The sequence below is a fragment of the Schistocerca americana genome, chromosome 4 (assembly GCF_021461395.2).
Source record: "Schistocerca americana isolate TAMUIC-IGC-003095 chromosome 4, iqSchAmer2.1, whole genome shotgun sequence".
In the NCBI taxonomy this organism is placed as follows: Eukaryota; Metazoa; Arthropoda; class Insecta; order Orthoptera; family Acrididae; genus Schistocerca; species Schistocerca americana.
In genome coordinates this window covers 604303585-605457017 of record NC_060122.1, presented here as the reverse complement: position 1 = coordinate 605457017, position 1153433 = coordinate 604303585, and the positions used below count along the sequence as shown (strand labels likewise).

At 42.5% G+C, this 1153433-nt stretch overlaps 3 protein-coding genes and 1 non-coding gene across 4 annotated transcripts; 3 read left to right on the top strand and 1 right to left on the bottom strand.

The window, feature by feature from the left end:
• Positions 1-125095: 125095 nt before the first annotated feature.
• On the top strand, positions 125096-128072 carry LOC124614076. The gene is made up of 3 exons (XM_047142914.1): positions 125096-125414; positions 125521-125715; positions 127835-128072. The coding sequence occupies exons 1-3, from the start codon at positions 125151-125153 to the stop codon at positions 127982-127984; spliced, it is 609 nt and encodes a 202-aa protein (XP_046998870.1). The 5' UTR covers positions 125096-125150; the 3' UTR covers positions 127985-128072.
• Positions 128073-138398: 10326 nt separating this feature from the next.
• On the bottom strand, positions 138399-138473 carry Trnas-cga. The gene has a single exon. It is a non-coding gene; the product is annotated as a tRNA-Ser (tRNA).
• Positions 138474-183686: 45213 nt separating this feature from the next.
• LOC124613139 lies at positions 183687-190475 on the top strand. The gene is made up of 4 exons (XM_047141757.1): positions 183687-183807; positions 186673-187028; positions 187135-187329; positions 189545-190475. Exons 1-4 carry the CDS (start codon positions 183753-183755, stop codon positions 189692-189694), a joined length of 756 nt encoding a protein of 251 aa, XP_046997713.1. The 5' UTR covers positions 183687-183752; the 3' UTR covers positions 189695-190475.
• Positions 190476-302256: 111781 nt separating this feature from the next.
• On the top strand, positions 302257-1106384 carry LOC124613064 (glycosyltransferase 25 family member). The gene is given in 11 exon segments (XM_047141647.1): positions 302257-302631; positions 310814-311045; positions 324314-324656; positions 365021-365140; positions 366770-366885; positions 366887-366960; positions 843788-843862; positions 967336-967393; positions 1036804-1036931; positions 1087126-1087329; positions 1106004-1106384. Coding segments are annotated over 11 exon segments (1764 nt in total). The 5' UTR covers positions 302257-302392; the 3' UTR covers positions 1106179-1106384.
• Positions 1106385-1153433: the final 47049 nt, after the last annotated feature.

Here is a 1153433-nt window from a genome sequence, read left to right as displayed (position 1 = left end):
GTGGCGACATATCGTACAAGGAGATGGCTAGTGCTGTGCACATAGCGTTTTATCACTCCAAATGTATATACGTGCAACGGGCAGGAACGTGATTATTCGTTTTTGGGAAGTGATATCTCGATGATTGAATACCTTTGTAGTATGCTTTACGACTTCAGATGAAATTTACACACTGATGATGCGGTCGAGTGTACTGATCTATTTCTTTTCTTTCGTCACAGGGTCGTATCTTATGTGTGAATACGGGGACACGTTCTACGAGAATATCGCTAGTACTGTGCACATAACATTTCTTCAAATTAATCATATCTACGTGCAATAGATAGCTGAGTGTATATTGCTTTCTTTTGTCAAGAAATATGTTGATATTCGATATTTTATTTCATTTTATGGTTTTTAAATTCATATGAAATTTTCAGAGTTATGAAGTTGTGGAGAACACTAATTATGTGTTTTCTTTTCGTCACAGGTTCTTCGGGGATGAGTGCATGCGGCGACATATGGTATAGGAAGATGGCTAGTGCTGTGCACGTAGCATTCCTTTACTCCAAATGTATATACGTGCAACGGTCAGCAACATGAATATTCGCTTTTGGCAAGTGATAACACGATGATTGAATACTTTTGTACTATGCTTCACGAATTCAGATGAAATTTACACACTGATGATGCGGTCGAGTGTACTAATCGATTACTTTTATTGCATCACAGGATCGTATGGAATATGTGAACACGGGGACATGTTCTACGAGAATATCGTTAGTGCTGTGCACATGGCATTTCTTCAAATTAAACATATCTACGTGCAATGGATAGCTGAGTGCATATTGCTTTCTTTTATTAAGAAGTATGTCGAAATTCAATACTTTATTTAATTTTATGCCTTACAAATTCATATGAAATTTTCAGAAATACGAAGATTTGGAGAGCACTAATTATGTGTTTTCTTTTCGTCACAGGTTCATCGGGGATGAAGGCATGTGGCGACATATGGTACAAGGAGACCGCTAGTGCTGTGCACATAGCATTTGAATACTCGAAATGTATATACGTGCAACGGGCAGCAACGAGAATATTCGTCTATGGGAAGTGTTATTTTGACGATTGAATACTTTTGTATCATGCTTTACGAATTCAGATGAAATTTACAGACTGATGATGCGCTCGAGTGTATTAATCTATTTCTTTACCTTCGTCACAGGATCGTATGGGATGTGTGATTACAGGGACATGTTCTAAGAGAATATCGCTAGTGCTGTGCACACAGCATTTCTTCAAATTAAACATATCTACGTGCAATGGATAGCTGAGTGCGAATTGCTTTCTTTTGGTAAGAAATATGTCGATATTCATATTTTATTTCATTTTGTGCTTTACAAATTCATATGAAATTTTCAAAATTATGAAGTTGTGGAGAGCACTAATTATGTGTTTTCTTTTCTGTCACAGGTTCTTCGGGGATGAGTGCATGCGGCGACATGTGGTCCAATAAGATGGCTAGTGCTGTGCACATAGCATTTTTTAACTCCAAATGTATATACGTGCAACGCGCAGCAATGTGGGTATTCGTTTTTGGCAAGTGATATCTCAATGATTGAATACTTTTGTATTATGCTTTTCGAATTCAGATGAAATTTACAGATGATGATGCAGTCGAGTGTACTAATCTATTTCTCTTCCTTCGTCACAGGATCGTATGGGATGTGTGAACACGAGGACATGTTCTACGAGAATATCGTTAGTGGTGTGCACATAGCATTTCTTCAAATTAAACATATCTACGTGCAATGGATAGCTGAGTGTATATTGCTTTCTTTTGGTAAGAAATATGTCGATATTCGATGTTTTATTTAAATTTATGCTTTACAAATTGATATGAATTTGACAGAATTATGAAGATTTGGAGAGCACTAATTATGTGTTTTCTTTTCGACACAGGTTCATCGGGGATGAGTGCATGCGGCGACATATGGTACATGAAGATGGCTAGTGCTGTGCACATAGCATTCCTTCACTCCAAATATATATACGTGCAATGGCCAGCAACGTGAATATTCGTTTTTGGGAAGTGATACCTCCATGATTGAATACTTTTGTATTATGCTTTACAAATTCAGATAAAATTTACAGACTGATGATAAGGTCGAGTGTACTAATCTATTTCTTTTCTTTCGTCACAGGATAGTATGGGATGTGTGAACACGGGGACATGTTCAACGAGAATATCGCTAGTGCTGTGCACATAGCATTTCTTCAAATTAAACATATCTACGTGCAATTTATACCTGAGTGTATTTTGCTTTCTTTTGGTAAGAAATATGTCGATATTTGATATTTTATTTCATTTTATGCTTTACAAATTCGTATGAAATTTTCAGAATTATGAAGTTGTGGAGAGCACTAATTATGTGTTTTCTTTTCGTCACAGGTTCATCGGGGATGAGTGCATGCGGCGACATATGGTACAAGAAGATGGCTAGTGCTGTGTATTTAGCATTTGTTCACTCGAAATGTATAAACGTGCAACGGGCAGGAACGTGAATCTTCGTTTTGGGAAGTGATATCTCGATGATTGAATACTTTTGTATTATGCTCTACGAGTTCTGATGAAATTTACAGACAGGTGATGCCGTCGAGTGTACTAATGTATTTCTTTTCTTTCGTCACTGGTTCGTATGAACCGTGTGAATACGGGGACATGTTCTACAAGAATATCGCTAGTGCTGTGCACATAGCATTTCTTCAAATTAAACATATCTACGTGCAATTAATAGCTGAGTGTATATTGCTATCTTTTTGTAAGAAATATGTCGATATTCGATATTATATTTCATTTTATGCTTTACAAATTCATATAAAATTTCCAGAATTGTGAAGTTGTGGAGAGCACTAATAAAGTGTTTTCTTTCCGTCACAGGTTCATCGGGGATGAGTGCATGCGGCGACATATGGTACAAGAAGATGGCTAGTGCTGTGCACATAGCATTCCTTCACTCCAAATGTATATACGTGCAACGGGCAGCAACGTGAATATTCGCCTTTGGGAAGTGATATCTTAACGAATGAATACTATTGTATTATACCTCACGAAATTCAGATGAAATTTACAGACTGATGATGCGGTCTAGTGTACTAATCTATTTCTTTTCTTTCGTCACAGGATCGTATGGGATGTGTGAATACGGGGACATGTTCTACGAGAATATCGCTAGTGCTGTGCACATAGCATTTCCTCATAGTAAACGGATCTACGTGCAATGGATAGCAGAGTGTATATTGCTTTCTTTTGGAAAGAAATATGTCGATACTCGAAGTTTCATTTCATTTTATGCTTTACAAACTCATATGAAATTTTCAGAATTATGTAGTTTTGGAGAGCACTAATGATGTGTTTTCTTTTCGACACTGGTTCATCGGGGGTGAGTGCATGCGGCGACATATGGTACAAGAAGATGGCTAGTGCTGTGCACATAGCATTTGTTCACTCCACATGTATATACGTGCAACGGCCAGCAGCGTGAATATCCGTTTTTGGGAAGTGATACCTCGATGATTGAATACTTTTGTATTATGCTTTACGAATTCAGATGGTATTTACAGACTGATGATGCGGTCGAGTGTACTAATCTATATCTTCTCTTCCGTCACAGGATAGTATGGGATGTGTGAATACGGGGACATGTTCCACGAGAATATCGCTAGTGCTGTGCACATAGCATTTCTTCAAATTAAACATATCTAAGTGCAATTTATAGCTGAGTGTATATTGCTTTGTTTTGGTAAGAAATATGTCGATATTCGATATTTTATTTCGTTTTATGCTTTATAAATTCATATAATATTTTCAGAATTATGAAGTTGTGGAGAGCACTAATTATGTGTTTTCTTTTCGTCACAGGTTCATCGGGGATGAGTACATGCGGCAACATATGGTACAAGATGATGGCTACTGCTGGGTACATAGCATTCCTTCACTCCAAATATATATACGTGCAATGGCCAGCAACGTGAATATTCGTTTTTGGGAAGTGATACCTCCATGATTGAATACTTTTGTATTATGCTTTACAAATTCAGATAAAATTTACAGACTGATGATGCAGTCGAGTGTACTAATCTATTTCTTTTCTTTCGTCACAGGGTCGTATCTGATGTGTGAATACGGGGACATCTTCTACGACAATAACGCTAGTGCTGTGCACATAGCATTTCTTCAAATTAAACATATCTACGTGCAATGGATAGCTGAGTGTATATTGCTCTCATTTGGTAAGAAATTTGTCGATATTCGATGTTTTACTTCATTTTATGCTTTACAAACTTATATGAAATTTTCAGAATTATGAAGTTGTGGAGAGCACTAAATATGTGTTTTCTTATCGTCACAGGTTCATCGGGGATGAGTGCTTGCGGCGACATATGGTACAAGAAGATGGCTAGTGCTGTGCACATAGCATTCCTTCACTCCAAATGTATATACGTGCAATTGCCAGCAACGTGAATATTCGTTTTTGCGAGGTGATACCTCGATTATTGAATACTTTTGTATTGTGCTTTACGAATTCAGATGATATTTACAGACTGATGATAAGGTCGAGTGTACTAATCTATTTCTTTTCTTTCGTCACAGGATAGTATGGGATGTGTGAACACGGGGACATGCTCAACGAGAATATCGCTAGTGCTGTGCGCATAGCATTTCTTCAAATTAAACATATCTACGTGCAATTTATACCTGAGTGTATATTACTTTCTTTTGGTAAGAAATATGTCGATATTCGTTATTTTGTTTCATTTTATGCTTTACAAATTCATATGAAATTTTCAGAATTATGAAGTTGTGGAGAGCACTAATTATGTGTTTTCTTTTCGTCACAGGTTCATCGGGGATGAGTGCATGCGGCGACATATGGTACAAGAAGGTGGCTAGTGCTGCGTATTTAGCATTTGTTCACTCGAAATGTATAAACGTGCAACGGGCAGGAACGTGAATCGTCGTTTTGGGAAGTGATATCTCGATGATTGAATACTTTTCTATTATGCTCTACGAGTTCAGATGAAATTTACAGACAGGTGATGCCGTCGAGTGTACTAATGTATTTCTTTTCTTTCGTCACTGGTACGTATGAACCGTGTGAATACGGGGACATGTTCTACAAGAATATCGCTAGTGCTGTGCACATAGCATTTCTTCAAATTAAACATATCTACGTGCAATTAATAGCTGAGTGTATATTGCTGTCTTTTTGTAAGAAATATGTCGATATTCGATATTATATTTCATTTTATGCTTTACAAATTCATATAAAATTTCCAGAATTGTGAAGTTGTGGAGTGCACTAATAAAGTGTTTTCTTTCCGTCACAGGTTCATCGGGGATGTGTGCATGCGGCGACATATGGTACAAGAAGATGGCTAGTGCTGGGTACATAGCATTCCTTCACTCCAAATATATATACGTGCAATGGTCAGCAACGTGAATATTCGTTTTTGGGAAGTGATGCCTCGATGATTGAATACTTTTGTATTATGCTTTACGAATTCAGATGATATTTACAGACTGATGATGTAGTCGAGTGAACAAATCTATACCTTTTCTTTCGTCACAGGTTCGTAAGGGATGTGTGAATACGGGGACATGTTCTACGAGAATATCGCCAGTGCTGTGCACATAGCAATTCTTCAAATTAAACATATCTACGTGCAATGGATAGCTGATTGTATATTGCTTTCTTTTGGTAAGAAATATGTCGATATTCGATGTTTTATTTCATTTTATGCTCTACAAATTCATATTAAATTTTCAGAAGTATGATGTTGTGCAGAGCACTAATTATGAGTTTTCTTTTCGTCACAGGTTCATCGGGGATGAGTGCATGCGGCGACATATGGTACAAGAAGATGGCTAGTGCTGTGCACATAGCATTCCTTCACTCCAAATGTATATACGTGCAACGGGCAGCAACGTGAATATTCGCCTTTGGGAAGTGATATCTTAACGAATGAATACTATTGTATTATACTTCACGAAATTCAGATGAAATTTACAGACTGATGATGCGGTCTAGTGTACTAATCTATTTCTTTTCTTTCGTCACAGGATCGTATGGGATGTGTGAATACGGGGACATGTTCTACGAGAATATCGCTAGTGCTGTGCACATAGCTTTTCCTCATAGTAAACGGATCTACGTGCAATGGATAGCAGAGTGTATATTGCTTTCTTTTGGAAAGAAATATGTCGATACTCGATGTTTCATTTCATTTTGTGCTTTACAAACTCATATGAAATTTTCAGAATTATGAAGTTTTGGAGAGCACTAATGATGTGTTTTCTTTTCGTCACTGGTTCATCGGGGATGAGTGCATGCGGCGACATATGGTACAAGAAGATCGCTAGTGCTGTGCACATAGCATTTGTTCACTCCACATGTATATACGTGCAACGGCCAGCAGCGTGAATATCCGTTTTTGGGAAGTGATACCTCGATGATTGAATACTTTTGTATTATGCTTTACGAATTCAGATGGTATTTACAGACTGATGATGCGGTCGAGTGTACTAATCTATTTCTTCTCTTCCGTCACAGGATAGTATGGGATGTGTGAATACGGGGACATGTTCCACGAGAATATCGCTAGTGCTGTGCACATAGCATTTCTTCAAATTAAACATATCTAAGTGCAATGGATAGCTGAGTGTATATTGCTTTGTTTTGGTAAGAAATATGTCGATATTCGATATTTTATTTCATTTTATGCTTTACAAATTCATATGAAATTTTCAGAATTATGAAGTTGTGGAGAGCACTAATTATGTGTTTTCTTTTCGTCACAGTTTCATCGGGGATGAGTACATGCGGCAACATATGGTACAAGAAGATGGCTAGTGCTGGGTACATAGCATTCCTTCACTCCAAATATATATACGTCCATGGCCAGCAACGTGAATATTCGTTTTTGGGAAGTGATACCTCCATGATTGAATACTTTTGTATTATGCTTTACAAATTCAGATAAAATTTACAGACTGATGATGCGGTCGAGTGTACTAATCTATTTCTTTTCTTTCGTCACAGGTTCGTAAGGGATGTGTGAATACGGGGACATGTTCTACGAGAATATCGCCAGTGCTGTGCACATAGCAATTCTTCAAATTAAACATATCTACGTGCAATGGATAGCTGATTGTATATTGCTTTCTTTTGGTAAGAAATATGTCGATATTCGATGTTTTATTTCATTTTATGCTCTACAAATTCATATTAAATTTTCAGAAGTATGATGTTGTGCAGAGCACTAATTATGAGTTTTCTTTTCGTCACAGGTTCATCGGGGATGAGTGCATGCGGCGACATATGGTACAAGAAGATGGCTAGTGCTGTGCACATAGCATTCCTTCACTCCAAATGGATATACGTGCAACGTGCAGCAACGTGAATATTCGCCTTTGGGAAGTGATATCTTAACGAATGAATACTATTGTATTATACTTCACGAAATTCAGATGAAATTTACAGACTGATGATGCGGTCTAGTGTACTAATCTATTTCTTTTCTTTCGTCACAGGATCGTATGGGATGTGTGAATACGGGGACGTGTTCTACGAGAATATCGCTAGTGCTGTGCACATAGCTTTTCCTCATAGTAAACGGATCTACGTGCAATGGATAGCAGAGTGTATATTGCTTTCTTTTGGAAAGAAATATGTCGATACTCGATGTTTCATTTCATTTTGTGCTTTACAAACTCATATGAAATTTTCAGAATTATGAAGTTTTGGAGAGCACTAATGATGTGTTTTCCTTTCGTCACTGGTTCATCGGGGATGAGTGCATGCGGCGACATATGGTACAAGAAGATCGCTAGTGCTGTGCACATAGCATTTGTTCACTCCACATGTATATACGTGCAATGGCCAGCAGCGTGAATATCCGTTTTTGGGAAGTGATACCTCGATGATTGAATACTTTTGTATTATGCTTTACGAATTCAGATGGTATTTACAGACTGATGATGCGGTCGAGTGTACTAATCTATTTCTTCTCTTCCGTCACAGGATAGTATGGGATGTGTGAATACGGGGACATGTTCCACGAGAATATCGCTAGTGCTGTGCACATAGCATTTCTTCAAATTAAACATATCTACGTGCAATGGATAGCTGAGTGTATATTGCTCTCATTTAGTAAGAAATATGTCGATATTCGATGTTTTACTTCATTTTATGCTTTACAAATTTATATGAAATTTTCAGATTTATGAAGTTGTGGAGAGCACTAAATATGTGTTTTCTTATCGTCACAGGTTCATCGGGGATGAGTGCTTGCGGCGACATATTTTACAAGAAGATGGCTAGTGCTGTGCACATAGCATTCCTTCACTCCAAATGTATATACGTGCAATTGCCAGCAACGTGAATATTCGTTTTTGCGAGGTGATACCTCGATTATTGAATACTTTTGTATTGTGCTTTATGAATTCAGATGATATTTACAGACTGATGATAAGGTCGAGTGTACTAATCTATTTCTTTTCTTTCGTCTCAGGATAGTATGGGATGTGTGAACACGGGGACATGTTCAACGAGAATATCGCTAGTGCTGTGCACATAGCATTTCTTCAAATTAAACATATCTACGTGCAATTTATACCTGAGTGTATATTGCTTTCTTTTGGTAAGAAATATGTCGATATTCGATATTTTATTTCATTTTATGCTTTACAAATTCATATGAAATTTTCAGAATTATGAAGTTATGGAGAGCACTAATTATGTGTTTTCTTTTCGTCACAGGTTCATCGGGGATGAGTGCATGCGGCGACATATGGTACAAGAAGATGGCTAGTGCTGTGTATTTAGCATTTGTTCACTCGAAATGTATAAACGTGCAACGGGCAGGAACGTGAATCTTCGTTTTGGGAAGTGATATCTCGATGATTGAATACTTTTGTATTATGCTCTACGAGTTCAGATGAAATTTGCAGACTGATGATGTTGTCGAGCGTACTAATCTATTTCTTTTCTTTCGTCACAGGATAGTATGGGATGTGTGAATACGGGGACATGTTCTACGAGAATATCGCTAGTGCTGTGCACATAGCATTTCTAAAAATTAAACATATCTACGTGCAATTGATACTAGAATGTATATTGTTTTCTTTTGGTAAGAAATGATGAAATTTACAGACTGATGATGCGGTCGAGTGTACTAATCTATTTCTTTTCTTTCGTCACAGGTTCGTATGGGATGTGCTAATACCGGGACATGCTCTACGGCAATATCTTTAGTGCTGTGCACATAGCATTTCTTCAAATTAAACATATCTACGTGCAATGGATAGCTGAGTGTATATTGCTTTCTTTTGGTAAAAAATATGTCGATATTCGATATTGTACTTCATTTTATGCTTTACTAATTCATATGAAATTTTCAGAATTATGAAGTTGTGGAGAGCATTAAATATGTGTTTTCTTATCGTCACAGGCTCATCGGGGATGAATGCATGCGGCGACATATGGCACAAGAAGATGGTTAGTGCTGTGCACATAGCATTCCTTCACTCCAAATGTATATACGTGCAACGGGCAGCAACGTGATTATTCGTTTTGGGAAGTGATATCTCGATGACTGAATACTTTTGTATTATGCTGTACGAATTCAGATGAAATTTACAGACTGATGATGTTATCGAGTGTACAAATCTATTTCTTTTCTTTCGTCACAGGTTCGTAAGGAATGTGTTAATACGGGGACATGTTCTACGAGAATATAGCTAGTGCCGTGCACATAGCATTTCTTCAAATTAAACATATCTTCGTGCAATGGATAGCTGAGTGTATATTGCTTTCTTTTGGTAAAAAATATGTCGATATTCGATATTGTACTCCATTTTATGCTTTAATAATTCATATGAAATTTTCAGAAATATGAAGTTGTGGAAAGCATTAAATATGTGTTTTCTTATCGTCACAGGCTCATCGGGGATGAATGCATGCGGCGACATATGGCACAAGAAGATGGCTAGTGCTGTGCACATAGCATTCCTTCACTCCAAATGTATATACTTGCAATGGCCAGCAACGTGAATATTCGTTTATGGGAAGAGATACCTCGATGACTGAATACTTTTGTGTTATGCTTTAGGATTTCAAATGACATTTACAGACTGATGATAAGGTCGAGTATACTAATCTATTTCTTTTCTTTCGTCACACTATAGTATGGGATGTGAGCATACGGGGACATGTTCTACGAGAATATCGCTAGTGCTGTGGACATAGCATCTCTTCTAATTAAACATATCTACGTGCAATGGATAGCTGAGTGTATATTGCTTTCTGTTGGTAAGAGATATGTCGAAATTCGATATTTTATTTCATTTTATGCTTTAGAAATTCATATAAAATTTTCAGAATTATGAAGTTGTGGAGAGCACTAATTATGTGTTTTCTTTTCGTCACAGGTTCCTCGGGGTTGAGTGCATGCGGCGACATATGGTACAAGAAGATGGCTAGTGCTGTGCACATAGCATTCCTTCACTCCAAATGTATATATGTGCAACGGCCAGTAACGTGAATATTCGTTTTTTGGAAGTGATACCACGATGATTCAATACTTTTGTATTATGCTTTACGAATTCAGATGAAATTTACAGACTGCTGATGCGGTCGAGTGTACTAATCTATATCTTTTCTTTCGTCACACGGTCGTATCTGATGTGTAAATACGGGGATATGTTCTACGAGAATGTCGCTAGTGCTGTGCACATAGCATTTCTAAAAATTAAACATATCTACGTGCAATGGATACTTGAATGTATATTGTTTTCTTTTGGTAAGAAATATGTCGAAATTCGATATTTTATTTCATTTTATGGTTTACAAATTCATATGAAATTTCAGAATTATGAAATTGTGGAGAGCATTAAGTATGTGTCTTTTTTTCGTCACAGGTTCTTCGGGGATGAGTGCATGCGGCGACATTTGGTACAAGAAGATGGTTAGTGCTGTGCACATAGCATTCCTTCACTCCAAATGTATATACGTGCAACGGGCAGCAACGTGATTATTCGTTTTGGGAAGTGATATCTCGATGACTGAATACTTTTGTATTATGCATTACGAATTCAGATGAAATTTACAGACTGATGATGTTGTCGAGTGTACAAATCGATTTCTTTTCTTTCGTCACAGGTTCGTAAGGAATATGTAAATACGGGGACATGTTCTAGGAGAATATCGCTAGTTCTGTGCACATAACATTTCTTCAAATTAAACATATCTACGTGCATTGGATAGCTGAGTGTATATTGCTTTCTTTTGGTAAAAAATATGTCGATATTCGATATTGTACTTCATTTTATGCTTTACTAATTCATATGAAATTTTCAGAATTATGAAGTTGTGGAGAGCACTAATAATCTGTTTTCTTTTCGTCACAGGTTCATCGGGGATAAGTGCATGCGGCGACATATGGTACAAGAAGATGGCTAGTGCTGTGCACATAGCATTTCTTCACTCCAAATGTATATACGTGCAATGGCCAGCAATGTGAATTTTCGTTTTTGGGAAGTGATACCTTGATGATTTAATACTTTTGTATTATGCTTTACGAATTCAGATGAAATTTACAGACTGATGATGCGGTCGAGTGTACTAATCTATTTCTTTTCTTTCGTCACAGGGTCGTATGGGATGTGTGAATACGGGGACATGTTCTACGAGAATATCGCTAGTGCTGTGCACATAGCATTTCTTCAAATTAAACATATCTACGTGCAATGGATAGCTGAGTGTATATTGCTCTCTTTTGGTAAGAATTATGTCGATATTCGATATTTTATTTCATTTTATGCTTTACAAATTCATATGAAATTTTCAGAATTATGAAGTTGTGGAGAGCACTAATTACACTGTTCTACAAAAAAAAAAACTTTTGTTATATTTCTGATAAAAAATATTGTGATCCTAGTTGTATTTTGAGTGCTGAATTGAAAAATGTTTTTGGTTTTTTTCTGTCAGGGATAGTTTATGAGTAATCACAATTTTATTTCTGTTTTCGGTTTCTGATATAGTGCAGCAAACGTGAGGTGAAATTCGACAAACAAATGCACATCTTTATGATATTATAAGCTCATCACATTAATGGAGGGTGGGATCTAACATATAACACAGTAACCTTTGTGTATACACTTTGAAGCATTTATTTGACATGAGAAATTACAGAAAATTGACAAACAATGAGCCACTGCCTTTTAATGCACATCACTTTTTTTCTCTTGTATTGTGAATCTTTCTTTCCTCGAATGATATTCCAGCAATAATCTGCTAACATAGAAGGAACTCACTTCCCTTCATAGCGCCTTTCTATGGTACAAAATGTCTTTATGGAATCTTTCCCCATGTTCATCCAATATGTCACTACAACTCTCTGTGAAGTAGTCCAGATGAGAGTCCACCATATGTACTTTCAAAGACGTATTGCACCCCAAATCCTGATATGCTTTGATCATATCCTTCACCATTGCTTTGTAGTTAGTAGCTCTTCTTCTTCCGAGGAAGTTTTCCGACACCATCTTGAAACAGTCCCATGCTTTTTTTTCTATATCAGTTAAACATGCTTCAAAATTTGCATCTTTCTGCAGCTCCCTGATTTGTGGGCCCAAAAGTATACCTTCCTTTATTTTTGCAGCTGAAAGTTGGGGGGAATTTGGTAGCTAGATATGCAAACCCACAGCCTGTTGCATCCATGGCCTTCACGAATTGTTTCATCAGGCCAAGTTTGATGCGAAGCGGTGGAAGTACTATATATTCAGGAGCTACCAGACTTTCACGTTGAACATTCCTTTTACCAACTTTCCATCTTCGCCTAGGCCATTTATTTTTCACGTAGTGTGAATTTCGGTCTCGACTATCCCACTCGCAAAGAAAACAGGCATACTTTGTGTAGCCTTGTTGCATTCCCAGTACCATAGCAATTACCTTGAAATCTGAACATATTTTCCATTTGTGTTCATTGTATTTTAATGAATTTAGCATCCTTTGAACAAATTCGTAATTCTCTTTTGTCAAACTAGTGTAAGCTACTGGAATAGAGGGTATTTTATTTCCGTTATGGAGCAAAACACCCTTCAGACTTGTTTTCGATGCATCTATGAAAAGTCTCCACTCCTACTCCTATGAAATATAAGTGAAGTTCAGCACTTTCATCAGGCCAGCAACGTCATTGCAAAATGTCAGTGCTTCGTCAGTTGAAAAATAAGAAATAAAGGCAAGTTCTCTGTGGCTGAACACACTGATTTTAGTACTTTGATGCAGTAGATTATACTCTTGTAATCTTGAACCAAGCAGCTGCGCCTTTTGTTTACTTAGTCCTAGATCACATACTAAATCATTTAAATCTGTCTGTTAACGAATGTGGCGATGACTCACTTGTGCAGTGATGTAAAGAATCATCATCTGTCATTTCTTCAGTACTACTTATTTCAGTGTCACTTGAAATTTGACCTCGAGCTCTTGAAGGTACTGGAAGGTTGTCGGAATGCTGCACTGGCATTCTCGCTGAAGGCAGATCTGGGTAAACAATGTGCCTCTTCGACTTTTTGTTTGTAAAACCCTGAATTTTTGTTAGACAGAAATAACAATCAGTAACATGGTCCTTAGGCTCCCTCCTCACCATGGGAACAGCAAACAATTCCACATTCCCTTTCCCTTTCCACCACTGAATTAGTTTGCAGTAACATGTAGCACAGCAGAAATGTGGTGCCAATTCTTTATCTTGGTCTCCTACCTCTACTCCAAAGTAATGTTTGTATGCTTTCTTTATGACTGAAGAAGTGTTCTTCCTATTCTGGCAAAAGTGAACTTCCCACAGGTGTAGCAGAAGTGGTCCGGCTTATATCGACATCCACGAAGATGTGGCATTTCTGCAAACTTAAAAATACCACTTTGGTAATAGGTCTGTATTAAATTAATAGTAGGGAACTAGAGGAACGCTGATGTGTAAAAACAAGCAGTCGTTTAACCTTCAGCACCAGGCTCAATCAGTTTACACACAGGAACTAAAATGCTCAACCATGCTCGGAAATATGACAGACAGTTACTTGTCAGCCAAAACACCCATCGTTAAGACTGACATAAATTTAGGCTAACACCACTGTTGTCAACTCGATGCACCTGCCTCTAGGAGGCGTGAAGCTTTACTGCTGAGGCAGCGACCGGCTGTCGCCGTTCGAGTTAATAAGATGTTTTAGGTGGTCTTAATGACACAGGTGTGGCAGGGGATAACCTAATAATGTCTGATTGTTCCCACCTGCTGTTGCACAAGAAATTATCATGTTCTATCACTACTGGAGGCGGCAACATACCCGTATTTCTCTATAACGTCTCTGTGTTTGCCATGAATTGTGTGAATATACGTATATATACATATTACACAAAAAGTATCCCTGACAACGATATTTTGTTTACATATTTGAATTTCCCACAATAAAATGGCCCAGAAGCACATTCTTTAATATCAGAAATAGAAACCATGTCGAACAGTGTTATGTGTTTTCTTCACGTCACAGGTTCTGCGGGGATGAGTGCATGTGGCGACATATGACACAAGAAGATGGCTAGTGCCGTGGACATAGCATTTGTACACTCCATATGTATATACGTGCAACGGGCAGGAACGTGAATATTCGTTTTTCGGAAGTGATATCTGGTTGATTGAATACTTTTGTATTATGCTTTACGAATTCAGATGAAATTTACAGATTGATGATGCGCTCGAGTGTACTAATCTATTTCCTTTCCTTCGTCACAGGATCGTATGGGATGTGTGAACATGGGGACATGTTCTACGAGAATATCGCTAGTGCTGTGCATATAGCATTTCATCAAATTAAACATATCTACGTGCAATGGATAGCTGAGTGTATATTTCTTTCTTTTGGTAAGAAATAAGTCGATATTCGATATTTTATTTCATTTTATGCTTTACAAATTCATATGAAATTTTCTGAATTATGAATTTGTGGAGAGAACTAATTATGTGTTTTCTTTTCGTCACAGGTTCATCGTGGATGAGTGCATGCGGCGACATATGATACAAGAAGATGGCTAGTGCTGTGCACATAGCATTTGTACACTCCATATGTATATACGTGCAATGGGCAGCAACGCGAATATTCGTTTTTGGGAAGTGATATCTCAATGATTGAATTCTTTTGTATTATGCTTTACGAATTCAGATGAAATTTACAGACTGATGATGTGGTCGGGTGTACTAATCTATTTTTTTTTTCACAGGATCGTATGGGATGTGTGAATACGGGGACATGTTCTACGAGAATATCGCTAGTGCTGTGCACATAGCATTTCTTCGAATTAAAAATATCTACGTGCAATGGATAGCTGTGTGTATATTGTTTTCTTTTGGTAAGAAATATGTCGATATTTTATCTTAATTTATGCTTTACAAATTCATATGAAATTTTCAGATTTATGAAGTTGTGGAGAGCACTAATAATGTGTTTTCTTTTCGTCACAGGTTCATCGGGGGTGAGTGCATGCGGCGACATATGGTACAAGAAGATGGCTAGTGCTGTGCACGTAGCATTTCTTCACTCCAAATGTAAATACGTGCAATGGCCAGCAATGTGAATTTTCGTTTTTGGGGAGTGATACCTTGATGATTGAATACTTCTGTATTATGCTTTACGAGTTCAGATGAAATTTACAGACTGATGGTGCGCTCGAGTGTACTAATCTATTTCTTTTCCTTCGTCACAGGATCGTATGGGATGTGTGAATACGGGGACATGTTCTACGAGAATATCGCTAGTGCTGTGCACATAGCGTTTCTTCAAATTAAACATACCTACGTGCAATGGATAGCTGAGTGTATATAGCTTTCTTTTGGTAAGAAATATGTCGATATTCAATATTTTATTTCATTTTATGCTTTACAATTTCATATGAAAATTTCAGAATTATGAAGTTGTGGAGAGCACTAATTACACTGTTCTACAAAAAAAAAAACTTTTGTTATATTTCTGATAAAAAATATTGTGATCCTAGTTGTATTTTGAGTGCTGAATTGAAAAATGTTTTTGGTTTTTTTCTGTCAGGGATAGTTTATGAGTAATCACAATTTTATTTCTGTTTTCGGTTTCTGATATAGTGCAGCAAACGTGAGGTGAAATTCGACAAACAAATGCACATCTTTATGATATTATAAGCTCATCACATTAATGGAGGGTGGGATCTAACATATAACACAGTAACCTTTGTGTATACACTTTGAAGCATTTATTTGACATGAGAAATTACAGAAAATTGACAAACAATGATCCACTGCCTTTTAATGCACATCACTTTTTTTCTCTTGTATTGTGAATCTATCTTCCCTCGAATGATATTCCAGCAATAATCTGCTAACATAGAAGGAACTCACTTCCCTTCATAGCGCCTTTCTATGGTAGAAATGTCTTTATGGAATCTTTCCCCATGTTCATCCGATACGTCACTACAACTCTCTGTGAAGTAGTCCAGATGAGAGTCCACCATATGTACTTTCAAAGACGTATTGCACTCCAAATCCTGATATGCTATGATCATATCCTTCACCATTGCTTTGTAGTTAGTAGCTCTTCTTCTTCCGAGGAAGTTTTCCGACACCATCTTGAAACAGTCCCATGCGGTTTTTTCTATATCAGTTAAACATGCTTCAAAATTTGCATCTTTCTGCAGCTCCCTGATTTGTGGGCCCAAAAGTATACCTTCCTTTATTTTTGCAGCTGAAAGTTGGGGGGAGTTTGGTAGCTAGATATGCAAACCCACAGCCTGTTGCATCCATGGCCTTCACGAATTGTTTCATCAGGCCAAGTTTGATGCGAAGCGGTGGAAGTACTATATATTCAGGAGCTACCAGACTTTCACGTTGAACATTCTTTTTACCAACTTTCCATCTTCGCCTAGGCCATTTATTTTTCACGTAGTGTGAATTTCGGTCTCGACTATCCCACTCGCAAAGAAAACAGGCATACTTTGTGTAGCCTTGTTGCATTCCCAGTACCATAGCAATTACCTTGAAATCTGAACATATTTTCCATTTGTGTTCATTGTATTTTAATGAATTTAGCATCCTTTGTACAAATTCGTAACTCTCTTTTGTCAAACTAGTGTAAGCTACTGGAACAGAGGGTATTTTATTTCCGTTATGGAGCAAAACACCCTTCAGACTTGTTTTCGATGCATCTATGAAAAGTCTCCACTCCTGTGAAATATAAGTGAAGTTCAGCACTTTCATCAGGCCAGCAACGTCATTGCAAAATGTCAGTGCTTCGTCAGTTGAAAAATAAGAAATAAAGGCAAGTTCTCTGTGGCTGAACACACTGATTTTAGTACTTTGATGCAGTAGGTTATACTCTTGTAATCTTGAACCAAGCAGCTGCGCCTTTTGTTTACTTAGTCCTAGATCACATACTAAATCATTTAAATCTGTCTGTTTACGAATGTGGCGATGACTCACTTGTGCAGTGATGTAAAGAATCATCATCTATCATTTCTTCAGTACTACTTATTTCAGTGTCACTTGAAATTTGACCTCGAGCTCTTGAAGGTACTGGAAGGTTGTCGGAATGCTGCACTGGCATTCTCGCTGAAGGCAGATCTGGGTAAACAATGTGCCTCTTCGACTTTTTGTTTGTAAAACCCCGAATTTTTGTTAGACAGAAATAACAATCAGTAACATGGTCCTTAGGCTCCCTCCTCACCATGGGAACAGCAAACAATTCCACATTCCCTTTCCCTTTCCACCACTGAATTAGTTTGCAGTAACATTTAGCACAGCAGAAACGTGGTGCCAATTCTTTATCTTCGTCTCCTATCTCTACTCCAAAGTAATGTTTGTATGCTTTCTTTATGACTGAAGAAGTGTTCTTCCTATTCTGGCAAAAGTGAACTTCCCACAGGTGTAGCAGAAGTGGTCCGGCTTATATCGACATCCACGAAGATGTGGCATTTCTGCAAACTTAAAAATACCACTTTGGTAATAGGTCTGTATTAAATTAATAGTAGGGAACTAGAGAAACGCTGATGTGTAAAAACAAGCAGTCGTTTAACCTTCAGCACCAGGCTCCATCAGTTTACACACAGGAACTAAAATGTTCAACCATGCTCGGAAATATGACAGACAGTTACTTGTCAGCCAAAACACCCATCGTTAAGACTGACATAAATTTTGGCTAACACCACTGTTGTCAACTCGATGCACCTGCCTCTAGGAGGGGTGAAGCTTTATTGCTGAGGCAGCGACCGGCTGTCGCCGTTCGAGTTAATAAGATGTTTTAGGTGGTCTTAATGACACAGGTGTGGCAGGGGATAACCTAATAATGTCTGATTGTTCCCACCTGCTGTTGTACAAGAAATTATCATGTTCTATCACTACTGGAGGCGGCAACATACCCGTATTTCTCTATAACGTCTCTGTGTTTGCCATGAATTGTGTGAATATATGTATATATACATATTACACAAAAAGGATCCCTGACAACGATATTTTGTTTACATATTTGAATTTCCCACAGTAAAATGGTCCAGAAGCACATTCTTTAATATCAGAAATAGAAACCATGTCGAACAGTGTTATGTGTTTTCTTCACGTCACAGGTTCTGCGGGGATGAGTGCATGCGGTGACATATGGTACAAGAAGATGGCTAGTGCTGTGGACATAGCATTTGTACACTCCATATGTATATACGTGCAACGGGCAGGAACGTGAATATTCGTTTTTCGGAAGTGATATCTCGATGATTCAATACTTTTGTACTATGCTTTACGAATTCAGATGAAATTTACAGACTGATGATGCGGTCGAGCGTACTAATCTATTTCTTTTCTCTCGTCACAGGATCGTATGGGATGTGTGAACATGGGGACATGTTCTACGAGAATATCGCTAGTGCTGTGCACATAGCATTTCTTCAAATTAAACATATCTACGTGCAATGGATAGCTGAGTGTACATTGCTTTCATTTGGTAAGAAATATGTCGATATTCGATATTATATTACATTTTATGCTTCACAAATTCATATGAAATTTTCAGAATTATGAAGTTGTGGAGGGCACTAATTATGTGTTTTCTTCTCGTCACAGGTTCATCGGGGATGAGTGCATGCGGCGACATACGGTACAAGAAGATGACTAGTGCTGTGCACATAGCATTTATTCACTCCAAATGTATATACGTGAAACTGGCAGCAACGTGAATATTCGTTTTTGGGAAGTGATATCTCGATGATAGAATACTTTTGTATTATGCTTTACGAATTCAGATGAAATTTGCAGACTAATGATACGGTCAAGTGTACTAATCTATTTCCTTTCTTTCGTCACAGGGTCGTATGGGATGTATGAATATGGGGACATGTTCTACGAGATTATCGCTAGTGCTGTGCACATAGCATTTCTTCAAATTAAACATATCTCCGTGCAATGGATAGCTGAGTGTATATTGCTCTCTTTTGGTAAGAAATATGTCGATATTCGATATTTTATTTCATTTCATGCATTACAAATTCATATGAAATTTTCAGAGTTATGAAGTAGTGGAGAGCTCTAATTATCTGTATTATTTTCGTCACAGGTTCATCGGGGATGAGTGCATGCGGCGACATAAGGTACAAGAAGATGACTAGTGCTGTGCTCATAGCATTTGATCACTCCAAATGTATATACGTGCCACGGGCAGAAACGTGAATATTCGTTTTTGGGAAGTGATATCTCGATAACTGAATACTTTTGTATTATGCTTTACGAATTCAGATGAAATTTACAGACTGATGATGCGGCCGAGTGTACTAATCTATTTTTTTTCTCTCGTCACAGGATCGAATGGGATGTGTGAACACGGGGACATGTACTACGAGAATACCGTTAGTGCTGTGCATATAGCATTTCTACAAATTAAACATATCTACGTGCAATGGATAGCTGAGTGTATATTGCTTTCTTTTGGTTAGAAATATGTCGATATTCGATATTTTATTTCATTTTATGCTTTACAAATTCATATGAAATTTTCAGAATTATGAAGTAGTGGAGAGCTCTTATTATGTTTTTTCTTTTCGACACAGGTTCATCGGGGATGAGTGCATGCGGCGACATATGGTACAAGAAGATGACTAGTGCTGTGCACATAGCATTTGATCACTCCAAATGTATATACGTGCCACGGGCAGAAACATGAATATTCGTTTTTGGGAAGTGATATCTCGATGATTAAGTACTTTTGTTTTATGCTTTACGAATTCAGATGAAATTTACAGACTGATGATGCGGTCGAGTGTACTAATCTACTTCTATTCTTTCGTCACAGGATCGTATGGGATGTGTGAATACGGGGACATGCTCTACGAGTATATCGCTAGTGCTGTGCACATAGCATTTATTCAAATTAAACATATCTACGTGCAATGGATAGCTGAGTGTATATAGCTTTCTTTGGTAAGAAATATGTCGATATTCGATTATTTATTTCATTTAATGCTTTACAAATTCATATGAAAATTTAAGAATTATGAAGTTGTTGAGAGCACGAATTACGTGTCTTCTTTTCGTCACATACTCATCGGGGATGAGTGCATGCGGCGACATATGGTACAAGGAGATGGCCAGTGCTGTGCACATAGCATTTCTTCAATCCAAAAGTATATACGTGCAACGGTTAGCAACGTGAATATTCGTTTTTGGGAAGTGATATCTCGATGATTGTATACTGTTGTATTATGTTTCACGAATTCTGACGAAATTTACAGACTGATGATGCAGTCGAGTGTACTAATCTATTTCATTTCTTTCGTCACAGGCTCGCATGGGATGTGTGAATACGGGGACATATTCTACGAGCATATCGCTAGTGCTGTGCGCATACCGATTCTTGAAATTAAACATATCTACGTGCAATGGATAGCTGAGTGTATATTGCATTCCTTAGGTAAGAAATATGTCGATATTCGATATTATATTTCATTTTATGCTTTACAAGTTCATAAGAAATTTTCAGAATTATGAAGTTGTGGAGAGCACTAATTATGCGTTCTCTTTTCGTCACAGGTTCATCGGGGATGAGTGCATGCGGTGACATGTGGTACAAGTAGATGGCTATTTCTGTGCACATAGCATTTCTTCACTCCAAATGTCTATACGTGCAACGGGCAGCAACGTTAATATTCGATTTTGTGAAGAGATATCTCGATGATTGATTACTTTTGTATTATGCTTTACGAATTCAGATGAAATTTACAGACTGATGATGCGGTCGAGTGTACTAATCTATTTCTTTTCTTTCGTCACAGGATCGTATGGGGTGTGTGAATACGGGGACATGTTCTACAAGAATATCGTTAGTGCAGAGCACATAGTATTTCTTCAAATTAAACATAACTACGTGTAATGGTAGCTGAGAGTATATTGCTTTCTTGGTAAGAAATATGTCGATATTCGATATTTTATTTCATTTTATGCTATACAAATTTATATGAAATTTTCAGAATTATGAAGTTGTGGAGAGCACTAATTATGCGTTCTCTTTTCGTCACAGGTTCATCGGGGATGAGTGCATGCGGCGACATATGGTACAAGAACGTGGCTAGTGCTGTGCACATAGCATTTCTTGACTCCAAATGTATATACGTGCAACGGGCAGCAACGTGACTATTCGTTTTTGGGAAGTGATATCTCAGTGATTGAACACTTTTGTATTATGCTTTACGAATTCAGATGAAATTTACAGACTGATGATGCAGTCTAGTGCACTAATCTATTACTTTTCTTTCGTCACAGGATCGTATGGGATGTGTGAATACGGGGACACTTTCTACGAAAATATCGCTAGTGCTGTCCACATGGCAATTCTTCAAATTAAACATATCTATGTGCGATGGATAGCATAGTGTATACTGCTTTCTTTTGGTAAGAAATATTACGATATACGATATTTTATTTTATTTTATGCTTTAGAAATTCATACGAAACTTCCAGAATTATGAAGTTGTGGAGAGCACTAATTATGTGCTTTCTTTTCGTCACAGACTCATCGGGGATGAGTGCATGCACATAGCATTTCTTCACTCTAAGTGTATATACGTGCAACGGGCAGCAACGTGAGTATTCGTTTGTGGGAAGTGATATCTCAATGATTGAACACTTTTGTATTATGCTTTAAGAATACAGATGAAATTCACAGACTGATGATGCAGTCGAGTGTACTAATCCATTTCTGTCTTTCGTCACAGGATCGTATGGAATGTGTAAATACGGGGACATGTTCTACCAGAGTACCGCTAGTGCTGTGCACATAGCATTTCTTCACATTAAACATATCTACGTGCAATGGATAGCTGAGTTTGTATTGCTATCTCTTAATAAGAAATGTGTCGGTATTCGATATTTTATTTCATTTTATGCTTTACAAAATCATATGAAATTTTCAGAATTATGAAGTAGTGGAGAGCACTAATTATGTGTTTTCTTTTCGTCACATGTTCATCGGGGATGAGTGCATGCGGCGACATATGGTACAAGAAGATGGCTAGTGCTGTGCACATAGCATTACTTCACTTCAAATGTATATACGTGCAACGGGCAGAAACGTGAATATTCGCTTTTGGGAAGTGATATCTCGATGATTGAATACTTTCGTATTATACTTACGTATTCAGATGAAATTTACAGACTGATGATGCGGTCGAGTGTACTAATCTATTTCTTTACCTTCGCCACAGCATCGTATGGGATGTGCGAATACGGGGACATGTTCTACGAGAATATCGCTAGTGCTGTGCACATAGTATTTCTTCAAATTAAACATATCTACGTGCAATGGATAGCTGAGTGTATGCTGCTTTCATTTGGTAAGAATTATGTCTATATTCGATGTTTTATTTCATTTTATGCCCTACAAATTCATAGGAAATATCCAAAATTATGAAGTTGTGGAGAGCACTAATTATGTGTTTTCTTTTCGTCACAGGTTCATCAGGGATGAGAGCATGCGGCGACATATGGTACAAGAAGATGGCTAGCGCTGTGCACATAGCATTTCTTCACTCCAAATGCATATACGTGCAGAAAGCAGCAACGTGAATATTCGTTTTTGGGAAGTGATACCTCGATGTTTGAATACGCTTGTATTATGCTTTACCAATTCAGATCAAATTTATAGACTGATGATGCGGTCCAGTGTACAAATCTATTTCTTATCCTTCGTCACAGGATCATACGTGATGAAACTTCCTGGCAGATTAAAATTGTGTGCCCGACTGAGACTCGAACTCGGGACCTTTGCCTTTCGCGGAGACGAGGTACTGGCAGAAGTAAAGCTGTGAGTACCGAGCGTGAGTCGTGCTTCGGTTGCTCAGTTGGTAGAGCACTTGCCCGCGAAAGGCAAAGGTCCCGAGTCCGAGTCTCGGTCGGGCACAGAGTTTTAATCTGCCAGGAAGTTTCATATCAGCGCACACACCGCTGCAGAGTGAAAATCTCATTCTGGAATCATATGTGATGTGTGAATACGGGGACATGTTCTACGTGAATATCGCTAGTGCTGTGCACATAGCAATTCTTCAAATTTAACATATGTAAGTCCAATGGATAGCAGAGTGTATACTGCTTTCTTTTGGTAAGAAATATGTCGATATTCGACATTTTATTTCATTTTATGATTTACAAATTCATATGAAATTTCCAGAATTATGAAGTTGTGGAGAGCACTAGTTATGTGTTTTCTTTTCGTCACAGGTTCATCGGCGATCAGTGCCATCGGCGACATATGGTACAAGAAGATGGCTAGTGCTGTTCACATAGCATTTCTACACTCCAAATGTGTATACGTGCAACGGGCAGCAACGTGAATATTCGCTTTTGGGAAGTGATATCTGGATGATTGAATACTTTTCTATTATGCTTTACTAATTCAGATGAAATTTACAGACTGATGATGCGGTCAAGTGTACTAATCAATTTCTCCTCTTTCGTCCGAGGATCGTATGGGATGTGTGAATATGGGGACATGTTCTACGAGAATATCGCTAGTGCTGTGCACATAGCATTTCTTCAAATTAAACATATTTACATGCAATGGATAGCTGAGTTTATTTTGCTTTCTTTTGGTAAGAAATATGTCGATATTATATTTGAATTTATCCTTTACAAATTCATATGAAATTTCCAGAATTATGAAGTTGTGGAGAGCACTAATTATGTGTTTTCTTTTCGTCGCAGGTTCATCGGGGATGAGTGCATGCGAGAACATATGGTACAAGAAGATGGCTAGTGTTGTGCACATAGCATTTCTTTACTCCAAATGTAGATACGTGCAACGGGCAGCAACGTGAATATTCGTTCTTCGGAAGTGATATCTGGATGATTGAATACTTTTGTATTATGCTTTACGAATTCAGTTGAAATTTACAGACTAATGATGCGGTTGAGTGTATTAATCTTTTTCTATTCTTTCGTCACAGTATCGTATGGGATGTGTGAATATGGGTACATGTTCTACGAGAATATCGCTAGTGTTGTGCACATAGCATTTCTTCAAATTAAACATATCTACGTGCAATGGATAGCTGAGTGTTAATTGCTTTCTTTTGGTAAAAAATATGTCGATATTCAATATTTTATTTCATTTTATGCTTTAGAAATTCATATGAAATTTCCAGAATTATGAAGTTGTGGAGAGCACTAATTATGTGTTTTCTTTTCGTCACTGGTTCATCCGGGATGAGTGCATGCGGCGACATATGGTACAAGAAGATGACTAGTGCTGTACACATTGCATTTCTTTACTCCAAATGTAAATACGTGCAACGGGCAGCAACGTGAATATCCGTTCTTGGGAAGTGATATCTCGATGATTGAATACTTTTGTATTATGCTTTACGAATTCAGTTGAAATTTACAGACTAATGATGCGGTTGAGTGCATTAATCTTTTTCTATTCTTTCGTCACAGTATCGTATGGGATGTGTGAATATGGGTACATGTTCTACGAGAATATCGCTAGTGTTGTGCACATAGCATTTCTTCAAATTAAACATATCTACGTGCAATGGATAGCTGAGTGTTAATTGCTTTCTTTTGGTAAAAAATACGTCGATATTCAATATTTTATTTCATTTTATGCTTTAGAAATTCATATGAAATTTCCAGAATTATGAAGTTGTGGAGAGCACCAATTATGTTCCCTTTTCGACACAGGTTCATCGGGGATGAGTGCATGCGGCGACATATGGTACAAAAAGATGGCTAGTGCTGTGCACATAGCATTTCTTCACTCCAAATGTATATACGTGCAACGGGCAGCAACGTGAATATTCGTTTTTGGGAAGTGATATCTCGATGATTGAATACTTTTGTATTAAGCTTTACGAATTCAGATGAAATTTACAGACTGATGATGCGGTCGAGTGTACTAATCTATTTCTTCTCTTTCGTCACAGGATCGTATGGGATGTGTATATACGGGTACATGTTCTACGAGAATATCGCTAGTGCTGTGCACATAACATTTCTTGAAATTAAACATATCTACGTGCAATGGATAGCTGTGTGCATAATGCTTTCTTTTGGTAAGAAATATGTCGATATTTTATTTCAATTTATGCTTTACAAATCCACATGAAATTTCCAGAATAATGAAGTAGTGGAAGGCACTAATTATGTGTTTTCTTTTCGTCACAGGTCCATCGGGGATGAGTGCATGCGGCGACATATGGTACAAGAAGATGGCTAGTGCTGTTCACATAGCATTTCTTTACTCCAAATGTAAATACGTGCAACGGGCAGCAACGTGAATATTCGTTCTTGGGAAGTGATATCTCGATGATTGAATACTTTTGTATTATGCTTCACGAATTCAGTTGAAATTTACAGACTGATGACGCGGTTGAGTGTACTAATCTTTTTCTTTTCTTTCTTCACAGTATCGTATGAGATGTGTGAATATGGGGATATGTTCTACGAGAATATAGCTAGTGCTGTGCACACAGCATTTCTTCAAAACAAACATATCTACGTGCAATGGATAGCTGAGTGTTAATTGCTTTCTTTTGGTAAAAAATATGTCTATATTCGATATTTTAATTCATTTTATGCTTTACAAATTAATATGAAATTTTCAGAATTATGAAGTTGCGAGAGCACTAATTATGTGTTCCATTTCGTCACAGAATCATCGGGGATGAGTGCCATCAGCGACATATGGTACATGAAGATGGCTAGTGCTGTGCACATAGTTTTTCTTCACTCCTAATCTAAATACGTGCAATGGGCAGCAATGTGAATATTCGTATTTTGGGAAGTGATATCACAATGATTGAATACTTTCGAATTATGCTTTACGAATTCAGATGAAATTTACAGGCTGATGATGCGGTCGAGTGTACTAATCTATTTCTTTTCGTTCGCTACAGGATCGTATGCGATGTGTGATTACGGATATATGTTCCACAAGAAATTCGCTAGTGCTGTGCACATAGCCATTCTTCAAATTAAACATATCTACGTGCAATGGATAGCTAAGTACATATTGCTTTCTTTAGGTAAGAAATATGTCGATATTCGATAATTTATTTCATTTTATGCTTCACAAATTCAAATGAAATTTCCAGAATTATGAAGTTGTGGAGAGCACTAATTATGTGTGTTATTTCGTCACAGAATCATCGGGGATGGGTGCCATCGGTGACATATGGTACATGAAGATGGCTAGTGCTGTGCACATAGTATTTCTTCACTCCTGATCTAAACACGTGCAATGGGCAGCAATGTGAATATTCGTATTTTGGGAAGTGATATCACAATGATTGAATACTTTCGAATTATGCTTTACGAATTCAGATGAAATTTACAGACTGATGATGAGGTCGAGTGTACTAATCTATCTCTTTTCTTTCATCACAGGATCGTATAGGATGTGTGAATACTGTTATATGTTCTACGAGAATATCGCTAGTGCTGTGCACATAGCATTTCTTCAAATTATACATATCTACGTGCAATGGATAGCTGAGTGTACATTGCATTCTTTTGGTAAGAAGTATATCGATATTCGATATTTTATTTCATTTTAAGCTTTACAAAATCATATGAAATTTTCAGAACTATGAAGTTGTGGAGAGCACTAATTATCTGTTTTCTTTTCGTCACAGGTTCAACGGGGATGAGTGCATGCGGCGACATATGGTAGAAGAAGATGGCTAGTGCTGTGCACATAGAATTTTTTTCTCCAAATGTAAATACGTGCAACGGGTAGCAACGTGAATATTCGTTCTTGGGAAGCGATATCTCGATGATTGAATACTTTAGTATTATGCTTTACGAATTCAGACGAAATTTACAGACTGATGATGCGGTCGAGAGTACTAATCTATTTCTTATCTTTCGTCACAGGATCGTATGGGATGTGTGAATACGGGGACATGTTCTACGAGAATATCGCTAGTGCTGTGCACGTAGCATTACTTCAAATTAAACATATCTACGTGCAATGGATAGCTGAGTGTATATTGCTCACTTTTGGTAAGAAATATGTCGATATTTTATTTCAATTTATGCTTTACAAATGCATATGAAATTTGAAGAATTATGAAGTAGTGGAGAGCACTAATTTTGTGTTTTCTTTTCGTCACAGGTTCATCGGGGATGAGTGCATGCGGCGACATACGGTACAAGAAGATGGCTAGTGCCATGCACATAGCATTTCTTCACTCCAAATGTATATACGTGCAACGGGCAGCAACGTAAATATTCGTTTTTGGGAAGTGATATCTGGATGATTGAATACTTTTGTATTATGCTTTACGAATTCACATGAAATTTACAGACTGATGATACGGTCGAGTGTAATAATCTATTTCCTTTCTTTCGTCACAGGGTCGTATAGAATGTGTGAATATGGGGACATGTTCTACGAGAATATCGCTTGTGCTGTGCACATAGCATTTCTTCAAATTAAACATATCTACGTGCAATAGATAGCTCAGTGTATATTGCTGTCTTTTGGTAAGAAATATGTCGATATTTGATATTTTATTTAATTTTATGCTTTACAAATTCATATGAAATTTTCATAATTATGAAGTAGTGGAGAGCACTAATTATTTGTTTTCTTTTCGTCACAGGTTCATCGGGGATGAGTGCATGCGGCGACATATGGTACATGAAGATGGCTAGTGCTGTGCACATAGCATTTCTTCACTCCAAATATAAATACGTGCAACGGGCAGCGACGTGAATATTCCTATTAGGGAAGTGATATCTCGATGATTGAATACTTTTGTATTATGCTTTACAAATTCAGATGATGTTTACAGACTGATGATGCGGTCAAGTGTACTAATCTGTTTCTTTTCTTTCGTCACAGGTTCGTATGGGATGTGTGAATACGGGAACATGCTGTACGAGAATATCGCTAGTGGTGTGCACATAGCATCAAATTAACCATATCTACGTGCAATGGATACCTAAGTGTACTTTGTTTTTGTTTTTTTGGTAAGAAATAAGTCGATATTCGATTTTTTATTTCATTTTATGCATTACAAATTCATATGAAATTTCCAGAATTATGAAGTTGTGGAGAGCACTAATTATCTTTTCTTTTCGTCACAGGTTCATCGGGGATGAGTGCATGCGGCGACATAGGGTGCAAGATGTTGGTTAGCGCTGTGCACATAGCAATTCTTCACTCCAAATGTATATACGTGCAACGGACAGCAACGTGTATGTTCTTTTGGGAAGTGATATCTCGATGATTAAATACTTTTGTGTTATGTATTTCGAATTCAGATGACATTTACAGACTGATGATGCGGTCGAGTGTACTAATCTATTTCTTATCTTTCGTCACAGGATCGTATGGGATGTGTGAATACGGGGACATGTTCTACGAGAATATCGCTAGTGCTGTGCACGTAGCATTTCTTCAAATTAAACATATCTACGTGCAATGGATAGCTGAGTGTATATTGCTCACTTTTGGTAAGAATTATGTCGATATTTTATTTCAATTTATGCTTTACAAATGCATATGAAATTTGAAGAATTATGAAGTAGTGGAGAGCACTAATTATGTGTTTTCTTTTCGTCACAGGTTCATCGGGGATGGGTGCATGCGGCGACACACGGTACAAGAAGATGGCTAGTGCTGTGCACATAGAATTTTTTTCTCCAAATGTAAATACGCCCAACGGGTAGCAACGTGAATATTCGTTCGTGGGAAGCGATATCTCGATGATTGAATACTTTTGTATTATGCTTTACGAATCCAGATGAAATTTACAGACTGATGATGCTGTCGAGTGTACTAATCCATTTCTTTTCTTTCGTCACAGGATCGTATGGGATGTGTGAATACGGGGACATTTTCTACGAGAATATCGCTGGTGCTGTGCACATAGCATTTCTTCAAATTAAACATATCTACGTGCATCTGATAGCTGAGTGTATATTGCTTTCTTTTGGTAAGAAAGATGTCGATATTCGATATTTAATTTCATTTTATGCTTTACAAATTCATATGAAATTTTCACAATTATGAAGTTGTGAAGAGCACTAATTATGTGCTTCCTTTTCGTCACAGGTTCATCGGGGCAGAGTGCATGCGGCGACATATGGTACAAGAAGATGGCTAGTGCTGTGCACATAGCAATTCTTTACCCCAAATGCATATACGTGCAACGGGCAGCAACGTGAATATTCGTTTTTGGGAAGTGATATCTCGATTTTTGAATACTTTTGTGTTATGCTTTACGAATTCAGATGAAATTTACAGGCTGATGATGCGTTCGAGTGTACTAATCTATTTATTTTCTTTCGTCACAGGATCGCATGGGATGTGTGTATACGGGGAATTGGTCTACGAGAATATCGCTAGTGCTGTGCACATAGCATTTCTTCAAATGAAACATATTTACGTGCAATGGATAGGTGAGTGCACATTGCTTTCTTTTGGTAAGAAATATGTCGATATTTTATTTCAATTTATGCTTTACAAGTCCACATGGAATTTCAAGAATAATGAAGTAGTGGAGAGCACTAATTATGTGTTTTCTTTTCGTCACAGGTTCAACGGGGATGAGTGCATGCGGCGACATATGGTACAAGAAGATGGCTAGTGCTGCGCGCATGGCATTTCTTCACTCCAAATGTATATACGTGCAACGGGCAGCAACGTGAATATTCGTCTTTGGGAAGTGATATCTTGATGATTGAATACTTTTGTATTATGCTGTACGAATTCAGATGAAATTTACAGCCTGATGATGCGATCGAGTGTACTAATCTAAATCTTTTCCTTCGTCACAGGTTCGTATGGGGTGTGTGAATTCGGGGACATGTCCTACGAGAATATCCCTAGTGCTGTGCACATGGCATTTCTTCAGATTAAACATGTCTGGGTGCAGTGGATAGCTGAGTGTATATTGCTTTCTTTTGGTAAGAAATATGTCGATATTCAATATTTTATTTCATTTTATGCTTTACAATTTCATATGAAAATTACAGAATTATGAAGTTGAGGATGGCTCTAATTATGTGTTTTCTTCTCGTCACAGGTTCTGCGTGGATGAGTGCATGCGGCGACCTATGGTACAAGAAGATGGCTAGTGCCATGCACATAGCATTTCTTCACTCCAAATGTATATACGTGCAACGGGCAGCAACGTAAATATTCGTTTTTGGGAAGTGATATCTGGATGATTGAATACTTTTGTATTATGCTTTACGAATTCACATGAAATTTACAGACTGATGATACGGTCGAGTGTAATAATCTATTTCCTTTCTTTCGTCACAGGGTCGTATAGAATGTGTGAATATGGGGACATGTTCTACGAGAATATCGCTTGTGCTGTGCACATAGCATTTCTTCAAATTAATCATATCTACGTGCAATAGATAGCTCAGTGTATATTGCTGTCTTTTGGTAAGAAATATGTCGATATTTGAAATTTTATTTAATTTTATGCTTTACAAATTCATATGAAATTTTCATTATTATGAAGTAGTGGAGAGCACTAATTATTTGTTTTCTTTTCGTCACATGTTCATCGGGGATGAGTGCATGCGGCGACATATGGTACATGAAGATGGCTAGTGCTGTGCACATAGCATTTCTTCACTCCAAATATAAATACATGCAACGGGCAGCGACGTGAATATTCCTATTAGGGAAGTGGTATCTCGATGATTAAATACTTTTGTATTATGCTTTACAAATTCAGATGATGTTTACAGACTGATGATGCGGTCAAGTGTACTAATCTATTTCTTATCTTTCGTCACAGGTTCGTATGGGATGTGTGAATACGGGAACATGCTCTACGAGAATATCGCTAGTGGTGTGCACATAGCATCAAATTAACCATATCTACGTGCAATGGATACCTAAGTGTATTTTTGTTTTTGTTTTTTTTTGGTAAGAAATAAGTCGATATACGATTTTTTATTTCATTTTATGCATTACAAATTCATATGAAATTTCCAGAATTATGAAGTTGTGTAGAGCACTAATTATCTTTTCTTTTCGTCACAGGTTCATCGGGAATGAGTGGTTGCGGCGACATATGGTGCAAGATGTTGGTTAGCGCTGTGCACATAGCAATTCTTCACTCCAAATGTATATACGTGCAACGGACAGCAACGTGTATGTTCATTTTGGGAAGTGATATCTCGATGATTAAATACTTTTGTGTTATTTATTTCGAATTCAGATGACATTTACAGACTGATGATGCAGTCGAGTGAACTAATCTACTTCTTTTCTTTTGTCACAGGATCGTATGGGATGTGTGAATACGGCGACATGTACTCTGAGAATATCGCTAGCGCTATGCACATAGCAATTCTTCAAATTTAACATATGTACGTCCAATGGATAGCAGAGTGTATACTGCTTTCTTTTGGTAAGAAGTATTTCGATATTCGATATTTTATTTCATTTTATGCTTTACAAATTCATATGAAATTTCCAGAATTATGAAGTTGTGGAGAGCACTAATTATGTGGTTTCTTTTCGTCACAGGTTCTTCGGGGATGAGTGCATGCGGCGACATATGGTACAAGAAGATGGCTAGTGCTGTGCACATAGCATTTCTTTACTCCAAATGTAAATACGTGCAACGGGCAGCAACGTGAATATTCGTTCTTGGGAAGTGATATCTCGATGATTGAATACTTTTGTATTAGGCTTTACGAATTCAGTTGACATTTACAGACTAATGATGCGGTTGAGTGTACTAATCTTTTTCTATTCTTTCGTCACAGTATCGTATGGGATGTGTGAATATGGGTACATGTTCTACGAGAATATCGCTAGTGCTGTGCACATAGCATTTCTTCACTCAGAATGTATATACGTGCAACAGGCAGCAACGTGAATTTTCGTTTTTGGGAAGTGATATCGCGATGATTGGATACTTTTGTATTATGCTTCACGAATTCAGATGAGATATACAGACTGATGATGCGGTCGAGTGTACTAATCTACTTCTTTTCATTCGTCACAGTACCGTATGGGATGTGTGAATACGGGGAGATGCTCTACGAGAATATTGCGAGTGCTGTGCACATATCATTTCTTCAAATTAAACATATCTACGTGCAGTGGATAGCTGAGTGTAATTTGCTTTCTTTTGGTAAGAAATATGACGATATTCGATATTTTTTTTCATTTCATGTTTTACAGATTCATTTGAAATTTTCAGAATTATGAAGTTGTGGAGAGCATTAATTATGTGTTTTCTTTTCGTCACAGGTTCGTCGGCGATGAGTGCATGCGGCGACATATGGTACAAGAACATGGCTAGTGCCTTCTTCACTCCAAATGTAAATTCGTGCAACAGGCAGCAACGTGAATATTCGTTTTTAGGAAGTGATGTCTCGATGATTGAATAGTTTTGTATTATGCTTTACGAATTCAGATGAAATTTACAGACTGATGATGTGGTCGAGAGTACTAATCTATTTCTTTTCCTTCATCACAGGATCGAATTGGATGTTTGAATACGGGGACATGTTCTACGAGAATATCGCTAGTGCTGTGCACATAGCATTTCTTCAAATTAAGCATATATACGTGCAATGGATAGCTGAGTTTATATTGCTGTCTTGTAAGAAATATATCGATATTCGATTTTTTTTTTATTATATGCAATACAAATTCATATGAAATTTTCAGAATTCTGAAGTTGTGGAGAGCACTTATTATCTTTTCTCTTCGTCACAGGTTCATCGGGGATGAGTGAATGCGGCGACATATGGTGCAAGATGTTGGTTAGCGCTGTGCACATAGCAATTCTTCACTCCAAATGTATATACGTGCAACGGACAGCAACGTGTATGTTCTTTTTGGGAAGTGATATCTCGATGATTAAATACTTTTGTGTTATGTATTTCGAATTCAGATGACATTTACAGACTGATGATGCGGTCGAGTGAACTAATCTACTTCTTTTCTTTTGTCACAGGATCGTATGGGATGTGTGAATACGGCGACATGTACTATGAGAATATCGCTAGCGCTATTCACATAGCAATTCTTCAAATTTAACATATGTACGTCCAATGGATAGCAGAGTGTATACTGCTTTCTTTTGGTAAGAAATATGTCGATATTCGATATTTTATTTCATTTTATGCTTTACAAATTCATATGAAATTTCCAGAATTATGAAGTTGTGGAGAGCACTAATTATGTGGTTTCTTTTCGTCACAGGTTCTTCGGGGATGAGTGCATGCGGCGACATATGGTACTAGAAGATTGCTAGTGCTGTGCACATAGCATTTCTTTACTCCAAATGTAAATACGTGCAACGGGCAGCAACGTGAATATTCGTTCTTGGGAAGTGATATCTCGATGATTGAATACTTTTGTATTAGGCTTTACGAATTCAGTTGACATTTACAGACTAATGATGCGGTTGAGTGTACTAATCTTTTTCTATTCTTTCGTCACAGTATCGTATGGGATGTGTGAATATGGGTACATGTTCTACGAGAATATCGCTAGTGTTGTGCACATAGCATTCCTTCAAATTAAACATATCTACGTGCAATGGATAGCTGAGTGTATATTGCTTTCTTTTGGTAAGAGATATGTCGATATTTTATTTCTATTTATGCTTTACAAATCCGTATGAAATTTCCAGAATAATGAAGTAGTGGAGAGCACTAATTATGTGTTTTCTTTTCGTCACAGTTTCATCGGGGATGAGTGCATGCGGCGACATATGGTACAAGAAGATGGCTAGTGCTGTTCACATAGCATTTCTACACTCCAAATGTGTATACGTGCAACGGGCAGCAACGTGAATATTAGTTCTTGGGAACTGATACCTCGATGTTTGAATACTTTTGTGTTATGCTTTACGAAATCAGATGATATTTACAGACTGGTGATGCGGTCGAGTGTACTAATCTATTTCATCTCTTTCGTCAGAGGATCGTATGGGATGTGTAAATACGGGGACATGGTCTACGAGGATATCGCTAGTGCTGTGCACATAGCATCTCTTCAAATTAAACATATTTACATGCAATGGATATCTGAGTTTATATTGCTTTCTTTTGGTAAGAAATATGTCGATATTTTATTTCAATTTATGCTTTACAAATTCATATGAAATTTCCAGAATTATGAAGTTGTGGAGAGCACTGAATAACTGTTTTCTTTTCGTCACAGGTTCATCGGGGATGAGTGCATGCGGCGACATATGGTACAAGAAGATGGGTAGTGCTGTGCACATAGCATTTCTTTACTCCAAATGTAAATACGTGCAACGGGTAGCAACGTGAATATTCGTTCTTGGGAAGTGATATCTCGATGATTGATTACTCTTGTATTATGCTTTACGGATTCAGTTGAAATTTACAGACTGATGACGCGGTTGAGTGTACTAATCTTTTTCTTTTCTTTCGTCACAGTATCGTATGAGATGTGTGAATATGGGGATATGTTCTACGAGAATATCTCTAGTGCTGTGCACACAGCATTTCTTCAAATCAAACATATCTACGTGCAATGGATAGCTGAGTGTTAATTGCTTTCTTTTGGTAAAAAATATGTCGATATTCGATATTTTATTTCATTTTATGCTTTACAAATTAATATGAACTTTTCAGAATTATGAAGTTGTGGAGAGCACTAATTATGTGTTTTATTTCGTCACAGAATCATCGGGGATGAGTGCCATCATCGACATATGGTACATGAAGATGGCTAGTGCTGTGCACATAGTATTTCTTCACTCCAAATCTAAATACGTGCAATGATCAGCAATGTGAATATTCGTATTTTGGGAAGTGATATCACACTGATTGAATACTTTCGAATTATGCTTTACGAATTCAGATGAAATTTACAGACTGATGATGCGATCGAGTGTACTAATCTACTTCTTTTCTTTCGTCACGGGATCGTATGGCATGTGTGAATACGGGGACATGTTCTACGAGAATATCACTAGTGCTGTGCACATAGCATTTCTTCAAATTAAACATATCGGCGTGCAATGGATAGCTGAGTCTTAATTGCTTTCTTTTGGTAAGGAATATGTCGATATTTTATTTCAGTTTATGCTTCACAATTTCAAATGGAATTTCCAGAATTATGAAGTTGTGGAGAGCACTAATTATGTGTTTTATTTCGTCACACAGTCACCGGGGATGGGTGCCATCGGTGACATATTTTACACGAAGATGGCTAGTGCTGTGCACATAGTATTTCTTCACTCCTGATCTAAATACGTGCAATGGGCAGCAATGTGAATTTTCGTATTTTGGGAAGTGATATCACAACGATTGAATACTTTCGAATTATGCTATACGAATTCAGATGAAATTTACAGACTGATGATGCGGTCGAGTGTACTAATCTATTTCTTTTCTTTCATCACAGGATCGTATGGGATGTATGAATACTGTTATATGTTCTACGAGAATATCGCTAGTGCTGTGCACATAGCATTTCTTCAAATTAAACATATCTACGTGCAATGGATAGCTGAGTGTATATTGCTTTCTTTTGGTAAGAAATATGTCGATATTTGATATTTTATTTCATTTTAAGCTTTACAAAATCATATGAAATTTTCAGAAGTATGAAGTTGTGGAGAGCACTAATTATCTGTTTTCTTTTCGTCACAGGTTCATCGTGGATGAGTGCATGCGGCGACATATGGTAGAAGAAGATGGCTAGTGCTGTGCACATAGCATTTCCTCACTCCAAATGTATATACGTGCAACGGGCAGCAACGTGAATATTCATTTTTGGGAAGTGATCTCTCGATGGTTGAATACTTTAGTATTATGTTTTACGAATTCTGATGAAATTTACAGACTGATGATGGGGTCGAGTTTACTAATGTATATCTTTTCTTTCGTCACAGGATCGTATGGGATGTGTGAATACGGGGACATTTTCTACGAGAATATCCCTGGTGCTGTGCACATAGCATTTCTTCAAATTAAACATATCTACGTGCAATTGATAGCTGAGTGTATATTGCTTTCTTTTGGTAAGAAAGATGTCGATATTCGATATTTAATTTCATTTTATGCTTTACAAATTCATATGAAATTTTCACAATTATGAAGTTGTGAAGAGCACTAACTATGTGTTTCCTCTTCGTCACACGTTCATCGAGGATGAGTGCATGCGGCGACATATGGTACAAGAAGATGGCTAGTGCTGTGCACATAGCATTTCTTTACTCCTAATGTATATACGTGCAACGGGCAGCTACGTGAATATTCGTTTTTCGGAAGTGATATCTCGATTCCTGAATACTTTTGTAATATGCTTTACGAATTAAGATGTAATTTACAGACTGATGATTCGTTCGAGTGTACTAATCTATTTCTTCTCTTTCGTCACAGGATCGTATGGGATGTGTGTATACGGGGACATGGTCTACGAGAATATCGCTAGTGCTGTGCACATTGCATTTCTTTAAATTAAATATATCTACGTGCAATTGATAGTTGAGTGTATATTGCTTTCTTTTGGTAAGAAAGATGTCGATATTCTATATATAATTTCATTTTATGCTTCACAAGTCCATATGAAATTTCAAGAATTATGAAGTAGTGGAGAGCACTAATTATGTGTTTTCTTTTCATCACAGGTTCATCGGGGATGAGTGCATGCGGCGACATACGGTACAAGAAGATGGCTAGTGCTGTGCACATAGCATTTATTTACTCCAAATGTAAATACGTGCAACGGGTAGCAACGTGAATATTCTTGGGAAGCGATATCTCGATGATTAAATACTTTTGTATTATGCTTTACTAATTCAGATGAAATTTACAGACTGATGATGGGGTCGAGTTTACTAATGTATATCTTTTCTTTCGTCACAGGATCGTATGGGATGTGTGAATACGGGGACATTTTCTACGAGAATATCGCTAGTACTGTGCACACAGCATTTCTTCAAACGAAACATATCTACGTGCAATGGATAGCTGAGTGTTAATTGCTTTCTTTTGGTAATAAACATGTCGATATTCGATATTTTATTTCATTTTATGCTTTACATATTCATATGAAATTTTCAGAATTATGAAGTTGTGGAGAGCACTAATTATCTGTTTTCTTTTCGTCACAGGTTCATCGGGGATGAGTGCATGCGGCGACATATGGTAGAAGAAGATGGCTAGTGCTGTGCACATAGCATTTCCTCACTCCAAATGTATATACGTGCAACGGTCAGCAACGTGAATATTCGTTTTTGGGAAGTGATATCTCGAAGATTGAATACTTTAGTATTATGCTTTACGAATTCAGATGAAATTTACAGACTGATGATGGGTTCGAGTGTACTAATCTATTTCTTCTCTTTCGTCACAGGATCGAATGGGATGTGTGTATACGGGGACATGGTCTACGAGAATATCGCTAGTGCTGTGCACATAGCATTTTTTCAAATTAAACATACCTACGTGCAATGGATAGCTGAGTGCATATTGCTTTCTTATGGTAAGAAATAAGTCGATATTTTATTTCAATTTATGCTTTACAAATCCATATGAAATTTCAAGAATTATGAAGTAGTGGAGAGCACTAATTATGTGTTTTCTTTTCGTCACAGGTTCATAGGGGATGAGTGCATGCGGCGACATATGGTACAAGAGGATGGCTAGTGCTGTGCACATGACATTTCTTCAATCCAAATGTATGTACGTGCAACGGGCAGCAACGTGAATATTCGTTTTTGGGAAGTGATATCCCGATGATAGTATACTTTTATATGATGCTTTACGAATTCATATGAAATTTAACGACAGATGATGCGGTTGAGGGTACTAATCTATTTCTTTTCTATCGTTACAGGATCGTGTGCGATGTGTGAATAGGGGAACATGTTATACGAGTATATCGCTGGTGCTGTACACATAGCATTTCTTCAAATTAAACATATCTACGTGCAATGGATAGCTGAGTGTGTATTGCATTCTTTTGGTAAGAAATATGACGATATTCGATATTTTATTTCATTTTGTGCTTTAGAAATTCATATGAAATTTCCAGAATTATGATGTTGTGGAGAGCACTAATTATGTGTTTTCTTTTCGTCACAGGTTCATAGGGGATGAGTGCATGCGGCGACATATGGTACAAGAGGATGGCTAGTGCTGTGCACATGACATTTCTTCAATCCAAATGTATGTACGTGCAACGGTCAGCAACGTGAATATTCGTTTTTGGGAAGTGATATTCCGATGATTGAATACTTTTATATTATGCTTTACGAATTGAGATGAAAGTTACAGACTGTTGATACGGTTGAGTGTACTAATCTATTTCTTTTCTTTCGTCACAGGATGGTATGGGATGTGTGAATACGGGGACATGTTCTACGAGAATATTGCTGGTGCTGTGCACATGGCAATTCTTCAAATTAAACATATCTACGTGCAATGGATAGCTGAGTGCATATTGCTTTCTTTTGGTAAGAAATATGTCGATATTTTATTTCAATTTATGCTTTACAAATTCATATGAAATTTTCAGAATTATGAAGTTATGGAGAACACTAATTATGTGTTTCCTTTTCGTCACAGGTTCATCGGGGATGAGCGCATGCGACGACATATGGTACAAGAATATGGCTAGTGCTGTGCACATAGCATTTCTTCACTCCAAATGTAAATACGTGCAACGGGCAGCAACGTGAATATTCGTTTTTGGGAAGTGATATCTCGATTATTAATTTCTTTAATATTATGCTTTACGAATTCAAATGAAATATACAGACGGATGATGCGGTCGAGTGTACTAATCTATTTCTTTTCTTTCGTCACAGGATCGTATGGGATGTGTGAATACGGGGACATGTTCTACGAGAATATCGCTAGTGCTATGCACATAGCAATTCTTCAAATTAAACATATCTACGTGCAATGGATAGCTGAGTTTATATTGCTTTCTTTTGGTAAGAAATATGTCGATATTTTATTTCAATTTGTGCTTTACAAATTCATATGATATTTTCAGAAATATGAAGTTGTGGAGAGCACTAATTATGTATTTCGTTTTCGTCACAGGTTCATCGGGGATGAGCGCATGCGGCGACATATTGTACAAGAAGATGGCTAGTGCTGTGCACATAGCAATTCTTCACTCCAAATGTATATACGTGCAATGTGCAGCACAGTGAATATACGTTTTTGGGAAGTGATATCTCGATGATTGAATACTTTTGTATTATGCTTTACGAATTCAGATGAAATTTACAGACTGATGATGCGGTCGAGTGTGCTAATCTGTTTCTTTTTTTTCGTCACATGTTCCTATGGGATGTGTGAAAACGGGGACATGTTCTACGAGAATGTCGCTAGTGCTGTGCACATAGCAATTCTTCAAATTAAACGTATCTACGTGCAATGGATAGCTAAGTGTATATTACTTTCCTTTGGTAAGAAATATGTCGATGTTTTATTTCAATTTATGCTTTACAAATTCATATGTAATTTTCAGAACCATGAAGCTGTGGAGAGCACAAATTATGTGTTTTCTTTTCGTCACAGGTTCGTCGGGAATGAGTGCATGCGGCGACATATGGTGCAAGAAGATGGCTAGTGCTGTGCACAAAGCAATTCTTCACTCCGAATGTATATACGTGCAATGGGCAGCACGGTGAATATTCGTTTTTGGGAAGTGATATCTCGATGATTGAAGACTTTTGTATTATGCTTTACGAATTCAGATGAAATTTACAGATTGATCATGCGGTCGAGTGTACTAATCTATTTCTTTTCTTTCGTCACAGGTTCGTATGGGTTGTGTGAATACAGGGACATGTTCTACGAGAATATCGCTAGTGCTGTGCACATAGCAATTTTTCAAATTAAACATATCTATGTGCAATGGATTGCTGAGTGTATACTGCTTTCTTTTGGTAAGAAATATGTCGATATTTTATTTCAATTTATGCTTTACAAATTCATATGAAATTTGCAGAACCATGAAGCAGTGAAGAGCACTAATTATGTGTTTTCTTATCGTCACAGGTTGATGGGGGATGAGTGCATGCGGCGACATATGGTACAAGAAGATGGCTAGTGCTGTGCGCATAGCATTTCTTCACTCCAAATGTATATACGTGCAACGGGCAACAACGTGAATATTCGTTTTTGGGAAGTGATATCTCGATGATTGAATACTTTTGTATTATGCTTTACGAATACAGATGAAATTTGCAGACTGATGATGCGGTCGAGTGTATTAATCTATTTCTTTTCTTTCGTCACAGGTTCATATGGGATGTGTGGATACGGGGACATGTTCTACGAGAATATCGCTAGTGCTATGCACATAGCAATTCTTCAAATTAAACATATCTACGTGCAATGGATAGCTGAGTTCATATTGCTTTCTTTTGGTAAGAAATATGTCGATATTTTATTTCAATTTATGCTTTACAAATTCATATGAAAATTTTAGAATTATGAAGTTGTGGAGAGCGCTAATTATGTGTTTTCTTTTCGTCACAGGTTCATCGGGGATGAGTGCATGCGGCGACATATGGTACAAGACGATGGCTAGTGCTGTGGACATAGCATTTCTTCACTCCAAATGTATATACGTGCAACTGGCAGCAACGTGAATATTCGTTTTTGGGAAGTGATATCTCGATGATTGAATACTTTTGTATTATGCTTTACGAATTCAGATGAAATTTGCAGACTGATGATGCGGTCGAGTGTACTAATCTATTTCTTTTCTTTCGTCACAGGAACGTATTGGATGTGTGAGTACGGGGACATGTTCTACTTAACTCCAACTTTCCTTAAAGCTACCTGAAACATGTCTAAACACGGTACGGTTTCAAAATGACTGTATTATCTTGCGGCTACCTTCATGAGCCTGCATTCTTGGAAAGAGCGTGGTGGTATCTCTAAAACAGAAGACTCGCATGCTCGGCGGACTCTTCTCACAAACCAGATATGCTACGGCATTAAGATACGAATTTTTACATGTCGATATCGGTGCCATTACGTGCGAAAAATTTAAACGTTTGGGTACTGTGACCACCAGAAAATAAAAACACGAAGTATAAGGTCATGTATGCAATACTGCCAATCGATTTTAGGATTCTGTACGTTCTCGTTTATAAAGTTCCGAACTCCTATTCATGAGGATGGAGGCATAATTAACGACGAACAAATCTTGATAGAAGTACTCCAGCAGTAACGTTTCTACATTTGTGACGATGTGCAGCTACTTACTGATCGTTTACTGTCAAACCACGTCGAGGCTTCTGACTTGATCTTGAAACCAGCCGATTGACGGCGTTCTGTACATGTGCGTCTTTATTTCTAAATTTGATTTGAGTCAAGAAGTTGGTACTTGATCTTATCCAGTTTAAAATGTATTCATACGGAAATGTCAGATAATCCATACATTATTTCTCCACTTGGCACTTCAGATGAAGAGTGGTGTTATCATCACATATACTGACACGAATTTAAGAACCTTTATCTAGTCTTAAGAGCCATTATGAATGAAAAAACACAACTCTGTAATATTCTGCAATCTTTATTATTTTAGAAACCGGTTTTTGTCTGCTACGCCATGGTCAGGTACAAAGATACGTATGTGAGGCTGCGAAATGTTTGAACGCTCAAACATTTCAAAACTGGTGCATCTGCGGTGTATGTCAGTTGGCTTTCAAAGATGGTGTTTGTTAACGTTTGATATGGGACTAAAACGAGAGGAATTATTTTAATTGAGTGGGATGTAGCACCATTTACTGTAGACAAAATTAAATAGTGAACTTCACGGCGAATTACAAAAATTCTACTGTGAAAAAAGAAAAAAAAAAAAACAAATTGAACAATATATATTAAACGACGGTAGCATGATCGAGGGGCTGGCTGATCAAGATAATCTCAACTGTTTCAATATTACACCGTGCGAGATGGTGTAGTGGTTAGCACTCTGGACTCGCATTCGGGAGGACGACGATTCAAATCCGCGTCCGGTAGGTTTTTTGTGATTTCCATAAATCAGTCCAGGCAAATGCCGCCAAGGCTCCTTTGAAAGGGCACGGCCGACTTCCTTCCCCATCCTTCTCTAATCCGATGGGACAGATTACCTCGTTGTTTGGTCCCCTCCCTCAAGTTAACCAGCCAACCCCTTGATCCAATATTATAAACAGATAAAATATTACAAGTGAGACTAAATAAGCAAGTGGAACATCTATGACTATGCAAAATAAAATTTTAGAAACGTAAGTGAAGCTACAGTCAAATAAAGGAGGAATGGAGCATATGTGTAGGGGGATAATTTACGAAGTGCTCTGGACTGGATTATTCGTAGTATCCGCAGTCAGAAGTGGCGAGTGTCCTGTGTTTTTCATTCATAGTGTATCAAACATTCAACCATCGACGAACAGAACAGTCACTTAATGCTTAAGAGCCACTTTAAACTCTGAGGTATGACTTTACAAATAAATAAATGTTTTTTGCTCCTTTTGTGAAATCATCTGTGACATCTAATTCTTTCACTTCTTCATTATTCTTCTCCTGCACCATATCAAGGTTTATTCTAATACCCTGTAAAGACATAGCGAACAACATGTCACTTATTATTAACTCCATCTATGCAGCCATAACCTGCGGTTCTTCTAGCCCATTGCCGTTGACTCCCCCTTAGTCAAATATATTAAATCGTTCAGCTTGTTTACATAATGATTCACCCCAACCTGCAATCCTCTCAGCCGTGTGGGAGGGTGCCTCATCTTGAAAAAATTGTACAATCAACTTTATTTCAGTCAGAGCTAACTGAACGATAACAACTTCCTTACTTCCTGTTGCTCCCATAACGTTAATAGCTGTAGCTCTCCAATGTCAACACGGTAACTAAAAGGGGTTGTCCACAAATGATGACTTCATACGGCAGCTCCTCCATATTTAGCCAACAATGGCCTGGGACATCCATAAGTATCTGTAACATGTCATCACTGTGTTCAAGGACATGCAACCGTAATTTTACGACATTGCCATTACCATCAAACAAACACAACTTACAAGCAGGCTCTGCTGTAGGGGGTCTTATGGGAGTGGGTGTAGTCTCTTAATCAAAAGCTATTTAATTTTGGTAAACCAAATGAACCTTGAAACAAATTCGAGAGTATATGAGTATGAGAAAGCACAAACCACGAACTAACTTTCAATTTGTAAAATAACCTTTATACCCGAGACATTAAGAATAAGGCACAATGACTTTCGTCCCACAGTAATACAAAAGCTTCAGAGCGGCACAGATGACTATACAAAATCAAAAAGCCTTCACCTAATACATTTCAAATATCGTGCCTCACTAAGATCACTTTACTATAAAGATGGCGTGAATAATAACCTACAACTGCGACACACTTACCAACAGGAAACACAAGGCTCCCAACCAAAAACCTGACACATTAAAAGAAGCTTCCCTCAGACAATGCAGAGACACAGACACATATTACAGTGACACATTAACCAATCGTACATGGAATAAGAAATACTGAGGGAGAGACATACTGACTAGAAGACTTTTCTCTAAAATACAATTCCACCAATAAGGCACTGCTTTACAGAATTCAGGCCTGACAGCGGCCTACATTTCAATCATATGAGCATTGCTTCACAGTTACATGCCTACAACGGCCTTGCCCGCTTCCATCAACATAACACCCTGAAGTTCCAGAATGATAAGAGGGACTGAGCTGTTAGCAAGCCCACACAATACAAGTCCTCACTATACAGGGTAAGTCACTAACTATTGTCACCACGAATAACTCCGAAAGCACGATGGTAGCTGAAACGTTTGTGGGACAAATGTTTCATGGGACAACAGGGGTCATAATATGACGTTGGTTTTTCGTTGCTAGTTGGGGTCGCTTCAGAGATATGAAGGTCAACTTCGTTTTTTTTTTTTTTTTTTTTTTTTTTTGTAATGGAATGCTATAGTTTGGTACTTATTACCCGATAGCGGCTATCGAGAAGAATCCAGTGATGTGTAACAGTAAGGTCTTTGAAGGTCAACGAAGTTCACAGAGATGGCATGGACGTCCATTCACAGAAGGTTTCGAAGAGATGATCATTGGTGTCAATGCAGTGCTGCAATCTTCTTATTACGGATTGAATGGTATTCCTTATCACATCGGCACTCATCGAAGCACATACTCTGAGAACCATCTCTCATATGTCTTCAGGTGTAGTTGGAACGTTTTTGTAAACAATGTCCTTTACGAATCCCCACAAGAAAAAATTCAGAGGCGTAAAGTCTGGCGAACGAGCCGGCCACGACACATCTCCTTCGCGTCCAATCCAACGATTTGGGGATTGTCTTTGTGACTCATTTTTAGCAATCAGCGAAAAAGGCGCCTTCTCGATCTTTACAACCGTCTTTGGGTCGAGGGGGCGTTTCCGTCGCAATGGCGGGAAGGCATTGTCATCCCCGTTTTGAAGCCTGGAAAGAACCCTCTGGAGGTGGACAGCTACCGTCCCATTAGCCTCACCAACGTTCTTTGCAAGTTGCTTGAACGGATGGTGAGCCGGCGCTTGAATTGGGTACTGGAGTCTCGGGGCCTTCTGGCTCCATCTCAGGGTGGGTTCCGTAAAGGCCGCTCCGCCGCCGACAATCTGGTGAGCCTGGAGTCGGCCATCCGTACTGCCTTTTCCCGCCGTCAGCACCTGGTCGCTGTCTTTTTCGACATGCGGAAGGCGTACGATACGACGTGGCGTCATCACATTCTTTCTACGCTTCATGGATGGGGTCTTCGGGGTCCTCTGCCGATTTTTATCCGCAATTTTCTGTCGTGTCGTACCTTCCGCGTGCAAGTCGCGGCCTCGTATAGTTCCTCCCACGTCCAGGAGAACGGTGTGCCACAGGGTTCCGTTTTAAGTGTCTGTCTGTTTTTAATAGCCATTAACGGTCTTGCTGCGGCTGTGGGTAACTCTGTCTCCGCTTCCCTGTATGCTGACGACTTCTGCCTTTATTACAGCTCTCCTGGCATTGCAGCTGTTGAACGTCAGCTACAGGGCGCTATCCGTAGGGCGCAGTCTTGGGCTGTAGCGCATGGGTTTCAGTTTTCGGCAGCCAAGACCTGCGTTATGCATTTCTGCCGGCGACGTACTGTCCACCCGGAGCCGCAGCTTTCTCTTAACGGCGAACTTCTTTCGGTGGTGGAATCGCACAGGTTTTTGGGGGTGGTTTTCGATGCCCGGTTGACTTGGCTGCCTCATATCCGGCAGCTCAAACAGACGTGTTGGCGGCATCTCAATGCACTGCGATGTTTGAGCCACACCCGCTGGGGAGCCGACCGCTCTACCCTGTTACGGCTCTACCAGGCGTTAATCCAGTCCCGTCTGGATTATGGGTGCCTGGCATATGGCTCAGCATCCCCGTCTGCCTTGCGGGTGCTGGACCCAATTCTCCACAGCGGGATACGCCTTGCCACTGGTGCTTTCCGCACCAGCCCTGTGGACAGCTTACTCGTGGAGGCAGGTGTCCCTCCACTGCGGTTCCGACGCCAACGTTTGCTAGCCGCTTATGCTGCCCATGTTCTAAGCTCGCCCGGGCATCCTAACTATCGTCTCCTGTTCCCGCCGTCAGTCGTCCATCTGCCGGAACGTCGGCCTCGGTCGGGTTGTCCGATCGCCATACGCGTCAAGGAGCTTCTCTGCAGGCTTGGGTTTTTCCCTGTTCCGCCTCCTTTCCAGGCGCCTCTGCGTACACCCCCGTGGTGTGTTCCTCGCCCTTGCCTTCGGCTCGACTTGGCACAGGGCTCGAAGGACTCGGTCCCTCCAGAGGCCTTCCGCCGCCGCTTTTATTCCATCCTGGCCACGTATCAGGGCTCTGGCATTGTTTACACCGACGGCTCGATGGTTGCTGGTCGAGTCGGTTATGCGCTCACTCACAGGGACCATTCCGAACAACGTTCCTTGCCGGCTGGCTGCAGCGTTTACACTGCTGAGCTGGTCGCCATCTTTCGAGCCCTAGAGTATATCCGCTCCTGCTCAGGTGAGTCCTTCGTCATCTGTAGCGATTCCCTGAGCAGTTTGCGAGCACTTGACCAGTGTTTTCCTCGTTCCCGTCTGGTGATGGCTATCCATGAGTCCCTGCATACTCTTGCGCGTTGCGGCCGCTCTGCGGTCTTCGTGTGGACCCCAGGCCATGTAGGGATCCTCGGCAACGAGAATGTTGACCGGCTGGCGAAAGAGGCGACTAGTGCACCATCTCTGGACATTGGCCTCCCGGAGACAGATTTGCGAGCGTTCCTACGCCGCAAAATTCTGGACCTTTGGGACACTGAATGGCGCGTCCTGCCTTCACGCAACAAACTTCGGGCCATCAAGGGGGCTACCGGTGTGTGGCGCTCCTCCTTGCGGGTCTCTCGCAAGGAGTCTGTTGTCCTCTGCCGGCTGCGCATTGGGCACACTCGGCTTACGCACGGCCACTTATTGCGCCGTGAGGACGCGCCTCTATGTCGCTGCGGCTCCGTTTTATCCGTGGTTCATGTCTTATTGGAGTGTCCGTTTTTAGCTGCGCTCAGGCAGTCGTTCGCACTGCCTGACTCGCTCCCTGCCCTTTTAACAGATGACTCGGCTATGGCTGACTTAGTTTTACGTTTTATTCGGGCAGGGGGTTTTTATTCTTTAATCTGAGTGTTTCTGTTTTTATCTTATTGTTTTGTGTTGATTCTGGCCTTTGGCCTCCGGTTTTAAACTGATTTTTTAATGTGTTTCAAGTGGTTGGCTTTTCCTTTTTTATTTCTCTGGTCGGCCAACCACCGTCACACTCTGTGTGCTTTTAGTTTGTTTTGTCTGGTCTTTGTCTCAGTTTCTCTTGTTCCGTGTCGTCTGTGCTCTATTCTGTTACTCGTATTTTATTCTCTGTGGGTGTTTTTTTTTTTTAGTACTTGGACAAAGGGACCGATGACCGTAGCAGTCTGGTCCCTTTAATCCCCCAAACCAACCAACCAACCTTGTTCATAAAGGTATTTCTTCCAATTAAAGACCTAATATTTCTTGCAGGAATGTGGTGTACTTCCTACCATTAAGATTTCCTTCGATGAAATAGGGGCCTTTAATTCTGTCCTTCAGGATCCCACACCACACCGACCAAGGTTTTTGATGAGCAACTTCCCACAGCCATCATGGATATTCAGTTGCCCAGTAACGCATGTTATGCAAATTAACATTTCCATGGAACGTGAATGTAGCCTCGTTAGTAAATAAAATCAAATTAATAAATGTGTCATTACTCTGAATCTCAAGTTGATCCCATCGGCAGAATTCAATGCGACGCATACAATCCGTATCAGTTAATTCTTGGTGGAGACTGATATGGTAATGATGATATTTAGAGCGCTGCAGGACACGAACAACACTACTCTGGCTCATGCCAGACTGCTTTGCGATTTGACGCGAACTAACACAAGGCTCTCGAACCAGAGCGGCAAGAGTACCAATTTCCGTTCCCTCTAGTAACTTTACTATGTCGGATATGTATCCGACGCGTTAAAGATCTAGTTGTTCTCAATTCATCATACACGTATTTAAATGTACGACGTGTAGGGTGAGTACGTTGAGGATATCTTTCGACGTGTAAGTCTCTAGCTCTCACTGAATTCCGTTGGCTTTCTCCGTAAATCAAAAGCATATCGAATTGTTCTTCGAAGAAACACATCATTCACATTCGCTTGATTCGACGATACTAGTGTTACCGTTCCTATTAGTGTTGTATTGTGAAACCGTCGACTACCATTTAAATCTCAAAGGCACGTTAGCCGCGCGGGATTAGCCGAGCGCTGCAGTCATGGAATGTGCGGCTGGTCCCGGCGGAGGTTCGAGTCCTCCCTCGGACATGGGTGTGTGTGTTTGTCCTTAGGATAATTTAGGTTAAGTAGTGTGTAAGCTTAGGGACTGATGACCTTAGCAGTTAAGTCCCATAAGATTTCACACACATTTAATGGCACGTTAGATGGATACGCCGTATTCGGCGAATATTTACTATTTGCACGATATGCGAGAGAGAATTGTCAGAGCATGTGCTTCGATAAGTGCAGAAATGATAAGGAATACCACTTAATCCATGGTAATAAGGTTGCAGCACTGCATTTATTCCAATGGTCATCACTTCGAAACCTTCTGTGAATGGACGATCATGTCCGCCCCCGGTAGCTGAGTGGTTAGCGTGACAGAATGTTAATCCTTAGGGCCCGGGTTCGATTCCCAGCTGGGTTGGAGATTTTCTCTGCTCAGGGACTGGGTGTTGTGTTGTCCTAATCATGATCATTTCATCCCCATAGACGAACAAGTCGCCGAAGTGGCGTCAAATCGAAAGACTTGCGCCTGGCGAACGGTCTACCCGACGAGAGGCCTAGTCACACGACATTTCCATTTAATGGACGTTCATGCCACCTTTCTGACCTTCGTTGACCTTCAAAGACCTTACTGTTACACATCATTGGATTTGTCTCGATAGCCGCTATCAGAAAATAAGTACCAAACTATAGCATCCCATAAAAAAAGTTGACCTTCTTATTTCTGACGCGACCCTATCTGCAACAAAAAAACCAACGTCATATTATGGGCCCCCTCGTCCCATGCAACAGTTGTCCCACAAACTTTTCAGCTAGTATAACACTTCCGGAGTTAGTCTAGGTGGCAATAGTTAGTGGCTCATCCTGTATACTGCCTTCCAACCGCTACAACGGACACCTCTCTTCGATTATTGGTTCAACATTTTCCACTGCAGTATGTCTTCAAGACGCATGGAGACAAATCCCGTCCACTGATACGGCCAGAATGGTGCCTCACGTTGACTGCCAGCTCTTGCCTTACTCAGCTCAACTGCCTCGCTCCTCTCCATGCTATCAGCTCCGTCTCCAAGTGGCTTCACTCGAACGTCACCAATTGCCCCTTATCTATTCTAATGTGGCATCCTCTCTGATGGCGACATCAGCGGGCCATCCTCGGTCAATATAGAATTGTGCTGACACCGTCGCTTCCAGGGCCAGCTTAGCTAATACTGAAAGAAGCTCGCCTGCTGGGCCGTACATTGCCGCAGCGGTGACTTAACCAGCCGCTGTCCACGACGACCTGGCGCCAGCTCCCAGCGGAAGGTTCCGCTCCGGTTCCATATGACAGGCTGCTCTCCGTCTGCCTGCACGCCTGTTCTCGTCTCGCTGCGGTGCAGCCAACAAGCAAAAACCCGTGCACTCTGCCACCACTAGGGCGTATGAGTCGCAATGGAGCGAGCTTCTGGGCGGGATAGGAATTCAAATGGCAGTGAAATGCTGATTCACGGCACACCATTAAAAAAAGAATTATTTTAATAAAATATCGCGGGATAACTCCTAATATCGTTTCGGACCTTCTTTTGCCCAGCATAGTGCAGCACCTCGACGTGGCATGGACTCAATAAGTCGTTGGAAGTCTCCTGCAGAAATATTGAGGCATGCAATCTCTGTAGATGCCATATATGAGAAAGCGTTGCTAGTGCAAGATTTAGCGCACTAGCTGTCTTCTCGATTATGTCAATCTGGGTGGCCAAATCATTCGTTACAATTGTTCAGAATGTTCTTCAGACCAGTCGCGAACAGTTGTGGCCCGTTGACATTGCATACTATTGTGCATAAAAATTCCATCGTTGTTTGAGAACATGAAGTCCATCAATGGCTGAAAATGGCCTCCAAGTAGGCAGGCGTACCCATTTCCAGTCAATGATTGGTTCAGTTGGGCCAGGGGCCCAACAAGGGAAACATTTACGTTTGAAATAACGTAACGGACATTGGTCCGAAACACAATTGTTAGAATGTGAATGGCATGTGAACGTGTATTTTATCACGTCGCTTATGCGCGTTGCCCTGTGCTGAACTTTTCTAACTGCGAGAAAGTAAACTGTCAATAACTTTAAAGAAAACCAAAACTGCATGAATTTACGAAACACTATTGATTTGAAATTGGCCCTACTAATAAAAAAATTTTATCAATTTGAAAATAATGGTCCCTGCTCTTAATGAATGCTATCCCTAAAATAATAAAATTTCTTACCTGTATCTGCGCAATGGTAATGCTCTTCGCGCTGCTCTCTATTAGTACTTTAAATTCTATACTTAGCATAAAGATATTGTGCAAGGCTGTTGATTGGCATACATTTTAATTAAATCGAATATGACTGAGACAATAACTTCTTGAGCAAAATAGTTAATAAAAAACGACATGGATCTGGGAACTGGTATTAATTTGTGTTAAGTAACAATGTGGCACTAACTTTAAAACTTGTATTTACACTCATTGAAAATTAATAATGGTCACAATAAATACACAATAAACTTGTTATGCTTTAACAATTAGCTTCACAAAATCATTGGATATGAGACCTATACAGCGTCTCAATCATGACTATGAATACGTGCATTGCGTTGGTAACAAAACAACTTACTTTACCTTGCAAATAAAAAAAAATCTTTACTGCCCGTAGCGAGTTGGTATATCTCCAGCACACATGAGATACAATGAGTGTTTACTCTTGAGAGTCCTCCATACATCTCTCGATCTAAAGTGACCCTGTACATCTACCTATCTAAAGTTACTCTCTACATCTCTCGATTTCATATTGCTCTAACACATTACCCATAACACCTTGATACAGGCCGCGCGGGGTAGCCTCATGGTCTTGGACGCCTTGTCACGGATCCCGCGGCTCACCCCGTTGGAGGTTCGAGTCCTCCCTGAGGCATGGGTGTGTGCGTTGTCCTTTGCGTAAGTTAGATTAAGTTGTGTGTACTCAGCAGTTTGGTCCCATAGCAACTTACCACAGATTTCCATTTTTTTTTTTTTTTACCTTAAACCAGCGATCGCTCTTGAGCAGCGACGCTACTACGCAATCGATATTACATTTGACTATCTCTGGTTCAATATACTCTGTGTATATACGTTTCACCACTCCATGAGAACACATCCCACACCATTATGAAGCTACAAAAAAAAAAAAAAAAATGTTCAGATGTGTGTGTAATCGTATGGGACTTCACTGCTAAGGTCATCAGTCCCTAAGCTTACACACTACTTAACCTAAATTATCCTGAGGACAAACACACACACCCATGCCCGAGGGAGGACTCGAACCTCTGCCGGGACCAGCCGCATATGAAGCTACCACCAGCTTTCTCAGTGCCTTGTTGACAACTTGGCATTCGTGGAGTCTGCGCCACACTCGAACCCTACTATCTTCTCTTACCAACTGAAATCGGTACTCATGTGACCAGGTCATGGTTTTCCTGTCGTCTATGCTACAACCGATATGGTCACGAGCCCAGAAGCCTGCTGTCGCTCCAAGCGATGTCCTGTGTAGGCATAGGTACTCGCGTCGGTCGTCTGCTGCCATAGCGCATTAACGACAAATTTCGATGCACTGTAGTAACGGATACATTCTTCCTATGTCCTGCATTGATTTCTGCGTCCATTGCACGGAGTGTTGTTTGTACTGGTAGCGCTTACAACTCCATGCAAAAGCTACTGCTCTCGGTTGTTAAGTCAACACCTTCCGCAGCTGCATTGCTCGTAGTGAGAGATAATGCATGAAACTTGGTACTCTCGGCACATTCTTGACACTATGGATCTCGGAATACTAAATTCAATAACGGTTTCAGAAATGGAATGCTCCATCCGTCTAGGTCCAACTACTAATCCGCATTCAGTCTGTTAATTCCCGTCGTGCGGCCATAGTCACGTAGGAAACCTTTTCACGTGAGTCGCCTGAATGCAAATGGCAGTTCCGCCGATGCATTGCCCCTTTATACGTTGTGTATGCGATATTACCGCCATCTTTATACGTGAATATCGCTATCCCACGAGTTTTGTCACCTCAGTGTAATTCTACTTGTAGACTACGAAAGACGTCGAAAGGAACGCAATAAAAAAATGATTGTAGCAGCAGAATAATCTGTGGAGATGTGACACTGGAATATGTTGTGCTCACTTCGCCCAAGGGGAGGATAAGAGCTGCAGTCTTGTCAAGTATCAGCTCTCTTATGAGATATTGAATGGGGCAGAAAGTAAGCAGAAATGAAGCAATAGGCGCAGGGCAGAAAGAAGTACAACGCACCAGTAACCCCCACAAAAGAAAGCTCTCTAAGGAGACAATAAATAAAATAAGAAGGTATATTTTCAGGAGGTTGTGCCCCAAAGCGCTTAAATATTTGAGAAAAATCATGAATACCACATCAAGCTGCTAAGAAAATTGACGACATACATCTAATAAAAGTCACATACTCACTTAAAAGCGTTTATAGCATAATATTAGGCAAATATAAAATAATCTATGTTATATAATAAAACCAAGGATTTGTCAGTGAAAACAAAATATGACAAACACCAAATATCAACAAATCGTATGATAAGAATATAAATGCTTCGTATTTATACATAGTTGCCTGTTGTAACATCATAATTTCAATTATGTCGTCAATATAGAGTGCATTAGGGGTACAAGTGCAGATACTGTTGTCATTGGTAGATTAATATGACCTACGGCAGTGTGTTACTTTTCTTTTCTCTGTGTCTGACAGTCTTTCTGCAAACACATCATATAATTTCCTGCCTGATGTTTTCTGCATGGATGTAACTGCACCATGTAGTGGATTACGTTTGTCAGTATAGACTTACCCTATTGCATCCACGTGTCCACACCTCAACATCTGACTTCCTGCCCAGGGGAAAATAAACATTAATGGCTTGCTCTTGCCACGTCTGCTTGGAGGTACTAACCAACCTAAAAACATGATACTCGTAATAGCTATAGCTATTTGTCTGCGAATGAGGTAAATACTGTTTTAATGTTGTTCAATATGCTTTTGTCAGTCAATAAGAAAATTATCTGCCCTTATACACCTCATATTCTGCATAAGCGGTGCTCACACAGTGTGCTCTCAAAGGTTCAAATGACTCTGAGCACTATGGGACTCAACATCTGAGGTCATCAGTCCCCTAGAACTGAGAACTACTTAAACCTAACTAACCTAAGGACACCACACACATCCATGCGCGAGGCAGGATTCCAACCTGCGACCTTAGCGGTCGCGAGGTTCCAGACTGAAGCGCCTAGAACCTCTCGGCCACACCGGCTGGCCAGTGCGATCTCCCATGTAGCATCATCAATCAGCGCTAACGCTATGAACGGATGCATACCACATCGGGCAGATTGCACAGCTGATCACATAGTGCCTAGTATTTTATGATTATACAAGCTGTGTATCATAACCTACGATAAGTAAATGTCACAATCGTAACAGATAGTCTCTGTGTTGCATCTAATAGCAACTTACGTGTGTTGCAGTCACAGTTGTGTGACAGAAACAAAATGTGTGAAAGTAACGACATACATACACGCATATACGGTGGTGAGAAACAAGCTACAGCATCATTACGCGTCTGCCGTGCTTCCATTGTTCAGTAACTTTTAAGCGACAGGCCGTACAGACACACAACATGTGTGTCGGAATAAACTGCAATGTAACAGGTCTTACAAGCTCTATTTCACAGACAAACAGTTCGATCAACTTCTCACGTAAAAACCTAAAACGATAGTTGTCTAATACACTCCTGGAAATTGAAATAAGAACACCGTGAATTCATTGTCCCAGGAAGGGGAAACTTTATTGACACATTCCTGGGGTCAGATACATCACATGATCACACTGACAGAACCACAGGCACATAGACACAGGCAATAGAGCATGCACAATGTCGGCACTAGTACAGTGTATATCCACCTTTCGCAGCAATGCAGGCTGCTATTCTCCCATGGAGACGATCGTAGAGATGCTGGATGTAGTCCTGTGGAACGGCTTGCCATGCCATTTCCACCTGGCGCCTCAGTTGGACCAGCGTTCGTGCTGGACGTGCATACCGCGTGAGACGACGCTTCATCCAGTCCCAAACATGCTCAATGGGGGACAGATCCGGAGATCTTGCTGGCCAGGGTAGTTGACTTACACCTTCTAGAGCACGTTGGGTGGCACGGGATACATGCGGACGTGCATTGTCCTGTTGGAACAGCAAGTTCCCTTGCCGGTCTAGGAATGGTAGAACGATGGGTTCGATGACGGTTTGGATGTACCGTGCACTATTCAGTGTCCCCTCGACGATCACCAGTGGTGTACGGCCAGTGTAGGAGATCGCTCCCCACACCATGATGCCGGGTGTTGGCCCTGTGTGCCTCGGTCATATGCAGTCCTGATTGTAGCGCTCACCTGCACGGCGCCAAACACGCATACGACCATCATTGGCACCAAGGCAGAAGCGACTCTCATCGCTGAAGACGACACGTCTTCATTCGTCCCTCCATTCACGCCTCTCGCAACACCACTGGAGGCGGGCTGCACGATGTTGGGGCGTGAGCGGAAGACGGCCTAACGGTGTGCGGGACCGTAGCCCAGCTTCATGGAGACGGTTGCGAATGGTCCTCGCCGATACCCCAGGAGCAACAGTGTCCCTAATTTGCTGGGAAGTGGCGGTGCGGTCCCCTACGGCACTGCGTAGGATCCTACGGTCTTGGCGTGCATCCGTGCGTCGCTGCGGTCCGGTTCCAGGTCGACGGGCACGTGCACCTTCCGCCGACCACTGGCGACAACATCGATGTACTGTGGAGACCTCACGCCCCACGTGTTGAGCAATTCGGCGGTACGTCCACCCGGCCTCCCGCATGCCCACTATACGCCCTCGCTCAGAGTCCGTCAACTGCACATACGGTTCACGTCCACGCTGTCGCGGCATGCTACCAGTGTTAAAGACTGCGATGGAGCTCCGTATGCCACGGCAAACTGGCTGACACTGACGGCGGCGGTGCACAAATGCTGCGCAGCTAGCGCCATTCGACGGCCAACACCGCGGTTCCTGGTGTGTCCGCTGTGCCGTGCGTGTGATCATTGCTTGTACAGCCCTCTCGCAGTGTCCGGAGCAAGTATGGTGGGTCTGACACACCGGCGTCAATGTGTTCTTTTTTCCATTTCCAGGAGTGTATATGACTAATTAAAATTTTACACAGTAACAGAGACATGAAGAATTAAAATCATATTGTGTGAAGTGTACAGCTTTTGTAAGTCTACAGATGTTCTATATTGTAATGTACGTAATCTGAATTCTTATGTATACAGTCTTGTCATTAGAATGAACAATATCAACAGATGGTCAGATGTAACGAGTATCTCAGCCCAGCCATGTTCAACACGTATATAGTGAGGCAACAGGGCGATCCAAGTACTGCAATTATCGTTACAGACGTTTAAAAATGAAAAAAACAAGACTACAGATATTTTACAGATTTTTAAAATAAATAAATAGAAAATCATATTATGAATAAAACAGATCACTGAATGCATAGTGTGGAAGAAATAGTGATACTAAAATAAAATTAAGACCAGATGTATTGATATCTGTGTTGGAAAACTTCATGGTCTGCAGCGTGTCTTTGGGTTGCATTCAAAATGTATTGATACAATCAGTCAACCTTAAACAGAATAAGAACTGGACTGTTTTCAATGTAATTCAGATCAGTTTTTCAGTGTTTTAAAAACACTGCAATGGTTCTTTTTTTGCAAATGTATGTAAATTTCAAGTTTTTCTAAAATATCCATATCGCTGCATTTGTGAGTTCTGTGCAACAATTGTAAATTGGTCTCTGTGTTTGAAACGGAATGCTTTTCATTTTCAGGTGTAAAGAGAATGTGGACTATTATTCTCACGTTTGCAATTATGTTTTTTTGTATCTGACATGTACTTTCCGTCCACTTTGTTCTATATAAACTTTATCACAATCATGTATATTACTGCAGAGCTAGAGAGAAAGAGAGAGAGAGAGAGAGAGGGAGAGGGAGAGGGAGAGAGAGAGAAGATAGCTGGGTAATATGGTATACTCATAGAACTATGTAGTCCGTGGAGATTCAAGTATGTGCTACTCTATGAGGTCAAATATGATTGTAAGTAAATGTAGAATTTTTTAAGACCCCTTGTTAATAAAAATTCTTTTATATGTGTAAACTTTTGTCTAACGTTTCAAGACCAAAGAGGTTATATACCTACATTTATACTATATGTACAAATAAACAATGATGCAGCTTTCAATTGTTTTTTTTATTTATTTATTTTTTTTTTTTTTTTGTGGGCAGCTAGGAGATGTCCCGCTGCTCATTTTTGTCTGTTGCCATCCTCATCTAGTCACGTAAGCATAGTTCTCTGTAGCTCTGAATAAGTTCTAACATACTCGTATTAAAATAATTCTCATTCAGAATATATTCGAATGCCTGATTTTGATACTACTCCACATGTTTATATTAATAATCATTATATTGCCAGTTCCATTTTTCAACCTTTTGTGGAAGCAACACAACATTTCGACAGGTCACAGATCGGCCGTTGGCGTGACTTCGTTACAAATTATCAATATCTCTTTTTCGCTTATTATACAACCTGAGTCTGCAGTCATTCGAAGAAAAAGTCCGAGAATTTTAACTAATTACGCCGCATACAGCGGTTATCAGATCGTGATATGCAATTTACATTTCCAAAAATTTCATCAGTCCACATATTTAATTGCGCAGCTACCAAAACCAGTCAGGGACAATTACAACATGCATTATTTCCCTCGTTTGGCTCTTATTTATCGAGTGGAGGTGGAAGCCAACTCACAGTTTTCAATGTAGGATTTCGGTGGAGTCGGCCTTGAGCTGGAATATTTGAAGGTGCGGTCCTACTTTGACAAAAAAGCTTGTAACAGTACTATAAATACTTAAATTTCTTCAGTATAACAAGAAAATAATTTGAAAATAACACCGGCTCAGTAACACCAATATTGGAGGCAACAACAAGGACACAGACCGTTCCCAATGTTTGATCTCTTTACCAAAAAGTGCAATAATCATAGAACGAATGTTACTTGTAAACAGAACTACATAATACAAAGAATAAATCAGAAAGCATCCAGCACATGTAACTGGGCTTTCGTATGTTTACAATTACTAAGTACTACTATCCACTCCATTCACCAGATACTCATTATTGGCAACAATGCCACTAACCAGCTAAAACACTATTTACGTAAAACTGCCAAATACAATTCTCTGTTTGTGCTTACAGGATAATAATAACAACATGCAAGATCAACATCGCTGTCTTTTCAAGAAAATAACCGCATGCCCCATTTGCAAGCAACCACAGTAACCCCAACAGACACGCGGAGTGGCCGCGGAGTTTGAGGTGCCATGTCGCGGACTGCGCGGCCCCTCCCGCCGGAGGTTCGAGTCCTACATCGGGCATGTGTGTGTGTGTGTGTGTGTGTGTGTGTGTGTGTGTGTGTGTGTGTGTGTGTGTTTGTCTTAGCATAAGTTAATTTAAGTTACTTTAAGTAGTGTGTAAGTCTAGGGACCGATGACCTCAGCAGTTTGGTCCCTTAAGAATTCACACACATTTGAACATTTTTTAGCCTCAACACACCACAATATGCACGCTTTTCTTGAACAATAATATCACGTAGAGGAAGGTAAAAATGTAAATGTCGTGTGGCTAGGGCCTCCCGTCGGGTAGACCGTTCGCCTGGTGCAAGTCTTTCGATTTGACGCCACTTCGGCGACTTGCGCGTCCATTGGGATGAAATGATGATGATTAGGACACTACGACACCCAGTCCCTGAGCGGAGAAAATCTCCGACCCAGCCGGGAATCGAAACCAGGCCCTTAGGATTGACAGTCTGTCGCGCTGACCACTTTTTTTTTTTTATTCATTTTGTTCGTTTTCGTTCGTTGTATCTGCTCGGGGCGGACGTCGTAAGACATCCGTTTAAGTTCGTTGTTGATCGATTAACTCAGTTTTTTTGTTACAGAGGGCAGCTAACCCTCTGACCGAACACACTGAGCTACCGTGCCGGCCACTACCGGGGGCGGAGGAAGGTGTAAGTAGATGAATTACGAACACTAAGTTCACTTCACTTACCGAAGGCCGGCCGCATTGGCCGTGCGGTTCTAGGCGCTTCAGTCCGGAACCGCGCGACTGCTACGGTCGCAGGTTTGAATCCAGCCTCGGACATGGATGTGTGTTATGTCCTTAGGTTAGTTAGGTTTAATTAGTTTAAGTTCTAGGGGACTGATGACCTCAGATGTTAAATCCCATTGTGCTCAGAGCCATTTGAACCATTTTTGAGCTTCACGAAGGTTTATTCGGCACTTGCACATACAAGAGCGCGTAGCGAACCGCCTCCGGCCAGAACACATGCTGTATATATACAGCTGCAGAACATTCCAGAACAATGATTCTTGCCATTTGTGGATACTTCTAGAATGTACTCTAACCTAAGATAGAAATTAAAATGTTTCCGTTCAGATGACTTTTGAACTCACGACCCTCCATCCAACAGCCTAGTAACATAACCACTACATTAGAGCGACTGCACTACTCCCCTTCTTCTGCGACATTGCTCCCTCCTTAAGAGAACAGCGTCTCGGTGTTACGTCCTCCTAGTCCGACGGTTTATCTCTGTCACAAGATTCGATTGTAAAACTTTCCCTCGATTCGTAATTAACGACCTTGGGACACCGTGTTTTAATACAATGTCTTCTACGATGAATTTGGCTACTTAGAATGCTTCGGCTGCTTTCACGCTTGGCGTAGTGGGCAAGATAATCCGTGCAAATAATAATCCATCTATTGCCATTGGCAGACGTTGGAAATCGTCCGAGGGGGTCAATCCCAACACGCTGGAAAGGCGTTTCGGCTGGTGGAATTGGTATGAGTCAGCCAGGTGGTTTCTGTGGAACTGCCTTTCTCCTCTGGCAATCTCGACAGTGCGACACATAGTGACGGACACTCCTAAATAAACCTGGGCAGAAAAATTTCTTGCGGATCCGATCGTACGTCTTAATAAATCCTAAATGTCCGGCCTCAGATGTCATGGAATTTCTGTAGAACATCTAAGCGCATGTGTTTAGGAATCACTGCTAGCCACCTCTTTCCAAACGGATAAAAGTTTTTCTTGTAAAGTAATCCATCAACTACTTTAAATTGTCCTTTCACATCCTCTGACCTATTTAAGGCAAGCATAATTTGAGATATCTTGGCGTCCTTCGTCTGCTCAGCAGAGAGATCCTGGAGTGCAGCGAGACAGTCACTATCTTCATCAAAGTCTCGATGGTCTTGCACAGGGTTTCTTGAGAGATAGTCGGCATCTTGGTGTATTCTTCCACTTTCGGTTCCGGACTGAGGGCGGTTCCAGACTGAGCGCCTAGAACTCTCGGCCACCGTGGCCGGCACGGGCATTTCACATGATCACCTGCATCACTGGTCTGTTTGCATCCATCTGGAAATTCCGCAATGCAGTTTTCTAAAGAATTTCTCCATAGCAAGCAGCACTGGCCTAATACCTGCTCTCCTCAATGTATCGCCCGGGACGTTTGTTGTCCCTTTCGCCACAGGTCATCAAACCCTTTTTAAAAGCATTCCATTGCACTCGGGCCATGACGGCACAACTCTCGTCTGTCCCCAAACTAAAATGTTTCCTCCAGTAACCTTTTGCTCATTGACATGCAGGATTTTGGTTTGGTGTGTTAATACCGTCAAATCGAGTGTCATCCCTTTGCATTGCATACTGTACATTTTAATAGGCAAATCTGCTCATTATCAATGAAGTTTGTCACGTGGCATACTCACCTACTTGTAACGACATATAAAACCTCTCATATAATGTGCGAAATTGACGTTCATTCAATCTGCCACCTTAGAAACTTACAAGAAATTTCTGTAAACATTTCACTAGTAACGTGGATATTTCACTACAAAAGATGGGTATATTATTATTAACAGGAGATATTTCAGTCGAAAATTTAGTGGCTATTTCACTGGATAATTTACTGTACATTTCACTCATTTGAGAATATAGTGATCTCACATTTAATTTAGCATGTCCGCTAAATTGAATGGTTGCGCAATATTTGTACAATATTCTTGGCCATAGTGGGATTAACAATAGTATTCATTACAGTCTTAAGAGTAAATTCTTGCTTTTTTTGCTTGCAAATCCAGTTCGAGCGCTGAGGCGACCACATTGTCAACACTTATGTCATAAAGCTCATCCTTGTCAGCAACTGATTCATCATTATGTTGTGTTTCCTGATCCGTGGCAGTTAATTTCTCTATTTTTCCCATATGTAATATGATTGTATTTTACATATTTTAAGTATCAGGTAATTAAGTGAATTCTCTTAAATATTAGTTTCACAGAGTAAGAATGTTCTCTGCATGCAAGATGGCTAAGCCGAAACACTTCTGCACCATTACGCCCTGCCACAACATGAATTCCAGCAATTTGCGCATTCCATTAAATACTATTGTTAAGTATTTCAAAATAAAATTTTCTAGCCGACTGTAATAAGCAAACTATTGAATGAGCACTGTCTGCACGAACACAGCTCTATACACAAGATATTGCACTAGACATTATTGTTCTTATCTGATATGGTACCCTAGGGCCAGTCAGCAATACTCTCTTTTTCTCGGGTTGTCATTGTTTTTATTGCTTCAACAAATTTTGTCCTTTTTGCTTTTACTCGCTATTTATAGTAGCCATCATCATATTTTCCTACAGTATGGATTTGTCATTTGTGCATGAAAAAAAAACTGATTGCAACAATACACTGAAATGAGAATAAAATTAACATAAAATATGTTTCTAGTTTTTCTCGTCCTGACTATGTGAGCCAGTTGGAATTAGTCTCGTAGTCTGTACAATTAAAATGTCAGTTTAATTGTTATGTATCTCATTACCAAAGAAACTGCAGGAGCTGCTTCGGGAGTGAAAATGGCTAATGAAAACGTTTTTAAAAAGAAACGTGATATTTGTTTGTATCAGACTCCCTCTACCGTTCGTTCTGCGCTTATTCCAGTTACCTTTTGTGTTTGAAGATATATATGCAGGCGCAGTGTACTGTTGGAAAGATATAAGTCGGGTGAGTGTGACCGCGCAAAACTGCAGTACAGTTTGATGAAATATATCGCAATATACAGTAATAAATCTTCGCACTTCGTTTTAAGACCAAATGAGACAGCAGGTTCTAAAATGAACGGAGAAATGATCCATGTAAAAGTACGCGGATGGCGGGTAATCTCCACATTACCGAGCTTGTACTTCACTGCGGAAAATTAAACCTGAAACAAAACTTACTGGCATACAAACAATCATAATTACTCAGGAAGACGTCTTTATCAGGAGAAACAAAACTGGCGTTCTCCTGATCGAAGCGTGGAATGTCAGATCCTTTAATCGGGCAGGTAGGTCAGAAAATTTGAAGAGGGAAATGAATAGGTTAAAATTAGATATAGCGGGAATTAGTGATGTTCGGTGGCAGTAGGAACAAGACTCCTGGTGAGGTGTATACAGAGTTGTAAATACGAAACCAAAAAGGGGTAATTCAGGAGTAGGTTTGATAATGAATAAAAGAACAGGAACACGGATACGCTACTACAAACAGCATAAAGAACGCATTATTGTAGCCAAGATAGACACGAAGTCCATGCCTACGACAGTAGTACAAGTTTATATGCCAACTAGCTCCGCAGGTGGTAAAGGCATTGAAGAAATATATGATGAGATAAAAGAAATTATTCAGGTAGTTAAAGGAAACGAAATTTAATAGTCATGGGGGAGATATATGAGACAGGCGAAATACCCTCAGACTTCAAGAAGAATATAATAATTCCAATCCCAAAGAAAGCATGTGTTGACAGATGGGAAAATTACCGAAGTATCAGTTTATTAAGTCACGGCTGCAAAATACTAACGCGAATTCTTTACAGACGAATGGAAAAACTAGTAGAAGCCGACTTCGGGGAAGATCAGTTTGGATTCCGTAGAAATATTGGAACACGTGAGGCAATACTGACCTTACGACTTATCTTAGAAGAAAGATTAAGGAATGGCAAGCCTACGTTTCTAGCATTTTTAAACTTAGAGAAAGCTTTTGACAATGTTGACTGGAATACTCTCTTTCAAATTCTGAAGGTGGCAGGGGTAAAATACAGGGAGCGAAACGCTATTTACAATTTGTACAGAAACCAGATGGCAGTTATAAGAGTCGAGGGACATGAAAGGGAAGCAGTGGTTGGGAAGGTGTAACACTTCCGCCCTGCTCGGACGTACGTTAGCTCTATAAAGCCTGTACTGCAATAAGTTCACGGGCTTCACCTTATAAACAAGGATTTTAGTACATTAGTTGACCGCGTGTACCTAATAGAAGCATGATCGGACTTATATTCAGTCAATAACTACAGTGAATCATCAAGCAGATATAAAGTATAATTGCTCGTTCGCATGGACAAGAAGTACACACAGTAGATGTCACCTATAATTAATAATTCGGTCGCCAGCCTACTTAGGCAATGAGTGAGTTTTTCCTTGTACAAGTGGGTGCATGTACACGCATAGTAACTCGTAGTAATGAAGCGTTATATGGCAAAGTTTGAAACCGGAAAAATCCACTGAACTAAAGTTTTCTCTTATTGTACTAATTTGGATGAGCTAAATTTACACAACACCACACAGCAATGATTACTACGAACTACATTTTGTATATTGATCAGACTGAAATCGGGCATAGATTGCCCTAGCATTAGCAATCTAGAAAGTACACACACTATGTTACTATTAAGGATGGAAAAACACTAATACACTTAGGTTTAATATAGAACTTAGCTTTTCAGGTCAAATCTGGTCAGTACACATCAAGGTTTGAAAGAATGGACAAGAGAAAAGGGGGGGGGGGCCCTAAAACTGTTATGGTCGTTATACTGAAACTATTAAGTACTGAAGGCAAATTAACACTCAAAATTATCAATCTATGGATAACTACTCTTTTGTCTTACTTCTGAATAATTTAACTGTCATTATTTCTGTCTCAAATTAATTAAATAACATCGCTAACTCAATCCAACAAAAACTCTCTTCCAATTTAGTCACACTTTTGTTCTTTCTCAACATTTGCAATGACACATAGAAATTTTAGGCTCCTTTATGGCATAGATTAATCTGCAGATAATTTTCATTAACACTAACATTAAACTTTCAGTTTAGGATACTCGGGTTGCACAATACGAGGTAAGGATCCTGTCTAGGTCAGTGATCAGGATAAGTCATGGCTAATGCAATTCTGGTAAAAGTCACGTTATTATTGAACAGTCAGAAACATTTTCGACACTGGTCCACGCAGATACACTTCTAAAGATGAAATAAATGTTTGACCTGTGCAAGTCGGTGCGGCGGTTGGCGGGCAGCGAGATAGCGGGCAGCACGGCACACATACAAGCACGGCTAAGGCTCACACAACATCGGCACTTTCCATCTTCTTAGCGTCGTAATCTTTCCAATTTCGTGCCTCAGAATATAGCCATGCCAAGTAGTCGTCGGAATCGGTTCATCCGAGGCTCGATGGAATCCACTTTTCCTGGGTAGCCTCCTCGGTACAGTACGTGTACTTCCGACTGTTGCTCGCCTCCGACTGTAATTACTGTGCCCGTTGTGCCGAACCGCGCCAGTGTGCGTTTTCCCGCCTCGCCTGCCTCCACCTTTTCCCGCTCCCCTACAGGTAGGGTATTCACCACAGGTTTTCTACTACACATATCCTAATGCATTACCTACGTATGGACCAAGTGTATAAATTACAATTTTCACATCTTACAATAGTTTTAACATTAAATACACTTTCCTTTGATTACCACATTATTTGAAATCTAACATAAATAATAATATTCATTTCAAAAGTTGCTCACAGTCTCTTTAACATAACGATACTAACCGAAAAAAAATTTTTAAAACCTTGCTTATATTAATTTATCTAAATTCATAAAGAAAAAAATTATTATAGGTACAGTTGTCGTTACACATGCCCCTGTTTCCAGAAAATTTTCTTAAGTCCAAATTTTATGGGAACACTAAATCTTACAATTATACAGTGGTTCCGAATCTTTACTTAATTGTCCAAAAAGATTTACACTACATATTTCCTTTTACTCACTGTATATAGGTTTACACTTTTTTAGCATATCAAGAATAATTAATTGTCATTTACTCAAGTGCCTTTTGCACAGTCCAACTTCCCATCATAACATCACTAAAATAGCAATTTAATCATTTTTTCTAAATTTCTCAAAGAAATAATTTAAAATTCTGGAATACAAACATTTAACTACAAAAACAATTGCATATTTTGTATACACTATAAGATAATTTGACGCTGCTTGCTTTGAATAGCAGTCCATTTCCTTACTCACTAACCAAAACACACACACATATATTCAGAAAATTAACTATACATATTTGCTGCCTATTGTGCGGATTTGGGCAGTCCTTTTTACTTCATATTGTCACGTCTCCTGGATCACATTTACAATTTTCCATCGCCTATATATCTGCCCTCATTGGTATTTGGCAGTCCTTCATATTATGGTTCATACACTGCCCATTTTCATTTTTTTACAGTCCCATCTTTTATCTGGCTGATAGCATTTATCCTTTCTTTTCAGTCCTTTTCTCCATATATTTTTACAGTTACAGTACAATTGGTAATCTGAAACTCATATAGCTACATTAGCACACTTTCAAGGGTATACAGACGTTTACAAAGATTAGATACATTTAGAATAACTTGGGTTCAGCATAAGATACAGCACATTTACTCGTTCCTGGGAACATACAGTTTCAGGTCCACAATATTTCTTACACCTAAAGGTTTTTTGGATTTTGGGTAGATCAGGTAGTAAGCATTGTCGTGTGGAATATTCTGTATTATATACGGTCCATTATAAATATATTTAAATTTTGAAATTTCATGGTTTAGTTCACTAGACTTTTCGTGGGTTTTTAAAAGAACATAATCTCCAATTTTAAATTTTGAAACTTTTAAATTTTTATTGTGTCTTTTAGATCTAGATTCAGCCTTTTGCTTTGCCCTTTTTATCACCAATTCTTTCTTTTGATCCAATCCCAAACTTGTACAAGGTGGAAACTCTATTTTTTCTTCAATTAAACTTTTACTACTTCTGCCTAACAAAATTTCTTCCGGTGGAAATTCTGTAGTTTCATGATGTAATGTGTTCATGACATTCTCAAAATCCGATATAAATCTGCCCCAGACTCTATGATTGTGACTGCAGTATGTTCTACACAATCTCCCGATTTCTCGCATGTACCTTTCAACCGGGTTGCTAGCAGGATGATAAGCTGAGATGTATTTAACCTCCACACCATTTCTCTCCATTCCTTCTTTCCAAATTTTGGATATGAACTGGGGTCCATTGTCAGATAGTACTGCTTTGGGTTTCCCGATGGTCCTGAAGTATTCGACCATCCTATTAAATACAGCTTTTGCTGTTGCTTTTTTCAAGGGGTATAATTTCACAAATTTTGAAAATACTTCCAATATCACCAAAATATATGCACAATTTCCCGAAGTCTTTGGGAGGGGACCATATAAATCTACCGATAATAAGTCTAGGGTGTCTTCAGGCAACGTACTTTGCATTGGTCCCCTACTAGTTTTGTTCGGCACTTTGGCCTTTTGACAGACATCACATGACTTAATCCGTTCCTTTACCTTCTTACTGACACTACCCACAATCACTACTACACTATTCAATTTATCCAAACATTTCTTTGGCCCACTATGCCCCAATGCTAAATGAAATTAATCTATGACATCAGTATCGAACTGGTTTGGCCAACATACCCTCCATTCCTCAGTAACTAAATTTTTCTTCCTATATAAAATGCCCTTATAAATTTTGTAATATTTCTTAATTTGAGGATACTGTACACTGTCAAATTTTACCTTCACTGATTTCCAGGTTGAATCCTCATTCTGATGGTATCTCATATTTTTACATATCTGCTCCATTTTCCTCTTTCCTGAAACCTCTTTCATATACCTTATCTGAAAAGTACCCTCTTCACCATTTTCATTTGGCACTTCACTCATGCCATTAGGCAATCGAGATAAAGCATCTGCCACATAATTCTCAGTACCTTTAACATAACAAATATCGTAATCAAATTGTTGTAGGTACAAAGCCCAACGAGTTAGCCTACCATTAAGTAAACGGCAATCTTTAAGAAAAGTTAAAGCTTTGTGGTCAGTATGTATAATGAGCTTATGGCCCCACAGATAATTTCTAAATTTCTTTAGCCCCCATATAATGGCTAAAGCTTCCTTTTCCGAAATAGTGTAGTTTCTCTCGTATTTTGTTAGAGTTCTACTTGCAAATGCGATAGTCCTGTGTTCGATTTCTTTCCTTTCACAGATTTCTTGGAAAACTTCTATACCAATTCCATAAGCACTGCTGTCAGTACTCATATGGAAAGGTTCTGATAGTATGGGGTGATGCAAAATATTGTCATTCAAAAGTTCGTTTTTCAATTTTTCAAAATCTCTGATGCACCCTTCTGTCCACACAAAAGCACTATTTTTCTTAAGTAAATTATTCAGATGAGGACTATGAAAAACTTGCCCCTTCACGAACTTTCTATAGAACCCACATAAACCTAAAAAGGCTTTCAACTGTTTTCTATTTCTAGGAGCCGGACATCCTGATATTGCACTTAACTTTTCCGGATCCTTGCCAATGCCGTTTGTAGTAATAATGTGCCCCAGAAACTTTATTTCCGATTTCACAAATTCACATTTCTTCCACTTAAGTGTCATGCCCCCTGCTTGTAGAGCAACAAAAACTTTCCGCAATAACTCGCAATGCTCTTGCCATGCTTCTGTAGCAATCAGCAAATCGTCTACATAAATGGTTAGCTGGGAACTCAGTTCTCTCCCTAACACAAAGTCCAGTGCCCTAATAAATACTGCCACAGAAGTACTAAGCCCAAACGGCACTACTTTATACTGATAGCATTTCCCGGCAAATAGAAAAGCGGTATATTTACGGGATTCTTTACTTAATGGGATTTGCCAGTATCCGGCTGTCATATCCAGACTGGTTAAATACTTCACGTTATAAAATTTTTGGAGCATTTCGTCCAGATTTTCAAGTCTGTCTATTTTCTTCTTTACAATTTTGTTCAAAGTCCTGGCGTCGATAACTACTCTCACTCCCCCATCCCTTTTGTTCACTATGATAAGGGGACTATTATACTCGCCGCTACTTCGTTCGATTACCCCCCACTCTATCATTTTATCTATTTCCACTTGAACAGCCTGCCTCTTTGATATGGGTATCGAAAACGGTCTTACGAAGAAAGGTTTATGCTCTATGGTCTCAATCTGGTATTCAAAATTCTTAACTAGGCCAGGTTTGTCCGAAAATACGGGGCGGTTACTATCTAAAATTTCAAGCAATTCTGCTTTCTGTTCGGGAGATATTCCCTCTAAATTTTCCACCATTCCCTTAAATTCATGCCCCTGCTTGTCACTCTCATTTAATAATCTCTGGACATGGTACACCTCGTACTTGTTTGTCAATCCATCATTCCCTTGGTCGATCTCCAAGAACAAAGAATCGATTTCTGAATCAAACACTTTCCCACTTTCCTCAAAATTTAATTCCAAATTCCTAAATGTACTATTTATTTTGACCACTCCCTGGCTACAGTCAATAATAACCTTTTCTTTATCCAACCAATCTATCCCCAAAATCATTTCAGTACTCAAGTCTGGCACAACCAAAAAATCGTGTTCAAAATTTTGTCCTTTTATACTAAATTCAACCAAAATCTGGTTCTTTACCGGCTTGCTAGCCTTACCAGTTGCACCAACAATTTTTACACCTGTCACTGACATAATTACTAGCCCAGGCTTATCACAAATGTGTTCGAAAAATGACTGAGAAATTGCACTTATCTGAGACCCAGTATCAAGAAGTACTTGCAATTCCACGTTATAAATTTCAATTGGTATTATAGTTTGTTTAACCGTCGAATGTTTTTCATTACCGTGGTCTTCCTTGAGCAAATCCGGGTCGACAATAACATCATCCCAAGATATGCTTTTAATATTCACTTCACATATATCTGGCGGTTTCTTGGGTTCCGGGAGTTCAAAGTCATTAACTACCTGAACTCTTCGCGAAATAAACCCTGAGTCGTCCGGTGGCTCTTTCTTTCTTTGTTCTGTTTCAACGTCTGGATTTTGTTTTGATACGTCGTCATCGTTAGGTACAATATCGCAATTAACTGTGTCCCCTTTATTTTCACTGATTTTCTCATACCCTCTTTCAGTAAAAGTATATTCATTTTCCTCTACACCTGAAAATTCATCTTCACTAGAGTCATCACTACTCTCTTCCTCTACATCAGATTCACTTAAGTACGCTACTTTTGCACAATAGGGAGAGTTAGAATATTCAATTTTGTTTGCATTTGCGTACCTTCCATCATCTGGACTATCGTCGGAATCCGACCATTCCGGATCGCTTTCAGGTTCTAACATAAAAGCTTTTCTGAGACAGGCACTAAGTTCTTCCTCTGTATTGTCGTCAGGCTTGGATTTCAATTCAATCTCCTCTTTTGGCAAAACGGCCTCATCCTCAGCTTTATTCACATCCACTGTGACTTCATATTCGGTGTAATTCTCGTGGACTTTAATTACTTTCAGGTAATCATCTGCCCCTTCTCCACGGTGCCTCTCGGTAGCAGCTCGTACTATTGGCGGACTGTTAGCAGGAGTTATTTCTTCGTCAATGCTGAGGATTTCATCCTCCAAATCCTTCCTATCATTAACCTTCCTCCTATCGGCAGCACGCGTACTTTGCGCGGCGCTATTTATTCTTCCCTCTTCAAATTTGGGCCACGTCACTTTATGGACGTCCCTACTATCTCTCTTTCCACCAACTAATCTCTCCGCCTCATACTCCCTTTTAAAATCCTCCCACTCACATTGCTTTAGGCCCTTGTACAGATCATCGATCTGCACACGCCAATCAGTTACTTCTGCTAATTCATCCTCGCCTTTTATCTCATTGCAAACACTGCTAACCGCACCTCTCTGTGTATTCACAGTTTCATTTATTGTTTCCCTTGCCACGGAATTACCACTCGCAAAATTTTCCTCAGCTCTTACGGCTACGTTCGTACCTACTGCTGCCGTATTGCTAACGGCTTCTTTCCGAACAGATGTTCTGCTAGGCTGGGCCGTTGCCCTCTGATGCTCCACTCGCCTGTTAACATGTGGCGCTCTGTGCGGTAGAGATGACTCATTCTGGCTCGCACCTGACGCTTGATTCGCCACAACACGTCGCGGCGTTCCATGACTGTCCCTATCCTGTCTCGTTACATTACGGTCGGTCCGATATCTTTTCTTAAATCTGGGCCGGTATGTATTGTCCGCTTCCGTTTGGCCCGCAACGTTCGCGGAAATTAGTTTCCCGCGTCGTTATTATTTTGCGCGGTATACCCTCTACCGCGACCTGGATTATTTCCTCTGCCTCTTCCTCTCTGTATTACATTGACGCGAAATCCATCGCCGTCGTTTCGTTCGTCATTGTGTCGGTTATCACGGTTACCAAAATTTTGATAATTGGCACGACTTTCGCGCCAATGGTCTTCATCTTCGACCCTTTCTAGAAATGCTTGGAAGCTACGATGATTGCTTCCTACGTACCTCTTGGAATCCTCCGGAAGCTTTTTATATAGCTCCCAGATAATTTCTGAATCTGATATTCTACCTCTTAAGTGTGTCAATTTGCGGTACCAATACTCACAGAAATCTTTCAAAGAATTTCTGCCCCGGTTATCATGCTGTTTGGCCATGATAAACTCGCGCCATAAATGGTCCTGCTTTTGTTCAGACCAATATTCTTCCGTAAATCTTTGCCTAAATTCTTCGAACGTCATTCGTTCGGTATTTAAATTTATTCCCCAGCGCTTAGCACCACCCGCTAAGGCGCTAATTACTACGTTTATCTTTTCCTGATCAGACAAGTGCTCAGGAAATACTCTCTCGCAATTTTTAATAAAATCTAACGGATGCCACCCGTTGTGTTTCTTGGCTGGATCGAAGCGTTCCTCGCCTTCTAATAGCTTCGTAATTGGTGTGCCATTACAGACAACACCAGGCCTATCTTTAATTTTGCTCTCCAGATCGAAAATTCTGCCTTGAATTTTCGTAGTATTTTGTTCACAATTTTGAACACATCCGGTTACTTTTTTACTTAAATCGCTTTCAGTGTCTAAAACTACCTTTTTCAATTGTGATATCCCGTGTTGACATTCGTTTACGATCTCAGTTTTGAGACCGAAAACTTTTTCGTCTACCTTAGTTTCAACCAGAGGTTCTACTTTCTCTTGGACGTTGAGAATTTCAACATCGAATCTACTATTAATGTTTCCAATTTCCTCCTGCATAGTATCCATATTTTTGTTAATGGTATCAATTTCAAGTTTCAGAGTATTTACCACAGAACTTAAATTACCCACTTTTTGTTCTACCTGTTCTATTTGTTTACTAATTTTAATTCCCTGTCCTTCGACCTGTGCTTTAATTTGATCCACCTGTGTTTTGAGTTGCTCGTCAACGTGTGTTTTAAGCTGTTCATTCTGTGTTTTGAGTTGCTCGTCAACGTGTGTTTTGAGCTGATTAACCTGATTGCCGACTTGTTTTTGAAGTTGCTCATTCTGTGTTTTGAGCTGCTCGTCAACGTGCGTTTTAAGCTGCTCATTCTGTCCTGCAATTTGTTTAGTTAATTGTTCAAATAAGTCGTTCATGCTTAAAATTTTTACACTGTTTTGTTCTACGGAATCCGTGTGTTCCGGTTCTACTTCATAAGTTTCTTTCGGTTCTTTCTTTATCTGTTGAGAATTAAACATGTCAGTGGATTCATTCACATAACCACTATCATCTACAAAGTCATCTTCTACTTCCTGTTTTCTTCCTTGCTGTGTCCGAGGCGATCTCAACCTTTCAATCTGTTCATTGACATGTTCGTGGTATTGTATGTACGCCAATTGTCTTCCGCTAACGCCATCTGTTACCTGGCCGCGTAAACTCCGGCTACTGCCAGCCGCATTCTCCATTTCGCTCGGCGCACCTACCCCGTCTACGTTTCTGTCCATACTAAATGCCAACTATACCACACTATTATACGTGACTCACACTGTAGTTTATTTTACTGACTTTTATTGCTATTCGTGCCACTGAACATCCACTGTTCGATCTTTACATTAATTTGTAACTGACAACAACTGGATGTCCTGTCACCGGTAAGCCACTTGTAACACTTCCGCCCTGCTCGGACGTACGTTAGCTCTATAAAGCCTGTACTGCAATAAGTTCACGGGACCCCACAGGTAGCGATCACCTCCCTGTCCTTCTCACCATAACGTCTGCAAACCGCCCCCCTCCAGCTCCGCAACCTGCACCCCCTCCCAAGGTCGTCCATGACTATCGCCGTGCCAACTGGGCTGCCTACCGGGACTCCATCTCCACCCAGGTCGAAAGCCACCCTCTTACCTATCGCCATCCTGACGACATCATCCGCGCCTCGTCCTTCCTTCAGACGGTAATTACTGACGCCGTGGAGGCCCATGTTCCTACTAAAACCATCCACCCACACCGTCCCACTCTCCCTCCGCGGGCTGTCCTCCTCCTCCGTGAATCCCGCCGCCTCTATCGCTCCTTCCTCCGCACTCGTGACAGGGATACACTCCAACGCCACCGGCAAATACAGCGACACGTACGGAACCTTATTACAGCAACGAAACGCCGGGACTGGCGCCAGACCTGCACACGACTCAATGCCACCCTCCCTATCAACTCCTCCAAGTACTGGTCTGCCTTCCATCGTCTTACTGGTTCCCTTTCCGCTCCCCACTACCCCCTTCTCCATAACGATCGCCCCCTTCCAGACAACCTCAGTAAGGCCAACCACTTCGCTTCCCACCTTTCCGAGGTCTTCTCCATCCCCGATGATCCCCACTTTGATTATTCTCTTTTCCCCACCGTCATGGAACGTGCTGATACCTCAGTCGCTCCACTTGCTCCTAGTCTCCAGTACTTGGGGCAGTTGCCCCCCTCGGACGTCAACACTCCCATCACAGCACAAGACATTAAACTTCTCCTCCAGTCCAAACGCAACACGGCCCCTGGTCACGACTGTGTCACCTACCGTCACCTTCGAGAAAGCCCCTATTCCTTCCTAACTGTCCTCGCCCATCTCTATAATGTCATCCTCTCTACTGGCTTCTACCCTGACCTGTGGAAGACCTCCCGCGTCCTCCTCTTCCTCAAACCCAACAAACCCCCTTCTGCCGCCTCTTCCTATCGTCCCATCTGCCTCACCTCCGTCTTCAGTAAGGTCCTTGAATCCATCCTCTCCCACCGTATCCATCGGCACCTTGCTCCACACCACCTCCTCCCCCTTACCCAGTGTGGCTTCCGACCCTCCTTCTCTGCTGATGACCAACTCCTCAACCTTGTTCACCTTCTGTCCCTCCAGCTCAACTCCCGTCGCTCCGCCATTTTTGTTTCCCTTGACCTCCAAAATGCCTATGACCGTGTATGGCATCCCGGTCTCCTCTTTAAACTCCAAACCTACGCCCTGCCTATCAATTTTGTCCGTCTGGTCGCTTCCTTCCTCTCGCACCGTCCTTCCTATGTCGCCCTCCACAACACCAACTCCCGTATCTTTTATCCCACGGCTGGCGTCCCCCAGGGTTCTGTCCTCTCCCCTCTCCTTTATCTCTTGTATACAGCTGATATGCCCAAGCCACCCCCACCAGTTCACCTTCTCCAATATGCTGATGACACCGCCTTCCTGGCTCTCTATCCTACCCTTCAAAGGTCTCAACGTACCCTCCAAACCCACCTTAACCAGTTCACCACTTGGTGTAACCAGTGGCTCCTCCGTCTCAACCCCTCCAAAACCCAGGCAATCATCATAGGCCGTACCACTCGCTCCTTTCGCCTCCAAGATTTCTACCTCACTCTTTATGGTCGTCCTATCCAACTCACCCCCACCCTGAAATACCTTGGCCTCACCCTTGACCGACACCTCACCTGGACCCCTCATCTCCTGACCATCCAGCAGAAAGCCCATTCCCGCCTCCGCCTGCTGAAACTCCTGTCCGGCCGGACATGGGGATTGCATCCTTCTACCATCCTCCACACCTACAAATCCCTCATCCGTCCTATCCTCTGTTATGCCGGCGTCGCCTGGATCTCCGCCCCCACCCGCTTTTACAAGGCTCTCCAAATCCTTGAACGCCATGCGCTCCGCCTTGCCTTCCGTATCCGCCTTCCTTCCCCCACACGGCTCCTGTATGAACTGATCCCCTTCCCCCACCTCCTCTTGTTCCTCCAACATCTCCGCCTCCTTTACATTGTTCGCAGGGTTGATCCCCCCCACCCTCTGGTTTCCTCCTTCCTCTCCACCCCCCGCCCGTTGCCGCGCCTCTATCGCTGTATCCCTCCCTCTCTCCACCTCCACACCCTCCATCTCCTTCATCAGGGCAATTTCCAACGCCTCCCCCTCCCGGATGACGAACTTCGCCGTGACATATACCCTTCCTTCCAACTATAACCCGGCCTTGTTCCCCCCCCCCCCCTCCCCAGGGCCCCCTTCTCCTCTTTCCTCCTTCTCCCAGAGCGGATTCTCCTCCATCCCCCCCTCCCCTGAGACCCTGCACCCCATACTTGCCTCTCTCCTTCCCACATCCCTCCCTACCTGGCCCTCTTCCGAGCGCCCCCCTTTTCCCCTCCCCCATCTCTTCCCCTCCCTCCCTTCTTCAGGTCTCCCTCATCTCCTTGAACCTGGCAGATCCTCTGTATTGATCAACATCAGTGTGCCACGTCAGTGTTGTGTTTCGTGCTTTTCTCGTGTGCGTCAAGAGGTGTGATTTTAATTGTGTGCTGCCTTGAGGTTCGCCGTCAGTGCTACGCTGTGTGCTATGCCAGCCGTCAACACCTTTATGCTCCAGTCATACTGTGCCTTGTGTTTCTTTTAATCGTCGCAGTGTGTGGCTTTTTGTGTGTGCTACTTTTAAACAGTTTTTTTTATCTCCATTTTACAGTCACCCCGTTTTTTGTATATTGCCTTCCATGATGTTCTCCCTTTTTATATCTATGTTCGCCTTCTTCTCTCCTTTGCTGTTTTTAAATGTCTTCTATTGTTTTGTTCTATGTCTTTCGGCTGAAGAGCAGCGCATATGCTGCTGCCAGCCCGCCCCGATAGGGGAATTGAAATACAATAAAGAAAAAAAAAAAAAAAAAAAAAAAAAAAAAAAAAAAAAAAAAAAGTTCACGGGCTTCACCTTATAAACAAGGATTTTAGTACATTAGTTGACCGCGTGTACCTAATAGAAGCATGATCGGACTTATATTCAGTCAATAACTACAGTGAATCATCAAGCAGATGTAAAGTATAATTGCTCGTTCGCATGGACAAGAAGTACACACAGTAGATGTCACCTATAATTAATAATTCGGTCGCCAGCCTACTTAGGCAATGAGTGAGTTTTTCCTTGTACAAGTGGGTGCATGTACACGCATAGTAACTCGTAGTAATGAAGCGTTATATGGCAAAGTTTGAAACCGGAAAAATCCACTGAACTAAAGTTTTCTCTTATTGTACTAATTTGGATGAGCTAAATTTACACAACACCACACAGCAATGATTACTACGAACTACATTTTGTATATTGATCAGACTGAAATCGGGCATAGATTGCCCTAGCATTAGCAATCTCGAAAGTACACACACTATGTTACTATTAAGGATGGAAAAACACTAATACACTTAGGTTTAATATAGAACTTAGCTTTTCAGGTCAAATCTGGTCAGTACACATCAAGGTTTGAAAGAATTGACAAGAGAAAAGGGGGGGGGGGCCCTAAAACTGTTATGGTCGTTATACTGAAACTATTAAGTACTGAAGGCAAATTAACACTCAAAATTATCAATCTATGGATAACTACTCTTTTGTCTTACTTCTGAATAATTTAACTGTCATTATTTCTGTCTCAAATTAATTAAATAACATCGCTAACTCAATCCAACAAAAACTCTCTTCCAATTTAGTCACACTTTTGTTCTTTCTCAACATTTGCAATGACACATAGAAATTTTAGGCTCCTTTATGGCATAGATTAATCTGCAGATAATTTTCATTAACACTAACGTTAAACTTTCAGTTTAGGATACTCGGGTTGCACAATACGAGGTAAGGATCCTGTCTAGGTCAGTGATCAGGATAAGTCATGGCTAATGCAATTCTGGTAAAAGTCACGTTATTATTGAACAGTCAGAAACATTTTCGACACTGGTCCACGCAGATACACTTCTAAAGATGAAATAAATGTTTGACCTGTGCAAGTCGGTGCGGCGGTTGGCGGGCAGCGAGATAGCGGGCAGCACGGCACACATACAAGCACGGCTAAGGCTCACACAACATCGGCACTTTCCATCTTCTTAGCGTCGTAATCTTTCCAATTTCGTGCCTCAGAATATAGCCATGCCAAGTAGTCGTCGGAATCGGTTCATCCGAGGCTCGATGGAATCCACTTTTCCTGGGTAGCCTCCTCGGTACAGTACGTGTACTTCCGACTGTTGCTCGCCTCCGACTGTAATTACTGTGCCCGTTGTGCCGAACCGCGCCAGTGTGCGTTTTCCCGCCTCGCCTGCCTCCACCTTTTCCCGCTCCCCTACAGGTAGGGTATTCACCACAGATTTTCTGCTACACATATCCTAATGCATTACCTACGTATGGACCAAGTGTATAAATTACAATTTTCACATCTTACAATAGTTTTAACATTAAATACACTTTCCTTTGATTACCACATTATTTGAAATCTAACATAAATAATAATATTCATTTCAAAAGTTGCTCACAGTCTCTTTAACATAACGATACTAACCGAAAAAAAATTTTTAAAACCTTGCTTATATTAATTTATCTAAATTCATAAAGAAAAAAATTATTATAGGTACAGTTGTCGTTACAAAGGGAGTGAGACAGGGTTGTAGCCTCTCCCCGATGTTACTGAATCTGTATATTGAGCAAGCAGTGAAGGAAACAAAACAAAAATTCGGAGTAGGTATTAAAATCGATGGAGAAGAAATAAAAACTTTGAGGTTCGCCGATGACATTGCAATTCTGTCGGAGACAGCAAAGGACTTGGAAGAGCAGTTGAACGGAATGGGCAGTGTCTTGAAAGGAGAATATAAGATGAAAATCAACAAAAGCAAAACGAGGATAATGCAATGTAGTCGAATTAAGTCGGGCGATGCTGAGGGAATTAGATTAGGAAATGAGACACTTAAAGTAGTAAAGGAGGTTTGCTATTTGGGGAGCAAAATAACTGATGATGGTCGAAATACAGAGGATATAAAATGTAGACTGGCAATGGCAAGGAAAGCGTTTATGAAGAAGAGAAATTTGTTAACATCGAGTATTGATTTAAGTGTCAGGAAGTCGTTTCTGAAAGTATTTGTGTGGAGTGTAGCCATGTATGGAAGTGAAACATGGACGGTAACTAGTTTGGACAAGAAGAGAATAGAAGCTTTCGAAATGTGGTGCTACAGAAAAATGTTGATGATTAGATGGGTAGATCACATAAGTAATGAGGAGGTATTGAGTAGGATTGGGGAGAAGAGAAATTTGTGGCACAACTTGACTAGAAGAAGGGATCGATTGGTAGGACATGTTCTGAGGCATCAAGGGATCACCAATTTAGTATTGGAGGGCAGCGTGGAGGGTAAAAATCGTAGAGGGAGGTCAAGAGATGAATACACTAAGCAGATTCAGAAGGATGTAGGTTGCAGTAGTTAATGGGAGATGAAGAAGCTTGCACAGGATAGAGTAGCATGGAGAGCTGCATCAAACCAGTCTCAGGACTGAAGACCACAACAAAACAACAACAGTGTATACGGTGACGACTCCCTTGAAGGTTTATAATAACATAGCGGAGAGTCCCTTCTGAGCTATATAGCGCGGAGAAAAATAGTGTCACGAAATTTTAACCCTGGATAGCTGATACCAGTAGGAACCAAAATTACTATTGTTGTGTAGGTCGACAATGCACCATTCTTAAACTACGGAAACTTAGTGCCACGTGCTCCGATTGGCCGCGGGATTGCCCTGTTGCCAGATGCTCTGGACAACGCATGACCGCGAATGCCTTGCCTGCCGGAGATCGCGATGTATTCAAGGCAGCCCGCGCGCTCGGTGGTAGCGCGACAGCCTTTCACTCTGGGGGCCTGTGGGCGAGTCCGCCGGGGCCCCGACACATCGATTGTAGTTTCACGACAAGGCATACCGGGTACAAACCCGTGAACAGCTGTTAGTTCGCATACAGAAAGTCTCTGACAAGTTGTGTTGGCCCTGAAAAGGGCCTTTTTTTTTGTAGCTAGGACATTGTTTACTTAAAGCAGGTGCTCGAAATGGCAACCCTCTGACGCGACACAAGCTTGGTAACGTCGAACGGTGTTTCACCGAACTCTTTCAAAAATTCCTGGCATTTACTTGGTGTGACTGACGGCATACCGACAACCATAGTGCTGCCTGTCAACCGACGAACGGCAACAGGGCAAACCCACAGCCGATCGGAGGGCGTGGCACCAGGTTTCCGTAGTTTAAAAATGGAGCGTTGTCGACCTACACAACATTGGTAATTTTTGTTCCTACTTGCATCAGCTATCCAGGAGGACAAATTTTCTCCACCCTGTACATGGCAAGAAAATCTTTTCACAGCTGGCTCACTGAAATTACAGAAATTACCAGCGCTCCGCGTCAGACAATGCACTATGAAATGGACGTTTATTACGATTATACTACACTACTACACAAACCACAATGTGTACATCAAGGGATAAATATTACTGCCATGTGGCCTCTTTCATACACACATGAGGAATCATTAACAAAACTCTTTAGCATAATCAGCAGGTTTAGCACCCCATAAGAATATTAGGACACAACTTTCGGGAATTTTCGAGGAATGACTAACTCTGTTCTGCACCTCGAGTGACCCTCACACAGTAGGAAACAATGGAAATCACTACACATTGTACCGATACCAGAAAGCCCTTTGATCACAGTAGATTACGAACTATGGAAACTAAAGTCAATGGCACCCAACAAAAAGTATCAGTTCTGGTAAATCTCGATGTATGGAAATACTGCTATACATATAAGCGCTCTTTTTTTTCAGAAATGTTACTACTATGCAGTCAGAGAGGATACTGAAGTTTCAGAGCCAACCTAAGAAAATGTAATAACTTCGGTAAAAACAAGAGGCATGTAAATTTGCCATAGGCACAGAACTTTGTTTTGTTCAGTAAATGTTGCCCAGTCTAATCAGAATGTTCCCCATGCCACCGATGTGGTTACATGTGATGGCCGGAATCACATAAAGAACGCGTGCAACCTAGAAGACGTGTGGTGGTGGAAACACGGTAAACCTCTGTGAGTCATGTACAAATGTTCCGAGTAAATCGCTGAAGGCGATTAATTAGTTGAATGATTAGTGAACTTCACCTACTGGATATCAGCGCAGAAGCCCTGTCACTTGTGATACAAAATCCAGTTAAATCCGACAAATTTACTTACTATTACGCACTCTGGTAGAAGCTGTATTTTGCGAAATAGCACGCATTAATTATTAGATACGGGGAAAGCAAGTGAACTTAACCAAATCGAACATGTCGAGAAGATGTTTGCAGATCCAGACTTCTAACAAAGTAAAATCACAAGCTCATGCAATATCCGCAAATTTTACTGAAATCAAAACCCAGTCTTCACCAAAACATAAAAAACCAGTCAATGGGCACCGTTGGAGCCGGCCTCTTTTTTCGCATGTTGGGGAAGGACCCTATTGTGTGGACCCAGCCAATGGAACGAATCTAGGGAAATGGGAAAACTCTGAGTCTGTAGCACGCTATGTTACTGGATATCTATGGAGAGGACTCATTGAGTTGGTACTTCTATACTGCGAGGAAATGAAATGTCTCTTGGCTGTACTGTACAGTTAAAATCACCCACCCAAGTATCCACATCTCACAGACTTTTTTCAAGATGTGGCGTGGAAAGGGAAGAGCTTGTTGATTATAAAGGAAATAAAATAAAATCCCCCCATCGTATTCTTTTCCTAAGTATGCGTCAAATGTTTAATTAGGCAGTAGGAACAACTCTAGAGATCCAGGGAACCGTTGTATGTACAGGCGCAGAATGCTGAGCTCGGAGTGCGAGAGTGTGGCCTCGCGAAACGCTCGAGGGCGTCAGTGATGCACTATGTGATCAAAAGTATCCGGACACCGGGCTGAAAATGACTTATAAGTTCGTGGCACCCTCCATCGGTAATGCTGGAATTCAATATGGTGTTGGCCCACCCTTAGTCTTGATGACAGCTTCCACTCTCGCAGGCATACGTTCAATCAGGTGATGGAAGGTTTCTTGGGGAACGGCACCCCAGTCTTCACGGTGTGCTACACTGAGGAGAGATATCCATATCAGTCGGTGAGGCCTGAAACGAAGTCGGTGCTCCAAAACATCCCAAAGGTGTTCTATAGGATTCAGGTCAGGACTCTGTGCAGGCCAATCCATTACAGGGATGTTATTGTCGTGTAACCACTCCGCCACAGGCCGTGCATTATGAACAGGTTCTCGATCGTGTTGAAAGATGCAATCTCCATCCCCGAATTGCTCTTCAACAGTGGGAAGCAAGAAGGAGCTCAAAACATCAATGTAGGCCTGTGCCGGGACAGTGCCAAACAAAACAACGAAGGGGTGCAAGCCCTCTCCATGAAACACACGACCACACCATAACACCAACCACCTATGAATTTTACTGCTGGCACTACACACGCTGGTAGATGACGTTCACCGGGCATTCGCCATACCCTCGCGCTGCAATTGGATTGTCACATTGTGTACCGCGATTTGGCACTCCACACAACGTTTTTCCACTGTTCAATAGTCCAACGTTTACGGTCCTTACACCAAGCGAGGCGTCATTTGGCAGTTACGGTGTGATGTGTGGCTTATGAGCAGCCGCTCGAACATGAAATCTGAGTTTTCTCACCTCCCGCCAAACTGTCATAGTACTTGCAGTGGATCCTGATGCAGTTTGGAATACCTGTCTGATGGTCTGGAAAGATGTCTACCTATTACACATTACGACTCTCTCCAACTGTCGGCGGTCTCTGTCAGTCAACAGACGAGGTCGACCTGTGAGCTTTGTGCTGTACTGTCCCTTCACGTTTGCACTTCACTATCACATCGGAAACAGTGGACATATGGATGTTTAGGGGTGTGGAAATCTCATGTACAGACGTATGACACAAGCGACACCCAATCTCCTGACCGCATTCGAAGTCCGTGAGTTGCGCGGAGCACCCCATTCTGCTCTCTCACGATTGCTAACGACTACTGAGGTCACTGATATGGAGTACCTGGTAGTAGGTGGCAGAACATTGCACCTAATATGAAAAACGTATGTTTTTGGGGGTGTCCGGATACTTTTGGTCGCTACAGTGTTTGCTGTAAATGCATTTATTTCAGTATTCATAGAATTAAAGTAGCTTCTTCTCGGCGTTTATTGAAGGCGGTAGAGGGCGGTACGTGGTCGGGAGTTTCTTACTTGTCCAGCTAGCAGCGTCTACGTTGCAGCCTGGAGGTCAGGGACCACACCATCAGCAGGGGCATCGTCGCATGGGATGCCGACCTGGCGGTTTACAGGAGTTGGCTGCTGTGCTGGCACCATGGCACACTGCTTTACGGAGGCGCCCTCAAAGACAATGAAGTTACGCTACCAGGTCAGTGGCCAACACCTCTTCAGTAGCCAAGCAGGAGTATGCCCTGGATTTTCAACAAGAGATGGCCAGACCTCTTATAGCTTCCTACAGGCACATCCATTTGGGCAGCAACAATGCAACTCTCCCAGGTGTGACCCCCAATGGGTTAAAGAGACTCAGATCCTCATATAGATGGCAGCAGCGGCATCCCTCGACAATGGAATGCGTCAGGCTGTGTGGTGTCTCGTAGTTGAAGTCACCAAACGAACGTTAGGTATCATGTCATAGAACAGTCTCAACGTGGATTCGCTGTAATTCACAAGACTGTCAGATCAGTTGACAGCTAACTACTTGCAACTAAACGGCATAGACTAGGATCAAATACCTTATGTGTATTTATGCTCGTCAGTTCATGACGATGAAGTAACCAAGCTGTGGCGATGAGCGAATATTATCCCATTTTGCACACGGTGTATCTTATGCATTCAGATCACGGCATAAGCAGTTTGTGGCCAAGGATTTTTACGTTGTTTCTAGAGTTATTACGTACAATCGTTGTGTTTATTTCGTTGAGCGTACTATAAATCTATTGGTGTGATTTGTATCATGAAATTTGGAGGTTAGTTTTTTTCCATTATTTGCTATTAAGTAGGGAAGAAGTTATTTTTCTGTTTTCTTTCTCCTCATGTAGATTGCATTTTTGGAGGACAGAGGGAACTGATAAGGGTTCCTTCCTCTTAGGTGGTAGCCAAATTGCCTGTCTAGGATTGTCATAGTCCTGATATTACTACACTTTCGCAGGGGAGGGAGAATACAAAACTCAGTTCAGAACCAGCCGCTACATCATGGAATTTTGTTTTCTAGAATCTGGATGTGCTACTAACTAGCCACCTGTTGACACTGAAATCAACTTTCGGTGGGACTCTGAATGAGAAGGACTCCACCGTGTCATTGTGATACTGTTCCAAACAACTACGTTTTTTCCTGAAGACTCTCGTGTTATTCAGTTTTTGCTAGCGCTGACGCCGAACGTTTGTGCCTTACTAAGCCTTTCGTTATACGTAACCTTGTGTTAGCCATAAATTAGTCATACATAACATGTCTCGCCTCACTAAACATTCAGTTTGGCGGTAGATACAACAACGTTGACAAATACATATACAGTCTCCGTTGTTTTACCAGATAAAGGCGCAGTCAGGTTGGCTGCTAATGGTACAACAGAAGGAGGGGTACATTTAACGCTCATCTTGCTATATTTCCGATTGTACGCGCTGTTGAATGGCTTGCAATACTTTCACTTCCATAGTAGCTGCACTGGTGTTTGGCATTTTGTGTGTTCTGCAAATGCACTTCAAATATTGGATATAATGGGAAAAACGAGTACTTACAATACACAACAAAAATTAAACTAAATTAGTGTTTACTGCGTATCATGTTCCTATGTGACTCAAAACAGTCTTGTACCAACAGAACAAATCGTCTACAAATGACAAATCTGGTTGACACTGAGTACATTGGTACTCGTGCTCTGACAAATTACAGAATTTAGATCTCACTGGCGTTAAAAATGTTTCCCTAAAATTCCTTTTAAGCTACGACAAGTCTGCAGGCTCATGCGGCCTCACAGATGTAACCCTAGGATGACGGTGCACATCAGCATGTTCTACCACCGCTAAAACAAAATGACCACGAGAAACAAGGTCAGCAGAAAAATGTTCACTCACTGCATTGCCTCGAGATGGACTGCAAGTCTGAGCAGTCGACGATGGTTAATACTACAGATGTGGTTCCACTATCAACGAAGTTGACAGCCAGTTCTGACACCAGGTGTGAAGACCTGCGGAAAGGTAGTCTATATTTGTTCAGAATGGAAAACTTGGAGTGTGGAAGTGTGGTCCGAAGATACACTCGAAGTCGTTAATAAGAAAGTGTTGGCTATGAATACATTTATTTTCAAGTTCCATACAGTGTTGAACAGAAATTCTGTGGCATTAACAGTTGGTGGTAGAATGGCGCGTGTGTCGGAGATATGCTAATTCGTCTGGTCTGTAGGTGTAAACGTTGCTGAGCGCGGCCGGGTGCCAAGAATTAAGCAGAGGTCCCGTCTTACAGAATGCTGGCCCGAAGGTCTGCAGGCGTTGCCCGTCCGGTCGGGTACTAACAGCTTGGCGACTGCTTCCACCAAGGCGCTCTCTCCGACTGTCGTAGTTTGCGCTCTGGTAGCTGCCCGATAGCTTTGCACAGGATGACAGTAGCCGTGTAGAATTATGCCCTGGCCTCCCAGCAAGAGAAAAGAAGACACCAGTACCTGCTCACAGCGACAGATAGGGGGAGCACGATTTCGGCTCTCCCGGAAGGCGTGAGGTTGGCAGCTCGCGTACCACCCTCGATTACTGGGCCGTTGGTCGAAGGCACTCAGGTTTACACATCGCCGGCTGGTGTGGCCGAGCGGTTCTAGGCCCTACAGTCTGGAACCGCGCGACTGCTACGGTCGCAGGTTCGAAATCTGCCTCGGGCATGGATGTGTGTGATGTTCCTTAGGTTAGTGAGATTTAAGTAGTTCTAAATTCTAGGGGACTGATAACCTCAGAAATTAAGTCCCACAGTGCTCAGAACCATTTGAACCATTTGTTTACACATCGGTGACGTCTAAGTGTGACAGCAACGGCAGTTCTCAACAGTGGAATGTATCAGCGTTGATGTCTGGCGTCTTGTAGCCGAAGTCATCAAATGAACGATAAGCGTCACGTCACAGAACAGCATCGTTGTGGATTTCCTGTAACTTACAAGGATTTCATACCGACACAGTTCCTGTGCTTCAGAAGGTCAAGTATTTATGGCGACTAGGTCGCGCCTATGACATTACCGAGGCGTAGCAAGCAGCAAATGTGTCCCCGTTTTCTAGACTTATCAGTGCTCTATGCCACACCGTGGTATCCCAGTGGTTGTTTTCAGATCTTAAGCTCGGTACCTTCTGCAACATCTGCATGTAGTGTAGGCGCTTTTTCGTGTGTGTCAGGCGCTCTTATTTCACCTTCCAGTGCTGGTAGAATGGCGTTATAGTGTAGCCATTCTGCTGTGGTCGCATTCTGCTCTCTCTGATCGAGTATCGTGTAGCAGTGCGCCAGTCGTGTGCCTCGATATTTGCAACAGGAGCTTTGGTCCCGGTTTACATCCCGATCGAGGCAGTGCCTTTGAGCCTGTCTGTGCTCAGCTGTCACTACTGAGGACAAACTTTAGAATATTTTACATTGCCCATAATTGTTTCTGTGGTGCAACATGCGTCAACATAAAAGAGCATTTCCTAGCAGTGGAAGAATACTACAATACTTTGAATAAGAATAATAACGAGATTAACAGAAAACATATTCCGAATGACTGTTGATTTTCAAAAACGAATGAACATTGTAGCACCAGCTTTTTGCATTATGCAAATATGTGTGTACAGTCTGAAAAGTGATGGTACTTTTAAAATGAATAAACATTTTAGTAGCAAATAACGTTTTGCAATATGGAACAACTTCTCTGCAAGAATGTGTAAACAAAATGCTGTTGTATACTATGGGTAACCCAAATGAGGTTGCGCTGTTTTATAAATTCCGGTCTTGCAGTTGGGAGAATGCAGGCTTTAATCTCCATCCAGCCATCCTGGTTTGTATTTTCCGTTGCTTCCGTGAACTTCTCCAGGTAAATGCTGGTATGGTTACGGGTATAAGCCACGGCAGACTAACTGCATGATCTTTATAGAGTAGTCCGGTAGTTGTTAAATACATGTATTTATGAATGATATGTCCAATATCCTTGTCAAACCGAGCCATGGATAAATGAAACTACTACTACCGCATAATTACAATGTTTGAAACGGGGACTCTGATCAAGTACTCTGACAGAAAATGTTAGAGCATAAAGCATCTGATATTTATTAAAGTATAATTATCGTGATTACCCAAAAAATTAACATACAAAGTGTAAGCTGGAGTATGCAAATATCGTTCATCCATTTGAGGTGATTCTGGTTGTTCCCGTTGATAGAGAAGCAGTGTCGTATTTGTGAAGATGCAGAAATAACTAATGATGAAAAAACCTTGATCGATGTACTCCATCAGGAACATTTCAACATTTGTGTTTACGTGCAGCTGGTAAATCGACTGACCCTTCTAGGATCTAACTGAGACTTCTGATATGATGAAACCAGGCGACTGACGATATTCTATATGTATGGGTCATTATTTCTAAATCTGTTTTGCGTTAAGAAGTTGCTATTCGATCTGACCCAGTTTAAAGTTCATTCGTACGGAAATGTAAGTGAGATAATAGATTCATTACTTTCCAATTGGCACTTAAAATGAAGTTTATTGACGTCCACCAATTTACCGACACAACTGTTATCAGTACCTGACGACCATCGAAGAAGCCACGGTAAACGTCTGATAAGAAATTGACGGATAAATACGTTTATGTAACCGTAAGAGGCATTTCGTACTCCGAGGTAGACGGCTGAGGTAACTTCTGTAGTAACTAAATGTTTCCGCTGCTTTGGTTAAAACGTTTGTGACGTCACAGATGTTACGGCATCTATGAATCCTCAGTGAACAATACCAGACTGCATTAAAGTCGCAACAGAAGGAGGGGTACTTCTATACTCTGACAACTGCTGCGACGTGCATGGCAGAGGGTACATCCCACTGCACCAGTCATTAGGATTTTTCCCGTTCCATACACGTATGGAAAAGTGATTGTTTAAATGCTTCAGTGTGTGCTGTAATTAATCTAATGTTGTCCTCACGATCCCTATGGGAGCGATATGTTGTTGTAAGAGGAGCTTTCAATAAGAAATCAAACTTTTTTTCTTCTGAAAGCAGGTTGGTTTCATTCAGAATTTCAATACAGCATATTATTCCCTACTCCTTTAGCTACAAAACCCCATTTTGCAACGTAATTTCCGTTCAGTCTTATGAGATTACGTCACCTTACCGGGAGAACTTATATGCCCGCACGATACCACTCTACAGTTTGACGTCGGAGCCAACGTCTTACTGCATCAATAACCTCCCCAACATCCACACACTGCTTCACTGGGCCAAACAGCTTGAAGTCGAGAGATGCGAATCCCGGGCTGAAGCGGGGATCAGGGAGAACAATTCTATTCAGTTTTATGAGTTCCGCAAGGGTGCACAGACTTTCGAATTTTTTGTGAAGACAAATGCGCTGAAGTCGATTCTTCAGTTTCCTGAGAGTAACACAGTACACTTCAGAGGTAACTGTTGCACCGTGAGGGAGGACATCAAACAGGAAAACCCTTTAAGAGTCTTAGAAGATCGTTTCCATGATTTAACCGTTGGGAGTGTGGCACTGAACTTTTTCTTCGGAGGAGTGGTGTGGCGCCTCTTCATGGATTGCTGTTTCGTTCCAGGTTCGAAGTTATGAACCTATGTTTCATCACCTGTGACAATGTCTGACAAAATCAGTCTCGTGACGCATAAGGGATTCCGCTCAGATTGCCCTTCGTTGCTCTTAACGGTCTTCCGTTACGCGACGAGGAATGCAGCGTACACACATCTTTGACCACCACAGCTGGTGGGCCTGTGTTTCAGCACTACCAGCAGAGGCGTCCAGTTGCACAGCGAGGTCACCCGTTAATTACCTCGAATGACAGTGTGCGCGTGTTCCAACAAAAATGATTCAAATGTCTCCAAGCATTATGGGAGTTAACATCTGAGGTCATCAGTCCCCTAGACTTAGAACTACTTAAATCTAACCAACCTAAGGTCATCACACACATCCATGCCCGAGGCAGGATTCGAACCTGCGACCGTAGCAGCAGCGCGGTTCCGGGCTGAAGCACCTAGAGCCGCTCGGCTACAGCGGCTGGCGTGTGTTCCAACATTGGCGGTCTCACAGCTGCGTGCGGCCGGCCGGCACGCGGGGAAACAGACTGGTCCGCGCGACATTGCTGCTATAATGACAGACGCCTCGCCGAGCGACTCACTGTCTTTTTCATTCACTGCCAGGCCTCAGCAGGCATTCTGCAGAGCGTCTGAATACCTGCAGTGCTCTGATTTTCTGTCAAAAGAAACTCATTTGCAGCTCTCAACTTGGATAGCACCTTCATTACAGACGCGATTTTGAAGGCTACGTTAGCGCCGCCACCTATCTGAACTTCATGAAACATAGGGGCTGAAGTGGGAATATTCCACTACGTCCCATAACAAATTCTGCATTTTTTCAACTGAAATTGGCCGAGAAAAATGTGTTGCATTACTTATTGAACGCACCTCATATACTGCTAAAGTCATCATATAAAACCGGTTCTTGAAACTTAGTAAGTAGGCTTTCTCGGGATAATTTACCTCTATCTTCAAGAATCTGCCAGTTCAGTTTCTTCAGCATCTCTGTGGTACTCTCCCGCGGATCAATCAAACCTAGATTCATTGCATTCTCCAAATATTCTACACTGCTGGCCATTAAAATTGATACACCACGAAAATGACGTGCTAAAGACGCGAAATTTAACGGACAGGAAGAAGATGCTGTGATATGCAAATGATTAGCTTTTCAGAGCATTCACACAAGGTTGGCGCCGGTGGCGACGCCTACAACGTGCTGACACGAGGAAAGTTTCCAACCGATTTCTCATACACAAACAGCAGTTGACCGGCGTTGCCTGGTGAAACGTTGTTGTGATGCCTCGTGTAAGGAGGAGAAATGCGTACCATCACGTTTCCGACTTTGATAAAGATCGGATTGTAGCCTATTGCGATTGCGGTTTATCGTATCGCGACATTGCTCCTCGCGTTGGTCGAGATCCAATGACTGTTAGCAGAATATGGAATCGGTGGGTTCAGGAGGGTAATACGGAACGCCGTGCTGGATCCCAACGGCCTCGTATCACTAGCAGTCGAGATGACAGGCATCTTATCCGCATGACTGTAACGGATCGTGCAGCCACGTTTCGATCCCTGAGTCAACAGATGGGGACGTCTGCAAGACAACAACCATCTGCACGAACAGTTAGACGACATTTGCAGCAGCATGGAATATCAGCTCTGAGACCATGGCTGCGGTTACCCTTGACGCTGCATCACAGACAGGAGCGCCTGCGATAGTGTACTCAACGACGAACCTGGGTGCACGAATGGCAAAACGTCATTTTTTCGGATAAATCCAGGTTCTGTTTACAGTATCGTGATGGTCGCATCCGTGTTTGGCGACATCGCGGTGAACGCACATTGGAAGCGTGTATACGTCATCGCCATACTGGCGGATTACCCGGCGTGATGGTATGGGATGCCATTGGTTACAAGTCTCGGTCGCCTCTTGTTCGCACTGACGGCACTTTGAACAGAGAACGCTACATTTCAGATGTGTTACGACCCGTGGCTCTACCCTTCATTCGATCCCTGCGAAACCCTACATTTCAGCAGGATAATGCACGACCTCATGTTGCAGGTCCTCTACGGGCCTTTCTGGATATAGAAAATGTTCGACTGCTGCCCTGGCCAGCACATTCTCCAGATCTCTCACCAACTGAAAACGTCTGGTCAATGGTGGCCAAGCAACTGGCTCGTCACAATACGCCAGTCACTGATCTTGATGAACTGTGGTATCCTGTTGAAGCTGCATGGGCAGCTGTACCTGTACACGCAATCCAAGCTCTATTTGACTCAATGCCCAGGCGTGTCAAGGCCGTTATTACGGCCAGAGGTGGTTGTTCTGGGTACTGATTTCTCGGGATTTATGCACCCAAATTGCGTGAAAATGTAATCTCATGTCAGTTCTAGTATAATATATTTGCCCAATGAATACCCGTTTATCATCTGCATTCCTTCTTGGTGTAGCAATTTTAATGGCCAGAAGTGTATCAATACCACGCAGTCTACCACCTGCTTTACCAACGACTCAGCCTATCAGATCATTCCATTTAATATCACTACAAAATGTGGCACCCAGGTACATGTATGAGTAGGCCGATTCCAAAAGTAATTTATTCATATAATAGTCATAGGATAGTATCTTTTTTTTCATTTTGTGAAGTGCACTATCTTAAATTTCTGAATGTTTAAAGCAAACTGCCAAGCTTTGCAGCACTTTGAAATCTTATCAAGGTCTGACTGAGTATTTATGCAGCTTCCTTCAGGCAGTACTTCATTATAGATAACTGTATCATCTGCCAAAAGTCTGAGGTTACTTTTAATATTCTCCGCAAGGTCATTAGTATGAAACATGAACAGCAAGGGGCCGAACGCAGTACCTCGCCGCATACCCTAAAGTACTTCTACATCTGTCAATGACTCTCCATCCAGGATAACTTGCTCCGTCCTCCCTCCCAAAAACACCCTCAGTCCAGTCATTTTGCTCGATACTCCCTACGATCGTAATGATAATGAGGGTTGATATGATACTACATCGAAGGCTTTTCGGAACTCAGTAAATACTGTATCTACCTGACTGCCTTCACACTACTTTAAGTATGTTACGTGAGAAAAGCGCGAATTGGGTTTTGCATGATCGATGTTTTCAGAATCCATGCTCATTGGCTTGAGTACTTCACCCTTAACTAAATAATTTTTTATTGCAGTTAGTTTGCAACAGCTAACAATCATTGAAATATAATTGAGAGGATACGGAAGTTTACGCTGTCTACAGAGAGTATGGTTGTGTCCACGGCGGACGCAACCTCACTGGAGGGAGCTTTCGAGAATTCGACACGGTTTATCCTCGCACGCGATGTGACGTGCCTCCCTGTCAATGGGACAGCCACCAAGGAGACCACGATGGCTGCTGTCTCGTCTTACCTCGTCAACATGGCTGAAGTGCTGGGCATCCAGTCTGCTGACTCTGCTCGGTCGGGCTACAATGCGCCACATGGCAGAAGGCGTGGAGCCTGCTGTCTATGAGATCCATGCAGGGGATCTGATACGCTCTGCATACAGATCTTCAATGGGCGTGCCCCTTTCAGCTTGGCGCCCCGATCGGTTGTTAGTAATTGTGACAATTCGGTTCAGACTGTAAGACTGTAAGCGATTGTTTCTCTCTTCGTATGCGATCTCACAAAACAGATACTTGGAGCCTCAACTTTGCAGTCCATTCCCGCCTTGCCCCGAACCTTTCACAAATACCTGCTGAAGTGTTGTTCAGCCTTAGTGAGAGAGGATGCTACAGAGCAAGACGCTTGTCCAGTTCTGGACGAGATTGTCATCGCTTTCATATGAACAACTTTGCGTCCGACCCGAACCACGAAACATCCGTCACGAGTAAGGTAACACTAGCAGCAACAATGCAACAAACTGTGGTAGAATTACAACGAGTTTCAGCTACTTTTGTGTCCCGCATCAACGAAGACATTACATTGCGAATGCTTCATCAAATATGCGCAACCAACGAGTGTGTGAGTTATTGTGGTATCCGCATTGGCTTCTTAGAATCACCCCCGGTATCAATTTTGTTCCTAGTGCTGGTCTCACTCTTTAATCTTACGTATGTGGTCGAAAAAACATCCTGAAGAACGATGTTTTAGCAATCAGATGTAAGAATTATTTTTTATTCTTTACAAGTTTCGATCAGAGTGACCATCGTCACAGGAAGAAAAAGCAGCACATCAGAGAGATAAGTATTTCATCTTCCCTTCAGATGAGGTGAAATTCCTGAATGCTACAATATACTTACATGACCATACGTAATACGCCATGACTCTAAATAGCATAAAATTTGCCTTACAGAAACTCAGAACAGAGTATGAAAAGAAAGTAGCTTGAGTACTGATCATAGTTTAGATGTTTGTCGTCCCAAATGACAACGAGTGGTTCACCTGGCATCGGAATCAACTAGGAACGTGGCAGACCAATGGTACAATAACTCCGCTTGTTCCTCGGCAATCATCAGATACATACAGCGACCATACCTAGCCCACTCTGAAGTGATCATCCTCCGGTATCACATTTGCACTGTCACGATACACTGCCGCTACAAGAACAGAGGGAACTGAGAGGTGAAGTCTAGCCGCCTACGGAAGTCGATCCATCGCCACAGACCAAGGCGCCAACATCGTTGGTTCAGGGACAGGGAATCATCGCAACCATTACAACCACGGATCCGAAGATGAATGCCCCCTTCGCAGCTTCTCCCCTGCCGCACCAGTGCGGGCAACATACTTCACTTATGATCCTATGGTACAGTTAAAGGAAGGGGGAGGGCTGGTATTGTCTCTGTGACAGACCATTTACATCGTAAAATGTGAAATTTCACGGCCAGTTGGTTGCCTCACTCTATAGTTTTGCATGAGTGGTCCAAATAACATTCTGAAGAGCGGCATTTTAGCAATCAACTGTACGAATTTTTCTTTAGTCTTTACAAGTTTCGGTCGTACCGACCATTGTCACATGAAAATAAAAGCAGTACGTCAATTAGATAAGCATTGCATCTTTCTTTTACATGATTTGAAAGTCCTCATAGCTATAACATGGTTACATAACCATATGGATTACACCATGACTCTAATAGCATAACAGTAACCTCACTATAACTCAGAGTATGATAGAAAGTAGCCTGAGTATTGATCATAGTTTAGATGTTTGTCGTCCCAAATAATTACAAGTGGATCACCTGGCATCACAAATACCCATCACTACCACTGATCAGTAAGTTGAGTATATCTTAGCAGCTTCTCCCCTGCCATCCCAGTGATCCTACGGTGTAGTTAAAGGAAGGAGGTGTCTGGTGCTACCCCTGCACTCTATAACAGACCAGTTAGGTATGTCCATTACTTCAGCGGTGGGAAACATTATTTCAGTCTGCCTGGATGCCGTAGCTACTCTTCTACCTGGGCACTGTGGGTTCTATCGGTAAGTGAGGGAGACTGGAGCTTTTCAAAGATTTAGGTAGCTGCAGAACGATAGATGGATTTCAGGAAACCCCAATTGTAATATAAAATTAGAGTAGACACATGTTTGCACTATCATTCGGTGGCCACATTTAGATATCGATCCACGGCGTATTCGTACCTGCGCACTGGAGGCAATCGTCGCTGAAGGCAACGCGCACTGCAGAGCAAGTGCTGAGTGACACCGGCGGCGGTAACAGCGCCCAGCCGAAGCTAGCGTAGCATCGTTACAGTCCCGAATGACAAGTAGTTACTGCAGCCGGCGGCAGTCAGCTGTGGGCTCACTGGATTCCATGAGCAACCCAACGGCGTCGAACTTAGTACCCTGAGAAGCGTGGCCAGCAATTGGCTAGAGGAAGCTATCTCACGTGACATATACGTCTGCTGCATTCTATCACCTAAATCTCTGCTGCGGCTACGCCATTGTGGCCGCCTATTTATAGCATTTCCGCATTGAGTTACTTGAAAGTGTGGCGGTAGAGGCCTCTATGGTCGTCTGCCGAAATGCTGCGTCAACGCGTGGTTAGTCATGTCACTCGTTGACGTCACACCAGAAGCGGTTGCTGATCGGTTGTGTCGCCATCCGTTTGAATTCGGAACGGTAATCTGATCATTGTTCCAGTAATTGCGCTGCGTTCACCTACCTGTGAACGTTGTCTCAACAGATCATCAGTAGGGAAGCCGAGAGAAACCTACTGTACTTCGACGTGAACCAGGCTGCAATTAAAGTCACTAAATTACGTTTCGGGGGAAAGTTTTCACACGAAATGAAAGGTTGGAAATTTTTTCCTTAATTAATACATTCTGAAACTTAGGTGAACAAGTATCACTGCCAAGCCCGAGCTAGTCTTAACGCATTCACTCACTATCCCTTTCACTCACGTTAGCAAGTTTATGGTGTTGCATTTCCCGAAAACGTAATAGCTACAAAAATACGTATTGTTTTTCGTTGAGAACGCTCGGCAAATATTAAGTCTGTCGGTACCTAATGCAGTCACTGTTTTTAGCCACCGATCTCCTCAATACGCCACGCGGAATATATTTCTTTTCTCGTCACAAAATTCACTTAAAAATTCCGAAATTTCTACACACCCATCGGAATAATTATGGGTCACTTTACCACACTTTTGATGTATGAAACACTGCTAGATCCGGCAACTTATTTCCATGGGAACTACTACTACACAGTCCGAAGTGTTTCATGGCTAGGCTCCGACTCTTCCCTAGAATACTCTACCAACAGAGAAAGGCGCGCGAAGAATATTGCTCTACCGTTGGTCAGTTTACTCAACAGCCAATAGCAAAACAACATTCTCCCGCGTCAGTCCGCGCTTTTCATCAATCACCAATCGCAAAATAGTAAACCTAACGACCGCACTTTTTACCGACGTAATTATCTAATATGCTGAAGTTTTGTTTATGCATCAAGTTATTTACTATTGTTATTTATACCTGAATTAACTTTCCCTTTACCATAAACTTACTTTACAAATCTATTCTACAAAAATCCCCTTTGTCCACATCCATACTTCTTCGGAATGTTCCCGCACTAAATCCCCCTACATAACTCGTTAAACAATTATCTTCATATTAACCTTAAACCACACTCACGCATCAGTCATACTGCTAAAACACATTTTACATATACAAAAAGACATAATAACACTTTATGAAAATACTAGAACAGTTTATGAAAAACATTCTAATAGTTTAGTGCACTCTACTGGTCAGAATCGAAACTAAATCAGTCCCCCATCCAATATTGTCCTCTATCGGCTGATACGTAAGCTCCGTGCGCGTCCAGTCTCGCGTCACCATCTGTCACTATCCAACTCTGATACTCATCTCCCACTTAACCGCCCCCAAGGCAGGATCGGTATACGGCGCTACGCCTCACACCGAACCAGTTAATACACCACACGGGAATCAGCTGGTGGCTGATTCCAGTCAACCAGTTCTGCCAGTGGACAGCTTCACAATTCTCTCGGTCTGACCTTAGTTGATAACCTGACGGACTGTTTACTGTCTTATAACAGCTTGGACTGAACTGCAATTCTAGGACGTCTGTTGGTAAAATAAAGTATGTGTCAGCAGCGTCACAATCTGTTTTATTTGAACATAAAATTTTGGAATCAATACTTGATTCAGAGTTCGGTTGATATGAGAATTCCGAGAATTAGTAACGCAACTGCGGTCTGTGCAGAGTTGATTTTTGAGACACAAGCGGTCAATAGGCACTGGGCAGCGAGCTAAGAGGTGGGGGGGGGGGGGGGGGAGGGAGGGTGTCACAGATGTGGAAGTTCTGAATTTGTGCTCGTATACTGGCTGTCTCATACCGAGCGCCGTGCCAAGCGGCCCTTGATATGGCTGAGTGACGCCCATGGGGAGAGCCTTTGATCGGAGAGGGTGGTGTCAGAGCGGATGCTTGGCGCATGAAGCGTCTCAAGTTGCACACATTCTAGCTATTCACAAAAGGGTGACACGTCCTGACCGAACCTAGGGTACACAGAAGATCTGGGCAAAGAGCCGAAGGTGCAGCCGTCCGCGGTGGCCGAACGGTTCTAGGCGCTACAGTCTGGAACCGCGCAACCGCTACGGTCGCAGGTTTGAATCCTGCGTTGGGCATGGATGTGTGTGACGTCCTTAGGTTACTTAGGTTTAAGTAGTTCTAAGTTATAGGCGACTGATGACCTCAGAAGTTGAGTCCCATAGTGCTCAGAGCCATTTTTTGAACCGAAGGTGCATAACATGAAACACGTGGCTTTAGTGGACGTCGAAAGGCTGCTTTCGGATGGTGACTGTATGTCCTGCCTCTCAGACGGTCCCTCTCCATTGATTCATTGACACTGAACCGAAATGCTGATGAAGGAGTCACGTCGAAATACAGCAGAAGTCGTTTCTGATACTGAACAGCAATGTGACTGGACACAGCCAGTCGAAAAGATACGGGAAACAAGCATATAATGTGGTAACAGTGACAATTAATAATTTATGATCGCTTGCGAAAAGTGCTCTTCCAGACATGCATGGTTGTAGCACTTAGCTGGCGCCGATTCCAGACGTATGTGGCACAGCGATCTTGGTCTGGAATGGGTTTCCAGCCTGTGACCTCGCCTATCTTCCTTTGGCCTGGGGTTTGGCGATGAACGGCATTCGTATTGAAATATCTACGCAACCCCCGGATCTGACGATCTATGAGCGCATGGGTAGTTCTTCTCAGAGGACATCGCTTCCCTATTCGTGGCAGATATGTCTTTTCCCATCCGATCATCCTGTAGAAATTCTACCTTGGCTTCTTCGATAAATATTCACTTTTATTACGAAGAAAAAATAGCTCTTTAGGTAGTACAAGTAACACTTCATGTTCCAAGGTCAAGGACCCAAAATCGTCTGGGAGAGCGTTGTGTTAGCCACGTGCCACTCAACAGTGCATCCAATGATATCATTGGCAGAGAAGACATGGTGGTCGACTGGGCCAGAAAACGTAGGGGTTTACCTTACCTTGCATGTGTTTTGAGTGAAATTTAGATGGGGACTTGATCAAAAAGTTTGCGTTTCAAATTTGTTCATACTAACTTGGACATTTCATGATAAACTCTGTCGCAGCCAGAGGTGTACAAATTCTTCTTCCAGTATGCCTGCCCGTACCGCCGCCGCTACCATTAATGCCGCTCAGCTTGTCGAAACGGAGACACAAGAGCGCATGTGTACTGAACCACGGTGGTTCAATCAAGCTACTTAGGTTACGGCAGTCTGGCAAACTTCACGGGACCCTGTGACCCATTCAACTTGCTGTTCCTGCCAACAGATTGCGCTGTACATCCAACGTGATTACAGAATAGTCAGGTACATACGTTGGTAGATACATTGTAGCTGAGCTACCTAAACAGTGTGAGCAGTAAAATGAACAAACAAAACTTAATAGGAACTGGGGAGAAATTAAGAATTAGGGCATATACACCAGTCACGGGACAGTCAAACTCCAGCAAGGGAAAAGTTTTCGTGCGCTTATGAGGCAGCTTCAAATAAAAATGTAGGTGTCTTGCAGTGGATATTGTGTTAAAAGTTACTAAATACTCATTCACTCGTAAATTTAACCAGCACTCGATATTGTTAGTAGTAGTAGTATTTTAGTAGGGCGAAGATTTAGTGGCTGGCAAGTGAGTGGAAATGTGTGCTAAGGACTTGAGGCTGTTTAGCAGCTAAAATGCATTTGCAGAATGCAGACGGAGCTATTTTAGCTTCTTAAAATTAAATCAGTGAATGTGCAATACACATCATGGAAGAGTAATTTAAATTGTTATAAGTTGGTTCATATTTGGCTGAAACGCAACAACATTACGGAAACTAGACTTTTGAAACCTTATTTTAGTTGTCTTTGCAGTGTAGTAGACATCTTCAGGTTCCTAAATGCGAAGGATATCAACTTTCACCCCCCCATGAACCATGGACCTTGCCGTTGGTGGGGAGGCTTGCGTGCCTCAGCGATGCAGATGGCCGTACCGTAGGTGCAACCACAACGGAGGGGTATCTGTTGAGAGGCCAGACAAACATGTGGTTCCTGAAGAGGGGCAGCAGCCTTTTCAGTAGTTGCAGGAGCAACAGTCTTGATGATTGACTGATCTGGCCTTGTAACATTAACCAAAACGGCCTTGCTGTGCTGGTACTGCGAACGGCTGAAAGCAAGGGGAAACTACAGCCGTAATTTTTCCCGAGGACATGCAGCTTTACTGTATGATAAAATCATGATGGCGTCCTCTTGGGTAAAATATTCCGGAGGTAAAATAGTCCCCCATTCGGATCTCCGGGCGGGGACTACTCAAGAGAACGTCATTATCAGGAGAAAGAAAACTGGCATTCTACGGATCGGAGCGTGGAATGTCAGATCCCATAATCGGGCAGGTAGGTTAGAAAATTTAAAAAGGGAAATGGATAGGTTAAAGTTAGATATAATGGGAATTAGTGAAGTTCGGTGGCAGGAGGAACAAGACTTTTGGTCAGGTGATTACAGGGTTATAAATACAAAATCAAATAGGGGTAATGCAGGAGTAGGTTTAATAATGAATAAAAAAATAGGAGTGCGGGTTAGCTACTACAAACAGCGTAGTGAACGCATTATTGTGGCCAAGATAGACACAAAGCCCATGCCTACTACAGTAGTACAAGTTTATATGCCAACTAGCTCTGCAGATGATGAAGAAATAGATGAAATGTATGACGAGATAAAAGAAATTATTCAGGTAGTGAAGGGAGACGAAAATTTAATAGTCATGTGTGACTGGAATTCGTCACTAGGAAAAGGGAGAGAAGGAAACATAGTAGGTGAATATGGATTGGGGGGAAGGAATGAGAGAGGAAGCCGCCTTGTAGAATTTTGCACAGAGCATAACTTAATCATAGCTAACACTTGGTTCAAGAATCATAAAAGAAGGTTGTATACCTGGAAGAATCCTGGAGATACTAAAAGGTATCAGATAGATTATATAATGGTAAGACAGAGATTTAGGAACCAGGTTTTAAATTGTAAGACATTTCCTGGGGCAGATGTGGATTCTGACCACAATCTATTGGTTATGAACTGCAGATTGAAACTGAAGAAACTGCAAAAAGGTGGGAATTTAAAGAGATGGGACCTGGATAAACTGAAAGAACCAGAGGTTGTAGAGAGTTTCAGGGAGATCATAAGGGAACAATTGACAGGAATGGGGGAAAGAAATGCAGTAGAAGAAGAATGGGTAGCTCTGAGGGATGAAGTAGTGAAGGCAGCAGACGATCAGGTAGGTGAAAAGACGAGGGCTAATAGAAATCCTTGGGTAACAGAAGAAATATTGAATTTAATTGATGAAAGGAGAAAATATGAAAATGCAGTAAATGAAGCAGGCAAAAAGGAATACAAACGTCTCAAAAATGATATCGACAGGAAGTACAAAATGGCTAAGCAGGGATGGCTAGAGGACAAATGTAAGGATGTAGAGGCTTGTATCACTAGGGGTAAGATAGATACTGCCTACAGGAAAATTAAAGAGACCTTTGGAGAGAAGAGAACCACTTGTATGAATATCAAGAGCTCAGATGGAAACCCAGTTCTAAGCAAAGAAGGGAAGCAGAAAGGTGGAAGGAGTATATAGAGGGTTTATACAAGGGCGATGTACGTGAGGACAATATTATGGAAATGGAAGAGGATGTAGACGAAGACGAAATGGGAGATAAGATACTGCGTGAAGAGTTTGACAGAGCACTGAAGGACCTGAGTCGAAACAAGGCCCCGGGAGTAGACCACATTCCATTAGAACTACTGATGGCCTCGGGAGAGCCAGTCATGACAAAACTCTACCATCTGGTGAGCACGATGTATGAGTCAGTCGAAATACCCTCAGACTTCAAGAAGAATATAATAATTCCAATCCCAAAGAAAGCAGGTGTTGACAGATGTGAAAATTACCGGCTTTCAGTTTAATAAGTCACAGCTGCAAAATACTAACGCGAATTCTTTACAGACGAATGGAAAAACTGGTAGAAGCCGACCTCGGGGAAGATCAGTTTGGATTCCGTAGAAATGTAGGAACACGTGAGGCAATACTGACCTTACGACTTAAGAAAAGGCAAACCTACGTTTCTAGCATTTGTAGACTTAGAGAAAGCTTTTGACAATGTTAACTGGAATACTCTCTTTCAAATTCTGCAGGTGGCAGGGGTAAAATACAGGGAGCGAAACGCTATTTACAATTTGTACAGAAACCAGATGGCAGTTATAAGAGTCGCGGGGCATGAAAGGGAAGCAGTGGTTGTAGCCTTTCCCCGATGTTATTCAATCTGTATATTGAGCAAGCAGTAAAGGAAACAAAAGAAAAATTCGGAGTAGGTATTAAAATTCATGGAGAAGAAGTAAAAACTTTGAGGTTCGCCGCTGACATTGTAATTCTGTCAGAGACAGCAAAGGACTTGGAAGAGCAGTTGAACGGAATGGACAGTGTCTTGAAAGGAGGATATAAGATGAACATCGACAAAAGCAAAACGAGGATAATGGAATGTAGTCAATTTAAGTCGGGTGATGCTGAGGGAATTAGATTAGGAAATGAGACACTTAAAGTAGTAAAGGAGTTTTGCTATTTAGGGAGTAAAATAACCGATGATGGTCGAAGCAGAGAGGATATAAAATGTAGACTGGCAATGGCAAGGAAAGCGTTTCTCAAGAAGAGAAATTTGTTAACATCGAGTATAGATTTAAGTGTCAGGAAGTCGTTTCTGAAAGTATTTGTATGGATTGTAGCCATGTATGGAAGTGAAACATGGACGATAACTAGTTTGGACAAGAAGAGAATAGAAGCTTTCGAAATGTGGTGCTACAGAAGAATGCTGAAGATAAGGTGGGTAGATCACGTAACTAATGAGGAGGTATTGAGTAGGATTGGGGAGAAGAGGAGTTTGTGGCACAACTTGACTAGAAGAAGGGATCGGTTGGTAGGACATGTTTTGAGGCATCGAGGGATCACAAATTTAGCATTGGAGGGCACCGTGGAGGGTAAAAATCGTAGAGGGAGACCAAGAGATGAATACACTGAGCAGATTCAGAAGGATGTGGGTTGCAGTAGGAACTGGGAGATGACGAAGCTTGCACAGGATAGAGTAGCATGGAGAGCTGCATCAAACCAGTCTCAGGACTGAAGACCACAACAACAACAACATCAACTTTCAGAGACGGTTCTGTTTGCTATAGAAAACACAGATTACACATGACCTGATAGTTGTTCGAATTGAGAATAGCCTATACATGTCGAAAGAGGGCGAAGTTGCAAAGAAAACCATTCATATGGAAACAAATAAATGAGCCTGAAATACATAGAAAGCGAAAAAAGGACGAACAAATCCACAGTTTTCTGGGTTACAACGAGTCACTGAATATGTGTAGTATATTTGGCTTCAATCTGCGATACTCGGATAAAAAATTTCTGTTCCCTACTCATAACGCTATAGTGAAAATGTACAAAATATGCTATGTCGCATGTAGCATGTGCTATGTAGCATAGCACCGGGGAAAGACGGGTAGCCAACCAAGACACCTTCAGCTTGCATGGGGTGAACTTTGCTCGGCTTGGATGGGAGTAACACAGCCTGGACGTTCGGCTGATTACGGGTGGCAGCTTGTCTGCTTGGGTAGTTTAGCTAAAAAGTGGAATGTGCGCTTCTCTGAGCGCATCTCGTAACCACGCAGTCGCAAACAGGTCATTTACAGACCCATGTTTACCAAAATTTTTCTGCTTCTATTATTGTATTCCTTCACGGAACAGACGGATGGCGTCGCTATGTTTTCCTGCTATTCATTAAGGACGTGACTGACGCACAGGAAAAACCTTGAGAAACTGGAACATCTCGGTAATTTACACACCCACTCGGAAGATAAAAAGATCATCTAAATTCGGCCAAGGATGCTCGCCAACCGTCCGTGGGGAACTCTTTCTGTAACTTCATTTATGTCGCACCTTTAAATATCATCATCACTTTCACCTTTGATTTTTGTTGGCGGAATTTTTTCGGACTCAAGAGGATCGAAAGTTTTCCTTTGTGTCGACTGAAATCTCGTATCTACGTTTCATCGAGTACAACCACCCTTTTCAGAAACTGTTCTCCTTCTGTTCGATAACGTTGGAGCAATTCTTCAGAGATTCTTTTGCGATCTACTTTCTGCTCTCCACTCAGACTATGTGGATGCCACCTGGCAGCAGCTTTTGTCATTTTTTTCAGTTACGTTTCTGTAAACTGACGTGACATTCTTTCCTCATATAAATCACCTCACATGCTTGTTTATCTGCTCTCAAAATGTTGTTAACGAATACCTGAGAGGTGTTGTCTATTGTAGTAGATGGCCTACCACTTCTTGGATTGTCCTCAGAGCTTACCCGTTCTTCATGGAGACGAGCAGACCACCGTGACACTGTGTTACTTCCACTATTCTATTCCCACACACCTCTCTCTAAGCGTTGTAAATTTCCGTTGTGTTCTCTCCTCGCTGGGGGTTCATTCGGATGTATGAGTGCTGGTCACTATGTGTAATCTGAGTGACTCGGTTTCAGCTTCCATTATAAATCTGAATTACACACGACAAAGCCACGCGGACCGGCAAACACATACATGACCGTCATGCCTAAAGTCTCGCTCATAACTGATATGAATTTCAACTTGACTTTTGTAATGGCCCTCTTACTTTAGAAAAAGAGACGTTGAAAGCAGCTGAGGAACTGTGTTATTTGGGCAACAAAACTTATGAGGGCAGATGCAAAGAGCATATGAAGTGCACACTGGCAATAGCAAGAAAAGTGGTTCTGAAAAAAAGCGGAATTTGTTAACATGGAATATAAGTTTAACCGTTGGTAAACATTTGCTCACAATATTTGTCTGAGTACAGTGTTATGTGTATACGTAGCGTGAACGACGACCATTACAGGCAAGAAGAGAATAGGAGCTTTAGAAATATTGTGTTTAAGAACACTGCAAAGAAGTAGACGGGCAGAATGAAAAACTATTGAAGATGTGCTGAATCGAGTTGGAAAAAGAAGAGCTTTATGGTAAAACTTTAGTTAATTAAAGATTTATATTGATACGGCATTTCTAGAAGCGACGGGGAACATTAAATGTGATAAAGAAGGAAGTCTGGACAAGAGTGGAGCAATAGCAAAGAGAGACACTAAGTACAGTAAGCATGTTCAGACAGTAGTAGGACACAATTGATTCGCAGATTTGAAGATTCTTGTTCAGGACAGACTCGCGTGGAGAGCTGCATCAAATCAAACCAATCCTCGGACAGAGGTCTGTACCAATAACATTCGCCCCCTTTGTGTAGCGCACCTGTGCGATCGTCGTTATAGTTTTTCAATGAGATATGACGACACGTTCAATCACTTTCTCATGGGCTGGAATTATCTGGCAGCTATTTGCGTCACGCTATCTGATTAGGAAAACGCGATGGCCTTGACACTTCCACGAGGACGTTTACCTTTCTATTACAGTTTCGAAATATGTACTCTTCGAGTGGATAGCAAATAACAGGCTCTGCGTCACATAACGCCAGAAGTAGGGAGGCGATTCAATATCCTGTGAGATGGACAGACTTTTTACGTAACCATGCCTGTTGCTGCGTCTTGATACGATCAACGTTCTCAGTACATCCATTGCTATTCGCTCCAAAGTCGCAAGCCACATAACTTGGATATTCAGAACTGGAGACTGTTTCTAATCTACCTGAACAACATGTTTACGATCATCGATGAATTTTGGAAGAACTGTCCCGATACTGTGGCTTATCCTGGTTGTCTGCGACCTGAAGCTGTTGTCTTCTGGACTGTAACATTACCATGCTATTACAGTGTACACATCTGTCAAGTAGTGTGTTGCGCCACCGTTCCCCCTCTCCCCATACGACAACATCCTCAGCCGTCACATGCGTGTAACGTGTCCGATGTGCAATCAGAATGCATCACCTCATGAAGCTTTTGACCTACTCCTCACTGTCATTGGCGTGTAACAAGGTTTACCGCAACCTGTCGGTGTTAGCGACCTTTTGCCAGATTGGGACGTACAATGGCGGTGTTCCTACACCCAAGCTAATCTCTGTACACGCGTGAAGTACATGTGTTTTTGGCATATCTCCTGTGGGACGAACTTTGCAATATTCGCCGACCATCAGCGAAAAGACTGAGATACGGCTAAACCATGTGCTAAGTCATTGGCGTGTAACATGGACAGCAACGGTCTTAAGCGGGGACTTCAAACGGTAAGTTACACATTATTATGGCTGGCCAAGTAACTTTAATTTAATGCCGCACTACTCTTCACGGTGATACTGATACCAAGTCTCTGTAAACAACAGTCGGGAGGTTCTACCAGTCGATCAGTTCCTCGGCGACAGAAATCCGCTCCATGGTCACGAAGCTGTGTGAACGTCCATATCGTTGTGTAACTCTTTCCTCTCACACGTTCTTTCAGCTTGCCGGCAAGACGGCCTGGACATTTTCGTCTGTGGTGGATACCGACAGCCTACCTTCCCGAACAGTGTCGCTCACATTTGTGTGGCCTTCATAAAATTATTGGCACTAATTCACTGTAACTGTACACGACACTGAATTTGGTTGGTACGCCACCAGAATTTCGCGGTGAATCTACACACATCAAAAAAGTTTTGCATCATCTCGGTTCCCAGAGTTCCGGAACCTGTACAGAAAATTGGGATACAGCTCAACACAAACATCAGTTCCACCCTTTTTATTGCTCAGGAAAAATACATATCTCAGATTGTACCACCATACAGATAGATCTTCAGAGGCGGTGGTCCAGATTGCTGTACACACCGGTACCTCTAATAACCAGTAGCATGTCATCTTGCATCGATGTATGCTTTTTGTTCGTCGTGGCATACTATCCACAAGTTCATCAAGGCACTCCTCAACGGCGATTCGGCGTAGATCCTTCGGAGTGGTTAGTGGGTCGTTCATAAAATGCCCTCTTCAATCTATCCCAGGCATGTTTGATAGGGTTCGTGTCTGGAGAACATGCTGGCCGCTCTAGTCGAGTGATGTCGTTATCCTGAAAGAAGTCATTCACAAGGTATGCACGATGGGGGCGCGCATTGTTGCCCATGAAGTCGAATGCCTCGCCAATATGCTACCGATATGGCTGCACTATCGGTCGGAGGATGGTATTTACGTATCGTACAGCCGTTACGGTGCCTTCCATGACCACCAGCGGCGTACTTCGGTCCCACATAATGCCACCCCAAAACAGCAGGAAACATCCATCTTACTGCACCTGTTGGACAGTGTGTCTAAGGCGCTCACCCTGACCGGGTTGCCTCCAAACACGTCTCTTACGATTGTCTAGTTCAAGGTATATGCGACACTGATCGGTGAGGAGAACGTGATGCCAGTCCTGAGCGGTCCATTCTGTATATTGTTGGGCCCATCTGTACCGAGCTGCATGGTGTCGTGGTTGCAAAGATGGACCTCGCTTTGGACGTCGGGAGTAAAGTTGAGCATCATGCAGCCTATTGCACACAGTTTGAATCGTAACACGACGTTCTGTGGCTGCACGAAAAGCATTATTAAACAAGGTGGCGTTGCTATCAGGGTTCCTCCGGGCCATAATCCGTAGGTAGCGGTCGTCCACTGCAGTTGTAGCCCTTGGGCGGCCTGAGCAAGGCATGTCATCGACATTTCCTGTCTCTCTCTGTATCTGCTGCATGTCCGAACAACATCGTTTCGGTTCACTCCGAGACGTGCGGACACTTCCCTTGTTGAGAACCCTTCTTCGTACAAAGTAATAATGCGGCATGCATGGTTGTTTACTTCTGTGTGCGGGTTTAGTTACATCTCTGAAGAACCAAATGGACTGTGTCTCTGATACAATATCCTTGGTCAGCGTCTATCTTCAGGAGTTCGGGGAACTGGGGTGATGCAAAACTTTTTATGATGTGCGTATATGAAATTTAGACGTTAAGACTCATACTGTACATACGCGTACTTCAACATCGGAGTACGTCTGCAGTTGCAGTTTCATTCTGTGATGTCCATATTATCCTTACCGCAATAGAACTGTGTCTGCACGAAATCCGGAACCTGTACTCTCTTCAGATATTACACCACTCTTGCTGCAAAGTGTCCCCCAACCAGCTAGAGATTTTGGCAATGTAACGCTCCAATTGGACAGAATTTGGTACGTTATCCCTCAGCAGGACATCCAACAACTCTCCAATCAGTGCCACGACGAATAACTACCTGCATAATGGCCACAGGCGGATCAACACGTTATTGACTTGCTGAACTTCAGAAGTTCTTTCTTATGAAATTTTGATCATTTTTTTTCTGCACATGTGCAGCATATCTACCAACTTCCGCCCCATTCGGAAAATTCCTTTTTGGTGCGTTATTTTTTGTGTTTTATAATATGCCGCTGTTGGCGAATGGGCGCTGGACAAAAGTGTTGCATCTTTTTCGTCAGGATATTTTTTATCTAGTCACAAACCTGGGAAAGGTCTTATGAGTCAGTTTGATTTCGTGTATCAACGGGAAGGAGCATGATTTGAGCCTCACACAATCGTCTTATTATCGGGTCCCTATTCTGGTTACCAAGGTCATATAAGATCTAAGGTAAAGTATGTTTAAGTGTGGAAATAATTGACCCAAAAAATCAGCATAAAACTTCAGAGAGACGCCATTGGTTCATTGGCATTTATTTACCTTTAGCAATTTATAAATAGAAAAAAGGCAATGTAGGCTTGCCGCGTATCTGCTTTGTAGGGACCTGCAGTCGACGTTTTAGACGCGATGAGTGCAGTGAGTTCCCCATGGAGTAAGACGTCACCACACCTGCGATCCGGTTTCCCGATGCAGAAAGCCATGGTCAGTCACCACCAGGAACTCCTCTTGTTCTCAGACACGATCGTAACATAAAGTTAAGGGAATTGTATGTGGCGTTCAGTCATCAGACAGCACCCATACTGGACATTATCCAACAAAGGAAATCACTAATTCTGACAGCACCCGCAGGCTGCAATTATAATGTGGCACGTTATTATAGTAATAAGAATAATAGTGGTGCTAGTAGTGGAACTACAGGGTGTCCAGAAAAGGACTCCCTGACTTCAAAATTAAATATCTCGAAAACAAAGATCGATAGAGGAATGCAGTAAACGGTATGTTTATTGTGAAAGCTGTCAGACGTTTATACAGCAGTTTGAAATAATAGTTACAAAACCTGCTAACAGATGGCGCTGTACGCTGTACAGCTCATATCAGCATACATAAGTGAAATAATCGTATGAAAACAATCTTTGCAAACAATCACATCACAATGTTTTCAAAATATTAACCATTGGCACTACAGAGGTGGCGCAAACGAAGAATGAAATTCGCCATCACATTTCGTAGTGTCTAAACCGAAATGGATTCACATGCCACAGAGATCGCCGATTCAAGCTCGTTCAGCGTAGCGGGATGCTTCGGGTAGACCATGTCTTTCACTGTGCCCCAAAAAAAAGTCACAGGGAGTCAAATCCGGCGAATATGGAGGCCAATCCATGCCTGCACCAGTAAATTTGGGATATTCCAAAGCAATGACTCGATTCCCGAAGTATTCCTCAAGAAAGCGAAACACTAGTTCGGTCCGATGTGGTCGGGCTCCATCTTGCATAAACCATTCAGTACCTGGTCGACCTTCTAACGCTTGCTGTGTGGCGACAAATTGTTCCAAAATTGCAAAGTAACGTGCACCAGTGACAATTTCTCGAATGAAAAAAAGAGCCAATAATGCCTCTGCTGCATACTGCAGCCCACACAGTAACTGCAGGAGAATACAGGGGTTTCGCTTCACACCAATATGGCTTTTCGGAACCCCAAAATCGCCAGCTCTGCTTATTCACGTATCCATTCAGGTGGAAGTGTGCTTCATCTGTAAACCAGATGCAGCCAACATCAAATACTTCACCATCAATTATTGTGAGCATCTGATTAGCAAAGGCAACCCTTTGTTGCACAGCTCGTACGGGCATGGCCTGGTGCGTTTGAATTTTGTATGGAAACATGTGCAGGTTCTTTCTCAGTATTTTCTGCGTGCTGGAACGCTTCAAACCAGTCTCAGATGCAATTCTACTGACGGATGACATTGGATTTCGCTGAATAATTCCAGAAACTGTGGTGATATTTTCAGGCGTAACTGCGGTTTGGTTGCGGCCAACATGCCCCACTAGATCATCAGTTACGCTGCCTGTTCGTTGAAATTTTGCGAAGAGCGTAGGAATGGTTCTCGCATCGGGTCCTTTTGGAACATTAAATCGTGCTTGAAAACTACGCCTTGTCGCCGTAGGACTCTCTTCTAACCAGTGGTACTGTAGCACCAGAAAAACGCGTTGTTCAATGGAGTACATGGTTTTCATCTCTTCCTTCGGTACGCTAACCTCCTTTCACGTTTCAGTAGTGGAACTGATCGCTTTGGGCTTCGGCTCACTATTTATACTAGGCATTACGTATGGCGATTACAGCGCCATCTGTTAGCAGCTTTTGTAACTATTATTTCAGACTGCTGTATAAACTTCTTACAGCTTTCACAATAAACATAGCGTTTTACTGCATTCCTCTATCGATCTTTGTTTTCGAGATATTAAATTTTGAAATCAGGGAGTCTTTTTCTGGACACCCTGTATGAGGAAGAAAATCAGGTTTGCTTTAAATACTCGGTCGTGAGCCATAGGGTTTGAAACTAGACATGGTGGGTTGATGTTTGTCACGAATACCTAATTTAAGGCGACAAAGACTGAAAGCGTTATTCATAGAATGTACGGTCGGAAGAGGGGCGGGCTCTGGATGGCCATGTGACGCTACTGAGAGGGAAGATCATCGTGTTCGGTGTGTGGCTCTGGAAAATCGTACTGCATCTGGAGCAGCAACCTGAGCATCAATTGGCACCACAGTGACACAACGAGCTGTTACAAATCTGTTACTTAAGGGCAGCTCTGAGCCAGACACCTTGTGGCACGAGTTCGACTGACCACAAATCACTGCCATTTGCGACTTCAGTGGTGTCAAGCGAGAGCTCGTTGGAAGGGAGGTTGGAGGTCCGTTGTGTTTTCTGATGAAAAATGTTGCTGCCTCGTTACCAGTGACAGCCGTGTGTTGGTCAGCTGGAGGCCAGTTGAAGGCCAGCAACAAACCTGTCTGTTTGCTAGACACACTGGACATAGACCTGCAGTTATGGTCTGCGGTGTAATTTTGTGTGGCAGCAGGAGCACTCTCGTCACTATCCCATGCTTCCTTCCTGCGAATTTGTGAGTCAGTCTGATGATTCGAGCAGTTATGCTGCCTTTCGTGATTAGCATTCCAGGGGTGCTTTCCAAGAGGATAACGTTCACCTACATACCGATGTTATGACTCAACATGTCTGTAGAATCCCGACCGGTTGCCTTCGTATGCTCGATTACTTGACATGTCTCCAAGCGAAAATATATGTGACATCATCGGATGATAACTCCAGCGTCAACCTCAAACGTCATTAACCGTCCCTGAACTGTCATTCATCCACCTAGCTACATGTCCCACCCATCTCCGTTTCATAGTTGTCACGCTGGATGTAACAGTTTTGCCGGCCGGAGTGGCCGTGCGGTTCTGGGCGCTTCAGTCTGGAACCGCGTGACCGCTACAGTCGCAGGTTCGAATCCTGCCTCGGGCATGGATGTGAGATATGTCCTTAGGTTGGTTAGGTTTAAGTAGTTCTAAGTTCTAGGGGACTGATGACCACAGATATTAAGTCCCATAGTGCTCAGAGCCATTTGAACCATTTTTTGTAACATTTTTCAGTCCGTTTTGTTCCGTGATCCACTTGTTTATTTTACTTTAATTCCCAACAGACATCTCTCAAATACTCACTTAGCAGCTCTCAGTTGTTTAATTGAATATGATTTTAAAATTGCTTTCAAAAACGCTATTTAGTTTACCAAAAGTACAGCAGCCCATTTTTACTCTTCAGTTGATTTCTTTCTTGTCCATCCAGTGAGTGCCTTTAATTGCCCCAAATACAAAACCGGAATATTTATTTGTCATCATTATTAAGTTGTACAATTTTCTTTCCAGGCTTTCGACGTGCATTAATTCATACTACTTACAAATTATTTTCAGGTCTTCTCTCAGACTTCCTCTATTAGAGTCTGTCATTCTTTGTTAAAGTTTATCTGCACTAGGAGCAAATAACGCAATGGTTTTGCATTATCGCATATTCGCCCTTCGTTTACCCAATTCCTGACCCTGAAAACATAATCTACGACTTCTGAGAATAGTTTTGTTGACATGGAACAACCTTTTCTGCTTCCTCTGGAAGTTCTGAATTTACTGCAATCCTGATAGAGTGGGAGCTTCAGCACAGATGTATACTCAATTGTCCACGGATGGTTGGTCACAACCGAACGTAGTAGAACTAAGCTGATAGCAGCAGCATCCGGCAGTTTCATCACGCTTGGCGGGGTGAAAGTCGTGCAGGGAGTTGATACCTGGTAGAAAACTGAGAAGTCCTCACGAAAACATTATTAATTCAGCATACATGTTATTAGAGAAGCAGCTACAACAATCGTGGCGCCGCCGGGAGGCAGTGAGTGCGAAGCCGCTGATCCAAGCAAGCGCCTTGCGTCGTTCGGCAGCTTGTGGCGACGCCAGGGACTCGGCAAAACTGCGCCAAAACATAAGGGTGGCCTTGCATTACATTCATCAATTATCTGGCTCAAACTGATTTAGTGCTTTGCTTCTGAAGAACAGATTTGGTTGAAATTTTGTCTAAAACTTCCCGAAAATATATTAAGCCAGACGATGAGGTAGCTCATGCACACTACAACATCATATAATTTTGTTCATTAGATGCAAATGATTCATTCAGCTGCACACATCTCTAAGGCATCTTGTTCCTTGGCTTGATTAAGATCTAATGTGTTTTCTATACTACTCCTAATGTTCTACATTATGAGATGAAGTTCAAAGGTTTACATTCTTTTTATGTTTGTCTCCTTTCTTGGAAATTAGAATAATTACTTCAGCGTTCCGATTATGAGAACTTTTCTTCTTTTGCAATCATATTGTAGCATATTTACTAAACCTTTGTGTATAACTTTTTCTCCTGGATCAAACATTTGTATCGTAACGTTATGATCTCCAGCTGACTTTCGTGCTTCCAGTGGTTTTGTACACCTCAACTGACATTATTAACAGAATGTAATAATTTCATCTCTCGATTTCCCATCTTTTGCAATGCAACTACAAAAATTTCAAAAATTTTGAAATGTTATGAGATTTCTTTCCTCAAGTAAGTGACTTTGCCATCTGGCTTCTTTACTAATTAAAAGTTTTTATTAATTTCCCTTCATAGTCTCATTTCTGTCAACTGTTTCAGTAATAAGATACTTCGGTACACTAGCACAGAAGTTTTGTGGGTGTATACCTGTGTCGTATCTTAAAATAACTGTCACTGGATGAACAAATCCGAAGTTTTGACCACAGTTGCAGTGTCATTCCTCTGTGTCTGCATGTTGCTATCAGGTTATACATTTAGAAAACTTTCATCTCAAATTGTTCTGGTCATTGAACGCTTTCACTGATCTCTCATATCAATGACCTTCTATTTAGTAGTTCCTCTGTTACACCTTAGGTTTCTTTCTGTTGACAAAAAGGTGGTAGAAATGAAATCATGAAATTAAGTTTTAATTAATTTAGTTGCTGATGGATGAACAGTATACTTGTCGCTTTCATATTTTTTCGCCATCTTGATATTCTAAGCTGACAAACCAGAAATACAAAAACGCTTGCACCATAGTTACGTTTTAAACCTTCCGACTATTTACTTTCCAACTTTGGGGCCACAACTTAATGACGAATTTGTGATCCAAGCATGATTACAAGCAAGAAACTTTAGTTTTAACTAATTTATTCACTGGTGAAACGACAGTACGTCATATACACTTAACAGACAACAAAAACATTGCCAGTCGTTGTAAAGAAAAAGTAAATGACTCTACATTGTCAAAGATGAACTACAAGAAGAGCAATACAGAATCGCAGTTCATCCTGCTCTGTATCAATGCTGAATAACTATGGTCTACAGCTTTACATATTTCCAGTCCTTGTGACAAGTTTTCAAAATTTTATTTGCACTAAGATTTTGTAAAAAAGTGAACTAACTGATTTTCTGTAGCAATGTACTTGACGTGTATTTCCCTGTCTAAACTTAAGTTATAATAAATGAAAAGCCCCAGTTTGCTTTTGTTCTACAATATTACTTTTATTGTTAACCGGTTTTCGGCTTACAAGGCCATCTTCAGACATTTTAACCGGTTAACAATAAAAGTAATATTGTAGAACAAAAGCAGACTGGTGCTTTTCATTTATTATAGTGTTGTACTACCAAGAACCGATGGAAGATTCTGATAAAATAAGTTTTTAGTAAACTTACCATCTATGATGTAGGGAAGCAGCCTATTCACGCCTTATAAAATTCACATCAGTCTTTCCATTGGGTGCCAGCCTAGTCCGCTGTAACTAGCTCTGACGTCATAAATGTTGCGCAATACTTTAAAAATCAAGTAAATAACCTGAAACGTTTCTAGCATGTCAGTAGTAATACTAAATCAATATGTGTTGAATATCAGTTCAATAACTTTAACCATTTTCGAAATTTGGACGTTTTTCTGTAAAAATCATTGGCGCAACAGAAAAGAGCTAGAAACTTAAAAATTTATATTTAGATTCCTTTTTCAGAATAATTTAGTAGAAACAATATTGTGGATCTCACAAATTAAAATTTTATTTGAAATTCATGATTTTCTGGTTTTTGTCTTAAAAATTAAGGAAGCAAGATAGATTAAGTAGGCGAATAAATAAAGCTAGGATATTTAAATTTAAGTAGGCTGGAGATCTTCTATCATCATAAAGATGTGAGACGTTTCAACTGAATAACTATAAAACTATAGCGATAGCGTATATCCAAAGGGCAAGTTCAGAGCTCGTCTACTGAGTGTAGTGCAATTAAATTAATTCTCTCGCCCAAAATATTTTACTTAGCCACGTCAGACTTTTATTATGATTACTTACCTGTGTGCTGATTGCACGTTTAAATTGAGAGCTTCATCGGACATCAGCAAAGGAGACAATGATTTATTCGATAACTTAAAGTGGTGCATTACTAGCCCAACGGCTAGTCGGGAGAGCGCATTTGATCAGGCGTTCCCTTAGCCATCCGCACCGCGGCTTTATATATGAGAACGCTGCGTGAGGAAGGAAGGCCCTAGTTCTCCCCAGACGCTGATTAGCGCACCACCTGTGCCGGGAGTCGCGTCGCGTTGGTATCATTGCTATAAACAGTCTCGGATGCCGTAATAAGTTACTCGGGATACGCGTAACCATGAAATCGTTTTCGAGTAAAGTATTAATTCTGGAATGACTTTAATGATCTATCTTCAGTTTGCGTATGTCGTATTTTCACGTGCCGCCGTGGGACAGACATTCTACCATTATTTAGTGTGGCGTTTGATGAACATTATCATCAAATTATGGCGAGCATTCACTTAAACATTTAATTTGAACAGTTATAGTTCCATCAGCGCATTAGACTCTGAACTGCTCTGGTAGTTGGATTGTGTGGATTCTTTTTGGTCTGTGACTTTCAGAATATAGTGAACATTTTAGAGAGAATGGTTTTTAATTGTGAATCCCAGACAATCTCCTAATTCCTCAGAGCTATAAGAAAAATGAAGTGTTGAGAGAATTTTGGAGTGGAAAACGCTTCAATGCAGGCAAGGAATCTATTAAAGAGTTTGCTAGGTCATGGATCTCACGTTTGTCACATTTGGCCGAAAAGTTAAAACCTGAAATGATAATACTAGGTCTTGAAGCCAAACTTCCATGGTATTGGCAAACTAGAATTATATCTGGCCCTAGAGACAATCTGGATCGTTTCATTGAATATTTGGAACGTGTAGAGCATGTGGCTGTCAATGAGGAGCAAGCACGTAATATCATAAATGCTAATAACACTAGTAGTAATTTTAAGAACGAGTAGAATGGCAATGTAAACATCAGAACAGTAGGTGTTCGCCATCCTAAGAGAGGTAGGAATTGGAGAAATAATTATCAACAATGGCATCCAAATGATAGTAATTTTGTTCCAAAGAAAATTATGCAGGTAAACAACAGTGCGGAAAGCAATGCTGTGCCAGTTAACCATAATGAAAATAAAGGAAACAGTAGTAGGCCGAGGCAGGTAAACTAGTTCCCGTCTATGAGGACACTGGCGCTCACCAGGCGGTTATTTTTCCTAAGCCAGTAATTACAGTAACTGGTAAGACAGAACAGAATACTCAGACTGAACATGTGGATGAGGGGTCGGTAGCATCTAAGGATACAGCAGAAATGTTAGATCACTCACAGTATTTGATAGATACCGTGTTGGAGACGCTTTATAAGTGGGAAGAGAAAGAGAAGGCGCAGCAGTGTAACGGTAGGGAAGAGCTACAAAATACTGAATTGTCAGGTGAAGAAGCAGAAGAAATTCATGCTTATATTTACAATGAGGATGATGTGCTCTTATCTAAAGTGCCTGTGCAGGATGTTGATACTGTACTAATAGAATTAGGACAGGAGGTAAGTGAGAATGTAGAGGATAGCCTGTTGGGGGTCGATGAACCCAGTAGCTGTGACCAGTTGTTACTTGAGAAGGAACCCGACGATAAAAGTGAAAGTGGTTTAGCTGTAACTAGTGTTATGCCCGGTCTGGAGGCGCAGAATCGCTCAGACTACAGTAATTTGGGTCATGTTCAGCACACTAAATGTAATGAAGTCGTACAGTGTTTCGATTTGAAATTAATAGACCGACTGGAAAAGGCAGCTGAAAATGTAATTCAGGAAACCCCTACACACTTTGACCTAAATGTAATGCAGACTGATGTCGATCACTTTAGTTGGAGACAAATCCAAAAGGAACTATTGGATGAGTTTGAGGAACCACCTTTACAACCTAGAATTAGGTATCAATGTACGTTGTCTCTTAGACAGTGGAAGTGAGGTGAGTGCGATATCTCAGTCCTTCTTTGATGCATTACCTGGTAAAGACAAGCTTACAGTAATGAGGGTATCAGGACTAAGAATAATTGGTGCTACTGGCAAGGTGTCAAAAACGGTAAAGCAAGAAGCGTTGCTGCCCTTTGATATTAATGGTAATTTAATTGATCATCCATGCTTAATTGTAAACAATCTCAGTATTGAGGTTTTAATTGGCATAGATTTCTTGTCGAAATATCAGAGTGTTGTTGACTTTGAAAGAAGCCAGTTAAAAATGGTCTTGCCGATAACTGGAGTAATTACAGTACCTTTTAGTGATAAACATGTAGTAACTAATGATGAAACTTGGGAGCTGCCAATACGAGTTCTGAAAAATAGGAGATATTGGGACGAAGGTGTTAATCTTATTAAATACCAAGGACCTTTCAAGATCATAGGAAAACTACATGCCAGTGCATATACGCTAGAGTACCCTAAGAGTAAAAAGATATTAGGTCTCAGGAACGTGATCGACCTAAAGAAGTTCATAGGTAGTGATTGAATTCTGTAGGGAGGGGGTTGTTCTCTAACCTCTACACAGTGTGGCAGCTGTGCAGTCCCAGCTGTGTGAGATCTTCTTTCCTTTTCAGGTCTCACTCATTCTTCATCTTTCCTATCCACGTGTTTATACTGAGTTTTGAAAATATTTTTAATTTTGCGAAATTGTAGTCTAGAAGAAACCATGGAACGTCAGGTAGTATATGTGGATGAACGATGTGACAATTCCGGATTTTTTGTGTGTGAGATAACTTAAATAAGCATGGGGTGTTGCACAAGTCATGACCGGGACCCCATTGTTCAAAGTTCCCGAAATGTAGGATACCAACAGAGCGTTCTATTTCACCGAAAATCAGTACGTAAATTTTTCGGTAACAGGTTGGCCGAATACGAGGACCTGGCTAATGAGAATGTAATTGTTGAAATGGCAATTTCAGATAAGATCAGATTTGGGGGTTAATTTGTTCCTAAGAAGTGACAATGTTTTGAAATTTTCATACATCTTTCTGTCGTTGAATAACTAGTGTAACCCGGTAGTAGGAAATATTCGATGCACCCTGCAGATACGGTTAGTGCGACTGGTTCAGCTACAGATTTTCAAGTTGAGAAACTCTACTCATTTTGTAACAGGGCAGACGTGTGCTGAGGAAGATAACTGAAAGATGAGTAGACACTGTCTGTAGGAGAAACACAATGGGCCGCTGCACCTAGTTCTTTGACGACAATGGTCTTGGTTCTCTGGGATTTCCAATCGAAGCGTATCTATCACTGAATTTCTCCAAATCCATGTTTCCGCGGCTCTGCCTGCAAGTTCAGACGTAACATCATCAGATGGCCTAAGCAGTTCAGAAGACTGCACTGAAGACGAAAAACTGATTCTGGTAGTTGTTAATATTTCATGAGTACATGCTTCACTACTTAGTGTCTTCTGTCTACAATTGTGGTCCCTTCAATCCTACCACTCTACTTTCCTTTTTGTTCAGTACATAAACTTTCACAACGTTCTAAAAGACTTGAAAAAAGGGAGGTAGGAAAAGGGATAAAATAAGTCATATCCAGACAGCCGCAAATATTGCTCCAACATCACTGCAGCGTATATGCGAACTGCATCTGTTGTCACCACAAAACAAAAATAAATAAAAATCAAAGAAACATTAATATAAATGAATGAAGCGTTCTCATGGTTTCAAGCCAGTTATTTCGAGGAGCAACACATTAATGTGGAATCCAAACTACGGTACTGTAAGGAATTTTTCAAACACTCTGAGCACTGTCAGAGGTGAAGTGAAGGCAAGACTCAGAAAAAACCGGCCATAGCATAATTTTTGATATTGGTGACTACTATTAATGTGTGACAGGCATGTTCTTCGATTCGTCAAGGTAACTGATACTGTTGATCACAGGATTCTATGAAATAAACCACAATAACTAGGAAAAGAATTGTAGCTAACAACTAGTTAGGTAGTAGATAGGCACAAGTGTAGAGATATAAAAAGCCTTGAATATGGCTAAAAGTTAAACGAAACACTTGTCACAATGATAACTCACTAATAGAGGAAGTCCTCAGGATAAAATTTTAAGACTAGTACTCTTTTTGATAAATGACTTTACCAATACAGAGTATAACACTCAAGAAATAAGGAAACTTATAACATAAAATACAAATGAAACACTCAAGGAAGTTTGGTCATCGTGCAGTAAAGGTACATTAAACATAAAGAAAACAAATGGCATGAATTTCACTTTGAAGAAGAAGAATCGAACTGACACTCAATTTTACAAATAGATGGCTCCTCTATATACTATATACCAAACATGAAATTTCTACTAATAAGTTAAGAGCGACCTAATGTACTGTCCCCTGTAAGTCCGAGCACTGTCAGAGGTGAAGTGAAGGCAAGACTCAGAAAAAACCGGCCATAGCATAATTTTTGATATTGGTGACTACTATTAATGTGTGACAGGCATGTTCTTAGATCTGTCAAGGTAACTGATACTGTTGATCACAGGATTATGTGAAATAAACCACAATAACTAGGAAAAGAATTGTAGCTAACAACTAGTTAGGTGGTAGATAGGCACAAGTGTAGAGATATAAAAAGCCTTGAATATGGCTAAAAGTTAAACGAAACACTTGTCACAATGATAACTCACTAATAGAGGAAGTCCTCAGGATAAAATTTTGGGACTAGTACTCTTTTTGATAAATGACTTTACCAATACACAGTATAACACTCAAGAAATAAGGAAACTTATAACATAAAATACAAATGAAACACTCAAGGAAGTTTGGTCAACGTGCAGTAAAGGTACATTAAACATAAAGAAAACAAATGGCATGAATTTCACTTTGAAGAAGAAGAATCGAACTGACACTCAATTTTTCAAGTACATGGCTCCTCTATATACTATATACCAAACATGAAATTTCTACTAATAAGTTAAGAGCGACCTAATGTACTGTCCCCTGTAAGGTCTTCTAAAATCCCTAGTCAATAACGAATAAAAGAAACCGTGTATAAGAATGTGTGCTATGAATTACGAAATAAGATTTTGAAACGAGAAAAAACTACATTACTACTGGTTTTAACTTAAAAATACTAATAATAAATATTAATATAACATAATAAAATAATAGTACAATAAAATAGTAAATACTAAGACTAACAAAGACTTTGAGTGCAAAATTTAAGGAATTTCTATATAATTGTGGGATAAAGACTTGGATGAATAAAATGATCACTGGGTGACAGCTCTCAAGCCTATCGAACACTTTTGTACGAGTTTTTTTCTAAACATACGATTCTGTGAATTGTACGTACGTTTTTTTTCACAATGTGTGTCCTTTTAATCTCATTTCTTACCTCTCTCCCAAGGTCAATATAATTCAGTGGAAATAATTATTTAACGGTAGAATTTAAGTTTTATCGTTGGCCGTCTGCCTTTCTCTTATCGCAAAGGAGCGGCAGCGATTACGCCAAATATAATTAATCGCATGATTTTCGGGCATTTCGCACAAGATAACAAAAAAACCTCAATATACTTTGCTATCAGGAAAAGAAAATATTTTTTGCAAAGAAATTTTCATTAAATATACACGACGAAGCCAAAGATAATTAATAATAATGTGAGACTAAAGCTTGTTTATTTTATTCAAATCATAATTAACAGTGAAAGGCCAATGTTTCAGTGAGAATTTAGGTAACATTGAGAATAATAGTGCAGCTACGCAGGTGATAACATTGAGTCTCTCTGCAACAGTATTTATTTATCGGAAACTTAATTTCTACAGTTTTAAACAATCCACACGTATTTTTGAGCTAGCTGTGTGCGTTGAGAACACAAGTAAACTGTTATAATCCAGACTAGTACCTTTACTCAGAAATATTCGCCTACGTAGGAACAATGACGATATTTAGCCGCTGCTATGAGTGTGCGAAATATACGTGACGTCACGAATCATAAATATTTTCATACACGATTCCAAACCTAACAAACTGATTCCCTCCATTAAAACAAGGAGAGAGAACAGAAACAGAGAGAGGGGGACGATATGGCAACGTGCCACAAATACTTTATAAATGTTTTAGTTTAGTGCCATAACTGGTTTTTGGACAACCAGGCCCATCTTTAGATGCCTAATACGTTTTGACCAACAACATCTTGTCTGCTTCACACTGCACAAGAATATTTAAGTATTTAGTGTCACTTTATAAGTTGCTTCATTCATAAAAGTACGCTAAAGCACTTGCATTTTTATATATGATTCAAAATAGTTCTGTTCTCTTACATTAGTTCCGGTAGATGGCGATTTATTTTGTTGTGGTCCATGTGCTTATCTAGCACGTTGTATATCTTTCTGAAATCCGCCACAGTACACTTCAGAATATTCTTAAAACGAGTGTTGAGCATCAGAAATGTGTTATATCCTTGACATTTTACTTATAATGGGAAAATTATTATTACGCAAAGATACAAAAATATCATTCACTAAATATTGATCAAGGATGCAAACACAGTACAGATGATATCTGGGATGTGCAAAATGTAACACAGAAAATTTTTTGCACTCTAAGAGTAAACCTAATGTTAAAAGAGTAGGACAAATTGTTTTGGTTTTAGTAAATTTTTCTTGTTACTGTCAGTGGAAATTATTGACAAAATACTTTACAGCCAACTGAGATATTATAAATAAACATGTATGTACACACATTTATATATACAGACATTTGATTATCATTCCAGTATTAATATTACGAAACTCAAAATTAAAAACTTGGAAGGCAGTATGAGAGTAACACATTTGATCATGGTAGTTTATATTTATACAATTATGTACTGGCATCTCAAACTGCAGTGGTGAGACTGTTTAGTGGTGTCTGATTTCTGTGAACAGCTCAAGGAAATTATTTACAAAATGTTTGTTGGCTACCTCCAGAAGCTCATTTAGAATGTACTAGGGTGAGCTGAGGGTGTAAATATATAGTTGTAGTTCCTCTAAGAGGTCCATTTTCTTGCATTTGTTAGTGGCGTGCAATATCTGTAAGTTGTCATTAACGTTAGAAACAGTCGTCAATCTGATTAATGTGAATGGTAATTGCAGACTTATTTAAATTTTTAGTACAAAGCATCCACGTGTTCACAGTATCTTGTACTCAAGCTTCTGTCAATCTGTCCAAGTTAAAAGGTGTGGCTATTTCCACAATTAATCTTGTAAATTCCTGATGTTTCTGAGCCTAGGCTGGTGGTTGCGGTGAACTCCTGATGGAAATTGTAATGAAATTGTGCCTAGTAATTGGATGAAACCAAACAGGTCCTTTTCTGCTGCTGGTTGTGAATTTACTGCAGATGATATACTATCTAATTTCATCGTACAAGTGTTCAATTATTTATGGTTAATAGCCATTGCTATTAGATACAGTTTTGATGATATTGATTTTTTTCTCCTTGGCAGATGAACTGAGCCGAACTGTAACTATACAGTGTAACATAGTGTATAGGATGGCATAAAGAATTGTTTTAATTACATCTGTGGTGGTTGGCACGCTTTTGAATTGGTCTTTTTATTCTAGGACCAATAAAATTGATACCCTCTTCTTCCCGATACTCAAGAGTGAATTTGATATTGCGATGCATGTTATTTGTGGCATTTGCAAATATTTCCACTTCATCTACAGCACCACTCCAAAAGAAGATTGTGTCATCTACATACATTTTGTAATAAATCAGTTTATCTTTTAAATGAGCATTGGACCTGAAAAATTTATTTCACAAATCGTTACTGTAAACATCAGCTAAAAGTCCTGTGAGACTGGTTCCCACCGCAGGGCTGTTTGGCTTCATACGGATTTTCTTGTTGAATGGGAAGTAGTTACGTGCTAGAATTAATTTTAACATTTCTATGAGTTTGTATATTTCGAACGTATAAGGGTGTTTCTTTATTAATTTGCATTTAATTATTTCAAAAGTTTCATGAACAGATAAATTTGTGCACAGGTTTACAGTGTTCATAGGTGCAAATCTGGCACTGTCTGGTATGTGTATATCACTTACAACATTAATAAACTGTTGGGGATTTCTGATAGAGAAATTGTCTTCAAATACGTAAAAACTACTAAGGAAATCCTTAAGCTTCTTAGGAATGTAAGGTGCAGGATGTTCCTTGAGTTAACAGTCGGATGTAATGGACACTGAGGTTTATGATTCTTTGGTTGAGATCTTAGTTTAGGAGGAGCAAGGTTCATGACTGAACTATGTTAAACATCAGCATTTAATAAAAGGTAGGTGGAATTTTTAATTAATTTCCGAAGCTGAGCTTGATAATTAGGTGTGGGATCAGTCTTCAGTACTTTAATGTTGTTTTGAAGAAAGAATTTTAAGGTTTTGTCGATATCATGTTGATTAATGATAGCAAGTATTTCTGAATCAGTTTTCCCAGACCTAAGTGTTGATTGTAGATTTCTAGCATTGATTTTAGTGGCTTTTGAACTTAAAATATTTTGTTCACTTGGGCTTAGTTTGCCCATGTCACATGCAAATTTTGTGCTGCAAACTAATTCGTCGATATTTTTGTCATTAACTTTTGCTACAGCGTTATGTCTCAGATCTGTATTTAGTAAACCAAGTTCAGCTTCCATCAAGTAGAATGCTGGCAGAGTCTGCTGCTGTATCATAAAGCGCAAATTATGTGGTGAAGGGGGGTGTCAATAGGATAAAGTGTTAATTTTGAAGTAACTAACTGAATTTTTTTTTAATGTTTCATGGCGATAATTAACTGTTTTTGGTTATTTTTCAATTAATGTTATGTAATATGTACATGGCGGCTGCAGGTTGCATCTGGTTACTAGGTTCAAGATTTGGTTTGTATATTGACCTGTTTAGTATGTCTTTTTCCTTGTAGAGGTACCTGATATCAGTTTTTGTCCACATTATTTCATACTTAGATTTGGGAATCTGTGCAGATTTACTCTGTCTCTTAATGATAACCTTAATGTAGTTGGGGATTACATTGAAAGTGAGATAGGTCTCGTTAAACTTTACAACTTGTACTAGTTTCATAATCCTCACTCTTAAGTTCTTAAATCTATAAACAGTTTTCAGTGCTTGACTTGACAATCTCAATGTTATTTCACACAAGTTTAAGCTTCAGAACTCCGATGCTGTTAATGGCAGTTGATGAAGGACTCAAACAACCACAAATACTTTTTAAATGTTTTATTTTAGTGCCATAACCGGTGTTCGGCTACCACGCCCACCTTCAGCTGGCTAATATTTTTTTTTAAATAGATGTTTTGACTAACGCCTTGTCATCTGCTCCACACAGCACAAGAACATTTGAATATTTAGTGCCGCTTCATAATTTGTTTCATAATAAAAATACGCTAAAGTGCTTGCATTTTTATATATGATCAGAGTAGCTGTATTTTCTTAAATAAGGTTCAGTAGATGGGGATTTGTTTTGGTGTGGTCCATGTGATTTTCTAGCTCGTCTATGTTGCTGAACTCCACACAACACACGTACTCTAAATAAATCACTGTGACATACTTCATAATGATTATTGATTCTAAAATGAACATCGTAAATACTCAAATATACATGTAAACAGTTGCCTTCGTCCTGTTTTGTTCCTAAAGACGCGTCATCAGTGTCTAAAGTCATGACCTCTTCATTCCATACTTATGTTAAGTGTACTCGAGCAGTATATTACTGGGGCAAATGCACAATATTTGAATTCAGTTGTCAAACTACGAAGAAATTTCGTAACAAAAAACCGTAAAATCTGGTGTTGGGATCACTATAAAGATCTGTTCAAAACATTATATCTTTTAACCACAGATTGAGAGTACATTTGCCCATCAGTTGCGCATATAGACATGTTTGGTGAGTATGGTCTCTTGAAATGCAAGAACAGTGTAGCACTAACTTCTTACATTATGAAATAACTTCTCTGCAAGAATGTGTAAACAAAATGCTACTGTATACCAGGGATAACCTGAATGAGATTGCTCTGATTTAAAGAGACTGGTCTCACGTTCGGGAGCGTGGAGGCTCTAATCTCCATCAGGTACCCGCGATTTATAATTTTCGTGATTTCCGTGAAGTACTTCACATAAATGCTGGGATGGTTACTGCTATAAAGGCACGTCGGTTACCTTGCCCGTCCAGACTTTTAAAGTGTTCAATCCCCGTATACATGAATCGTATGACCAATATATCTACGGATGAACAAAGCTACAACTATCTACACAGCTTTTGAGATTGGGTCTTTGATCAGATGCTACGGAAACTGTTACAAAATGAAGCAACAGAATGGAGGGTATGGGCAGGAGTGCCCCAGGGAAGTGACATTAGACCGCCCTTGTTCTTTATATGCATAACTGGTCTGAAGGCTGTTTGCTAGTGAATCTGTAGAGCACGGAAAGGTGCCGTCGTCGAGTGACTGTAAGAAGATACGATGACTTGGACAAAATTTGTCGTTGGTGTGATGTATGGCAACTTGCTCCAATCTGTAAAAACATAAGTTAATGAGGATGCGAAGGAAAAACAATCCTGTAACTTTTGAACACAACGTTAGTAGTGGGCTACTTGACACATCCACCTCGACTAAATACCGAATCGTTATGCTCAGAAGCGATGTGAAATGAAACGAGCACGTCAGAATGGTAATAGGATAGGTGAATGGTTAATGTTTTATTGGGAAAATTTTGAGTAAGTGCAGCTCGTCTAAAAAAGTGACGGCTTATACAACACTAGTGAGAATCATTCCTAAGTACTGCCCTAGTATTTGGACTCCACTTCATGTGGGATTAACGGAAGACATTCAGAAGCGATTCACAGATTACTGCTGGACATGTTATCGGTAGGTTCGGTCGGCACGCTCTTACCACGGAGATGATTCGTAAACTCAAATGTAAATTCCTGGAGAAGAAGACAATGTTCTTTTCCACGGTTCAATTGTGGAAGTTCAAAAATTCGGTATTTGACACCGACTGAAGAACGATTCTATTGCCACCAACGTACATTTCACTAAGTACTACGCAACAAACATGCAGGCAATTACGGTTCGTACACAGGCTTATAGAAAATCGTTTTTCCAACACTCGAATAGAACAGGAAAGAAATTCTCTAGTAGTTGTACCTGGTAACCTCCGCATGAAATGTACATTACCGTGCGGAGTATGTATGTATAGATAGATATTTACATGTACAATTATTGTGATTGCTCTAAAAGTTATGACATGATGTGTAAGATCAGGAGTACAAAACTGTCGTACATTTGAGGGGATTGTGATCTTCCCATTGACAGAGATGCAGCATCGTATTTGTCAAGTTCGAGACATAAACAATGAATAAATACTGATCGTTGTGGTCGATCAGGAGCAATTCAGTATTTGTGCTGACGTGCAGATGGTAACTGGACCGATTCTTTTCAGAGCAAGTCTAGATTTCTAAAATAATCAAACCAGCCGACTGACGACATTCAGTGCAAATGCGTCATTGATTCTATATGTCACAAACAAGTTGCTAATCGGTGTTATTCAGTTTAAAATTCATTCATACGGGTATGTCTGTCAGATAACATAAGCATTATTTTTCCATTTGGCAATTCTGATGGAGTTTAATGATAGCCGTACGTATGTCGGAACGACTGTTACCAGGAAACTATCAGCCGCAGAAAATGTCAGATAAAAAATTGTAGGACAAGTACTTTTATCTAACCTTAAATCATTTCATACTCCGAGGGGGAGATAATTAAACGTTCCCGCTAATTTAATAAAAACATTTGTGACGTTCACAGTATCACGCTATAGAAAGCCGGCTGCTATATATAGGAAATGAAGACTAGCGAGTGGCACTTTTGGAGACCTCTACAGCCTCAACATGAAGACCACGTTTGCTGTTGTCGTCGCAGCCGTCTGTCTTACCGTCTCCCCAGGTAAGCTATATCCAGAAGCAAACTGCACTTTGCCATTTATATTTAGTTATGATGTCAAGTCGTTCAAAGAACGACTTACCATTCAGTAAATCTATGCTGTAGGGGAACGTTGTGACATATGCTATTCAACGCATTCACCTCATCAGCAGCGTAAAATGGGGCACAAATTCATTGAAAAGTTTGAGCCTAGTATGATTCTAATAATTATCCCTCCACCACAACATTACTTACAAAGTTTTAGAAGCATCTTATCATAGAGGGGTCCTAGAACTGAGCCTCAACAATGATAGCTGTGAACAATAATTTTAATTGAACATAATGATATGGCATATACCGAGGAAGTGGTTAGGTTACAAACACAAGGATGACAAGATGGAACATTATGTTTCGACGACGAATAAACGAGGCTTGAAGGTGTAGCACAAGAAACGATTAGTGGAGATGGGAAAGGGGAAAAATGTATGGCGTTGGCCTTAAGGAATTTCGCGGTACCAAGCTGGATGTCTGGTAGAGAATATGAAAGAAGGCACTACTGTTAATGAATGCGCATTTCTCTCTCATTGATCAGTTATCCATATGTGCCTTTGTTTTTGCACGCAATGGTTCTTTTGAGAAATTTCCCGAGTGCTTTCTAGCATTGGTTCACTTTAAAGGAGAGCAGATATCGATTCTCCTTGGTTGTGTTCACGTCATGACGTCTTGTGCTAATCCACAGTACCCTGGCTCAATCACCGCCAACTGTAAGCTTATGATTTCTATCAGAGTTGCAGGTTCTTTGGGAGAGGTGCATTCATCAAACATTGCAGTCCTACCAATCCAAGTTTTAGGGTTGGAACACCATTGCTTTTTTCAAAATAAAGAAGAAAGAAAGAAAAAAGTGTGAATCGAAGTCAGAGAGAGTGTGCCGTTGGGAGTCGAGGTAGGCAGCACGTTGGGTGGAATAGAATTGTGTTGAATATTACTGAAACTTAAGACGAAACAAATTTCAGTGATAGATAAGTAGAGGAAAGACAATGAGAGAAGAGTCAAGTAGAGAACCCAGGACCTGAAAGAGAAGCTGGTAACCTACCATCTATGATCCCTCAATTGACAATAATCAGATTGCATTAAAATCGAAAGGGGACCATAGCATTGTAGCTGCGTGCACTGTCAGATCTCTCAACCATCCTTTGTTTATCTGTATGTGAATACTTCACCTTTAACTAAACAATATCCGATAGCATTTATCTTGCCACCGCTAATACTCATCGAAATATAAGCGACAAGGCATGGGAACCTACATTGCATACAGAGAGTATGGTCTTGTCCACAGGGGACGCAGCCTCACTGGAGGGAGCTTTCGCGAATTCGACAAGGATTATCCCTGCTCCCAGCATAGCATACTACTCCGTGAATGGGACAGCCATGCAGGAGATGATGATAGCCGCTGTCTCTTCTTACCTTGCCAACATGACGGACGGAATCGGCTTCCAGACAGCCAACGCAGCCCGGTGGACTTACAGGTCGATTCGCAACATGCAGGAGGGCATAGAATACACTGCTAGCAGCATCCAGAGTGGACTCAATGCTTCATTCGACAACATCCTGCCAGTGCTGGCCACAGCCTACCGCAACTTCTCTTCTGCTGTCAAGGGTGGCTTGAGATCCACGAAACACTTCAATTCACAAGTAAGAGACTGTTGTCTGATTCTGTTGTGCTCTATCATTTTTCTGCCGTAATCATACACCGCAATTAAATAGCCTTAACTCATCAGTGTGTCGATATGTTTCACAGGGGAACTTGAGAACAGGTGCTGGACAGCAGAGGGACAGCGGCATTTGGACTCTGGACGAGGCGTTCGTCCACCTGCCGGAGACAGTGGCACCGGATCTGCAGCGGCTGCACGACTGGATCCTCGAATTTGCTTACATCGGCATCTCAAACGCCACTGCCGAGCTGCCGGCTATCATGGAGGAACGCCGGGTGACGGTGAGGACTTCAGGATTTACAGTGGGGAGAGTCAAGATTAGACACATCTTCCATGTGTGATGTTTGGAAGATGAACGATTATATTGCGTTGTATGGACTGTTTTGTGTGACGGCTTTATTTGTATTACAGGTCTTAGACTTAATGAATACTTGAAGAGTTTACCTCTTGTACGATTTTCTAGTCGCTGTATCAGGTTCCATCCACTTCCCTGTCAGGCCCCAGTGGCGTACTGAGCATTATGATTGGGAGTTAATAGAAGTCGGTCTTCGTGACTAATGTTGTTAGATGGATCCAAGTTCATTGTAATGATCGAATCTGGACACCAGTTAATGTTAAGGAAATGAGGAAAGCATCTGTTTACTTATTCAGTGTTTATCGGTCTTGATAACTGTGTCGACTGTAGAATCGATCTCCATTAATTGGACTCTTGGTCTCTTTGGATTTATTTCGATACGGACCCCAGCTGTAGTAGATCTTTCGCGACATCATCCAGTTCGCACTTTCTGAGTCTGCCAAGCTAACGAGTTTCTTAGGGTTTTACACCATTACAGGTTATAAAATTTTTATACGAATGGAGCGGCAACCGAGGGATCAAATTTTATTGAGGAAAAAATAAAGAGCAATCAGGTGCAAAATGGAAGGTTTATTTAGACCCATGCCAGAGGGGTTTAAGTAAACCTCCATTTTGCAACAGAATTAGCTGTTTATTATTTCTACAAGAATATTGCAGGTTTGGCTACACGCTGTTCATGCAGGCAAGCCCCATGTCCTGTGAATCGAAGTCTTCACGCCTTTACTTTCTGGTCAGTGTTCGGTTGCTGCATCAGTTCCTCCACCAAAATGTTCTTCCTTCTTTTTACGTAATATTGCGAGAATTCAATCGTAAACGAATTTTCAACTTTGCCAAAGTTTCTGCTGTAAATCATTCAGCATCTTCTGAGCGAGCGATAAAGAGTGACAGTAATGCGCACCCATCAGCTTTATACAGTTGTATGGCGAGCGATCTGCATGTGAATGCTCGGAAAGAAATATTACACCGCTGCAAGAGGTATGTTTTTCGTAAAGGATATAGTGCCACAAATTGCGTTAGCAGGGGTAGCAGTACAGTTGTGTATGAGAGCTAACTACGGTCAGTGCTGGATTCCAAATTTTTACCAACACTATAATCATCATCACGATTATTAAATCACCCGTCAAAAATATTTGAGTCGCTTCCCCCATAAGTAAATCCGAGAAGGGCTATACAGTTGTGAAAATCTAGATATTCTTGCGTCCCTAACGTGGCCTGACTGAATGAAGTGCTCGTGCACAGTCAGTGTATCACAGGGGTATGTCATCGTTAACTCTTGCGACGTTCTACAACTGTATGTAAAGTACATCTGATATACGAACATCCACACTAACGAGAAATCTCATACACACATGCCTTCCTTATAGAAATAACTTTGACTTTATACTCGTATTTCGACAGGCTACAATCTACTTTGGAAGACATATTCCCTATGAACAATAGGAAAACCATGCACTTGAACCTTTCTTCCTCAGCTTCTTGAATTACGGATTTTGTGAAACTCTTATGGTCGGTATAATGTGATTATAGCCTATTTTCAACGTCCACATTCTACTGAAAAATATAAAGGACAACCTTTTGTTGCATATCCTTTTGTGGTGTTAGTGTACAATAAATTGTCATGGTTCCCCAGTGTGTGCAAGTTTTGGTTCAACCTGCATACGACATATTGTTGGGGATGTTCCATCTAGGTGGTACTTTGAGATGAAGAAATTGCCATTTGAGAGAAACATGGAACTGGTGAATCAAACCATTCAGAAGACCGATCGACTAAACGTTTTATTGTAGTAGAGCTTCTTATCGTTAGTGTTACTTATCAATTTCTGTAAATGTCAATTTTTTGTGTCAGAGACTATTTATTCTCCTGGCACGAGAAGTCTTGAAACGTGAAAGTTTTGCCATTCTGTTCATTCTTTCCGTAATCCTTCTAACATGTGCTCGAAGTTTTAACTCTTGCGTCGTTGAGCTTTGTTTTTGTCTAGAGTGAAATTAGACCTAAGTAACAGAGACAGACGAAGTCACAGTGACGTATTATTCTTTCTGTGCAGTCGCTGTACCCTAGAGCGGCAGCTGCCATGTTGCTGGCGTACAACTACCACCAGAGCTACGACCAGCTGTTCCAGGAGTACTCCAGCCCAGACATCTACAGCGACTACGCTGCAGCTCGCGACGAACTGCTCTCCCTGGAAATTCAGTGAAGAGCTGTATCTATGGACAACGAGCACGTGTTGGTTGTTTGACGCTATGTACTAGGATGTACTGATCAATAAATATCATTCAAGCACATTAAAGTAATGTCTGACTATTTAAGTATGTGTAGGAACGATATGATAAAGGAACTGACTTAAATGCTGGGAAAACAAAAACCGTGATAAAGAAAGAAATGAAAATAGATATATAGTACCTTAGTTGACGGAAATCCCGTAGAATAGGATTCTAAATTGTCTCTGGAGACATGAAAATGGAAGAAGGAATTAGGGAAAGATTCGAGGAGGCATGCCATTTATTTAATTCAGTCAGACAGAAGTACTTCAATAGGAGACACGCGTATAGAAAGAAAAGAGATTGGGGGTACTTGCAGATAGTTCCACCAACATTATGATATTGTCGTTATGGCTTCGGACCTTGTATAGTGAGTAAGTGGACAGGCAGAAACAATCAACAGAAAAGGTTGCCGCAGACCATACAAACAAGACTAGAAGCAAGAGAAGCGAAAACACAATCATTACAAACAATAATAAAAAATGAAATGTAGTGTATCAAGGTGGGAGTATCCAAATGAAATGGCTGAAGCAGTTTGAACATATTTAGTGAATTTACAGAGGTAACATGCCATGGTTAATGAAAGAGATAAGGATTTGTTTTCAGAATGAGTTTCTACAATGCGACATATTCTGTGTAATTGCATGTTTATTTTCGTCCTTAGTTTTACCACTGGATCATTTCTTCCGTTAACCCACAGTGAAATTGAAGTAAAAGGGGCGAGCAAGACAAACACCTCTTATTTCCTTATTGATTCAAGATATGAAAAAGAAATTTCCGGTGAATGACAGAATGCAGAGAGTCAATAAACTCTGTTGCCCCATTAATACTCGAAATTCTCGTATCAACAGAGACTATGCGGCAAGTACTATGTTTCATTTTCAATTTAACTTTTGTGATGTTGCTGACTCGCACTTTACTTTTCCAAAAACATGCTCTCCTGGGCTCTACTACACGGCAGTAGAACTACTGTTCGAGCCAAGTCAGGCTAAAATAGTATTTTGTTTGACAAGTTATGAGGTGAGCAAAGATCCAGAGGGTGCGAGTGAAGAAAGATTGCGAGTGGAAAGCACTCATGTTAGCAGCGCAGAATGGTAACTGTAGGCCTAATGTGTGATTAATACGCGATTGCACTGACACACCAGTTGCATGAAACAGGTGAGTACTTGAACCAGTATCTGGTGGCGCCACTCGTAGCTTATTTTTTACTTGGTTGACATGGCGAATCTTGATGTGAGATGGGTGTACCAAATGTCTTAATCCTTAAATAGGCTCATAGTTTTCGAAGTAATATGGACAATCCACGGTTTGATGCTGCATGAGGGAAACCGTTAAGTATAATCCCACCCATTGATCTATGGTAGTGATGGATATGATTTGCTGTGGTGTAATATTCCTTTCGCTCTTACTCGCTGGCTTCGATATATTGGCGTATGGAAAGGGGTGAAGTCTATAGCAGCCCAGTTACCACGACATGAAATATCGGCATAGCCAGAGGAGATAGTTATGGATGTGCAATGCGGTGTCAGCTGACTATGGCCTCTGGTAGTATCTGCTGCTCCCGGAAGTGAAGGCAGTGTCGTCGTGGCGCTGGTTTGCCGCAACCCTAGCTGATTCCAGTGGCAGAAGATCATGGACTGATCACCTGCGACGACAAACATTTGCTGTTTCACAGCTGCTGGTGTCCATTCCTGGGTTTTGCCAAAGATACAAGCCAAGACATGGGGTCATGTATGTAAATTCTGACGCTGATGAAATTCATATTTGATGTACATGTTCAATGTCCAGAGCAAAGGGTAACTATATTTTGTTTCGGTAACCTCTCGTGATGTATCTGGGAACTCTTGCAGTGCAAGTAACATGTGTTCGAAACACAATGTCTTATTGGCATCAAATGCTATATTGACACCATTGGGCATATTGGTAAGGAGACAGCACTCGGTTGTTTTGTCAAGGCCTCTTTTTTGGATACTAAGGTTACAATTCAGTCTTGCCGCTATTCTAGCGCCTGAGGGAGAGGCAACCCCTTCGATATTCCTTAGGTGCGGTTTGCGTAACATCAGGTACTAGAGCAGGTGCGAAACTAAATTTATGTTGAAGTTACCGATAGGTACATTTTTAAAATTCTTAACAGATGAGCATGGGTGGCTCCGAGAGTATAGCCGAACTGTCATTTTATTCACGCTCGTGTTTTCGTAGTACCCCCACGTGATGACGCCACAGGAAGGCACGAAACAGAAGAGCCGAAAATAAAACCCATTAACGTTCGGATCTCGCTGAATGGCTTTGAAGGGTCCCTAGTGGTTTCACCCCGCATACTAGAACGAAAATTGTGTCGCAGCACACTGCAAAATGGTGAGCTGACGTTCAGTCGGGTTAAAGCACTGCGATGTACATACACAAGGGCTGTAACGCCAATGGTGCGACAACAGCGTCTAACGTTGTCGAAAAAAGTCGTCCTGTCGCTCATCGCACTGCCAACTGTCGTTTCCGACGGCGAAACGCGTGGGTTTCAACGCCCCAAGGGAAGGGCCGGTTTCATTGACGCCTTTTATAACACCCCTTGATGCCTTTTTTGAGTGGCGGTGTCTCTGTAGTGTTTCCTTCCGCCACCAATAAGAAAACCGAGTGATTTCCACGGCAGGTGTCGCGGTTCTGACCTCCATCGTGGAAGAGGCATACGAAAGGCTGAAAAATGGGAAAGAAGGGTCCGGATCACCTTAGCATTATGTGGCACTTCCACAATGTCGTTGGGAAGAGTTGTTGTGAAATTTGGAGCCAATGTGACCCAAATTTCAAAATTTTCTCTCGCAATGGGAGACAATTAGGGGGTTTCGTAAAAGTGCTCCAATAATTTTTTACGTAATCTGTAATCAGATGAAGTAATTTTGGCACTGCCACTTCAAAAAGAATGGCGCAAGACGCTGTAATGGTGAGACATATTTGTACTTGTTAAAAGAGACGTGAAGAAACTGTCCCTACCACCTGTCCTAAACATCTGAGTGTTACAGGCTATATCTGGTAAATTTAAATCTCCACCTAAGACTATAACATGCTGAGAAAATTTATGTGAAATGTATTCCAGATTTTCTCTAAGTTGTTCTGCCACTAATGCTGCTGAGTCGGGAGGTCGGTAAAAGGAGCCAATTATTAACCTAGCTCGGTAGTTGAGTGTAACCTCCACCCATAATAATTCACAGGAACTATCCACTTGTACTTCACTACAGGATAAATTACTACTAACAGCGACAAACACGCCACCACCAGTTGCATGCAATCTATCCTTTCTAACCACCGTCTGTGCCTTTGTAAAAATATCGGCAGAATTTATCTCTGGCTTCAGCCAGCTTTCCGTACCTATAACGATTTCAGCTTCGGTGCTTTCTATCAGCACTTGAAGTTCCGGTGCTTTACCAACGCAGCTTCGACAGTTTACAATTACAATACCGAATGCTGCTTGGTCCCAGCATGTCCTGAATTTGCCCCGCACCCTTTGAGGCTGTTGCCCTTTCTGTAGTTGCCCGAGGCCATCTAACCTGAAAAACCGCCCAGTCCACGCCACACAACCCCTGTTACACGTGTAGCCGCCTGCTGAGTGTAGTGGACTCCTGACCTATCCAGCGGAACCCGAAACCCCACCACCCTATGGCGCAAGTCGAGGAATCTGCAGCCCACACGGTCGCTGAATCGTCTCAGCCTTAGATTCAGACCCTCCACTCGGCTCTGTACCAAAGGTCTGCAGTCAGTCCTGTTGACGATGCTGCAGATGGTGAGCTCTGCTTTCATCCCGCTATCGATACTGGCAGTCTTCACCAAATCAGATAGCCGCCGGAAGCCAGAGAGGATTTCCTCCGATCCATAGCGACACACATCATTGGTGCCGACATGAGCGACCACCTGCAGATGGATGCACCTTGTACCGTTCATGGCATCCGGAAGGAACCTTTCCACATCTGGAATGACTCCCCCCGGTATGCACACGAAGTGTACATTGGTTTTCTTCTACTCTCTTGCTGCCATATCCCTAAGGGGCCCCATTACGCGCCTGACGTTGGAGCTCCCAACTACCAGTAAGCCCACCTTCTGCGACCACCAAATCGAGAAGGTACCAAAGTTGGCACACCCACTTGATTACGACTCACTTGCAGGACGCACACCACAGTACGAAAACAATGGAAGGACTAGTGGACTCTAGCATTTGGAATTTACAATGACATGAAACGAGCATGACGACGACAACCTACCAAGCATATAAGGTGGAAACAGTGAACATTAATACCAAACGATCGCTTGTAAAGTTGCAACTTTTCAGGGACATGATGTACGCCATGGACGTGGATATCCTGCTGGTGCAGAAAGCCTATAGTGCAGCCCTTCTAAACGTGCGTGGTTACAGCACTTATCAAACGCTGACGCAGACCTAGGACGGAGCACCGGGATCTTGGTCATGAAGGGATTCCGGCGTGAGACCTCGATTGTACCGCTTCGGCCCGAGGTTTAGTGATGACCATGAATGGCATACGTACTGTCAACGTATGATGATACTCGTCTGATCAGAGAACGAAGCACTTCACGTGGTTGCGCTTCTTACAACAAATGGCGTGGCTATGGGGGAAGGGTCAACATGAATAAAACCAAGATTATGCACCTTGGACTGGGGCTGAACACTCTGCACAGTCAGATTATGACGTTGGACATCATGCGCTGCTGAGGGGTTTTGTTTACCCGATCGCTACGGCAATCAGCCGCGGCGAGCTAACGGCAACTGCTGCAGCACAGCCAACTGCACATTTGCAACAATTCGCTCCGAACCCAGGACCGGCTGTAAAGGATGGTGTATACCAGTGTTCATCTTGCCTCACGACTGTCACCCACACCTGGCACAGGCACTGCAGACGGCACATGGTATTGGTTACAGGTTAATGGCGGAATTGTATGCTATGCAGCCAAGGGATACTGTTTAAGGTCCATTACAAGACTTTATCACCATTCTGGGGGACTTAATCTCACGCATGTGTGGAACAAGGCTCTCGCTCTATACCTGCGAGCGACGTTACAGACTTGGAACCAACAGTAACACTCCTTCTTTCATCGTTTGGAACGCTGGTTGTGGAGGGCACAATATCGCCTTCTTTTTCCCTCGTCGTGCGGTTCTTTGTTGATTTTGGTTATGTTCATTTACAAATACCTTCCACGAGGATCCCCACCACCCGAGAGATACATCGATCTTTGTCATCATCGCAGCAATGTCGTCGAAGTTGAATAGTCTACGAGGGATTGGAGACAGACCTGGCAAGCTGTCCATACGCATCTCTTCACCACGGCAGCGAGATCGTCTTGGTGTACATTTATCACCACAAGACAGCCACACGCCAAAGGTTGTGCGACACTGACATGGTCAATATCCCACTGTGCCTTATATGTGGCATGCAGGATACCGGGGACAGTGTCTGCAGTGCAGTGAGGCGAAGAATGTTTGGTGGTTGACGCAACGCCTACTAGAACGACATTACGTTATGCAGCGTAACTCTGCGAACTTATTAGGCAGCATGTTTCATTACCACCCAGAGCGGTGAGAAGCTCCAGGGAGCAGTTTCACAGGCTAGGATATTCCTCCCATTGGAATGACAGGGATGTCACTTCGGCCATACATTTCGTTTTTTCCTTTTCCAGATGTGGTTCGGATTTTTTATGGAATACAAAAATAAAAAAGGAATTTAAATAAAACCACAATATTTCCTTACCGCTGCCTCTCCCTTATGCTGTCAGTAGACGAGGACACAGTGGCCAAGCCTCCAAGTCCGGTCTCTGTCCACTATGCCCCCCAATCTATCGCAAAAAAGGTGGTCAGCGTGACTGAGTGCCATACTGAGGACTCGGGTTCGATTCCTGTTACTGCTAGATACTCACCCTTGGTGGGAGGACAGGTGCGATGTGCACCTAACATCGTCAGGCCACGTGAGGAGCCGTTCGACCGATCAGTAATGATTTAAATGTGCCTTTCTTGGGTACTGAGATATTTCAATTAAAGTTTCTCAATGACAGACTATATTGCTGAGCCGTGGCGGCTAATATCACTATCGATAACTTTTAGCTGGCGTCTCACCAGTGGGCTCGGAATACTCCATCGTGCCGTTAGCTCTGTCTCGATTAGTCTTCAAAAGCGGCCGCTAGAGTCGCATCTACAGAGAGGCCTCTGAAGAGCGCGATGCAGGCTTTTAACGGGTAGTTTCCGCAAAGTGTGGAGCCGCGGACCGCAGCAGTGCTTGGAGCAACAGACACGCGGTGCAGAGCGGCACAACGTCTGTTGAGATCGTCGTTCATTCCTCTACGCCAGGGCTGGGCAGAAGACGAAGGTCGCGTTCGCTCACTTTGTGGGCAACTAGTTGTTCAGCTGTGTGTTCCAATTTCCCGCTTCGCGAGCTGTTTAAACGGATGTGCGTGTTTATGTTCCTTGAGTCGTCGTGTACGCCTTATAATTTGGCTCTGCGAGTCTAGGACTCTCATACTACTGAGTCTGTTCTGTATGATATGAAGTGTAACTGGGTAACCTCTTTTGATGCTAGTCAATTGTGAGGATGAGCATAATGCAAAGGGCATTTGATTCTAAAGCATTATGTCAGAGTGAAAAACACTAAAGAAATTACTTTTTCTTCAAATGGCTCTGAGCACTATGGGACTCAACTGCGGAGGTCATTAGTCCCCTAGAACTTAGAACTAGTTAAACCTAACTAACCTAAGGACAGCACAAACATCCATGCCCGAGGCAGGATTCGAACCTGCGACCGTAGCAGTCTTGCGGTTCCAGACTGCCGCGCCTTTAACAACATGTGGGCAGGGTGGGTTCTTCCTTGGCTCACGTATGAGGTAGAATGAAACAGCATTTTTACATAAGATATCCTTTATTGAAAGATTTGTACAATGGTTTCCTTACTGGATTGTTCTGGCTGGGAGAGCGGCAGCTGTGTCGTTTGCGAAGCCTTCTGCTGCGTTAGCGGCGGCGCCTAATTATGCCTGGCGGTGTGTATCTTGCGTTGCTGTTTTGCCCAGTTGACTGGAGACACGCAACGTGAGGTGGCCCGTTTAATTATTGAGAATGAAGTCGTGAATCGGATGGTGATACCTTGGATGTGGCGTCCCAGTGTTTCTCTTCTCTATGCGGCCGCGTGTGAGAGTGTTAAGCGTCGGCCAGCAGAGCGGTGTGGCGGGGGAAGGCCAGTGTCCTGGACTCGAACAATGGACTCCAGCTTGCCAGTCTTCGGCTGTCAGATCATCATCACCAGCTCACAGGTGACTGCTGATGTGAGGCCGTCTCCTTCCCGTCCTCACGAGTCACCCGGGTACGTAAAAATCAGTCTTCAAATACCTTCTATCTTCTGTCTTCTGGCGGCGAGGCTACTGCTTTCTATTCCATTACAGCGGCGGACTTGGTGCTTCTGTGTACGATGTAGTCTCTTCCTGCATGACGGTCTTCAGCACCGACTGAATTATTCTGGAACTGAACTCGAACCGAAACTGAACTGAAAAACTACTGCATCTCACGTATTTATTTACTTCAGTTCACTGGAGGTGAACGACTTCACGGTCATTGCCTATTCTGTCACGTTGAAAAGCTTCTCGAAGAATCTTCTTAACGCCGGTCATTGGCTCTTGGAATGTAGGCAAGGGCCTTTGATCACATGTGACAATTGAGAAACACGTGAGCCGGGCGGGCGATGCCCTGACGGCTGAATCGACACCTTCCCCTTATGTAGAGAGGGCGATGGCTTCTCCTGAACGTGCTGACTTGCAAGCGCCGGCTGTTGCCACTGCTGCTCTGCCCACTGTTTGCCACTGTGTAACTCTTCTAAACTAAACTAAGTTTTTCATTTATTTTCTAATTTCTACTTCACTTCACATTGAATTCACTAATTTATTCACCTATCTTAAGTACCACTCAACAGAAGAAACTTGTCCTAACAAATTTGTCATGCTTAATGTTTTTATCGTCCCATCTAGTATTTTTTTAAAAATGTGTTTGTTTAAAATTCTTATGCGAGAGAACCAGGTGTTTCTAAGTTTTAATATTTGTTTTCACGATGTTTTAGAAGCTGGTGGGCTCTCTGACATCATTATTATCCAGTCCTTTTAAGCATATTGTGAGCTCCAGCTAATGATAAGACCACCGCGAATTGTTTATTACATTCCTTCCTGGAAGAAATTACAGCCTCCTTTCTGCAGTTCTCTGCTAGCGAAGCTTATTTCATAGGGCGTATCAAGTTATTGGAAGCTCTCTATACGTGCTATCATGTTTAACTATAACTTTACCAATAGTTAAATCCAGTTAAACAGTTATTTTCCTCAACAGTTCTTGCTAAGTTTCTGGGAGAGTGTTTCGTGTCGGCAGCTTGTTGCCGCATGGACCTAGTTTAACAGAGGACGTGTGCATGGCTGTCGAGCTTTTCCTAGCACGGCTTCTGTTCTTTCTATAGCCCTCCACCGCAGACGATCTGGTAGGTGTCTCTTCTGTGCCATACTGCTCCGTCTGTGACTACGCACACAGCAATTGTAGATGTAGGGCTACCCGGCAAACACTAACCCGTTTGATAGGTGCCCTGACGTTAATGTTGGCGTGGTTGTTCATTGACCGGAATGCCATCTTGCATGGAGAACACAATCGTACGGACATCTGTTGTCAGTTTGTATGATTATATTGTGTATTGGACATAGGAGCCAAAATAGCGGTTTGTTTAATTTTGGATCTGACTACGACTAGGAGAGCAGTGCGCTGGTCACATGCCCCTCCACTGTGCATCCAATGACATCAATGGCAGAAGGTGACACGGCATCACTTTGTTGTTGTTGTGGTCTTCAGTCCTGAGACTAGTTTGATGCAGCTCTCCATGCTACTCTATCCTGTGCAAGCTTCTTCATCTCCCAGTACTTACTGCAACCTATGTCCTTCTGAATCTGCTTAGTGTATTCATCTCCTGGTCTCCCTCTATGATTTTTACCCTCCACACTGCCCTCCAATGCTAAATTTGTGATCCCTTGGTGCCTCAGAACATATCCTACCAACCGGTCCCTTCTTCTTGTCAAGTTGTGGCACAAACTCCTCTTCTCCCCAATTCTATTCAATACCTCCTCGTTAGTTATGTGATCTACCCATCTAATCTTCAGCATTCTTCTGTAGCACCACATTTCGAAAGCTTCTATTCTCTTCTTGTCCAAACTATTTATCGTCCATGTTTCACTTCCATACATGGCTACACTCCATACGAATACTTTCAGAAACGACTTCCTGACACTTAAATCTATACTCGATGTTAACAAATTTCTCTTCTTCGGAAACGCTTTCCTTGCCATTGCCAGTCTACATTTTATATCCTCTCTACTTCGACCATCATCAGTTATTTTGCTCCCCAAATAGCAAAACTCCTTTACTACTTTAAGTGTCTCAATTCCTAATCTAATTCCCTCAGCATCACCCGACTTAATTCGACTACATTCCATTATCCTCGTTTTGCTTTTGTTGGTGTTCATTTTATATCCTCCTTTCAAGACACTGTCCTTTCCATTCAACTGCTCTTCCAAGTTCTTTGCTGTCTAAATCTTTGCCGATGCTACGCTATCGAAAAAATGTTCAAATTCGTGTGAAATCTTATGGGACTTAACTGCTAAGGTCATCAGTCCCTAAGCTTACACACTGCTTAACCTAAATTATCCTAAGGACAAACACACACACCCATGGCAGAGGGAGGACTCGAACCTCCACCGGGAGCAGCCGCACAATCCATGACTGCAGCGCCTTAGACCGTATGCTATCGTGACCGCCTTTTTGCAGCATCCTCCCGCTGAGTTATTTTAATGTCTGGCGGTGAAGGCTGCTACGGCTCTCTGCCGAAATGTTGTGTAAATGCGTCGTTACGGAAATGCACTTGGGCTGTGTTTGGTGACTGGGATATATTGGCCAGTACTTAATTTCTACTCAGACTCCTGTGAATTTTGTTTGTTCATTTTGTTGCTCCCTGCGTTGAGATAGCTGGTCTGGAGTGAAACTACATATGTAAACATATACCTGGCAATTCTGTAGTCACGTTGGATTGAAAGTGCAGTCTGTTGTTAGGTGGAGCAGGCTGAATGGCCCCGTGAAGCTTGCTAGGCTATGGAAACACAAATTGGCCATCTTTACTCACAGTGGTTCAGTACACATGCACTATTGTGTCTCCGCTGCGACAAACTGAGCTGCATTAATGGTTGCGACGGAAGTAAGTTCGGGCAGGCTGGATGCAGAATTTGAACACCTCTGACTGCAACAGTCTTCATTATGGAATGCCCTGAACTTGAAACTTCCTGGCAGATTAAAACTGTATGCCGGACCGAGACTCGAACTCGGGGCCTCTGCCTTTCGCGGGCAAGTGCTCTACCAACTGAGCTACCCAAGCAAGACTCATCCCCGTCCTCACAGCTTTACTTCTGCCAGTACCTCGTCTCCTACCGTCCAAACTTTACACTCCTGAATAGAATGACCTGGTTAATACGAACCTATTTGTAAATTCATCTTTTTGATCAAGTTTGGCTCAAATCTCACTCAAGACGTAGATAAGGTAAGGTAAACTTATACAGATGGCCATACCGTAGGTGCAACCACAACGGAGGGGCATCTGTTGAGAGGCTTGACAAACGTGTGGTTCCTGAAGAGGGTCAGCAGCCTTTTCAGTAGTTGCAGGGGCAACAGTCTGGATGATTGACTGATCTGGCCTTGTAACACCAACCAAAACGGCCTTGCTGTTGTGGTACTGCGAACGGGTGAAAGCAAGGGGAAACTACAGCCGTAATTTTTCCCGAGGGCATGATGCGTTACTGTATGGTTAAATGATGATGGCGTCCTCTTGGGTAAAATATTCCGGAGGTAAAATAGTCCCCCATTCGGATCTCCGGACGGGGACTACTCAAGAGGACGTCGTTATCAGGAGAAAGAAAACTGGCGTTCTGCGGATCGGAGCGTGGAATGTCAGATCCCTTAATCGGGCAGGTAGGTTAGAAAACTTAAAAAGGGAAATTGATAGGTTAAAGTTAGATATAGTGGGAATTAGTGAAGTTCGGTGGCGGGAGGAACAAGAGTTATGGTCAGGTGAATACAGGGTTATAAATACAAAATCAAATAGGGGTAATGCAGGAGTAGGTTTAACAATGAATAAAAAATAGGAGTGCGGGTAAGCTACTACGAACAGCATAGTGAACGCATTATTGTGGCCAAGATAGATACGAAGCGCACGCCTACTACAGTAGTATAAGTTTATATGCCAACTAGCTCTGCAAATGATGAAGAAATTGATGAAATATATGATGAGATAAAAGAAATTGTTCAGGTATTGAAGGGAGACGAAAATTTAATAGTCATGGGTGACTGGAATTCGAGAGTAGGAAAAGGGAGAGAAGGAAACATAGCAGGAGAATATGGATTGGGGGAAAGAAATGGAAGAGGAAGCCGTCTGGTAGAATTTTGCACAGAGCATAACTTAATCATAGCTAACACTTGGTTCAAGAATCATAAAAGAAGGTTGTACACATGGAAGAATCCTGGAAATACTAGAAGGTATCAGATCGATTATATAATGGTAAGACAGAGATTTAGGAACCAGGTTTTAAATTGTAAGACATTTCCAGGGGCAGATGTGGACTCTGACCACAATCTATTGGTTATGTACTGTAGACTGAAACTGAATAAACTGCAAAAAGGTGGGAATTTAAGGAGATGGGACCTGGATAAATTGACTAAACCACAGGTTGTACAGAGTTTCGGGGAGAACGTAAGGGAACAATTGACAGGAATGGGGTTAAGAAATACAGTAGAAGAAGGATGGGTAACTTTGAGGGATGAAGTAGTGAAGGCAGCAGACGATCAAGTAGGTAAAAAGACGAGGGCTAATAGAAATCCTTGGGTAACAGAAGAAATATTGAATTTAATTGATGAAAGGAGAAAATATAAAAATGCAGTAAATGAAGCAGGCAAAAAGGAATACAAACGTCTCAAAAATGATATCGACAGGAAGTGCAAAATGGCTAAGCAGGGATGACTAGAGGACAAATGTAAGGATGTAGAGGCTTATCTCACTAGGGGTAAGATAGATACTGCCTACAGGAAAATTAAAAAGATCTTTGGAGAAAAGAGAACTACTCATATGAATATCAAGAGCTCAGATGGAAACCCAGTTCTAAGCAAAGAAGGGAAAGCAGAAAGGTGGAAGGAGTATATAGAGGGCCTATACAAGGGCGACGTACTTGAGGACAATATTCTGGAAATGGAAGAGAATGTAGACGAAGACGAAATGGGAGATACAATACTGCGTGAAGAGTTTGACAGAGCAATGAAAGACCTGAGTCGAAACAAGGCCCCGGGAGTAGACAGCATTCCATTAGAACTACTGACGGCCTTGGGAGAGCCAGTCCTGACAAAACTCTACCATTTGGTTAGCAGGATGTACGAGACAGGCGAAATACCCTCAGACTTCAAGAAGAATATAATAATTCCAATCCCAAAGAAAGCAGGTGTTGACAGGTGTGAAAATTACCGAACGATTGGTTTAATAAGCCACAGCTGCAAAATACCAAAGCGAATTCTTTGCAGACGAATGGAAAAACTAATAGAAGCCAACCTTGGGGAAGATCAGTTTGGATTCCGTAGAAATATTGGAACACGTGAGGCAATACTGAACCTACCACCTATCTTAGAAGAAGGATTAAGGAAAGGCAAACCTACGTTACTAGTACTTGTAGACTTAGAGAAAGCTTTTGACAATGTAGACTGGAATACTCTCTTTCAAATTCTAAAGGTGGCAGGGGTAAAATACAGGAAGCGAAAGGCTATTTACAATTTGTACAGAAGCCAGATGGCAGTTGTAAGAGTCGACGTACATGAAAGGGAAGCAGCAGTTGGGATGGGAGTGAGACAGGGTTGTAGCCTCTCCTCGATGTTATTCAATCTGTATATTGAGCAAGCAGTAAAGGAAACAAAAGAAAAATTCGGAGTAGGTATTAAAATCGATGGAGAAGAAATAAAAACTTTGAGGTTCGCCGATGACATTGTAATTCTGTCAGAGACAACAAAGAACTTGGAAGAGCTGTTGAACGGAATGGACAGAGTGTTGAAAGGAGGATATCAGATGAACATAAAAAAAAAGCGAAACAAAGATAATGAAATGTAGCCGAATTAAATCTGGTGAGTCTGAAGGAATTAGATTAGGTAATGAGACACTTAAAGTAGTATGTGTAGTTTGTTACTTGTCAGCGGAACAACTAATGATAGCCGAAGTTGAGAGGCTACGAAATGTAGACTGGCAGTGCCTAGAAGAGGATTTCTGAAAAAGAGAAATTTGTAAACATAGGAGATAGATTTAAGGGTCAGAAATACTTACGTGAAGGTACTTGTTTGGAGTGTAGCATGTATGTAACTGATGCATGGGCTACAAACAGTTCAGGCAGGAACAGAATATAAGCTTCTGAAATGTGGGCTACAGGCGAATGGTGATGATTAGAAAGGGTACATGATGCACCAAATGAGGAGGTGCTGAATAGATCTGGGGAGAAAAGAAATTTATGGCAGATCCTGTCTAGAAGAAGGGGTCGGTTGATAAGACACATTCTGAGACGTCTAGGGATCATCAGTGTAGTGCTGGAGGGAAATGTGGGGAGTTAAAAACTATATATGATGACCAAGAGCAGATTCAGATGGATGACAGTTGTACCGAGATGAAGAGGCTTGTACAGGACAGCGTAGCATGGAGAGCGGCCTCAACCCTGTTTTCGGACTGAACACCACAATGGCAACAACTCTATATGTATGGGCCAACTTGACGTGGAATTTTTTGTTTATTAAACTCTCATATTCGATTTCAACAGCATCAGGTTTCGCTACTAATAGTGATGCACACCGTGCACATATCTTGCAGATGGGCGCCCCTTTCAGCCTGCGCCCCAAGCAGTCGCTACTAATTGTGACAGGTTCCGTACAGAAACCTCACAGTTATGGCGCCTCTGGCGGCTCCCCTAACAGTTTGGTGCACCAAGGAGAGGCTTGTGTCACTTGGGCCACAAATATGCCTGACTGTAAGTCTGGAAGCGATTGCTTCTCTCTTTCATATGCAAACTCACAAAATGGTAGCACTTCAGTGGAGCCTCGACATTGCAATCCACTCCCGCCTTGCCCCGAATCTTTTCACAAATATCTGATGAGGTATTGTACAAGCCCTATTGAGAGATGGTGCTACATACCAAGACGCTTGTTCAGTTCTACACGAGAGCGGCATTGCTCTCATACCAACAACATCTCGCCTGACCCGAACCGAGAAACGTCCGCCACAAGCAAGTTCACATTATACGCAATAATGCAGCGAAGTCTGATAGAGTTACAGCTAGAGTAAGCTACTTTTTTGTCCTTCATCAATGTACACATTTTATTGCGAATGCTTCATCAAAGACGCAACCAACGTGTGGGCGAGTCTGAATTATAGTGCTATCTGTACTGACTTCATACAAGTAGCCTTGTGATCAATTTCACTCCTAGTGGTGGTGTCACATGTGTGGTCCAAATAACATCCTGAAGAACGACAAACGGCTGTACGAATTCTTCTCTATTCTTTACCAGTTTCGGTCGTAGCGACCATCGTCACAATACATCACATGGCTAAGCGTTTCCTTTCCATAATCTGAAGATCCTCAAAGCTATAACATGCTTACATGGCATACAATGACTCTAAATAGCATATAACTAGCCTCACTATAGCTCACAATAGAATATGAAAGAAAACAGCATGGGGACTGATCATAGTTCAGGTTATGTCCTCCCAAATAATAGCGGGTGGACCACCTAGCATCAGAATCAGCTAGAACTGTGGCAATCCAACGATATCATAACTCCCCCCGCACCTGCAGCGACCATACCCAGCTAACTCTGAACTAGTCGTCCTTAGGTATCACTTCCGGCCTTGACACGATATACTACCGCTACACGAGCAGAGGAAACTGAGAGGTGAAGTCTTGGCAGCGATGGAAGTTGAGCTCCTCACCAGTGACCAAGACAGCGAGTTTGGTGTTTCAGGAACAAGCTAACATCACACCCACCCCTTACTACTACACGTGAGTATGCATTCGGCAGCTACTCCTCTGCAACACCACACTCTGTAACGGACCGCGGTGGGGGGTGGGGGTGGGGGGGGGGAGGCATTGTTTCAATCTTTTCGCGTGGGGTACCTGATCTCCTATCCTATCTGGGCTTTGTGGGTTGTGTCGGCAAGTTAACGAGACAGGACTTTGTCGAAGGTGTGGATACCTGCAGAACGATGGACGGATTTCAGGATACCTCCTTATTGTTACATCAAGTTGGAGCGGATACAGGCGAGCACTGTGGTCCAGTAGACACAGACTGGAATCGATGCGTGGCGTCTTCGTGCCTCTGCATTGGAGGCAGTCGTCACTCAAGGCCACGAGCGCTGCTGAGCAAGTGCTGAGTAGCGTCGGCGGCGGCAGCAGCGTCCATCAGAAGCTAGCGCAGGGTTACATGAATGTGTGGCGAAAGGACAGACGCAACATATTGATATAATCTGATAAGCCTTGCTGGGCAACGAATCCACCTTCTTCTCTGCAGATGCACAAATACGTCCTACCTCCTGTGGGCATCTCAGAGAGCGAGTATGGAGGAGATGGACAGGTGGGGCTCAATGGCTGTGCGGATCGGTCGTGAGGCGAGCCGAGATAGTCCGTGAAGTTGCGATAACACTGTGTCCCGTATGGTGACGTGGTTACTGCACCTGCCTAATAAAAAGGACATCCCAGGTTCGAATCCCGGTCCGGTACACATTTACACATTTTCACTCGTCGCCGCCGATTCCGCGTAATGGCTCTGAGCACTATGGGACTCAACTGCTGTGGTCATCAGTCCCCTAGAACTTAGAACTACTTAAACCTAACTAACCTAAGGACATCACACACATCAATGCCCGAGGCAGGATTCGAACCTGCGACCGTAGCAGTGATTCCGCGTAATGTCCCAATGCAGCTGACAGCAGTGATCTCCTCCCATTCCTTTCCTTTCTTCCCCTCTCCACCCTTAATTTACATGTAACACAGCATTCTTGCAGTCCTACTGCATCACGCGGAAATCTGGTGTAGGCTTGCTTCATTTCAAGTGTAGCCCAACGACGTCGAACGTAATACCCTGGGAAGCGCGGCCTGCAGCTGGGTAGAGGGAGCTATCTGAAGCGAGATACAGATCTGTTAAATACAGAGCTGTTAAATACCATCGGAGACAGACTAAAATCCTGTCTCACACCCTTCTCAACCATTGTTTCCCTTTAATGCCCCTCGACAAGTATAACAGCTGCCTGCTTCCTCTACAAGTTGTAAAGAGCTTTTCGCTCCCTGTGTTTTGTTCCCGCTACCTTCAGAATTTTAAAGAGAGCATTCCTGTCAACATTGTCGATACCTTTCTCTACATCTATAAATGCTGTAAACGTAGGTTAGCTTCTTCTTACCCTAGCTTCTAAGACAGGTCGTAGGGTTGGTACTGTCTCGTAAGTTCCTACATTCCTTAGGAATCCAAACTGATTTTCCGTTAGCTCGGCTTCTACCAATTCTTCCATTCTTCCGCAAAGAATTCGTGTTACTATTTCGCAACCTTGATTCTTTAAACTGTTAGTTCTTGGAATTGAAATTGTTACAAAGTCTGAGGGTATTTCGCCTTTCTCGTGTATCTTACACACCAGATGGAAGAATTCCGTTATGGCTGACTTCGCCAACTACATGAGTCATTCTGACAGATTGTCCCCTATTCCCAGGGCTTTTTTGCGACTCAGTGCTTCAGTCCCATGTCAAATTCTTTTCGTTGTATCATATCTCCTTTCTCAACCTCAACTACATCCACTTCCTACATGTTCATCTCCATTATGTAGACAGTCTATAGACAGTTCCACCTTTCAGCTTTCCCTTCTTTGCTTAGGACTGGTGTCATCTGATCTACTCGTATTTATACAACTGATTCTCTTTCCACTAAAGCCCGCTTTAATTTTTCTGTAGGCAGTAGCTGTGTATTCCCCAGTGAAATATGCTTCTAAATCCTTACATTTGACCTCTAGCGATTCCTGCTCAGCTATTTTGCACATCCTGTCAGTCTCAATTGTTAGACATTTGTATTCCCTATCCCCTGATTCACTTACTAGATTTTTATATTTTCTCCTTTCATCGATTAAATTTCATATCCCCTGTATTATCCAAGCTTTTTATAGGTTTTTTTAAAGCTTTTACAAGTCTTTTCATGTGTTTGATCCTCTCCTGCTTTCACTGTTTCGTCACTCAAAGCTACCCATGTATCTTCTACTGTATTCCATTCCCCTGCTCTAGTCGACCATTGCCTAATGCTAGCCCTGAAACTCTCAAAAACCTCTGGGTTTTTCAACTTGTCCAGGTCCCAGCTCCTTAACTTTCCACGTTTTTTGCAATTTTTTCAGTTTTAATGTACAGCTCATGACCAATAAAGTGTAGTCAGTGTCCAAGTCTACCCCCAGAAATGTCTTACAGTTTAAAATCTGGTTCCGAAATCTCTCTCTTATCATTATATAATAACCTTCCAGTATCTACAGGTCACTTCGACATAGACAGCCTTCTGTCATGATTCCTAAAGTAAGAGTTAGTGATGATTAATTTATGCTCTGCGCAAAATTCTACCAGGTGGCTTCATCTTTCAGTCCTCTCCGTCAGTCTATATTCATCTACTACTTTCCATTCTCTTCCTTTTCCTATTACCGAATTCCCCAGTTTGTGGGGATCTGGGGTGAGTTGCATTTTAAAAAGAGCTCGATGATGTTGGCATGTCAAAATGTATGGGAAAAATTTTAAAGGTGCTGACGAAGTTAAAATGAGGCAGCTGGTAAACCACTTTTCAGTTAGGGTCTTTTAAACAGGAGCATATTTACCTTTGTTGTGGGACGACTGGTGCAATTTTCCGCTGGTAGTTTTTGCTGATTCTGTCCTCTGGGAGCAGCTATAGTGAGGATTAACGACTTCTGTTGCTGTGGTGCAATTCAAGGGTGTCCACACCCAGGGGCAAGGGGTCAGTGTCATCCCGCACCCTAGCTCTCGGAGAAAAGAAAGACATGCAGTTTAGTCAGGTGTTTTTCTTTCAAGAAAGTAATTTAAAAATCGGTATTGCCTACGTTTCTAAAAGGGTCAGAATTCGAAATATTTTGTGGTTGTTAACAACTCGTCATTCGTCTTCCTAGACATTGAAAATACTCCATCCTCCCAAGTATGACTCCACACCCTAAATACTACAGTGTGGGCGCCCTTGGTGCAGTTATTACATCAGCTGTTGTGCCACGGTAATTTGCTGCTGATGATTTTCCTGCTTCTTTAGAAATGCCACAAAACATTTCGATGTCGACACTTTTTTATATTGTTCATGATCACGTGTGAGTAGCCTCGCCGCTACCGTTGCGTCGTTTCTGGCAACAATTCTAAAAGTCGAGGATGCACTCCAAGACAACAGCTGAGAATGAAATGAAGCACGGTTGTAGCCAACCTGTCAATACAGTCAATTTGAACAAAGAACATGCAGTACAGGAAACTACAGAGAAAATTAGAAAGCGAATAAAATTTCAGGGAAAATATACAACAACTTTTTATTTGCAGATTCGTTGTAATTCCGATGGGCGAGTTTAAGATCGAAGCGACAGAAGCTGTCACTTCTGACGCCAAGCCGAGAGGATCGCCAGAGGCGCAGCAGTTACAAGATTTCAATACAGTGTGTAACACAATTAATGATCAAAACAGACGTGGACGAAAGTGTATGTCGCAAAAGGGGAGGGGGAGAGGGGTGCGCTTAATGATAAGTCGCTTATGTGGAAAAATGTTCTGAAACCGTCCCGGTAGAGACAGCAGTGGATGTTGAGATTCAATGAATGTGATTGATAATGTCTTGAAAAGGCGTTAAAGGTTGAACGATTTTTATCGTTATTGTCATCTTCAGAGTGACGAATGGTTTGATGTAGCTCTTCATTCTATATTACCCAGTGCAAGCCTCTTCAACTGTGCTTTACTACTGCAACCTACATCGATTTGAATATGCTTACTCTATCCATGTCTAGGTCTCTATCTACAGTTTTTATCCTCCACACTTCCTTCCATTACCAACTGGCTGTTTCTTGATACCTCAGGATGTTTCCTATCAACAGAACCTGTCTTATAATTAAGTTGTACCAGCAGTTTCTTTCCCCAGTTTTATTCAGTATCTCCTCATTAGTTACGCGATCTACAGTTCTCATCTTCAGTATTTTTCTGTAGCATCGCAATTCAAAAGCTTTTAGTCTCTCCTTGTGTGGACTCCGTCGAAGGCGACACTTAAAACATATTCAGAAAAGACTTCTAAACACTTACAGCGAGACGTTAACAAATTTGTCTTTTCCAGAAATGAGTTTCTTGTTATAGCCACTCTGCACTATATACGGTGAACGTAAATAAATGTACAAGAAGTTCTGGTCACTACAGCACAAAACTGAAGAAAATAATTTATGTTTCAAAATACCCGCAGGTTCCTTCAATATAAACTCCATTCTTGCTTATGAGACCTTCCCAAAGTTTCGGTAAATTCTGTATTCGAGATAGGGCCATTTCATTTTTGAGTTGCTTGTTTACTGGGATTACCCCGCTAGAAGTTTCATCAGTTGAATAAAAAAGTTTTTCACGCTCTTGTTCCTTCAAATTGGAAAACAAATCAAAGTCTGGTGGGCTCATATCAGGGCTGTGTGGTTTGTGGGGAATTATTTACCGTCCATATTTGTTGAGCGTTTCTCTCACTAACGGGGCCAATAAGCGGTGTTGCATTATCGTGCAAACTGATGGCACCATCTGCAAGCATTTCAAGCCTGAGGACTTGTTTGACGAATTTTTGGGTGCAAAAGATTTTGAAGAACCAGCTTGTAGTGAGCACCTCTTAGACGTCCGTGGGAAACTCTTTCTGTAACAGCATTTATGTCATACTTAAAGATCATCGACAGTTTTACCTTGGAGGGATTTTTTCGGGATTAGAGGATCGAAACTTTCCTTTGTGACGACTGAAATCTCGTACCTACCCTTCATTGAGTACAACCACCCTTTTCAGAAACTGTTCTCCTTCTGTTCGATAACATTGGAACAGTTCTTCAGCTATTCTTTTGCGACGTGCTTTCTGCTCTTCACTCAGACTATGTGGAAGCCACCTGGCAGCAACTTTTCTCATTTTTTTAGTTACGTTTCTGTAAACGGAAGTGACATTCTTGCCTCATATACAATCACCTCACAAGCTTGTTTTATCTTCTCTCAAAATGTGGTTAACGAATACCTAAGAGGTGTTGTCTGTTGTAGTTGATGGGCTTCCACTTCTTCGATTGTCCTCATAGCTTACCCGATCTTCATGGAGACGATCAGACCACCGTGATACTGTGCTACTTCCACTATTCTATTCCCACACACCTCTCTCTATGCGTTGTAAATTTCCGTTGCGTTCTCTCCCCGCTGGGGTTCGATTCTCATGTAGGAATGCTGGTCATTACGTGTAATCAGAAGTGCCTCGGTTTCAGCTTCCATTATAAATCTGAATTACTCACGACAAAGTCACGCGAACCGCCAAACACATATATGACCGTCATGCCTAAGGTCTCGCTCATAACAGACATGAATTTCAACTTGATTTTTGAAATGACCCTCTTACTTTAGAAAAAGAGACTTTGAAAGCAGCTGAGGAACTGTGTTATTTGGGCAACAAAACTTATGACGGCAGATGCAAAGAGCATATGAAGTGCACACTGGCCATAGCAAGAAAAGTGGTTCTGAAAAAGCGGAATTTCTTAACATGGGATATAAATTTAACTGTTGCGAAACATTTTCTGACAGTATTTGTTCTGAGTACAGTGTTATGTGGATATGTAGCGTGAACGACGACCATTACAGGCAAGAAGACAATAGGAGCTTTAGAAATATTGTGTATAAGAACACTGCAAATGAGTAGATGGGCAAATAGGGAAACTATTGAAGATGTACTGAATCTAGTTGGAAAAAGAAGAGATTTATGGTAAAACTTTACTAAAGGAAAGATTTATATTGATACGGCGCTTCTAGAAGCGTCGGCGAACATTAAATGTGATAAAGAAGGAAGTCTGGACAAGAGTGGAGGAATGGCAGGGAGAGACACTAAGTACAGTAAGCATGTTCAGACAGTAGTAGGACACAATTGATTCGCAGATTTGAAGATTCTTGTTCAGGACAGACTCGCGTGGAGAGCTGCATCAAATCAAACCAATCCTCGGACAGAGGTCTGTACCAATAACATTCGCCCCTTTTGTGTAGCGCACCTGTGCGATCGTCGTTATAGCTTCTTCCATGATATATGGCGGCAGGTACAATCACTTTCTCATGGGATGGCGTTATCTGGCGGCTATTTGCGTCACGCTATCTGATTAGGAAAACGCGATGGTCTTGAAACTTCCGTGAGAACTTTTACCTTTCTGTTACACTTTCGAACTATGTACTCTTTGAGTGGATAGGCTCTGCGTCAAATAACGCCAGAAGTACAGATGGACAGACTTTTTACGTAACCATGCCTGCTGCTGCGCCTTGATACGTGTAGGCAACTGGTAAATGATCGGTGTTCTCAATACACCAATTGCTATTCGCTGCAAAGACGCAAGCCACATAACTTTGATATTCAGAACTGGAGACTGTTTCTAATCTACCTGAAAAACTTGTTTACGATCATCGATGAATTTTGGAAGAACTATCCCGATACTGTGGCGCCGGCCGGAGTGGCCGTGCGGTTAAAGGCGCTGCAGTCTGGAACCGCAAGACCGCTACGGTCGCAGGTTCGAATCCTGCCTCGGGCATGGATGTTTGTGGTGTCCTTCGGTTAGTTAGGTTTAACTAGTACTAAGTTCTAGGGGACTGATGACCTCAGCAGTTGAGTCCCATAGTGCTCAGAGCCATTTGAACCATTTTATTGATACTGTGGCTTGCCCTGGTTGTCTGCGACCTGAAGCTATTGTGTTCTGCACTGTAATATTACCATGCCATTAAATTGTAGTTTAGCTTCTTATAGATTTCTTTTTCCATTAACCCTATATGGTATTAAAGCTGAATTTTTTAGCACTTGAACAGTTTAATTATACACATCTGTTAAGTAGTGTTGCCCCACCTTTCCCCCACTTCCCACACGAGAACATACTCAGGCATCACATGTCTGAAACGTGTCCGATGGGCAAGCAGAATGCATCACCTCATGAAGCTTTTGACCTACTCCTCACTGTCACTGGCGTGTAACAACGTTTACCGCAACCCGTCGGTGTAAGCGACCTTTTGCCAGATTGGGACGTACAATGGCGGTGTTCCTACACCCAAGCTAATCTGTGTATACGCGTGAAGTACATCTGTTTGTGGCATATCTCCTGTGGGACAAACTTTGCAATATTCTGCGACCATCAGCGATGCGGCTAAAGTATGTGCTAAGTCATTGGCGTGTAACATGGACAGCAACGGTCCTAAGAGGGGTCTTCAAACGGTAAGTTACGCATTACTATGGCTGGCCAAGAAACTTTCATTTAATGCCGCACTACACTTCACGGTGATACTAAGTCACTGTAAACAAAAGTCGGGAGGTTCTACCAGTTCGATCAGTTCCTCAGTGACAGAAATTCGCTCCTTGGTCACGAAGCTGTGTGAACGTCCCCACCATTGTGATAGTCTTTCCTCTCAGATGTTCTTTCAGCTTGCCAACAAGACATTTTCGTCTGTGGTGGATATCGATAGCCTACCTTCCCGAACCGTGTCGCACACATTTGTGTGGCCTTCGTCAAATTATTGACACTAATTCACTATGACTGTACACGACAGTGCATTTGGTTCGTACGATACCAGAATTTCGCGGTGAATCTACATGAAATTTAGACGTTAAGACACATACTTTCCCCGCGTACTTCAACTTCGGAGTACGTCTGGTGTTGCAGTTTCACTCTGTGATGTCCATGTTATCCATAGCGCAACAAAACTGTGTCCAGAACAAGTACTCTCGTCAGATATTATACCATCCTTGTTGCTCAGTTGTCTTAGTGCGGAATGACAAGTGTAACTTACTTTGTTAAGTCCTTACGTATTGTACACTCTAGGACAAGAAATAACAAAAAGTCCAAGGAATTATCCGAATCGGGCGGGAAATTAGTAGGCGTGGTGCATATGAACATGCAAACACTTTATTTGTAAAAACACAGTTTTAATCCGCCAGGAAGTTTCATATCAGCGCACACTCCGCTGCAGAGTGAAATTTCATTCTGGAAGTTATTACAACTTTAGAATAACTGCAAGCAGTTACTCGGCTTAGCACTGATTGACAGAATTGTTGGGAGTCCTCCTGGAGGATGTAGTGCGAACTTCTGTCCAACTGGCGTGTTGGACTGTCAAAATCCCGAGCTGGTTGGAGGGCCCTGTCCATAATTCTCCAAACGATCCCGATTACGAGAGATCCGGCGACCTTGCTGCCAAGGTATGATTTGGAAAAAACAAAGACAAGTAATAGAAGCTCTTACCGTGTGCAGGTGGGTATTATCTTGCTGAAATGTAGGACCAGAACGGTTTGCCATGAAGGGCAACAAAACGAGATGTAGAATATCTCCGACGTACTGCTGTGCTGTAAGAGATCCTGCTATGAGAAGGATGACATTCCAGACTATCACTGTTGGTTGTTGGGCCGAATGGCGGGTGACAGTCAGGTTAGTAGCCCACCGCTGTCTGGGGCGGATCCGGGCCTTCATTGCACTCCAGTCAATGAGTTTCCCGACCGAAGTCGAGTCTGGAAACGCCCCATACAGAGATGGAATACTCTCTGACTCTCGCCCTTCATACAGCCTGACATCCAGGAATAATGGCCCGGGGTGCTATTTCTTTTCATAGCAGAATCCCTTTGGTTGCCATCCGCGGCAACTTATGGCATGGCGGTACTTCCACGATATTCCACGTCCCGTTTTCTTCTCCTTCATGGCGAGCCATCCTGAGCAACATTTCAGCAAGATAATCTCCACCCACACACGGCGAGAGTTTCTGTTTCTTGTCTTCTTGCGCGTCAAACGCTGTCTTGGCCAGAAATGTCACCGTTTCTCTGCCCAACTGAAAACGTTCGGAGCATTATGGGCAGGGTCCTCCAACCAGCTCGAGATTTTGACAATGTAAAGCTCCAATTTGGCACAATTTGGTACGTCATCCCTCATCAGGACATCCAAGAACTCTTCAATCACTGCCTCGACGAAAACCTGCTTGCATAATGGGCACAGGTGTACCAAATCGTTATTGACATGCTGACTTTGAGAAGTTGTTTCTTCCGAAATTTTGAACATTTGTTTTTCTGCACATGTGCAGCATATCTACCTATTTCCGACCCATTTAGAAAATTCCTTTGTGGTGCGTTATTTTTTGTGTTTTATAATATACCACTTCTGGCGAGTGGGCGCTGGACAAAAATTGTTGCATCTTCTTCGTCAGGATATTTTTTATCTAGTCACAAACCTCGCAGAAGCTCTTATGAGTCAGTTTCATTTCGTGTATCCGTGGGACGGACGATATCAACGGCAAAGAGCTTCATTTGAGTCTCGCATAATCGTCTTATTTTCGCGACCCTATGTGATTACAAAGGGGGTGGTCATTTAAGATCTGCGGTAAAGTTTGTTCAAGCGAGGAGCTAATTGACTCAAAAATCAGCATACGCCATTAGTTCATTGGAATTTATTTACCTTTAGCAATTTAAGCCGTGCTATTATTTATAAATATAACAAAGGCAATGTAGACTTGCCACGTATCTGCTTTGTAGGGACCTGCAGTCGACATTTTAGACACGATGAAAGCAGAGAGCTCTCAATCGAATAAGATGTCGCCACATCTGCGATCTGGTTTCCCGATGCAGAAAGCCACGAGCAGTCACGAAACACTAGGAACTCTTCTGGTTCTCAGACACGATCGTAATATCAAGTTGAGGGAATTGTTTGTTGCGTTCGGTCATTAGACAGCACCCAAACTGGACATTACCCAACAAAGGAAAACACTAACTCTGCTAGCAAGCCCAGACTGCAGTTATGGTGTGGCACGTTATTATACACTCCTGGAAATGGAAAAAAGAACACATTGACACCGGTGTGTCAGACCCACCATACTTGCTCCGGACACTGCGAGAGGGCTGTACAAGCAATGATCACACGCACAGCACAGCGGACACACCAGGAACCGCGGTGTTGGCCGTCGAATGGCGCTAGCTGCGCAGCATTTGTGCACCGCCGCCGTCAGTGTCAGCCAGTTTGCCGTGGCATACGGAGCTCCATCGCAGTCTTTAACACTGGTAGCATGCCGCGACAGCGTGGACGTGAACCGTATGTGCAGTTGACGGACTTTGAGCGAGGGCGTATAGTGGGCATGCGGGAGGCCGGGTGGACGTACCGCCGAATTGCTCAACACGTGGGGCGTGAGGTCTCCACAGTACATCTATGTTGTCGCCAGTGGTCGGCGGAAGGTGCACGTGCCCGTCGACCTGGGACCGGACCGCAGCGACGCACGGATGCACGCCAAGACCGTAGGATCCTACGCAGTGCCGTAGGGGACCGCACCGCCACTTCCCAGCAAATTAGGGACACTGTTGCTCCTGGGGTATCGGCGAGGACCATTCGCAACCGTCCCCATGAAGCTGGGCTACGGTCCCGCACACCGTTAGGCCGTCTTCCGCTCACGCCCCAACATCGTGCAGCCCGCCTCCAGTGGTGTCGCGACAGGCGTGAATGGAGGGACGAATGGAGACGTGTCGTCTTCAGCGATGAGAGTCGCTTCTGCCTTGGTGCCATTGATGGTCGTATGCGTGTTTGGCGCCGTGCAGGTGAGCGCCACAATCAGGACTGCATACGACCGAGGCACACAGGGCCAACACCCGGCATCATGGGGTGGGGAGCGATCTCCTACACTGGCCGTACACCACTGGTGATCGTCGAGGGGACACTGAATAGTGCACGGTACATCCAAACCGTCATCGAACCCATCGTTCTACCATTCCTAGACCGGCAAGGGAACTTGCTGTTCCAACAGGACAATGCACGTCCGCATGTATCCCGTGCCACCCAACGTGCTCTAGAAGGTGTAAGTCAACTACCCTGGCCAGCAAGATCTCCGGATCTGTCCCCCATTGAGCATGTTTGGGACTGGATGAAGCGTCGTCTCACGCGGTCTGCACGTCCAGCACGAACGCTGGTCCAACTGAGGCGCCAGGTGGAAATGGCATGGCAAGCCGCTCCACAGGACTACATCCAGCATCTCTACGATCGTCTCCATGGGAGAATAGCAGCCTGCATTGCTGCGAAAGGTGGATATACACTGTACTAGTGCCGACATTGTGCATGCTCTGTTGCCTGTGTCTATGTGCCTGTGGTTCTGTCAGTGTGATCATGTGATGTATCTGACCCCAGGAATGTGTCAATAAAGTTTCCCCTTCCTGGGACAATGAATTCACGGTGTTCTTATTTCAATTTCCAGGAGTGTAGTAATAACAATATGATAAATTCCTTATCGTACACTGACAAAGAAACTCAACACCAAGAAGGAGTTGTGCGATGTATACGAGAGTTGGTGGGCGGGGTTCTATATCTGAATGCTGATGTCCATTCTAGTTTCCCACCAGTCGCATAATAGTGGCGCTAGCAGCGCAACTATGAGGAAGCAAATCAGGTTTGTTTTAAATACACGCTGCAGAGGTCGTGAGCCATAGGTATCTTTGAAATTGGAGGTGGTGAGTTGATGCTAGTCACGAATACCTAATTTAAGGCGACAAAGACTGAAAGCGTTATTCGTGAGAATGTACGGTCGGAAGAAGGGCGTCCTCTGGATGGCCACGTTACGCTCTTGAGAGAGTAGATCGTCGTGTTCGGTGCGTGGCTCTGGAAAATCGTACTGCTTCTGCAGCAGCAACCTGAGCATCAGTTGGCACCACAGTGACACAACGAACTGTTACAAATCTGTTACTTAAGGGCAGCTCTCAGCCAGACGCCTTGTGGCACGAGTTCGACTGACCACAAATCACTGCCATTTGCGACTTCAGTGGTGTCAAGCGAGAGCTCGTTAGAACGCAGGATGGAGGCCCGTTGCGTTTTCTGATGAAAGATATTGCTGCCTCGTTGCCAGTGACAGCCGTGTGTTGGTCAGCTGGAGGCCAGTTGAAGGCCAGCAACAAACCTCTCTGTTTGCTAGACACACTGGACATAGACCTGCAGTTATGGTCTGCGGTGTAATTTTGTGTGGCAGCAGGATTAGTCACGTGTCTATCCCATGCACCTAGCCTGTGAATTTATGAGTCAGTCTGATGATTCGACCAGTTATGCTGCCATTCATGATTAGCATTCCAGGGGTGCTTTACAACAGGATAACGCTCACCTACATACCTCTGTTATAACTCAACATGTTGTATATGATGCCGACCCGTTGCCTTCGCATATTCGATCATTTGACGTGTCTCCAAGCGAAAATATATGGGACATCATCGGATGATAGCTCCAGCGTCAACCTCAAACAGCATTAACCGTCCCTGAACTGACTACCAGTACCACAGATTCACTTCCCGCCCTTGGAGAAGACAATGCATGCACTTCTTCATGCTTGCATTCAATGTTCAAGGGTTTACACCAGTTATGAATGTACCAGAATTTCACATTCGCAATGGCCTTTATCATGTTTACATTAACCTGTGGTCCTGCAATGTTAATCACTTAAATATGGTAGTCCGACGATAGTTTTCCCGTAATTTCATTACTCTACGTTCAATATTTTTTGGTGTCGCGATTTTTTCCGTCAGTGTGTAATAATATGTAAGTAAACAATATATAAATATAGTTTACCGTCTTCGCATCCATGTTACTCCTGCATGTTTCCTATTGTCGCATACCAAACTTTCGTAAATGCATCTTTTCGTTCATTCATTCATTCATTCATGCACCTAGCTACATGTCCCTCCCATTTCCATTTCATAGTTGTTATCCAGGAAGTAACGTATTTCAGTCCATTTTGTTCCGTGACCCATTTGTCTATTTTACTTTAATTTTCAACAGACATCTCTCGAATACTCACTTAGCAGCTCTCATTTGTTGAATTGAATATGATTTTAAAATTACTATCAAAACACTATTTAGTTTACCAAAAGTATAGCAGCCCATTTTTACTCTTCAGTTGATTTCTTTCTTGTCCATCCAGCAAGTGCCTTTGATTGCCCCAAATACAAAAGCTGACTATCTGTTTTTCGTTATTATTAAGTTGTACAATTTTCTTTCCAGTGCTTTCGACGTGCATTAATTCAGACTACTTACAAATTATTTTCAGGTCTCCTCTTAGACTTGCTCTATTAGAGTCTGTCATTCTTTGTTGAAGTTTATCTGCACTAATCTGCGACTACTGAGAATGGTTTTGTTGACTTGGAACAACCTTTCCTGCTTCGTCTGGAAGATCTGAATTTACTGCAATCCTGATAGAGTGGGGAGCTTTAGCACTGATGTGTCCTGAATTACCTACAGATGGTTGGTCACAACGGAACGTAGTAGAACTAAGTTGATAGCGGAAGCAGCCGGCAGTTTCATCACGATTGGCGGGGTGAAAGTGGTGCAGAGAGTTGATACCTGGTAGAAAGCTGAGTAGTCGTCAAAAAAACATTATTAATTCAGCATACATTTTATTAGAGAAGCAGCTACAACAATCGTGGCGTCGCCGGAAGGCAGTGGGTGAGAAGGCGCTGATCCAAGCAAGCGGTCTGCGTCGTTCGGCAGTTTGCGGCGACTCCAGCGACTCGGCAAAACTGCGCCAAAACATAATGGTGGCCTTGCATTACATTCATCAATAATCTGACACAAACTGAATTAGTGCCTTGCTTCTGAAGAACAGATTTGGTTGAAATTTTGTCTAAAACTTCCTGAAAATATATTAATCCAGCCGAAGAGGTAGCTCATTCGCACTACTACATTATATAATTTTGTTCATTAGCTCCAAATGATTCATTCTGCTGCACACATCTCTCAGACATCTTGTTCCATGGCTTGATTAAGATCCAATGTGTTTTATGTACTACTTATTATATTCTACATTATGAGATGAAGTTAATAGGTCTACAATCTTTTTATGCTTGTTTCCTTTCTTGGCAATTAGAATAATTACAGCAGCGTTCCGATTATGAGAACTTTTCTTCTTTTGCAATCATATTGTAGCACATTTACTAAACCTTTGTGTATAACTTTTTCTCCTGGATCAAACATTTGTATCGTAACGTTATGATCTCCAGCTGACTTTCGTACTTCCAGTGGTTTTGCACACCTCAACTGACATTATTCACAGAATGTAATAATTTCATCTTTCGATTTCCCATCTTTTGCAATTCAAGTAAGTGACTTTGCCATCTGGCTTCTTTACTAATTAAAAGTTTTTATTAATTTCCCTTCATAGTCTCATTTCTTTCAACTGTTTCAGTAATAAGATACTTCGGTACACTAGCACAGAAGTTTTGTGGGTGTATACCTGTGTCGCATCTTAAAAAAATAACTGTCACTGGATGAACAAATCCTAAGTTTTGGTCACAGTTGCAGTGGCATTCCTCTGTGTCTGCATGTGGCTATCAGGTTATACATTCAGAAAACTTTCATCTAAAATGGTTCTGGCCATTGAACGCTTTTATTGATCTCTCATATCAATGACCTTCTCTTTAGTAGTTCCTCTTTTACACCTGAGGTTTTTTTTGTTGAAAAAAAGGTGGTAGAAATGAAAGCGTGAAATTTAGTTTTAATTAATTTAGTTGCTGATGAAAGAACAGCATGCTAGTCGCTTTCATATATTTTCGCCATCTTGATTTTCTAAGCTGACAAACCAGAAATAAATAATTGCTTGCACCATAGTTACGTTTTAAACCTTCCGACTATTTACTTTCCAACTTTGGGCCCATAACTTCATGACGAAATTGTGATCCAAGCACGATTACCAGCAAGAAACTTTAGTTTTAACTAATTTATTCACTGGTGAAACGACAGTACGTCAAAGACACTTTGCGGACAACAAAAACATTGCCTGTCGTTGTAAAGAACAAGTAAATGACTCTACAGTGTCAAAGATGAACTACAGGAAGAGCAATACAGAAACGCAGTTCTTCCTTCTCGGTATCAATTCTGAGTAACTATGGTCTACAGCTTTACGTATTTCCAGTCCTGGTGACAAGTTTTCAGAATTTTGTTTGCACAAAGATTTTGTAAACATATGAACAAACTGATTTTCTGTAGCAATGTACTTTACATCTATTTCCCTGTCTAAACTTACGTTTAATAAATGAAAAGCACCAGTTTGGTTTGTTCTACAATATTACATCTATTGTTAACCGGTTTCTGGTTTATAAGGCCATCTTCAGACATTTTAAATGTCTGAAGGTGGCCTTGTAACCGAAAACTGCTTAACAATAAAAGTAATATTGTAGAACAAAAGCAAACTGGTGCTTTTCATTTACTATAATTTTGTTCTACCAAGAACCGACGGAAGAATCGGTGAACATAAACTTAAGTTTATAATAAACGTACCACCAATGTGTGTCAGTCTTTTATATTTCCATTTTTAAAGAGGGGCAATACAGGAATGACACTTTTCGTCAATTATAAGATTACCTTTTTCAAAATTGTTAGGTTATAGAACACCTTCTCTTACCCCAAAACGATTTACATATCTAGAGCACAAGTTGTGGGTGATATACTGTGAGTACTTTGTATCATTTTGAAAAAAAAAGGTGAAATAATTAACAGCATAGCTTACATCAGGTCGTTTTGTCTGAGTTAAATAAAGCAAACATCTTATCAATTCTCTGCAAGGCACTTTCTCATTCGGTCTCTTGTCACCCTTAACGTCTCTGTAATAAATTACAAGGTTGTGTTAATTGGTTTCCATTTCATTCATATCAGACCTCTTCATTTGATTTTCCAAATAAATTCTCTGACTCAAAACTACCGACACATGCCTCTTACCTATATTAATTTCCAAGAACAGTCTGGCGTATCCCAAATCTTTCACTTGAAATTCATTTCTTGAATCTAATTTGAATTATTCGATTTCGTCTTACCTCCTAAAGTGGTAATATCATTGAGATGTAACGAAACGTAAGTCTCAGTGTTTAAGTTCCTGTACATGTATAGACACCCTTCAGCACCGATTCTAGAACGGCATAGATCTTTAAAAAGCCTTAAATTCGTAGACCTTTATACCTGCTTTAAGCCATAAATTGCTTTGTTTAGCTTATGTACAGCACCTTGTTCTACATTACAGCCAACAAATTTTAAATCGCGAACATGGAAAAACGTCAAGAGGAGTTACGAACCTTAGGAAGACGAAACTGTTTTGTCTAGTATCAATTGTTTAAAAGACTTGCCATTATGAAGGAAGGTGACGTTCTGTAATCGTGAAGGAAGGGGGTGATTTTCATTTTAGCATGAACGCCAGTCAAATAATATCAGCAACGGAATTAGAAAATAATGATGCTACAGATGAAGATATACTTCAGTTGTCAGCAGTTGTGCAGGCAGAACTGGAACAGAATGTTTCAAGAAATGTAAGTATGAGAGGTAGTATAAACTTTTACAGCAATCTGGTGAAAGGTTTTAGTGATACTAATGTGACTGAAGTTAGTCAGTTTGAGGTAATGAGGAAGAAACAATGGAAGTATAAGCCAAAAGTGGTATGCTGCCTGTTAAGAAGAGGAGTAATTGAAGAAAGTGGAACAGAAAATGAACAAGAAATATTTCCTGTACTGAAAGGAATAATGGGAAACAATGTTATGGGGGTAATCAAAACATTTTGTGAAGAAAATAAAACTAAGGAACAGCAGTTTGGTAGTCTTGATAAGAAAATCTGCCAACAGTCTAGTAGGATCAGTGGCTTAGTTGTTGACGTTAAAAAGTTGAAATTTAAAATTAATAGAAAAACAAGACACCAGACTGCTGAACTAAAGCAAATGAGAGTGACAGATTTGCGTTTGTTTGACACTAGGGTTGAGGAAAATGTTTATCAAGTTGAGAATAAGTGTAGGCAGACCACGAAATATGTAACATGTCAATTAACACAGGTTATTAATAAGATAACTGAAACTGTCCGGCAGATTAAAACAGCACGCCTGGCCGAGACCCGAAGCAAGCTGATAGAGCACGTGTCCACGAAAGGCATGGGTCCCGAGTTCGAGTCAAGGTCCGGCACACAGTTTTTATTTGCCAGGAAGTTTCATATCAGCGCATTCCGCTGCAGAGCGAAAATTTCATTCTGGAAACAACCTCCAGGCTGTGGCTAAGCCATGTTTCCGCTACATCCTTTCTTCCAGGAGTGCTAGTTCTGCAAGTTTCGTAGGAGAACTTCAGTGAAGTTTGAAACGTAGGAGACGAGATACTGGGAGAAATGAAACTGTGAGGACGGAGGGTGAGTTGTGCCTGGGTAGCTCAACTGGCGAAAGGCGAAGGTCCCGAGTTCGAGTCTTGGTCCGGTACACAGTTTTAACCTGGCAGGCTGTTTCATATCTACATCTACATCCATACTCCGCAAGCCACCTGACGGTGTGTGGCGGAGGGTACCCTGAATACCTCTATCGGTCCTCCCTTCTATTCCAGTCTCGTATTGTTCGTGGAAAGAAGAATTGTCGGTATGCTTCTGTGTGGGCTCTAATCTCTCTGATTTTATCCTCATGGTCTCTTCGCGAGATATACGTAGGAGGGATCAATATACTGCTTGATTCTTCGGTGAAGGTATGTTCTCGAAACTTTAACAAAAGCCCGTACCGAGCTACTGAGCGTCTCTCCTGCAGAGTCTTCCACTGGAGTTTATCTATCATCTCCGTAACGCTTTCGCGATTACTAAATGATCCTGTAACAAAGCGCGCTGCTCTCCGTTGGATCCTCTCTATCTCTTCTATCAACCCTATTTGGTACGGATCCCACACTGCTGAGCAGTATTCAAGCAGTGGGCGAACAAGCGTACTATACCCTAGTTCCTTTGTTTTCGGATTGCATTTCCTTAGGATTCTTCCAATGAATCTCAGTCTGGCATCTGCTTTACCGACGATCAACTTTATATGATCATTCCATTTTAAATCACTCCTAATGCGTACTCCCAGATAATGTATGGAATTAACTGCTTCCAGTTGCTGACCTGCTATTTTGTAGCTAAACGATAAGGGATCTATCTTTCTATGTATTCGCAGCACATTACACTTGTCTACATTGAGGTTGAACTGCCATTCCCTGCACCATGCGTCAATTCGCTGCAGATCCTCCTGCATTTCAGTACAATTTTCCATTGTTACAACCTCTCGATACACCACAGCATGATCTGCAAAAAGCCTCAGTGAACTTCCGATGTCATGATCAAGGTCATTTATGTATATTGTGAACAGCAACGGTCCCATGACACTCCCCTACGGCACACCTGAAATCACTCTTACTTCGGAAGACTTCTCTCCATTGAGAATGACATGCTGCATTCTGTTATCTAGGAACTCTTCAATCCAATCACACAACTGGTCCGACAGTCCATATGCTCTTACTTTGTTCATTAAACGACTGTAGGGATCTGAATCGAACGCCTTGCGGAAGTCAAGAAACATGGCATATACCTGTGAACCCGTGTCTATGGCCCTCTGAGTCTCGTGGACGAATAGCTCGAGTTGGGTTTCACACGACCGTCTTTTTCGAAACCCATGCTGATTCCTACAGAGTAGATTTCTAGTCTCCAGAAAAGTCATTATACTCGAACATAATACGTGTTCCAAAATTGTACAACTGATCGACGTTAGAGATATAGGTCTAGAGTTCTGCACATCTGTTCGACGTCCCTTCTTGAAAACGGGGATGACCTGTGCCCTTTTCCAATCCTTTGGAACGCTACGCTCTTCTAGAGACCTACGGTACACCGCTGCAAGAAGGGGGGGGGGGGGGGGGCAAGTTCCTTCGCGTACTATGTGTAAAATCGAACTGGTATCCCAACAGGTCCAGCGGCCTTTCCTCTTTTGAGTGATTTTAATTGTTTCTCTATCCCTCTGTCATCTATTTCGTTATCTACCATTTTGTCATCTGTGCGACAATCTAGAGAAGGAACTACAGTGCAGTCTTCCTCTGTGAAACAGCTTTGGAAAAAGACATTTAGTATTTCGACCTTTAGTCTGTCATCCTCTGTTTCAGTACCATTTTCGTCACAGAGTGTTTGGACATTTTGTTTTGATCCACCTACCGCTTTGACATAAGACTAAAATTTCTTAGGATTTTCTGCCAAGTCAGTACATAGGACTTTACTTTCGAATTCATTGAACGCCTCTCGCATAGCCCTCCTCACACTACATTTCGCTTCGCGTAATTTTGGTTTGTCTGCAAGGCTTTGGCTATGTTTATGTTTGCTGTGAAGTTCCCTTTGCTTCCGCAGCAGTTTTCTAACTCGGTTGTTGTACCACGGTGGCTCTTTTCCATCTCTTACGATCTTGCTTGGCACATACTCATTTAACGCATATTGTACGATGGTTTTGAACTTTGTCCACTGATCCTCGACACTATCTGTACTTGAGACAAAACTTTTGTGTTGAGCCGTCAGGTACTCTGTAATCTGCTTTTTGTCACTTTTGCTAAACAGAAAAATCTTCCTACCTTTTTTAATATTTCTATTTACGGTTGAAATCATCGATGCAGTAACCGCTTTATGATCGCTGATTCCCTGTTCCAGTGCACAATCCACTGGAGAGCGAAAATTTCATTGTAGAAAAAGATGACTATCGGAAGCAAGAAAGGGACAGATCGAATAAAAGAGGATGTACATGAAGTCGAGCAGAAAGTTGCTGCTGTGACATTAGTTTGTGAAAATGACTATAATGCTTTGGGTAGTAAGCTTAATTCTGAGCATAGAAACTGTTGAAAATCTGCATAGGTTGTGACACCACATTGTCAACGGCTGTGTTTAGGTGAATACACGGGTCCCTTCCGTATTGCCAAAGCTAAGCAGTCTCAGTGTTTGGATGGGTGACTGTCTGGGTATACTGTGCGCTGTTGAGAATTTTTCCTTAGCCTTTGCAGCAGAGGGGACAGGTCGCGTGGTGTCAAGTCAATGAATATCAGTCTGCTCCAATGTCGATGACTAAATTCCAAACCTCTCTGCAGTGCATGCGACGCTATTTGATGGTGATCCAGCCATCATATGAGGACTTTAATCTCGATGGCCCATTTGATTCTTTTTGAGAGTAGTGGGCTATGTGCGAGCAGCGTATTTCATCCTCACCATTTCCAATGCAAACGTGACACTACATAGACTCACATACTGTTACAGTTATCTACACACTTAACGAATACGCTTACACACACGGCGTTCGTACTTCACAAAGGAATGGTACATGTTGGCACTGAGGATAGTGAAAGTCTTTCCAATTAGGTGTCTGAACAAGCCCTTCATGGTGTGCTAGTCATTCATGCCGTACGACTTTACTTTATTACTAACAACATGATAAATCAGAATGAACATAAACAAATGGAGTTGGAAAATAGTTCCTCACCTGGAGAAAAAAATTCTGTATGAAGATATCAGGGAAATCGCTAGATCTTATGCCTTGTAAAGTTGAAAACGGCCATTATGATTGATGAAATCTTCCGCCAAACGTATTTGCAATAAGTCTTTATGGCGTAGCGCCCTACATCGCGCCTCTAGAAGTCTGTCAATAGCGAGCAGCCATAGGCGTATGATGAGAAACAGCTCCTTTGTAACAGATATACAAGTATGTTCCTACCACCTAGCTGAGTGTTAGCAGTAGTTACGGTGCCGGCCGAGATGTGCCACTAGCGTACAGGCACTGAAACCTTAGACAGGCAAAAATATATATGTATATTTTAAATTTTCATCGTATGATATCATGTTTTCTAATAATTATTGCTAATTTAATGTGTTTTGTTGTTAGAACCCATAAGGGATGAATGTGATGCAATGTGGGATATGAGTATATACATTTACATTTGATACCGAGGGAATTTGTATCTGGATAGTGGGAGTGTCATATACACTAGGATAAATTAGTAATGCGTAATTCACCATTTACTGTATTGCGGAAACATGAAACATACTGCGGAAATTCGGTACAGAGGGGATTATTTAGTTATTTGCGGGTTTTCTGAGGTTGTTTATTGAATGAATTACATTAAAAGATACTTTTGTTGTGATTGGTTCAAAGTAAAAGATGAGGGCGAGCGAGGTTTACAACTGATAGCTGATAGGCTATGATAGATCACTACCAATCAGAAGAGAGCATTCGCTAGTATTTGCTGCTCTAGATAACTACTTTTTAGTCCAGAAGGCATTTGGGGCTCAGACATTAAGACGGTCGCACGTGTTTACACTGAGTTTTGAAAATATTTTTAATTTTGCAAAATTGTAGTCTAGAAGAAGCCATGGAATGTCAGGTAGTATATGTGGATGGACGATGTGACTATTCCGGATTTTTTGTGTGTGAGAATAACTTAAATAAGCATGGGGTGATGCACAAGTCATGCCCGGGGACTCATTGTTCGAAGTTCCAGAAATTTAGAATACGAAGACAACGATCTATTTCACCGAAAATCAGTACGGAAATTTTTCGGTAACAAGTTGGGTGAATACGAGGACCTTGTAACGCCGGAAATGCATATCCTCCTATTTCTATCTATTGTACTATTATTTTTTTTCCTTGTTTTGTTACCTCAAGATATGACATTTCTGTCTCTTTATATATTGTAATTGTTTTACTGTTTGTATATATATATTTATGCACTTATGTCGATGTATAATTGGTTTGTTTCGTAAATATTATTTGTATTTTTACGCTGGGTCTTGCCTAGGGAAAACCGCTATCGAACGATTACATCGATAGGTCGTGTGAAGAATCAAAGTGTGTAGGATCTTTGGTAGGATTAACTCTGCTGCGTGGAGCGCGGGCAGAGAGAGTCTGGCTGGAGTAGCGAGTGGAGCAGGTGTGTTGTGTGACGCTCCCGCGAGTTGCCGCGCTTTCGGGGTTTGGCAGCATGTAATTGCGCTCGACTCGCGATGATAGTTTCTGACATGGTGTCGCGGACAGGAAGCATTAGCTGGCGCACATCAAGAGCCCGTTTCGCCTGGTGACCGTGTCGAGAAGAAGGCGCGCCAACATCCAGCTTCTGCAACAGCGACGGCCGACAATGAGTGACTGTCGCCACCTCCTCGATCGACGGCTTTAAACCTTCAATCAACCAACAAGGAAGACTAAAAGCACGTAAAGTTTCAGAACTGTATGGCAGACCTCAGCTTTTCAAATTGTTCCATTTGCCTCGCAAAATTACAGCAACTTAGCATGAACCTTTGTTGCTCATTGTCCCAATTGCATTGCCAAGCAGGGTCCCCTCCTTTTCCGAAATGAACCCGAGTGTCGTTGAAATTCAAACACCAGCATAATTCCATTTCACTGCTTTAATTTCAAAGTTCAATTTAAGTATTCATAGCTGGCTACAATAGTTAGATTACACAAGCACAAATTAAGAGTGCGAGTTTTATTACCGTATTTTAGCTTACCTGTGACTGCAGCTCAGCTTGGTACGTACTAAATTTTACTATTGTTAATTGTTCAGAATCGTTTAATTCAGGTTCAAAGTTAAATCTCTTCTTTTTAAATTGCGTAGATTCAAGTAGCTTTAGAAATGATTGTTGAGGTAGTCCAAGACTAACTGTATTTAGATGTGCTTCAGAAAGAAAGCTCACTATTAACTTCAGTCACTAAATTAACTTTCGATTTTCCGGTTTCATTAATTTTTTTGCTAAATTAAGTGTAGCGAAATTTATTACTTCTGACAAACTTTCAGTTTTCACACTACACGTGTCAACCTTCAGTTGCCGCGCTTCTAGTGCTAATTATATGTGTAATAACCTTTCTTTTTCAGTTATTATAGTAATTGTCCATAGGACTGGCGACTGTAATTTCCCCCAAATCTCAAATATCTAATTACCGGTAGTTGATTGTTAACGTAACGGCCGCACATTTACTTTCTTTATTAACTTTATCCCTATTTCACTTGCATTTTTCCTTTCATTTAGATGTAACCCTTTCCTCCCTCTTTACCGACAGGTTAACTTCGGTGACGATTGCTTTTCCAAAATTCCCATTAGGTACACGCGGTTTCTTTTTTCACTGTCATTAAGGTCGATAAGTGAGGGGAAGGTTACACGTGGCGACCTGGTGACAGGACAATCTTCAAATTTGAGGTTGTTCTGGACACGAATTTTTCATTGTACAAATCTCGTAACAAAGTACTGGTTACGAAATGGTCGATACGTCAGCGAGAATATTAGTGTGAGGAATCCTAAGTAGATTTGAGATTTGGCATTTATATTGAAAATTATTAAAATGAGTGAAGGCAACAATTACCAAAATTCGGTAGGCTTGGATAAGGAACAATCGGTCGAACAGTGGGGAACGCGCACCGCGGTACCCATTGTTCAGGGACAGGCGGCTAGCATGAAAGACGCGACCGCCGAAACGCAACAAAGAGCAGAAATGGAATTCTACACTTTAGAAAATGTTTCGGAGTCGGAAGTGAAAACCAAATGCGAATCCCTTGATGACGAATACGGGGGGACAATTAAAGAGGAAGCCGCTACGGAAGTAAAACCGGTAGTTTCCGGGAATTTAACTGATTTATTGAATGTTTTGATTAACGAAATCAAGAGTCAATCGGCCAAGCAAGAAGCTCAGTCTGGAAAAATTGAACGAAAGCTAGACAGTCACAACAAAGCTATTAATGTTGTTAACAACAATGTTGGAGTTGTTAACACAAAAGTTGATAAAATCAAAGAAGATATTGTTGTGATTAATAGCGAAATCGGTAATCTTAAATAGGAAATGACAGGCGTTCAGGCGGAAATTGCGAGCATAAATACTCGTTTTTATTCCGAAATTAGCAGAATCGAGAAAAGTGTAGGAGAATCAGTTGCTCCGATCATCGAGAATAAGGTGACGGAACAAATTCAATTAGTGAAAAAAGAGGATCAAAAGAAGGTGGAAACTTTAAAGGCTTTAGTATCCGAAGTAGATACCAAAGTGACGAAGCAGGCTAATACCTGCGAAGAGAAAAAAAGGGAAGTAGAAACGCTTGCGACAACCACTTGCCAAGTAATTACGAGAGTGTCGGAATTAGAACAGAAACTTGACGAAAAACAGAGCTATGTACCAATCTATGCACATAGTTCGGAATTGTTGACGAAAGAGGAGCGGTTCGACCCCTTGAAAAAAGGCGGTATACACGCGACGGATTTCATTAAGAATTGTGAAAGAGTTTTACCCAGATCATGGACTAATGAGAGAAAAATTAATGCGATTATTGATGTGTTGGCTGGTGATGCCAAGCGTTGGGGCTTAAACCTCAACATTACGGACCTGACTTTTGACGAATTTAAAAATTTGTTTCTGGCTGAATACTGGTCAGAGCAAAAACAGCAAAGTGTCTGGCGCGAATTTGTCGTATCGAGGCCTTTCGATGAGAATTCGCGCGGTTCGATGAAGGAGTTTTGTGAGGGCTGGATCCGCAAGTTGGAATACTTGCGTGATCGCCGCACGGAATCCGAAATAGTCTGGGAACTCTACAAAAAGCTTCCAGATGATACAAAACGCTACGTAGGAAGCAATTACAGAACAATAAATGATTTCCTGGAAAGAGTGGAGGACGAGGACAATTGGCGCAATAATCGCGACAGTGGTAGAGGCCGTGGTAACAACAACGGGTACCACAGCAACCACAACAACGATAACCATGCGAATAATGCATACCGCAACCATGGCAGCAATAACAATAATGGTTCGGATCGTAATAACAATCGGTACAATGCAAATAATAACAGGAATGACGGAAACCAGTATCATACTAACGTGATACGGGCTTCACAGAATAGTAATAACGCCAGAGGGTGTGATCAGCCGCCTCAGCAGCATCCGGGGACCGTATCTGCTGGGACGAGACAGGGAAACCATTAGCCGCGCCGGTGAGGGGCCGACCGGGCGTGGAGAAATTTTGGCGGCCCAATAGCAGGAGAAAACCCAAGTGTCGTCGATATGAAAATTCCGTGTGGAATAATCAACGGCGGGAGAGTGTGCCAGTGTTAGGAGAAAGGAGTGCGCCCACAAGTAGGAGATCAGCTGTAGACACGGCAGTAGAAAATACATTCTCTGTCAGTGAGAACAATTTAAGTAGTGTTCCGGAAAACGATTATAAAGTGGCAGCTGTAATACCCACAGCGAAACTGGAGATTGAGTTTAAGAATGATTCGCAAGTGTTGAGAGAAGATCAGATGTCGGATAAACCGTCCGTCATCGAGCGAGGGGATGCAGAGAGGGATGAGGTCTGGTTAAGGCAGTTCGGTCGCTTATACGACGAACTAAGAGATTATAGGGGCCTGTATGGGAGAAGTGTTTATGGGGAGCGCGTGCAGGATTTTCCGCGTCTCGTCCCGCAGGAAGATAGTGTTTGTGAAATGATAGAAAGTTCTGGCCCTAACCGGCAGACTATACTAGAAATAGTTGATGTTAATGGGGAGCACGAGCAAGATTGGTCGTGTTTCGTCCCGCAAGAGTTGGATGTTGAAGTAGTAACGGAAAGTTCTGGCCCTAACCGGCAGACCTTACCGAAAGTTTCAGTGGTAGAAGTAGCCGACCCATCCGACGCAAACCTCCAGTTTAAACATTGCGAAAGTATTAAGGAGAAAGATTGCGAAAATTTTAGTGATAGCCGGACACGATTGGTAGAAAACCACGTAGATTACAGTGTGTATGAGGTTAGACCTGACGTTATACGGTCAGACGATAACAGTGTGGGTTGCGCAGATCTAGGGGAAGTAATTGCAGATACTACTGGGCACATTTCTCCAGGTAGATTGGCAGATGAGATCAATCTGGCTAAAGAGGAATCAACGAAGGTGACAATTAGTGAATTGATAGCAAAGCAACACTCACTAGTTGACGAGTTACAGGAAAAGGTTTCGGTATTGGAGGCGAAGCTACAGACAAAGCCTCAGGACAAACGTGTTGAAATTAAAACTGTATGTGAACAGAGGCTGAAAAAGCCGCCAGATAAGCCGGATTTGGGATCAAAGCCGGATGGTTTTTTCTGGAATGACCTGGATATAGACGAGGATTTACTGTGGGAAAATAAAGAAACAGTCGAGGACAAGTGTAGACGGGTAGTAGTGTCTGTTAATATGCACGACCTACAACTAAACGTGTTGATTGACACCGGTGCAGAATTGAGTGTTGTATCTGGGAAAATATTTGAGTTACTGAAAGACAGACCCGGCATCGTAGTTATGCCAGTAACAGGTGTGAAAATTATCGGTGCTACTGGGAAGGCCAGTAAACCGGTCACCAAACAGATTTTTGTCAACTTCGAGATATGTGGGGCACGATTTGAACAAGAGTTAGTCGTCGTGTCAGACTTAACTGCGGAAGTAATTATCGGGTTAGATTGGCTATTAAAGTACCGTGCAGTGATTAATTGCGAAAGCAAAACTTTGACATGTACGTCCCAAGATAAAACAATAGTAGTTAGTTTTGACGAGGCAGGAGACGGTGTGCGTAGGCAATACCAGCCTATACACATTGTTAACTGGCCGGATGCTATTGACGTAGGTATGAATTTGAACTACTGTAATGTGAGGAATCTCGGCATTGACAATAGTGTAGAAAGTGAATTGGAAAGTATTGTAGACGGTGTGTCAAACGTAACACACGAACAAAGACGAGGCCTGTATGAAGTAATAATGAAGAATAAGAGTGTGTTTTCAGACAAACCGGGACTTGTGGAAGGATATAAATGCAAGTTGCATGTGATTCCGCACGAACCATTCTTCGTGAGACCGTATGCTATACCACTGTCCAAAAAGGAAGCAGTGCAACGGGAGATAGATAAGATGATCGAATGGGGAGTGATTGAAAGAAGTACGAGTCCATATAATAACGGTTTGGTCATTGTAGCAAAACGGGATGGTAGTGTGCGTATTGTGATTGACGCACGCACGTTGAATAGGGTCGTTCAACGTGAAACAGACAGACCAGAGAGTATGGAGGACATTTTGCAACGTTTTCATGACGTTAAATTCATGACTAGCCTCGATCTGACGGCTAGTTACTGGCAAATAGAACTCGAAGACGAATCTAGGCCATACACCGCCTTCTTGTTTGCGGGCAGGTGTTATCAGTATAGAGTACTGCCGTTTGGACTTAATATATCTGTGTCCGTATTCATCAGGGCCCTAGATAAAGTGCTAGGACCGGCTTTGAGTTCAAGATTAACTGTATATGTTGACGACCTATTGTTGGCCAATGCCACTTGGCATGACCATTGTGACCTGTTAGATGAAGTTTTTAGAGCATTGCGCCGTGACGGAATGACTCTAAAGCTAAAGAAATGCGAATTTGTGAAGCAGGAACTGAAATTTTTAGGGCATGTAATTACCACTGCTGGTATTACAAAGGACCCAGAGAAACTACAGGCAATAAGGAATTGTCCTCCACCCAAGTCTAGGACACAGTTAAAAAGTTTTCTAGGGCTAACAGGATTTTACCGTAAATTTGTAAAAGGACAAGTGTTTAATGATGAAAATTTGAAGAACCTCTTACGCAAAAACGTTCCGTTTGTGTGGACTGACGGGTGTCAGGCCGCTTTCGAGAGATTAAAAGACGAATTGTTAAGATCTAACATACTATTTCATCCTGATTTATCGCTACCCTTCCATCTGGGAACGGATTCGTCGAATTATGGGGTGGGGGTAGAACTGTTCCAAGAAGTTGGTAAAGGAGAGGATAAGGAACACCGAACGATAGCGTCCGCGAGTCGAACTTTATCAAAAAGTGAGCGAAACTACACGATTTCTGAGAAAGAGTGCCTCGCTATCGTGTGGGGATTCAAAAAGTTCAAGGGTTACCTATGGGACCGTAAGGTGATTATTCATACGGACCATAAGGCGCTCACTTATCTGAAGGATTGTAAACTACTTCACGAAAGACTGACTAGGTGGTCGCTGTATTTACAGCAATTTAACTATGACATCTGTTACGTAAAAGGGACCGACAATTGCGTAGCGGATGCGCTGTCGCGTTTGCCCGAGTCTAATCAAGAGATATTGAAAGATGAGTCAGATGGAGTGGTCAAATTATACTATTTTAAAGAAGTTGAGGGACGTAAATTAATAATGAACATCTGTAAGAATCTACGTCGTCATCAGAACGAGGACGGTTGTTTAAATATGGTGAAAACCCGATATGACGAAAGGAGTCCAGAAGGAGAAAAATTAAGGAAGTATTACAAGATATACGATCATATCTTGTACATATGTAAGAGTGAAGATAGTAATATTTGGCGGGTATGCTGGCCCACCAAATGCGTCACCGAAATAATTGACTACTACCATTTGGCGTATGGTCACTGTGGACCAAAGAAATGTACGGAAAAGCTGAGTGAAGTAGCGCATTTTAACAACATGTTAAAACGCGTTACTGACAGAGTGAAAACTTGCGATTTATGTCAGAAGGTGAAGGTTACCAACTGAACGAGTCGTGGTCCTATGCAAAGTATAAGGCCTAACGACACCTTTGAATTACTGTGTGTAGACTTGTACGGACCTTTGCCCAAGTCATCAGGAAACTTCGCCTACATTTTAGTAGTGCTAGAAGCTTTTTCCAAGTTCATCAAACTATACCCGATTAGGAAAGCTACAGCCAAAGCGGCCTATAGCAAGCTTGTGAACGATTATTTTGTTCATATTGGTAAGCCCAAGGCGATTCTATCAGACAATGGGGCACAATTTACTTCTTAGTTGTGGAATGAAGGCATGGAAAGTAATGGGGTCGAGGTGATCCATATTTCAGCTTATTGTCCGGCTGGGAATCCCGCTGAGAGGTATATGCGCGAGCTAGGCCGACTTTGCCGTACCTATTGCCATCACAACCATAGGGCATGGGGCAAATATGTAGCAGTATTTGAGAGAATTATGAACACCTTGAGACATGAATCTACGGGATTTTCTCCAGAGGAAATCCTGTTGGGTGACAGAAGTAAAAGTTTAGTGGAAGAGATAATCAAATTCCCTCCACGGATTGACATTAGTATTTGTGTGAAAAAAGATCGTTTGCGAGAAGTAATGAAGCTAAAAGCCGATGCTCGCATACGTCGTTATGACGCTAAAGTGCGTTTTGCTAAGTTTGCAATCGGAGACTTAGTACTTGTAAAAGCTCATGAGAAATCGAGCGAGATAGACAATGAAATCTCTAAATTTAAGTTTGTTTATAATGGACCATATAAAGTCATTGGTATACCTCACACAAATGCTTATTGCTTAGAGTATCCAAGCTCTGGAAAACTATTAGGTATACGGAACATTGTAGACCTGAAATTGTACCAACCTAGGATTGATTAATACCACAGAATGGGTAATTTGTACAGTATGTAAAATAGAGTGTAAGATTTAACGATTTGCTAGATTGCCATGCTTTTGACTGACCAAGGTCATTAAAGAAGTTGTAATTAATAAGTAATTAATTTTGATTAATCAAATTATTTTTAATCAATTTAATCATGATCTAATCAACTGCTAGTTTAAGTTTTCAGCTGAGTCACAGTAGATTAAGGAATGTAAATATGATTTTGTAAATAGCTGTAAGATTCCATAAATATGTGATTTACTAGTCATTGCCGATGTACTTAGACGCTGTTTTAAGTTTCAGGCTAGTACATGCGTGTGATGATGGACAGTGTTGAGTTATCCACTGTGATAGTGTTTATGGACTCCTTGAGATTACTCGGGAGTGAGTTTTACCAAAAGAATTCAGTGAAACGGACGTTCTGGAAATGCCGTTACAAGGGCGAGAGAGATCAAGCGTGCCGCACAGGCGGGCGCAACAATACTGGCGGGGCGGAACCGCTGTCGGCTCTTGTGCCGCTGTCGGCTCTTGTGCCGCTGTCGGCATTCTTTGTACTTGCGAGTACGGAAGGCGGAGTTGTTTTTCTTCCTGGACAGCTGATATGAAAGAATTCTGTTGTCAATATTTATGTTTTTGTCGATCTGCTGTATATTATTTTCTTGTTTAGCGTTAAGTGCACACTCATGACGAGAATATTAATTATGAAAAGTTTATATAAAATACGTATTCTATGTAATTAATTATTAATTTGCGTATTTTGATCTACCTGTTTTTATGACCATGTAGTCTGATTAATTTTGTAAATAGTATTCCATTTCTTGATAGTGTTACGGATTTTGACGATTTTGGAATAGCTAAACCATTTTCTATATTTTCTATGAATTTTAATATGTTGTCAACCTGTTTTATTTTGATCAAGATGACAGAGTGGAATAAGATTAGGAGTGTCTCCACTCAATTATTATGGTCTAAAAATTGATTTATGGTTAATTAGACGAATGATAAATTTTGTTGATGTTTTGAGCATATGCATTTCCGCTGTTTCTTTTTTGGGACATTTTCTGAGTCTGTTTACGTTACACGAACATCCTCAGACAATGTGGGGCACGTGTAACGCCGGAAATGCATATCCTCCTATTTCCATCTATTGTACTATTATTTTTTTTCCTTGTTTTGTTACCTCAAGATATGACATTTCTGTCTCTTTATATATTGTAATTGTTTTACTGTTTGTATATATATATTTATGCACTTATGTCGATGTATAATTGGTTTGTTTCGTAAATATTATTTGTATTTTTACGCTGGGTCTTGCCTAGGGAAAACCGCTATCGAACGATTACATCGATAGGTCGTGTGAAGAATCAAAGTGTGTAGGATCTTTGGTAGGATTAACTCTGCTGCGTGGAGCGCGGGCAGAGAGAGTCTGGCTGGAGTAGCGAGTGGAGCAGGTGTGTTGTGTGACGCTCCCGCGAGTTGCCGCGCTTTCGGGGTTTGGCAGCATGTAATTGCGCTCGACTCGCGATGATAGTTTCTGACATGGTGTCGCGGACAGGAAGCATTAGCTGGCGCACATCAAGAGCCCGTTTCGCCTGGTGACCGTGTCGAGAAGAAGGCGCGCCAACATCCAGCTTCTGCAACAGCGACGGCCGACAATGAGTGACTGTCGCCACCTCCTCGATCGACGGCTTTAAACCTTCAATCAACCAACAAGGAAGACTAAAAGCACGTAAAGTTTCAGAACTGTATGGCAGACCTCAGCTTTTCAAATTGTTCCATTTGCCTCGCAAAATTACAGCAACTTAGCATGAACCTTTGTTGCTCATTGTCCCAATTGCATTGCCAAGCAGGGTCCCTTCCTTTTCCGAAATGAACCCGAGTGTCGTTGAAATTCAAACGCCAGCATAATTCTATTTCACTGCTTTAATTTCAAAGTTCAATTTTAAGTATTCATAGCTGGCTACAATAGTTAGATTACACAAGCACAAATGAAGAGTGCGAGTTTTGTTACTGTATTTTAGCATACCTGTGACTGCAGCTCAGCTTGGTACGTACTAAATTTTACTATTGTTAATTGTTCAGAATCGTTTAATTCAAGTTCAAAGTTAAATCTCTTCTTTTTAAATTGCGTAGATTCAAGTAGCTTTAGAAATGATTGTTGAGGTAGTCCAAGACTAACTGTATTTCGATGTGCTTCAGAAAGAAAGCTCACTATTAACTTCAGTCACTAAATTAACTTTCGATTTTCCGGTTTCATTAATTCTTTTGCTAAATTGAGTGTAGCGAAATTTATTACTTCTGACAAACTTTCAGTTTTCACACTACACGTGTCAACCTTCAGTTGCCACGCTTCTAATGCTAATTATATGTGTAATAACCTTTCTTTTTCAGTTATTATAGTAATTGTCCATAGGACTGGCGACCGTAATTTCCCCCAAATCTCAAATATCTAATTACCGGTAGTTGATTGTTAACGTAACGGCCGCACATTTACTTTCTTTATTAACTTTATCCCTATTTCAAAATTAATTTCCACCAGTTTCACTTGCATTTTTCCTTTCATTTAGATGCAACCCTTTCCTCCCTCTTTACTGACAGGTTAACTTCGGTGACGATTGCTTTTCCAAAATTCCCATTAGGTACACACAGTTTCATTTTTCACTGTCATTAAGGTCGATAAGTGAGGGGGAGGTTACAACCTGGCTAATGAGAGTGTAAATGTTGAAATGGTAGTTTCAAATTAGATCAGATTTTGTTGTTAATTTGTTTCTAAGAAGTGACAATGTTTTGAAATTTTCATACAACATCTTTCTCTAGTTGAATAACTAGTGAATCCCAGTAGTAGGAAATATTCGATACACACTGCAGATATGGTTAGTGCGACTGGTTCAGCTACAGATTTTCAAGTCGAGAAACCCTACTCATTTTCTAACAGGGTAGACGTGTGCTGCAGAAGATAACTGGAAGATGAGTGGACACTGTCTGTAGGCGAAACACAATGGGCCGCGGCACGTAGTTATTTGACGACAATGCTCTTGGTTCTCTATCACTGGATTTCTCCAAGTCCATTTTCCCGCTTCTTCTGCCTGCAAGTTCAGACGTAACATCATCTGATGGCCTAAGCAGTTCAGAAGCTAGCGTTGAAGACGAAAAATTGGTTCCACTAGTTGTCAAATATTTCATGAGGTACATGCTTCACTCCTTAGTGTCTTCTGTCTACAATTGTGGTCCCTTCAAGCCTATCACTCTACTTTCCTTTTTGTTCAGTACACAAACTTCCACAACGTTCTTCAAGACTTGAAAAAAGGTAGGTAAGAGAAGAGATAAGTCATATCCAGAGAGCCGCAAATATTGCTCCAACATCACTGCAGCGTATATGCAAACTACTTCTCTTCTCACCGCAGAATAAAAAAAAAGTCAAATATAAATGACTGAAGCGTTCTCATGGTTTCGAGCCAGGTATTTCGAGGAGCACACTTTAATCTGGAATCCAAACTACGGTACTGTAAGGAAATTTTCAAACACTCTGAGCATTGGCAGATGTGAATTGAAGGCAAGACTCAGGAAAAACCTGCCAAAGCATAATTTTTGATATTCGTGACAACGATTAATGTGTGACAGGCATGTTCTTAGATCTGTCAAGGTAACTGATACTGTTGATCACAGGATTATGTGAAATAAACTACAATCTCTAGCAAAAGAATTGCAGCTAACCACTAGGAGGTTGTAGATAAGGAGAATAGAGATATAAAAGACCTTAAATATGGCTAAAAGTTAAACGAAACACTTGTCACAATGATAACTCAGTAATACAGGAGGTCCTCAGGATAAAATTTTAAGACTAGTGCTGTTTCTGATAAATGACTCTACCAATAACATAAGACCAATAGACTGTTTTTATCATTAACATGGTGACTGTGGCTACCAGGAGAAAGTATAACACTGAATAAACAAGAAAACTCATTAAATAAAATGCAAATGAAACCCTCAAGGAAGTTGTGTCAACGTGCAATAAAGGTACATTGTACATAAAGAAAACAAATGGCACGAATTTAACTTCGAATAATCAAACTGAGACTGTTATTTTTACAATTAAATGGCTCCTCCATACACTACATACCAAACACGAAATTTCTACTAATAAGTGATGAATGACGCAATGTACGGTATCCTTGATGGCTTTATAAAATCCCTAGTCAATAACGAATAACAGAAAGTGTGTTTGTGTATGTAAATGTGCTATCAAGGAAGAAATACGATTTTGGCACGAGAAAAAACTACATTGCTACGTATTTTGAATATAAAAGTATTAATAATAAATAGTAATATAACAATAATATAACAGTACAATAATATAGTAAATACTAAGACTACAAAAGACTTTGAGTATATCATTCAAGGAATTTCTATATAATTGTGGGGTAAAGACTTGGATGAATAAAATGATCACTCTGGTGTCAGCTCTCGAACCAGTCGAACACTTTTGTACGAGGTTTCTCCTGAACGCACGATTTTGTTAATTGTACTTACGTTTTTTCACAATATATGCATAAAAACTATTCGTCCTTTTAATCTCATTTTTTACCTCTCTCCCCATGTCAAATATAATTCAAAAGAAATAGTTATTTATCGCAAGAATGTAAGTTTTATCGTTGGCCATCTGCCTTTCTCTTATCGTAATGGAGCACTGGCAGCGATTACGCCAAATATAATTAAACCTATGATTTTCGGGCATCACGCACAAGATAACAAAAGAAATACTTAATATATTTTGCTATCAGGAAAAGAATTTTTTTTCAGAGAGGTTTTCATTAAATATAAACGACGAACGCAGAAATAATGAATAATAATGTGAGACTCAGCCTTGCTTATTTTATTCAAATGATAATTAACAATGAAACGTCAATGTTGAACAGAGAACTTAAGTAGCATTGAGAACAGTAGTACAGCTATGCAGGTAATAACATTTCGTCACTCTCTGCAACGGACATTATCTTCTACAGTTTTAAATAAACCACGCGTATTTTTGAGCTAGCCATGTGCGTTGAGAACACAAGTAGACTGTTATAATCCAGTCTAGTACCTTTAGTCAGAAGTATTCGCCTACGTAGAAAAATTGACGATATTTAGCAACTGCTACAAGTGTGCAAAATATGCGCAATGTCACGGCTCATAAATATTTTCATCCACGATTCCAAACATAACAGACCGATACCCTCCATTGAAAAAAGGAGAAAGAACAGAGACAGATAGAGAGGAAGGATATGGCAACCTGCCAAAAAATACTTTATAAATGTTTTAGTTTAGTCATATAACTGGTTTTTGACAACCATACCCATCTTTAGATGCCTAATATTTTTCGCTACACATATGGTTTGACCAACAGCATGTCGTCTGCTTCACACTGCACAAGAATATTTGAGTATTTAGTGCCACTTTATAAGTTGTTTCGTTAGTAAAAACATGCTACAGTACTTGTATTTTTATGTATGATTCAAAATAGTTGTGTTCTCTTACACAAGTTCCAGTAGATGGCGATTTGTTTTGTTGTGGTCCATGTGTTCTTCTACCTCGTTGTACATATTTTTGAATTCTGCACAGTACACTTCAGAATATTCTTAAAACAACTGTTGAGCGTCATATATATGCTGTACACTTGAAGTTTTATTTATATTGCAAACATTATTATTAAGCAAAGATAGAAAGACATCATTCACTAAATATTGACCAAGGATGTAAACACAGAGCACATGATGTTTTGGATGTGCAAAATGTAACATGTTCATAACAGAATAATGTTTGCACTCTGAGAGTAAATTTAATATTAAAATGGTAGGACAAATTGTTTTTGTTTTTTGTAAACCTTTTTTTTTACTGTCTGTGGAATTTATTGACAAAATACTTTAAAGTCAGCTGATTGCATATTATTAATAGACGTATATGTACATAGATTTATGTGTACATGTATTTGATTATCATTCCAGTTTATAAGTTAATTTTAGGAAACACAAAATTAAAAAGTTGGAGGGTTGCATGAGAGTAACATTTGTACATCATGCTAGTTTATATTTATACAATTATACATTTGTATCTCAAACTGCAGTGGTGAGACTGTTTAGTGGAGCAATTTGTGTTTGATTTCTGTGAACAGCTCAAGGAATTATTTACAAAATGTTTGTTGGCTACCTCCAGCTGCTCATTAAGAATGTACTAGGGTGAGCTGAGGGTATGAACACATACTTGTAGTTCCTCTAAGAAGTCCATTTTCTTGCCTTTGTTAGTGGTAGGCAATATCTATAAGTTGTCATTAATGTTAGAAACAGTCTCCAACCTGATTAATGTGAGTGGTAATTGCAGGTTTATTTTAAATTTTTGAGCATAAAGGCATCCATGTGTTCACAATATCTTGTACTCAAGCTTCTGCCAATCTGTCCAAGTTAAAAGGTGGGTCAATTCTCACAAATAATCTTGTAAATTCCTGATGTTTCTGAGCCTGGGCTAGTGGTTTTGGTGAATTCCTGTCATTTGCAAAACGGTCGGAAATTGTAATGACATTGTGCCTAGAAATGGAACGAAAGCAGATGTTTCCTTTTCTGCTACTGATTGTGAATTTAATGAACACGATTTACTATCTAATTTTATTGTACAGGTGGTCAATTATTTGTGGTTTATAGTCATTACTTTCAGCTACAGTTTTGATGATACTGACTTTTCTCGTTGGAAGATGAACTGAGGTGATATTTAACTATACGGTTTAACATCTGAGTAAAATGAGCAGGATTTTTGCTGTGTAGGACAGCACAAAGAGTTGTTTGTCATTCCATCTGTGGTGTTTGGTTTTCTATGAATTTGAAAGACACGCTTTTGAATCAGTCTTTTGTTCTAAGACCAATAAAATTAATACCCTCTTCTGCCTGATGATCAACAGTGAATTTGATTTTGTCATGCATGTTACTTGTGGCATTTGCAAATAATTCCACTTCATCTACTTCACAACTGAAAAAGATGTTTGTGTCATCAATGTACATTTTGTAATAAATCAGATTATTTTCAAAATGAGCATTGAACCTGAAAATTTATTTTCCAAATCATTACTGTAAATTAACAGCTGAAAGTCCCGCAAGACTAATTCCCAATGCAAGGACATTTGGCTGCATACAGGTTTTCTTGTTGAATGAGAAGTAGTGATGTGCTAGAATTAATTTTAACATTCCTATGAGTTTGTATATTTCTACCTTCCAAGGCTGCTTTTTTTTTATTAATTTGCATTTTATGATTTCAATAGTTTCATGAACAGGTAAATTTGTGCACAGCTTTCTAATGTTCATAGATGCAAATCTGGAACTGTCTGGTATGTGCACATAACTTACATCATTAATAAACTGTTGGGGATTTCTGATAGAGAAATTGTCTTCAAATACGTAAAAACTGCTAAGGAAATCCTTAAGCTTTCTTGGGATGTATGGTGCAGGATGTTCTTTGAATTAACAATCGGGTGTGGACACTGAGGTTTATGATTCTTTGATTGAGATTTTACTTTAGGAGGAGCAAGGTTCATAACTGAACTATCTTATACGTCATCATCTGATAAAAGGTTGTTGAAATTTTTAATCAATTTCCGAAGCTGAGCTTGATAATTAGGTGTGGAATCAGTCTTCAGTACTTTAATGTTGTTTTGAAGAAAGAATTTTAAGGTTTTGTCGATATCATGTTGAGTAATGATAGCAAGTATTTCTGAATCAGTTTTTCCAGACCTAAGTGTCAATTGTAGATTTCTAGCATTGATTTTAGTGGCTTTTGAACTTAAAATATTTTATTCACTTGGGCTTAGTTTGTCAATGTCACATTCAAGTTTTGTGCTGACAACTAATTCGTCGATGTTTTTGTCGTTAAGTTTTGCTACAGCGTTATGTCTCAGACCTGTATTTAGTAAACCAAGTTCAGCTCCATCAAGTAGAATGCTGGCAGAGCCTGCTCCTCAACCATAAAACGCAAATTCTGTAGTGATGGAGGGGTGTCAGTAGGATAAGATGTTAATTTTGAAGTAACTGACTGAACTTTCTTTTGATGTTTCATGGATATAATTAACTGTTTTTGGTTATTTGTCAATTAATGTTCTGTAAGATGTGCATGACGGCTAATGACGGCTGTAGGATGCATCTGATTCCTAAGTACCACATTCGGTTTGTATATTTACCTGTTTATTATGTCTTTTTCCATGTACAGGGACCAGATTTCAGTTTTTAACCACATTATTTCATACTTAGATTTGAGAATCTGTGCAGATTTACTCTAGCTCTTAATTTTAGCCTTAATGTAGTTGGGCATTACATTAAAAGTGATTTAGGTCTTCTTAAACTTTGCAACTTGTACTAGTTTCATAATTCTCACTTTTCTGTTCTTAAATGTATAAACCGTTTTCAATGCTGACTTGACAATTTCAATATTATTTTACGCATGTTGTAACTTCTGAACTCCGTAGCCGTTAATGATAGTTGATGAAGGACGCAACCAACCACAAATACTTTTTAAATGTTTTATTTTAGTGCCATAACAGGTGTTGTGCTGCCATGCCCATCTTCAGATGGCAATTTTTTTTTTTTTACATAGGTGTTTGGACCAACATAATGTCGTTTGCTCCACTCAGCACAAGAACATTTGAATATTTACTGCCACTTCATAAGTTGTTTCATTAATAAAAATACGCTAAAGTGCCTGCATTTTTATATATGATCAGAGTAGCTGTATTATCTTAAACATGGTTCAGTAGATGGGGATTTGTTTTGGTGTTTTCCATGTGGTTTTCTAGGTCGTCTATGTTGCTGAATTCCACACAACACACGTACTGTAAATAAATCACTGTGACACGCTTCATAATGATTATTGATTCTCAAATGAACATCGTAAACACACAAATATACATGTAAACAGTTGCCTTCGGCCTGTTTTGCTCTTAAAGCCGCGTGATCAGTGTCTAACAGTCATGACCTCTTCATTCCATACTTACGTTAAGTGTACTTAGAATTTAGTCGTCAAACTACGAAGAAATTTCATAACAAAGAACCCTAAAATCTGGTGTTCGGATCACTATAAAGATCTGCTGAAAACATTATATCTTTTAACCACAGACTGTAAGTACATTTACCCATCAGTTACCCCTATAAACACGTTTGGTGGGTATGGACGTTTGAAATGGAAGAACAGTGTAGCACTAACTTCTTACATTATGAAATAACTTCTCTGCAAGAATGTTGAAACAAAATGCTTCTGTATACCAGGGATAACGCGAATGAGATTGCTCTGATTTAAAGAGACTGGTCTCACGTTCGGGAGCGTGGAGGCTCTAATCTCCATCAGGTACCCACGATTTATAATTTCCGTGATTTCCGTGAAGTACTTCACATAAATGCTGGGATGGTTACTGATGTAAAGGCACGTCGGTTACCTGACCCGTCCAGAATTTTAAGTGTTGAATCCCTGTATACATGAATCGTATGACCAATATATCCACGGATGAACAAAGCTACAGCTACCTACACAGCTTTTGAGATTGGAAGTTTGATCAAATACTACGGAGAGTGTTACAAAATGAAACAGCAGAATCGAGGGTATGGCCAGGAGTGCCCCAGGGAAGTGAGATAAGACCGCTCTTGTTGTTCGTATACACAACTGGTCTGAAGGACAGTGTGAACAGCAATTTACAACTGTTTGCTAATGACACTGTAGAGCAAGGAAAGGTTCCGTCGTCGAGTGACTGTAAGAAGATACGATGACTTAGACAAAATTTATAGTTGGTGTGATGTGTGGAAACTTGCTCCAATCTGTAAAAACATAAGTTAATGAGGATGCGAAGGAAAAACAAACCTGTAACTTTTGAACACAGCGTTAGTAGTGGGCTACTTGACACAACCACCTCGACTAAATATCGAATCGTTACGCTGAAAAGCGATATGAAATGAAACGAGCACGTCAGAATGGTAATGGAATAGGCGAATTATCAACGTTTTATTGGGAAAATTTTGGTAAGTACAGCTCGTCTATAAAAGAGACGGCTAACAGAACACTAATGAGAACTATTCGTAGGTACTGCTCTATTATTTGGACTCCTCCTCAGGTGGGATTACAGCAAGACATTCAGAAGCGATTCAGTGATTGCTGCTAGACGTGCTATCGGTAGGTTCGGTCGGCACGCTCTTATTACGGAAATGATTCGTAAACTCAAATGGAAATTCCTGGAGGGGAAGTCAATTTTATTTTCGCAAGGTACTATTGTGGAACTTTAAAAAATCGATTTTTGACACCGACTGAAGAACGATTCTATTGCCACCAACGTACATTTCACTAAGAACTTCCCAGAAAATGTGCAGGTAATTACGGTTTGTACAGAGGCTTATAGAAAGTCGTTTTTCCAAAGCTCTGTTTTCGAATAGAACGGAAAGAAATTCTCTAGTAGTGGTACCTGGTAATCTCCACCATGAACTGTACATTACAGTGCGGCGTATGTATGTAGAGGTATATACTTACATGTACAGTTGTTGTGATTGCTCTAAAAGTTAAGACATGATGTGTAAGATAGGGAGCGCAAAACTGTCATACATTTGAGGGGATTGTGATCTTCCCGTTGAGAGAGATGTAGCATTGTATTTGTCAAGTTCGAGACATAAAAAACGATGAACGAATATTGATCGATATGCTCGATCAGGAACAATTCAGCATTTGTGCTGAAGTGCAGCTGGTAACTCGACCGATCCCTTTCAGAGCAAGTCTAGACTTCTTACATAATCAAACCAACCGACTGACGACATTCACTGTATATGCGTCATTGTCTCTATATTTTACAAACAAGTTGCTAATCGGTCTTATTCAGTTTAAAATTCATTCATACGGATATGTCTGTCAGATAACATAAGCATTATTTTTCCATTTGGCAATTCAGATGGAGTTTAATGATAACCATATGTATGTCGGCACGACTGTTATCAGGAAGCTATTAGCCGCAGAAAATGTCAGATAAAAAATTGAAGGACAAGTACTTTTATCTAATCTTAAGTGATTTCATACTCCGAGGGAGAGATAATTAAACGTTTTCACTAATTTAATGAAAACATTTGTGACGTTCACAGTATCACGCTATAGAGTGCCGGCTGCTATATATAGGAAATGAAGACTAGCGAGAGGCACTTTTGGAGTCCTACAGCCTCAACATGAAGACCACGTTTGCTGTTGTCGTCGCAGCCGTCTGCCTTACCGTCTCTCCAGGTAAGTTATATCCAGAAGCAAACTGCACTTTGCCATTTATATTTAGTTATGATGTCACGTCGTTCAAATATCGACTCATCATTCAGTAAATCTATGCTGTAGGGTAACATTGTGACATATGCTATTCAACGCATTCTCCTCATCAGCAGCGTAGAATGGGGCACAAATTCATTGAAACGTTTGAGCCTATTAAGATTCTAATAATTATCCCTCCTCCACAACATTACTTACATAGTTTTAAAAGCATCTTATCATAGACGGGTCCTAGAAGAGAGCCTCAACAATGATAGCTGTGAACAATAATTTTAATTGAAGATGATGATATGGCATGTAACGAGGAAGTGGTTAGGTTACAACCACAAGAATGAAAAGATGGAACATTATGTTTCGACGACGAATAAACGAGGCTTGAAGGTGTAGCACAAGAAAGGATTAGTAGAGAATGCGAGAATGTAAAAATGTTTGGCATTGATCTTAAGGGATTTCGGGGAACCAAGCAAAACCTAAAGCTGGATTTATGGGAGATTTTTGAAAGAAAGCACTACTGTTCATGAATGCGGATATTACTCTGACTCACTGGTTATCCAGATGCGCCTTTGTGCTTGCACCCAATTGTTCTTTTGAGAAGTTTCCAGAGTGCATTCTCGCCATGGTTCACTTTAATGGAGAGAACACTTGGATTCTCCTTGGTTGTGTCCACGTCATGTACTGATGATCCACAGGCACTCTGTCTCAACCACCACAGACCTTTTTTGTCAGAGTTGCGGGTTGTTTGGAAGGCGTGCATTCATCGAACATTGTAGTCCTGACAATTCAAGTTTTTGGACTGGAACGCCATTGCTTGAAAAAAAAAAGAAGAAGAAAAAAAGAAAAAAGTGTGAATCAAAGTCAGAGAGAGTGTGCGTCGGGAGTTGAGGTAGACAGCACATTGGATGGAACAGAATTGTGTAGTATGTCAGTGAAACTTAAGATGAAATAAATGTCAGTGATAGATAAGTAGAGGAAAGGCAACGAGAGCATTGTCATGTAGAGAATTGATAGGATGTTATTAATAATGGTAGGTAAAGTTGAAATTTTGTCTAATATACAGTGACTGTAGCCATATGCAACCTACTACCGTGTACATACCTTGCTGAGAGATCTTGGCCAGTCAGCACTGAATGGCCCACCGGGACCTGAAAGAGAAGCTGGTAACCTACCATCTACACTCCTGGAAATGGAAAAAAGAACACATTGACACCGGTGTGTCAGACCCACCATACTTGCTCCGGACACTGCGAGAGGGCTGTACAAGCAATGATCACACGCACGGCACAGCGGGCACACCAGGAACCGCGGTGTTGGCCGTCGAATGGCGCTAGCTGCGCAGCATTTGTGCACCGCCGCCGTCAGTGTCAGCCAGTTTGCCGTGGCATACGGAGCTCCATCGCAGTCTTTAACACTGGTAGCATGCCGCGACAGCGTGGACGTGAACCGTATGTGCAGTTGACGGACTTTGAGCGAGGGCGTATAGTGGGCATGCGGGAGGCCGGGTGGACGTACCGCCGAATTGCTCAACACGTGGGGCGTGAGGTCTCCACAGTACATCGATGTTGTCGCCAGTGGTCGGCGGAAGGTGCACGTGCCCGTCGACCTGGGACCGGACTGCAGCGACGCATGGATGCACGCCAAGACCGTAGGATCCTACGCAGTGCCGTAGGGGACCGCACCGCCACTTCCCAGCAAATTAGGGACACTGTTGCTCCTGGGGTATCGGCGAGGACCATTCGCAACCGTCTCCATGAAGCTGGGCTACGGTCCCGCACACCGTTAGGCCGTCTTCCGCTCACGCCCCAACATCGTGCAGCCCGCCTCCAGTGGTGTCGCGACAGGCGTGAATGGAGGGACGAATGGAGACGTGTCGTCTTCAGCGATGAGAGTCGCTTCTGCCTTGGTGCCAATGATGGTCGTATGCGTGTTTGGCGCCGTGCAGGTGAGCGCCACAATCAGGACTGCATACGACCGAGGCACACAGGGCCAACACCCGGCATCATGGGGTGGGGAGCGATCTCCTACACTGGCCGTACACCACTGGTGATCGTCGAGGGGACACTGAATAGTGCACGGTACATCCAAACCGTCATCGAACCCATCGTTCTACCATTCCTAGACCGGCAAGGGAACTTGCTGTTCCAACAGGACAATGCACGTCCGCATGTATCCCGTGCCACCCAACGTGCTCTAGAAGGTGTAAGTCAACTACCCTGGCCAGCAAGATCTCCGGATCTGTCCCCCATTGAGCATGTTTGGGACTGGATGAAGCGTCGTCTCACGCGGTCTGCACGTCCAGCACGAACGCTGGTCCAACTGAGGCGCCAGGTGGAAATGGCATGGCAAGCCGCTCCACAGGACTACATCCAGCATCTCTACGATCGTCTCCATGGGAGAATAGCAGCCTGCATTGCTGCGAAAGGTGGATATACACTGTACTAGTGCCGACATTGTGCATGCTCTGTTGCCTGTGTCTATGTGCCTGTGGTTCTGTCAGTGTGATCATGTGATGTATCTGACCCCAGGAATGTGTCAATAAAGTTTCCCCTTCCTGGGACAATGAATTCACGGTGTTCTTATTTCAATTTCCAGGAGTGTATGAACCTTCAATTGACAAATATCCGGTTGTATCAAAATCGAAATCGGGCCATGGCATTGTTACTGGCGCACTGTGGGATCTCTCAACCATCCTTTGTTTATCTGTATGTTAATACTTCACCTTTAAGTAAATAATTTCCGATAGCATTTATCTTGCGACCGCTAATACTCATCGAAATGTGAGCGACAAGGCGTGGGAAGCTATATTGCATAGAGAGAGTATGGTCTTATCCACAGGGGACGCAGCCTCACTGGAGGGAGCTTTCGTGAATTCGACAAGGATTATCCCTGCTCCCAGCATAGCATACTACTCCGTGAATGGGACAGCCATGCAGGAGATGATGATAGCCGCTGTCTCTTCTTACCTTGCCAACATGACGGACGGAATCGGCTTCCAGACAGCCAACGCAGCCCGGTGGACTTACAGGTCGATTCGCAACATGCAGGAGGGCATAGAATACACTGCTAGCAGCATCCAGAGTGGACTCAATGCTTCATTCGACAACATCCTGCCAGTGCTGGCCACAGCCTACCGCAACTTCTCTTCTGCTGTCAAGGGTGGCTTGAGATCCACGAAACACTTCAATTCACAAGTAAGAGACTGTTGTCTGATTCTGTTGTGCACTATCATTTTTCTGCCGTGATCATACACCGCAATTAAATAGCCTTAACTCATCAGTGTGTCGATATGTTTCACAGGGGAACTTGAGAACAGGTGCTGGACAGCAGAGGGACAGTGGCATTTGGACTCTGGACGAGGCGTTCGTCCACCTGCCGGAGACAGTGGCACCGGAGCTGCAGCGGCTGCACGACTGGATCCTCGACTTTGCTTACATCGGCATCTCAAACGCCACTGCCGAGCTGCCGGCTATCATGGAGGAACGCCGGGTGACGGTGAGGACTTCAGGATTTACAGTGGGGAAAGTCAAAATCAAATACATCTCTCCTGTGTTGTGTCTGGAAGATGAACGATTATGTTGTGTTGTATGGACTGTTTTGTGTGACGGCTTTATATTACAGCTCTTAGACTTTGAGAATACTTGAACAATTTTACCTCTTGTACGCTTTTCTAGTCGCTGTATCAGGTTCCATCTACTGCCCTGTCAGGCCGCAGTGGCGTACTGACCATTATGATTGGGAGTTAATAGAAGTCGGTCATCGTGACTAATGTTGTTATATGGATCCAAGTTCATTGTAATGATCGAATCTGGACACCAGTTAACGAGAAGGAAATGAGGAAAGCATCTGTTTACTTATTCAGTGTTTATCGGTCTTGAAGACTGTGTTGACAGTAGAATCGATCTCCACTAATTTCATTCTTGGTCTCTTTGGACTTATTTCGATACGGACCCCAGCTGTTGTAGACCTTTCGCGATTTCATCCAGTTCGCACTTTCCGAGCCTGCCAAGCGAACGAATTTCTTAAGGTTTTACACCATTACCGCTTATAAAATTTTTATAAGAATGGAGCGGCAACCGAGGGATCTAATTTTATTGAGAATAAGATAGAAAGCAGTCAGTTGCAAAATGGAAGGTTTATTTAAACACATTCCAGAGGGGCTTAAATAAACCTCCATTTTGCAACAGAATTAGCTGTTTATTATTTCTTCAAGAATATTGCAGGTTTGGCTACACGCTGTTCATGCAGGCAAGCCCCATGTCCTGTGAATCGAAGTCTTCACGCCTTTACTTTCTGGTCAGTGTTTGGTTGCTGCATCAGTTCCTCCACCAAAAATGTTCTTCTTTCTTTTTACGTAACATTGGGAAAACTAAATCTTAAACGAATTTTCTCCTTTGCTAAAGTTTCTGCTGTTAATCATTCAGCATCTGACTGCCACGAAAACACTGTAAATCCTGATTAGTGAGGAATGAGTGTGAGGTGCGTTTGAAGGTCAGTTTTGAATTGTTTTCCTTGAATAACGCGAAAACGCCCTCCTTTACGAACTTAAACTACATGAAATTCCCTACAGTAAATTACTGCTCATTTTTCAATAGGACTAATAATTTGGGGGTAAAGAGCGAGAGAATTTGAAAATTTTGTGCCTGGATTTCGAAGGCTAGATATATCAATGCTGATTACATAAAACGACAGCGGTAGAGGTGACTGAATCACCCTGTATGGAAATGTTTCCTTTACTCACGTTGATCTCTGAGATTTAATACTAATTCCACACAGTGGCCCATAAACACAGTTACCGCATCGCCAGAGAATGTGACCCAACATAGGTACATAATGTTACCTGTGGAAGCCAAGCGAGTCGTCAGTTATCACGTAACTGGTGTAGTGGGTACAGTTTTGCGTTAAAGTACAGAGATTCCAAGTTAGATTTTCTGATGTGCTGTTAAATAATTATACCTCTTTTGTGTAAGACCTGCTGTATTGGTTCTCAACTGTTAGGAAGTAAGCTACCTTCTCAAGGAACCTAAAATTTAAAAAAAACTACACTTTCACCCTGAATAGAGCTCTTCAACCATGAAACTCTACGGAATGCACTAAATGGCCATCACAGCTACGTGATATTACGTGAAGACGTTTATTATAATGTGATTATAGCGTATTTTCAACGTCCACTTTCTACCGAGAAGTATCTGGGACAATATTTTGTTGCAGATCCTTTTGTGGTTTTAGTGTACAATAAATTACTATGGGTCCCCTGTGTGCGCAAATTTTGGTTCACCCTGTATAGACCATATTGTTGGGGATATTCTATCTAGGTGGTACTTTGAGGAGAAGAAATTGCCATTTGAGAGAAAGATGTGGCTGGTGCACCAAACCATTCAGAAGCCCGATCGACTGAAATAATGTTTTATTGTAGAAGAGCTTCTTATCGTTAGTGTTACTTATTAATTTCTGTAAATGGGAAATTTTTGGATCAGAGTCCATTTATTCTCCTCATACGGGAAGTCTTGAAACGTGAAAGTCTTGCCATTCTGTTCATTCTTTCTGTAAGTCTTCTAACATCCTGTTCACAATTTTTGCTCTCATTTATTAGATGTGTTCGAAGTTTTAACTCTGGCGTCGTTGAGCTTTGTTTTTGTTTAGAGAGAAATCAGGCCTAAGTAAAGGAGACAGACAAAGTCACAGTGACGTGCTATCTCTCTCTGTGCAGTCGCTGTACCCTAGAGCGGCGGCTGCCATGTTGCTGGCGTACAACTACCACCAGAGCTACGACCAGCTGTTCCAGGAGTACTCCAGCCCAGACATCTACAGCGACTACGCTGCAGCTCGCGACGAACTGCTCTCCCTGGAAATTGAGTGAAGAGCTGCATCCATGGACAACGAACACGTGTTGGTTGTTTGATCACAACACTGCATTTTGACGCTGTATACTAGGATGTACACATCAATAAATGTCATTCAAGCACATTAAAGTAATGTCTGATGATTTAAGTATGTGTAGGAATGATATGAGAAAGGAACTGACTTGAATGCTGGAAAAACAAAAACCGTGATAAAGAAAGAAATGAAAATAGATATATAGTACCTTAGTTGATGTAAAGCTAGTAGAATAGGTTTCTAAAATAAGTGTCCGTGGAGACATGATAATGGATGAAGGAATTAGGAAAAGATTAGAGGAGGCATGCCATTTATTTAATTCAGTCAGACAGAATTACTTCAATAGGAAAGACACGTATAGAAAGGATGGAGATTAGAGGTACCTGTAGATAGATATACCTACATTATGATATTACCTTATGACTTTGGACCTTGTATAGTGAGTAAGCGAAGAGGCAGAAACAATCAGCAGAAAAGGTTACCACAGGGTTACAAAAAAGACTAGAAGCAGGAGAAACGAAAACACAGTCATTATAAACAACAACAGTGCAACTAGGTAGGAAGTAGCTGAAGCAGTTTGAACATGTCTAGCGAATTTCGAGAGACAATATGCCATGGTTAGTGAAAGAGATAAACTTTTTTCCTTTCATAATGCGATTTACTCTGTGTAATGGCATGCTTTTTTATTCCTTAGTTTTACCATTGTATCATTTATTTTTCTGTACCATAGCGAAATTGCAATAAAATGTGGCGAGCAAGACAAACACCTCGTATTTCCTTATTGATTCAAGATATGAAAAAGAAATTTCCGGTAAGTAGCAGAATGCAGAGAGTCAATAAACTCTGTTGCTCCATTAATACTCGTAATCCTCGTATCAACAGAGATTATGCGTCAAGTATTATGTTTCCTTTTCAATTTAACTTTTGTGATGTTGCTGACACACACTTTACTTTTCCAATAACATGCCCTCCTGGGCTCTACCACACAGGCAGTAGAATTACTGTTCGAGCCAAGTCATGCTAAAATAGTATTCAGTTTGACAAGTTATGACGTGAGCAAAGATCGAGAGGGTGCGAGTGAAGAAAGATGGTGAGTGGAACAGCACTCTCGTTATCATCGCAGAACGGTGACTGTAGGCCTGATGTGTGAGTAATGAACGACTGCACTGACACACCAGTTGCAGTGAAACAGGTGAGTACTTGTATCAGTATCTGGTGGCGCCTGAGGAGATAGTAGTGGATGTGCAATGTGGCGCCACCTGACTATGGCCGCTGGAAGCATCTGCTGCTCCCGGAAGTGAAGGCAGCTTGGTCGTGACATCGGTTTGCTGCAGACCTAGCTGATTATCATGGACTGATCACCTGCGACGACAAACATTTGCTGTTTCACAACTGCTGGTGTCCATTCCTGGGTTTTGCCAAAGATACAAGCCAAGACATGGGATCATGCATGTAAATTCTGACGGTGATTCAGTTCATGTTTGATGTACATGTTCAATGCCCAGAGCAAAGGGTAACTATATTTTGTTTCGGTAGCCTCTCGTGATGTATCTGGGAACTCTTGCAGCGTAAGTAATACGTGTTCGAAACATAATGTCTCGTTGACATCATATACACCATTGGGCATATTGGTGAGGACACAGCACTCGGTTCTTTTGTCAAGGCCTCTTTGTGGATACTAAGGTTACAATTTAGTCTTGCTGCTTTTCTAGCGCCTGAGGGAGAGGCAACCCCTTCGATAATCCTTAGGTGCGGTTTGCCTAAGATCAGGTGCTAGCGCAGGTGCGAAACTAAATTTATGTTGAAGTTACTCATAGGTACATTTTTAAAATTCTTAACATAGGAGCGTGGATGGCTCCGATAGTATAGCCGAACTGTCATTTTATTCATCCACTTGTTTTCGTAGCATCCCCACGTGATGACGCCACAGGAAGGCACGAAACAGATGAGCCGAAAATAAAAGCCATTCACATTCAGATCTCGGCGAACGGCTTTGAATGATCCCTGGTGGTTTTACTATGCGTACGAAAACGAAAATATATCGCACCACACTCCAAAACGGTGAGATGACGTTCAGTCGGTTTGAAGGACCACGGTGTCCATACACATGGGTTGTAACGCCAATGGTGCGACAACAGCGTCTAACGTTGTCAAAACTAGTCGTACTGTTGGTCATCGCACTGCCAACTGTCGTTTTCGACGGCGAAACTCGTGGGTTTCAACGCCCCAAGGGAAGGGCCGGTTTCATTGACGCCTTTTGTGCCACACCTTGATGCGTTTTTTGAGTGGCGGTGTCTCTGTAGTGTTTCCTTCCGCCACCAATAAGAAAACCGCGTGATTTCCACGGCAGGTGTCGCGGTTCTGACCTCCATCGGGGAGGAGGCAGACGAAGGACTGAGAAGTGAGTAAGAAGGGTTCGGGTCACCTTAGCATTATGTGGCACGTCCACAATGTCATTGGGCAGAATTTTGGCGAAATTTGGAGCCAATGTGACCCAAATTTGAAATATTCTATCGCAATGGGAGAAAACTACGGGGTTTCGTAAAAGTGCTTCAATAATTTTTTACGTAATCTGTAATTAGATGAAGTATTTCTGCCACTTCAAGAAGAATGGCTCAGGACGGTGTAATGGCGAGACATATTTGTACATGTTAAAAGAGATGTGAAGAAACTGTTAACCTTCTTCGTGGCAGAAATGGACGACTGCGCTTTTATTCCAAGGCAAGACCATTAAATATTACTCACGTATTTAGTATACATTGTTTATGGTGTAATAGTCTGATCGGCGTACAATCATGTTCTAGTTCCAGCATTGTAGTTTATTAATTCTTGGTTCTGATTTTTGGTAATATTACTTACAGAGATTTCTACCTCCATTTCCCTCTTTCAATTTCAAAGGGACGTCCGTTTACAGCCAAAGAGTTTCCAGTCTGCATTAACATTTATAACGACAATGTCAATATGCCGTTTCCCCAAAGATTCTGTTTTTAATGGTCTTGCATTGCGTTAGCATGGTTAGTTTTCATTTGCGTACATGTTCAAGTACACGTAAAATTCAGACTGTTGTAACATTAACAATTATTACAGAATACTTAGTTCTTGATAGTTAAAATTCCAAGTTTTTACGATCTTGCTTGTATCTATCTCCCGTTCAAAAAACTTTACAGCACTAAATGAAAACATTTCTTTAATATCCTTTAGTTTCTTCCGAATGTAAACTGCAGAATTCACACCTTCAGCATTGGTGACTAATATCAATTAGCCTTAAAATTCATTTTTTAACGGAAATACTGACCAAAAGTTCATTTCTCGTCTTATCTTAGTTCTAAAGACGTACAGTCTTTTTCTCTGGGTATCACTAAGTTACCAGAACTGACTTGTAATCAGTGCAGTGAAGTGTATTGTGAGTATACTTTGTTGGAAATAACAGAACTCCTTATCCACGGAATTCTTCGGATTTTACACGGTAACATTTTGTAGCGGTTCGCCGGCCGGTGTGGCCGTGCGGTTCTAAGCGCGTCAGTTTGGAACCGCGTGACCGCTACGGTCGCAGGTTCGAATCCTGCCTCGGGCATGGATGTGTGTGATGTCCTTAGGTTAGTTAGGTTTAAGTAGTTCTAAGTTCTAGGGGACTGATGACCTCAGTAGTTAAGTCCCATAGTCCTCAGAGCCCTTTGAACCATGTGTAGCGGTTCATATCGAGGGCTAAACATGATTTTAACTCGTCGAAATCGTTGTTAGTATTATCGATTTCCAGTTTATCAACAAGTTCTAATCCCAAATGAGTATTAATTCATGGCTTATTTCGATTGCAATTAATACGATCCGCGAGAAAGTCAATGCCACAGGCCCGCCAAGGTCACACGAAGAGACGTGCTAAACCACTTGGAAACTAACAGTTAAAAGACAGGTTTAATAAATCTGAATTACGTTACTAAACCTCTGAAAATACTCTAAATTAATGGTTTAGGCTACAAGCTCTAACGAGAATTTTAGTGGGATTCAGTACACCTTTACTAAAATTGCGCCCTACGTTTTTGATGCTCCACTGGTAGAAACTACATTTACTTATCTAGCATTTTAAGTCATCTTGTTCCAGTTATATGTTTCATTGTAATTTTTTGTACATCAAATTACTGGGAAACATACACGTCAGAGCTACATGATTGTGGATAAAAAATGCTAGTCAGAAAATTCATGTGCAAAATAATCGAAGAAACACGAAAAATCGGGAGATAGCATACGAATGAATAACACATATCTGAATAACTTTCTAAAATATTGGGAGTAATAGTGTGACTGAATTTGGAGGCTTGGTTTATAATTCTTTATTTTCAAGTCTGCTGGACTACTGAAATTAAGTCAATTTTATCAACAACAAACCCACGTAGGAATATATGTACAAGGGTGCCAGATACAGAATTCCGACACACAGTCTGTCCATCCTTTTCTGACGTAATAGAAATCTGGGTGAGTGCACGGAGTTGCTCCAAATTGTAACACAATACAAGATAATAATGTGGAAGTAAGAAAAGCAAAGAAGCCTTTGCATTTCAGTATGAGAGGAGAACAATTTTAGAGTTAAGACATGAGCATTTAGTTTCTACACTAGGTCTTCAAGTCATACTTCAAAGGAAGTCTTCCATATATTCTTAGGCTTAAGAATTTAAAATTGACGACTTCAGTCGCGTTTTGACCACCTTAGAACAAAAACATATCACTTTTACAATAATTCCGCATTAGGGACTAGATTGTTTCGCACAGTTAAGTGTTCAGCGACCGTAACAGTATCTGTAGGTTATTAATGTGTTGCTCTCTTGTAGTCTCTGTGATGATGGTGGTGTCCAAGTAGTAAGCGCAGAGGATATTTCTCTACATCACCTATACTAGCTACCATTGGGAAATTGTGTCAAGTTAGAAATAACGGAAGCAGGTTATAGCAGTGCAAGTGTCATGACGAATATGTTATCCTATGTGACTGCTCATCTACCTCTAATCGCAGGTATGGATCGGCCTGGTCTGTCACACAAGACTATTGGCATACAGACAATTTATCCACTAATTCATTAGGTGATAATCGTCTACCTCCAACTGAGCACTGACCGTGGGTTTGAAATACCCACATATGGGGAAGGAGGAACCCATTTTTCTGATTACAGGCAATGGCATGGACCACTGACTGGATGTTACAAATGGAACTATGTTTTATTGTTGACTCTGACTCTGCGTTCAGTTCTTCCTGCAACGAAAACTGTGTTCTTCTTGTGGTCTTCAGTCCGAAGACTTGTTTCATGTAGCTATCCACGTGACTCTATCGTGTGCTATCTCCGAATAACTACTACAACCTACACTCATCGGAATCTGCTTACCGTATTCATCTCATTCTTACCTCCACACGTCCCTACAATACTAAACTGGTGATCCCTCGATGGCTCAGATTGTGTCCTATCATCACAGCCCTTGTTTCAGTCACGTGTCCCACAAATTTCTTTTCTCCCCAAAGCTATTCAGTATCTCCTCATTAGTTTCATGATTACTCATGCAATTTTCACCAATCTACGGTAGTACCACATTTCTAAAGCTTCTATTTTCTTCTCGTGTAAAATGCTTCTCGTCCATATTTGCCTTCCGAACGTGGCTACACTCCAGACAAAGACATTCAGAAAAGACTTCCTATCACTTAAGTGTATAATTGATGTTGCCAAATTTCTCGTCTTCAAAAACGTTTTCCTTGTCATTGCAGTCTACATTTTATATCCACTCTACTTCAGCCGCCTTCAGTCATTTTGCTCCCGAAATAGCAAAAGTCATCTACTACTTTAAGTGTCTCGATTTCTAATCTAATTTCCTCGGCATTACCTGATTTAAATCGACTACATTCGCTTATCCATGTTTTGCTTTTTTTTTATATTCATCTTGTATTTTCCTTTCAGGACTCTCTCCTTTCCGTTCAACTGCTCTTCCAGATCCTTTGCTGTCTCTGATAGAATTAGAATTTCTTCTACAAAGGGTAAAGATTTTATTTTTTATCCCTGATCTTTAACTTCTACCACAAATTTTTCTTCGGTTTCTTTCACTGAATAACATTGGGGTTAGGCTAAAGCACTACCTTACTCCCTTCTCATCCACTACATTCCTTTCATGCCCCTCTACTCTTATAACTGCTGTCTGGTTTCTGTGCAAGCTGTAAATAGTCTTTCGCTCCCTGTGCTTTAGCACTGCTTTCTTCAGAATTTCAGTGAGTATTGCATACAACATTGTCAAAAGCTTTCTCTAAGCCTACAGATGCTATAAATGTACGTTTGCCTTTTCTTAACCTAAGATAAGTCTTATGAGGAATATTGCATCAGGTGTTCATACATTTCTCGTAAATCCAAGTTGATTTTTCCCCCAGGTCGACTTCTACCAGAGTACGGTTTTTCTGTAAACCATCCGTGTTAGTATACTACAACCACAACTTATTGAACTATTACGAAACGGTGGAATAATTTCTTTTGAAAGCTAACAGGAATCAAAGGTGTATCCCTCAAATAAAATAAAATGGATAAAGTGAAATGTTTGAGCATTAATTGCTAAAGAGCATGAGTCTCATAGTGGCATGTTGTCATAGTTTACTAGTCTTAATGTTGAAACCGAAATCCGCTTTGTCGACTAAAAAACTGTCACCTTGAGAGACGGCAAGTTGATTCAGTCATGCGTACATATGGGTTTAATGCATTATTATCTAAACAGGAAGGCATTAGGACAGCACGACATTTAATAAAGTCTGAGGTTACTATTAACAACGTCTGCAAGGTCATTAACATACAATATGAACAGTAAGGGTCCCTACTCGCATCCCTGGGGCTTACCCAAAATTGCTTCTACATCCAACGATGACTCACCATCCAAGATAACGTGCTGTGTTCTCCCTACCAAAATATCCTCAATCCACTCACAAATTTCACTTGATACTCAATATGATCGAACTTTTGACAATAGACATCGTTGCGATACTGAGTCAAATCAAGAAACATTGCATCTACTTGACGGTTTTGATCCAGATCTTGCAGTGTATCAAGTGAGAAAAGTACGAGTTGGGTTCTACATGACCGATGTTTCCGCGATCAGTGCTGCTTGGCATGGGGAGGTCGGTCTCTCCAAGATACCTAATTATATTAGAGATCAGATTATGTTCTAAGATTCTAAAACAAGTATGGACGGTAGTTTTGTGGATCACCCTTACTGTCGTTCTTGCGTACAGGCTTGACCTGTGCTTTGTTCCAACTATCGGCACCGTTTTTTTGTTCTAGGTGTCTAACATAGATTATCGTTAGAAGAAGGGCCAATTCAGCCGCAAATTCAGCGTAGAATCTGAAAATGATCCCATCGGGTCCTGGAGCTTTGTTCAGTTTTAACGATTTCAGCTGTTTCTCAACACCATTGATACTAATACTGATTTCATTCGTCTTTTCAGTTGTACGAGGATTAAATTAGGGCAATTATCGTGGGTTTCTCTTTGTAATAGAACATTTGAAAACAATTAACCATTTCAGCATTTGCATTCCTACCCTTACTTTCGGTTCCTGTCTCATTAGCTAAGGGCTTGATACCAACTTTGATGTCGCTGACAGCCTTTACATACGACCAGAATTACTTTGTGTTTTGTGAAAGATCGTTTGACTATGTAGAGGGCTTCGCGCATTACTCTCTTTACAGCCAAACACGTTTCATTTAGCATCTCTCTATCTTCAGACCATGATTTGTTTTACACCTGTTATGCAGCAGTCTCTGTTCCTTTAGAAGTTTCTTTAGTGTGGCTGTATACCGTGGAAGGTCCCTCCCATTATGAACTGCTATAGTTGGTACATATCTATCTAGCGTGTCATCTTCCCGCCCTATGCTGAATGTTTCAAGTTCTTATTAAGATATGACACAACTGATTCTTTATCCAGTTTACTGTAGATACACATCTTTCTGGTTTGTTTAGCTATTCATTAGACTTTGGTAATCATTGTTGCCAAAACCGTTTCAAGATCACTGACACCAGTTCCGGTGTGGACTTTCTCAAGAAGGTCACGTCTGCTTGTTGCTGTTAGATTCAATACATTTCCATCAAGTGCGGGATTCCGAACTACTTGTTCTAGGATAGATACTAGGCTGTGTCCAATGGATGACAGTGCACGCCTGTATACGCTTCAACTTTATGTAACAATAAAGAAGTTTCCTGAAATCCGTCCATCGTTCTGCAGCTATCCACATCTTCGACAAACTCCTGCCTCGTTCACTTGCCGACACAACCCACAAAGCCCAGACAGGAGAGCAGCTACGCCATCCAAAAAGACTGAAACAATGTTCCCCCACCGCGGTCTGTTACAGAGTGTGGTGCTGCAGAGGGGAAGTTGCCAAATTTATACTCACCTATGGATCCTTGGTAGTAAGGGGTGGGTGTGCCATCTTGGTCACTAGTGGGGAGCTCGACTTCCATAGCTGCCAAGACTTCACCTTTCAGTTTCCTCTGCTCGTGTGGCGGTAGTGTATCGTGTCACACCTATACCTAAGGACGACTAGTTCAGAGTTAGCTGGGTATGGTCGGTGCAGGTGCAGGGGGGAGTTACAATATCGTTGGTTTGCCACTGTTCTAGCTGATTCTGATGCCAGGTGGTCCACCCGTTATTATTTGGGGGGACTACACTATGACCAGTCCCCATGCTATTTTCTTTCATTTTCTATTGTGAGCTGTAGTGAGGCTAGTTATATGCCATTTAGAGTCATTGTTTTCGAAGTATAGTTATGTAAGCAGGTTGTAGCTTTGAGGTTCTTCAGATGTATTGTGACGATGGTCGTTACGACCGAAACCAGTAAAGAATAAAGGACAATTCGTAGAGCCGTTTGTCGTTCTTCAGGATATTATTTGGACCACACATGTGACACCACCACTAGGATTCAAAATCGATCACAAGGATACTTGTATGAAGTCAGTACAGATAGCACTGTAATTCAGACTCGCCCACTCATTGGTTGCCTCTTTAATGAATCATTCGCAATAAAATGTGTACATTGATTAAGGACACGAAAGTAGCTTACTCTCGCTGTAACTCTACAAGACTTCGCTGCATTATTGCAGATAGTGTGAATTTACTTGGGGCGGGCGTTTCTCGGTTCGGGGCGGCGGGATGTTGTTGGTATGAGAGCAACGCCGCTCTCGTGCAGAGCTGGATAAGCGTCGCGCTATGTAGCACCATCTCTCACTAGGGCTTGTACAATACCTCATCAGATATTTGTCAAAAGATTGGAGGCGAGGATGGAATGGATTGCAATGTCGAGGCTCCACTGAAATGCTACTATTTTGTGAGTTTGCATACGAAAGAGAGAAACAATCGCTTCCAGACTTACAGTAAGGCATGTTTGTGGCCCAAGTGACACAAGCCACTCCTTGGTGCACCAAACTGCGAGGGGAGCCGCCAGAGGCGCCATAACTGTGAGGTTTCTGTACGGAACCTGTCACAATTACTAGCGACCGCTTGGGGTGCCAGGCTGAAAGCGGCGCCCATCTGCACGATATGCGCACAGTGTGCATCACTATTAGTAGCGAAACCTGATGCTGTTGAAATCGAATGTAAGAGTTTAATAAACAAAAATTCCAAGTCAAGTTGGCTAATACATATAGAGTTGTTGCCACTGTGGTGTTCAGTTCGAAAACTGGGTTGCGGCCGCCCTCCATGCAACTCTATCCTGTAGAAGCCTCTTCATTTCGGAACAACTGTCATCCATCTGAATCTGCTCTTGGTCTTCATCTATGATTTTTAACCCACACATTTCCCTCCAGCACTACACTGATGATCCCTAGACGTCTCAGAATGTGTCTTATCAACCGACCCCTTCTTCTAGATAGATTCTGCCACAAATTTCTTTCTCCTCAGATCTATTCAGCACCTCCTCATCAGGTACGTCATGTATCCCTCTAATGTTCACCATTCGTCTGTAGCTCCATTTCAGAATCTTATATTCTCTTGCTGTCTAAACTGTTTATCGTCCATGCATGAGTTACATACATGCTACACTCCAGACAAGTATCGTCATGTAAGTATTTCTAACCCTTAAATCTATATCCAATGTTAACAAACTTCTCTTTTTCAGAAACCCTCTTCTATGCATTGCCAGCCTACGTTTTATAGCCTCTCTACTTTGGCCATCATTAATTGTTCTGCTGACAAGTAACAAAATTCACCTACTACTTTAAGTGTCTCATTACCTAATCTAATTCCTTCAGACTCATCCGATTTAATTCGGCTATATTTCATTATCCTTGTTTTGCTCTTTTATGTTCATCTTATATGCTCCTTTCAACACTCTGTCCGTTCCATTCAACTGCTGTTCCAAGTTCAATGATAGAATACAATGTCATCGGCGTACATGAAACTTTTCATTTTTTCTCCCTGAACTTTAATTCCTACTTGAAATTTTTCTGTGGTTTCCGTTACTGTTTGCTTGATATACAGGTTAAATAACGTCGGAGACAGACTACAATCCTGTCTGAATAAAACGTTCTCGGTTTTCAAGCCACGTCAATTAGGATAAAGTCCTCGAGCTTTCGATGACCATATCCGTCATTGTCGTCACTAGGTCACTGACTGCTGGGACTGCTTTTTTTTCCTTTGTTGTATTTCAATTTTCCATCGAGGCGGGCTGGCAGCAGCATATGCGCTGCTCTTCAGCCGAAAGACATAGAACAAACAATAGAAGACATTTAAAAATAACATAAAGGAGAAAACACGGTGTACATAGATATAAAAAATGGTGAACACTATGGAAGACAAGAGACAAAAAGGGGCGACTGTAAAATGGAGATAAAAAACGTAAAAAAGTATCGCTCACAAAAGCCACACAGTGGGACAATTGAAAGAACACAAGGCACAGTATGGCCAGAGCATAAACGTTACGACAGATGGCATAGCACATAAGAATCACTGGCAGTAACACTAAGTACAAGGCCGGCACACAATTAAAATCACACCTCTCGACACACAGGAGAACAGCACCAAACACAACACTGACGTGGCACACTGATGATGATCAAAACGGAGGATCTGCTAGGCACACGGAGAAGAGGGAGAAGGGAAGAAGGGAGGAAGGGGAAGAGAGGGGGAGATGGTTGGGGGGCGCGCCAAAGAGGACCAGGGAGGACGTGGGAGGGAGAGAGGCGAGGATGGGTTGCAGGGTCTCACAGAGGAAGGAGGAAAATCCGCTCTGGAAGAAGGAGGAGAGAGGAAAAAGGGGGCCCTGGGGAGCGGGGAACAAGGCCAGGTTATAGCTGGAAGGAAGGGTATATGTCATGGCGAAGTTCATCATCTGGGAGGGGGAGGCTCTGGAAATTGTCCTGATGAAGGAGATGGAGGGTGTGGAGATGGAGAGAGGGAGGGATACAGAGATAGAGGCGTGGCAATGGGTGGGAGGGTGGAGAGGGAGGAGGAAACCAGCAGGTGGAGGGGATCAAGCCTGTGGACAGTGTAAAGGATGTGGAGATCTTGGAGGGAAAGGAAGAGGTAGGAGAAGGGGATGAGTTCATACAGGAGCCATGTGGGCGAAGGAAGGCAGATATGGAAGGCAAGGCAGAGTGCATGGCATTCGAGGAGGGCCTTGTACAAGTGAGTGGGCGCGGAGATCCAGGCAATGCTGGCATAACAGAGGATAGGACAGATGACGGATTTTTAGGTGTTGAGGATGGTGGAAGGATGCAATCCCCATGTCTGGCCAGACAGGAGTTTCAGGAGGCGGTGGCGGGAATGGGCTTTCTGCTGGATGGTCTGGAGGTGGGGGCCAGGTGAGGTGACAGTCAAGGGTGAGTCCAAGGTATCTCAGGGTGGGGAGAGCTGGATGGGAAGACCATAAAGGGTGAGGTACAAATCATGGAGACAGAAGGAACGGGTGGTGCGGCTCATGATGATTGCCTGGGATTTGGAGGGGTTGAGATGGAGGAACCACTGGTTACACCAAGTGGTGAACTGGTCAAGCTGTGTTTGGAGGGTGCATTGGGGTCATTGAAGGGTAAGATAGAGAGCCAGGCAAATGGTGTCATCAGCATAATGGAGAAGGTGGACAGGTGAGGTATGCTTGGGCATATCAGCTGTATACAAAAGATAAGGGAGAGGGGAGAGGACAGAGCCCTGGGCGACACCAGCAGTGGGATAAAAGGTACGGGAGTTGTGGAGAGTGACATAGGAAGAGCGGCAAGAGAGGGAGGAAGCGACCAGACGGACAAAATTGATAGGTGGGGCGTAGGTTTGGAGTTCAAAGAGAAGACAGGGATGCCATACACGGCCATAGGCATTTTGGAGGTCGAGGGAAACAAAAATGATTGAGCGACGGGTGTTAACCTGAAGGGAGAGAAGGTGAATGAGGTTAAGGAGTTGGTTGTCAGTTGAGAAGGAGGATTGGAAGCCACACTGGGTAAAGGGTAGGAGGTGGTGTTGATTAAGGTGCTGATGGATATGGCAGGAAAGGATGGATTCGAAGACCTTACTGAAGACAGAGGTGAGTCAGATGGGACGATAGGAAGAGTCAGCAGAAGGGGGTTTGTTGGGTTTGAGGAATAAGAGGATGCGAGTATTCCACAGGTCAGGGTTGAAGCCAGTAGAGAGGATGACGTTATAGAGATGGGTGAGGACAGTCAGGAAGGAAAAGGGGCTTTCTCTAAGGTGGCAGTAAGAGACACAGTCGTGACCAGGGGCCGTGTTGCGTCTGGACCAGAGGATAAGTTTAATGTCTTGTGCTGTGATTAGAGTGTTGATTTCAGAGACAGACAACTGCCCCAAGTACGGGAGACTAGGATCAAGTGGAGCGAGCGAGGTATTGGCACGTTCCATGATGATGGGGAAAAGAGAATAATCAAAGTTGGGATCATCTGGGATGGAGAAGACCTTGGAAAGGTTGGAAGCAAAGTGGTTGGCCTTACTGAGGGTGTCAGGAAGGGGGCAGTCGTTATGGAGAAGGGGGTCGTGGGGAGTGGAATGGGAACCAGTAAGGCAATGGAAGGCGGACCAGTACTTGGAGGAGTTGATAGAGAGGGTGCCATTGAGTCATGTGCAGTTCTGGCGCCAGTCCCGGCGTTTCGTTGCTGTAATAAGGTTCTGTACATGTCGCTGTATTTGCCAGTGACGTTGGAGAGTATCCCTGCCACGAGTGCACAGGAAGGAGCGACAGAGGCGGCGGGATTCAGGGAGGAGGACAGCCCATGGAGGGAGAGGGGTACAGTGGGGGTGGATGATTTTAGTAGGAACATGGGCCTCCACGGCGTCAGTAATTACCTTCTGAAGCAAGGACGAGGCGTGGATGATGTTGTCAGGATGGCAATAGGTAAAAGGGTGGCTTTTGACTTGGATGGTGATGGATTCCCGGTAGGTATTCCAGTTGGCATGGTGGTAGTCATGGACAACCTTGGGAGGGGGTGCAGAGTGGGGAGCCGGAGGGGAGTGGTGAGCAGACGTTATGGTGAGAAGAACTGGGAGGCGATACGCCCAAGGAGGTTGGCTGAGACAATGACAACATTGGGGATTGGGGGTGGTGTCACTTTTGGGTTGAGTGTGCTGAGGGAGGGGAATCATGGAGAGGAACTGATGCCACGGCTGAAGGGTTGCAGGGGAGCGGCTATGTACGTTGAGGTTGGTGGCAATCACATAGGTGAAGAAGGTGCGATCAGTGTGGGAGATGAAGTCATAAGAAAGAGGAGCAGTCGAGTGGACATAGATTGTGGCACAGGTAATGGTGAGGGAGGAGAAGCAGATGCTGAGGATAAGGTGTTCTGTGGGGTCATTGAGGAGAGGTTGTAGCCAGACAGGGGTATGCTTAAGGTGGCCAATCACGCCTCCACCCTGCGCATGAGGAGCAGGAGTGTCAGTGCAGTGGAGGATATAGGGAGAGGTGTGGATAGAATGGTGGGGCTGGAGAAAGGTTTCATTCAAGAGGAAGATATCGACCTGGTGGTGGGAGAGGGTGTGCATGAGTAAGTATTTGTTGGTGTGGAAGGAGCGAATGTTCTGGAAGAGGATGTGATACTCATGCTGCGCCATGACAGGAAGAGAGGGGGGGAAGAGGCTTAAACTAGAGTGTCAAGGCAGGTGAAGGTGAAGTGGGCTTGGTTGTGGGAGTAAGTGGCAAAGGTGTTCAAGTGGAAAACAGAACGGGCGGCAAGGGAGATTTGTTGGAAGGTGTGGGGGCACTGAAAAGGGTGAATGTTTTGGAGGATAACGGTAAGGAACCAGATGATGTCCTCAGCCTTGGGGGGGTGGACGGAGGGAATTTTGGGATTGACAGGGGGATCAAGGGGATGGACAGAGACTGTAAGCTTTGGGTGGCTGCGGGGAATTGGCTTTACACTTGTGGAAGTAGGTTGGATGGGGCCTTTGCAGGTGTTACAGGAAGGAGGAGGTTGGGGCAGTTTTTAAGAAAAGGGAGGCCTTGCAATGGGGACAGGTGGGGGGGTTTTTGCAGTTGGGGGTCAGTTGATCGTTGTACATGAGGCATCGCTGGCAGCAGTAGGATTGGGGAGGGGATTTGGAGGATTCATCGGGGTGGCAACGGTGGTAAATCAGGGCACGCTGGGTGAGGAGATGGTCAATGAAGGGGGAGGACTCCAAGAAGACCCGCAGCAGGTGGCGGTGGGTACGGACGATGGCGGTCGGACGGCGACGGTGGCGGACGGACGGGAACGGATGGACAGTAGGCGGCGGCGGTGGTGGCGATGGACAGCGACGAACAGACAGCAGGGAGCAGTGACGACGATGGAAGGCTAGCAGGCAGGCAGGCAGTCGGGCAGACAGACAGACAGCAACAACAACTAGCGCTTCGAAGACGTAGATCACACCCTGAGGGTAGCCCAGACTCTGGAATCTTGTGCCTTCGAAGGAGGGAATCCAACCCTCTAGATGTGGGGCTGCTGCGGTTTCTCGCTCATATAGGCATGATGACATCAGAAGCAGCCAATCAGATAGACCCAATGTGGCGCGCGCGTAAGTCGACCCGAGCAGCTAGCGGAGCTATTGCCCGTGACAGCACCGGTGACGTCAGGTGGCTCCAGGGGCAGGCGCCACGTCTGAAACTACCTCCCCGCGTCATGCATCTGTCTTTGCTTTCTTTCGATGTCCAACTCTCGCCCCCATGCCCTGCTGAGTGTGTATCCCTGGTCTTTGTTGAAACTGTTGTTGTTTAAACGAATCTCGGCCGCTTCCTTTGTAACGGAGTCCCAAAATGTAGATTCATGAGCCAACAATTTTGTATTTTCGAACTGTATTATATGTCCGTTTTCTAGGCGGTGCTCCGCTATGGCCGATTTGTCAAGCTCCCTTTGTTTTATATGGCGCTTGTGCTCAGTACAACACAGAGTAAACCATACACACCGGACACTCGAAGAGCAATGTCATCTTTAACAGGGCGCAACATATCTCGTATCTTGGGAGCAGGCCGGAACACTGGTCTTAGCCCATGTTTCTGCAGCAGACGTCCTAAATTACTGCTAGTTGCTCCGCAGTATGGCAGGAATTCAGTCCGTTTGGCCTCTCCTACTGATTCACCAGGTGTCCTTCGTCGGCGGCCCTTGAAAGCGTTTGCGATGTCTCTTTTTCTGTATCCATTTTCCCCGAAAACACGTTTTAAATTCTGCAATTCAGGTGTACAGACTGGTGGAAACTATTGGTGTTCAAGTACCGATCAGTACGTGTTGGTTTCCGGTACACTGAGTGACCAAGCTGGCCTCCTGCCTTCCGCTCAACCAAAACATCCAAGAACGGCAGCTTGCCGTGCTTCTCCATCTCGACAGTAAATTTAATATTGGGATGGACGCCATTCATGTGATCGACGAACTGCTGTAGTGTATCTTCACTATGAGGCCATATCAGGAACGTATCGTAGAAAACAAGAGGGCAGTAATGTCGCAGTTTGCAAAGCCTGTCCCTCAAAGTGCTCCATGAAGAAATTTGCGACTGCTGGAGACAGTAGTGATCCCACGTCTGTGCCGTCCGTCATCTCATAATATTCATCGCAGTACAAAAAGTACATTGTCGTTAGGGCGTGACGGAACAACTTAATGATCCCAGATGGAAAATGTTGGGCCAAAAGGTTTAGCGTAAATTGTATTGGCACCCTCGTAAAAAGTGACACAACGTCCAGGCTAACCATTATGTCGTTTGGGCCTATCTTCATTCTCTTGAGTGTCTCAACAAATTTCTGCGAGTTGATAACATGGTGTTCACAATGTCCCAGTTTTGATGCTAATAATCCTGCCAGATGTTTAGCAAGTCTGTAGGTGGACGAACAGATTGCACTAACAATGGGACTCAGAGGAACACAGCCTGGGAGGCATTGCGGCAGGAGGCGTTAATTGCTTCACCACTTCATCTGGTAAACCAGAATCCTTTAATAACTTTTCTGTCTTTCTGACAATGGCCTGTGTGGGATCACGACGAATCTAGCGGTACGTGGCGTCTTCTAATAAATGTAGCATCTTCAGGTGGTATTCTCCAGAGTTCAGAACTACGGTGGCATTCCCTTTGTCTGCTGGCAAGACAAGCAAGTCTTCATACTCACGTAATAACCGTTAGCAACGTCGTTCCTCCTGGCTAATATTAGATTTTGGCGGCTTAGCTTTCGCCAGGATATGGCTGGTAGTTAGCCTGACGTGCTCAGCTACATCGTGCGAAAGATTCCTAATGCACTAGTGGAATAGAGCAGTGCATTAGCGATCAGAACTAACATAAAGTACAGAACTTTTGAAATTACCCTCTTAGATTAGAAAAACAGACGCTGAAAGTAGCTGACGAACTGTGCTATTTTCACACCAAAGGTGCAGTAATGGTAGAGAGAGACACGAAGTACAGTATCATCAAACAATTGTGGGAAGCAATTGTTTCTCAGACCTGAAGAGGCTCGTACAGAATAGCCTATCGTGGAGACCTGCATCAGATCAAACCAGTTCTCGGACAGAGGTCTATACTAATCACATTCGCCCCTGTGTGTAGCGCACCTGTACTTTCACCGTTATAGCTTCTTCAATGTGATATGGCGGCACGTTTGGCCCCTTTCTCATGGCCTGGTCTTGTCTGGCAGCTGTTCTCGACACGCTATCTAATTAGGAAACCGCAATACTCTTGAATCGTGCAAGAGAGTGTTCACCTTCCTTCGAACTACGTACCCTTGGACTGGACAGGAAACACTAACAGGCTGAGAGTCAGATAACACCAGATATAGCGAGGCGATTCCTTATGCACTGAAATGGGCAGATTTTTTAGGTAATTAAGACTGCTGCTGCTGTTTCACACATGTCAGCCAGTAGGTAAACGAACGACACACATCCCTCGCCATTCTCTCCTAAGACGCACTAATATTCAGAACCGAACAGCTGCATCCGATAATGGATGAATTTTGGAAGAACTGACCCTCTATGCAGTTGGCACTCTGCCTTATCCTGGTTTTCTTCTACCTGAGGCTGTTGATTTCTGGACTACTACATTACCATTCTCTTACTTTAGCATCTGTATATATTTCTGTAGCCATTGAATCTAGATTGTGTTAAAGCTGAATTTTTACACACTTGAGCAATTTAATAATACACATCTGTCAAGTAGCCTGTAGCGCACCCTTTTCCGACCTGAACACGGCGGTGATCCGAAGTGACATGGCACCGAGCGACACTGAATGCTTTGCGGAGCCATCTCGATTTATGTCCACTCAGCTGCAGCCCACGACTCACAAAGACTGCCCAGATCTACGCCGCAAGAACGCACATCTCTGTCTACGATGCCTCAGATGTACACAGCAGTATTGAGGTCAGGTGAGCACGGATTGGTTTTTGCGTGGGTTTCAGTTAAGAGGGTTTCTGTGGGGAGGGTGGGGGGGAGAGGGATGGATGGATGGCCATCACCTTCATCCTGTTGATGAATTGATATTCAAACGGTTTTGACACAACTCGAGGGCATGGGATGCTGCCTTTTCTTTCTCAACGTACAAATCAGCTGTAGGATGCCGAAAGTAAAGATGAGAATTTACTTGATCGCCTATTTGGTTCCTGAAACGCTCTCCGATAGGAGACCCTCAGAAACGTAGGTCGGAGCTCATTTCATTCATTGTAATCACAACCCATGCGAAAATAACCTCACCCATCAGAGGTCTGGAATGTGTCCGATGGGCAAGCAGAGCGCATCACATCGTGAGGTTCTGGACCTACACCTCACTGTCACTGGCGTGTAACAATGTTACCTCGGCCCATCGCTGTAGGCGACCTCTTGCCAGGTTTGCACGTGCAATAACGGTGTTCCGACATCCAAGCCAATATTTGTGTACTCGCGAAGTACACGTGTTTTTGGCATGACGATGATGGGAAGATTCTACCATTTTTGGTAAAGATCATCTACACTAGGAGAAAAAAGTACAATGCTTATGCATTATCACATATTCGCTCATATTTAACCCAATTTCCTCTATGACTGCTGAGAACAGTTTTGTTGACGTGGAATATCATTCTCTGATTCCTCTTGAAATTCTAAATTTACTGCAATTCTGATTGCATGGGAGCCTTAAAACTGATGTATACTGAATTGTGCAGGGATGGTGGTCCCCTATGAGGACGGGGTACAAGTGGTGCAGAGAGCTGTTACCTGGTTGAAGGCTCATAACAGAACGTCCTTAATTCAGAATATATTTTATTAGAGAACCAGTGTCCCCGGAAGACAGTGGGTGGGAAAGCACTGATGCAAGCAAGCGGTCTGCGTCGTTCGGCACTTCGTGGTGACTCCAGCTACTCGGCAAAACTGCACCAGAAAGTTATGGTGACATTGCAGAAAATTCACCAATAATTTGACATACACTGTAATAGCGTCTTATTTCTCAAGAACAGGTTTGGTTGGAACTGTTTCTAAAACATCCTCAAAATTTATTAATCCCAGACGAGGTGATAGTTCATGCACACTACTCCGTTATGTAATTTTGTTCATTAGATGCAAATGATTCGTTCTTCTGTATTCTCCTCTAAGGCAGCTTGTTCCTTCGCTTGATTAAAATACAATGTCTTTACTATGCTACTGCTAATGATAAGATGAAGTTGATAGATGCATAATTTTTATGTTTGTATCCTTTCTTGCCAATTATAATAATTACAGCAGCGCTTTTGTTTTGAGAAATTTTCTTCTTTTGCAAACATGTTGTAGCATATTTCCCAATGCCTTGTGTATACCTTTTTCTCCTGGATTAAACATTTCTATTGCAGCGCTAGTACCTCCAGGTGAATTTCGCACTTTCAGTGTCTTTGTACATCTCTACTGACATTTTATATAGGATGAAACAACTTCATCTCTTGATTTCCGATTTTTTCCATTGAAACTATAAAAACTTCCAAAATCTTGAAATCTCGTGAAGTTTTTTCTGAAACAAGTGACTGTGCCACCTGATATCTTCACTGATAAAGAAGCTTTTGTTTATTTCTCTTCACACTGTTATTGTTTGCAGTTGTTTCAGTAATATAATTTTTCGGTACACTAACACAGAAGCTTTCTCGGTGCATTCCTGTATCATGTAACTGTCACTGGATGAATAAACACGACGTTTTCGCCACAGCTGCAGTGGCATTCCCCTGTGTCTGCAAGCGACAATCAGGTTCCACATTCAGGAAACTTTCGTCTCAAATGGTTCTGGCCATCGAAGCCTATTGCTGATCTCTCAAATCTATGACCTACTCATTAGTAGTTGCTCTATTCCATCTGAGGCTTTTTTCTGATCAAAAAGAGTGGCAGCAGAGCAAGCAAAAAATATAGTTTTAATTAATTTATTTCCTGAAGAAAGAACAATATTCCAGTCTCTTTCATATTGTTCTGACATCTCGATATTCCAAGCTGACAAACCAGAAATACAAAAACGCTTACACGATAGTTACTTTTTAAACCTACCAACTATTTACTCTGTGTTATAATTAGAAAAAGGAAATTTCAGTTTTAATTAATTGATTCACTTGTGAAAGACCAGTACGTCAGAGACACTTTACAAAGAACAAAAATATAGCCAGTCATTGTAGATAACAAGTAAATGATTCTACATTGTCAAAGATGAACCACAAGGAGCGCAATACAGAATTGACGTTCTTCCTACTCTGCCTCAATTCTGTATAACACTCGTCTGCAACCTTACACATTTCTAGTCCTAGTGACAATTTTTCAAAATTTTGTTTGCACAAAGATTTTGTAAAAATGTGAACTAATTGATTTTCTGTGGCAATGTGCTTGACATCTATTTCACTGTCTAAGCACAAGTTCGTAATAAACTTACCATCTAAGCCTTTTAGTATTTAATATTTCCGACTTAAGGAGGAGACATACCGAACTGATTGTCTTCGTAAATTATGAGTCTCTCATACCCCAACAAATCTTCAAACCTACAACACAAGTTGCGAGTGATATGTTGTGATTTCTTTGGATCATATTGATAACAAATGGAATAATTAATATCATAGCTAATATCAGGTTGTGTTTTCTGAGTTACATAAAGAATGCATCATATCAATTCTCTGTAAGGCACTTCCTCATTAAGTCTCTTAACATCCTTAACTTCTCTGAAATTCTATTACAGGTTCGTGTGTGAATTGACTCTCATTAATGTATACCAAACCTTTTCAACTGATTTTCCAGACAAACTTTCAAAATTACAAATTTCTCCCTCTTATCTATCTTAATTGCCAATAACAGTCTCGTGTCTTTCACTTGAAATTTACTTTTTAAAGCTAATTTGAATTATTCAATTTTCATTTTCATCTCCTAAAATGCTCATATCATCTATATACAACACAACATAAATCTTAGTGTTTAAGTTCCTGTATGTATATAGATCCCCATCAGCACTGCTTTGAGTAAAGCCTAGATGTTTAAAAGGTGTGTCAAACATTAAATTAAAAGATCTTGATGCCCGCTTTGAGCCATAAATTAGCTTACCTATAGCACCTTGTTTTACTTTACATCCAACAAATTTTAAATCGCGAACATGAAGAAAACATCAAGATGAGTTTGTAATCTCAGGAAGAAGAATCCGTTTTGTATAGTACTCGCTTGTATTAGAAGACTTGGGAAGTGGGTGACAGTTCTGTAATTGTAAAAGAAGGGGATGAGGTTTAATTTAGTGTGAATGCCAGTCAGACAAGAACAGTAATTACAAAATAGTAATGTTTCAGATGAAGTTGTACCTCAGTAATCTCCGGTTATGAATTCAGAATTAGCACAGAAATGAAAGTATGGCACGTAGTATAAACTTTGACAGCAATCAGTTGAAATATTTTACTGATACTTATGTGTTTGAAGGTATTTAATTTGAGGTAATGAGCAAGAACCTATGTAAGCATAAGCCAAAGCTGATTTGCTGCCTGTTAAGAGGAGGTAACATGTGAAGAAAATGGAACAGAAAGTGTGCATTAAGTGACTGTTGTACTGATAGCAACAGCAAAAAAGAATTTTATGAGGTCAACAAAATTAAATAAATCTAAAGAACAACTGTTCAGTATTATTGACGAGGAAATCTACCGACAGTCTATTAGCATCAGTGGCTAAACTGGTGATTATAAAAACTTTAAATTCAAATTAATTGAAAAACAGAACGCCAGACTGCCGAATTAAAGCAAATGTGGGTGACAGATTTGCGTTTGTTTGACACAAGCGTTGAGGAAAAAGTTTCTCAAGTTAAGAATAAGTGGAAGCAGCCCAAAAAACGTGTAAAATGTCAATTAACGAAGATTATTAGAGAGAAGGCTTCTGGATGCATGGAAGGGATATATCAAATAAAAGAGGACCTACATAAAAACGAACAGAAAGTTGCTGCTGTAAAATTAGTTTGTGAAAGTAACCATAAGGTTCTTGGTAGTAAGATTAACGCTGGACGTAAAACCATTGAAAATATACTTAGGTTGTGACACTACTATGCCAACGGCTGTGACGAGGTAGATACAATGGTACCTTCCAGACCACCAAAGGTAAGCTGTCTCAGACAAGGTCAGTGTTTGGATGGGTGAATGTCCGGGTACACTGTGAACTGTTGACAATTTTCCCTTTGCCTTTATGGCAAAAGGGACAGGTGGGGTGGTGGTGTAAAGTCCCTGGTCGTCTTTGTGACAATGTCCTGGATGAAATTCCAAACCTCTCTCCAGATGTACGACACTATTTGATGGTGATCCATACGTCAGATGGGGACTTTAAGTTCGGCGACCCCCATTGATGCTTTTTGTGAGGAGTAGGCTGTGCGGCAATACCGTGTTTAGACCCTCCCCATCTCCAACACAAACATGACACTACACTAAACTCACACACGTCTGAAGTTATCAACACACTTAACAGATACATGTGTACACAAGGCGCTCATACTTCACAAAAGCAGGGTGTCTGTGGGCACGGAGGATAGTGACAGTCTTTCCAATTAGGTGTCTGAACAAGCCCTTCGTGCTGTCCTAGTCATTCATGTCATACAATTCTACTTTACTTTTAACAACACGATAACTCCGAAAAGTTTAAGGAAGTATTTTTGCAAGGATATTGGAATTGACTACAACAAATAGTTCCTCATCCGGAGAAAAAAATTCTTTATGAAGATGTTACAGAAATCGCTAGATCTCACGCCTTGTCAAGTTGAAAACGGCAGTCATGACTGATGAGATCTTCTGGTAAACGTATTTATAATAAGTCTTTATGGCATAGTGCCGTACATCGTTCCTCTAGAGGTCAATAGCAAGTAGCCATACACATATGGTAAGTCACAGCTGTTTCGTGACAGATATATGTTCTTATCATCTAGCTAAGTCCTAGCAGTTAAGGTGGCCACAGAGAGGTGGCGGTAACATATAGGCAATGAAAACTTAAGCAGACAAAAAATACGTTTTTGTAAAAATTTTCATCATATGATGCACTGTTTTCTGTTAATTACAGTTAATTTCATGTGCTTGTTTCTTAAAATTCACGATGGGATAAATGTGATGCAATGTGATATGTGATTATACGCATTAGTATTATGTGGGCGTATGATATCGAGGGAATTTGTATCTGGATAGTGGGAGTGAGTCATGTACATTTGGGGAAATCAGTAATGGGTATTTCACCTGTTTATTACTGGGTAAATGAGAAACATACTCCAGAAATCCGCTACAGGCGGATTTTATTTTGTAATTTGTGAGTTTTCTAAAATTGTTTATTTAATGACCTACTTTAAAAGATACTTCTTGTGACTGATTCAAAGTAAAAGAGTGGGGAGAGCGAGGTTTAGAACGTGTAGCTGATGTAGCTGATAGGGCATAATAGATCTCTACTAGTCAGAAGTGAGAGCATGCGCTCCCTTTTTGTGTGCTAAGTAGCTACTTTGTGAAATCTAGAAGGAATTCAGGGCTCAGGGATTATGACGGCCGGAAGTGTTTACAATTACCTCTGAAAAGATGTTTTAATTTTGCGCAGTAGTAGTCTAGGAAAGATCGTGGAATGTCAGATAGTATGTACGAAAGAACGATGTTCGAATTCCGGATTTTTTTGTGTGAATAACTTAAATACGCTTCGCGTGTTGCACATGTCACGACCAGGAACTGATATTCAAAGTGCCCAATTTGTGGAATATTGAGAGGGCGTTCTATTTCACAGAAAATCCGTATGTAAATTTTCTGATAACTGGTTGGGTAGATTCGAGGAACTGTTTAGTGAGAGTGACTGTCACTATGTGTTAACAACAAAATAGCAATTTCAAATTAGATAGGATTTGGTGGTAATTTGTTACCAAGAATCGAAAATCGTTGAAATTTTCATACAAAGTTGTTCTGTCATTGAATAGCTAGTTAAACCTGGAACTAGGAAATAATTGACGCACCCTGCAGATACGGTGTGTGCGGCTGGTTCAGCTACAGCTTTTCTAGTCGAGGAAGTCTACTCATTTTTTAACAGAATAGGCATGTGCTGCAGATGATCACCGAAAGGTGATTGGACACTGTCTGTAGGCAAACATACTGCACCGTCCCACTTCCTTCTTTACTTACAAAGATCATGGTTTCTCTGAAATTTCGGAATCGAAGCGTCTCTACCACTGGATTTTTACAACTCCATTTTACCGCAAGCTTTGCCTCCACGTGCAGACGTAACATCATCTGATGGCCTAGACAGTTAAGAAGATTTCACTGAAAACGAACAACTGGTTCCAGTGGTAGCCAAAGATTTCCTGAGGTTCATGCTTTACTCCTTTGTGTCTTCTGTCTCCAACAGTGGCCCCTTCCATCCTGCCACTCCACTTTCATTTTTGTTCAGTACAGACAATTTCACGAATTTCTACAAGGTGTGAAAGAAAAGGGAGATAAAAAAGAGAGACAAATGAGTCATATCCAGACAACCGTGAATATTGCTCTAAAATCCACCAATATCATTTCCACCGTGCATGCGAACTGCTTGTCCTGTGACCAAAAGATAAAAAATAAATAAAAAAGGAAAAAAACATAAATAAAAATGAAAGAAGTGTTGTGTTGGTTTTACGCCAGGTATTTCGGCGAGCAACACTTTAATGAGGAATGCAAACCACGGTGCTGCAGTAAGTTTTTCAAACACTCTGGGCATTCAGAGAACTGAAGTGAAGAAAAGAGCCAAAAAAACCGGCAGTACTAGAATTTTTCATGTTCTTAACAATGATGGATGTGTCACAGGTGTGTTCTTAGATCTCTCTAAGGCATTTGATACTGCTGATGACAAAATCTATTAAATAAACTACAGTCACTAGGAAAAGAATTGTAGCTAACGACTAGTTACAGTCACTGGTAGCAGAGAGGGTACAAAGAGTAGACACATAAAAACCTTAAATATGGCTAACATTTTAACGAAACACTCCTCACAATGATAATCACTAATACAGGAGGTCCTCGTGGTAGCATTTTTAATGTTAACTTTTCAATGAATGGTCACTGTGGTTATCACGAAAAATAAAAAAACAAGAAAACTCATTATATAAAATGCAGATGAAACCTTCATGGAAGTTTGGTCAACATGCAGTAAAGGTATGTTAAACATAAAGAAAACAAATGGCATAAATTTCACTTTGTGGAGTCAAACTGACACTGTTATTATTAGACTTAATTGGATCCTCTACACACTACATAACAAACACAAAATTTCTACAAATGGTTAATGAACAACGCTATGAACTTCCTCCTCGAAAGCCTTTTAAAAACCGTAGTCAATAACGACTAAAAAAATATGCTTGTTTGTGTATGTAAATGTACTATCAATGATAAAACATTATTTTCGAATCAGAAAACCCTATACGGTACTGCAGTGCCTGTGTCATTTTGATTATGAAGCAAAGTTCCATTGGACATGTTTGCACGACCTATACCCGTACATCCAAGGTAGTCCTTATCCCCAACTGCGAATTCATTTAACATGTTACGTAAAGGCTGTGGTCGCTGCAGTGCCTGTTCCTTTGGACATGCATGCATGAACAAAGGAACTTTGCATTGTACTCGACATTCAAGTGCAGCGTCTGACCTGTACAGGAATATACGTAATGAATGTAATAGCCCAGGTATTAGACGCAGGATTGACGATAGATGAGGGTTTGGGTCTGACCATGAGTCGTGCACGGATAGCCAAATGGTAAGGCGACCGCTCGCGATAAGTAAGAAATCCACGTTCGTTCACAGCCCAGCACAAATTCTCACTGTTGTCATTCCATTCTACAGCTGATGGTTGTCATTATTCGCTATTGCGAATACTTTTAATGAGAAACTCTAAACAATGTGTTTTGAACATAAAAATATTAATGATAGATATGTAATACAATATATTAATGTAACAATTAATATAATAAGCATTAAGTGTAACAAAAACTTTGAGTGTATCTTGTCAAGAAATTTCCATATAATTGTAGGATAAAGACTCGGATGAATAAAATCATAACTTTGGTGTCAGCTCTCAAACCTATTAGACGCTTTTCTGGGAGGTTTCTTCTGAACGCACGATTTTGTTAATAGTACCTAGTTTTTTCACATTGTATGTGTAAAAAGTATTTGTCTTCTTAATCTCAATTCATACCTCTCCCTCCATGTGAATATAATTAAGCGGAAATAATCAATTATCGCAAGAATCCACGTTTTATCGATGGTCATCTGTCATTGTTTTGACGCAATGGCGCATTGGCAGCCATTATGTGAAATCATATGATTTTCGGGGTTCATCCTCAAGATAACAAAAAAAACTGCGTGAAATATTTTGCCATCAGGAAATGAAAATATTTTTTGCAGAAAATTTTTCATTAAATGTACACAACGAACCCAAAGATAATGATTAATAATATGAGGCTCTGGCTTGCTTATAACTAAATCGATGACCGATAAAAATCTTGTTATCATTGCTGTATGTATTATTCAGATCATAATTAACACTATTAAAGGTCAGTGTTTACTAAGTATTTACAGAACATTGAGAATAATAGTGCAGCTAAGTAGGTGATTATATTTATGCCATTTGTTTTCTTTATGTTTAATATACCTTTACTGCATGCTGACCAAACTTCCATAAAGGTTTCATCTGCATTTTATGTAATGAATTTTCTTATTTTTTAATTTTCGTGGTAGCCACAGTGACCATTCTTTGAAAAGTTAATGATAAAAATGCTACCACGAGGACCTCCTGTATTAGTGAGTTATCATTGTGAGGAGTGTTTCGTTAAAATGTTAGCCATATTTAAGGATTTTATGTGTCTACTCTTTGTACCCTCTCTGCTACCAGTGACTGTAACTAGTCGTTAGCTACAATTCTTTTCCTAGTGACTGTAGTTTATTTAATAGAGTCTTGTGATCAACAGTATCAAATGCCTTAGAGAGATCTAAGAACATACCTGTGACACATCCATCATTGTTCAGAACATAAAAAATTCTCCTACTGCCGGTTTTTTTGGATCCTTTCTTCACTTCAATGCTGTCAATGCTCAGAGTGTTTGAAAAATTCCCTACAGCACCGCAGTTTGCATTCCCCTTGAAAGTGTTGGTCTCCGAAATAGCCTACCTGGCATGGAAGCAAAGCTTGAGGTAAAATGGAGTTGGAGAAATACAGTAGAATTTCGATTGGAAATTTCAGAGAAACCGTGATCATTGTCGCCAAAGGAGGAAGTGCGACGGTGCCGTGTGTTTCGCCTACAGACTGTGTCCAATCACCTTTCGGTGATCTACTGCAGCACACGCCTATTCGGTTAAAAAATGAGAAGAGTTCCTCTACTAGAAAATCTGTAGCTGAACCAGCAGCACACACCATATCTGCAGGGTACGTCAATTATTTCCTAGTACCAGAGTTAACTAGCTTTTCAATGACCGAAAAACTTTGTATGAATATTTCAACGTATTTTCACTTCTTGGAAACAAACTAATTGCAAATCCTATCTAATTTGAAATTGCTATTTCTTTATTAACACATAGTGACAGTCACTCTCACTAAACAGTTCCTTGAATCTACCAAACCAGTTATCAGAAAATTTGCATACGGATTTTCTGTGAAATAGAACGCCCTCTCAATATTCCACAAATTGGGCACTTTGAATATCAGTTCCTGGTCGTGACATGTGCAACACGCGAAGCGTATTTAAGTTATTCACACAAAAAAATCCGGAATTCGAACATCGTTCTTTCGTACATACTATCTGACATTCCACGATCTTTCCTAGACTACTACTGCGCAAAATTAAAACATCTTTTCAGAGGTAATTGTAAACACTTCCGGCCGTCATAATCCCTGAGCCCTGAATTCCTTCTAGATTTCACAAAGTAGCTACTTAGCCCACAAAAAGGGAGCGCATGCTCTCACTTCTGACTAGTAGAGATCTATTATGCCCTATCAGCTACATCAGCTACACGTTCTAAACCTCGCTCTCCCCACTCTTTTACTTTGAATCAGTCACAAGAAGTATCTTTTAAAGTAGGTCATTAAATAAACAATTTTAGAAAACTCACAAATTACAAAATAAAATCCGCCTGTAGCGGATTTCTGGAGTATGTTTCTCATTTACCCAGTAATAAACAGGTGAAATACCCATTACTGATTTCCCCAAATGTACATGACTCACTCCCACTATCCAGATACAAATTCCCTCGATATCATACGCCCACATAATACTAATGCGTATAATCACATATCACATTGCATCACATTTATCCCATCGTGAATTTTAAGAAACAAGCACATGAAATTAACTGTAATTAACAGAAAACAGTGCATCATATGATGAAAATTTTTTCAAAAACGTATTTTTTGTCTGCTTAAGTTTTCATTGCCTATATGTTACTGCCACCTCTCGGTGGCCACCTTAACTGCTAGGACTTAGCTAGATGATAAGAACATATATCTGTCACGAAACAGCTGTGACTTATCATATGTGTATGGCTACTTGCTATTGACCTCTAGAGGAACGATGTACGGCACTATGCCATAAAGACTTATTATAAATACGTTTACCAGAAGATCTCATCAGTCATGACTGCCGTTTTCAACTTGACAAGGCGTGAGATCTAGCGATTTCTGTAACATCTTCATAAAGAATTTTTTTCTCCGGATGAGGAACTATTTGTTGTAGTCAATTCCAATATCCTTGCAAAAATACTTCCTTAAACTTTTCGGAGTTATCGTGTTGTTAAAAGTAAAGTAAAATTGTATGACATGAATGACTAGGACAGCACGAAGGGCTTGTTCAGACACCTAATTGGAAAGACTGTCACTATCCTCCGTGCCCACAGACACCCTGCTTTTGTGAAGTATGAGCGCCTTGTGTACACATGTATCTGTTAAGTGTGTTGATAACTTCAGAAGTGTGTGTGTTTAGTGTAGTGTCATGTTTGTGTTGGAGATGGGGAGGGTCTAAACACGGTATTGCCGCACAGCCTACTCCTCACAAAAAGCATCAATGGGGGTCGCCGAACTTAAAGTCCCCATCTGACGTATGGATCACCATCAAATAGTGTCGTACATCTGGAGAGAGGTTTGGAATTTCATCCAGGACATTGTCACAAAGACGACCAGGGACTTTACACCACCACCCCACCTGTCCCTTTTGCCATAAAGGCAAAGGGAAAATTGTCAACAGTTCAAAGTGTACCCGGACAGTCACCCATCCAAACACTGACCTTCTCTGAGACAGCTTACCTTTGGTGATCTGGAAGGTACCATTGTATCTACCTCGTCACAGCCGTTGGCATAGTAGTGTCACAACCTATGTATATTTTCAATGGTTTTACGTCCAGCGTTAATCTTACTACCAAGAACCTTATGGTTACTTTCACAAACTAATTTTACAGCAGCAACTTTCTGTTCGTTTTTATGTAGATCCTCTTTTATTTGATATATCCCTTCCATGCATCCAGAAGCCTTCTCTCTAATAATCTTCGTTAATTGACATTTTACATCTTTTGTGAGCTGCCTACACTTATTCTCAACTTGAGAAACTTTTTCCTCAACGCTTGCGTCAAACAAACGCACATCTGTCACCCACATTTGCTTTAATTCAGCACTCTGGCGTTCTGCTTTTCAATTAATTTGAATTTAAACTTTTTATAATCACCAGTTTAGCCACTGATGCTAATTGACTGTTGGTAGATTTTCTCGCCAAGAATACCGAACAGTTGTTCCTTACTTTTATTTACTTAACAAAAAATTTTGTTAACACCATAAAAATCTTTTTCGTTGTTGGTAGCAGTACAGCAAACATTTCTTGTTCACTTTCTGTCCACTTTCTTCAATTGCTACTTCCTCTTGACAGGAAGAAAATCACCTTTGGCTGATGTTTCCATTATTTCTTGAACGTTGCCCCTAACATAATAGCTTCAAAACCATAAGTATCACTAAAACATTTCAACCGATTACTGTCAAAGATTATACTGCGTACCTTACTTTCATTTCTGTTCCAATTCTGCCTCCGCAACTGGAGATAACTTAGGTACAACTTCATCTGAAACATTATTATTATCTAGTTCCTTCACTGTTCTTATCTGACGGACATTCACACTAAACGGAATCTCATCCTCTTCTTTCACAACTGTCACTCACTTTCATTATGACAAGTCTTCTCATACAATTTATGGCTATAAGCAGGCATCAAGATCTTTGATTTTAATGTTTGCGATGCTTTTTAAGCATCTAGGCTTCTTTATTCAAACCAGTGCTGATGGGTATCTATATATGTACAGGAACTTAAACACTCAGATTTAAGTTTTGTTACATAAAGATGACATGAGCATTTTAGCAGACGAAAATGAAAATTGAATAATTCAAATTAGCTATAAACAGTAAATTTCAAGTGAAAGATTTGTAGTACAAGAGAGTGTTCTTGGCGATTAAGATAGATAAGAGGAAGAAATCTGTAATTCTCAGTTAGAAAATGTATTTGGAAAATCAGTTTAAAGGGATTCGTATAAATGAATGCAAGTCAATTCACACCATCTTGTAACAGAATTACAGAGAAGTTAAGGATGTTAAGAGACTTAATGAGGAAGTGCCTTACAGAGAATTGATTTGATGCTTACTTTATGTAACTCAGAAAACAAAATGTGATATTAGCTACGATATTAATTACTCCAATTGTTACCAAAATGATCCAAAGAAAATCAATTTGTTCACATTTTTACAAAATCTTTGTGCAAACAAAATTTTGAAAAATTGTCACTAGGACTGGAAATGTGTAAGGTTGCAGACGAGTGTTATACAGAATTGAGGCAGAGTAGGAAGAACGTCAATTCTGTATTGCGCTCCTTGTGGTTCATCTTTGACAATGTAGAATCATTTACTTGTTATCTACAATGACTGGCTATATTTTTGTTCTTTGTAAAGTGTCTCTGACGTACTGGTCTTTCACAAGTGAATCAATTAATTAAAACTGAAATTTCCTTTTTCTAATTATCTTTCGATAACAATTTTTCCATTAACTAATGAACACAGAGTAAATAGTTGGTAGGTTTAAAAAGTAACTATCGTGTAAGCGTTTTTGTATTTCTGGTTTGTCAGCTTGGAATATCGAGATGTCAGAACAATATGAAAGAGACTGGAATATTGTTCTTTCTTCAGGAAATAAATTAATTAAAACTATATTTTTTGCTTGCTCTGCTGCCACTCTTTTTGATCAGAAAAAAGCCTCAGATGGAATAGAGCAACTACTAATGAGTAGGTCATAGATTTGAGAGATCAGCAATAGGCTTCGATGGCCAGAACCATTTGAGACGAAAGTTTCCTGAATGTGGAACCTGATTGTCGCTTGCAGACACAGGGGAATGCCACTGCAGCTGTGGCGAAAACGTCGTGTTTATTCATCCAGTGACAGTTACATGATACAGGAATGCACCGAGAAAGCTTCTGTGTTAGTGTACCGAAAAATTATATTACTGAAACAACTGCAAACAATAACAGTGTGAAGAGAAATAAACAAAAGCTTCTTTATCAGTGAAGATATCAGGTGGCACAGTCACTTGTTTCAGAAAAAACTTCACGAGATTTCAAGATTTTGGAAGTTTTTATAGTTTCAATGGAAAAAATCGGAAATCAAGAGATGAAGTTGTTTCATCGTATATAAAATGTCAGTAGAGTTGTACAAAGACACTGAAAGTGCGAAATTCACCTGGAGGTACTAGCGCTGCAATAGAAATGTTTAATCCAGGAGAAAAAGGTATACACAAGGGATTGGTAAATATGCTACAATATGACTGCAAAAGAAGAAAATTTCTCAAAACAAAAGCGCTGCTATAATTATTCTAATTGGGAAGAAAGGATACAAACATAAAAAATATACACCTATTAACTTCATCTCATCATTAGCAGTAGTATAGTAAACACATTGGATATTAATCAAGTGAAGGAACAAGCTGCCTTAGAAGAGAGTACAGCATAATGAATCATTTGCATCTAATGAACAAAATTATATAACGGAGTAGTGTGCATGAACTATCGCCTCGTCTGGAATTAATAAATTTTGAGGAAGTTTCAGATACAATTCCAACCAAATCGGTTCTTGAGGAATAAGACGCTAATTCAGTGTATGTCAGATTATTGGTGAATTTACTGCAATGTCACCATAACTTTCTGGTGCAGTTTTGCCGAGTAGCAGGAGTCACCACGAAGTGCCGAACGACGCAGACCGCTTACTTGCATCATTGCATCAGCGCCTTCCCACCCACTGTCTTCCGGGGACGCCACGATTGTTGTAGCTGGTTCTCTAATAAAATATGTGCTGAATTAAGGACGTTCTGTTGAAGCCTGCAATGAGGTAACAGCTCTCTGCGCCACTTGTACCCCGCCCACATAGGGGATCACCATCCCTGCAAAATTAAATATACATCAGTTTTAAGGCTCCCATGCTATCAGGATGGTAGTAAATTTAGAATTTCAAGAGGAATCAGAGAATGATATTCAACGTCAACAAAACTATTCTCAGTAGTCGTAGAGGAAATTGGTTTAAAGATGAGCAAATATGTGATAACGCAAAAGCATTGTGCTTTTTCTCCTAGTGTAGATAAACTTCACCAAAAATGGTAGAAACCAACAGAACAAGTCAATCTTGGACTTTTTGCACATGATGCCATAATATTGCAAAGTTCGTCACATCATCGACACGCCAACTACACATGCCGAGTACACGGAGATAAGGTGGGTCTAGAAACAGCGTCATTGCACGTCCATACCTGGCAAGAGGTCACCTACACCGATGGGTCGAGGTAAGCGTTGTTACACGCCAATGACAGGGAGGAGTAGGTCCAGAACCTCACGAGGTGATGCGCTCTGCTTGCCCATCGGACACATTTCAGACCTCTGATGGGTAAGGTTATTTTCACATGGGTAGTGATTATTTATCAGAGAGCGGTGCCGGAATCTAATAGGCGATCAAGTACATTCTTATTTTTACCTTCGGCACCCTACATCTGATCCGTATGTTGAGAAAGAAAAGACAGCATCCCACGCCCTCAAGTTTGTCGAAACCGTTTGAATATCAATTCATCAACATGATCAATGTGACTGCCATCCCCCCCCCCCCCCCCCCAAAAAAAAGTCCTTCTTAATTGAAACCCTCGCAAAAATCTATCCGTGCTCACCTGACGTCAATCTTGGTAGGTACGTCTGAGGCATAGTAGCCAGAGATGTGCCCACCTGAGGCGTAGATCTGCGCCTCTTTGTGAGTCGTGGGCGGCAGTTGAGTGGACATAAATAAAGATGGCTCCACAAAGCATTCAATCTCGCTCGGTGCCATATCACTTCGGATCACCACCGCCTGTAGGTCGGAAAAGGGTGCGCTACACGCTACTTGACAGATGTGTATTATTAAAATGTTCAAGGGTGTAAAAATTCAGCTTTAACACAATTTAGATTCAATGACTACAGAAATCTATACAGATGCGAAACCAGACTGTAAGAGAATGGTAACGCTCCAGTCCAGAAAACAACACCCTCAGGTCGAAAAAAAAAAAAAAAAAAAAAAAACAGGATAAGGCAGAGTGCCAGCTGCATAGAGGGTCAGTTCTTCCAAAATTCATCCAATATCGTATGCAGCTGTTCGGTTCTGAATATTAGTGCGTCTTAGGAGAGAATGGCAGGGGATGTGTGTCGTTCGGTTACCTACTGGCTGATATGTGTGAAACTGCAGTAGCAGGCTCAGTTACGTAAAAAGTCCGCCCATCTCAGTGCATAAGGAATCGCCTCGCTATCTCTGGTGTTATCTGTCGCACAGTCTGTTATTGTTTCTTATCCAGTCCAAGAGTACGTAGTTCTAAAGAAGGTAAACACTCTCTTGTAAGATTCAAGAGCATCGCGGTTTCCTAATTAGATAGCGTGGCGAGAATAGCTGTCAGATAAGGTCAGGCCATGAGAAAGGGGCCAAACGTGCCGCCATATCACATTGAAGAAGCTATAACAGTGAAAGTACAGGTGCGCTACACACAGGGGCGAATGTGATTAGTGTAGACCTCTGTCCGAGAACTGGTTTGATCTGATGCAGGTCTCCACGCTAGGCTATTCTGTACGAGCCTCTTCAGGTCTGCGAAACAATTTCTTCCTACAGTTGATGCTGACTGTATTTCGTATCTCTCTCTACGATAGCTGCACCTTTGCCCAAACTTTTTCTGTATCACATTTAGTGTGAAAATAGCACAGTTCGTCAGCTACTTTCAGCATCTGTTTTTCTAATCTAAGAGGTTCATTTCAAAAGTTCTGTACTTTATGCTAGTTCTGAGGGCTACTTTAGGTGTGATGGTCATACATGTGTTTGCTGGTTCGCGATACTGTATCGCAAGTATTTCAGATTTAAAATGGAAGCCGAAACCGAATCATGTTGCGTTCCGAAATCAAAATCGAACACCGTCGTGGAAGGAACCCATTAGAAATTAACAACTCTCACAGAGAGGTGTGTGGGATTAGTGAAGCTTCATAGTATTACGGTGGTCTGCTCGTTTCCGTGAAGGTCTGTTAAGCACTGGAGACAACCCAAGAGTGGAAGGCCATCCCATCAACTACAACAGACTACACCTCTCAGCTTATTTGTTTCTTCTTCTTCTTTTTTTTAACGACATTTTGAGAGAGGATCAACATAAAGCATCTGAGGAAATTACATTTGAGGCCAGAATCTCTGTCACTTTAGTTTTCACACACGTAACTGAAAAGTCAGAAATAAGAGAAGTTGCTTCCAGATGGTTTCCGCATGGTCTGAATGAAGAGCAGAAAGTATGTCGCAAAAGAATCGCAGAAGAACTGCTTCAACGTTATCGAACAGGTGGAGAACAGTTTCTGAAAAGGGTCATTGCACCTGGTGAAATTTGGATAATAGATTTCAGTATTCACAACGGAAAAGTTCTGACCCTCCACGACCGAAAAAATTCCAGCACGAGCAATGGAAGAAGAAACTTATTATGATCTATACATGTAACATAAATGGCACTACAAAGTGAGATCCCTAGGGGTCGTCTGTAAGAAGCCCGTACTACAAGCTGGCTCTGAAAACTGTTTTGCGCACGAGAATCCGTCAAACAAGGCCTGACATACTTGCAGATAGTGGACTTATTTTGCACGATAATGCAACACCACATACTGCCCTACTAGTGAGAGAAAAGAGTTTGGATTGGTAACCCTTCCGCACCCACCATACAGTCCTGATATGAGACCTCCAGTCCGGCCGCTGTGACCGAGCGGTTCTAGACGCATTAGTCCGGAATCACGCGGTTGCTACGGACGCAGGTTCGAATCCTGCCTCGGGCATGGATGTGTGTGATGTCCTTAGGCTAGTTAGGTTTACGTAGTTCTAAGTCTCGGGGACTGGTGACCCAAAATGTTAAGTCCCATAGTGCTTAGAGCCATTAGAACAATTTTTTTGAGCCCAATAAACTGATTTGTTTCCCAACTGCGTTAAAAACCTTTTAATACAATTGATGAAGCTTCCAGTAGGATGATACGAGGAATCAGGCAACTCAAAAATGGAAGTGTCCTATCCGGAACAGAAATTGGCAAAATGTAGGAGATTCTGTCATAAGCAAGAATGGAGATTATATTGAAGAGTTGTGGGGTTATTTTGTAAAATAAATTATTTTCTGTAGCCCTGCCTTACAGTGAGAAGACTTTTGAAATTATATTGGTTTACATTTATTTACGTTTCTCCTGTATAGTGCAGAGTGGCAATAACAAGAAACGCATTTGTGAAAAAGACGAATTTGTTAACATCTCGCTTTAAATATTTGAAAGCCTTTATGTGTAGCCTTGTATGCAGTTCAGACAAGAAGAGACTAAAAACCTTTTAAATGCGATGCTATAGAAAAGTGCTGAAGATAAGACGTGTCGATCGCGTAAATAATGAGCAGGTGGTGAAAAGAACTTGGTGGAAAAATAAATTTCTGGCACAACATGATTATAAAAGAAGGGATCTGTTGACAGGACACATTCTGAGTCACCAAGGCACAGCCAGTTTGGTTCTGGAAGGAAGTGTGGAGGATAAAAATCGTAGATGGAGCCCAACACTTGAACAGAGTAAGTATATTCAAATCAATTTAGGTGGCAATAGTACAGCAAAGAGGCTTGCACCGAATAGAGTCAGACCAGTCTTTGAATGAAAATGACAATAACGACAACCATAACTGTTCATTCTATAACACCTTTTCAAGATAAAAAAAAGTGTTGGCATCAAGAAGTTTTCTTTAATTTCAAAAGAAGCAGAAAGAACAGCAGCAAATTACACTGGCACATCATTTGATGAAACTGCACCAAAGGAGCAAAGAGTTGGGGGGGAGGGGGGGGGGGAAAGACCTGTGGGTATGAAGTGTTTTCAATATTTCGGGGGACAGGTGACGACTTGTTAGTAGCCATAAAACATTTCCAATCGTGACCCTTTTAGAAACCTACGCAATACCGATTTTTAAATCACATTCTTGAAAGAAAAACACCTGACTACACTGGATTTCTTTCTTTTTTCCGAGAGCTAGGTTGGGGGATGACTCTGACCCCTTGCCCCTGGGTATGGACACCCTTGAACTGGACCACAGCAATAGAAACCGTTAATCCTCGCTACAACTGCTCCCAGGGTACAACAGCAGCAAAAAACTATCAGCAGAAAAATGCACCTATCAGACAATAAGAAAGGCAAATATGCCCCTGTTTAAAAGAATCTAACTCAAAACTGGGTTATCAGCTGCCTCATTTTACCTTCCTCAGCAACTTTAGAATTTTTCCCATACATTCTGACATGCCAACATCTTCGAGCTCTTTTTAATATGCGACTCACCTCTCATTATCGCAAGCTGCCCTGACTGTAACTCGCTCTCACCCACTAGCCCATCGCTGCAGTTCACTCATGCAGAATCACTCACTCTTGCTCTTTCTGACTCACTCACTGAGCCCAACTTGTTGTCATTATCTCTTTGTCTCTTCCTAAGTATCACTGTCTCCTGTCTCACAGCCACAATCTCCTTCTGTCTGTCCTGTTACTACGGTCTCCTTTCACTGTCAATATTGCCCTCTTACTCTCTCTTACTGCTACTATCATATTCGTTCCTTCCCATTGCTGCTGTCTCTTCTCACCGTTACAATCCCTCTCTTCCTCATTGTCATTGTTGTAGACTCTGTCTATCACTGTCACTAGCTCCCTCCCACTTTCCCCTTCTCCATATCTTCGTTCCTCTACAACTGGTACTTTCTATTTCATTCTTTTCCTAGAACTGTTCTGTCACTGGGAACTGCCATAGGTTCCTTCTCACTCACGCAAACACACACACTGCTGTTACCTCCAATGCTTTTTCTATGCCATGACTACCGTTTATATCTTCTAATATTTATTACTTTTCTGTGTCTTTCTCACTGACACTGTCTCCTTCTCTACCCCCTAAAAAAGCGAATATCTTCGCATTCCAAAATTTTCGGAAATTTTGAAAGATGCCGAGAACGGTAGAAGGAGACAGTTAGGACCCCACAGTTTAGTCAGAGCTTTTTAAATAAATAGGAGGATATTCGTCTGTTTAGTGCTCCAATAGGAGCATTTTCCCCCTAGTTCCCTTCCTTTCCATGCCAAAGCAGGGTATGTCACACATATGAAAAGAACTTTATGGGTAATTAAAATGTTGATAGTTTATTTATGTGAAACTGAAATAAAGCAAAAATTAATTTTACACCTCATACTTGATTTTACGTGCACAAAAATTTTGTGTTTGCTTCAGTACTACAACATGGAATTTCCAGAACCTTTCTGATGACAACTGAAGCACATTATAGCATATTTCTCTGTCATTTAATAAACTGAGTTTTCACCTCTGACCGGATGTTATGTGAATATTTTACGTGAACAAATAGCCTAACTTTGAACCTCTGTACCTCGAAAATGGATAAAAATGCCAAGAAAAGATACGTTTAACATTGTGTCATAGTAAAGATCATGAACTTCTGTTAATGTGTTTCAAGGTATGATCTGATGCTTCAGTAATCCATATAGTGTTGAAATGAGGCCATATATATATTCCCTTTATGAATCACGAAACTTGTTGTTGGTGGAATGGCTCATGTGCCTCAATGATACACGTAACCGTACTATTAGTGCAACCACAATAGAGGGCTATCTGTTCAGAGACCAGACAAACGTTTGGTTCCTGAGGAGGGTAGCAACCATTTCAGTAGTAGCAGGATCAACAGTCTGGATGATTAACTGATGTGGTTTCTAATATCAACCCAAACAGCCTTGCTGTGATGGTACTGTGAAGGCTGATGGCAAAGGGAAACTGCAGCCACAGTTTTTCCCAAGGTCAAGCAGCTCTACGGTATGTTTAAATGATGATGACATCGTGTTGAGTAAAATATCTTGGAGGTTAAATAGTCTCCCACTCGGATCTCTAGTCGAGGACTACTTAGAAGCCTCGTGATGACTGGGTGTTGTGTAATGTCCTTAGGTTAGCTAGGTTTAAGTAGTTCTAAGTTCTAGGGGACTGATGACCATAGATGTTAAGTCCCATAGTTCTCAGAGCCATTTGAACCATTTGAACTACTTAGGAGGATGTTACCTCAGGAGAAACAAAACAGTTGTCCTACAGATTGGAGTGAGGAATGTTAGATACCGTAATCGGGCAGGTAGGTCAGAAAATCTAATAAAGGAAATGTATAGGTTGAAGCTGTATATTGCGGGAATAAGTGTAGTTCAGTGGAATGAGGAACAGAGCTTCTGGTCAGGTGAATACAGGATTTTAAATACGTAGTCAAATATGGGAAATCCAGGAGTGGGTTTAGCAATGAGTAAGAAAATAGAAATGCAGGCAAGCTGCTATGAGCAACTTAGTGAACACATTATCATAGCCAAGATAGGCACGAGGACCAAACGTATCACCGTAGTAAAAGTTCATAAGCCAGATAGCTCCACAGATGACGTTTACATTGAAGAATAGTATCATGAGATAAGAGAAATTATTCAGGTAATAAAAGGAGATGAGAATTTAAATCTGATGGGTACTGGAATTCGATAGTAGGAAAAGGAAAGAATGAAAAGTAGTAGTTAAATATAGACTAGCGGAAATGAATCGAAGATGAAGCCATCAGTTAGAATTTTGTGCAGAGCATAAATTAATCAACATTAACTCTTGCTTTAAGAATCATGAAAGAAAGCTGTATATGTGGGAGAGACCTGAAGATACTGGAAGGTTATTATGTAATGCTGAGAGAGAGATTTCGGAATCAGATTTGAAACTGTAAGATATTCCTGGGGGTAGACTTGGACACTGACTACACTTTATTGGTCATGAGCTGTAGGTTAAAACTGAAGAAATTGCAAAGAAGGTGGAAAGTTAAGGAGCTGAGACCTGGATAAGTTGAAAGAACCAGAGGTTGTTGATAGTTTCAGAGGCAGCATTAGGCAATGGTTGGCTAGAGGAGGGGAAAGGAATACAGTAGAACACACATGGGTAGCTTTGAGAGACGAAACAGTAAAAGCAAGAGAGGATCAAGTAGGTGAAAAGACAAGGCTAGTAAAAAGCTTGGATAATACAGGAGATATGGAATTTAATTGATGAAAGGAGAAAATATAAAAATCTAGTAAATGAAGCAGTCGAAAGGGAATACAAATACCTAAGAATTGAGATTGACAGGAAGTGCAAAATGGGTAAGCAGGAATGACTAGAGGTCAAATGTAAGGACATTGAAGCATATTTCACTGGGGAATAGACAGCTACTGCCTACAGAAAAACTAGAGCGGGCTTTAGAGGAAAGAGAATCAGTTGTATGAATTTCAATACCTCAGATGACACCATGCCTAAGTAAAGAAGGGAAAGCTGAAAGGTGGAAGTATACAGGGTGTTACAAAAAGGTACGGCCAAACTTTCAGGAAACATTCCTCACACACAAATAAAGAAAAGATGTTATGCGTCCGGAAACGCTTAATTTCCATGTTAGAGCTCATTTTAGTTTCGTCAGTATGTACTGTACTTCCTCGATTCACCGCCAGTTGGCCCAATTGAAGGAAGGTAATGTTGACTTCGGTGCTTGTGTTGACATGCGACTCATTGCTCTACAGTACTAGCATCAAGCACATCAGTACGTAGCATCAACACGTTAGTGTTCATCACGAACGTGGTTTTGCAGTCAGTGCAATGTTCACAAATGCGGAGTTGACAGACGCCCATTTGATGTATGGATTAGCACGGGGCAATAGCCGTGGCGCGGTACGTTTGTATCGAGACAGATTTCCAGAACGAAGGTGTCCCGACAGGAAGACGTTCGAAGCAATTGATCGGTGTCTTAGGGAGCACGGAACATTCCAGTCTATGACTCGCGACTGGGGAAGACCTAGAACGACGAGGACACCTGCAATGGACGAGGCAATTCTTCGTGCAGTTGACGATAACCATAATCTCAGCGTCAGAGAAGTCGCTGTTGTATAAGGTAACGTTGACCACGTCACTGTATGGAGAGTGCTACGGGAGAACCACTTGTTTCCGTACCATGTACAGCGTGTGCAGGCACTATCAGCAGCTGATTGGCCTCCACGGGTACACTTCTGCGAATGGTTCATCCAACAATGTGTCAATCCTCATTTCAGTGCAAATGTTCTCTTTACGGATGAGGCTTCATTCCAACGTGATCAAATTGTAAATGTTCACAATCAACATGTGTGGGCTGGCGAGAATCCGCACGCAATTGTGCAATCACGTCATCAACACAGATTTTCTGTGAACGTTTGGGCAGGCATTGTTGGTGATGTCTAGATTGGGCCCCATGTTCTTCCACCTACGCTCAATGGAGCACATTATCATGATTTCATACGGGATACTCTACCTGTGCTGCTAGAACATGTGCCTTTACAAGTACGACACAACATGTGGTTCATGCACGATGGAGCTCCTGCACATTTCAGTCGAAGTGTTCGTACGCTTCTCGACAACAGATTCGGTGACCGATGGATTGATAGAGGCGGACCAATTCCATGGCCTTCACGCTCTCCTGACCTCAACCCTCTTGACTTTCATTTATGGCGGCATTTGAAAGCTCTTGTCTACGCATCCCCGGTACCAAATGTAGAGACTCTTCGTGCTCGTATTGTGGACGGCTGTGATACAATACACCATTCTGCAGGGCTGCATCAGCGCATCAGGGATTCCATGCGACGGAGGGTGGATGCACGTATCCTCGCTAACGGAGGACATTTTGAACATTTCCTGTAAAAAAGTGTTTGAAGGTACGCTGGTACGTTCTGTTGCTGTGTGTTTCCATTCCATGATTAATGTGATTTGAAGAGAAGTAATAAAATGAGCTCTAACATGGAAAGTAAGCGTTTCCGGACACATGTCCACATCAAATATTTTCTTTCTTTGTGTGTGAGGAATGTTTCCTGAAAGTTTGGCCGCACCTTTTTGTAACACCCTGTATATATACAACAGAGATGAACATGAAGGAAGTGGGCGTAGATGAGGTTGAGACGGGAGATATAATACAACGAAAAGAATTTGACATAGGACTGAAGCACCTAAGTCGCAACAAGGACCTGGGAATAGGCGACATTCTCTCAGAACGACTGATGTACTTGGCGCTGTCAGCCATAACGGAACTCTTCCATCTGGTGTGTAAGATACATGAGAAAGGCGATGTACCCTCAGACTTTGTAATAATTTCAATTCCAAGAACTAACAGTTTAACAAATCATGGTTGTGAAACAGTATAACGAATTCTTTGCATAAGAATGGAAGAACTGGTAGAAGCCGAGCTAACGAAAAACCAATTTGGATTTCTAATGAATGTAGGAACGTGCGAGGCAATACCAGCCCTACGACTTATCTTCGAAGGTAGGGAAAGAAGAGGGTAACTTAAATTTATAGCATTTATAGATGTAGAGAAAGAAGGTTTCGACAATGTTGATTGGAATGCTCTCTTTAAAATTCTGAAGGTAGCAGGGACAAAATACTGGCAGCGAAAAGCTGATTCAACTTGTAGAGAAAACAAAAAGCAATTATAAGAGTCGAGGGGCATTAAAGGGAAGCAGTGGTTGAGAAGGGTGTGAGACAGGATTGTAGTCTGTCTCCGATGTTATTTAATCTGTATATTGAGCAAACAGTAACGGAAACCACAGAAAAGTTTCAAGTAGGAATTAAAGTTCAGGGAGAAGAAATAAAAGTTTCTTGTACGCCGATGACGTTGTAATTCTGTCAGAGACAACAAAGAACTTGGAAGAGCTGTTGAAGGTAATGGACAGAGTCTTCTAAGGAGGATATAAGATGAACATCAAAAAAGCAAAACAAAGATAAAGAAATGTAGCCCAATTAAATCGGGTGATGCTGAAGGAATTAGATTAGGAAATGATACACTTACAGTAGTAGGTGAATTTTATTACTTCTCAGCAGAATAACTAATTATGGCCGAAGTAGAGAGGCTGCAAAATGTAGACTGGCAACTGCAAGAAAAGCGAATCTGAAGAAGAGAAATTCGTTAACATCAGGCATAGATTTAAGAGTTAGAATGTCTTCTGTGAAGGTATTGTCTGGAGTGTAGTATATATGTAAGTGATAGATAGACAATAAATAGTTTATACATGAAGAGAATAGAAGCTTTTGGAATTTGGTGCTATAGAAGAATGACGAAGATAAATGGGGTTGATGATGTAACTAATGAGGAGGTACTGAATGGAACTGAGGAGAAAAGAAGTTTGTAGCACAGTCTGACTAGAAGAAGGGATCGGATGATAGGACTAATTTGAGACATCAAGGGATCGGCAGTGTAGTATTGGAGGAGAGCGTGGAGCTTCAAAGTCATAGAGGAAGAGATGAATACAGTAATCATATTCAAAAAGATCTTAGTTATTCGAGATGAAGATGCTTGCACAGGATAGAGTAGCATGGATAGCTGCTTCAACTCAATCTTTGGAATGAAGATCTTGACAACAACAACGCCGTATGTCTTAGCAACATTGGCTTGGAATATATGTTTACTGAATTCTAATATCCGATGATAACAGTGTAGATCTATCAGAACGAGTAATCAATAAATATATTTACAAGTTATCTTGCCGTACCTGGAAAAACAGTATTTGTATTGTAAGCAGGATCGATTCGAGAACGTTTTTCCGCACAAGCTAATAATCATCTGTAGCCCCTCCTCCTCTACTTGTCCATTGTACGCTTTCAACTATGTCACTAATTGTGATATGCATGATATGCTGATGTTGCATGTGGGCGCCCCTTTCATCTTGGCTACTAATTATGACAGGTTCCGTACAAAAATCTTACAGTTGTGGCGCTTCTGGCGGCTCCCCTCACAGATGGTGCGCCAAGGAGTGGTTTGTGTCACTTGGACCACAAATATGCCTGACTGTAAGGGTGGAAGCGATTGTTTCTCTCTTTCGTATGCAAACTCACAAAATAGTAGCACATCAGTGGAGCCTCGACATTGCAATCCATTCCTGCCTTCCCCCGAAACTTTTCTTAAATATCGGCTGAGGTATTGTACACGCCCTAGTGAGAGATGGTGCTACAAAGCAAGACACTTGTCTAGTTCCGCGCGAAAGTGGCGAACCGCGAAACGTCCGCCCAAAGTAAGTTCAGACTATCAGCAATAATGCAACAAAGTCTGGTAGAGTTACAGCGAGAGTAAGCTACTTTTGGGTCCCTCGTCAATCCACACATTTTATTGCGATCCTTCATCAAAGACGCAACCAACGAGTGGACGACTCTGAATTATTGTGCTATCTGTACTGACTTCATACAACTATCCTTGTGATCAATTTCACTCCTAGTGGTGGTGTCATATGTGTGGTCCAAATAACATCCTGATGAACGACAAACGGCTGTACGAATTGTCATTATTCTTACACCGGTTTCGGTCGTAGCGACCATCGTCACAATACATCACATGGCAAAGCGTTTCATCTTTCCTTTACATAATCTGAAGATCCTCAAAGCTACAACATGCTTACATAACTATATTTGGCACACAATGACTCTAAATAGCATATAACTAGCCTCACTATAGCTCACAATAGAATATGAAAGAAAAAAGCTTGGGGACTGATCATAGTTTAGGTGTTGTCCTCCCAAATAATAGCGGGTGGACCACCTAGCATCAGAATCAGCTAGAACTGTGGCAATCCAACGATATCAGAACTCCCCCTGCACCTGCAGCGACCATACCCAGCTCTGAACTAGTCGTCCTTAGGTATCAATTCCGGCATTGACACGATACACTACCGTCACACGAGCAGAGGAAACTGAGAGGTGAAGTCTTGGCAGCGATGGAAGTTGAGCTCCTCACCAGTGACCAAGACAGCGAGTTTGGTGTTCCAGGAACAAGCTAACATCACACCCACCCCTTACCACTACACGTGAGTATACATTTGGCAGCTACTCCTCTGCAACACCACACTCTGTAACAGACCGTGGTGCAGGGGGGGGGGGGGGGGGAGGGGGGCATAGTTTCAGTCTTTTCGCGTGGCGTAGCTGCTCTCCTATCTGGGCTTCGTGGGTTGTGTCGGCAAGTGAACGAGACAGGGGTTTGTCGAAGGTGTGGATACCTGCAGAACGATGGACGGATTTCAGGATACCTTCTTATTGTTACATCAAGTTGGAGCGGATACAGGCGAGCACTGTGGTCCAGTAGACAGAGCCTGGAATCGATCCGTGGCGTGTTCGTGCCTGTGCATTGGAGGCAGTCGTCACTGAAGGCCACGAGCGCTGCTGAGCAAGTGCTGAGTAGCGTCGGCGGCGGCAGCAGCGGCCATCAGAAGCTAGCGCAACATATTCGTATAATTGGATAAGCCTTGCTGGGCAACGAATCCACCTTCTTCACTGCGGATGTACAAATACGTCCTACCTCCTGTAGGCATCTCAGAGAGCGAGTATGGAGGAAATGGACAGGTGGGGCTCGATGGCAGTGCGGATCGGTCGTGAGGCGAGCCGAGATAGTCCGTGCAGTTGCGGTAACACTGTGTCCCGTATGGCGCCGTAGTTACTGCAGCTGCCTAATAACCAGGACATCCCAGGTTCGGATCCCGGTCCGGTACACATTTTCACTCGTCGCCGCCGATTCCGCGTAATGTCCCAAAGAAGCTGACAGCAGTGATCCCCTTCCATTCCTTCCCTTTCTTCACCTCTCCACCTTCAATTTACATGTAACAGAGCATTCTTGCAGTCCTACTGCAACAGGCGGAAATCTGGTGTAGGCTTGCTGCATTCCAAGTGCAGCCCAACGACGTCGAACGTAATACCCTGAGAAGCGTGGCCTGCAGCTGGCTAGAGGGAGCTATGTGGCCCGACAAACAGATCTGCTACATTCCATCGCCTAACTCTTTGCTGCTGCTACGCTATCGAGACCGTTTTTTTGCAGCATCCTCATGCTAAGTTATTTTAATGTCTGGCGGTGAAGGCCGCTACGGCTGTCTGTCAAAATGTTGTGTCTACGTGTCGTTACGGAGCTGCACTTGGACTCTGTTTGGTGACTGGCATATATTGCCCAACTCTTCATATCTCCTCAGACTCCTGTGAGTTTTTTTTTTTTTGTTCATTTTGCTGCTCCCAGCATGAGGTAGCTGAGCTGCAGTGAAACTACGTATGTAAACTATACCTGGCTATTCTGTAGTCACATTGGACTGAAAGCGCAGTCTGTTGTCAGGTGGAGCAGGCTGAATGGCCCCGAGAAGCTTGCCAGTCTATGGAAACCCAAGTCTGCCTTCTTTATTCAGGTGGTTCAGTACATATGCACTCGTGTGTCTACGTTGCGAGAGGCTGAGCTGCTTTAATGGTTGCGGCGGAAGTAAGGGCGGGCAGGCTGGAAGGAGAATTTGTACACCTCTGACTACAACAGTCTTCACTATGGAATCGCCTAGTTAATACCAACCTATTTGTAACTTCATCTTTGTGATCAAGTTGGGCTCAAATTTCACTCAAGACATAGATAAGGTAAGGTAAAAGTTCCTCCGAGTCACCTTCTCCCAGTGATGTCATTGGATGCACTGTGGAGGGGCATGTGGCCAGCGCACTGCTCTCCCAGTCGTTGTCAGGCCCAAAATTAAAGAAACAAACTGCTATTTGGGCTCCTATATCCAATACACAATATAATCATACAAACTGACAACAGATGTCCGTACGATCGTGTTCTGCACGCAAGATGGCATTCCGGTCAATGGACAACCACGCCAACATTAACGTCAGGGCACCTATTACACGGGTTAATGTTTGCCGGGTAGCCCTGCATCTACAATTGCTGTGTGCGTAGTCATAGACGGTGCAGTATGGCACAGAGGAGATGCCTTCCAGGTTCTCTGCGGTGGAGGGCTATAGAAAGAATGGAAGCCGCGCTATGAAATGCTCGACAGCCGTGCACACGGCCTCTGTTAAGCTAAGCCCATGCGGCAACAAGTCGCCGACACGAATCACACTCCCAGAAACTTAGTAAGAGCTGTTGAGGAAAGTGAGTGTTTAACCGCACTAAACTACAGGTAAAGTTATAGTTTAACCATGATAGCACTATAAAGCGCTTCCAATAACCTAATACGCCGTAAGAAATAAGCTTCGCTAACAGAGAACTACAGAAAGGAGGCTGTAATTTCTTCCAGGAAGGAATGTAATAAACAACTCGCGAGGGTATTATCATTAGCTGGAGCTCACAACATGCATAAAAGGGCTGGATAATAGAAATATCAGAGAGCCCACCAGCTTCTAAAACATCGCGAAAACAAATATTAAAACTTAGAAACAGCTGGTTGTCTTGTATAAGAATTTTAAACAAACACATTTTTTTTTAAAAAGCTAGGTGTGACGATAACATTAACCATGGCATATTTTTAGAGACAAGTAACTTCATATCACACAGAGCAGACTGAGCAGTACGCTAGTCCCTGACTCACAGAGCCAAATAATAAGGCGTGCATGACGACTCAGTGAACACAAACACGAACATCCGTTTAAACAGCTTGCGAAGCGGAGAATCGGTACACACAGCTGAACAACTTGTCGCGCACAACGTAAGCGGACGAGACCTTCGTCTTCTGCCCAGCCCTGGCGTAGAGGAATGAACGACGATCTCAACAGACGTTGTGCCGCTCTGCACCGCGTGTCTGTTGCTCCAAGCACTGCTGCGGTCCGCGGCTCCACACTTTGCGGAAACTGCTCGTTAAAAGCCTGCATCGCGCACTTCGGAGGCCTCTCTGTAGAAGCGACTCTAGCGGCCGCTTTTGAAGACTAATCGAGACAGAGCTAACGGCACGATGGAGTACTCCGAGCCCACTGGTGAGACGCCAGCTAAAAGTTATCGATAGTGATATTAGCCGCCACGGCTCAGCAATATAGTCTGACATTGAGAAACTTTAATTGAAATATGTCAGTACCCAAGAAAGGCACATTTAAATCATTACTGATCGGTCGAACGGCTCCTCAGGTGGTCTGACGATGTTGGGTGCACATCGCACCTGTCCTCCCACCAGGGGAAAGTGCCTGGCACTAACAGGAACCGAACCCGAGTCCCCAGCATGGCACTCAGCCTCGCTGACCACTTTTTTTTGCGATAGATTGGGGGGCATAGTTGACAGAGATCGGACTTGGAGGCTTGGCCACTGTGTCCTCGTTTACTGACAGCATAAGGGAGAGACAGGCGTAAGGAAATATTGTACTTTTGTTTAAAATCTTTGCTTTTATTTTTATATCCCATAAAAATTTCGAACTACATGTGAAAAAGAAAGAGAAATATAGGACAGAAGCGACTTCATCGTCACTCCAATGGGAGGAATACCCTAGCCTGTGAAACTGCTCCCTGGAACTTCTCACCGCTCTGGGTGGTCATGAAACATGTTGCCTAATAAGTTCGCAAAGTTACGCCGGATAACGTAATGTTGTTCCAGTAGGTAGAACCAGTAAACCACTCCTCATATGAAGGTTCGAGAGGGCACGTAGTGCGAAGCATGTCCCAAAATCCAGCAGACTCCCGACATTTTCTGTGAGGGGAAAAAGAGCGCGTTCGGGTAGAACTACGCATCCTTTGTGATCGCGGAATCACCGGTGCGTTGGAGGAGCGCCGTGATGCGTTGCGTCAACCCCCAAACATTCTTCGCCTCACTGCACTGCAGACACCGTTCGTCGGTATCCTGCATGCCACATATAAGGCACAGTGAGCAATCGACCATTTCAGTGTCGTGCAACCGTTGGCGTGTGGCTGTCTTGCGGTTGATAAATGTTTACCAAGACGGTTCTCGCTACCGTGGTGAGGAGACGCGTATAGACAGCTCGCCAGGTCTGTCTCCAGTCCCTCACTGGCTATTCAGCTTCGACAACAACCCTACGATAATGACAAAGATCGATGTATCTCATGGGTGGTGGGGATGCTCGTGGTAGGTATTGGTAACTGAACATAACCAAAAACAACAAAGAACCGTATGACGAGGGTAAAAGAAGGCGATATTGTGCCTACCACAACCGGCGGTTCAAACGACGGCAGGAGGAGAACGTCCAGAATGGTCGACGTGTTGGAATGTTGCTGTTGGTTCCAGGTACGTACGTCGGTCGCAGGTATAGAGCGAGAGCCTTGTTCCGCACATGCGTGAGATTGAGTCCTCCAGAATGGTGATAAAGTCTTGTAATTGACCTTAAACAGTATTCCTTGGCTGAATAGCATACAATTCCGCCATTAACCTGTCAAAAATACCATGTGTCATTTGCAGTGCCTGTGCCAAGTGTGGCAGTCGTGAGGCTAGATGAACGCTGGTATACACCATCCTTTAAAGCGGGTCCTAGGTTCGGAGCGAACTGTTGGGAGCAGTTGCCGTTAGCTCGCCGCCACTGATGGCCGTAGCGATCGGGTAAGCAAAAGCCCTAAGCGTCGCACGATGTCCAACGTCGTAATCTGACTGTGCAGAGTCTTAAGCCCCAGTCCAGTGTGCGTAATCTTGGTTTCATTCGTGTTGACCCCTCTCCCTCCACCACGCCATATGTTGTAAGAAGTTCAACCACGTGAGATGCTTCATTCTCTGATCATACGACTATCATCAACGTTGAAAATACGTATGCCATTCATGGTCATCACTACATCTCGGGCTGAAGCGATATATTCGAGGTCTCATACCTGAATCCCTTACGACCAAGACCGCCGTGCCACGTCCTACTTCTGCATCGGCGTTAGATAAATGTGGTATCGATAGTTCCGATGCCGCAGCGTAGGTTGGCACTACGAGAGCGGAAGATCTACACCGATGACAGCGCCCTCTAGCCGACGCTGTGCAGCTCTACGAGCGCCGCTCCATTTTCGGCCAGTTCATGAAGAGCAGACGGCCGAGAACCATCGGTTTAGCTTAACTTGCTATTGATACTTTCTCATCTGGACTTTGGCTGCGCACCTACGTGCTCATCACCTAAAGTTATGTAGTATGTTTGCATATGTTTATACTATAGTAAAACCACTTTTGTCCGCAGCTCGTGGTCGTGCGGTAGCGTTCTCGCTTCCCACGCCCGGGGTCCCGGGTTCGATTCCCGGCGGGGTCAGGGATTTTCTCTGCCTCGTGATGACTGGGTGTTGTGTGATGTCCTTAGGTTAGTTAGGTTTAAGTAGTTCTAAGTTCTAGAGGACTGATGACCATAGATGTTAAGTCCCATAGTGCTCAGAGCCATTTGAACCATTTTGAAAACCACTTTTACTTTACTAGGAGTATCGACGTGTTGTCGTGTCGTGAGAGGGAGAAGAAGGACATGCGCAAAGCGTGACATGGGAGCTTACCTCGTTCGATGTTGTCGACGAGTATCTACGTGTGGGCCGCCTACCGTTGCCTCCGACCGTGGCTGATAGTAGACTAATGAGTGGTGTAGAGCACGGAACTCGGTAGGATAAGGTCGGAACTGGGGTGTAACTTAAAAGCTGGTATATGGTATTACATTCCCTGAAAGTACCCCCTGGCACTATTCCTATGTACAAGATTCTATTAACAAGTCTCCATAAGGATAAGCATCCATCTGGTGGACGTCTAATAAGTTTCAGTAAAAGTCCCACTGAAACGGAGGCGAGTGAACTTTCCTAAGTACTGCCTGCTGCAACATTTTACAAGTCCAGACCCTGACCTCGAGCCACACAGTGGTAGCGTCCCAGACGGCTGCCACTACACTTCTCTTCCACTCGGTGGCCAGGCCGTTTTATTAAGCCCGTTGCACACTGCACCACCCTTCTAGAACATTCATTGTTAACTGTGTCACTCAAGGATCTTGGTATCCCAGCGCGTGACGATAATGGTAGCTTTCCGTAGCGTTCGAGGCGAAGCTTCATGAGTTGGGACGCCGTCACCGCTCAAGGGTCAAGCTGCCTCGCTCACTTAACAACGGCGTGATGTATCATAGTCCGCTCTGTATTAGCGGAGCAAATATCAGATAGCCGCTTTCGGCGTTTACACTACTGTTCACAGCTTCTTGCCCAAGAAGATTTCCCAACTGGATTAACTACTTATACCAATGAATATATTGCCCCTTGCAGATTTTTAACGTTCGCGACACCTCCGTTCCCCAAGGGAAAATTTTGCAAGCTCAGTCCTCCGAGGTTGCAAAATTTTCGTTGTCTATCACCGAGTGCCAATGGACCTTGCCAGATTTTATTTCTACTGAAATATTCTTCTGATTTTACATACATTTGCATAAATTGTCATCACTTCAGTAGAACATACATTAATTGTAACTTCGGTTACATTTGTAACAAAACAGCACTCTTCGAAGTTAGGTATCCCGCTCAAGTCATTGTTTGGTGTGAGTATTCTTCTCTCACAGTGCACGTTCTCATTATTTGAAACTCATTTTCACTCCATTCACTTAGCTTGAATACATTAGATATTTACAAATGTTTGTCACATCAGAACCTTGATATCTTTCTTACCGTACTTATAGCTACGTTCATTTATCTCTTGTCAGACCGTAGAGCTGACGACTGCAACATAGGGGTGTCCTCCTCTATCTTTTTAGTGAGTCGTAGTGTCTGACTACGTTCCTTCCATACCACTCGATCCGGAAACGGGGTACTTTGTACGGATCTTACTTCGTACTCCACCACGACTTCCTCGTCTTCACGCTGTACGGACTGGCGTGAAGGAGTGTACCTCATTCTGCCCTTAGGGCTACCTTGAGGAACTACCGTATTTCTCACACACACTTTTGTACAACACCTCCCTCCAACTTCACAAAGCTGTTTGCCACATCTCCGGCAACATTTACAATATATACGCAAACAACAAGTTATAATTATTACACAAATCACTACGGAACCAGTGTATCCCCACACACAATATATACTCCTCGACCATCCTCTGAAAGTCGTCCGTTGTTGGTAATCTACTTCATCTTGCAAATCGTCTATTTTACAACCCACTACCTTGAGCTCGTCTAAATGTCTAACTATATGCTCTAAGGGTAGGAGTATGGGAATTTGGGTTACGTTCCTCTTTTCATCCTCTATGATACAACAGACTATATCTAGGGTTAATTACTGTATGCCAATCTTACTGATATTCATACGAATTACATGGTCTGCGCCGGCCGGAATGGCCGTGAGGTTCTAGGCGCTACAGTCTGGAGCCGAGCGACCGCTACGGTCGCAGGTTCGAATCCTGCCTCGGGCATGGATGTGTGTGATGTCCTTAGGTTAGTTAGGTTTAATTAGTTCTAAGTTCTAGGCGACTGATGACCTCAGAAGTTAAGTCGCATAGTGCTCAGAGCCATTTGAACCATTTGAACATGATCTGCTTGCAACATAACCCGTGCACCATATGCCTTACATTTACTTAGAAAATTTAACTTGCCAGTGCCTCGCACAATGAGGTCACCGAGGGGTGAATTATTACATAATATGGTCAAACGCTCGTCCTTTGGGGCTTCGTACAACCATTCGTTGTCTTGTGTCCGCGTGATATGTATTTAAGATTGCAATCTTTGGGAATTTCTCGTATGGGTTGTAACATACAAGCTTCACATCTCTCGTGGTCATAGGAAGATAACAGGAAGAAATTTTGTTTACATATTTGATTTCTCAGAGTGGCCGTTTTACAGCGTAGCTGGTCATTGCACAGTTACACATACTGTGCTTCACTTCGTCAATAAGGAGGAATTCCTTTTCAGGGGTTATGTAAGTGAACAATTTCTCTGATTGTCAAACTCAGTTGGTAGTGGCCATACTTTATATAAAATATATACCTTACTGTCAACTAAAGGAACATTTAACAGATAACTTAACCTATTGCCGGCAAAAAATGCATCCAAATATATGATACGAAGTAACAGATACTCTTGGTCCGGCGTGAGTTCAACTGGGAACCTTTTGTATTCCACGTCCCCTTTTATAAGTTCCAGATACTTAACCACCTGTACCGGATTTATTTAGTGTGGTTCTGAAAGACCCTTCTGCTCGTTCACTATGGAAAAAATCAACAAGTCATACTATAGTTCTAATTCATTAAACATGGCCGTGATTTACACTAACTGTTCTGTGATAGTCATTAGAATCATGGCCTGCTGTACCTTCTTGCTGGTACCGTTTTCGTAATCTTCTACAACTTAACTTTCTGATACCATAAGCAATGATTTGCGTATTCTTTGTTACCGCGTTTAGCATCTGATTGACTCCAGTTAGTGACGCTCTTACTATCGTCACTTGCTCTTTAGACAACCGCAACGGCTTCCTCTGTTGCACCTCTACACATCTATCTTGGTCTTAAAGAATGCCGCATCATCTTCATCTAACGTAACGAATAGTACTTTTCTCGTCTCACCAATAAAATTTAATATTCCTCTTCTAACCCGTGTTGGCTCATGCCTAGCCTTACCGGCCGTAACCTTAGCCACCGCCATTATACCATTGTCTACAAGCTTTCGCATTCTTTAGTGCTCACCCTTATCTGAAGCAACTGACTTATGCAATGCGTCACGGCTCTGTTAGCCGATATATGCGTTTGCTCAAACTTTGTGTGCAGCTTTCCTAAGTTGAAATAACTCACTATTCTCCAAGTTGTACTATACAGACTCACGCTTCCATGGTGGTCTTAACATATTGCCGGTGCTGACTTAAACTGTTGCACCTCTATGTCCAGCGACGGCGGGTCTCGTTCAGCGATGCTGGTCAACAGCATACTCCCGATAATTGTTGTCACCCACAGTGCCTTCACCCCTGGCATCAGTAATATAGAGAAGGTCCCCTTAACCTCTTCATTTCAATCGAGCAAACCCCGGTTGCTAACATTACGTTCCCATTCCATGTACTACACTGACAGCGTAATTGACAAAATACAGAACTTTTATGGAATGGCTATTAGGCAAAAAACACATCGTGTCGATGAAGCGAAGAAGACTTTTTTTTCATACTTCTTTCAACCTATGAAAGTCCCAGAATGAGATTTTCACTCTGCAGCGGAGTGTGCGCTGATATGAAACTTCCTGACAGTTCCGTAATTGCACAGCCCTTTTATAGCCTGCGTACGCGATACTACCGCAATATGTATGTGTCCATATGACTATCACATAACTTTTGTTACCTCAGTGTGCAGATTAACATGATCCGAACGACAACTTGTTTCTGCCGTATTTCGCAATCACTGAGGAGTGAACGCTAGCGTAAAGGCATACTGAAAAGTTCCTGTGTCTGACCTGGATTCGATACCGTGACCTTCCGGTCCGCAGGAGCGTAATTCGCCTCTACACCAGCAAGCCCCACAGTGACCTGGTGCCCGGCTGCCTCAGTTGCATGGAGGACTACCGGAAGGTGACGAGCGTGGCGGGGAGCATACACGCTCCCGAGCCGGAGCCGGGCAAGATAATAGGCGCATCCGTTGTGAGGGCACAGGCGTTTGGCCCGCCACTGCTCGCTCCCTGACGCCTCTAGGAAGCTCGCTGGCGACCGTCGAAGCCAACATGCTTCTTGCCGGAGAAGTACCCGCAAAGGAGCAAAAACTTCGATGTCGGACCCGTGGCGAGCTGCCAAGGCTACGAGAAATATAAAACTCGATGGCAAGCAGCCTGCTCCGCACGGAACTCAACATTATTCCGCACGGTACGTCACTGCTGCCTTTGCATCTACAGCTACACCGGCAACTATACTCCGCAAGCCGCTTTTCGGCGTGTGGCAGGCAGTACTTCTGATACCACTATTGCCCCTTGTTCCATCCGCGGATGGTGCGTGGTAAGAATGATTGTCGGTAAACTTCTACATTAGCTCTTACTTACCGCATCTTTTGGCTGTGGTCATTTCGCGAGTCGTATGTGGGAGGAAGTAGTACGTGTCCCGACTCTTCCCAGAACGTACTCTCTCGGAATTTCAACAGTAAACTTCTCCGTTATGTTTAGTATTTTATACATCCTCAGCAAATGTAGTTGTATATATCGAAGTAATGAGCAACCAGTTGTACAGGGTGAAAAGTATTTAAACCGACAAACTCTGGGAGGTTGTTGGGGACATCAAAACAAATATTTTTCCCTAACGTCATTTTTTCCTATGAGGAGTATTTAAACCGGTAGAGGAAGATTTCTCTGGCGACAAATTAATTAAACCAACAAAAAAGTCCAGATGGGACATATCTGGGGATCGAGCAGGCCACGGTGCAGGACCACCTCCGCCAATCCACGTTTCTGGGAACCGTCGGTCCAGGAATCGACGCACACGACGACTGAAACGTGCCGGCGCCCCGTCATGTTGGAACCACCTGTGTTGTCTTGTAGGGAGCGGGACGTTTTCCAGCAATTCTGGCAATGCTCTGGAGAGAAAATTGTAATAGTGCCTGCCATTTAATGGTCTAGGTAGCAGATACGGCCCAGTTAAACAGTCCCAAACAACACCGACCCACACATTAACGAAGAACCGCACTTGATGAGCTCTAGTAACTGTGGCATGTGGGTTATCCTCACTCCAAACATGCGAATTGTGCACGTTGAAGACTCCGTCACCACCGAACGTTGCTTCATCGGTAAACAATACAGAGGATGGAAATGTAGGATGCATTTCACAGTGTCCCAGGTACCACTGCGAAAACTGTGCTCTGTGTGGATAATCAACTGGTTCCAGGTTGTGGACACGCTGTAAGTGAAATGGGCGTAACAATTGCTCTCGAAGGACTGTTCTTACATTCGTCTGATTCGTCCCCATGTTACGTGAAATTGCACGAGTGCTGATTGAAGGATCCCGCTCTACATGCTGCAAGACAGCTTCCTCAAATTGCAGCGTTCTTACCGTACGACGGCGTCCCTGTCCAGGTAGTCTGCTAAATGACCCGGTCTCACGCAGACGTTGGCACACAGCAGCAAAGGTCGTATGATGCGGGATACGGCGATTAGGATATTGTTGTTGATAAACCCGCTGTGGTGCGCTACGTAGTACGCAACAAGCATGTCAGTGTACTCACTCCAGGTGTATCGCTCCATTAGTAAGCAGGGACAATGCACTACTACACTGGTGGACAGCAGTTGCCTACTACTGAAGAGCGTAATACGCCCTCTAACAACTGAAGATCGTAATACGGCCTCCACCGGTTTAAATACTCCTCCTAGGAAAAAATGACATTAGGGAAATATATTTGTTTTTATATCCCCTACAACCTCCCAGAGTTTGTCGGTTTAAATACTTTTCATCCTGTATAAAAGAAATGTAACTTATTAACCTTCTTCAGAGGGCGGTACACGATAACACACTACAATTAAGTAGAAGATAGGTAAGGATATTTAGGACGACAGGTTCAAAAAATTTTAAAAATTTGAAGATAAAAAATTGTACCCATCGCATTATTTGTGAGTGTCAACAATAAGATGTACACAGCAAAACGCCGTGGTCCTAAAAACCAAAAGCAATAAATAATACTGTTCTGGATGCGTTAATACAATAAGAGCTGAAATGCTTACATGTGCTTCGTATTGCATATCCAAAAATGGTGCATTATGACAGAACTAGAACTAATCATCTGATTACGCATATTTTGAAGATGGTCTCAGGGTTAGTGGTGAAAATACGATAAAATAATAAAACAAAACCGTACATAATTACAGTTGTCAATAGGCACAAACAAAAATGTAAATGGACATAGGGAGCGTAATTAATAACGCTTGACCTAATGATTTATAAAATAAGCAAATACCAATGATATTTGGAAACGAATCTCCAGACAGCTGTAGTGCGTCAGTAGTATGCTAGTCGGGAACCTGTCAACAGAAACGAAGTATGAAGCGCATCATGGGGCTGGTGCTTGTGACTGGAGTACGTGGACAGACAGTTCTCGATCATTAGCTGATATTAACTATCGGAAAGCAACGGTAGAGGAAAAGAAGCATGCACACAATTGTAATAAAACAGCTAGTACTCGAATATGTGCATGCTGCAAGTATACTTCGTGAAAGAGTTGTATCTAGCAGCTTTTACACCAACTGTCTGGTACTGTAAGCTTTAGAACACGTCGCTGGATTGGTGTAGCGTGGCAACAGGAAATACGGCCTCCCTTCTTGAAGCGTCTGCTACTTCAGTTTCTTGAGTATCTTCGTAACATTCTCGCACCGACTAAACGATCCGGCGACGAATGTGTAACTGAATAGCAGTGTGACTCTCCGTCTATTTATACACATAAGTTATATTTATTTACCTTCAGGACTCCTGCAACATTCGTCATTCTCCGTAGGTGCTCTTGAATTTCGCTACACTCCTCTCGCTTTGCAACCTTCCTGCAGAGAGCAGCATCGTCGGCGAACAGCCCCTTAAAACTTCCGTTATACGGCAGATCCACAAGATCATTAATATACACTGTAAGCAGTAACCGTCATTTAACTCTCCATTGAGGTATTTCAGAAATAACTTCCACTTCTGTCTATTTCGTTCCGTTAAGAACAACGTGTTGATATACATCTGCCAGGAAGGCTGGAATATAATCACAAATCTGATCCGATAAGCGGTAACCTCGTATTTTGTTCACTAAACTACAGTCCTGACCTGTATCAGATGCCTTGCAGATCCCATGTTTACTTTCGTAGAGGAGAAATGCTTTGTCCAAAGACGTTCTATTGCTTAGGCATGAAACGTTTTCTAAAATTCTACAACACATCGGCGTCGGCGCCAAACGGTTATACACGGTCCAGTCACATTAACATAACCAACGCGTATGTTCGACGTCAAAGAGCAATAATGACTCACGGACGGCAGGCGGCAGCACTAGCAGTCGAGGGTATATAAAGCGTGTTGGGAGACGCAGGACGTCACCAGCGGCTACTGAACACCTGGCTCGGATCTTCAGTGACATCCTCCGCACGGGGCACTATCCTCAGGATTGGAAACACGCCGAGGTCGTCCCCATACAGAAGCCTGGGAAGGACCCTCCTCTGCCTAGTAGCTACAGGCCCATCTGTTTGCTGCAGGCGGTCAGTAAAGTATTTGAACGACTATATCCTGCGCCATATCAAGGACGAACATCTCCTGCGGAACGAACAATGTGGTTTTCGTCCCGGCCACGCGACGACGCATCAACTGCTTCGTCTCGTCGAAGAAGCCCTTGATACCATCGAACGTCGGGAATATTTCGGGGCTATCTTCCTGGATGACTCACGGGTGTTCGACTCTGTATGGCATGAGGGACTTCTCTATAAGCTCCTGGACCTCGGCGTGCCCCTGCCACATGTCCGCCTCTTGCAATCCTACGTCGCCGACAGAAGCTTCCATGTACAGTCGTGCTCAAAAGTATCCGAACGACCTGAATTGCATTTCGCCTGATTCGCATGCAACCCACATAACACAGCTGTCTAGCAGATCCTCTAATCGCTCCTTGGTTCAGTCGTTTGACTATTGAAAATGGTTCCAACAAGTCACCACTAGAAAACACTGCTCTGTATCGCAATAACTCAAGATGTAAAGTTATACCACGATACTACAAATATCAGGGAACACCTTATCACAGATAAGACTGTCATTAAGGCTTGTAAGCTCACATTTATTACAATAAATGACATACCTGAAATGTTACCACTCCCATAATTACGTCAGATAGGTATTGCACGTAGTAAGTTCGTCGTATTCATGATTTCCTCTTCAAAGTAACATACCGTATGTATTATTTAACACAAAATGAGGTTAAAAATTTAAGTTATTCATGAGCATGTAGTTGAGAATATGTATGAACTTCAAATGACACGACGAACCGTCTCGTTCTGCATATGGATTCAAACCCAGGTCATGCAGACTAAGCAAAGATTTCATGACTGACGGAACCTAACAACCTAACAATCATTCCTGATTAGGCATACAGAGAGTGATATACCTCGATTTTAGACCGTATAAGTTAGCAAATATCAACTTTAAATCGCATAACGCAAACATTTTTAACGGACTCGAATTCCTACCCAGCATCTATTGTCCCTGTTAACGAACTACGAGAGGTCTTAAATATTGCTTCTTCATAAGTAACTTACTTGACTTGCCGTGAGGTAAAGCTTTGTGTTGGAAAGGGATTCGAACCCAGAACCTAATCGGATAGATATCGACGCACAATCAACTGTGACATATCGGATTTTCTCGGCAGTAGCTAGATGTTTTAACTGAAATGACGAGACGAAACATTAATTTTTTCCTCCCCAGGACTCGAACCCGGCACCTATCGCTGTTATATTCTAGAGAAAACGATCGTTAAATGTGGGTTTGTTGCACCAGCAGCGACATGTGAGCATGTTTGAAGTAGAAATAATACGACGAAGAATTCAGTGCTGACTGGGAACAGAGCTCCACACATATCGTTGTTGACTACACACGAAGAGATGTCAGCTACCGAATTTTTCTCCAGCTCGGAATAACATCTTGAACTTACAGTGATCTCGCAAATAGTTCTGTGTCTCACTGGGAGTCAAAACTGTCACATATCGTTAGTGTTGACAACGAATGAAAATACATTAAAAATCAAAATTATTATCCACCAGCAGATAGGTGTTCTCATGCTAGAGCTTGATAATACATAATGAAATCTTTAGTGCCGGGCCAGGATTTGAACCCATTCACGCGCAATATGTGGAAATGTTGAGGAACCTGCAGTTTTGAACAAACAACGAATTGTAGCCGAGCAGTATTGTCACGAAGGGATCAGATTCCGCGTTAGGAACGGTCTGAGTTGCATTCCAAGTTCAGAACCAATTTTATCGACATACAGATGCTCAGATAAAAGATGGAATAAGTGTCCTGTGAGCCAAAATAGCGTTTGTTTCGTCACTAGAAATATATAACTAGTATAAGAAAGGTTACTGGTGACAGAGTTTCTACATGTCGTCACTCCAGACTTTATTGTGGTCCAACCTAACGTCTACTTGGTAGAGAAGGAATATCATTTTTAATGTTAATTTCAGACCACAATGCCATTGTATCTTCTTCACTTGGTGTAGCCAGAAGAGGATGGAATCTGTCTCTCCCTATCTAAACTCATTGACAGAAGTTGCAATCGAACCCAGACCATAGATGTACAAACATATCATCAGTCCAACAGACCACCAAACCCTCTTCTCTGTGGCTCATTTTTCTACCGTAGCGCCGTTGCGCCACACTGGTTGAGAATTCTGACACACAGGCTCCCTGTAGTAATTTGCAGCACGTTCAGTAAATTCATTTACTTGGTTGACCAAATCACCATGAACTAGCTGCCCTGCCTCGGCTACCCAGTGCATACATTTTACTTCATTTTGTAATCACCGAAATAAGATCACGTGACTGCCACCTACACAGAACTGCCAACAGTGTAGGATGCAGAAATTTAAATAGGAAGTGTTTCTTTCCACTTGAGCTACTCTATTGCGCTATCTCTTTGTTGAAAACGCCGTGCAGTGCATATGTGGCATTTCATAAATAAAGTTTTGTATTCCTAGAAACCCAAAATTTGCTTGTCAGTGGCGGGAATAGGAGATACCTGTTGTGCAGCATTTTAAGTTTTTCACCATTGCACTATGAGCCGAAAGTATTTTCTTGCGATTTCCTTATCGATGTTTGATCTGACTGCTTGTAGCTCTTTCACAGAAGGGATAAAAACGGTACAGTCTGTGAGACTGGAACTGTGAACCATAACAGACGCTTTCTCATAGGTCAGCGGGTTACCACAAAGCTGGCGAAGAAGTACGTGTCTTAGCTTCCTCTTACGAGATCAATAGTGGCTAGAACTCGTAAAAACGCTATTTAAAGGACGAGATTAGTTGCGATTTCCACGTGCAACTACTTTCCTGGGCTGAAAATCGTAAATTTACAATTTTTTGTTACACCTCAAGCGATAATAACTCAGATTATTCAATGGAAATGACAGGTAAAATCAAGTGAACTTAGAGGCTTAATTCCGTGCACACAAGAAAGTAACTCGTAGATCACAGAGTTGCCAAACATACGTTGCCTTGTTGCCAAATCTCAGTTACAGTACCAGCAGGAAGAAGACGAACTGATGTGATCTTATAGCGGGCTGGGAAGTGACCACAGCTGGTGTCTCCAAGTCGCGGCTGCTACGGCCTGGAATACGTAATGCGTCTGATTCGCATTTCTGTAACTAGGTTTAGGGACTGGAGCTTAGTTACTAATAATACTCTGAACTGACTGCAAACTAAGCATCATAAATCAGTAACTCTCATAGTTGTTTTTATATTTCTTTCGTAAGTGTACTCAAAACTAAGAAACGCATTCACAGACGTTTTCGTGCCTCGCCGATAGTCGAGCACAACAAACAAATAAAAAAAAAAAAAAAGAATGTGTGTGTGACAGAGAGAGAAAGAGAGAGAGAGAGAGAGAGAGAGTGAGAGAGATAAAAATCAAAAAGAATGAGAGAGAGTAAAAAATTGTTGTAAAGAAATTGAATCATGGTATGTAAAGAAATCTTTCATTAAAATGACACGTTCCACATCATTACGAAATATCGTATTCATGATCTATGAAACAAGAATTGATCTAATGTAATCTAATCTAATCTAATCATGTCATATTGATGACTAGCCATGAAGAGTCATGAATTACCGAAAATTTTGCCAATACCAGTAACCAAATCTAAACTTGGAAATAAAAGACGACAATATTTGTAATAAACCAGGACTTCTATCAAGACCGTTTCGTCCCTGTCAACTAACCACGAAAGATGTCTGATATACCTCCATTCTGAAGTAACAAAGTGTGCATGCATTTAAAGATGAAGTGCGTGATGTGAAGTTCTGTAACGGGGATACGGACCCAACACGTAATCGGATTGTTAACTAAGTAAAATCAAATGTTACGTATCGGTTTTTCTTACCAGCTTCTAGGTGTTTGAATCTAAAATAAGGATACAAACTTTTGTGCCTAAGCGACAATGGAACTGCACACCTACCGTGCATCCACGAATATAGCTTAAATATCAGTCGCTTTGTCACCAATGGTAAGATGTGTGCGTGTTTGATCAGAAATAACGACACCTATTGCGATTGTTGGCAACACATGAACAGACATTAAAAATGCACGTTAATTTTCACTAGCAGGCCGGTGTGCACGTGATAGGGCTTGAAATAAAATTATGAATATTTTTGTGTTGGATCAGGGTTCGGACCCACATACTTACCTTTGGAGGAGACCTAGAGAAGATTGCAGTCTTGGGAAAAGGAACGAAATGATTGAACTTGTAAGCTCCTCCTCACTTATCGACTTTAATGACAGTGAAAAATTAAACGGCGTGTACCTAATGGAAATTTGGGAAAAGCAATCGTCACCGAAGTTAATCTGTCGGTAAAGAGGGAGGAAATGGTTACATCTAAATGAAAGGAAAAATGCAAATGAAACTGGTGGAAATTAATTTTGAAAAGGGGTAAAGTTAATAAAGAAAGTAAATGTGCGATCGTTACGTTAACAATTAACTAGCGGTAATTAGATATTTGAGATCTGGGGGGAAATTACGGTCGCCAGTCCTATGGACAATTACTATAGTAACTGAAAATGAAACGTTATTACACATATAAGTAGCACTAGAAGCGTGGCAACTGTAGGTTGACACGTGTAGTGTGAAAACTGAAAGTTTGTCAGAAGTAATAAATTTCGCTACACTCTTGACTTAATTTAGCAAAAGAATTAATAAAATCGGAAAATTGAAAGTTAATTTAGTGACTGAAATTAATAGTGAGCTTTGTTTCCGAAGCACATCGAAATTCAGTAAAATACGGTTAGCCTTGGGCTACCTCAACAATCATTTCAAAAGCTACTTGAATCTACACAATTTAGAAATAAGAGATTTAACTTTGAACTTGAATTAAATGATTCTGGACAATTAACAATAGTAAAATTTAGTATGTACCAAGCTGAGCTGCAGTCACAGGTAAGCTAAAATACGGTAACAAAACTCGCACTCTTAATTTGTGCTTGTGTAATCTAAATATTGTAGCCAGCTATGAATACCTTAACTGAACTTTGAAATTAAAGCAGTGAAATCGAATGATATTACTTTAATGCTGGCGTTTGAATTTCAACGACACTCGGGTTCATTCTGGAAAAGGAAGGGACCCTGGTTGGTAATGCAATTGGGACAATGAGCAGCAAAGGTTCATGCTACGTTGCTGTAATTTAGTGAGAAAAATTTGACAGTTTGAAAAGCTGAGGTCTGCCATACAGTTCTAAAACTTAACGTGCTACCAGTCTTCCTTGTTGGTTGATTGAAGGTTTGAAGTCGTCGATCGGGGAGGCGGCGACAGTCACTCATTGTCGTCCGTCGCTGTTGCAGAAGCTGGATGTTGGCGCGCCTTCTTCTCGACATGGTCACCAGGCGAGACGGGCTCTTGATGTGCGTCAGCTAATGCTTCCCGTCCGCGACACCGTGTCAGACACTATCATCGCAAGTCGAGCGCAATTACATGCTGCCAAACCCCGAAAGCGCGGCAACTCGCGGGAGCGTCACTCAACTCACCTGCTCAACCGCACTCCTCCAGCCATACTCTGCTCTGCCCGCGCTCCACGCGGCCGAGTTCACACTACCAAAGATTCTAAACACTTTGGTTCTCCACACGACCTATCGATGTAATCGTTCGATAGCATAGTTTTCCCTAGGCTAGATCCAGCGTAAAATTACAAATAATAATTACAAAACAAATCAATTATACATCGAAATAAATGCATAAATATTTATATACAAATAGTAAAACAATTACAATATACAAAGACACAGAAATGTCATATCTTCAGGTAACAAAATAAGGAAAAAATTCACAGTACATTAGATGGAAATAGGAGGATATGCATTTCCGGCGTTACACGTGCCCCACATTGTCTGAGGATGTTCGTGTAAGCTAAACAGACTCAGAAAATGTCCCAAAAAGGAAAAAAAACAGCGGAAATGCATATGCTCAAAACATCTAGAAAATGTAGCATTCGGTTAATTAACTATAAACCAATTTCTAGACCAAAATAATTGAGTGGAGACACTCCTAACTTTATTCCACTTTGTCATCTTACACAAAAGAAAACAGGTTGACAATATATTAAAATTCATAGAAAACATAGAAAATGGTTTAGCTATTCTAAAATTAGCAAAATTCTTAACAGTATCAAGAAATGGAGTACTATTTACAAAATTAATCAGAGTACATGGTCATAAAAACAGTTAGTTCAAAATACGCAAATTAACAATTAGTTACATAAAATACACATTTTTATATTACCTTTTCATAATTAATATTCTCGTCATGAGAGTCCACTTAACGCTAAACTAGAAAATAATATATAGCAGATCGAAAACGAACATAAATATTGACAGCAGAATTCTTTCACATCAACTGTCCGGGAAGAAAAACAACTCCGCCTTCCGTACCCGCAAATACAAAGAATGCCGAGAGCGGCACAATAGCTGACAGCTTCTCAAGAGGCGACAGCCCCTCCGCCTCGCCAGTATTGTTGCGCCCGCCTGTGCGGCACGCTTGATCTCACTCGCCTTTGTTACGGCATTTCCAGAACGTGCGTTTCACTGAATTCTTCCGGAAAAACTCACTCCCGAGTAATCTCAAGGAGTCCATTAACACTATCACAGTGGACACCTCAAACGGCAGTTTGTGTTTGGAGTTGGTTGTTTACTGTGCAGGAATCGGCTTTCCCCTGCAGTGTCGACAAGAACCCTGTTGAATCCCTTTTAAGTGTTAACAGAAGAGAAAATTATCAGGAAGGAGTCCCAAAGGCACTAGGGCCTCTCAGACCACATGCATTGTCCGAGAAAGTGACGAAATCAAATAAGTGTGACTACAGGCAAACATTTAATAAATAGGTGTATAATAAGCGTAAGTTATAGTGAGGGGGCAAGGTAAGAATGTGTGATTTTCAGCTCGGAGGTTCATTCGTTAACTAATACTTGTACTAGGGATCTTGTCCATTTCTCTAAAAAAATAAAGAAGCATGAAAACTCCCACTCACACAAAAACGCGAAACGGAGAGTACTGAAAGCTTAAACACCATTTCGTTCTTGCCACAAATTGTACATTTTTTCAGACAAGTTATGCATAGTATTATTATCATTACTATTATTATTATTATTGTTATTATTAAGAGTGACCGAAGTTGTATAAACAAGCTGGTAAGCATAACTGGTGTACAGCAGATGTTGTTAATTTCACACTGTCATAACCACCTGAGTTTAAAAATTTATGGACACCAAGAATATATATTTATGAGCCGCCATTGACCTAAAACATTAATTTTAAGAGTTTTTTTTTTGAAAACACTATTCCAAGGATTAAAAGGAGTTGCTCAAAATAAAGTTTTTTAAATCAGTCTTGAACTCCACTACATTGCCAATGCGACTTTTCATATTCTCTATCAAGTTGTAGTATAATGTTAAGTTGTTGAACATGTATATATCCATTTATCTGACTACATTCTGCACTCTCGTAAAGCCACTATAGTTTTTATAGAGGTTGTTTTTGTCCCTAACATTATTCTTTCTTCATTTCAGCCAACTATGTACCATGTCAGTTCTCTTTCCTCTTGGCTCTATGCCTTACCTGTCTTCAGCTTTGGCTTTTACTGGAAACCTTTGTGTGTTTGTATCTTTTCATTAAGTAGATCACACTCCAGGATATCTTTAGGAAAGATTTCCAGTTCTCATAGCTCTTTGCTACCTTCTCTGAGCAATGCAACTTTGGTCTTATTATCTTGAGGTTAATATTCTTTTAGACATCCTCTCTGGGCTCATTTGTGTCATGTGGTCATAAAACGCAATGCTTCTTTTCTGAATTGTATCACATATCTTCTCCATCTGTTCATATAGTTAATGGTAGTAGGGAAGCTGAGCTGGTATTGCAACAAAGCCCACATTGCTCTCCTTAAGTAAACAAAGCAACTACTTGCCATGTCCTAATGTAACGGCCCTTAAAACAAACCACTCACTAGGGCTCTTGTTTTGTTTATTTATGACATAATTTATGGTCTGTAACCGTCATTATAATAACAATTAATGGTCCATAACTGTCATTATAATTGCCAAAATTTATAGCCAGTATGGCGACCGAGTAGTGCTCTTGCACTCGTGTTTATCCATGTGTCCGAATGCTTCTAGCCTGAAATGATAACTGTCATCATAAAGATGGTATTTTATTGCGTAAAAATTGCCTCTATCCTTTATTCACAGCATCCTGATAGGTGACTTGGCATTCATATCCTGTATCTCAATTGAGCCACGGCAACAAATTCAGGTGATATTCGCAAATTGCCAGCAGTGTACGGTACCCAAGGGTATTGGCTTAGTTTTCGCAAATTTCGACCAGAATATCTCCCCTAGTGCTGTTTTCTGCCAGATATGACGCTATTAATGTTTTTGTGGTTATTGTAGCGACTTTTTAAAGAAAACACACGTGAATATTAGACTGTGAATGTTCAAAAATTTCCACAATACATTATTTAGCAGCAAATAAAGTCTGCTATACACCTTCTGTAAGCACAACACCGCTGTTTATGGTTTTAACGATTTTTTCTTAGAATTCTCCAAGTAGCCTCTTTTACTTTTATTTCGAGAAGACACACATCAAAATATGTCAACTAACCACTATAATGTGACAGTTTAACAAATTACATGGATCTACAACATTCAACAATTTTTATTTGGCAATACATTCGCGCGACGCTTATGTTTCACTGAAACTAATTTATCTCCAACGCTATAAGTGTGTAATGCCACGTATCACCTCGCCTAACACTATAACATCGTACTGGACTTGGATCAGTAACACCGAAAAATCTTTTACGGAGAAAGGATATGCTTTGCTAATCTCCCACACTCGCAAAGCCCACACTAGGCCGGGGGAGCACACTTATTTGTGTCCACATGACCCTGCATGCACCTAGCGTATAGATGTCACTTCCAGCTCGCAACCACGCCGCTACCACTGTTGCTATGCATTTTAGAGATGCAAACTGTGGGTACAGTATGTGAATAACTGTAACATCTATATTTAGAAAAAACTGTACTTATCTGTTGATCCAATAATTGTACATTGAGAGCGAATTAAACAACAAGAACATGCTGGATCAAATCAATATCGATGTTTACTCCAGCAGCAGTAACATCAACACCATCAAAAACAGTTGTCTTTATGCCTCTTACACTTCAGTCTGAATTATAATGCCTGGGTGAGATGCTGACAGAATATGCAGACACACGCCTCCTACTCACAAGTCGATCTGTCAGTTCTCAGTGGGTGGATTACATCCCCTAAAGATTCTCGCAAATGAATCTGAGACCGACATATTCACTGCTTTAGCTTGCTCCTAAGCAGAAGAATATGTTGGGCTCAGATTTATTTGCAAGAATTTTAAGAAAACGTAATCCACCCACTAAGAACTGCCTAGTCGACTATGTTCAGCAGGTGAGTGGACGTAATTCTGTCGGCATCTCACCTAGCCACTAAAAATCAGACCAGAGAGTAAGAGGCACTATGACCACTACTGTTGCTAGTGTTGACATTGCTGCTGTTGGAGAAAACATCGACACTAATTTGATTCGGCACATACTTATTGCTTAGTTCGCTATCGATGCACGACAGTTAGATGAGTGCGAAAATGCAGGGTTTATTCCTAAATAAATAACTAACACTACACATGTGCGCTCTGTCAATTTGGAAAAGGATGAAAGTATAGGCTACTCTAGCTGGAATGAGATATCATGATCAGTCCATCCTCGAATAGCACATGGGGAGTTTAGAGATGTTCAGGTTTCTGTTTTCTGGTCGGATGTTTGAAGGCGGTTGACTTTATAACCAGCTTGAATACTCTGAATAATTCCACTAGTCCCTTTCCATTGTGGTTAATTCTCCTGTCACTTGGCAAGTTCCAATAATCTTCGATATTTCCCTTTTTTACCGAGCTAGGCACAGATATCCCCTTGGTAGAATGGTGGCGTGTTCGTCGGGTACCTTCCAGAGGATATCTTCTAGCTCCGCCCGGAATGCATCTGTTCCTTCTGGGTCCTTCTTATTAGCTTGACTGATTGGTACATTGTGTAAACTACACTCCTGGAAATGGAAAAAAGAACACATTGACACCGGTGTGTCAGACCCACCATACTTGCTCCGGACACTGCGAGAGGGCTGTACAAGCAATGATCACACGCACGGCACAGCGTACACACCAGGAACCGCGGTGTTGGCCGTCGAATGGCGCTAGCTGCGCAGCATTTGTGCACCGCCGCCGTCAGTGTCAGCCAGTTTGCCGTGGTATACGGAGCTCCATCGCAGTCTTTAACACTGGTAGCATGCCGCGACAGCGTGGACGTGAACCGTATGTGCAGTTGACGGACTTTGAGCGAGGGCGTATAGTGGGCATGCGGGAGGCCGGGTGGACGTACCGCCGAATTGCTCAACACGTGGGGCGTGAGGTCTCCACAGTACATCGATGTTGTCGCCAGTGGTCGGCGGAAGGTGCACGTGCCCGTCGACCTGGGACCGGACCGCAGCGACGCACGGATGCACGCCAAGACCGTAGGATCCTACGCAGTGCCGTAGGGGACCGCACCGCCACTTCCCAGCAAATTAGGGACACTGTTGCTCCTGGGGTATCGGCGAGGACCATTCGCAACCGTCTCCATGAAGCTGGGCTACGGTCCCGCACACCGTTAGGCCGTCTTCCGCTCACGCCCCAACATCGTGCAGCCCGCCTCCAGTGGTGTCGCGACAGGCGTGAATGGAGGGACGAATGGAGACGTGTCGTCTTCAGCGATGAGAGTCGCGTCTGCCTTGGTGCCAATGATGGTCGTATGCGTGTTTGGCGCCGTGCAGGTGAGCGCCACAATCAGGACTGCATACGACCGAGGCACACAGGGTCAACACCCGGCATCATGGTGTGGGGAGCGATCTCCTACACTGGCCGTACACCACTGGTGATCGTCGAGGGGACACTGAATAGTGCACGGTACATCCAAACCGTCATCGAACCCATCGTTCTACCATTCCTAGACCGGCAAGGGAACTTGCTGTTCCAACAGGACAATGCATGTCCGCATGTATCCCGTGCCACCCAACGTGCTCTAGAAGGTGTAAGTCAACTACCCTGGCCAGCAAGATCTCCGGATCTGTCCCCCATTGAGCATGTTTGGGACTGGATGAAGCGTCGTCTCACGCGGTCTGCACGTCCAGCACGAACGCTGGTCCAACTGAGGCGCCAGGTGGAAATGGCATGGCAAGCCGTTCCACAGGACTACAGCCAGCATCTCTACGATCGTCTCCATGGGAGAATAGCAGCCTGCATTGCTGCGATAGGTGGATATACACTGTACTAGTGCCGACATTGTGCATGCTCTGTTGCCTGTGTCTATGTGCCTGTGGTTCTGTCAGTGTGATCATGTGATGTATCTGACCCCAGGAATGTGTCAATAAAGTTTCCCCTTCCTGGGACAATGAATTCACGGTGTTCTTATTTCAATTTCCAGGAGTGTATTTGCGCATCGAAAAGAAAGTGTGTAAATTCAACTGCAAGGGGAATTAATTCTATAATGGAGCCCAAAATCTTTCTGCTGACAATAAATCCTGCTCATAGATGTGGGATGGTTTTTATACACGTTTATTAGTCTTGCCTTTGAACATTATGTAAACCTTTTGTCTCGAAGCAATGTTCAGGGATGAATCTTCTTTCCTCAATTGCTGCGATCACTATCTGATATGAGGATAAAGAATCAGTGACTTGTTTCAGTTTGCTGGTCTTAAGAAAGGAAATTGCGTTGAAGGTAGCAAAAAAATGTCCAGCGTCTGTGTCAAATCTTTCCTGGAGTCTCTGGCACCAAAGAGCATGTCGTTGCAGGTTTTCCAGAATCCAAAAGCCCGTTTGCATCGTTCGAGACGACGATGGATTAGTTACCCCCAGGAGTAGTAGCTACTGATGAACTTTCCTCCTTGTTTGTGACATTTAAAAAACATTAGGTTGGGGCCAGTGATGTTTCACATTGAACAAGATACTGCTAATGTTGCAAGCCTTGGACAAAGCCTGATATTTGCTTGCATTGGTGCCTTTGGCCCGTGACAGTTATTTTATTTTGCTCAAGTCCACCGGAAAGCCGGTGAGGACCTCCCTATGCGCCACGTAATATATGCTGCAGGGAATATCATATCAGTCCTGCTAAGACAGCGTAGTAGGTCTTGGTTAGACCATATTATTTTTTCCATGTCTTGGACTATTTTTTGAGAGAACGGAAATGTTGGGAACTTTGACGGACATTAATAAATTTAAGGTATTGTTCATTCATTCATTCTTTCAAACATCATGCTCCATAGATCCCATCAAGAAGGAGAACCTTCAGGGCAGAGGAACGAGTCAACGTATGTTACATAAGGCAAAGTTGTAAAACGGCTGCCCAAGTTGACGAAATCAGATACTACTCTAAGAACACACTCCTGCATTTTGAGACAATTATCCCTCTCAATTGTGTTGAGGTAAAACAAGCATTGTGTCATCGTAAGAGGTACAGAGGCGAGCGAGTGTTACCCCAGATCACTACTACAAGTGCCACATCATCATAACGCGCCTGTGTTTAACATACAAATGATCTAAGAGTGAAATTTAAAATTAAAATAACTTTTTCAAACTTCTTCAGTGTATGCTTTAGTACATTAGGGCTAAAATTGTAAGGTCTCAGAATTTAAAATGAATATGTTACACAAAACACGCGGTCTCAAGAAAAAATAAGTTGCGCTAAATAATAAAACTAGAAAGCTAACACTTGGTCAGAATATTCAATAATATGTCGAAATTAAACGTTATAAGTCTGAATTTGATCAGAGCAATATTTTGGTCAATCTTGACATTTCTACTAAAATCTGAAAGTGCTAAATATTAGACTCAGAAAGACGAAAATTCGTATGTAGCCTCTGTTTGATGTAGAAACATCAAATAGATGACACCAATCAGCTAACTCCATTTGTTTTCAAGTTATTTACTAAAAACAAAATTTGGGACAAAAATGTATTTATTCATAATACACTACTGGCCATTAAATTTCTACACCACGAAGATGACGTGCTACAGACGCGAAATTTAACCGACAGGAAGAAGATGCTATGATAAGCACATGATCGGCTTTTCAAAGCATTCACACATGATTGGCGCCGGTGGCGACACCTACAATGTGCTGACATGAGGAAAGTTTCCAACCGATTTCTCATACACAAACAGCAGTTAACCGGCGTTGCCTGGTGAAACGTTGTTGTGATGCCTCGTGTAAGGAGGAGAAATGCGTACCATCACTTTTCCAATTTTGATAAATGTCGGATTGTAGCCTATAGCGATTGCGGTTTATCGTATCGCGACGTTGCTGCTCGCGTTGGTCGAGATCCAATGACTGTTAGCAGAATATGGAATCGATGGGTTCAGGAGGGTAATACGGAACGCCGTACTGCATCCCAACGGCCTCGTATCACTAGCAGTCGAGATGAAAGGCATCTTATCCGAATGGCTGTAACGGATCGTGCTGCCACGTCTCGATCCCTGAGTCAACAGAGGGGGACGTTAGCAAGACAACAACCATCTGCACGAACAGTTGGACAACGTTTGCAGCAGCATAGACTATCAGTTCGGAAACCATGGCTGCGGTTACCCTTGACGCTGCATCACCGAGAGGAGCGCCTGCGATGATGTACTCAACGACGAACCTGGGTGCACGAATGGCAAAACGTAATTTTTTCGGATGAATCCAGGTTCTGTTTGCAGCATCATGATGGTCCCATCCGTGTTTGGCGACATCGCGGTGAACGCACATTAGAAGCGCGTATTCGTCATCGCCATACTGGCGTATCACCCGGCGTGATGGTACGGGGTGCCATTGGTTACACGTCTCGGTCACCTCTTGTTTGCATTGACGGCACTTTGAACAGTGGGCGTTACATTTCAGATGTGTTACGACCCGTGGCTCTACCCTTCATTCGATCCCTGCAAAACCCTACATTTAAGCAGGATAATGCACGACCGCATGTTGCAGGTCCTGTACGGGCCATTCTGGATACAGAAAATGTTCGACTGCTGCCCTGGCCAGCACATTCTCCAGATCTCTCACCAATTGAAAACGTCTGGTCAATGGTGGCCGAGCAACTGGCTTGTCACAATACGCCAGTCACTATTCTTGATGAACTGTGATATCGTGTTGAAGCTGCATGTGCAGCTGTACCTGTACACGCCATCCAAGCTCTATTTGACTCAATGCCCAGGCGTATCAAGGCCGTTATTGCGGCCAGAGGTGGTTGTTCTGGGTACTGATTTCTCAGGATCTGTGCACCCAAATAGCGTGAAAATGTAATCACATGTCAGTTCTAGTACAATATATCTGTCCAATGAATACCCGTTTATCATCTGCATTTCTTCTTGGTGTAGCAAGTTTAATGGCCAGTAGTGTACTTTGTCAGGCTGTTCCCCTCTATCTGATTCTGCCTTCATTCGCTCAGATAATGGGCAGTGGTGCCCGACATCGGTTAATAGTATAAAACATTTTCTGTGATTGCGTCAAAAAGAAAACATTTAGTGTAAATTTTATGAATGCTTTTTTTGTGTTGTAATGTAACAGAGCTGATAGTATCATTATGAATCGCAATGCTGGTTTTAGCACGTTCGGAGCATAGTGCTGGAAAATGACATTGCTACCTAGTCTTAGTTCTGTAGGAGCCTGGCGTCAGATGAAGCAGTCTGCCAGCGAGCGAAGTGCACTGCAGTCGGATAGCGTTTCGAACAGCAGCCTCTGGAAACAGTTACGTCAGCAATTTTAATGGCCAGTAGTGTAGATGAAGTATCGTCTGTATTTGTAATAGAAAGTTCTACTTACAGCACTTCATTACATTCATGTAAAAGTACAGCTGTACCAAGCTTCAAGACTGTAATGTAAATAATAATAATTATAAAGAATCTTAAAGAGGTAGTTCAGAGGTCACATTTTATTGTCAGTTCTGTTGTAAATATTCTAGGCGACGAAGTTTAAATGCAGTGGAGCTAAAACCTTTTCAGTAATTAAAGCAGACTTAACTCTGTTTATATAAAAATTTAGAAGATTCAAATTATTAAACTACAGAGAAATTAATTAGTAAGTGTCCAAGAAAGGGGCCATTTAGATACTGCTACCTGTGCGTATGGCGGTTGATAGCAGATGTTCCATTTGGTGGTCCGCTGAACCCATATACAAATACAGCCAGAGAAGCAGTGGAAAGAGTCACTTTGCACCGAGAAATTAATATGTCCGCCTCACTCAAACGCCTGCATGCACTGTGCCTCAGATGATATCAGACCGTCCGCAGCTCGTGGTCGTGCGGTAGCGTTCTCGCTTCCCGGCGGGGTCAGGGGTTTTCTCTGCCTCGTGATGACTGGGTGTTGTTTGCTGTCCTTAGGTTAGTTAGGTTTAAGTAGTTCTAAGTTCTAGGGGACTGATGACCATAGATGTTAAGTCCCATAGTGCTCAGAGCCATTTGAACCATTTTTTATATCAGACTCGGGCAGCTACCAAAAGCGTTTTCGGTAAAAGTAAGAAGTGAACTCAAGAAGACTGTATACCATCCCGAATTACTTAGACTTCACGTAAGTACTCATTTGTTTGAAGCCCGCATTGTTGACATAACCGCGTCGCAAGTGGCGAGATTATTTTTTCACTTTTAAGGTGAACAATAAACTTTGGGTGATTAGAAGTCAGGGCGGTAGACCATTTTACTAGGAAGTTCCCATAGAAGTCGCCTCTAAACTGTTAATAGTACTGTTACCGTAACTGATATTATTATTGCTGATGTTATTAGTACTAAGGCAAACTATACTCTGCCCTACACTGCAGGTTGCTTACATCAGGGGCAAGTATACATTCAGAGGTAAAAATATTGTTCTCTCTTGATTGATGGGTCCTTTACCTATTAGCACACTGGACTCCCATTCAGGAGGACGACGGTTCAGTCCCACGTCTGGCCATCCTGGTTTAGGTTTTCTGTGATTTCCCGAAATCGCTACAGGCAAAGGCTGGGATGGTTTCTTTGAAAAGGAATGGCCTCCTTCCTTCCCCATCCTTTCCTAATCCGATGAGTCCAATGACCTCGCAGTTTGGTCTCTTCCCCCAAACAACCCAACCCAACCCTTAACCTATTGTTCTGCTAACAGGATTAAGACTCCTGGAGATAATCTAGCCTATTGATTGACAGGTTATGACCCTATGGGGATAAGCCTTCCTCTTGACTGACAGGTCCTTAATCTATCGTTCCTCCACTCCTACACCTCCTCCTCCTCCCCTCCACCTCGTCCTCTCCGATCCCTCTGGGAACTCCCCTCAATGATACAAGCGCACTTTCGATATCAATTTGAGTGACTAATTAAATAAATCCTTCAATTAATTAAATCTGCCTTCTGGGAAAACCCACAGACCCCCCCCCCCTCCCCCCTCCCGAAAATTGATGGGAAAAAAACTCATATTTCATTTGGAGGGAAATCGATTGCAGTGTATAGAATATTGTTTAAACAATTTAGACATTGTGTGGAATATTGTTTATTTAAACAATTTATGCAATTCAAGGCAGCGTATGGAAAATAGTCGATTTATTTAGTTAAAATTTGGAAATTTGTAGTAAGTTCCAATGAGACCAAACTGCTGAGGTCATCGGTCCCTAGGCTTACACACTACTTAATTTAACTTAACTACCATACACTAAGGACAACACACACACCTATGTCCAAAGGAGGACTCGAACCTCCAATGGGGGGAGCCGTGTGAACCATGCCAAGTCGCTTCAGGCCATGTGGCTAAGCTGCGTGGTTATTTAGTTAAAGTATTTCTCAGGAAATCGATTGCAGTGTATGGAATATTGTTTACACAATTTGGAATATGTGTGGGATATGTTTATTTAAACAATTTGGGCGATACAAGGCAGTGTTTGCAACATAGTTTGTTTATTTAGTTAAAGAATTTGTCAGGAAATTGACTGTAGTGCGTGGAATACTGTTTATTTAAACAATTTACAGGATACAAAATGGTGTATGGAATATAGTTTATTTAAAGAATTTGTCAGGAAATTGATTGCAGTGTAGAATATTTAATCGACTGCAGCGCTTTTGTTTTCAATCTGATCGCACTTGGAAATGCTGAGCAGGATTAGTTTATATCTGCTGCTGGAGTCAAGGATGTTAAGGGTCTTATTATTTATTTTCTCATTTTTCGAAGCACACTAGTATCTAAGCACAGACGGGAAAATCAGAACAATTGCATATCTAAAATTCATGACATATTTAGAAACCCACCGTCACTTTTCTTGCAGATGTACAAATTACTAGAATCTCAGCAGCAAACTATTTGGTACAGATCGAGAAACATACAGCAGTCATATTGTACTGACAGTTAAACCCTGCAAGGTCTACAGATCGGGAATGGAATGAAGTGTGGTACAGTAGCCGCCATTTGTGGTCTCCCGTGCTTGTCTCTATCTTCAGGGCACCTCAACGAAGGTCAAAACCACCCAATGTCCTAATTACAGATCACATTTCTAAATATCACCGACCAAGGACCACATATCGGCCCCTTTTGATCTCGCGGCCCTCAAACAAAGCGTCAGGTGGCAGCATCCTGTCTCTGTATTTCTCAATAGGCCACTCCCTGATTGTCTGTGTGAACCACCGTGCTGAAACATGTAGACAGAGGACTACATGTCTCCTCAGAGCACAGTGTTCCTATTGGCTAACGCTGGAGACAGAGGGAGAGCCGACACAATTTCTATATCAAAAATAGAGTGAAATAAGCTGTTATCACTATCCTTTCAAATTAATTGCTTAATAATTTACAGCAGTACGACGATCCTTCTTCGTGATAAAACATATTTTCAAAGTCTGGGTATCACACACAAACATTATACAAATCAAGTAATGTAATTTCCACCACAAATAGATCGTACCATTAAATATATCCGAAGTATTGTGCATACCAACGTTTGAGAGCACAAACACTCTCCTCAACTACAATGTTCACTTGATTTGTGTGATGAAAAAAAACATCCTACCGATCACACAAACTAGCGATCGCGGGGAACACGCCGTTCGCCGTCTACAATATAGCGTCCCTTCACACCAGCTGAGAGAGATACCCACACCCGAACGCATGCATGCACACAATTTGACATCGCGATTCGATTGTTAAAAGTACTTTAGAATTCCTAAATTATTTCTCTCCGCTACATTCGGAAGGAGGGAGGTAGGAGCATGATACTACAGAGACAACAGCAAATACCACAGCAAGACATAGCCCACTGCAAGGTATTGGGTAGCACTAAACACGACACACGTAAACCACAATCCAGTCTGTGACAACAAATTGTCATGGCTGGATGCAAGAGATCCGTAGGGAATCTCCCCCACCTTCCCTGCAGCTTTGCGCATGTGGTCGTTCCAATTTAAGTCGAACTGAGCAGAATTCAGAGAGCGCTGTATCTAGCACCTTCTGCAACCCGTGTGGAAACAGGATAAGCTGAGTTAATGCGACAGGACCGTGTTTTGACATGTTGATGGAAATGGGAACATGCTGTCATAGTTCCGCCAACAGTGTAAGATGTGTAAGGTCAGCGCCAAAACGAAGCTTTCTCCAGCCACACGAAGTTGTTAAAAGACAGTTTGAACAGTTAGGGTGGTGTTCCTTACAGGGAAAATTTGAAAGACTCTATATCATACAGGATCTGGAAGAAGGACGAGTATTTTGCTGCTGCATTGTGATGCGTTTTCGAACTACATACAGGTACTACAGTCTGAAGTAGATCTGCGTCCCACAGGGTGGCTTCACGTCTGTTACCCAAACATTCTATCATCATTATTTTCTAACATCCAACAGAGAAAAACTATGGACTATAAATGCTCCGCTAACTTCACTCGACGGAGAAATCAATAAGATTTTTTCTGCATTTTTCTCTTCCGAAATATCGAAAACAAATACCGTCTGTGTGCCGGCGTCGAGCATTTGTGTGATATTATTAAATATACAAGTGCTGATCCATTGGAGCTGGTGGCCAGTGATCGAATTCGCTTGCACAGACCAGTGTATAGTTTCATCGCCTGTGCTGTAGCATAACTGTATCCCATGGACTATCTGTCGCAACAGAGGGTCCCTGTTTTGTTGCTTGATACTTTTTTTCTGCTGTAACACACTTTGTACACCGCCATACGTTTTTTTTTCCGACATGACTTCGAGGTCTGTGTCAGGTTCGAAACAGACATTCACACGTTTCAGTCCATTGGTTCTCACAGAAAACTGGACATCGCCTGGTGTAAATCATGTTGCTGCTGCTTCCAAAACACACACACTGGACGAGTGAAATAAAAGACAGTTGAAACGTCCCCTTTGAACAATTATACTAGACTGTGCTTAAACTGACATACAATATTTTTAGCGCAACGCAATCTGACTTTCAAAAATCCCTGCAAAAGAATGGCTCTGAGTAACATTAAACTATACCTTTCAGAAATCACTTACCTCACAAAAATCTTCATTACTCGAACTACTGCAGTACAGCGAGCACCACTACTGCCAGCTAAATAAAAGATTCAAACTACGGTAGGCACTAACTACTGATAGGGATAGTTAGAAAATGAAAGATATTAATAGAGAACAAACAATGTATTTACCTTAGTATCATCAAAAGTCATAATATATATAGCAGTTCATGACAAATTACAAAACTCCGCCATCTCTCTCCCCACATCCACCACTGCTGGCTGCTCACCTCCAACTGCGCAACGCTATGCGCTGTTCACAGCCAGCTGCCTAACACTACAATGGCGAGTATTACAACAATGCAAACTAGACACAGACTGCACACAGCACAGCCAGTGATTTTTATACAGAGGTGGCGTTACCAATAAAAAAACCTAAACAGCCTACTTACATAAATGCAAACTAGACACAGACTACACACAGCACAGCCAGTGATTTTCATACAGAGGTGGCGTTACCAATAAAAAACCTAAACAGCCTACTTACATAGCCCCCATGCTCCCCACAAAAAAATTTTACAAATTGTTTTGGGCAGTGCCCAATAATGATTTGATAAAATTTTTCATAATTACAATAACAAAGATATCAAATGCACACACTTATTGATACAATGTTGGTCAAAAGCTAAAATTTTCTCACAGTCCATAAAGACAGTCCTGATCATTCATCACAGTGAAACTGCCGTTTCTTTTCTCAAAGTCTGAGCAGTAAAAGACAATGCACACGGAAGTAGTGGATTTCCATGCAGTCTTGAAGAAGGAGTGTTGCCTTCCAACGATAGGACAGTGCTGACTCTCGACATGCAGACAGGTAATGGGCCACAACAGAGCAAACCCACAACAGAGTCATTCGACGTTTTGAAGACTATTGGTAGGTAGGTCATCACAGAGCAGACCCACTGTAGTCCTGGTAGAGATTATGGTATTGGTGGGCCATCAGAGGTGCAGACCCACTGTAGTCCTTGTAGAGACGGCCAGCAGCCATCTGTTGTGACTGTGCAGGTGCACAATCACCATTGAAGAGTCTTGCGGATAATATAGCAAGTCCATGAACCACCACTTGTGCACTCACAAAATTTTTTTTTGAAATGTCCTTACAACCAGCAATGCTGTTATCCAGTCCCTTGCAGAATTATTAACACACGTGCAAACACTAACAGTCCCTACTTCTCACATATTGTCCATATACTATGACCAACAGAAACGTGTGCAGTGAAATGTAACTTAATTTGAAGAACTGGTGTCTATACGATTATAAATTTACAACATAAGAATACAATTACAAAGGTACAAAATACATCATTAAAGAACATAACAATACAGATAACATTTGTAGTAACACAGGCTTTACAAAAGAATAGAAATAGACATATACATCAATGTTACAGGAATTATGAGATAAGTAGATACATAAAATATCAGAATAACTTTTGAAACATCAACTTCACACATGAGCAACAAAACAGAACAGATAAATAATGTCTAAACATCTTTACAAAGTAAATAACATATTATTAATGCAAATTATATTTGAGGATAACAGTATTCCTCATCATAGTGAATGTAGCTTAGTATTAGAAAAATTCTACAACATAAGTCTTATCAGATAAACACATAAAGACAGGAAGTACTCAAATACACAAGGGTACACAAACACATAGCATAATAATACAAAAGGAAAGGACAGGGTTTGTTTTACTGCAGTATTTTGCAAACAAAACTTTCTTTACTTCTTGAAGATCTCCCTTCATACATCATTATTCCCAAAAAGTCCTATCTGTACCTGCTTTCTGTATTCTATTTATATTTCTTGCAAAATAATTATTTCTTAGTGTACAATACTCATTTTGGCCCAAATATTTTTCATATAACTTCTCAATGCATTTTTTCCCTATTGTCCATAGTCAGTTTCTTATGTAGTCTACCCCCTCTTAAGCTAACTTAAATCTACTGAGCTCAGATACTAAATTAAGGAACGAGGCAATGCAGCAGCACAAAACAATTAACACAAACAGCAATGATAAAAAATCCAAAAGGCAAAGCAAGCAGCATAAATTACAACTAATATAAGGCAATGAGCAGCAAACAAGAAAAATAAATGCGTAGTAAAACTGGCTTAACAGCGTAATACAAAGTCAAATTCAGTAACATTATGCCTGTCAAACAGCAGAAACAAATGATATAACTAGTACCTAAACATGACAAAGCTCAAACAGAAAAAATTTTACACTAAAGACAACAATGCAGATAAGGGAAATGTCTATTCACATCTTAATGTCTATGTAATTAAAGTTGTGCACCACCAGAAGTTATTCTACCAAAAAAGTTGCCAAGTACTTGAAAAGAAAATTATGAATGCAGTTCCTGTGAAGGTAAATGTCGTTTTGTGCTCACTCATTTTTTTTTGAAAAAATTATTATTTACTCGATCTGTAGACAGAAAATATTTATATTAGTACATCTATAAAATTTTATTTTAACCAATGCTGCAGTGCAGCTAGAAACTAGATATTAAACAAAATGAGTAAATAAATACATAAAGGCAAGCCATATAGCATTTCTCTCAATTAGCAAGACAATAGCCGTGAAATGTTTCTCATCGTTTCATTAGGCATTTTAGTAAATATCATAAATTAAGAGCTCCACAGTGTAATCATGTTTTCAAGTTTGAGGGTGTCGTATTTACGATGCTTTCTACAAAGGAATGTCGATAGCGAGGATAATGGCCTCCCCTTTTTTTTCTACCACCTAATGGCTTTTTTCAAGGCGGCTGGCACACCTGGCCGCTCACAACGAATTACGTCACGGTCACTTACCTTTCTTACTGAAATATTTACGACAGCAGTTTCCGCTACAGTGACAGTCTCATATAAAAATATTTCACAGGTCAAGAATTTGGGTTACAAATCTGTAGAAACAAAATCTTATCAATATAACAGTGTCCAAAAATTTTCGCCGGCATTGTGATACATTCACGCATTTACACACATTTCATAATTCTTAAAGTACGATTCTTGGTTTCCAACATCCTTTTCCACAAATCAGAGTCCCTAAACACTACTCATTATTCCTTACCTTATTACACATATACATATGCATCGACAATTCTTCAATATTTCATTATAATAAATACGCAGCATAATCAAATTCCTCATAGCATCAGCTTATTGATCATAAACATACCGCAACAGCGTAATACACATCGTTATCATAACATCATAAAACCTCAGCCAAATCTCAAAATCGTCGTAGCTTCCTTCAATAATTTCAAAACCTAAAAAGATTCTCTGCTCATGTCAAAAGTGTCATCTACCTCAAACGTACTTTAAAAAATCATGATCCCATACCAAATACATCATTCAAAGCTCTCATAGTATCACAATGGTTCCGGAAAAGTATGAGCATTTCACAAAGTACAGACAAAATACAATTTCATAAGTGTGAAGTTATCCAACTGTGTAATTGCGTAAACATCTGTCACTGATGTAGTAAAAAAGTTTATTTCTCTGTTAAATGATCAGATAGGTGTGTAATTTGTGTGTTAGAGAAATATGGTACCGGTGTGTAGAGTTGTATAAGCAAATACCATATTAGCTAGGGCTCCTTATGCTTGCCAAACACATGATACACAAAGTAAGCGTGTACCCCCTTGAGGATTAATGTAATTATACCCTCAAGTGTTACAGATTACAGCAATGAAATGAAATGTATCACTGAAAACTTTCTTTGTACTTCAAAAACCTTTAAAAATAAATGTTTTAAGTATAAAATTAATCACTCAAATACATGTACTGTAGCGCTAAACTGTGCGTCTTGTTGTAAGATAATCTCTGTGGAAGTGTCGTAGTTGTCGTCCTCCAAAAGCTAAGTTCTGCAGAAGCCAATGTACTTACCTCATGATAAACAAAAGTGAAATGCTTTGCGTATAGATATCTAAGTTATTACACTTATTGCCATGATGAAGAAAGTACTGTGCTGTAACGTATTGTTGTGCTACGGAAAAGGCAGTCTCATTGTAGCTATACCACAAACGTTACTACTAAAACATGTTTTACTTTCCAGAAGAATTCAGAAAAACTGTGCAGATATAAAGCAGATACAGCACAAAAGCAACAATGAAAATTGTGTCACACATTAGTAGCGTCGTGATATAATTGTGTAGCTGTCAAAGAAACCAAGTGCTAAGTCATCTTTAATCCCACAGAAAGTACTTCAAATAAAGAATGTCTTTTCAAGTAAACCAAAATGTTGCATGAAAATCTTATTAGCAGTGCCAGTATATGTTCTAAGTATGTGAGCCTTATAGTCGTTACGTAATCGTGCAACTAACAAGCAAGAATGTACAAATACAACACTGTGTCGTCTGTTCACTATAACAATGCAATCGTAATTTCTGTTTAAAAATGTTCCCTAGGTTCTAGACTGGATATTTAACTTCAAACATTGTTGCATGTTAACAGTTTCTTAAGTCTGACAAAGCATATTAGTAATGTGAAGCAAAAAATTTTATGGCAAAGACTAAGTTAAAAAGCAGATTATCTTTCAATAAACGGTTTTACATGTGAAATGTGGTGTAAACCTTTACTCTTCCTAGTACTCAAAGTTTGAACTTGAATGCAATTGTCATGCGGTATACGTCGGTAAAGAATACTGGAATTTTTCTCAAGGTTAGCGTCTATGTTATTTTTCTCTGAGCCAGCCGGCGCACGTGGGTGCCTGCGGCGCGAGTTATTGTCTGTCTCTTTGTTGGCGCGCGTTGTTATTGGGATTAGGAGACCTAACTTCTACAAATTCACGTTGTCGAAAGTGCCCTGCTCTGTTTGAATCCCGCCAGTTCTGATGCAATTCAGGTCTGTCGTTACGAATATATCGTCTGTTTTGGTCACGATTTGCGTTGTAAGAATAGCCTTTTCGTGTCCAGTTATTGTTTCTGTCATCACGGAATTGTGACGTATGTGACCTGTAGTGATTGTTTTCCTGTTTTCGCATCCGGCGACTGTCTGTGTCAATTTCTAATTCTTGTAGGAGTCCCTGAAAAGCTTCAATGTCGTCTTTGCAACGTCCTGCCAAAATAATATGTCGTAAATATTCAGGCAATTTGATTAAGCAAATGCGGATGAGTTCTGAGGGGCTGTATGGGTTTGTCAGGTACTGATTCTTGTGCAACATGTCTTCAAAATATTTGACAAGACTGGAAAATTCAGATTGTTCAAAGTGTTTCATCATCATGATGCTATGTTTTACTCGGTCTTGTGTAGCTTGAGACCAATATGCTGAGAGGAAGGCATGGTAAAATTCTCCTTCACTGTGGCAATCGTGAATGACCGATCACATTCTTACAGCTGGTTCATTCTCTAAGTAGCCACACATAAATTCTAATCTGTGTTCTAACGACCAGTTGGGAGGAAAACAATGAGAGAATTGATGGAGCCATGCTTGTGGATGAATGTCGTTGCCAGAATTTTTAAATGTTTTGAATTTACGTGTAGTAATGAACAGCTTATAGTCAAAATCATCGTGTCGGCGAGTAGCATATCGGTCATTGTTACGTCGTGTTGGCGATTCCATCTCAAAATTCGGTGCACCTTGCCAATTTCTTTCATAACTTCCGAAATGCGCTGTGTTATTATTTTGTGGCTGTTCCGTATTTCTATGTCCCTCTTCCTGTACTGGAGCGCGAGTGTCCTCTGAAATATGTAATTCTTGTATTACCTGTGTCAGCTGATCTTGTACTTCCCGGATTTCTCTTTGGTGTTGCGTATTAATTTGATTCAGATTTTGTTTCAGTTTCCTAATTTGTTCGGGTGTCATTAAAGACTACCGGTTTTGTGTCATTCAGATTATCATCTACCTTCGTAGATAAATTAGTGAACTGATCCGAAAGTTCGGCTACCTTCTCCGATGGTGTACTTATTTCCTCAGTGTGTTTTTCTGAACCAAGTTTCAGAGTATCTACTGTGTCCTTTAAGTTTTCCTGAGCTTTTGCAAGTTGCGTAACCGAATCTGTAGATGCAACTGAGTCAAATTTAGCTTGCAGGGTCTCATGATTTTCATGAACAATAATTTGCAGTTCTTTTATGGCTGCTTCGTGATTCTGTAATGCATTTTGGTTCAAATGGCTCTGAGCACTATGGGACTCAACTGCTGTGGTCATAAGTCCCCTAGAACTTAGAACTACTTAAACCTAACTAACCTAAGGACATCACACAACACCCAGCCATCACGAGGCAGAGAAAATCCCTGACCCCGCCGGGAATCGAACCCGGGAACCCGGGCACGGGAAGCGAGAACGCTACCGCACGACCACGAGATGCGGGCTGTAATGCATTTTCATGCCGCGAAAAAATAGGTTGGAAATGCTCACAAGTTTGTGTTTTTACGTCATTACAAACTTTTTGACATTTCGATTCGATGTTATGTAGCTCAGTAGTTAAATCTTCACGCGTTTGTTCAAGAGTTTGTTCCAATGAGTCTAACTTTTGAAGCTGTTGCTGTGTTTGTCTCTGGTGTTGTTCCATTGTGTCTAACTTTTGAAGCTTTTGTCCCATTTGTCTCTGATTTTGTTCCATTTGTTGCATTAATTGCAATAATAATGTATTAGTGTCTGGAATCTGTTTCTCTATGCTTTTTGGCAGTGCATTTTCACCGGCAACATTCACAATTCGACAAGCAGAAAATGTGTCTTGACTCATTTGAGAAAACGGTGAGGACCCAAACCCTAAGTCTACAGTATTTGCAATATTGTGTCCTGTCATTTCGTATTCCTGAGGCGAGCTGTTGCCGACCGATCGATCGATAATGCTTCCCTGTTCACTAATTGTTTCACTGTCTACACCATTATTTGCCGCCCGCTCCATTTCCCTATGCACAATTACCAAATTACTACTTTGAACATTAGTTAATTCATTACTCTGCGGCGCTAACACACTGCTTTCGTCTTCACTGTCATTTCTCAGTTTACTTTGGAGCGTAGTATTACGTTTTTCACACGCCATTATTGTCACAATATTTCACACGATAACACAGAAAAGCACAATTTGAAGAGCAAAAATAAGAGAACACATTAACATAGCACTGAAAATAATATCTAGTTAATTGCAAGCGCAGCTGCGAAATACTTGGTGCAAATCTAAATGCATGACACAACTGTGTACAACAATGAAAAACTACAACTACAAAGGAAATTCTCTCAACAATTACGCGCTAGCAATAAACAATAGCTACACTAATTACACAAACTACAAGAAAAAAAATCAGAAGATTCCAGTGAGGTATCCTAGGCTAAGGGTCGACATATGAAACGTCCCCTTTGAACAATTATACTAGACTGTGCTTAAACTGACATACAATATTTTTAGCGCAACGCAATCTGACTTTCAAAAATCCCTGCAAAAGAATGGCTCTGAGTAACATTAAACTATACCTTTCAGAAATCACTTACCTCACAAAAATCTTCATTACTCGAACTACTGCAGTACAGCGAGCGCCACTACTGCCAGCTAAATAAAAGATTCAAACTACGGAAGGCACTAACTACTGATAGGGATAGTTAGCAAATGAAAGGTATTAATAGAGAACAAACAATGTATTTACCTTAGTATCATCAAAAGTCATAATATATATAGCAGTTCATGACAAATTACAAAACTCCGCCACCTCTCTCCCCACATCCACCGCTGCTGGCGGCTCACCTCCAACTGCGCAACGCTACGCGCTGTTCACAGCCAGCTGCCTAACACTACAATGGCGAGTATTACAACAATGCAAACTAGACACAGACTGCACACAGCACAGCCAGTGATTTTTATGCAGAGGTGGCGTTACCAATAAAAAAAACCTAAACAGCCTACTTACATAAATGCAAACTAGACACAGACTGCACACAGCACAGCCAGTGATTTTCATACAGAGGTGGCGTTACCAATAAAAAAACCTAAACAGCCTACTTACACAGTCACAACATAAGGAAACTGGAAGAATTTTGCGACGTTGTGGGGCGTTTCCAAATTGCTGCCCGAAGGTGATTGACGACTTCTACATTTAAAATCCTGTTTCATAATGACAGGATAGCTGATGGCTCAGTGTTCCACTTCGATTGATTCCTCATACTGCAGTCATGTACGCAATCATTGTTTCGGCGCTAGCCATCCCCGGAAGGTGTTGCCCCTCCATCAAGACTCTTTTTGCATCTCAAACAAGCGATGTCAGTCCGTCATTATGTGGCAGTCAACAGCATACCAGTGGATGGATGGGATGGAAAGGACACCACCGATGTAATGTAATAAGCATCACAGTTGATAGCTCGATCAATTGTAGCAATTTTTACAACAGCGACCAATGACACAGCAGCATGCGTCCCAATTTCTGAATCATCGCTAAACCGCCCCTCCTCTGTCCATTCATTGATAATTCTCGAACATATATACGAAAGTACAGCAGACTGCACTCTACATATTTCTAGCACTTCGATCATAGCACGTAATTTACAATTATGATTTGCCTACCTTTCCCTATGCGGATGTGAGTCACAGAGCATTCTTGCAGTCTTAGAATAACGTTAGAGCCTGAAAGATCTCCTCACATTGTCTTTGACCAACGCTCCTTGCAACACTGTCATCGATTTCGTGAAGGAACAGAGCGAACAGAGTCTGCAACTGCTGTCCCGCACTCATTTACAAGCACAAGATTTCTCCAGATGCGTGAATGTCGAGGAGGTTAGCACCCCTTATCGGTGTATAGTAGATATGAAAATGTTCTAATGATATAATAGATAGCTAAGAACAAGAAATGATGGTTTTTATGCGACATTGAGCTCCAGATGGAAGTAGTTTGAAGCATTTTACGTAAATCAACGGCACTGTCAATTCTAAAGTATTGTTCTAGGACCTGGAGTCAGTACCAAGGAAGTATTGGTAAAAGAGAACATAAACACATGCATTCCTGAGGCTATATGGTTCTGAACTTCACTCTATAATATTAGATCGTTGCGGTTTCTGACCTATTAGTCGTGTGGAATGTAGCATTGTTACTATCCCAATGTAAGAAATATTTTTCCAGCGCATGACATACATTCTCCTTGTAGGTTTCTCTACGGTAAATTATGGTGGCGAACTGGAAAATGAAAAAACTACTTCCTTAAAACATCGATTCTTTATGATACTAGCACAATAAAGCTTTCCAGAGGTGTATAGCGCCCACTGTTCACATGCAAACATGGTTCAGAAATTATACCATGCTCGCATCAGTCCTATATAGAATGATCGTTAGTAATGGAGAATGCCTCTTACAAAGAAAGAGACAAACACATAACACGATATTTGATACGTGTAACTATAGTCACGCTGCCACTAACTGCATAAACAGCCACCTGTCAAACAGATGTATACATGGGGATTGCAGTAACTCACAAACACATGTCGCTAGCTTAGAATCACCGTAGTTATGAAACTGATGACTCGATTTTACGCCCTAGATGCTTCAGGGGAATGGAGTACGTCGCATAAATCTTCGGTCGTCTGGAGGAATATGTCGAAACAGGATGGACATGTTTCATTACACATGAGGTATAGGTACTCTGATGACTGAGAGGTTTGCTGTTAATGATCGCAATCAGACAGTGCTCTAAGTCGCACACAGAACATAAGTGAAATGCAGGTTACGTCACGCAGCTGGTGCATCTTGACAGAATAACGGAAAAAAATGGTCAAATTACCTGCAGCAACATCTCCCTCTCGGTCTAGAATGCATCATCAGTCTACCAATAAATCATACCTCATTGCAACTCCATCTCAGCCGATCACTCCATCCACTCTCTGTCGTCAAAAACAGCTGTCAACTCGCGTGTATCACTATTACCTCAATAGACATACAGTAGAATGTTGCCTCGACGAAAAAAATTGACTGTTCCTCTGGTTCCCAGTGCTTCCATGTCAACTTACATTTCATTTGCTTTCACATACCTGCTCCCATGTACAAGAATTGTTCTGCACCCAGCAGAAGACATGCAAGTACTCCCTCAATTATTCCCATTTCGGCGTGTTTCCCCTCAATTTATGCGTATTTACCGTCATTTTTCGTAGTTTAATAGATTTTATGTCGCTTCTACCCATGCGATCATGACGTCACTTTTAGCTCTATGTTCTAAAATTGCTTGTAAATGTAGTACATTTGCCAACGCCTAGCGCAAATGCACTATTTTACTGGTCGGGCAGCATAGCGTATTAATGTACTCGAATGCATCCAGTCACTTCCAACCACATATTCGACATTTGCAGTGCGTTTGCTCTGTTTTCTGTATGTCTGTGTCTGTGCGCGTGTGACAGTTGGCTCCCATGACCCGGTCCTCCATTAGATGGCTCCCATGATGCAGAGTAGACCCAAGTTAGCATTCAAGTGTGGATCTGCCACGCGTTATATTGGGAGTGATTTTGAGATGCAGATTCACAATTTACCACATCTGGGATAGAGTTTTAAGTTGGATCTGCTACACATTGTATCCAGCCCGATATCAGAGGCAGATCCACAACACTTCACATCTGGGATAGCACTCGAAGGTGGACCAGCCACACTTCATGTCCAGAGATGTATTCTATGTTCGAAGATGTATGCACCGTGGGAGAAACCGGTTGGATAGTACAATATAAGGATGATAGAATGTTTGGGTGACAGATGTAAAGGTACCTTGAGGGACACAGATCTCCTTCAGACTGTAGTTTGGAAACACATCATAATACAGCAGCAAAGTTCTCGTCCTTCGTCCAGTTCCTGTATGATATGGAGGCTTCCTAATTTTCCCTATACGAAACACCAGCCTGACTGTTCGAACCGTCTTTCATACTACCTCGTGTTGCAGGTGAAAGCTTCGTTTTGACGCTGACCTTACACATCGATAAAAGTTGGCAGAGCTATGGCAGCATGTTCCCATTTCCATCAACTGGTCAAAACGCGGTCCTGTCGTATTAACTCAGCTTATTCTGTTTCTGCACGGGTTGCAGAAGGCGGTAAATATAGCGCTCTCCGACTTCTGATCAGTTCGACTTCAATTAGAATGATCATATGAGCAAAGTTGCAGGGATAGCAGGGAGAGACTGAGGGGCAGTTGCAAGTTTACCTGTAGTAGATACAGTATGTGATCAAAAGTATCCGGACACCCCCAAAAACATACGTTTTTCACATTAGGTACATTGTGCTGCCACCTACTGCCAGGTACTTCACATCAGCGACCTCTGTAGTCATTAGACATCGTGAGAGAGCAGAATGGGGCACTCAGCAGATCTCATGGACTTCGAACGTTCTACATCTACATCTACATCTACATCCATACTCCGCAAGCCACCTGACGGTGTGTGGCGGAGGGTACCCTGAGTACCTCTATCGGCTCTCCCTTCTATTCCAGTCTCGTATTGTTCGTGGAAAGAAGGATTGTCGGCGTGCTTCTGTGTGGGCTCTAATCTCCCTGATTTTATCCTCATGGTCTCTTCGCGAGATATACGTAGGAGGGATCAATATACTGCTTGATTCTTCGGTGAAGGTATGTTCTCGAAACTTTAACAAAAGCCCGTACCGAGCTACTGAGCGTCTCTCCTGCAGAGTCTTCCACTGGAGTTTATCTATCATCTCCGTAATGCTTTCGCGATTACTAAATGATCCTGTAACAAAGCGCGCTGCTCTCCGGTGGATCTTCTCTCTCTCTTCTATCAACCCTATCTGGTATGGATCCCACACTGCTGAGCAGTATTCAAGCAGTGGGCGAACAAGCGTACAGTAACCTACTTCCTTTGTTTCCGGATTGCATTTCCTTAGGATTCTTCCAATGAATCTCAGTCTGGCATCTGCTTTACCGACGATCAACTTTATATGATAATTCCATTTTAAATCACTCCTAATGCGTACTCCCAGATAATTAATGGATTTAACTGCTTCCAGTTGCTGACCTGCTATATTGTAGCTAAATGATAAGGGAACTATCTTTCTATGTATTCGCAGCACATTACACTTGTCTACATTGAGATTCAGTTGCCATTCCCTGCACCATGCGTCAATTCGCTGCAGATCCTCCTGCATTTCAGTACAATTTTCCATTGTTACAACCTCTCGATACATCTCAGCATCATCTGCAAAAAGCCTCAGTGAACTTCCGATGTCATGATCAAGGTCATTTATGTATATTGTGAACAGCAACGGTCCCATGACACTCCCCTACGGCACACCTGAAATCACTCTTACGTCGGAAGACTTCTCTCCATTGAGAATGACATGCTGCGTTCTGTTATCTAGGAACTCTTCAATCCAATCACACAATTGGTCTGATAGTCCATATTCTCTTACTTTGTTCATTAAACGGCTGTGGGGAACTGTATCGAACGCCTTGCGGAAGTCAAGATACACGGCATCTACCTGTGAACCCGTGTCTATGGCCCTCTGAGTCTTGTGGACGAATAGCGCGAGCTGGGTTTCACACGACCGTCTTTTTCGAAACCCATGCTGATTCCTACAGAGTAGATTTCTAATCTCCAGAAAAGTCATTAGACTCGAACATAATACGTGTTCCAAAATTCTACAACTGATCGACGTTAGAGATATAGGTCTATAGTTCTGCACATCTGTTCGACGTCCCTTCTTGAAAACGGGGATGACCTGTGCCCTTTTTCAATCCTTTGGAACTCTACGCTCTTCTAGAGACCTACGGTACACCGCTGCAAGAAGGGGGGCAAGTCCCTTAGCATACTCTGTGTAAAATCGAACTGGTATCCCATCAGGTCCAGCGGCCTTTCCTCTTTTGAGCGATTTTAATTGTTTCTCTATCCCTCTGTCGTCTACTTCGATATCTACCATTTTGTCATCTGTGCGACAATCTAGAGAAGGAACTAGAGTGCAGTCTTCCTCTGTGAAACAGCTTTGGAAAAAGACATTTAGTATTTCGACCTTTAGTCTGTCATCCTCTGTTTCACTACCATTTTCGTCACAGAGCGTCTGGACATTTTGTTTTGATCCACCTACCGCTTTGACATAAGACCAAAATTTCTTAGGATTTTCTGCCAAGTCAGTACATAGGACTTTCCTTTCGAATTCATTGAACGCCTCTCGCATAGCCCTCATCACACTACATTTCGCTTCGCGTAATTTTGGTTTGTCTGCAAGGCTTTGGCTATGTTTATGTTTGCTGTGAAGTTCCCTTTGCTTCCGCAGCAACTTCCTAACTAGGTTGTTGTACCACGGTGGCTCTTTTCCATCTCTTACGATCTTGCTTGGCACATACTCATCCAACGCATATTGTACGACGGTTTTGAACTTTGTCCACTGATCCTCAACACTATCTGTACTTGAGACAAAACTTTTGTGTTGAGTCGTCAGGTACTCTGTAATCTGCTTTTTGTCACTTTTGCTAAACAGAAAAATCTTCCTACCTTTTTTAATATTTCTATTTACGGCTGAAATCATCGATGCAGTAACCGCTTTATGATCGCTGATTCCCTGTTCTGCGTTAACTGTTTCAAATAGTTCGGGTCTGTTTGTCACCAGAAGGTCTAATATGTTATCGCAACGAGTCGGTTCTCTGTTTAACTGCTCAAGGTAGTTTTCAGATAAAGCACTTAAAAAAGTTTCACTGGATTCTTTGTCCCTGCCACCCGTTATGAACGTTTGAGTCTCCAAGTCTATATCCGGCAAATTAAAATCTCCACCCTGAACTAAAACATGGTGGGGAAATCTACTCGAAATATTTTCCAAATTATCCTTCAGGTGCTCAGCCACAACAGCTGCTGAGCGAGGGGGCTTATAGAGTCATCCAATTACCATGTCTGAGCCTGCTTTAACCGTGACCTTCACCCAAATTATTTCATGTTGTCAGGTGATTGGGTGTCATTTGTGTCATACGTCTGCACGCGATATTTCCACACTCCTAAACATCCCTTATTTCTGATGCGATAGTGAAGTAGAAACGTGAAGGGACACGTACAGCACAAAAGCGTACAAGCCGACCTCGTCTGTTGACTGACAGAGACCGCCGACTGTTGAACAGGGTCATAATGTGTAATAGGCAGACATCTATCCAGACTATCATATAGCAATTCCAAGATGCATCAGGATCCACTGCAAGTACTACAACAGTTAGGTGGAAGGTGAGAAAACTTGGATTTCATGATCGAGCGGCTGCTCATAAGCCACACATCACGCCGGTAAATGCCAAACGACGCCTCGTTCGGTGCAAGAAACGTAAACATTGGACGACTGAACAGTGGAAAAATGTTGTGTGGAGTGACGAATCACAGTACACAATGTGGCGATCCGATGGCGGTGTGTGGGTATGGCGAATGCGCGGTGAACGTCACCTGCAAGCGTGTGTAGTGCCAACAATGAAATTCGGAGGCAGTGGTGTTATGGTGTGGTCGTGTTTTTCGTGCGAGGGGTTTGCACCTCTTGTTGTTTTGCATGGCACTATCACAGCACAGGCCTACATTGATGTTTTAAGCACCTTCTTGCTTCCCACTGTTAAAGAGCAATTCGGTGATGGCGATTGCAGCCGCGCGGGATCAGCCGAGCGGTCTTAGGCGTGCAGTCATGGACTGTGCGGCTGGTCCCGGCGGAGGTTCGAGTCCTCCCTCGGGCATGGGTGTGTGTGTTTGTCCTTAGGATAATTTAGTTTAAGTAGTGTGTAAGCTTGGGGACTGATGACCTTAGCAGTTAAGTCCCATAAGATTTCACAGACATTTGCGATTGCATTTTTCAACACAATCAAGCACCTGTTCATAATGTACAGCCTGTGGCGGAGTTGTTACACGACAATAAGATCCCTGTAATGGACTGGCCTGCACAGAGTCCTGACCTGAATCCTATAGAACAGCTTTGGGATGTTTTGGAACGCCGACTTTATGCCAGGCCTCACCGACCAATATCGATACCTCTTCTCAGTGCAGCACTCCGTGAAGAATGGGCTACCATTCCCCAAGAAACCTTCCAGCACCTGATTGAACGTATACCTGCGAGTGTAGAAACTGTCATAAAGACTAAAGGTGGTCCAACACCATATTGAATTCCAGCATTACCGATGGAGGGTGCCATAATCTTGTAAGTCATTTTCAGCCAGGTTTCCAGATACTTTCGATCACATGGTGTAGGCTCGAAAAAGGTGACTCGTTTTGAGATAAGAGAGTGGCACGAATGTTATTTGCCAGTGGCTGTAATCACTGAATGACGTGTCCATAGGACCCAACGTAAGTATGTGGTAGAATGGAGAGACTTGATTCCAAATCGCATACAGCATTTCTACCAGAAACCGTAACATTATCAGCGACTCTTGTGTGTGCCTGTAAAACAAAGACCGTTCTTTATATGCAGCGTGACGGTAACATAGCCGTTGTGATCTTCTTTCAATTGCGCGGTCCTTGCACATAATGTATGTTACTGGCGGTAGAATTCTTCTGTGGTCAGCTTCAAATGTCGGTTCACAATAGAGTTCCTCGGAAAGAACATCTTCTTCCCTGCAGGGATTCCCATTTGAACTACGTGGTGAGTGTAATCCAACTACTGAAAAAGAAAAATTACTCGCTCTGCAAAGTGACCCGCATGATAAATTTACTTAATTCAAATGGGTCAAATGGCTCTGAGCACTATGGGACTCAACTGCTGAGGTCATTAGTCCCCTAGAACTTAGAACTAGTTAAACCTAACTAACCTAAGGACATCACAAACATCCATGCCCGAGGCAGGATTCGAAACCGCGACCGTAGCGGTCTTGCGGTTCCAGACTGCAGCGCCTCTAACCGCACGGCCACTTCGGCCGGCTTTACTTAATTAGCCTATCAATTTGATATCAATGACGTGCCACCTGGCGGGTGTAAGCGATGGGTAGGGCACTGCGGATATGATTCTTCACTTAGTGTTTTTTTCGTTACGGCGATATCTTTTAATGATATCTCAATCGTCAGAGAGAGACAACCATCGTAATAAAACCGGATGTGTTACCGAATTTATAAAGTGATTCGTAGTATAAAACTTATATTTACAACTTCTCTGGGCTGTTACCTTAAAGAGACTTAGTATATGGCGAGACATTTGGTTACGTTAAGAGAGAGTTCAAAAGTGTGGAGGCGTTCTGTGACAGTGGTAGACCTGAGCACTCCATCATGAGCAAAAAACGATTTTCATATTCTAGTACTGTGATGCAAGACGTAATAGATAAGGAAAGATGATGAAAGACTGGCTCTGAGCACTATGGGACTTAACATCTGAGGTCATCAGTCCCCTAGAGCTTAGAACTACTTAAACCTAACTAACCTAAGGACATCACACGTATCCATGCCCGAGGCAGGATTCGAAGCTGCGGCTGTAGCGTTCACGCGGCTCCAGACTGAAGGGCCTAGAACCGCTCGGCCACACCGGCCGGCGATGAAAGATTGCTTCGAGGGAATATAGCATATGACATAGTCCCGTACAGGATTTTCACAACAAGTGACAATACTTTAACGACGTGAAAACATATTGTCCGACTTCTTCTATCTTCGAAAATAACTCGTATAAACGGGAGAAATCTACATCTCACATGGGAAATTCGAAGTCTAAGATCAACAACATCGTTGCCTCGGATTGGGTAAAGTGATTTTTTAAACTGGGGAGTCTATGTCAGGGTGTGATACCTAAGGGCCCGGGTTCGATTCCCGGCTGGGTCGGAGATTTTCTCCGCTCAGGGACTGGGTGTTGTGTTGTCCTAATCATCATCATTTCATCCCCATCGACGCGCAGGTCGCTGAAGTGGCGTCAAATCGAAAGACCTGTACCAGGCGGACGGCCTACCCGACGGGAGGCCCTAGCCACACGACATTTCCATTTTTTATTTTTACAGTGCACTTCGACTTGCCTGCAAGGGTGGTCACGAGGAGTTGGCAACTGGAAATAACGGATTAGCTCAGCCTTTAACGTGTACAAAGAATGAGTCTACCTATCTGATCTTGCCTGCGGCTGTGAGGGCTGGCGAAGTGACCAGTGTGCTGGGTGAGCGTGACAGAAGCGGACGCTTAGGTGTTTCGTGAGAGAAGATTCAAATGATGGATGTTTGTGCTGGAGGTATTGATAACATCCGAATTCCTACCACTCCAATTCTCCCCAGATGCCCTCCATTGCCGGGGGTGGTGCACTCTGGCATACACGCGCGGTCACGACTGCGGCTGCGGCCGCGGCGGTTATTTTCACCAACTTCTTTACGTGGCGCTGGCGCTGTACATGGGGGCCGGCGCGCTGCATATGGACCTCGAGGCAGGAACTCGTCAGTGTGCGCGTTTTTTTTTTTTGTTTTTTTTTTTATATCCCCGAAGCTAGTCATAATATCTACTGCTACGGATTGGATCGTGGTATAAATATGTCATGTTTAACGCTTCCTAATACGTTGCTGTGGACTCTGTCTTGGAGTGGTATTTGCTGTTGTCTCTATCCTCTCATGCAGTAGACCTTTTCCTCCCTAACACAGAGGAGACAATTAACACCACTACAGACTGGATGGTGGTTTATGTGTCTCTTGTTTCAGGCTTCTCAATACATCGCAGTGGGCTCTGCTGTACAGTGGTATTTACTGTAGTCTCTGTTGTATGACGCACCTACCTCCCGCTTCCGTAATTTACCAGAAAGAACCAGTAGCGAAATGCAGGATGATCTGCAGCGGATAGGCACTTGGTGCAGGGAGTGGCAACTGACCCTTAACATAGACAAATGTAATGTATTGCGAATACATAGAAAGAAGGATCATTTATTGTATGATTATATGATAGCCGAACAAACACTGGTAGCAGTTACTTCCGTAAAATATCTGGGACTATGCGTGCGGAACGATTTGAAGTGGAATGATCATATAAAGTTAATTGTTGGTAAGGCGGGTGCCAGGTTGAGATTCATTGGGAGAGTCCTTAGAAAATGTAGTCCATCAACAAAGGAGGTGGCTTACAAAACACTCGTTCGACCTATATTTGAGTATTGCTCATCAGTGTGGGATCCGTACCAGATCGAGTTGACGGAGGAGATAGAGAAGATCCAAAGAAGAGCGGCGCGTTTCGTCACAGGGTTATTTGGTAACCGTGATAGCGTTACGGAGATGTTTAGCAAACTCAAGTGGCAGACTCTGCAAGAGAGGCGCTCTGCATCGCGGTGTAGCTTGCTCGCCAGGTTTCGAGAGGGTGCGTTTCTGGATGAGGTATCGAATATATTGCTTCCCCCTACTTATAACTCCCGAGGAGATCACGAATGTAGAATTCGAGAGATTCGAGCGTGTACGGAGGCTTTCAGACAGTCGTTCTTCCCGCGAACCATACGCGACTGGAACAGAAAAGGGAGGTAATGACCGTGGCACGTAAAGTGCCCTCGGCCACACACCGTTGGGTGGCTTGCGGAGTATAAATGTACATGTAGATGTAGATGTTTAGGAATTTCTACAATACTTTTATAAACCCAATCGCGACGTAAATTCCCGACTGATCAGTTTATTGTTTCCAGTAGTAGTACTGCGCGGGTGTGAGTCTCTCTCTCAGCCAATGCGGAGGGATGCTATGCTGTAGACGGCGAACGGCGAACGCGATTGTTAGTTTGTGTAATCGGCAGGATTTTTTTTTCGTCAGATTACCTAAGTGGAACATTGTGGTAGAGGAGGGTGTTAGTGCTCTCAAACGTTGGTGTGTACAAGACCTCGCATATATTTGGTGCTACGATCTATTTGTGGTGGAAGTTTTATTACTTGATCTGCATAATGTTTGTGTGTGATACCCAAACTTTGAAAATATGTTTTATTACGAAGAATGATCACCGTAAGGTGGAGGTGAGCATTTTACGCGATCTATTTGACTGCCGTAAATTGTTTTTTGAAAGTGTAGTGATAATGGCTTATTTCACTCTATTTTTTGTATCGGAATTGTATCGGCTTTCCCTTTGTCTCCAGCATTAGGCAAAATAAACACTGTGTTCCGAGGAAACATGCAGTCCTCTGTCTGCATGTTAAAAAAATGTTCAAATGTGTGAAATCTTATGGGACTCAACTGCTTAGGTCATCAGTCCCTAAGCTTACACACTGCTTAACCTAAATTATCCTAAGGACAAACACACACACCCATGCCTGAGGGAGGACTCGGAGCTCCGCCGGGACCAGCCGCACAGTCTGTCTGCATGTTTCAGGACAGTAATTCACACAGACAATCAGGGAGTGGCGTCTTGAGGAAGACAGTGACAGGAAGCTGCCACTTGACACTTTGTTTGAGGGCCATGAGATGAAAGGAGACCGATATGTGGTCTGTAGTCAGAGGTACAAGGGTCACTCCAAAAGAAATGCACACTATTTTTGTAAAAATACAGTTTTCATTCTGCATGTGTGAAAGTTTTACAGTGTGTAGATACATCCTTCCCGCTTGTTTTCAAACTTAGTTCAACCTGTTCCCGTGAGTGGCGCCATCACAGCATGTCTTCAAGATGGCTGCTACACTTAACGTTCGTCAGAAGCAGCGTGCTGTCATAGAATTCCTGTGTTGTGAAAACAAGACAGTGGGAAACATCCACAAGAGGTTGAAAAAGGTGTATGGAGATGCTGCTGTCGATCGCAGTACAGTTAGTTGGTGGGCAAGCAGGTTATGTGATGAAAGCGAGCACGGCAATATTGAGGATTGTCCTCGCAGCGGCAGGCGTCGTACTGCATACACTCCAGACAATGTGCGGAGAGTTAATGAATTGGTGACTGCTGACAGACAATTCACAGTGAACGAATTGTCACGCTATGTTGGGATAGGGAAAGGAAATGTTTGCAGAATACTGAAAGTGTTAGCGTTAAAAAAGGTTTGTGCCAGGTGGGTTCCCAGGATGTTGACAGTGGCCCACAAATAAACAAGAAAAACAATGGTATGCAGCGAACTTTTGGAACATTACGAGAATGGTGGAGATGAATTTCTTGGAAGAATTGTCACAGGCGATGAAACATGGCACCATCATTTTTCACCAGATACGAAGGGGCAATCAGTGGAGTGGCATCATGCAAATTCACCCAAAAAAAAAAATTCAAAACCACACCTTCTGCTGGAAAAGTTATGGCTACAGTGTTTTTCGATTCCGAGGGACTTTTGCCTGTGGACATCATACCAAGTGGAACCACCATAAATTCTGATGCATAAGTGATGACACTGAAGAAACTTCAAGCTCGACTGAGTCGTGTTCGACCAAATCGGCAAAAGCAGGATGTTTTGCTGTTGCACGACAATGCACGGCCACATGCCAGTCAAAAAACCAGTCCTGACCTGGCTCCATGTGATTAACATCTCTTTGAGAAACTGAAAGACTCTCTTCGTGGAACACTGTTTGAAGATGATGACTCCCTTGTGCACGCTGCCATACAGTGGCTCCAACAGGTTGGTCCAGAATTTTACCATGCGGGTATACAGGCGCTGGTTCCAAGATGGCGTAAGGCAGTTGAGAGGGATGCAAATTATGTGGAGAAATGAAAATATTGTTCCTAAAGGATGTATCTACACACTGTAGAACTTTCAAACATGTAGAATAAAAAATGGATTTAAAAAAAATAGTGTGCATTTCTTTTGGAGTGACCCTCATATTTAGTAACGAGATCTGTAGTTAGGAGATTGGGCGGTTTTGACCTTCGTTGCGGTGTCCTGACGATAAAAACACGCACAGGAGACCACAAATGGTGGCTACTATACCAGACTTCATTCCATTCATGACCTGTAGACCACTTTTGCAGGGTTTAACTGTCAGTACAATATGACTGCTGTATGTTTCTCGATCTGGATAAGGTAGTTTGCCGCTGAGATTCTAGTAATTTGTACATCTGCAAAAAGAGACAGTCGGTTTCGAAATACGTCATGAAGTTTTAGATATGTAATTGTTCTGATTTTCCCGTCTATGCTTAGACACCAGTGTGCTTCGAAAAGTGAAAAAATAAATAATAAGACCCTTAACATCCCCAACTCCGACAGCAAATATAAACTAAGCCTACTCACCATTTCCAAGAGCGTTCAGAATAAAAAAGCGCCGCAATTGTTAAATATTCATACCGCGACCTATTTCCTGACAAATGCTTTAAATAAACTTTATTCCATACACTATCTTGTATCTTGTAAATTGTTCAAATAAACAGTATTCCATACATTGCAGTCAATATCCGACAAATTTTGTAACTAAATAAACTGTATTTCAAACACCGCCTTGCATCGCGTAAATTGTGTTAATAATATATATTCCACACATGGTCTAAATTGTTTAAACAATATTCCAGACACTGCAATCGATTTCCCTCCAAATGACAGATCAACTGAGTTTTTCCTACCAATTTCTGGGAGAGGGGTGGAGCGATTTGGAGGGTTGGGGGGGGGGGTTCCCAGGGGGTTTAATTAATTAGTCACTCAAATTGGTATCAAAAGTGTGCTTGTATTGGCGAGGGGAGTTCTCAGAGGGACTGGGGAGGATGAGGATGAGGTGGAGGAGGTGAGATGGAGGGGTAGGGGTGGGGTAACAATAGGTTAAGAACCTGTCAATCAAAAGAAAAGAATAGGTTTGCCCCTGAATGTATACTTGCCCGCGATGTAGGCAACCCGCAATATGGGGGAGAATGTAGTTCGCCCTTCTACTGTTGTTATATTTTGTGCATATGAACTTTTACTGAATATGTCAATAATTTAAAACTCAAAACTTTTATTTATAGTCATAGTTCCTGATTCCACTGAGTAAACAGCATGAAAGAACATTTTTTTCAGTGAGTGCAGAGAGTAATGTGGACTTGCAGGCTGGAAATTATCTCAGTATGTTCTCTATCGCTTTGTGGCTGACTGCAAAAATAATTTTCAGGCTCTTGTAAACGGCGAAGGTAGGTGTAAAGCACGCACACACAAGTTAAGTGTATTCTCATAACAATACTAACGAAGTAATAACAGTCAGAATATTTATCTGACGCCGACAATGTTATGCCAAGAAATAACACATTAGTGAATGAAAATGTTTAGAACAAACTACTTTCATTATTGTTAAAACACATATATATATTTGTTCTAGAGAGTAGTTTTTCCAATCCATTTATTCATTCGCTTACACATTGTGTTCCGTTATTACCATAATGAAAGTGAGCCTCCAGGGATGTGGGACAAGTTAAGTCCTGTTCAAATAACTGAAGTGAATGCAGCTGGGAGACGTCTTCGAAACCACCATTATTTCGAACCTGGATGTTCGTCAGCTCAGTCAGCCCACCTCGAAGTCACCTTTTGCCAAAGTGGTTATAGTGAAAGACAGACCAGATACGAAGGATTGCGTGGTGGAAATAACGAGGTAGGTCCTAAGTCTGTGACCTCTTTTCCTTATGCAGGAAGCATTTTGAACAGGATTTGGTCGTATTCTGCCGAAACACTGTGTGAAGCTGTGGGTTGTAATACACTGGTCAGACAGTAAGAACCATGGAACACCGGTGGCTTGAGCATAAGCATCACACACGCTTACTACAGCTGAGCAAATCCGCTATTGCACAACACTGCCTTGACAGAGGTCATGTGTGCACCTGTCGAATTGTCAGCGGTTGTCGAACATGTCGCCCAGCTACGTTTCCATAAGTTGTTTGAACATTTTATATACCTGGAAAAACTAAAGTTTCACATTCAAGTTACGCATTAATGGACAGTAACAGCCACCGCTGGCCAATACTGCAAACTCCACTAATAAATTTTTTTATTCAGAATGATAATTGTGTTGATTAAGCTACTTCTAGACCACTGTATGTGTGAAAAGGTGCATCTACACACTTCTGTGAAATCAAAATCTGCTGGTGAGTAGCATACAATACCGTTTCTTTCCATCCCTTGGACTGTAAAATACTTTGTTAATCTTTGGCAATCTGTCCACAAGGTAGTCGAGATGTTGTTGTTCAAGCCAGCCTCACTCTTCGACGGCGGCTCTTCAGAGATCAGCTAGTGTGTGACTTGAGTTCCTACAGCAATGTACAGCAAGTTTCATTGGTTCCAGTCATGCTCAATAATGAGATGTCGCCATTCTATTCATTTGCTTCTTGCCTTCTGGGGAAAGTGTTCATGAAGTGGATGCAGTGATATATTGAAAAACGAGCTCACCGCCGAAATGTTGACTCTAGGCGAGGACAATAGGTTGAAGCATTCTATCCTGACGCTGCACTCCATCTGAACAGGCCTCGGAAGTCCCAACAGTGCTGACTGACAGCCATGTCATCCTCAGCCAACTGGCCGGCCGAAGTGGCCGTATGGTTCTAGGCGCTATAGTCTGGAGCCGAGCGACCGCTACGGTCGCAGGTTCGAATCCTCCCTCGGGCATGGATGTGTGTGATGTCCTTAGGTTAGTTAGGTTTAATTAGTTCTAAGTTCTAGGCGACTGATGACCCCAGAAGTTAAGTCGCATAGTGCTCAGAGCCATTTGAACCATTTGAACCTCAGCCAACTAGTGTCATCAGATGTGGATGTGGAGTGACGTGGAGTCAGCAGACCATTTTCCCAGCCTTGTTAGTTGCGATCTGGAGTCACTACTGCTAGATCAAGTAGCTCCTCAGTCACCATCAAGAGGCTAAGTGCATCCCAGTAGGTCAATAGGGCATGGTGGCCCAGATGGTCACCCATAGAAGTGCCAACAGTGCCCAATAGTGCTTAACTTCAGTGATTTGACGAGAGCTGGTGTATCCACCATGGCATGGCAGTTGATTAATTCTAACAGCCCTCAAATTAACATGGATAGTTATGAGAGGTACGGTGTAATACAAGCTCGAAACGTAGCTTAGCTAACTTGTTGTTGGGCAACATACCTGAGATGTTTGTTTGTTCCTGATCACCTCCACAACTTTCTACGATAATCACCAGACATCAGACATTTACTGCACTCAATAGTAATGACAACAAGATGCATTCCTACACTCATTAGTAATGGCAACGAGATGCCATTTAGTCAGGTTCCAATACTGGTGTTGCATCACCGACCGCCTTTGTGCAGCGTTGTGCTAAGGGATTTGTACTGTTGTTGTGATCAATGTGCAGAGACCAAATAGAATGCGTGGAGACTTGCTTACTGTGTGGTTCAACACATCCTTCAAATTCAACCCCAAAAGGTGGTGTGCATTTCTCTTGGCATGCTTAAGAGTGGTTCAACATATCCCTTCAAAGTCCACCCCAAAAGGTGATTGCAGTTCTGTTGCATTTCTTTTGGCGTACTTAAGAGTCTTAATTTGAAAGTAGTGACCATCATCTAATTTTGTCTACCATGAACAAGCACTAAGAATCAGATATTAGTATTTCATGGCTATTGATAGCAGCTGAATGTTCGACTAACATCACCGTGACGAATGTCAGTGCTGTGGACAACTTCCCAAGCTGACAACCCTTCTTGCAATTTAAATTACATTACATTATATGTACTTTTCATTCCAACTGATCAACAGTGAGGAGATCCTCCATGTCAGATGAATAAGAATACACAATGAATATTTACGATGAAAAACAAATAGGAATATGACAATGTACCTTCCACAGGTCCTAAGTGAAATTATCGTTGTGTATGTCGAATGAGTCAAAATATTTTTCAACATATTGTCATTTGTGAAATAACAAACGCTGAATAGAAGAATCATTCTATAACACTTATTTACAATGGTTTCATTACTGAACTGAATTTATGTAGAAATCAGATTGTACTAATATTCACATTATTTTATACTGTTACCCACTGCTTCGTTCACTTATCAGTAGCTTTGTTGAGCAATGATAAGTAAGTAAGCTAGTAATTTTACAAGATGTCTCTGTCTACAATGGTGTAGAGATGCATGTATAAAAATGTATGCAATGCCAGTATGTAAGTACATAATGAATGTGTTTCTATTACTTTGTGTCAAATCTGAAAGTAGTTTGCATTACATTTTCTAATTATACATATAAATGCCTTGATGCATTACATTCATGCAGAAGTAGAGTTTTCAGGGTTTTCTCTGGCTCACCTAGTAGTGGATGCGAGATATTGCCACCAGAACAACACATACCAACAGTTTCTCTCTTCCATTTTAATGCGTTATGGTGACTACATTTTTCATCCATCCCCCTATGATGACTAATTTATGATTAACATAGTCAGTTAAGGGATCATAATTAAATGCAGTCTCACTAAAACCCTCCCACGTTCTACATGTAAAGGTACAGCTCTCTGTTTGTCGTACACCCTTTAAAGGACACTGTCGTTGTGATTCTTCAAGCATCTGGAAGCTGTAAGAGACGTTTGACCTTCAGCGTCTAAAATACGATGGGCTTATGACTGTTATAATGTCTTTGTAGGTCTTAAGACAGCCAGACGTTGTGCATCCAAGTTCCAGCGCGCAAGAGCTTACTCTGAGTTTTTTTGAGTTTGCGTAACTTCCAGAGCTTGAGCTCTCTTAGAACTATGTACTAGCGAGGATTGCAGTAATATATTTCCATCCAAAAACTCTCCAGCTACGCCAGCCTATGGTGTTCGTCAGGGCTCAAGATATCTTTACACCAAATACCAATGGTATCGGTTCAGCAGTAGAGTCGTGAAAATGTAACAGAGAAAGTTACTTTCGCAATTATTAATAGGTTGAGAATTGAATAAGCGTTGTACTGATTATATTGAATCATATTACAGGGAACACACAAACCAATAAAAGCATTTTCACTAACATAATAAAGTTCAATAGTGGGAGAGTAAATAGCTTTTTCGAAGAGCAGATAATTTTCCTTAATTTTCGCAATATTCTTCAACTCAGTAAATATCTTGTACTACACACTTGTAAAGTAGCCTATCTTCTTCATCAGAGTCCAAGCTATATCACGCCAAATTTCATGCATATCAGTTCAGCAGTTTAGCCATGAAAACATAACAGGTAGAGTTACTTTCGTGTTTATAGTACTAGTATGGGAATATGGATTGGCACAGATGTAACACATTGAGGATCGTATAAGCTTTGTGTTCCAGCTATTACCCATGGCTGGGCTCGCATATCAATAAAATGAAACGAAATGTGCATATGGTTTTATTGTCTGGGAGGCACTAGTTGGGATGTTCAGGGGCTTGGTCCAAGTCTTTTTATTTGACACCACTTGTGACTTGTACATCGATAGTGATAAAATGATGATGAGGACAATGCACACATCCAGATGCGAAAAGAAAAACAAACCGACAGAGGCGGAAACTGAACCCACCATCATGAAGGAGGAACGCTGACTGCATGACCAAGAAATATTCACAGAATTCTACGAAGAAGTTATAAGAAAGCATGACGCTCAGTGGCTAAAATGTGATGAGCTTGAGACTGTTATTAATATTGAAGTATGGTTTGTACACACAGAGGATTGTATAAAAATTGTATTCATGATGTTGAATCCGTATTATGTATAACATGTCAATCAATAAAAGCATTTTCACGAATATAACCAATTGCTTAATCAAAGAGTAAATAGCTTTTTCAAAGAGTAACTGGTGTAGTCTTCAAATCAGTAAATGTGTTGTAATACATACTTTCTACAGTAGCCTATGTTCCTCCTCAGTGTTAAAGGCACCTCCATACCAAATTTTACTAAAATCAGTTCAGCGATTTAGTCATAAGAATGCATAAAAGACAGAGTTTTTTTGCATTTCAAATATTGGTATGGATTATTAGTGAAACACACACACACACACACACACACACACACACACATACACACACATCAGTTGTGTCTACTAAGAAATTCATCACTGAAGTAGAAAGAGTTGGCTATTCATAAATCCTTTAGGCTTATCTTAAACTGAACTTTATTGGTAGTTAAACTTTTCATGGGAGTTGGAAAATTATTTTTGGACCAAAGTAAGTGACATTAAGTCTTTGTGAAGATTATTCTTATTTCTAGTATTGATTCCATGAAATGTGCTGTTGGTTGAAGAAAGAGATGTATTTTTAATTACAATTTTCATTAAGGAATAAACGTAATGGGAAGCGTTCTCTAAACAGGCTTCTGCAGGTTGTTCTTGAGTTCACACCACAAACAACTTATATTACACTTTTTTGTAGCTGGAAAACTTTAGCTTGGCTTGATGAGCAGTTCTGTGGTGTGCTCCTCCGAGTTGAATTTACACTGATGAGCCAAAACATTATGACCAGTGCCCACCGCGAAGTTGTATGCTGCCCGGCGGCGCTGAGGGCGCGTGACGCGATAAGAGAAGTATATGAGCGTAGCAGAGACAAATGGGTAATCATCCCAGCGGTGATAAGTGACGAAAATGAGGAAATACGCCAACTGAAGCGATTTTGACAAAAGCCAGATTGTTGCGACCCACTGCCTGGGGGGGAACATCTCGAAAACGGCGAAGCGCGTCGACTGTTCGCGCTCTACCGTCGCGAGCATAAATGGAAACTTATTGAAGAATGCTGAGACCATGAGAAGGCGACAAGAAATTGGAAGTCCATACCTCATCACAAAAAATAGGGAAAGGAGGCTTGCGCTCTCTTTAAAGCAGGATAGCAGGTGATCTGCGGCAGATCTGATGACACAGTACAGTGCTGGCGCAGGCACAATTTTTTTGGTGCACACCGTTCAGCACACAGTGTTGAACATGGTGATCCACAACAGATGTTAAGCCACGTCGATGGTTGTGTCCAGATACGCCGTCACTCAGGCGAACAACTGCTCGAAACATGCGGTGTGCCATGGATGCAGGCTGGTGGGAGCAGTATATGTTATGGGGAACATTCACCTGTGCTTCCATGGGATGTGAGGTAGTAATCAAAGACGCCTTGACAGCTATGGTCTACATGAACATTACAGGGAACACCTGCAATCAATTATGCTTGATGTCTTCCTCAACAGTGATGGCATCTTCCAGCAGGATGAGTGTCAGTGTCACAAGGCCAATGGTTTGAGGAGCATGATAAAAGAACTCACGTTGATGTCTTGGGCATCAAATTTGGCTTATCAGAATCCACTGAAACCCAACTGAGACGCTATCGGGCACCAGCTCCGCGCCCACAGTCCAACCACCCATAAACTATGGGAAGTGTGTGACCTGTTCGTAGGCAGCTGATCCCATAAACCGCTGGAAACCTGTCAAGTGCCTGTCGAATTCATGCCATGCAAAATCACTGCTGAATTGCATTCCAGAGATGGACAAACATTTTTAAGTAGGTGGGCATAATTTTTTGTCCCATAAGTGTCTTATCAAGCTATTATCCCAAGAATTTCACATTGTCCACTACTTCTGTCTGTTTGTCATCATATTTTTGGCCTATACTGGTGGGAAACCTCTCACAAGTTCTGAATTGCATATGGCGTGTTTTTTCAAAGTTTAGTGATAGATAATTGGTTAGCAACCATTTATTAATGTCTATGAAATTTTAATTAACTGATCTTTCTAAGATTACACTTGATTTGCTATTTATTACAATGTATCTATCATCTAAATTCAGAACAAGCTTGGGATCTGGTAATGTTACTGATGGAAGGTCATTGATATACACAAGGAAAAGCAAGGGCTGTAAGAGAGAACCTTGTGAGATGCCACATATAATTAGTTCCCAGTTGGATGATGCCTGACAGCTTAATATGTGTCTCTTCCTTAATAACACCCAATGTTTCTCATCAGAGATACAGGCATTGAACCATTCTGCAGCATTTCCTGTTACACTGTAATACTCTAATTTAGTTAAAAGGATGTTGTGATTTACACAGTCAAATGCTTTTGACAGATAACAAAATATACCAGTAGCCATAATTTATTGTCTAATGAATTAAGTAAATTGTCCCTGTTTGTATAGATAGCTTTCTCAATATCAGAGCCATTTAGAAATAATAATGAGACTTGAACAATGTATTATTTGTTGTCAAGTGGTTAAGAAGCTGACCATATATTACCTTTTCTAAAATTTTTGAAAAGGCTGGCAAAACTGGACGAAAATTTGACAGTAATTTTTTATCTCCTTTCTCAGACAAAGGCTTAACTTCAGCATACTTCATCCATTCAGTAAATGTCCCACTGATAAACGACTGGTTACATGGATACCTTAATACGTTATGAAACTTAGAAGCACATTCTTTAATTAACTTTGTTGATATTTTATCATAACCACTAGATTTTTTATTTTAGACTTTTATGATGGACACTACTTCCAGTAGCATAGTGAGGATCATATTCATATTAGTGAATTTCTGTGTATTGTCTGGTCTGAGGTACTCTATGGCAGTATCTACTGAACCTGACAACGCCATCTTTTCAGTGACAGCTATGATATGTTTGTTAAAAGGTTTTGCAACACTGCACACATCTATTACCAATGTATCATTTACTCTTAATGCTATTTGCCCCTCTTTAAGTCTGTTTCTACCAGTCCTTTCCTTTACTATATCCCATATTGTCTTTATTTTGTTATCTGATCTGATTATCTTTTTCTTGTAGTGTCTTTACTTCGGCATACCTCTTACTTCCTTCAATATTTTGTAGTCTTGTAATGTGCTATAGCATCAACATCAGAGCTCTTTCTGACTGACTGATACAGTTTCTTTTTTTTACGAGAGACCTTTATTCCTTGTGTTATCCATAGTTTCTTGTAGACTTTGGTCTAATCTGTGTTAGTTTTGGGGAAAAACTGTGTTCAATTAAGATAAGAACTTATTATTAAAGGTGTTACATTTTTCATTCATGACATTAGCACTGTGTACATCACTCCAGTTCATGTCCTTGAGGAGTGTTCTAGAATAATCAATTTTTTGCCTACTGACCAGCCTCTTGGATTCAGATTTAATAGACTTTATACACAGTTCAGTATTAACATTTAACAAAAGGAACTGCATGTCATGGTGTGAGTGACCATTGACTGTTTGATTTTATGATATAATTTTGTTCATTAGACCTGTATATAAAGATATTATCAATTGTAGGAATTAAGTTGAGTGGTAGTGTCACTGACTCTAATAGATCCTTGCTGTGAGAGTTCTTAAGGAAACCTACTTTAAAGTCACCAGCAAGCACTATTTCCTTTTTTATGTTAAACAGGTTAATAAGCTTAAAGGTGATTTATGAACAGATTAAAATTACCTGCTGGTTCTCAGTATACACTTACTATTATGATTCACTTATTATGAAATTCTACTTCTGTTGCATACACTTCCTTGTGTTTCTCTAGGCAAAATTTATGAATGTCTATGTTCTTAAATAAATGACAGTTCTTGATGAATGTAGCAACTCCTCCTTTTACCATGTCTGCTCTACAGAAGTTAGATGCTAACCTAAATTCTGTACCAATTAACACATAGACAAGGCTATTCAAAAAGAAGTATCAGATTTCAAACACTTAATGCTTCTAAACTACAAAAGATAGAAACACAATTCTAACGTTCCTGGAAGGAGAAAAATTCATATTTCTGTCCATTTAATGTGGGCAGCATGTGTTACAAGACAAATATAAAAACGGTGGCTCATTTCCTGCCACACACGAAGCAGCTTGTCTCTCGTTATCGAATTCACAGCTTCAACAATGTGATGTCGCAGACTTTCAAGAGTGTCTAGCATACAGGGGATAAAAACACAGTCTTTTACCTAACTCCACAGATGAAAGTCAAAAGGTGTTAAGTATGGAGAACTTTGAGGCCACCAGCAATGAAGTTCATCTTTCGTTCCTCCCAGGTCTCAAAACTCACACCTTGTGACTTTTATATGTAGGGTTACGTAGAACACCGCTTTTGTATCCTCCCTATACTTGACACACCGCTTTTGTATCCTCCCTATACTTGACACTCTTGAAAATCTGTGATATTGCAGTGTTGAAGCTGTGAATTCGATAATGAGTGACCAGCTGCTTCGTATGTGGCTGGAGCCACTGTTTTGAAATTTGTCTTGTAACACATGGTGCTCACACTCGAGGGATAAAAATTTGAACTTTTCTCTTTTCAAGAACGTTTTGTAGTGTAGGAACAATAAATGATTGAAATCTGTTCCTTTTTTTGAATAGCCCTGTATACCAGTGGCCACAAGATGTTCAGAGAGGCCGTTTATGCCAGCTGAGTTTGATGACTGTAGTTCATCAGTGCTGATAATTATTTCAGTAATTTTATTAAGAACGTTTTGTAGTTTGGGAACAACAAATGATTGAAATCTGTTCCTTTTTTTGAATAGCCCTGTGTACCAGCAGTCACAAGATGTTCGGAGAGGCCGTTTATGCCAACTGAGTTTGATGACTGTAGTTCATCAGTGCTGATAATTATGTCATTTATTTTATTTTTTAGTTTTCAGATATTTTGATGCAGTAAAGATAGCTGACATTCTCCACTGAATGAGTTAAAATTGGGTGGAAATACGATTTCTGCCAATTGCTGAAAATTTTTAACCAACAGTTGTTTTTGCTGGTGGAATATGCCAAGATTATGTTGTTTGATTTCTTTCCTAAAGTGGAGATTTGTTTCACTCTTAACCTCTCGTAAGACTTGGTGTCTTTCTGTCATCTCTAACCCTAAAAAGGTAATAACAATGTGCACATGATCTAACCCTGAAATGACCATTTGAGGTATGCTGACAGACTGAACAGTATAGTATACAAAAGCCGCATTGTCCCATTCACAACTGAAGACCTGCTACATCTACTGACTTACAATGAGATTACAGATTCACTTCTATCTCCATTACACAGGCGACTTCACATAACGATATCTTGTGGTCCAAAGAGTATTTAGAAAGAGGCTTATGGCAGAAAAGCCATGCCAGTGAAGCGAAACTTATCTGAACAGTTTTTCAGCGAATTTCACTAATTAAATCTTCTCTAGCGATCAGTCAGGTAGCATTGTCATCTTGAGATAAGTCGATGCTACTACACCGATGATAACCCAAGATAATTTCATCATACTCATTATTATTCAACAATTTATGAATATTTCAATACTTATTGACCTAGGTTGATTAGATTAGATTAGATTAGATTAGATTAATACTAGTTCCATGGATCATGAATACGATATTTCGTAATGATGTGGAACGAGTCGAATTTTCTAATACATGACATAATTAGGTTAATTTAACAACATACTTAAGTTAATATAACAACTTTATTTTTTTGTGTTTTTTGTTTTTCTTTATTTTTTTATTTTTATTTTTTTTTATTTTTTAAATATTTTTTTTCTTAATTTATATCTAAAAATTCCTCTATGGAGTAGAAGGAGTTGTCATTCAGAAATTCTTTTAATTTCTTCTTAAATACTTGTTGGTTATCTGTCAGACTTTTGATACTATTTGGTAAGTGACCAAAGACTTTAGTGCCAGTATAATTCACCCCTTTCTGTGCCAAAGTTAGATTTAATCTTGAATAGTGAAGATCATCCTTTCTCCTAGTATTGTAGTTATGCACACTGCTATTACTTTTGAATTGGGTTTGGTTGTTAATAACAAATTTCATAAGAGAGTGTATATACTGAGAAGCTACTGTGAATATCCCTAGATCCTTAAATAAATGTCTGCAAGACGATCTTGGGTGGACTCCAGCTATTATTCTGATTACACGCTTTTGTGCAATAAATACTTTATTCCTCAGTGATGAATTCCCCCAAAATATGATGCCATATGAAAGCAATGAGTGAAAATAGGCGTAGTAAGCTAATTTACTAAGATGTTTATCACCAAAATTTGCAATGACCCTTATTGCATAAGTAGCTGAACTCAAACGTTTCAGCAGATTATCAATGTGTTTCTTCCAATTTAATCTCTCATCAATGGACACACCTAAAAATTTTGAATATTCTACCTTAGCTATATGCTTCTGATTAAGGTCTATATTTATTAATGGTGTCATACCATTCCCTGTACGGAACTGTATGTACTGTGTCTTATCAAAATTCAGTGAGAGTCCGCTTACAAGGAACCACTTAGTAATTTTCTGAAAGACAGTATTGACAATTTCATCACTTAATTCTTGTTTGTCACGTGTGATTACTATACTTGTATCATCAGCAAAGAGAACTAACTTTGCCTCTTCATGAATATAGAATGGCAAGTCATTAATATATAATAAGAACAACAAAGGACCCAAGACTGACCCTTGTGGAACCCCATTCTTGATAGTTCCCCAGTTTGAGGAATGTGCTGATCTTTGCATGTTATGAGAACTACTTATTTCAACTTTCTGCACTCTTCCAGTTAGGTACGAATTAAACCATTTGTGCACTGTCCCACTCATGCCACAATACTTGAGCTTGTCTAGCAGAATTTCATGATTTACACAATCAAAAGCCTTTGAGAGATCACCAAAAATCCCAATGGGTGGTGTTTGGTTATTCAGATCATTCAAAATATGACTGGTGAAAGCATATATGGCATTTTCTGTTGAAAAACCTTTCTGGAAACCAAACTGACATTTTGTTAGTACTTCATTTTTACAGATATGTGAAGCTACTCTTGAATACATTACTTTCTCAAAAATTTTGGATAAAGCTGTCAGAAGGGAGATTGGACGGTAATTGTTGACATCAGATCTATCCCCCTTTTTATGCAAAGGTATAACAATAGCATATTTCAGTCTATCAGGGAAAATTCCCTGTTCCAGAGAGCTATTACACAGATGGCTGAGAATCTTACTTATCTGTTGAGAACAAGCTTTTAGTATTTTGCTGGAAATGCCATCAATTCCATGTGAGTTTTTGCTTTTAAGCAAGTTTATTATTTTCCTAATTTCAGAGGGAGAAGTGGGTGAGATTTCAATTGTATCAAATTGCATAGGTATGGCCTCTTCCATTAACAGCCTAGCATCTTCTAATGAACACCTGGATCCTACTATATCCACAACATTTAGAAAATGATTATTAAAAATATTTTCAACTTCTGACTTTTTGTTCGTAAAGTTTTCATTCAATTTGATGGTAATACTGTCTTCCTCTGCTCTTGGTTGACCTGTTTCTCTTTTAACAATATTCCAAATTGTTTTAATTTTATTATCAGAGTTGCTGATTTCAGACATGATACACATACTCCTGGATTTTTTAATAACTTTTCTTAATATAACACAGTAGTTTTTATAATTTTTGATAGTTTCTGGGTCACTACTCTTTCTTGCTGTCAGATACATTTCCCTTTTCCGGTTACAAGATATTTTTATACCCTTAGTAAGCCATGGTTTGTTACAAGGTTTCTTACGAGTATATTTAACTATTTTCTTGGGGAAGCAGTTTTCAAAGGCATTTACAAAAATGTCATGAAATAAATTATATTTTAAATTGGCATCAGGTTCACGGTACACCTCATACCAGTCTAACTGCTGTAGGCTTTCCCTGAAATTTGCAATTGTTAAATCGTTGACTGAACGTACTACTTTGGAGGACTGTTTAGTATTGCTGAATGGAGCTATGTCATATATTGTAACTAGCTGTGCACCATGATCAGAAAGACCATTCTCAACAGGCTGAGCATTTATCTGGTTAAACTTATCTTGGTCTATAAAGAAGTTATCTATCAGTGGGCTGCTATCCTTTACCACCCGAGTAGGAAAATCAATAACGGGTGTCAAATTGAAAGAACGGAGTAATACTTCAAGGTCATTTTTCCTATTACCCTCTTTCAGAGAATCTACATTGAAGTCCCCACAAATAATAATTTGCTTCCCCCTGTCTGACAGATAGCACAACAAGGAGTCCAAATTTTTCAGAAATAGATGAAATTTCCTGATGGAGGCCTATATACAGTTACAATTATAAATGTGCCTTTATTTAATTTAAGCTCACAGGCACATGCTTCTATATGATCAATCTCTATAACATTCTGGAAAGTATCATGAGAAACAGTTGGAGATCAATGGAAGTCTTTGAACGAAAATAATTTGACTGCGTACCTCACATATGCTTATGATAACCAAGTACGCAAAATTAATGACTAGATTGAGGATATCTTGGTTCGGAGGACACAACATGTTATATTGGATGGAGAGTCATCGAAATATATAGAAGTAATATCGGATATGCTACTGGAAAGTTTTTTGGGACCGTTGCTATTCATGTTGTACATTAATAACTTTCTAGTCACGTTAGTTTTTGCTTATGTTGCATCTATCTGTAATGACGTTACGTCTAAAAAATTCTGCACAAATGTTCATTCAAATCTCGATAAGATGTGAAAATCATTCAAAGGTTTGCAGCGTGCCTTAAATAATCGGAAATGTCAAATTTACTCCAGGCCAAAAAAAGAAAAAGACATAGGAGCCTATAACTACGATATTAAAGGCACACAGTAGGAATCGGTCAACTTCTATGTGGAACAATTTGTAAATATATGAAATGAAACGAATCCATTCGTGGGTGAACCAAGTGGCAGACATGGATTTCGACTGCGAGGACAAGATTACAGCAACTACAGCGCGCACCTAGGCGTTTAAGCAGTCATTCTTCCCACGCTGAATACGTGAATGGAACGGGAAATAGCACTAATAAATGGCGGAATGGGAATTACCACTCTGCCATGCAGTTTGCATAGTATGGATATAAAAGTATACAAGAGCCGCTTGAAATAATTGATGGTTTATTTATTAGTGCAGTTACAACCAAGTACAAGTTGCTCCTTGGGTGCGCTAAAGTAAAAGTGATTTCTATGTATCACCACAGTTTTTAATTATATTAGCCTGTGTTATCACTGATGGAAATTTACTTTTCGATACTAGTTTACTTTGATGTGTAGTCGATATTATGCTGTATCTCGAAAAATCGACAACAGTACCATCGATTAAATGTCGACATACTACCGCTTGGTGTGGTTTGCAAATTGATTTCTGTACCTGCCAACAGGTGGCATTATCGTAGACGTCAGGGGGACTTTTGAATTCGAAACATAAACAAATCGGTGTATACAGTAACTACACAGAATATGAGAAGCAGAAGGCATAGCGTGGCAATGCATTGCCCCGTCAGTTGCAGTTTTGGGTTGTACAGTGCAATACTTATTATTTTTGCATTCATTAGAGCAGAAGAACTTACCGATCCTCAAAGTTTGAGAGATCCTACGGTTGTCATCGCAATTCTAGTTCGAAATAAAGCTCATACATTGCCTTACTTTCTGACGCTCCTAGAGAGGTTAGAATACCCAAAAGATAGGATATCATTGTGGTACGTTCGTTTCCAAAATATCTTTTCATATTTTATTTATAAAACCCAAGTTTTCTTTAATGTAAGGTTAATTTCGAATCCCTCCCTAAAAGAACCTGGGGGAGAAAAACACCATTTATAAGATTATAATGTTTTATTTGTTTAGCTTTAAATGATTACAATGTGTAAAACTCCGCGATGTGTTTCGTATATTGATGGTTCGTGCATGCTATCCATGAAAAGTGGAAGAAATTATTTTTACATGTGCGCTGCGAGTGTTTTATTGTTCTTGTTAGAAGTAACATTGTAGTTCTGTTGTCGTAAACTTAAAAATATAGTGCGTGAAATTCTTGTATGTTCCTGTCATGGAAGCTGTTTGAGATGTACTGGTTGTAGATACTCTTTCAGAGTAGAGTTCAGAAAACGCGATGATATGCATGACATTCAGTGTGTAACTTACTCAGTGACAATGTTGTTCAGTTTTGCAGTATTAGTTTATTTATATTTTGTAAGTAGGTTAACTACGCTATAAATTGTGGTCAATGTACTATAAGTTTTGTATTTGTATCAGACAGGGAAAAATTGTTAACAGCTTGTTTTAAAATTGGTGTAACGTGTTACTTTTCTTCTCGTTTGCTATCCATATAACTGTTAATATAAAGACTGTGAGCTCACAGACGGGAGAGTTACTGATTTTCAGCTTGCTTGTATTTGCAGTCTCCGCTCATGATTGCCTCCTTGAAATTGATGTCCCAAAGTTATCCATGATGTACCTCTATGTGCCAGAATATATCCTTTACATCTGTATTTGATTGTTTATTTTTTACCCGTGGGTATTCTGTCGGAATCTGCAAACATGCACCAAATTTGGTTGGCAACCACTTTGCCCAGTCTGTATCTCTTACAACTGGTGTAGCAAGGTTATTATTTCTTGTTTAATATTCCAACTTCTTTTGGTATTGCTCCTTTAGTTTAGATTAAGTATATGGTAAGTCAATTTTTAGAGAAATAAGTTTATTACATTAGTGCAGTGTCTGAAATTTGTTTTCAGCTACAGCTGATTCTCTGCTTTCTCTCACTGAAATGCAAAATACTGATCTTCAGCCTCTTACAGTAGGCCAATCTCACTTTTAATAGAAAAAGTTAATTTAATATACTGCAGAAACATAACAAATCAGGAATTGCTTGTACTTGATCTTTCATTACTAAACCACACCTATCCTTTCTTTTCTTTCTTTCTTTAAATTTATCTAACGATTACTGAGACAATACCTATGGCTATATTATAAAATATTTTCTTTAGTAAGGACCCAAGCTGATCACAATATTTTGCAGTTCTTATTTGATTACCATTGTCAGACTGGTTTTTTGCCACCTATTAATCTCAACTAGGCCCTACTTAAGACAGTGGTATCTAGAGAGAGATTCATTGTCACACCATACCCTTGTGTCATAGTTAGAGTGTATGAATTTCAGTGAATTATCAACAGCTATTGTTGTCACCTTCAACCTAACAGCTGGTTTGATGCAGCTCCAGGAAAAAGTTACAGTGTGTCCTCAAATTTTTTTGTAGTTAGTCTAACATGTGTGTACATAATATTCACCAAAATGTCCACTTGATATATATCTGTTATGTAATTCAGCTTCCAAAAACATATCGTGTGATTTTTTTTTTTTTTTTTATATATAAAGAAGGCTAATTGCGTCAGTCAACTGTACATCCTACAGGCTATTCTCAAGATAGTATCCTTTCCATTCAGATGATTTTCCGAGTCTTTTGTGGTCCCCGACAGAATTATATCATCAGCAAATGTTGTGTGTTTATTACTTCTCCTTAATGTTTAATTTCTTCTCTAAATTCTCTTGAATTTCTGCTACTACTTGTTTTGTATATGTGTAGACAACATACCACCATACAAGGACTATGCCAAGCAAAGTACTGTGGGATCCAAACAAACTGTCGGTCAGATGACAGCATTACTTTCTTGGTACTGCCAGGTCAATTTCATCATGTTTGGCTCTCCTAAGGCTCTTAAGACTTCTGAGGGAATGTCATCTAGTCCAGCTTCCTTGTTTCGACTTGCATCTTTCCGTGATGTATCAAATTATTCTCACAGTATTACTTCCCCCATGTTATCTTCATCCATTTTGTCATGCATTTATGTAATATTGTTTCAACCTCCATTCCTCTGCATAGTCCTCATATTTATTCCTTCCACCTATTGCCCTTTTCTCCTTTCTCCTTTGTTTTGTGCTAGTTTGCCATCAGAAATTTGGATGTTCATGCATCTGCTTATCTTTCCTCCAAAGTTACACAACAGATCACACACACATTTACATAAACGGATCCTCTCTCTCTCTCTCTCTCTCTCTCTCTCTCTCTCTCTCTCTCTCTCTCTCTCTCTCTCTCTCTCTCTCTCACACACACACACACACACACACACACACACGACCATTGTCTCTGGCTGTCAAGGCCAGAGACAGTGGACGTGGGTGTGAGTTGTGTTTGTGTGAATGTGTGTGTGTTCTGTTGTTAATTCAGAAAAAAGTCCTTTTGGCTGAAAGCTTGCCTGTGTAGCAGCTTTTTTGTTGTGCCTGCCTGTGACTCAACATCTTCACTTTATGGCGAATAGCAGTTTATCCTTTTCGTTATATTGTCATTATTCCATTCTGGGTTTTCCACTGTTGGACTTTCTCAACAATTTCTGGCAGATTCAAATTACTGAGGTCTCTCTTCCTTTATTTCAAATTTTTTTGCAGTCTCTTCAAGTTTCAGTCTGCATGTCTTAACTGTCAAATTAGGGTCAGAGCATTGTCTGCATATGGACACATTTTACAGTGTAAAACCTACTTTCTAAAACCTTGTCTTACTGTTACCTACTGTACCAAAAATATTTTGTTGTCGTCAGGTCTCATTCATGTGTACAACCATGCTCCAGTATTTTTAAGTCAGGTGTATGCAGTGAGACTTTATTCCTTTCTCACAGTCCACATTTTCGTAACTTTTTTTCCTCCTGTTCCTTTTCCCACTATCAAATTTGACCATCTTAGCTAATTTTGAATCTCCAGTAACATAGTGGATGATTTCTTTTAACTAAGCATACCTTTTCCATCCCTTCATCATGTGCAGAGCTATCAACCATGTATACTTTATTATTCTAGTTGTCATGTTTTGCTGTCTACGGTGATCCATTCACTATGCTGTTCATGGTAGTTAACCCACATAACTATTTTTTTCTTTTGTTCATTATTAGATCTATGCCCCAGATAGAAATTCTATTTTGCATGTATACCAGTGCACTGAGACTCCTGTTCTTTGTGCCATTCCACTTCACTAATACCATCTATATTTAGCCTGGACCTATTAATAACTGTACATTCCACTGACCAAATTTTTGTATGGACAGCCACTCCTTTATTTTTATTAACTGTATAATCCAGGGTGTTCATAATGTCCAGGAACGCTTTCAATTATTTATTGCACAAGAACTAAACATTGTAAAGATGTCATACATATTGCATTTTGAAGAGAAACTCGGAAAGTTTTTTGTACAAACATTCGATACGTGAACCATGAGCAGACATCAATGTGGTAATCCAATTCTTGCCATGCCCATCCCAGCATGGCATCATCAACTGTGGCAGTCACTTCCCGTATTCTCTCCCGGAGCTCTGCTACATCACGTGGTAGAGGCGGTACCGACACCACATCTTTAATGTGTCCCCACAGAAAAAAGTCATGCAGAGTGGGATCTGGTGTTCGGGGAGGCCATTTCATGAAACAGCTGTCCTCTTCTGTAGCACGGCCGATCCTTCGTGCCACAGCTCTGTGTTCAAGGTACCCACGAACTTCTCGATGAAAATGGGGTGGCGCCCCATCCTGCTGAAATGGCCTTCCATGTTGGTGGCTTCTTACCGTACTTGGTTCTAAACATCAGTTGAACAGCTGTAGCACACTTGTTTTTGTCAAACTCCAACACACAGAAAGCTCGCTCCACACTGGAACTTGCCACATTTGCGACTAGCGCTGACTTTTGGCATATTACCAAACTACGATGTGGCGGTATATGTGAAAACAAAAAACTTTCAGGGTTTCTCTTCAAAATGACATATATATGATATCTGTGCAATGTTTGGTTCTTGTGCAATAGATAATTGAAAGTGTTCCTGGACTTTATATACAACCTGTGTTATAATACACATGTGTATCTCTCAAGGGGAAACCTCCAGTTTTACTGATTTTCAAGTGATGCCCAAACAGAGATTACATATATGCGTGTTTTACACATTCTCTTCTTCTTCCATGATTGACAGAGTCTGAATGATAAAATCTTACCACACTGGCTATCATTGGATAAAATAAAATACCCATTTATTTTAATTCATTCAGTTACCAAAAGTGAAGGCTGTCATTCAGAATTTCAATATTGGTGTGAAAATCAAACACTTTGTATTTAAGAAGCTTTTTATATCTAGGTGCATGTTTTGAAAAGTGTGTTGTTCATTTGTATTCTGTTTTCTCTATTCTAATCTTGCTACCCACTATCATTGTTTCTATTTCATCTGTGGATGTGGTGCAACTCTATGTTGTAGAATTATTCATGCTAAAAAAAGTCCTTCGAAAAGGTTCTGCTCTTGGCTTACTAAGTGTGTTTGGTAATCAGCCGTGGAGGATAGCTCAGCCAATGTTTCGTGATGAAAACAGTTCTTTGCATTATATGAAGGAGTGAGATATAATGTATTACAAAATTGTTAAGGCTCTCGTGATCACTTGTTGACAAATTGCCTGTTGGCCTGTGTCTGGTTCCTGGGCTGACGTACGTTTGACAACAAGTGTCAGCCACAGAACACGAGATGTGAGCTTTGCCCTTCTTTGAGTAACCTCGTGAGCTTTGAATCCCTTGATCAGTCTGAATTTATCAAACTGTTATGCAGTTCCAGTATAAGCTGTTTTCAAATTTATGTTCCATGAATAATGTATATTGTACTGTGCTGGTGTGTGACATCACTTCCTGTAACATGACACAGTAATAGTGTGAGTAGTTGTTGGCCGACATAACTTGCTATTATATAGTCACTAGCATGTAACACAACAGTGGAAGCCTGCTTCTGCAAGACTTGTTTTTGTAGGAAGCAGTACTTCCCATCAACATGCGATGAAATGATCAATAACATTACAGTGGTAAACAAGTTCTATAGACTTTTGGCAGTGAATTCAAGTTGATAAAAGTCAGCAGTTTTGGCTTCAGCATATTAGCTAAAATAACAAGAAGACTATCAATGTCGCAGTTGTGCCTGTCATCAGAAGAAAAAAGAAACATGAAATCTGTAAACAGTTATACATTTAAAAAAGATTTATAAAATAAATTCAATTAAATACTGTAAATGTTTTATGATAAATGCAGTGCAAATGAATATAAATGACATTCTCACAACAAACTTGATCTGTGGAGGTTCCATTATGTTTCAGTAAACTCCTCTGAAGAACTGTACCAAAAGTGCTCAATGTTCCCTTATGGCTACATTTATGTAATTACTCTGCAATTCACAATTAAGTGTCTAGCAGATGGTTTATTGAACCACCTTCGAGCTAATGAGCGTGGTAGCTTAGCAATGGACGACGGTTCAAACCCATGTTTGGCCATCCTGATTTAGGTTTTATGCGATTTCCCTAAATAGCTTGAGGTAAATGCCAGACTGGTTCCTTCAAAAGGGCATGGCCACTTTTCTTCTCCATCATTTCTTAATCTGAGCTTGTACTCCGTCTCTAAAGAACTCCTTGTCGACAGCTCATTAAACACTAAAGTCCTCCTCCTCCTTCAAGCTGTTTCTCTACCATTCCACTCTCAAGCAGTGTGCAGGAAAATTAACACTTAAATCTTTCTGTGTTAGTGCTGATTTCTTATATTTTATTATGATGATCATTTCTGCATTTGTATATGGGCACCCACAAAATGTTTTTGCACTCTAAAGAGATGGTTGGGGATTGAAATGTCATTAGAAGATCCTGCTGCAGTGAAAAATGCCTTTATTTTAATGATTACCACCCTAACTCGTGTATCATATCCATCGCACACTCTGCCCTATTTTGTGACAATACGAAATGAGCTGCCCCTCTTTGAACTTTTTTTGTGTCCTCTGTCAGTCCTATCTGAAGCAGATCCCATACCATGCAGCAATACTGCAAAAGAGGACGGACAAGCCTAGTGTAGGCAGTTTCTTTAGCAGACCTGTTAACATTTTGCAAGTGTTCTACCTGTAAACCACAGTCTTCAGCTACCTTTCCCAACAACATTATCTACATGATCATTCCAATTTAAGTTATTCGTAATTCTAATTCCTAAGTATTTAGTTAAGTTTACAGCCTTTAGATTTGTATGATTTATCATGTAACCAGTATTTAGTGGATTCGTTTTAGTACCTCTACTGATGGCTTCACACTTTACATTACTTAGTCAATTGCAACTTTTCACGCCATACAGATATTTTGTTCAAATCATTTTGCAGGTAGTTTTGACCATCTGATGACTTAAAAGGACAATAAATGACAGCATTATCTGCAAACAATCTAAGAAGGCTGCTCAGATTGTCTCATAAGTTGTGTATGTATATCAGGAACAGCAGAAGGCCTATAACACTTTCTTGAGGAGCAGGGGATGTTACTTTCATTTTAGTCAATGACTTTGTCAGTTACTGTGAACTGTGATCTTTGGCAGGAGATCATGATTACAGTTGCACAACAGAGATGTACTCCACAGACACACAATTTGATCAGAAGTTGCTTGTGTGGAATGGTGTCAAAAGCCTTCTAGAAATGTAAAAATATGGAATCACTTTGAAATCACCTGTTCATAGCACTCTTTACTTTGTGAGAATAAACAACCAATTGCATTTCACAAGAACAATGTTTTCTGAATCCATGTTGACTGTTTGTTAATAAATCATTTTCTTTGAGGCAATTCATAATGTTAGAACACACAATATGTTCCAAAATCCTACTGTAAATCAATGTTAGTGATAGTTGTCTGTTCATATTGAAAGTGGCATAAATGTCTGACTGTTGTTTTTCCAACTTGATACACAAGCAACAGAAGAATACCAATTGTAAATACATTTTTACTCCATAATTTGTTGTACCTCTGAAATATAGCGGACACACACACACACACACACACACACACACACACACACACACACACACACACACACACGGGTCGTGTGTGTGTGTTGTTGATGAAGGTCAATGGCCAAAAGCTTTAAGTGTAAGAGTATTTTTGTTGTGCCTATTTGCGACTCAGCATCTCCGCTATATGGTAACAACTTTCCTTCTCATAATATTGTTACATCCCATCCTGGATTTTCCATTATTTCGTACCTCTGAAATAGTTAAATAACTGAATTTTCCACATCAAGCATCACTAATATGAAATTTCATACAAAATAATGAAGTTTAAGTCCATGTCTCCTTCGTCTGGTCACCTATACACCACATTAGGTTCCCCTTGCACTTCCAGTAACTTTTTACAAATGAATTTTTGAGTCACTAAAGTTGTCATAGTAGTAGTATAACCAGTATTGATTCCCATGGCTTCTCAAGGTAGTTTTCTTCCCATTCTGATGATAATTATTTTGTAAGCTCACTATCCAAAATCCTCAGTCTGACAATTCATTGCATATTCTGTTAGTTTTTTTATGTGTGCAGTTACCTTGTCTTTTTATGGTAGTGAACTCAGAGATTGAAATCTACCAAAATCTTTTGTTGAGATCTGCAAATCTAAGTAAGAGACTACTTTTTATTTCTGTAAGATGAAAATTCAGTTTGCAACTTGAGACTGTAATGTGCACAAAAGCAACACTTGAAGGCTGATTCGGTATCTGAGTAAGTGAGATATATTGTTAGATATGAAAATGCTGCTACATTCATAGGGGCAAAAATTCTGAATAAATAGCAGCACTGAAATTATCTGTTTTCAAAAATGACATATTTGGTTACCCTTAAAATGGTTTAAGTATTTTCTTATGTTTTGTCTGTATCTTCAGTCAGATTAACACACAAATGCTGTAACCAATTGCACATGACTGCAATTTCATTAAGAAATTACATTGTTTTGCTTGGCAAATGTTTATCTATTGTTTTGCTTGGCAAATGTTTATCTATTGTTAATAAAGTTGCTGTTGCACTGTAATTATACTTTTCTCCAAGGGTAAGAAGCGACCACAATGAAGATTCATCCCTGGAAATACTAAAGAAGTGGCTGACAACTGTTGAAAATGACTACCATTCTATAAGTGCTGAGCTGTTGTCATCACCACCCGACCGCTTGCCAGGGGAGAACAGTTCTGTTGCATGGTCTAAACAAAGATTTACTCATGTTATTCAACTGAGAGAAGAAGCACTAATGGTAGCGAGATATGTGTGGGCAGATTATATATGGGTGAGTGAAAATATGTGTATCATCAGTTTACTATCAGGACAATATTGTGACTAATGATACAGTCAAAGCCATTTCCAAATAACAAAATATACCTACATTTTTTATAAATTTTTATTTGCAGCTATGAGATGCAATACACATTTAGGCAATTACACAAAGAATACGGATCTAATGAACTGCTTGTACTTTTATAAAATTGCTAGATAGTGAACATCTGTGGATAATTTTTTACTTGAGCAGTAACATTTTTGCCATTGACTGGATATGTTTACTGTAAACTCCTCAATTTTTAATCTTGGATTTCAGTCTAGCAGCAAGTGGCTTAAATGCTGAAACATACAAAATGGATGTTACCTTGTATGGTGGTTATCAACATTCGTAATACACACCACTGGTGTGTAAAAGATGGAAATGATCTTTGAGGAATTGTTTTTATGCTCCCTACACCCATCACTGAATTCAGTTCCTTGGGAACTGTTTACATCTGTTACAAACCAGTGCTACACATAATGGATACTGATGAGCTGTACAAGCTCACATCCATTTTTATTTCTTTTACCTATTTTGACAGTTGCTGTGTTTCAGTAAGTACACAAACCACTGCTAATGGGGAGTAATGACTTAGAAGAAAATGTGATGTTTGATGATTTTGTACACTTTTAATGATCTTGGGGAACCTGGTGGAGATTGAAATTTCAGCTGTTCTGGCAAAAATGATGAAAATGATGATGGACCAAAAGACAATTCTGTCTGTGATTTAAAAGGGAAAAAATTGTCATCAGAAATGTTGCACATGTGCAACCTCAGAACAGAAGTAGACAATGACGTATTTTTTACTTTGGTTGCAATAGAAAATGTGCTTCAGCAAGTGTGCTGGGCATAACTGACGCAGAAAATAATCACTAATTTCTTTGCAAAATAAAAACGAATTTTTTTGCATATTTTTAGAAATATTTATGTTCATTCAAAGTGTTAAAATAAATAAAAATTGGTACAAAAGATCAGATTTCTCTTAATTTTAATTGTAGCTCTCCCTTTCACTTTTCATTGTAAAGAAATATGAATGTTTTTGAAACTGTTGCATTATTTTTTAACTATGTTCACATTTACTTTTTCTTGGTTCCCCTCGATCAGCCAAACATCTTCCACTTCAGTCCGTGAAAATTTTATTAAATTTGCTCTCAATTATTTGAACTTTTGCTAAGCTCCCTTGAACTTCAAATTTTCAAGGATCATGTTTGTATAAAAACTGAATCAAGAAAATCTCTTCATTTACTGTTTTCAGCATTGTTCCTGTGTTATTAGGCAGCTCCCTTACAGTGTGAATCTGTATAGCACCTCTTATGTGCACACTGAGCAAGACCCACAAATGTGCTCCAGCTGTCTGGAATCATGTGGCACAAAGCTATTTAAATCGCATTTGCATGTATAAATTCCCTTGACCCCCTTTAATCGGCATCTACAACCAATAACACCTTGTGTGGTGGCTTGTATGACAAGGAAGAAAAGGAGATTGATGCTGGACGTCATACTAGTGTGTCCTGTGGCATACTGACATTGGGCTTGGCCAGAGATGGAGCTAGTGCAGGTGGGTTTCTGCCACCTCTGGAGGGAGTTGTTGACTTTGCTGTGGTATGGTGAGTGCCATGAATGGCATGGGAGGATTAAAGGCTCAACTTCTATGGGCACCAACAGTTGTGTGAATGAGTATTTAGGCTCTTGTGACTTGTGGTGGGGCCTGAGGTTACAATGGTGGACATGGCATGGACATGGGTGGTGCATGCCTGTGGGCAGGATCACAGCAAGTTACGCATGTCCTTGTGAGGTGTGAGCAGGGGTATGGGCTATTCATGCTGCTGTGGCCAAAGCTGTTTCCTATGGCATACCATCTGCACTTTGTCTGCCTGTGATGTCAAAAAGCTGGGGGACCCCTGTGATGAACGATGAGGCCTTGCAACCAACCTGGGTCCAATTGAAACTATGAGCCCAGTGGTGGGAGCATGTAGAGTAGTAGGTGCTCAAATACCCTTTGTGAGCCCTCACAAAAATGGTTCAAAAAATTTGAACACTAAGCAATATTTGTGTAAGTGCAAAATTTTGGTCAGGCTGCAACCAGTGTCAAGGGTTGTTATATACATTGTAAGGAAGCTGGCGAGGGTTTCGTTGAATGATAACGTAGCTTTCCTCAGCTGCCCACTGAGGTTTGTGACAAACTACTCCTCTGCCTCTGAATTAGGTGCTGTGTGAAAAGGACAATGTCTGCAGAAATCCACATAACTTATGGAAAATTTGACACTGTATCCACTACTAGAAACCGCATTGCTCCATGGACTGGTCTGGTGAAGTCCACATTCACTCACTCCCACAGGCGATCTGGAACAGGCTGTGAGTAAAATTCTTTGGTGGGGTCAGCCAGATTATAGAGGCAAGTGACATGCTTGGCCCACATGTTAAATATCTTTGTCCAACTGGGGCCACACCTGGGATATAATATCCCCAGTGCATTGTGTGAATCCTCTGGACGATACAGGGGGGCAGAATCTGAGTAAGACAGTGACTTGGCATTCCTCCTCCTCAGTAGTGAGCAATGTAGCAGTAGAACATCCTTGTTGGCATTTAGTTGGAGATGGAGGAGAAGCATGTCTTAAATGCAGGTTCAGGCTCTGTAGGTAAGTGCTCTGGTCACCCTGCTCTACTGACAGTAGTAGCAGGTCCATCTTGTGGCTGTGGCTACTTCAAGAGCTAGATACTCAATCAAGGGTATTTTGCATAGTACATCCAGGGCGAAACAGCATCTTGTGAATATTGAAGTCTGGATGCATTCCCATAGACATGTGATGTAGTGCATTGGCATTTGTTATTGGACAGGGAGGTGACGGTGTATTTCATAATTATAGTTACTTAAAAACGTCGCCCACTGTTGCAGTGTAGCATCATTTTATCTGGAAGCTTTTGATAGTGGACCAAAAAGAGAGCATTGGCACATGGAATGTTGTGCCCGTACAACAATACATTAAACTTTTTTGTAGCACAGATTATTGCCAAAGCATCCTTTTGAATGTGAAAGCAGTTCATCTGTACTGCTGTCAATGTTTTATAAGCAACCACATTGGGTGATCCATGCTGCCATAGTTCTTGAGACAGTATAGTACCAATACTATTTTGAGACGTACCAGTTGCTGAAGTTGGGTGCATGCTTGGTGTGAAAGTTGCCAGGCAAAGAGAAGATTTGAGACTTTTCTTTTTAGTTTAAGAATAGGCTGCAACTCACTCCATATCTGATGATTATCATCGCTGCACTCAGTGTAGAAGTAGTGGGGCTCAATTCCCAGTACCTCCTCAGAATTTTTCTGTGATAAGAATGGTGTTAACTCAGTCTTGTGACACCAGCTGGGGAGCTGCATCAGTAATGAAGCAGCTGCATCGTCAGGATTCATCTATTGGCATTAACTGTGGGAGTGATTGGCAACATGCCGGTCACAAGTCCCATGATCATACATCACTCATCTTATTGCCTTGTAGGCAGCAGTTGGAACAGGCCTAAGCCCTGGGTGGTGGTTAAGTTTTTATTATAACTTGTTGGTAGCTGTTGGTGGACCAACAAATTTTATGCCTGTTTTACAAGTTATATTTGTAGGTCATGCAATTTAAACTGATTTAGTTATACACTTACTATAATATTTACCTCTCCCCCAAAAGATTGAAACTCTTTTAAACCTGTAGGTACAGATAATTCAGTTATGCCTCATGTGTGGCATAAAATGAAAACTGAAAGTGTGATCCTATGCATTTAATGGTTAGCTCTTACTGAGTTGGCGCTTCTCAGTGGGTAAACAGTGTTTGAAGGCTTTAGATATACTGCTCTTGTGTGGTCCTCATTACAGAAATATTGACCAGGTAATCTGCACAGGCTATAGAAGCATATATAACTAGGGAAAAGATACACTGTGTATAGGAAAATTAAAGACACAGTTGGAGAAAAGAAGAATAGATGTACAAATATCAAGAGCTCAGGTGACAATCCAGTACTAACTAAAGAATGGGAAATTGAAAGGTGGAAGGAGTATCTACAGGGATTACAAGAGAAATGAACTTCAAGACAATATTATAGGAAGGGAAAATTATGTAGGTGGAGATGAGTTGGGAGATATGATATTGCAAGAAGAATTTGGCTGAGCAATGAAAGATCCAAGTTGAAACAAGGCCCATGGAGTAGATGACAATCCCTCAGAAATACTGGTACTCTTGGGAGAACCAGCCATAACGAAACTATTCCACCTGGTGTGCAAGAGTACAAGATAGGTGAAAAACTTGCAGACTTAAAGGAGAATGTAATGATTCCAATTCCTAAGGGAGCAAGTGTTTCACAGATATGAATATTACCAGATCGTCAGTTTAGTACACCATGATTGCAAAGTACTTACCCAAATTATTAATAGAAGGATGGAAAAACTGTTAGACGCCGATCTTGGGGAACAAATGTAAGAACATGTGAGGCAGAACTGATCTTATAACTTCAATTAAAAGATAGATTAAGGAAAGGCAAACACACATTTAATGCTTCCGACAATGTCAACTGGAGTACACTCTTAGAAATTCTGAAGCCAGCATGCATAAAACACAGGTAGTGCAAGGAAACCAGACAGTAGTTACAAGAATCAGGGAACATAAATGGGTAACAGCAGTTGAGAATGGAGGGAGACAGGGCTGTAGCCTATCCCTGATATTATTCAATCTGTACATTGAGCAAGCAGTAAGGGAAACCAAAGAAATATTTGGAGACGGAATCAAAATTTTCGGAGAATAAATAAAAACTTTGCTGTTTGCCAGTGACATAGCAGTTCTGTCAGAGACCATAAAGAGCTTGGAATAACAGTTGTTTCAATGGATAATGTCTTGAAAGGAGGACATAAAATGAACTTTAACAAAAGCAAAATGGAATGTAGTCAAATTAAATCAGTTGATACCGAGGGAATTGGATAGGAAATGAGAATCTGAAAGAAGTAAAACTTCTGCTGCTTGGGCAATAAAATAACTGATGATGGTTGAAGTAGAGAGGATATAAAATGCAGTTGCAAGAAAAGCTTTTCCTAAGAAAAGAAATTTGTCAATACTGAATATAGATTTAAGTAGTGGAAAGTAGAAAGTCTTTTCTGAGGGTATTTGTCTCGAATGTAGCCTTGTAAGTAAGTGAAACATAGATGATAAACAGACAAGAAGGGAACAGGAACTTCTGAAATATAGTGTTTCAGAAGAATTTATTTATAACATCGTGCAGCTGTGTCAGCAACTGTGATAAATGAACATGTAACAAGTCAGCCTCAGTTGCAAATAGAAACCAATCTTATCTCAGGTTTCAGCCAAAATAATTTGACCTTCTTCAGAAGCCAGTGACACTAAACTATTGCATGCCAAAATTTTTCTATGTCAAGTATAAATCTGTAGCACCATAATAACCAGTCATAAATCTACATTACTTGGGCTGAAGACAAACAGCAGGCCCAGCTTCGCGGACAAGATTGGTAGGCCACGAGAGCTGCGCTGGAACTCCAGCAGCTCTCGTGGCATACCAACCTCGTCCGCGCAGCGGGGCCTGCTGTTTCTCTTCAGCCCAAGAAATTTAGATTTATGACTGGTTACTACGGTGCTACAGTTTTATACTTGACATAACCAAATTTTGGGCTGAAACCTGGGTAAAGATTGGTTTCTATTTGCAACTGAGGCTGATGTGTTACATGTTTCAGAAGAATGCTAAAGATTAGACAGGTAGATCTTGTAACCAATTAGGTGGTACTGAACAGAACTGGGGAGAGAAAAAAAAGTGGCATAACTTGACTAAAAGAGGGGATCTGTTGACAGGACATGTTATGAGACATGAAGGGATCACCAGCTTACTACTGGAGGGAATTGTGGGGGTAAAAATTGTAGAGGGAGGCCAAGAGATGAATACAGGAAGCAGGTTCAAAAGGATGTAGGTTGCAGTAGTTATTTGGAGATAAAGAAGCTTGCACAGGATAGTGAATTATGGAGAGCTGTATCAAACCATTCTTTGATTGAAGACTACAGCAACAATTTGCACAGTTCGTAATATCTTGTATTAATTGTTCTAAGTAACATTGTGATAAGGGTGACATATCAGTCAGGCTAAAAGGCTAGTGATTGTAACAGTAGATCCCAAAAAGTATATTGAATGGAGTGATCTATGTGGTCTGCATGTCCAGTGGCAACTATAAATGTGTGTCTGCAGAATCAATTTTAGATAAATATTGGCTGCCAGCCAGTTTTGCCAGTAATTCATTCAGGTGCAGGATTGCATACAGGTCAAATTTAGATTGTGTGTTAATGGTTATTGTAAAAATTATCGCAGATCTATGTTTTTAAGTACAGTCATAGGCTTTGCCCACTGATATGGGCACAATGGATTGTAATTAATGAAGTTTTATCTAGTGCTGATTTAACTGCATCAACAAAATGAAGGCAACTCTCTGAGCTTAATAGATGCTAGATTGAGTGAATTTATGATCACCAAAAGCTGTCACTTCTTCTTGTGCCAGCTAAATTGTTGTGAAAAAAACTGTGATGTGTGTCCAGATATATCAGGGACACAATGGTTCCAGCATCAACTTGGAACTGCACTTGCTGATAGTTGATAGTTTTCTAAGTATGTAAGTATGTTTGCATACCTACTGAGACAACTATTTGAAATGGCAGAAACAGATGAGGGTACATACCTTCCATTAGTTGCTTCCCTAGGCACCCTAATGATTAAGTGAATCTAGGATGTTTTTTTGTATTTCCAAGAAAGAGTCAGTCACTACCATTTAACAGCTATGTTGACAATTAGTTTCCAGTATCTTACGAGAAGATTGCATGGTGTGGAAGTAAATCAGTGTATATGATGTCTGAAATCACCATTACTTATGAATGGCATGGCTTATGCACTATTAAAAGGCGTCCTTCTACTGTTTTTACTGTTACTTGATGCATCTTTATCAGTGAATACTTTTTCCATTTCTGGTGTGCCATCCCATCTGCAGCAAAACATACAGTTGCAACAGTGTTCTTAATGAAGCAAAATTATTGTATCACAGCAGGTTACAACAAGATAGTTGGGAACCCTATTCCACATGGAAATATATTGGTTCTAATGACATCAAACAGACCTGACCTCTTTGAGGATGTTCACATCAAAACTGGCATCAGTGATCATGATGCGGTTGTGGTGACTGTGGTCACCAAAGTACAAGGACAGCTAAAACAAGCAGAAAGATATATATGTTCAGCAAATTAGATAAAAAATTAGTAATGCCATATCTCAGTGAGGAACTTAAAACTTCCAGCACTGGTCAGGAGCATGTAGAACAACTCTGCCTCAAGTTCAAAGAATAGTTGACCACAAACTGGATAGATATGTATCCATTAGAACAGTTCGTAATGGAAGGGAGTCTCCTTGGTACACAGTCACTGTAAAGAAATATCTATAGAAACAGAGATTACAGCATGATAGGTGTAAAACAAAGCACAAAGCTATAGATTGAGATGCTGAATGAAACCCATTTGATTGTCACGAGGGCAATGTGTGATGCCTTCAATGACTACCGTAGCAGAATATTGTCAAATGGCATTTCCCAAAATCCAAAGAAATTATGGTTGTATGTAATGGCTGTTAGTGGCACCAAAGTTAGTGTCCAGTCCCTAGTGAATGAGACAGCAACTGAAACTAAGGGTAGCAAAGCAAAAGCTGAAATGATTAACTCCATTTTCAAATGTTCCTTTACAAGGGAAAACCCAGGAGAATTGCCCCAATTTAATCCTTGTACCACTGAAACGATGAATCAAGTAAGTATTATTGTCAGTGGTGTTGAGAAATAGCTGAAATCATTAAAATTGAACAAAGCTCCAGGCCCCAGTGGAATCACTATCAGATCCTATACTGAATTTGTGGCTGTATTAGCTCCTCTCCTCACTATAATCTATTGTAGATCCCTTGAACAAAAAACTTTGCCAGTTCTTGGAAAAAGACACAGGTCACAAGCATCTAAAAGGACAGCAGAAGTGACACGCAAAGTTACCGTTCAATACTCTTGACATTGATTTGTTGTAGAATCTTGGAACATGTTCTGAGCTCATTATGTTTGAGGTACCTTGAACAGAGTGAAATCCTCAATGCCAACCAGCATGGTTTTCGAAAATGTCGAACATGTGAAACCAATCTCGGACTTTACTCAAATGATGTACTGAAAGCATTTGATCAAGGCAACCAGGTAGATGGAGCGTTTCTTGATTTCCGAAAAGCATTTGACTCAGTACCACACCTATGCTTATTGTTAAAATTATGATTGTATGGGGTATCAAGTAAATTTTGTGACTGGATTGAGGACTTTTTGGTAAGGAGGACACAGCATGTTATCTCAGATTGAGAGTCATCATTATATGTCGAAGTAACTTTGGGTGTGCCCCAGGGAATTGTGTTGGACCTGTGCTGTTCATGTTGTGTATTAATGACCTTGCAGACAATATTAATTGTAAAATCAGGCTATTCATAGACAATGCAGTTATCTGTAATGAAGTACCATCTGAGAGAAGCTGCATAAATATTCAGTCAAATCTTGATAAGATTTCAATGTGGTGTAGAGATTGGCTACTTCCTCTAATGTTCAGAAATGTAAAACTTTGCACTCCACAAAAATGAAAAAAATGTAATATTCTATGACTATAATATCAATGAGTAACTGTTGGAATTGGCCAACTCATACAAATACCTTAGGGATGTAAAATGGAATGACCACACAGGTTCAGTTGTTGGTAAAGCAGGTGGTAAACTTCAGTTTATTGGTAGAATACTAGGGAAATGCAATCGGTCTACAAAAGAGATTGCTTACAAATCACTTGTGTGACTGATCCTAGAATATTGCTCAAGTGTGTGGACCTGTACCAGATAGGACTAACAGGGGATGTTGAAAATACACAGAGAACGGCAGCATGAATGGTCACAGGTTTGTTTAATTCTAGGGAGAAGGCCACAGAGACTCTTGAAGACAGTTTTAAACTATCCTGAGAGAGTCTATTAACAAAGTTCTGAGGACCAGCTTTAAGTGATTACCATAGGGTATACTACAATGCCTTATGTATTGCTTACACAGGGACGTGCTGATAAGATTAGAATAATTACTGTATGCACAGAGGCATTCAAACAATACTCTTCCCGCATTCCATACATGAATGGAACAGGAAGAAACCCTAATAACTGGTACAATGGGATGTACCCTCTGGCATGCACCTCACGGTGATTTGCAGAGTCTAGATGTAGATGTGGGTGAGAAATATGTAGAACTCTTTAAAAAATACATAGCTGCACCTTGTTTTAGTAGACAAGAGGTATGGGTTCTATTGTAAACTATGGCCTGGAACACTGATTAATGTATCTTATTTTTATATACTGGGACATATTTGTCAAAAACATTCATAGACGGACTGTGTCTACAACTGCCTCAAAACTTCTTCATAGAATGGCCTTGGAACTGGCCTTTGTATAAATGAATAACAGTAAAAAACTTAAATTCCATACAAGCAAAGAAATCATCTGAAACAATTTGTTTTGTTTAATATTAATTTTCCCTAAATAAAAATTTGTGAAGATTTATGTCAAAACAATCACTTTAAAATATGCAAATTATAAACAAAATGTTCAAGTATTCCAGTTGCCTTCATTTACAAATGTTACCATGTTGAAGTATTTTTAATGCCACAACAAAAAAAAAGTTTACTTACCCAGTGACATAAAATGTCTGACATACAGTAAAGAAAAGTTTAAAAACAAAGAGAGAAAATTTCTCCTTGACAACTTCTTCTATTACTGTAATGTGTGAAAGATAGTGGGAAGGAACTACTAATTCACATCTGCATATCCTTTTTTAAAAGCAATTAGCAATATTCAGCATGTAACCATACATACAAATTAATTTGCTATGTGAGTGTAAAATGACTCATTCCACATCATTACAATTTATAGTGCAAAATGATCCCTGGAGGATGAAACTAACCAACCAGTGAAGTTTGAAATATTTACAGCTTGAACGACTGATTATGTTGTTCTACATTGTTTTCTACAGAGTTCTATAGTACAGATCTGTGTGTTTTACTCAAATATTTTAATGCATAAATGAATTTCTTTTTTCCTGAATATGGAAAAAAGTGGCTGAACTGAAATATATGTACACAAAGTTCTGATCTATATAATTTTGCAGTTTACACTATGAAATGTGATGATGAACTTTGCCATGTTTCAAGTCATTAAATTACTTTAAATGATGACAGGAGAGGAATTCGTGATAGATCACGTCAAGTCAGTCAGAAGACTGATGGTTCTAAACAAGACATTAAACAGTGATTAATATGTGTGCCAAGAATAATTGGAAATGTGGGTCAACGTAATAAAAATAGAATATGCCAAATGAGGCATAACCACTGATGTTGTATAATTCATTTAAAAAGTGTATCACATACATCTGTATGAATAAGGTCTCATGAATTGCATTATATAGCTCTCCTAATAACATAGCAGTTAACATCCAGATCAGCTGTTATAAGTTTTAATTATTTGATCATCTCATTTCAATAATGAAACCTCATGTTTGGTTGACTCTCTCTCTCTCTCTCTCTCTCTCTCTCTCTCTCTCTCTCTGCATTTTTCTGTTTGTGTGGAGGATAATCTTAGAAACTACTGTAAGGATTTTGGTACAGTTTTCATTAATAGATAGTATGACTCACAAGGAAGGTTTGTTGGTACGGTTTATTACTGCTATGCCAGGCAAGTCATCAGGTCATAAATTCTTACTGCTAACTGTGTTAAGCTGGTGTAAGGGGGAGGTAGGTAGGTAGGTAGGTAGGTAGGTAGGTAGGTAGGTAGTGTCAGATGCAGAAACACACACATATCTTGATACATGTGCACTCATGGCCTCTGCAGTGGGGGGGGGGGGGGGATGGTGGGACGTAGCAGAGGCATGGGACTGGGAGGGGTGGGATAGCAGGGCAGAGGGGTAGGGGAAGGTGCTATATCGTGGCAGGGAGTGTGTAGGGATGGAATTGTGGGTTGCTATAGTCTGTCTGTAAACTCAAGAGCGAGCAGCGCTTTTGGTGGGGAAAATGGCCTTTCTCGGAAGAACGCTGCCAACGGCTTATAGGGGTGCCCAAAATCAGCTGCTTGTTGCCTGCCTAGCGATATAGATTGGCGTGCAGTGATATACGTCATTTATGTTTGTGGGATCTTAGTTGCCAGCATCAGTCAGTTAACTTTGTATACTCACTGATATACTTCAGTATCCGGAAGTGATGGCTAATCACCCTGCATTGCAAGAAAATGTGCAGAATATGAAGAAGAGGAGGTATTTGTGACGTAACAAACATTCAATCGTCTCTAATGATATTACAATGTGTGTTGAAGAGTGACACAAAAAGAACAGTTGGCTAATATTACCAGTCACAATCAAAGGGCTGCAATTTGTGCAAACGTCAGCCTCACCACAAAAGGGTGCATAAGGAAGGAATGTGAAAATAAGCAGCATGGTTTACTGGAATTGCCATGAAGGAACACTAATAATTATGGGAGGAAACATATCGTTATAGGCAGTTTCACAATCACAGAAAACCTTTGATGCTTATGGAACAGCAGCATTTGATTGTATTCAGTCACTAGATTTCTATCTCAGTTATTGTTCACCTGGTTCTAAGACATATTGCTTAAAACATGTGCAGAATAACTATTCTAAACACTGCTGAAATTTCCTTCAAAACATATATATTGATTCTGGTCTTTTAAGTAAAAAGCTTGACGTACGAGGTTGTTCACATATTAATTTTTATTTTTTGGTAGGAATTTTATTTGCTAATCTACAGCAATTTTATCCTCTTGAAAACATTCACCATTACATACTAAACACTTACACCAGTGCTTTTTCCAATTCCCGAAACACTTTAGGAACTATTTTCTTCTAATAGTTTATAGGTCTGTTAACTGTGCATTTTAAGTCTCATCCATGCTTGTAACACTGCTGTCCTTTAGGGCCAGCTTTGAAATGTTTATATCACTTGTATGGCCTTGGTCTACTCATAACAGATTCACCAAAGGCAATATTTAACAATTCTAAAAATTTGATACACTTTATTCCATTCTTATAACAAAATTTAATACAGATTCTCTAATCTATTTTTATAGAAAACAAATAATTGTTCGTGGTACCAAAACACATTTAACCTTTTTGCCAGCTGACAACAGAGTAAATATCCAATATGCACGGCACTGTACACACATTTTTCAGACATGTTTACGAAGACAGTGACAAAAAAAGTAGTGCACATTGGACTAATACAACACACAAAATTATAAATTTCTGCTTACTTTTTGAACACTCTTCATGTTGCAAGAATTGTGAAGTTTCAATGCAGCCCTCCAAAGAAAACTTCTACCTTTTAGTAGAAACAAAAAGTAAGAACAAGCCTTAAATTCTACAGATTAATTGCATTATATGGGGTTCATTTTACGAACAGCAATAGACAAACATACATTCACTTGAACAGGCATTCGGTTCTATATTTGTAGTAGAATCCTGACTTCTGTTCTTATGTTAGTATTATTTATTCAATAATGTTGTGTTTCAGAAAAAGCTACTGTCTTTTGTATTCCTTATGGTCTTAACACATTTGTCTAAAAATAAATGCAACTGGGACGTATCTGTATACTGCAATGCCACAGATTTAAAGCGTGTGTTGTGCCAGGGCCAGTACTACGTTGTGAAACAGCCTGTAGTAGTGCCATGTGTTGTAGCTGGGTAGGCAGAGTGGGGACTCGCTCGCTCGCTCTTCAGTTTACAGAAATAGAGGCATGTAAAGGATGGAGACCAGCAAAGGCTGTGTTGCATAGAGAGTTCCCACTTGCAGAATTCAATGTTTAAAATATGCGAGTAAACACAGTTTTTACATAAGTGACTTGAAAAGTGCATCACTTACTCCTGCATCCTTCTTGTATTGGGTATTTCAGTGTGTAGTTCTCCTGAAATGTCAGTTAGGCCTTCCCACTGCAAACTGTTTAAAATCATAAGGATTTAAATTCTTTTACTTTTTGTCCTCTGTACCTGCTATTTATCATGACATCAACTTTAACTTCTATTAAATATCGTGGGATTTGGCTGATATGTGAGTGCTCCATGTGAAACTTCATTTCTTTCCAGGAAATAATTTTTTGTTTGTAATATTTTTCATTTATGTTTCAGTTTCTGGACTGCGATGTATTTCTGACAAATCCAAATACACTCCAGCTGCTTGTGCAGGAAAATCTCACTGTAGCAGCCCCAATGCTCAGATCTGATGGAATGTATTCAAACTTCTGGGCTGGTATGACAGAGGAGTATTATTATCAGCGAACAGAGGATTACCAGCCTATACTGTACCGGGAACGTACTGGCTGCTTTTCGGTCCCAATGGTAAATTCTGCAACACTGATAAATCTAAAGAGAACAGCTTCCACAAAATTGACATTCGTGCAGAATAAAATTCCTGCTTATGATGGACCATATGATGACATTATTACCTTTGCCATTGGAGCAAACAAATCAGGTACATACGAGTAATAGTTTAAAGATTAATTTGTATATGTTGTTGACATTAAATTTTCAAGTTGTGGCAACATGGAGGCAGGTAAAATGATACAGTAATTTGCCAAAAACAAATTTACTTGAAGGGGCTGTTAGATCCTGCACACAAGCAGAGTAAAGTAGTAAAGCAGAGTAGTGATAAACATCAGCATTTTTCCAGTTGTGTTTAGTGACCATTTTTAGCTGTCATGTTTCTGCAGCTTAGTTCTTCATGTGTATAACTCCGAAGGAATCATTGATAGTCTTTGAGGGAGTGAAGTTCACCATCTCTCTAACATATCTGAAGTAAAACCAAACAATGGAAAGTCCAGGACAGAGCAACAACAATACTATGGAAATGATAAGTGTGTTACTCATCATATATAGGAGATGATGAATCACAGGCAGGCACATCAAAAAGACTGTACTTCTTCAGAAAAAGCCCCATTTGGTGTAAAGCTAAAATATATAACAGTCTTTTCGTTGCAACTCAGCATCTCCTCTATATGGCGAGTTGCAGTTTATCCTTTTCATAATATTGTTGACATATCTGAAGTACCTAGATGGGGCCAAATTTTGAATGCAGTAGAGAGCTCAGTCAACACTTCCTGTGTTTGGGCTTCTAAGCCCAGGATAGTGAAAGCTGATAAGCACCATCATACCTCTACAACCTCAGTAAGCTCAGATTCAGTTTCATTGGCCACTGTTGGTTGCAACACTGTACTAGTATACTCACAACGCTGGTGATTCCATATCTGAAAGAGGACTGTGAGCTTCTTGGCAAAACAGTCTGTTGGATTGGATTGATAGTGGGTAGTGTTCTTTAAAGTGTGAAGTGAGTGGGCATCAGGAAGGAGTGGAAAAGGAAGACATGAGAACAAGGAGAAATTACAGCAAGAGGAGCGGTAGATAGTTTTGCAAAGAGTCAGTGTAGGAATAGTGCTCTTTTCTGATGCAGTGGTACAAAAAATATGACATACTGAAGTATAGGCACCGCTTTTAAGGCCTCTGGACAATGACGATGATGTTACTGGCTGGAAACAAGAATTTAACAATGCTACTGGTGCTCTATGCAGAAACAGATTTTGTGACTAGTGGCATTTCACAGTCAGCCTCTACTGATACGTTGTGTTGCTATCATTGCCCTCGGGTGACGTACTATCTCTCTCTCTCTCTCTCTCTCTCTCTCTCTCTCTCTCTCTCTCTCTCTCTCTCTTCCTCCCTCATATAAACAGGAACAAATAGTTTGGTTTCTGGCTGAGTAGTGATGGTCCCACAATAACCCAAGGAAGGTGCTGCCAGTGGCTCTAGAAATGTAATAGCATGGAACCGTGTCAGAATGTGCTTCGGGTCTACAGGGAAAGTGTGCAAGGGAGCATGGTCTGCCTGGTGCATAGATTTTTGTGGTAGATTGTTGATTATGGCATTGTCATATTGATGGGCATGAATGTGATTCCAGCGTATGATCACCAAAACTCATGGCCTATGCACTTCCACCATGGTTACCCTTTTGGTGGTGATCAAACTAGATGATCAAATCCTTCATTGACTGATACATATAGCCAAAATTCAATCCTGGTGTGGAAATAGTGGACTGTGACCTCTGTAAAGTGGGCACAGCCATTTTGCTTGACAAGGTGGAGCAGCATGGTGTCTTAACACCGATGGAGAAGTTCCACCCTCATCTTTTTCTTAAATGATTTGTTCTGTTTTAAGAAATAGTGAAAGTTGGTCTTCATCCTCAAAATACAATGATTTTTCCATGTAATTTAAAAGAAATACTAAGTGTCTGATCTTGCATTAGACTGAGCAATGAAATTATTCATTCCATTGCCCACTCACATAACTTTAAAGGACTGCACCTACAACTGGCACCCAAAGTTGATATCTAACAGTTAAAGCAAAAATTATGTGAGCACCAGGAGGTGGCCTTGCATGTTATAGAATTCCTCTTTATTGCATAAGGGATACATAAAATTTATCTACTACTGTTAGTTTAAAAAATAATGATAATAATAAATTAAGTTCTTTTGTTCCTTTGACTGTGTTGGTGTTGACCAAGATGTGAAAATATGCATGGCAAATGCTTCGTTTTCTGAATAGGTGACTAATGGTCACAATAGATGTTCAGTACAATTACTGTTACAATATTGGACACAATATCTTTCATGCCAACAACTTCGTGTAATAAGTGCATGATTTCTGGCTTTTGTGTTGGAGAAACTAATATCCAACAGCATCTTTTTATGGTACTGTGAACAAGGATGAGGCCCTGTTGTAAAAGTTGATGCTGTGGGATAAACAAATGCTGTACTTCTGGGTGCCTAACATTGAATCATTCCACCCAAAATGTATTTACTTATGGACATGCCTCAGTACTAAATAATTGTCAGTTTCTTAAGGACAGATTTTGCCTTTACTGGAAAAGCTTTTATATTTTCAGTCCTTCCTGTATCAATGGAAAAAAAAAAAAAATTTTCTGTGGTATCTAAAGTATTCTTAGGATCTGCTAATAGGCATAACAATATGCATGCATTAGTACATTTCACTGTCGAATGAAAATGATAGTAATTGTAGTTGACCTAAAAGTATGTCCAGCAGTTCAGTTGGTGAGTTGCACTTGGTGTTTCTCTAGTGGGATTAGAAATTCAGTGATTCATTTGTGATCAGTAACCAGATGGAACTTGACCCCAGAAAGGTACTGGAGAAATTTCTGCTCCACATAGGTGATATAAGTACCTCTTTCTTGATTTGAAAGAGTTCCATTATATACAGGTTGTAGTTTTTAAAAGCAGCTGTTAAGTCGATTCATTCCATCTTCAGCATAATGTGAGATGATTGTTCCAGTTCCATGCTTTCATTCATCAGTTGCTGCTGTGAGTGATTTTCGTAATGTATAGTGTACATGGAGGCTATAAACAGGACCCGTAGGGCAAGAATTTTGTACACCTCTGCAGGGGAAGAGTCTGCAGAGGTGTACAAAATTCTTGCTAGTCATTTGACAATATTAAGGGTGATTTCAAGCTGCTTACAAATGTCAGCCAACTCATTTTGTGTTAGAGAACAGCATTCACAGTGGGACTGCATTTTGGCTGGTGCTGTGTGTTACAGGATAGTGAATGAATAACCTTAAACTAAGCCCACTGATTGTCTTTTAATCTGAGCTAAAAGGTACCAGTTCCCTATAAAAATTGAAACAAATACACAAAATTAGATTTCTATTAAGGCAACAGGAAAACCAGTGATAAAAATTGCCAATTTCCTATAAGTTTTTGAGGTTAATTATAGTTGTTAGCAAACTCAAAAACAGAATTAATTTATGATAAATGTAGAAAATGTATAGGGCTACTCCTCTTTAAGGGAGAACTAGATGCAACACATATGTATATCTGGTATAATAACTAAATCACAAATGCTGATTTACTGTGAATTAGATTGTGGACAGGACAATGGTATCTTATGAAAATTTATATGCACCAGTATACAATGAAAATCAGGAGTGATCTATTCTTTGGCAGTAACTGTGAACCGCAAATGCTGATTTGCTATGAAATAAGTTACGTATCCGAAACACTGATGTTGACAACTCATGAAAATACAGTTTTGTAAGTGTTCAAAAATTCCCAGAAATAACCTATTTCTCACAGAGTTATATAATGAAATTAGATAATGATTGTTTTGATCGAGGATAGGGCTACTTTCTCAAAAAAATTTACTATAGCACAAATAAATTTAAGCCTATTGACGTAAAAGTAAGAGTTTATTGTGGCCCTTCCGATTATTTGAAATTTTACAATATATCACAGTACAAATGGCTAAAATTATGCAGAAATGATGTGAACAGTAAAATATGTGAATCTAGAATTTCAAATAGGCACAGGAATCTGCACACATAGACTCACCAATGGTTCTGACCAGCTGCTGTGTCTCATCAGTCCACAGGCATCACCGGATGTGGATATGGAGGGCCATGTTGTCAGCACACTGCTCTCCTGGCTGTATATCAGTTTATGAGACCAGGGCTGCTCAATCAAGTTGATTGTCAGTTTGCCTCACAAGGGCTGAGTGAACCACAGTTGGCAGACTGGATGGTCAACCATCCAAGTGCTAGTCCAGCCCGACAGCACGTAACTTCAGTGATCTGATGGGAACTGGTGTTACCACTGCAGCAAGGCCATTGGCTTTTTTTATATACAAACAAACATCCAAATTGCATGGATTTTTCACATAGCTGTTTCTATGGCAATGCGAACATTGGTGTGCTGAAGAACAACACTGTGGCTTGCATTTATTTCAGTCAAAATCTAGAAATTGTGTAGCATTAACAAAGCACACAGATATTTGCCAAATAACAACACATTTGGAGGCAATAAAAGTTTGGCATCTCTGAGAAATTTAAATTATGTGCAGTCTTTTTGTGGTGAGGTAATCACTGTCTCACAGTTATTCTGCAAGATGCCACTAACACGGCACTATACTGTAAAACCAGTAATGAGTCTTTCAGTATGAAGATATAAAATCTACTCAGCAAACTGCAGCAGGAGGAAACCTATAAAAGATAAGGAAACGTGTGCCCTTTCAGAGCCAGTGGCCCTGTTTTCTGGCAGAAGGGTTGGATGAAAAAGAAGAGGATGAAGGAAAAGGGCTGGCAAGGTTTAAGAAATGGGCAGAGTTACTGGAAAGCCATCCAAAACCCCTGGTAAGGTCTCGACCACTTTTTGTTTCAGTGTGCAAATGGCAACTTTTGCAAATCATTGTTTGGTAGCATGCCTGAGAGTCGTGTCTGCAGTACTGGTACCAAAGGTACCTCAAGTACTATCTTCTCCTGTGGATCCTGTCTTCTCGGCAAAAAGTATGGGATATGTCATTACTCATACACTTAATAGTGAGTGGTGTTTCAATGATAGAGCTAGGTGTCTTGTACATGGCACACAGGGACCAGGGTAGACTCAGGGTCTTATACTGATTCACATAACCAACAAGTTAGAGGTGCTGTCATTCACTGAAAGTGACCCAGATGGACACACTTCACATGTTTTGGGAAAACTAGTTTTGTCTGGTATAAAGAGGAGCAAATGCAAAAGGATAGGCATCTTTTAATCATCGGCAGTTCAAACATACGGTGAATGATGGTAACCCTTACAGCAATACCAGCTACAGGCAGGAAAGGACACCAGGTGCACTCAGTGTGTATGCCCAGGGGCCTCATTCAGCATGTTCAAGAGTCTCTTCTGGCAGCTGTTGAGGGAACAGGGTGCGATCCATCCAGTCCAGACAATAACTGTAGGAAACCAGAAGTATCAGTGTAAGATCAAAAGAAATGCCTCCCGCAAGTGAGAGTATTAAAATTGTAATGGTTAACTGCTGAAAAACTCAGGGAAAAGTGCCAGAGTTTCAGGTGCTCTGAAAAGCACTGACGCTCACATAATACTAGGCACAGAAAGCTGATTGAAACCTTAAATTGATAATAGTGAGATTTGTGAGGAAAATTTAGGTGTATATCAAAATTATAGGCTAATTGGAAAAGAAGATGGATTATTTGTCACCTTCGACAAGAAACTCAAATCCACTGAGATAGAAATTGAAGCTGCATGTGAGATTCTTTGGGTAAGACTCAACATCAGGGATGGGCATAAAATGGTAATTGGATCCTCTTATTGCCCCTGGACTCAGTTCCAGGGTAACGAATACTTTAGAGAAAACCTCAGTTCACTTGTACTTACGTTCCCCAGTCATACTGTAATCATCAGTGGAGACTTTAATCATCCAACAGTCAACAGGGAATACAGGGTGTACATAAAGTCTGGGAACACTTTCAATTATTTATTGCAGAATAATTAAACATCTAAACATTGTACAGATGTCATACATATTGAATATTGAAGAGAAATTCTGAAAGTCTTACAAAGATTCAATATGCGAACCATGAGTGACCCGGCAGATGTCAATACGCACTCCACATTCACTTCATTCTCACTGGGACGTCTGCTTCTCTTTGCCAGGCAAGCAACCTATCATAATTAATTTGTTGTGCCAGTGATAAATGGCTTTCCTTGTTGGTGTCTTCTTACCGTACTTGGTTCTAAACATCCATTGAATAGCTGTAGTACACTTGTTTTTGTCGAACTCCAACACACAGAAAGCTCGCTCTGCACTGGAACTTGCCATTGCCATGTTTGCGACTAGCGCTGACTATCAGCAAATTACCAAACTACATTGTCGCGTAGCAGAAAGATTCCTAAGTTTCAGTACAAAAAAAAAAAAAAAAAAAAATTAGTAGTATGGTATCTCAATGAGGAACTTGAAACTTTCAACACAGTGTAGTAGCTTGTAGGCATATAGAGAAACTGTAGCTGAAGTATAAAAGAATAGTTGACCATGCATTGGACAGACTTGTGCGCAGATGTACCCAGTTACCCAGTAGAACAGCTCATAATAGGAGGGACCATACAATCACTTTAAAGAAACAGAGGCTACGGCACAATAGACTTAAAACAGGGGATAGGACTGTAGATAATGAGACACTGAATGAAAAACATTAGTCTGTCAAGAGAGCAATGCATGAAATCTTCAATGACTACCAAAGCAGAATGTTGTCAAATGATCTTTCACAAAACCCAAAGAAATTTGGTCATATGTAAAGACTGTTAGTGGCAGCAATCGAGTGAGATAGTAACTGAAATTTAGGGTAGCAAAGCAAAAAACTGAAATGCTTAACTCGCTTTTCAGATGTTTCCTTACAAAAGAAAACCCGGGAGAATTGCCCCAGCTTAATCCCATACCACTGAAAAGATGATTGAAATACTTATTAGTATCAGTGGTGTTGAGAAACAGCTGAAATCATTAAAAGTGAACAAAGCTCTAGGGCCTGATGGAATCTCTATCAGATTAACTACTAGGTTTGTTCAAAAAATTCTAGAAAATTTTTCTGTACTTACCTTTTACATTTTGTGTATGGTTTGCTTTGAAATACTCTTCTCCACAATTGATACACTGCTCCCAATGCTGTTTCCACTTCTGGAAGCAGTCTTGGTACACCTCTTGCTGGATCACATGCAGGGCCATCTGCGAATTTTCTTTTATCTCATCTATTGTTACAAATCTTCTTTCTCTCAAAGGAGTTTTCAACTTCAGACATAAATACAATGTCCACAGGGACCAGGTCTGGAGAGTACGGAGGTTAGAGCAGCACAATGATTTCATTTTTTGTGTAATAGCCACGCACCAGCAGTCATGAATGTGCAAGTTTGTTATCGTGATGCAAGCATCATGAATCATCTCTCCACATTTCAGGCCATTTCCTTCTCAGATTTTCTTACAAGCATCACAATATGTCCCGATAGTACCATTGATTAACAGATTGTCCCTATGGCTCGAAATCATGATGAACTAATCCTTCAAAGTCAAAGAAAACTATCAGCATGACTTTGACATATGACCTGACCTGACGAGGTTTTTTTGGTCTTGGAGTACCTTTTCCAATCCAGACTGAAGATTTAACCTTGGTCTCAACATTATAACTGTAAACCCATGTCTCACCACAGATTATGATTGTCCTAAGGAACATCTCGTTTTCATTTGTGCAAACCAAAAGCTCTTCACAGAATGTGAAGTGAAGGTATTTCTGGTCTTGACATACGAGCCGTGGTGTGAACTTGGTGGCAAGACGATGCATTCTAAGATGGTGTGTCATGATTTCATGACATGATCCAACTGAAATGTTACATTCTTCTGCAATCTCTCGGACAGTCAGTCTTCGATTGGCCCACACAATTTCGTTGACATTTCTGGCATGAGTATCATCGGTAGACATCGAATGGTATCCTGAACAAGGGCCATCGTTAACTTCCATATGACCATTTTTAAATCATGTGAACCTTTTGTAACATCAAGTACAACTTAAGCACTCATCACCATAGGCTTCCTGCATCATTTGGTGTAAGGTTTCTTGAGTTTCATGCAAAATTTAATGCAGGTGCAGTGCTCCTCTAACTCTGCCATCCTGAAATTCGCAAACTGTGCGGCACAATGTTTTACTCAATAAGCACTGAACAGTAACTAACAGAAATACAACAATGAAACTTCCAGCAGCTACACTTTAAACATAGGCCTGTGCAGGGATGCAAACCACGTTTTGTTCCAATGAACCACTGACATGAAATTATGACTGTTCTGGAATGTTTTGAACAGACCTCATGTAATCAGTTGTTGATACCTCAAATGAAAAACCATGCCCAGTTTTCGGAAGAAAGCACAGGTCACACCTGTCTACAAGAAAGGTAGTAGAACTGATCCACAAAACTACCATCCAGTATCCTTGACATCGATTTGTTGGAGAATCTTAGCACATACTCTGAGCTCAAGCATAATGAGGTACATGGAACAGAATTACTTCCCCCGTGCCAAACATCTATCATGTGAAACCAAATTCACACTTCTCTCACATGACATAATTAAAGCTTTATATCAAGACTGTCAAGTGGATGCAGTATTTCTTGATTTCTGAAAAGCCTTTGACTCAGTACCACACCTACACTTATAGTCAAAGGTACAGTCATATTGGGTATCAGATGAAATTTTCACTGGATTGAGGACTTTTGGGTATGGGAGAATGCAGCTTGTGAACTTGGAGGGAGAGTCATAATCAGATGTACAAGTAACTTCGGGTGTGCTCCAGTGAAATGTGTTTGGACCCTTGTTATTCATGTTGTATATTAATTACCTTACAGACATTAATAATAGTAACCTCAGACTTCCTGCAGGTGATGCAGTTATCTGTAATGAAGTACTGTCCGAAAGAAGCTGAATAAATATTCATTCAGATTTTGTCAAGATTTCAAAGTTGTGCAAAGACTGACAAATATATTATGTTATGACTATAACATCAGTAAGTCATTTTTGGAATCGACCAACTCATACAGATACCATGGTGTAACACTTTGTAGGAATATGAAATGGAATGATAACATAGACTCAGTCAGGGATAAAGCAGGTGGTAATTCTTTGGTTTGTTGGTAGAATATTGGGGAAGTGTAATCAATCTACAAAGGAAATTGCTTACAGATCACTTGTGATATTCATTCTAGAGTATTGCTCAAGTGTGTGGTATCCAAACCAAATAGGACTCGGAGAGGATATTGAATGTATACAGAGTAGGACAGCATGAATGGTCACTGTTTGTTTGATTCATGGGAGAGTGACATAGAGATGCTGAAGAAACTGAACTGGCAGAGTTCTGAGTATTGAGAAAGTCTAGTAACAAAGTTTGAAGGAACGGCTTTTAAAGATGACTCTAGGAACATACTACAAGCCTTTACATATTGATCACTTATGGATTGTAAGGACAAGATCAGAATAATTAAAGCATGCACAGAGGCATTCAAACAATCATTCTTCCTGTGCTCCATAAGTAAATGGAATGGTGAGAAACCCTAATAACTGGTACAGTGGGAAGTGCCATGCACTTAACATTGATTTGCAGATCATAGATACAGATGCAGATGTAGTAGGTCCCATATATATCAGTGATAGTCAGTCTATGGTTGACAATATTTAACTTTTTTCTGTTTCAGTTCAGTCCTTGATTTTTAATGTATGGAGCAATTTGTTGACATGCTTTGTTTTGTTGCCATGATAGTGACTCTGTACTCAAGATAACTGGGGCTGTCTAATGATATGCACTGGGTCAGTTGCTCCAGAAATGCGGGAATATCATCAGCACCTTAGAAATGCCAGATTGAAGTCACTGGTGTTGGTGAAACCCAAAGGGGGTATTCAGTACTGGGTATTGTTTTTATTCTTTTTCCAGTTGGTCAGTTTAGGAAAAGCGCTGTCCACTAATTATCTAGTAGCTCTGTGGGCTGAGAGCTGGAGTATTTCTTGATATTGTCGTAAGGTTGATTGTGACTCGAAATTGCTGCAAATGTGAATTGTTATGGATGGTTTCTTTATAATTAATGTGAAAATGATGAATGGGAAACAGTGATTTCAATTTAAAGATCCTTCAGGGTGCAGGCATCTAATGAAGCTTCATTAATGTAAATTGGATGTTGTGCACTCAGTAGAATTTTGGTTATGTTATCATTTAAAAGAATGTGGGCATTGACCACATTGTCACAATCTATGTGTTCTAAAGGTGTGTGAAAAAGTAATGAGACTTATTTTTTATGTAAGAGAGTTTTTATTTCTTTCAGACAACATTTGCCTCTTCAGAGTAGTGCCCTTCAGCAGCTGTACACTGATAGAGCCATTGTTCACGACCTTGGTAGCAGTGCTGAAAGGCTTCAGCTGGTAGGGCCATTAACATGTCAGTCACGTTCTTTTGAATGTTCTCCAAAGTCCCAAAATGACATCCTGTTAAGGCAATTTTCTATTTTGGAAAAAGAAAAAAGTCACAAGGACTTAGATGAGGGGAATACAGGGGCTGTGGAACAACAGGAATGCCTTTTGAGGTCAGAAATTCCATGATGGAAGTGGCCATGTGACGTCAGGCATTGCCATGATGCAGCATCCACTTTCCTGTAGTGTCCAACCACACTCAATTCACCCTTGCGTGAGCCTTTCAAGGACATTTTGTAAACCATAGGTTGACAGTTTGTCCTGGAGGAACAAATTCTTAAGCACGATATCCATACTGTCAAAAAAGCAAATCAGCATTGTTTTGATCTTTGATTTGCTCATTGTTCTTTTTTTTATTATTTTTATTTGTCAAGGAGGTCTCAGTGTGCCACTCCTCACTTTGCTGCTTTTTCTCAGGATCATGCTAAAAATCCAGGGTTGACCACCTGTGATTACACAATTGAACCATTTGTGGTCACTGTCAGTCCTCTTAAGAAGACCAACACAATCATTTCTTTGAATGTCTGTCTGCTCAGTTGTGAGGTTGTACCGCATCATTTTGGCACAAGCCTTTTGCATGTGCAAAATATGGTCAAAATTTCATGTATGGTGAACGTGTTTAATAGGTCATCCATCATCCTTATTGTGAAACGTTGGTTTGATCTCTCGAGAGCATGCACATATTGGATGTTTCCATTGGTTTTTGAAATTGAAGGTCTTCCTAAGCAAGATTCATCTTCAGCATATTCTCAGCCTTCCAAAAATGATATGTGCCAGTGAAAATGTTGTGCTCTTGGTAAGGAATGTTCCTTATAGGCCTGCTTCAACTTTTCAAAGGTGATGGTTGTGGATTCTCCAAGTTTAACACAAAACCTGATGGCAAACATTACTCTAAACCGCACTGTTCCATTTTCGTAACACACAACAAAAACACTACTTCACTGATGCACTTTCAAAAATAAAGTGATGGCTGTCAGAGCTGAAACTTGGACTGAACATCTGGAAGGAATGAACACACCGATCTACAGTGGTGGAACAACATAGTGTTGCAGATCACTTGTAGTGTTGCCAGTCCCATTAAGTTTCTCACACACTTTGTATATCTAGTCAGCTTTAATAGACAAAATTGATGATACCACATGAACATAAAACATTAATGTAATCACACACAATAAAACCAAATATTTAAGTAAAAAAGCATTCTAGATCACAAAAATTATTTATTTTCAGTTCCTGTAACCAGTTGTCATCTATATGACCATCTTCAGACCAGAGGCTTTGCAAATATTACACAAAATAACTTAAAATCTAATGACTTAAAAATGACTAAAAATGAAATATAGTGCAGGCATCCATTCCGGTTATGTTGGATGTACCAATGGGTCAGTTAGCATTGATGTTATTTAACTTTGAAGATAACTACAACTCATATGGGTATTGTGTTATTCCTGTATGCAATACATATTGTTTCAAACACAGGCTGCCAATCTGCTATGTCTGCATTTTTAGCAGTGACATTGTTGCTACAATAACTACTTGAAACATTGCTTTTGTTCAGTTTATACAGAGGGAGAAGTCACTGTGTTTTTATCTTGAAGTTGGAGAATTATAGCTATCTCTGTGACGGCACTGATGTACAATTGTACCACATGTTTTCAGACATTGTTTCTATAAGCCATTTGATGGAGATGCCTTTGGGTGAAGCAAAAGGTGCAAAAGACACTTTTATGGATGCACTCCTGTGGAATTTTGCGTATATGACAATTTTGACATGATTTTGCAGCACTACATGAGGCTGTTAGGTGGCATAAATAGGGTACTGTAATCCTCATTCCATGTTCCTCCTATTCACCATTGTTATATTGCTTCATTTGAATGCACCAATAAAGCAAAGTCAGTAGTTAGGTACTTTCATTAATTGTTCAGTATTCTACACAAGAATAATTTGTAATTCTAGAACTTTTTGTAACCTGTTTTGACAGAAAATAACTAAACTGTCAGTTACAAACTCCACTCTTACCACACGGTCTTAACTTGTAAGTTGTAGTGATAATGCAATATTGTGATGCCTAAATAATTAAGAATAATTTAATGTGAAATGGTTTGGTTGCTACAAATGCTTAATTATTTTAATAATATAAAACCTTATTATCAGTGTTATGTTCCTGCAGAAAGAAAACACTGTAAATTTCAATTTTTAAAATTGATCTGTATAATGTTAACAAAGAATATATAGTAAAAACTCAAATTTATATTCAAAACTTTTTTTAATGTTTAATGTCAAGGTAACTGCACAAAAACTTGTGAGATATTAGCTATACTCTTACACAAAAGAGGAACAAAAATTAAATTGTAACCAAAAGCAGACTAATTTATTATGTGAGAGTTCAATTTGATGGAAAGCACTAGTCTTATTTTTTGTGTCTGAAATGCTTGTCACACCACCATTTTTACCACAAGAGACAGTAAAAATTTCATAAGCAACACTGATTGCACTTCAATCACTACAAGTCATTGAATTATTTTTGTTTTAACAAGAACAGAATAAAAGTTAGCAAAACCATAACCATTTTTCTACTCACAAATGATATACTGAAAACTAATCTTTCATTGTTTTGCTTCTGAAGATTACTCAATTGCTCCATCAAACTGACATCTATATCTATAGTACATACATACATCCACCTTATGGTGCATGGTGGAAGGTATCCTTTACTTCTAGTCACGTGAAATGTACGTTGGTGGCAGTAAAAATGTTCTGCAGTCAGCTTCAAATGCTGGTTCTCTCAATTTTCTCAATAGCATCTCTCAAAACGAATGTCACCTTCCCTCCAGTGATCCTGATTTAAGTTCCTGAAACATCTCCATAATACTTGTGTGTTGTTTGAACCTACCAGTAATAAATCTAGTAGCCCACCTCTGAATTGCTTCAGTGTCTTCCTTTAATCTGACCTGGCGAGGATCCCAGACACTTGAGCAGTATTCAAGAATGGGCCTCACCAGTGTTCTATATGCAGTCTCCTTTACAAATGAACCACACTTTCCTAGGGTGACCAGATGCAATTGTTTAAAAAGGAGGACAAACAGCTTCAAAAAGGAGGACAAAGGAAGAAGAGAAAGAGGACACATCAAACGGATCAACTGCAGATGAGGATACCACCAGTCAGCTTTGGACAAGTCACATGACTGCCAGGAATTACCGGTGAAACTAGTAGTTAATTGTTACTGATGATCAGGTGGTGGTTAATTGAGCAATATAAAAAAAATTAAAAACATTGTTTATGGTGACAGTGTGGCATCAATTGTTTTGTTATGTCAGCAACATGGAATTGTTTACAAAGCGCAAAATGTAAGACCATTCACCTCCCTTCATTCGATGCACCGCTACCAACATCTACAATTCAAGCAGCAGCAGACAACATGTAAACTGCACTTTAACCTTCCGAGTAAAAATAAATTGAATAACCTTCCAAGTAAAAATAAATTGAATGACTATGAAACAATGAACTAAAACCATGATGGTTAATCTGTCGAGTTATTTCTTACCTTTATTGGCCACTGAGACGTATGTTCCAGCTCCACATATCTTACATTCCGCTTGAAATTCATTTCTCCCTTTCTTAAAGCCGGATATTTGCAGGAAAGGACTTCAGAAAATGTACACTTTCATTTAGGCATAGCCAAATATTTTACGTAACTCACTCGGTTAAAAATTGCACTCACACATCACACGTGCACTACAGGAAGTCAAGCCAATACAAAGCAAAGATACGAAATGAAAATTTTAAATAATCGATATTTGCATTCGCTTATAGGTAGATCAACGGTAACATCGACGATCCTGGTGCCACTTACTAACACCGCCTTCGTGTGTGTTTATCATGAAGGCTGTGCCAATAATTTAAGTATTTAAGAAAAGAGCAATAGAACGGGACGAATTGTAAAATAACTGTATTACGCTCAACTTTGTGAAAAAGCCGTACACTGTAAAAATCCACCCGGAACTCGGACAAAGAGCTAAAAAGGACATGTCCGGATTAATCCGGATGTCTGGTCACCCTATGCTTTCCTAAAACTCTCAGTAAACCATAAACCAAAGTAGACCATTCACTTTCTTACCACAGTCCTTACATGCTCATTCCATTTCATTTTGCTTTGCAATGTTACTCCTAGATATTTATTTGACATGATTGTGCCAACAGCACACTACTAATGCTTGATTTGAATGTTATGGGTTCATTTTTCATACTCATCTGCATTACCTTATTTTTTTCTATATTGAGAGCTAGCTGCTATTCATCACACCAAATAGAAATTTTGACACCTTCCCCTACACCTCAGCATCATCAGCAAGCAGCTGTACACTGCTGCTTAGCCTGTCTGTCTGGTCATTTATGTATGTAGAAAATAATAGTGGTCCTGTTACACTTCCCTGAGAAACTCCTGATGATACTTTTGCCTCTGAACACCCGCTATCAAGGACAGCAAAAATTTCATTTGTCATCGAACAAGGTGATGCAGTGGTTAGCACACTGGACTCACATTCAGGAGGATGATGGTTCAAACCTGCATCCAGACATTCTGATTTGGGGTTTCTGTGATTTCCATAGGTCACTTGAGGCAAATGCCAAGATGGTTTCTTTGAAAAGGCACAGCCTACTTCCTTCCCCAATCTTCCCTAATCCGATGGGACCAATGACTTCACTGTTTGGTCCCCTCCCACAAATCAACCAACCAACCAATCATTTACCAGTCTCCACCACCATGCCATGTAAGGCCACTGGGCATATTTTGAGATATGAAAAAATAAGCTTAAGTTTGCTACAGTACCTCATGCAATGATGGAGACAGTGACTGCCAGCATGACTTGGGCAGCTACTCTTAAATTCTGAAAGACACTTTCATTAGTGTGTAACAGTGACCTGCAACAGTACTTCTAGCTTTGATAGTTTGATGGAATTGCAGCTTGATGTCAACATCCTGTAGGTGAAAAGTTTTCCATACAGTTGTGCACCATCCAGACTGCAGCTGTAAATTTTGCTGTATCTGTGACATTTGCTATTCACTTCCTCCTTATCAGACTAAACCATATTCTTCCTGTACTGAGAAGAAACTGAAAATTTTCATCCATTTTGTTTACTGTAGAGAACCGTGTGTTCATTACCACATAAAAATGATACATCATTCCTTTCATTACTCTTTCCATTTCTTGATCAGCCACCAATCCTGTGTCGGAGGTCCACACACCAGCCATTGGCATCTAATGTTCCTTGCAATGTCAAGTTCCAATTCTTTGCATGATCTGATCCTTCGTCATGTGACTTGGACCTTAACTTCTCTCTTTCTTCATGGAACTTGTCACAGGCTGTCTTACTATCAAGCACAAAGTCATGCATGTTCATATAAGTTTCTTGGAGGCTTTTCAGAACTTTGCCTTTGTGAAAATTTCATCCCAGAATCCCAGCATAATCAGGAAGTCAACTCTCAACATGCAGTTGTGTAGTTGACTTACATCATCTCTTGTTTCTCTGGTCTTAGAGTCATCTGCTTCCAACCTGAACTATCTTTGCAAGATACTGCCTGATGGGCTTCTCTTCTTATGTTCTTCCTAGTCTTAAATTCACATAAGAAGACTACGGGCAAGCTTTTTTTAGGTACCTCTCAATATAGTGTCAAATGAGGAAAGGAAACATGCTACAGCTGAATAGTTCCAAAATGATACCGTCATCGCATCTTCGCTGCTAGCTTGAACTGTAGGTTCAGATCTAGCATTATCTGTTTATGTTGTCAGATCAGGAGATATCACTGAAGACAAGCTGCTTTTTCTACTGATTTCCAGAATTGCCTTGAGGTACCTTCTGTAGTTTCCACTTCTTCTGTCTTCAAATTTCCCTTCTTCCCTCCTTCCACTTCATTTCCCTTTTTCTTTGATACATATGGTGGGATGAGAAAAAAGGGAAGTAAGAAACGTGCTATTCAAGCATTCAGTGAAATGCATGTGCAATGACTTTTTGGAGGACTGGGATTCAATTCTCCGTCTGGCCGTATCAATGCTTTCCGTAAGTCGCTTAAAGCAAATTCTGGGGTGATCCATTTGAACACTTTCTTTCCTCATCCATTCCCAATCCAAGCTTGAACTCCTTTTGTAATGACAAACACAGGTAATACAGGAGACACAGTTTGAGAGTACACATCAATGCAGCTGAATAAAATTCAGGAAGAGGGCTCCAGCATTGGAGCCAAAGTGTTGGTAACAAGAAGAATATAGTCTTACAAACACACACAAAATGTATTGCAATATGATGAGAAAAACTTTCTTTTTAAGTAGATTTTTATATCTCTTTGATTATTCTAAATACATAAAGTTCCTGATGAGTCAGGTTGAGGTGAACCTGCAACTGCGCAAATAACCAGAAAATGTGGATAATCCAAAATACAAATCTTTTACATTGCTATTTATTGTGTTTACTGTATTTAACATTCATGCTACACACCACATTTGAAAGCCCACTGTATTATTTATGTGTTACCTTTTGGAAACTGACAACTTCTTTACAAATTACATTTTTAATACACTGTATTTGGTGTCACTTGCTTTCAGTTCATTTTGGGAAATGAACTGACAATGGTTCTCATTTTATTGAGAGATAAAACATGGGAAATGTCAAACTTATTTTTTCCTTACACTCTAATAACAGATCATCACATTTGATTGCCTCAACGCGCTTGTTAATGGAATCGTTGGTCATCTCTTCCTCTGCCAAACACACTTCATTCACTATATGTGCATCACTTAACTGTGCAAACCCCTGCTCATAGGCATCACTGTTTACCCAGTCATGGATGATTTATGTCGCCTGTGTCTTCACAATGAGAAATTTGTATTTTAAATGAAAATAATGATTATAATTACAACAGATTGTTTTGAGCTTCATTTTATTTTGTCAAAAATTCAATGGATAATCGTTAACCAGGATAGCCCACAAGCTGGATAATTGGTACATGGATAACCAGGAGCTTTCTGTAATTGAAATATGTCAGCTCTTCATACACATTCCACCTTCAAAACTTCAAAATGAGAATGGGAATGTGAAGAGTGATATTGAGTATATAACATGACCAGAGTTGACAACAAACATATGAAAAGTGACAGCTGCAACATAACTTTCAGTACACTTCTCTCACCAGGCTACATAAAGTCTAGATGTGTGTTGCTTATATTTAACCTGATATTTTCCAAGGAATGATTTGCTTTAATTGCCAAGCCTGGATCTTCTCATGCTCAGGAAGAGGCAAATTATGGGAAATGCAGTCAGCAGTAATCACATACTTGCTCCTAGAAATGCAAGGCAACTTTTTAGGAAAACATCCAGTTAGGAGCGAGGAGTGTCCAATGTTCCAAACAGAAGATAAATACAAGACTGGAAGTAACAGAAGATACACTGAACCATGAAGCCAAGAAGACGTATGAATGTTCGTACTGCCAATATTCTTTCTTTCACCATAAAATAAAGATGAAAAAAGTGTGTCCGAAAGCAGTTATCATTTAATAGATCAGAGATACTGAAGCAGAATTGGAGCTAATGGTTAAAAATACACGATCTATAGCGATTCCTTCAGCCGGTTTATTGTCTCTGAATTGTACTCAGTAAATACAACAATCTAGATGCTTGTAGCTGCAGGTGTCTCGTAGGAAACAATAACAGCAACAGTATTTACATCATCATCATGCAAAGGGGGAAGCACATCAAAAGGGGAGGCACTAGAGGTGAAAGAGTTGCACTTTCACATACCTGCACTCTAAGACAGTGATAGAACTGTAATGAAGGTTGATATGTGTTGTAGGGTAACACTGCAAAAGTGAAAGGAAACATACCCATTTCACTTCGAACTTTATTCTCTCAGTATTTTTGACACATCTGCAAGATTTCTCTGAAAGAACAGCATTCCTTAAGATGCACTTAAATCAGTTAGGTTGCCATAGCAATCAATAACACATTGTTCTCCATAAAGGGGGTAGACTCGTACTCGTGTAGGTTTCCTTTTGCTGTGCATCTAACATATTCACGACCTGCGCATGGGTTTCACAATTTATAGGCAAGTGCTTGCACATCACACTCCTTAATGTCAACTTGCATGTGGGTAAGAACATGGCCCTAAACTTCACTACATGCATCTCCACACCACAGTTCTGTACACGTTCACACACACGCGCAGATGCACCCTGCTCAGTTGCATGGTTAAAACGCATGTGTGAGGGCCTGTATTAACCTATGGCGTGTGGGATCTTTTTTGCTTAGAGAAACAATTCAAAGCCACTTCAGTTTGACTGTATTAGGGCTGTTTAACAGTAACTTACATTTTAGAATAAAGAAGTGATAGGTAACAACTTTCATTGCATACATTTGAAAGGAGCAGTTTTGAAATATATTTTCAGCATAATCTCTCTAAACATTAAGACTCATCTTGTAATGATACCCCATCTTTCCAATGCCATAATCATAAAATGTCATCACCTGAGACCTCAACCATGCAGGACCACCTGCACACAGTTCTTTATCATCATCAAAGTTTTGTGTTGTGAGACAGGTCCTCATGTGTGGAAACAAGTGAAAATCACTTGGAGCAGGGCCTGGACTGTAAGGTGGATGGACAGAACACTCCCATCTGATACCATATGAGATCTGTCAAGGTTTAATGGCTGTGTGGGGTTGTGTATTGTCGTGAAAGAAAAAAAATCCTCAGAAAACAACATCCCTCAATGTTTGTTTTGTATCTATCTTCTTGATTATGTTAGTGTTTCACAGTATCTCTCACTATATATTGTTTTCACATTCAAAGAAATCTCCCGAAAGCTTACCCTCTCCATCCCACAAAACAGTTGCCCCATGGTCTTTCTTGATGGCAATGTTTGCAAACATTTCCTCAGTTTCATGGGAAAACTTATATAATCTCATGCCATAAACTGTTGTTTTGTCTTGGAAGTTCATGAACTGTACCCAAGTCTCATCCCCTGTTATGACATGATCACGAAATGATTCACCATGTTTGTTGTACTTGTCGAGAAACATCAAAGATGCCGTGTTGTGATTTTTGTGGTCTTTTAGCAAGAGTTTCAGTACCCATCATGAGCACAAAGCTCATGGTAGCCTAGGTTTTGTGTCCCAACACACAAAATGATGAAGTTCGTGAAATTTGAGGAAACTGCAGTGACAGCTCTGAAATTGTGAAGCTTCACTTTTTGTAAATCCTTTACTGATTTTCTCCACCTGTTCAGCATAAACAGTGCTTGGGCATTTCGCATTCCATAATGAACCTTAGTGAAGCCATTGTTAGACATGACGCACCATCGCCTCACTCCAGGTGCACTCATTAAATCATTTCCATACACTATACAAAATTTCTTTCAAGTTTCAATTTATCTCAGTTTTTTGGTGAACAAACACCAATTCAGTGGTCTTACTTATCAACTCATGGAATTTTCTACTGCAGCTCACACTATAAACATACACAGTGAACAAAGCCACTCCACCTCGCTCCCCCTCCTACCAGGGGCTGACCAAGCGAGGTGGCACAGTGGCTAGCACAATGGACTCACATTCGGGAGGATGACGGTTCAAACCTGCATCCGGCTATCCTGATTTAGGTTTTCAGTGATTTCCCTAAATCACTTCAGGCAAATGCTGGAATGGTTCCTTTGAAAGGGCACAACTGATTTCCTTCCCCATCCTTCCCTAATCCGATGGGACCAATGACCTCTCTGTGTGGTCCCTTTCCTCCAAGCCAATCAACCACCAGGGGCGTACCACATTTTGATGAGTTCATGTTTGGCTACCACGGTGCTCCAGCCTTTGCAGCACCTTTTCCGTTCTGTGCTCCTTGTCTATTCTCCTGCTATTCTTTTTCCCCCTCCATTGGGGAACACACCTGGAATATTTTTGGGATTGTATTCTGAAGGCATAGTAGCCTAACATCAGAACAGTCCTCCTCTGTTTTTTCTTTCTTTCTTTGTTCATCATCTCCTGTCCTTCCTCTACTTTAGCATTTGAGTTTCCTCTTTGTTTCTTTTTCCTCCCTGTGCACTCCTGAAGGCCAGCCTGTGTGTCTGATGTGTAACGGGTGGATGAGTAAAGCATAATTCTCAGCCCTGGGTCGACAGGTAGGTTTCGCACATACCCTCTGGTACAGGCCAGGCTCAGGAGGAGCGATTGCCTGAGCTGTTACCTTCCCCAATTGCCAATTGGTACCTCTGCCAGGAGTTTGGGATGCATGGCCTGAGGTGTGTTGATGCAACCTTAGTGCCTACATGCATTCTTTTTCTCATGTTTGATAAAGTAGTGTCAGAGACGTTGGCAATCATGGGGATTTTCTCGCAATGATCCAGTCACCACTTCATTCTGTCTATTAAATGTAAATGTAATGAGGCTTAAGATTCCAAGACTCTCTCCGCTGCACTTGGGTTCCTCATGGTGTTATGTACTGAAGAAGGTCAGTCTTTTGCTAGGGTTAATCCGTTTATTTTTCAGAAAGATGTTGATACAATTGACAATCTTGTGAAATTATGCTCTCGTTTATGTAGTAGCACTTTGCTTTTGGAGACCAGTTGTGATTCTCAAGTCCAACAACTGCTTGCAGCTTCATTCCTCCATGGCGTTCCTATTCATGTCAAGGCCCATAGAAAGCTGAAATCTCCATGTACTGTTGTTTCAATTAGGCTGCTCGATGGTCTGCCCAAGGGAGAAATCCAGACTTCCTTCTCTGATCAGGGCATCACTGCAGCCCATCGGGTAATGAAAAAGGTTTATGCAACCTTAGTGCCTAAACGCATTATTTTTCTCAGGTTTGATAGAGTAGTGCTTCCAACAAAGTTCAAAGTGGGCTATGAAGTCATCACAGTCCCACCATACATTCCAAACCCAATGCGCTTCTACCAGTGTCAACATTACAACCACACTTGAATGTCCTGTCAAAACATGGCCCAGTGTGTTACTTGTGGTAGGGATGCTCATGATGTTAATTACCTACCTCCTCCTCCCTGCTGTATCAATTGCAATGGGGACCATGCAGCCTCATACCAAGAATGTCCCATGTATCTTGATGAGTGGGTCGTCTTGGAGATCTGGGTGAAAGGAAGATTGTATTGCACTGCATTTTACCATCTGGCACTTAAAGTACCATTCTTGTTACACCTTGTTCCACAAAGCACATGGTCATGCTGACTTGCGACTTCAAATTCAGCATTTCGGTTGTAAAATTGCCCAGTGTCACAACAGCATCTCCATCTCCTTCTCCTCTATCTATGCAACACTTTCGTTGGCAAAATCACGTGCTACACAACCAGAATGCCAGAAAGGACAGAAGGAATACTTCTGCGAAGATATTTTATGTCCCTGCAGCCAACGAACATTGGAGTCTATATACGCCAACCCGCAGACTCCAAGAAATCAAACAAAGGCAAACGGTCTTTTCCTTTCACGGTCTTGGAGATCCTCTTCAATGGTGTCACCATGCGATACCCTCACCTGGCTGATCTCTGTGTTGCCGGTGCACACTGTCAACCATTTTCTGCCCTGGACTCTGCAGACCGACCAAAGGAGAATGCCGACAACTCTGTAGGTCTCATGGAGCAGGATGCTCCATCCTCTGCACCCTGTAGCAGTGAGTCTTTAAAGGTTGTTGCTCAGCAGCCATCAAAGTGTTGAAAACACTTCACATTTTTCTCCTCCCCTTTGCTCGTCATAACTTTCCTCCAAAGGAATGTTTGCAGCATTAGATCCAACAATGAGGAGTTATGCCCTTGGAATCACAGTGTTCACTTGTTTTCTGTCTCCAAAAAACAAAATATCTCCTCGTAACTACTTTGACCTAACCCATTTCTTTGTGGTCCTTTTTGACCTTCCTTCTGAGGACAACATTCTGTCTCATGAGGGAGTCACACTGCTCATCCAGGATGTTCATAGTCAAATTGTCTCACTGAACACCTAGCTCCAAGCTGTTTCAGTCCACATTTTCCTTCCTTGCTTCACCTTTTCTCTTTGTACTGTCTACATCCCCCCCCCCCTCTCCCCATCATTCAGTGTCACTAGGACAGACTTCCTCCAGCTTACTGGGCAACTGTCACTCTTTTTTGCTGCTCAATAACTATAATGCGCACCATCCCTCTTGGGTCTCTTCCAGAACCTGTCTAAGAGGTGCCCTCTTGGTTGATGTGAATCAACTCAACATCATCTGCCTTATCACTGGAGGACCCACGTTCCTTTCAGACTCCATGCACACTTATTGTCATTTGTACCACTCGTTCTGCAATGCCCAGCTTGCCCATATCTTAAGTGGTCCATTCTCTCTGACACATACTTGAGCAACCATTTCCAATGTGCTACCCTTTTGCTGACTCCCACCCCACCTGTGTGTAAACCCAACTAGCAGCTTTACTCCTCCCTGGTGACATTTGATGAAGAACACTTCCTCAGTTGTGATGATTAGGTTGAATACCATACAAATGTTATCCTTACCACTGCAGACCATTCCATTCCTTGTACTGCACCTTAACCATGCCGTGTCATGCTCCCGTGGTGTACTGAGTCATGTGGTGATGCAATTCGCACATGGAGACATATGCTCTCAATGTTGTTAACCATCATCCTACAGAGGCAAACTGCATTCGTTATAAACGGTTGCATGCACACTGTCATGACATCTTTGGGATAGCAAGAAAGCTATCTAGATTTAATTTCTAGTTATTTTAACAGTTTACTCCCTCTTCCCTCATGTGGGCCAATCTTTGACAGCTCTCTGGGACCAAGATCCATTCCCCAATTTCTGGCCTGACTGTAGCAGATGATGTCACTGTGGACCACACTGTGTCTCCAACACCTTTGGCCACTATTTCTATGAAATTTAGAGGTCCACCCACTATCACCGTGCCTTCCTCCATTGGGAATGAATGGAGGAGGCTCAGCTGATACCCATCTCCTCTCATAATCATGAATGCTACAATGCTGGCTTTACTGTGAGGGTGCTAGATCATGCTCTCACTTCATCCAGTCTCCCTCCCCAGGGCTGGACGATGTTCACATTCAGATGTTGCAGCACCTTTCCTTTATGGGCAAGCCCTTTCTCCTTCATATGAACAAACGCATCCGGGCAGATGGCACATTTTTCAGGTGCTGACGTGAAGCCAGCCATACCTAAGGCCAGTAAGGACAAACACCTTCCTTCTAGCTATCACCAAATTTCTCTCACCAGCTGTGTTTGAAAGGTGGTGGAACGTATGAGTCATGCCTGGCTGGTACGGTGGCTAGAGCCTCGCAATTTACTAACCACTGCACAGTATGGATTTCGAGCATGCCATTCTGCAGTTGACCATCTTGTCACTTGGTTAATCTATGTGATGATTGGTTTTCTGCAAAAAATATCAGACTGTGGCCATGATTTTTGATTTGTGGAATGCCTACAACACCTGCTGGGGAACTTGTATCCTCCATACTCTCTACGGGGTTTCTGAGGCTGCCTGCCCCCTTCCCATCAGGAATTTTTAAAAAGACTGAGTTTTCAAGGTACATGGGTGCTGTGCCTTGTTCAACACCATTGCCCTCCGCCACACACCGTTGGGTGGCTTGCGGAGTATAAATGTAGATGTAAATGTAGATCCAGGAAAACGGGGCACCTCAGGGCTCCATCTTGAATGTCATCCTCTGCTGTAGCCATTAACCCTGTTATAGCCTGTCCTCCACCAGGCATCTCCGATCCCTTTTCATTGACGATTTTCTGATCTATTACAGTTATCCACAGACTTGTCTTCTTGCGTGGCATCTGCAGCAATGTCTTGATTGTCTTTACTCATGGAGCATTGTCAATGGCTTTTGCATTTCCACTGACAAAACTGTTTGTATGAATTTCTAGCTGCACAATAAGTTTCTTCCACTGTCTTTACATCTTGGGGCTGTTACTCTTGCATTCACTAAAACTACAAAATTCCTGGGGCTCATGCTTGATAGCATCTTCAGCAGTGTCTTGATCATCTTTACTTGTGGAGCATCAGCAATGGCATTGTGCTTTTCCTCTGTCAAAACCATTTGTTTGAATTTCTGGTGCACAGTCGATTTCTTCCACTGTTTTTATATTTTGGGCCTGTTGCTCTTCCATTCACTGAAATTGCAAAATACCTGGGCTCATGCTTGATAGAAGACTTTCTTGGTGACTTATCTGGCAATCCGCTGTGCCTGGTCCCTAATGTCCAATGTGTCCTAAGCGGTACTTTCTGTGGATCGGATCAGACCACCCTTATTTGTTTGTACCGATCCCTAGACCATTCAAAATTAGACAATGGGTATTTCATTAATGCATCTACACATCCATCCATCTTATGCCACCTAAATACAATCCACCATTGTGGAATCCATTTGGCACTAGTGTCTTTTATGCTAGCCTGTTTGAGAGTCTCTATGCAGAAGCTGGCAAACTACCACTGTAATACTGACATGATGTTGTCCTCAGCAGAAATGCAAACCATTTGTCTGCCATGCCTGGCCACCCATCCTATGCCTCCTCCTTTGATGACTACTAAGACCACTAGTATGGGGCAAATCATTCTTCTCTGTTACCACCTGGAGTTTGCTTTTGACTATTGCTGCAGCAGCTTAACTTCACATTACCTGCCACTTTCCCGATGGCTGTGAACCCTTCACCACCTTGGCTTCATGCAGTGGCCCATGTTCACCTTGGACTTCATTTACTTCCTATGGAAACTACTTCAGATTTGATCTATCACTGTATGTTTCTCAACCTTCACACGGAACTTAGTGATAGTACCTTCGTGTACACTGATGGCTCTTGGTCTGACCATAGTGCTGGGTTTGCCTTCATCATTGGCACCGACAATTTTTGATATCGACTTCCAGAATACAGCTTGGTATTTACAGCAGAGTTCTTTGCCCTGTATCAGGCCATGCAGTACATTTGGCAACAAAGGCTTTTCAATTGTGTCATCTGCTTTGATTCTCTCAGTGCCCCTAAGAGCCTCTGAGTGCGTAGACTGTCTACCCCATAGTGCAATGGGTCCAAGGAAACTTCCACTTACTCAGTCTTGAGGGAGCCACTGTGATGTTTGTGTAGGCTCCTGGTTTTATCTCTCTGATGGGAAATGAGTCTGCAGTCCTCCTACCTTGGCCCGCTGGTTCTTCCATTCCTTCCAATGATTTCCATGTTGCCATCTGTCAGCAGGTGGTGTCACTTTGGCATTGCCACTGCTTTTCCCTTCGTGGGAACAAGCTCGGGGGAATTCAACCCCTCCTAGCAGCTTGTCTGACCACCTCTCTGCCTTCACACTGCAAGGAGGTCATTTTAGCTAGGTTGCGTATTGGGCACTGTCATTTCAGCCATCACCATTTAAGTGGTAATCCCCCAACACTTTGTGCTCATTGTAATTAACCTTTGACAGTTCACCATTTCCTGAATGAATGCCCTTATTTTAACCACTTGTGTTCTAATGTATGTTTGCTGTTTGAGTTATCAGCTGTTATAGCGAATGATGCATGGGCTGTCGACTGGTTTTACTTTTTACCCATTGCAGCAATATGATGAAGGACATTTAATCTTTTGTTTGGGACCTCTGTTGTCTCTACAGCATATTTGGTGGACCTTTCTCTAAGAGAAAGTCCTTGCTGTTAGTGCTATTTCATTCCACTGATTGAGCTTATCATGTAATTGCTTTTAACTCCATTTTCATCTTAGTTTCCTAAGGTTCTGACATGGATGTGTATGGACTCTGTTTTTGCACCCTTAAACAAACTGGACAGTGAACAAAGCAGAGGCAACAAGCACCATAAATGATTGAAACCTTATGCATAAAGATTCAGTGATACCAAGACAGCAAAATGGGAACATAAGTTTCACAAGCTACGACATAGCTGTGAATATAAACAGTGATCCAGGTACTGTCAGATGTTTTTTATTCCAGTCTTTGATCACAACATTAAGTCTTTCGATGATGATCGGTTTGAGTCAGTAATTGCCATCTTCAGATTTGTTCTACACCATGTCCTAATGTGATAAAGCCATAACGGCATCGTCAAAACATAGAAATACACTCAGCAAAGCATCGTCATGTAGAATTAAAATATAATGTAAAATAGACCACATCGTCCACACAGTCATTTTGCAACTTGTGTTATTGTACAGTGCCATTGTACATTGACATCATTGACATAAGTGCCATTTCTTGCTGCTCTGATGAGAAATATTCTTCTTATGCTATTACCATTACTAAGATGCTAGTAATAGTAGTACTAGTACCAGTACTAGTAGTAGTGTAACATGAAAATGGAGATGGAGATAAGAAAGTGATTTATAATTATATATCCATCTTCCTCTTTCCATTGTGCTCAAACTGTTTTGAGAAACTAGCTTAAAACACATTACTGAACCACTTTGATGACAGTAACCTCTTAACAACAACTCAATTTGTCTCTTGTAACATGGACAGTTAAAATAAACAAATGACCACTCACAAAATACTGGAACTAACGGCACCCCGCAAGGGCAGACTCAAATACAATTTTTCAGGATGAAGAACTACAACAATTGGATGGGCAAGTACTCAATAATAAAATAACTCGGCTTCATTTGGAAATATCCCAGTACTCATGTGTCAATGCAACCAGCCTGCGATGACAGCATAGTTATGGCTGCACAGACTTCCAACCATTGCTTTAACTGCCGATCTCCTTTGGGCAGCACCAGTATTGTGCAAACGAAGCACTCTTGCCTCCTTTCCAAATTACAGCATGCTAACCAATGGATCTCATCTACATCTAGGTCATACTATCACTCCAAATGTGGCCAAGTCTTTTTTTGGCACATACATGGACTGTTGTCAGCACAGGGCCTTGCTCACCACCTTCCTCGTGCACCACAAGCCTCTCTGGCAAAGAGCTTCTAACAACCAGCGGTTGCATCAAAGAGGCATAAAGGCGAAACATACCAAACTTTGCAGAAGGTTTCAACACATGACACATTATCGGTTTACCACTGGATTTTTCACATACCAGGAACGTAACTTGGGTAAGAACCTGGGTCACTTCATATGAACCCAAAGCCTGAGGGATCATCTTAGATGTGGTTTCATCAGTGTCTTTTTTACATAAATCTGACTGCCAACACGAAGAGTGATGAGACACCTATCCTTGCTGTATCACACAGTCTCCCTCTTGTGCGCATGCAGATTGTTGTTCCTAGCGGCCCGCCAATTTTTACTTATAATCTCCAGACTACCATCCATGGGCAATGTGTGATTGATCAACTATAGACATTTGACAGTGGTGAATTAACAAATAAGGCAAAAATGAGACTAGCAGATGTAGCTTGATGAGCCTCATGGTGTACAGTATTCAATGAAAAGGTCGGTATTCAATGAAAAGGTCAGAAACCATATTGACTAGTCCCACCGGGTCTGATCCTTCAAATGAAATATAATAAGGGCGGATTTCGAGCTGCGATATCTCACGGTCTGCAAATGACAGTTGTGAGTCATAAGGTGTAGTAGTTACATGGTGGATAGCATTGCCAAAATAAAACTTTTTAAGTTCCTTTGTCAGAGAGGCTTGAGCATTATCACTGACCAGGGCCCACCCTGTTAGCCATGTGGTCTAACGCACGGCTTTCTGGATTGGGAGGAAGCACGTGGTCCCCGGCACGAATCCACCCAGGGGACTTGTGTCAAGGTCCAGTGAGCTGGCCAGTCTGTGGATGGTTTTTAGGCTGTTTTCCATCAGCCTCGGTGAATGCGGGATGGTTCCCCTTATTCCGCCTCAGGTACACTATGTCAGCGATTGCTGTGCAAACAAGTTCTCCATGTACCTGTACACTACCAATACTCTAGCACGTGAACATAGGGGTTACACTCGTCTGGTGTGAGACGTTCCGTGGGGGGATCCACCGGGGGCCAAACCGCACAATAACCCTGGAAGAGTGGTTCAGTGTGGGGTGGCGGAGGGGTGAAGTGGACTGTGGTAGTCGTCATGGGATTGTGAACCAATGCGGCTGCGGTGGGGATGGAGCCTCTCCGTCGTTTCTAGACCCCCGGTTAACATAAAATACAGTACAATACAATCACTGACCCTATGTGCCCCAGAGATGGAGAAAACCTAAGACAAATGTTGAATATTTTCCTCAGCTATATTCACCCTGCTCGGAAACAACCAGGAGAGGATCAAGATAATCAATAAATAGCCTTTTCCCATGGGGTATTCTGCCCTATCAGAACTTAATTCACCTTCCTTGGAATGCGGACTAGGTTTAGCTCTACGACACTCTTGGCATTGGCTAACCAACTGCCTCACCTTCTTATTTAGGTTTGGCCACATTAAGTTCACCTCAATTTTCATGAGTCTTTAAGGTACCTAAGTGACTGCCCGAAGTGAATTCATGAAAATACTTAAATATGGCAGGCACTAATTCCTGGGCAGGCAAATCTTAGGCTTTCCATCAAGACAGGTAGTATAACACAAAATCCCCTTATTCAACCAGTACCCTGGAACTCCCCCCCCCCCCCCCCCCCTCTTTTAACCAGCCCTTAATTGCACCATCTGTGCATCCTTGTCTTGCATAGTACCCAGATCACCAAATAGTCCAGGTTCTTCCTCTAGTATATAGTACAAACACTTATTTCATTAATTTCTTCAGTCCCCGCCTCTGCTGTTTCCCCCTCAGGTTGGATCATCTGGCTTAGGGTATCAGCGACTTGGTTATCGGTTCCCCTAATGTGTCAGACCTCAAAGCAAAATGCCGATATCCACACCGCCTACCCAGCAAGTCTTCCCATCTTGCGTGGATGAGCCAGCACCCAGGAGAATGCTTGGTTGTTGGTTTCCAGTAGAAACTGCCTATGTTCAAGATAGAATTTTAACCTTTCAGGTACAAACAACGCAGCCAAACCTTCCAGTTCATAAACAGAATATTTCATTCCTGCTTCAGTTAATGCCCAGTAGGCTTAAGCTATTGGCTTCCTTTCTCCACTAATTTTCTGAAGCAAGATGGGGACAATACCAGTGTTCGAAGCATCAGTCTGCATGATAAATTAGCAACTAAAATAAGGCACCCCCAAAACAGGCACATTGGCTAAAGCAGTTTTTATAGCATCAAAAGATGCATACTGGGATGGTCGCCAGACAGAAAGTTCTCCCTTGTGCTGTAACTGGTTGAGGGGTGCGACTAATTGTGCAAAATGTGCCACAAACCTGCAAAAAAACGTTTGCCATCCTGACAAACCTAGTGATGTCCTTCTTGCTTCTTGGTATTGTAAATTTCTGGACTGCTAGAGTCCGTTGCTGATTGATATGCACACCATCAGCAGAAACTACATTCTGCAAAAATGAGATTTCCTTATGCACTAAATTGCCTTTGGAATGTTTAACTGTGAGACCAGCTTCACGCAACCTTTCCAGGACCTGGGCAATATGCAACAAATGATCATCAAAGGTACCACTATAGATCACGACATCATCAAGATGGTTGTAATACATTTTTATTTAAGATCTCCCCAAAATGAATCTAATAAACAAGATAACATTGCCACCCCTATGGCAACACCAAAAGGCACTGATTATAATCAAACAGATTCTAGTTAGTGGTAAATGCAGTCATTGCTTTAGATTTTTCAGCCAAAGGAATTTGATGATAGGCCTGGTTTAAGTCCATGATGGAAAAATACTTAGCCTCAGAAAACCAAGTAAAACAATTAAGCAAATCAGGCAACAGGATAGATTCCAAAATCATCTTTTTATTGTGCACTCTATAATCCACTACCAGTTGGTAACCTTGCCCTTGAGTTCTAGCCACTAAGAACATGGCTGAGGCATAAGAAGACACAGATGGTCTGATTACTCCCTCCACCAGCATTTTATCCACCAACTGCCTCAACTCTTTTATCTTGGGAGGGGATAAACGTCATGGGGCTGGCAAACCAGTACCTTATCATTCAACTGACTGGTGTACTCAGTTTTATTTGTGATGCCCAAGCACTTCAGAAAATCACCCTAACACCTCTAACAAGGCCTCGTTCTGTTCAGCACTGAAATGTGTTGTATCAGATCTGGAAACACTAGATTGGATGGTACGTACATTAGCTCAACAACAATGCTGACACAAATGGTATTTTACACCCAGCCTAAATTTAAATTGAATGGCAGAATCCACATAATCTAAAACACAACCAGTTTTCTTTTTTAAAAAATCACATCCCAATATGACATGCATAGCCAGTTGTCAATAATAAATTGAATAGGCCAACTCAGCTCCTGAATTTTATCATATAAGAGAACAGTGTCTACTACAGGAAGAACCTCTCTGTTGACTCTACAGCAACATAAATCCGAGTTCTGTGGCTGCGGGACCTTGGAAAGGTGTTCAAAATGCTGATTCTATCATTTGTCACTGAGAGAAAAATTACTGTCCAAGTCTAGTAGGACAAACAGGTCCTCCATGAAACATTGCATATGTAAAGCAGCAGTTGCAGCACATAAATACTTTCACTTATGTGTCTTTTCAATCAATACATTCATATCATTACAGTGCCCCTTTTCCTTCTGGTGTCAATTAGTTTTCCCTCTTCCCCGATTTTTCTTATAGTCACTTGCAAAATGGCCTTGTTCATTATAACAGAAACACCTATAACTGTGTGTTTTTTTTTTTTTTTTGTTTTTTTAAGGGTTTGTTCCTTCAATTGATCCTCAAAACAATTACATGCAAAATGTCCTTTTTTATTACATTGGAAACACACTATATCATTTATAAATTCAGCCATAGGCTGAGTTTGTTCACTTGTGAGAGCTTGTATTTGGTTGTTACAAGCATTTATTTCCTCGTTCTTATGTTTTGTATCACAAAACTGAAACTGCTCAATATCCAAGACTAATTGATGCAATTCAACAAATGTCTGTGACTTAGTGCAAAATACTGCCCTTGCCGGCCGGAGTGGCCGAGCTGTTCTAGGCGCTACAGTCTGGAGCCGCGTGACCGCTACGGTCGCAGGTTCGAATCCTGCCTCGGGCATGGATGTGTGTGATGTCCTTAGGTTAGTTAGGTTTAAGTAGTTCTAAGTTCTAGGGGACTGATGACCATAGCAGTTAAGTCCCATAGTGCTCAGAGCCATTTGAAATACTGCCCTTGCTCTGTCTTCTACCCAAAGACCCTAAATTATATTTCCTACCGCATCACTCTTTGAGATTTATTCACACAACATCATTAGTGCTACTCAGATTTCCTCAATATATTGAGCCAAATTCTCCGAACTCCTTTTCACACAATATTCATGAGAATTTATAAATTCACGTTGTGCTTACTCTGAAAGCTGACGTTGCAGAACTTTTCTCCTAAAATTATTTAATGATAGATGTTCATTAATGGCATCAGTAATCACTCTTTTCAAGTTTCCCTACAGTGCGAGGAAATGTTTGTAACCCTACTATATCAGGCGCTTGCAAAGCTTTGCTCAAATTTTATAATCAAACTTTGAGCCATAGTTATTTCCGTTCATTAGTATCTACTGCAAACTCTGATGCAGTTGCAAACAGGTCAGAAAAGGATTGGGTAGTTTATTATACATTTCCTAAACCCCTGTACCAATGTCCACTCTATTACAATCACTGACTGTTTCACTTGCGTGACCAGAACCATGCATGCTTTCCTTCCCCTCATTTTATTGCCAGATTGGCAAACTACTTTGTAACTGCACTTTCATTATTTTCTTGCGTAAATCCTGAACAAGCACTTTCTCTTTGGAGTCAGCAACTACTTTTTAAGATATTGAACACGATTGAGCAAAAGATGCATTTGCACTTGTATTCGGAATGCTTGCGCATGGCTAGGAACATTATCCTGCAATAACTCCACACTAGCCCGCACAGGTTCTAGGAGGCTATTACAACACACACAGGCATCTCTCACACGGCTCACAATTTCCGTGTTGACAACAAGGCAGCATCCCAGCTATCCGCGCAGCCATTGCATTAATCACAGTTACGCTTCCATCAACTTTTTCTTGATCAATGGCAAGCACATATTCAAGTTCACTTTTTGTTAAATATGATATCCCCAGCATGTTCCTGGCTTCCATAGTATGATCGGTGTAAACTGTAATGTAAGAATGGCTATAATAAGACAATGACAATTGGTGCCAACCACTTAAAAATGGAAACATGTCCATCCGTACAACAGACTCAGAATCCCACCACCTTCTTATTGTGCTCTGCTACCATTGGTATGGTAGAAGCTATTAAGGAGTGGTAAGGTGCCAGGCTAACATGAATTGAGACATTCTTTAAAACAAATTTATAACAACAGTTCTTATTCAAAAATTATTAGAAAACATTGTCTTTGAGCCCAAAGTAATTATAACATCAATTAAAAGTTTCAACTGAAGCTTGATAATTATTTGTCATGAAAAGTTTAAAATGCCTGAGGCTATTTCAAAATATGTGTAGTAACCTTTAAACAAATTTGTAATAACAAACTGACAGCAATTCAACTTAGACAGGTAGTCAGATAAATCGAATTTAACGAAAGCACTTGAAATACACAGCAAATTACAGTGGAACCCCGTTATCACAAGTTTTGTACACACCAGTTTCTCATGCTACAAGTTAAAATTTGCTCAGTTACTGTACAGAAATACTGAACAAATTACAAAATGTAATTACTTAACTCAAGAAAAAATTTGTATCCACTGCTACCTCAATGGGTTTGCAGAGCTGTTATCTTGTGTCTTATTTTATTTCGTATGCCAGTCTTGTGCGCACTTCCTGAAAATACATTACACACATCATTAAATTGGCATGATAAGACCTGAAACATAAATCGATTACCACTGGTCCTGCAAATGCATACAAAAAACGGCCGCCCACCAGGGCAAGCTTAATGACAGCCTTGCAACATGAACAGTTAAAACAAACAAATGACCAGTCACGAAACATTGGAAACAATGGCACCCCACAAGGGCAGACTCAATCACAATTCTGCAAGATGAAGAACTACAACAACCATATGGGCAAGTACTCAATAATAAAATTACTCAGTTCATGTGGCATTATCCAGTACTCATGTGTCCATGCAACCGGGGCACAGCGATAGTATAATTACAGCTTCACAGACTTCCAACCATTGCTTTAACTGCTGATCTCCTTCAGGCAACACCAGTATTGTGCAATTGAAGCGTTCTTCCATGCAAAAGGGGAGCTCCTTTCCAAATTACAGCTTCCCAAACCACCGCTCTCAACTACAACCAGGTCACGCTATCACTCCAGATGTAGCCAATTCTTTTTCTGGCACATACATGGACTGCTCCCAGCACAGGGCCTGACTCACTACCTACCTCATGCTGCTGCTAATTTGAGAGCCCCTTGTTGTCTAAGCTACACCGCCTCACGGACCATATTCACACCACAAGCCTCTCTGGCAAAGAGCTTCTACATAACCAGCAATTCTACTATATAGGCACAAAGTTGAAAAATAGTGAACTTTGTGAAAGGTTTCAACATGGGGCACACTGTTAATGCAAATGATGTTAATCTTTGAATTAGACTCGTTACAGGAGTGCAGGCTCTAATGTCACTAAATGAAATTATGATTATTATTCAAGGAATGTAGGCTACCACCAGATAGAATACCAATGCATGACACGCTATAAAACCTGAATATTCCACTAAGTGAATACTTTGTATGTGATCTTCACAGAAAATTTATTATCTACATCATAAATCAGGACTGAGGTACTTGTTAAGATGAACCCAGATATTTCATTTAAGATATTTATTTAACCTAGAATATTACACATACTACCTTCTCCTCAGAAGTGATCACAAATGAGATCAATCAGAAGTGTGTGAAAGAGAGAGCCTTGAACATTAATGATTTTATGTATTATAACTTTGTAATTTCCAGTGATTGGAATTGAGAATAGCATGGAATCCTTGTATTGCCTTTAGGTATAGACATCTTGAATACATATAATCTGAGCAAAGATAAATTTCAGGTGCAAAATGCACACTTGTAAATGTGACATTGCAGTATCTCAGTCACACGTGATAGAAATGAACAAGAGCATTTTCTGTGATTATACTAGTGCCTAGATTTGTGTAAATCATAAATATACTACTAGGGAAATCAAATGGCAAGGCATTAAAGACATTAGTGTTGAAACTTGTTGGGTGTGATGTATGCTACAGTCAATTATGTTAGCCAAGTTGCAGTAAAGAACACTTCTATTCACAGCATGAGCTCACAATATAATTCAATAAGCCTTACAGCTGAAAAATTTTTCATGCTCACATAAGAGTAACAGAAACAGAGTCCACTGCTGATACCAGTCCCATTGTGGAGTGTCATTCCAAGTCAGTTCAAATCGACGCCCAGTCATCCAGATTCAAGTTTTCTATGATTTCTCTAAATTGCTCCAAGGCAGATACCAGGATGGTTCGTTTGAAAGAGCATGCCGATTTTCTTCCATATCCTTGGCACAATCCAAGCTTGTGCTCTGTGTGTAATGACTTTGCTGTCAATGAGATGTTAAACCCCAAAGAGAAGTTAAACCCAATCTTCCTTCCTTCCCATACCAGGGTGTGTTGGAGCGATGTCTATAGTGCAGTGCAGTGCAGTGCAACTTATTGGCCTTGCAGTACAGCCTGGAGAGGGTGGCGATGTAGATACAAGTGTCCGGGCTGGTCTTGACAAAGTTCTGACAGATTTGCTGCAAGGTGCACCTGGCCCTTTGCCTGGAACTGAGTGTGTGATGGAATGCTACTTGCTGGAGGTTGTGCTCAGGTTTAAATATTCAGCAGGAGGAAGGATTTCTGCAAGAGTCGGATGACCACATAATCCGTGGATGGAAATGGTCTGTTGATAGCAGCACCACTATTTTGCTGATGTGCATGTTGCTCAGGAGCATGGCTGATGCCATTTGGTGCACCTGTAACAGCCAGTGTCTCAACTGACTGTTAATAATGATATCGTGTACACAACATGTAATGACTGTGTGATATTTGTAAATAGTCATAGAACAGAAACACATGTGGGCCAAGGCTAGGCAAACCTGTTGGTTGAAGACATTGTGCTGGGAGCATAATTCAGTTGCATACAGCTGATGTTCAGCAATTACCCTTACATAGATGGAGCTTTCAAATGGCTTCAAATGGCTCTGAGCACTATGGGACTTAACATCTATGGTCATCAGTCCCCTAGAACTTAGAACTACTTAAACCTAACTAACCTAAGGACAGCACACAACACCCAGCCATCACGAGGCAGAGAAAATCCCTGACCCCGCCGGGAATCGAACCCGGGAACCCGGGCGTGGGAAGCGAGAACGCTACCGCACGACCACGAGATGCGGGCATAGATGGAGCCATATCTCAACAAGAGAAAGCAGACGGACACAGTAACAAGTGATATCAGAGGACTAAGATAAAATTTAGAGTGAGGAAACATTACTTACACAAATGATGTGCTCAGGAAATTTGAGGACTCTTCGAAAACTGTGATGTTTTCTGGTGCTACAAGTATAGTGATAAAGGACCCAAACACATCAACACTCTGCACAAACAGGAGAATAGCTGAACAGGCTTGCAGCTGTTTCCTTAATCTTAAAAGAAAAAGAAACTCATATTATGCAATTCCAAACAAGCAAAATGACTTCCAGGTACCAGAAGCAGAGACCAATGTTCATGCATTGAGTGAGGTCCTGTATGTGAGTTTTTGCCACTATGATGGATAACAAACTGAGGTGGTACCAGCTCATGGATAAGTTAATTAAAAGGCTGAGTCCTGCATGCTTTGCACTCGTGAAACACACTCATTGTGTTGACCTGCTGACAGGATTGTTAGCAAACTTTCTCCCAATACTTCCCTGTAGCACATTCTTCTGGGGTAATTCAGATAGGGTCAAAAACAGTATGTTCTACAGAAGTATGCAGTCAGAATATTAAGATAGGAAAGTTGCTAACTGAACCACTTCTAAAAGTCTTTTCAGGGTCCAAAGGTTTCTTACACTTACATCCACAATGACATTTGTATTTAATGTCAGTAATGAATTTACAGTGAGCTGTGCAGTTCACAACCACAATATTAAAAGTAAAATTAATTAACAATAGACTATGTATCCTTTTCCAAAGCTCAGAATGGAGTTTTATATTCTGATTACTATTAAAAGACCAGTCCTAGGTTGCACAGTGCTTTTTATTGGCTGAAAAACAATGCAGTTCATCTGGTTAGGGCATCATTAGGTTATCTGAAAGCACAATGAAAAATGTACATAATAAATAACTAGGCATGGTGCTCAAAAGTAAAACAAAAAAAGTAAGTATTTAGATGTAAAGGGTAGGAAATCACATAAATAATTTTATAATTACTGATAAAAAAAAAACATTTGTCAAACTGTCCTAAAATACCCAGTATAAAAACCACCAAGAATAAACCTAAAGAAGAATACTTAAAAAATTTAACTATTGGTGCTCATACTACTAATTGGTCTTCAGCAGACCTAAGCATATTGTTAATTTTAACATCGGATGGAAAATGGTTTTTCTCCATTATCCTGGCAGCCCTGATTGTGGGCTGTCCTGTATATGGAAGTAACACTAGGCACTTGTTTTCTTATTTGAGTTATTGACATGTGTGAACAGGGCCCTATGAGAGGTTTTATTACCTGCTTCAAGTGTTTGACTAAGCCATGCTTTGGGGGTTTATAGTGTTCACTGTCAGATGTAGTGAGACCCCCTATTCCTTTTTTTCAGATGCTTTAAATCCATAGTGTTATTGGTGCTGAAGGGTACAACATTCTGACCATATCCTTGTCCAGTCCTGAGTTGTTGAGAAGTAAGATGGTCTTCTTTGTCACACTATGTATAGGGGTCCTTCTTCACTTGCTTGTATGCTGGATCCTGGATCCTGTGCAACATCTCAATCTTCTGTCAATAGTCATCTGACTGTTAGAGCACTGTCACATTGCCTTTGTTGTCAGCTGCTAGGATGACTGACTCAGTGTCCTAGTGGAGGGCATGTATAGCCCTGCACTGTGGCAGTGAGACATTATTATTCATAATTTTGGCTTTTTCACAGATACGGCTCATTTCCCTTCTCATGTTTTTATCAGTATCAGAGGAGAGTCGACAGCTGGCTTGTTTGACACTGCTGATAATCTCTCACATAAGCAATATTCTTGGAACCACTGTGGGGCGCATGTCTCCCGCCTTGAAGGCTGCCCACATTGCCACCTGTGCCAGCCCCGCCAGTCAATCCACATGCTATTTGTTCGTTTCTTTCATCAGTTGACTGAATCGAGTAGTTGTACTTTCCTATGTAGCACGCACATGCATGTCATCATCATTTTGTACGTTTCTGTCTGACACGTAGATAGCCAACACGTACGTATGAGAAAAGTCGCAGCCATTCTAGATTCTAGTGATCACGATACGATATTCTGTCTGGCTTTTGTTTGAGAAAAGTCGTGAATATTCTACTGTTTTCTTGTACAGAGAACCTTCGATACGTAGTGTTATAAATATGGACTATTGCTGAACTGTAAGCTAGTTTACATTCAGAAGCAGAAATATTAAGACTGAGGTTGACAATGGAGGAGGATCAACTTAATGACTTAGCTCTGTTGAACTCTCACCCTGACATTGATTGTCCTATTGATGATGTAATTAACCAATTTGCCAGGAAGAATGGGCAAATAGAATTCATAATTTAAGGAAGAGAACCACAGCTGTAACTTTTTTATATCATAAGGTGGAGTTGTCTTGTATATATGTATAATCAGTTTAAATAAAACTTTCTTCAACTTTGCATGTGACTTGATTATTTTTTATTACTATAAAAGTAAAGGTAGCTCAAGGTATCTTTAGCACCCCCTCCTTTAGGTTTTTCTGTATCCACCACTGCTTGGAATTGGTGCAAAATTCAAACCTTTTGACAGCAGTGATGTTATCACCTTGTTCGGTTCCTTTCTTGTCAAACTGACTTACGCTTGAATCACTAATGCCAATGTTCTGCAGATGAGCCCCAAAGTAGTTTAAACATGTTCTCTTGTTTCACAGCAGCTTTCTGCTCGCAGATTTCACTGGTTTTCAAAGATGTTTCCATCCATCCCCTCCCATATGCAAAGTGAGAGACTGAATGCTAGTTGCAGGTAGCTAGTGAACAAAGTTTTTTTTCAATTTTGCCCAGTTATAGCCTGTTGAATGTCACATTTGCTTTTGAACAGACTAAAGTGCTGTACTACACAATAGGTCCTGAGATTTGATCATCGGTGGGCAGAATAGAAAATCAGCACCAGGACTCAGCAGCCAGACCCCCCCCCCCCCCCCCCCCCCCCCCCACTATCCAGCTGGAGGGGGGGGGGGATGGACCAGCACTGCTGGGTTCAACATCTTTTCTGGATGCGTGCGACTGGCCGACCCAATGGCCTGTCTGCAGGGTCTGCCGTCCAGCAGCTATAAAGGAATGAACATGACATGAACCCACCATCACTTCATCTGAAGATGAAGGGTAGGAAAACTTTGCACCAACGCGGTGCCATAGCTTGTCTGATACCTCCAGAAGATTTATCAGAGTTAAATAACATCTCATTAGCCATTCCTTCTATAATTCATTGGAATATTGGGACTCTGGGATGTAATTTCTGCTTAATTCTGATGTTCATATTAAGTAGATTTTGACTTTGCCAATATACAGACAACTGGTAGTGTTCTGTTCTAGGCAAATACTTTTTTCAGATATAAGATTAAGAAAAAGCGTCTTGGAGTGTGAGAAGAGGAGCAATGGCTTTTTCAAATCAGCATTTACATTTATAAAGTAATCTAGAATTCCATAGTTATCAGTGTGAGTAGATTAGCACTAGTCATAATTTGTTATGAGCATACTTTGCAGATGTAAACTGCATAAGTAGCTTATGCCTGGAAATACATGAGCTGTTCCACATGTCTGAAACTTTTCCTTCATGATGAAATTCACAAAACATAATGTGTGAATTAATTAATTAATTAATTAATTGGTGGCTGTTTCTGCATCCTTCATTTTCTGAGAACATCTACCATACCTTTTGCATTGTCAGTTAAAAGTGCTAAAAGAAAGGACCTATTTAATCTTTGTTTAGTGCTTGCAAAAGAAGTTAAAAAGTTTCAAACTTCTTTGCCTCAAATAAGCTGCTGTTTGATCTCTCAATACAGGGGACAATTTTTTTCCAAATCGTAAAGTTACAAACAGCTAACCAGGATTATTTTTCGCCACTCGTTGCCAGAGTCTCAAGTGAGCTATTATTGCCTTTAAATTTACAGTTGGAATGGCTGGCCAGAACATGCATCCAGGAGGTAAAATTTTAGTATTTCTGATAGGTGCAAAAACTGAAAAAATATTCCTAGCTTTTGGAATTATTAGTTCCTTCTTCAGGGAGGAATGACATTTTTTTTTTCTGTGCAGGATTAGAAAGAAGGCGAACGTCACAATTCAGCACAATTGCTGAAAGAGGCCCACCTCATAATAGATATGGTTTTATATAAAAATATAAGACTGGAGTGAATTGTACTGGAAGAAAGTTAGTTAGGGAGGGACTAGATGAGGAAAAGGGATATTGTAAAGTATTATTGGAAGGATGGGTGTAATTGTGTGCTATTGCTAAAGAATCTAACATGATGAATGCGAAAACTGAGAAACCTGTAAGAGAAGCAAAAACGAAGTATGCGACATAGACTGTTGGGGTTGCTGGTTTAGAGATGTACTGGATTCTGGATTCTTTGCCCAGTTTAACATCCTGTAGGATATATTTAACGGATTATCTGCAGCAGTGAATTCTGTCAATAGAAACAAAGCTACTGCTTATTCTCACGAGCTAGTAGAAATAGTAATAGAAGAGATGGGTAGAATTTGTTGGATTATTTTGTACATGTAGTGTAATGTTGAGCTCAGATTTGATAAATTGTTAAATTTTGTAACATCCTCTTCTAAAGAATGTTTATGTTGCAGGAATTCCACTTCATATTTGCAACACAGAACCATTTGGGTACATCAGTATACCTCTTGGAGATGAAGCAAAGCTTGAGGATGATTTTCTCCAGATAACTAATGTAAAGGTGTCAGCAATTGGTAAGCAACTTGTGTTACACATTGAATCAGAAAGAGCAGCATTCAAATGAAGATTTTAAAGGGAGTTGACTATGTCTACTTCATTAAATGGATGAAATCAGAGGGCTCAAGTCTGAACCTTTCATTTTCTCAAACACTTTAGACAGTACGGATGTACGGATGGGTGGGTGGGGGGGAGGGAAAAGAGGGGAGTTTAAGAGAAAATGTGGATTTCTGAAGCATTATGTATGTGACTTTATTAAGGAAAAAGAAGTAACTACATGATCAGCACCAGAATACAAGTCAGTGCTGACTTGTCATCCTGTCATCATTTGCCAGATTACATCATTTGGATGTTTTGTGGTGGGACATGGCATCAGCAAGCTGCTGTTCAAACTGTTGAAGCGTTCCAGACATTTGAATCACTGCTTCTGATTCAAGTAGCTCCTCAGTTGGCCTCATAGGCTGAGTACATCACATTCTAGTCCTCCAACCAAGGAAGCATCTGTGGGAGTACCAGGAATTGTACTTGGGTATTCATCATTCCAGTCACGCACATTGGCCACTGAGCCAATGATGGGTTCAAAATGGTTCAAATGGCTCTGAGCACTGTGGGACTCAACTGCTGAGGTCATTAGTCCCCTAGAACTTAGAACTAGTTAAACCTAACTAACCTAAGGACATCACAAACATCCATGCCCGAGGCAGGGTTCGAACCTGTGACGGTAGAGCCAATGATGTGGAGCCTAATTGCATAATAATGAGGATTACGGGAGCCAGTCAAGATAGTCTCAATGTACAATCCAAATGTTCACATTGTTCAGCCTGCAAATTCTCAGAAGATAATCTTGATGGATTGTCTCATCTTTATTTGCCCACAATGCAGAAGTCATAGTGGATCAGTTCTCTGCTCTCCGCACTGATCTATTGTAGGTTACGCAAAGAAAGAATGATTGACTGGGAAATGATAATGGTGACATGAGGTCCCTGCTCACTTATGATCAGGTTGAAAACTATTTATGTTGAATCCAGGCACTGAGATTTAACAGCAGTCAGATGTGGACTGAGTCTGTTGAGATCGTAAGACTGCTGCCAGTTAGCATTGTTCACACCTTATGAAGCTAGTGTACTGTGGGGAGGGTTCCTGGCATTATGATATTTTTGCACAGATGAAAGAGTATTACAAATAAAGGACGAGGGGAAAATCAGGCAATTGCTTCAGGCCAAGTCACACATGAGCTACTTCTGCACCCACCTTTGCTGCACAAAGTTTGGCAAAATTTACAATAACAAATTTTGAAGCCCATTGTTTCTGATGCTATAGTGTTCTGTCATTCCATCTTTCCTTTTCCTCCTAATGCAAAAGCTCTCTCTCTCTCTCTCTCTCTCTCTCTCTCTCTCTCTCTCTCTCTCTCTCTCACCCTCTCACCCTCTCTCCCTCCAACTCTCTCTCTCTCTCTCTCTCTCTCTCTCTCTCTCTCTCTCTCTCTCTCTCTCTCGCTCCAAACATTGTATATTTCGTTGTCATTATTTACTTTAAAAAAGTATTTATCATATGTTAAATTGATACACTTTTTGTGTGTGTGTGTTTGGGGGGGGGGGGGGGTGAGAGGCACATGTGTGGACTCAAGTATGTTTGTTTACTTACAGCTGACGGTGCTGACTTTCCAATAAATGACATTTTTCTGGACTACCTTATTTACCCACAGCCAGATGCAATGGGCTTTGATGAAGTTTATATGATCAATTTACAAAGACGCCCAGAAAAGGAGGAAAAAAATGCTGAAATGTTTCCAGGAATTAGGTATTGCAGCAAGTATCATTGACGCTGTCGACGGAAAGTGAGTAGCAAAGAAATAAAAACCTTTAGTTCTTTTTTGCCTTTCTGTTTTCATATCTGTTTTTATGAACAAACACTGCCTTTTACATGAAATAATTGCTGACAATATTCGTGTAATATAAACAAAAACAATGAAAAGTGGTTGATATTGGACAGAAACACCAACATACAGTATTCACCATATAGCGGAGATGGTGAGTCGTGATAGACACAATAAAAAGATTCACACAATTAAAGCTTTCAGCCATTAAGGCCTGTGTCAGCAGTAGACACACATACGCCTGCAGTCTCAGAGAGCTGAGACCACACTGTGAACAGCAGCGCCAGTGCATGATGGGAGTGGCGACTGGGTGGGGGTAAGGAGGAGGCTGGGGTGGGCAGGGGGAAGGGATAGTATGGTGGGAATGGTGGACAGTCAAGTGTTGCAGTTTAGATGGAGAGCAGGAGAGAAGGTGCGGAGGGGGGAGGGGGTAAGTAGTGGAAAGGAGAGAAATAAAAGAAATTAAAAGACTGGGTGTGGCACGAAATGATGGCTGTGTAGTGCTGGAATCAGAACAGGGTGGGGGCTGGATGGGTGAGGACAGTGACTAATGAAGGTTGAGGCCAGGAGAGTTATGGGAACGTAGGATGTATTGCTGCGAAGCAGTCATTAAGATGAGGGATATCATGTTCGGCAGCGTGTTCAGCAACAGGGTGGTCCACTTATTTCTTGGCCACAGTTTGTTGGTGGCCCTTCATGCGGACAGACAGCTTGTTGGTTGTCATGCCTACATAGAATGCTGCACAGAGGTTGCAGCTTAGCTTGTAAATCACATGACTGGTTTCACAGGTGGCCCTGCCTTTGATGGGATAGGTGATGTTAGTGACTGGACTGTAGTAGGTGGTGGTAGATGGATGTATGGGACAGGTCTGGCATCTAGGTCTATTACAGGGGTATGAACCATGAGGTAAGGAATTGGGAGCAGAGGTTGTGTAAGGATGTACGACTATATTGTGTAGGTTCGGTGGACAGTGGAATACCTTGGTAGGAAGGGTGGGAGGGATAGTGGGCAGGACATTTCTTATTTCAAGGTATGATGAGAGGTAATCGAAACCCTGGTGGAGAATGTAATTCAGTTGCTCCAGTCCCGGATGGTACTGAGTTATGAGGGGAATGCTCCTCTGTGGCTGGACTGTGGGACTTTGGGAGGTGGTGGGAGACTGGAAAGATAAGGCACAGGAGATTTGTTTTTGTACAAGGATAGGAGGATAATTACAGTCAGTGAAGGCTTCAGTGAGACCCGCGGTATATTTTGAGAGGGACTGCTCGTCACTGCAGATGCACAACCATGGGTGGCTAGGCTATACGGAGGGGACTTGTTGGTATGGAATGGGTGGCAGCTGTCAAAGTGGAAGTATTGCTGGTGGTTAGTAGGTTTGATATGGACAGAGGTACTGATGTAGTCATCTCTGAGGTGAAGGTCAACATCTAGGAAGGTGGCTTGTTGGGTTGAGCCATTACCTACAAACAAATTCGCAGTACAGCTATGGGCACCTGCATGGCACCATCCTATGCTAACCTATTCATGGGCCATGTAGAGGAATCCTTCCTAAAAACCCAGAATCCTAAGCCCCTCACCTGGTTCAAATTCATTGATGACATCTTTGCTATCTGGATTGAAGGTGAGGACACCTTATTCACATTCCTCCAGAACCTCAACAGCTTCTCCCCCATTTGCTTCACCTGGTCCTGGTGGGGTAGATAATCAGCAATTTGTGTCATGGCCTCCACATTCTTGTGACACAACCCCGTGCGATTTCTTTGGGTGGCGTTAGGTGAAAGATTCGCCGTTTACGCCTCCTCTACCAACAAAACTACCAGAACTACGAGCTCACATCAGCAGTGCTTTTGAACAGATTGATAGGAACATGGGAAGAACTTTATTATCGGCTTAATATCTCCAGAATCAGTAGGAGGGCAAATATGGAACACTTGGAAAAAAAAAAGAACTTATTGAGGTTTTCTGTGTGTACAAAACCCTGTGACATTAAGTATATATATATATATATATATATATATATATATATATATATATATATACAACGAATCTGAGAAATCGCTTTAATCGTTTATAATAACGTTGTATAATCGAACAAAATCAGGCTGATTTGACCACGAGGTTTTTGAAGATTTGTTTACATCACTTATTCTCCCAATTTTAAAGAAGGAATTAAGCCTAAAAGCTAAAACTGGTGACAATCTTAAGTTTCCATATAAGTCTCGATGTATTACGTCCCTATGAGGAAAATAACATAAAGTTCATCTCGCTCCCGTCAAATGCAAACTGTCCATTGTAGCTTCTAAAATCCCGTTGGAGAGAAGTATTGACAAAATGGAAAATGAGTTGCACCTCTGGAAGATGATGCTCCACAGTGCGAAGGGACGAATTCCCGCGCCTTCCCAAAGAGCTGATCACTAACTTTGATCTAGTTATAAAGAAACAGAAGGATGATTCCGAAAAGACCAGAATTTTTCCTCTGGATAGGAAAAAAAATAATTAAAACGTCGCAAAATGTTAATGTCCCACCAGGAAAAATCATCAGTCCTGTCGATTTTCAGGAAGCCATCGACAGCAAAAATATGATGGAAAAACTAGTTGAGAAGAAAGGGAAACAGAATAAAATGTAATTTCCTGCAAAGGTTCAAAACCGTCCCATACAATTTCTGTGCTCACAGAAACGCCAAACAACGAGACTGACGACACCAGTGACACATTTTCTCTTCACGATTCTGACGAGAGCATGGAATTGAATGAAGATGATTCGAACATGTCAGACGTAGAGCGTTCTCCATCAGCGTTGCTTTCTGGAAACAAACGGTGCAGATGTCTTTCGAGTGGTCAGTTTCTTTTGGTTTTGTTTGAGGGCACCTCCTACCGTGGCAAAATTATGGGGGTAAAAAGTGGAGGATGCATGGTGAGCGGCACGGAACGATAAATAATTAATTGAAGATGGCCGATCCATTCCGATGAAATTTTATACAAAAAGACAAAAGTTTTGTACGCTATTAATTTCGCAAAGTTAGAGGGAAACCGAGGGCATCGAAGTAAATGATAAAAACTAAGATAAACAAATGCTAAGTTGTATCGCTGCTGAGGTGAAAAAGGAATGTTCTCACTGTATAAAAATCATGTACTACATAATTTAAATCACACACACACACACACACACACACACACACACACACACACACACGTATATATATCATATTTCACGATTTCCGTAGCTGTGTGAAAACAATTTTTTCTCTTGCTTTCAAGGATAAAAAAAGAACTGTTAACAGTGTAGCCCACCTGGCGGAGTATCATTGTGACAACTTTCAACCAAAATTTCTCTGTTGTTGTTAAAGATTTCAAAATAAGCGACAAACAACTATACCGAGGAAGAATATACATTTGTTATGCAGATAATGTGTTTTGATTGTCTTTCGAATATAATATTTGACGTAACACAAACCATAAAATCTGCCACTACGTAACCCCTCTCTACAATATCGACAATGTCGAGAAATTTATGAATAAAAAGACAGTGATTGAAGTTCAAATGGTTTAGTGCCTGACGTTTCTTCGACATCAAATCATAACAGGAGGTGGTATAGCCTGATGAACAAGTAAGAAATGCGTGGAAGGTAATCCACTCAGAAATTTTATGAGCAATAGCAGTTTTTTGCTAGATTGACCAGATGCATTACGAATAACTAAGGACGCAGAATCGAATATGGGATGTTTAGGGAAGTTACAGTAATTGCAAGGATTACCAAATTCACATTGTAAGGTTCAATGCGGTAAATGACACTATTTCTTACGTCTGCTTAGATAACATTGGATTACTCGTTTACGTGACTTTATTTTATGTTATAACTGAGCAGCAGGGAATATTTCACACAGCAGGACATCACTGCCTGGAGCTCAGTCTACATGTTCTGTTTAAGCACGGGCTATTAAACGCCACAAAATTACCATGTAAATTGAAAACGGGCAATAAAAGCCTTGCCCTTGAACTGTGGAGGGTGGTTGATTCGTAAACATCAGCGAATCACGCACTTCAGTCTTCACTGTGTGACTCTTAATTCGATTACCAAGCGAAAAATGCACTGTAGAAACAGCCGTGAATGAAATTTATATTTATGGCGAAATCTGTTGTATTAGTTTTATAAGCCATATCTAGGTTAAATACGAGAAACCCAACAGACCAATAGATAGCTGTTATTATTATTATTATTATTATTATTATAAATTATCCACTCAATCATGTTTTTAATAACCATAACAGTTTCAAAGACAAGTTACCAGTATGTTAAATATATTCTGCGAAACCTGCCTTCTGCATTTGCCAAGGGCCGGCCGGAATGGCCGTGCGGTTCTAGGCGCTGTAGTCTGGAACCGAGCGCCCGCTACGGTCGCAGGTTCGAATCCTGCCTCGGGCATGGATGTGTGTGATGTCCTTAGGTTAGTTAGATTCAATTAGTTCTCTAAGTTCTAGGCGACTGATGACCTCAGAAGTTAAGTCGCATAGTGCTCAGAGCCATTTGCACCGTTTAAGGCCCTACAGGCTCTTGAAAGTTGCCAAGAGAGTGCAGGGTGGAGTTTTAGGTCCTATAGGCTCTTGAAAGTTTTCTGTGAGATAATGCGGGTACCCGATATTATAAATTGAAATATGTGCACAGATTCCTTGTTTCTGCATAGCTATCTCTTCACCTGCCGGAGCCTGCCTCCCTCTCATTCCAGAAAGTATGCAAATTGTGTGTTGAGTATAGAAGTGTTTATGAGCAAGGCAATTTGGTCAGCCTTGTTGATAACTGGTATATCAAATCGATTGCATTGGTCTGTTTTATCATTTGTTACACTGTGTTTCCAGTAAATTTGGAATTTGCTGTTTTCTGAACACTGAGAGGAAAGTCTGTCAGTAACTAACTTCTGGTCGGTTATTTTCATCTCATGAAACCTTTTAAAACAGTCTGTAGATGCTAGAGCTTTACAGATTTTAATATAGGATACTCTTTCCTTCTGTTTCACCGACTTTCAGTGACCTAATCTTGTATCGCTTTCAGTATTGTTTTAGTTTCTGCAGGCAAATTAGTTGGTCACCACCAGCAAATCAACACCGTCCTGCCCCAGGCCGTTCACATTTTAACCACTACTTCTTTTTCGATCAGAATTGTCATCGTACTGTTATTTATGCCTTATGCCTTATACCTATAATTATCAACATATAACGTCTAATATAACTTAGATTGAAAATTGGGAATAAGAGAAAGCACGGTTGATGGCATGTTACAATGCCTCACTCAGAAGTTCACATTTTTTCTGTAGCTGGGGAAATGCATTGCGAGCTTGCTGATCAGTTGACTTGCCTCTGCAACTTGATTCTCTCAGGATTCAGTGATAAATAGTTTCAATAGATCAGTACGGATATTTTTGTTATTGTTTTGTCCATACGAGATTATTTCTCACGTGCCTCGGATGCTTCCTTCTTTGGCTAAGACCAACAGAAAAGCTGCATTTGTAACTGCAAATAAACTAAATAATTTGGTTGTTTCGCTGTGTATTTCAAACCTGATTCGTAAACTTAAAGACAAGCCAGTAGGTAATCACAGTGAAGTGACGCTCTGAAGACGTGAGCAAACAATAACAAGCGATCAAAAAGTTTCCGTTCGAAGGCAGTAAAATCCAGAATCGGTGTGCCATTCGGGGAAAAACACCGTGAGCATTGCGGCGGTCATCCCACCGATGCACCATGTTGACCATGTTGACCATGTTGATGGTACCCGGTCTGTAAAACGCCACGTCCTGCTGCGTAAAAACGCCATGCCCTGCTGCATAAAGAATTACGTAATTGCTGGAAAATTGGCTCCTGCCACAACTGGAGACAGACAGTGTGGACTTCACCTACAAACAGCATGGTGCTCCAACCCTGTTGCACCATGATGTTAATGATTCCTTAAACAAGAAACTGAAGAACCAGTGGATCAGTCTTAGTGGGGCTGATAATCACCAATTCGCGTCATGGCCTCCACATTCTTCCGACGCAACCCCATGCGATATTTTTGTGTGGCGCTATGTGAAAGATTCATCGTTTACGCCTCCTCTACCAACAAACCTACCAGAACTACGAGCTCGCATCAGCAGTGCTTTTGAGTAAATTGATTGGAACATGGGAAGAACTTTATTATCGACTTGATATCTCCAGAATCAGTAGGAGGGAGAATATGGAACACTTGTAATATATATATATATATATATATATATATATATATATATATATATATATATATATACAGGGTGAGTCACCTAACATTACCGCTAGATATATTTCGTAAATCACATCAAATACTGACAAATCGATTCCACAGACCGAACGTGAGGAGAGGGGCTAGTGTAATTGGTTAAGACAAACCATAAAAAAATGCACGGAAGTATGTTTTTTAACACAAACCTACGTTTTTTTAAATGGAACCCCGTTAGTTTTGTTAGCACATCTGTACATATAAACAAATACGTAATCAGTGCCGTTTGTTGCATTGTAAAATGTTAATTACATCCAGAGATATTGTAACCTAAAGTTGACGCTTGAGTACCACTCCTCCGCTGTTCGATCGTGTGTATCGGAGAGCACCGAATTACGTAGGGATCCAAAGGGAACGGTGATGGACCTTAGGTACAGAAGAGACTGGAACAGCACATTACGTCCACATGCTAACACCTTTTTATTGGTCTTTTTCACTGACGCACATGTACATTACCATGAGGGGTGAGGTACACGTACACACGCGGTTTCCGTTTTCAATTACGGAGTGGAATAGAGTGTGTCCCGACATGTCAGGCCAATAGATGTTCAATGTGGTGGCCATCATTTGCTGCACACAATTGCAATATCTGGCGTAATGAATGTCGTACACGCCGCAGTACAGGCTGCCACAATACGTTGTTTCATATCCTCTGGGGTTGTAGGCACATCACGGTACACATTCTCCTTTAACGTACCCCACAGAAAGAAGTCCAGAGGTGTAAGATCAGGAGAACGGGCTGGCCAATTTATGCGTCCTCCACGTCCTATGAAACGCCCGTCGAACATCCTGTCAAGGGTCAGCCTAGTGCTAATTGCGGAATGTGCAGGTGCACCATCATGCTGATATCACATACGTCGACGCGTTTCCAGTGGAACATTTTCGAGCAACGTTGGCAGATCATTCCGTAGAAACGCGATGTATGTTGCAGCTGTTTGGGCCCCTGCAATGAAGTGAGGACCAATGAGGTGGTCGCCAAAGATTCCGCACCATACATTTACAGTCCACAGACCAAACCACAACAGTGCACTACAGCCACACTCATAAATACGGTCGTCATCATACACATGTCCCTGCAGATGCTGCTCGCCGATCGTGGCCCGTGTTTGTTACAACACGCAACTGAACGTCGGAGGTTTCAAGCGTAAACTTTAGGTTACAATATCTCCGTATGTAATTAACATTTTACAATGCAACAAACGGCACTGATTACGTATTTGTTTATATGTTCAGATGTGCTAACAAAGCTAACGTGATTCCATTTAGAAAAACGTAGGTTTGTGTTAAAAAACATACTTCCGTGCATTTTTGTATGGTTTGTATGAAACAATTACACTAGCCCCTCTCCTCACATTCGGTCTGTGGAATCAGTTCGTTAGTATTTGATGTGGTTTACGAAATATAACCAGCGGTAACGTTAGGTGACTCACCCTATATATATATAGAGTTTTTCTGTGTGTAAAAAGCCCTGTGACATTAAGTATATATGCATACTGATATATATATATATATATATATACAACGAATCTGAGAAATCGCTTTAATCATTAATAATGTGTAATCGAACCAGATCAGACTGATTTGACCACAAGGTTTTTGAAGATTTGTTTACATCACTTATTCTCCCAATTTTAAAGAAGCAAGTAAGCCTAAAAGCTAAAACTGGTGACAATCTTAAGTTTCCATATAAGTCCCGATGTACTACGTCCCTGTGAGGAAAATAACGTTAAGTTCATCTCGCTGCCGCCAGATGCAACCTGTCCATGGCAGCCTCTAAAATACCGTTGGAGACAAGTATTGACAAAATGGGAAATGACTCGCACCTCTGGAAGATGATGCTCCACAGCGCGAAGTTAGGGATTCCCGCGCCTTCCCAAAGAGCTGATGACTAACTTTGATCTAGTTATAAAGAAACAGAAGGATGATTCCGAAAAGACCGGAATTTTTCCCTTGGATAGAAAAAAAATTTAAACGTCTTCCACAAGCAGTCCTTGAAAAAAGCATGGGACTAACGACTGGTCATGCGTGTGAAGCATTCTTGCAAGAATTAAATAATAGGAGGGAGGAATTGAATTTCATTGGCTGGTAGGATAAGGCGACTCTTGGAACGACACTTGGAGTAAATAAGGCAAGTTTTGGAACGATGGCCGATTTTTGTTAATGATTTCTATGGTAAAGAACAACTTTTGCGTGAATATAGACTAATCAGTCAATGCGCCGGGTACGGAAGAAAATCGGAGTAGGCTTCACTCATTTCGTAAAAAAAAAATTGGACAAGACCAGTTTTGGAACGGACCGCCTCAAGTGAGCAAACAATAACAAGCGATCAAAAAGTTTCCGTTCGAGGGCAGTGAAGTCCAGAATCGGTGTGCCATTCGGGCAAAATCACCGTGAGCATTGCGGCGATCATGCACCATGTTGATGGTACCCGGTCGGAAAACGCCACGTCCTGCTGAGTAAAAACGCCATGCCCTACTGCATAAAGAATGACGCAATTGCCTGCTGCTCATACTCATCCGACAGGAATCTCCGGCCCGTCAAGATCTCTTTTAAGGAACCGAAGGCGTGATAACAGCATGGGGAGAGATCAGGGTTTCACGGTGGGTGCTCAAATGTCTCTCACTTGGGTTGGCGTTACGACATTTGCGATATGGGGACGTGCGTTATCGTGAAGCAACAACACCCCCTGTCGCAATATTTCCGGACGTTTCACCTTAATGGCAAACACATTCGTCATTCTCAGACTGATGTTACCGGTGTTTGACATCCGGCAGCCAAAAAAAGAATAACGCCACGCTGGTCCTGTGTTGATGCATTTGGTAATAACGTCGCCTCACTTTACGTTTCCGCATTTACTGTACGCGCGTGGAAAAGACACGAATACTACACTAATTCCGTGCCTACATGTCGCTGCTTTCATACGCACATCGGAGTCACGCTACGTTGCTTATACGCAGTGGCAACGTCCTCAAAAGTAAATTTTTTGATCGCCCTTATGTTTCATATTTTCTAAATGTTAAGATCTGTACCTGTTGTTTGTTTATATTTCGTTAAGTCAAGTATCGTTAAATTCGTTATTATATGTATTGGACATTCTTTCTTCGAAATTGTGCAGGCAACCATGTCTGTTCTGCTGAAAGATGACATCAGCCCCCATGATAGCGTGTTGTTGTACTTCTTGCACCCAAAACATCTGCAGTTAGATAGAAAATACATTCTACAAGCCCAAGGTATGTGCTCAGAAGCAGATTTAAACTAAATGTTCATGCGAAGATGCAGTTCATGAACCAAAGTTTGTTAGACAGTACTAATATCCGGTGAATTTGAGTTGTACATATGATCTGGAGTTAATTATCATGTTCCACAAACTGTTATAGCAAATTTCTGGACGTATTGCACAGACAAGTTTCTGACTGGGAAATGCCATGTTCACCAGCGAAGTAGTCAGCCATAAAAGGATGGAAATGAGCGGCAATAGCACTATTTTAGTGTAACAACAGCTGGTAGCAAGAATAGCCAAGTGATTTGAGTCCCTCAGTCATGTACAAACTCCACAGACTGGCATACATTCCAGATCCACGTGCTGAAGAGACATTCTTGGGAGGACAGCGTTTCCTGGCAGTACCGCCTATGCAGCGTGATAGGAGTCGTTTAGATGATATGTCAACTCGCTTTTGTTTTTCCATGATCCAATCAAGTTTCGGTGCCTCCAGCAGTCATAAGTGAAAATGTCACTCCATCAATAAATTCTCTCTTACATGTCGTTTGCTGTTAACAATATGCTCATAAGCACTTCTGACTTTACCAACGTCGCTTTAAGTTTCTCAGTTATAGTGCATATTGCACCCTGTTCTGCTGTGAGGAGCATGGAAGCCTGAAATATGTACGTTTTTGGCGAGGATATGGACATTAAACATTTATTCGTTCACTTGGTTTCCTATCAGTTTCGGTAGATACTTGCACGTGAACGTGCGACGAGCCAGCCCGTTTTCATGTTCTGTTTCAGCTGCTTGACCATTTCAGCACAACCAGCTTTGTGTCGAAGTCACATAAATCAGTAAAATTTTCCATTCTCATCTCTCAGATTCGACCGAATGACTACTCTTCAGCCTTTGTAACATAAGATCCGTATCGCCCCATATGCCCTCACGAGACAGACTGCAGTACAGTACCTCGCGCGATGGAAACTTGGCTTTATTATTTTACTGGGTAATTGTAAGAATAAGGCAGTGAAACACTGCAGTTTCATGGCACTCAACAGTGACGATAATCAGGAACAGTCTACAAATTGAGGTGGAGAAGGGGTAAAAATTTGATGCAGTAGGTCTACGAGATGTGCGAGGAGAGATCCTCCAGTAGATTTACTTACGAAAATAACATAACTATCAGCAGCTCTCATGAGGCTATCCATTTTCCAGAACCAGAGCAGGATGTGGATCAGGCACTCTTCAGGCAAGAATATGGATATATTTCCATCTTGCATCATAAAACCAGAGTACAAAGGCTGCAGCTAGCACGATCAGGGGACTATAAAACGTCCCACAATGCTAAAAAATGTGAAACTGATATGAAACACTAGAAGCTCAAGCTATTCGACCGACATTGTGTTAGGCTACGTTATTTCAGAAGTACTGATGGTAGGATTCCCCTCGCCATTGTCGTGGTAACTGCCGTCTGCTTCACATCTGCTGTGCAGAAAGCTACGTAAATTTAACTATTAACTGTGTTTTTCTTACTTGTCACTTCTCTTTCTGTGTGTTTTTGCTTTTAGGAAGCTTTGATTTTCGAGTACTAGCAATAGTGTTCCATAGATTTCGTGTTTTTTTTTTTTTTAATACAGTCCAGAGACAGGTAGTGCTTATTTTCATTGATTCCAGCAAGAAGTGTCTAGTAACCACAGTTTAGTCAGCTATCAGTCGCCGTTAGTGAATTAAGTCTAGTTAAAAGTTGATTAACTCTCTACAGTAAATTGTTGATTTCTTAGCATGGATAGGATGTGTGACTGCTGTGTACGGACGCAGAAGGAGCTGGCCACTGTTCGCTAACAGCTGAACGTGCTGATGGCCGCGTTCAGCCGTCGTAAGGCTGCTGCCTCGGAGTACAGCGGCAGTGGGGAGTCTGGTGCGTCGCATGGTACACCCCAGGTGTTACATGCTTCACTGTCCCTGCTGTCGAGACACCTTCGCGGGTACCGGGCACGGTTAGGCCACCCTCTCCCCAAGGGAAGTGGCAGGTTCAGCGGCGTTCGCGGCGCACGAGGCGGAGGGTCAATGTGGAGGCTGGCCGTGTGGCATCGCCCGCTCTGCCTGTCAGTGGACATGGGGCCGCTCTTTCGGCAAGGTCCGAGCAGACACACGGGGGTGGGGGGTGGGGGGAGGGGCTTATTAGTGATTGGGAGCTCCAATGTTAGGCGGGTGATGAAGCCCATTAGGGAAATAGCGGAAAGGTCGGGGAAGAAGGCAAGTGTTTACTCTGTCTCCTTGCCGGGGGGTCTCATCCTAGATGTGGAGGAGGCTCTGCCGGCGGCAACAGAAAGCACTGTGTGCACCCGACTGCAAATTGTTGCTCATGTCGGCACCGGTGACTCCTGCCGTCTGGGTTGAGAGGTCATCCTCAGTTCATACAGGCGGTTGGCCGAGTTGGTGTAGGCGGAAAGCCTCGCTCGCGGGATGGAATCTGAGCTAATTATTTGTAGTATCTTTCCCAGAACCGATCGCGGTCCTCTGGTTTGGAGCTGAGTGGAAGGCTTAAACCAGAGGCGCAGACGATTCTGCGGAGATCTGGAGTGCAAATTTCTCGACCTCCGCTATCAGGTGGAGAAATGTAGGGTCCCCCGGAATAGGTCAGTCGTGTACTACACGCAGGAAGCGGTAGCTTAATACGCGTGGAGTGCACATGTGGGTTTTTTAGGTTAGAGAATTCCCTCCCTAGGCCCGACAAGACGCCTCCTGAGACGCGACAAGGTAGTAGTAGGCAAAACGCAACAGGGAATAACAATATTAATGTGGTAATAGTAAACTGCAGGAGCGTCTATAGAAAGGTCCCAGAACTGCTCTCATTAATAAACGGTCACAATGCCCACATAGTACTAGGGACGGAAAGTTGGCTGAAACCAGATGTAAACAGTAATGAAATCCTAAACTCAGATTGGAATGTATACCGCAGAGACAGGCTGGACAGTGAAGGGGGAGGCGTGTTTACAGCGATAAATAGTGCAGTAGTATCGAAGGAAATTGACGGAGATCCGATATGTGAAATAATTTGGGTGAAGGTCACGGTTAAAGCAGGTTCAAACATGGTAATTGGATGTCTCTATAGGCCCCCTGGCTCAGCAGCTGTTGTGGCAGAGCACCTGAAGGAAAATTTGGAAAATATTTCGAGTAGATTTCCCGACCATGTTATACTTCTTCGTGGAGATTTTATTTTACCAGATATACACTGGGAGACTCAAACGTTTATAACTGGTGGCAGGGACAAAGAATCCAGTGAAATTTTTTTAAGTGCATTATCTGAAATCTACCTTGAGCAGTAAAACAGAGAACCGACTCGTGGCGATAACATATTAGACCTTCTGCTGACAAACAGACCCGAACTGTTTGAAACAGTTAACGCAGAACATGGAATCAGCGATCATAAAGCGGTTACTGCATCGATGATTGCAGCCGTAGATAGAAATATTAAAAAAGGTAGGGAGATTTTTCTGTTTAGCAAAAGTGACAAAAAGCAGATTTCAGAGTACTTGACGGCTCAACACAAAAGTTTTGTCTCAAGTACAGATAGTGTTGAGGATCAGTGGACAAAGTTCAAAACCATCGTACAATATGCATTAGATGAGTATGTGCCAAGCAAGATCGTAAGACATGGAAAAGAGCCACCGTGGTACAACAACCAAGTTAGAAAACTGCTACGGAAGCAAAGAGAACTTCACAGCGAACATAAACAAACCCAAAGCCTTGCAGACAAACAAAAATTACGCAAGCGAAATGTCGTGTGAGGAGGGCTATGCGAGAAGCGTTCAATGAATTCGTAAGTAAAGTTCTATGTACTGACTTGGTAGAAAATCCTAAGAAATGTCAAAGCGGTGGGTGGATCAAAACAAAATGTCCAGGCACTCTGTGACCAAAATGGTGCTGTAACAGAAGATGACAGACTAACGGCCGAAATACTAAATGTCTTTTTTCCAAAGCTGTTTCACAGAGGAAGACTGCACTGTAGTTCATTCTCTAGATTTTCGCACAGATGACGAAATGGTAGATATCGAAATAGATGACAGAGGGATAGAAAAACAATTAAAATCGCTCAAAAGAGGAAAGGCCGCTGGACGTGATGGGATACCAGTTCGATTTTAAACAGAGTACGCGAAGAAACTTACCCCCCTTCTTGCAGCGGTGTACCATAGGTCCCTAGAAGAGCGCAGCGTTCCAAAGGATTGGAAAAGGGCACAGGTCATCCCCGCTTCCAAGAAGGGACGTTGAACAGGTGTGCAGAACTATAGACCTATATCTCTAACTCGATCAGTTGTAGAATTTTGGAACACGTATTATGTTCGATTATAATAACTTTTCTGGAGACTAGAAATCTACTCTGTAGGAATCAGCCGGCCGCGGTGGTCTAGCGGTTCTAGGCGCTCAGTCCGGAACCGCGCGACTGCTACGGCCGCAGGTTCGAATCCTGCCTCGGGCATGGATGTGTGTGATGTCCGTAGGTTAGTTAGGTTAAAGCAGTTCTAAGTTCTAGGCGACTGATGACTTCAGATGTTAAGTCCCATAGTGCTCAGAGCCATTTGAACCATTTGTAGGAATCAGCATGGGTTGTGAAAAACACGATCGTGTGAAACCCAGCTCGCGCTATTCGTCCACGAGACTCAGAGGGCCATAGACACGGGTTCCCAGGTAGATGCCGTGTTTGACTTCCGCAAGGCGTTCGATACAGTTCCCCACAGTCGTTTAATGAACAAAGTAAGAGCATATGGACTATCAGACCAATTGTGTGATTGGATTGAAGAGTTCCTAGATAACAGAACGCAGCATGTCATTCTCAATGGAGAGAAGTCTTCCGAAGTAAGAGTGATTTCAGGTGTGCCGCAGGGGAATGTCGTAGGACCGTTGCTATTCACAATATATATAAATGACCTTGTAGATAACATCGAAAGTTCACTGGGGCTTTTTGCGGATGATGCTGTAGTATATCGAGAGGTTGTAACAATGGAAAATTGTACTGAAATGCAGGAGGATCTGCAACGAATTGACGCATGGTGCAGGGAATGGCAATTGAATCTCAATGTAGACAAGTGTAATGTGCTGCGAATACATAGAAAGAAAGATCTTTCCTCATTTAGCTAAAATATAGCAGGTCAGCAACTGGAAGCAGTTAATCCCACAAATTATCTGGGAGTAGGCATTAGGAGTGATTTAAAATGGAATGACCATATAAAATTAATCGTTCGTAAAGCAGATGCCAGACTGAGATTCATTGGAAGAATCCTAAGGAAATGCAATCCCAAAACAAAGGACGTATGTTACAGTACACTTGTTCGCCCACTCCTTGAATACTGCTCGTTGGTGTGGGATCCGTACCAGATAGGGTTGATAGAAGAGATAGAGAAGATCCAACGGAAAGCAGCGCGCTTCGTTACAGGGTCATTTAGCAATCGCGAAAGTGTTACGGAGATGATAAACTCCAGTGGAAGAGTCTGGAAGAGAGACGCTCAGTAGGTCGGTACGGGCTTTTGTTGAAGTTTCGAGAACATACCTTCACCGAGGAGTCAAGCAGTATATTGCTCCCTCCTACGTATATCTCGCGAAGAGACCGTGAGGATGAAATCAGAGAGATTAGAGCCCACACAGAGGCGTACGGACAATCTTTCTTTTCACGAACAATACGAGCCTGGAATAGAAGGGAGAACCGATAGGGGTACTCAAAGTATCCTCCACCACACGCCGTCAGGTGGCTTGCGAAGTATGGATGTAGATGTACATCTGTGCGCATACATGTCGTAGACTCGGTGCGTATTTAACGTATAGAAAAAAGCTACCATCTTTTGGAGTCACATGAAACACTTTTGGTCTTTGAACCCTTACTACATCACAAGAATGAATGGAAACGCAATAAAATGTATTCCAAACTTTGAGACATACTCTCAATTAAGATTTACAATATGTAACGATATTGTTTACTATTACAAAAATAAGGAAGTACGGATGTCTGAAGTTACGCCTTGATAGGGGGTTTCTTGAAACACTTCTGTTTCTGATGTTAGGTCACCTGGTGAAAAATTCAGTTCTAAGTAATAACACTGTAGAAATATTTTTAAAAAACCTGCAAAATAATTTAATTTAATTACTGTACTGGAAAGTTTGACGACTTTAAGAATGTAGTGATTGGACACTAGACTGGTTATGTCACATCCACAGGCAGTTATGACACTTTAAATTGCTTCGTAACGTTGAATGCTGAAGATAGCCAATAACCACCAAAGACTTCCTTCTTTATATATATATATATATATATATATAGCAACAAACCTCTTCGAAGCTTCCTTCTATGAGCGTCCATCGCACTTTAGGGACACTATAATAAAATTATTCACATTTAGATTGCAAAACTCTGAAAAATTACATTTTCAGACATTTCTTCCTTGGTGATACTTAAACTCAGTTCTAGGTCAATACTGTACTGTAGTCAGGAGGTTATCACTGGTTGACGTTTCACATGTGGCTGAACACTTCCTGTTTCCTTAAATAACGTAACTATCCGGCGAACTGTCCGGACACTTGGATGATGTCGTCCAGGATACCGAGCAGCATACCTAGCACACGTCCGTTGGGTATTTTGATCACAACAGCCATACATCAACGCGATATCGACGTTTTCCGCAGTTGGTAAACGGCCCATTTTAACACGGGTAATGCATCACGAAGCACTGGCGGAATGTTACGTGATGCCACGTACTTACACTTTTGTGACTATTACAGCGGCCGGCCGAAGTGGCCGAGCGGTTCTAGACGCTACAGTCTGGAACCACGCGACCGCTACGGTCGCAGGTTCGAATCCTGCCTCGGGCATGGATGTGTGACTTATCCATGGGTTAGTTAGGTTTAAGTAGTTTTAAGTTCTAGGGGACTGATGACCTCAGCAGTTAAGTCCCATAGTGCTCAGAGCCATTTGAACTACTACCGCGCCATCTATAACAAAGCGAAAAAAGTGATCCAAATAAAACATTCATATTTCTTTACGTACTACACGAATATGTAATAAAAATGGGGGTTCCTATTTAAAAAAAAAAAAAAAACGCAGTTGATATCCGTTTGACCTATGGCAGCGCCATCTAGCGGGCCAACCATAGCGCCATCTGGTTTCCCCCTTCAAGTTAGACAAGTTTCGTTCTTTGTAGTTCTTTCATTTGACGCTTATTTCGTGAGATATTTGGCCCAGTCACGATCAATGGACCACACTGTATAGACATTGACAGTGAAAGGAAGATGCTGAGTATGAAGTTGTAACTACAAACGGGGACTGGGTAAAAGGTTTTGGAATGTTCTGTGTTAAAAGAGCACAAATATGTCAGCATACCAAAGTTCTTGCTGAGGAAGGCAGAATGAGGCTGCTGGTTCTTCCACACCTTTCTGAAGTAGCCTTTCGCGGAGGAGCATTTTCCCTCTGGTTTTATGTACTTTTCACACATTTTCTAATTTTTACGTATTTTCCACTGTTTGTTTTTCCACATTTCTTTGTATTTTTTCCCAAGTTTTATCGACTTATGTGAGTTCAGTTCCACCGCTCCTGATGCCACTTCAACGTCGCATTGGGTCGACGTCATGGCACTCTCACCGAATCACACTGCACTTTTGATTTGTGTAATTATATAAGAGAACTGTACATGAAATATTCGGGAGATAAATTGGGATGTAAACTGAAAAGCGAGCAGCGCTCGCCGGCCGAGGTGGCCGAGCGGTTCTAGGCGCTTCAGTCTGGAACCGCGCGACCGCTACGGTCGCAGGTTCGAATCCTGCCTCGGGTATGGATGTGTGTGATGTCCTTAGGTTAGTTAGGTTTAAGTAGTTCTAAGTTCTAGGGGACTGATGACCTCAGATGTTGTGTCCCATAGTGCTCAGAACCATTTGAGCAGCACTCTGAGAGGAGGAATCCGCCTTTCCCAGAAGAACACTGCACCTGCCGTACAGGATGACAGAATAAATTTCCGCCGTAGCAGTACAGAACACAATGCTACAATTCACGCAGAATGTGTCCATATGCTTTCCTTTCGTTTGTGTTATTAGAAACTCAAATCTGTATAAACTGTAATGTTAACATACTTTGTGGAAAATAAACATTCCGCCAGCGGGACTGTCCGCAGACTCCGTCGCCAGTGATTCATGAAGAAAGGTCGGTATAACTTCGTGAAATACCCTGTAGTTGATTTTTGTGACGTATTGCGGTAGAGAGAATGGGGAACTGCCTGCTCGTTCTTCATTTTGAAGTCCTCTGAAGGAGGGAATTGGACGACCACAATCCAGCGACTACCTTCCCACACGCTCCACCACCTACTTTCCACCCTGTTCCACCTCCAGAACACAATTTATCCCTTAATACGATTCTACTACACTTAGATGTGGTACTTAAGTTTCATATGTGCTCTTACCTCACGTCTTTTAAGAATAAACATCATCTTTACGCAATAGAAACACTATTTATAATGATAAGCGATTTTCCCATCCTATACAATGAGGAAAAGATGTACATGAATTATTTGTAGGAAATTTAATTTAGTTTAATTTTATATTGGGATACTTTTGGCTAGAAACCGCTGTTTTCGAGATGTTCGAGGCAAACCTTAAAAAGTGACCTTTACACGCCCTCTCACCCGCACGCTCACACCCCACTGGTCAAGATTTTTAGTATATTGTGCATAACACTCCCCCCCCCCCTTCCCCCAGTCACTCTACAAAAATTTGAAACTGCACGAAGTTTTCCCCAGTCGACGTTTTTTGGTGTTCATTGGCTGGGATAATTGCACTGCTGGAGAAAGTAGTATGGAGAAGAGAGATACATCTGTCCATAAAATATTAACTGAATCATGCATCGATCTACATTACTGTCATGTGACGAATGCGAGCCCAGTGGTTTTAAGATTTGCGTTTCTTCTGTCGTCATTGTAGAATAGTTCGTTTCGATGACAATACACGGCGCAACACTCGCTCTACTTGTGTTCCAATCATTCATTTGCACCATTTGCAGCTTTACAGGTAGGAGGAAGGCAACGACATATTTATCTGACATGATTGACATCTGAGAGAATCTCTTTAGTACGGTTCTGTGGAACATAAAAAAAAACTCTCCGTCCGAACAGGCCTTGGAAGGCCCAACGGTACCGACCGGCCGCCGTGACGTCTTCAGTCCACAGGTGTCACTGGATGTGGATACGGAGGGGCATGTGGTCAGCACACCGCTCTCCCGGCCGTATGTCAGATAACGAGACCGGAGCCACTACTTCTCAATTAAGAAGTTCCTCAGTTTGCCTCACAAGGGCTGAGTGCACCCCGCTTGCCAACAGCGCTCGGCAGAACGGATGGTCACTCATTCAAGTGCTAGCCCAGCCCGACAGCGCTTAACTTCGGTGATCTGACGGGAACCGGTGTTACCATTGCGGCAAGGCCGTTGGCTGTGGAACAAGGAGTTCACCTAAACTGACCTAATCTTTACTTGGGAGATGGTCAGGAGCGCAGTGATCATTGTCATCGCACTGCAGCGTTGAGTATACATACTTACCCCAAATCAGCAGTCTCTGTTGCACAATGAATAAATGTATTTTGTCCCTGTAGCATATCTTTTCTGTTAGGAGTTGTTTGTTTTACACGAAAACATGACGAGACGCCAGTCATTCTGTTGGAGTGCGTCGTTTCCTTGTTTTCTAGTTTGTGCTGAGCTCCGTACATGTGGTTTAGCATGCAAGAGAATACGTTGAAAAATATTTTACACGACAAATATGAATATCTCGAACACAGAAGTACGTTTCTGTCGAGCTGCTTCAAAGGATTTGAGGCTTCAACTGTAATACAGAAAGTTTCATTCGTTTTTATTTGTAATAAACATTCAAAATTTAAATCACAAAAGTATTACAAACATTAATTATTACAGTAAATTTGTACACAAAACACACGTAATACTGAAAAAATTTTTTGTATCTCAAATCAAGTGCAGACAAGCTACGTAGCGTTTTTATGCACGCACCATTTGAATCGTAATGGCTCTGGGGTCTGTTACTAATTATTCACAAAACACTATCACGACCACCAACCAGTTTATTGTGTTGCGTACAGGGACTGTTATTCTCATACGCAGTTAACCGAAAGATTACGCTCTTATCTTAAACGTACTTTTTTAAGCAATTTAAAGTCTTGACGATGGAATTACTCTTGTGTTCAAAGACGTTCGTGAGAATTATTTATAGTAAACTGCCCTTGGTGCTATGGAGTTAACCACAGCCCTCATACTCATAATTGGTTTTTATTTTATTTTACCGATGCAATTACTTATCACTTAATATGGTTCATCAACGAGTTTCGTCAGTATCGTTGACTATTATGATCAGTTAACTGCTAGATAATTTAAAGGCGTGGGGTTGTCTTGTATTCTCTTCATAGCATTTAATCCTCCAGTTGTTATACAGATCGTAGCGAGTTTCGTGGTGATTTCCTCGGAGTGTTACCATATAGCACGTGAGCAAATCGTCACCAAATGTTTTGAGCATCGAAAAATTGTAGGTAGAGAGGACCTGCTGTGAGTCTTCGGGGCAGACGAGATTGTGTTGGGGTTACTAAAGAACGTAGTTGTGCCCAACTCTATAAAGTTCTCGTACTCTACCCGTCGTGTCTGATGCCCTATATTGGCTGCTGCGTTCTGCGACTGGTCACACTCTTACTCCAACTTCTTAGACGACTTTCGGGAGATATTGTAACGAGTAGCGCTAAGACTGTGTTCACACTGGCGCCGACAAAAATCGCCATAGGTCGCCCGGTAACATCGGCCGACATCGTCGTCATAGTATGTCCGACCTCCGTCGTCAGTTTGCCGCGGGGGGGGGGGGGGGGGGTAACCGTGCGGTCTAGGGGCCTTGCCACGGATGGCGCGGCTCTCCCCGTCGGAGGTTCGAGTCCTCCCTTGGGCATGGGTGTGTCTGTTGTCCTTAGCGTCAGTTAGTTTAAGCTATATTAACATAGTGTGTAAGCCTAGGGACCGATGACCTCAGCAGTCTGGTCACATAGAACTTACCGGAACTTACCACAAATTTCCAAATTCCCTCGTCAGTTTTTGGCGGGATCAAGGAGATCATATTACATTAGAATCAGTTATGTCCAGGAGGTTAGATTCATGGTGACGTTGAGAAGCAAGATTACGAACATTGGCCAACTTAAAATAAATTCAGCAAAACATACATGCGTCAACTAACCTTCAGTGAGTGTCATTCATCGTACATGTGAAAGACAATCATAAATTTTAGAAGAACATACCTTGAACACCTAAAGAACTGAAAAATGAGAACACACAGACGTACGCTCCATTTGCTAACCACATCGTCTAACAGAACCACAATCCTACTGGCATGGTTGCTTGGTTTGAGGGAGAGGACCATACAGCGGGGTCATCGGTTCCATCACATTAGGGAACGAAATTGGCCGTGCCCTTTCAAAAGAACCATCCCGGCATTTGCCTGACGCGATTTAGGGAAATCACCCTACTATCATGAAACGGTAATAATAAACTTCTAGACAGTAATGCCTCCCTACCATAACCCAATAAAAGATCCACTACTGTAACTTTAAGCATAAGATTCGCCATCCAACTCACCTGACAAATTATTTTTTGAGGTCATAATTTACGCTCAGAATTTCCAATAAAGGTTTCGCCTATTTTTGGTTCCCAGTAGAACTGCGATTTCAGTCCATAGATTCAGAGTTATATCCCGATTATGAGATTTTTATCCTCATGATGCCACAAACTGCCTGTGTCTTGCAGTAGACTTACCAGTTCCTCACAGCCCCATTTCGTGTGTTGAGGACATCGGCCGACTGGATCAAAGAAAACAAACTGATTGGAATTTTACCGATTGTCATCAGAAGAGTGCACGTTCGAGCGCTGAGATGAGCTGTTTTGTTACCGCGCAAGTAGTCGTTACTTTTTTGAAGATGTCGGCCGATGTAGGTCGTCAGCGGAAACCACTGATGTCGGTGACAGTGTGAGCACCTAACTGTGTTCACAGTCGGCGTATAGCTACTTTTGTTTGCAAGCCACTGCGTAAGTTATGATTAAAAAAACAGCCAACAGCATTAGGTAACGGACATAACTTCTATGTAAGTTAAACTATTTAAGCAGTACACGCAAGGAATGTTGGCAGGAGGCACGAATGTTATCTGATCCATGTTTAATTGACGTTTGGGGTGACATCTCGTGGCAGTGGTGAGAGATGTGAGTAACCGCGCCATCTGTCAGCCTAATCGCAGCGCCCGTTTGGTGCGAATTACGGCCACTTTCCGGGCTCCCGACTTCGGCGCCAGTCCGACGCGAACTGTATTTACATTTCCTATGCGATTTTATCCTCATTTCTCTTCACGTCGCTTAAATATGTACTACTCAGCTTAATATATGGTACGTCCCGCATTGCTTGTCGTGTAAGAAGTTGGCCTATGCCTATCGCTTGTGTCCACGAACTTTTCACGCGAATTAGTCGATCTGTTAGTGAAGACAGCGTCGAAATGCGTGCAGTATTTCCTTAGGGGAGCCTTCATATAAAGGCAGAAACTGCGGCGGGGACTTCAATTTATACAGGGTGGTCCATTGATAGTGACCGGGCCAAATATCTCACGAAATAAGCATCAAACGTTAAAACTACAAAGAACGAAACTCGTCTATATTGAAGGGGGAAACCAGATGGAACTATGGTTGGCGCGCTAGATGGCGCTGCAATAGGTCAAACTGTTATAAACTGCGTTTCATTAAATAGGAACCTTCAGTTTTTATTACATATTCGTGTATTACGTAAAGAAATATGAATGTTTGAGTTGGACCACTTTTTTCGCTTTGTGATAGATGGCGCTGTAATAGTCACAAACGTATAAGTACGTGGTATCACGTAACATTCCGTCAGTGCATACTTTATTTGCTTCGTGGTACATTACCCGTGTTAAAATGGACCGTTTACCAGTTGCGGAAAAGATCAATATCGTGTTAATGTATGGCTATTGTGATCAAAATGTCCAACGGGCGTGTGCTATGTATGCTGCTCGGTATCCTGAATGACATCATATAAGTGGTCCAACTAAAACATTAATATTTCTTTACGTACTACACGAATATGTAATAAAAATGGGGGTTCCTATTTTTAAAAAAACGCAGTTGATATCCGTTTGACCTATTGCAGCGCCATCTAGGGGGCCAACCATAGCGCCATCTGATTTCCGCCTTGAAGCTAGACAAGTTTCGTTCTTTGTGGTTTTTTCGTTTGACGCTTATTTCGTGAGATATTTAGCCCGGTCACGATCAATGGACCACCCTTTATATGGATAGATAGATAGATAGATAGACAGGATAAGATGAGTACAGCGTTAACCACACCCGACTGTCACTAGCTGCCCGTTCAGCGGTCGAGCCACAGAAATTGAAGAGCGAATCGTTGACTACTGAGCAGTTCCTGGGACATTAATTGGTCTATTGCTTTGCCCAATAACGGTAATCAGCTTCCAGCCGCTCCGACGGGCAGTAGCAGCGAAGTAGTAGAGTTAACTGACAGGGATCTTCTCTGGCCGAACGGCCTGCAGACGTTTTAGCTCGGACACATGATAAACCACACATTGTTCAGTTGCGAAGCAGTTGCGGTCACCGCCGAAGTTTACAAGCAGACGCGTCCAGTGGCGGTGTCGACGACGAATCGGCGGGCGACGGCGGCTCTACAGCGCGACGCCAAGCTGCTCGTGGCGCAGGCCGCTGGTCCTGCGCGCGCTGGCGCGTAGGCTGCCGTTGCGGCTGGACGAGCGCAGGGAGCGCATGCGGAAGGAGGAGGGCCCCGCGCTGCCCGACAGCTGGCGCAGCTGCGTCGCCTCGCTGGAGCTGCCGGCGCCGCCGCCCGTCTCCGCCTCCGCCTCCCGCCCGCCGGCCGCACGCTGGCAGCACACACCTCGCACCGTCGCGTTCATCCGCTTCGTCGCTGCCTGCAACACGCCACGCACGCGCAGCGATTAGTCTAAGAACAGAAAGGATGCTGGTTGTCTGCGTGCAGACTCGCCGCGCTGTCCAGCGCAGCTATCCTCGTCTTTGGGTGCACCTTGCTAGTCACGGTGCAGCAGTGCCATTATGACTAGAGCGTCAAGCACGCTCCGTTAGCTCAGTAGTCTTTCTTACACGATTTTACGCAAACCAATCATAAAAAAATCGATTTTGAGCTTACGTATAGCTTTATATGCCAGCTTCATGATGAAATGCCCATCATCTCGGTGATGGTTATACTTACTGTGATATTCTCATTTAAGAAGGCGCTGTGCAAAGTTTCCCATAAAATACACTACTGGCCATTAAAATTGCTACACCAAGAAGAAATGCAGATGATAAACGGGTATTCATTGGACAAATATATTATACTAGACCTGACATGTGATTACATTTTCAAGCGATTTGGGTGCATAGATCCTCAGAAATCAGTACCCAGAACAACCACCTCTGGCCGTAATAACGGCCTTGATACGCCTGGGCATAGAGTCAAACAGAGCTTGGATGGCGTGTACAGGTACAGCTGCCCATGCAGCTTAAACACGGTACCACAGTTCATCAAGAGTAGTGACGCGTATTGTGGTGAACCAGTTGCTCGGCCACCATTCACTAGACGTTTTCAATGGTGAGAGATCTGGAGAATGTGCTGGGCAGGGCAGCAGTCGAATATTTTCTGTATCCAGAAAGGCCCGTACTGGACCTGCAACATGCGGTCGTGCATTATCCTGCTGAAATGTAGGGTTTCGCAGGGATCGAATGAAGGGTAGAGCCACCGGTCGTAACACATATGAAATGTAACGTCCACTGTTCAAAGTGCCATCAGTGCGAACAAGAGATGACCGAGACGTGTAACCAATGGCACCCCATACCATCACGCCGGGTGATAGCCAGTATGGCGATGACGAATACACGCTTCCAATGTGCGTTCACCGCGATGTCTCCGAACACGGATGCGACCATCATGATGCTCTAAACAGAACCTGGATTCATCCGAAAAAATTACGTTTTCCCATTCGTGCACCCAGGTTCGTCGTTGAGTACACCATCGCAGGCGCTCCTGTCTGTGATGCAGCGTCAAGGGTAACCGCAGCCACGGTCTCCGAGCTGATAGTCTATGCTGCTGCAAACGTTGTCCAACTGTTCGTGCAGATGGTTGTTGTCTTGCTAACGTCCCCATCTGTTGACTCAGGGATCGAGACGTGGCTGCACGATCTGTTACAGCCATACGGATAAGGTGCCTTTCATCTCGACTGCTAGTGATACGAGGCCGTTGGGATCCAGCACGGCGTTCCGTATTACCCTCCTGAACCCACCGATTCCATATTCTGCTGACAGTCATTGGATCTCGACCAATGTCGCGATATGATAAACCGCAATCGCAATAGGCTACAATCCGACCTTTATCAAAGTCGGAAACGTGATGGTACGCATTTCTCCTCCTTACACGAGGCATCACAACAACGTTTCACCAGGCAAAGCCGGTCAACTGCTGTTTGTGTATGAGAAACCGGTTGGAAACTTTTCTCATGTCAGCACGTTGTAGGTGTCGCCACCGGCGCCAACCTTGTGTGAATGCTCTGAAAAGCTAATCTTTTGCATATCACAGCATCTTCTTTCTGTTGGTTAAATTTCGCGTCTGTAGCACGTCAACTTCGTGGTGTAGCAATTTTAATGGCCAGTAGTGTATATGGCTCACTATGGTTTTGCGTATGATGCATATTACATCACATGTTGCTGCGAATGAAATTTCGGTAATATATTTAATTTTTCTTTATACTTGGAGGGAGGTCTCTGTCTGTCTCCAAATTGGAGAAAATGGAATTTATGTAGCGTGTACACTTCCTACAGCGTGTGCGAGAGAATAAAATATTCATGACATACCTCAAATCTCCTAAACTGTTCGAGGTATCAAAACAAGTGATACCACCCAAAGAGGACCGTATTTTCTGTATGTTTGACAAAGGGGACTTTCTTTTCTATGACGATAGAGAAGAAGCTATGGTTTTTATTTAATTTTTTTCAATCCAGTACTGTAATTTTTTAAGTCTTCGACAGCTATTGAGAAGAGAATTTTTTAGTATAAAAATTAACACGAATTTTCTTGTGTAAAATGTTCTCGAGTTTCCAACCGCGTCAGTTGCTTAAAACTACACGAGCTTTCGGCTAAGCACTCCTTGACCATTGTCAATTGGTATGACTGCCAGTGGGCTGTTGGTGCGGCCTTATATACGCTGGCTGCCTGGAATAACGCCGGAAAGAACATGAGAGGTATTACCGCCTACGCTATCCAGAGAAATCTGCGCTAGCTGAGCATGCGTCAGAAAACGGTCACCACAAAATTTGACGATACCTCTGTCGTAGCTCGCACTAACAGCTTCTGGGGCAGTTTAATAAAGGAAGCCATTGAAATAAAAATTACCACAAACACCCTGAATAGAGACGGTGGCTTGCAGCTCAGCGCTGCGTGGGATCCAGCGATCGCGAGGTTGAAGAGGGCACATCGAACGCCGACTCAAAACATGCCCATGTATACCAATGTCACGGGCACCAGTGACGTCACAGCCGGCAGCTAGCGTATATAAGGGCGCACCAACAGCCCACTGGCAGTCATACCACTTGACAATGGCCAAGGAGTGCTTGGCCGAAAGCTCGTCTAGTTTTAAGCAATTGACGCGGTTGGAAACCCGAGAACATTTTATTCAATTTTATCGCCGCGAGACTCTGCAGTCATACGAATTTTCTTATTTTATAATACAGCAAACCGACACAATGAGGTTTTCCTGTAAGGTATTGACCATCCTGATCGCCTATTACTTGTTTAATAACGCACTCTGTTTCAAGATTCTGTCGCAGTAGCTATTGCAGGCTGAATATGTGCAATTTATACTCTGCTTTGGCAGAAGAAGCAAAATTAAACCTGTCAACAAGAGAAATGTAGCCGTTCCTCATAACTGATGAAGCTTCTTCAAATGAGAAATTGTTAACAATTCAGTCAAATATAAATCGCCAATTCTGTTGCAATTTTGGCAGAATCATGTAACCCACCGTATTTTTATTAGTGAACGACTGGAATAGAAACTTAGCAAAGGATTTTCTTCCTGTTTTATATCTGAGAAATATGAAAATAATTCGCAGCAAACAGTGTACCAGTTATCGGTTACTATCCCCATTCAGAATGAAGTGGTGAACTCCTCCACCATCATTATCTTTTAACTTGTTAAAGATAGGTTGCATATATTTATAATCTGTTTTAATAGTAACGACTAGTTCAAGTGGTTCATAAAGTAATGAAGCAATATAATTTTTAAGGACCATCGACATGTGGTGAAACGAAATTTGCTGCGGGTTTTTGCAACAACATAAGTGAAGCAGTTACAAGTTTATTTTCGTGTAGAGGATATACTTCTTGATAAGTTATTGACACCATTTGTCCTCAGTTCCTCACTTAATAAACCACTGTTTCAGGAGATATAAGGTCCACAAAGAAAATCATTTGCTAAGTTGTTGCAGCATATGATCCTTATTAAGAAGACCCTGAATTACAAGACTACTCTGAAATTGCAACAGAAGAAACGATTCATTTTGGTAGACTCGTTAACCTCCTCTCTTTCCGAAAAGCGTCATCAGTGGCGACATTTGGCTAAAAAAGTTTAATAACACAGATGAAAATAATTCGGCAATTCTGTTGTAATTGCAGCGGACTTCTGTAACGCAGCGTATCTTTAGTAATGAACGCCTAAGTCTGAAAATTAGCAAAGGGTTTTCTTCCTACACCTCAGTTATAGTAGACATGAGAAAGTACAACAAATACCGTCGATCTACCCTTTCCTATCCCTGTATAGAGTGAAGGAGTGGATCATCTTATTAGAATTACTGTTTAATTCACCAGTGATATTGTCTTTGACGAATAGTAGGCAAGGTTCTGCAAGTCGTCAGTGCGTTGATAGCTTCAGAGGTACAAAAGACTTTTATTGGGGCAGTTCTACTCTGCAGCAAAAAATGCGGTGGTGTTCTATTAGAAACAACTGATTTAGTGCCTGTGTATATGTGGATAAGACAATTACAAAAACTCGATAGTCATTACTTTATGAACCGCTTGAGACTACTCATTAGGGTTAAAATAGACTATATACTGTAATACATCAAAAGATAATTGTGAGGCAGAAATTCAGCACTTCATTCTAAATGAGGATAGTAACTGAAATTTGGCACACTGTTTGCTGCGAATTATCTTAATTTTTCTCAGATGTAAAACAGAAAGAAAATTCTTTGGTAAGTTTCCATTCCAGTCGTTCACTATTAAAAATACGGTGGGTTACATGATTCTGCCAAAATAGCAACAGAATTAGCGATTTATTTTTGTGTGAACTGTTAACATATCCCATTTGAAGAAGCTTCATCAGTTATGAGGAACGGCTACATTTCTCCTGTTGAAAGGTTTAATTTTGATTTTTTTGGCAAAATAGTGTATAAGCTGCACAAATTCGCCTTGCAATAGTTACTGCGACAGAACCTTGAAAAAGAGTGTCTTATTAAACAAGCAATAGGCGACCAGCATGGTCTGTACCTTAAGCAAAAACTTCCTTGTGCTGGTATGCTGTAATATAAGAAGAAATTCGGCGTTTATTTTCATACCAGAAAATTCTCTTCTCAATAGCTTTCGAAGACTTAAAAAATTATAGTACTGGACTGAAAAAATAAAAGCCATAGCTTCTGCTATATCACCATAGATAAGAAAGTTCCGTATGTTAATCATCAAGCAAAATACTCTCCTCTTTGGAAGGTCTCACTTGCCAGAGTCTAAAAGCGTTATTTCGACCGGCTTGCGAGATATGAGGTATGTTATGACTATTTCTTTCTCACGCTCGCGCAGTGAGAAGTGCAGGTGCTACATAAATTCCACTTCCTTGAAATTGGAGACAGATAGAGACCTCCTTCCAAGTGTAAGAAAAAGTTTAATATTGTAGCTAGATGTCATTCGCAGCAACATACGGTGTTAATATGCACCAAGCGCAAAGTCGTAGCGATCCATATTTTTCATTTCAGATGTTTTCGTATTTCTCGCAGCAAGCAGTTATTCGGTATGGCAGTGGTTGATAGAGTTATTGGATGTCCTCCTGAGGAATATCGTGCCAAATTCCGTCCAATTGGCGCATGATTTTGTCAAAATGCAGAGATGGATGGAGGCCCAGTCGAAAGTATTCCAAGTGTTCTAAATTTGGGGAGAGATTCGGCGATCTTGCTAGCCAAGGTAGGGTTTCAGTGGTCATTTGGGCACAATTCTGAAGACAATTCTGCTCCAGTCAATGAGATTCCAGGCCGATGACATGTCTGGCGACGCTCCGGACTGCCGTGGGATACCACTCTGACTGCGCCCGCCATTCGGCCCGACAACCAGCAGTGATGGTCTGGGTGGCATCTCTTTTCATAGCAGAATCCTTTTGGTTGTCAACCGCGGCGTTCTTACAGCACACCGGTACATCGACGATATTCTTCGCACCGTTTTGTTACCCTTCCGTTTTGTTACCCTTCCGTTTTGTTACCCTCCATGCTAGTCATCATTGGCTTACATTTCAGCAAGTTAGTACCTGTCCACACACGGCGAGAGTTTCTACTGCGTGTCTTCGTGTTTGCTAAAGCCTGCCTTGGCCATCAAAGTTGCCGGATCTCTCCCCAGTTGACAACTTTTGGAGCATTATGGACAGAGCCCTCCAACAAGCTCTGGATTTTCACAATATAACGCGGCAATTGGACAGAATGTGGCACAATACCCCTCAGGAGGACGTCCAACAACTCTGTCAATCAATGGCAAGCGAAAGAAGTGCTTGCGTGAGGGCCAGAGGTGAACCAATGCGTTATTGACTTTCTCGATTTGTGAAGCTCTTTCTCTTGAATAAATCATCCAATTTTTCTGAAGTTGTAATTATTTGTTTGGTACATGTACGTCACATCTATCGATTTCCGTCCCATTCGGGTAACTCCTTCGTGATTTGTCTATTTGTATGTTTTATTTTTTTTTTAGTATTTTATTTTCTTGAAGTCTATCTAGACTTGACTTTGAAAATCGACATGAAATGGAACGAGCGCATGAGGTCGGCTGTAGGAAAGATCAATGGTTAACTTCACTTTATTCTGAGAATTCTAGAAAAGCGTACTTCAACTATAAAGTATACCGTAAACAGAACACTTGTACGACCCATTCTTGAGTACTGTTCGCCTGTTTGGGTTCCTCATCAGGTCGCATTTAACGAATACACCGAATCTATTGAGAGGCATGCTGTTAATTTGTTGCCGGTAGGTTCGGTCAACACGCAAATATTATGAAAATGTTATGTGAACTCAAATGGGAATCTCTGCATGGAATAAAACTGTCTTTTCCCGAAACAGTGTCGAGAAAGTTTAGAGAAACGGGTTTTGCGGCAGATTGCAGAACGACCCTACTGCCACCAACATACATCTCGCGTAAGGACTGCGAACACAAGATAAGAGGAACTGGGCCTATTGTGGAAGCATGTAGATAGTCGTTTTTCCATCGCCCCACTAGCGTGTGGAACAGGACAGGTAATGACTAGCAGCAGTACAAAGCTCTCTCTGCATGCAGCATATGGAGGCTTGCGGATTGTGTATGTGAATGCAGACGTAGTGGGCATACTAATGAACTCATTATGCGCTGACGAACTGGTATAATAGAACAGTTGTCCCACCATTGTCCGTGCTCTCTCTCTCTCTCTCTCTCTCTCTCTCTCTCTCTCTCTCTCGAAGAAATTCAGGATTTGCAGATAAATTATAAACGTCTCTTGTTCGAACTCCAGAGCCCAGAGCAAATTTTTCATAAATTTTCATTATTTAGAAAATATTTTTTTCTTTGATTATATTGTGGTTATGATAGCTCAAGTGTCCTCAAACTTTTGCTACTGTTGTAAATGTTTTGGGTTCGAACCATGGAAAGAGTAATTTTCTTTCTTAAAAAACCACTCCCCACAAACCATTATATAAGTAAGCTGTATTGTATGTGTGGGAATAATAGCTTGCGTGGTGGGGGATGTGATGTTGCTGTTGTTAGCTGTCAGAGAATGCTCCACGCGTATAAACAGACACACGCGCGCAAACAAATAATAGCAATAATGGCAAAAGAATAGATATGTTGAGATATCGTAATGACACGGCTGTTGTAGCTGAAAGTGAAGATGGTGATGATGAAGCAGTCTTGAAGATGCTGGTGAACGTTTTGGACTAGCTCCCTGTGTTTACACTACAAGTGATGCCACTGCGTTATCGTTGCGACCCATTGTTTTCCCTATTAAGTTAAAGGTTGATTCCGGGAATGCTTCCTTCGAAAAGAACACAGCTGATTTTCTCACCCACTTTATTCCACTCAGTGACTACTCTCTGACTCAAATGAACTTATCGCCGAGGGGACAATAGCAAGCGATCCCATCTTTTAGTCAGATCGTGCCATAAATTAATTTTCTCTCCATTTCGATTCAGTGTCTATATATTAGTTATGTGATACGTTCATCTAATCTTCAGCATTTTTTGTAGCACTACATTTGAAAATGTTCTCGTTTAGCATCCATGTTGACTTCTGAACAAGGCTACACTTCAATACTTTCATAAAAAGCTTCCCAATACTTAAATTTATACTTGATGTTATCTAATTTCTCTTTTCAGAAATACTTTTCTTGGTAATTCCACTCTGTATTGTTTATCACCTCTACTTCGGCCTGTTATCAGCAGACCTAATTCTTTTTCTCTCTTTCCAGAATTATTTATGGTTTCTTTAATAGTTACTCGCTGTACATTCTGATTAACGTCATGATAGTCTACATTTCTGTCTCACATAGTTCTCATTTACTGTTTCCCTTTCATGTTCTTCGACCCATTTAATAGTAGCCAGGTTTCTGTACAAGTTTTAGATAACTATTATTTCTCCTTTTATTTTCCTGCTACATTAAGAATTTTAAAAAATTGTATTCTAGTCAACATTGACTATTGCTACTCGACAGGATGTGTTACGTGCCGACTTCTGACTTCGATTCTCTCCCTTCTCTTGCTCATTGTCAGTGAAGAGAAGACGCAACATGCTACACAAAGAAAAGGTCTCTAATGACTAATTGTGAAGAAATTTGAGGCTTCTGAATCACTGGAAGTAATGGCGTAACCAGGAATGTGGCTAATTGTGAAGAGATTTGAGGCTTATGAACCACTGAAGGTAATGGCTTGACCAGGTGTGTGAGCCGGTGCGCGAGTTCTGTACGCCATTTCCGTAGGGGTGCAAAGGGCAATATAAGAGACTAAGATGGACAGCGAAGGAGGAGAGGAAAACGAAAACGAAGAAGGCGAAGAATCGGAGGTCACTAAAATAAGAAGAGGCGGAGATGTACAAAAAGAAATCACTGGAAAATCGAGCTCTCACAATGTTGAGTAACATTTCCACTAGATCTATCGCCCTCTGGTATTGAGACATTTCGGTTGCTACATGGAGCCACTCTCGTTATGTCAAGTGAAGCAACAGAAGTGTAAAGGGTGTGTTTTTCCATCTTTCAGATTTCCTCGGAGTGAGTTACGAATGGCGTGCTTCAGGATGTACAGGCAAGTTGTTGATACTGTTTTATCCACAGTGTTTCGACGACCGACCCAGCTGCGTTCTTCACATGGTTCGACTCCAAGTAAGCAGCGAGTATGCATAACACAGCTCGTAACACCTGAATGAGACCAAGGGGTCGATGATCGAAATATTCTGCATAAAATGGAATCAACCATACTGTTGTGGACCTGGAACCACACCATCAATATATTTTGGGTTTTTTATTCCTTTGCTTGGATTGCGATGAAAAAAATGAAAGAACGAATCTCGTCCATGTTGCAAGCAATGCAACTATGGACTTCTTGTTATACCATGTTTTGAACTGCGTAATACAAAGAGGAATTACTGAAATCCTCCTCTTTTATTTCGTTGTGAAGTCGTGTTGATCACAATGAACGGAAAAAGGGGTGAAGCAGCGTTTATTACGTAGCATGTCTAGCACGCCACATGGGTGCAACAGAAACAGCCTATGCAGCGGGGATACTAAACAGATAAATGCTAAAGGTATTTTATATTGGGTACTTGATTAAATTCTCACTGCTTGTTGTATGGTAAACACATGATTATTTAAATAGAATGATATAACTTACTGAAAGTAACATCCTTCGACAGCTACAAACTTTTCCCATCTTTCGGGTAACGGATTCTGCGATTAGAAAAAAAGTTAGATTCTTGATAGGTGATCCAGTCATGGATCCAGTTTTCGAGATCGTTAAACGATGTGTTATTCAGAAGGACCATGCTGCATGGACCGAAACAAATGCCTATCCGGAGGGTCGGCGTCTGTTGAATATGACTGGTGGGGAAGACATCCCGCCGCAGTTCTTTCAAGGTTTTCTTCACTAAATGAAGCAGAATGACTTTGTCTTGTCTCTGAGCATATTGCGTGTGTGTGCTTTTCAGTGTACGATTCAAGTCGGCTAATTATGCTTCGTAGCATTCACCATTCAGTGTTTGTCCTAGTTGCAGCAGCTCACGGTACACCTCACCGTCCAGGACGCGTTTTGTCACCCATTCAAATTGATTGACTTTACATAGTCGAAAGCAATTTCTGCACGTTGTTTCCGACAGAGCATGTTCTCCATAAGTTGCCAGTAACAAACGATGACTTCCTGAAGTAGATTTCTAGAGATGAAAGCAAAAGAGTAACACCTCCCGCAAATGCGGTTTTGGACTTGCAAAAATTGGCATGTTCAAGACACTAAACAGGCATGGTGTTTTCACTCCACTCGAAAGTCACACAGATCACAGAACTTAAAATGTTTCTTCTTGTAAATAGCCATGTGTCACTTCTAATATGCTGCATTAGTACCGTTTCTGCCCTCTTTTCATCAGCTGCGAGAATTAATTCAACTACCCAATACGGCGATAAAACTACTACTTTGGTAGCATTTGCATCTCGAGTTTGCTTCCTCAACACGCTGAAATATAGCAATTTAACAAGAGCGGTTTGGAGGGGAAGGAGGCTGTGGAATTAACAAGTACTGGGGGTGTTGTCGTCACGAGAGAAAAAGGATGGCGGCGAAAGGTAGAGAAAAAGGATGGCGGCGAAAGGTCATAGTTTGCACAGAGCGCCTGTTAAGCACGGATCTCACTGAGGCGACAAGATACACGTTGCAATAAAGGTCGCGCGTAGCGACTTTAACCCGTGCCACACTCACGTTCTCACAAGAGCGATATCAGAAGGAACAAGACATCACAATCAGCAATAGCCTCGCGTGTGATGGGCCGTTTCCACCCTTTTTGCAGACAGCCTCCAAGTATGTCAGGTATTTACTCGAGATTGGAAATAAGTGTGGTTTGTGTATGACGTAAAATGCACCCAACGTAAACTGGCCAGCGACTGCATTTTTTACTTCAAGTTTTTCAGGATTGTGTTTTCCTTAATTTCGATGTATCACAGTGACTACGGATAATAGCGAAAAGAAAACCAGTTCGTTTTCAAGTTGTCATATCAAACTATAAGATGCAAAAAAAAAAAAAAAGTTTTTACCGAATATTTTCATCAAAATTGAATGAGAAAGATTGCCTTGCGGAGAACTTGCAAACAGTGATTTTAATTTTATATGCAAAAAGTAAAAGTCTTACTGAGAAACTAAATACAGAGATTACTTCATCTACATGAAACAGTTTCTTAGGCATATAAATTGACCTTAAATTCTCCGTGTGTATCTTATGGTATAGTTGCGTAAAGCAAAAACCACTGTGTGTTGTGCTCGCCGATACAATAGAAAGTTTTACTGGTGTTCTGTAGCTGTAAGTTAAGTCGCTTCACCCACGTTTCTACACGCTCTACCTACACTGCGTGATCAAAAGTATCCGGACACCTGGCTGAAAATGACTTACAAGTTCGTCGCTCCCGCCATCGGTAATGCTGGAATTCAATATGGTGTTGACCGACCTTTAGCTTTGATGACAGCTTCCACTCTCGCAGGTCTACGTTCAGTCAGATGCTGGAAGGTTTCTTGGGGAATGGCAGACCATTATTCACAGAGTGCTGCACTGAGGAGAGGTATCGAGGTCGGTCGGTGAGGCCTGGCACGAAATCGGCGCTCCAAAACATCCCAAAGCTGTTCTGTAGGATTCAGGTCAGGACTCTGTGCAGGCCAGTCCATTATAGGGATGTTATTGTCGTGTAACCACTCCACTACAGGCTGTGCATTAAGAACAGGTGCTCGATCGCGTTGAAAGATGCAATCGCCATTCCCGAATTGCTCTTCAACAATGGAAAGCAAGAAGGTGTCTAAAATATCAAAGCAGGCCTGTGGTATGATAGGGCTGCAAGCCCCCTCCATGAAAAACACGACCATGCCATTACACCACCGCCTCCGTGTTTTACTTTTGGCACTACACACGCCGGCAGATGACGTTCACTGGGCATTCGCCATACCCGCAACCTGCCATCAGATCACCACATTGTGTATTGTGATTCGTCACTCCACTCACCGTTTTTCCACTGTTCAGTCGTCCAATGTTTATGGTCCTTACACAAGCGAGGCGTCTTTTGGCATTTACCGGCGTGATGTGTGGCTTATGAGCAGCCGCTCGACCATGAAATCCAAGTTTTCTCACCTCACGCCTAACTGTCATAATACTTGGAGTGGATCCTGATGCAACTTGGAATTCCGGTGTGATGGTGTGGGTAGATGTCTGCCTATTACACATTACGATCCACTTCAACCGTCGGCGGTCTCTGTCAGTCAGCTGACGAGGTAAGCCTGTGCGCTTTTGTGCTGTACGTGTCCCTTCACGTTTCCACTTCACTATCAAGTCAGAAACACTGGACCTAGGGATATTTAGGAGTGTGGAAATTTCACGTACAGACGTATGACGCTAGTGAGACCCAATCACCTGAGCTCGTTCGAAGTCCGTGAGTTCCGCGGAGCGTCCTATTCTGCTCTCTCAGGATGTCTAATGACTACCGAGGTCGCTGATATGGAGTACCTGACATTAGGTGGCAGCACAGTGCACCTAATATGAAAAACGTATGTTTTTGGGGGTGTCCGGATACTTTTGATCACATAGTGTATATGGGTCGCTTCTGCGACATATCACGAATCACGTCACGTGTCGTGTCACATATCTTGTAGCCATAAGTGATAACTGCGTCTTGCCCTAGTTATGCCACAGCACAGATTAATTCCCAGTCAAAAACATCAGAAAATGACTTACAGCTTTAATGCAAATCTACACGAGAATAGCTCGCACAGCAAAGTATACAATACCTTTATTTCGTGCATACGCGCAGCGTATATGATGGGATTGATGAGTGTCTTGAGGATTACGAGGAAGTTGACGGTGGTGAAGATGAAGAACATGTTGATCCTCTCGTTCGTGCGCGTGGGCAGAGGGTAGAGGCAGTCGTCGCAGTAGAGCACGAAGATGAGGACGGCTGGCATGAGCGCGACCAGGTAGGAGCCCAGGATGAGCAGCGTGGTGTAGACGGCCTTGACGTTGCGCGCCATCTGCCGGCTGCGCTTCTTCTGCGGGCAGTTCCACTCCTGGACGTACTTCATGCGGCTGAAGCGCAGCCGGCTCGCCTGGTGGCGCTGCACGATCACGAAGATGTGTGAGTAGATGAGCAGCATGAGTAGCAGCGGCCCGAAGAACAGCGAGGAGAAGACCGCGCGGAACTTGTACTGCCGCAGGAACCTGCCACACGGCGGACACACCTGGTCAGATACACCACTATTTGGCGTAATTTAGTGCGTGAATGAATATTCTTGATCAAAATGCAGAAGTTGCCGAACATCTCCGGGCTTTGATCAAAAATTTGTTTGGAGGCTATTGCAGTGGTTAGTGTGTAAGACACAAGGTCTCAACACTTTCGTCCCAAAGAAGTCACACAAGGTTAATTCCACTACAGGCTTTTTCAGCATACACTATCTGATCAAAAGTATCTGGACACATGTTAGTAGACGTTAATGTAGTGTATCCACTCTTTGTGTATGTGACGGCTTGATTTTTGCTGGGGACTTTCAGTGAGGTTTTTCAGTCTAATGGAGAAATGGTAGAACACACATTTCTTCAAGAACGAAACCAAAGAAGGTAGTGATTTTGGGCGCAGGAGCTGTATTGAAGTCGACGTTCTTTAACTTATCCCAAAAGGGTTCCATTGGATTCATGCCAGGATTTTGGGCAGGCCAGTCCATTTTAGATATGTTATTGTCCACAAACTATTGTCTCGGAGATGCTGAATTATGGCAGGGTGAATTGTCATGCTGACACAGACATCTTCTGTCAGCAGCATACAGCGCTGTAAAATGTGTTCGTATCCTTCCGCATTTAGTGTATTCTGAAGTGCAGTATGGGGACCCCACCCTAATCTCGAAAAACACCCCATACCGTAACACCACCTTCTCCGTTCTCATTGTTGGCATTGCACGTGACGACAAGTAACGATCTCCAGGAATTCGCTAAACTCGAACCTTTATATCTGCTTGCCGCAGGATATAGCGTGATTGTTGTTCTTATTTGCCATTTCACGGTATCTTGGGGGTCGGCTCTGTTATATGGTTTTTTTTTTTTGGAAATGTTAGTAACAGCTGTCAGCCGACTGAGCTTCCTGACGCCAGAACATAACTTCATTAATCACCTGCCTCAAGTCATCTACTGTCCAGTGGCGTTGCCCCTTGCACAACCTTGAGTGTCGCGTAGCATTCGCTACAGAACTGTGTGGCGTATAAGGAGGCGCTTCACCATTCTATCTTAGTCTTTTTAACTGCCTGCGCACAATCTTTGTGCTAACTGGACTTCTGTGGCACATTCGAGCTAACCAGTGATTCATTCCGTTGATTTCACATGACTTTTCACAACCACCCTCCACAATTCTCGACGTTCCCTATGCGCCAGTACCTGCTCTTGGTTTACAGCACCAGCAGTCCAATTGGGTATCTTTAGAAGGGTTGAATTATCCTTGGTGGTTTTGTTACTCAGGGAACAGCCGCTGTCCTGTCTACTTTCGAAGCCACTGAGCTCTACTGACAAACAATACTCCCTGCCTCCTTTTTTACTGGCGGGCCGGCATCTCACGACATCTACTGGTCAGTTCTGCATTACATACATCTTTTCGCCTACTTTTGATCAGATAGTGTATTTAAAGAGTATGTTATCAGTAGAATTATTGATGGCTGCCACGGGGGAATTTGAGTTTGTGGATTCCGAATTAGAAATTTCAGATTTTCTAATTTTTATAATTTCCGCAGTTTCTTAAACAAAGTTGAAGGAACCGTTTGGGCGAATGGAGTAGGAAAGCAGGAAATTTCGTTCAGTGCTGAACAAAAGCAAGACCAAAGTTATAAACCCTAATCGCCGTGCCGGGTAGCCGCGTGGTCAGAGGCGCCTTGTCATGGTACGCGCGGCTCCCCACATCGGAGGTTCGAGTCCTCCCTGGTGTGTGTGTGTGTGTGTGTGTGTGTGTGTGTGTTTTGTCCTAAGCGTAAGTTAAAGTTCGGTTAAGTAATGTGTAAGCTTAAGGACCGATGACCTGAGCAGTTTGGTCCCATAAGACCTTACCACAAATTTCCAATAAACCCTAATCGTGATGAATTCTGCCGTAAATATATGGGTTACCAGTAAATAATGATTGATTACTTCATTTACATTTTATAAGCGTGACAGCTGCGCCAAAGAAAAAAATTCGTGAGAGAAACACCATTAACGTTAAGAGTTGTATGAACAGGCCCTGGTGTCCGCAGCTCGTGGTCGTGCGGTAGCGTTCTCGCTTCCCACGCCCGGGTTCCCGGGTTCGATTCCCGGCGGGGTCAGGGATTTTCTCTGCCTCGTGATGACTGGGTGTTGTGTGATGTCCTTAGGTTAGTTAGGTTTACGTAGTTCTAAGTTCTAGGGGACTGATGACTATAGATGTTAAGTCCCATAGTGCTCAGAGCCATTTGAACCATTTGAACAGGCCCTGGTATTAGTACACAGTAAAAATACCCCATTATGGCTCGTAAGAACACTATCAGAGGAGCTGAACATAAAAAAATAGGTATTTGTAGTGTGAGTATATAGGAGACTATTCCGAATATTGTGCGTTGAATGGAGGACCATTGTCGCATTTATCATATGCTGTAAAAATCTATAATCGTAATGGAATTTCTCGTTTTTTGTCCCTTTATCAAAATGTTCAAATGTGTGTGAAATCTTATGGGACTTAACTGCTATGGTCATCAGTCCCTAAGCTTACACACTCCTTAACCTAAACTATCCTAAGGTCAAACACACACATCCATGCCCGAGGGAGGACTCGAACCTCCGCCGGGACCAGCCCCACGGTCCATGACTGCAGCGCCCTAGACCGCTCGGCTAATCCCACACGGCGTCCCCTTATCATTCTATTACATTGTCTCATTACTGATGTCGAGCAGATTGTGTAATCTTCGAAGTATAACATTCCTCAGAGTTGTTGCTTACGTTGGGAAAGAAAAGAATGTCATGCGTCCAAAAATTACGTGAAACACAAATAACGTATCTCTCATCTCGAAATAAGTAAATCGGACAAGAGAACCGAAATGGGAATGATGATTGAATGTTTCAATTTGGTTCTCACTGTATCTTAATACAGTAGTATAGTGCTCTAACATTGGTGACAAGCTCATCATATACACCATGAAGTAATGCTATACATTGGCTAGTACCTGAACTTAAAGTCAGGTGGAAACTTGATGATACGTGTCAGTGCCTTTTTACGTCTCCCTCCATGGCAAGGGGACAATGTTGAAATCTTTTCAGGGATTCGTTTCGGCTAGGGATAGTGTAATGTTATTGTTTGATAGCAGCTCTTTCGATTCAGTTTTACATCTAGTCGTCTGTTATTGTGAGAATTCAGTGAAGTCGCTAGTGGAGCCATAAGACAGCAATTACGGCGGTACACCCTAATTAAAAAAAAGAACTGCCGACTGCGTCCAATATTTGCGTAAAAAGGAGCATAAATTTTCGCGGTTTGTCTGTCGTATTCTGTTTGCTACTAATTAATAACAGGAGAGTGATGCATCTGCTCAGCAACAGAAACTTTTTTGCACTCCGTGAACAAACTCTGTATCTCTAGAACAGCTTAGTGTTTTGGTTATCTTGTGTGTACTGTGTAGCAAGAAGGCTTTGCTGTTAATGGAAGACTGGAAACCTATCCTCTCGAAAGCTAGGCGAAATTAATGCTCTGCAGTACGCGCGAGTGATGGGAAACTAAAGACCAGTACTGGGCGCTGTTAGATGGAAGCCAAAATAATGGGAGTTCCAGAATGCTGATGTAACTCTCGTTTAAACAAGTTGCAGCGTTTACTCTGCGGAAAATGACCCTATCAAGTAAAGCATGATACAATTTATGTCGTTTGTTGCGGCAAATTCGTCCCACAGTTTCATAAACAAAATATTGTACGGTATAAAATAGCATAAGAAACCTTGTAAAATATGAAGCAGAGTGAAATTATTAACGGATTAAAACTGGTTTCCATACTCTGTCTCAAAACCGATTCTACTATACCTTTTGGAACAAGCGAGGTGGCATATTCGTCATTCTGGCACATAGTTTCTTTTTTTCAAGGAGGAATTCTTTAGTATTTTTGTTGGTCTGGGATCCATACTAAATTTGGCACTTCGGAAAAATAATCTAGTTCAGTGACTGAAATATACAGCATGCAGAAAAAAGCCTGTGCTATTAAGGTCACGGCAGGGATTGCCGGACCGAGCAGAACTATCCAGATAACACAGGAAATACATCGTTATGGCATGAACAGCAGCCAATCAGCGTCGACCGTGCGCAGGTATCAGGATTTTCCTGTCTTGCCCCAGATAGTGACCTTTAGGTTAAGCACTGCAGATACTGGTTAAATTATGTTAATAGCTTAAGCTGAAAAGTCTAGATTAGGCAAACTTTAGATTCGTATCCCTGGTTTGATTGTTAGACGAAATTTTTCTGTGATGTTAACCGAGTGAAGTGGCTGCTAAATCGTACACGCTTGATGTAGTACAATACTATCGTTTTGTAAAAGTAATAAGCTGCGCTAAAGAAACGGCAGTGTAGTGAAATACTTGACATGACCACTGTGACACTCAGTGCTGGCAGCGATGAAATATTAAGGACATCTTTTACAATTTTTGTTAAGGTACAGATAACAATATTTGAGCTTTATTCTAACAAATATATAAATAACTATACACTAAGATAATGATAAAAAAGTGTACTGTAACTCCTCTAATTTTGTTTCTAAATGAGGCTTTACCATTTCTTGCTGTTTAGCAATGACATTTTGTTGCACGCAGAAGCGTCATCTGCGGAATGTACAGACAATTTGCTGACGAAAATTCCTCTTCCGTTGTCGTTTTTACCGTCGGTTTTTACAATAACTGATGTCAAAAGTTTTTATTGATGGGAAGGCCACACACTGGAATCTTTCTATGGCCAGAATACACAGCCAAGCGTTAATGTAGGAAGAGGCAGACCCGAAGGTCATGTACAAGGAGGAAATCGGTGTTTCGCATGGATCATGAGTCCAACTTTTCGTGGATTTTGCGGACAACGTGCTCTATTGATAGAAAACGGCTCAATCTCATTATTTTACATATGAATTAGTTTTGTATTTGTCTTAATTGTATCGAAACTACAGAAAAGTATTGATGGCTATGCAAAGTGTACCATAATTAATGGCGTAAGCGCATACATTTGACTGTACACGATACTAGAAGCCAAAAGTCTCAGTAAACATAAATCCGCAAACATTGTAGTCCCCATCCACCACAGACTTGATTTTGCGTAAACGTTATCCCGGTTAGTGACAGGTGGCAATACTGTATGACATTAAGAAAAGTTATTATAGATACTTTGGCAGAAGTGGAGAAGTTTGCAATAAAAACAACAGTTACATGACTGTAATCGTAGTTAAAGGAGGTGTTCCAAGTGTCGTTCCTGTACCCGGATGCAGGCCTGTATCCATCGCCGAAATGGGTTTCGATTCCTTTCCGACACATCTACAACTTTGGTACACTAAGGTTATCACGGTTCAAGAATTGGATAAGAGACTAGTCAATGATTGTACACTACACCTTTAATATGATCCCAAGCACAGAAGTCCCTGGGGTTCAGATCAAGTGCTCTTGGAGGCCACGGGACAGGTCCTCCTCGTTCAGTCCGTATTGGGCCATATCGGCGCGTTAGATGTCTTACCATTGCAGCAAAATGTGTCAGTGCTTCATCAGGCATGTACCACATTCTCTGGCGTTGCTCTAAGGGAACTTCTTCAAACAGTCCTGCGAGATGATGCTGCAGAAATGTAGGTAATTTCGTCCACTGAGTTTGTTTGACAACATGTATGGCCCAATGAGACGATCACCTACTGCGCCTAACCACATATACAGTGAGAAACGTCTGTTATATTGAGACATGCACAGCACGTAGGTTGGAGCCTAGATGACTCCAAATATGAGAATTGTGATAATTACGCACACCATCACGAGTGAATCCTGCTTGATCTGTAAATAAAATGTAATTATAAAAGGTAGAATTGCCTACATCGTCTTTTTGCATCCACTGAAAGAACTTTAGTCTGGGACACTAAACTCGTCGAAGGTCGTACCGCTAGATTGCATCGCATGCGCTGTGCTTCAGACACTACCGTGGTGGCTCATTCCAGGAATTTCTGTGGCAAGTCTCCTTGTCGAGATTCCTAGAGAGAGTTTGACAGTGTCCTGCGCCACACTTTCAAGCACAGGTGTAATTCGTGCAGGCCTACCCGCTTCCGCAGTATGTGAAAAGCTCCCAGTTTCTCGGAGCTGTTGATTACGTGCATACTCCTCGCTACTGTGACGTTACATGCCACCACCAACACTCATACAACACAGCTGTCGCTCCATAAACAAGTGACGCGAGTGGCACTCTGTGTACTGTACTGTCGTATCCATTCTGCTTACAGCTCTACGTCTCGAAACTGTAAATAAAAACCACACCACGAACCGGCATACAGTGTTTACACGCAATCACGTCAGTAGTGACTAGTAACCACAAAGCCGCAATTATCTCGCAAACGGTTCGTTTGCAGGCCTATGTTTACTGAGACTTCCTTGTTTCTAGTGACGTGTACTTTAAACTGTAAACTTTACGCCATTAATTATGATACATTTTTATAAGATGGCAAAAGACACTGCCCTGGCTGTAGAATTTTTTTAAGTACCAGCGATTTCATGCTGATTTAGGAGCATCCACAGGTGATCTAAGCAGCGATTGAAAATGAGGTATTTTACAATCTTTGTTCTTATACTGGCTTGTAAAATATTTTTGTACGGAGTACAATGGCCATACTTTCTCCAGCGCCATCTCGGAGGGTTTTTGGATACCATGGCCAATGCAGTTTTCCTCGTGGTTGTTTGTGTAGGGCGCTAGTTAGTTAATTTTCCTTATGGCTATGCCCACATCACCTCTAGCTGATAATAGGGTATGTTTTTGTTGAAGCTTATATACACTTCCGCACGCTTTGTAGGACTTGTTTAAATCTGTCCTTACCAACTACTCGTTTTATTTTGTTTTAGGTAACAGCCGGCCGAAGTGGCCGTGCGGTTAAAGGCGCTGCAGTCTGGAACCGCGAGACCGCTACGGTCGCAGGTTCGAATCCTGCCTCGGGCATGGATGTTTGTGATGTCCTTAGGTTAGTTAGGTTTAACTAGTTCTAAGTTCTAGGGGACTAATGACCTCAGCAGTTGAGTCCCATAGTGCTCAGAGCCATTTGAACCATTTTTAGGTAACACACCTCCTTTTATCAATCTGACAAGTGCTTCTAGCGGGTTTTAATTTATCAGTAACGTGAAGGATGGGGGAGGCTTCAGGACAGCGTAAAATAATGTAGACAGGACTAATCTACTTCATATAATAATTTTTAATAAACGAATGTATGATGGGACGTTGTAAAATACTTCTTTTCTAATTAGATTTAGATTAACTGAGGATGATGCGCCTAAATTGGTGTGAAAGTGGTCGCGGTTTTAGTGAAAAACTTCCTACAACCAGGACAGCGCTTTTTACCTTCTTAAAAAAAGAAAGTGTACATTGGCTGCTGTTGCCCGGAATTCAGAATACACTGAGACGACAAAAGTCACGGGATGCCGATATGCACGTATACAGACATCGCGTACACAGGGTATAAAAAGGAAGTGTCAATTGTGTGGTGTCACCGCCAGACACCACACTTGCCAGGTGGTAGCCTTTAAATCGGCCGCGGTCCGTTAGTATACGTCGGACCCGCGTGTCGCCACTGTCAGTGATTGCAGACCGAGCGCCGCCACACGGCAGGTCTAGAGAGACGTCTAGCACTCGCCCCAGTTGTACAGCCGACTTTGCTACGATGATATACTGACAAATACGCTCTCATTTGCCGAGACGATAGTTAGCATAGCCTTCAGCTACGTCATTTGCTACGACCTAGCAAGGCGCCATTACCAGTTTATATTGAGATTGTAATTCATGTATAAACATGAGCGATGTTCTCCAATTATGGATTAAAGTTAAGTATTCCAGCAACTAAGTTCTTTTCTTACTAGACTCAACTACTTTACCTTGTTCCAGACCTCACGCCAGTCTGCGTGAGCTTAAACGCGTGCATTTCGGCCTCCTCTAGCAACACGGTGTTGGATCTTCTGCCAACACATCAAATTGTACATGTGAAAATATTTCCGACGTGATTATGGTCACACGACTGGAATTAGCAGGCTTTGAACTCGGACTGTAGTTGGAAGCCGGCACGGTAGCTCAGCGTGTTCGGTCAGAGAGCCGGTTGGCCTCTGTAATAAAAAAAACTGAGTGGTAGGATCAACCACCGAACTTGAACCAGGATGTCTTGCGACGTCCGCAACGACCAAACACAACGATCAATAACGAACAAAATGGAGAAAAAGAGCCCGGGTTCGATTCCCGGCTGGGTCGGAGATTTTCTCCGCTGAGGGACTGGGTGTTGTGTTATCCTAATCATCATCATTTCATCCCCATCGACGCGCAAGTCGCCAACGCGGCGTCAAATCGAAAGACTTGCGCCAGAGGTACGGTCTACCCGACATTTTTTTTTCTTTTTTATCGGCGTTGGCGTAGTATTGTCAACGTTTACAGACAAGCAACACTTCGTGAGATAACCGCAGAAATCAATACAGGAAGCATGACGAAAGTGTCCGTTAGGACAGTGCGGGGAAATTTGGCGGTAGTGGGTTATGGCAGCAGACAACCGACGCGAGGGCCTTTGCTAACAACACGACAACGCCTGTAGCGCCGCTCCTTGGCTCGTGGCCGTATCGGTTGGACCCTAGACGACTACCGAGCGAGGTGGCGCAGTGGTTAGCACACTGGACTCGCATTCGGGAGGACGACGGTTCAATCCCGTCTCCAGCCATCCTGATTTAGGTTTTCCGTGATTTCCCTAAATCGTTTCAGGCAAATGCCGGGATGGTTCCTTTGAAAGGGCACGGCCGATTTCCTTCCCAATCCTTCCCTAACCCGAGCTTGCGCTCCGTCTCTAATGACCTCGTTGTCGACGGGACGTTAAACACTAACCACCACCACCACCACCACCACCACCCTAGACGACTGGGAAATTGTGCCCTATCCAGGTGAGCACGAGGTAAGAGCTGATGGTAGGATTCGTATCTGACGCTGACCCCACGAGGCCATGGATCCAGGTTGTCAAAAAGATACTGTGCAAGTGGTTGGTGGCTCCATAATGGTGTGATGTGTGTTTACATGGAATGGAATCGGACCTGTGGTCCAACTGAACCTGTCATCGAGTGGAAGTGGTCGTGTTCGGCTACTTGGAGACCGTTTGTTCCCAAACTATTATGGAATGATGAGCATGCACAATGCACCATGCACCACGTCACCGGACCACAACTGTCCGCAATTTTATGAAGAACATCCTGGACAGGTGAAGCGAATGATCTGGTCACGCAGCTCACCTCCCATTAAGCCCATCAAACATTCATGAGACATATTTGAGAGGTCAGTTTGCGTACAAAATCTTGCACCGGGAACATTTTCGCAATTATGGACGGCTATAGAGGTACAATATATCTGGAGGTGACTACAAACGACTCGATGAGTCAATTTCCATGTAGTTGCTACACTACACCGGGAAAAAGGTCTAACACGACATTACGTGGTATCCCATGACTTATGTTATCTCAGTGTTTGATACACTCTGTATAATTATTGGTTTGCGTGAAAGGTGGTACTTAATAAATATTGAAGAATGAAAAGGAAATTCGGAATTACTGTTATTTTGGCAATGTTTGCTCAGTTAGACGTCCCCTACTCAGATCTCAGCTTAAACCATGGCGACCAAACTAAAACTGGTGTGAACTTTGCTGATAGCGTAATTTACACATTGTAGAAATCATGCGTCCGTGACAGTGGTGGTATTTTCAACGTCTGCTGTGAAGACATGCCAATATGGGCGTGCAGCTGCATAAATTCCACTTCTTCTTCTGATTTTTCGGCTGTGTATCGTTTAACCATCTTCAGAGTGAGCGGAATGACTGACGCTGCATTAATCGCTCCGTCGTTTCAAACTCGCGGCTCGCGCCAATGCACATGCGGCCACACATGCACAAGGGGCCAGAGACTTTGATCGCCAGCAAAGATGTACAACATATGCATAGATTAGATCTGTCTCTGCACGGTCGATCCACACTGTGATATCGATGCATAACTGCGAGCTGTACTGTGGTGACGCCTTTGTAAGTTTATTACAGAAAGTGCCGGATTCCATAATCTATCCCAGCTGAAGCCGCTATCTCTGTTAATTAAATTCGTCGCCAACCAATTTTCGATTGATTCTTTCGAATTCCGTTGGCGACGAATTTAATTAATAGAGATAACGGCTTCTGCTTGGATAAATCATGGAATATGACACTTCATGTGATAAACTTACAAAGACATCGCTACAGCACAGCGGACAGTGATGCATCGATATTCCAATGTGGATCGACCGTGGAGTCACAGACGTAATTCATGCTTATGTTGCACCCACATACATATATTACTAGACCGGCAATACCGTATATAGTGTTATTAGTGTCACTGAAGCCAGAAGTTTAGAATATGGCGGCGAGCGCAACGAACCTATAAACAGCTGTTTATTTACTGATAAAACACTCGTAAGAAATGGGAATAGATTGATAAAACTACTTTACATTTAGAGTTTTAACATAATGGTCATTACATGCGTCGTGTTTATCTGTAATTTTTCGTACAGCAAACGAAAGATGCAAGGAAAGGAACAAGTCTCATTGCAAGCATAACTAGAAACATCTTACGAATTTTTACTTTTTTACTGTTGTAAGCCTAAATAATTACATTTCAGTTTGTTGTATCCGGCAGTATTTAAATAGGTTATGCATATTTTAGGCGGTTTAATAATCTAATATTAATAGACGTAGCTTAATGATGCGCGTTTAACCAATTTTGATCAACTCCGGCTTTTCTTCGAGTAGTATGCTCGTTATGAAAGTGCTCCTATACGCAGAACGCGCTATTTGTCGTTGATGACAAGTGATTTTTTTCATTTTTTCATTTTTTTTTCATTTGAGTGCTCATATGAAAACTATAGTCTGCTTTAAACGTGTTTTATGTAACTTGATGATTTCTCAAAACACGATTCTACGATGAATGTGTTAAACTCAACTAATTGGTAAATATTTGCTCAATTGAAGAAATTCTTTAAAACACCTCGTGGAGCTTAAACCGCCACATTTTTTCAAAAAACCGTGTTAGTACCACACACAAACTTCTGACGCCGCCATCTTATGTCACCAATCGTCAGGCTTCAGTAAAAGCTACGTCTTTGCGAGTATAGTAATGTATATTTGTAGTTATATCTCTTTGACGCCGGTCAACATCTCTGATGGCTTATGTATCTGTGACGGCATACGCAGTGACTGTGTCACCTGGTTTAAAAAGGACGGAGTGAGTGCTATGGCGTCATTCATTAGGCTCACTTTAAAGATGGTAAACGATACACAGCCGACACATCAGGAGGAGGAGTGGAATTTATGCGGCTTAAATTACAATGAAACGAACACCCTTAGCTGCCTACAGGCGTTGACATACGTCAACGGGGACAGATGAAAAGATGAAAATGTGTGCCCCGACCGGGACTCGATCCCGGGATCTCCTGCTTACATGGCAGACGCTCTATCCATTTTTTTTTTTTTTCGTTATTGATCGTCGCGGACGTCGCAAGACATCCTGTTCAAGTTCGGTAGTTCATCCTTCCACTCAGTTCTTTTATTACAGAGGCCAAGCGGCTCTCTGACCGAACACGCTGAGCTACCGTGCCGGCGACCCATTTGAGCCACCGAGGACAAAGAGGATAGCGCGACTGCAGGGATTTATCTCTGGCACGCCTCCCGCGAAACCCACATTCTCAAAGTATTGTCCCGCACTACATTCGTAGTGCCCCCGCCCATTATACTCACTACTCGCGGCGCATTGCCGATTCCCGTAAGAGTTCGGGCACTGTTTGTGCATTCGCACAGAAGAAGAAGATGGTCAAGTGGCCGGTGAGCCTTAACTATGTATATACGAAGATGGTATCTGTTCTTTCGTACATCTCCGAAGGAACAGATACCATCTTAGTATATATTTATGTGGCTGCATGCCTGTAGTTTAATGGAGCAGTCATTGTGCTGCGAGAACGTGAAGATACACATGTTACTGGCCAGTTTTATTTCGCTCACTCTGTACCAAGTTTTGTTTTTTGCGCGCGTTTGTAGTCACTGATTGACAAAAATGGCGCCCGCAGTACGTACGTGTAGTGGCACTCGGGGCTCTGGAAGCCCTGGTCAGGCACGAACGAAAAGTAGGCGAAGAAGAAGAAGGTGGGCAGCAGCCAAAGGGCGGCGATGCAGGCGGCCGTGTTGCGGTGCGTCATGATGGTGAGGTAGTGCAGCGGGCGCAGGATGCCCAGGTAGTGGTTGGCGGCGAGCGCCAGCAGGTGCGCCACGGTGATGATGACGCCGGCGAGGCGCAGCGCCTCGAGCAGCAGCAGCACGCACTGGTCGTGCTGCCAGCGCGCCAGCAGGCTGTTGACGGTGAGCCCGGCGGCCAGCACGGCCGACGCGAAGCCGTCCGCGGCCGCCAGGCTCAGCGAGATGTGCAGCGTGGGCGACAGCGGCCGCCGGATCCAGTAGGCGGACAGCAGCACGCGCGCGTTCACCGCCAGCGACGCGGCGCACAGCAGCAGCAGCGACGGCACGCTGAAGGCGTACAGCTGGCGCAGCGTCTCCTCGCCCCCGCCGCCCGCGCCGCCGTCTGCGGCCTCCACCGGTCCCGTCGCGTTCGGCGCCAGCGTCGCGGCGCCGGGCGCCCCGTCGCCGTCGGCCGCGTCGTCGCCGTGCATGCCCTGGCGACGTCGCGGATGTGCCTTACCGGGAACACTCACCGCTCGTCGTCATGGAGTCCTTAAGTGTGGCCTCACTATCTTGCATCGCTGACAGGCACTGTGCCTGCGGCCGACGTAAACCTACCGCAGTCAACATTTCGTACCAGTTCGAGGGCGAATGTCACCACTTCAGAGTAGTCCCACGCTGTACCTCACAAACTAGGACACTTCATTTTCCCAGTTCGCTGCTAGAGTACGGTAGCAATTGTTGCTGCATTTACATCTTTGCTGTCCAGTAGTAGATTAGTGCCTCTGCGCTGTTAAAACCACATCTCAGAAAAAACCTGCAACAGAGAAAACATATTTTAGGTACGTATAAGAATGAAAGCAAAGAGAACATTCCTCACTAAATAATAATAATAATAATAATAATAATAATAATAATAATAGTTACATGTGGCTCACAAGGGTACGATCAAGCTGTTAAGCACGGATTTTGATGAGTGTTAATTATGTTGAAGAGGCACTCCGCTGCAGAGTGAAAATCTCATTCTGGAAACATCCCCCAGGCTATGGCTAAGCCATGTCTCCGCAATATCCTTTCTTTCAGGAGTGCTAGTTCTACAAGGTTCGCAGGAGAGCTTCTGTAAAGTTTGGAAGGTAGCAGACGAGGTACTGGCAGAAGTAAAGCTGTGAGGACGGGGCGTGAGTCGTGCTTGGGTAGCTCAGGTGGTAGAGCACTTGCCCGCGAAAGGCAAAGGTCCCGAGTTCGAGTCTCGGTCCAGCACACAGTTTTAATGTCCCAGGAAGTTTCATATCGGCGCACACTCCGCTGCGGAGTGAAAATCTCATTCTGGAAACATCCCCGAGGCTGTGGCTAAACCATGTCTCCGCAATATCCTTTCTTTCAGGAGTGCTAGTTCTGCAAGGTTCGCAGGAGAGCTTCTATAATGTTTGGAAGGTAGGAGACGAGGTACTGGCAGAAGTAAAGCTGTGAGGACGGGGCGTGAGTCGTGCTTGGGTAGACCAGATGGTAGAGCATTTTCTCCCGAAAGGCAAAGGTACCGAGTTCGATTCTCGGTCCGGCACTCAGTTTTAATCTGCCAGGAAGTTTCAGAATACCATTAAATAGGAAAAAGGGTGATTCAGCTACCCCTTCCGATGTCGTTTTGTGCAACCCGCCTTCCTAAACCAAGCGTAGGACTTTCATATTCTGACTGAATTTCCTGGTATTGAGAAGACAGAAAAAACCATCTGTTTTTCCTAAGAACATTCGAAAGCCAAGATCGTATAAATATTTATTTAAAACAACTGGTTTCGAAAGTTTTGATGTCATCTTCAGATCTCAAAAAAAATCTCATCGGAATGAAACGTGTGTCTAGTGATCGTGACAGGACGTCGTTGAAGAGGCCTGCACTCTCGCGAACCCTGTCAGCACCAAAACAACCTGAATGAACGCTCTGTAAGTTGGGAATTACAGGGCGAGCTGGAATTCGAAAATCACTCATCAGGTTTGCAAATTCCCGTAACGGGAATATGTGATGGCGAAGCCATAGAAGCTCGGCTATGGTGAAATGGAAGAAAGTCTCTTTGTAGGGCGAGTCTTATTTCACACTGTTTACAACTTCTGGCCGAAGTTACACCCCAAGAGTGAAACATGGCGGGTGTTCGGTAATGGTTTTGACAGCCATATCGTGGTATTCTATGGGCCTCATGGTTACTCTGCAAGGTCGCATTGGTGCCAAGGATTATGTGACCATTTTGGCTATTAGGTCCATCCCATGGTACAGTCTGTGTTCCCCAATGCTGATGCTGTGTTCAGAGGCTATAGGGACGCTATTCACTCAATTCACACCGCCGAGAACCGCTTTTGTCAGCACGAGGATGAATCGTCGCGTGTTCGCTGGCCACCACAGTAACGAGACCTCGGTGTTATTGAGCCTTTGCGGTCTGCTGTGTAGAGAATTGTATGTGATCGCTATCAACCTCCGTCATCGTTATCTGAAGTTGCCACTATTTTGCAGGAAGAATAGTGCAAAATTCCATTGAAAACTATACAGGGCTTGCGTTTGTCTATTCAGAGTCAGTCGACTGGAAGCTGCATTGGATGCCAACGGGTTTCCTACACCGTATTACACATGGTAATGTGTTGTGTTTTTGGTGTCCCGTATTTTTATCCACTCACTTAATATGCTGAAAATGCAGTTTAATTTGAGTAAAACGCACGTACGAATTTTGGAATTTCAGTGGTTAGGCAGAACGAGGAACTGACAACTCATGTACCTGCGCAGAGTGAAATATTCCCGTTAGTTACTTGGTAATAATGGAATTAGACCAGTTGACACCATTATTTTAGAACAATTTGTTGCGTCGAATAATTTTCCTAATTTGCGCTTGCAGACTATTGTGGAAATACCTCTAACCTGTTTGTGAGCCTTTTTTTGTCCGACTGCACTATAATTAAATGTTGTCTTGGCATTCCTCGGACGAATTATCGCCGAGAAGTGATTAAAACACTGGACTAGCATTCAGGATGAGTGGCTTCCATGATTCCGGCCAGAGAAAGAATGTACCTAGAGAGTTACTCTATCGAGGGAATGCCCGAAAACTCGTATACTTCCGTCGTCTCCAAATGAGCCAAAATTTTATCGGTAATTTCCTCCCTGTTATTGAGTTCCTACTAATGCACTTCATTCTTTCCTCTTGCCACACTGCAAACGTTTAAGAGAATTCTCAATAGAACTATGTAAGTCTTACGAGATCCTGGGGAATACTTCATTGTGAATACAGGGGGAATTGGTTTTCCCTCATATAAAAGGGTGTGATCGACAGCGGCGTCGATATACCTTTTACAGCGCTGATATAGGCATTTATCGCACAGTAACGTCGAAAAGATGCGTGAGATGATACCACCTGTGTAAATGAAAATCCCCGGCTCGTTGTGGCCGCGTTTATGCTGCCATGGCAGCTGCAGCTCCTCCGCAACATGTCTCGCAGGATTCGTTAGGTCTAATGCGCTCTCTTCACTGCAGGTATGTTTAGCGCTGTACTAAAACAATATATCTGCATATTGATTCATGCCCCTCAAACAAAAATACTTCATTCTGTTAGCAAAAGAAAAGAAGTGCTATTATTAGTGTTGTCGTCTTCAGTTTAAAGACTTGTTTGGCGCAACTCTCCTCAACAATGTAGTAAAAAAGACTCGTCTTTGCATAACTATTGCAACCTACATCTCCTTGAACCTCGGGTCCCCTCTATAGTTTTCCCGGTCCCCGTCACCGTTCCAGCCTGCTTATTCCCTGTTACCTCAGAATGTGCCCTATCAACCGACCCCTTCTTTCATTCAGTTGCACCACAAATTTCGATTCATTGCCTCCTCATTTTTAATGCGATCTAACTGTCTATTGTTCAGCATTCTTCTGTAGTCCCACATCTCAAAAGTTTTTATTCTGTTCTTGCTTACGCTGTGTATCATGCACGTTTCACCTCTACACACCGCTACGCTCCAGACGTATACCTTAAGAAAAGATTTCCTAAAATCTGAATTTATATCTGATGTTAACAAATTTCTCATTTTCAGAAACGCGTTTCTTGTTACTACCCATTTGCTGTATGTATGCTCTCTACTTTGGCCATCGTCTGTTATTTTTCTGCACAAATAGCAGAACTCATCGAATCCTTATAGTGTCTGATTCCCCTAATCTAATTCTGTCAGCATCACGTGATTTAATTCCCCTATATTCTATTACTCTTACTTTAAGTTTATCATTATGTGTATTATACCTATTTTTCAAGACACTGTCCATTCTGTTCATATACCTATCGAAGTCCTTTGCCGTCTTTTAAAGAATTACAATGTCTTCAGCAAATCTTGAAGTTTTCCTACCCAAATTTCTTTAAGATTTCCGTTGTTGCTTCCTCAATATACAGACTGAACAAAATCGGGAAGAGGCAACAACCCTCTCCCATTCCCATCTGCACTACTGCAGTCTGGTATCTGTACAACCTGCATACAACCTTCCACTCCTTGCATTTACACCTGCTACCTTTAGAATTTTAATGGCTGTATACTAGTCGACATTGTCAAAAACTTTATATAAGTCAAAATATACGATAAACATATAAAAATTTCAGTACTTTAGAAGAAAAACGCTATTTGCTAATTAATTTTTATATTATTTCTATACACAGACACGTTTTGCCTCCTCAGACACTCTAAACCCAGAAAATGGCAGTTAAAGTGCTACGCTACGAAAACACAGTGACTAAAGAAAAAAAGGGGGGGGGGGGGCAGTACGTGCGCGGTTGAGTACGTGACTCTATGGATGTGCCATCTGTCGAGGCTTAACGACTCAGCTATGCTTGCTTACTAGGGTGACTCATTATTGGATCAGTGAGTCAAAGTACCTGCTTGGTGAATATTTGGGCATATGTACTGTCTATGAAGCCCATCAGAAAAAAATACTGAGAACAAACCCAGCTGCATCCCAGCGCTGGGGTGCTTACGAAACTCAAGTACAGAAAAATTTACACTTGCCCAAAGTGCCGTTGCGTGTGTCTAGCAGTTACTGTTCAAAAATTCAGTCTTTTTAGGTAGTGTTGCAGAAGTTAACTTATGCACTCGGAAACTGTAGGTGGTTTGAAAATGTTGGAGATGGGGAGGATTAAAAATGAATTTAATCTGGCAAACAATTTGTCTATATTATAAATTGGATTCTGTTATTTCTAGCATAGGCGGTCTCTAAATGTGATGACGGAGTAATCATTGATTATAATGACTTACTGATGTTGTGAGTGTTTGGCCACTAATTTACTGCCAACCATTGCCAGAGTTCTCAAGCGACCACCGTGCATGCCAGTGTAGGGTCTAGGGACAGTCTGCCAACGCGTCTTCGATGTGTAGTTCACTGAAGTCTGAGATGGTATTGTGGAGACGGAATCCCATACTGGACGTTAACAATTCTTTTCTAATAAAAAGTATTGTTAAACTTTACACCCCCCCCCCCCCCCCCCCCCCACTTACCTTGGTATTGTATACGAAGAGTTTTAGTGGAAGTGTTTCTAACTTGTAAGAAACTTTCCAGTATTTACTGCTGTTGTGGCTACAGAAAGTTGAGTTTCTTGTTTACTTTAACTAATCGTCATTAAAAACATTCATGTAATAGAGTATTCGATAAGTTAGGGGATCTATGACAGAGTGTATCAGCAGGTGCTTGAACTAGTTTTACTTAACGGAAACATTCACAAAAGAGACTCACTTCATCAGTTGTTTGCTGTTTAATATTTGTCTTGTTAGACGTATAGTAACCTTAATTATGACAGTAATTGGACCGTCTACTAACGAGCGGAAACGTATGGGTCAACAGGCGTCGTAGAAACTGGTGCAGACTTTTTTTAAATAGTTCGTCACAGCGTTACAGAGTGCTTTTGAGGATTGTTTCTATTGTCTCGCAACTGTGTTCCTCGTACAATTAGTGCAATCCCCACAGAATATGGCATGAAAGACAATACTTTAAGTATCTTATCTTCGTAATCAGATTATCGCCCGAAGTCTCATCGTTCATTGTTCTTTGTTCTTCATGTAGAATTGTTGTTACAGTGCAGCGTCTATAATCTTTAGAAAAGCGTTTTGGAGATCAGCCTGTAATTTGTCTATGCTTATTGCTACCACGAATTGTATAATTTACAAAAGATGTGCTTGAAAGATTTTGTCACTGGAGCGTTTGCTCAATCGTGAAACGTATTTACAGTTCATCAGATAAATGAAACTTAAGCGTATTTGTTTTCCAGAAATTTTCTTCCAGTATGGTTTGTAATGCAGACGTGATACCTGATTGACATTGGTACAACCAGTCTACATATACATCACATGTACATGGATACTCTGCAAATAACACTTACGTGCTTGGCAGAGGTTTCATCGAACCACCTTCTCAATAATTCTCTACTATTCCACACTCTTACAGCACGCGGAGAAAACGAACACCTGTACCTTTCCGCGCGACCTACGATTTCCCTTATTTTATTTTGAATCGTTTCTGCTTCTGTAGGTGGGCGTCAACAAAACATTTTCGAACTAGGAGGAGAAAGTTGGTGATTTAGATTTCGTGAGAAGACCCCGCCGCAATAAGAAACGCCTTTGTTTTAGTGTGATCCACCTCAAATTCTGTACGGAGAATTTCTGATTCCACTGTTCCCTGTCTTCAGTTTCTTTCTTCAGTCTGTTGTATCTCCTTCCATCTTTCATGTCGTCCCTCTGAAAAATTGTATGCAGAATACTTCTCTCCTACTCTTCGCAGTACATAGTCATTTTTTTTTTTGCGATCTGTCCACTTGATCTTTTCCATTCTCCTCCAGCACCACATTTCAAAGCTCTCTAAGTATTTTTTCTCCTTCTTTCTCCTGGTCCATGTCATTACTGTGACTTTTTGAAGTACAAGGAGTGTTAACATCACTGTTTCATTTTATCCATCGTCCTTGACTAGGTTAAAAACTCCGTCAATATAACAGTGTTAACATCACTGTTTCATTTTATCCATCGTCCTTGACAAGGGTTTTAACCTTCACAGATTAAAAACTCCGTCAATATAACAGTAGCCGCCGTACATACTGTGCGGTAACTACCGCGAACTCATGAAAAATACTGGAACTCATTTACAGCCCTATTAAAGCGAAACGATCGTGCAGCCACACAGCAAGTGGTTTCTGCTTTCTAAAAGAAAACAAAGTTTCCATCTTTCCAGCAAAGTTGTGGCAGCGAGGTCGCTTCTGGAGTTATCGCTGGCCAGCATTATAACCGACTCGCAGATAAGGAGCTGCGGGAGGTCCTTGATCTTCCGCTTAGCCGCTAACCTCTCCGCGGTGCTAGCTGCGTCGAGACCTGGCCAGAAATGATTTCTCCGGTGAATAAAGCGCATCTGCGAAAAGAACTAAAGCTGCGCTGTATAGAAGCATCGTTTCTGAAACCTTATGTGCATGAGAGTAAGCGAAATGGCTTTCCACTGTCCGTATGCGCCGTCTCTAGCAACAACTCCTTAAATGAACCGTCCAGCAGAAAAGGATTTTCAACACTTACTGGTCTAAAGATGACCTGGACAACATGCAGAGAAGGCACAGATCACTAAAAGCACAGTCAACAAAACAAAATTATTAAGGCTTTCTTTGGCCACCTGTTGACAGACTACCTGTTGGTGTATGTCTGGAGTTCTTCGGCTGACAGATGTTTGATGATTTTGCTGGCGTTTCACCAGCACAAGTCATAGCTTCACTCTCCATTGCTGGAGTTTGCCACCAACAGTGGACGGTGAAGCTTACGCAGTGTCAGCCGCTCGTGCTGCGGAAACATCAGCAACATCATCAAACGAACGTCGGCCGAAGAACACGAGACAGAAGCCAACAGGCAATTTGTGACGGCGAGCAATACCCGTCTCTCAGCAAAGTCCATAATGCCTCTACTATAGAACCTAAAATAGAACCTGAAATTACTCCGGGGAAATAACCTGCAGTTGTCTTTACCTGATCACGCGCAACCCGGAATGATTGTTGGCCGATTGTGAACTAAGCTTGAGTACTTAGTAGACGGGTGGGCAACTGACGGCCAGCGTTTCGGATCCGGCCCCCGATTGGTTTCAATCCCGCCTGCGGAACTAATTCATAGAACAGAGAGCAAGGCGCTCGCATTGTATTCATGTGGGGTTACACAAAGGACCGGTATGCTTAATGTGGCCTTGACATGTAAAGAGGTCCAGCGATAATATACCGTAGTTGTTGAAACCTTTAGTAATTGCCCATCTGGTAGTCAAGAGCGTCTGAATTAAGGTCTACCTATAAGCAGATTCAGAAGGATGTAAGCTGCATAGGTACTGGGAGATGAAGAAGCTTGTACAGGATAGAGTAGCATGGAGAGCTGCATCAAACCAGTCTCAGGACTGAAGACCACAATAACAACAACTATATGCCGATTTATGCTTTTGTTTGCACTTATTTCATCTGAAATCGTCTTGTTTTTAAGAAGCTTGCTTATACTGTGCATATACGTATGAGCTTTTTATGAATAAGAAAAATGAAATTTTGTTGAGAGATAGGGATTGAATTTTTAATTGCGCACATAATATTTTCTTTGGCACCATCATAGAAAGTGTTTTTGTTTTATACTGTAAAACGGCCTCGGCCACCATTAGCTATCATCAAAACCACAGAAAGCACCATCAGATGGTCACCAAGTAATACACTACTGGCCATTAAAATTGCTACACCACGAAGATGATGTGCTACAGACACGAAATTTAACCGACAGGAAGAAGATGCTGTGATATGCAAATGATTAGCTTTTCAGAGCATTCACATAAGGTTGGCGCCGGTGGCGACACCGACATCGTGCTAACATGAGGAGAGTTTCCAACTGATTTCTCATACACAAACAGCAGTTGACCGGCGTTGCCTGTTGAAACGTGATGTCTCGTGTAAGGAGGAGATACGCGTACCATCACGTTTCCGACTTTGATAAAGGTCGGATTGTAGCCTATCGCGATTGCGGTTTATCGTATCACGACATTGCTGCTTGCGTTGGTCGAGATCCAGTAACTGTTAGCAGAATATGGAATCGATGGGTTCAGGAGGGTAATTACTGAACGCCGTGCTGAATCCCAACGGCCTCGTATCACTAGCAGTGATGGCTGTAACGGATCGTGCAGCCACGCCTCGATCCCTGAGTCAACAGATGGGGACGTTTGCAAGACAACAACCATCTGCACGAACCTGGGTGTACGAATGGCAAAACGTCATTTTTTCGGATGAATCCAGGTTCTGTTTACAGCATCATGACGGTCGCATCTGTGTTTGGCGGCATCGTGGTGAACGCACATTGGAAGCGTGTATTCGTCATCGCCATAGTGGTGTATCACCTGGCGTGATGGTATGGGATGCCATTTGTTACACGTCTCGGTCACCTCTTGTTCGCATTGACGGCATTTTGAACAGTGGACGTAACATTTCAGACGTTTTACGACCCGTGGCTCTACCCTTCATTCGATCCCTACGAAACCCTACATTTCAGTAGGATAATGCACGACCGCATGTTGCAGGTCCTGTACGGGCCTTTCTGGATACAGAAAATGTTCTACTGCTGCCCTGGCCAGCACAATCTCCAGATCTCTCCCCAACTGAAAACGTCTGGTCAATGGTGGCCAAGCAACTGGCTCGTCACAATACGCCAGTCACTACTCTTGATGAACTGTGGTATCGTGTTGAAGCTGCATGGGCAGTTGTACCTGTAAACGCCATCCAAGCTCTGTTCGACTGAATGCCCAGGCGTATCAAGGCCGTTATTACGGCCAGAGGTGGTTGTTCTGGGTACTGATTTCTCAGGGTCTATGCACCCAGATTGAGTGAAAATGTAATCACACGTCAGTTCTAGTATAATATATTTGTCCAATGAATACCCGTTTATCATTTGCATGTCTTCTTGGTGTAGCAATTTTAATGGCCAGTAGTGTACTTTCTCAGGCTGTTCCCATTATCTGATTCTGCCTTCATTCGCTCAGATAATGGCCAATGGTGGCTGACATCGGTTAACAGTATAAAACATTTTCTGTGATTGCGTCAAAAAGAAAACGTTTAGCGTAATTCTTATGAATACTTTTTTGTGTGGTAATGTACCAGAGCTGATAGTATCATTATGAATTGCAGTCCTGGTTTTAGCACGTTCGGAGATAAAGCTTGAAATGACATTGCTACCTAGTCTTAGTTCTGTAGGAGCCTGCCGTCAGATGAAGCAGTCTGGCAGCGAGCGAAGTGCAGTGCGGTCGGATAGCGTTTCGAGCAGCAGCCTCTGGAAACAGTTACGTCAGCGCGGCGGAGCTGCGGAGGAAGCCGTGTGTTGTGTTCTGTGCTCGGCGGGCACAGCTGTCGCTACACCCATCCTCCGAGTGCAGAACTTTGTCAGCAGCTCAGTCGAAGCGGCAGCGGTCTGCTACAAACCGCGGATCACATCGCACTGCGAGTGCCACAGCCGAGGAAAATGCACTGCGCGCCTTTACGAGATACTAGCGAAAGCATGTCGCCAGTTAAATAGTGCAATTACTAAACGAGAGAGGATGTTCGTCTTAGACTAAAACATTAAGCGATGACGCAATGTTCACCACTCTGATAACTACTGTGAAGTTGTGGCGGGTTTTGTTAAAGACCGTCATGGCCTCAGAGTCGCAGCCGTTTATTGATATTCCATGAGAATGTGGCATTAGCTACGTGGGACAGACTATTCGAACCCTTTCGCAGGCATCTACGAATATCAGTTGCGCGTCAAGTACGAGAATCTAGAAAAATCTCCTGTCGTCAAACACAGACCTACGAGTAAGCACAAAACCTTGTTAGAGCGGACGCGGAACTTCTAGGTTCTGAGAATAATGAAACGGTCTGTGAGTATTATAGTTTGTCGACAGTTGTAATATACTCATGGAAAAAAATCGCAACATTAAGGAGTTGTGCGACGTAATAGAAGCTGGGGGGCGTGTTACTACATTTGAAAGATGTCTATTCAAACTCCGCGAAGGTCGCATAAGAGTGGCGCCACTATGAGGATGCAAATCAGGATTGCTTTAAATACACGCTGTAACGGTCATGAGCGTTAGTTTCCTTGCAGCCTGGACCTGGAGTTGGCGTTAGTTGAGAATGCCTTTAAGACGAAGCAGACGCCATCATCAACACCTCACCGAGTTTGAACGAGGGCGTGTAATAGGGCTACGAGAAGCTGAATGTTCCTTGTGTGATACTGCAGAAAGACTGGGCAGGAATGTAGCCGCTGTGCATTATTGCTTTCAGCAAAGGCGACGGGAATGTAAGGTTGCAAGAAGAGCGATTTCCGGACAGGCACGTGCCACTACCGAGAGGGAAGACCTTCGTGTTCGGCGCGTGTCTCTGTCGCGCTCGTATTGCATCCGCAACAGCAATTCCAGCAGCAGTTGGCACCACAGTGACACAACGAACTGTTACATATGAGTTACTTCAAGGACAGTTCCGAGCCAGATGCCCTGTAGCGTGCCTTCTACTGACGCCAAAGAAGCACCGTCAATTTCGACTTCAGTGGTGTCAAACTAAGATTCGACAATAGATGGATTTCAGAGCTGTTGGGCGGTAGTTTTGTCGATCATTTTGGCTACCCTTCTTGCAGACGGATGTAACCTGTGCTTTCTTCCTACTGCTGGACACAGGGTTTTTGTTCAAGGTATCAGCCGAATATTAAGGTTTAAAGACGGGCTAACTCAACAACAGATTTTGAATAGAATTTGATAGGGATTCCATCTAGGTAGTTTTGTTCAATTTTCATAGTGTAATAACAGTGACACGAAGATGCTAAGGAAGCAGACAGTGCTGCACTAAAGTTTCAGAATAGATGAGATGAATGTGGAGAAACTGCAGTTCAAGGAAAGGAAAATAAAGCTAGTCAAAACCCATTCGAGATATGTGTAAGATAGAAGCCCTGGGTTGTTGTGGGTTGTAGGCCGCGCCATGTTGTAAATATTCCAGATACCTAGGTATGGTACATTTTACATGGCCCGGTCTGCAGCTCAGAAGTAGTTTATGGAAATGTTCTATGTGCCTTCAACGAAAACAAGACACAGAAGTATATTATTAGGACAGTAAGAATGCGGCGTCAAGTTTCAATTGTAAATGAAATCAGTCAGCGGAGTAAAGTCATTAGCCCAGTTCTGATCTTTTAAGCGTTGTCGGCAAAATTGATATTCTCCAGCTATTCAAGTTTGGAGTCGAGTTAATGTTATTTTTCGTAGTGTTTCTGTTTCCCTAGCTGTCTTCTTGAGGTTTCTAGAGCAGAGATCTCTGTTGCCGTTGTGCGCACTTTTCACATACCTAAAACTCCAAAATGCACACTGCGGGCAACAGAGATACTATACATATATATCTCAGGAAAATGCGATTTTTCTGGGAGTTATATCGGGTTCTGTTGATCACATTTATAAGGAGACAAGTGTTATGGAAAGCCGTTGTCCTAGTGAGCATTTGTATACCTATCGGAAGAACGGGTATACTGTAGCTACCCTGCAGTATAGACTCAAAGTTTAAACATTACACACTTCCTCCAGCCCATGGAAATTGAGCAAATCGGTTGGTTATTTTGCATTAGGTGTGGTCTAAAGTGAGCCCTAGACTGCTTATAAAAGCACTGTTTGCTCGTGGGCGGTTCCTGAGAAAACCCCGATAAACTTGGTTTTTGTGGACCAAAAGTACCGATTGTGAGGGATGGCTACTACTATAATTTCTATTCATGGCAAATCGTCGAAATTTTTACTGCATGATATGTGCTACATGAGATATGATGTTCCCAGGGAACCTTGAAGCTTTTTTTTGATATCATTATCCGTTACCGAGATCCAGAAGTTCAAAGTTACCTACGTACGCATGTAAAATATGCACATAATATGCAGTGTGAGGTGTAAACGTAGTTTTGATTGATGTAGTGAACTCATGGAAAGGATTCTGGGATCATCGCAAGGTTTCTGAGGGCATCAGGCTAGGTTTTGTATCGCCAGTTTTTCACCAGTTAAACTTAGATTCTCTGTCTCTGTACAACGGGCAGTTCACGCCTTTACAGGCTGTCTTAACCTCTAAATTATTCGATGATGCCGTCTGGCGCCGTGAAAACCGCGCAAAAAATAATTTTGTCATACGAAATTCTTGGAACTTGCAAATAAAACGCCACATTTTTTGCTGTAGGTGTAACCTAAAAATGTTGTGCATTTTCATGTGCGGTATTGTAAAGTTGACTTGCGTTAGGTGGAAGACGGTTTTGTGTTGGCATTATATGACGCGTGCTTATTTGTTGTTTATATGCTTCGAAGAATAGAAATGTGTCAAAACTTTACTGGCCTGTAGATTTCATTTTATGTAACAGGGAAAAAAAGGGTAGCAGCTAAAAAATTCTCCTGTTGGAACACACACACACACACACACACACACACACACACACACACACACACTCAAAGAATATTCTCCTCCGTAAAAGACGCTGACAGAAATGTGGGGAGCCAGATACCTCAATCCTCATTCCGTCATTCTCACCAAAAATTTTGGCATGAGAATATACGTGGCAGAGAGCCGTAGAGAGAGTAGTTAGTGATGATCAGTGAGAGGCACTGGAGGTAAAAAAGAGAGAGAACATGAGAGAGGAGGCGGTGTAAATGAGAAGAAAAAAAAGGCGACCATACATAGGCTTGGGGGATCTGAACTACTCTCAGACCGTCGAACTTTGACATCGAAAAACTTTGTTCACTTTCCCCCATCTACTATACCCACGTGTCAAAATTTCCCCTTCTAGGGCTCAAAACACCGAGCAATTTACCTCCAAGGAGACATGCGTCGAGAGGAGACAATGACGGTTGAAGACAAAGACATCAGAATGTAGGCGTGGAAAAAGGAAACAGCAGCAATCAAAGAGAAAAATAATGGGAGAAAGATATTGGCAGTGGGACAGAGTGAAAGTGTCAGAGAAGGAGAAAGCGGTGAGGAAGATCGAGAGAAAGGAATGAAGACGGTGACAGTGGGAGAGACATATATAGACAGTGGCAATCAGAGATATGCTCGGTACGAAAGCTTTACTACCAAGAGAGACTGGGTAAATGGATTAGACTATTCCATGTTAAAAGAGGGAGCGAATATTCTCGCATGCCAAACTTTTTTGGCGAGGAAGGCGAAATGAGGACTGAGGCAACTGGCTCCCCACTTTTCTATCAGAGTCTCCTAAGGAGGAACATATTCTCCTTTTTTGTGCTCCGGCAGGAGTATTTTTCAGCTGGCTTTTCTATCCCTCTCCGGAAGGGCGGAAGCTTGTTCATGGGAGGCCTGTTGCCCTTTGTGACCTTACAGTACTTAGATAATTCTATAGGGACGCCTTTTGTGCTTTGTTTGAACTGGATAAGCCGCACTCTGCTTTTTATAACAGTTATTGTTTCCCAGCCCCTATAAAAACGTTCCGTCCAAAGAACACTGGTCCAAAGAGCACTACACTGTGAAAAAGAAGAGGAAGCCTCTCGGAAGACGTGCAGAAACGAAGAGAGGTTTTCTAAACGAACAAGTACTCATATCAACATATCGATCGTCATCTGCGACAGTAGACAGCGCTAAGAAGGAAAAAATCCATAGGCGCATATTTCCCATATACTGAGTCATCGTCCGGGAAGATGACGAGAGGTCGAGAAAAGTGTGACTTTCAGTGTGTATTGCCCTCTCAAACTAAACTTAAAGGGCACCTATACTGTGTTAAAGATGATGTATGGCGGAAACCTAATGCATATTACATGCGACGCAGTGTGGATTGTGTATTTGAAAACTGAGAGACCAATATAACTCACAATCAGATGTTATAAAAACGCCCTCGTTACAAACGATCACACGGTCAACTAAATCAGTTGTTGTTGAGCACTGGCTCATCTGTGAACACGACATGAAATGCGAAGATGCTGACACAGTGATGAAACATAATAAAGACGGGGTAGAGAGTAGAGGTCGGATAATTAAATCAACGGAGACAGAGGTTTTACTGTAATTAAAACGGGGGCGTTTTCTAGATAGCGAACAACCTGAAGAAGAACTGTGAACACTGTTGAAATAGAAATACTCTAAAACATAAAGATTGTCGTAAGTCAGTTTTACGAGCTATTTTTCACATGTGACCCCACTGTCCTCATTTTCTACCGAAGGTGGAGAATGCAGAAATATCTGCCGACGGAACGGAAAAACCGCTAAAATTTCAGAGCAACGCAACGGTCAGACTGGTTCCCCATTCTGTGGAGTAGAAGAACGATTTTTTTAAAATGAAATTGAGGGTCGCAGTACGTACCGTGGCGGGTGTGGATCTGGCAAATGGCTGGCGAGCTGTAGCGTTGTGTACGTGTTGTGGCAACAGTGAAACTTTCGAAGGCCATTTGATGACCTTGTAACGTTTTTCTTGATTTACGCTTGAGACCTTAGATTTGGTTAACGCAGGAATGAACGTAGATGTCGTAACTATTTATCAATAACGAGCTATCCACATAGTGGCAGCGCTTCGAAATCGAACCGTCTCTGGTGTCAGCACGGTAAGGCAAATATTAATCCTCTTCATGTAAGAACTTAAGAAATTCCGCCTTCAGTATGCAATAAGTTCTTGGGTAGTGATCCAAAGAGATTCAACGCTTCAGATACCAAAAGTATTTCATAAACGCTGCGTCGTGCAGGTTTTGCACAGCACGGCTAGCCCGTCTCGCAATCCCTATGCGTAAAAGTTGCCATAACCTATATGTCGCGCCACTGCGCTTACCGACCAGTGGTAGCTAACGCAACACTCCAGGGCAGCTTCTTACAAATTTCACAGGAGACTAAACAGTGGCGCTTCAATTTCTTTCTTGATGTAATACTGTTTTATCAATATCATTCCGCCATTAGAGCTTATCTCGTTCATTATTTTATTGTTAGTGCTCTTGTTTTCGTGCATCGTACGGTACATTGAAGTTGTTCTCCTGGCACTATATTTTGAAGTCGGGCCCTAATTTTGCAGCGACTGGAAGAGGAAAGGTTGGATGTGACATAATACTCTCCGCTATCTGTCGTAAAGTGCCTTGAGGAGGAAATATGTACTAAATGTAGATATAGAATTGAAAGGCTTGAGCCTATACAGGCATCAGCAAAATGCCTCGGTTGATGGCTCAATTCTGTTACCCTTTTTATGCAATAGGGCACATTTTCATCCCCAGGGAAATCATCTTTCTTCCTCTATATCGTAGATCAGACGATAAAACTTACCTAATGTCTTAGTTATTGTTATTAAGCACTCCTGCGGCCGAATACCAACATCACATTGAAGCTTGGCACTTAGCGCAGGATACCGCGAATAGAGGTAAATGACAGTGCGCGTACAGCACGCAGCATTGACAGGCCTTCGAGCAGCGCGCTAATCTGTGAGCTGGTGACCCACAGGAGACGAGGAATTTACACTGCCAGGACCAAGTGTTACCGGCGCGTGTTCACACGTGGCCGCCATCACAAGAGGGCTGCGCCTCAAAGACGTGTTTGCTTGGTTCCGGCATCGTTTTCCGCGGCCACCCGTCAACCTGGACTGCAATTAACTGGGCGGTTGTTTGAACATTGGGCGGGCCTTGTGTACTCTCTACGTCCGGTCCACTCCATGCCCCGTTTCTCTCTCTCTCTCTCTCTCTCTCTCTCTCTCTCTCTCTTTCTCTCTGTAACCTGCTCTAGCTCAGTTTTATTCTGGAGAAATCACGGTTGCTGAAAATCACTTCTCTTACCTTCAAATAACGCGTTGTAATCATCAAAATATGTTATAGATACAGTGAATGTTCTTTAGACACTTCCCAAATTACATACAATTTTCGATCGGCGAAGTGTATACAATTTGTCCAAGAAATTGCGAGTAATTGAAACGTTTGAGGAGAGTGGTTCAGTTGCCGATGTTACGCTGCTAAATCGATACCGTACGGCCGGTCTGCTGAAAATATTGCCGCCGTGAGAGAGAGTATAGCCCAAAGTCCCCGAACCTCGATTCAGAGTCGAAGACTTTAATATTTCGAGGAGCATTATGCAGCGAATCCTGACAAAGCGTCTACATCTGCATCCTTACAAGATTTAGCTGACGCAACAACTACTGCCAACCGACCATTTGCAGTGGCTTGAATTCTCCGATTGTGTGTTGAAATATCAAAATCTGGATGGCGCTTTTGCGAGTACTTCTCGCAAACAAATGTAACTGTCGGATCTGGGGCGACCGGGACCCTCGCATAACACAGTAACAGCCGATACAACCACGAGGGACCACTGTTTAATTCGGATTTTAGGCAGATGGACTGATAGAGCCTTACGCTTTCGAAAATGCTGGAGATAATACAGTGAAGGTGAATGGCACATGTCATCGCAAAATGTCATGAGTTTCTTTGGCCCCAGCTGGAGATATGGGCCTAAAATCAAGTGGTTCTAGCAAGGTGGCGCGATACGCCTGCGTTGTACCAGGACAAATTTTGAAGTCGTTCCACCTCACGCATATGAGACCAGAACTGTCCACTAAGGTCTTTTTTTGAGTCGCCCGTCTACATCTACATTTATACTCCGCAAGTCACCCAACGGTGTGTGGCGGAGGGCACCTTACGAGCCACTGTCTTTACCTCCCGTTCCTGTTCCAGTTGCGTATGGTTCGCGGGAAGAACGACTGCCGGAAAGCCTCCGTGCGCGCTCGAATCTCTCTAATTTTACATTCGTGATCTCCTCGGGAGGTATAAGTAGGGGGAAGCAATATATTCGATACCCCATCCAGAAATGCACCCTCTCGAAACCTGGACAGCAAGCTACACTGCAATGCAGAGTGCCTCTCTTTCAGAGTCCGCCACTTGAGTTTGCTAAACATCTCTGTAACGCTATCACGCTTACCAAAACCCTGTGACGAAACGCGCCGCTCTTCTTTGGATCTTCCTTATCTCCTCTGTCAACCCGACCTGGTACGGATCCCACACTGATGAGCAATACTCAAGTATAGGTCGAACGAGTGTTTTTTAAGCCACCTACTTTGTTGATGGACTACATTTTCTAAGGACTCTCCCAATGAATCTCAACCTTGCACCCGCCTTACCAACAATTAATTTTATATGATCATTCCACTTCAAATCGTTCCGTACGCATACTCCCAGATATTTTTCAGAAGTAACTGCTACCAGTGTTTGTTCCGCTGTCATTTAATCATACAATAAAGGATCCTTCTTTCTACGTATTCGCAGTACATTACATTTGTCTGTGTTAAGGGTCAGTTGCCACTCCCTGCACCAAGTGCCTATCCGCTGCAGATCTTCCTGCATTTCACTGCAATTTTCTAATGCTGCAACTTCTCTGTCATCATCCGCGAAAAGCCGCATGGAACTTCCGACACTATCTACTAGGTCATTTATATATATTGTGAAAAGCAATGGTTCCATAACACTGCCCTGTGGCACGACAGAGGTTACTTTAACGTCTGTAGACGTTTCTCCATTGAGAACATCATGCTGTGTTCTGTTTGCTAAAATCTCTTCAATCCAGCTACACGGCTGGTCTGATATTCCGTAGGCTCTTACTTTGTTTATCAGGCTACAGTGCGGAACTGTATCGAACGCCTTTCGGAAGTCAAGGAAAATGGCATCTACCTGGGAGCCTGTATCTAATATTTTCTGGGTCTGATGAACAAGTAAAGCGAGTTGGGCCTCACACGATCGCTGTTTCCGGAATCCATGTTGATTCCTACAGAGTAGATTCTGGGTTGCCAGAAATGACATGATACGCGAGCAAAAAACGTGTTCTAAAATTCTACAACAGATCGACGTCAGAGATATAGGTCTATAATTTTGCACATCTGCTCGACGACCCTTCTTGAAGACTGGGACTACCTGTGCTCTTTTCCAATAATTTGGAACCTTCCGTTCCTCTAGAGACTTGCGGTACACGGCTGTTAGAAGGGTGGCAAGTTCTTTCGCGTACTCTGTGTAGAATCGAGTTGGTATCCCGTCAGGTCCAGTGGACTTTCCTCTGTTGAGTGATTCCAGTTGCTTTTCTATTCCTTGGACACTTATTTCGATGTCAGCGATTTTTTCGTTTGTGCGAGGATTTAGAGAAGGAACTGCAGTGCGGTCTTCCTCTGTGAAACAGCTTTGGAAAAAGATGTTTAGTATTTCAGCTTTACGCGTGTCATCCTCTGTTTCAATGCCATCATCATCCCAGAGTGTCTGGATATGCTGTTTCGAGCCACTTACTGATTTAAAGTAAGACCAGAACTTGCTAGGATTTTCTGTCAAGTCGGTACATAGAATTTTACTTTCGAATTCACTGAACGCTTCACGCATAGCCCTCCTTACCCTAACTTTGACATCGTTTAGCTTCTGTTTGTCTGGGAGGTTTTGGGTGTGTTTAAACTTACAGTGAAGCTCCCTTTGCTTTCGCAGTAGTTTCCTAACTTTGTTGTTGAACCACGGTGGGTTTTTCCCGTCCATCACAGTTTTACTCGGCACATACCTGTCTAAAGCGCATTTTACAATTGCTTTGAACTTTTTCCATAAACACTCAACATTGTCAGTGTCGGAACAGAAATTTTCGTTTTGATCTGTTAGTTCGTCTGAAATCTGCCTTCTATTACTCTTGCTAAACAGATAAACCTTCCTCCCTTTTTTATATTCCTATTTACTTCCATATTCAGGGATGCTGCAACGGCCTTATGATCATTGATTCCCTGTTCTGCGTTTACAGAGTCGAAAAGTTCGGGTCTGTTTGTTATCAATAGGTCCAAGATATTATCTCCACGAGTCGGTTCTCTGTTTAATTGCTCGAGGTAGTTTTCGAATAGTGCACTGAGTATGTCACTCGATGCTCTGTCCCTACCTCCCGTCCTAAACATCTGAGTGTTCCTGTCTATATCTGATAAATTGAAATCTCCACCTAAGACTATAATATGCTGAGGAAATTTATGTGAAATGTATTCCAGATTTTCTCTCAGTTGTTCTGCCACTAATGCTACTGAGTCGGGTGGTCGGTAAAAGGAGCCAATTATTAACCTAGCTCGGTTGTTGAGTGTAACCTCCACCCATAATAATTCACAGGAACCATCCACTTCTACTTCACTACAGGATAAACTACTACTAACAGCGACAAACACGCCACCACCGGTTGCATGCAATCTATCCTTTCTAAACACCGTCTGTGCCTTTGTAAAAATTTCGGCAGAATTTATCTCTGGCTTCAGCCAGCTTTCCGTACCTATAACGACTTCACCTTCGGTGCTTTCTATCAGCGCTTTGAAGTTCTGGTACTTTACCAACGCAGCTTCGACAGTTTATATTTACAATACCGATTGCTGCTTGGTCCCCGCATGTCCTGACTTTACCCCGCACCCTTTGAGGCTGTTGCCCTTTCTGTACTTTCCCGAGGCCATCTAACCTAAAAAACCGCCCAGTCCACGCCACACAACCCCTGCCACCCGTGTAGCCGCCTGCTGTGTGTAGTGTACTCCTGGCCTATCCAGCGGAACCCGAAACCCCACCACCCTATGGCGCAAGTCGAGGAATCTGCAGCCCACACGGTCGCAGAACCGTCTCAGCCTCTGATTCAGACCCTCCACTCGGCTCTGTACAAAAGGTACGCAGTCAGTCCTGTCGACGATGCTGCAGATGGTGAGCTCTGCTTTCATCCCGCTAGCGAGCCTAGCAGTCGTCACCAAATCAGATAGAATCCGGAAGCCAGAGAGGATTTCCTCCGATCCATAGTGACACACATCATTGGTGCCCACATGAGCGGCCCCCTGCAGATGGGTGCATCCTGTACCCTTCATGGCATCCGGAAGGACCCTTTCCACATCTGGAATGACTCCCCCCGGTATGCACACGGAGTGCACATTGGTTTTCTTCCCCTCTCTTGCTGCCATATCCCTAAGGGGCCCCATTACGCGCCTGGCGTTGGAGCTCCCAACTGCCAGTAAGCCCACCCTCTGCGACCGCCCGGATCTTGCAGACTGAAGGGAAACCTCTGGAACAGGAGAAGCAGCCATGTCTGGCCGATGATCAGTATCAGCCGTAGACAGAGCCTGATACCGGTTCGTCAGACAAACTGGAGAGGCCTTCTGTTCAGCCCTCTGGAATGTCTTTCGCCTCCCGCCACACCTCGAGACCAACTCCCACTCTACCGCGGGTGAGGGGTCAGCCTCAGTGTGGGCATTATCCCGGGCAGCCACAGCCGTAGTCCGATCGGGAGATGCATCCCGCCACAAATTCATCTCTTGTACCAACCTCTTCATCTCAGAGTAACACATGCAGCCTACGTCCTCAGTTACTTGCTGGATGTATTCTAATATCTGTTTTCCTCTACCTGGTATCCTCTACAGCTCCCTCTAGTACCATAGGAGTTTTTTTGTGATATGACCTACCATCCTGCCCACTGTTCTTGTGTTTCCATGCATTCCTTTACTCGCCGATTCTCTGGAAAACCTCTTCATTTCGTACCTAATCAATCCACCTAACGAAACTAATCTCTGAGTCAGAGGGCCAAACAGAGCGCGTCATTGCAGAAATCGATCGAAAAATTTGCGACAATCTCATTGTAATTTTGTAAAATAGTGTTTATAACTAAGTTTTGGCGAACTTCTGTCCGGTAATGATTTCCACACGATTGCATTGCATATTGACGAGTTTAAAATAAATCTGTTTCAACCTTTCAAGTAACTAATGTGTTATTCAAAAATGAAATTGGCTTTCTTTTTGAGACTTAGTACTAGAGGCAACTCCAGAGGGTAAAAACTGTAGAGGAAGGCAGAGATTGGAACTCATACGTAAATAATTGAGGACGTAGGTTGCGAGTGGTACTCTGAGATGAAAAAATAAAAGTCCCGCGTGAAGGGAAAGAAACGTTTTAGAATTCAGGGGAGAAAATTGATTATGGATTTTTGGGAAGGTTTCGCTGCACTGAAGGAGCTTACCTTTTTTTAAATGATTGCATTCCCGAGTTGCTTTATATACCCGTGACGCAATCTCTCATTTCGAGTCTTTTGTCAGTCCCATATGGTAAGCATCCGATACTGCACATCTACACTTTAGAGTATTAGGACAAGGGAAGTGTAAGAAGTTTCTTCAGCGGATCTGTTGCGTCTTCTAAGTAATCTACCAACTAATGGCAGTATCTGGTTCACATTCTCTACAACGTTCTCAACGCGATGAAGACGAACGCCACCGATAGAATTTCGGCGTTTGTTCAGGGATGGCTGCTTAGGAACACCATTTGTGAATCCCTCACATGACGCTAGATGAGTATTACTTATGGCACTAACCACTTCAGACATTTAAAAATACGTTTGTCTAATCATTTTATCGCATAATAGCAGGAAATAGCTGACACACAGTGGATCGTGAATTCGTTAAATACTTTTTTAATATAAATAAACCCCACTGTGGTACTGTTTGTTTTCTTAAAGTATCTATTGAGTCATGTAATTTATAAATGTGTTTATACATTTCTTTTATCCATATTGTCTTTTCTTTTTCATGTGTAAGCTTTGTTATCATGAGAAAAGACTTCGTTACACTGATTTTGTTGCTCTTGTTTTCGAGAGTAAAAAAGGTAAAGAAGAGATTCTGGAAGTATATACGAGGGTATTTCGGAAAGTAAAGATACACCGTACGCCAGAAGAACAGAAGAGTTTTAGCGAGCAATTTGGCAATACTGGTGTTAACCTTGAATTGTTAGCTTTCTCCTCGCGATCGTTCGGCAGTTGAACGCTGCCTCTGGTTGGAGTAGGTCGTGTTAAAATTGGCTGCGCCGATTCAGAATCTCGCCAAATGCGAAGTGCGCTCCGCCATACGTTTTCTTGATGCAAAAGGTCAGCGACCAGCGGATATTCACAAAGAAATTGTTTCTGTTTATGGGAACATTATGAATCGACAAAATGTAACGAAATGGTGTCGTCATTTCTCTGAAGGTAGGACCGATGTTCATGACGAACAAAGAACATGTCGGCCATCTGCGATCTCTGATGCCCTTCTTCGGAGAACGGAGGAAGCAATTCGTGCAAATAGACGTCTCACATTGAAAGAATTGCTTCAGATCATACCGGACGTGTCAATGACAACTCTTTATGACGTTGTGACTGTCAAGTTAGGGTACAGGAAATTGTGTGCGCGCTGGGTTCCAAAACAGTTAACGGAAGAACACAAAAAGAAAAGGATGGGCTTTGCACTCGACTTCCTCACACGCTATGCTGAAACAGATAATGAGTCCCTTGATCACATTGTGACAGGTGACGAGACGTGGGTTTATCACCATACACCTGAATCCAAGCAACAATCATTGCAATGACGCCATTCAAATTCACCAAAAGCCATTTCAGCGAAGAAAATCATGGCTTATGTTTTTTGGGACAGACAAGGCTTCTTCTGTTGGAATTTATGCCTCCTGGAACGACAATTAATGCTGCTGCATATTGCCAGACTTTGAAACGTCTTCGAAGGGCAATTCAAAACAAACGCAGGGGAATGCTGACAAGTGGAGTTCGCTTGCTTCATGAGAACGCTTGGCCTCACACAGCGCTCGTAACCAAAGCACTACTCGAACAATTCAAATGGAACGTATTGGACCATCCGCCATACAGCCCGGACTTAGCGCCCGCCGACTTCCATGTCTTCCGTTACCTGAAGTCACATTTTGGTGGAAAATCATTCCACGACGATGAAGAGATCAAAGATGAAGTTGAAATGTGGTTACGACAACAGGCGGCAACCTTCTATGACTGTGGGATACAAAAGCTTGTGCACCGACTTAGCAATTGTTTGGATAACGGGTTTGATTATGCCGAAAAATAACAAATAATCCAGTTGATAAGATGTAACTGAGGTTTTCTAAATATATATATGTATCTCAGAGAAGTTCAAAATTTCTAGTCAAGACCTGCGTGAAGCTATGCAGGACGTACAGTGATAACATGTTCCACTAGTCTTCAGGAGAATTAGCACTGAAATGATTGGGATAACAGGATCTGTTTTTGAGCACAGCGAACGGTAGCTGCGTCCTTCCTTGTGTCTTTCCGAAATGGCTATGAATGTGCAGCCACAACCTCCGCATCTCCAGCAGAAAAGTGGCAGTGAGGTATTACTTTCCAGCATAGTGTTATTCCGGATCTGATCACTCACTGTGCAGCGGAACGTGCGTTTAAAAGTCCCTTTTGTGATAAGTTACAAACTCATAGTTATTGTCCAGAAAGACGATTGTTAATGTTTCTTAGATCTGAAAATCTGAACGTGTTTAAATACTGTAGGCAAAAGTCACAAAATTAGAGAAGGGTCAGCGCATACCCATTTGTCTAACAAGTAGCAATAAAAAAATGCGTTCCAGATACTTGCAGGAAAGTATCTATCACAACTCTTCTACAGTGTCCGTAGAAACAGTGTGGATTGTTTGGGTCCGGATTTGTATGTTTTCGATATGGTAACTACACTGATGGGAAAAAAATCGCGACACCAAAAAATAATTAATGTAAAGTAATGAAATTTTGAGAATACATTTGTCTAGGTTACATATTAAAGTAACATTGCAAGATCACAGGTAAGCGCGAGTTAAGGCAATGCTGGTACATTAATAACCGTTTTAGCTGCCAATATGTCGAGTGGAATCATGCAGTCGTGCATGCATTGTTTGCACAGATACCAGATGTGAGTTTGTGCCTGCTGCGCTTGGTCTGTCATTAGTGGGACAATAACGCTGGAGTTGTCGTCCGCTGATGTCCAATATGTGTTCGATTAGAGACAGATCTGGCGATCGAGCTGGCCACTCTCTTGAGCACGTCGGATTACAACAGCGGTATTTAGGCGAACGTTATCCTGTTGGAAAACATCCCCTGGAATACTGTTCACGAATAGCAGCACGACAGGTCGAATCACCAGACTGACGTACAAATTTGCAGTCAGGGTGCTTGGGATAACGGCGAGAGTGCTCCTGCTGTCATACGAAGTCGCATCCCTGACCCCCCCCCCCCCCCCCCCCCCCAGGTGCAGGTCCAGTGTGTCTAGCACACAGACAGTTTGGTTGTAGGCCTTCAACACACGCCCATCGCTGGCATCGAGGCAAATCCAGTTTTCATCAGAAAACACACCAGACCTTCACTCTGCAATCCGATGAGCTCTCGCTTGACAGCACTGATGTCGCAAATAGCAGTGCTTTGGGGTCAGTGGAATGAGGGCTACAGGGCGTCTGGCTCGGAGATGTCTTTTAAGTAACAGATTTTTAACAGTTCGTTGCCACTGTGGTGCCAACTGGTGCTCAGATTACTGCTGCAGATGCAGCACGATGCCAAACGCCAAACAGAATGGTCTTCCCCATCTGTAGTGTCACGTGGCTGCCCAGAGTCCGGTCTTCTTGCGATCGTACAGAGGCAACATTTCTGACAAGGCTTTCCGCAATATGGCAGAAGGAACATCAAGCTTTCCGTAGCCGTTACACGGCCTTCTTCAAACTCCGTGAGGTTTTGATAATGGCGTCTTTGTCACCTTAAAGTAAGCCCACCCGGTTGGCAGTGCGGTCTAACGCACTGCTTTTCGGGCGGAAGGAGCGCCTGGTCCCCGGCAGGAATCCGCCCGGCGGATTTGTCTCGACGTCCGGTGTACCGGCCAGTCTGTGGATGGTTTGTATGGGGTTGTCCATCTGCCTCGGCGAATGCGGGCTGGTTCCCCTTATTCCGCCTCAGTTACACTATGTCGGCGATTGCTGCGCAAACAAGTTCTCCACGTACGCGTACACCACCATTACTCTACCACGCAGACATAGGGGCTACACTCGCCTGGTGTGAGACGTTCCCTGGGGGGGTCCACCGGGGGCCGAACCGCACAATAACCCTGGGTTCGGTGTGGGGCGGCGGAGAAGTGAAGTGAACTGCGGTAGTCGTCGTGGGGTTGTGGACCACTGTGGCTGCGGCGGGGACGGAGCCTCTCCGTCGTTTCTAGGTCCCCGGTTAACATACAATACAATACACCTTAAAGTAGTTGTTGACTAACATCAAATCACCACGCCCAAAGGTAACTAACGCTCACGACCGTTACAGCGTGTATTTAAAGCAAAAATTGATTTGTATCCTCATTGTGGCGCTACTAGTGCCACTCCTACGCGACTGGCGCGAAATTTGAATAGATATAATCTTTCACATTTAGAAACACGCCTAGCAACTCTCGTTTATGTCGCACAACTCGTCTTGGTGTTGCGTTTTTTTTTTCCCCCGTCAGTATATGTCGTCTGTTGTGGATCGGTAGGTCAGGGCTTATGCGTTAGACTTGAAATAGAAGGTTCCGGGATTCGATGTCCTGTCCGTTCTAGAATTTTATTCTGTCACTATCATTTCTTTTACACTGATGACGATTTATTACTGTTCTTAAACTGTGTGGAAAATGCCATTTTCATCGTCAGTCGTTGTCCACATTTAACTGTGCGTTCCTGAGAACAGACAGGGTAAGACATTTCGTAAGCTGTACCACCTCCATTAGGACGAACCAGTGTTCAAACCAACTACAGACTACAGCGGACAGTGTTTTGGTATTTCGACATTTCCATTGCAACATAAAATCTGCAGGCAAAAAGTGTAAGTCACCAATCATCGCATCCACCTATCAGTCGTGTACAAACAATGATTTCACCGATTTCTGCGTTCCCGACTTGAAAACGAATAGGTGTTGCTCCCCTACCTCGCACACTGATGACGCAAATTCCTGCCCTAACTATACATGTGCCGATTCGAGTGTGGTAATGATTATCGGCTGAAATCCAATGACAGATCACAACTAAATTCGAACATGCTAAATTTCTAGTGAAAACTACAACCTTTGCGTGGTGCATGCACGAAAGTAGGAGCCGTGCCGCAGTGTTCCTAGGAATCATCAACGGAGCTTGTTTTCCGAATGTAGTGTCGTGTAACGGGCAGTGTACATTTCTGTAATGAGCTATGTTTAACATGAATAAGTCTTAAATTAATAGTTTTCCTAACAATTGAGGGCTTTTTACTTCTTAGTTCAGACAGCAGCGTTAAATTAAATTTTACGTTACCTTATTCCATTAGCGTGCTGCATCACGACAAGCACTAATCCATTCAAACTGATTTAGTCACGCTGTGACAAAGGGGCGAAAGAGTTGGACTCCTGTTCTCTCTATATCTGTGTGGTCAGCACTAGTGTAGATGGAAGATAGGATTTAACGTCCCGTCAACTTCATGCTCAGTAGAGACGGCAATATCCTTTTCAGTGCAACCATTCCAGCACTTTAGTTAAGCGACACAGGGACACCACGGAAAACCTAGATCTGAAGGCCGCCATACGTGGATTTAATCTACAAGAATAGGAGAGAGAAACTGTATTATACTGCGCGATTCTAAGGTGGCATTACCGTCTCCTGTACGAATGAGAGACAGTCACAGAGAGAAGAAAAACTACTACTCTGCAAGTTCTGTACGCCGTAGACGTTGGCAGGGAAACGACACCGTGTAAACCTAGAACAGATTTATTATGTTTGTGCTGTGGCCGTCTAGATGAAAAAGATGAGTCCTTTTTCCACCAACTTCCAGAACTGCCGCTGCTCCTCAAGTTCAAATTAACGTTCGTGTAAGAGCAGACTATAAATGAAGTTAATTAGCGCTTCCTGTTTTCAAGGCAACAGTGAAAGACGAGACTTACGCCGCATTGACAGCGGGAAGTTTTTAAAGTTTTTATGACCTTTTACACCTTTGCAGCATTCTCCTTGTGACTCTCTAATTCCTGCTTACGTCTGCTGCCACAGGCGCAAACGCCTCAGGTTTGCGCGATGTATAATGATATGTACCTCGACTGTTGTGAATGAATACATTGAGACAGTAAATTGTAATCTTAATCACTGTCCGAGAATAAAATGTAAAAAATAGAAAATAAGTAGAGAGTACAGTAAGAAGAAAGTTCTAGTACTCGTAATACAAGATATTTCAAAAACATTCGTCCGGTTTCACAAGAGTGTATCTAGTAATAGGTGGTATAATTAAAGTGCAGGTACTCATGGAGATCCAGTGTGGGCTGCAATTATCGTATGGCAACGAAACTGTGTAGATGTGCTAATTCGTTAATACGGAACCTATGTTCGATGGACAAAAATTAATCCCAGTTTTGGCCACCAGATGCAAATCTGGCGCTGTACGCTGTTTGTATGACGGCTTGGCATCAACGTAACCATAACGTAAATGAACAACAGTACGGCTATTGAGAAGAGAGACGGTGCGCTGTTGGTGGGACTGTATTATTTGAACGGCAGCAATTACAGTGCTGAATTGCGTGATTGTCGCCAATGAAAGGTCAGAGGAGAGACTCGATGTCGTTAAACGTTTTGAAGAACATGATAGTGAAATTCGAAGACACGGTTGTTGTTCACTTGTCTTCTTCCAGCACTTAAATTCAATATCTGCTCTGATATCCAAGGATTTTGCTACACCTGTCTTCTTACCTATTTGATCCCTTGCTGTCTTCACTATTTCATCTCTCAAAGCTACCCATTCGTCTCCTTCTGTATTGCATTCCTCTGTTGTGAACAACCTCTCGTTCTTTCAACTTATTCAGGTCCCATCTCTTTAATTTCCTACTTTCTTACAATTTCTTCAGTTTTAATCTACAGTTCAAAACCGATAAATTGTAGCCAGAGTCCACATCTACCCCTGGAAATGCCTTATAATTTAAAATCTAGTTCCGAAATCTCTGTCTTACCATTATATAATCAATCGGAAATCTTCCGGTGCCTCCAGGTCTCTACCACGTATACGACCCAATTGCATGATTCTTAAACCAAGTGTTCGCTGTGAATAAATTATGCTCTGTGCAAAATTCTACTAGGTGGATTCCTCTTTCATTATTTTCCCCCAGTCCATATTCGTCTTCTATTTTTCCTTCTCTTCCTTTTCCTACTATCGAATTCCAGTCCACCATCAGAATTAATTTTCGTCTCCATTGACTATCTGAATGATTTTTTTTATCCCATCACACATTTTTCCATTTTCTTCATCATCTTCAGATTTAGTTGCCATATAAACTTGTACTGCTGCGGTGGGTGTGGGCTTCGTATCTATTTTGGCTACGATAATGCTTTCACTGTGTTGTTCATAGTAGCCTACACATGCTCCTATTTCCTTACTCCTTATGAGAGTTACTACTGCATGACCCCTATTAGGTTTTTTATTTATATCCGTGTTTTCATCTGACCAGAAGAACTGTTTCTCCAGTCATCGAATTTCACTAGTTCCCACTGTATGTAACTTCAAAACTACCCATTTCTCTTTTTAAGTTTTCTAACCTACCTAAGGAGGAGAAAGAAATCTGACATTCAACGGATCGGAGCGTGGAATGTCAGATCCTTTGATCGGGCAGATAGGTTAGAAAATTTAAAAAGGGAAATGGATAGGTTAAAGTTAGATATAGTGGGAATTAGTGAAGTTCGGTGGCGGGAGAAACAAGACTTCTGGTCAGGTAACGCAGGAGTACTTTTAATAATGAATAAAAAAGTAGGAGCGTGGATAAGCTAGTACGAACAGCATAGTGAACGCATTATTGTAACCAAGATAGAAACGAAGCCCACGCCTACCACAGTAGTACAAGTTTATACGCCAGCTAGCTCCGCAGTTGACGAAGAGATTGAAGAAATGTATGATGCGATAAAAGAAATTATTCAGATAGTGAAGGGAGACGAAATTTAATAGTCATAGTGGACTGGAATTCGGTAGTAGGAAAAGGAAGAGAAGGAAAAGTAGTAGGCGAATATGGGATGGGAGTAAGGAATGAAAGAGGAAGCCGCCTGTTAGAATTTTGCTCAGAGAATAACTTAATCATAGCTAACACTTGGTTTAAGAATAATGAAAGAAGGTTGTGTTTGTGGAAGATGCCTGGAGACATTGGAAGGCTTCAGACAGATTATATAATGGTTAGACTGAGATTTAGGAACCAGGTTTTAAATTGTAAGACTTTTCCAGAGGCAGTTGTGGACTCTGACCACAATCTATTTGTTATGAACTGTAGATTAAAACTGAAGAAACTGCAGAAAGGTGGGAATTTAAGGAGATTTGATCTGGATAAACTGAAAGAACAAGAGGTTGTAGAGAGTTTCAGAGAGAGCATTAAGTAACGATTGACAAGAACGGGGGAAAGAAATACTGTAGAAAAAGAATGGGTAGCTTTGAGAGATAAAATAGCGAAGGCAGCAGAGGATCAAGTATGTAAAAATACGAGGGCTAGTAGAAATCCTTTGGTATCAGAGAAATCCTTTGGTATCAGAAGAGATATTGAATTTAATTTATGAAAGGAGAAAATATAAAAGCGCAGTAAATGAAGCAGGCAAAGAGGAATACAAATGTCTCAAAAATGAGATCGACAGGAAGTGCAAAATGGCTAAGCAGGGATGGCTAGAGGAGAAATGTAAGAAGGTAGAGGCATATATCACTTCGGGTAAGATAGATACTGCCTACAGGAAAATTAAAGAAACCTTTGGTGAAAAGAGAACCACTTGTATGAATATCAAGAGCTCAGATGGAAACCCAGTTCCAAGCAAAGAAGAGAAAGCAGAAAGGTGGAAGGAATATGTGGAGGGTCTGTACACGGGCGATGTGCTTGAGGACAATATTATGGAAATAGAAGAGGAGGTATATGAAGATGAAATGGGAGATATGATACTGCGTAAAGAATTTGACAGGGTACTGAAAGACCTAAATCGAAACAAAGCCTCGGGAGTAGACAACATTCCATTTGAAGTACTGATAGCCTTGGGGAGACAAAACCCTGCCATCTGGTGAGAAAGATGTATGAGGCAAGCGAAATACCCTCAGACTTCAAGAAGAATATAATAATTCCAATCCTAAAGAAAGCAGGTGTTGAAGGTGTGAAAATTACCGAACTATCTTAGCTTTTGACAATGTTGACTGGAATCCTCTCACATTCTGGAGGTGGCAGGCGCAAAATACAAGGAGCGAAAGGCTATTTACAATTTATACAGAAACCAGATGGCAGTTGTAAGAGTCGAGGGGCATGAAAAGGAAGCAGTGCTTGGGAAGGGAGTGAGACAGGGTTGTAGCCTATCCCCGATGTTATTCAATCTGTATATTGAGGAAGCAGTGAAGGAAACAAAAGAAAAATTCGGAGTAGGAATTAAAATACTTGTAGAAGAAAAAAAACTTTGAGGTTTGCCAATGACGTAATTCTGTCAGAGACAGCAGAGGACCTGGAAGAGCAGTTGAATGGAATGGACAGTGTCTTGAAAGGAGGATCTAAGATGAACATCAACAAAAGCAAATCGAGGTTAATGGAATGTAGTGGAATTAAATCAGGTGATGCTGAGGGAATTAGATTAAGAAATGAGACACTTAAAGTAGTAGATGAGTTTGCTATTTGGGAAGCAAAATAACTGATGAGGATCGATGTAGAGAGGATATAAAATGTAGATTGGCTATGGCAAGGAAAGCGTTTCTGAAGAATAGAAATTTGTTAACATCGATATAAATTTAAGTGGCAGGAAGTCTTTTTCTGAAAGTATTTGTATGGAGTGTAGCCATGTATGGAAGTGAAACATGGACGATAAATAGTTTAGACAAGAAGAGAATAGAAGCTTTCGAAATGTGGTGCTACAGAAGAGTGCTGAAGATTAGATGGGTAGATCACGTAACTAATGAGGAGGTACTGAATAGAATTGGAGAGAAGAGCAATTTGTGGCACAACTTGACTAGAAGAAGCGATCGGTTGGTAGGACATCTTATGAGGCATCAAGGGATCACCAGTTTAGTATTGGAGGGCAGCGTGGAGGGTAGAAATCGTAGAGGGAGACCAAGAGATGAATTCACTAAGCAGATTCAGAATAATATAGGCTGCAGTAGTTACTTGGAGATGAAGAAGCTTGCATAGGATAGAGTAGCATGGAGAGCTGTATTAAACTAGTCTCTGGACTGAAGACCACAACATGAACAACAACAACCACCTACCTGCCCGATTCAGGGATCCAACATTCCACCCTCCGATCCGTAGAACGCCAATTTTGTTTCTTCTGATAACGACGTCCGCCTGAGTAGTCCCTGCCTGGAGATCCGAATGAGCGCTGCATGCCCTCGAGGAAACAAATGTTCAACAAATGCGGCATCTATTTTGTACAAACCTTGTTCATAATTAAATCTTGGTGTAAAAATCTAGCGTCTCCTTTCTGCTGATACGCCTCGTGCGTGCGCCATTCCGCATGTCTTTAACTGTCGAGCACCCAGCACCATATTTCTCTATTTTTTCCTCTGTGGTTGCAGTTTCGGATGTCTGCAGCACTAATAATTTTAAAGAGGAATGTAGCATAATTTGAAGGTAGCCGCTCGTATTCTAACTATTGGAAAATAAAGAAACAGCCTAAATCATACCTTTGGCAATTTGTATGATCGGTAACAAAGGATTTTATAAGAGGGCGTTATTTCAGGTCATTCATTTGAACGAAACACATCACTACAGTTTTTAGAAAGGCATACGGACAAAACTGTTCCGCAGGTCACGTTAAGGCTTTCCTAAGCTACCATACAATACGTCTTACCACAGTAGTAAGATGATTTGTTTACAGTCAACATCATTTCGTGTGTTGTATGACATTCGGCATGTAGAGAACCTATCCGTTTTCGCTCCTATTCAGGAAGGTTCCAAGAGCTCTGCAGGATCTGTGCGATACTCCACGAATTTGCAATTGTTTTTACTCTGGTGCTCTTGTGGAACTGCATCGCTGTAATGAACACCAGCCAGATTTGCACTGACTCCAAAGATCCCTAAACGAGCGTTCTGCTGGACCGCAAGTGCAATTTACTCGGGTTTCTGGATCATGACTATTCACGTAATGTCCATGCTCGCATAATTTTGCGGTCACTGTTGCCGTTGAGAGTGCAGCACGACTACGGACTCGACATGTTTCTCCATGACCATAAGTATTTACTTTCGAAGATCCAGTCAGATCAGGAACTGAGCTAGGATGCTATATTAAGCAATATGTAACAGATAATTTTCCATAAAGCAACAAAATGTTTCCGTTGTATGGAAATGCTCCTCATTTCGCTACTTGGAAAGAATTCTTAATTTTACAAAGAAAAAGTAAATTGAAACTTCCTGGCAGATTAAAACTGTGTGCCGGACCGAGACTCGAACTCGGGACCTTTGCCTTTCGCGAGCAAGTGCTCTACCAGCTGAGCTACCCAAGCACAACTCACGCCCCGTCCTCACAGCTTTACTTCTGCCAACACCTCGTCTCCTACCTTCTTTCAGGACTGCAGGTTCGCAGGAGAGCTTCTGGGAAGTTTGGAAGGTAGGAGACGAGGTACTGGCAGAAGTAAAGCTGTGAGGACGGGGCGTGAGTTGTGCTTGGGTAGCTCAGTTGGTAGAGCACTTGCCTGCGAAAGGCAAAGGTCCCGAGTTCGAGTCTCGGGTCGGCACACAGTTTTAATCTGCCAGGAAGTTTCATATCAGCGCACACTCCGCTGCAGAGTGAAAATCTCATTCTGGAAAAAGTAAATTGTTGGCATACTTTAATCCAAAGTTTATACAGTTCGGTGTATGACAAATAACTCTCTGTAGCTTCAATACCTGTGGCCACTTCCAGTATTTATTCCAAGTCCGTTCCTGTATTTGCAGTTTTTAAGCCGCTATCTTTATGTATCCTGTGGATTTTAGTGGATGCCTGTGGCATACAATTGTAACGTTTTTCACACATACGTTGAGAATTATCAACTTAGCTTTTTAATGACATATTAAAACAGAAAAGTACTCGTGGAGCCTCTTCACATATGACATGTTGTCCTGTTATATGGCAGAGAATGGTATGGGTCCTTTGACCAAATAGAACTTTTCAAAATGAATACACTAGGCTCAACATCGACCTAGCTATGTTTCACAACGTAATCAGTAGATGAGTGAAGTATGTCATTTTCAACTGACGCAATGAAGTATATTGAGCTGCCGAGAATTCTTCCGGGTTGTATGGGCGTGGTCCATGGAACTCTTCAATCCCTGACTCCGATTCCGAAGATGTCCAACGTAGCTCTGGACGAAACGTCAGGGATTGAAGAGTTCCATGGACCGCGGCCATGCAACCCGGAAGAATTCTCGGCAGCTGAAACATCCGGTCGTGAAAGCCTTCATTGTATGAAGTATATTGACTTAAAACTAAACCACTACCGATATTATTCGAAATCGTTGGCTACAAAATTTCCTCTGAGCTAAATGCCAATTTTCTTTTTTATTTTTTTTTTTATTTTAAAAAACCACCTCTGCGTGGCTACACTTTAATGAATGGTTCTCCTACTACTTTTATGATATAGTTAACGAATTCAAATGTATCTTCGTGCGCATACTTGTCCATTTTTAGTGGACAGTCATGTGTCTACAGTACGGCACTTTCACACGGTAGAAAATTATTGTCGAACAGTGCACAGTATTTTGCAATAATGAAGGGTGCCTACATAACTCCACATAGTTTTAATGTGCGGATATGTTATAACCGAAGATGCGTCTTTGTCTATTGGTCGGCTGTCTGAAGAGGCGCAGGAAGCTCGGAATAAGGATATTCTGCGTTAACAAGGAGATTCTGTGCTTAAATATTTACGTGAAGAAACGATGCAGTACTTATTCTAGCGTATTTGGTACCTTCGAATCCACTCATCGCTGGCCAGTGTGGTCGAGCGGTTCTAGGCGCTTCAGTCTGGAACCGCGCGACCTCTACGGTCGCAGGTTCGAATCCTGCCTCGGGCATGGATGTGTGCCAAGTCCTTAGGTTAGTTAGGTTGAAGTTATAGGGGACTGATGACGTCAGATGTTGAGTCCCATAGTGCTCAGAGCCTTTTGAACTATTTGATGCACTCATCTACAGATTCTAAAAAATGACAGTTGAAGAAGAAAAACAGATGCCACTTGAGGTATAAGATCTGGTTTTCGGACCATCTCCCGATGGACAACCCGATAATGACACAAGCGACGAATTTGACTAAGATTTCAAATTAAAAAATGTAAAGTATCGAATAAAACTTTTCAATTCAGCAATTTGAGCTTCTGTTTCGTTAGAAGCGACCTCAAAATACTTTATACCCGAAGTTTTACTCGAATCCGCTAAATTTATAATTTTTGATGCATCAGATTGGATCCGCCATTTTGAATTTTGTAATTCCGACATCGGACTCGAAATGAGCGACGTATGTTTGTATTACGTCCGTGTTTTGAAGCGAATTGACCCACTGTGTGGCGGCGGGAACGCTAGCCACGCTGGCACCGCCACTAGACGGGGAGGGAAATCAGCTTTGCCATGAATTGCTAATTCACGGTGCAACCAGAAGCAATCAAAAATAGTCACTGAACTGTTTAACTTCTTCATTTCGAGCGTATTGTTAGCAGTCAGCATGTCAGTCCTCAAGAGCACTGTGATATGGAAGCGTAATATTTTCTCAGATAGCGGAAAACGTTAATATATCAGTTAACTTAGTGATAGTTTTCCGTATTCTTAAAAAACCTACGCATGTGCAAAATTAAAAAAAAGACATTTTATGTTATGAACCGTGCCTAGTGAAAGTCTATCACAAACAGTGGTTGGGAATTCTTTCTTGTCATAGTGTTCATCATTGTTTAACTACTAACTGTACCTGTGATTAAATTGAAGAATTGACCGCAAATACGGGAAACGGTTTTATGATGTGTCATCGTGCAGAACTAGTCTTGTACTACAATGAAGAACTTTTTAAAAGAATTATACTGACTGGCTGTGTTTTCTTCAAGTATCGTATAAGTTTAAGAAGTTCTTGGCCAGGGAAACAACATACTGGCTACGACGTATTGGGCGCTTGATGTTGCATTCGTGTCGACTTAATATGGTAAATAACTTTCAGTTGGAAGTATTGTAGCTACAGGGTAAGTGGGTACTTGTTTCTATAACGTTGATACTGTCAATGATTTGATCAGTCGACTGGGCCAGCTGACATTTCATTTTTAGCACTTACTGTTAATCCGACAATTTTAAGCTGCCAAGTCGATTAAACAGATAATTTCGTATACAGCTGATAGTCTAAAGACACAAATATTTTCAGAGAAACTAACGTTCGTTGAAGTGAGTACACACCGTTTTGTTTTCGATTGACATAAGCTAAAGTAATTTTGAGGGTAAGGAAGGATTTCAGAACAGATGGGAACCTATAGATAAATGGTATGCGCTTTCTTTAAAATACATTACTGGTTGTTTTAAGAAGTTTGTTTCAAACTTTCACCTGAAATTTGTACACTGAGCACGCGCTACGGAGATAGAATCTTTTGAATGAAAATCCTTGATAGTTTTTGTTTAGTTGATTCTTCGTCATGTCTGTGGAGAACCAAAAAAGGAAATCGCACTTACACTTTTACATGTATGAAACCCACTAAAACCAGTAAATCCATGTTGTAACTAAATACAACAACGTGTGCTTCTGGTGGTCCTTGCACAGGAATTGTAATCTATACCAGAACTGCAGATGCTAACCTTCGTACGCTGACCACTACATTTCATTTTTAGTTATGACGCGAGATAATGAAACGAAGTAATTTTATCGGGAATCTTAGAAAGCGCAGAAAGGTACATGATTGTGTAAACGAAAAGGAGAGCACGAAACTCGACCTTCTGCGTGTACAGCAAAGCAAAAGCACAGAAATTAGTGTAATTTGCGAACTGCTGACCGCTCGTGGCACAGTGACGTGTTACTAAAGTGACAGAAGTCATGGGGTACCTCCCAGTATCGTGTTGGACCTCCTCCTGCCCAGCGTGATGCAGCACCTCGACTTGGCGTGGACTCAACAAGTCGTTTGAAGTTCCATGCAGAAATATTGAGTCATGTTGCCTCTTTAGCTGTCTATAGTTGCGAAAGTGTTGCCGGTACATATTTCTGTGCTCCAACTGATCTCCCGATTATGTCCCATAAATGTTCGATATGATTCATTTCGGGCGATTTGTTTGGCCAGATCATTCGCTTGTCCAAAATGTTCTTCAAAACAAACGCAAAAAGTATGGCCCGGTGACATGGGGCATTGTCATCCATAAAAATTCCGTGTTTGTTTGGGAACATGAAGTCCATGAATGGCTGCAAATGGTCAACGATTGGTTCAGTTGGAAAGCCACCACCAGCTTGCAGAGTGCCCAGTCGTCAGCTTGGGTCCATGGCTTCGCCGGGTCTGTGCCTCAGCTGAACCCTACCAACAGCTCTTACCAACTGAAATTGGGACTCTGCTGACCAGACCGCGGTTTACCAGTGCCTAGGGTCGAACCGGTAAGTTCAAGAGCCCAGGAGAGGCTCTGCAGGCGGTGAGCAAAGAGCGTTCGTGTAGGTCTTCTGCTATCATAACCCATTAACACCAGATTTCACTGCACTATCCTAACGAAACATTCGTCGTACGCCCTTTATTAATTTCTGCGATTATTTCACGTAATGTTGATTACATTTCAGCACTGGCAACTCTACGCAAACGCCGCTGCTCTCGGTCGTGAGGTGAAGACTGTCGACCACTGCGTTATTCGAGGAGAGAGTTAATGCCTGAAACTTGGTATTCTCGGCACACTCTTAACACTGAGGATCTCCAACTACCATTCCGCCTTCGGAGCTTGAAAATTCCCGTCGAGCTGCCATAATCGCGTCGGAAACCTTCTCACATATATCACCTGAGTGCAAATGAGAGCTCCACCAATGCAGTGCCCTTTTATACCTCGTGCTCAGGGTACTACCGCCATCTGTGTACGTGCATTTCACTATCTCATGGGTTTTGTCACCTCAATATACAGCCCGATACGTAGCGTGCGTTGCATAATAAATGAGAGCATACGAAATGACGGTTGTTGTCCATTAATTGAGGCCATTGTCTCATCTGTGGAGCCTCGAATCTCGGCATCTGCTTTAAACATCCATACGAAATGAAATGGCCGCGTTGTCCACGATTAGTTCGCTTTATACTCTGGATTCAAACGTCCCTCGTAATTCCCATTCTCAAAAGCATCTGTGAGGTGGTTGGCAGGTCGCGTGTTTTGACGAGAGGATACGAGATGCAGGAAGTGGGGAGGTAAATATTGAGCCGGCGAGCACAGGGGCGGCTCTGCCGTCGCAGTGGTCTGTTCTAGAGATGGGGGATCAGCTCCTGAACTAATTCATAGAGTTGAATCTTTCAAAGGAGTGAACAATCAGTGATTCAGAAAAAAAGAACGGTAGCTCCAAACGTTTCCCACAGCAGAGAGAGAGAGAGAGAGAGAGAGAGAGAGAGAGAGAGTCGGAGCAGACCAGTGGGGCCTCTGCTGGTCAGAGCACACTGCACGCCACACAACACAGCCGGCGCGGGCCTCTGCCCTGCTTCTGCCTTGGCTGCGTGCATTGTGCAGTGCCACATTGGATTTTGTGTTTCACACATGCCGTGCCCTCTCTGTGCTTCCTCTGCCGCGTGCAATGTCTGGCGCACCTGAACTCCGTCGGCGATCGTTTCAGTCGCACGTCCTGCCCTCTGGGCAGTTGATGCGAGCAACAGGACAGAGAGCCTCCTAGCGGAGAACATAAGAACTACTTGCAACAACCTGCTCGCAAGAGAACGGACGATTTGTCTCCGAGCGGGTGAGTGGTGGCCGTTCACCGCTCCCCCCACCCTCGGAACTCGCCCGCTCAACGCTCATCCCACCGTTCTCGACTCTAGCCAGAGCGTTGAGCAAAGCAACTCAGGTGTCACTCTGGTCTCTGGGGTCCTAGCTCGCGCAGTAATACAGCTCGCGGCTCGACCTGCTCGACTCAGCACCTCTGCATCGGAGTTCGTCTCTGCTGTATATTGTTCTTCGTAGTAATACCGCTGTGTATATTACATTAGTATGTTATGTATACATCACTTGTTTTTATTTTATTTTTATTTGTTTAAACTGATCAGATTACGTTCTTGACGGCTCCTCTTACTATAGGATTTTTTATTATGGTCACTCGAATTTACACTTTAATTACGAGCGAACCGATAAATGTATAGAAAAAGTGATACACCAATATTTTCCTTGTTTTATTCTGCGTAAGGCTATATGCAGCACTTTGGTCTTACAGTCAAATTTATATATTTTTTTCTTATTTTCGTACGGATTTTGCGATTTTAGGCGTCTTCGGAAGGAAATGTTCACTTTAAAAATATATGGCTAGCGATGTATTTGTACGAGGTTAATGAAATTTTAATACATTATAGCCAAAGATATTGTTAATGTAAATCTCAAGTTACAACATTTTCCGATCACCCAAAAAACCACGATAGTGCAAAATAAATCAATAATCAAAAACTTTGTCATATCGTGGAAATTTCAATAAACAATAAAAATTCTTACTCATTATCTGTGTTACTTCAAAATAGGATCAAATAAGATCAAAATACAGGTATAGTACTGGAATAAACCAAGTTTAAAGGGCAATGTGGCTTCCATTTATTTTCTGTTGCGAATGAGTGGTGAGTCATGAAAAAGAGCTAGTTCATTTCAGGGAGTGAACAGTTCTGATCCGATCTCTGAAAAGAACAGTTTTGCCCATCTCTAGTCTGTTCCCGATGGGCGCCTACAGTCACCTGGCCGGCAAAAAGTCGCAGTCCGCCAGCTGTGGCTGTCCGCGTCTCTGCTTTTTAATCCGCCGCCACCGCCTTCTCCGCGTGTTCATTTACAGCGCTATTTTGACCTGACAGCAGCAGCTCAGCGTCATAATACGAGATGATACTAGACGGATAGAGCGCTATTGAAAGATGAAGGTACGGAAACTTTGGTTCTACAATGAATTTTCATTCAGTAATGAAGAGTGTATGCTCTGATATGAAACAACCAGGAGGCTGTCGCGGAGCCGAAAGGGCGCATCTGTGTAGCTGTAGCAATTGCTCCGATGCACAGCAATTTAGATTAGATTCTGTGTTCGTACGTACTTCTGCGAGGAAGTAAATTGTGCACGTGTATTTTTGTGTAGTGACTACTGTTTACTGACTTTTTTTAAGGTTTTCTGCGTTAATTTCTTGAGATCTTAGGCTATACTAAGACCTTTACGGAGCAGACTTTAGTGCTTGTTTCTTCTTCTCGTTTATATCTGGCGGACATCAGCTTCAGCACCGCCACAATCGAGTAATTTTCTCTTTTGCAGGATTCTGCTTGAGACTACTCTGACTATGTTTTCAGACCTAATACAGCTTGTTGCACAGTACGGTATGGATAGAGACTGTGGTGGCCGAGCGGTTCTAGGCGCTTCAGGCCGGAACCGCGCGACTGCTACGGTCGCAGGTTCGAATCCTGCCTCAGGCGTGGATGTGTGTGATGTCCGTAGGTTAGTTAGGTTTAAGTAGTTCTAAGTTCTAGGGGACTGATGACCTCAGATGTTATGTCCCATAGTTCTCAGAGCCATTTGAACCATTTGATACCGAGCGAGGTGGCGCAGTGGTTAGCACACTGGACTCGCATTCGGGAGGACGACGGTTCAATCCCGTGATTTAGGTTTTGCGTGATTTCCCTAAATCGTTTCAGGCAAATGCCGGGATGGTTCCTTTGAAAGGGCACGGCCGATTTCCTTTCCAATCCTTCCCTAACCCGAGTCTGCGCTCCGTCTCTAATGACCTCGTTGTCGACGGGACTTTAAACACTAACCACCACCATTTGATAGAGACTGTGCTTTTTGCGTGCGGACACGAGGATGAATTTATCGCTGTCCGTATGAACAATTGGAAACTGCGTTGATCACTGTCGGAGGCTTCTGGCTACTACTGAAAGTTACGCCGACATTGTGGCATCGAAGGCGAGATCTGCGAAACCTTTGGTTCCATTGGAATCCCCTGGTGACTCGTCAGTCGTTGCGACTCCCAGTAGGCACCATCTGACCAGTCTGTCTTTACTGGAGAATCAGCGGCAGACAATGGTGGGTTCGCGTGTCTCTGGGCGGAAGACGAAAGTGTGAATTGGCTACACGGTTGACTCCTTACGCTTTAGCAGCAGGGACGACGGGCTGCCGAGTGTTCATAGCACTTCGAGCACGGACGCCTCTCCTGTTGGGCCAGTGGTCAATTCTCCTATCCAGTCCGGACAATTGCAAAGAGCTAGTCACAGAGAGCTCCACTGTTAGGCAGGTAAGGGAGACCTTTCGGAAAATAGCAGATATAATGCCAGCCTGTACATTTGCAGGGGGTCTTGTCGAAGACATGGAGGAGTCTCTGCTGGTGGCTGTCAAGTACGATGGGTGCAACCGGTTGCAAATCGTGTCTCAGGTCGGCATGAATGACGTCTGCAGATGGCGTATTTGGTGAACACACTTAGCATCGCATGTAGGGTGCAGACTAAGCTCGCTATTTATAGCATCGTTTTGAGAAGCGTGGAAGGTCTAAACCAGAGGCTCAGAAAATTCTGCGACGGCATCGACTGCGAATTTCTCGATCCGCGCTATTGGGTGGAGAGTTGTAGGGTTCCCCTTAATAGACCAGGCGTGCAGTACATGCAGGGAGCGGCTGCTAAGGTAACGGAGTACCTGTGGTGTGCACATGGGTGTTTTTTTTAATGTTTGAGGTACCCTACTTGGGGTCAGAGATGAATTGTCTGTCGACATCAAAGATCCATCTGCCACATCATTCTCAGAGAATGGTCGTTCCATAAGGTAGGTAACAGAAAAGTCTTATATGATATTAGTAAATTACAGGAGCATCCACGGTAAGGTTCCAGAATTAGTATCGCCTACTGAAGGTTGTTATAATACCCAGATAGTATTAGGAACAGAAAGCTAGTTCAAGCAGAATGTGAACAACAACGAAATTCTAAATTCAGATTGCAATATTTGACGTAAGGATAGGTTAGTCGCCAATGGTAGCAGCGTATTTATTCCAGTAAGGAATCTGATAAAATCTGGTGAGGTTATCTCGGATTCCAAGTGTGAATTAAAGCTAAGCATCAAAGATGGGTCAAAAATTAAAATCGTATGCTTTCATAGACTATCAGCAACATGAGGTGTAGTGGTATAGCGTTTCCGAGAGAACTTGCAGAATTTCGTAAATAAGTTTACTGGTCATGCTGTTGTAACTTCAACTTGCCAGATATAGATTGGGAGAGTCATGCTATCAAAACTGTTACCAGAGACAGGGATTCATGTGGTATTATTTTGAATGTCTTGTCCGAAAATTACTTCGAGCAGATAGAGGACCAACTCGTGCAAACGGACATGATCGTCTCGAATCAGTTAACATAAAAGAGGGTATCAATGATCATAAGGCTGCGATAGCATCTTTGATTATGGCTATTACAAGGAATGTTAAGAAAGACAGGAAAATATTTTCGCTTAGCAAGAGTGAAAGGATACAAACTGAAGAGCATCTTAGCAGTCAACAACAAATAGTGAGTGCTCAGGACGAAAACGTCGGGAACAAATGGGAAAATTCAAAAGCATCGTTCAATATGCCTTATGTTCCCAGCAAGATCTTAAGGGAGGGCAAGACCCACCGTGTTTAATAGCTGTGTTTGAACACTGCTACGTAAACAAAGACACCTTCATCGCAGTTTCAAGGGAAGTGAAAACGTAGCTCACAAGCAAAAGCTGAAGGAATCGAAAATGAGCGTAAGGAGAACTATGAGAGGAGCGTTCAGTGACTCGGAAATTTTGTTAACCGATCGAACTAAACACCCTAAGAGGTTTTGGGCTTACGTAAAATCTGTAAGCGGTTTGAAATCATCTATTCACTCACTCAGTCAAGAAAGTGGTTCAAATGGCTCTGAACACTATGGGACTTAACTGCTGTGGTCATCAGTCCCCTAAAACTTAGAACTACTTAAACCTAACTAACCGAAGGACATCACACACATCCATGCCCGAGACAGGATTCGAACCTCCGACCGTAGCAGTTGCGCGGTTCCAGACTGTAGCGCCTAGAACCGCTCGGCCACTCCGGCCGGCCTCACTCAGTCATCATATAGGTAACGAAACGGAAGATACAGAAATAATGCCGGGATACTCAATTCGGTCTTCCGAAATTCTTTCACCGCGGAAAATCGTAATACGGTCCCTCCTCTTAGTCATCGTACAAACGTCGAAATGGCTGATATTGAGATAACCAATTGTGGAATAGAAAAGCAACTATAATCACTTAGTGGTAGAAAGCCATCAGGACCAGATGTGATACCTGTAAAGTTCTGCAGACATAATGCGAAATAAGAAATAACTTACTCCCCTTCTAGCAGCAGTTTACCGTAGGTCGCCGGGGTAACGAAGGGTACCTAGCTATTGGGGGGTGGGGGGGAGGAGGGGAGGAACACACACCAGAAGGTCAGATCATTCCCCTTTTCAAGAAGAGTCAAGAACGTGCACATAATTATAGGCTTATATCGTCGACATCAATATGCTGAATTATGGAACAGGTTGTATGCTCAAGAATTATGACGTTTTTGGAGAACGAAAATCTCCTCTATAAAATGCAACATGGATTACGGAAACAGAGATCCTGCGAAACTTCGCTCACTCTGTTCCTGCATGATATCCATAGAGTTTTAGACAACAGTGCTCAGGTTGATGCCGCGTTCCTGATTTCACAAAGGCTTTTAACACCGTCCCACACTGCCATTAAGTGAGAAAAATATGAGCTTACCCGGTATCGGATCAGATTTGCGACTGTTTTGCAGATAGAACTCAACACGTCGCTCTTAATGGAAGAAAATCGGTGGATGTGAAGGTACTTTTAAGGCGTACTCCAGGGAAGTGTCATAGAGCCGTTACGACTGTTACTATTGATAATTGGTGTAAATGATGTAGTAGAATGCGTCGGAACCTTTTTAAGGCTTTTTATCAGTGTAGTGTAATACCTCTTTCATACTGCACCGAACTAAACCATAATGGTGTATTAGCGTTAGCTTCCATGATAATATAGATCCGCGATTCTCAACGTGTTTGGCTTGGTTCACAACAGAGTAGTTCGTAACTATCGCGACACCCCTACATGTATTTTTTTTCCTAGATGCAAACAAGCAAACACGCAAAGCACATTATTTTAACTGAGAAACGACGATGAGATGCAAGTTTATTACGTAAGACTGTTGAATAGCAGTATGTGGACATAAAAGAAATTTCTGACTCTTAAGCACGAACATAGAAAATAAATACTAATATCAGAAATTAAAAAGATATGAAACCTTAAAACTTGTGAGATACTTGTCCTGGCGATCTTTACAGAGGAGATCTATATGCGGACGAACTCTTGATAGGCACACTCTCATCTCGCCGTTCACATCAAGGAGGCGAGACCTGTAGTCACATTTTATTTTCTTCAAGATAGGACGTTGAGAAAGGTAGTAAAAAAGATAGTGCTTTATTTGCGATATCTGGATATTCGCTTTTGATTAAGATCGGAAAACATCAGGAGCATTTTCTTTAAAATTCGATTATATCTCGATAAGCTGCTCTTTTTCGTAGCTATTTAATTCTGCTTTGGATGCGGTTTCCTCGTCAGGTGCGATCAGCCATTCCCAGCCAAGTCTAAAGCGAGGAAAAGTCTTTGGATTTCCCTTCTTGCAACTCAGTTAGATGCCTTTCACGTGTTACATTATCTGATTTCTTTCTTCTGCATACAGCTGTGATCCCTGTAATGCGCTGGTCGTAGCTGGGAAAGCAGTTAGATCGTTCTTTCCTGTAGTCGACGTCCAATGGACGAGTTTTTTTCGAAAATGCTCTGATTTTATCATTTGATGATATGATCGTTTCTGCTAATCTCTGCGTACATTAACTGTATTGAAAACATCGGGAAAGCCAGCTCAGCACGCTAAACGGGGTTTTTAGGTTATTCTTAGTAATCAAACTTATAATTATCATTTTCACCTTTAAGTTCTGGATCTCTGGTATCTTTTCTTTGGAAAGCCAACGGATTTTGTCATGGAGTAACAACACTTTACGGTATGCACCCGTTTCCTTACACGTCTCTCGAACACTCAGAATTTTACAGAACGACTATTTACATAGTTGATCATCGTTTGGATGACGTCACCAAACGATTTCCGTCTTTATTTAAAAAACAATAACTCTCAACGGTAGCAAATATATCAGGTTCAGTTGCTGTTTTCTATTCTCGAAAAACAGACGTAGTTCAGTAATTTCTGATCCGCAAACAAATCTCACAAAAGATAAGAATTGGGTGTTTCGAAAAATGTGTTTTCAGCCTTCTGTCGAGCAACTCACGTGTTTGTTACGTTTCTATAACATTACCTACAATATCAGCTGACATGTCTATAATTCACCGATGAACTGTATTGTTTGACAGAGGTACTTTCTAAATCTGTTCAACTGTTTTCGGTCCCAGAATAATAGGAACAATTTCCTGACAAACCGGTAAAATAAGTTCTTCGCCGATGTTATGGGGTTTCTGGTTCTTGGCTGTCATTTCAGAAAGGGCTTTATCTGAGAGCTTTATTCGTTTTTCCATCATGACAAAAGAGGCTTCGGTGGAAGTATACAGACGTTGAAAATATTTGTGCGGTTTTTGAGGGACGCTTTGGTGTGGTTTCGATCCAAATGCCTTTTCACCTTTTTGGGTACCAAACAACCCGGAGCCGCGTACCAGACTTTTCGGTGTAGGCTTGCCGTCCTCGCCTGACCATGTGAATCCGAAATTTATATATTCTTCTTTATAGTGGCGTAGCGGTTCTGTTGGACCTTGCTTGATCCTGGTTTTACATTTTTCTCGTTAGTTGGTGAGGCAAACGGCGCAATTATTGTTATCTTTCGAATTTTAGAATTTCTATCGCTTCATAAGTAAAAGGGCTGCCGACGGTCTAAGGCTTTCTTTTTCCTTATCATCAAAATGTTAACGTTGAAAAGATCGGACCAGCAACTAGCAGATGCACGAAACTACAGAAACCAATATAAAATTGTACCGAGCAACGAAGCAGAAGACACACGACAGCTGATTCGTAGAGAGAGAGAGAGAGAGAGAGAGAGAGAGAGAGAGAGAGAGAGAGAGAGAAGTGGAAGTCGACTCTCTTGGTATATACTGAGAAAGGAATAATCCAGAATTTCCAGGAGTGCAATATGAGTACCCACCGACATTTTGTACTGACGGAACCGAAGAAAAGGTATATGCTGTGATGCATGTTTGAGCGCATGCAATCACGTATAATGAGCGACGATTTCTTACAAACTGGACTACTCCAAGAAACGATTTCGTAATAAATTATTTATGTCCTAGATTTTTTATCTGCAGAAAATTAGAAGACTTTAAAAGTCTCGTGACACACCTGAACTGTATTCGCAAAGCACCAATGTGTCGCGACACGGCGTTCGAGAGACGCTGGTATAGATAACTGGCTTCATGCGGGCAAGGAGACTGATGCCTTTAAATTGCTCTGCGTGCCCATCTGTGGGTGTCACTGAAATGGAAATACATTGAGACAAAAATCAAAGCTCCAGTGACTGTCAGGACTTCATCGTAAGTCAGGTGGTCTTCAAAATCTAGTGCTATTGTTATAGTTGAGATTTTCTTATTAAATGTGACAATAGCTGCATCAGTTTTTGACCTGAGCTGCGCCGGCATTCTAGAGATTTTTCCACCTTTTGTGTATGATTCCTGTAAGCTTAAATGTCGAACTTCATTTCCTCCTCTATTTCCTAGATGTGATGTATACAGCATGTTAACTACTGGGTTATATTACTTCCTCTACGGCTCACGATCTCAATGATTTGTTATGTACACAAAGCCCCGACGCAGTAGAGAAAATATCAGTTTCCACAGTCATAGACAGTTATGATAATAAAGCAATACAAACAATATTTTTTATACCACCAAGGGTATTAAACAAGCCACTTTCGAAACGCATTATTCAAAGCTAGAACTTGGGTGGGCAAACCCTATTGGTGCTTCTGCGACCCAAATGTGCGCATTCCAGACGTCGCTACGCAGTTAGCTCTGTGCTGTGACGGGTGTATCATGTACTTCCTTTCTTTCCAAGTTACAACGAGGAAAGACCAACGTCTTGCGGGTCATAGGTAACAGTACTTATGAAACAGCGAGTTTTATGAACTACACACAAATACATGTGAATACTTAGAGAGCACTACTATATGGAAATTATGGAGCTTACTATCTCATTGATGTTAGAGATGAAAGAAAATTACACTACTGCATGAACATTCGTAGTAAAGAACGTATCGACATAAAAAATACTTGAATGTTCTCCACTATATCCGAAACTGAACTGCTGCTGAACTGGGACGTGTAGTCCACGTCGGTAACTTGTCTTGACCTAACATTGGTTATGAGTAAGAAGAGTGGCAGGTACTATTTATTCCGTGTTTGAGGTATTCAATAAAGTTGCACGAGTGAGGCAATGTTGGCCCCCGTTAGGGACTGTTAAGCCACTTATTTGCAAGGTCTTTCCTATCTGACGGACGGTGAATCTTTCATTCGTTATCTGCAAGTGTTGTGTGTTGTGAGTGGCAAATCTCTGTCAATAGTGTCACATTCCCTTACTCTACGAAATTTTGCGGAGAGGTTTTAAATTTAACACAGGACACCTCTCTCCTCTTACTGACGGTCAACTACTAACGACGAAGTTCATTTCAGTAACATTCTGTTGGATATGGGACCGCGTTATCATATGGTAAAACTACAATTATTGACAACCACCAGAGTTCGAACCGGCTACATCAGAGTCCCGCACAAGCGAACGTTACCGACCATCTCCTATGGAGGGGGGTGTAGCCTTCAATGTTTCTCGGGAAGGACACACTCTTTCTCCAAATACGTGATTTCCATGTATGAGTAAGTTACCCTGTGAGCCTACGTTACACTGTCTGACTGAACCGGCTTGTTAGGGTTTTGTTTTAGTTTTTCTTTGTTTCGTATGACCTGTCGTGCTTCATTAGGATACAAACGATGCAATGTTCTAACGTGGAGTGATGAGGTGGCCATTCTCGCAGCATGGGGTCGTTTTCACTCGGCAGATTAAGCTGTCCCGGTCTTCTTTCGTTTTCTGCCAAGCCAAACGTCCAGTTGTGAATTTTCTGCCTGCATTTGTTTGTGTTTGTAATATAAAATTCTATTATTTCTTACTTCCTTCATGTCTTCTTCAACTGAAGCGATCAATTTTATTATTTCTGTGTTAGATCTCTTGCGGGTTTCATAGAATTCCGTTACATGGCTGGGTAATCTGGTTGAAATTATAGCTTGTGTTTTTTTTTTCATTTCTGGATAAATATTGATTATGTTCCAGATATCTTTTCAAGATTACCCGGAATTATCTGGCGCAAGAGACTGAACCTAGAATAGGGCCACTGATGCCACAGTGGAATTCTGTTAGATTTCTTTTTACGTTGTTTATTCATATTTTGCTGTATTTATTCATATATAATGTAAGATTGCCGTTCAGTACCCGAAGTGCGGGTCTATTCCTATGTGTGTCTGAGTTCACTTATAGTAATTCAACGATGATGCTTTTGCTGTAGACATCAGGATCGTCAGTGTTGCTCCCTTCGTCTGTTATATTGCTTATGTTGAGGAGATGAAAGGTCCTGATGTGCTTCATTGTGACACGAGCGGAGCTGTGTTCTGACGTGGAGTGATGAGGTGGCCATTCTATGCATAAAAAATCTAATGTCCCCATGCGGCAATCAGCGGTACATTCTGTTACTGTGTCACGATTTTACTGGTGGCGTGCTCGTGGGGGTGAAGCAGTGCGCACGTTCAGCTGCCCCGGTACGCCAGCGCTTCCAAGTGACGAGCTCATCAATATGGAAATACGCTGCTTTTATCGTTAAACTCACTGGCACTGGCCTCACTGTAGCCACCATGAGTCAGTTGCAGCATTTTCTTTTCGGATACTCTTTTTCTACCATAATGAAACTACAAACGGTAAACGTTTTCGAGTTGTATTTGGAAACAATTTTTTATATGATTGCAGTAATTTGTAATAGTGTTCGACATACATGGTCATTCCCTGCTGTGTTTCGGAGCATCTTTAGACAACGTAACACTGTAGTTTTGTGCATGGAAAAGACTTGTTTGGTCTTAGATTCAAAGGGAACTTGGAAGAATAAATCTTATAGAACATGATCAACTTACAAAGGGACCGCATGAACTCCCCCCTCACCGATCTGATTCATTAGAACACGATGTGTAGGGCACGACTACGGCTTCATCATATGTAAACAGGAAATCCCAATTGTCACTTGTTTCGAAAAAATGAAGTTCAATAATTTTAGCGTATTTATTTATTTGTATGGTCGGTAATACTCTAGAAATCGGCAGCCGAGGCAGTGAAGAAAGTCTTCTCGAATGAAGGACATATGCTACTGTTGTAGACTGAATAACATTCCTCATTCTATGAATGCTGTAATTGACTACTGTAATTAGACGTCACTTATTTATGTCATAGCTTGTAAGCCAATCATTTTTTTTTTTTTTACTGCTTTGTGGAATCGGAAATACACCTATTGTTTTTCTTAAAAAATTTTAAAAATATAAAAGGAGGCGTGTTAAGCGTTTAGTTTTAAGAGCGGGAGGTCCAAGAATCAAATATCCCGGCCTACACTTAATTTTTAGTTCTTCCCACGTAATTATTATTATGACTGTGCAAATCGTCATTATTGAACTATTCAATTATTATTTTCATAATATTTATCCTAAAAAAAAGAGGAGAATTTTCGTAGTGAAATTGAAAAAAAAAAAAAAAAACGGATACACAAGAACGTTCAGTCGAATCGGTATAGTCATTCTGTTTATATTATTTTATGTACATGTGTGGCAATTATAATGTGTAACCTATGGGGCACAGTACGAATCAGGATGATACTGATCATAGAAACATGGGGAACAACAATTATTGCGACATAGAGCACTGGAACACGTGAGGCAATACTGACCTTACGACTTATCTTAGAAGAAAGATTAAGGAAAGGCAAACATACGTTTCTAGCATTTGTAGACTTAGTTAGAGAAAGCTTTTGACAATGTTGATTGAAATACTCTCTTTCAAATTCTAAAGATGGCAGGGGTAAAATACACGGAGCGAAAGGCTATTTACAATTTGTACAGAAACCAGATGGCAGTTATAAGAGTCGAGGGACATGAAAGGGAAGCAGTGGTTGGGAAGGGAGTAAGACAGGGTTGTAGCCTCTCCCCGGTGTTATTCAATCTGTATATTGAGCAAGCAGTAAAGGAAACAAAAGAAAAATTCGGAGTAGGTATTAAAATCCATGGAGAAGAAATAAAAACTGTGAGGTTCGCCGATGACATTGTAATTCTGTCAGAGACAGCAAAGGTCTTGGAAGAGCGGTTGAACGGAATGGACAGTGTCTTGAAGGGAGGATATAAGATGAACATTAACAAAAGCAAAATGAGTATAATGGAATGTAGTCGAACTAAGTCGGGTGATGTTGAGAATATTAGATTAGGAAATACGACACTTAAAATAGTAAAGGAGTTTTGCTATTTGGGGGGCAAAATAACTGATGATGGTCGAAGTAGAGAGGATATAAAATGTAGACTGGCAATGGCAAGGAAAGCGTTTCTGAAGAAGAGAAATTTGTTAACTTCGAGTATAGATTCAAGTGTCAGGAAGTCATTTCTGAAAGTATTTGTATGGAGTGTAGCCATGTATGGAAGTGAAACATGGACGGTAAATAGTTTGGACAAGAAGAGAATAGAAGCTTTCGAAATGTGGTGCTACAGAAGAATGCTGAAGATTAGATGGGTGGATCACTTAACTAATGAGGAAGTATTGAATAGGATTGGGGAGAAGAGAAGCTTGTGGCACAACTTGACCAGTAGAAGGGATCGGTTGGTAGGACACGTTCTGAGGCATCAAGGGATCACCAATTTAGTATTGGAGGGCAGTGTGGAGGGTAAAAATCGTAGGGGGAGACCAAGAGATGAATACACTAAGCAGATTCAGAAGGATGTAGGTTGCAGTAGGTACTGGGAGATGAAGAAGCTTGCACAGGATAGAGTAGCATGTAGACCTGCATCAAACCAGTCTCAGGACTGAAGACCACAACAACAACAACAGAGCACTTGTAATGAACGCTGAGTCTTTGTTTGTGCATGTTTTATTTTTTTCAATTCTAATTGCTATTGCTAAACAAACTTGGATTATATTCCTAAGGGGGTCTCGGTCATCACACAACGTCGCGGCGTACTACGCGTATCTGTTGTTCGAATTATGTGGAGATGAAATAAAAACAGAGTAGCAGAAGCGAGATTTAATCCACAGACTTCGAGGTTGTGGAACTATGCTCCTACCCGCTTGGCAGCAGAATATTTGTTTACTAATGACCATAAAAAGAATATAAGCAGCCGTAAAATGTTCAATCTCGATTTTCTCGAAAACGGTTGAGAGTTTCGTCTTGCTCTTGGCATACACTGAACTCGTGGTCTTGCCTAAGCCAGCCTGATAATGTGAATTACATCGGTGCGGGGAAGTTCGTACGGTCCTCGTGTTAGCTGTGAAATGAAAATAAAACATTAACCCAAATCAAAGCAGTCCTTTCAAAACTACGCAGTTGTGTAACACCTGTGAAACAAAATATGATGCTGGGCTACATTCGATAGCGCATTGTTTCATTCTGTAACGTTCTGCGATCCTCCTCCATATCCTGTTCAAAAGGTAGCAGAAGCATTGCAGCCCGTAACTGCCTGGCGGCCCCCCTCCCCCCCCCCCTCCCCCCCCCATCCCCCCTCGAGATCATCCATTTTGTGAAAAGGGTTCTCGCGACGACGCGTTGCACGTTTCAACTTACACCAAGTATGCGGCCCGCCCAGCTAGCCGCGCGGTTTAACGCGCAGCTTCCCGAGTGGGAAGGCGTGCCGGTCCCCGGCACGAATCCGCCCGGCATATTGATGTCGAGGTCAGATGTGCCGGCCAGCCTGTGGATGGTTTTTAAGGCGGTTTTCCAGCTACCACGGCAAATGCCGGCTGGTTCCCCGTATTCCGCCTCCGTTACACTACGTCGGCGATTGCTGTGCAAACACTGTCTCCACGTATGCGTCCGCAATAATTACTCTACCACGCAAACATTTGGCTATTTGGCGTTACCACTCGTCTGGTATGAGACGTTCCCGGGAGGGGGGGGTCAACTGGTGGCCGAACCGAACAAAAACCGTATGTTTGGTGTGGGGCGGCGGTGGGATGGGTGGACTTCTGTGGCTTGTTGTGGGGTTGTGAACTACGGCGGAACGAAGCCTCTCCATCGGTCCAGGTCCCCGGTTTATTACACATAATACACAGAATGCTCAGTCGGTTTCATTTCAACATATACTGCAGGCCATTACATTTGATTGATAACTACTACTTGGAGGAATATGTGCACGAAGTGAACGACTGCAGACCTGGTTCCATGGTACCGCTAAACTCTTCTCCTACGGTCATGAGGATTACAAGGGAACCCCCCCATCGCACCCCCCTCAGATTTAGTTATAAGTTGGCACAGTGGATAGGCCTTGAAAAACTGAACACAGATCAATCGAGAAAACAGGAAGAAGTTGTGTGGAACTATGAAAAAAATTAGTAAAATATACAAACTGAGTAGTCCATGCGCAAGATAAGCAACATCAAGGAAAATATGAGCTCAGGAGCGCCGTGGTCCCGTGGTTAGCGTGAATAGCTGCGGAACGAGAGGTCGTTGGTTCAAGTCTTCCCTCGACTGAAAATTTTACTTTCTTTATTTTCGCAAAGTTATGATCTGTCCGTTCGTTCATTGACGTCTCTGTTCACTGCAATAAGTTTAGTGTCTGTGTTTTGCGACCGCACCGCAAAACCGTGCGATTAGTAGACGAAAGGACGTGCCTCTCCAATGGGAACCGAAAACATTTGATCGCAAGGTCATAGGTCAACCGATTCCTCCACAGGAAAACACGTCTGATATATTCTATACGACACTGGTGACGGCATGTGCGTCATATGACAGGAATACGTTGTCGACCCACCTAACTTGTACGTGGGTAAAAAGATTCTTCTACCTTGCCCCATTTAGGTTTTCTTGTGGATGTGATAATCACTCGCAAAAAAGTGATGAAAACATAAGAGTTTGTCACATAAACTGAAAATAAAAAATTAAACTTTTCACTCAAGGGAAGACTTGAACCTAGGATCTCTCGTTCCGTAGCTGCTCTCGCTAACCACAGAACCACGGCGCTCCTAGACTCCCATTGTCCTTGATGTTGCCTATCTTCGCATGGACTACTCAGTTTGTATATTTTACTAATTTTTTTCATAGTTCCACACAACTTCTTCCTGTTTTCTCGATTGATCTGTGTTCAGTTTTTCAAGGCCTATCCACTGTGCCAACTTATAACTAAATCTGATGGGGGTGCGATGGGGAGGTTCCCTTGTTAGAACAAATTCTGCATTTGTCGATAAAAGGAATCCGATTCCTTCGATTAAGTTACATTTTAGGTGTTTAGTTGGCGGTTTTCTTCGTGCATACTGTCGCGGGGGTTTCGTAATATTATTCGTAATGGAATCCTAGCCATTTGATCGTGTGGTGACGGTAGATTACTGTCTGGATCGACACAGCCGTCCTAGTTGCCTCTAAAAAGATGGCATGCAGTTCGGTTGCTTTCCCCTAAGGGTACCTTCGAGCCACAATTTTGTAGGTAGCGTCCGTCAAATGGTGTGGAGTTGACGGCACTACTAAACATAATTTCAGTGTTGTGTTCAAGTTTATAATGATGTCGCCGTAGTGTACGCCAGTTCGGCTGTCAGCACCCAGCGCTGACAGCCTTAGTTGCCGTAATGCGCCCTCAGTCTAATCGTGAAATGACATTTCAAGGAATGCTGACAAAGTGAACAGTATACACAAGCCCCATTGCCCTGTTCACTATTGCAGCGTACACAGCATGCTTTACTGAACCACACTGAGAAGTGGGAATGAGAAATTACTTTTACGTCCGTTACTCAAGTTGGTGTCCCTATAAATTTACTTTGGTTAAAGGAGTATCAGAATAAGGTTTCCGATAAAATACAAACAGTACAAAAACGTATTTTGTCCAGTTTGTATCAGTTGCAGGCCGCTCGGATTTCTGTAGCCAAAACGTTTTCTTTGTCTTGCACATATTCCACCCTCATCTATAATGTAGTTTAGGCTCTTGTTTGCGAACACGGTAATCGTATATGCGATGGGAACCTGTTGCAAAAGTTTCCTGTCCGTCTATGGTGATGTTTTTCGTGGATGACCTAAATTGGTTAATGTAAATGCCAAGAAGGTTCATTTGAAAAAAGAGACACGGCCGGATTCTTTCCCCAATCCGAGTCTGTGCTCCATATCTAATTAACTTGAAGCCAACGAGACATTTTCCCTTTCCCGATGAATATCACTGTATCTGTCGTCCAAATATTGTCCACGAAAGCGTATTACACAGCTCGGCCGAACACGCGATATAATTTCGTGTGTCAATAACGCCGGGACGCCATTACAAATCACAAACGGAATATTAAATAGCCCGTAAACTATGTTTATTTCACGGTTACAAAATTTAGTCCTTTACACCGAAAAGAAGTCACTTTGCTCTGCGTTTTACTTCCCTGCGAGCTAGTACGCAGAGGAGTGAGGTTTTCAGGGGACCGTGGAAGGAGCAAGTTATTGCGCAAAAGAGACGGACGATCGACCATCTATCTTACTTTCCGTAGGGCGGGCAGCTTTGAGGTGGTCTCCAGGTTTTGGACGGAGGCGGATTAGCGGGATGACGTATCACCGAGGCGGGTGGACCGGTAGAATCCAGAAGCCAGGAAAGCGCACGCCAGATGATCAGGTTCAGCGGGCAAGCTGTAGCAGGGCCCAAGTCGTGCGAGCGCTAGCGGCAGAGTGGCAATCCAATAAACTGCCGTAGCCCTCGCTGCCGCCTCCGCGCCGAGGCGTGGGTGCCGTGGAAGGTGCTGCACGGATTCCTTTGCCGGTATTACTCTTCCCTGTGCATGCACCCCTGCGCCGCTGCAAACGGGACTCCGTTAACGTGCTTCACCGTATCTAATACCGGAGGTTCCCTGCACTTACAGTCCGCAGTGATTAACCCACTCCCGCACAGACTAGTTGTCTGTCCTCCAAAAAAAACGGTAACAGATATTATGGTTTTAACATTCTTCAGTTTACATTGTACAAGAGGAAATTTCAATTCACTTCATCTCAACGAAGACAAACTAAGCTGTTTACTCGAAATATATCTCTCGCGAAGAATCACTCAGTTACAGACATATGAATTCATCCATGTTGCCGTGAAAATAGCGTCGATCACGGACCATTCTAACAAAATTCCATACCACCAGCTTAAAACCAAAATAGTCCTATTACTATTTTGTCAAAAGAAAATTTAGTATCTGCATTGATGACGACCACTTTGGCTAGAGATAGTACTGACGGTGCGATGGATAACAGAAGCAAGACTTAGGAAAAATCAAGATTTCTTCATAGGATTTGTCGACTTAAAAAGAAAAACAACGTAAAATAGTTCAAGATGTGTGAAATTCTCAGAAAAATAAATGCACGCTGCAGGGAAAGAAGGGCGCTATACAGTGTGATCGAAGGTAAAAGATTGTTACGCCCCATCATGTTCCTCTTAAATTTCATCTCACACAATCGACGATTTGTCCCCTCTGCTGGGATCTTATTCAAGTTCTTCTGGTGTCCTTAGATAGCTGAACACTATCAAGATCGCATTCGCGTTCACTTATTAAAGGGAGTTTTCGCGGACTTGTTCTGAAGAAGTGGCGTTATTGGTTGATAATTTTCTGACTAATATTGGTGGGCCATCGTTATTGGGTACCTAATGAGAAAAGCAGAGAAATAGGGGCGGAATATTTACAAAAATACACTGCGCAACACAGTTACATGATCATTTTTTTCGAAACCGCGTAAATGCCTCCCATTGCGCTATAGAAGTCTGAAATTTGACTACAGCCTTCCTCCGTAATGTTGCAAAAGCATAGCGCTCTGCGACGTAATCCTCGGCCTGTGTCGATGCAGACGAAGACAGCTGAGAAGTTCATGGGAGGAATCACTTTGGTAATAACTTGACACTTGAACAAAATTTCCCCACAAGTCTGTCAAACGTCTTGTTTGACGTGTCTATCAATGCGAAGGTCTTCACATCCCTTCTTACATTTACCTCTTCCTTGACGCCGCTGCGATTGAGATCAGAACCGCGAGACTTCGTGTTGAAATCACGGGTACAGGGTGGAACTACTACGGGCCGTCCAAAACCATTCCACGAAATTTCAGCGCGATCCGAAGCAGCAAAGAGTGATAATGTTTTTTCAGCACTCTTTCGCCCACTCCTGCGACGTGATCACGGGGGGTGGAACATTGATGCGTGCGTGCATAAACCGCCAATGGGTCTTTCTAAGACCCCCAGTCTGGCAACACCCTTGGTGTCATCTGCGCCCTTTTGTTGAGCATGCAGCTGAATGGCGCCCCGCTGCTGCAATAGGGCCTCCACGACAGTTTTGCGGAGTTGGCGGGTCTTAAAGAGACCCTTTGCCGTTTTACTCACTCATTTGGTAGCGTTGCACCCCTCCGTGATCACACCACAGGAGCACGCGAAACAGGACTGAAAAAGCTTAACCACCCTTCGCGGCTTCATATCTTGTTCAAATTTCGTCGAATGGTTTTGAAGGGTCCGGACTGCTTCTACCCTGTATACCAGAGGGGAGACTGCAGTTACGCTACACCCCAATGGGGTCAGATCTCGTTCAGTGTCGTTGCAGCTCCACTATGTTCCTAGAAGGGTTGAATCGACTAAGGATGTCAGCAATGTCGAATGTTGTCAATATTGTCGTCCTTTTCCTTATCACACTGCGAACTGCTGTTTTCGAGCGCTAAATTGTGAGAATCAACGCTCTAAGGCAAGGAGTGGCTTCATTGACCCCCTTTATGCCATCTCTTGAGGCGTTTTCATGTCGATTTTTCGCGGCGGTGAGTCTGAAATGTATTCCCCGGTACATGTGAGAAAAAAGCGTGATTTAACCGTTGATATCGCGGTTCTGACCCCCATGGCAGACGCTCAAAAGAAGAGGTGAAATCCAGAATGAAATTTTCACTCTGCAGTGGAGCGTGCGCTGATATGAAATTTCCTGGAAGGTTAAAACTGTGTCCTTCCTTCCAGGAGATCTTCTGTAAGGTTTGCAGAAGAGCTTCTGTGAAGTCTTGAAGGTAGGAGACGGGGTACTGGCAGAATTCAAGGTGAAAGGACGGGTCGTGAGTTGTGCTTCGGTAGAGCACTTGCCCGCGAAAGGCAAAGGTCCCGAGTTCGTGTCTCGGTCCGGCACCCACTTTCAATCTGCCAGTAATTTTCAGGAGATGAAATGTGGGTAAGAAACTGTGTGACGACGTTTCCGTCGTGTGACGCTTCCATCGTGGCGTTGGGAAGAGTTGTAATGAAATTTGGTGCCAAAGGTACATCATTGTCAAAGTGATACCTCACTTGAACTTCAGAGCTGTAGCCTTCTTTTCGCATATGTACGACACCGTGTTGTTCAAAACGTCGCCGAGCTCGAGGGTGGCGTCGTAGGGAGCTTCGCTTTTGTACCACTACAGAGGAAGATTGTAGGCATCTTTGACCCAAATTTAAAACTCCATCGTCTCAATAGGATTCAGTTGCGAGTTTTAAAAAACTGGCCCTTTAATTATGTTGTATAGTATATATTTTTTCATTCACATCCATCAGAGGAAAACAAATTCAATTCCGGACAAACCAACGTACCGTGAGTTTCGAGAAAAGCATGCAAGTCGTCGGATGATACATGTATAAGTGGAAAACCAAATTGTTGGTGGTTGCTGCTGTATGTTATCGACATTCTACAAAAACATCCTTCTTGATACTGTAGTTTCCGTTTTGTGGATTTCTATCGAAAGAAGCGGTGATACTGTGGCATACTGCAAGTTGATTAGATTTGGCTGTTTCCTTAATAGCAGACGACTTGTGAATTGATTCTCGTATTTAATGCACGTACACCCATCCATAGAGTACTCCCTGTGACTCGAGATATCTACTACAGATGATGAGCTTTTGGAAAGCGAAGACTTTCGCCATATGATGTCAGCCCAATGCTGCCAACGGCCTTGTCAAAGAGGGCGAAGGTGCGGATAGAAGTTCAGGGCACTTTCTTGCCCCTGTGATGAGAAACTGCCTTCAAAAATGCGGAAGAATCAGCAATGATCAATTTCGGACTACTCCCCCATTCGAATCTCCGGAAGGCGACTGCCAAGGAGGAGGTGACCATGAAAAAAGCTGGAATAACCAACGAAAAGACAGGTTCTACGAGTCGAGGCTTGGAATGTCAGAAGTTTCAACGAGCTAGGGAAGCTAGAAAATCTGAAAAGGGAAATGGTAACGCTCAATATAGAGATAGTGGGCGTCAGTGATGTGAAATGGAAAGAACACAAGGGTTTTTGGTCAGATGAGTATAGGGTGATATCAACATCAGCAGAAAAGGGAATAACGGGGATAGGATTCGTTATGAATAGGAAGATAGGGCAAAGAGTGACTTATTGTGAATAGTTCAGTGACAGGGTTGTCCTCATTAGGATATAGAAACTACGATAATAAATAGCTCTGAAGCCAATTCAGCTGAAGAGGAAAAGAAATCTTTAAATGGCAATCCCAGAAATTGAAGGTACAAGGAAGGTAACAGCGATGAATAAGAAATATAATTGATCAACGAAAAAGGGAATTACAGAAATGTTCAGGGAACTCAGGAATGCAGAAATATAAGTCCTTAGGAAAGAAGTAAATAGGAAATGCAGGGTAGCTAAGGCGAAACGGCTACGTAAAAATGTGAAGAAATCGGAAGGACGGAATCGGCATATAAAAAAGTCAAAACAACCTTCGGTGAAATGAAAAGCAATGACTGTAACACTAAAAATACAATGGAAATTTCACTGATAAATGCAGAGAAGAGGGTGGATAGGTGGAAAGAGTACATTGAGGGCGTCGACCTCTCTGATGACACCATAGAAGAATAAATAGGAGTCGACAGGGAAGAGATCGGGGATCCAGTATTAAAGAGACAGGGGATCCAATATTATCAGAATTTAGTAAAGCTTTGGAAGACTTAAAATCAAATAAGGCATTAGGTATAGATAATATCCTCGGTGGAAGTAAACAAGAATTAACGGATGTTTTAAATGTAATGAACAATTTAATGAGTACAGAATATGGATTGAGAGTAAATCAAAGAAATACGAACATAGTTAGACGTATCGGAAATGAGAACTGCAAGAGACTTAACATATGAACTGGTGATCACGAAGCAGATGAAATTAGGAATTCTGCTATCTAATTACTCAAATAACCCATGACAGACGGAGCAAGGACGACAGGAAAAAACAGACTAGCACGGACAAGAAGGGCATTTTTGGGCAAGAAATATCTACTAATATCAAACATAGGTCTTAATTTGATGAAGTAATTTCTAAGAACGTTCGTTTGGAACACAGCTTGTATGGGATTGAAACATGGACTGCGGCAAATCCGGAACAGAAGAGAACAGAAGCGTTTGATATGTGGTGCTACAGAAGAATGTTGAAAATTAGGTGGACTGATAAGGTAAGAAATGAATTGATTCTCCGCAGAATGGACGAGGAACGAAATATATGGAAAGCGTTGACAATAAGTTGGAACAGAATGGCAGGACATCTGTTAAGATATCAGGGACTAACTTCCAGCGTACTAAAGGGAGCTGTACAGGGTAAAAAGTGTAGAGGAAGACAGAGATTGGGTACATCCAGCAAATAATTGAGGGCGTAGGTTACAATTGCTGCTCTGAGATGAAAAGACGGGCAAAGAAGAGGAATTCGTGGCGGGCCGCATCAAACCATACAGTAGACTGACGACTACATTCAGCGAAAAGATATGAGAAGTTGATGGAGGTTTATAAAGCGTATGCTTTGTGATTTTTCAGCACTTACAAAATCGATGGCTGAACGGAAACACAGATGTACCTCTCTTAGAAGTGAACCTCGTGGAGGGCGCTGTGCAACAAAAAATGAACTGGTTGTGAAAGTTCAAATTATGGTGTTCAACAATCGGCTCTTAAATGTGGATATAGGAGCCAAATCCATGGCGTTACCAGCGTACATTGTATGTGAATAATTCTGCTCGATTTGGCATCCCATACCCTGCTCTGGCCTTATTAACGCGCTGTTTGTTTCCACCCTGTAGATCGTACAGTCACACTTCGAAGAGAAGGCAAAAGAAATAAGAATAACTTTGTAATGCGGCTCATAGTCGAGTGCAAGTCTTTCCATCCGGCGTCATTTCGACGGCTTGTGCCAGTGTGCCTTCTTGCTTATTAAACTATTTTCTAAGATGGGTCTGTAATACAAGTTCGCCACAGAAAAAGCGAACCGGACTTCATTGACGTTATTCAGCAACGTTAACAAAGAGAACACAGAGATAGCCAGTGAAAGAGTGTAAAACAGTACGCTTGCGCCTGTAAAAGAAAAAAAGCAAAAAAGGGAAGACAGGCATGGATGTACTGTATACCCCTTTTGGGTAACATGTGGCAATTTCTAGCATAAGAAGAGAAAGAAAAAGCGGTTTTAGTACAAAGCTCAGAATGTATGTAGAGGTTTTGACTGGCATCTTTCAATAGTCACAGGCTGCTTTTCAATTCGTATTTACATCACACACACACTCCTACACACTGAAGTAAGCAAAGATGGTGTATTAGAAGCTAGTAAGTACATATAACAATAACAATGATGATAATAATAATTCAGTCAACATGAGCAAATTGTATTCAACATTTTAAATGCTGTTGTTTTGTGTGTGTGTGTGTGTGTGTGTGTGTGTGTGTGTGTGTGTGTGTGTGTGTGTGTGTGATATTTTTCCAATTGATACAATGGTCATGGTCAAGTCAACTTCAGCATTATTCAACAAAATGTTTTACCCAGCATAGTAATAAAATAGATGTCTGTGTGTACTCTTAGGCAACAGTAATCAATAAAATTAATATCTATTTCTAAGTTCACAGTGAGTTATATGATGGTAATTATTTATACTAATAAATCAGGAGCACAAGATCTGTGCTGAAAAACTTCGACAGATTTGCAAGAAGTTAGCGGTGTAAAGTTCTGTTGGGAATCATATGCCCTTTGGAGAAAGACGTTTCCCAAAGTGATGGTATTGACAACCAAATTTAGTCCACGTAATTGCAGCCACTTCAGTACCAGTCATACTTTCATGAAATCCTTCTTCAAGCACAGGAAAAATATCTGTCCTAACTGCTGCATCTGTACTGTACACTTACCCCGCTGGTATACTTCATACCGTGTTATCAGAAGACCGTCAGTTACTTTAGTAGTGTTTGAAACACTATAAATAATAATTACATCATCTGCATCAAAGCCTCCTCCAAATTCTCAAACATCTGCATGAGCCATGGAACTACGCCACCTCAATAGATGTAGTAAAAAGAAAAAAAAATCACGACTATCAGTATGATCTCTTTAACTATAAATACCACCAAAAATAGTAACTAATTGCCTATTAAATTCAAGCCTGTGCGTAAACTGTTTTAGTCATATTGCGTATTTCCAGTAATCATCTGTAATGTGTGCATTGCCAGCGTAAATAATAAATAGTATGTAAGCGTCTACCATTTTAGAAGTAACTTGTTAAACAAAGTATCTATAATTTCCAGTTTCCTTTGAAGAAACATTTCGCAGCATTTAATCAGTAAAGGTGGATGTAGCTAGGGACTGTTTTTACGACAATCTTTTTGTTTCCATAAACTGACAGTAAATATGCTTAAAAACGGCTCCCGTGTTGATCTTATGCTTACTGATGTGTGAATTGAACTCACCATCGTTTATACCAGCTGTGACAAATGCTAGCTGAATACAAACCAGTTCTGAAGACGAGTGTCTCAAAGGCCATCGGTAAATATTCATGACTTTACTCACATTTTCGCCGATATCTCAAGCGCACTGACTTAGAATCACGAAAATGGTATTCATACTTACCAGAGAAACTAATGTGAATATACTAATAACGGTTCTTGTAGTAAATAAAGTATTAAGCAGCATTTAAGACGAGTAGTATACACAAGCGTTGCAGAATCAAGTTTTAAAAATTTGGAATTTTGTAGTGGATAAAATTAGAAACGTTTTGACATAAGGAATCTTTACCCAGAAATACGGAATACCGCCACTACTGGCCTGCTGAAAATCCACGCACTACCTGTACGAGAAGTTACCAGCTGAGATTTTCAGCAAACATTTGGGCTGGAATTCCTGGAGATCACCTTACTGGACCACAGAACTTACCAGATCGTTTGAATGGTACATGATATTTGAACGGTGTGGATGATGCTTTGGCTGTACTTCTGGAGGATGTTCCCTCGCCCACTGTGCTTATTTCTGGTTTTAGCACGACTCTGTTCCAGCACCCTTTGACTGTCGGGCCAGAGAATATCTCACAGACTCCAGGCAGAGAGTAATTAGAAGGGGGTGTCCATCCCTCGGCCTGCGTGCTCCCCTGACATCACCCCTCTTGACTTTTGTTTTTCTTTCCTTTGGTAGTATGTAGAGTCCCTTGTGTACTCAACTCCAGTAGGAATAGTTACTGAATTTATTAAGCATATTTTTACAATTAAAGCTTTTGATATAATCAGAGAGGAACGGGATACTTACAGAGAATCAGACAAACGAAGTTTGTCGTCGGACATTATGTAACGATATTGATGGTCGTCACATTGAACAGTTACTGTACGGTATTGAAACCACGGACTTGGTTTACAGTATTTGATTGTACTCTACTGTCAATAAACGTCTCCCAAACAACAGTATTCTGGTGTTTCATTTAGCCTTCCGAAAGCGCAGAAAGTGCATAGTGGTGTAGAAACTTTATTTCACATTTCTGGCTATTGGTCCCACATTTAAAACGCCATTCTTTAAGGCCTTGTGTACATACCAATCTCAGTTGAACGGTTAAAGTTCGCCGCTCTACTGGTGACCGTAAACCGCGTGTGAAGTCTACTGCCTTAAAGCAGCGTGCAGGGCCCAGGTTTGAACGACGTTAGTGCCAATGCCTTTATCTTGTTGACAGGAGTAAAAGGGAGTTTTCTTCAACTTTGTGAGGATAATTAAGGGGTACTTCAAAATAAATAATGATTCTAGTTTGGAAAGACTTTAACGGTTGTAACACTTGCTGCAAATAGTGCCGCCCGTTGACGCAGTACGAATGAAAAAAAGGGGGCACTGTATTTGTAGTGAGAAAAAAAAGTGGCAGCAGTGTATTGGCGAGATGCGCTAATTAGCTTACTGTGATGCGAGCAGTGCACTGCCAGACGTGCTTCGGATAATAGTGGAGTTTCTCCATGACAGGCGTCGATAATTGAGCGAGTTCGTGTTTCCGGGCCCTCAGAGACTGTAGGTGTCTCTCCGGCGTATTGTCGCATAACAGAACAATGCCACAATGTGCCAATTAAAACAGTTTTCCGTTAGATGTGTAACAGGAAACAAATGGAACGATCGAAAAAGTGAAATTTTGCTGAACTGTGTCGCGAATATCGCAGTACATACAGTCAATAGCAAATTAATTAGTGACATCTATCTACCTGTAACAGTAGCGCACAGCACAACATATTATTGCCGTGATGAATCTGCTGCATGGACTCCACGTGTCACGGAAAGTGCCGACGTGCCATCGTGACCCAAGGCCGTTAATCCACCGTCCATAAAGAGACCGGCATGGATGAACTCAAAAAATCAAAACTCGAATCACTTTTGCAAGGCCCTTGGTAGATACTTATTGGTATGTGTTGATTAAATCTTAAATGTTTATTTTAGACTGCACGTTGTAATGGTACTTGAATTATGCAACCATTACGGCACCTCACCTGAACCTCTCGATACCAGTAATATTCTACTGTTTTTCTGCAAAGTACTTAACATATTTCTAAGACAACATTCAGATTTGATTTCATTTGTGATACATCGATATGTTTATATTGCAATGATATTATTCTTATGTGTATTCTTTCTTTTGTCACCATGATCTTTGACGTACTTGTAACTCTGATTTTTGGGCGCGTAAGCGATAGTTAGTTAGTTGCTAACTGGTTAGAGAGTCGGACCTTGAGAAGGTCAAGTCTTGGACGTAATGTTTTGAAAGACGAATATTGTCGTCAGCATATAAAATGTGAACTTTAACAGTGACTGTGAGGAAGATGTTTTCAAGTATGTTTTGTATTGTGAAGTGATGATTTGTGTTTACGTGATATTGCAATAAAAGCAATTAAAAGGAAGTGTAACTTAAATTCGGAGTGCTGATTATTATTTTATATCACCATTGTGCTAACTTTGAAAGGTTTAATCTTCAAGAATGGTTTGTGAAGCGCATCTACAAAACTTTTGAATATAGCAGAATAAAACCTAGGCCTCTTTGCATCCGAGCTTGGAATCATAACCACCTAGATTTTCAACGATTGAGCCATGATTTTACGACGAGACCAGCGTGGGAAACACAAAAAGATGAGTGCCTAGTTTTTTCATTATTACATGAAATGACTATTAATTGTGCTCTAATGACACCTGCCACATAATATGACTGATGTTGCCCGAAAATGCAGTATTTAGCAGCGTGAACAACGCCACAATCGTTATTAAAATTTTGACCTTTATTGTGGTAGGATTGTTAGAACGTGTCCGTAGCCTTTACTTCTGCTTTTGTATTCCCTGTCTTCTAACTCGGCATTGCATAAGTTTCAATTCGCTTTAAAACAATGTTGAAAGTTTGGAAGGTAGGAGACGAGATACTGGCAGAAGTAAAGCTGTGAGTACCGGGCGTGAGTCGTGCTTCGGTAGCTCAGTTGGTAGAGCACTTGCCCGCGAAGGGCAAAGGTCCCGAGTTCGAGTCTCGGTCGGGCACACAGTTTTAATCTGCCAGGAAGTTTCAATAGTGAAAGGTTATTATTTTCGTCTGTACTAATTGAATATCTGCTGTTACACATATCAGTTACATCGAGACAACCTACATGACCCATATCCATAGTGAGCGTAATACATGCGCCACATTATTGGGCCGGTACACCATCGTACATTGGTACGAGTTTTTGTCGATTATCCACACCTGTGTAGCTAAACTCTGTTGTAGCTTTTCATTGCGACATAATAAACTGTATCTACAAACAGTTAAAATAAGACAACACACGGAACAGAGTTTACGCGTATTCTAGGAATCATCTTTATAATCATCATCGTTATCACCATCAGGAAGGGCATCTGGCCAAAGAAAGTAGTGCCACATTCACTATAAGCCAAGATTCATAACCTGCAGCATTTGCACTGGTTCAAATGGCTCAAATGGCTCTCAGCACTATGGGACTTAACATCTGAGGTCATCAGTCCCGTAGAACTTAGAACGATTTAAACCTAACTAACCTAAGGACATCACACACATCCATGCCCGAGGCAGGATTCGAACATGAGACCGTAGCGGTCGCGCGGTCCCAGACTGAAGCGCCTAGAACCGCTCAGTCACAACGGCCGGCAGCATTTGCACTGAAGACGGTAACGCCATAGAGCAGAGAAAGTGTCTAACTGTTAAACTCTTGAGGATCGAGAGGTTGTGTGTAAGATGTCAGAAAAATAAAGCTTATGCTGCCAATTGGAATCCTCCTAATATATATTTTTTAAATTAAACTGCACACGTCAATGTTTGTCACACATGCAGCCATTATAAGCAGTAATATATAATATTAAATTCGAAAATCAAAATTTGATGCAGCCTCCAAGTGCTGGAATAGGAGCATAGGCCTCCTACTATGTGGTATCGATTTCTGCTTGAAGAGAGGCAATGTAGATAACTCCTCTCCGAGTCCTAAAATCCAGTTAAATTACTGCCTGGTTCAGCTTAACAAAAGAGACTCTCAGTTTCGAAGATCACTACATGTATAATGTCCAACAAGTGAGGTGGAGGAGGAGTTGCTATCTGTCATACAGAGGAGGGGTCTTAATCATTCTTGACAATAATTTGAAAAGCCATTATCCTGTTGGAATGCAGCTCCTCGAATTCCTTTGAGAGGGGGTTCGAGTTTGTTATCGACATCTTTTACACACGTCAAAAAATGTTTTGTATTACTTTGGTTCCCAGATCTCCTGAAGATAGACACAGTCCCTTTGAGCATTCAGAGATGTCACTAATCCAGCCCAAAGATTTAAACAACCATGCATGACCAGCGCCTATTGGACGGAGGGGGTCCGACAGCCGATCAGTTCCAGTCATTCCACCAGGAAGGAGGTACACGGCTCGTGTTGTCTATAATTCAACCATGCCTAGACAGTCAATACCGCGGTTCGATCGTGTCCGCATTGTTACTTTGTGCCAGGAAGGGCTCTCAACAAGGGGAGTGTCCAGGCGTCTCGGAGTGAACCAAAGCGATGTTGTCCGGACATGGAGGAGATACAGAGAGACAGGAACAGTCGATGACATGCCTCGCTCAGGCCACCCGAGGGATGCTACTGCAGTGGATGGACCGCTACCAACGGATTATGGCTCGGAGGAACCCTGACAGCAACGCCACCATGTTGAAGAATGCTTTCCGTGCAGCCACAGGACGTCGTGTTACGACTCCTGTGAGTCATAGGCTGCATGATGCGCAACTTCACTCCTGACGTTCATGGCGAGATCCATCTTTGCAACCAAGCAGCGCACTACAGATGGGCCCAACAACATGCCGAATGGACTGTTCAGGATTGGCATCCCGTTCTCTTCACCGATGAGTGTCGCATATGCCTTCAACCAGACACTCGTCGGATACGTGTTTGGAGGCATCCCGTTCTCTTCACCGATGAGTGTCGCATATGCCTTCAACCAGACACTCGTCGGATGCGTGTTTGGAGGCAACCCGGCCAGGCTGAACGCCTTAGACACACTGTCCAGCGAATGCAGCAAGGTAAAGGTTCCCTGCTGTTTTGGGGTGGCATTACGGGGGCCGACGTACGCTGCTGGTGGTTATGGAAGGCGCCGTAACGGCTGTACGATACGTGAATGCCATCCTCCGACCGATAGTGCAACCATATCGGCAGCATATCGGCAGCATATTGGCGAGGCATTCGTCTTCATGGACGACAATTCGCGCTCCCATCGTGCACATCTTGTGAATGACGTCCTTCAGGATAACGACATCGCTCGACTGGAGTGGCCAGCATGTTCTCCAGACATTAACCCTATCGAACATGTCTGGGATAGATTGTAAACGGCTGTGTATGAACGACGTGACCGACCAACCACTCTGAGGGATCTGCGGCGAATCGCCGTTGAGGAGTGGGACTATCTGGGCCAACAGTGCCTTGATGAACTTGTGGATAGTATGCCACGACGAACACAGGCATGCATCAATGCAAGGGGACGTGCTACTGGGTAGTAGAGGTACCGGTGTGTACAGCAATCTCGACCACCTCCTCAGGTCTCGCTGTATGGTGGTACAACATGCAGTGTTGGTGGGTTCCATGAGCAATAAAAAGGGAACTCTCGGAACCGAGGTGATGCAAAACTTTTTTTGATTTGTGTAGAATGTAACGATAGCTATCGAGAGTACAATAGGTTCGATGTCGAGAAGCCGAGTTTCCCCATGATACGCAGTGTTGCAAACTACCAACACCCGGTGATTGTACCCGGTTTCTCATCGAATAAAGCACCCTGAAAGATGACCATTTTTGTGTATATAGCTTCGTGCGTGCTTATCAAAAGTGGAGCGAGAATGATCGAAAAAAGCTGTTTGTTGCCAGTTGGGACTTCATTGTGTTGGTCACACCGTTTCAGCTGAAATCTCCGATTTGATAACCAAATTTCAGAGAGAGAGAGAGAGAGAGAGAGAGAGAGAGAGAGAGAGAGAGAACCGGGGGCTGGGGTAGGAAGAATACGTGCAGGCACTGCATGTTTCTGCAGGTCTTGAGAAATTGTTGTTGCAACACATGATGTAACTGACAGTGATACACAAAACACCCTTCGCCCATACCGTAAGGTGGCTTGAGGAGTATAGATGTAGATGTAAATCAGTGCTCCAGTTTTTCGCATGTCGAGGTTAAAGACGTAATATTACGTGTGATTCGCAGCAGAGTTGTTCCTTTTTCAGTGTTTTCCACTCTTTTAAGCAATAGTAATGTATGCCGCATGGGTTAAAGTTTAAGCTGCTCGTGTAGATTAACATACAATGCGAAACAGGAAGCTGGGTTAGGTAGGGATTAAGTCTGGGCACCGGCAGGACAACTAAATGTGTTTTTTACGCTATTTTTCTAACGTATCTTCCCAAATGCTGATTGGTTCCTCATCTACACTTCAGAAACACAACCCTTAAACATAATGCAATTACCAAACAGTGGATCAGCTATTATCCGTTTTTAGAAGATCCTTCAACAGCCGAGACAAAAGCTAAAGGAGTAGAATTAGTACGCCCGATAGTCTCACAACTCGACCAATCACACTGGGAACAGATCAGTTAAGAATTAATCATATTACGTCAAATAAACCTTCATCGACTTCTGATGAATTTCCATTTGCATGTCTTCAATTTTTTTTTTAATCAGTCTTCTGCCTGGTTCGATGCGGGCCGCCACGAATTCTTCTTCTTGGCTAACCTCTTCATCTTAGAGTAGCACTTGCAACCTACGTTGTCTATTGTTTGCTGGATATTTTCCAGTCTATGTTTACCTCCACAGTTTGTAACTTCTACTGCTCCCCGTAGTACCACAGAAATTACTCCATGATATCTTAACAGATGTCCTACCAACCTTTAATAGTTACAATATCATGCATTTTTCACTGGCAGCTTAGAAGTAAGTGGCTTCCGGAAAATGTTCTGTGTCGTCGTCAGCCGTGCCTGGCGTCGTTGAAAAGGCATACTCCAGCGTCGTTCATGCGTTTACTATGTATTATTTGTTATCAGAAATATATCTAGATATGCATCCTAGTTTTAAGCTTCCGGCGTACTCTTCAACAACTCTTATTCTCCAGAAGGCCTAGAAGTGCCGTTTTTCCACACAGTGCAGTGTCAGTCATGCATCCTTGAGTATAAATGGATTTTACGTTATTTTCCGAGCCTGCATGCAGTGTCCTGAAACAACATGGCTTTATATACGTTCCGGAATTTTATTGCTTCCTTTCCTCACGCCATGCCGCGTCGTATTTATGTCGTTAAACCTCAAATATCTTGCTAGTTTTCGTTTCCGGACCGACAATAAATCACTACTAGTAAGTCGCGTACGCGGTTCATGAACTTGGCCAACAGCGACTTTCTAATTTTATTTTTTATTCCTTAAAACTTCTGTATTGTAACGCATGCAGCAGAAATTAAATGAAAAAAAAAACGAGAACACTAAGTGGGCAGTAATAATTATTATTACAATAAGAGTGGTGGTGATGACGATAGTGTGTGTGCATAAGATGATCAATGTACTGAAACCAGAAAAGAAACGGCGAAGGGAAATATCAGTCCATAGACTGCTCTGAGAACGAAAGGGTCCTTCAGCAAATTACTGTACCTTAGCATGTTGCACTAGTTTGCTGCTTGATGAAACGACATTAGTTTCTCTGGCCTCATGAGCCCGAGCGTTTTGTTCTGTGTGGCTCCTTTGTACACACGTTTCGCTAACTGTGGGAACGAGAGCAGGTAACAGAGCAGGGCTCTGCCTATCCGTAGAAACATCCAGTGTTGCCAAGATTAAACTGGCTATAGAAGTGTTTGCGGTATTTCGAAACTACATAGTTTAAACAAAACAGATATCTGCGGAGAACTAAGACTGTAGAAGCAAAGGATCAAAACGTCCTTGATAATTCGTGTCGTGTTATGCTAATGAAATTGTAGCCTGCAGAAAAGTTGACAAAATAGAAACGTCCTTCACATGTGCAAGTGAGAGTTCCAAGCTCATGGTGTCAGAACGTAATGAAAAAGGACTTCCATTTTGATACCGATAAAGTTGCTCTTGTGCGTGAGCTACAGAATCCGTACCAACTTGCACCTATTCACTTCTGCCAGAGATTTATGAATGAATGAAGTGCTACTGAGGCATTTGGATACGCAGTTTTTCAGCTCCTCACATGAGGCCACGTTCAGTTTGTCGCAGTATTTGAACTCACGGAAAACGCACAATTATGCATCTGAAGATAGCCTTCAATATGTTGAACAACCGTCGCATATTTTAAAATTGATGTTTGATGCACAATTTCTGTACCAGATTTATTTCGATCATCCTATGCAAGCAAATGGGTGAGTCATTTGATGCTCTCCTCACTGTTGTGTATGTCACAAACAACTAACAATAAAGCCAATCTACAGTTTAGTTATATATATTTGACAACGGTTATTGGCAACATCTGTAGCCGACAGATTGCGATTCCCATACAATCTGGAGATATACACTGAATCACCGAAACCTCGTGGGTAGGTTGTGGATTGTACTGGATGTGACGGCCGTTCGTTGCTGAAGTCTGTGCGGTGCATTTCTTTCCGCACTACCCTGATAGAAATGGGGTCCCTAACGTCCGACATTCCAATTGGGAGAGAGTTTGCTTTTAAGTTTTTCTATTACATTTTCTTCGATGTAACAACATTCGCTTCAGTTCACCTTCGTATCAACGCTGATTACCTTCATGTTGAGCGCCCCTAGTCTCTTCCATCCCCCCCCCCCCACCCCCTTCCCCACATACATACACACACGCACTAGACAGCGAAAACGCAGTTTCTTGTGTAGTGTCCAATATGCTATGACCCATGCGTCATGCACCGATTGTAGTCCTACGTTCACAGCAGGCTAATTAGCGACGTCCTGCCAAGTTGACAGTTCAGATAAAGTATCCACACTCGCGACAATTCAGAGAAATGGTATTGACAGCAATTGAAAGATTTATAACAAACGATGGAGCGCAGTCCCCATGGAACACAAAACGGGTCAGAAAACTGTTGCAGTAACAACGAAAAGAGCATGCCAATTTTAAACGAACGCAAAACCTGCAAGAAGCAGTATTTTACAGAATCTCGAAATTTAGCGCAGACTCCAGTGCGAGATACTTAATCAGTTTTGCACAACGAAACTTTGTCTCGAAACCAGGCAAAAAATCCAGAGAGATTTTGGTCATACGTAAAGTATGCTAGCGGCAAGACACAATCATTGCCTTCCCTGCTCGACAACAATGGAAATACTATCAACGGCAGTGCTTAACGCAACCTTCCGAAATTCATTCACCAAAGAAGACAAAGTCAACATTCCAGAATTCGAATCAAGAACAGCTGCCAACAGGATGGTTCAAATGGCTCTGAGCACTATGGGACTTAACATCTGAGGTCATCAGCCCCTAGACTGAGAACTACTTAAACCTAACTAACCTAAGGACATCACACACATCCATGCCCGACGCAGGATTTGAACCTGCGACCGTAGCAGCAGCGCAGTTCTGGACAGAAGCGCCTAGAACCGCTCGGTCACAGCGGCCAGATGCCAAAAGGTGTAACTTAGAAGTGGATATCTTCCGAGTAGTGAAGCGACTTAAATCAATTAATAAAAGTAAGTCTTACGGTCAAGACTGTTTACCAATTAGTATGCTGGTGCAATAGCTCCATACTTAACGATCATATATAGCCGCTCGATCGACGGAAGACTGGAAAGCTGCAAAAGTCACACCAATATTCAATAAAGGTAGTAGGAGCAATCCACTAAATTACAGACCCGTGTAATTAATGTCGATATGCAGCAACATTTTGGAGCATATATTGTGTTCGAACATTACGAATTACCTAGAGGAGAATGGTCTATTGACATATGGTCATCACGGATTTAGAAAACATCGTTCTTGTGAAACACAACTAGCTCTTTACACACACACCAAGTGTTGAATGTTATTGACAATGGATTTTCGGTTTGATTCCATATTTCTAAATTTTCAAAGGCTTTTCTCACTGTACCACACAAGAGACTTTTAGTGAAACTAAGTGCTTATGGAACATCGTCTCAGTTATGTCACTGGATTCGTGATTTCCTGTTAGAGAGGTCACAGTCCGTAGTTATTGACGGAAAGTCATTGAGCAAAAAGGAGCGATTTCTGGTGTCCCCCAAGGTATTGCTATAGGCCCTCTGCTGTTCCTTAACCATATAAATGATTTAGGAGAAATTATGAGCAGCCGTTGTAAGTCGTTTGCAGATGGTGCTGTCGTTTATGATCTAGTCAAGTCATCAGAAGATCAAAACGATTTAGAAAAGATGTCTGTATAAATAACCTGCCTACACGACGCTTGTCCGTCCTCTTTTTGGAGAACTGCTGCGCGGTCTGAAATTTTTCCAGATAGGATCAACGAATTACATCGAAAAAGCTCAAAGAAGAGCAGCTCATTTTGTATTATGGCGAAATAGGGGAGGGATTGTCACCGAAATAATAGAGGATTTGAGGCGGAGAGCATTAAAACAAAGGCGTTTTCCGTTGCAGCAGTATCTTCTCCGAATGCGGAAATATTTTGCTGACGCAGACCTACAAAGGGAGAAACGATCATCATAATAAAATAAGGGAAATCGGAGCTCGCACGGAAAGACATAGGTTTTTGTTTCTTCCGCTCGCTGTTCGAGATGGGAATAATAGATAATTATTGTGAAAGTGGTCGACGAACCCTCTGCCAGGCACTAAAGTGTGATCTGCAGTGTCCGCGTAGATGTAGATACGCCGAATGTAGCCGCAACATCAGGACGTCATACACGGTATATCTTCAAATAGAAGAGCACTTCCCATGACTCTTGGCAAGCAGGTTATAAAACTTCCAGCTAACTGAAAGTACTGGGCAAAATATTATACGGTGCGGTGAAGGGTCTCAGTGAAGCAATGCCCAGTGGCTGAAGCTTTCGGTCTCGGCGCAGAAATTGTGTGCCAGTGAGAAGCAGCTGTTCAGTGCGCAGCATGGAGCTGTCGACAGGTTTTCCTAAGGAAAAATCCACGGAATTTCGGTACAATGAGCACAACGAGAAGTGACAAGGCATTATCATGCTCGAAAGAACTGTAAAGGGGAGCAGTAACTACGGTAACCGTATAATGGAGTAAAGAAAAGCCTCTCAAAAATGCACGTTCCGTGTAGTCGTTTTGTAGTTGCACCATCTCTTTGCAATTGGAAATCTGTGTTGCTGTTGCTTTTCCCAGATAAATCATGGGCGTTAAGAAGGTTTTATTAGTTAACCGTTCCACTATTACATGGAAATCTATCCGATCTCGTTTTATGGAGTCATCAATGATTAGTAAGAAAGTAACGGTACTACAATAACTCTGCTTGGATTTGTCATTACAGTCTACACACCTGTGTTACAGATGAAATATGAAACATTTTGCTTTCTCGTGTTTTGTTCTCATTTCGACACTTTTTTCTCTCATTCCTTTTGGGGATGGCAGTTATCTCTGGGACAACCGGTTTTTGGTTATATCAATTATTTTCAACGCCAATTTAACATGAATGTAAAAACCCCACAAAATAGGCAGTTTCTAAAATGACAGATTTTCGGTTTTTTATTGCTATTATTTCCTGTAATAAACATAGAAATCGAAGAAGGATTGAAAAATATTGCCTCCCTCTGTTTCAAGACATTCGGAATCAAAATATTAAATTAACAAGTCACGTAAAAGAAAAGTGTGTCAACCGTTCTGACTCTTCTCGAAAAGTGATAAGACTTCGAATACTACAAAAAACCACTAGTACTCTCCTGCTATTTGTAATTTTTTTTAAACTCTGCCCAAAAATCATGTTGTTATCGCGGCTCGGTCACTATTTGGGCGTTACGAATAGTCAGTGCTAAAGGATGAAAACTGAGGTTGAAGAACTTTAATGTTGATTTGTCTGTTTTCAAAAGCAACAATCAGATAAAGGCTTATTATGGAGACACAGGCAACATATCATCTACTTCCTACTTTTTCTGTGTACTGTAAATGAATTGTTAAGTTTTCTCCGTACATGTAGACACAAGTTTGATGTGACTCCTCTCATTCTTAATTTTTTAGAGGAAATGGGACGTTGTACTTCATAGATATCGCACTTCGTGAAGTATGAGTATTTCCAGACTAGGAATGGTGCCATTCTCTAATACAAAGGACGCCCAAAGACAATAATGAAAAACTTCAATGTCGACCAGATGCGTTAAGTCTCGCAGACTGCATGTACACGCATACGATCCAGTAGGCCACGCCATGATACATTGTATCAGCAATGCCACACCAATTCTTACGCCATTTGTTTGTTGGTCGTTTCCGTCGGTATTGTCATTAAAACAGCACTGATCGCTTCTCTCATTTTCAATAATAACGCAATATTCCAAAGCAATGGAAATTTTACGAACAAAAATTACTCGCTTTTTAAGTAAGATTTATTTACAAACCACAATTTCAGCACAGCTTCTATGGCTAATTGACATTTCTTTTTTTTTACCTAGTTATCAGAAAAAATGAAAAAGAAAACCTGTTACAACAGAGACCAAACAAATATACAACTGATAAATGACAGTCGGTCGGAGTGGCCGAGCGGTTCTAGGCGCTTCAGTCTGGAACTGCTCGGCCGCTACGGTCGCAGGTTCGAATCCTGCCTCGGGCATGGATGTGTGAGATGTCCTTAGGTTAGTTAGGTTTAAGTAGTTCTATGTTCTAGGGGACTGATGAACTCAGATGTTAAGTCCCATAGTGCTCAAAGCCATTTGATTTGACAAATGACACAACTACATTGCTATGTGAGACAAGAAAGGATAATGTAAGGAGATTTTATGTATTGTGCACACACATTGTAGTAGGAAGGACACATGATTAAATCTGTCGATGGTTTAAGGGTGTAAAGAAAGTGATGACACATAATGATACCACCCCATTGGCTTTGCAAATTGGGTAACGGAATTTCATGTTTCTGTCCGATACTGATAGCAGTCGCGCTAGATCTGGTGGACCAAATGGTTCACGCCTGCTGAGCCATGCCTCCAGCAGCTCTGTACCACGAGTGCCCATCACTGCTGCAATATAGGATGGATGGCAGGATCCACTGCAGTCGGAGCCTATTCACTGTGACACATTCGTTTGTGATTACTTCACGGAGCCTCATCCTTGTTGACATTGTGATATCTGCACTCCGTTTCTTGTTGCACTATTTGTTCAAATGGTTCAAATAGCTCTGAGCACTATGGGACATAACATCTGAGGTCATCAGTCCCATAGAACTTAGAACTACTTAAACCTAACTAACCTAAGGACAGCACACACATCCATGCCTGAGGCAGGATTCGAACCTGCGACCCTGGCGATCGCGCGGTTACAGACTGAAGCGCCTAGAACCGATGGCCACAACGGCTGGCACACTATTTGTAATGAGTCTTAGTTCACTTGGAGAAATACAAGTAAGTAAATCTTATGTTTACTGTGATTAACGTGTTTCCTAGTCGTGTATGCCCATGTCCAGCTTTCCTATGCCGACAGTTGCTCCACCACCCTTTTCACCTTTGTGTACAAAGACGAACACAACAAAGAATGAGAAACTGAACTCATTTATGATGACCTTTATGAGCTCGTCATTCCACGCTGCTTCAGCTCTGTGCCAAATCTCATAAATCGTAGTGGTTGGCCTGCTATGGCATGCCAGTCTCTTGGCAACCCGTACAGTGATGTTTTCAATGGATGAGATATTTGAGAAACGTGCTAGACAGGACAACAGCCGAATACTGTCTTTATCTTGTTGAACGATAACGTCATGGTGACCTCGAAGATACTACGGTATAGCACCGGCGTTAACATGTCTGAAATGTAATGGCTGTTGTCCATATTACTGGCTGTGGGAATAAGAGGCGTTTGTGTACCCAATGGCAATCCATACCATAACGCTAGGTGCTAGATCCGTATGGATGATGAGAGCAATCTGGCGGCGTTCGTCCTCCTCCGATCCTCCAAACAAGGATGCATCCATTGTTGTGATGTACACAGAACTGGGACTCGTCTGAAAGGACAAAGTGGCTATAATTCCCGTGTCTATTTTTTATTACTGGGCCAGCCAATGTCGGCGCGCGTCTGTGCTGCCTTGTCGACAATTGTTGCCATGCTGACAGTGCCTGGTGCTCTAAACATCGTTAAACTGTTCGCGTGGGTACCCCTCTTGCTGAGAAACGCCTGTTTCCATGAGGGTGAGTTACGTGACGTGGCTCTGCGACCCTGCAAGGCCGAGCGAACCATGTGTTTGCCTCTCGGGCGCTGGTCGTCTGGGGCCGATGTGATCGTGGCGTTGAATGTGGTCCTCCTAAACCCACCGAGTTCATATTCGTATGGAAACAGTGGGATCTCGACCATCCAGAGCAGTAGTATAAGCAGTATTATAATCTTCCCTTATGTGAACAATGCTGGTGCTATTACGGCTACCATGTTTGTGTGGTTGTACTGAAATGTTAATCATTTGCGTGTCCAAGCATGTAGTATACTTCATGCAAGTTTGACATTTGTGGCATGCTGTTTGCATGGTGTTACAATTCTATAGTTTAGCAGTGTCTGTCCTTATGTACGCTGATAATTTATTTTCTATCAGTGTGAAATGATGGCTAGTCTGGGCTATACAGATAACGACTCCCGAACGCAGCGTTTCGTCGGGGACTATCTCTAAGATCAAACACTGAACGCGTGAAAGATCTGAGTCCTATAGACTGGATTATTTCGTGTGGCGATTTGCTCCACAGGGTCCTGCTTTGCAGACTCTTGCCTTCCTGAAAGTAGCTTTGCAAGAAAATGAGGCAATTGCTGTAAGAGAAACACTTTTCCTCAGAATTAATGGGCATAGGAAGCAGAAGTGGGTATTGGAAAGTAGTATTGAGACGGAATAAAATAGAAAAAGAGCCTTGTGAACTCTGAAGAAACTCAGGGTGATCTCACAAACGTCCCATATAATTACAGTCGTGTACACCCCAAGTAAGTGGCTTCTTAGCTTGTAGTAAATAGCAAATCAACGCAGAGGTGCTGGAAAGTGAGAATTGTGCAAGAAGACCCAGTAGAAATAAATTGATTAATGAATGCTTTCATACTAGTGGAGCTATAAGAATCCGTACTCAACTAGAAATCCAGCCGAACAGCCGTTCTAGATGACGTTAGGATCAGGAAAATTAAGTAGTTTTGTCCCATAACACTTAAGTGTTTACTACTTTTGTTCATTACTAAATAATATAGATTCGTCAATTACGGCGATGATTGCACGCTGTAACGCTATTGAAGCCACGAAAACTAGCGGATCATCCAAATAACTTCAATTATTCCGCTCAACGATATCTTTAAGCTCATGTAATGCAATATTCGAAGTAGAATCTCAGTGGCTACTAATTCAGAAATCATCCCAGAGTAATCTTTTGTTAAACTACGGCTGTGTGCAGATCTCAGAGTTATAGTTTGATAAAAACCATTTGTAAGCCGACACTACGCGACACTACAGTGCTCCCAAAGCAGCGGTCAGCCATGTATCGGTAAAGTCGTTGAGAGTTGGCTGCATGTGCTGGCGAAACGCGCTATTTTTCCCTTCTTCCTGTGGGAGATGTCATCCTTTACAAAATACCATGCGTCGCTGCATCCGCTGTGTTGATGTCCGGTGAATTTATGCACGTGCAGTACTCTTCGACCAGTTTTCACACTTCTGAACCTCTGTAATTTCTGGGAATGTTCCTTATTTTTGGAGAGCGGTGAGGTACAAGTCTGTGTTGCTCTACTCAGGTATACGTGTCTGAGGCTTGGTTTGAAACGGAAATCATCTACACTCCTCACCGTTCCTTCTCATTCACGAGGAGTCTACGGGAAGAACACTTGTTGGTAGACCTCCATCTGGGTTCAGATTTCAGTAATTTTACCTTAATGGTCTCTTCGCAAGATATACTCATAAGGAAGTAACAATTTTGTTGATTCTTCTAGAAACCCACGCTCTCGCAATTTTAGCAGTAAACCATAGTGTGATGCACAAAAACCTCTCTTGTAGCATCTACCACTGGAGTTGGATGAGCTTACTAAACGAGCAAGTGACGAAGCGTACTGCACTGCTCTGGATCCTCTCTACTTCCCTTATTAATTCTACGTGGTAAGGGTTCTAGACTGATGTGCAACATTCTGTTATACACTACTTGCCATTAAAATTGCTACACCACGAAGACGACGTGCTACGGAAGCGAAATTTAACGGACAGGAAGAAGATGCTGTGATACGCAAATGATTAGCTTTTCAGAGCATTCTCACAAGGTTGGCGCCGGTGGCGACACCTACAACGTGCTGACATGAGGAAAGTTTCCAACCGATTTCTCATACACAAACAGCAGTTGACCGGCGTTGCCTCGTGAAACGTTATTGTGATGCCTCGTGTAAGGAGGAGAAATGCGTACCATCACGTTTCCGACTTTGATAAAGGTCGGATTGTAGCCTATCGCGATTGCGGTTTATCGTATCGCGACATTGCTGCTCGCGTTGGTCAAGATCCAATGACTATTAGCAGAATATGCAATAGGCGGGTTCAGAAGGGTGATAGGGAACGCCGTGGTGGATCCCAACGGCCTTGTATCACTAGCAGTTGAGATGACAGGCATTTTATTCGCATGACTGTAACGGATCGTGCAGCCACGTCTCGATCCCTGAGTCAATAGATAGGGACGTTTGCAAGACGACAACCATCTGCACGAACAGTTCGATGACGTTTGCAGCAGCATGGACTATCAGTTCGGAGACCATGGCTGCGGTTACCTTGACGCTGCATCACAGACAGGAGCGCCTGCGATGGTGTACTCAACAACTAACCTGGGTGCACGAATGGCAAAGCGTCATTTTTTCGGATGAATCCAGGTTCTGTTTACAGGATCATGACGGTCGCATCCGTATTTGGCGACATATCGGTGAACGCACATTGGAAGCGTGTATTCTTCATCGCCATATTGGCGTATCACCCGGCGTGATGGTATGGAGTGTCATTGGTTACACGTCTCGGTCACCTCTTGTTCGTATTGACGGCACTTTGAACAGTGGACGTAACATTTCAGATGTGTTACGACACGTGGCTCTACCCTTCATTCGATCCGTGCGGAACGCTACATTTCAGCAGGATAATGCACGACCGCATGTTGCAGGTCCTGTACGGGCCTTTCTGGATACAGAAAATGTTCGACTTCTGCCCAGGCCAGCACATTCTCCAGATCTCTCACCAATTGAAAACGTCTGGTCAATGGTGGTCAAGCAACTGGCTCGTCACAATACGCCAGTCACTACTCTTGATTAACTGTGGTATCGTGTTGAAGCTGCATGGGCAGCTGTACCTGTACACTCCATCCAAGTTCTGTTTGACTCAATGCCCAGGCGCATCAAGGCCGTTATTACGGCCAGAGGTGGTTGTTCTGGGTACTCACTTCTCAGGATCTATGCACCCAAATTGCGTGAAAATGTAATCACTCCGTTCTAGTATAATATATTTGTCCAATGAATACCCGTTTATAATCTGCATTTCTTCTTGGTGTGGCAATTTTAATGGGCAGTAGTGTAGTAGCGGTCGAAGTAGGAGTTTGTTAGCTGCCTCTTTCATGGGTCAACTACACATCGTGTGGATTATTCCAGCGGTATCTGCCTATCTGTACAATTGGTTTTATGTCTTCGTTCCTCTTTAGACCTTTTTGACTGCTCTCGGATATTCAACCGGTGTAACTGTTTCCAGTAATTAATCGGCAATCGTTTAATCATACAGCAATGGTCATTACTGTGTATTTATTCGCAGTACGTTACTTTTGCATATGTCGAGGGTCAACTGCCAATCCCTGCGCCAAGCTCCTAGTCTCCACAGGTCTTCCTGCAATTCACAACAACTTTCTAGAATTGTGACATCTCTACATACAACAGCGTCATTTGTGAACTGCTTCGTGTAGCCTCCGACGTTATCTGCTACGTCACTTACATACACACATCAAAAAACGTTTTGCATAACCCCGGTTCCCAGAACTCCTGAAGATAGACGTTGACTGTGGATATTGTATCACAGACGCAGTCCCTTTGACTGTTCAGAGACTGTTCAGGAACTGTCGATGACATGCTTCGCTCATGCCGCCCAAGGGCTAATACAGCAGTGGATGACCGCTACCTACGGATTATGGCTCGGAGGAACCCTGACAGCAACGCCACCATGTTGAATGATGCTTTTCGTGTTACGACTTAAATTGTGCATAATAGGCGTCATGGTGCGCAACTTCACTCCCGTAGTCCATGCCGAGGTCCGTCTTTGCAACGACGACACCATGCAGCGCCTTTCAGATGGGCCCAACAACATGCCGAATGGATTAGCATCAGGTTCTCTTCACCGATGATGCCTTCAGCCAGACAGTCGTCGGAGACGTGATTAGAGGCAACCTAGTCAGGCTGAACTTCTTAGTCACACTGTCCAGCGCGTGCAAGGTAGAGGTTCCCTGCTGTTTTGAGGTGGCATTATATGGGGCCGACGTACGGTGCTGATGGTCATGGAAGGCGCCGTAAGGCTGTACAATATGTGAATGCCATCCTCCGACAGATAGTGCAACCAAATGGGCGGCATATTGACGAGGTATTCTTCATGGACAACAATTCGTGCCCCCATAGTGCAAATCTTATGAATGAGTCCCTTCAAGTTTGCCAGTATATTATAATTTCTGAGGTCATGTGCATATCTCTCATTCGGGTTTACTTTGACCATTGGTCACGGTCACCCCAGCATTACTGGCACACGATTTGTTAAACAGTGTTGATGCCAATGACATTGTGGAAGTAAGGATTACAAACATTAACGATCGGTATATCGATGAAGGGTAATTTGTACCTGTTAATGTGCCTACAACTAAGAAAAACAAATAAGTTATATATTGCTCAAACTGCAAGCTGTTGTGGTTCGACCATTGGTTAAGCTATAACGTATAAAGTCAAATGTCTCCAGGAATAAGGTATGAAGTTTGTTTGGGCACAAGTTGCCAGATGTTGATTCGATAAAGGAAGAACAGATAACTTTAGTTCTAGCTATATCAGATGTTTTGAAACGAGATTTTAGCTTTAAGAGGGATGAAACTGAAAGTATTTTGCACAGCGAAATTTGGAGCTGTACTTGTGGTACTCGATCATAGTATCTTCCATTATAGTTATAATTCTGAAGGTGGATCAAAAATGATTCAAATGACTCTGAGCACTATGGGCCTTAACTTCTGAGGTCATCAATCCCCTAGAACTTAGAACTACTTAAACCTAACCAACCTAAGGACATCACACACATCCATGCCCGAAGCAGGATTCGAACCAGTGACCGTAGCGTCGCGTGGTTCCAGACTGTAGCACCTCGAACCGCTCGGCCACCTCGGCCGGCGAAGATGGATCATACTGCTTGATTTACGTACCTTACTATGCTTTTTCTCTTTTGAGACTTAACAAAGCAGTAAAGAAAACGTAAGATCAATGTATTTATTTGCAGATGGTCAACGCTTCATTGCGTTTTTGAAGTTTTGGCCATTAACGGAATGGTAGTTGACAGTTGTGGTGGAAGTATAGGCCAGTCAGTGTACCCCCAAAACCCATGCCAACTTTGACAATCTACATTGCATTGTGTAGAAAATGTATTGTGCTAGTTAGTGTGTAATCCTTTCATACAAGCCCCTATGTTCATTAAGACGTTAAAAACCTGTCATGGTAATCAAATTTTAATCTGAAAATCTGTCAAAGTGTACCTGGTTCACGCTATGTGGAGCAGTATAGGTATCCCACAAGGTCCAGTAACTTTTGTTGAGCGAATTAGTTGTTTTTTTGCTAGCTAATTAACCTGTTGTTGCTGCAGAATAACAAGCTCTCATGAAATGCTACACCGGTTAAAGATGTCCTACAGTGACATGACGTAAGAATTTCTAAGTGAAGACTGCATTCCGTAATGCGCCTGTTTAATCGTTTGCAGTGACTGTTTTTAAACGAAAAAGATTTGCAGCGGATAAATGTGCTACGGTGGTAGGCTGGTTGAGTGCCAGGTGTAAGAACCTCACAAATATGGCGTTTCCACGGAAACTGGGCTCTCGCACGTGCGGCTATCGCTGACGTAGTGTAGAGCCACTGCGTTGGGACCGTGGCGTGGCGGCGCTACTGGCTGCCGTCTGCTGCAATCTCTGGATCAGAGTAGATAACGCGCGCCACTCATCTCCACTACTCGACACGTGGGCGCGTGAGCTATCGCTCCAGTGGTTACAACGCTACAGCTGCCCCTCTGTTGCGCGCGGCATCGTGTTGTGAATGCTACACTCCCCGTAAATAGAGATCGCGAAGTCAACAACGCAGTATAAAATTGTCATTGAATGTGACCTAGCTGGCCGGTGGGGCCGAGCGGTTCTAGGCGCTTGAGTCTGGAACCGCGCGACCGCTACGGTAGCAGGTTCGAATCCTGAATCCTGCCTGGGGAATGGATGTTGTGATGTCCTTAGGTCAGTTAGGTTTAAGTAATTCTAAGTTCTAGGGGGCTGATGACCTCAGATGTTAAGTACCATAGTGCTCAGAGCGATTTGAACCATTTTTTGAATGTGACCTAAAGTGTAGAAGTTGTGACAAAAATAAAACATAATGACAAAACTATACAGCATAGGCTTTCACGGCCAATGTGTACAATGAGCGTGTACACTGAGGTGATAAAAGTCATGGGATACCTCCTAATGTCGTGTCGGACCTCCTTTTGCCTGGCGTTGTTCGGCAACTCGACATGGCATGGACTCAACAAGTCGTTCGAAGTCCCTGCTCAGCTGCCTCTATAGACATCCACAGCTGAGGAACTGTTGCCGCTTGATTATGCCCCATATGTCTACGATGGGATTCACGTCGAGCGATTCAGATGGCCAAATCATTCGGTCGAATTGTCCAGAATGTTCTTCACACCAATCACGAACAGTTGTGGGCCGGAGAAATAGCGCACTGTCATGAAGTGCATGAATGGCTGCAAATGGTCTCCAAATAGCCGAACATAACCATTTCCAGTCAATGATCGGTTCAGTTGGACCAGCAGATACATCAATTCCATTTAAACACAGCCCATGTCATTATGGAGCCACCATCTGCTTGCACAGTGCGTTTTTGACGGCTTGCGTCCGTGGCTTCGAGGGGTCTGCGCCACACACGAACCCTACCGTGAGCTCTGACCAATTGAAATCGGGACTTACCTGATCAGGCCACGGGTTTCCAGTCGTTTAGCGTGCAACCGATATGGTCAGGAGCCCAAGAAGAGGGGCTACGAAGTATGTCGTGCTGTTAGCGAAGTCGCTCGCGTCGGTCGTCTGCTGCCATAGCCCATAAGGCCAAATGTCGCCACACTATCCTAATGGATACATTCGTCGTTTGTCCCACATTGATTTCTGTGGTTATTTCACGCAGTTATCCTTGTCTCTTAGCACTGATAACTCTACGCAAACGCCGCTGTTCTCGGTCGTTAAGTAAAGGCCGTCGGCCACTGCGTTGTCCGTGGTGAGAAGTAATGCCTGAAATTTGGTATTTTGGCCACACACTTGAGGCTGTGTATCTCGGAATATTGAGTTCCCTAGCGATTTCCGAAATGGAATGTCAAATGCGTATAGCTCTATCATTCCGCGTTCAAAGTCTTTTAATTCCCGTCGTGCGGCCATAATCACTTCGGAAACCCCTTCACATGAATGATCTGGGTACAAATGACAGCTTCACCAATGCATTGCCGTTTTATATCTTGGGTACGGTATACTACCGCCGTATGTATATGTTCATATCGCTATCCCATGGCTTTTGTCAGCTCAGTGTACTACAGTTAAGACTTGCGGACTGGGAGGCCATGGTCGATATATAAAACTAATCACTAACGTTTCGCCACCATCTGCGGAAGACAGCTTCGGATACAAACCGGCTATTTCATCGAAAGTTCATTGGGCCCCAAAATTTATAGAATTGCATAGAGGGTACCTGATGCCGAATGCGTGATTATTGAACGTAACCAATCGGAAACGATGTCACAACGCATTCGGCATGCGTGGTGAATGGTAGTGTCCTATGTGCATCTCTATAGATCAAGAGGCCCCTGAGCTTTTGGTGTACTTGCCGATTTATCTACAAAAGTACTACAGTCCTGTGGTTTGTATTGTATTGTATGGAATTGGGGACCTAGAAACGAAGGAGAGGCTTCGTCCCCGCCGTAGCCCTCAGTGGTACACAACCCCACAACAGGCTACAGCAGTCCACTCGCCCCATAGCCGCCCCACACCGAACCCAGGGTTATTGTGCGGTTCGGCCCCCAGTGGACGTTCCAGTTTAAGTTATTCGTAATTGTAGTCACTAAGTATTTAGTTTACAGCCTTCAGATTTGTGTGATATATTGTGTAACTAAAATTTAGCGGATTTCTGTTAGTGCTGATGTGGATGATTTCACACTTTTCATGATGTAGAGCCAATAGCCACTTTTTGCACCATACAGATATCTTGTCTAAATCATTTTGCAATTTGTTTTGATCATCTGACGAGTTCACATGACACTAAATGGCAGCTTCATCTGCAAACAATTTAAGTCGGCTACTCAGATTGTCTCCTCGGGAGGTATAAGTAGGGGGAAGCAATATATTCGATGCCTCGTCCAGAAACGCACCCTCTCGAAACCTGGCGAGCAAGCTACACCGCGATGCAGAGCGCCTCACGCTATCACGCTTACCAAATAACCCTGTGACGAAACGCGCCGCTCTTCTTTGGATCTTCTCTATCTCCTCTGTCAACCCGATCTGGTAAGGATCCCACACTGATGAGCAATACTCAAGTATAGGTCGAACAAGTGTTTTGTAAGCCACCTCCTTTGTTGATGGACTACATTTTCTAAGGACTCTCCCAGTGAATCTCAACCTGGTACCCGCCTTACCAACAATTAATTTTATATGATCATTCCACTTCAAATCGTTCCGCACGCATACTGCCAGATATTTTACAGAAGTAACTGCTAGCAGTGTTTGTTCTGCTATCATATAATCATACAATAAAGGATCCTTCTTTCTATGTATTCGCAATACATTACCTTTGTTCTTTCGTTACCTAGTCGTTGTATTCATTTTTAAAGTGATATTACTTGCGGATTTCTTTGAAGAAATGCATAGGCTTAACTCGTCTTGTAAGGAAATACGGCGAATATTTTGGCATACAAGATAAGTTGCCCGTTTTCTTCACAGATTGGACCTTTACCGAAGCGGGGCTAACGCTTGAGATATTTCGATGTTCCCAGAACTGATATTGTCAACGTCAAACGTAAAAAATGCTGATTCACACATGAAATTAGTCAGTATTTATCACCAGAAACATTTTCTGTCGGTATCATTGACTGGAGAATCGACGAGTAAATGCCTAGGTTTTACGACCGTTTTCAGCGAATGAAAGTATATTCTGAGATAGTGGAGTTCAAGTAAAAGGAGAATTTCTTGGACTACGCGAAGATGACACACTGGAAATAGATTTTTCTGAAACACAAGTAACAACACTTCGAATAGATTAATTGTTATCAGAAAAAGACATAAGAGAACTGATCCCATCCACCACAGCGTACAGGTGGGAAAGACGATTTGGAACTACAGTGGCAATGAAAATAAGAGCAAGGAACCAGTTGAACTTGGAACACGATTTACGATATGCATTGGCCGAGACCAAACCGAATATAAAAATTATTGTTAGAAATAAGCAATAAAAAACCCTCTAACTGGCTTTCATTATCACAAAAACAAGTTTTATTTGTTTGGCGATAGCGAAATATATATTTTTTCTTGTAATATTAAAAATATTAGAACACTATTTTACCAATCTAAACTTTATTTAGATACTAAACAATGTTGGATGTATTGGTTTCTGTGTGATCTCGTTCAGTGGCAATATGTAATGGATGATTAATAGAGCGTGGCTTTGAACGAACTGAGACAGAAGCCCGAACAACAGGGGATTGACGTACTAAGACATGCATTGATACCATGAAATAGTGCATTAATAACGGATAGGCACTAGCCGAACTCTAGATTTTCTTAATAAAACCTGAAAGCAAACGACGATTGATTTCTGTGCTGTATCATTTGAAAGATGTATTGAGCAACTGACACTTAGCATTTATCGACTACATAGAGCTTTCGTCTCAAAACGAGTGGGATTATTGCCAGTTCCGCTTTCGTAACTGATATAGGTGTCGTTTTAATACGGCCTGCACAAATACACAAAGGTACTGATTGTATACAGTCTAAAGGATAAACTTAGGTGGTGAGTTGCTGCAGAACAGTCTCCGAACCGAAGACAACAGCAGTAACAAAGACAAAAACTACAACAACCATAAACTTCCGTCTTTATACTGCCTTTATTCAACACTATTTTTCAAACTTCTCCAAACGAAATTAAGACCCAGATGATGATGCTACCGGCGCGTTCTTTGTTGCTAACTATTCTCTTCTCACGCGCAATTCTTCCTTTGTTTGTTACCACACATTCCCCATGCCAAGCGAGTAAAACACGTTTTATATAGTGTAATCGGTAAATATCAGAATCCTTCATCATTCATGTAGTTTTTAGAAAATTACAGCCTTCTTTTTCGATTTATTTCACCAAAGATTGCTTTGCACGTAACAGCACTATCCTTCTAACCTTATTTGCTAATAACTCCTGAAATTGTTACATTGTTTCAAGTCGTACTCTTTCATGTCGTTGCTGCAACGGTTGGAAATAAAAAAATGCGAGTTTCTTTTCTTCGCTTCACATTTCATTAACTATTTCGTGTGGTCGATCTCAGGTGATGAGTCCGATTTATCTTTCATCTCAAGTCGTCAAATACATCAACTAACTAATTAAGACTGTCACAAACATATGTTTCTTCGTCACTTCATTCTGTTTTTTTTTTAATTAAATTATGTTTTGTATTGCCTTTGTGCCCACTAACAGTTTCACGGCAAAAGAATGATATTTAAAGTAACTATATTTAAAAACCAAAAGGTGCAAAAATTGCTTTGCCACAAATGTTCTTGTTCGATAGAGAGTTTTTCGCATTTACGTAAATCTAAATACTGGCGTGACATTTGGTACGTCGTAATGTAGCGAAACATCTCCGGTAGTTTAGAACATTTCGCAAGTGCAAATTGCTGTTAAAATTTTTTCCATAAACTGTCATTTCATCCGCATTTTCTGCTCGTGTAAGGATATGCACACCCTGTAGCCTCAGTGCGCCAGATGTGATGCGTTCGCTGCCTTAATTATTGTCCAAAAGAAAGGGGGTCACATTCAGAAACAAGGTCGTTACCAACGGACGCGCGCGCCATTGTTTATGTTCCTGTTCCTGCGTGCGTCTTGGCTTGTGGCTTCGATTATTTGGGATCCAGCTTGCCTTTTGGTTCGTTACTCTTGACGTGCGGTGGTGTGGGTGTGGCGCATTGTGTATCACTGGTGGAAACGGCTCCAAACTCTTCGGTAGTGGTGTTACAAGCAGTGCGGTATAGCAGAGCGGCATAGGATTTGGTCTGTATTCAGAAAGTACAGATTCATATCACTGGTCCAGCTACCATACAGTTGTATTTCTTTACTTTCTTAATTCATCTCAGCACGCCCTAGAGTATTACGTTTCACAAATATGACGTTGATTTCTTCTGTCTACATTAGAAATCACTATTTGCTTTGAAGACGTTTGTTTTCGGCAATTGTACGAAGGCCATTTAATAAATAAATCAGCCGGCCGAAGTGGCCGTGCGGTTAAAGACGCTGCAGTCTGGAACCGCAAGACCGCTACGGTCGCAGGTTCGAATCCTGCCTCGGGCGTGGATGTTTGTGATGTCCTTAGGTTAGTTAGGTTTAACTAGTTCTAAGTTCTAGGGGACTAATGACCTCAGCAGTTGAGTCCCATAGTGCTCAGAGCCATTTGAACCATTTGAACCAATAAATAAATCCCAAAACTTTTTTAACATCCGTTAATATATTAAACTTCCTATTACGTGCTTCAGACCTTATGTTTATTCTGCATTTGTGGGAAATTTCAAACAATTCTGACTGATGGCAGAGCCGTAGTGAACCGTCAAAATGGCGTCTGTCCATGACACTCGTTTCAGGGAAGGTACTGTAATCAAATTCTGGCTGCGGAAAAAGAAACCGTAGTCAACATCTATAAACGTCTGTGGGCAGTGTATGTAGTTGACAGGAATACTATTCGGAAATGGGTAAAGGTAGTTAAAGCACCAGGAAGCGCAGGAACTGAAACCAGTGATCGGCCACGTTTAGGACGTCCTGTAATGGTGAAATGTGCCCTATCGTTAAAGTTCTTCAAAGGAAAATTCTGCAGCTAAATGGCACTGGAGAAGGCGAATGATTAAAGTTTCTCCTGCGTATTTTTTCGCTTCAAGAAGGCGATGGGATTGTCTTTGATGCTTCCAAAATGCATGAAACCTTTTGTGATCTGAAAAAAGTAAAAAAATGCGATTAATAATTATTCCCACGGCCCATCCCAAAAAAAATGCTAATACCTCAGGCCAACACGCTTTGGCTGTCTGCCGTCATTCTTAAGGGAGTGTAGACTGTGTCTTGTGACTCAGTCTGAGGATGCCCGGACGATACGCGGCCGAAATATCAGTGGAGGAAATTTTATTTGCACGGCTACATGCCCGAAATTTAATGGATTATTCATTACGCCGCGAGAAAGTTGAAAATGCACGTAGACTGTGAAAGTTTAAAACATTCTTATACTGAAAAAATGTAGAAATTAATGTAATCGCACTTCGATATTGACGAAGACAGGTTCTTTGTCAATCAAAAGGATGATTAACGAAAGAGCATAAATGAAGTCTAATGTTGACGTATTATTCTGTAAGCAGGTAGTACACGACACATGGATGGTGCACGAGAAGACAGACAGAGGAGGGGAGGGAGAGAGAGAGGGGGAGGAGGGAAGTAAGTAAGTACGAAAGAGACATGTGAAGCTAAAACATAAGCCTGGTAAAACAAAAAAGTGTGGCATATGGCTAGCGTCTCAGGCTCGTCTTCTCGTTAGTATGCAGGGTGTTACAAAAAGGTACGGCCAAACTTTCAGGAAACATTCCTCACACACAAATAAAGAAAAGATGTTATGTGGACATGTGTCCGGAAACGCTTAATTTACATGTTAGAGCTTATTTTAGTTTCGTCAGTATGTACTGTACTTCCTCGATTCACCGCCAGTTGGCCCAATTGAAGGAAGGTAATGTTGACTCCGGTGCTTGTGTTGACATGCGACTCATTGCTCTACAGTACTAGCATCAAGCACATCAGTACGTAGCATCAACAGGTTAGTGTTCATCACGAACGTGGTTTTGCAGTCAGTGCAATGTTTACAAATGCGGAGCTGGCAGATGCCCATTTGACACAACATGTGGTTCATGCACGATGGAGCTCCTGCACATTTCAGTCGAAGTGTTCGTACGCTTCTCAACAACAGATTCGGTGACCGATGGATTGGTAGAGGCGGACCAACTCCGTGGCCTCCACGCTCTCCTGACCTCAACCCTCTTGACTTTCATTTATGGGGGCATTTGAAAGCTCTTGTTTACGCAACCCCGGTACCAAATGTAGAGACTCTTCGTGCTCGTATTGTGGACGGCTGTGATACAATACGCCATTCTCCAGGGCTGCATCAGTGCATCAGGGATTCCATGCGACGGAGGGTGGATGCACGTATCCTCGCTAACGGAGGACATTTTGAACATTTCCTGTTACAAAGTGTTTGAAGTCACGCTGGTACGTTCTGTTGCTGTGTGTTTCCATTCCATGATTAATGTGATTTGAAGAGAAGTAATAAAATGAGCTCTAACATGGAAAGTAAGCGTTTTCGGACGCATGTCCACATAGCATATTTTCTTTCTTTGTGTGTGAGGAATGTTTCCTGAAAGTCTGACCGTACCTTTTCGTAACACCCTGTATAAGGGGCGTTCAAAAAGAAACGGGCCGAAGGCATAATTACAGAAATCAGTACCTGTATGTTAGAAGTACAGACCCAGGCTGTTGAAACACTTGTCCCACTGTGACACAAGACAGTAAATGGCTGTCTCATAAACGTCTCGGGGCCGTGATGTTAACCAGTTCCGCACGTACAGCTGGACGTCGTCGTCCGAGGTGAATCGTTTGCCCCTCAGAGCCTTTTTAAGGGGACCAGAAATGGCGTAATCACGCGGAGAGAGGTCCGGACTGCATGGAGGGTAGCCGAGAACCTCCCATTTGAATTTCTGCAGGTGTGCCGCGACTGTGTTGGCCGTATGAGGCTTTGCATTGTCGTTCAGCAGAAGGACGCCACGGGTGAGATTGCCTGGTGGTTTTGATTTGCGAGTAACGCTGGGCATTCACTGTTGTCCCGTGCTGCAGGAAGTGAATGAGAAGGGGCCCATCTTGGTCAAAGAAGAACGTCAGAATAGCCTTTCCTGCACGCGTGTGGATAACCTTGGCTTTTTGTGTTGGTGGTCACCGTGGATGCTTTCACTGGAGACTTTGTCGTTTTGATTCTGGTTCGAAGTGATGACACTATGACTCATCTCCAGCCACCACTCGTGCTAGGAACGCATTTCCTTCCCTAGCATAGCGCTGCAGATGAGCAAGACAGTGGGCCATTCGACATGCTTTCTGGTGTGATTGAAGACTGTGGTGCACCCATTGGCACACACTTTGCGAATGTACAGTCGTTCCTGCATGATGATGTGAACACTTCCGACGCCCAATCCGACCACGGCGGCTATGGCTTTCACTGTCACTCGGCGGTCCTGGATAATGAGTGCATCCACCAGCTGGACGATGTCATCGGTAGTGCAGTGTGGTGCTCCAGACCGTGCATCATCGGGTAACGACAACCGTTCTTCCCTGAAGTGCTAGCGCCACACCTTGATCCTTGCAAGGGGAATGCACCGTTCGCCGTACACTTCCGACATTCGTCGATGAATGTCCGTTCCTCCTACTCCTTCCGCTGTCAGAAAGCGAACAACACCTCTTTGCTCTTCTTTCGGCGCCTCCATCTCACTGCTAGTAATGCGTTACAGCATCCCAATTTCCCTGTCTAATGGCAGCATCACAGTGTTTCAACGTCTGACGACCTTCCTTCTTACAGCTGGTGTGGAGACGCATCAGTGGCGGACGGGTCACTCCAAAGAGTAGTATTCTACGATGCCAACTGTCGCTAAATAGGTTTAGACATGAGCCTGTGTGTGTGTGTGTGTGTGTGTGTGTGTGTGTGTGTATGGGTGGGTGGGTGTCCCGGGGGGGGGGGGGGGGGCGGGGGTTCGGGGGGGATGGTGGAGCAGGAGTTGTATGAAGATGGCGAAATGCGTGCCCAGTCAGTACCAAAATACGAAAATAAAAGAGCTACCCACTAGCAAACAGCGTATATTGTTGTATAAAGAAATATAAATTGCGTGTAACATCGTCAACAGTAACATGTACTTGGTTAGACGAACTGTACGTTACCCTTACGAATAACATGAAATCTTTTTTTTTTCGCATAGTGATTCAGACATAAATATTATTTACCACACGGAAGTAGTGTTTAATTCTACAGTCTCTTAAGTCTTGAGTAAACGACGAAAGGCAGAGTGAAACTGCAATCGTATCTGGTTACAGCGCACCTTCAATGTGAAAAATAAGAATGCAGGCACGATACATTCAAGTTGGGTTAAGTATCAAACCAAAAGGTCTGGTCGCTCGTTGACTCAGTCACCCATTGTGAATTTTGAATTTAATGAGTAACACACAACTTACATTTCATAATATTCTCTACATTGTGATGTAAAATGGTGAAGAACTTCAATATTAAAGGTACCAGAATACAATGTACAGAAAAATCTGCATGAAGGAAACTCTTTGTAAGCTATGAACAAAATATCGTGTTTCAGACGACGAAGATGGTTTCCAGTTCTCAGCGAGGAACGGAGCTAGAATTGTTGTCATTGAAGGTTTGTTTTACTCATTCCCTCTTAAGACAAATGACGCACCGTGAGGGTATTATCTGAGTGTAACGGAAATTGGCAGATTGGATGTACATGTACAGATAAACAAATGATTACAGTTTCAGATAATTTGAATTATTTATTAAAGAGAAAGAGCTTCACAAATTGAGCAAGTCAAGAACACGTTGGTCCATCTGTGGCCCTTATGAAAACAGTTATTCAACTTGGCACTGATTGAGGAACGTTGTTGGTTGTCACCCTGAGGGATGTCGTGCCAAATTCTATCCAATTGGTGCCTTAGATCGACAAAATCCTGAGCTGATTGGAGGGCTGTGCCCATAATGCTGCAAACGTTCTCAGTTGAGGTGAGACTCGGCGACCTTGCTGGCCATGGTAGGGTTTGGCAAGCACGAAGACAAGCCGTAGAACCTCTCAACGATAGCGGGCGGGCATTATTTTGCAAAAATTTAACCCCAGGATGGCCAGCCATGAAGGGCAACAAAGGGGGGCTTAGAATATCGTCGACATACCGCTGTGCTGTAATGGTGCCTCGGATGACAACCAAAGTGGCCCTGCTATGAAAAGAAATGGAACCCCAGACCATTACTTCTGGTTGTCGGGGCCGTATGGCGGGCGTCAGTCAGGTTGGTAACCCAGCACTGTCTGAGGCGTCTCAAGAAACGTCTTCGCTTGTCGTTGGCGCTCAGTTCGATGCGAGATTCACCACTGAAGACAGTTCTGCTCCGGTCAATGGTATTCCAGGCTGAATGTGACAGACACCACTCCAAGCAGACCTGTTGGTGTACAGAAGTTAGTGGAATGGCCACACAAAACAAATAGCGGGAAAAGCAGATGTTAGACTCAAATCCACAGGAAGAATCTTATGGAAATGTAACTCATCCACGAAGGTAGTAGCTTATAACGCACTTGTTCGACCGATTCTTGAGTATTGTTAATCTATCTGTGATCCCTACCAGATAGGACTGATAGAAGATATAGAGAAGATCCAACGAAGAGTGTTGCGTTTGGTCACGGGACCGTTTAGCATGCGGTGTAGGTGCTCGACAAACTCGACTGGCAGACAGGCGTTGTGCAGCACGAAGAGATTTACTATGGAAATTTGGAGAGAATACCTTCCGGGAAGAGTCGGACAACATATTACTTCCCTCCACATTTGTTTCGCGTAGTGTCCACGAGGAGAAACTAAGAGAAATTACAGCCAATACAAAGCATTACCGACAATCATTCTTCCCACGCGCTATTCGCGAGTTGAACAGAGTTGGTGGGCTCAGTTAGTGGTACAAAAATACCCTCCCCATTAGGTGACTTGTGTAGTATGATGGAGATGAATGTGTGCGTAGTGGGTGCAACGGGGTGCTGTGAGCTCAGCCCAAGTTTTGAGAAGGGCCTATTAACGGTCATTGTGGTCACAGAAGCGCCAGTTACACGTCGAATCACGATGATGGTGAATCGGGGCACTGAGTGCCTGTCTGACGATTGCTTGGACCTCACGTTCTGTCCTCTCCCTAGGTCGACCGGTTCCTTCTTGACGCTGTGTTGGGCCACGATTCACTCATTCCTGCCAACATCGTCGAATAGTGGCATTAGTCCTACTCAAACGTCATGGCTTCTTTGCGCCCAAATGGCTTCTTTGCGCCCAACTACACGTCCTCTCTCAGATGCTGACTCTTAATATAAAAGACTCTTCATGCAGCATTTTAGTGAATTGCTTTTGTCTAGTGCGAAACTGAATGGTTTGAAACACGAATTTTTGGGCCATCCATAAAATTCAGTGCGCATCTAGCTTCTGCTTATTCCCATATGAAATAATCACTGCGGTGTTCGGCTGAGCTTCCAGAACCGCACTTGAACTATGGAATCTATGTCAACCTATCCGTTTCATTTCAGTACATGTAATTCCTTTCATATATATCCCTTGAGTGGGGTCAGCCACGGCCCTTCACCGAATGTTTCATCAGTGGCGTTATTCACGCAAATCCTGTGCGGAAAATCTCTGTTAGTAGTTTTCGGAAATCATTGGAGTCCAATCTGGAGATGTGCTCAGGTAGCCTAAAATAAAAGCTAGTACGCACAATAAATGGAGAGTCCAAGTTCGACTCCAGGTCTGGTGTAAATTTTCGACTGCCACAGCATATTCGCCGCGCGGGATTAGCCGAGCGGTCTGAGGCGCTGCAGTCATGGACTGTGCGGCTGGTCCCGACGGAGGTTCGAGTCCTCCCTCAGGCATGAGTGTATGTGTGTTTGTCCTTAGGATAGTTTAGGTTAAGTAGTGTGTAAGCTTAGGGACTGATGACCTTAGCAGTTAAGTCCCATAAGATTTCACACACATTTGATCAGCATATTCGTTACAGTGGTAAAACATAGGACAAAGCGAGTTTGTTAATATGGAAGTACATCAAAGCATGACCCCATTTTTGAATTAATCAAACTAGAGATTGTTTTCGCCTTTTACTTGCAAATGCATCTAAAACAATTTTAGCGAATACAGTATACTTCTCGCCGATACAGACTGACACAGGATAAAGTGTATACAACATTATTTGATCAGAGAAGATCCAGAAACAACCTGAATTCTGAATTCAAATAGGTCTTCGAAATTGAGTGCCGAATACGGTGGTTATTTGCCGCCGTCTTTTCCGGTCTATTTACAAGTACAAATTCGCAGATTGATTATGGAAATAGCCGCGATAAGAGATGGGGCCAGGCTGGCAGGCTGTCGGTGTGTATTATGAAAAGCCGCGCTGCTTTGGCGGCCCTGCGAGGACAGAGGACGGGCCGATAGCACCACACTCTATCAGGCTCCGCCCTTAATTAAAGCCGCAGAATGCGTCGGCAGCGCACAAGTGGGCGGCTATCGCCCAGACGGTCGCGCCGCACAGCAGCCGGCTGGTGCTCCGTTAATCACTGCTTTCTTTCCCATATCTCCGTCTTTCCCATATCTCCGCTCCGCCGTTTTGTTTCTCGCTGAGGAGCAGCAGTTGATCGCTTATTTCTTGTGTGCACTCGCGTTCATTGCTGGCAGTTTAACACTAGGCCGTTGTCATTTTAGTAGCCCCTCTACGAATAATCGTCATCTTCGTCATAATCTTTATCAGTATATAGTACAGAGGAGAACGAGACATAGTACACTGCCGGAAAAATTGGTACACCCTTTTAGAGATTTTCAGTTTATTCAAAATTTATTGATGCAACAGTGCCTATGGAGTACATGAAATGATTACATTTATAGACAATAACACGAGTGGTTGTGAGGTACGAGGTGGTAGCCTCCACGGGCGGCAGTGCAGACGCTGACTCCAGAATCCAGTCGATCGTGCAAATGGCGAATTCTGACGTGGGATACGTTATGCCACGCCTACTCGCCCTGTTCACGTGGTTCTGTAAGAGTTGTTGGTTGACGAGTCGCACGAGTCACTTCTCGTCCCATCGTGTCCCACACGTTCTCAATTGGATACAAGTGTAGAGATAGTGCGGGCCGGGAAGGTTGTTGCACGTCGTGCAGAGCACATCGGGTTTCATGGGCAGTGTTTGAGTAGCATTATCCTGTTCGAACAGCACGTCACTTTCTTGTAGCAAGAACGGCAAAAGAACTTGTCTAACAACAGTCTACATGTACCGAGCTCCAGAAACACCAAACTTTATCGAGAGTGGTAGGTTATCGCACCCCAGACTACAATAGCTTGGCTCTTGGACGAATGCATTCTGCAACATAGCGCTCATCAGCTCTACATCGTGCAGGCAAACGACCATTGCTTCTGTTGAAGTCTGTGGCGCTCCGTTCCATCTTCCAAGTGATCCTCTAACGGCATCAGTCGAGCCATGCACGTCTGTGCTGTGGCGTGAATGGAAGACGGCCTAGAGGTGTGCATGCCCGTAGTCCCATCGCTAGTAGCCAGTTCACAACAGTTCGCGTTGACACATCTGGGCCCGCAAGCCCTCCTATCTGTGCTGTGGTATCTGTACGATCTGCCACTGCTGCCCTAACAATACGACGATCCTGATGCGTGTCTGTGCTGCGTGGACGTCCAGAACCTCGTCTACAGGTGTGAGAATGTCCACGTGAAAACTGATACTAGCATCGTTCCACCACTGACGCAGCAGGTCCATCATGTGTGGAAATTCTCCGAAAGGACCATCCCGCAACTCGGAATGGCAAAATTCGACCCCTTTTCAAACTTTCTCACTTGGTTGTAGGAAGCACGAGCGCGTCTCCGTGGCATTTTTGTCTGCTTGCTTCACGCGTCTGCACCACGCTGACCCTTCTGGCTGTGACTGTAGGGATGACGGTGTCGCTAAAACAACCGGTTTTCCGTTATATCGTTTTTTAACGCCAGTTTAACCGGATTGTTAAAACCGCTCAATATAATCAGTTCTAAAATAACTGATTTTTCGCTTTTTTATTCGTATTATTTCTTGTAATGAACGTCGAAGTCGAACATAGATTTAAAATTTTAACTCCGTCACTTTCAATATACATTGAATGAAAATATTAAATTGAATATGCAAGTAAAAGAAAACTTAACAAATCCAGTGTTCGATGCTTGTTGACTGCTACAAAAAAATCAGAAGTATTCTCGTACAGTTTTTTTATTTATTTTTTTATTTATTATACGTTGCTCAAAAGATGTGTTGTGATCGGTGTGGTGTCACCGCCAGACACCACACTTGCTAGGTGGTAGCCTTTAAATCGGCCGCGGTCCGTTAGTATACGTCGGACCCGCGTGTCGCCACTATCAGTGATTGCAGAATGAGCGCCGCCACACGGCAGGTCTAGTCTAGAGAGACTCCCTAGCACTCGCCCCAGTTGTACAGTCGACTTTGCTAGCGATGGTTCACTGACTACATACGCTCTCATTTGCCGAGACGACAGTTTAGGATAGCCTTCAGCTACGTCATTTGCTACGACCTAGCAAGGCGCCATATTCAGTTTCTATAAGTGCTAACTTCAAGAATGTCTTCTGAACAGATATTGTGAATCATGTACCGTCAAGAGCGACGTTCATTATTAATGGATGAAAGTTAAGAATCAAACCAGTTACGCCTGCTTTCTAAATTCTAATTCCTTGTCATGTTCCAGACCTCACGTTAGTATAGTTCTTCCCTCCTCACGCCGGCCTGCGTGAGCTAAAACGCGTGCATTTCGGCCTCCTCTAGTAACACGGGGTTGGCTCTTCTGCCAACACTACAATCGGGAACAATACCACTGTTTGAATGTTACGAATAGTCGTTCTAAAGGCTGAAAACTGACGCTGATGATTTGACCGTTTTCAAGGGCTGCAGGCAGAGGCGTGTTACGTAGACACAAGCAGCCGATCAGCTGCTTTCTGTAACTATGAATGAACTGTTCACCTGAAGTTTTCTCCTTATATTATGCCAGAAGCTTGTTGTGCCTTCTTCCGCTTTTAATCTTTTAAAGTGAATGGAGCATTATACTTCACTGATACCGCATTTCGGAAAATACTTCCAGACGAGGAATGGTGGCATTCTGTAATACAACTGAGGTCCGGCGACGACTCTGAGAAACTACCATATAGAGCAAGTGGGGGCAAGTCTTCCACATTACATGTACACACCATCTAGTAGGCCATATCCTTTCTTTCAGGAGTGCTAGTTCTGCAAGGTCTGCAGGAGAGCTTCTGTGAAGTTTGGAAGATAGGAGACGAGGTACTGGCGGAATTAAAGCTGTGAGGACGGGGCGGGAGTCGTGCTTAGGTAGCTCAGTCGGTAGAGCACTTGCCCGCGAAAGGCAAAGGTCCAGAGTTCGAGTCTCGGTCCGGCACACAGTTTTAATCTGCCAGGAAGTGTCATATCAGCGCACACTCCGCTGCAGAGTGAAAATCTCAACTAGGTCATGGTCCCCTAAACATCGTGAGGAAGGCGTAAGATACTACCTGAGTAAATGGCGGGTACATTTTCGAAAGCCTATATTAACTGCCGGGACAAGGGCTGTGCTGACTAGATGGTCTTTCAGAACAGCCGTCCAATAATGCCTTCGTCATAGGACATGTTCTATGTGACGAAAACTCCATGAAGTTTTATAGTATAATTAGACTGCGGAAGGTAAATGTGATTTAAAATAGCAATTTCCGTTGTTCTATAGGTACATCTATTACAGCAGTCATCGTATAGTTTGAATTGCAGTTTCTTCAAGTTATCACTAGGCCATGTTGAAGTAACTCTGTGGCTTGTTTCATTCTCTCAGCTACTAATCTCACAAGCACATTTGTAATTGCATCGTTTCACTAGTCTTAGAAAAAGGAAAAAAGAAGAATACTTGGACTCAGTACATTCGAACACTGTTTGGGGTTACCAGGTGTAATTGATGGGAGTTCCGAGAGAAAAATTTTCAATGATCTTAGACATACTTGCAGTGGCTTACAGAGCTGAACTTACTTAAGGCGATTGCGGAAATATGGAAGTAGTCAGTAGTCTGTAATGAGTTGTCAACATACCTGGAGACCTGAGAATAGTACTTCTATTCATACAGTATCGTTTTGTGATAAGTGTTAGAGAACTTTAGTCCAATGCAATACACAAAAAAACAGAATGCGGTCACAATATTGTTATTTACAAATACTTAACGCCTTATCAGCGCAATGCATTACTTCAGGAACAACAAATTTCCTCAGCTCTGAGACATTTCATATGAAACATACCTCAGAATTCTATAATGATTTTTGATGTACGAGGAAGAAATGTCTTTTGAAACATTTCTTTAAGCATTTTTAAATTGTGTTTCACAGTTCCTATTAAAGGTTTGTATCGATTGGGGTTTCGTAGATAAAGTTTTGATGAAGGATCAGTGTCCGCAAATGTATATTTTGGATATGAAATGAGTTTGAGGATGATATCTCTTCCAAATCTCGAGCTACATGGTTCGCACACAAACTGAGAAGAGGCGCGCGGTTGTTCCTGTTGTAATTATGACTGGTACATTCGTAAAAAGGAGGGATGACTGTGGTGCTGCAAGGAAGAGAATGTCCTACGTCACGTAGAAGAGAAACCGAAACAGTGTCCATGCCAGAGGCTCCGTATAGCACAACTCACGGCTCAGCCTCTTTGCTGTGTGCGTACCGTGAAGTGGGAGATTTGAAAGTGGTCTGATCTTCATACTTATTTTACATTCAAACGGTAAATATCAGGGCATAGGTCCTAATAAAAACTTTATCTATTAAGACCCCTCTACAAACACTAAAAGCTTATAATAAGAATCGTGAAACACTTTGTATAAAGTACGTGATCTAGAATTCATTTCGTTTTAGGAACAAATGAAGTCTCTGCAGATGGAAAAACGACACCCTTTCTAGCAATAACATTCGGGAGTGAAATTACTTTTATCATGGATTGTGCGATTCGGAGACCGTTAAAAACTGTCAACAGTTCGGACAGCAGCACTTGAATTGGTATTAATACTTGTGACATTCTGTATATAAGGCTCTATAAAATCTGCTTTTCTTGTGAAAACCGTACTCATTTGGCAGATCCAGATTTAAAATTAAATTACATTCTGTCGCAAGGGAGCAGTAAGTGTAGGACTCCTGGAGATGTCTGCAGAGGTTTACCCACAGGTATCTACTGCGTGTAAACTATCACAAAAAGTCGATAACGACGTAGGTGATATCCAATCTCTGTCAGTCTCATCGATAAAATAACTTCACATAAGGAAGTTAAGCGATAACAACAGCAGTAGTGACATACTATTGTATACCTTGTAGTGTCTGTAGATTAGCTACAGGCCTTTGTACCGAAAAAAATTTGGTAAGTAGGTCTTGAGCAATCGTGGAGTGTGTCGTACTGTTATAAATTCCACTTGTCTGGGGAAGATAACAGATTTCGTAGGTTTTCTGATTGTGGTGGTAGCAGTACAATAATCAATCGGAAACAGGTTGGATGCAACTCGCCAAGCTATTCCATCCTGTGTAAATCTGTTCATGCAAAACTACTGCAGCCTACATCTTCTCGTAGTAGTTTAATGTAGTGAAGCCTTCGTTTCCTATTTTTTGTCTCATACACTTTCCTCCATTACCAATTCCTTGATGCCAGGAGTGTGTTCTGTTAACCTTTCATTTCTTTTAGTCAATAAATTTAATTTTTTCCCTATGCGCTTCAGTACTTCTTCATTTGATCTTCTGTCGCTGTAGCGACGTTGTATGCAATTCGAGTTGTTGAATGTTTTTGCTGCGAGATGGTGTCGTGGCATTCCCAGTTGCATAAGCGGAAATAATGGTTTCACAGCAAATTCCCCATTTTGAGACAGTCGTTTCGGCACTACGTTGCATTATGGATTCCTCCCTATCAACAGAAAGAGCGGTTATCCAATTTATTCGCGCAGAAGAGAAGCGTGCTTCACGAATTTAACGCGGGATGAAAGAGATGTGCGGAGATCACTGTCTCGCACGGTGCAAAATTTTCCGATGGTGTCAGAGTTATGAGGCGGGGTGTATAGCCAAGAAGACCCACAAGCTCATTCAAAAATTTCGATAAGAGGTCCTGGAACATCCACCCTATAGCCCCGATATCTTCCCATGTGACTCGCGTATCTTTGGCCACTTAAAACAATCTGTGAAAGGTCGGAAACTTGTGACAAGAAGTTCAGGAACCGTGGAAAACTGGATCCGTCTACAGCAGAAGAGTCTTTTATTCCTTCCTATGCTCCGGAAACGGTCTGCCAGTAGACTATCAGTGTCAGTTATACAGGGTGTTACAAAAAGGTACGGCCCAACTTTCAGGAAACATTCCTCACACACAAAAAAAAAAAAAAAAAAAATCATGTGGACATGTGTCCGGAAACGCTTAATTTCCATGTTAGAACTCATTTTAGTTTCGTCAGTATGTACTCTACTTCCTCGATTCACCGCCATGATTTCATACGGGATACTCTACCTGTGCTGCTAGAACATGTGCCTTTACAAGTACGACACAACATGTGGTTCATGCACGATGGAGCTCCTGCACATTTCAGTCGAAGTGTTCGTACGCTTCTCAACAACAGATTCGGTGACCGATGGATTGGTAGAGGCGGACCAATTCCATGGCCTCCACGCTCTCCTGACCTGAACCTTCTTGACTTTCATTTATGGCGGCATTTGAAAGCTCTTGTCTACGCAACCCTGGTACCAAATGTAGAGACTCTTCGTGCTCGTATTGTGGACGGCTGTGATACAATACGCCATTCTCCAGGGCTGCATCAGCGCATCAGGGATTCCATGCGACGGAGGGTGGATGCATGTATCTTCGCTAACGGAGGACATTTTGAACTTTTTCTGTAACAAAGTGTTTGAAGTCACGCTGGTACTTTCTATTGCTGTGTGTTTCCATTCCATGATTAATGTGATTTGAAGAGAAGTAATAAAATAAGCTCTAACATGGAAAGTAAGCGTTACCGGACACATGTCCACGTAACATATTTTCTTTCTTTGTGTGTGAGGAATGTTTCCTGAAAGTTTGGCCGTACCTTTTTGTAACACCCTGTATATAGGTGTATCGTTCCACACGAATTCTAATTACAGTATTGTTATCTTCTTCATTTGGGCACACCTTATACTTTTAGTGTCACAGTTCCTAATCTATTCCCTCACTTGAACTCATCAGACTCAATCATTATCATCATTTCAGATTTGATTATGTTCATATTTACAATCTTTTCAAGAGGCTACGCTGTACATTCTACTGATATTCCAAGTTCTTGGGGTCTTCGACAGAATTACAATGGCGTCATCAAACCTGTTTACGTCTTGTGCCAAAACTTTAACTCTTTTTCCAAATTTCATTTTAATTATCTTTGCTACTTGCTTATTCTACATTTTGAATAACTCGGGGGATGGGCTCCAATTTTGTATCACTCCCTTTACTGCTTCTGTCATCCTTTCATGTCCTTGGTCGTAGAACTGAAGTCTTATTTTCTGTACAAATCGTAGATAACCTTTCGCTCTCTGATTAGTCGTAGGAACATGGCGCCAGTTGTGATTTGGATCTTTGTCAAGAGGATTATTCAATTTAACAGTCGGCTATTCTATCATATTACAAAAAATGTTTTGCTTCGTCCTGTACAAGACCTAATCACCTTTCTGGCCCTTTTTGCTACCACGAAAACGTGCAAAGAAGTAGGATACCTGCAGTATCATTCGGCTAGGGACTCAAGGAAAAGAGTTCTTCCTGTGAACAATACAGGACCAACAATAACATAAATGCTTCTAGCTTCATGGTGCTTGCGTGACTGGAAAACGAAACTGTGAAGATGACATTGCGGCAGTCGGCTCTCTATTTTGTTCGCCAATGTGTAAGCAGCAAGCGATTCAAGTGACCGATGTTACTGCGTTTCCCACCATTTGCGCTGTACGCTGTCCTTTGCTTCTTGCAAGCAGGTGTCAGTACCGCTGAGTTTCATCGTCTGGTATGTCGTGTGTAAGAGGATTGGATTACGAGTAACAATATTGTGAGTGAATGGTGTAGAAACTTCAAGATGGGTCGCACTGATGTGCACGATGAAAGTGGTCGAGGAATTCAGTCAGATGTGATTGATGAACTTGCACAACATTATGACGAAATTGTGCTTGAGAGACGTCGGTTCACATTTTCCGAATTTTCTCAATATGTATCTTAGATTTTAAGGACAACCCTCTTTATCATCGCCACAGAGAGGTTAAGATACCATAAATTTTGTTCACGCCCGGTACCAAACTGTCAAACCGGTGTTCACTAAAGTAAGAAAATGGGTTCGGTTTCGGCATTCCTTCATCGCTACCGTGAAGACCGGGAGGAATTTGTTAACAGAGTGGTGACTGAGGGTGAACCTTGGGTGCAGTACGTAAAGTCTGAAATTAAGGAACAATCCAAAGAGATTATGCACACTCATTCTCCCAATAAACCGAAAACTGCTTGTATGTTCAATTTTTTGTTCCATTTAAAGTAAGGAATGCTTTTCCGTACTGAATGTCCATTTGCTGTGAGGATGACAGCAGAAGGCTAACTCGAATTTCCATAAAAAGTGCCAGTCGTCATGCACCTGAGGACCGAGCGGACTGCGCAACGTATGTGAGCGGCTGGCTACGGCCGGCTGCCCCCGCGATGCAGCAAGCGCAGTGGACCGAGCAGGCGAGGCGCCCGGCCCGCTTGCAGTCCGTATCGCTCGGGTGGCACTTCACTGCTACACTCTCCATGTTACTCGCTCTCCTATTGCAGCACTCCGAGAATAGTTGCAAAACATTTTTCTCTGCCCCTGCGATTTTTTCTGATAAAAAAGGACGCTCCTGCTAGTTCGCAGTATGGAAAATTGCGCCACAGTACGGATGTAGTCACCCTGTATTCGCTCATATCCTCTGTCCATCACGCAGAAGTAAGTCAGATGGTGGTAACAGAACATATCTACTTGTACTGCACAGTCCGCACCACAAAACGTGGATTCCATTTTTTCAAGACGCTTTCGAAAAGTAAGCCGTTTGCTTGTATTTAAACGTTGGAAGCTCAGTACAAAGCTACGCTTATGCATTGTCGCTTATTGATTGCTTACAAATCCATTGATTCAGTAGTCATTTGACTGTGTATGAAAGCAAACAACAGTGGCTTCGAACATAGTTGCTAGCGCAAGGTTCTAAGTGCGCGCTGTAATTAGATTTTCTGTGCCAAAGGGTCAACAGCTGCTGAAATTCATCAAGAGTTGTGCTTGGTTTGAGGGGTCACAGAGCTGAGGTAATGGTATGTAGACTATTGAAGTGATTGTAGAAATGTGCATGACGAAGAGATAAGTGGCATATTCAGTACCCAGCCTGATGAAATCCATGTCGCAAGTGGACCAATAACTATGATACATCAACTACTGACGATTACTTCGCTAGTTGATGAATTTCCTTTCCATTATTTAGACGATTCTCTTAAGACTGAATAAATGTGATTTTCTTGAAATGCACGATGCCCTGTTTTCACGGTATTAAGTAACTCATGAAAAGAAAAGTCATTTATGTTGCACATGTCAATACGTCGAATCCTTCACGAAAGCAGCTGGAAATATGATAAGTGGGAGACCGAACACACAATGTATTTTCTGCCCATTTGTTTCATGTTGACATTTCAGTTAACTGACTGCCCAATATGCGAACTATGTGTTCTGAACTGCCTTCAGCAAGTAGAGGACAACTTCAATAAAAAAAAAGGTTCAAATAGCTCTGAGCACTATGGGACTTAACTTCTGAGGTCATCAGTCCCCTAGAACTTAGAACTACTTAAACCTAACTAACCTAAGAACATCACACACATCCATGCCCGAGGCAGGATTCGAACCTGCGACCGTAGCGGTCGCACGGTTCCAGACTGTAGCGCCTAGAACCGCTCGGCCACTCCGGCCGGCCAACTTCAACCGCCCTCACTTTTCCATCTTTATATCACTCGACTGCTGTTAATCTTCATTGTGGGTGAGGGAGACAGCGAGATATAGAAATGGAGGGAGTCAAAGGATTTGGTGGGGCTCTCAGCCACAGGTGTGTGCCCATTGTCGCTTTAAAATCGCCACAACTGTTTCATGGTCCTTGCTGTTCAAGTAGGCTGTAGCTTCATTGGTTATGTTCTTGTTGTCAACGGGCTTAAATCTTAGTAAGTAATAATGCGCGGTGCATAAGTTCCTAGCACTTCTCCATAAGTTTAATAAGCACAACAGATACACATAACAGATTATAGTCATCAATAATATATTCTCCTTCACTGTTTACTAGTCTGATAACGCTGCGGCAACTTCCCGATTCCGCGACTGTAGAAATAAAGTGGTTTTGAGGCGATGAACTCGTCGAGCCATGTTCGGAGCGCATTTTCGTCGGAAAGAAAGTCCCTTCAAGGATGTTCTACAGAGAGCAGAAAAGGTGAAAATTTGAGGGGCAAGATGAGGCGAATAAAGTGCGTGCGAAACGACTTCCCAACCCAGCTCCTGTATAGTGTTTCTTCTCAGTCTAGCAGAATGCGGGCGGGTGTTATCATCACTTCATGCAAAGTCTTTCTAGTCGTTTTGCTTGGATCGCGTCAGCAAGACTCTCAGCTGTTGACAGTAATTATCAACAGTGATTGTTACACCTCGGAGTAGCAGTCCGTAGTACACCATACTGTCGCTGTTCCTTCATATGCATATCTTTTGTGGATGCGCGTAGATCTTTGTACGGGAGTTGCTGCGTTGTTTGGGTTCAACGATTCTTTCTTTTCCTTATGTTAGCATGAAGACACCACTTCTCATCGCCAGTAACGATACAGTATAGGAATGGTGGATGTTGTTCTTGAGCCAATCGATGACCAGCGGCAGAGATGCACCCGCTGATTTTTGTGGTTGTGCCTTAGAGCATGCAAGTACCCGTACACCCTATATTTGAACCTTCCTCATTGCACGCAAATGCCGCACGAGTGTAGAATGATCACAGTTCATCACGTTTTCCAGTTCTCGAGTACACTCACGTGGACCATTGTGGATTAATGCGTTTAAACGATCTTCATGAAACTCCGAAGGTGTTCTTTAACGTGGAGAGTCACTAATGTCAAAACGATACTTTTTAAACGAGGAAATCATTTTCTTGCCGTACTCTGTCCAATGTATGAACCCGTTCACGGCGCAAATATTTCTGGCTGCCTCCGCGGCTGTTACCCCTGTACTGAACTCAAACGGAAGAATATGTCGGAAATGTTTCGATTTCTCCACTTGGCACTCCATTTTCTAGCGTCCACAGCTCCACTTACTATCTCCATATGAGAACAGGATAATATTTAAACTCAAATAGTAACAGTGAAATACAAATAAACGATGTCATTCGATAAATGAACCCATCGCAACCGAAATTCCAACGTGAAAAACAAAAACATCTGGAACTTATGCACAAACTCATTAGGAGAGGCGAAGAAAAGCTTGGAAACGTTCCTCCATTTGTTGAATTTACGCGTTGAGGTTTTCACATGATACAAAAATTGCTCTTAGTCTGTCGAACATGGAGGGTAGTACGATTAGCGCAATTTTGCTTTAAGCTGGACTGCTGAATATGCGATAAAGGGTCTAACACGATGCTTCTGGACTCAGTCAGCAGTTGAAATGATTGTGTGATGACTTGTTCATTTCTAGGTGAAATACTGTCAAAACTTTGAGGTTCAGAGGTACAGTTTCAATTCTCTCACTTACGTCTCTGTGGAGCTTTCAACACTTGAAGACCCATGTTGGATTCAGACAATTGCTTGTCTGTGTGCCCCATCGCCACGACGTGCAGGCTAAAGTAATCAGCCTCCCTGGTTAGCAAAGCTCCTCTAAAGTTTTCTCATTTTCTCCACGAATGCAGTCCTTGAGCGAAGTAATCGGCTTTCCGGAATGCGCAACACCCATTCGCAACAGTCTGTAGCGTGGAGCAAAAAACGGGTCCACATTTCTCGCAACTGAAGTGTGTGTGTATATAACACACAGAAATCAGCGTTATATAGGGAATCATCCAGCCATTAAGTCAGGGGTTTGTAACTGACAACTTGCTGGACGACCTGCTGTTCACGTTATGTTTATTTTTATACATCTCTTGCTACGGTCACGCATGACTGTACGTCACGGAAGATACGTTCTTCGCAGTATTGAATTCATACAACGGGAACTTTTACGTGATGTATGAACGCCAACCGTCATAAATTAAACAAGCGTCGAAAACACTGTTCCATAAAATGTCGTGGCACAAGTAGTTTACTTACAGTATAAAAAACGATACATTCGCGAAGTGTCCATGTAAACTATGAGATTAACTGAAAATTTTCAGGCAAATAGTTGTTAGGGAATCTGAACCTTGAAGACCTTTCCCATTTCTTTCGCGAGTTTGTTATTTCTGCACCTGGCTAAAGAAAACGAGTGACGTCAGTGCTCCGAGCACTTCAGCAGCGCTCTGGGGCTACCCTAACTTTCCAGTACATAGAGTCCACTCTAGATCCTTTCGCAGACAGCTCGTTAAACAGTGAGGGCCGGCCGCAGTGACATAGCGGTTCTAGGCGCTTCAGTCCGGAATCGCGCGACCGCTACGGTCGCAGGTTCGAATCTTGCCTCGGGCATGGCTGTGTGTGGTGTCCTTAGGTTAGTTAGGTTTAAATAGTTCTAAGTTATAGGGGACTGATGTCCTCAGATGTTAAGTCCCATAGTGCTCAGAGCCATTTGAACCATTTTTTTAAACAGTTAGGCTCGCTGACCATCTACCTAGAGATGTGAAGAATTTAATAAATAAATGTGAATTCAAACATAACCTGAAATCGTAACTGCTTGAGAATTCCTTCTACTGCGTACAAGAACTTACGTGTAAAAATATGGTGTGTGTGTGTGTGTGTGTGTGTGTGTGTGTGTGGAGAACGGGAGACGGTAAGCTTAAGAGTGAGAGGATGAACGTGGTTCAGTACAAATCGTTGTATGCATAAATAATGCTTAGCTTAAGATATAAACGATCAGCATTTTTCATATTTTCACGGAGAAAGTGTGCTGCGATGTTGTAAACTGACTCATTACACACCACAGAATTCACAAAGCATGAAAATAACTAAGCTAATCTAAACTTCTTGCAACTGTGACTCTATGAATTGCGGATTTATTTAGCAGTTAGGTGGTACACAGGGCAGAAAAGGTGTGCTCTTCGTCTTCAACTACCGGACTGGTCCTGTGTGCTAAGCTAACTGTGAGAACGAGACGCCGATTCATCCTCCTTTTTCCCGAGCTTAAACGAGTATTCGCGTGCAGTCGGCTGCCGGACGACGTCACACTCACATCGGAGCGCTGAGATAAATGCTATTGGTGGTAAATGGAACAAATGGTCCGTTGTGCCTTCTCACAAGGGAAGGATGCACCCAACAAGTCAGCATCTTCTTATTACATAATTATATGCAACAAGCGCTGCTGTGCTACGATGCACTCCTCAAGCGATTTCGAAATTCCTTGTTCAAAGTTTTATGCCCGCCCTCCCCCGGTCGAACACAACACCGGTGTTGGCGCAACCAGCGTGGCCAATAAACTGCAAGTCTGCTTGTACCGCATTCTCTACATGAATATTGTTTTTTTCGTAAAGAAATAATAATAATATTAGTGTGGTACATTCTTGGCAAAGTATAGTAAGCACCGTGCTGAAATGAACATTTACTCATGGGTAGAATGTTGCGCGTGTTGCAGTGAAGTCATACCAGTTGCTACCTGCTATGAATAATGTACACTGTATTTGCGATATACGCATGAATATATCGATAAATAAGTGTTATCACGATTCCTAATTATATCTCTATTACACACTATTATGCAAAATTTAAGGACGAAAGTAACTTCCGCATGTTCTGTCACTGCCAAGTAACATAGATCAATGAAACTTGGAACATACATAGAAAGAACTGCTACGGTATAGCACAGAATGAAACTGAAAGATATACAGAATGACACGAACAGAAATGATACTTTCGTTTAAGAACAATAGTTACACTGAAGTCACCAGATTTATGATGGTACGCTGGACATTACAAAAGGCAAGGTATGGTTCTTCATAGAGTTCGTGATCACCAGGGATGTCAGTGCAGACTCTGCAAAGTGTTCGCATGCCGGCCACAAGGTTGGTAAGAAGTTCTTGTTATAGGACGTTCCATCCTTCCACTAGTGCGGTTGACAACTGGTGGACGTACCCTTAAACGGCGAGAGGTGGAACACTGAATGTACCCAGGGACACTGTCAAACATGATCGTCATGGTGATGCATGTGTTATGGTGTTGGAGGGCACTATTGCATGGGCGTATTGACCTCCACAGCTTTGAACATGGTACACTCACGGGTTACGTTATTGTGAAAATTTGCTTCTCCTTGTGAGTATTCTCAGAGCTGCATTCCGCCCTGACTTCATTTTTATGGATGACAGAGCGCGACTGCATCGGATATCGCAGGTGGAGGAGTACTTGGAACGACGAGTGGACTGACCTGCCCGTTTTCAACACCAAAATCCCATCGAGCACTTTAGGTGTGCGTTGGGGAAACGTATTGTAGCACATCCGTCCGCAACAACGAGGACCTAGCCCTTGTCAGCTGCGCTGGTGGTGGAATGAAATTCCCTACCACGACCTTGTGGCCAGCATGGGAGCAATTTGCAGAGCATGTATTGCTGTCCATGGTGATCACATACCTTTTTAAGAATCATGTCCGGCCGTTTGTAGTATACGGAGGATCACCCTAAATCGTCGTGGCTTCAGTATTATTAACTTTGAATAAAAGTGTCATTTCTGTTCGTCTCATTGCGTATTTGTTTCAGTTATCTTGTGTACTGTATTATACTTTAGCAGTTCTTTTTATGTTGGCAGTGACACATCATGCGAAAGTTACTTTCTTCCTTACGTTTTGCACACCAGTGTACATTGCCAAGAATATACCACAGTTTTTATCATTACTAGGTGCACCGGTATGAAATTAGCGTTTATTTGTAAAAATGAATCACTAATTTTGAATTGAAAAGTAAAAACATTTTATTCAAAGTACTGACCATTGCTTTCTATACATTTTGACCACCTTTCTGGCAGTTTGTGGACACCACGCCAATAGAAATGTTCGTCTTTTGAAGCAAACCAATCAGACACCCAATTTTCGACTTCTTCGTAGGAATCGAAGTGTTCTTCAGCCAATGCGTGTCCCATTGATGAAAGCAAATGGTAGTCTGAAGGGGCCAAGTCTGGTGAATACGGCGGGTGGGGTAGCAGCTCCCAGCCAAGTGTTTTGATTGTATCCTGAACCAGTTTTACTTTGTGTGCAGGTGCATTGTCGTTTAAAAAATTTACTTTGACATGTATTCTGCCCCATTATGGTCTTTTTTTCGATCAATGCGTAGTTCAAATTGATCATTTGTTGTCTGTAGCGATTAGTATTCACAGTTTCAACGGGTTTTAGAAACTCATGATACACCACACCTATCTGATCCCACCAAACACAGAGCATTGTCTTCTAGCCGAATCGATCTGGTTTTGCAGTCGATGTTGATGGTTGTCCCGGATTAACCCATGATTTTTCCCGTTTAGGATTCTTAAAATAAATCCATTTTTTATCGCCAGTAACAATTCGATGCCTAATTGATTTTATTTCATGTCTTCGAAGTAAAATTTGACAAATGGTTTTTCGGTTTTCCATCGGTCTTTCATTCAGTTCATGTGGCACCCATTTTCCAAACTTTTGGGTCTTTCCCATAGCTTTCAAATGGTCAGAAATAGTTTGTTGTGCAACATTTAGCATTGCTGCCATTTGCTTCTGACTCAAAGTATCATCTTCATCCAATATTGCTTGCAATTCGGCGTCATCGAACTTTTGTGGTGGTCTTCCACGTTCTTCATTTGTTACATCAAAATCATTATTCCTGAACCGTTGAAACCATCTTTTGCATGTTGCTTCTGATACAGCATGATCACCATATGCCTCGACAAGCATTCGACGCGACTCTGCAGCACTTTTTTTCAAATGAAAACAAAAAATTAATGCTTTCCGCAAATCATCACTTTCTGGTATAAAATTCGACGTTGTTAACACGATGAAAACATACGACGTTGTTTGTTGCATGATTTGATGTATACTAAATATCTTTGACAGATGTCATGCCATCCAATCAAAAAAAAAAAAAAAATTAAGGCTCGTTCACAACAAATGTTCCCTATCGACACATTTGTATCTTAACGCTCATTTCATACCGGTTCACCTGGTATTGTTATCGTTGTTCCTTTACAGGAAACATTACTTGAGCAGTAAAAGTGTTTGGTGATTGATTAGGTGAAAAATTTGAAACTAAACTGAGACTTGAACGCAGTATATACAGACTTCTAGTCTTGATGGGTGGCGCTCTCCTACGTTACTCAGCACCCTCATGAAAGTTGAAAAGCTCGCCGTACTAAAGGAGTGTTCGTTACATCTAACTGTGCACTACGACCGTGTGAAATATGAGGAAAAGCGGTGACCCGTTGTACGTATGAGTCTCTTGCACATCTTTAGGAGCCAGATGCGGAGAGGAATTTCACGACAGGAGGAGAAGCCGCCGCGCTCTTCATTATCTCCGTGACATTCTCCTACCCAGAGAATCCTTGTGCCAAAACTGAGAGAAGTAGTGATACACTTTGCAGATTTATTATCAACGTCGTTGACGGCTTTGGGAGTAGCAGACATGCTGATATGAAGTTGGTGAGGCATAGGAGGGAAATATGTGGAACGCCATGTCAAACCCATGAGAGGAAACCAATGACAAGACTGTATATCCCAGTGACTGGTCTCAATAGGATGTTCCGATCGATCAATATTTGACACAAAACGTGGCTGCCGGCAACTGTGGGCCGAAACTCGTGGCTCTGCATCTACACTGCGCGACGTACATCACTAGGCCACGAGCAGATACAGCGCTATAACAGCTCGAGTGGGAGACAACACTTGCCCTGGAAACTTCCACATCATACGAGGTAACCAGATCATGTAGCTGGTTGGACTTGGAATTCTTTTTCGTTGCCGCCTTAGGTGGACAACTCAGTCTCTGTAGCAGCCGACCGATGGCCAGGTTTTGGCAGACTATACGTAGTCAGTGAACGGATCGAAACATTCCTGTCAAACTCTCATGGATCCGTCTGGCACTGAAATTGTGGAGGGCAAAAAGAAAGCAGAAATATTAAATTCTGAAATTAAAAATGCATTTAGCTTGAGGATAATACTATATTGATATTTCACTACTGCACAGACTAATAAATGAGAGTAGTTAGTATTAGTATTCTTAGCATTGAAAACAGGTAAGACTACTTAAAGCCAACAAGGCATCAGCCCCTGCCGGAATTCCGGTTTTATTTCACACGAAAATGCTGTGTAATTAGCTCCTTTGGTGGAGGGGGAACTAGCTTCAGTCGAAGAGTTAGAAAAGATCAGGAAAATCCACTCAACTGAAACACAGCTTGCTTTATTCATACATTGCCTATTGCACATAATAGGTACAAATGAACAGGAATACTCCAACATCCTATACTGTCCAACTTCTAGATAAGCAGAAAGCCTTAGACACCGCGCCACATCGTCGATATCTATTTGAGGAACGTTAGTGCGAATTAGCTCTTCAAACATGTGGATGGCTCGATGAGTATATGACTAATGTAACCCACTACGTTTCGCTAGATGATGAATATACTATAGAAACTAACCGCTCGTGATAATAAGGAAATCTGGGTTAGAGTCCTTGTCCGCAACAAACTTTCATTGTCGTCATTCCATTATATAGCTGATGGTTGTCCATATTCGCAAATGCGAGTGCATTTCATGTATTTCATAACAGCATGCATGTCAGAAGGAACTTTGCATCGTAATTCTCAAAGACACAGGCACTGCACTATCGTATTTATCGACTTCGAATTAAAATTTCTCCCCTGTACAGGAATATACGTAACAAAAGTACGAATGCAGTTTCTGGACACCTGGTTGACGATATATGCAAGTTTGGGTCTGGTCGTAAGTCATAATCGGATACCCTAATGGTAAGATGACCGCTCGCTGTAATTGGGACAGTCGGGTTAGAATTTTGGTCTGGTCCAAATTTTCAGTGTGGTCATTCCGTTATAGAGATGATGATTGTCCATATTCGCAAATGCTGTTGTCTACAAGAAAATATTGTTTTTGGAAAATTTTGAGTAAGCGCATAGAGACTTGGACAAAATTTCCTCTTGGTGTAATCCATGGAAAATGTGTAAAGCCTACAACAAAGAGAAAGAACCCGATATTGGTACGGAGCCATGCTCTGTTAAGTAGCTTTCGGATTGAATGTATACATGTAGATGTGTGTTTATAAAGGAAAAATGCTTTCATTATAACTTTGCGTATTACCAGTCGTATTCGATAAGCTATTTGAATTTTTATATACCTTTGAGATTTATTCTCAGTTATCTTTTGATCTCGGTAATATCCTCTCATATGGAAACGACAATAGTAGATAGTATATTAATAAATGTATTGAGGTCACTTGGCCCTTTCCGCATAGCAAAAGCAAGCCAACAAGATGCATAAAGCGGAAAGATTACTGCGTTTTTATTTGCGGATCAAACAATGACCTAAAAGCGATTGAGTTATTCGCTATTTCAGTACTACCTGTAATTTGTATTGGACTGTCAATGTAATAGTTGTTTCAATATTGTGACCGTTCGTGAATATCACAGTAAAGGTTTAGCCTCAAAACGACTAATTTAATTACAGAATGTTCAAAAGCGTGAATTGGTTGCAGTCTATTGGTATACTACAATCAAAACGGCTAAAATTAGATACAAGTGCTCGAAACCAGGTCGTCAATAATGGTTGTGCAAACTCAGAGTTTGTGAAGAAGGGCGAAAAAACGGTATACTAGTCCACTAGCAGACGGATGTTTTGATTGTTACAGAGCCTTTATATCTACGCTCTTAGCTTAACGGCTGTTGTAAGGGGATTTTCTAAACGATACAGTGTCAAAATTTAAGTCTGAATTTTAATGATTACGAGGGCATGGTGGAAAGTAATGCCTCAGAATTTGTGAAAACACTTAAAGCTTTTCAAGTAAATCAAATGTATTAACATTCTCTATCTTTATTCTTCATATATTTATTTTTCAGCATAGCCATCCTGATGACGAACGCATTTCTCCCAATGAGAGATCACTTTGTTGATCCGTGACTGTAAAATTGCGCTGCCATACTTAAACTGACTGCCACAATTCTCGTATCCTGGTAACCGAGAAGAAAACAACTTGTCCCAGCTAGCAGGCGAGATAAATATTGATTGATCGTCGGAATAACATATTAATACTCTACCCAGTTTCAAATCGTGGAGAAGGCATGGACTACTACCTTACTTGTAGGGAGCCATGATGTGAATGATCACTGGGGAAAGGTGGTAGTAATGGCAGCACTAATAAATAATATATTTATAAATAAACAAAGATATATTCTGAAATCAGTGCAGAACGAGGTACTCTTAACAGAAGTCAGCCCCCTGTGTCATAGAACATTCACAGAACGACTTATACGAGGGTTGCCACTTTAATAGCGACAACTATTTATTTACAGCTCGTACAAAATAGATACGTGTTTCAAAGTTTTACTGACCTTCAGAGTAGTCACCAGCATTGTGTATAACCCGTTGTCAGCGATATGGAAGTCGTATGATACTCTTAGCAGTGCCAGCTGTGTTGACAGTTCGAGCGGCGTGGTCTATTGCCTGATGAATTTGTAGCAGTTCTGAAGAGAATGCAGTGAAGTGTCTCCTTCAGTTTAGAAATAGAGTTGCACTCATGAGGGCTTAAGTCAGGGGTGTGCACTAGGTGGTATAGCACTTAGCAGCCCCATCAGTCAAACAAAGCAGTAACAGCTTGCACTGTACGTGCTTGAACACTGTCCTTCAAAATGATTGTCAGTTCCGGCAGAAAGTGTCATCCCTTCTGTCTCTAAGCTGGTCGTAGGTTGTGTTCCAAAAATGAACAGCATAGAGACAGAAGTGACGACTCTTTCTGCAGGATCTGACCATCACTTTGAAGGACAATGCTCAAGCACTTACAGTGCAAGCTGTTACTGATTTGTTTGACTGATGGGGCTGCTAAGTGCTATACCACCTACTGCACTCCCCTGACTTCAGCCCTCGTGAGTTCAACTCTATTTCTAAACCGAAGGAAACACTTCACGACATTCGCTTCAGAAATGCTACAAAATCGTCGGGCAATACACCGCGCCGCTCGAACTATCAGCACAACTGCCACTGCTAAGAGTATCCTATAACTTCCACATCGCTGACAACGGGTTATACACAATGCTGGTGACTACTCTAAAGGTCAGTAAAACTTTGAAACACGTATCTATTTTGTACGAGCTGTAAATAAGTAGTTGCCAGTATTAAAGTTCCAACCCTCGTAGAAAGAGCATTGACCCATAACTACGTAACTTTAATGAAACACTTCGAAGAGAGAATACTGAACCACGAGATCTGGATTTAGCTAACAAAAAGGTGGTGAACCTTATGGTATGACTGGCGCTCCTGCTCTCCCGTAGTGTCGCGAAATACTCACGATCGCCAAACTGTCGAAACGACGATCGAATCCGAGCGTCATTACTATATTGTGTTCGAAGTAACTAACAGCTGAATTGATTCTTGAGTTTCTCCCGGCGTATTTGATAATCAAAATATCCACGGGTATGCTGCCGGTCTATAGTGTCCAACGGGCACAATATTTCGGCGATCAAACATGTCGCCATCATCAGGTGAACTGACGGACTGAGCTCCTGTGAACGTGCCGGCACGGAGATCCGTACGCTATGGCTGCTCAGAGGGAACTGGGTTCGGTCGCGGCGGCGGCCGATTTAAATACCCTCCGCCCGCGGCGCGCTCCCTCCGCCGTCCGCGCCCAGCGCCACGGTCGCGCGGTGGAACAGATTGCGACGGCGTCTGAGATGACGTCGGTGTGATGGCTCTGTCCGCCGTGGTCGTCCCAACTATACGTCTGCTCGATTTACTCTTGATTAACCCGATCGCTGGTTCCCAAGGCTTGCTAAGATTATAGCCACAGTCACGGTTTATGAGTTCGTCATTGGTGCGAATTTCGATGGCCTCTCTAACAACGCTGTCCCAGTATCTCGACGTCTGTACCAGAATCCTCGTGCGGTCATACTCCATGGCGTGATTTTCCGACAAACAATGTTCAGCGACCGCCGACTTGCTCGGATACATCAGTCGAGTGTGCCTCTGGCCTTAGGAAGGCCGGCGTGTACCAGATTCCGTGTCAATGTGGCAAGTTGTATATTGGTCAGACGATGCGTACCGTCGAGGATCGATGCCGTGAACACCAGAGGCACACTCGACTGATGTATCCGAGCAAGTCGGCGGTCGCTGAACATTGTTTGTCGGAAAATCACGCCATGGAGTATGACCGCACGAGGATTCTGGTACAGACGTCGAGATACTGGGACAGCGTTGTTAGAGAGGCCATCGAAATTCGCACCAATGACGAACTCATAAACCGTGACTGTGGCTATAATCTTAGCAAGCCTTGGGAACCAGCGATCGGGTTAATCAAGAGTAAATCGAGCAGACGTATAGTTGGGACGACCACGGCGGACAGAGCCATCACACCGACGTCATCTCAGACGCCGTCGCAATCTGTTCCACCGCGCGACCGTGGCGCTGGGCGCGGACGGCGGAGGGAGCGCGCCGCGGGCGGAGGGTATTTAAATCGGCCGCCGCCGCGACCGAACCCAGTTCCCTCTGAGCAGCCATAGCGTACGGATCTCCGTGCCGGCACGTTCACAGGAGCTCAGTCCGTCAGTTCACCTGATGATGGCGACATGTTTGATCGCCGAAATATTGTGCCCGTTGGACACTATAGACCGGCAGCATACCCGTGGATATTTTGATTAACAGCTGAATTGTACTGCAGCATGGCGGAGCGTGCCTATAGCTAAGACGCAGTTGCGGCCGAGACGGTAGCTGGTGGTCCACCCAGGACAAGTTCCAGAATGGCCCGGAGCGGCGATGCTCAGGGAATTTGTTAGCTGGCCGGCACCTCACACTAGTGTGCCTACGGCTGAAAAAATTCTTGTGCCAACTTGATAGGCGGTCAGGAAGCTACATGATGCTTGCTAGACCATAGAGCTGGCCGCTTTCTTTTTGCACCAGAGGTTTCCTTGCCTGGCGCAACCTCGGCCGTTGTAACAGCGGTGTTGTATGTATTCGTGTGCGCCTACAGGCAAAAAAAAAAAAAAATGCTCCGTTTAAACTTGAATCTTTATAACGGCCGTGGCTACATTAAACAAATGAAGGCAGCCGAAATATGTTTACAGATTTCAGTTCCTCTTAATGGAGGGAGTTATTACCATAAAGTTTTTTTTCGCCTCTAGATACTTTAATTCCCGGTTGAATCTTTAGACATTACGAAATAGAACTGATACGTAACTTATGGATACCGCAGCGGTTGGGTCCTCATCAGAAAGTCCCGAAACCTGTCACCTGACTTCATATGCATTAATTATTTCTCGGCTCATCCTTTGTTTCCGGCCTTGAGTGGCGTCCTAGGGAAGATTCGTAATCTGATGCGTCATAAAATTTTTGACTTTGTTGACGGAGCCACAACCTCTCCTGTGTTTACACGGTTTCATTACTGTCAAAGTGAAATCGTCGAAGGAGTTCTTTAAGTTTTGGAAACAGATAAAAATCGGAGGCCAAGTCGGGACTATATGGAGGATGACTGACGACAGTAATCCCAAGGCATTGGATTATTGCACATGTCGCAGCGCTCGTGTGTGGTTTGCCTTTGTCAAGCTGAACGAGAAGGTGCTCCATGTGTGGCTTATTTTCTGCGGTTAGAAACTCGATTACCTCACACTGTTTCTCATGCACCGAGATAGTAACGCTACACACCGTCGTATTAAATGCTACACTTCGGAGCGCTCTTGCAGCAGAAGGTTGCACCTGCCGCCTGCGAAGCTGAAAGTCGACTGACTGTGTAATACGCATGACATACGTAATAAATACATCAACCGATACCGAGAAAAAATTCGGAGGCATTGCCTTCCAGCACGCCTCCGTACTCTTAGTTGCTAAGGGAGCTGACCTCTACCTTTCTCGCATCCACTCTGAAAGCGAGTGAGATGACGCAGAGCCAACGGGAGACACAGGAATCGTATGAGCGAGGCCGGTGGTTCGGATCCTCATTCAGCCACACGGATATGGTTTCTTAGCAAGAGCACAGCCGATTTTGTTCTCCAATCCAAGCATTTCTTTCTTCTCCAATGACATCTCTATCGATTGGATGTTAAACCATAATCTTCCCTACAATTGTGGTAACTTTAAAGCTATTGCTTTGTGCAAACGATGCTTATAATAATCTTATCGCTAAAGCAGCACGAGTTTATTTCCGTGTCTTATGGTCAGCCAGAGATAAATGGCACTTTCAAATCCTTCACTTCTTCCAATATTTTTCTATATTTTCACCCTTTTTTCTCTGAGACGACTCGACACCTGTTCTCTTACATCTTCAGCCTACTAATTTTCGAATTTATTTGCACTTTAGTGGTGAAGGCATTTATTTTTGCTGTTTCTCCTTTTTTGATGTGAATCTTTTTTAACTAATCAGTTCCGTATGGTTAAATTACAGGAGAATATGAGCTTGGGGCAAGGAACAAGAGAGGAGAAAGACTAATTGAGTTGTCATAAATTTCACCTACGATTAGCGAATACTCTGTTCGGGAATCACAAGAGGAGGAGGTATATTTGGAAAAGGCTGGGTGATACGGGAAGATTTCAGGTAGATTACATCATGGTCTGACAGAGATTCTGAAATTAGATACTGGATTGTGAGGCTTACCCAGGAACAGATATAGATTCAGATCACATTGTAGTAGGGATGAAGAGTAGGCTGAAGTTTAAGAGATTAGTCAGGAAGAATTTAAACGCAAAGAAGTGGGATACGGAAGTACTAAGGAATGGCGAGATATGCTAGACGTTCTCTGAGGCTATAGATATAGCGATAAGGTATAGCTCAGTAGGCAGTACATTTGAAAAGGGCTGCCATCTCTAATAAAGGCAATCACAGAAGTTGGAAAGAAAAACGTAAGTTCCAAGGAAGGTAGCTGCGAAGAGACCATGGGTAACAGAAGAAATAATTCAGTTGATCGATGAAAGGAGGAAATACAAAAATGTTCCGGGGAACTCGGGAATAGAGAAATACAAGTCGCTGAGCAATGAAATAAATAGGAAGTGCAGGGAATCTAAGAAGAAATAACTTCATAAAAAATGTGAAGAGTCGGAACGACAGTCTAAACAACCTTGGGTGACGTTAAAAGCAAGGGTGGTAAGATTAGGAGTGCAACGCGAATTCCACTGCTAAATTCAGAGGAGAGAGCAGATAGGCGGAAAAAGTACATTGAAGGCCTCTATGTGGGGAAAGATTTGTCTGATGCGATAGAAGAAGAAGAAGAAGAAGGAGAAGAGGGTTAAGCTATAGGATTAGACGAGTAATATACAACACGTACAAGAGCCAAGAGGGAATAATAAGAGTGGACGACCAAGAACGAAGAGCTCGGATTAAAAAGGGTGCAAGACATTGATGTAGTCTTTCGCCTCTACTGTTCAACCTGTACATCGAAGAAGCAATAATGGAAATAAAACAAAGATTCAGGAGAGGAATTTAAATTCAAAGTGAAAGGATATAAATGATAAAATTCGCTCGTGACGTTGCTATCCTAAGTGAAAGTGAAGAAGAGTTACATGATTTGATGAATGGAATGAACAGTCTAATGAGTACAGAATATGGACTGAGAGTAAACCGAAGAAAGACGAAAGTAATGAGAAGTAGCAGAAATGAGAACAGCGAGAAACTTAACATTAGGATTGATGATCACGAAGGCAGCAAAATAACGAACTACGGACGGAGCAAGGAGGACATCAAAAGCAGTCTAGCAATGGCAAAAAGGACATTCCTGGCCAAGAGAAGTCTGCTAGTAGCAAACATAGGCCTTAATTTGAGGAAGAATTTTCTGAGAGTGTACGTTTGGAGCACTGCATTGTTTGGCAGTGAAACATGGACTCTTGGAAAATCGAAACAGAAGAGAATCGAATAATTTGAGATGTGATGCTACAGACGAATGTTGAGATTTGGTGGGCTGATAAGGTAAGGAATGAGGAGGCTCTGCGCAGAATCGGAGAGGAAAGGAATATTTGGAAAACACTGATAAGGAGAAGGGACAGGATGATAGGACATCTGTTAAGACATCAGTGAATGGCTTCCATGGTACTAGGGGGAGCTGTAGAGGGCAAAAACTGTAGAAGAAGACAGAGATTGGAATAAAAAAATGTTCAAATGTGTGTGAAATCTTATGGGATTTAACTGCTAAGGTCATCAGTCCCTAAGCTTACACACTACTTAACCTAAATTATCCTAATGACAAACACACACATCGATGCCCGAGGGAGGACTCGAACCTCCGCCGGAACCAGCCGCACAGTCCATGACTGCAGCGCCTTAGACCCCGCGGCGAGATTGGTATACATCCAGCAAATTATTGAGAACGAGGGTAGCAAGTGCTACTCTCAGTTGAAGAGGTTGGCACAGGGGAGGAATTCGTGCCAGGCCGCATCAAACCAGTCAGAAGGCTGATGACAAAAAAAGGTCAATTTCATTTCCTGATATACTTGAAGATCTGTTTTATTAGTCTACTGTCTTTCATTGTGTTTTTTATTATATGACTTGACAGTCGGGCACGACGGTGTACCGTTAAACCGAAAGGTACGGGATTGGGTCCCGGCTGGGCAATGTAATTTTGCAGTTGGCCTTCAACCTAGCTATACCGGGAACGACACGTAGTTCGGAAACGTTAAAATTTTAGTCGCTTTCCCTAGGTAGGATTATCGGGGTTGGTTACGAATACACAAGTCGCCAAAGTGGCGTCCAGTCCAAAGACTTACAGGAGGTCGTTTGAGCCACTCACACTGTCGTCGTCGTCGTCGTTGTCGTCGTCGTTGTCAACAACAACAACGTTCTGACATATTTCATCACTACTTTTAAAATTACGTGCTTGTGTGCTTCTTATTCGATCTAAAATTTTGCTAATAACTCTTTTGTTGAAATACTCTCCTGCGTCCTGTTTTTTGTTCATTGCTAGGCATTCGCTTGCTTCGAGACGTGGTTTCACTACCTTGTTATAATTCATTGTTGTGTTTCTGGATATGCACTTTTTATAAGGGACGATCAAACAGTTGCCGCTTGAGGGTGTTGCTGCAGCGTATATGCAACGTAGCGCCACTCCGATGCGGGTACATAAGCACTGACAAGTAGGCAAGGGATTAGTTTGGCATTTATGTCTTTCCGGCGTGTATGCGGTAAATACGGGCGCGTGAGCTATGGCTATGGCGACTGTATTAACAAATGCATCGAAACAGGACCAATGTACTGTTATTCTTTCCTTGGCTACCGAAGGAAAAACATCGATATGTATCCATCGAAGAATGAAAGATGTGCGTGGAGCAGTGTGTCGTCGGAAACCGCAGTTGCAATATCGTGCTGGATGCTGCTGCTTCATGATAACGCGAGTACCCATACCGCAAATATAACGCAGAAGTTACACCAACTCAGGAGGAAGACACTTGAGTACCCGCCCTATAGTCCTGATCTCCTGCTATCAGATTATCACGCTTTCGGATGGGGATGTGCAACAGGAATTTACGGACTTCTTCACGCAGCAGGACACGATGTTTTAGGAAACGGGTATCTTCAATCCATTGGTCATTCATACAAGAAGAAATGTAGACAGCTGCTAATTACATAGAAAGTTGAGCACCCCAGCCCAGGCCCTCAATATTGCATCGCATAGCATCGATAGGCGTTCGTTTTCCATAGGCCGTTACATGGTACCGTGTAACTTGAGTATGAAGGGTGTTGTGTTTAATAAATGTGCTGAGAACTATCGTAGTTTTGCAGTTTAAATGGACAGCAGCGTGATGTGAAATATATGTGTGTTAGGGCCGAATAACACGGAGATATACATGCAGAAGTTCCATGCTTGGGAAAAAGTATTCGTTGAGTCTGTTTGGGATTCTAATAGGATCAACACATCAAAGAGTATGTTGCTTAGGAACACAAAATGAACACTGTCGGAAGCGAGCATAAATTTAGGTTGTGACTGAAGAACTTAATAACCTGTTACAAGACACTGCTAAATATAGGTTGACTGCAGTTTTTTTTTTATTTTTTATTTTTATAGGAGCTTATGGGGCTTGTAACAGTCTGCTTCCGAAAGCTAATCCTGTGTGTTGCCGTTGCATTATCTCTAATGATTATTATTTTGAGCAGACGCTTCGGCGCGGTGTATATTGTAAGGCGCTGGATACCTAAAGCTCAAGGAGCAGATTTCGTAACCCAATCCGACAAGCAAAATTATACCTTTTTTCTTATTCTGTCTGCATCATTTAAGGCGCAAGCCGAGATGACTGTTGGAAAAGTGATGGCTGATTTACTTCCCATTCCGTGTCAAATCCAAGCCAATGCTGTCTCTCTCCTCTCCTTTTTATTTTTATTCGATGCCCTCATTTGTATTCTACGTGACATTAAACATTAGAATTGCTTGTAGAGAGCCGTCCAGATAACAGACACCAGTAATTGTAGCAATAATATAAAGAACAGGTACGGTGTTGGATTTCGTACCATTTTCCTTGCGGGAGAGCGGGCACTCTTACTTCCTAACCAGATAGTTAATCTACGTTGACGTTTCGCTGATTCGTGGCTTGATACAAGGGCGCTACTTTTGCTGAGCAGTGGTCTCGCAGCCAGACCGAGTGACTGACTGTTCCCCTTGGTGAGCGCAGTCCAGCGTGCACAAAGCCCGTGCACTCAGCCTGAGTGGGCGTGGTGGCTCCTCGGTCTCTGGGGAAGTCCCCTACTCCCGTCTTCCGTCAAGCACTTCTCGACGCGTGTTCCAGGCAGGCAGGCAAACTTTACCGTTAGGCACCGAGTGAGGTGGCGTCGTGGTAGCAGGCTGCACTCCGATTTAAGAGCAGTCGGATCATTACTCCTAACGACAGTACTAATAAGCCTCTCGTTTTTCTGTACCTGACTTCATACGAATACCACTATGCCCAGTTCAGCATTAACTATGCCCATAGTTAATTTCCCCTCCCGTCCTTGGGTGTCACTACCTATCTCCTTTAAGCCAAGATTTGACTCAGATACGCCTGCTAATCCTACATATCTGACAACTACGACACGAAGAAGAGAATATTAGGGTTTAACGTTCCATCGAACAATAGAGGTAGTCTGCCTACCACCTGCTTTACCTGTGAGTGAGTCTATGTGATCATCCCATTCGGGAGAGAACGGAAAGGAAATCGGCTGTGCCCTTTAAGGCGGTTTAGGAAAGGTTGAAAGGTTGTTTGAAGCGTCGTCTTCCAGAATATGAGTCCCGGCGGAGGCTCGAGTCCTCCCTCGGGCATGGGTGTGTCCTTAGGATAATTTAGGTTATGTAGTGTGTAAGCTTAGGGACTGATGACCTTAGCAGTTAATTCCCATAAGATTTCACACACATTTGAACAATATGAGTCCAGTGTTTGGCCAACGGACAGTGATAAATCAGTATTGTGTTCCTAGATGCCTCAACTGACAGGGAAATGTCGGCAAAATAGTGGTTATGACTCGAGCCCAGTCTGTAATGGCATTCAGTGCTATGAATTTTTCGCCATAAGTAGAAGGTTAAAATCCATACATAATGTTTGTGCGTACACGACGTAATATAGTGTGATTTCTGCGATGTGCTACTGCATCTTTGTTTCGCAGGTAAACGAAGGATCTGGAATCGCAGCCTGTGTAATAATAGTTGTGAGGCTGCAGATGCTATCTTGTCGACAGACGACTGTTCTACTTCAAGATCCTGTCAGACAAAAACTTCGACCTGAACATCAGTTAAATGTGTCGATAGAGTATCGCTGTCATATATAACATGGGCGTAATGTGAACTTCTGACCGGATTGGTCTAAAAGTTTTTGTGTATGCCAAGAGTTTTATAGACCACATAAAGAATATAGCGTTTACAAAACTATTCGATATTCATTACACATTTCTTACAGCTCTGCAAATAGCGTCAAGCACCGACACTATACAGCCAACATGTACCGTGCAATGCAACCTTCCACAATGCGTTAAACCGAGAAAATGGGCCGAGCCTTTTGGATGCAAATAATTAACTCCGTAAAGGTGCTCACTAGTTTCACTGTATTATAATAAGAACAAGACTATGATTGAATTTGAGGTGTTAAAGTACTTTATGGCAGTTAAAATCCAAAATTTGCGTCCTAGTCTCACCAGTGTGAACTTGCCTGGTTTTTAACGTTTTGTCTTGTGTCTTTGGATTGTTAAAATTTACTTCTTTGTAACACATTTATATCACTTTTTTCATTGTATCATTGCGACGGGGTTTTGTGACGTATAACGCCCTGAGGTTAATTTTCGTAGCTTTTCTGGCATCTGTACCTGTCAAATATGGTACGTACCACTGCGTGTAAAATCGGCAAGAGCCCATAATTAACTCAACGTGAAGCTAGTTTCAGTGAACACACACGTGAATTTGTTTAAAAGAACATAACTCAAATTTTGTAAGGTAAAAGTTAGTAATTAAAAAATAATTGTGACTTAATGCTCGCAGGTATCAGATATTTATATTTTTCTCTAAATTACTAATGAATGGCCGTATATTTACATTAATCGGAAACAACGTTAGGCAGCTATTATCATTCATTCAGCGCTATTAACGTATTTTTTCCTTTTTATTGCGCCTTAGAAACTGAGACAGAGAGATAGGCTCATAATGAAATCATAGAATTTTTTTCCTGTTGACTATGAATGAAATTCTTTTACAGCACGCAAATGTTCTTAAAGCTGATGTCGTATTTACTTTTTGGTCGAAAATAGGTAAATATTGCTGCCCCTGTGCACAAAAAGCTGAGCGCTTCAACCAAACTGAGACATTATCAACTTGTCCAGATGGTCTGTCATCATTGCACCCAGTTAGTGCACTTGGACAAGTGCTACATTTGACGTCTGCTCAAGCTATGTACGGAAAATACACTAAACCTAATTCTGGACGCCTAGACTGGGATTTGAATTCCGTTACTCCGGAATTCAGGCCCACTATCTTAACCACTGTGCTGTCACGCTAGGTAAATGTCTTTGACGAAAACCATAAACTGTCTTTTCGAAAACGATGTGCAGTCCTTCGGAAAATCGGGAAGGGTATTAGTTCTGTTCAATAGTTGGACTCGGAAGTATTTCCCTTGGCGGTTGAAGACGTTGACTTTTGCCTGGTATTTAATTCTTAAGAATGCTTGAGTTCTTTCAGTAGTTACTTACAAATTAGCGGTCTCATAATCTGTCGGTAAGTGGCTAATAGTTCTTGCTAGTTACTAAATTACTTGTTTCGGAATCAAATGTCGACACACTTTCTTCTGCTACCAAACTCGGCACGTTCTTTATTTCTTAGGAATATGTTTTCCGTGTAGTATTATGTGGGCTGGGTACACAGCCTTCGTGTAATTATAAAACATGTTCGTTTCTGTATTTTACTTATTACTTACTGAGACTGATATTTCGAACATTAATTACCTTCAGGCACCTCGAAGCATGCTAAATTACCGTTATATACAGCGATTCGCTATAAAGAGTGTATGTTCTATATAAAATACAAGAAACTAAGGAATAGTGATACTTACAAATCACAAATGCAAAAGTGCACACACGTATAAACACGCTTTCTATCCCAACTTACAAGCGAATACAATCGGTGTCAGCAACATACAGTTCAGAACGAAATATAAAACCCAACAAAACTACGTATGGTGCAGTTTGACAGTTGGATTGCAAATGTGGCATAGCCACACTTCGGAGACAACTTCAAAGAAAGTATCACGGCAACACTAAAAACATAACAAAGGTAGAGATAATTTCTCCTGTATGCAAGAAGGCGGAGCAGCGATTTGAACATTACGCCACTTCAATGTTAAAAAATATACGTTTGCATTTAAAAGCAAATGGAATGACAATGTAAAAAGAGAGCCCTGATAAGCGTATGTTACTAGCGATAAACTGGTGGTACAAATTTAAAAAAAAAATTCTCTGATGGTAACCTTAAAATCACATGTGCATTTAGCCTTGTGTTCTGTCGTGACATAACTACCAGTTTTTTATATTTTTATATTGTAGTAAATATTATGGCACGGTATCGTTGTCATCGTAGTGCCCAGCTGCAATATTTATTATCCAACTGTCAAGTGGGACCATACGAACATGAGCAAATATTTCAGCATGACTGTTTTTGTTCGATTTTACGTCTACTTGTGTATTGTATGACATGGACACCATTCGTACTAGCTTGAATTTTATAGTAGTGCCTATATGTACGCCTGCGTGATTTGTAAGCAGCACTCACTCACTGTTTCTGGTATTTTATATAGAACACATACTCTTTGTGAACCATAAACAGATATGTGGAATGTTTCCAGTTGCCTGAAATTATGTTTTGACAGCCGTAAGCAGAAACGACTATGTTTAATAAACTATTCAATGTGTCCTGCGTTAGATCCGCGTTATCTGTAGTCAGAGCGAAGGCATCACAGAAATAACAAGTTCCAAAGGGAGATGGAAAAAGGCGTAATTCGTCACAGAAACCGCTGCTCTCAAAATTCGGATTGACGCTGTTCTAATACGAGCCAAGAAACATGTTATATTCTCCATATCATATGCCAAGTCTTGGCCACGTAGGTAAAAATAGAGAAATTTGGCCGTGCGCTGAGGCACCGACAGCGAACAAAAAATGCGACATGTTACGAGGACAGCCCAACTGTATAGGCTGCAAGCACTACTTTTAAAGCCATGATCGAATCCTAGGTAATGTTTGACTCCAAAGACGTGAAACGTTCGCTGCTACAGCCAACCCAAACCTCTCATTCGTGGTGTGTCTGTGGTTATGTAGCAAGTGTAGTAAAATGTGAGATTGAAATCAATGTGTGCACATTAAAGAAACGGGAGAGTTCAAAAAGGGCTGTCTGGAATAAGATTGTGTTGGTTGAAGATGAAACCACCAAGTCTGCTAGGTACGTGTCGTACATAAACTGCTGTACATTATTGCGTTTCCAATCGGGAACTATTTATTTAAAGAATCACGGCTGTAAGAAATCCCACACAGAAACAGCTCCTTCAGGGATACCGGTAGTAATAAAAAATAATAGATCAACAATGTGTGTTGTAGTGTGTGCTAAATATATGAGACCTTTTGATGCTATTTCAGGTGAAGGTTTCAAGGAACTAAACCTAGAATAAGCCGATCTAAGTGCACATTATGGTGAAGTCAGCGTCTTAGATGTAATTCCGCATCCATCCACTGTAAGTAGACATATCAGAGAACGGATTCATGCGATCCGAAGCAGCTCAAATCCTTCTTTTATTACGGGAATACTGAATAAAAGAAGTACTGCGATAATTGAGATGTCAATTATTAGCAGGATCAGGTGCATTATTTGACGCTTACAGAACATTACGTAAATACAGACTGTCCTCATGTTTATAATGTTTTATTTACAACTAATTCCCCGAATATTAAGAAGGTGGGAGTAAATACTGTAAAATAAGCAGAAGGCGGATAGCTGATTGGAAAATTTCGCTATACATATTGCATAATTGTTTTTTTCCTCAGTCTGAATTCCAGTACAATAAAAGATTTGAAAATTCACGGAATTCTACTCTTGCCTGCCCATTGTAAAGCACTTAGCCACACTTTCCATGAAGAAAGTTTCTTGTTAAATCCTGCCATGAACATCGCAGCAACAATAAATACTGCAAAATGCATTTTATAGTACATGAAGATGGATGCTCTGCGCTCATCTTTAAAACGAGGTCAGCACGTAATGGAACAGCTTGTACACTGTGCCAAAGTCCTTACAAACTCAGTATTACGAATTTGCTCTTTTTCTGGCGGGAAAGAACTCCACTTACAGATTGCAGGGATATGATAATGAGCTTGCAGGAAGAGCTGGGGATTTTCTGAAACGATTTAAAGATGCTGCAGATGAATGAGAAGGTGAAAAAGAACATGGAATCCTGTTAGTTCTTCTTTGGTTTCCCAATGTTCACAGTGTCAATTACTGCAGCGTCAAGTAAGGCTTCATTATGATACGATGAAAGGACAGATTTGTATTTATGTAGAGTAATTTATGGGTTCTAACACATATGTATTTTTTAACAGGAACTTCAAGGGGTTGAAAATCGAACCCCAACTTTCCTGTGTGAGAAGGTTGTAATTACTTCTAAACATAAAATTGATACGTTCCTCTGGTCGTGTTTCCATGATGTCAATATTCTTGCAATAAATGAAAAGCAGGGAATTCTTTGCAGTGTGAAACAAATGTATCCAAGTTTATGTAGACAAAACAAGCAATCATTAAAGTAATAGTTTTTGTATATTTGGTTTTATCCATTATTGATATGAGGTCGTGGTTGTAAAAATCAGTGTTAAAATGTCAGGTCAACCACCTATTTATTGTGTAAAAAAATAAAAAATAAATAAAAAAAATCAAGGGTTCATTTTCAGAATTACTGTATAAGAAACCCCTAAGAGCAAACAACATAAAACGTAAACAAGAGTAATGAAAATATTAAATGAAAGTAGCTACTTCCCTCGCGGCCGTGTATCCTTAAGATGTATATCCATATCATCGGCAACTGTTACTATCGATTAAAATGGAATGGCGTGTGTTGCACATAAGCACCGGCCGTGTCAACAGAACAGCCCTATGCCTGCGAAGTCTGTGTACCTTCCTGAAACCTATATACCTCAGACGAATGAGGCGCTAGAAGTCATGAAAACAAACATGTTAAAGGCGTAAAAGCTATCTCAGCAAGAAATTGTCTAATTCATTTATCATCGAGAGTTTGTTCTTATAAATAATGATTATTCTTTTAACATTTAATTTTGCATGCAAAAAGACGGTCTGGCTACGGTCTCCGGTATATCTGGAACCGTAGCAGACTGTTCATCAATCATCTCCTGGAACACACCGTGGATAAGATTTTATATACAAGTGCTACGTAGACGATACGCTTCTTGTGATCGATGGCGGGGAAAAGGAAGTTACCGAAATTATAAGTAAACGTAATGAGCCACACGATAAAACTGAATTCGCTGTAGAACGTGAAAAAAATAGTAAACTACAATTTCTCAGTTTAAATATTATGAAGCAACATGGCAGACATGCATTCCAAGTATTCAGGAAACCGACAACAGATATTTTAATGCACAGTAACTCTTGTCAACCGAAGTGCCAATAACTTTGTCTTCCGATGTGTAATAGCTAGAGAATTTAGCGCCCCAATGAATAAGCATGACTGAGCTGAACATCATAAAGCAGCTAACCAGAGCCAACGGTTATCACGAAAACATTTAATAAATTGCTACGCAAGAAACAGCCCACGTGAATAAGGAGAGTGCCGCGCGGAATAGTAAGAGATTCGCAGTCACCTACCTCGGTAATCTTTTTCAGTCGGTGCCGTGTTTGAGATCAATAATAAGCTGCTTGATTTAAGCTAAGGAGCAGTTTACAATATGAAGTCGACAAATACGAGAGAGGCGGTATCTACAAAATTCAGTGTGACGCCTGTAAAGCTGACTATATTGTCCAAAATGGTAAGTCCATTAAGTTAAGGTACAAAAAATACAGGGACGCTTTTCGCCTTAATAATTTCGAGACGTCAGCAGCAGCCATGTATATTCGCGAAACTGTCCACGCAATGTTGGGTATTAATATAGAAAATATTGGCAAGAAACTGGATCTATAAGGACGATTAGAAATTACGATACATAGCATGAGAAATCATAATAAATTAAATGAACAGCGTACAGGACACAGAAATAACTTTTTCAGAAGCTTTGTATATCCTTTGTAATACCTATAATTATTTAGTGACCTCACGGTATACCGTGTTAGATTTCTGATTCATGATGGAATTTGAATTTCTGGATTATCCGCCATGGATATGCATCAGCTTTGTTTCTTCGGTATCACTTTGATTTCATGTTTACATTCACGGAGAACTCACACGTATTACATCTGTGCTTTTCTGTGGCGTATGGCTTTCAGAAAGATACATGGGCAGTGATGCTACCAATATATATGTAAAGCATAAGCCATTCCATTTTAATCTGTTTTATCAGTTGACGCTCTTACGGATGTACAACTTAAAAAGACACGGCTGCAAGGGAAGTGTTTCTGTTATTTTATTATTTCTATTGCTCTTGTTTATGTTTTTTATTGGTCTCTCGTAGAGGGTTTTCGTACAATAATTCTGAAGATGAAGGCTTGACATTCGACTCGCATGTATTGTAGTGTTTGTTACACTGCGGTAGATGGTTGAGCCGACATTTTAAAATTGATTCGTTTGTGTTTAGTTGGTGCATAGTGTCTTATAGCTAAACGGAAGTATACATAATTCGTATAATAATTCATTAACGTACTCTTTCATGTTTTCACATCAGTTCCGTGTTATTTCTCTCTCTCTCTCTCTCTCTCTCTCTCTCTCTCTCTCTCTCTCTATCTATCTATCTTTTAAACACAGAGCTTGCAACTGCAATATCATCGCCATCTGAATAAAGAGATCGTTTCAAGGACTGAAAGAGTTAGAAATCCACCGCAGCAGATGAAATAGATATCTGTATTTTAACGTACTCCGGCGATGATGATATCTTAAAGTGGTGGAGCGAAAATAAAAAGTACCTACCAAGGCAAGCTGCAGTCGCACGTCAGCAACAACCGCACGAAGTAAACGATTGTACAGTGAAGCTAGCATGTTTTACTAGTAAATCATTGCAGCCAGTTCCAGAACGCATCAGTGATCTACTGTTGATCAACAGTAGGTAACTATAAATCTTCTTCTGTTTCGAACAAGTAAAAAGTGTGGAAATATAGAGCTGCAGATATATAGTGTTCTTCGTATGTTTTCTTTATGAATATAGTAGTGCCATACATTTCAGGGACAGTATCTGTTTAATGTGTACCTTATTTCTTTTTAATGATAATCAGAATAAATCTTCTGCTTGGAAATGAATGTTACCTTTTTGGCGGTTGCACTGCAATATTATTTTCTACGTGCTGTATGCAGTTAACTGTGTCGCGAAAGCGCTACTGGAAACGTTGCATTTTTGAGAGAGAGAGAGAGAGAGAGAGAGAGAGAGAGAGAGAGAGAGAGAGAGAGGAAGGAAGGGAGATGGATATATGCTGTGCGGCTAGGGCAGCGACGCGTCAGCAAAGACTGGCCATGCTCGGTTCTTCACGTGTCTGATTCCGGACTTCAGTCTCATCCGGGACCGGCCACTAGCGTCTCGGTCTTCAGCAGGGGAGTTCTAACAGGTCAAACAAACCGTTGCAGCGCTATAACCGACACTTCTTCTTCCCGCGTACAGCTGCGGATGGAGTAAGAAGGGGGAAAATAATTCTGCTAAAGCATACACCGCACAGTAGTTTGTGCAGCACAAATATTGACGTATCTCTACGCCGTAGGACCTACACGTACATCTAGTTCCTTTTGCACTTGGTAAGGGGTAGCATGAACCAGTGTAACGAGGCCACGTTTACTTTTAGTTCACTTCAGTTACCATTTACGACTGACATGATATATCAATGTTCACACATTCCTCGTCGAATCCACGCTAACGAACCTTAAGTCTACCATAAAAAGCACTTCCGTCATCCAAATCCACTGAGTGACATGAGCAAAGCTTCGTCCATACGACCTACTATCACTTCGTCTCATAGCCATAGACATCATCTGTTTATTGTCGTCACGTTAGAAGCAGTTTTTTTTATTCTATCCGGAGTTATGATCTCTCAACTGAGTGACTGATAGATGCTACGCCGAACCCGTCCAACAGTTTGCGAACCGTCATACGTTTTGCATTATTTCCACTCCGTAGGTTAGAACCAAACGTCCTGATCGTAATGATTGTGTCAAGCAGCCCATTTTCTGTGGAAAATTATTGGTTATCGGAGCATCATCCTTCACACCAATAAGTATCTACGTCCTCGGCAACTTAGTGCGCTGGCAATGTAGGTTTCTACACATTTCTCAAAGAGATGCGGTCTGTCGCCATGTGCCTTCGACAAGAATGTTGCGTGTAAGGTATGCAACAGTTTACAACAGATTATTGTAACGTGTTCTTAAGAAGCACGATTCTCTATTTTTGTTTCTGGATGTACGGATGTGAGAACGACTGTGTTAAAGCCAATACAAAGGTGTAATCCTGGAAAACGATCAACGAGGCGACCAGTTTAATATCTTTATATTTGTACTTGGGGTCCAAAAACAAATTGACAATTTCTTTATGTCTCCCAACGTGTCCTATTAACCTATCCCTCCCTTTAGTCAAGTAGTGCCGTACATGTATTTTCTACATAATTCCCTCCAGTATCTCCTCATTAGTTACGTAATATGCCGACCTAATCTTCAGTATTCTTCTATAGCACCACTGTTTGATAGTTTCTCTTCTCTTCTTGTCTGAACTGCTTGTCGTCCACGTCTCAGTTTCGTATAAGATTACACTTCAAAGAAATTCCTTCAGGAAAGACTTGTTAGCACTTAAACTGATAGCCGGTCGTTGTGGCCGACCGGTTCTAGACGCTTCAGTCTGGCACCGCGCTGCTGCTACGGTCGCAGGTTCGAATCCTACCTCGGGCATGGTTGTGTGTGATGTCCTTAGGTTTAAGTAGTTCTAGGTCTAGGGGACGGATGACCTCAGATGTTAAGTCCCATAGTGCTTATAGCCATTTTGAACCTAAACTAATATTTGGTGTTAACAAATCGCTCTTTTTCAGAAATGCTTTGCTTCCTGGTGCCATTCTACATTTCACATTCTCCCTACTTAGGCTATCATCAGTTGGTAAACTGCTACCAGTCACGTTATTGTTAACGTTTTGCTTTTTTGAGGACGCGACGACGCTTTTAGAAGTGTGAATCCTCACCTTCATGTATTATATAAGTGACACTATGAGATATTCCATCCTGCAACGACCACATCAATTGAATGTTCATTCTAGTTTATACTTATGAGTTAAAGGTCAGTTTTAGTGTAAGTAACTACGACACTTTTATAACGTGTGGTCTAGGGTAGCTTCTTAGACTACTAATCAAAACGTCATAGGTCCTGGGTTAAAACTCAGCCACTGCTTAAATCTTGAATAAAAATCAGCAGCGTTGGCGGCCGAAGATTTCCGGTCAAAGAACTCCTCTTCGTTCCGCCAACGGCCTTGTCAAAGAGGGCAGAAAACCTGACAGAGGTTCGAGGCACAGTCATGCACTAGAGGTGGAGGAGGAGGAAATTAGTGTTTAATGGTGACTATGCAGCTCTCTTAGAATGAAATTATAATTAAATCTAGACCCTAAGTTGTCGACAGGCGTTGATATACATCAACGGGGACAGTTGAAAATGTGTGCCCCGACCGAGACTCGAAACCGGGATCTCCTGCTTACATGGCAGACGCTCTATCCGTCTGAGCCACGGAGGGCACAGAGAATAGTGCGACTGTAGGAATTTATCCCTTGCACGCTCCCCGTGAAACCCACATTCCCGACGTAATGTCCACACACTACATTCGTAGTACCCCTGCCCATTACTTTCGTTACTAGGTAAGATTGTCTGCCGCGAGTAAACTACTCAGAAAAGGTTCATGTTAAGATGCATCTTGTGAATGTTAAATTTCCAGGCGTAAGCTGCTGACGAAATCATCTGGCGTTTTCCATACGGATGTCTGCGACTAAATTTCATGATGTTTCGATGAGTGTCACCCTCATCATCTTACGACGAAGTGGCGAGAGGGGCACTCATTGAAACGTCGTGAAATTTCAGTACATCACCTGGATGGAAGATCCCGAAGATTTCGTCACATGCATCTTATTTGTGCACTTACTGACACGCCTCACAATACAGTTACTTATTGCGAATGTGATCAATGGAACATGCAAAAAAGTAAACTAACTAAACCAGACATTGTTGCAATTATGGAATTTCGCTGGAGATTGCTCCAATATGTCGTGTTTTTGAGTCAATGACGTCAGAGAAAACTTTTATTTGTCGCTAGTTGCCTGGTCAGCTCAACCATATTTTCTATTACGTCAATGGTCATGTCACTATATGCGGTATCTCAAGAAAAGGGTGCATGGTGTTCACTGGCAGCGGCTGGAGGGTATGTGGATGTTGTTTTCTTCACCGAATCAGATGGGCGCAGCGTCGGTGTTACTGTGGATCACTTGCACTCTACCTTGGGTACTATAGATGGACGCGGGACATGAGATTTTTATAAGCTCTGCTTTCATACCACAATGTTAAGTAATACTATAGATAGGCTTCTTTAAATTGTTAATGGATTACCACTAACGCCATGTCACTAAAATTTGCCTTACATTATTTGGAACTTAAAGAAAATACACGTGTGTTCGATGAAGATTTTAGACGGTAGATCAGATCTGGCAAAGTGTGGCTTGCGACCTGCTCTCCTCTAGCGAGTGCTTCCCCGTTCCTACTCTACCGCCACAGCCACACCGGCCAATACAGGCATGTCAGTTGTTTTGGATCGTAAGGCTTACCTATTTCTGAACGTAAACATCAATAAGACATAAACTATTAAAAGTTGTCTCGAAAAAACTGTACTTATATTTACGAGTCTTTTGAATATTTGGGTTAGAGTTATTTAACTTGCTCTTGGCAATTGCTGCGATGTCGATTATGGGTGGCGTTGTAGCGAAACTAAATTTGTTCCAACAACTCATTTGCCACTGCATTACGCTGTGCAGATTTAATGCACTTCGTTGAAGAAAATGCACGTATCAAATGTATGTTGATATGAAAAAAAGATTTTAAAGAAAAAGTATGCGAGTGGTGGTGACGGGAATATAGACTATACGTGCGCTCTCGAAATTTCATTAGTAAACATCTCAGTGACGAACAACGAATCTGTTATAGCGTCTGCCATTGTAGAATGAGATTTTTACTCTGCAGCGGAGTGTGCGCTGATATGAAACCTCCTGGCAGATTAAAACTGTGTGCCGGACCGAGACTCGAACTCGGGACCTTTGCCTTTCGCGGGCAAGTGCTCTACCAACTGAGCTACCCAAGCACGACTCACGCCCCGTTCTCACAGCTTTACTTCTGCAAGGTTCGCAGGAGAGCTTCTGTAAAGTCTGGAAGGTAGGAGTCGAGATACTGACCAGGAAGTTTCATCTGCCACTGTAGTTTGTTGAGTATTTCCGTTACGTCCTCACGTCAACCAAACGATACAGCGTGATTAAAAGACATTGCAAAGTAATGGTTTCTTTGCATGTCAATCAGTATAAGTGATGCTGACTACGCTGTTCTATCTTTATGTGAAAAGTATTATGTAAATTGAAGGTGGAGGGTGGGGGTGTAGAGAAAGAAAAGGAAAGGGAAGAAACTATTGATGTCAGCTTCATCGGAACCTAATGCGGAATCAGTAGCAACGAATGAAAAAGTGTGCCAGACTGGGATTCGAACCCGGGAACTCCTGCTTGCTATTCAGTTGCGTGAACCATTGCACCACCCGGACACGTTGTTGGTCGCAGTTGTGCCGACTTTGTCGGCACGCTTCCCAGCCGACTCATACTCTCAACTAGCGCCAACTATCCACAGTCCCCCTCCGTGTTCTCCATGCTCTCTACTTTGAGATTCCCACAGGAGGCCGAACGCAACTGTGTATCCACACAGTAAGTGGCAGATTCATTACCCATCGAGGCGAATCAATTATATGAATGCGTGGTGTCTTCTCTTTCGGACATGCCCGAAAGAACAGATACCATGCATTCGTGTAACGTATGTGAAACACTGTAGTACGTACTACGCTCTCCTGGCGCGGCTACGGGCGGCTAGCAGTAGCGACGGCGGAGCCACCTGGCGACAGCCGAGAGCTCTCGGCGCTGTCGCCTCATTAGCCTAGTGAAGGCGGACTCATCACGCCTGCTGGCGCGCCGTTAGACCACCCCGCGTTACATACATTACAACACGCTCCATCTGAGCACCTCTCTCCGGTGTTGATTCGAATTGTAGCGCACAGCGGCGAGGTCGTTAGCATACAAATGTTAACAACACAGTGTTGTGCAAAGGAAACCAGATCGAAAACTATTTACCCCAAAGAACAATTGTAACAACTAACAAGTTTAGCACAACGGGAAAACTGGTAGAAGCCAAGCTCTGGGAAGATCAGTTTGGGTTTCGGACAAAGAACAAAATGTACGGCAATACTGACCCTACGACTTATCTTAGAAATAGGTTGAAGAGAGGCAAAGCTACGTTAATGGCATCTGTAACTTGTAGAGAAAGCTTTTGAAAATTTTGGCTGGAAAGCACTCTGTGAAATTCTCAATGTGAAGAGATAAAATATGGAGAGCGAAAAGTTGTTAACTTGTTCAGGAACCGTACCGTAGTCATACGAGTTGGAGGCCTGAGAAGGAAGTAATAATTGAGTAGGTAGTAGGACAGGGCTGTAACCAGCCCCATAGTATTGAGTTTATGCGTTGAGCAATTTATGGTGGAAAGGAAGAAGAAATTTGGAAAGGGAAGCTATTGATGTCAGCTTCATCGGAACCTAATGCGGAATCAGTAGCAACGAATGAAACAGTGTGCCAGACTGGGATTCGAACCCGGGAACTCCTGCTTACTATTCAGTTGCGTGAACCATTGCACCACCCGGACACTCGTATTGAGTTTATGCGTTGAGCAATTTATGGTGGAAAGGAAGGAGAAATTTGGAAAGGGAATTAAAGTTCAGGGGGTAAAAAAAATTAAAACCCTCAGGTTCGTCTAAGACATCGTATTTAGTCTCACAGATACAGCAAAAGTCTTGGAAGAGCAGCTGAACGGACTATAGTGTCCTGAAAAAATGTTATAAAGTGAATATCAAGAGAAGTAAAACAAATATAATGAAATGTAATCAAATAAAACCAGGGGTCACCGAGAGAGTTACTAGCTTAGGGAATGAGACTTCAGAGGTGAGAGATGAGAGTTTCTATTTCGGCAGGAAAGCAACTGACGACGGCCGAACAAGCGGAGGAATAAAATGCAGACTGACAGTAGCGGGAAACGCATCACCTAAAAAAAGAAAAAAAAGAGAACTTGGTTAACATTGAATAGAAATTCAAATGCTAGGAAGTCTTTTCTGAAAGTATTAATTGGGAGTGTAACCTTTTAGAGAAGTGAAGCGTGAACCATAAACAGTTCAGACGAGAACGGAAGTTTTTAAATGTGATACTACAGAAGAATACTAAAGATTAAATTAATATATTGGATAAGGAATGAGGGCTCTAAATGGAATTTTGGAGAAAAAACAATTTAACTAAAAGAAAATATAGTTTTATAGCGCACATTGAATGCTGAAGATTAAATTAGTATATTGGATAAAGAATGAAGGTTCTGAATCCAATTTTGGAGAAAAAAATTTGTAATGCAATTTGCCTAAAGGAAAATTTCGGTTTATAGGGCACATTGTTAGGCATCAGGGAATCGTCGGTTTGGTAATGGTTGTAAGTATGAAGGTAAAAACTGTAGGAGGAGAGCCCGCATCTCGTGGTCGTGCGGTAGCATTCTCGCTTCCCACGCCCGGGTTCCCGGGTTCGATTCCCGGCGGGGTCAGGGATTTTCTCTGCCTCGTGATAGCTGGGTGTTGTGTGCTGTCCTTAGGTTAGTTAGGTTTAAGTAGTTCTAAGTTCTGGGGGACTGACGACCGTAGCAGTTAAGTCCCATAGTGCTTAGAGCCATTTGAGCCTGTAGGAGAAGACCAAGGGTTGAATATTGTAATCAGGCTGACTACAGTACCCTGGGTCAAATTGGTTTAGATTGCATTATTTATACGGGAAGGAAGAAACTTGTACAAGCTAGATTAGCATGAAGAGTTGCGTTAGACTGCTATTTGTACTGAATACCATCACAACGACAAATAAAGGCTGAAAAATATATAACAAAGTATATGTATACAGATTTTAAAAAATATTACAAGAATTAGCTATATCAAGCAGTTTCAGGAGAAGTTACGCGATAGTTCCTAACAATTTGACTAGGTGCTTCATGTCTCAGAAAATCTAAAAAAGGCTCTTGAAACGTCCTGTGATATTGCCGAAATCGAGGGCGAGTCCTCACCAGAGCTGCGAGTTCTCGTGTGAAAGCTGCGTGCACGCTTCCAAAATGTGGAAAGATACTTTCGCACGCGCCAAACACCTCTCACGCCTGGGTGCTCTCGTCGGTGTGGGAATCCATGCGTCCACGCTGACCAGTAAGACTGCCGCAGTGACTGGAAGGAGTCACATAATGGCCAGGAGTTTGGTTTAATCAACTGCAGCTCGCACCCCAACGCCACTCACTCATTCTCCCTTTGATTCTCAAACCTTTGCATCAACTACGAGGTCACTGCACGTCGAGAGACGAAACAGTTGCCACAGTAGATCCGTGCCGGTCTAATTTGGTTGCTGCATCCCATAATTTCTTTCCCTGAATTACCTCACGGTGTTTTACCCAGCAGTTATCATCAAAAAATCCAAACGATAACTAGCTTATTTCCTTTGACAAATGACGCACTTTTTCTCGTAGTTCCCTGTTTCCAAATAAATATACTACCAGACTTCTAGCTACTTTTTTGAAGGATTTTATTAAATTCCTGTCGATTTTTTCAGTCATATTCAAAGTGTCTACATCGTCATGTACCTTTTGGGATATTCATGTTGACGCAGTCGCGTAGAATAACCTGAAATGAGCGCGAGCCGAGGCATTTTCCAATTGTAGTTACAGTCAACCCAGTATGGATTTTCTGTTCTTCGCCAGCGTCAACATCTTCCACTATTAGAGCTAATACAAATGAAGTGTTCACATTCAATACATGCTTTGGTTTAGCGGGTGGCAACTATTTTACCGTCTTCCCTGATCAGCCATAACAGCCAGCAGAAATGAAAATTTTAGTGTAGCCATTTCCTCTGCAAAGCGAGAGGTTCGGGAATTTATTTTGCCGCTTGGACGTCTTTAGAGACGATTTGGGAACCGGTCCAGATCTTCAGATGTGCTTTAAAATAGACCACGAAACCGTTTATTTTCCGGTGGGTAGTATCGGAAAGAAACCAGCACCATTGACAACAGCTTAAAGCTCACTGGCGTCTAAAGATGCGCATTCTTAGGACACGCCGCACCACCCAGAAATAGTTGCTGAAATTCTCCACGATTATTATATCTTTTGTTGTAGGTTATGTGCGCTTAAAATGATCTCCTGCCCAGACCACGAATCGCAGTAATCATAGAATTACTTAGTGACTGTTAATGTTATTGGTACATGTTCTTCCTCTGTTTGTGAAACGCAACGAGTTGTTCGTTTATGTAGTGTCACTCAAAGCTGAGAGAAAGAAGGAGAAAATATTTACTGTTTTAATATCAAGAAGATTCCTACACCTTCGGTTCTTTTAGCCAAGGTAACCAGTTGATTCAGACAAATTCGAAAGAAATAGTGGGTTGCTTCGTTAATAAGAGAAATGGAACCACTATTGAGATAGCCAAAAACGGCAAACTACAAACTTCTTACACTACAGTCCGTTTCAGGAGGCGTAGGGTATGTTTGTAGCGTACTAACTGCCAGCTGCGGCAGAAGTCCATTGACTCACATGAGCCCGTTGGCGAACGAACGAGTTACATAAAGGTTCAGCAGGGGCCTAGTCTTTGACATCAAAGATGCGATGTACAGAAGAAGCTATCAAGGATTCATGCAACATGCAGTTGGATGTTGCCCTGTTGCAATATAGCACCAACATATGCTTAAGGTTGAGCGCATCGATCGCGGTAGCGTTTTCAAGGGGTAGCTGCTACTTCGCAGGAAGGTCACCGTATTTATTACTAGCCATAATTAGCTAGGCTACAATGTGCACGTAATCCCATCAGCCCTGGAATATTGATGCTCAAGAATTGCTTTTAATGTATGTTAAGCCGTAATTATGTATCAAACTTGGAATAATGCATCGAAAATGAGGGAGAAACGAAGATTTGTTGGGATTTGACATTTCCTCTGTACTAGGATCGTCACAGATGGAAAATTCCCTCGGTTGGTGCAGGGAGTGCCAAGGAATTCGATCACGGCCTTACCAGATGAACCACTCTGTATTTCCTGAAAGTGAGGGAGGGGAAACACAAGAATGCCAAATTGGGAGGGACAGACGAGGATTTGAACACTACTTCTGCTAAATGAAAGCTTTGCCTCTTAACCAATACGCCCCTCTGTTCACTATCTGTCCGGGTCCTGTCTTGTCGCACATTTTATGTCATCGTTCGGTTTGAAGTTTTCACTGTTATCTGAAGAGTTTGTGGATCAGCTTCATGTTCCCGTATCCAATCTGGAGCCTAACATTAAACGAACAGCAAGTGATGACATACCACATGTTTCGATATTACAACATTTCTAAACATTTTTCAATAGTGAACACAATGCATTGTAACTGAGCGGTTAAGGGTCTGAATTTGTATTGCGAAAGAGTGGAGAGCAAAGCCCTGTTGGGTCATAAAGATGTATGCTTTGTGGTTTACCATAGTCGTAGAGATTCCTGGAGAGTTCCGTTGAGAAAATTTCCTTTCTCGTCCTTGTCCAATCCGAGATTCTGCTCAGTCTATAATAAACGCGTCGACAGCGGCACATCAGACCCTATATCTTCATACCTTTCTTCAATACAAGGAAATTGGGTCGCCAGTAGTAAGTCTCGCATTTGCATGATCCTACAGCTGTGTAGGGTCCAAGGTGAATGTTATGCCACCTTTTTTATCCTTCTCGAGGTTTGTAACGTAGCAACCATGAATTTCGCGCACTTCCTCAAACCTTCTTCTTCAGCACACTCCATTACAGCTTCTAGCATCAACAGATGACAAAACTGTATAATTTTAGAAAAAATCCAACATTTACGTACATATTAGTCAGCGTTCTGTGATTGAATTCGTTACTGCAGAAGATGAAACGCTTTCGTGAAAAGCTGAAGAAACTTCCTGAGATGTTAAAACTGTATGCCAGATCGGAACGTGAACCTGGAGTCTCTGCCTTACCGAACTAATCTATCCAAGCATGACTCACGATCCACCTTAACAACTTCACATCCGCCAGTAACTCACCTCCTACCTTCGAAAGTTCACAGAAGTTATCTTGCATATTTCGCGCGACTAGCACTCTCGAAGTAACGGGTATTGCGGAGATGTGACTTAGCCACGGCCTGGGGGAGTGGTTCCAGAAAGAATTTTCACGTTGCAGCATAGTGTGCGCTGATTTGAAACTTCTTGGCAAATTAAAAGCGTATACTGGACCGGGTGCTCTCCAGAATTTAGTTACGATGAACAGAGATCCGTAGCTGAGGAGGAGGAGGAGGAGGAGATTAGTGTTTAACGTCCCGGCGACAACGAGGTCATTAGAGACGGAGCGCAAGCTCGGGTGAGGGAAGGATGGGGAAGGAAATCGGCCGTTCCCTTTCAAAGGAACCACCCCGGCATTTGCCTGAAGCGATTTAGGGAAATCACGGAAAACCTAAATCAGGATGGCCGGAGACGGGATTGAACCGTCGTCCTCCCGAATGCGAGTCCAGTGTGCTAATCACTGCGCCACCTCGCTCGGTCCCTAGCTGAAGCAGCCTGGAGCCCCGTGCTACGACCCTACAGGGCGACTTGCTATAACGTATGCATTGTGTTGAATTTAGACATTTTGGCCCTTTTCGATTACTTCTTTCCGCTGCTGCAGTTTTTAAGAATTTGGCGGCGTGTAATAACCGTTTGGTGCCGTTCGACATCGGATTCGATGGAGAAACAGTTACAGCTTCTCAGTCCCAAGTACGACACTGGAATAACATGATGTTCGTCATCAGCAAGGCAAGAGTGTTTTTTGTTTCATTGTGATTCTTCTATGGAGAGGTAAATAGTACGAAACGTAAGGGATGTATTGAGAATTAAAATTACATTTGCCCTGTGTACACAAACAACTGCATCTGTTTCTCTCCAGAGCACAATACAGCACAGTGCTGCTCCATTGCGAGACATACTTTGCTTGGTTGGGCTATAAATTGTTGGTTAGTACTACTTGTTTTTGTCTCGAATTCTCGTAGTTAAAATTACTTGATGACTTACTAGTTCTGTTTTTGAGAAGAACTGTTAGGAGAAATATTAGGTTTTGTGCTGCCATCAACGTTGAGACAGTGACGTTACAATCTTTGTTGGACAAGGATAGAGTTGAAAATCCACTGTAACCTTGTCGGTAATTTGCGCTCAGCACTTTTCTTCTCTTCTAAATGTTCCTGACTGGAGCGAAATCCGAAATCATTCTTTGTTTGTCCTTTGTGTCAGATGGTCTGTCTCTATACCTATCTGACAAATAGAGATTTTCGAAATACAGCACATGGTTTGTAACAAATTCTTCTTTATGAATTCTATACAAGCTGCGTAGCATCCAACATAAAAAAGATAACTCTGTTGTCGTATGTCTTTGTTATTCGACGACATTACCCGATTGCATTTTTTTAATTTGGAGTAAGGTCGTTAGTGATTATATGTGCAACTTTAGTACTCACGTCTATGGCGTATTGTATTAGCAGCGTCACATAATAGGTTGAGCCCCAAAGTATTGCTTAGGGGTTGCGGAGGGCTTAACAGGAACGATGTGGATACACTTTCTGGCTTAGCGATGGTGGCAAAACAACCGTCTTTATCGCATCAACAATTTATCGTTCAAATGGAAGCCTCATTGTAGGAATTGCTTCACAGAGAGCGTTGGAGTGTGATACGCGTATGCGTGTTTGAGCGTCACCAAATGTGAAACTGTTTTTGCCATAATGAACATGACAAAAGGAAAAAGCCGTCTGACAGCAGCAGCATCAGATTTATTGCTCGGTACTCACGGAATCTAGCGACAAATACGTGGCAGCGATGGCTAATGTCGCTCATTTTCTATCCTTTTTTTCCAGAGGTTGAAGCACTGTGCATCTGCTTATGAAAGAATGCTGTGTCGCGCTGAAATTCCCAGTCGTAATAATCTTGTGTTCTTAATCTCTGAATTAAAAGAAGAACAAAACACGTTCCTGTGGATTGTCTATAGAGCATGGCAAAGCAGTAGCAAAATACTAATACTGGAGTCTATGGATACAATGCGTCTCTGTTTTTTGTTAACCACATTAATAGGAGTTTCGCCTTCCTTTTTGTGGACGACTATACACTCTGCTTTGATGAAAAATACGAAAGGTTTGTACACTGATCAGCCAAAACATTGTGACGACCGACTTACTATCGAAATAAACCCGTCCTGGCGATAATAGCGCCGCCTGGCGAGAAATGACTGCTAATCAGATACACGCACGGTGCATGTAGTATTGGTGAGGGTGCTGTCCGTGTGTAGAACGGGAAAGGCGCGCGATCTGTCTGAGTTTGACCGAGGGCAGATTGTAATGGCCCGGAGGCTCGGGTATTGGAGAAGTGCTGTGGTGAGTGTCTTCAATACGTGCCTAATTCAAGGTGAAACCACGTCCAGATGTTGTGGTGTTGGGCGGCCACCCCTCATTACAGATGTAGGACGTTGTAGGTTGGGTAGGCTGGTAAAACAGTACAAGCGGCGAACTGTGGCGGAACTGACATCAAACTATAATGCCGAGCAGAGTGTATGTGTGTCTGAAGACATAGTGCACCGAATACTCCTAACGATAGGCCTGAGCAGCCGATGACTCATGCATGCGTCGACGTCGCCTTCCAGCTCCTTGACATTTGTACAGTGGGACGGAGACAAGCTGGTGGCGGCTGCATTACGCTCTGGGGAACATTCACGTGGGCGTCCATGGGTCCAGTGGAGCTGGTGCAATTCCCCATGATGGCCAAGGAGTATCGTACTTTGGTTACAGACCACGTACATCCCTTCATGACGATCATGTTTCCTTACAGCAGTGGCACTTTTCAACAAGATAATGCGCCATGTCACAAGGTCAAGAGTGTGATGGAGTGGTTCGAGGAACACAGTTGCGAGTTCTAATTGATGTGCTGGCACCCCAACTGGCCAGATTTGAATCCAATCGAACACATCTGGGATGTGGTTGAACGTGGCGTTAGAACTCATCGCCCCCTCCCCGTAATTTACGGGAATTAGGTAACTTTTGTGTGCAGATGTGGTGCCAACTTCCAACAGCGACCTACCAAGGCCTCATTCTTTCCAAGTACGTTGCGTCACCACTGTTGTCGACACATAACGACTATTAGGTAGGTGGTCATAATGTTTTGGCTGATCAGTGAATATTTGAATAATGATAGTTATTGTCACCGTGTTGTGCTGAGATGGCTGGCAACTCCTTAATCGGTATGCAAGTATTAATTTTGGGCTTTTATACGAAGTTACTACGGGATAAGGCCCTAACAAATCGATAAGACTGAGAAACGTCGTGAGTTCTCATCGATACTGTAGATTTAGTTTTGTTACCGTGGTCAAACTATACTTACCCTAGTTTACACACAAAATGTTTATAGATTGTTTCCGTGACTATATTTGTATCGTAAATAAATAATTAAACAAGTTACTAAACTTCAATTATGACCCTTTTTGTTTTGTAGGCTATCGCTATAAATAGGTTTAAATGGTGACTTAATTCCTTGTATGCCATGTTAGTACCCGAAAAGTTTGCAACTCAACTCCCTGTCAGTCGGACGATATTTCCGTGGCAATTCATTTCGTAACAAACGGATTGCCGTACCGGCAAAATATTTGCTTTCCATTGAGAGGGAAATATGACTGTAAATACATCTTTCTTACGCGGGGGAACAACGGATTTTAGATTGTGGCTGTGCTGTAACTGCTTACAAAATCGAAAACTATTTTTAAAGTAATCTTTGGAAGTCAATTAATGTCGTGTAAAAAACATAATTTCCTGAGTCAGCGTCTAGAATGGAAATTTTCAGTTGCCTTCAATCTCCTCATTCGTAACATTGTTATTTAACGTGTCCCACGTTTCCGTTAGTAATCAGTTCCTATCATTTATTCGGCCGAGCCCGGCACACTGTTGGAAAATCTTCAGTCTGGTGGATTCCTTGCCATACATGTTTATTTCGGAGCTAAGCACTGATCCCTTTCGAACGGTTGTCCATTCTGGTTCGTACTCCGAACTGCAGGTCGTGCCGACTGGTACGGCCCTGCTTGCCCCACGGCTGACTAGTACGCTCACCCATTCACGTATCACTGCTATCCTGTTTACACTGTGAGACATAGCTCAGATGGCTCAAATGGCTCTGAGCACTATGGGACTCAACTTCTGAGGTCATCAGTCCCTTAGAACTGAGAACTACTTAAACCTAACTAACGTAAGGACTGTAGCGCCTAGAACCGCTCGGCCATTTCGGCCGGCTTGAGACATAGCCTCTGCCAAAATATGTAAGCTGGAATTAAAAACAGCGGTTGTCAGAGTAACATCACAAATTACTTATACATGTTAGAAAGTGTCTGTTTTGTCGAACAGTTCGTAATGATTTGACAGCATTGCAAATGACAAATTTTTCGTGTAATTGTTTCGGTACAAGCACTTCACATGATCCTCATAATGAACAGTCTGGTTGAGCGAGACTTGCCATTGACCAGCTCTTCGATTTTTCCGTCCTATCCATTTAAGAGGTCTCGGCAAGTGTCTGTTTATAAATCTAACATATGTAGATTGCCATATCTTTAACGTTGACAGAAAAACACAAAATCATTGATAACGTAGTGCGTAGATCTTTTCCGAATAGTCCTATAAGCAAGATAAGCACATTTTTAAAGTGGTCTCACAGCAGATACATCATCACAGTGAGTCACAGCATCAAGCGGAGTGACGGAACGAACTCCATGTGAAATGAATGATGCACACTGTCTTCAATTGAATACATTCTCTCTATTGCATACTATTTCTAAAAAAAAAGGGAGAACCTTGCTACACGAAAGAGATTCCCTTCGATATCAGTACGGCAATATCAGCATGGCAATAAGAATTCCAGCGAAGTACCCGCGCATTTGTTTCTGCTTGCTTGCTTGACGCACGCGTGTGTGTGTGTGTGTGTGTGTGTGTGTGTGTGTGTGTGTGTGTGTGTGTGTGTGTGTGTGTGTGTGTTATTGTTTTATTTATGTGCGTGCTTGTAGCGGGATGTAGATGGGTGCATGGGGAGTCGACTTGTGGGAGAACGCTGCAATAAAGGGATGGGTAACCACGGAATCATCCCATCACTAAACGGTACTTACTTCGGACAGATAATGGCTTCCATTATTTTTAGTGGCTAAAAACCTCAGTAGCTCGTAGTTTTGCTTACAGGCGCGACTGACTGAGATACGTAAATACTCATTGCAGCAAGTTCTCTATCCAGTTTAAGCCAAATGAAAATGCCACGAAAGCCATGTCCGGTTTGTGAAGCCGAAATAGACGCAGTTTGTGGTTGTAGATTAACTAAACTGTTACTGCATTGAAGATAAAATTGTGCTTGCCGTAATAACTATTCACTATTCCTAGTTTGTCCGGGGGAACTACGAAAGGATGCTTTGAACTTGGGCATTTTCATTTCTTTGACTGGTAATCTGTTGAAGACAAGGTGATGCGACATTATAGCGTTAGACTCGCAGTCCGGAGGACTGTGTCTCAGATATCGTTCTTGTTTGAGCAATTTTGATTTTAGTCAACTGTGTATCCTTCAGGGTAGTAAGACCAAGTCTGTAAATGGTTTCCCTAAACTATTCTCCGAACTTTAATTTTAAAAGGTTTATCATCAACTGATTTTACGATATATTTTGTTGTACAAAATACTGTTCCAAAATTGATTTATTTTGAACTATTTACTCCACTCCTTATGAAGATAACATACATTAGACCGATTTTACTCGTAAACATCAATTTTATTTCGTTGGGAATTATCTGAAAAGTTCTTCATCTCAATATGATTATATTTTTGCTACTCTTTACACTTGTTTCAAACCCTACGATATGTTTTTTAAACTCCAGTAGGAGCGACAATTAAAACAAATGAACATTTTTTAACAATTTCACTATGGCAGTAGCGATTTTTACTTCAACAACATACTAGCTTTCTTATCCTTCTTGTATGGAGGAAGACCCAGTGCTGGTAGAATGTGTCGTCACGATGATGCCTAACAATTCCCCATTTCAGTCAGAAAATCTCAGCACCGAATCCGAACTGCAATGAAAGTGAGTCACCGTCTCACCTTTAAAACATTGTTAGAATGTGTTGAGTGCAGCAGAACGCCGTTGGATTTTTCAGTGTTGCAGAAGGACACCTGCTGACAACGTGACGCCTTGTTTTTAATGGACCCGTGTAGCTTTCGATGCGTCTGACAACATGCTGCCACAATGATTGTTTTTCCGCGCTGTATGGTGTTCTGCGGCTTCCACAGATGAAGGACTGCAGAACACGATTGTGATCTGGTTCAACCAACAGCCGGCAGACGTCTTTTCCAGAGGAGACAGAAAAGCTGGTAGACCATTGTGTCAAATATCTGAATCGACATGGGCATTATGTTGAAAAAGAGGTCAATACATAGATGTAGTATTTATAAGTAAGCGCCATCTGATATTTACTGTTGTCTTAATTTCTGGCCATATTGGAAGCCGTAAGAAGTTCACATATTTGTTTAATTTGTGCTTAAAAATTAAAAACATGTATTACCTCACAAAAATCAGTTGCCTTCAGCAAAAGTTGTATAAAAATAAAATATAACAAATTTAGTCTCTGCTTAGTACTTACTATAGTGCTTGGACAGACCGAACCCGGCGGCATATGAAGAAATGATAAAAAAAAAAAAAAAACCTGAGGCCCTAGTAATCAATTTATTAAGTAACCAAGGGCAGTATGAATTCGTGCATTTTTGTGTGGAAGCTTTAACCTATGCACAGCAGAAAATTGTTAAAAGTACAGGGTACCGATCCTGATATGTTCTGACATTAGATCTTTTGATTCCCAATTGCTCATCCAACTGGGGCTACGAGTTTTTCTCCGACGTTTTCACTAGCTATTTTTCACCAGGGCAATGTTTCTAAGTGTTCAGATAGTTTTGTAATTGTCTTCTTCATTTGACGGTGAACAGATCAGTTCTCCGACTGTTCCTTGAGTACTGCATGAGTGTTCTTGATCCCTACTAGATCATATTAAAGGAAGACGTTGAAATAATTCAGAGGCGCGCTGCTAGATTTGTCACTGGTAGTCCTGATTAACACAGAAGTATTATGGAAGTGCTCTCTGAACTCGAGTGGGAACCCCTGCAGTGAAATATACTTTCTTTTCATGAAACATTGTTGAGAAAATTTAGAGAATTGGTACTTACAGCAGACTGAGAACGATTCTACTGACACCAACATACACTGTGCATAAGGACGATGAAGACAAAAGAAGAGAAATCAGGGCTTGTATTGAAGCATGTACGTAGTTCGTTTTTTCCTCACTCGATTTGTGAGTGGAGCAGGGAAGTGTACGAGTAGTTGTGGTTCATGGTCCCGTTCGTCATATACCGTATGGTGCTTTGCAGAGTATGTATATATACCTCTCTTTCCAGCTACTAAAAATTTTAACAGATTGGTTGTATGTTCAGGGTCTCCTCCTAAACCTGCGGATCGTTTTCAACCAAATTTTGCACACAAACATCAGGCTTCACGAGTATAAACACTGTGGCGTTTATAACGATCTAGCTCCAATAGTAGCCGAGATGTAGGCGACAACGTTTTTTCCACCATTGGCATACAGACTGCCCTGCTTCATAGTCATGTGGGAATAGTATCGGCCTCCCAAATCAACTGCTCTGCAGGGGGAAAAGCGGTTTTCCAGACCATGACACATTGACTACCATGCACGACAGACATGTTGTGTTGGTGTAGTATTGGTATGTTTTATCGATCTGCTTTGTATTGCGGCCTGTACGTCAGGGGCAAATAATTGAGTTTCAAGACCCTGGTGTGTAAATTGCCCTGCATAACAGGTGTGCTGTGGAAGTAATATCGGTCTGATTTATTGAAATGCGTTGCAGGGACCGCACTTGCTGATCAGAATGGCTTGGGGTGACTTGAGATGGATAGAGGAGGGGATGAACAGAATGAGAGGTAGGAGGAAATGGACGGAGAGAGGGGAAAAGGGGGAGATGCATGAAGCAGGTGCAAGGTGTAAGGGGAAGAGCGGAAGGTGGAGATGAAAAGAGGGAGGGGATGGAGGATTAGGTCAGAGGGTGGGGAAAGGAATGTATGGTGAGAGAGAGGAGGTAGAGTAAGTGAACAAAGAGAGGGGAGGAGGAGATCGAGAGAGAGAGAGAGAGAGAGAGAGAGAGAGAGAGTGCGTACGAAGGAGCCGATAGACAAAGGTCAGAGGATTACTTGGACAGACAGACGGAAGAAGAGGTGAGCAAAGGAGGAGAGGTAGCAGAAGATGTGTTCAATGTATGTATGTGCTGAACGCATACGCCGGCCGGTGTGGCCGAGCGGTTCTAGGCTCTTCAGTCTGGAACCGCGCGACCGCTACGGCCGCAGGTTCGAATCCTACCTCGGGCATGGATGTGTGTGATATCCTTAGGTTAGTTAGGTTTAAGTTCTAGGGGACTGATGACCTCAGATGTTAAGTCCCATAGTACTCAGAGCCATTTGAGCCATTTTTTGAACTCATACGCGGGGAAAGCCGTGTAGAAAAATCTAGTCCATTTAATACATCGTCTAAAGAATGCAACATTAGTGGAGACAATGGAAATAGACACTACGATGCAATATTTTGCCGTGTTTTTTGTCAAATGTGCAATGCTGCACCCTAAGTGAATTTTGACCAAAAACATCAGTGTCACTCGCAGGCATACTTGGAAAACGTGCATGTAGTCGACAGTTACAGATGTTAGACAATAATGATGCCGCTGGCGATCTTTTAAATGAATAAAACGAAGCGCGTGTGTTAAAATAAATAAGCACTTTTAGTAGCTGCGAAGGTGGTTGTCAAATGAGTTTCACAGTTCACAGTACCCCTTCGCTGCCTCTATTACGTTGTCATGAAACGCTGAAAGCTCTTTCTGGGTCTGTTTACTTTTGGCCGCACAGTATAATCCGATCCATTGCTGCGCCCTCTCATGGCCTCCTCGCCCACGGAACGTTACAGCCTAACCTTCCCTCTTCTTAACAGCAAGCAGATGCCTGCGTTGTTGGAGGACACGATAATGGAAGGAAGGAAGGAAGAAAGTAAATGGCCCTTATCTCGTCCGGTCGCGGTTCTGCGCCAGCAGCAGCTGTGGCGGCGCCATACATCAGCGCTGTGGCCGGGAGTGACTGCCTTATCTGCCTGCAGTCTTTGCCCAGATGCTTACGACCGAGTGTTCTCAAAAGAGTCAGCGCACCTGAGTCCGCCTGCGCGCCGTATGCGCTGCACCGCTAACACGGTGAGGACGAGCGAGATTGGCTGTTTGGATAACCGGTACAGCTAGAGATCTAGTTTCATCTGAGCAGAGCTTAGACTGCGAGCAAACCTCTCACGAGAGTACATGTTCACTCAGAAACAGCAAAAAAAGATGTGGAGCATATGAAGATATGAACACTGTACAGTACGTTTTAGACACGTATGTACCGCGGGATGGTAGAAACCCGCCGTGGTTCACTAGCCGTGTTAGAAGCTTGCTCTGAAACCAAAGATATTTTCGTCACAGATTTTAGCCATGTTAGTCTTGTTCACAACTAACAGCGGAGCGGTTCCAAAATGATGATCAAGAGAGCATTGTGAGAAACCGTTCACTGAATTATAAAGTAATATTTTGCCAGCTAATTTGGTCAGAAATTCTTTGGATTCAGTCACTGAGTGCGGAAACGGAAGATGACAGAAGGAAGGTGCAAATACTGAATTCGAAGTTATTTCACTACGGAAGGTCATAATACGGTTGCACCTTCCAATCATCGTACGAACGCTGAAATGACAGATATTGAGCTAAATGATTACGGTATAGAAACTCAAAAATGGAAGAGCACCTAAAACGGATGAGATAAATAGTTCAAATGGCTCTGAGCACTATGGGACTCAACTGCTGAGGTCATTAGTCCCCTAGAACTTAGAACTAGTTAAACCTAACTAACCTAAGGACATCACAAACATCCATGCCCGAGGCAGGATTCGAACCTGCGACCGTAGCGGTCTTGCGGTTCCAGACTGCAGCGCCTTTAACCGCACGGCCACTTCGGCCGGCACGGATGAGGTATCAGGGGTATTCTATACAGGTGATGTGAAGGACCTTGCTCCCTTTTAGTAGCATTTAAAGTTGGTTGCTGGAGCAAGTGATTCCAAAATTAGTATCACTTCCGTTTTCATGAAGGATACTCAGACGGGTGCCCATAATTATAGGCCTATATCGCTGACTTCAGTCGGCTGCAGAATTATGAGTACGTTCTGTGTTCATGACGCCGAAGTGACAGATACTGAGACCTTTTTTACAGAATGAAGATCACCTCTGTGGGAATCGGCTTTAATTCCTCAGAGACCTTGTGAAACGCAGCTCACTCTGTTCGCTCATAAGAAGAGCACCGTAAACAATAGTGCCCAAGTTACTGCCGCTTTCCTTGACTTTCGGAAGACGTTCAGTACAGTTTCGCACCGTCTTTTAGTGAACAAAATAAGCTCCCGGACAAATAATTAGTCACCTCTGTGCACACGAGCGGATGAATTGTTGAGCCTTTCTAGATGTGCCGCGATCGAATGACTACCTCAACCACGTGTGCATGGCCACTAGGTGACCATAAAGCAGTATCGATCAATGAGACGTTTATATTTGAGTGGATATACTACATAAACATGGGTAAATGTAAAGACGTGACTATGGTGTTTAGCTGTGCTCATGGCCATACGGTGTGCGAAATTGCTGCATTTGTGTGTGTTTTTTGGCCGACTTTTCAATGTGTCCACAAGCAATAGCGTAACACACGTGGCCACGAAACGCGACGCCAGAACTGTGGTCCGAAAAAGATCCAGACTAAGATGGATTGGAGACGCGTTTCACGGCTAATGAATCAAAATCACTTCCAAGCCCAGCAGGAATGGCTGCAGGCAGTAAGAGAAGGTCCATTCCAATCTACACCACAGGCCATTAAAATTGCTACACCACGAAGATGACGTGCTACAGACGCGAAATTTAACCGACATTAAAAAGATGCTGTGATATGCAAATGATTAGCTTTTCAGAGCATTCACAGAAGGAAGGCGCCGGTGGCGACACCTACAACGTGCTGACATGAGGAAAGTTTCCAACCGATTGTGCCTCGTATACGGAGGAGAAATGTGTACCATCACGTTTCCGACTTTGATAAAAGTCGGATTCTAGCCTATCGCGATTGCTGTTTATAGTATCGCGACATTGCTGCTCGCGTTGGTCGAGATCCAATGACTGTTAGCAGAATATGGAATCGGTGGGTTCCGGAGGGTAATACGGAACGCCGTGCTGGATCCCAGCGGCCTCGTATCACTAGCAGTCGAGATGACAGGCATCTTATCCGCATGGCTGTAACGGATCATGCAGCCACGTCTCGACCCCTGAGTCGAGATGACAGGCACATTGGAAGCGTGTATTCGTCTTCGCCATACTGGCGTATCACCCGGCATGATGGTATGGGGTGCCATTGGTTACACGTCTCGGTCACCTCTTGTTCGCATTGACGGCACTTTGAACAGTGGACGTAACATTTCAGATGTTTTACGACCCGTGGCTCTACCCTTCATTAGATCCCTGCTAAACCCTAAATTTCAGCAGGATAATGCACGACCGCATGTTGCAGGACCTGTACGGGCCTTTCTGGGTACAGAAAATGTTCGACTGCTGCCCTGACCAGCACATTCTCCAGATCTCTCATCAACTGAAAACGTCTGGTCAATGGTGGCTGAGCAACTGGCTCGTCACAATACGCCAGTCACTACTCTTGATGAACTGTGGTATCGTGTTGAAGCTGCATGGGCAGCTGTACCTGTACACGCCATCCAAGCTCTGTTTGACTCAATGCCCAGGCGTATCAAGGCCGTTATTACGGACAGAGGTGGTTGTTCTAGCTAATGATTTCTCAGGATCTATGCACCCAAATTGCGTGAAAATGTGATCACATGTCAGTTCTAGTATAATGATTTGTCCAATAAATACCCGTTTGTCATCTGCATTTCTTGTTGGTGTAGCAATTTTAATGACCAGTAGTGTATTATCGAGAGATCATTGCGACACGTACTGCATACAATGAATATTTGGAGTCTGTCACCTTGCAAGATATCGTTGCTCATACAGGCACCTAAAGGCCACAACAGCAAAGTTTGTCGTATGGGAAGAACATATGACTGGTTTTCTGGACACTCCCGCACCCTGTGAAATTGTGATTGGCCTGCAAAATCACGTGACTTGAAGCCTATAGAAAATCTGCGGGACATGTTGGAACTGTGGGTAAATCGTCAGCATCAGCATTCACACAATTTTGTGGATCTGTGCTATATGATCCTCAGAAAGTGGCTTACCCCGGATGCAACGTATCTGCACAACCTTGTGCACTCAGTTTGTGAATATACGAACACGCGGAAGTTTTCATTATCCATTTGTCGACCATGGATGCAGAGGTTACTACAAACAAGGCTTATGTCGGAGGGAAGTGATACTGGACACTTACTTCCGAAGCCAAGACAGAAGCATATTGAGATTTTCACTCTGCAGTGGAGTGTGCGCTGATATGAAACTTCCTGACAGATTAAAACTGTGTGCCGGACCGAGACTCGAACTCGGGACCTTTGCCTTTCGCCGGCAAGTGCTCTACCAACTGAGCTACCCAAGCACGACTCACGCCCCGTCCTCACAGCTTCCCCTGCGAGCTTCTGTAAAGTTTGGAAGGTAGGAGGCGAGGTACTGGCAGAACTAAGGCTGTGAGGAGGGGGTGTTAGTCGTGCTTGGGTAGCTCAGTTGATAGAGCACTTACCCGCGAAAGGCAAAGGTCCCGAGTTCGAGTCTCGGTCCGGCACACAGTTTTAATCTGCCAGGAAGTTTCAGAAGCATATTCTTCGAAAGAACAATAATGTGTGATTTTGTAGTCCCAAACGTGTTACTTTCCAGTCAACACACTGCACATTATGCGATTTCAGGTCGTGCAGCCATTGTGTCTTAGTGGCAACTTCACATAATCGCCTCCTTGCGTTGATATTATTTAAACTGTACTCTTCCTTATTACTGAAATGCAAAAGTTATGAATTCCCGCTCGTTTTTGTTCCTTATGTTTTCAACAGTTTCACGTAACTTCAGTAAAATTACTTTTCTTTAAATTGTGATTATTATTATTATTATTATTATTATTATTATTATTATATGTATGGCAACAAAAATTTGTATTCCATATTATTAGCGTACTGCATGAGCTACAACAACCGCTACGTTAATTATATAAGAATGCACTGTGCAGCATTCCTGAGTCGACTAGGGAACAATGTCGTATGAAGATGCTAAATTAAAACGTTAGAGCGCGTCCCGTATTTACAGAGAGAAAATAAGGAGGCAAAATGAGTACAAACGCGAAATGACGTGAGTTTACAGACGGTAATGGAGTTCAGTTTTGCTCTTAAAGTAGATGCAATGTGGGCAGCGAGCTCACACCCCTGCAGATTAAAAAACTGTGTAGTGGAGTTACCGGCGAAGCCAATGCAATAACTCTGCATCGACACTGCTATGGCCTCGCAGCCTCTATCGGTGCATGTTTGCAATTAACTTTTTCTTTACCAGCAATAAAGTCCTTGTTGAAACTGGTACTTCTTAAACATTGAAACTGGATGGTCATAATAAAACTGCAGCTGCTGAGGGAGGACCAGCAACGAAACTTGATAGATATTCTATCGCGTTGATGTGGAACCGATTTACGCTCGAAAAAAATTAGATCCAATTTTGACCACCAGGCGCAAACCTGACACTGTGAATGCAAGAAAGACATACAGAAATGTTTCCAGATATAATGGACAAGGAACGGGATGTGAGCAGAAAATGTCAGATAAGTGAAAAAGGGATACTGTTCATTTTATTATTAACTGCCACTTGCACTGTTTGTTCAGTATGTGCACTGGAGTCATCAACAATACGCTGCATCCATAAAACGACGTGACCAATAGTTGCTCGCAGCAATTCCGGTGTATTCTGAACAACGTTTTTTCTGTATACCGACCTTGAGATCACGCAGAGACTGAACGTGTTCTGGTGAACGCGTTCTTTTAGATGTCCCCAGAGCCAAAAATCATATGGATTCAGATCAGCTGATCTTCATCTGGAAAACATCTGGAGGTAACACTTTCGTGGACAGCTGCATTAGGCAGATCTCTCATTAGTAGCCGACATAAAGTGTTGGCGCCATCTCACAGATAACAGTGGTTCCCACACAGTTGCACTCTTCCAGAGCGGGAATCACATACTTTACAAGGTCCTGTCGATAATGCGCATGTTATCACAGCACGTCCCTGACCAGCCGAAAGCAGCAAACAAAGTTGGCCACTGCTTCTGAAAAAACGAATGAACTCATCCAGTGCTTTGGACGAAGTTGGTCACAGCATATTGGCCACTGTATTGTGTTCAGACTCTACCCAGTGCAGGTATTGCGTGGTCAGTTACGCAACAGGTACCTCAATAGCTTCCACGGGATATTACTCCTACCTCTCCTAGGTACCACCCCAAGCTCACCCATGTTTTCGAATTTCATTAGTATCTTCTTTCCAGTCGGCAATATTGTCTCAATGCAGCACTGTAATTGCTGCCATTCACATGAAACAGTTTCACTAACTGTACACAGTCCCTCTTCTCGATAGCCATACTGTTCACTTACGATATGTCTTGTCAAATGACGGCGGTGATGTCATACCATCGTAGAAACGAGTGTATAGTGCCAGATTTGTGTGTGGGTCCAAAATAGTAAATAAGTTTTTTTCCCCACTGTAAACTGATTTAAGATTAATGCATCAGCAAGTATCGCTGCCATAATTACAGCCCACTCTGGACCATGAGTAACAGCACTTTAATTATAATCATCCAGTACAATCAAGTACGTGTGAGACTGATATTATTAGTAACATTTTCAAAAAAAGGGCTTTACAGTTTGTTTATTGGATGTTGTTCCACATCGAAACCTCTGGTAAGCACCATGTTGTTCACTTTCTGTGGTACCCTCCCAGAACGGTGCTTACTGTTACGCAAGGAGAGTCCAACGTCACAAGTCTTACTCAAGCATTTGTTATGATATGGGTGTCCGACTGTGTTGAACGCCATACACCGTCTTGATGATCCCTCTGCAGACAGGTGTGCTACCTGATTTACCTGTTTAACTTGTGGAGCACATTGTATGTACTTGCTGCTGGTTAATTCCTCTTGTTGTTGCTCTTGAACTCTTTGATGTGCTCACATGCCTTGCAGTGGCAGCTACACAAAACCGCTTCAGACTCTTTGTATCTTCTGTAATAAAATCGCTGAGCATTATGCTAGCTTTGAGCACAACTATATAAAGGAAATGGCACATTATACGGTGCAACATTTAACTTTCATTCTTACTGTCGGAGATTACTGACTACTTATTACTTGCTCATATACGACTCCGTTGCTGAAAGAGGAGATGATGCGTCCCTTACTTGCCAGTGGGTACAGAACAAAAGGCATCTGACCCTGCTAACAGTGCATAAGGCGGCAAGGATCAGCTTCCGTGGGTATATCATTTTGTCTGGAAAGACGAGGTGGAGAGATTAAATTACGAGATCAAATATTCCCAAAGTCGTGTAGGACACAAGGAAGCAGAAAACTATAGTGAACTGCGATGGTTAGGAAGTGATGACCGGGTCACTGATACTGTTTATCAGACTGTAATGTAAAACACACACACACACACACACACACACACACACTCTCAGACACACACACACACACACACGGAAAAATAATTCGCGCGGGTACTATGTTGGGAAGATGCTTGTATTTTAACTGATCGAAGTCCGATTTGAAGTAAGAGTGCCCGTGAGAAGCAAAAATCAAGCAGCGGATCCACTGAGAACAGAGAAGAAGCATAGGCACGATGTTTGCAATTGTGGCGACTAAGGCGGTCGGGCGGCTGGCAGCCGCGATGAGCTGACGAAACGCAACTGTCAACGAGGTTCGCGTGCCGGCCGCGAGGAGCGCTGACATCTACTTACTCCTTGCTGCGGCGCGCGAGCGTTCCATGACTATTAAACGATGTGTACGTTATAATTGTTCCGTAGTTGATTTCACAGATCGTTTCTGGGGAGTTCTACCCAAGTTTTCTGTAACGTTCCATTGGGTATTGTTGTGTAATCACTGCCTATGTTACGTGTTATTTCCTGAGTGATCTTCAATAAAACATGATAAACGTAGAAGACGTACTTCTTCCACAAAAAGAACGCGATAGTTAGTCGCGAGCCTAACGCACAGTGGGAACGCGACACAATGTTTCAGTGTTGCGGAATATGCAGGTGTATTCAACGTTTACAGGTCTTATGACGTATGAAATGTCTTGGGAGCTGCATAAGAGAATGACGACAACGAAACTTTGTGCCGGACCGGAACTCGAGCCCGGATTCTCCGCTATGTGCGAGCGGTCGCCTCAACCGCATTGGTGATCCGAGTACGTCCCACGGCCAGATGCAAACCTCTATATGTTGTCGTTCCTGCGTCACGACCTGAACTCGTACACACATATTACAATGTTCTTTCTTCATCGTTCTTCTTAGCAACGCAGGCACTGCCGTATCGTAGTTAATCTACCCATAGCGACCCTTATTCCACCACTATGGCCAGAGTCTCGTGTTATCGAGACGTTGTATATACGTTTTTCTACGTTTCTGAAAACTGAGTGAAGTTGGTGCTACTGCCGTGCGAGACAGCCACCACGCGGAAATGCGTTGTGCTGCTGTGTGGTGATGCTGCATAAAGCTGCAACCTATGAGCTCCGCACCTCAGCGGCACTGTTATGGGGATTGTACCCTAATTCATGTGTCGACATGAAACGCGTGACCGTTCATATGTGTCGCGGAGTTAAATAAGCATTCACAGCTAATTAGCTGTGTTCGAAATTTTCGCTTTACAAGCACCGCATTCATATTTATTCATTTTTATTTCGCAAATAGCGGAACTGCCACAAATATGTTTTCATTGCAAAGTGAGGACTAAAGCTCTTTATTTTCTAAGGCTCGAATTTCTCGATGAAAAACATTCAGCCTCCAAGCTACCTAATTACATACACGTACATACTCCGGAAGTTGGCGGAGGGTACCTCGTAACACAACTAGCATCTTCTCTCCCTGTTCCACTCCCAAACAGAACGAGGGAAAAATGACTGCCTATATGCCTCTGTACGAGCCCTAATCTCTCTTATCTTTGTGGTCTTCACGCGAAATATAAGTTGGCGGCAGTTAAATTGTACGTAGCGATTCACGAAAAGAACGCCTCCTTTCCTCTAGACTCCCACCCGAGTTCCTGAAGCATTTTCGTAACACTCGCGTGATGATCAAACCTACCAGTAACAAATCTAGCAACCCGCCTCTGAATTGCTTCTATGCCCTCCCTCAATCCGACCTGATAGGGATCCCCAACGCTCGAGCAGTACTCAAGAATACGTCGTATTAGTGTTTTATAAGCGGTCTTCTTTACAGACGAACCACATCTTCCCAAAATTATGCCAATGAACCGAAGACGACTATCCGCCTTCCCCACAACTGCCATTACATGCTTGTCCCACTTCATATCGCTCTGCAATGTTACGCCCAAATATTTAATCGACGTGGCTGTGTCAAGCGCTACACTACTAATGGAGTATTCAAACATTACAGGATTCCTTTTTCCTATTCATCTGCATTAATTTACATTTATCTATATTTAGAGTTAGCTGCCATTCTCTACACCAATCACAAATCCTGTCCAAGTCATCTTGTATCCTCCTACAGTCACCCAACGATGACACCTTCCCGTACACCACAGCATCATCTGCAAACAGTCGCACATTGCTATCCACCCTATCCAAAAGATCAGTTATGTAGATAGAAAACAACAGCGGACCTACCACACTTCCCTGGGGCACTCCAGATGATACCCTCACCTCCGATGAATTACTCGTTTTCCTCTCTGCCTCTTCAGTAAAACTAGTGCGCAACAGTCCTGCTATTTCATGACTGGCTGATATTTACGTATTGTAGTTGATGTATAGCTGTCGAGACATTCTCCGTTTTGTTTTTGTGTAAATCTTTGAAAGAAAGAGAGTTTCGTGTACATATATACGACGGAGACGCTAAGTTTCGTCACCCCCGGGATGGAGGTGAAGTGTTTTAAGAAATAATCGTGAAAAGTTGTTAATCCCATCTCATGGCCGTTAGTGAACCTATAATACATGCAAACTTTAAGAATCATTTTGATCTGTTCATGTACAGATTCCTTCGTCACTCTCAGAGAAAAAAAACAAGGAACGTGAAAAGCTATATAAAGTGAACGTTAAATTTTCTGCATAAACATATGTTAAAGGTGCTTAAAATTTTTAAATTCTTTACTTTTTGTAAGGTAAGATGAACAGCGAGGTCATCGGTCTCATCGGATTAGGGAAAGACGGGGAAGGAAATCGGCCGTGCCCTTTCAAAGGAACCATCCCGGCATTTGCCTGGAGCGATTTTGGAAACTCACGGACAACCTAAATCAGTATGGCCGGACGCGGGATTGAACCGTCGTCCTCCTGAATGCGAGTCCAGTGTGGATGAACCTTGCTTCTGGTCACACAATATAATAAATTTATACTTTGTGTACTTACATTACCGACGAATTCTTCAGGTATAATATGCTCAACGCATTGTAAGGCCCAAGTTTTACAAGCATTTATGTTACACCATCATATCACGAACCATTAGCAGACGTTTGCCTTTGAAGGCTCTAACTCACCCCGAACCAGAGCTCCAGTTTGAAAGTAACTTTGATGCTCACACGTTTGTCAAACGTGTGCTCAAGAATTTCACTTCACATGCGTTCTCGAACTAACACATTATCTTTTATTGATTCGACCCATTTTTTTCTGTTACCCCAAGGAACAAAATGTATTCCAAAAGTTCTAACTGGTGATGTTTTTGTCTTCACTAAAATTTTCATTACTTTCGTAGTTTCAAACATCTTCTTCCAATATGCTGCAACGTTTCAAGCGCTCGCATAGATACTGTATTTGAACAGCGAACACTGTCGTCATATGTTGTTACACGTTTCCTGTGTGTAAATCGATATGAAACATTGACGGAGAATTACAAGACTGGAGAAGAGTCTTGGAAGGCAGGAGGTCTGAAAACCACCATTAAAAAAACTAGTGTGTCTTACTTAATAACAACAACAAATGGGTCAAGTTACAGACACAGCAACAAAAACAGACCACTTTTGATAATTTCAGTATGCGATAAATAAAAGAGCGAGCGCAGGGAGATAAATCTCTAACTAAATGTAGGTGAGTAAAGTTTCGGCAATAGTTTTGGAGAAACCAACGTATCTCGGTTAAGGGGTTAGTTTATATTGTCGCAAGGACGTGAGCGTTATTGAAACTAGGAAACTGAGACCTATGTGTGGAAATATAGGCTGAAGGAGTGTTAGTTTTGAGATTGTGTAAGATGAAAAGAAAAGTATCAGTAAAAAAATACACTGAAATGTGGGACCATGCACTGACACGAGACAAGAAAATAAACCAACATCGAAACTGGCGGTTAGTCGCCGAAGGATGTTTCTAATCCAGGTATGAATAATGTGATAAATGGAAGACACATCAGTTACTTATGGCATCTGTTTCGTAGCTATATCTCTTGCAATAGTAATAATTAAGTCAACAAACGTCTACATAATATACTTTATTTTCGTCTATAGAGAAGTGTTGCTCGTTTGGAAGTAAGTAATGCAACTGTAAGGTTTTTGGGGACGTGCCAGAAAGGAATGCTTCTGAATTTTTTATATGCGAAAATAATGGTTTTTAAATAAAACAAACGTAGCTGCATATCTACATGTTTATCTTCCAACATAGGAAGCGAGGAGCACATTTCTCCCAACGGAAGACCAGTGTTTGATACTGTCACTGTAACATGTTTGACATCGTTGATGGAGCCACAACCTTACCTCTACTGGCATCGCTTCTTCGCTATTAAATTGAAATCTTCGAAGGTCTCCTGTAAGTTTTGCAACAATATGAAAATCAGATGGGGCCAAGTTTGGAATTCGTGGACCATGACCGATGTCAGTAAAATCAAGGTGTGGGATTGTTGCAGATGCCACAGCGCTCGTGTGTTGTCTGATACTGTCATGTCGAAGGAGAAGATGCTCCACGTCTGGACGAACTCTTCGAATTCAAGCGTTGATTACAGTACGCCGTTTCTCATGCTCCGACAGAGTTAGATTACCCATTGCCATGTTTTTGTTGTTGTGGTCTTCAGTCCTGAGACTGGTTTGATGCAGCTCTCCATGCTACTCTATCCTGTGCAAGCTTCTTCATCTCCCAGTAACTACTGCAACCTACATCCTTCTGAATCTGCTTAGTGTATTCATCTCTTGGTCTCCCTCTACGATTCTTACCCTCCACGCTGCCCTCCAACACTAAATTGGTGATCCCTTGATGATGCCTCAGAACATGTCCTACCAACCGATTCCTTCTTCTAGTCAAGTTGTGCCACAAACTTCTCGTCTTCCCAATCCTATTCAATACCTCCTCATTCGTTATGTGATCTGCCCATCTAATTTTCAGCATTCTTCTGTAGCACCACATTTTGAAAGCTTCTATTCTCTTCTTGTCCAAACTATTTATCGTCCATGTTTCACTTCCATACATGGCTACATTCCATACAAATACTTTCAGAAAAGACTTCCTGACACTTAAATCTACACGCGATGTTAACAATTTTCTCTTCTTCAGAAACGCTTTCCTTAACATTGCCAGTCTACATTTTATATCCTCTCTACTTCGACCATCATCAGTTATTTTGCTCCCCAAATAGCAAAACTCGTTTACTACTTTAAGTGTCTCATTTCCTAATCTAATTCCCTCAGCATCACCCGACGTAATTCGACTACATTCCATTATCCTCGCTTTGCTTTTGTTGATGTTCATCTTATATCCTCCTTTCAAGACACTGTCCATTCCGTTCAACTGCTCTTCCAAGTCCTTTGCTGTCTCTGACAGAATTACAATGTCATCGGCGAACCATTTGCCATGTTACACGCTACAATTCGGAGCCCCTCTAGCGACAGAGGGCTGAAAATACGTAGACGCGAAGAATAAACGTGTAGAATTTATGCAGTGTTTGTTTTATTTAAAAATCTTTTAGTGTTTTCTCATAATAAACTCAGAGGCGTTATTTTTCAGCTTGCCCTCGTATATCCAACTGTGACACCTTTGGTAAATTAAAATATGTTCGAGACTTTTTACGTACTCCACATCTAAAGGCACCATTTCACTTAGGATCGGTGAAAAGAACATTAACATATTTGTTTTTTGGAAAATTTATAAATTTATTATTCTTGTTTCGTGGCATATTCTATATCCTTGGGGATGTTATCAGTATAGAACGAAAAGTATATCTCGCCTAATATGTAATCTTATATAAAAGACTCGAAGATTAGTAGTCTGTTTAATCATTTTTTTATAACTACGTAGGGCGAACAATGATTCCACCGACAATCGTTGCGAGATTGTTCATGAATGTTCCCCGGTCGGTTTGATGTCAGAAAATTTGGCCTGTAGTATCTCGTTACCGAGCAACTACATTCCTGATATACCGAATGAATGTCTGTACAGAACGACCCTTGAGCAAGTATTCGCATGCTTCCCAGAAGATTTTCCGCTGATAATTATCAGACTTATGTACTTAAATAGCTTAAACATGACGCTTGACACAGGTCCTTATGGATCACCTGAATGAAGAATTTATGGAATTGCTTTTACATTGCCACTTCGGACCCCAGATATACTTGTATCTCTGACGGTCATTTCGCGTCGCGAGCCTTCAGTGAAAAGTCAAGTTGTCGAAGTTACCCTAACAGCTGAAATTCTACATCAGTCTCCAGAGGCCCCGGAGTGTACATGTCAGGTTCCATGATGCCTCGTTATGCAGTGTGTGATGATTGGTAGTGATAATTTGCATCTTAATAAAAATGTCTATGCAGTAGCGAAACATTTAATGAACTTTGTTTGCCCTGAGGCGGTTTCATTACATATATTGTAAATATTACGTGTCCAACATCTCATCGTGCTCGTAAAGTTCACCGATTACGAGCTATTGCAGACTATAGATTCATTGTGTCGAACCCCCCCCCTGCGGGTCCGGGGTAAGAATAGGCCCGAGGTATTCCTGCCAGTCGTAAGAGGCGACTAAAAGGAGTTTCAACCGTTTCGGCCTTCCATGTGATGGTCCCCCTTGGGGTTTGACCTCCATTTTTCAAAATTCTACAGAAGTACGAGCCTTTTGGGGAAGGACACCTTATGTGGTGTACCACTGGTCCTAAGTGCACTAAGACCTTGGCACTCAGCATTGTACCGGCGTTGTAACCATGCCCGCTATTCCTCAAATTGGGCCTAAACGCCTGATGGGTTGTGCAAGTTACGCCCATAGTGCGTCCCCATCTGCACCAGCGATCATGATGGACTTTCCATGGCACCAGAAATCCAGCACGGTAGCCAGCTCGTTGTGGTGGGGTCGTCATGTACCCTCTAGGTTGTAGCCCCCTGACAACACAGGGATCGTACCGCCGATACCTGAGCTGCACCCTCCCCACGTCGGCCAAGGAGTAGATGCCCGTCCCCTTGGGGCATCAGGACTCCCGGCAACGGTCATCCTGCCAGGTGGCCCTTGCTGAGGCTGGGTGGCGCCCGTGGGGAGAGCCCCAGGTCGGAGTGGGTGGTATCGGGGCGGACGTCAACACGTATCAGGTCGCTCTGCAGCCGAGTCTTTCAAAAGAAAAGGTTCCGTTTCTAGTTCTGGTTCTCCTGCCCTTTCCCCCTTGGCCACTCCCTGGGAGGAGGGACAGGCCCGCCGGCTTGGGACGAAGTACTTCCCCCGCTATTTGGTCTGTTCTCGAACCGATGGGGGGACGTTCGCCACCTCCAAGCCCATGTTCTTTGTTCAGCATATTGAGGATATCTTCGGGGAAATTGAGGCTCTCAGCAAGATGCGTTCAGGGTCCGTTCTTATCAAGACCACCTCCGGCACACAGTCGGCATCGCTCCAGGGGTGCGACCGCCTAGGGGACATCCCAGTGTCCATTGTCCCGCATCTGGCACTAAATCGGACACAGGGGGTTATTTTTCATCGTGACCTCCTGCTACAATCTGATGAGGAGCTCAGGGCCAACCTGGAGCGCCGAGGCGTGCATTTCGTCCAGCGAGTCCAGCGCGGCCCCAAAGTCCGTTGCATCGACACCGGTGCCTTTATCCTCGCCTTCGAGGGGGACGTTCTCCCAGAGAACGTAAAGGTGATGTGCTACCGGTGCGACGTGCGACCTTACGTCCCGCCTCCTATGCGCTGTTTTCGGTGTCTGCGCTTTGGGCACATGTCGTCACGGTGTGAGGCTGAGCCCCTTTGTGGCGATTGCGGACGTCCTCTTCGTGAGGAACATACATGCACCCCACCACCTCGGTGCATTAATTGCCCTGGCCTCCACTCGCCTAGATCCTCAGACTGCCCCACATATCAGAAGGAGAAGAAGATACAGGAACTCAAAACTTTGGATCGGCTCTCTTATTCTGAGGCCAGGAAGCAGTATGACCGCCTCCATCCCGTGCCGTTGACCACTTCGTTTGCCTCAGTTGTGTCCACTCCTTCCGCGGTATCCTCACCCCTGTCCCCCCTCCGCCTCCTCCGCCCATCAGGGGGCTCTGCCTCCGCCTCCCAAATCCCTCCCTTCCAAATCCTCCTCCCCCGTGGCCCCCACTCCCTCTGCCCCAGGGGCCACCCTTCCTCCTCCTCCTCTCCCCCCGCCACCTGAGAAGCGATCCACTTCTCAGGCATCCATCGGGGAAACGTTCCGGGCCCCAGCTTCCGAGGTCCGGCGTTCCAAAACGGACCCCGCGCGTGAGGACCTTCTTCGGGTCCAGCCCACCATCCCTGTGCCTCCTCGGCCTTCCAAGAAGGCCTCAAAGAACAAGTCTCTATCCCCCTCTCCACCCCGGCGCGTTTCGTGTGACGCTCCATCCGTGAGTCGCTGCTCCCGGCCGTCCTCAGTTTCGCCGGGACGCTCTGCTGCCAGGCACTCAGCTGGCCTCTCGTCGGCAAATGATGCTGCCCCTCCTACACAACCAGGGACAGCGGCCGCAGCTGGCGACGAGTCGAAGGAACCGGATCCGCCTCCCGTCAGTTGTAGCGTTGTTCCCTCGCAACCTGGCCCTCCGCAGCCGTCGAGGTGACCAGCTCTTCCCCGCCTCGTTCCCCCAACTTTTTGACTAGCGATGGCGTTGTTTCATTGGAACATAAGAGGTATTCGATCTAATCGGGAGGAATTACAACTGCTCCTCCGCCTGCACTGTCCGCTCGTCCTTGGTCTCCAGGAAACCAAGTTGCGCCCGACTGACTGTATTGCCTTTACCCACTATACCTCGGAGCGGTATGACCTCACCCCTGTGGACGGTATCCCAGCTCATGGTGGGGTCATGTTGCTCGTTCGGGACGATGTCTATTACCATCCCCTTCCATTGACCACCCCACTCCAAGCAATAGCTGTCCGCATTACTCTTTCTGCTTTTACTTTTTCAGTTTGTACCATCTACACTCCTCCGTCATCTGCTGTTAGTCGGGCTGACATGATGCACCTGATCGTTCAGCTTCCCCCGCCGTTTTTATTGTTTGGCGACTTCAATGCCCATCATCCCCTTTGGGGCTCTCCTGCATCCTGTCAAAGAGGCTCCCTCTTGGCGGATGTCTTCAACCATCTCCATCTTGTCTGCCTCAATACCGGCGCCCCGACTTTCCTCTCGGGCTCTACTCATACCTACTCCCACTTGGACCTCTCGATTGTTCTACCACTCTTGCCCGTCGGTTCGAGTGGTATGTCCTTTCTGACACCTATTCGAGCGACCACTTCCCCTGTGTCGTTCGTCTCCTGCACCACACCCCATCCCCACGTCCTTCTAGCTGGAACATACCGAAAGCTGATTGGGGACTTTACTCCTCCCTGGCGCCCTTTCCGGACCACGATTTTCCCAGTTGTGACAGTCAGGTCGAATACCTCACGGCTGTTATCATCAATCCTGCCGAACGTTCCATTCCTCGTACTACCTCTTCTTCACGTCGCGTTTCCGTCCCCTGGTGGAACGAGGCTTGTAGGGACGCTATCCGTGCTCGACGACGTACTTTACGCACCTTTCGCCGCAATCCTACGTTGGCGAATTGTATTGAATACAAAAGACTTCGGGCGCAATGCCGTAGAGTCATCAAAGAACGCAAAAAAGCTTGTTGGGCCTCTTTCACCAGCTCCTTTAACAGTTTTACTCCATCTTCCGTCGTTTGGGGTGGCCTGCGCCAGCTGTCGGGCATTAAGGCCCACTCCTCGGTACCTGGCCTGACCTCAGGTAATGAGGTCCTTGTTGATCCTGTGGCTGTCTCCAACGCCTTTGGCCGCTTTTTCGCGGAGGTTTCAAGCTCCGCCCATTACCACCCTGCCTTCCTTCCCAGGAAAGAGGCAGAAGAGGCTCGGCGACCTTCCTTCCACTCACTGAATCTGGAAACTTATAATGCCCCCTTTACTATGCGGGAACTCGAATGTGCGCTTGCACTGTTCTGGTCCTCTGCTCCGGGGCTAGATGCCATTCACGTTCAGATGCTGGCACACCTTTCTCCGGCGGGCAAAAGCTTCCTTCTTCGTACCTACAATCGCGTCTGGACCGAAGGTCAGGTCCCCATGTGTTGGCGTGATGCCGTCGTTGTTCCTATACTCAAACCCGGGAAGGATAGACACCTTCTTTCTAGTTTTCCGCCCCATTTCTCTTACAAGCTGTGTCTGTAAGGTGATGGAGCGCGTGGTTAATGCTCGGTTAGTTTGAATTCTTGCATCTCGACGGCTACTTACTAATGTCCAATGCGGCTTTCGTCGCCGCCACTCCGCTGTTGACCACCTTGTGACCTTGTCGACATTCATCATGTACAACTTTTTGCGAAGGCGCCAAACGGTAGCCGTGTTCTTCGACTTGGAGAAGGCTTATGATACCTGTTGGAGAGGAGGTATCCTCCGCACTATGCACAGGTGGGGCCTACGTGGTCGCCTGCCCCTTTTTATTGATTCCTTTTTAACGGATCGAAAGTTTAGGGTACGTGTGGGTTCCGTATTGTCCGACGTCTTCCTCCAGGAGAACGGAGTGCCTCAGGGCTCTGTCTTGAGTGTAGCCCTTTTTGCCATCGCGATCAATCCAATTATGGATTGCGTTCCACCTAATGTCTCCGGCTCTCTCTTTGTCGATGACTTCGCGATCTACTGCAGTGCCCAGAGAACATGCCTCCTGGAGCGCTGCCTTCAGCGTTGTCTAGACAGCCTCTACTCATGGAGCGTGGCAAATGGCTTCTGGTTCTCTGAAGAGAAGACGGTTTGTATCAACTTTTGGCAATATAAAGCGTTCCTTCCGCCATCCTTACATCTCGGTCCTGTTGTTCTCCCATTCGTTGACACAACTAAGTTTCTAGGGCTCACGTTGGACAGGAAACTGTGTTGGTCTCCACATGTCTCTTATCTGGCGGCCCGTTGTACACGTTCCCTTAATGTCCTCAGAGTTCTTAGCGGTTCATCTTGGGGAGCGGATCGCACGTCCTGCTTCGCTTGTATCGGTCCATAGTCCAATCGAAGCTGGATTATGGGAGCTTCGTCTACTCGTCCGCTCGGCCATCCCTCTTACGCCGGCTCAACTCCATCCACCATCGGGGGATACGTCTTGCGACTGGAGCCTTCTACACTAGTCCTGTCGAGAGTCTTTATGCTGAAGCTGCCGAATTACCATTGACCTACCGGCGCGACGTACTGCTGTGTCGGTATGCCTGCCGGTTGTTGTCTATGCCCGACCACCCCGCTTACCAGTCATTCTTCGCCGATTCTCTCGACCGTCAGTACGGGTTGTATGTCTCTGCCCTGCTGCCCCCCGGAGTCCGCTTCCGTCGCCTGCTTCAACAATTGGATTTTGCCCTCCCTACCATCTTCAGAGAGGGTGAGAGCCCGACACCACCTTGGCTCCAGGCTCCGGTTCATATTTATCTTGACCTCAGCTCACTCCCGAAGGAGGGTACTCCGGCTGCAGTGTATTGCTCACGGTTTGTCGAACTTCGTGCTCGACTTGCCGGTCACACCTTTATTTACACCGATGGCTCCAAAACTGACGATGGTGTCGGCTGTGCCTTTGTCGTCGGGGCTGCCACCTTTAAATACCGGCTCCTCGACCAATGTTCGAGCCTTACAGCCGAGCTTTTTGCTCTCCATCAGGCCGTTCAGTATGCCCGCCGCCACCGCCATTCATCGTACGTACTCTGCTCTGACTCACTCAGTGCTCTTCAGAGCCTTGGCGGTCCCTATCCGGTCCATCCCTTGATTCAACGGATACAGCAGTCCCTCCATTCTTTCGCTGCTAATGGTTCTCCTGTCAGCTTTCTGTGGGTTCCCGGACATGTAGGAGTGCCTGGGAATGAGGCTGCGGATGCTGCAGCCAAGGCTGCAGTCCTCCTGCTTCGGCCAGCCTCCCACTGTGTCCCGTCATCTGACGTTCGTGGGGATGTGTGTAAGAGGCTTGTGTCGTTGTGGTGGGATGCTTGGTCATCCCTCCAAGGAAACTAGCTCCGGGCAGTCAAACCGCTCCCAACTGCTTGGACAACCTCCTCCCGACCATCTCGGCGAGAGGAGGTCCTTCTGACCATGTTGCGGATTGGGCATTGCCGGTTTAGCCACCGCTACCTGCTCTCCAGTGACCCAGCCCCGCAGTGCCCTTGTGGTCAGGCATTAACAGTGTGCCATGTTTTATTGTCGTGTCCCCGTTTTAGTCAATTTCGTGTTGTCCTGTCCCTGCCATCTACTTTACCAGATGTTTTAGCTGATGACGCTCGAGCAGCTGCTCGTATTCTGCGTTTTATAACTTTAACTGGCTTGTCCAAAGACATTTAACCTTTTTACTTATTTTATCTGCATCCTTGTCAGGTCCTTCTGGTGTCCCCCCCTTCCCCTTGAGTTTTACTAGATTCCATGTGCTCTAACGACAGTGACTGGGCGCTAATGACCTCAGCAGTTGAGCGCCCTTAAACCCCACAAAAAAAAAAAAAAAAAAAAAAAAAAAGAGAATTGTGTCGAACCACTGAGCAAACATCTCGGAAAAAACCACTGAATGTTGATATTCATGTTGTGAAAATTTCTAAATGAAATTCGGCTATAGAGCACGAAAAGTTATCTAGAAAAAAAATAGTTCGTTTTTAAAATTAAGTCTGGCATTCATCAAGCATCGTAAGTGTGAAATATCCATGTTTCACAAAATTGGCTATTACCTTTAAATGACTAATAACTAACTTTCACTAGTACTACAGGCAAAATGAATGTAATACGTAAAGATGCACTTACAATTTATTGTAACACCGTCATAAGGTAATATTCATGTTTATATCAAGGCATCCCAGAGTATGCCACCTCCTCTTACAGCCGAAAGCTAAGCAGGACCACACTCAACTTACATCACTTCCGCTCATCCAAACTGTTATTAGGAGATTGTGCGTTGTAGTGTCACAAAAACTCTTGTCATAATTAATCCCTTCTTGAACCAGATACCCCAAGAGTAGTGTAGATCATCTTCACCTGTGGCACGGCAGTAGATTCTTTCTAATAAAAGTGCTAGAGAATTAGAGATAGGTACTACAAATTATGCAAAGAAGACTTTTTACCTTAAAAAATCATCGTTGGGGAAGAGTATAAAAGCGTCTCACGGTTGCGACGAGTTCACAGTATACACCAGCCAGTGTTTTAAGGTCGAATGCTGACGTAAAGACGCGCAGACGAGGTGACAGCTTCCTTTTGGAGGGCATTGTAAGCCACGTGGTTGGTGCATCTTTTAAGGGTCAGAGTACACAGCTCGGCACCGCCCCTCATTTCGCACAATGCATAATGCAGAGCCCATAATTCATAGCTCTGTGCTGGGGGGCGACTGAGAGAGAACGGCGGCGACATTACCGCGTGGTGCCGCGTGCCGGGAAAATACCATTACTGTCGGTTTCGGTACGAACGTACGTAGCAACCTTTGTGCTCATTTGGCACAGAGTAGACGTGAATGTGTTGTTTACCGTTGCGTACATGCTAGTACACTGTCCACATCATATAACTACCTGTTAACGCACAGAGCAAAGGCCGTTTCTAACGCACTAACGGGAACTAGATGAGGAAGAAGCGAAGCATAGGGGTAACGATAGGTCTCCACGGGCTTTCAGTATTCCTCACAGCTAATGATTTATTCGTGACGGTGTAGCCTCACATCGAACACAACGACTAAGATGTCTCAAAATGTGCAGTTGAGGCATAATTCAAGGAAATTAAGGAGAGGGTGGGGGATAGAGGACGTACGTTGGAATCTTGACATATTTCTCCCACGTTTTTGTGCACACATCACACATGAGACAAGGTACAATAGCCTTCTGCTGGAAGATGTCATCCTTCGTAGGAAAGACAGTAATTTTGTGTGGCTTAAGGTAGTCTTCAACAGCCACATATAATACTGATAGTAGAATACGTAGCCAGGTGACTAATGTTGTCTCAGTCGATTTACACTGAGGTGACGAAAGTCATGGGATAGTACTCGTAACATGTACATATGCAGATGACGGTAGTAGCGCACACAAGATATAAAAGGGCAGTAAATTGCCAAAACTGTCATTTGTACTCAAGTGGTCCTTGTGAAAAGATTTCCGACGTCTTTATGGCCGCACGACGGGAATCAACAGACTTTGAACACAAAGTGGTAGGTGGAGCCCGACGTATGGGACATTGCATTTCGGATATCGTTAGGGAATTCAATATTCCGAGATTCAAATTGTCATGAGTGTGCCGAGAATACCAAATTTCAGGCATTATCTCTCACCATGGGAAACGCAGTGGTCGATGGCCTTCACTTAATGACCGAGAGCTGCGGCGTTTGCGTAGAGTTGTCAGTGCTAACAGACAAGCAATAATGCGTGAAATCAACAGAGATATCCATGCAGGACGTACGACGAACGTATCCGTTAGGACAGTGCGGCGGAATTTGGCGTTAATGGGCTACGGCAGCAGACGACTGACGCGAGTGCCTTTGCTAAGAGCACGACATCACCTGCAGTGGCTTTACTGTGCTCGTGACCATATCGGTTGGACTCTAGACGACTAGAAAACTGTGAACAGATAAGATTAGTCCGAATTTGAGTTGGTAATAGCTGATGGTAGTGCTTGAGTGGGCGCAGACCCAACGATGTCATGGGCCCAGGTTGTCAACAAAACACTGTGCAAGCTGGTGGTGGCTCCATAACAGTGAGGACTTTGTTTACTTGTAATGGACTGGGATCTCTGGTCTAACTGAACCATCTTTATGTTCGGCTACTTGGAGACTATTTGCAGCCATTCATGGACTTCATGTTCCAAAACAACGATGGAATTTTTATGGATGACAGTGCGTCATGTCATCGGTCCACAATTGTTAGCGATTGGTCTGCAGAACCTTTGGACAATTCGGACGACTGGTCGGGTCACTCAGATAACCCGCCATGAATCTCATTGTACATTCATGGGACATAATCCAGAGGTCAATTCGTGCACAAAATGCTACACCGGCAACTTTCGCATGTGTGTACGGCTGTGGAGGAAGCATGGCCGAGTATTTCTTCAGGAGACTTCCAGCGACTTGCTGAGTGAATCCCACGTTGAGTTGCTGCATAACGCCGGACAAAAGGAGGACCGACACATTAGCAGTTACCCATAACTATTGACACCTCAGTGTGTGTAAAATACAGAGTGTCTAAAAAAGTGTGATCTGATTTTGACAATTTGTTAATGGAAGCACACTACAGAATAGTAATAATTTGCAACTGGGCACAAAACCTTAACATATTTTTTTTATTACAAGTGATCTATGCTCTGTGTCAACTTACAGCCTCAGGGACAAAATTAATTGATAGCTCAATTCCTCATACTCTCTAGTGGGATTTTTTTTAAGTCATTAATGCCACGTATCCCCAAAAAAGAATGACATGATGTGGTGTGAGGGGATCTTGAATAGCAAGAATATAGGGCAGTCTCTCGGGCTCTTCAAGGCCAAGCATGTAGAGCAGTATCTCATCATGGTCCTGACCGCCCTCAGGCATTGTCACTGGGAAATTGTTGTCCGTTGTTGTGCCCGTGGCAGTGCTCCATCCTGTTACAATACGTAACCAAAGTAGTAGTCCGGAACGTGCAAAATTTCAAAATAGTTCATTTGAATGATTGTGTTGCCCTCAAAAAAGAATGGGCCATCGAGGAATGGTCACAAAATCTGTTCATTTTAGGTGGATTTATTTCGTGGCATTTCACGTCAAAACTTTTCTGAGGATTCTGAACACTTGATACCGTTTAAATTTACTGCTTCATCACTGAATCTTAATCGCCGTAAAAGTCTGTCGTTTTCAATGCGATTAAGAGAGCGTAGCGAATGTCAAAACTTTCTCTTTTATCAGCAGCATGAAGAGATTGCACTTATTGTGGTCGATACGGTGTTTAGACTAATCTTCGCCTTAATACTCGCCGGACATTCCTGTGATAAACTCGAAAGTTCCCTGCATTCACGACGAGTAGATTTTCGTGCTACGCTCTAAAGCTTCGAGTGCTCACCACTCTTTCAAGGGAAGAGCGAAGTCGATCTGCACTCATATCTTTGCACACACATTCTGACGATTCCAACTATGAATATTTTCCGCACAGACGGAACAATCACATAACGACGACGAAAAACACACTACCTCAGACTGATGTTACCAACACATGCAATGACTGAAGTTACATATACTGACGTTTGTCGAAATTTCTAGGACATGTCGTTTTCATGAACATACATTTCCTCCCGGAATGCACGTTATGTCCTAATTTAGAAAGAGCCAGACAGCAATTGTAATAACACAGAAAAAGTAAAAAAGAAACAGCACAGCAAAACACTTGACGGTTTTATGGGTAATTAGAATCTGTTCCATGCGACTGATCAGCTGTTCACCATAGCGCCATTGACCCTTTCGCTACAGAGGCAAACAAAAATTTTAGAAATTTCCCATCTCAGAAATACTAAGATCACCGATCACAAAACCTGTCCTAATTTGTTTTTTAAGTTCCGAATAAATCGCTTCCTTTATCCAAGACGACAGTGATGAAAATGAGCAACAAATCTGTCTTTGAGATTATATGCACGTTGACTTATCAGTTGCATATGTAACACTGACGAGCTGATACCATTATTGATATGCACACTGAAGCGACCGTTCCATATACAGGGTCTCTCAGAAATGTTTCGGCGAACTTTGAGGTGTTGCAGAGAATGTCTTGAGGAAGAAATCGAGGATAGTAACGTAAGTGGATGAAGGTTTCGGACAAGGGTTTCCATCTGCAGTTTGTTTTTCTGCTGTATACCGAAAAACATTGGAGATTTTAGAGGGTTCCAGGGGAATAATAAACTGTAGGTGGGAAACCCGTGTCCGAAACCTTCATCCACCGAGGCAACGGAGCATCGCATTAATAGGAGACAAGGACTGTCTGTGCAGCAAGCAGCTCCATCTTCTTCGCTGGTAATCGTGGCAATCAGTTGCCATCATTGAATAACACCATTGCGAGACAGCAATATTGCGAGACGTTCCGGCTACGGTCCCTCGGCCTGGAGAATCACCTTGCTGCCAAAGATGTGGTCTAGTGGCAAACACCGGTGCCTATAACTTCGATGCTCTGTAGTATCGTTGGATGACGTGTCCAGACACAGGTTCGTATCCTTGATTTGTTGCTGAACACATCCTCTACAGCTGCTCGAAGCTTGTCACAACATAAGGGCCCCCTGTATAGAGATTTATTCATAAGTACCTTCCCTTCGATGTTTCACAAGACGACTGTGCGAAAATTACAAGAAATACAGAAAATGACACTTATCAGTGGATATGGAATTTCTCCAAGTTTCGATTCGTAAAACGCGCCGCGGTGTAGTTGCACTAGGGGGCAGGCTTGTCAGAACATGTAGACAAATGATCTGTTCCATTTTGTCGCATTGAACTAGTTTGCACCTGAAAATAGACAAGCCAGTTTGCAGATATCCAGAGTGGGCTGCTGTAGCACCTTCCGCAGCAGATGGTGTTAGTGACTTCAATGAATTGCATACACATATTGACGTTTGCCACTTCACAAACTGTACGCTTATTGAAGATCAGTAAAGCGAGTTCAAAATTTGCAGAGGTGCTCTGTCCACTGATATGTGTGACTTTTCTGTATGTTTCGTAGTTTTCACCCCACAGGTGCCTCTGAAGGATCGTATATAATTTCCTCTTCTTTTAGGTGATTTGAAATGCGTTCATGAACAATCGTGTTAAAGATGCCTATTTAGGGACTGCGGTGACGCATTCTGCCGTGGCCTCAGTGAGACAGGGAGAGCGTTGGAATGCTGGGCCACAACTCGCGGAGACTGGTCTCGCTGGATCACGTCCCATCAAGCAGTCATGCCTCTTGATTGACGCCTAGTGAAGTCGGTTAATACACTGGACTCCTCTCCGAGAGGCGTAACCCCTCACATTTACTCTTTACCGCAAATAATTCGCGATGCCGGAATTGTTATTTCAACTTGTGATTCTTTTCACTATCTTTGTCCACATGAGCTCTTTCTTCATGATCTCTATGTCAACGAAATGTTAAAGTTTTGAACGCTGTTAACCATTTTCTGATTAAAGCGTCCATTGCTACTGAAATCGGAACAAAGACACTAAAATTCTATTTCGTGAACATAGATACAAACAGTCTGTTCATTAAAGAGGTTATGTCATCAGCGATGTGATGTGAAGCACGGAACTCAGTGAAAAAGATATATACTCCATTTCTACACACTAAAATTTAGAGTCGCGCTGTTTTTTCTCAGTTGGCCGGTCTTGCGTTTCCTATATCATAATATAACAGTATATCTAAGTTGCAAAAGTGGCGTGTTCGAAATTACAAAAAAATTCATTTGCACGTAAGGCCCAAGTACAAAATTATGTGCTGTCGCCGATCAGTAAGAGAATTTTCTAGGCCGTCTTGCGTTGAATAAACTATAGAATCCCAATAGATTACCGTACTCCCTAGAGTAAGAGACAGTCAGTGAGATGGCGTAGCATATACTCACCGTAAAAATTTGGTAACTTGAGCCTCACATCGAAGAGAAAGGAACAGTATTTTCTTTGCAACAAAGACACACTTTAGTCTAATAGTTACTGTTAATACTTTTGTCAAGTGTGTGACGAAAACCAACCTTGAGATATTCTGTAACAAGGAATGGTGTATTGCACATTGTGCCTGGCGTAAATGAAGTATTTCAGTCCCTTGGTTTGGAAGAACTATACCCATCGTCTAGACCAGTTGCCATCAGAATGCGGAGCGCATGAGGCACGAATGAAGTGTTCGTGAGGTCTGAGGTTCTCAGCCGTATTTTAGTATGCTTCTAGCAACTAAGTGTAGAATCCAAAACCGACAACTAATGTTGAGAGCTCCTGATGAGTATTTTTCTTGCTCAGCAAGAAACAAGTGTATTTGCAGAGATAGCAACATTTAAGATGTGCTGACGTTGGTGAATTGGGCTGTGGGCTAAGCAAAGTTTGCCTCTTACCTCAGGGGCAAAGTGGTTCAAAAATGGCTCTGAGTACTATGCGACTTAACTTCTGAGGTGACCAGTCGCCTAGAACTTAGAACTAATTAAACCTAACTAACCTAACGACATCACACACATCCATGCCCGCGGCAGGATTCGAACCTGCGACCGTAGCGGTCGCTCGGTTCCGGACTGTAGCGCCTAGAACCGCACTGCCACTCCGGCCGGCTGGCAAAGTGGTCTGTAGCGCGGTCACTGAGGAGTTAATAGAAGTGGGAGTGGGAAATATTTCATTGTTTGTACGCCAGCGCTGACAACTCACGAACGTTCGCACCTCGCACCGATCAGCAGCTATGGTATGTATGTCAAACGGTCATAACATGGATTCATAAGCGCTTGTAAGAGAGATGCTCATCTTCAATTGTGGTAAATGTTCGTAGCGCGTAATATGAACTCAAATTAAAGCTGTCATAACACAAGAGAATGCGTAAAAGGAAACCCAAATTCAAAACATTTAGTAATCATTTGTTATAGTTTCTCAATCGCATTTGTTATTGTTTAATGTGACGTGCCATTTTATTAACATTACTAATTAACAGTAAGATCGGAAGGGGACGGTGGGGTAAAATGAGCAGGACGGGAAAAGTGGGCATTGCATAGCTTTTGCACTGTACAGTGCTGCTGCCAGCAGAGAAGCGATCGGACTAGTTCTAATATACATCGCCATTGTTGTGAGTGGGATTGACAGGGGAAGCTTTTGATGGTGAGTCGTCTAATGTAAGGTATTTATGTTAGTCTTGTTGCCGTACTTGTAAGGAGAGCAATGATTTTTTACACTATCAATGTTTAAACAAAGTCTTTTAGCCTAAACTACAAATGTGGTTCCTTATTATTTCTTTCAGTCTCATAGTTTCTTCTGTGGATCAGTAAGGCCGACATAGCGTCCGATCGGGAAAAATAGCCACGCTACTCGTCGGGAAACGTGGCTAAGATGGTTACCCCAATAAGAGTTAGTTACTTCCGTATATCACGCGTAATACTACAGTTCATATTGAGTTTTAAACCCTTTTATATAAAAACTATCATTCGCCTTCTCTCCCCCCTATGGCAATTTTGAATTAATAAATTTATATTTTTTAAAACCGCCTCTGTTTTATTATATTTGGCATAATACAAAAGTAGAATTTAAAACAGACTGGTGCACCCACTTGATATTGTTTCAGATACAAGGGCATCAGTATGTTTGGAACCCCCCTGCGGGTTCGGGGGTAAGAATAGGCCCGACGTATTCCTGCCTGTCGTAAGAGGCGACTAAAAGGAGTTTCAACCGTTTCGGCCTTCCATGTGATGGTCCCCCTTGGGGTTTGACCTCCATTTTTCAAAATTCTACAGAAGTACGAGCCTTTTGCGGAAGGACACCTTACATGGTGTACCACTGGTCCTAAGTGCACTAAGACCTTGGCACTCAGCATTGTACCGGCGTTGTAACCATGCCCGCTATTCCTCAAATTGGGCCTAAACGCCTGATGGGTTGTCCAAGTTAGGCCCATAATGCATCTCCATCTGCACCAGCGATCATGATGGTCTTTCCATGGCACCAGAAATCCAGCATGGTAGCCAGCCCGTTGTGGTGGGGTCGTCATGTACCCTCTAGGTTGTAGCCCCCTGACAACACAGGGATCGTACTGCCGATACCTGAGCTGCACCCTCCCCACGTCGGCCAAGGAGTAGATGCCCGTCTCCTTGGGGCATCAGGACTCCCGGCAATGGTCATCCTGCCAGGTGGCCCTTGCTGCGGCTGGGTGGCGCCCGTGGGGAGAGCCCCTGGTCGGAGTGGGTGGTATCGGGGCGGATGTTTCGCAGATGAAACGTCAACACGTATCAGGTCGCTCTGCGGCCGAGTCTTTCAAAAGAAAAGGTACCGTTTCTAGTTCTGGTTCTCCTGCCCTTTCCCCCTTGGCCACTCCCTGGGAGGACGGACAGGCCCGCCGGCTTGGGGCGAAGTACTTCCCCCACTATTTGGTCTGTTCTCGAACCGATGGGGGGACGTTCGCCACCTCCAAGCCCATGTTCTTTGTTCAGCACATTGAGGACATCTTCGGGGAAATCGAGGCTCTCAGCAAGATGCGATCCGGGTCCGTTCTTATCAAGACCACCTCCGCCACACAGTCGGGGGCGCTCCAGGCGTGCGACCGCCTAGGGGACATCCCAGTATCCATTGTCCCACATCTGGCACTAAATAGGACGCAGGGGGTTATTTTTCATCGTGACCTCCTGCTACAATCTGATGAGGAGCTCAGGGCCAACCTGGAGCGCCGCGGCATGCATTTCGTTCGGCGAGTCCAGCGCGGCCCCAAAGACCGTCGCATTGACACCGGGGCCTTTATCCTCGCCTTCGAGGGGGACGTTCTCCCGGAGAAGGTCAAGGTGATGTGCTACCGGTGCGACGTGCGACCTTCCGTCCTGCCTCCTATGCGCTGTTTTAGGTGTTTGCGCTTTGGGCACATGTCGTCATGGTGTGAGGCTGAGCCCCTTTGTGGCGATTGTGGACGTCCTCTTCGTGAGGAACATACATGCACCCCACCACCTCGGTGCATTAATTGTCCTGGCGTCCACTCGCCTAGATCCTCAGACTGCCCCGCCTATCAGAAGGAGAAGAAGATACAAGAAATTAAAACTTTGGATCGGCTCTCTTATTCTGAGGCCAGGAAGAGATATGACCGCCTTCATCCCGTGCCATTGACCACTTCGTTTGCCTCAGTTGTGTCCACTCCTTCCGCGGTATACTCACCCCTATCCTGTCCCCCCTCCGTCTCCTCCGCCCATCAGGGGGCTCTGCCTCCGCCTCCCAAATCCGTCCCTTCCAAATCCTCCTCCCCCGTGGCCCCCACCCCCTCTGCCCCAGGGGCCACCCTTCCTCCTCCTCCTCCTCCCCCCACGCCACCTGAGAAGCGATCCTCTTCTCAGGCATCCATCGGGGAAACGTTCCGGACCCCAGCTTCCGAGGTCCGGCGTTCCAAAACGGACCCCGTGCGTGAGGACCTTCTTCGGGTCCAGCCCACCATCCCTGTGCCTCCTTGGCCTTCCAAGAAGGCCTCCAAGAAGAAGTCTCTATCCCCCTCTCCACCCCGGCGCGTTACGTCTGACGCTCCATCCGTGAGTCGCTGCTCCCGGCCGTCCTCAGTTTCGCCGGGACGCTCTGCTGACAGGCGCTCCGCCGGCCTTTCGTCGGCAAATGATGCTGCCCCTCCTACACAATCAGGGACAGCGGCCGCAGCTGGCGACGAGTCGATGGAACCGGATCCGCCTCCCGTCAGTTGTAGCGTTGTTCCCTCGCAACCTGGCCCTCCGCGGCCGTCGAGGTGACCAGCTCTTCCCCGTCTCGTTCCCCCAACTTTTTGACTAGCGATGGCGTTGTTTCATTGGAACATAAGAGGTATTCGATCTAATCGGGAGGAATTACAACTGCTCCTCCGCCTGCACTGTCAGCTCGTCCTTGGTCTCCAGGAAACCAAGTTGCGCCCGACTGACTGTATTGCCTTTACCCACTATACCTCGGAGCGGCATGACCTCACCCCTGTGGACGGTATCCCAGCTCATGGTGGGGTCATGTTGCTCGTTCGGGACGATGTCTATTACCATCCCATCCCATTGACCACCCCACTCCAAGCAATAGCTGTCCGCATTACTCTTTCTGCTTTTACTTTTTCAGTTTATACCATCTACACTCCACCGTCATCTGCTGTTAGTCGGGCTGACATGATGCACCTGATCGTTCAGCTTCCCCCGCCGTTCTTATTGTTTGGCGACTTCAATGCTCATCATCCCCTTTGGGGCTCTCCTGCATCATGTCAAAGAGGCTCACTCTTGGCGGATGTCTTCAACCATCTCCATCTTGTCTGCCTCAATACCGGTGCCCCGACTTTCCTCTCGGACTCTACTCATACCTATTCCCACTTGGACCTCTCCATCTGTTCTACCACTCTTGTCCGTCGGTTCGAGTGGTATGTCCTTTCTGACACCTATTCGAGCGACCACTTCCCCTGTGTCGTTCGTCTCCTGCACCACACCCCATCCCCATGTCCTTCGAGCTGGAACATACTGAAAGCTGACTGGGGACTTTACTCCTCCCTGGCGACCTTTCCGGACCACGATTTTCCCAGTTGTGACAGTCAGGTCGAATACCTCACGGCTGTTATCATCAATGCTGCCGAACGTTCCATTCCTCGTACTACCTCTTCTTCACGTCGCGTTTCCGTCCCCTGGCGGAACGAGGCTTGTAGGGACGCCATCCGTGCTCGACGACGTGCTTTACGCACCTTTCGCCGCCATCCTACATTGGCGAATTGTATTGAATACAAACGACTCCGAGCGCAATGCCGTAGAATCATCAAAGACAGCAAAAAAGCTTGTTGGGCCTCTTTCACCAGCTCCTTTAACAGTTTTACTCCCTCTTCCGTCGTTTGGGGTAGCCTGCGCCGGCTGTCGGGCATTAAGGCCCACTCCTCGGTACCTGGCCTGACCTTAAGTAATGAGGTCCTTGTTGATCCTGTGGCTGTCTCCAACGCCTTTGGCCGCTTTTTCGCGTAGGTTTCAAGCTCCGCCCATTACCACCCTGCCTTCCTTCCCAGGAAAGAGGCAGAAGAGGCTCGGCGACCTTCCTTCCACTCGCTGAATCTAGAAACTTATAATGCCCCCTTTACTATGCGGGAACTCGAACGTGCGCTTGCACTTTCCCGATCCTCTGCTCCGGGGCCAGATGCCATTCACGTTCAGATGTTGGCACACCTTTCTCCGGTGGGCAAAAGCTTCCTTCTTCGTACCTACAATCGCGCCTGGACCGACGGTCAAGTCCCCAGGCGTTGGCGTGACGCTGTTGTTGTTCCTATACCCAAACACGGGAAGGATAGACACCTTCCTTCTAGTTACCGCCCCATTTCTCTTACAAGCTGTGTCTGTAAGGTGATGGAGTGCATGGTTAATGCTCGGTTAGTCTGGATTCTTGAATCTCGACGACTACTTACTAATGTCCAATGCGGCTTTCGTCGCCGCCGCTCCGCTGTTGACCACCTTGTGACCTTGTCGACATTCATCATGTACAACTTTTTGCGAAGGCGCCAAACGGTAGCCGTGTTCTTCGACTTGGAGAAGGCTTATGATACCTGTTGGAGAGGAGGTATCCTCCGCACTACGCACAGGTGGGGCCTACGCGGTCGCCTGCCCCTTTTTATTGTTCCTTTTTAACGGATCGAAAGTTTAGTGTACGTGTGGGTTCCGTATTGTCCGACGTCTTCCTCCAGGAGAATGGAGTGCCTCAGGGCTCCGTCTTGAGTGTAGCCCTTTCTGCCATCGCGATCAATCCAATTATGGATTGCGTTCCACCTAATGTCTCCGGCTCTCTCTTTGTCGATGACTTCGCGATCTACTGCAGTGCCCAGAGAACATGCCTCCTGGAGCGCTGCCTTCAGCGTTGTCTAGACAGCCTCTACTCATGGAGCGTGGCAAATGGCTTCCGGTTCTCTGAAGAGAAGACGGTTTGTATCAACTTTTGGCGATATAAAGCGTTCCTTCCGCCATCCTTACATCTCGGTCCTGTTGTTCTCCCATTCGTTGACACAACTAAGTTTCTAGGGCTCACGTTGGACAGGAAACTGTGTTGGTCTCCACATGTCTCTTATTTGGCGGCCCATTGTACACGTTCCCTTAATGTCCTCAGAGTTCTTAGCGGTTCATCTTGGGGAGCGGATCGCACTGTCCTGCTTCGCTTGTATCGATCCATAGTCCGGTCGAAGCTGGATTATGGGAGCTTCGTCTACTCGTCCGCTCGGCCATCCCTCTTACGCCGGCTCAACTCCATCCACCATCGGGGGATACGTCTTGCGACCGGAGCCTTCTACACTAGTCCTGTCGAGAGTCTTTATGCTGAAGCTGCCGAATTACCATTGACCTACCGGCGCGACGTACTGCTGTGTCGGTATGCCTGCCGGCTGTTGTCTATGCCCGACCACCACTCTTACAAGTCCTTCTTCGCCGATTCTCTCGACCGTCAGTACGGGTTGTATGTGTCTGCCCTGCTGCCCCCCGGAGTCCGCTTCCGTCGCCTGCTTCGACAATTGGATTTTGCCCTCCCTACCACCTTCAGAGAGGGTGAGAGCCCGACACCACCTTGGCTCCAGGCTCCGGGTCATATTTATCTCGACCTCAGCTCACTCCCGAAGGAGGGTACTCCGGCTGCAGTGTATTGCTCACGGTTTGTCGAACTTCGTGGTCGCCTTGCTGGTCACACCTTTATTTACACCGATGGCTCCAAAACTGACGATGGTGTCGGCTGTGCCTTTGTCGTCGGGGCCGCCACCTTTAAATACCGGCTCCTCGACCAATGTTCGAGCTTTACGGCCGGGCTTTTTGCTCTCCATCAGGCCGTTCAGTATGCCCGCCGCCACCCCCATTCATCGTACATACCCTGCTCTGACTCACTCAGTGCTCTTCAGAGCCTTGGAGCTCCCTATCCGGTCCATCCCTTGATTCAACGGATACAGCAGTCCCTCCATTCTTTCGCTGATAATGGTGGTTCTGTCAGCTTTCTGTGGGTTCCCGGACATGTAGGAGTGCCTGGGAATGAGGCTGCGGATGCTGCAGCCAAGGCTGCAGTCCTCCTGCCTCGGCCAGCCTCCCACTGTGTCCCGTCATCTGACGTTCGTTGGGATGTATGTAAGAGGCTTATGTCGTTGTGGTGGGATGCTTGGTCATCCCTCCAAGGAAACAAGCTCCGGGCAGTAAAACCGCTCCCAACTGCTTGGACAACATCCTCCCGACCATCTCGGCGAGAGGAGGTCCTTCTGACCAGGTTGCGGATTGGGCATTGCCGGTTTAGCCACCACTACCTGCTCTCCGGTGACCCGGCCCGGCAGTGCCCTTGTGGTCAGGAATTAACAGTGCGCCATGTTTTATTGTCCTGTCCCCGTTTTAGTCAATTTCGTGTTGTCCTGTCCCTGCCATCTACTTTCCCGGATGTTTTAGCTGATGACGCTCGAGCAGCTGCTCGTATTCTGCGTTTTATAACTTTAACTGGCTTGTCCAAAGACATTTAACCTTTTTACTTATTTTATCTGTATCTTTGTCAGGTCCTTCTGTTGTCCCCCCATCCCCTTGAGCTTTAACAGATTCCATGTGCTCTTACAACAGTGACTGGGCTCTAATGGCCTCAGCAGTTGAGCGCCCTTAAACCCAACCAAAAAAAAAAAAAAAAGTATGTTTGGAAGATAGGTTTCAGGCACTGTCTCTGGCTGAGCCAGATGCAGCTGCCTGCCCTGTTTCAGAGGATGATTCTAAGCCTTCAAGGTCCGGGCAATCACAGAGGGTGGGCTTATTGGTTGTTGGGAGCTTCAATGTTAGGCGCGTAATGGGGCCCCTTAGGGATATGGCGGCTAAGGAGGGGAAGAAATCCAGTGTGCACTCCGTGTGCATTCCGGATGGAGTCATTCCTGATGTGGAAAGGGTCCTCCCGGATGCCATGAAGAGCACAGGGTGCAGCCAGCTGTAGGTGGTGGCACATGTCGGCACTAATGACGTGTGTCGCTTTCGATCTGAGGAAATTCTCTCTGGATTCCAGCGGCTATCTGATTTGGTGAAGGCTGCCGGTCTTGCTTACGAGATGAAGGCAGAGCTCACCATCTGCAGCATCTTTGACAGAACCGACTGCGGACCTTTGGTGCAGAGCCGGGTGGAGGGTCAGAATCAGAGGCTCAGACGGTTTTGCGACCGTGTTGGCTGCAGATTCCTTGACTTGCGCCATAGGGTTGTGGAGTTTAGGGTTCCGCTGAATAGGTCAGGAGTTCACTACTCTCAGCTGGCGGAGGCTGTGTGGCGTGAACTGGGCGGTCTTTTAGGTTGGAAGGCCTCGGGAAAGTATGGGGTGGGCTGCAATCTCAAAGGGTGCATGGCAAATACAGGACGTGCTTGGATCAAGGAAGAGTCGGAATTGTAGTTGTAAATTGTTGTAGTTGTGCCGGGAAAGTCCCTGAGCTTCAAGCGTTAATAGAAAGCACAGAAGCTGAAATCGTTATAGGTACAGAAAGCTGGCTAAAGCCTGAAATAATTTCTGCACAAATTTTTACGAAGTCTCAGACGGTGTTCAGGAAAGATAGATTAGGCAGAATTGGTGGTGGAGTGTTTATGTCTGTCAGTAGTGGTTTATCTTGTAGTGAAGTCGAAGTAGATACTCCGTGCGAATTGGTATGGGTGGAAGTTATACTTAACAGCCGAACTAAGTTCATAATTGGCTCCTTCTACCGACCCCCAGACTCCGATGATATAGTTGCTGAACAGTTCAGAGAAAATTTGAGTCTCGTAACAAATAAATACCCCACTCATACGGTTATAGTTGGTGGGGACTTCAACCTTCCCTCGATATGTTGGCAAAAATACTTGTTCAAAACCGGTGGTAGGCAGAAAACATCTTCCGAGATTGTCCTAAATGCTTTCTCCGAAAATTATTTCGAGCAGTTAGTCCACGAACCCACGCGAATTGCAAATGGTTGCGAAAACGCACTTGACCTCTTAGCCAAAAACAATCCAGAGCTGATAGAGAGCATCATGACTGATACAGGGATTAGTGATCACAAGGTCGTTGTAGCTAGGCTCAATACCGTTTCATCCAAATCCGCCAAAAACAAACGCAAAATAATTTTATTTAAAAAAGCGGATAAAGTGTCACTAGAAGCCTTCCTAAGAGACAATCTCCATTCCTTCCGAACTGACTATGCAAATGTAGACGAGATGTGGCTCAAATTCAAAGATTTAGTAGCAACAGCAATTGAGAGATTCATACCTCATAAATTGATAAGAGATGGAGCTGATCCCCCGTGGTACACAAAACAGGTCCGAACGCTGTTGCAGAGGCAACGGAAAAAGGATGCGAAGTTCAGAAGAACGCGAAATCCCGAAGATTGGCTAAAATTTACAGACGCGCGAAATTTGGCACGGACTTTAATGCGAGATGCCTTTAATAGGTTCCACAATGAAACATTGTCTCGAAATTTGGTAGAAAATCCGACGAAATTCTGGTCGTATGTAAAGTACACAAGCGGCAAGACGCAGTCAATACCTTAGATGCGCAGTGCCGATGGTACTGTTACCGACGAATGTGGCGCCAAAGCGGAGTTATTGAACGCAGTTTTCCGAAGTTCCTTCACCAGGGAAGACGAATGGAATATTCCAGAATTTGAAACACGAACAGCTGCTAGCATGAGTTTCTTAGAAGTAGATACCTTAGGGGTTGCGAAGCAACTCAAATCGCTTGATACGGGCAAGTCTTCAGGTCCAGATTGTATACCGATTAGGTTCCTTTCAGATTATGCTGATACAATAGCTCCCTACTTAGCAATCGTATACAACCGCTCGCTCACCGATAGATCTGGACCTACAGATTGGAAAATTGCGCAGGTCGCACCAGTGTTTGAGAAGGGTAGTAGGAGTAATCCATCTAACTACAGACCTATATCATTGACGTCGGTTTGCAGTAGCGTTTTGGAGCATATACTGTATTCAAACATTATGAATCACCTCGAAGGGAACGATCTATTGATACGTAATCAGCATGGTTTCAGAAAACATCGTTCTTGTGCAACGCAGATAGCTCTTCATTCGCACGAAGTAATTGCCGCTATCGACAGGGGATCTCAAGTTGATTCCGTATTTCTAGATTTCCGGAAAGCTTTTGACACCGTTCCTCACAAGCGACTTGTAATCAAGCTGCGGGCCTATGGGGTATCGTCTCAGTTGTGCGACTGGATTCGTGATTTCCTGTCAGGAAGGTCGCAGTTCGTAGTAATAGACGGCAAATCATCGAGTAAAACTGAAGTGATATCAGGTGTTCCCCAGGGAAGCGTCCTGGTACCTCTGCTGTTCCTGATGTATACAGGGTGTTACAAAATGGTACGGCCAAACTTTCACGAAACATTCCTCACACACAAATAAAGAAAAGATGTTATGTGGACATGTGTCCGGAAACGCTTAATTTCCATGTTAGAGCTCATTTTAGTTTCGTACACCTACGCTCAATGGAGCACGTTATCATGATTTCATACGGGATACTCTACCTGTGCTACTAGAACATGTACCTTTACAAGTACGACACAACATGTAGTTCATGCTCGATGGAGCTCCTACACATTTCAGTCGAAGTGTTCGTTCGCTTCTCAACAACAGATTCGGTGACCGATGGGTTGGTAGAGGCGGACCAATTCCATGGCGTCCACGCTCTCCTGACCTCAACTCTCTTGACTTTCATTTATGGGGGCATTTGAAAGCTCTTGTCTACGCAACCCCGGTACCAAATCTAGAGACTCTTCGTGCTCGTATTGTGGACGGCTGTGATACAATACGCCATTCTCCAGGGCTGCATCAGCGCATTAGGGATTCCATGCGACGGAGGGTGGGTGCATCTATCCTCGCTAACGGAGGACATTTTGAACATTTCTTGTAACAAAGTGTTTCAAGTCACGCTGGTACGTTCTGTTGCTGTGTGTCTCCACTCCATGATTAATGTGATTTGAAGAGAAGTAATAAAATGAGCTCTAACCTGGAAAGTAAGCGTTTCCGGACACATGTCCACATAACATATTTTCTTTCTTTGTGTGTGGGGAATGTTTCCTGAAAGTTTGGCCGTACCTTTTTGTAACACCCTGTATAAATGACCTGGGTGACAATCTGAGCAGTTCTCTTAGGTTGTTCGCAGATGATCCTGTAATTTACCGTCTAGTAAGGTCATCCGAAGACCAGTATCAGTTGCAAAGCGATTTAGAAAAGATTGCTGTATGGTGTGGCAGGTGGCAGTTGACACTAAATAACGAAAAGTGTGAGGTGATCCACATGAGTTCCAAAAGAAATCCGTTGGAATTCGATTACTCGATAAATAGTACAATTCTCAAGGCTGTCAATTCAACTAAGTACCTAGGTGTTAAAATTACGAACAACTTCAGTTGGAAAGACCACATAGATAATATTGTGGGGATGGCGAGCCAAAGGTTGCGTTTCATTGGCAGGACACTTGGAAGATGCAACAAGTCCACTAAAGAGACAGCTTACACTACACTCGTTCGTCCTCTGTTAGAATATTGCTACGCAGTGTGGGATACTTACCAGGTGGGATTGACGGAGGACATCGAAAGGGTGCAAAAAAGGGCAGCTAGTTTTGTGTTATCACGTAATAGGGGAGAGAGTGTGGCAGATATGATACGCGAGTTGGGATGGAAGTCATTAAAGCAAAGACGTTTTTCGTCGCGGCGAGATCTATTTACGAAATTTCAGTCACCAACCTTCTCTTCCGAATGCCAAAATATTTGGTTGAGCCCAACCTACATAGGTAGGAATGATCTTCAAAATAAAATAAGAGAAATCAGAGCTCGAACAGAAAGGTTTAGCTGTTCGTTTTTCCCGCGCGCTGTTCGGGAGTGGCATGGTAGAGAGATAGTATGATTGTGGTTCGATAAACCCTCTGCCAAGCACTTAAATGTGAATTGCAGAGTAGTCATGTAGATGTAGATGTAGATATGTCCGACGTCAGAAAGACATGCGTGGGATCGCACTGGCCACATTCACGCTTGGGCACAGAAAACTGGTCACTACACAAGCCTTCAGAAAAATGCGTGTAGCTCCTATACCATACTTTCTTTTTCACGTTAAAAATATTTGATGTGATTCCTTGTAACATGTAAAGCAGAATGAAAATGCTTAAGCGGTGAGCTTCTATCAGTAAACATGGTTTGTTGGCCACTTTACCCCCCTCCCGCCCCCATTCCCTCCACAGCCCGAGGTGTCGCCCAAGAATATTAGTGTTGGCTGTTGAACAAAAAGATTTGACAACCACTGGCCTAGACACACCAGAGTACTTCAACATGTGTTGATGGAGCAAACTCGACACTTTCTAGACAATGGAAAATTCTCGTAACTGGACTCCATGTTCATACTGTCATTATCGCCATAGCCGACAGTACAGGCAAAGTTATCTTTGTTGCACTTCCTGTGACACGCGCGATGAAGGAAAGGGAAACAACAAACTGTAAGATGTATGGGGAACTTGAAATTTAGAGAAGAAAAAATAAGGGTTCCATAAGTTTACAACTACATAGTAGTTATTTCCGTGGAGGACGAAATTTTCTAAGTTGGTGTGGAATATAAGGCATTGTCATTCCAAAGCTGTTACACTATAGGAAAAGAAAAATTTAGTGGCAATAGGCGGCATTAATTGTCCACTCGTACATTATTTGACATCAATAAGTGCCTGTAAAAGTATTTCAGCGGAAGAACAATGTCGAAAAAGTAAGTAAAGTGGAGCTTCCATTGACCTGAAAATTAGTTTTATTACAAAAACCTTTCAGTAGGCATGGCACTGGCCGTTATTCGCCCTGAGGATCTACTCAGCCAGATATTTATACAGGAGGTGGAGTCTACGTTGTTGTTACAGCCACGATATTGTGTGTCTCAGAACATGTATGTTGCAAAAGTAAAAACTGTTTGCGGATCAATGAGAACTGGGAGACAGATAACCTCTGAATGAAGAAATGAAGCTCTCCTTGATTAAATTTGATCTTACGCTCGTCTCCTGCGTCCATTTTCCACCTGCTCGTGAGGAAATAACGTATAGCAAGCATGGGAGCACACATTTTGGAAGCAGGTCAGAGCTACAGCAGACCTATGGTCAGTTGCACCTGCCCAATCTCCGGTGCTCCACTGAACTGTTTGCAGTCAGCCCGGCTGGCTAACAGTTACTCACTGCTCCGCTGGCAGAACTGCCCGCGGCGCAACTTTAAACGGTCGCACGGCTTTGTACCGTATATCGTCCTACATCAGCTGCTCCAGTTCACAACAAACAAGCATGCATATGTGCACTAATCGTCGCCGGGTGGTCAACTGTTATATGGTGGCAAATATTCCACAGGGCAAACGACCGTGTGTGTCTGCTCTCTCAAGCGGCAAAGCGTTGATTCTCAAAACGAAGTTTTGTTCGCTAACCTCATTCGGTCCGTTTATTACACATAGGTCGATCTGTGGAAGAGGACACACCTCCAGGGTTAGTATCAGAGAGAGACGTGGCGCAGCTTCCCTCCAGCTGCAACAGTGCGCAGCACGATCAGGTTACTCAGCCTAAGATTGATTATGATCCGCTCAAATTCCGATCAAAGTTTCAAAATTCTCCCGCCTCCTAAAACAAATAATTAATATACGAGGCTAGAATTGAGGTGTAAAAACTACTATTAAGGCCTACTGGGAAAGACGATAGCTTCCATTAGATTGTATGTCTCCTTCAGGTTAAGCTGAATGTCGCAGGACTTTGTCTAACTGTAGTACTCCTCGCTAAAGACTGACATTAATAAGGTTCTCTCGTTTAGAGGAAGATCATTAGTCACACAAATCTGATATACATTTTTGGAGTTTTCTTGAGTTATATGTTTTTCACAAACTCTGTGGTTTCCTAATAGTGTATTTAGTTGTTGAATGCCCATAAATCTTCGTAACAAAGGTGCTGGAATATCACGATGTGAAATCTAATGAGCTTAATAGCATCCGACTATAGCTCCACAGTATACGAGGAGTTAACAGTGCCGTTCGACGGATAGTCTACGAGATTCAATGTCACCACGTCACTAATCACTATGATGATCGCTGGTGAGGATGCTTACGCAGTGAAAGGATTGTGTTCTTTTCTAAAAGTCGCCGCGCGGGATTAGCCGAGCGGTCTAGGGCGTTGCAGTCATGGACTGTGCGGCTGGTCTCGGCGGAGGTTCGAGTCCTCCCTCGGGCATGGTAATGTGTGTTTGTCCTTAGGATAATTTAGGTTAAGTAGTGTGTAAGTTTAGGGACTGATGACCTTAGCAGTTAAGTCCCATAAGATTTCACACACATATGAACATATTTTCTAAAAGTTAGACGGAGCAGTTTGTGCCAAAAAAACGTACATGATTTTTCAACAACTTACTCAATGTGTAATAAATCATATACACATAAGTGACCATGACGGTTATACAATACGTCTTATTGAGCACCTTAGTGCTGTTAGTAAGGAGCAGACTAACTGTAGGCAACGGTATTTACGCTATACAATCACTCCATGAATCGAGGACGCGCGTTGGTGAGATACTGGCAGGGAGGCGGTTCATCGGGATGCTTCCTTCGAAAAGGACACGACAGCCTTCCTTCCGTGCTCTTTCACCCATCCGTACTTGTGCTCCGTTTCTAACGATCTCACCGTTGACGAGACATGAAATCCTAATGTTTCCGTTTCTCGGACACACATCCGTTGTAGGTATAATACTCACTGCTTTAAGGAAAATACAGGGATCCTACCTCACATATTTCTATATGCACACCGAATATATATGGCAAGGAGGCACGTTGTTTGCGCACGTACTACTAGCTATGTCTAGAGACTATACAAGGGAAATTTCTTGTTCTTTTGTTATTATTATTACTATTACTATTGTAATTAATTAGACTGAGCAACATTTCCTTATTCGAGCTGTCACACCTAACCATGAAATGTTTCGATCTGTCCATAAAACGTATCTCTCACTGCACCATTACGTTTGTCTCTAGGGTTCCTTTGTCAGTGCAACATTGATTGTAGGGAGGGCGGAGGCAAGAGCCAAGAAATATGAATCTCTGTGGTTCCTTATCTCGTTCCTGTCGATTTTGTCTCCGTTAGGCGATCACGTACTTCTCATGTCTGTGGTCGAATTGAGAGTTTTTTCCTTGTAGGTGTCATTTTGAGGCTATTAATCATGAGACGAAGAGAGACTATCATATGGTACATCTGCTTGCTGTTTCAGTATGCTGGATATAAAGAAATACCTCTGCTGTAAACGAACATGGTATTAAAAAAAGTGTTCCATATTTTGATGGGTGATAGTATAGTCCAAAACAAAAAAAAATCTCCAGTAAACATGAGTAAGAGGTATGTGCACTTCTTCATGTTAGCTACCTTGAAACACATCCCCTCACTGAACACTCTTTCGTATTGCGAACGACCTACTGAAAGCAGTAAACAAATGAGAGTACGCACTTCCGTTACTGTGAAATATCAGAGCTTCTATAATGTAATCTACTTGCTATTACGTATAACCTGCCCTTGTGGGCCATCGGTAAAGGGGGATTTAATATGGTGCGCACTCGTAATAAGGCGTGCTTTTGCTCGACGACTTAGGAAATCTCGTACTCAGAAAAACTCGAGACTACTCTTGGATTCGCTGGCAGGCATTGATGATGCCTAATCCAAGGGATTAAGACCGGAGGAACGAGCTGGCTAACGTGCTGCACCTCGCCAACTAATCCATTGCTCATTAAATGAATGTGTGAGGTGCCCTTGCACATTTCGGAAACAATGGGCTGGTGCTTCATCATGCTTGAACCACATCTGCGGTTGTTGCCTTGGTACCTCCTCTAGCAGGACAGGCAAGTAGTTCGATAGGAATTGACGATGCCTTACACCAGCAAACCTGTTTCCTAGTAAGGAAGATTTTATCGCTAATAATTCCTGCCCATATACTAACTGAGAATCGGTGCTGGTGCCTTGTTTGTTCAACTTTGTCTGGATTTGCATCAGCATGACAAATTGACAATCCCATCGTGCTTTAAACCAGCTACATCTGTGACTGTTTCTTATGAAAAGTAGATTGTGACGACATCTTTGCAAAAACCAGTGGCAGATCTGCAATCTGGCAGGCTAACCTTGTGGCCCAAGGACACGCTGTGCATAATACGGGTATAGCAACTGTTCTTTCGGAATTGGCTATACTAGAGGATGACTAATTCCGATAGCTGCTGAAGTTGTACGTACACTCCTTGAAGTACTCGCTTCCGCACAAGAGAAGCACAAGTGGTACGAGGTCTGCCACGATCAGCAGTTGTTGGAGGTATGGAACCCAGATCTGTTATTCACTGGAAAAGGCGGCTCAATAATTGTGCAGATGGTAACCTGCGTTGTGCATATATTTCAGTGTACAGAACACGGGCTCGATAGTTACTTCCACTTGCCTAGTACAGAAGATCATGTCTGTCATTTCCCGTGTGGAACAGCAGGCTTCCCCTATGCTCGTAAGTGCAAAGATAAAACATCATTGTAAAACCGTTTCAGAAACTTATTAATCCACAAACTGATTTCAATAAAGGTAATGTGGGCCCTGCAGAACTGGGTTACGGTTTACAGTAGAAACACTAACAGCCGTTTACTGAATGCTGTATACATTTACAACAGATGGGTGTGGCTTCGTTTGTTTACTGCTTTCTATAGCTCGTATGTAATAGGACAGATCTCTTGCAGTAGAGGTGTTTCACAGTATCGAACATAAACAAGTGCTCGTAAAGTATGCATTTAAAGCGCATGGTAACTGAACACGTTTTTTTTTGTCCATACTACACTACTGGCCATTAAAATTGCTACACCAAGAAGAAATGCAGATGACAAACGGGTATTCATTGGACAAATATACTATGCTAGAACTGACGTGTGATTACACTTTCACGCAATTTGGGTGCATAGATCCTGAGAAATCAGTATCCAGAACAACCACCTGTGGCCGTAATAAAGGCCTTGATATGCCTGGAAATTGAGTCAAACAGAGCTCGGATGGCGTGTACAGGTACAGCTGCCCATGCAGCTTCAACACGATACCACAGCGTATTGTGACGAGCCAGTTGCTCGGCCACCATTGACCAGACGTTTTCAGTTGGTGAGACATGTGGAGAATGTGCTGGCCAGGGCAGCAGTCGAATATTTTCTGTATCCAGAAAGACCCGTACAGGACCTGCAGCATGCAGTCGTGCATTATCATGCTGAAATGTAGGGTTTCGCAGGGATCGAATGAAGGGTAGAGCTACGGGTTGTAACACATCTGAAATGTAACGACCACTGTTCAAAGTGCCGTCAATGCGAACAAGAGGTGAACGAGACGTGTAACCAATGGCACCCCATACCGTCACGCCGGGTGATACGCCAGTATGGCGATGACAAAGACACGCTTCCAATGTGCATTCACCGCGATGTCACCAAACATGGATGCGACCGTCATGATCCTGTAAACAAAACCTGCATTCATCCGAAAAAATGACGTTTTGCCATTCGTGCACCCAGGTACGCCGTTGAGTACACCATCGCTGGCGCTCCTGTCTGTGATGCAGCGTCAAGGGTAACCGCAGCCATGATCTCCGAGCTGATAGTCCAAGCTGCTACAAACCTCGTCGAACTGTTCGTGCAGATGGTTGTTGTCTTGCAAACGTCCCCGTCTGTTGACTCAGGGATCGAGACGTGGCTACACGATTCGTTACAGCCGAGCGGTTCTAGGCGCTTCAGTCTGGAACCGCGCGACCGCTTCGGTCGCAGGTTCGAATCCTGTCTCGGACATGGATGTGTTTGATGTGTTTAGGTTAGTTAGGTTTATGTAGTTCTAAGTTCTAGGGGACTGATGACCTCAGCAGCTAAGTCCCATAGTGCTCAGAGCCATTTGAGCCATTCTGTTATAGAACAACCACTGGAATGCTGTTCATGAATGGCAGCACAACAGGTAGAATGACCAGACTGATGTACTATCCTGCAGTCGGGATGCCGGGATAACCTCGAGAATGCTCCTGCTGTCATACTAAATCTCATCCCTGTCCATAACTCCAGGTGCAGCTCCAGTGGGTGTAACACGCAGACTAGGTATGTTGCAGGCCCTCACTTGGCCTTCTCCTAACCAACACACGGCCATCACAGGCACCGAGGTAGAACCAGCTCTTACGAGAAAGTGAACCATACCTCCAGACTGCCCTCCAATGGCCTTTTGCTTGACACTACTGAAATCGTAAATGACGGTGGTTTCGGGTCAGTGGAATCCACGGTAGAGAACGTATGGGTCGGGGCTATCCTTGAATTAACGGATTTGTAATAGTTCGTTCTGTCACTGCGGAGCCAACTGCTGCTGAAGTTGCTGCTCGCCAGATCTTTACGCTGAACACTAAAGTCTTCTCTCTCGGTTGTGCCACGTGGCTGTACGGAGCTATGGTTTTCTTGCGACTGTACATTCTCTTGACCTCCCCTGCCAGCTATCACGTACAGTGACTACATTCCTGCCAAGTCTTTCTGCAGTATCGCTTCTCGTAGCCCTACTATCCGCCTCCATTCAAACTGAGTGCAATAATGGCGTTCCTGACCCCTTAAAGGCATTCCTCACTAACATCAACTCACCATGTCCAACATCAACTCGGCACGTCCTGTCTCAAAGGTAAATAACGCTCATGACCGTTACAGCATGTGTTTAAAGCAAAACTGATTTGCATCCTTATAGTGGTATTAATACTAACACTTCTACGCGAATAGCGTGAAATTTGAATAGACGTCATGTAGAAACATGCTTACCAACTTTCGTTTATGTCGCACAACTTCTTCTTGGTGCTGAGATATTTTTTTACCCTCGTCGTATACCCAATATTAGAGTGTTACGAAACTGTGACAGTAGTAATGATCTTCCAGAAATAATTTCGTTTCATGATTGAAACACAAACATTTTTAGTTTTTACCCCTCAGAAAATTACCTTCAACCCTTCAGGGATTAATTACCCTTCACGTGGTGAACCTTTTATAAATAACTAATACAAATGTATTTTTTCCATTTTTTAATATAGTTACATTTGTACCGCCACTACAGTGAAAAAGCCTGAAATACGCAATCACCAAAACCTACAGCACGAAACAAGAGTGCTCCAAACCTTGGACGAAGCAAAAGTACCGTGACGTGGTTGACGTCGCTGCGGGACAGCCCTGCATAGCGTCGTTATGTCGCTTTCTCTTTGCATTCACTGAACCCAAACGCTAGGCGCATATTGGCAGACTCCTGTCAGTAAACCTATCCCTATTGCTGCGTATCATTATTAACGTACGACTAACACGCTAGGAAAAACAAATCCGGCATATTGTAAACGGTATCGAATGCAAGCTTGAGGCTAAAGCGAAAAATGTGCATTACACTGCTGTCAATATAAAGTTCCATGAGTTTGTTTCCAAGCAGCGCACGCCTTCGACATTTGTACTGTTCTACAAATATTTTTGGTGCAATACAGATAAATTGATAAATTCGGATAAGAAATCAAACGAAAGATAGAAGGTGCGCAATAACATGAAAACACAGCGAGTAATGCACGCTTGAACACAAATGCAGATGCTGGCCAGTCCTGCAGGTTGCACTGTTGTATTTGACCATGAACGGCACCTCTGTAATGTCGCCAATGCGTTGCAAGTGTCACTCGTGGCTGGAACAGTGTCCTTTATAGTCTTGAGTGCGTTGTGTAAGAGCTCAGTGCGTTCGAACGTGGACAAATTGTTGGTTGCTTCCGTAACGAACGGAGCCGAAGTGTTTGGTGTTTCAAGAAGCACCGCATGGGAGATTTATACCGCACATGGCGAAAGAAAATCATCCGCTAATTTAGAACGCGGAGGAATGTGTATGTGTCGCGTGGTCGTGACAGAAGAGGTTTGTTACAAACCAGAGGTCGACAGCTCCAAAAGTCAATGCAAAACTGAATGTCGCACTCGCGAACCCTGTCAGCATCAAAAAACACGAAGGGAGCTCCAGAAGCAGGATATTTCAGGGCGAACTGGAATTACAAAACCACCCGACAGTGACGCAGGAAAACATGGTGCCGAAGCAACAATACCTGAACTATGGAGCAACAGAAGAAAGTCATTTGCTCGGATGAGACTCGTTTCACGCCGTTTCCAACTTGTGGCGGAGGATACTCCCAAGATTGAAATATGGCGGGGGGTCGGTGGTGATTTGGACAGCCATATCGTGACGTTCCATGGGCCTCTTGGTAACACCGGAAGGTCGCTTTCCTGCCAAGGGTTATGTGAACCATGGCACAATAGGTCATACTTCTCATTGCACAATGTGTTCCGCAATGGTGATGATGTGTGCCAAGACGACAGGGCTCCTGGCCACAAAGATCTGTTCGACCAGAACTGGTTTTGTGAGCACGAGGATGAATTGTCGCATCTCTCCTGGCCACTACAGTCGCCAGACCTCAATGTTAGTGAGCCTTTGTGGTCTGCTTTGGAGAGCAGGTTCCGTGATCGCTATCCGCTTCAGTTGCCAGTAGCTGAACGTTCCACCATTTTGCAGGAAGAATGGTATGCAGTTCCGTTGAAAACCATGTCCCTGAACAACCTCCGAAATTATTTGGACGTAGTTTGGACTTACTCCCCCTGTGAAAGCTCGTTCTACACTACTGGCCATTAAAATTGCTACACCACGAAGACGACGTGCTACAGACGCGAAATTTAACCGACAGGAAGACGATGCTGTGATATGCATATGATTAACTTTTCAGAGCATTCAAACAAGGTTGGCGTCGGTGGCGACACCTGCAACGTGCTGACATGAGGAAAGTTTCCAACCGATTTCTCATACACAAACAGCAGTTGACCGGCGTTGGCTGGTGAAACGTTGTTGTGATGCCTCGTGTAAGGAGGAGAAATGCGTACCACCACGTAGCCTATCGTCGGATTGTAGCCTATCGTGATTGCGGTTAATCGTATGGCGATGTTGCTGCTCGCGTTGGTAGAGATCCAATGACTGTTACCAGAATATGGAATCGGTGGTTTCAGGAGGGTAATTCGGAACGCCGTGCTGGATCCCAACGGCCTCGTATCACTAGCAGTCGAGATGACAGGCATCTTATCCGCGTGGCCGTAACGGATCATGCAGCCACATCTCGATCCCTGAGTCAACAGATGGGGACTTTTGCAAGACAACTACTATCTGCACGAACAGTTAGACGACGTTTGCAGCAGCATCGACTGTCAGCTCGGAGGCCATGGCTGCGGTTACTCTTGACGCTGCATCACAGACAGGAGCGCCTGCGAACCTGGGTGCACGAATGGCAAAACATCAGTTTTTCGGTTGAATTCAGGTTCTGTTTACTGCATCATGATGGTCGCATCTGTGTTTGGCGACATCGCGGTGAACGCACATTGGAAGCGCGTATTCGTCATCGCCATACTGGCGTATCACCCGGCGTGATGGTATGGGGTGCCATTGGTTACACGTCTCGGTCACCTCTTGTTCGCATTGACGGCACTCTCAACATTTCAGATGTGTTACGACTCGTGGCTCTACCTTTCATACGATCCCTACGAAAGCCTAAATTTCAGGAGGCTAATGCACGACCGCATGTTGTAGGTCCTTTACGGGCCTTTCTGGATACAGAAAATGTTCGACTGATGCCCTGGCCAGCACATTATCCAGATCTCTCACCAATTGAAAACGTCTGGTCAATGGTGGCCGAGCAATTGGCTCGTCGCAATACGCCAGTCACTACTGTTGATGAACTGTGGTATCGTGTTGAAACTGCATGGGCAGCTGTTCCTGTACACGCCATCCAAGCTCTGTTTGACTCAATGCCCAGGCGTATCAAGGCCGTTATTACGGCCAGAGGTGGTTGTTCTGGGTACTGGTTTCTCAGGATCTATGCACTCAAATTGTGTGAAAATGTAATCACATGTCAATTCTAGTATATTTGACAATGAATACCAGTTTATCATCTGCATTTCTTCTTGGTGTAGCAATTTTAATGGCCAGTAGTGTACATATGGACTCACATTCGGTATGACGACGGTGCAAACACGTGTCCGGCCATCCTGATTTAGGTTTGCTGTGATTTCGCTAAATCGCTTCAGGCAAATGCCGGGATGGTTCCTTTGAAAGGGCACAGTCGAGTTCCTTTCCCATTCTTCCCTAATCCAGGCTTTCGCTCCGTCTCTAATGACGTCGTTGTCGATGGGACGTAAAACGCTAAACTCGTCCTCCACTAACCTGGCAAAGTGCATTACAGAGGCGCCGTATGTGTTACAGTAATGATGAAAGGAAAATTAGCGTTTAACTTCTCGTCGATGACGAGTTCATTTGAGATGGTGCCCAAGCTCATATTTGGGGAAAAATAGGGAAGGAAATCTGCCATGTCTTTGTCAAAGGAACCATCCCGACAGTTGCCTTAACCGATTTAGGGAAGCTGCTGAAAGCATTAATCTTGTTGGTCGGACGGATACTTGAACATTGATCTTCCTGAACTCGAGTCCACTGCGCCTATCACTGGGCCATGAATTAATTAAGAATAGTCAGATCAACTAACAAAACTTCAGTTATTTACAGTTAAGGTGGCATTTTCAATCCTTTTTCTTGACTGAGTTTAGGTGAAGATGAATGAAAAGTGCTTAAATAAAGAACTTAACGCGAAGCGCAGTTCAACGATATTTACTGAGAGAACCTACAGAATGTTATGTAGCTTTAGAGATACATACTAAATGTTTGACATCTCTGAACAACAGCTACAGTGACGGTGCATATCGAAATACCTACTTTGGCACCTTCATAAAGTACACTCTGTTGGTTTTGCTTTCATGAAATTAATTCAGCAACTCTATTAAGTGGATATTTCTCGGTCGTGTCAAGAGGATCTTTCCAGTGACATGTGAGTACCGCTTGTGACGATTTTTCAGTTCTGTGGATTGGTGCTCGTGGATCTGAAATTTGCCGAATTCGTTTCCTGATTATCAGCTTTTACCATTTTTTAAATTACAGCCTCCCTAGGATTATACGTTGTTCAGATACTTTACTGATCTTGTAAATTTGTAAGTCGGCAGGAACAGCTTATTGTGGCAGGAAATTAAACTGACTTTGGTGTTACTGACATAGTGCTCAACATGGTGGCAATTATTGCATCCATCATTGTACTTTTGGCAGTGAGGTAGGGGAGCATGTTTCCCTTTTACTTCTCCATTATATGCATGATGTGTCGGATATTTGTATCCTGCAGATGACTGGAAAGTGTGTGTGCAGTGTAGTACTTGTTCTGTTATGGCTGATCATGGATATGAAACGAGGAAGATGTTGTAATGCGGGTATTTGTCTTACCCTTCTCGAACAGCACAAGGGCGTTTGTCTTACCTTTCTCGAACAACATAAAAAGAGGCCACCGAGCTCCTCAATTACAAGACACCTAAGACTCGATGTGGAGGTGGAGTGTTTAGGTCGCTAAGAAATCTCTCTCTCATATCGCATTAGCAGTATTGTAAGCCTTCAACACCACGGAGCGAAATAGTGACTCTGTTGTACAAGGAAAGTGAAGGATCTCGCCCATGACTTTTCTGCAGGAACGATTGCGAAATTCATTCGCCTGGAGTAATTTTTGGGAATTAATAAGAAGCTAAATCGGAATGACAAGGTGGACTTACTTTGCGCCCTCGCTTCTACCAAATAATAGTCCAGTATCTTACCCATCGCACCTCGTCGCCACCGATGGCCACTGGCATTTGAACTGCTTCCTCCAGCGTCGACTACTATCGCATTAGATTGGTTAGCGACGTGGCTACGGACGTGAGAAGATGATTGTTCCTCTTTACATCGGCCAAAAATTCATTCCTTGTTTTCATCCCCTGATGTATAGCGACACTAATTCAGAATCTTCGGAGTTAGAGCAAGTATTAATTGTTACTTCCAGCTAACGAAGCTACGGGTCCCTAATTAATGGTGTCAGAAACTACTAAAGAGCACCAGCTCTGGTATCAGGGTCTTCCCAGAGTTCCTCGAATAAAAGGTCGAACAGCAACAAAATAAAGTAGAACTAGCGTTACAAAGAATATTCATAATTATTTTTTAGTATGACACAACATAAATTTGGAAGCAATTTACTGGGCTATATTCGCCTTGCCTGAGATTCTCACGGTGGAAAGGATTAGCTTTGTGAACTACATATTTTGCTATTTGATCGGTCGTGTTGCTCCTTAATTCCACAGGTTGGCTGAGACTCGATGTGAAGGTGGAGTTTTTAGCCTGTCGCTGAGAAATCTCCAAGAACGAGACACTTGTTTAGCTGATGTGTAACTCCTGCTCGTTACGACGCTCTTAAAGACGGAATTTCTTTTGGCCTGGCTGTTTGCCCCGTGAACGAACAAACAAATCGAACGACATCAGCCTATTTTTAAGTGGCGTGTCTACGTAGCTCTGTAGTTCTGAACCATAAACCGTAAATATTTTGAATGCTGTACTGTAGCTTAAATTCACGAGGTCGCAGAATCCTTAGTTTTGGTCTACCTGTTCTGTGCTACGTTCACTCGCATTTCTCTTAAAATCGTGATTCCATATCGACATTAATTTTTGCCACGTAGCATGACTTTTTTCCCTCTGTAGTTTTTTCTCTTTTGGTGCCTCAGTGAGGCACGATCTTACTACTGTTCTAGTGCGTTTCTCAGCAGATGAGGGTTTTCCATAGAGTCACATATGTATGTAACAAAATATTTTGTTCCCCTTGTTTGTTCGTTTACTGAAACACTGAACGCCGGCCGGAGTGGCCGAGCGGTTCTAGGCGCTTCAGTCTGGAACCGCGCGACGCTACGGCCACAGGTTCGAATCCTGCCTCGGGCATGGATGTGTACGATGTCCTTAGGTTAGCTAGGTTTAAGTAGTTCTAAGTTCTAGGGGACTGATGACCTCCGATGTTAAGTCCCGTAGTGCTCAGAGTTTTTTTTTAAAGCACTGAACACGGGATTCGAACTAAAGAGTTGAGCACTGAAAAGCTCTCGCGATTGCGTCTAAATAACTAATGAAAAATGACAGTGATTAAAAAAGGTCATGAACTTTGCAATCTATTTATCGATGGACTTTTCGAGCTTTCTTCTTTCTCACACGTAAAAATGCAAGAGACACTTCAATGGAGCATTAAGAGCAGTATTGTCTCGTCAATAAAATCTGAAGACCTCCACATCTCAAATCGTGTTCTTGAAGAAAGGAAATGCTGGAAGATATTCCCACCAGCGACTACTCTCGCTATGATTCCACCTCTGCGAGAGCCGCACATCTGTCGTGAAAAATGGATTACATCACATATCGACTGTTTTCTCGCGTTCGGTAGACATAAAATAGAAGATGAACTCTAACGTATCTGAAAAGTTCCTTGTTTTGCTGATCTGATTATTTCTTTCGATTCTTCTTCTTCATTTGCTTGTACCTTTATCCGGAACTGCAGTAGGGTCGGCATTATTATGTAAGGATTTGGATGGGTTAATTTGAACGGTGGTCGTTGCCCTTCCTGTCTCCATCCCGTTACATCCCGTGGTGGAATGTGTGTACTCCAACTGCCTGCGTGTAGTTTTAGTAATGTGAAAGTGAGCGTAAGCTTTCGAAATGTTTGTGAATCGTGTAACTGAGGCTAGACTTGGGTATCGGCCCTGTATTCGCCTATTGAGATGTGAGAAACCGCCGAAAAACCATATAGGCTGACCAGCATACCGGCCCTCGTCATTAATTCACCGATGGGTTCGATACGGGGCCGGCACACCCCGCTTCCCGGAAGCGGCGCCATAACATGCACGGCTATTTAGACACGTTGATTACTTCTTTCGGTTGACTGATCTAAAGTAAGTTATGTACGTTACAACAATGGAAAATTCATAGTAGAGAGGAGATTCAGCATTTCTTGCAGTTCATTTCATATGAGTGCAGTTACGGTGATTTCATCTTCTTTAACTCCCTACTCATTTCGAAGAGTTCAATTCATTTCATGTAAAGTCACATGGTCGCTGGTGAAGTATGCTTGCAATTTCTTTGCTCGTACTGAACTACTTCATTATTATTTCAAGGTATGGGGGAGATGTGTCGCAGAATAAATCAAACAAGAAGCAATAGCACTCATAGGTTAAATAAAATCTATTTTCGCACCACTTCCTTCTTGTTTCTATTTAGCATTTTTGTTGCATTATGTGATCAGTACTGCCTGGAAAAGGACGAGTAGTGACGTATGTTACCATGGTCAATTGATACCGCTGGTTTCCTACTGGCCGTGTCCATGTAAAATGAGGTATTTTAACTTAATTAATACTGCTCTGTATGTGTGGTACATATGGTGTGATCAAAAATATATACATGCTTGCCCAGTTGAAAGTTAGACTGATGTTATTTGCCGGAACACACAGCACGAGAGACTACCAAGACGGTTTCGTCTCTGTCTTTGAGCCTGTTGATGTAGCCAACTGGTGCAGGAGGCACCTTAACTCTCAAAAACAGATTTACTTGTTATGATATAGGGAAGTGAAAATCCCGTAGGACGTTCGTAGCCCCAAACCTATGTGACAGAGATAAAATATTTAGATGGAAATAAAGTCGTACAAAAGTGAAGGTCGTTTTGAGTAACCTCTCCGTGGAATTCACACACATGTCCACACTGATGTGAAGGATGCGATGCGCAGAGGCCGTATATACATGGTCGGTACAACAATTGTCAGCCTGTACCATACATCATGTTGGTCAATTATTGGCAGTGTCTCACGTACTACATGAAGGAATACTAAGAGATGCGGAACACGGTAAAGCAATTTCCGGACTGGTGCATTGCGTTATGCAGTGGGTTAGTGCAAACATTGCTAATGGCATCGAAGGAAAAGGACGTGCTTTTTCTTGTCCGGTCTGAAACGGAACTGTTGATGACAGGTCACATTTTCTGCTTCATAGGAGGGAAGTACGTCTGAGTATTCGACGGGATTAGCGGGAGAACATGTACTAACCACACATTGCTGAAAGTACACTAGCCAGCAGAGACGGTGTCACGATCTAAGGAACGTGGTCGCCGTATTCTCTAGGGCGCTAATCCATGTGAAGGCCACTGGGACGATGTGTTTACTGCTGAATTTTCACGGTGGACGTTAATCCACACGTGATAATCATCTCGCCCGAAGAGGATGAAATCTTTCAGTAAGACAATGTTCCTTACCACATGGCGTGCGGTAGCGTTCTCGCTTCCCGTGCCCGGGTTCCCGGGTTCGATTCCCGGCGGGGTCAGGGATTTTCTCTGCCTCGTGATGACTGGGTGTTGTGTGCTGTCCTTAGGTTAGTTAGGTTTAAGTAGTTCTAAGTTCTAGGGGACTGATGACCATAGATGTTAAGTCCCATAGTGCTCAGAGCCATTTGAACCACATGGCGAGAGATGTTTGCAACTCACTGGCTACCACCAAAAACAGCAAGGGATAATAAACCAGTTATCCCAAAGGAGATATAATAACCATTGTCATCAAAAGAAAATCTTGAATAAAAATTGTCTATTATCAGCTTGTGCCGTCCATGTTTGACTAAGGTTTGGAAACTCCAATTGTTTATGATCTAAAAGACAGTGTTTTAATGTATCTTTTATAGCACAATCGTTACTTCAGACTAATTTCTTGGCCCTCTAATTGTGCTCGCCTTAACGCAGTTAAACATCTGTTCAACTCCTTTCGTAGTGTACCCTCTGCAACCGTGTCTTTGACAGCTGTGGAAGAGATCTGATATAAGAGTCCCTCGGACAGGGAAAGAAAAGGTTGTTCAACTTATTTATTGCATACGAAATTAAGATTTAGAGACGGTGAGAACATTTAAATAGATAGAAATGTGATTAAGTGGTGTTTTCAACAAAGTAACGGAAGATCGCTTGTTTCCTGTCCTGTTTGACGTACCTCGATACAGAGGATGTCCGACTGTTGCCGGAGTGGCCGAGCGGTTCTAGGTGCTTCAGTCTGGACCCGCGTCGCTGCTACGGTCATAGGTTCGAATCCTGCCTCGGGCATGGATGTGTGTGATGTCCTTAGGTTAGTTAGGTTTAAGTAGTTCTAAGTTCTAGGGGACTGATGACCTCAGATGTTAAGTCACATATTGCTCACAAGGGAACTTCCCCATCGCACCCCCCTCAGATTTAGTTATAAGTTGGCACAGTGGATAGGCCTTGAAAAACTGAACACAGATCACTCGAGAAAACAGGAAGAAGTTGTGTGGAACTATGAAATATACAAACTGAGTAGTCACTCGAGTGAAAAGTTTACTTTCTTTATTTTCGCGAAGTTATGATCTGTCCGTTCGTCCATTGACGTCTCTGTTCACTGTAATAAGTTTAGTGTCTGTGTTTTGCGACCGCGCCGCAAAACCGTGCGATTAGTAGACGAAAGAACGTGCCGCTCCAATAGGAACCGAAAACATTTGATCGCAAGGTCATAGGTCAACCGATTCCTCCACAGAAAAACACGTCTGATATAGAATATATGACACTGGTGACGGCATGTGCGTCACATCACAGGAATATGTTGTCGACCCACTTAACTTGTACACTTGGCGAGTGGGTAAAAAAATTCTTCTACCTTGCCCGATTTAGGTTTTCTTGTGGTTGTGATAATCACTCCCAAAGTGATGAAAACATACGAGTTTGTCACATAAACTGCAACAAATGAATGCAACAGTTTCACAGTTTTCCCTGTGCTCTGTCAAAACATATGTTTTCAAATTTTTCCGTGTGTAGACCGTCAAATCCTTCATATGTCCAAGCAAATCTCAACATGTCCTGGAATTTTGGAGAGCGAAGTTGATTATGTGTGAGTGCCTGAACTTTGATAATTGTCTGAAAATAAAGAATTAAACTTTTCACTCGGGGGGAAATAAAGAATTAAACTTTTCACTCGGGGGAAGACATGAACGTAGGACCTCTCGTTCCACAGGTGCTGACGCTAATCACGGGACCACGGCGCTCCTGAGCTCACATTATCCTTGATGTTGCCTATCTTGCGCATGGACTACTCAGCTTGTATATTTTGCTTATTTTTTTCATAGTTCCACACAACTTCTTCCCGTTTTTTCGATTGATCTGTGTTCAGTTTTCAAGGCCTATCCACTGTGCCAAATTATAACTAAATCTGAGGGGGGTGCGATGGGGAGGTTCCCTTGTCAGAGCCATTTGAACCATTTGAACTGTTGCTCTGGCCAGCACATTGTTAAGTTTTTTCATCCACTGGAAACATCTGGTGCCGGCCGGTATGGTCGTGCGGTTCTAGGCGCTTCAGGTTGGAACCGCGTGACCGCTACGGTCGCAGGTTCGAATCCTGCCTCGGGCATGGATGTGTGTGATGTCCTTAGGTTAGTAAGGTTTAAGTAGTTCTAAGTTCTATGGGACTGATGACCACAGCAGTTAAGTCCCATAGTGCTCAGAGCCATTTTGAAACATCTAGTGATGGACAGCCAAGAGACAGGCAGACGACCTCTCGCCAGCTACATTATTTGATAAACTGTTTGATAGAGATGAAACTGCTTAGATTCACATATTCGTGTCCATCATTCAAGCACAGTTCGACTGGAGACGCAGATGTTGCTGCCAAACGGGGAAGTTGTATGCACTAAATTTCGTACCCTGTACACCCGCTAGTCACCCTACAGATTCAGTCGTGCGTTCTTCCTATTATACTATATAATCACAATAACTAAAACAGCGTAATTTTATACCCTTCCTGCTGTTCCAATTTTAATATCACCATCTGCACTTGTTCTGTGGAATCCAGCATCGCGTCGGAAAGCGTGCCCGACGTTCCGCAGTCGGAGTAATTCTCTTTTTCCCGTGGCGTATGCTTCTTAAAAGTAGCTCGGCGGCGATAAGGACCTGTCCGGCGCTGTGTAAGCTACGGCGGCGCGCCTGCTTGTGCGGGCCTCGGCAGGTAAATATTTGCGCGTTTTGTGTTTAGCGAGGCAGCGGCGGCGGCAGCGGCCAACGCAACAGAAAACAGCCCGCCCCACGCCGCTCCTATGCTGTTCTGTATTCACGGCCCGCAGTGCCCGCAGCACGCGTTTACGGGCCGTTTCGCTCCTGTCTGCAAGAAATACGCCCCGCTGCGAACCCCTCCCCTCGGACGCACTTCGGTTACGTAACATCTCACCTCCACGTCTGCCGACCCCTCTCTTCTTCCACGCCCCCGCATCTCATTGACGTCGAGATAGTCTGCGTCACAAACAGTCCACACAGGCGCCATGGTGCTGATCCAAACCCCCGCATACCGCACGCAACAGATTCGTGCCCTCGCCGTTCAGGTAGCGCCTTGCAGGGTGCTTACAGAGTGTGCTGCAATTCCCGCTGTACAACACATGCACTAAATTATAAACACATATCTGTGCTTTGTTAATTTTTTCAAATTGTTGCATCCTTGAGCCCCCGATTACCAGATGTACATCTAGCGGTTCTCGGCTGACGCCCCCGGTAACAGGAGTCAAGGATAACACTTTATTAATAATTATAATACAAAGTAATATCACCAGTTACAGTTACATTCTCAGCAAGTACACCAAGCGCGTACGTAATCAAGGTCATGCGCTCTCTATATAAGCGGGCAGTGCACGCTAGCGGAACCATTCCGCTGTGAGCTCTATCTGCAACAGCATTGAAGCACTATGCCTCGTCGACGTGTGTATCGTCATCGTCGCCACCGCATGCCAGTTTATAAACACATAATCAGCCTTGAAAATAAACTTCGAGGAAATGGGGCTGCACAATCTGTTATTCTTAATGGACCAATTTTTTTCCGTGGATGTCGAGTTAATTTTTAACTCGATGTCTCAACTGGAGCAGCTGGTAGTGGGTGGTTTACACTCCGCTGCAGAGTGAAAATCTCATTCTGGACATATCTATCAGTTTCACGGTTAGCTTCGGAGCTCATGCATCCATGTTGTTGTCAAGAATAACGCACGGAAGAATGAGAAAGAAGATTGAGGATCTGGTCGAGGAGGACCTGTTTGGCTATCAGGAAATTAAAGGCACTGCTGCTACGGATGTCACGTGTCCAGGTTTAGTCGGACACCTCCGGCTTTTTACGGTCGTGTCCCGTCATCTATATACAAGTTCGGTCTGCGATGAAGTAAAGTAGAGGTAACACATTTTTCACAGTGAACCAGAGAACTGACAAAATTATGAGCGCGAAACGCATCATCATTTTACGCATGCAAGTCAGAACGAAAGCTCTGGGGAAAAAGAGACAATAATTGAGTTCAAAAGGCTCTAAGCACTATGGGACTTAACATGTGAGGTCATCAGTCCCCAAGACTTAGAACTACCTAAACCTAACTAACCTAAGGACATCGCCGGCCGAAGTGGCCGTGCGGTTAAAGGCGCTGCAGTCTGGAACCGCAAGACCGCTACGGTCGCAGGTTCGAATCCTGCCTCGGGCATGGATGTTTGTGATGTCCTTAGGTTAGTTAGGTTTAACTAGTTCTAAGTTCTAGGGGACTAATGACCTCAGCAGTTGAGTCCCATAGTGCTCAGAGCCATTTGAACCATTTGAACCTAAGGACATCACACACATCCATGCCGGAAGCAGGATTCGAACCTGCGACCGTAGTAGCAGCGCGGTTCCGGACTGAAGCGCCTAGATTCGCTCGGCCACAGCGGCCGGCAATTAAGTTCAGAATTTCATGCTATTCATGGGTGAGTGGCATGTAACCAACATAGTTATTTACTATAAAAGTTATCAAAGAAAGCGACGTCAGCAGAAAGACAGTTATATTGGACCTACTTTGCACATATCTGAATCTCAGGAACTAAGCAGCAAAAGAACGTGAGATTTTTGAAACTGATATTTGGCTTTCAAGTTGTTATCAGTGTTTGGTTTGATCTTGCTGCGTACATACTTCATTTGAGAAAACACTTGTTCATAGACATGAGTTGTACCAATCACATATGCCATACCAGCGGCAAATTTCTTCAGTTTTGAAAACTCAACATCAGGTAAGCGACGGTAAAATTAACAAATTTTTCATTTATTGCTTCTCCTTCAACAAGTAATTTGCTTGAAAATCAGTGAGGTCCAGCTGTAGTTAATTTGGCACATCATCAAGGTGCCACTCAAATGGATTCTGGAACAAAACCACGCTACTGTCTAAAAATTGCTTCTTCATCTCACGAATAATTTTTTTGGGAAAATCGAGGCTGGTTTCTTCGGAGACTGTAGCACAAAACACTTAAATCAGTGAGAATTAGAAAAGTTTTCTCCTTCTGTTTGTGCTTCAATAACAAGTTTCCCTGATATCCTTTGATGCTTCTGTGGAGATCACAGATTTTAGAATCAGTTTGTTCAAGAAAAGTCTTGGACTGACCATGACTGAGCGGATGACCCCGAAAGAAGTTCACAGCAGAAGAGATTGGTTTCAGCACACAAGAAATATTTCAATCTCTCCCACAGAGTGCTTGCCGCTGTATGATGCAGTGTTTGAACTGAGAGCCCGGAATTTGCAAAGAGTAAATTTAAGGCAGAAAAGAACTAGGAAGTCTCCGCACATATGAAGATCTCCTGGTATTCTAAACATATTATATAAATTTAAATTGTATCACAACGCTTTCTGTTCCGTACCTTTATCAAGCAGTTCCAAGTACCGTTTGGCGGGCGGAATGCACCGACTTCGCGGGCAGCATCCGATACCCGGCCGTAATTTGGCGACGCCTGAAGTGGGGGATGCACAACAAAGACCTGTTCGAAGCTAATGACGTTCATTCATACTGAAACGATGTCAGTGCTAATATTCGGATAGAATATGAATGTAACAGCAAAATTGAAAATCCACTGAGTAGACGAAGTGAAGTGAAGAAAATATCCCACTTTCGAAGCAGATTAACACTGTGTTGACGATAGAAGGATATTAAAAAGGAAAAGGGTGGGAAGCAAAGAGGACATTCATGGCCAAAAGAAGTCTACTAGTATCAAAAATCGGTCTTAATTTGAGGAAAAAATTTATGGAGTATATCACTGTACGAAAGTAAATAAAGGGCTGCGGAAAAATCGGTAAAGAAGAGAATCGAAGCATTGTAGATGAGGAGAGCCTCTACAGAATCAGACAGGAAAGGAACATGTGGAACACACCAACAAGAAAAAGGGACTGGCTGATAAGACACTTGTTACGACATCAGGGAATAAACTGCAATATATTAGAGGTAGCTGTGGAGGGTAATAGCAGTAGAGGAAGAGAGAGATCAGAGTATACCCAACAATTAATATTGGACGTTGGTTGTAAGTGCTACTCCGAGATGAAAGGACTGGAACAGGAGAATAATTCGTGGCGGGCCGCGTCAGACCAGTCAGAAGACTGATGACCCTAACCAGAACTTGGTCAAGAAACATTCGAAAGTGGTAATGCGTGCCAAAACAAGAAAAAAGTCTAGTAAACCTGTATTCTAAAATTCATACCTTTAGGTATGAGCACTTGTTCACTTTTGCTATTGTGAAACACGTATCTACAGCATGCTAGCGACTGCCCGACATAACGCGTCGTGAGTGTTTACCATTTTATCATGATTTCTCTCTGTGACGACGTCATTTATGCCTATATATTTTGTTTTCTAACACTGTCAACGTCATGAAGACGTGACGAAAGACAAAATTCCGACATCTAATGCAATTATGTATAGAAAGAAATCCAATGGCGACAAGTGAAAATTTATGCCGGGCCAGGACTCGAACCCAGATTTTCCGCTCATCCTGAGCCGTCGCCATAATAATTTCAGCTATTCGAGCATGCTACCCATACAAACCAAACTGTCATATTTCGCGCACAACATACGTAGTGTCCCCTGTCCCTTATCCTCATTGCATGGAGCCTCACCTAATTCTCACAAGAGATCGAGCGAAGAGGGCATCCGCACTGAAGATATAATTATTTACCGTTGAGGCGCATATGCATATTTATATTATCCTTTCTTTCGGGAATACACTGACGGAAAAAATCGCAAAACCAAGAAAATAATCAATGTAGAGGAATGAAATCCGGGAATACGTTCGTTTACTAACATATTTAAGTGAGTAACAAACACTACAAGGCTACAGGTTACTGTAAGCGCGAGACAAGCCATTGCATGGCTTGTACATTACTAACAGGTGTAACAGACAGGCTGCTGAATGCAAGCTTGCGAACGTGTATGCATTGTGTTGCGCAGGTGTAGAATGTCAGTTTGTGGGACGGAGTTCCACGCCTGTTGCACTTGGTCGGTCAATAATGAGGGATGGATAATGCTGTTCGTGGATGACGCTGATGTTGTTGTCCGATCATGTCCCATTCGTGCTTGCTTGGAGGCAGATGTGGTAATCGAGCAGGCCAAGGCAACATGTCGACACGTAGTAGAGCATGTTGGGTTGCAACAGCGGTATGTGGCCGTGCCTTATCCTGTTGGAAAACACAGGTCTGGTGATCGGTATGTGGGAAACACCCCTTGCAATGCTGTTTATGAATGGCAGCACAACAGGCCGAATCAGTCAAAAATGGTTCAAATGGCTCTAAGCACTATGGGACTTAACATCTGAGGTCATCAGTCCCCTAGACTTAGAACTACTTCAACCTAAGAACATCACACACATCCATGCTCAAGGCAGGATTCGAACCTGCTACCGTAGCAGCAGCGAATCAGCCAGATTGACGTAGAAATATGCAGTTAGGGAGCGTGGGGTAAACACGACAGTGCTCCTGCTTTCATACGAAATCGCACTCCGGACTACACCCTACCCTCCAATGAGCTCTCGCTCGACACCACTGAAACTGTAAATGACGGTAGTTTGGGGACAGTGGAGTGCACGTTACAAGGCGAGTGCACGGAGCTATCCATGAAGAAACCGATTTGTAACAGTTCGTTGTAACACTGCGGTGCCAACTGCTGTTCAAATTGCTGCTGCAGATGCAGAAAGAAGCGACAGAGCCATGCGCCGTACACGAAGGTCTTTACTCTCGGCAGTGACACGTGACCGACCTGGAGCCTGGTTTCCTTGCGATCGTACATTCTCGTGACTATCACTGCCAGTAATCATGACTACATTCATATCAAGTCTTTCTGCAGTATTGCAGAAGGAACATGCAGCTGTTCGTAGCCGTATTACTGGTCAAACTCAATTGGTTGCTGACAATGGCGTCCCTGTCGCCCTAACGTCAACGCAACGCGTCCAGTCTCAGAGATGTGTAATGCCAACGACCGTTACAGCGTTTATTTGAAAAAAAAAAAAAAAAAAAACCTGATTTCGATCCTCATAGTGGGGCTACTAACGCCACTGTTAGGCAATACTCGGACATCAGCTCAGTTATATTATTAACCTCGTATAAATTCACGGTCTATAATCTCGCAGCCCGCATCTCGTGGTCGTGCGGTAGCGTTCTCGCTTCACACGCCCGGGTTCCCGGGTTCGATTCCCGGCGGGGTCAGGGATTTTCTCTGCCTCGTGATGGCTGGGTGTTGTGTGATGTCCTTAGGTTAGTTAGGTTTAAGTAGTTCTAAGTTCTAGGGGACTGATGACCTAAGATGTTAAGTCCCATGGTGCTCAGAGCCATTTTTTAAAATCTCGCAAAGTACACCCCTGAGAACCGTTCTGTCCAGAAGTGCAAAACCTGGATTCATCACTGAACACAGTTCAACGCCATTCATCAGCAGTCCATGCTTCCTGGTCGCGGCACCACACCAAACATAGCCGTTTGTGTTTTGGTGTTTACGGCTGCTGCTAGTCTCCGACCACTGGGGCAGGCTGACACACAGTGTCGTAGGAAGTCCATTACTTGTTCTCTGAGGGCAGGCGCAGAAGTGAAGGAGCTAAGATGTGCTTGATGCACAGTACTACGATTCTCTATTGTGGGAGTCACAGGTGATCGACTGGAGCATTGACAACGTGTAAGCCTACCCTGACGTTCCCGTACAATGCAACATCGGCGACTGCCTCATATGGATGCCCCGAAAATACGGATATTGTACGATTCGACTAGCTGGCCAAATGGCGACCCACAGTGACGCCACTTTCAAAAGTCTTCCAGGATTGGTAACCCTGTCTCTCACAAGCACTCAGCATCTCCATACCGTTCACAGTATTCACTCAACACTTGACGCTGTTCACGCCCCTTTTACTGTATATTGTTGTGGGACTGATGACAACACTCAATACGATCAACGTTTATGGACCCTGGTGTCCGTGTTTTAATTTCATTCCACTCTTCTTGCTTTTTTTTCTTTTCTCCTTTATGTGTTAATATAGCTGTAGATATTAATATTACATATTTAATGTCAACCTGAAATGTATAGAATATAACCACCCCCCTTGGAATCACAAGACGGCTTTGTCAAATTTACAGCAATAAATAAGTGTCCTAGAGAACTGCTTCTCTGATTATTTACGTACTCGTCGATGGTATAGTATGTACGCTATGAAGTTACACTGTCTTTGTTAGGCAGTGTTTTCCATGAGCATATTTTCATTCCTCTAGTGTAAAAGATCTTTGGCAATAGGCTATCGCAAATAAAAGGAGAATGAATACAGCAGAAAATCTTCGTGTTCGCCTAGCGAAATCTTTCGGAAGAGAGCCGTTACCTGGATCCACACCAATTGGTAGACCTAAGGAAGACTGACAGAAGTGAGTTATCCGTACACCTTGTAATTTCTTACTTTTCGTTAGTCGATTCTTCTAATTCTGTTTTTGTCCTCCAAATATCATTCTTACAGTGCGGTTAACTTAAGCGTCTCCCGTTGACGAACCAGCTACGTAAATAGGTTGCTGTATAACTCTTTGTTTATGGGTTTGCGCTCACCAGCTGGGAAGATTTTTCTTCGCTGAAATTATGTGGTGAATGTACTAGGGGTAAAGGGATGTCTACAGCAAAGCATCAGCAGCTGTTTGACAGAGGGAGAGGATGAGCCACTTTAGGTGGCGATTTCTGCACCAAAACGCTTTGTTTTAGGCCTGATGTTTTTCAACAGCACTAGGCTTCTTGTCTGCTCCATGTTTCCTTACATTTTATTTTCACAATTACCCCTAAAAAAAACAAAATAGAACTATACACATTACGACCATCTACAATAAAAATCCTCCGCAGATAAGGCAAGGAACAACTTTCCAGGCCATGTGAAGAGGAACGCACCGTTTAGCTGTTGATTAATCGTACTGTGCAACACACACAATCTGTGACACAACGTTCGAAAATTCAAGGCTATACAAATACCACTGCACAAACGGCAGATATTGACAGAGCTTTTAAAAATAACTGTTTCAGTTCGCAGCATTCCATTTGAAAGCTATCTCATTTTCTGAATGCAGACTTTTCCCAGCGTGTAATGCCGGTGGAAAGCTCTCGGCTTTCCACCCAGGTGGCAGTGCTGAAATACCCCGACCTCGAACGTCACGGTTTTTCAACACTGCCACCCAGCTGGAAACTCGAGAGCTTTTCATCAGCAGTCTCATTTCACTACAGAATGTTGTTGTTAACCATGTAAGGTTTCTTCTCGGCAATGGTGCAATGTAAGTTCTCTAGCGCAAGTATTCTACATTTGTTGTTAGTGTATGCATTATTTTTCGACCGCCACGCCCTCTACCTGGATTGAATTCTCTATGCTATGAAGAGCTTTTTCCTTCCTAGGAGAACTAGAAATGGGTGTGCTCTGCCTCGTAAGAACACATGCGTAGCTATCTGAACGAAAAACAGTAACTCCAGCGTGGAAAAACCGACATTGACGTCCACATGACTACAAAGACGAATGGATGACGCAATGGTGCATTAACATCGCATGATCCCCTGGGATACTTGCAGAGTTTTTAAATGTAAATGTTCCATTCCGCGACAGTACGTTGCTGAAGCTCGCCTCTACGTGCTTATATTTCTGTACTGATTTATGTTCCATTGAGTTGGCGGTCGTCCTCCAGTGACTACCTAGTAACGTTGTTTCCTTCGAAAGGCTTCGCTGTTACTGCATGTGTCACCACAGGATTATGGCTGATTTTAGATCGCTAAATATACGAGTACACTCACGCTGTAATGTTATGTGGCTATCAATATCTTTCACGTTTTATACCTCCATCCAGGTGCACAGGCATACAAGTAAAAATGTACACTCCTGCTGTAATGTTATGTAGCTATCAATACCTTTCACGTTTTATACCGCCATAAAGGCGCACAGATATACAAGTAAAAGCAACATTAGTACTGGCGTGAGCTGAAATGCATACTGCGTCTTTGACCTGAAAATGCTGTGTTTTCGAAATTCATTCCTACGTAGAAATTATGAGTGTTGCGTTGTTCACGAGCGATACGCTATTCATCTTGCTACCGAAATTTTTAAGGAAGTCTTAGGAACTAAAAACATTTTTTTTTCAAACTCATGTATCATGGATATCCTATAACCATTAAACGTTATCAAAATGTAAAATTTTTCTTTCCATTCAAATTTCGTATTTTTTACGTCTTATCAGATAAAATTATAAAGCTGTATATTTAAATACAAAGGGGTCCAGAAGAATGTAGACACTCTAGATAGTTAATATCTTTGGAACAAAATGACATATCGTTGCAGTTTGCGTAGTAGCGTAGTCCATTGTTTTCTCAACAGACGGCGCGGATTTTCCAGCAGCTGACAGCGCAGCAATGAATGAAGTCAGATTATCGTTTCAGCAACGCAAAGCTCTATTGAAGTGGTACTGGAAGTACAGCAATGGCGTAATGTTTACGAAACTCATCCACCAACACGTACAACAATTTATCGCATTCGGAATAAATTTGAAGCCGACAGTACTGTTCAAGACGTGCATAGGGAAAGGCCTGGCCGACCAAAAACAACTACAAACCCACCTTCCAGCGCTGCTGTGTTGTAACATTTTTACTAGGTCACCTCAAAAACCTGCGAAGCAGGGTGGACGTGAAAGCGGGGTTAGCTGATCAATCGTACGACGCATTCTGAAGGCTGCAAACTGGAAATTGTACATTCCAAGATCGCTGCACGCTATGAACGAGGACGACCGGGATCGAAGGATGGAGTACTGCGAGTGGTCTGAAGGCATGCTTTACTGAGCTCCTGAAAATCCTCACGTTCATGTGGACAAACGTGTTAATCTATCGGGTGTTAATGTGTGGTGTGATCAGTCATCGCGCAATTTGATTGGCTCATTCTTCTTTGAAGGTACCGTAATTGGTGAGGTGTATCTTCATATGCTGCAGACATCGATTTTACCTGCCATCCGAGAGGTGTTTGGAAATGAAAGGTTTAACGCATAGTACTACTGCCATAGAGATGTCAGAGCCTACGTGAATGGAAATCTGCCTAGACGATGGACAGGTCGAAGAGAAGCTGTTGAGTACCCACCACGGTCTCTAGATCTTACACTTCTTGACTTCCACCAGTGGGGGACCTTGAAAAATAAGTGTATCGACAGAAGCCAGCTACGCCGGACGAGCTACGAGAAACCATCGTGGCGTCCTGTGCGGCTATCACACGGGCAACACTGACAGCCGTAGTTCGATCAACAATTCCGCGGCATCGACATTGTTTGACTGCAAATGTGGATCACTTTCTACACATAAAGTAACATTACCCACCGTCAACGTGCAAAAATTATAACGGTATGTAATTTTGTTCCATTAATATTGACTATCAAAGAGTGTCTGCATTTTTATGGACCACTCTGTCGTCTTAACCTTCACGGTTATTAAAGCAGAACGGAGTTTACATTAGTCTGCCGTATTAATATCGCTTGAAGTCACTATTTTTTAACTACATCCTCGCTGCATTGTGTAAGCATGTTAACTGTGCCAGATTCTCCATTACCTGTTAGTTAATGGGTATTTGAACTTTGTCAAATAGCAAAACAGTGAGACATGTAACATTTTCTGATAACTGGCTAAGTCTCAGTAGCCTCCGTTGAGATCCTGACGAAACCTAGGTCAAAAGACTTCCTTTTTTAGACTGAGAACTGTTATTGCTTTAATTTTACTTTGTAAACGGTCGCTGACCACGCAGACATGTTCAAAACTTTATGACTTTAGTTACATTTCAATCTTTTATGAGCTGCGTTGCAGAAGTTTCCAGAAACGTTTATTAGAGAAATTATTTTCCAGTTCATGGTGGGGTGATAAAGCAACCAGCGATAAATGTTTTAAAGATATAAACAGTATTGGCTGCAAAACGGGCTTTATTATTTTATGCTTTACCAATAATGCGTTTCACGTTTTTTCAGGCATCTCCAGATAGGTTGGCGTGACAGGTGCCTTACACATAGGCTGCCGCCTATGCAAATGAATTAGCAGGCGATGGCGGTTGTCGAAAATTCATGAACATTGTGCGGCGCCCTTATTTAAAATATCGATAAGTATACGGGAAGTCCCGTTTGAAACACACAAAAGACCTCAGTAGGTAGTTGCCCTTGGCGAGTTTTAAGAGACTTCGCGCAGTGCCCTTGTAGAGAATATAGCGCAGTCCAAAAAATCCAAGAACGGGACCAGCCCTACTGAAATGCATCACTAAACGCAAACATGTACAGCTGCCTTTCGTACATGTTTACATTTTGTGATGCATTACTGTGGGCCTGATCCCGTTCTCGGCGTCTTTTGGACTGCGCTACATTCTCTACAAGGGCAATGCGCGAACTCATAAAACTCGGAAACGGCAACTACCTGCTGAAGCCTGTTATAAGTCTTTCAAACGTGACTTCCCATGTACTCAACACTATTTTACACAAGGGCGCCGCGCTATGTTCTAAAAATATTGACCACGATCTTTGCCTGCTAAAATATTGCATGGGCGGCAGCCTGTGTGCCTAACACCTGTTGTGCCAACCAATATGAAGATGCTGTAAACAAGGCGAAACGCATTATTGGAAAAATATAAAATAATAAATCCTTTTTTGTAGCCAAGACTGTTTATCTCTTCAAAACATTTATTAAAAAAAGATGGTCTATCAAACTCCGTCGGCAATCATAAAGTGCCTGGGAGGAGGTGGAAGATGTTGAAGGGCTAGTAATAGTCGATATCGCGGTCATCAGAAATCGGGAACGTAGCATAGTTGGAATAAGGAAGACGTAGTGTGTGACCTTTCGAAGGAATCATTTCAGTATTTATTTGAAAAGATTTGGGAATGGGTGGCCGAAAGGAATTATTAACTTCGCGCCTCTTGAACATCAGTCTACTGCCTTAACGATTGCGCTGGACACTAATGAATTACAAAGGTTAGCAACTGCTCACCTTTCCGAAGACTACGTTATGGTGAAACTGTTACAGATATACGTACTAAAACGATACTGTTGAGACACCATGATTTGACTATGAGGCCGTGCGGTCTAGGGCGCCTAGCCACGGTTCCTGCGGCTCCCCTCGTCGGAGGTTCGATTTCTCCCTCGGTCATGGGTGTGTGTGTTATCCTTAGCGTAAGTTAGTTTAAGCTAGATTAAATAGTTCTGTAAGCCTAGGGACCGATGACCTCACCAGTTTGGTCCCATAGGAACTTACTACAAATTTCCAAAAATTTGATTATGACATTAGTAAAGATTCCGCATATAAAGTATATAAATATAATATATACAGTATATAAATCGTAAAATAAAGCAGCCTTTTATTTACTTCTTACTGATTAAGCAAAGTTTTTGTTTCTCGACAAAAGTGATGTAAATTAAGTTCAAATAGCAAATTTTAAGCACTGATGAGTTCTGTTTCCCAAGTGTTTTGAGGTGACGGAACTGGGTGCGTGGACCTATAGACATCTTGCATTGCACAGACTAGAATATTTCAGCTATGTAATTTTACTTCTAGAAACAACGGATATTTAGCGTGCTGCAGAAAACACTTGCCCTTTTACGAGCTCGGATTGAAGAAGTTGAATAGTGTCGTTCAGTTCAGACCAGCCGTGAGTCCTTTCTACCTAGAGTAAGCGTGTTAAGCGACTCGGACAGTCCGTGGTAAATTAGCACACGGCCCGCAGTGTAGTGTCCGCGTTAATGAAAGGCCGCTTCCAGCCCCGGAATCCAAACGAGTTTTACAGTCGGGACGCAGACTTGCAGTTTGACTGTTCGATAGTCAATGATTGCTCTGCTCTCCAGCGAGAGTAATTTGTGAAACTGCCCTGAACGCTACTGTAGTACGAAAGCAAAGCGAAAAATACTCTGTGTGGTGCAGTGATGTATTTCGTGTCAATGAAGTTTTGTATTTGCTAACTCAGCATATGTCGCGCAGTAAAGTAACTTATGGGAAATTTTGATATGCGGATTAGTTTAGTTTACGCAGGTCTTTACAGTAACTGCGTTGTATGCGCTAAAGGTTCGGGAATAGTTTGCTTCTTGATTTTCAAAATTCAAGATGAAGGTTAGTTTAAATGTGACTGAAGGTTGAAAATTATCCACTGGGAGGACGTAGAAAGCTGTAACCACAGGTGAACACATGAAGAACGTTCAGGAAGTTTCGTTCATGATCGGCGATTATAGAGGTGTGAAATAGCAAACACCATAGGCGTATCAGAGGAGAGAGATTTTACATTAAGGATCTGTAACCAATGACTTTTAAATTAATATTACAGGACAACTGTCAGTCACAGAAAAGTTAAAGTGCGTTAGAAGAAGGAGGAAGTGAAAAAAGGAAAATTGTTTGCCACTCAGAGACAGACGCGTCAAAGCACAAAAAGCCAGAACATCTAATGGATATTGATTAGTAACATTGTACCAAAAGCCATTTGCATTGAATTCTTGAAACTTTTCCGCCGTTGTTCTCTTTACAGCTGACAATGCCAAATGGACCTGGGTTCTAAAAACCTCCACTAGCGTTTTTAGCTCCAATTCTTGATGCCAGAATGTACTGAATACTAGAATTAAAGGAAAATCGTCATCTATACATAACTCAGTTTATAGGAAATGTATGTGATGTAAATTCGATTGGCAGAGCATCAACAGTTGCCCACATACAAATAGTCCACGCCTCATTAAATGACACAAACCACTTCTAAATCAGTGGCATGAAGAAAAATAAATATGCCTGGTTACAGAAACTTTTATTTTCAGTTAATATTCAGAAGACTTTTTAGTGTTCTCCAATTTAGTTTTCGAAAAGCACGATAACTTTTTGTAGTGATATCAATCATTTTCTGGCTCGGAGTTCGCCATGGTCATTAGTGATAGTGCTTTAAAGTAAGAACAGAGAAGGGAAGGAAAGGACACACAAAACGGAATGGGCATTTGCAGTAACAAATATGTATTTACAAAATAGTGCATATTTAAAAAATGCAAAAAATAATACTTTAAAACATCGCAGTGAAACCAGAATGCAGTAGAATTGATCTATAAGTTAGACAAACTAGAAATATTAGAGAGAAGAGTCATGACGAACCTGTTAAGGCTATTAAGAGGCAAAGACCTGGAAATCAATGAGCAATGACACATTATGTCGAAACAATAAGCAAAAGAAGACTGATTTTCTGGGGCATTTATACTGGACAAGCAGATATTAAAGTACCTCTGGAATAAGATGTTAATAACAAGGTGGATCCCAAAATTTACAAAAAAAGGTTTAAAAATACTCTACGTAAAGGTAGAAAAACATGAGAAACGGGTATTTTGAAGAAGGAAAATATTAAATTTAGGAAGATTCCAAGGCAGAAACATTAAGAGTACGGGTATGGAGTGGTCTGAAGAAAGACAAAAAAAAAGAGGCACGGGTGAGAAGGAATTGAAATTGTCTCGTGCTGAAAAAAATGCTGTTTAGCCTTTCAGCTGACATTGGGCATTGCTCATCCTAAGTAAAGAAGACAGAACTATTGTATGCAATGGACTGACTCCATAATACAGTACACGACTAAATAATTAAGGAAAGGAGGAAAAAAACGTGGACACATTTCTGTTGTTTGTACCATTTCTGGCCTGAAATCACAGAGTAGTAGTGAACTAATTTGGTTTCTTGAAGGGAGTGATTTACAAGATTAAGAAAAACTGATTATAATAAGCGAAGAAGAGTTTCGTCAAGATAGATTTGTTGGCACCAGCACTCGCTAAAAACAGGATTGTTCGGAAGGGAGTTGTAAACAGCTGGGAAGTGTTAGTAATGGCAATGGAAATATTTATAAAGCGGCATTGGTAAATGAATATCAGACAGAGCAGGAAACGAGAAAGTCTTAATTCGAGCACCAACTTCAGAGGTATCAGAATCGTTACAGGAGACACGTAGTTATTTCCACTAAGGCTACCGTATAAAATAACTGTATCTTCGTTGTAAAATATCGCTTTCTCTGTATTTGCTAAATGTACAATAACAGCAGCTAGAAACGTAATGCAAGACACAACGTCAGAGACTGTGCATCAAACTAAGAAAACAGTTTAAAATCTTAATAAAATTTCAGGTAACACCTAAAAATCTGAAACGCATATCACACTCGTCTTCTCTTGATCTAACACGTACGGTACGTCGCTATTTAAATTAGCAGTTGCCCCCTTTCGTTTTATAAAAGGTAGTGTTTCAAATTTGGCATTTTGGGTCTTGCACAAGCTAAGATTCGTCCTGCACGAGTTTGGAGACATGCATCATGCAAAGATGGGTCAGGTTGACTTCGTTACATCACAGTAACCAGAAGGAGGTGTACCACTGTAGACAATCACTTCTGGTGACTGCACTTTACTGTCGCACACATTCACACACCCACCCTCCCACCCAAACAGCGATTGATGATGGCCCACAGCGCAGTGATCCATAGCGATCCTTGCAAGCTTCCTTAGCCGTTGTAAACTGAGGTGACTAAAGTCATGGAACACCTCCTAATACCGTATCGGTGGTACTTTTGTCTTTCGTAATGCAGCAATTGGACGTGATATGGACTCAAGAAGTCGTTGGAAGTCCCGTGCAGAAATATTGAGTCATGCTGCCTACACAGACGTTCACAATCGCGAAAGTGTTGCAGGTGCTGGTTTTGGTGCACGAACTGACCTCTCGATTATATCACGTAACTGTTCGATGTCGTTCTGTACGTGTGGCCAAATGATTCGCTCGAATTGTCCAAAATGTTCTTCAAACCAGTCGCAAATAATTGCGGCCCGGTGATATGGAGTCTATGAATTGTTGCAAACGGTTACCAGATAGCCGAACATACAGATTTCCAGTCAATAATAGAATCAGGTGGACCAGAGGACCTAGTCCATTCAATGCAAACAGTGCCTTGATAACCTGGGTCCACGGCTTCGTGGGGACTGCGCCACAGTCCAATCCTACCATCAGCTCTTAATAACTGAAATCTGAACGCATTGACCAGGCCACGGCTTTCGAGTCGTCTATGACCCAGCCGATATGATCAGGAGCCCAAGAGAGGCGCTGCAGGCGATGTGGTGTTAGCAAAGGCACTCTCGTCGGCCATCTGCTGCCTTAGCCCGTTAACGCCAAATTTCGCCTCAGTGTCCTAAAGGGTACGTTCGCCCTACATCCTGCTTTGATTTCTGTGCTTACTTCACCCAATGTTGCTAGTCTGCCCTCGGTTGTTACGTGAAGGCCGTCAGCCGCTGCATTGTCCGTGGTATTCCGGCACACTGTTGACACTAACGATTTCCGAAATAGAATGTCCTATGCGTCTAGCTCCCTCTAGCAGCCGGCCGCCGTGGCCGAACGGTTCTAGGCGCTTCAGTCTGGAACCGCGCTGCTGCTACGGTTACAGGTTCGAATCCTGCCTCGGGCATGGATGTGTGTGATGTCCTTAGGTTAGTTAGTTAGGTTTAAGTAGTTCTGAGTTCTAGGGGACTGATGACCTCAGATGTTAAGTCCCATAGTGCTAAGAGCCATTAGAACCATCCATCTACCATTCCCCGTTCGAAGTCTGTTAATTCCCACCGTGCGGCTATAAGAACGTGGGAAAGCTTTTCACATCAATCACCTGAGTACAAATGACACCTCCGCTAATGCACTGCCTTTTTATATCTTGCAAATGCGACACTACCACCGTCTGTATACAGGGTGTTGCAAAAAGGTACGGCCAAACTTTCAGAAAACATTCCTCACACAAAGAAAGAATATATGTTATGTGGACATGTGTCCCGAAACGCTTACTTTCCATGTTAGAGCTCATTTTATTACTTATCTTCAAATCACATTAGTCATGGAATGGAAACACAGCAACAGAACGTACCAGCGTGACTTCGATCACTTTGTTACAGGAAATGTTAAAAATGTCCTCCGTAAACGAGGATACGTGCATCCACCCTCCGTCGCATGGAATCCCTGATGCGCTGTTGCAGCCCTGGAGAATGGCGTATTGTATCACAGCCGTCCACAATACGAGCACGAAGAGTCTCTACATTTGGTACCAGGGTTGCGTAGACAAGAGCTTTCAAATGCCCCCATAAATGAAAGTCAAGAAGGTTCAGGTCAGGAGAGCGTGGAGGCCATGGAATTGGCCCGCCTCTATCAATCCATCGGTCACCGAATCTGTTGTTGAGAAGCGTACGAACACGTCGACTGAAATGTGCAGGAGCTCCATCGTGCATGAACCACATGTTGTGTCGTACTTGTAAAGGCACATGTTCTAGCAGCACAGGTAGAGTATCCCGTATGAAATCATGATAACGCGCTCCATTGAGCGTAGGTGGAAGAACATGGGGCCCAATCAAGACATCACCAACAATGCCTGCCCAAACGTTCACAGAAAATCAGTGTTGATGACGTGATTGCGCAATTGCGTGCGGATTCTCGTCAGCCCACACATGTTGATTGTGAAAATTTACAATTTTATTACGTTGGAATGAAGCCCCATTCGTAGAGAGAACACTTGCACTGAAATGGGGATTGACACATTGTTGGATGAACCATTCGCAGAAGTGTACCCGTGGAGGCCAATCAGCTGCTGATAGTGCCTGCACACGCTGTACATGGTACGGAAACAACTGGTTCTCCCGTAGCACTCTCCATACAGTGAAGTGGTCAGCGTTACCTTGTACAGCAGCAACTTCTCTGACGCTGACATAAGGGTTATCGTCAACTGCACGAAGAATTGCCTCGTCTGTTGCAGGTGTCCTCGTCGTTCTAGGTCTTCCCCAGTCGCGAGTCATAGGCTGGAATGTTCCGTGCTCTCTAAGACGCCGATCCACCTACGTTCTGGAAATCTGTCTCGATACAAACGTACCGAGCCACGGCTATTGCCCTGTGCTAATCCATACGTCAAATGGGCATCTGCCAACTCCGCATTTGTAAACATTGCACTGACTGCAAAACCACGTTCGTGATGAACACTAACCTGTTGATGCTACGTACTGATGTGCTTGATGCTAATACTGTAGAGCAATGAGTCGCATGTCAACACAAGCACTGAAGTCAACATTACCTTCCTTCAATTGGGCCAACTGGTGGTGAGTCGAGGAAGTACAGTACATACTGACGAAACTAAAATGAGCTCTAACATGGAAATTAAGCGTTTCCGGACACATGACCACATAACATCTTTTCTTTATTTGTGTGTGAGGACTGTTACCTGAAAGTTTGGCCGCACCTTTTTGTAACACCCTGTATATGCGTGTCGTACCCAGTAACTTTCGTCATCTGACTGTATGTGCTTGCTCGTTTTCGTTATAGGATGAGAAAGCTCGTATAAGGAAAAATGTGAGCGACAGGGGGACCATGTGGTTAATAAATGAGCCAGGACTAGTGACGTGGGAGTCGAGAGACAGACTAAAGACAAACACTGTTGATGCGGGGAAGGGGAGACTGAGAAATTGTTAGCGAAGATAATTATGGGTAATCGATGAAGAAATGAGATCGGAACAAGAGGAACCGGAAAATAAGACTTGTAAGATCAGTAGTCGACGGCTGTCACTAAATAAGGTGCTGCTAAATTCCAGTAATGATGAGCATTTCGGGCACAGAAGAACATTGGGTTAGAGTCGCCAAAAAGCGTGCTGACGGAGTGAACCGTCGTCGAGGTGACGGTAGTAACCTGATCGTGTGATTCCGGTAGAGCTCGTTACCGGCGCTCTGTCAGATTATGCGGGCAGCGCGCTCATGTTTTATGAATCAGCAGAGAAGAGTGCGCAGTGAGAGGGAGCACGCGTTGTTTGCCTCGACGCGCGCAATTTTAGCGACCCACCACCGCGTCGGCGAGCGCGGCCGAAAGGCCGGCGCTGAGGGAGACAGACTCGCTGCTCGTAAAGGCCGGATATAGAATTCGGGGATGCTCGACACTTGAGGAGCTGGCGACCTGTCAGGTCCGGTGTGGGAAGGCGCACTAACCGAGCGAGGTGGTACGTTTGCTTCGATAGGTTACAGTGTAAAGTCCTAACATCACCTACGTCTTTGCTCATTACAGCGCAGTTATGTCAGCGTTTAAGTTTCCGTCGGTCTTGATGGCGTTAAAGAGCGAGCACCAACTAGAGCTGGACAAAAATTGCAAAGTAAACGAGCCGTAACCTACCAATAGAAATGGTGCCTCGATGCATTTCATAGGGAAACCAAAATTATGGTGGACAGATGTGATTTGACTGCTAACATTTCTTGTAAGACCCCACCGTCTTAACCACTTCGCCGCGTTTTTCATTCCTTGGTGTTGTGACCTGTGTGTATTTTTTACTCTCCCAATGCTCTCATTTACTCAGTATACTCAATGAGGAACTGCTTGATTCAAAGTTAGATATAAAAGGAGATTCGGCGATGAAAATAAAGGTCTTAACCGCTTCTAATGATTTAGTAATAAGGAACTCGACAACTAGTTTTCATGGTAGTTATAGTGGGTATTCTTGACGAAACCGAGAGAATAAAATGAATCGAAAATTTACTGATGAAATCCGGCTAATGACCTATTTAATATCGAATTTACTTTGCCAGTGCAAATTTCGAAGCACAGTTTCATCGTTAGTTGTTTTCGAAAGTCGTTTATTCCGACGTCAGCACTCCAAAATCGTGAATCTGTTATTGTGCATTCCTTATACACTTTGAGAAACTCTGTTGGAACAGATGCATTTACAGTAAAATATATGTATGTTTTTGTTAAAACATACTAGTTGCTGGTTTCTGTTGGATGTGACATCAGAATGAAGTTACTTCACTGAAGTGGGAGTTACTTCATTCTGATGTAGTCTACAACAAAAATCAGCAATATTCCTGGTATGTTCTAATCAGCAATATTCCTGGTATGTTCGAAGTTTTTACATAGAACTCGATGTAGGTTATTCTGTTATTCTGCATAAATGTTCCACCACCTCCGCAGACTGCAATTAAGAACGCATTGTCACTCCATCACGTAAGCGTTTCTGGCGTTTTGTCATCTTAATGAAGGCCTTACATAATAACTGAAGCCCTGACGAGGCTGTTTTGATAATGTAAACTGGCGAAGAAAGAACGTTCAATTGCGTAGTCGGATTGCATTATGACGTTTTCAGTTCAACAATTGTTCCGTTTTCGGTGGCGTTCTCAGTTTGCAATATAGTAGATGAGATAACATTTGGGTACAGTTCAAATACAACATTTCTTTATTATGCGTGGAATAATAAACATTTTTCCAAAAATCCTATAAAACTATTATTTTTCACCTAGGAAAGCGGTGTAAAACATGGATTTAGAAAGTATGCAGCATTTGTTCGCCGCTGAATGGCTCTTGTAATTATGGATAGTGTTTGGCGATTCATTACCAGATCGCAGTTTCGATTTTACACATACGCTGAGGTGACAAAAGTCATGGGATACCTCCTAATATTGTGTTGGACCTCTTTTTGCCCGGCGTAGTGCAGCAACTCGACAAGTCAATGGATTCCCCTCATAAATACTGAGCCATGCTGCCTCTGTAGCCGCCGGTAATTGTGGAAGCGTTGCCGGTGCACGACTGTGTGCAGGTACTGACCTCTTGATTGTCCCATAACTGTTCCATGGGATTCATGTCGGGCGATCTGGGTGGCCAAATCACTCACTCGAACTGTCCGGAATGTTCTCCAAACCAGTCAGTAACATTTATGGCCCAATGATATGATATCGTTATCTGGCAACATGAATTCTATGAATGAATGGCTACAAATGGTCTCCAAATAGCCAGACAAAACCATTTCCAGTCAACGATCGGTTCAGTTGGACCAAAGCATCCAGTCCATTCCGTATAAATACAGCCTACACCATTACATCTACATCTACATTTATACTCCGCAAGCCACCCAACGGTGTGTGGCGGAGGGCACTTTACGTGCCACTGTCATTACGTCCCTTTTCTGTTCCAGTCGCATATGGTTCGCGGGAAGAACGACTGTCTGAAAGCCTCCGTTCGCGCTCGAATCTCTCTAATTTTATATTCGTGATCTCCTCGGGAGGTATAAGAAGGGGGAAGCAATATATTCGATATCTCATCCAGAAACGCACCCTCTCGAAACCTGGCGAGCAAGCTACACCGCGATGCAGAGCGCCTCTCTTGCAGAGTCTGCCACTTGAGTTTGCTAGACATCTCCGTAACGCTATCACGGTTACCAAATAACCCTGTGACGAAACGCGCCGCTCTTCTTTGGATCTTCTCTATCTCCTCCGTCAACCTGATCTGATACGGATCCCACACTGATGAGCAATACTCAAGTATAGGTCGAACGAGTGTTTTGTAAGCCACCTCTTTTGTTGATGGACTACATTTTCTAAGGACTTTCCCAAAGAATCTCAACCTGGTACCCGCCTTACCAACAATTAATTTTATATGATCATTCCACTTCAATTCGTACCGCACGCATACTCCCAGATAATTTACAGACATAACTGCTACCAGTGTTTCTTCCGCTATCATATAATCATACAATAAAGGATCCTTCTTTCTATGTATTCGCAATACATTACATTTGTCTATGTTAAGGGTCAGTTGCCACTCCCTGCACCAAGTGCCTATCCGTTGCAGATCTTCCTGCATTTCGCTACAATTTTCTAATGCTGCAACTTCTCTGTATACTACAGCATCATCCGCGAAAAACCGCATGGAACTTCCGACACTATCTACTAGGTCATTTATATATATTGTGAAAAGCAATGTTCTCATAACACACCCCTGTGGCACGCCAGAGGTTACTTTAACGTCTGTAGACGTCTCTCCATTGATAACAACATATTGTGTTCTGTTTGCTAAAAACTCTTCAATCCAGCCACACAGCTGGTCTGATATTCCGCAGGCTCTTACTTTGTTTATCAGGCGACAGTGCGGAACTGTATCGAACGCTTTCCGGAAGTCAAGAAAAATAGCATCTACCTGGGAGCCTGTATCTGATATTTTCTGGGTCTCATGAACAAATAAAGCGAGTTGGGTCTCACACGATCGCTGTTTCAGGAATCCATATTGATTCCTACAGAGTAGATTCCGGGTTTCCAAAAACGATACGATACGCGAGCAAAAAACATGTTCTAAAATTCTACAACAGATCGACGTCAGAGATATAGGTCTATAGTTTTGCGCATCTGCTCGACGACCATTCTTGAAGACTGGAACTACCTGTGCTCTTTTCCAATCATTTGGAACCTTCCGTTCCTCTAGAGACACGCGGTACACGGCTGTTAGAAGGGGGGCAAGTTCTTTCGCGTACTCTGTGTAGAATCGAATTGGTATCCCGTCAGGTCCAGTGGACTTTCCTCTGTTGAGTGATTCCAGTTGCTTTTCTATTCCTCGTTTGTGCGAGGATTTAGAGAAGGAACTGCAGTGCGAACTTCCTCTGTGAAACGGCTTTGGAAAAATGTGTTTAGTATTTCAGCTTTACGCGTTTCATCCCCTGTTTCAATGCCATCATCATCCCAGAGTGTCTGGATATGCTGTTTCGAGCCACTTACTGATTTAACGTAAGACCAGAGCTTCCTAGAATTTTCTGTCAAGTCAGTACATAGAATTTTACTTTCGAATTCACTGAACGCTTCACGCATAGCCCTCCTTACGCCAACTTGGACATCGTTTAGCTTCTGTTTGTCTGAGCGGTTTTGGCTGCGTTTAAACTTGCAGTGAAGCTCCCTTTGCTTTCGCAGTAGTTTCCTAACTTTGTTGTTGAACCACGGTGGGTTTTTCCCGTCCCTCACAGTTTTACTCGGCACGTACCTGTCTAAAACGCATTTTACGATTGCCTTGAACTTTTTCCATGAACACTCAACATTGTCAGTGTCGGAACAGAAATTTTCGTTTTGATCTGTTAGGTAGTCTGAAACCTGCCTTCCATTACTCTTGCTAAACAGATAAACCTTCCTCCCTTTTTTTATATTCCTATTAACTTCCATATTCAGGGATGCTGCAACGGCCTTATGATCACTGATTCCCCGTTCTGCACTTACAGAGTCGAAAAGTTCTGTTTGTTATCAGTAGGTCCAAGATGTTATCTCCACGAGTCGGTGGAGCCACCACCTGCTTGCGCAATGCGTTGTTGACAACTTGTGTGGTCTGCCCATCCTCGAACACCACCACCACCAGCTCTTACCAGCTGAAATCGCGACTCATTTCAAGAGGTCACGGTTTCCTTGTCGTCTAGGGTCCAACTGATATGGTCACGAGCGCGCTGCAGGCGATGTCTCGCTGTTAGCAAAGTCATTCGCGACGGTCGCTTGCTGCCGTAGCCCGTTAACGCCAAATTTCGCTCCACTGTTCTAACGGATATGTTCGTCATATGGCCCACGTTGATTTCTACGGTTATTTCACTCAGTGTTGCTTGTCTGTTAGCACTGACAACTCTACGCATATGCCGCTGCTCTCGGTCGTATAGTGAAACCGTCGGCCATTGCGTTGCCCGTCGTGAGAGGTAATGTCTGAAATTTGGTATTATCGGCACACTCTTGACACTGTGGTTCTGAGAATATTGAATTCCCTAACGATTTCCGAAATGGAATGTCCCATGCGTCTGCCTGTCCGAAAGAACAGACTCCAGGCATTCATATAAATGATTCGCCTAGATGGGCAATGGTGCGGATGCACAAGTGCGTCCGACCACCTGCGGGAATCACAGAGTAGCGAGCAGGGAGGAAATGGACAGGGACTGCGGATAGTTGGCACCCGGTGGGAATGTGGGTCGGCCTCGAGGCGTGCCTAGATAGTCCGCGCAGTTGAGATAACAGTGTCCCAGATGGCGCAGTGGTTGATGCACCTGCTTAGTAATTAGGAAATCCTGGGTTCGATTTACTCTCCGGTACACATTTTCACTTGTAGGCGCTGATTCCGCGTAATGTCCCGACATTACTGACATCTGTTATTCCTTCCCTTTCCTTTGCTTTCTGCCCCCCCCCCTCCCCCCACTGCCCCCTACCTCTCACCTTCAGTTTACCAGTAGTGTCAACTATTGTGATCTGCAACTTGAAATGCTGCGCCTCGCTGCTTTTAGAATAGAATTGCACTACATAAACTTTGTGAGGAAAAGTGAAGATGTTGAAGAGTTCTTGGGCGGTCTCATTCGTGCATCAGAATGTTCCATTCCGACGTTGTGGCCTTGTTGCCGAGACCTTCTTCTGTGCGGTTTGTTCCCGGAAGAAGGCTGGACCGTCGAACTGAAAGATTTTGGTAAGAATGACGCCGTGAAAAAACTCAAGAACTTTAAACATCTTTGGCAAAGGCAAGAAAAGCTTACGTTCTTAAGGACATAGAAGATTACTATGGTGCAAGAATTGTATAACTCACTATGTTGGCCTTCCAAGGGTTCCTTGGGCGCGTATTTCTTGCTGGGGTACTACACTGCATTTCCGTGCAGCACTACTCTGCAACACGATGCAGCTTATCGGTAAATCTGAAGAATTTCACCTCGCGATCCTCACATAACACTCAAAAGCTTATCGCAATAAGGAAGGCATGTAATTTATGGCAGAATGTCTACTACCGATATTTGTAATTTAAAAATTTAAACAGTCCTTTGTTTCTCGCTAGAACAGCGTATATCAAAGTATATATATATATATATATATATATATATATATATATATATATATATATATATATATATACTTTAAGGCTATTAAATAAATTTAAGTTTTAAAATCTTCGTGTTCATTCAGAACAGCATGTGAATGCACTATGGTATATATAAATATTTCAACTTTTTTATGATTTCCTCCCTTTTACATTTATCGATTTTGTACAGAATTTTCATGTTGGCTTCGCTTTCCAAAAAATGACCTACATCTCTGACGTCCTGTTACTAGAGAAAATACGTATTTCTCCAGCTTCGGTAAGCATATAGAACTAGATTTAAAGGGTTTCCCGTAAATATCATTTTCTGTTACACTTCTGAACATACCAAATCAAGTCAGCTTAGTTTAATTTTTATTTATATTTGTATCGGTTGCCAGATTTTTTCCTCTCCCGACCTTTTGTTCTGGGGTTGTACTGTAGAACGAGTGCTTGATGCCGATGTGTTCACAAATTGGATTCAAATACGACATCTGCCAGATCACAAAAATCTTCGTAATATGCTATAAAAGGAAGCTGGAATTTAATAGTGAGTGGTTGAAGATACGAACGAATATCGCAATCGGGCTGGTAGTGTACATTAACCTGACGCTAATGCCATCTGACTGCGGTTTACTTGAAACGAAAATATAATTTTATGAACAGTCTATGGTATAACAAGAAATTAAATAAGATGAACACCGTATCACGTGGAACTATAGCCTAAAGTTTTTAGTGGTCTCCAGAAACCTGCCTTGACGGATTGAACTAGAAGGTGTATGTAAATACAAAAAGACACGAAATTTATATGTGAATGCAGCAAATGATGGCAGCGATTTATACCGATCGAGGTGGCGCAGTGGTTAGCACACTGGACTCGCGTTCGGTAGGATGACGGTTCAAACCCCGTCCTGCCATCCAGGTTTAGATTTCCCGTGATTTCCGTAAATTGCTCCAGGCAAATGCCGGGATGGTTCCTTTGAAAATGGCACGGCCGATTTGTTTCCTCATCCTTGACATAATCCGAGCTTGTGGTCTCTAATAACCTCGATGTCGACGGGACGTTACACCCAGTCTACCTTCCGTTTCATTCTAGCAGCGATGTATTTAGGAAATGTATGTAGGTGAGGCAGGTAGCTATAGATTTACATAAATGGTAAGGAGCAACTGATAACGTTTTCTCTCTTAGCGAATTTGTAGGTCTGGCCTCACGTAAAACAAACGTAGATTGCAGTGAAAGCCTTCAAAAATCCAGAATAAGTGATGTCTATCTAGATTTGCAACCAAGTAATAGCGACTGCTTTACACAATGTTTCGATGACGTGGCTACTGATAGAGATCACGAGATGGTATCGACTGTGAGACGCAGTATAGAAATAGTGTATCAAATATAAGGGACAGTAACATGAAAACGAAATAAACGAAAAAAAAAAAAATAACTATTTATTATTGATTTTGTGGTCCCGTCCACGTGTTTCCACAGTTCTTTCGAATGCGCTGCAGAAGTTTCTCTGGGAAGCCCTTAACATCCTTCATATAGTTACGATCTCTCCCCATGCAAGATCCAAGTTTTTGGAGCCGTGAAGAGAGACATAAGTAGCCGTCCATTTGCTTCGGACGAAGAGGTGCACGCTTGGGTACAATCAACCGCAAACATGTTTCCATGAAGCCACTGACCGACGCAACTCACAATGGGGTACATGTATTAACAATTACAGCGATTACTTTCAAAGTAATAAATAGTATACGTACTTTTTTCCGTTTGTCTTTTTATCGTTTGACGAGAAGACAAAGTAGCACCGTCTGCGGCAGAACAGACTTCTTTACTTACAGAATAATCATTTTTCAATAAAATCTAGTAAACAGTATGTTTTCATGTTACGCCTGTCATTGCTAGAGCTAAAGAAACAAACCATAAACCATACCATTGTTGTCCTGTTGTCACAGTATTTCCATCTTCTGTGGGAACAATGCTAGGCTTCCAGAAATTATGAAAGTGGACAGGTCGGCTGCAATATTGTACCAATATTGACTTAAAGATAGTTTTCGATACTCCGTGAAGAATATGACTCGTTTCGCGACGGTCACATAATAAACGAAAGTATCTTTAGGTAATAAACAGAAGCAAAACTATGTTCAGTGGTGCCACAATGTTCATTTCGATGCAAGTGACGTTTCATTTCTCGGTCGGTATTCCTGATCCAGGTTTTCTGCTGTTTACCGAGATCAGTTCAGTGAGTGTCGGATCTGTGAATAGGTAGAAGTCCGTCAACAACAGTGCAAGGAAGACATTGGTCTGTGAGTTGCATGAGAGAGAATATTTATATACGAATCTGATCTCGTATCTGTTACTTCAGGCACTGCTGCTGCAGTCGAATTTTGTACTGAACAGGAATGACTGAGGAAATAACTCCGTACGAAAACCACGCAGGGAACTGAAGTTATTACTTATAATTAGATCGGGCATAAACTTTCATTAATTAAATCATTGTAACTATAGGCAGACGCGCCACGCTGTAACACTGTTGGGGAACGCATTGGAAAGGAGTTCACCGTTGTTTGTGTAGTCAGCTGCGTCGGCACCGATCGATGGGATTTTATGGAAGCCACAGAAAACCTCCATTACACGCCACTTTATGATGTACATGAATTTATCCCAAAATGGTATTCATGAAAATCATAACGAGCACCAGATATGTGACTGTGGAAGTTTGACGTCAACACAGCGTATAAAAATGCTCAATATTATTAAAGACACACCGGAAATGGATGCTTTTTGAACTGTGGAAGTCACTGAGTATGAACCAATGGTGGAGGCGGCAGATTTCGTTAACTGTGCCAATATCGATTTAAAGATGTGTTTCAGTGTTTGAGTCCCTTTAATTTGCAGGTTGCTGTAATGTAGAAGGATCGCACCTTCAACTAGACTATACGTAATACATAGAAACGTTAGAGACACAGCGCGGGAAGATGACACACGTCATTACTGTTCGATTCAGAAGCGTGAGTGAATTAGAGACATACTCAAAGACAAATGAGGTTTATGTGCCCTTTGACAGCAAGATGCCACTGAAATTTGGCGTCACATTATCGCTGTGTGCCACTTATCTAGCACATGCATTATTAACTACTGCCATCTAGGTTGGTTGTCACTACAAAAATTAATTGAGCTTCATTGCTAAAGGGATATTAAGAAAAGTAGTGAAACCCTACCAAGCCAAAACCATTCATATCTGTACATTAAACTGTGAAACCTAGAGCTCTGTCATTCTAAGTATGTGTTGTCGCTTGTTAATGTTCGGGGTTAAAAGTTTCGCTGAGATAAGCAAGGCTCAAATCTTCTGGAAGTACACTTACTGAAATATGCCTGTGGGTACAAAAGTTACAACTTGTAACCATACTGAAAAATACATGTATCTATTGCGTACTGTCAGTTATCGAGAACAGTTTTCCGATCTCTAACAAGCTTTTCCAAATATTAGCATTGTATCCTTAGCGTTTGACCTTGTAATCGTTGTGGCTCGCCTGCTAGCTTAGTTTTTACAGTGTAGTCTAAGAATATTCTATAGCCTCTAACGTATCACTTTCACACGGATCGTAAAGATAAGATTACATTAATTACAGCTCTCTCTCTCTCTCTATCTCTCTCTCTCTCTCTCTCTCTCTCTCTCTCTCTCTCTCTCTCTCTCTCACGCGTACGCACACATGCATACGCGTGTGCATACGTTAGCAGCCGTTCTTACCACACTCTATTCGTGAATGAAACATAAATAACTGGCATGTACAAAATGACAAGCCTCGTGTAGTCGTTGGGTACGAATATGGATTTAGACAAAATTCAAGTTCAGTACGAAAGAACATCTTTGGTTAAGACTGTTTTTTAACTGTTTTACCTCATTAGTGCCCATTTTAACATACTTTAAAATCACATGTGTCCCCCACAAGCCACGGTACGACGGTATATACGTCGTAGAATATGTTTTTGTTTTTTTTTCTATATTACTCACACGTGGAAACAGTCTCGATACGCCTCCGTATAAATCGGATATTGCCTAATTTAGTTGTTTTAACATTACATAAACCGCTCGACTACGGTGTGATTGAACACTTCAACTCTGCGCATATTTATGTGTTTCACATGTGTTATTTATGATTGATGTCTATGATCAATTGCCAATCTTCGTCGTATGCGGTGATCATCTGCAGGTTTTTCTTTATTCCGCCACAAATTTATGACGATGCTATACTTTTACGTTGTCCGTGTTAAGCTTCAGGTGGATGCCGACACCAACCAGGTTATACTGTGTGAATCAAATAACACAACCAATATTTGATGAGCGGTTGAACATATGGAAGAAAGATTTTCGCCAAGTATTTTGCTACATCATTAGTGCTCGACACATTTTCATCTACCAACGTAAAGAAGCAACCATTCATTTCTGTAGAAATACGTACTCCTCGCTGCATTCAGTAACTCGTGGAAGTGAGACTGCAGTGACACAGCGCACGTTAATGATAATGATACTTACCACGGGAAACAAAGGTGGAAAAATTGTTAAAAGCCAAGATGGAGCGACAGGTACAAGGCAGGAACTGGGTTACCCCTTCGGACTTTGGCTCCACTTTTAGCAATTTTTACAGCTCTGTTTTGCGTGGATTTATTCCATCACCATTGACTTGTGCCTGTATCACGGTGTTCCTGTTTTCTCGAGTTGTCGAATACCGCCATTCCATTAAAAATGGGTAACATGATTAACTTCTTCTGGATGCACACCATAGCCTTCAAAAAACTTAAAGAACAATATCATTTCCACCTGGTTGTACGTTTCGGAACAGAAATATAAAACAGAAATCACACGCCGTGCACAGTTACGCATGACATGTGAATTCTCATGTATACTACTGCACTTGAGAATCTGTAACTCCAGAAAGTAGCTAGTAGTGCTTAAATGTACTCCGATTTTAAATGAAGTGACAGGTCAAAATGATATCGTTCTTTAAGAACAGATTTCTATACGTGCGTAACTAATAATACCCATACAGCAAAATGAAAATGAAAGTTCCAGTAAGATGGTATATTTATGATGTTTTACACGACAGGCAGTTTCAAGTTACTGCCATTATAAAGTGACCTCCGAAAATTACTTTGGTAAGATTATCTATACGTAAATCGTGGGTGCTTTATGTTTACATTTGCATTGCTACTTACTTCCAGTTGGAAGTGAAAACCGTGTTGCCTCTATAACAATGTTTTTCTGTCACGTCGTGGTAAGTATAATTTTTTGTTGTTGTTGCAAGACGGAAAAAATATGTTTTTGACAGTTCTTTACTACGAAGCTGTATTTTTACAAAGTATATACAAATTATCAGAGATGATATTACATTTCGTTGTTCTTATTTTCCTTTAAATTTTTGTCTATGGTCTGCGCATGTTTTTGTTTTCCGTATTACTATCCCTATTCATATTCTGTTATGTCAATTAAGTTTTCGCGATAGCATTTATGTTTAAAATTTAAATGAACAAAACATACAATGGTGACAGATAAAATTTAAAGCAAAATGAGAACAACGAAATATAATATCATTTCTGGTAAGCGGTATTATTGTGACATCGTAATAAAGTGTCACAATAGGGATCTGTCAAAATATCTCTCAAATATAAGTTTTTTACGTTCCGCAGCTACGAAAAGTATTATACTTACCACTGCGTGACAGAAAAATTTACTTTAGATACAATATGCTCCTCACCTCGAACTCGACATAAGTACCAATTTATATGTAAACATAAAACATCCACGACTTGCGTAAGATAATCTTTCTAATGTTACTTTCGCAGGGGAATTAATAATAGCAATCAGCCAAAACAGGCGTGTCGTGTAAAAAAATGAAAAATACATCGTATACCAGCTAGTTTTAGGGCATTCATTTTCATTATTATTATAATGACGTATACTACGCTGCGAGCTAAAAGGAACGTAAAATACAGAAAAATATGAGCATTTTGCGTGCCATCAGTTACCGATAATCTCGCTTTGCTATTTTGGACGGACTCTCAAATACTGATTATATATTTCGATATTTTGTACTGGCTCTGAATTATTGGTGTTCTTGTGAAGTATATGATTAGTGAATATCAACACATTTTCCCTGAGGCATGTCGTCACCACTGTCCCCACCCCCAACGCCTTTTACTCCGAAATCAAGTGCTGTCTCCAGAAACCCACACTGCTAATATAATGCTGATAAAATCCACACGAACGATTTTCCATTCAACTAGAGATTGAATCGGACGCGGTGATTGACCTGTAAGAAGCAGTGATCTTCGGACTCGCTGTATGGCAGTAGCGGCAGCGTCGGAGCCCCGTGAGTATGTGGCCGGTTACCTGTGGCTGCCGGAGCCGCGTCGCGGTGCCGGAGCAGCAGCAGGTTGGGCGCCGACTGCCGCCACCGTCGCGACGCCCAGCGCCGCCGCCGCCGCCGCCGCGGCCCGTGGCGCGCACGCGCCGACCTCCGGCGTCAGCGGGCGTCAGCGGGCGTCAGCTGCAGGCGGCGCCTCCCGGCCACAGACCGCGGTTGTCGCCTGCATCACGCGACGCCACACCACGCCACCCGACGCTGCATCTTCCGTCGCACAGTGCTCCAGATCGAACTTCAGCTGTGCCGAGCAAAGCATTGATGGTACCTCAACGCCAAAGGATGTCCGAGCACATGCGAAAACCTCTTCTTACGTCGTAGCGAAAGCTTGTATGACGTTCATAATTCGTATTAATTGGGCAATTTTGAAGCTGCTACCCGAAGCGCGAATTTCCACGATCCTTTTATTATTCTCCTCAGCCCATTCTTGTTTTCAGTCCGAAGAGTGATTCGATGCGCCTCTCGACGCAAATGCACTGAGGTGGAAAAATTCGTGAGCTATCCCCTAATAGCGTGTCAGACCTCCTTTTGCCTAGGGCAGTGCAACAACTCGACGTGGCATAGAATCAACAAGTCGTTCGGATTGCCTCTGTAGCCGTCCATTATTTCGAAGGTATTGCAGGCGCACGAACTGACCTCCCGATTATGTCCCACAAATCTTCAATGGAATTCATGTCGGGCGATCTGCATGGCCATACCACTTGCTCGATTGTTCAGAATGTTCTTCAAACCAATCGCGAACCACAGTGGGCCCGTGTCATGGCATATTGTTACCCATAAAAATTCCATGGAAACATGAAGTCCATCAAGAGCTGCAAATGGTCTCCGGGCAGCCGACCTAAACGATTTCCAATCAGTTAGACAAGAGGACTCCAGTCCTTTCCGTATAAACTCAGACCACACCATTACGGAGACACCACCAGCTTGCACGGTGCTTTGTTGACTACTTGGGTCCATTTCTTCGTGGACCCTGCAGCACACTCGAACCCTACCATCAGCTCTTACCAGCTGAAATTGGGACTTACCTGACCAGGCCACGGTTTTTCAGTCGTCTAGGATCCAACCGAAATGGTCATGAGCACAGTACTGGCGCAGCAAGCGATGTGATGTTGGCAAAGGCACTCGCGTCAGTCATCTGCTGCCATAGTCCATTAACGCCAAATTTGACCGCACGGTCCTAACGATTAAGTCCGTCGTGCGTCCCACATTAATTTCTGCGGTTATTTCACTCGGTATTGCTTGTCTGTTAGCATTGACAACTCTATATAAACGCTCTCGGTCGTTAAGTGAAGGCCATCGGTCACTGCATTGTCCGTGGTGGGGGATAATGCCTGAATTTTTTTTTTTTCCCCCACAATCTTTGACACTCTGTTTCTTGTAATGTTTAGCTCCCTATCACTTTCCGGTATGAATTTCCCCATGCATGGAGCTCCAACCACCATTCCACGTTCAAAGTTTGTTAATTCCCGTCGTGCCGCCGTAATCAAACCGGAAACATTTTCATATGAAACACCTGAATACAAATGACAGCTCCGCCAATGCACTACTCTTCCATACCTCGTGTATGCTATACTACCGCCATCTATACATGTGCATACCGCTCCCCATGACTTCTGCCACCTCAGTGTAATTCCACAAAGGCGGATTTTAGCCATTCTGTTAGAATGCATCCTATTTCGTATAGCATCATGTTAACAATCTGATCAAAAGTATCCGGACACCCCCAAAAATATAAGTTTTTCATATTAGGTGTATTGAGCTGCGCCCTACTGCTAGATACTCCATATCAGCGACCTCTTCTGTTGACTGATAGAGACTGCCGACAGTTGGAGAGGGTCGTAATGTGTAATAGGCAGACATATATCCAGACTAACACACAGGAATTTCAAACTGCATCAGGATCCACTGCAAGTACTATGACAGTTAGGCGGGAGGTGAGAAAACGTGGATTTCATGGTCGAGCGCCTGTTCGTAAGCCACACATCCCGCCGGTAAATGCCAAACGACGCCTCGCATGGTGTAAGGAGCGTAAACATTGGACGATTGAACAGTGGAAAAACATAGTGTGGAGTGACGAATCACGGTACTCAATGTGGCGATCCGATGGCAAGGTGCGGGTATAGCGAATGCCCGATGAACGTCATCTGACAGCGTATGTATTGCCAACAGTAAAATTCGGAAGCGGTGATGTTATGGTGTGCTCGTGTTTTTCATGGAGGGGCCTTGCACCCCCCGTTGTTCTGCGTTGCTCTATCACAGCACAGTCCTACAGTGATGTCGTAAGCACCTTCTTGCTTTCCACTGTTGAAGAGAAATTTGGGGATGGTGATTGCATCTTTCAACATGATCGAGATCGTGTTCATAATGCACGGCCTGTGGCGCAGTGGTTACACGACAAGAACATCCCTGTAATGGACTGGCCTGCACAGAGTCTTGACTTGAATCCTACATAACACCTTTGGGATGTTTTGGAACGCCGACTTCGTGCTAGGCCTCACCGACCGACATAGACACCTCTCCTCAGTGCAGCAGTGAAGAATGGGCCGCCATTCCCCTATAAACCTTCCAGCATCTGACTGAACGTATGCCTACGAGAGTTGGTTATTTTCTATCAGCTTTAGGAGATCCGCTGATGTATCACCTGGACTGGGTGATTTCCTCGTTTTTACACATTCTGGTTTATATTTCACTTTTTGCCACGGATGGACCATGTGCTGCCAACTCCTCTTTCAGCTTTCCTCTGCCGTCTTCAGAATGTTGTTTCTTGTATTCTTCCATCTTCTAAGTCTCTGGCAAATGTCCAGGATTAAGTTCCCTTGTTTATCTTTGAGTAAATTGTGATTTTTCCTTCATGCCGTTGCTGTAAATTCTGTAATCTTTTTGTGGACTCTAAAAGTATAATATTTTTTGTATAAGTCTTGTGTTTTATCACATTTTTCTCTCATAAAATTTTCGTGGACTGAAGTATCTACAACCTGGTCTGTTGGTCTATTTCTTTGTACTTTCTTATTTAATTACCTTATACAATATTTCTTTCTTCCGGCCATCATAGACAGGCTGTCGTGTTGTTTTCAAATACATTTTGTGTTGTTAATGTTTCCTAGGATAGCTTCAAGTAGAATCTCTTTTATTATTTTCGTCAATATTGTTTCCTTTTCCTTTGTGGGTTAGTATTGCTTTTATATTAGGTTTCATTTTTGTTCTACTGCCTTTTCTTCGAATAATGCTGTATTACTTTTATTCAGTGGATTTTCCTTATCAGTTTTTTTTCAGTCTTACGGTGAACATTGCTACGAGAGAATTACGGTCCGAGCTGATGCTGGTTGCTGGATAGGTATTACAACCGCATTGATGGTATTTCGATACCTTTCCGTAAGGGGGTTGAAGTTGATTTCTAATTGTAGGTTCTGTAGTATGGCTCGGTGATGTACGTGTATACAGGGCGGTCCACTGATAGTGACCGGGCCAAATATCTCACGAAATAAGCATCAAACGAAAAAACTACAAAGAGCGAAACTCGTCTAGCTTGAAGGGGGAAACCAGATGGCGTTATGGTTGGCGCTATAGATGTCGCTGCCATCGGTCAAACGGATATCAACTGCGTTTTTTTTAAATAGGAACCCCCATTTATGATTACATATTCGTGTAGTACGTAAAGAAATATGAATGTTTTAGTTGGACCACTTTTTTCGCTTTGTGATAGACGGCGCTGTGATAGTCAAGTACGTGGTATCACGTAACATTACGCCAGTGCGGGCGGTATTTGTTGCGTGATACATTACCCGTCTTAAAATAGACCGTTTACCAATTGCAGAAAAGGTCGATATCGTGTTGATGTATGGCTATTGTAATCAAAATGCCCAACGGGCGTGTGCTATGTATGCCGCTCGGTATCCTGGACGACATCAGCGAAGTATCCGGACCGTTCGCCGGATAGTTACGTTATTTAAGGAAACAGGACGTGTTCAGCCACATGTGAAACGTCAACCGCGACCTGAAACAAATGATGATGCCCAAGTGGATGCTTTAGCTGCTGTCGCGGCTAATCCGCTCATCAGTAGCAGACAAATTGCGCGAGAATCGGGAATCTCAAAAACGTCGGTGTTGAGAATGCTACATCAACATCGATTGCATCCGTACCGTATTTCTATTCACCAGGAATTGCATGGCGACGACTTTGAACGTCGTGTACAGTTCTGCAGCTGGGCTCAAGAGAGATTGCGGGACGATGACAGATTTTTTGCACGCCTTCTATTTAGCGACAAAGCGTAATTCACCAAAAGCGGTAACGTAAACTGGCATAATATGCACTATTGACCAACGGAAAATCCACGATGGCTGCGACAAGTGGAACATCAGCGACCTTGGCGGGTTAATGTATGGTGCGGCATTATGGGAGGAAGGATAATTGGCCCCCATTTTATCGATGGCAATCTAAATGGTGCAATGTATGCTGATTTCCTACGTAATGTTCTACCGATGTTACTACAAGATGTTTCACTGCATGACTGAATGCCGATGTACTTCCAACATGATGGATGTCCGGCACATAGCTCGCGTGCGGTCGAAGCGGTATTGAATAGCATATTTCATGACAGGTGGATTGCTCGTCGAAGCACCATACCATGGCCCGCACGTTCACCGGATCTGACGTTCCCGGATTTATTTCTGTGGGGAAAGTTAAAAATAATGGGGGTCATGATCCACCAACAACGCCTGACAACATGCGTCAGCGCATTGTCTGTGCATGTGCGAACATTACGGAAAGCGAACTACTCGCTGGTGAGAGGAATGTCGTTACACGTATTGCCAAATTGACGGACATCATTTTGAGCATTTATTGCATTAATGTGGTATTTACAGGTAATCACGCTGTAACAGCATGTGTTCTCGGAAATGATAAGTTCACAAAGGTCCATGTATCACATTGGAACAACCGAAATAAAATGTTCAAACGTACCTACGTTGTGTATTTTAATTTAAAAAACCTACCTGTTACCAACTGTTCGTCTAAAATTGTGAGCCATATATTTGTGACTATTACAGCGCCATCTACCACAAAGCGAAAAAAGTGTTCCAACTAAAACATTCATATTTCTTTACGTACTACACGAATATGTAATAAAAATGGGGGTTCCTACTTAAAAAAATGCAGTTGATATCCGTTTGGCCTATGGCAGCGCCATCTAGCGGGCCAACCATAGCGCCATCTGGTTTCCCCTTTCAAGGTAGACAAGTTTCATTCTTTGTAGTTTTTTCGTTTGAAGCTTATTTCGTGAGATATTTGGGCCGGTCACGATCAGTGGACCACTCTGTATAACCGACATTTGGGCTATTTGTATCTCGTATTCATTATCACAAATCTGTATTGTTAAGAGAACTCAATTTTTCGCCACGTTCTTGCCTGACGCCCAGTCCATTGTCCACTACAAATTCATCACCTTTTCCTCGTCCAACTTCGGCATTAGAGTTAACCTATAATCATTGTAATGTCTGCTTGTTTTATGAACCATATCTAGTTCACCATGGAAGTGCTCGCCTTCATGAATGTTGTCCGATTTATTAGCCATGGATTGATGTATCTTTATTATCTTACCATTCGGTTAATTTAACTGTAACAAAATAATCCGTTCAGAGAACCCAAGTTCTGTTACAACAGTCTTTTTCTCTAATTCAGTTCATTGCCTCTTCATTAGTTATTCAATCTACCCATAAAATCTTCAGCATTCCTCCGTAGCACTGCATTTCAAAAGATACTATTATTATGTAATCTGAACCGTTTATCGTTCACGTATCAATTCTGTTCGAGGTTACATTCCAGACAAATACCTTCAGAAAACGCTTCTTGTTACTGGAATATTATTCGCTCTTACATAAACGTTGTTCTTGTTATTGCCAGTCCTTCTCTACAGCCTCCCTCCTTCGATAATTGTCGTTAGTTTTGAAGTCCAAATAGCAAAAATCGTTTATTATATTATTAGTGTCTCATTTGCTAATCAGTTTGCCTCATCGTCGCTTAATTTAATTCGACCACGGACCATTAATCTTGTTCCATTTGTTAATCACCTTATAACTTTTTTCAAGACAGTGTCTGTTCTGTTTAATGTATCTACTAAGTCCAGAATGACAATGTCAGTGCCAAATCTCGAAGTTTTAATTTCTTATCCCTGGACGTTAATTCCAAATTTCTCCTTCGTTACTGCTTGCTTAGCGTACACACTGAACAACATCGGGGGTAGGCGACAGTCCTGACGCATTTGCATGTCAATTACTGCTTCCATTTCATGACCTTCGTCTCTTGTAACTGTAGTTTGGTTTCTGTACAGGCTGCTGATCATCCAGCTAGCATTGTAAAAACTATTGTGTCCTGAGTAAAAGCATATTTTCCAAAATGCAATATCACCTCCTGATACAGCGAGTTCCTGTGAAATTCAGTCTGACTGCCGAGTTCGTATCCAACTGATGATTTATTGGTAGGAAGGACGCTTCTTGAATCGAGAGTCATAGCCTTCAAACGTCCTCCATGCAAGTATGTTGGGGAACATGCTTCAATTTGTGTATTATGACCTTACATACAATATTAATAGTAATCTCAGACTTTTACACATGATGTAGTTGTCTATAATGAAAAAAATCTACTCATATATTCAGTCATATCATAATAAGATTTAAGTTGGTGCCAAGATTTGACAAACTTGATTTAAACGTTCAAAAGTGTAAAATTTTGCACTCACAACAGACAGAAATGTATCTGTATGACTGAAATGCTAGTTTGACGTCCGTTAACTCGTAGAGATACCTGGGAGTAATAGTCAGCGAGGGTATGAAATCACTTAGACTCAGTCTTAGACAATGAATGTGGCAGACTCCGGCTCATCAATAACATACTCGAAAAAATGCTACCTACAAAAGAAATCCCGTGCAGAATAATCTTGCGACGTGTTCTTGAACATAGCTCAGTTATGTGGGACTGATACCACATACAACGTGGGATGCTGAACATATACAAAGAAGGGTGGCACGAATGGTAGCATGTTTGTTCGAATGAGTGGACAACGTCACGGTGATGCTAACAAGGGAAAATATCAATCGCAAACACCTCAGATTTAGTAGTAAGACGGCTCAGTGGATAGCCCGTCAAAAATTTAACGCAGATAAAGCACGGAAACAGGAAGAAGGCGTACTGAATTGTGAAACAAGAAGGAAAATAGAAACAGTGAACTGGCCAAGGTCAAGATGTGCAGCATCGAGCGTAGTTGTGTAGCCACGGCGTCGTGACAATGGGGTAGCGGTTTTGGACTGCGAAGGTGGAGATCCATGTTCAAATCTCGCACGTGCCACAATTTTTTTCCCACAAAATTATGAACTTTCCGTCCGGTCTTTTACGTGTCTTTTCTCCGTCTGTAGTCTTGGAAATTTTCGCACTGTACACTGGTTACAGAATATGTCATGTGGTAAGAATATATTACCGTCGCAAGTAAATATGATGAATAGTGAAAGCTGATGAAATGTGGCACAGCAAATAAGCGGGTGTGAACTATGGTACAACAAAGGAATTCAAAAGTCAAAACTTCCGAAACGGAACGCAAGAGTCATAACATGTGGCACTGGTGCAGAACAAATAGAAGGTACACACGTCTGGAGAACGGATGTTGCACCACGGCACAGGCGCAAATCTGAGTACAGCGAGCATATGGAGCGCGAGTGAGATTTGAACACAGATCTCCCTCTTCGCAGTCCATCATGGAAACCACAAAACCACAACGCCGTAACGCAAGTATGCTCGACGCTGCTCATCTTGAGCCTGGACTTTCACTGTTTCTATTTTGCTTCTTGTTTCACAATTCGGTACACCTTCTTCCTGTTTGCATGCATGACCTGTGTTCAGTGTTTGACAGGTTATCCACTGGGCCATCTTACAACTAAATCTGAGGTGGGTGTGATGGGGAGATTTCCTTGTAAGGAACTTGAACAGGCAGACAACTGAACAAGGACTCTCCACAAAAACCTACTTACAAAGTTCGAGAGCAAATGTCTAGTATGGAATGTAGAACAATGCTATTATCCCCTACGTATCCCACCAATAGGACCACGAGGACAAAATTACATCTAGTACATCTTGCTCAACGAAACTGAAGCAATCATTCTCTCCACGCTCCTTATGCGTATGCTGTTTTTAGAATGCTATGAATAAGTGATCAATCTGTAAGTAACGCAATACGTTCTTCCAGTGCTGGTCTTTCCTGATGTTTTCGTGAACGGAAGGGGATGGTAGTGGCTCAAATGGCTCTAAGCAGTATGGGACTTATCATCTGAGGTCATCAGTCCCCTACACTTAGAACTACTTCAACCTAACTAACCTAAGGACATCACACACATCCATGCCCGAGGCAGGATTCGAACCTGTGGATGGTTGTAAGTATACTGTGTTTCACTGTCGTAACCATTTCGTGGTCCCTGCCAGTAGGCAAGTCTTCGAAACATTGTGTCAAATACACCGTATTAATAAAGCTACATATCTGTGAAAACATCAGGCAGATAGTGATTATTTATTTGGCATATTGTAAGTTGTTTAGTGCAACATTGATTTATTACATGTGAGATCAATCCTAGAAACTCCGCTATTTCACAAGCAAAAAACTTTTACCAGTTGCTCCTTAAAGGAAATCTGTAAATTTGTCTCTATCTCCCCATATTTCTTAGGTAAATAGCTACTACCACTTGCTACCAATGACCTCACAATTTTGGAAATCCTGAGGCGGCGGCGGTTCATTGTGCAGATTAGAGACCATCGCGATATCACAGGAAGTTGAATAACTGAAAGATAGCTGCGAGTGTTATTCGGAAAGTAAGAAACGATCGGTTGCGAAATGGAAAATAAAGTGAAAGTCTGATGAAACTTTGCACAGATGCATTGAGTACTGTGTATAGTGTGCCTGTCGATCGCATCATGTCGCTCTTTTCAGTTCTGAACTCACAATGAGAACCTAAAAATGGGTAGCAAATAGCGTCTCCTGCCAAGTATGGGGAGCCTGGCGATAGATTTCGCCTGGAGCTATGCAACCCACATAACATAACTGTCATGCTGTTCGTTCTACACGACAATTCTCGCCTGCTCTCTGCAGGGCCAATGAAGATGCTCCTGCTGATGTGTTGGCAGAAGAGCCAACACTGTGTTGCTAGAGGAGGCCGAAATGCACGCGTTTAATTACACGCTGACTGGCGCGAGGTCTGAAACAGTTAAGGGAATGTATAGTAGCAAATAAAGTACGTAGTGGATGTAATACTTAACTTTAATCCACAAATGTAGAACATCTCTCGTTACTGTACATGCTTCACAATATTAATTATCAAATGCTATGGCGCCTTGCTAGGTCGTAGTAACTGACGTAGCTGAAGGCTATGCTAACTATCGTCTCGGAAAATGAGAGCGTAATTGTCAGTGTAGCTTCGCTAGCAAAGTCGGATATACAACTGGGGCGAGTGCTAGTTACTCTCTCTAGACCTGCCGTGTGGCGGCGCTCGGTCTGCAGTCACTGACAGTGGCGACACGCGGGTCCGGCGTATACTAATGGACCGCGGCCGATTTAAAGGCTACCACCTAGCAAATGTGGTGTCTGGCGGTGACACCACACCTGCAGCGTTTTCGATGGGAAGTGTTTGATCACCCACAATACAGCCCTTATTTGCCTCCCCCTGAGTTTCATCTCTGCTCAAATGAACCACTGGGTATGAAGACAATATTTTGACACAGACAACGAGCTGCAGTCCAGAGTAGAAAATTATCAAAAGCACTGGCGGCTGTTTTCTAAAACGATGGAATTGAAAAGTTGGTACAACGCTATGACAGATGTCTTGGTCTTAGCGGCGACTGTGTGGAGAAGTATCTGGAAGGTGTAGCTAACCGTTGCAAATAAAACAGTTTTGATTTTCACTGTAGTTTCGATTTCGCGACCTATCGTTCCTTACTTTCCGAATAGCCCTCGTATAAGAGAGGTGCCGCTACGTGTATGGTGAACAATCAAAATGTCAAGTATTCCACAACTTCGGTGGGGGAATTATGCTTACCGAAGGCGGCCTTACCGCCTACAAAAACAAAACCAGAAAACCTTCTTCTGCGTGCCTGCAGATCAGAACCGTACGGTCGAAACTGGTATGCGACCATACCTGATTCGGACTTTAGATTTCCTGCGAGCTCCAGTTGCGTCTCTCTGATTCTTGTGAATTTATAAATAATAAATTTTATAATTTTATGTGGATTCGTGGAACAAAATATGAAGATATGTATGGGAGCGACTCCTGACATTATATGAAAAAGTATCAAGAATACCACGAGTTCAATAAATTGGACAAATAGTTAATAAAAGTGAAGAAGATTGAGACAAATGCAACGAAGATTGATAACATCAGAACGTCTATCGAAAATAAAAAGGATAATAAACAAATGAAAATAAGGGGTCACACGAATTAGGAACGTCTATTGACAGTGTGCATCAGCTGATGCCGTAGTACATTCAAAAGTTGAGCTACCTTTTTTATATTGTATGTATTTTGTTTCATTTTGATCCCAGTTACCGGAGAGGTTGCTGGCTTTTCCATAATTTAAAGTGTGACCAATAACGCCACAGGCAAATAAGTGTATTTGTCCATCCTCGACTAATTCTGATCGACTTACAGAAAACCACAAAATCCCAGAAAACTTTTAGTACGAGAGAATTTTCTTCTCTTCTGTAGCCACATCTTGCAGGATATACTGATTCCTGGTCATCTTCAACGCACGCGTCTTTATCTGACACGGAGCTATCATACGACAACTCATACCGAAGAAACTCATGAGGATATGAACAGGGTTTTTTCTTGTATACACACGACGGATTTCCGCTTCAGGCAGTTAATATCATTTGGTGCCAGGGAAGAGGAAGTCCAATTTACATAATACGGACCCTAACAATATTTCATATAACTTTCAAGATATAGAACTAAGCTTATCTACAAGCGGTACCATATCTCCGTCCTTCCTCTCTCTCAACAATCATTCACACACACACACACACACACACACACACACACACACACACACATACACAGTCGAATTTATTTTTTATGACTGAAATATCGCCATTGGGTACCCATGATGTAATTTAAATTTATTATGTTTGACAATGTAGGGGACACATGCCCTTCTTCAGCGGCGCGGTAACGTTCCAGCATAATAAATTTAAAATAACTCCTAGGCGGCCAACGTCAATTTGGTCATAAAAGATAAAGTTCCTGACTTTCGTGAAAGTTGCAGAGCAACGAGTACATAAAAGATTTAGATTCTTCCTCTCTTCACCAATAAAAAAACGTACTTACCATCTGGAACGGAAATTTACCTGAAATAATAAATAAATAGAAATGGAATGTTGACTTATTAATAGAATGTACACCTAATATACAGCCTGGACACCAGTGATCCGCTCAGGATATATTGCCATAAAAATTCCGTAATACGAGGACTTATTCTGAAAGTAAGGTTGATTGGTTGCGAAATGGAAACGGCAGTGAAAATCCGGTGAGGCGGTGCACAAATAGGTTGAGCAGTGTCTCTAGTATGCCTGTCGATCGCGTCGCGTCACTCTTTTCAGTTCTAAGCACACAGCGAGGACATAAAGATGATTATAACAGTAGTCTCTCGCTTAGTAGTTGTGCCGCCTGCGAGGATTCGCCAGATTTCATGAAATCTCGCATAATGTACATGTGAAACAACATCTTCTCCATGACATTCTCGGCTGCACACTGCAGAGGCAATGAGGACGCCTCTACAGCGTTTTCAATGGAAAGCCTGTAATCACTCACCATACAGCTCAGATTTCGCCCCGTCATCTCTGCTCACATGAACTGCTGGCCATGAAGACAACATTTTGGCACAGACAACGAACTGAAGATGAGCGTAGGGAAGTGCCGGAAAGCGCAGGTTCAAATGGCTCTGAGCACTATGGGACTTAACATCTGTGGTCATCAGTCCCCCAGAACTTAGAACTACTTAAACCTAACTAACCTAAGGACATCACACACATCCAAGCCCGAGGCAGGATTCGAACCTGCGACCGTAGCAAAGCGCAGGTGGCTGGCTTTTTATGATGAGGCTACTGGAAAGTTGGTACAGATGTCTAAGTCGGAGCGACGGCTATGTAGAGAAGTAAGTGGATGATGTACCAAACTGTTGTAAATAAAACATTTTTGATTTTCATAGTGGTTTACATTTCGCGATTGATTGCACCTATCTTCCCAAATAGTCCTCATAGCTAATGAGCCAAGAACAGAGTCAAAATGCAAGATTATATGCCTATGTGCCAAAGATGGGCCTAAAACAGCAATGTCATGTGTCAGCCGTCGGCCCACAACAAGTAATAAAGTTTGCATGCTTCAGACAAAGCTTCATAGAAAGCTGGAGTGTAAATTCTACCCTGATTTCATACTGACAGGGAATGTCCAAATATACCACATATAGACCAGAAAAGGTATACAATTAAAAAAAAAGAGCCAGGGTGACGGGATCTTGTGATATTATACTAAACATTTTCCGAAAATTGCCTTGAGCAATTTGTGAGACAGATATTCTGCGAAGGGTTATTGGAATGTTCGGGATTGTTTGTCACCATCAGATCCGACTCAGTTGTCATAAAGAAACAAAGCCGTGACTAAAAATACTGAGACAGAGGCCATAAGCCATCGCTAGCTGTTACCGGCAGCTGCCGGTGAGTAAGCAAGCTTCCAGAATGAGATTTTCACTCTGCAGCGGAGTGTGCGCTGATATGAAACCTCCTAGCAGATTAAAACTGTGTGCCGGACCGAGACTCGAACACGGGACCTTTGCCTATTGCGGGCAAGTGCTCTACCAACTGCTCTACCCAAGCACGGCTCACGCCCCGTCCTCACAGCTTTAATTCTGCCAGTACTTCGTCTCCTACCTTCCAAACTTTACAGAAGCTCTCCTGCGAAACGCAAAGGTTCCGTGTTCGAGTCTCGGTCTGGCACACAGTTTTAATCCGCCAGGAACTTTCAGTAAGTAAGCTGTTTTACATGCATAGCTCGTGATGTGCGTTCCCCCCCCCCCCTAACACACACACACACACACACACACACACACACACACACACACACATCCCCATCCTGAACGCACGACGACATGGTATGCACTGTGTCGCTGCTGAGCAGTGCGTGCGGAGGGATATGGGCAGGAGCGTGCATCTGTGTATGCACCCTGCTGCTGAGGTAATTACACATCATACAGTGTGTACATTATTCAGAAAATTTAATAATTTTTGTATGGTTTATGTTCACTGATGTAAAAGAAAAGATGTTGCATTCCTTACTTCACTGTTTAAGGGGTTGACTTCTTTTTTCTTCCTCATTCTTCCTTGTGACTCAGGGTACCTCCTTACCAGATTTCCAAGAAATCTGTTCAGTTGTTTAGCGGTGAAAACGTGATGGAGTTACATTTGCATTTATAATATTAGTATGGAAGAATGGGGCCGGCCGAAGTGGCCGTACGGTTAAAGGCGCTGCAGTCTGGAACCGCAAGACCGCTACGGTCGCAGGTTCGAATCCTGCCTCGGGCATGGATGTTTGTGATGTCCTTAGGTTAGTTAGGTTTAACTAGTTCTAAGTTCTAGGGGACTAATGACCTCAGCAGTTGAGTCCCATAGTGCTCAGAGCCATTTGAGCCATATGGAAGAATGGATTAAACACGTTGAGGTTTGTTGTATAAGCATTGTATTCATTACATTGAATCATATTATGTAGAACATATAAACCAGTGAAAGCTTTTCTGTACATGTTCAAAAGTCAAAGGAGTAAACAACTTTTTCAAAGAATAAATCATATGCTCTGCACCTTGGTCCCACTTCAACACGGGGTCAGCCTTGTTACTACGGATTTGGTGATGTTAGTGTCAGTGGATGGTCAGATGCACTTCCTGTCGCCACTCCGCACACCCTGGGACGGAATTAGTGTACTCCAGCTGTCTGCGTCTAGTGTAAGCCATGAAAAAGTGCGAACTTTTTCCGAATGTCTGCGAGTCCTTTGACTGAGGCAGGACGTAGGGACCAGCCCAGTATTCTCCTAGTGGGATGCGGAAAACCGCCTAAAAACCACATCCAGGCTGGCCGGCACACCGGCCCTCGTCTTTAATCCGGTATGCGGATTCGATCCGGGGCCGGCGCCCCTACCTAAGTCCCGGAAGCAACGCATTAGCGCCCTCGGCTAACATGGCGGATCACTTTTTTTTTTTTCAAATAATAAATATATCCCTAATTTGTATTATATTCTTGAAATCAGAAAATATGATATACTGTAAACTCTTTAAGTAGCCCATGTTCTTCCTCATCATTCCAGCTGTTTCACATCAAATTTCATCAAAATCGGTTCAGTGGTTTAGTCATGAGAAGGTAACAAAAATGGTTCAAATGGGTCTGAGCGCTATGGGACTTAACCTCTGAGGTCATCAGTCCCCTAGAACTTAGAACTACACACAACTCGTACACCAATATGTGCTAGTCGAATGTGTACATGATGCGCAAAATACGTATAACCACTTTAGCTGGTCGAATGGACAATTTCAGTTCACGCGTAAACTAGCGAATCACTCGGTGAATGATATTCAATAACAAGTGTGCAACGAGGAATTTGAGTAGTTCTTGGGATGGCTGACAGAGACGTTTGACAATGGATGTACAGACATCAAAAAAAGGTTTGCATCACCCGGATCCCAGAACTGCTGAAGAAAGACGTTGACTGTGGATATTGTATCACAGACACAGTCCCTTTGACTACTCAGAGATGCTACTAAACCCGCTCAAAGATATAAACAACCTTGCATGAGATTCGCCTGTTAGGCTGAGCGGTAAGGGGGGGGGGGGGGGGGGGGCAGCCGACGATCAGTTCCAGTCATTCCACCGGGATGGAGGTACACAGCTCGTGTTGTCTGTAGTTCAACCATGCCTAGACGGTCAAAACTGCGGTTCGATCGCGTCCGCATTGTTACTTTGTGTCAGGAAGGGCTCTCAACAAGGAGAGTGTCCAGGCGTCTCGGAGTGAACCAAAGCGATGTTGTTCGGACATGGAGGAGATACAGAGAGACAGAAACTGTCGATGACATGCCTCGCTTAGGCCGCCCAAGGGCTACTACTGCAGCGGATGACCGCTACCTACGGATTATGGCTCGGAGGAACTCTGACAGCAACGCCACCATGTTGAAAATGCTTTTCGAGCAGCCACAGGACGTCGTGTTACGACTCAAACTATGCGCAGTAGGCTGCATGATGCGCAACTTCACTCTTGATGTCCATGGCGAGGTCCATCTTTGCAACCACGACACCATGGAGCGCGGTACAGATGGGCCGAACAACTTGCCGAATGGACTGCTCAGGATTCGCATCACATTCTCTTTACCGATGAGTGTCGCATATGCCTTCAACCAGACAATCGTCGGAGACGTGTTTGGAGGCAATCCGGTCAGGCTGAACGCCTTAGACACCCTGTCCAGCGAGTGCAGCAAGGTGGAGTGTCCCTGCTGTTTTGGGGTGGCATTATCTGGGGCCGACGTACGCCGCTAGTGGTCATGGAAGGCGCCGTAACGACTGTACGATACGTTAATGCCGTCCTCCGACCGATAGTGCAACCATATCGGCAGCATATTGGCGAGGCATTCGTTTTCATGGACGGCAAATCGCGCCCCCATCGTACACACCTTGTAAATGACTTCCTTCTGGATAACGACATCGCTCGACTAGAGTGGCCAGCATGTTCTCCAGACATGAACACTGTCCAACATAACTGGGATAGATGGGAAAGGGCTGTTTATGGACGACGTGACCCACCAACCACTCTGAGTGATCTGCGCCAAATAGCCGTTGAGGAATGGGACAATCTGGACCAACAGTGCCTGGATGAACTTCTGGATAATATCCCACGACGAATACAGGCCTGCATCAATGCAAAAGGACGTGCTACTGGTTATTAGAGGTACCGCTGTGTACAGCAATCTGGACCACCACATCTGAAGGTCTCGCTGTATGGTGGTACAACATGCAATGTGTGGTTTTCATGAGCAATAAAAAGGACGGAGATGTTTATATTGACCTCTATTCCAATGTTCTCTCCGAACCGAGGTGATGCAAGACTTTTGTCGATGTGTGTAATTCAGATGTATTCTAATGACAGAGAAGTTAACTTTCGATCATTAACATGATTGAATTTTGACGTTTATTAACTGTATTTTATTTCATGAAACTAACTTGAAAATAGTTATCTGATATCCTTGAGCAGAACCTACTGCCGCACAACTTTCTGGAACACAGAGAGAGATCAGCAGACACTGTTATTGTGGAGCTGGAGCTAGTACACTAGGCGACTGACAGCGCTCTGTTTGTTTGCTCCTCACTTAGCAGCGGAATCATAAACAGGAACTCACGGGACTGTGACATTTGTGCCAACGCAAACTGTGACCAGTGTTTCTTTTTGCATTAGAATCGCACGCGAGAACGGTCATAAACAGCAGCGGAAAGTGAGGAGCAGGAAAGCCGAATTCGACGAGAATCTAAGAACGCGCTTAACGGAAGACGCACAGCACACAGGCTATCAAGTCCAGAGTCCATTGTAGGGCAGAGAACGAGGAAGGCGAGAATGGTGAATGACCAAGTCCAGTCAAAATCCATATTTCGATGAGGACACAAATTAGAAGTGTCGGCAACTAACGTCATAGTGTCACAGTTCAGTCACAAATAACTTTTGTAATACTCTCCCAAGTATTAGTTTGGTGGTTAAGGGCGTAGCGTTTTTGTTGTGCATGTTGGTATTCCGGTGGCTACGGGTTTATTTATCGATTTTAATTTTTTAATTTGTGAGTCACTGTTTGCTATTTGATTTTACATATTGTGATTTTGTAATTTGAAGATAGTGAGTGAATCTGTGGTCGCTAGTAAATGGAGTGCCAAGTGGAGAAATCGCAACATTTTCGACAAATTCTTGTGTTTGGGTTGAACGGAGGGATGACAGCAGCAGAGGCAGCCAGAAACACTTGCGCCGTATATGGGAATAAGCCGTTGGACAGAGAACGGCAAGAAAATGGTTTTCTCGTTTTGAGGAAGATTGTTTTGACATTAGTGGAAGACGTTCAGGGTGTGAAGAAGATCGCTTACACGCATTAATCTACAATAATATACGTCAGTGTACTCGAGAACTGACAAATATGATGAACTATGATCATTGTACTATCGCACGACGTTCGCACATAATGGGGAAACTTCAAAAATCGAGTGTACGCGTACGGCATGATCTAACACAAAATCAAAATAACCTATGGGTGGCCATACGTACATCTCTGCATGGTCGTCATCAGTTAGCTCGTGAACAACACCAATCATTCAAATATACTGTATCATTACTGATGACGAGAAATGTCTTTATGGTAACGCAAAGGAAAGAAACGGCTGGTGGAGCCCAATTAAAGCAGCGTCGACGAAAGATAATGTTATGCATCTGGTGGTGTAGCGACAATGAAATGTACTATGAATTGCTTCCCCAAGGTGTAACCATCACAGCTGACAGTTGGGGCCGGCCGGTGTGACCGAGCGGTTCTAAGCGCGTTTAAAGATGCAGCTCTGCGTTTGCCCGATGTACTGGCGACCCGACCGCTAGGGTCGCAGGTGCGAATCCTGCCTCGGGCATGGATGTGTGTGATGTCCTTAGGTTAGTTAGGTTTAAGTAGTTCTTAGTTTTAGGGGACTGATGACCTCAGACGTTAAGTCCGATAGTGCTCAGAGCCATTTTGAACCACCTGTCAGTTGGTGTCAACAACTGAGACGTCTTGCAGACTCAGTCGAAGAACAACGACCAGCAAGACTGCGTGAAGTGATGCTACTCCACGATAACGTCTGCCCGCATTCTGCTGAAGGACATAAAATGCTGTACAGGGTTTGGGTTGAGAAACCATTCCGCACCCACCTTGTTCACCTGATCTTGCGCCCTCGGAATTTCATCTTTTCCTTTCTGTACCGAACACCTCCCTACAGATTTCCTTTCCGGATGAAAATGCGTTCCTGACATGGCTCTAAGAGTTATTCGCCTCATAACCACGTGATTTCTAAAGTCACGGAATCGAGAAGCTACCCGAAGCCTTGGTAGACAGTTATAAATAGCGAAGGAAAAAATATTATTGATGACTAAAGTCTCTGTTACGTGTACACCTGCCTGTTGTGTATATTAAACTTATGGAAAAACGTTGTGAACTTGTGCACCAACTCCGTATTTTTAAGACACTTGATATTCCGTTGAATAGCATAATAATACTTCAATTCTCGATGTCTGGTGTGTCTCACGTTGTACACCATTGCCGGCCGGCGTGGCCGTGCGGTTCTGGCGCTTCAGTCTGGATCCGCGTGACCGCTACGGTCGCAGGTTCGAATCCTGCTCCGGGCATGGATGTGTGTGATGTCTTTAGGCAAAAAGTTCTAGGGGACTGATGACCACAGATGTTAAGTCCCATAGTACTCAGAGCCATTTGAACCATTTTTTTGTACACCATTATCAGTGTTTTCTTGATGCCTATCACGATCCACTTGGGCATCATGCGTATGGGGTGATGTTTAAGAACGATTCTCATCAACACCCAGTTTTTATAAGAGATTTCCGACGAAAGACGACCACCGGGTGTGGTATAGTTGCAACAATAAGATTTGGCTCATCGTAGTCTAGCCCTTCAAGACAGCATTTGATTTTACAAATCTGTCATAGTCGCCCCCGTATAAAACTGTATCATTGTAGAAATTTTCTAAACTATAGTTTTCGTAAAGGGGGAGAGTCTTTCCTTACGGACGCCATAAGCAGCACTGTGCGAAACGTTCACTACTGAATACAGGATAATTTGTACTTACAGTTCAAAAGATAATTTGTAATTTCCTTGAATTCCGTAATTTGGAGACTAACAATGCGGATGGTAGATCACGCGGATAAGCAGCGGTTCGAGGACTGCATTTTCTGGGAGTTTGGAAAAATAGGTACTTCGATTAAAATCCTCAAAATTGATGACTGGGTTGTTTATTGTGCTACTGATTTCCTGGATTTATCGGTCAAGTTTTGTTATCAAGTGTAGGCTGATACCCCATGAATCAACACAGAACACGTACAAAGAACTGCCCTTATTCGAAAGGCAGTTTAAGACAATGGTTTACGATCCGCCTAAAAACTCCCCCGATTAAACTGATGAGTACAACGACTATGGCATGTTCGGTCTTTCCCAGATATCTAAAACGGATCTTAAGGATAGACTTATTCCAGATTTTTGGAAGTAAACTTGTTTCCCGCACTCAGGTAAATAGATCACGTTCCCAGTGAGTCGCAACGAAATAGTGTAAAGCACTGTGTCCTAAGCGCCTTGTCAAGAGCTGCAGAATATGTCGAACCTAACCGCACATGAAGAACTGGACATTTATTGACCTATTTTGTTCCCTGCTGACATTGTTCACATCCCAAGAACCCACACTGGCGACGGCTCGGAGTGTCTATATTCGAGAACTCAGGCAAGACGATGTTTTACCATCAGCTCTAAATCCTTTTCCACGCAGCTGGGCCAGATTGTGCCAAACTGCTTAGGAGAGTGAGAAGAGACCTTTACGTGACTTCCTGAACAGCATAATTCGTTCTGCTCAGTCCCTATTAGTGCGGGAGGCCATCAGAAAGATTTCTTGGCAGTTTCTGGCTAACGAGACAGACATCGCGCAAGTTATGGTGAAACGTTATCAAAAGCTCCTGGGTTTTCAACTGAGCAGATTCTGCGATTTTTGGACGAGAGTGGTACTTAATATACTATGCTGAAGTGTCGACATACTACAGACGCCCTTAGTTATTTGTGGGGCGCTGCCCGGTCCGCCTGGCTGTGGGTGCCAGGGTCTAGAGTATCAAGCGGATGGGAAGAAGTAACGTACAGTTCATAAGACTTCTTACAAACGTTACGTCATTTTGACGTATACGCTATATCGAAGACGAAAGAAACCATCTGGCGACTGCCGTGACCGTTGAGTTCACAGCACGCGAGGGCGCTCGGAGGATATGACGTTCAAAGCAATAACATTCACTTCAGCTAGAGAAAACTGGAAGTTTGCTGTTTCTTTGGTGTGACGTCATAAGCGAGTGACTGCATGTGACATCGCTCTCTAAGTTTTTATATATTTTTAGATTTCAGATACATATTTAAACGGTTTTTGTGATACTATTTACTATATAAGTGATTTATTAGTGGTTTCCGCATTCACCTCTGCCTTTCTTGTGTTGTGACCTGACATTTGTGAGTGTTTCGTATCGAGCAACTTAACCTCTTACCTGTGTTTACATTCCGCGCTGAGCAGTTGCAGCTGTAGCGGCGCATCGAAAGCTAAGTACTAATTAATTGTGTGTGTATAGTGGTTTTATTTAGGAAATGTAGTAGTCTTCAACCGGTGTTCTTGGTGTTTTCTGGTGAAATAATTTCAGAAGAACCTTTTGGGAACTGTTTTCAGTTTCGTTACTGTGTCATTAGACGTTTGATTCTCTTTCTGTATTAGTCTCTTGTTATATTCTCATTTCTTGTTGATTAATGCTGTTAATAATAGTAGTTACTTCCCTTGTAGAGTAAGTCTGTGATTATTGTAGTCAGGTTTTTAACATCTTCTTATTGTAGTAGCGGAACTTAGATAAGTAGTTTTCTTGTTTCAATAAGTGTAAAATTTTACCATGAGTGAGAAGTGTGGGCTTTGCCGTAGGTTCCTGAGTAGTGGATTGCGGTGTGAGACTTTTTCGAAGTATTTTCACTGGGGGGGAATGCAGTGGGGAAGCCAGTGGGCATTCTGCTGAGATCCTCTCCTGGAGCTGCAGGTTATGTAGCAAGAGTAAGTTGATAGAGGAGCAGGAGCGTAAGATCTGTGCCCTTCAGGTGCAGTTGAAAAACGCACTGGAGGAGCTAGATAGGATGAGGAGGGAGAAGGGGGTTGGGGAATGGGATCTGGCTGTTGGCAAGAGATCTGCTAGGAGAAGAAGATTTTCAGATAGTTTTACTATTGGTATTTGCAATAGATATGACCAACTGTCAGAGTCTAGTGGAGAGGAATCTCTAGTAGCTGTCGATGTAGGAAGTATGCAGCAGACGTCAGCAGTTACGGTGGCTAGGACAGTTGCAAAGTTGAAGAGGAAGAAGAAGGCTCTGCTGTTAGGTAGTTTTCATGGCAGAGGTGTAGGCCAGCAGTTGCAGGAAGTGTTGGGCAGTGAGTACCAGGTCACCAGCATTGTGAAGCCTAATGCAGGATTGGCTCAGGTGACTTTTAACATAGGGGGGTTATGTAGGGATTTTACTAAAGAGGATCAGGTAGTGATTGTGGGTGGGGCTGGTAATAGTATTGATAGGGATGGGGAGTATGTCATAGATGGTGACCTGGAAAAGATAGCCACTCAGACTGGCAACACGAATGTGCATTTCGTGCAACTGTTTCAGTGTCACGATCGGCCTCATCTTAATACAGCCGTCAGGCGTAATAACATGAGACTTGGGGGTGCGCTGATGACAGAAAGCATGAGTCCCATTTCAGTGGTGTCTGTGGAGTCTATCAGCACGACGGGTTTCACTAGACGTGGCCTGCACCTCAACAGGTATGGGAAGGGGAGGTTGGCAAAGCTTATAGGTGACAGCATAGGTGGGGGTGGTGGGATCACTCATGGGAAAATTCCTGCAGTAGTAGGTGTTCGAGCTGCACCTATTTTAGATTGAAGTCAGCTGATAGGTATTCCTGCTTAAGGTAAGTCTCTCTAACAGAGGAATCACTTTTGAGAAAGCTTAGGTATCCGAGTAATGAGGGAATTAGTATATTTCATCAAAATATACAACGTATTAAAGATAAAGCTAGTGAACTGCTTATAGATGTTGACTCTGAAATTATTGGTATATCTGAACACTTCTTAAATAAGGAGATAATTCAGAGGCTTCCTTTACCAGGATACAGGTTGGCTGGCAGCTTTTCTAGGAGCTCTTTGCGGTGTGGGGGAGTAGCCATGTATGTGGAAAACGGCATCCCATTTGAGTCAATTGATGTTTCAAAGTACTGCACTGAAAAGGTGTTTGAATGTTGTGCAGGTGTGGTTAAATTTAATGGAGCTAAACTTCTAACCGTTGTTATTTATAGATCCCGAGACTCCGACTTCACAACATTTTTGCTAAAGCTAGAGGAGGTTCTTGGTTCACTTTATAGGAAATACAAGAAGTTAGATATATGTGGTGACTTCAACATTAATTGTATAAGTGATTGTGCAAGGAAAAGGATGCTGGTAGACCTCCTTAATTCATATAATCTTATGCAAACCGTATTCTTTCCAACGAGAGTGCAAGGGAACGGTAGAACAACCATAGACAACATTTTTGTTCATTCCTCATTACTAGAAGGGCATTCTGTTAGCAAAAAGGTGAATGGCCTTTCAGATCATGATGCACAAATTTTAACTCTAAAAGATTTTTGTACTGCAACACTTGTTAAATATACTTATCAACTGTTTAGGAAAGCTGATCCAGTTGCTGTAGAGACCTTTGTAAACCTTATCAAGGAACAAGAGTGGCAAAATGTTTATAGCGCTGATGCAGTAGATGATAAATATAATGCTTTTCTCAAGACTTTTCTCGTGCTCTTTGAAAGTTGCTTTCCATTAGAACGTTCAAAACAGGGTACCAGCACAAACAGGCAGCCTGGGTGGCTGACTGGAGGGATAAGAATATCTTGTAGAACAAAGTGGCAATTATATCAAAACGTTAGAAACAGGCAAAATCTAAATGCAGCAGCCCATTACAAACAGTATTGTAAGGTGCTTAAAATGTTATTAGGAAGAAAAAAGTGTGTGGTATGCAGATAAAATAGCTAAGTCTCAGGATAAAATTAAAACCATATGGTCAGTCGTAAAGGAAGTGGCTGGTCTGCAGAGACAGGTCGAGGATGTAGAATCAGTGCGTAGTGGGAATGTCCGTGTTACTGATACGTCGCGTATACGTACAGTATTTAATAATCACTTTCTGAATATAGCAGGTGAACTAAATAGAAACCTAGTCCAAACAGGGAATCACATAGCGCTCTTAGAAAAAAGTGTTCCGAGACTGTTACCTGAAATGCTCCTCCATGATACTGACAAGAGGGAGATTGAGTTAATAATTAAATCACTAAAGACCAAGAACTCTCATGGGTATGACGGGGTATCTAGCAGAATACTGAAGTATTCTTCTATGTATGTTAGCCCAGTACTTAGCGTATCTGTAGCTTTTCCTTTAGGAGTGGTCGGTTTCCCGACCGATTAAAGTACTCGGTAGTGAAGCCACTGTATAAAAAGGGAGACAGGGATAATGTTGACAATTATAGACCTATTTCTATGCCATCGGTGTTTGCTAAAGTTATCGAGAAGGTTGTATATACAAGGTTACTGGAGCATTTAAATTCACATAATTTGCTGTCAAATGTACAGTTTGGTTTTAGGAATGGTTTAACAACTGAAAATGCTATATTCTCTTTTCTCTGTGAGGTTTTGGACGGATTAAATAAAAGGTTGCGAACGCTAGGTGTTTTCTTTGATTTAACGAAGGCTTTTAACTGTGTTGACCACAAAATATTACTGCAGAAGTTGGACCATTATGGAGTAAGGGGAGTAGCTTACAATTGGTTCGCCTCTTACTTTAAGAACAGAAAGCAGAAGTTAATTCTCCGCAATATTGAGAGTGGTAGTGATGTTCAGTCCCGATGGGGAACTGTTAAGTGGGGCGTTCCCCAAGGATCGGTACTGGGGCCACTGCTGTTTCTTATTTATATAAATGATATGCCTTCTAGTATTACAGGTGATTCAAAAATATTTCTGTTTGCTGATGACACCAGCTTGGTAGTGAAGGATCTTGTGTGTAATATTGAAACAGTATCAAATAATGTAGTTCATGAAATAAGTTCATGGCTTGTGGAAAATAATTTGATGCTAAATCACAGTAAGACTCAGTTTTTACAGTTTCTAATTCACAATTCAACAAGAACCGATATTTTGATCAGACAGGATGGGCATATTATAAGCGACACGGAACAGTTCAAGTTCCTAGGCGTTCGGATAGATAGTAAGCGTTGTGGAAAGCCCATGTCCAGGATCTTGTTCAGAAACTAAATGCTGTTTTATTTACCATTAGAACAGTATCTGAAATAAGTGACCGTTCAACACGAAAAGTAGTCTACTTCACATATTTTCATTCGCTTATGTCGTATGGTATTATTTTTTGGGGTAGTTCTTCTGATTCAAAAAGGGTATTTTTGGCTCAAAAACGGGCTGTTCGAGCTATATGTGGTGTAAGTTCGAGAACCTCTTGTCGACTCCTATTCAATAGTCTCGGAATTCTGTCATTGCCCTCACAGTATACATTTTCTTTAATGTCGTTTGTTGTTAGCAATATTAGCCTATTCCCAAGAGTTAGCAGCTTTCACTCAGTTAATACTAGGCAGAAATCCAATCTGCATGTGGAATGCACTTCCTTGACTCTTGTGCAGAAAGGAGTGCAGTATTCTGCTGCATCCATTTTCAATAAGCTACCACAAGAACTCAAAAATCTTAGCAGTAGCCCAAACTCTTTTAAGTCTAAACTGAAGAGTTTCCTCATGGCTCACTCCTTCTATTCTGTCGAGGAGTTCCTGGAAGAGCTAAAAAATTAAGCAAATTCCAGTGTTACATTGTAGATTTTATTTATTTAAACTTAAGACTTATCGCCTGAATATGTTTTTTATATCTCATTTTATCTGTTGCCACTGTCGTGTTATTCCATGTATTGACTCGTTCCGTGACCATGGAGACTTCAACTTAATTTGGTCCCACGGAACAATAAAAATAGCCGGCCGCGGTGGCCGTGCGGTTCTGGCGCTGCAGTCCGGAACCGCGGGACTGTTACAGTAGCAGGTTCGAATCCTGCCTCGGGCATGGGTGTGTGTGATGTCCTTAGGTTAGTTAGGTTTAAGTAGTTCTAAGTTCTAGGGGACTTATGACCTAAGATGTTGAGTCCCATAGTGCTCAGAGCCATTTGAACCATTTTTTGAACAATAAAAATAAATAAATAAAGTTAGTTAAACTCGAGGTTACTTTGTTTAAGATTATGCAAAGTTCTGCATTCGTGTGGACTGGGCAGTGGATGATGGAGAGATTTCAATGTATGCAAGAATTACGTCCGAAATTTACCGAAAACTTTTACTGTTTTTCTTAATATGCATTCATCAGCCCCAAAAGTGAAATGACTTTCTGGATTGCAAGCAAGAAACAAGTTGAGCGAACGAGCACTGACTCCTATAACGTATATGTACAAAAATATTCGTTAAGGTGTTTCAACGAAATAAGATTATTTTTGGAAAGGCTGGAAACTAATTTCGGCAGTTGGTCTGTAATTATAAAGTGTGGTTAGCCACTATACCAGACGAATTAAAGCAGCACCTCATTTAACGTGTGTCCTGTAAATAAATGCTGTTCCAAAACGCCAACACGTTGATCTCTCCTAGGCGCGTTGATATTGATAAAATATGTTGTAATAAAATAACGAAAATGAAATATTGATGGTTAGGGATGTAGTTTAATTCAAGACTTTCTTGTTTGGATTTCTAAAAAAACTAGCACTTAAATTTTCTTTTATGCCTTATAGATGGCTGAGCTTAAGTTGCCTTTTCTGTATTTGTTTTACAGATGTGTCATTCATTCCTATGTTTTTTATTCAGAGAGGTAGATTGTTTTACCCGATTATCTACTTGTTTTAAATATTGATACGCATTTGCGTGTTTCATGCTGAATTTGTATAAATGGTTCAAATGGCTCTGATCATTATGGGACTTAACATCTGAGGTCATCAGTCCACTAGAACTTAGAATTACTTAAAACTAACTAACCTAAGGACATCACACACATCCATGCCCGAGGCAGGATTCGAACCTGCGGCCGTGGCAGTCGCACGGTTCCGGATTGAAGCGCGTAGATCCGCTCGTCCACCGTGGCCGGCGCGGAATTTGTAAAATGAGAGAGAAAGAGAGAGAGAGAGAGAGAGAGAGAGAGAAAGAGAAAGAGAGAGAGAGAGCATTTTTACACTTATATGTCACTGAATGTTACAGAATACATTTCTGTTAAATTAATAAGGAACTCTCAGAACCTTTTAAAAACGCAAAGGTGAAAAATAAAAAAAAAACAATTAGATGTGGCATGAGGCGAACCAATCACTGTGCTACATTGCTTCGTTGCTTCGTAACTATATGCTCGTTACCACTACACCGCGGTGAACTTGCGAAACTTCGGCGTTTGTGCTGTAACGTACTGGTAATAAAGGCTTTAACCGCTATAAGTCATTATATTATATTTCATTATATCAGATAGTACCGGAAAAGACGTGTTTTTTATAAAGTTTCAATGTGCCGTTTCCTTGAAACAACGCAGTTTTGTAATACGCAAGTTTCGATATGAAAAATGTCAACCTCAGAGTCCGATATGGTGTCTCTGTCACCCAAGACCTCTACATCGAACGCAAACGAAAGTCGATAGCAGTTCCTGTGGTCTTGGGTAACTTTGTGTGACATCAGTTGTCACGTTTCCACAAAGTCTTGTGAACTGTGGGTGGTGGCGGAGCTGTGTTGTGGGGCTAGTCGGATGCTACGCTCGAATCTCTGCGTGGACATTCTTGATCCACCTCAAGTGCTGGGCGCGCTCTCGTAAGAGATAACGCAGGATTTCATGCTGAATTTTGTGATAACCTACGTCTCTAATGACAAGATTCTTTTGCAACCTTATTTTTGCAGATTCGTCCTTACACTTCCACATTAGCCACGCACAGAAAGTTAGTCTTCTGGAAATAAAATCGTATGTGTTTGATTTGGGAAGAGCTCTGCCACTGGTGATTGTGTCTCCTAGACACACACACACACACACACACACACACACACACACACACACACACACACACACACACATCTAATGTGTTCCTCGATGCGTTTAAAGATACAGCTCTGTTTTGTCCGATATACTGGCGACCCGACCGCTTTGGTCGCAGGTTCGAATCCTGCCTCGGGCATGGATGTGTCTGATGTCCTTAGGTTAGTTAGTTTCAAGTAGTTCTAAGTTCTAGGGGACTGATGACCACAGATGTTAGGTCCCATAGTGCTCAGAGCCATTTTGAACTGGCGACCACATTCGCTTGGGATGCTATTTATCGCTGACACGTGAACTTTCAGTGTAGAATCAGTAATATCTTAACGACTTTGGTGGCTGTCGGAAGACGGTTCTGAAGTTGTAGTTTCCCAACAACCTCGCGATCTTGGCTGAGAGTGGCCCCATGAAGGTATGTAAAGCGAGTCTCTTGCCTCCTTCCTGTTTTCCCCGGTTTGCTACAGCTTTTCCTTCCTTGAACGCTCCTCTAACCAGGATTTCACTGTGCCAATTTTGACGCAAATCTTTCTTCAGACGTTGTAGCTCAGCTTAATTTTTCACGCAACTGACCACCATCCTTTGCCGGGATTCAGCCACGCGCCATAATAGATCTGTCGCTAGGATACGCAGTTGGAACTGTCATTTCACCCCTTCCCGGCTCAAGCTCCCACCCAGTGCTCGTCGCTTGCGACGCAACATGTGGAAATTTTGTTAGAATGAACATTATTTGTATGTTCGTTTACAATATGTGCATCTTCTCACTCAGTTTTTTTTAAATTTTTTTTGCTATAATTTTCCTGGTTCTCGTAATATAGGAGATTTTCTTTATTTTGTTCTGTACTTACAAACATCATCTTGAATGGAGGTAATAAATTTTAAATGAGTTTTTTTTAACCGTTAAAAAGAGATACTAGTAATTATTTAAAGTCATATGTATTCAGAATACACAGTTATCATGAATAATTTTATCAGATTTGGGGGATACTTTTGCCAGAAATTATTCATACTGTCATTTACCTGAAGTTGAATTCCAGTGCACAACTCAGCTAGCAATCTACCGGCCGGCAAGCCTCCTCTCGTTGCCGTCTCTATGCAGAACGAAGCTGAGATCGCCCACCAATTAAGCAAAATATTTATTTCTGGTTTTATCACTTACCTGAACTCTTACTTGTGGCCCTGTATGTTTCTTACAATTCTCGTTACATCTCACATACACTAACAACAATAACAGTTATTGTCGTTGCCCTTGTCCTTTTCTCAGTTGCTTTTGATAACTTCAATTATATTTTATCATAAAAATAAGAAAACTTACGCCCTTGCAGCTGAAACTTATTTTTGAGTACCACACATGTTTGCCTGTTCATGTTAGGCATCTTCAGTGATCTGTAATACATATAAAATTATTTAATTATACACCTTTTAATAAGAAATTGTAGCAATTCTTGGCAGTTTGTTTCTAATAACAATTATATATTTGTGTTATTTATATTGTGTAAGTAAAATTACATTCTGTAAGTAAAAAACACATACATACACTGACGAGCCAAAACATTATGGCTACTGCCCACTGCCAGCGTTGCGGGCAAGTGACGCGTTTACAGAAGTCGATAAACGGAACAGACAAGGACGGGGGATCACCCTTAGCGAAGATATGGGATGCAAATGGGGAAATCTATTGAGATGAGTGACTTTGACAAAAGGCAGATTATTATTACTCAGAGCCTGTGAACGAGTATCTGGAAAATGGCGAAGTTTTCGAATGTTCACGTGCTATTGGCGTGAGCATCTAAGAAAAGTGGTAGAAGGAAATTGAAACTACCACTAGGCCCTAAATGGTTGGACGTCCGCACACTATTTACACAACGTGAGATTTGGAGGCTTGTCTGCTCTGTACACTAGGATAGATGCTGCTGTGTGCCATCATGCCGAAAGAGTTCAGTGCTGGTACACTCGCAAGTGTTTCGGAGTATATCGTTCATCGTCCATTGTTAACATGGAGCTCCGCCGCAGACCATCCCTACGTGTTCACCTGTTGGCCCAACGACATCGTCAGTTACCATTACATTCGGTACGGGACCATAGATATTCGACGTCCATCAGCGGAAACTTATCGGCTCTTCGGGCGAATCACAATTTTGCTACACTAGGTCGATGTTCGTCTCCTTAAACGCCGTCATCGAGATGGACGGCGGCTCGAAACGCGCAGCGCGCCACGCACGCTGGCTGGTGGAACCAGTATCATGCTATGAGAGTCATTCTCCTGCACTTGCATGGCACCTGTGATAGTGAGGGCCACAACCCACCTGCCTGCCTTAATGCTTGATGTTTTCCCCGACGGCGACGTCATCCTTCGCCAGTATAATTGTCCATGTCTCTGAACCAGGACCGCGCTACAGTGGTTTGAGGAGCATTATAGTGAACTCACGTTGATGTCTTGGCGACCAAATTCGCCTGTTGTAAATCCTATGGAACCCATCTGGGTTGCTATCGGTCGCCACCACCGCATACGCAAATCAGCGGACCGTTATTTACGCGAATGACATGACTATACCAGCAAATTGTCGGATCCTTGATACGCATAATCAGTGATGTACGGACAAACAGGCTGCAAGAAGATGGTCATAATGTTTTAGCTTATCAGTGTATCATTGTAATTAGAAACAGTTAGGTTTAAACAATCTGGCAAAGAATCTCTGATCAGTATATGTATCATTAAATAATTTTGTGTGTATTATAGACCATTCAAGAAGTCTACATTAAAAGACAACATATCTGGTATTCAAGAATAAATTAAAGTTACTAAAGATGGAAATTTCCTTAAATTTATAATAAAACGTAATTAAAGTTAAAAGAATTAACACTGAAGTCTGTTGATCGTTCCTTGGTTCGGGTTCTAAGTCATAAAAGATATTTCGAAAGACAACATCGTCGAAATTTTTAATATATCTGACACGTGCGTACGTCGTCATCAGGTTAAATACTCATCTTGTGGTTGCGATGGTGATATATATATTCGAGGAATGTGAGAAAAATAATGAGTGTGACAATAATGCAAGAGATTGGCGACGCTGTGTTGTTCTACTTGAGTAGCCCGACGTGTTCATCCCTTCCAGATGCTCAGTCCGCTTTTCAGCTGCGTACAGCTTTCACATGATTTTCGAGAGCGCCAACGGTGAAGTTGTTTTTTTGTTGTTCGTTACGAAAACAGAACAGCGTAATATAGAGCAACGTTGTGCCAAAAAGTTTTGTGTTAAAACTTGAGGCATCTGCGAGTGTGACCTTTGAAAAGTTGAAACGAAGCCATGGGGAACATTAGTTATCAGGAGTAAAATTTTTTCGCAGGCACAAATCATTTTCGAAAGGCCGAGAAAACATTGAAGATGGACCTCGCTCAGGGATACCTTCAACTTCAAAAACCAATGGACACATCGAACGCGTGCGTGCTCTTTTGAGATCACACCGACGTTTGACAATAAGATGAATAGGCAGTCTGATAACAAATAACAAAAAATACTTTTTTCATGTGATACAATTACAAATTAACAGTTTTCGGATTTTTTCTTTACATGTACAGTGAAACCTTGCACCTTACCAATTTTCATAATTTTAGGTCAGCGGGAGGTACGATATAGATTTTGATGTGTGAGTTTACAAGTGTCAAAATACTCGTATACGACACAAATGACCTTTTTTTTAATTGCATTAGCTTACAAGCGTAAATGTTTTACATTGCTAAAGAAGTGTAGACATTAGTATTTGACATAAATTACAACTTGATATGTCGACCCGTTTCTGTGAAAAAGGTTTCTTAACAGTCGGACAGGTATACAACAGACAGACAGACACACGGACAACAAAGTGATCTCATAAGAGTTTCGTTTTTACCGACTGAGTCACTAAACCGTAAATACAGCAGAATAAAAGCAAAGTAAAACTAGCACTAAAATGAGACGAAATAAAAATTGAGAATAAAAGAGAGTTCGCGGAGTTCGAATATTGCTGGCCAATATCTTTCTAGGGAATGGGATTGAAGAATGAAGGTAAAGGAATGCTCAAAAGCTACCACTGGCCAGAGGGTACTTTCGGATAACACATGTGGATACATCTTGTCCGCTATAATTAATAATTCTATTCCAGCTCCAGCATATCAGCATAATTTACGAAACATATTCAACACTGCTTGTCGTTTCGCTGTTTATTTTTAGCCGTCAATTTCTTATGGCTAGTTCGATGCGCGTCGGCACCACTACGTCTCCTGTGTCACTCTCTTCTATTTGATACTGGTAGACTTCTTGTTGGCGTGGAATACACTCTTGACGTGTGCTAGTGTGCTTTTTATATCCTCCTTGCTTCGTCCGCAATGTTACTTTGCTTCCAAAGTAACAAAATTCCTCCACCTCATCTACTTATTTTTGTCACCAGTTTTGATGTTAAGTGACTCGCTAATCGCATATTTATATTGTGCCATAATAGCGATACTTTATTTTCCGTGTGAAAGATCGGACCCGTACAAGTTTTTGCCTCGCTTTTTGCGAACGATTTGGCGCAGTGATTAAAATAATTTAATCGCACTGCGGAGAAGCGGCGATCATATCCCCACACGACTGTCTAGATTTGGTTTCCTATCATTCTATTACGCTGCAGGATAGTATCCCCGGCGGCCACTAAAAATTCTTCCAAGTTTTACCTTGGAGTTTCCTGGAAGCTGAAACGCCTATATCAATGAGCGGTAGTGTCCTGTCAATTAGTGGCAAATGCCGAGCAATCTGCAGCACATGGGAACGACCGAACGCCCAAGTCTGCAAATGAAGCAGAATGACATCATGTAACCTGAGAGGTAGCGTGATACTAGCGACAAAGCAGAGCGTCAGAAGGAAGGCTAGGTACAACGCAACAGTAAGTATTTAGGTGCCGAACCAGCCGGAAAGAGCCTCTGAAAGATGAAGTTGCGAAAGTCTGAAGTAAATAGGACAGCTGACAGTGAGGGAAAAGCAGTACACATAGCCATCCCCACTGCCACAGAGCGCATTGGAAGTATCCCACGCTTCTTAACGTATCTCTCATTGCTGAGTGCTGTCTGGCTACTGCCCAGTAGGTAGTCTCAGCCCTTCTCAGTATTGGCTATCCAGTGAGAGGGGAGGCTGTGGAGGTCAACCCTCGGCTCGCCTTACTGTCTCTGATCGTCTATGGACCCACGAGTGTGACTGAAAGGACGCTGCCGCTGCCAGCTGTACAGCCAACTTCCGAGGCAACACTGATGGTGCGCGGAGGCCACCCAGCCTGGAGGCCTGCTGGAGGCTTGACCTGCGTGACCTGGATGCTGTCCGTTACCTGTCTTTGAGAGGGGGTCACTGCTACTGCTCATCCTGGTCCTGTGGCAGACACTGTTGCTGCCGGCTGCTGTCTCCTAAACAGATGCCGAGTGCCGACCACAGCTAGCCAATGAGTACTTCAGTTGGACCAGGAGCGAGTCTCCTGAGTGCAAATCTTCGATGTCAACGAGGGCACTTTGTAGATGGATACGTAGAGCTGGAGTCAATGGGTCTACGACCATTCCGTGACGCGACAGCCGCCAGCTGACGCTTCACTGTGGTGGCGGTTCTGCAAGTCGAGCCCACGCTGCCCTTCTTCCGCTGGCGAGGCGCTACTCTGTGAACCCAGCTGTGGCGCAGCGCCTTGGAAGACAATCCTGTATTACTGCTTAACATATGTGTTATTGTCAATTATGTTTTCTCGGCGCTCTCAGGTGTAACTAGGTCATCACCACCGCTTCCCGCCCGGCTCTCTCAAGACGACTGTAGGAGGCTGGGAGCAGACTCTATAGTTCTTTAAATGTCAGAATGGTTTCTTTAAAAAGGACGCGATAGATTTTCTTCCCCACACTTACCCAGTCCGAGCTTGCCCTCTCTCTCTCTATCTCTCTCTCTCTCTCTCTTTTCATTTTGTCCTCATGACAGTGAATCCGTATCTTCCGTTCCTCCCTCTCTTTTTTTACTATTTAGTAGTGCGTTTCTTTTTTTGAAAGTTATGATTAACAAAAATGTACCTATTCTACAGCATATATGCAGTATAACAATTTTAGAAGTAATCAGACATGGAATGTTTCGCCTTATGTCAGCTGAATCAAATGGCTCTGAGCACTATGGGACTTAACATCTGAGGTCATCAGTCCCCTAGAACTTAGAACTGAAGCGCCTAGAACCGCTCGGCCACAACGGCCGGCTCAGCTGAATCATTATACACTGTAATGTGTACTTATTACGACAGTACTTCAGTGCTTTAATGTTTCTATATGGTAATATCCTCACGTTTCGGGCGCTGAGAATGACTGTGCGCCGGCCGGAGTGGCCGTGCGATTCTAGTCGCTACAGTCTGGAGCCGAGCGTCCGCTACGATCGCAGGTTCGAATCCTTCTTCGGGCATTGATGTGTGTGATGTCCTTCGGTTAGTTAGTTTTAATTAGTTATAAGTTCTAGGCGACTGATGACCACAGAAGTTAAGTCGTGTAGTGATCAGAGCCATTTGAATCATTTGAACCAGTGACTGTGCACTTCCTGTTTCTCGGAATTGTACAATGAGTGTTGTTCTTTTTTTTATGCCGTACAGCAGATTTATTTACAGGTCATCAAGTACAATGTCACTCAAAGTGCCATACGACAGTGTTACGCCCATATAAAAATTCTTAACAAACGAGTGTGTGACTGAAAGACACATTTTTCTTTACCTTGTGTGTTTATCTATAACTCTTCAAAGTCTGACCATATTGAGATTCAAGGCGAGCCATATTTGCGTACAGCGGCATCGAGTATTGCAGCGATAACTAACCTACATAGAACAGGACAGGTACAACTCAATTGCAAAAAAGGTCATGTGTTCACTTGGAAGGTCATGTGTTCACTTGGAAGGTCTTGTGTTCACTTGGAAGGTCTTGTGTTCACTTGGAAGGTCATGTGTTCACTTGGAAGGTCATGTGTTCACTTGGAAAGTCATGTGTTCACTTGGAAGGTCATGTGTTCACTTGGAAGGTCATGTGTTCACTTGGAAGGTCATGTGTTCACTTGGAAGGTCATGTGTTCACTTGGGAGGTCTTGTGTTCACTTGGGAGGTCTTGTGTTCACTTGGAAGGTCTTGTGTTCACTTGGAAGGTCTTGTGTTCACTTGGAAGGTCATGTGTTCGCTTGGAAGGTCATGTGTTCACTTGGAAAGTCATGTGTTCACTTGGAAGGTCATGTGTTCACTTGGAAGGTCATGTGTTAACTTGGAAGGTCATGTGTTCACTTGGAAGGTCATGTGTTCACTTGGAAGGTCATGTGTTCACTTGGAAGGTCATGTGTTCACTTGGAAGGTCATGTGTTCACTTGGAAGGTCATGTGTTCACTTGGAAGGTCATGTGTTCACTTGGAAGGTCATGTGTTCACTTGGAAGGTCATGTGTTCACTTGGAAGGTCATGTGTTCACTTGGAAGGTCATGTGTTCACTTGGAAGGTCATGTGTTCACTTGGAAGGTCATGTGTTCACTTGGAAGGTCATGTGTTCACTTGGAAGGTCATGTGTTCACTTGGAAGGTCATGTGTTCACTTGGAAGGTCATGTGTTCTCTTGGAAGGTCATGTGTTCTCTTGGAAGGTCATGTGTTCTCTTGGAAGGTCATGTGTTCTCTTGGAAACAAAATCTAAAGGTCCAGAAATATACATGAATTTTAATTGTGCTTCAAAGAAGTTTCAAATCACAGCATAATAGGGTTGTAAATACGAGTACTGGTAAGATAGTACTAAAGTAACAGTTTTAATCTAGATCAAGGGAAACGTAAGTCTTAATTACTTGCATTTGAACAAAATCGTTTGATATTATTTTTCGAAAGCTAAAAAATAACCGCCTGTTGTGTTCAGTTCTGCACCAAGCAAACGAGCAGTGGTTAAGCGTTTTCGAAGCGGTGGAATGTCTCTGACTGGCCAGACAGGACTTACTTTTGTTTACGTTCACTTATCAGTGCAGGATACCTACTGCACATACTCCTTAGAGCCTTATTATACGTCTAAATTTGCATCAACATCTAATTTTACATTAGTATCTTCTATGAACACGAAGAAAGCGCCTTGCTTCACTACCGCAAACTTAGATGAGGATTGTTTGGAAATGGGAGAGTAAACACAATTAATGATAAATTCTTTTGGGGTTATCAGCCGAGTGGTGACAAGACGACGCCACCACTCGGCTGATAACCCGAGAAGAATTCATCATTGGAATACGCCGAGAAAGATTGCAATCGCATATAGCACAATTAATGCAACAGTTGTTTTTTATCTCTGTCACAGTTGCAACACAGACTCATATGCGATTAAGGGTACTTGTTTATCTTTACGTAAACGCCTGCGCTATCACTTCACTTATAAAAAACTTAGCACAAGTTACTCTGAGTGCTCTGTCTTGTGACACAAATGACGAATCTTGTTGAAATCTCTTAAATCGAATCGCTTTAAAGTTTTAACTTGCATAAAGTCGAATGTAACATGGAGACTGTAATAGCCACTTCGTGTTTTTATTACATATATCAATACCGCTGTAGAAGTTTCGAATATAGCAACGACAACATTAAACTGGTAGTGTGTAGGAATTACCTCTTATCCGAAATTACGAAAATTCACTAGAATTTTTGTGGAATATTCATCACCGCCACCACCACCACCATCCATTTGATACCCATTGTTGAATTAAAGCCCGCTGTAGAGGTTTTTTTTTCCTTTCATTAATATCTTCACATACATGATATCGTTCAGCCGTCGTCTCGGTCTTTTCTTACTTTTTGCAAATCAGCAAAGAACGTGAACCTGGCTGCATGTCCCACCCACCTCCCTTTCATTTTCATAACGTTACACTGCGGCTTCTACTGCAGTGTGTTACATGATTGATTTGTTCGTTTTTCCTTCTCTCTAGTTATTCTCGACATACGAAGTCTGTTTAAAAAATTCTGGAACTTTGTCCACATAATTCTTCTACGCTTACCTTTTATTTATTGTGCATGGTCTCCTTCGAAACACTCTCCTCCACAATTGATACACCGCTCCCGACGCCGTTTCACTTCCGGAAGCTAAGTCCCATAGTGCTCAGAGCCACTTCCGGAAGCAGTCTGGGTAGACCTCTTTCTGCATGGCGCGAAGTGCCGTCCGCGAATTTTATTTCGTCTATCGCCACAAATCTTCATCCTTTTCAACGGGGTTTTCAACTTTGGAAATAAAAACATCCGCAGGGACCAGGTCTGAAGAGTACGGAGGATGAGGCAGCACAGTGATTTCGTTGTTTGTGCAACAGTCATGCACCAACAGGGACGAATGTGCGGGTGCGCTATCGTAATGCAAGAGCCTCAAGTGTCGGCTCACATTACAGGTTATTTCTTCTTACATTTTCTCACAGGCGTCTCAACGTGTCCAGATAGTACCATCGATTAACGGTTTGTCCCTGTGACACGAATCCACGATTAAGTAATCCTTCAAAGTCAAATAAAGCTATTAGCATGGCTGAGATTTGCCCTGACCTGACGAGCTTTTTTTATTGGGGGACCTTTCCCGACCCGTTGTGAAGATTGACCCTTGATGTTAACATCCTAACCGTAGACCCACGTTTCCTCGCCATTTGTGATTATCTTAAGGAACATCTCGTTCTTGTTTGCGCGGTACAAAAGCTGTTCACAGATTGCGAAGCGGTCTTTCTGGTCTTGGCTCATGAGCTCTGGGACGAAGTGGGTGGCAACACGGTGCATTCCAAAATACTGCGTCAGGATTTGAAGACATGATCCAACTGAAATGTTACATAATTCTGTAATCTCTCGGACTGTCAGTCTTAGATTGGCACGCACAATTTTGTTGACGTTACTGAGATGAGCGTCGTCGATGGACGTCGAAGGGCGTCCTGAACGAGACCATCTTTAACTTCCGACCGGTCATTTTTAAACCGTGTGAACCATTCGTAACACCGATTACGGCTTGAGTTTCACGTAAAATTTAATGCACTCGCATTAGTCCTCTAACTCTGCCGTCTCGAAATTCGAAAACTGTGCAACAAAACGTTCTACTCAATACATCACTGAACAACAACTAGCAGACATACATCGATGGGACTTTCGACAGTTACCATTAAAGACAGGTGTGTGCAGGGACGCCAACCGCATTCCGCTCCAACACACCACTGGCGCGAAATTACGAATGTTGCGGAACTTTTTGAACAGACCTCGTTCAACTCTTCTGAGTGTGGGCTGTACACACTGATTGGTAACTTTTGGATTCATACATATAGGGAAGTTAGTATTGAAAGCACTATTTAGTAGCAAAAAGCACTTTATGTCGTTTATAGTCTTCTGTTTATTTCTTTTCTTGCCCATCCAGTCTTTGTTCTAAGCTACCCTAAGCACAAAAGCTTACCGTCTCGTATTAAGACCTAATTATTATGGTTTCTTTCCGATATGTTGGTTATTCGTTGTTTTAGTGATATTATAGATCATTTTAGGGACTACTTTCAGACTGAAACTTCCTGCCAGATTAAAACTGTGTGCCGGACCGAGACTCGAACTCGGCACCTTCGCCTTTCGCGGGCAAGTGCTCCACCAACTGAGCTACCCAAGCACGACTCACGCCTCGTCCTCACAGCTTTACTTCTGCCAATATTCGTCTCCTACCTTCCAAGCTATACAGAAGCTCTCCTGCGAACCTTGCAGAACTAGCACTCCTGAAAGAAAGTATGTTGTGGAGACATGGCTTAGCCACAGCCTGGGGGATGTTTCCAGAATGAGATTTTCACTCTGCAGCGGAGTGTGCGCTGATATGAAACTTCCTGGCAGATTAAAGCTGTGTGCCGGAGCGAGACTCGAACTCGGGACCTTTGAGTTTCGCGGGCTGTGGCTAAGCCATGTCTCCACAATATCCTTTCTTTCAGGAGTGCTAGTTCTGCAAGGTTCGCAGGAGAGCTTCTGTAAAGTTTGGAAGGTAGGAGAGGAGACACTGGCAGAAGTAAAGCTGTGAGGACGGGGCGTGAGTCGTGCTTGGGTAGCTCAGTTGGTAGAGCACTTTCAAGTCGGCGTACACTAGAGTGAAAATTCGTTTTGGAAGCATTATATTTTATTTCGAAGAGAAGCAAGAGCTCTATGCGTAATATAAATGATGAATAGTGCACCTGTGCATATCGCATGCTCCATTTAGCAACTTATGCAGGTGACAGTTGGCAATGACCGTGTGCTCAGCTCACACCAATGAATGCCATGTTCCACAGGCCTTTCGATCGTGTGCCTTTCAGTTAACAGAGCAACTGTACTTGCAGATGTCCATACGGCAGTAGACGTCATTGTCGTGCTGATCGCCAACGTACGTCAGGTGTAAGAACTGAAAACGTTTGAGCTCAGTACAGAGCTCTGTGTTTTAGCGATCAGTAATTCTTGTTGCTTGTAATCGTTGCACTGAATATTTGTAATTATTTGTGCGTAGTTAAGTGTGTTTCAGTGCCGAATAAAATACTGACTCAGCAGGACCTACAGCTAATTGTAGTAAGTAAACCTCGTAGCTGACATTCTACCTTTGTATTAGCTGCACAACCATGACTAGAAACGCAGATCTCCAGTTCTACAAATCACCACCGTATGGTGTTAGTTCGGTATTTTAAATTTATGTATATCGCAGTTATTATCGGATGTGACGGAATGTGAGCACAGCGTTTTAATACAATTTCAGACATGTAGCTTTCGAATTACGTAAAAGCGGTTTTAGTCAGTTTATTTCGCTTTTGACGCATGAAGCATAATCATGTTTTGTATAACAGGCATTATTGGATTATGTCAGAATGTTTTTTTTAAATAATATATATTGTCATATTTCCTCCACGGGCGCCAGGCACCTTAATACGTGGCCTGATAACGTAATATTCCTTTTACTTACGCATGGATACCCATTTCGCGCCCAGACCATAATGGTATTATCATCGCCTCCCCCCCCCCCCTCCTCCAGTCCACGCACCCCGAGCCTACACACTCACGTGAGGAGTGTGAAAGGTCGGGAATGGAAACTTAAGATTCATCCCGACAAAAATTGAGATGAAGTTATTGATTTAATTATTATGCAACATCTCGGCAGCAGTATCCGCAAAGATTTTTCCCGGGACACCGCAAGTTGTATGGAGTGGAGACCGAAGTGTACTGGGAACAGTTTACTCCTGCATTGGAGGAGGAGGAGGATATTGGTGTTTAACGTCCCGTCGACAACGAGGTCATTAGAGAAGGAGCGCAAGCTCGGGTGAGGGAAGGATGGGGAAGGAAATCGGCCGTACCCTTTCAAAGGAACCATCCCGGCATTTGCCTGAAGCGATTTAGGGAAATCACGGAAAACCTAAATCAGGATGGCCGGAGACGGGATTGAACCGTCGTCCTCCCGAATGCGAGTCCAGTGTGCTAACCACTGCGCCACCTCGCTCGGTCTCCTGCATTGCTCAATTTGCAGATTATACAGGTACACGTCCACATAGTAACGAATGTCTCTCATTTTACCGTCATGATTATTATGAGAGAAACGAGAAAACTGATGAAAAATTCCCAAGAACTTGTCAGAGATGAATTTTGGAGGAGGAGTCTTTCTTGTGTCAACTACAATTCCTTACTGCTTTTCAAACGTCTGCGAGTTATCTGGTTACCGCACAACTAATTTCTGCATTCTTCTCGGTTTTAAGCGCTCCAAATGTACCGGGTGATCAAAAAGTCCATATAAATTTGAAAACTCAATAAACCACGGAATAATGTAAGTAGAAAGGTAAAAATTGACACACATGCTTGGAATGGCATGGGGTTTTATGAGAACAAAAAAAAAATTTCACAAAATATCCGACAGATGCGCGTTGTTTGGTGATGATCGTGTGCTCAGCCGCCACTTTCTTCATGCTTGGCCTCCCAGGTCCACAGACTTCAGTCCGTGCGATTATTGGCTTTGGGGTTACCAGAAGTCACAAGTGTACCGTGATCGACCGACATTTCTAGGGATGCTGAAAGACAACATCCGACGCCAATGCCTCACCATAACTCCGGACATGCTTTACAGTGCTATTCACAACATTATTCCTCGACTACAGCTATTGTTGAGGAATGATGGTGGACATATTGAGCATTTCCTGTAAAGAACATCATCTTTGCTTTGTCTTACTTTGTTCTGCTAATTATTACTATTCTGATCAGATGAAGCGCCATCTGTCGCACATTTTTTGAACTTTTGTATTTTTTCGGTTCTAATAAAGCCCCATGTCATTCCATGCATTCTGTCAATTTGTACCTCTCTATCTACATTATTCCGTGATTTATTCAGTTTTCAAATTTATACTGACTTTTTGATCACTTTGTATATCCCTATATGTTTTACGGCTGTTAATAAATAACGGAAATCGCACGCATTTGTGAAATCACATAATATCGAGTGTTTCTCCTATTTACGTCATATTACTTTTGTTTGTGTTCCAACATATATTTTGTTGTGCGCAGTATCCTTTTTTTTAAAGATTAGTGGCTTTTGGGACCTTTCGGGACGTGCCGGTTCAGTCATCTCAACTGTCGAATGTCAGTTACGACGACACGAACGTAAGGACAACTCAACACCCAGTCTCCGAGCAGAGACAAGGATAGGAATCCGAAGCGCGAACTGAGGCGTACTAGAGTCATTTGAGTAGCCTAGAAATTCTTTCTATGACAACCCTGAAGGAGTGTACACGACACTAAACTCCGATAGAACCTTTACGCGCCGGCCGTGGTGGCCGAGCGGTTCTAGGGGCTTCAGTCCGGAACCACGCTGCTGCTACGGTCGCAGGCTCGAATCCTGCCTCATGCATGCATGTATGTGTGTGATGTCCTTAGGTTAGTTAGGTTTAAGTAGTTTTAAGTCTAGGGGACTGATGACCCCAGTTGTTAAGTCCCATAGTGCTCAGAGCCATTTTTTTGAACTTTTATGTGTCGCCTGCGTGCATAAATAACCACTAGACAAACATACTGAACGGACATCTGTTTAAAATTCCACAAATCCTAACTTCAGGACTCGAATCCTCTAGCATTAACGAGACCGATCTCACGTACTATTACTTGCTAATATCGAGACTGTTGGCAAGGACCTGCTTTATGCCGACAAGGATAGAGACTATCTGCAGCTTTTCACACAAGATCAAAAGTTGAAGGTTCTTAAAGATCCACGAAAGCACAAGGAGAACGGCGGAAATGTGTGCACTAAAAGTTTCCCTGGCGACGTGACACAGTGATACAGATACGTTAAACCGTCGATTACTGTGAGTGGTGTCCTCTGGTGGCGTACAGTGCGTCGGATATGGAATTTTCCGTCCTGCAGAACTTTAGGTTACCATCTCCCATTACCTGATAAGCACCATCTGGATGCCCAACAATGGTTGTTATGGTGGTGGGCTTCGTGGTTTAAACCGTACCATGAATTTTTATCGGATTTAAGACTGGTGTCATGTGACAAGTACCTGTCCACCTTACCAACTCCATGTCTTGGGTATTTACTTGATCAGATGGAACCTGCCGGCCCTTTGTGACCGAGCGGTTCTAGGCGCTTCAGTCCGGAACCGCGCTGCTGTACGGTCGCAGGCTCGAATCCTGCCTCGGGCATGGATGTGTGTGATGTCCTTAGGTTAGTTAGGTTTAAGTACTTCTAAGTCTAGGGGATATGATGACCTCAGATGTTAACTCCCATAGTGCTTAGAGCCATTTGAACCATTTGAGCCTAGGTCCATCTAACGTGAAAAATAAGCACATATCATTGCAGAATATTATCCCCATACTGTAACTATGTCGACTCGAAACAAGACGCTACCTCGTTGTTCCTTGGCCGGTTCGCGGTTGGCAACGCAACTAAAATTGCCCAACTATGCGGTGTCTTAATGAGAGGTGAATGCTTCTTTAGGTCTCTGAGGACAAAGAGTGCGCATGTGAAATAAACAGCAAAAGTTATAATTGGAGATGTATAAAAAGAGATGAGGCCGCAAAATTCGTTGCTAGAAAGAGTGCTGTGTTGGTTGGATGTCTTATGGCAGTTATGACAAAACAGTATTGCCATAATTTAGTGCTGACTGTGGCACCATAATGTAATGTATTTCTTCGATCTCGAAGCTTCCTTACGTGATGAATTATATTACCTTCATGATTGTGGGTAGAGGAATTAATTGTTCTGAAACACCACTTTTTGCCAGTTCTTCATCGGAATGTGCAATGTAATTCAGACATATCCGTTGCCGTACCAGAACTTGTTATTACCATGATAAGATCTTCATTAGGATATTCGTGTTATTTATCCATAAAATTCTTTAGGCCCGGGTAAATGTAAGAGGGGTGAGAAATGTGGTGAATACTGATAATATTTCAACAACTCTCTTATCCAGTCACGAAGGTTTTTCAGAAAAATGATTGTTTCTCTTACAATATAGGCTTCTTTTCATGTTTTTTATAACCACTCGGTCCAGTAGACTTCCGTAGTATTCTCTAGATGTTTTTACACTCAGTGAAAGGTAATCAAGAAAGGGATCCCCGCTTGTATACCAGAAAACATTAGCTACACCTTTAGTGACGTACGAAATCTACTTTGCCTTCCTTAATGCTAGGGCTACTTATCTCGAACCACGATTTGTCCGCTGTTTTGTTTCTGGTGTGAACTGAAGGATCTCCTTTTCAGCCACAGTTGCAAATTGACGCACAGAACCAATATGATTTTAAAACGGTGTAGAATTTCTGTGAAGTTCGTTTCCGCTGCAAATGTATTTCCTGTCTTCCACAAAACTTTCTCAAGTTTAATACTTCATACGAAAACTTTTTTTATTTGTTCTTCTGATTTCATTCACTTCTAATCACCGATCGTCCAGCATCACATTGTGCACTTTCCCAATGTGTTCGTCTGTGCTTATGGGTCATTCTCAAAATGAGTATGACTGAATTAACACTTCCATTTGTTAACTGTTGAAATTACAGGAGCGGACTATTTGTGAACCGAGCCAGACATGGTGATAAAATGTCCAAAGCAAAGAGTTGTAATTGTGTATGAATATATCAATCTGAAGAGAACATGCACAAAAGTAATTTAAAAGCCTTAAAAAAGCGAAACTATTCCGAATAATTATTCCGCAACATGTACCACTGGAGTAAATAGAAAATTTCGTTAATATCACCTTTTATCTCCGCAGAGAAATATTAGGTTATCTTAGTATTTCGCCCACCTCAGGAAATGGAATTTAATCTTTCAGGTGTATGATGACCTTCATAAAGTTGTTAGAGTATATTCGACAGAACTGGGTCCTTTGGGCGAACCTTTGTCCCCATGTACGCAGGTAATCCGTGTCCGGTCTCGCTTCGACTGTACGCACGGCTTCAACGCTTCCCTCGCTCGGAGGCCTTGCTCTCGTTACACACAGAATTTTGCTGCGAGGCGGGCAACCGTGTATAGCGTCGTTGCCGATTTTGTTAAACTAACATCAGTATACGTCTCTTGGCATTGACTTCTGCGCGCGTCACTGATCTCTCCTCCCCCTTTGAACAAAAAAAGAGCCTGTCGCGTTGTAACTAACTCGTGGGCCGCCGCTAGTTTACCTTTCTTCATGGCTGCCCTGGGAACATGGCTGTGTGAGGGCTTGTCTGGGTGCCCGGGAATCTCGTCGCTCTGATCAGTTGTACCCGCTAGAATCACAGAGTAAGGCGCTAGTCCTGCACTGACAGTTCATTAAAGTACTTCCCATTACAGGTTTTCTGACTGCTTCTTCAGTATTCATAAATGCCTTTATTGAATACTAGCGAATACGGCAGTGCTTCGGAATTGCTAAATATATGTGGGAATTGGCTATATATCCTAAACTCACTCATCTCCGTCTGTCGTCTCCCCCCCCCCCCTCTCTCTCTCTCTCTCTCTCTCTCTCTCCCCCTCTCCCCCACTCTCTCTCTCTCTCTCTCTCTCTCTCTCTCTCTCTCTCTGTGTGTGTGTGTGTGTGTGTGTGTGTGTGTGTGTGTGTCCTCCATTCTCTCTGTCCATCCCCCTCCTTCCTTCTCTCTCTGTCCATTTCCTCTCCCCCTCCCCCCCCCCTCTCTGGCCATCTCTTCTTCCTTCTCTCTTACCTTCAGCCTTGTTTACTGTTATTGCAAACAGATCCTCGATTGGGAAGTGAAGTCGCTTAACATGGATCGGTAAATCGGTTGAGATCATTGGTACATATGGTATGAGAGAGACCTCTCCAGCTGCTGGTTCTCTGAGGATAGTAGCTTCAATGACAGTTACCGGTTTTCACATAGTTTTAACCTGCGATTGGGTAAGGATATAATTTCGGACGATTCAGATGTCACAGTAGTATTCTAATCATAAGCCAGTAAGACACAGATACAACTTCCCTGTTTTCTGCATAACCGCCGGCCAGGACGAAAACAAAACAGCACAGAGTTGTACACAATGTTTAAAATTATGTATAAGGAGAAAGAAAGGATGTTCTTTCCCATAGTCAATTTCTACAGAGAACCTGTATATTGCCGTTTAAAATAATATACAACCTATGCCCATCTGAATGTTTATTAGAGCATAGTGCAAAAATTTGAAGCGACCGACGGGAATGTTGCAAAGATTCATAGTGCAATATTTAGTTATTGACATTGCAAATATCGCGACCGGTTGTGGTCACCAAGTCTTTTTCTTTTTTTTTTCCTCTTTAGTCCTTTGATAGGTTGGATACGACTGGCCACGAATTTCAGTCCTTTGCCAACCTTTTCGTCTCAGACTAGCACTTGCAACCTACGTCCTCTGTTATTCGCTGTATGTATTCCAGTCTCTGTTTTCCTTTGAATCTCTGATCTTTTACAGCTCCCTCTAGCACTATGGAAGCTGCCTGATGACTTAACAGATCTATGAGCTATCTCTTTTTCTTGTCACTGTTTTCCATTTACTCCTTCCCTTCCCGATCTGCGGAGAACGTCCTTATTTCTTACTTTATCGGTGTACTTATATTTCAACATTCTTCTGGAGCACCACATCTCAAATGCTTCTATTCTCTTCTGCTCCTGTTTTCACACTGTCCCTGTCCCATTGTCATACAGCGCTGTGCTCCAAACGTTCATTCTCAGAAATTTCATCGTCAACTTAAGACGTTCGTTTGGTACTAGTACACTTCTCTTGGCCATGAATGTCCTCCTTGCTCATGTGTTATTTTGCTGCCTCCGCAACAAAATTCTTTAACTTCACCTACCCCGTGCTCACCAATAATAATGTTAAATTTCTCGCTGTTACCATTTCTGCTACTTCTTATTACTTTCGTCTATCTTCGTTATACTCTCAATCCAGATTCTATACTCATTAGACTTCATTCCATTCAACAGGTTCTGTACTTCTTTTTCAGTCTCACTGAGGATAGCAACGGCATCGGCGAATCTTAACATTGATATCCTTCTTCAGTTGAAACTTCCGGGCTGAGAGGCCGTGGTCGATGTATAAAATTTCCAACTAACGTTTCGTCTCCATCTGCGGGAGACATCTTCTAAGGTCGTCCGGCTACTGCCACTGAGGCTCCAGGTGCTCTCGCATTTATAGGGCGCATAGAGGGCACCACCATTCGTCACATGATGCCGACAGTATGCCTATCTTTGGAAGGCGTCATCATTCTCGATTAAGAGTAATCTATTGTCATTCTGCTGTCGCAACGTCGACATCCATATTTTGTCTAACTTTAAAACTTCCTCTTTTCTATTAAAATTGTTATGATGTTTGTGAATCTCTATTGCTTCTCTATACATGCGCGCATGATAATGGGATGTTCGTGCTAGAACGCTTGTCTCATTAAATTTAAATTCGTGGTTCCCATCTCGATATCTTTTCACTCTGAATTTTAATCCCACTCTTGCACCTTTCTTTTATTTCCGTTACTGCTTCTCCGACGTATAGATTGAACAGCAGGGGTGAAAGACTACGTATCAATCAGTTTACTTCGTTCTTGGTCTTCCACTATTATTATTCCCTCTTGGTACTTGTACATCTATAGCTTATCCCTGTTTTTCTGGGGATTTAGAATATCATGCACCATTTTACATTTTCAAACACTTTTTTCAGGTCGATAAATCCCATAAACGTGTCTTGACTTTTCTTCAGTCTTGATTCCATTACGATTCCATTACCATTCGCATCGCCAGAACAGCCTCTGTGGTACCTTCACCTTTCCTAAAACGAAAGTGATCGTCATCTAACAGAGCTTCAATTTTCTCTTCCATTCTTCTGTCATTATCCTTGTCAGTAAACTGGATGCATGAGCTATTAAGCTGACTGTGTGAAAATTCTCACACTTAGCAGCTGTTGCAATCTTGAGAATAAGTCGATGATGTTTTCCCGAAAGTCTGATGGCATGTCGCCAGTCTCACACATTCTACACACCAACATGAATGATCGTTTTGTTGTCACTTACCCCAATGATTTTAGAAATTCCGATGGAATGTTATCCATCCCTTCTGCCTTATTTGATTTTAAGTCTTCCAAGGTTCTTCTAAATTCTGATTCTAATGCTGGATCCCCTATCTCTTCTCTATCGATTCTTGTTTCTCCTTCTATCATGTCATCAGATAAGTACTCCCCCTCACATGGGTCCTAATCTTTCCACACATCCGCTCTCTCTTCTGTATTTGACACTGGAATTCCCTTTGCACTCTTAATGTTACCGTCCTGGCTTTTAATTTCACCGAAGGGTGTTTTGTCTTCCGACAATCATTTCTTTTTCGGTTTCTTCACATTTGTCATGTAGCCGCTTCGCCTAGGCTTTCCTGCACTTCCTATTATTTCATTCCAAAGTGATTTGTATTTCTGTATTCCTGAATTTTCCTGAATATTTTTGTACTTCCTTCTTTCGTCAATGAACTGAAGCATTACACCTGTTACCGATGGTTTCTTTTCAGTTATCTTCCTCATACCTACATTTTCTAACTTCAGTTACTGCCTTTTTTTAGAGTGTGTCCATTCCTCTTTAGCTGAACTGCCTATTGAGCTATTCATTATCGCAGTATCTACAGCCTCAGAGAATGTGAAGCCTATGTCTTCTTTCCTTAGTACTTCCATATCTCACTTCTTTACAATTTGATTCTTCCTAGTTAGTTTTCTAAACGTCAGCCTACTCTTTATCATTACCAGATTGTGATCTTAGTCCACACCTGGCCCTGGGTACGTCTTACAATCAAATATCTGATTTCGGAATCTCTGCCTGACCATGATGTAATCCAACTGAAGTCTTCCCGGTACCTCCCGGCCTTTTATCATGTATACCTCCTCCTCTTGTGAATCTTGAACAGAGTATTCGCTAGTACCATCCGAAACTTATTGGATAACTCAGTTAGGCTCTCTCCTGTGTCATTCCTAGTACCGACCCCTTATTCTCCCGTAACCCTTTATTCTACTCTTTGTCCTACAACCGCATTCCAATCCCTCATGACTTAGATTTTCATGTCCTTTTAAGTGCTGAATTACCTGTTCAGTATCCTCATATACTTATCTATTTCTTCATCTTTTGCTTGCTACGTCGGCATGTATACCTGAACTATTGCAGGTTTTGATTTGCTGTCGATTCTGATTAGAACGACCCTATCGCTGTACTCTTCACAGTAATCCAGAATGAGATTTTCACTCTGCAGCGGAGTGTGCGCTGATATGAAACTTCCTGGCAGATTATAACTGTGTGCCCGACCGAGACTCGAACTCGGGACCTTTGCCTTTCGCGGGCGAGTGCTCTACCATCTGAGCTACCGAAGCACGACTCACGCCCGGTCCTCACAGCTTTACTTCTGCCAGTATCTCGTCTCCTACCTTCCAAACTTTACAGAAGCTCTCCTGCGAACCTTGCAGAACTAGCACTCCTGAAAGGTTCGCAGGAGAGCTTCTGTAAAGTGAACCATTAAGAGAACTGAAAAAAAACTGAAATGAGTGATGTTTCTTGTGGCTTAGTACGACAAAGCTCTGCTATAGTCTGCCTGGCAAATGCAACAATATTTTTGTCAGTTGTCGTTTCTGATCATCTCTCCTTTAGCTGCTGGGCTCCAAGTGATTTTCACCTCTTCGTGATGTATGAAAAAGTGATATGGTTTCCAATTCTTAGCAAAAACTGCTGTCAGTCGGCAGGGTTCTATGCAGAGAGAAAATCTCACTTCATTAAGCGATATTGTAATTCCCTAAATCTGTACACTGAGGTCACAAAAGTCATAGCATACCTCGTAATATCGTTTCGGATCTCCTTTTGTCCAACGTAGAGCAGCAGTCCGACGTGGCATGGACTCAGCAATTCATTGGAACTCTCCTGCACAAATGTTGAGCCACGCTGCCTCTGTAGCCGTCCATGATTGTGAAACTGTTGCCATTGCAGGATGTTGCGCACAATCTGGCCTCTCGATTAAGTCCCTTATGTACTCGATGGGGTTCATGTCGAGCCAGCATGGTGGCCAAATCAGTCGCTCGAATCGTTCAGAATGTTCTTCAAACCATTCACGAACAATTGTGGCCTGGTGTCATGGCGCATTGTCATGCGAACATGAATGGCTGCAAATGACCTCCATGAGCGAAAAGTAACCATTTCCAGTCCATGATCGGTTCAGTTGGACCAGAGAACACTGTCCATTCCATGTAAACACAGTTCACACCGTTATGGAGCCACTACCAGCTTCCGCAGTGAGTTTTTGAGTACGTGAGTCCATGGCTTCGTAGGGCATGCGCCACACTCGAACTGTAACATCAGGTCTTACCAACTGAAATCGGGACTCATCTGACCAGGTCACGGTTTTCCTTTTGTCTAGGGTCCAACCGACATGGTCACGAATACCAGAGAGGCACTGCAGGCAATGTCGCGCAGTTAGCAGTCGGTCGTCTGCTGGCATAGCCCATTAACGCCACATTTCGCCGCACTGCCCTAACTGATACGTACCTCGCACGTCCCAAGTTGATTTCTGCGGTTATTTCACGCAAAGCTGCTTGTCTGTTATCACCGATCACTCTGCACAAACGCCGCTGCTCTGTCATGAATTGAAGGCTGTCGGCCACTGTGTTGTCTGATAGCTAGCGTCTGAAGTTTGATATTCTCGACGCACTCTTGTCACTGTGGATCTCGGAATACTGAATTCCCTAACGATTTTCAAAATGGAATGTCCTATGCGTTTAAGCTCAAACCACCATTCCCGTCGTTTGTCCGTAATTACGTCGGAAACCTTTTCACCTGAATCACCTGACATCCGCCAATTCACTGCCCTTTTATATCTTGTGTACACGATACTAACACCATCTGTATATGTACGTAAGCTATTGCATGACTTTTGTCACCTCAGTGAACGTCACCACACTAAGAAATACCAAATGTAAATAAGTTATACAAAACTACAACCAATCACTTTTTTGAATAATTATGTTTTATTCCATGAACCGGTTTTCGAACCTTTTCAGGTTCATCTTCAGATGGTTTCAGGAATTTACATCGTTATTGCTAGCATAATGCTTGGTGCTCGCTCTATGACAAAAAGCTGGAACACACTTTAACGTATCGCCATTACTATATCTTATCTGTCGATATGGATGTAAATTTAGTTTTTTACTTACTGCGACAGTATAGGCGGCTTTTTTCGGTTAGAGTCCATCTGTCTGCCTCCAATTTGATGTCCAGTTGTTATATTACTACACACACACACACACATCCACACAAACTATATTAATTTACACTCTGACAGCGAGACTTTTCCAGCATCTAGAATGCGCTTTACAACTGTTGCTTGTAACAAAGATCTTGATAGAAAGATATGGCATAGACCTCCTTTGCACAGAGATGTAATTTGTTCTTCTTTACATGTATTAACGTCGATATAAGGGCAAATATTTTATTCAGACTGGCGATAACATGAAAGTACAAGATAAAATAGATAGATAAATTACTACAAGAACAAACTTCAGGTGATCTGATATCTTACCTCTATTTGTTTGTTACGTATAAGACAGGCAGTTTAAGAGATATTATAAATTATTAGATTGAATTTGGTTATTTTGAGAGTACTGAAGGGCGATGTTTTAATTTTTAGAAACCTTTCAAAAGCCAAGATGGGATAAAATATTTCTTTAACTAAGACAACCGATTTGAATTGTCCTTTCTGTCATCTTATGGTCTTAACCATGTTTTTGTTGGAAAACATTTTCATTTTACGTTGAACCTCACGCACAAAATGTCAAGTGAATGAAATTTGGTGCATTGCAAACGTTAGTAATCGCTAAAATATTTAAAAACATGAACCACCATGTCCGAAAGACCATGTTTATATACATATTGCTCAGAGATACTTGTCCATCATACAAACACGGTACACAATAGCACATCTGTCTGGTTGTAAAGATGTTTGTAACAAATTTGGTAGTATGGTGTTTTACTTATAGCCTAACGGAGGTTATTTCCCAGATAGTTCTCGTTGTATTAGCCATGCACGGGAAACTAAGAATAGTAGTTCATCTCGCGTTTTAGAAGTCCCGCTGCTTCAGAGAGTTCAGGGTTTCCATAATAAAGTGGGTGGAGTGCAGCCAGCGGTGTGCCGGGGGAAGCTAGCAGCTGGGGATCCCGAGTCACAGCGGGCGTTAAGTAAGTTGCCGCTTGTGAAGTTGCAAAACTCTCCGCGAGGGGAGCTGTCGTCCGGAGAGCCGTGGGCGCCTGCCACACGGCCTCTACTGGGGCGCTCACACACACACACACACACACACACACACACACACACACACACACACACTCCGAAGCTCACTTGCGCTGTGTCAGGTGCCCGTGCTATACTCTGTGCGACGAAAGAAGCGCCCTGACCGTTAAAGTGGGTGCGTCTTAAGTTTACCACAACCAGTCATGTAAGGCGATATTCTGTTCGTCTCGGTTGCAACGCCTTGATGTTTCGCGGCTCTTTTGACGACGTGTTTTAAGTCACATTGCTTCGAATTTGCATGAAAGCCGACAACAGCGCTGCCATTTGTCAGGCCTGTCGCAGTACAAAGTCTACACAAAAGTCATCTGAAGATAGCTACCACCAGACTGAAACTAGTGAAGTAGCCGGTAAAACAATACTTGACTTATAGGAGCAATCCCTCTCAAACATTCAAAATTTCTCACCAATAATTCTCTATAACTTCTTTGTCAATTAGTACTGCACGGAAAAATGCGCTCGCCAACCAAAAACGGTGCAAAATATATGAAATCCTCAGAAAAGGAAGGTGGTCGCTACTGGGAATGACGAGAAATATGCAGTGCGTACAACTACCAAGAGGGCATAATAAGAAACGAAGACCAAAGCGAAAGTACTAGGATTAAAAAGGGCATAAACGCAGAAAGGGTATTAAAGTTCATGGAGAAGATATCAGTTTTGTTAATGGCGTTATTGTTCTGCCAGAGAGGGCAAAGAGCTTGTATGACCATTTGAACGTAATGGATATTGTCTTATAAAGAGGCTATAAAGTGAATATCAACAAAAATTGAACAAGAGTAATGGAGAACTGGGTTAGGAAATGAGACACCAATTGTGGTAGACGAGTTCTGCTGTTCGTGCAGTGAGGTGATGGTGGTGACTGAACTAGAAAAGACATAAAATGCAGACTTGCAACAGCAGGAAGAACGTTTCTGAAAAGAGACGTTTATTTAACATCTATTATAAATTTAAAACCTTGGCAATCTGTTTTGAAGGTATTTGTCTGGAGTGTACCTGATTTGGAAGTGAAAGTAGGATGACAAGCAGTGTAGGTAAAAAGAGAATAGAAGATTTTAAAATGATACGGTACAGAGAAATGCTGTTAATTAGATCGGTATATCGAATAGCTAGTGAACAGGTATTGAATACAATTTGAGAGAAAAGAGCGTTTGGTACATCTGAACTAAAAGTAGTGATCTTGTTACCTCATTGAAGTGGGAAATGTTAGGGATAAGAACAGTTGTAAGGGGAGGGAGGGAGGGAGGGAGAGAGAGAGAGAGAGAGAGAGAGAGAGAGAGAGAGAGAGAGAGACAGCGCAAGACTTGTCTAGAGTAAGAAGGTTCAAGTGGTTGTAGGGTGTAGTAGTTATTCAGAGATGGATAGGCTTGCACAGGATAGACCAGTACGCAGAGCTGCATCAAGCCAATCTTCGGACTTCAGACATCAATCTATAGCAGGAAGAAATGTTGCCAGTCTGCACCAAATCCACTTGTACAAAATATTGTATCAATCAATGAACAATAAGTAATTAATTTCAGGAACTCCATCACCCATCGCACACTGTGTGCTACATGGTTTAATAAATGTAGCTTGTTTAAAAGACAGTCTTTCACAGTTCAGAAATAACTATGAATTACATTGATTCCAAATACAACCCTTGAAAAACTTTTGCTGTAGTTACCATGCTAATCAGTGTCCTACTCGCTTCTGATTTGTTAGTTTGTTTGTCTGGTAAACTAGTACTCGTCAGTTATTCCAGGCAAATACCCATTTTTACGCTTAGGAATAATAAATTAACTGCTTTGCATGTTGTAACTAAGAGAAATTAAAATTTTAATGTTTTTGTCTTTGACAAGCATCTTCCACACCAGTTGTCATTAGTTACTCTTATTTTGGGTTCTCTGCTACTACGCTGCTTCGGTTCTGTAGCCGTTTTCAAGTATATGTAGTATAACCCATCGAAAGCTGTCTGTAATCCAAATATACCGGTTTGACGTGTTATACTAAACATTTGAAAATGGCTAAACTGCCAGAACTGTTCAAAAGGGGAGAACCCAAATAAGGGAAGTTTTAATTCAGTTAGCAACAGCTAATGTGAAATACTGTTGTCATTAAGGAAATTTGTTTTGAGTGTGAACACCATTACAACTAAAATACTGGAATTCACAGCTACTTTCATTGTTTCTTAGCGTCATATTCATAAAAACAATTAGGTAGTCAATGAAACATTTCTTTCGTATTTACAATGTAGAACTCACTTCTGCTTCCTCTAGCTTGCAATTCGTTGATCAAGTTAGGAGTCGACTTCAAGTCAAATCTGAAGAGATTTAGAATGAAAATTGTATCGTTACTCAAGAGTAGAACATGTCATGAATGAATTTGCCTGCGTCATCAAATCGCTCACAGGCTATTCACGTACACGTTATTAATTCGAGTAACTAGCAAGATAGTGGAATGTTTAATACGTCAAATTTATCAGGGGTAGATGGACTCAAACCTCAGACTGTCCTGAATTAGAGTAAGGCAAACGCGCGGGATAGTTTCCTTGACGAAGGGAGACTTTCTTCCCCATCATTATTCATTCGAGCGATGTAGCCGTTTCATGTAGCCTCAATGTCGACAGGATTTAAATGGAGAGAGGAAGGAGGGGGATCATTACGTGGGAGTTGCACAGGATTTCTCCCTTTAATGCCGTAGCTGTAGTGATTACGTAGCTGTAGTGATTACGTAGCTGTGTCGGAGTAGTTACGAATGTTAGCCTGCATATCGTTAATTAAGTGCAGCTTCTTAGAGCGGAGGCGTGGTGTCTGCTGTTAGTCGTGGCTAAATATAAAAGTCCCGAGGGGAAGGAGACGTCAGTGAAAAACTATCTTCCGAACGCTAGCCAACGCCTTCCACGCTTCACTCCCTTATCCCTCCTCTGTAGAAGGCACTAGATTTTAATTAAGGACAAACAGCTGCTCGCTGCCTCCGGACATCCCCGTCTCTGAGATACATTCCCATTTAGTTTATTTTACATGACTGACGCTGCCATGACGAAGGTCTGACACAAGTAGCCTCTATTGGGCATTATCCGACATTACGTTTTTCTTGCACCTCTATGATCCACTAGTTAACGTTATAGACTGCCAACGTGGAAGCGAAAATCCACTTACTAACTAATACTATTACGAAATAACACAATCTCTTTTAGTAATACTATACACGTAGTCACCCCCCCCCCCCCCCTGCCCCCACCCCCAAAAAAGAATACACCAACAAACTTCAGCAACAGTTTCCTTATGCAAAAATAAGTAAAAAATGATTAGTGAACATTGGGTCTGAAATGCATACCTTGAACTGTGAACAATAGTTCCTCTTCAGTAGTCTGAAACACATCTGTTCTATCGAACTAGTGCTCATAGCTCTTAAGGTACGCATTTTGGAACCCATGTTCACCAGACATTGTTTTCTTGTTTTCATTCATACTGCCACCTCCCAAAGAATGAAAAGCAAAAAAGATTGCAATAGAAGAGAGGTGTTTTATAGCATCGAAGATAAACAAGTGTTCTTATCTCGTAAGGTATGCGCTTTAGAGCCCTGGTTTAACTAATACTTATTTTGGTGTAAAGAACCTGAATCTGAAGTTGGTCGGTGTTTTTTCTTGGGACATCCTGTATAAAAAGCAGATTACATGCCATTGGTACATATAGGGTTGGGTGGAATAAACTGAACATCTTGCTACAAACACCTGAATTCTGATGATCTAAGGAACTGATTGGATGTCGGACTTCCCAGTCATCCAACAAGGGAGCAAGAGGGGTGGCTAGGGCAGCGATAAGACACTGGGCTCATATTCAGGAGGACAGTGGTTCAAACTTTCATCCAGCCATACGGAGTTATGTTTTCCGAGATTACCGTAAATCACTTAAGGCAAATGTCGGGATGGTTCTATTAAAAGGGTACGGCTGATTTCTTTCCTCTGTCCGAGTTTTTTTCCATCTTTAATGTAGTCACCGACGATACGATAAACCCTACTATTCGTTTCCAACAAGGGCACGTTATCGGCTGCCGCTTTTTTCATGTATCTGTGGCATAGTCGCAAATGTATTCTCACTAGCAATAGTTAGAACAGTAGTATCTGACGTCTGACAGCGTCCTTCGTCTGCTAAATACGACAGTGGTAGAGGACCTACACTTCTTGGCGGGAAGGGCGGGCTGTAAAGAGGATAATTAGCTCGGAAGTAATAACACCGCCACAAAAGTGACTACTGAGCATAGTATACGGTTAGAGAAACACTGTCATCTAGAACTGTGGGAACTGCGTGGACAAAATACACCTGGGAAAACTGCTACTCACAAATCTTTTGTAAAACAGGAAGACATAAAGATACGAGTTTCAGTGGGTGAAAAAGAATAGCTAACGTAGTTTCGGTTACAATGTTCTTTCACTGATGCAGACCAGATTGTCATCAGGGGAATGCATGCCATCATAATGTCTCCACTGCTTCGGGTAAATAAGATCAAAATTAGTTAAATGAGCTTGAGGATGAAATGTGTAATTTTCATTAAGTTTCGAGATTTGAATAATAGCTACTTATTGTTACCAGTAACGCTCTCTTTTCCTCTTCCATCATCTCTCGAGAAACATTTTCTGTGCGAGGAACACAATAAAACCCAATCGAATGCAAGTCATTTAATCGTCTAATCCCAAGGAATTTTCCGGATGTTACGGGTCCTAAACGTTACTCTATGGAGAAATAATAAATGTTCATATTAATTTGTCCAACCTTCATATATTTCCCCTCGTTGTTGTCTCGAGAGATGATATCTAACGAGATAGTGAAGCGATGTCAGTGGGCTCATATTCGGAAGAAAAGGAGTTGAAATTCCCGTCCTTATTATCTGATTTAGATTTCTTGCGGTGTGTCTTGAAGAATCACTTCAGGATGTCTCGAAACGTTTATGGATGAATTTCTTTTCTCAGATATTTTCAGCCAGACTTGTTCTTTGTCCTTGGTTTCCACACTCTCGGCGAATCGGTGTATCTCAGACGCCCTAATTTCTTCTGCAGTCATTTAGTTTTCACGATACTGTTTGTAACCCATGTTTCTTGCTACATGTCAATGCTGAAGGTAAACGAGAACTCGCACGTTGAAAAGTAGTTAGTCAGCAAGTGTTACACCTCTGTTATCGTGATGTAATGTGGTAAGTATCATATTGAAAAACTTGTTATTAAGTTGGGAAGTGTTATTTGGTGTTTTGAGCAGTATTATACGTCGTAATGAATAGGAAGAAATAAATTGTGGACTTATGTACATTTAACTTAAAAGTTTTGTAGCTGTAGAATTACATCATGCTTTAACTATCACTAAATGGATAATACTAATGTTTCTGTTATGAGTACTGAATACAGATTACTAATAAGCAAGTCTCTGTAAGTCCATCTTTATATAGATGGTTGTGGGACCTCTAGTCTTCAATACAGAATGTCGAATCAAAACATTTTCAGCCGTCGAAATTTCCAGTTATTTTATTTGGGCAATCAGTTTCTGCGTTACATTACATCATCTTCCGGCCCCTGACCGACCTCTGGTCCAGTCAAAATAGGGGCGAGCATTCACTGACTGATTTACGTAGATTTCTTTTTGACACAGCAGTCCCTTCGACCATCGTTTGCCGAAAAAAACTGACGATCGAATGAATCGCTGTGTGAAGAAGAAATCTACAGATACCAGCCACTGAATGCTAGCCTCTATTTTGACTGGACTAGAGGTGGGATTCTTCCTACACGTCTGTCAGGGGAGGCTGAAGATGGCGTAATGTAGCGCTGAGACTGGTTCCCCAAATAACACAACTTGAAATTTAGACGGTTGGCCGGCCGTGGTGGCCGAGCGGTTCTAGGCGCTACAGTCTGGAACCACGCGACCGCTACGGTCGCAGGTTCGAACCCTGTCTCGGGCATGGATGTGTGTGATGTCCTTAGGTTAGTTAGGTTTAAGTAGTTCTAAGTTCTAGGGGACTGATGACCACAGAAGTTAAGTCCCATAGTGCTCAGAGCCATTCGAACCATTGTAGACGGTTGAAGGCGTTACATACGACATTTTATACTAATAAACAGTTTTTATACTCTTATGTAGCCAACATAGAGGCACTATTTTGTGTTTTTTTCCCCAGGGATTTCAACTTCGATACGATTTGGTGTCCCTGTAATACAGTATCATTTAGTCGTCTACAGTTAATTCGGCTCGCAACTTCCAAAGTGAAATATCTCGCCGCCCCCCCCCCTCCCACCCCTCTCCCCCCAAACCCCCCGCACACTCCTTCCCCAATATCATGGATTGTACAGACTTCGAACGTAATCCTACAGCGTTATTATATTTGATGTATACCTGCGTAGCACTCTGTGGTTTTAATTTCATGGGTTGGGTCTCCCACTACTTGGTGGACCCACTGTTCATACGTGTAATGAACAATTTGTGGTAACATCTTGCAAGATATTACAGTGAGTGAAGTCGTAAGTTCCGCATATCTCCTTAACTCCAAAAATAGTCCTCTGATTTCCTTCGATAATGTTCTTCAGCCCATCGCTTTCAGACTCCTGAACGGACTACCAATAAGCAAGGACAAGCCTTATTAAAGTACTCTACATATTTTCCTCTGTATATGCGTTACAAGGCTACAAATAATTCACATCACGAATAGAGCGATAGAAAGGGCCCGCTTGCGGATGTTTTGCATCTTTACGATGCACAGATTGCTGCAGGACGTCAATATCTGTCTTCCCGTGAGCGTTTTCCACCAAACACTTCGGAGTGAATTGTATCACATTTGGGCCAGAATAACAAGTAAGAGAGCCCTGCTCCCTCCTGCCCACAAATTTTCGCGTTTACAGTAGGTGAAAGGATACAAACAGTGAACCAACGAGGACTGGGCGTCTGGCATCCGATCAGGTTAATGACGATTATTCGTTTATGTGGCCGAAGCGCTAAGCTGAGCTCTTCATGAACATCGGCAGGCCATCTGGAATATTTCATGCTGGAAGTGATGCAAGCCAGTGGATACTTTGTTCTATTGCGAGACTATTTGAAAACATGATTTTTTTCGTTGCAAAGAAAAAGTCTTTCTAGCCAACGGCTACAATAAGCTTCTGAACAACTGGTATTAGCAGTTCACTCATCCTTACCGGAACCATATTATTATTAATATTAATATATCCATTATGGATGACGAACTGAAGCTATGATTTAAATTGGTAATTTATCAGGGTATAAATATGCAGCCCTTCAATTTTTTGGGTTTTAGATACGATTTATTGTATCATTAACTAGTTTTCGAACCACTGCAGGCTCATTATCAGATGGTGGTATTACAGGAACATCATATCGTGGACCAATTGGAGCTAGTCGCTGTGTTGACTATGTTGGCGAAAGTAACAGAAATTTAGTGATCGGTAACGAAACGTTTATGAAATGTAAATGTTGTTACATTTTGGGTATTTTAAGTACACTGCATTGTGATTTCCATACCAGTTGCTTTCCAATAACGTGCATTATCAGTTGTACAAACAAATATAAACAATGTTCAGCAGCACTTGGTTTCACAGTTATTCACAGAATGTGAACACTGGATGTAAATACAAAGGTATGTATGCAATAGATACAACATTTTGCTACATCATGATCCTCGACCTCAAATGAATTGTATTACAAAATATATGTTTACAAGTACAAATAATGAATTTAAGTGAATCTTTCTAGTTGCAGGTGTGTTCTTATGTTGAAGCGCCAAATAAACTAGTATTGGCATGCGTATTCAGTATGCAAACAGACAGAATACGGCGCTGCGGTCGGCAGCACCTGTGTAAGACAAGTGTCTGACACAGTTGTTAGATCTGTTACTGCTGCTACAATGGCAGGTTATCAAGGTTTAAGTAAGTTTGAACGTGGTGATATAGTCGGCGCACGAGCGATTGGACACAGCATCTCCGAGGTAGCGATAAAGTGCGGATTTTCCCGTACGGCCATTTCACGAGTGTACCGTGAATATCAGGAATCCGGTAAAACATCAAATCTCCGACATCGTTGCGCCCGGAAAAGGTCCTGCAAGAAGGGGACCAACGACGACTGAAGAGAACCGTTCATCGTGACAGAAACGCAACCGTTCCGCATATTACACCAGATTTCAATGCTGGGCCATCAAAAACAATCAGCGTGGGAACCATTCAGCCTACCATAATCTATATGGGCTTTCGGTGCCGAAGGCCCATTCGTGTGCCCTACACGACTGCACGGCACAAAGCTTTATGCCTCGCTTGGGCCCGTCAACACCGACATTCGACTGTTGATGACTGGAAACATGTTGCCTGGTCGGACGCGTCTTGTTTCAAATTGTGTCGAGCGGATGGACGTGTACGGGTATGGAGGCAATCTCGTGAAGCCATGGACCCTGCATGTCAGCAGGGGACTCTTCAAGCTGGCGGAGGCCCTGTAATGGTTTGAGGCGTGTGCAGTTGGAGTGATACGAAACCCCTGAAACGTCTAGATACGACTCTGACGCGTGACATGTACGTAACCCTGTCTGATAACTTGCGTCCATTCATGTCCATTGTGCACTCCGACGGACTTGGGTAATTCCAGCAGGACAACGCGACACCCCGCACGTCCAGAATTGCTACACAGTGGCTCCAGGAACACTCTTCTGAGTTTAAACATTTCCGCTGGCCTCCAAACTCCCAAGATATGAACATTATTGAACATGTAAGGGATGCCTTGCAACGTGGTGTTCAGAAGAGATGTCCATCCTCTTATACTCTTATGGATTTATGAACAGCCCAGCGGGATTCATGGTGTCAATTCCCTCCAGCATTACTTCAGACATTAGTCGAGTCCACGCCACGTCGTGTTGCTTCACTTCTGCGTGCTCGCGGGGACTACACGATATTAGGCAGGTGTGCCAGTTTCTTTGGCTCTTCGGTGCATTTATAATATACGAGGAATATGGCTTAAAAAGGTACACTAAAGACAAACAAATAGTGACTATTTATTATGTATTCTTTGTACATTTTTAATAAGAACACATCTGCAGCTAGCCAGATTCACTTAAACCTATTATCTGTACTTGTAAATGTTAATGTAAAATCCAAAAAAAGTGTCTGGTTGCGTATTTATACCGGATAAATCGCCAGTTACAAATCTTATCTTCTAAGAAGAAAATATTCGCGTCTACGAAGCTAAAACTGCGACTGACTGGCGTGACAAACGCGTAGAAACAATTGCGCGTCTGAAATGAACAGCACTGAAAATCTTGGAGACAGTATGGAAGAATGTGCAACCTGCCCAGTTCCTTCCCTTCTTTCTTTCCTCCTGTTAACGTCTGCCTGCCTGCCGAAACAGTAACGAGTGCATCTATTTTGTAAAGTCGTACTATATTACAGTGTTGATGACTTTCCACATTTGTACCGCTCTCCGTAGCCCATTTCGCTAATGTACGCTAGAGCAGTGGCACTCGACCTGGAGGTAACCGGTTCGAATCTAATGATGAAATTTTCTCCCCCGAAATTTCACCAAAAGAAGGAAACGGGGAGTAGTGGTGTGACTCATGTCATGACCAATTGTTCGTTCACCAATGTTGAGGGATAGACTGAAATCCCCTGCTCAATGCCTCGTTGAGTAACACCAATACGACGTTGTTGGTGATACTTCACCGACGGAAAATCGCAACACCAAGAAACAAGTAGTGTAGGGCAATGAAATTTGGGAATACGTTTGTCTAGTGAACATACTTAGTTGATTAACGTTGCAAGATCACAGGTCAATGCAAGCGCGAGATAAGTAGTTGCAAATGTGGAATGCTGATACGTTAATAACCGGTGTAGCTGTCAAAAAGCTGAACGCAAGCTTGCGAACGCGCATGCATTGTGTTGTACAGTTGCCGGATGTTAGTTTGTGGGATGGAGGTCAATGCTTGTTGCAGTTGGTCGATCAGTACATGGACGGTTAATGCTGGCTGTGGGTGAGATGGGAGCTGTCGTCCGATAATGTCCCATATGTACCCGATTGGAGACGGATCTGGTGATCAAGCAGGTCAAGGCAAAATGACGACACTCTGTAGAGCACGTTGGGTTACAAGAGGGATATATGGAGGAGCGTTATCCTCCTGGCATGCTATTCATGAATGCAGAAAAACAAGTCGAATCCCTAGATCGACGTACAAATTTGTAGTCAGGGTGCGTGGGATAACCACGAGAGTGCTCCTGCTCTCGTACAAAACCGCATTCCAGACCAGAGCTCCAGTCGTACGTCCAGTGCCGCAGACAGGTTGGTTGCAGGTGCTCACCTGGTCTCCTCGTAACGAATATGCGGGCATCAATGGCAACGAGACATAACCAACTTTCATTAGAAAACTCAACAGATCTCCATCTATCTAATGAGCTCCTGCTTGACAGCACTGAATTTGCAGCTGCGGCAGTTTAAGGTCAGTGGAATGCACGCTACAGACCGTCTGGCTTGAAGCTGCCCTTGCAACAACCGACTTGTAACAGTTGATTGTGTCGCAGTGGTGCTAGCTGTTGCCCTAATCGTTGTTGCAGACGCAGGTATGATTCACCAAAGCGACGCGCTGAACACGACGGTCTTCCCTCCGCGTAGGTACCACCATTGTGTGACTGTAGGAAGATAAGAGATGTCTCAGACAAAATTTCTAGTTATACTTACATGGATGTCCGAAAGAACAGACACCATATCCATATAAGTATACAGTTCTGGCAACACCAGCCATGACATTGTTCTTCTGTGTGGATGCACACACATTCCCCAAACTCTTACGAGATTTGGTAAGAATGTCTTCCACGAGTAATGAATGTGTTGGGTGGGACACTACGAATGTAGTGTGTGGACATACGAGGTGAGAATGAGAATGTGGGTCTCGCGGAAGGCGTGCGCGTGATAGCCCCTGCAATCGCGCTATCCTCTGTGCCCTCGGTGGCTCAGATGGCTAGAGCGTCTTCCGTGTAAGCAGGAGATCCCAGGTTCGAGTCCCGCTCGGGGCACACATTCTCACACGTCCCCATTGATATATATCAACGCCCGTTGGCAGCTGAAGGTATTAATACAATTCAAATTTCTAGTTGTTGTGATGACTACGACGGATAGAGGAATCACTCCCCGCCTTGTCCCATTTGGTGGCTTGGACAGTATGTATGAACAGTAGATGCAGATGGTTCTTAGACAACTAAAACGAAACCCATGGAGTCACATTTCCATCGAGAAATGTATGCGTTTTGTGTGTTGTAGAGTACAGTGCTGAATACTTCTGTAGCGTAGTGTTACGTAGCTCATAAAGATGGAATCCGCATATGACATATTGCTCTCGAATACCACTCGGAGCCGACATTAACATAAAATCAGATCTGCATCTATATTGCGCTAGTTACTTTACTGTGTGTGGTGGAGGGACCTTCTGGTACCACTGTCATTTCCCCCTTTCCTTTTTACATTCGCGAATGGTACGTTGGAAAACGGCTGTCGATATACCTTCATCTGAGCTCAAGCTTACAGATTTTCTCGTCATCGTCGTTTCCGCGAAACGCACGAGAGAAAGTAACAAATTCCCCGGGTCTTCTTGGGACATACGCTCTCACGATTTCTATTGTACACCTCTCCGCGGAGCGGAAGCTTCTCTTGTAGCGTTATCCATTGGATTTTGTTGAGCATATTCACAACGCTATCGCACCGACTAAGCGCTCGCGTGACGGTATGTGCTGCTTTTTCTTGGATCTTGTACATTAATCCTATCTCAAATGAGTACCGGCCTGATGAGCAACACAGCAATCAATGTTGCAAGTGTTTTGTAAGCCACTTGTTTCATGAATAAATTGCCTCCATTAAGATTCTTCCAATGAATCTCAGCCTGGAATCAGATCTCCCTACAATTAGTTTTATGTGGTCATTCCACTTTAGATTGTTACTGTTTCCAGCAGAGTAATTAAACGGAAGTACCTCGCTTCGCTTATTTATGCTCAATTCGTTACGTTTATTTACATTCAGGGTCAACTGCTAGTCCCTGCAGTAAACATCAATCCCCCACTGGTCTTCCTGCATCTCGCTAAGGGTCTTTGGCGTTGCTACCTTTTTATAAACTGTTGCGTCCTCTGCGAACAGACTCGTGCATATTCCGACATATCTCACCGTATCATTTATCCTGCATTGTAAAAAGGTGCACTGATGGAAAAAAATCGCACTACTAATAATGAGTTGTGCGAGATTATAAAAAATTGGTGGGCATGTTCCAACATCCGAAAGATGACGTCTATAGAAATTTGATGTTAGTCGGATAAGAGTGGCCACATTGAGAATGCAAATCAGGTTGGCTTTAAATACGTGCTGTAACGGACGTGAGCGTCAGTTGCCTTAGTGATTTGACGCTAGTGAAGAACGTCCTTAAGACAACAACGATGCAGTTATCAACAGCTCACTGTGTTCGAAAGAAGTCGTGTAATAGAGGTAAGACAAGTTGGATGTTCCTTCCGCAATACTGCAGAAAGACTCGGCAGGAATGTAGCCACTGTACATGACTGCTGGTAGTGGTGGTCACGGGAAAGTACCGTAGCAAGAACACAGAGCTCTAAATTTTCTCTATAGTTTTTCGCGAAAAGAACGTCGTCCCGCCTCCAGGGATTCCCATTTGACTTCAAGAAGCATCTCCGCAATACTTCCGTGTTGGTCGAACCTACCGCTAACAAATCTAGCAGACCGCCTCTGAATTGTTACGATGTCTTTTAATTCGATCTCGTGGGGGTCTCAAACACCCGAGCATTACTCAAGAATGGGTAGTCCTAGGCTTCTATAGACGTACTCCTGAACGGCTTTTTCCCAAAATTCTCCCATTAAAATGAAATCGACAGTTCGCTTTCCTTACTAAAGTCCTTACGTACTCGTTCATTTCACATCGCTTTGCAGTGTTGCTCGTACATAATTAATCGTCACGACTATGTAAAACAGCATACTAATTATGTTGTATTCGAGTATCATGGATTTTTTCGTACTAGTCTGCAATGCCTTGAATTTTTCCACATTTAGAGCAACCTGCTAGTCATAAGACCAACTAGAAATTTATCTACTTATTGAGAGGCGTGCTTAAATGCATGACCCCCCTTTCCTCGCCCCCCCCCCCCCTCTCTCTCTCTCTCTCTCTCTCTCTCTCTCTCTCTCTCTCTCTCTCTCTCTTTTCCCTTGTGGTAACGGATATCCTCCTTCGTTAACTTCGGCACAAGCCGCATCCTCTCACTTACTGAGGTGGCAAATGCAAGAGGATTCCGCGCCGAAACATCTCGCGCTGCCGGCCTCAGTATTGGATTCATCGCTCGCTCGTTTGCGCCACACACGACAAGCCCAGGTCTCGTTAGTACCTTCTTGCTGATCCCGCACTGGCGGTGGACGGAGCTGCTGAGTCGCGTACTCTGAATGTGCGACTATTTTTGGTCTCAACTCTTAAGCTTCGTGTGCTGAAATTCAGTCTGAAAATAGCTATGGTGTTTTTGCGTGCAAAACTGAACTATAGCACAGAGGGTTTACCTGTTCCACATACAATAAAACTTCAAAATAGGAACTACTTTGGAAAACATCACGCGTTTCTCAATGAGGCAGCTACTGTTGCATAAAATGGTAGAAGAATTATTGATGAGTTCTACGCCTATGCTGTATTTAGTGCTATATTTTATTATAATTGATAATAACTTAGCAATGTACTTATTACCATAGTCATGTAATAGAGAGTATACATGTACTTTACATTGGATTGCAAAGTACATAGCGTGAACCTGAACTTTACCGACAAAATTTCGAAGGCTGTAGCTGTATTTTTCCAAGTATTTTTGTATAAGGAATCTGTGGCCTCTGGTGACTCGTTGCAGAGTAATAATGTAGTTATCATTTATTCGGTTTCTTATCCCTGTTACCTATGTTTCTGTGAATATGCCTTCACAATAGTGAAAAAACCAGTGATATGCGAACGCCGAAACGAACAGGGTGAGACAAATAAAAGTGACCCGGAGAAAACAGATCCAGGATACAAAGACACACAGAACAGGAAAGAAAACACAGTATAACGTGACTATAGCAGATGTTGAAAGTGACCATCATTCATCTCTTCGCACTTTTGGTCCCTGGTCACCAAGTTACTGAAGGTGGATCGAAGCGAGACTCATGGAATTGGTGCAGTCTCATATGAAATATTCTTCTGCAATTTCTGAAGACTATAGGGTTGTTCAGATACACCTTAGACTTGAGGGCTCCCATCACAAACTAATCGCACACTGACAGATGAGGTGGCCAGCTGGGGCCGCGGCCTCTGCTAACAACCCTGTCAGGCATGAAGAGTGTGTACAAGCGCTCCAAGGTTCGGCCGGCTGTATGGGCAGTTGCTCCATCCTGTTGGAAGTAACTGTAGATCTTTTCCTCCTCGATTAATGCTGCCACAAATGCTTTCAAAATGTTGGCATTGTAACGCACCGAAGTCAGCGTCTGATTAAAGAATGCGGCGTGCAGACACTGCACACCAGATACCAACTATACGATTGTGCAGTGGTGCTTTGTGGAAGTTATGCAGATTCTCCGCTGTCCAGAACCTGTGATTCTGTGAGTTGACATAAGCACTCAGTTGAAATGAGGCTTCATCAAACATAAATAACAGATCAGCGTCCAAGCCATTGATTGTCGTCTCATTGAGCAGCCACTCACAAAACTGGAGCTGCTGATGAGCATCTGTTGGTTTTAATGCATGAACAACATACACTCGGTAGGGATGCATATGTAAATGCAGGTTGAGTAATCGTCCGTGAGATCAACGTAATATACCGGTTTCTTGCGACAGGCTCGGATTGATTTGCTGGGAGTGAAACATTTTCTGGTGAACTGTAGCCACTTTTTCTGATGTGAGGGTACATTTCGGAACGTTTTTTTGACTTATTGAAAACATATCCTATCTGACGCCTTTTCAGACGAAGTGTAGCATGGCACTCTTTGCTGGTACTTTGGCACCGTTAACCTTCTCAGCAAGTAACTGTCCATACCGGTTCCATGGCTTCGTTGTCATATAACATTCCACATCGATCACCCAATGCTCAACTGTGAGTGCACTTCAAATGGTGCAAATGGCTCTGAGCACTATGGAACTTAACTGCTATGGTCATCAGTCCCCTAGAACTTAGAACTACTTAAACCTAACTAACCTAAGGACATCACAAACATTCATGCCCGAGGCAGGATTCGAACCTGCGACCGTAGCGGTTTCGCGGTTCCAGACTGTTGCGCCTAGAACCCCTCGGCCACTCCGGCCGCTGTGAGTGCACTGCTCTACTCACACCGACACAGCACACACTACGCTCTGATCAGGAGTGAATCACGTGGCTGGGGTACACGTAGTGTGCGTGTCACGAGGTATGGTTATATGTGTACATTCACGTCCAATCGTATCCACTCGTCCGAGCCACTTTTATTTGTCCCTCCCTGCACACGAGGTAGTGCAAGAATCTTCAGACGCAAACGACCTGTGACGTGATTTACGTCGCTGCGGGAGCAGCACAGCATATGGTGCCTTTGTTGTTCTTCCGTGGCATTCAGTAAACCCACACACGAGGTGCATATCGGCCAGCTCTTCATTGTTAACCTATGCAAATCCCTGTGCATCACTGTAAGGTACAACAAACTAGGAAATGAAAACGAGCAGTACTGAACACGAGCTCCAGGATAAAAGATAAAGTGGGCGTTTTTGTTGTCAGTAGCAGCTGTCTTTAGCGAATTGTTTACAAACAAACCACTAAGCGCATATCGTCGACATTTGCTGTGTTGTGCAAATATTTTCTGTGCAATTCAGATACAAAGGTAAAGATGGGGAAAGGAATCACACGAAAAGCAAATTAGTCCTGAACGAGCCACCGGAATCGACGAGGCCCAAAATCAAAATACTCAATGCTTCCTGAACAATTCCAAAATTTTATACATGGATTTCGAGTTCACCCTATGTATGTACAGGAGACGTAGCAAATGGAATCAAATTACATGTGTAATATTAAGAATAATCCATTAATGATCATAGGGGGACAGTAGCCGGCGATAGTAAGAGTCTCAGTTACGTAATTTACACTGAAGCACAAAAGGAACTGGTATAGGCATGCGTATTCAAATACAGAGATATGGAAACACACAGAATACGGCGCTGCGGTCGGCGACGCCTATGTAAGACAAGTGTCTGACACAGTTGTTAGATCGGTTACTGCTGCTACAATGGCGGATTATCAAGGTTTAAGTAAGTTTGAACGCTGTGTTATAGTTGGCGCACGATCGATGGGACATAGTATCTCAGAGGTCGTGAAGAAGTGGGGATTGTCCCGTACGACCATTTCACGAGTGTACCGTGAATATCAGGAATCCGGTAAAACATCAGATCTCTGATATCGCTGGGGCCGGAAAAGATCCTGCAAGAGCGTGACAAATGACGACTGAAAAGAATCGTTCAGCGTGACAGAAGTGCAACCCTTCCGCAAATTGCTGCACATTTAAACGCTGGGCCATCAAGATGTGCCAGCGTGCAAACCATTCAACGAAATATGATCGATATGGGCTTTCGGAGCCGAAGGCCCATTCGTGTGCCCTACGTGGCTGCACAATACAAAGGTTTACACCTCGCCTGGGCCCATCAACACCGACATTGGACTGTTGATGACTGGAAACATGTTGCCTGGTCGGACGAGTCTTGTTTCAAATTGTATCGAGCTGATGGACGTGTACGGGTATGGAGACAACCTCATGAATCCATGGATCCTGCATGTCAGCAGCGGACTACTTAAGCTGGTGGAGGCTTTGTAATGGTGTGGAGCGAATGCAGTTGGAGTGATGTGGGACCTCTGATATGACTTTGACAAGTGACACGTAAGTAAGCATCCTGTCTGATCGTCTGCATCCATTCATGTCCATTGTGCTTTCCGACGGATTTGGGCAATTCCAGCAGGACAATGCGACATCCCACACGTCCGGAATTGCTACAGAGTGGCTCCTGGAACCTTCTTCTGAGTTTAAACACTTCCGCTGCCATCAAACTCCGCAGACATGAACATTGTTGAACATATCTGAGATGCCTTGCAACATGCTGTTCAGATGAGATTTCCACTTTGGCGTGCTCGCGTGGACCCTACATGATATTAAACAGCTGAACCAGTTTCTTTGGCTCTTCAGTGGAAGCCAAAAAACAAAGCAAAAAATCTGTAAAAATGTAGCAGTTTGGTTGTTAATCGAGTAGCTAAGACAGCATGCACAGTGACGTGGATTAGGCACGTGAGCTGTTCAGACTGGTTTATATGCCCGCACATCCAACGGGGAAATAGATACATCTAGTGTACCATGAGGGTACGACGCGCACTACAGAAAGTGCGCGACGACTGAAGAGAATATAGCATTTAGTGGTTGACAAGCGGCGAATTGAGAACGTTGTAATTTTTGACATCTAGTCAATAACTGGAAATTCGAATTGTCGTTCAGAGTGAACAAATGACGGAACCTCTAATAAACAGCAATGCATTCGACGACCATGCTTCTTTCAAGTTCGTGCTCTTTGAAGGTTCGACCGCTCTGTACAGCAGAAGATCACAACGTTTCGGGCCTCGTAGTTCCTTGGACGCCATAATAGTGGGAGCATACGATACTACACCCGTGCCTAATCAAGCCAGCTATTCATTGGTTGGCGGGCCAGTGTTGCCGAGCGGTTCTAGGCGCTACAGTCTGGAACCGCGCGACCGCCACGGTAGCAGGTTCGAATCCTGCCTCGGGCATGGATGTGTGTGATGTCCTTAGTTAGTTAGGTTTAAGTAGTTCTAAGTTCTAGGGGACTGATGACCTCAAATGTAAAGTCCCATAGTGCTCAGAGCCATTTGAACCATATTAATTGGTTCACATGTGCCTGAATTCCATCTTTGCGTCATTTAAACGGAAAAGTAATTATTTCAGAAACCCGTTTCAGATCTTGGGATAATGCAGAAAACTTTTTATTGGGACAAAGCTTGACGAGCACGTAAATTAGCGTTAAAACTCTGTGTCATATGACGGAAATTACATTCGCCTCACCATATTTTACAAAAACACACACAGCATATTTCTTCGGAGATAACAAAAGGAAAGTTGTTGAGGTGTAACGTTACGGTTGTCTACGCTGTTGTGAGTGCTGTAGGTGTGCGAATAGACTGAGGTTCAGCAGTCGTTAGTGCAAGCTGCCTAACGTCTAGACAACCGAGTGTGCTCAGATATAATCCAACAAAATCGTACACCTGTAAATTATTCACACCGCTATGTACTAATGCGGCTGAAATTTAATTATCAGCGAAGTAAAACTATAATTAAAATAACATAGCTAACATTCAAGATTAAAATAAAACAATATATTTCTCGTCACGGCACGCATATAACATTGGAAAAACCGTCACAGTGAGACTGCGGTTCACTGAGCAAGAATCCACTGACGATATTTTTCTTATAAGGGACGACTCATCAGAAAGCTGTGTGGAGGAAATTATGGTGTTTCTGTGCAGAAGGCACCTGGATGCTCTCTGGAAGACTGTAAATTGATATACAAATCACTTTCCATCATCTAGGCAACTCACAAAAGGCTCATATGCTGGACAGCATGTAGTCTAGATCCCAGTATTATGAAGAAATAATGATACAATGCAATGCAATGCAAAGACAAACGCAAACATTAAACGCGACACTTATTCGAAAGGCGCGCAAAGCTGCATCCATGCACTGAACAGCAAGTCTCCAACGAATGAGACACGAGCAGTCGCCATGTGCTTGCCCAGAAATCGGCACCCCGGCACTCTAACCGAACCCTGACTAGACTGTGTCTCGGATGCTGATCAAAATTACTGTAGGAGATGAGGTACTTGTAAGGTTTGCCACAGTAACAACTGAACACCTCCCTCTCTCTTCCTGCGTACAGGGAGAGCCTGCAGAATTTTCTCATCCAGCATTTGTTGTATTCTCTGTTAACAAGCTGAAGTTGGTTGAGTACAATTTTACGACTGGCGAAAAGATATCTGGGCGCATAAATGCCGGTCGCTTCCCATCCTGCGAACATTAACGTAGCTGTGGCGTTGTTTTCCTTCTTCTGCTTCTGGACCTCCTATGCGCGTTGTTCAGACCTCTTAGGACCTCTCGTGCTTAGCACGGCTTTGGAAGGTGCTTTTGTAGCACTCTGGCTTAAAAGACATTCAAAGCGGCTCATTGGCGTGGCCGCTGCCCGTGGGACTTTCTGTTGGGAAACTTGTCGGAATTCCGCTATTGTCTACAAACTGCTGAAGCCTTGCAGGTGCCATGCTTCGCCATATCCCACGAACTGCGAAAAACACGAGCTAAAATGGCGGAATTCACAGGTCCTGCATTTCCATTCAGAGAGTTTACGAGAATAGAACTCTAAATGATTGTAAATATATTGTAACTTAGCGACATGTGACTATATGTACACTGTGTGATGAAAAGTATCCATACACCTGGCTGAAAATGATTTACAAGTTCCAAGTTCGTGGCGCCATCCATCGCTAATGCTGGAATTCAGTATGGTGTTGGCCCACCCTTGGGCTTGATGACAGCTTCCACACTCGCAGGCATACCTTCAATCAGGTGCTGGAAAGTTTCTTGGGGAATGGCAGCCCATTCTTCACGGAGTGCTGCACTGAGGAGAGTTATCGATGTCGGTCGGTGAGGCCTGGCACGAGGTCGGCGTTCCAAAACATCCCAAAGGTGTTCTGTAGGATTCAGGTCAGGACTCTGCAGGCCAGTCCATTACAGGGATGTTATTATCATACAACCACTCCGCCAAAGGCAGTGCATTACCAACACGTGCTCGATCGTGTTGAAAGATGCAACTGCCATCTCTGAATTGCCCTTAACAGTTGGAAGGAAGAAGGTGCTTAAAACATCAATGTAGGCCTGCCCTGTGATAGTGCAACGCAGAACAACAAGGGTTGCAAGCCCCCTCCATGAAAAACACGACCACAACATCACCGCCTCCGAATTTTACTGTTGGCACTACACACGCTGGCAGATGACGTTCACCGGGCATTCGCCATATGCACACCTGGCATCGGATCGCCACATTGTGTACCGTGATTTGTCACTCCACATAACTTTTCTCCACTGTTCAATCGTCCAATGTTTACGCTCCTTGCACCAAGCGAGTCGTCTTTTGGCATTTATCGGCATGGTGTGTGGCTTATGAGCAGCCGCTAGACCATGAAATCCAAGTTTTTCCACCCCCCCCCCCCCCCCTCCCTGCCTAACTGTCGTAGTACTTGCAGTGGATCCTGATGCAGTTTGGAATTCCTGTGTGATGGTCTGGATAGATGTCTGCCTATTACACATCACGACCTTCTTCAACTGTCGGCAGTCTCTGTCAGTCTATCAGTCAACAGACGTGGTCGGCCTGTACGCTTTTGTGCTGTGCGTGTTCTTTCACGTTTCCACTTCACTACCACATCGGAAACAGTGGACCTAGGGATGTTTAGGAGTGTGGAAATCTCGCATACAGACGTATGACACAAGTGACATCTAATCACCTGACCACGTTCGAAGTCCGTGAGTCCCGCCGAGCACTCCATTCTGCTCTTTCACGATGTCAAATGACTACTGAGGTCACTGATATGTAGTACCTGGCAGTAGGTGACAGCACAATGCACCTAATATTAAAAACGTATGTTTTTGGGGGTGTCCAGATACTTTTGATCACATAGTGTATACTGTAACTTAGCGACATGTGACAAACCAATGTTTGCTTGTACCCAATATTCTGATGTCATACAACGAGGTGCTAACTGTGAAAAATCCCGGGAGCTCACCCTTACCCTCCATTCTTCTGTAAGATAAATTAAACCTTACCGCTTATCACATTATTCCTTCCTGCAGTGTATTATATTGGTTCAACAGTCCGAAGGCGTCGTAACCATGCAGTTCGCTTGCTTTGTCCTCTTTCTGAGCGGGAACATCCGAAACAATCGCCTGAAGCCAAGAATCAAGAAATTTTTGAGTACGTACTACGACTACTTGCCTTGCTTTTAAAAGCTGGACTAAGCCAAGTCAACTGCCGGATCAAACTTATGTACACTCCTGGAAATGGAAAAAAGAACACATTGACACCGGTGTATCAGACCCACCATACTTGCTCCGGACACTGCGAGAGGGCTGTACAAGCAATGATCACGCGCACGACACAGCGGACACACCAGGAACCGCGGTGTTGGCCGTCGAATGGCGCTAGCTGCGCAGCATTTGTGCACCGCCGCCGTCAGTGTCAGCCAGTTTGCCGTGGCATACGGAGCTCCATCGCAGTCTTTAACACTGGTAGCATGCCGCGACAGCGTGGACGTGAACCGTATGTGCAGTTGACGGACTTTGAGCGAGGGCGTATAGTGGGCATGCGGGAGGCCGGGTGGACGTACCGCCGAATTGCTCAACACGTGGGGCGTGAGGTCTCCACAGTACATCGATGTTGTCGCCAGTGGTCGGCGGAAGGTGCACGTGCCCGTCGACCTGGGACCGGACCGCAGCGATGCACGGATGCACGCCAAGACCGTAGGATCCTACGCAGTGCCGTAGGGGACCGCACCACCACTTCCCAGCAAATTAGGGACACTGTTGCTCCTGGGGTATCGGCGAGGACCATTCGCAACCGTCTCCATGAAGCTGGGCTACGGTCCCGCACACCGTTAGGCCGTCTTCCGCTCACGCCCCAACATCGTGCAGCCCGCCTCCAGTGGTGTCGCGACAGGCGTGAATGGAGGGACGAATGGAGACGTGTCGTCTTCAGCGATGAGAGTCGCTTCTGCCTTGGTGCCAATGATGGTCGTATGCGTGTTTGGCGCCATGCAGGTGAGCGCCACAATCAGGACTGCATACGACCGAGGCACACAGGGCCAACACCCGGCATCATGGTGTGGGGAGCGATCTCCTACACTGGCCGTACACCACTGGTGATCGTCGAGGGGCACTGAATAGTGCACGGTACATCCAAACCGTTATCGAACCCATCGTTCTACCATTCCTAGACCGTCAAGGGAACTTGCTGTTCCAACAGGACAATGCACGTCCGCATGTATCCCGTGCCACCCAATGTGCTCTAGAAGGTGTAAGTCAACTACCCTGGCCAGCAAGATCTCCGGATCTGTCCCTCATTGAGCATGTTTGGGACTGGATGAAGCTTCGTCTCACGCGGTCTACACGTCCAGCACGAACACTGGTCCAACTGAGGCGTCAGGTGGAAATGGCATGGCAAGCCGTTCCACAGGACTACATCCAGCATCTCTACGATCGTCTCCATGGGAGAATAGCAGCCTGCATTGCTGCGAAAGGTGGATATACACTGTACTAGTGCCGACATTGTGCATGCTCTGTTGCCTGTGTCTATGTGCCTGTGGTTCTGTCAGTGTGATCATGTGATGTATCTGACCCCAGGAATGTGTCAATAAAGTTTCCCCTTCCTGGGACAATGAATTCACGGTGTTCTTATTTCAATTTCCAGGAGTGTAGATGAAGAAAAGCGAAACCCCAAGCTCCCATGCTCAAGAGAAAGTCTTAATGGCAACAAAATATGGACAGAATCTAGGAATCAACCACCAACTACATTTTTATTTTCGATCACAAAGACCGATTTCGGCCATCCGCGATGTTTTCCAGTGGTTATGAGCGTATTGTGGTTCAACTGTTGCTGTTATTTGATTCCTAGCAATTGCTACAGCTGCAGAACCTGCACCATCAGATTACGTACGTTGCACGAGAAATTTTAACACAGGACATTGCCAACAACACTCCATAACAGAGCGAAGTTCCTGGAATTTTCACCATAATATGAGGCGGTAGCCAAAATAAACCTAACAAATTTTTTGGTGGGCATATCTTTTTTCAGTACCGCGTTTTTCCGCTAGGTGCGCATGGAGGAAACATTCCGGAGTCAGTAAGTGGAATGCCGTCGCTGAAGGTCAGGACTACTTTCGGCAGCCTTTATGATGACACTGTATTGTGTGATTTCGTTTTTGCAATGGCTAATTTTGTGAACAGCGTGCGGCGGTGAAATTATGCTTTTTGCTCCGAAAGAAACGCTTGAAATGTTAAGATCGCCGTACAAGGACGATGATGTGGGGAAAATTCTAGTGTTTGAGTGGATTTCCCGTTTAAAAAATCGTGAAATGTCAGTTGATGACAAACCTCGTTCTGGTCGTACTGCCATGGCCCGAACACATAAAAATGTTGAAAACATTCTTGCAATCATCGGTGAAGATCGATGAAGGAGTATTGAAGAAATTGTGGAGGTGTTGCGAGTAAATTGTAGTTCAGTGCACCGAATTTTAACAGAATGTTTGGGGAGTGAAACGGGTGGCTGCCAGATTCGTGCCAGGGCTGCTGAACAAAAACAAGGTTTCGTGGAAGCATGCTGTACTTTGAAAGGAGAGTCGCAATGTGATCCACACTTCGTTTCAAAAATTATCACAGATGGCGGAACTTGGTGCTACGATCGTGACTCAGAACAACAATCAAGCCAGTGAAGACTTTTCACCTCGCCCCAAGGAAGCTCTTCGGGTGAAATCAAAACTAAGAAAATTCTTATTTGTTTTTTCGATGTGAGAAGAGTCGTCCATTCAGAGGTCGTTCCCTAGGGCCAGACAGTTAAGCAGGTTTTCTGCTTGGAAGTTTTGAAAAGACTGCACAACAGTGTGCGGCGGAAGCGGCCTGATTTGTGGCACTCGGGGGTGACTGGTTTTCCATCAAGACAACGCCCCTGCTCACACAGCCCTGTCTGTATCTCAGTTCTTGACCAAAAATGGTATGAACCTTGTTCCTCACTTTCCATACTTTCTCGACCTTGACCCGTGCAACTTTTGTTTTCGAGAATGAAAAGAGACATGAAAGGAGAGCGTTTGTTGATGTTCCTGAGGTGAAGAAATAAACAACGGAGGCGCTGTCAAGCATCACAAGAGGTAAATTTAAACAATGTTTTGAATAATAGAATAAAAAGTTAGACAAGTGTATTAGTGCAAATGGATAGTACTTCTAAGGGTATTGGAGGTTTAGCTAACAAATAAGTTCGGGTTCTTTTGGGTACCTCCTCCCATAATCAGTTACTGCGTGCCAGGAAATAACGTTTCCGATGGTTCTTTCTGAGTATTTATTTGTCTTGTTACTGTTATTATAGGAAAAAAACGTTATTCAATTTAAAAATCCGGAAACGCGCACCTAAACCACTATTATAGCTATATTTGGATGTAATGCTTTTCTACCACTCCTATACCGCATCCGCCAAATATCGGGATCGCAGCTGCACTGTGAAAACAACGTTTCAACTTCACATGGCCCAGAACACTAAATTATGCTTTTATTAGCAAACGTTTCAGTGAATAATTGCTATCTGCTGTAACTAGACGAGCTGTGTGTAACTGTACGCAAATGTTATAGATCAAATTAACCAACGCAAAAATAAGAAATAATTTTCAATAACATTTTAAATTTTCGAAATAATTAGAATAGCGGATTAACGACGCAATAGCAATGGCAATGGATGATTGTAACGGAAACAGTTCTTTTGCGCGATCCTTTTTGCAGCATATTGGAAAATAATTTTTCTAAAGTATAACTGAGATTCATTGAACATAGTTTTGGAATACGTTGTAAGTGTCGTATGGTAAAAAATGGTGGAGAGGATAATAGAATCCAGGCTTTTACGGCTTGTATTTGCGCTATTCCTGACTTTTGTTTTACGGGCATAATTTCTTGGTCAAAGACATAATACTCTTCAAATGGTTCAAATGGCTCTGAGCACTATGGGACTTAACATCTTTGGTCATCAGTCCCCTAGAACTTATAACTACTTAAACCTAACTAATCTAAGGACATCACACAACACCCAGTCATCACGCATAATACTCTGCCTAACGTTTCGTCTTCCAGTGTTGAAGACATCATCAGAAGCTCTTGCGACTCAGAAAGCAGTTACATTCTCAAACAAGCTGAGTTCGAAAAAGACGAAACGTTAGGCAGAGAATTAATCCTTGGATCATGACTATTTCCAGAAAACATATATCAGCTGTGGAGTGGATCACTTTACGTATTTATTCCTTGCAAGACTTCTTGCAGTCGGCCTAATATTCTTTTTTCTCGGCTCGCGTGGATGCATCAAACGTATATTGCATGTGAACGTAGGCTAATGTGATCCGTTTATGTTTTAACTTAAAAATAATTGGCTCAAATGGCTGTGAGCATTATGGAACTTAACATCCGAGGTCATCAGTCCCCTACAACTTAGAACTACTGAAACCTAACTAACCTAAGGACATCACACACATCCATGCCCAATGCAGGATTCGAACCTGCGACTCTAGCAGTCGCGCGTTTCCGGACTGAATTGAAAATAATTCCTGATGTGTCTAAGATGGCGTGAAATTTTAATGATTGTTATATATATATTATTTGTTATAGACTAAATAAGCAAACATGCTATTACTGCGAAGTGGCTCTATCGGAGACAAATATGCGTAGGTGCACAGATATATGTTTGCCAAAAGCAAACTAGTCTGTTTGCAGAAGCGAGTAGTCTGATGTGTTTGTAATTTCCGAGCCTGAGATCTCTTCAATATCTTCTCCATAGATTGAAATCCTTATCCATTTCCTTGCTTCCTTCCGGATTCCGACAACACATTTTCGTATTGCATATTGTCATAATACGTGAGAGAAAGGATTGATACGTTTAGCTGAGAACAAACTTTATTAAATCACAAACACGTTTTATGACTGTCGTAGAGCTACGAAAATTTGGAATTTGAATAGAGTGAGCAAAGGGTACTGCACACGTCGTGAATATCAAACTGGGGTTGTTACATGATTTTTGTGTTACGCTGTTTGTTTACATTTTGCGCTAAAATCAAAACCTGCGCTGTTTTTACATATCTGCTTAGTAAAAACAGCAATGGTGAAGAATTGTTGCTGCCACAGATGCAAATCGAAATACGTCAGAGGAAAGAAAGTTAGCTTTCGTAAGTAAATGCCAGAAATATCTGATAACGGTTATGGCACTCCTAAGAGGAGCGTAAGGTGTTGAAAAATATCGACTCAGTGAGACGGAGAGTTAATGTCGTAGGTCCAATTTACGTTACTGGACGGCCACAGACACTGAATTGCCAAAGAAACTGGTATAGGCATGCGTATTCAAATACAAAGATATGTAAGCAGGCAGAATACGGCGCTGCGGTCGGCAACGCATATGAGACGGCAAGTGTCTGGCACAGTTGTTAGATCACTTACTGCTGCTACAATGGCAGGTTATCTAGATTTACGTGAATTTGATTGTGATGTTGCAGTTGGCGCACGAGCGATGGGACACATCTCCGAGATAGCGATGAAGTGGGGATTTTCCCGTACGGCCGTTTCAGGAGTGTAGCGTGAATATCAGGAATCCGGTAAAACATCAAATCTCCGATTTCGCTGCGGCCGGATAAAGATCCTTCAAGAAAGTCACCAACGACGACTGAAAAGAATCGTTCAACGTGGCAGAAGTGCAACGCTTCCGCAGATTGCTGCAGATTTCAGTGCTGTGCGCTCAACAAGTGCCGGCGCGCGAACCATTCAACGCAACATGATCGATATGGGCTTTCGGAGCCGAAGGCCCACTCGTGTACCCTTGGTGACTGCACGACACGATGCTTTTCGCCTTGCCTTGGCATGTCAACACTTACATTGGACTGTTGATGACTGGAAACATGTTATTGGTCGGACGAGTCTCGTTTCAAATTGTGTCGAGCGGGTGGACGTGTAGGGGTATGGAGGCAACCTCATGAATCCAAGGACCCTGCCTGTCAGCAGGGGACTATTTAAGCCGGTGGAGGCTCTGTAATGGTGTGGGGCGTGTGTATTTTGAGTGATATGGGGACCCTCATACGTCTAGATACGACTCTGACAGGTGTGGTGTACGTAAGCCTCCTGTCTGATGACCTACATCCATGCACGTCCATTGTGCTTTCAGACGGACTTGGATACTTCCAGCAGGACAACGTGACACCCCACACGTACAGAATTTTTACAGAGTGGCTCTAGACACTCTTCTGGGTTTAAACACTTCCTTTGGCCACCAAACTCCCAAGACATGAACGTTATTGAGCATATAAGGGATGCCTTGCAACATGGTGTTCAGAAAAGATGTCCATCCCCTTGTACTCTTACGGATTTATGGAGAGTCCTGCAGGATTGATGGTGTCAATTCCCTCCAGCACACTTCAAACATCAGTAGAGTCCATGCTACGTCGTGTTGCGGTACTTCTTCGTGCCCGTGGGCGCCCTACACGATATCAGACAGGTGTAACAGTTTCTTTGACCCTTCAGTGTATGTACTAGGCGAGTGCTGGATAAATTCGGTAGTATGAAACTGTGCTTCCAAATAGTCCGATGAAAGGTGCACATTCGTGCAGCTTTGACCTGCAGATCAGATTTATATATGACCGTCTGAGTCATTACTGCCAGACTATACGGATGTCAGTAACATTTTAGTATCATTAGGGAACTGAACAGTGTGGAGAATGATTATGTGTGATCAATATTTCGGTTTTTCGAAAGTTGAACAAAGGTTAAAAAGGTCGCACCAGAACGTAACAACGAAAGAATTTCGTCACTAAAAATATATCGAAGTGTGATAAATCGCTATTTGCTTCATGCCATACTTCATATCAGAAATTTTACTATTCTTTTCGTTTTGGTGTACTAGCAGTGCCGCTGCAGCATAATTTATTAAAACAGAGACGCGAAATGCGTCAAAGTACAGTACAAAAGTAAAAAATAGTGATGGCTACCCATTCTTTTCCCCAAAACAAGTAGCGATATCTGAGCTCCGACGCATGTCACAGAAGGCAGAATGGCCTTGCGGTTCTCTCTTCAGAGCGTTAACCAAAGTTCATTCCAGATACGGAATGCGAATTTTGAAAATGCCTATGAATCACGTGTACAAAAGTCGTGAACAATCTGAACGGAGCTGTCTACATGAGCACTGTAATGACATCAAAAATTTTCAGGGCAGTTACGGACAAACCGCACGCCGTACCCTAGACGCATGACTGGATGAGAATGTGCTTTCACAACAAAAATTGTGTTCTTTGCATCCAAATGCTCACTTCACAGATATCCCTGTTCTCTGATGACTGCAAGGCTGTTTTGCCTCTCTACATTAACAAGAACGATGAATTTAACTGAAGATTAATGGTTTGATAACTGTTTGCTGCCTTCTACGTTGCATATTCTCTGCTCGCCGGTACTGAGCAGAGTGCCTTAGGGATGGAGAGCTCGGGTGCTGACTTCCGGAATCTGCTCTCCGCAGACGCATGTTGTCACAGTTGCGTATTCTGTCTGCTTGACAGTACATTACCGGTTCATGCATGTGAATAAGGACGTTCCCGTCAGCTTGATTTTCCAATGTCTTGTCCTATCAGACATATTGCACATGCACATCATCATACAAACGTGCTCCCATTTGCCACTATGGGGCTGTCCGCGGAAGTTTAACGTCATTCAAGAAGTGAAAACCATAAAACAATTTCGGCTACTACACCTTCGCACATTCACGAAACTTTTTTAAATCAATGTTGTAAACGAGTTTCGAAGCAAGTTTTCTCTCTAATTTTCTTTCGTTTAACAGCTTCCTTAGGACTTTCTTTTTGTAACAGCAAACATAACTGCAGCAAAGACGAATCATGAGTTTAATTTGTGTTAGTCTGCGAACTGAGCAGTAAAATTTCGCTGTCTGCGCGGACGAACGATGGAGGCTGAATGTTTCCTGCGGTCCTACAGTTCGCCGTCTTTCTTGTTAGCTTATCAAACATGTTAGAGACCATACTGTTGTGTTCAGTTGGACAGTAACAATCTTGTTTTTCTCCAAAAGTAAAGTTGCACGATCACCTTCTGTCCAAACAGTTGTCTCTCTTTTCTTACCGGACCCGCTTCACGGTGTATGTTCACCAGGACAGATCCTCACCAACCACTGACTCAATTTCTGGACAACTAAATCCTTGTTTTGACGCCAGTAGCATCAGAAATGCTTGTAGAAGAGTGGTCGTCAAAGTGCATCCTGAATCAATTGTTCGTGCGACCCGCGGTTCTCAGCCGTATTTTATTATAATATGCATGTAGTAACTAACAGCCAAATCCAAAAACGTCAGATACCGTTAAGAGCTTCTTTAGAGTGTAGTTTTCCTGCTCAGTAACAAATAAAAATACTAGCAGAGACAGTATTTTTTTATATTCGCTTAATTTTGACATTGATGCGTTTGGTCGTCAGCTAACAGTAAGTACAGTTGGTCGCTTACCTCAGGGGCAGAAGAGTAACCAGCGAGGCCACTTCGGGGTTAGAGGTTGTGAGAGATGGGGAAAGTATAGTTGTTCGTCTTCAGTACTGACAGTTCACTGGCGTGCGCGACTCGCACGGATCAGCTGCTTGGTATGGATTTCAAAGGGAAGTAACATGGATTTGTGAACGCACATTATAAAGACGGTCGCCTTCAATGCGGTACATATTTGTAGCGAGGAATATGAAATTAAAGCCGGCCGTTGTGGCCGAGCGGTTCTAGTCGCTCCAGTGTGGAACCGCGTGACGGCTACGGTCGCAGGGTCGAATCCTGTCTCGGGAATGGATGTGTGTGATGTCCTTAGGTTACTTAGGTTTAAGTAGTTCTAAGTTCTAGGGGACTGATGACCTCAGATGTTAAGTCCCATAGTGCTCAGAGCCATTTGAACCATTTTGAAATTAAATTAAGGCTTCTTTAATGCAACTCAATGAGTAGAAGAAAAAGACATTCAAAACATAGGTAAACATTTATGCTCGGGTCTCACAATGCATGATGCATTTAAATATAAGTACAGTTACTGTCATTATCGAGGTAATCGTCCACTCAAACACTATAACAACACTATAACAATAACAATAACAACACCACCACCACCACCACCACAACAGGCAATAACAGTGTGTGACAACTTTTGGGTCTCTGAGGGTCGCAGCAATCTCAATCGACTCGAAGCGTTCCGAATGCTGACGATTTTGTACGATCTGCCCTTGTGAGCGCCTGGCCAAATTGTCGCCTCCGTACTGTGGCTAATCTATTAGGTGTTCATATTTCACTTAATGTAGGTTAACAGTTAATAATAATACCGGTACATAAGCAGCCAGAGGTGCCGGTCCCACAACGTCGCTTCTGGCTCTTGAGTAAAAACCTTTGATGATAGTGGTATACAGTAACCTTCTAGGAATATATCCGGCGTGTCTTCGCTCTTTTCAGTATAGATGTGGTCACTTTTTATATGTGCCAAAAACGAGACACCAATTATGATGAAAGCTTCCTGACTCGAACACAGTCGTGCAAGTAACAGTCTGTACCTAAACTCTGTTGCCTTTAGATATAAAGGTATTTCATTGAACCACTTTGTTTTCTTTTGTCACTTGTCTTCTGATCTTCCATTCAAGTTCTGTCTCTTCAAAATTCCAAACACCAGCGATAGATGGCAGCAAAGAAATCCGTTGTAGACGTTCAAGGTTTAAAACTAGCCTAAACCACCCATACATCTATCAGTTTATTTATAAAAATCATTTTATGTATGCATGTATGAACGTACAGTCCACATCTGCTAAATCACTAGAAGGATTTCAGCCAAACTTGGTACACATATCACTATGCTCTAGAAACTGTTAGGAGTTAGAACCACCTATCCCCAATAAGTGTTGGGGGAGAGGGCGTGTGAAAAGGGGGTGGCATACAAGACTAACGAGGAACGTCTGGAGCAATTTCAACCAAATTTTGTCTATACGTGACTCATTATTTGTATAATTTTGTTTGCATTAAGTAACATGGGGGATATACATCACTGCCACCCCTACAGTTGGAGGTGAGAGTGAGAATCCGTAACATGTAAAATTATTCGATTATGGCCGTTATTAGTATCGAATCCGTAGATTCACATGAAACTGCAGGGCGAAGTTTGCTACAGACACAGATAAGCTATGTATACAATATACGTAACATGTACGTTACATATGAGTAGGCAGGTGAATACGCAGGGAAAACGCTAGTGTTTCTATAAAGTGCAGCATAGCACAGCCCATTTAATAAATTGCGTACTGGCCATCGTGTATGTAAACGGGCATCTTTAAATAGGTTACGAGAAGAAAAAAATTTGTGTTGACGCTTTTGAAAAAAAAAAAGTAACAATAAGATGTCATTTCTGAGCATCATCCAACCAACAAATGCTTCTTTGTCTGTGACTTCCCAAATCACTTATAGAAGAAGCTGAGGGATTTCCTCTGAGAGGCTTCGACCGTTTAGTTCGCTCATTCCCTACTAACATAGTGTCCAGTTTCTTCTGACTATGAGGTTGAGGTGGTTTTAAATTCTGAGCGTTCTTTCGTCTACAAAAATCGCTCGTACTCACTCCTCCACAACCTGAAAGAAGGAAATTTTTGAAAAGTACGAGTATGGTTAAGCTTTTGCGACGTACCTAAGAGAAAGAAAGCAAACGCCAATACAGAGGTAAACCGTTCTGGAGCAAAACTAATTGAATGTGTTTTCATAAATTTAACTTCCACCACGCCAAAATCCAAGTTAAAAAAGGTGCTTTCATATGACAATTCTCCATTTGACTTTGTCATCACATTCATTCTAATTTTGTAATATTTTTTTGGAAATTTGTGGTAAGGTCTTATGGGACCAAACTGCTGAGGTCATCGGTCCCTAGGCTGTTTTCTGTAAAACTGAAGTCATGTGTAAAGAGAGACAATACATAAGGGAGAACGAATCTATCTAATAGTTTACCTGCTGTGCTGCCGTGATTAAAACTTAACTTACGTTCAGCTGAATGTTTACTAGAGCATCGCGTAATACTCATAAGTAATCTGATCAAGTACTTTTCCAGATTTTAGGGGTAGCACTCTTGAAGTTTGTAAGTTATGGTCAAAGATTGTTAGGAAAATGAAGTACAGATGGGGGTCGGCTAGCGCAATTGATTGCATTGTGTCCGCGAAACGCGGCGATCTGCGTTGGAGTTTTGTCCTGACACATTCTTTCATCTTGTTGCTAATGTTCACCCAATCGTACATACCCGTAAAGAGTAAAAACACGTCATCTCAAGTATTACTTTAGTTTCTACGGAGATGGTGCAGCGGAAAGAAACGAGACTCGCATTCAGAAGGACTTTGGTCAAATTACGTCCGGCTATCAAGATTTTGGTTTTTCATGATGTACGTCAATCACTTCAGACGAATTCCGTCGTCGTGGCAAGGACGCAGCCGATTTCCTTCCCTGTTGTTGCGTAGTCCGAGCTTCTGATCCGTCTATAGTCGTCTATAAGGCTTTATACCCTACTTCTGTAAATACGTGGGTTGCATAAAAAGTACTGGCAACGCAGCCGTAACATGAAGGATGTGCGTCAAATGGCATGCCCACTGTCTGTAGATGATACCAGAAGGTCAATTGAAGTGGTGCAGTGAGCGGCAACGGCTATGCTTGAATCAGTTGCAGCGTGTACTGTCTGAAAGTACGGAATGGCAGTTCAAGCGCCCTAGCAGTATGTCACTGGAGCCTTCTGCTGCAATTTATTGCGACATCACCTTCATCTCGCACTAAGAAGAAAGCGCCGGCACCTTCTGACTCTGCATGCCATATCCTTCTTGTCACTGCACGATCGGAGATACTGAAACTTCCACGGTTTTTTTTTTTTGGTCATCAGTCTACTGACTGGTTTGATGCGGCCCGCCACGAATTCCTTTCCTGTGCTAACCTCTTCATCTCAGAGTAGCACTTGCAACCTACATCCTCAATTATTTGCTTGACGTATTCCAGTCTCTGTCTTCCTCTACAGTTGTTGCCCTCTACAGCTCCCTGTAGTACCATGGAAGTCATTCCCTCATGTCTTAGCAGATGTCCTATCATCTGTCCCTTCTCCGTATCAGTGTTTTCCACATATTCCTTTCCTCTCCGATTCTGCGTAGAACCTCCTCATTCCTTACCTTATCAGTCCACCTAATTTTCAACATTCGTCTATAGCACCACATCTCAAATGCTTCGATTCTCTTCTGTTCCGGTTTTCCCACAGTCCATGTTGCACTACCATACAATGCTGTACTCCAGACGTACATCCTCAGAAATTTCTTCCTCAAATTAAGGCCGGTATTTGATATTAGTAGACTTCTCTTGGCCAGAAATGCCTTTTTTGCCATAGCGAGTCTGCTTTTGATGTCCTCCTTGCTCCGTCCGTCATTGGTTATTTTACTGCCTAGGTAGCAGAATTCCTTAACTTCATTGACTTCGTGACCATCAATCCTGATGTTAAGTTTCTCGCTGTTCTCATTTCCACTACTTCTCATTACCTTCGTCTTTCTCCGATTTACTCTCAAACCATACTGTGTACTCATTAGACTGTTCATTCCGTTCAGCAGATCATTTAATTCTTCTTCACTTTCACTCAGGATAGCAATGTCATCAGCGAATCGTATCATTGATATCCTTTCAGCTTGTATTTTAATTCCACTCCTGAACCTTTCTTTTATTTCCATCATTGCTTCCTCGATGTACAGATTGAAGAGTAGGGGCGAAAGGCTACAGCCTTGTCTTACACCCTTCTTAATACGAGCACTTCGTTCTTGATCGTCCACTCTTATTATTCCCTCTTGGTTGTTGTACATATTGTATATGACCCGTCTCTCCCTATAGCTTACCCCTACTTTTTTCAGAATCTCGAACAGCTTGCACCATTTTATATTGCTGAACGCTTTTTCCAGGTCGACAAATCCTATGAAAGTGTCTTGTTTTTTCTTTAGCCTTGCTTCCATTATTAGCCGTAACGTCAGAATTGCCTCTCTCGTCCCTTTATTTTTCCTAAAGCCAAACTGATCGTCACCCAGCGCATTCTCAATTTTCTTTTCCATTCTTCTGTATATTATTCTTGTAAGCAGCTTCGATGCATGAGCTGTTAAGCTGATTGTGCGATAATTCTCGCACTTGTCAGCTCTTGCCGTCTTCGGATTTGTGTGGATGATGCTTTTCCGAAAGTCAGATGGTATATTCTACACACCAACGTGAATAGTCGTTTTGTTGCCACTTCCCCCAATGATTTTAGAAATTCTGATGGAATGTTATCTATCCCTTCTGCCTTATTTGACCGTAAGTCCTCCAAAGCTCTTTTAAATTCCGATTCTAATACTGGATCCCCTATCTCTTCTAAATCGACTCCTGTTTCTTCTTCTATCACACCATACAAATCTTCTCCCTCATAGAGGCTTTCAATGTATTCTTTCCACCTATCTGCTCTCTCCTCTGCATTTAACAGTGGAATTCCTGTTGCACTCTTAATGTTACCACCGTTGCTTTTAATGTCACCAAAGGTTGTTTTGACTTTCCTGTATGCTGAGTCTGTCCTTCCGACAATCATATCTTTTTCGATGTCTTCACATTTTTCCTGCAGCCATTTCGTCTTAGCTTCCCTGCACTTCCTATTTATTTCATTCCTCAGCGACTTGTATTTCTGTGTTCCTGATTTTCCCGGAACTTGTTTGTACTTCCTCCTTTCATCAATCAGCTGAAGTATTTCTTCTGTTACCCAAGGTGTCTTCGCAGTTACCTTCTTTGTACCTATGTTTTCCTTCCCAACTTCTGTGATGGCCCTTTTTAGAGATGTCCATTCCTCTTCAACTGTACTGGCTACTGCGTATTCACCCGATATGAGTCCGTGCGATTACGACCTGTTCGCCAAAATCAAGGAACCTCCTCGTGGCCCGCGATAAAACAGAAGACATAATCCGTGCCACAGGGCGGTCCTTACGAGATGTTGACAGAGACGCACTGACATTATATGGCACCTGTCATCTGCTTGGTGGAAGGTGATCAAAATGTGTGGAGATTATATTGAGGGTATGTAACGGTGAACGTTTGTCAATTACGTCTGGTACGAATTAGTACAGTGTTGCCACTACATTTCACACAACCCGTGTTTTAATGGGTGTTAGATGGAACTAAACCTTTTCCCTCGTTCTTTCAAGCGCCATTTTTTACGTGAAGTCTGATTCCAGTACGTTATTCAGCGTATAACTGAACGATACCCCCCACGTAACAAAAGAGAACAAAATGGCCTTGTTCTGTTAAAATAGTTTTGATTCCCTGCAAGTTGGTCCCTATTCGTGTAGTATGTCTTCGTTTTTACCTCTCTCTTCGTGAACTTGGTTTTATACGGGTTAGAACGTAGTACGCAGACATACTGCGCTCCGCAACTCACTGTGTTGCACACTGGAATTTTTCGAGCGTGGACCCAGATTGTTGAAGCCTTTAATTCGGGGACTGCAGCAGTGAAACAAAAGCGTCTGACGCATCGCAGCTTCCTGTGTGTAAACCCGGGTGGCCGGTCGGCAGGTACACGTGCGCGCGTTTCCGCCCAGTACCGTCCAATTACTGCTGTCCCTCCACCTCTCTCTACCAACTACCTCTGCGGCCGAGTATTTTGGTTCGCGCGCAGTCGCACATAAAGTGCTTCCTGCGGCGACTTTAAGCGTTTTAATGAGTACACACTGCTCCCTCCAAAAATACATACCCGCCACAGCGGTGTGAACGCTGGTCTCGGAATGTGCGCCTGCTTCTTGTGCTGGGCTCCTAGCTGCAGCGTCATGTGCCAGAGGCAGCGTCTCGCCGATTCCCTTGGGTATCATGGGCGTCACCTCCAGAACTCAGCTGTGCTTCGCCCAAGACGTAAAAGAAAGTTCTGCACAAATATACCAGTGGTTCAAAAATGATCAAATGTTTGTGAAATCTAATGGGACTTAACTGCTAAGGTCATCAGTCCCTAAGCTTACACACTACTTAACCTTAATTATTCTAAGGACAAACACACACACCCATGCCCGAGGGAGGACTCGAACCTCCGCCGGGATCAGCCGCACAGTCCATGACTGCAGCGCCTTAGACCGCTCGGCTTATACCAGTGGTAAACGGAAAATTAAAAGCTCAATTTCCATTTCTTGACCGGAAGCCTTGTGCTCAGAGAGGATGCTTCAGTGTTCTGGTGAGTCTATGCAGTACTGAAACGTGAGAACTGTGTGCCAGACTGGGACTGAAATTCGGATCGTTGCTTTTGGTGGGCGTTGCACAAATAGAGCTGTCGAAGAAATCCCTCCACCATATTGAATCACTTACGTTACGTCACAGCTCACAGTGGGGTAAGAAAAGTCATGGGTCACCGGTATGTACATATACAGATGGCGGTAGTATCGCATACACTGGGTGTAAGAGGACAGTGTATCGGTGGAGCCGTCTTTTGTAATCGAGTGATTCGTGTAAAAAGGTTTGCAGCGTGATTATGGCTGCACGACGGGAATTAAGACTTTGAATGCGGAATGGTACTTGGAGCTAGAAGCAAGAGACATTCTATTTCGGAAATCGTTAGGAAGCGTTGTCAGTGGTGTGTCAAGAATACCAAATTTAGGATTATCCCTCACCACAAACGACACAGTAGCCGACGGCCTTCACTCAGTGCCCAAGGGCAATGGCGTTTTGTGTAGAGTTGTCAGTGCTAACAGATAAGCAACACTGCGTGAAATAAAGATCTATCCGCTACGACTGTACTTAACGGTTACTGCTAAGTAGTTGCCCTTCTTGACAGAAGTATCTTTCGTTTCTCGTTTCAGTTGTGACCTCCACTAACACATGCGATTGACCACTTTTAAACTGTCACAATTTTTTAATGGCACTTGCCATCAGCATTCGAATTAAGTTACTGCAAAATTGTAACTGTATAGTAATTAAATACAGAAGTATGACAAAATATGACACTGTATTCAGCTGGTGTGTAACTGTGGAGAATACGATCTTCTGCCGGCCGGAGTGGCCGAGCGGTTCTAGGCGCTACAGTGTGGAACCGCGCGACCGCTATGGTCGCAGGTTCGAATCCTGCCTCGAGTATGGATGTGTGTGATGTCCTTAGGTTAGTTAGGATTAAGTAGTTCTAAGTTCTAGGGGACTGATGACCTCAGAAGTCAAGTCCCATAGTGCTCAGAGCCATTTGAACCAATGCGATCTTCTAATAAACATTTGCGTAATAAAAAACATATAAAAGACGTCATATGTCAAGGCCGCTTTCAGGGATGATAGTTATCGTACAGTACTGTTATCTGAGATATCGTTTTTTGAAATAGCATGAAGCGTTTAAAATTTTTAATTCATTCATTGTGGAAATGTTTAATCACTGTGAAATATTAACTTCTGTAGTTTTCGAGATACTGAAAATATTGTTATGTCATTGGATGTGTCTCATTTATCTGAGATCGCAGATGTATTCATATTTGCTTTAATATGACTGTATTTTATTACAAACTCTGAAAGATCTGTAAAAATCCGTCTTCCAGTTTGCCGTAAAGCCCGCCATTGCTGATAATTGCGCATTCTGTAAGTGAAATGAATGTCGTCGAAATTCCCAGCTTCGGGATTTACCCACATCCGGCCCTTTGCCACTCCCCTCTGCACCTGGCTGGCCGGTAACGCCCTGCGGCCGCAATGATGGTCCTCAGCCTCACAAGCAACTTCACCTCCCCTCATACCAATTCTAAGCGTCCGATTAGCTCCTCTACATATGCGTAACGCTACAACGCACGGGAAATTCGATTTCGGAACCCGTTAGGGCATTCAGTATTCTGAGATCAGTGTCAAGAGTGCGCGAAGAATACCAAATTCCAGGCATAACCTCTCATCATGGACAACTCAGTAGTCGACGTCCTTCACTTAACGACCGATGTAAACAGTACAAAAAAGAACATACCACACACACACACACACACACACACACACACACACACACACACAAATCCTTTCCCAACATAGAACAACACACAAAACACAACAGAGCAACAACACACATACATAACGAAATGGCACATACTCACCTACAATAACAAGATTGTTCATAGAATAGGCAACATATTGAAGAAACAGGGACTCCAAATAGGATATAGGACAGAGAAAACAACATAGAGAAAGATCAGAATACAAGAAACTCCCACGGATAAATTTAACAGATCAGGAGTATATGAACTCACATGCAACACTTGCCAGTCATTGTACATAAGACAAACACGCAGAAACCTCAAAACCAGTTACTCAGAACATCTCAGAGCTTTGAAAAGCAACAGCTCCCATTGAACTTTTGCTGACCACCTTATAGCCCACAATCACCACCAAACTACAAAAGAAAGAGACTTAAGAATACTAAAACCCAGCGACCGACTATTGAGGAAAACTTCCACATACAGAAGGCAATAGCTGAAGGAAAACAGGTCATAAATGAATACACTACACTCTGCAAGGGCACACTATTTAACACATTAAAGGAACTTTACAAAAAAGACAACACAAACAGATAAATTCTACACACACACACACACACACACGAAAAATTGATACACGACACTCTGCAAAGACTCACCATTTTACGCACGAAGGAACACCATGTAAGCCGGCCACTGGGACCGAGCGGTTCTTGGCGCTTCAGTCCGGAACCGCGCTGCTGCTACGGTCGCAGGTTCGAATCCTGCCTCGGGCATGGATGTGTGTGATGTCCTTATGTTAGTTAGGTCTAAGTAGTTCTAAGTCTAGGAGACTTATGACCTCAGATGTTACGTCCCATAGTGCTTGGAGCCATTTGAATTTGAACACCATGTAAAACACAACACAAACAGCTAAGAAGCGCACAGAAAACACACACACACACACATAGATAAAATGTAAACAAAATTTATATTTGGCGCCGAATTCTCTGGTGAACAAATAAACACTGACTGGCGTGGGACACACAACAACCACAATTACACTGTGTTTTGGCGAAGTGCAAAGTGATTTTACGACCTTATTTGTGAAAATACGTGTTACATTTACGTCTGCATCACGACACTTCACCATGATGCTAAGAATAAAGGGGCTTCCCACACGAAAACGTAAGTGAAAACGAATAAAGGTGCGAAATATCGCGACAAACTAAATTACATTTAGGTTAACTCTCCACAAAATTTCTCTTCAACATCGTTTGGTTGCAGATGATACACTACCTGTAATAAGTAATACAAAATGGTCCTAAAAATCATGCACACCAAGTATAAAGGTATTAACAAAAAGAAACGAACTGTTGTTTGAACTAAATATCCACTTAATTTTACAATCATTTAGTAAAAATGTCCACATTGCAGATTAAATAAAACGGAAACCCACTGATGTCACAATGGCGCTGAATCATGTTTGGGTAGTTGGAAGAAACGGTGTTTTGCATAACTGGCGGACCTCACATCTTACAATTTTAATGCAATACTGTTTTCTGAAAGCAGGTTGGTTTTACACAGGATTCCAATACATAATAATATTCCACACTCTTTTGGCTTCTGAACCACATTATTCAAAATAATCTCCGTTCAAAACGACGGCCCTGCGCCACCTTACTGGAAGGGGCTGTGTGCCCGTACGGTACCACTCTAATGGTCAGACCCAACGTCTTGCAGAATCACCGGGGCCTTGTTCCGACTTACGCTCTGTCAAATTCTTCCCGCATTATCATATTCCGCATCTCATCTTCATCTAGGTCCTCTTTCCTTTTTATAGTATTGCCTTCGACCTCATCTCCATTGTATAGACTCTCTACGTACTCTTTCCATCTTCCAGTTTTCCGTGGTTTGCTTCGTACTGGTTTACCATCCGAGTTCTTGATATTCATACGGCTGCTTCTCTTTTCTCCAAATTTTGCTCTAGGCCATGGGTTCCCAAACGGGGGGGGGGGGGGGGGGGGGCGGCGTCATGATGTTGCAAGGGGGGCGCAGGTGGAGTTAGCGGTAAAAACCTAATATTTCTTTTTAATATCGATATTTTAATAAAAATGAATGTGCAGATATTAATGATAGAGTATGGTGCTAAATGCAATCGTTTGGGACGCGTCCCATTTCCCGCAATCCTATCTCAATAACCTATCCTAGAACATACAGCTTTTGAAGATCACGTTTAGAATGTCACACACAGAAACTCTCAAAATTACGAAGGCGATATCCGTTAATTCTAATATATTATATTTGTAAACAACTTACTTCTGACAGTTGGAAAACAGAAAAGTCAGGTATTAACTATTCCGTACATTTGTACACATGAACTGAACGTAATCATGTTATAACTTTTAGCCGTAGTAGGCTATTTTCATCAGAGTAATAATCACTTATACTGCGTAACTGCAAAAATGCCGTTTTATTACCCCGTCAACCCGCGGATCCCCATGTGATGCGATTACAGTGACTTTAATAGACTGTATACGCTTCAAATGAACTGGCGGGTTCGTATTTGGACGCCAGGGTTATGCCCTTTGTCACCAGAAAAATGTGCACGACGTGAATGCGAAACTAGTACAAGTGTTCGTTCTGAACAGAGTACTTCGCGCCGTTCTGGAAACATTGTCGTGACTGCTAACAATGAAACATAACCCAGCTAGGTAGACAATGAAGTCCGTTAGTGAGGCTATTTTGTTTTTCGAACAATCAGTACTACAGCTCTTTCATTCGGATTACTTATCTGACAAAACAGTTATTTTTCTTCTGCCTTTTTGAAATACTGCATAATTTTGTTTGAAATTAGTGTACGTTCTTTGCTGCGACAATGGCTTCTTTTGGTACGAGTACAGAGATAACTACTTGGCACTGTGCACAGTTTCCAGCGATGTATGAGGTGTATCCATGACCTTACTTAATTACTGTGAAATTTGACAACCAATTCATTAAATTTGGCAACCAATTCATTGATGTTATCTCAAAACTTATATAACGTTTCGTTTATAAATAACGAAAGATAGGGGCACAAAAAAGATTTTCGCATAAAACCCCAGGCTGCACTGCTCAGAAGAGCACCGCAGAACAGGTAGCAAATTCTTAGGGTGCCTGTGGGCTGTTCCCGCCCTAATCCGGCAAAAGCCCGTTTCTCCCAGCAAGAGCCCTGCTCGGCCACCAGGTCGCAGACAGACAGTGCACTGACTACCTGCGCAGCGGCTGGGCTTCCCCGTTCTTCGCCCCACTCCTCACAGGCAGTCATCTGAGGTGCCGACAGATGACAGTAGCTTTCCTTTATTTCAGTTGGTTGCTTGCAGTTGTTGACACATCTGATGTATTGGATTTTGCTGACATTGCGTTGAATCTTTCACAGTTGTGCCTCAGTAAAATCAATGTTAGTGCGAAATTATACTGTTAACTTCTTGTTTTCCTTTTACTTCACCATGAGTGTCGTGAAAAAACGTAAATATAATGATGAGTATATCAAATACGGGTTTGCTTCTATACAAAAAAAACGGTGTTGACAAGCCGCAATGTGTTATTTGCTATGAGGTATTGAGCAATGAACCCATGAGACCACCTCGTCTGAACGCCATTTGTGGGCAAAGCATGGTGCATTAAAAGAGAAGCCAAAGGAGTTTTTTGCTGCAAAATGTGATAATTTGAAACGAATGAAGTTGGACACTGCTGGATCCTTCGCTCAGACATCAGAAAAGGTACTGGAAGCCTCGTATGAGTTATCGCTACTTATTTCAAGGACCAAGAAAAGTATATTATCGGAGAGACACTAGTCAAACCCTGTTTGTTGAAAGCTGCTGATATTGTCCTTGGGTCAGAAAGTAAACAAAAACTTTCACAAATACCGCTTTCTGACAATACTGTGAAACGTCGGATTGATGATATGGGCGAAGACTTACAAAATCAATTAGTTATGGCCGTCAAACAATCGCAGTTTTTCGCAATACAATTAGACGTGAGTACCGATGTTGCGAATTGTTGCTAATTGTTGCCAACTACTAGCTTTCGTTCGCTATATAGAAAATGAAGCAATTAAAGAAGAGTTCTTGTTTTCTACAGCGTTAAGGTGAACTTTAAAAGCAATTCATATAATGGCAGCCGTCTCTGAATTCTTTTGTAAAAATGAGTTATCATGGCAGAAACTGATAGGCGTGTGCACAGACGGCGCCCCATCAATGCTTGGATGTCGCTCAGGATTCGTGCAGATGGTCAGAGAAAAAAACCCTAGTGTTACTGCTATCCACTGAGTAATACACCGTCAAGCATTGGCAGCTAAGACACTTCCAAAGGAACTCAATGATGTCTCGAAATTGTGCATCAAAATCGTGAATCATATTAAGAAGAGTGCGTTAAATTCCGGGTTATTTACGGCTCTTCGTGAAGACTTGAGAGCAGGGTATAAAACACTTTTATTTCATACAGAAGTACGCTGGCTCTCAAAAGAAAATATGCTAGGAAGATTATTTGAACTTCCAGACGAAGTGATGCAGTTTTTGGAAAATAACAAACAAACTGAATTGTATGTGGAATTTAGAAACCCCGCCGGCCGGAGTGGCCGTGCGGTTCTAGGCGCTACAGTCTGGAGCCGAGCGACCGCTACGGTCGCAGGTTCGAATCCTGCCTCGGGCATGGATGTGTGTGATGTCATTAGGTTAGTTAGGTTTAATTAGTTCTAAGTTCTAGGAGACTGATGACCTCAGACGTTAAGTCGCATAGTGCTCAGAGCCATTTTTAGAAAGTCCAGTGTTCATGTTGCATTGGCTTATCTGTCAGATATTTTCGAATCTTTAAACACATTGAATTTGAAATTACAAGGTGGAGAGTCAAACATAATTTTTCATCGGGATGCCATCAAAGCATTTACTGATAAGTTGCAACTATGGAAACGTAAAATTTTAGCCGTCAATTATTCCTGCTTCCCCAGATTGTTTGGAATCCAGCCCGATTTCAAAACGATTTTAAGGATACTGATACTAAGAGTAAAATATCGAACCATTTGCAGCACCTCATTGATGAATCGAACGATACTTCACTAACAGTTGTGATGATAAAATTTATTATAGGTTAGCGACGGATCCATTTCACGTTGACGTGGGTGTGTTGCCAGACAGGCTGCAAGAGGAAGCCTTAGAAATTAAAAATGATTCTGCAGCGAAGTATGACTTTGAGAAGATGAATAAACCTTTATTTTGGGTGAAATGTCTCACGGTGTATCCCAGCGCAGCAGAACAAGCACTGAAACTGTATTTACCATTTTCAAGCACTTATTTGTGCGAAAGAGCATTTTCAGCGGTAGTGGCGATAAAAAATAAGCTTAGAAGCAAACTCAGTATTGCCAATGATTTACGTTGCGCAGTTTCTACTATTCAGCCAAGAATTCAAAATCTTGTAAAAAATATGCAAGCTCATCCTTCACATCGATTTGTTTGTTTCTTGCCATATGTGTGTGGAAATAATATTTTTATAATAAATACGTCACATTATAAGAGAACTTATTTTCCTCCTAACTATCCTTACATGTAGGTAATACTGTAAAATTACAAAAAAACTATTTCGAAGAAACAATATAAAATAAACATAGTGAATCTGATTTAAATATAAATACTGCGTGTGATCCTTATGGATACTGATGTTACGTGTGGTATGTTATTTCAACTAATAATAGTATTTCTTCTGGATGAAGACACAACGAAAGTTTATCGTAGATATGCCAAGCGAAGAGTAGTCCTAAAATCGTATACTGGTGAAGAAATGGTGTGCAGCAAGGAAATGTAATTAAGGTAACTAAGTTGTTTTAGTCATATTTTTTAAAGTTCTGGGTATTCTGCAAAATTATTTCGTAAAACTTATTTTTTATTTTTTGTCTGGTTGTGCGAACTGGGCCTTGGTCGGCGTTCGGTAACTGTCGTCGTTGACATAAATGCCAACCTATGCGCAATGACAATGGGGAGCGCTATAGGCGTAAAAATCAGTGATGTTCGTTAACACCTTGACTGAGTGACTTTTTTTGGTAATGAGTGAAAGTAATAAGCTACACTCAACTTAAACTAATGGCCCGCATCCACTAATGTGCAAAGGTCGCAACTTTCTTTGCTTTAGGAGTGGCTTATAATCACTAGACTAGACTGATGACGTAATAACTGCGACTCGATACATTAATAGCCCACCATGTTACATGACGCCACCATCACAAATTTTTCAATAGTTTCTTGATAATTAATAAAAATCTCTATATTTTTTTAGGGGGGGGGGGAGGGTACGGAAGTTTTCTTTTCGGCAGAAGGGGGGCGTGACAAACAAAAGTTTGGGAACCTCTGCTCTAGGCTGTATCTATCTTTCCCTGGTGAAATATACATCGAAATCCTCACATTTGTCCTCTAGCCATTCCTGCCTAGCGATTTTACACTTCCTGACAATCTCATTTTTAGGCTTTTATTCCCTTCCGTCTCTTTCATTTCCTGCATTTTTATATTTTCTCCGTTCTTCAAATGAATTGATTATCTCCTGTGATACCCAAGGATTTGTACTATGCTAACCTCTCAAAATTATTCAATCGTCTTCTAATGTACTCCTTTCCCATGTTCTATTCAGTCGTTGCCTAATGCTGTCTCTGAAATTCTCAACATCCTCTCTCTCTTTCTAAGTATTCAAGTTCAATCTCCTTAATTTCCTACTTTTTTGTAATTTATTCAGTTTTAACATACAGTTTGTAGCCAATAAATTGTGGATAGAGCCTACATCTGTCCCCGGAAATGAATTACAATTTAAAAATTGGTTCCGGAGCCTCTGTCTTACTATTATATACTCACCTTGAAACCTTCCGCTGGATTCAGGAGTCTTTCACGTATGCATCCTTCTTCCATGATTCTTAAACGAAGTGTGAGATGATTAAATTAGGCTCTGTACAAAATTCTGCCTGGCGGCTTCTTCATTCGTTCGTTTCCCCCAGTCCATATTGATCTATTATTTTTCCTTCTATTCCTTTCCCCACTTTCGAGTTCCAGTCCCCCATGACAGTTAAATTCTCGTCTCCCTACACTATTTGAAAAATTTCTTTTATGCCATCATTCATTTATTCAGTCTCTTCATCATCTACAGAGCTAGGTGGCGTGTAAACTTGCACTTACTGTGGTGGGTGCGGGCTTCGTGCTTGTGTCTATCTTGGCTACGATAATGCTTTCGCAATGTCTGTATATCTCGTTTCTAAAATGTAGAGAACCCATATAGGAATCACAACACGTTTTCCTACGTCCCTACCGATGACACACCAATCTATTGCTTTAGCCCATACTTTAAGATAAGCGCAACATGCTATCGAATGCGCCTCTCGCATAACACGCATCAACAACAGTGGACAGGCGCCCCACAGAGCAAAAGTAGAAGCGCCTCACTGGGACACTTCAGCTCGTCTAACTGCACACTGCTTGTGGTGATTACTCTGGCTACGTGGAGGTGCTTATGGTAATGTATAATTAGTTTTTTGTGGCTTATCGCGATGACGTTAGTTGGGGAGACGTGTGAAGTAGGAAATCAGCCTTGTCTCTGTAGGTGAACAGACAATATAAGATTGGTTGTGGTGTACAGAACAGGAAACGATGTCTCTTGCAGTTTATTTAAAAAAAAAAAAAAAAAAAAAAAGGAATATCAGAGAGATTTTTTGCGTGAAAAACAAAGCCTCTCTCTGCACATATCGAACACGAAATGTTATACGCGAAGATTTTTGGCACGCTATGCATGATCTTTTACTGCGTGCGCAAAACAACATCTCGCGAAATGAAAACACTGCCTCTGTTTTTACAGACTGCGGGTAGGCCGTTATCACTGTCCAGGGATTCCCGCCCACTGCACCGCTGCGCTTTAAGCAGGCTTAAAGCCGAATTTCCGGCGGGTTAAAGTTGAAATCTGATATCCTAATATCTCAAAAGGTCTGCGATCCCAGCTTCCATAGAATATTTCACGAGAAATGGAATCGTCCCGGCAGATACTTAGCTACTTCAGTAAACCAGTCGTGTTCTGTGGAAGTACTGTGTTTCGTGATGACAGACTGGTGCTTTGCAGGGCCTCTGAGTGTAATTTATAACATTATTTGCAGCTGGATCGATAGGTTCAGCTTTGCTGTGGCGAGTGAATAGTAACACGTCCCGTGCCGAGCTCAAAGTTGTTGTCTACAAAGCGCTACAAATGACGTCCTTCGGTCGAAGAGCGGAAGATACATTTCAAAGAAGTACACAGAATTCCTGGAACGAACGTCAGATAAAAAGAAAAACGACGAAAATTTATAACGGATCAGTTGCGACGATATTTGCGATGTTTAAGATACGGGAACGGTTTGTAACGATGGAATGAAATTCCCCATAACTCACAGTTTCATCGAATCAGTGATAAATTTAGACGTAACTAGTTTTAGGTCTCAACCCATTTTCAGGCTGTGTCAATCATTTGTCGTGAAAATTACATGTTTTTCTGTTATGGAATAGAACATGTTGCCAAGTTTGTTTCGTCTCCGCCGCAGAAATTTCGCTGGGAAGCACTTACACATCCTCTGTACAGTACTGAACTCTACCCATGCGATTTCCATGTTTTTGGAGCCCTGAAGAAAGACATTCGTGACCGTCGATTTGCTTCGGACGAATAGGTGCGCGCCTGGGCACAATGATTCCGTAGGCAACCACAGACATTCTTCCTTGACTGTATTGATCGTCTTCTCTCACAGTGGGATAAATGTATTAACAGTAACGGCGGATACGTTTCAAATAATAAACAGTTTATTTACTTTTTTCTATGTGTCTCATTCTCGTTTCACTGCCCCTTATACGTTTAAATACATTTGATAGGATCGGTGTTCGCCTTTGTTTAAGTTTGAGCTCGACACAAATAAAAATATAATGCACTTGATTAAAACAGCAACGGAACACCAACTACTTTCGTTTTTACTAGCCATATGACGGCGGAGCACCTGCTATTTTTGATTAATATAAAACATTATTATTTCAGCCACTATCGCAAACAACACTATAGTCTGAACACTTGCAATTAATTTAAATTAGACACACGGCAGAGGAACATCGGCGATTGTTAGACATTATAAGAGTTAATTTTCAGTCATAATCGCAAACAAACTTCTGTCGTTCGTGATTGGCTTAGACTAAAATTATGTCGGACTAATTAAACCGTTGTTTCGGAGCTGCTGTTAATCACTTATTTCGTATGTTTTCGAAAGACGAGAATACATTAGCACCGCAGCTGTGCGCACTTAGAGATGTCTGTACGACTATTCGCCCTTGTGCATAGCGAAGGAAGCCTTGACGAGACACAGTCCTCTTTGTTGATCTTCTGTCTCTCTTTCAACTAGGTAAGATACCCCGGCTTCCAAGCACATTGCTAAAGGATCGGTGGTCGGAAGAACGAATGCCTTATAAAAATCCTAAAGAAATGTTATTCTTCCAACGAATCTCAAACTAATCTCCATAGATCAATCCTATTTAGATCAAGTCGAACGACTACTCCAAGGAATTCTACGATTGTTTACTGTTTCAAGTGAGGGTTTACATTAACTGTCGATTTTTAAAATATAATGTTTATCACCCCATGGTCTAGAAATTGCATTTTCGACATACTGGGTCCCGGGTTCGAACCCAGCCACAGCTTAAATTTTTTATGAAAGTCATGAGCAGTGACGGAATAAGCAGTCACGCTCATTCTGCCAAAGGCCTCGTCAAAGGACTTGCGGCCTGTGGCTTAAAAAGTGTCATGATCATTTCTCCATAGACAAATGATGCCGGATCACTTCCCCATTCGGATCTCCAGGAGGGACTGCCGAGGGGGAGGTGACCGTGAGGAAAAGATGGAAGGTTAAGAGACAGAGAACGTATATGAGGGTAGCGAATGGATAATAAGTATATAAAGGCAGTTCTAATTTTAATCTTCATGGAGGATTTGAACATGGTTGTGGGGGAAGCGATAAAGAGGTACGGAAGAAAATGGACTTGATAATGGGTTCCAGAGAGGAGAAAGATTACGTGAGCCCTGCAGTAAATTTTCGAAATACTTGGAGAAGGTCCAGAGACGCGGGAACATTCCAGATAATTAAATCATGGTGAGACAGAGATTCCGAAATCAGATATTGGATCGCAAGGCGTACCAAGCGGCAGATAGGGACTCAGATCAAAATTTAGTAATGATCAAGAGTAGACTGGAATTTACAAAATCTTCCAGAAGAATCAATGTGGAAGGAAATAAGATACTGAAGTACTGAAAAATGATGAGCCACGTATGAAGTTCTCTGAAGTGGATAATACAGCAATAAGCAATATCACAGTTGGCAGTTCAGTTGAAGAGGAGTGGCAGTCCCTAAAAAGGTCAATCACAGGTGTTGGAAAGACAGATATAGATACAAGGAAGGTAGCTGGGTAACAAAAGAAATATTTCAATTGATCGACAAACAAGCAAGTGCAAATCATGTTCAGGGAAAGATGGGAATACAGCAATGTAAGTCACTTAGGTATGCGCTAATGGGAAGTGCGGGGAAGCCAAGGCGAAATGGACGCAGGAAAAATGTGAAGAAATCGAAAAGGAAATGATCGTGGGAAAGATTGACCCAGCATATAGAAAAGTCAAAACAACTTTCAGTAAGAGCATCAGTAGGAGCATTGTAGAAATTGCACTTTTAAACGCTCTCTGAGTGGGAGTCCTTTGCTGTCGACGTGATAGAAGAAAAAATTGGAGTCTGTGTCGGAGACATGGGGGATCCAGTATTAGAGTCAGAATTTGAAAAAGCTGTGGACGACTTGAAATCAAGTAAGGCAGAAGGGATAGATAACATTCCTTTGAAATTTCTAAAATGATTCGGGTAAGTGGCAACCAAACAACTGTTAGAGTTGGTGTGCAGAGTCTGCGAAACTAAACCAAACTTTCGAGAAAATGTCATGCACAGAATTCCAAAGACAGCAAGAATAGATAAATGCTTAACAGCTGATGCATCCCAGCTGCTGACAAAAATAATAAACAGAATGGAAAAGAAAATTGAGGATCAATTAGATGGCGATCAGTCTAGCGTTAAGAAAAGTAAAGGCAGCAGAGAGGCAGTTTCTGACGTTGCTCTTGATAAAGAAAGCAAGCTGGAAGAAAAGTCAAGCCTTTTGATAGGATTCGTCGACCTAGAAAAAAGTTCGATATTGTAAAATGGCACAAGACATTCGAAATTCTGAAAAAAATAGGAGTAATATTCTGAAAATTACAATACTTACAAGAACCAAGAGGGAACAATAATATTGGAAGACCACGAACGAAGTACTCCGATTAAATAGAGTGTGAGACAGGGATTCAGTCTTTCGCCATTGCTGCTCATTCTCTACATCGACGAAGCAATGGCGGAAAAAAAAAGAAAGACCAAGAATGGGATTAAAATTTGGGATGGAAGGATATCCACGATAAAATTCGTTGATGACATTGCCATCTTCATTCAAAGTTAAGAACAATATCAGGACCTGTCGAATGGGGTGGATAGTCTAACGAGCACAGAACATGGATGGAAGGTAAAGAGAGGAAAGAAGAAAGTAATGGGAAGTAGTAGAAGTAAAAAGATTGAGTATCTTATCATCGCATGTAGTGATTACAAAGGAATTCTGTTACCTTGGAAGCAGCGTCGTATGGTGGTGAATCGTGAATTGTGGGAAAACCAGAACAGAACAGAATCGGAAGCATCTTGGAAGTGGGGCTTCAGAAAATTTGGTACATCCAGTAGTAGCAGTGCATAATTGACGTATTGGTCACTAAGTAAGAAGCGACCAGCTGGTAAATTAATGACTTTACTTGACACGTTTCGTGTAGAATCCATCGTCTCATTGTCAGAAACATCTTGGTGATCAGATATGTATAGAGTGTATGTAACAAATAAAGCTGTCATGACAGCCTCGTTCAAAAATGGTTCAAATGGCTCTGAGCACTATGGGACTTAACATCTGAGGTCATCAGTCCCCTAGAACTTAGAACTACTTAAACCTAACTAAGCTAAGGACATCCACACACATCCATGCCCGAGGCAGGATTCGAACCTGCGACCGTAGCAGTCGCGCGATTCCGGATGAAGCGCCTAGAATCGCTCGGCCACTGCGGCCGGCCCAGCCTTGTTTGTTACATACTCTATGTATGTAATCACTAAGATGTTCATGAGGGTTTGAGGATGGATTGTACCTGAAACTCGTCAGATAAAGTCATTGGCTTATCAGCCGGTGGCTTCCTATTAAGCGACCAATACAGCAATAGTGCAGTACTATTATTGATCTGCAGTATATTCGCATTCTTCCTGCGTGATTTTGTGGCACAACTGGAAGTTAGGTGCACTGATATGGTCAGAATTGAGGAGGTTGTCCACAGATTTGGCTAAGAAAGGAACATATGGAAAACACTGCCAAGATGAAGGAAGAGGTTCATAGGACATGTTTTAAGCACCAGCGGATAACTTCCATGGTACTAGAGGGAATTGTAGAAGATAAAAACTGTAGAGGGAGGCAGAGATTGGGATGCAGCCAACACATAACTGAGAACATAGGATACAACTTCTATTCTGAGACGAAGAATTTGCGGCTCGCCGCATCGAACCAGTCAGAAGACTGACGACTCAAAAACTTTGTAAGTACATATATTTGGTGAAATTGCAAAGGCGAAAGAAATTTAAAAAAATGAGCCAACTATCAATATCCTTACTCAACAATTATTTAAGACAAGTGTGGAATACTCCTGAATTCGCGAGCAAATGTGAAACATTCGCGGTACCTAACCTGAAGACTATTTGATCGTTCCTTGGTCTCAGTGCTCCAGAAAGACTGCATTTTCCAAGTTAGAGTTCAAGCGTACGCGACGGAGGAAATTGACTATTAATTTTCCGTTTAAAAATATTCTTTCTTCGAGTGAGTTCAGAAAAACTACGAGGGCTTAGAGGTAGTCCATTCGCGGCTCCCAATTACAGGGCCAGTTGCTCTAGCCTGCCCGTGTTTCAGCCTGGCCGCAGAGCGTCTGCTTCCCTTATGCAGAAACTTGACGATCACGGGAGCTCATCGCAGACTCGTGAACTACTACGTTTTCTGCTCTGCACCAAGGCACTGCTGTGAGTGTTCTGCTTATATGCAAACCAGTCGCCATACCCAAGATCGCTACGCTCTAATATGGTGGCAGTCGTCATGGAAGCAGCAAGTTATATCCCTGATGATGGATGTGAAGTGTATCACTGAGATTTGGCCGTTTAAGATACGGACATATTTTGACATACGGTCCCTGTTCAGCAATATCCAGAATTAAATCTCAAAATGGCTCTGAGCACTACAGGACTTTACATCTGTGGTCATCAGTCCCCTAGAACTCAGAACTACTTAAACCTAACTAACCTAAAGACATCACACACATCCATGCCCGAGGCTGGATTCGAACCTGCGACCGTAGCAGTCGCGCGGTTCCGGACTGCGCGCCTAAAACCGGTAGACCACCGCGGCCGGCAATTAAATCTCAAAAACTCTCTGGAGTTTCTCATGGAACGGTGATATGGACATGCATACTATGTTTGGCGCTATTGAAAAGGAGCGACTACGTGACATCTCTCTCTCTCTCTCTCTCTCTCTCTCTCTCTCTCTCTCTCTCTCTCCCTCTCTCTCTCTTTTCTTTTTACAACATGAACAGCAACACAACACTACAATCCAGAGTCGCATATCACTAACTACATCTACGCTAGGGCTCCAATTACGATAATAGCTGTATTCTAATCTGAGCCTAACTTCAAAGACACTTCTTTAAACTGAAAAATTATATTGTGTTCATCATCGTACAACTAAAATAAATAACTGGCACATCGAGTGAAAGTGTATGACAACTCAGCAACATTTTAATGGGTGATCAGGAGAGTAACTCAAGTCTGCTCATTCGATAGTGATGCAGGACGGTTCTTGTATCGCCTCCTGTTCTCCGTTATTTCGAGGAGTGGTAGTTTCTGCCAATTGTGCCAAGCTTGCGGTATTAATACAACTACTACATAACTATTCCTGGCTTCCAAACAACACCGTACAGCGTTTCAATCTCTTATTTGCAACTTACTTCTTCATTTTTTTTAGTCAGGTATGTCCTCATGTAGGTGTTTCTCTGCATCGTATGACTCACATCCTTATCAACTGATCTTACAACCGCACTACTCTTCAATGTGAATAAACCAATTTTTGCCTGCTGCTATTGTGGTGCTCGCGAAACAAGAGATGGACAAAAACTACACTACTGGCCATTAAAATTGCTACACCAAGAAGAAATGCAGATGATAAACGGGTATTCATTCGACAAATATATTATACTATAACTGACATATGATTACATTTTCACGCAGTTTGGGTGCATAGATCTTGAGAAATCAGTACCCAGAACAACCACCTCTGGCCGTAATAACGACCTTGATACGCCTCGGCATTGAGTCAAACAGAACGTCCACTGTTCAAAGTGCCGTCAATGCGAACAAGAGGTGACCGAGACGTGTAACCAATGGCACCCCATACCATCACGCCGGGTGATACGCCAGTATGGCGATGACGAATACACGCTCCCAATGTGCGATCACCGCGATGTCGCCAAACACGGATGCGACCATCATGATGCTGTAAAGAGAACCTGGATTCATCCGAAAAAATGACGTTTTGCCATTCGTGCACCAAGGTTCGTCGTCGAGTACACCATCGTAGGCGCTCCTGTCTATCATGCAGCGTCAGGGGTAACCGCAGTCATGGTCTCCGAGCTGATAGTCCATGCTGCTGAAAACGTCGTCGAACTGTTCGTGCAGATGGTTGTTGTCTTGCAAACGTCCCCATCTGTTGACTCAGGGATCGAGACGTGACTGCACGATCCGTTACAGACATGCGGATAAGATGCCTGTCATCGCGACTGCTAGTGATACGAGGCCGTTGGGATCCAGCACGGCGTTCCGTATTACCCTCCTGAACCCACCGATTATATTTTCTGCTAACAGTCATTGTACCTCGACCAACGTGAGCAGCAATGTCGCGATACGATAAACCGCAATCGCGATAGGCTACAATCCGACCTTTATCAAAGTCGGAAACGTGATGGTACGCATTTCTCCTCCTTACACGAGGCATCGCAACAACGTTTCACCAGGCAGCGCCGGTCAACTGCTGTTTGTGTATGAAAAATCGGTTGGAAACTTTCCTCATGTCAGCACGTTTTAGGTGTCGCCACCGGCGCCAACCTTGTGTGAATGCTCTAAAAAGCTTGTCATTTGCATATCCCAGCATCTTCTTCCGCTTGGTTAAATTTCGCGTCTGTAGCACGTTAACTTTGTGGTGTAGCAATTTTAATGGCCAGTAGTGTAGACCACACTATTCCTTTCATACGAGTGTATTTTTGGCTCATTTTACTGTTGAGGTAACTTCTTTCATTTTATAATTATTGTGATGGCCATATTGAAAATAAAGACCAAAAATGTTTTAAATTTTATACTTTTATTTTTTTTAGTCAAATAAAGTAAATCATAAATGTCTTAATCCTGATACAAACTTTCTCTCACTTTACATCGTTTCTTTGCTCGCATTTTTCCCGTCGTTCTGAAAGTTTGAACCTACCCTACGGTGGAACCCCTTTCCAGCTTCTGGAAGCCACTGGCACATTGCTTGCCGAACACGGTCTCGTAGCGTTGGTCTCACAGTATAGCGGCTTTAATGCCCGTGTCATACAGTAGGCGCTCATCACAGTTGACCTCGTGCTAGGTGCCCTCTTGGTAAAGGCTTGTTCTGAAAGCTTACACACACAGAGAAGTAGCAAGTGCCCCTAATATACATCACAGTGTTCACCGTTCCCGAGGCATATATTCCATTCATAATTTAGCGCCTTCCGCAGAAGACGCATTGGTCCCCCGTCTGCAGCTACACGTAAGATGCTGTCACCTACGCGCCTTTCTTTCCCACTGCTGCTTTGCGCTTAACATCTCTCTCTCTATCTCTCTCTCTCTCTCTCTCTCTCTCTCTCTCAAGCGTGCGCGCGCGCACACACACACACACACACACACACACACACACACACACACACCAGACACTTGTAGCAACTCTCCAATGGATTTCTAAATATGATTAGGTATCATCTGTAAATGAATCCTCAATTGTGCGAAACTTGATAAGCACAACTTGTGCATTTTTTCCTCCGATTTCGCTGCAAAATGTTTGCTCAGCTAAGTTCGTATAAGCCTTGGGCGCGTAGTATATTTCAGTCATGCAGTTACTTTTAGACTCTTACTGGTGCTTCCGTTTCACCTGCATTCTCAACATTAACCTCGATTAATCTTTGTACCACCTGAAGGCTTCGTTAAAACTGTTCAGGGGTGTCCAGTATCATGCCGAGACTACACGGAACAGACTCTCTTTCGTTGCGCTGCATATGCGTGTCCCAGTTCCAACGAAGGATAGCAAATAAGTAAGTTTTAGATATTGTGGTTATAAAGTATAGTTGAAAGAATATGTGATTATGTTTGCAGGTACATAGGGTGGGAATCTCGGTACACAGAGTGGCCACTTCTGCCAGCAACAGCGGCTGTAATCTGGTTGGGCATCAAGCTGAACTGAGCTCCTTTGACAGATAAAGCTACTCCATTCCGTGCCGCCTCAGCTCTATATCAGCTTTCGTAATGAGTCATAGTGGGTGGCCAGGGTTGGTGTGCTGGGCTCTCGGCCACCGATGATCGAATATTTTCAGTGGGTTGGAGATCTGGAGCACATATTGGCTAGTGCAAAAGTCGAACACCCTCCGTATCGAGGGAAGTCAGGATAGCAACGAAAACATGCAGTCTGGCGTTATCTTATAGAAACAGATACTTCAAAGGTAGGACACAGCTGCTGGACACTGAGGTGACAGATGGCGGTACTATCGTGTACACAAGGTATGGAAAGGCAGTGCATTGACGCAGCTGTACTGAGGTGATTCAAGTGAAAAGGTTATAGCCGCACGATGGGAATTAACAGGCTTTCAACCCGAAATGGTAGTTTTGTCTAGAGGCATGGGAGGTTCCATTTCGGAAATCCTTAGAGAATTCAATATTCAGAGATCCACATTGTCAAGATTGTGTCGAGAATTCCAAATTTCGGGCATTACCTCTCACCACGGACAACACAGTGATCGACGGAATTCGCTTACCGACATTTACGCACGGTTGTTAGTCCTAACAGACAACCAACACTGCGTGAAATGACACGCAGAAATAATGTGAGACGTACGACGAACGTATCCGTTAGGACAATAGGGCGAAATTCCTCGTTAATGGACTACGGCAGCAGACGACCGATGCGAGTGCCTTTAGTAACAGTACGACATCGCCCGCAGCGCCTTTCCTGGGCTCGTGACCATAACGGTTGGACCTTAGACGACTGGAGAATCGTGGCCTGATAAGATGACACCCGACTGTAGTTGGTAAGATGTGATGGTAGTGTTCAGCTGTGGTGCAGTCCCCATCAAGCCACAGACCGAAGTTGTCAACAAGACACTGTACAAGCTGGTCATGGCTCCATAATGGCGTGGGCTGTGTCTACATGGAATGGTTCAAAATGGTTCAAATGGCTCTGAGCACTATGGGACTTAACATCTATGGTCATCAGTCCCCTAGAACTTAGAACTACTTAAACCTAACTGACCTAAGGACAGCACAAAACATCCAGTCATCACGAGGCAGAGAAAATCCCTGACCCGCCGGGAATCGAACCCGGGAAACCGGGCGCGGGAAGCGAGAACGCTACCGCACGACCACGAGCTGCGGACATGGAATGGACTGGGTCCTCTGGTCCAACTGATCTGGTCATTGACTACGAATGGTTGTGTTTGGCTACTTGGAGGCCACCTGCAGCCATTCATTAAAATGTTTCCAAACAACGATGTAATTTTCACGGATGCATGTCAGTGGGCTACAGTTGTTCGCGGTTGATTTGAGGGTCATTCTGAACAATTCGAGCGAGTGGTTTGGCCACCAATATCGCCCGACATGAATCTCATCGAACAATTATGGGGCATAATCGAAAGGTCAGTTCGTGCACAAAATCCTGCACCAGCAACACTTTTGCCGTTATCGACGGCTATAGAGGCCGTATGACTCAGTTTTTCACAGAAGACTTTCAGCTACTTGTTTAGTCCATGCCGCATTGAATTGCTACACTACGTAGGGCAAAGGAGGTCTGTCACTATATTATGAGATATCCCATGACTTTCAACACCTCAACAGCAACAGTGTAACAACTTCTGTATAAATTACTGGCTATACGAACCAGGTGTGATGGTGTTCTGTGTCCATGAAAATGGACTGTTCCTAAATTTTGAGAAAAAGAAAGGAAAAGAAACTACATTCGGTTCCGTACAACAATTAGCGTGACACCAACAACTGATGTAGCACCTGAGCAGGAGTCAGTAAATAGGGTAGAACGCTACCAATTTTTTGGTTGTGTATATTGATGGTGGTACTGGTTGATTTGCGTATGGATTTTGCGTTGCCTATATTCGACAATTCTGTGTATTGGCATATCCTGTCAGACGGAAGTGGTCTGTGTTGTGACTTGGCAAGACAGCCAAGTCACTATGAGGTGAAGCCGAAAGGCACGCGCTGAAGCTCACGCAGGCTGGCGCGAGGTCTGGAACAGTTAAAGGATTTGAGTCTAGCAAATAAAGTACGTAGCTGTTGGAATACTTAACTTTAATCCATAAGTGGAGAACATCGCTCTTGTTGATAGATTAATAAAAATCTCAATATAAACTGGTAATGGCGCCTTGCTAGGTCGTAGCAAATGACGTAGCTGAAGGCTATGCTAACTATCGTCTCGGCAAATGAGAGCGTATTTGTCAGTGAACCATCGCTAGCAAAGTCGGTTGTACAACTGGGGCGAGTGCTAGGAAGTCTCTCTAGACCTGCCGTGTGGCGGCGCTCGGTCTGCAATCACTGACAGTGGCGACACGCGGGTCTGACGTATACTAATGGACCGCGGCCGATTTAAAGGCTACCACCTAGCAAGTGTGGTGTCTGGCGGTGACACCACAGTCTGCACACCACCACTCGCCTCCTTCTGCATTGCTGTGGCCGCTGGTCCAACTGAAGTCGAATCAATTCCTTTCCTCCCTGTAACATGTTGGACACCAAAAGAACCCGCCTTTTCGAATTTCCGAATCATTTTCTCCGGACCCACGGCAGTCATCGGACGAACGCCTTTTTTCATATCCTTCAGTGTCCGGAACTTCTGCAGAGCGTCGTGTGCACAGTCATCATTCTTTTAATACAGGTTTACAAGCAGAGCGCGATCCTACATCGAGACAGTCATGGCGAACGTCGCAGACGCGAAAGGAGGAAGAGCCGTGTACCCGGCGTGTGTATACCAACTTCAATGCGTTGTGCGCATGACAGGTGTTTTCATTTACGTATTCTGACACGTACAGCAGCATGTATTGATCAATTTTTACACTGTTTTTTTTCTTCTTCTTCCATTCGTATTTCCCCTGATCCGATGATGTTTCGTTGCAATTTGACATAATTCTGACCGGTAGTGTTATTTTTACAGCGTTTTGAAAATTTAACGTCAACTATAATCACTCTGCACTTTAACCTGGGAACGCACTTTTGAGGCCTGTGGATTCATATTAATAAGCTGTATTTTATGAAATGTTTAAACAGATACGAACCACTGTTAATGGCAAGCCTAATTTCTTTTTTTATCATGGCGGTCGGATCCTCATCACTTAAAAAAAAGGACAGATTAAATGAAGAGACATATGTCTTGTTTCTTGAACTCAGTAAAATTTTTTGATCACATTTGAATTTTCAAATTGATGCATCTTGGGATTTTATTAATGACTAGATGGATAACTGTATGAATTGTACTGCAAAAAGACACAAGAAATAATGGATAATCTTAAAAACATTTTATCTGCAAAGAAGCGTGTTGTTAGTAGTTTCAAAGGTCCAAACATAAATTTTTCTACAGAATTCTGAATAAGCCTGAAATAGATTTTACACCAAAAGAAATTACATTGTTGGGAAAAGGGAAAATTCAAGGGGTAATGCCTAACCTGTCATACAGAACTGTTGTAGAAAGTACGATTATAGATCTCAAAATTGACCTTGTTAGCGTCAAAATGGACGCATCTTGACAAACGAGGGTAGCTAATGATGTTAGTAGTTGTTTGGAGAAATATTCCGTTAAAAACTGTAGTCAATGTGATTGTGACAAAAAAATAATAAAAATTTTCAAGCTTGAACAAAACAACACTCTTATAACGAAGCCTGACAAAGGGAATGCCTACTCGTTGCTACGCATAACGAATATGTGTGTAAAGCATTACAGTTTTCGGAAGAGAATAATGTTTCGGAGGTAGATGAGGATCTGACTCCCATGATACAAAACGAAATTAGGCTTGCCATTAACAGTGCTGTGCATTTCCTTAAACCATTTCATCAAAAAACAGCTTATTAATACGAATCCACAGGACCCAAAATTGCATTACCAGTTTAAAGTACATAAAATCACCATCCGATACGTCCGATTGTGAACAGTATGAACAGTGCATGCCATGAGTTAGCAAGGTTTCTTCATGATGAAATAAAAAAATTTTTTTTTCGAAATAATTATTGTCGTCAGTAGTCAAAATCTAGTCAGTAAATTCAAAGATCTGCAATGTGATCAAAATACTAAATTGTTTTCATGAAATATTACGAACCTTTATACTAACATACGTGTTCAAACTACCACTGCCATCGTTGGAAAAAACCTACGTACTTTTAAAAAAGCTATTTCTGACGAGCAAATCACTGCCTAATTAGTTTACTAAGAATAGTAGTAAAGTACGATTGTTTTGTTTTCAATGGCAAACAATAGCATCAGTCTGAGGCCTGGAAATTGATTACCCACCGAGAGGCATCTTAGCCGAGATTTTCACCAATTCGCTAGGAGAGAAATTCATCAATAATTTTTCTGCTGTTAACATGGGTATTTTGTCACATGCTCGGTACGTGGACGACATTCTGATCATATACAGTGGTTCCCGGGAAGGAATTCAGCATTTGTTTGAAACTATCACTAGTCTTCATGAAAAAAATCAGCTTCACTTCTGAATGAGAGAATAACGATCGCCAGCTTAATTACATGGACCTAAGTATTGCTGTTGACAACTACAGACTTACTTTCGGTATTTTTCGAAAAGCAACTAATACAGATCAAATTGTGCCCGCTAGTTCAGTGCATCCTCATTCCCATAAGGGAGCATTTATCATTTATCCCATTTCATGGTACTGTTTCCGTACCTCGGTTACCTGGAAAGCTCAGTAAAGAGATGAATATAAGAAAAAAAACATTGCAATTAATAATGTCTATGATCCCTCGATAGTTGAAAAGGTCTTTCAAGTTAAAACTGACGCTAGAGTGACCACTTTAGGTATCAATGCTGTTTTTGATAGGAACGAGCACAAAAATGTTTTCTCGATTCCATTTCTAGTCTCTGCTTCTTATAAAATTCGTCGTCTCCTTATTAAAAAATAGGGCTGCAAAGTTACTTTCTCGACTAACAATAATTTGGATAAAAATCTTATTCACAGTCTCATGTCCACAAGCTCCAATACATAATTCAGGAGTGTATAAAATCACTTGTGATTCGTGTCCCGTTTATTATATAGGGCAAACTGCAAGATCGTTTAGTGTCAGGTACAAAGAACATTTATTGGCGAAAAGAGGTACTAATGTATATAGTTCCACTTTTGCTTACCGTCTGTTAATTTCCGGTCCCAAACCGAAAGATGTTGCAGAAAGTTCCATTTTACTTCGAGAAATGAAAGGTCATACACAGGATGTATTCGAAGAGCTGGAGATTTTCAAGCGTGTTTCTAAGAACGATGGCCTCATCCTCAATGAACAGTTACAATTACGTAACAAAAATTTCTACTCGCAGAATTTTGATTCCTCTATTTTTTAATACTTTTATCTGCCTCTAGTTCCGAAACATCATTTTCTTCGACTCTCACAGATGTGTACCACTGTTGTTACTCTCACGTAGATATTTTTTGTTTATTACAGCTGTTTGTATAAATTTCCTATATTATTCTGTCCTTTATGTAATAGTAATTTCTGGGAAACCTAACAGATGGCCCTCATACTACGGCTGCTTGACTACTCTATAGTTTCAGAAATACGTTACGCTCTCTTCCGTTGTAATTTGGCTTTAAAATTGACTGTCGTTTTTTTCCTCAATTATTTTTGTGATCCCTTTCAGGGGCAAAATAAAAAAAAATAATTTTTAGTTTTTCCTTGTTTTTATTTTATTAATTTTAATACAGTGAGACAGAAATATGTAAAAATTAAATGAAATATACATAAACTGAACACATACAGGGTGGTTTCAAATGGAGCCACTGCCCGCTAAATGTCATCACTTTTGATGATACGGTAAAAAGCAATTCCTTTCTGCAGATAAGCATAAGGTTACCTGGCAGTGACTACATGTCCATCTGCTTCTGTGGGGTTCTTGAGGTTCCATGTTTTGGCAGATGTTTGCTTCCGATATACATTTCTCATGGGGAACAACAGTTTTGAATTTTTTTGTAGTTGGTTCTGCCGGTGTACAGGGGTGGCCAGGACTATCTTTGAAGACATTACTGCCTACCAGGCCTGTGGCAACACGTCTTAGAAAATCCTTTAGCACTTGCTTCGCTGTTGGATTACATAACCGAAACAGAATAAATGCATTTCCAATAGAAATATCACATATATACCAAAATAATCTTAGCCACCACCTTCGTGATTTCCTGTCTATTACATAAAAACTGTTCATCATATCTGCCTTATCGACACATCCTATATTTGCATTATATGATTTCATTATTTTTGGGTGATTTTTCAATACTTTTCGATCCTTTTCTTTATGGCTGACTTCACAACACATACAGGCGAATCAGTTGTAGACAGCAACATGACTACACGTTTGTCTTTCCGTTTGATGCAGGCAATGACATCAGAACGAACTCATCAGTCAAACTCTTCTCTTTGCAACTCTTTGTCTGTTTTTAGCGTAGGAAGTCCTTTTCTGTGCGATCTAATTGTTCCACAGGCAAAAAGTCCGTCATCTTTTAGCCTCTGTAAAAGTGAGACTCTGGTAAAAAAAATTGTCAAAGTATATGTGGTATCCCATTCCTTCCAAGCCTTTACACATAGCTCTCACAATTCTCTCTCCTAAGGATTTTTCCACTATGCCTTCAACTTTTCCAGTATATATTTGAAAATCACAAATATATCCAAGCTTATCAGCTCTGACCCAGATTTTGTATCCCCTCTTGATTGGCTTTTGGGGCATATATTGTTTGAATGCGATTCGTCCTTCGAACTTCACCATGCATTCATCTATAGCTTGCTCCTTAGTAGGTGCATAGAATTCTTTGAAGTTTATCAGTATCTGATTGATTAGTGGACGGATTTTATATAATTTGTCATAATTTCTGCTCTCCCTTGAAAGCACAACAGCATTGTCATTGATGTGAATGTGTGTCAAAATCCAGCTGAACCTTTTTACCGACATTAGTGAGGAAATGTACTCATCTCGAAGTTCCTTATTGGATGACCACCAGTCACGATAATAACAAGGCTTCTTGATTCCCATTAGAATGTTTATAGCCAAAAATACTTTTAGTTCTGCTTTAGAAAGAGGCCTGAAATTGCCACCTTTTTGTGTTGCGTACAGGTTAGACTGGAAAACTATGGGTTCTAACATAGTGTCACAAAACAGACACAAAAAAATCTACTGGTTGCGTACCTTCACTGTCATTTTTAAGTTTTCCTCGTACACCAGCTTCCTCTGAAAAATTGGCGGCAAATTTAATTGCACTGACGTCCTTTCTCCATGAAAAATTCGCAATGGGAGACAGTGGCAAATCGTCATTAGTGCTGAAACTATCATCACTGTCATTGTCAAAATGGACCTCACTTTGACTTTCCAAAATAATTTGAGATAAAACAGGTGTTTTCATTCGCAAATCCAGATCACTGTCTTCAGCTAGCACATCACTTTCACTATCACTAGTGTCAATCTGTGAGTCGGGATATGAAGGAATGTCTGCTAAAAGGCACTCCAGTATTTCCTCATCCTTTAGTCTGTGAGAATACATCACGTGAAACTGGAAAAAAAAATTCGTCACACCTACTTATGCCGCCGTTACAGGAGCAGTGGTTTCAAATGGAACCATCACAACATTCATGGAAATAAATGCATTATTTTGGTTATTATTTCAGTACATATAGTATTAATGTAAACAGAACAGTTTTCTGCATTTAATACTTGCATAAAAGTTACCTAATACAGAAGAATACAGTCACAATTTGAGAACTAAGACGTTCGCGCACAGCGTACAAAAATGGCTATCCATTTCGCCTCACTACTTGCTAATATTTACAGATTTTGAAGTGGTTCCAGTTACAGCCGCTAGAGGGCAGCACCAACTAGGCTGCTGAATGGTGTCCCCAAATGTAGCCACTGCCCTTTTGTCACAAAATGAGGAAATTGTAGGTGGTTTCAAACGGAACCACTTCCCCTGAAAGGGTTATAGTGTTTCAAATGGGCACATGTCACTCACTGTACGCGCCCGATAGGCGGCGCTATTGGGAGTTATTTTCGTGGCAGGAACATAAGCCACTGGACCGATCAGTCAGATGTTATTCCTACCTAGGTATACGTGACAAAGCTGCAATCTATTTTATTTTACTTTTGACTTGAGCTCAAACTTCTTACCATTGCTTTCTTGCAATGTAGTTTTAGGTAAGTAACCATTGTTCGTCATGACAGTTTCATTTTAGATAACATGTTTTTTGTCATACTTAATTTTCTATGTATTATTTTACAGATTTTTCAAAATTTCATTGTGATGAAGAAACCCTTGGTAGTTGTCGAAACCAAGGTGAATTGTACCAATTATTTGCAACACTTTGGCTATTAATTCCTGTGTTTGGAAAATAATAATCTTTCGGTATATCTTTTCAGGGTTACTCGCAGGTCAGAAAGAAACTAGGCTGCTGAGTGTACGCATGTGAGCACTAAGAGTAATATATGGCGCTCACTCACGGACGCCATGTACAGTAGTTACCTCTTCAAGGAGCTACGCATTGTAATTGCGTTATCACAATATATATATTCGCTAGTGAAATTCGTCATAAATAATCCATCACTATTCGAGAAGAATAGTTATGTCCATACTAACAACACTAGAGCGAAAAATGATCTTCAGTACCCCTTGTTAAAGCTGTCAGCGGCTCACAAAGAAATTTAAAATGGAACAAGAAGAATTTTCGATCATTTATAAAGTGACGTAAAATGTCTTATTGGTGGCGAAGCAGGTTTTAAATCTAAAGTAAAATCATTCATCCTGGTCACATTCCATTGCCAAGTTTCTACTGAAAAAACTGGTAGCCAGTAAAAAAAAGTATATTTCTGTGTACAGATGTCCTGTAAACTGACTCGTTCCACATCATTTCGAGACAGAAGTCATTCAAATGATCCATGCAACTAACCAACTAACTGACGGCATACCACACCATCATGCTAGACGCGGGGCCCGTGTGACAATGACGACTGCAGTCTGGAACGATCTCCGCGGAGAACATTGCATCTGAAAACAAGATGCGGTGCCCTTTGTTGTTGTTGTTCGTTGCACCACTGTCTGCACACCTTTCTCCTACCACGTCAAGAGAAGACGCAACTTCTGTCGTCGTATTGTCAGTCCTTGGTGCTCCAAACGTCGCTCTGTTTGTGGGGGTACCTGACTCGCTGCAGACAATAGTATTTCCTGTGTCGTGATTTCTGAGGTGGCTATAGGAGCCTGCACGGCCGAGATAACAATATATCTGTCCTCTGGGACAGTAGTCCTGTGGCACCATTGAGATCCTGCTTTGCGTTTAGTATGGCTGTGCTGAACCCATGTTAACATGACAGTTGTAAGATCGCGAACAACGCCAGCAGCGACGTCGAGGAACGTTAAACAGATAGTTCTACATAGGCCACGATCCTGCCACTGTAGCATTCTGACATGAAGTAGTAGAAATTGCTCCCTCTTATACAAGTCATAACACGAACTTCTGACAACCAGTCAACATTCAATTGCGATTTCTGGAAGAGGGGTCTGCTGTTTTATCTTTCCTTGTATACAGAATGTAGATGGTGTTTCAGGTATCTAACTTGAGTGGCTGAACTGAAATATTGATCATTTGCTTATCCAAGCATGTTGTGCAGTTCATCACAGTTAGACATTTGTTGCATTTTGTCCTCATGGTCTTGCTATTTTGATTTCCAGAAGTGTATACAAGGCTTTACATCGTATACATACTCATGAATGTTTTGGTACCTAGATGAAGACAGTAGACGTTAATAAGAACCTAAACACGAACGTTTTGTCCTTGGGTAATTTATTTGTATTTCGGAGATGGACTCAAAACCTTAAATAGAAACGATTTCCCGGAATTTGACGTTGTTTACGCTGAGGTGGCAAGAGTCATGGGATACCTCCTAATATCGTGTCGGAACTCCTTTTGTCCGCCGTAGTGCAGCAACTCAACGTGGCACGGACTCAACACGTCACCGGAAGTCCCCTGCCGAAATACTTAGCCATGCTGCCTCTATAGCCATAATTGCGGAGGTGTTTCCAGTACAGGACTGTGTGCACGAACTGACATCTCGATTATGTCACATAAATGTTCGACGCGGTCCATATTGGGCGATCTGGATGGCTAAATCAGTCGCTCGAACTGTCCAGAATACTTTCCAAACCAATCGCGAACAATTAGGCCCAGTGACTTGGTGTATTATCATGGGAACGTGAATGGCTGCAAATGGTCTCCAAGTAGCCGAACATAACCATTTCCAATAAATAATCGGTTCATCTGGACCAGAGGACCCAGCCTATTCCATGTAAAAGCAGCCTACACCATTATGGAGCCATCACCAACTAGCACAGTGCCTTGTTGACAATTCGGCTCCATGGCTTGGTGGAGTCTGTGCGACTCTCGAACATTAGTATCAGCTCTTACCAACTAAAATCGGGTCTCATGTTACCAGCCGACGATTTTTCAGTCATCTAGGGCCCAACCGATACGGTCACGAGCCCAGGAGAGGCGCTGCATGGGATGCCGTGCTGTTAGCAAAGGCACTCGCGTCGGCCTTCTGCTGCCAAAGGCCATTATCTCCAGATTTCGCTGCACTCTCCTAACAGATACGTTCATCGCGCGTCCCACATTGATTTCTGCAGTTATTTCACGCAATGTTACCACTGGCAACTTTACGCGAACATCACATCGTTAAGTGAAGGCCGTCGGCCACTGCGTTGTTCTTGGTGAGAGGTGATGCCTGAAATTTGGCATTCTCGACAAACACTTGAAACTGTGGATCTGTGAATATTAAATTGCCTAACAATTTCCAAAATCTAATGTCACATGCATTCTAAGACTGTCAATTCTCGTCGTGGTGCAGGTCGGAAAGCTTTTCACATCACCTAAGGACAAATGACTTCATTACTCCCCTGCGAATGCACTGTCCTCTTATACAACGTGTCCGCGATATTTTAGCACCATATGTATATGTACATATAGCAATCGCATGATCTTTGTCATCTCAGTGTGTGATGCCTGTAAATCATAGTACAACAAGCAGATACAACACTGTCTTTAATTGTGGCTACCCAATTCCTCATTGTGTCTCTTGCACGTTGGGATAAGTTTTCGGTTTCCTACACAAAAGAGAGAACGCTTCTTTTGCAGTGAAGACTAGAGGAAACAGTTGTTTTCAGAGGTCCATTGCTTGCATACAAACAGTTGTTTAACTTGTCGTGCATACGGTTCCAACGACGCGAAGAATACAGGCTGTACGATTGGTTAGGTCTTATCCACCACGCACGAGCGAAATACATGTTGCGGTTCGTTTGCAGCAGTTATTGCAGAGTTCGTCTGTAGTTTAATTCTGTGAGCAGTAACTGTTGCAGCATGCGAAAGTGGCTGTCAAGAAACGCTAGTACAAGCGTTCTGTTCTGCTCATGCTTTACATTTTGTTCCGCAGTAATATCACATTTAAACGAGAACAGAACATTTCTGTTTCTTTTTATCTGTGGATGGAGCTAAATCTAGCCAGAGCACCAAAAATTTCGGTGAGAGATAACAACATGTCACAGGAGGAGTGGTAAATGTTGTAGTAGGCGGTTACGGACAATTTCTAGTTATAAAATTTATTCGAACGCATTTTTAGTTTGCGGCGGCTGTGGAGCTACAGCTGTTTGAATGTTATGCATAAAACGAAAACCACACAAAAATATAGTCGAGCGCACACTCAGTTTCATTGGGACAAAACCAGCCAACAATTTATTACAGCTTAAATTTAATTTTAAAAATTTCCTTTACGGACTTCAGCACACATTTCAGCTTTGTGCATAGTTATTATCGTAGTGGCATCCGGCGCTCTCAGGTTACATTCCGTTACCCAATACGAAATATTGTTCGTTCTTCCTGAATGCATTGGAGTGAATAAGGACTGACATATGTGCGAAATTTTCGAACTTCACTTAATATTAGGAAAGACTAATTGCTCTGTATCAAATTTCAGCTAGTAATAGCGAATACTCTGTTCAAGAATCACAAGCGGAGGAGGTATACTTGGAAAAGGCCGGGTAATACGGGAAGATTTCAATTAGATTACATCATAGTCAGACAGAGATTCGGAAATCAGGTACTGGATTGTAAGGCGTACCCAGGAGCAGACAAAGACTCAGATCACAATGCAGTAGTGATGAAGAGCAGGCTGAAGTTTAAGACATTAGTCAGGAAGAATCAGTACTCAAAGAAGTGGGATACGGAGGCACTAACTAATGACGAGGTACGATTGAAGTTTTCTAAGGCTATAGATAGAGCAATGAGGAATAGCTCAGTAGGCAGTACAGTTGAAGAGGAAATGAATTTCTCTGAAAAGAGTCATCACTGATATTGGGAAGGAAAACATAGGTACAAAGAAGGTAACTGCGAAGAAACCAAGGGTAACAGAAGAAATACTTCAATTGATCGATGACGGGGGGAAGTACAAAAATGTTCCGGGAAAGTCAGGAATACATAAATACAAGTCGCTGAGGAATGAAATAAATAGGAAGTGCAGGGAAGCTAAGACGAAATGGCCGCAGCAAAGATGTGAAGACTTCGAAAAAGAAATGCTTGTCGGAAGAACAGACTCAGCATACAGGAAAGTCAAAACAACCTTCGGTGACATTAAAAGCATGGGTGATAACATTAAGAGTGCAACGGGAATTCCACTGATAAATGCAGAGGAGAGAGCGGATAGGTGGAAAGAATACATTGAAAGCCTCTATGAGGGAGAAGATTTGTCTGATGTGATGGAAGAAGAAACAGGAGTCAATTTAGAAGAAATAGGGGATCCAGTTTTAGAATCAGAATTTGCAAGAGCTTTGGAGGACTTACGATCAAATGAGGCAGAAGGGATGGATAACATTCCATCACAGTTTCTAAAATCATTGGGGGAAGTGGTAACAAAACGACTATTCACGTTGGTGTGTAGAATGTGTGAGTCTGGCGACATACCGTCTGACTTTCGGAAAAGCATCATCCACGCAATTCCGAAGACGGAAAGATCTGACAAGTGCGAGAATTATCGCACAATCAGCTTAATAGCAATCAGATTAATAGCTCATGAATCCAAGTTGCTGACAAGAATAATATACAGTTGAATGGAAAAGAAAATTGAGGATGCGCCAGCTGATGATCAGTTTGGCTTTAGCAAAGGTAAAAGCACGAAGAGGTAATTCTACCGTTGCGGTTAATAATGGAAGCAAGACTAAAGAAAAATAAAGACACGTTCATAGGATTGTCGACCTGAAAAAAGCGTTCGACAATTTAAAATGGTACAAGATGTTCGAAATTCTAAGGAAAGTAGGGGTAAGCTATAGGGAGAGACTGGTCATATACAATATGTACAACAGCCAAGGGGGAATAATAGGAGTGGAGGACCAAGAACGAAGTGCTCGTATTAAAAAGGGTGTAAGACAAGGATGTAGCCTTTCGCCCCTACTGTTCGATCTGTGCATCGAGGAAGCAATGATGGAAATAAAAGAAAGGTTCAGAAGTGGAATTAAAATTCAATGTGAAAGGATGTCAATGATACGATTCGCTGATGACATTGTTATCCTGATTGAAAGGGACGAAGAATTACATTATCTGCTGAACGGAATGAACAGTCTATTAAGTACAGAGTAAGGATTGAGAGTAAATTGGAGAAGGACGAAGGTAATGAGAAGTAGAAGAAATGAGAACAGCGAGAAACTTAACATCAGGATTGGTGGTCATGAAGTACATGAATTTAAGGAATTCTGCTACCTGTGCAGTAAAATAAACAATGACGGACGGAGCAAGGAGGACATCAAAAGCAGACTAGCACTGGTAAAAAGGCATTCCTGGCCGAGAAAATCTCCTAGTATCAAACATTGGCCTTAAACTGAGGAAGAAATTTCTGCGAATGTGCGTTTCGAGTGCAGCATTGTATGGTAGTGCAACATGGATTCTGGGAAAACCGGAACGGAAGAGAATCGAAGCATTTGAGATGTCGTGCTACAGATGAATGTTGAAAATTAGAGAGACTGAACAGGTAAGGAATGAGGAGGTTCTGCGCAGAATCGGAGAGGTAGGAATATGTGGAAAACACTGATGAAAAGAAATGACAGGATGATACGACATCTGTTACGACATGAGGGACTGACTTCCATGGTACTAGAAGGAGTTGTAGAGGGGAAAATCTGTAGAGGAAGACAGAGATTGGAATACACCCAGCAAATAATTGAGGACGTTGGTTGTAAGTACTGCTCTGAGATGAAGCGGTTAGCATTGGAGAGAAATTCGTGGAGGGCCGCATCAAACTAGTCAGAAGACTGATGACAAAAAAAGTCGAAATTACGTTCCGAAATTTATATATATATCTGTGCCTAAGCAGTCTCACTGTGTATGGCGAAGAGTACATCGTGTGTTATTGTCGTCCGCAAACTGTGTGCAGGGTGACTGACGATTGGCAGATCTTTCTATGAGCTCAAATTTCCGTGATTTTGCTGTACCGTCTTTTTTGTGGGATACTTGTGGGAAGAAGTAAAAGTTACTTGATTATTGTTGAAACATGTGCTCTTAACAGTAATGGACGATTCACACTGGACGTCTGTGAAGCGTCAACGCATCGTCTCGTCGCTTAGCCCAGTGATGTACGTGAAAGTAAGGTTAATATAGAACCAGCGTTAAGAAACTAGTAATGATAGTAGAATTAATAAATGCCGAAAGCAAAATTTATGTCCTTAACAAATTTTTCAAATTGCTGGGAGATGAAAAAATACCAGAAGTGTTGTCCAAATTTTTCCGTAATTGAACATTTATTTGTCCGAGTAACTAAATACATACAAGCAGATCAAAGAATATTTAAAAGGGGTTGCAGAGGTCTCTTTTATGCTGCTGTCTTTTTTTTCTTTACAATTGCCAAACTATTTTATTGAAACGGTAGGTCTTTTCTCTCAGTAGGATTGGCAGTTTCATTATTGAAACAATTCTTATTAAAAAAAACTTGTTTTATCTGTTTATATTCTTAAAAATCTCTGACATTAAAATTTTTTGCCGCTCCACGACTCAAACTTCAGTATATTCTGATTTGTGTACTTGAAAAGCTTTAATATATTCAAGTATTGTAAAACATTAGTAATTTTTCGATTTCAGATACTTGGTTTCTTTCGTGGCCGCTTTCAGATATTTGGTTTCTTTCGTGGGAGGACACTTAGGAAAAATATCATGTCCTCAAGCAGTCCTCCGCGTTGCGTCACGAAAACAAAACGATGAGTAAAAGTAAGGTTTATAAAGACAAAAATGCACAAAAATTGATACCATAATGTGAGTGAGTGTTACGGGAATAGGTTCACTTCCGGTTGTAGCAAACGACGCCGCCGTCTCCCGCACCAAAGCCAGAATTTTCTTCCCGAAAACCTTTCCTTCATTTGACGGTCTGTGTGAATGCAGCCATTTAAAATGGCAAGGCGCCATTAGTAACATTGCATGTATCTATAGAGTCTCACTTGTATCGTCACAATCTCCAGATGTACCAAAAGGATGGATTAAAGTTAAGTATTCCAGAAGCTACGTACTTTTCTTTATAGCATTCATTACGTATCCTGTTTCAGACCTCACGCCATCCTGCTTTAGCTTAGCGCGTGCCTTTCGGCTTCCTCTCATTGTGTCTAGGCTGTCTTGTCTAGACACAACAGATGTACTACCGAGTCAATCTCTTCGGAAAGTCAAGAAGTACTGCACATTCATGATCGCCTTGATCTGTGGCTTCGAGGATGTCATGTGAGTAAACCGAAAGTTGAGTTTCATATGACCGATGTTTCCTGAATTCATGCTGGTTGGCATGGAGGAGGTCACTCTTTTCCATATTCATCAATACATTTGAGTTCAAGATCTTCCAGTGTTCTACGGCAGATGGATGCCTGAGATATTGAGCGGTAGTTTTGTGGATCACTTGCGCTATCCTTTTTGGGTGTGACCTATAAGCACAGCTCCTGGGTACAATGTTTTTGTTGTAGACACTGAAATTAAAGAGCGAAAAGTTAGTAAGATGGAAGGGCACTCCATTCCCAGTCTTCTACAGTTGAGCTGCTATTGCACGTGATTGCATCCTCACAGTAACTACTTCTCTCTCTCTCTCTCTCTCTCTCTCTCTCTCTCTCTCTCTCTGTATATATATATATATATATATATATATATATATATATATATATCTCGATCTCTGCCACAATCTACATTTAGTGGATGCGACCACGAGAACTCTTATACGAAACTTCCCTACTTCTATGAGTCACAGTGAGATCCGAGCATTTCCGGTCGAGTGTATTGAAATTCCCGCTGTGCGAGTGCTGGTTCTTCTTTTTTTACTGGCTCTATCGGAAAAAAAGAACATTCGGCTCTTTTATGTCTGTCAGCAGCGGATATGGCGAATGTGTGCGCAATATGAGCGTGAAGCCCACACACGCTAGGATGGTCTCTGCGTTATTGCAGTACATTATAAATGCACTGTTTATTGCGATCGCGGCAGATGCCTGCAGGCTATAAATGAACTGAAATTCAATGTCATCGGAAGACGTCAGACTCTATATATATCGACAGTCAGATACTGTGCTCCCATTGCTATATTTATGCATTTAATTCTTCGATAAACAGTGTTATATGTAAGACTCCGAGAAATCCTAACACTTCTATCCGACGTATAACCTTTGTAAATATTGAATGGTGTTAAGTAAGTAATTAAGTAATTAAGTAAGTAAGTAAGTAAGTAACGACAGGTGGGGAGCTGCTGTGAAACCTTTTTGTGAAGTTGTGGGCTTAAAGTTTCCATTCCGCTGTCATGAAACTGGTAATCCGTGACTGTCGTAAAAATTGCGTAATGGTTTCTCCGTCGTAAGCAAGGACGATGTATTCACCGGTTCTCATTAAGCTGAGCTATCGGTCCATCTTTAAATACATAAATGTAAAGCAGTTCAAAATGACACTTTGCATATGTTGTTTCAGAAATGACTGTATACTAATTCAAAGATACTTACGATAAAAGATGTCGCTTAATCGTATGAAAGATGATTGGGAAACTGGAAGTGATCAAAATGATACTGCTATTCAAAATGCATCCTGCTGTGATAGGTTTCGTACAGTAACTGTCGACATAGCTCTCGAAATATTCGTCATCGCCCACACACATTGATCTGAGTTAATCATTTCCTGCTGTTCTGTGATAAATGTGTATGAATGGTCGATTATGTTCGGAACTGTTTCATTCAGTAGTACTGGTACGTGTTGAGACCCCCACGGGGAAACACACGATAGATTTCTGATGCCAAACAAGCTCTGAAAGAAGCGTCGTACTTGTCCCATTGTCACCTAAAAACGAAAATAAAATTTCCATTTAAACGAAGTGGCCTCTTGTCAACAAATAAAATGAAGCCAAATGAAGTTCGTTCTACGGATGTACTAGGGGCATCGCCAACTGGTGCTGCTAATTTAGGACGTAATCTGGAGACATAAACCTGTAGTTACCCACATTAGTTCGAACTCATCCCATCGGCAGCAGAAAAATATCTGTTCATTAGTGGAACTTGTTTTTCATAATTGTAGACAACGCTTTACGGGCAGCGTTCATCCATTCTCCTGCTGTTCAAAGCGTAAAGGACGTGCCTGCATTTGTTGAGTGGAATGTCTATTGGCTCGTGCATAAGAAACGGGGAGAAAAGATGGAATACACGTGCAGCTATAATTCAGAGCGCAAAACCAATGTCCAGAATTGGACCGAATGAGGTGCTTCAGTGCTTAAAGGATTGGCCTCTATGTTCGGTAGGAGACGTGTTCAGATCCCTATGTAGCGTCCGGGTACAGGTTCTGTGTCCGAAAGAACGGATACAATGTACACATAATTAAGGCGAGGGTGGTCAAGGATCCCTTCAATGCAGAAGTACACCAAGCTCGAACTCTCTCGGAAATCGGCGAAATGTCGCGAGTAATGACAATGGACCGGGGGACACTACATTTGTAGTGTGCGTATGAATTGAGAATCTGGTTCTGATGGAAGACGTGCTAGGATAGTTTGTGCAGTTGTGTTGACCACTGTGTCTGGATGGCATTACGGTCAGCGCATTGGCCTAGTAAGCAGGAGACCCAGGTTTGAATCCCGGTCCAGCACAAATCTTTAAATTTCTCCATTGATATAAATCAATGTTCACTGGCAGCTAATGTTTTTGATTCCTTTGTGTCTGAATCTAGGTTCTCCGCCCAACATCACGTTAGGTTTCTTTGAAAACGTAATGTCGCTATCCCTTCACATCCTTGCAGCCTGAGCTTAGGCGCTGTCTACAGTCACTAATCGTCGTCATCCAAAATTTAATTTTCTACTTTCTTTCGGGGAATAAGACCTCCATTTATGCTTCCAGGCTATCAGTAAGCTTTGTGAACATCTACAACTACATTTACACATACTCCACAAACCTCTGTACACTGTCTGCCGGAGGGTACTTCTTACCAATATTATCGATTTTTGGTTCTATCCACTTGTGTACTGGGCGATTGGAAAATAAGAGTCTGCATATTAGTTTACGCCCCATAAGTGCTCGTATCTAATTCTTGCAATCCATACGCGAGATATGAGTTGCCAGCAGATAAGTGGTTACAAATTGTTCCTCGAATACAGATTTTCTAAATTTACTAAATTTCGCGAGAAGTACGTCGTCGTTCTTCTAAGGTTTCCATTTACGTTCTCCGAGCATCTCTCTTACATTTTCGTATGGAATACACGGGCCTGCTACGATCCTGGCAGCGCGTCTCTGAATTCGTTCGGTGTTTGTTGTCAAGCCTGTGAGAACGCTAAGTTGTGGTCGAGTATGTCAGCATTGCCAACAGAGGCAGTTTGATGGCGATCCGTCCATCACCTCTGTTGACAGTGTCTCCACATTCCAACACTGCAGAAGTCACAGTTGTGTGCGGCCGGCCGGCGCGCAAGTGATCGAACAGGTTTGCACGATCTTGCTGCGATGATGACAGACACATCGCTCAACGACTCGCCGTGCTTTTGTTCACTGCTAGGTCTCCATAGGTACTCTGAGGGCGCCTGTGAATATCTGCGATGCTCTGGTTTTCTACCAATCGAAACTCAGTGACAGCTCTCTTCGTGGAACGCACCTCCTCTACAGACTCAATTTTGGAGGCTACGTATAGCGCCTTCACCTATCTGAACTTCATGGAACTATAGGGCCTGAGGCGGGAATATTATACGATGTCACAAATTCTGCATTTTTTCAACCAAAACTTCCCTTAAAACATGTGTAGCTTTACTTATTAAACGCCCATTTTACTTCGTTTCTGTTCAACATTCGCCGTCCAGATAACCAATAACATCTGCTACAACGTTTATTATGTTGAAAGACAATTCAGTTTTCCACCCTGGCTGTTCTGCTGTACAATCACTATAATTTGTGCCACGATCTGCTGTTTATTTTCAAGTGCGTGCTCCTACACTCGTAAATTTACACCATTACCTTTTGTGGGTGTATATAAATGTACATCTCTCATTTTAACACGTAGCTGCTGCCGTCTACGCTTTAAAATAACATTCTGCCGTAGTGGTTTCCTTTTGCAAACGTAAAAACTCGTATTGCGCAGTACATTGCGCGATCCAGGTTGATAAAACACTGTCCAGTTTACAGTAAACAACCGTTCAAAGCTATGCTGACAAACAGTCTCCATTGCCCAGCTGATCGCACCTATTGATATATGCTGGAGACACTGGTTATCCACTTTTGCGTGAAACGAAACCGCACACCTGGCTCAGCGGAACCATGGAATGGTGCCATTCGAAAGTAATCACCACACGCGCTAAGAGATTTATTCTACTGGGAGACGATATGATAAATTCCTATTTCCTGGAACGTGGTCGGCCGCCGCTGACGGATCGAATCGAGAATTGCCCCCGCTTTTGCATTTCCTCGTCCGATTGAAACCGACGTCCATGCATCCCTTTCTTCGGGTCGCCAAATATGAGAAAATCACACGGTGAACGATCCTGTCTGTACGGAGAATGTTGCAATGTTTCCCAACCAAAGCCCTCATCCGATTGACAGTGAGGGGGCGGTTGTTATCGTGCGACGGGATGCTTCTTCTGTTCAAGTTCCTCGACCTCGAGCGTGGAACCACAATCAGTGCGCAGCGGTGCAAAGGCAATTGCAGAAACTACGACGCGCTGTAAGTCAGAATGTCCAGGAATGCTATCGGACCGAATCTCCTGTTGCACGGTAACGCCCGGGCCCACACTGCCCATCAGGCGAAGTCTACGCTACAGCGATTTGTTTTGGTATCACTGCAACATTCTCTGCGTAGCCCGTTTCTTTCACCGTGTGATTTTCACATTATTGGCGACCGAAAGAAAGACGTGCATGGACATCGGTTTCAGTAGGACTGTGAAGTGGTTGTGAATTCCTCAGCGCCCAACCACATTTTCGCTGTTGACAGCAATCTTATAGTCACTGAGAAAACAAGAGAACTCCTTGCAGAGAAAGCAAATGAAACTCTCAAGGAATTTTACGATTCGTCAATAAGCTATAAAGTGACATTGAACATAAAGAAAACTAAAGCCATGAATTTCAGTTTCAAGAGGGAAAATGATAATGTTAAATTTAATGTAGATGACACCTGTATAGACTGTGTAACAAATGCAAAAGTGATGACTGGGTGTTGTGTGATGTCCTTCGGTTAGTTAGGTTTAAGTAGTTCTAAGTTCTAGGGGACTGATGACCATAGATGTTAAGTCCCATAGTGCTCAGAGCCATTTGAACCATTTTTTGAAATGCAAAATTTCTAGGAATGAATATTGATTCTCAGTTGAAGTGGTGTGAACACACAAAGGTACTTAAAAACAGAATGTCATCAGTGTATTATGCCCTTAGAATCCTATCAACAGTGTGTAACCTACATACTAGTCATATGGACGCTCAATTCTTAGCTACAGCGTTCTTTTTTGGGGATCAAATGCACAAAATATGAACAGTTTTCAAACTCGAGAAAAGAACCATAAGAATAATAACCAAAAGTAGTAGTCCAGCTCATTGTAAAGATGTGTTCAAAACGCTGGGGATTTTAACTGCTCCGTGTGAATACATTTACCAGTTAGTTGTGCACATCAGAAATAAAAAATGCTCAAATGTGTGTGAAACCTTATGGGACTTAACTGCCAAGGTCATCAGTCCCTAAGCTTACACACTACTTAACCTTAATTATTCTAAGGAGAAACACACGCACACCCATGCCCAAGGGAAGACTCGAACCTCCGCCGGGATAAGCGACACAGTCCATGACTGCAGCGCCTAAGACCGCGCGGCACATCAGAAGTAACATTGGTTCAAATGGCTCTGAGCACTGTGGGACTTACCTTCTGTGGTCATCAGTCCCCTAGAACTTAGAACTACTTAAACCTAACCAACCTAAAGACATCACACACATCCATGCCCGAGGCAGGATTCCAACCTGCGACCGTAGCTGTCGCGCGGTTCCATACTGTAGCGCCTAGAATCGCTCGGCCACTCCGGCCGGCAATAACATTGGTAATTGCTGGAGAAACAGCTCTGTTCATGACCATGGAACTAGAGCTAGACTAAACTTACATTTACCAAGAAAAACTAAATATAAAACTGAAAACAGTATTTTTTACCAAGGAATAGAACTGTACAATAAATTACCAAAAGTGATTAAATAAATTGCAAAAATACACTTATTTAAAAAGGCAGAAAAAAGTACCAGTTATGCAATACATTTTATACATTGAAGGATTACGTAGATAAAACAGAGTTGGGTTTTGTTAAAAAAAGTTGTAAGTATTAATAATAATAATAATAATAATAATAATAATAATGATTATAAAACATCCAACAATACCCATAACACTTTGACACTGTTTTTTGCCTTCTTTTTTCGTTTTCTAGAAAAACTTACCTCAAAGCTATGCACCTCTTCCTCTTTCTGATCTCAACATCTCACTCATTAAAGAGGGATGCTGACTCAGTGTTTCAGGATAGCAAATGGGAAGCTACGGTAGAGAAAATAGCCCAGAGATCACCAGTGTGTGTGTGTGTGTGTGTGTGTGTGTGTGTGTGTGTGTGTGTTTGTGTTTGTGTGTGTGTGTGTGTGTGTGTGTGTGTGTGTGTGTGTGTGTGTGCAGTGACTGATAGTGAGATATGAATGAGCAATATGGCATTACATTATTTAATAAGTTATTTGTGAAAAAGTATTGTATACCAGGAATAAATCCAATGATCGTCTCCAACTAGAAGACTGTAAATATATGTGTATACGAATTAGTTTATTTTAAATTGGTCTAAACTTGTAAATACTTTGACATGTTCTATATCCTTGTAAAAAGAGATCTACGGATGAATAAAGCTACCACTACACTACTACTACTACTACTACTACTTCTTCTTCTTTTTCTTCTTCTTCTTCTTCGTCTGCATTCCACGAAACAGGAACTGATAGTCTCGTCCCCCAGAGTGATAAATGTCTTAATGCGTGTCGTGATTACTTTTGAGTGGAACCTATTGTATGATCCCGTTGTGGCGGGTGTTCGGTTTTCATGTGACTGCCCCTCATTTACATTTTGTCGGTTCCACCTGCACACACAAATATATTCACGGTTACGTCATGTCATACAGTAACTCATTCTGTAAAATGTTGTCAAACCCTTAAAACATACGCTTCCAGGCATCGAAATTTAAAATTTTCACAAGCTTTGCGAGGTTGTAAGTTGTCATGTAACACCACTCATGTAGTGGCAGGCAGTCTGGGCATTTAAACCGTTCCATTTTATCAAATACTCCGCTAAAACTCTACGCTACGTAGTTCTGTGTGTTCGCTCGACATATTTAGCTTTATCGAGTATGTTCGTAACTCTTCCTTTCTTGCATGTCTATAGTATTTGTAGTACTTTGGTGGCCTCCGAAGTAGTGTGGGCTGCCTTTGCAGATGTGTTTCCACTATGTAATTATTATTCTGAGTCCAACCTACTGCGCTCTCTAAATCTAATGCCTAAATTACGACCCGTCTGAACTGTATAAAATCGATCACATTTGATTTTGTAGATCCCATAGCTTGGCAGTGTGTCCACTTGCGTGTTTGTTTGGCTTGTCAGCCTATCCAGTGTATGCTCAACATGGAAACTGAGGTTTACTTTTCTATAAAATAAAAAAAATGCGAGATTCTGTCTGATATTTTACCAATATACCTTACTGAGGCTTAATTGGTTTTCGTCGCTACTTCATCATCTTTAGCCGAGGTAATCTACGTATCAGTTGTATCTCTACTTTTCTTCAATGTGTATTCTATCTCTTACTAGCGGTTTGAAACAGCTGTTTCATTGCCTGTCGCAGTTACACATTTAAATGACTTATGTACATTTGTATACACCAACGTAGGGTGAATGTATAAATTTACGGTATGGGAGTACGCATTTGAATAACGGCTGAAACATGGTGTATATTACAATGAGTGTATAAATAGTCAGGTAGGAAAATGGAATTATCATTCAATAAATTTGTGACACCAGAAAGTTTAAAGAAACTTACTTACGTTACCGTCGTATCAATCAGTTTGTCAGCATATTCCAATTGTTTCCTGTGCCATACAGATTGTATGAAAAATTTGTCACTGTCGAAATAGTCTATGACGACCTATTCAGATCTATGTATTCCTTGCAGTTTGACTACTGTAAGTGGTCCAACTGCCGAATTAGCTAATCGTGAATACTGCAGCATATAGCATTTTCATGTGATTGCTGTAAAAGCGTGACAGATGACGCGGGGAGGGGGGGACTGACATCGCACTTCCAAGAAATTCCTTAGTAGACTGTTGTGCGCGCGACGATCATTGTTGTTGTTGCAGCTGCCGGTGAGATCATCTTATTCGCAAGTTTTTGTACTTCAGGAGTGGAAAATAGAAGGGAGATTTAAGAAATCAGAATTTCGAGACCAAGGTAAGTGAAGCAAATTCCTTTTTAATAGTAGGTACTAGAGACACGGTGCTGGTAACTTGTAACTCTTATTTAGATTGAGCAATAGAAACATTGTAGGTTATGTGGGCCGAGTAATGGCTTCTTTCGCCAACATCTTTGGTGAAAAAGGGGTGCGGCATCTGTCGCTATGAAAACGGACAGATACTGCGATACTTGCAACGCTAACAGGAGCCCATGCGATTTCGGTTAACAGAAAAATGCCGAGAAAGCGCATTAGGACAACGGATGGGGGAATATGGACTGCAGAAGATCTAATAGAGGCCGTGAGACTAGTCGAAGACGAAGATAATGCTAAAAGGAAAGCAGCTTGAATGAAAAATATACCAGAACGAACATTAAGAGTATGACTTCCTAAGTGCAGTTTCAAAAAACAGGGTACAGACCATCATCATATTTGGTCGAAGATGCAGAAAGGAAATTAGAGTTGCCCATGTAAAGAAATTGCAAGCATATGGCTTTGCTCCCAAACGGTCAGACCTCACGCAAATAGCTTTCAGTTCAGCTAATCAGATGGGTTTGAAAAATAAATTCAATCAAGAAAAGAAAAATGCAGAGAAAGATTAGCTTCTCTCATTTTTAGCACGCAGTTCAGGCTGAAGCATCAGAAAAGCGCAAGGGCTCTCTGTTGCCTGAGCGACTGAAATGAATAGAGACGAAGTCCATTCTTAACGTTGATCTATTGACAACACCGTAGCCTGAAAACGGGCTTTTTGATAAGCCAGGTATTATCCACAACGTAAACGAAACCGAGAACCATCATACGGCAAATCCAGGACAACACGCACATCGAAAACAGCTAGCGCCACTAGACAATCAAAGATTGCTATGTTAGAAGTTATCAATACTGAATATTAATTACCGACGGATGAGGCACCAATAACACTGTCCGTCTATTGTTTGAGCAGGGAGAGAGAAAGATTCCAAGCAGAATTTAAGCAAGAACCTCCATCTCTCTGTTAAAATTTACTTGCTAATTTAGTCGTAACTGCTTCCTGTATAACACTACACCAATGGAAGTGACACAGGAAGTGCTGTATGAAGTGGTCCTCCACAGTCCTGATGGTCTGACCGATGTACGAGATCTCACAAGTGCGTAGGATACAGTACACAACCGCCTTACGCAAACTGAATTCATCCTTCACAAACCCAAAATTGGCCTTCATCTTATATGGTGATCGAAAAACACACTTCACACCATGTTTCAGCAGAATAGGAACAATTCTATTGGAAATACTACCTGCCGCCGGCCGGAGTGGCCGAGCGGTTCTAGGCGCTACAGTCTTGAACCGCGAGACCGCTACGGTTGCAGGTTCGAATCCTGCCTCAGGCATAGATGTGTGTGATGTCCTTAGGTTAGTTAGGTTTAAGTAGTTCTAAGTTCTAGGGGACTGATGACCTTAGAAGTTAAGTCCCATAGTGCTCAGAGCCATTTACTACCTGCCGTAGACTTGGGTACGATCTCGTAATTGTCCTTACTCACCCGGTTCTCGGTTAGTCGATAGTACAACTCGCGTCTGCTCTGTCTTTCTCGTTAACCATTCTGGCGAAAGATGAGTTCGAGGTGGGCTGTCTCAGCTGAAAAACTTTCGGAGATGACGAAGGCTCTTTGAACCAAGCACTCCTTCACGCTGAAGTGGTTGGTAACATCTATCAGATTAAAGATATCTGTTAATGTGGTTTAACTTCCTATAAAGTGCATTTTCCATTCTACAATAAAGTAGAAGTATGTTCGAAAGATTCAATGCTTACTACCTGAGCCAGTGTAACGTACACACAGTGCTGATCCCATAAAAAGGCTGAGAGAATACAGCCTCTCGAAGAAAACTATCGTTGTTGCAGAATGGTGTCAGAAGTCTTAACTTTTATTGTTCTGTCGCTCGTAGATTGTACGGTTCACCGAAGATCCGCAACGAAGGGTCTTCTCTTAAGCCTACTGCCAGTACACTGTTGCTCCGACATTGGCCTGCCTTGTAGCAAAACACCTTACCACACTTTTGAGCTTACTGGTATGTCGGTTTGTATATTATGTGAGGTACACGGCGGATTTGTTCCTTCGATTGCAGGGCTTGCGTTTGAATGACTGGTATTTTAGTGAGATTTTATGTGGTCTCTTTCACTCGCGTTCCTCTGTCCCATTCGTTATGCTTAAGTGACGTTAGATTTGATGTTGAATTAACTAATCCACTTCGACGTCTATTGAGTTTTTATTCAGTGACCAGTTCTAAGAGCAGCCAAATGCAGTTGCGTTGGGGAACCCTCTTTCACCTATTATTGCTAATCTGTTTGTGAAATATTTCGGCTTGAAACCTAAATACCATTTTAGATAGAGAGACTATACTTTTGTTATTTGGCCTCATGACAGCGATAATTCGAAAAGCTGATTAAACATCTGAATTCAGTCCACACGAATTATGGCTTCGCTATGAAGGTGGTAAAGGATGGCTGTTTCTCTTCCTTAAAGTTGTGGCTAGGAGGAAGGTTGATTGTATGTTGGGACATGCCATTTACAGGAAGTCAACTGACAGTAAATTGTATCTTCGGGCAGATAGCTGTCAACAGTGCGGCTCAGCGTGAAAAGCTACTTCGTCCATTGGTTCACAGGGCGCACGTCGTCTGAGACCCTGAAAAATAATCAGTTGAGTAGCTCACCTTGAAGTGAATTTTCGCCAGAATGGTTTTAGTGAAAGACAGATCAGACACGCGTAGCGCTATCGACCAACCGTGAATCCGTCAGTTACGAGATGGCACCCAAGTCTAGGGCCTTTTTGCTATACGCAGGTAGCGTTTCCATCAGGATCGGTCGTATTCTGCGGAAACACGGGATGAAGTATGTTTTTCTACCACAATCGGAGAATAAGGTCCTTCTAGAGTCTGTAAGAGTGATAGTGTTTTCGTGAGGCGGAAGTATATTACAAGCCGTGCTGTTGTGGCGTGTAATATACTCTAAAATAAAAATAAAAAAGAAAACGCACACCACAGAGGAATTATGCGAATGGGACGGAAATCGGTAGATGTGATGTATATGTACAGGCAAAGATTACAGTATCAAAAAAACTGGATGACGTATTCAAGAGAAAATGCTTCACAAACTGAGCAAGGCAATAACGCGTAGGTTCACCTCTGGCCCTTATGTAAGCAGTTATGTGGCTTGGCATTGATTGATAGAGTTGTTGGATGTCCTCCTCAAGGATATAGTGCATGTAATCTCATCGACTATGCCCCGATGACCAGAGAAGACGTGTCTTGATACGCCATGGACAGCGGTGGGATACCAATCCGACTGTCGCCCGCCGTACTGGCCAACAGCAAGGAGTAATACTCCTAGGTGCCGTTTCCTTTCATGGTACGACCCCATTACAACACAGCGGTAAGACGACGATATTATACGCCCAACTTTATTGCACACCATGACAAGCCATCCTGTGGTTACATTTCAGCAAGATAACGCCCGCCTGCACACAGTGAGAGTTTCTGCTGCTTGTCTTTGTGCTTGCCAAATCCTACTTTGGCCAGCAAGTTCGCCGGATCTCTTCCCAATTGAGAACGTTTGGAGCATTATGCGCAGGGCCCGCCAACCAAATCCGGTATTTGATGATCTAACGCGCCAATTGGACAGAATTTGGCGCGATATCCCTCAGGAGGACATGCAACAACTCTGTAAATCAATGCCAAGCCGAATAATTGTTTGCATAAAGGCCAACGCGTTACTGACTTGCCGAGTTTGTGATGCCCTTTCTCGTGAATAAATCATCCAATTTTTTCTGAAATTGTAATAATTTGTTCGTCTGTACGTGTACATTACATCTACCGACTTCCGCCCCATTCGGATAATTTCTTTGTGGTGCGTCTTTGTCTTAGAGTGTACGTTGGTCACATCATCAGGACCGTGGCTGACTGGTGTATAGAGCACAAGCGTCACACACACTTGCAACAGCCGAGCGGATCTGCTGTTACAGAACTTTGCCTCGATGTTGGTCATCTATGATGTATAGCAATACAGAGATTCGAGATATCGGAACAGTTTTATTAAGGATGCAGTAGAGATTAAATTAGCCAGCGATCTTATAAATAGAGGCAGACAATTTTTGTAAAATTCTGCTTGGAATCCTGCTCTCTCCCCGGTCGAACAAGGAGCACAGTTAATGCTACATTCTCACCCGTTGATAACTGACGTCAGATGTCGATAACTTTTAAAGTTCATCATCTTTGGCTGTGTGGTGCTGCTAGATGTTTACGTCGCGTGTGATGTGTTTCTGCTTATGCCGTATGATGGTTCTTCATAGGCGTAGCCTCCTCCATCTACAGATGCCTTAAATTTCCTTGGACAGCGCGGTCCCGTTGCATGTGTGGCTTCAAAATGGTGGGATGCTCCAGCTGTGACAATATCGGCATACGTGTACGACGCCACCCAGCCGCATTCCTGTAAGCTGTTTGAACAACCATTAAGCTTGCATTTGGATCAGTAAGCGTTTTATAGTGCAATGTGGGGTAATTTCGAGCTGAATCATCGTTAACGCCTCAGATATCTAGCTTCGCAAATATCATTAACGTGATACCGTATATGGCTAGATCACATGATTTATGGCGGTATGTCGATGCTAGCTGTTAAACAGCGTGATCCTCCTCTCGCTTTCCGATTCTCCGCCTCCTCTATCGTCCTTTGTTTTGATCTTTTCCCAGTTTTCCGTCTTTCCGACTCCAAGTTGTGTGTCTGCGGGGATCACGAAAATGTATTACGTATTGAGTCAAATGTAAAAACATGGAGTATTTCATTTACCTGTCGTACACAATGTTCTCTCTTCGCTTTTACACCATCGATAAAATTTGGAGACCGAGCTCCTGACAATGGTTGCGACTTTGAAAACACAACAGCCACTTTTACGTAGTAGGTATATCTACAATGCAGTTTCCGGAGCATTTCCATAGGCTTGATGGGAACTTATTATCCATCGCCCTTTGACTAATTGATTGATTGATAATTGAGAGGGGTATGGGACCAAATGCCGAGGTCATCAGTCCCGCGAGTTTCAGAAGAAAGAGGGTCTGCTAAAAGTTTACGGATTCTGTCAGGGAGTCAAGTTATAAAATAATGTACATTAAACACATACAGTAAAAACATGAGACCAAATCTAAAAATTGGAAAAAAGGTGGGCGGTCGTGTGACACAGACCGTGAAGACTGCAAAACAAGTCCCAACCACAACCAACCCGCCCCTGCTCCAAAACTAAAGGACAGCCTTATATCTGGAAATAAAAACTACTTTCATAGAGGAAACCGAGGACCAGGTCAGCCATCCATGGATCGTCTGCTAATATTAAATTTAAGGAATCAAGAAGACTGTGCTTAACATGAAGGGCCGAAAGAAGGGAACATGCCATCAATATGTGAGATATCGTCAGTCTGGCGCCACAACCACATTGTGGGGGTGGGTCGTTACGTAGAAGGAAACAATGGGTGAGCCGGGTATAACCAATGCGTAAACGGCATAAAACAGTGGACTCCTTCCGAGAGGAGCGGAAAGAAGAGCCCCAAACTGCAGTAGACTCCTTGATTGTGCGGAGTTTATTGCTGTGAGCAGATGGCATTCCAATGTAGCGCAAAGAGAGATTTGACATAGATCCGCAAACCGGCAGCTGGAATCATGAAAGGAAATGGGGGGTAAGTATCTGCATCTGTAGCCAAACCGTCAGCCAATTCATTCCCTGGGATGCCCTCATGCCTTAGGACCCAGAGAAAGATGACTGAACAGGCGGCACGCTCAAGGACAGAGAGGAGGTCATGGATAGCAGAAACCAAAGGGTGACGAGAGTAGTATCGATCAATAGCCTGCAGGCTGCTCATGGAGTCGGAACAAATTAAAACACTGGAGCGAGGCCTGAGAAACAAAAAGGAGGGCCATGTGAATGGCTAGAAGCTCAGCTGTGAACACACTGCGTGATCCTGGCAACAAATGGTGCTCGAAGCCAGTAGGAGACATGAAAATGTATCCCACCTTATCAGTAGTCTTAGAACCATCAGTGTAGAAGATGGTGGCACCCTGGAACTCACGCAAGGATGACACCAGTAAACCATAGGAGCAACAGATACCTTAGGACCCTGGAATAGATCGGTCCTAATCCGTGGTCTAGGCATCATCCAACGGGGGGTGTGGGAGGAAAGACACGGGGTGCAGTCCAGTGAATGCAGATGGAGATCCCGACAGAGGGTTGTGAGGCACATGCCAAGTGGCAATAATCCCACCCATGGGCGGGTGTTAGGAGGGAGACATCCCTCATTGACGAAGAGCACAGGGTACACAGGATGGTCAGGGAATTGGCGTATGGCGATTGTGTAAGAGACAAGGAGTTGGCTCCACCGGATGTGTAGAGAAAGAATCCCTGCTTTCGTGAGGAGACTATCAACAGAATTAGTGCGAAAGGCACCAATAGCCAGACTCATCCCACAATGATGAACAGGGTCAAGGAGTTTCAAAGTGAAAGGAGCTGCTGAGTCATAAACCAGTCTGGACAAGACCATAGCACGGTAAAGATGGAGAAGAGTGGAACGGTCTGCACCCTTAGATGTGTGTGCCAGGAGGCGGAGAGCATTAAGCTTCCGCATGCATGTAGTCTTTAGGTGGCAAATGTGGGGCAGCCATGTCAGCTTTTTATAAAAAATAAGACCCGAGAAACGGGACTGTGCTACAACATCGAGGAGGTGGTTGTCTAAATAAAGTTCTGTATCGGGGTGTGCTGTGGGTCGGCGACAAGTCGCTGACCGTCAATGTGACCGCCACATGCAGAAGTGATACTCATAGCTGAATACCGTCGAATACACTTAATGTCCCATTTGACTATGGTTTGACACCATGAAAATCAGCTGTGGGTGATCCAGACGATCCTTGCTGGCAATGCGCCTGCAACGTCTTCTCCGATTTCAACTGGTGTGTGATCCGTCTATTCGCCAGTTCCCTTCTTTAACTCTTTGACTATAGTGCTTCGGGGGGAGGGGGGGGGGTGAGATGGCTGTGGGAGGGACGGCCCCCATCGCAAACAGAGACACGGGGCACGAGTGCCTGGTCCCACTCACCTGCCCTGCTGACCCGATTATTACGGTCACCATATATTATTAGTGTCGGTCCAGCTGATGTCCATTAGGTTTTTAGCCTTTTCACGGTTAGTATTCCGAATCTCCCAGCTAGATGGCGTTCTTTGTAGCTGTCCTCGCCCTTAATTGTACTGGCGGTAGGTCAGATGCAGGACAGGCTTGTTTCGCCACACATCTGTGGCGAAACAAACCCGTCCTGCATCTGGGAGACCCATTGTATGCTCTGATTTACTTACCCATAACTTGTATTTTATCATTAACTTAATTCCTAACTGTGGCATAAATCTTGTTTTCAGTGCCTCAACTTACCACTCCTACATACTTTCATAATCCGATCACATTTCTGGCGGACGTCACTAACTCCAGATAAATTAGCTCTTGACAGAGGGCTGATGAGTTCCCTGTTTAGTCCCTTAAACAATCCAGCCAACCAGCCGCCTGTTCATCGGAGCTAGACAAACAATACCATGATCTCCTCGTGGTGTAATTCTTTGGAAAGGAACGGTGATTACTATTCTTGCTACACTATCTACCTCCCTTTCTGCAGTCTTAGCGCTTCAGCCAGCTATATGTGAAATCTGTCGGAACGGTGCTCCCATGTCCCTCATGCCATTTATTCGACCTTTGTCAAAGTCCGAATGACGGCGACTGGCTGCACGTGCACTCCCTCTCGTAATGGTGTGTTGCAGTCTCCACCTGAAATGTTCCAACAGCTTATGAGGTACCCATTAGCTAGCATGTACTCATATCGTTCTTCATTGGTAAAACTGGCTTTTTATTTACTGAAAACAATCTTAAAAAAGGATGAAATTTTAATTAATATATCCATCAACCATAGTGCCGGGTTCGTTCAAGACGTTCATTGTGTAATATTTTCCATTTCCATGAATGTATTTGTGAGTGCTCTTACTTTGCCTATAGACAGCACGAACTGAATGAACTTCTGTAACAGTCACGGCTGCGAATGAGGGAGAACAATGAAAATTAGTTATTCATTGTCCTCATTATAATAACTATATCATTAATTGACCGAGGATGAATTCAAAATGTAAACTATGAACAATCTTCTTGACGATATCGAAGAAACACACAAGCTTTAGGTATTGATGCGATGCCTGTAGCAAATGCACTGAAAAGTAATGGCAGTATTATTGTTTATTCAAGCATTCGTTCCTTCGTGCGTAGACCACTATGTGAAGTGTCTGTATGCACAATACACCGGGCGATCAAACAATTTCCGTTTGAGGGCCTAGCTACAGCTTGTATTCAACGTAGTTTGACTCCGATGCGGGTATATAAGCGACGATACGTAGGCAAGGGATTAGTGTGGCATTCGTGTCTTTCCGACGTGGATGCGAAAAATGCGGAAAAGTGAGCTACGGCAACGTTATTACCAAATGCACCAAAACAGACCAATGCGCTATTATTCTTTTCTTGGCTACCGAAAGACAAACACTGGTAGACATCCATCAGAGAATGAAGAATGCGTGTGGGCAGCATGCCTGTCGGAAACCACTAATACAGAGTGGTGCTGCTGCTGCTCCACGATAGCGCACGTCCCCGTATCGCAAATGTCGTAAAGCAGAAATTATGCCAACTCAAGTGGAAGACACTCTAGCACCAGCCCTATAGTGCTGTCCAACCTGGTACATCGGTGATGTGATCGCCTCAATGCTTGCAGAGATTTTGCGTGATCGGTATATCAATTCTAGACTGTACGGCCTTCGAACGGAAACGTTTTCCTCGCTCCTTATATCATTCTCGAAACAATCTCGTAGGCTGTGACAAAACAATTTCTTCTCGATATCCTTTCTTCCGGCAGTGATAATACTGGAATGTGTGCGACATAGCTTCTGTAAGATATGGAGAGTAGGAGAGTGTTTCTTGTGGAAGTAAGGGTATGAGAGAGTGGACAGCTCAGTCGGTAGAAGATTCACCTGCAAAAGCCAAAGGTTCCAGTCTCGATTCCTGGTCCAGCACACGGTCTTAGTCTGCCAGGAAGTTTTCATCTGAAACTTCCTCGCAGATAAAAACTGCCTGGCGGACGGGGACCCGAACCCACGACCTTTGCCTTTCGCAGGCAAGTGCTCTTCCAACTGAGCTATCCAAGAGCAACTCAGCCTTCCACACAGATACACCTACGCTTGTTCCCCATCTCCTACCTTCCACAATTCAAAATTGGTTCGAATGGCTCTGAGCACTATGGGACGTAACATCTGAGGTCATCAGTCCGCTAGAACTTAGAACTACTTAAACCTAGCTAACCTAAGGACATCACACACATCCATGCCCGAGGCAGGATTCGAATTCGCGATCGTAGCGGTCGCGCGATTCCAGACTGCAGCGCTAGAACCGCTCGGCCACACCGGCCGGCCCCACACTTAATTCAAGTTCTTGTGCGTAACTTGAAGCACTAGAACTTCTAGGAGAAAATATGTTGCGGAGATATGGCTAAACTACACTCCTGGAAATTGAAATGAGAACACCGTGAATTCATTGTCCCAGGAAGGGGAAACTTTATTGACACATTCGTGGGGTCAGATACATCACATGATCACACTGACAGAACCACAGGCACATAGACACAGGCACCAGAGCATGCACAATGTCGGCACTAGTACAGTGTATATCCACCTTTCGCAGCAATGCAGGCTGCTATTCTCCCATGGAGACGATCGTAGAGATGCTGGATGTAGTCCTGTGGAACGGCTTGCCATGCCATTTCCACCTGGCGCCTCAGTTGGACCAGCGTTCGTGCTGGACGTGCAGACCGCGTGAGACGACGCTTCATCCAGTCCCAAACATGCTCAATGGGGGACAGATCCGGAGATCTTGCTGGCCAGGGTAGTTGACTTACACCTTCTAGAGCACGTTGGGTGGCACGGGATACATGCGGACGTGCATTGTCCTGTTGGAACAGCAAGTTCCCTTGCCGGTCTAGGAGTGGTAGAACGATGGGTTCGATGACGGTTTGGATGTACCGTGCACTATTCAGTGTCCCCTCGACGATCACCAGTGGTGTACGGCCAGTGTAGGAGATCGCTCCCCACACCATGATGCCGGGTGTTGGCCCTGTGTGCCTCGGTCGTATGCAGTCCTGATTGTGGCGCTCACCTGCACGGCGCCAAACACGCATACGATTGGCACCAAGGCAGAAGCGACTCTCATCGCTGAAGACGACACGTCTCCATTCGTCCCTCCATTCACGCCTGTCGCGACACCACTGGAGGCGGGCTGGACGATGTTGGGACGTGAGCGGAAGACGGCCTAACGGTGTGCGGGACCGTAGCCCAGCTTCATGGAGACGGTTGCGAATGGTCCTCGCCGATACCCCAGGAGCAACAGTGTCCCTAATTTGCTGGGAAGTGGCGGTGCGGTCCCCTACGGCACTGCGTAGGATCCTACGGTCTTGGCGTGCATCCGTGCGTCGCTGCGGTCCGGTCCTAGGTCGACGGGCACGTGCACCTTCCGCCGACCACTGGCGACAACATCGATGTACTGTGGAGACCTCACGCCCCACGTGTTGAGCAATTCGGCGGTACGTCCACCCGGCCTCCCGCATGCCCACTATACGCCCTCGCTCAAAGTCCGTCAACTGCACATACGGTTCACGTCCACGCTGTCGCGGCATGCTACCAGTGTTAAAGACTGCGATGGAGCTCCGTATGCCACGGCAAACTGGCTGACACTGACGGCGGCGGTGCACAAATGCTGCGCAGCTAGCGCCATTCGACGGCCAACACCGCGGTTCCTGGTGTGTCCGCTGTGCCGTGCGTGTGATCATTGCTTGTACAGCCCTCTCGCAGTGTCCGGAGCAAGTATGGTGGGTCTGACACACCGGTGTCAATGTGTTCTTTTTTCCATTTGCAGGAGTGTATAACCTGAGGTTGTTTCCAGAATTAATGTTCACTCGGCGGTGGAGTGTGCGCTAAGCCACGACTCCGCAATATCCTTATTCCAGGGGTGCGAGACTCGCTGCAATGCGGGAGGATTTCTGTGAAGTTTCGGAGGTAGGAGGTGCAGTACTGTCGGAAATAAAGCAGTGAGGATGGTCATGTGTTGTGCTCTGATAGCTCAGTTGTTGGAGCACTTGGCTGCGAAAGGCAAAGGTCGCGGTTTGGACTCTCGGCCCGGCATACTGTTCTGATGTGCCAAGAAGTTTAATATCGGGGCATACTCCGTTGCAGAGTGAAAATTAGTTCCGGAATTTTTGGTCCATTTATACTCCACATCAGTTTAATGGCAGACGAGCGGCGTTTCAGAGGTAATTATAATTCTCTATTCCTCACATAAAAATGTTTCAAATTAGTGGATTACCTAATTGACAGAAATACTATTGCTCTCAAATTATCTATTCATTTTCTATCTGTACTGTAAGCCAGTTTTCGTCTACTACTGCATGTCATTCAACAATTATGAGTATATTGATTAATTTTGCACAATAAATGCAGTATAGATTACGAAATGTGCTTATTAACAGCATGTCTTTTTCCCAACAGTGCTAACACGTTTGCACAACCAGAATGCAAATAACCACATAGTTTATGGGAAGAGTCTCTAGAAAGACATGCTTCGAATTTAGGTTTTGATTTTCTCAGGACTCTCACTTTTGTGTACTATACTTGCCAGTGCTTTCTTAAAAAGCGCCACATGAAGGTGTCTAGTTTGTGCCATACATAAAAATGCAGAATCCGTATGGAATTTTGTTTACACCTTGTGCTCATATAAACTTGCTCCCTTACCTAGTTTATACTGCCATCACGGTGGTGTAACATTCCGTGTCCTGCTTTTCTTACGCAGCATATTTCCTTATGTGGATCTGAAATCAGGAAAATCTGCGTGATATACCAGTCATGTCGATGCTAAGAATAGAGGAACTCTATTCTAAAATTATTGTTATTTTCCCTAAAATATGTATGGAACTCGGTAACAGAAATGCCTTTCTTTCAGATCTACAAAACTAGCAGGAGAATTTACTATTGTCTAACTAAAGAATATAGACATTAAAATTAATATTGATAGCAATGTAATTAGTGTTCCTAGGATAGGACTAAACATAGTTTACGGAGGAGGTATTTTAAACGATTAAATGTCCAGGTAACTTGCCCTGTATGATGTACGCTATGTATTACATTTCATTTGCAGATAAGTCAAATGGCGTGAAATGAAATGGTTGGGACACCCTGAAGTGCAGTTTCAGCCGCCTAATTTGAAAGGTCCTACCTATCGTTCGCACCCATAGACATCTTTTCTTCGCGAGGTAGGAGAGCTGTGGGTGAAGCATATCTGTTAAATGTAGGCGACTGTAATGTATGTGTAGTGTAGCACAGTGTGGTGTCGTGTTGGGTTCGAGATGTTGTGAGACGGGAGAGGGTGAAACCCATTTTTAGCACGTAGCCTGCACCTCCCGAAGAGGACGGAGGGGGCCGCCGAGCCTGAAGTCCCTCTATGACGGACGGATCACGATCAACAGTGTCGCACTCTCCCTTTTTCATTAGACATTGCAGAGAGGTTTGGAACTGAGTTCAGGACATTGGCGCAGAGAATGACGATCAGGGATTTTACGTCACCACCTCTCCTCTCCCCTCGACCGTAAAGGCAAAGGTAAAAATTGGCAACATCATGTGGTGTACTCGGGCGGTCAGCCATCCAAGTATTGACCGCGCCCGACAGTGCTTACTTCCATGCCCTGAAGAGAACCAATGTGTCTACCTCGGTACGGCCGTTGACATTTGCAAATTACATTGTTTTTGTTTAGTAGGTACCTTTAACAAATCAAATATCAGAATCAAAAGCAGTTAATCTAGTAGAATCTGCCAATATAGAAATGCTATTTGTTAAAATATAGCACCTCTGCATTCTCAGTTTCACTGCTACAACGCTTGTTTCTCCCTCTACATCGCTTCTCTGATCATGTTTGTATACTGCAGTTAACCAGCAACTCCACAACGGGGTGTCTGTCTGATGTATTGGTCTGACGCTGTTTGCTTCCCAGTAATGAGCCACCATGTGCACATCATTTGCAGTCAAATTTTCACTGAGAGTGGTTTACATTTGCCATATTTTATAGTCGCATTGTACGCTGCTTTCAGATCTTTATCCGCATTTCTACTATGGAATCTGAGGGTATATATTTTACAGGTATAATTTTTCCGCATATCTTGTCCATTTATGTTACGCAGGAAGATCAATTGTCCGAGCATTTGAGCCCTTGTATAGAAAGTATGGAGATCGTGAGAATTAGTTGATTCGTGTCCGACGGCTTGTGCTAGGATTTGCGAAAGGTAAGCATTCTTGCGACTCACAGACACTTCCATTCGAACTAGTTGGTTATTTCTATAAAGTCCCTTGACGGCTAAACGACTTTCCCAAAATAAAATATTTCGATGTATTTGAGCTGAGTTACGTTCGTAAAGCTGCCAATCTGATTAGCCTTTGATATTGTTCACCACTGTCGCCAGAAAACGTAAATCAGTGAGTGTACACATTATCCCCAAGAAAATGAAAAATGGTGCTATGGGTAACAGTGCATTCACTTCCCGCGAAAGCCGGAATAAATCGATCAAGCCCTTGACGAATAGCGCTATTTTTTAGCCTTCTTTATCCCCTTTGTCAATTTTGTTTGTCAATGGTTCCACGGCCCTGAAAAATTCTACTCTAACGACATTACTTGTATCATGCAGACGACATTAATATAACGGGGTTTCTTTAGCATTGTTGGAAATCTCTGATCGTGTTATTGGAAACTTTACAGTAGTGAAAATCAGTATAAAGGTAGGGTTCCTACGAAAGCAATATACAATGTCTGAAAAATATATGTATCGAATTTATTATGAAATCAGAAGATCCATGTAAGACATAAACAATCATGACGGAATTACTTAGTTTCTTTCAGAACACGTGTAACAAATTACGGCGTTTACATTTCCGGAGATTGGCATAAAGGCAGTCATTGTCCTATTGATTTTGTTAGGGTTTGTAGTTCTTGCAGTGAAATTGTTGCCCTCTTTTCTCGTATCGCTCTTTTCGACCCACAGTTAGCTTCCATTGCGATAAACACGCATAGCAAATATTCCCCAAAAATTTTACACGGAATTCCAATCCAGGCTTCGTGCAGGCCAGGGCAAAGACATCGAAATCTTTATTTTCAAACCACTTTTTTGTTGTAGCAGGAAGATGCACTGATGCATTACCTTGTTAATACATTACTCTCGTCCCCTCGGTCTTCATAAACTCTAATCAGTTATGTCTCCAGCATCTCAGTGAACGTATTGAGTACATTCTAGTCTTCACCCAAGTAATACGTGATTTACTTTCAGCGCAGGAGGTTTCCCGAATCATAGCACATCCACAACCAAAATTTCTGCTCATTCTTACCTGCTACTCTGTTCTCATATCATGTCAGTCGTACTGAAATGTATCCTGACCATCTAAAATAAACTTCTTCTCCTCACTGAAGAACACTTTATCCCATTCTCAAGTCCATGATATACGGTTTTCAGCAAACTCTTATCCAGCCTGTTTATGTTTGAGTAGGTTACTGCAGTCGTTTCTTGAATGCAAAATGGTTTAATTTCACAAAACTTGTACACTTCAGGCAGCTACTGGAAGTTGTAAAAAAGCAACAAGTTGAGAAGAATAACGGTTTGTGATCCTTAGGCTTCGAAAAGATTACTTTTGGGTAAACCAAGATAATTTCCTACTTTGCCCAATTTCCTGTTGTGTCCATATTGTGCCGCCAATGTAACGAAATTATAAATCACTACTGAACGACTCAATTTCATGGCGATTTGACGATTAGAGTGTCCCATTTCCTTCTGCGCACCGATTTTTGTTTTTTCACCGACTTTTCCGCGTGGCATTACGATAATCATGGTTTATGTACACAATACGCGTGTCACAAATGGCACGTACGCACACACTAATAACGTACGGATCCAACTGCCTTTATACCGAGTTCCATCCTCTACCACCTGGATTATTGTTTTGTTGTATAATCTACTACTGACGTCAATTGCGACACCATTTGACTGCATTTGTCAGTATACTGGCTCTCATACTATTGCATATATATCATTCACAATTATATCAGTTTCCCGACTGACGTAGCCATACATTTATTCTGATTTCCACTACTTAAGCCTCCTCTCTTGAAGCGTTCCCCATACTGCATGCAAATGTTTAATACTGTATTAGTAATGGCATGGACCAGCTCTTTTGACATATGCAGCCTATTGTCATTTGAAAACTGTAAACAACGATCGTCGGCTATGATCTCGTTGTTTTCCGTGACGACTAGAACTAATATAACGTATTTCGTTTCCATCCTTGTCAGAATGGCGGGTCGTTTAGGTGAATTTCATTCCTTTCATCTTCTGGAAAAGTGTCAAAACAAGGTATTCTTAGCGAAAAGTCCTCTTCTAGCATTCTAGAGAAGTGGAGCCTGAGTTCCAAAGCTGGGTCTCCAGCCTCACCCTACTCCCATCCATTATGCGTGGCGACGGGAGACAAAGCCCGCCGATGCATCGCCTGTAAAGTCGACCCAGACATCTTTTCGACACTTCGCCAGAAGATGAAGGAAGTAACGCAGAAGGGTCACACCATCTGAACAACCCATGTAGCTCGAATCTAGAGAACTTTTTATTAACTCTTGTGGTGCTTGTGAAGCGCTCGAAGGTAGCTAGGTACGTACAGAGGGCGATCCCATATGCTCAACGAATTGGTTGATAGTTATCACGCCATCATTTTGTTTTGTTAATATTGTACGATCATAAATAAATACTGAGCGACTGGTTGTGCTCTTTGTTCACAGACATTATCATCATCTGGGAAACATGATTTCTTCTTTTCTTTTTTGCACAGTGTGTCAGGACAAGAGGTCACTTCTATGTCTGTAATCAGGTGCACCACATAGATATCTGTCATTCAGTTTAACACATGTCACTCCAGAACAAGTACGTCTTCATCGTAAATATGCGAGTTCGGTGCCATTGGTTGTATAGTAAGTCGTTCTTGTTTCAAACCGACGTGTTTGTGTAGGCGAGAGATACGAAAGAACATAAAATCAAACCAGGATGCAGACCCGATTTTTTTACATTAGGGGTACACAGTGAGATTCGCAACTCGGGCAGTTTTCCCCATCATTCATGATTGCCATTAGCATACCTTATCATCGACATATAGATCATACATTGGCAGCCGTTAGTGATATAGTGGCAGTGTTGGCGATTTATTGAGACAACTATGTGATCGGCAGCAATTTTTCTTTACCTACTCCAAATAGCACAAAATCATTCATATAATAAATCATTGTCCTCAGCCCAATTCTTCTTGCGGCAAGTTTTCTTCTGAATCTTATCAAACAGTTTACGGAGAATCTGTCCTACAATGCTTTCAGCTAATGGTGGGAACGTCTTCGGAGAGCCTGTAATAGATCTTGTCGCATGATGACATTTATTTAATCATTCAATTGGTTAAAGGTGAATTATTTAAGGCACCGAATTACCCCTAAAACTATGAATCCCACAAGGAAAAAATAAAGGCCAAATTAATATGAATTAGAGGAGCGTACAAGGTAGCGCTATCAACTTTCTTCTAGATGAAACGGCAACATTTAAACAAAATGAGAACCTTCGTTTTTAACTACATATTCGTATTCTGTGAGAAGAGAATAACTGTATCCGGAAGGGTGACGTTCAAGAAAACCACACGAGTTCTTTGGATTATAACTATATTTAACTTTTCTTATGGAACTTAAAAATTCTATTTTTAAAAACTATTAAGGAAATTCCTACCAAATTTTCTCTGTTTAATCTCTTTGCATACAGTAAGCGTCTGTCATGAGGTTTTTCGACTGTATCGAATAGGAGAATTTTAATAATTTTAAATTATGATTCTGTGAGTCTAATATAAAATTCATTCAAATTATCAAGCACTTTGCCCCCATATCTCAGCTCACACAAAGTTATTCGTGTTACAACATTTACTGGGTTTACAGAAATAGGTGTACAAAACTTCAGAACTATAGCCTTTGTAGATTCCGAGAAAAACATACATAAACTTTAAGCACATAATTTTCAGGAAATGCAATTTTTTAAGTTCAGCCTAACGTTTTTTCAAAAGGTTCCAGATTTGTACTCAGAGTTCTGTTGCCGTGAAAGGCTTCTCTTCCGTTTTCTTGTTTTCTTGCTTCCTTTTCTTTACCAGATCTTCATCTGACTTTTCACCTGCAGAGAGGTTCTGCAGTTCTATTTTTCTCAATATGTCTTGAGTGAAATTTCTTTTCTTGAAGCTCATTCCCTATAATGCCTCCATTCTCTCTACGTTCCCATCATTAAATACAATAATCGAACCCATGCGAATATCTCTGTCAGTAGCACAAGGAAAAACAAGAATTGCTACTTCATAAACAGAGCAGCTGGTTTTTTTTATTGTTTCTTAGATACAGAACAGTCACATGTCATCTATAATACCAAAAAGTATATGTCACAGTCTCCTAGGTGTACCCCCGCGCAGGCTTTCTTGAAAGTAATCCACTGAATCGTTGTTCACAGAGCTGGTATTGAAGTGTTGCTTCAAAAAGTTGGCATGGCAGGAAGGTCGCGTCACACGTTTTGTTATAATTCAGGCACGTCGGATGCGATTTCATCACTGAAGCTTTGGGAACTGAATGTCCTTGAGTTCTACTAATAAATGAACAATCAATCGAAAATTGGCATTTTCGGTCAATTTCGTGAACGCCCACTCCGTATTAAAAGCTCTGCGTTCAGATCAAATTTTTCTTTTGAGGTTTGTCACCCATTCTTTCTGGTCACCTTGAAGTGACCATTGATAGTTAAAACTCTTACTTTACCGTCCACGTTCGTATCAAACAAAGGGCTCACGATAATTAACACGAGCTGTAACTAAAGTGAACCAACGGTTTCGCCGCAGTGGTAACGCTGGTTCCCGTCAGATCAAAGAACTTAAGCATTATCGGACATGGATAGCACTAGGATAGGTCGCCGTCTGGGTCTGCTGAGCTTCGTTGGCAAGCGGGGTGCACTCAGCCTTTGTGAGGCTAATTGAGGAGCTACTTGACTGAGAAGTAGCGGCTCCGGCCACGAGAACTGACAACGGCCGGGAGAGCGGTGTGATGACCTCATGGCCCTCCTTATCCGCATCCAGTGACGCCTATAGGCTGAGCATAGCACTGCGGTCCATCGGTACCGTTGGGCCTTCTGAGACCTGTTCAGACGGGGAACAGAGTATAAATAAAGTGGTATCGTCGTCTCAAGACACCTGATTTTGAACTTCTAACCAAGGCTATGTCAGCAATATTAATTCCACAGGAGTGCAACAGAAACACAGGCGTACGTATGACTCAATTCTAGCGGTGATATTAAATACTCATCTGAAATTAGTTCAAATATTGTGACTCGACTTGGGGCACAGACACTATAGTACAGTACCTTTACATTTTTTCCTCTTTCAACGACCTTTAAATACCGAAACACTTCAAACGTCGCTTGAATGCGGAACAGTCACATGCAGTGTTTGTTTGTGTGTATAGAAATAACTAGCTTAACCGACGACTTTATCCGTGTGGGATAGCAGCCGATCAAGAAGCTTCCTCAACCCAAATCATCATCAGTGTGCACTTGGAAGGTGCGCATACCATCTGTTTAGTGGAGTGCACTAACAGTGCATTTATGTTCCGACTGCTGTTCTATAGTAGCGCCATTGGACCCAAGCCCAGAACAGCCACCTTGTCGCGAGCACTGCCATTACTAAGAAGCTTAATAATGTAAACCTATTTCAACCTTACTGTCGCAGACACTGCCGTTGCTAATAAGTCAAAGAATGTTTAATTGCTACCTAAATTTATCGTCATAAGAGGTGCGTCTAAAAAAAATCTTAGAACTGTATGAAAAAAATATAGAACTGATCAATCTTGATAGATTCTCCGGCGATCCACACCGAAAGACCTAACGGTCAGCATGTTGTCCACTGGCCGTATGTTGTGTACCCCTGTAGTTAGAATGATAAATCGTTTTTTGTGTAATCGAAATATGATAAAAATTAAACTTCCCTTGTTTGTTGACTCTACAGAAAATTGATGATTAATATCAACAAATTAAATATGGTGTAACTGTTCAATGTATACGAATCTTTTACGCATCAGCAAACGAGTGGCATGAAGTTTTCAGAACTAATGGGAACCTACCTGTGTCGTATCGCTGTGGTCAGAAATTACGTATAATTCCAACTTAAGTAGGGGAAGAAATACTTAACTTAGATTTTAAATAATTTAAGAGTAGACAAACGCAGACTATCTGTATGATTTTTTATTTTCTGTGCGTTAGTAACGTTACCACTGCAGTGATAGTCGTACGCGAGAAATCAGTGCACAGAGGCTCAGGTAACTTGTAAACAAAATACAACAAGCAACCATGGCCGTTTTTGCTCGACGGAGGTACATTCGAGATTAACGTGGTACTCACTGTGACTGAGTGATAACTGTTAGACGCTTTATTAATTACCTACACAGTCGCAATTAATGACCTCCAGTGTACGTGAGCGAGAACCAGACGGCACGCAAGCAAGCGGAGATTGCTTTCTGTAACTCCTGAGTTTCGATCATGAGTTCACGCCCTTCGCACCCTTCCAGTCGCCCCATTACTTCACGTTCTCTTTTCGGCTACTCACCTGCGAACATCTTCGCCAGCTACAAACGAAACGCTTTATCGCATATTACTACGAATCGTCAGGGACCTTATATGCATTGAATCAGCAGCGGCGGCGTAGAAACATGTCTTTCCTAAGGCAGTCGCAAATTCTCTCTTCCTGTTTGATAGAGTGGTGGGCAGGTCTAAATCATTCTGTCACTGTGTATGGTGACTTAGATGTTGATCAGGTATTACTTAACTTTCTTCTTCTATGCGCGTAAATTACTTCATGTTGTCGTGGATAACAAGCTATGTTATGAATGACGAGAAATCATCTGACCAATTACAAATATTGCTAGGTATGTGATGTGAAGAAATTTTCTTTAGTAGGTATTGATTTGAAAACTTAGTCCTTCGCTGGTGTGTAGTAAGAGATCCACCCTCCTGCGTTCACCAAGGGACCGAGCCAGAGTGTTTCGTTCAGTGCCTGTTCAGTGCGTTACGAGAAGCAGATCAACGGAATTTGCAGCAAGAGCTTGCAAACAAGTTGTGCGTTGTGGCTCCGTGAGTGCACAAATAGACTTGTGAGATATTGCAATAGAAATCTAGGGGGGGACAATAAAACACCGGAGGAGCAGTGGAAGACGAAACTCGTTATGGGAGACCTCCATCGTAGGAAACTAACGGGAATGTTGATACAGAACAGACTTCATTAGTACTGAAACCGAGGGTTTAAACCTCAATGGGTTTATCATTCACCTGATTTTCGCTGTTTATTAAGGCAAGATGGTTCCAAGAAACTGCGCAACTGAACACGAAGAATTGGAGCCTTTATCTTCTCTACAGAATATAAAATTAGTCATATTTCGTTATTAATGTGTGTATCTGGTGGAGAGTCATGGGGTTTCGTGTATAAATGCCGACAGAAAACGCCATAATGAAGAGTGGCACACTGACCAGCCTCTGCCACAGAAGAAATTCGAATTAGCGTGTCAAAAATTAAGACCATACTTTTCGAGAATGAATTTTTGCTCCTTGAACTGTTGCCAACCACGATGTTTACATGTATAATAAAAAATCCCATGAAAGGGTCAGTAAACAGCGTCATACCAGACACTGTAGACAGATGAATGCTCCCCCTTGGCAACACTCCCTATCATGTGATCATTTTCATTAACCAATTTTTGATCAAAATGCAGTCTCTTTGGCTTCTCAACCCACTATTCCCTGGGTAACACTACGCGTGACATGTTCGGCTACAAAAAAAAAAAAAAAAAAAAAAACACTTGAAAGGATTACATCTTCTTAATGTCAACATTCATTTCCTAACATTCATTCTTTATCCCAAGTTATTAGATTAAGATAAAAATTATTAGAATGACAGATTACCATAAAGATCTGGGGCACATTTAGTATACGGTCAATTATAAATATGAACGGATGACTCACTGACTAGGCAAGAAGGGATACATGTTTATGAAGTACCATATCTGATGTAGTATCATCATAATAATTTTCCAGGCGCAGACAGATGCTGCGTCCTGCTAAGATAAAAAGGTACGGAAATTAGAAATCTGTGTGCTACTCTCGAATATGAGTGTGAACATCGGCTGAGCGGCTCATATAAATTACTACATGATTACCTGTGGTATACGAAGAGAAGTATGTTCTCATATGCCATTATTGCAGTGCAGGTTCATCGCTACGTTGAACAGCAGTACGAATCGCTACTGCGTGGAAGATGGGCGCCGTATTAGTGGTTGTTGGCCTGCTGTACTCACTAGCCAGTGTGCAGCTTTCAGGCCATTTATGACACCCGTCTAGATAAATGCCACGTTGATTCGCCGTTTCCACCTCGTAAAAAATAACACAAATGGAAAGATTAGTAATAAAATTCATATACTGTCTTTTCAGTAGCTTTTTTACTTGTCTCCATTGTACGAGTATAAGAGACTGCGGTGAAGAATAGTCTCTATGGCTACCGTGAAACGACACGCAAACGCTTAAAATATGAGAACAGACAGAACGGTGATTACTTTATTTACATAGTTTTACACACAGAAGGCATATACGACTGTCTACCTTGTGCTACATTACGTTTTGGTTACATGATTAGCATCCGACTACAGAAAATGGTACCTGTTAAATCCTGAATGGACGAGCTATCCAAATAGTGGAATAACTCCAGGAGAGAGTTCTTGCGCTAAATCAGTCTAGCATCTACCTTCTCTCTTGCACATCCTATACCCTGACTGGTTTTTTTATCCACGTGTGTTAAAATAACTCCTTGTAACAGACTATTGTTTTGCTTCGTATCTGAGAGCGGAAAATTATTATTTACTTGTCGTAGAAGCGCTACGTGAACTACGATTCAACGTGATGTGAACATTATGACATTGATAGAACTGTTTTGCGCTACGGATCTGTCGTCGGAGGCTAGCGGGCGCCGTGTGGTCACGCATCAATACTCGAACGAGAAGTGTGCGCGGTGGGCTCCATTCTTCAAAGTATAAACATCACAGACAAGTTACCTGTTGAATTATAGCACGAATAAGGATACTTGGTTTGAGCATTCGGTCAGAGGTTGTTCTTTGCACGACCCGTCTCTAAAGACGACAGCACAGACATTAGAAGTGAGCTATAAACCAATACAGTTGTGATTTATAGTTCCATTTACCCTATTAGGACATGAGGTGATGTCGCTGCTTAGTCATCCGCACAGTGTCGAAAGCTTAAACATCGATCCATAATGCAAATTGCTGCTGGGGCTCGGCCGACAACAGGAAATGGACGCATGGCGTGCTGTTCTGGCGAGATAATCCTCGGTCACGTGTCGGTTGCCTCATTGCCTCCACGCTGGTAGTTCTACGAATCCGTCCCTCGTTAGGCCCTATAATCGTGGTTTTTGTATCTAATTACTTATCTTTGTTCAATCCGTAAGGACAGCAGGGCATTGTAACAGTTGCTCCTGTAACGATTAGCTTTGCTGGTTCCACATAAGTAACATCCACGTACACCTAGTAACGGTCTCCAAAACGGGTGCTGTGCGAACAATGACAAACAAAGAAAATATCTTCAAATACTCCCGACTGTATTTAATATAGCTAGCTTACGACACTGATTTGAAAGAACCCATGAAAAGGGTCGTTGCGACAGGCGAGCCGTAGTTTCTGTAGACATTACATCCTTCTATCTCTTATGTGAACATAATCTCGAGTGAATAATGTGAGATTCGCAGTATCTTCTCAGAGTAGCACATTGAGGTGACAAACGTCATGGGATACCTCCAAACATTGTGTCGGTCATCCTTTTGGACGGCGTAGTGCAGCAACACAACGTGGCATGAACTCCATAAGTCGTTGGAAGTCTCCTGCAGAGGTATTGAACCGTGCTGCCCCTAAGCCGTTCATAATTGCATAAGTGTTGCTGGTGCAGGATTTTATGCACAAAGCGACCCCTCAGTTATGTCCGAAAAACTTTCGATGGGATTCAAGTCGGGCGATCCGGTTGGGCATATCACTCGGTCGAATTGTTCAGTTTTACAAACCAATCACAAATAATTGTGGCCCGGTAGCACTATTCATTAGTTGGGAAGATGAAGTCCATGAATGGCTGCAAATGGTCTCCAAGTAGCCGAACATAACCGTTTACAGCCAATTATCGGTTCAGTTGGGCCAGAGGCCCCAGTCCATTCCATGTAAACAGAGTCGATATCGTTATGGAGCCATCACCAGCTTGTTCAACGCGTTGCTGACAACTTGGTTCCATGGCTTCGTGGCGTCTGCGCCACACTCAAAACCTACCATCAGCTCTTACCAACAGAACACTGGGCTTACATGACCAGGCCATGGATTTCCAGTCGCCCAGAGTCCAACCGATATGGTAACGAGCCCAGGAGAGACGCTGCAGGCGATGTCGTGCTGTTGGGAAAAGAACTCGCATCGGTCGTCTGCTGGCATAACCCATTAACGCCAGATTTCGCCGCACTGCCCTAACGGACACGTTCGTCGTACATACTACATTGATTTGTGCGGTTATTTCGCGCTGTGTTGGTTGTCTGCTACTACTGACAACTGTACGCAAACGCCGCTGCTCTCGGTCGTTAAGCGAAGGCCGTCAGTGACCGTGTTGTTCGTAGTGAGAGGTAATACCTGACATTTGGTATTCTCGGCACACTCTAGCCCTGTGGATTTCGGAACATCAAATTCTCTAACTATTTCCGAAATGGAATGTCCCATACATCTAGCTCCAAAAACCATTCCGCGTTCAACGTCTGTTTATTGCCGTCCTGCGACCATAATCACGTCACATGAGTCACCTGGTTGCAAACGGCAGCTCTGCCAATGCACTGCCCTTTTATACCTTGTGTATGCGATGCTACCACCATCTATATACGTGCGTATCGCTATCACATGACTTATGTCACCTCAGTGTACAACTGTCAAGGAGATGACACGGTGTCGAATTCAAAATGTGACTTCGAAAATGAATCATTCATTCTGCAGCGGACTGGGCACTTCTTTGGAACTTTCGGGCAGATTCGTCCTCGAAGCAATCCCTTATGCTGGGGCTATGCCAGTTCTCGTCAATATTCTTTCTTCCTGCTGTGCTAGTCCCACAGGGTATGCAGGATAACTTCCGTAAAGGTAGCTCAGTCGGTAACGATATTATTCACGTAAGGCAATGGTTCGAATACACGTTCCGGTCTGGTAAACATTTTCAATGCGCCAGGAAGTTTCAAAGAGTAAGTGATTTTTCTTTCGTTTTCATTTGCTCTTCTTGCCAGTAACACGGTGCGTACTATAAGACAGATCGACCCCTTGGACGAAAGACGGTAAATCCGGTTAATTCGGAGAAGCATGACTGTGAGGTGTTAAGCTGGAATCGTGGAACTGGAAGAAATTATCGTTACACTTACCGTACGGGCAAGGGAAAAAACGATGTGCGCGTGAGATTCTGATTACCAACGAGTTCACCGCTTTTCTGTATTGAATTTCACATTTCGCCGCAATGTCTCACGGAGTGAGAAAGTACTCCACTGACGTTATTGACTTACCCTTTGTACTGTTCAATAGAATCAATCTATTTACCGGCTACAGAATTCATCCTCACGTTTCATATCCGGCCTCTGTGCTCTTAGGAAGGCGGCGCTGTCTCGTAAAGGTCAGGTCGCTTCTTAAAGTCCTGCTTCGGATATAGGTGTGAAATTTTAATGGATCGTTACAGTTTATATTCACTTTAGTGATATAATTAAATGACATAACGGACTATATGTGTATTTGCATTGCATTCTAAATAAAAAGAAGAAATATTTGATGACTGACAGTAATGAACTGGCTCAACTACCAATGCCCAGTTTACATTTAGAAAAGTTCATAATTATGAATAACAAACATTACGAACAAAAACAAAAACACAAGAACTCATCATTAGCAACTGTACGACACAGACACACGACTGTCATGTTAGTAGTCGACTGTGACTCTGCCTAGGTATTTTAATACATCGTATGAACACGCATTAAAACGGACCACAACATGTCTTCGTGGATATTCACGAAGTTGAACCAAAAGTAAAACTACGCTGATGAACTAAAACATAATGACCACTCGGTTAATAGCGTGTTGGTCCGTGTCTCGAATGCCGTTTGGCGTAGATTCTAGAAGTCCTTGTTAGGTTTCTAGAGCCATGAGACACCAGATGTCTACCTACAAGTCATGCAATTCCAGTAAATTGCGGGCCGTTAGTTAGTGGACGGAGCTGCCGCCTGATAGTGTCCCAGATATAATCTCTTGAGTTCAGATCAGGCGAATTTGGTGGCCAACACATGAACGCGAGTTCACTACCACGGACAGTAGCCCTCTAGAGGATGCCATCGCCGTCGGGAATACATCAAGACGGAAGGCATGCAGGTTTTCCACAATAATGTTCATTTAGGCCTTAGGTGTCGCTATGGTGCCATACATTACTATCACAGGTCCCATGGAAGCCCAGGTGAATGCCGCAGTAGCATAGTTCTGCCCATGTTTCGAGCAGTCGTTCGCCTTGATGAGAGCGAATCCGAACACGACCATCGATCTGATGTAACAAAAAAATGGACACATCGGATCCGGCGACACATTTCCATTGTTCCATGGTTCAATCTCCATGATCCCGTGCCCATTGCAGTCGTAAATGATTATTTAGATCGATCAATATGGGAAAACGTAGGGATCGAGCTCTTGACCAGTGGTAGTCAACCTTTTTCACCTATCACTCACATTCGTATCTGTGTTGGTAGCAAAATTTTCTCACAGCCCAACATTTCCACCGTAAAAGGGGATTTATAAAGTAGAGAAGTAACATTACTCTATAAAACTTACAAGCCAGAGTCACAGAAGGGTAAAGCATATAATAAAAATTACTTATCAGATACTTTATCTAAATATTATGGAGACCTAATGTAACTATTTTTAAAAGCCCTTCCGCCTCCCTCCCACTAGCCGTTTCCGAAATGTTCGTTTCCGGCCCATAGTAGTCTGCCCTTTGTCAAAGTAGCGTCTGACAAAGGATATCCCCATCATCTCCCCGCATCGTCGCTAGAATGAATCCACATTAGTCTCTGCTTCCCTTATATAGCCTGCGTTCTTTACTATGTCACGTGAACACAGTACCTCCAGGCGGCAATGATTCTCGCGGGGAGCAATGGTCACGTCCGAAACAAAACACTCACTTAGGTGACAAAAGTCATGGAATGCCTCCTAATACTGTGTCTGACCTCGTTTTTCCCGACCTAGAGCAGGAACTCGAAATGGTATATACACTCCTGGAAATTGAAATAAGAACACCGTGAATTCATTGTCCCAGGAAGGGGAAACTTTATTGACACATTCCTGGTGTCAGATACATCACATAATCACACTGACAGAACCACAGGCACATAGACACAGGCAACAGAGCATGCACAATGTCGGCACTAGTACAGTGTATATCCACCTTTCGCAGCAATGCAGGCTGCTATTCTCCCATGGAGACGATCGTAGAGATGCTGGATGTAGTCCTGTGGAACGGCTTGCCATGCCATTTCCACCTGGCGCCTCAGTTGGACCAGCGTTCGTGCTGGACGTGCAGACCGCGTGAGACGACGCTTCATCCAGTCCCAAATTTGCTCAATGGGGGACAGATCCGGAGATCTTGCTGGCCAGGGTAGTTGACTTACACCTTCTAGAGCACGTTGGGTGGCACGGGATACATGCGGACGTGCATTGTTCTGTTGGAACAGCAAGTTCCCTTGCCGGTCTAGGAATGGTAGAACGATGGGTTCGATGACGGTTTGGATGTACCGTGCACTATTCAGTGTCCCCTCGACGATCACCAGTGGTGTACGGCCAGTGTAGGAGATCGCTCCCCACACCATGATGCCGGGTGTTGGCCCTGTGTGCCTCGGTCGTATGCAGTCCTGATTGTGGCGCTCACCTGCACGGCGCCAAACACGCATACAACCATTATTGGCACCAAGGCAGAAGCGACTCTCATCGCTGAAGACGACACGTCTCCATTCGTCCCTCCATTCACGCCTGTCGCGACACCACTGGAGGCGGGCTGCACGATGTTGGGGCGTGAGCGGAAGACGGCCTAACGGTGTGCGGGACCGTAGCCCAGCTTCATGGAGACGGTTGCGAATGGTCCTCGCCGATACCCCAGGAGCAACAGTGTCCCTAATTTGCTGGGAAGTGGCGGTACGGTCCCCTACGGCACTGCGTAGGATCCTACGGTCTTGGCGTGCATCCGTGCGTCGCTGCGGTCCGGTCCCAGGTCGACGGGCACGTGCACCTTCCGCCGACCACTGGCGACAACATCAATGTACTGTGGAGACCTCACGCCCCACGTGTTGAGCAATTCGGCGGTACGTCCACCCGGCCTCCCGCATGTCCACTATACGCCCTCGCTCAAAGTCCGTCAACTGCACATACGGTTCACGTCCACGCTGTCGCGGCATGCTACCAGTGTTAAAGACTGCGATGGAGCTCCGTATGCCACGGCAAACTGGCTGACACTGACGGCGGCGGTGCACAAATGCTGCGCAGCTAGCGCCATTCGACGGCCAACACCGCGGTTCCTGGTGCGTCCGCTGTGCCGTGCGTGTGATCATTGCTTGTACAGCCCTCTCGCAGTGTCCGGAGCAAGTATGGTGAGTCTGACACACCGGTGTCAATGTGTTCTTTTTTCCATTTCCAGGAGTGTACGAAACAAGTCGTTGAAACTCTCCTGCAGAAATATTGACTTTCCTTCCTCTATAGCCGTCCCTAATTGTGAAAGTATTGTACATGAGGTGCCCTCTCGATTATGTCCCGTAAATGTTCGATGGTATTCATGTCGAGCGATATTGGTGGCTAAATCATTCGCTCGAATTGTCCAGAACGTTCTTCAAACCAATCGCGAACAATTGTGACCCTGTGACATTACTTCGTTGTTTGGGAACATGAAGTCCATGAATGGCTGGCTGCAAATGGTCTCCAAGTAACCGAACATAACTGTATCCAGTCAATGATCGATTCAGTTGGACCAGAGGACCCAGTGCATTTCATGTAAACACAGCCTGCACCGTTTGGCGCCACCACCAGCTTGCACAGTGCCTTGTTGACAACTTGGATCCATGGCTTCGTGGGGTTTGCGCCAAACTCGAACCCTACTATCAGCTCATATGAACTGAAATCGCGACTCATCTGACCAGGCCACGTTTTCCCAGTCGTCTAGGGTCCAATCGACATTGTCGCGAGCCCAGAAGAGGCGCTGCAGACGATATCCTGCTGTTACCAAAGGCATTCACATCGGTCGTCTGCTGCCATAGCTCATTAACGCCAAATTTCGCTGCACTGCCCTAAGGGGATACGTTAGTTGTACATCCGACATTGATTTCTGCGGTTATTTCGCGCATTGATGCTTGTCTGTCAGCACTGACAACTCTGTGCAAGCGCCACTGCTTTCGGTCGTTAAGGGAAGGCTGTCGGCCACTGCGTTGTCCTTGATGAGACGTAATGTCCGAAATGAGATATTCTCGGCACACACTCAACACTGTGGATCTCGGAATAATGATTTATTTCCCTAACGATTTCTGGATTGGAATGCTTCTAGCTTCAACTACCATTCCGCGATGAAAGTCTATTAATTCCGTCGTGCGGCTATAACCATATTGGAAACCTTTTCACGCGAGTCACCTGAGTACAAATGACAGCCCCGCCAGTGTACTACCCTTCTATACCTTGTATATGCGATACTACCGCCACCTCCATATGTGCATATTGCTATCCCATAATTTTTGTAACCTCAATGTGTACTTTGCAGCAAGCTCGCTGTTGCTGAGTTATAGATTGTCGACCTTCGTCTTCTTGGGGTTCTACTTCACGTGGCTAGCATCGTAATAGTGTGTCTGAAGTCAGTGTCCGTTTCTTTTGCATATATGAATTACAAACATGAACAGTTTGGTGTCGTGTAGTACTAGCTGGTCATGAGAATCGGTAAGGAATTACAGTTTGCCATCGTTGAAGTACTCATCGTCGAATCATTCAGAAGAGATACATATTGCTGGATGTTCGAACCAGTCTTATACGCAGTTACGTTTCCAATAGTTTCCACACGAATTTAATTTTACTTCATTTGAATCACACTCATAATGGACTGTTGACTTCTGTCGGTAACAGCTGCGTTGTTGTAGGCCTCATGCTAATGGAACATTTCCATTAAGCCAGCAAGGACTTTGATGTATATTTTGCGACTAGACAAAGTAAGGTAGGTCAAGTTCGCTCCTTTTGTTTGGTTACGATAAAAGATGATAAACTGCCGGAATATCATCATTCTTCCCTGTGAGCTTCCAAAACTGTCAATGCTACAGTACGGAGAGATAATTCCGCTTACAGTTTCAGATGAGTACTCAGGGCTTTTGGAGCTGTTGAGCAATATTTAGGTTTACTATTCTTGAGAAATCGTTTTCTTCTGCCGGTTATCTTTGCCTACAAGTGGTTACTATTACTGCATGCGGAAAGACGTAAAGACTTCTGTACTTGTGTAGATAATTTACAGCCTCCGCTGTGTATCCACGCAGTTAGCACTCCAGTCTGAGCAGGTCAGCAGAAGTAAGTGCCGGTTATATCCATCACAAAGCTTACTTTTCAGAAAGTAAGCGGCCATTGTTAAATATTTTCTTCCGTTTTGTTTCAGCTATATAAATTTTGCCCTGTTCGTAACTTAAGGATTTCCCCTCAGTCTTTTTCGTCTAAATCCGCGTCTTTGCCGACCGGGGTGGCCGAGAGGTTTTAGGCGCTACAGTCTGGAACCGCGCGACCGCTACGGTCGCAGGTTCGAATCCTGCCTCGGGCATGGATGTGTGTGATGTCCTTAGGTTAGTTAGGTTTAAATAGTTCTGAATTGTAGGGGACTGATGACCTCAGCAGTTAAGTCTCATGGTGCTCAGAGCCTGTCGACTCTTTAATTCCTTTCTGCACTTCGCTTGGTGCGTTATTAAGTAAGCCAGTTATGTAACCTCTAAGGGGCTTTATGATGTCACTGACAGAACTTCCAACTTTGATTTGACCTGTTTGGTTCCAGAATAAGCTTTTCTTTAAGTTTACCCCCTCATTATCAGGTACAGTGCGTTTTATTTGATCTATAGGAATATCATGCTTACTAGTATTTGTAAAAAAAAAAAAAAAAAAGAAAGTATTTATCTGATGATCAAAACATTTCCCTATCTGACTTAAGTAGAAAACAATGCTTTTCGCAAGCCAAGGTCATTCATAAATATAACCTGAGTTATGCTGATGTTCTCTAGCTATTCCTCAATTCCTTCCATAAATTTCTCCTTCAGTTTCCTCCATTCTATCTATCTTCTCCATCCTTCCCACTCCCCATTCCTGTTCCTCTTTTTTGACTGTAGCATCCTTCTGAAAGAAGTCTCTCTCTCTCCCTCCCCCTCTCCTTTCTCTGGAATCTGTTGTCACCGTCATTTCAGTCAGTATGGTGACACCATTATTTATATTCATTATTGTTAACATTGCTTTAAAAACACTCAGGTTTTAAACGGATTTTCTCTCAGTGCTTCCTTGAATCTCGCATAGATACATTGACGGAAAAAATCACAATACCACAAAGAATTTCTGCAGCATAAACGAAGTTTTTGTAGGCGTGTTTCTACATCTGCAAGATGATGTGTGTTATAATCTCTCGTCAATCGCATAAGAGTGGCGCTAGCAGCTCCACTACGAGGATGCAAATCAATTTTGTTTTTAATAGACCCTGTAACGGTCGTGAGCGTTACTTACCTTTGACATTGGACGTGCTGAGCCGATGCTGGGTAAGAATGCCTTTAAGGCGACAAAGTCGCCATTAACAGCACCTCGCTAAGTTCGAGCGAGGTGGTGTAATATGGCTACGAGAAGCTGGATGTTCCTTCTACGATATTGCAGAAAGACTTGGCAGGAATGTAGCCACTGTACATGATTGCTGGAAGCAATGGTCACGAGGATGAACGGTCACGAGAAGACCGAGTTCCGGACAGTCATGTGGCACTACCGAGAGGGAAGACCATCATGTTGGCTCCAAAGTGACACGACGAACTGCTACAACTCGGTTACTTCTGTAAAGTTAGGAGAAAATTAGTGGCGGTAGTGAAAGTGTGAGGACGGGTCGTGATTCGTGCGCGGATAGCTCAGTCGGTAAGGGTATTGCTTGCCAGACGCCTTGACGCCTGCATTCCACTGACCCCAAACCGCCGCCATTTGCGACTTCAGTAGTGTCAATCGAGAGCTCATTAGAGGAAGAGTGGACGTCTGTTGTGTTTTCTGATGAGACCTGTTTCTGCCTCGGTGCCAGTCATGGCTGTGTGTTGTTTAGGAGGAGGTTAGTTGAGGGCGTGCAACCAACCTGTCAGCATCCTAGGCGCACTGGACGCACTCCTGGAGATGTGATCGGGATTGCGATTTCGTATCACAACCGAATCACTCTCGTGGTTGTCCCACGCACCCTGAAGTCGGGTGGTTCGATTTATTGTGCTGCCTTTCGTAAACAGAATTTCAGGGGTTGTTTTCCAGCAGAATAACGCTTGCCCGAATGCCGCCGTTGTAACTCAACATGCTCTACAGAGTCTCGACATGTTGCCTTGGCCTGCTCGATCACCAGATCTGTCTCCAGTCGAGCACGAGAACTCCAGCGACATCCAGAAACAGCATTAATCTTGGAGACATATCCGGGACCTGTAAAACGCAACGCATTGACATTTTCATGCTTGAATTTAATATTCTTGCGGTTAAGACGGTTATTAATGTACGAGCATTTCAGATTTACGATGGCTTATCTCGCGTGGTCTTTCAATATTTCCTAGACAGATGTATCCCCGAAATTCAGTTACTCTACATTAATATTATTTTTTGGTATTGCGACCTTTTTCCGTCAGTGTAACTGCGATCATCAGTGGCAGTAGTGAGCTCGGTGGGATGAGGGGATCCCCTCAAAACGATGTTGGCATTGTTGAGCAAATTACGTGGACCTTGCGTTATCATATTCCTAAATTGCGCCCGTAAACTTTAATGCAAGTCCTAGTAAAATAATTTATAGCGGAGCCGAGTAAGAGGCAGTAATAAATAGTGTCTTGTACCCCCAATATAATACTTCGCTTGTCAAGAAAGCGGGTGAAGAGGAGGAGAGAGAGGGAGGAGGTAATCAAAGAGGAGAGAGAATGAGAAAGAGAGAGGAAGAGAGAGAGGCAATTTTCTTTCATATTGTTGTGTTCAAAACTTCATGGTTTTAATATAGGCGAATTGTAACTTTCGAGTCAATTCAAGAAATCTTTTACAGCTAGTGAAGGTTCTTCAGTGCTCAAGTACATTATGTAATCTCTATAGAATATTGTTTGCATCGTTTGTGGCTGCCGTTCCAGCTCAGAGGTTAGTGATGCGATGTTTCAGTATATTTTACTACCTAGTTACATTTTACCTACTGACTCGCACTCGTAACATTATTTCTAAGGAATTGGAGTATGCAGTCCCTAACATATTCTCATCATTAACGCTGTGAAGCTATATCGTCTCCTGATTGCAGTGGTACTCGCGCTGAAGTAGCCTTGTTCCTGTCAGAGGAATTATTATTCATAATAAACATTTCCCGAACAACAGGGGAAAAAGTAAGGCACCAGAGATTTCGATTATCAGACTTTGTGCCAATGTCCTTCTGATATGCTTAACACGGGATGAAATGTGATGTATAACTCATTTAATGTGGAAAAGCAACATCATATTTTTTTAATAGACTGTTATAAATTAGTGATGCGTTTTCTTTGATAACAGTGTTCGATCCTAAACCAGTACATCTACTAGACAAAATGACCCTAAGTAAATTGCGTGATTTCAGGCACATAGGTATTCGGGAAAGCGAGCTATAAATGCAGAACACCTGCAAGGAACACAGTGTAACACTAAGCGGAATTACCATGTGGGCCGTTCTTTCTCTGTTGAGTCAGACAGCTCTTCAATTATGGGATGAAGAGCAGCTGTGCTTTCCGAAACTAGCTGTTTGGTCGTGACGTACCTCATACCAATCAATCGAATGTTTAGAGCCATGTCTCTGAATAGGCCACTGTCCATTGACAGACGACGTGATATCGCAGTGGGACAAGCGCCGTACCATCTTAAAAGAATATATTTTATGTGTTGATTAGAGCGGACCTGTAAATTTTGCTGGGCACCTGCTCTTTATTTTAAGTGACGAAGAGAGGAGTGAGATGAAGCTTTTAAAATTTTTTGTGGACTGAAACATTACTTTTAAAACGTTTTTGTGTGTATTGTAGAGTGATTGGTTGAACAACAGTAAAGTCTACTGATCAGCCGAAGACATTTTTTCCTGCGATGTTGTATTAGGTCTTGCTGAACTCGTTTTTATCAAACTTTCTTAGAAGTTAATGCCGGCCGGAGTGGCCGAGCCGTTCTAGGCGCTTCAGTCTGGAACCGCGTGACAGCTACGGTCGCAGGTTCGAATCCTGCCTCGGGCATGGATGTGTGTGTCGTCCTTAGGTTAGTTAGGTTCAAGTAGTTCTACGGTCTAGGGGACTGATGACCTGAGATGTTAAGTCCCATAGCTCTCATAGCCATTTGAACCATTTTTTAGAAGTTACTGTGACCAATAGCGTGTGTGCGTGCGTGCGTGTGTGCGTGCGTGCGTGTGTGTGTGTGAATTTTGTTTTCTAGTACAAATATTATCGTACAAATTTAGTAGAGGAACTGCAGATACAGGCGGCATGTGCCCAAACGTATCTGTAATAATGATCTCTGAATCTCTCTGCAGTCTATCATGTAGCGGAGTTATGAGACACAATTAACAGTCATTCGATCTTCGGATGATAACGTCGAGATCTCCAACGATTTACTGATACAGTGCTGCCCATAAAGACGGCAACACCGTAAAGAGGACGTGCAACAAATGTCAAACTGGCATGAAGTGTGCAAGATTTTTATTCAAAAGCGCAACCATGCGGAATCGATTTGAGTAAATCGGTTTGAAGTCTGCCAATAAGCAAAAATTACACAGCAGGTTTCTCACTTTGAAATCGGACATGAAAATTATTTAGTTACGAGAATCAATACGTGTTAGAAATCGACAGCGTCACGATCGTAGTCTATCAAGAGTGCGATTTATCGCCCCGCGATGTTGCTTCTCGCATTAATCGGGAACCCATGACTTGCCTGCGTATATGGAGTAGATGGGTTCAGAGCGCCATAGTCAATGCCCTTAATGCTAAAACTCTGGAGGAGGAAAGAGCTACACTGCTACTAAGCCATCGTAAATAATAATGTTCTACATCTTATTCAACGGAAGACACAATTTATAGTTTATGCATTCGTGTTTTTTCTTTCTTTCTGGTCCAAATAAATATACGAGACTGGCAATGATCCTTTCATTCGAAGACTGTACTCGAAGGTACTGAAAAATGTGGTGGAGAAAGTAAAAAGTCACAAGAACCAAGAAGACCAAGCAAGGATTCCGAGCAGGAAGATTCGTAATGGACAACATCTTCACAATGAAATTAATATGAGGAAAAGGCACAAAGATTGTACTGGAGGTGCATATTGCATTGATTGACATAAAGAAAGCATTTGGTAATGTACCTACCAAGAAAGTGTGGTAGAATCTGAATGAGAACGAGTTAGATCAAAGATTGCTTAAGGCTGTTATGAAATTATGTGAAAATAATATAGCGAGAGTAAAGATTGGGAATAGTTGGACAGAATAATTTGAGTAATGGTCTATGGCAGGGATGTGGGCTGTCTCCGAGCCTCTTTAAGCTCTATCTAGGAGCAATTCTGCAGACTAGACATAGACAGTGCCAGGTTTATTGCGGAATCACTCAGCACAGTGCTCCACACGATACAAGAGTTCTCTTGACACATTACAGGAAGGAAATAACAGCGACTCCACCTCCTCATTCCATCATTCCGGTAAGAAAATTTGTCAGTGTGTTAGAGTTACGACTAATGTATATGGAAGATCCATAGCCCAGAACAGTGGGCATTATTGGTTTACAAGCAGCTTTTACAGTATTCTTCTTTTATTAGGGCATCCTATGGAACATGTTAATAGCAATCACAAGTACCTTTCATAAGTATTATTACCATTTCTTTTCTCAGACATTATGTCTGGCCAAAAATGGAAAGTGACGCGGACCTTGATCAAGAGTGACTTCCTTTTAACTGTACAGTATATGTTACATTGCATTTAGGAACTTTCGGGTAATTGAACATGTATCAATAATTACAGATTTCTGTAGTTGTATATATAAGTTTGGATGTAGCTGTATTGCGTTGATGTACTGTTGGATATTGTGTGGTATGACTCCTGTGGTTGATAGTATAATTCGTATAATGTCAATTTTATCCTGATGCCACATGTCCTTGACTTCCTCAGCCAGTTGGATGTATTTTTCAATTTTTTTCTCCTGTTTTCTTTTCTATATTTGTTGTATTGGGTATCGATATTTCGATTAGTTGTGTTAATTTCTTCTTTTTATTGGTGAGTATGATGTCAGGTTTGTTATGTGGCGTTGTTTTATCTGTTATAATGGTTCCGTTCCAGTATAATTTGTGTTCATCATTCTCCAGTAAATTTTGTGGTGCATACTTGTATATGGGAGCGTGTTGTTTTATAAGTTTATGTTGTAAGCCAAGCTGTTGATGTATTATTTTTGCTACATTGTCATGTCTTCTGGGGTATTCTATATTTGCTAGTATTGTACATCCGCTTGTGATGTGATCTACTGTTTCTATTTGTTGTTTGCAAAGTCTACATTTATCTGTTGTAGTATTGGGATCTTTAATAATATGCTTGATATAATATCTGGTGTTTATTGTTTGATCCTGTATTGCAATCATGAATCCTTCTGTCTCGCTGTATATACTGCCTTTTCTTAGCCATGTGTTGGATGCGTCTTGATCGATGTGTGACTGTGTTAGTGATACGGGTGCTTGCCATGTAGTGTTTTGTTTTTTCAATTTACTTTCTTCGTATCTGTTGATGTTATGTGATCTAAAGGGTTGTAGAAATGGTTATGAAATTGCAATGGTGTAGCCGATGTATTTATATGAGTGATTGCTTTGTGTATTTTGCTAGTTTCTGTCGTTCTAGAAAGAATTTTCTTAAATTGTCTACCTGTCTATAATGTAGGTTTTTTATGTCGATAAATCCCCTTCCTCCTTCCTTTCTGCTTAATGTGTATCTTTCTGTTGCTGAATGTATGTGATGTATTCTATATTTGTGGCATTGTGATCGTGTAAGTGTATTGAGTGCTTCTAGGTCTGTTACTCCAATTCACTACTCCAAATGAGTAGGTCAGTATTGGTATAGCATAAGTATTTATTGCTTTTGTCTTGTTTCTTGCTGTCAATTCTGTTTTTAGTATTTTTATTAGTCTTTGTCTATAATTTTCTTTTAGTTCTTCTTTAATATCTGTATTATCTATTCCTATTTTTTGTCTGTATCATAGATATTTATAGGCAACTGTTTTTTCCATCGCTTCTATGCAGTCACTGTGGTTATCCAATATGTAATCCTCTTGTTTAGTGTGTTTTCCCTTGACTATGCTATTTTTCTTACATTTGTCTGTTCCAAAAGCCATATTTATATCATTGCTGAATACTTCTGTTATCTTTAGTAATTGGTTGAGTTGTTGATTTGTTGCTGCCAGTAGTTTTAGATCATCCATGTATAGCAAATGTGTGATTTTGTGTGGGTATGTTCCAGTAATATTGTATCCATAATTTGTATTATTTAGCATGTTGGATAGTGGGTTCAGAGCAAGGCAGAACCAGAAAGGACTTAATGAGTCTCCTTGGTATATTCCACGCTTAATCTGTATTGGCTGTGATGTGATATTATTTGAATTTGTTTGGATATTAAGTGTGGTTTTCCAATTTTTCATTACTATGTTTAGGAACTGTATCAATTTAGGATCTACTTTGTATATTTCCAATATTTGTAGTAACCACGAGTGGGGTACACTATCAAAAGCTTTTTGGTAATCAATGTATGCGTAGTGTAGCGACCTTTGTTTAGGTTTAGCTTGATATGTCACCTCTGCATCTATTATCAGTTGCTCTTTACATCCTCGTGCTCCTTTGCAACAGCCCTTTTGTTCTTCATTTATAATTTTGTTCTGTGTTGTATGTGTCATTAATTTCTGTGTAATGACTGAAGTTAATATTTTGTATATTTTTGGTAGGCATGTTATGGGGCGATATTTAGCTGGGTTTGCTGTGTCTGCTTGATCTTTAGGTTTCAGATAAGTTATTCCATGTGTAAGTGTATCAGGGAATATGTATGGGTCTGCAATGTAACTGTTAAATATTTCAGTTAGATGTGAATGTGTTGAGGTGAACTTCTTTAGCCAGAAATTTGCTATTTTTCCTTTTCCAGGGGCTTTCCAATTGTGAGTAGAATTAATTGCTTGGGTGACTTCATGTTGCAAAATTATCACTTCAGGCATTTGTGGTATCATCTTGTAGATCTGTTTCTGCTGGTATCCACCGTGCATGCCTGTTATGTTGTACCAGGTTTGACCATATGTTGCTCCAGAAGTGTTCCATGTCTGTTATGTTTGGTGGGTTGTCTATTTTAATGTGTGTGTTATCTATTGTCTGATAAAATTTTTTTTGGTTTGTGTTGAATGTTTGGTTTTGTTTCCTTCTATTTTCACTTTTTTTGTATCTTCTAAGTCGTTTGGCCAATGCTTGTAATTTCTGCTTCTTTTCATCTAATTGCTCTATCGCTTCTTGTGAGATTTTACCTAACCTTTTCCGGTTTTTTTTTCCAACATTTCATTTCTTATAAATTGTGTTAGCTGTCCGATGTCTTTTCTCAGTTTTTCTATTCTGATCTGTAGCCTGTGTTGCCATGCTGGTTTTGTGGGTTTCTTCTGTGTGTTGCTTGGTTCTGATCTCTGCCTAGTGTGTATATTTAGTGTAGTGAGTGCTCCTATATAAACCAGTAGTTGTAACTCTTCCATAGTAGTATTTCCATTTATTTTGTTGTGTATGATTTTGTTGATAGTTGTTATTGTTGTTTCGACTAGTGGGTTATTTGGTGATCTATGCAAGAATGGTCTAATGTCTGTATTTGTGTCTTCGTATTCTATATATGTCGGCTGAAATTTTTCTTCTATATCTAACATGTGTGTCACTTCGTGTTCTATTTGTGCTTGCTCTGGTGGCTGTCTTAAGATTTCATTTTCCTCTGATTGTTTAATTGATGCGTGTTGTTCTTGGTTTGTTTGATCTGGGATGTTTGAGTCCATTACTGTATTTTCTACTTCTTCTGACTGTACATTATTTTGTTCCAGTATTTGTTGTACTTGTTGTTTGATGTTTTCTAGTTCTGACTGGGGTATCCTGTTATTTTTTATTATTACACGGATCTGATCAGCTAGTCGTTGTTCTGTTAAAAAATTTAATTCTGGGTATCTGTTAATGAATGTTGTGTATACTTGTGATCTATATCCAGTAGTGTTGGTTCCTAAGTTTGTTGCTTGGTAATAACGGAACATGAGGTGTCGGTTAACTTCATCTGACCATCTCATCCACTGTCTTTGTTTTCCTTCTAGAGTGGTTGGAGGAAGCATATCCTGCAAAACACCTGTATTTGGATTTAAATCATTTTCCGTGTGGCTAGCGGTGTCGTTATCGTTGTGGACGGGCATCACAGCACTTGTCAGAGGCTTCATTATTATTATTATTATTATTATTATTATTATTATTATCAGATCCATCATCATAGCAGAAGTTTATCTTACAAGGATTTTGGTATACAAGAAGGAATAACCGAAATTATTATACATTCAATATGTGGAATCCGTAGTCAGCTTTAAGATAACAGCTTAACCCTATAACCACCAAGCACGGTTAAAAAGTGTTCTGTGTTTAGAGGCCTTTTTCTGTTTGTCATTTACCTTCCTAAGTACTATACTGTACATTTCATTGGTTAAAATTTAAAGAATTGCAAATAAGAATTAGAAATTTTATGCCCAAGGGCACATTTTGCCCTGGGTTAGTACTACATGCGACCAGAATTTTATTGTCTTCCTGACAACCAACAGGGTGGACAAAAGTTATCTGTGGATTTTTCTTTTATTAAATTTCATTTGGCAACCTCGATTGTGACTTTTACAGTGCGTAGTTGAGAGTCTTAAGTGTTGAGTTTCATTTTCATTCCTAATTACTAACCATTGGTATTAGCAGTCTGTCACAGTAGAGCAAACGCCTTTCTTGTGAAGTAGATTTTCTACAATAGGCTATAGAGGCTTGAACGACGCAGAAATTCTTGCTGAACTTTTAGTAGACGACGAATTATCAGATTTTAGTGATTCTGAGTTGGGTCACACAGAAGTAGAAGTGAATTCAAATAAAGAAGCGGAGGATAAAAAAGAAACAAACCATGCAGGCAACGCTCCAAACAAGTATGTTACAAGTTCTGGTAGAGTGTTTCATGCAGAAGAACCAAGACATTGTAAAAGGGATTTTGCTAACATAGTTAACATCAGGGAATAACTACTGCTGGGAAAGCAAAAAGTATGTATTTTTCACTCTTGAAATAGTACAGAAAATTGTTGACCATGGAGATGATGAAGCTGAAAAAAGCGTATCTCCTGCTGGTGTTTCTGAAAGATAGTTGAGCTGCCTGTGAACTAGGTCTACTTGAGATTGTGAAGAGACTGGTGGAGCCAATAAAGAACACAGGCTGCGGTATCACAACTGGCCGTTTCTACACTTCTGTGGAATTGGCGGATATTCAGTGTGAAGATTACAAACTTACTTTGGTTGGAACACCCAAATCCAACAGAAAACACGTACCACTATAACTTAAGGCAACAGCAGGCAGAGAGCAGTATTCCTCCAAATTTACTTTCACATATCCATCTACTAAGAAGCCTCCAATAACAATTGTCTCTTTCATCACAAAGGAAAAAAAATTCGTGTTCTGCAGTCTGCTTGATATAGCTGTAGTAAACTCATACATATTGTTTAAGTTGAATGTGTTGAAGTGGAACGAAGGGAACTTTTAAAACCACATGTAGAAGAACAATCCAAAGACTTGAAAGGGCTCCAGTTGCCTATTATTTGCGCGATGGGAGAGATCCTTCGAAAGAAACTAGAGAAACAGATGAGGAACCGACTATGAAAGTAAGATGCTACATATGCTTGAAGAACGCAAGTAACCAGAGGCAGCATCGCGAAAACCAAGTTAACATGTGGACGCTGTGGTCTCTATCTGTGTAAGCGACGTTCAGAATAAACCATTTTGTGTGCCGGAGGTTAATGTCATCTGTAAATAACGGTATTCTCTCCAGGTGAAGAGTATTTTTTGAAAGTTTTCAGTGTACCGTAACCTATGTATGTGCAAATGTTTTTATTTCTGTTTTCGAAACTTTATGTGAAGTTATTCAGTTATTAGATCAAACAGTACATAGAAGCTGTGGACAGCCTGTGTGTTCAAATACAGACTTAATGTTTTCAAATTATACAAACTTTCATTGTCCACGATTTGACCACTGTTTCATGTTGTATTCACCCTGTGTTTTCAAAGTATTACGTTTTTAATGTTGTCGCTATTTCCTGTCGAACTGATTTCACATTGGAAACACAATTACTTAAAATAAATACATATTACAGGATTTACGGCTTATTATGACACGGGTAAAATTTGCAGCTGATTGGTGCCACGTGTAACCAAAAGTGCGTTGGTTCTCCTAGGGTTAATATTAGGAGCTAGGATAAATTACTAATTTAGCAGTTAACTTGCAACCTTACATCTGGATAATTGTTATTTGCTCCTCAGATTCGGAAATGTGTACATTCGGAACAAACTCTCGCTATTCACGGTTTTCATAAAAGAAAGTTTCTTTGTAATACACTGGGGGATAAGCACCCACCTAGAAAACAAAGGGAAGTTTAGAGGTAGTGAAAGACTCGTCAGTATTTTCGTTAGTCGACTATCGGAAAATAATTTCCAGTTTAATATATACGCTGACGGGAAGCTTTGTAAACTTTGTACAAAGTCAACAGACGAACGCTGTGGAACATATTAAAGAAGAAATATTTACCAAATGAAGTTATATGAATTGTAAAAATTGAATCGAAAGTGTTAACAGACTTTTGGGTTTTAAAAACCAAAAGGGATGTAGATGTCTGCTTATAAGAAATGTTATTGAGTTAGTTCTCGTTTTTCAAAATGTTATGACGCGTGTCCTCGTAAAACTAACTCTCTCTCTCTCTCTCTCTCTCTCTCTCTCTCTCTCTCTCTCTCGTGTGTGTGTGCGCGCCCCCTTGATGCTGCGGTCGCAGGTTCGAATCTTGCCTCGGGCATGGATGTGTGTGATGTCCTTAGGTTAATTAGGTTTAAGAAATTCTAAGTCTAGGGGACGGATGGCCTCAGATGTTAAGTCCCATAGTGCTTAGAGCCATTTGAACACACACACACACACACACACACACACACACACACACACACACACACATTCAGCTTGAATCAGAACCTTGACTATACTTCCACCATTCTATTGAATTCTTTGCGTTTTTCCGTTTGCCTCTCTAAAAAAGCTAATTCAGCACCTAACCATAGCGAATAAATTGTTGAGTTAAAGAAAATGGAAAGAGTTTATATTTACCTGCTACAGATTCTTGGCATAGGATTTTGGATCATTTCCCCCCTAAACTTTGTAGTACATATTATCTAAGGGATAGACTTTAATTGACTCTTTAAACATCTGAATTTTAGTTGTCTGCTTAATCTTCTTAATCAATTTATTTTACAATTTCATTGCCTTATAGAAAATGCTGTTTTGTGTATTTTGTTTTTTTATTCCTGATAACTGTAAGTTAATCCTGGCTCTTGTTCTCTTAACACAATTGTTGCCATGGTGCATTAAATAAAATATTATAACACGAAACCTGTTTGTATAAACTGATTTTAAACTGATCCGTGAATATATTAAAAAGAATAAGACAAGTATCTAATAAACTATCGATCACCGTTCCTGCGACTCTAAGGAGGAATTTCTCATGGTTTACAAAAACCGATGAGAGTAATCTAGATATGGATAATTTTTTTAAGTAGCTGCAAGGAGTTTGTATGTCGTATGCCGGACTTCACAGTAGACAAACAACACCTATTTCTATTTAAACCAGCCATAATTGTGTGACTGTTTCGACAAGTAAGGAAGTTGAAAGTACTAACCACGCTGGTACTGCCTTCTGTAGTACCAGCCCTTGGAAACTTGCTTTCAGTACGATGAATCTTTTACTGAATACTGTATCAGGTCTTTCCATGCTCTGCAAGACATCTCAGATAAGTGTTTTGCAGCTTGTATGGAGGATACTATTATGTGCAAAACGCGTATTTCAGAGTTTTGGTGTTACTTTTCCACTATATCCAGTACGCACACAAAGAGGTTCAAGAAATTAAATTCAGTTTATTAGTCAAACGAGATTTACGTAATAAATTTTTCATACAGATATGTTGAGTGTAATCTGACTGCAAAATGATGTCATTGCTGGCATGAATGGCTCAAATGGTTCAAATGGCTCTGAGCACTATGGGACTTATCTTCTGAGGTCATCAGTCCTCTAGAACTTAGAACTACTTAAACCTAACTAACCTAAGGACATCACACACATCCATGCCCGAGGCAGGATTCGAACCTGCGGCCGTAGCGGTCGCGCGGCTCCAGACTGTAGCACCTAGAACCGCTCGGCCACACCGGCCGGCTGCTGGCATGAATTTAAAGTTGCAGTCTGAGGTGTTAGATCTGGAGTACGAGGGATAGTCGTAAAAATTTAAGTAGTATCTTGAAAAGTAAAATTCATTGCAGGTATATGTCTGTAGGCCTGGTATACACTTAAATCCCTGTACCACATACTGTAGCAACATATAGAAAAATAAAACAAAATAGTGGAGCCCATTAGTGAGGCAGGGTATCGTGCGGTAATTCATTTATTGTATTTGAGGGGAAACAACACTGCAACAATCAGCTGTGTTTGTGGAATTGGACGCCGACATTTCACTTTCATATGAGACTGTGGTCTGCTAACACAGACTTTTCCTCTTTAGTAAACAAATCTGAATTACGAGGAACGATGTGGCAAACCACATCTCTGTGTATAATCGGGAATCACAATAGAAGTCGAGGCCCTGATGTTTAAAGACTGCCGTATCAAGATTTAGGTGATAGTGGAAAATGAGAGAATCAGCCCTGGACCAGGTTTCAACGTGTTGTGTGACATTTTGAATATCATAAAGGTCGCCGACAGCTGGATTCCGTTATTGATGACACAAATTCAAGAAGCACATCGAAACGATGCAGCAGCGGAATCATTGCTGCTGTCAGGTCAATCAAGATGCCTTCTTTGTCGCCTAATCTCCATGGACGAGTCATGGGCGTATCACTACGGCCACGAGACAGAGAAGCAAACCAAGCAGTGGAAATATGAATTCACAACTGTCCACGAAGACGAAAAGCCAACAATCATCGAACAAGGTAGTTTTGTGGACTGTTATCGTGTGGTGTGTCTGGAATATGACATACTGACTATTGCCTTTTGTCTCAGGAATTTTGGCCGACGTTAGTTTATCGGTTTTTCTGACATTTCGGCATCATGAGTGGCTGGCAATGTCAAGGACTCAGTGGAAAACAAACCTCTGACAATGCCAACGACTCGTTCTGGAAAGTCATCAAAGTCATTACACAAACGTAGGCCGAAGATTCTGAGACAAAAACCAACAGGCAGTACATCAAGTGCCCACGAAAGCCTAAAAGAATTTGCTCTACGGTCTAAGACAAAAAGAAGATGCACCACGTAGGAATTATCTGTATGGGGCGGAAATCTGTAGATGTGATGTACGTATACAAACAAATGACTACAATCTCAGAAACATTGAGTGATCCGTTCAAGAGAAAGAGCTTCACAAATTGAGCTAAGCAATAACACGTTGGCTTTCATGCAAGCAGCTATTCGGCTAAGCATTGATTGATAGAATTGCTGCACATCCTCCTGAGGTATGTCGTGTTGAATTCTGTCCAATTGGCGCATTAGGATTAGGTTGTCAAAAACCCGAGCTGGGTGCAGGTCCTTGTCCATGATGCTCCATACGTTCTCATTTGGAGAGAGCTCCAGCGAAATTGCTGGCCAAGATAGGGTTTGGCAAGCACAAAGTCAAGCAGTAGAGACTCTCGCCAAGTGCGGTTGGGCATTATTTTGCTGAAATATAGGCTAAGGGTGGCTTGCCATTAAGGGCAACAAAACGGGACGTAGAATATCGTCGACGTACCGCTGTGCTGTAAGGTTATCACAGATGGCAATCAGACAGGTCCTGCTACGAAATGAAATAGCAGTCCAGACCTAACGGGCCAGTTGGACAGAATCTGGCACGATATCCCTCAGGTGGACATGCAGCAACTCTGTCAATCAATGTCAAGGCGAATAACTGCTTGCATATGGGCCAAAGGTGGAAAAACACACTACTGACTTAGTTTGTGTATGTTCAAATGCTTCTGTGAAACTGTCATTTTTTTATGTACGCATTTACATATCTACAGATTTCCGCTCCATTTGGATGATTCCTTCGTCGTGCGTCTTTTTTTCTGATGTCTTGGAGTGTAGTAGATAGTGTTCGTAAGTCTCGTCACGAGGTTACGGGGCGTATCAAGGGCGAGATTCCGAAGGGGTGTTTTTCCCTCAACGACAACGCTTCACTTCAATCTGTACAGTACACAATCACATATTTTGCTTCTTTGGACTTCTCGCCTTTCATTGGATGAAGAAACCATTGCGTGTCAGGCGTTTGAAGAATAACGATGAAATTATAAAAAGGCGAAAAGTTTCTTTAAGAGCCGAAATTCCCATCAAGTCGTCCATCGTTGAGAAAAATGTGTCACACTGAAGGGTGAATATGTCGGGACGCACTAACAACATCATAAATTTTCACGCTTGCACCTTCATTCTTTGCCATTCTGCAATTAAAGCTTTCCGACCACCCCTCGCATGAAATGAACTTCATCTCATTTGGAGAATTATAGCTGAAAGAAATATCCAAAGCCTTTGTTGAAACAAAATTCCCAGTATTTGCTTGAAGTGATTTAGGGGAACTGCAGAAAACCGAAATCCCTCTACTACGAAACAGTTAGAACACCCTTCCTGACGAATGCGTATCCAATATGTGCACGGTGTTTCACGTTCCTATAACGGGCTTCTAGGGGCTGTAGAGCGGGCTTAATAGATAGTGTGATAAAGACCCACGTCTAGAAATGTACCGTTTGTGTTTAAAGTAAGTTTGAAGATGCGATCACATTGAAAACTCCCACTTCCACCGTACGCACGCTGTGGAGAAAATGAAATCTGAACAGTGTGCTCTATAGGGGCGCCTGATAGGGATAACGTTTCCTGAATTCGTCTTCAAGCGTCCTTGGAACACCACTGTCAATCGTCTTACGAGGGCGTGCTAAAATATAATGCCCCTAAATTTTTATATGAAAACTCTTAAAGCTTTTTAAATAAAACGGAAGTTTTTAACAGTTTACATCTTCGTTCTTCATATCCACATATTTGCAGCTCTCTGCCGCTAGAGGACTCGGAATTGTAGCGTGTAACATGGCGGTGTGTAACGTAGCTATGCCGGTGCGTGAGAGCGTGAGTGCTGTAATCGAGTTTCAAATCCGAAGAGCTCGTCCACACTTGGAGCAGCCTCTCCTTCGACATGACAATGTCAGACCACACACAAGCGCTGCGACATCTGCAAAAATTCGACAACTTGGATTCACTGTCATCGATCATCTTCCATACAGTCCCGACTCTGGCCCAACCCGATTTCCATCCATTTAAAGAACATCTTCGAGGACTTCACTTTGATAGTTACGAAGCGGTACAAAAGAGATGGGGTTGTAGCACCGACAGCAAACTCAAACATGCTACAGTGACGGTATCAAGAAACTGGTCTCTCGTTGAGAGAAATGTGTTGTGCGCCAGGGTGACTGTTCGAGAAATAAATATGTAGACATGAAGAATGAAGATGTAGAACGTTGATTAGGTTTCCTTTCTTTAAAGATATTTAAAAGTTTTGAAATAAAAAATTCTCAGGCATCACGTTCAGCACGCTCGCATAGTTGCGAACGTACCAGTTTGTCGCAGCCATTGTTGTGATAGACTTAAATAGTATCTGGTATCGTAATTACGACAGGGTCTACCGACGGCTCCCTTTCCTCAGATTGTGTGCGTAGTGTGTACTGGGAGATTTCAAAATTATTACATATATCCAAACGGAACATATCCGAGCGTGTGTTTATCATCAGAAATTTAAGTACGAAGCCTCTGTAACATGTCAGCTTATTAAGATGTGTGCAGAATGTTTATATTTCTTTCACATTCGTTAGCTGAAAGAGGTGGCATGCGGTTAAAGCACAGAACTCGCACTTCAAAGGAGCAGGGTCAAATACTAACTCCACTACTGATATACACTGATGAGTCAAAACGTTATGACCACCTGCGTAATAGCTTGTTTCTCCGTCTTTGAAACGGAATACGTCACTGATTCTGTGTATCAGGAATCCGACAGTTTGTTGATGAGTTTGTGGAGGTATGTGGCATTAGATGTCTACGCACAGGTCATCTAATTCGCGTAAATAAAGGGCCGCTGATTTGCGTACGCGGTGATGGCGTCCGATAGTGACCCAGATCGATTCCATGGGATTTATGTCAGGCGAATTTCGTCGCAGAGACATCAAAGTGAGTGCACTATAATGCTCCTCGGATCACTACAGGAGCCGCGCGGGATTAGCCGATAGGTCTAAGGCGCTGCAGTCATGGACTGTGCGGCTGATCCCGGCGGAGGTTCGAGTCCTCCCTCAGGCATGGGTGTGTGTGTGTTTGTCCTTAGGATAATTTAGTTTAAGTAGTGTGTAAGCTTAGGGACTGATGACCTTATCAGTTAAGTCCCATAAGATTTCACACACATTTGAACATTTTGAGTCACTACAGGACGGTTCTGGCTCCGAGACACAGACAATTATACTGCTGAAAGATGACATCGCCGTCGGGGAATATATCAAACATGAAGGGATGCAGTGGTTCGCAGCTGTCAGTGTGTTTTCTATTACTACCGCAGGTCCCATGCAACCGCAGGAGACTGTCTCCCATACTGCAATACTACTCCCACCAGCCTGCGTCTGCGCTGTGCTGCATGTTTCGAGCCGCCGTTCAGCTCGAGGCGGCATTTGTGGAGACGACTGTGACCTAGGTAGCAAAAATGTGATTCACCCGAAGACCTGACACGTGTCCGTTGATCGACGATCCAATCCCGATGGCCCCGTGCCCACTGCAATCGCAATTGATCATCTCGTTTGGTCAACATATGAACACGTAGGGGTGGTCTGCTGCAGAGCTCCATGTTCAACAATGTACGATGAACGGTGTGCTGCGAAACACTTGTGCGTGCAAGAGTATTGTGATTTATCGTTAGAGGTGGCACAGATCACCATATGCCCTATTTTACAGAACAGACAAGTCTTCGAACCCAATGTTCCATGAAGAATCACGGACTTCCATTTAGCGCCTAGTGGTAGTTTCACTGACCTCCTACCTCTTTTCGTAGATGCTCACGACAGTAGCATGTCAATGCTCGACCAGATTTGCCATTTTCGAAATACTCGTTCACTGGCTTCGCGTAATAATAATCTAACCTTTGTCTAAGTCCTTTATCTCAATGGACTTACCCATTTGTAGTCCATATCTTCGCTAGGGTGATCCCCCGTCCATGTTTGGTCCACTGATATATTTTTGTTACCACGTCACGTGCCCGAAACGCCACCAGGCGTTATCCAACGTCCTGGTGGGCAGTAGTCATAATGTTTTGGCTTATCCGTGTAGGTTTCTAAAATCACTTCACATGAATGTTGCAATGTTCCCTGTTATAACCTTGTCAAATCCGAATTTGTTTCCAGTATCTAATGACGAGACTGTACTGAACGTCAAATCCTTATCTCCTACTTCAATTACGCCCTCTTTTACTTTTCGACACTACTCCCTTGATCCCATTTTTTATTTCCTTACTAGCTATTCGCCGCGGTTGCCACCGCATGTCAGTAGTTTCGTTATGATATGGTGGTGAGTAAGAAAGCTCTCGTAGAACTAGACACTATATTAGTCTAACTTTCTCGGGGGATGTCGTAAAATAAATAATTTGGTTTTGAAGGCTTTTCCGACGTAATAGGTCCTTGGGCATGCATTCGGTTTTCTTGACATTTCTGCACAATATTTTGTAGTAAAATCTGTCCAGCCTCGCCCGGTGGTGTAGCATTTCTTTTGAATTCCCGAAACTGTTCGCACGAGTAAACATTCGATCGCAATCAGAATGATTGTGTGGTTTTGAATCCTCACTACCCGGTGTCCACATCGTCCGGAACGATGTTTTTAAACATTTGAAATATATTTTTCGGATGTTCTGGTGCCATTGGCGTTGATGTGCAACACCTCCACTCCGACATTGCTGTCAAAAACCTTATGATGTAGGTCGGACGTTGCAGTTGGACAAGCACACTTCAGGAACACATCACTAAAGTTCTTCCCACTTAACTTGGGCGCGTAATAGCTATGAACCTTACACAGAAGATATTGCACGGTTGTAGGTCACTTGGTAACACTCGCATTGCCTGCAGTGAGAATCGCTACAAATTAGGTGCTTGGTTATTGGCTATGAGTTTTCAACCAAATTTTAGGGACGACGCGATACTTCTTATTGATCACGAATACCGCTCAAATGGCTCTGAGCACTATGGGACTTAACTTCTGAGGTCATCATTCCCCTAGAACTTAGAACTACTTAAACCTAACTAAGCTAAGGACATCACACACATCCATGCTCGAGGCAGGATTCGAACCTGCCACCGTAGTGGTCACGCGGTTCCAGACTGTAGCGCCTTGAACCGCTCGGCCACCGTGGCCGGCACGAATACCGTCTTTGTGGTATGTGTACTATTCACATTCTCACCCACTTTGAATAATAACCATACACAGTCGAGTAAAGCATTTAAAATTTTTCATATTTAAAGCACGCACTCATATTATTTGCGTATTTCTGCATGGACATTGAGACTGAGACACATGCAACGCCTTTGTCGACGTTCAGAAAGTAATGCCAGGTGAGGATAATAAAGTCCTTCGATGTCTGAACAAAGGGACAGTGTTGGGTGATTATGGTATTACATTGGAGTACGTACTATTAAATCGTGAGGAATACTAACACAAAACAAAGTTGCAAAATATTTTAAAAAATTGGCGAGGAAGAAAACACAAAACAGGGACAATGTTATAATTAGACTGCTGTACAGGAAATGACAGTGACAAGACACAAAAAAAAGTGTTTCTGTGAGCCTAGTCTATGTAAATTTACAACCTCATCGCCAACAACAAAAGAAAAAGAAAAAGAAAACTGCGAGTAAATTTCGTGCTCTGAGGGTTCCGTAAAAATTTAATTATTTATGTATATAGTTCATCTACACGTTTTGATGCGAGAATTTTCAAGCATCAAATATGTGATATAAGTGGCATATCTTTTGATTATATTGACTTAGAAGCTTAAATTTTTTACACCGCCAAGTATTTGACATAAATTGCAACTTGATAGTTGCACCCGCCCATACGAAAGAGAGATCTTAACAGACGGACAGACAGACGGTTGGACAACAAAGTGATTCCATAAGGGGTTTACAGACGTAACTACGGAACCCTAAAAATACATTAGACTTTGAAAGGAACTGGTTTCAGAAATGTTTGAGTCTGCCAGCTCAGTTGAGTAGTAACGTGTTTGCCTACCATGCAGCGGCTGCGAGTTCGATTCCCGGCCGGGGCGGAGATTTTCCCCGCACGTGGACTGGGTGTTGTGTTATCCTCATCATCATTTGATCATCACCGACACGCAAGTCGCCCAGTGTGGCGTCACCTGAAGTAAGAATTGCAGCCCAGCGGCCGAACTTCCCCGAATGGGGCCTCCCGGCCATCAATGCCAGTCGATCATTTCATTTCATTTTAGAAATGTTTGAAACCGAAACTTATGTTAGTATGCTAAAGAATATGTACGTCAGTAATAGTTCCCACTGGACCTCAAAGCGACGGTGAGTATTTCAAAATTGAAAGAGAAGTCAGCCGCCCCCAGGGGCTCAGCATTCATTTGCTGAGTACGGGCTTGGCGACCCCGGGGTCCTGAGCTGGGGACTGGTCGGCGCCGCCAGTCTCCTGTCACCGTAACCCCCGGACATGCTTCAGCGACCACCGTATGGCGCGGCGGTGGAATGTTGTGTGCTGCGGGGAATGGTAATCTTGGCTTGACCGCCTGGATTGCGAGGAAGGTAAACCTCTATAAAAACCCCTCAATCTTCCGGTGTGCTCCGCGCCTATGAGATGCATGGCTGTTGAGGTGGAACAGTCGCAAGCGGGCAACCTCTGGGGCACCTGCCGCACCCCAGTTGTGTCAGGCTTACTCAGGCACGCGGGGCTCTGTCTGAGCGGACCTTTAGTTCCCTAGCTGCTCGTGGGACCGCAATGGACCCTTTGACCTCTACATTTCCCCCTACCAGTGGCTTGGGTGGGCCACTGGTAGGAAAACACACCCCATCGAAGAAGCGACTTCGTGCTGCGAGTCCTCCAGCGCCTAGTGTTGATCGAGATTTGTCAGACTGTCGTAACAGAGCACATGCTGATAATCAGAATGTGTTTTTGATTATTAAACGGAAGGAGGGTAGCTTTGAGAGGGTTTCTCCCTTTTACATCCACAAGGGTCTTGAGGGAATTGCAGGAGCACTTAAATCTGTGAAGCGACTGCGCAATGGGACTGTTAGTTGAGACATCTAGTTCCCGTCAAGTCGCTTCTCTTCGGAAAGCAACCTGTCTCGGTGAGTACGCTATCGAGACCGAGCTTCACTCCACTCTGAACTACAGTAAGGGTGTTGTGACATGTAGGGACTTGGTGGATATCCCCACAGACGAGTTAAAATCTGAATGGGCTGATGAAGGTATTGTTGACGTGCAGCATATTATGAAACGAGTCGATGGGTACCTAGTCAAATCCGACTCGTTTATTCTCACGTTCAGTTGCCCACGACTCCCAGAGCATGTTAAAGCGGGGTTCTTACGTTTGCCAGTAAGGCCATATTTCCCCAACTCAATGCGCTGCTTTAAATGTCAGCGCTTTGGGCATTCTACGTTGGGGTGCAATGGGATAGCCACTTGTGGTAAATGTGGTCAGCCTGCCCATGAAGGAGCTGATTGTTCATCGCCTGTGAAGTGCGTGAATTGCTCTGGGAGTCACCCTGTCTGCCCCATCTATCTCGACGAACGGAAGATACAGGAGATTAAAACATCTAAGCGCATCCCCTATGGTGAGGCCAAGAAGCTCTTTAAGGCCATGCAACCTCCTGTGTTTACTACATCTTTCGCTTCCGCTCTGAAAAAACCGGTATAGTTGGCCACTGTTGCTACGCAAACGGAGGTTGCTAATGTTAGCACTAATACCTGCGTTTGCCAGTGCACTTGTGCTGCTGCGGTTGTTTTGCAACCTGCGGCCTTCCCCGCAACGTCGGACAAGGCTGTGGTTGCTGACATTGGGGTACTTCCTCCCTCTCCCCATATGGGGCCTTCTGCCCAGGCGAGTAATGCTCCACCTGTTGACAAGGCTCTGCATTCTAAGCCCCCCAAGACAAAGACGCCGAAGCTGAAGGTTTTGCCACCTGCGGAGACTAGTCAGGGTCGGTCCGATGACGAGGCCATCGTACTGTCTGACGTCTCCCGTGGGTCGCCATCGGAGCTGATGGACATTGACGTCGACCGGGGGCGATCTTCTCGCCCCAGGAATAAATCTCCGGCCAGTACGGGCTCTCCTCCAAAGCACAGAGGCAGGGTGAGAGCTCAGCCCCCCTAATCACTGGCTCCCATATTACAGTGGAACCTGAGTGGGTTCAGGACGCATGTGGCCGAATTACAGCTCCTTGTACGAGAGTGCCCTTTGTGCTTATGTCTCTAAGAGACACATTTTCGGGCCACTGATGCTCCTTCTTTACGGGGCTATACCGTCTATCGGAAAGATGATCTGACGGGGGAAAGGGCAAAGGGTGGTGTTGCGGTTTTTGTCCGTGACATGCACCCCTCATCTGAGCTCCCTCTCGTTACAGACTTGCAAGGAGTTGCAGTTGACCTTCTTGTGGGTCGGAGGCTCACAGTCTGTTCACTTTACTTACCACCTCAGGATGCGATAGACTCTGAGGCTCTCGCAGACCTTATTAGCCAACTCCCCCGCCCATTTCTTCTTCTGGGGGACTTCAATTCTCATAATGTCTTATGGGGCTCTTCGACTCCTTGCTCCAGGGGTCGCATTCTGGAAAGCCTCATGATGTCTGAAGAACTGTGCATCCTCAACTCTGGTGCTCCCACTCATTCTGTACTGCTTCTGGATCGTCAACAGCTATTGACCTTTCCTTTTGCTCTCCAGCACTAGCGGATTCTGCTGTGTGGGAAGTTGCTGCTGACCTCCATTCTAGTGACCACTTCCCTCTTTGGATTCGCCTCCTGGATGAGGCTATGGCATTACCAGTGCCGCCCCGGTGGCGCCTCTGCCGAGCTGACTGGACACTTTTCAGCCAACTGGCTGTTTTGGAACACCATGCCAGCGTCCACGAATGGGTAGACCATGTTACAGCCGTGATCTCCCATGCTGCTGAATTGTCAATCCCACGGTCATCCGGTCATCCCAAGAGGCGTCCTGTCCCTTGGTGGACCACTGAGTGCCGCTCAGCCATCCGAGCCCGCCGTGCAGCTCTGCGCCGCTTCAAGTGCCGTCCCTCAGCTGACAATCTTGCGGCCTTTCGGGTGGCAAGGGCCAAAGCGCGGCGCGTGATTAAAGAGAGCAAACGACGGTCATGGCATTCGTTCTTGAATTCCATCTCCCGCTCCACTAATTCTACGAAAGTATGGGAAGCCATCAGGAGGATTTCCGGGAAACGCAGCCAACTACCTGTTACGGCATTGCTGCATCAGGGAAGTCTTCTCACGGCGCCGAGAGACATTGCCCAGACACTGGCCATGCATTTTGCAGCATCTACCGCCACTATTACCTGTGATCCAGATTTCTGCCGCTACCGCACTGCCATCGAGAGGGGTCCCTTGGACTTCCGGTCTCCAAATTCTGAGCCCTACAACTGCCCCTTCACAATGTGGGAACTGGATTCGGCGCTGTCTGTGGCTCATGATACTGCACCTGGTCATGATTAAATCCGGCACAGCATGCTGCAGCACTTGTTACTGCCTGCCAAGGAAGTTCTCCTGAATTGTTTTAATATGATATGGCTATCCGGCATGTACCCTGACTCGTGGCGGGAGGCGATTTTGATTCCCCTCCTCAAACCGGGGAAGGACCGAACGAATCCCAGTAGTTATCGGAGTATTGCTTTGACGAGCTGTGTCGGGAAGACGTTGGAACGCATGGTCAACCGTCGCCTGGTTTGGCTGCTCGAGACCAGGCAGCTCCTTAGCCCTTCTCAGTGTGGCTTTCGGAGATGTCGTTCAACTATAGACAACTTGACCCTGCTTGAGGCGGCCATCCAACAGGCCTTCCTGCGTAACCAGCATTGTCTAGGTGTATTCTTTGACATTCATAAGGCGTATGACACTACTTGGCGCCGCCATATCCTCAATCAACTCCATGAGTGGGGCTTTCGTGGCCGTCTCCCCATCTTCATTCGGTCCTTTCTTTCCCACTGCCTCTTTCGATATAGGGTTGGTAATGTGCTATCTGATTTGTATGTGCAGGAGAATGGTGTTCCTCAGGGAAGCGTTTTAAGTGTCACTCTCTTTGCCGTCGCCATTAACAGTATCACGTCCACTATCCGGAGTCCTGCCCAATGCTTGTTTGTGGACGATTTTGCTGTTTTCTGTTCTTCCTCCAGTCTTGTCACTGCTAGTCGGCAGTTGCAGCTTACGATACAGCGATTAGAGGCATGGACTGCGAAGACGGGTTTTACCTTTTCTGCAGACAAATGTGGGTGTGTTTATTTTAATCGTTCTCGACGTCTTTTTACCTCCCCTGAATTGCGTCTGAGGGACACCATTCTTTCTTTTAGCGACACTGTGCGGTTCCTGGGCCTCACTTTTGATTCCAAACTGTCGTGGTTGACTCACCTTAAAGACCTCAAGGTGCGGGCCCTGAAGGCACTGAATATTTTGAAGTGTCTGAGCCATCGGTCCTGGGGAGCAGATCGGGCGCGTCTACTGCAGTTTTATAGGGCTTTCGTCCGATCGCGTCTTGACTATGGTTGCACCGTGTATGGGTCAGCAAGGCCTTCGTATCTGAAGATACTTGACGCAGTACACCATGAGGGTATCAGGCTGGCCACTGGTGCCTTCCGTACCAGTCCCATCCCCAGCCTGTGTGCTGAGGCAGGGGAACCGCCGCTCGCCATCCGGCGGAAACTCCTCATGGTGCGACGAGTGTGTCAATTCCTTGCCTGTCCTACCTCCCCTGCGTACCCTACCGTTGCCCGACCGCCTATGGAACGTCTCTTTTCCAGTCGTCCCAGGGCAACGAGACCATTTGGGATTCGTGCCAAGCATTTGCTTGAGTCCCTTGGTGTGGAGCGTGTGGCCCCCCAACGACAAGGTTTTACCCGCCTGCCTCCCTGGTTGCTCCAGAGGCCCAGCGTCCTTTTAGACTTGTCAGAGTACTGCGTTTGTTTTTACCTCCTTATTTTCCGGTATTTTACACCAGCATCTCGACCATGTACCAGTATTTACGGATGGCTCTAAACAGGGGGACTCTGTTGGTTGTGCTGTTGTTTTCCCTGATCGAGTCGTCAAGTTACGGCTTCCTGCGGCGTTTACCATCTTTGATGCCGAATTGTTTGCGATCTTGCGGGCATTGGAGCAGATGAGATGTGTTCCCAGTCGTAAGTTCCTCATCTGTTCTGACTCCCTGAGTGCCCTTCAGACCATGCAACACTTGTACCCAGCGGATACGGTCGTCCAGAACATCCATGATGCCCTACTCCACCTGCAGCGGCAGGGGAAGGAGGTTTCCTTCTGCTGGGTGCCGGGGCACGTGGTATTAGGGGAAACGAACTGGCGGATGTGGCTGCCAAAGATGCATGTTCCCTCCCTCACGTTGTTGACTGTGCCGTCCCCCTCCATGCTGTTACCTCCCTCCTGCGTTTTCGCGTTATGCGTCAGTGGGAAGAGGAGTGACTGGCAGTCGGTGAAAATAAGCTGCGTCTGGTCGAGGCCACCACGCGGCCATGGCGTACGTCCTACCAGTCATGCAGGCGGGATGAGGTTCTCCTCACTCGCCTCCGCATCGGGCACAGTGCCTTCACACATGGTTTTTTACTCCGGCGGGAGGATCCCCCAATCTGCAGTGCTTGTGGCGTCCAGATTACTGTCCGCCACATTTTACTTGACTGTCTTTTATTCTCTGACCAGAGGGCGGTGGTTTCTTTGCCACCGGATTTGCCCTCTATTTTGAAAGACGACGCAACGTCTGTGGTTAAGGTTTTACGGTTTTGTGTCCTGTCCAATTTGTTGCCACGGATTATAGGGAGAGGGTTTTAATGTGCTGCTGGATGACTGGCTCACCCAGATTTTAGGTAAGAGGTCCGCCAGTCACGAATACCTCCTTGTTTCCCTTCGGTTTCTGTCCTCCCTTCCTTGTATTTCCTTTCCTTTTTTAGTGCACTCCTTCTCCTCTTGTTTTGCCTCTGTATGTGAGGATTTGGAACTGCGTCAGGTCTGTGTCTTTTAGCTGTTCCCCTTGTTCGCTGTTCGTCTTAGTCCCTTCACTGCATGTGTTCCTGTTTTTATGCGTTTGGGCGCTGATGACCCCGCTGTTTAGCGCCCTTAAACCTCAAACACACACACACACACACACACACACACACACACAGAAGTCAGCCAAAGATATTCCATATTCCTAAAATTATTGTCAGCAGTACTAGACAGTGAAAAATGTAACATACGTTAAAGGACAGTACTTATACTACGAGCTATGTAGTATTTTGTGCATATCGCCAATCCTTTTCGTCCCGTATCAGTTTGCTTCCCTGTCGCTTCTCCATTGAGATATTAACTAATCCGCTGATGTTAGTAAGCTGCTCACCTAGATCCAGAATAAACAACATAATTTATGGTGAATATAACTAAATATCTTTCTCCAGATAATACATTTTCAGACTTGTTTCTCGCACACTAGACTGTGTAGTGTATAGTGTTAAGGTAATTCATATAAGCGCAGTGGACATCTCGTTATCTGCTGCCTAGTCTGTGGCTTTACACTGGCTTGCCGTGCTTTAGAGCCACTTAGCTGCACCGGGCCTGCGGCAAGTTGGAGACGGAAACAGCGTAATGAGCCATTCCAGGCAGTTAAACAGCCTATCCATAATTCTCTGTGACTGGCCGCCTCAGGTAATGTTTGTTACACATGCGTAGTGCGACTGGAACCATAGCTGTTTCACCACCATGCCGAGACAGCGTGCTGTACAAACAAAAAGTAGTGCTATGACCAAGTGGTCACTGTAATGTCAGCATGACGTAATTATGTAGGTGTATGTACTTAATTTGCCACTAACTGATGATTGACCATACCTGACTTGTTCCTACACATTACTTGAGAATATTATCAGGGTGTTACAACTGCATAAACAAAGAGAAATGTACTTCGGTCCAGGTTTGGTCTCGCTACTCACAGTGCGGGTGTTTTACAATCGTAGGCTCTTCTGTAACAGTACAGTACAGTAACAGATCAGAAAACACAACATTCCTGCCGACGTCATGTCAGCATTACAGCAACCGTTTCGTACAGCGTTAGTCTCTGCTTGTGCAACGCTCTGTCTCGGGTTTGTGGTGAGAGAACTACGACCTCAGTCCAATCTCGACTGTGTTACAACAAATGTTACCCGAGGCGGCGCGTCAAGAGGAATTCCGGATAGGCTGTGTAACAGCCTCTAAAGTCCTAAGTGGCTCACAATACGGCGCAAGTCTGGAGGACATAAGTGGCTTCCGGGGACGGCACAGCTAGCGTCCCGCCTGCGAGGGACGCATCCAGTGCCCTTGTGTAAGGGTACAAGCAAGTGCGTCCCTGTATTTTGTGTAATGGACTTAGACGCTATGCGTTCACATTTACAAGTCCACTGTTTTTTGTAGGCCTTTATTAATTACTAAGACTGGCACTGGCTCAGAAGCGACTGCAGTATGCAACCGCAAAAACTTTCGATCGCTGGTCGCTCGGCTTGCCCGACCGTCTGTCCAATCATCGTTTTTATCTTGTCCTGACACTACTCACTGTACACCATAACGGAAATACTCGTTCTCGACAAAGCAATACGCTCGTTACATCGCTACGTAACACAGCCACCTGCCGGCCGCTGGTGGCCGAGCGGTTCTGGCGCTACAGTCTGGAGCCGCGTGACCGCTACGGTCGCAGGTTCGAATCCTGCCTCGGGCATGGATGTGTGTGTTGTCCTTAGGTTAGTTAGGTTTAAGTAGTTCTAAGTTCTAGAGGACTTATGACCTCAGCAGTTGAGTCCCATAGTGCTCAGAGCCATTTGAACACAGCCACCTCATGAAAATCATTGCCTTTATGAGTAACCTCAGTTTTTAACGATCTTCCTGAAAATATCAGAGAAATTTAATTCCCCTCCAACTACAAAAGAAAGTTAGTCGTTCACCTCGTATCACGCTAGGTATCACTTCTACACCTATGCAGCTCACTCTAGTCAAGCCTCTAATTAAAAAGTCTACAATTTCTTAACAACTGACGATGCAGAACATTGCTTATAAATAATTTAGTATTATTCTTAATGTTTAATATTATTAATTATTTTCGTACTGACGAATTAGGACCACGGAAGAACATAATTTCTCTTCTTTCTACGCTGCTTCTCCCCATATTGACTGCCGGCCGCTGTGACCGAGAGGTCCTAGGCGCTTCAGTCTCGAACCGCGCGACCGCTACGGTCGCAGGTTCGAATCCGGATCGGCATGGATGTGTGTGATGTCCTTAGGTTAGTTAGGTTTAAGTAGTTCTAAGTTCTAGGGGACTGATGACCTCAGATGTTAAGTCCCATAGTGCTCATAGCCATTTGAACGCATATTAACTATCCTTACTTCTAACCATGTTGTTTCTGAATTTTTATTTACTCTGCCATGAAAGTCTTCTAAATTTAGCATTTCACTCTTAAAACATTTCTTTCTGTTATTTTCGATTATTTGCAACAGTATCTTTTAATTCCTTTGTTACTTCAGTACGCCATGCTATTGTTAAATTATTTTCCCAGCAATACACGAAAGTTTTTATCCGTTAGCTTGTTCTCATTCCTCTGTGAGAGGTGTTCAAAGAAAAGTAACATTCCATTTGCTTCTACTTCTTATAATTTCTGTACATTTTCGTAAATCTCTATACTGAACCTCATTTTCGAAAAATTCTGTAGTTTGTATTGCACCCATTACTTTTCTGATAATACACCTTTCAAGGAAAGCTGTTCTGTCCAGCTTATATACAAAGTAGTTCACTCTTAAGCATTCACATGCATTCTGGTCTTACCACTGTGGAAAACAAAAGTAAAAACTTTTTTTGTGTTGTATGAATTTCTTGTTGTAAATCTTTTAGTTAAACTATCTTTCCATTTTATTAACTCTTACGCTTATAGCAATTTTTTCTAGTGCACTTTGCTGTACGGTTTCCCCAAGATACCTGTTCGTATTTTTATGTAGTTTGGCAGAATTTTTATATTTTCCAAGTTTTTTTCCATCTGAAATTGTGACACAGATTCTGTTGTTCTCAGAAGATTTATTTGAGTATCTGCTTTGGTCAGCTTTTCTGAAAGCATTGCAAAATCATCCGAGCTCCTGCTTTGCCTTACCTGTAACTGTAACTTCAATTTTGTAATCGTTTTAGCTCCAAATTACAATTTTTCTAAAACACGATTTTCCAGTAAATTCGAGAAGCGATCCCCATAACTAACACCACCTTTTGTTTGAGCTGCCTCAGATATTTCTAAAATAAATTTCACTTTAGGTATCGTTCTTAAAGTTTCGTAAATTATATTTCCTAGTAATGCTAATGGTACTGGTTTGTCAGTGGCGAAGAAGTGACACGAAAATGGGTCATTCCGGAGAGCTCAGTGGCTTCGAACGTGGACTAGTCACTGGATGTCACCTGACTAACAGATACATCAGACATATTTCAATCCTTGTAAAGTTGTCCAGGTCTACTGTTGGTGACATGATTGTGAAGTGGGAATGCGAAGGAAGTCACAGCGAAACCAGGCAGACCTAATGTTATGTCGGGTAGAGACCGTTGAGCATCGCAAAGGGTACTTGTAAAACATCGCGTAAAATCAGCGATCACCCGGGAGTTCCAGAGGGGTATCAGCATTCCAGGTAGCATAATGACTGTGCGTAGGGAGATAAAAAGGAGCACAGTGGTCAAGCAGCTCGTCATGATCCACACATTTCTGTAGTCAGCGACGCTCCAGGTGGTGCAAAGAGCGATGCGACCGGGCGGTGGATAACTGAAAACTACCGATATGGAGTGGTGGACCACACTATACCATGCGGCAATCCGATGGAAAGGTTTGGATGTGGTGAAAGGCTGGAGGAACGTTATCTGCCATTAAGTGATGTGCCAACGATGAAGTACGGCGGACGTGGTGTTCGATGTGGACGTTTTTTTTTTCGGTATTAGGGTGTCTTCCACGCTTAAGCAGAGAATGTAAACTCACTTTATAGCTTGCAGCAGTGGAATAATTCGGGGACGATAACTGTTTGTATCAGCATGATAGTGCACCCTATCATAAAGCACCATCGGTGAGCAAGTGGTTTGTGGCCTGCTCAGTGTCCCGACCTAACCAACTGCACACCTTTGGGCTGAATTAGAATGCTGACGTTGCTCCAGACCGCAGAATCCAACACCACAGATTTCCGTGGGTTCGGAAGTAGAGGAATGACGGGCTGCTGTTCGTCTACAGACATTAAAAGACCTCTCTCAAAGTGTCCCCAGCAGAGATCAAGCCTTCGTTTGAGCGGACAGACACCACAATATTGTCTTGTAATAGGCGTCCAGATACTTGTGATCAGGTAGTAAACATATATGGACAACAAGTAGGCATATAAAGTGAGGTTGTTTTATCGCACTTTCTGGTACGTTTAGTGACTGGTTCGATTTTAAGAGGGACCCTGATGACCTTGACATGGACGGGTTAAATAAAATAATATGAAATGCATAACAGATAGCAAAACAAATTTTAAATCCAGCATGAAATCATTTTTTCGGGACAACTTCTTCTGTTCCGTAGACATTTTTAGTTGAAAACTACTAACATGTGTGGCTAAATAAGAAACTAAAAACACCAATAGTTATATGACTGGTATTAAAGACTGGTATGTTTGTTCTTAGTCAGTTTAAAGCAGTGCGCTATTTAGTAACCTGTAAGTGGCCGGAATGCAGCCATACCCACAATCAAATTATGTGCACGCAACCTGTAGGCCGATTCCTTCCACGTCATTCGATAAAAATCACACGAACGATCTACGGAACCTACAGCGTACTGGCCACCTGCCGCTGAGATTTAGAGTGAGCGAAAATGAAGAGTCTGTGTAAACAGTGATGTTGAAAAACGCAATAAACAGGAACGGATGCTTCTTACTGGTATAGGGTACTTACTTTTAGATCTCATCAGCCGTCTCAGTCTTTCCAGTGGAGAACTTTTAAGAGATGTGTGTATGACAGAAAGCTGCGCCATGCGCAAGACGACCGCTCTGTCGTATTTCACACATTTTGAAGAAGTTTATGGGGCTTCGGTCCGTGCTTAGAATGCACAGAGTTACTATGTATTACATTTTTTGTTTCATAAAATGAATAGAACAGAGAGTCGTTCACAGATGTAGCTGTCGATACGTTCGTGGTCATAAGAAACAGTGGACAAATTGATACATAATGTTCGCTGCTAGAATATTTTGTCTTCTTGGCACAAGATTTCAACAACGTAACTGCTCGTCATTCTCAGGTGCTCCGTGGCGACTCGCGGCAGCATACTTCAGCAAACATATGCTTCATCAGCGCCAGCAACGCCTGAGAATTTATAAAGTAAAATACTGTTACAAATAATACATTGTACACGTACAATATTGCTACCCGACCCCCTACGTGTTCAACGTGGGGTCCAGTAGGAATCACTTTAACTATAATTACGTTTAACGAATGTATCCTGAAATGAGTCAAGTATGCAATCAGTGTTTATTGTGTTTAATGGCAATTGACTATTATGACAAACGTATTAGACTGTTTTTCATCAGTAGTACTCCCTCGGAAGGTCTGACGCCACAAGAATTAGTCCCATACAAAATGAAAATATCACAACACTTCTTTCGTACCAAGGATTGTCATTCCCCAAAGTCTCGTGAATCATTTACAGATTTTGGATTTTAATTTACAGATTTTAGCTCGAAATGTTGACCGGAATACTCTCTTTCAAATTCTGAAGGTGGCAGGGGTAAAATACAGGGAGCGAAAGGCTGTTTACAATTTTTACAGAAACCAGATGGCAGTTATAAGAGTCGAGGGGCATGAAAGGGAAGCAGTGGATGGGAAGGGAGTGAGACAGGGCTGCAGCCTATCCCCGATGTTATTCAATCTGTATGTTGAGCAAGAAGTAAAGGAAACAAAAGGAAAGTTCGGAGTAGGAATTAAAATCCGTGGAGAATAAATAAAAACTTTGAGGTTTGCCGATGACATTGTAATTCTGTCAGAGACAGCAAAGGACCTGGAAGAGCAGCTGAACGGAATGGACACTGTCTTGATAGGAGGATATAAGATGAACATAAACAAAAGCAAGACGAGGAAATGGAATGTAGTCGAATTAAATCGGGTGATGCTGAGGGAATTAGATTAGGAAAGGAGACATTTAAAGTAGTAAATGAGTTTTGCTATTTGGGGAGCAAAATAACTGATGATGATCGAAGTAGAGAGGATATAAAAAAATCCCACCTGAATTAGCATATTATTTTATTCTACTATAGCTACTACTAGGTGTATGTATGTTGTGATATTAACTCTACGTGATATGTGTATAAGATATGAGAGTAATATTTGTTACTACAACTGCTTCCTCCATTTAAGCGCGCCATTAGCGAGAGAGGATCAAATGGTTCAAATAACTTTGAGCACTATGGTACTCAACTTCTGAGGTCACCAGTCCCCTAGAACTTAGAACTACTTAAACCTAACTAACCTAAGGACATCGCACACATCCATGCCCGAAGCAGGATTCGAACCTCCGACCGTAGCGGTAGCGCGGTTCCAAACTGTAGCGTCTAGAAGCGCTCGGCCACCCTGGCCGGTTAGAGAGGATCCTCGGAACAAGACCTCCTGTCGGTTTTGGAACCGATTGTCATTATCAGGGAATGACATCGTCGCAAATTCCTTTAAGTTAGGATCTTTTTACGGCCCTCGTTCTTATACCATGTTAAATGGATGCATGTGGCATACTTTTGCTCGCAGATTCGTTGATGGTCCGCGTTGATAGACCAACAAATCGGGCAACTTCATTTGTGCGTCGTCGTGAGCACGTTCAAACACGGTAACTCATTTCTTCCATTCTGCCTCGTATCCACCTCGACCCATCTTACTGCACTTACTCCATACAACCGACGGGCTCAAAGACACCACTAATTTAGTACCACGACTTAGGTCAGCGCCGAAGGTCACATGACTGCGATGTTAAGTTCTACCCCATCTATAGAGCTCTAAGGAAACCAGTGTGCTCTTTTAAGGGGTTACTAACATTTTATTCGGTGAGCTTATCATGCCGTTGCCCCAAAAATACTGATTTTGCATGTAGAGCAGCGTTTTCGAAAGAGTCTAACTTCAGTTTGTCCTACAGCAATAGCTGTATACGTATTACGCGCTACTTAGGAGCTATTTTGGGAGACTGCACTGTCTATTTGCACCACGGATGAAACGCAACCACTGTAATCAACATCTGATGGCATTCAGTGTTGGGCGGTAGAGTGGTCAAACACAGTTAGAGTATGGAGCATTGCCGACGCCCACGTAATGAAGGCGTTTTGAACAGCAACCTCTACGTGAAGTATATTTTAGAGACATAGTTCCTGCTGCTATTTCGGGCGGTAGAGTGTTACATACGGTTAGGAGCGTGCAAGCTATCATTGAAGAACGGCGGGTAGCATTGCACTCACCTGCACTAGTGCACATATTCCTGATACATTACCCATTGGAATTGTTTTGGAGTTGGTTAGTAAGAATCTAACTTGTTCCATCGTTTTGGTTACCGCTGGTGGCGATATGACTATCAGCGTACAAACATTGTTGGCGCAGCGGCCCCATATTATACGTACGTCACTCTATGCCTTGATGTTTAGACTCTAATCGCAGGAAGTGCATTGCTCGCACCACATTGCATTCTCAGGTTCAGAGACAATATATAGTTCTATAATTGGAATTATATTCGCATGGCTTTATATTTAATCTACGGTATAAAGATTGTATCATCCGCATGTGCCCCTCGTGCTCTTATAGCCCCAAAAATGTTAGTGTGTTTTTATTGCGTGAAGAGTTGTGAAGTTGTAGACATGACAACGCTTTAAGTCCATTTTTTGTTTTTGTTTGTGGTCATATCCATTCATCGTGTCTGTAGGTGTGATAAAGTATTAAAACTAACAAAAATTTTTACGCTCTTTGTTGCAGAGAGCTTACCGATGAGTCCCTGAAGGAGTTGGACGTCCGTTTTCTGCCAGCTTATGAAGATCCTTACCACAAGAGGTAGGCAGTGTATCACTTGCTCGAACTATGGAATTATTTCTCTGTTAGTGTCGTACGATGCCTTTTGACACCCAGTCGCTGTTACAGCTGATAGTACATAAGTTGATTCTAGAGGGCTTGGGACAAATTGTACCACTTCTGGTCTGTTAATCAAATTCGGCCACGTACGTGTCCGTGTATTTCCGAGTTCGGTTTCAAATTTTGGTATATCACTGCAGAACCACATTAGATAAGTGTACCACTCTGAAATTTCGAATTAACCTGAACACAATCAGGTTTTTTTTATGTCTTGCCGTTTCTGGTTTTAAGAACGCAATATTTCATGTCACTTCCACTGGACAAAAGTTAGTCACACTTTTTGTGTGCGTCTCTTCAAGTGCAATATCTGCTGCGAGTGTTCCTTCATAGCTTTGAAATTTAGACGTATTTTGAAAAAAAAAAATGTCCGATATTCTTACAAGTGATAGTAATTGTCAAAACTATTGCGTTTAACTAGCGGAAAGATCCATTATTGTTCTATTACATCAGGCCTGTTCGCCGATTAGCTAATGCGAACTGCCTCGCGCTCACACCACGGGAATGAGCAACCGGTCGACTGACAGTGCGTAATTTTAGTACATGGGAAGAGAAAGGGAGGAATGAGTCGAAACAACGCAGCTACGCACGGCAAACTGTTGTCAAAGAGTCTATTCTACGCCACTAGCGTTAGTTCCACGGAGGTGTATCGCTGCATGTCGAGTAATTAATGTTTTCATGGCAAAATTATTTTCTAAGACTTTTACGTTGATGACCTTTAACTGTTGAAGCACACAGGCAACAAGCGGCGGGCGCGAGCGCTCTACTCGCCTACCTACGAGCGCGGATGATCGCCTACCGCTTCCTGAACCCATCTCGATTGCGCTATTGACGACAAATTACTGAAAACATTAAGCACCTAAAACAAATAGGAAACACAATATATCTTACGATTTATATAATCTTATGATGAATGTTATTTTCGGATCACGATTAAATTGACATCAGCTTGTGACTCTTTTATTCACACGTTTAAGTTTTGATGGTCGTTCATCAAAACTAGTGCTTTTCCTTTTCACTAAGACTTAAATGACTGGTACAACTTTCTGAGCACTGCTAACTCGAAGATAAGCTTCCAAGTTGAAATCTGTCACTGATCTTATGTGGACAGATTTCTTCTTTGTGTTGCGAAAAGCTGTTGCTGGCACAAGTACACTACTGGTCATTAAAATTGCTACACCAAGAAGAAATGCAGATGATAAACGGGTATTCATTGGACAAATATATTACACTAGAACTGACATGTGATAACATTTTCACGCAATTTCGGTGCATATATCCCGAGAAATCAGTACCCATAACAACCACCTCTGGCCGTAATAACGGCCTTGATACGTCTGGGCATTGAGTCATAGCTTGGATGGCGTGTACAGGTACAGCTGCCCATGCAGCTTCAAAAAAAATGGCTCTGAGCACTATGGGACTCAACTGCTGTGGTCATAAGTCCCCTAGAACTTAGAACTACTTAAACCTAACTAACCTAAGGACAGCACACAACACCCAGCCATCACGAGGCAGAGAAAATCTCTGACCCCGCCGGGAATCGAACCCGGGAACCCGGGCGTGGGAAGCGAGAACGCTACCGCACGACCACGAGATGCGGGCGCAGCTTCAACACGATGCCACAGTTCATCAAGAGTAGTGACTGTCGTATTGTGACGAGCCAGTTGCTCGGCCACCATCGACCAGACGTTTTAAATCGGTGAGAGATTTGGAGAATGTGCTGGCCGGGGCAGCAGTGGAACATTTTTTGTAAACAGAACCTGGACTCATCCGAAAGAATGAAGTTTTGCCATTCATGCATCCAGGTTCGTCGTTGAGTACACCATCGCAGGTGCTCCTGTCTGTGATGTAGCGTCAAGGGTAACCGCAGTCATGGTCTCTGAGCTCATAGTCCATGCTGCTGCAAACGTCGTCGAACTGTTCGTGCAGGTGGTTGTTGTCTTGCAAACGTCCCCATCTGTTGACTCAGGGATCGAGACGTGGCTGCACGATCCGTTACAGCGATGCGGATCAGATGCCTGTCACCTCGACTGCTAGTGATACGAGGCCGTTGGGATTCAGCACTGCGTTCCGTATTACCCTCCTGAACCCATCGATTCCATATTCTGCTAACATTCATTGGATCTCGACCAACGCGAGCAGCAATGTCGCGATACGATAAACCGCAATCGCGATAGGCTACAATCTGCCCTTTATCAAAGTCGGAAACGTGATGGTACGCATTTCTCCTCCTTACACGAGGCATCACAACAACGTTTCACCAGGCAACGCCGGTTAACTGCTGTTTGTGTATGGGAAATCGGTTGGAAACTTTCCTCATGTCAGCATCTTGTAGGTATCGCCACCGGAGCCAACTTCGTGTGAATGCTCTGGAAAGCTAGTCATTTGCATATCATAGCATCTTATTACTGTCGGTTAAATTTCGCGTCTGTAGCACGTCATCTTCGTGGTGTAGCAATTTTAGTGACCAGTAGTGTATGTACGTCCTGACATCGACATAATCGTAACCACAAACGTATAAAGTTATGGAAATTTAACTTCGGGAATTTTTTTCTTTTTTAAAAGTCTACGAGACTTACTTTACTATAAAATTTGTTACGCAACTTTGTCACACTATAGGTCTTTATGTTCCAGCTGTGCCTAGGCATCATGCACTGGCGGTTGCAGATTGATATTTGTGTGTTTGACCTTCCTTCGTGACGCAGATGTCATGCTGCTTTTCATCGATTTAAAATACTCCATTAGCCACTTGAAGCACTGCGCTTTAAGTATATACACTTGTCTGTAGGGCTACGGCGAACTTAACGCATGTAAATTCCTCTCACGACAACGCACAGTTTGCACTTCCCCTGCTCTACATAATGTCATCTGGTCGCCCCATTTTAATGATAGCGTTCAGCACCCAGGCAACAAGCGGCGGGCGCGAGCGCTCATACTCGCCTACCTGCGAGCGCGGATGATCGCCTACCCGCTTCCTGGACCCATCTCGATTGCGCTATTGACGAAAAATTACTGAAAACATTAAGCACCTAAAACGACTAGAAATAACCATTCCGATCAACCTAAAATGAAATGACATAATTGTTGTGTAAAATGAAAGACATAATTGTTGTTTACTACTTCATATACAACGGTAAGGAGAGTTGAGCTACAAACTGGTACGGCGACTGTCGTCGTAGGAAAGCTGGAGAGGATTAGCGAATGAGTTAACAAAATAAACAGAAGATTTACGTAACTTGTATTTCTCCAAGCATACGAAGACTCATTACAAATAATGTAGCAAGAAATGAAGTCCAGCGAATACAGTAGCAACAAGGATGAGGCAGTTTGTACTACAGAACGAATGATCGTAGTCGGAGCCACGAGTAGGCGGCTTCTGCCTAGCGTCACGTAGCGTAGCGGCTCCAAGTGCGAGCGGGCCTGTGTGGCTGCCGCCGGCCAAGCTACATTACATCTACATCTACATCTACATCTATACTCCGCGAGCCACCTTACGGTGTGTGGCGGAGGGTACTTATTGTACCACTATCTGATCCCCCCTTCCCTGTTCCATTCACGAATTGTGCGTGGGAAGAACGACTGCTTGTAAGTCTCCGTATTTGCTCTAATTTCTCGGATCTTTTCGTTGTGATCATTACGCGAGATATATGTGGGCGGTAGTAATATGTTGCCCATCTCTTCCCGGAATGTGCTCTCTCGTAATTTCGATAATAAACCTCTCCGTATTGCGTAACGCCTTTCTTGAAGTGTCCGCCACTGGAGCTTGTTCAGCATCTCCGTAACGCTCTCGCGCTGACTAAATGTCCCCATGACGAATCGCGCTGCTTTTCGCTGGATCATGTCTATCTCTTCTATTAATCCAACCTGGTAAGGGTCCCATACTGATGAGCAATACTCAAGAATCGGACGAACAAGCGTTTTGTAAGCTACTTGTTTCGTCGATGAGTCACATTTTCTTAGAATTCTTCCTATGAATCTCAACCTGGCGCCTGCTTTTCCCACTATTTGTTTTACGTGATCATTCCACTTCAGATCGCTCCGGATAGTAACTCCTAAGTATTTTACGGTCGTTACCGCTTCCAATGATTTACCACCTATGGCATAATCGTACTGGAATGGATTTCTGCCCCTATGTATGCGCATTATATTACATTTATCTACGTTTAGGGAAAGCTGCCAGCTGTCGCACCATGCATTAATCCTCTGCAGGTCCTCCTGGAGTACGTACGAGTCTTCTGATGTTGCTACTTTCTTGTAGACAACCGTGTCATCTGCAAATAGCCTCACGGAGCTACCGATGTTGTCAACTAAGTCATTTATGTATATTGTAAACAATAAAGGTCCTATCACGCTTCCCTGCGGTACTCCCGAAATTACCTCTACATCTGCAGATTTTGAACCGTTAAGAATGACATGTTGTGTTCTTTCTTCTAGGAAATCCTGAATCCAATCACAAACCTGGTCCGATATTCCGTAAGCTCGTATTTTTTTCCCTAAACGTAAGTGCGGAACCGTATCAAATGCCTTCCTGAAGTCCAGGAATACGGCATCAATCTGCTCGCCAGTGTCTACGGCACTGTGAATTTCTTGGGCAAATAGGGCGAGCTGAGTTTCACATGATCTCTGTTTGCGGAATCCATGTTGGTTATGATGAAGGAGATTTTTATTATCTAAGAACGTCATAATACGAGAACACAAAACATGTTCCATTATTCTACAACAGATTGACGTAAGCGAAATAGGCCTATAATTATTCGCATCTGATTTATGACCCTTCTTGAAAATGGGAACGACCTGCGCTTTCTTCCAGTCGCTAGGTACTTTACGTTCTTCCAGCGATCTACGATAAATTGCTGATAGAAAGGGGGCAAGTTCTTTAGCATAATCGCTGTAGAATCTTAAGGGTATCTCGTCTGGTCCGGATGCTTTTCCGCTACTAAGTGATAGCAGTTGTTTTTCAATTCCGATATCGTTTATTTCAATATTTTCCATTTTGGCGTCCGTGCGACGGCTGAAGTCAGGGACCGTGTTACGATTTTCCGCAGTGAAACAGTTTCGGAACACTGAATTCAGTATTTCTGCCTTTCTTCGGTCGTCCTCTGTTTCGGTGCCATCGTGGTCAACGAGTGACTGAATAGGGGATTTAGATCCTCTTACCGATTTTACATATGACCAAAACTTTTTAGGGTTCTTGTTTAGATTGTTTGCCAATGTTTTATGTTCGAATTCGTTGAATGCTTCTCTCATTGCTCTCTTTACGCTCTTTTTCGCTTCGTTCAGCTTTAGCGGCCATTACAATTGCTACACCACGAAGATGACGTGCTACAGACGCGAAATTTAATCGACAGGAGGAAGATGCTGTGATATGCAAATCATTACCTTTTCAGAGCATTCACACAAGGTTGGCGCTGGTGGCGACACCTACAACGTGCTGACATGAGGAAAGTTTCCAACCGATTTCTCATACACAAACAGCAGTTGGCCGGCGTTGCCTGGTGAAACGTTGTTGTGATCCCTCGTGTGAGGAGGAGAGATGCGTACCATCACGTTTCCGACTTTGATAAATGTCGGATTGCAGCCTATCGCGATTGCGGTTTATCGTATCGCGACATTGCTGCTCGCGTTGGTCGAGATCCAATGACTGTTAGCAGAATATGGAATCGGTGGGTTCAGGAGGGTAATACGGAACGCCGTGCTGGATCCCCTGAGTCAACAGATGGGGGCGTTTGCAAGACAACAACCATCTGCAAGAACAGTTCGACGACGTTTGCAGAAGCATTGACTATCAGCTTAGAGACCATGGCTGCGATTACCCTTGACGGTGCACCACAGACAGGAGCGCCTGCGATGGTGTACTCAACGACGAACCTGGGTGCACGAATGGCGAAACGTCATTTTTTCGGATGAATCCAGGTTCTGTTTACAGCATTATGATGGTCGCATCCGTGTTTGGCGATATCGCGGTGAACGCATATTCAGATGTGATACGACCCGTGGCTCTACCCTTCATTCGATCCCTGCGAAACCCTACATTTCAGCAGGATAATGCACGACCACATGTTGCCGGTCCTGTACGGGCCTTTCTGGATACAGAAAATGTTCGACTGCTGCCCTGGCCAGCACATTCTCCAGATCGCTCACCAATTGAAAACGTCTGGTCAATGGTGGCCGAGCAACTGGCTCGTCGCAATACGCCAGTCACTATTCTTGATGATCTGTGGTATCGTGTTGAAGCTGCATGGGCTGCTGTACCTGTACACGCCATCCAAGCTCTGTTTGACTCAATGCCCAGGCGTATCAAGGCCGTTATTACGGCCAGAGGTGGTTGTTCTGGGTACTGATTTCTCACGATCTATGCACCCAAATTGCGTGAAAATGTAATCACATGTCAGTTATAGTATAATATATTTGTCCGATGAATACCCGTTTATCATCTGCATTTCTTCTTGGTGTAACAGTTTTAATGCCCAGTAGTGTATATCGCGACAGCAGAGGGCGCTCGCGGTACGGAGCCGCTGGAGGTTGCTCTGTGGATGCGCACCATTGTGTCAGCAAGATCCCGTGCGACCGCCATCGTCGTCTGACGGAAACTTGCAACTCCGTTGACAAGCCTGACACGCCAGTAGCGTGGCCTCAATAGACGATACCAAAATAGTAAAACAAGTAGCAATCGGATTATCAAATGGCAGGCTGAGGTTAGATGGAAGAATCTTAAGGAAAAGTGGTTTATCCAGGAATGAAGTATCTTAGATAGCGCTCCAAAGACTGACTGCTCGTTAGTCTGAAACTGTTGTCTGACTGGACTGATAGAAGAGGGAGTGAGGACGTACAGTGAACACTCCGTTGTAGAATCGTTTAATTAGTGCGAGAGCTCAACAACTCCAGTGGCAGCTGCTACAAAAGAGGCACTGTGCATCAGGGAGGCGATTGCTGTTGAGATTCTGAGAGGGTACATCCCGCGAAGGGTCAGACAAAATACACACATCAAAAACAGTTTTGCGTCACCCCGGTTCCCAGAACTCCTGAAGATAGACGTTGACTGTGGATATTGTGTCACAAACACAGCCCCTTTGACTGTTCAGAGATGTCACTAAAACCTCCCAAAGACGTAAACAACCATGCGTGAACAGTGCCTGTTAGATGGAGGGAGTCCTACAGCCTATCAGTTCCAGTAATTCTACCAGGAAGGGGGTACACGACTTGTGTTGTCTGTAGTTCAACCAAGCCTACACGGTCAATACCGCGGTTCTATTGCGTCCGCATTGTTGCTTTGTGCCAGGAAGGGCTCTCAACAAGGGAAGTGTCCAGGCGCCTCGGAGTGAACCAAAGCGATGTTGTTCGGACATGGAGGAGATACAGAGAGACAGGAACTTCGATGACATGCCTCGCTCAGGCCGCCAAAGGGCTAATATTGCAGTGGATGACCGCTAACTACGGATTATGGCTCGGAGCAACACTGACAGCAGCGCCACCATGTTGAACGATGCATTTCGTGCAGCAACAGGACGTCGTGTTACATTCAAACCGTGCGCAATAGGCTGCATGATGCGTAACTTCACTCCCGACGTCCATGGCGAGGTCCATCTTTGCAACTACCAGGCGTGAATGCCATCCTCCGACTGATAGTGGAACCATATCGGCAGCATATTATCGAGGCATTTGTCTTCATGGACGATAATTTGCGCGCTCATCGTGCCTATCTTGTGAATGACTTCCTTCAGGATAACATCACCACTCGACTAGAGTGGCCAGCATGTTCTCCAGACATGAACCCTATCGAACATACCTGGGATGGATTGAAAAACGCTGTTTATGTACTACGTGACCCACCAATCACTGTGAGGGATGTACGCCGAATCGCCGTTGAGGAGTGGGACAATCTGTGCCAACAGTGCCTTGATGTACTTGTGGATAGTATGCCACGGCAAATACAGTCGTACATCAATGCAAGGGGACGTGCTACTGGGTATTAGAGATTGCAGTTTTTACAGCAATCTGGACTGCCACCTCTGAAGCTATCTCTGTATGGTGGTACAACATGCTATGTGTGGTTCTCATGAGCAATAAAAAGGGGGGGGAAATGATGTTTATGTTGATCTCTATTCCAATTTTCTGTACAGGTTCCGGAATTCTTGGAACCGAGATGAGGCAAAACTTTTTTGATGTGTGTATTACTTCTTCCCACATACGTCTAGCGGTAAGACCAATCCGAGATAATTGGAGAAAGTAGAGCTCCTGTGGAAGTTTACTGACATTAATTTGTCCCTCTTACCGTTCACGAATGGAACAGGAAAGAAGGGCGAAGATAGTGGTACCAGAGGTACCCTCCGCGTAACGCCGTAAAGCGGCTAGCGAAATATTATATATATTGGGATAGAAAAGCTGCTTGTGTCCATGTGAACTGTCGTCATGGTAGTGTGCTGGACAAATCTTGATGTCTGAGATTTAGGATTGTAACAGCTGATGACACCGCAAATTGAGAAGTGTTGTAGTCGCCGTTGAAGGACGGCAACACGTGAGCAACTATGAGCCACCATCTCACAACGAGGATCACACGCCACGTCGCTCACGGATATTATTCATTATACCACATTCGGATTAGTATGGGCAAAGCGTGGGAGAACATTGTCTGATGTTGTTTGCCACAGTATGTTTCGGAAGACGCCAACAGCACGGTAAGAGCGCGACGGGAAGCTTTTGAAGTGACTTGGGAACAAGGTACAGCTCAGGTCGGAAGTGCTATCTTTATGTAGGGAATATAAGAAACCGTCCGCTTTCGGAAAATTTATAATGCTTTAAAATAATTTTTTGTCTATGCCTCGAGCCCCCACGTTCTTTTCATGGGTGAGGGAGTGATACAACAAAATTTCTTATACTTCCGCTCTTCTGTAGCCAGGTTTCAGGAAACATAAAAAATCGGTTTTATTAACAACACGAAGCCACAGAAATATATATATTTGCTGTTTATTTTGCTTCGAGCATTAAAATCTAAAACGTTCCAAGCAAGCGCTCTTCATGTAGTTTTGAGTAAGATTATCTCAGTTAATTCTCCTCTTAATATGACAGTGATTGTACCGCTTGTAAGGCGGATAAGAATAAATTCCGGGCCTGCCGCGGTGGTCTAGCGGTTCTAGGCGCTCAGTCCGGAACCACGCGACTGCTATGGTCGCAGGTTCGAATTCTGCCTCGGGCATGGATGTGTGTGATGTCCTTAGGTTAGTTAGGTTTAAGTAGCTCTAAGTTCTAGGGGACTGATGACCACAGATGTTAAGTCCCATAGTGCTCCGAGCCATTTGAACCAATAAATTCCGGTGCTCGTTACAGTAGCGTCTAATTCATTGAGCTGATGGACGTGGACTAACTTTTCCTTCTTGTCATCTTCGTCTTCGTAAAGAGGTAGCACACTGAACACCCGGAGAGTGACATAGATCGTTTCTCTGCACATCGTAGGTGATAATGTCTTTAAAATAGAACGGGCAGTGAAATCAAAAATGAATATTGTCACAACGAGACCATGGAGTGGATCCATTCAAAAGTAATCACCATACGCGCTAAGACATTTATCTCACTGGGAGTCGAGTCGATCAATTGCTGTATCATGGAACGCGGTAGGCCGTTGACAGATCCGCAACCGCACCCAGTCGTGCAGTCCCTCGTCCAACTGAAACCGACGCCCACGTATGTCATCCTTCAGGTCGCCATAGGTGTGAAATTGACACGCTGAAAGATCTGGTCTGTATCGAGGATGTTGCAGTGTTCCAACCATTTCGCTGATGCGTAAGCTTCGTCCGATCGGCAGTGTGGGGGCGGGCGTTATTGTGCAAATGTTCAAATGTGTGTGACATCTTCTGGGACTTAACTGCTAAGATCATCAGTCCTTAAGATTACACACTACTTAACCTAAATTGTCCTAAGGACAAACACGCACACCCATGCCCTAGGGAGGACTCGAACCTCCGCCGGGACGAGTCGCACAGTCCACGACTGCAGCGCCCTAGACCGCTCGGCTAATACCGCGCCGTTATTGCGCTGTAGGATGATTCCGTACGACAGCATTCCTGGGTATTTTGCATTTATGGCGCGTCACAGTTTCTGCAAAGTTCCTTCATAGCTCTAAGAACCCGACGAGCAGAGGGCCTCTGCATTCGAAGTAGGTCACATGACCTTACCGGAACTTGTGTGAACAGCTTTGGGTTTCTTCGCCGGGGGCGTTGTGGGATATTTCCAGTGTTGGCTCTACCGTTAGCCTTCGGGATGTCGGGATGCTGCTGGACGGAATCATCCTGTTGCACGATAACCCCCGTCCGCATACTGCCAATTGGATGAAGGCTACGATTCAGCGGGAATAATGCAACATCCTCCGTACAGCCCGAAACTTTCACCTGTGAGTTTCACATCTTTGACGACCTGTAGAAAGACGTAAATGGACGTCGGTTTCAGTCGAACGAAGTAGCGCGGGAGCGGGTGCGGTTGTGGATCCGTCAGCGGCCAACCGTATCCTACGAAACAGGAACTGATCGTCTCATCTCTCAGTGGGATAAATATCTCAAGGCGCGTGGTGATCACTTTTGAATGGAACGATTCCAATGTCCCGTTTTGGCGTGTGTTCTGTTTCCGTTTGAATGTCTCTAATAATATGTGTGGGCGTGAATCTTACTGAGCTAAAGACGCAAAAAAAAGAAGAAAAAGCCCTGAAATACTACAGAAGTACCTATGTAGGAAAGAGGATCCCGAAGAGGCCGGCCGGAGTGGCCGAGCGGTTACAGGCGCTACAGTCTCGAACCGAGCGACCGCTACGGTCGCAGGTTCGAATCCTGCCTCGGGCATGGATGTGTGTGATGTCCTTAGGTTAGTTAGGTTTAATTAGTTCTTAGGGGACTGATGACCTCAGAAGTTAAGTTGCACAGTGCTCAGAGCCATTTGAACCATCTTTCAGTGCCAGGTTATTGCCATATTGGTTCGATTAACATTTTCAAGACATTAGGGTACTTGCCTTTCCCTTAGCGTCTCCTGATGCCATTTACTAGTACTGAGCGCAAATCGGATGCCCTCGAAAAGAACGTTCTCGTATAGGAAATCGTCCGAACTAGGCTGTATGAATTGTGATTGGCTGTTGGTGGTCTTCAAACAACTTGGCTAACAAAGGTATTCGGTGTCTGTCCGGAGTCCGTACCACGTCGTCGTGAATGCAAAACGCAGCTTGCATTATGTATCTGATTCAGTTGCTTTCGGTGCCCTCTCAAGCAAAATATGCGATTACATGTACCATTATGCCGAATCGCTGAATCGTAATTTACGCCACGAGCTATTTTCGATAGTAGTTTCGTGCGCTGATAAGTGAACTGATTCCAAAAGCAAGTTATTAAAACCATAACACAGTCCTTCGCGTTGAGCAATGCGCACGTTACTGTTCTTTCGTTGCTAACAAGTACCGAACGTAAATTCTGAGCTGTGCTCACTACTCTTCAAAATGATCCAATCGAGCTAGATAATATCAGTGATTGAACGTTTACAGTGTATTACCCATCTCTGCGCAGTACGAACGGCGGCCAATCAACCATTGTCATGCATTCTCGCTGCGTAATTGCTTTGTACGACGGGAAAATTGCTGTGCGTTTAGCGATGAGCGATCAAACGTTACCAGGGCTGTACTAATGTGGTACTGCACTGGTGCGTGCCTACTATTTCTCTCAGAGTCTGTTATTGTCTAATTCACATCTGTAGCGATACGCAAAGTAATTGTGTTCACTGTCCCATTCGAATTCTGTGCTTTCAAACGAGTGTCCTTCCGTATAATTGTCAGTCTTTCCTTTCTAGATTCTTTATTAGTTTCTGTGCAATTTTTCACTATAACGCTGGTTTTATTGAGCGTTTATATTTGACGTAATTGATTGATAAAATTTGTGATGTTGCTGTGCGTTTCTAAGGAACAGTAGCTACTTTGGAAAATGAAATACAACTTCCAGACCGGAAAACAGAAAGTAGAGAAATATTTGCTTCCGGAAATAAATAGTGTGGCTTTTGCATAGCTCGACGCCGAGAAAAACAGTATGTTTTTGTAGCTTCTATCACGTTGGCGGGAGCCCTTTGATGCGGCGCAGTTTACAGCTTTATAAACACACAGCAAGAGAGGAAGTGGCATGTGGGGAGAATGGAGAACAGACAGTGTGTCTTTCTTTCCTTTGACAATCACACGGTATTCTCAGTAGAACGTTAACGACTTTTCTCCCGCCCGTGTCTGTGGACTCTTTGATGCGTTCACAACACAGATTTTTGTTTAACTCAAAGAGGATGGGTGGGAGACGTAAAAGGACGAGGATGCAACGTATTAAGTTCTTTGATTACTTTCCATGAACAGAATGCATACTACGCATTTGCTCAGCGACCGTCACGTATTTCGCCTATTACACACTGAGGACCATCTAGAGATTGGTGACGATTGTAGTCTGTCGTATTGATGAAGACCCCAAAGAGATCAAACATATTTGGGACCATTAGCATCCCTAAATTTACTGGATAAAAGTATTTGTGATGCTCCCTTATTAATGTCATTTCTCTCTGGATGCATCTATGGGTGATGTTCCAGAGTAGCATGGTTCCCGACGAACTGTAGAAGGGAAAAGTAGCTTGTCTTCAGATCCTATTACCGATGATGGAGGCGTTTTTGAGCTCTTGTTAAATTTGCTGTGGAAGTAAAAGTGTGTGTTGTCTCTTAGTCTGTACATTTGTGATACGAAGATGATTGAAAGACAAAGTATTATGAAACTAAACAAAAAAATAATGATGCTGAAAAAAACACTAACCTAAGTGAAGTCAGTCTGTTCGAGTGTGTGGATCCGCAAGATATTAGAGACGTTGGTACTCAAGCTTGTCCTACTCTTTTATGGCTGCCCTTCCGAGTTTATAGATGAAGATTACTGTGGTGACTCACTGCAGTTTGCACTGGTCCCAAACGTGCTCAGCGGATATCGTTAACCATTCCATTCTTGCTTCTCGGGCGAGGAGTGCTTTCGCGGTTCACCATTTTGAAAGATGATGAGGTTTACATGGCACATGACAGATGGTACCTACTTTTTCTCGAATGTCTTTGTTCTATCTGCAACAGGTTTCCATAGCAGTAGAACAGTGAGAACAAAAAGATGTGCCGACTACCAACGCCAGGTCTGCGTTAGCGGCGAGTGAGCCAGGGGTGGGGGATGGAATGGTGGAGGGGAGTAGGTGATGTTGGTCTGTGTGTGTTTCCATACATTGCTTCACACAAATAGGAAGCATCCACTTGAGAGACCGAGATAAATAGATAGATAGATAGATAGATAGATAGATAGAATGCGTGTCGACAGGAATTTCTCAGGTATCATCCGGTCTGCCAATCATGGGGTCTGAGCGGGCATGGTGAAGCCTGCGTGTGTTGGGATATGCAAAGTGACTGACGCGTGCTGCGGCCAGGTTGACAGTGTGTACTTCATGATTGAATGATTTTTGACATTTTAATTATATTTAGTGAGTTATGTTGATGTTATTCCTTGCGCAACTGGAATAAATTGAAAGCGATCGATTTATTACTTCTTTTACAAGATCTCCATCTCCTCAAACAGCAGAGAATGTTGAGCAAGAGAGATCCAAACGCTGCACATTGAAATTTGTAAATAAACAATATATCCTTTGCTCTGTAACTGAATTTCCTATCGTGAGAGCCCTCCTTTCCAGCACAAACCCACCAAATTTCATTCCGGGGGGGGGGGGGGGGGGGGGTAGGAGGGCTGAGGGATTTCCCAAAGTGGACAAGTTAATTAATTTATTGATATAATTAATTAGTCAATCAAATTGGTAGAGTGGAAGGCGCTGTTCGAATAACTCAGGCATGAAAGTATACCTGATTGGGGAGAGGAGGGGTAGGTTGGAGATTTCCAGAGGGTGGCAGGAGGAATAGGGGGAGGATTGGGGGAATGTCATGAAAGGACGAATTATCCCCAGAGGTCCATAAGTCATACCTCAGTGGGTCATAATCCATTAGTAGAACTGTAGGTTAAGGAGAGGGATGGGGTCATAAATCAATCAGATGTCACAATTTAATTAATTTGCAATATCTGTAGTGGTGTAGAACAATACGTTAAGGATGTGTCAATGAAAAGAGGACAGTAGGTTGAAGGTTTACATGGAGCAGAACAATAGCTACTTTCCTGAATGTATGCTTGTCCATGATGTAGGCAACGCACTGTAACAATATGTTCCAGCACCGTCAGTGCCCTACTACTGATGATCACAAACCCAGGGCCTACAGGCGATGTCCTGCTGTTAGCAAAGGCACTCTCGTCGGTCTTCTGCTGCCATAGCCCATTATTGCCTAAGTTCGCCGCACTGTCCTACCGGATACGTTCGTCGTACGCCCCACATTGGTTGCTGCGGTTTTTTAACGCGGCGATGCTTGTTTGTCAGCGCTGACAGCTCTACACAAACGCCGCTGCTCTCGGCCGTTGAGGCCGTCGGCCACTGCGTTGTCTGTGGTTATAGGTAACGCCTGAAACGTGTATTCTCGGCGCACTCTTGAAACTGCGGAGCGCAGAATATTGTGTTCCCAAACGATCACCGAAATGGATTGTCTCATACGTCTTGCTCCAACTACCATTCCGTGTCGAAAGTATTTTAATCACGCCGTGCTGCCAAAACCACGTCGAAACGTCATATGAGCTAAGGTTGAAAGTACCACTTCAGTTGTAAGATTCTTTTTATATTTCATTAGTTAAAACACGACAAGTTTCGGCCTTTTCTATGCCCATCATCAGGTGTTACACTGAAAATAAAGAAGAGTGACCGGAGCTAATAATAGGTTTTATACGCAGTAGGACACACAAAAAGTAAGAAATAAGTTCGGTATTACATTTTAGAAAACAGCGATCGGGCTAGGTGTGATAAAATCTAAGCCAATCGCGAAGTGATACCAGATTATACTACGGGCGACTGCCTGGGTAAAGAAATATTCAGTCAACACCAGGACACTTACACTTTGTGGTGTAACTCCGAGCGCCACGATGGACGAGTACAGGACCCGGTGTAACACCAGCGAGCGCCGAACACAGATAAGCGTGCACTAAGGGGAAAGCAAAGTGATAAACCGGAGTTCAAAAGCACTACCATCCGTTAGCGGGAAGAAGAATGCGGGGCCAACTAGCCCGGCCTTCACAATCTCAATTAGTGATTTACATTCAGAATTTAAAAAAATCCATTACATAGTTACGTGAGAAACTTAAAATTGCGTTATGAGTGGTAAAGGATTATATTGAACACTGGGCAGTGCAGAAGTGTAGTAAAACTAACTGCAATCCAGTGACATAAAATTTATATGAAAGATCGCGCCATAGGCATGGGCCATTCGTATAAAAAACAATCTCGCTACTGAACAGATTGACAGGTCGCGTCACCTTACAGTCCGCAAGGTTGAAAAACTGGTATACCAATTAATACCCAGCAGCAGTAGCACTAAAGAAACACATTAAAAGTAGGATCAATTTAAAACCAGTTAACTGAAAGCCGACGACTGAACGAGGCTTCCATACTAGTAGACGTGAGACAAACTTTACATCCTGAAAGACTAATTTTAATTTATTGAGGACACAGCTAATGATGCACAATAATGCGCCGTGGTCATAGCATAAAAAATTAAAAATATACAGCCTCCTGTTAAAAGAGGATATTTTACCGCCATAAAGGATAAACTGAGTGGAGCTTGCAGTCTTCACTGTAGGAGATAGGCATACGCCATATAGTAACTAACCCTAATTAAGCGCTACCAAAACAGTGGCGAAAATACTGACCCATTTAAGAAGTATACATGTGTGACGTACAATAATCAAAAACCAGAAGGAAAATGAGATGAGACTGGACGCTGTTTCACAAAATAAAAGTTATTCAGCAGGTTTGCATACTTAAGCGAAGTTTGTTGATTTCAAATGCCCGATGGATAACAATTAAAGCTGCGGATATATTCTATTTCTTGTAAAATATTTAAAACAGGGCCCTTGCGTTGAATGTGTAGAATGCTGCAATTCGTGTTTATGTCTGAAGTGCAATGATTATGATCCTTCAGGTGATTAGTGAAGGCGGATTTAGAACTGATATGGTACTGATGCTGTCTGAACCGTATACTAAAGAACTGCCAGTTTGGTCTATGTAGGCGGAAGGACACTCACTACAATGGATACGATAGACACCCAATTTCGTATAGCGATTGTCTTCTAAGCTTTCGTGGTTCTTCAATAGTTGCCCGACCTTGAGTGTAGAGGGCGGGTGTAATCCTTTTTCTAAGCCAATTGCTGATCGTATCGAATATAACACTAACGTATGGCATCCAGCAGAAAATATTTTTAGAGTTATCATTACTAGTAGATGATATGGTAGGCCGTTACGGATTGTGAGAAGCGGTTTTCTATTGCATTTGCTGGTGAAGAACATCGACAACATTTGGCTGGTAACCATTAACATGTGCTATAAATTTAATCAGATCCAACCCACGCTGATAGTTTTGTTTTGAGAGAGGGACTCTAGCCGCGCGGTAAAGCATTGCACGAAGAGCAGCCATCTTTTGCTGCTTTGGATGAACTGAAGAGCAATAAGTAATAGAACTGGTCGTGGTTGGTTTCCTGAATATATTAAAGTGAACTTTACAGTGCTGTACGTAATTTCCAAATCCAAAAATTTGAGTGTCACAGCAGAGTGGTATTCTGTCGTACGCTGAATCATGGGGTACATTTTATTAAGTTCACGTTGAAAAAGTTGCGGCAGGGCGTCGGTCCCGTTATACAAAAATATGATGCCATCGACGCATCTTTTGTAACATACACTATGTGATCAAAAGTATCCGAACACCCTCACAAACATACTTTTTCATATTAGGTGCATTGTGCTGCCACCTACTGCCAGGTACTCCATATCAGCGACCTCAGTAGTCATTAGACATCGTGAGAGAGCAGAATGGGGCCCTCCGCGGAACTCACGGGCTTCGAACGTGGTCGGGTGCTTGACTGTCAGCTGTATCATACGACTGTACGCGAGATTTCCACACTCCTAAAATCTGTCCACTATTTCCAATGTGGTAGTGGAGTGAAAACGTGATGGGACACGTACAGCGCAAGAGCGCACGGGCCCACCTCGTCTGTTGACTGACACTTGAAGAGGATCGTAATGTTTAATAGGCCGACATCTATCGAGACCATCACACAGGGATTCCAAACTGCATCAGGATCCACTGCAAGTACTATGACAGTTAGGCAGGAGGTGAGAAAACTTTGATTTCATGGTCGAGCGGCTGCTCGAAGCCACACATCCCACCGGTAAATACCAAACAACGTCTCGCTTGGTGTAACGAGCGTAAAAATTGGTGGACGATTGAACAGTGCAAAAAACGTTGTGTGCAGTGACGAATCATGGTACACAATGTGACGATCCGATGGCAGGATGTGGGTATGGCGAATGCCCGGTGAACGGCATCTGCCAGCATGTGTAGTGTCAACAGTAAAATTCGGAGGTAGTGGTGTTATGGTGTGGTCGTGGTCTTCATGGAGGGGGCTTGCACCCCTTGTTTTGCGTTGCACTACCACAGCACAGGCCTACATTGATGTTTTAAGCACATTTCTGCTTCCCACTGTTGTAGACCAATTCGGGGATGGCGACTGCATCTTTCAGCACTATTGAGCACCTGTTCATAATTCACGCCCTGTAGCGGAGTGGTTACAAGACAGTAACACCCCTGTAATGGATTGGCCTGCACAGTCCTAATCTGATTCCTATAGAACACTTTAGGGATGTTTTAGAACGCCGACTTTGTGTCAGGCCTCGGCGACCGACATCGATACCTCTCCTCAGTGCAGCACTCGGTGAAGAATGGGCTGCCATTCCCCAAGAAACCTTCCAGCACCTGAATGAACGTATGCCTGCGAGCGTGGAAGCTGTCATCAAGGCTAAGGATGGGACAACACCATATTGAATTCCGATGGAGGGCGCCACAAACTTGTAAGTCATTTTCAGCCAGGTATTCGGATACTTTTGATCACATAGTGTACTACTCTTTGGAGCTGGTGTGAGTGAGTTTTTTTGGCATGAAAACTAGTAACATTATCCTTCAGACAGAGATAGGCAGTATGCACAAGTGAGTCATCAACAATAAAATGGTGCAGTTCCTTGGAATATTTAAAGTGAGTTACATAGGCTTTCTTATATAAATCATCCTTTAAAAAAAAATATAAAGTCTAATTTCTTCAATAATAGTTTTCATGAGCTGCTGAACATAACATGGCGAGCTACCAGTAATTCTATCGAACAGTCTTCTGCTAAAATTGGGTGTCACATTAACTGCTAAACACGACAGACATAGTCTCTCGCGTGTGACTCACCTGAGGAACAATTACAGCTCAGCTAATGCACTGCCCTCTTATACCCTGGGTACACGATACCACCGGTATCTGTTATGTGCATGTCGCTATCTCATGAGTTTCGTCACCTCAGTGGATTTTCAGTAAAGTCACAGTGCATGCAGGGTCCAAGCTTGAAGTGACCCTTGTTTGGTTGCGTACAGGTGACATTTCTGTACACTCTATTGCGAAATATAGTACCTTTCATGAAATGTGTACAAGATATCATAAAGCTGAAAAACAACAAAAATGTACCGGCAATATCATAAACACGAGTGTATGCAACACGTTGCGAGAGCATCACATTTGTTGAAGTGGTTTATAATCTGCGCCCTAGGATGAGATGTCGGTGTTAGTTTCATCTGAATCTGCTGAAACGTCGAATACTTCGAATTGTTCATTAAAGGGTAACAGGTTTTGGCCGTTATTCCTTATGTGGAACGAGTTGCTTCTCTGTTTTGGCAGTGTAACCTTCTCCGGTCGGTATCGAGATACTCAAACACGCCTATAGACAGATGACCTTTCGCCAGATGTTTGGATGTTCTTACTGTGGGAAACTATGTCAAGGGACTAGGGAGCCGCAAACTATGTCAAGGGACTAGGGAGGCGCAAACTATGCCAAGGGACTAGGGAGCCGCAAACTATGCCGGCCGTGCGTCCACCGCGCGTGCGCGATCATAACTGCCCTTTAGCGATAGTTGTAACAGCACACCGGTGGTGAAAGCTCGCGGAAACGATAAATCGATATCAAACACTATTGCCAGTTTTTGAAGACCGAGACAAGAACCTCTGTTTCTTAATGTCAAACAGAACAGGGGTCCAAATCTTACTTAAAGGATACCTCTTACCCATGTTTATACAGTACTGGCCATTAAAATTGCTACACCACGAAATTGAAGTGCTACAGACGCGAAATTTAACCGACAGGAATAAGATGCTGTGATATGCAAATGTTTAGCTTTTCAGAGCATTCACACAAGGTTGGCTCCGGTGGCGATACCTACAACATATATATATATATATATATATATATATATATATATGCGAGCGCGCGCGCACGGGTGATGCTGGAAACACTAACAAAAACAAATGACTCTAGACACAGAAAATGGCAGTTTCAGTGCTAATTTTTCAAAAACAGTGACCACAAGGAAAACTGCAAGCTGTAAACCACTTTTCTACATGAAAGAAAGCTTCTTGATTTACAAATAATATATTAGACGCGGATCTGTGAGTACCTTTCCATTTAATTATAAAATTTTGCATGAAGTGGTTTAAATCTATAACAAACATATGAAAACGGAAAAGTCATATATTTCACTACAGCCACTCAATTTCCCTTGTGAAAAAGAAGGAACACTTTCGGGTGCCTTAATAAAATAAAAGATTAATATAGAGCATGAAAAATGCGATTTTCTTGTAAACTATAGCTATTCATTTCAGCTGCTCCAAAAATGGGCACCACAAGAAACTTGTCAATACATTGTCTAAATAATCGTGTGTTCGAGCAGTAGGATACTAAGCTCACTCTTCGTGACGTTTTCTCCTTAACACAACTTATTTCCTCCAGGAGGCTCATAAGTTCGTAAACCAGAGCCGCACGCGAAAAACTAATTTGCCGCTACGTCAGTTTTACGCGGCTGTCTTCCCATAGACAGGGAGACACAACTGTTTTGCTGTTCTTATTGTATTACAAAGCTGGTTCATCTTAAATGCAATCGCTTTCTGTAGTATATTTATTTTATCTACTCGATGATGCATATGTTAGGGATAATTTCAGTGTTGTCTCAAAGATATATCCTTTTTTGTTTTCCGTACTTTCTTTTCATATTGATTGTAGTTTACTGGAATAGAGAACTATTGTTTAATTTTTTACTGTCTCAGAGCGTTCCGGTTCAACAAACACATTAATTAGAATTATGTTCCGGACGTTTTCACATAGTTGTTGCTTTATTTTGCTGCAGGTTTTTCAAGCAAACTTACCATATGTTTTGTTTGCTTGCACATATTTCTAAATGATGAGACTTCGAAGGGTCGCACTTCCGTCACGTTGAATGATTCTCTTCAGACGTCGTTGGTCCCGTTCTTGCAGACCTTTCTCCGGCCGCAGCGATGTCGGAGATTTGATGTTTTCACGGAGTCCTGATATTCGCCGGCCGATGTGGCCGAGCGGTTCTAGGCGCTTCAGTCTGGACTGCTACGGTCGCAGGTTCGAATCCTGCCTCGGGTATGGATGTGTGTGACGTCCTTAGGTTAGTTAGGTTTAAGTAGTTCTAAGTTCTAGGGGACTGATGACCTCAGCAGTTAAGTCCCATTGTGCTCAGAGCCCTTTTTTTTTTTTTTTGAGATGTTAATAAATCTCCCAGAATTTTGAGCCAACCTCAGGATTTGCGTAATATATCTTTCTTTATTGGAAACGTATTTGTCAGTACTGCTTGTACCACAGAAACTCAGTCCCTGTCATGTAAGTACAAGTAAAATTGCGTGCTCAATTCATGTCAGTCAAGCATACTGTGGCTCCAATCGTTAACAGGTCACTGCGTCTTCTGACACGACTGAGTGTGACACTCCTCAAAGGATCTTTCAGACTGTACAACAAGAAGGCGTATCAGCACAGAAGGTTGGCCGCTGAACTGGCACAGTGACGTCATTCGCGCCTTCAATGGGGCCTAGGAGGTATACGGGCCCAGCAATGAACATGTGACATCACACTAGTCGCCTTGCCCGACTTACTTCTCGAATGCTCGGCTCCGTGCAGGGCCCAGGGGAAATCAATGTGTCAATGATCATTCAGCTACTAATGGTTTTAACTTTGTTGTGTGCTATCAGAAGCTTGCATACATCGAAACAAGCTGTTAAGAATTATTAAGCTGCTCTGAAATAGTTACTCGCTCCCTGTCGGAAACGGCTGCTGGCACTCTTTAAGACCTGCAGTGCTACGTACTGTGATGTACACACTGCGGCGTGTCTTTCTCGTGGGCCTCGCATCATCAGCTGCTGTCGTGAGACAAAAATCATTGAAGTCCATTTTCATAGTACTCGACCGAGGCAGGATATCCTAAGGAGAATGCAACGAAACTGTGAGCTGCCTTCTTGGAGGCAACTTGGAGTGATGCGTCAACCCATACGGCATAGGAGAACGACGATTGGTACATGCCGACGGGTGGCATAGGTCTGTTGGTGTTTATCGGATTTCCTGTGAAACGGGAGACACATGTATTTCTTCGAATAAAGCGCACATGCAAATCCACCATTTCCTAGAACTTGAGTGATGCAGCTGTTTAGTTTGTGTTACAAGTAAATTTTATTGGTCTTTGGAAATCGAAGGTGAGTTGTGTGATTTTTCAGCATTGATTTATGTTTTTAAAGGTAAGAATTAATATTATCTCACTAGTATTAGTGCTTAAGTAGTCTAATGGAGATTTATTGTAGTACTGTGATTCCACTCACTCAAGCCCGTTTCTGCTTCTGCCGTGTTTTAATGTGCTACGCCATTTAGGTAGTATGAGCCACCCCAGAGTTGGGTACTATCGGCGATATAACTAATTTTCTTTTTACTTTTGGGGCACGATGTAAGGCTGAAGAAGAAGCGTGCCGGTGAGGGTCGAGGAGAGTGGTCTTAGAGTGGAGCAAAGCAAGCCGTGACTGAAAGGGCTGCTGCTGATCGTTTTAATCTTTCTAGAACCATACAGCAAATCAGATCAGAATACGTTGTAGCGAATCAGCAGACATCTATGAGACTTCAGATGGGGTTTTCCAAACCAACAACTCAAGAAAACTGCGAAGAAATGCTTGTAACAAACGTAAGAGATTTAGATTGCAGGTAAGTGCCGCTAACTAAGATTCAAATTTTGGCCTACGATTTGGCAGAAAATTTAAAACTGCCTTACAGATTCGGCAGAGGAAAATTGGCAGGTAAAGATTTTTGAGAAAATTCTATGCAGGAGCACCCAAACTGTCTTGCAGAAAACTTAAATCCACAAGTTTAGTGCGTTGCCGGGTTCACTCGACGCCAAGTTGAAAGGTTTTTTAACTAACCTCTTTTACCTATCTTGTACTTTTGATATATAAACACGTGGATTGTTTTGTGAACTGAAAAAGCACCTTCCTTATATAAAAACCTATAATTTGTTGTATGGCCCATAGTACCCGACATTTTTCTTAACTTCTCTGATTGTACTAGATAATTTTTTCTTGCTATGTGTAATTTTGGTTACAAATCTTTCTTTCGCCATTTACACCAAAGCAAATCTTCAAGTAAAGCTTCACCCCTATAACCGCCTCCAAACGATCGATTTGGCCCTTAGACGTCCATTACTGAAAACAGTAGAGAAGGTGGGTAAGGGAACACCTGAAATGGAATGGAGTTCAGTAGCATCAGATTCTCCTGACCAACGAGGGTAGGGTTTGTATGACGCGTGATTCATCGTTGTAGAAGAAAATGGAGGCGGCCAGGTCCCAAAGTACATGTCAGGCATGCACTCCCACTGGTTCAGCGGGGAGGAGGAGTCAGTCACATTTTGGGACGGTCATGTGAGGATATTGGATGTCTCTCCACGTTAATTTAAGGGCTGTGCAATATTTTGATAAAAATGCTAAAAGGGTATTGTCCTATCTTAAAGCCGACATTTCGCCGATGTGTTCGTCTTTGAAGACGATAATGCACGATCACAGCACGCCCACGTCGTGAATGCCCCTTTGGAGAAACACTGGAATAGCTAAAAGCTGCAGTGCATCGTCACAAGAACCCTGGTCTCACACTGGGCGAACTCGGAAGCGCCGTCGTTAGGTGCTACACGCTTGAGGAGCAACGTCTCGACCACGGATAGCATGGAAAGAAGAATGCAAGTATGTTATAACCCACAGGATGGGGCAACATATACTGCTCTGCAAAACGAACGGACGAGGCAGATAAACTAACATGACATATTAACAACTCTGTGGAAATGAATGAAATTATGGGGGGATGTTGCCAGAAGTTTCCCGCAGTGCAGTGAATGCTGGACGTCATGTGGCGTGAGGCGAGTGTGACAGTATCATCTTTGGAGCTGGCTCCGCAACAGGAGGCTGTTGAAAGAACTGGAAGAGACTGAGTGTGCGATCAGCGAGCAGCTACGATGCACTGTGGTGCTCTTCATTGCAACGTGGCCCAGAGACAACATTTGTAGGACTTCAAACGGAGAAGTATCATCGGGAGACTTGAAGAACGACGAAGTGCGACAAATGTAGTCCATGACTTTGGTATTGCTCACAGCATTCTTTGACGCGCATGAGGAGCGTTCCGAGCCACATGCAATGCTGCCCAGAGGAGAGGAAATGGTCGATCACGATTAACTACGGAAACAGATGGCTGCTACATTGTGCAACAGGCAAGTACAGACAAATGTCAAACAGTGGGTGCAGTTACAACCACATTTAACACAACTGCAATGCACGCAATCTCACGCTCGATAGCGACATCGCGACTGTATGGGCTGCTATCAGACGACCAGTACGTTGTGTTCTGTTGACACCCGCAAACCGTTTGCGATGTTGCCATGAGCGTAGGGACTGGAACAACGAGGAGAGAGTCGCTTGCTCTTCTCGGATAAAAGCTGATTCAGTGAGTAGTGATCCTGAACATAGCCTCATATGGTGGTAGGTGAGAACATGTCATGGATTCAGGAACATCGTCGAACGTGATCGTTTTGTTGGTGCAGATGTGGAGAGACTTAATATTGTATAGGTGTATTTACCTCCAGATCTTTGAAGACGGTGCACATACCGGTCGATGTTGTTGCCACACTGTACTCCTTCCCCATGTGCGTCATTTCAGGGGTACATTTGGTCCTGACTTCATTTTTGTGCGCCGGCCGGTGTGGCCGTGCGGTTCTAGGCGCTTCAGTCTGGAACCGCGTGACCGCTACGGTCGCAGGTTCGAATCCTGCCTCGGGCATGGATGTGTGTGATGTCCTTAGGTTAGTTAAGTTTAAGTAGTTCTAAGTTCTAGGGGACTGATGACCACAGATGTTAAGTCCCATAGTGCTCAGAGCCATTTGAACCATTTGCCATCATTTTTGTGGGTGAAAGTACGTGACCGCATCAGATGACGCAGATGCAGGAACGAGAGGGTATCTGTCGAATAGACTGACCTTTCCGTTCCCCGACTTGAATCCCATCAAGCACGTGTGGGATGTGTTTATAAGACGTATTGCAGTAGGTCCACATGTAGCAACAACTGCCCAGCAGTTATCAACCGCGCTGGTAGAAGAATGGAACTCCCTGCCACAAGAATTACTCACCAACCTAGGGGCCAGCGTGGGAGCTCGTTGCAAAGCATGCGTTGCTACCCTTGGTGATCATACATCCTTCTAAGAACCATGTCTCGCCTTTTGAAATATCTAGATGACCATTATAAATCGTGATGAGTTCAATGTAATTATTGTCTTTGAATAAAAGTGTAATTTCTGTTAGTCTCATTGCGTATGTCTTTCAGTTACGTTCTGTTCCTGTGCTGTAGCAGTTATTTCTTCGTATAGTCAAAGTTTCAAGCAGGTTCGTTACTTGGTCGTGACACATGCGAAAGTTACTTTCGTCTTTAAGTTTTGCATACGAGAGTATGCTTTCACTTTCAGTCAGACTGTCTTCATTTTGTAACGGTTGCGCGCGCGCTTGTGTGTGTGTGTGTGTGTGTGTGTGTGTGTGTGTGTGTGTGTGTGTGTGAGTGTGTGTGTGGCCTCTACAGTGGGCGGTGGAACCGAGTTTTTAGTGGCAGGAAGTCGATAGTATACCACTTTCGGCAGGGTAACTGTGAAGCGGTGCGTGGATACCTGGTAGTCCTCCGACATGACAACGTGAAAATATCAGTGTTAGTACATTCATTTACTACTCAGTAAACTACAGTAGCCGGGATGATGTTCAGAGATATCAACGTCCCCGGGATATAAGTTGTAGGTGGCATGTGAAGAGGTGCGACCATCAGCAGCGTCCCGCTGCCAGTAGAGTGATGATGGCACTGACCCCACAAGGACACTGACTGCAGTAGCGGGCGGCAAGCAGTTTTCCGCTCTGCAGACGAAAGGCTTCTAACGAAACTTCCTGGCAGATTAAAACTGTGTGCCGGACCGAGACTCGAACTCGGGACCTTTGCCTTTCGCGGGCAAGTGCTCTACCAACTGAGCTACCCAAGCACGACTCACGCCCCGTCCTCACAGCTTTACTTCCGCCAGTACCTCGTCTCCTACCTTCCAAACTTTACAGAAGCTCTCCTGCGAACCATGCAGAACTAGCACTCCTGAAAGAAAGGATATTGCGGCGACATGGCTTAGCCACAGCCTGGGGTATGTTTCAGGATGAGATTTTCACTCTGCAGCAGAGTGTACGCTGATATGAAACTTCCTGGCAGATTAAAACTGTGTGCCGGACCGAGACTCGAACTCGGGACCTTTGCCTTTCGAGGGCAAGTGCTCTACCAGAAGTAAAACTGGCACAAGTAAAGCTGTGAGGACGGGGCGTGAGTCGTGCTTTGGTAGCTCAGTTGGTAGAGCAGTTGCCCGCGAAAGGCAAAGGTCCCGAGTTCGAGTCTCGGTCCGGCACACAGTTTTAGTCTGCCAGGAAGTTTCATATCAGCGCACACTTCGCTGCAGAGCGAAAATCTCGTTCTGGAAAGGCTTCTAGTCTGCACCGAACGAGACACGCTGAGGCGCGCCGAATCACGCCATGGTCCCAGCGTGGACGAGACAGCTCACAGCAGCATCAGTATCTGCCCACACGAGCAGAGGTGGGCATGAAGCGTTTGCCCTCTCAACTGATGATAACTGAGTGGCTGTTCGGTCCCAATCTCGAACGGCCGATCCACAAGGTAGGAAGCAGCTAACATTTCAATTAGGCCTAGGTGACTGCCGGTTGGAGGATTTCAAGCAGCAGGACCGCAGTTAGAAGTCCGGAAATGGTGACTTGTTGATTCATGTAGACTCGTAGAGTGTTATAGGTCCCCCCTCAAGTCTGGTGTCTGGCAGACTGCAGTACCTTTTACTAAAAATAACGAATATTTATATAGATTTGGCCAGTTCTTGTTTTGCTACAGCATCGGTTTCTGTCACGTAAGCCACACAAACCATGGCTCAGACGTGAGGCAAGCAGGGCACCCAGGCAGCAGTGGCTCTGCCTACAGCTGCGTCACTGCCATCACGCGTGTGCTGCCTCTGCTCGGTTCCAGCCTCTAGTAATCGATCCAACGCCTTGAGAACAGTCCTAGCCGTATCGCCAGGTAGCCCCTTTTGTAACTTCATCTGGCCAACGCCGATCTGTCTCGCTTCCATGGCTTCTTCCATTAGTTGCGGCAGTGGTGTTTGCACTACCGTGTGAAAAAATAGTGGTTGTATTACAATGTGGTTATTGTCCTGTTATCATCCCACATTAAATTTATTTTGTTGTAGATTCTTACGGCTCAGTCTCTCACTCCTTGCTTCGCTTCAGTCTACGCCCAAAGACAAACGCAGATACACATGTGGGACAAAACGTTTTTCAGTCAATGATGAATCCAAAAGGCAGTTACTTCATTGTGGTACTGTCACTACAGGATAGAGTGGAACTGGATCCTGCTAGATGGGAAAGAGAGTTCTGCTGAATCTTACTGAGAATGTAGCGTTCGTCTTCCATCTGGAACTTTCCTAATGTAAAACAAACTAATTCCCGAGGACATAAGTAATTGTTTCTTGAAAAGTGCCACGTAAGAAAAAGCGGAATGTCATCTCTTGCTGCGGATTATTAGCGTTGAAAGCATTATGCAACAGTTTTGGAACATTAGTCCCCATCCTCGCTAGTTTCGATAAGATATAAAATTTTCATGAATCAGGCATCAGCTTCCAGAAAAATTGTGTGATATCTGTTCAACACAGTGTTTTTGCACAGTTGACAAACGCCACAATAATAAATGTTGTAAACAAACAGCAGTATGTAATCTGATTTGTAAATAAAATTATCCCATAGTAAATGTTTTCGTGGTCGTAGTAGAAAATACTACTCGTAGCATCAGACTGTGACAGCGAAAATAAAAATGTGTACACCTTGTGTGCATTACGCATCCAATGACCATGCTTTCAGCCAAGACTACCTTTAATCGTCACGCCACTCCTCTTCTCACAAATGCAAACTTTTTTAACGTATTTTGTGCCGACAATAGTACTAAAATTGTAATTAGAAATTAAAGAAAAAATATCAGATTCGCTGATCACTTCTGATTACGCGTACTGACTGACACTATTGCAAGCGGCATGCGTTTTCGGCAAAACGTTACTGACTCTCACAGTAGATTTAGCCTCTGTTCCAGGGTGGTGTAGTGGTTAGCGCATCTAACCAGTGAACAAGAGACCCAGGTTCAAATCCCGGACGTGTTACAAATTTTCGTCCGTCACTTTAGTCTGCGTATATACATCATAGACGTCTGAGACTTGGAAAGGTCTCTGAAACCATACAGTTTCATTCGAGAACGAAGTGAGGTTAAACCTGAATGCCTCGGCGGGTATTTGTACCTCGCTCATTCCGACACCATCAGTGTTGCTTACCCTTGTCTGTCCATGGGACTATAACAGCCGATCATAGCTCACAGACACAAATATAAACACGATGAAAGTCTTGAACATGTGGTCAATATGTCAACTCAAGAGGCCAGGTTCGTATGTGTATATTCTTGGAGCGACAATGTGACGCTTTGTCCTGCCGAGAGAGCAGTCTTACAGCGTACGTCATTCTCCAATAGGACTATGTATCTTTCGGTTATGATGGGCGATGGATGTACCAGCGGTGCCCTTTTCATCTCATAAAACAATTCTACGAGAACGGGTGTCATCAAGTCAAAGTTTATCATGATGTTCGACACCTTTGTACCCCATCATCAGTGTGAACAAAAACATTAAAAATTGCTGGATATTTTCCCTGTACGATCGACCCCCCAGTAGCAGTATTTCCATGCTCATGTGAGTCTCTGTGCAGTTAGCAAAATCAGGCAGAGTGAGCGGTGTGCGCTCTGGAATTTCGCCTGTTATCGTTAATCATATTTTGGTACTAATGATGTGTTATTCGTTGTCACCTTCCGACCTCTCTGTGGCGACCCCTGTCATCCACAAGTTGCCGACTGCAAAATTGATTATGTAACAATTACTGCTTTTTGAATGTTATTAATGTCACATGATTCTGTTGAGCGTCAGATTACTCTTATAATATCCGGAATTTTCTCGTAAATGAGACAATATTTTAAGAGCAAGGGATTCCTTTGCAAACTCATAAGTGAAACAAGAAAATCACTTAAGGGAATGATTATTCTTAATTATACACTTAAACAATGGAAAATCCAGAATGGAATGTAACAATCTTGTCCGCAGCTCGTGGTCGTGCGGTAGCGTTCTCGCTTCCCGCGCCCGGGTTCCCGGGTTCGATTCCCGGCGGGGTCAGGGATTTTCTCTGCCTCGTGATGACTGGGTGTTGTGTGATGTCCTTAGGTTAGTTAGGTTTAAGTAGTTTTAAGTTCTAGGGGACTGATGACCATAGATGTTAAGTCCCATAGTGCTCAGAGCCTTTTTTTGTAACAATCTTATGAGAAGAAAAGTTGCTACTCACCATACAGCGGAGATGCTGAATCGCAAATACGCACAACAAAAATACACTCTCAATTATAATTTTCGACCATTAAGGCCTTCGGCAAAACACACACACAGACACACAAACGCAACACACAGGACTGCAGTCTCAGGTAACTGAAACCACACTGGTTCTAAGAAGCGTGATGTGAAGAGGGGATCAGTGGAAGGAGGCATGAAGTCTCTTGATCATTTCCTTGCTTTCACTGATCGATAGCGTTACGTAAAAATGGCATAGTAAAAAAGGAAAACACATTTGAAAATGGGAATATTTCCCGAAACGTGTAAAATATGAAAAAAATAGAAAATCGTGAATAGTAACAGAAACGTTATTTATAAACAAATCAATTGTCTCTTTAAATGGAGAGGAAAGAGCGGAAAGGTGGAAAGAGTACGCTGAAGGCCTCTATGAGAGGAAGATTCCTCTGATGCGATAGAAGAAGAAATGGGAGTCGATTTAGAAGAGATAGAGGATCCTGTATTAGAATTTAAGAGAGCTTTATACGGCTTAAGATTAAATAAGCCAGAAAGGATTGATAGCATACCATCGGAATTTCTGAAATCATTGGGGGAAGTGGCAACAAAACGACTGTTCACGTTGGTTTGTAGAATGTGTGTGTCATACCATCTGACTTTCGGGAAAAGATCATCCACACAGTTCCAAAGACTGCAAAAGCTGACAAGTGCGAGAATTATCGCACAATCAGCTTAACAACCGATGCATCCAAGTAGCTGGCAAGAATAATATACAGGGTGTTACAAAAAGGTACGGCCAAACTTTCAGGAAACATTGCTCACACACAAATAAAGAAAAGATGTTATGTGGACATGTGTCCGGAAACGCTTAATTTCCATGTTAGAGCTCATTTTAGTTTCGTCAATATGTTCTTCCACCTACGCCCAATGGAGCACGTTATCATGATTTCATACGGGATACTCTACCTGTGCTGCTAGAACATGTGCCTTTACAAGTACCCACAACATGTGATTCATGCACGATGGAGCTCCTGCACATTTCAGTAGAAGTGTTCGTACGCTTCTCAACAACAGATTCGGTGGCCGATGGATTGGTAGAGGCGGACCAATACCATGGCCTACACGCTCTCCTGACCTCAACCCTCTTGACTTTCATTTATGGGGGCATTTGAAAGCTCTTGTCTACGCAACCGCGGTACCAAATGTAGAGACTTTTCGAGCTCTTATTGTGGACGGCTGTGATACAATACGCCATTCTCCAGGGCTGCATCAGCGCATCAGGAATTCCGTGCGACGGAGGGTGGATGCATGTATCCTCGCTAGCGGATGACATTTTGAACATTTCCTGTAACAAAGTGTTTGAAGTCACGCTGGTACCTTCTGTTGCTGTATGTTTCCATTCCAAGATTAATGTGATTTGAAGAGAAGTAATAGAATGAGCTCTAACATGGGAAGTAAGCGTTTCCGGACACATGTCCAGATAACATATTTTCTTTCTTTGTGTGTGAGGAATGTTTCCTGAAAGTTTGGCCGTACCTTTTTGTAACATCCTATATAGAAGAATGGTTAAGAAAAATGAAGATGTGCTAGATGACGATCAGTTTGGCTTTAGGAAAGGTAAAGGCACCAGACAGGCAATTGTGACGTTGCGGTCAATGATGGAAGTAAGACGACAGAAAAATCAAGACACGTTCATAGGATTTGTCGACCTGGAAAAAGCGTTCGACAATGTAAAATGGAAGGATGATCGAAATTCTGAGAAAGATAGGGGTAAGCTATAGGGAGAGGTGGGTAATATGCGATCAGGGAATAATAAGAGCGGACGACCAGGAACAGAGTGCTCAGATTAAAAAGGGTGTAAGACAGGGATGTAGTCTTTCGCCCCTACTGCTCAATATGTACATCAAAGAAGCAATGATGGAAGTAAAAGAAAGGTTCAGGAGTGGGATTAAAATTCAAGGTGAAAGGATATCAGTGATGCCATTCACTGATGACATTGCTAAGCTGTGTGAAAGTGAAGCAGAATTACGTTATCCGCTGAGTGGAATGAACAGTCTAATGAGTGCAGATTACAGATTAATAGTAAATCGAAGAAAGACGAAAGTAATGAGAAGTAGCAGAAGTGAGAACACCGAGAAAACACCAGGATTGATGGTCGCGAAGTAGATGAAGTTAAGGAATTCTACTACCTAGGCAGCAAAATAATCAAGGACGGAGCAAGGACATCAAAAGCAGACTAGCACTGACAAAAAGGGCATTCCTGGCCAAGAGAAGTCTACTAGTATCAAAGATAGGCCTTAAATTGAGGAAGAAATTTCTGAAAATGTATGTTTCGCGTAGAACATTGTATGGTAGTGCAACATGGACTCTGGGAAAACCGGAACGGAAGAGAATTGAAGCATTTGAGACGTGGTGTTACAGAGGAATGTTGAAAATTACCTGTAATGATAAATTAAGGAAGAAGGAGGTTCTGCACAGAATCTGAGAGGAAAGGAATACGTGTGAAACACTGAGAAGGAAAAGGGACAGGATGATACGACATCTGTTACGACATCAGGGAATGACATCCATGGTACTGGAGAGAGCAGTAGAGGTCAGAAACTGTAGAGGAAGACAGAGATTGGAATACATATCTCTCTCTCTCTCTCTCTCTCTCTCTCTCTCTCTCTCTCTCTCTCTGACTCCCACTGCTATTGTCTTCATCTCTCTCCCTCTCCCTCCCTCCCTTTCACTGTGACTTTCTCTCTCCCATTACTCACTAGCTCCACACTCTTTCTCTCCCTCTACCACTACCTCCTCTCTCATCCACTTTCACCGTCTGCCTTTTACTCTTTTTCAGCACAAAAAGAGAGATTATTTTCGGATGCCGAAATTTTTGGTGGGGAAGACAGAATGAGGATTGAGGCAGTTGGTTCCCGTCTTTTCTGTCAGTCTTTTAAAAAGTAGCATATTCGCCTTTTTTTAGCTGGTTCCTTTCTTTTCCATGTTACAGCAGAGTGTGTAGTTTATGTAAAACGAATTCTGTAGGTCAGTAAAGTGTTGGCAGTATATACTTGGACACATTTACAGACTTTGAAACATATAAATAACAAATAAGTACTCATAATTAAAGGTTAACACAAAATCGTCACTTATCCAATGCATTTTCACTGTACACTACCTACTTTACATAAAAATGCACAACACTTTTAGGCTACGCCCACAGTGTGCAAAAAATTGCGTTGTTTGATTTGCAAGTACAAAGAACTTAATATTAAAAATTTTTTTGTCAGATGCTTACGTTTCCAGGTGGCACCATCGAATAACTTCCGGGTGAATTGACAGCACGTCATAAACTTATATTTGATAAAAGCGACTAAAATCGTAGTTTGTTGATCTCAGAACTCTTGGGATGACTCCTGAACCCTTGCCATGTGTTCGCTATTTCAGTCATAACTACATTTACGCCTTGTGAAGTACACTAGGTGCATACGTGAGTTTGTATCAAGCCGTTGGAAACTGTCTTCGATCAGCGACATCTAGCGGCGAGCCCCCCCCCCCCCTCCCCCCACGCCAGCTGTTTGCACTGTAGTTGTAAGCTTGTAAGCGCAGTACGCAAGCGACGACCTAACGTTACTGGCCGTGAGTGCTTACCATTTTATCGTGATTTTATTCTATTTGACGATGCCATTTATTGCTGTATATTTCACTGTCTTAATCTGTGAACTTCGTGAAAACAGTTAAGTTTCCTAACCCTCCAGACCGTGTGTACAATATTACGATACTGCTTGTAATAGTTGACTGCCTTCCGTTACGTATATTTTATTCCGAACGATTTGTCTTTTTAGATCAGTCTTAAGGTGATCATAATGATTGAAAGATGTATCAGAATTAACAAATATTGGCCAACAGAGACTTAAAGCGTTTTCCCCCAGGACTTCAAATGAGAGCCACATGAGGCATTACTCAAAAGGGCGGCAAGGCTTTAACAGTTTACAAATACGAGGAGGGCTGTGTAGAAACAACAGAACTGCCGCGACATGGACGGAACGTTCATTCAGGATGGATGATTTTACTCAACAGTGGACAATGTAATGCATCACACCCTGCTTTAAAACATAAGTTTCTTACTGAACTGCGCTCTCTTTGATTTTATCTGCAGATCGCGTGGTATAAAAGCCATAGACGTCATTGTTCGAAAACGGAATCCGATCAGACCCGTCCTGTTTTAATTGCAAAGTATTGGTTACATCCGAGAAATGATCGGAATGAACATATGAGGGGGTTCGGGCACTTAACTGAGAAGTAATTAAGGAAAAGACACTAATTATGTCCGACCATTCGTGTCCGAATAGTCCGCCGTCAACCTCGCCCGTTTTGCCTGTAACACGTGAAGAAAACAGCATAAATTACTGAAAGAGGAAGTAATGGCTTGAATTAATAACGGAGCCGAGATAACAGATACATTTAAATAACATTTATTCGCTAAATATACACATACACACGGTCAGCTCGAGCTACAACGACGTAAAGGTGGTAGTAGAAGAAGATAAAAGAGCGTCGCTATTCCCTTTTTTAGTCAATGGTTTTACATTCACCAGTTTTAAAGTTTGTGGAAGTTTCGGTATGTTAAATGCAATTTTTATGCGTGTCTCAGAAAAATATTTCCTTTTATAGCAACATTATCGACTGTGAGAATAAAAATTTAAGGCAAAAAAAAGAAACAAGAAACGTTGTACATTGTTGTGCAATTTACAAAATTTCGTAACATTGGATCGCTGTCACCTTCATAACGTCTAAGTCACCCCCGATTAAGCTCGGTAGTCCGTTATCGCCTGTCGTGGCAAACCTTTGCACGGACCACTTTGAAGCAAAGACTCAAAAATTACCCGATTCGAGATGTGTGGTATGGCCACATGGAATGGAAACGCTTTAAGAGTTCCTGAAACATTTAAACTCTGTCCACCGTAGTAGAAATTCGTGATGGAACTTGAAATAGAGGGCCAGCTACAAGTCCCCGACTAATTACTTAAGAGAAATGTGGACCGATCCCTGCGACACAATGCGTACAGGAAACCCACACACCATGACCTCTGTCTCCATGCCTTCAGTATCGATCACAAATAAAATCGATGCTAAGGACTCTGGTTTGTAGAGCTCGAACACTTTCAGACAAGGAGAGTCTTCCCGAAGAATTACAATGCCTGCGAATAGTGTTTCGAACGCATGCGTACTCGGATCGCCAAACCGAGGAGACGTTTCAGTCAAAATCAAAAACAACTGAGAAAGAGGTGAGACTAACAAGGGGAGGCCACGACATTGGGGTCACAGATTTACTTAGAATCTTGTACACGGTTAATAGGCCTTAAAAAGAACGTAATGTGCTAGTAGTAAGGTGCACTACTCTGACAACTCCGAGAGAATCGCATAAGTCATTTATCTGTGCATAGAAGCCAAACGTTAGAGTTCATGGTGGTCAAGTAGTTAACGTTCGATCTATGTAAGACGAACGTGTATAACACGACGGTTCGACTCCTGCTAAAGCTCAATTTTTAATCTATATGTTTTCATCACTGGTCAATGTTATTTGGTTTACACTGACGAGCCAAAGAAACTGGTACACCTGCGTTGTATCTTGTAGGGCACCCGTGAACATGCAAAGTGCCGCAACACGACGTGGTAAGATCTCGGCTAATGTCTGAAGTAGTGCTCGAGAGAAGTGACACCATGAATCCTGTAGGGCTGTCCATAAATGCGTAAGAATACGAGGGGTTGGAGATTTCTTCTGAACAGTATGCTGCAAAGCATCCCAGACATGCTCAATAGGGTTCGTGTCAGGGGAGTCTGGTGGTCATCGGAAGCGTTAAATCTCAGAAGAGTGTTCCTGGAGTCACTCTGTAGCAATTCTGGAGCTGCGACGTGTCGCACTGTCCTGCTGGAATTGTCCATGTCCGTCGGAATGCACAATGTACATGAATGGATGCAGGTGATCAGACAGGATACTTACGTACGTGTCACCTGTCAGAGTCGCATCTAGACTATCAGGGGTTCCATATCACTCCAACTGCACACGCCCCACAGAGCCTGCACCTGATAGAACAGTCCCTTGCTGACATGTAGTGTACACGGATTCATGTTGTTGTCTCTACATACCCATACGCGTTCATCCCCTGTATACACTTTGAAACAAGACTCGTCCGACCAGGCAACATGTTTCCAGTCATCAGCAGTCCGATGTCGGTGTTGAAGGGCCCAGGCGAGGCGTAAAGCTTTATGTCGTGTAGTCATCAAGTAGCCTTCGGCTCCGAAAGCCCATATCGATGCTGTTTCGTTGAATGGTTCGCACCCTGGCGCTCGCTGACGGCCCAGCATTGAAATCCGCAACAATCCGCGGAAGGGTAGAACTTCTGTCACGTTGAATGATTCTCTTCAGACGTCGTTGGCCTTGTTCTTGCAGACGTTTCTCCGGCCGCAGCGATGTCGGAGATTCGATGTTTTACCGGTATTCACGGTAAACTCGTGAAATGATCGTACGGGAAAATCCCCACTTCATCGCTACCTCGGAGATTCTGTGCTCCATACGCCGACTATAACACCAGTTCAAACTCACTTAAATATTTATAACCTGCCATTCTAGCAGTAGTAACCGATCTAATAACTGCACCAGACATTTGTGATATATAGGCGTTGCCGATTGCAGCGCCTATTCTGCCTGTTTACTTATCTCTCTATTTGAATACGCATCTGTGGCACTTCAGTGTATATCACTTCTGAGAGGTAATATAATAAACATCCACATGTATTTGCATGAAGTTGTAGTGAATTTCATGTTATTTGGTTACTTACTAATTTTAATTAAATTCAATTATTAGGCCTGCCGCGGTGGCCGAGCGGTTCTAGGCGCTTCAGTCCGGAACCGCGCGACTGCTACAGTCGCAGGTTCGAATCCTGTCTCGGGCATGGGTGTGTGTGATGTCCTTAGGTTAGTTAGGTTTAAGTAGTTCTAAATTCTAGGGGACTAATGACGTCAGATGTTAAGTCCGATAGTGCACAGAGCCATTTCAATTATTAGAATAAACATAGTTATAACTATCGACTAGTAAATGAAGAAACTCATAGTTTTCCTGAATAAATGTGCCTGTTGTGATTTGCGAAATTTCTTATGCATGCAATCTGTTAAGGTGCCCAGAACTACTTTCCACCTCAACGCTTCGAGATGCAGACGCAAAGGAGGCCCGCATTTGGCAGTTAACCTGCGTGGCGGTGAGATGTAGCTAATGTAACAAGAACGAGTAGTGTAGGTACCAATTTTTTGAATATCACAGAATTTACATTTGTACTACAGAAATGAAAATTTGAGCGTGAGTCGAAACGTCGCCTCATACACGTTCGTCTTACGAAGCTGAAACGCTAACCGCTTGACCGCTCTGAACTCTAACATCCGGCACCTGCACGCAGGTACATCAGTTGCGTAACAGAACCGTAACAGAACTTTTTTGCGATTTTCTAGGAATTGCCAGAGTAGTGCATCTTACTAGTTGCACATTATGTTGTTTTGATGGCCTACTGAAGGTGTACTGAAGGTTTGAAGTAAATCCGTGATCCCAACGTCGTGGCCTCCTTTTGTAAGAAAAGAGAAGCCAAGGATCATTTATCCGCCTTGTGCTAGCCCTGGAACATCAGCGCCTCGCACGAGTAAAGTAACCAGTGAAATCAGCTGTGTCAAATGTCATCATGAACTGGAATATGACGAGACCTGTATTTCAATTTAAACAAGGCTTCGTGTCTGGCACTCAGCTAAAATCTCACCGGCCCATACACCCACCAGAACTAAGAAGCCCTGAGACAGTGCGCGTTTCGATGAATGTCAGTGCGGGCTCTGAAAATGAAAAGAGAATCAACAGTACAGTGGGTGTCGGGAGTCGAACTTCCAATCAGTTATGCCGGCCGCGGTGGTCTCGCGGTTAAGGCGCTCAGTCCGGAACCGCGCGACTGCTACGGGTCGCAGGTTAGAATCCTGCCTCGGGCATGGATGCTGATGACCACAGAAGTTAAGTCCCATAGTGCTCAGAGCCAGCCAATCAGTTATAAATAGCGGCGCGAGACCAACAGTAGTCCAGGCAGCGAGTACACATAACAGCACAATTCGCAGCACCTCAAGAAGACGGCTGGGTCGGTTGTCGCAGTATTCTGCCGAAAATGGAAACACCAACTCGGCAACCATCTGGAAGTACACCATTAATCACTCATATATGCAGAGAAAAGCAGAGATAAGTGTGCTCGTTCTCGGACTCAGTGGACCCCACTAATCGTGCCGAAGATGATTTCCGCCGGGCGCGGTGGACGAGCGGTTCAAGGCGCTTCAGCCCGGAACCGCGCGACCGCTACGGTAGCAGGTTCGAATCCTGCCTCGGGCATGGATGTGTTTGATGTCCTTAGGTTAGTTAGGTTTAAGTAGTTCTAAGTTCTAGGGGACTGATGACCTCAGATATTAAGTCCCATAGTGCTCAGAGCCATTTGAAACTTTTTTGAAGATGATTTCCGATCACTGAAGAATTTTACTGAGGAAAAATGAGATGCAGTGATTGTAGTTGGCATGTGTACTTACAGGCAGAGTACCTTCTGTGTTCGGCTTTCGGTCTGTATTCCACACATCGTTAAAAGAAGTTTCTCCTAATGCAACATTTAACCCATACGTTTATACATTGTGCCAGACACTTGTCTCATGTGTAGGCGTAGCCGACTGCAGCGCCGCATTCTGCCTGTTTACATATCTCTGTATTTGAGGAGCGCGTTGTAGCTGCGTGATCTAGGGCGCTTTGCCACGGTTCGTGCGACTCCCCCCGTCGGTTGTTCGAGTCCTCCCTCGGGCATGAGTCTTTGTGTGTTGTCCTTAGCGGAAGTTGGTTTAAGTTAGATTAAGCAGTGTGTTAGCCGAGGGATCGATGACCTCAGCAGTTTTGTCCCATAGGAACTTACCACAAATTTCCAAAAAAACTTTCTGTATTTGGTTACGCATGCCTGTATCAATTTCTTTGGCGCTTCGGTGTACATCATTAGGCTCTGGCAGTGAAAAATACTTTTGTCTGATTTCTTGAAGGTACTCACTCAGATAGTTAAGATTACCAACCACACCCGATGTAATGCAAAGGACAGAAGAGATCTCAGAGTTCGCAAAGAGGTTGGAGTCAAATTTTATATGATTTTTTTTTCTTAAAAAAAAAGTACGATGGCTGTAACGTGGCAAGGTATTGCTTTGTTTTTGGAAAGGGTGAGGACGGAAAGGGAGAAAGGCTTCAGCGCCAAACAGCTAATTTATTAAATGCGGCAATATTTCGAATCTCTTTGTAGAAATAAATACGGTTAACCTCGGTTCGTTTTGCACGAAAATATGGTAAATACAGTATTTTGACAGTACAAAATGAAGTTGTCAGTTTTCTTCCCAGACGAACTTTATCAATTCAGCGTCGCAGTTCAAGACCTTTTGATATTTTCAGAACATTTCGACGCCAACAGTGAAAAGTCATCATTCCCATATGAAATAAATGAGCACTTATCGTTAGTAATAGTAACTATTTTCGTTGCGCTCGGCGGTCTTGTGTCGAGGTCCAGTGAGCCGGCCAGTCTGTGGATGGTTTTTAGGCGGTTCTCCATCTGCCTCGGCGAATGCGGGCTGGTTCCCCTTATTCCGCCTCAGCTACACTATGTCGGCGATTGCTGCGCAAAAAAGTACTCCACCTACGCATACACCACGATTACTCTACCAAGCAAACATAGGGGTTACATTCGTCTTGTGTGAGACGTTCGGTGGGGGGGGGGGGGGGGGTGATGTCCACAGGGGGCCGAACGGCACAATAACCCTGTGTTCGGTGTGGTGCGGCGGAGGGGTGAAGTGGTCTGTGGTAGTCGTCGTGAGGTTGTGGACCACTGCAGCTGTGGCGGGGACCGAGCCTCTCCGTCGTTTCTAGGTTCCAGGTTAACATACAATTCAATACAACTACTTTCGTGAACTGGAGATTCGGCAAATAAATGCCTAGGTTTTAAGACAGTTTTCAGTGAATGAAGAAATATTTTCGGAGATTGTAGTTCAAGCCAAAATAGAATTTCTTGGACAATGTGAAGACAAGACACACTAAATATATTTCTCTAAAACATTTTCAAGGAAGATTACTGACGAGTACCCATTACGAAAAAAGCCGTAAGAATACCGTTTCCATTCGCCACAACTTCTAGGTGTGGAACTGGATTTGCGACTTTGCTCGAAGAGGAACAAAACCATGGAACCGATTGAACTTAGAACACGATTTACAATGTGCATTGGCCGAAACCAAGCCGAATATGAAAAATAATGTTAAAATGAGCAATACTAACCTTCTTATTTACTTTCATTATTTATTGTTTTAATATAATGCTTACAAAAACGTGTGAGTTTTATTTGTTGAGGGTTAGTAAAATACTATGCATTTTCCTGTGATTTTAAAAATAGGAATGTTCAAACTTTTTTTATAATTTTAATTTTAGTTGGATACTAAAAAAATGGTTCAAATGGCTCTGAGCACTATGGGACTCAACTGCTGAGGTCATTAGTCCCCTAGAACTTAGAACTAGTTAAACCTAACTAACCTAAGGACATCACAAACATCCATGCCCGAGGCAGGATTCGAACCTGCGACCGTAGCGGTCTTGCGGTTCCAGACTGCAGCGCCTTTAACCGCACGGCCACTTCGGCCGGCGGATACTAAACTGTACTGGTTTTATTTGATCCAATTCACGGGGGATGCTCTCAGATAAGCTGGAGCCACTGTTGTGGACAAACGTAGACCATGTATCGACAGCAAAGGGAACGATTCGATCTTTGACAACCGGAATCGATATCTGCACCTTTCGAGGCCAAAGACAAATAAGGATAGGCTTTGTCTGATTGAAATGCGTGGAACTTTGAAGATGATTCATTGAGCTTTCATCTGCCGTAGCACAAGAAACGTCATGAACTTGTACTGAGACTGGTCTCCATCTCGGCAATCTGTCTGTGAAAACTACTCGTGATATATGAGCTGAAGCGTACGACCAGTTTGGAGCTCCCGAGCACTGAACGGCGCCGAGTAAACTTCCCGTCCGATGCGTAGCAGACGTGATGGAGCTGGCGGTCAGCGCGCCGCACCGCGCCGAGGCCGGCAGCCAGCAGCGTGAGTATTTGCCCTCGGCGCTGGCGGAAATTTACAGAGGCGTCCACGTGCCGTGAATGACAGTTTGTTTCTTCACCGGCAAATGTCTCCGGAATCCCTACTTGCTTGGGAGGAAAAAGGCGGCTCGGAGGCCGCCGTTTTGACGGCTTGCTGCCATGTGTTCGCCTGGCCACCACACGTATCTAACAGAGAGGATGTTTTCTTTTCCCTAGAATCGCTCACTTTATCCAGTAAACACCATTCAGATCACTGCTCATTTCCAGCAAGGAACTGTGCAGGAACTGGACATTTCACTTTGTCGTGCTAATTTAATAAAGATTAGGGACTCAGTGTTGACGCGTCGACCAAGAATATTACGTTGATAAACTAATTGCAGGTCCGTGAAGTTTTACAATCATAGTTTAATTTCATTTCGTTTAAAGTAGCTTACGACGAGCCTTATATCCAGGCATACCACTTACTTTCCATGTAAACGGACATCCTACCTTCTTTCCACCCATTATAACTAAAGAAGGTAAGCGTCGTCAAACGTTCTTACTTCAGTTGCAACTGACCGTGATTGTCAATTCATTTGTATGGCCATGCTGTCAAATGGTTCAAATGGTTCAAATGGCTCTGAGCACTATGGGACTCAACTTCTGAGGTCATCAGTCTCCTAGAACTTAGAACTACTTAAACCTAACTAACCTAAGGACAGCACACAACACCCAGTCATCACGAGGCAGAGAAAATCCCTGACCCCGCCGGGAATCGAACCCGGGAACCCGGCGGGGTAAGCGAGAACGCTACCGCACGACCACGAGCTGACCATGCCGTCCGTGGTTACTTTATAATTATTGAAGGTATTCTGAATCTGTCTTTGTAACTGCAAGAAAATACTTGTTTCTGTCAACAAATGCACTTCGTTTCATTGAAATGAAACATCATCAGTTGTCTGTAATGGAAGATGTTTGTAATTTGGCTTCCTTTAAAGATCTGAAAAATTTCGTTAAATAGACAGTGTCTCTTCTTGCGGTATTTTATGTCCCATTTTCGCTCTGGCCGGGAAATGCCGTCTGTTTGCACGTTCTTGAGTTATAGCTTCGTTTGGCCTTTTCTCACATTGTTTCGTGCTTTGCATTTCTTGATGTGAAACATCAGATAAATCTCGGAAACCAGACACTCGTCCATATTATTACTAACTCAGTCTCTATTCTCCCCTACTTTGTATTTACTTTTCATTAGTCTTTGACTACGAACCTCTTTCTTCCCCCCCGCCCAAAAACTATATATATATATATATATATATATATATATATATATATATATATATATATATCCCCTCCCTGCTTCTGTCTCGTCATCTCCATGGCGAGATGGCAGTGGATTTATGGACCTACACAAGAAAAACGTAAGTATATTTCGCGTCAATGCAAGTGCTGTATACAGAAAGCTAGCTTATATGGTTGTTGTTTTATGTGTGTATGGGCGCTCAACGGCGAGCTTATCAGCTCCCTTACAAATATTAAATGAAACTAACATGGTTAAAAGGGCTAAAAACGTTGGCACGCTCATTCATTCATTCATTCACTCACTCACTCGCGTTGATCCGCACAAGCACCCCGTATCACACGCTGTAAAACGTATGAGAAATAGTGAAAGGCACTACACCTGTAAAGAAAACAGAAGGAAAACGACAGAGAGCATATACGAGTGTGTGTAGACGAACGTTAAAACTGAAGTGGGGGGGGGGGGGGGGGGGGGGTACTGGCCGCTGAAGCGAAAAGCGAAACGCGTACGGTCTAAATAATACCTTTGTTAAATTCGCAAAAGACTGTATCATCCGTACAAAAATTGTTTGACTGCCACTGTGGAGAAAGAGGCCGTAAAACGAAGAAGACAACATGCATAAATGTAACAGAACACACGTAATTTTGCTACGGCATCTGTTTTCAGTACTGGTAGTAAATGTCATAATGTAATGCAACTATAATTATGAAAATGTAGAAATTTAAATATTTGTGTTTAGATACTTAAATATTTAAAATTTCTAGTCCTATTTTGTGAAAAATCCTAATGTGATGAAATTAAACGGAAGCAGTTATTAGAATGAACATTACAATTTGATATTAGAACACCTATCTTGAGAAATCAGACAAACTTTAAAAGATACAGTATTGTGTCATTTATTAAATTTCAAGTCACAGAATTCAGTTGCGATACGTTGTTTTGCTTACTATTTAAGATGGTTCAAATGGCTCTGAGTAGTATGGGACTTAACATCTGAGGTCATCAGTCCCCTAGACTTAGAACTACTTAAACCTAACTAACCTAAGGACAGCACACACATCCATGCCCGAGGCAGGATTCGAACCTGCGACCGTAGCAGTCGCGCGGCTCCTGACTGAGCGCCTAGAACCGCTAGACCACCGCGGCCGGCTCTGTTCAATACCTAGTTACTTTTACATCAGGTAAAAGTTGATACAAAGTAGTATTTTAATGTGCTTAACGTGCGATTATAATGAACAAATTTTGAAATTTCAAAGTGGATTTTGCGAATACTTATCGTATTTCAGGCCACTATCCTTTATTTATAAGAAAATAAACTTTAGGCTGGTGACTTCAAAACAACTTGCGTTCTTTCAGAGTGGCGACCGTATGATGTAAATTCACAGTGAGCTAAAGTTTTTGCGATATTACATTATAATGCACTCTTTTCTCCTCTTGTATATGTAGTAGCTCTAAAAGAGCCCCTCCAAGACACAGCCACAGTTATTTCCAATTAAAACAGGAACACTTCATGAGGCGTAGCCGTATTTGTTACTGCGTGTCAGAAGTATGTAGGGGTGTTGTAAACAGAGCATGACCAACTCACGATTAAACCGTAAGATCATTATGTATTGTATACGTATTTTGATTCGTTCATTAGTTTGTTTAACTTGGTTACCTTGGTGGTAATCTAAAAAGGACTCGTAGCTCACAGTTGAAACCAATGTTTAATACCATGTCTCTCATGTATCCAATGACGATCACAGTTTTCAGCCAACCACGGCACCTCTTTGATGAGAAAATTATGTCATATTTTACTAAATCTAAATTAGTGTAAACATATCGACATGAAACTTCCTGCATATTAAAACTGTGTGCCGGACCGAGACTCGAACTCGGGACCTTTGCCTTTCGCGGGCAAGTTTGTCGACGTATTGGTATAAGTTAACTTGTTAACCCTGCGCCCCTTATTTATCTTATGCAAGTTCACGACTGTGAAATAACCAACTTCTTGTACCCGTTACTTTCCAATTTCCTTTCAAGTCACTCTTTATTTTTTTGTAGAATTAGTTCAAGATAAAACTTTTTGTTTTGCCGTTTTCACGTAATGTGTTTTCTCGCAAGCCCTGGGTATCACATGGAACACTAATTTTTTTCTACTCCTTTCTTTTAGCATTTTTTTCAAATGCTAACTTTTTACGAATTTAAAATGCGATACTTTGCCCACATTCACGTCAACTAATGAGTGTGAAACGGGAGCATCGCATTCCATCATGCGAGCATCTATGAATCGTAGGCAGGCACCATACAATACGTTATTCCTTTGCAGACGATACAGACATTGCTCTCACTATCTCTAATCTTGCCTCTTCAATCTCTTCGATGCTGTACCTCACTCGCACCGACTTGAGCTACTGTCGGCATGAGATTGTGAGTTGAAATTCCCATTTCGTGTCGTTGGAATCCCAGAAATTCTGTGCACACTTGTAACGAGCTATTATTTACTTGTAGGTGTTCCTTATTTTCTTTACGATGAACTTCTCAAAATCAACGAAACCAGAGCTGTAAAGATTGATAATGTTGTCAACTGTTTAGACAAAATGCCGGCATTCGAACCACACAGAGCAGTGAAAATAGTCTCACACTAATAATTACAGGCATTATCAGAAAATGAAACTACGTTTTCTTCTTGCTGAGTTAAAGAAAGTGTCCAATAGAATTTTTAATGAGAAAAAATGAATAGTTGCATAAGTAATTTATGCAGTAAATGAACAAAATATTTATTTGTAACATAACAAATGGTACAGCAAGTAAATCTCATACAAATAATGAAACCAACTCAGAATTTTTAATACGTTTTCTATATAATTGCTGTACATCGCTGGAAATATTTTTTATTGCAATGGAAACCGTTTCAGCTTTGAGGAACAAACATGATAACTATAAAAACGGATTGTACAAATGCACGCTCCCACGAGGTAGAAACTACGAACATTTTCTCTATTTTCCCGCTAAATTAAGTGGTTAAAAGTACAGAAGGTTTCGGGCAAGTCAAGTGGTGACTGGTATGTGGTTGCTATTTCCATTCTTAAAGTTGTGCTACCAATTCAAACACCGTATAATGTAACGTTTCCGTTGCGCACCCGGCGCACCCGCATCCACGTACTGTAGCCCCAGAAATTGGCGGTGTGATCACATGCTGTGGAACACGGATACATGCTGTCTGGAGTACAGCTGCAATCCGGCTGGCCATCGAATCGAACTGAGCCTGGATTCGTTGCACGCTACATCCGCTATGGCAGAATTCATTCATCGTAGTGTCTGTCTCAGCAACCCATGATCACATGTTTCGAATGAGTGAGAGAACTGGAGAATGTTGTGACCAGGGCCTCGAGGTAGGTCAGGAGAACACGATCAACAGGCGGTCTTGCATTATCTTGTTAAAATAGACGTCACACGGACCTGGATGGTACGGGACAGCTACCGATCTTTACGAGTTGTAAATGTAACGGCTGCTGCTCAAATTAGGTAATGGTATTGTGGGCCCAATGGCACCATCAGTGCAGATGCTCCGCCCTCATGACGATGACGAATGCAATCTGGCACAGTTCGTTCTCCCTGGATCACCAGAGTGAGGTGGCGCAGTGGTTAGCACACTGGACTCGCATTCGGGAGGACGTGTCCGGTCATCCTGATTTAGGTTTTCCGTGATTTCAGTAAATCACTTCAGGTAGATTCCGGGATGGTTGTTTTGAAACGGCACGGCTGACGTCCTTCGCTAATCCGATGGGACCGATGACCTCGCTGTTTGGTCCCCTCCGCAAAGTCAACCAACCAAACCGCACCATCGACTCATAGATACATACATAGTGATTCTGTACGCAGAACCAGTACCCGTCTGGAAACAACGTGGTGCCATTCCAGTGTCCGGAGTTGTCGTCTGGCGCAGCACTGTCGCCGTGCCTCTCTCTGCCGCCATAAGATAAGCCGTAACTGTGGCCGCCTTGCTGACAGACTATGGTGCTCGAAATTATGTCGTACCGACCGTGATCCTGCACGGCCTGTTCTCTACATAGAGCTGAATGTGGCCCGTTTGAACCCATTGTTTCCATACTTCCATGACACCCACGGGATCCAGACCATCGCGGGCAACAAATATTGCGGAGCTACACTACTGGCCATTAAAATTGCTACACCACGAAGATGTGCTACAGACGTGAAATTTAACCGACAGAAAGAAGATGCTGTGATATGCAAATGATTAGCTTTTCAGAGCATTCACACAAGGTTGGCCCCGGTGGCGACACCTACAAAGTGCTGACATGAGGAAAGCTTCCAACCGATTTCTCATACACAAACAGCAGTTGACCGGCGTTGCCTGGTGAAACGTTGTTGTCATGCCTCGTGTAAAGAGGAGAAAAGCGTACCATCCCGTTTTCGACTTTGATAAAGGTCGGAATGTAGCCTATCGCGATTGGGGTTTATCGTATCACGACATTGCTGCTCGCGTTGGTTGAGATCCAATGACTGTTAGCAGAATATGGAATTGTTGGGTTCAGGAGGATAATACGGAACGCCGTGCTGGATCACAACGGCCTCGTACCACTAGCAGTCGAGATGACAGGCATCTTATTCTCGTGGCTGTTACGGATCGTGCAGCTACATCACGATCCCTGAGTCAACAGATGGGGACGTTTGCAAGACGACAACCGTCTGCACGATCAGTTCGATGACGTTTACAGCAGCATGGACTATCAGCTCGGAAACCATGGCTGTGGTTACCCTTGACGCTGCATCACAGAAAGGAGCGCCTGCGATGGTGTATTCAACGACGAACGTGGGTGCACGAATGGCAAAAAGTAATTTTTTCTGATGAATCCAGGTTCTGTTTACAGCATCATGATGGGTCGCTTCCGTGTTTGGCGACATCGCAGTGAACGCACATTGGAAGCGTTTATTCGTCATCGCCATACTGGCGTATCACCCGGCGTGATGGTATGGGGTGCCATTGGTTACACGTCTCGGTCACCTCTTGTTCGCATTGACGGCAGTTTGAACACTGGAAGTTACATTTCAGATATGTTACGACCGGTGGCTCTACCCTTCATTCGATCCCTGCGAAACCCTACATTTCAACAGGATAATGCACGACAGCGTGTTGCAGGTCCTGTACGGGCCTTTCTCGATACAGAAAATGTTCGACTGCTGCCCTGGTCAGCACATTCTCCAAATCTCTCACCAATTGAAAACGTCTGGTCAATGGTGGCCGAGCAACTGGCTCGTCACAATACGCCAGTCACTACTCTTGATGATCTGTGGTATCGTGTTGAAGCTGCATGGGCAGCTGTACCTGTACACGCTATCCAAGCGCTGTTTGACACAATGACCAGGCGTATCAAAGCTGTTATTACGGCCAGAGGTGGTTGTTCTGGGTACTGATTTCTCAGGATCTATGCACCCAAATTGCGTGAAAATTTAATCAAATGTCAGTTGCAGTGTAATGTACTTGTCCAATGAATACCCGTTTATCATATGGATTTCTTCTTGGTGTAGCAATTTAAATGGCCAGTAGTGTATAAAGAGACTCTCCATAGGCTCCTTCCTGCTACTGTCGAATTCCGACACGTGCTCCCTCTTACATGAGCCATAACACTATCTCACAAACTACCGATATCCAAATGCGATTTGTGAACGAAAAACCCGCTGCGTAATTGTTCCTCATATACAGTCTGTAGATGCCGTAACGCCTATATACTTCATGTTGTTGCACTGAAATGCTAATTATCTGCATATCTAGTCGTACAGTACATTTCATATCAGTATGATGTTTATTGCACGGTGCTCTAATAGTGCTGTGCTTTTAATGGCCAGCAGTGTGTAATCCAGCTCCTATCATCCCGTGTCTCTAAGATGTTGTAGTGCAGGGGATATTTACGTGGAACGATATAGTGCCCCTGATTCGTTTGTTGTGGTATCTCACCGGTGAAAGACGCAGGAACCTACTGGCTGATCAAGTACATCCGTTTATCTTCTCGCTACTCTTAATAGGCGGCCGGTACCCGTGAAAGACAGTCACCCATTCCATCGCCCGCTATAACTGCGGTCACAGTGGCACCGACAACAGTCGTCCGACACAGTGCTAGCCAGAGGTCGCTCTATATAACATCGGCCAACAGCGTGGTCACAGTGCATTCGATCGCCTTCGTCAATTATTGGCGGGGTGAAGTATATTATGTTAGAATGTGTTCTATGTATGAAGTAGGTTAGATTTTAATCTCTTAGGGTGGGATGGGTGCTACGACGCCTCTGTGTTTGAAGACGAGTGGTGGATTCCGTATTTTCCTATTTAAGAAACGCTGAGTGCATGTGAATGAGCTATATCTGTCTCGAAAAGAACGTGGCGAGTACTGTACACTATTTTAGGTTATCGGAATAACCAGTCAAGTTTTACGAATAAATGCAATGACGGGAAAACCGTTGTGTTGCATACTCGATATAATTCATGGTGACCTTGAAAAGTAAGTTACAAACACTCTGTTTCATTGTATTTGTTTAACGCAGTGCAGACTGACGTCAAACTTCAGTGCCTGTTATTCAGCATAGGTGTCAAAGATAAGCGTCAAGTTTAGCATAAGATACTCTGAATACCCGAAGCACTGAGAAGTTTGCACTACGTTGTCCTTGCTAAGATGGTTCAAATGGCTCTGAGCACTACGGGACTTAACATCTGTGGTCATCAGTCCCCTAGAACTTAGAACTACTTAAAGCCTAACTAACCTAAGGACATCACACACATCCATGCCAGAGGCAGGATTCGAACCTGCGACCGTAGGGGTCACGCGGCTCCGGACTGAGCGCCTAGAACCGCGAGACCACCGCGGCCGGCCCCTTGCTAAGAGGTAATACGAAATGTGGCATCATCGGCACACTCTTCACACAATGTATATCGGAATAATGACGGAATTCCCAAATGATTTCCGAGATGGAATGTCTCGTGTGTTCCCGTTGTGCGGCCGTAATCCCGTTGGAAACCTTGTCGCATGGATCATGTGAGTACAAATGATAGGTCCACCAACGCACTGCCCATTTTTACCTTGTGTACGCGATACTACTGCCATCTACATACGTATATACATTGCTGTCCAACGACTTTTATCACCTCAGTACACAAAGGTTGTGTTATTTGCTGTAAACTAAAAATATAGGGTAACCAGCTGTTCAATAGCTTCAGGACGGACATTTATTTTGTCGATAAATATTCTGTGCATTTTGTGTGGGCGCTGCAATAGCAGAGCGTATTTGTCTGCTGTTAATAACTGCCCCTTTTTAATAGAATTTGCTCTGTAAATACATAATTTTTGCGGTTGTCCCGCATTACGAGGAAATATTTAATCAACAATGTTTACGAGAAATTATAGTAGACAAAGGATCGAACGTGGTATTGTATTAATACTCGTAACTACAGTTTTCTCAAAGTGACCTCGTTAAAATTTGATAGCTCTTTAAAAGAGGATAACGAGGATCTAACGACTGTCAGGACTGGAACGATTTGGAAAAACATCAGAGGATGCCACTACAGCATTGTTTCATTTACATTGCCACTTAAACATTGCATATTTGATATGGAAGCACGCTATGATGGCAGACATCGGACGCGTTTTACGCACTTCATACATTAAATCAGTAATACTTTGATGGGTCTCCGCAGATTTTACTGCATTGTAATCTGTTTCTCAAGGGATTTTCCTAGCATCGATTCGTTTAATATTGAAGGTTTATCTGGTGACAAGTGTTTCCATTTTGTGACGATCCAAACGGTCTTTTTTCTGTAAGCAAGTTCTGTATTTGCGGAGGAAAGTTTTTTCATGATTAACCGTCAATTATTGGAATAGTGGTCTTGTCTTAACTCCGGACGGTGACGCCTGCGAGGCTCCCAGCTTTTTTAGAGCATGGTTGTATGAAAATCATGCCAGATTTTCATTATTTTTCTCAGGACTCATCATGATGGAGACCTTCATGACCATTGTTTTGCCGCTTAGTTTTCCGTTTCCTTTAGTGGCATGTCAGCACTTATTGATCCAAGTGTCACAGAGAGCGGACAAAACAGCTGGAATACAACTATCTGTCGCTTCGTGTTACTTTAAGGCTGTTGTTATCCACTATACATTGCTGATGATGAGGTCCCATACTCCGAGGAGCGTAGGGGATGATGCGGGAGACCCGCACCGCCAACTAAACAAGGTCGTAGCGGAGATGGTTTGCCATTGCCTTCCTCCCCACTGTACATTATACTGGTATTATTCGTTGTTTAATGTTTCTGAGGAGTACTGCTAAGATGTCAGTTGAAATGTATTCACAGCTAATCTTCAGTGTTCCGAGTCATGTAATTTCGGGTGACAGTTTTGTATTACCACTATTTCAGGCAAGAGGTTTACCTGTTTTGTCTTCATAACCGAAAAATTGTCGATTATATATTCTTTGAAGTTGGTACTATGTTTTATGGTAGTATTTCTTCACTTGTAAATCAAAAAACAGTAGAGCTAAACAATGGCTGATCTAGATTCCATCTGACCTCCAGTCTTCTGGACAATACAGATAATGATGCTAATTATGAAGTTGAAACTTCGCAAGTGTCATGTGCAGCTGCGTAAGAACGCGGCCATTGATGACACAGCAGTCAGTTACCACTTCACAATTCCCAAGGAGTACTCGGCAGAAAACTAGAGGGAACTTAACCCCTTTACGCGGTTGGAAGCCCGAGATGATTTTATTAATTCATGTCGCCGCGGGACCATCCATTTTTAATACAACTGCTCCTTCCAAAAGGGCTCCAGTTCATCCGACCCCAAACGATGGTGACGCATATATACCATCACGTACCTACAAACATGTAAGAAACAAAATACGGAATGTAGAGCTAGTTCATTTTCGACCATCCCGTCGTCATAAATAATACACGCTTTTCACAATGTACAACGGATACAAAATCTGTGCTACATAGAGTTAATGTATTTAGCTTAAAGATTGGGTTTTTCCTTGAGACTATTATATTCACTTACACCCAGTTTATCCAGAGGACTTAATATTTCTGTTATTTGGTGAGCAGGTCTTTAATAATGAAATCATTCAGATACCAGCAGATATTACTTAATTTGAAGAAGTCCATTACATGTGGCCGACGTAAAATATTGTTATGGATGTTCTTACGAGCCTCAGGAACTACAGCTGTGAAGTTTTTTGAAGCTTCAACGAATGTATGAAGAGTTAATTCGTTTTCTTTAGCATCTCCACGGTCCCAGAATCCATGCGACGAGCTGAAATCTCTTTCTAGCATTACAATACGTTTCTCGGTTTGTTTCTGTTAGGTTAGGGGCAGGTATCGTCTTTATTGTCTTACTTATATCTAGTCATTTTATTGTAACGAAACTCTGGTGAGTACTGGAGAATCGAGTCTTTTTACGTAGTATTGTTGTATACCGGGATAACTGAGGGGCCTCATAGTAAGTTGAATCGATCGATCTTGTTTGCTACATAATTTCTGAATTTCAGATTTTTGGTTTGACAAAAGGCAGTTCTTGCTTATTGAGGATATATCTACTTGGTGTACATCAAATAATTCGTCCAATACTCGTCAATGTTACAAATGTCATTTGAATTACATGTTCTGATGATAAACTTTAAGTGCATCGCTAAGTCCATTTATACGTTTTGATTGCATTTATTAATTTTCATAAGTGTGTCAGTGGTTTGCCTTACTTAGGATCCAGTTTATTGGTTTCGAAACTTTGTGGGAAGTTAAGCGGAGAAATTATTCATAGTATTTATTGAACATCCAACAGCACGTTGACAGCCAGAGCCAGCGTAGGTAAAGAACGGAAACTAAGGCTGTCTTGTTGCCTTAATGTGTAGATGATATGGTTACTTGATGGAGATGGCATGAAATATGGAGCTGGTGAGGTCCTTATTTGATACTGCAGAAATGTTGTGTCTCTCGGTGGCTCGAAGCTATTTTAACGCTATAGTTTTAAGAGTTGTCTGTCTTCTCTAGTTTTCATAATTTCTTCGTAGATAAGCAGCTTCGGTAACAAAAACACAGCACCAACGCAGCCAAAGAACTGCATAAATGCGTGGAATAGTGTTAGAGGTAGAAATACATACGAAACACAGCTTCATTGAAATTTATGAATAAAGCAAATGCTGTAGAGGGACGCATTACTGGATGAGGAGATTCCGATATCTGCCTTCCTGGTAAAGACATGTGGAAGTGTGGGTCCAGCCGTGATTCAAGCCTGTAACCAAACCAGTTAAGGCGACTGCACGTGCAAAGCAGGAAACCCGATCTAGAGTCCCTGTCCGGCACAAATTTTCGTTCGTGGCTTTCCAATATACAGCCAGTTGTGTTTCACATTTCCAGTTTCAAATACATTTCCTGAACACAATATTGATTGATTCTCCCATCGCTTCTCGATAGAACAACTTGGAAATTATAAATGAAAACTACAACGGGCATGTATGTCCGAAGGAACACTGCATCGTACTTCTTAATGTCACTGGCGCTGTTATTTAGTATTTATTCGCCAATATCAGGCCCTCAACTCTCAATAAATAGGTCCTTCCTGGAGTGTAGGTTGTGGCACGTGGACAAAGATATATGGGAATTTGTTTCTGGCCATGATTCGTGCACAGATAGCCAAAGCGGTTAAGGTGACCACTCATGCAAATCAGGAAATCCGGCTTCTAGTCCCGGTCTGGCAGAAATTTTCATTGTTGTCATTTCAGTATACAGCCGATGGTGGTTCATATTCACAGTTGTAAATACACTTTCTGTTCACAATTTTGACTGATTATTCCATCGCTTCTTTATAGAACAACTTCAAATTTATAAATGAAAAATACAACATTGTCGATGTTCTACAGTATTAATTTATTTACTTTACCTATCTTATGATGCCTTTTAAGCCAAAAATTGGTTAACTAAATAAATTAATACAGTAGATAAATAACAAATTTGTACATTTCATTTATATAAAAAAGTCATTTACATGATGGCCAATGCGTATCCATAAAGCAATATGCCTAGTCTACGGAAATCCAGTAACGTTAGGTGTTAGTAAATGAGTTGTTCGGGCTGCCTACAATTGGTAGGAGGTAACGAAAATTTGTTTGTGCGACTGAATGATAAGTGGCATTTCGGGGGGACACTGTGGCAGATCCAGCAAGGCGATCGTTACGGCCCTGCCCAGGTGCAAAGACGGTCAATGGCATGGCTGGAAATGGATAAGCTAAGAGCATGTGGACAGCGATCGCTCGCTAAGCCGAAGGACAGATATGGCGGAGTGTAAGATACTCTGAAATGTGGCTTCTTACAACTCTTTTGAAATTCTGTAATAAACCATAGAGCAAATCTCAATACATATGCATTGTCAGAAAATTGTGGCACATTCAGTGAAACAATAATATTTTCGACATCTTAAAAACTACAGAAGTTAATATACACATCAAAAAAAGTTTTGCATCCCCCAGTTCCCAGAACTCCTGAAGATAGATGATTACTGTGGATATTTTATCACAGGCACAGTCCCTTTGACAGTTGAGAAATGTCACTAAAACCGCCCTCGACGGACGGGGTCCGACAGCCGATCAGTTCCAGTCATTCCACCAGGAAGGAGGTACACGGCTCATGTAGTCTGTAGTTCAACCATGCCTAGACGGTCAATACCGCGGTTCGATCTCGTCCGCATTGTTTCTTTGTGCCAGGAAGGGCTCTCAACAAGGGAAGTGTCCAGGCGTCTCGGAGTGAACCAAAGCGATGTTGTTCGGACATGGAGGAGATACAGTGAGACAGGAACTGTCAATGACATGCCTCGCTCAGGCCGCCCAAGGGCTACTACTGCAGTGGATGACCGCTCCTACGGATTATGTCTCTGAGCAACATTGACAGCAGGGCCACCATGTTGAATAATGCTTTTCGTGTAGCCACGGGACGTCGTGTTACGACTCAAAATGTGTGCAGTAGGCTACATGATGCGAAACTTCACTCCCGACGTCCATGGCGAGGTCCATGTTTGCAACCACGACACCATGCAGCGCGGTACAGTTGGGCCCACCAACATGCCGAATGGACAGCTCAGGACTGGCATCACGTTCTCTTGACCGATGAGTGTCGCGTATGCCTTCAACCAGACAATCGTCGGAGACTTGTTTGGAGGCAACCAGTCGGGCTGAACGCCTTAGACACACTGTCCAGCGAGTGCTGCAAGTTAGAGTTTCCCTGCTGTTTTGGGGTGGCGTTATGTGGGGCCGACGTACGCCGCTGGTGATCAAGGATGGCGCCGTAACGGCTGTACGACACGTGAATGCCATCCTCCGACCGATAGTGCAACCATATCGACAGCGTATTGGCGAGGCATTCGTCTTCATCGACGACAATTCGCAGCCCATCGTGCACATCTTGTGAATGACGTCCTTCAGGATAACGACATCACTCGACTAGAGTGGCCAGCATGTTTTCCAGACATGAACCCTATCGAACATGCCTGGGATAGAGTGAAAAGGGCTGTTTATGGACGACGTGACCCACCAACCGCTCTGAGGGATCTACGCCGAATCGCTGTTGAGGTGTGGGACAATCTGCACCAACAGTGCCTTGATGAACTTGTAGGTAGTATGCCACGACGAATACAGGCATGCATCAATGCAAGAGGACGTGCTACTGGGCATTAGAGATACCGGTGTGTACAACAATCTGGACCAGCACCTCTGAAGGTCTCTGTATGGTGGTACAACATGCAATGTGTGGTTTTCATCAACAATAAAAAGGGCGGAAATGATGTTTATGTTGATCTCTATTCCAATTTTCTGTACAGGTTCCGGAACTCTCTGAACTGAGATGATGCAAAACTTTTTTTGATGTGTGTATATCACAGTGACTAAATATTTTCATGGCGAACATTAGAGTTAACTTTTAATCGCTTCACGTGAGTCAAACAAACGATATCACAGATGAAACCACTGCACTATTGCTATCATCCATGAAAGCTATGTCTGCATCTATTTTATTTATTGATTTATTACGCGTTTATTTTTTTTTTTATTCTGCAAATCTTTACCAGGACATCATATCCTCCACAGTAACGTAGCAACTGAATGTAGCATGAATACGTCGTATCTTATCATACTTGTGTAGTTATTTAAGGAAAATGTCACAATTTTTGCCAATAACCCTATTTCAATGTAATTACTGTCAATATAATCAAAGTACTTTCAAGAGGTGAATCACATCTGACACCGCTATTGATAAGCATGGCAGAAGGCGCTTCTATCAAGCAGACGTAAATAACTGTCTACACGATATTTAAAAACATTTTTGTCGTAATGTGAGTACTCTTGCACAAGAATGCTGGCGTATTTATTATGAACAAACCTTTATTTTTATTTATTGTAAGTGACCTGACTGTGATAGAATGTTGAACATTTATTTATTTAAATGTTGTTATAATATATTATTTTTGTGCAGAAAGTGGTCATGGCGAGTCAAATCACGTCTGTCTAACGTAGGAACGATGTAATTTTGGTGGGAATGGCCTTCAGCCAATGATGGAGTTACACAATGGCGGAACACTGCTGCAGTCCTGCGGAGACAGACACTTTTTGAGTGGTGCGCTCAAGGAACTTGATGGAAGGCAGACCTAACCATGTTAGTGTGTGTTATTCGGTCACGTAGGTGCCTGATTCTGAATGGCGAATGGCCGCCACAGAACTTTAACTTGTAAAGGAACTCTAACTCTCGCAACGTCTGAGTGTGCTCTGTTGCAGAACTTTAACTTTTCTGTCTGTATTTCAGAACTGAGGTTAGACAGAGTATGAGTTTCTACTCATTATCTCTCATGTGTTAATGTATGAATCGTCATGCTGAACTCCGAATTATTTTGAGCTGACAACTATTTCAGTGTACTATGATCAAGAAATAGACTTAGTTTTCACACGTCTTTGATGCCTTTTTAGCTTGGGGATTCTGCTATCATTCTTGTAACGCTCTCAAGGCAACTTTATTGCATTTTATAAGGCTATATTTCTGTTTTTATTAAAACTGGCTATCATAGGATCACTTTACGTTCATGTAAGATTTACATTCTGGAATAAACATTATTCACCATAATTCTCTGTATCCTCTATATCGCCGGCCGTTGTGGCCGAGCCGTTCTAGGCGCTTCAGTCTGGAACCGCGTGACCGCTACGGTCGCAGGCTCGAATCCTGTCTGGGCATGGATGTGTGAGATGTCCTTAGGTTGGTTAGGTTTAAGTAGTTCTAAGTTCTAGGGAACTGATGACCTCAGATGTTAAAGTCCCATAGTACTCAGAGCCATTTGAACCATTTTTTATCCTCTATATCGGACTTTAGAATAGAACCTTGTTTATTAATTATTCATTTCTCTTTTATTTCAAATTTTATTATTATGTTAATTCGCAATTCTAGCCGATGTATATATTTGACTGCACTTTCACAGATTCAGGTTATTATTTGCAGCGAGTTAGCTGCTGGGCATGAACAGATGTGTGTGGATTGACTGTACGACATTATCGAGCTATTATTTTTAAGCAGAGCCGTGCGCAACCCATTTACCTAAGGTGCGAGCAACATCAGATGCATCAGATAGTCACAAATGGTTTGCTCGTATGGAATGCTCATCCTTGACAGGTAGTATTAACAAGAGACAGAGACATCGCGGAAACCCTTATTCTCAAAATTTCAAGAGTCTCCGGTCTTGTAGGAATCAAGGGTCGGTCGTATCTCATGTAATGACCGCGAAGGTAAAAAAAGCGAAATTCGGGTTCATGCAGAGAATTATGTTCTCTTGCATATGCTATGCAAAATTGAAACACTGCATGAACAAGAGCTAGCGGAAGCCCATACGGGATGTTTCTAAAAAGGCTGTACAACTTGGAATAGCCGTATTTATATGACTTGCAGAATTCATCTTGGCGTAATTTTGTCGGGAAATAGATCGTTTCGACTTACTTAGTACGCTAGCACAGAATCACACCAAGCAAGTGCTAGTGACAGTTGGAGGAGAGATGATTGCCTTCACTGATCCCGAGTGTTCTCACTGTGTGTTTCGGTTTTAAGAACAAAAGTCTGCGATCGTTGTGCAACGAAAGCTTCGTACCGACTACTGTTAAGATCCTCCTATCATTCACAAGTGATGTAAGTATTATGAAAAAATTGGCCGCTCGATAAGTCACACACATATGAATGATGTCGTAGAAGTAGGGCAATAGAGGCAGAGCCTTGTTACAGTCTAACAAAACTGACCCGGCGTGCTTCTGGGCGTCCTATATGTGATAGTCTGCCGTGTGTTAAGAAGGCATTTGTATCTCAAAACGTGCAAATTAACATTGTTGCAAAAACTAAAAGACGTAAATTTGGCCATAAGGACTTTTGTGAGGAAATGTTACATTCATTGGGTAAAAATGAAGATTTCATTGGAAACTTTGTTTGCAGTGATGAGTCTACTTTCCACTTAAGAGGTAAAGTAATGAATCATAGGTACCAGTAGCGTTTGTTCTATAGTACGTTACTGACAGAACAGACACCACTCAATTATAGTTCTATGGGCGTGATGAAAACGCTTCGCCGGAAACCCTACGGGAATCAGAAATTTGCAGTTAGGAGGTTCATGGCCGGGGATCGTTCCGGTGGGGCGAGCGTGAAGGTAGGAATTTGGATCTGACGGAAAGCGTGTCCAGAGGTCCGAGTCGGCTGAGGCAACTATTCTAGACAAGCGTAGCAACCGGGCTCGAATTCCTCGCCGTTGCTTTGCCGCAGTGCCCTATCCGCCTGGAAGGCATTCTCAATTTATGTATCCAAATTTTACGAGAGGACTCTAAAGTTGCAAGTATTGTTGATAATTGTTCAGCATATGCCGATATTAAATTAAAAAAAAAAAAAACTATAAGCCTTATCATACAATGAAGGATGTCACAACAAGATGTCTTAACTGCTTGTGAATTTTCCTGGTAGTTTGGTTGTGGCCAATGAAACTTTTCCATTCTTAACGTTTCGTCTGGAGATGCACTGGATATCTTCAGATGTGTTCTTTGTCCCGCTGATTCTTGCCGAAATTACTTACGCGTAACTTACGCAGCGATCCAGTAGCTTCTCTTAAGATGGACGAAACGTTAGGAACAGAAATGTTTGCATGAACCACCGCCATACAACTCCGAAGTTGTAGTTATACAACTTCTTTATTTTTAGTCCGAACACCACAAACGTGTACAGTCATGTGGTCATGGAAAGCCGGCCGTTGTGGCTGAACGGTTCTAGGCGCTTCTGTCTGGAACCGCGCGACCGCTACGGTCACAGGTTCGAATCCTACCTCGGGCATGGATGTGTGTGATGTTCTATGGTTAGTTAGGTTTAAGTAGTTCTAAGTTCTTGGGGACTGGTGACCCCAGATGTTAAGTCCCATAGTGCTCAGAGCCATTTTAATCATGGAAAGGCTTTCCTAACATTTGAAATTTTACTCATGAAAACAACTGCGCTGAAAATATGCACTCCTAATTGAAGCAAATGAACATATTCCATATATTACATTCTGCGTGAAATCTACTGGCGTTATAAATAATCCAAATTGGTTTTGCATACGGGATTCTCCAATGTACCATATTTATATGCTATTCCAAAATCAGAATATATTGAAATTACTTAATAACACGCTTAGGAAATTTTTCTGAGTGAATAAATTGTCATGCAGAATCACTGGATAAATTTGTCACATATGGTGATGTGCTTACAGCGCCCATTTCGCGGGACGAAGATATTTCCGAGATCATTAAGAGCTCAAAAGAAAGCATCCTTGCAGAATACGTCAACATCGAATTTGACAATGAATGTTCTCACACAATTCGATATGCAGAATATTAGGAAAAGTATATTCAGCTATTTAGATAGGCATTAGAATCACTCTGGCTTGCGTTGTCAAGTGTCGGTGACCGGTGTCTTGACCGATTCCCTCCGAGGGAACCGTTGTAACGGGAACGACTTTTATTATGATTAGCTTATTTTGGTGCTCTGAAAGGGCACCTCTTTCCTGCTGTCGGGCCATGTTGTGTGATCTAGTTTGGCGGAGTTAGTGGGTTCTGTTATATCTGCCCTGGCCTCCGTGATTCTTACCTGAGTTGTGGATTTGTGCTTTCCAGGAAGTTTGGATCCCCCTTAGTGTGGCGTGTATCACTTACAGAAACTGTTCCAGACCGCCCATTTGCGTGTTCACTGATCGCCTTGTTTTGCTTTCCTGAAAAGTAGCTTAGTTGTGATTCCCGGTTGTGACGATTGTGGTGATAGCTTTTTTATTATATGGTTTCAATTGTGTTTCTCCTTGCCAAATGAAGCCTAACATTATTACTATCACCGTTTGTGCAACCGGTGGGAATTTGACAGCAGTCGCGGGTGCTACCGGCGCTGTTATGAACATGTGTGATTAGTGTGCTCTTTTAATTATGTTCTAGATTGTGGTCTGGCCAGATCTGTTAGTATACCGGGTCTACTGCCGGAGAGCTGTGAACTTTTCTGTGTTGGCTCCCGTGGATGTTGTAACCCAAATTCCTTACCTGATTTTTTGAGCCTTATTGGCTCTGTAGGCCAGACGGTCCACTGTACTGGTATCTGGCAGTTACACTGTTAATAGAACCGGGATTTCAACCCGGAAGGGAAGTTCAAAATTGTTATTTAAAATCTACTTAAATTTTGTTTGTAGCTTGGTTATTTTAATACACTTAATCTTGATTCTCGCCAGTGTTTAAATTGTAGTATTCTTCTACATCTACATCTACATGATTACTCTGCAATTCACATTTAAGTGCTTGGCAGAGGGTTCATCGAACCACAATCATACTATCTCTCTACCATTCCACTCCCGAACAGCGCGCAGGAAAAACGAACACCTAAACCTTTCTGTTCGAGCTCTGATTTCTCTTATTTTATTTTGATAATCATGCCTACCTATGTAGGTTAGGCTCAACAAAATATTTTCGCATTCGGAAGAGAAAGTTGGTGACTGAAATTTCGTAAATAGATCTCGCCGCGACGAAAAACGTCTTTGGTTTAATGACTTCCATCCCAACTCGCGTATCATATCTGTCACACTCTCTCCCCTATTACGTGATAATACAAAACGAGCTGCCCTTTCTTACACCCTTTCGATGTCCTCCATCAATCCCATCTGGTAAGGATCCCACACCGCGCAGCAATATTCTAACAGAGGACGAACGAATGTAGTGTAAGCTGTCTCTTTAGTGGACTTGTTGCATCTTCTAAGTGTCCTGCCAGTGAAACGCAACCTTTGGCTCGCCTTTCCCACAATATTATCTATGTGGTCTTTCCAACTGAAGTTGTTCGTAATTTTAAAACCCAGGTACTTAGTTGAATTGACAGCCTTGAGAATTGTACTATTTATCGAGTAATCGAATTCCAACGGATTTCTTTTGGAACTCATGTGGATCATCTCACACTTTTCGTTATTTAGCGTCAACTGCCACCTGCCACACCATACAGCAATCTTTTCTAAATCGATTTGCAACTGATACTGGTCTTCGGATGACCTTACTAGACGATAAATTACAGCATCATCTGCGAACAACCTAAGAGAACTGCTCAGATTGTCACCCAGGTCATTTATATAGATCAGGAATAGCAGAGGTCCCAGGGCGCTTCCCTGGGGAACACCTGATATCACTTCAGTTTTAATCGATGATTTGCCGTCTATTACTACGAACTGCGACCTTCCTGACAGGAAATCACGAATCCAGTCGCACAACTGAGACGATACCCCATAGGCCCGCAGCTTGATTAGAAGTCGCTTGTGAGGAACGGTGTCAAAAGCTTTCCGGAAATCTAGAAATACGGAATCAACTTGAGATCCCCTGTCGATTCTTAGTTTAGTCTGTTAATCGCCGTTTGCCAGATGTTGTTGTACCTTATTTTGGATTGCTTGTTCAGGCAGTTATTTACTGAAAGTTGTAACACTGCTACCCTTTGGACGCAAAAATGAAAAATATAAATCTAGTCCTCACACCCCAGTACAAGCCCCAAGCCCAAGATATAAATTTCATAAAAAGAGAAGCAAAGTCCCTCTGTACTAACATTGCATGACTAGTGGGAAGTAGACTGAAAATAAACTAATATAAAAAGAAATAGAAAGGAATCTTGGTAGCAAGGTAACGTAATGTTTTGAAAAAGAATAAAAACAGAAATAGATTCCATAAGTTTCAAGATAAAATTATAGTAGATCGCAAGGTAGTAGACTTGTAGGTCACGGAGTAAACAAGTGACCTCAGAGAATACTCCTTCTCAGTACTCTTTGAGGACACTGCGAAATACAGAAGCTAAAGTTGTACATTCTTAATGTGCTTCTGGCGCTTGCCTTGTGTAATTGAACTTGTGCTCTCGTACGTAATATTGGTAGGCGATGGAGATGGTTTGTTACATTTTGAAGATTTGCGATCTGCTAGAAATGATTAAAAACTGAAAGAGTTAAATCAACAACTTAGAAAATATCTTTGAAGTAATTCAACCGAGGAAAATAACAGAATATACTGTCTTAATTTGATTGTTATCAACGAAAGGCTGAACTTAGACCCAATGCGATAGAGAATCAATAGTTCAACTGATAGGAAGTGATGAATAGTGTAAACTGTGAGGAATATACCTCAACTGCGTTAAAGTAACTAGCGTGATCTGGATCTTACTGTAAACTGTTTGGCTGAATTTACGTAACTAATTCCACCCATCTGAAAGAAAGGTTACTTCTTTAAGACAATGATAGGATATGCATAGACTGGAATAAACCAACATAAAGTGAATTTACAGTGTTTGACATTTCTTTCAACCCATTTAATATTACGTGCTCATGAAATATTTATCAGTGCGACAACGTAGATTATCAACAGAGCGCAGCATTCATAGAAATTCTTTGGCGCTCTCGAAAGTTATCGTACTGATTCAGACTATTTAGCTCACGCGAACTGTAAACTTCCATAGATAAACTCTGGATGTATATAGACTGTAATCATGATTAGGGAAATAATCTCAGTTAGTATGCATTTACGTGAAGTTAGGCTCGTACACGTCGGGGAGCAAATATTCATCTGAGTAAGGCGGTACAACTAACACGCACTCTTCGTAAATACAGTGCAGCAAGAGAATTCTTTTTTGTGACTTTTCTCACAAACATTCTACCGCGAGCTAGCCGGAGCCTGAGCATCATTCGTTAGCAATCAAGCAATATAAAAGGGAAAGCTACGAAGTGTGTTAACATACTGACTGACCTGTTGGTGTTTTAGGCATCTCCTTGTCGCATAACGCTCATGATTTGAGCGCCCTGCAGCTGCCTGATGGACGTCCTACGTGGTTTAACTTGCTGTTGTTAAGTCGGCCATGTGTCGCTTTTATAACTGCAGGGACAGTTTCTATATATGGGCTACCGCCTGTGCATGTCATGCTTACAGCACAGATCGTTTGAAAATGGACACGTGTGTCCGAAACTAGGCGTCATCAAGAAACAGAAAATGAATTCTTCTCAATGTCGGCTCCCCCCGTCGGAGGTTCGAGCCCTCCCTCGGGCTTGTGTGTGTGTGTGTGTGTGTGTGTGTGTGTGTGTGTGTGTGTGTGTGTTGTCCTTAGCGAAAGTTAGTTTAAGTTAGATTACGTAGTGCGTAAGCTGAGGGACCGATGACCTCAGCAGTTTGGTCCCATAAGACCTTACCACAAATTTTCAAATTTCTTCTCAATGTAACTTATAACGAAGCTACAACCATTTATTTCAGTTACAAGACAAATTGCGGACCTATTTTTCACCTGCAGCATGCTGCAAGTTCGTGATCTGGAAATGTTTAACTTATTTCATGAACCTCATTCCACCTAAATTCGTTGCCTTACCAATGCTGAACATTTTCAGGTTGTTCCACAATTAAGTAAAGCGTGAGATGTCCAGCCTCCATTTCTATTTGTCCTTCTGGTTTTGAGCTATTTATGTGACCCGCAACTTTTTAGTTATTCAGAAGTCATAAAACAGAAAATTATAGGTTGTAGGTTATATTTTAAACGCCTTATTAATTAAGCCTTTCCAGTAGTTTCCAAGATGAAATGAAATTGCAATTAGCGTTGCCCACTGAGTTAAATTCGACCGCGAGTTCCGCAATATTTAACATAGAAGTATCTTTCAACAATTACTCTTCGGTAATTTTCATATGAATATCTGATAGCCTAGAGATGTCGTTAGTGTGAAGCAACCGCGAAATAAACCACGAGCGAAATGCGGCAACTGCGACGTACTGTATAGAAATTATGTCACGCTCGCCCAGGGTAGCCTCTTCTTAATTTGGTTCTTCTTTGTTTAAATTCTCTAAAAATTGAACACCTCATTCATCAGGCGATTTTCGCTTTTATTGACAAATCATCACTATCATTTATATTGTAATCACACTTTTGGTTCCTTTGGTTTTTGTAGAAATATTGACAGTTTTGCTTCGGGACAACGCTAATTGTAATTTCAGATCTTCTTGGAAACTACTGGAAAGGCTTAATTAATAATGCTTTTAAAATATATCTCGGAAACATCATCGAGAAGTTACTATAGGCACTATTTGTTCCTTGTTTTACATGATCCGAAGCTGTATGAAAGTCACAGCTTATGATATTTCTTTCTGGATGTTCACGCTTTGTGGTCAGTGTTATGTTGTCTGTGCGTATGTGTTAGGTATTAGAGATGCTGCCAATGAAAGCATTCAAAAGAAAACCCGTTTTAAACTGTATGCTGTTAAAATGAATTTTATTTACTCATTGTGTTAATAGCTTCTGGTAAAGTTAAAAAATCGAATCGCTTGCAATTTGCTGTTTGCTTGAGGCAGGAAAACAATTATTGCTTGGGTAGCTACTTGGTTCAAATGGTTCAAATGGCTCTGAGCACTATGGGACTTAACATCTGTGGTCATCAGTCCCATAGAACTTAGAACTACTTAAACCTAACTAACCTAAGGACATCACATACATCCATGCCCGAGGCAGGATTCGAACCTGCGACCGTAGCAGGGGTAGCTACTGAAAAGTGACCCACCCAAATAATTTCCCCTGGTCATTATTAATGATCTACATCTACATATATATACCCCGCAAGCCACTGTCCGGTGCGACGCGGAGAGTACGTTGTGGTCATTTCTCTTCCTGTTACACTCACAAGTAGATGATGATGATGATGTTTGGTTTCTGGGGCGCTCCACTGCGCGGTCATCAGCACCCTTAGTCCCAATTTTTGACACAATCCAATTTTTATACAATCCAATCTAGCTACTATCATAAATGATGATGATGAAATGATGGGGCAGAGAAATTCCCCAACCCGTCCGGGAATCGATCCCGGGCTCCCGTGATCCAGAGGCAACAACGCTAGCCACTAGAGCACGATCTGTGGAGTCTCACAAATAGAACGAGGGAAAAACGACTGTCTGTATGCCTCTGTACGAGTTCCAGTTTCGTTTATCTTATGTTCGTGGTCCTTACGCGAAATGTATGCTGGCGGCAGTAGGATCGTTCTGCATTTAGCTTCAAACGCCGGTTCTCTAAGTTTCCTCAATAGTATTCCTGGAAGAGAATGTTGCCCTTCCTCCAAGGATTCCTATTTGAGTTCCCAAACCATTTTCGTAATACTTGCTTGTTGCTCTAAACTACCGGAAACAAATCTATCAACTGTGCTTCGATGTCTTCCTTTAATTCGACTTGGTGGGAGTTGCAAACACTCGAGCATGGGTCGCAGTAGTGTCCTATATGTGGTTTCCTTTGCAGATGGACCACTCTTTCCTAAATCTCTCATACTAAAACGAAGGCGATCATTCGCCTTCTCCGCTAGAATCGTTTCCTTCTCGTTCCCTTTCATATCGCTTTGTAACGTTACGCGTATATATTTAATCGACCTTAATGTGTCAAATAGCACATCACTAATGCTGTATTTTAACATTACAGGCTTGTTTTCCTACTCATATGGATTAACTTACATTTTTCTACATTTAAATCTCACGTCATTCATCACACCATCGATAAATTTTGTTTTAATCATATTGTAATCTCTTGCAGTGACTCAAAGACGCCACCTTCCTGTAGACCTCAGAATCATGAGCAAATAACCGTAGAGTGCTGCTCACCCTGTCTGTTAGACATCATACGTATATAAGGAATTATAGCGCTCCTGTCACGCTTCCCTGGGACATTCCTGCCGATATCCTTGTCTCTCATGAAGGCTCGCCGTCGAGGACAATGCACACGTTCCTATGTTGTACGGTATGCGCATCGATTTTTTTTACAGACGGACGAATATCTGCCAACTTTTGCCTGTGGTCATTTGCGAGTTCTCTATTGTACCGAGAGTGCAACAGTCTTTCTTTCCTCAGCATGTTCCGAATTTCTGTACTAAACCACGGTGCGTCGTTTCCGTCCTTAATCTACTTACTTGGGAGATACTTCTCCAGAGCGCGATTTACAATCCGTTTAAACTTTGTCCATAATTCCTCCACTTCCATCACACTGTAACTAAATGGTATCGTTTCATTGTCTACGTGTGATGCTAGCAACTGCTTATCTGCTCTTTCTAGCAAAAATGCTCTACTACCCTTCGTGACAGATATGTTAACTTTAATAACCACTGTCGCTACGATATCAGATCACTGATCCCTGTGTCTATACTGACACCATCGATAAGATTAAAGCTGCTTTCATACTGGCGATTTCGTCGCCGCGATTCAGCCGCGCGATTCAATCGCTGCAATGTGCGACTATCGCGCGGCTGAACCGTGCGACTGAATCGCCAGGCATGCGGCTCAACCGAGCGGCAGCATCTCTGTGGCAGGAGCAGTCTGTGTGCTTGTGCCAGCCGGTTCCGAAGTGGATTCTGATGAGGAAGTGTTGCTTTTCTCTCTGTTGTTGAAAAGGAAATACAGATGCCGCCGACGTCAAAGAAAATACTTGATTCATCCTCTACTGAATACTCGAGAGAAACACGGAAATTTTTTTAACAATTTATTACGAATTAAGAGAAAACCCTGCAAAATTCATGAACTATTTCAGAATGTCTCTGACATCTTTTGATGAATTATGTGCTATGCTGAGGCCAAATCTCGCAAAGCAAAATACGCAAATGAGAAATAGTATTTCACCAGAGGAAAGACTAATGATTACTTTAAGGTAAATAAAATGCTTATTTTACATATACTTTGTTTTTAAAGTAGGTTTACCAGTAATTTACTCCAATGTGTAATATTAAAATACAGTAAGCCAAAACTGTGACATTTCGCTACCCAGAGAATAAATCAGTGACCACTGATGAATCAGATGATACAGGTGAAAGTGTGGCATCACGATTTGATGTACGTGGGCTTGGATTAGATGCAGATACAGTTATGGGTGAATTTGAGTATACAGGCATTGGTATTTGTGAAATGAACTGAAAATTATAGTTGTCTAGTGAACTGTACTTCTCAAAACTGACTTTATTTCAAATTTAGCGTCAATTTTCAAATGTTGTGGCAGAGATTTCAAATCATCTCTAATAATGTAGTAGAAAATGTTTGTCAGGGTCATCTGCTTCGGACATTGATGCTTTTGTTTCTTGATGTTTAATGCAAGTACCTGACATAATTTCTCTTCGTCTGTCATCTTTAGTCTCTTACTGGAATTGGAGGCAACTCCATCCTGTACGTCAGAATTATTTGTGTCATCAGTATGTGCATCAGGTTCTTCCAACTCTGGTGGTTTAGTAGCAGTTACAGGTGATACGAAATTAAGCATATCGAAATATACATATTTTTGTGGTTTTCTGCAGAACGACTTTTTGAAGCTTTTCTCTTGTTGAGTTCTCTTTTGTAACTCTTTTGCAACTGTGTTGCTGCAAAGAACAAAAGTCTCTGATTTCAGGTACCTTGCTACATACAGGCTGTACATTTACAGGCCTACATTATTCCTTCAAATGTGGCATTTCAACTTGTCACGAGATATGAGATAATCTACAAAGAATATGTAAGCCACCTGCATCAGAAGAAGGTTGTATTAATATAGCAGCAAAATTTAAAGTGTATGCTGATTTTCCGAACTGTCTTGGTGCAGTTGATGGAAAGCATGTAAGAATTGTTAAACCTGAACACAGTGGCTCTTTATATTATAACTACAAAAACTTTTTCTCAATAGTGTTATTAGCAGTTTGTGACGCTGATTATTACTTTACACTCTTAGACGTAGGTTCATATGGCAAAAGTGGGGACTCACAAATTTACAAAAACAGTGAGCTTTACAAAATAATGGAAGACAATAATTTAAATTTGCCAGAGCCTCGACCTTTGACTCAGTCGGGTGAGCCTCTTCCATTCTGCTTTGTTGGAGATGAAGCATTTGCATTTGAAGAAAACATGCAACGTCCGCACAGTGGAAAAAATTTGACGGAGAGAACAAAGATTTATAATTACAGGTTATCAAGGGCGCGACATTACACTGAGTGCACTTTTGGAATCCTATCCAACAAATGGCGAATTTTTCATGTGAATGAGGACCCCTGTGCCGTAATAATTACTGTACAACTTCGTTCGCAAAAGAGATGGGTTCAAACTGGATGAAACTGTAGAAGTAATTGGGTTGGACGATGCACAGAGCACCACGTCTGTAAGAAGCCGCTATGCCGCGAGGGTACGAGACAAATCTGCTGATTATTTTGTCAGCAGTGAAGGTGCTCTTACTTGGCAAATGAGCAAGTTATAAAATGTATTCTAATTTTTATTTAAAAAAAGATAATCTAGAGCGCAAACTTTTAAATTTATTAGCAACTACTTTCAATCCATAGGTGGATCATCTTCAGACAATACCACAGTTGGCATGGTGTGGAGCAGGTGCTACGGATGCCTCCTGGTGCTGTTACTGCTTATGAAAATTGAAACAAAGTTTGCGCTCTAGACTGTTTCGTATAAAAATTGTAAGACGAAAAGAGCACTGTTTACCCAAAATGTTCCCAATTCTAATGAGAAACAAACAGAATAATACATACCACTTTCGTTTTTCGCCGATACTGTTTTATTTTCGAAGTCAGGAACAAATTTCTTACACATCTCCCAAGCATTACGTTTTTCGATCTTATTACTGTAATCCTTGTTTCTTGAATCTCAATTTACAGGGCGACTTTCTACTTCAATGATGGAAAGTTCCACGTCGAAAGTCATTTTTGCAGCAAAAATAGCACAATAGCACGCAAGTCAACAATCACACTGGCGAGGCGAGGGGAGGGGAGGCGAAGCGTCAGCTGTTTACCCCCTCCCCAGCTGAGCAGCCGCGCTGCCGGATCGCCGCGTGTGAAAGGGCCAAACGCGGCTGAACCGCCGCGACCAGGCGCGGGGGTGTGCGGACGTTTGCCACACCGGACATTTGCCATGAATTTACCTGCTCTGAAGGGTTGGGCCTCTTGTCTCCTCCTCCTCCTCATCGCTCACTGAGCCTTTCCGCTGGTTTACTTAACATAGAACCAGAATTTCTTTGTATTTTCCGCCACATTTCTAGAGAGAGTTTCGTTGTGGAAACTATTAAATGCATCCCGCATTGAAATCCGCACCAAATTTCGAGCCTCAGTAAAACTTCGCCAATCTTGATTTTGCGTTCGTCTAAGTTATACTTGCCTTTCTCGGTGCTCCTGCAGCAGCTTTCTGTCATGTTTTGTGTACCATGGGGGATCAGTTCCGTCTCTTATTAATTTATTTGGTATGAATCTCTCGAGTGCTGTTGATACTATTTCTTTGAACTTAAGCCACATATCGTCTTCACTTACATAGTTTGGAAGGATTTGAGACTGTCTCTTAGAAAGACGTCAACCGAATTTTTGGTTGCTTTTATAAATAGATATATTTCGCGTTTAGTTTTGGTGAATTTCTTTGTTACGGAATTGAGACTCGCTACGGCTGAGTGTTAACTAATCTCTGTATCCGTCGTGACGCTGAGGATTATTTGTGGCTAAGAGATCAAGTGTGTTTTCGTAACCATTTACAATTTGAATGGCCTCGTGAACTAATTGTTCAAAATAATTTTAAGAAAAGCATTTAGAACAATTACGGAAGTTGTTTCCTATCTACAGTAGGTCAGAAGATGTATTTTTGTTAACATACTGAAGGTAGACTGAAGTCGCTGCCAACTATAATTGTGCCGGCCGAAGTGGCCGTGTGGTTAAAGGCGCTGCAGTCTGGAACCGCAAGACCGCTACGGTCGCAGGTTCGAATCCTGCCTCGGGCATGGATGTTTGTTATGTCCTTAGGTTAGTTAGGTTTAACTAGTTCTAAGTTCTAGGGGACTAATGACCTCAGCAGTTGAGTCCCATAGTGCTCAGAGCCATTTTTTTTGAACTATAATTGTATGAGTAGGCTACATATTTGTGATGAGACTCAAGTTTTCATTGAACTGTTCAGCAATTGTTTCATCTGAGAGGGAAACAGATATAATTTATTCCGGTTGTCGAATATAACCTCTGCCTATACTAAGTCACAGGAACTATATGCTTCAATGTCGCTTGTGAGCTGGAACACATATTTCATTATTTTTCATCAAGTTGTGCTTCTTGTTTCTGTTGTAGTGCAGATCATTATAATTACGGCTTTTCCCTCCAAAACCTAGGATGCTTTCTCTGTGACCCTGTAAATACCAGAGCTAAACAATGTAGAACAACAACGTACGTCACAAGCATAGCATTGTGTATTACTTTATTTCCTTATTTCTGACATTTTAAAATTGTACGCCGACTTTAGATGAAATGTCAGTCATAGATGTTCTTATATTTAGTGAAGGTATTTTCAGTCATGTTTTGAACATTGTCCCGCTACACTTTATTAACTAATGTTTCGGCGCAAGGGATATCGCATTTTAGAGAGTAAGTTAATATGGAGTACGTCGTTCTTCTTTCAAACATTCACATACCCATTTCTGCTTTACTTATTGTCTTTGGGGCATAGAGTTGTAGTAATTAAAGTAGGCACAAATGCAGTGATCAAAAAGAAATTAGCGTACATTCGCATTCTCTTTACATCGTTCCTTTCTTGTTGCTCCCATGGCGATGGACTGTTACTATCGCAATCAGTAAGTGTGAAAGGAAGGTACCGTACAGACAGAGGAATCTATATTTATATTTGGCAGAACTAACTACATACTGACATAATCGTCGGTATTGCTTTCGTTTCCCAAAAGTTGTAAATATATCGATATCGGAAAAGAAGCTCTGTATTTGGCCGTATTTGGCCAAGATATCGAAGAAGAAGGTCCTTTACGTACTGGTTGTATCGAGTAAAATGTTGAGACGGCGGTTTGAAAGCGGACAGAAGTAGTACGAGGAAGGGCGTCCCTTACCTGAGGGATCGCTACCTGGCGATGGGACAAGTGTGGCAAATGTCCGGCGTGGCAAATGTCCGGCATTCGTCGCGGGGACCGGCGGGCGCACGTCGGGTGCACAGCGGGTGCGCGGCCAAATCGCCAGTGTGAAAGGCCTTATGGGAACTGTGTGTTAAAGGACAGACGCGATACGCCTAGCGGGCAAGTCGCGCGACAAATTCGCCTGTGTGCAAGGGGCCTAAGCCTGTTTGTAGCTACAACCTCTAAAATAGTTCCGTTGCGTGTGGGCTGTCGAACTAGCTGCTCACGACAGTTTTCGGGAAACTTCCTCAAAAGTACTTCGCAGGATTGCCTGTCCGTATCATCTGCAATGAATCCATATACATCCCAGTCCAGTTCCGTAGGTTAAAGTCGCCTCCGACTAACATTATCTGAACTAGGTATTTCCGCTTTACTTAACGTACACTTTCTTGGAAGGACTCTACACCTGTCACGGCGAAATCTGGTGGAACATCCAAAAAGTAACTTGATTTCACTTAGATCTGTTATATGCGTCCAGATAACTTCACTGTCACACCTCATGAGACACAATATTTTTGTGGACTGTAATGAACCCTCCCCCTCCTGTTGCGTCTAATGTCTTTCCAATGTACGTTCTATGACTTACTAAATATTTCAGAGCATTGTACTTCAGGTTTCAGCCAGCTCACGTTCCCGAGAATAATTTGAGCGTGACAAATTTCCTGGAGGGCAGTATACTTGGGAACTTTGTTACGATTACTTTGACAATTTACTGATAAAATTTTGAAAGCTGACTTTACTCTGTACGTGGACTGCAAGTCGACTGACAAGCGTTCATCAGAGTACTTCAAACTAACCCCTAGCTTAAAAGAATCCCACGTGAACTCCCCAAGTACTCTGCTACCCGAGTAACTGCCTCCTTTGTGTAGTACACCCATGAACCACCAAGGCGAGTTCTACAAAGTCACAATTACAGAAATGCGAATAAAACGCGCTGGCATATACTAGATATTTCTGTTCAGGGCGACAGCCGGTGCCAGCGCATCTTCGAAGTGTGAGTTACCCCAGCGCTAACCAGCTCAAGTAACACATCGGATGAGCAAACGTATTATGCCTGCCGCTAATCTAATGGAGAATTGACAACACTGTAGAATATACTTAGCAACTACATGACCGTATATTTTTCCTTCCTGGAGTTGTTCAGAATCATCCTGGAAAATTCACTTAACTGTTTTTTCCATGTAGCTTATACACACTGAATGATTCTCAACTAAGGGGTGACGTAGACTTAGCAGATTTCTGTTTCTGTGTCCAGGAAGTTCGCTCCAACAGGAACTGCACCTTTCTTCGCCATATACTGCACGCTGCGAATTCTCCGTCGTACACATAATCAGGATAACAATAGACCGATGTCTGTTGCGGTTGTATGCCAACTCAGCAACAAAGTGCTCGATCGTCAAGGGGAAGAATGCGCAAGTTTTCGGTTCCCATCCTGCTGGAGACAAGTTTTTTTCGTCTTCTGTAAAAAAGAACTATTAGCAGGCGGGTCGGTAATCAGTAGAGAACTCTTAAAGCAACTTCTCCCCCTTAAGTTTTGTTACTACATGGATCCTGTACGCTAAAGATCCAAACGTGAAAAATGTGCAGAATTGTAAATTTGTTAATGTGTGTTTTGTCTGCTTCTTTTATTGACTTAACTGTGGCACTGAATGATCTGTTAAATGGACTCCGTTCTGTAGCCACCTCTACTGCTACATGTGCATACTCCCGTAGTAGTTCTTCCTCTAACGCAACTTCAGTTTCACTGTGGACAGAAGGTAGACACACACAGTTCCAAAACCGAAAGTGTGTATTATCCTGATCATTAGCGGCTTCGTCTGATTAAAAAAGACACTTTTCGTAACGTTATCATGATAAGTTTTAATACACTTGCATTAGTAAAGAACATACTAAACATTTTTTCGTTAGGTTATTGAGCACAAGAGATAAATATAAGAGGTAAACTAATCTGCAACATTATAGTCTCTCACGTTATCAGAAACAATCTGACAATGCTTGGACAGTTTTTCGACTTCACACCTGTATACAGTAGCGTACTATGCTGTGTACCAGACAGCAAAACAGTGGAGTTGAGCATAACGATAAGGCAAGGGGCTCTCGCGAATCCGGTCACCAACTATACCTACAAGAAATGATTTTAGTAGACGTTGTTATGAAGATAATGTAATGAAATATGTCTGGATCGAAAATATAGGTTTTTTTTATTTCATCTGGCATCGTCTAACACAAAAAAAAAGGATAATAGGTCGTTTCCGTTTTGTGTTAAACGTTTTTCACTCGGTAATACTCAATGATTACCCTCATATTTTGTATGTATATCACCATTCTGTGTGCGTTCCTACATGATATTGCGACGAGTTATTGACCTGAATAAAGGCCTCAAATTTCGAGTTGCAGCTGTGGCAGAGTGGCGTTACAGCTGTGTGAGAAGCTACTCAGCCGACCAATATAACTAATAAGAAAAACATTTGCACAAGGGTGAACAACAGTTCCGTCAGGCGTCTGCAACACATTTGTGCCCGTAAACATGCCTTCGTCTGCCCTGTGCCAGGAGCAGATGTTTGTTTGCCTAGCGACGTCTTTGTCCCTCCAAGTTGTAAACCGGGTTTCAGTCCACTCAGTGCTCTTATTCTTGTGCATTCTCTTTTATTCAAACAGAATTTGTAAGATAGGAGATGAGTCATTCAATTCGTACTGGTACTTTTGTGAATATTTATCCTAACATCGGTCGCCTTTTGCCCCGTTATTTCAGCATTTGTTGACGACGTCGACCAACATTCCTTTTGGCCCGGAATTTATGCCCTACTAAAGCAAAATAACACTTTCTTTTAAATTGTACTTGTTATGAAACGACCCTTTTCTCGTATTTAGTTTTGCCGTTTAAAGTGTGCGTAATGGACGACCGGCGAAGGTCCGCAGCTCGTGGTCGTGCGGTAGCGTTCTCGCTTTCCGCGCCCGGGTTCCCGGGTTCGATTTCCGGCGGGGTCAGGGATTTTCTCTGCCTCGTGGTGACTGGGTGTTGTGTGATGTCCTTAGGTTAGTTAGGTTTAAGTAGTTCTAAGTTCTAGGGGACTGATGACCATAGATGTTAATTCCCATGGTGCTCAGAGCCTTTTGAACCATTTGACCGGCGAACCCGAAACAATCTTATGTAATATGTCTGCTCAATATCTGCGTCAAGAAATAGTTGGGGCTTTGCTGCTTACATATATGTCACGTCATGGGTGTCCCTTACTCATTTAATATTTAAAAGTTTTCTATTGGTGTTGAGCCACATTTTTTGAGAGAAAAGTGCTTCGGAAGATCTTCGGTCCAGTTCTGGATGCAGATACGGGGAATGGAGGATCAGATACAACCAAGAGCTTGAGGAACTATACCAACAGCCCAACATAGAAGGAACCGTCAAAGCCAAAGAATGCAGTGGGCCGGCCATGTGGCCCGGATATAGGATCACAGATGGCCTCGGAAGCTCCTGGATTTCACACCTACAGGAAAGAGATCGCCAGGGAGACCCAAGAACCGCTGGAGGGATGGACTATATGAAGAACTAAACCAAATGTCAATAGATGTGAACTATGGCGGATAGCAGCAATGGGCAGAATACAGTGGAGGAGGAAACTTGTAGATGCGTGCGGTCCACTGGGCCTGATCACGTAGTAGTAGTAGTAGTAGTAGTAGTAGTAGAGACACGGTCATACCATACCCTTTAAAAGAATAAACCACCGTTTGACTGTGTATTGCTATATTTATCTTCTGTACTGTCTAGATTCGGCTTTTATGTCATTATCAAGTGCAATTCCAAAAGTTGGTAAACCAGTTTATGTCAAATCTGTTAAGCCCAAAGCTGGGAAACAAGACTAACACCTGTGTCTAAGATGTAAAAACAAGGTCCAGAAACCTCACCCTGTCATTTACATTAGAGACAGTATCCCTCATGATTAGTATTCTTGGCTTTTAAATACGACTCAGCTAATGGAAATTACTGCACACGGTGCTCTACATCTACATTTGCATCAGTACTCTGAAGAACCATTGTGAAGTGCGTGGCAGAGGATTACTTCCCATTGTACCAGCTATCACGGTTTCTTTCCTTTCTATTCACATATGGAGCGCGAAAGTAATGATATTTTAAACGCCTCTCTGCACCGTGTAGTTAGTCTAATCTTGGCCCTGAAATGCTTATTGGAGCGGTACGTATGGGGTTGTAATATATTTTTAGATTAATCACCATAAGCTTGCTCCTGAAAATTTTTAAGTGGGCTTTCTGTCAGTACAGCGACCCCGTGACGCTCTCCCATGGACCAAATAAACCTATGATCATTCGTACTGTTCTCCTCTGTATACATTCAATATGTCCTCTTAGTCCTATTTGGTAAGGGTCCCACAGCTTGACCAATATTCTAGGATGGATCACCCGAGTATTTTGTAAGCAGTCTCCTTTATAGGGTGATTGCATTTCCGCTGAATTCCACCAGTGAACCGAAGTCTCCCACCTATTACTGAGACTGTGTGATCGTTCCATTTTATATACCTACAATTTTTACACGTCGCTATTATAATGAGTTGAACGATTCCAATTGTGACTCCTAATCAAGCCATTCTACGTTTTCTCGTTTTGTGACGTGCGAAGTTTCACACTTGAGTATTTAAAGCAAGTTGCTAATCTGCAAGGCACTTTTAAATCTTATTAATATCCCACAGAATATTTGTTCAGCATTTTTTAGACACTACTTCATTATGGATAACTGCATCTTCACAAAAAGTCTGTCTGCCGCGTCACTAATATGTAAGGGGCGGTCAAAATTTCCCGTTTGGGGGCGTTCCAAAGTAACATGTGAGTGTAGACCAGATGTGGCTTGAATTCAAAGAAATGGTATCGGCAGCAATTGAGAGATTTATACCAAATACACAAAACGGATCACAACATGCCAGATTTAAACGGACGTAAAACCTCAAAAATTGGCGATCTTTTACAATAGCTCGAGATTTTGCACAGACTTCAATGCGAGACGCTTATAACAATTTCCACAGCGACACTTTGTCTCAAAACCTGGCAGACAATCCCAAGAGGTTCTGTGAAATATGCTAGCACCAAGACAATCAATGTCTTCTCAGCGCGTTAGCAATGGAAATACTATCGATGACAGTGCTACCAAGGCAGAGTTATTAAACACGGCCTTCCGAAATTCCTTCAACAAAGAAGACGAAGCAAATATTCCGGAATTCGAATCAAGAAAGCTGCCAACATGAGTAACGTAGAAATAAATATCCTCGGAGTAGTGAAACAAATCAGTTAACAAAAGCAAATCTTCTGGTCCAGATTGTATACCAGTTAGGTTCCTTTCAGAGAACGCTGATACAATAACTCCATACTTAACAATCATATACATCCGTTCGCTTGACGGAAGATCCGTACCTAAAGACTGGAAAGTTGCACAGGTCACACCAATATTCAAGAAAGGTGGTAGGAGTAATCCACTAAATGACAGGCCCATATCATTAACGTCGATATGCAGCAGGATTTTGGAACATATATTGTGTTAGAACATTATAAATTACCTAGAAGTTAACGGTCTATTAAAACACAGTCGCCGCGCGGTTCGAGGCACCACGTTACTGATTGCGCGGCCTCTCCCGCCGGAGGTACGAGTGCTCCCTCGGGCATGGGTGTGTGTGTTGTTCGTAGCATAAATTAGTTTAAGTAGTGTGTAAGTCTAGGGACCGATGACCTCGGCAGTTTGGTCCCATAAGAATTCACACTCATTTCAACATTTGAACACACAGTCAACGCGGATTTAGAAAACGTTGTTCTTGTGAAAGAAAACCAGCTCTTTACTCGCACGAAGTGCTGAGTGCTATTGACAAGGGATTTCAAATTGATTCAGTCTTTCTAGATTTCCAGAAGGCTTTTGACACTGTACCACACAAGCGGCTTGTAGTAAAATTGCATGCTTACGGAATATCGTCTCAGTTATGTGACTGGGTTCGTAATTTTCTGTCAGAGGTCACAGTTCATAGTAACTGCCGCAAAGTCATCGAGTAAAACAAAAGTGATTCATGGCTTTCCCCAAGATAATATTGTAGGCCCTTTGCTGTTCCTTATCTTTATAAACGATTTAGGATACAATATGAATAACCGTCTTAGGTTGTTTGCGGATGATACTGTCGTTCTTCGACTAGTAAAGTCATCAGAAGATAAAAAGAAATTGCAGAACAGTTTAGAAAAAAATATCTGTATTGTGCAAAAATTGGAAATTGACCCTAAATAATGAGATATGTGAGGTCATTCAGATGAGTACTAAAAGGATTCCGTTAAACTTCGGTTACACGATAAATCAGTCAAATCTTAAGGCTGTAAATTCAACTAAGTACCTAGGAGTTACAATTACGAACAACTTAAACTGGAAGGAACACATGGAAAATGTTGTGGGGGAGGCTAACCAAATACTGCGTTTTATTGGCAGGACACTTTGAAATTGTAACAGATCTACTAAAGAGACTGCCTGCTGCGGAAAGCTTGACCGTCCTCTTTCAGAATACTGCTGAGTGGTGTGGGATCCTTACCAAGGATTGACGGAGTACATCGAGAAAGTTCAAAGAAGAGGAGGACGTTTCGTTTTATCGCGAAATAGGGCAGAGAGTGTCACTGAAATGACCCAGTATGTGGTGTAGACGTCATTGAGACAAAGGCGTTTCTCGTTGCGGCGGCATCTTCTCAGGAAACTTCAATAAGCAACTTCCTCCTCTGAATGCGAAAATATTTTTTTGACGCCGACCTACATACGGAGAAACGATAATGATAATAAAATAAGGGAAATCAGAGGTCGCACGGAAAGATATAAGTGTTCATTTACCCACGTGGTTTACGAGATTAGAATGATAGAGAATTATTGTGAAGGTGGTTCGATGAATCCTCTGCCACTTAAATGTGATTTGCAGAGTATCGATGTAGATGTAGATTTTATGCAATGTACCGCGGATCAGATACGAGTATACAGAACACCGACATGTAGGCAAGGCTTTAGTGTGGCATTTGTGTCTTTCCAACTTGCATGAGGTAAATACGGAAACGTGAACTACGACGATGTTATAACCAAATGCGGCCAAACGGGACAATCATGCTGATATTCTTTTCTTGACTCCGAAGACATCCATCGGAGAATTAAGAATACATTATGGGTCAGCAGGTCTGTCGAAAACAACGATAGTGGAATGGTGCGCCAACGGGTGCAGTGCTTCATATCAAAAGTCCGCACATCGCAAATGTCGAAACGCAAAAGTTACGCCTACACAAGCGGGAGACACTCGAGCACCCGCCCTATAGCCCTGATCTGTCCCTATGTGATTATCACGCCTTCAGTCCCTTTGAAGGGTCGACGATTCCTGCCGAACGAGGATGTGCGGCAGGCGCTGTTGCGCGTACCGCTGGGTAATTTCATACTGACGGTAGTGACACACGCTTTTCGTTGTTTCCAAGAAATTATCGCAAATGGGATGCATAGTATCAAACAGCCCAGTCCTTGCCTTGGAGGGAGTTTTGAGGGCCGCTGAAGGAAACGGAAATCCGCGTCCGATGTCTGATATTCCCAGTTTACATCTTACACACGGTCATTGACTTGTCGTGCCTCATAAACAGCTCGACCATGCAGACGTTACAAAAGACTGAAAGGACTTTTCAGATATCTAGTGGTAATGATACTGATAATGAGTCGATAGTAGACGGTAAAGTTCGTTAGTTCACTCGTCGACTTACTGTACTTCGTGTCGAATACACTCTTCAGCGCTTAGCGAAAATAAAGAGCGCTCACATTCCATATCTGACGTCACGTCATATGATGAATATGCGAGATTCTGCACACCGAAGGTTCAAGTGAAGGCTAACATCTGAACTTCGTGAAAAATGGGGAAACCAGCTTAAAGCTTTACGTCGTTAAATGCTTTGATAACCTACCGGTCACTCGCAATTTCTTGTGAATAATTACAAGCGAAGAGACAAGTATGGTATCAACCGGCAAATCGTTAATGATTAAAGTTATGGCACTTGAGAAACAATCCGCCGGCTACTATTTGTTACCACCTCGGAGGAATTTGTGATCACTGTCCATCAGTGCACTGAAAGTCCTTAGTTGTGTCTTCCATAGTTCTCTGGAGGTAGAATGCTCTTTTTACCCCTCAGTTTCATGAAGTTTATGTGCAAGCCTTAATCGATAACGTATCAGAAAGCCCTCTAGACAAAGATCATCGATGCCATCCACCTAAATGACGTGATCCATTACTCTCCTCTCTGCTGACGATGATGGGCCCCCATTGTCCATACGATGGCGGCTCCTCAAGGGGAGTCAAGCGTACAGCTTCTTTTTTGGTCTTCAGGAACAGCCATTCCATCCGGCTGTTAAACCAGTATGTAAATGCATTTTGTCAGCCATCGATATGCCATAAAACCATTCGGACCCATACAAAGTAAAATGTTAAGGTGATAGGTATGGCCGGGATTCCAACCCATTCCCAAGCGTAGAACCAACTACGACCTTGGATGCTCAAGAAGCCTGGATAGGAGTCAGTACTCTAAAGAGAGAGACGACTACATATTTCATTTATCTGTTAACACATTATGCCAGTACCATCGTTACATATCTATTTTGACTTAGGGGTCCAAGCAGTGGCACAAGCCTAACTGCTCAGCGTTATGGTGTAGCTGTACCTTCAAGTTACATACACAGAGTGAGTTCATAGTTCGTGGAGTTCATGGTTGGTGATGTGGAGGTACATGCGATCTTGGGGCACTGAGACAGGTTGTATGCATTTTAGCTGCAAAGTTCCTGGTCCGCCACAATTCCCTTAGTGCACTAGACGTCATTCAGTATATGTTCATATGGTTCAAATGGCTCTGAGCACTATGGGACTTAACATCTGAGGTCATCAGTCCCCTATAACTTAGGACTACTTAAACCTAACTAACCTAAGGACATCACACACATCCATGCCCGAGGCAGGATTCGAACCTGCGACCGTAGCGGTCGCGTGGTTCCAGACTGAAGCGCCTAGAACCGCTCGGCCACACCGGCCGACTCAGTATATGTATCCAACAGTCATTTTTACTGTACTTTGCAGACAAATCTCTTACATTCTGTCAAGGGTATCATCATTTGCCTACAGCATCTAGGGAAGGAGGTGATAGTGAACTGGGTACGAAAGCATCCGACAATAAAGGTCAGTGAACTGGTGGCCATTGAGGCCTTATAGTACTGGCAAATTAAAAAGTGTGCCTTAGATGATGTAATCCCTTTTCATCGCGTCTCTTTGAGAGGATTTGTTGCTGGAAGTGAAAAAAAGGCATAAGTTGGTGAAATAAACCATCCAGATGTGGCTCAGGCTTCTAATCACACAGGGGGAATACAATACCGTTAACTCACGTTCTGAAAGAACACAACTCTTTGATGTGTCGTTGTCCCCTAGAGAGTGAACCGACGAATGTGCGTCGTAAGTTTATTTATGTGCCGCACTGTAGTTGAGTGCACACTGTTTGAACCTTGGACAGCAGCCCACAACTTGGGTATACCCAGATTTGCTTTACTACACACAGTGTCAGATGCTTAATAAATTTTTGAGAGATTGTTAGGAAGAAATCCCTTAACTCGTCTTTGAAATCGACTTAACGAAACACGGTTCTATTCTTAGTAGAAGTAGACTTTCTGCTACCACATTTTGTGTACACTATTTTATAACAGTTTGGTACCATAATTATTATTTTACTTATACTTTGTGGATCAATATGGCTCCACTAGAATCAGTGACATATGATCCGGTCGCCGCGTTTTCTGCATCCTCAAGAACAGCAATAACTATTTAAACTGCATTTTGTCACCGCCAAAGAGCCATTGCTCGCAACTGAGTAGTATCTTTATTTACACATGTTAAAACCATATTTTGTCAATGTCACTTCGCTTTATTGGGAAGAAAATCAGTCGTGTCCTTTTGAAATAACCTATTATGTTACAAGTGGTTTGATTAACGGAAGCAGCAAAAAACTACACTGAATAGCTAAAGAAACTGATACACCTGCCTAATATCGTGTAGGGCTCCCACGAACACGCAGAAGTGCCGCAGCACGACGTGGCATGGCCTCGGTTAATGTCTGAAGTAGTGCTGAAGGGACTGACATAATGAATCCTGCAGGGCTGTCCATAAATCCGTTAAGAGTACGGGGGGGAGGGGGGTGGAGATCTCTTCACTACAGTACGTTGCAAGGCATCCAAGATATGCCCAATAATGTTCATGTCTGGGGAGTTTGATGGTCATCGGAAGTGTTTAAACTGAGAAGAGTGTTCCTGGAGCCACTCTGTAGTAATTCTGTGCGTTTGGTGTGTCGCATTGTCCTTTTGGGATTTCCCAAGTCCGTCAGAATGCACAATGGATATGAATGGATGCAGGTATGTGTCACCGGTATCTAGACGTATCAGGGGTCCCATATTACTCCAACTGTACACGCCCCACACCTTTACAGAGCGTCCACCAGCTTGAACAGTCCCCTGCTGACATCCAGCGTCCATGGATTCATGAGGTTGTTTCCATACCCGTACACGTCCATCCGCTCGGTACAATCTGAAACGAGACTCGTCCGACCAGGCAAACACATTTCCATCATCAACAGTCCAATGTCGGTGTTGACGGGCCAAGGCCAGGCGTAAAGCTTTGTGTCGTGCAGTCCATCAAGGATAGTGGAGTGCGCCTTCGGCTTCGGAAGCCCATTTCAATGACGTTTCGTTGAATTGTTCGCACGCTGACACTTGTAGATGGCCCAGCATTGAAATCCCCAGCTATTTGCGGAAGGGTTGCACTTCTGTCACGTTGAACGATTCTCTTCAGTCGTCGTTGGTCCCGTTCTTGCAGGATCTTCTTCCGCCCGCAGAGATGTCGGAGTTTTGATGTTTTACCGGATTCCTGATATTCACGGAACATTCTGAAACGTTTGTACGGGAAAATTCCCAATCCATCGCTACCTCTGAGATGGTTTTTTCTCATGGCTCCTGCGCCGACTATTACACCACGTTTAAACTCACTTAAATTTTGATAACCTGCCATTGTTGTAACAGTTACCGATCTAACAACTGCGCCAGACACTTGGCTTAAACAGGCGTTTTCTATCTATTTACATAGCTCTGTATTTGAATACGCATGCCTATACCAGTTTCTTTGGCGCTTCAGTATAAATCGGAGTGACCGGTAGGAGACCTGAATGCATTTCAATCACCAGGAAGTATCTGCAGCGATTTTAGTAATGAAGTGTCGTGTTGTTCGCATCGAAGACGGAAAATTTTGTAATTCTGTGAGTGCAATGGGCATGACTCGGTGTGTTGTCTCACTTCCGATGAAACGCGGTGTGTTGTATACATGGTGTGGATGATGGGTGTACAACAGCCATTTTAGATCGGTAGTCAGCCCCACTGGAGAAGTTACGTAATTGGTTTAGTCCTAAGCAAGCTGTTATACTTTGTTTTTGTTTTTCGGGCTTTCCCACAACCATTTAACAATACCAGTGAGTGACACTGACTCCTGACCCACTACGTAGTCAGGTATCAGTGGGCGTTGGACATCGTTTTGGATCGACGCTTGAGAGGCGCAGTGAACGTTGAAGATTAATACCAGTTAACTGTCATGAGCGGTTCTGAACGTAAACTGCTCTGCACGAGTTAAACTTTACGTCATCTATAGCAAAGAAGAACTGGACAACTACGCTGTTTTTGAGACGTGCTTCCAGCGACGGGCATACGATCTGTTAACCTGTTAGAAGATATGGGGTAACGATAATTATTTCATTGCGCAACTAAAGTAACACTGCCCAGAGAACGAGGCGATGCTGACCTGCCGTCTTGTCATTTTTTTCCAAATGACGTCATGCAGATGCGGCGTGGGGTCCATTGCTTCCATACAACCCCCCCCCCCCCCCCAAATCCTTCTGTCAACCTTCGAGACCTTGGAGTGGCCACTTCTCATTCAAGTACCTGCTCAGTTGGCTTCATAAGGCTGAGTTGACACCATTTCAATCCTGTCACAAAGGAAAAAAATCGTTGGCGGACCTGGTAACTCAATCTGGACCCTCTACATGGCAGTAAGGCTGCTCAGCTATAGAGGCGGAATTCCATTGCACGATGTAGTTTTCAGTTATCTATTGTTAACTCTCTAGACAAGGTGAACTTTTTTTCTATATTGTGTAAACAATTTGAGAATATTTTGTAGACGTCCATGTCGTCTTTTAATGATACAACAAAAAGAAAAAAAAACTGAAACACATGAATTTTCTTTCAGATTTGTCGCGCATTATAATTGGGCAATCACTAGTGTATTGCGTATATAGGCTGTCCGAAGTTTTCTCGATGTGATTGATCGGTTTCCAGCGGGTTGGTCTCTCAGAGAGCACACTTATACACTTCATTCGCACCACAATTAGGCCTATCGTCGAAATATTGTGCGTAAAGGTACATTTCCACGGGGTGAGACAAGCTAGCTTGAGCCACGTATTCGTAGATTATGAACGAAACGTCGTGACAGATCCTATGGCATTACCGAAAAGCGTTAGGGCTCACGACTCATGTCCAAGCTGTCAGGTTTTCGCTACGTCAACAATACGCCGAAGGTGTTACTGTTGTTGTTTTCCCTTTTCAGTTACTGCCTGTGTCATATCAATATCAGATCTAGAGTTCGATGGTGAAACGCCTTTCATAAGTTAATCGAACTGGCGTTCAAACAGGAGTAGTATCTTCTTGAAATCATCTGGTTACCTACTAATGAGTTCCCTGTCAATAAAATAATATGGCACTGATATCCTTTTTAGAATCCACCATCATCCTTTCTTTAGCTTTGCTATCGGTGAAACCACCCGGTTCATTCTTTGCTCATAAAAAATACTGAAATGACAACGTTACTTTGTACTAGTAGCTCGTCCACATTCTTCCCCCTATGAACTGGGTCACTTTTCCATAGGTATTTAGTCCTTGAAAACAACCCATCACATGACTGGTGGGGTCACGCCCACAAATGCGTGAAAGTTAAATCGAAAGGGTGATACGTCTCCTTATTCGCGCCCCGTGGTAACTTAGCATAAGAATGGGTCAGTCTCATTTGAACTATGGGGGCGTATTTTTATGTGAAAGCACTTAAAGCTTTTTACATAAAAGAAAGGTTATTAAGATTTTGCAACTCTATTCTTCATGTATACGTATTTGCAGCCCTCTGCCGCTTGAGAGCTTCGAATTGTAGCGTGTGACATGGCTGTCTGTAACGTTAACTATGTCGATGCGTGAGAAACAGCGTGCTGTATTCGAGTTTCGAATTACAAGAGTTTTCCAGTTCGTACTTGACGCCATTCGATTTTCTTTTGGCACCAGATCCGAAAGAACACCTTCTAGGACTTCACTTTGTTAGTGATGAAGCGGTGCAAGTAGAAGTGAGACTGTCGCTCCGTCAACAAAGTCAAACAAACATTCAACAGTGACGGTATCAACAAATTGGTCTCTCGTTGGGAGATGTGTGTTCGTCACCAGTGTGACTATGTTGAAAAGTAAATACACGTAGACATGAAGAGTAAAGATGTAAAATGTTAATAACGTTTGTTTTATTTGGAAAGCTTCAAGAGTTTTCATATAAGGAATTCAGAAGTATTACTTTCCAGCACACCCTCGTATTCTTCATTCGGCTTGAAACGATCTCTCTTGTTTAGCAGTCCTGTTGGCAGCTTTTAACCACGTACTGCAAAAAGCTGCCGACAGTATAGAAGATACACTGTGTGATCAAAAGTATCCGGACACCTGGCTCAAACTGACTTACAAGTTCGTGGTGCCTTCCATCGGTAATGTTGGAATTCAGTATGGTGTTAGGCCACCCTTAGCCTTTATGACAGCTTCCACTCTCGCAGGCATACGTTCAATCAGGTGCTGGAAGGTTTCTTGGAGAATCGCAGCCCATTCTTCACGGAGTGCTGCACTGAGGAGAGGTATCGATGTCGGTCGGTGAGGCCTGACACGAAGTCGGCGTTCCTAAATGCCCCAGAGGTTTTTATAGGATTCAGGTCAGGACTCTGTACAGGCCAGTCCATTACAGGGATGTTATTGTCGTGTAACCAGTCCGCAGCTCGTGGTCGTGCGGTAGCGTTCTCGCTTCCCGCACCCGGGTTCCCGGGTTCGATTCCCAGCGGGGTCAGGGATTTTCTCTGCCTCGTCATGACTGGGTGTTGTGTGATGTCCTTAGGTTAGTTAGGTTTAAGTACTTCTAAGTTCTAGGGGACTGATGACCATAGATGTTAAGTCCCATAGTGCTCAGAGCCATTTGTCGTGTAACCAATCCGCCACAGGCCGTGCATTACGAACAAGTGCTCGATCGTGTCGAAAGATGCAATCGCCATCCCCTAATTGCTATTCAACAATGGGAAACAAGAAGGTGCTTAAAACATCAATGTTGGCCTGTGCTATTATAGTGCCACGCAAAACAACAAGGGGTGCAAGCCCCCTCCATGAAGAACACGTCCAAACCGTAACGCCTCCGAATTTTACTGTTGGCACTACACACTCTGACAGATGGCGTTCACCGGGAATTCGCCATACCAACATCCTCCCATCGCATTGCCACATTGTATACCGTGATTCATAACTGACATAGTACTTGCAGTTGATCCCGATGTAGTTCGGAATTCCTTTGTGATGATCTGCGTAGATGTCTGCCTATTACACCTTACGACCCTCTTCAACTGTCGGCAGTCAGTCAACAGACGAGGTCGACATGTACGCTGTTGTGCTGTGCGTGTCCCTTCACGTTCCCACTTCACTATCACATCTGAAACAGTGGACCTATGGATGTTTAGGAGTGTGGAAATCTCGCGTGCAGACGTATGACACAAGTGACACCCAACCACCTGACTACGTTCGAAGTCCGTGAGTTCCGCGGAACGCCCCATTCTGCCCTCTCACGAAGTCTAATAACTACTGAGGTCGCTGATATGGAGTACCTGGCAGAAGGTGGTAGGACAACGCACCAAATAAGAAACACATATGTTTTTACTGTTGATCACGTAGTGTATGTTCATATATAAGCAGTGTTTGCGTCTCTACCCACACAAAGAAGAACAAAGTACACAAATTACGATATGAAATAACGAGGATAGATATTACTTACAATTTTCTTGTTGGTGGATGGAAACACTAATATAATCATAATCAGGCTGATATTCTGTCGTCACAACCACACTGGCGTTGCAGCCCTCATTCGTAGTGACCTCATGTGGCGATATACGCGCTCCATACGTCGCAACGTTAATGTTTCCTTTTGCTCCACGACATGTACTTTAATTAAAGCCCAAACAAGTTTAACGGCATAGAGGTGGCAGCGGTACCTTGAAGGACGTGTAGCTTTTTGTGATGTGGTTTTTGCTAATGAATAAACTATGAAAATACTGCTCTTTCTCTTGATCGTATTATTTTACTATTTCATAGAGTTCAGCTTTTCATATATTTTGTTCAAGCAGACAATTTCTTTCAAGTTTACTATTGACGAAGTTGTTACCATATTTAACTGCACGGAATAGACGGCAATATTACAAAAATCTTCCCAAATTGCCGTTTGTTTGTAGCTAACTAACGAATCAGTCTTAAAAATATGTCAGCATTTATTTTCAGTAGTCACCCATGGTTTTGTTTTAGTCGAAAAATTAACGTAGCGCCGGGCACAAAACCTTTTATAGCAGCCCTTCCACCAGAAGCTAATTAAGTGCTATTACCAATTTTCCAGGATTATGTGAACGTGATTGTGTGTCTAAAGGACTAAAGCAATCGGATATTAAACTTCATTTCCAAACATAGGATTATATTAAAAATGGAGAATAAAGCTGTAAAGGTGATTCGAACTTAAATTCATCTAGCAATGGAAATAGTCTGTAACTGTACATATAGAAATGCTCGCCAGTTCATATCGTACAAATAATTTCAGAGTAGTTGTCAATAACTATTTGTTTTTTACGTTCGTAATTCAGAAATAAAATGTAAACTCTTAATATTGGAATTAGGCGATAACGTTTTGGTAACATCAGTCACTCATAACTTCCATAAAGTCCCGTAATGTTAAACGTGAACAAAGTAATAAAACATTCGACACTACATAGTTTACTAACTGACCAGCTAATAACGAAAATACCTCAATCACTGATCAAACAGACTGTGATATCATTCAACAACACTTTTCGTAGAACTTCTGATACACAGAACCGCGTTTCACATACGTTAAATATTTAAGCAAAGGTAATTTCAGAGCAGTATGAAAACTATTTTCAGCAGCAATTTGATTTTACTCAGATTGAGCGATTCTTGAACAACAGTATTTCTTAATCTGATATAATTTTATTCTGATTATCTTCATATTTATGGATATGTAGAAACTTCCAGGATCAGGATCCTAACAAGGGCTACATAACTTGTATCACACGAACATTGAATTTTACGAACAATTAGTCGCACTGCTATGAAATGACTGATTCATACAATGTTAAAGTCTAGATAATCCGTAAATTGGCTGGAAATTTCGAAGTAAGGTGAAATCGTGTGGCGTGACTGGGTGTGGGCGACTCCGAGGGTTAGGTTCAGCCGCCTAATTGGAAAGGTTTTTAATATCCTTCACGCACACTGGCACCTTTCCTTCATGCAGTGTGATGTTTCTGTCTTAAGTATATATGATTTGTGTAGAAGACTGTAGAGTGTGTGTGTGTGTGTGTGTGTGTGTGTGTGTGTGTGTGTGTGTGTGTGTGGTGTGGTGTAGTATGGTATGATGTTTGCGTTGTATGATGATGGCAAAAGGCAGAGCGTGAAATCCGGTGCCAGAACACTGCCTGCTTCTCTCGAATAGCACCAAGGAGACCGCAGAACTTAACGTCCCTATCCGACGGACAGATCACAATCAGCATTGTGACATGACCTCACTCAGTGATGATCTGCTGCGGCGATTGTGCCGGAAAGTATTACAAACAATCGTCGCTCTTCGTGCTATTCAGTCTATTTTCTTCTTTTCACTGTCAGTCATTTTGGAGCATTCCACTGTATGCTACATTGTAATATGCTGATAGTAGATCCACCGGGGCCTTTTACAACAGTTCGGAAATAATTTTGCCTCATTTCCACTCCAGGATGTGGAAACTTCGGCAGCTAGCTGCTGACTCCCTAAATATCTCTTGGCGCGCTAGCTTCGCGCTATTCCTTCGGCACGCTAACATCTCTGGTACATAGAAGGACTTTCCTCCACATTTTGTTTCCTAACCACTTCAGTTCTATCAATTACCTATTCATTGATCAACGAAATAAAAAACTTTTTATATCTAAATAAAAAAATGTACCCATTGATTATATGTAGTAAAGAGAATACATACATTTGAGAACAAACAATAATACAATAACAATACAGCAATATTTACTTGAGTGGCACAAAAATGTAATTTTTACAACATCAGTGACGAAGTATTGATGTTAGACTTTTATATAGCCGGGATTTCGTGAAGCGCTCGCTGCTCCCTGTTCGCGCACACATTGATCGGTGGTGCGTATCATCTGTCCGTGCGACGGATCATGTATGACGCACACATTAACCTATATTGGAGCGATCAATCAGTCGATCAAGCCCACTTCAACGGCCTCCGGTCTTCTGTGGTTTAGCGTGACACAGACCTCAGAAAATACAGGGTGTTTCAGAAAGCTTCATCCATCCTGTTTCAAAAAATGGCTCTGAGCACTATGGGACTTAACAGCTATGGTCATCAGTCCCCTAGAACTTAGAACTACTTAAACCTAACTAACCTAAGGACATCACACAACACCCAGTCATCACGAGGCAGAGAAAATCCCTGACCCCGCCGGGAATCGAACCCGGGAACCTGGGCGCGGGAACATCCTGTTTCAGAAGATAGCATCTTCTGCATGAATATAGATCGAAACTTGGGGTGAATTTTAACTAACGTCTCGAAACTGCAGGTTTACTGTGGCTCTAGTTTTAAGCCACCGGTTCATGTGGTTATCGGTTAGGGCCTCAATGGTGCATCTGTATCGTTCATTGTCCAATGTGCGTTGAGGCGAGAAGACGACAGCACAGTAACACGAGGAGTCTAGCCTTTCAAGTTCTTCGTATCAACAGTAGCAGTTCAGTTTCAACTGAGCGGCATGAGTTTAGTCGTGAGTACGGTACTGCACCGCCTACAGCTCAAAACTTTCGGCGACGATACCAGCAGATTCAAGACACTGGTTGTGAAGAGAAACTAAACCCTCAGGTTGCCCCTGCACGCTCTTTCAGCACGTGGAGTGCATTCAACTGAACTCCGCACGTCATATCCGAAGTGTGCTTATCGTGCCAACCGTTAGTTAGGCATTCTTCATGTGTCCTTATGGCGACATTTATGGCGACTTTTATGTTTCAAACCATAGAGAATAGAGTATTCAATTGATACTAGCCCGTCATGATGCCGATGAACAACAAGGGAATACGTAGAGTTTTGTATACTCATGCTAATTCTAAACGTAATAATAAAGGATTTTATTTTACGCAAGTAAAAGGCACACCCTTGTAAAATCGGAGAGTGTTTAAAATAAAAACTTTGTAGTCTTATGTGTAAGTTAAAATCTACCCACGCTGTTTTCTGCGTTCATGTATCAGATCTAGTTTTGTGAAATCGAATGAGTCCCTTTAAAATACATTATAGATGGAGTATTATATATAGTTATCTATGGGCTGCGAAATACAGAAAGAAAATAAGATTGTTACACGTTTCAGATTCACCGTTCGTTAGTGAAAATAAGTGTTACTGATAACTGGAATTTTTCGGTAGCTGCCAAAAATCTGCCTCGAATGGAGAATTTAAATATTTTATTCAAATATTTCTGTGTTACGCAAATACGAATCCCGTTTGCAAGCAGCCATGAGCTACCTGACAGTGAGAAAATACCTGTCGATTACGAATTAAAACAATTTATTTACTTATTGCGAAGGAAATTCAATTAACCGGCTCTGTCAGTGGTCACGCCTAGTTAACTGCGTCTGGTATTGTTTCTACAGTATTTGCCTTTGTAGCTTCCGTCTGATGTGTATTGATCTCGCTTCGGCCATGGCTCTGTACTTCGCTCACGACTATTGTCAGTAGCTTCTGCTTGGAAAACTGGCCCCCTTCACCAATACAGTCGTTTCCTAAATAGTTTTTACGCTGCCTGGTTAGCGTGTCACGCACCTTTTTTGGAGTTCTGCCGAAGTATATATGACACTGGGCTGGAAATCTGCGATTTTTTGCCATAGAGATTCAACTGAAGGACTTACGTTTCAGACCGTTATAGACGCGCTGGTGATACAGAATCGATACTTGGTGAAGCAGTTGGCCGTATTACTACAGAAATCCTTTCTGACGAATGCCAGCTATCCTGCAGAGTGTGAAGTTTAGTATAAAAATGTCATAGCTGCAGCTCCATCATGTTGGTATCGATATCTCCATAAACATGGTTAGGAAACTACTCGTCACTCTGTGGTTGAAACATAGTGGCTATGTTTTTAACCGTGACGTAAATAGTTTACTTCAATAGCTTAGGTAGCTCAAAATGTACATTTCCGTTTTGTGTCCAAGCTTGACAGGTATATCACAAAACTCTGAGGTACACACACATCACGACTGCTTGTTTCCCATATAATATTTACAAAACTGAAGACTGATAATTACATTCTAAATTACTGTGTGAACATGACATGTAAAACCGTGCTGGTCTCTGGAGGCACCACGTGGTCGTCTTCGAAAACACAGCGCCGCGGTACCAACTTCGAGTGAGATAACTGCAAGCCAGTGAATGTTTCTGCCGTTGCAGATATCATCTTCTTACTGCAACCTCAAAATGATGGAGGGAATATTAATACGTAACGTCCCGTCTAAGACGTCATTAGGATTAGCTACGGACGATTAAACACTCAGACTGGACAAGCATAGGACAAGAGATTGGCCGTGGCCGCTTGCCAGAAACTCTAGCTGCATTCTCATTAACGGATTTAGTGTTTCCCCAGGAAGTATAAATCTGGACTTCAGGATGGCGATTTGAAGTATTTTGCTTCCTATTGTGTGTTATTGGTGCTGCCTGCAGCTAACTGTGATCAAAAAATTAAAACCATGACTTTTTTGTTTTTTAAACCTTTTCACTGACGTTTCCTGTACATGTCACGCAGCCAGCAAAACTTCTCTTCCTATCAACATTAATGGTTGAAACGATCTTGGTCATCTCATCAACCTCCACCGTATTACAAAAGTCGTCCATCTGATTAGTAAACTGTTTGTGTAAGAACAAGGAAGTTCGAAATAGCTGATAGCAGTTCATGATGATGATAAACCGAGGTAACTGGCAACAAGTGCAGTTCTTTTAGATTATTGAGGAGAAATACAAAGAGTAGCAGAATTTTGAAGTGAAATCGCTATATAATCTACAGATCATATGATGGTTTCAAAAAGTAAAGGTCAAGGAACACACATTACACAACCACCCATTTGTCTTTATGATAATACACGAGACATGTTGCAGGTTACAGTCTCTCGAATAGTCTGTGATAAATTTGTAAATTGTTGAATTCTCTGATGAGATGATGGTGGTGATACTAGTGGGAAGTTGGTGTTTGAAACTGCGTTCTCATTTGTTTACGCTAACTTCCTGATCACTGTACCGTACCACCCTGGCAAAAATAACAGTTCATATGAATAACTTTTTGAGGTTGAGTCGCACGAACAAGTTGAATAGTCTCTGACGCATATCCTATGGACAGAAGTTGCTATGAGTATATCCATTTGAAGGGCGTTAGGTGTCATGTACCGCTAGTCTCATCCGTTAACTGCGTTCCTATGGGATGGATAGGTTGTGGTACTAGTGGTCTCTGCGTCGTAGTGTTTCTTCCCACCCTTTTTTTAATGCCTTACATGCGTCCTGTTTAAGTTCAGGAATGTGGTCGGCCGCGCGGGATTAGCCGAGCGGTCTGAGGCGCTGCAGTCATGGACTGTGTGGCTGGTCGCGGCGGGGGTTCGAATCCTCCCTCGGGCATGGGTGTGTGTGTTTGTCCTTAGGATAATTTAGGTTAAGTAGTGTGTAAGCTTGGGGACTGATGACCTTAGCAGTTAAGTCCCATAAGATTTCACACACATTTGAACATTTGAATGTGGTCTGGCATATTACTAGAATATCGACTTCAGGCAGGGGCATAAACACTCATTTTATTTAAATGTGATGATCGATTGTCTAAAGAATACTGAACAAATAAATTAAGTAAACGTATTTAGCATCTCTTTTTCACGCATTAATTCTGCCTCGTATGCTTTCAGTTCTACCAGTTTTTCGGTCTGCAACCATGATTCTAAGCAAGAGTGAGCTGGTTGTCGTTCTCTTTCCCTATAGTTTCCCATCATTGGTAAAATTGGTCCCTACCATCTTGTTCCTTCACGAGATTTTTCAGCTGAGTAATGTTTTCTGGTTGCTTCACTTTGTTTCTGTTCGGCACCTAAAAATGGGTTTATAATAAAATATGTACCGAAAATACGTAGTCAGCAGTACTAAAGCATATGATTCCTCGTGTAAACATCAGAATATTTGTCGAAATGGGCGCGAAATTTCATAATGTACCGTTAATAAAAATCACTTAGACACCGTAAATGTATACTTGTTGCTTTTTAAAGTGGTTGTGACTCAGTAGCGAAGTGGGTAGGTGTCTGTAATCATTCTTAGAATTTTTTTCTGTCACTTATTTCTCTGGTCATTTCTGTCAATGTTTTGCGAATATGCAAAAGGTGTAGCTGCACCAGAGTTCGGAGTACCCCTTAAACTATATGTCCTCTCGTAACTGGATGCCTAAGTTCAAAAGCCTAAGGCAAGGGTCTCGTAAAGCACTGCGGTGATTAAATCAGTCCTCGGGCCTACGAGAGGTTTGCCTTTCTCTTAACATTCCTCATAATCTGATTAAACTGCCCACCTTCTTGAATACCGGCCACAGTCCTCTGTAAAACAACTACGAATATCCATCCTGAGCGGATTCACGTGGAATGATCGCATAAAAAAAGCAGACGGCAGACTGAGATTCATACGAAGAATCTTAAGGTAATTTAATTCATCCACTAAAGAAGTGGCTTATCATGCGCTGTTCGGCCGTTTCTTGAGTATTTTTTTTTATTGGTCAGGGATCCTTACCAGGTAGTAATAATAGAGAGGGGGGGGGGGGGGGGGAAGAGAGAGAGAGAGAAAAGATCCAACGAAGAACTGCGCGTTTCGTTACGGGATGATTTAGTAGGCGCGAGAGCGTTAAAGAGGTGCTCAACTAACTCCAGTGGCAGACACTACAAGAGAAGCATTGTGTATCACTGATAGGTTTACTATTGAAATTTCGAGAGGGTATCTTCCGGGAAAAATATTTATTCCTCCCACATACGTCTCGCGAAATGGCACAAATCATTCCTCCCATGCGCTTTACGCCAGTGCAACGAGGAAGGGAGAATCATAAGAATCCTCAACCACACAGCGTGAGGGGGCTTGTGCAGGATTGATATTGATGTAGATGTACATGTTTCAGACATAAAAACATCCGGTATAGTGCCATTCGCCGCACAGGCTTCCAAAGTTCCCTGTGCGTGATATTCTTCAGTACTGATAGGTGTTACATAAACCATAAACTTAACGCCACAAAAAGAAGTCCGACATGTTTGATTCATACGTGTACGGAGGCCAAGGAAATGTTCTTGCGCTACATATCCAATCACTAGGGTGGCGCTGCTATTGCTGCCAGTCTGCTAAAAGCAGTGCATGGCCCTTCTCCTCAATAGGCTTTGCGGTTCGTACGGAAAACTTCAACATTCTTAACCGTTTACACCAGAAGTCACTTCATAAAAGGAATTACCACGCATCGCCAAGTGAGGACAGAATACTGACGTCAAAACAGGAAACTTTCCACATTCTGACTGTTTACACCGTCATATTTTCATCTGGTGGCAGGAAGCGGAACTATTATTACTTTCAGCGAACACTGCGAGCTATTGGGTTGATGCATAAGTTCGAAGCGTTTCTCCATAATGTTGGTAAACACACCAGGTATACACAGTACACATAATAGACTCACGTCGTTAGTAATATAGTCTTCTTCACTATTCTGCCAACGCTGGGGTGACTTTTCAATACCGCGATTGTAGAAAGCACGCAGTTTTGAGGCGAAGAACTTGTCGAGACATGTTCGGAGCGCATTTTCATCCGCAAAGGAAGTTTCTCGAAGATTGTTCGATAGAGAGCGCAAAAGGTGAAAATCTGATGGTGCGAGATCAGGTGAATGAGGTGGGTGCAGAATGCTTCACACCCCAAGTCCTGTATAGTGGTTTTTTGTCAGTTTTGCAGAATGAGGGCTGGCGTCATCTTGAAGCAGCATCACTTCACGCAGTCTTCCTGGCCCTTGTTCTTGGACTGTATCTGCAATACGTCTCAGTTGTTGACAATAAATGTCAGCAGCTATGGTTACACCTCGGGGAAGCAAAACCGTTGCTGTTCCACCATATGGACAATATTATGTTTTCGGATGCGCGCACGTCGTTGTACGGGGAGTTGCTTCCTTGTTGCGGCTCAACCATTTCTTTCTTTTCATTCTGTTGGCCTAAAGACACCGTTTATCGTCACCAGTAGCAATAGAGGATAGGAATGGGTGATGTTGTTCACGAGCCAGTTGATGACGAACAAGCAGAGATGCAGATATGGCCACCTACTGATTTTTGAGATTTTGCCTAAGGGCGCATGGTACCATACACCGATTTTTGAACCTTCCCAATACATGAAAAAGTCACAAGATGGTGGAATGATCGAAGTTCATAAAATATGCCAATTTTTGAGTACACCTTAGTGCATGGTTGTGGATTAATGCATTTAAACGATCTTCATCAAACCCCGAAGGTCTTTCTGGACGTGTTGGGTCACTAATGTCAAAACAATCCTTAAAACGAGAAAACCATTCTCTTTCCGTGCTCTGTCCAGTGACATTATCCCCTTAAGCGGCGCAAATGTTACTGGCTGTTCCTGTTGCTGTAACCCCACTATTACACTCAGGCAGAAGAATACGTGATTTCTATACTTGGCACCCCATTTCCTGCCGTCCACAACTCCACTCACTATCTCCAAATGACAGAATGACGGTACGTAAACTCAGATAGGGACAGGGAACTACAAATAAAAACGGCAGTCGATGAATAAACCCATAGCAACCAGAATAACAAGAGGCAAAACAAAAACGCTACGAACTTATTCACCGACCTAATACAATGTTTCAGCATCCTGTGATGTATACAACCCGCATTGCAGTATGTGGAACACCGTCAGTTTAAATACAAACACCTTAAAATACTTGTGTGCTGATAGTTGTATGTCATCACATCTTATGCAAAGTGTTCATGAACTTTCTTGAAGGGATAATATGGAACTTGCAGCTGAATAGTACATCAATTACTAAATTAAATAGTAGACCTACAATGTCTTATGCTTCAGCGGACAGTTATTCCTCTATGGACCAAGAGTGCGACAGCTACATCTCTACTCTGCAATGCATACTTAAGTGCCTGGCAGATGGTGTATCGAACCACTTTCACATTATTTTTGTACCGTTTCACTCTCTAACAGTGCTTGGAAAAAGGAAAATTTGTCTCTTGCCTTGAGATCTCTGATGTCTCACACTTTAATACAATGAACATTTATCCCTATGTAGATGGGTGTGAACAAAAGCTTCTCGCATTCGGAGGAGAACGATGGAGTTTGAAATTTCGTGAAAAGGTCTCACCGCAACGAAAAAAGACATTGATTTAATGATTGCCAGTATAACTTGGGTATCACATCCCTGAAACACTCTCCCCTTTTTCTTTACCTTTATTTTGAATCCTACAGTATGATGATATGGTGAAAAGTTCTTAGCCTGCCAGGAAAAAACTCTTTTAAGTAAAAAAATAATTTTATCGTAAAACCCTTTTAGGTTCATGTACTTTGTCCAATATTTTTCTAGCGATTGAACTCCGTCACTGATATGGGATCCAAAAAGATCTACAAAATACTCATTGCACTCTCACAGCGTTTCCAAACTCGCATTTGTTTGAACTGACGGATTTTGACTGATGTTTCGTTTTGGTCGTGAAGTTGGGAGCCTACGTTTCGTAAATGTGACAACCTATAGAACAGAATGAATTGGATGCTTTTTAAAACAGTTCATTCATTTATAAGAAATTTGCTGTCGCATTTACTGGTCGTCAGCCTGCAAAATATACGACACTGGTAAAGAGCTTTCCCGCTATCTATTCTCTTTGTAAAATGTGAGGTACTACTTCTTCAGATACGTCTGAAGGGACAACTGTTTCACAAAGTAGTTCCTTTTTTTCGTGTACCACACACTTTTATTCGCTGATTGTCCGAGCTGTATTATGAACTTGCTCAGTGTTTACGCCTGGTGAGCCTTGAGACGTGCGTCAGATGAATAATGGTCAAAAAAAGTACTCTCATGTTGAATTTAAGTTACCATTTTGTAATTGCCTAAAATTAATGAGAAGACTATTTATAAATCTTCAACACCTTTCGATGGATTAACATTGGCGTTAAATCTTCTAAGACAACGAAACAAAAGTTGCTAGTTCAATATTCCAATCAATCCATTTGAACACCTGCGTGGCGGCTGTGTCTGCTGTTGTACATACGTGTGCGACTCGACGGCGATTGAGCAGTCGTTTGTGCAAGCTGCCTGCTGCACTCGCGAACTCAACACACAAAAGAACAGACAACCAATTCTATGCTCTAGAATCCAACACAATCATTAAACTGCTAATTATTCACACTATTATGTACTAATGCAAGTGAAATTTTATTATCAACAGAATAAAAAGTTAATCACATTCATATAATTCAAAATGATCCAGATAACTTTCAAGATTAAAAGAAAACAATATTTTTCTCGTTGTGATACTTGTATAACACAGTGATAGTGAGACTTCAGTTCAATAAGTCAGCTCATCACAATGTTGCGAAAGGAAAAGATGGAGTGAGAAAAATTATTTTCAAGTATACAAATTTATTTGGTCTTAATCACTTTGATTTAAATTGAGGTTGCATTGATTCACAATTAGTTTCATCAAAAACGTAAATAGCAACATGCTAACAGTTTTTAGATTTCTCTGCTCACCAATGTGATAACATTCGATTTAATGAAAACTGTTTTTGTGCTGAAGGCACCTAAATACTCTCTGGAAGACTGTATGTTATGCAAATCAATTTGCAAAGTCTAGACAACTCACGAAACGCTCGTACACTGTATGGCATCAAGTCTAGATCTCAAGAAGATAAAGAAATAAAGATAAATTGTTAACACCTGTTGCCAAACTGATTGACATATTGTGAGCTATGGAATGCAAAAACAAACGCAAACGCTAAAAGCGACATTTATGCGAAAATCGTTAGATCGCTCCAAAATGCAGCCATGCACCGAACACCAAGTCTGCAGCGAACGAGGCGCGATCAGCCGACGTGGGCTCGCCCAGAAATAGATACCTCCACCCTCCAAGTGAATCTTGACTAGAGTGCCTTTGCACACTCCTCAAACTTAACACAGGGGGCGAGGAAATTGCAAGATTTGCCACAGTGACAACTGAAGATCTTCCTCTTTCTTCCTGCGCACAGGGTAAGCCTGCAGAATTTTCTCAAGCAGTATTCTCCGTTAACAGGCTGAAGTTAGCAGAATACCAGCCCTCGCCTTATGACTGGCGGAAAAATATCTGAGCGCACAAATGCAGCTTGCTTCCCATGATGTTAACGGGAACATAGCTGTGGCCCTACTTTTTGCTGCCATCTTCCGAAACACCTATGGGCTTTGTTCAAATCACTCAGGATCTCCCGTTACTAGAATGTCTATGAAAGGCGCTTTTGTAGCACTCTGTCTTCTTAGACACTCAAAGTGGCTTACTCGCGCGACGCTGTCCGGGAGAAGTTGTTTTGGGAAACTTCTCGGAATTCCGATATTGTTAAGCCACTTCCGAATATTTGCAGGTGCCACGCCTCGCAACATTCCACGAACTGAGAAAAATATGAGTTATTGTGGCAGAATTCACAGGCCATGCTGAACTAGAACGTAAAGAGATATCTCTAACAGAATGACTTCTGGCTTTCCACTTACCGTAGATTCAGAAAACACTGATCGTGTGAAACCCATCTCACGCTTTTCTCATTCGAATGATTTCGATCAACGCAGTCAAGTAGAAGAGAAATCTGTCACTGGGTTGACTTCTTTTTTTCTCTTCGAAGGGAGGGGCAGCAAATTATCTTGGATGGAGAGTCATTAATAGATGCAGAAGTAACATCGGGTGTGCCTCAGGGAAGAGTTTTGGGACCCTTGTTGTTCATGTTGTATATTAATGACCTTGCGGACAATATCAAAGGTGACGCCAGACTTCATGCAGACTGCACACTAACCTGTTGAAATAAATGGGTGCAGCTCCATTATAAGCTGCATAGAGAAGTATCTTTTCTTATTAATTTTTTGATGGTGACTAGTTTCAGACATCTGTGTCGATTTTCAAACCATCCGTCAGTATCGTAAGTGTGACAATACTGGCAATAGCCTACGTACAAAAATTCCCTCTTCAGTGATGATCAAAGTGGCGCTATGACCGCCTCAACAACAGTAACTAGACCACATAGGACGGACATTACAGTGTTTTTGTACATAGGCTGTCGTCTCTGTCACACTTCATCAAGAAATAAAACAAAGATACTTCTCAATGCAACTTATGATGGGCTGCAACCATTTATTTCAATTATGAAACTAGTTTCGGACCTATTTTTCACCTGCACCATGCTGCGAGGTCGTAAACACTTACAATAATGAATTACTGTCTGAAAGAAGCTGCATAATTATTCGGTAAGATACTGATAAGATTTCAAAGTGGTACGAATATAGGTAACTTGGTTTAAATGTTCATCAATGTAAAGTTGTATATTTAACAAAATAGAATGAACTATGGTATCAATGAGTCACAGTTGGAATCGGGTGACTCTGACACATATTTGGGTGTAACACTATGCCAGGATATGAAATGGAATGAGCACATAGGGTTCGTCGTGGGTAAAGCAAGTAGCAGAGTTCCGGTTATTGGTGGAATAGTGGCGGAATGCAATCAGTCTGCAAAGGAGATTGCATACAAATCACTTGTCTGACCCATCCTATACTGTTTAAGTGTGTGGGACCCGTACTTTATTGGACTAACGGGGGATGTTGAATATAGACAGAGAAGAGCAGCACGACTGCTCTCACGTTTCTTTGACTCATGGGTGAGCGTCACAGAGGTAGTTAAGAAAGTCAGGCAGAGTCGTGAAGATAGACGTAAACCATCCCGAGTAAGCCTACTTACAAAATTTCAATAACCGGCTTTAAATTATGACTCCGTGAGTGTACTATAGCACTCTACATTAATTTTTCTAGATTTATTACGATCCGCAAGGAGGCATTTCAACAATCCTCCTTCCCGTGCTCCATACATGAGTGAAACGGAAAAAACACTCATAACTGCTACAATACGACGTACTCTCTGCCGTGCACTACGCAGTGGTTTGCAGAGTATAGTTGTAGACAAGGTTTGACTCCAGTACCTGTCGGTTAGAATATTTTTACTACTACAGTTATGTGCTACGAGTGATGCATCATGCATATGAACTCAGTAGGTGGTCCGCTTTGATGCACCAACAATCCAGGCAGTTTTTTTCTGGATGTGATCGTGGTCACACTCATAACACGATAGTTCCTTTCTGCCATTCATCACGCCTCCAAGTCAACCCATATTGTGCGCTGTGCCGTCCAACCCAATGGCACATCCACAACACCATGACTTAACGTCAGGGGCTCAGGAGCGTATGGCCGCCTGGTAGCGGTCGTACTTCATGTACAACGCTCCAAAACTACCATTGTGCTCTTACGAGGGGAAATACGTAAGGTACCCCTTCGGTTCAAGCTACATTTTATTTCCTGCTTTTCTAGTTTTAAAATTTTGTATTGCGTCTGGAGATATCAAGTAGCATTCAGCGAGTAAAGCGGTACTGCAGAACGCATGTGAGGCACTGTGACTGGACATGAGAAGCCCGTCAGCAGCGAGGTACGTAGGGAAAGCACAGTCATTCTGGCCTGAAGCAAGTAATCTATATTAATATACAGGGCTATTACAAATGATTGAAGCGATTTCATAAATTCACTGTAGCTCCATTCATTGACATATGGTCACGACACACTACAGATACGTAGAAAAACTCATAAAGTTTTGTTCGGCTGAAGCCGCACTTCAGGTTTCTGCCGCCAGAGCGCTCGAGAGCGCAGTGAGACAAAATGGCGACAGGAGCCGAGAAAGCGTATGTCGTGCTTGAAATGCACTCACATCAGTCAGTCATAACAGTGCAACGACACTTCAGGACGAAGTTCAACAAAGATCCACCAACTGCTAACTCCATTCGGCGATCGTATGCGCAGTTTAAAACTTCTGGATGCCTCTGTAAGGGGAAATCAACGGGTCGGCCTGCAGTGAGCGAAGAAACGGTTGAACGCGTGCGGGCAAGTTTCACGCGTAGCCCGCGGAAGTCGACGAATAAAGCAAGCAGGGAGCTAAACGTACCACAGCCGACGGTTTGGAAAATCTTACGGAAAAGGCTAAAGCAGAAGCCTTACCGTTTAAAATTGCTACAAGCCCTGACACCCGATGACAAAGTCAAACGCTTTGAATTTTCGATGCGGTTGCAACAGCTCATGGAAGAGGATGCGTTCAGTGCGAAACTTGCTTTCGGTGATGAAGCAACATTTTTTCTTAATGGTGAAGTGAACAGACACAATGTGCGAATCTGGGCGGTAGAGAATCCTCACGCATTCGTGCAGCAAATTCGCAATTCACCAAAAGTTAACGTGTTTTGTGCGATCTCACGGTTTAAAGTTTACGGCCCCTTTTTCTTCTGCAAAAAAAACGTTACAGGACACGTGTATCTGGACATGCTGGAAAATTGGCTCATGCCACAACTGGAGACCGACAGCGCCGACTTCATCTTTCAACAGGATGGTGCTCCACCGCACTTCCATCATGATGTTCGGCATTTCTTAAACAGGAGATTGGAAAACCGATGGATCGGTCGTGGTGGAGATCATGATCAGCAATTCATGTCATGGCCTCCACGCTCTCCCGACTAAACCCCATGCGAATTCTTTCTGTGGGGTTATGTGAAAGATTCAGTGTTTAAACCTCCTCTACCAAGAAACGTGCCAGGACTGCGAGCTCGCATCAACATTGCTTTCGAACTCATTGATGGGGACATGCTGCGCCGAGTGTGGGAGGAACCTGATTATCAGCTTGATGTCTGCCGAATCACCAAAGGGGCACATATCGATCATTTGCGAATGCCTAAAAAAACTTTTTGAGTTTTTGTATGTGTGTGCAAAGCGTTGGGAAAATATCGGAAATAATAAAGTTATTGTAGAGCTGTGAAATCGCTTCAGTCATTCGTAATAACCCTGTACATTTGGTAATATAAGTCGCTTTTCCCGATACAGATATTAAGAGAAGCCTACAGGTCATCAGAATCATTTGCACTCTACAGAGGACCCAATGGCGCTGATCCTGCTTCTGCGAGGGACATACACTACCGGAGCTTCTCGGCAAAATACGTAGAAAGAATCCTACAAGACGGCTCTCTAAGATAGTCCAAGGACTGATTGTCTTAATCTCTGCAAAACTCGGATGGAATAAAAGCACGGCCTATCATAGTGTACGCCTCTTATAATATCATCTACAGACTCACTAACTAAACAGACATTTCTTATATTTAATACAAATGGGGACGGGGATTGTCGCAAGTAGTACTTTTCCCGATAAATGTTTCCAAATAATAAACATTAAATTTGATCAATGAACCTCGTACCAACACCGTCTGTGTGCCAGACAGAGCTTTCAGCTATACACTCGTGTGCTGGCTCCGTACGGCTGTTCGTTCCAACGTAGGACGATGCATGGCCCTAGTTGTTGGCGAGGGACGCTGACGTGCACGTAGATAGCACGTGGACAGGGCAGCTGCCTCGAGACACCGCACCCCGCCTCTGTACACTAACTCCATTGTGCAACTTGTGCTGTGATTCGGTGCCGCCATGAATCAGTAACGTATTGACATACAATTACGTGCTGCCGTACTCGTCGCCTACAAAGCAGTACCGCATTTCGCTGATTGTCTTCGCTCGTAATCCAGTTATAAGATCGGCAGAGACAGTCAGAGCCGGCGGCCGCTATTGACATTTCACAGCCGCAGCCGTACACCCGTACGTAAACTTAAATCAGCCATTGCTACCGCCTGAGCGGTATTCCACGATGTTAGCTGCAAGCATTATAATTATTTTGCTGTATCAACTGATTATTTTCCTTCAACAGTCTTGCAGGACAATGGTTTAAATCTTACTTATATATTCTACGTTATCCAGTCGGGTGTTACTTGTACATGTTAATTCAGTAGAGTAACCGTTTCATAATAGTTTCTGTCCTTATTTCGAGAGCAGCTGATTCCTCCATCTCCAGAAACTAACAGCCGGCCATGTGCGGACAAAGCAGAAAATTCCTCCCATCTAACACGAGACCCAGCTAGTGCTCATCAGTCCTATAACTAGCTGCATTCGCCTCCTCGGACTTTCTGTTTTGTGGGTACCTCTCCATCTGAGAGAGTGATAATTATGCCAAAGATCTTCAATTATGTTTCGGATATATTGCACTCTTTGCTTTTCCTTAGCATTTATACCCTGTACGGCGTCTTCTATAACCATGGAAATTATTCCCTGTTGTTTTAAGACATGTCCTATCAGCCTGTTCCCTCTTCTTGCCACATTTTGTGGAATATAAGGACAAGTGTGCAGTGCCGTGCGATATTATTTTCGATGTTATTTTCGTCACCGATCCTGCGAAGAATTTCCTTATTCTTTAATTTGCGTACCTAACTGTCAACATCCTTCTAGAGCACCACATCTCGATTCAGTACTCTTCTTTCTCTGATTTTCTCCTGGTCCATCAGTGCTGCGTATAATCTCAAAAATGTCTTCCTCTATTCAAGGGCAATGTTTGATATTAACAGACTTATATTGCCGAGGAATGCCCTCTTCGCCTGAGGTAATATGCTTTTCTGTCCTCCTCCTTCGCACAACATGTATTATTTTACTTACAAGGTAGCAGAATTCCTTCACTCAATCTACTTTGTCGTTTCAGTAGTGAAAAACTGAAACAGTTATCTGCGTTTTCGTGCTTATCAAACGCATTTCGAGAATTAGTGCATTTGTTTACATAAATATTTTTATCATGTTTCCATCTATTAATTTCTTCCTACCTTGCATCGTAGTTGTGGTTTTGAGGTTATAAACTACTGTGACTCCTCCACTACAAAGAATACCACACACATGAAAATCATCACTTACACTGTTTGTTTTTGTAATCTAGAGGGACAAATCACTAGAAAGTGTATAGATTTTTCTTAAATCTTGTTTCTAGTGTTAAGCTCTTCGTCAGCCTTTCTTCTCTGTCGCCTTTACCTTTCTTGGAGCCGAACTGATAGTCATCTATCAGAACCTCATTTTTCTTTTCTATTCTTTTGTATATTATTGTTGTCACAAATATGAATAAGTGAGTTGTGTTAAGCTGAATGTGCGAATTTATCTGTGCGCCAGAAATAAATGACGTAAGTGTAATATAGGATTGCTTTAGCTGGTTCTCATTTAGGAGCTAAGCAAGAGTATACCACGTGATGTATGGCCACAACTAATACTATCATGTAGGATTAAGACCAGACGGTGATACTGAAGACAAATTTACCATATGTGGGGGAAACACTAATTGCCTTGGAAGAGCGCGACGTGAAAATGGCTCCCCGAGCAAACAGGCCCTTAGCTCTCACAAAACCTTTTCAAAGCTGTTGCTGTTTGTTTAGCGGTTAGGTAACATTTTGTGCAATATAACGCCAAGTGTGCAGTGCCGTGCGATATTGCCAGGGCCTGTTGGCAGCCACGTCAGAGCGACTCGCGGGTAACGAGAGGCAAACATAAGGCGTTCGCGTGACTGGGCTGCCTGCTGCCGCCCCCACACTTGCTCCTTCCCACGCAGCACAGGGCGCTCCAGTGGGGAGCTGGATGGGCGTTGCCCTCCGGCACGCCCTGCCCTTATATCCGAACTGCAAATACGCCGCGTATCGAGTCGCCGACTGATTGAATTGCGGCCACGATAATCGTACACACCGACGAGCTGCGGTTACCGTTTACCGAAAAAGAGGGCAGTGCTATTCCACCCACGAGCTTTGGCGTTCCATATAGAATCAGACGGTGTTGCTTCGATATTGCACCTCAACCGTTATTCCTAGATGCTTTTCATACTGCAGTGAATCGGTGATTCGGAAAATTGTTATATCTAGAAGAACCCTTGTGAAGTAACTGTGGTTAGATAATAGATTTAATTTTTGTTTGTGTAGGCCGTCATCCCAACGCATTCTTTTGACTTAGCTCGCAAATTTAACCATACTGACGTCTGTCTTTACAACTGAAGGGAAACTTTGGTTTTTTTAAAGTGTGCGGTTCTAGGCGCTTCAGTCTGGAACCGCAGGAGCGCTACGGTCGCAGGTTCGAATCCTGCATCGGGTATGGATGTGTGTGATGTCCTTAGGTTAGTTATGTTTAAGTAGTTCTAAGTTCTAGGGGACTGATGACCTCGGATGTTAAGTCCCATAGTGCTCACAGCCATTTGAACCCCCATTTTGGGGTGTGCCGTATGGATAAAATATGTGTCGTAAAACATAATTCTTGTCCACTGCCGCACCCATCTTACTTAAATTAATACATTCTGGAGCCTTTTAGTGTTTTCTCTGCGTCATTTGGGGTTTTCTAGTGACTGTTCGATGTTCCTCCCTTTTTTACCTGTGTCTTTAGTGAAGCAGTCAAGCGTCAAAAGTGGCGTGCCGCATAAAGAGACAATGACTATTGTCACAGTCACCCTAAAATCAGCACCATAAGTAATAAGTAATTTAACACTACCAGTCGCAGATGGCAACTGGTTGTCGACCGAGAATGAAGGGAGGTGTTCAATGGATTAGTTCCAAAAGATTCAACAATCAATAAGATTCTTTCTTACCTTCCAAATCTTTTTCTTTTGCCACAAACTACTCTATGGGTGGGGTCACCACAGCTGCAATAATACATGATTGATGGAACTGGAACTTTCATACCGTGGTGTCACGCAGAGTGTTATTAGCAAATAAGAATTAAAAAGAATGAAAGCCAAGATGACCGCATTGGCTCTTTCATTCATTTTAATTCTGATTTTATAACAACACCTTGCGTTATAATAAGAAAGTTCTAATTCTTCTTATGTTTTGCTGTAGTCCATTGTGAGCCTTCTACACATCGGTTTTCCAAGAGATGTCCCAATTTCATGCAAGTAATTTCCATTTCTTGTATGCCATTCTTCGTAGAGCTTCAACACCTCTATCACCAGATTTTCGATCGGTCGCAATCTCTCTGCCTTTCGGAACTTTCTGTTAGCATCTTCTTCGGTACCTGTGTATCACTCGACCATAACAAATTCCCGGTGCGCCTCAGTCTCGCTGATTTCACTATTTTTCTGTTTCGTGGCTCATTACACACTTTAAGACAAAAAAAAAGCGACGCACAACGAAAGAAATATCCCAATGGGACGGAAATCGGTAGATGTGACAAACAAATGATTACAATTTTAGAAAAAAATGGATACTTTTTTCAAGAGAAAGGTTTTCACAAATTGAGTAAGTCAGTAACGCTTTGGTCCACCTCTAGCGCTTGTGCAAGCAGTTATACTGCCCAATTGGCGCGTTAGATCGTCAAAATCCCAGGGTGGTTGGAGGTTCCTGACCAAAATGCCCCAAAAGTTCTCAGTTACGGGTAACAAGACGAGGCGTAGAATACCATCTGAAACCTGGTAGTCAAGGGAAGGCAGGATTCGGTTATGATTGTGGACAGGGCCGTAATCAGTTACTATTGGTTGCGTTTTACAGTTACACACAATTTATTTTAAATCAGTAATTCCAGACTCAACAATAAATAAAAAATAACACACGTTATTAATGATGGAATAAACAACTGTGTAAATGATAGTGTTTTCAGTGAGTTACAATTTAGCAAATCACCATTACATACAGGTACAGCAGATAATGTTTTAAAAGCAAGCCACTATGATCTGGGCAGAAGGCCTTACACGTTAGGAATGGCAATAAATTAAGAATTGTTTAAAGCTCGCTGCAACTTACTAATTACAGGTATTGAAATACTAAAGGCAAGTCGGTACAAACACAGCAGACAGCATCAGACGCCAGGAATGGCAGTAAATAAGGTTGTAGAGGCTTACTGCGTAAATACAAATACAAAATTAGAATATTAAGACAAATGACCGCAATCACTGCTGAAGGCCTTACACACCAGGAACGGCAATAATACAAAGTTTTAGAAATCTGCTGTACAACCGCAAATACAATAGCAAAGGTTAGTTAAAAATAAAAGAAAAAACAAGCAACTCATCACCAAACGGGTGAAAGAAGATGATGGTAAGTTTGTAACACAACCCTTAACATCCACTGAACAATACACTGCTAGATTTATCCTAGAAGGCGACCAGAACTATCAACTAGACATATATAACCTTTAATGTAGGCATTACAAGGTATTGTAATAAATAATTCAATAATAAAACACAAAGACCAGTACATAAGTTCCTTAAAAGGTACTGAGGCAGATTGCACACACAGACAGATTATACACGCAGAAGGTGTGGACTGAAGGAGCGTTACACTGAACTACTGGCCATCAGACCTCCTTTTAGAATACGCATGTTCTACAAGAACCAAGGGGCCACAGACGGTGCTCCAGGAATCGACCTCTGTTAAGGCCCGGCAACAAATACTTTAGCGAGCGATGAGATAGGCAGCCAAGAGCTGCATTCACTTCACAAGATGGTAACTCAGACTATTGGTGGTCTAACGAATGACTAATGATGATCTTGATTAAGCTACCTGACGTCCGATAAACCGAATGCAAAGATGGAACAATACGCCAAAGCCGGAACCGGCGGTCTGCACTACGTGCCCAGAATGCTGTGTTTAGAGCGCCCGAAACGAGAAAGGAATCACTACCACGAGAGTAGAAGAATCACCAAACGGCCTACATTCAAGAAAGCTGTCAAAACTACACGCCTTACCAGATAGCAGCGGCAAGGCGAGGAAACGTACACTGCCGACATACACTAACCCCCAGGACAGGTAGCTGGGGTGTTAGCGGCCACCAGGCAAGAAAAATTACCGCTGGTTGAACTTAACAAATTGTAACAAGTTGAACGCAGTAAATAGTAATAAGAAGTCGAGGAAAGCTAATCAGATCCGCTTTCCCCAAGCACTCCACTCGCTGCTCTTCGCCTCGGCGACACTACAAGCAACAACACGAACCCAAGTCACTGGAGAATCGCGAGACATCACAGTGGTGGAGGTTTCTCTACTTGGATTGAAATGCACTCATCTTAAAGCATGCTGGATCCGGTTTACGACGAGGTCGTACACCCTCGTGACCACAGTCCCTCAATCTGGCAGTCGATGCGTGCCGCCAGCGGTCCCCGCGTGTCCTGCCACTTCGAGGACGTGGCTCCTCCTGAGTCCCCAACCGAACTCGCCCACTCAGACGACCCGGAAAAACGACGTCGCCCCAAAGATAGGGCAACAGTTACTACATATCGATAACCGCCGCTGCTGCCACTAGCGGACAGGCAACGCTTCTGAAACCGTGTGGCGCCAACATAAGAAGAAGACAAACAACCGCAACCATGCCAACTAAACGATACCGTCTGGCCTCCAACAGAGGGTGGAAACCTACAAACAGCACCAACGCGAGACGCAGCACGGCTCACCATCGACGTATCACTGTGCTGTACGAGTGCCTTGGATGGCGCCAGAGGGATCCTCCCACTCGTGCGAAAAGAAACGGCACCTAAGACCATCACTCCTGGTTGTCCGTATAGCGAACGACAGTTATGTTGGTTTCCCAATCCGTCTGGGGCGTCTCCAGACATGTCTTTGCTGGTCATAGGGGCTCATTTCTAAGCGTGACTCATCACTGAAGACATTTGTATCAATGAGATTTCAGGCCGAAGACGTCTCATGAGACGCCCCGTACAGCAGTGGGATACCGAACTGACTGTTTCCCGCCACATGGCCAGGAGTGATACCCTGGCGTGCCATTTCACTTCATAGCAAGAGCCGTTTGGTTATCATCCGTGGCACCCTTACAGCACAGCGGTATATCGACGATATTCTACAACCCATTCAGTTGCTCTTCATGGCATACCACCCTGGGCTTAACATTTCAGCAAGATAAAGCCCGCCTGCACAAGCCGAGAGTTTTTACTGCTTGTCTTCGTGTTTTGCTAACGCCACCTTGGCCAGCAAGGTCGCCAAATCTCTCTCCAACTGAGAACGTTTGGAGCGTTATGGGCAGGGCCCTCCAACCAGCTCGGGATGTGGACCATCTAACGGCCAATTAAGTAAAGTCTGGCACGATATCCCTCAGGACGACATTCGACAACTCTCCTATCAATTAGTACCAATTCGAACAACTGCTTGCATAAGCACGAGAGGTGAAACAACGCGTTATTGATTTGCTCAATTTGTGAGGCTCTTTCTCTTGAATAAATCAGTCAATTTTTCAATTTTTCTGAAATTGTAAACATTTGTTTGGCTGTACAAGTACATCACGTCTACCGATATCCGTCCCATTCGGATAAGTCCTTCGTGGTGCGCCTTTTTTTTTACTTCATATAATGCAGGCCATACCGTCTTCTCCACCTACCTCCTTCGCAGCAAGGACCTATTAATCTCTGTAGTATCTTACTTTAAAAGACAATCCAGCAGGCTGCCATTCATTATTGCTAGTGGCCAAGCTTCTGAGACATGAGCATTTACGGGAAGCGTGATACGTAAATGATTTTTTAGTGATGCGAGATAAGTCTTGAAAAAAGTAGATTTTCTATTGGAGGGTAAGCTAAGTAAGCTGTCACCAGCCATTGTTTAATTTTGCACGTGGTGTCGTTTTTGCAGGACACGACCTATCCGAGGTATTTAAGCTTTTCGAATTTGTCCAGTTCAGAATTAGACGCAGTTCCAGAATCAGACGCAGTTACTGACTACGGTATATTTTCACTGTGTGCGGTTCTCCAAACCATACCATCGAAAGTACCTGGACAGCCCTACGTAATGCAGAATTGACCGCCACATGTGACGAGGAGCAGATCAGACGGTATTAAGCGGCACTGGGAGTATTTTGTTGTCAGTCGAGAAGAAATAACAGTAGGATGGATCGGTCAGTAGTCCAGTGACTTCGAACGCGTGCTCATTGGATGTCACTTGAGTAACAAATCCATCAGGATTTTCGTAGCCGATTGTCTACAGCTGTTAAATTGTTTGGAAAAAGCATATTTATGCCATCAGGTATATAATTTTATGTTTATCCACAAAACATAAAATTGTACAACAGATGGCACAAATATGCTTTTTCCAGATCCATCGGGGACATTTTAGCTTTCATAAATATGCCCACGCCGTTTCTTGGTGACATTATTGTAAAGTAGAAAACGTGAGGGGACAACCACAGCTTAACCAAGAACAGGCAGACCTGCAGTACTGTGAGACACAGGCTGTCGATGACGGCAGAGGATGGATGTAAAATATTTCATGAATCAGTTGTAGGAATCACTCGTGAGTTTCATAGTGCTACCAGCAGTCCAGCGGGCACAGTGACTGTGTGCATAGAATTAAATAGTAAGGATTACAACGGACGAATAACGCCTGATAAGGCACACATATCTGTAGCCAGTGCTAAGCGACGCTGAAAACTAGAGATTTAGTGTGTTCAATCTCATTATATCCGGTCACAATCGGATGGAAGGATTTGGGTTCGATTTCACGTGTTGTGCCAATGTGGTAATAACGGTATGGGTTTTTCCCTTGGTTATGAGGTAGTACTCTTATTACTCTTAAGAAGACACTAAATGTAGAAGGATACGGCCACATTTTACAGCATTATGTACTGCGTACAGTAGAGGAAAACTTCGGAGACGATGATTGTATCAGAATGACGATGCACCCCGTCATAAAGTAGCATCTATGAGGCAGTGGATTGTGAACAGTAACGTTCCTGAAATGGACTGGTTTGCTCAGAGTCCCGATCTGAACTCAGGGGAACACGCTTGGGATGTCAGAAAGTCGATTTCGCTCCAGACCCCAGCGCCTAACGTCACCACCTTCTCTGGTTTCGCCACTTGATTAAGAATGGCCTGTCATTCCACCACAGAGATTCAGGCGCCTTTTCAAAGGTTTACCAGCAAAGTTCCAGCCGTAAAAAGGCCACTAATATCCACTAATACGCATCTCGATTCTTTTGACCAGATAATGTATTTATTCTTAAATTCACTGATTGTAAGTGTGTCTCCTTAGCAGCCCTTTCTAATGCAATTAACGACTCGTTCATTGCCCTCTGACTTCTCAACGTTTTCCACGTAGCAGCGTTTGTGGGATCTCAGCTGTTTCCACCACACTGCTCCATGCCAATTTAGAAGAAAGCTACGTATCTAATTGAACACTGTTTTCTGGACAAAGCCTGGTGGATCAGATTGAAGCAACCGTACCGCCTAAGGCACGCAACGGTCAAGGAAAGAACCAGGCACGTAAGATGCGAAGTATCGCTTTTTAAATGAGGGATTGCACATTGCCCTGAAAGTGACTGCGATACAGTGGAGTAAACAGGAGACCACATTATTCGTGAGTGTCCAATAAAATGGTTTGAAGAAGGCTGGAACGACTTCATCAAGACGTCTCCTAAAAAATACTACATGGTTAAGCTCCCTGAATATAGAGTTGTTATGGAACTGTGACCTTAATAACGTCTCTAAATTTTCAGTGTGCTACAGTTTTATTCTACTTTTTTAAATATTTTCTATGTTTGCTGTAAATTTTCTTTTTGTTTTTTACATGTCTCAAATTTTCTGTAGTTTTCCCTTACGCTAAATAGCGAGTAACGCAACAGTTTTTTCCTCGGACAGTTTCTGTTAAAAAATACAGAATTTGTTGTGGGACATTGCGGAATATTCCCGCTTCAGGCCGTATAGTTTAATGAAGTTCAGTAGGTGGCGGCGATATACGTAGCCTCCAAAATGTCATCTGTAACGGAGGAGCGATCCAAGCAGATAGCTGTTAGTGAGTTTCTTTTCGCGGAAACTCAGAACATCACAGATATTCATAGGCGCTTGCAGAACGTCTACGGAGACCTGGCAGTGAACAAAAGCACGGGGGTCGTTGGGTGAGGCGTCTGTCATCACCGCCACAAGGTCGCGCAAACCTGGCCGATCTCCCGCGTGCCAGCCGGCCGCACACAGCTGTGACTCCTGCAATGTCTGAACATACGGATAGCGTCTTCGTCGCCACAAAAATGAAAACGAACTTCTCCATGTAAAAGCAACGCTTCACTCAAGTCTACGCACCCACGAGGAGACCACAAAGTCATTGGACAGTTCTTCCTCGTCCATCCTATAGCCCGGCTCTCATACGTTCCGACTTTCTTCTGTGTGGGCCAGTGCACTGTGCGGGAAGCATTACGTGGATGTTGGAGAGGTTATCGATGCGGGCACACAGGCCATCCCAGTATGGATTCCTTTCATATGCATTTCCCCTTCGAATCCCGACTGGTCGAAGTTGGATCTAATTTCTTACTGAACGATGGGATAAGATTGTTTATATGATCCACAAATTTTCGGACCGATTATCTGGAACCGCGCGACCACTACGGTCGCAGGTTCGAATCCTGCCTCGGGCATGGATGTGTGTGATGTCCTTAGTTAGGTTTTACGTAGTTCTAAGTTCTAGGGGACTAATGACCTCAGATGTTAAGTCCAATAGTACTCAGAGCCACGCAGTTTGCTGTACTTCGTCAAGTTAGCGCTTTGTTTGAAATTTCGTTATCTTACGTCTCACACTTCTGTAACACTGAAGTTATGCAGCCATCCACTGCTTCCCTTGAAATCACTGTAATCTATGAAGTGCGCAGTTTGAGTAATCTATGATGTGCGCAGTTTGATGTGCATAACGTAGGTTACTATTATGCACAGCTTGTAAATTGTGTCGAACATCCTTGAACGCTCTAACGTCTTTTTGTAACAAGTGCGCCTTGTCCTCTCTTGAACATCCGTAGTTTTTCGTATGCATATACGGTCATATTGTTGCCGACTAATTCGAAATCTTTTCATTCTTTTTCCCTATGCTGCCGATGATCTTCCATCTATAAGTTATGTTCAGTACCTGCTCTTTGAACAACGATTGTCCTTCACTCTGTTTCACTGGAGACGGGATTTTGGCTCCCCGTCCAACAAAGATGGCAAACTACATGGCTCGACACGTGTTTCAGTATCACTTTCACTTGTTAAGCATGTATCGTCATCATTGTACTCCTCATGTACATTGTCCGCACAGTCGATCGTTATGCGACACAAAACATTCCATCGACTCATCTTGCAGAAACGCTAATATTTCATCTGCCACTTCTTTCTCACTTTGCGAAATTCCTTGGGTCCTTTGTGACGAAACATCAACTTCGGCAACTGCTGTTGTAGATTAATGCAATGTGTGATTTGTTTATCTTTGCCATTCCTGTGCGTTTTATCGACTCCACTAGCACTGTAGCAATGTTGTGAGTTACTCGTCGACTAAACAATTCAGCTACGATCCGTAGACTCATGCTGTGCTCACCCTTGCATACCTCCAGTTCCGCCCCCTGTAGCCAGTATTGTGACTGCATGGCAGACAATAAGCTGGGCGTTGAATGCCGTAAATGTCGTTTGCCTTTCGCGACCTCACACTGAGGGGATTGCTTGTCCGCAGCGCATGTCCACTTGCGCCGCGAAGCCGTAAGCTAGGGACGCCAGTAACGCGGATATGCGCCTGGATTCTCATACTCGTAGAGGCCCGCCGATACCGGAAGAGAATCTAGCACTGGCGTGGGTTGTTGGCAGTGGCACCGCAGTGGCCACGAACCGCTGCCCTCAAAAGTTGCTGAAGAGTCTGGAGACGACTAGTCCCAAGTCCACTGGTGCGGACTTAACCCTGTGAGTTGGTCTGGTAATGATGACTGCCCATACTGGCGTCTGCTGCACGATGGTCCATAACGCGATCGAGACTTGCGTACCTCTGGCGTTGCGAAGTGTGGTGCCAGAATGCACATACCCGTTCTACAATCAGAGGGTTTTTATAACGGTTAATGGCACGTTTGTTGTGCCGCTATGTAGCTTGCAGGCACGCACAAATCGACACCTTTGTCGCCCACTGGGGGATCTGTCCTCAAGTCCATTCGTAGTTCCACGGCATTTTTGCGACGTCGCCGAGGTTGCGTGGCTCGGCCTGGCCCGCCTTATGGTAGGTAAACAGACTCGTTTATGAAATCGCATACCAGCGCCTCTATGCTTGCCTGCTCGCCCCACATACTGCTACTGTGGAACTTACAACATTTTTGTCTGTAATTAGGTGGAAACTGCTTTATATTCTGAATATGATAATCGAGAATAATAAATTTTTGACAGACGCTCATAGATCGGAACGCTTTCCTTGGCGGTAACTGTACAAGAAAATTGGGGCCTGACAATCTTTGATTAAATCTTCTCGTAAAAATCAAGAAGGATTTACTTTAAAATTGTAAAATAACTATGGTCACAATTAGCTTGGAAACAGTTCGTTTGGCATTTTACTGATCGCTAAAGGAAATGAAGCTTACTTCGAGGATAATACGTGACTGCAGGTTCTAATGAATGCATTACGCAAATTGTAATTACACACGAGATTGCTTTTGAAATAAGCGCAAACCAAACTAATAGCTTCCTTATTTAATTTGCGCACTTTTTGTGAATGAAATCTATTTCTTCCTTTTCTCAAAATTGAAAGACGAACTTCGAATATCGTAGTCGTAATATACAGATTACTTTTATGCTTAAATGACGAAACAGTGTACACACGTCAACAAAACTTACACTTGTTATTACAGATCAGCAGCAAAGACCTAATTCCATCCAAGACCTGATAACAAGAGCTCAAAGTAAAACTAAAGGATAAGATGGCAGCTGTAGAACAGAAAGATAAGAGCCAAGAGAATTTTCCACACACGCACCTGTCCTTTTACACTGAAGAGCCAAAGAAACTGGTGCTCCTAACTAATATCGTGTAGGGACCTCGCGAGGACGAGAAGTGCTGCAATACAACGTGACATGGACTCGACTAGTGCTGGAGGGAACTGACACCATGAATCCTGCAGGACTGTCCGTAAATCCGTAAGAGTACGAGGTGGTGGAGATCTCTTCTGAACAGCGCGCTGCAAGACATCCCAGATATGCTCAAAAATATTCATGTCTGGTGAGTTTGGTGGCCAACGGAAGTGTTTAAACTAGGAAGAGTGTTCCTGAAGCCACTCTGTAACAATTCTGGACTTGTGGAGTGTCGTATTGTCCTGCTGGAATTGCCCAAGTCCGTCGGAATGCACAATGTACATGAATGGATGCAGGTGATCAGACAGGGTGCTTATGTACGTGTCTCCTGTAAGTGTCGTATCTAGACGTATCAGGGATCCCATATCACTCGAAATGCACACGCCCCACACCCTTACAGAGTCTCCACCAGCTTGAACAGTCCCCTACTGACATGCAGGGTCCATGGATTCATAAGGTTGTCTCCATACCCGTACACGTTCATCCACTGTATACACTTTGAAACAAGACTCGTTCGACCAGGCAACATGTTCCCAGTCATCAACAGACCAATGTCGGTGTTAAACGGCCAGGCGAGGCGTAGAGCTTTGTGTCGTGCAGTCATCAAGGGTACCCTTCAGCTGCGAAAGCGCATATCGATGCTGTTTCATTCACACGCTGACACTTGTTGACGGCCAAGCATTGAAATCCGCAACAATCTGCGGAAGGTTGCACTTCTGTCACGTTGAATGATTCTCTTCAGACGTCGTTAGTCCTGTTGTTGCAGACCTTTCTCCGCCCGCAGCGATGTCGGAGATTTGATGTTTCCCCGGATTCTTGATATTCACGGTACCCTCGTGAAATGATGGTACGGGAAGATCCCCACTTCATTGCTATCTGGAAATTGCTGTGTCCCATCGCTCGTACGCCGACTATAACACCACGTTCAGATTCACTTAAACCTTGATAACCTGCCATTGTAGCAGCAGTAACCGATGTAATAACTGCGCCAGGTACTTGCTGTCTTGTTTCTTTTATACGGGTAAAAATTTGTTAAGTCTGGCTTCGACGCCGTTCGCTGCTTTTCTTACAGTAACTCCCAAGACGTTAAAATACGCAAATTCCGTTTTTATGTTAATTCCCCCAACCAAGTTTTGGCAGTTATCATTTCAACGACCAGATGAATGAGTATGTGCATAAACCAGTCGTGATTAACCACGCGCTACTGCCATTTGTCAATAATTACACTTTCCAATTAGAAACTGGAAATGACTTATGAAGGCAAATACTGCGATACCATATACAGACTTCTAATCAGACAATTTCGACAGTAGAACATACGAACTATTAAAGATATTAAATAGAAATTTGAATCGAAAATTATACTTTGCGGAACAAGGACGGTACGATGTGAAAAATTTAGAGGTAAAAAGTTGTGCAATATCACAATATGGAAAACATCTTCGAATATGGCGGATTACATGGTATCCGAAGAGGAAGAGGAGATGGAGCAGGAGCAAGAAGAAGAAGAAACCAACGATGATTAAATACACTGACGGAAGAAAATATCGTAACACCAAGAAGGTGCTTTTGCGATATAAACGGAAGTTGACAGGCGTGTATCTGCGTTTTGAAAGAAGACGCTACTAACGGCACTGTGACGGTGCAAATCAGGTTTGGATCTAAGTACACGCTGTAACGATCGTGAGGTCCTTGAAAGTAACAAAGACGACATTATGAACACCTCGCTGAGTTTGAACGACGTCGTGCAATAGTGGTACGAGAAGCTGGATGTTCCTTCTGTGAAACTGCAGAAAGACTTGGCAAGATTGTAGCCATTGTACATGACTGCTGACACCGGTGGTCACGACAATGTCCGGTCCCAAGAAAACCGGGTTCCGCACGGCTACGTGTCACACCCGAGAAGGAAGACCATCATGTGCGGCGTATAGCTGTGGCGCACCTTACTGCATCTGCAGCAGCGATCTGAGCAGCGGTTGGCACTACGGGGACACAACGAACTGTTACGAATCGGGTAGTTTAAGGACAACTCAGAGCCAGACGCCTTGTAGGGTTAATTCCACTGACATCAAAGCACTGCCGTGTGGGACTTCAGTGGTATCAAGCGAGAACTCATTGGAGGACAGGCCGGCTGTGTGGTGTATTTTCTGATGAGATTCTCCGTCGGCGGCAGTAATAGCCGTGTGTTATGGCCAGTTGAGGGCGTGCAAACAATCTATCTGCGTGCTAGACATACTGGACCTACACCTGCAGCTCGTGCGATTTCGTATGACAGCAGGAGCATTCTCGTGGTTATCCCATGCACCCTCATTGTAAATTTGCACGTCAATCTGGTGATTCGATCTGTTGTGCTGTCATACATTTACAGCATTACACAGCGTGTTTTCCAACAAGATAACGCTCGTCCACGCACCGTTGTTATAGCCCAACATGCTTTACAGAGTGTCGGCATGTTATCTTGGCCTCCTCTATCACCAGATCCATCTCCAACCGAGCACGTATGTGACATCGTGGCACGGCAACTCCAGCGTCATACACGAACAGCATTAACCGTCACTGTATTAACTGACCAAGTGCAACAGACATGCACATTTGCATTCTTGCATTCGACATTCTAGGTGATCAGCATTTCACATTTTCAGTGGTTAACTCGCACCTACATTAACCCTGTGTTGTGTCAGTGTTAATCACTGAAATACGTTTCCTAGACGAAATTTCGTTAGTCTACGTTAATTATTTTTTCGTATATGATTTTTTTGCGTCAGTGTATGACAACGCACAAACCACTTGTTACTATACCTGATGTGCGTACATTTGGCACAATGTGTGTTACGACCAGAAATGATGTAGACTTGGGCTAGCCCTAATGTATCACGGTATAACATCAGGCAGTATTACGTCTGCCCATTCGCTGCCTTGCAGTACCCCCGCGATTGCCGCGTTGTACCCAGCAGACCAACTTATTTCTGGCTTTAATTCGCCCTCGGCAGCGTCTCAGCATCTGCTCAGAATGCGCCCACGCCACCCCAGTCAAGCCCAGCTCAACAGCTGTTCCCGTTAAACAGCACATCTCGATCTCCGCGGAAATGAGTTGGCTTCTCGCTGCCGGCAGACCGTAACATCACAGCAAGGTTTGCTCTGGCGAAAATAAAAAAAAAATTTATTTGCGACGTCATAATTTGTCTTCAGAGAATCTTAGGTGAGTGTTCTCATTATTAGAGCATTTAATTTACGCTGACGACAAAATGCTGTTTCTTTTTAATGCTCCCTGCAGGATAATTTGTACAGCGCTCCAGGCAGGTTTTTCTGATGCAGCTGTTTCTACAGTATGCAGAATTTAAGAAGAGTCTGATATTTTACTTGCAGAATCTGTCCTGAAAGTTTTTATCGATGCTCTTGCAGCATCTAACGAACATGATTATACGCTGCTAACTGTTCGTCTTCGAAAAGTAAAAGCGATCTGGATTTTGTTCTGAACCGAATCGTGCTATGTTTGCAGTAATACAAATTTCGTTTGGAGAATGACAAACGGTAAATTTCTGTGATTAGCAGTGAAAAAATTCCCGCTTTTCTCTCTCATTACTATTTCCGTTGCTATTTTACGCATCTTAATCCTTTTTTGTCATGTGGTTCCTTTGTTATAGAATTTTCCTTTCGCAACCTTCGTGGCGTGTGTGTGTGTGTGTGTGTGGTGTGTGTGTGTGTGTGCGCGCGTGTGCGTGTGCGTGTGTGTGTTCCCGCGCGCGCGGATGTGTGTGTGTGTGTGTCCTTTTTTTAAAGTTTTTATTCTGCTAAACATTCTTCAGTGTTATGGTCTTTATTATTGTTATCATTATGATTTCTTTTCTTAACAATAGGACTCCCCTCGACAGTCCAGGGTGACCTACACAAAGGAAACAGCTACTCGGGTAGCAGAGTACTTGCGGAGTGCACATGAGGGTTTTATAGGCTAAACGGTAATTTGGGGTGCTCTGATGAACATTCGCCAGTCGATACGCAGCAAGGGAAGTTAGACAGTGTTCTGAGTAAAGACACTTCGACTGTCAAAATTTTATCTGTTAACTGTCGAAGTAGTCGTAACAAAGTTCCCGAATGTACTCCCCTTCAGAAAAGTTCTCGCGCTTAAATTATTCTTTGGACCGAGAGCTGGCGGAAACCCGAAATGGAAAGCTCTGAGATATTTAGCGGGCCGTGAAACGAATGCCGGAAAGAGAGATTAGAGGCCATTGGAAGGAGAGTATTCATTGCAGTTGACAAAAATACTGTCTCCATCGAGTTCAAAGTTGAGTGTGACAGTGAAGTTATGAGGTCTCGTACAACAGGTGTAGGTGAAACCAAGTTAACTCTTGGGTATTTTTACCGGCCACTCCTCTCCGCTGTTACAGTTATAGAGTCATTCGAAGAAAGTCTACGGTCAGTAGCGCGTAGATACCCAGATCATGCCAAACTAGTTGGAGGCGACTTTAACTTACCGAGTATTGAGTGTGATGTCTATGGATTCATTGCGGGGTATTCAGACACACAGTCATGCGAAGTCCTTTTGAACACGATTTCTGAAAACAGTCTTGTGCAACTAGCTCGATAGCTCACACACTATGGAAATATCTTAGACCTTGTAGCTACAAGTAGGCCGGACCTTACTGACAATGTCAGTATAGGACAAGGGGTTAGCGATCATGACGTCAGAACAACTATGGTTACGAAAGTTAATGATTCAGTCAAGAAGTCTAGGAGAGTGTTTTTGCTAAATAGAGCAGATGAGCATTTGTTAGCATCTCGCTTACACAGTGAATCGACTACACTTAGTTCCAGTAAGATGGACGTAGAGGAATCGTGGTCAAAGTTCAGCAGATTATAAATCGTGGTCTGGAGACTTATGTGCCCAGTAAGTCGGTAAAGGACGGAAAAGATCCACCGTGGTTTAATAACGAAATTCAGAGGATGCTGAGGAAGCAGAGGCTGTTGCGCTCTCGGTTCAAAATAGAACGCAGAAATGACGACAAGCAAAGATTAGTAGAGATTTGTACGTCTGTGAAAAGATCTATGCGTAACTACCACTGTCACACCTTAGCAACAGGTCTGGCAGAGAACCCGAGAACATTCTGGTCCTATGTAAAATCGCTAAGCGGTTCTAAGGCTTCCAGTCAGTCCCTTGTTGACCAGTCTGGTGTGTCACTTGAAGATAACAATACGAAATTCAGAGTTTTAAATTTCACATTCAAGAAATTACTCACCCAGGAGAATCGCATAAACATACGTCACTTTACCATAGGATGGACTCCGGTATGGACGACATATGAGGCGTGTTTTTTAAGTAAGTACCGTTTTGAAACTAAAAAAAGACGTGCTAAGATATCTCAATAATTTTATTTTTACATGAAAGCCTGTACCTTAATCTACTCACTGACGCCATTACAGTCTGATTCTTCCTTGTTTACGTTGTGTACTGAGTGTTTAAGATGCCTACAATAATCGTGAGTCCCGCCGACTGTGAAGTACGGGCTGTTATAAGATTTCTTAGTTAGAAAGGCCTAAAAGCGATCGATATTCATCGTGAGATCTGTGCAGTTTACGAAGAAAACATTATGAGTGATGGAATGGTAAGAAAGTGGGTGAGAGCATTTAAAGATGGCCGCACGAATGCGCATGATGAACAACGGAGTGAGCGTCCTTCGGTCGTTAATGAAAGTTTGGTGGGGGGAAGTGGACAATAAGGTAAGAGAAAACAGACGCTTTACAATTTACTCCTTGCGGGATGACTTTCCTAATGTTTCTCGTAGTGTTTTGTATGGCATTGTCTCCGAGCACTTGAATTACCGAAAATTGTGTGCACGTTGGGTACCGAAAATGTTGACGGATGTGCACAAGACCAAACGTTTAGACAGTACATTGACTTTCCTTGAGCGGTACCACAACGACGGTGATGATTTTTTAAGCCAAATTGTTACGGGCGATGAAACATGGGTGGCCTACGTCACACCAGAATCAAAGCAACAGTCCATGGGAATTGAGCAAGGGCATCGTTTTGCTGCAAGACAATGCCCGTCTGCGTGTGGCGAATCAGACCAAGGGTCTCATTACATCTTTTCGATGGGAAACTCTAGATCACCCTCCGTACAAGCCCGATCTTGTTCCTAGTGACTACCACCTGTTCCTGCACTTGAAGAATCACCTGGGCGGTCAGCGTCTTCAACACGATGACGAAGTCAAAACAGTGGTGATGCAGTGGTTTAACAAGTCAGCGGCAGACTTCTATGAGGAGGGTATTCAAAAACTGGTACAACATTTTGACAAGTGCCTCAATATTGACGGAAATTATGTAGAAAAGTAGTTTAAGGTATATACTTTCATGTAAAAATAAAATTATTGAGATATGTTAGCAGGTATTTTCTTAATTTCAAAACGGTACTTACTTAAAAAAAACACGCCTCGTTGTAATAAGCATCCCTAGCGCAGAGCAACAACTGGAAGATTTCAAAGCAAATAAATCACCAAGTCCTGTTGGAATCCCAGTTCGGTTTTACAAAGAGCACTCTGCGGTATTGGCCCCTTACCTTGCTTGCATTTATCACTAATCTCTCGCTCATTGCAAAGTCGCAAGTGACTGGAAAAAAACGTAAGTGATTCCTGTGTACAAGAAGGGTACAAGAACGGACCCCCAAAATTCAGACTAGTAGCCCTACTTTCGCTTTGCTGCAGAATCCTTGAACATATTCTCAGTTCGAATATAATAAACTTTCTTGAGACTGAGAAGCTTATATCTACGAATCAGCATAGCTTCAGATGATATACTGTGAAATATGGATGAAGGGCTACAGACAGATTTCATATTTCTAGATTTCCGGAAAGCATTTGACACCGTGCCGCATTGCAGACTGTTAACGAAGGTACGAGCATATGCAATAATTCACGGATATATGAGTGGTCCGAGTACTTCTTAAGTGATAGAACCCAGTATGTTGTCCTCGATGACGAGTGAGACTTAAAAGTCATCTAATCATTACCGCGTTCGTGATAGCGCAACTTTCTGTTCCAACAAAACTCTGTGCGTATGAAATACATGTAATGTTTTCGTGGTTTCCGATTCTTTTTCCGAATTTATGCACCTACCGAAACGTATAGTCGTAAAGCATTGTAGGCTAGGAGACTCCAAGGATTGTGTTCAGGCGCTGAGTCGGAAACGGTTTTCCTTCCGCTGTGCACAGTGGGCATTTCCCTTGCTGATATGTGAGACTTGTGGCTTTTATGTATTTGTCGAGCGTAGGTTATTGTAATGGTTTCGCTTATAGTGTGCTCTTATGTTTTTGTCGATGGTGGTGACGACAGAGGGGAGAGGGTAAAATTGTGTGCTGGCGCATAGCTACGACTCTCTGGCATAGCACCAACCGGTCCGCCGAGTTTAACGTTCCCATCCGATGGACAGACGACCGTCAACAGTGTCCCATGTCATCACTTCGTGAGATACTGTGGACTGATTCAGTATTTAATACAAGACATTGACTCAGAAACTGGTGGTCAGGAAATTTATGACACCACATACCTTCCCCTCGCCTACCATTTACTGGCAGTGTAAGTTACAGTCTCCTCCAAGATTCGAACCGGCTTAACTACGAGTCGAGCGCGACTGCACAGGCGTACGTTATCTCCCATAGTATTGTTAGAATATGACGTGTTTCATAAATAAAATAAGGGCAAGCGCCTACCTCATCCAACAGTACCCTGGCTGGTTGGGTATGATGGTGTTTAAACAGATGGTCACAACTTTCCTTTATTTGTGGCATTCCTGCTTTCGAACGATAAGAGGTTTATTCTTCTCAGTGCCCGTATTTCAGACCTGTATTTCATAATATATTCACCTTAGAATCATTCCAAAGAATCTGCCCGAGGAAAAGTTGAAAAAGTGCCAAATCATTTGCAGTAGTGAAAAGGTTTATTAGAACATCTTAACCTAAGTTTCGAAGTCTTTAAAAACTTCTTCTTCAGAAGACTTACACTGTTTACATAATGTTGTGGAGGTGCCAGTCAGTGATCCTTCTGAAGACGTTTTTGAAGATGTCGAAATCGAGGTGGAGGGGTTTTAACCAATTTTCCCATTAATGCAACTGATTTGGCTCATTCTCAGTTTTTCCTCACCAAGACAGCGTTATGCAGTTGCTCCCTGCATTCAGGTCCAAGATATTAAAGATTCCAAAGAATTTACTAATAAAGGCTTAGGAAAAGTAGCATAACACCGTAACGCGCTGTGCTGTTTCCCATCACCCCCGCTTATTTATCGTAAGCTGTTAGGAAGTTATTGGCATGTGACGTTCTGGTGGCAGCCTCTACATAATAAATATTCACAACGGTTTCACAAACATTAACTTCCCAGCCACGTTTACATCGGCAGCTGCTATGTAATTCTACAATATACTTCAAATTGAACCCTGCACGAGGTGCCCAGACAACAATAAATATCTATATATACAGGGTGGGGTAAATAAAAATGGTCCGAACGAGTGGATACTACTGGACATGAATGTATGCACATAACCACGATGAAAAAACGTACAGTTAATTCCAACAGGATGGAGGAACTGCCGATACAACAGGCCGAACCTTAGGAGTACATTCACAGAACCTTCACGCCTGACAGATGTTAGCAGAGGTTAGTCTGGTCGTGGCCCTAGCTGGCCACCTAATCTGTTAGTGTGCAATTACTTTGTGTGGGGAGCCCTGAAGTATAAGGTGTGTCGTAACAGCCCTCATAGCATTCAAGAACCCAGGATGATATTTATATTTAACATACAATAACAACGAATCGCGTTTTTCAGTCAATTCGCTACGTCCTTCATTGTAAATCTCAGTGCAGTCTGACTGCTGGGACAATGAAGCACTCGAATTTTCGTTCCCGTTGCGACAGATAGTAAAACATTATGTGCGTTGATTTCTGTAGCTTTCTTAATTTAAAAAAAATACATTTTAGCGATTTACTTTATTTATCTTCCGGCAGCTGATTTCGAGCGGGGCGTAGTAATTGGACGAACGTATAATACAAATTCAATCTGTTTAGGGAGGATTTTTATTTCATAAAAGCACTAATCATAATCAGTGAAATGAACAGATTGTGAACGAGGTGAAAAACTATCATGTGTATATTAACCTAATGCTATATAAGTAAAACTACAACTCGTCATATGGTATACAATATATTCCCTTAAGTGTTACTATGCAAAAACCATTGCTTCAACATTGTTTGGGCTGCGAAGTGCCGCGAGAACTATGTGTGTATGAAATAAATTGTTGACTGTGAGACTGAGGAACAGTTCTTTTTTGTGAAAGTAGAATGTACTCTATCCACTTCAAGTAACGTTAACCAAACACTAGAATATGCCCATGTTCAACGATTTTAATAAGTAAATGTACCTGTGTAAGATTTAGTACAGCCTTCATAAGAGACATACTTGTTTTCAGACTTTATGCTACATTAATACGTACCAAAATTTATACACTGAAAAATACACAATACAACATAACGATGCCATAAAGAAATCGCCAGGCAGAAACAAAGTCTAAAATATTGGTCCCTTCAGACACAGCCTTTCTAATGGTTTTATGAGTTTTAAATTCTTAATGGTTATTTTGGATGATGCTGGTGTTAACATGTGATCCATAGCGTGGAATAATAATTGCGGAAGATAAACGTCCCTCAATTCCTGTATGCAATCTCGTGGAATTATGTGCAAAGTGAAGCGAAGCACGGCGGTAGGCATTTGTGAAATGCGCCGTTCCCGTTTATGAATTTTCTGTGCCGTGGTTTCTCCAGCACGTTTACGACGGAGTTTCCTGCAGAGTGGTACATTCCGTCGAAAATAACGGTTAATGTCGGATTCATAACGCGGAGGTCGCTATATTACACTCGTAAATTGCCTCGTAAAACTGACAAGTGCTTTTAATTTCAGCAGTTTCAATCAGAGTTGCTGTATCAATTACTGGCGCTACGTTATTGCTTTGCATTTCTCATCAACTGCTGGCGTGCATATTCTAAACCGTATCGGTGGCTTCCTGCGGAAATGAGGTCGAGAGCGTCTAGAATAAATTGTTGGCGATTTGACTAATGTGTTAATGTGACTAATGTGTTAATGTTTTCTGTGTTGGCAGGCCAATGACGATGGGAGAAGTGGGATGCTTCCTCAGCCACTACCTCATATGGAAAACGGTATGAATGCACAGAGCTCCTGTTCAGTTTGCTTTGCTTGTTTTATTTGTGTAAACAATTGTCTGCTGGATGTGTTTCTTCTTTAATCTATGAAACTTCTCGTAAATATGCAGCGACCGTGCTATTGCGGTAATAACTGGCGTGAAATGCAAATCATAGTGTACACAGAAACCACGTGGGTGGAATATTTTCAGCGGTGAATTGTTAGGAAGGTGAACAGGCTACTATAGACTTCGGGAAGGGCTAAAACTGGAACTGAGTCTGCTGGCGCTTTTGGGACACAACACTAGCTCGATCTTGATAGTACGAGAAGAATGGATTTACAGATTCATAACTGAAAAGAAATGGGAAAGGGGAGGGGGATCTTAGATCATAATCACACTCTACAAAATTCGAATACTTGGGTTTACTGTGCTGTGAGGGGTATCTTGCATTCACACGGGTCAGTCCCAACTGCCGTCTACATCCATTTACGCAAAGCCACTCGTTCTGAGTTGTTAACTCCTACTGCTAGACGGAGTTATCCGAGATATGAAGCAGATTGTAATTGACGTGGCTACTAACAAACTCATACAGACTTTCAAGACGTTATTTCATTGCCTTTAAGATGTATGTAAGTAATTGGGCCTCATACCGTCGTTAACCATATTGATGAAAGTTAAAACATGCAGCCGTTAGAAAATGGAGGGAAATCCTACAGCCAGTTTTGATAAGAAACGAAAATATAAGAAACAATCATGGAAAAAAATGTAACGTTATTCTACAAAAATACCACATCGTAAATGTACAAATGGCAAGAGTTTTTGTTGTTTCAAGGAGAAACCTTTGAGATGTATTACTAGATAAAGGAGTGGAAACAGCGCTGTGGATGAATAAGATCTGACAATGAGTGTGTGTTGAACTATTTGATCAGTGCAGGTTTCTGTGCGAAAAATGTAGAAATATATTTTGTAATCAAGTATTGTTAATGTCAAATCCAAATAATTTAAATGACGGAATTTGTTTTTGAGAGCTCACATTTTTTTCGTGAAGTTCGTTAGAGATTCTGGACAGGTGACCAGTGCCGTTATTAGGTCTCTGTAAATGATCAAAATGGTATCTACATCCGAGAAGGATTGACACGGACGGCGTTTTACATTCATATCAGATTCAGACAGTAAAGATCCGCTGGTAGTTCGCCATACGCAAAATGTAATGCATTCTAATCTTGCGAGAGGAAGTCTAAAAGCGTCTTCTTCTTACTTTGTTCAGCTCAAAAATATATTTAAAACTACCACATAACTTCATGTATTTCTTCCTCCATAAACCTAATAAATGCTACTGTTTCATCGAACGTGTGTCTCATCGCGACTTCTCACACAACTCACATCCTGAATTATAGGGTAAAAAATTAAAGCAAACTGCTATGTAATTCAACTACTGCTTTCCTCTGTATCTTGTGCTTTACCTTTAGCACACTGCGATTAGCCGTACTGAAATGGTCCGTTTGCATTGAGACGTCAATGTGATGGTTTCTCGCATCATATTTGCTTGACGGGGAAGTAGGAAGATAACGAAGTGTAGAACTTTTTGTGATTAAATGTACCTGAGCGTTCATTTGGTACGTTTGGTTCCCCACCCACTTTTGGAAATAAGGCCTATTGTATAGCTCGCTTCGTTTTTTCCGAAGCACTTCCAGTTGGGAATATTATTTCGTGGATTTAATCGGTTCTGGAATTTGCATTGTGCCTTCCTCGCACGGGGCATGTTTCTGCACCAAGAAACGAGCGGGGACATCACACAAAATGTGCTCCTCAAAGTGATTTACGACTCTTGATGGCTACATCTGTGGTGCAGACACCACAGCTTATTTACGGAAGTGGACGTTTGTTGCATTAGCGATCGTCGAAGATCAGCAGAGAAATCTGCGTAGAAGATTCTGGACGCATCGGCGGATTAAATACCGAATTTCTGGTAACAAACTAAGTACACATCTATATTCTGCAAGATAATTTACTGTACGTTACAGAGGGTACTTTCGGTACCATCATCTCCTCGCCCCTTCCTTGTCACCCCCCCTCCCCTTCCCAGGTCCAAGGGGGCTCACCATTTCTTTTTGTGAGTACATGCTTTTCCAACACGAGGCCCTGGTCCTTGCAGTGCTACTTCCCGTCTTATGCTGCAAGTCCACCCTTCTACTATTCTTTTTTCCTCTCTGTCTTTCCATTGTCTTGTCTTCTTGCTGCTGACTATGCCTTAATTTGTGTATGGTTTTCGACAGTCTCTTCGGGCACGTTCTTCAACTGTATGGTCCCCATTGTTGCCATCAAGTACCTACACTGTGGTAGCTACCTGACCATGCTGGGATTGCACTATTGATGCCTGAACTGGAAAATCACTGTGTCTGCCAAAGAGTTTGGAGCAATGAGGTGTGGATTTTGTCCGTCATGTTCAATGGAGACTATAGGACAAAAGTGTTAATACTGGCCTTTGAAGGCGACTCATTGCCTGAAAAGGTGATGGCGTATCAACGCAATTTGAAAATGTATGTTCCCCTTCCCATGCGGTGCTTCAAGTGCATGAGATTTGGGCAGATGTCTTCATATTGTAATGCCAGCCCCATCTTTAGGGATTGTGGGCGTCAGTTTGTAACCTCCCCCTCACTTAATGACAGTGAAAAATTAAACCGCGTGCACCTAATGGAAATTTGGGAAAGTCAATCGTTACCGAAGTTAATTTGTTGGCAAAGAGGGAGGAAAGGGTTATATCTAAATGAAAGGAAAAATCCAAATGAAATTGGTGGAAATTAATTTTGAAAAGGGGTAAAGTTAATAAAGAAAGTAAATGTGCGGTCGTTACGTTAACAATTAATTGGCGTTAATTAGATATTTGAGATTTTGGGAAAATTACGGTCGCCAGTCCCATGGACAACTACTATATTAACTGAAAATGAAAGATTAATGCACATATATTTAGCACTGAAAACGTGGCAACTGAAGGTTGACACGTGTTGTGTGAAAACTGAATGTTTGTCAGAAGTAATAAATTTCGCTACGCTCTGACTTAATTTAGCAAAAGAATTAATAAAACCGGAAAATTGAAAGTTAATTTAGTGACTGAAATTAATAGTGAACTTTGCTTCTGAAGCACTTCGAAATTCAATAAAATAAGGTTAGTCTTGGGCTACCTCAACAATAATTTCAAAAACTACTTGAATCTACGGAATTTGGAAATAAGAGATTTAACTTTGAACTTGAATTAAATGATTCTGAACAATTAACAATAGTAAAATTTAGTACGTACCAAGCTGAGCTGCAGTCACAGGTAAGCTAAAATATGGTAACAAAACTCGTACTCTTAAGTTGTGCTTGTGTAATCTAAATATTGTAGCCAGCTATGAATACCTTAACTGAACTTTGAAATTAAAGCAGTGAAATCGAATGATATTACTTTAATGCTGGCGTTTGAATTTCAACGACACTCGGGTTCATTCCGGAAAAGGAAGGGACCCTGCTTGGTAATCCAATTGGCACAATGAGCAACAGAGGTTCATGCTAAGTTGCTGTAATTTCGTGACGCAACAGTTTGAAAAAGCTGAGGTCTGCCATACAATTCTAAAACTTTATGTGCTTTTAGTCTTCCTTTTTGGTTGATTGAAGGTTTGAAATCATCGGTCAGGGAGGTGGCGACAGTCACTCATTGTCGGCCGTCGCTGTTGCAGAAGCTGGATGTTGGCGCGCCTTCTTCTCGACACGGTCACCAGGCGAAACGGCCTCTTGATGTGCGCCAGCTAATGCTTCCCGTCCGCGACACCGTGTCAGAAACTATCATAGCAAGTCGAGCGCAATTACATGCTGCCAAATCCCGAAAGCGCGGCAACTCGCGGGAGCGTCACACAACACACCTGTTCCACCGCCCTACTCCAGCCAGACCCTTGCTCTGCCCGCGCTCACGCGGCAGAGTTAACACTACCAAAGATCCTAAACACTTTGGTTCTGTACACGACCTATCGATGTAATCGTTCGATAGCATAGTTTTCCCTAGGCAAGACCAAGCGTAAAAATACAAGTAGTATTTACAAAACAAACCAATTATACATCGACATATATATATATATATATATATATTAAAACAATTACAATATATAAAGACATAGAAATGTCATATCTTCAGGTAACAAAATAAGGAAAAAATTTACAGTACAATAGATGGAAATAAGAGGATATGCATTTCCGGCGTTACAAGTTGCACGTTAACACTCCTTGTACTGCTCCATCGATTTGCGTCATTCGTGGTGAGCATCATTCCCCATGGCCACTGGACCGCACCATATTCCAAACAGAAAAGAAAATACAAGGGTACAAGAATTTGACCGTCTCACTTCAGGAGACGAGAAGAAATGTGACCATCGATTTGCGTCATTCGTGGTGAGCATCATTCCCCATGGCCACTGGACCGCACCATATTCCAAACAGAAAAGAAAATACAAGGGTACAAGAATTTGACCGTCTCACTTCAGGAGACGAGAAGAAATGTGACCATCTGCGTCCTATAAGTATGACTGTTTGCTATAGCTATGACAAAGTCATCCTCTGTAGTGACAATACCCTCACTCTTTGTGTTTTCTACGGCAGGCCCTTGGGGCTGCTCGAGTACTCCAGCTCGCCTGATGGTTGGGGCCATCTTCCTGTTTCTTCCACACCCACTCTGGAGCAATGAGTCATCAACCGTTGGGGATGTCAGTCTTCAATCCTGCTTCAGATAATCAACAGACTCCCCTGTCTTTTGTCACCCAGAAGGATCCCTCAGGATGCTCCCCATCCAAGATTTTGCTGATCTGCAACCAGATATCAGCCAGTGGCTGAATGAGCCACAGGTTCCTGGTCGTGAGTGTTGACATTCCTCCTTTGTCCCTGAAACTGGAAGAGACAAGCCCTTGCAAACGTCGGAATTATCCAAAGACAAAATAGACAAAAAGATCTCCAAGATGAAGTATGTTCTGGTGATCCCCATGACACTGGATCTCACATGTTCTGATTCTGCACGAAAGTTGAAGGTCCTGATGCCCCTAATTCATAACCGATGTATACTGATGCTATGCACATGCAACTAGTTGTAAGTGTTGTTCCTGGGGCGTGACCTGCATCGTTAGTCCCCCTATGCCCCCACAGGATACTGATAGTGTGATCTCCCAGTGGAATTGTATCGGTTTTTTCCGTCACCTGGCTGAGCTATGAGGTTTCTTATGAGTTTCCCTGCTTTCTTCATTGCCCTCCAGTAAAACAGGCACCCAGCATTGCACCTCCATGGCTGTCGGGGCTATTTCAAGAATTGGACTGACTTTAACAGAGTGTCGGGTGGAGTTTGCACAAAGTTTCTGGACTCTATCTACAGCAAAACACTACCACTCAGTACAGTTTTGAAGTTTAACGTATTTATTTGACACCACAAACGGTCGTCAAGCTACAGCCACTAAAATAATAAAATTTTTGAAAGGTTACATTACTAATTTCGACGCACTTGTAATGTAACCTCTTAAAAATTTTATTGTTTTAGTGACTGTGGCTTGACGACCATTTGTCTCGCCTAATAAACATTACAAATTTCATTCAGTTACACTACTTGTGGGCAGTTACGTCGAAATACAAAAATAATTTTGCAAGCTTTGACTGTATGAGAATGTGTCTGGATTTTACGATTTTGAACGTACTCGCACATCTTCCTCCTGATGTTGAAGTGTCTCAGAAAGAGTTGTCTGTGCTGATTCCTCAATCCTGTCTCTCCCCCTCCCCCCCCCCCTCCCCCCACGCACTCTTCCTCATTTTGAGATGACTTTAATGCCCACAACCTTTTGTGGGTTGTAAGTGCGACCACTGAGTGCGGTAAAGCTGTCGAAACTTCGCTCACAGAGTTTGATCTTCGTCTCTTGAATGCCGGTGCCCCCACAGTGTGGCTTATCGATCTTATTCAGCCACTGATTTTCTATTTGGAACCCTAAACTTCTCCACCCTTTGGATGTCAGTGATGACCTGTGGTAGTAATCAGTTTCCAGCTGTCCCATCCCACGCTCTGCATCACTCGCCTGGGTGTACACACCCACATGGGCTCTAAAAATGCCAACTGGGATGGCTTTGACTTCTGCCATCGCCCTTAACACCCTGCTATGTGAAGGCACCGATACAACTGTCCCGAGCACAACCATAATCAATCTGTTTGCAGCAGACTTAGTGACCCCGTGTTCCTCAGGATTTCCCCATCAGATAACAGTACCTTGGTGCGCTTCCAAATTTGGCGTGGTCATTACACATTTTTGGTGGGCTCTCCAATGTCATAAGTGAGATCCATAAATGTAGCAACTCGTATTCTTTAACCGACTCTGTGGTTAGGATTGCCACCTACTAATACGACAGAAATAAGAATGCTGGGAACGGTATGTTACTACCGTTGGACCATTTATCCCGACTTCAAGTGTTTGGGCAAATGTTGGATGCCTCTAGAGACACAAGTCCCCCGCAGGTGTTCCTAGTGCCTTTCTTAATGTTGTCTACATGGCACAGATGCTGTCGCCAAATTTTTGCTCTGCATTATGCTTAGGCCTCAAGAGAGTTTTCGTTGTGTTCTTCTCCCCAAAGATTGTTTTGATGTAGCTCTCCATGCAACTCTATCATGTGCAAGCTCTTCATCTCTGGGTAACTATTGCAACATCCATCCCTCTGAATCTGCTTACTGTATTCATCTCTTGGTCTCCCTCTACGATTTATATCCCCCACGCTTCCCTCCAGTACTAAATTGGTGATCCCTTGGTGCCTCATAATGTGTCCTAGCAACCGATCCCTTCTTTTAGTCAAGTTTTACCACAAATTCTCTTCTCCCCAATACTGTTCTGTACCTCCTCATTAGCATGCTTCTGTAGCACCATATTTCAAAATCTTCTATTCTCTTCTTGTCTGAACTTTTCGTTGTTCATGCACCACTTCCATACGTGGTTACACCAGACAAATACTTTCATAAAAGATTTCCTGCCACTTAAGTCTATAATCGATGTTAACAAATTTCTCTTCTCCAGATACGCTTTACTTGCCATTGCCCATCTCCATTACCCTCGTTTTGCTTTTGTTGATATTCATCTGTTCGTCTCATATCCTCCTTTCAAGACACTGTCCATTCTGTTCAAATGCTCTTCCAAGTTCTTTGCTGTCTCTGACAGAATTAGAATGTCATCGACAAACCTCAAAGTTTTTATTTCTTCTCCCTGGACTTTAATCCCTACTCCAAATTTCTCTTTTGTTTCCTTTACTGCTTGATCAGTATACAGATTAAATAACATCGGGGATAGGCTACAACCCTTCTCGACCACTGCTGCCCTTTCGCCCCTCGACTCATATAACTGCTATCTGGTTTCTGTACAAATTGTAAATAGTCTTTCTCTCCCTGTATTTTACCCCTGCCACATTTAGAATTATTTTAAAAAGGGTATTCCAATCTACATTGGCAAAAGGTTTCTCTAAGTCTACAAATGCTATAAACGTAGGTTTGTCTTCCCTTAATCTATATTCTATGAGAAGTCGTAGGGTCAGTAATACCTCACGTGTTCCTACATTTCCACGAGGTTGGCTTCATCTAGCAGTGTTTCCATTCTTCTGTAAAGGACTCGTATTAGTATTTTCAACCGTGACTCGTTAAATTAATAGTTCGATAATTTTCACACCTGTCAGCACCTGCTTTATTTGGAATTGGGGTCGTTATATTCTTCTTGAAGTCTGATGGTCTGTGGGTGTTTCGTCTGTCGCAAGTATCTTGCCCACCAGATGGAAGAGTTTTGTCATGGCTGGGTCTCCTAAAGCTATCAGTAGCTCTAACAGAATGTTGTTTACTCCCAGGGCCTTCTTTCGACTTAAGTCTTAGTTCTTTGCCAAATTCTTCACGCAGTACCATGTCTCCCTTCTCATCTTCCTCTACATCCTCTTCCCTTTTCATAATATTGCCCTCAAGTACATCTTCCTTGAATAGAACCTCTATATATACTTTCTACCGTTCTGCTTTCCTTTCTCTGCTTAGGACTGGTTTTCTGTCTGAGTTCTGTGTATTCATACATTCTTTTCTCCAAAGGTCTCTTTTATTTTTCTGTAGGTAGTATCTATCTTACCCTTTGTGATATGTTTCTACATCCTTACATTTGTCCTCTAGCCATTTCTGGTTAGCCGTTTTGCACTTCCTGTCACTCTCATTTGTTACACGTTTGTACTCCCATTCGCCTGCTTTATTTGTTGTATTTTTATATTTTCTCCTTTCATCAATTAAATTCAATATCTCATGTGTTACCCAAGGATTTCTACTAGCCATCGTATTTTTACCTACTTGATCCTCTGCTGCCTTCACTGTTTCATCTCTCAAAGCTACCCATTCTTCTACTGTATTACTTTTCCCTGTTCTTGTCAATCGTTCCCTAACACTCCCTCCGGAACTTTCTACAACCTCTGGTACTTTCAGTATATCCAGGTCCAATCTCCTTATATTCCTGCCTTTTTGCAGTTTCTTCAGTTTTAATCTGCAGTTCATAACCAATAAATTGTGGTCAGGGTCCACACTTGCCCCTGGAAATGTCTTACAATTTAAAACATGGGTCCTAAATCTTTCTCTAACCGTTATGTAATAAATCTGAAACCTTCCGGTATCTCCAGGTCTCTTACACGTATTCAGATTTCTCTCATAGTTCTTAAACCAAGTGTTAGATATGATTAAATTATGCTCTGTGTAAAATTGTACCAGGCGGCTTCCTCTTTCACCCCCTTCCCAGTCCATATTCAACTACTGCTGTTCCTTCTCTTCCTTTTCCTACTGTCAAATTCCAGTCCCCCCATGACTATTAAATTTTCGTCTCCCTTCACTGTCTGAATAATTTATTTTATATCATCATACATTTCCTCAGCCTCCTCCTCATCAGCAGACTTAGTTGGCACATAAACTAGTATTACTGTGGTGGGTGTGGGTTTCGTGTCTGTCTTGGCTACAATAATGCGTTCACTATGCTGTTCATAGTAGCTTGTTCTAATCCCTATTTTTTTACTCATTATTAAAGCTACTCCTGTATTACCATTGTGTGATTTTGTATTTATAACCCTGTATTCACCTGACCAGAAGTCCTGTTCCTCCTGCCACCGAACTTCGCCAATTCCCACTATATATATATCCTTAACTTATCTGTCTCCCTTTTTAAATTTTCCAACCTACCTGCCCGATTAAGGGATCCGACATTCCACACTCCGATCCATAGAACGCCAGTTTTGTTTCTGCTGATAACGAGGTCCTCCTGAGTACTCCCCGCCCGGAGAACGGAATGGGAGAGTATTTTACCTCCGGAGTATTTTACCCAAGAGGATGCCATCATCATTTAACCATACAGTAGAGCTGAATGCCCTCGGGAAAAATTACGATATAATTTCCCCTTGCTTTCAGCCGTTCGCAGTACCAGCACAGCAAGAAAGTTTTGGCTGATGTTACAAGGCCAGGTCAGTCTGTCATCCAGATTGTTATCCCTGAAACTACTGAAGACAGCTGTCCCTCCCCAGGAACCACTCATTTGTCTGGCCTCTCAACAGATACCCCTGCATTTAGGTTGCACCTACGGTACGGGTATCTGTATCTCTGAGGCACCAAAGCCTGCCCACCAACGACAAGGTCCATGGTTCATGGTGGAAGGGGGGGGGGGGGGTCTCCGAGTATTATCAGCCTGCATGTCCTCAAACAGCGGGTGGAGCGAATTCACTTATGTTTCACTTCGCATTTTTTTCTTTGAGTCGTCAGTCTTCTGAGTGATTTGATGTGGCCCGCCACGAGTCCTCTTCTGTGTCAACCTCTTCATCTCACCGTAGCACTTGCAGCCTACGTCCTCAATTATTTGCTAGATGTATTCCAGTTTCTGTCTTCCTCTACAGTTTTTGCCCTCTACAGCTCCCTCTAGTACCATGGAAGTCATTCCCTGATGTCTTAACAGATGTCCTATCATCGTGTCCCTTCTCCTTGTCAGTGTTTTCCACCTATTCCTTGCCTCTCAGATTCTGGACAGAACCTCCTCCGTCCTTACCTTATCAATCCACTTAATTTTCAAAATTTGTCTGTTGCACCACATCTCAAATGCTTCCATTCTCTTCTGTTCCGGTTTTCCCTCAGTCCATGTTTCGCTACGATACGATGCTGTGCTTTAAACGTACGTTCTCAGAAATTTATTCCTCAATTAAGTCCTGTGTTTCATACTAGTAGACGTCTCTTGGCCAGGAATGCCCTTTTTGCTAGTCTGCTTTTGATGACCTTCTTGCTTCGTTCGTCATAGGTTATTTTGCTGCCTAGGTGGTAGAATTCCTTAACTTCATCTGCCAATTGGTGGTCGTCTATTCTGATGTTAAGTTTCTCACTGTTCTCACTTCTGCTACTTGTAATTACTTTCGTCTTTCTTCTATTTACTCTCAATCTCTACTCATTAGTGTGCTCATTTCATTCGGAAGTTAATGTAATTCTTCTTCAGTTTCACTCACGATAGTAATGTCACCAGGGAATCGTATCATGTATATCCTTTTACCTTGAATTTTAATTTCACTACTGAACCTTTCTTTTATTTTCGTCATCGCTTCTTCCACGCAGATTGAAAAGTAAGGGCAGTAGACTACATCCCGGTCTTCCACACCTTTTAATCACTTCGTCCTTGGTCGTCCACTCGTATTATCCCTTCTTGACTGTTGTACGTTTTGTATATTACCCGTCTCTCCTTATAGCTAACCCCTATTTTTCTCAGAATTTCGAACATCTTACACCATTTGACTTTGTCCAACGCTTTTTCCAGGTTGACAAATTCCATAAATGTGTCTCGATTTTTCTTTAGTCTTGCTTCCGTTATCAACGGCAGCTCAAAATTATCTCTCTTGTGCCTTTACTTTTCCTCAAGCCAAGCACATGACATCAGACAACTCTTACCTCTCACAGACGCCTTCAGTGTACTCTTTCCACCAGTACACTTTCTCTTCTGCATTTAACAATGGAATTCTCTTTGCACTCTTAATGCAACCCTTGCTTTTAATTTCACCGAAGGTTGTTCTGACTTTCCCATATGCTGAGGCCAGTGCATCCAGCAATCATTTAGTTTTCCATGTCGTCGCATTTTTCATGCAGCCATTTCGTCTTAGCTCACCTGCACTTCCTTTTCTCTCATTCTTCAGCGAATTGTATTTCTGTATTCCTAAACTTCCCTGACAATTTTTGTACTTCCTTCTTGCATTGTTCAACTGAAGTATTTCTTTTCTTACCCATGGTTTCTTACCTTCTTTGTACTTGTGTTTTTATTTCCAACTTCTGTGATTGCTAGGTTTAGAGATGTCCATTCTTCTTCAACTGTACTGCCTTCTGAGCTCTTCCTTATTGCCGTATCTGTAACCCTAGAGAACTTCAAAAGTATCTCGTCATTCCTTAGTACTTCCGTATCCAACTTCTTTGAGTATTGATCCTTCCTGAATAATCTCTTAAACTTCAGCCTACTCTTTATCACTACTACATTGTGATCTGGGTCTATATCTGGTCCTGGATACGCCTTAGAATCCAGTATTTGGTTTCGAAACTGACCATGATGTAACCTAACTGAAATCTTCCCGTATCACACGCCCTTTACCACGTATATCTCGTCCTCTTGTGATTCTTGAACATAGTATTCGCTATTGCTAGCTGAAATTTATTACAGAATTCAATTAGTCTTTCTCTTCTCTCGTTCCTTGCCCCAAGCCCATATTCTCCTGTAACCATATCTTCTATTCTTTCCTCTAAAACTACATTTCAGTCCCCCATGACTACTAGATTTTCATCTACCATTACATACTGTATTACCCGATGAATGCCCTCATTTATTTTCTGTATCTATTCATCATCAGCTTGCGACGTTGGCATGTATACCTGAGCTATTGTCGTCAGTGTTGGTATGCTGGCGATTGTGATAACAACCCAATCGCTGAATTGTTTGCAGTAACACACTCTCTGCCTTACCTTCCTTTCCATAATGAATTCTACTCCCGTTATACGATTGTGCTGCTGTTGATATCACCCTATACTCATGTGACCAGAAAGCGCTGTCTTCTTTTCATTTCACATCACTGACCCTTAGTATATATAGACAGCTTCTGTATTTTTTTCCAGGTTTTCTAGCTTCCGTACCACGTTCAAGCTTCTGACATTCCACGCCCCTTCTCGAAGAACATTATCCTTTCATTGGTTATTCAATTCCTTCTCATGGTCACTTCCCCCTTGGCAGTCCCCTCCCTGAGATCCAAATGGGGGACTATTCCGGAATCTTTTGCCAATGGAGAGAACATCATGACTCTTTTACCAATTACCAACGTGTGGATACACGTTATGTATCTTTAATTCAGTGGCTTCCATTGTCTTCTGCATTCTCTTGGCGGATTCCTAATATTCACGGTACACTCACGAAATGGTTGTACCGAAAAATCCCCACTTCATCTCTCCCTCGGAGATGCTGTGGCCCATCGCTCGTGAGCCGACTATAACAGTACGTTCAGACACACTTAAATCCTGATAACCTGTCTTTGCAGCAGCAGTAACCGATTTAACAACTGCGTCAGGCACTTGTTGTCCTATATAGACGTTGCCGACCGCGGCCCCGTATTCTGCCCGTTTACGCAACTCTGTATTTCAATACGCATGCCTATACGAGTTTCTTTGGCGATGTATAAGTAAGTATACAATGAGCGTGCCGCTAAAAGTCAGAAACTAGCGCCCTGTGCCCACGCCAAGGAGAAGTGAGTGCTCTGTCCGCTTGTCCACCCTCTTTGACCAGGCTGTTGGCAGAATGAGGGCAGCTTCTTATGCCAGAAGTTTTCGGCCGCCAGTGCTGATTATGAATCAAAATTTAACCAGTGGCTGGTTTCGAACCAGGGACCGATGACGTTTTGATTACTAATCAATGATGCTACCCTAAACCTAGGTTGAGTCTCTCAGTACGCCTTACCTGGAGCCATATAATGCTTCGTTCAGTAAATGAGAAATCCTCAATGCCCTAGCCCTTTTACTGATGTGGCTCCAGGGCTAGACCACGTCTACAGCCAAATTCTCAAGCACCTTATAATGGATCACCAACGTCATATCCTTGCCGTTTTCAGTCGTATCTGGATTGAGGGTGAGTTCCCATCTAAATGGCGAGAAGGCTTGCTCATCCCGGTACTGAAACTGGGTGAACGGCCCTTCATATGAACAGCTATCACCGAATTAGACTTAATAACATTTTCTGCAAGTTGCTAAAATGTATGGTTAACTAGCGGCTGTATTGGTACCTCGAATTTCGGGGTCTTTCGATTCCATCCCTGTCTTCTTCGACTTGTAAACGGTTTATGTTAACTCCTGGTGTCGTCAAGTTCTTGCTGCAGGGCTCTGTATGCTAGTGGCTGTCAATGGTGCAGCTGCAACTGTGGGATCTAAAGTGTCACCCTCCCTGTACGCTGACGATTTTTACATTTTGTATTGCTCCTCTACTGTGGGTTTTTCAGAACGCCGAATGAAGGGTGCCATGTAAAGTGTGCAGTACTGGGCTGTCACCCGTGGTTTACAGTTTTCAGCCGCCATAATATGCGTCATGCGCTTCTGTCACAATCATACTGTCGATCCACAACCAGAACTTCAGCGACCAACTGGCCTACGTGTTGGAGTCTTTATCACTTTCTGGGACTGCTCTTCAATGCGTGGTCACACCTTAATATTCTTCTCTGCCCCAACAACACCAGTTGACACACACTGTTTTTCACTTTGGGGCTTCACAAAGCTCTGATCCTGTCCGCTCATGATTATGAGATTCTGGTAGATGACTCAGCATTGCCTTCAGCTTTGCGGATGCTCTGCCAAATACACCACTGTGGGGTCCGACTTCAGACAAGTGCCCTTTGGAGCAGTCCTGTGAATAGCCTACTCCCAGAAGCTGTGGTCTCTCCAGCGAACGTACTGCTATTTCGCACAGTCGAGCAAACAGTTGTTGATACCACTAAGGATCAGGTTCCAACAATTGCTGCTCGACTACGCGGTATACCCCTATGTTCGCCACCTCATCCTTTTTTTCTGATAGGCAGATCGACCCACAGTAACAGAGGCCGAGGATTGAAGGCACGATCGCATTTCGCATATGTTATCTCTTGTCATGGAGCTATCGTGTGGGAGCAATGTTATGTACTTCATCCTCAACTGTCTCGGTCTATCCTTAGGACCGAAAGATTTTGATGACCCAGCGGTTTTTCATCGCCTGTCCGTGGCCAGCCTCGGCCCATTTCCAGGTCTGGAAGTGGTATAACCTGATGAGGGCTGTACAGTTGACAGATGAATCGGTTTTGCCCTCACACATGCAAGGTGCAGTGAACTATGCTCCCTGCCACACAGCTGCTGTGTCTTTATTGAAGAATTGCTGGTCATCGTTCGAGACAGCAACCACGTTCGTTCTTGCACCAGTGAGACGTTCTTCATCAGCATCGACTGTCTGAGTAGTCTTCCTGCCTCTATCTACTGTGCCAACATATAACTAAATCTAAGGGGGGGGTGCGATGGGGAGGTTCCCTTGTTAGCATCACGGCGCTACTAGCGCCCGAGAGGACTGTTCTCCATCGTGCGAGCATGTAGGATCTTACTGTCACGTTACTTGAGTCAGGAAGTGGTCTTTTTTTCTGCGAGACAAATATCCATAGGCACAGCGACGACGTTAATAGCACCACGGACTGTCAGCAAGGTGAACTTATGAACCCGTTGAAGCTTCCTTTCAAGCGGCAACAGAGAAAGGCGCACCTATAGTGGTGCGCCCATCTACAATACTGGACGCAGTGTGTTTTCAGACGAGTCTTGGTCCTATGTGCAGCATGTTCGTATTCGGTCTGGAAGGAAGGGCGCCGCTGGACTGCTTTCATCATCATACGGGCCCGACACCTGGTGTGAGGGAACGGTGCGCCATTGGGTTCACAACACGATCAACTCTGGTTCAAATAGGTCCGCTGTCTGTGAGATCTCTATGCCTTTTTTTAAGAAGTTAATGTAATACTGCATGTTGCTCGTGCTTTCCTGCCCTACCTCGATGCAGAGTGTGTTAGACTGTTGCCCTAGCCAGCATTTCCTCTGTAGCTCTCACCTACTGAAAACATCTGGTCACGGGATGCCTAGAGACTCGTACCTCACAACTCGCCAGTCACTACAGTTATAGAACTCTGATAAAGAACTGAAACATCAAAGTATGACATACCCGTCACTGTCATTCAAACTCAGTTTGACCTGATACACAGCCAAGTTGCAGCTAGGAATGGGGAAAAACGACCGGTTAAAACCGACACCGGTATTTTAGTTCCGAAAAACCGGTATTTTTAGCACATGTTTGGTCTTGGCTGTAACAAGTATTTTTTGTTTTTATTAATAAACGAGTGAAAATCCGAAAATCTGACGTAGTAGTAGTGGTAAAATTTTTCCATCTGTAAATGAACTTTTTTTTTAAAGAAAGGAGTAGTTTTCATTCGTAAAATTTGCATTTCATTGAAATACTGCGTTTTATAGAAAATGGGGAAAAGCGATCATTGTTATTTTAATAATAATGCCGACTGGATCAACAAACAATGGGGTAAGAACTGGTGCAGCACTGTTGTGGCAGTAATGTCCCTGTTGCCATGCGCCATGGCTGAATGTGCAAGACTTGACCACACATTGTCTATGCGGTAGTTTCTCGCTGTCGTAGCCTGACAGCCATTGTTTTGCAGAGTGGTGCTAACCCTAGTCTGGAAATATTTTTATGAAGTGAAGTGACGTAGTATTGAACTGCAATGCTTCATTTGCTTTAAAAGATTAAAGATTTGTCTGCCATTTCTATGGAACAATAAAAGAGGAAGAAGTTACGCTAGCAGTAACAAATTAAAGACTTAACAACCATTCATCCATAATATACAACAAAAATAGAAGTAGCTGACCTACTGTCTTTCTCTACGTAATATACCTCTGTCTGCTTCTAACTCTTGAAAACGGGAAAATTAACACGAAAAATATAGTTCATCAACTGACTATTCATAAAGCCCAAATAGTGTTACGATCTCCGATTACGGCATGATTTTTGAGAAGAGTTTGAAAAAAATTAGAATCAGCAGGGTGATACTTTGGATTTTTCGTTGCATTCTGCCAGTTATCAATTCTCCAGAATAGCAGCAATCGATGGAGGGACTGTATTTAAAACTTTTCTTCATTGTTTCTTGAAACTGAGGGAGTAAAAATTCTTATTTCCATCTATGTTTATTACAGGGTATAATATGAACAAAAAACCGAAAAATTCATTATTTCAGAAATCGGTTATTTTTAGCGGTTTTAGTAGTCAACTTAAACTGGCGTGAAAAAAAATCAACATAACCGAAAACCAGTATCTTTATGGATAACCGCCATCCCTAGTTAGATCCACTGTTATAGCCCAAGGTTGCAGCTCCATGTACTGAATTCCGATCCCTGTATACTGCAATGTAGAATGTTAATAACGTTTATTGTGTTTAAAAAACTTTAACAGTTTTCACATGAAAAATTCGCAGGCATTACTTTTCAGCACGCTTTCATATATTGGATAATGCTTCACGTTGAGCAGAAATAACGGGATCAAATGTCAGATTAAACAATTTAGGCAAGTAAATGCCAATACTTAGTGTCCGGGGCGCCTATTCCTGGTGATATGGAGTATTTTTAATGTTTGGAAAGAGGAATGGCGACTTGTAAATAGAGGTAAAAGAATTCAAGTCCAACTCTGTTAAAAATCTAGGAATCACCAACTTTTCAGTAAATTTCTTGAAAAAGAAATACCAGACTACGGTACTTTTTTCCTTTGCCTCCCCGTTTCCTCCGGATATGGATGCCCACAGTTAGTTTGGGTGCCGGGACGTCGAGTAAGATATAACCGATCTTACGGTATTTGTAAACAGACTCATCTGAACCAACTTGAACGAACTACGGCTTCTCTAGAGTAAATTGACTTTGATATGTGAATTATGTCAGTGTGAATGGGAAGGACATAGTTAGGCGTGCTATATTGTTTGACAATTAATAACTATGGACATCGTCTCTTATTGCAGAGGATTCTATCGTCATTGATTATTAATTATTTATGGCAGTTAATTACAGGTACGTCGCCGACAGTAGACACACAGTCTCATTTTTCCAGGCGTGGTATGTTCTTAAGTTGTCTCCCATCTAAAAATCTGACTGAAATATACCGTAGTATGACGAGAAAAATAAAGTGACAGCTTATACTCCGAAATTACCTGTCCAAATACTGGACAGATTTGTGTGCCTTGTGTATAAATTCGAACAAACTCAGGAAATAGAACGTGTACAGAAAAAGCAGATTGAATGCTCCAGGCCATTACTTAACAGTCTAAAGCCTAAACTAACAAATACCAAATGTTTCATTACAATGTTTTAAAAAATATCAAGACCTGTTTCTAGAGATAGGTTCTACGAATAGCATGGTCTGCGCAGCCCTTTACTGTTAATTAAAAGATGTGCGCGGAAGTCTGTATCCGCCACTTCAGCTGTTCCATTCTTGGAGTTCTTTGAATTTGAGACACGATATTGAAATAAGCAGTAGTGTAATAGTTATAAAGTGTTCTAAATCCACAACCACGAACAAAGAGAACCATAAGTAAGTAGACTGACACTGCTAATTACTTCTTATTTTAATGTCATGATTTAGCTTTTAGCTGCAACTGTTTTATTGGGCTATTGCAGTTTCATTTTTGTGCTTTTTCAAGCACCTGCAAAGACACGGTACAATACAATACAATATAATATAATGTAATATTTTATTATTACTTACTTTTCAGATTAGTGAAGTGTATAATAGGTACATTGATACATCTTATTTTTAGTTCTAGTATCTTCACGTTGGTAGGAGTCGCACTCATCGTAAGGTTGACGAGTCAAAGGCGATTTATGTGCAGTGTAAAGGTGATGGTGTGTGTAGAAGTGTAAATGTTGTTGGTGATACTCAATTTGATTTAGTGGAATCTTGAGTACACCTAGTTCACAACAGTGGAGCTTTACATAGACATAAGCGTACTAATAAGTGCATTAGGACAAATGTCTAAACCAGTCTAAGAATTCCGTTTATCTGAGGTCCGTTAGTACAATGAGAATATTTTTCGGTTGCTTTGGAGACACTGTAAATCACAAATTCTTCCACAGTGCCCATTAACCTACCCTTCACCGAGCTGTGCAGTATATTTAAAGATTCCTCATTGCTACCGATGTTGTGATTCTAATTACGCAGATGAGCACTACGAGACGTTTAAGAATTCTCGCTTATGTACATGGACTCTCTAAATCTTCTGTAGAAACGCCTACCTGTTTGACCCACATAGACACTTTCACACTCACTATATTTGACTGTATAAGATTGTGATTGCGTAAACGGTTTTGTTTTGCAGATAGTGTGCCTGCAACGCCGTAATGAAGCCAAGCAGTGAACTCCGTTTTTCCGTGTCCAGTTCTCACGTCAGTATGACTGGCATCATTTAAAATGTTGTAAAGGCTTTGTATCCATATTACAAGAAGTTAGTACGAAATACTTCGCTGTGCGACTTCATAACTGCAAGCTTTATTGGACTCCTACACTGACGAACGATGTATTTATGTTCGGGAGTAGACGCCAGTACACCTACCTATCATAGAGAGATGTTTGCCAATTTGTTTCATGATTGATATTCAGACCATGAAATACACTACTGGCCATTAAAATTGCTACACCTCGAAGATGACGTGCTAATGACGCGAAATTTAACCGACAGGAAGAAGATGCTGTGATATGCAAATGATTAGCTTTTCAGAGCATTCACACAAGTTTGGCGCCGGTGGCGACACCTACAACGTGCTGACATGAGGAAAGTTTCCAACCGATTTCTCACACACAAACAGCAGTTGGCCGGCGTTGCCTGGTGAAACGTTGTTGTGATCCCTCGTGTATGGAGGAGAGATGCGTACCATCACGTTTCCGACTTCGATAAATGTCGGATTGCGGCCTATCGCGATTGCGGTTTATCGTATCGCGACATTGCTGCTCGCGTGGGTCGAGATCCAGTGACCGATAGCAGAATATGGAATCCGTGGGTTCAGGAGGGTAATACGGAACACCGTGCTGGATCCCAACGGCCTCGTATCACTAACAGCCGAGATGACAGGCATCTTATCCCCTGGCTGTAACGGATCGTGCAGCCACGTCTCGATCCCTGAGTCAACATATGGGGACGTTTGCAAGACAACAACCATCTGCACGAACAGTTCGACGACGTTTGCAGCAGCATGGACTATCAGCTCGGAGGCCATGGCTGCGGTTACCCTTTACGCTGCATCACAGACAGGAGCGCCTGCGATGGCGTACTGAACGACGAACCTGGGTGCACGAATGGCAAAACGTCATTTTTGCGGATGAATCCAGGTTCTGTTTACAGCATCATGATGGTCGCATCCGTGTTTGGCGACATCGCGGTGAACGCACATTGGACGCTTGTATTCGTCATCGCCATACTGGCGTATCACCCGGTGTGATGGTATGGGGTGCTATTGGTTACACGTCTCGGTCACCACTTGTTCGCATTGACGGCACTTTGAACAGTGGACGTTACATTTCAAATGTGTTACGACCCGTGGCTCTACCCTTCATTCGATCCCTGCGAAACCCTACATTTCAGCAGGATAATGCACGGCCACGGGTTGTAGGTCCTGTACGGGCCTTTCTGGATACAGAAAATGTTCGAATGCTGCCCTGGCCAGCACATTCTCCAGATCTCTCACCAACTGAAAACGTCTGGTCAATGGTGGCCGAGCAACTGGGTCGTCATAATACGCCAGTCACTACTCTTGATGATCTGTGGTATCGTGTTGAAGCTGCATGGGCAGCTGTACCTGTACACGCTATCCAAGCTCTGTTTCACTCAATGCCCAGGCGTATCAAGGCCATTATTACGGCCAGAGGTGGTTGTTCTGGGTGCTGGTTTCTCAGGATCTATGCACCCAAATTGCGTGTAAATGTAATCACATGTCAGTTCTAGTATAATATATTTGTCCCATGAATACCCGTATATCATTTGCATTTCGTCTTAGTGTACCAATTTTAATGGCCAGTAGTGTAGTTACAGTCAACTCCGTTGGGCCGGGATAGCGTAGGAGATATGAGAAAGCGTCGTGTATAAATTTAGTTGCGGCAGCACGGAAATCGTTAGTGGATATCCTGAATGCCACGTGGGCAGCATCTGCACATCATTCATCCCGCCTTCTCGAGTCGACTACGACAGAGAGGCGCGAAGAATGTGAGCTTCTTTACCATTGGTATGTGTGAACTCCTCTCAATGGCCAAAGTTTTATCACTGGTAAGGACAAAACTCATCGTTGATAACGCGACCAGGGCACTTATTGAGGACGGCGTCCTGCAGCAGCGAACAATGCTGCCCCTGGATGTCGTGCAGCCCCGCATGACGTGCCAGCGCCTCTCCAGCTCGCACCTCGGTGGTGTCACGTGAGGAGAGCAGAGCAAAGAAGAGCAGCCGGCAGCGCGGCCAGACGGACTGCTTTGTCCCGGGAGACGACTCATCTGCCGTCTGGGCGGCCGCGCCCGTCCTTTCGCTGTCAGCCCGCGCCGCTCCGCCGCCGTTGTCCGCTGACACGAACCACACTCTGAAACCTTACAAAAGAGTGTGTTCGTGACGTTCCTGTGATGCTTGTACTTGCCACTGGAACTCAGACTGCAGCCCGTCACGGAAGGAAGCACCTGACAAGATGCTGTTATCTTCAAAGTATTTGAGCTTTATAATCGCCCTTTCTCTGAATGTTAAATTTGTAAATGCTGGTTGTAAGGAATAAGATAGAAAGAGAAATAACTAGGAGAGGAGGAATTAAAATCGGTGAAGCCTGTGTTGTCGGCCCACCTTTAACGCTATGGTGCGTGACCGTGGAAAGACAACATGCAGAAAATTACGATCTGCAAGTTGTCCTTACCTCAAATACTGATGCATCGACGTTCCTGCTGTATCGGCTGCTGTTGGGGTCGGTCACACATTCAAATACGCTCGCCGCCAGTTACACCCCCGCGTTTCCTATACCTGCCACCGTGGCACGACGGCAATGCCACCAACGATTACGCCCCTGTCAATGAGATGCAAACAGCCACTCTCCGGAGGGCCAGTGGCGGGTGTACTTAAGTTCGAGAATTCATGCACTGGCCTCTTTTCGTGTGTTTTCCAGTTGAATAACATTTAAAGACTTTCATAGTGGCCAGGGCGCGACGTCTTCTAAATAGGCGTTGTACTGAAGAGTGATAGATTTATAAATCTTTTGTAAATATATCTACGTTCAAGTCTACTGTTAACAACTGACGCTGCAAATACAGCTTCAGAGTTGTGTATTATTTTGCTATATGATATTAGATGTAGAATAAATTAGTTTCTGGATTCTCTGGTCTTGAACGGAATTTGTTCCAAGCTCTTGTATCGACTAAGGAACCACACACCGTCCGAAGGAAGTCATAACAGTTCCAAATAATGTTTGGTTTAAAAGACTTTATGCATGGATATTTCTTTCGATTTCAGTTATTAATTTTCTTTCCTTCTAATTAATTTTTTTGTTTTTATGTGAAAAGTCCCCAATAATACGATGAACATCCAACATAAAAAAGGAAATGATAGATGATATGTTGAGTCACCGTCTCGCCACTTGTAATCGCCCTTTCTCTGAATATTATTTTTTTTTAATTGTTGGTGGTATGGAATAAGATGAAAGAGAGAGAGGGTGCGGTTTTAACTGGGAGAGGAGGAATTAAAATCGCCGAAGCCTGTGTTGCCGGCCCACCTTTAACACGATGATACGTGACCAGGGAAACACGAATAAAAATGTTTGCGTCATAATTGACCTTGTAATAAAATGACATAGTACTTCGTATTCTGGCTACTGTAAGGTTCATTTTTGGAACGTGTAATAAACATTAAAGGCTGCAATAATGGTGGCCGTTCCATTGCTTCATCGTATGAAACGACCGACAGTTAATATTTGCTGAAAGACATTAAAAATATGACACGAGGACAAGGAGTAAATTAAATAATTAGAAGTGACTAAATTAAATAACCATAACATTATAATTTAACTCAATTAATGTATTAGTACACGTCACCTCATTTTAGTCCATCCGTTCAGGAGGAAGGTTAGAAAACAAGAGAGTAAAAAACTGTGCTGCGACACCAGTATGTGTCTTTTTTAAAACGAAATTCAGTCAGAGGATGAACTTCTAAGCTGTTTACTATTTCTTTGAGATCAGGAAGTTGTGGGGATAAAGTAAAATGTTGTTTTATAGATTTATCATACAGACTCAACTGTTGTTAATTGAAGACATATTATCTAGTCACAAAAATTATGTGGTTAATATCTGTCTTTATTTTGCCCAGTTAGGTTTCTGCTGTAGTAAGAATTATTATTACTGGCGTTTCTTGCGTTAAAACATGCGGCCTGAGATTAGATTAGTACTTGTTACATAGATCATGAATACGACACTTTGTAATGATATGGAACGTGTCAGGTTTATAAAAGGTGTCTATAAAAGATAATACATCAAACAAAACTTTATATGACACTGAGAGATTGTAGTAAATAAATAACTATTCTCTTATAACTATTGTGCTTCATCTAGAAAAAAAAAAGTTTTATTTTAGATGGATAAGTGTTGCCCAATGTTGTGGCCCTTAACCAAGCTGTGCTGTGCCGTTTGTAGGAATTCCTAATTAGGAAATGTTTGGGTGGTGGGGGAGGGGGGGAGGGAAGGTCTGCTGATTCACAGAGACAGCAGGAAGACAGATTTTATTTTTTAATTTGCCGTGGACAAACATGTCTGTGTAAGAAAATTAAGAGAACAATACCAGTTGGAAACAGGTGTGGAAGCAGTTCAGGAAGGTAAAGGGAACAGCCAACAGCTGGCTTTCATTATAGTGAAACAGGCAGAACGCCGCAAAGTGCGACGTTAGACGTGGAGTAGTTTTGTTGGATGGTGCACGTGGTGAGTTGCGAGTGCGAGTGCTTTGACGTATTAGTACAAATTACTTAAGTATTTAAAGACAGAATATATGTTGTGAATCGAAGCGAGTGCGAAGGTGCAGTTCACTTTCATAAACAGATTCCGAATTTGTAGGTCGTATGGAACTTTCGCGTCAAAATTAGTGTTTAGGCGCTTGGTCCGCAAAACTGTGAACCAACTCTTACGACGATGTGAATCCTTTAATTGAAAATCACAAGCAGTTGGCTTCGACACATCTTTCAACAGGGATTTTTTTATTTATCCACGGTGGACTGTCCAAGTGGTAATACAGCTGTTGATCTGACATCGACTGTAATTTTGAATGATTGCAAACAATACTACTGCTTTCGCAACTGTCGCAATTGATTATTGGCCTCCAGACTCATCTCCAAGCGCATTTTCAGTGTGCAGATGAAATGGATGCCGGAAAGTAAGGCCTTCGCGGACATGCAGTACGCAGTAGTCGCTGTCACAGAGGGTGCTGCGCCGTCGAGATCGCCAAGAACTGAGTCAGTGCGGAACAGCATTGACAAACATTCAGATACATGCAAAGTTCTGAGAATACCACGTGAGTCATTGGATCATGGAGAAGATTCGATTACACATAACCAGTCTCCAGATGCATTTCCGCTAACGCAAGTAAATGATGCCATGACCAAATGATATAACGACTATGTGAGAGCAACAGTAAAGTAACAAATATATCTAGTATATACACTGATTAAGACCCCATGTTGTTCCGTCTTTGTAACGCAAATTGGCTATTCTCCGAATCACAGATACGACAAGTCCTTTGTAGGTTACAGGAGGTATGTGGGATCAGATACCTTCGCACAGGTCACGCTGCTTCAATGAATTACAAGCCTGTGGTTTATGGGAGAAGATGTTGCGTTCGACAGCGTCCCTGGTGTGTTCCATCGATTTTAAATTAGGCGAATTTTATGGCCGCGATATCAACCTGAGTTTACCATCATGCTCCTCCACTGTTTCTCGATTCTGACCTTGTGACACGGACCTTTATACTGCTGTAAGATGCCATCGCCTTTCTTCTGTTACTACAAACATTATTACCCCAACCGGCCCGCGCCCGTGATGTGATGTACGTTCCGAGCAGCCGTTCCCCTGGATGACGCCGTATGCGGACACGACGATCGATCTGGTATTACAAGAAACAAGATTCATCCGATCAGGGACACATTTTTCCATTGTACCAGTCTCGATGTTTCCGTGCGCATTGCAGCTGTAATTGACGATCTAGATGGGTCAACATGAGAACACGTAGAGGTCGTCTGTTCCGGACCCTCATGTTCCATAATGTGAACGGTGTGCTCCGAAACACTTACGCCTGCCATCGGACCTACTGCAGATCACCGCATAACAAGCTTTAGGGAGCGTGAAAGCCTTCGAACTCACGTTCTGTAATCAGGGCTAACTCGAGTTTCCCACTGTTACAGGTCTAGAAGGCCAGTTTTCTGGACGTCAGTTTTCTAAGGCAGTATTGACACAGTTGTCAGAAGAGAGAGAGACTCAAAGAAGAATTGTTTCGAAAATCTAATTATGTCCGAGAATTGTTAAGTAAAAAGCCAAGTGAACCAGTGTAACAAAGTCGTTGGTAACTGAGTGGCGAAAAAAGAAAAGAACTAACAGGACTTTAGAGAGTACCTCACGACAAGAGCACCATACACTTCAATGGACGATAACTTTAAAGCAGAATTTGCCAATTTTTACTAATTGTCTTAAAAGTTGCACATAACAACATTTTTAAAGACAAACATTCTTTAAGTGAGATATATTGGTTTACTCTGTATTAGGAAGTTCTTAATGACATTAAATTCAGACCCACTTCTTGTCATATGATGAGAATATTTACGTACACTACTGGCCATTAAAATTGCTACACCAAGAAAAAATGCAGAAGATCAAAGGGGATTCATTGGACAAATATATTATACTAGAACTGACATGCGATTAAATTTTCACGCAATTTGGGTGCATAGACCCTGAGAAATCAGTACCCAGAACAACCAACTCTGGGCGTAGTAACGCCCTTGATACGCCTGGGCATTGAGTCAAACAGAGCTTGGATGGCGTGTACAGGTACAGCTGCATATGCAGCTTCAACACGATGCCACAGTTCATCAAGAGTAGTCATTGGCGTATTGTGACGAGCCAGTTGCTCGGCCACCATTGCCCAGACGTTTTAAATTGGTGAGAGATCTGGAGAATGTGCTGGCCAGGGCAGCAGCCGAACATTCTCTGTATCCAGAAAGGCCCGTGCAGGATCTGCAACATGCGGTCGTGCATTATCCTGCTGAAATGTAGGGTTTCATAGGGATCAAATGAAGGGTAGAGCCACGGGTCGTAAATGCCGTCAATGTGAACAAGAGGTGACCGAGACGTGTAACCAATGGCACCCCATACCATCACACCGGGTGATACGCCAGTACGGCGATGACGAATACACGCTTCCAATGTCATTCACCGCGATGACGCCAAACACGAATGCGACCTTCATGATGCTGTAAACAGAACCTGGATTCATCCGAAAAAATGACGTTTTGCCACTCGTGCACCCAGTTTCGTCGTTGAGTCCACAATCGCAGGCGCTCCTGTCTGTGATGCAGCGTCAAGGGTAACCGCAGCCATGGTCTCCGAGCTGATAGTCCATACTGCTGCAAACGTCGTCGAACTGTTCGTGCAGATGGTTGTTGTCTTGCAAACGTCCCCATCTGTTGACTCAGGGATCGAGACGTGGCTGCACGATCCGTTACAGCCATGCGGATAAGTTGCCTGTCATCACGACTGCTAGTGATACGAGGCCTTTGGTATCCAGCACGGCGTTCCATATTACCCTCCTGAACCCACCGATTCCATATTCTGCTAACAGTCACTGGATCTCGACCAACGCGAGCAGCAATGTCGCGATGCGATAAACCGCAATCACGATAGGTTGCAATCCGACCTTTATCAAAGTCGGAAACGTGATGGTACGCAATTCTCCTCCTTACACGAGGCATCACAACAACGTTTCACCAGGCAACGCCGGTCAACTGCTGTTTGTGTTTGAGAAATCGGTTGGAAACTTTCCTCATGTCAGCACGTTGTAGGCGCCAAACTTGTGTTAATGCTCTGAAAAGCTAATCATTTACATATCAAGGCATCTTCTTCCTATCGGTTTAATTTCGCGTCTCTAGCACGTCATCTTCGTGTTGTAGCAATTTTAATGTCCAGTAGTGTAATATTTATTGACGTGCTCTGTATTTTATTTGTAATACATGCGTGTGTGAGGCAGGAATTGTGTAGATATATAAGGATCGTAATGTCAATGATTTTTGTTAGTAAAGTTATTTTGTAAAAAGTGCGAAGCATATAATACTTGTAATTGCTAGGTACCTGGTTCGAATCTTGCTTGTAAAATTTTATTTAACTTTTATTTAAATTCTGTATTCAGTACTAGATGAAAATTAATTCATAATATCTAAATGAAAGTATTTTATTATTTTTAATTACTAAGCAAAATAAAGTAAAATCACATTAAAACAAAAATCTAACATCAAAGTTTTACACAAAAATGGGGAACATCAGATAGAAAATAAAATACTTTTTTATTACTAGAGACTGAACCCTATTTATTGATGTACAAAATTTATTCATTTAACAACAAGGCTTTTCACTTGTGTCAAATTTTAAGTTTTTTCATCCATTTAGCAATTACAAAGGAGTTACTTTTATTAAAAAATGTGATTCAGTTATTTGTAGTTAACATTTCCATTTGATAATAAATCTGTAACGAAAATAAAACTAAAAAAATAGTTGTTACTTGCGGAATCGAACTAGAGACTCTGCGATTTTTAGGCTTACGCGCTAGCATTCTGTTACCAGCTACCCCTGTTTCTTAATGCAAATGTTTTGTACGCTACCTGTAAAGCGCTCGAAAATCCGATCCTGGTTTATTGAGGCCTTTTTTGCAAACTGTGTCATATTTCTTCAGGAAACTGATGTTGCACTGACCTTAAATTCTATAAGTAAGAGGAAATCGAAGAGAGGCAGCTCGTGAGGAGACAGCCCATGCAGATCTGAGCTCTGGCCGTATTCGACACACATATTTTGTTACAGTTATTCTAGTTTTGGCGAGTACTGTCTCACGTAAGAATATGGGATATGGTTTTAAAAGTCTTTCATTTCAAAGAACCAATTTACAAAACGCACATGTTTCATTTTCCAATGCTCCTGGTCGTTCTGGAAACATTAGCACGAAAGTTGGAAAAAGAGCTGAACGACTTGTCGGACATCTCTTTCGCCGGTTTGAGAATGCTACAGAGCTGCTAAAGAAACCTCATTGGTACACTCATCATGGCTGCGGTCTGCATCACATGACAAGCTACTTAAAAACACACAAAATAAAAGTTACTGGAGATAGCTGTTTTGTTGGAGAGAGAATTAGGTGCCACTGTTCCTAGTAAAATGATTGGTTGCATCACGTGACTGGGATGTAACTAGAGTTTGTGCTTGCCATCAGAGCAACAGCCGAGTGGAGGATGGTAGAAACACGCGATATCAGAGCATTTCATTGCGATTGGATGACGGGCGGTCGACGGGTGTGACTCGCCTGCGCACAGGTCATGTAAGCACAGGAACTTTCCATGCGCTATCCAGTCAATGGTGTATAGTCAGTACCTCTGACCGCGAAAAGTGATTGTTGAAAGAGTCAACTGCAATGTACAACACTGGCTGGTACCCGTCGACTGTCGGGATTGTATTAGGGGATTTATGGGTCCCTCGGTAAATCTATGTTGGACAATAATATCAGTTATCAAGGGTATTGGGCGATCTAGAACGATGAAAAAAAATACGAAAATGGGCTAAGAAAGTAAATTGCTCTTCCCAAAAACAGTGGTGCGAGCTGTTCGCATGCAAAACTGATCGTCTTAGCTCAAGAGACATTTGAATCACCACATATTGAAGGTCTAAGAGACGAACTTTGATAATGCGAAGAAAAAAAAAATATATATCTGTAATAGGACCAAAAACTCACCGAAGGCAAAAAAGTATTGTCAGTCTCTTGATTTGTACTTCTTTCGCCAATATAACCTCTACGTAAGAAGGATCGTTGACTCTGAAAAACCAGAAGCAAAGTTAGACGAACTTCATTTCATCACTCTTCACTCTGTGCTATGCACTCAACTTTGCGCACCAAAGTACGAGTCTATCTTACAATATGCTTGGAGAAATCAGTTTATGACACTCACATACCAATACAATCTTTTGAAAATGTAATTAATGTGACGTTTTGATATTGGACTGCTCGAATGCAAAAGTTATTTAATGTGCAAAAGCAGCTTTAGTCAGACGTGCATATTATTATTCTGTTCCACATCGCTTTGAGCATTTCACTGAAATACCTTACCAGTACTTTGAAGACTGAACAGCTATTCAGCACTGTCTGGGCAGTAGAAAAAGTTTATTGTTCAGATAGAACAATTATTTTAAGCCCGGAGGCTTATAGCAGTAAGCATATAGCAATAAGTGACGACATTTAAATGTTTGTGTTCCTAGGCATTTTGTTTCTCTACGTTGCCAAAGTTACTCTCTTACACGTTGAACATCCGATAACTCAAATATCTCTCATGGTAAGACTCGTAGTTTTGGATGCGAATGATTCTCACCACGGGTTATGTGTTGAAATGTTTCAAATGGCTCTGAGCACTATGGGACTTAACATCTGTGGTCATTAGTCCCCTAGAACTTAGAACTACTTAAACCTAACTAATCTAAGTACATCACACACACCCATGCCCGAGGCAGGATTCGAACCTGCGACCGTAGCAGTCCCTCGGTTCCGGACTGAGCGCCTAGAACCGCTAGACCACCGCGGCCGGCGGTTGTGTGTTGAGTCAGTTATATCCTAAGTACATTTCCCTGCGGTTCCGAAGGTCTTAGGTTACCCAGATCTCTAGTAATGTTCTTTCAACTTACGTGGAAGTGATTGATATTCTACTTCACGTGGTCTTTCCTGGTAATCTCGCTGGATAGTTTCAAATCGTTTAACCCCCTCTACCGAAGATCTTCGGTAGCATTATCTACATTCTTCCTCTGACGTAGTACAATCGAGTCATATTAACACCGTCAGTTCCACTGCAGCTTGCACCTAGAAACTAGAGGTCACTCCTCGCTCTCTTTCCAATGAAGTAACTTCCTTCTACACCACAATACCTCAAACGCTTTGGTTCTCTTCTTTTCCCGTTTTCTCACAGTCCGTGATCACAACTACACACCGCTGTGCTCCAACAGTACATTATCAGAAATGCATTACTCAAATTAAGGCCTATATTTAATACCAACAGACTTCTCTTGGTAATAATTGTCTTCTTTGTCTGTGCAACTGTGCTCTTTATGCTCACCTTCCACCTTCCATCATGTTATTTTGCTCCCAGGACACCCGAATTTATTTACTTTGTCTACTTCGTGGTCACGTACTTTGATAAAGTTTGTCGTGATCCCAATTCTAGTATTCCACATTACTTTCGCCATTCTTTAGCTTACTCTCAATCGATAGCATGTAGTTACTGGGCCGTTCTGTTCATTCAAAACGCCGTGTAATTCTTCTTCTATCTTTGACACGGAGAACCTGATAGGAAAATCCGTTGCACATGCGACTTCGGCAAAGTATTAATTGGGCTTGGCGCCTGGGAATGAGCAACTTGGAAACGGTCAAGGTAGTCGGCCGTTGATCGAGCCCCGCAACGAACTTCTGACGTTATACTGGTCGCCTTGCCCGCCATTTTCTGTCTTTTGCTTTTTATACGGGGTTGCTTGCTGTGTTATACTGCGATCCTGAAGTTACAGTGCAGAGCATCAACTGCACAGATTCACAATTAATTGTCTCAAAGGATACTACTGAAATACAGTTCTTGAACAACTGAAATAACGAACACACAATTTACTGGCGTGATAATAGATCCGCGGGAAGCATAATCCCGTATGGCTGCAGGGCGGCGTCCGAAGCGGGACCGCGCAGCGAGGAGTGGCATAGGCACGACGACGGTGTAAAGCAGAGTAAGCGTCCTTCTTGTCTCTGTGACTACACTGTGCTTTACTAGAACTCGTACTGCTGGAGGCTGTGTCTGGAATTATGTTCCCAGCAGCCGAAAGTACGTTTCCGTCCACGAGAAGTACGGACGATGTTTGTTCTTTGACTGCAGCGCCACTGGTTTCCTGGTGTGTGCTGCTCAGAAGCGTAGCTGGTGTCCCCCGGGGGAGTCTGGAACAAACGTTGTTATACATACTGTTTGTATACAAAAATGGTTCAATTCCTCTGAGCACTATGGGACTCAACTGCTGAGGTCATTAGTCCCCTAGAACTTAGAACTAGTTAAACCTAACTAACCTAAGGACATCACAATCATCCATGCCCGAGGCAGGATTCAAACCTGCGACCGTAGCGGTCTTGTGGTTCCAGACTGCAGCGCCTTTAACCGCACGGCCACTTCGGCCGGCGTTTGTATACAGCATGGTATCGTGACATGCCGTCTTGTACGGATACACAATCGCCGGAGGAGAGACACTTGTGAACGACGGCTAGGCAACTCCGCACGGCAAAAAAGTCGAGCTGGCAGCGGACATCGGACATATGCGGCCGACTGCCAATATACACTACTGGCCATTAAAATTGCTACACCAAGAAGAAATATAGATGATAAACGGGTATTCATTGACAAAGATATTATACTAGAACTGACATGTAATTACATTTACACGCAATTTGGGTGCATAGATCCTGAGAAATCAGTACCCAGAACAACCACCTCTAGCCGTAATGGCGGCCTTGATCCGCCTGGGCATTGAGTCAAACAGAGCTTGGATGGCGTGTACAGGTACAGCTGCCCATGCAGCTTGAACACAATGCCACAGTTCAAGAGTAGTGACTGGCTAGTGTGACGAGCCAGTTGCTCGGCCACCATTGACCAGACGTTTTCAATTGGTGAGAGATCTGGAGAATGTGCTGACCAGGGCAGCAGTCGAACATTTTCTGTATCCAGAATGGCCCGTACAGGACCTACAACATGCGGTCGTGCCATATCCTGCTGAAATGTTGGGTTTCGCATGGATCGAATGAAGGTTAGAGCCACGGGTCGTAACACATCTGAAATGTAACGTCCACTTTTGAAAGTGCCCTCAATGCGAACAGGAGGTGACCGAGACGTGTAATCAATGGCACCCCATACCACCACGTCGGGTGATACGTCAGTATGGCGATGACGAATACACGCTTCCAATGTGCATTCACCGCGATGTCGCCAAACACGGATGCGACCATCATGATGCTGTAAACAGAACCTGGATTCATCCGAAAAAATGACGTTTTGCCATTCGTGCATCCAGGTTCCTCGTTGAGTACATCATCGCAGGCGCTCCTGTCTGTGATACAGCTTCAAGGGTAACCGCAGCCATGGTCTCCGAGCTGATAGTCCATACCGCTGCAAACGTCGTCGAACTGTTCGTGCAGGTGGTTGTTCACCAGGCATCGCCGGTCAACTGCTGTTTGTGTATAAGAAATCGCTTGGAAACTTTCCTAATGTCTGCACGTTGTAGGTGTCGCCACCGGCGCCAACCTTGTGTGAATGCTCTGAAAAGCTAATCATTTGCATATCACAGAAACTTCTTCCTGTCGGTTAAATTTCGCGTCAGTAGCACGTCATCTTCGTGGTGTAGCAATTTTAATTGCCAGCAGTGTACAATTCTCTACACGTGACGAAAGCGCGGCTCCGTTCAGGGCTCACGAGAAGTCAGTATCACGTAAAGGTCTCAGCTTCGTCGTATACTATCGAGAGCGTGTAAGCATTTAAATACGCAGTTAAGAATTATTAAACTCAATGTAATAAAGCTTCCAGAACAGAAGCTTTATTGCCCGGATCGCAGTTGATACATATTATGATTACTAGTATCGGGAAAGTTATATTGCCATCTTCAGATCGTCTGATACTTGAATTATAAAGCCACTACATGTGGTACATTGCCAGGGCTTTTCAATTCATGCATCCGATGATCTGAATATAGCAATATAACTTTACCGAAACTAGTAATCATGATATATATTAACTGTGATATGGGCAATAAAACTTCGATTTGGGAAGCTTTTTTACAGTTCGTTCCGACGATGTCAGGTAATTACAATTATTAAACTTGTCTGAAATAGTAATTCGCCGTCCGCCAGAGACGGTCGCTGACAATGGTACCCTGTTGTGCTGTGGCGCGCGCTGCAGGGCCCGTATATCCGTTTGGCCCCGCAGTAGATGTACTTTTGTGAGCACCTATGGAGAACACGAGTAGAAGGATTTCCCGCTTATCGCGAGCGTTCGCCCTACCATTTGTCTATCCGAGCAAGACTCATGACCAGACCCAAACTTTCAAATGTCGTCAACTCTGTGTCTACAACCTGTACCCGTACATCCATTACGCATACTACCGTACAGGGGAGATATTTTACTTGAAAGTCGCTCGTATAGTGTCGGCGGATAAATACAATATTGCAGAGCCTGTGTTATTCCGAATTGCGATGTAATATTTCTTCTGACATTGTGAAATAAAACAGGCACTGCAGTATCATATTTATCAGCCGACACCATACAAGCGACTTTCAAGTAAAATGTCCTCCCTGTACGGGAGTATACGTAATGGATGTGCGGGTACAGGTTGTAGACACTTGACGACGTATGATAGTTTGGGTCTGGCCGTGAGTCGTGTTCGGACAGCGGAATAACACAGGTATAGCAATATCGTATTACTGCTGACAGTGTCAAAGAACTGTACAGTTTACCAGGCAAATTAACATATTTTGTTCAACACCATTTCTGCGCGATACAGTACCCGAGCTGGTGGAGAACTTTACTGTTGTAGACAGACATTGCGTACCTTCTAAAGAATCAATAGAACTATGGATGTAATAGCACAAAAGGAACAGTACCTCAAGATATGTTTGTTTCTGAACATATCTTTATAGAGTTTGTACTTAGTTTCTACCAGTACTATCTCATGTGAGTAAATGGGACACTAATAATAATCCCGTATAAGCTTCGTTTCGTCATAACTCCGAATGAACTTTCGTCTGACACATATGTTGTTTACTATAACAGCCAAGTGATGGGGCCTTCACCTCTCCTGTCGCTTCAGACCTGCACAGCAAGACGTTTTAATGGTCACACTGTCCCGACCATATACAGAATGTTTGAGAAAGATTTCGCAATGCCAATGAAATTTAGAGTGAATTGTGATGTACGCATCGTAATTAATAGTTTACTCTGGCGTCAGGTGAGAATTGCCGGTTCATGTTCTGGCGCAGCCAGCTCGGTCACTCGTTCATAACCCAAAGCGCATCGAGACGAGATGACGATTACGCAACCGCAGAAGGCGGTTTGCCTTCTCCGTTTCAGGAGCTCCAATTCCGTCAAGCAGTGTGCAACGCGATTTTCGTCGAGGATACGGCACTGCACCTCTTACAGCTGAGAGCATTCGACGATGATACCAGCAAATTCGGTACCCTGGCTGCTTACTCCTGTGCAACGGGAACTCTGCAGGTCGCCCCGTGTGTTCGTTCAAGATGCAGAGCGCATTCGACGTTTTGCACGTAGACCAAAGAACACTACTCGTCTTACTAGTCAAGAGGGAGCCGTTCTTTAGTCGTGTGTCTGGCCTGTTTTACAGCGGCATTCGTGTTTGAATCAGCGAAGAATTGAGTTGCTACTGCGCCTTCCTGATGGCGATACCAACAACGTCTAGAGTTTTGGGAATTAATTCTGACGGAAGATAAGAATGCTCTCTCGTTTAATGTTCACAGTTGAGGAAACCTTCCATTTGAGTAGAAATGTGAACTACAGGGTATCACAATGTAAACCACATAGCATAGCAGACTACTGGGAGATGTTGTAGTAAACTTCATGCTTTCCGAGAAAAGATCAATGGTCCGTTTTTTTCCCCTCGGAAAGGACGGTTGCAGGAAACAAGTATATGATTCTCCACAATTGTGAGAACATGCCGGACAATTAATTTCTCAATAAGGCGTATCACCACCACAAAGGCATTTGCAGATAACAGCATTTCTCAGCAATGGACTACCTCATGGACGGATCGGCTGTAAGGGGGATGTAAATTGTAAATTTATGGTAAGATCTTGCGGGACCAAACTGCTTAAGTCATCGGTCACTAAGCTTACACACTGCGTAATCTAACTTAAACCAACTTACACTATGGATAACACACACACCCATGCCCGAGGGAGGACTCGAAACTCCGACGGGGGGAGCCGCGTAAGGGGGATGCAGATGTTGAACTGCGCGATTGATCTCCAAGATCGCGTCATCTAAAGGTGTTTTTGTGGGATTTATGAAGGACACTGTCTGTTTGCTCCCGTTGGAACAACTTCAGGTAAATTTGCGTGGCGAACAGTAGCAGCTGTCAATGCATTAACTTCAGACATGCTCCCAAAACATGAGAAGAGTCAGGCTGTCGCCAAAATGATTGCCATGCGTCTGCTGCAGGACACAGTGAACACTTGTGGAAGGTAATAAAAACTATGACGCTAAATGTTATTGTGAGAAGTGTGTACTTGCGGACAAAGGATATATCTGTGTAAGGTCAGGTGGTCCATGCGGAAATAAAAACAATGTAGCCCTATGCTTAAGTTAAAATTTACTCCTAGATTCTGTCTTAACTGGCGTAGGACATATAGTGAAACCTGATGAATCCTTTTTAAATGTTCTGTACTAAAAATATTATTTTGAAAGAACAAAGGAAATCATAAGAAGCAATCAAAAAATTTCCGTTTGAGGGCGTTGCTACAGCGTATATGCAACGCAGCGCGACTTCGAAGCGGATATGTAACCACTGACGTGTAGGCGAGGGATTAATGTGGCATTCGTGTCTTTATGATGTGCGTGCGGTCGATACAGAAATTTGAACTATGAAGACCTTATTACCAAGTGCGCCCCAACTGGAAGAACGGATTGTTCTCTCTTATTGGCTGCGGAAGCACGAACACCGATAGACATCCACTGGATAGTGAAAAGTGTACGTGGGGTAGTCTGTCTGCCAAAAACCGACGCCCCAGCTTTGGAGATCGGCCTCACGGCTCCCGATCAGCAGCTGGTGTTGCGCCGTAAGGTGCTTGGGATGTGGTGTGCTGAGTGGCGAGGCTTGACAATGCCTAATAAACTGCGGGCTGTCAAGGAGACGACCGATGTGTGGCGCTCCTCCCTGCGGTCTTCTCGCAGGGACTCTGTTATCCTGTGTCGGCTCCGCATCGGCCATACATACCTGACGCACGGCCATCTTTTGCGTCAGGAGGATCCCCCCCTGTGTCGGTGTGGGTCCCGGCTGACGGTCGCCCACATTTTATTGGAGTGTCCCCGACTGCGCACCCTTCGGCAGTCTTTTAATTTCCCGGGCACCTTGCCTTTGATTTTATGCGACGATGCCTCCATGGCTGACAATGTTTTACATTTTATCCGTGCTAATCCTTTTTATGGATCCATTTAGGGGGGTCCTGCACTTTTCCGTTTCTGTGTCTTTTGTCCTCGCGTCTCTCCATATTTGTTGCTGTTTTGGTGTCTCATCGGATGGTTGACTCTTTCCCTTTTTTGTTGTCGTGGTCAGTCAACCAGTCTCCGGCCATCTTCTTTTCTTCTATTTCTTTCTGTCTGGTGTTCGTCTGTACTCTTCTTTTCTGTAGTGTTCGTTGCCTAATTTGTGTTCTTTAGCACCTGGGGGGGGGGGGGGGGCAGTCTCCTTCCCCTTGGAGTTTTATCTGCTCTGCGACTTTGTCTCGCTTGTTTTTGGAATGGGGGACTGATGACCTTAGCTGTTTAGTCCCCCTTAAACATCCCAACAACCACCACCACCAAAAACCGCAGTTGTGGAAACGTGCTCGACAACGGGTGCTGCTGCTTCATGGTAACGGACGTCCACATGTCGCAAATATCGTAATGAGGAAGTTACGCCTACGCAACAGTCGAGCACTCACCCTATTGATCTAATATCTCCCCATGCAATTATCACGCTTTTGGTCCCTTAAGATAAGCTCTCTTGGGTCGACGATTGTTGTCGGACGGAGAGGTGCAGCAAGCAATTACGGACTTGTTCGCACAGCAAGACACGGTGTTTTACCAAACCGGTATCTTCAACGTGGTGCGTCGGTGGAATGCTTGTCTCCACAGGCGATTTTGTGTGATTGGGACACAGGTTCTGGAGTGTAGGACCTTCGAATGGGAAGTTTGTTTTGGTGGGAAATCAGAGTATTGCAGATATTGACAGGCGCAAATGTCTACAGAAACATGGCAGTGAACAAAAGCACGGTGTGTCGGGCGAGGCGTCTGTCATCATCGCAACAATGTCGCGCAAGCCTGTTCGATCTCCTGCTTGCCGGCCGACCGCATACAGCTGTGTGTTCTGCTGCACTGGAACGTGTGGAAACACTCATTTGAGCTCATCGACGGATCAAAATCAAACATCTCGTTTCTCACCGGGATGTCTCTGGTGGTAGCGCTGACACACTCGTCCACTAATTAGGGTACGGGAAGATGTATACCCGCTGGATTTCTCGCCACCCAACAGAAGACCGTAAAGAGCAACGAAAGACCATATGTGCGGAATTGCTTGCACATTACGAGGACGATCGTGACAATCGTCACAGGCGATGATTATCACTTCGAACCGGAAATGAAACGGCAATCCATGGAGTGTCGCCATACCACCTCTCCTCCGAAGAAAACTTCCAAAGGCGCACTCTCAGCTGGTACAGTCATGGCGACTGTCTACTGGGTCTCTGAAGGCGTTATTCTGTTTGATGTCCTCCGTCATGGTGCAACGATCAACTCTGACGTGTATTGCGCTACCGTCATGAAACTGAAGAAACGACTTCAGCGTGCTCCTCGCCACAAACATGCAAACGCCTCCCCTGCATATCCGGGGTTTAGAATAGGCCCGAGGTATTCCTGCCTGTCGTAAGAGGCGACTAAAAGGTGTCTCACACTTTTCAGCCCTATGAGTCCACTTCTGTGGCTTGACCTGCCACATCCAAAATTCTACAGAAGTGCTGGTCATTTGAGGAAGGACGCCTTACGTGGTGCACGAGTTATCCATAGTGCCCTTAGATTCGATCTTCTCAATCTCTTGTCATAGCTTTGCATCTCCACCTGCGATTCAACTATTTGGGCGAGGACAATTTCCGGGGTATGTCATCTTCTTCCGTAGTCTCCTGACCACTTTCACCCCCATGGCAATATTGGATTTCTCTGCACCCAATATTCAGCAGGTAGTCAGACCTTTGTGGTGGGGCCCTCATGTACCCATTTGGTGGTAGCCCCCTGTCAACACAGGGATTACACTGCTGCTGCCTGAACTTTAAACTCCCTACGTATGCCAAGGAGTATATGCCTGTCTTCTTGGGGCATCAGGACTCTGGGCGACGGCCATCGTGCCAGTTGGCCTTTGCTGTGGCTGGGTGGCACCCATGGGGAGTGCCCCAGATCAGAGTGGTTAGCATCAGGGCAGATGACCTGCAATGTAGTGGACTAAGTCATCACTTGCTGGTGACCGTACGACACCAGCAGTCTCTAAGAAGGGCAAGATCGATTAAAATGCCGACAGGTATGACCCTAAATCATTTAGCTCCCTCGTTACACCGTGGGAGGAACGTAGGGCTACAGAATGAGAGAGCAGGGCTACAGAATGGGGTGAGCCACATTCGTCTCGGTTTTTAGTCTGTAGCAGAACTGATGGGGACTCCTTTCTACCTACGAAGCCTCATTTTTTCGTTGAACACCTTGAGGATAAGTTTGGAGAAGTGACAGCGTTGTCCAAGATGCGAAATGGCGCAGTCTCGATTCAGAGAGCATCCCCATCCAATCCCAAGCGTTACTCGCCTGTGACAAGCTGGTTGATATTCGTGTTTCCGTCACTCCCCATAAAGCCTCAACATGGTGCAGGGGATCATTTTCCATCGCCATCTCCTCATGCAGTCTGACGAAGAGCTCCGCGCCAATTTAGAATGGTGGGGTGTTCATTTCATCCGGCGCGTTTACAGGGGACCCACAGACAACAGGGTTGCTACTGGTGCCTCCATCTTGGCATTAGGGTGATTCACTGTCTGAAAAGTTCAAGGTGATGATTTACCGCTGTGACATTAAACCATATGTCCCTCCCACTAGGCTGTGCTTCAAGTGCTGGAAGTTCGGGCACATGTCTTCCTGCTGTACTTCCAGCGCAGTACTTTCGAGACTGCGGACGTCCACTGCACCCAGACACTCCATGTGCGCCTCCTCTCACTTGCATCAGCTGTGGAGAGCACCACTCCCCTCGCTCGCCAGACTGCCCAGTACTCCAAAAGGAGCGGAAAATCATGGAGTACAAGACCCTGGAGCAGTTGACTTACACAGAGGCTAAAGGTAAATTTGAAACATTACACCCCATTTGGTTGATGTCGACATATGCTGCAGCTACGTCACCATCACCGTCACGAGTGCTGGTGGTTCCTCACTCTGTGCCACGAAAAGTGGGCCCTCTGGGACGCCAGAATACATCTGCCCCCTTGATGGCAGGGGGCAAATCTTCCTCCATTGCCCCCAAAGCATCTACTTTGGGAGCAAGGCTCCCCAAACGCAGGAGACATTGGTCACCTCCCCCCTGCCAGAGAAACAACGGCCTCCTCTGGCTCCTCTCTTGTGTAAGGGGTCCCTTGGGGACCTCTCTCCCAAGGTCTCCACTAATGCCATGGTGGACACTCGCCAGTGGCTCAAGGAGACAAAAGCTGCTGGACGAAGAGCTTCATGGTCTTCCTCCATGCCTGAAGTTGCTTCAGAGAAGTCTTCCCAGGAAGCCCCTAAAGAGAAGCGAGAGAGCAAGCAAACTAAGAAGAAGTCTGCTAAGAAACAGGACCCTCTGGTGGCGCCAACACCACCACTCTCTATTAATTCTGCATCTGAGGATGCAGTGGAGATCTCAGCATCCGCTGTGGACCTGTATCTCACTGATGTCTCATCCACCATATAAATGGCTGCAAATACTCAATCTGTGCAGCAGGTGACCCTGAGGCACAACCCACCTCCTTGCACGCTTCATGCCTTCCCAGCCTCACAATAACGTCATCCTCCAGTGGAATTATGGCAGTTTTTCCACCACCTGGCTGAGCTACAGCAACTCTTAAGCTTTACACCTACTTTCTGCATTGCTCTTCAGGAATCCTGGTTCCCAGAAATGCAGACCCCAGCCCTCCATACCTATAAGGGATATTACAAGAACCATAGTGACTATAATAGAGTGTCAGGTGGAGTTTGTGTCTATGTCCTGGACTCAGTATGCAGTGAAACTGTGCCCCTTCAAACCCCTCTTGAAGCTGTGGTTGTCAGGATAAGGACGACGCAGTAAATAACTGTCTGCAAACTATATCTCCCTCCAGGTGCTGCAGTACCCCTGAACGCATTGGCTGCACTGATTGATCAACTCGCTAAACCTTTCCTACTTTTGGGAGATTTTAACGCTCATAACCTCTTGTGGGGTGGCACCGTGCTCACTGGCCGAGGCAGAGACGTCGAAACCCTACTTTCTCAGTTCGACCTCTGCCTCTTAAGCACAGGTACCCCCACACATTTCAGTGTGGCACATGGCACATATTCGTCCATTGATGTCTCGGTTTGCAGTCCTGGCCCTCTCCCATCTATCCAGTGGAGAGCACATGACGACTTGTGTGGTAGTGACCACTTGGCAGTGACCACTTCCCCATCTTTCTGTCACTGCCCTGGCGTCAGGCCCACAGACGCGTGCCCAGATGCACTTTAAACAAGTCAGACTGGAATGCTTTCACCTCTGCTGTCACCGTTGAATCTCCTCCACATGGTAACATCGATGTGATGGTTGAGCAGGTACGAGTAACTACAACGATCGTTTTTAGCGTGCCCCCGGGGAAAGACAGTACCCTTGGTGGTCGCCGGAAGCTGATGAGGCAATTAAGGAGTGTCGGCGAGTTCTACAGTGGCAAAAGCGGCAGTATTCCCAGGAGCACCTCGTAGTCTTTAAACGACTCCATGCCTGCGTTCGCCAGCTTATCAAAAGATGGAAACAGGACTGTTGGGAGAGATACACCTCAACCATTGGGTGCCATACGTCACCTTCCCAGTCTGGGCAAAGATGGAACGAGTTTTGGGTACGAGATCCCAACAGATGTTCCCAGTGTTAACATAAATGGTTATCTACCGCCGCAAACGCGATTGCCGAGCACTATGCTCGCACCTCTGTGTCGGAGAATTACCCCCCAGCCTTTCGCACTCTCAGACGACGGATGGAAGGGAAAGTCCTCTCGTTCACTACACGCCACAGTGAACCCTATAACGCCCCATTTACAGAGTGGGAGCTCCTCAGTGCCCTTGCACATTGCCCCAACACAGCTCCTGCGCCAGACCAGACCTACAGTCAGATGATTAAACATCTCTCGTCTGACTAAAAGCGACATCTCCTCGTGACCTTCAACCGGATCTGGTGCGATGGTGTCTTTCCATCCATCACACTGGTGAGAGAGCACCATCATTCCAGTGCTCAAACCCGCCAAAAATTCGCTTGATGTGGATAGCTATCTGCCCATCAGCCTCACCAACGTTCTTTGTAAGCTGCTGGAATGTATAGTATCAGCAATTGGGTTGGGTCCTGGAGTCACGTGGTAGTGACCACTTGACAGTGACCACTTCCCCATCTTTCTGTCACTGCCCTGCCAGGGTGGTTTCCAGCTGTGTCGCTCTACCACTGATAATCTTGTGACCCTCGAGTCTGCCATCCGGACAGCCTTTTCCAGACAGCAACACCTTGTTGCCATCTTTTTTGATTTACGAAGAGGGCATGACAACACCTGGCGACATCATATTCTTGCCACATTATACGAATGGGGCCTCCGAGGCCCGCTCCCGATTTTTATCCAGAATTTCCTGTCGCTCCCTACTTTCCGTGTCCACGTTGGTGCCTCCCATAGTTCCCCCCATATCCAGGAGACTGGAAACCCACAGGGCTCTGTATCGAGTGTATGTGTATTTTTAGTGGCCATTGACGGTCTAGCAGCAGCTGTAGGGTGCTCTCTGTAGGCAGACGACTTCTCCATTTCGTACTGTTCCACCAGTACTGGTGTTGCTGAACGGCGCCTACAGGGAGCCATCCACAAGGTGCAGTTATGGGCTCTAGTCCACGGCTTTCAGTTATCGGGCGCAAAGTTGTGTGTTACGTACTTCTGTCGGCGTCGTACCGTTCATCCGGAACTAGAACTTTATGGGACTGATGATCCCTTCACTGTAGTTGTGACATACCAATTTTTAGGACTGGTTTTCGACTCCGGATTGACTTGGCTTCCTCACCTTTGTCAACTTAAGCGGAAATGCTGGCAGCACCTCAGTGCCCCCCACTGCCTGAGCAACACCAACTGGGGTGCGGATCACTCTACGCTGCTGCAGCTCTACAGAGCCCTTTTTCAATCCCGCCTTGACTACGGGAGTCTGATTTATGGTTCGGCGGCACCCTCAGCGTTGCGTTTACTCGATCCAGTGCACCACTGTAGCGTTCGACTAGCGACGGGAGCCTTTAGGACGAGTCCAATGACCTGCGTCCTGGCGGAGGCTGGAGTTCCTCCATAGCAGGTCAGGCTGGGCAACTGTTCACTAGTTACGTGGCACACGTTCGTAGTTCTCCCGTGCATCCGAATTACCATCTCCTCTTCCCACCCATGGCGGTTCATCTCCCGCATCGGCGGCCCAGGTCAGGGCTTTGTAGTTCGCGTCCGATCTCTTCTATCTGAACTAGAGTCCTTGCCTTTATCACATATACTCGAGGTCCATTCGCTTACACCTCCATGGTGTACACCTAGGCCGCGGCTTCTCCTGGACCTTTCACATGGCTCAAAGGACTCAGTTCACCCCGCAGCTCTCCGCTGTCACTTCCTCTTGATTCTTGACATATACCGAGGCCATGAAGTGGTTTCCACCGACGGCCCGATGGTTGATGGTCACGTCGGCTTCGCGTATGCCCATGGAGGACATTTTGAACAGCATTCTTTGCCCCATGGCTGCAGTGTTTTCACTGCAGGGCTGGTGGCTGTATCTCGTGCTCTTGAGCACACCCGTTCATGACCTGGGAAGTCGTTTCTTCTGTGTACTGACTCCTTGAGCAGCTTACAAGCTATTGACCAGTGCTACCCTCGTCATCCTTTGGTAGCGACGCGACCATCCAGGAGTCCACCTATGCCCTGGAACGGTCCGTTCGTTCAGTGGTGTTTGTGTGGACCCCAGGAGACGTAGGAATCCCAGGCAACGAATTTGCCGACAAGCTGGCCATACAGGCTACACGGAAACCGCTTATGGAGATCGGCATTCCAATAACTGACCTGCGTTGGTTTTTGCGCCGCCAGGTTTTTCGGCTTTGGGAGACGGAATGGCATAGTCTCACTACGCACAACAAACTGCGTGCCATTAAGGACACTACGAATGTGTGACAGTCCTCCATGTGGGCTTCTCGCAGGGACTCTGTGGTTCTCTGCCGGCTCCGCATTGGCCACGCCTGGACGACCCACGGCTACCTCCTGCGCCGTGAAGACGCGCCTCAGTGTCGATGCAGCGCTCGGTTGAGAGTGGCCCATATCCTGGTGCACTGTCCCACTTTGACCGCGCTGCGACGAAATCTTCGGTTACCGGATTCGTTGCCGCTAATTTTATCTGATAACGACTCATCGGTTGATTTCGATTTGGTTTTTATTCGTGAGGGTGCGTTTTATCATTTGATCTAAGTTTTAGCACATTTCCTTTTTCCCTATGTGTCCTCCACCCTAGTGCTTTTATGTGGAGGTTTTAATGTGTTGCGGAGTGACTGGCTTGTTCTTTTTATTCTCATGGTGAGCCAGCCATGGTAACCTGTTTTGTCGTATTAATGTCTTCTACGTATTTCTTGCGTTTCTGTGGATTTATTCTCCCCTTTTGTCCATTTAAGTGTTTGTTGCCCTCCCGTCGTTCTTGGGGTATTTCCTTTCTCTCCGTTTTGTGTTGTCAGTCTCACTTGTTTTATTTGTTTTATTCTCACCCTTGTGGCATTGTTTCATTCGGAACAAGGGACCGATGACCTTGCAGTTTGGTCCCTTCCCCCCTCTTTTAAACCAACCAACCAACCAACCATGCAAACGAACTTCTTCACGACAACGCTTCCGAGATGAGTTCATAAAACTTCATCGGAATGTTATTCGTCATCCACCCTACAGCCCTGACTTCTCAGCTTCCGACTTCCAAATGTATGGCCCATGAAGGATGCACTCTGCGGGAAGCAGTTCATGGGTGATGGGGAGGTTATTCATGCAGCAAGATGTTGGCCTCGACGCAAGCATGTCCTCCCAGCAAAGTACCGTAAGGCCGTCACAGTGAACGGAGATCATGTTGAAAAATAGGGATTTGTAGTCAAAGGTCTGGCGAATAATACGGTGTACTGACATCCTGAAAGAAACCAACATGCTTTAATAAAAAAATGTGTACTTTGTTACTTATTGAACGCCCACCGTACTATCCGCGTATTCATCTTACTTTGTGTTGAACTGCAATGAGGCTAACTCGAACGCGAACAGGTCGTCGCTGCAAGGAGCAATAAATTGTGGGCATGTGGAAAAGACGGGTGAGGAGCAGGCGGTGGCAGAGTGCGGTCGCAGCGCGCCGCCCACGCCGTTGTTTGATGTGGGCCCGCAGCGCGGCGCACCCCACCCCAGGCCACCTCGTCTGCTGCGCACACGCCGACCAGCCGCTGCACTGTTACGGCTGTATGCACTCTGGTCGCCTGTTTGCTAGAGATCAGGAACGGAGTGAAAGCGAGTCTAATGTGTAGGGTTACTTACTGGATGGCTATAATTATACTTTCACTACTTCAGCCAGTGTAGGCGGAAAACTATTAACCGTATGGGTACCCAGATATATTGGAATGATGTTTAGACTGTGCGCTGCAGGATTTACGTTGTTAGTACGTAGTTTTAGTGTCTTGATTCGCTGTTAGACACCGGTATAGATAAGGTACACAGGCAACCGTGAGCAATACAGGTGAAAATGTAACGTTACTACGATGTGGGCGAGCTAATCGGCGGTCCACAGTATTGGTACGAGGTAAGATGAAATCGCTGTACGCCTGAACACTAGCAGGTTCAGGGCGCGCCGCGGCAGGTCCGGTTAGGCAACCAGTACGGCCGAGTCCAGGTACAAAAGCGAGCAGCGCCTCCCGAAAGCTGGAAATTTGGACGGCTCTGTGCAAGGTATGCACCAAAACTGGCGGAGTGTCAGGAAAGCTGAAATATGGTTTCTTACAGCTCTCTTAGAATCTAGTATAGTTGAAAGTCAAGAACTAAAGCAAATCTGAATTCATTCGCACCGGCGGCTGTGGTCGAGCGGTTCTAGGGCCTTCAGTCCGGAACCACGCTGCTGATGTGGTAACAGGTTCGAATCCTGCCTCGGGCATGTATGTGTGTGATGTTCTTAGGTTGGTTAGTTTTAAGTAATTCTAAGGCTAGGGGACTGATGACCTCAGATGTTAAGTCCCATAGTGCTTAGAGCTATTTCAACCAATTCATTCACGATCTCAGAAAAATTAGGCACATCCAATGACACAACAGTATTCCAATATCTTTAATTCTATGGAAGTTAATATTTCACAGTGAATAAACATTTTCACAATGAACGTCTGAATTAACATTGTATTGCACGACAGCTATCACCGACACTCATTTGTATCTACTTTATTTATTGACTTAGGGTGTCTCTTATATCTTTTTTATTACTCAAATGTGTGTCAGGACATCATTTTCTCCACAGTTACACAACAAATGAAAACACCATGAATACCCCATATTTTGTCATACTTGAGTATTTATTTAATGAACAGTTCTTTATTTTGCCAGTAGCCTTCTTCAAATGCTAATTGCAAGTGTTATTAAAAAGCGAAGCTACTTTAAAAGTTTTTGATCGCATGTGTTAGCGGACACTACAACTGAAAAGAGAACCAAAAGACGCTTCTGACAAGCAGCCCTAAATAATTGTTTAAACCATATTTAACGACAATCTGTGGTCATTTATCGTGAACGCAGTTGCGCACGAATACTGTCTTGTTTATTTATGGACAAACCTTCATACATATTTATTGTGAGAGTTCCGAGTTTGACTGAAAGTTTATAACATTTATTTGTTTAAAAACTGTTGTAATATAAATGGTTCAAATGGCTCTGAGCACTATGGGACTCAACTGCTGCGGTCATAAGTCCCCTAGAACTTAGAACTACTTAAACCTAACTAACCTAAGGACAGCACACAACACCCAGCCATCACGAGGCAGAGAAAATCCCTGACCCCGCCGGAAATCGAACCCGGGAACCCGGGCGTGGGAAGCGAGAACGCTACCGCACGACCACGAGATGCGGGCTGTTGTAATATATTAGTGTAGTCCAGGAAGTACTCATGTTGAGTCAGATCCTATCTGTAGAGCGTAACAAAGATCTGTCTTTCATGGGGACGGCTTTCAGCCAGTGGAAATACAGACAATAGCTGGACACTAAAGGAGTCAAGTGGAGATTGGCACATTGTGAGTGAAGAGCTCAAGGTAGCGATTCTGGACACATTAACGTTTGTATTGGAAGAAGACAGACCTGCCTGTGGTAATTTGGAGATTCGGACATATAGGTGATAGATTTTCAGCGGTCAAGGGCCGCTATGAGACTTTTAACTTCTGAGGACACTTTCGGGTTACATCTTGAAGGTAACACTCGGATGTTCTTTCTGGAAGAAGACAGACCTGCCTGTGGTACCTTTTGGTTTTTGCAGGAGTAGGTCATAGATTCTGGGTGGTGAATGGCCCCTACCATGGTTTAATTTCTCAAAGATCTTTATATTTCGAGAAGTTTGAATGTGCTCCAGGACGGGACTTGTAACTTTTCCTCTTGTGTTACGGAATTGAGGATAGACAGAGTAGGCATTACTATTCTTAGTGTAGCATTTGTTAAATTGCGAATCATCATGTTGGACTCTAAACTGTTTTGAGCTTCTGGCTACTTCGGGTATTGTGATTACGAAATGGGCTTACTTATCGTGTACCTTCGATTCAGTTTGGGAATTTTGCTACCATTCTCCTAATGCTCTCAACATAACTGGATCTACTGAGGGTATTTTCTGACTGTATTTTAGCTGATTGTAATAGGACCATTTCTGTCTTATTTGAGACGTCCTTCAGTAAACGCTATTCAGCGTAATTCTCTGTCGTCTATATCGATTACATTCGTTAGAACAGAACCCTAGTCATTAAATTATTCATTTTCCTTTTATTTTGTATATCTGTGTATTAATTCGCAATTCCAGCCACCAATGCATAGACTGTTTGAAAGTAGGATCACAGCTATAGCTTATTATTCGCAGCGAATTAGTTGACAGGCTTGAAAGCAGATGTACGCGACTCGACCCTACGACTTCATTGGGTTATTCTTTTTGCCGGCCGGGATGGCCGAGCGGTTCTAGGCGCTACGGTCGCAGGTTCGAATCCTGCCTCGGGGATGGATGTGTGTGATGTCCTTAGGTTAGTTAGGTTTACGTAATTCTAAGTTCTAGAGGACTGATGACCTTAGAAGTTAAGTCCCATAGTGCTTAGAGCCATTTGAACCATTTTTGGTTATTCTTTTTAAACTAAACCGTGCGTAGCCGAAGTACCTAAAGTAGAAGAGACCGCTGGTAAAGGCGCAACTGGTTTGCTCGTATGGGACGTTTTGTGAAAGATCAGCTACACTATCAGCAACTGTTAGCTGTGGACGCAAAACAGTGAACACGGATCTAGATTAGGTGAGCAGGGCTCCATTCGTGAAGCTGTTTTATCCAAACAGCAATAGAACTGCTGCTCTTCGCTTGTAGCGACGCATTAAAGGTATACCTAGAGGCGCTCTTTCCGCACAGTGGTTGAAGAACACGATTCGGAAGTTAGAATTAACTGCGATTTGCAAATTGCTCCTGGGAGAGGCCAACGGCCAATAGCGCCACAAGTTGTCGAAGAAGTTACTGTTGCCAAGGACGAGAACGCTGGACGCAATGTGCGATCTTTAAGCCGTGCACGAACTGTGTCACGACAGATAACTCTTCCGTGGTCCACCGTTGGAAAAGTGTTGGAAATAACTGCGAAATGGTATCTCAGTGCTGTTCCAGCCTGTCGTGAATGCAGATGGTCGTCACATTGAGCAACGTTTGTAAAGTATACATGGTACGTGATGAACAAATCCCCCTCATGTGAAAATTAAGATATGTTTCTTTCAGTGGTTTACTCTTTCTCTTCCAAAAGTCTTGACAAATGTTTCCACAAAGTTTCATTGTTCTACGATCACTCGCTTTTCATGGGGGCCCTGTCAATTAGCGAAAGATTATTATAACCACCCTGTAAACTAGACATCCAGAAGCAACTGTTACGTTAGAGCTATACCTGGTTCTTTGTTTCTCGCTGTAGTTCCGTGCGAGTGTGTGGCAATGCGATGGAAGAGTTCGCGGAAATATTTTCAGTATATGGGGGGTAGGCTTCCTATTGGTCGTTCGGTGAAACACAATGCAATAAAAATTTTGGCCCATACTGCAAACTTCACGAACTCTATTATCAACGAATCAGTAGAAATACTGCTGTCCGAGACAGCAAAGCGGTTTCCAGTTGGATTCTGGATAGGATCCTGTGATAGTGAAACTTCGTTCTTTGCGCAGTCGGCCCGTTTTGATATTTTTTGCCGTGACGAAGATCTATCTCGATATCGATAGGCGAGTTTTCATCACGGAGGGTGCTCTTAGCTGCGTAAAGACATGCAGCAGAAATGCAAGCACTCAAGCAAAGCACCTTGGGGTTTAAATGGAGAAACTCGATGTACTGTCGCCAGTATACATGTGAACATGGACAGAAGACTGCGCCAAAATATCGTGACAGCAGGTTACTGACTTACGGTAGTCCCCCCGAAATTTTATGGAAAAATTGAAATGTTTATTCTGTTACCCAAGATTTCTTCGCAGCTACCTCCCTCGCACCTATATTTCTGTATGCAGCCATTTTAGAGAAGTTCATTTCTCTTCAACTGAACTACCTGTTGTGGTATTCAGTATCGTAGTATTTACAACCTTATATAACTTCAAACGCATCTCATCATTCCTCTATGCTTTAGTATCTCATTTCTTTCATATTGGTTCTTCTCGACGATTCTCTTAAACTTCACTCTACTCTTCATCATTAGTAAATGATCTGTGTTTATATCTGCTATCTGAGTACGTTTTACAATTCAGCATCTGATTTGGGGATCTCTGTCTGACCTGTATGTAATCCGTCTGGAATCTTCTTGTCTCCGGGCCTTTCCAAGTGTATATCCTCCTGTTTTGACTTACGTGTGTATTCTCTGTTATTAGATGAAATTTATTGCGGAACTCAATTAGTCTTTTTCGTTGTTCATTCCTACTATCAACACCATATTCTGCCGTAATTTTCTCTTTCCTTCATTCTCCCAACTCAGATGTCTAATTTGTTTTCCATAAAAATGTGTAGAGACTTCACGTACACTTTTATAATCTGCGACTGTGGTGGGTTTTTCTTTGACAATGCCAACCATTAGCGCTGGCCAAATGTCAAATAAATTATTAATTACACGTCGGCCGAAGATCCCGAACCAAAAGGAAACAGGCATTAAGTCATCCAGTGGCCACGAAAGCCTCAACAATTCTGAACAATCTCAGTCTTTGCATAAACCTGCAAGTAATTTAAATCAGATGCTTGTTAATAAAGTGCGTCGATACTCCACATACCCGTACAAAAATTGCAAACGTAATATAAGGATGTTCAATACTAACGTGACAAATGGATTTTTGGAAAAAAGCCTATGAAACTTTCAGTATTTTTCGATGTAGTTTCCGAAAACATGTAGGAATACATCCTATCACATTTTCAACATTTTAAAGGTTCTTGACCTTTGTGTCTGAGGTACTCATGTATAGATTATTCGATCTTCGAGCCGGTTGAACTGATGCAAACAGGATAGTGCAAGGTAGGGACTGTGAAGCGGGTGTGACAACACCTCCGAACTCAAATGTTCATCGTATCTCGTGTTTTCTGGCCGAATGTGGGAGCAGTTGTTTTCATATGGCAGAAATGTAAATAGATTTCGTTTTCTTTCCTAGTGGGTGTTTTACGACTGTTTCATTCAAGACTTTCCCGCTTTTACTCAGGTTCATAGTGGTGAATCCACGTTTAATCTCAAGTTACAACACGGTCTTGAAAGTCATAACATTCCGTCAAAAGCAGTCCTATGAGCTCAGAACAAATATGAACATAGGTATCTTTATGGCGTGCCAACTGTTTTTGAAACTTGTTTTCGAACACTTTTGCGATAATTAATCTCATTATACGTGATAATTTTAATGCATATTTTCTAACAAAGATATTATACAAATCACTAAGTGTCACGATTTTATAGTCTACATTCGCGAATAAATTCAGTTATATGATTTTGTAACTTCAACCGATCATTCGGTGCGATGAATACGGGAGTCACTTGTTCTAGGAAATGAAAATTGTAAATTCAATGACACATCTATCCGCTAGTGCTTCAACATTCCCAGGTAACACCATCACACAACAAAAATTTTATGATTAAACCTGATTTTTCTGCAGACACTTTTAGAGAAAAGCTGACATTTTGAAATAGACAAAATAGAATACGTTTTTCGTTATTTTTTTCAGACAGCTGACTTTACTTGTCCTTAATGGTGTCAACTCGACTAACATAAAACTGTTATAAATGTTATTGGTTTCCTCGCTTGATGCAGTTCGTCTCGCTTATTTTAGAACGTCCCCCGTGTTGTGTTTTAACATCCAAAATGTAAGAATAAACCCAGATTTGATGGATGGTTACCACCCAACCAGAAATAGCTCGTAATTATACCTTCTTAGAGCCAAGTCAGGCGTAACTTCAAGAATGTCTTGCAGATACTTATTCAGAGAGCTGAGTATAGTATCTCCTCTCAGTATAATTATCATAGACCACGTATGTTGTTAGTAATGTAACTCAAACTTACAGCTCAGTTCACAGAATCAGTACCACAAATAAGAACCGTCTTCATAAAAAGACTCACTTTGGTCCAGAAATGTTCGAACTGTCCTGGAACACAAATTTTATTTGGCACACCAGCTAAAATAAAAAAAGTTAGCTATTCAGTTTAAGGTGTGCCTTAAGGGTTTATTGGCAGTCCACTTCTTTTACTCCGTTGACGAATTTTGTAGCATAACTAGTTATGTACGTTCTGCCAATGGTATCATACAGCATAAAGTGTTACGTAGATCTGACTTCGGAACAGTAGAATGAAGTGTTTCGAATTTAATCTATGAACAGTAAGTGGCTTAGAATGCAGAGAGATGTCGTAACGTCAGTCTGGTAGCCTTGTATAACTCTAAAGGTAATTTTCACGCCAAGCTCAGTGAAAGAGGAGCCATCGAACCAAGAGACGAGTTCTGTTGTCCCTAATCGGTAAATTCCTCAGACTGCATAAATGCGAACGGCTTCTTTGTCGTGTCGGGTGGCGAAACGCAATATTTCCGGGCGAGGCCCGCCACATACTCGTCAGACGCTAATCTAATGGCCACTATCTGGAACCTACACTGATGGGCAACTTCACGTGATTCAAGTGTAACGGTTTGCGCAGCCGTTGGATAAATGACATCAGTGGGTAGGATTCGAATCGCAAACTGAGTAGCATTGGCAAGACCAGTAAACTTTTATTGCCCATGTTACTGCCTTCCTTCAGCAAACACTAAATGCCGTAGTTCATGGCAACATGTGTCTAGGACTTTGTGATCCTTCTTCGAGGAATGTTGTGTGCCACAGCTTCCTCGGCAACTTGTTTCTCACACTATACCTGAAATCACTTTCCATGTTAGTTGACCCGCGTACTAGCCGCATGGAAGGAACATGTCGGTCCTTATTGATTTCACGCTATGACATTCAGAATCGCTGACTGCATCACAGGAGGTTTTCACACCATAATGAACACACAGACACAGCCACACACACACACACACACACACACACACACACACACACACACGAGAGAGAGAGAGAGAGAGAGAGAGAGAGAGAGAGAGAGAGAGAGAGAGAGAGGGGGGGGGGGGGTTATCTATAAATACGTTTTTGTCTTAGATACGTTGTCAACTATCTGTACAATACAGAATCAATTTATGTAAGCAATTCCACAAATTATCCTGAAGGCAATTTTCCGGTTGCGCTTGTCTTCCCGTGCGAACTTCACAAAGGCGTTTCCTTCCAATGCGTGTTGGGCTCTTCGTGTTTTCGCATTAGACTGCTACGGATAGAATTCGTACGCTACTAGACTGCTTGTTTCACTCATGTTTACGCTTACGTGGGATGTGAGGGTTCAGGGTTGTTGTCAAACTTTGGCGCCCGTGCACTAAGCCCACACGCTTTGTTTGAACAGTCTGCCACGCTGTGCGCTCTGTAATTACGTGGTGCAGATTTACCGGAAATCTTGTCTCTACACAAAATATTCCTCCTGTCAGGCCTCGAGTTGAGAGAGAGAGAGAGAGAGAGAGAGAGAAAGGGGGGGGGGGGAGAGTGAGAGGGACAGAGGGAGAGAGAAAATGTGGATTAAAATGTATGCACAAAATTAATATAATGTTTATATTTTGACTTAAGTTCAGTCTTGATCACACTATTTATGTTTTAATGATATAGGAAACCGGTTTCGGTTCTTTTTACAAAACCATCATCAGACCCATGGCTCCCTTAGGATGGTAGGCGGAGCTCTCCTCGCTGCTACGCAGTCAACTGATCACGCCGAATTAATCTCACAGTATGTTCCTGAAGGATGCAGAAATTAACGAAATCCAGAAGACGCATAAGCATAATCTCAAAAAATAACTAGTTTATTGTAAATGAGGGAGACTGGGGGATGGTGCACTGGTAAGAACTTGGACGTTTATTCGACGGGGCTGTGGTTCAAATCACCGTCCGGCTATGAAGATTTAGGTTTCCCGTGATTTCCATAAATCGCATAAGGCGAATTTCGGGATCGTCATCTTAGCAGGTCCTTTGCCTGTCCATTTATAGCAGTCCATCACTTACTGCTTAATACCTCTGTGTGTGTTGTCCCAGTATAGCGTCCAATATCTGATCTCCCTTCCACATATCTTCCTAAGACTGTTTTTACAATTTTACGAGTTTGTTTTCTACCTTTTTATTACTCTGAGCAATTTGCTCTCCCTTTCTTCTAAGTACCTCTTCATTTTGCACTCTCCTCATTCAACTTTTTCTTTCCCCATCCTCCGTCGCGTCAACATCTCAAAAGCCCCCCAGTCTAACTCTGTCTTTATTACTCATTGTTCACGTATCAACTCCATACCCGAGGACGCTCTATTTCTGCAGAAATTATCTTTTTCTTACGAAATGTTCCTTTCACCATCGCTACCCTGGTTCTAATTTATATGTTGCACTTCGTCACTTTATCTTATGTGTCCTAGGCATGTAAAGCTTTAACTTTTAGAACTGAATGTTTATTTTTTTAACCAAACTTATTTTCCTATTCATAGTAGGCGTCATCTTTGTTTTCAGTTTCAGTAGGTCAAAAGAAAAACGTCTGCACCATAAGTTTTTTCTTTATCTTGTGCACCGAGACACGTTTCGCTTTAGTTACAAGGCATCTTCAGCGGGTATCCTGAAACATGACACGCACATTCAGGTTATCGTTTGTACTTACAGGCTATAGATTTGAAACAGTTCGTTGACGTTTTTCTAATTGACTAGAAGATTAGTTACAGATTAGCGTTTAATTCATTATTTTTAAGTCAAACACTTTGCTCTCGGATGGTAAATTGGTTGGAAGTATGTAATTTTCCTTTTGGTCACTGTTTTCAAAATATAGCTATTTCATTGCCTTTTGTGAGTATAGTATCGTTTGTTTCTGCAACTGTTTGCAACTTCCTCGAGTTTAGCTATCAACTGTTTTTTTTCTGTGACTATATGTTAGGGAAAAACAATTGAAAGCTAAACCTGAGAAAGTTGGCAACACAGAAACAAATGGCAGTCAAATTGCCGTACATGAGAAACAATGACCAAAAGGAAAAGAGCAAACTTTTAGCCTGTTTACCACCTGAGAGAAAACTGTTTCGCTTAAAAATAATGAATTAAATGCTAATTTGTAAGTAGTCTTCTATTTTATTATCAAAACCTGAAAGAATTGTTTTAAATCAATAACTTATAAGAGCAGACGATAACCTGAAGTGCAAACAAAAGTATCGTTTAATATTTCAGGAAACCCATTGAAGATGCCTTGTAACTAAGGCGATAAGCATCTGGGTGCACAAGATAAACAAAAAACTTAATGTGCATCGTTTTCACTTTGAACTACTATAATTTATCTACAGCTGCTGCGACAGTGGCCAGCACAAGCACCTTGTTATCTTCGTTTTCGTTTTTCTGTTCTTTTCATGTGGCCACGTCTTCTTTTGTAGGCACTAGGCACACTCAGTACAGGATTTCCGTTTGTAGTATGTCACACTTACACATTTCACTACACCTAACCTTTCCTGTTACGCACTACACATGATCATCCTCTTACTCTCTGACTATAGCTTGTCTCAGATTTAGTCTATAGGACAGATTCCCTGTTCACAACTTAGCTTGTTCGTAGAACATCGAGTATATTTTTCCCCACTTTTTTAGTTCATTTTACACCACATTTTCGTTTAACTAATGTTTGGTCTCTGCATCCGGCTTTGAACACTTTTCCAGATTTCTTAACAGAAGTGCGGGAAGTGCGAAGAAGGTCGACCAAAATCACTGTGGTAGCGAGGATAGCCGCATGCTGTTGGCCACCTGACAACGAAGAAAGTGCTGTATTGGTGTCCTACCTATTACTTCCCACCGCAAGCTAGGAAGCAGATGTCTGTCGGTTTGGGGGTGTCGCGACTCCGCACAGTGTTTATCAAGCCATTTCTGTTTTACTCTGACTCGCTGGCACCTGTAGACAAAGCCCTGTTCCGAGTCATGGCGGATGCTTTGGACAGTGGAAAGAACAAAATTATCAGCCGGTGGCCGTGAGGCTCCGACTGTCTACTCTGACAGACCAGAATCCTTCATCTCAAATCGTTGCGACCCCAGGAACTTGCCCACATTGGCCACGCAATGGGAGGAAAGCAAAAGCAAACAAACTGTAGAAACTCACTCTCCTCTGATTAACTTTTCATGACTGCCGTTCACAATAATGTAGAATTTTTAAAGGACATCATAGTCGCCGTTGGCTCTAGAAATTATTTATTTCGCGACTGCAGTTTCGACCTTAAGCCGGTTATCTAGTGGCACTACGTAAAATAAAGCACACAGAGTACATACAGAAGTGCACGAACATGCCATATATGCAATAGCGTATTACAAAAATGGCAAAAATAAAACACCACTTTGTTTCAGAATATGTGAATCTTTGAAATCCTCCGACATGTATACATGTCTCCTCAAGATTTCGTGTTTTGAGGAAAAGATTACAGCAAGATTAAAACAGCACGAAGCTCCATACATGTGAAATCATCTAAATTACATGAACTGTTATCAGTGTTAACATACTTAACACAAACAACAAAAAGACCGTATGTTCTTACACACTACTTACCGTGTCATAGATTCTACATTTCACAGATAGCAATTGTAACTTTAGTATCGTAAGATTGTTTTATATTTGTTGACAAGATACAGCTTTCTGTGTAATGACGTCGTCATACGTACAGGGGACGAAATGAGAAAACTTATTTCTATTGGAGGGGTATTACATATATACTTTTAACTGCCCTAAAAGATTTACAGTGACTTTGGTGCTCATACAAACATGGCAACAGTAGTTTTACTTATCACTCTGCATACGTATAGATTGCAACTAATGAAACAACACAGAATCCACAAATATACTCGACCATTAAATGCTCAAATAAAACAGCCAACACTGCACCACAGTGATTTGAGAAAAAATACACGACGAGGCACCCACGAGCAAATACAGGGTATGTCTTTTTACCAACCTCTAAAATGTGAAATGCAATACAATTATGGACAAAAATCGTATGTTTGTGTACCCATACAATTCCACGGAGCTTAAAATGTTATCGAAAAAAGTCTGAAAAATAATTACACCACATTATGGTGAACTGCTAAAATATATTATACACTCCTGGAAATTGAAATAAGAACACCGTGAATTCATTGTCCCAGGAAGGGGAAACTTTATTGACACATTCCTGGGGTCAGATACATCACATGATCACACTGACAGAACCACAGGCACATAGACACAGGCAACAGAGCATGCACAATGTCGGCACTAGTACAGTGTATATCCACCTTTCGCAGCAATGCAGGCTGCTATTCTCCCATGGAGACGATCGTAGAGATGCTGGATGTAGTCCTGTGGAACGGCTTGCCATGCCATTTCCACCTGGCGCCTCAGTTGGACCAGCGTTCGTGCTGGACGTGCAGACCGCGTGAGACGACGCTTCATCCAGTCCCAAACATGCTCAATGGGGGACAGATCCGGAGATCTTGCTGGCCAGGGTAGTTGACTTATACCTTCTAGAGCACGTTGGGTGGCACGGGATACATGCGGACGTGCATTGTCCTGTTGGAACAGCAAGTTCCCTTGCCGGTCTAGGAATGGTAGAACGATGGGTTCGATGACGGTTTGGATGTACCGTGCACTATTCAGTGTCCCCTCGACGATCACCAGTGGTGTACGGCCAGTGTAGGAGATCGCTCCCCACACCATGATGCCGGGTGTTGGCCCTGTGTGCCTCGGTCGTATGCAGTCCTGATTGTGGCGCTCACCTGCACGGCGCCAAACACGCATACGACCATCATTGGCACCAAGGCAGAAGCGACTCTCATCGCTGAAGACGACACGTCTCCATTCGTCCCTCCATTCACGCCTGTCGCGACACCACTGGAGGCGGGCTGCACGATGTTGGGGCGTGAGCGGAAGACGGCCTAACGGTGTGCGGGACCGTAGCCCAGCTTCATGGAGACGGTTGCGAATGGTCCTCGCTGATACCCCAGGAGCAACAGTGTCCCTAATTTGCTGGGAAGTGGCGGTGCGGTCCCCTACGGCACTGCGTAGGATCCTACGGTCTTGGCGTGCATCCGTGCGTCGCTGCGGTCCGGTCCCTGGTCGACGGGCACGTGCACCTTCCGCCGACCACTGGCGACAACATCGATGTACTGTGGAGACCTCACGCCCCACGTGTTGAGCAATTCGGCTGTACGTCCACCCGGCCTCCCGCATGCCCACTATACGCCCTCGCTCAAAGTTCGTCAACTGCACATACGGTTCACGTCCACGCTGTCGCGGCATGCTACCAGTGTTAAAGACTGCGATGGAGCTCCGTATGCCACGTAAAACTGGCTGACACTGACGGCGGCGGTGCACAAATGATGCGCAGCTAGCGCCATTCGACGGCCAACACCGCGGTTCCTGGTGTGTCCGCTGTGCCGTGCGTGTGATCATTGCTTGTACAGCCCTCTCGCAGTGTCCGGAGCAAGTATGGTGGGTCTGACACACCGGTGTCAATGTGTTCTTTTTTCCATTTCCAGGAGTGTACATGAGAGAACATATGCCCAAAAAATAAAATATATAAAGGTTAAAATGAAATTTAAAATAATAAAATAAAATGTTGGAGAGCGCATTGGATTTTCCATCGTTATCGTTTATAAAAATTCCGACGCAATAGAAACGTGTTACACAGTATTTCTGAAGAGCTGGTAAAATACATCAACTGGTAAAATACATCACATAATGTAAGAGATTCTCAGAATCCCATCTGTGTTACTGGTTCCCATCAAAACTATCTAGTAAGCTGACGCTCTTTGTAAATAATATGGAAAATGTATTTAGAGAAACCTCTTCCTTCAGTAAATTATGAACTGGTTCTGTCTTAATTACACTACTGGCCATTAAAATTGCTACACCAAGAAGAAATGTAGATGATAAACGGGTATTCATTGGACAAATATATTATAGTAGAACTGACATGTGATTACATTTTCACACAGTTTGGGTGCATAGATCCTGAGAAATCAATACCCAGAACAACCACCTCTGGCCGTAATAACGACCTTGATACGCCTGGGCATTGAGTCAAATAGAGCTTGGATGGCGCGTACAGGTACTGCTTCAACACGATACCACAGATCATCAAGAGTAGTGACTGGCGTATTGTAACGAGCCAGTTGCTCGGCCACCAGTGACCAGACGTTTTCAGTTGATGAGAGATCTAGAGAATGTGCTGACCAGGGCTGCAGTCGAACATTTTCTGTAACCAGAAAGGCCCGTACAGGACCTGTAACATGCGGTCGTGTATTGTCCTGCTGAAATGTAGAGTTTCGCAGGGATCGAATGATGGGTAGAGCCACGGGTCGTCACACATCTGAAATGTAACGTCCACTGTTCAAAGTGCCGTCAATGCGAACAAGAGGTGACCGAGACGTGTAACCAATGGCACCCCATCCCATCACGCCGCGTGATACGCCTGTATGGCGATGACGAATACACGCTTCCAACGTGCGTTCACCACGATGTCGCCAAACACGGATGTGACCATCATGATGCTGTAAACAGAACGTGGATTCATCCGAAAAAATGACGTTTTCCCATTCGTGCACCCAGGTTCGTCGTTGAGTACACCATCGCAGGCGCTCCTGTCTCTGATTCAGTGTCAAGGGTAACCGCAGCCATGGTCTCAGAGCTGATAGTCCTTGCCGCTGCAAACGTCGTCGAACTGTTCGTGCAGATAATTGTCTTGCAAACGTCCCCATGTGTTGACCCATGGATCGAGACGTGGCTGCACGATCCGTTACAGCCATGTGGATAAGATGCCTGTCATCTCGACTGCTAGTGATTCGAGGCCGTTGGGATCCAGCACGGCGTTCCGTATCACCCTCCTTAACCCACCGATTCCATATTCTGCTAACAGTCATTGGATCTCGACCGACGCGAGCAGCAATGTCGCAATAGGATAAACCGCAATCGCGATGGGCTACAATCCGACCTTTATCAAAGTCGGAAACGTGATGGTACGCATTTCTCCTCCTTACACGAGTCATCACAACGTTTCACCAGGCATCGCCGGTCAACTGCTGTTTGCGTATAAGAAATCGCTTGGAAACTTTCCTAATGTCTGCAAGTTGTAGGTGACGCCACCGGCGCCAACCTTGTGTGAATGCTCTGAAAAGCTAATCATTTGCATATTACAGCATCTTCTTCCTGTCGGTTAAATTTCGCGTCCGTAGCACTTAATCTTCGTGGTGTAGCAATTTTAATGGCCAGTAGTGTAAAATAGTGAATCTTACCCCGGCTCGAGAGTTAGTCTTTTGCAAGATACTTGGTGACTCACCCATTACTGTGGTAGCCTATAAAAATCTAAATATGGCACAGACTTTAATTTCTCGCAGTGACGTAATGCTGCAGGCGGATGAGGAATTCTGTACAAACATGGAGATGCGAGGGATCCACTTCATATGTCGTGTACGTGGAGGCACCAGAGAACAAGGCTGACACCAGACCATCGATCCTCTCTTTTAAGGGGGATCTGTTTCCTGAGAAAGTAAAAATCTTGATCTACCATAGTGACATGAAGCCGTATTTCTCACCCCTGGTAAGGTGCTGTAAATGCCTGGGCTTCAGAAATATGTCTTCCTGTTCTACTAATAACTCAGTTTGAGAAGTCTGTGGTCGGTCGCTTCATACTCACCAATCCCAAAATGTGTTACTTTAATGAAGGAACGCAAGATACAGGAACCTGAGATTTCCACATGTTTCTCATATTTGGAAACCTAGAAAACGAATAGCTGCCTGTACCTCATCCGAATTGAATCACATTTTGACACTTCTTTCGCCAAGTCCTCGGCCGTATCTCGAGTACTTAGTCTTACCGTTCTATAATAGTGACATCTGGCTGTCACGAAAGTAAATTAGCCCATGTAAAATTTAGGCTCTCTCCTGTTGTGGTTCCTACAGCACCATCTTCAGGGACCTCAAATTCGCACACCTGGCGAGAGAAGCAGCTTTCTCCATTGGCACCTACCAGCGACAGTACTCCATTTACGAAAACCTCTCCCTAGAAATCTACAGACCAGCAACCTGTTATAAGCCATTGGTTGAAGGAGACTGTGACTGTATGTCCACTGCTGCCCATTCCTATTAAGTTTCTACCCTAACAACGGAGAATTCCTGGCATGAGTCCATAACCTCTGAAGTTGTTAAAGAGAAAAAGAAGTCGTGGGAAAAATCTGATCCAGTGATCTCGGAAGCGCCAGATTCTGCACGCCGTCGATCTCAGAACTTTGTAGATGATGATCCATCCTCGTCACTGGCAGCCAGTGATCCTAGGGCGTGATCTGTGCCCTTGCGACCTTCACACATAAAAAGGACGCCCTTAATTTTATAATTCAGTGAAACTGCAATAAATATTACTGACACCTGCCTGATCTACAACAACAAAATTTTTACTCTGTAAGGAACTCCTTTCACTTACTATAATTCTCCAACCTATAGAAGCTACTGTGCCTTCTGTCGGAACCATCCTGGTCCCAAGAGAGCATCTGGCGTCTGGAGGGGTCTGTACATTGGTTCGTACTGATGTCAGTCGTGTGGATTCCCCTCCATACCACATTGCAAGTTAATATCAGTGTGAGTGCTAGCGACCCCAGCAATCACCATTTGCAATGTTTATTTCCCCATGGCGAAGATATTTACGTACCTTGAGATGGTCATCTTAATCTGAAAACTCTCCCTCCATTTTTCCTACTTGGGGAGTTCAGTGCGCACTTCCCTCCTGTTTTTGAGTACCAAGTCGTCTGGTAGTTGCTTTCTGATTGAACAACTTACTGTACATATAGATCTGCCTCTCCTCAATGAAGGTACCCCTACCGATTTTGGTGACACCCACGATCTTTTCGGCTGTAGACCTTACAATTGCTTCCTGCAGTCTTGTGGCTTCACTACAGTGGTATTTGTGACAGCGATCACTTTCTATCGATACTGACCCTAAAGCCGTGAATAGGACAGGATACGCTCTTACATCTTCCGATAATCACAAATAACATTCGTTGGCGGGAATATGTAATGTTTTTGTATTGTGGAGCTAATAGCAATTAGTAGAGCCCTACGTTTTATTAATCAGACCTCCCTCGCCCGCATTTAATCTTTTAGTGACTTAATGAGCAGTCCTCAGGCCTTATCACTATTTTTCTTGGGACACTGTGATACCTGCTATTCACAATTTTCTCTCTGACCTTAGCTGTACAACCTGCTCATTTGTCTTTCTCTTGGTATCCCAAGGAAGAACTGACCAATCTTTTGGTTAGAGAAGGGATCACATACCCAACGTTCACTTTGGTGATTCTGGGTGCAGATGAGGCCTTTACTCACTCAGAGATGATACATTATCACGTGGGCTATTGTTTCCTGTACTAAACTCCCCACAATCAAGGAGAGTACAGCTGCATGCCGTCCCTCCTTCCATTCTTCTCAGAAGGAGACCATCGTTCTACATCCCCTCCACATCAATAGTACCAGATTAAGCCTTAGTTTTATTTTATGCATTGAGCCACCACAACCCTGTGGTTGCGGCACTTTATAGACAGAAGCTTACATCCTGGTGGAACGTCCACTCCTTCTGGCTCTCCGTCAGGTCATCCTTTGTTATGATGTGTATGATTGTGGGCGAGTAGTTTTGTGGTGGAAGTGGAGAAGATATAGGCAGCCAGTGGTTGACAATAAATGCATTGATTGTCTAGTAAACAGGCACAGAAAATGCTTACCCATGGGTATCAGGTGCCAGGCAGTGGATGTTTAATCTCGGGCTGTAACAGGCTAGCGTAGACTCTTCAGCGTCACTGCTTCTCGTACAAACGGCTCTACTGCCTCGTGACCTGAGTCAGGCTCAGTGCGTCAGTTTCCTGGCTGTGGGCGGACAAAATCTACATTCTGTGTCCATGGTAGTCTGTGATGTTGCTCAGTGTCACATCCTGAACCTGTGGCTGGAGAGTGGCGGCTGGCATTAGTGTAGTCCAATGACTCCAGGAGGAAGAATCTCAGTTCGTATCTCAGACCACGAGGTAGTGGCAGATCGATGTTTAAATGACGGCAGAATGTAGGTGCACTGGTAGTGGTCATTTACTCGTAAGCCCACTGCACTGATGATAGCTGCGTCAGAAGAACGTTGACGATCCCGCGGCGGAGACTGGCATAGGGCGAGCGCCGATATACAGCTTGGCTGTGCTGATGACGTACTCAGGTGGACTGGGTTATATATACAGCGAAATAGGTCGCCTGTTAATGCGGAAGGCATCTACTACTGCATACTTTAGCGCTGTCTAAACTTCCTGAAGGCTGGTTATTGCGCAAAGAACGAAATCACTATTGAGCAAGCTGTCAATATGACGAAATGCTGCACCCTGAATACGGCACTAGGTTCCTGCCGTGGCCCGAACCGTTACATTCCTTTTAACGTGTTTTTGATTACTTGATAACGATTCCTGAGAGATGGCTCCACACTGCTGTCGGGCCTGCTGGCCGCCCCAAACCATATACACTGAGGTGACAAAGGTCATGGGATACCTCCTAATATCTTGTCAAACCTTGTTTTGCCCGGCATAGTGCAGCACCCCGACGAGGCACGGACTCAACAAGTCACTGGAAGTCCTCTGCAGAAATACTGATCCATGCTGCCTCTATAGCTGTCCATAATTGCGAAAGTGTTGCCGGTACAGGATTTTTTGCACAAATTTACCTCTCGATAGTGTCCCATAAATGTCGGGCGATCTATGTGGCCAAACCATTCGCTCAAACTTACCAATCACGAACAATGTGGCCCATGGACATGGCGCGTTGTCTTAATGAATACCTGTGTCGTACGTCCCAAACTGATTTCTGCGGTTACTTCATGCAGCGTTTATTGTCTGTTAGCACTGACAACTCTACACAAACGCCGCTGCTCTCGGTCGTTACGTGAAGGCCGTCGGCTATTGCGTTGTCAAGACTATGCCTGAAATTTGGTATTCTCGGCATCACTTGACACTGTGGATCTAGCAGTATTGAATTCCCTAACGATTTCCGAAATGGAATGTCCCATGAGTCTAGCTACAGCTATCATTCCGCGTTCAAAGTTTGTTAATTTCCGTTGTGCGGCTATAGTCACGTCGGAAACCTTTTCACATGCATTATCTGAGTGCAAATGACAGCCCCGACAATGCATTGCCCGTTTTTACCTTGTTTACGCGATACTACCACCGTCTGTACATATGCATATCGCTATCCGATGACTTTTGTCTCCTCAGTGTACCCGTACCTTTCATCCGATTATTTCTTATCTATGATATAACTTTTGCTATCAATGTCTCGATTTTACCACTCATGCATTCAATCACAATTCGATCACATTTCCGGCTGATGTCACTTCTTCCAGATGGGCTATCCTCTGATTAAGGAATTGGTGACCTTGTTGTTAACATCCTTAATCTTCCCTCCTCCTCCCCCCCCCCCCTCCTCCCCGACCCCTAACCAACCAACGAAGCTGTCACTATTTGGTTTCGTGGAAACAATTACGTTTAGTTCGTAAACTGGAATTGCATTTGTTCTGTGTTCGTGTTTTCGATGTGCCAAACAAGCAACAACAGTAAATAGCCCCCACCATACACACGTTAACACACATTCACTCGTTTTTATGTATGTTGTATTGGATTATCAGTGTAATTCAGTAATTATGTGGAAGTTAATAACGTAAGTGAATAATACCAAAATTTAATTTTTTTTTTCTTATTGGCCATCTACTGGGTACGTATTGGGGAAGCTTTTCCACGATAGTTTGCCATTGAAAGATGTGTTGTTGAATCAAGGCTCTTCTTAAAATTATTTTAAACCAACAACCGAGAAGAAAATACGTTGATAAGGCAGTTCAGAGTTCAATAGAAAATTTCTGTTTTAACTCTCAATTCCCAGAAAGCAGGGAAAGCGGTCCATTCTTTCTATAGTACGCCTCCACAGGCCCATATAAAAAAGAAACTGTTTATCTCATTATTGAAGGTTGGGTTACCCTTGCAAGGAGCGACACGTTAATTGTTATACATAAAATGGTGCTGGGCGTTATGTAAAATTCCAGACAGAGCCAGACGAGGAGGAAGTCAAGATAATACACATAATATTTGAAGATACTATCACAGTACCGTGTACACGGAATAATGTGGTTCGCTTGTCTGTAAAATTTAGGCTAAAAATGAGGCAGAGAAGAGTCAATGGAGATAGTCAAGTTCCTTCTCTATTCTCGTCAGCTTAAGCAGTTTTTGAGGCAAGCAAATAAATGTCAGCGCCTTTGACTCAAGAACTGATAGCTATCTACAGCCGTGTGTACCACACATTACTCGTGCAGTCACGAACTACACCAGAGTTGTGAAGATTCGCCAAACAAGTGGCTGCACAAGTGTCAGTTTGACACATGATGGGCATTACTCCACGTTGTTGGTAGAGTGTAGGGACGAGAGAGAGTTCGGTGCACAACTTTGCAGTGTTTGCCGTCCATGAGTGTTCCTCGCCTACTGTGGTGATGCAGTAGTTAGGATAATGGAAAAGTTTTCGGGGTTATTTGTTTCGAATAATTTACGATTCTTCTGTAGCTGTCTGACAAAGAGTAAACTTGCTATGTTAATCTAACAAGTGGCATGATAATTTCATTGCGAGGCGTAGCCGACACCTTCATCACTTGCATAAAATCACTGCAACTTCAGTCTAATGTGTCTGTGAAGGTGTCCAAACACTTAGGTGCCATTTAAACATCTCCACTTATCTGTGCCCTGTAAATCAACAAAGGATGTGTGTGACATTACAGGCAAAAATACGCAATAAAACGTTAACAAATCGTAAATCGTGAGCCGCTATAATCAATGTCGAAGCTTCATATTTCTTTTACAGCACAAAGGAAGCAAGCAACAGGAGCGTAAAGAAAGATGAGGAGGTACGGATTACAGCAGTTGAACATTTCTGATATTGCAGTTGCATTCACCATTTGTTATATGTTACACGTTACGTATTTAAATATAGGTGTATGTAATTAATGCAGACTTCTTTGCTATACAGCCGCTGATAATTGAGAGTTCGGTTATTTTTGTATCAATTTTTCTTGATACAAGCGACTTCTTTTCCTGCAAAAAGTCGTTTGTGCAGTTTATTGTTACTGTATAGTACATAATTCGTTCATTTATCGTATTCTGATTAACTGTTCAATTGTAGAAAAACTTAGTTATATTTGCACTACACGTGTGCTAAGGTACTGAAATGTCAGCGGAGGAAGCTGCATGAAATCAATGACCTTTATGGAATTTTGCGTTTGGAACTATGTCAATCCCCATACAACCCATGGTTTCAAGTCATCCTTCGATCAGATAACAGAAACAGCTAATAACTCCTAAATGATGGACTGAAATTAGAATTATTTCGAGACAGTCACAGAGCGCGAGACGAAGCGAGGTGGTGCAGCGGTAACACACTGGACTGGTGTTTTGGCGAGGCGATGTTTCAAATTCCTTTCTAGTCACCCACGTCACGGCCGATTTCCTCCCTCATCCTTACTCGGTGGAAGCTTGTGCTCCGTCTTTAACAACGTCGTCGACAGAACGCTAAACCATTTTGCTTCCATCCCTCATTCCTTCCTTACAGAGCACGAGAGCAAAAAATTGACCGTTTATAGTCACCGGAGGCTTGGTAAAGGTTCCTTTATGAACATTTTTTCCGGGTTTGTTTATTACCCCACAATCGGTTTCTTTCTAAAGGGGAAGGTGCAAAATTATTAAGATTATCTGCCGTACTAGGCAAAACGTAGAGCCGTTTCGCTTCAACGGACAAGACTGAAACTGATCACCTGATGTTCTGTTAGAACGAAACCGGTTGTGGCACAATAAACAGCATGGAATACATTTATGAACATAACATTCTTTTAGGTTTTTACATCTTTCTATTCAAATATATTTTATATTGTGTAAATGCTGAAAATTAACGTGAAAATTTAAATATCGTGTGTATCACGATATATTGCAGAATGAGATATGGAAATCAGGAGTTGGAATTGTATCAGGAAATACTAAAAATATGGTTAAAATTAATTGATGACCATCCACTTCTTAATTTTTTGTGGTTTCCCGAACACAGCAGGTTTCCTCCCATGTCATCTATCACGTGACTTACTTAAATAACTGCAATGTCGTCAATGCGGTAAACTCTGTTTTTTTTTTTTTTTCAGTTTAAGGCCAATTTCTCATTCTCCCTCTTACCGTATCTCGAGTGTCGTATATGGTTATCGCTGCTTCTGCCTCTCCATTATCTCATCAGCCATTCTCCTTCCTGGTCACCACCGGCCACCAACGTCTCGCTTTCCTTCCATCTTATAGAAGACCGTCTTCTGTTCCTTCATCCTTGGAAAAGTCGATATACGCATTGCCTTTGACCACCTGTCGCCTTCCTAGATGTCGTAACCGCAATAACAGCTTTGGTTCTGTTGCATCAACTCTCGAGCGAAGTAGCGCAGGGATTAGAGCGGTTAGGAGACTGGGTCCTCATTCAGTAGGACGACTGAGTTTCAGATCATCGTCCGGGTTTCCGTGGATTCCGTAAACCACTTAGAGTTGACAGCGGAGTAGTTAGTTTTAAAAAGGCGCGGCCTATTTCCTTCCCCTCTTCGTCGACGGGATGTTAAACGCTAATCCTCCTTCTTCCTTTACTTCGTTATTAACATGGTTCCTCCTCGCTCTAAATGTCAGAAAACTATCGAAAAGTCCGTCTTCAGTACCGTAGTCAGTCGCGCTCTCTCTCTCTCTCTCTCTCTGTGTGTGTGTGTGTGTGTGAGAGAGAGAGAGAGAGAGAGAGAGAGAGAGAGAGAGAGAGAGAGAGAGAGAGAGAGGGATGGAAATCAGCAGTTGGAATTGTATCAGGAAATACTAGAAATATGGTTAAAAATAATTGATGACCATCCACTTCTTAATTTTTTGTGGTTTCCTGAACACAGCAGGTTTCCTCCCACGTGTGTGTGTTGTGTATATTGCTTTTGCAGAGAGGTTTCTTAATGCTCTTTTCCCTTTGCTTATGTCTATGTTTTCTATATTTTTATTCTTCTACTGTCAGTTTTTCGCATGTTAATCATCAGTTCCAGTTCACTGTCAACGGGGCCGGACTATTGCTGTTACAACTGGACAGATACACTGAAGAAGTAATTCTTTATAACCTTTCTCCAGCCTTCGAAACTCTACGTATTTCTGCGGTAAACAGGTGTCGTCTACTGAAATGGAACACAGTTACGCAATTGACGTTCTGGTCAAGTAGACTGCGACATTCTCAAGGATGGAAACTAACAGAACTTACCCGACTTTGTACTGGAAGAGAAGACTACATTTAAACATTCACGACAATTTAAAAATGTTTATCGTTACGCCGGGACCTGTTCTGCCTGTCCGAGGGCAGTACTCATCCAGTTTAGTGACCAGATCACCCAAACTTGAAATGTACATCACTTTTAGGCCATATCAGCCATGTATAATGAGAACAATACTAAAATATCGGTACACCCAATGAGAAAATCTAAAATGTTACACGTTGGGAGGTATCTTGTGCAGAAGTGGTTGATATCAAAGGACTTCATGGAGTGAGCAGAAAGAAACATATACCAGAATGTATTTGCTACACGACGCAAAATGGACAGCATTTAAAAATACACAAGGAAAACCGGTAAAGCCACAATAAACAGCAGACTGACAGCGAAGTCAAACAGTTGCCATTGAAACTGGGCATATACATTAAAGAAATGAGAAAATATATTTCCAAGAAAACACATCTGAAAGGCTCTTTAAGCAAGGTTGACCCAGAAGGAGAAAAAGAGACTGGCTGGCATTCATGAGGATAATGTTTATAAATGTGTAAAACTTGTGTGCATTTAGTATTAATGTAGTATCGTGATGATGAAAAACTGCAATTTGAAATTTAGGTTTCAAGGACAGTACTACCCAAGATCGGAACTCGAAAAACCACCCAAGATCGAAACTCGAAAATCGTGGAGGATCCACCAAAGGGGAATAGAGTCATTTAATATGCGATGTTGCAGAAGTACGCCGCTAGTTAAATAGAAAGACATGCTGAGAATCAGGTAGAACAGGCGATAAAAAGGGTTCTAATTATCAGGCAGAATAGGCGATAAAAAGCGTGTGTAGCAAAATCCGGCCAGAGGAAGGGATAGTACCATGGGACTTCTACGGCAGCTGGTTGCCAAATTGTGTTGTGTAGACTATCTGACTCCCGTAACACCCTCGTAGGAGCGTGAAACTTAAGTTACAGCTGACACCGAAGTAAGTGGGGCGAATTATAGCAGTAACAAGTGACCTACAGGATGTAGGGATGTATGCTTTCCATCTGATTGCGAGAGTACAATTATACCACCATTCAGCACACGTTACTTGGTATACAGTGTTCAGTGAAAGTGCTGGCTATGGGCAGCGTTCTTTGATGTGAGAGCTGCTACTTGACAGCTTTTCGCGGTGACAAGGGAGAAGTAAAGAAGTGTTGCATTACCAAATGCCCAACTGCTATCCTTGCGAGCCCGTTATCTATTTCCTCTTCAGAACCTGGAAGAACTGAACAGCACAAGTTGGCTATTGAGGTGATAAACTTGAGTGTTTTTTAATATTTCTGTTCATAACCCAAGCCAAGCAGAGCGAGTGGCAAAATAAAAATAAAAATAAAATAAAGTGCTTGTTCCCAACTATCTGCAGTCTGTGAAAATGGGCATGAACAGTTCCGTAATTTGTAATACACCTTATAAAAAAGTTGCCTCCACTCTCACCCACCCCCGTCTATACCTTCTACTCGACCTTTCGCCAACGTCTAAATAGGAACCATCGCGGAACTTTGCAGGGAAATTAGTGTTTCGATTTTGAATTTACATTCAGATGACAGTGCTTAAGTTTGTCACTATCGTCGCTTCGAGGCCCATTGCTGTTGGATTATTTAACTAACGTGTTTTTTCCCAATTACTGTACACTCTCGGACATCTAAAACTTTTTATTTACTGCTGAGTATTTATACAAGGTAGTCGGAAACAGTCTGAAAAGTTTAGAAGGGTATTTCAGTGTAGGTTGTGCTGGGAAATAAATGTTAAGAAAAAAGTCGATACGTTGCGCCGCTTCCGAGTTAATTGGCCTTGAATTTAGCTAAATAGACCGTAGTGCTCTCCAGTACAAGCGGCTCGCCAGAGATAGTATCGTCAGACGTGTGCTTCGTTTGGTTTCCTACAAGCGGACAAGAGAGAGACGTGGGACGGTACTGAGAATCGAACTCAAACCAAAGGCTGAGCAGTCCTCACGCACCGTCATCTACACTGTGAGAACAACTGACACAAGTTGTATCTGACGGGCCGCTTGAATTTTCTCGCGCAACGACCTGATTGGCCAACTTCAAGCAACTCGGAAACGTCGCATTGTATCGAATTTTTTTTCTTAACGATTATTTCTCAACACAACCTACCCTGAACCACCCTTAGAAGCTTTTCACTACTCCTGTACACCCTCTATAAATACTGGATGGCTTCGAAGCCGCAATCAGTAACCTCTTATTGTCTGTTCCAAGTAGAAACAGACTTGCATTAAAAGCAGAAGTTTTTAAAAGCGAGCATGCTGTTCATTCGTTTTTGCCTGTGTGACTATGAAATTCCATTTGTAACAAACTGCTTCAGGTAGTTCATCCCTTCTTAATGTCTTGTATTTCCTCCTAAAACATACCGTGTCAATTACCTTTTATGCTTCATCCCTTCTTAACGTTTTATATTTCCTCCTAAAACCTACTGTATGTATTACATACTGTATTGCAGCCGTGCGTCATTTATGACGCAGTAAAGTCTTGTTGCGTGTGAAGTTTGTCTGTGGTCCACTGAAATATGTAAATTTTTATATTACTGATTGACCTTTGGTTATGGTTGATTGATCGCTGTAGAACGCTGGGATATTTTCAGCGGAGTAAAGGGGCTCCCAATTTTTTTTTCTTTTTGTTTTAATGAGGAGGTGGATGGAGGGGAAATTGCATGGTCCAGCATTTGGCAAATTACTGGCGTAAACTACAGGCTGGAAGTGGAGGATTGGAAGTATTTACAGTTTTTTCTGGGAAAATATTGTCCCAAACAAAAAATTGAAATTTTTTATCCACTGTGACTATGCTTGTGGTTTTTATGTTCTCAGGTGTTGAAAGGTGGTTACGAGAAAGTCATGGTGCTAGAGGATGACATTCGTTTCGAATCGTATTTTCGTCATCGAGTGGCGAACATCATGCGGGATTTGGAGGAAGAAGACATCGAATGGGACCTCATGTGAGTAGCTAGTCGCAGATAGATGATTTTACTCTTCGCTGCATTCTTAACGCTAAGTAATACCTGTTTACGTCGTGTCACTATGAATTTCTCTAATCTACTGACAATACTTTTCTTTTAACAATAGCAGCAATTGTAACTGCGTTTCTTGATCGATGATAGGCGTCAGATGCACTTGTGACGTAAACCTTGTCGCAGAATTAAATTAAATACCCGTAAATTTAGCCCATTTTCATATTATCAGCGGAAGTAATGTTGGTTTTTGAGACGTACCATTTTTCGTCTAATTTCTGCCATTCCTAGTTCTTTCTTTTTTCTTTCAGTTTTTCTTTTTTCCATATTCCTTCCATCCTTCCTCCGTTTTGTTCCTGCTCCTTCTTCCTTCTCGTCACAGTATTATTTTTATTATTAGGATATGGACCATATGTCACAGCGATTTCAGATTTCTTTTCCTGAACATCTTTACAGCCCTCATTCTCTCTTCGTGAGCTATTTTACTTCCTTCAGTCCATTTGGTTTGATAACCGTATTGTGCTGTCCAATCTTTGTACCTGTGGAACTGCACTTCTTGTTGTAGATGGTATGCATACTCCCGCATGGTCTCTTTTGTTTCTGTAATCCAACTCTATGCTTCCTTTCCTATCTTTGTTGGTGCTATGATCTCACCGTGATGCTTGAAGTGTCTGTCCCTGTTTATTTGTCCGTATATCATGTTTCATTTCTGAAAGTTAAATTTAGCGCGAATGAACTCAGATTTTCCAGAAGAGACATGCAAACCACCTTTTCCAGCGCGTTCTTTGAGGACTTCCATTTTTTTGATTGCTGTGATTTCGCTGTCCGCGTATATCGCTGTTGTCCGTTCAAGATGAGTAGGCACCCTGAGATGTTGTTCTTCCCTAATGACTTTATCCAGGACGAGATTGAAGAGGAGTGGTGACAGTCCTTCTCCTTTACGAACACTGGCCTTAATTAATGTGCGCTTTGGTATTTTTCCATACATTTTTTTTTAGATTTTGTGTCCGTGAGTGTTTGCTTGAAGAGAGTTACTGAGTCTAGTTGCTGGCATTATTATTATTATTATTATTATTTCTTTCCTTTCTCAGACGTTATGTCTGGTTAAAAATGAAAAGTGACGCGGACATTGATCAAACGTGACTTCCTTTTAACTGTACGGTATATGTTAGATAGCATTTAGGAACTTTCGGCTAATTGAACATGTATCAATAATTACAGATTTCTTTAGTTGTGTATATACGTTTGGATGCAGTTGTATTGCGTTGATGTACTGGTGGATATTGTGTGGTATGACTCCTGTAGTTCATAGTATAATTGATATGATGTCAACTTTATCCTGATGCATGTCTTTGACTTCCTCGGCCAGTTGGATGTATTTTTCAATTTTTTCTCCTGTTTTCTTCTGTATATTTGTTGTATTGGGTATGGATACTTCGATTAGTTGTGTTAATTTCTTCTATTTATTGGTGAGTATGATGTTAGGTTCGTTATGTGGCGCTGTTTTATCTGTTATAATGGTTCTGTTCCAGTATAATTTGTATTCATCATTCTCCAGTACATTTTGTGGTGCATACTTGTATGTGGGACCATGTTGTTTTATTAGTTTATGTTGTATGGCAAGTTGTTGATGTATTATTTTTGCTACATTGTCATGTCTTCTGGGGTATTCTGTATTTGCTAGTATTGTACATCCGCTTGTGATGTGATCTGCTGTTTCTATTTGTTGTTTGCAAACTCTGCATTTATCTGTTGTGGTATTGGGATCTTTAATAATATGCTTCCTGTAATATCTGGTGTTTATTGTTTGATCCTGTATTGCAATCATGAATCCTTCCATCTCACTCTATATATTGCCTTTTCTTAGCCATGTGTTGGATGCGTCTTGATCGATGTGTGGCTGTGTTAGATGATACAGGTGCTTGCCATGTAGTGTTTTCTTTTTCCAATTTACTTTCTTCGTATCTGTTGATGTAATGTGATCTAAAGGGTTGTAGAAGTGGTTATGAAATTGCAGTGGTGTAGCCGATGTATTTATATGAGTGATTGCTTTGTGTATTTTGCTAGTTTCTGATCGTTCTATAAAGAATTTTCTTAAATTGTCTATATGTCCAGAATGTAGGTTTTTTTATGTCGATAAATCCTCTTCTTCCTTCCTTTCTGCTTAATGTGAATCTTTCTGTTGCTGAATGTATGTGATGTATTCTATATTTGTGGCATTGTGATCGTGTAAGTGTATTGAGTGCTTCTAGGTCTGTGTTACTCCATTTCACTACTTCAAATGAGTAGGTCAATATTGGTATAGCTTTTGTCTTGTTTCTTGCTGTCAATTCTGTTTTCAGTATTTTTGTTAGTCTTTGTCTGTATTTTTCTTTTAGTTCTTTTTTAATATTTGTATTATCTATTTCTATTTTTTGTATCCTAGATATTTATAGGCATCTGTTTTTTCCATTGCTTCTATGCAGTCGCTGTGGTTATCCAATATGTAATCTTCTTGTTTAGTGTGTTTTCCCTTGACTATGCTATTTTTCTTACATTTGTCTGTTCCAAAAGCCATATTTATATCATTGCTGAATACTTCTGTTATCTTTAGTTATTGGTTGAGTTGTTGATTTCTTGCTGCCAGTGGTTTTAGATCATCCATGTATAGCAAATGTGTGATTTTGTGTTGGTATGTTCCAGTAATATTGTATCCATAATTTGTATTATTTAGCATGTTGGATAGTGGGCTCAGAGCAAGGCAGAACCAGAAAGGACTTATTGAGTCTCCTTGGTTTATCCACGCTTAATCTGTATTGGCTGTGGTGTGATATTATTTGAATTTGTTTGGATATTAAGTGTGGTTTTCCAATTTTTCATTATTATGTTTAGGAACTGTATCAATTTAGGATCTACTTTGTATGTTTCCAATATCTGTAGTAACCACGAGTGGGGTACACTATCAAAAGCTTTTTGGTAATCAATGTATGCGTAGTGTAGTGACCTTTGTTTAGTTTTAGCTTGATATGTCACCTCTGCATCTATTATTATTTGCTCTTTACATCCTCGTGCTCCCTTGCAACAGCTTTTTGTCCTTCATTTATAATTTTGTTCTGTGTTGTATGTGTCATTAATTTCTGTGTAATGACTGAAGTTAGTATTTTGTATATTGTTGGTAGGCATGTTATGGGGCGATATTTTGCTGGGTTTGCTGTGTCTGCTTGATCTTTAGGTTTCAGATAAGTTATTACATGTGTAAGTGTATCAGGGAATGTGTATGGGTCTGCAATGTAACTGTTAAATAATTTAGTTAGATGTGAATGTGTTGAGGTGAACTTCTTTAGCCAGAAATTTGCTATTTTATCTTTTCCAGAGGCTTTCCAATTGTGAGTAGAATTAATTGCTTGGGTGACTTCATGTTGCAAAATTATCACTTCAGGCATTTGTGGTATCATCTTGTATGTGTCTGTTTCTGCTTGTATCCACCGTGCATTCCTGTTATGTTCTACCGGGTTTGACCATATGTTGCTCCAGAAGTGTTCCATGTCTGTTATGTTTGGTGGGTTGTCTATTTTAATGTGTGTGTTATCTATTGTCTGATAAAATTTGTTTTGGTTTGTGTTGAATGTTTGGTTTTGTTTCCTTCTATTTTCACTATTTTTGTATCTTCTAAGTCGTTTGGCCAATGCTTGTAATTTCTGCTTCTTTTCATCTAATTGCTCTATCGCTTCTTGTTATGAGATTTTAGCTAACTTTTTTCGTTTTTTGTCTGATATTTCATTTCTTATAAATTGTGTTAGCTGTCCAATGTCTTTTCTCAGTTTTTCTATTCTGATCGGTAGCTTGTGTTGCCATGCTGGTTTTGTGGGTTGTTGGTTTGTTCTGATCTCTGCGTAGTGTGTATATTTAGTGTAGTGAGTGCTCCTATATAAACCAGTAGTTGTAACTCTTCCATACTTGTATTTTCACTGATTTTGTTGTGTATGATTGTGTTGATAGTTGTTGTTGTTGTTTCGACTTGTGGGTTATTTGGTGGTCTATGCAAGAATCGTCTAATGTCTGTATTTGTGTTTTTTGTATTCTATGTATGTCAGCCGAAATTTTTCTTCTATATCTAACATGTGTGTCACTTCGTGTTCTGTTTGTGCTTGTTCTAGTGGCTGTCTTAAGATTTCGTTTTCCTCTGATTGTTTAACTGATGCGTGGTGTTCTTTGTTTGTTTGCTCTGGGATGTTTGAGTCCATTACTGTCTTTTCTTCTTCTTCTGATTGCACATTATTTTGTTCCAGTATTTGTTGTACTTGTTGTTTGATGTTTTCTAATTGTGACTGGGGTATCCTGTTGTTTTTGATTATTACACGGATCTGATCAGCTAGTCGTTGTTCTGTTAAAAATTTTAATTCTGGGTATCTGGTAATAAATTTTGTGTATACTTGTGATCTGTATCCAGTTGTGTTGGTTCCTAAGTTTGTTGCTTGGTAGTAACAGAACATGAGGTGTCGGTTAACTTCGTCTGACCATCTCATCCTCTGTCTTTGTTTTCCTTCTAGAGTGGTTGCAGGAAGCATATTCTGGAAAACACCTCTATTTGGATTTAAATCATTTTCCGTGTGGCTAGTAGAGTCGTTACCATTGTGGACGGGCATAGGGTTCAAGCGTTGTCCCTGATCATGACAGCGCTTGTTCGAGGCTTCATTAGTTCTGTCCTGAACCAACTAATCACACTAAAAGGGGGGTTAGTCCTGTTAGTGGTTTGTTCTTTTCGTCGCCTTTTACGACTGGCAGAACATACCGGAGGCCTATTCTTTTCCCGGGCCTCCACGGGGTAGATTATTATTATTATTATTATTATTATTCCTGCTCGTACAAATAGTTTTGTAACCAGTCACTAAACTTTAATATTTATTATTATTACTAGCTTCCAAACCCGGCATTGCCGGGTAGCCATTTTGCCAATTTTCTATTAGAAATGGAAACAAAAAATGAACTGTGTTTTTGTTGTAATATCAGTTTAATAAGTCACAGCTGCAAAATACTAACGCGAATTCTTTACAGACGAATGGAAAAACTGGTAGAAGCCGACCTCGGGGAAGATCAGTTTGGATTCCGTAGAAATATTGGAACACGTGAGGCAATACTGACCCTACGAATTATCTTAGAAGAAAGATTAAGGAGAGGCAAACCTACGTTTCTAGCATTTGTAGACTTAGAGAAAGCTTTTGACAATGTTGACTGGAATACTCTCTTACAAATTATTCTGAAGGTGGCAGGAGTAAAATACAGGGAGTGAAAGGCTATTTACAATTTGTACAGAAACCAGATGGCAGTTATAAGAGTCGAGGGATATGAAAGGGAAGCAGCGGTTGCGAAGGGATTGAGACAGGGTTGTAGCCTCTCCCCGATGTTATTCAATCTGTATGTTGAGCAAGAAGTAAAGAAAACAAAAGAAAAATTCGGAGTAAATATTAAAATCCATGGAGAAGAAATAAAAACGTTGAGGTTCGCCGATGACATTGTAATTCTGTCAGAGACCACAAAGGATTTGGAAGAGCAGTTGAACGGAATGGACAGTGTCTTGAAAGGAGGATATAAGATGAACATCAACAAAAGCAAAACGAGGATAGTGGAATGTAGTTGAATTAAGTCGGGTAATGTTGAGGGAATTAGATTAGGAAATGAGACACGTAAAGTAGTAAAGGAGTTTTGCTATTTGGGGAGAAAAATAACTGATCATGCTCGAGGTATAGCGGATATAAAATGTAGACTGGCAATGGCAAGGAAAGCGTTTCTGAAGAAGAGAATTTTTTTAACATCGAGTATAGATTTAAGTGTCAGGAATTTGTTTCTGAAAGTATTTGTGTGGAGTGTAGCCATGTATGGAAGTGAAACATGGGCGATAAATAGTTTGGACAAAAAGAGAATAGAAGCTTTCGAAATGTGGTGCTACAGAAGAATGCTGAAGATTAGATGGGTAGATCACATAATGAGGAGTTCCTGAATATAATTGGGGAGAAGAGGAGTTTGTGGCACAACTTGACTAGAAGAAGGAATCGGTTGGTAGGACATGTTCTGAGGCATCAATGGATCGCCAGTTTAGTATTGGAGGGCAGCGTGGAGGGTAAAAATCGTAGAGGGAGACTAATAGATGAATACATAAGCTTATACAGAAGGATGTAGGTTGCGGTAGGTACTGGGACATGAAGAAGCTTGCACAGGATAGAGTAGCATGGAGAGCCGCATCAAACCATTTCCAGGACTGAAGACCGCAACAACAACAACATTTTCTGATCAATGATGGTACGTAGTTTTTACCCCCACGGCAGTTGTTGCGATAGTAAGAGATACGTGTACAAAGTTTGGTTGAAATCGGTCCAGTGGTTTAGCAGGAGATAGGCAAAACGCACACGCGCACGCACACACACACACACACACACACACACACACACATCCATTTTTATAATATGTGTAGATTATATGCAACTGGACCTTTTGGGATGACGCTGAAACGTGTCCGGCTGTAGGCAGCCTGACATTTCATTTATTAACCACCTGAATTAATTGCGTAATGTGATATGCAGGCTTCCTGTTGATAAAACAATGTATGTGTGATATGGATTTGATTCTTATAAAAGGCAGGAATGATGATTGCGGAGGTCACTCCTATCTGGTAATGTTTATTTATGTAGTGAGTCTGTATTTAGTTACTGATCGTAGCAGCCGAGCCGTGGACAGGGCGGTTCGTTAGAATAGGACAGTTAGGTTGTTGTTGTTTTTGGGGAAGGAGACCAGACAGCAAGGTCATTGGTCTCATCGGATTAGGGAAGGACGGGGAAGGAAGTCGACCGTGCCCTTTCAAAGGAACCATCTCGGCATTTGCCTGGAGCGATTTAGGGAAATCACGGGAAAACCTAAATCAGGATGGCCGGACGCGAGATTGAACCGTCGTTCTCCCGAATACGAGTCCAGTGTGCTAGCCACTGCGCCAGCTCTCTCGGTGGGACAGTTAGGACTGAGACTTGAAACGGGACGGGACTGGGCTATTGAGTGGCAGTGGCCAACCACCGTTTCGTCCCGTCTGCTCAGGTGAGCGGTCGGCAAGCGCCGTTTGAGAATATAAACACTTCGGCGAACTGGGAGAGCCTGTCTGGTGGGTCCTCTTACAGTCAAAAGCACATCCGCGAGACTGTGACATTTATCAAAAGCGGTCACACACAAGGTGGGCAGGGACTACCGGACCTCGGGCTGGAAACACGAGCGCCAACCGGCTGCCCAGCGTTATAAGATCGTCTCATAACGTGAGAAATGCATAGCACCGCCATTAAAGGACACCTCTGTGGTCTTCCGAGCCTTGCTAGCGCCGCTATTTAAGGACACTCCACACGGAGTTCTGGACACAAAAATCAAGCCGCGTTCTGTTGTGTCGGCCTTTGCAAACATTAGAAATAGAGTTGTGCCATTCATCGGAACTTGCACCCTTCTGAAGCAGCGGTTTCCCACTTCTTGCTTGGCCTAACATAAGTTATACCATTGGCTAGAGCTTTGACAAAAATTCTGCGTAACCGAGAGAAATGTTAGAATCATAGACTGAGGCAGTCCTTCAGATTGTCTTAACGCGTAATTTTTCTGCGTCACGAGCGAAGATGGGGGCAGCGCGCAAGTTTCAGCCCCACTCACGGTTCACGATTCTGCTTTCATCACGATTCTGGACTCATTCACAATTCTGGATCCATTCACGATTCAAGACTCAAGATTGGTCATCGAAGTATCGACTTTGCAATTCAAAGATATGCATTCAAGGTTCGCCATTTGGGTTACACATTCGGGCTTGGAGACTGGTACGGTTTCCACGTCTGACATTCGAGAGATGCGCGATGGCTTTCTGCAGCCCACCACGTGCTCCAGTGCTAGCTTACCATCCAGTTTCACATATTGAGTGTAAGGTCACGCAGTAATGATGCAAGTCAGCAGCACTGACGTAGAAATAGGCGCGTTTGTTTGCTTCACTTAACTAGGACGTTAGCTCAAGGACGCATAGTGAGTTGATACCCCGGCCGTGGCTTGGCTATTTACTCTTCATGCATTCTTTCTCTCTTCACTTTTCAGAATTGACCAATCTCATGACCAATGCGACACTGCATTTGCCTTTCAGTTAGGTAACTCACGAGTTAATTGCCAAGGTTCTTCCATGCCTCCCTAAGGTATCCTTTCCGATCCAGTATAATGAGAGACTAACTATCAGGGATTCAGTTTCCGTCTTGCACTCATCTCCAGTTTGTGAGACAATCAGATTCGTAATTTACATATAGTGAAACATTGTCAATAAAGCATGATTTCAATGAATCTCACTTTTATTCCAGTATGTGAACATACCATCCCCTACAGGGCTACGCCCATGAGTATTAATTTAGCACAAGACCCACAGCTATAATTCATTTGTCAGTGGCACCTACCTGTTCCGTTTCCCTGTGCATACGTCGTTATCGTACATGTGAACTGCAATCGGGCAATCTGCATATCGGGAGGGGACCACTAAATTACACTGTCCAGTCACATTAATGTTACCGGCTGTCAAAAACCTGAATAACCACCTTCTGCAGCACGGACCACAGCGAGACGTGCAGGAGGAGAGTCAGCGAGGTTCTGAAACGTACCAAGGATGTGGAGCCATGCCGACCCTAGTGCCGTGGCGAGCTGCGCTAGATTTCTAGGTTGAGGACCCAAGGCGCTAGCAGCCCGATCGAGGTGGTCCCATCGACTTCAATTAGACTTAAATTCGGGGAGTTTGGTGGCCAGGAGAGTACGGTAAACTCATAATAGTGCTCTTCTAACGACGCACGTTCACTGTCAGCTGTGTGACATCTTGCATTGTCCTGCTGGTACAAGCCATCGTTCCCAGAAAAAAACAAACTGCATGTAGGGATGGAGATGATCCCCAAGGATAGATGCATATTTTTGTTGATCTATTGTGCCTTTTAGAATGAGAAAATCATACAGGGAATGCCACGAAAACGTTTTCCATATCGTACTGCTCCGTCCTCTGGCCTAGATCCTTCCGACGAGTGTAGCACAGTGTTTGCTTTCAGACGTTTCACTCCATACACGCCAACAGCCATCTATCCAGTGAAACACAAAACGTGATTCATCTGAAAAGGCCACCTATCATCACTCAGCGGGCGCCAAGTTGCGGTACTGGCTTGCAAATTCCGGTCTTTGTCGCCGATGAACGGCAGCCAGACGGCTGCATGAATCAAGCACTTGCTGCGGACATCCGTATTCAGCAATGTTCGCTGTACGTTCGTTCAAGAGACATTGTTGGTAGCCCGAAACATAGAATATACCCTCCACTGCTAGTGCTGCCACCTGCCACTAGCCCTCAGTGAGCGGCTGTTGCACGTTAACATTGAATATAGGCAGTAGTCACATTCATGTACTGGACCATGTAATACATACATGTATGAAATCACAATGAAAAGACAACCCTTAGCTGCTTATAGGCGTTGACATACGTCAACGGGGACATATGAAAATGTGTGCCCCGACCGGGACTCGAACCCGGGATCTCCTGCTTACATGGCAGACACTCTATCCATCCGAGCCACCGAGGACACAGAGGATAGTGCGACTGCAGGGACTCTGGCACGCCTCCCGCGACACCCACATTCTTAACGTATTGTCCCGCACTATATTCGTAGTGCCCCCGCCCATTATACTCATTACTCGCGGCGCGTTGCCGATTCCCGCAAGAATTCGGGCAATTTTTGTGCATCCGTACAGAAGAAGATGGTCAAGTGGCCGGTGAGCCTTTATATGTTCTTTCGGACATGTCCGAAAAAACAGATACCATCTTAGTATATACATCCATGTAGTTCCATAACACCAGTGGCATCTTGCAACTCAAAGCTATTATGTTTCAAGCAGCCCTCATTTTTCTCCGTGGATCTGCTATCTTTTTTCAGCCCATTTTGTCCCTTGTCTGGTGGTGAACTCGTTCTCTGGCAGTACTCCTCATTTGCTAATTTTTTGTCTGTATAACTTACTGTTCAAAATATCTGATGGATTACAAGAGCCTTTTCTAAATTCTATGTGATCTGCTGGATCCAGGGCCGGACGGAACCGAGCGGTTCTAGGCGCTACAGTCTGGAGCCGCGCGACCGCTACGGCCGCAAGTTCGAATTCTGCCTCGGACATGGATGTGTGCGATGTCCTTAGGTTAGTTAGGTTTAAGTAGTTCTAAGCTCTAGGGGACTGGTGGCTCAAAAATGGCTCTGAGCACTACGGGACTTAACATCTGAGGTCACCAGTCCCGGGACTGATGACCTCAGATGTTAAGTCCCTTAGTGCTCAGAGCCATTTTTTTGCTGGATCCAGGGTATGGTTGCAGTTATTCTACGTACGTCGTAATTTTGTGATTGAGTCTATTTGTTGGGAGTCTGTGGACATCTACATAAAATTTCAATCGTCTTTTTGTTACGTCTACCGCGAGATTGGATATTTTTTCCGCTGTTTTTCGGAATTGTGTGTGTATCCATCTGCTACTCTTTTGGGGCGAGTATTTTCTTAGGATTTTGCGGTCTTCTTTTAGGATACCTCCCAGATCACCATTTCTATCTAGTGTAGGCGTTTCGCTAGGCAAAAGACTTAGGTTCGTTAACTTTATTACAGTGCCTGATTTTCGTGTGTTTGATCATAATTTTTTGATGTAGGTTTTGTAGACATTACCGTAAGCTCTTCTAAGGTTTTACATCAGAATTTTCTGTGTAATTTTCTATCCCGCTCTAGGTTCAATAGCTTCGCCTGAACACTTCTGAAGTATTGCACTCTCTCGATTTTTCTGTTTTTGTTATCACTTTTTGAGCAGAATGTTGAGATGATGAACAGAAATATGAAAAACCTAAAACACAATACATTATCATGCCTAATACGGCATAGGAAACTCCTTGCCATTCAAAACATCTTCTAGTCGTCTTGGAATTGATAAATACAGGCCTTGCATGCTTTTCAAAGGAGTCTTATTCTATTATTCTTGAAAAATAGTGGAAAGTTCAGGTAACGGTGTTGGAAGACGATTGCGACCACACACCTTTCTCTCTAAAGTCGACCTCAAAGGCTCAGTAATATTCTTATGACAGTGGTGGCGAGGGGAGATTCAACAATTCATCTTCATGCTCACAAAACAAGTCCTGAACGATGCAAGCTGTGTGAGAAGGGCCCCTGTTGTCTTGGAACACAGCATGAGTATTGGGGTACAAACACTATACCAAGGGGTGGACCTGATCAGCCACAATGCTCACATAAACCTTGGTAGTAATGCGACCCTGAAGGGTACCCATGGCGCTTACGGAATACCACGATATGGTTGCCCAAATCATCACACAACCCTCAAACCCTCCCCATCTTTCACTCTTGGGATGTAAACTGGGCCAGAATTTGGAAACAGTATGAAGCGAGACTCATCCGATCAAATTACTTTCTTCCATTTGTCCACAGTCCAGATTTTATAGCTTTGGCACCACGCTTTCTTGTTCAGGGCATTTGGATCAGTGACGAGTGGTTTTGGAATTCCAGTTCGCCTTGCAGTTCCCAGCTTATGAAGCTCCCTTCGTGTTGTTTTGGTGCTGATAGGATCCACGAGTGCGACATTCAGTTCTGCAGTGACCTTTGCAGCTGCAATCCTCTTATTTTTCGTCACAGTTTTCTTGAACGACCGTCCATCCTGATCATTCAGCACATACTTTCGTCCGCGTTGTGACTTAGTTTATGATGTTTTTCCGCTTTTCTTTTAAGAGGTATAAGTCTTCGATTTGATGCCTCTTGAAACACCAAACACTTCAAAGAACTGTGACTGACGCCCGAACAACAGGGACTTACATCCATTGAGAATAGAAAATGGTACATTGAGAATGGCTACCTACTAAGTCACATTACGGTCGCTGAGTGCGCCCACTTTCCGAATGGCTCTGTTGGTTGCGGAAGCACTCACCACAAAGGCACGAACAACTTCCCCCATTGGAATTCACTTAGCTCAGATGTAATGCACTCACATGTAGACAGTACGTTCTGGCTACGACTCACACTTGCACCGTATGGAGGACGATGACATTGCACAGGTGACCTTCATGGTCAAATACAACAGCGCAACCAGTAGGCCTGGTTATTATCTGCATTTATGTTCAACTGTGATTTCTCGCGGTGTTTTCATATTTCTGTGCAATCCCTGCACTTGGTTTCTGGAAAGGATATTTGGAGGCCAACTCTTCCAGTACAGTCCTTGAGAGTTTATATCTATGTAAAGAGACAGTCTCGGTCGCAAAGTTATTTATTTGACATAACGATTTCGCCAAGGCTTCCTCGTATTTTACCGAGCGAGGTGGCGCAGTGGTTAGCACACTGGACTCGCATTCGGGAGGACGACGGTTCAATCCCGTCTCCGGCCATCCGGATTTAGGTTTTCCGTGATTTCCCTAAATCGCTTCAGGCAAATGCCGGGATGGTTCCTTTGAAAGGGCACGGCCGATTTCCTTCCCCATCCTTCCCTCACCCGAGCTTGCGCTCCGTCTCTAATGACCTCGTTGTCGACGGGACGTTAAACACTAATATCCATCCATCCATCCATCCTCGTATTTTGAAAGGCTATCAAAATATTACATATCACCGGCTAGTGTAATGCTTGGGTAGCCTTCGAAAATATGAGATAGCCTTAACCGGGCGAAACGCGTTATTTGTTGTAAAAATAGCGTTGCAGCCGAGACTGTCTCTTTAAATAACTGTGAAACCCGATTTTTGTACCAATTGGCTCATAAAGGAATGGAATAATCTTTATAGAGTTTCTATCTGTTTGACTGCTGTTGTCTCCCTTGCCTACCAGTGTTGTCAGATGATTTGCGGAATCTAGGCAAGAAATTTAGATCTAATTTTTTTTTCCAGTAATTTTGATTTATAAGTTCTTTTTCCCCACCTTCGGATGACTTTGACCAAAACATTGGAAGGGATAGGAGACAGACTGTCATCCAATCGAACACCGGTTTCGATCAGCAATGGTTCTGACAACTCACTCATGAATTTTAATTTGGAGGTTCTGTGTGTGTGTGTGTGTGTGTGTGTGTGTGTGTGTGTGTGTGTGTGTGTGTGATGAGACTCACGGCTTTCCTGTCCTTTCGTGCCGAGTCCTCATTCTTTGAGGATGATAAAAACGGATTTCCGATCAACTAAATCATAAGCCTTAAGTCCACAAAGGAGCATGTGATCGGGCTGTTCCTGCGATTTGTATTTTTGCGTTGTTTCTAAATTGAATACTGTGACACGATGTGTCACATCTGTTTACTGGTGTATGATCCCGGTCGGATATAGAGTTTGGTTTGTGTGCACTGTTCTCCCGCTGGCAAAGTACCGTGGTTGGTCCAGCACGTGGCTTCTGTCAGAATTTGAACTCTCTGGACGTGACGTCAAATCCACCCACTAGCGAGCACAAATAGTAGATTTACGTAATTCACATGTGCACACGCGTAGTGCAAACTGTTGCAGTTATACAAAAGCACGATACGTCATGTAAAAGAGGAGGAGTAATGATTATTCTGTTGGTTTGCATAAATGCTCTGAAGATAATGTGTGTGGGAAGATAAAGCGCTAAGCAGTAAATAATGAAATAGCTTTTACAATTTTTATTACACAAGAGTGACCAAGCAGTAATTTGTAATGGTCATCATCGCGCACGGACTCACCTATTGATGTGTTTCATAACGTAATTAATTAACCTGTGAAGGACTTTTTTTATTAAACTTTTGATTAAAATGAGCTTACCATTTTATCAAAGACAGCTTCACTAATAGCAAGGCTATATGTGTTGAAAAACGTGATTACGCATCAGCTACAACATTTAGTTTGTAAGATTTACATTTTTGTTATTTTTAATTAATTATTTACAGATGTACATTGTTCTGCCGGTAATTCGTAACTGTTTATAGCTGCATTAATTCCGTTGTGAAATGAGCAGGCAAATTTCCGTAAGATAAAGGCACCATAGCTATGTCTATATTGTAATTATTGAAGGGATAGAGATCATGAAGTGTTTTGATTACTGCTGCTAAAATTCAGCTTTGCTTACAATTTAATTGTGGGAAAACTACTGCACGTAGAATTAAGCATGAGATACCGGTTCTGGTTAAATTTTTAGACTGTATTTGATGGCATATTCAGATTTGTTATTACACTTGTATATGGTGATAGCACGAATTCGTTAAGCACAGAGAAGCTAGGATTTTCTGAAGATGGATGTGCTGAAGGCTTAAAAGGGCTATGGCACGTTGCTCTTTCGCACTCTTCGGGACGGTTCGGTAGAGGCAAGACTTCTGCTAGTCAACGTGGTGATACGCTACTGGCCATTAAAACTGCTACACCAAGAAGAAATGCAGATGATAAATGGGTATACATTAGACAAATATATTATGCTAGAACTGACATGTGATTATATTTTCATGCAATTTGGGTGCATGGATCCTGAGAAATCGGTACCCAGAACAACCACCTCTGGCCGTAATAACGGCCTTGATACGCCCGGGCATTGAGTCAAACAGAGCTTGGATGGCGTGTACAGGTACAGCTGCCCATGCAGCTTCAACACGATACTACAGTTCATCAAAAGTAGTGACTGGCGTATTGTGACGAGCCAGTTGCTCGGCCCTCATAGACCAGACGTTTTCAGTTGTTGAGAGATCTGGAGAATGTGTTGGCCAGTGCAGCAGTCGAACATTTTCTGTATCCAGAAAGGCCCGTACAGGACTTGTAACGTGCGGTCGTGCATTATCTTGCTGAAATGTAGGGTTTCGCAGGGATCGAATGAAGGGTAAAGCCACGGGTCGTAACACATCTGAAATGTAACGTCCACTGTTGAAAGTGCCGTCAGTGCGAACAAGAGGTGACCGATACGTGTAACCAATGTCACCCCATACCATCACGCCAGATGATACGCCAATATGGCGATGACGAATACACGCTTGCAATGTGCGTTCACCGCCACGTCGCCAAACACGGATGCGACCATCATGATGCTGTAAACAGAACCTGGATTCATCCGAAAAAATGACCTTTTGCTATTCGTGCACCCAGGTTCGTCGTTGAGTACACCATAGCAGGCTCTCCTGTCTGTGATGCAGCGTCAAGGGTAACCGTAGCCATGGTCTCCGAGCTGATAGTCCATGCTGCTGCAAACGTCGTCGACCTGTTCGTGCAGATGGTTGTTGTCTTGCAAACGTCCCCATCTGTTGACTCACTGATCGAGACGTGGCTGCACGATCCGTTACAGCCATGCGGATAAGATGCCTGTCATCTCGACTGCTAGTGATACGAGGCCGTTGGGATCCAGCACGCCGTTCCGTATTACCCTTCTGAACCCGCCGATTGCATATTCTGCTTACAGTCATTGGATCTCGACCAACGCGAGCAGCGATGTCGCGATACGATAAACCGCAAACGCGATAGGCTATAATCCGACTTTTGTCAAAGTTGGAAACGTGATGGTACGCATTTCTCCTCCTTACACGAGGCATCACAACAACCTTCCACCAGGCTACGCCGGTCAACTGCTGTTAGTGTATGAGAAATCCGTTGGAACCTTCCTCATGTCAGCACGTTGTAGGTGTCGCCACCGGCGCCAACCTTGTGTGAATGCTCTGAAAAGCTAATCATGTGCATCTTTTACCTGTCGGTTAAATTTCGCGTCTGTAGCACGTCATCTTCGTGGTGTAGCAATTTTAATGGCCAGTAGTGTAGATATTTTCACGTTGTCAGTCGCTACACTTTCATATATTTCGCATCAGTTCAGTGGGGACATAGAAATGTTCTACTGTGATCAGGACTCTGTTCCATTTCTGCCAATTGTTTAGCAGCGCTTGGATTTAGTAAGCCGATTTGGACTTTGGTTTACTTGCACTGACTGATTCTTAACTCAGTTTGCCAGTGGGACTATATTTTCGTCACTGATAAGCTCTTAAGCTTACTGCACTGTATGTCGATTAGACTATCGTTTATTTGTGCTAGTGCAGAGTTTGACTTCGATTAATTTTAGATGTGGTGACCGCCTGCGTACTCCATGTTTCATTTATATAGTGCGTTTCCCAACCACTATATAGGGGCACAAGCTAAAGTTTAATTCACGTAATTACGTAGATTTTATAATCAGGCTACGAAATTTTGTGAGATACTAAGAACAAATAAACAATATTTGTTAAAATTATTGCCTGTTGTTGGAGTGTATTATTTAGATTTGCTGCACCTACAATCAACCTAACGTTATTTTAAATCTAATTAGTACATGAGAAACAATTTTATTATTGCTAGTTTTTATTTAAAGCTAAAAAAACTGAGGTCAGATAGTCATCCCCTAAGACGAAGTATTATCGATAAATACAACTACGTCTCGACTGTCGCAGAATTTATTCGATACATTACAATTTATCAATTACGTCGCGTTTCGGATACTTTGCTCTGTTAGCGGGTCACAATTTAAATTCGTTGTTCAGCAGCTCTGTTCTCGTTCCCCCAATACCAAAGACGTCCATGATTCTAGAAATAACAGGAATTTACTTCCTTACAAGTAAAATTTGTTTTCTATTTTGAAACTAAATCATGCCAGTTCAAATAAACTATGTGAACATTTTACTTTCAATGAATGAGGTAACTCAGTCCATTATGGAAAGATCTGCAGTTTTTCAGTCACCAACGCTTTGTTAGAGGTACGCAGTAAATTCATATGATAGCGTTGTTTTGTAGATTCCGAGGTGTGTAATCAGTTGGAAAGGTTTTTATTCTTTCTCTGTGAGTATAGGTGTCCTTCTGACACATGAATGTTGCACATTAATTGTTTAGTGCCGATGAATGTGAGGAATATGCATAGAGAACAATGTTGAGTTCTTGTTGTTGATAGGGGCAAGAGAAGAGTCGTTGCCGGGACGTAACCAACTCCTTTTTAGAAGCACCGAATGGCCACCGATCTTCACGCCCCCATATCATGCTTCTCTAGTGCAACCATCAGACAAAGGCCTGACAGCTAAAAAGTACAGAAGTACGAGTCTAGACATGACTGTCGCGGTCCATTGTTACCTGCGGCATCAAGTCATGCTTTTAACGTTGCTAAAACATACCGACTATTGCGTAACAATTTGTGTGTTGTAAAGTATATGTTGTGGAAATACTTTATAACATTCTTAAACTCGTAAATGAAAGTCTGTCACCAACATGTTTAGAGCACTCACGGTGAAACAGATGTGCCGCACATATATTGGTTGCACATAATCATTAAGAAACAGTGTTTCTGATAGGTATATTGTTCTCTTCTTTACATTATGAGTGTTTGTCTTTATTACTGTTTAGCATATTTCCAGTTTGATTGTTTTCTTTTATTTATTTCATTGTTTTGCCATTGATAAACAACACATTCTATTGTAGGCAGGCAACTGTAAGAGCTTACCACTACACACTGTCTTGTATTTCACATGTATAGTGAGAACAACTGAGAGTACAGTTGTTGGGTTGGGTTGTTTGGGGAAGGAGACCGGACAGCGAGGTCATCGGTCTCATCGGATTAGGGAAGGACGGGGAAGGAAGTTGGCCGTGCCCTTTGAAAGGAACCATCCCGGCATTTGCCTGGAGCGATTTAGGGAAATCACGGAAAACCTAAATCAGGATGGCCGGACGCGGGATTGAACCGTCGTCCTCCCGAATGCGAGTCCAGTATCTAATCACTGCGCCACCTCACTCGGTAATACAGTGGTAACTGTAAAGTGTATTGTAGTCAAAATCACGCAAAATAATTTGTGACTCTACGTGTTTCAGCTGCAAAACCACTGTCAATAGTCTACATGATGAGTCTTAGTCAATGGCTGTGCCATAATACGAAGGCTGTTCGGGAACTAATGTTTTATCGGGCGCAAAATGGAAACCACAGTGAGAATCCGGAGAAGCTTTGGTTCAAATGGCTCTAAGCACTATGGGACTTAACATCCAAGGTCATCAGTCACCTAGACTGAGAACTACTTAAATCTGACTAACTAACCAACCTAAGGACATCACACGCAGCCATGCCCGAGGCAGGATTCGAACCTGCTACCGTAACACCAGCGCGTTTCCGGACTGAAGCGCCTAGAACCGGTCGGCCACCGCGGCTAGCCAGTGATGCTTTGCACAGGTGCATTGGGCAGTGTATCTAGTACGCTCGTCCATCGCGTCATGTCGCTCTTTTCATTTCTAACAGTGAGCACGTATAGATGCCTAGATAAATAGTGTCTCATGCCATGTATGAGGGCCCGGTGAGAGACTTCACCTGTTATCATGCAGCCCACATAACGCAACTTTCATGCGTTTCCTTCGTCGTGACAACTCTTGGCCACAATCTGCAGGGGCAATGAAGATGCTTCTGCAGCGTTTCCGATGGAATGTATTGATGTGTTGATCACCCTAAAACAGCCCTTAATTGGCTCCCCCTGAGTTTCATCTCTACTCACGTCAACCGCTGACTATGAAGACAACATTATGGAACAGACAACGAGCTGTTGCCTAGTGTAGAGAATTGGTGGAAAGCACGACAGTATTGGAAAGTTGGTACAGCGCTACGACAAATGTCTGAAGTCGGAGAGACGACTATGTATGGAAGTAACTGGAAAATGTAGTTAACTGTCGCAATTAGAAATTTTTTACCATCACAGTGGTTTCCATTTCGGGACCGATCGGACCTTACTTTCCGAATAGGCCTCCTATATCAAGAGACATGAGCTGTGTGAGGCTTCTGCCATTTGTGGAATAAATTAAAATTAGTCAGAAGAACTGTTGATAACAATTATACAGTCAAAACTGATTGAGAGAGAATATTATTTCGGGGTGCAGTAAATACGTTAGGGAACATGTTTTTATAGCGCACGTGCTAGCTTGTGACACATGGTGATGGGCCAGACCGGATCGAATCCGCACGGCGGATTAACCACCGACCGGCTAGAATGTGGCTTGTAAGCGGTCTCTCATTCTCGTTTAGGCAAACTCTGGGATGATCCTAACATCCACTTCAGGGAATACTATACGCAAACGGTTAAAATACAGTGACACACAGGATAAAGTGTCCACGATTCTCAGACAGATGGTGCACACGACTTTGCTCCCATAAGTTGCCTTGATGACTGTGCAGTCAATGAATTAGTCTTTCCAGAAAGTTAAATATCAAAAATTAAATCCTCAAGCAACATAGTACAAACTAAATTTGACAAATCCTGAAAAAGAGGACCGTGTAATAGACGTGATAAACGCTAGGGAAAATGCAAAAATAAAATCGAAAAGACATAATTTCAGAAACTTTTCTGGTCTCATACAGATATTATTTTATGTATATAGACTGAAGCAGCGAGTGAAACTTGTACCAAGGCCGGGAATCAAACCCAGGCCTGCTGCTTACTAGGCAGGTGCTTTGGCACAGCAGTTTACACAACTGAACGGATTCCCCCATTACGCCTACCTCCTCGATCCAAATTCTCACTGCGTGCTCATCTAATTTAAATTACCACTTACATAAGATCAGTACTGCCGACGCCGGCCGAGGTGGCCGAGCGGTTCTAGGCAATTCAGTCTGGAACCGCGTAACCGTTACAGTCGCAGGTTCGACTCCTGCCTCGGGCATGGATGTGTGTGATGTCCTTAGGTTAGTTAGGTTTAAGTAGTTCTAAGTTCTAGGGGACTGATGACCTCAGATGTTAAGTCTCATAGTGCTCAGAGCCATTTGAACCATTTGAACAAGCATCAGATTACAAAACTTTGCATGGTCATAAGATTTTCTTTTGTTCTGTAAGTCGAGTGACATTTCTGGTCTTCCCGTATGTGCAAAAGCCAAACTATGATCACATTCCATGTAAATAGTAGGATCTCCTTCACAACTCAGTGCTTGTAGCAGTTTAGATCTCGGACGAAGAATTAATAAAGCACAATGGTATCCGAAACAACATTCATACTGATAACTTATGCTCATTGTTACAGAAGAGTAGTAGGTAGAATTCAGTCAGCTACAATAGATACGCTGAAAATTTATTTGTTATCAATCTTTCGTACTAGTGTCGCAAGTACCCACTGACCCACATTGTCAGTGGTCAGTGTGGCACAACAGCTCTTGACGGGCCTTGGCCTCCTCAGCTATCTTCCTCTGTATGGGGTCTCTACTTTCTTCTTCCACCCTCGGATCTCCATCTTGGTGAGGTCAGCCAACACATTGTCCAGCCGTCTAGCTCTTGGACGGTCCTTCCTTCTGGTGGAATACAATCTGCCTTTCGTTATTGGTTTAGGCATCTTGTCATCCGATGTCCTCTTCACATGTCCTAATCATGGTGTTCTTTGAGATTTAACAAATTTCACTATATCTGTCCCTTGTATAAGCTCTTGTATTTTATGGTTATACTTAACTCTCCAACCCTCTGCCTCTCTCAAGGGCTCTTAAATTTTCGCAGCGTTTCCCTCTCAAATTCCCTTAGGTTGTTCATATCTGTTTATAACTCATGTATAACAACTGGTTGCATATGGGAACAGTATCTGATTAGTTGATCTTGTAATTAGAGAATTTTTAATACCTATAAGTTAGTATAACAGCCACTGTTTCCTGCTTATATCCTTTCTCTAATGTATTGTTTCACATTATTATTCGTGGTTAACAGCACACCTATGTGATCCAAGTAGCTGACAGCTTTAAAAAAATTATTAGAGACCTTCAGTTCATGTGGTGTTCTCGTTGCCTTGGAAATGACATTACCATGTATTTGGTCTTGTTTTCGTTTACCATAAGTACAATTTTTGCTCCTTCTGCCTTCATTGTTTCGTAATTTATTTTAGGGTGTTTACATTTCTTGCAATATTTCCAACATCATCCGCATATGCACGCATCTCACTGGATTTCATTATTATTGGTCCTCTCTTGTCTATTTATTGTGCAGTGCTAAGTTGTGCAGGATTGCAGATAAATAATCAGCCCGTTTCACTCCATCTGTAAAGTCAAAGCTCTTGGTCACTTTGTTGTTCACTTTTACTTTTGCCTTTTTGTCCTTCCTTGTTAGCTCAACTAATCTTCTTAACTTGTCACAGGTGTCCGATTCTTTTAGTACTTTATACAGTGCTGGCCTATAAAAAGGTTGTTTAAAGTCAACAAACAGGAAGTGGGGATCAATAAATATTCATAAAATTTCCCATTATTTCTCTAATAACAGACAACTGATCAGAAGTGCCTCTATTTGACCGGAAACCATATTGATATTTTCCGCGCAGTTCTTTATCCTTTCTTTCAGCACCCCAGAAAATACGTTGTAGGCTGTATTTAATAAATTTAGGCCTCCATAATTTTCATAAGCTAACTTTTCTCCTTTTTTATATGTAGGGCATATTATTCCAGTTTCCCACTCCTCAGACATGCTTTATTTTCCCATATGTTATTTATTATGACACTACCCTATCTTCACCAGGTGCATGGTTACTTTTCAATTTATGTATCATCGACTCCACGTCTTTCATTGTTGGTCTTTGCGCTTCTTCCCTTTCCTCTATTTTCTCCTCTTCTTGTGGATGTCTTTATACTTCATCTTATTTGGTATAGAGCATATCTTCAAAATATTCTTCCCATCTCTGCAGTATTTCTTGTTCGTCTTTGATTATCTTTCCATTTGTATTTTTACATGCATTTTCTGTTCGTTAAAATTTTTATCTCAGCTTTCCTATGACATGATAAAATTTCTTGTTTCATTTTGTTCCTTCAGTTCCTCTATTTCTTAAAATTTTCCTTTCAGCAATTCCTTTTTCTTGTTCTTACATGTTCTGTGAGCATTAGACACTAATTCTTTATACATCTCCACATTTCGTCTTGTCTCTCTCTGTAGCATTCCCTGTATTGCTGCATTTTTTTATGCTCTGTTGCTAGGCTGCATTCATCATCAAACTATTTGTTTCCTTCCTTTTTTATCCCAGTTGTTTCCTCTGCTTTGCATTCTCTTCCATCTGTCTCGATTTACCATTGTTTCCTCGCCGGCTGTCAGGAGATCTTTAATTTTTCTTTGGTGTACTTTTACTATTTCTGGATCATTCATAGTGTCTGAAACGCAGTTTGGACTCTGCAGTTCGGTACATTTATGACTGATATAGCATATCGTGCTTTTGCTAACACATGGTTTATTTGGTTAACTACTCCACTGACCATCAGTGCAAACGTTGCTTACACTCTGCGACCAGCTACCTCTCGAATTGCACGTACGATTTGGTATGTTGACTAGAAAGAAAGAGCGTTCTTCAGATGCCCGTCAGGACCAACAAATCATGGCGATATTTCCCTATTCTTCCAGCACTCATTCACTCCCGGCACCGAGTCAGGTGACGGGTTGGTTTAGGTTCCGGCCTCCTGTTTAGTAGTAGTAGTAGTAGTAGTAGTAGTAGTAGTAGTAGGAGCAGTAGTAGTCGTAATAGTGGTGGCATTCAAACCGCATCTAACTATTCTAAGTAAGTTTTTCTTGTGAGTCGGAAGGACTCCTTCAACGAGAACATTTCCTTCCGTCATCCTTATCTCATCCGAGCTCGTCGATGAGTCATTAAATTCAAACGTTCTTATCTCATATTTGAGTAATATCGTGTAGCTTGCTTAATGATTTTTTTTGTTTCATTACTGATCCCGTGGCGTTTCCCGGTTACTTACGTCACTCAGTCTTACCACGTAATAAGTGACACGCGCATCACTTTTAGTTGAAATTGCTCCATGCATTCCACAGTTACGATGTACATGTCATCCCTCGTCCCATCCCCACCACCCCTACTTGTCACTTATTATTGAATTTTTCACCAGTCAATCTAGAAACCACGAATGCAATCTACGTGTCACTAATTTTTGTCTCTTTCTATTATTTTTGCAAACCGCCCCCTTCGTACCCCCTACTTCTTGTGTTACTAGACATGTCTTACCCCTTAGTATTTTTTTTCTTTGCATAAGCAGTACACAGTATGTACCTAGTTTGGTTGACATAGCTTCAAGCAAAAGAGGGAAGGACACGTAAGGTTTCATAGACGACGAAGTCGTTAGAGAGATGGAGGAGAAGCTAGATTTGGAGAAGGATTTGAAAAGATCATACATGGCGTTTACGAAAAAGCTATCCCGGCATCTGCTTTAAGCCATTTACGTAAGGCACGGAAAAACCTAAATCTATATAACGTATAAATACCAGTCCATTGTCTTGCCGCTGCGCTACCTCGCAGAGTTATGCCTTTCATTTCAATCCTTGCTGCTGCTATTCTCACCCACTAAGGCTTAAATGTCATCAGGACTGCAACTGCTAGCGAGACCGAAAACTATATACCGGTATTCGGCATTAATGTCATTCACTTCCGATTACACTGATCAACAATGAAAATGTTGAATTACAGCTGATCCTTAAGTATTTGCATCTGCCAAATCCACAAATGAAATAAGAAATGTACCGTCATCCAACAGTTTTTTGTAATACTAAAAAAAAAACTGTTTTCGTAGCGCAAGGTGATTAGAAGTAATCAACAAAATGTAAAAGAGCTATTAGGCCAGCTGACATATTTGCTTTTAGCGACTGTTGTCTATCACTTCAAGAGTGACAAAAATGTTCAACAATGAACATTTCCTGACTGTAACGGCTTTCCCGGCCAGGCAAGGGTTTGCTCCAACAATATATAAGCATCTGATCTGTTATAGGTAGAAAGTGTCCTGCTTATTTGTCAGAGGACCATAAGCTTTATTTAATGGAAGAATCTAATTCAGTGTGTTCGTCAGCTGTGATCTGACATTTCTAGTATCAGCTAATAGTGTGCGTTATTAAGAATTGTGTTTTGGAAAGAGGAATATGTCTTGCAAATGTGTCACGATAAAAATAATTTTTGTTACGGCGAATTCGCTTTAAAAGAGCAAAGGCGAAATTTGACTCCTCTAATTAAAAGAACATACGAGTGTTGTTTTGACAACGGAATAGACCAGAATAGGTTTTGGGCTACAGGTATCTGTTGTGCCAAAAGTAGCGTTATTAAATGGCTGGCTAAGAGGATCACGTGTTATGCTTTTTGCAGCTGCTATGATGTGGCGGGGATCTAGAGCTCATGGAATAGACGACAACTTCTGCATGACAAATATATCTGAAAATAGTTCATAGTTCAAACATACAATGAACAATCCGCAATTCAGCCAGTGCCTCATGCACCAGGGCTTTCCATATCAGCTCCACCAAGCAACAAAAATTTGGTGGAAGAAATAAAGTGTTGATGACATTAGTAAATTGCAACAACAGATTTTGTGGAAGGGTACTGTAAATAAACTTGTGTGTAAAAATAAAACAGAGTTATTTGCTTCAAGATTGAAAGACGCATCGCCTGCAGGATTGCACCATAGTAAGTTATTTCCGTCTACGCCAAATGGAATTTGAGCATCTATTTTCTAAACAGGAGGGCATAGTTTTCTGTAATAATCTTTGTTCTTTGATGGAATCACTGTATGTTGAACATAAACCAGAAGATTTCTTCACTGACTCCTTGAAAACAAGCTTTAAAGGGGTGTTACTACATAAAAGAAATACGTTTCGATCCATTCGTGTAGCTCTCGCACTTGGTATGAAGGAAAGTTACACGAACGTGCATCTCTTGATATCCAGTGCCTGATGCGATGACTATCCATGGCATATATGTGCAGATTTTAAAGTGATATCTGTTTTACTTGCATTACAACTTGGCCATACAAAATTTTGCGTGTGGGATAGAAGAGATCAGAGATAGAATCAATCATTATATTAAGAAGAGCTTTCAAAAGATAGTCGTTCAGTCCAGGACTGGCAAATGTTGTTCATCAACGACTTCGAAGTGCTGACAAAATCTTATGTCCTCCATAACACATCATACTAGGTACGGTCGAGAATTTTGTGAAATCAGTGGGTCGTGACGTCGGTGTATTTATCTTCCTAAAAACCAAGTTTCCAAAGATCAGTGAAGCGAAACTAAAAGAGGGAATATTTATTGGCCCTCAAATTAGGTGACATGCAAAGGAGTCACAGTTTGAAAGCCTGTTAAATATGCAACAATCAGCCTCATGATACCCTTTCAAAAACATTGTTATAAGCTTTCTGGGATGCTACAGGTTTGAACATTACAGAGAACTAGTCATTGAGTTTATTGAGAACTACAACGTACCGAGCGAGGTGGCGCAGTGGTTAGACGCTGGACTCGTATTCGGGAGGACGACGGTTCAATCCCGCGTCCGGCCATCCTGATTTAGGTTTTCCGTGATTTCCCTAAATCGCTCCAGGCAAATACCGGGATGGTTCCTTTCAAAGGGCACGGCCGACTTCCTTCCCCGTCCTTCCCTAATCCGATGAGACCGATGACCTCGCTGTCTGGTCTCCTTCCCCAAAACACCAACCACCAACTACAACGTCGTGGGATGCAATGTATCGTTAACAATACACGTTTTCGACTGCTATCTCGATTTCGTCCTTGAAAACCTCGGCACCGTCAGCGAAGAACATGGCGAGTGTTTGCACGAGGACATTGCTGAAATGGTAAAACGCCAACAGAGAAATTTGACTACAAATACACTAGTGTCTAAAAGTTAAGCATAATCAAAAGAACATATTGCTGTATCAGGACGTCGGGAGCATTGGATGAACAAGCTGCAGCTTAACCACCGGATATTTGTCATACTTCAGTGCCCGAAATACAATATTAGAAAAGTTCTGACAGCTAAGATAAACATTTGTAAGAAACTGATACAAATCGAAAAACCTCTTTCACCACAAAAGAAGCTGTTAACAGATGATATGATTACATGTAACACCCAACCATATTGCACAGTAACGTGGCATGCTCTCTACCGGATGGTTCAGGAGCTCCCTTGGCAGTCCATCCCTTTCTCAACAAGAGCAGTGCGGAGGCCTGGAAGTATCCTTGGTAGAGGCTAAAAGGATGCAATTTGCCTACCTAATGCATCCCAGGTATGTTCCATAGGATTCAGGTCCGAAGACCTCGCTGGCCAGTCCATGCAACGAATAAGTTCATTTTCAAGAAACCCGTCCACCAGAGCAGCTCTATGCGGACGGGCGTTATCGTCCATAAAGAGGGAGTCTGGACCAACTCCACCTATGAAGAAACGAACATGTGGTGGCAGTACCGCACCTCTATACCTCTGAGTGGTTACAGTGTTCCTCCGACCACCAACGAAGATGTGCTCCTCTGTACGGCCATTCAGTATGATTGCTCCCCACACCATGAGGCCATCAAACTGGTCTGGTTCCCCAATGTTCCTCGGGTGTTATCGGCAACCAGGTTCTCTCAAGAGTAACGTGCGACGAGAAACACTTTGCAAGCTGGAGTGGGATTCATCAGTGACATTTCCCATTCATTCATGGTCCTATTTTGATGTTGCCGATTCCACAATAGACTGGACAGTGTCTGTGCTGGAGTGAGCACTGCGGCCAGTTGTCTTGCACGTGTACTCCGACTTCATCGGGCAGTTACGGCCAACTCTTGGGCCTGCTGTGGGGTAGTTATTTTGTTCGATCTTGTACAGGCCTACGACGAACATGTCCTGTATGCCGGAATAGTCTCCAGAGCCTCAAAATGGCGCTTTGTGGCACATCAAAGGATACAGAGCATTCGGTCTGTGTCTGGTCTGCTTAAGATGACCTGCAGAACAGGGTCTAGATAGCGTCTTTGTTAAATTCACCAAGACATTACGCTCTGCTCGCTATCAACGAACAAACAAGACTGCAACATGGGTGCTCTTAAGCATTTTTTGCGACCTTTCGATTACGCCGCTATTCACACCACGGAGTGCTTCTGTCCTATAATACGCAACCACTAAACCACTATATTATTGCACTTGTGCTTGTCATGGGAAATACATGGTGACGTTACAGTAAACAAGTATATTGATGACGAAGGAAAACGCATCGCGATGTCAATGCTTTCAGCACAGTTGTGCATACACTGATCAGCCAGAAGTTTAAGACTACTTACCTAATAGCCGGTATGTCCACTTCCCGCACGTATAACAAAGGCGACACGTCTTGGCATAGAGGCAATGAGACCTTGGTAGGTCGCTGGAGGGATATGGTACCACATTTGCAACTAAAGTCATCTGTTTTTTTTTTTATTTTAATCAGTCTTCTGACAAGGTTAATGCAGCCTGCCACGAATTTCTTTCCTATGCCAACCTCTTCATCTCACAGTAGCACTTGCAACCTACGTCATCAATTATTTGCTTGATGTATTCCAAACTCTGTCTTCATCTACAGTTTCTTTCCCTCTACAGCTCCTTCGCCTACCATGGCTCTTATGTCTTCACAGATATCCTATCATCCTGCCCTCCTCGTCAGTATTTTCCACATCTACATACATACTCCGCAATCCACCATACGGTGCGTGGCGGAGGGTACTTCGTACCACAACTAGCATCTTCTCTCCCTGTTCCACTCCCAAACAAAACGAGGGAAAAATGACTGCCTATATGTCTCTGTACGAGCCCTAATCTCTCTTATCTTATCTTTGTGGTCTTTCCGCGGCAGTAAAATTGTACTGCAGTCAGCCTCAGATGCTGGATCTCTAAATTTCCTCAGTAGCAATTCACGAGAAGAACGCCTCCTTTCCTCTAGAGACTCCCACCCGAGTTCCTGAAGCATTTCCGCAACACTCGCGTGATGATCAAATCTACCAGTAACAAATCTAGCAGCCCACCTCTAAATTGCTTCTATGTCCTCCCTCAATCCGACCTGATATGGATCCCAAACGCTCGAGCAGTGGCTTCTCTCTCCGATTCTGCGCAGAACCTCCTCATTCCTTACCTTATCAGTCCACCTAATTTTAAACATTCGTTCTCTAGCACCACATCTCAAATGCCTCGATTCTCTTCTGTTCCGGTTTCCCCACAGTCCATATTTCACTGCCATATTATGCTGTGCTCCAAACGTAATTTCTCAAATTTCTTCCTCAAATTGAGGCACAGGTTTGATAATAGTATACTTTTCTAGGCCAGGAATGCTCTTTTTGCCAGTGCTAGTCTGCTTTTGATGTCCTCCTCCGCTCCGTCTGCCATTAGTTATTTTCCTGCCTAGGTAGTTGGATTCCTTAACATCATCTGCTTCGTGACCATCAATCCTGATGTTAAGTTTCTCGCTGTTCTCGTTTCTCCTACTTCTCATTCAGCCTTTCTTCGATTTACTCTTAATACAAATTCTGTAATCATTAGGCTGTTCATTCCATTCAACAGATTATTTACTTTTTCTTCACTTAGGATAGAGTGTCATCAGCGAATCGTACCATTGATATCCTTCCATTTTGAATTTTAATTCCACTCCTGAAACTTTCTTTTGTTTTCATCATTCCTTCTTCGATATTCAGGTTGAACAGTAGGGCCGTATGACTACATCCCTGTCTTACACCCAGCTTCTCTCGATTGTTTAGTGAAGACTGTCAGCCTCTGCGTTGTCCGTGGTGAAACGTAATGCCTGAAATTTGGTATTCTCAGCCCACTCTTGACACTGTGGATCTCGGAATACTGAATTTCCTTACGACTTCCGAAATGGAATGTCCCATGCGTCTAGTGACAACTGCCATTCGGCGTTCAAAGTCTACTGATTCGCATCGTGCTGCCGCAATCATGTCGGACACCGTTTTACGTGAATCATCTGAGTAAAAATGTCATCTCCACCAATGCACCGCACTTTTATACCTTGTATACGCGATACTACTGCCACTGGTATACGTGCATATCGGTATCCCATGACTTTTCTCTACTCATTATATATCGTCCCTCGTAAAGGTAGCCTCCTCTGTTAATGGGATAGGTGACGTAAGTCCCAGCATCGTAGTGGCCTGTGCGATGAACCAGCGGCAAAGGCGTCTCCGTGGAGTCGAGTTTGTAGGTAACAAGGCGTGCACGCGTTATGTGTAAAATGGATAGCGGCAGCTGTGGGTAATTTCACAGACGGTCTTCTGGCTTACCCCATGCTGCCGGCCCACTTGATGTTGTCAAACCTCTTCCAGCACCACTTTCAAGTAGGTGTACCTCGCTTGGAACCCATTATTGTCCATATACAAGTATCCGTATGACCCTTTTTGTTCCTTTCCCTCTCATGAATCGTTTTCTGCAGCTTTGCCAAACACACCCTGTATATGGGCAGTCTGTGGGTACAAACTTAGAACTACTGAAACAGAGGTCTGTTTCAGTATTTGTTAAATTATATGACGAAGTAACCCACAGTGATTTTTCTGTGCTCCTTTTCTAATCCTGTCGCGACGACTGGGGCCAACTTACAGTTTTACTGACCAGATCAGCCCTGATTTAGAGACGGGAGTACCAAGACCTCATTCGTTCTTCGCTAAATGATTTCAAAGAGGTCTTTTTGTGTGCCTCAAGCATGCAGGACTTCTCCTTTAGTGATGATAGTATTAATATCAGGAATATGAGTACTATTGAAATGAAATGGCTCTGAGCACTATGGGACTTAACAGTTGAGGTCATCAGTCCACTAGAACTTACAACTACTTAAACCTAACTAACTTAAGGACATCACACACATCCATGCCCAAGGCAGGATTCGAACCTGCGACCGTAGCGGTCGCGCGGTTCCAGACTGAAGAGCCTAGAACCGCTAGGCCACACCGTCCGGCTCTGAGTACTATCTGTAGTAGTAATATTATTAGTAGTGCTAGCATTAGTAATAGTTTTTGCTACGTTTGTTGTGAGTTTCAGTTAAATACTTTCTGAAACAACCATTAAAACTTGTAAAACACCGCTTGCTGTTATTTTAAAAAGGTAAAATAGACATCAAAGAATTAGTAATATGAACTGAAATGACTTCAGATAAATTATTCGATCGTCTACGATTTCGGATACAAGGGCAAATACTTCCAAAGTAATTTTTCAGAAGAAAGGGAGAAGACAGTAAGTAACTGCAGTACTGGCGAAACATCACAGATAATGGTGCAAGAATATTCGAGCACGATGTTAAAGCTGTTTCTCTGTTATCCGTAATGCCCCATTTTTATCGTAAAATACGATTTAAGTACCCATTTTCGCCATGTCACCGGCGGTTTTCTGCCTGCTAAATGAATTATGGATAACAGAGCAAAAAGGTGACTATCTGTATGTCGGTCCCAACAGACAAATTTATTGGAGCAGCTCGCCCATATTTACTCTTCATGCCTACATATTTACTTCGCAATAATCAACCTGGCGACGAATATGGTTCTCTCAGCGGGAGGCCTGTTTCTTGATACGTTCACTGTAGAATGTTTGATTTTTTTTTTTTTTTTTTGACGGTGCCACAACCTCACCTCTGCTTGCAGCGCTTCATAATTATCAAACTGAAGTCCTCGAAAATGTCCTTTAAGTTTCGGAAACAGATGAAAATTGGAATGGGGCCAAGTCTGGACTGTATGGAGGACGACCGATGGCAGTCGGATTGTTGCAGATGACGCAGCCCTCGTGAAGAGCCTGGCATTGTCATGCTCAAGGAAAGAGTGCTCCATGTGTGGTCGAACTCTTAGAATTCGAAACTCGATTACAGCCGCTGTTTCTCACGCACCAATGTAGTTACTTTACACATCGCCTTGCTACATGCGAAAATTCCGAGCTCTCTAGTGGCAGAGAGCTTCAGACATGCAGGCATGAAGAATAAAGAGGTAGAATATTAATAAAGTTAGTTTTATTTACAAATTTTCATAAAAAATTTCGAAGGAATTACTTTTCGGCACGCTCTTGTAATAAATTGGTGTGTGTTGCTTAACGTAGATGCAGTAGAGCCTGATTCATCCGAGCAAGGTGGGACGACAGGTCATCGGGATAGTCGAGAATCAGTATAATTCGGAAAGTCAGGAAAAATAGAGATTGGCACGAGTCAAATGCTGTAAATACGCACGTCATATTTATCTTCAGCTAAATACAGAAATTATATGATGTTTTCAGGTAGGTGTTGACCACACATGGCAAAAGAAGCAGCGAGTTTTATACACTAAATTAATCAGTAAGTTTCTTTTAAGCCAGATCCGTATTCCGTTTATGTGCAGTACAATCACGTACGTATTTCACCAGCAGTAGTTCAGCTGAAGTTGTTCCCGCGTGGAGTTCCAAATGACAAATATTTTGCCCAGCTGCGTTGTTATATCCTTATGTGTCGTAATGTCTTCAGCTTGAGCGCCTATTTCGTCAGTCAGTCCATCGCTATCGTCATTATCTGCAGACGAACAACCGGCGATGATTTCGTCATCAGAAACCTAGCTAGTTTATTGTCATTTCGGACCCAATCACTGAGGCCTACAGAACCTACGTCTGAGCATCCTGGAATCCTTGCAAATGCTGCGTCACCAAACTCAGCAGCAGTGTCCTTCAACAATTTTCTTTGATCTGTTCCGCACTGCCTATAGATCTTTTTGCCCGTGGACGCTACCACCTAATTTCTTTGCGATGTTATTTTACAGTTGCAACAAATATGGGCAATACAGTATTGTACAACTCAGTGTTAACATGCACACTGACACCTTGCCAGGGTGTGTGCTGGATTAAAAAATAATACTTACCGTCGTTAATTGTTGCCGCTATTTCGTTCACGGTAGCAAACACAGAACAAAACAAAAAATAAAAATTAAGTGATCGATCGAGTTGCGCCGGCGATCCGGCTTAACGTGGGCCGGGTAAATGATGTTCCACTGTGTATGAATCCTGTTCAGCTCTGAGACTTCAGAGTATAATGCGGCATTCGCGCCTGCAGATGGGATTATCGTTCATCAAACGGAACTCTTGTGGCAGCGACTGCAGGTGCCTCCAGCGAGCGACAGTGTCGCGTCATCAGGTAGGGAATGCGCCAGCCTGAAGAGAAGCAGCACTGTGTGGTGGGCAGCTGTTTTCCAGTGCCGGGACTCACTCTAAAAACTTTCATTTGGGCCCGCTGAGCCACCATAATCAGAAGTGACGGACTCCAAAGCAAAAATCCACTCGCCGCGTTTCTAATAGTGTCTAGACCTAGAGTGTCCTGGGAACCGGAGTCTACAACACGCCGATTTGCCAGCCTTTACAGTTTACTCTGCCTAATAAAACGCGTTATAGAAATTGCAGCACCATGCGACCTCATACTGGCAGTGAAATCGTCACTCTAACATGCCCCTAGACATGTCTTTTTACATGTATTTGATCTAATGGCATTCCTTGTCCTGTGTAGAAAACTAGATTTTGGCGTTTTTTGTGCTACTATTGTGTGTGTGTGTGTGTGTGTGTGTGTGTGTGTGTGTGTATGTGTGAGAGAGAGAGAGAGAGAGAGAGAGAGAGAGAGAGAGAGAGAGAGAGAGAGAGAGTGAGAGAGAGAGAGAGAGAGAGAGAAAGAGAGTGAGTGCGACTAAGTTCATAAGTATGTTTTTCTCTCTCTCGTTTGCGTAAGGCAAAAGTTCACAAGGCGACATAACAATCAGCTGCTTTCCTCAAAACCCAAAGTAATCAAATGAATGTTTATTCAATAGTGTATGTTCTGTTTCACGCGTCGCTTGTGAACATAAAGGATGTACGCTGTTGATTATTAAGACTGTGTGCAGCAACGTCAGATTAGCATGAAGCGTACTGCGTAGTTGTATACGCAAATGGTTAGCATTTAAGTCCAACGTCACAGAATAAGCATCTACATTCTGTCCCAGGAGAAATTCAGGGATATGACAGAAACGATCATTCGAAGCAAAAAAGTAGTAAACATGGCTTCTGAACTGCATATCGTAAGAGCTATGATCATTTGTTTAGTACTATGGTAGCGAAGATGAACAAGTGCTCATTGCCTTTAACGTATGCATTTTTAGAGCGCAGCATCATTAGACTTTTTTGCCTCTAATGATCGCTGGTGTCATATCCTTGAATATTGACCACTTTTCCTGTGACCCCCTGTATAAGATAAGATTACGGAGCATGTCTCTCGTTAATAAATTACGTTCGAACGTTGGTTTTTGGTGTTACGCATTGTCTAAGAAGCAGAAACAGCTACCAGCACGTGTCGAAATTCGTTAGCTTCAGGTTTTTGGCCTACGGAGGATGTGGTTGCAAGTACCGCAGTATTGGTGCTCGCGCTGTTTGGTACCCGCGGCTGTCATGAGAATATGGAATCGGAGGGCTGAGGAGAACAGCGCCCAACATCGTGAAGGATCTCAGCGGCGCCACGGGATTAGCGCACGAGGGGATGGACATAATGCCCACTTGGCCGTGCAGGATCGTACAGCCACGTCTCGCACCTCGAGTCTGGAAATGTGCAGTATGACAAGCATCCACACCGGCAGAGCGATGACGTCTGGCTCACCATGCACTGTCATCACCGGTTTCCGTTGACGAGGCAACAGAGTGGGGGTGTGCCGCCACAGACGCGCCCAACGGAAACACTGGACACAGCATCGCATCGTCTTTCCAGGCCAGTTCAGGTTCTGGGCACAGCGTCAACGATGGATATATCGTTGTGTTTAAGCTCCGAGGCGAATTGAAGTTGCCAGGTTGCATTCGTCTCGTCACAGTGGCGCAACACCTAGTTCGATAGTATGTGGTACCATTGGCTATTCATAAAGATCACTTCTGGTTCGCATAGCCGGTAATTTGAACAGCAGCACTTACATTTCGGACGTGTTCAAGCTGATGACTGTGCTCTATCATCGAGGTTCTCTAGCAACAAAATAAAGCAAGGCTGTGCTGTCATCTCTTACGTGTGCGAAGTACTACCACGTCACAGGTCGCCAGCCACTACGATTAATGCACTCTGGCGTAGAGTTGAAGGAGCACGGAATGCAACTTAAAGGTAAAAAGTTGAACAATAAATAAATATGACCGGAGCAAACAGGAAAATATATTAACACTAAACTCAGAAACCGTGCCTACTCAACAGTTTACATTAATAAATAAACCCAATAAAATTAGTTCTTGACTAGGCTTCTACAGGAGGTATTAAACGTTGAAAGTGATACAGAAACCAGTTAAAAGAAAGAATAAACTATTGTATCAACAGGATACATAGGCAATCTCAATAAAAAAAGGAATACACAGTGTGGGAAGTAATGGAAAACTGAGAGGATTATGTGATGTATAGAAGAAGGGAAGTATTAAGCTGTGTTTAGTCATTTAAGATTAGATCAGGACTGCGGGCTAGATGTTTGTTGATTTTCATGGCTTCCAACATATTGGCTTTTTGGCATTTGTTTGCTAACTGAAGGATATAAGTCTCTGGATAGTGGTTGTGGCCCTCACTCAGTGCATGCTCGGCAAATGTAGAGTCAGTATTCTGCAACGTCCAGTTGCGTTAATGCTCAGACAGCCTAGATGCTACGTCTGTGCCTGATTGATCAGTATAAAACTTACCACAATCAGAAAAATTAATTTTGTATACCCCGCTGTTTGCTAGTAATTAGGTCGTATCTGTGCTACTGAAATACACTGAGTTGTGGTGGTTTTCACGTATTAGGAAATAATTCTATAGTTGCAGGATTTCAGTGCTGCTACAATCTGTGATACCTCTCCAGGTATGGTACTGTACATCACTTCTTGCAGACACTGAAAGAGTCAGGGGCAGTATTCGGGGCGAGGAGGAGGTGAAATTACGTGTTCTGACTGTGTAAGTTTTATATTGTTTAATCAGGCAGCGACATAGCAACAAAGCTGAACATGAACGCAACTGCGGGTTCCATAATTATGACTTCGCATATGCTGAGCATGTACTGAGTGAGGGCTACAACTACAAGCCACAGTTCCATGTCCTTCACTTAGCAAACAAGGGCCAAAAACTTAGTCCGTTTGAAGCCCTGGAAACCAACAAACATCTTGCCCACAGCCCTGATGTAATCTTATATGACCGAACGCAGTTAGTACTTCCCTTCCACTAAACTTCACTCAATCCTCTCAGTTTTCCATTTCTTCCCATACTGTGTGTTCCTTCATATTGCTCCATTTTCCTTTATTTGTTGATTTCTTTTATTTTATTGAGAGTGCCTATGTATTCCGTTGTTACAATTCTTAATTCTTTCCTTTAATTGGTTTCTGTAACACTTTCCATATCTAATACCTCTTGTAGTAGCCTTATCAAGTACTAATTTTACTTTACTTTATTGGGTTTGCTTTTTTAATGTAAGCCGGCCGGGGTGGCCGAGCGGTTAAAGGCGCTGCAGTCTGGACCCGCGCGACCGCTACGGTAGCAGGTTCGAATCCTGCCTCGGGCATGCATGTGTGTGATGTCCTTAGGTTAGTTAGGTTTAAGTAGTTCTAAGTTCAAGGGGACGGATGACCTTAGAAGTTAAGTCCCATAGTGCTCAGAGTCATTTTTTAATGTAAACTGTTACGCAGGCACGGTTTTCAGATTTAGTGTTAATGTTTTTCATCTTTCCTCCGATTATATTTATTTATTGTTGAGATTTTTACCTTTTAAATTGCATAACCACTACAGTGTCAAAGATGTCATTTACTGTGTGCCTCAATCTAGATGTGAAACATCTTTTCCAGTGTTTTTGCAAACGTTGTAACATCTTTGGCGACAACAGTCAGTTAAAGTCTGATGATGGTCTTGGAAGCCGAAAACCGGTCAACTCGTTAAATTAATCCTGTAGAATAGAAGCTATATAATGCTTTCATTTATTATAATGTTCTTTTACCAAGAACCGACGGAAGAATCAGTTCCTTCAGCGTCATCTGATTTGATTCGATTACATTTCGCTACCCTTGTTTGTTCAAATGTTCTTTTTTGTTATTTTGTTATTTTATTTTTTAAGTCCTTAGCTGTTTCTGACAGAATTACAATGTCATCAGAAAACCTCGAAGTTTGTATTTCTTTTCCGCGAACTTTAATTCACTCTCCAAATTTCATTTTGCTTTCGTTTATGCTCCCTCTGTGTACAGCTTATATAACTCCAGGAGTAGGCTACAGCCCTACCTCTTTCCCTCCCAAACTACTGCTTTCCTTCCATGTCCCGGCTCTTACAACTGCAGTCTGGTTATTGTACAAGTTGTAAATGACCGTTCGTTTCCTGTACTGTATACGTGTTAGCTTTAGAATTTCAAAGGATGTATCCCACTCAGTATTATCAAAAGCTTTCTCGAAATCTACAGAATCTGTAAACATAGGTGTGCCTCTTTTTAACTTAGGTTTAAGATAAGTCATATGGTTAGTATTGCCTCGCGTGTTCCTACATTTCTACTGGAACCGAACTGATCTTCCCCGAGGTCGGTTTCGGTAATAATCACATCTGTCAGCACCTGCCAGAAGAACAAGAAGAACGGAAAATGAACCATCTTTACTTAGTGTCTTCCACTCTGGGAGCTTTGCGACTATTAATGATAATACATAAATATATTTTTATTTTGTAAAGAGGAAACGTTATTACCAAAAGCCTCGAAAATTTATTTACTGATTTACTTTATATTCTTACTCAGTACTCTAATGAACATTCAGATGGACACACGCCATGTATTTTTAATTTATATAATATTTAAATATATGTAAAATATATAAAGGGGAATTATTACCAAAAATCTCATAACGTGCTCGACCGATTTATTTCAAATTTTAAACGTTACTGACATAAACGCTTGCACACATAAAGACTATAAATTTTTAATACATAATATAGTAGTGATACGTTGTTATCAAATGGGAAAATTGTATTTATGGCTTACCAGCTTATGGTTTGATAACTACTACATAATTTGAATTTGCAATAACAATAAACAAGGCCCAAGGTAAGAGAGAGGGTATCGGTGGACAGAGGGGTGGGAAGAAATGGTCACAGAAAGCGGAAAGGAGGAGAGGCCGGAGAGATGAGGCAGAGATGGACAGAGAGAGGGAGAAGAGATGGATATAGAAAGGGGGAGGAAGTGATGGTCAGAGAGCGGGGAGAGAGGGGGCAGGAGTTGGAGAGAGACAAGGGAAAAAGGAGATGGACAGTAAGGGAGGAGGAGATGGAGAGAGAGAGGGAGGAGAAGGTGATGAACAGAGAGAGCGAGACAGAGATGGAGAAAGAGAAGTTGAGGAGGAGATGGACAGACACAGGGGGGAGAAGGAGTTAGGACATATATCCAATACATACAATTCCCATACGTATTAAGAACGTGTGCTTTCTCTTTTCTTTCTTTTCTGTTTAATCAGACTGAGCCACAGCAGTGTGTAGCCAGGAACAGCTAGTTAATACTAATACTAATAATAATAATAATAATAATAGCTCTTCGATAACCACAGCGACTGCATAGAAGTGATGGAAAAAACAGATGCCTATAAATATCTAGGATACAGACAAAAAATTGGAATAGATAATACAAATATTAAAGAAGAACTAAAAGAAAAATATAGACAAAGACTAACAAAAATACTGAAAACAGAATTGACAGCAAGAAACAAGACAAAAGCTGTAAATACTTATGCTATACCAATATTGACCTACTCATTTGGAGAGGTGAAATGGAGTAACACAGAACTAGAAGCACTCAATACACTTACACGATCACAATGCCACAAATATAGAATACATCACATACATTCAGCAACAGAAAGATTCACATTAAGCAGAAAGGGAGGAAGAAGGGGATTTATCGACATAAAAAACCTACATTATGGACAGGTAGACAATTTAAGAAAATTCTTTATAGAACGAGCAGAAACTAGCAAAATACACAAAGCAATCGTTCATATAAATACATCGGCTACACCATTGCAATTTCATAACCACTTCTACAACCCTTTAGATCACATTACATCAACAGATACGAAGAAAGAAAATTGGAAAAAGAAAACACTACATGGCAAACACCCGTATCATCTAACACAGCCACACATCGATCAAGACGCATCCAACACATGGCTAAGAAAAGGCAATATATTCAGTGAGACAGAAGGATTCGTGATTACAATACAGGATCAAACAATAAACACCAGATATTACAGCAAGCATATTATTAAAGATCCCAATACCACAACAGATAAATGCAGACTTTGCAAACAACAAATAGAAACAGTAGATCACATCAAAAGCGGATGTACAATACTAGCAAATACAGAATACACCAGAAGACTTGACAGTGTAACAAAAATAATACATCAACAACTTGACATACAACATAAACTAATAAAACAACACGTTCCCACATACAAGTATGCACCACAAAATGTACTGGAGAATGATGAATACACAATATAATGGAACAGAACCATTATAACTGATAAAACAACACCACATAACAAATCTGACATCATACTCACCAATAAAAAGAAGAAATTAACACAACTAATCGAAATATCCATACCCAATACAACAAATATAGAAGAAAACAGGAGAAAAATTTGAAAAATACATCCAACTGGCTGAGGAAGTCAGTGACATGTAGCATCGGGATAAAGTCGACATTATACCGATTATACTATCAACTACAGGAGTCATACCACACAATATCCACCAGTACATCAACGCAATACAGCTATATCCAAACGTATATATACAACTACAGAATCTGTAATTATTGATACATGTTCAATTACCTGAAAGTTCCTAAATGCAATGTAACATATACCTTACAGTTAAAAGGAAGTCACGCTTGATCAAGGTCCGCGTCACTTTCCATTTTTAACCAGACATAACGTCTGAGAAAGGAAAGAAATAATAATAATAATAATAGCTGTAATTACTAGCACAATAACCCTGGGTTCTGTGTGGGTCGGCGGTGGGGTGAATGGACTACTGTATCCTGTTGTGGGGTTGTCAACCGCAGAGGGCTACGGTGGGGACGAAGCCTCTCCGTCGTTTCTAGGTCTGGAACAATACAGACATAGTACATACACTGCTTGGACACGTGTAAGAGGGGCGCTCATGGAACGTTTTGTACAGTGAAGAATGCAGACTTCCTGAATTTACGAGTCTGTTCATGCATCAGTCATATGTGCACGTATAATACTTTGGAAAATGCAAAAATTTGAAAACGAATGAATCATTCATAGTAGCTCTGTAGTGTACAAGTGGAACAGTGCCACTTGCTACAAATTTATACGCCAGTGCCATGCATAGCTTACAAGGGAACCTCCCCATCGAACCCCCCTCAGATTTAGTTATAAGTTGGCGCAGTGGATAGGCCTTGAAAAACTGAACACAGATCAATTGAGAAAACAGGAAGAAGTTGTGTAGAACTGTGAAAAAATAAACAAAATATACAAACTGAGTAGTTCAAGGGAAGATAAGCAACAATAAAGACGACAGGAACGCAGGAGCGCCGTGGTCTCGTGGTAACGTGAGCAGCTGCGGAACAAGGTCCTAGGTTCAAATCTTCCAACAAGCATAAATTTTAATTTTAGTTTCAGTTTATGTGACAAACTCTTATCTTTTCATCACTTTTTTGGGAGTGATTATCACATCCACAAGAAAACCTAAATCGGGCAAGGTAGAAGAATCTTTTTACCCATTCGCCAAGTGTATAAGTTAGGTGGGTCGACAACATATTTCTGTCATGTGACGCACATGCCGTCACCAGTGTCGTATGGAATATATCAGATGTGTTTTCCTGTGGAGGAATCGGTTGACCTATGACCTTACGATCAAATGTTTTCTGTTCCCATTGGAGAGGCGGCACGTCCTTTCGTCTACTAATCGCACGGTTTTGCAGTGCGGTCGCAAAACACAGACACTAAACTTATTACAGTGAACAGAGTTGTCAATGAACGAACGGACAGATAATAACTATGCAAAAATAAAGAAAGTAAAATTTTCAGTCGAGGGAAGGCTTGAACCAAGGATCTTTCGTTCAGCAGCTGCTCACGCTACCACGGGACCACGGCGCTTCTAAGCACACTTCGTCCATGATGTTGCTTATGTGGCCCATGGACTACTCAGTTTGTATATTTTGCTTATTTTTTCACAGTTCCACACAACTTCTTCCTGTTTTCTCAATTGATCTGTGTTCAGTTTATCAAGGCCTATCCACTGTGCCAACTTATAACTAAATCTGAGGGGGGTGCGATGGGGAGGTTCCCTTGTTAGTATAACAGTTCCTTCTTAACCGGAACTTCTGTTTAACAGTTCCTTCTTAACCCACGACATTTAATGATAGTGTGACATGTATGCCTGTGAGCTTCATTTGAGAAAACTACGGGCCCCTTTAATTCAGATGCTTTATTTTTTGTAAGAACGTGCAGGAACTTCCGTGTAACAAATCAACACGATTACCCGCATGTGTATTGCGTACGCTTTACTGCTTCTTCTGTGTGGTGGAGACAGAACTTGAATCCCAGTGCGCTTTGGACCTTGCCATAATTTGCAAGCCATCGAACTATGATACTTTTATCATCTTGTTTGCACGTTCAGTCTCATTTTCTGGTAGGTGCTGTCACTCGATCGTATTCTCACTGTCAATAATTTAATGTTAACAAGAAATCATTGCTATCTTTTTATGCTTGGCGTAGTACTGGCTGTTGGTGAAATGGCCCATTATTGAGCTTCCGTTGCTTTCATTCAAAAACAAGCCGAGCATGTTTGTGCTTCAGAAGAATTACAAGTTAAAATGAGTGGAATTGGGCTTTCCTCCAGAAAAACCTTGAACGAAACTATTTTAATGTATCTGTGTCCATTGTCGCAGAAAAAAATCCAGAATTTCTGTGTGTTTCCGTACACATGATGTCGATCTCGAACGCATTTTCAGTGATTCCTTTCCGTTCGCGTACTTTGAGATAATGTAAGAGCCCGCACTACTTTGAACTGGAACGTTGCTGTAACTAGTCACGTGACCAAATTGGTTATCGCTACGGCCAAGTCTGCGCTGTGCTTTGCCGAATATTAATAATAAAATTATTATTATTATTTTTATTATTATTATCGTTATTACTATATCCTTCCTTTGATCGTGTTCACCAGTATGCAATTTGGTACCCAGCACCGAGATAATATATTGTCGACGTCTTCAATATGAAGACGGTTTGATGCTGAACTCCATGAACCTGCTCTACGCAAGCCATTTCATCTCTACATATTATTGTATCTCCCTCTATAATTTTATTTCCGCCCCCACCCTCTCCACTTCAACTCCATTATCAAATTAACTGTTTCTTGATGTCTGAGGATGTGTCCTGTCACGGATCCCTTCTTTTAGTCACTCTGTGCCATAAATTTCTTTCCTCCCTAAATCGATTTCTTGTCTCTTCACTATTCATGCCATCAACTCATTTATTTTTAGTATTCTTCTTTACCACCCTTTCCAGATGATTCTATCCTGTTCTTGCCAGTTCTTTCTATTGACCTTGTTTCACATCCCAGACATGTCAAAAATGGTTCAAATGGCTCGGAGCACTATGGGACTCAACTGCTGAGGTCATTAGTCCCTTAGAACTTAGAACTAGTTAAACCTAACTAACCTAAGGACATCACAAACATCCATGCCCGAGGCAGGATTCGAACCTGCGACCGTAGCGGTCTTGCGGTTCCAGACTGCAGCGCCTTTAACCGCACGGCCACTTCGGCCGGCCCAGACATGTCTTCCTAGCACATTGATATTGGGTATTAAGAAATACTTTTTCTCAGAAATACTTTTTCTCAGAAATACTTTAGTTGCTATTGCCGTGCCGTATTTTATATACACTCTACTCCGGCCATCCTTATTTATTTTGCTACCCAAATAGCAAAAACTCATCTATTACAGTTACTATCTCATTTCCTATTTTAAATCCTCCAGTATCGTTTGCTTTAACTCGACTAACTACATCACATTCTCCTTATTTTACTTCTGTTCACTCATAACCTTTTTTCAAGACACTATTCATACGGATCAGTTTATCTTCAGAGTCCTTTGCCATCTCTACATCTACATCTATACTCCGCGAGCCACCTTACGGTGTGTGGCGGAGGGTACTTATTGTACCACTATCTGATCCCCCCTTCCCTGTTCCATTCACGAATTGTGCGTGGGAAGAACGACTGCTTTTAAGTCTCCGTATTTGCTCTAATTTCTCGGATCTTTTCGTTGTGATCATTACGCGAGATATATGTGGGCGGTAGTAATATGTTGCCCATCTCTTCCCGGAATGTGCTCTCTCGTAATTTCGATAATAAACCTCTCCGTATTGCGTAACGCCTTTCTTGAAGTGTCCGCCACTGGAGCTTGTTCAGCACTCCGTAACGCTCTCGCGCTGACTAAATGTCCCCATGACGAATCGCGCTGCTTTTCGCTGGATCATGTCTATCTCTTCTATTAATCCAACCTGGTAAGGGTCCCATACTGATGAGCAATACTCAAGAATCGGACGAACAAGCGTTTTGTAAGCTACTTCTTTCGTCGATGAGTCACATTTTCTTAGAATTCTTCCTATGAATCTCAACCTGGCGCCTGCTTTTCCCACTATTTGTTTTATGTAATCATTCCACTTCAGATCGCTCCGGATAGTAACTCCTAAGTATTTTACGGTCGTTACCGCTTCCAATGATTTACCACCTATGGCATAATCGTACTGGAATGGATTTCTGCCCCTATGTATGCGCATTATATTACATTTATCTACGTTTAGGGAAAGCTGCCAGCTGTCGCACCATGCATTAATCCTCTGCAGGTCCTCCTGAAGTACGTACGAGTCTTCTGATGTTGCTACTTTCTTGTAGACAACCGTGTCATCTGCAAATAGCCTCACGGAGCTACCGATGTTGTCAACTAAGTCATTTATGTATATTGTAAACAATAAAGGTCCTATCACGCTTCCCTGCGGTACTCCCGAAATTACCTCTACATCTGCAGATTTTGAACCGTTAAGAATGACATGTTGTGTTCTTTCTTCTAGGAAATCCTGAATCCAATCACAAACTTGGTCCGATATTCCGTAAGCTCGTATTTTTTTCACTAAACGTAAGTGCGGAACCGTATCAAATGCCTTCCTGAAGTCCAGGAATACGGCATCAATCTGCTCGCCAGTGTCTACGGCACTGTGAATTTCTTGGGCAAATAGGGCGAGCTGAGTTTCACATGATCTCTGTTTGCGGAATCCATGTTGGTTATGATGAAGGAGATTTGTATTATCTAAGAACGTCATAATACGAGAACACAAAACATGTTCCATTATTCTACAACAGATTGACGTAAGCGAAATAGGCCTATAATTATTCGCATCTGATTTATGACCCTTCTTGAAAATGGGAACGACCTGCGCTTTCTTCCAATCGCTAGGTACTTTACGTTCTTCCAGCGATCTACGATAAATTGCTGATAGAAAGGGGGCAAGTTCTTTAGCATAATCACTGTAGAATCTTAAGGGTATCTCATCTGGTCCGGATGCTTTTCCGCTACTAAGTGATAGCAGTTGTTTTTCAATTCCGATATCGTTTATTTCAATATTTTCCATTTTGGCGTCCGTGCGACGGCTGAAGTCAGGGACTGTGTTACGATTTTCCGCAGTGAAACAGTTTCGGAACACTGAATTCAGTATTTCTGCCTTTCTTCGGTCGTCCTCTGTTTCGGTGCCATCGTGGTCAACGAGTGACTGAATAGGGGATTTAGATCCGCTTACCGATTTTACATATGACCAAAACTTTTTAGGGTTCTTGTTTAGATTGTTTGCCAATGTTTTATGTTCGAATTCGTTGAATGCTTCTCTCATTGCTCTCTTTACGCTCTTTTTCGCTTCGTTCAGCTTTTTCTTATCAGCTATGATTCGACTACTCTTAAAAATATGATGAAGCTTTCTTTGTTTCCGTAGTACCTTTCGTACATGATTGTTATACCACGGTGGATCTTTCCCCTCGCTTTGGACCTTAGTCGGTACGAACTTATCTAAGGCGTACTGGACGATGTTTCTGAATTTTTTCCATTTTTGTTCCACATCCTCTTCCTCAGAAATGAACGTTTGATGGTGGTCACTCAGATATTCTGCGATTTGTGCCCTATCACTCTTGTTAAGCAAATATATTTTCCTTCCTTTCTTGGCATTTCTTATTACACTTGTAGTCATTGATGCAACCACTGACTTATGATCACTGATACCCTCTTCTACATTCACGGAGTCGAAAAGTTCCGGTCTATTTGTTGCTATGAGGTCTAAAACGTTAGCTTCACGAGTTGGTTCTCTAACTATCTGCTCGAAGTAATTCTCGGAAAAGGCAGTCAGGATAATGTCACAAGAGTCTCTGTCCCTGGCTCCAGTTCTGATTGTGTGACTATCCCATTCTATACCTGGTAGATTGAAGTCTCCCCCTATTACAATAGTATGATCACGAAACTTCTTCACGACGTTCTGCAGGTTCTCTCTGAGGCGCTCAACTACTACGGTTGCTGATGCAGGTGGTCTATAGAAGCATCCGACTATCATATCTGACCCACCTTTGATACTTAACTTAACCCAGATTATTTCACATTCGCATTCGCTAATAACTTCACTGGATATTATTGAATTCTTTACTGCTATAAATACTCCTCCACCATTGGCGTTTATCCTATCCTTGCGGTATATATTCCATTCTGTGTCTAGGATTTCGTTACTGTTCACTTCCGGTTTTAACCAACTTTCCGTTCCTAATACTATATGCGCACTATTTCCTTCAATAAGAGATACTAATTCAGGAACCTTGCCCTGGATACTCCTGCAGTTTACCAATATTACGTTAACTTTTCCTGTTTTTGGTCTCTGAGGACGGACGTTCTTTATCAACGATGATAATGTCCTCTCTGGTAAGCCGTCAGGTATTTTATCGTTTCGCCCAAGGGGGGGTCCCTCTAACCTAAAAAAACCCCCGTGTGCACGCCACACGTACTCTGCTACCCTAGTAGCTGCTTCCGGTGTGTAGTGCACGCCTGACCTGTCTAGGGGGGCCCTACAGTTCTCCACCCAATAACGGAGGTCGATGAATTTGCAACCATTATAGTCGCAGAGTCGTCTGAGCCTCTGGTTTAGACCCTCCACACGGCTCCAAACCAGAGGACCGCGATCGACTCTGGGCACTATGCTGCAGATATTAAGCTCAGCTTGCACTCCGCGTGCGATGCTGGTTGTCTTCACCAAATCAGCCAGCCGCCGGAAGGAACCAAGGATGGCCTCAGAACCCAAGCGGCAGGCGTCATTCGTTCCGACATGTGCTACTATCTGCAGCCGGTCACACCCAGTGCGTTCAATAGCTGCCGGAAGGGCCTCCTCCACATTACGGACGAGACCCCCCGGCAAGCACACCGAGTGCACACTGGCATTCTTCCCCGACCTACCCGCTATTTTCCTGAGGGGCTCCATAACCCGCCTAACGTTGGAGCTCCCTATAACTAATAGGCCCGCCCTCTGTGACTGTCGGGACCTTGCCGGAGAATCGGCCACTGGCCCAACAGGCGAGGCATCCTGTGGTGGCTCGGAAACGATGTCATCACCACTAGGAAGCACCCCGTACCTGTTGGAAAGGGGTAAGGCAGCTGCCACGCGGCCAGATCCCACCTTCGCCTTTCGGCCAGGCACGCGCGAGCCCACCACTGTCCGCCATTCACCCTGGAGTGATGGCTGACCGGTAAGATGCTCACTGCCGGAAGACGCAGCGACATCAGGGGTTCCATGTGATTCCAAGGCCACCGAAGTAGGCATAGGTCTCACCACAGTTGCCCCAACGCCACTACGAGCCGACGCCTGCGCCTCGAGCTCGATGAGCCTAAGAGACAAAGCCTCCACCTGCCCCCGAAGAGTGGCCAATTCTCCTTGCGTCCGCTCACAACAACCACAGTCCCTACACATTACTATGTTTACCCTACTCTATACGGTGACAAATTCCCAAGATAATCTTCTGATGAGCTACTCTGATAATCAAGAAACACTCACTGAAATACGAGACGTGAAAACTACGCTAGGTTTTCCCAGAAAAACTATTTAAAAGCTAAGAGCAGCAAATAAGTACAAAAACGCTTTATACAAACAGTACTCGCTGCTGCTGGTGCTCTCGCTCTGGCTGTCACAAGACAACTGCTGATTCAAGTGACTAGTGGCTAACGGCCGCGAAACAAACAAAAGACGGTTTTAGGGCGCTTTCTGTTCTAAACGATCAAGAAAACACTAAGAAATCTAACACGAAAACTACGTAAAGTTTTATCAAGAACTGTTAGTTACTATGCAGAGCAGATAAACACAAATAGAATCCCTTCCTTAGTGGAAGGTCGTAAACAAAATGCAAAAATCTCTGACAGGATTACAAATGCAGCAGGCAAACCTTAAAGTATTTTGTAATGTTTCCATCAGACGAGAAACCAACCGCTGTTTAGTATTTTAGAAAATGCATTATAACTGGCAGCTGTTTCATTTAACATATATATCATCTACCGATTTCGGTGATGGATGGATGTCGATATCGAATTTGAAGAAATGTTTTAAGAAATCCATTGTACACGACATAACTAATCAAAAATATGTATACTGCAAGGTAAAACAGATCAGTTAAAAACATATTCCATTTTCCTGTTAAGCTGGTACGAAATCAAGGCCGTGGCGGATACATGTGGGGAGCGCGCGGGTCCCCCCCTCCCGCGGAGCCAATGTCATTGCCATTGCCACCTGCTTGCTTCGTCAGCCGAATCGAGTTATCGAGTAGTTGTACTTTCCTATGTAGCACGCGCGTCCGTGTCATTGTATTTTATACGTTTCTGTCTGGCACTTAGATAGCTAACACATACCTACGAGAAACGTCGCGGCCATTCTAGTGATATCGATACGTTGTCCTCCCCTCTGGTGGCATTTGTTCGAGAAAAGTCGCGAATATTCTACTGTTTTCTTGTACAGAGAACTTTCGATACGTAGCGTTTTAACTACGGCCTATTCGCCTAATAGGAAGCTAGTTTCATTCAGAAGCAGAAATATTAAGACTGAAGAATGAATAAGTAAACAGTACTAGTTGTAGCAAGTGCAAGTGTGTAGATTAGTCAAGAGTGAGAGTGATCAGTTCATTGTGAAGTATTAATAATAGTAATTCATAGCAATTACATATTTTTGCTAATAACGTAACAGTAGTTTCTTATACCTAACATGTAATACGGATTAGGTATGGGAAACTACTGATGCATATATCTCCGGTTGATGCGTATATCTCCGGTAATAGTGACTTTCGAGAAGATTCCTAAAAACGCATTGTTGTGATATAGGCCATCTATCGAAAGCACTAGAAAGGAACGGAATGGACAATAAAAGCTACACACACACACACACACACACACACACACACAAATTGCTGGATGACACCATCATTGGAAACTCGCCCTTATATTTAGCGCGCCCCGCCCCCCCCCCCCCCCTCCTCGAGGTTTTTCTGTACCGCGATTGTCACAGTGAAACCACCCAAACAACTATCGTAACCCGTCCTTGCGAAATATGTTCGTTAATATTTCAAGGAGTTGTTTGGGTGGTTTCACTGTGACAATCTCGATGATCTCGTATCAGCTTCTAAGGAAATCGGGGCATGTTTATAACTGATCTGTTTTACCATGTAAGTGTACATATGTAAATCTGATCCATATTTTTGGTTTGTTTTGTCATTTTCGTGTACATTGCATTCTTTCAAAAAAAATAATTTTTTTTCAAATTCGATGTTGACAGACATTCAACGATGATAGTCTATAACCGAAATCAATAAATAAAACAACTGAAGGTAAAAATTCATTTTCTAAAGTGTTATTGTTCAACGTTGAATGTTAATTCCGTTTCCAAACTTCTTCTTGGTTTTTACTGCTCGCTCAGTGTACGGGTTGAAACATGCAGCGACCCGTCGTATCGCTTCCAGTGTAGTACGAAATGAAATAATTCGGGTCTAGTGAAGCAGGGGGTCAAGTTTATCAGGGGATACAACCCGTCGACTTTGTCCAATGACATCAGAATTGGCCAGAGAGCATGTATTACAAAGTTGAAAGAGCTGATAAGAAGATTCAGAAACAAAGGAATGCGAGAGAGAAAAGCTGTACTTCACATATATAAGGGCCAGTAGTATTTTCACGTTAACGATATCGCGTGTTTGTATCTTACAAGGGGAGGCCGCCAATTGTGAAATTCAGATTCGATTCGTACTGCCCATAATAAAAGCTCATTGCCAGAGGTGTAATGTGGCAAAGCACCAAGATGCACTTCTCAGCCGTTGTAGAGAAAATCGACAGTTAAAAGAAACCGTTGCTGTGATATACTCTCTACTATTAATAATTTACTACAGCGTCGTGGTGCAGCGGTAAGCGCTCGGGTTCGTAATCCGAAGGTCGCTGGATCGAATCTCGCGCCATGCAACCTTATTCTTTTTTTTTTTTTTAATATTTGTTTTTTGTAATTCAAATGTGTGTGTATACACACACACGCTCACACGCACGCACGCACGCACACACACACACACACACACACACACACACACACACACACACACACACACATATATATATATATATATATATATATATATATATATATATATATATTGCAACAATTATGCATATAATAAGTTGTTGAAAGTCGTTTGTCGTGGAAAAACTGGCGACTTCGAACATCATTATGTTTTCCGCAAACAAAGTTGTATTTCACAAATGTTATTAATTGCCTTCATAATGTTAACCACGTATAGTTAACGGTAGACGTAGAAACGATATTCCGAAACGAATACGTATAGCGTAAGTCAAACGTTCAGTTAGAATAGAGACCCCACGAACACAAATTTGCTGTGGCAGGTATGAAATATAAACTCCGTCACTCGCTCGTTACACTTGAAGGACAGATGTTGAAAGGGCCGAAACGAGCCGCCGCATAACAGCGTAGTTGCCTGCTAACTTCGAAAGAAGGTAGATGCGGTCCCTAGCGCAACTTATAACATCGTCGAAAATCAGTGCGGACCTGAGAGCTTTGGTACACCCTGTTAAACAAACGGAAAAATGGAGGCGGTACAATTTGAGAGCGATCCGCCTTCACCAACATGCATAAGCAATTCATTAATAGTTTATATATATATATATATATATATATATATATATATATATATATATATATATATATTTGAATTACAAGAAACTAATAATAAAAAAAGTTGCACGGCGCGAGATTCGATCCGGCGATCTTCGGATTACGAATCCGAGCGCTTACCGCTGCGCCACGACGATTGCAGAAAATTATTAATCGTAGAGAGTATTTCACCGCAACGGTTTCCCTTAGCTGTCGATTTTCTCGACAACGGCTGAGAAGGGCATCTTGGTGCTTTGCCACATTACACCTGTGGCCATGAGCTTTTATTATGCGCAGTATGAATCGAATCTGAATTTCACAATCGGCGGCCTCCCCTTGTTAGTATTTCTCCGCACAATACAATGGAAAGAAATGAATGACATATATTACTAGCAAAGAATACATCACGTTACGTGTATGTCAGTTGTATCTCGAAACTCTTTCGAACTGTATTGCTTAAGTGCAGTACGGGATACAAGTTTAGCGTACGTCGATTTCTTAGTTTTAGCTAGCATTGCTGTACCGTTGTTCACTTGAACTATGTATCGCCTGCTTCACTAAACCGTAAATGAAACACCCGATACAAATTAAAAGCTCATTCGAAGTGTGTTGCCTAAGTACAGTACGGAATACGAGTTTGTCGTAAGTCAATTTCTTCGTTTTCACTAGCATTATTGTCGTGTTCTTCATTTGAACGATGTATCCTCCGCTTCAGTAAACCCTAAATAGAACACGGGATACAAATTGTAGATGTGTTTTTTATTTCGTCTCCGCTATTACTAACAGTCTTTTCTTACGTACATATCAGTACTACTGATGACAGAAGGACCTTCGTATGTAATATCTGTATACCAGACTTCCGTTGACCTCTATATATGTACACTGGTAACAAAGAGGTGGAAATAGAGGTACGTTACATTTGCAACCTGTACTTCAATTGAACTACACGGAGACAAGAAGACGACACATGTACAATTTGTATCCCGTACGTCACTATGCGGTACAGTTTTTTGTTGCCTTGGACGCTAATAGTATCCCATTCGTTACATGAGCTATATAGCTGTACCCAACATTTGTATCTTGCTCTCCAATTGACATGTATAGTGTCAGTGTGAAGGCGAAGTGAAGGACGGGATACAAATTGTAGTTGTGTCGGGGGTTTAGCAAGTACACATTCGAAAATGTCGTACTTACACTAGTGCGACCTAGCAACTACATTTCTCACGAAGGTCTGCTGCTAAGTGCCGGTGACGACGTTTTGTTTTTGTGCGCAGATACCTGGGACGCAAGAGGATGCAGGAAGCCGAGGAGCCGTTTGTGGAGGGCAGTGACAACCTGGTGAAGGCCAGCTACTCCTACTGGACGCTGGGGTACCTGCTGAGCCGGCAGGGCGCCCGCAAGCTGGTGGACGCCAAGCCGCTCGACAAGCTCATGCCCGTGGACGAGTACCTGCCCGTCATGTTCGACAAGCACCCCAAGTGAGTTTCTTCTGCCATTTCCGTACTAAATAGACCGAGAAATAAAAATAAGATCTTATGGGCGTTGATGCCAAGTCCTCTTCAAACTTCTCCCAAAAGTTCAGGAGTCGTTTGTTATTCCCGGCTGACGGAACGGTGTCGAAAAACTGCGTCGCGTTCGTTTGTAAAAATGATGTTTTCTCGCATTTTTCCGAAGAGGTGGCGCTGTAAAATAAAGTTCCAACCTCTCACTGGTGGATCGTCATCATTGGGTAGATGTAATAAAATAGATAGGGTGTAGTACCAAATTATTGTTGTCTCCGTGCTGTCGTACTAGTTTCCTAATTATTGTTTATATTCTTCTAGTTCCTATATGGTTGGGTAGTTACTTCTTTGATGTCTGGAATCCACGTAAACTTGATAACCGTCATTCCTCCTAAATTGACGCTCACCCTTAGAGATCTCAACTTCCAGAATCTCTTTCTTTACCTAGGACTTGTGTGTTGTTAAAATGTGTTTTCTGGCTAGCAACTGTTTCTCTCGTATTCCGCTACACTTTATATGGCATTGGTGCTCATTTTAAAACGACATTTTATCGTCGCCACAGTTTCGACTATACAGGGTGGTCCATTGATAGTGACGGCCAAATATCTCACGAAATAAGCGTCAAAAGAAAAAAACTACTAAGAACGAAACTTGTCTAGCTTGAAGGGGGAAACCAGATGGCGCTATGGTTGGCCCGCTAGATGGCGGTGCCATAGGTCAAACGGATATCAACTGCGTTTTTTTTTAATAGGAACCCTCCTTTTTAATTACATATTCGTGTAGTACGTAAAGAAATATGAATGTTTTAGTTGAACCACTTTTTTCGCTTTGTGATAGATGGCGCTGTAATAGTCACAAACATGTAAGTACGTGGTATCACGTGACATTCCGCCAGTGCAGACGGTATTTGCTTCGTGATACATTACCCGTGTTAAAATCGACCGTTTACCAATTGCGGAAAAGGTCGATATCGTGTTGATGTATGGCTATTGTGATCAAAATGCCCAACGGGCGTGTGTTATCTATGCTGCTCGGTATCCTGGACGACATCATCCAAGTGTCCGGATCGTTCGCCGGATAGTTTCGTTATTTAAGGAAACACGAAGTGCTCAGCCACATGTGAAACGTCAACCACGACCTGCAACAAATGATGATGCCCAAGTAGGTGTTTTAGCTGCTGTCGCGGCTAATCCGCACATCAGAAGCAGACAAACTGCGCGAGAATCGGGAATCTCAAAAACGTCGGTGTTGAGAATGCTACATCAACATCGATTGCACCCGTACCATATTTCTATTCACCAGGAATTGCATGGCGATGACTTTGAACGTCGTGTGCAGTTTTACCACTGGACACAAGAGAAATTACGGGACGATGACAGATTTTTTTCACGCGTTCTATTTAGCGACAAAGCGTCATTCACCAACAACGGAAATTCACGATGGCTGCGACAAGTGCAACATCAGCGACCTTGGCGGATTAATGTGTGGTGCGGCATTATGGGAGGAAGGATAATTGGCCCCCATTTTATCGATGGCAATCTAAATGGTGCAATGTATGCTGATTTCCTACGTAATGTTCTACCGATGTCACCACAAGATGTTTCACTGCATGACATAATGGCGATGTACTTCCAACGTGATGGACGTACGGCACATAGCTTGCGTGCGTTTGAAGCGGTATTGAATACATATTTCATGACCGGTGGATTGGTCGTCGAAGCACCATACCAAAGGGTGACGAAATGTCTCCCACTGTAAGGTCATGATGTTTTATTTAAATGATTACAAAATCAGGTAAAACGAACAGTGAGGTTGTCATTATAAGAACATTACTGTCGTCAGTATGATGTGATACTGCCCAGGGCCTGTAATGATAAAGGGCCCGTTTAGGTCAGGCATATTGTATGCAGAAGTGGAAGAGAGAGCACCACTAAATTCTACAATCCGTATGCATCGCCTACACACAGAAATTGCTGTTACAGTGTATTTATGGAGCCCAATGAGTGAACTGCGTATTTTCCGGTGAGGAAGATCACTGGCAAACAGTCTTCGCTACATTAGGTTACTTAAACTGAGGTCATTCTGAGCTCGAATTTATGGTCAGCGACTAAATGTAAGATCAATGAGTCGGATGCGAGTTTTGCAACTGTGAAATACTTTCCAACGTTATAGAAACGAATATTAAATTTGAACTAATATTGCGAAAATTTTGAACTTGGATAGCTTAGAATGAAAATCTTTCTGTTTATTGCAAAGGAAAACAATTTATATTCTAAAACATTCTCTGCCATACACAACTTTAAACAGGTCACGTCGACCAAATCTTGTCGAAGAACTGACAGAAACGTATAACGGATGGCAGTAAGATCCCTTGGCTTTTGGTTTGGCAGTATTCGACAGCCACTTCTGGTCGCAAGTAAATGAAGAAAGGCAGCGCGTTTTTGTTATCAAGTAACGTCTTCATCAGTTACTTTAGTTTTAATGTAATCTACGAGTAATTGCTGATGTTTGATATTAACATGAAAAGGATTCCGTTGACGGATAAAGAGCCTGTTCTTAGGCAACTACTACTGTAATGACCAAAAGGCATTAAATGATCTTCAAGCACTTGTGTTCCAGCAGCGGCATGAAGAAAACGATAATAATAATGACGGTACTAATCGAATTATCGGGTAACTTCACACTTCACTCCACAGTGGATTTTCTCGAACTAAGAAATTTTCTGAATTAGTGAAAATTCCAAAGTGGCTTCACATCGAGGCTATGATGCCTAGAAGAGTCCTTCCATCCTGTTGACATGAGAATAGCATAATTTCTGCGTCAAAAGCTTCCTTCTACTTAACCATTTAATAGACTCGTATTTTTTCCACCGTGACTGACATTGTAAGCTAAGCACATCATCCGTTACAGCACACTCCTGGGGCTGGGAAATGTGGCCCCAATGGTCTGGTGGAATGAACTATCACAGGTGCAATGCGTGGGTTCAGGCATCTACTTTTAAGAGGCACAAACGTATTTACATTACCTCTGGGAACCTCGATAGAAAGACGTTATAATCCAGAATCCGCATTAAACATCAAGTTCTTTCATTACCAACTGGGCAGAGCCGGTTTACGTAGGGAAATGACATAGGTGAAAGTCATGGTAAAAAGAAATACTGTCGCCAGTGAACTTACTTACATTAGAAAAATTTATTTTATTTGATGAACCGGTAGCCATTTAAAGGAACAGGGCTCTTATTTTACTTGTACTTGATTGAACTAGAGTCGTTGAAAAATATGGTGCTGGACTGTGATTCGAATTCCTATCTCTTCTTTCAAGGATCTCAATCTCTTGGAACAGTATAGTTCAATTATTTCGTTCCTTTTCCCAAGACTTCATTCATCCCTAGGTCTCCTCCAAAGTAAGTATGTGGGTCCGAAACCTGATCCAGAACAGAAATATTCATAATTTCATTTCAAGCCGTATCACGAGCACACCTGCCTGCTAGTGAGAATTAACGTGCATTTTTAATGTCTGCTCATGTGTTACCAACATTCGCAATAGATGTCGCTATTTCTGGTTAAACACGCACACATCATACTGTTGGTGAGTAAGCAATTGATACTTAAGCTATATTCGTGCATGATAAAGAAGGACGGTAGGTGTGTGGTTCGATTGTCGCTCAGGCACAAATATTTGTATCCTTATTTTAGATTCAAACACCTAGCAGCTGGTAAGAAAAACCGAGAAGTAACATTTGATTTTACTTAGTTAACAATCCGATTATGTGTTTGGTTCGTATCTCTGTCACAGAACTTCACATCATGCGCTTCATTTTTAAATGCATGCCCACTTTGTTACTTCTGAATGGAGGTATATCAGACATCTTTCGTGGTTAGTTAACAGGGTCGAAAGGGTCCTGATAGGAGTCCTGGTTTATTACAAAAACTGTCGTCTTTTATTTTCAAGTTTAGATTTGGTTACTGATATCAGCGAAACTTTCAGTAATTCATGACTCTTCATGGCTAGTTAGCAATATGATTAGATTAGATTAGATTAGTACTTGTTCCATAGATCATGAATACGACATTTTGTAATGATGTGGAAAGTGTCATTTTAATGAAAGATTTCTTTACATACCATGATTCAATTTCTTTACAAAAGTTTTTTACACTCTCTCATTTTCTTTTATTTTTATCTCTCTCTCTCTCTCTCTTTCTCACACACACACTCACACACACACACACACACACACACACACACACACACATTCTCTTTTTTTATTTGATTGTTGTGCTAAACTACTGGTGAGTCTTGAAAACGTTCGTGAATTTCTTAGTTTTGAGTACACTTATGAAAGAAATATAAAAATAACTATGAGAGTTACTGATTTATGACGCTTAGTTTGCAGTCAGTTCTGAGTATTATTAGTAACTAAGCTCCAGTCCCTAAACCTAGTTACAGAAATGCGAATCAGACGCATTACGTATTCTAGGCCATAGCAGCTGCGCCTTTGAGATGCCAGCTATGGTCACTTCCCAGCCCACTGTAGATTCACGTCGGTTCGTCTTCTTCCTGCTGGCACTGTAACTGAGATTTGGCAACACGGCAAGATATGTTTGGCAACTCTGTGAACGACGAGTTACTTCCTGGTGTGCACAGAATTAAGCCTCAAAGTTCACTTGATTTTTCCTGTCATTTCCATTGAATAATCTGAGTTATTATCGCTTGAAGTGTAATAAATGATTGTAAATTTACGGTTTTCAGCCCAGGAAAGTGGTTGCACGTGGAAATCACAACTAATCTCGTCCTTTAAATAACTGTTTACGAGTTCTAGCGACTATTGGGCTCTTAAGAGGAAATCAAAACACATACCTCTTCGCTGGCTCTGTGGTTATGTGCTAACCTGTGAAGAAGTGTCTGTCATGGTTAGCGGTTCCAGTCTCGTTGACAGTAACGTTTTTATCCCTTATGTGAAAGAGCTACAAGCAGTCAGATCAAATATCGATTAGGAAATCGCAAGAAAATACTTTCGGCTCATAATGCAATGGTGAAAAACTTACAATGCTGCCCTACAGGTAACACCTCTTTCCGGTGCTGACATGCAAATTTTGGGTTTCGAGGAATACACAGCTTTGTTTATGAAATGCCACATATGCATACCTCTTGAGTATGATACAGCATACCAATTAAGCACAGATTCAATCGAAATATACGTGAGTAGTGTTTTACTAATTCGTGCCAATAGAGGCACACTTGTGACAGATACTCAGTTTTATTAAAGCAGACTTTCGTCGTAAGGTTCTCATGGGTAGTTTTATTTCATTTCTTATAATACAGTGCACAATTTTCGTAAGGTTTCTTTTAGTGTTGCTAAAAGAATAGTAAACATGAGAAATTTATCTCAATGATACATGCGAATTCTCTGATGTGCTTTATAACAGTCTGACAATGCACATGCAGTTCATTGATTACATTCGTTTAGAAAACGTCTTCTGAGTAAAAGCCGTCAAACGAGAATAAAATGCCACTACCACACGACAGAAAATGTAGAAAATACTTTTCTGACGTATTTCGGCACTATGCGCTCTCCCCATACATAATACAAAAGTTTCGAAATGCATCTGCTGCCTGGCCGTCTATTAAACCTGAAAAGAACAAAATGTCGCAGAAATTAGTCCTTTTTCCACATGGGACGATTTTGGGTTGAGAATAGAAGGGAATTATGTTCATAGTTCCATTAGATCGATAACTTCAGCAGATAGCAGAATTGCGTTTTAAAAAAGTAGCAGTGTATGTACTCGAACTCGCGACATCTTACAAACGTTGCGAAACGCTTACCATTACGCTACTAGGTGACACGTAGGTACAGCACAGCAAGAAGTCAGTTACAAGTCCTCCAGAATATCCGCATTCCACAGTGCGCTGAGATAATGCATATGACCTGATCTAGACTTCTGAGAGACAGACAGTTACAGATTTTCTTTTGCACTGCACGACGTTTTCAACAAACAGCCCAATAGAGTAGCTCAAGCGGAAAGGAACACTTCCTATTTAAATTTCTGCATCCTACACTGTTGGCAGTTCTGTGTAGCTGGCAGTTAAGTGATTTTATTTCGGTGAATACAAAATAGAGTCGAATGTATGCACTGGGTAACTGAGGCAGCTTGTTCATGGCGATTCGGTCAACCAAGTAAATGAATGTACTGAACATGCTGCAAACAACTACAGGGAGCCTGTGTATCAGAATTCTGATCCAGTGTGGCGCAGTGGCGTTTTGAGCAGAGGATTCGGTGGTCTGTTGGATTCATAATAGGTTCATATGCTTATGGTCTGGGTTCGATTCCAACTTCTGCCGATGATTTTTGATAGGGAGAGACAGATTCTATTCTGTTCTGGCTACGCCAAGTGAAGAAGGTATTATGGCATTGTGGTCTGAAATTCACATTAATCATGATATTCCTTCTGTATCAAGTAGACGTTAGGTTGAACCACAATAAAGTCAGGTGTGGCGACATGTAGTAACCTTTATTATACTAGTTATTTATTTCTAGTGACGAAACGAACGGTATGTAGGGTCACAGGACGCTTATTCCATCTTCTGTTTGAGCTTCTGTGTGTCGATAAAATTGGTTCTGAGCTGGGAATGCAACTCAGACCGCCCTTAACGCGGAATTTGATGCCTTCGTGACAATACAGCTCGACTACAATTTGTTGTTTGTTCAAAACTGCAGATTCTTCAACATCTCTACATACTGCGCGTGAATGGGTTCGAATCCTGGCGCAGCACTAAAGTTTTCATTGTGTATTATCACGCTCTAGCATGAGAACACCTATCTGCTGGTGGATAATAATTTTGATTTTTAATGTATTTTCATTCGTTGTCAACATTAACGATATCTGACGTTTTTAACTCACAGTGAGACACAGATCTATTTGTGAGATCACTGTAAGTTCAAGGATGCTGGTATAGAAAAATTCGGTAGCTGACGTCTCTTTGTGTGTACTCAACAACGATATGTGTGGGGTTCGATTCCCAGTCAGCACTGAACTCTTCGTCATATTATTTCTAGTCCAAACATGCTCACATGTCGCTGCTGGTGTAAGAAACCCATATTTAACGTTCGTTTTCTCTACAATATAACAGCGATAAGTGTCGGGTTGGAGTCCTGGGAAGGAAAAAATTAATGTTTCATCTCGTCAATTCAGTTAAAACATCTAGCTACTACTGAGAATATCCGATATGCACAGTTGATTGTGCTTCGATAACAATCTGATTAGGTTCTGGGTTCGAATCCCTGTCCAGCGCAAAGCTTTACCTCACGGCATTTTAAGTAATTTACTTGTGAAGAAGCAATATTTAACATCTCTCGTAGTTCGTTAACAGGGACCATAGATGATGGCTAGGAATTCCTGTCCGTTAAAAATATTTACGTTATGTAATTGAAAGTTGATATTTGCCAACTGAAACTGTCTAAAATCGAAGTATATCGCGCTCTGTATGCATAGTCGTGATTGACTGTTAGTTTCCGTCAGTCACGAAATCTTTGCTTAGTCTGCATGACCTGGGTTTGAATCCGTATGCAGAACGAGACAGTTCGTCGTGTCATTTGAAGTTCATACATATTCTGAACTAGCTGCTCTTGAAGAAATTAAATTTGTAATGTCATTTTGTGTTAAATAGAAATTTTTAATGTCATTTTGTGTTAAATAGTAAGTACGGTATGTTACTTTGAAGAGGAAATCATGAATACGACGAACTTACTACGTGTATTACCTATCTGACGTAATAATGACAGTGGTAACATTTCAGGTATATCATTTATTGTAATAAAGCTGAGCTTACAAGCCTTAAGGACAGTCTTATCTGTGATACGGTGTTCCCTGATATTTGTAGTATCGTGGTATAATTTTAAATCTTGAGTTATTGCGATACAGAGCAATGTTTTCTAGTGATGACTTCGATACCCCATCCAGAAACGCACCGTCTCGAAACCTGGCGAGCAAGCTACACCGCGATGCAGAGCGCCTCTCTTGCAGAGTCTGCCACTTGAGTTTGCTAAACATCTCCGTAACGCTATCACGGTTACCAAATAACTCTGTGACGAAACGCGCCGCTGTTCTTTGGATCTTCTCTATCTCCTCCGTCAACCCGATCTGCTACTGATCCCACACTGATGAGCAATACTCAAGTATAGGTCGAACGATTGTTTTGTAAGCCACCCCTTTTGTTGTTGGACTACATTTTCTAAGGACTCTCCCAATGAATCTCAACCTGGTACCAGCCTTACCAACAATTAATTTTATATGATCACTCCACTTCAAATCGTTCCGCACGCATACTCCCAGATATTTTACAGAAGTAACTGCTACCAGTGTTTGTTCCGCTATCATATAATCATACAATAAAAGATCCTTCTTTCTATGTATTCGCAATACATTACATTTGTCTGTGTTAAGGGTCAGTTGCCATTTCCTGCACCAAGTGCCTATCCGCTGCAGGTCTTCCTGCATTTCGCTGCAATTTTCTAATGCTGCAACTTTTCTGTATACTATAGCATCATCCGCGAAAAGCCGCATGGAACTTCCGACACTATCTACTAGCTCATTTATATATATATTGTGAAAAGCAATGATCCCATAACACTCCCCTGTGGCACGCCAGAGGTTACTTTAACGTCTGTAGACGTCTCTCCATTGATAACAACATGCTGTGTTCTGTTTGCTAAAAACTCTTCAATCCAGCCACACAGCTGGTCTGATATTCCGTAGGCTTTGTTTATCAGGCGACAGTGCGGAACTGTATCGAACGCCTTCCGGAAGTTAAGGAAAATAGCATCTACCTGGGAGCCTGTATCTAATATTTTCTGGGTCTCGTGAACAAATAAAGCGAGTTGGGTCTCACTCGATCGCTGTTTCCGGAATCCATGTTGATTCCTACAAGAGTAGATTCTGGGTTTCCAAAAACGACATGATACGCGAGCAAAAATCATGTTCTAAAATTCTACAACAGATCGACGCCAGAGATATAGGTCTCTAGTTTTGCGCATCTGCTCTATGACCCTTCTTGAAGACTGGGACTACCTGTGCTCTTTTCCAATCATTTGGAACCTTCCGTTCCTCTAGAGACTTGCGGTACACGGCTGTTAGAAGGGGGGCAAGTTCTTTCGCGTACTCTGTGTAGAATCGAATTGGTATCCCGTCAGGTCCAGTGGACTTTCCTCTGTTGAGTGATTCCAGTTGCTTTTCTATTCCTTGGACACTTATTTCGATGTCAGCCATTTTTTCATTTGTGCGAGGATTTAGAGACGGAACTGCAGTGCGGTCTTCCTCTGTGAAACAGCTTTGGAAAAAGGTGTTTAGTATTTCAGCTTTACGCGTGTCATCCTTTGTTTCAATGTCATCATCATCCCGGAGTGTCTGGATATGCTGTTTCGAGCCACTTACTGATTTAACATAAGACCAGAACTTCCTAGGATTTTCTGTCAAGTCGGTACATAGAATTTTACTTTCGAATTCACTGAACGCTTCACGCATATCCCTCCTTACGCTAACTTTGACATCGTTTCGATTCTGTTTGTCTGAGAGGTTTTGGCTGCGTTTACACTTGGAGTGAATCTCTCTTTGCTTTCGCAGTAGTTTCCTAACTTTCTTGTTGAACCACGGTGGGTTTTTCCCGTCCCTCACAGTTTTAGTCGGCACGTACCTGTCTAAAACGCATTTTGCGATTGCCTTGAACTTTTTCAATAAACTCTCAACATTGTCAGTGTCGGAACAGAAATTATCGTTTTGATCTATTAGGTAGTCTGAAATCTGCCTTCTATTACTCTTGCTAAACAGATAAACCTTCCTCCCTTTTTTATATTCCTATTAACTTCCATATTCAGGGATGCTGCAACGGCCCTATGATCACTGATTCCCTGTTCTGCATTTACAGAGTCGAAAAGTTCGGGTCTGTTTGTTATCAGTAGGTCCAAGATGTTATATCTCCACGAGTCGGTTCTCTGTTTAGTTGCTCGAGGTAATTTTCGGATAGTGCACTCAGTATAACGTCACTTGATGCTCTGCCCTACCACCCACCCTAAACATCTGAGTGTCCCAATCTATATCTGGTAAATTTAAATCTCCACCTAAGACTATAACATGCTGAGGAAATTTATGTGAAATGTATTCCAAATTTTCTCTCAGTTGTTCTGCCACTAATGCTGCTGAGTCGGGAGGTCGGTAAAAGGAGCCAACTATTAATCTAGCTCGGTTGTTGAGTGTAACCTCAACCCATAATAATTCACAGGAACTATTCACTTCTACTTCACTACAGGATAAACGACTACTAACAATGACAAACACGCCACCACCAGTTGCATGCAATCTATCCTTTCTAAACACCGTCTGTGCCTTTGTAAAAATTTCGACAGAATTTATCTCTGGCTTCAGCCAGCTTTCCGTACCTATAACGATTTCAGCTTCGGTGCTTTCTATCAGCGCTTGAAGTTCCGGTACTTTACCAATGCAGCATCGACAGTTTACGATTACAATACCGATTGCTGTTTGGCCCCCGCATGTCCTGACTTTGCCCCGCACCCTTTGAGGTTGCTCCCCTTTCTGTACTTGCCCGAGGCCATCTAACCTAAAAAACCGCCCAGTCCACGCCACACAACCCCTGCTACCCGTGTAGCCGCTTGCTGCGTGTAGTGGACTCCTGACCTATCCAGCAGAACCCGAAACCCCACCACCCTATGGAGCAAGTCGAGGAATCTGCAGCCCACACGGTCACAGAACCGTCTCAGCCTCTGATTCAGACCCACCACTTGGCTCTGTACCAAAGGTCCGCAGTCAGTCCTGTCGACGATGCTGCAGATGGTGAGCTCTGCTTTCATCCCGCTAGCGGGACTGGCAGTCTTCACCAAATCAGATAGCCGCCGGAAGCCAGAGAGGATTTCCTCCGATCCATAGTGACACACATCATTGGTGCCGACATGAGCAACCACCTGCAGATGGGTGCAGTGCACCCTGTACCCTTCATGGCATCCGGAAGGACCCTTTCCACATCTGGAAAGACTCCCCCCGGTATGCACACGGAGTGCACATTGGTTTTCTTCCCCTCTCTTGCTGCCATATCCCTAAGGGTCCCCATTACGCGCCTGACGTTGAAGCTCCCAACTACCAGTAAGCCCACCCTCTGCGACCGCCCGAATCTTGCAGACTGAGGGGCAACCTCTGGAACAGGAGAAGCAGCCATGTCCGGCCGAAGATCAGTATCAGCCTGAGACAGAGCCTGAAACCGGTTCATCAGACAAACTGGAGAGGCCTTCCGTTCAGCCCTCCGGAATGTCTTTCGCCCCGTGCCACACCTCGAGACGACCTCCCACTCTACCACAGGTGAGGGATCAGCCTCAATGTGGGCAGTATGCCGGGCAGCCACAGTCGTAGTCCAATCGGGGGATGCGTGGGACGAGCTGGCCGTCCCCGACAAACCCCCATCCGGACCCTCACAGTGATGCCCATTGGCAACAGGCTCAAGCTGTGTGACCGAAGCCAACACTGCCTGAAGCTGGGAGCGAAGGGATGCCAACTCAGCCTGCATCCGAACACAGCAGTTGCAGTCCCTATCCATGCTAAAAACTGTTGTGCAAAGAACGTCTGAACTAATGTACAGAGAGCACAAACAATTCGACACAAAATTTAAACTGTTATTAAAATACAAGATTGCCTAGTAAATGCAGTAATGCTGCTACTTGCGCACTGGTGACACACTGCTCGGCGGCGGAAGGAGACTACGCGATTTTACACTATTCAGGTACTAAAACGCGATGCTTCAACTCTCAAATATTATAATACGACCGAAATTTATGAATTAAACAATTCAAATACCAAAAACACGCAAAGAAATTAAGAATTAAACTATGTAACAAATAAAAGAGCTAAGAGTATACGACTTGCTGCTGCAGCTGCTTATCCAACGGCGGCAGTGAGCACACTTTGAAGAGGAAATCATGAATACGACGAACTTACGTGCATTACCTATCTGACGTAATAATGAGAGTGGTAACATTTCAGGTATATCATTTATTGTAATAAAGGTGAGCTTACAAGCCTTAAGGAGTCTTATCTGTGATACGGTGTTCCCTGATATTTGTAGCATCGTGGTATAATTTTAAATCTTGAGTTATTGCGATACAGAGCAATGTTTTCTAGTGGTGACTTGTTGGAACCATTTTCAATAGTCAAATGACTGTACCGAGGAGCGATTAGAGGACCTGCTAGACAGCTGCGTTATGTGGGTTGCATGTGAATCAGGCGAAATGCAATTCAGGTCGTTCGGATACTTTTGGGCATGACTGTACCTACGTTCTGCATTTTAATTTAAAATACCTACCTGCTACCAACTGTTCATCTAAAATTGTGAGCCATATGTTTGTGACTATTCTTTACGTACTACACGAATATGTAATAAAAAATGGGGGCCCCTATTTAAAAAAAAAAAAAAAAAAAAAACCAGTTGATATCCCTTTGACTTATGGCAGCGCCATCTAGCGCGCCAACCATAGTGCCATCTGGTTTCCCCCTTCAGGTTAGACAAGTTTCGTTCTTTGTAGTTTTTTCGTTTGACGCTTATTTCGTGAGATATTTGGCCCGGTCATGATCAATGGACCATCCTGTATACACTTTCCCCCTACCATTACGAAATAATTTCCGAATTCTGCGACCATGCATTGACGCCATCTGTTTGTGACGTAAGAAAATTTGTGCCGGACCGGGACTCGAACACGGATTGCCCGCTTATCGCGAGCGATCGCCTTAATTACTTCGGATATCAGGGCACGCCCCCAGGACCGATCCAAACTTCCGTATGTCACCCAGTCACAACGCTTATGCTCGGGCCGGCCGGAGTGGCCGTGCGGTTCTAGGCGCTACAGTATGGAGCCGAGCGACCGCTACGGTCGCAGGTTCGAATCCTGTCTCGGGCATGGATGTGTATGATGTCCTTAGGTTAGTTAGGTTTAATTAGTTCTAAGTTCTAGGCGTGATACCTCCGAAGTTAAGTCGCATAGTGCTCAGAGCCATTTTGGACCTTATGCTCGTGCAATTCGTGTTTCCGGCAGAGGGAGTTTAGCGAGCATAAGGGTTGTTACCACGTCGCATGTGGAAGTTTGGATCGGTTCTAGAGGTATGCTTTGATAGCCGAAGTAATTAAGGCGACTGCACGCGATAAGCGGGAAATTAGGGTTCAAGTTCGGGTCCGGCACAAGTTTTTATATGTCGCAAATAGCTTACATTAATGCATAATCGCAGAATCTGAAATTATTTAGCTATGTTTACCACAACAGTAGTCAGCAATGATAGTCTTTTCCTTCGGACGTGCATTCATGAGAAACTATTTCGTAATGTTTACCACGGCTGTAATCGTCACGGACAGTGTACATGCCTTCAGACATGCATGCATATCTGAAGGATATTGCGTTGTGGAGATACAGATAATGTATAAACACAGACATAATAGCCATCAGTGATGTCGCACTGCTGTACGTCACTTCATAGTCACTTTAGTTTGGTTGTGATTAAGTGCGTCAGTTGTAAGCCGGCAAAAGTCTTGTGGCTGAAAATGAAGTTTTATTATCAATTTTTCACGGGATTTTTACTTGTGCCTTCAGTTATGATACTACCGCGATGTGATCATACAAGATAAGGACTTGGTTTCCGTATCTTGTCTGTACTGTAAACACAAATTTTTCTGGGGGCACTATGTGATCAAATGTATCTGGACACCTGGCTGAAAATGACTTAGAAGTTCGTGGCGCCCTCCATCGGTAATGCAAGAATTCAATATGGTGTTGACCCATCCTTAGCCTTGATGAGAGCTTTCGCTCTCGCAGGCATACGATCAATCAGGTGCTGGAAGCTTCTTGGGGAATGGCAGCCCATTCTTCATGGAGTGCTACACCTAGAAGAAGTATCGATGTCAGTCTGTGAGAGCTGACACGAAGTCGGTGTTCCAAAACATACCAAAGGTGTTCTATAGGGTTCAGGCCAGTCTTTGCAGGCCAGTCGATTACAGGGAAGTTCGTCGTGAAACCACTCCGCCACAGGTCATGCATTATGAACAGGTGCTCGATCGTGTTGAAAGATGCAATCTCCATCCCCAAATTGGTCTTCAACAGTGGGAAGCAAGGAGGTGCTTAAAACACCAATGTAGGCCTGTGCTGTGATAGTGCCACGCAAAACAACAAGGGGTGCAAGCCCCCTCCATGTAAAACACGACCACAACATAACACCACCACCTCCGAATTTTACTTTTGGCACTACACACGCTGGCAGATGACGCTCATCGGGCATTCGCCACACCCACACCCTGCCATCGGATCGCCATATTGTGTACCGTGATTCGTCAGTCCACACAACGTTTCTCCACTGTTCTGTAGTCCAATGTTTGCGATCCTTACACCAAACGAGGCGTCGTTTGACATTTACCGCCATGATGTGTGGCTTATGAGCAGCCGCTCGACCATGAATTCCAAGTTTTCTCACCTCCCGCCTAACTGCCATAGTACTTGCAGTGGATCCTGATGCAGTTCGAATTCCTATGTGATGGTCTTGATAGATGGCTGCCTATTACACTTTACGACCCTCTTCAACTGTCGTCGGTCTCCGTCAGTCAACAGACCAGGTCACCCTGTATGGTTTTGTGCTGTACGTGTCCCTTCACGTTTCCACTACAATATCACATCTGAAATAGTGGACCTAGTGATGTTTAGGAGTGTGGAAATCTCGCGTACAGACGTATGACACAAGTGACACCCAATCACCTGACCACGTTCGAAGTCCGTGAGTTCCGCAGAACGCCCCATTCTGTTCTCTCACAATGTCTAATGACCACTGAGGTCGCTGATATGGAGTAGCTGGCAGTAGGTGGCAGCACAATGCACCTAATATGGTAAACGTATGTTTTGGCGGGTGCGCGGATACTTTTGATCACATAGTGTATATTGATCATCAACTTTCTCGTAACACGTCCTGCTCCAATCCCAAGCTTTTATCGTTACCGATGAGGAAGGTATGACAAGACAGAGTCTTTAGATTACTTGCTTCTCGACTGGTTGATGGTGTGAAGTGATGTCTAAATACGTATCTGTGTTGGCAGGCTTGCTATAAATTGTTTTTCATATAGTAAGCCAGGCTTTTTATGAACCAACTCACATAGGAAAGAGAGAATTTAACAGAATTAAACGACCACTTTTCGAACCCCCGTAATATGAGTTAATGATGTCACATTGGCACCAAATTTCACCATAATCCTGCCCAATGCCATCGAGAATGTGTCACACGATGGGAAGGTAGGCACAACGTCTCTTACCCACATTTCATCCCTTTTTTTTTTTTTTAAACCTCTGTGATGGAGATCAGAACCTCGATGTCCAGCTTTGAAATCGCGTGGTTTTCTTGTGAGTGGCCGGGAAAAGTATTGCAGACACACCATCGTTCAGAATTGGCACGAAAAGGCCTCATATGGTCGCATAAAGGGTGGTAATGAAACCACCCCTTTCCCTTGAGTGTTGATGCCCACACATTTCGCGATCGAAAACGATAGTTCGCAGTGCGATTAGCAACGGGAAGACGTTCTTGATAACCTTTGACACTGCTGATACCCTTGGACGTTTCAGTCCTTCTCTAAGGACATAATGGGGTTGCATCCCCATTACACGTGATCGACCCCTTTGGAAATCCAGTGCGACCGCAATGTTTACTCTCGTGTACAGTTGGAACCACTAGGGACCTTTAAAAACGGTTTGAAGAAATTTGAACGTGATCCGAAGCAGCAGATGGTGCTTATCCCTTCTCTGCCCTCCTGTTTGACGTCCTCCTGTGGCGTGATCATGGAGGAGTGTGATACTGACTCATGCATGAATAAAACTAAGACCCCCCAGTTCGACAAAACCCTTGTTGTCACCCACCCACCTTTACTGAGAATTTTAGTAATGAATATTTAATGATACAACCCATAAAGTGTCAAGGCACAAGTAGACAAGTGACTGGAATCACAAGTGTGTTACAGAGTTGCCTACTCGCATGTGTGTGTATGTATGTTAGGGGTGATTAATTTATACTACACTGACAGAAACTGTGTTACACCACGAAACCCAAAACAATATGTATCAAAGTTTAAAGATATTCGCCACATTATAGATATTAAATGCCTTAACTTTTGTTCCATTCAGAATTTATGCCCATTTTGAAAACCATTTTGAGGCATAACCTCCATGGGTATACGTGCTCTCTTCTGTTCATTGTGGCATGGAAGCACACTACTGAATGTCATCTTAAAGAATTTCTTACAATGCCTGAAACACATGAAGAATGCTGGTTGGAGGCTCATATGAAAACACATGTTCCCCATTGCATCCCAGACATGCTCTATAGATGAGAAGTCAGGGAAATGGGAATACCAGTTAGTGGTCCGTACATCCCTCAAGGCATCTGTGATGTGGATTGCAGTGTGGGATCTTCCCTTACACTGTTGGAATATACCATTTGGTGCCCTGGTAATGAAGGGTGTGACAAAAGGGTTTTCCATTCTTGCAAAATACTGGCAAGCATTCAGATTCCCTTCAGCAATTACCAGATTGTTCCTGTTGTCATAACAAATAACTACTCACAATGGTCCCAGTGGTTGGAGACACGGATCTAAAGAATTGCTCTTTCCTGTGATCTTTCACCACATCATTTATGGACACATCAGCATTAATCTGACCACCCGAAGTTAAAGCAAGACTCATTGCTGAGGACCACATAATGCCACTTGATGACCCGGTCAACTTTTGATCCACACCACGCAAGTCTATTCTCTGTGGTATGATGTTAGCAGTAAACGAAGCATGCTAAATCTTAACCCATCTTCCAGTAATCTGTTCCCCATGGTTTATGGTGACAACATCTCCAACCTCTGCCTGGATTTCAGCTGTTGTCACCTGTCTATTTGTCAGACACAGTGTGACAGTCCTGTGATCTTTTAATGGTCATCTCATCATGACTCCTTTGCAGTTGTTACACTACAGCCCATTGTCTGTGCAGTCTGTCGGTGTGTTGTTTCCATGTCTCTTGTGCCAATGATTCAACCTTCTTGAAGCCGGAATGATGGCAATAACTTGTAGGTGCACTTCTTCTGTGATATGTCACTGATGGTGCACAGATATTCATATAAACAATGCAACACAATTTCATTGGATTATTCATAAACACATAAAAAGTACACTTCTCAGTTTGGAGGCAATAATATGCACTGGACCAAAACTCAAATCCCCTTCCGGGAGTTTGATTTACATGCAAATCAAAATTTCCGTACTAGCTCAAGTCCCAACAAGAATGGCAATCAATGATCAACTGGAATATTGTCAAAACTGAAAAACAGAAAGTTCAAGTTCTGGATTCATTGTAAATGTTTTAAAGTTAATAGCACAATTATAAATTCACTATTTAGTCTTGGTGTCTGCAAACAGAGACAATATACACTTAATCGAAATAAGATCCAACTCTGAACAACCAGAGTTAAAGTCACTGTCATTGAATTAGTCTGAATCAAAAGTTTAAACGCGCAACTTTGTGACAGCCCAATATTAATGTGTCCACAAGCCCACACTGCAGAACAAGCCATATCTTTGTGGGCTCTGATGACAGAATTGGCTGTTCCACATAGCAGCAGTTTCCAGAGGGATAACAGGTGTCAAAGATCCTGCAGGTGCAATGGTTTGTAAGTGGGACTTAATGAACTGATAATGCGGTCAGTGTCTGGCCCACAGAGCTCACTAGGAATGACCTGGCTTCCCACCACTGAGCACCAGCCTTAAATTCAGTAGAGTGAGTAGTTGAGAGACAGCACTCTGGGTGTGTTGTATTGTTGTATCTACCTAAAAAGTTACAGTAATTATACACACACTAAATAGTCATTGTATAGAATTGGATTTTTGTATTATCAAAGTACAGAAAACAAGCTTGTGTGAGAATGGATTTTAAGCGACATATTCCACAGGCATTGATATACTGAGGTATCGGAATGAATGTTCTCTCTGCATGGCCCTAGACTGTGGCTAAACCATTTCTCTGCAATATCCCTTCTCACAAGATTTGTGAATTTTGGTTGGTAGAAGAAGAGTTATTGGTGTAAATAAAGCTTTGAGGGTGGGTCATGAGTCAAGCTGGACAGCTCAGTCAGTAGAGCTCATGCCCATGAAAGGCAAAGGTCCCAGAGTCAAGCCCTGGCCCAGCACAGTTTTAATCTACCAGGATGTTTCTTTGAAGTATCAGTTTGGTGTAACACTTTCATTTGTGTCTCTGTAGAATAGTCAGCAGTATCATGTGTAATAAGGGATCCCTGATCCATTTAGTTACAGTGTGAATATGCTTTAATGTCTCTTTACATAGAATATCTTAAGATTTTTCTGCTGTAAATTTGTTTATTAATGACAATTAAAATTTAGTATGGTTTGGCATATGAGGGTTTTCTTATAATATAATATAGCTGAAAGGCTCTTGAATTGTTTAATATCAGTTACTCTGATTTACCATATTAAAAAATATCTCTAGAATTATACATTTTACTTAAGCAGAATTTCATTTTGTAGATGATATTTAAGCCAGAGTCATAACTATTACAACTGATGTTCTCCATTTCTCAGTGATACATGGAGGGAATACTTCCCAAATCGAAACCTGATAGCATTTTCAGCTGAGCCTCTGCTTGTCTACCCAACACACTACACTGGTGAAGAAGGCTATATTAGTGACACAGAGGATTCTGCAGTAGTGAAGGAACCAGAGAAGCATTATCATGTTACAGGAGAAGAGCTGTAAACAAGTTCCATTATAGAAAGATAGTATCCTGTCATTTTACAGTTTTCATATAGTCAGAACTCAACATTTATGTAAGGAATAAAATTTTCATTATATCACTACTGACCAGCTACACTGTTGTTTACAAAAATGTATGGTTTGTCTGTCCACACACACACACACACACACACACACACACACACACACACACACACACACACACACACTCTCTCTCTCTCTCTCTCTCTCTCTTCACAGGTTACAGATTTTTTATCATAAAATTAATGCATAGATCTGTTGAAAGACTCTTGTGTCATCACTCTCCTTTACTAATTCTAATAAAATATACTGAACTGTAACAGATATTAAAAATTCAAATTTTTCTTTTGCTGACAAACCTTGCTTCATTTCATTTCTGTACAACACATTTCAAAATTGTAGTTGGTCAGCTCAGTGAAATATAAAGTTTAGAATTATTAAACATGATTGGTCTCTTAGCAGGGAGTTTAACATTATTACTGCATGAGGAGAAAAGAGAGAGACTGAAACTATAAAAGTAATGTTTACAGAACTGTGTTTTAATATTATTAATAATGGTCACATTGGGGACATTCAGATTAAGAAACTTTACAACGAAAAGGGCATGAGTAAAGACTGGGTATTCATAAAATCTTGGAAAGGTCATGTTGATCTTCATATGTGCAAAGTGAAATATATAATATTGCTACCAGATAGCTGTAATACAAAAGTTTTGTGACTGAATGTGGCTGAAATTCTCACTGTTAATCTGTCACTAATAAGCTGACAAAATTAAAGTTGTTTCAGTGAACATACATTACATATTATAAGTGAAAATTAAATGACACCACAGACTTCACTCAGAATGCTGTTTCAGCTTTGGAAGTCCTTGGTACTGTAATAAGAAGAATTTTAATACTATTATCTCCAAGACTGAGCTTTTTAAGTAGGGCATATTATTTTCTTATACAGATTTTTTTTTTTTTTTTTTTTTTTACTGCTACCCATGAATATTTAGTTGGTAGTGATGGTGTGATGATAAAACCAGATTTTTTTGTATATCCTGTGCTTCTGCTGTACAATTACTCAGTCTATATTGCTTCTAAGGCTACGCAATCCAAATTTAACAAACATTTGTTTGCATACATTTCTTTCATATCTGATTTGTGGACCTGATTATGATGATGTGTTATTTATTTGTGCTAAACTTTTCTTGTATGTCTTTGTTGTAAAAGATATGTCGTAATGCTTCAATGTTATGGTGTCCCCAAAGAACAGTGTTTCTTATAATATTCTTTTGCTTATTTTTGAGATTCATAGAGAAGTAGACTCCAGTTGAAATTAGTGCGTGACTACATTGATGTTGCAGTTGTGTAGCAGGGAAGTAAAGTGAAATGGTGTTGATAGAGTGACAGCTCACACCATTAGGACAAAACAGTAAAGCATATTTCTGTGAAGTCATAGTAATCTCTTTAGTGAAAATTATACAGCCATGAGTGAATGAATAGTATAACAGTTACCTAACATAACGCTTCAAACTTGATGGTGCCATATTTTGTAGCTTTTATTTTATTTTGTAATTTTAACTGCCATTCATAAATATTTTATATATTGTTAAATATTTTATACATTGTTCATTGTGAGTAATTGGCAATGTCACTGTTAATTTTAGTGGCATCATTTTACTTGTGTATGTTTTATGTTTTGCATCTTATGGAATATTTTTTGAAAAATAAAGCTATTTAATAGTAAAAAGTGTTTTTTTTGTTGGCTATATACTCTATTGCAAGTTTTGAACTACCCTACGGTGCCTTGAATATGTCCTTTGTTGTAACTCAAATGATAGTGATTTATGCTCTGTTTTAAATTTTTTTTTTTTTTTGCTGTTCAGACTGTTTTTCATAAATTCATGGTAAACATTTATAAAGCACCTTAAGTGAATAACCTAAAGATGAATGGGAAGCTAATTGAAAGTAGTAATTAAGTAAAATTTTTCAAGGCAACTTGTGGTTGGTTGTTTTCTTAAAGTCTGTGAGTGTTCTTAGCAATAGCAAACTAATTCAGTTGGACAAGGACAGGGAAGGTCTCAAGAGTATCATTGTCAAAGTGATGACTTTGACTTTCACTTGAGGGGATCCATAGTAACTGTTGCAGACTGTAATGAAATGGCTGAACAGAGATATGGAAATTCCTAAGCATGATTCCACTATTTTGTGAATATGTCAATTCATTAATTACAATTTCAGACTCAGTAAATGATCATCAATGATTCTTTTCTTGAAAAAAACATGTCTAATCTTGGCCCCTTAGTTCTTAGAGGAATAAATTTGGTTGAGCGCAGTGTATTCTTCCTGTTACTTGGAAAGCGTAGTTTACATTCCTGTCTGGCCATCTGCCTTTAGGTTTTCCATTGTTTCTCTAAATTTATTGAGGGAAATACTGGGACAGTTATAAGTATTTGCTTTTTCTAGCTTTGCCCAGTCTGAGACTGTGATCCATCTCGAACAACTTCATTACTGGTGTGTCATTATGCTCTAATCTTTCTTTTTTTGCCCAGTATGTAGGGGGTTTCAGCTTACATTAACTGTGGCAAAAGATTTTTTTTTCTTGGATCGTACGATGGTGTGGGTATGCCAAATCTAAATTTTTGACCTCAAAGATGGGAGGAGGGGGAGGGGCTCTCAGTGGCTGAGAAACATCGAGATTTTTGGACTTTTTCCAGTATTTTGCTTATAACCTGACAAGTCCATATTCTGGAAATAATTGTTCTATAGTAAAATAAAGAAGACAAATTGCTGTGCCAATTAAAAGTAAAAAATTGAAAACTGCTCTAGTAATTCAATTTTTATGGGGATCCAAAAAAACAAAATTTTTCCAACTTTGCCAAAAACTGTTTTTTACCCATTTCAAATGTGCTGTTGTGACATTCACATGCTTTATTTCCTTATTGATGGTCCTCAGTGTCGATGTACTGCATGGCAATACTGGCTGAAAAATCAGGAGTGGAAGTCAAAACACTGACTACTTTAAATGATGTAGCTGACAGGTGCACATTTGTGTTTCACAGTTATTTACTTTCACTGTTCACACCCCCCCCCCCCCACCCCTCCCCCACCCCCAGTGATATGCAGCTATATGGCCAGTGTACTTTGTACTATTGTTTAGCTTTCGATAAGCCTCGTTAATAGCTTGCAGGCAAACATCCACATACTGTTACAATAGTTTTCTGTCGAACATCTATGAGCAGTAAAAGCCTAGGCACACATTTCATAATTCTTGAAGACTAAAAAGGTACATATGGAACAGACACTGTCATTGTTTTACAACACAGCCTATTTGTGTTACACTTATTTCACAGTTAAGTTGATCTATAGTTGTTGATCTAACCATTACGGGTTTCTCGGCTGAAATTCGGCCATGAACCAAAAATCGGGCCCTTATAAGAGGGGCGTTTGAAAAGACTGTGCAGAAATAAAAACTCCTTATGTGTTTGGGGTAAACCTCTTTTATTTTTCAAAATAGTCTCCTTTTAGATTTACACACTTCATCCAACGCTGTTCTAATTTGTTGATCCCTTCTGAATAATAGGAATTATCCAAGTCTGCATAATAGCTATTAGGTGCTGCAATCAGCTCCTTGTTTGAATAAAATCTTTGTCCCACCAGCCATTTCTTCAAATTTGGGAAGAAATAGTAGTCCGAGGGAGCCAAGTCTGGAGAATAGGGGGGATGTGAAACGAGTTGGAATCCTATTTTCATTAATTTTGTGAACCACAACTGCTGAGGTGTGTGCTGGTGCATTGTCGTGATGGAAAAGGATTTTTTTCCAGTCCAGTCACCAGCGTTTTTCTTGCTGCTCGGTTTCAAAGAGTCAAATAACGATGAATAATATGCACCTGTGATAGTTTTACCATTTTCCAGATAGTGGATGAGAATTATCCCTTGCGAATCCCAAAAGACAGTCACCATAACCTTCCCAGCCGAAGAAATGGTCTTCGCCTTTTTTGATGCAGATTCTCCCTTGGTAACCCATTGTTTAGATTGTTGTTTGGTCTCAGGAGTATAATAATGTATCCGTGTTTCATCCACAGTGACAAAATGATGCATGAAGTCCTGCGGATTCTTCCAGAACAGCTGCAAACCATCCTGGCAACACTTCACGCAATTTTGTTTTGGATCAAGTGTGAGCAATCGCAGAACCCATCTTGCAGATATCTTTCTCATGTCCAAATGTTAATGCAAAATATTATGTACTCATTCATTCGAAATGCCCACAGCACTAGCAGTCTCATGCACCTTAATTCTTCTGTCATCCATCACCATATCATGGATACTATCAATGATTTCTGGATTCGTAAACTCCACAGGGCGTCCAGAAAGTTCAGCATCACTTGTGCCCATGTGGCCTCTCCGAGAATTTTGAAACCACTTATAAACTGTTCTAATCGAAGGTGCAGAGTCACTGTAATGTTTATCAAGGTTCTCTTTAGTGTTCTGAGGCATTTTGTCTTTTATAAAGTCATGTTTAATCACCAAACGAAATTCTTTTCCGTCCATTTTTTGACAATCACTTGACTACCTTGATTCAAACGAATGCCAAACACAAAGTAATAAACCAATATCGCTGAAACATGGTGTGCGTTCTTTCCAAAGATGCTACTAATTAAACATGACCTCGATACGCGCCGGTGGTGACATCTGTCGGACTTTGCACGGACTTTTTAAACGCCCCTCGTATATCCTCTCAATAATAGGCACTGAAATCGCACATTGTTTGATGTTTAATTTACAGAAATTACATTTAAAAACTTAACTCATTAAATTAACTGAATACATCGAAAAATTGGTTCTTTTTAACAGTTTCTTCTATCACAAGGGTTAGGCCAAATTTTTCGTTTAAACGATGAAATGAACAAATATAGTTACGCAAATAATACTTTTGACGAAATAGGAAATTACTTGAGCATTAATGAAGGGCTGCCTTTGCTAACATGTTTTCAAATAGAGCGAAATAGATCCTTTAAGAAAAATATTAGTTGTTCCTCCAAAGGTACAGAATTTATATTTGTTCATAAGTCAACAATGGAATTTATCTTACGAAACAATTATCGATTTCGCTCTATAGCAAAAGATACTAACTATGAAAAAAATAGTCATAGTCAAAATAAATTATAAAATCAATTACACACATAAGACTAACCACAAAATTAGACCTGGTGTTATATTATTTAAAACTGAGGGCTAACCTTCCTCTTTTATGAAAATGCAGATTATACTCACTTATGTTAATAATAATTAGTCAGACACGAAAAAAAAAAACGAATTTAAGTAGGCAGATGGCAAAACAAAGGGAAAATAAAAATATCCCAGCTTGCATCGTCACACTGTGACTTCCCAACATCAACTTTTATCAACGCCCCTCTGCCTAAAAGTGGTAGAGCATCAATCCATTAGTTCCAAATGCATGAATGTTTCGAAATTGGTCCGATTTTGAAATTTTTTCGACTTGTAAATCAAATTTGAGGAAAGCCTTAAATTCACACTGTTGGGTTTCCGCAAATTTTTATGTCAACAATTGAAGCGTGCGCACGAATAACGCTGTATGGCTCATTTTGACATTTCGTAGAATCGCGTGGAACAATGCTGTGTACGGCAGTCTGCATCGCCTGCTGTTGTAATTGACATGTTCACCGTCGGAGGGCAGCACTAAACAACGAGGAGACGCGCACAGTTTTCGCGCCTCTGCGCGAACAATGCTGTATGTTACAAGAATGGCGGAGTGCAGCAAGGTGACGCTTACCGCAAGTGGTTTGAAACGTGCAAATAATGCACGGAAAAGGGAAATTAACATTGGTAGTTGGCAGGATATTAAGAGGAAAAGGCTTCGTGATGCTGGACTGGAACATAAATCACGAAAAGGAAAGGTAGTTCCTGCGAAACAGCCTCCAACTTAGGTGAGTGGAATAATACTGTATGGGTTTTGTAAAAAGGTATATGTCTTTAGAGATGCATATGTATCCTGTAAAGCGGCGACGTGCCCTGTAGAGTACATGGCTCTAATGACATGTTATGTGTATCTTCTGAAAACATTACAGCAAAAGTATGTAATGTGACTGAAATTAACTACAGTTCTGTAGTTATCATTGGTGAAAAAATAGAATACTCAGTCTGAGTAATGCTATATTATTAAAAGAGAATGTGAAATTTGATAATCTAGTTGAATATTAGGTAGTAATAGTGATTGTTTTCGTGATTCAGGATCGTGTATGCAATGCAGAAGTGTGCTCAAAAGAAGGATGTAAAGACATAAACCTGGAAATGAAGTTAAAGCTGTACGAAGAATATCATGCCTTCACATACGATGAGCAGTCCATATACTTAATAAAATCCATGGAAATAGGCGTGCCAGCCAGGCGCAAGAGAGGTAAGACAGACGATACTTCACGGAAACAAGCTACTTTCAAACACAAAGTTTACTCAAAAGAAGTGTGTCAAAAAACATTGCTTGACATATTCTCCATCACCCAGCGACGAATGCAGACTCTGCAATTTAAAGTAAAAGGTGGAATAACCACTTCTAAAGACGGTAGAGAAAAACATTGCAATAGACCACATGCCATATCAAATGGCGACAGGGCTCTTATTCGGCAACACATACCGACTTTCCCAAAGAAGATGAGCCATTACAGCAGGAATAAATCCTCAAAAGAATGTCTGCACCCCGATCTCAACCTTTGTAGGATGTATCGGTTGTTTACCGAAAAGTTTCCTGATAAGTCGATAAGCAGGTCATACTGTTGACTGGAATACTCTCTTTCAAATTCTAAAGGTGGCAGGGATAAAATACAGGGAGCGGAAGGCTATTTACAATTTGTACAGAAACCAGATGGTAGTTACAAGAGTCGAGGGACATGAAAGGGAAGCAGAGTGAGACAGGGTTGTAGCCTCTCCCCGATGTTATTCAATCTGTATATTGAGCAAGCAGTAAAGGAAACAAAAGAAAAATTCGGAGTAGGTATTAAAATCCATGGAGAAGAAATAAAAACTTTGAGGTTCGCCGATGACATTGTAATTCTGTCAGAGACAGCAAAGGACTTGAAAGAGCAGTTGAACAGAATGGATGGTGTCTTGAAGGGAGGATATAAGATGAACATCAACAAAAGCAAAACGAGGATAATGGAATGTAGTCGAATTAAGTCGGGTGATGTTGAGGGTATTAGATTAGGAAATGAGACACACAAAGTAGTAAAGGAGTTTTGCTATTTGGGGAGCAAAATAACTGATGATGGTCGAAGTAGAGAGGATATAAAATGTAGACTGGCAATGGCAAGGAAAGCGTTTCTGAAGAAGAGAAATTTGTTAACATCGAGTATAGATTTAAGTGTCAGGAAGTCATTTCTGAAAGTATTTGTATGGAGTGTAGCCATGTATGGAAGTGAAACATGGACGGTAAATAGTTTGGACAAGAAGAGAATAGAAGCTTTCGAAATGTGGTGCTACAGAAGAATGCTGAAGATTAGATGGGTAGATCACATAACTAATGAGGAGGTACTGAATAGGATTGGGGAGAAGAGGAGTTCGTGGCACAACTTCACCAGCAGAAGGGATCGGTTGGTAGGACATGTTCTGAGGCATCAAGGGATCACCAATTTAGTATTGGAGGGCAGTGTGGAGGGTAAAAATCGTAGGGGGAGACCAAGAGATGAATACACTAAGCAGATTCAGAAGGATGTAGGTTGCAGTAGGTACTGGGAGATGAAGAAGCTTGGACAGGATAGAGTAGCATGGAGAGCTGCATCAAACCAGTCTCAGGACTGAAGACCACAACAACAACAACACTGTCAAAGTGTGTTTCAAACAGATTTTAATCTGCGTTTCGGAACACCTAGATCAGATACTTGCAGACTGTGCGATTTGTTGTTTAACAGAATGATTGCAGCTTCAGATGAAATAGAACTGCACAAGATCGAAATTGAGAGTCAGTTACATCATTCAAGGGCACACCAAGCATACAAAGCCCTAAAAACCGATACGGAAATGGCTAAGAGGAATAACAATATACATGTTATGTGTGTTGACCTACAACAGGTTTTACTTTGTCCTACGTTGACTCATTCCACGGTATTCTACCAGAGACAGCTGTCGTCGTGTAATTTCACGATTCATGACGTTGGTACGGGAAACATCACCGTAAATTTGTGGGATGAATCCACCGCAAGGAGAGGTTCAGCCGAAATAGTTTCCTGTCTGCTTAAATTTGTGACGCACAATTATGATACACTTGAAGAAGGTATGGAACGAAAACTGATTGTTTGGTCTGACCATTGTGTCGGGCAGAACAACAACTGGAGAGTTTTAGCGCTTTATTTCTATCTGATTAGCTGCAAGTACTTTACAGAAATACATCAGAAGTTTTTATGTTCGGGTCACAGTTTCTGACCTTGGGACAGGGATTTTGCAGTCATCGAGAGAAGAAAGAAAGTGTCAAAAGTTATGGTTCATTCAGAATGGAAGCACATCATTGCTGAAGCCTTTGTCGATCCTTCAAAACTGACCATTCACGAGATGATGATGGAAGACTTCAAGGACATAGGATCCATCGAGTTGCGTTTGAAGAAGCCGCCTGCTTTGAAAATTACCGATGTACTTTGGTTGAAGCTGTGTAGTGACGATCCTCGAGGTTTAAGCGTGCGCCGTACCCACAATGTGCTTCGCCCATGGGAAAGACACTGTATTGTAAAGCATGGTTGTGAACATCAAGTAAAAAATTGTCCATTGCCTTCTGAATTCCGGTTGCTCTATAACGGGACACTGAAAGTTCACAAGGAGAAGAAAAGGGATCTATTGGACATGACGAGATATATGGAACTAAAATACAGGCAGTTTTATGAAAACCTGCAGTGTGACATCTGACTATAATGTAGGCTACTAGATTTGAGCCTAAACTTGATAAACTAATGTTGTATTTTTTATTTTTTTTTTTAAGATCAAGCAATTCAGTTTACAATAAATATTATTTAGTATCTTTTTTTAAATCTCTAACTTACCATTTTTGGAATCTAGACCCCTTATAATTACAGCAGAACATTGGCTGATCTGGAATAACGCTGTATATCCATTGCCATACAGCGTTATTCCATTTTAAAACTTACTTATTTTCGAAAAATCTGTGCTTAGTGCAATTTTAAAAACCAGAAATTAGGATTTTCCACAGTCTGTACGCACAAATAATACATATCTGCTATTACATTATTATATCGTATTAATTCTCTGGAACTAACAGTTTTTGTCAATTTCCCAACAACTGCAAAATGTGCCATACAGCCTTATTCGTGCGCATGCTTCAATTATGGGAAACAATTTTAGCTTCATTCTGTGGCTATATTATGCCATCTGAATGCTTTTTAAATTAGTTTTAATGAATTCAGTGAAAATTTTAAAATTTAAATTCTTCATTACTTTAACCTGTCCCTAAAATTTAAAATCTATATTTTTCATGAGTTTGACATGTACAGCTGATTGCTTGTTTCCTAAACATGTATTTAATGCCTGAAGACTTTTGTTATTGGGAAAGAGATATTAAGTAAATACTTACAAAAATCATTTATTTAAACCTTAAATACAGGAAAGATAACTTATTTATCTATTTTTAATTCCAACATTGCATAAAATGTTAGGAATTATACTTATTTACAGAAATGCTTACAATAATTACATAGGTAGTGGAAATATTTACAATTTTGGTCATTTTGATGGCCCTGGTTTAGGCTCTTGTTCCTCATGCTGATTGGTGTTATTTGCAGGTCTGTCATCATCAGTCTCCTCAACACCCTCGCCTCCAAGTTCCTCATCAGGCTCATTCCCATATTGCTCCTCAGTGAGAGCGCTGTCCAAGTCTACATTGAGTTCCACATATGGAAAAAGTCCCCACAGAGTTCTTGCACACAGTGATGTGCTTGAGGCCTGATCTTCAGCAAATGCATGCACTGATGCATCTCTTTTTTGCAGCTGCAGAACACCAGTTTCAGAAGCTCTTGGGGAGCATGTTCTTTCATTACAGGAATGGAAGTGAGTCTGAGGCTGTCCTGCTTCCAACCCCATTCAAGTCAGTCTAGCGTGTTTCCCATCCATCACTGAACCTGGAGGAATGCTCTGTAACTGTGCAGGTCTGCAGTGTCGAGTGTTGGAGGAAGTTGGGGCAAGATGAACTTCACCTTTGTTAACATCTTCACAAAAATATGATATCTCAGCTTATTGATGCTGTGGGTGGTCGTTGTTCCGGTGTCATACATTGCTATCAGGATCCTCTCCTCAGCTCCACTGATCTCTGCTTGAGTTGCAGATGCCTTGTAGAACACCATAGCTGCTGCCCTCAATGCTGCGGTACTGTTGATGAGATTAACAGTTTGATTTTCCCACGCCCGATTGCCTTAGAGGTCGTGTCACACCCAGGAAAGGCATCCAAGAGCAGGAGGTGTTCCTTCTCAAACTGGTTCTATGAGATGGCATAGTATGTGTCAGCTTGCCCCTTCCTGGCTTCAGTAGGTAGATGTTGCTGTAGGTGGCATTGCTGGGAGCCCCACACAGGATGACTCGCTGAGCACAAGCACAGTGTCGAATCTGGGTGACTGAGAACAAGTTGTTTTCACAATCAGTAAATCAGCATCCTCTGCTGCCTCCAGTACTTGAATGGAAGATTCTTCCAAATGTTTCCTCAACATTTGAATGAGGTGGCGCTTATTCATTTCATTTCCAAAGACTTCTCCTGGGAAAGAGCCATTTCTATTGACTGAAGTCTTCAGTTCCAATGCCAAGCTCTGTATGAGCTTTTAGTGCCTCCCTGATTTGCCTGTCCTGAGTGCCCTTCAAACACAACAATCACTGTAGATCTGTAGTACCAGCTGACAAACATTTTGCAGATGACACCAAAAGATTCATGCTTGTTCCACATAACTTTGTGAAAAAGGAAGCCTCCATCCACAACAACAACTTTATTTTGTAATCCTATGGGAACAGCTGCTGGCTTGAAAGCCTTGTACAATAGAAATTTGGTTCCCTTTCATGATCCATCTTCGTTGAACAATGATAATGAATATGGTGCCATTTCATGGGTGAAAAAGTGCTTCAGATCTTTATCAGACTGTTTCACTATGTAGGTTCATTGAAACAACATTGTAGGGGCCACAGCAGTCAGCATTTGGGAGCCAACTTTCAAGGTTTGTGTGATCTGGGTGAGTGTGACAACTTTATCCATGCATTTGAATTTCAGGCTGTGGAAGTTTTGGCCAATCCATTGCCTATTTCTTGGGCTGAATGACAATTCACCTGCTCCCCGCCAACTACTCCACTGCGTACTGACATGAGCATGTCTGTCTCTGGAAATGGGGGGATGCTGGTGAAACCATGCTTTCAGTTTGCAAGAGTCAACATTGTCTCCAGCCACTCTGGTCTGACTTGCATGAATGTGCTTCTCATACAAAACAGCAGCCACCTGGCAGTAGGTTTCTACGACAACAGACACATTTTGCAGATTGACATTCCCTTGTGTCCACTTAGCAAGAACACTTTCACTGAAGCCTCTAATCCCCCCCCCACCCGCCCACCACCTTAACTTTGCTGGACTCCAGCGAAGTCTGCTCTATTGTCATGTCTGAATAAATACCCCACCAAAATTTTTCATGTAATGGTTGAAGGTCATCCTGTCTTGTATAAAGATGAGCACTTTTGGCATGCAGCAAGTGCCCAGCTTCATGACAGAAGAGCAACATTTTTTAAAAGTACTGATCAGGAGTAGATTCCAGTTACCCATTCATTCTTTCTCTCTGAACTGTTTCACTGGGGTGACTATCTTGAAGTACATAACCCACAATGTTCAGTAGGCCCTCTTTGCTGCAGGGATTCCAAGGTGATTTAAAATTGCAGATTGACATTCCCTTGTGTCCACTTAGCAAGAACACTTTCACTGAAGCCTCTAATCTCCCCCCCCCCCCCCACCCGCCCACCACCTTAACTTTGCTGGACTCCAGCGAAGTCTGCTGTATTGTCATGTCTGAATAAATACCCCACCAAAATTTTTCACGTAATGGTTTAAGGTCATCCTGTCTTGTATAAAGATGAGCACTTTTGGCATGCAGCAAGTGCCCAGCTTCATGACAGAAGAGCAACATTTTTTAAAAGTACTGACCAGGAGTAGATTCCAGTTACCCATTCATTCTTTCTCTCTGAACTGTTTCACTGGGGTGACTATCCTGAAATACATAACCCACAATGTTCAGTAGGCCCTCTTTGCTGCAGGGATTCCAAGGTGATTTAAAATTTGTTAATGACTGACAGTACCACATTTTTCTGATCAAAGATCAATGATTGATCTCCTTCCAACAGCCTTTCCGTTTCAACTCTCTCCTCCTCATTCAGCTTAACCATGTCTTATGTCAGCGATGCCATTGTATTGTGGATGAGGATGTGTGCTCTGACTGCCCGCCCGAAGGCATGGCCAGTTAGCATTTTGTCAACATTGTTTCTAGCATAGATGACTGACAGCAAATCCTTCAACCAACTCCCTGTTATAATCGTTTGAAAACATTGTGTAGGTACATGATGAAAGACCCCTGGATATGGTAAATTTAAAATTTATTAAAAAATGAAACCGATAACGATATAATGAAAGACCAACTATAGGCATTGGCAAAGACATTAGTTATGAACCATATAGCAGGGAAGCCAGGGTTTCAATTACCTCTCATTGTGCCCTGAAATGAGAAAGTCCTGCCCACTATCTTTCCCACACCTCCCACAGTGGTATTGTGCCATCCACTGAACTTACGCAATATACTCACCCATCCTTACACAACCCCTGCTCCCAATCCCTTGCCTCATGCCCCACACCCCTGTAATAGATGTAGATGCAAGACCTGTCCCATACATCCTCCCACCACCACCTACTCCAGTCTGGTCACTAACATTACCTATCCCATCAAAGGCAGGGCTGCCTGTGAAACCAGTCATGTGGTCTACAAGCTAAGCTGCAATCACTGTGCTGCATTCTATGTTGACATGACAGCCAAATAGCTGTCTGTCTGCATGAATGGCCGCTGACAAATTGTGGCCAAGAAACAAGACCCTGTTGCTGAACACTTTGCCAAACATGATATTCTTCATTTCAATGATTGCTTTGCAGCCTGTGCCATATGGATGCTTCCCACCAACATCAGCTTTTCTGAACTGTGCAGGTGGGAACTTTCCCTGTGATACATCATACAGTCCCATAACCCTCCTCGCCTCAACCTCACTGCATGGGATTAGCCGAGCGGTCTAAGGTGCTGCAGTCATAGACTGTGCGGCTGGTCCCGGCGGAGGTTCGAGTCCTCCCTCGGGCATGGCTATGTGTGTTTGCCCTTAGGATAATTTAGGTTAAGTAGTGTGTAAGCTTAGGAACTGATAACCTTGGCAGTTAAGTCCCATAAAATTTCACACACATTTGTTTGTTTGTTTGCCTTAACCTTCATTAGTCACTGTCCTCATCCATCAGCCTCTTCCCTGCTCCCATTGCAACACTACACAGCTGTCATTCCACCACCACATCCAGTCTTTTTAATTTTTTTAAATTTCTTTCTTTCTATTTCTCTCCTTTTCCACTTCTCCCCCTGCCCCCTCCCTACCTCTCCCCTGCCCACCACCCAACCTGTAGCACTTCATTGTCCACCATCCCCACCATACTATCCCCCCCCCCCCTCCCCACCCCAGCTTCGTCCTTTCCCCCACCCAGTCACCAGTCCCATCATGTACTGGTGCTGCTGCTTGCAGTGTGGTTACAGTTGCCTTAGACTGCGGTCGTGTGTATGAAAGTATTATGTCTATTGTTGACAAAGGCCTCTGGCTGAAAGCTTTAAGTGTGAATATCTTTTTGTTGTGCCTATGTGCAACTCAGCATCTCCACTATATGGTGAGTAGCAACTTTCCTTCTCATAATATTGTTACATTCCATCCTGGACTTTACATTAGTTATGAATGCACAGTAAAGTGCAGACAAATGACCATAAAACATCATTCACTTTTTTGTATATGATTTTGTTTCACACTCTCATAAATAGAAGTTTTGTTACACTGTACTGCTTGGAGTATGATAGGCTTTTATATCATACATGTTTCTGAGTTAGAGAAGACTTGATAACACTATTAAGTATTTTTATTAAAGTGAAGTAAAACCAAGTTAAGAAGAATTGCTTCATATTTTATATGATCTTGAGAGGCACTGGTGCTCCCTGGAGTCAGCTGCCTGCATCTACAATTGAAGTTGAGGAAAAGGAGTCCACAGTCATATTTCATAAAATTAAAAGAAGGAGAAACTTTCAGAAGACAAGAAATATAATTAAAATATGTATAGTGATGGACACAGAAAAAAAAGACACACGATAAAATGAATAAACAATAACACAATTTTGTAAATGCAGAAAATTTCATAATAATGCAATTGTACTAATATTCTCTTTTCATTGCAAACAAAAAGATAATTACCAATCAATTTCCTTCATTTCTTCCTTTCATTCTTTCCTTTAATTATTTTATTTTATTATAATGCAACTGGCAACCTAAGTGACAGGACTTCAGGACACCAGTTGTAAATAGGGTTTGTTAACTATTGTTGTTGTAAGAAATTTCTATGATATTGTTATTAGTCATATAAACCAACTGTCCGTATTTTTTGTTTGCATGAATCACAATGGTGAGCAAATAAAGCAAAAATGCAAAAACTGAGGAGAAATTTTGGAAAGAAATAAGAGTTGGTCCCAGGTTACATAAAATTTTCCATAGTAAGCAGTTTTGTTCAGCGGAGCAAAGGCAGGGCAGCTATGCAAGTTTCTTTTGTGGTTACGCTTGGTAGCACATCTTTTGATGTAGATAGAAACCTGTTCCTAGTTATTCCCTTCCTTAAATTTTAATGTGGAAAATTTACAGGTATTTTTCAGTGTGATATGTGTTGTTAGTAAAACATAAAGAATTGCAACACAATAGCTTGTGTGTCATAGTAGACATAAAACAGGCTTTGACATCACATAAATTACAATTGTCAAGTGTAATAATAAGCATACGAAATTTTTGCATTTGTTGTGAAATTTTAATTTTTTGCATATTCATATAACATGGCAGAAAAATGTGTGTTCATTGTTGTTAACAATAGCGAAAACACAATCAGGAAAGATGGCGTAGAATTCCACAATTGAACAATTGAAGTTCAGGTGCCATGGATGCCTACTGTAGAAAGTTTAAGTAGGTCAGAGATGAGTGTTGCAGGTGCAGCAAATGACAGCGATGCTGCACAGCAGAATAACTTTGATGACACAATGTTTACAATTGACAAGACAATGTCATTCACCTCCCAGAGGGATATACCATTCATTAATGAAACATTGGAGAGAGGTGAAAATATGAAACTTGACAACACACTACTTGTTCACAACAGTACCCGAGTATCAGAAACTTGTCAAACAGCTCTTGATCAGTTTCTAGTAAAGAAGAGTTTACACAACACCTCACTAAAAATTTTCAATGCAGGTTTTAGTGATCATCTTGCTCAAATATTAAGCATAAAAGTACAAGGCAGTATTATTAACAACATGTCTTTTAGAACAGCATATCAAAGCTATAATCAGCATAATGTGAACTACTTCAACAACTTATTACAGAAAGAAAAATGGCTAGGAGTGTACAAAATGAACGATATAAATGAAAAATTCAACACTTTCATTGATACATTAACCCATTTCTTTGAACTTGCATTCCCACTGAAAACATTAACCATATGAGCAAACTCTAGAACAAACAGCTGGATCACAAAGGGAATAAGGGTTTCATGCCAGAAGAAAAGACTACTTCATGAAATATGTAACAAAAAATTCCTCACCTGTAGTACGCGCATACTATAAAAAATACTCCAAAACATTAAGAAATGTAATAAAAGGAGCAAAAATAATGCATAATGATGAAATCATTTATAATTCAGCTAATAAATCAAAGGCTATGTGGAGTGTTATAAAAAAAGAATGTGGAGAGTATAGACAACCTTGGAAAAATATAACACTATCACATAAAAATAAAAAAGTAACAAACCCCTTAGAAGTAGCCAACACATTTAACAACTTTTTCACAGGTGTTGCTGAAAATATGTTACAATCAAACTTTAAGAGCATCCAGGCAAATGAATATAAAATAAGTGCATGTAGAGGATCAATGTACATCAGTTCTGTTTCACAAGATGAAGTAGCTAAAGCAATAAAAGGACTAAAAAATTCCAAATCGGCAGGTATTGATGGTATACCTGCAACAATGTTAAAGAAGAGCGCATCAAACCTAATTGAAGTACTCACACATTTATGCGACTGCACACTTCAGGCAGGCACTTTCCCTGATGTGTTAAAAAAATCAAAAGTTATTCCTGTATATAAAAAAGGGGATAAAGACATTGTAAATAACTACAGACCCATCACAATTTCATCCTGCATCTCTAAAGTACTGGAAAAAGTTATGTATGAGAAACTTATGAAATTTATAAATAAAAACAGCATCCTATGTAATGAACAACATGGATTCAGAAATAAGAGGTCAACGACAACTGCTGTCTATGAGTGCATCAATTCCATCCTAAACCTGATGGACAAAAAACAGGAAACAATAGGAGTCTTTATTGACTTGTCAAAAGCTTTTGACATGGTGGACCATAAAATTCTGCTATCAAAGCTAGAAAGATATGGTATTCGAGGTCTGTCCAACAAGTGGATCAGGTCCTTTCTTACAAATCGTATGCAGGCAGTGTGCGTCAAGCACACAAATATTGAGCTAAAAACTGTATCTAATCACTTATCTGACTATAAACAAATAATATGTGGTGTACCTCAAGGATCCGAATTGGGACCCCTTCTGTTTCTTCTGTACATAAATGATCTAAGCTTAAATATTGATGCACACAAGTCAATCATATTTGCAGATGACACCACGATTCTACTAAGAGGAGACGATGATGAACAGTTACAGCAGACAGTAAACACGGTCACGAAACAACTTAGCAACTGGGCACAGAGTAATCAGCTTGTAATAAACAGTAAGAAAACTGTTGCTCTAAAATTCCACAATGTTCCTAACAAGGACATGTTTATCCCATCAGTCTCTATCAATGAAGAATCAGTTGGTAACAGTACTGAAACCAAATTCTTAGGTCTTTGGCTGCAGAGTAACATCAGATGGAATAAGTGTATTGAATATCTCAATGCAGAACTGAGCAATACATGTTATCTTCTTTGTTCATTAAAATCATGCAGTAGTGAGAAAACAGTATTGAATGCATATCATGCGTACTTTCATTCTCGTCTTAGATATCGGGTCACCTTCTGGGGAAACTCTAAAATAGCTAATAGCACTTTTAAACTACAAAAAAGGGCCATTAGAATCTTGTTTGGGTGCAAGCCTAGAGACTCTTGCAAACCCCTGTTTAAGAAATCTGGTATTCCCCCATTACCGTGTGTATACATTATGGAAACCCTTTTGTTCTTTAAATTAAATGTAATAGGCAAGGACCAGAGACTACAAAAAAACTGTGATATACATGAGCACTTTACCAGACAAAACAGAAACTTACATATGACTCAAATCAGCACAGCACTGTGACAAAAAGGTACTTTTCACATGGGAGTTAAGCTTTATAACAAACTTCCTGAAAACATAAAAGCTATCACTGAGGTCAATACATTTGGAAAATCTCTAAAGTCATATTTACAGTATCACTGCTTTTACTCCATTGACGAATATATAAATTTATGAAATGTGTTATATAAATACTTACGTGTAAAGTGTATTATTGTAAGCTTAAATATGTATGCCTTGAAATTACTTTCAGACTGTATATTTATAACTTGACTTGTCCAATGTCTTATGCATAAGCTGCTATGTAGACAACAGGACCAATAAAATACAATCTACAACACAAACATTGACTTGGAAAGTACAGCTGACAGAAATCACAGCAATACAACTGACACACTGCTATAGCAGTTATTATCTAACATAATCACAAAATTACATCAACATTTACATATACACTCCACTAGCCACCAAGTAGTGTGTGGCGGAGGGCACTATTTGCTCCAAAGTCACATTTCCTCCCCCTATTCCACTCGCGGATCGTGCAAGGGAAAAATGGCTGTCTGAACACCTCAGTACGAGCTCTAATTTCCCTTTTCTTTGAATGGTGATCATTGTGCGATATGAAAGTTGGTGGTAATAATGTATGCTCTATATCCTCGGTGAAGATCAGATTTTGGAATTTAGTGAGCAGCCCCTTCCATTTGGCGTGTCATCTATCTGCAATTGTGTCCCACTTCAAACTTTCTTTGAGATTTGTAATGCTCTTGCGATGGCTAAATGTACCAGTCATGAATCATGCTGCTCTTCTTTGCACCTTCTCAATCTCTTGAATCAGACCTGACAGGTAAGGGTCGCATACAGGCGAACAATACTCTAAGACTGGACGAATAATAATAATAATATGAACACCAATTTAAGTGATATGAAACAAGATATGAATACCAAAATTGATAATTTGTCACAGAATCTGAACACCGTTACACAAAATATGAACATATTAAAACGGCAACAAAACACTTTTACACAAGATTTAAATACAATGAAACAAGAACAAAAACAAATATTCAAGGGTTTGTAAGACACAGTCTCACAGAAGTTCAATGACTCAGCCAAAAATTTTCACACTGAAATCAACAAAAAATTGAATGATATGAAGAAACAAGTAAAGCAACAGTAACATTATGCATTTAAAACAGAAGGTAGATTCTTTTAATGACCATCATCATCTAGTAGAGCAACAGATAAAGAAAACTGCAGACATGAACACAAACATTGCAGCCACAAAGAACCAGTTGTGTTCGACAGTAAAAGAGTTAACTACCATCATTAACAAACTAAACAAAGACTATGAAAGTGTACCTCTAGCTGTAGAAGAGCTTACTTTAATGGTAGCAGCATTAGAAGTTGACTCAGCATGTGCTAAGAGGGAGAGAGAGAAGATCAATGAAAATCTAAGTGATATCATTAGTCAAGCTGAAGCAGGTACATTAGATAAGAGTAATACCATTGCAGAGAAGTTAGTAACCGATTGTAAGTGATACACAGATGTAGTAGGAGAACCTATTCAGAAAAAAGAAAATGAAATAGTGAACAAGGTAAATGTTAACCTACAAGCAATGGAAGGTAGGGTCTGCAATCTTTTAGAAGAAAATATTACCGGATCTCGAAATATGCACATAAATAATACACAGGCTACAGTGAATAAACCACAACCTATCGTGTCTAACCACAAAGTGTCATGAGTCCTACATCTGGTACTAGTGACAGTTGAAGCATGCAAAATGTAAACATACCCACAGCTCCAACACATGAGCAATTACCAACCGGAGTTACAGGTAACTTTTATAACATTAAGCAGACATTAGTCAACACAAACATTCTTAGTCAACTTGACATGTGCAAGGATTTTTGTCTATGCACAGATGTCTCATCTCAGGGACTGGGGATAGCTTTTTCCAGATGCAAGGTGAAGAAGGTAAAGAAATACCCAATGTCATCAGTTTTGCTAGTCGAACATTATCAGAAGCAGAAAGATCTTACTCTGTGTCAGAATTGGAAAGTTTAGCTGTAATATGGGTATTTAAAAAGTCTGAATGTTTTTGTGGGGTAAGAATACCAAAGTTTACTGTGATCATCAGTCACTATCACAACACCTGATACATTAATAAGTGAACAATAGTTGTTCGAACCAGTACTTACCTCATCAACAGATGCTGTTGGCCACAGTTCTCTCCACTGAAAATGCAAGTAGAATGGGTAATAATGACACCTGGGCCATAAGAATGGAGATCATCTGCCACAACATTGGATTACGAACAACAAGCACACGCATACTGCACCCAGAAAGAAGACAAACACCACGGCAATCCTTTAATACGTAATACACGGGTGAAAGTGTGACACTAAGTGTGAAATTAACACTAAGAAAGGAATGCCCACATGTACAATGGTAGCGTCTAGGATGTTGACTGTTAGCAGCTCGTGCTTAGCTGCCAAACATACTAGTGCACAGGTGCAAAACCTGGCAATGAAGCCAAAGCATACTGAACATTATTGTCAGGGTGCTAAATTCAAATATGTAATGCACTGTCGTATTATGTGTATAATCTATTAATTTCTTGTAGAACTCTAACATACATAGGATAAGCTGACATATACACTCTATTAAATAGAAAAGAAGCCAACAAATAAGGGGCATCAACCCCTATCGGCAAATGTAAATATAATTTATGCACATACAAAAACACTGCTAGTCTGTATACCATTCCAACATTCAGTGTGGGGACAATTGTGTAGGTACATCGTGAAAGATGTCTTTTTTCTCCACTTTTCCAACTTGCCTTTATTGTGTTTTGTGACTACTGTTTCAAGGAAGAGTTTCAAAGTGCTTAGTATTGCAGACTCAGCTTTGGACAGGAAATTGTTGCCAGGAGGTGACTATTACTCTAAGTCATGTACAACAAAGTGGGTATACTCCAGAACTATTTCCGCTGATGCTTTCACAATTCTGTTTCATTCTTTTTCTGTGTTTTGGTTTTTCTTGTCATAGAAAGCATCAGTGAGGATTTTGTGCGCAACATTCTGGAAACAAATCAATGGTGACTTTTGAGCTCATTTAACATACAGCAAATCATCACTGTTTCAACAGACAAACTTAACACTGTCCTTATATTTGGGTGATTTTCCTCTTCCACCTGATTCATTAACTTGTCAACAGCAAACTGGCATTCATCTGAGTGTTTTTCAAGTTACAAGACTATTTTTTCCACTGCCCTATCAATTTTGGCCGGAGGTTTGCGTCCTGCTCCCTGCTGACCATCTGATGAAGGCTTCCAGTAAAGTTTGTTCTTACATACAAAGTGATACCATGAGTCAACTGCAACCAAGTCTAACCACTCATCATTCAGATGACCTACTATGTCTTGATCCTCACAAGAAATAGCTGCATTCATTGTGCTCTGTCTGACTTAAAGTTTCATGACCTTGTGAATTTGTTATTTCTAGTCATTTGGTCTCCATTCCTGACACTCTTTGAATTCTTCTGAGTCCCTTGCCACATAAAACACAGTGTTCTCCAAAATTGAAGGTACAACTGTTACCATGAACTCCTCCTGCTACAGTTGATTGTGCAGCTTCTTTATATCCATGGTGAACATAAACGTCAATCAGTTTGGGTATCTCTAATGGTTTTGACATGCAATATGAGCAGATACCTCTCAACTCTCCCTGTCAAACAAGTGTGGTCAGCATTATTTCTTTTTCTACTTGCCTCTAACCATGTCTCCTTCTTCTTTGACAAATATCAATTCATCTTCATCAACATAAACTTGACAGGTTAAACAAACATTTCCACTCATGTTGAAACAATAACACAACAACTGGCTCACAGTACATTGACATCCATTCACTTTGGTGGAAAGATATGAATTGAAGAGCTTGAAAGGAAAATGAAGGTGGGGGATAGTAGGGCATCCCACCTATCCTTCAATCTTGTTAAGGAGCAACAGGCCCACATGAGGGGAACCAATTACCTGCTCACCCTTTTCTATGATCTAGCTCTCCATCCCACTGCCTCCTTATCTGAATGTTACGAAGTAGCTCACCAAGTGCCCTTCTTTGATATGCTTGTATACCTACCAATTTGCTGAAGGTAAAAATCATGTGGGATTTTCTTCAGGCAGAAAGTATTCTGGATGCTCTGGAAGTTAGAAATGAAATCAAATCTTGTCATATGGGTGTATAAGTATACCTGGAAAATACGTGTTTGGACCTAATATAGCTCTTCTATTATTAGAATGTATGTTGCAAACAAGAAACCATCAGTACTATGTGAAAATTATGAAAAAATTAGATTTTTCACGAAATTCCTTAAAACCAGTTTTAAACACATTCAGATGGCATATTATAGCCTCAGAACGAAGTCAGACTTGTAGGCATCAAAAACGTGTGAAAACCAATTGTGTGAATTTCCTCAATTTCGATTTATGAGTCGAAAAAAATTTCAAAATCGGCCCAATTTCGAAAGATTCGGGCGTTTGGGGCCCACGGATTGGTGCTCAATAACTTTCAGGCAGTGGGGTATGGATAAAAGTTGATATTGGAAAGTTACAGGGCATTAAAAAAGGGGAAAACACAGTTTTCGGAAAGGGAAAAATTTGCTGATTTTTGAATCCCCATAAAAATTGAACTACTGGATCAACTTTCAATTTTTTTGTATTAATAAAATCAAGATTTTGCCCTAATTACTTTACTATGTAAAGTATTTCCAAAATATGAACCGTTTTCGTGTCATAAGCAAAAACTGGAAAAAGACCAAAAATTTAGAGATTTTTCGGTCCCCGTCCCCCTTTCGAGATCGAAAACTGAGATTTGGTTCACTCACACCATACCAAATGATTCTAAAAAAACATATTTTGCCAGAATTAATATAAGATTAGCACTTTTTGGATCCTCTATATACTAGGCTATTTTTGTTACACATGGAAATAATTTGCTTGGGATTATAAAAATGTACAGATTGGAAATGTGAAAGAACATTAAGTGTTATATACATTCAGAATAGACAATAAGGTTCAAGGGACTGTTTCATGGACTAGAAATGAATAGTTACATTTTGTGAATATTTTAAATTGTTTAATCTGGCATTATATGGTGACAGTTAGTATTACTTACATATTCCAAAAATCCACTGTAACGGTTGTGTGTGGAAAAACATAGTCAAATTTTTTCTCTGTTCCTACAGGCATGCATCATTTTTCCTGCATCTCAGAATGGAGAAGAACTTTGTAACATAATTAAAGATTTCCATTTTATTTAGTTCAGTTATTCATCCTTTGATATTGTGCACCATATGGATTTTGCCCACTTAGCACAAATTAGACAAAACAAGTTATGACATTGAAGATAAATGTCAGTCTACAATATTAGTGAAAGGATAGACTACTACGCACCATAAAGATGGCACACTGATCTGCAGACAGGCACAACAAGAAGGCTGTTAAACATTGTGTGTGTGTGTGTGTGTGTGTGTGTGTGTGTGTGTGTGTGTGTGTAACAGAGGAGAAACAGGCAGCAGAATAGGAGAGGAACAGGGAAGGGTAAAGATGAATGTGTGCATTACAATGAAGGTGAGGGAACGTGAATAGGGAGGGGCCTCAAGGATAGAAGAGGATGTGGGAACAATAGGTTACCATAGATTGAGGCCAATATAATTCTGGGACTGGAGAATGTTTTATGAGGATGTGGTTCAGTTGTTCCACTCTGGAGTGGTACTGGCTGATGAAGGGGTCACCCATTTGTAGGTGATTCTGGAGGGTGGTGGGAAAATTGGGGCTATGTTGGGAAATGGCATGGGGGGATCTGTTTGCAGATTAAGTCTGGAGGATAGTGCATGTCTGTGAAGGCCTTGGTGAGACCTTCAGCATACTGGACAAGGTAGTTTTGCAAGGCAGTCACTGCAGATGCGCTGCCCTGTGTGGCCAGGTTGTATGTGAGGGATTTTTGGGTTGGATGGGATAACAGCTATTGAAATGCAGGTTTTGTCAGTGATTGGTGGGTTTAATGTGGACAGAGATATGGATGGAGTTATCAGAGAGGAGGAAGAGGAGGAGAAGGAAGTCAACGTCCAGGAAGCACGTTGCGTTGAGGAGGACGAGGTGAAGCAGATGGGAGAGAAGGTACTGACATTGTGAAAGAATGGGAATAGGGTGTCTTGGCCCTGAGACCAGATGAAGCAGATATCATCAAGAAATTGAACCAGGCCAGGTATACGGAGTTTTGGAAGGCTAGAAAGGTTTCCTATAGATGGCCCATAAACCTGGCAGAGGAGGGTGCCATGCAAGTGCCCATGACTGTGCTGTGAATTTGTTTGGATACCTTCTTTTCAAAGTAGTAGTAGTTGAGTGTTACAATAAAGTTAGTAAGGTATATGAGGGATGAGGTAGTGGTTTTGGAGTCTGAAGGACGCTGGGAAAGGTAGTGTTCAGTAGTGGCAAGACCATGGGCATGAGGAGGATGTTAGTGTATGGGAAAGTGGCGTCAACAGTGATGTGTGGGATTCAAGGAGGTAAAGAGGTGGAGTGTCCTAGAGTTTGTGAAGGAAGTGGTAGGTGTATTTGTGTCTCTTATGTGGGAGGCTAGATTTCAGGGAATTATTTGGTGGTGTTGGTCCACGACAGCCAAATTTCTTTCGGAAATGGATTCAGTGGAGGTATTCTGGGAAGGATCTAAAGCTTTAAGCAGGGATTGTAGGTGTTGATAGCCTCCTGGGATGGATCTCTCAGACAGATAATTGGCAGAGGCCTTCTACCAGGTAATCATTGCAATTCATAATGACAGTGGTTGAACCTTTGTCTGCAGGTAGGATGATTAGGCCAGGATCCTGCATGCTCCACCAGACAGCACTTTTCTCTCCCCCCACTATAATGTGCTATCACTCAGAAGTTATTTATGTCAGTTAGAACCATGAGAGCCTATAATCCTAAAAATTTCAGCTTCAAGAATCAGCCCCTCGATGTGAAGAACTGGAGCCAACTAGGAGAAAAGAAGATAAGTAAAAAGTTTATTGTGAATCTTATTCCTCTCAAAGCTTATTAAAAGAGTTAGTTATGAAGTCAGTGACAATTAACAAATGATGTGAGGGAGAAGTAGACTACAACCACCTAAATATACTCATTATATTCATAACCCCTTCACTGTTAACCATTTTGATTTGTGAAAAAAAAAAAAAAAAAATCAGCAGGTGTTATTCCTTCTGTTGTTGATGTCTTTCACAGAACTGGACACTACAATGTGAGTTTATGCACTATTCTGTTCCTGAAATGCTTGCTATGGTCAGGAGATTCTCCTTTACCGCTCACTGTTGCCAACCCTCAAAAAACAACAGCCAGTTCTGCTCACAGAACATTTACTTTCAGAACATGCCTCGTAAAATGAACCATACTTCTGGTGGAGACAATATGATTCATTAGCAGTTTCTCTCTTATTACTGGAAGGAGACTATATACCTGCCATCCTGTAGTTTGACTATCCCAACTCTTCTGCCACTCACCAAATGTCCAGTTTCAAAGATCTAATTTATTATTTACTTTGTAACCTGTAATTTCTTGTACTTTGTCTGTGTTATCTCACTGCAACCAACGTGTTATGGCAAGATGTCATCCTACTCTGCTGTCAGTGGGCATACTCTGAGAGTAATGAGAAGAGCCTCTGCCAGTGTATTACAGTATTGTCCAGTCACCCACAGGAGAACCCCTTGCTGTGCATGTCTTATCATGTTTCTGTGTCATACCAGATGGAACCAGTGAACCCAAGCACTTGGTGCAAAGCCCAGAATGGGCACCAGTATTGCATTGTGGAACAGTTTCACAGTCTCCAGAGGTAAGTTACATGTGGCAGTTCTGGTGTTGGCAAATTTGTGCATAATTTTAGCAGAATTTAGACAGACTATATGTGGTGAGAAGTTTCCTCTGTCATTGAGGAAGAACTCCAAAATACCTGCAAACAGTGCATTATGTATGCTATGGTCAGGAGATTCTCCTTTACCGCTCACTGTTGCCAACCCTCAAAAAACAACAGCCAGTTCTGCTCACAGAACATTTACTTTCAGAACATGCCTCGTAAAATGAACCATACTTCTGGTGGAGACAATATGATTCATTAGCAGTTTCTCTCTTATTACTGGAAGGAGACTATATACCTGCCATCCTGTAGTTTGACTATCCCAACTCTTCTGCCACTCACCAAATGTCCAGTTTCAAAGATCTAATTTATTATTTACTTTGTAACCTGTAATTTCTTGTACTTTGTCTGTGTTATCTCACTGCAACCAACGTGTTATGGCAAGATGTCATCCTACTCTGCTGTCAGTGGGCATACTCTGAGAGTAATGAGAAGAGCCTCTGCCAGTGTATTACAGTATTGTCCAGTCACCCACAGGAGAACCCCTTGCTGTGCATGTCTTATCATGTTTCTGTGTCATACCAGATGGAACCAGTGAACCCAAGCACTTGGTGCAAAGCCCAGAATGGGCACCAGTATTGCATTGTGGAACAGCTTCACAGTCTCCAGAGGTAAGTTACATGTGGCAGTTCTGGTGTTGGCAAATTTGTGCATAATTTTAGCAGAATTTAGACAGACTATATGTGGTGAGAAGTTTCCTCTGTCATTGAGGAAGAACTCCAAAATACCTGCAAACAGTGCATTATGTATGCAGTTTAATTTGCAGCTGTTGTTAATTTGTTGCCTTTGTACCACCACTACATCTCTGAGGGCACCTGCTTACCATTTTCTTCATGTGCCGCAACCTTCAGAAGCAACCACAGAGTTATAATCCACAACTCCAATCATTTCGTCATTCCTATCCAGGACTTCCAGCAGTGGCTCAATTGTCCATGTATTGAGCCTTGTGGGCAGCCCTTAGGTGTGTTTTTTTAAATACCTTTTGCTCCCCAACAAGCAATTCAAGTGTGCATCCCATATGGTAGGCCATGAAATGTAGATGAAGGCATTTTGGAATCAAGAGATCTGTTAAGAAATTGAACATTTCAGGCCACTATATATTATTGAATGCAACTGCAATGTCGATCATAACTGTGGCACAGTATTTATTGTTTGGCCTCTCTACAATTTGTAGAGCCTGATTTTGACGTAATTTATAGATCTATCTTTGTGGAACCCTAGCTAAAGTCCTGAGAGCCTGGAGCTGCCTGCACTCGAAGATATTGCAGATTAGCTGCTTCAGCTGTGGGGTATCTTTGTTGCAACTTTCTTTAAGATAACTGCATGTGCAGATTTCCAAATCTCCTGTATCCTGCCCTATCCTCAATGTGCCATTCAGTGATGTGTTAAGGATGGCACTACAGTGGGAACTGCTTTCTGTATCACCTCTGAACAGATACTGTCTGGACCCAGTGATTTCACACATTTTAGCATGGCTATCACTACTGCTACTTCTTCCTGAGCAAACTGGAGTTGGGCATCATTATTAGTATAACAATAGTAATAGTAGTAGTAGTAGCAGTAGTAGTAGTAGTGGTAGTTTAATTCACCTATAGATCTCTTTTACAAACATATTGGACATGTCTTGGTGTTACAATTTAAGAAGAACAAAAAATAAAGCAATTCACTTGTACAGACATTTACATACTTATGGGTCTCCCGTGACAAGAATGGAACAGGCCCATGGCCTTATAGTGGGAACCAATCTGGCATTTGCCTGAAGTAATTTAGGGAAATCATGAAAAGCCTAAGTCAGGATAGCTGGATAAAGATTGGTGTCTCCACCCTCCCTTATACAAGGCTACTCTATTTAAAACAATGCTGCCTCATTCATTTCATACCTTGTGTACAAGACAATTTACAAATAAGTTGTTTAATAATGTAAAAGGCTATTGTTACACCGTTCATTCATTTCTCACTCATAGCCACTGCACACATTATACACACATTTTTATAACATTACTCACACAGCCTGCTGACATTAGAACAATTTTGTGTATTGCAACTACCCATGGTGTTATATATTGTGCCATGTTGGGAGTAAATTTTTCTAAAAAGGAAAAAAAAGAAGGAAACATGGTGTGTGAACGAGTTATGTGGAAAGATAGGTGTTTTATTGTCATTATTATTATTATTATTATTATTATTATTATTATTATTTATTTGTTACTTTTTTTTACCAAATCCCAACTCTGTGTTGTCTAAGTAAGCCTACAATTTATAGAATGTATTTCTTAACAGCTACTTTTCAGTTTTTTTTTTTTTAATAAGTTTGTTTCAGCAATATCTTGAATCGCTTTTGGCAGTTGTACACTTTTATTACTTGAAGGAAAATAATGTTTTGAGTTCTATGTTTCTTCATTCTTGGTGAATGTAGTTCAGTCAAGATCTTGTCGCTGGTCATGGACTACTGTTTATGCAATAATTATCAATGTTATTTTTGGTATGTAACAACTGAAAGGTACATGTTCTTACATGGTGAAATTAAAATCTCCTGTGTTTTGAACAAGTCCTTACAATGAACCCTACCACTATTTTTGTTTGTTATTCTTATGGCCCTTTTCTGTAGTTTGAAAACTGTATTCATATTTTGTGCATTTGTTCTCCAGAACATGCCATAGCTGAGAATGAAGTGCACATATGGATAGTACATAACTAAAAGACATTGTTACACATGGATGAAGGGCATGACATTCTGTTTGCATGTATCTTCATGTTTTCACACCACTTCAACTGAGAATCAGTATTCATTCCTATAAATTTTGTATTTCTTGCACAGTGTATAGAGGTGTCATATAAATTTAATAGCAGTGTCATTTTACCCTCTCGAAACTGAAATTCATGGCATTGGTTTTTTATGTTCATTGTCACTTTATTGCTTATTTACCAGGTGTAAACTTTTTCGAGGATTTCTCTGATTTGTCTGCAAGGAGTTCCCTTATATTCTATTGACTATAATACATCTGTAACCAGTAAAGAAAAATTTTTCCCCATGACTAACACTACTGGAAAATCAAACAACAGAAATTCCAGGTTGGAATAACAATAATATTATGAAAAGTGTGGATTGCTACTCACCATAGAGTTGGCACAAGTTGCATACAGGCACAATGGAAAGACTGTTACATATAACCTTTTTACCAAAGCCATTTTCAGAAAAGAGAGGAATACTTCACACAAGCAAGCACCCACACATACACGCATGACTGCAAACCTCTGGCCACTGTTTCCAGATTGCAACAGAAACATGTTGAATGGGAGCAAAAATTCAGAGCATGGCAAGGAAGGGGGAGGAATAGCAGCTTGCAGGTGGGGGAAGAGAAAGTGGCTCTGCCTGGTGGAGCATGCAGGGACTGAAGTTGACAGGACAGGGCTGACAGATGCAATGTCTGGAGGTAGTGGGGGAGGAAGAGGCTGGGGGAGGACAAGTGAAGTGGAAGGAAGAAAAGGTGTTGTGGTTGTGAAGGAATGAGGGTAGGGTGACCTGGCCGAGCTCAGATCATGAAAGTATCATCAATGAACCTGAACCAGACCAGGGGTTTGGGGTTTTGGTAGGCTAGGAAAGTTCCCTCTAGATGGCACAAACATGGGTTGGCATAGGAGTGTGCCATGCAGTAGACCAAGATTGTGCCACAGATTTGTTTATATACCTGTTGCAGTCTGGCTCTAGTGGCTGCAGGTAGTGGTCATGAGTGTGTGAGGGGTGCTTGCTTGTGTAAATGCAAGCACATTTCTCTTTTCTGAAGAAGGCTCTAGCTGAAATCTGATATGTAACAGTCTTTTCATCATGCCTGTCTGCACTGCAATTCAATGTGTCATCTTTTCATAATACCACTGGGAAATTCATTGATGTATGTTAGGGACAGTATTGGTTCTAATGTGCTACCCTGAGGAACTCCCTTATTAAAGCATTTTGGTTGTCATAAGAATGTTATTAAAAGTTCAGACTTTTTTGAGGTATGTGTTATCTCTTCTTTATATACTCTGTCTGCTAGCTATGATCAGAATCAGTCATTAACTATCCTCTTATTTCTAATGCTTGTTACTTATTTAGTAGAACTTATGGTAAATGATATCAAAAGCCCTAGGAAGATCTAAAAATATGCCTTTTGCACACTCATTTTTGTCAAGAGCACCAAGAGATTGAATATTGTAATCTGCAAATCTTCCAAAAATAAGCGAAAAACATACCTATTCAAAAAAGGAGATAAAAATTCACTTGATGCCTTCCTGAGAGACAATCTCCACTCATTCCAAATTAATAATATAAGTGTAGACCAGATGTGGCTTGAATTCAAAGAAATAGTATCAGCAGCAATTGAGAGATTTATACCAAATAAATTAACAAATGACAGAGTTGATCCTTGTTGGTACACAAAACGAGTTAGAACACAGTTGCAGAAATAACAAAACAAACATGCCACATTTAAACAGATACAAAATCCCAAAGGTTGGTGATCTTTTACAGAAGCTCATAATTTAATATGGACTTCAATGCAAGATGCTTATAACAGTTTCCACAGCAAAACTTTGTCTCAAAACCTGGCAGAAAATCCAAAGAGATTCTGGCCTTATGTGAAGTATGTTAGCGGCAAGAAACAATCAATGCCTTCTCTGTGTGATAGCAATAGAGATACCATCAAAGACAGTGTTGCCAAAGAGAGTTACTAAACACAGCCTTCCGAAATGCCTTCACAAAAGAAGACAAAGTAAATACTCCAGAATTCGAATCGAGAACAGCTGCCAACGTGAGTAACGTAGAAGTAAATATCCTCAGACTAGTGAAGCAACTTAAATCACTTAATAAAAGCAAGTCTTCTGGTCCACACTGTATACCAATTAGATTGCTTTCGGAGTATGCTGATGCATTAGCTCCATACTTAACACTCATATACAACCGTTTGCTTGACGAAAGATCTGTAACCAAAGACTGGAAAGATGCACAGGTCACACCAATATTCAAGAAAGGTAGTAGGAGTAAGCCACTAAATTACAGGTCCATATCATTAATGTCAATATGCAGCATAATTTTGGAACATATATTGTGTTCAGACATTATGAATTACCTCGAAGAAAACTGTCTATTGACACACAGTCAACATGGGTTTAGAAAACATTGTTCCTGTGAAACACAACTAGCTCTTTATTCACATGAAGTGTTGAGTGCTATTGACAAGGGATTTCAGATCGATTCTGTATTTCTGGATTTCCAGAAGGCTTTTGACTCTGTACCACACAAGTGGCTTGTAGTGAAATTGCGTGCTTTTGGAATATCATCTCAGTTATGTGACTAGATTTGTGATCTCCTGTCAGATAGGTCACAGTTCATAGTAACTGATGGAAAGTCATCAAATAAAACAGAAGTGATTTCTAGCGTTCCCCAAGGTAATGTTATGGGCCCTTTGCTGCTCCTTATCTATATAAATGATTTGAGAGACAATCTGAGCAGTCGTCTTCGGTTGTTTGCAGATGACGCTGTCTTTTATCGACTAATAAAGTCATCAGATGATTAAAGTAAATTTCAAAACGATTTAGAAAAGATATCTGAATGTTGCGAAAATTGGTAGTCGACCCTAAATAACGAAAAGTGTGGGGTTATCCACATGAATGCTAAAAAGAATTTGTTAAACTTTGGTTACATGATAAATCAGTCTTATCTGAAAGCCAAAAATTCAACTAAATACCTAGGTAATACAATTACGAACAACGTAAATTGGAAGGGATACATAGAAAATGTTGTGCGGAAGGCTAACCAAAGACTGCGTTTTATTGGCAGGACACTTAGAAAATGTAACAGATCTACTACGGAAACTGCCTACACTATGCTTGTCCATTCTCTTTTAGAATACTGCCGCACTGTGGCATCCTTACCAGATACAACTGACGGAGTACATCAAAAAAATTCAAAGAAGGGCAGCACGTTTTGTATTATCGCAAAATATGGGAGAGAGTGTCACAGAAATGATACAGGATTTGGGCTGGACATCATTAAAAGAAAGCTATTTTTCGCTGCAACAGAATATTTTCATGAAATTCCAATCATCAACTTTCTCCTCTGAATGTAAAAATATTTTGTTGACACCAACCTGCATAGGGAGAAATGATCACCATGAAAAAATAAGAGAAATCAGAGCTCATATGGAAAGATATAAGTGTTTGCTCTTTCCATGCCCTATACGAGATTGGCATAATACAGAATTGTGAAGGTGTTTCAATGAACCTTCTGCCAGGCACTTAAATGTGATTTGCAGAGTATTCATGTAGATGTAGATGTAGAAGTATTCTTTTGTGAATTATGTTGTGACTGATTCCATACTTCTATTACTTTACAAACCAAACTGTGTGTATTTATTCAAGTAATTCATTAATCTGTCTTTCGTAATATTTGATGTTGGGAAAAAAATGAACTCCTGTGTCTCAGCTGTCAGAATTTATGGTCATGTGCATGTGAGGCATGCTTGCTTTGTGAATGAATGGTGCATGTTTCTTTTTCTTTCAATGAAGGCTGTGGCTGAAAGCTGAAGTGTAAAGTCTTTTAATTATGCCTCTCTGCAACTTATCATATTATCTTTATGGTAAGTAGCAACTTATCTTTTCCTTCAATTGTTGAACTTGTTAGTTTGCTTTACTACATGAAGATGAAGCTGTTGTTGTTGTTGTCGTCTTCAGTCCTGAGACTGGTTTGATGCAGCTCTCCATGCTACTCTATCCTGTGCAAGCTTCTTCATCTCCCAGTACCTACTGCAACCTACATCCTTCTGAATCTGCTTAGTGTATTGATCTCTTGGTCTCCCTCTACGATTTTTACCCTCCACGCTGCCCTCCAATGCTAAATTTGTGATCCCTTGATGCCTCAAATCGTGTCCTACCAACCGATCCCTTCTTCTAGTCAAGTTGTGCCACAAACTTCTCTTCTCCCCAATCCTATTCAATACCTCCTCATTAGTTACATGATCTACCCACCTTATCTTCAGCATTCTTCTGTAGCACCACATTTCGAAAGCTTCTATTCTCTTCTTGTCCAAACTAGTTATCATCCATATTTCACTTCCATACATGGCTACACTCCATACAAATACTTTCAGAAACGACTTCCTGACACTTAAATCTATACTCGATGTTAACAAATTTCTCTTCTTCAGAAACGATTTCCTTGCCATTGCCAGCCTACATTTTATATCCTCTCTACTTCGACCATCATCAGTTATTTTACTCCCTAAATAGCAAAACTCCTTTACTACTTTAAGTGTCTCATTTCCTAATCTAATTCCCTCAGCATCACCCAATTTAATTTGACTACATTCCATTATCCTCGTTTTGCTTTTGTTGATGTTCATCTTATATCCTCCTTTCAAGACACTGTCCATTCCGTTCAACTGCTCTTCCAAGCTGTCCAAGATGAAGCTAACAACAACTTTTCTGCTATGTTTCTGATACATATTTGAAAAGAGCTTTTTAATAGTATTAACAGCAATGCTGTCTTTTGCACAGAAAACGTCTCTTGATGATTCATTGTCATGTTGTGGTTGGTGTAATCCCTCAAACTGACTTAATTAATTTGAAAATTAGTGCTTTGATTGCATGCATTTGTTATACACATGGGTAACAACAGTTTATTATTTGTTCCAGGTTTCTGGATAATTGATGAAAATTAGTAACACTGTATTACATTATTTCATTACAGTCAATTAAAACAGAATGTGATAATATCCAATGTTCCTTCCAATGAATTAGAATTCTATAAATTAGATGTACTGAAGTTCCATAGTTATTTACATTTTATGTCATCTAAGGTTGTTCTGACATTATAATTGTCCTGTTAATTGAAATTTGGGTTATTAGCTGCCCTACATGAAAAGATAGTCATTGTATCAATCAGTGAGACATGCTTCCAAAAGTGGTTTGTTGCATATAAGACTTCGTCTAAGCCTACAGACTTATTTTTTATCTTTTTGTACAGTTTTACTGTCTTTATCCTCTTTGGTTGATTCTAACATCATTGTACTTATAGCATAGTTATTTATGAATATTAGATTTGCTTTTGGGAATTTTTGTTGTAACTTCTCTTCTTTAAAAAAATGCTCATTCACATATTTTTCTAGGTGATGTGAATCATTTATTTCCTTATCCCCCTTCCATGTTAGTAGGTTATTATGCCTTTGTTTGTCTCTCTTTGTTTCCTTTTTTATGAAATCCCAGACTGCTTTGCTTTTATTCTCTTCTTTGTATATTATTTTGTCAATAAATGACTTTTTTGCAACAGTTAGCACCTTCCTAAAAATCTTTTTGTCCCTATGAAGAAACTGTGGTTCATTGTGACTCTTTTTTTATGGCAGTGAGGTACTTCAGGGTTTGGGAAGATCTCTTAACATCTACTGTTATCAACTTGTTTTTGTAAGGCTTTGATACTGTTGTGGATACTTTTAGAAATGTCTTTCCACTGTTCAGTTTAAATAGTGTTGAGAATTTAAGAATTTCTCATTTATTTTTCTTTCTGTATACACTTCATTCCAGCATTCGTGTGTTAGTTCTTTAGAAAAATTTTATATTTTTATTCCTGATAAGTGTCTTTTGTAGGCCTGTAGTTTAGAGAATTTTTCCACACCCAATTTTACTCTTATTATTTGGGAGAAATGATCTGATAGTCCAAGATGGTTTATATCTACATCACACTTTTTCCTGCTCATATTTGTGGCCACATAGGTAATTACTGATACTGTCAAAAGAATTTCATTCTCACCTGGTCATGCAGCACTGACTGATGGTTATTGTCTCTATTTGCAGAGCATCTGACAAAAGAGTATTTAGTCAGTGTCGTCATAACTGCCGTCTGCATAACGTCTGCTGTGCAGCGAGTTATGTTAATTTAAGTATTAACTGTATTTTTCTTACTTGTCACTTCTTCTTCCGTGCGTTTTTGCTTTTAGGAAGCTTTAATTGTCGAGTGCTAGTAATAGTGTTCCATAGATTTCGTGTTCGTTTTGAATACAGTCAGAGAGAGTCCCCTTCGTCAGCCATAGTGCCAGTAGTCCTAGTGTTTGTTTTGAATACAGTCCAGAGACAGGTAGTGCTATTTTCATTGTTTTCTACAAGAAGTGTCTAGTAACCACAGTTTAGTCAATTATCAGCTGCCTTTAGTGAATTAGCAGTCTAGTTAAAAGTTGTTTAACTCTCTACAGTAAATTGATTTCTTAGGATGGATAGGATGTGTGACTGCTGTGTATGGACGCAGGAGGAGCTGGCCACTGTTCGCGAACAGCTGAGCGTGTTTATGGCTGCGGTCAGCCGTCTTCAGGCTGCTGCCTCGGAGTGTAGTGGCAGTGGGGAGTCTGGTGCGTCGCATGGTACAACCCAGGTGTTACACATCTCACCCACTGTCCCTGCTGTCGAGACAGCTTCATGGGTACCGGTCGCAGTTGGGCCACCCTCTCCCCAAGGGGAGTGGTGGGCTCAGTGGCATTCACGGCGCATGAGGCAGAGGGTCAATGTGGAGGCTGACCGTGTGGCATCGTCTGCTCTGCCTGTGAGTGGACATGTGGCCACTCCTTCAGCAAGGTCCTTGCAGGCACATGGGCAGAGGGGTTTATTAGTGATTGGGAGCTCTAACATTAGGCGGGTGATGGAGCCCCTTAGGGAAATACCGGAAAGGTCAGGGAGGAAGGCCAGTGTTCACTCTGTCTGCTTGCTGTGGGGTCTCATCTGAGATGTGGAGGAGGCCCTGCCGGTGGCGATAGGGAGCACTGGGTGCACCCAACTGCAAATTGTTGCTCATGTCAGCACCAATGACTCCTGCCGTCTGGGTTCAGAGGTCATCCTCAGTTCATACAGGCGGTTCGTGGAGTTGGTGAAGGCGGAAAGCCTCGCTCATGGGGTGGAATCTGAGCTAACTATTTGTAGTATCGTTCCCAGAACCGATCGCGGTCCTTTGGTTTGGAGCCGAGTGGAAGGCTTAAACCAGAGGCTCAGAAGATTCTGCGGAGATCTGGGGTGCAAATTTCTCGACCTCTGCTATCGAGTGGAGAAATGTAGGGTCCCCCTGAGTAGGTCAGGCGTGCACTACACGCAGGAAGCGGCTACAAGGGTAGCAGAGTACGTGTGGAGTGCACATGTGGGTTTTTTTGGTAGAGAATTCCCTCCCTAGGCCTGACAAGATGCCTCCTGGGACGTGGCAAGGTAGGAGTAGGCAAAATGAAACAGGGAATAACAATATTAATGTGCTAATAGTAAACTGCAGGAGCATCTATAGAAAGGTCCCAGAGCTGCTCTCATTAATAAGTGGTCACAATGCCCACATAGTACTAGGGACAGATAGTTGGCTGAAACCAGATGCAAACAGTAATGAAATTCAGTTTGGAATGTATACTGCAGGGACAGGCTGGACAGTGAAGGGGGAGCCATGTTTATAGCGATAAGAAGTGCAATAGTATCGAAGGAAATTGACAGAGATCCGAAATGTGAAATAATTTGGGTGAAGGTCATGGTTAAAGCAGGCTCAGACATGATAATTGGATGTCTCTATAGGCCCCCTGGCTCAGCAGCTGTTGTGACTGAGCACCTGAAGGATAATTTGGAAAATATTTTGAGTAGATTTCCCCACCATGTTATAGGTCTGGATATAGACTGGGAGACTCAAATGTTCATAACGAGTGGCAGGGACAAAGAATCCAGTGAAATTTTTTTAAGTGCTTTATCTGAAAACTACCTTGAGCAGTTAAACAGAGAACCAACTCGTGGCGATAACATATTAGACTTTCTGGTGACAAACAAACCCGAACTACACTCCTGGAAATGGAAAAAAGAACACTTTGACACCGGTGTGTCAGACCCACCATACTTGCTCCGGACACTGCGAGAGGGCTGTACAAGCAATGATCACACGCACGGCACAGCGGACACACCAGGAACCGCGGTGTTGGCCGTCGAATGGCGCTAGCTGCGCAGCATTTGTGCACCGCCGCCGTCAGTGTCAGCCAGTTTGCCGTGGCATACGGAGCTCCATCGCAGTCTTTAACACTGGTAGCATGCCGCGACAGCGTGGACGTGAACCGTATGTGCAGTTGACGGACTCTGAGCGAGGGCGTATAGTGGGCATGCGGGAGGCCGGGTGGACGTACCGCCGAATTGCTCAACACGTGGGGCGTGAGGTCTCCACAGTACATCGATGTTGTTGCCAGTGGTTGGCGGAAGGTGCACGTGCCCGTCGACCTGGGACCGGACCGCAGCGACGCACGGATGCACGCCAAGACCGTAGGATCCTACGCAGTGCCGTAGGGGACCGCACCGCCACTTCCCAGCAAATTAGGGACACTGTTGCTCCTGGGGTAACGGCGAGGACCATTCGCAACCGTCTCCATGAAGCTGGGCTACGGTCCCGCACACCGTTAGGCCGTCTTCCGCTCACGCCCCAACATCGTGCAGCCTGCCTCCAGTGGTGTCGCGACAGGCGTGAATGGAGGGACGAATGGAGACGTGTCGTCTTCAGCGATGAGAGTCGCTTCTGCCTTGGTGCCAATGATGGTCGTATGCGTGTTTGGCGCCGTGCAGGTGAGCGCCACAATCAGGACTGCATACGACTGAGGCACACAGGGCCAACACCCGGCATCATGGTGTGGGGAGCGATCTCCTACACTGGCCGTACACCACTGGTGATCGTCGAGGAGACAGTGAATAGTGCATGGTACATCCAAACCGTCATCGAACCCATCGTTCTACCATTCCTAGACCGGAAAGGGAACTTGCTGTTCCAACAGGACAATGCACGTCCGCATGTATCCCGTGCCACCCAACGTGCTCTAGAAGGTGTAAGTCAACTACCCTGGCCAACAAGATCTCCGGATCTGTCCCCCATTGAGCATGTTTGGGACTGGATGAAGCGTCGTCTCACGCGGTCTGCACGTCCAGCACGAACGCTGGTCCAACTGAGGCGCCAGGTGGAAATGGCATGGCAAGCCGTTCCACAGGACTACATCCAGCATCTCTACGATCGTCTCCATGGGAGAATAGCAGCCTGCATTGCTGCGAAAGGTGGATATACACTGTACTAGTGCCGACATTGTGCATGCTCTGTTGCCTGTGTCTATGTGCCTGTGGTTCTGTCAGTGTGATCATGTGATGTATCTGACCCCAGGAATGTGTCAATAAAGTTTCCCCTTCCTGGGACAATGAATTCACGGTGTTCTTATTTCAATTTCCAGGAGTGTATTTGAAACACTTAACGCAGAACAAGGAATCAGCAATCTTAAAGCGGTTACTGCATCGATGATTTCAGCTGTAAATAGAAATATTAAAAAGGATAGGAAAATTTTTCTGTTTAGCAAAAGTGACAAAAAGCAGATTTCAGAGTATCTGATGGCTCAATACAAAAGTTTTGTCTCAGGTACATATAGTGTTGAGGATCAGTGGACAAAGTTCAAAACCATCGTATAATATGCATTAGATGAATATGTGCCAAGCAAGATCATAAGAGATGGAAAAGAGCCACCGTGGTACAATAACCAAGTTAGAAAACTGCTGCAGAAGCAAAGGGAACTTCACAGCAAACATAAACATAGCCAAAGCCTTGCAGACAAACAAAAATTACGCAAGCGAAATGTAGTGTGAGGAGGGCTATGCGAGAGGCTTTCAGCGAATTCGAAAGTAAAGTTCTATGTACTGACTTGGCAGAAAATCTTAAGAAATTTTGGTCTTATGTCAAAGCAGTAGGTGGATCAAAACAAAATGTCCAGACACTCTGTGACCAAAATGGTACTGAAACAGAGGATGACAGTCTAAAGGCCGAAATACTAAATGTCTTTTTCCAAAGCTGTTTCACAGAGGAAGACTGCACTGTAGTTCCTTCTCTAGATTCTCGCACAGATGACAAAATGGTAGATATCAAAATAGATGACACAGGGATAGAGAAACAATTAAAATCGCTCTAAAGAGGTTGGAAACGGGCACAGGTCATCCCCATTTTCAAGAAGGGACGTCGAAACGATGTGCAGAACTATAGACCTATATCTCTAATGTGGATCAGTTGTAGAATTTTGGAACACGTATTATGTTCGAGTATAATGACTTTTCTGGAGACTAGAAATTTACTCTGTAGGAATCAGCATGGGTTTCGAAACAGACGATCATGTGAAACCCAGCTTGGGCTATTTGTCCACGAGACTCAGAGGGCCATAGACACGGGTTCCCACTTAGATGCCATGTTTCTTGACTTCCGCAAGGTGTTCGATACAGTTCCCCACAGTCATTTAATGAACAAAGTAAGAGCATATGGACTATCAGACCAATTGTGTGATTGGATTGAGGAGTTTCTAGATAACAGAACGCAGCATTTCATTCTCAATGGAGAGAAGTCTTCCGAAGTAAGAGTGATTTCAGGTGTACTGCAGGGGAGTGTCGTAGGACCGTTGCTATTCACAATATACATAAATGACCTTGTGGATGACATCGGAAGTTCACTGAGGCTTTTTGTGGATGATGCTGTGGTATATCGAGAGGTTGTAGCAATGGAAAATTGCACTGAAATGCAGGAGGATCTGCAGCAAATTGACGCATGGTGCAGGGAATGGCAATTGAATCTCAATGTAGACAAGTGTAATGTGCTGCGAATACATAGAAAGAAAGGTCCCTTATCATTTAGCTACAATATAGCAGGTCAGCAACTGGAAGCAGTTAATTCCATAAATTATCTGGGAGTATGCATTAGGAGTGATTTAAAATCGAATGATCATATAAAGTTGATCATCGGTAAAGCAGATGCCACACTGAGATTCATTGGAAGAATCCTAAGGAAATGCAATCCGAAAACAAAGGAAGTATGTTACAGTACACTTGTTCACCCACTGCTTGAATACTGCTCAGCAGTGTGGGATCCATACCAGATAGGATTGATAGAAGAGGTAGAGAAGATCCAACGGAGAGCAACGCGCTTCATTACAGGATCATTTAGTAATCGTGAAAGCATTATGGAGATGATAGATAAACTCCAGTGGAAGACTCTGCAGGAGAGACACTCAGTAGCTCAATACGGGCTTTTGTTGAAGTTTCAAGAACATACTTTCACCGAGGAGTCAAGCAGTATATTGCTCCCTCCTACGTATATCTCATGAAGAGACCATGAGGATAAAATCAGAGAGATTAGAGCCCACACATAAGCATACTGACAATCCTTCTTTCCATGAACAATACGAGTATGGAATAGAAGGGAGAACTGATAGAGGTACTCAAGGTACCCTCCGCCACACACCGTCAGGTGGCTTGCGGAGTATGGATGTAGATGTAGATGTAGTCAGTATTTGACATTTGGCATTGTTCCATCAGTATTGTGAAAAGTGGAAAGGATGATTGGTGGTAAGAAGCTTCTTCAGTTGACCCCTCAAGCCTTTTTTTAGTTGTTCATTCACGAAGTGCTCCCGGATCTCCTTCTTAGTGTCTTGACTCTTTTTTCAGTATATTTAAGCTGGCAGTATATATTTAGTCTTCTATTTCATTTGTACCTTCCTACTGAAATAAGTAATTCCTCCTTCTACTATGGACTTTTGTCCACAACTCTTTCTAAGATGCCTTTGGGCTAAATCTATATTGTCTCTGCAGGATACGATTTGCCTGCACGAGCTGATGGAGCTCCGTAATAGAGGCATGTTTTCAGGTAAATGCTCTAGACTGAAAGAACCTGTTTTGGCAATAAGTTCATTCTAATTTGATCTCTTCAAATTCCAGCCTTCCATTTCCATATCGCCTTCACTTCTTCTGGGGTTTTCAATCACTGTTCTGATATCAAAGGTTGTGACTGTATGGTTGCTAGTGGTCATGTGCCAGTTAACCTCCCAAGATATAAAATTATTAGTCACTGCCTTCTTTTCCAGGGTAATGTCTACATTGTCCTCTGCACTGGTACATTTACAAATGTGCTAGGTTGTCATTCTTTATTGATCTCAGATGAGCCCAGTTCTTGGATCAAGCTTTGCACCATTACACCCCACTTATCTGCCATTCTACTATGCCACAGTGTCAATTTTGCATTTGCCTCAGGCTCTGTAACGTGATACGCACTGCGACTGTACATTGTTACACCTCTTAATTCATCAAGATATGGATAAATTATGTAGGCCTATTGTACATATATGCAAGTGATAACGCAATTGCTTTGAAGAGTTATTATTTTTACTGTTACAGCATGCTCATCACTTTAACTGTATGATTTTAGTGGCAAGGTATCTGCAGTTGAGAACGATGATTGCTGCCTTGGCATTCTGGTTCCCAACTATTGTTGTAACATGTACCAAGGAATGGGGAATTTTCTCATTCCTCAGTTATAGTTCCTGGACCACCATGACATCACCACTCAGTTCCTCTATGATCTTTCATGGCACACTCATGATCTGTGCACAGTACATTTTGTTGATCTGCAGGAATCTGTTGCTGCTAGATATATCTTGTATGGACGTAACACTTAGGTAAATGTTGAGTGATGTTGAAACAGCTATCCATGTACCTTCACAAAATCTTTGTGAACCTGTTCAAAATTGAAAATTCATTCCAGTATGTAAAATCTTGTCTGAGTAAATTGCAGAGGCGTTTAATTTCTGTAGGGGGATCATTGTACTTAAGCAATATACACTCCTGGAAATTGAAATAAGAACACCGTGAATTCATTGTCCCAGGAAGGGGAAACTTTATTGACACATTCCTGGGGTCAGATACATCACATGATCACACTGACAGAACCACAGGCACATAGACACAGGCAACAGAGCATGCACAATGTCGGCACTAGTACAGTGTATATCCACCTTTCGCAGCAATGCAGGCTGCTATTCTCCCATGGAGACGATCGTAGAGATGCTGGATGTAGTCCTGTGGAACGGCTTGCCATGCCATTTCCACCTGGCGCCTCAGGTGGACCAGCGTTCGTGCTGGACGTGCAGACCGCGGGAGACGACGCTTCATCCAGTCCCAAACATGCTCAATGGGGGACAGATCCGGAGATCTTGCTGGCCAGGGTAGTTGACTTACACCTTCTAGAGCACGTTGGGTGGCACGGGATACATGCGGACGTGCATTGTCCTGTTGGAACAGCAAGTTCCCTTGCCGGTCTAGGAATGGTAGAACGATGGGTTCGATGACGGTTTGGATGTACCGTGCACTATTCAGTGTCCCCTCGACGATCACCAGTGGTGTACGGCCAGTGTAGGAGATCGCTCCCCACACCATGATGCCGGGTATTGGCCCTGTGTGCCTCGGTCGTATGCAGTCCTGATTGTGGCGCTCACCTGCACGGCGCCAAACACGCATACGACCATCATTGGCACCAAGGCAGAAGCGACTCTCATCGCTGAAGACGACACGTCTCCATTCGTCCCTCCATTCACGCCTGTCACGACACCACTGGAGGCGGGCTGCACGATGTTGGGGCATGAGCGGAAGACGGCCTAACGGTGTGCGGGACCATAGACCAGCTTCATAGAGATGGTTGCGAAAGGTCCTCGCCGATACCCCAGGAGCAACAGTGTCTCTAATTTGCTGGGAAGTGGCGGTGCGGTCCCCTACGGCACTGCGTAGGATCCTACGGTCTTGGCGTGCATCCGTGCGTCGCTGCGGTCTGGTCCCAGGTCGACAGGCACGTGCACCTTCCGCTGACCACTGGCGACAACATCGATGTACTGTGGAGACCTCACGCCCCACGTGTTAAGCAATTCGGCGGTACGTCCACCCGGCCTCCCGCATGCCCACTATACGCCCTCGGTCAAAGTCCGCCAACTGCACATACGGTTCACGTCCACGCTGTCGCGGCATGCTACCAGTGTTAAAGACTGCGATGGAGCTCCGTATGCCACGGCAAACTGGCTGACACTGACGGCGGCGGTGCACAAATGCTGCGCAGCTAGCGCCATTCGACGGCCAACACCGCAGTTCCTGGTGTGTCCGCTGTGCCGTGCGTGTGATCATTGCTTGTACAGCCCTCTCGCAGTGTCCGGAGCAAGTATGGTGGGTCTGACACACCGGTGTCAATGTGTTCTTTTTTCCATTTCCAGGAGTGTATGATCAACGGTCTGTGGCACTGAAAAAGTAATTAAGTAATTGCATCTCCTTTTGGACATAAAAAACTTATTGATTCTGTAAAGTTATTATCCATACATGGTTTCTTTTTTTCTTTTATTTAATACAGCTGGCTGTGAAAGCCTTCATTGTTTGTCTCTCACTGCTATCTCAGTATCCAACTGTCATACTGGTATTTACGACAGAACAACAGTTGTCTAATTATTTACTGTATAATATCTTGTATGTTTATGGTGAGCATTATTACTAATCACAAAAGTAGCAGAAATGTTTTATCCGTTAATTTTGATAAACTATAATTTGTAGGAATATAAGAATACCTTCTGTGAGAAATGGAAACTTGCTGAAAATCTTTACACTAGAGTATAGTACCCCGCTCTGACTCTAAGACAAGAAGGTAATGTCTAAGTTCATATTTTTCTTTTCTCCTGTACTGTGGTTATCTAATTCACAACTCAGATGAAAGTGGTTTTTATTATACACCTCCAGATACGATTAAGAGTAAATTATTGAGAGTTAAGTGTAGGAACTTCAAGGGCTTCAAAAAATGGAATGTAACAACAAGAAACAATAAATAACATAAAAGTTCTATGTTCTTTGCTGTGTATTTTCATGGCTACTTTTTTAAAAAATGTACGTACTAGACCTACTAAGCCAATGGCCTTGCCACAGTGATCTGCCTAGTGCTGTTGGCAAGCAGGGTGCACTCAGCCCTTGTGTGACCAAATGAGGAACAACATGATTGAAAAGCAGCAGTTACAAAAATTGATAACAGCAAGGAGAGCAGTGTGCTGACCATGTCCCTCCAAATCCGCCTATCTGGTACGGATCCCACACTGCTGAGCAGTATTCAAGCAGTGGGCGAACAAGCGTACTGTAACCTACTTCCTTTGTTTTCGGATTGCATTTCCTTAGGATTCTTCCAATGAATCTCAGTGTGGCATCTGCTTTACCGACGATCAACATTATATGATCATTCCATTTTAAATCACTCCTAATGCGTACTCCCAGATAATTTATGGTATTAACTGCTTCCAGTTGATGACCTGCTATTTTGTAGCTAAATGATAAAGGATCTATCTTTCTGTGCATTCGCAGCACATTACACTTGTCTACATTGAGATTCAATTGCCATTCCCTGCACCATGCGTCAATTCGCTGCAGATCCTCCTGCACTTCAGTACAATTTTCCATTGTTACAACCTCTCGATACACCACAGCATCATCCGCAAAAAGCCTCAGTGAACTTCCGATGTCATCCACAAGGTCATTTATGTATATTGTGGATAGCAACGGTCCTATGACACTCCCCTGCGGCACACCTGAAATCACTCTTACTTCGGAAGACTTCTCTCCATTGAGAATGACATGCTGCGTTCTGTTATCTAGGAACTCCTCAATCCAATCACACAATTGGTCTGATAGTCCACATGCTCTTACTTTGTTCATTAAACGACTGTGGGGAACTGTATCGAACGCCTTGCGGAAGTCAAGAAACACGGCATCTACCTGTGAACCCGTGTCTATGGCCCTCTGAGTCTCGTGGACGAATAGCGCGAGCTGGGTTTCACATGACCGTCTTTCTCGAAACCCATGCTGATTCCTACAGAGTAGATTTCTTGTCCCCAGAAAAGTCATTATACTCGAACACAATACGTGTTCCAAAATTCTACAACTGATCGACGTTAGAGATATAGGTCTATAGTTCTGCACATCTGCTCGACGTCCCTTCTTGAAAACGGGGATGACCTGTGCCCTTTTCCAATCCCTTGGAACGCTACACTCTTCTAGAGACCTACGGTACACCGCTGCAAGAAGGGGGGCAAGTTCCTTCGCGTACTCTGTGTAAAATTGAACTGGTATCCCATCAGGTCCAGAGGCTTTTCCTCTTTTGAGCGATTTTAATTGTTTCTCTATCCCTCTGTCATCTATTTCGATATCTACTAAAGAGCTCTCGTGACAATTGAGCAACTGATGTGCTTGTAAATACAAATAGCTAGGAAAGTCAAAATTGTAAGTTCCTTAAAAATTACTCAGCATTTTTTTTTTTTTTTGCCAACCCCTTTTCTGATTCTTACAGCTCTTTTTCTGAAGTTTTTGTTCAAGTGAACTTACACTACTACAGAATAGATGGCTTTACACTGATGAAACTTGTGTTAATGAATAATATCAAAAGAACATCAACATGCATGTAGTGGAATGTTATCCCAGAGTAGAACCTTGTACTTTAGTATACTGTGCGTGAATGAGTAGTATGCTGATAACAGAATAGAGATAGTGATTTGTCTTCATGCTTACTGAATTTCCTGATTTCATTGTCACACAAATTGTAACTTTTTCTTTGTATGTTTAGTGATACAGTTCATCTTTATGTTTTTGAGGATACTGAACACTAAATTACTATTAAATTGCCAGCCTAATTCTAAGTCTGTCTCTTTTTCAACTTTCAGAATCATGTTTAAAATCACATGCATGTATTTGCTTTAGTAGTAATAGTAGTGAGGGAATATGGTATAGTTGTTGGTAAACAACTAGAATATTCTCATATACAGATTTATTCACACTTAGCGTCTACACAGATACACGTCCGAAGGCTAACTGCTGTTAGCGTCCAACATGGACAGGGAGGTGTGGGAAAGCCATGGCAGGGGGAAGCATCTGCTAAGAGGGGGGTGGCAGGTGCACTAGACTGTGCAGGAGACAACCTTGGGCGATCAGCTGACAGACGAGGGAGCGTGACCGAAGGCAATGAGGAGCCAGCGTGGGTTGAACGGCGTGACAAAGAGCTGTCACATGAAGATGGTAACACAATGGTAGAATCTGAGTGGTTGGCAGTTCGACTGCAAGGGCTGTGAGGAGTGAAGCCCCGAAAAGATTGGCCACTTGAATTAGATGAACGCGGAGAAGGAGCAGTGCTCGGCAGAGAAACACGCTGTGGAAAATCAATACCCAAATGCATGGTGTGGGAAGATGGATGGCCGCTTGAAGCAGGAGTGGGAGAAATAGGGGCAGAATCAGGGAGGTTCACCTGAGGCTCAATGAAAGCTGGTTTCACTCGGTTGAGTGAGACCGTGGTTACAGAGTCTTTTATGAGGAGATCCATGTTATTCTCAGAGCGTTTGACGACCTTGTAAGGACCTGTGTAGGGCGACTGAAGCGGGGCTTTGACTGAGTCGTCTCTGAGAAACATGTACTCACAAGAGTCTAGCGTGCACGGTACGCACACGCGCGTAGGTGTATGAGCAGCCGGAGGTGGCGGCTGAATTTTGCTGCAGTGCAAGTGCACCTGCTCGAGAAGTGAAGGGAGTTCAGAGGGCTGTGGAAGTGGGATCGGAGTGACTAATTCTCCAGGCAAAACCAGAGGTTGGCCATATACAAACTCGGCTATGGACCCCTTGAGGTCTTCCTTGAAAGTCGCACGAAGGCCAAGAAGCACAAAGGGCGTGCCTCTGTCCATAGTGAGTCATGGCAACGCAGGGCAGACTTCAGGGTGCGATGCCATCGCTCGACAAGCCCATTGCTTGGGGGGTGGTATGCAGAAGTATGAATTTTGACAATACCACACATTTTACATAAGTCAGAGAAAACTGAAGACTCAAATTGTCGCCCCTGGTCAGTGGTGAGGTAAACAGGTGAGCCAAATCTAGAGATCCACGAATCTAAGAATGCTCGACTTACTGTCTCAGAGGTAATGTTCGGAATAGGCACAACCTCAGCCCACCGAGTCATCCTGTCAATAGCTGTAAACAAGTAACGGAAACCCTCAGAGGGGGGCAAAGGGCCTACGAGGTCGACATGAACATGGTGAAACCGGCCTGGAGGTTGGGCAAAACAGCCAAGGGGTGGAGAAGTGTGCCTGGAAACTTTGTTCTGTTGACACACCATGCATGCCCTTGCCCAAGACTGACAGTCACGGCGCATGTTTCTCCAGACAAACCTTTCAGCTACCAGACGGGTGGAGGCTTTGACACCGGGGTGTGCTAATGTGTGTAGTTTGTCAAAGACCTGGCGTTGAAGGGGCTTAGGAATGAATGGCCGCAACGTACCAGTCGATTCATCACACCACACTAAGTCAGATATGCCAGGGAAAGTAGAGCGTACCAGTTGGAGAGAGGAGCTGTAGTCTGAAATTAACTGCATGGCGAGGTAGGTCTGTTAAGTCAATTAAGGTTGTGACAGCACCAACACACGAGAGAAAATCAGCAACCACATTGTCCGCTCCTCGGATGTAGCGAATGTCATTTGTAAATTGCAAGATGTAATCGATGTGGCAAAAGCGTCATGGGGGCGGATCAGCCGCAGGATTTTTTATGGCAGGAACCAACGGCTTGTGGTCAGTGAGCACATAGAAATCTCGTCCCTCAACATCAGTTCTGAAGTGTCTTATGGCCTCGTAAACTGCAAGTAGTTCTCTGTCGAATGCTGAGTGTTTCTTCGGCGCGTTGTTTAGCTTTTTTGAGAAAAACTGCAGGGGGGTTGTAACATCGTTGTATGTCTGACTCAGTACTGCGCCGATAGCATTGTCACTAGCTGTGGGTGAGCAATAGTGACAGCGGAGGCCAACAGCTGTTTGAGTTC

Excerpts from the sequence above, each read along its gene's own strand:
- LOC124613139 (XM_047141757.1), top strand. The coding sequence starts at position 183,753 with ATGAAGACCACGTTTGCTGTTGTCGTCGCAGCCGTCTGCCTTACCGTC. Across the intron at positions 183,808-186,672 it reads CTGCCTTACCGTCTCTCCAG|GGGACGCAGCCTCACTGGAG; the intron begins GTAAGTTATATC and ends TCTTATCCACAG. Across the intron at positions 187,029-187,134 it reads CGAAACACTTCAATTCACAA|GGGAACTTGAGAACAGGTGC; the intron begins GTAAGAGACTGT and ends TATGTTTCACAG.
- LOC124614076 (XM_047142914.1), top strand. The coding sequence starts at position 125,151 with ATGCAGGAGATGATGATAGCCGCTGTCTCTTCTTACCTTGCCAACATG. Across the intron at positions 125,415-125,520 it reads CGAAACACTTCAATTCACAA|GGGAACTTGAGAACAGGTGC; the intron begins GTAAGAGACTGT and ends TATGTTTCACAG. Across the intron at positions 125,716-127,834 it reads TGGAGGAACGCCGGGTGACG|TCGCTGTACCCTAGAGCGGC; the intron begins GTGAGGACTTCA and ends CTTTCTGTGCAG.